This window comes from Triturus cristatus, chromosome 6 (assembly GCF_964204655.1).
Source record: "Triturus cristatus chromosome 6, aTriCri1.1, whole genome shotgun sequence".
Classification (NCBI taxonomy): domain Eukaryota; kingdom Metazoa; phylum Chordata; class Amphibia; order Caudata; family Salamandridae; genus Triturus; species Triturus cristatus.
This window is the reverse complement of record NC_140589.1, coordinates 800,512,388-801,665,820: the sequence shown is the minus strand read 5'-3', so window position 1 is coordinate 801,665,820 and position 1,153,433 is coordinate 800,512,388. Positions and strand designations below refer to the sequence as shown.

At 44.2% G+C, this 1,153,433-nt stretch overlaps 1 protein-coding gene across 5 annotated transcripts; it reads left to right on the top strand.

Annotated features, from left to right (window-relative positions):
• The first annotated feature begins 211,534 nt into the window (after positions 1 to 211,534).
• Positions 211,535 to 763,793, top strand: HS3ST5 (heparan sulfate-glucosamine 3-sulfotransferase 5). Of its 5 annotated transcripts, none has more exons than XM_085611386.1 (6): positions 211,535 to 211,851; positions 268,004 to 268,117; positions 416,311 to 416,472; positions 455,643 to 455,720; positions 729,900 to 730,038; positions 760,064 to 763,793. In XM_085611386.1, the coding sequence occupies exons 5-6, from the start codon at positions 729,932 to 729,934 to the stop codon at positions 760,992 to 760,994; spliced, it is 1,038 nt and encodes a 345-aa protein (XP_085467512.1). In that variant the 5' UTR covers positions 211,535 to 211,851; positions 268,004 to 268,117; positions 416,311 to 416,472; positions 455,643 to 455,720; positions 729,900 to 729,931; the 3' UTR covers positions 760,995 to 763,793. The 5 variants fall into 5 exon arrangements, with proteins under 5 accessions (XP_085467512.1, XP_085467510.1, XP_085467511.1 ...); XM_085611384.1 differs by having other exon boundaries at positions 268,000 to 268,117; XM_085611385.1 differs by having other exon boundaries at positions 268,000 to 268,117; positions 729,897 to 730,038.
• The last annotated feature ends 389,640 nt before the right edge of the window (positions 763,794 to 1,153,433 follow it).

Here is a 1,153,433-nt window from a genome sequence, read left to right as displayed (position 1 = left end):
TGGGTGTCCGACCTGCATGGTCATTGGCTCCATTGCATCTGTTCTCGGAGACTTGCAAGCCGGGGGGCTGGCTCGTAGATGAAGAACTGCGAGCCAACTGGCTGGCTCGTAGAGTGAGAGCCGCGGCTCATCAGTTCTCAGAGGGAGAGCTGCAGGCCAGCTCGCAGAGGAACAGCTGCGGGCCGACAGGTATAGAGCAAGATGCGGGCCATCGGCTTCCAAAGGGATAGCTGAGGAACAGTGATGTGGGGAGAGGGAGCGTGAAGGGGGAATCTCGCAGAGAGAGACCTGCTGTATATTTCCAGTTTTGGCTTCGCAGATACAACTGCGGGCCCAAGAAGTCGCACCAAAGAGCTGCGAGCCGACTGGTGGGGGACTTGTGGGCCCAAGAAGGTTGTTGGGGGTATGCTGGTGATGTGGGAAGGGGGTGCGTTACCTGCTGACGTGGGGAGAGGAAGCCTGAAAGGGGTATCTCGCACAGACAGAGCTCCGGTATGTTTTCAGAGTTGCCTCAGACAGATGCGAGCTGAAGGACTGAATCAAAAAATGGCTTTTCAATGCTCATATAGTGTGACTTATCAACAGTTCGCACCCAGGCTCGCAGAGAGACAGCTGCGGCCCGTGGGCTCAACTTGCAGAGGGAGAACTACGGGCCGTCCGCTCCCAAATGAACAGCAGTGTACTAGCTCGTAGAGGTAGAGGCACAGCAGCGTACTAGTTCGCAAAGGTAGAGAGCTGCGAGCCGACGAACTGGCTTCTAAAGGCACAGCTGCGAAGTGGTGCTGTGGGGAGAGGTAGCGTGAAACAGGAATCTCGCACAGACAGAGCTCCGGTATATTTTCAATATTGCCTCGCAGAGGTAGAACTACAGAGAGATATGAGCTGATGGACTGAATCACAAAATGGCTGCCAACCCTTCCTAGTCTCAACAGTTCGCAGCCAATGAGCCGCAAGCTCATGCTCGTAACGCCTCAACCAATCAGATTTCAGAATTCTCAAATAACGATATCTGTACAATATGATATTTCTCAAAAACTACTGAATGGATTTACCCCATTTAAACAAAAGCGTACTTTCTGGACCACGACCTTTCTCCCTGCCAAATGTGGCGCGTCCACTCGCAAAGAGGCACAGCAGCGTACTAGCTCACAGAGGTAGAGAGTTGCGAGCTGAAAGACTGCCTTCTAAAGGCATAGCTGCGTGCTGGTTATGTGGGCAGAGGGAGCGTGAAAGGGGTATCTCGCACAGACAGAGCTCTGGTATATTAAATTGCCCTCCGCACCTTTGTTTTATATTTTCACTCGATGCGAGGCACAAGATGGCTGCTAACACTTCCTGGTTTGAAGTGTTAGCAGCCAATCAGAGGACACTTCCTGGTTTGAAGAGTTAGCAGCTAATCAGAGGCAAGCTTGTGCTCGGGAGTTAGTCTCCGCCTAGAAATATATATATATTTTTCCTTTAATATCTCAAAAGCTACTGAATGGATTTGCATAATTTCAACAAAAGCGTGCTTTCTGGACCAAGACCTTTCTCCCTGCCAAATGTGGCATAATTTCGTTCAGCAGTTTGACCTGTAGCCTTGTCTAAAACTTCCTATGGACAATGCATTGAGAAAACACGTTTTGGGATCCCCCCTTTTTTCCCAGCCTCACTTGACCAATCACCCCCAAACTTTCAAAATAGGAGCTGAACAAAAACAAGAAACGTTTTGGAAAATTTCGTAAAGATTCGTCAAATGACGCCTAAGTTATAAGCACATGAATATATATATATATATATATATATATATATATATAGAGAGAGAAAGAGAGAGAGAGAGAGAGAGAGAGAGAGAGAGAGAGAGAGAGAGAGAAAGAGAGAAAGATAGCTAGATAGCCATATATATAGTTATACATATATATATATTTCTTTGTCCATATGTGTGTAAGTGCATATATATATTACCTACTGGAAGTCGCCAGTAGGTAGTTATTGTTAGGACCTATTTTCCATAGGAAATCCGCAACATTCTATTTGGAATAACGTTGGCGCCGATTGACGAATCTTCACGACATTTTCCAAACTTTTGGCCAACTCCGGTCCGCTCCTATCCAGAAACTTTCACGGTGATTCATCAAGCGGGGGCCGAGAAAAAAGGGGGGTCCCAAAACGCGTTTTCCCCATGCATTTTCCCATAGGACCTGTTGATGCAGCTACAGACCGAACTGCTGAACGGAATTACACCAAATTTGGCAAAGGGGTAGTCCTCAGTTCAGACTCATGCCTTTTGCTTAAATGGTGTAAATCCGTTCAGTAGTTCCTGAGAAAATTAGAGTTAAAAAGATAGATATATCTGGGCGGAGCCTAACCACACATCTCATCGTGAGATCTGAATGGCTGTCAGTACTTCATCCAAGAAGTGTTGGCAGCCATCTTGGGACCAATATACATGATAGCACCTCATTAAAAAGCATTGCAGTTAATAGAAGGTTTTAAGACTTTAGTTTCATTCTAAATCATTTGTTGATGGTACCATACTCATTTTAGGAATTGTGGTGTGTTCTAAGGTGATTTTACCATGTGAAAAAACCTTCTGCTGTGATATCATGAATCATGTTTGAGAGAAAACTATTTTCTCATGCTTTTCCCACAGAGGTTTGGAAGGTGATCTATAAGCTAAACTGAGAGCATATTTTCTGTAAATTCACATTATCTTTCTCAGTCATGTGAGAATGAAGTCTGACATTCTCAGTGAAACATGTACATCCAACAAGGGTAGAGACTGTCAGTTGATTCCTTTGTGTTCTACTACAGCTTCCCATTGTGTTCTAAAGAACAACTAGAGCGCTAACAGTCCTACTTATGACAAACGTATTGCACACCTGAAGCCATCTTGATTGGAATAAAGTGGGTAACTCTTAAAACATTTAGGGGCAGATTTATGTTCCCTGGCGCATCCCTGCAAATCAGCATGGATGCGCCAGGGAAGATGCGTCACGCAAGTTTACCCTTGCGCCACCGCAGATGCGCCGCATTCACAATGCGGTGCATCGTGGCGCAAGGACGAGCAGATACCTGACGCATCTTCCGGCGTAAGGTTGGCGCAGTGCTGAAGTTGCGTCGCAAGCACGACGCAACTCCAGCACTGTTCCAACCTACCCTATCCCTAACATGGTGCGTCAAGCCTTACGCCTGCTTGAAGCAGGCGCAGGGTTTTGACGCATCAGCGTTGGGAAAGTGACTCAGTGAAATCTTATAGATTTCACTGAGTCACTTTTCAGGGGCGTTCCTGCGACGGAATGCCCCCCCTGAGTAGAAACGCCCACATGAAACTTGACGCAGGTTTCATGTGGCGCAGGGCTTTACACCGTGACGCATCTCCATAGATGCGTCACGATGTAAATGGGGCGCAACATGGCGCAGGGTTTACGCCGCCGCTGCGTCACAAAAGTGACGCAACGGCGGCGTAAAAGTGGCGCAACTCCAACATAGATCTGCCCCTTAATTTAAAAAGGAACAAAATGAGGGGGTTCATTTTGCCATAGAAAGTATGATTAGTGCTGCAGAAAGAAAAATTAGGGCACATTTTGAGTGACTTCTCAAATCCTCCTCTATTTTATTAAAAAATTCTGACATGCAGACTGAAACATGCACTTTCAACACCAGCAGCAGACGTCCCTGGTGAGCAGTAGCTTTACTACAGTGATCTAATAAGCAACTAGAGTGCTAACATTCTGAATTTATGGCAAATGTGTGACACATCTGAATGCCTTCTTGAGGGAATCAAAGTAAAAAACTGAAAGTATTTCCTACTGAGGAGACTGTAGTAAATGAGGAAATTAGGAAACTTCATAACAAAAAAGTCTCCCAAAATGGCCACCAGAGACAAAAGAGCCCAAATGTGGCACAAATATCACCCAGATGTAGCCCAAGTATAGCCCAATGACAGAATGTCCCAGAGTGTTCTAACGAACAACTAGAGCACTAACAGTCTTACTTATGACAAAAGTATGGCACACCTGAAGCCATCTTGATAGGAATAAAGTGGTAACGCTTAAAACATTTAATTTACAAAGGAACAAAATGAGGGGGTTAATTTTGCCATAGAAATTATTTATAGTGCTGCAGAAAGAAAAATTAGGGCACATTTTGACTTCTCAAATCCTCTTCAATTTCATAAAAAAATTCTGACATGCAGACTGAAACATGCACTTTGAATATCAGCAGCAGACTTCCCTGGTGAGCAGTAGCTTTACTACAGTGATCTAATGAGCATCTAGAGTGCTAACATTCAGAATTTATGGCAAATGTGTGACACATCTGAATGCCTTCTTGATGGAACCAAAGTAAAAAACTGAAAGTATTTCCTACTGAGGAGACTGCAGTAAATGAGGAAATTAGGAAACTTCATAACAAAGAAATCTCCCAAAATGGCCACCAGAGACAAAAGAGCCCAAATGTAGCACAAATATCACCCAGATGTAGCCCAAGTATAGCTCAATGACAGAATGTCCCAGAGTGTTCTAACGAACAACTAGAGCGCTTACTGTCTTACTTATGACAATAGTATGGCACACCTGAAGCCATCTTGATTGGAATAAACTGGTAACACTTACAACATTTAATTTAAAAAGGAACACAATGAGGGAATTCATTTCGCCATAGAAATTATGATTAGTGCTGAAGAAAGAAAAATTAGGGCACATTTTGAGTGACTTCTCAAATCCTCTTCTATTTCATTAAAAAATTCTGATATGCAGACTGAAACATGCACTTTTAATACCAGCAGCAGACTTCCGTGGTGAGCAGTAGCTTTACTACAGTGATCTAATGAGCAACTAGAGTGCTAACATTCAGAATTTATGGCAAATGTGTGACATATCTGAATACCTTCTTGATGGAATCAAAGTAAAAAATTGAAAGCATTTCCTACTGAGGAGACTGCAGTAAATGAGAAAATTAGGAAACTTCATAACAAATAAATCTCCCAAGATGGCCACCAGAGACAAAAGAGCCCAAATGTAGCCAAATATCACCCAGATGTAGCCCAAGTATAGCCCAATGACAGAATGTCCCAGAGTGTTCTAACGAACAACTAGAGTGCTAACAGTCTTACTTATGACAAAAGTATGGCACACCTGAAGCCACCTTGATTGGAATGAAGTGGTAACACTTAAAACATTTAATTTACAAAGGAACAAAATGAGGGGGTTCATTTTGCCATAGAAATTATGATTAGTGCTGCAGAAAGAAAAATTAGGGCACATTTTGACTTCTCAAATCCTCTTCAATTTCATAAACAAATTCTGACATTCAGACTGAAACATGCACTTTGAATACCAGCAGCAGACTTCCCTGGTGAGCAGTAGCTTTACTACAGTGATCTAATGAGCAACTAGAGTGCTAACATTCAGAATTTATGGCAAATGTGTGAAACATCTGAATGCCTTCTTGATGGAACCAAAGTAAAAAACTGAAAGTATTTCCTACTGAGGAGACTGCAGTAAATGAGGAAATTAGGAAACTTCATAACAAAAAAGTCTCCCAAAATGGCCACCAGAGACAAAAGAGCCCAAATGTAGCACAAATATCACCCAGATGTAGCCCAAGTATAGCCCAATGACAGAATGTCCCAGAGTGTTCTAACGAACAACTAGAGCGCTTACTGTCTTACTTATGACAATAGTATGGCACACCTGAAGCCATCTTGATTGGAATAAACTGGTAACACTTAAAACATTTAATTTAAAAAGGAACACAATGAGGGGATTCATTTTGCCATAGAAATTATGATTAGTGCTGAAGAAAAAAAAATTAGGGCACATTTTAAGTGACTTCTCAAATCCTTTTCTATTTCATTAAAACATTCTGATATGCAGACTGAAACATGCACTTTTAATACCAGCAGCAGACTTCCGTGGTGAGCAGTAGCTTTACTACAGTGATCTAATGAGCAACTAGAGTGCTAACATTCAGAATTTATGGCAAATGTGTGACATATCTGAATACCTTCTTGATGGAATCAAAGTAAAAAACTGAAAGCATTTCCTACTGAGGAGACTGCAGTAAATGAGAAGATTAGGAAACTTCATAACAAATAAATCTCCCAAGATGGCCACCAGAGACAAAAGAGCCCAAATGTAGCCAAATATCACCCAGATGTAGCCCAAGTATAGCCCAATGACAGAATGTCCCAGAGTGTTCTAACGAACAACTAGAGTGCTAACAGTCTTACTTATGACAAAAGTATGGCACACCTGAAGCCACCTTGATTGGAATGAAGTGGTAACACTTAAAACATTTAATTTACAAAGGAACAAAATGAGGGGGTTCATTTTGCCATAGAAATTATGATTAGTGCTGCAGAAAGAAAAATTAGGGCACATTTTGACTTCTCAAATCCTCTTCAATTTCATAAACAAATTCTGACATTCAGACTGAAACATGCACTTTGAATACCAGCAGCAGACTTCCCTGGTGAGCAGTAGCTTTACTACAGTGATCTAATGAGCAACTAGAGTGCTAACATTCAGAATTTATGGCAAATGTGTGAAACATCTGAATGCCTTCTTGATGGAACCAAAGTAAAAAACTGAAAGTATTTCCTACTGAGGAGACTGCAGTAAATGAGGAAATTAGGAAACTTCATAACAAAAAAGTCTCCCAAAATGGCCACCAGAGACAAAAGAGCCCAAATGTAGCACAAATATCACCCAGATGTAGCCCAAGTATAGCCCAATGACAGAATGTCCCAGAGTGTTCTAACGAACAACTAGAGCGCTTACTGTCTTACTTATGACAATAGTATGGCACACCTGAAGCCATCTTGATTGGAATAAACTGGTAACACTTAAAACATTTAATTTAAAAAGGAACACAATGAGGGGATTCATTTTGCCATAGAAATTATGATTAGTGCTGAAGAAAAAAAAATTAGGGCACATTTTAAGTGACTTCTCAAATCCTTTTCTATTTCATTAAAACATTCTGATATGCAGACTGAAACATGCACTTTTAATACCAGCAGCAGACTTCCGTGGTGAGCAGTAGCTTTACTACAGTGATCTAATGAGCAACTAGAGTGCTAACATTCAGAATTTATGGCAAATGTGTGACATATCTGAATACCTTCTTGATGGAATCAAAGTAAAAAACTGAAAGCATTTCCTACTGAGGAGACTGCAGTAAATGAGAAGATTAGGAAACTTCATAACAAATAAATCTCCCAAGATGGCCACCAGAGACAAAAGAGCCTAAATGCAGCACAAATATCACCCAGATGTAGCCCACATGTAGCCCAATGACAGAAGTGTGCAAAACACTTATTTTTTGTTTGTTTGCAGTTTTATATAGTGCAGACTTGTCAGGTATTGGAGTGCTTTACATGAGCATTGGTTACATCACACAAGATCAAATTCATTTTGGTTGTAGACATGAGGAGATTAAGTGATTTGACCAGAATCACAGAATGTTGAGCTGAAGCAGAAACTCCAATCTGGTTCCCCAGTTGCAAAGTCTGCAGCTCTGGAAGTAACACCACATCCTCTCCCCTAGGTGCAACATTTAATCAAGTGGTCAACTGGATAAAAAAACATGAACATTACAAATAATTTAAAAGTTCTTTGTCGCTATTTGAAAAGTCAGAAAATATGTCATTTTAGTTTTTTAGAGCACTAACCATAATTTTGATGCAAATAAGACCCTCTCATATATGTAATTTCTAAAGGAAATCCTCTAGGTATTGCAGTTTTGATTACATCAAGATGACGTCAGGTGTTCCACACTTTTGTAATAAATATAGAGTGTTAGCAATCTAGTTGTTCATTGGGATACTGTTGAGAGACAGAGGCCAGGGGTACGGACTCTGAAAATTGAAGGCAGGTAGGAGAGTGCAGAGGCAACAATTTGACCACACTGGGCAGGCAGGAAGGGCAGTGGCAGCACAACAGACTATGGAGGGCAGTGGAAAAGGGGGCAGGGGCAACAAACCAACAATACAGGACTGCCAGGAGAGGCTGTGGCAATACAATAGACCATTGTGGGCAGAAGGAAGAGGCAGTGGTAGTACAACCATACATGCCAACAGACCCGTTTCAGCCAGGAAACGTCCAATGTTTTTAAGCTCAAATGGGCTTTATTTGATCTGTCTCCTGTCTACAATCTCCTCTTTTTCAATGTAACTCAAAGGGGAAAATCAATACCCCAGTTTGTTTTCAAAATCTCCCTCTTACCAAGTTCAAAATGTTCGCAAGTATGGTACATTGGATCATGGTAGGCAGGAGGAATTGGGGTAGGGACATGAACTCGGATAACAGAGGACAGGAGGGACATGGAGAGGTGCACCAAACTGACCCTACAGGGCAGGCATAAGGGTTTGCAGCAGCACAATACACCACACAGGGCATGCGGGACGGGAGTGCAGCACAACAATCCATAGAAAGCAATAGGGAGGGGACAGGACCATGCACATGGACAACAGAGAACAGAGGGGAGAGAGGCAATGGTAGCTAGCTGACCATAATGGACAGACAGGACAGAAAGCTGCAGCATAACAGACCATAAAGGGCAGGAGGGATGGATCAGGGGCATTACAATGGAACAGACAAGCCAGGAGGGAGGAAATAGGGGTCTGCACATGGAAACAGAGGGCTGGGGGCAAGGGGGCAGGACAGTAGCAGCAAGATGCCCCTGGAGGTCAGGTAGGATGGGCACTAGAAGCAAGACACACCATGGAGAGCAACAGTGAGACTATGATGGCATACACACAGACCATGGAGGGAAGGTGGGAGGGGGTCAGGGGCAGCTAGCTGACCCCACAGGTAGGGTGGGAGGGGCCATGTCAGCACAGAAGACCATGCATGGCAAGCGGGAGGGTTAGTGGCAGCACAATGGCTATGATGGGCAAGAAGGAGGGTGCAGGGGCATGCACAAAGGACCATGGAGGATAAAAGGGAGGGTCAGGACCTGGGCACAGATAAGAGAGTTCAGGGGAAGGGGCCTCACAACAGACCGCGCGGGGCAGGCAGGAGGAGCAGTTGCAGCACAACAGACCAGGGAGGGCAGAAGGGTGTGGCAGTAAAATGGACCATGGAGGACAGGAGGAAGGGGATAGGGGCATGGCATGTGGACAGGCAGGGTGGAGGTGACAGGGACAGGTTACAATCATCTGACAATGCTAGGCAGGTGGGAGGGGAGTGGCAGCTCAACAGAACACTCAGAGTAGATAGGAGTGGCAGGGCCATGGAACATGGTGGGCAAAAAGGATGGAGCAGGGGCATGCACAAAGACATCGGAGGGCAGGGGGAAGGAGAATAGGGCAGAAAGCTAAGCACAGAGGCTAAGCAGGAGGTCAATGATGGGCCATAGAATTGGGCAATGGAGGGCAGGAGTGGACTGGTACATCATGCTAAATGGTGGCAGTGACAGCACATCAGACCATGCATGGCAGGAGGGAGGAGGCTAGTCCATGGATTCAGACAACAGAGGATAGGGAGGAGGTGGATCGGGCAGCAAGCTAACTGTTCAGAGAAGATAGGTATTAGGAACTTTATTGTTTTTAAAATGTGTGTCTGTGAAAACTACTGAAAATATGAACAAGTATGCAGCATAATCTCACTTTTATTCAGGAAGAAGAGGACGTTTGTGACTGTGACTCCGGGCTCACTTGGCAGAAACACCCCCTGACCCTCCACCCCCCATCGCAAAATGTAATGCCCGTGAAAAGGGTAGGTGGACCTAGTGTTATATAGAACATAGTCCTGAGAGCACGATTGAAAATGAAAACTAGATATAGTATATGGTATAAACTGTGCACCAAAAAGTGTGATATAAGATGAACCGGGTGTGAAATATAATATGCAATACATTGTGCGCAATGACAGATTCATTGGAGAGCGCAAGATAGCACAGGCACTAGCGCGTGCTATGCGATATGCGCCTTGGAGTGTAATATGCACAGGGTAGTGTTGTGTAATCTAACTAGTCTCTAAAGTTGTAATATAAAATATGTGCTGGGGAGTGTAACGTTGCATATGCACTGTGACAAAGATATGGATCCCAGATTGTAATATGTATGGCATAGCGCTGTGCGTTATAACATAGGCATCGAGGAAGGCACGTTAGATGGGGCAATATAACCCGTGCGAAGGCAAGTGTGGCATGACATATTCACGGGGTGGTGTTACAGTGCACATGGGCTAGAGAGTGCCAAAGAATACGCACTAGCTGGTGGAATACAACACAGAGGTGTGTGGCACTCTGCGGGCACTGGTGGGTGTAACATAGCATTGGGCTCAGCCAGGAGCACGCTGAGACTCTCAAGTGAGGTTCATCTCCTTTCCAGAGAGTAAAATAAAAAGTATTAGACATCCGGCGGTGGATGTGTGTTTTATTAACCGTGAGGGGGGTTTCTTGCATAGTTTGGTCGAATTTTTGTCGAATCCCCTTTGAATGGCTTGGTGTGCGTGTGTATTAAATGTGCCCGTCAATAGCTACCCATGTTTGTATAAATAAACGACAAGGGTGTCTACTTGGAGAGTACCCACCGGTGGGGGCGCCGGGATTAGGGACGGTAGGGCGTCAGACACGTCAGAGCTTCACTAGCGGTGTAAATACATTCCACGTGGATTCATTGTATGCATAGTCGCCTTTTAATGAATATCACACAAATCGTCATGGTGATAGGTACATACGGTTTGTCCAGCATGTCCTAGGTGTTTCTATAAATATATATTTTTTAAAAATAATAAAAAACAAAGGCCGGCCCCGTGGGATGGGGTCACCGGGGCCATAAGTGGCCTGAGGAGGGGGGCAACGCAGCCCCCCTCCTAAAGAATTAAAAAAAACAAAAAGGCCATGACCCGGGGGTTGGGGTCCCCGGGGCCGATTAAGGCCTTGGGAGGGCCAAATTTATTTTTTTCAACAAAAACAATTAGGGTGCAGGCCCTGGGGGATGGGGTCCCCAGGGCCAATAAATTAGAAAAAGAAGGGGGGCCACACAGCCTTCCATCTTAAAAAAATAAAATAAATAAAAGACCGGCATCGTGGTGTTCTGAGGCCGTGCCCCTTTTTACATCTCTCTGCGACGCAGCTCTGTGGCGCTTACTGGAGGTACCTAGTGGTCTAGTTGGACCCTAGGGACCCTCAGTATTCAAGGGGACTTAATCTCCCAACTTAAAACGGCCACAGGGCGCGTTTACACAGTGGGGAAGGGAGGGGACGGGGCCTGCGGTGACGTGTGCAAACACGCCCTGTGGCGCGTTTTAAGAGGTAGTATTAATCCCCTGCCCTATTATATACTAGTGGCTAACAGAGGAGGTCATGCTAATCAGAGGGGGACCCCAACGCATAGTGGTCCCTAGTGTATGTAGGTGTTTTCACTGTATTCCACCAGTATCCGTCTGAAAAAGTTGAGGGTACAGGATGATTTTGCAACAAGGCTTCTTTCTGCTCTTCTGTTTGTTCTTTCTGCACGTTATCCTTCTTCCTGCACTTTTCTTCGTCTTTGAATATATATATCTATATATATCTATATCACTGAAAAAAACATAGGTTTCAGTCACGTTATAGTTAGAAATTAGCATTTAAAAGCCTTAGAAATTCACTGAAAAAACCATACGTTTTAGGGAAAGTTATAGTTAGTTGGACATTTCACTCGTACAAAACCATAGAAATTCCCCCGTTACAGTTAGTTCAGCTAACTATAACTCGCGCCCCCGCAATGCACAGCTGATGACATCACATATTACATCTCTCATGACATGGTCAGTGACATCACTGATGACATCACTGATGACATCTCAAATGACATCACTGATGACATCACTGATGACATCCTCCAGTGGCTGTGTGTTTCTGTAAAGTTTAAATATGTTTAATATATATAGGGAAAGGCGTATTGAAGAATGAGTGGGTGTATAAGTGTCTGAATGGATGATTAAGTAGGTGTGTGACTGACTCTATAAGTGAGTGATTAAACTTATCTTACTGAATGCATGGGTTAGTGAGTAAACTGTGTGAATGTCTGTATCCGTCTGTCTGTTGGTGTGTAAGCGGCTGCATGGGTTTGCGAATAGCTACATGAGTGTCTTTATGGGTTATTGATAGGTTGTCTGAGTATCTGTATGGGTGCCTGAGTGTTTGTGTAGGTGGGGTGTGTGTGACTCTGTACATAGATGTGTGAGTGGGTGATTTACTGGGTGCATGGTTTCAAGAGTGCATCTGTGATGGACTGTATGGGTGGGTGAGTGTGTGTATGGGTGTGTTACTGAGTGAATGTATATCTCAGTTGTATATTAACCCTGGGCGTAGTGGGCATAGTGGGGCTACGCAGAGCATCACGGAGTTGGGCCAAATCTACGCACACTCGCAAACTCCACGTAGTCCCACTACGCGCCGCCCGCCTCCCTCCTGCCCTCTTTTAAAATCACTTGCAACCTTAAAAGTAAAGTAAATGACTTACGTGAGCTGCGGCATCCCGAGGCTCCCTCGTCCTGCTTCCTCGCTAACTTCTTCCTCACAAATGCGCATGCGCAGGTGCCCGCGCATGTGCATTTGTGAGGAAAAAGTCATCGAGAAAGCAGGAAGAGGGAGCCCCGTGACGTCGCAGTTCAGTAAGTAATTTTCCTTACTTTTAACGTTGTAAGTCATTTTAAAATGAGGGCAGGTGGGAGGCGGGTGGCGGGCAACTTTGCTCCGCCATGGTGTGTGCGTAGCCTGCCTGCTACACCTACTTCAATGACCGCGAAGTAGGCAGCACTACGCACACTCCGCGGGCAGAGCGGAGCACAACGCCCATGTTTATTGTATATGTGTTAGGAACTACATATGTGAAAGGCTGTATATATGTGTTTTGGAGTACATAAATGGCTATAAGAGTGTGTGATTGTGAGAGTGGCTGTATGGATGAGTCTGTGCTTGTATCAGTGATTGTATAAGAGCGTAAGTATGTGCTAGTATTTGTATGAGTAAGTAAGCTGGTGTGTGTATAACTGTATAAGTGAGTAAATGGCAGTGTGATTAATTATTTGCATGACTGACTAGGTGTGTGAATACCTCTATTGATGAGTGGCAGTGTGTGAGTTTCTATATATGTGTATGAGTGGATATGATAGTCCTGTACTGAGTGACCATAGGTATATGTGACTGTACAGGTGAGTGAGTGAATGTGTGTGTAAACCTAAGAATCAGTGAGTGGGTATGTAGTTATTGGTGTTGGAGTGTCTATGATTTTGAGAATGGCAGTCTGTAATTTATAGTGGGTGTACCAAAGGTTATCTTAGGGTGTGAGGAGATGCATCAATTTATCACATGGATGATGTCATCAGTGATGTCATTTGAAATGTCATCAGTGATGTCATGAGTGATGTCACTGACCATGTCATGAGTGATGTAATATGTGACGTCATCAGCAGTGCATTGCGGGGGCGCGAGTTATACGTAGCTGAACTAACTTTAACGGGGGAATTTCTATGGTTTTGTACGAGTCAAATGTCCAACTAACTATAACTTTCCCTAAAACCTATGGTTTTTTCAGTGAATTTCTAAGGTTTTTTAAATGCTAATTTCTAACTATAACGTGCATGAAACCTATGGTTTTTTCAGTGACTTTCAAAGGTTTTTTAAATGCTAATTTCTAGCTATAACGTGCATGAAACTTAAGTTTTTTTCAGTGAATTTAAAATGTTTTTTAAATGTTAGTTCTTAACTATGCCTACAAAGGTAGGACATGTCAAGCAAGAAGAAGAAACACACAGAAAGAAGCAAAAGAAATGCAGAAGGAGGCAACAGAAGTCCATAAAGATGAAGAAAATTGCAGGAAGAAGCAAGACGTGCAGAAAGAACCAACAGAGGAGAAGAAAGTGGCCTTGTTGCAAAATTATCCTGTGCCCACAACTTTTTCAGACTGGTACTGGTGGTAACTGACTCTGACTAACCAGGCCTAGAGCCAGTGCTATGCTAAAAGACACTTAGAATACAGTGAAAACACCTACATACACTAGGGAACACTGTACATTGGGATACCCCTGTGATTAGCATGACCTTCTCTGTAAGGCGCTCGTACATAATAGGACAGGGGGATTAAAACTACCTCTTAAAATGCGTCATGAGGCGCGTTTGCACAGTGGTGAAGGGAGGGGGGAAGGGAGGGGGGCCTGAGGTGACATGTGTGCAAACAGGCCCTGTGGTGCATGTTAAGTTGGGAGATAAAGTACCCTTGAATCCTGAGGGTCCCTGGGGTCCAACTAGCTCACCAGGTACCTCCAGTAAGCGCCACAGAGCTGCGTTGCAGAGAGGTGTAAAAAGGAGCATGGCCTGGACCACCTCTCTACAACGCAGCGCATTAGCACTTACTGGAAGCACCTGGTGGGCTAGTTGGCCCCCAGGGGCCCTCAGGATTGAAGGGGAATTAATTCCCCAACTTAAAACGCACCACAGGGCGTGTTTGCACACGTCACCTCAGGCTCCGCCCCATCCCTTAACCACTGTGTAAACACAGCCTATTGCACATTTTAAGTTGGGTGATTAAGTCCCCTCGAATCCTGAGGGTCCCTGGGGTCCAACTAGCCCACCAGGTACCTCCAGTAAGTGCCACAGAGCTGCGTTGCAGAGAGGTATAAAAAGGGGCTTTGCCTGGACCACCTCTCTGCAACGCAGGTCTGTGGCGCTTACTGCAGGTACCTGGTGCTCTAGTTGGCCCCCAGGGGTTCCTCAGGATTGAAGGGGAATTAATTTCCCAACTGAAAACGTGCCACAAGGCGTGTTTGCACACATCGCCTCAGGCCACGCCCCCTCCCTTCACCACTGTGCAAACACGCCGTGTGGTGTGTTTTAAGTTGGGGAATTAATTCCTCTTCAATCCTGAGGGTCCCTGGGGGCCAACTAGCCAACCAGGTACCTCCAGTAAGTGCCACAGGGCTGTGTTGGAGAGGTGGTCCAGACCACGCCCCTTTTTACACCTCTGTGCAATGCAGTTCTGTGGCACTTACTGGAGGTACCTGGTGGGCTAGTTGGACCCCAGGGGCCCTCAGGATTCAAGGGGACTTAATCCCTCTACTTAAACAGCCAATTAGAATGCAGCTCATGATCGCCAGGGTGCGCGGATCCTCCGTGCCTCTAATTATTAAAACTTTTATTTTTTCTTTTCTCAGCAACTACTGAACGGATTAACATCATTTAAAAAAAAGGATGCTTTCTGAAGCAAGCACTACCTTTTTGCCAAATTTGGTGTACTTCCGTTCCGCAGTTCCAGCTGTAGCCGTGTCTAAAGTTTCCTATGGGAAATTAATTTTTTGACCTCTATTTTTTTAATTTCTCAGGAACTACTGAACGGATTTACACCATTTAAAATAAAGGTATCTTTCTGAACCAAGGGCTACCTTTTTGCCAAATTTGGTGTAATTTCGTTCAGCACTTCGGGCTGTAGTCGTGTCTAAAGTTTCCTACGGGAAATAACATGGAGAAAACTCGTTTTGGCACCACCCTTTTTTCTCAGGCCCTCACTTGGTGAATCACCCCGAATCTTTGGTCAACCGGTGTCAAAGTTATTGGGAAAACAAAAAATGAGTTTCCTATGGAAACTAGGTCCTAACTGGAACTACCTACTGCCGACCGCCAGTAGGTAATATCTGTATATATATATATATCCTTTACTCGTTGCTCTTTCTGGAACAGATGAACCCAAGGGAACTGGTGCACATGCCGTCAGAGCCTACAGACTGTCATCAGCATACCAAAAGTTCCAGTAGTGCCGCTCTCAGGGTGTATTACACTCAAACCAGAATCGTTGCAGAAAACTGTTTAATAAAAGATGTATATATAACTACTTAGGCAACTGTTGACTGTATGGGCAAACAAATAGAACAACAGAAACGAAGATCAAGCTCTATATCAGGAATAATTTAATAGTATCAAAAAGACAATGTGTACAAAAAATATGATCAATGTACATTAAATAATTGCGTAATCCAAAAACGTTTTTCATGATCTTAAATATTTTAAAAGAGCAATGTGTTTGTCCATCTGAAGAAAGATCGAACAAGCCTATGTATTCAGTCTCACTTCCACATTCCACATGAGGAGGTTCTCTTTTTACCGTCTAGACTATTGCGCTCTGCATCCGAATTGCTGGTCCAGGCCTCTCGTTTCATCCGCCAAAGGTTGGGCGGCTGTTCCTTTGTTCGGGAGGTGGCTCTTGGCTGGAAAGCCTTGCCTTTGGCTCTTCGGAGTATTCAAGATACTCGGATCTTTAAGAAAAAGTTGAAAACCTTCCTTTTCTAATTTTTAGAATCATGATCTATTTCAGGTTTCGCGCCGGGACACTCGTTGGAGTAGCTGTGCGCGCGCTACAAATTCATATAAGATAACATAACATTCATCCTTCTAGAATGGATACAATGGCTCAATTAATTTGTATGGAAAACAAATCAATGGATTGTGCATATACATCCACATTTTTAGTGAACAGCGGTATGTATCAGTCCTGTTTCTAATGAATTATATTTTAGTGGCCCAATTAAGATCACATTTATTTCATTATTTATCACTGTATCTTCAAGAGCTAAACATTCTAGTTCTTCATGTCTCGCAACAATCTGATGGAACGGCTTCAATTCAGCTCGACTGAGTGGTTGAGACATGTGGAAATACAACATGGCTGATAGATTTTGACCGATAGTGACCTATGTGCGTTTCGGCGCTGCAGCCTTCATCAGGAAACCATGATGAACAACATCTCCAAAATGATTATAGAAAAAGATATGGGTTAGTTTATCAATGCCCTATATATTAAGCTAAGGAAAGATAAATAAATTGGTCAATGTGTCACAAGAGGACAAAGGAAACCATGACTTGTGTGCTTGGAAAGACATCCTAAGAAGTGAACTTGTGAGTGGCACACAGAAAGATAGGCCAAACCGAGTGCAATGTCAAACTGGGTGCATGGTCTAATGCCGCCCAATGATTGCAAGTTGTAGTTTGCTCACATGCATAATCGCCTCAAGATAATTATAGACATTCCAATTGGCCTCACCAAAAAAGTGAAGAGAAGAGTGGAGGGAAACCCCATCAGAAACCAATAGTAGAAGCATCTCAAGTGTAAGAGATAAGCCTATTTTAAAGGAGAGAAGAGGAACATGTGCAAACATTAGGACCCGCTTCTTGGTGGAATTAGCATAATGAGGCAGCAGAAACAGCTATCAGTGGCTGCCTACAAATTCCCTACATGGAATGCAGCTAAGACAGGAGTTACCTTGTTTTATGCACAATTTAGTTAGGCAGGGTGGGCAGGAGATGCCAGTGCCATCTCCCTCAGAAAGTGTTCTGGAGTAAACAAAAATAAAAATGCAAATAAAAAATGTGAGAAGACAAAATGGAATGACACCTCCCCTGCTCTTGAAGAGCAGTGTTAGTGTAGCCTGAATGTATACTTACATGTGCTTAGTCAGTCAACAACCAAGGACTGAGAATATAAGTGGCCATTCCATCACAGGCAATGAGAACATACAAAAACGTACTGCCTTGAAGAATGGAATTAAACGGATCGAGTTACATTGGCACTTCATGGTTGAATACCTCAAAGTTGGAGTCATACCACAAGGACTCAGAGTTAGAAACTTATCTAGACTGTTTGTCCTGGAACACTGGTCCATGATTGCGAATCAGCGCTCACAGTATCTCATGATCCTCATAGTTGAAACAGCAAAATAATTGGTCCAAACCCTTTAAGAAAAAGTGCAGGAAATAGAAATTAAGATCTAAAGCAGCCAAGCACTTGATGAAGCAAAGAAAAAACACTAGAGGAGGTAGAAAAATATACACACAAATATATATATGCGCGCTCACTCCCTTCTCCTCTACGGTCTCGAGAAAGCACTCACAGGGGTCTTTGCCTTTTCCAAAGTTGCTTTAATTCATACAATCCACAGTCAACATGACTTGTTTCGGCTTCCGCCTTAGTCAAATGTTTAAAAGTTACGCGCCGAAATGCGGCAAACTTTTAAAATACACGTACAAGGTCACATGATGCATTACTCATTGGAAACCAAAGAAGGACCATCCTAATTCCAAAATCAGGCGCCATATTGGAGTGTATATCGGCAAGTCAAATCCCTGTAACTAAAGCAAAAGTTGTATACATTGCTAAGCTACCAAGACCACATAATATATTATCTCATCTAAATGTGTGCAAATCTCATTATTATTCCATATCAAGAATTCAAATTGAAATCCAATAACACACAATTTTATTGGGACAAAAACCAATTCATAAATTATGCCGTGTATCGGCGTAGGTTCCTGAACCAAAGTCCTTCGAATTATGCTGTGTATCGGCTTAAACTTACAATTGGTATTATTCCTAAAAAGCACTATGGACCAAAAACAATCAAAATCATAAAAGACCATAAAAAAGTACACAAATCTGACATCATAGTTACATTGTACAATCATTGAATTATTTGCTCCCAATCAAATTTAAGTTTAATCCCCTAGATGGATTGCTAATTCTTCCCCTACATTCATGCCTTTAGGGGTCTTAGTTCCCAAATCAATGATATACCTCGATTCGAGTCTACACAGCCTCTTAATCCTGTCACCTCCCCTCACACTCATAGGGATCTGGTCCAACCCATAATATCGTAACAGCTCCCTGTCACAATCATGTTTCTCAGAAAAGTGTCTGGCCACTGGGTAAGTGGCATCCCTTTTAATTATCGCTCTCATATGTTCTAAAATCCGTACTTTTACAGGATGGATAGTACTGCCGATATAACACAGTACACCACATAAGCGGTGTTGCACATGAGAAACTTTTTTATGAAGTTGGGCTTCTTAAGACCTGTCACCTGATATGTGAGTGTTCTCTTGCTTCCTACACAGGCCTTGCATTTACCGCAAAGATAAAAACCTCTAAGTTCCCTTAGAGTCCCCCCTGTGTTAGGTTTTGTATGTAGATGGCTTTGTACAAGACTGTCTCTTAATGATCTAGCATTTCTAAAGGTTAGCAAAGGGGCAGATGGAATATCTGAGCCTATGATGTTGTCTGTTTTCAAGATATGCCAGTTTTTCTTCATAATTTTTCTCAATTCATTGGCATCACTTGAAAACGTAGTTATCATCCTGAATTTACTCACTCCTGTCTCATCTTTATTCTTTTTCTCTTTGGCAAGAAGGGTTTCTCTGAACATATTCCTGACCTTGATAGGGTTATGTCCAGGTGATCCCTGTTATAGCCCCTAATTGAAAATCTAATGACACTGGCTTGAGCAGCTGCTTCAAAATCCACTTCCCTGGTGCTGTTTCATTTCAATCTCAAAAACTCCCCATAGGGGATGCTTCTGACCAACCTAGGAGGATGGTTACTTGCCGCATGCAATAATGAATTGCCGGCCGTTGGTTTACGATACAGTGACACATGTAGTTTGTTATTGATTACATTGACTTTAAGGTCCAAGAAATTCACTGTATCAGGACTAATTTCCCCACTGAAATCCAAACTCACTACATTCTTATTCAGACTATTGATGAATTATTTGGCCAACTCTAATGATCTATCCCAGATAATACATAGAACATCACTATAACAATACCAGGAGATGACTCTACCCATATCGATATCTCCCGGCGTCCTGGACACCTGCTCCTACCACCAGCCCACGAATAAGTTTGCGTAGCTGTGGGCGAAGCAGGTGCCCATCGCCGTGCCATATACATATATATATGTATATATATATATAGGTCGAGAAAGGCAGCCGAAACGCGTCCCTCCTGTGTTCCACCATGTAACTGATGCAAATCCTGAAATAAACGGGAGCAATACCCACAACAAGAGTGCAGGCTCCTTAATCAGAAGAAGGTTGGGGAGAATGTTTTTTATATATATATATATATATATATATATATATATATATATATATATATATATATATATTACCTACTGGCGGTCGCCAGTAGGTAGTTATAGTTAGGACCCCTTTTCCATAGGAAATCCGCAACATTCTATTTTGAATAACTTTGGCGCCGGTCGATGAATCCTCGCGAATTTCTCAAAATAGGTGGGGCGCTACGCTCCGCTCCTACCCTGAAAGTCTCGGGGGGATTCGTCAAGCGGGGGCTGAGATAAAAGGGGGGTCCCAAAACGCGTTTTTCCCATGCATTTTTCCATAGGACCTTTAGACAGAGCTACAGCCCGAACGGCTGAACAGAATTACTAGAAATTTGGCAGAGAGGTAGTCCCTATGTCAAGGAAGTGCCTTTTGTAGGTTTGGTGTAAATCTGTTCAGTAGATTCTGAGAAAATAGCCTTTAAATCAATATATATATCTGAGCCCGCTTACGGTACGCTTACCGTACGCTTACCGTACGCGTACGGTGGCGTGCGCGAGCGCGATTCTGATTGGCTCTTAGATCTTAGTAAACATTCGAATCGGCCGAAACCAGGAAGCGGCGTCCGCCATTTTGTCTCTCGCACTGAGTGTTATTTATCAAACATGATGCCCAAAAACATGTTAAGGGGCTGTTTTGACAACTCCCTCCCACATAGTCATGTTGAGGGAGTCCCCAAACATCCCCCAAGAGCAAAAACGGTTTTATTTTTTTTTCGGCAATTTCACCGAGTACGCTTACCGTACGCTTACCGTAAGCGTACGGTAAAAAATAGAAATAAAAAAAACACTATCCACACTTACCCCACCCCCTGTGCTTTTGTTGGCCGTAGGCCACCAAATGTACAGGGCTTATTACATCAGTAAAAAAACTGTATTTTGGCAACATGAAATTATAAAATCGAAATAAAAAAAACACTATCCACATTGACCCCACCCCCTGTGCTTTTGGTGGCCGAAGGCCACCAAATGTACAGGGCTTATTAAAGTTGATAAAAACCGTGCACGGAACGCACTGCGTTAAGTGGGCGCGCACGCCTCGAATGGCGTAAAGTAACTTAGCATTTAAAAAACCGTACAAATTCACTGAAAAAACCATAGGTTTCACACACGTTATAGTTAGGAATTAGCATTTAAAAAACCTTGCAAATTCACTGAAAAAACCATAGGTTTCACACATGTTATAGTTAGCGGAAATTTTACTGATAAAAAACCAATGAAATTGCCCCGTTATAGTTAGTGCTGGCAACTATAACTCACGCGACCGCAATCTTCTGCTGATGACATATGTGTCTTTATAAAAAAAAATATTTGTAATATATGGATAGCTAAAAATGTATGGAAGAAGACATGGGCAAATAAGTGTCTAAATACAGTATTAGCATCAGCAGAGGATTGCGGTCGCGTGAGTTATAGTTGCCAGCACTAACTATAACGGGGCAATTTCATTGGTTTTTTATCAGTAAAATTTCCGCTAACTATAACATGTGTGAAACCTATGGTTTTTTCAGTGAATATATATATATATATATATATGTATATATATTCACTGAAAAAACCATAGGTTTCACACACGTTATAGTTAGGAATTAGCATTTTAAAAACCTTGCAAATTCACTGAAAAAACCATAGGTTTCACACATGTTATAGTTAGCGGAAATTTTACTGATAAAAAACCAATGAAATTCCCCCGTTATAGTTAGTGCAGGAAACTATAACTCACGCGACCGTAATCCTCTGCTGATGCTAATACTGTATTTAGACACTTATTTGCCCATGTCTTCTTCCATAAATTTTTAGCTATACATATATTACAAATATTTAGTTTTCATAAAGACACATATGTCATCAGCAGAAGATTGCGGTCGCGTGAGTTATAGTTTCCTGCACTAACTATAACGGGGGAATTTCATTGGTTTTTTATCAGTAAAATTTCCGCTAACTATAACATGTGTGAAACCTATGGTTTTTTCAGTGAATTTGCAAGGTTTTTAAAATGCTAATTCCTAACTATAACGTGTGTGAAACCTATGGTTTTTTCAGTGAATTTGTACGGTTTTTTAAATGCTAAGTTACTTTACGCCATTCGTGGCGTGCGCGCCCACTTAACGCAGTTCGTTCCGTGCGCGCACCGTGCGCTTCGCGCACCGTGCGCGCACAGTGAGCACGCGGTGCGCTTTGCGCACCGCGCGCCCACTTTACGCAGTTAGTGCCATGAACGCACGGTGGGCACGCGGTGCGCTACGCGCACCGCGTGCCCACGTTACGCTAGATGGGCCATGTACGCACGATGCGCTTCGCGCACCGTGCGCACATGGAGGACATATTATGCGCTTCCTTGTGATAGGTAATCTGTTGAAATTTTTTTGGGAAATGCTGTGCTCTTATATGCCATGCACAAATGGTGGCCTTCGGCCACCATTTGCACACGGGGTGGAGAGAGTGGGTTTTTTTTTTTTTTATAATTATTTACCGTACGCGTACGGTAAGCGTACGGTAAGCGTAATCGGCGAAATTTTCGAAAAATAAAAAATTACCGTTTTTTGCCTTGGGGGATCTTTGAAGACTCAACTAACATGGTTATGTGCATGGGCGCTGTCTAAACAGCCCCTTTATATGTTTTTGGCATTTGTTTATCAGCTCCCCCCTCAGAGTGCGAGAGAGAAAATGGCGGCCGCCGCTTCCTGGTTTCGACCGATTCGAATGTTTACTAAGATCTAAGGGCCAATCAGAATCGCGCTCGCGCACGCCACCGTACGCGTACGGTAAGCGCACCGTAAGCTGGCTCAGATATATATATTGATTTAAAGGCTATTTTCTCAGAATCTACTGAACAGATTTACACCAAACCTGCAAAAGGCACTTCCTTGACGTGAGGACTACCTCTCTGCCAAATTTCAAGTAATTCTGTTCAGCCGTTCGGGCTGTAGCTGTGTCTAAAGGTCCTATGGAAAAATGCATGGGAAAAACGTGTTTGGGACCCCCCTTTTATCTCAGCCCCCGCTTGACGAATCCCCCCGAGACTTTCAGGGTAGGAGCGGAGCGTAGCGCCCCACCTATTTTGAGAAATTCGCGAGGATTCGTCGACCGGCGCCAAAGTTATTCAAAATAGAATGTTGCGGATTTCCTATGGAAACAGGGTCCTAACTATAACTACCTACTGGCGACCGCCAGTAGGTAATATATATATATATATATATATATATATATATACAACCACAATAACAGCGCTGACGCGCTGTGAACAGCCTTTCCCTTACTCACTTGTGATGGTGGTTCGCGGTGACGTGGCTATCCTCTACGTATAAAACACAACGCTGTATCATTCCTTTCTTGAAAAGACAGCAACCGCGGACAACTTTCTGCTTCCTAGACAATCTTTATTCGGAGCACAGACAACGACCAACTCGACGCGTTTCGGGATAGATTCCCTTTCTCACGAGTATAGTGTTTTTTTGCCAGGAAGCATTTAAATAATCATGTGACCATAACAAACAGTGAAAAGTAAAGACAGACTATGCGGTACTCTGTTAATGCACGAAGCTACTGTGTTCTATCAATAAAGATTTACACATTGGAAAAAATCCCTTAGTCTGCATACACATTCAATTGGTCAGACTTGCGAAAGAACTAGACATGAAGATCTTACGCGCACCTAATAATTGATGTTCTTCGCATTGCGTTTTTTTGCGCTTGAAACATTTTACCCACTACACATTACAATGTGACATATTCTGGGTGAAAAGACAACGTGTGCAGCAAACAGCTGAATGAAATTTACACTTCAACCTTACTAATGCAATAAGCATTGACCATGTTGCCCGTGTGGGCATTCTGTTAGAGTGCTAATCATTATCAGCATACAATGTACAACATAATCAAAGCCCCAGTGGGCCAAAAGATACTCTAGTTCTTCTGCATTTCTTCTCAGTCGACCAACACTTTCATCTGAAAGAGAAAAACAGACAAATCATGCACTGACCTATGGATACTACATCATAATAACAAATCCTGACAAAATACACAAAACCTTAAAAAAGTTGCACTAATTTTATCTAAAATATTGCAGTGGCTACTCACTCTCAATCTAACAAAATAATGCAGATAAGCCCTGAGACAACGGAGAAAAGTATATATACATGCACTTTACCCCAAATGTACTGTCAATTCTTCGTCACAGTTATGGCCTATGGGGGCTAAGGTTCTATATTGGATTATGAGTTTGGATTCAAGACGCCTAAGATCTTGAACCCTATTTCCACCTTGGACTTGCAGCATGTAGATACTTTCTTAATGAAAGATCTATCTCGTACCTGTTTCATACAGAAATGTTGGTAGAAATGATGACCTCTTGCTTGCAGCAAAATTTCTTTATTTTTGACGGCAAAATCTTTAAACAGTCCCTCGGTACTTCGATGGGGACTTGCTTTGCTCCTTGCTTTGCGGGTCTCTATCTAGGGTACTGGGAGGAGAAAGTGGTTAGGGAACTTGACATGTTTAAAAACAAGGTAGTGATGTGGGTTAGATATATCGATGATATCTTTTCTGTATGGAAGGGCAACGAAAGAAAAGCCATTGTTTTTGTTGAAAGCTTAAATGATAACAACTTTAATCTCCAGTTCACAAGCCAATGGTCACAAACCAGTATTGAGTTTTTGGATCTTTCACTTACTATCCAAAATGATGGCCTAAAAAGCTCTCTTTTCAGGAAAAATACAGCGGGCAATAGTCTTCTCCACGCACACGGTTGTCATCCGAAGCCTCTACTTAATAGCATCCCTTTAGGGGAATTGCTACGAGCCAAACGAAATTGTAGCACACAAGAGAGCTATGGTAGAGAAGAGAGAGTGATGACCAAGAGATTTTTGGAGAGAGGGTACTCCAAGTCAATCATAGGCAAAGCAAAAGCAGAAGTTGCCAGAAGACCCAGGGAATCATTGCTATTTGAAAAAGAGAAAGGAAAGGAGGAATGGGTTGATAAAATCAGGTTCATTACCACCTTTAACAATCAGGCTCTGGAAGTATGTAAAAGTATAAACAAATTTTGGCCAGTACTACACACTGATAAAGATCTTTCTAAAAATGTGGAAATTTTTCCACAAATCACATATAGAAAAGCAAAATCATTAAAAGACACATTGTGTAGAGCTGTTGAACCGACAAGTTTGAATACCTTAGGAGTAAAAGGATTCTACACTTGTAGAAAATGTAAGGCTTGCAAACACAGTAAGAATTGCAAAGAATGTACACTATCTCCAGAGAATAAGCCCTACAAAATTCTTAAACACACTTCATGCAACACAGATTTTGCAGTGTATGCTTTATTTTGTCCATGTAAGAAAGCTTACAATGGAAGTACCATACACAAAGCAAAGAACAGAATTTTGGAACACCTACGCGCCATTAAACATGGCGATAGACAGTACCCTGTAGCTCGCCACTTTTGCAACCATCATAGTCAGAACAGTGATCTGCTTAGCTTTTATGTTCTTGATACAGTAAAAAACAATGAAAGAGGTGGAAATAGGGTTCAAGATATTAGGCGTCTTGAGTCCAAACTCATAATCCAATATAGAACCTTAACCCCCATAGGCCATAACTGTGACGAAGAATTGACAGTACATTTGGGGTAAAGTGCATGTATATATACTCTTCTCCGTTGTCTCAGGGCTTATCTGCATTATTTTGTTAGATTGAGAGTGAGTAGCCACTGCAATATTTTAGATAAAATTAGTGCAACTTTTTAAAGGTTTTGTGTATTTTGTCAAGATTTGTTATTATGATGTGTTCTCCATAGGTCAGTGTATGATTTGTCTGTTTTTCTCCTTCAGATGAAAGTGTTGGTCGACTGAGAAGAAATGCAGAAGAACTAGAGTATCTTTTGGCCCACTGGGGCTTTGATTATGTTGTACATTGTATGCTGATAATGATTAGCACTCCAACAGAATGCCCACACGGGCAACATGGTCAATGCTTATTGCATTAGTAAGGTTGAAGTGTAAATTTCTTTCAGCTGTTTGCTGCACACGTTGTCTTTTCACCCAGAATATGTCACATTGGAATGTGTAGTGGGTAAAATGTTTCAAGCGCAAAAAAACGCAATGTGAAGAACATCAATTATTAGGTGCGCGTAAGATCTTCATGTCTAGTTCTTTCGCAAGTCTGACCAATTGAATGTGTATGCAGACTAAGGGATTTTTTCCAATGTGTAAATCTTTATTGATAGAACACAGCGGCTTCGTGCAGTAACGGAGTACCGCATAGTCTGTCTTTACTTTTCACTGTTTGTTATGGTCACATGATTATTTAAATGCTTCTTGGCAAGAAAACACTATACTCATGAGAAAGGGAATCTATCCCGAAACGCGTCGAGTTGGTCGTTGTCTGTGCTCCGAATAAAGATTGTCTAGGAAGCAGAAAGTTGTCCGCGGTTGCTGTCTTTTCAAGAAAGGAATGATACAGCGTTGTTTTTTATATATATATATATATATCAAAGCTCCAACTCCCTCCAGTTGCAAAGGAAATATATATATATATATATATATATATATATATATATATATATATATATATATATATATATATATATGTCAAACACCATCTTTTGCCCTGCATAGAGACGCCACACAAATGCAAAGTTCACCTTCTTTATTTTGTAGGCAGCAGGCAAGGCTCAGTCAAACAGTCTAGCGAATGCCATACGCGTTTCGTGCTCCATGCACTTGTTCACTGGCAAAGATTAAAAGTCCCAACAGCTGAGTGGACTGATATACTGTAGGCCCCGCCCAGATGGGACTTCCTTCAAGTTTGCATGATGGGACCTGTAGTCCTACTTAAGCCATGGTGGGCGCAGAGGGAATTTCAATCATCAAAATGTAAGTTCCAAATGGGTGCTCAGACGGAAAAACAGCTCCATTGCTTGCTGATATGCAACTCCCACAAAAGTCACGTTTTGCATTTCCAAGGAGCGCCCGTACATTCCAAGCGCTACAGGCCCGCTGGATCTGCGGTGGGGCATCTCTGCGGCGAGGCGCGCCGCTTTTACAAATCAAACACCATCTTTTGCCCTGCATAGAGACGCCACACAAATGCAAAGTTCACCTTCTTTATTTTGTAGGCAGCAGGCAAGGCTCAGTCAAACAGTCTAGCGAATGCCATACGCGTTTCGTGCTCCATGCACTTGTTCACTGGCAAAGATTAAAAGTCCCAACAGCTGAGTGGACTGATATACTGTAGGCCCCGCCCAGATGGGACTTCCTTCAAGTTTGCATGATGGGACCTGTAGTCCTACTTAAGCCATGGTGGGCGCAGAGGGAATTTCAATCATCAAAATGTAAGTTCCAAATGGGTGCTCAGACGGAAAAACAGCTCCATTGCTTGCTGATATGCAACTCCCACAAAAGTCACGTTTTGCATTTCCAAGGAGCGCCCGTACATTCCAAGCGCTACAGGCCCGCTGGATCTGCGGTGGGGCATCTCTGCGGCGAGGCGCGCCGCTTTTACAAATCAAACACCATCTTTTGCCCTGCATAGAGACGCCACACAAATGCAAAGTTCACCTTCTTTATTTTGTAGGCAGCAGGCAAGGCTCAGTCAAACAGTCTAGCGAATGCCATACGCGTTTCGTGCTCCATGCACTTGTTCACTGGCAAAGATTAAAAGTCCCAACAGCTGAGTGGACTGATATACTGTAGGCCCCGCCCAGATGGGACTTCCTTCAAGTTTGCATGATGGGACCTGTAGTCCTACTTAAGCCATGGTGGGCGCAGAGGGAATTTCAATCATCAAAATGTAAGTTCCAAATGGGTGCTCAGACGGAAAAACAGCTCCATTGCTTGCTGATATGCAACTCCCACAAAAGTCACGTTTTGCATTTCCAAGGAGCGCCCGTACATTCCAAGCGCTACAGGCCCGCTGGATCTGCGGTGGGGCATCTCTGCGGCGAGGCGCGCCGCTTTTACAAATCAAACACCATCTTTTGCCCTGCATAGAGACGCCACACAAATGCAAAGTTCACCTTCTTTATTTTGTAGGCAGCAGGCAAGGCTCAGTCAAACAGTCTAGCGAATGCCATACGCGTTTCGTGCTCCATGCACTTGTTCACTGGCAAAGATTAAAAGTCCCAACAGCTGAGTGGACTGATATACTGTAGGCCCCGCCCAGATGGGACTTCCTTCAAGTTTGCATGATGGGACCTGTAGTCCTACTTAAGCCATGGTGGGCGCAGAGGGAATTTCAATCATCAAAATGTAAGTTCCAAATGGGTGCTCAGACGGAAAAACAGCTCCATTGCTTGCTGATATGCAACTCCCACAAAAGTCACGTTTTGCATTTCCAAGGAGCGCCCGTACATTCCAAGCGCTACAGGCCCGCTGGATCTGCGGTGGGGCATCTCTGCGGCGAGGCGCGCCGCTTTTACAAATCAAACACCATCTTTTGCCCTGCATAGAGACGCCACACAAATGCAAAGTTCACCTTCTTTATTTTGTAGGCAGCAGGCAAGGCTCAGTCAAACAGTCTAGCGAATGCCATACGCGTTTCGTGCTCCATGCACTTGTTCACTGGCAAAGATTAAAAGTCCCAACAGCTGAGTGGACTGATATACTGTAGGCCCCGCCCAGATGGGACTTCCTTCAAGTTTGCATGATGGGACCTGTAGTCCTACTTAAGCCATGGTGGGCGCAGAGGGAATTTCAATCATCAAAATGTAAGTTCCAAATGGGTGCTCAGACGGAAAAACAGCTCCATTGCTTGCTGATATGCAACTCCCACAAAAGTCACGTTTTGCATTTCCAAGGAGCGCCCGTACATTCCAAGCGCTACAGGCCCGCTGGATCTGCGGTGGGGCATCTCTGCGGCGAGGCGCGCCGCTTTTACAAATCAAACACCATCTTTTGCCCTGCATAGAGACGCCACACAAATGCAAAGTTCACCTTCTTTATTTTGTAGGCAGCAGGCAAGGCTCAGTCAAACAGTCTAGCGAATGCCATACGCGTTTCGTGCTCCATGCACTTGTTCACTGGCAAAGATTAAAAGTCCCAACAGCTGAGTGGACTGATATACTGTAGGCCCCGCCCAGATGGGACTTCCTTCAAGTTTGCATGATGGGACCTGTAGTCCTACTTAAGCCATGGTGGGCGCAGAGGGAATTTCAATCATCAAAATGTAAGTTCCAAATGGGTGCTCAGACGGAAAAACAGCTCCATTGCTTGCTGATATGCAACTCCCACAAAAGTCACGTTTTGCATTTCCAAGGAGCGCCCGTACATTCCAAGCGCTACAGGCCCGCTGGATCTGCGGTGGGGCATCTCTGCGGCGAGGCGCGCCGCTTTTACAAATCAAACACCATCTTTTGCCCTGCATAGAGACGCCACACAAATGCAAAGTTCACCTTCTTTATTTTGTAGGCAGCAGGCAAGGCTCAGTCAAACAGTCTAGCGAATGCCATACGCGTTTCGTGCTCCATGCACTTGTTCACTGGCAAAGATTAAAAGTCCCAACAGCTGAGTGGACTGATATACTGTAGGCCCCGCCCAGATGGGACTTCCTTCAAGTTTGCATGATGGGACCTGTAGTCCTACTTAAGCCATGGTGGGCGCAGAGGGAATTTCAATCATCAAAATGTAAGTTCCAAATGGGTGCTCAGACGGAAAAACATGATGTATATATAACATGATTCTCAATATGATATATTGTTGTTTACAAAATAATTTTTTCATGTTTGATATTATTTTTCAACAGCTTAGGGGTGTGGCTATGGGGGCATGCTTCACCCCTAGCTATGCATGTCTTCATGTTGGCTGGTGGGAGGAGCATGTCCTGAGAGTTACACACAATGTAGATTTGGTCTTCCACATTGTATAGTGGTGGAGATATATTGACGATGTTTTCGTAATATGGAGAGGAACAGCAGCACAGGCGTAACAATTTGTAAGAAATATTAATACCAATAACCTAAAATTGGAGTTCACTGCGTATATTTATGCAAACACCACTCATTTTCTAGATGTGAATGTGTATATAGACCAAGGTAAGATTGAAACCTGTTTATTTAGAAAACCTACTGCTGGGAATTTAGTGGTGCACATGCATAGTTTTCATCCAAAACACACCATTACTAGTATCCCCTATGGCCTGTAGTACAGAGAAGGTCCTTATTCAACATCAGCTAGAAGCCAAACATAGATTTATGGAAAGGGGGTACAAGCAAAATAGATTGCATATTGCTATGAAGAAAGCAAACAGCAAAGACAGGAATACATTACTGAACCCCGGCAGGGAGGTGGAGGGTGTGGAGTCAACATCCTGCATTAATGAATCAGAGAGGAAGAAATCCCCAATAAGATTAATCACTACATACAGCAAACCGGTTACCAACATTAGGGCTATTATTAATCAGAAATGGCCAATTGTACTCATTGATGCCACCCTTATACAAGTGCTGCCAGGGAGGCCTAATTTCACATTTCTCAAAGCTTTTTCTATGCGTAGCGAATTGGTCAAAACTAGCCCCAAAATAGAGAATAAAACAAGCTGGCTGTCACCGAAACTTTTTTTTAAATGTAGCACATGTTGTGCATGCAAATGTGGCATTAACACCACCTCCTACTGTACAGCATTTTCTTCTGCAAGCATTGAGCTTAAAGGGCACCATACATGTCGAACAGTCCACGCTATATATGTGCCGCAATGCAATTGTGGTCTAAGCTAAGTAGGCAGCAACAAGCTGCAAGTTTATGCAAGCATCCTGTAGCTTTTTCCTGCAATAGTAAATTCTGATACTTCATATTCTGTAGCCAGGCATTTAAAATCTGCACCTAGCAATGATTTGAGCTGTATTATATACGTTGTAATTGATGCAGTACAGGTAAAGAAAAGAGGAGGCAACCAGGAAAAAATACTCCGCCAATTAGAATCAAAATATATTATGGAATTGGACATCAACTCCCCATTAGGTGTGAACATTGGCGAGGATTTGCAAAATTATTTATGACAATGCTGCATTCAATATCCAACCTCCCAATGGTTCTCTTTCTGTATTTCAATTTCCAGTCTTTATCTCTCTAACTTTGTGGCTTATGTCTTATTCATTAATATAGTTTTAGTCAATAGATTGCTGTAGGTCCTCCAATTCTATGGCCGACACTCTTTTGTAATGGTATTTTCCTTAGCTGCCATGTTCATTTAGGATTAGATTTTAAATTGGTAGACCTCACATGAGTGGAGCCTCAGCATCACACCATGCAAAGCACTTTAACCATAGTATTTTTTATAAGTTGCACTTTAAGCACGTAAGCACTTTAGCATGGAATAAAATTACTGTACTGTATGAGGGATCATGTTTCATATGCATTCTGTAATATGATGTTGGTTGATGGCATTACAACATTAGTATTTTAATGTTGGTACTTTGGAGTAATAATAAATATTGGAACATCTAATTTGTAATATCATCTCATATCATATCCTGATTCAAGCATTTTAAACTATAATCAAGTGCTAAATAAACTTTCATATCAGGGATTAATATACAATGTTACTTAGGTTTATATTGTATCAATGTTTACTTATTTGTGATGATTTGCCATATTCCTCAACAACATAGATATATTTGTACATACTATTTATCTTTCCTGTCCTTAACCCCTTCCCCGCTCATGACGGAGCCACTCCGTCATGAGCCACGGTTGCGCTGTGCTCATGACGGAGTGGTTCCGTCATGCTGCGGCCGTTGGCGGCCGCTCCGCCCACGCGGCGCTAATTCCCCGCCTGTGCGGGCGATTAGCGCAGTGGGCGGAGTCGTGACGGAACCACTCCGTCATGAGCACAGCTCAACCGTGGCTCATGACGGAGTGGCTCCGTCATGAGCACAGCGCCACCGCGCTGCCCCCAAACCCCCCCCCCAGCGCTGCGGCGGAATTCCTGCCGCAGCCAAGGGGTTAAACAACATGAGTCTGCTATCATTGAATGGCACTTGTTTATACTTATATGTGTTACAGTCTGTTTTCCATGACTACTAGTGTTGTCACTTGTCACATGGTTTGATTTTCACTATTTAAAAACATGTAAAACATAGCGTAGTCATGTGATCAAGGGCACAGGACGTGGCTGAAACGCGTCATGGGCAGCACAAGAGAAATTAACTTGTAAAATTCATTCAGCTCAGCAAATCTGGAGCCCGTACCTGTTTTGTGCACGATGGGCACTTGGATTTATATATCTTGATATATCTATATATATTCACTGAAAAAACCATAGGTTTCAGGCACGTTATAGTTAGAAATGAGCATTTAGAAAACATTAGAAATTCACTGAAAAAAACGAAGGTTTCAGGGACGCTATAGTTAGTTAGACATTCTTCTCATACAAAACCATAGAAATTCCCCCGTTATAGTTCGTTCAGCTAAGTATAACTCGCGCACCCGCAATGCACTGCTGATGACGTCACATATTACATCATTCATGACATGGTCAGTGACATCACTGATGACATCACTAATGATATCATCCAGTGACAGTGTTTTTCTTTAAAGTGTAAATATGTATTGTATATATGCCAAGACGTATTGAAGAATGAGTCGGTGTATAAGTGTCTTGATGGAGGATTTAGTAGGTGCGTGACCGACTGTTTAAGTGAGTGATTACATGTGTCTGACTGAATGCATGGGTTAGTGACTAAACTGTGTGAATGTCTGTATTGGTCTGTCTGTTGTTGTATAAGCTGCTGCATGGGTTGCTCAGTAGCTACATGAGTGTCTAAATGGGTTATGGATTGGTTGCCTGAGTATTTGTATGGGTGCCTGAGTGTGTGTGTGGGTGGGTGGAAGGTGTGTGAGTCTGTGCATAGATGTTTGAGTTGTTGATTCACTGTGTGAATGGGTTCAAGAGTGCATGTGGAAACAGCTGTATGGGTGTGTTGGTGAGTGAATTGATGTCTCAATGGTACATGTCCAAGTAACTACATATGTAAATGGCAGAGTATGTGAGAGTTGAAGTATATAAATGACTATACATGAGAGTCAGTGATTGTGAGAGTGGTTGTATGGATGAGTATGTACTTGTATGAGTGATTGTATAAGAGAGTAAGTATGCATTTGTTTCTGTTTGAATAAGTGATGTGGTGTGTATAACTGTATAGGTCAGTAAATGGAAGTGTGATTGATTCTTTGCATGACTGACTACATGTGTGAGGAACTCTGGATGAGTGGTGGTGTGTTAGTGCATGCATAGGTGTATGAGTGCTTATGATCATGTTGTATTGATGAGTGACTGCATGTATGTGTCATTGTATGGGTGAATGAGTGGATGTGTGTGTAGACCTAGGAATCAGTGAGTACGTATGTAGTAACTGGTATTGGTGTGTCAATGGTTTCGAAAATGGTAGTCTGTATTTTAAAGTGAGTGTATCAAAGGTTACATAAGAGTGTGAAGAGGTGCATCAGATTTTCACGTGGAAGATGTCATCAGTGATGTCATCAGTGATGTAATTTGAGATGTCATCAGTGATGTCATCAGTGATGTCACTGACCATGTCATGAATGATGTAATATGAGACGTCATCAGCAGTGCATTGCGGGTGCGCGAGTTATAGTTAGCTGAACTAACTATAACCCAGGATTTTCTATGTTTTTGTGTGAGAACAATGTCCAACTAACAATAACGTCCCTGAAACCTATGGTTTTTTCAGTGAATTTCTAAGGTTTTTTTAAATGCTAATTTCTAACTATAACGTGCCTGAAACCTATGGTTTTTTCAGTGAATTTCAAAGGTTTTTTAAATGCTAATTTCTAACTATAACGTGCCTGAAAGCTATGTTTTTTTCAGTGAATTTCAAGCTTTTTTAAATGCTAATTTCTATTTATAATGTTCATTAAACTTATGTTTTTTTTTCTGTGATTTTAAATTATGATCCCATTCTCAACCTGGTGAAAACTGCAGATATTGCCAGTTTTCCAGCGATAGCCTTCGTAAAAAAAACCCGCTACAAATGAGAGTGACAACTAACGCTAATGATATGCAGAGTAGGCGTTCCCATGCAAAAATAACACGAAAACACCACTTCCTGATATTTTCAACGACCAGCTAAATCTGCGATGCTTACAATTCAGATTAAGTCACGATCCCAGATGACACAGTCCGGTAGGCAACAGACATTGCTCCCAGTGTGGCTTGCATGGACCACGCATCATCGCAGGCTGCGCACCCGCTGACTGCTTCAGGTGCCACTAACTTAGTGCACTACAATTCATCGCCAAGTAGCCTTATTAAGGCAGAATTAATTAGACGAAAGACATTGCTACCAGTGCAGCCCACCCGGACCACGCATCATGCAGGCTGCGCACACACTGAGTGCTTCAGGTACCACTAACTCAGTGCACTACAAGTCACTGCCACGTAGTCTTACTGAGGCAGAATTCATTAGACAAAAGACACTGCTACCAGTGCGGCTCGCCCGGACCATGCATCATCGCAGGCTGCACACACGATGAGTGCTTCAGGTGCCACTAACTCAGTACACTACAAGTCACCGCCATGTGGCCTTACTGAGGCAGAATTCATTAGACAAAAGGCATTCCTACAAGTGCAGCCTACCCAGACCACACATCATCGCAGGGTGCGCACACGCTGGTTGCTTCAGATGCCACTAACTCAGTGCTCCACAGGTCATCGCCACGTAGCCTTATTAAGACAGAATTCATTAATCAAAAGACATTGCGACCAGTGTGGCCCGCCCGGACCACCCATCATCGCAGGCTGCACACACGCTGAGTGCTTCAGGTGCCACTAACTCAGCGCACCACAAGTCACCGCCACATAGCCTTATTAAGGCAGAATTCATTAGACAAAGACATTGCTACCAGTGCGGCCCACCCGGACCACTCATCATCGCAGGTACTGGTTGCTTCAGGTGCCACTAACTGTGCACCTCAGCTCAACGCCACATGGCTGTGGGCCCTTGCTGACGGCTGCCTCCGCCCTACACTGTGGTCATAAGGGCTCACAATTAAAATTGAGTCTTGATTCATTAACCCCTTCGCTGCAAGGCCTTTTCCCCCACTGTGCTAAGCTGGCTATTTGGGGTAGTTCGCGCATCGGCCCCTGTACCTTTTTGACCACATAAGGTATCCACACCCGGACATTAGCCAAAATACAGCTACATTTTGTTTTTGGGGGAAAATGTGAAAAAAAAGGCTACAGACGAAACCGTCTGTTTTTTCCCCTGCAAATGGTATCAAAAAAGAGGTTGTGGGTGCTGAAATCACCAGCTTCCAAGCTTTCAGGGACAAGCAGACTTTTGTCAGAAAACCAAAATGTTTTCCACAGTTTTGCCATTTTTCTGGGACATTGCCTATTTTTGCTATTGTTTGTGCTTTCAACCTCCTTCCAGTTAATGGTAGAAATGGGTATGAAAGCAATAATGGATCCTGGAAAACTATACATTTTGGAAAAGTAGACAAAATTCTGAAATCAGCAAGGGGTCATATGTGTAGATCCTTCAAAATTTCTTTATAGAAACTAACAGATAAATATAGGAAAAATTGAAAATTAGTTGAAAAAAACAGCCTTTTATGTCAACGTTTTCACCTGTAACTTCTTCTATGACAGCTCTTTGAAAGCAATATACCGGTACATCCGCTCGGCCTTACTAGTTATGGGGATATATAGGACTTGTTGTTTCACTTAGAACACGACGAACCCAGAGCCAAAAACTGAACAGCGACTTGCAATGGATTTTTACTATGTACCGGGTATATAGCAATTATTCTGGAAAAATGTATACAAGGAAAAATCGGTATGAAAGACACCTATGTATTTCTGAAATGGGAACAAAATATAGAGTTTGAAACAGTAGATATTTGCACATTTACGAAATTGGGAATACTCATACTAGCATGAAAAGTATCGATCATTTTTCAAAATTACTTCTTTTTTACACAATGTCTTTCATTTGGAAGGCAGAAATGCATCGAAAGTCAATAGGTACTAACAGTTGCTTTACAGATCTGAATTACCCTAAATCTCCCGATAAAATTGGTACCTCACTTGTGTGGGTAGGCATAGTGCCCACGACAGGAAACGACTCACAAAGCAACGTGAACACACCACATTTTAACAATGAAAAATTTCCCTTTTTTTGCAAAGTGCCTAGCTGTAGTTTTTTAACCTTAGCTCTGCCGGCATCTAGGGAAACCTAGCAAACCTATACATTTTTTAAAACTAGACACCCATGGGAATCCAGGATGGGGTGACTTGACTGCCTCTCACCAGGTTTTGAGGAAAATGTGTTTTTTGGGCTTGCAAGGGATTCTGGGTAACAGAACCTTGAGAGCCAGTCAAGTCACCCCATCATGGATTCCCCTGGGTGTCTACTTTTCAAAAATGTATAGGTTTGCTAGGTTTCCCTAGGTGCCGGGAGAGCTAGGGTTCAAAGTCTACAGCTAAGCACTTTGCAAAAAAAGGGTCAGTTTTCACTCTGAAAATATAGTGTGTCCATGTTGCGTTTTGGGCCTTTTCCTGTAGCGGCCACTAGGCCTACCCACGCAAGTGAGGTACTATTTGACTCAGAAGACTTTGGAGAACACGGGGTGGGTGGAATTTTGTGGATCCACGCAGATTCTAGAACTTTCCACCACAGAAATGTGAGGAAAATGTGTTTTTTTGACAAATGTTTAGGTTTGCATGGGATTCTGGGTAACAGAACCTCGTGAGAGCCAGTCAAGTCACCCCATCATGGATTAACCTTGGTGTCTAGTTTTCAGATATGTACAGGTTTGCTAGGTTTCCCTATGTGCCGGCCGCGCTAGGGCCCAAAATCCACAGGTAGGCATATTGCTAAAAACAAATCCATGCCTAGTTGGCTTTCTGCTGCCCTGGGGGGGCTATCAGGGGTTGGGGTTGCCCCGATATGCCCCCAAGGGGGGCAGAAACACTGTGGCTATATTTTTGGGGGGTGGGGGCATGGGTATGCCCATTCTGGGCAGACCCCACCCCCACGCATTAAAAAATGCCAGCATAATCGTTGACGTCTGGTGGCCTTTTTGCCCTCCCGGGGGGGCAGATTGGGGGCTACCACCCCCATCTTTCCCTGGGGGTGCAGAAAGGCTGTAATTGTTGCGGGTTTTCTAGTGGGCTTTCTGCCCCCCAGGGGGGTAGAAAGTCCACTAAACGCCCGGGAGATTTTCGGGCAAATTTTAATTAGGGTGGGGGCTGCCCAAAATGAGCATCCCAATGCCCCTGCCCTAATTAAAATTTTACCAAAAAATCCCTGGTGCCTACTGGGATTTTTGCCTCCCCCGGGGGCAGATTGGGAGCTAATACCCCCATCTGCCCCCAGGGGGGCAGGAAGGCTTTAATTATAGCGGAGGAGGGGGTGGGGGCATGGGCATGCCCATTTTGTGCAGCCCCACCCTAATTCAAATTTGCCCAAAAAAAATCCCTGGTGACTAGTGGGCTTTTGGCCCCCGGGGGTGCAGATTGGGGGTAAAGGCCCTTGCCCAAGGGGCTGCTCCCCCTCCCTGGTATCTAGTGGGTGTATCCCTGCTTTTTGCCCCCCGGGGGTGCATATTAGGGGGCTAATGCACCCATCTGCCCCCCAGGGGGAGCAGAAAGCCTACTATACGCCAGGGATTTTTTGGGGCAAATTTTAATTAGGGTGGGGGCGGCCCAAAACGGGCATCCCAATGCCCCCACCCTAATTAAAATTTGCCCCAAAAAATCCCTGGTGTTTAATGGGCTTTTTGCCCCCCCAGGGGGCAGATTGGGGGCTACTGCCCTATCTGCACCCCAGGGGGGCAGGAAGGCTGTAATTATTTATGGGGAGGGGGTGGGGTCATGGGCATGCCTGTTTTGGGCAGCCCCCACCACAAATTATAATTTTTAAAAACAATCCCTGGTATCTAGTGGGCTTTCAGCCCCCCGGGGGGGCAGAAAGACTGTTATTTTTACGGCCGGGGTGGGGGCATCGGCATGCCTGTTTTGGGCAGCCCCACCCTAATTTATTTTGGCAATAAAAAATCCCTGTTCTATAGTGGGCTTTTTGCCCACTGGGGGGGCAGAAAGGCTGTACATTTTGCGGGGTGGGGGCATGGACATGCCCCCACCCTAATAATCTATGCACCACAAAAGAAATCCCTGGCATCTAGTGAGCTTTTTGCCCCACGGGGGCAGATTGGGGGCTACTGCCCCCATCTGCCCCCCAGGGGGGGCAAAAAGACTAATTTATGCCAAATTTATTTGTGGGGAGCAAAGGCCCTTGCTCAAGGGGCCACTCCCCCTCCCCCTCCATGGTGTCTAGTGGGTGTATCCCTGCTTGGGGATCGCCCTCACTAGGATTGGAAAGAGGAGATTCTCCCCTTTCCAATGATACCTCTCCCATCTTTCTACATGCCCAGGGGGCTGAGATAGCCCCCTGAGCACATAGAAAGTGAAACTGCTCATTTCAGTTTCATTTTTTGTGCAATGACGACAGCGCGACATGCGCGCTGATCATCATTGCACAGAAACCAGGAAGTGGGCCTCGGGAGCTGGGGAAGCTCTTCTCCAGCTCCCAAGGCTTTGCGGGAGAGAAGGAAATCCCTCTGCTGTCTGCAGCAGAGGGATTTCGTGCCCCTGTCCTCATGACGGAATGGTTCCGTCATGAGCACAGGGGCACCGATGCTCATGACAGAACCATTCCGTCATGAGCATCGAAGGGGTTAAGTGCAGAGTCCAGTAGGCAACTAAGTACAACATCCCTAAAACCTATATAATATCCTTTTAGTCTCCTTGCTTGAAGAACTTGTTTTATATCAGTTATAGCTTTAGTACAATGACCAAATTCATCTTACAAGTCCAAAGGGACACTGAATGGCAGTCTACACTGCAGACAGCAGGGCTCACAATTTGAATTCAGAATTGATTTATTAATTGCAGAGTGAACTGTACTCTATGTCCTCAGATTTTGTCAAGAGGAAGTGACAAAAAGCATTCCTCGATGTCTGTGCTGACTACTGCCTTCGATCTACACTGCGGTTAGTGGGGGTGACGGTTCAGATAGAGTCGTGATTGCAGATGACGCAGTCCAGTAGACAACAGACATTGCTACCACTGCAGCCCGCCTGCACCACGCATTATCGCTAGCTGCGCACACGCTGAGTGCTTCAGGTGCCACTAACTCTGTGCAGCTCAAGTCAATGCCACGTGGCTGTGGACCTTTCCTGACCTCCGCCTCCGGCCTACACTGCGGTCGTCATGGCTCACAGATCAAGATTAGTACCGATGTAAATTGTGTAAGAGAGTATAATCGGTTAAGAAGACCAAATGCTCCCAATCTGTGCAGCTAAAGTCAACGCCACGTGGCTGTGGGCCTTTGCTGACCGCTGCCTCCAGTCTACACTGTGGTCAGCAGGGCTCACAATTCAAATTCAGTCATGATTCATTAATTTCAGAGTCCAGTAGGCAACTAACTATACCGTCCCTGAAACCTACATATTGCGACAATGTAGTCCATACATATTTCATCTTTTGTTCCATACGCCCACACTGCGGTCAGCAGAGCTCACAATTTGCATTGAGACATGGTTTATTAATTGCAGACAGAATTGTACTCTATGTACTCGGATTTTGTCAAGAGGAAGTGACAAAAAGCATTCTTCGATGTCTGTGCTGACTACTGCCTTCGATCTACATTGCGGACAGCAGGGCTCACAATTCAGATCGAGTTGCGATTGCAGATGACGCAGTCCAGTAGGCAACAGACATTGCTACCAGTGCGGCCCTCCTGGACCACGCAGCATCGCTAGCTGTGCACACACGGAATGCTTCTGATGCCCCTACCACAGTACACCACAACTCATGGACCCTTTATGATAGAATCTTTTGTGTATTATTTCAGATCTGCTGCCCCTACCTCAGTGCACCACAGGTCATGAACCCTTTACGATAGAATATTTTGTGTATTATTTCACATCTGGTGCCCCTACCTTACTGCAGCACAAGTCATGGACCCTTTATGATTGAATCTCTGTGTGTGATCCGATGATTACAGTTGTACTTGTTGCCAGCACCAACCATTCCCTGAGGGCTGGCTTACACTCACCCCACACACACCCAGCACAGACTTCACTGGACATGTGACCGTGGTAATAAAAAGGGGCCGAGCGCACGTGGCCGTACCCAGTTCCACTATCTATCTAACTGTGTCCATGTGTTCCTTATGTATGCATGATGCTCTCCCTGTCCCTATCACATAAAATTGTGCTGTGGACAGCGCTCGCAACCATGTTACCTCGGACAGTGGGGAAAACTTCGGTTATGTAACTTTGTCTTGGTCATTGTATAAGTACATAGGTAGAGACTGGATCATTAGAGTACTGCAAGGAGTGTGCATAGTGAATTTATAAGTGCTTCGGAATTGGTGGAGTGATTGGATAAGTACATATGTTGGGGAAGCCTAACCCCCGAGCACGAGCTGGGCTCTAATTGGCTGCCCTCCATGTGCCAAAAACTGAAATTTGGACTTTGCATGGCCCTGTATTGCTACAGCTGCAACACGCCATTGAATGTGAAATAAACATTCATATCCACACAGATGTGTCATGTGCACGATCTTTCTTGTGTGGAAGCATGGATGAATGTAGGGTCAGTGATTCTTCATACCTTCCATGTTAGCCATGTTGTGGGACTTGGGTCACAGGGTGACACAACGGCACTTGTGGCCCGGGTGGCGGCAGCACTACAAAAGGGACATCTGCTTCAACGGTTTGCTATCACAGGGTGGAAGCCATGCTCCCACCCTGGCATATCAAACGGCAAAGTCCCAGGGGTGCACACCCCGGGACATTGCGGGAGCCAGCCCTGGGGGGGTGGCGGTCCCCAGGGCCATCAAGCGCTCCAGGAGGGGGATCGCATGGCCCCCCCATCTATTTTCAAAGCCCCGGGAGGAGGTGGTCCCCGGGGCTTCGGGGGGCCCGCGAGGCCCACCATACTTATTTAATTAAAGTTATCCCCAGGACTTGGGGTGGTCTCAGAGGCCCCCAAACAATTACAAAACAAGCCCCAGGGATGTGGCGATCCCCGGGGCTGCGGGAGGGCCGTGTGCCCACCCGCACCTAATTTACATGGGAGGTGGTGGTCCCCGGGGCTGCGGAGGCCCCGCAGTCCCCCGCAATATAATTATAGGATTTCCCCCAGAACCTGGCCCACCCAGGGGCTCATTTAAATGAAGTGGGTGAGCCCCTGCTTCATTTATTTTTTTATTTATTTTCGTCCGGATTCGCACACCCATCCCACATTCTGATGTTTTTTTTAAATAAAACAATTAATAATTTTTAGGCCTGGGGTCCTTATGGGACCCCCGTGAGCAGGACTAGGGGGTCAGGGGGGTTTCTACCCTGCCCCCTTTTCTTCTCTTTTAATCTTTTTTTGACTGTTTTCTTGTAACTCGGTTCTACCGAGTCACAAGATGGCTGCCATCACTTCCTGGTTTGCAGTGTTGGCAGCCAATCACAGTGAAGGTCGTGGTCATAGCACCCAATCACAGTGAAGAGCGCGGTCAAGAAGGTGCGCGATCCCACCGCTGCCCCAGATATTGAAACTTCTATTTTTTTAATTTCTCAGCAACTACTGAACGGATTTACACCATTTTTAAAAAAAGATGCTTCCTGAATCAAGCACTACCTTTTTGTCAAATTTGATGTAATTCCGTTCAGCAGTTCGGGCTGTAGCCTTGCTCAAAGTTTCAGATGGGAAAATGATTTATTGACTCATATTTTTTTAATTTCTCAGCAACTATACATGACACATATAATAGTACAAGTATTGGACACCAGCCACCCGTGGGGCATCAGCCTGTATCATATGTAAGTTAATAAAAAGGGAAAATAAAATTTGCCCTAGCACACATGCCGTAAGCCCCGCCCTACTTTAAATTTAAGTGAGCATTCCTCCCGAGGACCAAAGTGGACTTGACTGGTTAGGTTCTCATACAGACGGGAGAGAAACCCAATGATCGCCCTAGGTGCTCCCATAGAAATCAAAGTTGGCCAGAGTAAATTATGGTCGACCAGATCAAATGCACTAATTGAATCGCCCTCACCACTGCTCCACGCATCCACCAAACAACCACCGGCGGCAGATCATTCTCCCATCTCACCGCTAAGACATGGAACACCCTTCCCATCCACCTGCGACAGACCCAGGACTTGCTGACCTTCAGTAGACTCTTCAAGACCTGGTTGTTTGAGCAGTAGCAGCACCCCCTCTATCCCCTCAGCGCCTTGATTCTCTCATGGGTGAGTAGTGCGCTCTACAAATGAATGATTGACTGATTGATTGATTGATTGCTCAATAGTCCCACGTTGTTTCCTAAACCTAAACTGCACTGGGGTTAAGAACAAATGCTCTGGCGCTCGTTTCTCCAGCCTTAATAACAAAACCCTACTCATTACTTTCAGGGCGTCGTCTAAGAGTGAAATAGGGCAATAGTTTTTTCCGCCTGTTTTGTCCCTTTATTTAAATATGGGTACGATGATTGATTCTCCCCATGTCTGGGAGATCGTATCTGTTATGGCTGAATTAAACACCCTGGTTAAATAGGTCCCCATGATTCAGGGGGAGATTTAAAAAAATCAACTGGGACACCATCTGGACGCTTGCCTGAATAGCCTGAAGAGTTTCTTCATCAGTGATATTAAGAGGGAAACGCCTTCCCTCACTCAACTCCCAATGAAACCCTTTCATCGTCTCCCCACTATTACTAAAATTCCAGAGAAATGTGTCTTCCATGTATCTGAGGGAACAAAAGAAAAAACTCTGGGATATTATCATTCTTTAAATTAGGAGTGTTTACTGTATACAGAGATGGCCACGCTTTCCCATGCTTCAGCCTGGAGTATCTTTTTCCGGGCAGCTATAGCTAATTTATACTCGCTCCGAAGGGATTTAATAGTTTGTATATCTCACAGGGATTTAAACATGGCAAACTCTAATAACTGTAGTGCTTTAGTGCAAGTACCATCAAACCATCAACATTTTGTTGTTACCTGATGTACCTGAATACTTAGTTGAAAGTGATTTGATGGAAATTGTGATAAAACGGAAATTTTGGGTCACTGTATTTGGGGAAATTTCATCCTGGAGACAGTTGGTTATTTCCCTACGGTTAGACACTACTATTTTCTTCATGGTCATATGTGGCTCAACACTCGTCCACTTAATTCTTACACCATTTATCCTAGAGGGGTCAATATTATTTACTAGATCAAATTAATCCCACCCTTTGCCCCAGAAGAAAAACAATAGTGTAAGTAAGTTCTGGTCACCTAATATAAAGGGAGTGACATTAAGGTTTCCACACATACATTTGGTAGAGGCAGACACTAATACATGATCTATGATAGAAAACAAATTTCTCCCAATAAATGTTGGGACTAGGTCCACATTAGGACCACGGCCCCCTGCAAGTAATTGAGATCATATTTACGAATCATCCAATTTAATGCTTCCCCATACTTGTTATGGCAAAAATTGTCATTCCCCTCTCCATCCTGATAAATATGGCTGCATACCTGGTTAGTAGATACTACACATGCCTGTATATTAAAATCTCCTGCCCACAATAATACAAAACTTGCATTAATTAAAGCTTGAAAGGTTTCAAGGCCACGGTCAAGAGCTGTTGCTATACTACTATGTGTTGAATCAAAAATATTGTTATAGAAGTTTTAAACTATCAGGTCTTTCCCTCCTTTTTTACTTAGCCACAACAATTGTGCATGGGGGCCCACTGATGCAACCTTTTTAACATTAGTAGAGATTTTATTAGAAATTAGTATCTGTTAACACTCTTTGGCTCGCCCAGCTTGCGACCCGATGGCTGCTAAAAAATGTGAGGAGTATCCTTCTACATTGTACAGGAGTTATGCACCACGTTTCTTGTAGATATATGATGTCATAGCCAGATATGGTACTAACCCAATCAGTATTCTCGGCCTTATTTAAAAACCCATTCACATTGCAGGTTGCAAACTCAAACTCTTCCTTGAAGAGCTGACATACAGGGGAAATGTTTGATGCATTTTTAGGTATGTTGCAAGAACTAAAATGATCTTTATCAGTTGCTTCAAAGATCTTAGCTACAACCGGTCCACAAATAGCGGGTGCCCGCATAATATATGTATGATCTTTTGGAGGTAGCTGGCTTGTTTGATTAGTTATATAATCCCTTGTAAAATCCCTTCTCTGAGAACTCCTAGGGTCTCCAGAATATCTTTGATCAGGGCTGAGTCATTCTTTATCATCTAATGTACTCAGTGTCTCATATCTATTAGGCACGGCAAATTCTGAACCATATGACGAGTGCGAGCTTGGAGTAACCCCCTGCCTGATCTAAACTCTGCAAGTGATGGTAAAAAAACACAAATGGAAGTATGCCCATGTCTTGTGTATCCATAGTTAGTACCCCCATCTTTATATGGATACCTCTAACAACTCTAGGGTTTCTAAAGTTAATAACTACGCAATCACTACAAAGATGTTTTTTCAAAGGCCCAATCCATCCAACTCTCCTTGTATACAGAATTCTATGTGCTCTACTAGGGGAGAATAAATGTTTAGAGCTAGACCAGTGCGCCGCCTTGTCCTTCAGATATTCTGTAGTTTCCCTAGCCCCTGGCTTTAGCGGGGGACATTAACTAATACTGCCACAAATGGGCAGCTAGCAGGTGGCAAATTAATTGTAACTAAATCTTAAGGCATATTGGGATTAAGAGGGTATATGTTTGAGCCCCTTTGGTGTAGAGTCACAACATGTGTCATGGCAACAGGCCCCCAATTAGATTCCCTATTAATCTCTTGTACATTTTCACCCAACATCGCATCTTGGCTGGGACGAGTCATAGCCTCTGTATGAAGGGCCATGCCGCCTATAGCACTATTCAGTCTAGTGTCTAATTATGGGGGCCTATTATCCAATAGCATTTTGCTTACATTAGTAACCTTTTTCAATTCCTCCTCCACACTACCCAGTCTTTCTTTAAAAGGCTTAATAAGCTGTTAATACACAGGTGTTAGCTTATTCCTAAATGGAGGCCATATTGGTTTGTTCATAGAGTTGTTTTAATTTTCAACTCCCTCCAGCAGAGCAACAACATCCGGGGACCTTAGGTCAACAGGAGTTTCATGCTGTATCTTTCTTTTCCGTTTGGCCGCTGGTTGACGAGCTGCATTGGAAGCTTTAGGTCTACATATAATGGCCGGACCTGGGGGAGTAGAAGTTAATGCCTGCTCTGGTACAGTTGGTGCTTGGCAAATAGTTTCACTTGTGCATCCTGCACTCTGGTCATCTTGTTCACTACCTAGACCAAGCTTCCTCTTAGTAGATGTTACACATTCAGTACCCCCATTTTGGCCAGTCGCAATAATGGGACATGCGCCGCTCAGCTGGATACATTTTTTAGATAAAGCTCCAACAGCACGCTTCAAGAAGGAGTCTATGGTGGTTCGCTTAGGGGTGGTAGTTTGCTCAATAGATGGCTTTATACCCCCCACCTTTCGTGTGCCCATACTGCTGGTTATAAGTTTAGATAATAAGGTGACAGAAGATGGAGGTAAAGCAAACTTACATCGCTCCAATCCTCGGAGTTACATGGCTGACATCCTTTACCGACAGTACTGATCCACTAAGCTCGACGATAATTTAAAACCATGAAAATGGGCCCAGCCAGGCCTCTAACGGCCATAGATGGGCGAGAGCCCTAAGCAGGTTTTATGTGCCTCTTAGGGCTAAACGGCCGTGACTGCTTTTGAAGCGAAATAAATTCAGAATTTATCTAGTGTGTGTTGCATACATACTCAACACTGGTATTGAATACCAGTGTTGAGTATGTATGCAACACACACTAGATAAATTCTGAATTTATTTCGCTTCAAAAGCAGTCACGGACCTATACTCTTTCATTCCCGCATTATACCCAGGTCTGGTGATGATTTTTGGGTTACCCCATTATTTGTAACGCTCCTGGAGCTAAACAGCAGCAGTGGCGGCATAAGTCGTGGAAGCCACTGTGCAGGCTGGGGCATGTAGTTCCGGGCCCCTGGCAGTGTCCAAATAAAAAACAGGCTCCTGCACTGGGGGAACCCTGAGCAGGTTTTATGCACCTCCTGGCGTGAAACAGCAGCGGTGGGGGTGGTGGCATAAGGTCTGTAAACCGCTATAAAGGCTGGGGCATGTAGTTCCGGGACCTTGGCAGCCTCCAAACAGCAAACGGGCTCCTGCACTGCGGGAGCCATGAGCTGGTTTTATGCGCATCCTGGCGCGTAACAGCAGCGGTGATGCTGTTGGCGTAAGGCCTGAAAGTCGCTATGCAGTCTGGGACATGTAGTTCCAGGACCCTGGCAGCATCCAAACAACAAATGGGCTCCCTTGTCAGAGTGAACCACTAAAGTCTCTAAATAAACTTGAGCTCACCTCCTGGTAGCTGTGACACAGAGCAAACAGACTTAACCTAGACGCATCGTATAAAGGATTTATGCACTACCAAAACTGTAATATAGTCAAAACACAACACAAGAAAAACCCATGCCACTTTAAAAAAACCGGAGTAAATTTTAGTAAATATAATAACACCAAAACAACAAAAATCCTACAAATATGAATGTTGAAAGTTTTAAATAAATATAACACCGAAAAACGTTAAGCACCAACCGCGGTCAAATAGTCATGATAGACCAGGACCTCGGCTCGGCTACTTAAACAGGTTCAACCCAGTCTGATGTTTTACCTTCAGACATAGTTAAAAATGTGCACAAGGGCAAGGCAGTGGATTATGGCCGAGGAGGGCTTCTCGAGGTTGGGTAGCCATTGGAAAAAGTCCCAGTGAAGTTGCTGACTTTTGGCGGGAAAGCTCAGAGCGGGAGAATTTCAAATATTGTGCCCAAGGAAGGTCCTCGGCTGGCCACATCATTTTAGCACATTCGCCCAGTGAAGATTTCTACATTCACACTTTATTCCTCTTTAGTAGCTTTTTGTGTCCCTGTAGCTTGAACAGGAGGGCAGCCATATGACCCTTGGAGGTCATTTCTTTCTTTGTCTTGGGAACAAGAAAGTGAGCAAGTCTAGTCCTTCAGTGCTCTTCCCAGGTTTCAGACAGCAGGTTCAGTCCTTTTCTGATCTTCCTTTGGTTGAGTAATGTTCAGATGATGGTTCATTCAGATGCTGCATTCATGTCTTGCATCGGCTTGTGGGTGTGGATGACTCATGGACCCTCTATGAACAATAGTTTGAAAGTTCCCAAGGGTAATCCTACCAAATTTGGTAGCTTTCCCTATTTGCCCTACAGCAAGCAATTCACCAGTGCTTCTCTCTGCCTAAAATACTTCTCCCCTTGTGCAGAGTCTGTGTGGAGGGAAATGAGCATTCACTGTAATCACTTCAAGTCAGTTCTGGGGGAATCTCCATCCTCATTATTGATGATAATTGGAGCCGCGCTGAACATAAAAGGAGCCTGTGCAGCTGTCACCTGACATCTGCCTGGTGAGGTCCTTTTGAAGTAAATTAAGTTTCTTTACACTGCTCAAATGATCTTTTAGAGGAAGTAGAATACCTCCCCACACCCAAGCCCTTGCCCCTGTGTTGGGAGGAGTGCTTCACACCTCATTCAAGGTTAAGCACTCAGAGGGCTTCAGCTGTAGACTAATTTAAATTAGCCTCCAGTGGCTTTAGGCAGGAACAGAGTAACTTTCTAAAAGTACCTTTTGTTTAATATTGATCAAATATCCTACTCCACCAGTCAATTAGACATTTCATAAATACATTCCAAGAATGAAATATCTGTCTGTTTCCTAGCTGGAGATATTAATATTACATTTAATATTGCACCTCAGTGTTTTCCTATGGGACAACCTGCATTGCTACAGTAAAAATAGCTTTTGGGGCCTAATCACTGTAAGGACATGCATAACATCAAATTTCTACATGTGCTACTTTTACGTACATACTATACAACCTGCCTTATGGGCAGGAAGATCTCCTTGGGGTTGTCCTAATATTTTAAGAGTAGGTTTAAACCTGTAAAAGGGGTTTATTTTGGGAGGTCGAATTGCAGGTTAAATGATGGTTTCGTCAGGCTACAGTGGTGGGCCTGAAACCATGTTTTACAGTGTCACTGTAGTGGATGGCACAAAGGATGCTACATTCTACTAGTGAGATATAACTTTCAAGCCCTGATACATTGCGTACCATATAATAGGAACATATAGGTAAGTTAAATATGCCAATGATTGGTATACCAATTTCATCATGTTGAAAGGATGAGAAAAGGCACGTTATCACTGGTTAGCAGGGTGGGAATGCACTGAGTTCTATAGCCAGCAAAAAGAGTTAAGGCACAATTCTGGGGGGAGAGGGCACTAAGCAAATAATGGTCATTTCCTACAAGCATATATGTATATATGTTCCTGCATTGTGTTCAAAAAGGCGGTGTGACACTCTTAGTGAGGTGCCAGTAAACAGCGGTACCAAGACTATCAATGTTACAAGACCAATGTGTTTTTCGCAGAACAACATATGACACACACTTGTTGTGTGATAAAGTGATTTGTTGGTGAAAATCACACAGCAAAAAAATCTACATTTTGCTCTGGGATTTTCACCAACAAATCAATTTATCACCTAACAAGTGTGGGTCATGAGTTTTTCTGCAAACAACACATTGGCCTCATGGTATGTATATATCTTACATATAGATATAAAGATTGTCAGACAGACAGACAGACACAAACAGACACAAGAAAACCTCCACTGACCCTAAGCAATGTCAACACTCCTCAGATCAGTTTCTAATTGTATACTGAACAAAGGAGTGTTGATGTTACCTCTACGTGTGGGAGGACACACACACACATCATGGGTTACCTACATATATAGGATGAGGTCCTGTCATTGGCTGTGATGAAATGTGTATTAAATATGCTATCCTTCCAGAATCGAGGACTGGGGTAGGTCATTGAACCAACGATGCACTCGGCACAGAGTTTTCAATGAGTGAATTATGTCCTTTATAACCAATGGGCCTTTTCCAACAATTTGGAGGTTCAATGTTTTATTGAACATACATGAAATAGCGTGGGTGTTTGCTCCGTTTAGTTGGATTACCAAATCATCCATAGAGGTGATGATACTTAAAGACATCACACGCACCCCCCCTTTTTTTTTTTAGATTAAGTATTCAATTGTGTAGGTCCTGAAGAAATGCCACTTGATCATTCCATGACATATTTGGTTACGAAACATGTTGACGAATAATAAGAATAAATCTGAATCCAACTGATCTTGCTACATTTCATATACCATAGCATCTGTTTTTCTTCTGGGGGACTCGGATCATTGTGTCCATAAGTTTCTCACACTGGTTTTAATTTGACATATACCTGCATTCCTATTAAAAATGATATTTTCACCAGTCTTTTGTCAATTTTAACCCACTTTTTTTCAATCTTCTCACTCACTGGAACTCACTCACTTTCCCAGTCCTCCTTTGGTGATTACTAAAAGATCTCTGGCAAAGTGTTCTCTTGTCGGGCCCGCTGGGCATTGCCAGGCAAGCTCAATGAGGAGCAGGCTCAATGAAGAAGCATGCCTCAACCACTCCTGTGCACTTTCCCCGTTCTGCATGCAGGCTGCATTACAGCCTGCGAGGAGAACAAGCCCAGGCCACTATTCCCCGGTTGAACGTGGAACCAGGACGCTCAAAACCAATCACAACCCTGCAATGCAGCACTGTGATTGGTCAGGTGGGCCTGGGTGCTTACCAAACACAATGCTGCATTGCAGCGCTGTGATTGGTCAGCGTAGCCTGGCTGTTCTTCCTGGCTTTCTGTCCCACAAGGAAAACAGGAGCAAGGAGCAGAGACGCGGGACCCGGCGGCAGTGGCAAGGTAAGTGTGTAATATATTTTTTTCTTTTACATTGTTCAACCTCGTGGTCCCCCGCCTGTCCTCACCCACCCCCATGCGCACCACCCACGAGTCATGCGGGCCGCCACTGTCATAATCATGATGAGAAATGCCTGACATTGCATGAGGTTACACCTGCATGATAAAAAATGTAATTGCGCTTATGTAGCACCAGAGTTAAGGTAGGTGGGATTGAAAAAAATCCTCTGATTTAGTGAGAAATTTTATATTTTGGTAGTTGGTGGGTGGAATTTCTCATAACCGCAATTTCATTATCATACAGTAAATCTCACCGATGGATTGTTCTCCTTATTTAACACTTCGTCCAATAATCAGAAGATTTTCAATTACCACATAACTGTAAATCAGGCTTTCAGAAAATGGGAAAATGCTACAGACGTATTCAAATTTTCTCAGGAACAAATCCTGCTGTAAATAAAGCCAGACACAGGGCAATCTGAACGGCATGTGGCAAGGTCCATTTTTCTGAATTAGTGTGCATTAAAATTTAGTAAACATGCTCCTCCACCCCTTCATTAACAACAGGGGCCTCGTTGGGAAAGGCAGATATTATCTTGAAAGAGTAGAGCAAAATTCAGCAGCGAACGGCAGATGCTAGACAATTAGGATCTGAAGAAAGGAAAAAAGTAGAGTAAAGCAGACAAGAATATTTAAAAAAACGAAAGATGAAGTAAGAAATTATGTTTACGCTGTATAATTATCATGCCTTTATAATGCCCTCCCATTTGGGGCCTATTGCTAGATTAAAAACAGAATGTAACAGTGTAGATTAGTGCAGAGATAATGATTCTTTGTACCATTTGCAAGAAGCAGCACATAGTAAAACAGAAGACACTGAACAGTGACATCTTGTACTTTTCCAACTCACAGCTTGTTCTCAAGTTAATGCAATTTCTTATTCCCAGTATTAAAGATGGAATTCTCAATTTGCATTGCCAGTGTGTGTCTTCTCTTCTAATTTTGGCTTAAATTAGGAAAAGTATTAGGTAGCGGTCAACCTTTTTAAATATATAACTGCGTGTAAAGAAATATTAAGTATGGTGTATGTAAGTGGGCATTTTATGCACGTCGGTCACATTTTATCACATTTTTCTTTCCGATTATTGGAATATAACCTCTACATGTTCGATCATGCTACAGCAATTAGAATGTTTGCCCATCTCTTCAAATTAATGCAGTTCATGAACTTTTACTACCAATGGACAGTGCAGTAACTGACTGTCCTCCTTCGGGTTCAAAGATATTTTCTCAAGCAATACAGGATAAAAAGTAAGCAATATTTTGAATTATGACATGGTGGGATACTTAATCCAACAGAGGCCAAGCACTATTGGCAAGCATTTGTTGAATGAAATAGGCCCTTGAGTATCAGGCCATTATTGTGAGGCCCGGGAGTAACAAAGAAAAAACAAGGACATTGTGACTTCAATGTATCCTTGTAATAAGACTGCATCTTCTTACAGAAGGCCTCTGTATTGCTGTTGCTGTAAACACTGAACAAACTACTTTCCTAACTCCCCTTTTGGGGTGTATTTTACTGCCTGGGACAAGGCTTCCCCTATACTCTACCCTTCTCAATTTTAGGATTAAGTTATTTGTTTCTCTGTTTTCTCATTTGCTTTTGGTCGTTTGCCTCTGTTCCTTCGTTTTTCCCTCTACCAGGTTTGGAGGTTTCTGTGTACCTTTGTGTATTTTTTTGGGTTACTTCTTCCGAACTGCCAACATGTTAAATCTGTATCTAGTCTAAAGAATTCAATTATGAATGTCGATTACATGACAAGGGTGTTCTGCATATTTCCAGTGGAATTAAATGGTTTCTATAGCCTGATGCATATGGCTGGGTTTTAAATCTGTCTGTAATTTTTGCTTGGCAAAATAGTTTTGCACTGCAACTGTATAAATCCTTCAAAGTGCACAACAAACATTCTCAAGGAGTTACAAAAACTCATACCTCATTAAAAAGTGGGAGGTAGGTTTTGCAACTCCCAGTAAATGGCTGTGAATGCAGTGAAAGATACCTGCGAGAGACAACAGACCTCTCTTAAAGTGACAGTGGCTGCTTTTAAAAAAGTGATCTTTCTTTGGATGGCGGTGGGGGAGCATGGAATGGTTCACTAGGCATCTATCTACCTGCTCCTTTCAATACCTTCATGCACATTTGAAAAGACTAGAGCCTCCCCCATTAAGAGTTTTCAACTCTGTTAGATTTGGGGTCTCTAGTTGGCATATGTAGGTACTTGTGCCAAATAGAGACCCTTGCCTCTAGTCAGGGTAAGGGGGTACACTCCCAAAAGAACCCCTGCTCACCCCCTTGGTAGCTTGGCACAAGCAGACAGGCTTATCTCAGAGGCAGTGTGTAAAGCATTTGTGAATATGTACAGTAATCAAGTGACTACACTACAGATGGACACCACACAAGTTTTATATAAAAAATAAGTATTCTTTATATAGATATAACACGACCATAAACGACAAAAATCCACAATACTGTTACTTTAAAATGGTAGAATTTGCTTAGTTCACTTTAGATCTTAAATGCAACACTTTGAGTCAATGTACCTTAAGATGCGACACGCATGACAACGAAAGTGTTGCAGGGAAGGTGATGCGGTAGGTCCTTACACGCAAAGGCGGTGATGCGTTGAAGATCTGGTGCAAAGAAACAAAGATGGCGTCTTCTTGTTGATGCGACACGCTTCTCCGATATTGCGAGATGTCTTGGCGCGTCAGCTGCAGCGGCAACACCCTTGTCCAGTGATGCAACAACAGTGTCTTTGGCGGCGACACACTTCTCCAACGATGCAAGACGCTTCCGCTCGATGCGACAGTTGCAGCGGCGACACCCTTGTCAGTGATGCGACGACAGCGGCTGTGATGGCAGCACCCTTCCCCATGGATACGAGGTGCTTCTTGTGATGCGGTGCAATGCTACAGCTCCAGCAGCGACACCCTTGTTCAGTGATGCGACTGCAGCGGCTGCGACCGCGACACACTTCTTCTTCTTGAGTCGCGCTTCCAGCGCCTTGCGACATGTAGTCCCTCAGAAGGCCCAAATACAGCTACAGGCACTTCCAAAGAACTCTTGAAGAGCTGGTGGTTGAAGTCTGTTGTCCCTGAGACTTCAGCAGGAGGCAAGCTCTTTTCCAAGCCCTTGGAGATCCTTCACAAGTTGAATGAAAATGCACACAATGTCTTTTCGCCTTTCTTTGGCAGTCAGGTAACCACTGCAGGCCAATCCCCCAGGTTCAGGGATAGTCTCTTCTCAGTCTCTCTGGTTCCACTCCTCAGCAAAGCTTTCTTCTTGTTCCCAAAGTGATCTAAAGTTCTGGGGTCTGGGTCCCCTTTTTATACACAGTTTCTCTTTATTCTCTGAAGGCAGAGAGGCCTTTGCCTAGTCCAAACCAGTTCTGGTCAGTCCTGGAGCACTTTGTTGACACAACTCCTTCTTTCCTTTCACAGTGCATGGCAGAGACATCAGACGCACCACAGGAGGTGGAGCCAGCATTGTGGAGGGAAAGCACAGCCCTGTTCAGGTCCCAGGTGCAACTCCTCCCACCCATCTACATGGAGATCTCTCTATTCAGCCCTGTGCTGACTCACCCTGTCTCTGGGAATTCCCCAGCCCCCTGGAATTCCCCAGCCCCTGTCAATTATATTCCAGACAATGAATACACAACCTAGCAGAGGCAGGTTTGGATAGTTAGGCAAAAAAGTACCTACTGTCTGAAAGTGGTATTTTCAAATACAGAATGTTAAAACCAACTTCACTAAAAGATGTGTTTTATCATTCTGAGTTCAGGCATACTAAACTCGAATTTCTACCATGTTCCCTGAGTCACTTGGGATTATAAAATGTAATAATCAAACTGCCCATTCTGGCCTATGGAGAACAGGTAGCCTTGCAATAGTGAAAAACGAAAATGGCTGAAATTCACTATTAGGACATGCCACACACACCAGGGCATGTCCTACCTTATACTAACAATGCACCCTGCCCATGGGCCTACCATAGGGGTGTCTGATATGAAGAAAAGGGAAGGTTTAGGGACTGGTATGTGGGTGCACTTGCCCAGTCAGCATGACAGTACCAGACTGCATGCAGGCTCTGCACTGGCAGGCCTTAGACACACTTTTTAAGGCTGTGGGTGGCACAACCAGTGCTGCAAGCTCACCAGCAGTGTTTGGATTACAAGCACTGGGCACCACTGGTGCACTGTACTAGGGTCTGACAGGTAAACCAAACCAACCAATCATGGAATAACTAATTAATACATCAATTTACAATAGGGAGAGCATATGCACTTTAGCACTGATCAGCAGTTGTAAAGTGCCCAGAGTCATAAAACAGCCAACAACAGGTCAGAAGAAATACAGGAGGAAGACAAAAAGTTTAGGGATGACCCTGCAAAAAGGGCCAAGTCCAACACACTTCGATTGCAGTAAAAGAGCATTGATCATTCCAATATGACTTGAATGTGGAGAGGGATGTCCCGCCACCATCTGATTCCCAATTTGTCGCAAGTGTTAAACACTGAGTAGGAAAGAAATTTCCGATTCGCACTTTGGTGACTTCCTTTTGCTGTTACAAAACCTGTAATTTTGTGAATTCCTTCCAAAAGATGTCATATATCAGGCCCGAGACTTTAACACTGAATTAATCCTGAATTAAGAGATTGTCTTAGTGAAAAAAACTTGCCGTTGAAAATTTGTGCGCCCCGTTTGAAATAACAATGGATGTTTTCATATTCCTACTTGCTTATTGGTGTACCCCCAATAGAATATTAATAATGTGATGATAGTGTTGATTTACTACAATTATGACAATTTGTATTTTTCTCAATGATGGGTTCATTAGTCTGTGTTTGCTCACGTATGAATTGGGGCAATTTTGGTTCCACTTTTGTAGTTCATCAAATATATAAGCAGCTGCGGCAATTTTCCCTTTCCTTAGTCAGTTCATCAGTGGCAGCCAGCAGCGTTGTGATTGGTCTGAGCACTGTGGTTTGACACTCAGCCAGGGAATGGGGGCCTTGACATGTTCTCCACGCAGGCTGTAATGCAGCTTGTGTGGAGAACATGCAAAGTGTGCATGAGTGTTTGGCCGACCCGAGAGGGCTGGCCAAGCCTTCATGCGCACTTGGAGTAGGCAAACCAAGCCTCCACTTCCCTGCTCTGAGAGCAGAGCATACCAGCCTGCCGGCTGCAAAACAGCAGGATCAAATAAAATGATAATAACTGAATGTTATTATCATTTTATTTTTCCTTTAGTTACACTATTTTAAAAGCAGTGGGGTGACGCTCCTCCGCCTTAGCGGAGGAGCCGCCACTGCAGTTCATTGATCGGGCTCCTTCACTAGGAACATGTATAAGGCAAGGACTGTTATCTTAACATTTTCTGTTTTAGTACCAAATTTTATTTTGTTTCTTTCATGCATGGTAAGGGCTACACTTTCTAACTTTTAATTGGTTTGCCTACACCCTCTTAGGCTCAACCATCATAGTAAAATGAAACAAATTTTGAGTATAATAAACACAGAATTCAAGAACCACGTTGATGATAGTAATATATTTAGGCTTAAAGTCTCTTACAGTCGCCCTTGTTTTTTTAAATATAGAATGTTTATGTTAAGTGTGAGGAAACACTCCCTTCTACTTTTTGTTACATTTGTTGAATGTAAAAATAATTTCTTTTTGTATTTATCCATCATTATATCTTGGTGATCACACTTGGTTATTCAATGGTTCCCTTCTTGGCAACATTCACACTCTTGGCTGCTATCCTTTCAAACAAAAAAATGGATTGAGTGAAGAACGACTTGTCCTCTACAGATGTTTTTAAGATGGAGAAGGTGAGAGAAAGTTTACACATCCATATATTTAATACACCCATTATTTACATTCAGATTGCCCCACTGTCTGGTTGCTAAGATGATTATTCGCTTTGCTGTTAACACGTGTGCCTGAGCCTTCTTGTAGAGTAGCACGGAAACAGTGTCAGCTTTCCTGTATTTTCTGAATTAATTATTTTCCTTCTGAAACTCTTCCATTCTCTTTATTCGGTTATTGAGTTCGGGAGGTCTGAGATGAGCTGGTATCTCTTTCTACGTTTATGTAAATTTTGATTAGTGCTCAGATTGCTTGTTTTCATCTTTATTTTACTGACACTAGACTACAATGTTCCACCTGAGAATTTTTGTGCTTTTCCACTGCCCTTGGCTTTCTCATTTCTCATCTGTTTAGGGAACACCTCTTGCTCTCTGTTTGGTTATGTTGGTATGTTGGCTTAATTAATCTAGAATGCAAGTGCTTTTGGCTGAAAATCATGGTTATTGAAGATGTAATGCATGAGGTGGATCCACTTCATTCTCCACCACACTCCTGCTCTTAAGGCCATAGTCCCTCTCTTCCTCTGGAAGATACAGTCACTCTCCTGTTTGTATAGGTGTATCCTGAAGCTTTTACCGGACCCTCATAATCCTCTGGAAATGAGGGGCCAGTTGATTCCAGGCATTCTGCTTCAAGTCGAATTGAGCCTCCCTCTGCTCAGTGTCATAGGCAAATTGGGTCACCTTCCAGGCTTTCCAGATTCTGGTTGGTCCTGTGCAACTACCTTCAGGATCCTATTCCTGAAGACTTTGGTACACTTGGATGATAAAGTTCTCAATGTGATTTGAACATTCCTATAATGCCAGCATTTTCTCTTGCAATAAAATAAGGGCATTTTATCTTTACTGCAGAAGAAATCTAAGAATATCCTGAAGGTAATAAGGCAAGTATAATATCCTTCCAGGCCCCACCAATGGGCTGTTTGAGTTATTAAAGAAGTTTCTCTCTGTACAGTAAGTATCTGTCACTGCACCTCTTTGGACTCCTGCATCTTACTTGCACTTACTGTGCCTTCAGATCTGGCACAAGTATTTTTTTCTGCATGCATTGACATGACACAGCAATAGCACGTCACCCACACTATGGCCTGTTCCCTAGAAACGGTTGTTGGAATTCTCAATCTAACAGATAACTTCACAAATGACATAATGTCACTAGTGATATTACCTTAGTAATAACATTCTGACGTACGTATGGATATACTATGATGTCTTTGTGTATGTGTTCAAATTTAAAGATGCACTCTGCTGTACTCCTCTGTGTTGTAAATATTATGAGGGCATGAGAATTGCATTTGCTGCAAGAGGTTTGGTTTGCGTAGCTGGTATATGAGTTATGACTTGGGAAGCTGAATATACCTCAGGAATTTCAGGGCTTTTTCACTTTTATTCAGTAACCATTGTAACCACAAATTGAGAGGCACACCTGGAAATATTTCCTTAAGACCAAGAGAAATCTTATTTTTGCATTCCTTTGAGAAATGGAGAACAGATAGGTGTTTCTCACTCTTCACTATAACAAGTTAAGCTCACCCAGATTGAGTGTTTTATGGTTCAGACAAACCCTACAGAGACGTTCTCACCTGCAGGGGTTAGTTGCAGTTGTGTGGACCCTTACCCCGAGCCCTGAAATCAGTATACACACACAGTAGATGTTGTTTATAATGATTTGTTATCTGTTATGAATAATAGGCATTTGTCTATCACAGTGATTACATTTTTTATTGTATTATTATTGTAGTCTCATCAGCTATAATATAAAAGAAGATAGATAGTAGAAAAACCCAAAACATTTTATAACAGACATCATTATGATGTATAATAAGTAGTTTAGCCTCTAGCTAACATTTATATCTATATTATCAAACTGCTCATTATGGTATTGGCTGAATGATTAGTACCTTCCCTCTCTACCTCATGCTAAGCCATGTATTATCCCCACATACCTCTAAGAAGCTCTCAGGCCTGTAGTCGGATATCGGCTATGTGGCATTCTACCACATCCCAAATTCCCCTCCCAAATTCTTAGATCGCTTTATATCTTTCTTCCCAATGGTGGTCTGTAGACAGGGTACAAAGGTTATTGTGCAGTTTCTTGTATCTGTATTACTGCATGTACAATGTCTCATTAGAGACATATGCGAAATACAAGCAAATCTATAAAAGAGTAAATCCTTCCACTTTATTTTGTGCCCACTGAATGGTCTCTCAATATTGCTTACTACATGTAACTTTCTGAACAGCAGAATGAAAGTTTCCTCTGTTTTGCCTTTCTGTTATTTTTGTTAGCACAACTAATTTCAGCCTACTTACTCTGTGGAGACTTTGCACTTTTTGCTAGCTATTTTCACCATTCACAATATTAGTTCTTTTGGCCCTAGACCTTTCATAAACATGCTCTGAAAAATTAGTGCAGTCATGTTTGTGAAATAATTAGGCCCAATGTCCAACATGCACAGGTCATCATGAAAAGCCCTGCGCCCTTTGTCAGTATTACCAGTTGTAATGACGCTATAAAGGATGTCATGTGGCATGTCATCAGTGATGGCATTAATGATCCCTTTTAACATGTCATGAGTTATGTAATATGTGAGGTCATAAGCACTGCATGGCAGGCCCGAAAGTTATTATTAGCCCAGTAAGCTATAATTTGGTAATTTTGGTTTTTAAATGTTAGGTTTTTTTTTCATTAAAAGGATTTTATAAAATACATTGTCAATGAATTTCAGTTTTTTTATGCAAGCAAAAATTATGATTTCGCTTTAAGCTTTGTTTTTTTAAATTTTATTCAGCCAACTCTCCTCCTGTGCACACTCTTTGGCAATGCACAGTGGAGTAGATGGGCCACAGGTCATGGCCACACTGAGGACCCAACCACTCACTCCACAGGTAGCCAACTCCTCAATGTGTACTGATTTTGGCTCGGTGAAGAGGGGAGTTGGCCATCGAGCCTAGCCTCTGGTCTCCGTCATTCAGCCTACTTGTACCCTATGAGGTTCTGAAATTTGTCGTTTCTCGATCGCACCCAGACTCCATCTTGTGTTTTCCGCCATCTTAGGTTTCCCTCACTCAGGCAGCTGGTAAACGAGATGTTTTTGTCATTTCTGCCCTTGCGTGCCAGGTAACCTTTCGTCCCGTGTTTATTAACTAGTGTCAGGGTCTGGCCGAATACACTAATTCATGTCTGAGCTGGATAACCCCCGCCCGAACTATCTGTTAGCTCACACCATTCTTTCCTCTCGCTTATCTTATCTACTGCCCTCCACTACACATCTCATGCATTCTCTGGCTTCACGACTGTCCTTCTAGAACATACAACCATGTTTTCTCTCCTTGTAAACTGTATCATGTGGATTCTCTTTGCAATTTGCTTAAAGGGGCCAGCAACAAACATCACCTGGAACCCGAGTCAGTTTTCAGCTTAAACCATTGTTGGTGACATTTGTCGATGTCTCAAATTCTATATGTATTTGGTTATCCATTGTATCCATTGTATTTCACTGTATAAAAGCTTGTGCGCCACGGAGGTCAAGCAGCAGTCTCTTGTGAACCCATCCCTGTGTGACTTCACGGACAACTGTCCTAGCTGCAGCTAATAAAACTCGATCTTTTACGCCAGACGGAGTGTCCAGTGTCTCTGTATTGCAAGGCAGGAGAACTAGAGGATTTCAGACGTACTCTGCACCGCTTGGCCCTTAATGGTCAGGTTCCTCACCTATGGAAACCTCCAATCTGCCAACCTCATCCTCGCTGAAACCCCATGCATCCACAGAGCCAAAGCAGGGGAAGATCCTTCTCCTACATCGCGGGCAAAACCTGAAACGAGCTCCTGATCGACATCCGCCACGCCCCCTCCCTGAACACCTTCAGGAAGGCTCTCAAGGCCTGGCTGTTTGGCTGAATGGAACTTCTGACACCCCCCCCGTGCCTGGGACCCTTAGGGGTGAGTAGCGTGCTTACAATTCCCTGATTGATTTATTGAGCCTTGTGCAGCCACATGCAGTTTGGCCAAGGGCTGGCCTCTGGTCAGTGCCTGCACCCAAGACCCTGAGGACACCCATCTTCCCGTAGATGCCCAAGCCATATTTTGCTTTTTATTTTTTTATGCACTGGGGTACACCTCGGTACCAACCACTCAGGCTTTCTCCCAATAGTGCTGAGGTACCATGTTAGCTTCCATGATAAGTGGTACCCTGGGGTTAGAACTAGAGCTGCAGCCCCTACAGGAGTACCGCAGTACCTCACAGGAGGGCTGCGCTGAGTCAAACAGGAATAGCATGATATCACTGGAATAACAGCAAAATCCTGGTGGGAAATTAGTGCTTGTCAGGTCTCAGGGTTCCCCCACAAGTGCCAAGAGTGAGTCTCTATCCTGTCTCTTATGCTTTCTTTTTTAAAATGCTTCTGGACATGGAGACCGAGTCTCTCAATCCTGTAATGATGGCCACAACATTTGCATCTTGGTTTTGGCCAGCCTATCAGGTCACTTGCTACTGCAGGACCCCATGGTACCAAAATGGTTGATAGGAGCAAATGATGTGTAAGTGAATCAGAGTGCTCTATTTTAAAACTTTTCTGTGTAGATGAAATCCAACTTTTTAACCCATTCAAACCTATCTCAAGCACCTCTTCAAGCACAAATTTCTCTGAAATAGCTGAATTGATTTACACCAAAGCACAAAAAGCATGCTTTCTGCGAAAAAAAATCATAACATTTTGCGAAATTTGCAGTAATTCCATTATGCTGTTTTTTTCTATATTAGGGAGCAAATTTTCTTAAGGGAATTACTATGGGAAATTAAAGTTTTTGGACCCACCTTTTTCTAGAACTCCATATGATGGATCTGTGAGAAATTCTCTATGAATGAGCTGAGGTGGATAGACTTTACATTTTTGGGAAGTTTTGTGCAGATTCGTCAAACCATGCCAAAGTTATTATTAAAACAAAAAGTGTTTTTCTCATGGTTATTCTAACATATATATATATATATTTATATATTTTTTCACTGATAAAACCACAGGTTTTAAGGATGTTATAGTTAGTTGGACATTTCACTCGTATAAAACCAGAGAAATTCGGCCGTTATAGTTAGTTCAGATAACTATAACTCGCAGCCCCGCAACGCACTGCTGATGACGTCACATATTACATCATTCATGACATGGTCAGTGACATCACTGATGACATCACTGATGACATCTCAAATGACATCACTAATTCCACTCTTGGGGCTTTGGAATGTTGGGGACTTGAGGAAGCCTTTAACCACTTAATTTACAGGGCCACCAGCTGCTACACGGCCCCTCCTTTGCGTGGCAAAACTCAGCACTCATGAGAGTAACATCGGATCCAGCTGCCATTCTGATTCCATCTGATGTATGCTGGGGACTGTAGTTGTCCATTAGACTTCAGCGGTCCCAGGCAGCTGGGTCAGCTGATCTCCCACCAATGGGAGTGCCCTAGTATCTTCAAAGGAGGGAAGAAGTGACACCTGAGGTTGTACCAGCATCTGAAGACTAATCTGTGAATAAAAGGCTCCTGCATTGTACCCCAGTGTGTTCTAGGATTACTTTGGTGAAGGTGATCGTGTGGTAATATATATATATATATATATATATATATATATATATATATATATATATATATATATATATATTACCTACTGGCGGTCGCCAGTAGGTAGTTATAGTTAGGACCCTGTTTCCATAGGAAATCCGCAACATTCTATTTTGAATAACTTTGGCGCCGGTTGACGAATCCTCGCGAAATTTTCAAAATAGGCGGGGCGCTGCGCTCCGCTCCTACCCTGAAAGTCTCGGGGGGATTCGTCAAGCGGGGGCTGAGATAAAAGGGGGGTCCCAAAATGCATTTTTCCCATGCATTTTTCCATAGGACCTTTAGACACAGCTACAGCCCGAACGGCTGAACAGAGTTCCTTGAAATTTGGCAGAGAGGTAGTCTACAGGTCAAGGAAGTGCCTTTTGTAGGTTTGGTGTAAATCTGTTCAGTAGATTCTGAGAAAATAACCTTTAAATCAATATATATATCTGAGCCAGCTTACGGTGCGCTTACGGTGCGCTTACCGTACGCGTACGGTGACGTGCGCGAGCGCGATTCTGATTGGCTGTTAGATCTTAGTAAACATTCGAATCGGTCGAAACCAGGAAGCGGCGGCCGCCATTTTCTCTCTCGCACTCTGAGTGGGGATTAAAAAACAAAGGACCAAAACATGTAAAGGGGCTGTTTAGACAGCTCCTAAGCACCTAGCCATGTTGGGGGAGTCCCCAAAGATCCCCCAAGGCCAAAAACGGAATTTTAATTTTTTCGATAATTTCGCCGATTACGCTTACCGTACGCGTACGGTAAAAAAAAATTTTTTAAAAAAATTATTCATACTCTCCCCACCCCATGTGCAAATGGTGCCCGAAGGGCACCATTTGTGCATGGCATATCACATATGTGAAAAATTAAAATATTACCTTTCACAACGAAGCGCATCATATGTCCTCCATGTGCGCACGGTGCGCGAAGCGCATCGTGCGTACATGGCCCATCTAGCGTAACGTGGACACGCGGTGCGCGTAGCGCACCGCGTGCCCACCGTGCGTGCACGGCACTAACTGCGTAAAGTGGGCACGCGATGCACGAAGTGTACCGCGTGCTCACTGTGCGCGCACGGAACGAACTGCGTTAAGTGGGCGCACACGCCACGAATGGGCGCGCACGCCGCAAAGCGCATCGTGTGTACATGGCCCATCTAGCGTAACGTGGGCACGGGGTGCGCGTAGCGCACTGCGTGCCCACCGTGCGTGCACGGCACTAACTGCGTAAAGTGGGCACGCGGTTCGCGAAGCGCACCGCGTGCTCACTGTGCGCGCACGGTGCGCTTCACACGGAACGAACTGCGTTAAGTGGGCGCGCACGCCACGAATGGCATAAAGTAACTTAGCATTTAAAAAACCATACAAATTCACTGAAAAAACCATAGGTTTCACACACGTTATAGTTAGGAATTAGCATTTAAAAAACCTTGCAAATTCACTGAAAAAAACATAGGTTTCACACATGTTATAGTTAGCGGAAATTTTACTGATAAAAAACCAATGAAATTCCCCCGTTATAGTTAGTGCAGGCAACTATAACTCACGCGACCGCAATCTTCTGCTGATGACATATGTGTCTTTATGAAAAAAAAATATTTGTAATATATGTATAGCTAAAAATTTATGGAAGAAGACATGGGCAAATAAGTGTCTAAATACAGTATTAGCATCAGCAGAGGATTGCGGTCGCGTGAGTTATAGTTGCCTGCACTAACTATAACGGGGGAATTTCATTGGTTTTTTATCAGTAAAATTTCCGCTAACTATAACATGTGTGAAACCCATGTTTTTTTCAGTGAATTTGCAAGGTTTTTTAAATGCTAATTCCTAACTATAACGTGTGTGAAACCTATGGTTTTTTCAGTGAAAATATATATATATATCTATATCTATATATATATATATATATATATATATATATATATATATATATATAAACCAGAGACCAATTAATTTGTATCAGCATACAAGTATGCTGATTGAAATGTGCAGACTATGTCTAAACAATAACCACTTTTTATTTGGTGGTGACACTTACAGGCAGCTACAAGGGACTGCGATGGGCACCTGCTTCGCCCCCAGCTATGCTAATTTGCAAATGGGCTGGTGGGAGGAGCAGGTGCTCAAAGTAGACTACAGTAGAGATTGGGAAACCCATGTAATTAAATGGATCAGATTTATCGACGATCTATTTATTATATGGGATGGCTCTATTGAATCAGCACATGAGTTCATTAATAATATTAATGAGAACAATCTCAATCTAAAATTTACAGAACACATAAGCAGCATGAGTGTCACATATTTAGATCTAGAGGTGTATATCTCACAAGGGAAAATACAAACACTCACTTATCGCAAGCCAACTGCAGGTAACACAATACTGCACGCGGAGAGCTTTCACCCTCCTAATCTAAAAATGAGTATTCCTTATGCAGAAAATTTGAGGATGAAACGCAACTGCAATGATAAAGATACTCTAGGTGATGCCCAAAGCGCTTTGAATAAGAGATTCTTGCAACAAGGATATACCCCCAAAGTACTGAATCAGGCAAAAGAAAAAGTAGACAACATACAAAGAGAAACACTGTTAAAACCAGATGAAGTGAAGGTTAGTGAAAAGAAAAAATGAACACAAGATCAGATCAGAATGATTACAGGGTACAATGCCTACCAGGCAAAAGTGAGAGGTAGCCTGTGTAGGCATTGGCACCTAGTAAAGCAGGATCAGGTGTTACATGGCCTTGTGTCAAGAAGACCGATGATAACTTTTAACAAAGCAAAATCAATGAGAGAGGATTTATTTAAAATAAATCCGGAAGTGGAGAAAGGGGGAAGGAGCTGGTTACAGACCACCCCTGGCTTCCATAAATGTTATAAATGTAAGGCCTGTAAACATGGTAAGACTGAAAAACAGGTAACATCATCCCTAATTAACAGTCCATGGAAGATAAGAACCTCACTAAATTGTAAAAGTGATTATGTTGTTTATATTTTGCAATGTTCGTGTCCAAAAATGTATGTTGGTAGCACTATCCACATGGTTCACATTTGCATACTCCAACATTTAAGAGCAATCAAGAATAATGATAAGAACTATGTGGTAGCTCGCCACATCAATGAAGAACACAAGGGAAACATTAATGATCTTGTTTATTTTGCGATCGATCAAATCCCTAAAAACTTGAGAGGTGGTAACAGAGAAAGAAAATTGCGCAAATTAGAGTCAAAGTACATACTCTTATTCAATACCAAAATTCCAAATGGTTTGAATATAGAAGAGGATTTACATGTACACTTAACATAATTGATCATTTCAATTCCCATTTTAATTTTAATTTTATTTCTTAGCTGAACATTGATTTTAAAATTCAGAGGAAGGAAGAAGGTCAAACAATAGGTATGCATTAGTAAAGTAATATGAGTATGTGGCAAATGATTAATAAAAGTGCTGTATTAAGTCATTAGACAACAATATTTTATACTGTGAGAGTCAATCAAGGGAATGCTTTAATATGCCTATTTTTACAATTTATAAAGGTATGAGAATAACATAGTTTGCACTAGCACTTTATATACTTATATTCATATATTTTAGTGAGTTGTAATTTAGGCATAAAAATACAATGGAGGTATTTAAATATTTAGCACAATTTTTCCGCTTGAGGGTATGAAATATAGACATTTTTATTATTTTAAAAACTTCTTATTGTTTATGAAATAATTTGCACTTCAAATTGCTATTTTGCACAGAAAATCAGAGGTACTGTAAAATTTATAGCAATTTTGCATGTAATATCAGACGTACTGTAATGCACAGGCACTTTAATATTTTTTACTAAATTGAAACCTTTTTGATTTATTGGCAGAACCATGGACTGGATATGACTTAACATTGGGGCACTAGCCCGATACTCTTTTTCAAATGGACACTGAGACCAACATCAATGTTGATTGGATGTGATGATGTATAGTATACCATGCGTGATATTTTAACTTTTTAGCTATCTTGAGATTTTATCATGAAATAGCGAATGCTGTGGAAATTGAATTTCAATTCAATGGTGAAAACTTATTTTCAGACAAAAATAATTTATTTAAAAAAATTATGGTATACATTTTGTATCAAGTTTTAGCATATGTAATATGGATTTTTACAATACTACATGTGTGGGTCTGGTAGTGATGTTTAACTACTGGTTTAATGAGTTGGTCACAGTAATTCAATTGATGGTGTTTGCATTTGCATAGTCTGTTTACCATATCTGTTTACCATATCTATCTAACAAACTATCATGTGAGTTGGTCCCAGTAATTCAATTGATGGTGTTTGCATTTGCAAAGTCTGTTTACCTTATCTATCTAACAAACTATCATGTGACCTCGACTATCTGTTTAAAAATGGTGTTTTTGAGAGACTTCCCATTGAGAACAAGGCAGGTGTGCCGAAACGCGTCAAGCGAATCAAATAAACTGAAAGCTGGATGGTGAAGCTTACCCAAGTGTCGGAGTCTAATTCTATAGCAGAAGTTGGAAGTGGTTGAATATATATATATATATCTATATATATCTATATATATAAAATTCACTGAAAAAAAAATAGGTTTCACACATGTTATAGTTAGCTGGGCATTTCCCTCGTAAAAAAACAATGAAATTCCCCCATTATAGTTAGTGCAGGCAACTATAACTCACGCGACCGCAATCCTCTGCTGATGACGTCAGATATTACATCACTGTATTTAGACACTTATTTACCCATGTCTTCTTCCATTCATCTTTAGCTATACATACCTTACATATTTTTTTTTTCAGAAAGACACATATGTCATCATTGATGTAATATCTGACGTCATCAGCAGAGGATTGCGGTCGCGTGAGTTATGGTTGCCTGCACTAACTATAACGGGGGAATTTCATTGGTTTTTTACGAGGGAAATGCCCAGCTAACTATAACATGTGTGAAACCTATGTTTTTTTCAGTGAATTTGCAAGGTTTTTTAAATGCTAATTCCTAACTATAACGTGTGTGAAACCTATGGTTTTTTCAGTGAATTTTTATGTTTTTTTTAAATGCTAAGTTATGTATTTATTAATATATTTTTTTAAACAAAATTTTTGCACGGCGCGCGCACGGTCCGCTTCACGCACCGTGCGCGTGCGGTGGGCTCGCGGTGCGCTTCGCGCACCGCACGCCCACTATACGCAGTTCGTGCCGTGCGCGCTCGGAGCGCTTCGCGCCCCAAGGGCCAAATACATTTTTTTTATATATATCGCGGAGTGCGCGCACGCTGCGCGAACTTCGCAGAATTTTTTCCGTTTGGCTGGTGCACGCAGGGTGCGCGCACTCGGCGATTTTTCGAAAAAAAAATAAAAACAATTTGGGCACTTGGGGGTCCTTCTGGGACCCCCTGACCATGGCTAGGGGGTCAGGAACTGTCCACCCTGCCCCCTTTTCACGTTCTCCACATTTGTTTTTCACCCCCTCAGAGTGCGAGAGACAAAATGGCGGCCGACACTTCCTGGTTTCGACCAATTCGAATGTTTACTAAGATCTAACAACCAATCAGAATTGCGCTCGCGCACGGCAAGGTGCGCGCACCCAGCGCGCACGGTGCACGCGTACAGATATATATATTGATTTAAATGCTATTTTCTCTGGAAATACTGAACGGATTTACACCAAACCTGCAAAAGGCACTTCATGGACCTTATGGCTACCTCTCTGCCAAATTTCACGTAATTCTGTTCAGCCGTTCGGGCTGTAGCTGCAACTAAAGTCCCTATGGAAAAATCCATGGGGAAAACGTGTTTTGGGACCCCCCCTTTTTCTCGGTCCCCGCTTGACGAATCACCCCAAGACTTTCAGGGTAGGAGCGGAGCGGAGCGTCCCATTAGTTTTGAAAATTTCGCGAGCATTCGTCAATCGGCGCCAAAGTTATTCAAAATAGAATTTTGAGATTTCCTATGGAAACTCGGTCCTAACTATAACTATCTACTGGCGACCGCCAGTAGATATATATATATATATATATATATATATATATATATATATATATATATATATATATATATATATATATATATATATATATTCACTGATAAAACCACAGGTTTCAAGGACATTATAGTTAGTTGGACATTTCACTCGTATAAAACCAGAGAAATTCGGCCGTTATAGTTAGTTCAGATAACTATGACTCACACCCCCGCAATGCACTGCTGATGACGTCACATATTACATCATTCATGACATGGTCAGTGACATCACTGATGACATCACCGATGACATCTCAAATGACATCACTGATTACATCATCCAGTGACTGTGTGTTTCTGTAAAGTGGAAGTATGTTTTATATATATATATATATATATATATATATATATATATATATATATCAAACATCACCAAGTTGCCTGCTGTGGAAGACGCCGCACCACAAGTAAGTATTTGCCAAAATCTGTTTATTGATGGAAGCAGCAGCGTGAATCACAACTTAGTCCACCAAATTCAAAAGTCCATTCCTGACGCGTTTCGTGTATCACTTCCTCAGGGGCATAGGGCTTGAAGGCAACAGCAAGGCATTTTTGGCGGCATCTTTTTGAATTCCAAACACCCCGCCTCAGTGGGCGTGGCCCTCGAAGTGGCCTGCTGGTACTTGTAGTGCCCACCTTCTTCCTCTAGTGAGTTGCTTGCTGTTGACAATCAGAATCAATGACATCACAGTGGATCGTGGCACCAGATTGTAGTTCACTGCCAACGCTTGTATTCCCCTCAAAAACGGCACCCGTGCCATTAGCAAATCCGCCGGTTGACGGGTTCGCAGGAATGCTGTAAACAGCATTGGGTCGTCTTCCGCGGCTCAGGCTAGCCGCTAAACATCAAACATCACCAAGTTGCCTGCTGTGGAAGACGCCGCACCACAAGTAAGTATTTGCCAAAATCTGTTTATTGATGGAAGCAGCAGCGTGAATCACAACTTAGTCCACCAAATTCAAAAGTCCATTCCCGACGCGTTTCGTGTATCACTTCCTCAGGGGCATAGGGCTTGAAGGCAACAGCAAGGCATTTTTGGCGGCATCTTTTTGAATTCCAAACACCCCGCCTCAGTGGGCGTGGCCCTCGAAGTGGCCTGCTGGTACTTGTAGTGCCCACCTTCTTCCTCTAGTGAGTTGCTTGCTGTTGACAATCAGAATCAATGACATCACAGTGGATCGTGGCACCAGATTGTAGTTCACTGCCAACGCTTGTATTCCCCTCAAAAACGGCACCCGTGCCATTAGCAAATCTGCCGGTTGACGGGTTCGCAGGAATGCTGTAAACAGCATCGGGTCGTCTTCCGCGGCTCAAGCTAGCCGCTAAACATCAAACATCACCAAGTTGCCTGCTGTGGAAGACGCCGCACCACAAGTAAGTATTTGCCAAAATCTGTTTATTGATGGAAGCAGCAGCGTGAATCACAACTTAGTCCACCAAATTCAAAAGTCCATTCCCGACGCGTTTCGTGTATCACTCCCTCAGGGGCATAGGGCTTGAAGGCAACAGCAAGGCATTTTTGGCGGCATCTTTTTGAATTCCAAACACCCCGCCTCAGTGGGCGTGGCCCTCGAAGTGGCCTGCTGGTACTTGTAGTGCCCACCTTCTTCCTCTAGTGAGTTGCTTGCTGTTGACAATCAGAATCAATGACATCACAGTGGATCGTGGCACCAGATTGTAGTTCACTGCCAACGCTTGTATTCCCCTCAAAAACGGCACCCGTGCCATTAGCAAATCCGCCGGTTGACGGGTTCGCAGAAATGCTGTAAACAGCATCGGGTCGTCTTCCGTGGCTCAGGCTAGCCGCTAAACATCAAACATCACCAAGTTACCTGCTGTGGAAGACGCCGCACCACAAGTAAGTATTTGCCAAAATCTGTTTATTGATGGAAGCAGCAGCGTGAATCACAACTTAGTCCACCAAATTCAAAAGTCCATTCCCGACGCGTTTCGTGTATCACTTCCTCAGGGGCATAGGGCTTGAAGGCAACAGCAAGGCATTTTTGGCGGCATCTTTTTGAATTCCAAACACCCCGCCTCAGTGGGCGTGGCCCTCGAAGTGGCCTGCTGGTACTTGTAGTGCCCACCTTCTTCCTCTAGTGAGTTGCTTGCTGTTGACAATCAGAATCAATGACATCACAGTGGATCGTGGCACCAGATTGTAGTTCACTGCCAACGCTTGTATTCCCCTCAAAAACGGCACCCGTGCCATTAGCAAATCCGCCGGTTGACGGGTTCTCAGGAATGCTGTAAACAGCATCGGGTCGTCTTCCGCGGCTCAGGCTAGCCGCTAAACATCAAACATCACCAAGTTGCCTGCTGTGGAAGACGCCGCACCACAACTAAGTATTTGCCAAAATCTGTTTATTGATGGAAGCAGCAGCGTGAATCACAACTTAGTCCACCAAATTCAAAAGTCCATTCCCGACGCGTTTCGTGTATCACTTCCTCAGGGGCATAGGGCTTGAAGGCAACAGCAAGGCATTTTTGGCGGCATCTTTTTGAATTCCAAACACCCCGCCTCAGTGGGTGTGGCCCTCGAAGTGGCCTGCTGGTACTTGTAGTGCCCACCTTCTTCCTCTAGTGAGTTGCTTGCTGTTGACAATCAGAATCAATGACATCACAGTGGATCGTGGCACCAGATTGTAGTTCACTGCCAACGCTTGTATTCCCCTCAAAAACGGCACCCGTGCCATTAGCAAATCCGCCGGTTGACGGGTTCGCAGGAATGCTGTAAACAGCATCGGGTCGTCTTCCGTGGCTTAGGCTAGCCGCTAAACATCAAACATCACCAAGTTGCCTGCTGTGGAAGACGCCGCACCACAAGTAAGTATTTGCCAAAATCTGTTTATTGATGGAAGCAGCAGCGTGAATCACAACTCAGTCCACCAAATTCAAAAGTCCATTCCCGACGCGTTTCGTGTATCACTTCCTCAGGGGCATAGGGCTTGAAGGCAACAGCAAGGCATTTTTGGTGGCATCTTTTTGAATTCCAAACACCCCGCCTCAGTGGGCGTGGCCCTCGAAGTGGCCTGCTGGTACTTGTAGTGCCCACCTTCTTCCTCTAGTGAGTTGCTTGCTGTTGACAATCAGAATCAATGACATCACAGTGGATCGTGGCACCAGATTGTAGTTCACTGCCAACGCTTGTATTCCCCTCAAAAACGGCTCCCGTGCCATTAGCAAATCCGCCGGTTGACGGGTTCGCAGGAATGCTGTAAACAGCATCGGGTCGTCTTCCGCGGCTCAGGCTAGCCGCTAAACATCAAACATCACCAAGTTGCCTGCTGTGGAAGACGCCGCACCACAAGTAAGTATTTGCCAAAATCTGTTTATTGATGGAAGCAGCAACGTGAATCACAACTTAGTCCACCAAATTCAAAAGTACATTCCCGACGCGTTTCGTGTATCACTTCCTCAGGGGCATAGGGCTTGAAGGCAACAGCAAGGCACTTCGAGGGCCACGCCCACTGAGGCGGGGTGTTTGGAATTCAAAAAGATGCCGCCAAAAATGCCTTGCTGTTGCCTTCAAGCCCTATGCCCCTGAGGAAGTGATACACGAAACGCGTCGGGAATGGACTTTTGAATTTGGTGGACTAAGTTGTGATTCACGTTGCTGCTTCCATCAATAAACAGATTTTGGCAAATACTTACTTGTGGTGCGGCGTCTTCCACAGCAGGCAACTTGGTGATGTTTGATGTTTAGCGGCTAGCCTGAGCCGCGGAAGACGACCCGATGCTGTTTACAGCATTCCTGCGAACCCGTCAACCGGCGGATTTGCTAATGGCACGGGAGCCGTTTTTGAGGGGAATACAAGCGTTGGCAGTGAACTACAATCTGGTGCCACGATCCACTGTGATGTCATTGATTCTGATTGTCAACAGCAAGCAACTCACTAGAGGAAGAAGGTGGGCACTACAAGTACCAGCAGGCCACTTCGAGGGCCACGCCCACTGAGGCGGGGTGTTTGGAGTTCAAAAAGATGCCGCCAAAAATGCCTTGCTGTTGCCTTCAAGCCCTATGCCCCTGAGGAAGTGATACACGAAACGCGTCGGGAATGGACTTTTGAATTTGGTGGACTGAGTTGTGATTCACGCTGCTGCTTCCATCAATAAACAGATTTTGGCAAATACTTACTTGTGGTGCGGCGTCTTCCACAGCAGGCAACTTGGTGATGTTTGATGTTTAGCGGCTAGCCTAAGCCACGGAAGACGACCCGATGCTGTTTACAGCATTCCTGCGAACCCGTCAACCGGCGGATTTGCTAATGGCACGGGTGCCGTTTTTGAGGGGAATACAAGCGTTGGCAGTGAACTACAATCTGGTGCCACGATCCACTGTGATGTCATTGATTCTGATTGTCAACAGCAAGCAACTCACTAGAGGAAGAAGGTGGGCACTACAAGTACCAGCAGGCCACTTCGAGGGCCACGCCCACTGAGGCGGGGTGTTTTGAATTCAAAAAGATGCCGCCAAAAATGCCTTGCTGTTGCCTTCAAGCCCTATGCCCCTGAGGAAGTGATACACGAAACGCGTCGGGAATGGACTTTTGAATTTGGTGGACTAAGTTGTGATTCACGCTGCTGCTTCCATCAATAAACAGATTTTGGCAAATACTTACTTGTGGTGCGGCGTCTTCCACAGCAGGCAACTTGGTGATGTTTGATATATATATATATATATATATATATTTAGATGCTCTGTTCGTACTGCGTACTCCTTCAGGCAAACAAACGGATACGGACCACAAATCGGTGCAATAGAATTTATTCGGTGTAAGAGGTCGCCATGACGCGTTTCAGCCCTTTCCACGGGCCTTGATCACATGACACAATGTGTGAATTTGCATTGGTTTATATAGCATACACTTGCAGACGTAGTCATTGGAGCATGTAAGCCTACAACAGCAAATGACATAGAAGAAAGACTGGTAAAAGAACTACAAAATCGTCGATTAAAAGATAATTACATAACAAAATTGCTGTAAAACATACATGGAATGCCTAAATATAACAAGATAAATCTATGACTAGTCTAGGCACGTAGTGTAAAATAACTGCACATTATATGTCAAATAACCGAGTTCTTAATAAGTTCAAGTCCTTCAAGAGTGACATGTATACTGCAAGTTTTCATGTTTAAAAACCACACAAGATAAAGTGCAAAATTAGTGCAAAAGTGAATGATAAAATTCAAGAGAGCTAGTTGCTTATCTTTTTTTCTTATTTTTTCATTTTTTATATTTTATGACAAGTATTCGACACATTTTTGATGCCAAAATATTATGGGGGCATAATCAATTCAAGTTAAATACCATGAAACAGAGTGTGTGGACATAACAAATATTATAACTTATACTGCAATAGTATTAGAGATATGTACTCAAAACAATTTGAGCCGGGAGTTTGTTAATCAATTGCTAGGAGCCCCTGCAATTCCCTTTCTCTATGTTTGTCAACACACATAGATTGTAAGATGTCAAATGGTGACTAGGCTAATAATTCACATCATCGGTGATTTGACAACATGGTTTCACTAGTCATTCCCGGAGGGATATTTTCAAGATAGCCACATGTGGGGAATGCAAAATAGAAGGGAGTGACAATATCATAATTATGTTTATAAGCAAGTCAGAAGCTTATACAAATAGATGAAATGACAGCATATAAATATTAAATATTAAATAAGCTAAGAATTCAATCTAAAATAGATAAAATATGTATATATGCTTATAAAAATAAATTATGCGTCTTATAAATATGTATAAAAGGCATATTGTGTTATTACCATCTATCTTATTATAACAATTTAATAAATACGATAAAATCTCCCGATTTCTAAAATCCCACATAAAAGGGCTAAAAGGTGTATGAACATTTGTTGTCTTTAGGACATAAGGTATAGGAGTCATATTTAGAGGCATGTGTACAAGTCCTCAGTGATATTAAGGCCGAAAGGTTGTTTGGTGTTAAGCTCAAGGATGTACCTCGTTTCCATGGAGCGTAGTTTTTGTTCCCTGTTACCACCCCTCCTACTAGCCGGAACAGAGTCAATGACAAAGTATTTAAGTTCTTTACTCCTAGAATCATGTTTGGCTTTAAAATGCCGGGCCACTGGGTATGAGTTGTCTTGATTGTTTATCGCCCTTAGATGTTGTAAAACCCTCTTGTGTACTAGGAGTTTTGTGCTTCCTACATATTGTAGATTGCACGGGCATGACAAAACATAAACCGCATATTCAGTTTTACATGTAAGAAGTTATATATATATATTTATATATAGTGAAAAAACCATAGGTTTCACACACGTTATAGTTAGCTGGACATTTCACTCGTAAAAAAACAATGAAATTCCCCCGTTATAGTTAGTTAAGCTAACTATAACTCGCGCACCCGCAATCCACTGCTGATGACGTCACATATTATATCACTCATGACATGGTCAGTGACATCACTCATGACATCACTGATGACATCTCAAATGACATCACTGATGACATCATCCTTGTGACAGAGTGGCAGATCTCATCTCACCCTAATATAACCTTTGAAACACACATTCAAAAATAGAGACTAACATTTTCAAAAAAATGGACATACCAATACCAGTTACAACAACCTCTTGAGTAATTCTAAGATCCACATACACATCCACTGATTCACCAACAGTCCTGTACAGTCACTCATACATGTACTCACTCATCATATGTACTCATACACCTATACATCCTGCTACACAATGCCACTCATCCACAGAGTTACTGACACACATACTCACTCGTGAAAATAAAGAATCAAAAATAGATTTATTTGCATATACAGTTATACACACACCACCACACTTACTTCTACGGGAACTTACACATACTTAGTCTTTTAAACAATCACTTATAGAAACACATACTTATTCATACAGGAACTCTTTCAATCTCTCACTCTCACATATACTCACTTATATACACCAATAGTCACATATACTAGTTTAAAACATATGTAGTTACTCATAAAGACACTATTGAGACAGTCATTCACTCACTAACACACCCCTACACACACTCATCCACCCATACAGTCCTACACACATGCTGTCTTCAACACATGCAAACAGTGAGTCACTCATTCATGCACCTATGCACTATGTAATACCCCCCACCGAACCATGCAGACACTCAGACTGATACTCAAAAAACCACCTAATATCCTATATAAACACCCATGTAGCTACTCACCAACCCATGCAGCCACTTATACACAAAGTGAGAGACTGATAAAGATATTTACATATTTAAACATTACTCAGTAAGCCATGTATTCACTAAGATACACTTAATCACTCAGTTATACAATCAATTTTTCAAAAACAAATCATCCATTTAGACACTTATATACCCATTTATTCTTCCATCGTCCGTGAGATATACATATATAAAACATATTTAATTTTCAGAAAAATACACATTCACTGGATGATGTCATCAGTGATGTCATTTGAGATGTCATCAGTGATGTCATGAGTGATGTCACTGACCATGTCATGAGTGATGTAATATGTGACGTCATCAGCAGTGGATTGCGGGTGCGTGAGTATAGTTAGCTTAACTAACTATAACGGGGGAATTTCATTGGTTTTTTACGAGTGAAATGTCCAGCTAACTATAACGTGTGTGAAACCTATGGTTTTTTCACTGCATTTGCAAGGTTTTTTAAATGCTAATTCCTAACTATAACGTGTGTGAAACCCATGGTTTTTTCACTGAATTTGCAAGGTTTTTTAAATGCTAATTCCTAACTATAACGTGTGTGAAACCCATGGTTTTTTCACTGAATTTGCAAGGTTTTTTAAATGCTAATTCCTAACTATAACGTGTGTGAAACCCTAATTTTCCTCGTTCATACTCACGGTGGCCAGTGCCTGTGTGTCTTGTTACAATTACTGATGATGGCCATTTGTAAATGAGATCGTTGTACAGGCGCACATGGGGTATTTTGGGAACTATATGGGTTTCTGGCAGCCCATGTGTATTTCTCCCAGACTAAGAGATGCAAGTGCTTCCTGTGTCTCATCAAATTGTCTCATGTAGGGGGTGGTTGGTGCGGGCAAGGCCTACATGTCGACACCTGAGATCTCATTGCTCTGTCTGGCCAGTGTGTGATGTTTGTCTGGACATACACTCAAGGTGCAGTGTCCCATTCATGTTGGGCATGTCTTTCAGTATTACCTTTGCAGGATGGTCCCTGCTCATCCCTAGTTACGGCAACGCTGTGTGGTGCAGATGCAGTACTGGATTGTCCCCTGAGCCTGGCTCCTCTGTCCAAATCCATATCATGTCATTTGCAAATGTGTCATGCTCTCCATAGTTTCTCAGTGGCATGGTGGGTGAACCAACTGTGTGTTGCAGGGCCTATATATGTACCTTGTATTGTAGATCTTACTCATCTTTCTTTTCAGGCTATGCACTGTAACCTATGTAGATTTGACTCATGTGACATATGTATACAGGTGTCTGATTAATTCCTGTTTATTCACCTTGCCCACAGCATCGTCGGGGGACACGGATGGAGACGCCGGCACGGACCGTGCGGAGGGACCGGGCACCAGTGCCAGCAGTGACACCTTAGCTGGCACATCGAGTGGAACTGAGGCCGAGGGGAGTGAGCCGGAGGACCTGTCCACTGCCACCACAGATTATGAAGCTGACGGGTCCGAGGCTGAGCACTCCGAGGGGGCGGAGGCTGCTCCAACAGCTGACAGCAGCACAACATCTCTCCCCGCCCCCTCCATTGCCATCGCCGGCCTCCCACTAGCCCGTGTCCCTTCCTGGCGTGCTAGGTCACCACGTGTCTCCTTCCTGCCAGGCACCGCACCCCCTGCCCCTGTCTCCACTGCTGCCGCCAATGCCGAGTCTGTGGACATCCGGCGGCAGTTGCAGGTTGGTCAGGCTGCGATGCTTAATGTCCTCCATGGCCACAGCCAAGTGCTCACCAACATGGAGGCATACTTGGAGGGCATTTCAGCATCGCAGTCTGACCAACGCAACTTGCTGCGGTCTATTGACTCGACACTGACTGCAGCAGTGGGTCTCCTGCAGCACTTCGTCCCACCCCCTACCTATGCCCCATCCACACTTCCCACTCCCATGCCTGTCCCACATACACCCAGACGTCAGCATGCACACACCCCACCAGACACAGGCACCACACCAGCAGGGAAGGACAAGCGCACACCTCCTGGCACGCACACACAGGGTGAAGTAGGCACACCCACTGGTTCGGGGGGCAAACGTAAGACACGCAGCCAGAGTGGGAGTCCGCATTCTGCAAAATCCACTCCCTCCAAATCCACTCCCCTCAGCTCTCCTGGCCACAAATCCAGCAAGGACTCCTTCATGGCCGCTCTGTCCCTGAGCCCCACAGTGACACCACCCCGCAAGCGGTCAAAGGAGTCCCCGGTCAGGGTGGTTGAGTCCCCCCCCCGTCCACACCCTCCCCGAGTAGCGCTGCGACCCATCCCTGTGCCCCGCCCCCCTCCTTGGGGCCTGTGGTTCCTTCGGGTGCAGGGGAGACGCTGAGCGACCTGGCAGTAGTGTGCAGCGCCGTGCTCTGCCCCACCCCCTGTGTTGGAGTCGTCCGTCCCTGCACCCACAACACCTCCCCTTGCCCCTCCTGTCCCTGCGGTGCCTGGTCCTTCCCCCCAACATGATGCCCCCCCCCCTGTGGAAGACAAAGGAGTATGACTGTGCAGGCAAGCTAGGGGACACACGTACCACTGTATCCCCCATCCGGATTGGAGTCATGGACTGCCCTATGGGCCTTGTATATATTGACATTTATGATGCTGATAACTTACATCCTGCTGAATAAAGCAATTTGTTTTTTCCTTTGAACACTACTGTTCATCTGGTATTGCTGTTGGTGGACCTGCTCCATGATTTTGGGTGGTGATGATGTGTTGGGTGTGTGGAAAATGTAGTCTTGTGCTGGTCATAGGGTGGACCCTGGTATCTGTGTGCCATCAAAAGCTGTTGGCTAAATTACTTTGTTCATGTGGACAGTTACTGCATGGTGACATCGTCCCAAGGTGTGTTCCTTCCTCTGTGTAACCTGACATCTTCCCTGCAGGGTGTTTCCACTATGTGGTGCTGAGCTGTGTCTACATCAGCTGGGGGTGTGACGGACACCTTCAACTTTGCACATGCATGCTGAGCGATGTCTCCACCTGCATCATTCGTGGCATCCTTGGTGGTCACTGTACTTGTGTATGTAGACTGTTGACATGAATTCATGTGGACATGTTATCTTTTAGGCGCTATGCATGTGTGTACTCCCAGCCTCGCACACATGTGGGACATGCACTGCAGGGTCTTTGTGCACCTGACTGACATTTGTGGGCATTGTATCTGTGGGTACTCCATCATTTGCGTTCCATGGGCACTGCTGGGAGGACTCTGCACCTACCCCTCCTACGTCTGGGCACTGCTGGGTGGACTCTACACCCACCCCTCCTGCGTCTGGACTCTACACCCACCCCTCCTGCGTCTGGGCACTGCTGGGAGGACTCTACACCCACCCCTCCTGCGTCTGGGCACTGCTGGGAGGACTCTACACCCACCCCTCCTGTGTCTGGGCACTGCTGGGAGGACTCTACACCCACCCCTCCTGCGTCTGGGCATGTACGCTCCATACATACACTGTTGGGGTGGGGGTACACTCCATCCATACGCGGGTGTGGATACGGTCCATTCATGCACGGGTGTGGGTACGGTCCATACATACACTGTTGGGGTGGGGGTACGCTCCATACATACGCGGGTGGGGGTACGGTCCATTCATGCACGGGTGTGGGTACGGTCCATACATACACTGTTGGGGTGGGGGTACGCTCCATACATACGCGGGTGAGGGTACTGGCTGTACATACACTGTTGGGGTGGGGGTACGCTCCATACATACGTGGGTGAGGGTACGGGCCGTACATACACTGTTGGGGTGGGGGTACGCTCCATCCATACGCGGGTGTGGGTACGGTCCATTCATGCACGGGTGTGGGTACGGTCTGTACATACACTGTTGGGGTGGGGGTACGCTCCATACATGCGCGGGTGAGGGTACGGTCCGTACATACACTGTTGGGGTGGGGGTACGCTCCATACATACGCGGGTGAAGGTATGGTCCATTCATACACGGGTGGGGGTACGGTCCGTACATACACGGGTGGGGGTATGCTCCATCCATACGCGGGTGTGGGTATGGTCCGTACATACACTGTTGGGGTGGGGGTACGCTCCATACATACGCGGGTGAGGGTACGGTCCGTACATACACTGTTGGGGTGGGGGTACGCTCCATACATATGCGGGTGAGGGTACGGGCTGTACATACACTGTTTGGGTGGGGGTACGCTCCATACATACGCGGGTGAGGGTACGGGCCATACATACACTGTTGGGGTGGGGGTACGCTCCATCCATACGCGGGTGTGGGTACGGTCCATTCATGCACGGGTGTGGGTACGGTCCGTACATACACTGTTGGGGTGGGGGTACGCTCCATACATACGCGGGTGTGGGTACGGTCCGTACATACACTGTTGGGGTGGGGGTACGCTCCATACATACGCGGGTGAGGGTACGGTCCGTACATACACTGTTGGGGTGGGGGTACGCTCCATACATACGCGGGTGAGGGTACGGTCCGTACATACACTGGTGGGGAGGGGGTACGCTCCATACATACGCGGGTGAAGGTACGGTCCATTCATACACGGGTGGGGGTACGGTCCGTACATACATGGGTGGGGGTACGCTCCATCCATACGCGGGTGTGGGTACGGTCCGTGCATACACTGTTGGGGTGGGGGTCGCTCCATACATACGCGGGTGAGGGTACGGTCTGTACATACACTGTTGGGGTGGGGGTACGCTCCATACATACGCGGGTGGGGGTACGGTCCATAGGTACCCGTGCCCACGCTGTGGAGTGCTTGTGCAGCCCGTACCCAGGCCTTTGGCACATGGGTACGGGCCGTACCGCCATTGTTGGGGTGACGTGGGTGTGGGCGTGGTACGACTCGTACCCACGCTCTTAAGGCGTGGGTACGGTACGTACCGGTATTGTTGTGTTGCCGGTTCGCGTCGTCGCTCACTTCCGTTGTGGCGGACGCTGGCGTTGCTGGACACACCCCCACCCCCTCAAAGTGACCAGGGCCTGGAGGTCAGGTATGTCCAGGGCATGTGTGCTGTGTGACTTGGGTGGGGGTTTTGTGTCCTGCCCCTGCCCCCCCCTTTGCCCCTGGGTGTTGTTCTGACCTTCTGCGGCGTCTGCGTCGGTACCTGTAGAGGAGGTCGACTGCTATGAGGGCCGGGATGACACGTAGGTTTGGGTCCATGTCTGTCCGTCGCGTACAGGTGCTCCTTGTGCGCGTCGTCCTGATTTCCCGGCAGTTTTTGGCTGCCGGAAAATATTCTCCGCGCGGGATGACGTCGGTGCGAATCGTACTTCCTGGTTCGTGGAACGCAGGCTGCATGCGTCCCGACGTCACGTCGGCGCTTTTCCGGATGTCATTTGTATGTTTATTTTCCTCGGTTGGTGTTTTGTACGATTCGTACGGAAATAGTGTTTCCGTGCGAATCGTACTTGCATGTTTGTAAAGTTTTGCAACCGGGTACGAGTCGGACGGAGAATACGCTCCGACCGACGGTTCGTACCCGGTTTCTCCAGGATCCTGATCGGCACCATAATATCTAGATGATTAGAGAAATACATACGTAATGTCTGGGTGATTGCATAAGTTGAGGGATAATATCTAAGGGATTAAAAGAACATATAGGAACGCCTCGGTGATTCTATAAGTGCTTTGGTACTACCTAAGTGATTGGAGGAGTGTATAGATTCTGACAGGGTGATTGGAAGAGTGCAATGATAGTGCCTGGCTGATTCAATCAGTGTATAGCTAAAGCATTAGTGATTGCATGAATGCAGGGGTAATGTCTGGTGGATTACAAAAGTACATAGGAAGTGCCTGGGTGATTGGAGTAGCACTATGGCAGTGTCTGAGTGATAGATCCTGACATATGGAGAGACTTACACCTGAGACATGTTATAGACTTTTTTTTATATTTGCCTTGGCCCAACACTCTCAGCATTATTAAAATGGTAAACCAGCAGGACAAAAGTGATGTTTAAGGCATGTAAGGAAATGGACTGCAACAAAGGTGCAGAAAGAAGCAAGAACAGTGCAGTAAGAAACAACAGAGATACAGAAGAAGGAAAGAGATGTGCACAAAGAGGGATGAACAGTGCAAAAAGAACCAATACATGTGCAGGAAAGCAAAAAAGGGTGCAGCAAGAGGCACGAGGGGTGCAGAAAGAGTGAAGATGGGTGTGAAAGACACATGAGGGGTGAAGAAAGAAGCAACAGAGGTATACAAAGAAGAAAGAGGAGTGCAGAAAGAAGCAACAGGGGCGCAGAAAGAGGCAAGAGGGGTGCAAAAACACAGAAGAGGGGTACAGAAAGAGGCATGCAGAGTGCAGAAAGAAGCAAGAGATGTACAGCAAAAAAACAAAAGAAGTGCAGAAAGAATTAACAGAGGTGTGGAAAGAGGCAACAGGAATGCTAAAAGAGGAAACAGGGGTCCACGGAGGCCTAAAAGGGGTGCAGAAAGAAGCCACAGGTGCAGAAAGACACAAAAGTAGTGCAGAAAGAAGGAACAGAGATACAGAGTCCATGGGGACTTTCTTACTAATTGAAAGAGTGCATGGATAATGTCTCGGCGATTGCATAAGTGAAGAGCTAATGTCTAGGAGATTGGTGGAGTGTATAAGTAAAGTGTGGGTGATTGCATGAGTGCAGGAGTAATGTCTGGGTGGTTGTATGAGTGTAGTGGTAGTACCTGGATCATTGGAGGAGTGCATGGATAGTGCATGGGTGATTGTATAAGTGCATAGATACTGGTTTGGTGATTAAAGGAATACAGACCTAGTGCCTGGGTGATTTGAAGAATGCAAGTGTAGTGCCAGAGTCATTACATAAGTGTATATGTACTAGCTGGATGATTTCAGAAGTGTTTTTATAATGCTGCATCAATAATGCCTAGGTGATTCCATGACTACAGGGATAATGCCTGGGTAATTGCATGAGTGGAGGGGTAGTACCTGGGTGATTATGTAAGTGCAGGAGTAGTGGACACATGATTGAAAGAGTGCATGGGTAATACCTTGGTGATTGCATGAGTGCAGCAGTAATGTCGAGTGGTTACAGCAGTGCATATGTAGTGCCTGCATCATTGGATGCCTGCATGAGTACTACTTGGGCGTTTTTATAAGTGCATGAGTGTTTGGCCTAGCGAAATACAAAGCAGCAGAGTATTACATGACACAACAACAAGTCTCTCCATGTTGCCAGAAGCATGCATACATATGTCTCTACGTTTTTGAATCATCATCATATCTAAAAGAAATATGTAAACAATATTTCTGGAATAAAGTGAAACCTAGAAACTGAGACATGTAATGCATCTGGGTGATTGCACGACTACAGAGGTAATATCTGGGGATTTACACGACTACATAGGAAGTGACTGGGTGATTTTATAAGTGCATGGATATTTCTTGAGTGATTGCAGTACTACTGAGGTAGTGTCTGAGTGAATAAAAGAGTGCAAAGGTAGTGCCTGGATGATTTCTTAACAGCATGACTACTTGCTGAGTGAATACATAAGTACAAGCGTAGTCCCCGTGCCAATGAAGTAGTGCATCGGTAGTGGCTGGGTGATTATATAAGTGCATCAGTAGTGGCTACATGATTGAAAGAGTGCATGGGTAATACCTTGTTGATTGCATGAGTGCATAGGTAGTACCTGGGTGATTGCATGAGTGTAGCAGCTGTGCATACGTAGTGCCTGCATCATTAGAAGACTGCATGGGTAGTACTTGGGTGTTTTTATAAGTGCATGAGTGTTCGGCCTAGTGAAATATAAAGCAGCATACTATTACATGATACAACTACCAGTCTCTCCATATTGTCAGAAGCATGCATACATATATCTCTACGTTTTCAAATCATCATCATATCTAAAAGAAATATCTATACAATATTTCTGGAATAAAGTGAAACCTAGAAACTAAGACATGTAATGCATCTGGGTGATTGCATGACTGCAGGGGTAATATCTGCCGGTTTACATGACTACATAGAAAGTGACGTGGTAATTTTAAAAGTGCATGGATATTTCTTGAGTGATTGCAGGACTACTGAGGTAGTGCCTGAGTGAATAAAAGAGTGCAAAGGTAATGCCTGGGTTATTTCTTAACAGCCTAGGTACAGCCTGCATGATTGCATGACTACAGGGGCAGTACATAACTAGTGCCTGGGTGATTACATGACTGCAGGGGTAATATCTGGGCGATTACTGGAATGCACAAGAAGTGAGTGAGTGATTTTATAAGTTCATGAGTAGTGCCTGGATGATTACAGAAGTACTAAAGTACTACATGAGTGATTACAGGAGTGCAAAGTTAGTGCCTGGGTGAATTTATAAGTGCATGACTATTGGCTGAGTGATTACATAAGTACAAAAGTAGTGCTTGCGTGATTGAAAGAGTGGAAACATAGTGCCTGGGTGATTGAAGCACTGTATACCTAATGCATTGGTGATTGCATGAGTAACGTCTGGGGGATTAAAGGAGTACATAGGTAACGCCTGGGTGATTGCATGACTACAGGGGTAATATCTGGGGATTTACATGACTACAGAGGAAGTGACTAGATGATTTTATACATGCATGGATACATCCTGAGTGATTGCAGTCTTACTGAGGTAGTGCCTGAGTGAGTAAAGGAGTACAAAGGTAGTGCCTGGGTGATTTCTTAACAGCATAGTAGGAACCCTTCAGATATGTTTAGTAAACGTCTCACCATATTACTAAAAGCATACATGAATATGTCTGTACCATAACACTATCCAAATCTTAAAAATTCACAGAACAATCTTTCAATTTCAAGCAAACATCAAATATTATGCTGCATATTTCAACTGTACCTCTCTAGAAACTTTAAAAAAGAAGCCTAATCTATAACACCGTATGTCAACATCTGTTAAACCACAAATTTAAAGCAAGAGCTAAAATTATGCGGTATACTACAAATGTACATATCCACACACTAAAACAAACTACCGTAATCACTAATCCATCTTCCAATATTCACATATTACTATACAGAATCTAATTCAAACAACATTTAACTTCAATAAAACAAACTACAATACACATCTGTACATTTAATAATATATTTCAAACATCACAGTTTTAAAATTATTTTTAAAATTTTAAATAAACCAAATACATTATACACCTCACAAGTGTATAACTCACCTTTCAAATAGATTTGTAGAATTTAAAATATCACAAACTTATAAATGATTTTCTTATGCACACAATCAAGGAAATGCACCACTCTCAGTAAGGTAAAACCAGTAATGGCAAAGTTTCCCTCTCTTTCTCCACACAAATACATGTAAGTGACAAATCACATACTTTCCTACATTATTTCAAATTATAAAACACATTGTTATTGGTTATACATATATTAACCCTTACCAGTTGCGACCTCATCCTGCACCAAGCGATGGAGCCGCAAATCCACACTGGAGTTCAAAAATAGATTACAAATAAAAATACCATTATTTTCTAAGAACACACCATTTCTAAACATACTACTGACTTGGGAAATGTTACTTTAATAAGATTTCACTTATATATAAATTACAATTTCACATTTTAATTCCACAGTTAAGTTTCAACCCTTCCCCCATTCTGCTTGGTGTCAGTTTCCATAGTAACAGTTCATGGAACATTCAACTGAACTCACAGGTCACAAGTTCACCATATTTTCAATTTCACCACTCAATGTTACAAATGCAAACAGCAGGTGTGGTTAACATTTCCAAAATATGAGCTTATCCTATCTACTGTACTTTTCAAACATTTCTTACTTAACAATAAGAAACATGCTTTTTAAAGAAAGTAAAATGCACCCTATTTTTGAATGTACAATGTTCTTAAACAGCCAATCAATTCTCTACTTTCTAAAATAACGCATATTGTCCACCATTTTAAATAACTCTCATTCTACCAACTGATTACCTCAGCTACAAACATATTTTCAATGCTTCCAGACATCCTTTCAAGATGCTTACAGTGTGGATTGTTGAACACAGCTATGTTTTCTGGTGCAAAAGGTATGCTGAACGCAGAGCTATTGACAAAGACCTAGGTTTGCAAAATGTGTTTATTAAACTGATTGCACAGAGAGGATTAAAGTGGCACCAATTGATGCCTTAGGTTAAAACCTTTTTGCATCTCAAACTCCCTAACCTCATGATTGTGCACTGTGGTGGCAATGACCTAGGCACATTGACTGGGGTAGGTTTGGAAATGTTAATGAAGGACACCTTTGCACAATTGATGTTACTTTTACCTCAAACTGTCTTTGTATACTCTAACACATGCCAAAGACTAAAATGGAAGTGGTCAAATCAATTATGTCCACAGATTGAAAAATCTAGAAAGAATGTCACTAAAGTTGTTACTGCTTACCTCAGAGACCATAGGATGGGCTCCATATACAACACCAATCTATGTTTTTGAAATGGATCACTGCTACAGGAGTGATGTAGTACACTTCACAGATCAAGGAAATAGAGTCTTTCTCAACAACCTTAAGCTCTGCATCGGCACTTCCATGTAGCTACAACAAACTCACAATAAAAACAAGGGCTCTTTTTAGAGCCACCCTATAACGTAATATTTTATTTTTGGGGGATTCACCAACCGGTCGCGATTACGTGGGGTGGCCCCGCTGAGGGCCGCATTAGGGTCGGGACTCCAAACTCAAAAAAAAACAACACCGATCCACTGCCATTATTTAGTATTCGCCCCGGGGACCTCATTGCCCAGGGCCTGCCACCACTTATATTTTTGAAAAAACAAGGAGTGGGACCGCGTGGCCCACCTCCTCAGGCCAAGAATGGCCCTGGGGACCCCATCCCCCAGGACATGGCCAGCCTGCATTTTTTTTTATACGGGGGCGGCGTGGCCCCCCTTACAGGTCATTCCAGGCCCTGGGTCCTATCCCTGCGGCCTGGCCTCTTTGTAGGTTAACAAGTCCCCCCTGAATTTCAACTACTGTGGGAAGTTTTTTAACTCCCTTAACAGGCCCATGCTGACTTATCTTGATAGCAGGTATTTTTTGTATAAATGAAACAAAATTGCTATATAATAAATATTGCCCAAAGTAACATAATTCATGATAATGGGTAAAAAAAAAGTATGTATTTTTTTTCACCACAGGGATTTTAAAAACAGACAATTGAGAAGTACAGGACAAGAGGCTGATTAATACTTGCATCTATACATATTGTTTAAGGATTTTATGCACAAATTAAAAATTGGCTCACCAAACAGGTATTCCCCTATTTAACAAGCCAATATGGAGAAGTAACTGTGTCCATCTCCAATTAGGTTAATTATTTTTATACCTTACATGCAGGTATTAGGCAACTTTGTGGCCAATTTATGTCTGCCAATAAATGGTGCCTCATCGAGTTCTCTGACCGGTGAGTTAGTAACTATCATTATGTAGCGGAAAATAAGAATAATAGTCATTGCAGCGAGGACGAGTGAGATGAACGGATGTTGTTTCATTGGATATGGTGACAGTATGAATGTTGAATTGGTAACCCTTTGTTTGGGGGTCAGTAGTACCCCCACAACCACTTACACAACCACTCACACATCCATACAACCATTCACACACCCATACAACCACTTTTAAACCCACTCACAGACCTATACAACCACAAGCACACACAATCACACACCAATACAACCACACACACACACACACACCCATACAACCACTCACAAATCCATTCACACACTCATACCACCACTTTCACAACCACTCACACATGCACATCTGCTCAGAATCCCACTCACTCACTGTAGGATGATGGCTCTCTATATAGTGCACTAAAATGAAGTACACTGTGCAGAGTCCAGTGAATCCACAAGAGGTGTGGAGGTCAAAGCTGATAATTCTAATCCACTTTTTGTGGTAGTGTGGGTGAGCAGTTAGGCTTATCAGAGGATAGTGCTAAGCATTTGTTGTCACACACAAAGGCAATAAATGAGACATACACTCAAGAATAAATCCAAGACCAATTAGGAAAAATAAAATTATATCTTTATATATATTTTTAGAAACCAAGAACTTTGGTCGACAGTGAATAAATGCGTTGTATGCCTATTTTTAACCAAATGCAGTTCAAGTCACAAATGCTTACAGGTTATTAAGCAACAGCTGTCAATACCATCAGGCAGAGACCGTCGCGATTGAAGGGAAAAAAAGCATAGGGTTAGATAATGGAATACTGCCAACATATTTATCATTACGGCCGTTGTTAGCAAAACTGCGCCGCAGAGTTTGGGGGACAATGGTCGCCCAGAGTTCAGTGGAAGTTCTACTCCAGGGAAGTCAGAGATTTGGGAAGTCCCAAGGCTCGGTCACAGCAGGCAGTTCTGGGTTACCTGGAACAGAGGTGACAGAGGTCTTGGGATACAGAATTTGTTCATCACCGGAGGCATTCAGCTACAGGTGCAGTGAGGGCAGTCTGCCGTGGTGGTCATGTCCAAGTTGATTCTTTCACGGAGTTGAAGCCAAAAGAGAGCGGGTACAGGTTCACAGGAGCAGGGCTGTTTCCAGCATCAGTTGCAGTTACTGTGAGAATCCAGCAGGCTGTTGGATGTGTTGAAGGGGTCCGTTACCACCCTGGTGACCAACAAACGTCAGCTGCTGCAACTTTTGGTTGATGAGGTGAATCACATCGACAAGGTCCTTGCCGGTCTTCACCTTTACCGGTGGCGTGCTGGGAACTAGTACTATTAGTCCAAAGGTAGGTCCCACGCAATTGGTGAAGGCTGGCAGGACTCTGGGGGGCATATTATCAAGGTAATGCGATAAACATCGCAAATCGCACTTATCGCGTTTACCATTATCGCCGTCTATTGCTGATTCACATTGCCATGTTAGTGGCGTATTAGCAACGCATTGCTGAATGGCGATGTGAAAACCAGCGATAGACGGAGATAACCGGCAATAGCGCATGAAATCAAGCGATGATTTCACAGCGCTAAGGGAATGCTTGATAATATGGGAGTGTGGACTTAACCTGTAAATCCACCTCCCATATTACAGATAGCTTAGTCAGGATTTTACCAGGTGTTAGATTACGGCAAAAACCGCAGTTAGCGCAGCTTTTTTCATCGCTTCACGGATCTGCTCCATGCTTGTAAATATCGCGAAGCCTTGTTAGCGATTATTTACATGGTGTAATGGTCAGGAATGCCTTCTTTGCATCTCATTAGTGATGTATATCGCTAAGATTCGTGGCGTTACAAAAATGGCAACTAACATGCTCTAATGCATGTTAGCGCCGCGTTGTTGATAGGGAGATAATATTATCGCCGCTTTTTTGGCTTTTAAGGCCAAAACATCGGTGAGATGGCCCTCGATAATATGCCCCAGGGTTTTTTGGAGGCTGCAGAAGTTTCAGGTTGGGACTGCGGGCCACAGTTGTTGAGTCCTTTTGCTGTTGGCAGGATTTGGTACCGGTTTCTTCTGCAGCAGGGCTTAGTTCCTGGATCAGCAGTAACTCTTCTTCCTTGGTCTTCTTTAGGTCCATAGAATCTGAAGTCAAGGTCTTGGGGGCCACCTAAATACTGAATTTAGGGGCTTTACAAAATGAGACATCAACTCAAAATGGTGAAAATTCAGGAGTGGGGTTCACCTTGCCTCTCTCACCCTAGGGGTGTTACAGACTGAGGGGGGCTCTCCTCCTTATCTAAATAATTCCCCTCCTTTCCTTGTGCCAAAAGTGCAACAGGTATGGGATCTTGGCCTCCCCTACTATCTGGGGGTTCCTGGGTTAGATTTCTAAAGTGGCGTTGCCTTTGAAGCTTCCTGCCTGAGAAGGCCATCTTGCCCTGGAGGAGGTGTGACACACCCCCGCCAGAGCAGGTATTGTTTCTACCCTCTGAGAACGCTGGCTCTCACCGCATGAGGTAAAAACCAGACAGAGACACCGCTAGTGTTTGATTAGGTATTCAGGGGACCCTCTTAAATGCTCTCCTGTGTGAATTTATAAATAAATCGAACACTGGCATTAGTGAGGATTTATTAAGACATGATATTTAGTACCAAACACCTAAGAAATCAGTAAAGCCATCATGGAGCTAGGAAACTCTGGTTGATGAGTATCCAGCCCATGTACTTTGTATTGCTTCCCTGTTTACTTACAACAGCACAAAATAGGCTGGGCATTGTAGGGGATTATCTGCTCATGCAGATAAGCCCACTTATAGGATATAGTGCACCCTGCCTTAGGGCTGAAGGCCTGCTGTAGGCGTTGCTTACCTATACCTTTCACAGTGCATGGGAAGCATGGCACACAGGGCTGTGTGCCATGCCGACTCTTTCCTACACCAAGACATGCAACCTACAGTGGCAAAGTGCATAGTCTTGGTGAGGGGGCCCTGGGGTGGCACAATCAGTGTTGTAGCACCAGAGGATCCTCTTCAGTACTCATGCCCTAGGTAACAGGGGTAACATATTCTAGGAAATTATAATGGTGACTGAAGTTATGCCAATTGTGATACAGTTTTGTGGAAAGAGATCTGGCACTGGGAACTTGGTTAGCAGGGACCCAGGACACTTTCAGTTCAAAATCACATCACTCATCAGCCAAAAAGTATGGGCTAACCATGCAAAAGAGAGGCACTTTCCTACACTCACCCATACAGACACTCATACACCCACTCGTACACCCATACAGGTACTCAGCCATTCACTCACACACTGATATGGATAGTGACAATGCTTTTTAGATCACATATGTTAGAAATAGTATCACTCATTAGTAGTACAACTAGTATACTAATTTAACTTTTTTAATAGCTTAGTATATATGTTTAACAATTATAAGGTGTTAGAAAACACTTACACTCACTGGATGATGTAATCAGTCATCCATACAAGCAGTTTCATACACCCTCACTAATCCACACAGACATTCAGACACCCATACAGGTACTGTGACAACCAATCAATTACACCTATAGCCACAAATGTACCCACTCACACACTCATTCAGCCACTTAGACACCAACTGACAGACTGATACAAACATTCACATAGCGAATCACTCACCCATACATTCACTGAGACATCTACTCACTCACTTATACAGTCAAACACGCGCCCACTGAATTATCCATGCAGGCACTCATACACCCACTGATTCACCAATACACTTTGCTATATACATTTACCATGCAGAAACTTTTTTAAAACACTCACAGTCGCTGGATGAAGTCATCAGAGATGTCATTTGAGATATCATCAGTGATGTTACTGACCATGTCATGAGTGATGCAATATGTGAGGTGAAAAGTAGTGCATTGCGGGGGCGCAAGTTATAGTTAGCTCAGCTAACTATAACTGCTTAATTTCACTGGTTCTGTATGAGTGAAACCTGAGCCTAACTATAAAGTCCCTGTAACCTTTGTTTTTTTCAGTGAATTTCTAAGGATTTTTTCCCATTTCCTAACTATAACAGCCCTACAACCTTTGTTTTTTCAATGAACTTTTAAGGTTTTTTTCAAAGCTAATTCCTAACTATAACATCCCTGCAACTTTTGTTTAGTTTTTTGCAGTGAATTTCAATGTTTTGTAAGTGGAATATTGGCAATTGCAGAGTGGTGGAGAAAGGCAGCTGGCTCTTTGACCAACTCTCAGGAATCCCACTTATTAGGACTTACAGAAAGTACATTGAGAGCTTCTTGGCCCCCAAGGTCCGTCAGCATCCAAGAGGACTTAATCCCCAACTAGTGGTGCGCCACAAGACCTGTTTGTAGAGTGGTGGAGAAAGGGGGCATGGCATCCTTAGACCTTTTAGCAATCTTAATGAGTGTGACTTATTGGAGGTAACAGGAGGGGTTGTTGCCCCCCAAGGACCCTTAGCAGCCAAGGGAACTTCATCCCCCAACTAATAGGAAATGGCGTCTGGACTTCTCTCCAATAGGAAAAACCCAATACCGAACGCTACTTAAAGAGTACAAAGAAGAAATCAAAGCCACTCAAGCGGCATATTTTTCTAACAAAATCATGTCAGCCAAATCAAAACCTAGGGAGATTTTCCTAATAGTAAAAAATCTTTCCAAGCTACCACCCAGCCCACCTGTAACCACATCCACAGAGCATTGCAAAAATGTGGCAGCCTTTTTCCACCAAAAAAATTGACAAAATCTATGCCTCCTTTCCCCCCCTGGCCACCTCCGCTCCAGCCTCGACTAACACAGTCTTGGCACACCCTACCTTACAGACTCCCACTACACTAGCTCACTCCCCCCCCCTAGATCTGGCATCTCTGGAAACTGTAGCCCGGAAAGTTACATCTGGCTCCCCCAACAACCCAGCCCCACCAGACATTATAATGTCGGCATCTCAGGTCACCCTACCCATCATAACGGACCTCCTGAATGCCTCTATCTCTTCCGGCACGGTCCCTCCTGGATGGAAACGGGCCATGGTTAAAGCACTGCTGAAGAAACCCAGTTTGGACACATTAGACTTCATCAACTATCGGCCAATCTCCCTGCTTCCCTGGCTGAGCAAGGTGTTGGAGAAATACATCAACAGCCTTCTGGTCACCTTCCTAGAAACCAACCAACTGCTAGACCCCACCCAGACAGGCTTCCGACCCAAGCACGGAACCGAGACCGCCCTCCTCAAGGTCACCGAGGAATCCAGAAAAATCTTGGACCAAGGAGGATCAGTGGCAGTGATCCTCCTTGACCTCAGCGCGGCCTTTGACACGGTCAGCCATGACATCCTGCTGAACCGTCTGTCTAATGTTGGCGACAAGCACCAGGCTTGGCTATGGTTCAAGTCCTTCCTGAAAGACAGATCCTTTCAGGTATTCGACGGTGAATCAGTATCTACCAGCAGACCTTTAAGGTGCGGGGTCCCACAAGGCTCCTCTTTAAGCCCGGCGCTATTTAACATTTATATGAGGCCACTGGCTGAGGTTGTTCGTCCGTATGGAGTTAAGATCATCTCCTATGCGGACGACACCCAGCTGGTGGTCTCACTGGCACATGAGGCCAACATTCCCATGAGCGGGGGACTCTGTATATGCCTTGAGGAAGTAAAGAGCTGGATGTCTTCCTCATCACTCAAGCTAAACGGGGACAAGACGGAGCTGATGCTTCTAGGTCCCGCGAATCCTAGCTCCTTCAATTCCCTGTGGCCATCCTGTCTGGGCACCCCCCCAATACCCTATGACAACATCAGGAGTCTTGGGGTGTGGCTCGATAAATCCTTGTAATTCGACACACAAGCTACCAAACTTTCCGCCACCTGTTTTGGCCTTCTTAAAATGATCAAAAAAATTCTTCATCTTTTACCCATGGAGGCAAAACAAGTGGCCATCCAGGGTCTGATCCAGTCCCGCCTGGACTTCAATAACGTCCTATACCTCGCTGCACCAGACTACACACTGCGGAGACTTCAAACAGTGCAGAACTGTGCAGCTCGGACACTGCTCCAGCTCCCACGCCGACAATCCGTCAGAGCTAGTCTGACCAGTCTACACTGGCTGCCAGTCCGCCAAAGAATCCACTTCAAAGCCTTATGTATTGCCCACCTGGCCTTCTTGGACAAAGGCCCAATCATCACCCGCGACCTAATCTCTCACTACCATCCAATCAGAAACCTACGGTCAAACCAGACTTTTCTGGCCACCGCACCCAGAATAAAAAGAGCCAGAGCAGGACCTTCACCCATAACGCTTCCAAGCTATGGAACGCCCTTCCTCTTCATCTGAGAGCCAATTCTAATCTTACCTCATTCCGGAAACAGCTCAAGACTCTTCTTTTCAACTCCCCACAATAATTCTGGTAACTATCCCCGCCTCTGCCTATACATCTGTCGGTCCCTCAGCGCTTGGACGCCCCCGGGCATCAATCGCGCTTAATAAATCTACATACAAATACAAATACAAATAGTGCACTGGCAGGCGTGTTGCAGAGTGGTAGCAAAAGGTGGTGTGGCCACAAAGACCTCTCCGCAATCTTGCAGTTTAGGTCTTACTGAAGGTAACAGGGGGGTAGTTGGCCCACAAGGAAGTCCTTGGGGGCCAACAACTCCTCCTGTTACCTATAGTAAGTCACACACAGTGTGATTGCTTAGAAATCTTCAGAAGCCATGCCCGCTTTCTCCACCACTCTGTAAATGCACCTCCTGGCACAATGATGGTTGTATGAAAAAGTCCCCTTGGCTCCAGAGAGTCCTTGGGGGCCAACAAGCCCTCCTATTTCCTCCAGTAAGACTTATACAGAGAGATTGCTGTGAGGTCTTCAGAGGCCATGCTTCATTTCTCCAACACTCTGCAAACGAGTCTACTGGCAAAATGATTGTTGGAGGAAAAAGTCCCCTTGGCTCCAGAGGGCCCTTGGGGGCCAACAAGCCCTCCTGTTACACCAAATAAGGCCCACACAACAGGATTGCTGAGAGGTCTTCAGAGACCATACCCCCTTGCTCCAACACTCGGAGAGCAGTTTAGGTGCTGTGGTTGCTTCTGAAGCCTGATTGAGAGAGGTCCAGGATGTGGTTTGTTTTGATTAACTTGGAGAGCTGGGCAGTGATGGCCTTCTCGATGACTTTTGCTGGGAAGGGAAGCAGAGAGATCGGTCTGTAGTTCTTGAGGTCCGTCGGGTGGTCAGAGGGCTTCATCAGCAGGGGGTTGATCTCTGCATGCTTCCAGTCTTCAGGGAAGGTCACTGACTCGATGGAGCAGTTGATGGTGCGGCAGAGTTCAGGGGTGATGTTGTCCCAACTCTGTTGAAGATGTGGTGAGGGCAAGAATGCGGGGGGGCTCTGGAGTGGATGCTCTTCATGATCTTGAAGGTGTCGTCAGAGGTGAGGGTGGTCCAGTTGGGCAGGATCTGCTGGTGTTTGGTGCCTTTGGGTGCAGTGGTTGCAGGTGGGGTGGGTGGCTCTAGGGTTCGGAAGCTGTCATTGATCTTCTTGATCTTGGCATGGAAGAAGGTGGTGAGATTGTTGCAGAGGTCTTGAGAGTCAGGCATGTTTGTTGTCTCCATGCTGGGTTTGGCAAATTCTTTGATCACAATAAAGAGTTCTTTTCTGTTGTGTGCGTTGGCCTTGATATGTTCCTGTATGGCTGTTTCCTTTTTGTTCTGATGAGGTGGTAGTTTGCGGTGACAGCAGTTTTGAAGGCGGCATGGTCTACCAAGATCTTGCTGCTCCTCCGTCTTTTCTCGAGCCATTTTCAGATGTGCCTGGACTCTTGGAGGGTGGGGCAGAACCAGCTGGCTCATCTATATATCTGATAGTCTATGAAAGTGGCAGACCAGGACATAGGCACAATTTCAGGCTGATCCGATAGAGACACACACAGTGGATTGGTCCTGCTAAAAGCCAGAAATAAATAAATATATACTTCTGGCTGGCTTTCTCCAGGACCAATACACTTGGTATATCTCCGGACCCGGGCTCTATCGGCTCAGCCTGAAATTTGTGCCTATATCCTGGTCTGCCACTTTCTTAGACTATCATTAGTACTTATCGCTTATTGTCACACTTTTTACTTAAAAATGTAAAAATTAATGTATCTGGTTCCCCTTATTGGATTTTTATTGTTTTTGTGTCATTTAGGTTATTTCATGTTACACTTTTTTTTACAAATTAAGTTTGGAACTTTTATTGCTTGGTGTTTTTACTTTACTACTGTTTTTGCAGTGCCTAAAGACTTCATACATTGCCCTAAGTTAAGCCTGTCTGTTCTGTGGCATAGCTACCATGGAGTCTCCTTAACAGATAACAGTAATATCCATATGTAGCGTAAATGCTGGCCTGAGCCCTCAGTAAAATAAAAATCCTTCATAAAAAGGTAAATTATCAAAATGTTAAAACATGTTTTTCAGTACATAAACCCCCTCTGATGCCCATAGTTAATAGAATGAGTCTGACGTAGCACACAGCTGCAGCCCCCGCAGAGATATGTGTGAAAGAGAAAACGATTTTAAAGCATTGAGTCCATCCAGGATCCACAGGAGAGCTAGGGGGAAGGTTGGCAAAAAATTACCAAAGGAATTAAAAAAGCTTTACCATATCTCACCAGGCCCAGGCTTTATGAAGATAATCTTGATACAAAATCTATAATTTGAGAAATAATATTTGAAAAGTTTGAAATATATCTATAAAAGGATGAATATTTTCAGGAGTCTGTCCAGGTGGCTGAATAGAGTCATAAGAAAGGAAAGGGAAGACCGACAAAAATAAAGTTAAATTAAATTAAAACAATGATTCAATTCTACATTAAAAAGCAGACCACAAGCACGATAAGATAACATTTTAATAAAAAGAAAAAACAAAGGTGTCTGTCGGATATAGAAGGGCATTGATATACATGCCACAATGCTCCCCGTAGAAGTCTATGAAAAGTGACAGAAAAAGGTTGATAATCATCAATTCCACACAGACACTGATTCAAAAACTTTGAGTGAGTATATAGCTTGGGGAGGAGTGTGAGAGCAGAAAGAATAACATGAAAATGACTATCCAACAAATACTGACTTCACAAAATGTTGGACCAGCACGTGGCTTGCCAAGGATGAACGGGGCATGGAGGACAAAGAGAAAATGGCTGATTAATCTATACATACACACCAATTTCACAAAATGTTGGACTAACAAATTGTAAGGAAGAATGAAGCATGGAAGGTAAAGAAAAAATGGCTGGCTTCCATGCATACATCCATCTACCACCAAAAACAATCTGAACAGTGTTGCAGGGCTAAGAGTGCACAAATATGTACCAAAAATGAGACTCCACTCATACACAGGCTCATACACTTGCAGCAAAGCTGAAGTTAAAATCAAAAAGATTAATATCTATGAGGTCTACATGGGCCCAATAAAGTCTTTAAGCAGCACAGTACATTGTCTGGCAAAACGTGGATTAGAAGAATTGAAAACACTAACAGCCTTATCCGACTACTCTAGACAAAGATGATTAAAAGCTTTATACATTCGCTCTAAAGCACCTAAACACACTATGGGGACAAGTCCTCATAACGCTCCGATCCAAACAAGGATAGTGTTTTTCTGGGCCTGTCAGGGTTTACAGCCTGCAGCCGGGCTGGAGAAACCTAAGTGCGCATGTGTGTTTTGGTCGGCCTGAGACTGCCGGCCAAACACACATGAGCACTTAGGGAGTGAAGAGCAAGTAGCACTCCTCCTCCTTCTCCCATGCCTCAGCCCTGCCCCTCCCCACAGTGATGGCTAAAAGTCGGCAAATGCAAAATAAAATGATGCAAGAACATAATTTTATTCTATATTTGCTGGCTCTGAGCTAGGCAGTGAGATGACGCTCCTCCACCATTGCGGCGGAGCCTCTGCTGGGTAATGGGCAAGGGATAGTAAGGCTGAGAACAAAGTTATCTGATTGACTGACTGCCTGTTGATCCCATCAGCCACTGACAACCATATTGATGCAAACAATATCCCAAATTTAGCAAGAATTCTAGGTCATCCACAGGCCTTAAAATGTTTCTACCAAAGCACCAGTGAGAATGTGAAATATCCATTAAACTAACTGGGAAAACATGTATTGGGTACAGCACACTAGGCAGACTAAGGTCCAACCAGTAAAAAAGCAGAATACCAGTTCAGACCAAAATAAAACAAGGGAGGGATGTATAAATCCCTAGGCCTTCACAACAACAATATGCCCATTGCCCTTAACCCCATCAGCGTGGCGCGGATTTCCGCGCCACGCTGAAGATTCCGTGCGCGGGCGGGGCCATGACGGAACGGTTCCGTCATAAGCACAGCCCAACCGACGTGCATGACGGAACCGTTCCGTCAAGCGCGTTGAAGGGGTTAAACTCATGTTCCACATTCTCACAAGGCCCTGCACCGCATACCCTACTCCAGACACCACTTCTCCGGTAAAAAAAAACACAATCAAAATAAAATAAATGCAAAAAAGGGAAACAAATAGGTAATGCATGCCCTTCATCGAACATCAGCCCTTTAAAAGGAGCATTTTGCAAAGAAGTGAACTATTTTCCCCAAAATTGCTAAAAATGCAAGGGTGGTTAGTACACCAGACAAAGGAGGAGTGATACTTTGCCTCCAGTGTCCAAAGCCAAAATCAAAATGATAAAAGAGTAAAACATGAACATGGGTGAGTCAGGGCAAGGAAAGGAAATCACTATTGTGTGTACATAAATCTCACTTTCTATTGGATTTCTTCTATCAAATAAAATTGATTTTGCAATAAAGGTAAAAAAAAAATATACTTGAAATGAATGCCCCTCAATAATCAAAAAATCAAAGGCAAGCATCAAAAAACAGCATATACATCCAAAAGCTCGCACTCAGACGGCTGTCTAGTGGTCCTACTGTTTTCCTGCAATACCTTTTTACTGGAATAAACACTTGTTTGCACACCATGGCATGATGGCGTAACATTCAGTATTTAATTTCTCAAGCGTAAAGAGAAAGATTCAGTGGCGGTGCGTCGATTAGAACGCTAGGGCGTTGCCCCACTAATATATTGAGCCCCATTCACAAGCATTGCACGCTGTCACTAACTTACTTTGGAAATTAATCACGGTCCACCAGACCACGCACGAGGCCGTTAGTAGCCAGCAGCTCTGAAGGGGGTGGGCAGCAGGTTCAGTGAAGTCGTCATCATGATGACTGACATCATGATGATAGCAAGGGTGGTCTAAGGTCGGTGGAGCTCACAGCAAGAGTGCGCATGTTCGGTTTTGGACTGATAAGTTTTCCGACCAGCCCGAACATGCACACTAGGCTGCACATTAGGAGAGTGAGGGTTGTTTCATGCCATGGCTGAGATGCACGCGGTTGCCAGGCCTCTTCGCAATCATGAGCATTGTTTTGCACATGAGGAGCCGCGAGTGGGAGGCACTAACACGGTGTATGACCAATCACTGTCATGGCTTATTGTGAAGCCAATTAAACAACAAAAGAGTGACAAGGGATAAGGGAGCAAAAAAGGCACGGGCAAAAACCAAAAAGATTTGTTAAAAGAACCCTCACTCACCAACCTAGTTGGTGACATGCTTCATCATCGGGTTCCCGCCAGAGAGGCCGAATGCCTCTCTGGTGTGCTGCGACGCCTGTGTTACAGCGGAGCTGGTTTCTGATTGTGAAAGGGAGTGAGATTAAAAGGTAAATGATTTTAACCAATAACAAATTTAATCTTGGCAAATCAAAGACCAATAAAAACGTGAGTTGGGCAAGATCTGGCTTGTTAGGTTAACCAGAGCTTGGCCAATTTATAAGGTCGACATGTTTCTGCTTATTGCGCCCAGTTGGCTAAGCTTTCATCAGGACCACAAGGGTCTCCACGGCGGTATGCACACGCTAAGGCGCACCCTAACCTGTGGAGATCAAATGGTAAAACTCACGGTTTTACCGAGAAGCCTCCTATTTATCCGGGGCTAAGAATGTCTGAAAAAGAAAATAAGACAGACAAACCACATATAAAGACACAAAGAGACAAAACATTGTTGATTGCATTTCATCTTTTTAACGTGCTTGTGTGAACAAAACTTTTTTGTAAACCGTGCTGTGGAGCGAGAGTGGGTGTCCGAATAGCGATAATAGCTAACAACACCTAGATACGAGTGATTATTCGTCGTTATGAACGGACTTATGGAAATGTAGGCTATTTTCACAAGACCGTAAACACTAATTGTGCCTGCATTTGATTACATCAAGTGGTGTCAGAGCTACTGACAAAGTGCAATCGTAGTGGCTATTTAGCTGTAGTGTATTCCGAGGATATAGCGAGCCCGTGAAGTGGTAGGCATGCTAAAAACAAGCGTCTGAGGTGTTTGCCGGGCGCCGTTGCTCCAGAGCATGTCTAACATTTAAAATTAGTTATAAAAACAGCTGCATGGAAAAGCCAATTGGCCCTCTTTCTTATGTTCTTGGTGTTACTAGCATCATGGGTCCGGGAGGGGGGTAGTGAGCTATAGTATCTGGCGAAATAAAAAGACAAATCAAAATTGTTTTGATCTGTTTAAGGAAGATAAGTTGAAAGGAACCTAGTGCCGTGTCAAAAAGTGGTTCGTCAACTTACTTCCATGCTCGCACACTCCCGCGATCAACCTCGATCTGTCCTCCTCGGCCCGGATATTAGTGAGTGAATGGGGAACACGGAAGTAAATACTCCGTGGTTCCCGTCACGTGATTGTTTTTACGTGCGTATGCGTGTGATGCAGTCCGAAGGGGCGTATGATTACGAAGTTTGAGTTCGTGTTCCTATTGGTTCTCCCCTCGTGATGGGGTGGTTTTGAACTGGCGTGTTTTATTCAACAGGTTGATAATGCCAAATACAACCTCTGTCAATAAATTAAATTACAACGTCTAATCTCAATTAGTAGACTCTTTTCCCTGATGTTTGTCAGTTTGTAAGGGTTGGCATATACCAAATCGTAAAACTGCCTATGGGGAGTCTTGATCGAAGACAGTTTATGTCAACATGATAATTGGGATTGTCGAGAAAATTGGGGAATCAAAGGCTGTGTACGGGCAAGGAACTGCACGGAGGCTACTAAGGTGTTGATGCAAATCAGTTTTTCAATATGGATCCCCAAGGGATATTGTCATTCAGACCTTTGAGATGAGTAGATAAACGATAAACCCAACGTTGTTCCTTCTCAAATAGCAATTGTTGGGTATTTGCTCCAGGCCTCAGTTTTTCAATGATCGTCCATTTCATGTCATTTGTTGTGTGATTTAACAGCAAAAAGTGTTCCGCCAGTTTTGTACTCAGCTTGCGACATCGGATGGTGCTGCGATGTTCGCAGATGCGCTGTTTTATTTTCCTACTCGTCATGCCGACGTATCTCAGTCCGCATGGGCAAGTGATCAAGTAAACCACATCGGTGGAATTGCAATTGGTGTGCATCCTCTGCATCCATTGTTTTCCTTGTTCAAGTATTAAATATTTAGAGGGGGATGTCAAATGGCAGACACTGCATGAGCCACAAGGATAGTGGCCAACAATGGGAGGAAGACCCCACGTACTGACGATGGACTGTTCTTGATTTTTATCCTGAACTTTCGGACGGGTATGCACCAGGGAGTCCTTAATGCTCCTTGCTCTTTTATAAGAGAACAAGGGTTTCTCCCAATCATGTTTATTGCTTGTCAGGATATTCCAATGTTTCCTTATGGACTTGCTTACTGCGTTGGAGGCTGCGTTGCAAGTGAGAGGTATGGTGTCCTGATCCTCTTTCTCATAAACTTCCAAAAGAGCTTCTTTGTTTTGGTTACGAGCTCTTTTGTTGCTCTTTGAGAGTATTTTGTCAGGGTAACCGCGATCTTTCAATTTAACAGTAAGTTCATTGGCTTGTTTTTTGTATGTTGAAACATCACTACAATTCCGACGGAGCCGAAGGTATTGACCAAATGGCAGGTTTTCCCTCAGTGGGCGAGGGTGGTAACTAGTGAAATGTAGTAGATTGTTTTTTGCCGTCGGTTTGTGGTGAGTTTTGGTTTGAAGAGTGTCGCCTACCCTGGTGATTACCACATCCAAAAAAATCATCTCATCTTTGTTATGAGTATGTGTGAACTTGAGGTGAGGATTGCATTCATTCACCCAGTTGTAGAAATCGAGGAGGGATTCCTCAGAGCCCTGCCAGATGATCAAGACGTCGTCAATATATCTTTTCCAAAAGAAAATATTGGACGAAAAAGGGTTTTGTGGCGCTAGGATGAATTTACATTCAAAATCGAATACGTACAGCCCAGCTACCGAAGGCGCAAAAGTGCTGCCCATCGATGTGCCTGTTGACTGTAAGAACAGATTGCCCTTGTATTCAAAGAAATTTCTTTTTACGATTTGGTATATGCCAACCCTTACAAACTGACAAACATCAGGGAAAAGAGTCTACTAATTGAGATTAGACGTTGTAATTTAATTTATTGACAGAGGTTGTATTTGGCATTATCAACCTGTTGAATAAAACACGCCAGTTCAAAACCTCCCCATCACGAGGGGAGAACCAATAGGAACACGAACTCAAACTTCGTAATCATACGCCCCTTCGGACTGCATCACACGCATACGCACGTAAAAACAATCACGTGACGGGAACCACGGAGTATTTACTTCCGTGTTCCCCATTCACTCACTAATATCCGGGCCGAGGAGGACAGATCGAGGTTGATCGCGGGAGTGTGCGAGCATGGAAGTAAGTTGACGAACCACTTTTTGACACGGCACTAGGTTCCTTTCAACTTATCTTCCTTAAACAGATCAAAACAGTTATGATTTGTCTTTTTATTTCGCCAGATACTATAGCTCACTACCCCCCTCCCGGACCCATGATGCTAGTAACACCAAGAACATAAGTAAGAGGGCCAATTGGCTTTTCCATGCAGCTGTTTTTATAACTAATTTTAAATGTTAGACATGCTCTGGAGCAACGGCGCCTGGCAAACACCTCAGATGCTTGTTTTTAGCATGCCTACCACTTCACGAGCTCGCTATATCCTCGGCATACACTACGGCTAAATAGCCACTACGATTGCACTTTGTCAGTAGCTCTGACACCACTTGATGTAATCAAATGCAGGCACAATTAGTGTTTACGGTCTTGTGAAAATAGCCTACATTTCCATAAGTCCGTTCATAACGACGAATAATCACTCGTATCTAGGTGTTGTTAGCTATTATCGCTATTCGGACACCCACTCTCGCTCCACAGCACGGTTTACAAAAAAGTTTTGTTCACACAAGCACGTTAAAAAGATTAAATGCAATCAACAATGTTTTGTCTCTTTGTGTCTTTATATGTGGTTTGTCTGTCTTATTTTCTTTTTCAGACATTCTTAGCCCCGGATAAATAGGAGGCTTCTCGGTAAAACCGTGAGTTTTACCATTTGATCTCCACAGGTTAGGGTGCGCCTTAGCGTGTGCATACCGCCGTGGAGACCCTTGTGGTCCTGATGAAAGCTTAGCCAACTGGGCGCAATAAGCAGAAACATGTCGACCTTATAAATTGGCCAAGCTCTGGTTAACCTAACAAGCCAGATCTTGCCCAACTCACGTTTTTATTGGTCTTTGATTTGCCAAGATTAAATTTGTTATTGGTTAAAATCATTTACCTTTTAATCTCACTCCCTTTCACAATCAGAAACCAGCTCCGCTGTAACACAGGCGTCGCAGCACACCAGAGAGGCATTCGGCCTCTCTGGCGGGAACCCGATGATGAAGCATGTCACCAACTAGGTTGGTGAGTGAGGGTTCTTTTAACAAATCTTTTTGGTTTTTGCCCGTGCCTTTTTTGCTCCCTTATCCCTTGTCACTCTTTTGTTGTTTAATTGATTGAATCAGGGGGAACAAGAGTGATAGTCCCTCACCCTCTTTGTGTTCTTGTGATATTTTGCAGCGCACAGCTGCGAGGGTTAACTCCCTTTCTTTTGCCTTACTTTAGCAACTCCACACACAGCAGCATAGATAACCTTGGTCTCTCTTACTCGAATGAAGAGGTGGATGCCCTATTGGCAGACCCCTCACTCTTTTCTGACCCCTCGATCGCTCAAACAATTTCACAAACCACAGAGTGGGATAAATTGAGCGAACAGAAAAGAGGGCGGATACGTACCATTCTCCATGGCACGATCCTCACCGAATACCTAAGAAACAATATAGCACCCAAAGGTCTGCTGGTTACCAATGCCCCTCGCATTTTTCTGGATGATGCACAATTTAGAAAGGAATGGGCACAGATCGCCTGGCACTGTACCAGGGATTGGTTGGTGCTTATAATAAAAACAGCATTATGGCCCTCGGAGGCTATTATGGTAGAGATCCAGTTAACGGAAACTCACTTCAGGACCACCTTAACTGGCTACAAAAAACGACTCGACGAACTGAATAAAGAAATTAATGAGTATAAGGATTCCCTCACGCAATCTAAAGCCCAGAAATTCCAAAAGGATCTGTCAAGATGGTCATATACAAGGGCGTATCCGTACACCAGCCCAGACTACACCCCGCCTTCAAGGAATGACTACAATACTGACAGTTCATTTGATGGTTCCACAGCAAGCGATTCCAGTGGCGATAGCTACAAAGCACGCCAACGGGGAAGAGGAAGGAACAGACGACAATATAACAACCAGACCTGGCATCCTTTCCAATAATCACCTTTCCAACCCCCACCATTCCACCCTATGATGGGTTGGAACCCTGGCTTTTTACCACATCCCCAGTACCAACAGAACCAATATCGCCCCCCTTTTTTAGAGAGGGGCAGAAGAGGCCGCGGACGGAGAAGAGGACCCACCCAAGTCCAATGGCAACAGGACGAAACAGTGGGGGACAACACGCGGAGCAAGGCACCACGAGCAGGCCCCAGCAATCAAAGAGTTTGATCACGAACCTTTCCTCAGTGATACTTACATCTGATGAGACCTCGGTCTTGGAAAAGGGGTTAGGTTTTGTACCTACGGCCCGTTTCGATCGCTTCAAACTCAAATGTGAACTTTCAAATTTCTTCAGGAAACTGAAGCTTAAGAGTTTCTTTGAAAAGCAGCCTCTGGATAACACCCAGCCGCTATTGAGTGACACAGGGTTTAAGGTAAAATCTACTTTCACCCCGCCTCCTTATGCCATTCCACCTGAGATCACAGCGTTTGAACAGGCAGTATCCAACGATATTGAGGCCTTTATGGAACCAAATTGTTTCAAGAACATGAAGGCTGGCGAGTTTCAAGCTTTACATTCTTTGCAAGCCAACACGAACATCGTGATAAAATCGGCAGACAAAGGTGGCGGAGTAGTAATACAAGACACCACTGCCTATGACATGGAATGCAGACGCCTCCTCAATGACCCTATCAGCTACACTCCCTTAGTTGCGGATCCCACCCATGAACTCCGGAGCACAATTCACCAACTGGTCGAAAACGCAGAACTCCAGGGTTTTATCACTAAACAAGAAGCAACTTACCTCACAACCAGTGAGGGTATCATCCCTTACTTCTATACCCTCCCGAAAACTCACAAGAACAGAATACCTCCTCCTGGACGTCCCATAGTTTCTGGGATTGGCTCACTGTTGGAAGCCCTGTCACGTTACTGTGATTTCTTCCTGAAACCACTCATCCAAGCTACTAGTACCTACCTCAAGGATACGAAAAGTCTATTGGCCCTCCTCCAGGAGATCACTCTCCCAGATGGAGTCGGTTTTCTAGTGACCATGGACATTGAAAGCCTTTATACCTGTATTCCCCAGGATGACACCATCAATGTAATCAGGAGCACTCTTGAGTCTAGCCCTTGGAACTATACAACTCCGCGTGAATTTGTGATTGCATGTGCCACACTTGCATTAAAAAGAAATTTCTTTGAATACAAGGGCAATCTGTTCTTACAGTCAACAGGCACATCGATGGGCAGCACTTTTGCGCCTTCGGTAGCTGGGCTGTACGTATTCGATTTTGAATGTAAATTCATCCTAGCGCCACAAAACCCTTTTTCGTCCAATATTTTCTTTTGGAAAAGATATATTGACGACGTCTTGATCATCTGGCAGGGCTCTGAGGAATCCCTCCTCGATTTCTACAACTGGGTGAATGAATGCAATCCTCACCTCAAGTTCACACATACTCATAACAAAGATGAGATGATTTTTTTGGATGTGGTAATCACCAGGGTAGGCGACACTCTTCAAACCAAAACTCACCACAAACCGACGGCAAAAAACAATCTACTACATTTCACTAGTTACCACCCTCGCCCACTGAGGGAAAACCTGCCATTTGGTCAATACCTTCGGCTCCGTCGGAATTGTAGTGATGTTTCAACATACAAAAAACAAGCCAATGAACTTACTGTTAAATTGAAAGATCGCGGTTACCCTGACAAAATACTCTCAAAGAGCAACAAACGAGCTCGTAACCAAAACAAAGAAGCTCTTTTGGAAGTTTATGAGAAAGAGGATCAGGACACCATACCTCTCACTTGCGTCACAACTTACAACGCAGCCTCCAACGCAGTAAGCAAGTCCATAAGGAAACATTGGAATATCCTGACAAGCAATAAACATGATTGGGAGAAACCCTTGTTCTCTTATAAAAGAGCAAGGAGCATTAAGGACTCCCTGGTGCATACCCGTCCGAAAGTTCAGGATAAAAATCAAGAACAGTCCATCGTCAGTACGTGGGGTCTTCCTCCCATTGTTGGCCACTATCCTTGTGGCTCATGCAGTGTCTGCCATTTGACATCCCCCTCTAAATATTTAATACTTGAACAAGGAAAACAATGGATGCAGAGGATGCACACCAATTGCAATTCCACCGATGTGGTTTACTTGATCACTTGCCCATGCGGACTGAGATACGTCGGCATGACGAGTAGGAAAATAAAACAGCGCATCTGCGAACATCGCAGCACCATCCGATGTCGCAAGCTGAGTACAAAACTGGCGGAACACTTTTTGCTGTTAAATCACACAACAAATGACATGAAATGGACGATCATTGAAAAACTGAGGCCTGGAGCAAATACCCAACAATTGCTATTTGAGAAGGAACAACGTTGGGTTTATCGTTTATCTACTCATCTCAAAGGTCTGAATGACAATATCCCTTGGGGTTCCATATTGAAAAACTGATTTGCTGACCCAACCTAACCAGTTTGGCATCAACACCTTAGTACCCTCCGTGCAGTTCCTTGCCCGTACACAGCCTTTGATTCCCCAATTTTCTCGACAATCCCAATTATCATGTTGACATAAACTGTCTTCGATCAAGACTCCCCATAGGCAGTTTTACGATTTGGTATATGCCAACCCTTACAAACTGACAAACATCAGGGAAAAGAGTCTACTAATTGAGATTAGACGTTGTAATTTAATTTATTGACAGAGGTTGTATTTGGCATTATCAACCTGTTGAATAAAACACGCCAGTTCAAAACCTCCCCATCACGAGGGGAGAACCAATAGGAACACGAACTCAAACTTCGTAATCATACGCCCCTTCGGACTGCATCACACGCATACGCACGTAAAAACAATCACGTGACGGGAACCACGGAGTATTTACTTCCGTGTTCCCCATTCACTCACTAATATCCGGGCCGAGGAGGACAGATCGAGGTTGATCGCGGGAGTGTGCGAGCATGGAAGTAAGTTGACGAACCACTTTTTGACACGGCACTAGGTTCCTTTCAACTTATCTTCCTTAAACAGATCAAAACAGTTATGATTTGTCTTTTTATTTCACCAGATACTATAGCTCACTACCCCCCTCCCGGACCCATGATGCTAGTAACACCAAGAACATAAGAAAGAGGGCCAATTGGCTTTTCCATGCAGCTGTTTTTATAACTAATTTTAAATGTTAGACATGCTCTGGAGCAACGGCGCCCGGCAAACACCTCAGACGCTTGTTTTTAGCATGCCTACCACTTCACGGGCTCGCTATATCCTCGGCATACACTACAGCTAAATAGCCACTACGATTGCACTTTGTCAGTAGCTCTGACACCACTTGATGTAATCAAATGCAGGCACAATTAGTGTTTACGGTCTTGTGAAAATAGCCTACATTTCCATAAGTCCGTTCATAACGACGAATAATCACTCGTATCTAGGTGTTGTTAGCTATTATCGCTATTCGGACACCCACTCTCGCTCCACAGCACGGTTTACAAAAAAGTTTTGTTCACACAAGCACGTTAAAAAGATGAAATGCAATCAACAATGTTTTGTCTCTTTGTGTCTTTATATGTGGTTTGTCTGTCTTATTTTCTTTTTCAGACATTCTTAGCCCCGGATAAATAGGAGGCTTCTCGGTAAAACCGTGAGTTTTACCATTTGATCTCCACAGGTTAGGGTGCGCCTTAGCGTGTGCATACCGCCGTGGAGACCCTTGTGGTCCTGATGAAAGCTTAGCCAACTGGGCGCAATAAGCAGAAACATGTCGACCTTATAAATTGGCCAAGCTCTGGTTAACCTAACAAGCCAGATCTTGCCCAACTCACGTTTTTATTGGTCTTTGATTTGCCAAGATTAAATTTGTTATTGGTTAAAATCATTTACCTTTTAATCTCACTCCCTTTCACAATCAGAAACCAGCTCCGCTGGAACACAGGCGTCGCAGCACACCAGAGAGGCATTCGGCCTCTCTGGCGGGAACCCGATGATGAAGCATGTCACCAACTAGGTTGGTGAGTGAGGGTTCTTTTAACAAATCTTTTTGGTTTTTGCCCGTGCCTTTTTTGCTCCCTTATCCCTTGTCACTCTTTTGTTGTTTAATTGATTGAATCAGGGGGAACAAGAGTGATAGTCCCTCACCCTCTTTGTGTTCTTGTGTTATTGTGAAGCCATGCAGTGATTAGTCATTTCAACGTTGCTGGGCGGTTCAGTAAGCCTGCTGCTGCCTGTCAGTCCCCCCCCTCAAGTGAGAGCGAGCGTGACGTCGGAGCCTCGAGGACAGAGTCAGACCACACCTCGTGTTCAGTGCTACTGCTCGGGTGTATTTGTCCCTCCTGACCGCCGCGGGCCTCAGCCTTGATTGATTTCAATCAATTCGATCACGATGATCTGATCAAATCGATGACTCGACTTCGAACAGTAGTGCAGACTAGAGTCAGACTCGGAAAAGAGGATTCAGACAGTGAGTACTGACAGTCTGACTACTGGCTGCGCAATGCGCACATTGTTGTATAAATACATGTATATCATCGCTATGCAGAGTGGTATATTATAAGTTGCTACCCTATGTCCATTTCCATCACTGGCATCAATACTCCATTAGAAGCACAAAAAGCATCCATTTTGTTTAGTCGGGGCATAGTGATGTAGCTGCAACAGGAGGCCTGGTTATCTGCGTTCGAGCCTGTGCACTTTTGATGCAAGCCGCCACTGACTATTCTATCGTTTCTGTTGGTCCACCATAGTCACAATAGCATTTTCTGCCTGTTATGAGCTGGGTGGTTTGATTTTCATTATCTTTTCCCTGTTTCGTCTCTACCTCTGGGTTGTTGACTGGTATCTTTAAAGTAAGCCCTTCAGATTGAGTAAAAAATGTTTTAAGTTTTCCCTCCAGATACACTTTTGTACCAAACTTCTGAAAAGACGGGTGTTTCATGAATGAACGTTTTTCAACGAACTCTGCTAGTCAGAGAGTGCCCTGGTGCTAGAAATACTGAAACAGAAATAAAGCTAAATAGCCATTTTTTCAGGTCCTTATGGAAATTTGCTTCAGTGGGACCATGACTGAGCTCACACTTCATTCCAGACCCTAGAAGCTAAGGGGCATATTATCAAGACAGGCGATAAAATTATCGCCGCTTTAGCGGCAGACAACTGCCGCTAAAACGGCTATAATGGGCTTGATAATATGCTCTATGGAATTCCAATTGAAACCCATGTTAGATGTCCTTCACATCTATCAAGCCCATTATCGCCATTTTAGCGGCAGTTTTCTGCCACTAAAGCGGAGATAATTTTATCGCCTGGCTTGATAATACGCCCCCAGGTAGGTAAAAACATGTTCCCCCCCCCCCAATCCATGCACATGAATATCTCGTTACATTCAACAATTTGGGACATGCCGGTCTTAGAAGTATGCAGCTATGGCTCTGAGCTTTCCTGTATTGTGGGAGAGGGTCCTTACATGGGAGCCCATGGTACATCCTCACAGCACTTCTCTTCCATTGCAGCTACTTGCGGGAATTTTCGCACAGGTGGAAATTGGACTGTGGTGATTCTGCTTTCACAGTAATTTTAATTCCATCGTCATGTTCTATGTTTTTTCCGTGCTGCTTAGAGTCGTACCCGAATCGGGAGTAAGTTCCCGATTTTTAAGCAAAGAAAAATGCTTTTTTTGGCAGTCTGTCGCCACACATTGTCAGTTAAGAAAATATGGGGCATATCAGCAACACCCGGCGATAATTATCGCTCAGCGCTCTTAGAGTGAGGATAATTATCGCAGGGTAACATGGATTTTTATCGCTGAGATAGCGTGCTATTAGCAACGCTTATCTCCTCAGCGATAAAAATCCTCACGCTAACTGCCTAACGTGAGATTATTGCTGGAAACCCAGCAATACTCTCATGCAATGTGGCGTTAGCTTGATGATAGGGACTCACAAACTTAGCCATGATATCCACCTACCATAGGATATCATGGCTAAGTCAGTCCTGAAGCAGGTGTAAGGAAAGTAGCGATAACAGGGGTTATCGCTACTTATCCTGATGCTATGCTTCATAGCGTGGGGCTTGTTGATAGGAGAAATGTCGCTTAGCGACATTTCTCCTGTCATGTTAGGTCAGGAACGCCCACTTTGCATCTCATTAGAGATGCAAAGCTGGGTGTTAGGAATCCCCACGCTAAAGCAAGGTTTCACACGTTAGCGTGGCCTTGCTAATTAGGCGATAAAATTATCGCCCGCTTGTAAATATGCCCCTATATTCTCCTGAATTTTGGGGGGCAAAACCCCCCACTTTCCTGTTCTAAACTGTTGGCATGTATGCTTACACTATAGTTGGTACTTTGAAAGGACTACTTCCAGGTGAAGGCTTCAGGAGTCGATTGCATTTGAAACTTCCAAAACATTAGTCTCTCACGAAGCAGACTATCTCCCCACTGCACTAATCTTAAATGTGCAGGTCTCTCTAATGATGTAATTGCTACACTTTCCCAATTGCTTTATTAACATTCTTGCTTTCTGCAATGTCCTTGAAAATGCACCATTTGACCCCCAGAACCCCCTTTATACGTTCGGGCTCGCTCGCTGTCCTAGCTCATCACAGTGCGCTACCCGCAACTTTTACGCCACACCACTTTCAAATGTCACCAGCCGCCACTGGAAAGATTATGTCGAAGTTAAAATTATATTCTTGTTTCAAGTTATTGCAGTTAATGAAGGTCCAAGCTTACACCATACATAGGTTTGAATCCGTAGTTGTTCCTTTCAGTGTTCTTGAAATAAAACACTGTACCTGTGGGGGTTCAGTACTACAATCTACACCAAATCATTCACCCCATTGTGAGGCAATGACAGAAGTTGTTGGCCTGACTCTATTCCAGACTTCTACTATACACCGACTGTGAATAAGCAAAAGGATGAGATAAAGAGGGAATAAGCTTCTTTCACATACCACTTCATGGTAAGCCCCATACAAGCTTCAAAAGACTGACTATAAATAGAGTCAAGAATGCAACGTTGCTGATAAGATCCGCACCCTGCAGTGGAAGTAAAAGTAAAAGTATCAGATCAGATCAGTCAATAAAACAGCAAACTGAGGATTGAAAATGAAAAAGGTAATGAATACATGACATTGAACAGGTGTGGACGGCACAAGTAACAGCGGTGAGGCAGGGTGGCCAGGTGGGTGGGGGAGTGGACAGACGACAGGATAGAGAAAGATAATTTTTAAAAAACACCTTGCGCTCGGTGATGTGCCGGGCGCAAGCTGGGTGTTTTTTATTTTTAGTTAACGTTCGCTATATCATCTTCTGTCCACTCCCCCACGCCGCCCCGTCCTACCCACCGCTGTTACCTGTGCCGCCAGGTGCCTGAAATTAAAACTGTCTTGTATGGGAATTGTATAAATGTGACTCTAACCACTAGTATCTGTAGTAGACTTATGTACTTACTACCGTTCTTAGGTGAATTTAGAGTTTATCTGTTTGTATCTTTGCCTTGAGTTAATTTGCAACTTTTATATATGTAACTCTAACCACTAGTATCTGTAGTGGACTTTTGTACTTATTAACATTCTTAGTGAATTTAGAGTTTTACTGTTTGTATCTTTTATGTAACTCATGTACTCTGAAGTTCTTATCTAATGTAACTGGTCCTTTTGTAAAGAGCTCTGACATCTTCGGGTAAAGTTTGCGCTATATAAAATTGCATTAAATAAAATATGGGATCTTGAAATAGAACAGTGAAGGAATTTTAAAAATAACCTGGGAACATTTGCTTTCTCTCAGACCATCCACATCCAATCGATAGCAGTGTCACAGTGGGAAGCGCAAAGCTGTGGTACAGTAGAAAATGTCATAACGAGGTCAAAAATAAGTGTAGTGACATTTTGACATCAAGTGCCACAAAGTGCTGTCTCCTACAACAAGCAACGAACTACTCATCAATAAATTTACCATTAATCCACAATTCACCCAGATGAGTGTGATTTCCTTGAGGAAATTTGAGAGCAGTATATCAGCTATAGACAAACTGAGTATTAAAATGGATAATTTGCAGTTGGTTTAGACCTACACAGTGAAAAAACAGCAGCAAATGTGCATGCTGAAGAAGACTGCCTAATGAAACATGGGTCGTAAAGCTAATCCAATAGCAACTATTAATCACTACGATTCACAATGAGATATCAGCTTGAGTATACTTTTAAATTGTTTTGGTATTCACCAACATTTACTGTAGTTTTCCTGGAAAGCTGCAGTGTGTGTGCATTTCCAGGTGCACTTCTGGGAATGTCAAGTGGCATATACAAAGGGCTCCTATTGCCCCCGTGCAGACGTCTTCATAGGCAAAATTCCCCACAATGAATAGAGCCTGTTGTGCAAAAGCAAATATTTCTCTCCGTGGATACAATCTGCAAACCAGAAACTCTGGGGGTGATCTGTAACACTTCCCTTTGTTGAAGGGAAGTTATTTAAGGCTTCGGCTGGAGTATATCTATGACCATTTTGAGGGTGGATAGAAGTTGAATCGAAGTTTGAGAATGTTCACATACACATACGTATTTGTGGTAAATCTCAAATTTCCAAGTATAGTCAAGTCTTGGTTAGACCACTTAACTCCACTTCAGTGGGAATAACTACTGAAGATATCTCAGCATTTGTCACTGAGCTCATGAACAATACAACAAATAATGATAATCCAGTATTTAGAACACAGATCATACATTTACATAGATCCACCCAGTCTTCTATTGAGATGGTGGTGTTTGATTAAAAAAATACACCAAGAGAATTAAGAACAGCAAATCACATATACAGAACAAATTGAGTTCAAGGGCGTTGAAATCCCCTTAGTTATTGCCTGACACTGATGCAACAAGAGCTGAGAAAGCACAAAAAACAGCATAAGTATTGACTCAAAATCTCAGAGAGAAGAGGAAAGATAACACTTAGGGGCCGATTCCGATCTCGTTGGGAAAGCCTTCTGTTCGAGTTGGATCCAGAGGGTTTTCCGACCGAGCCGTGCCCCTGGAGTGCGACTGAGTGAGTACGATGCAGCCGTATGCTGACGGACTCGGGTCGCTCAGACTCCCATTGAAGTCAAATGGAGCCGGTCGTACGACGCGTACACAGGCTGCCATTGACTGAATGGTTACGTTGCAAACTAGGGCGCCCCCTGTAGTGTGTACGAGTTTGTGTCATCCGCACGTACATTCATGTGTAGGGGGGACCCTTGGGTCTCCCCTGTGACCGATTCGTAAGGCTACGGGTGAAGGGGGGTCCGGCACGGACCCCTGAAGTCTGCTTCCCGGTGCGTTTATGTGTCGGAGGCTACAACTCGATCCGGCTGTCCAAATCGTGCATCATACTAGCTTGGTCGGAAATCGCCTCCATTGCATGGCACGGTTTGCTTACGGACGAGATGTACGGAGCAGTTGGGACCCGGAAACGAGTCGGCCAGCGATTTTGCGTTTTTCCCATCGTACTTGCTCGCTCGTACAGCTGTACGAGTCGGTCAGTAAACACGCTTACGGCTTGTACTTTTTCCGGGCGGATCGTGTTCGGAGCCCTTCCGAGCGAGATCGGAATAGGCCCCTAAATGCTGTACTTCTTACAGAACCTCATCTTATCTTAAATGTTCCACCAGTTGACTGGCTCTCATTTGCTAGCTGCATTAAATTCAAGGTTCTAATTTTTGTCTATATAGCAGAAGGGCCCTTTGTACCTAAGAATAAGGCTCAAGGCCTACTGTCAGGGAAGATCCTTGAGATCTAATGCTTTGAAACTCTTACCAACCCCTAGGGTTCGCAAAGCTAGAAGAGGGGGAAGACCCTTTGTGTTTTTAATGCAAAACTCTGTAATTCTGGTCCGATTTCACTCCGTTTCGCCCCCTCTGAATCAGCTTTTCAGAAAAGTCATCTTTTTAATGCTTAGTTCTCAGTAGCGTAAAGAAACTTGAGCCACCCCCTCTTGCAAAGTACATTGAGGGGGCCCCCGCTCTCCGGCCCCAGTAAGCAGCTCTCAGGCCAGGGACCTGACACCCATTCACAGTGCCCAAGGGGGGGCCCTTAGGTTCGCCGCCCCACTCCCCGGCATCATGAGGGCTGCAGGACCTATTGGTACGCCACTGTTAGGTCTGTGTCCTGTGATTGGATGCCTGTCAATGCCTTCGGTATCTCGCTGCTAGTGCGGGAGCTCTTCTTCGGAATCTGCTGCGCCCTTTATCAATCCTATTGTATTGCACTTCTTAGAACAATCGGCTACATAAAAATCAAGTTAGGAAAATCCACGATTTATGGCAGGCAACTCCTAAAATGCTGTATCTAAAGCATTATACAGAAGCGTGGACAGTAAGGCCAAATAAGTGAAAGAAAACATAGTATGAATTTTTTTTTTTTAAATAAGGTTAGTAGTTGGGGTGATGAGGTCATTCTCAGACAAGCAGTACGGAATTCATGTTATTTTATGCTTCTGGAATGTAATGTGATGAAAGAGCCTTGAGAAATCCCAGGCGTGCAAGCATCATAGGGCAAAACAAGTCTTGCCTGTAACTTGAGTCTGAGTGTTGCACTGATGGCAACTGATAAATATATTACCAGCAAAGCATGTAACCTGTGACATGGATCCCGGCCTTGGACAACACCTGTAAGAATATAAGATCTTTCCAGTACCCCCTATCTGCTACTCTCAAGGTGCTCATAATGACGAAAAGGAAATATACATTCAGTTACTTATATCTGAATTTTGTCTGTTTACACTCAGTTATTTGTTCAGCGTGTGTTATAAACGATTTGAAGAGGGTGAGACCAATTGCAGAGAGTGTAGACACACCACATTATGTAGTTCATCGTATACATAAGGCATTAAGGGAAGTAGTAGGGAGTAAGGGACCTACCTTACTACACAATATATAATGTCTGGAGTGGCAGCCTAATATCACCGTACATGGAGAGACCCCAGGCAATGTCTTAGAAATACTTAGTTACAGGAACAAGCACAAACCAGATGCTCGGTAGAAGTTATTCTGCAAGATTTTGTAATCAAATATGGAATGAAGTCTGAGATTGTGTTGAGAGCTCTGAAAGGTAGCAGGAACAGCAACCTCAGTGAGCTTTCTGGATTCCTCCTCAGACTATTGGCCTTTTTATGACTAGCGGTGCGGGAGTGGGCCGCCATGCCAGCGACCCACTCCCACACCACCAAAGCCATAATTAGAAAATTCTGACTGGAACCCAGGTCAGGTGGTCCTGCGGTGGCTGGCACATGGCGGTGCCTGTTTAAAGGCTCATAGGAGAGCCATAACAGGCACCGGAATGGGAACTCCTTTGCAGGTTTCTGCAGGGCATGGACTGCCCCTGCAGTAACTGGGAGTGCATGCAGATAGTGGGCACATGAGGTGCCCCCTGCATGCATCCCCTGGCGCTGAGACAACATGTGGCCCTATAGAGTCCCCTTTGTCTCCTCTCTGCCACACTTTCCGTGGCATGCTCACCGCCATGCAAACGGTGGCAAAGAGGAAACACGTAATATGCTTGGTGGGGCCGCAGTGGCCCACCAAGCATATTGTGGCCTCAAGACCGCCGCAACACTGCCAGGGATCTATGATCCCTGGCAGTTGTTGTGGTGCCGATGCGGTCCGACCACCCAAGTTTTAATAGGGCAGTCGGCTGCCAGTGCGGCTGCACCCACACTACCACCGCGGCTACGGCGGTCCGATGGACCGCTGCAGTCATAATAAGGCCCTATGTTTTGTGGGTTGAGAAACTTTCATATTAAACTCTTAAAACTGACCAAGTGTCTCTAAGACTAGTTTGGAGAATGATACCAGGTGCCGCTGTCAATCGATTTATCTATGTTTTTTAATTACCAGTCTTTTCCATATGAACATTGTGATTTAAGAACAAAAAAATCTGCAAGAAATGCCCAGTTGCAGATGACACATTTTTAGTCTGTAATGTGCCTTATTATGAACAGAAACAATGACTTTAATGGAAATTATTAAAAAGAGCAGAAGTTTAGCTGCTGAAGAGAAATATAAGTTTTTATTTTTATTTTAGTGCTAGTATTTCAGAATTCTAAGGTCGTTTGTTTGGACACTCCAGAACTACAGCGTTGCTGAAAAACTGAAATTACAGTCTGTCTCTATGGAATAATTTGTCTCTGCTTTCAATTTGTCACAAAACCTATAATTTGAAAAAAGAAATATGCTACGCTACAGAATACAGATTAAAGTGAATCAACAGCACATCATCTGGGTAGAGCGATATGCACATTTTTGTACCCCTAAAGCCACTGCAATAGGCTTAGGAAACTGACTGAAAGACATCAGATCAGTTGAGAGGTCAAGTTAGAGGCAAGTGGCTAGTTAAATCCCTCCAAAGCAGTGTAAGTGTATCTTAGTGAAAATTATGGATTCCACATTAAAATGGCAGTAAAGAACAAACAATGTGTGACACTCTCAAATTAGGTTTGCCCAGTCAAAATTAAAGTCTTTGATTTTGTCATCCAAGGTTTTTTTGGAGAGAGGAGTTGGCCTAACAGCGAGGGCAGTCGACCTTGAATCTAGGGAACTGGGTTTGATTCACGGCAATGAAGCTGAGGGCAAATCACTTGGGGGCATATTATCAAGACAGGCGATAAACTTATCGCCGCTTTAGCGGCAGAAAACTGCCGCTAAAACGGCGATAATGGGCTTGATAATATGCTCTATGGAATTCCAATTGAAGCCCATGTTAGATGTCCATTCCCAGATTTACCATAAGCGGTAGACCTGGGAATGCGCCAAAACTGTTATGCCTCCCCAAGTGAGGCGTAAGGAGGAGAAATATATTTATTTCTCCTCGTGTTTTCCTCTTTCTATGTGTGCTGCATTCTGCAGCACACATAGAAAGAGGAAAATGGCTCAGGGTATTGTTTTTGTGCAGGAAGGTGCTCCTTCCTGCACAAAAACAATCCTACTAACAACGCAGGCACCCTTCCATCATGGTGCAAGAGTGCCTGCATTGGCACTAGGCAGCACATTGTGTGCCAGCGCTGGGCAAAGGCAGGAATTCACCATACAAAGTTAAGTAAGGCGCATTCCTGCCTTTTCCCTATCACATATGCAGAAAGGTGAATTGCTACACTACGTGCTATAATGATAAATATCCCTCTAAATAAATATCCTTTTCCTCAGTACAATGATCTCCAGACAATAATGCTGTCCATGACTCTCCCAATTTAAAGTCTAACTTAAAAACTCATTATAGAATTAGAATTGCCCAGTGACAAAGCATGGCATGTCCATTTGAAGATTATCCAGGCATGTGACTATTTGGTTGTGGTGCTCTTTTTAGTGAAGAAGCCTGACCAATCCAAAGGAATATGTTTTCTAGGTCGAGGTAGCTTAAATCTGAAGCAAGACTCTGCTGCATGAATTGGATGGCAGTACATCCAAACTACATAGCCATAGCATCCGTGACAACATTTAAAAGAATCACATGGGATAAATGAAATGTGAAACTGACTTAAAACGCTGGTAAATATTTTAAATGAATCACCTCCCGGCCTCCCTCTCTACTCCTCAACTGTCTCCTCCTACTTATGAACTCTACTCTTCCCCTCTGCTCAACACCAGTAAAAATATCACTGTAACACAATCCACTCCTTACTACCACCATCTTCCCCCACCTTATCCCCTTGCACCCCAATACCTGCACTCCCTCCCTTAACCATCGAGCCACCCAACACTCCGTGCTCAGCCCTCCTCTCCCTGTAAAATTAACTTGATTCTCTCATCCCTTCCATTTCCCAGCATGAAGCGTCCATCTCACTTTTAAGTGCCAAGATATCCCCCTTCCCTAACAACCTCCTGAGTAGTTCCTTGCTTCGGCGCCCCAATGAAGCCAACTACAGTCTGTCCTCTGCAGACATCGTCAACTTACTGGCTAGCTCCAAGACTACCAACATCACTCCCCCTCCACTTTCCTCTCCTAATAATTCTACTCAATTCACTATTCAGACAATCTCTTCTGTCAGAACTAACCAGCCTTCTTCTTCTTCCCTGGCACCCTCATACAAGAATCTTATCCCTATCTCCCTTAACAGCCCAAACACCCCCATCACCAAAACAGTTGTGTCAGAGCTGCACTGTTTGCTCCACAACTGCAGATCTGCAATCAAACACAAACTGGAAATTTCTGACACTATCACCCACTACAATCTTGACATGCTCTTCCTCACTGAGACCTGGTTTAACGACTCCTCTCATACTTTGTTTGATCTTCTGATACCTACCAACTACTCTATCCTCAGAAATGACAGAACAGACAAAATTGGGGGAGGTGTCGCTATCATCTTCAGAAACTTCCTTCAAATTAAAGCCTTTCCTACCACCTTCTTCTGTACACCTTTCTCTCAGCCAATAATCTTTTCCAACACTGCTAGGAAATTACACACTCTGAGGGCTCAATTCTGGACCTTGTTATATCTAAAGCAGACCTGCTTACTATTGCTCCCCCATCCATGTAGACTGGTCAGACCACTTCCTCGTTTCCTTCCGTTTTCACCTATCACACGTTATAACTCTTGGCCAACCTAAAAGGGCTTCTACCTGATTCTGCAACACTAAAAACATTGATCTTGACACTCTGTGTGATTCTGCTATGCGTTCACTTCCTAGACTGGACCCTAACATGGATGTCAACGATCTCACCTTCCATTGCCTCTCAGTTCTAGCAGTCGAAATCAATAATGTCGCTCCACTCCAAAGCAAAAGGAAAATACCCACCCCCTCAGCACCTTGGTTCAATAAAGCTCTCTATGATGAAAGGAAGAACCTTAGAATCTTGGAGAAACATTGGAGACAATCTCCATCCACCTCCAATGTCTTTCATTTACGTTCAGCAAGATCCATATACTACAAGCACATCTTCCATGAAAAAGCATCACATTTCAGATCCCTCCTCGACTCAGCCAAAAACAGACCCCAAAAACTTTTTGACCTCATCAAGAACCCAAACTGCTCTCCCCAAACCATCAAGCCTGAGGATTCTTCAAAGAAAGCACCAGAATTCGCTATATTCTTTGATGAAAAGGTCAAATCACTGGTGGATCAGGTCACCCACCCCACCCCGATTGAGGAGCAAAATCCTTAGTCACTTGGCAGAACTTTGCCGCCATCTCGGAAGATGACCTCCTCAAATGCATCCTCATAACCAAACCCTCCAACCATTCTTCTGACCCCATCCCTAGTGTCATCGCCATTGCTTTCTACACCCATACTCTCTCTTACTGGACCAGGCTAGTTAATCTCTTCCTCAGTCAAGGCTCCCTCCCTGCTGCCCTGAAAACAGGTCAGGTTACCCCTCTTCTAAAAAAAACCTCAGCAGATGCGAACGACCTCAATAACTTTCGCCCCATCACCAACCTCCCTTTTCTTACAAAAATCACAGAAAAATGTGTTGCGAAACAACTTTCCCTACATATTATGGACAATAATCTCCTTGACCTGTTCCAGTCTGGCTTCATTCAAAATTGCAGCACTGAAACAGATCTGCTGCAAGTGATTGATGATGCGCTGCATATACTTGATTCAGGGGAATCGTGCCTTCTGATTCTTCTTAACCTCTCTGCAGCCTTTGACACTGTTAATCACAACACCCTCCTAAACACTCTTCAACAGAGAATGGGCTTGGAAGGCACAGTGCTTGAATGGTTTGCCTCATTCCTCTCGGACAGATCCCAAATGATCAAGATAGCGAACAGTCTTTCGTCTCCATTGGCGGTAGGTCAAGGCGTTCCTCAAGGTTCTATCCTTGCACCCACTTGGTTTAATCTATATCTGGAACCATTAGGGAACATCCTAAGTAAATCTGGGATCCACTACCATCCCTATGCGGATGACACTCAAATCTACCTCAAGGTGTCTTCTGCACACGATCTCTCACTACTCAACTCTGCTCTCATCTCTATTCACAACTGGATGTTAGTTCACCAACTCATTCTCAATCCCTCCAAAACTGAATTCCTCCTCCTAGCTACCTCTTTCTCCCCTCCTCCCCTCCTCCTGTTCAATCCTGGATGGATCAGATGGATTTCCCTGTTGCCCGTCCCAGCTAAAATCTTGGAGAAACACCTGAACCTCCATCTTAGGACCCATCTGGAGGTTCATCAGTTGCTCGATGGCTCGCAACATGGGTTCAGAAGTGAGCACAGTACTGAGACGGCGTTAACCGTTGTTTTTAACAACACTCGACAACAGGTTGACGCAGGCCACACCACCTTACTGATCCTTCTGGACCTAATGGCAGCCTTCGATACCATCTCTCCCCTTAGATTGGCTGAGAGGCTCCGGGAAATAGGGGTTGAGGTCTCTGCCCTTAACTTGCTTACATCTTTCCTTACGGAACGGGCTCAAAGAGTTCAGATGGGTCAATTCCTTTCCGCTCCTAAACGGCTGTTCTGCGGAGTTCCCCAGGGATCCTCATTGAGTCCTACTCTTTTTAACCTTTATGTAGCACCGCTTGCCGGGGTTGTAAGATCTTTTGGCCTAGAAGTGTTATCCTATGCTGATGACACTCAAATCGTGATTACCATCACTGAGAGTGTTGAAGCATCAGCAGCAAATTTTAAAAGCTGCATGCAGGCGGTAGCTTCATGGATGGTAGAGAACTATCTAACTACTCAATGGGGATAAAACTGAGATTTTAATTTTCTGAGACAATCAGGAGATTTGGTCCAGGGCCTGGTGGCCAGATACGCTTGGATCCTGCCCTCGCCCTGGCCTCAGTGCCAAAAATCTAGGTATCATAGTTGATACCTCCCTCTCCTTGTGCCCCCAAATAAATAGAACAGTCTCCACTTGCTTCGGAATGATAAGAACCCTCAGAAAGATATGTCAATTTCTCTCCCTCTCCGCGCGGAAACAGGCAGTGGTGGCCCTTGTGTTGTCCAGATTGGACTACTGTAATGCCCTTTATGTAGGGATAAATAAGGGTCTCCTACACCGACTCCAAATTGTGCAGAATGCTGCTGCAAGGCTGGTGATGGGCCTTCCTAAATTCCACTCTGTTGTGGCAACCATCAGGAGCCTTCATTGGCTTCCTCTGGGTCGGAGAATTGTGTTTAAAGCCCTGTGTTTGGTGCACAAGACGTTTTATAACATGGGATGAGAAGGAATTAAAAAACTGTTTCGGAGATATGTCCCTGGCAAGCAGTTAAGATCTTCCAGCAAGAATTTGGTGACTGTGCCTAGATTCAGGAAATCTAGATGGGGGGAAGGTCTTTCTCGCTGGCTGCGGCCACTTTGTTGAACTCCCTTTCTCCCTCAATTTCGATTCTGGAAACGCTTTTCTCATTCAGGAAGGCCTTGAAGACCTGGCTCTTTACCAATACACATCTGCAAGCCTTCTATCTATGGACACCCCTGATCATGATCTCTATCCGCAGCGCCTTGATGCCCATGGGCTAAGTTCGTGCTTTATAAGGCTTATATTCATTCATTCATTCATTCATTCATTAATCAGCTGAATTTACTCAACAATAAACCTATCATTGTCGACAGCGCTAAACCCCTAGGTGTCATACTTGACAAAAGACTCAACCTAATCTCCCACATCAACTCCATTGCTAAGAACGCACGTTACCAGCTGCGCCTTCTGTGGGGGATTCGTCAGTTCTTCCCTGCGAAAGACCTAAAAACCTCAGTCCAGTCGCAGGTTCTCTCTAGACTGGATTATTGCAATTCTCTTTTGACTGGCCTACCCAAATCCTACCTCTCCCCTCTCAAATCCATCCTCCATTCAGCAGCTCGCTTTATTTCAGGATCCAAACGAAGTGACCACATCACACCTCTCCTGTCTTCTCTTCGATGGCTTCCCATCGAGGCAAGATCTATTTACAAAACTGCCTGCATCACCCACAAAGCCTTCCACACTTCCCTCCCTCGTTACCTGGCGAATAAACTGAAAATGTCTGGAGGCTTGAGACCTTCTCGAAATGTGGAAAAGTTACTGCTTGAGGCCCCCTCCTTCAAAAGAGAAAGATCAATGACTCAATCGTTCTCAGGTAACGCGGTGAGAATCTGGGACTCGCTTCCTCCATTGCTCCATGCCACCACCTCTACCCGGATCTTCAAAGCTGACCTCAAATCTCTTCTCTTCCAAAGACACTTTCAGAACTAATACCTTCATTCTCAGACCCCACTAGGAAGTTCGTTCATCATTCTAAATTTGTAATATTTTTTCTTGTACATTCCTCACCCTTGCTTGCTGTGTTTGATATTGTGTTCTTGTCTTCTATGACTTTACCCTACCTCTTCTAGTCTCCTGTTTATTTTTGTAATTTTCTACTTTGTAACATTTCTCTCATGTAACGTAACTGGTTCTATTGTACAGCGCTCTCACACCTTCGGGTAAAGTCTGCGCTATAATAATAATAATCCACATTTGTAAAGCGCGAACAATCACCCGTACGGGTCTCTAGGCGCTGGGGTGCCGTCGGGAAGATTAAGCAAGTTATTGCCCAGAGTCACATGGTGCTGGGCTAATCTGCCGCTGGCGCCGGGGATCGAACCCTGATCCCCAAGTCAGTCGCCCTGGCCGCGGCGCCACACCTCTTCCCTAAATATAAAAATGCATTAACTAAATAAATAAAATGGTTAATTGTGCTCTTTTTTGAAGGCCTTGTCGTGAAGGCTTATACTTTGATTGTATCACGTTTTAGGCTGTTTTCATTTTTGTATTAATTTTATTTTGTCCTTTAGTTTGTCAGCTGCAACTTCGGGTATGGGGTATTTTTGTGATCCAGATGGAAAACTAGGACCCCTTGCACAATCAGCTGGCAGCAGGTGAAACCAAAGTAGGAGAAATTGTTCTGTTCAATGCATGTGATGGAAGCTTGCAGTGATAGTTGTGGTTAGACACCTAGGGCCTCATTTACAATATTTAGACGCACGGCAGCGCAGCAAGCATTCCTGCTGTGCTGCCGTGCGTCAAAAGAAAAGGGCAGGAATGCGCCATATCTTTTTCTGCTGTATCTAAAGAATACAGCACATTCCTGTCCTTTTCCCCTGTGCTGGCGCACAATGGGCTGCCATGCTCCAACCGAGGCACCTGTGTGCCATGGTGCAAGGGTGTCTGCATTTTAGGGGTGATTGATTTTGTGAAGGGGCCCCTTCGTGCACAAAAAAATCACGAGAGGAGTTTTACCCTTTCCATGTGTGCTATAGAATGCAGCACACATAGAAAAAGGAAAAATGAAAAGAAATAAAGGTATTTCTCCTCGTTGCGCCTCCCTTACGCCTCTGCTGGGGAGGCGTATCTGATGAATTCCCAGGTTGACAAAACCTTGTAAATCTGGGACTGAATCAGATTCCAAGGATATTGCATGGGAACTCCCACAGCAGCACCAATGGAATGCCCTGTTCACGCAGAGTAATGCGTGAAAGGGGGCCATATTTGCAAGGTCATGAAAAGTCATACAAGGTCGCTTTTCGTGGCCTTGTAAATATGGTCAGGCACACTGCGCCGCCGGTGCATCATAAAAAGTGACACCTGACGGCGCATTGGGCTTGTATATAAGCCCCTTAGTGCCTCCTCCGGGCATATATGACTGAAAATAGACATTGGATGCAATAATTTGGCATATTTGCCCAAAAAATGACGATATAAGGAGTCTGCAATCAATTATGCAAATGAAATTGAAATATTTAAAGGGCACTAATTATCCAGCTGTTTCATCGTAGTCAACGAGGAGCCCCAAAGTCTATCCCAATACTTGCTGGGAAATGGTCATTTCTACGATTGTGTCTATTTCAGTGACATTACTATAAAGGAATATTAAAAGAAATATGTTTCTCCTTACTTTTTGATACGAAGATAAGCAGCATTCAAATAATGTTTCATTTGTGAACAACATGCACGCGGTTAATTTTCACATTTCACCATGTGTAATCAACATTTTATTATTTAGCATCCATTCTGTTAGCTTTCACTCCCGAATCCATCTGCTCAGGGTAATTTAATTTGCCACCCCTGACATTCAAGCAAGAGCCATCTACATTCTCTGTAATTGTATATGATGTGTGGATGAAAAATGCTAGTTTGTCATCCTTCATTATGTCAGTTACATAGTGATAAATGAACCCAGATTGAATATTCTCTCTGTTTGCTGTGGACCTTGCACATCAGCAGCATGGCCTGTGCTTTGAGACTGAACTCTTTGGGGAGCTGATGTGTACTGTCTCTGCTGGAGGACTGAAAAGCACTGTGGAGTCTGAACAAAGAATGTCAGTGATCCGAATCGTTTCAGTGTCAGCTTTGTTTATCCATCTTCCAAACTTTAATGTCATTTTGACATGAGTCAGCATAATAACGAGCATCTGGTATAAGAAACATTCAGATAAGTTAGCAAATCCTTTTTATTATCTAATAGTGAAACTAAAAGTGTTTATTAGCGCAGACGAACACCTTAGTACCCGCAAAGTAGCTAAGGATTTTTTTTTTAATCGAAGAAGCAATATAGTGGGGAAAAAACTTGCACCGACGCCTTCTTTTAAGTGAGAATTATCTCTGAATGTAATTTTAAAAATGAGAACAAAATAGAAATACATACCCATCAACATACTAAGAGCGTCATTTATTTACTTTGGAGGACCGTCCGACAAGCTTTTCGGGTGGCAGAGGGCAGGGTTGGATTGGGATTCAAAATCGGCCCGGGCACACTAAAAAGTGGCCCACATTGGCTTATTGCCTTTCCTCAAAACAACACACCTGAAAACAAGTGAGGTCACTTCTGCTCAGGCCCCCTGCCCCGCTAGGTATGCATACATTAATGGGCCGGCCCTGCGAGGGAAAGGAAGTGACACCTCTGCCTGTTGCTAAACGTGAGGTAATGAGCGCCCATCTGCTTCCAGAAAGGCCCCTCAGACACCCACTGGGCCACTGGCTGTAACTGAACAACAGCGACACCGCCCAAATCTGCCCCCAGACTGCCCCAAAAAGCAGCCCACAGCTGGAACTCGGCGCCGGCCCCTCGGGCATTGCCCGAGTGCCCGCGTTACCAATCCGACGTTGGCAAAGGGCGTTCCTCCTCCTCCGCCGAACCAGCCGCAGCCCAACCCCTAAAGTTAGGGTCCGCCACCAAATGTGTGGAATTTCTTTTTCCAAAAGAGCTTCTGCTCACATGGCAGAAGCACTTTCGGTAAACCTTCTCAGAGCTGCCCAGACCCCTTGTTATGGTGAGATGGCAAATGGAAGAAAGGCTTCAAAACAGGGGATTTGTTTTTAGAAAAACAAAAAATTATTCACAGTAAGATTTCTCCCAACGCTTCAGGGAAGTAGTTTTTCCTGGCTAAGGATCAAAAGTCTTACATAGGGGCCTGAGTAAAAAAATAACAGTGTCATAGGACATGGAGCACATTGGCAGATCTTCAACCACTAAAGACTTGGGGGCATACTTACAAGACAATGGTGCAGCGCAATGTTTGCTGCGCCGAGCTGCGTCATTGTCTAAGTACTGGAATGCGCCGTATTTACTAGAACACTGCGTATTCCTGTACTCCTCCATTTGCCAGCTCACAAACAGCATGATTGTTGTTGTGCAGGAAGAGACACCTTCCAATACTAAAACAATCATTAATGGCATTTCACTCCTTCTGTGTGTGCTGCAGAATGCAGCACACAATGAAAGAGCAACAAACGAGGCAAAATAAAAGTATTTCCCCTCCTTGCGCCAGCCTTATGCCCGCCCCTCGGAAAGCGTATGTTTTTGGCGCTGCCTCAGATGTACAATTCCTTGTAAACCTGAGGCAGTGTCAAAAAGCCATGTGTGTTGCTGGGAACGCCCACAGCAACACACATGGCACGTCCCTTTAACCTCTTCGACGCCGATGACGGAACGGTTCCGTCATGCACGTCGGTTGGGCTGTGCTTATGACGGAACCGTTCCGTCATGGCCCCGCCCGCGCTCAGAACTTTCAGCACCGCGCGGGAATCCGCGCAGCGCTGAAGAGGTTAATGCAGAGAACTGCGTTAAGCCACACAAAGTGGCTTAGTGCTGCCTTGTAAAAATTGAGGAGGACATAGCGCCACCAGAGCATCACAAAAAGTGACACTCCGGTGACGCCGGGGACTTGTAAATTAGGCCCTGGGTGGTTCTGTGGTGACTGGCTCAACCTGAGGTGGTTTTTGACGATAGAAGTCTCTGAGACTCGACTCTGCAGTCAGAAACTCAGCCATTCACCCAACTCTCAAGATGTGGAGAACACACAAGGATGGTGGACTAGACATCTGCTGATTGTTGTAAAATGTTTCATTACTATCATTTTTAAAGGACCCCCTTCGTTTCCCAGCAGGGGGAAGTCAGATGTTTCTGACAGTCAGCAACATTTAAGTGAATGACAGGGACAATTGCTTGGAAATGGAAACTGAGGAGGAACTGACTTATTTTAATGTGGGAAGAGGAAATAAACAATCATTTTACAGGATGGGCAATTTATTTCAGGAATGGTAAGGGTTGAATATGTCCTTGTGCTAACCTCAAAAGTTAGATTTTTTGTATCCTGTTTTAGGAAATCTACAGAGGCTTGATCCGTGAAACACCTGGGGCTGCATTAAAGAAAGTTCCCTGGGGGCACTTTGGTATTACAAAGGGGCCGCCGACACTTGTGCAGCCCCTCCTGCAATTCCGATAGTGCTGGCGCACATATAGTGCCAGCACTGTTTTCAGGGGGTGTTATCTCATTTGCTTGGGGGCGTGCCCCATCCAAATGAGGGAATACCTTCGCCTCTGCCCATGCGCCGTATTACAGACGCAGCCCAGGGGATAATAAGCTGTCAGTTTGCCCCTGAGAGCAGCCCTCTGAAGGGAGGAAAGGGGGTCTTATAGACCCTCCAGTTATCCCCTTGCAGGCGGGTACAGTCACTGACTGCACCCGCCTGCAATGGTATCTCTAGTGTAAAGCAGCCATTCAGTTTTTCACCTGAATTCACCTGGGGGCAGCGCTTTCATCGTAATAGGGCGCATTTTCATTGTTTGCGCCCCGGGCACCTTTTTAAAAGTATGCCCAGTGCAAACAATGAAAATGCCCTTATTGTGTAATGAGGCGCCTGATGTCATACACTTCTATAAACATGCATTATGCTTTAAAACTTGTAAAAGCGACAAAGACGTCATACCAGTGAAGCCTACCGGTTTGTTCACAGTTAGATCTGAATAAATGTGCATTGTTCAGTTGTACTACGTGTGTGTGGTGACAGTCTAATTGACTCTTGTGCTTCTCTTTAAAAAGTACATGTAGAGAATACACCCTTCCTTTTTCATGCACTTATCTCTGCTTATCTACTGGGCCTTGTCAGTACATGTTGACACAGAGATGCCCAAAGGATATTAGTATCTCCATGCATAAAACTAATCTATCTGACAGCATTTCAGCTTAAAACACTCAGTGACATGTAAATTGTAATTGAATTAATACCATTTAAGTTCATGAAAAATGCTGATCTTGTGCTGCATTTGGAAGCATTTGGAGGTAATATGACTTTTCTAGCTCTAGAATCATTGGGTATCAGTGTGCTTAACCTTGTCAGTCCATATTGCCTGATTGGGCCAATTTAAAAAAAAACTATAGATATGGGTATGTAAGTTATATTTAAGATTTTTCGGTGGCAGTACTGATTAACAGAAAGAATCTTCTTATATGTAATTGTCGATGAAACCAACAGATATGAAATGATTATTTTTTGGTGTGAGATAGCTCTTTCTCCAATTATAGTTTACATTATGTATACATTTGAAAAAAAAGATGTCTCCTATAATCCACATTGTTATTTATATATTTAGCTTCTACTGTGACATGTGTAAATGAATTGATATTTCTGTGAAGACCAGTGGAATTTATTACCATAGGCGATCTAGGATGTGCGATTAGCTATTATCACTGAAATTGTAAACTATGTCTAGGCTGTGACCAGGAAGGAAGCAAAGCATGGGTACCCATGCCTAAAAAATGCCTCCACCACACAGGACCCCAATATCTCAACGACAGAATCTCCTTCTGCCTACCAAAGAGGAACCTCCAATCCGCCGACCTCGCCCTAGCCGAACCCCCACACATCGGCAGAGCAAGAACGGGTTGCATAACCTTCTCCTACATCGCGGCCAAGACCTGGAACGAGCTCCCGATTGACATCAGATGCGCCCCTACCCTGCACATCTTCAAGAAGACCCTCAAGATCTGGTTCTTCGACTGACCAGAGTTGCTACCCCCCAGCGCCTTTAGACCCTCACGGGTGAGTAGCGAGCTTAAAGAATCCCTGATTAATTGATTGATTGGTTAATTGGGTACCATTCCTTCAGTTCTGATGTATGGCAAAGTTCACTTGTGAAGAGGGGGAAGTAAAAAAGAAAGTCTTGATTATCTAACGAGCAGTCTTCATCCATCGTGGAATTCAGAGGAAGTCCTTTGTGTGATTTTTATATGCGTGAACCTAGCAAAGATTGTGGCGGGATAACTTTGCACTAGAAGTTGGTGTAGATTATTTTAAGCACAGATGAAAAAGAGTGCACTAAACATTAATAATAATTTGCATTTTCTCTTACCTAAATGCTAGCTTGAACCCACTGAATTTGAAGCGCTTCTGGTTCTTGAAGAAAGTTCTGGTTTCTAAACCAATAAGGAGAGAATGTTTCATATTTGCTCTCTGTGTCCTCCTAAACAGAACTTGAATATAGTTGCTGAAAAAGGCAAGCTGCAAAGTCCTGAGTTAACACTTGGAAAATCTGCCTGCTGTTTTGTTAGTTTTCTTATAGAGAGCACCAAGTAAAAGGAAGTAACGATCTGGCAGCGGTGGAAACACGCGACGACTCAGGAGTTGACAGTGCATTGAGCACCCTACACATTGAGCTCTGCATGTATACTAGAGGGGTGAGAAACATTTTCCTGGAGAACACTGCCTGATTTGAGGAAATGCAAGGGCAGTGAATACCTTCTTTGAATTTTGACAAATGGTAAATTGTACTTCTGGACCTTAAAAATGACCATTGAACTGATAGAATCCCTGATAACTGTGTTGCAAGCGTGTGTCCCCTACAGATAGATGCAATATAACTGATCTAGACTTTGTGATCAACTCCAACTTGCTGAAAGATCAAATTTACGATACTCAGACAAGAGGTGATGGGTGGGTCTGTGATCACTGCACGGGCATTTGCAACTAAGTGGCTGTGCTAAGACCTTGCTCTTCACACGAGGACTATGAATAAAAACTCTCTGAACCTGTTGTTTTATGAGACATACTTGGATAATTTGTCAATGATGTGCTTGTCCCTTTCTGGTCCTTTTGGGAAAGATGTGTTATCTTCCCTCTGTCAGGGGGCTATTTTTAAATTGTATATGTGGTCAAAAGTGGTTAACTTGACACACACACACGCTGCCCTCTGCTATGCAAGTAATGATTCGCACTTTATGTTTTAGGGCACAATCACTTTTCAAAGTTGAACACATTTAAAGAAAGTATTCAAGTCAGTAGAAACAGCAAGTAAAACAAAACCATTTTCAATTAAATGCGTGTTTTATTTTCTGAAAATAATAAAAAAAATATCTATTTGTCCAAACTTGACAAGTCCCTGGGTTACATGGTTAAAAGAACACTAAATGAAATCCTGCCATAAACACGCACTTCTACAGTCACAGAAATAATAACGACCCTTCGTGAATCTTAAGGTCATGGTGTTTAAATACCTCCTAAACGCCGTACAGATTAGTACCAGTCTTGTTTACAAAAGCCCCAGTATAAAAAAAAAACATTCAGTTTCTAATGCTTTCTGGACAGCTGCTTCTTGTTAGTTTAATTACAGTGCACAATTCAGAATACTGCCCACACACTTTATTTTTAAGCAGTTATTCGTGGTTGTGACTTTGTTGCTTGGAGGAGTGGTACACTCTGAAACACAAGAAATAAATGGATGACGTGCTTTTTGTCTGTTGACTGTAATGAAAGCATGTGAGTTCCTGAATGTTATTTTGAAACAGAACTATGGCGGTCTGTCTTTTATCTGCACAGAACTACACAAATAAATGAAACGATGGCATCGATCTCTGCCTGGATCAGAACAGCTATCCCATTTGCATGAGTATTCTGCAAAGGAACCTTAATAAATAAGAGTTTATTTGTTCAAAACTGCTGGGCCGATTTAGAACACAAAAAATCAAAGTGTGTGTGGCCCTATGTGTGGAGGTAAAGGAACTTTAAGCAACTGTCTCTCATTCAAAATGCCTTAGGGGCATATTATCAAGCCAGGCGATAAAATTATCGCCGCTTTAGCGGCAGAAAACTGCCGCTAAAACGGCGATAATGGGCTTGATAATATGCTCTATGGAATTCCAATTGAAGCCCATGTTAGATGTGAAGGACATCTAACATGGGCTTCAATTGGAATTCCATAGAGCATATTATCAAGCCCATTATCGCCGTTTAAGCGGCAGTTTTCTGCCGCTAAAGCGGTGATAATTTTATCGCCTGGCTTGATAATATGCCCCTTAGATCGCCCTAATTTTGGCTCTTCAGTCTTCCCTGAGAGAAACTGATGGGTGAGCCATGGTATGGAATGGTAAGGCTTGGATAAGTGAGGTTCCCTGCGTGGAATGCTGAGTGGGGAGAATTCCTGGGTGGGCAGTTGCAGGGCGAGTGAGGTGACAGGACGAATAATGCTGTTGCATTTACTATTGGAGAGTGTGTCTCCTTTTTAGTGAGTCAAGCTGCTGTTACCTTCTGTTGTGATTTGCATTGTTGTGTGTCCCTGCGTGGACACCGTAATATGTTCACCATCTGTTGTCCCTCCCGGGTTTCTGTACCAGCTGCGACGTCATCAGCTGACAACCGTCTGATGACAGTTGACAGCTGATCACGAACAGCCTAGACGCATTGTTTGCTCCAGACCTTCCTGGGGTCCGTGTTGGCATTAATGGAATAAAGTACACTTATTCTTCAACCTGCGTTCCTGAGTACTTTACAAAAGTGGTGACGAGGGCCAACACGGGAACCCACGAGTGTTCACAAGAGAATTAAAAAAAATAAAAAAATTTAATTTAAAAATCTCCTTGATAAACGACTTAAAAGGAAATTGGACTAATCTAATATGAGAAACCTGACGTAAAAGATAAAGCGTAAACAAAAAACGACGACAAGAAGTTAAGGTCAGTGTTACCTCTCATGGAAAGTGTGATAAGCGTCTGTGGCTGAATTTTAAATGAAAGGAAAAATAAAAGAAATGTTAGAGATTTAACCAATATTTTGAGTGCAACAGTAATTTCACATGTGATGTTAAGAAAACGATGCGGATCTATGAAAGAACAAAAAATAGAGCACGTTTTTGAGCAACTTGAAAACTTGAGGTAAAGGACAGAATTTCCTCAAAATATTTGTGATGTTGTACAAGGAAATTTTGAAAATAGAACTGAATTTCAACGTTTTGATGTACGTTCAATATTCAAGAATAAACGTTAATATAATTTAACCCGGTTGTAATCTTCAAGCAAAACAACGGAAAAAAACTAACTGTCAACGGAAAAAAAAACGATCAGCTGACAAGCGCTTCATCGTGCACACGCAGCTTACGTGTACAACGTGATAAGGAAACGATGTAAGCGGCCATCTTAGTAAAAGAGGTTAGCACTCTAGTCTACGTGCTAAGAACATCGGGCCATTTTGTGAAGCAAAGTAAATAAGGAAAAAACGCTTCAACTAAAGTACTTGAAAGCAGTACGATCGTCGAACAAGAACCCTCGTATCTCAAATAGTAAACGGATTGAAGTCTCCAAAGTAGCAAAGGTAAATAATTTGTATACAACAAAATTTTGTAGTCGAGCACACGATGGATTTTTAGGAATAAAAAATATTGTGACCTGTTGATTTCAAATAAAATTCAACAACACTAAAAGCCTAGCGGCAGCATCCTATAGGGTTCAATAAGCATGTGGGACACCAAAGGACAGCCAAACACAATATTTAAATTTCAAAGATAAAATCCTTTGCTGCATGTAAACCGCAACTTTATAGCAAGTAATACACTAATATATTCTTACCTTTTCCTCCTTCACATTGAACTATTTACATTTTTGACCTTTTTTTTCTCATCCTCATTTACATACAATATAAGATGGCAACAGGGTGCATTTGGAACTTGTCTGCCCCAGAAACTTTCTTACGGGGTGGAGGAGAACCAACCCTTAAATGGGAAGAATGGAGGGAGTATTTTTTGAACTATATCTCAACTTTAGAAGAGGATGAAGAAGTGAAACCAGAAAAAAAATACAAAATGTTGATGCACTGCTTAGGCGCTGGAGGAGTAAAAGTGTATAATTCAATAAATAAAAAAATAAGAGCAGAAAATGAAGGAGACATATTTTTGAACGCAATTGATGATCTAAACACCTATTATAAACCTACAGTTTGCGTGGGAGTGGATCGCTACAAATGTTTTCATCGCAAACAAGAAAAAGAAGAATCTATTGATGACTACGTATCTGCTTTAAAAAATCTTGCTGGTCAGCCGGGTCTGGGGGGTATGGATCATGGACGGAACAGAATAGTAGTCATGCATAGATCTGCTGCCTTGACTGGATGGACAGTGCGGGGGAGTGGGGTGGGGGGTGGTGTTATGTTTTTTTAAGGGAGGGGACTGCTTTGGTTCTGCATGTCTCTTTTGTAGTCTGTATACGATACTCCATGAGAAAAATGTCAAAACTGGTATGTTGTCTTTTGATATGGTTGAAGTCTCTGGGTCACAGAGCTTCGCTGGATGTGTCTTTGACGAATAAAATTTGTTTACAAAAAAAAAAATCTTGCTATAAATTGTAGATTCGGGGCACTCCATGACGAATTTATACGAGACCAAATTGTAATGCAGGGTTCCAATGAGAATATCCAGGACAACTTATGGGCAAAAGGGGAGTACCCCCTACAGAACATAATTGACATAGCACGCAAAGCAGAACTTACAGGGCGCTGCGCAAAAGCAGTACTAACAGAAAAGAAAGAAAAGAAAGAAAGTGAAAATATAAGTAAAGTGTGCAACCAAAAAGACAATGCTACACAAAATTGGAAACGAAAAGGAATCAAACCTCAGAACAAAAAATTTGAAACGAAAAACTGGGGACGTTGCTACAGATTTGGAAGTGCTTCACATCTAGCCAATGATTTAAGGTGTCCAGCACGCGAAGTAAAATGTACAAATTGCAGTGTCAAAGGACATTTTTACGAGGCATGCAATAAAAGAAAGTCAAGACAAGTAAAAATTGTAGATGAGATTGAGGAGTACAATCCTGACATGTCAGATGAAGAAAACATTAATATGTTCGTACTAAACATAGAAGAAGAACAAAATACAAAAACGTCAGAAGAGAATGTCACGAAAACCCAAAAAACAATTTGTAATATGACAATTGGTGTTGTAAAAATAAGCATTGTGGCAGACTCCGGTTCGCCCTACACCATAGTGAATGAAAGAGTTTGGTCAGATAAGTTCAAAGACAGAATAGGTGAAAACTTAGAAAAACCAGACATAATTATCAAATCTTTCACAGGCGAACCGATAGATGTATGTGGTTACAGAGACCTAAAGTTTGCATTCAAAGGCAGAGAGTCAACACGAAAATTGTACGTGTCTAAGGTTGGTCCGTCTGTTTTGGGGTGGATGGACCAAGGGAACCTGGGGATAATTTTAGATCCAAGAAAAATCGATCCCGTATTGAGTGTAACAGAACACAGTGATCAGGCGAAGTACTTACATGAGAAATTTCCAAAAGTCTTTAGTGGAAGTGTAGGTGCTTTGAAAGGTTATCAACACAAAATAAAAATAAAACCTATAACAACCCCAGTGGTACATAAGGTAAGGAATTTACCCTTCGCAGTGAGAAAAGAAGTCAAGGACCAACTAGACAAACTCCTTGAAGAAGGCATAATTGAGAGAGTAGATGCTTCAGAGTGGGTTGCACCTTTGGTCGTTGCCAAACGGTCCAATGGCAAATTGAGACTCTGTGTGGACCTCCGCGATCTAAACAAGAATATAATTGTAGAGCAATATCCACTCCCAAAAATAAATAAAATGTTGGCCACTACAAAAGGAATTAAGTGGTTTTGATTTGAAGTCGGCCTATCACCAAGTGCCACTTCATCGGGATAGCAAGAAACGAACAACTTTTATTACACAATTTGGATGTTTCAGATTTACACGAGTCCCTTTCGGTCTCGCATCAGCGGCAGCAATGTTCCAGAGACTCATGCATAATATTTTCGAAGGAGTGCCTGACATCCTAATCTTTCAGGATGACATCCTGGTCATGGGGAGAACAAAGGAGGAGCATGACTTGAGAGTAAAACAGGTGCTTGAAGTTCTGGAAGAAAAGGGATTGACAGCTGAATATCAAAAATGTAAGTTTGCATGTAGTTCTGTTAATTATCTGGGTCACCCAATTACGGGTGATGGCATAAGCCCAAAAAAGGAGCTATTGCAAGCAATAAAGAATTCACCTGTCCCCACCAACAAGGATGAGCTGCGGTCGTTCTTGGTAATGGTGGAGTACTATTCGAAGTTCATCAAAAACTTTTCACACAAAACACATGAGTTAAGACAGCTCCTAAAATTGAGAAATAAATTCGAGTGGACAGTAGAATGTGATGAAAAATTTAAAAGTATCAAAAGAGATTTGTGCACAGCTCTTCCTCTACAAGGGTTTGACCCAAGCTTAAATAACTTCCTCACCACAGACGCAAGTAACAAGGAGTTGGGTGCAGTACTCACCCAAAAGGACTCAAAGGGTGTGGAGTACACAGTAGCCTTTGCATCACGCTCGCTCACTCCCACAGAGGAAAACTTTTCCGTTATAGAGCGTGAAGCTCTTGCTTGTGTTTGGGCCTTGGAGCACTTCAGGCACTTTGTATGGGGAAGGAAAGTAACCCTATGCACAGACCACAAACCATTGACAAAAGTATTTACAACTAAAGGTCTGTACACAGCATCCCCTAGATTGGCCAGACTATCCGTACGTCTATTCGATTATATGTACAGTATCGAATACGTACCGGGAGTAAAAAATGTTGTAGCTGATTTCCTAAGCAGGATGCCAGTAGGCAAAGCGAACGACAAAGAGAGTTCTGAAATGGAGGCGAGTGCTGTTGCAAGTGTTTTAGAACAAACCTGCGGCATTACCAAGGATGAGTGGCTCAAAGAACAGGAAATTGACGGCAATATAAATTTTGTCATTCAAATGTTAAAGGAAGGTTGGGTCAACAAAAACAAACTAACTGATAAATTGAAAGCCTATTGGGAAGTAAGGAATGAATTATCATATGAGGATGGTTTCCTTTTAAGAAGCGGTAAATATGTCCCACCAAGCAAAACAAGAGACAAAATACTAAGCCTTTGTCATGAAGGGCACTTAGGCATAGCAAAGACTAAAGAAAGAGTAAAAAACATGTACTGGTGGCCTGGGATCAATTTAGAAATCAAGAGAACTGTAAGGGAATGTACTTATGCAATTTGTGCATGAACTCTGACAAGGCACAGGTGACGTTTAGACCGCCTCTACAGCCCATTTCCAGCCGTGGTATGCCATGGGAAAGAGTTGGGATAGACATTATGGGTCCAATATCAGATGGTACAGAGAAGTGGTATGTGTTAGTAATGATTGATCACCTAACCAAGTGGCCTGAGGTGAAGTTCACCAATGACCCATTGGCAGTTAACATCGTTAAGTTTATGGATGAAATCTTCACTCGCGAGGGACTGCCTAAACAGATCGTGAGTGATAACGGCACTCAATTCACGTCCGAAATATTCAAAAATTATATAAGGAAAAATAGTATAGTTCACAAAACCACGTCAGTTTATCATCCTGCTGGTAATGGAGCAGTTGAAAGGTTCAACAGGGTCATAAAGGGGATTATTCAGATTGCCAACAGCAACAATCTAAATTGGAAACAAGAGACTCTAAAGACTGTTTGGGCGCACAGAATAACCCCATGCGAGTCTACTGGATACAGCCCTTTTGTAATGATGCGAGGGAGAACTCCATTATCAAAGGACAATGTAGGTTGGATCAGAGCTGCAAAAAGAATTGACTGGTCGACTCAGCAGGTTATGAAAAAACTCCGGCAGTCCCAGTCAACGGCTAAAAAGAACTATGACAGAAAACATGGAAGTAAACCTGTAGTCCTCATGGAAGGTGACATCGTCAAAGTAAAGAGAAGTGGCCACATTGCTAAGGGTCAGGAGAAGTTTACACCTCCTATGACTGTACGTGAGGTTTATTGCAATTCTGCACTCCTTAGTGATGGAAGGGTATGGCATTTCTCCAATCTTTCACCATTCAGGCACTCTAGTTTTGACACCTCAACTGACACATCCCAGAAGGTAACCAGTGCCAACAAACTAACACGTCCTTTTGTTTCCGATTATGATTCCGAATGTGAGTTACCCACGGAAAACAATCTTGGGAACAACCAAGAGTCAGACATTTTCTCCGAGCACATTGACAAACCATCTATGCCCACTACCAAGGAAAGGGTCAGACAGATGTTGCCCACACCTCCCGTACCAGACAATGTTGAACCAGTAGCAATTAGTAGGTCTGGTAGACTTTTAGGCCCACCTGCTAGGCTTAGAGACTACATTTGTGAGTAAACGTTTTTTTTCCTTTCTTTGTTTTCCCTTTCCTCTTTCTCCCCCTTTTTCTTCCTTCCTTTAGCTCATAGGGGGAAGATGTGTTGTGATTTGCATTGTTATTTGTCCCTGCGTGGACACCGTAATATGTTCACCACCTGTTGTCCCTCCCGAGTTTCTGTACCAGCTGTGACGTCATCAGCTGACAACTGTCCGATGACAGTTGACAGCTGATCACGAACAGCCTAGACGCATTGTTTGCTCCAGACCTTCCTGGAGTCCGTGTTGGCATTAATGGAATAAAGTACACATATTCTTCAACCTGCGTTCCTGAGTACTTTACACCTTCAACACATCTTCCTTGGAGAAATTGCGTGGTGTTGTGCCTTTGGTGCAGTTCTTACATGGTACTGTGAACGGACAGAAAACTGCCATCTGTATCATTCATGCTGCTGAATGCACTGATGAATGTCTGAGGTCCTTTGGAGGTAGGTCAGTGAACTAGACTTTCAGGGGCATTTGATCTGTGAAAACGAATCTCGTTTGTGTTCTGATGAAGACTCCACAACAAGCCCTATTGCCGGTCAAAATAAGTGTGTCGCACACTCAGGCCCTCACTATGATGTCGTGCGGACTGCCACCGACAGGCGTCAGTGGCGGTCTGCCCAACATCCAGGGCAACGGTCAAACAATCAGATTGAGATACCGGAGGTCAGAGTGCAGGGGGTGGGGCAAAGACAGCCGCCTCCAACAGGCTCAAGGAGCCCGTCAGAGCGGCGGTCAGACAGTAATCCCTACAGTGAAGGTGGTGCCTGGGCAGGCACTCCCATAGGGATTACAATATCCATTTCCCACAGCGTTTTCATGGCTGTCCTACTGCCATGGAAAGGCTGTTAGAAAGAGACTTTGGGGGCCCCTAGCAGAGCCCCTGTCCCCCATAGGCCTCCACAATGTGGCCAGGAGGGCACATGTGGTGCCCCCCCAAACATCCATACACTTTATGTGCCAGTAACCACTTGTCCAGCCATCCCAATCCAGCTACGATGGCGGTCATACGCGCGCCCGATAAGCCATCGTAATTAGGCCCTCAGTGTTGGCAGCCATTTTAGGTATTTGGAATGGAATTCTTCCCGCAGAAACAGAACATACCCGACTCACCTACGAAATACACACATCGAGTGTGCAACATGGCTTACATTTTAGGAGGTTGTGAAACTTCCTATTACTCGTAAGTGGATTTGAGTCTACACTCATCGGTTAGCCTGCATCAGTTGTCGGTGACGAACACACCTGAGCACATTTACATTAACTTATGGTTTGGCCTGCACCAGCTACAGATTGCAGTCACACATATGAATTCAAGCTTGATTTTGTCAGCAGTGTAAATAACTTAAACCCACTTTTGAATATTAATTAAATTGCATTGCAGTTTTGGGAGTGAGTTCTACAAAAACATTCTGTTTGACAAAAGGGTGGTGGCAGTAACTCACCCACATACAGTCACCTTTTGGAGAGAATTTTGGCACCGCCACCTTTTCTTCAAGTCCCTGGTACACCTCCATTAAATTGGCAACAGTGGATAGAGACTTTTAAAGCTTATGTGGAGGCAGTTAATGGTGATACCTTTACTTCAAAAAAGAAAAAAGCACTTTTGAAATATAATTTAGATTCTGAAGGGAGAAGCATTTTGAAAACCTTGTCCGTATAAATTGTAAGCGTTCATTGTGATGGAGGGGAATATGGGGATTCCGTATCTGCAATGGATGAGTATGAAGCCATAATCAAAACATTGGATAAGAGACCTAAAACAAATCCTAGCGTTGGAGCAGCACACATTTTTACAATGCGCTCAGTCTGCTGCTGAATCAATTGATGATTTTGTTGCCGATCTAAAGAACACTCGAAGCAACGTGCAACTACAGGGAATTTAGAGATGAAATTATTCAGGATTAACTTGTTGCGAGATGAATAAAAAGAAGCTACAAGAAAATCTTTTATCTATCGAGGACCCAGAGTTGGAAATGGCTTTGGCATTAGCAAGAAGTGTTGAGAATTCACAATTGTGCATGAGAGAGATGAATGACAGTGTCAGATCTAGTGAGAATAAACACATTTCAAACCAATAGGCCAAGCAACTGACTAAAGTTGTGAGTTCTAGAGTTCCACTAAATTCTGATATGGTTGCTGTCAAGAGTAGTGAGGAAAATAATGATATACTGTGTTTCCAGTGTGGGAGTAAATCGCATCTAGAAAATGCTAAATTTTGCAAGAATGTGAGTCACGCTTGTATCAAGTGTGGAAAAGAGGCCATTTTGCACATTTTGCACAAGTGTTTAAAACCATTCCAGGACTTAAAATGTGCACTTCACAGGTGATTAAGGACCTTATGACTAGTTTGGTGGTCTTCTACTGGGAGTGCCACTGTGCCACTGTGGCGGTCCAAGGAAAACCGTCAAGCCCATTCTAAAACCACCCGCCGGATTATGACTTTAATCCTGTGCAAGTGGTACAGCAGTGGTCTCACGGCGGCGGGTATGTTAGGCTCATAGTAGAGACTAAAGAGCATATCGCCACCATGAGAGTCCCTGCAGCATGTTCCTGCATGGTGCAGCATGCACCATGTTGTGTATGCTAAACCATGCAGGAATGAAGGTGCAATTCCAGGTGGGCACAACATGCAGCTCCCCTACATGCACCCCCATGCCCAGATTCACCCCGGGGGCCTTGTTAGGGCCCCCTTATCTACATGTGACTCATAATATGCTCAGCTGTACCCGTATCGTCACCACCAGCATATTCTGCCCCTCTTGAGACTGCTGCCGCAGCTGGATTCTGGATCCCAGCGGATGGGGCAGACTTGTGGTGGTCCCACCACCACACTCCTAATACGGCGGTCAGGCTGCCAGGGTAGTGGTAGTTGAACTGCCACTGTGAGTATGGTGGTCCCAGGACTGCTGCACTCATAAAAAGGCCCTAAGTCTATAGAAGAGGATGTATTTTCAGATGAGGATAACAACAATTTTGTGCTGATGTTATCTACTTCTGGACATGGATGGCATGGTGTAGTAGAGTTTTCTTCCATGGCTGGTTTGCGCAAAAGGGAACCTCCATTTTGTGAAATAGCAGTAGATAACAAGTTGATCACATCTATGGGTTGCCTTTCACGTTAATCAATGAGGAATAGTTTCAGAAACTGGAAGTTATTCAGTTGCACAAATCTATTATCAAAATCTTTGCATATGGAGATAAATAAATAGGGTTGGGGAGGGGAATTTTATGCCAAGCTGGAACTTGAGGGCAAGTCCACTGTTGTACGAATTTATATTGTGAAAGAGGGTTTGATTTGATGGAATGGGAAGAACAAGATGAATTCGAGATTGTCCTAGACCCTAATCATCTGGATATGGTGTTGTCACGTCAGAAATTATGCGGCTTCAGCTATGCACAACAAGAAACATCTTAAACCAAGTGCAGTCAGATTTGCCCTATGAGTGCTGTGGAGTGGGTTAATGAATTTCCCAAAGTGCTCAAGGAGGGGTTAGGAAAGTTGAAAAGTTTCCCACGCCATATAGTCTTGAAGGACAATGCAAGCAGTAGCTCACAAGGTGTGTAAAGTGCCATTGAGTTTACAGAGTGAATTGAAAATGGACCGGAACAATTGTGTGATATGGGTGTCATTGAACCCATTGAAGGGTCAGAGTGGCTTGCTCCTATAGTGTCAAAATATTGATTTGAGAGGTTTGAATGCAGATATATTGATTGATCGCCAACCTTTGTCCAATAATAGTTAGATACTAGCAAATTTATGAGGGTCCCTGCAGCATGTTCCTGCATGGTGCAGCATGCACCATGTTGTGTATGCTAAACCATGCAGGAATGAAGGTGCAATTCCAGGTGGGCACAACATGCAGCTCCCCTACACGCACCCCCATGCCCAGATTCACCCCGGGGGCCTTGTTAGGGCCCCCTTATCTACATGTGACTCATAATATGCTCAGCAGTACCCGTATCGTCACCACCAGCATATTCTGCCCCTCTTGAGACTGCTGCCGCAGCTGGATTCTGGATCCCAGCGGATGGGGCAGACTTGTGGTGGTCCCACCACCACACTCCTAATACGGCGGCCAGGCTGCCAGGGTAGTGGCAGTTGGACTGCCACCGTGAGTATGGTGGTCCCAGGACTACTGCACTCATAAAAAGGCCCTAAGTCTATAGAAGAGGATGTATTTTCAGATGAGGATAACAACAATTTTGTGCTGATGTTATCTACTTCTGGACATGGATGGCATGGTGTAGTAGAGTTTTCTTCCATGGCTGGTTTGCGCAAAAGGGAACCTCCATTTTGTGAAATAGCAGTAGATAACAAGTTGATCACATCAATGGGTTGCCTTTCACGTTAATCAATGAGTAAGAGTTTCAGAAACTGGAAGTTATTCAGTTGCACAAATCTATTATCAAAATCTTTGCATATGGAGAAAAATAAAAAGGATTGGGGAGGGGAATTTTATGCCAAGCTGGAACTTGAGGGCAAGTCCACTGTTGTACGAATTTATATTGTGAAAGAGGGTTTGATTTGATGGAATGGGAAGAACAAGATGAATTCGAGATTGTCCTAGACCCTAATCATCTGGATATGGTGTTGTCACGTCAGAAATTATGCGGCTTCAGCTATGCACAACAAGAAACATCTTAAACCAAGTGCAGTCAGATTTGCCCGATGAGTGCTGTGGAGTGGGTTAATTAATTTCCCAAAGTGCTCAAGGAGGGGTTAGGAAAGTTGAAAAGTTTCCCACGCCATATAGTCTTGAAGGACAATGCACAAGCAGTAGCTCACAAGGTGTGTAAAGTGCCATTGAGTTTACAGAGTGAATTGAAAATGGACCGGAACAATTGTGTGATATGGGTGTCATTGAACCCATTGAAGGGTCAGAGTGGCTTGCTCCTATAGTGTCAAAATATTGATTTGAGAGGTTTGAATGCAGATATATTGATTGATCACCAACCTTTGTCCAATAATAGTTAGATACTAGCAAATTTATGAGGGGTTGTATTTTTCACTTATTTGGATATGTCTGCAGATTATCATCAAGCCGAGTTATGTGTTGATTCCAGACATCTCACATCATTTGTGACACCAGAAGTGGCATATCACAATATGCACATGCCTTTTGGGTTAGCATCAGTGGCAGTAGTGTTGAAAGATTAATGAACAATATGTTTAAGAACACTGAGGAGCTTACTTATTTTCGGGATTATATTTTAGTATTTGGCAAAAGCAAGACTGAACATGATTGCAGGTTGAAAAAGGTTTTGAAAATCATCGAGTCAAGTGGTATGACTTTTCCATGATGGTGTAGATTATTTGGGTCACCATGTATCTGGCAGTGGTAAAGTAAAAATTCTAGAAGCTATTCAGAATGCCCAAAGACCGTGTAACAAAGATCAGCCTCTCTCCTTTTTAGGTTTAGTTGAGTACCATGCCAAATTCACAAGTAATTTCATTGCTTAAACTGCATTTTTGCACAAACTTTTGAAGAGGGATTTGAAGTATGTTTGGGACGACGTGAGTGATGTGAATTTTAAGTTAATCAAAGACGAGATTGTGTACGCACGACCACTCAACTCTTTTGATACCAATGATACATGCATTACTTTTACCGGTTATCAGCAATATTGGATTATGTGCTGTACTAACTTTGCGGAATACTGAGGATATATATTCCACTATCAAAAAAGAAGTGTTATGTTTGTGGTGGAGTGTCCAATACTTCAAGAATTTCATGTGGAGCAATGAGTTCATTTTGAGGATGGACCACAAACCACTTTTGGAGCTGTTCAGTACAAGCGGTGAAGGAAGAACTTTCTTCCACATTGCCAAGTGGCAATAAAGAGTGCAAGAGTTTGATACAAGCTAAAGTACATGGCGGGGGCCAAGAATTTTGTGACTGACTGTTTTTCCAGATTACCTGTGTAGGGATTGTAGGGGTACAGTGTGAGAAATAATTTACTTACAATTAATTAATTATTATTTTGTAATTATTATTAATTATTTAATTGGTTATTAATTGTGTAAATTGTGTAATTAATTAAAACATTTATTTGTATTTTGGGTGTGGGTTGTTGGGTCTGTAGGGGTAAAGGGGGTGAAGGTATTTATTTAAACTAATCAATAATGAAAGTTAAGCAATACTAATCATTTGATTGATAATTAATTATGTACATTGTGCACTTAAGATATTTTTTTAAGTTATATATCATATGTGGGTTGTTAGGTTTGTAAGGGCAAAGGATGGAAAGGTAATTAAGTATAGCTAATGTATTATTAGTTCATTATTATTAATTGTTTCATTGATAATTAATTATGCAAACTGTGTACTTTTGCATTAATTAAGATATATTTCAGGTGCGTGTTATTGGGTTGTTAGGGGCACAGGGTAGGAAGTTAATAAAGAACTAATGTATTGAGAATTAATTATTAATTTTTCATGATTTATTTAATTGATAATTATGTAAATTGTGAAATTATCATATTTGTTAAGTTATATTTTATGGGTGTGTTGTTTAGTCTGTAGAGGTATGGGATGGGACGTTATTAAAGTAATAATACATTTGAAAATATATATTAACATATTGAAAATGGTGTTATTTTATTTATTTTGTTATATGTTAATTGTGTTAGGATTTTTATTTTCAATTACATTTTATTTGTTGGTTCTCATGATTGTTAGAATATAGTGTTGCATTTTAATTACATTAGCACCATTTGTTTTAATTTAAATGTTATTAAACATTGTAATAAATATGACATTTATTTATTTTTTCTTAACATGTAGACACATAATTTATAAATTCTAATATTTAGATTTTTTATAATGTAATAGAGTTGTTAAAATATGGTATTTGTTTGAAGTGAACTACTCTATCTCTACTGTTGCACCAACGGGAGTGGAAATAGCAATTTCTATCCCTCCTGAGTCCAGCACTTTCCCTAGTGTTTCACAGACTGGAGTGGGAATAGTAAATGTTACCCCTCCTGAGTCCAACGATTTCCCTTCAGTTTCACGGACTCAAGTAGGAATAGTACATTTTACCCCTTGGTAATCCAACGATTTCCCTACTGTCGCACCGACTGGAGTGGGAAAATTAATTTTTACCTCTCCTGAGTCCAACGCTTTTCCTACTGTTCTACAGACTGGAGTGAGAACAGTCAATTTTACCCCTCCTCAGTCCAATGCTTACCCTACTTTTGAACAGACTGGAGTGGGAATAGTAAATTGTACCCCTTCGCAATCCATCACTTTCCTTAACCTTGCACCAAATGAAGTGGGAATAGTAATTTCCACCCTTCCTGAGTTCAATGCTTTCCTACTGTTGCATCAACTCGAGTGGGAGTAGTACATGTTTCCTCTCCTGAGTCCAACACTTTCCCTACTGTTGCATAAACTGGAGTGGGAATAGTACATTTTACCCCTCATCAATCCAACGCTTTCCCTACTGTTGCAGAGACTGGAGTGGGAATAGTAAATTGTACTCTTCTTCAATCCAATGCTTTCCCTACTGTTGCAACGACTGGAGAGGGAAAAGTAATTTTTACTCCTCTTGAGTCCAACGCTTTTCCTACTGTTCTACAGACTGGAGTGGGAATAGTTTATTTATTGTTTATAGAGGTTTTTTTAAATTAATATTGGTTATATATATCATTATGATGTGTTTGTGTATTTAATGGTACATCAATATATGTAATTTTTTTAATATTGCTAGTAAAATGTAGTTTTCTATATTATTTACTTTTTATGGATAAGTAAATTGGAAATATTTTAAATTTCTTTGCATTTTATTTGTGGTCCTTTTTATTTTTTTATGTGTAGGTATATATATATATATATATATATATATATATATATATATATATATATATATATATATATATATATATATATATATATTCACTGAAAAAAACATAGGTTTCAGGGGCGTTGTAGTTAGCTGGACTTTTCACTTGTACAAAACCATTGAAATTCCCCTGTTATAGTTAGTTCAGCTAACTATAACTCGCGCGCCCGCAATACACTGATGATGACGTCACATATTACATCACTCATGACATGGTCAGTGACATCACTCATGACATCACTGATGACATCACTCATGACATCACTCATGACATCATCCAGTGAATGTTTGTTTTTCTGAAAATTAAATATGTTTTATATATGTATATCTCAAGGTCGATGGAAGAATAAATGGGTATATAAGTGTCTAAATGGATGATTTGTTTTTGAAAAATTGATTGTGTAACTGACTGATTAAGTGTATCATAGTGAATACATGGCTTAGTCAGTAATGTTTAAATATGTAAATATCTGTATCAGTCTCTCACTTTGTGTATAAGTGGCTGCATGGGTTGGTGAGTAGCTACATGGGTGTCTATATAGGTTATTAGTTGTTTTTTTGAGTATCAGTCTGAGTGTCTGCATGGTTCGGTGGGGGGTATTACGTAGTGCATAGGTGCATGAATGAGTGACTCACTGTTTGTATGTGTTGAAGACAGCATGTGTGCAGGACTGTATGGGTGGATGAGTGTGTGTATGGGTGTGTTAGTGAGTGAATGACTGTCTCAATAGTGTCTTTATGAGTAACTACATATGTTTTAAACTAGTATATGTGACTATTGGTGTATATTAGTGAGTATATGTGAGAGTGAGAGATTGAAAGAGTTCCTGTATGAATAAGTATTTGTTTCTATAAGTGATTGTTTAAAAGACTAAGTATGTGTAAGTTTCCGTAGAAGTAAGTGTGGTGGTGTGTGTATAACTGTATATGCAAGTAAATGTATGTTTGATTCTTTCTTAGCATGAGTGACTATGTGTGTGAGTAACTCTATGGATGAGTGGCATTGTGTAACAGGATGTATAGGTGTATGAGTACATATGATGAGTGAGTACATGTATGAGTGACTGTATAGGACTGTTGGTGAATTAGTGGATATGTATGTGGATCTTAGAATTACTGAAGAGGTTGTTGTAACTGGTATTGGTATGTCCATTGTTTTGAAAATGTGTGTATCAAAGGTTATATTAGGGTGAGAGGAGGCCTGCCACTCTATCACAAGGATGATGTCATCAGTGATGTCATCAGTGATGTCATTTGAGATATCATCAGTGATGTCATGAGTGATGTCACTGACCATGTCATGAGTGATGTAATATGTGACGTCATCAGCAGTGCATTGCGGGCGCGCGAGTTATAGTTAGCTGAACTAACTATAACGGGGGAATTTCAATGGTTATGTACAGGTGAAAAGTCCAGCTAACTATAACGCCCCTGAAACCTATGGTTTTTTCAGTGAATTTCTGAGGTTTTTTAAATGCTAATTCCTAACTATAACGTGCCTGAAACCAATGTTTTTTCTGTGAATTTCAAAGGTTTTTTAAATGCTAATTTCTAACTATGCCTACAGAGATAGGTCATGTGAAGAAAGAAGAAAAAATGCACAGAAAGAAAAAAAGAAGTGCAGAAAGAAGCAACAGAAGTCCTCAAAGACGAAGAAAAGTGCAGGAAGAAAGATAACGTGCAGAAAGAACAAAAAGAAGAGCAGAAAGAAGCCTTGCTGCAAAATCATCCTGTACCCTCAACTTTTTCAGACGGATACTGGTGGTAACTGAGTCTGACTAACCAGTCCTAGAGCCAGTGCTATGTTAAAAGACACTTAGAATACAGTGAAAACACCTACATACACTAGGGAACATTATGCGTTGGGGTCCCCCTGTGATTAGCATGACCTCCTCTGTAAACCCCTAGGATATAATAGGGCAGGGGGATTAAAACTAACTCTTAAAACAGGCCACAGGGCGTTTTTGCACACGTTAACTCAGGCCCCGTCCCCTCCCTTCACCACTGTGTAAACACGCCCTGTGTCCGTTTTTAGTTGGGAGATTAAGTTCATTTGAATCCTGAGGGTCCCTAGGGTCCAACTAGCCCACTAGGTACCTCCAGTAAGTGCCACAGAGCTGCGTTGCAGAGAGATGTAAAAAGTGGCACGGCCTGGACCACCTCTCTGCAATGCAGCTCAGTAGCGCTTACTGGAAGCACTTGGTGGGCTAGTTAGCCCCCAGGAGCCCTCAGGATTGAAGGGAAATTATATCCCCAATTTAAAACGTGCCATAGTGCGTGTTTGCACACGTCACCTCAGGCCCCGTCCCCTCCCTTCACCACTGTGTAAACGCGCCCTGTGGCTGTTCTAAGTTGAGAGATTAAGTCCCCTTGAATCCTAAGGGTCCCTAGGGTCAAACTAGACCACTAGGTACCTCCAGTAAGCGCCACAGAGCTGCGTTGTAGAGAGGTGTAAAAAGGGGCTTGGCCTCAGAACACCTGTCTGCAGCGCAGCTCCCTGGCGCATACTGGAGATGCCTGTTGGGCTAGTTGGCCCTCAGGGACCCTCAGTATTGAAGAGGAATTAATTCCCCAACTTACAACTCGCCAGGGGGCGCGTTTGCAGAGTGCTGCAAGGAGGGCGCTTGGCCTCCGGCACGATGCCAGTCTTTTATATATTTTATTTTTTTAAGAAGAGGGGCTGTGTGGTTCCCCTTCTTATTCTAATTTATTGGCCCTGATGACCCCATCCTCCAGGGCCTGTCTCCTAATTATATTTCTTTGAGAAAAAAAATTTGGAAGGGCGCGGCGTGGCCCCCCTCCCAAGGCCTTAATCGGCCCCAGGGACCCCAATCCCCAGGGCCGGCCACTGTTTTTTATCATTTTTAAAAAATATATATTTATAGACACACCTAGGACATGCTGGACAAACCGTACGTACCTATCACCATGACGATTTGCGTGATATTCATTAAAAGGCGACTATGCATACAATGAATCCACGTGGAATGTATCTACACCACTAGTGAAGCTCTGACATGTCTGATGCCCTACCGTGCCTAATCCCGGTAGACACCCTTGTCGTTTATTTATACAAACATGGGTAGCTATTGACGGGCACATTTAATACACACGCACACCAAGCCATTCAAAGGGGATTCAACAAAAATTCGACCAAAACTATGCAAGAAACCCCCCTCACGGTTCATAAAACACACATCCACTGGCGGATGTGTAATACTTTTTATTTTACTCTCTGGAAAGGGGACGAACATCACTTGAGAGTCACAGCGCGCTCCTGGCAGAGCCCAATGCTGTGTTACACCCACCATTGCCTGCCGAGTGCCACACACCTCTGTGTTGTATTCCACTAGCTAGTGCATATGCTATGACACTCTCTAGCCCATATGCACTGTAACACCACCCCGTGAATATGTCATGCCACACTTGTCTTCGCACGGGTTATATTGCCCCATCTAATGTGCCTTCCTCGTTGCCTATGTTATAACGCACAGTGCTATGCCATACATATTACAATCTGGGATCCATATCTTTGTCACAGTGCATATGCAGCATTACACTCCCCAGCACATATTTTATATTACAACTTTAGAGACTAGTTAGGTTACACAACACTGCCCTGTGCATATTACACGCCAAGGCGCATATCGCATAGCACACGCTAGTACCTGTGCTGTCTTGCGCTCTCCAATGAATCTGTCATTGCGCACAATGTATTGCATATTATATTTCACACTCGGTTCATCTTATATCACACTTTTTGGTGCATAGTTTATACCATACACTATATCTAGTTTTCATTTTCAATCGTGCTCTCAGGACTATGTTCTATATAACACTGTGTTCACCTACCCTTTTCACGGGCAATACATTTTGCGATAGGGGGTGGAGGGTCAGGGTGTGTTTCTGCCAAGTGAGCCCGGAGTCACAGTCACAAACGTCCCCTTCTTCCTGAATAAAAGTGAGATTATGCTGCATACTTGTTCATATTTTAAGTAGTTCGCAGACACACATTTTAAAAACAATAAAGTTCCTAATACCCACCTTCTATGAACAGTTTGCTGCCCCATCCACCTCCTCCCTATCCTCTGTTGTCTGAATCCATGGACTAGCCTCCTCCCTCCTGCCATGCATGGTCTGATGTGCTGCCATTGCCCTCCATTTAGCATGATGTACCAGTCCACTCCTCCTGCCCTCCATTGCCCAATTATATGGGCAATCATTGACCTCCTGCTTAGCCTCTGTGCTTAGCTTGCTGCCCCTATTCTCCTTCCCATTGCCCTCCGATGTCTTTGTGCATGCCCCTGCTCCATCCTTTTTGACCACCATATTCCATGGACCTGCCACTCCTATCTACTCTGAGTGTTCTGTTGAGCTGCCACTCCCCTCCCACCTGCCTAGCATTGTCAGATGACTGTAACCTGTCCCTGCCACCTCCACCCTGCCTGTCCACATGCCATTCCCCTATCCCCTTCCTCCTGTCCTTCATGGTCCATTTTACTGCCACACCCTTCTGCCCTCCCTGGTCTGTTGTGCTGCAACTGCTCCTCCTGCCTGCCCCGCGCGGTCTGTTGTGAGGCCCCTTCCCCTGAACTCTCTTGTCTGTGCCCAGGTCCTGACCCTCCCTTCTATCCTCCATGGTCCTTTGTGCATGCCCCTGCACCCTCCTTCTTGCCCATCATAGCCATTGTGCTGCCACTAACCCTCCCGCTTGCCATGCATGGTCTTCACTGCTGCCATGGCCCCTCCCACCTTCCCTGTGTGGTCAGCTAGCTGCTCCTGACCCCCTCCCACCTTCCCTCCATGGTCTGTGTGTATGCCATCAGTCTCACTGTTGCTCCCCATGGTGTGTCTTGTTTCTAGTGCCCATCCTGCCTGACCTACATGGTCATCTTGCTGCTCCTGCCCTGCCCCCTTGCCCCCAGCCCTCTGTTTCCATGTGCAGACCCCTATTCCCTCATTCCTGGCTTGTCGGTTCCATTGTAATGCCCCTGATCCGTCACTCCTGCCCTTTATGGTCTGTTATGCTGCAGCTTTCTCTCCTGTCTGTCCATTATGGTCAGCTAGCTACCATTGCCTCTTTCCCCTCTGTTGTCTGTTGTCCATGTGCATGGTCCTGTCCCCTCCCTATTGCTTTCTATGGATTGTTGTGCTGCACTCCCGTCCCGCATGCCCTGTGTGGTGTATTGTGCTGCTGCAATGCCTGATGCCTGCCCTGTAGGGTCAGTTTGGTGCACCTCTCAATGTCCCTCCTGTCCTCTGTTATCCGAGTCCATGTCCCTACCCCAATTCCTCCTGCCTACCATGATCCAATGTACCATACTTGCGAACATTTTGAACTTGGTAAGAGGGAGATTTTGAAATAAAACTGGGGTATTGATTTTCCCCTTTGAGTTACATTGAAAAAGAGAAGATTGTAGACAGGAACCAGATCAAGTAAAGCCCATTTGAGCTTAAAAACATTTGACGTTTCCTGGCTGAAACGGGTCTGTTGGCATGTATGGTTGTATGACCACTGCCTCTTCCTTCTGCCCACAATGGTCTATTACATCACCACAGCCTCTCTTGCCAGTCCTGTATTGTTGGTTTGTAGCCCCTGCCCCCCTTTCCACTGCCCTCCATAGTCTGTTGTGCTGCCACTGCCCTTCCTGCCTGCCTAGTGTGGTCAAATTGTTGCCTCTGCACTCTCCTACCTGCCTTCAATTTTCAGAGTCCGTGCCCCTGGCCTCTGCCTCTCAACAGTTTCCCAATGAACAACTAGATTGCTAACATTCTATATTTATTACAAAAGTGTGGAACGCCTGACGTCATCTTGATGTAATCAAAACTCTAATGCCTAGAGCATTTCCTTTAGAAATTACATATATGAGATGGTCTTATTTGCATCAAAATAATGGTTAGTGATCTAAAAAACTAAAATGAGGACATATTTTCTGAGTTTTCAAATAGCGACAAAGAACTTTTAAATTATTTGCAATCTCAGTTTTTTTATCCAGTTGACCACTTGAGTAAATGTTGCATCCAAGGGGAGAGGGTGTGGTGTTACTTCCAGAGCTGCAGACTTTGCAACTGGGGAACCAGGTTGGAGTTTCTGCTTCAGCACAACATTCTGTGATTCTGGTCAAATCACTTAATCTCCCCATGTCTACAACCAAAATGAATTTGATCTTGTGTGATGTAACCAATGCTCATGTAAAGCACTCCAATACTTGACAAGTCTGCACTATATAAAACTACAAATACACAAAAAATAGGTGTTTTGCACACTTCTGTCATTGGGCTACATTTGGGTGATATTTGGGCTACATTTGGGCTCTGTTGTCTCTGGTGGCCATCTTGGGAGATTTATTTGTTATGAAGTTTCCTAATTTCCTCATTTACTGCAGTCTCCTCAGTAGGAAATGCTTTCAGTTTTTTACTTTGATTCCATCAAGAAGGTATTCAGATATGTCACACATTTGCCATAAATTCTGAATGTTAGCACTCTAGTTGCTCATTAGATCACTGTAGTAAAGCTACTGCTCACCACGGAAGTCTGCTGCTAGTATTAGAAGTGCATGTTTCAGTCTGCATATCAGAATTTTTTAATGAAATAGAAGAGGATTTGAGAAGTCACTCAAAATATGCCCTAATTTTTCTTTCTTCAGCACTAATCATAATTTCTATGGCAAAATGAACCCCCTCATTGTGTTCCTTTTTAAATTAAATGTTTTAAGTGTTACCAGTTTATTCCAATCAAGATGGCTTCGGGTATGCCATACTTTTGTCATAAGTAAGACAGTAAGCGCTCTAGTTGATCTTAAGAACACTCTGGGACGTTCTGTCATTGGGCTACATGTGGGCTACATCTGGGTGATATTTGGGCTACATTTGGGCTACATTTGGGCTCTTTTGTCTCTGGTGGCCATCTTGGGAGATTTATTTGTTATGAAGTTTCCTAATTTCCTCATTTACTGCAGTCTCCTCAGTAGGAAATACTTTCAGTTTTTTACTTTGATTCCATCAAGAAGGCATTCAGATGTGTCACACATTTTCCATAAATTCTGAATGTTAGCACTCTAGTTGCTCATAAGATCACTGTAGTAAAGCTACTGCTCTCCACGGAAGTCTGCTGCTAGTATTAGAAGTGCATGTTTCAGTCTGCATATCAGAATTTTTTAATGAAATAGAAGAGGATTTGAGAAGTCACTCAAAATATGCCCTAATTTTTCTTTCTTCAGCACTAATCATAATTTCTATGGCAAAATGAACCCCCTCATTGTGTTCCTTTTAAAATTAAATGTTTTAAGTGTTACCAGTTTATTCCAATCAAGATGGCTTCGGGTATGCCATACTTTTGTCATAAGTAAGACAGTAAGCGCTCTAGTTGATCTTAAGAACACTCTGGGACGTTCTGTCATTGGGCTACATTTGGGCTACATCTGGGTGATATTTGGGCTACATTTGGGCTACATTTGGGCTCTTTTGTCTCTGGTGGCCATCTTGGGAGATTTATTTGTTATGAAGTTTCCTAATTTCCTCATTTACTGCAGTCTCCTCAGTAGGAAATACTTTCAGTTTTTTACTTTGATTCCATCAAGAAGGCATTCAGATGTGTCACACATTTTCCATAAATTCTGAATGTTAGCACTCTAGTTGCTCATAAGATCACTGTAGTAAAGCTACTGCTCACCAGGCAAATCTGCTGCTGGTATTGAAAGTGCATGTTTCAGTCTGCATGTCAGAATATTTTTATGAAATAAAAGAGGATTTCAGAAGTCAAAATGTGTTTTTCTTTCTGCAGCACTAATCATAATTTATATGGCAAAATGAACCCCCTCAATTTGTTCCTTTGTAAATTAAATGTTTTAAGTGTTACCACTTTATTCCAATCAAGATGGCTTCAGGTGTGCCATACTTTTGTCATAAGTAAGACTGTTAGCGCTCTAGTTGTTCTTTAGAACACTCTGGGAAGCTGCAGTAGAACACAAAGGAATCAACTGACAGTCTCTGCCCTTGTTGGATGTACATGTTTTACTGAGAATGTCAGACTTCATTCTCACATGACTGAGAAAGATAATGTGAATTTACAGAAAATATGCTCTCAGTTTAGCTTATAGATTACCTTCCAAACCTCTGTGGGAAAAGCATGAGAAAATAGTTTTCTCTAAAACATGGTTCATGATATCACAGCAGAAGGCTTTTTCACATGGTAAAATCACCTTAGAACACACCACAATTCCTTAAATGAGTATGGTACCATCAACAAATGATTTATAATGTAACTAAAGTCTTAAAACCTTCTATTAACTGCAATGCTTTTTAATGAGGTGCTATCATGTATATTGGTCCCAAGATGGCTGCCAACACTTCTTGGATGAAGTGCTGACAGCCAATCAGATCTCAGGATGAGATGTGTGGTTAGGCTCCGCCCAGATATATCTATCTTTTTAACTCTAATTTTCTCAGGAACTACTGAACGGATTTACACCATTTAAGCAAAAGGCATGAGTCTGAACTGAGGACTACCCCTTTGCCAAATTTGGTGTAATTCCGTTCAGCAGTTCGGTCTGTAGCTGCATCAACAGGTCCTATGGGAAAATGCATGGGGAAAATGTGTTTTGGGACCCCCCTTTTTTCTCAGCCCCCGCTTGACAAATCCCCCCGAGACTTTCAGGGTAGGAGCGGAGCGGAGCGCCCCACCTATTTTGAAAATTTCACGAGGATTCGTCAACCGGCGCCAAAGTTATTCCAAATAGAATGTTGCGGATTTCCTATGGAAACAGGGTCCTAACTATAACTATCTACTGGCGACCGCCAGTAGATAATATATATATATATATATATATATATATATATATATATATATATATATTCACTGAAGAAAACATAGGTTTCAGGCACGTTATAGTTAGGAATTAGCATTTAAAAATAGTGTCTTAATGAGTATCTACTTATGTTTTAAACTAGTAGATGTGACTATTGGTGTATATAAGTGAGTATATGTGACAGTGAGAAATTGGAAGAGTTCCTGTATGAATAAGTATGTGTTTCGATAAGTGATTGTTTAAAAAGACTAAGGTGCCAATTACAATCCGGTAAAAAAAATTCCTGTACGACTCGTATCCGGTCTTTTTACCGTACGAATCGTACAAGTGCCGTACAAACTGGCAATCACGATTCGCATGGTAAAAAGTCCATACGAACCACCTTGGGAATTATTCCCCACACGTCCTCGGGTCGGAAAATGTGTCCGACACGTCCTCGGACGATTTACCGTACAAACGTGAAAAGCGAAGTCCGACCGGGGAATCACGATCCGTCCCGGGCGTCCGAATGTACAACCGTATGGTTAAAAGACCGTCCGCACCGAACTCCAATAGCAACCATGGAGACGTCCAAACAGGTGCCCGGTACGCGCCGTACCCCCCCCAGCCCCCTGCATGTACGCGCCGTACCCCCCCAGCCCCCGCATGTACGTGCCGTACCCCCCCGTGTATGTACACCCGAGTACGTGTCGAACCCCCCCGTGTATGTACACCCGAGTACGTGTCGAACCCCCCCGTGTATGTACACCCGAGTACGTGTCGAACTGTACGTGTCGAACCCCCCCGTGTATGTACACCCGAGTACGTGTCGAACCCCCGTGTATGTACACCCGTGTACGTTCGAGTCGTACCCCCCCGTGTATGTACACCTGAGTACGTGTCGAACCCCCCCGTGTATGTACACCCGAGTACGTGTCGAACCCCCCCGTGTATGTACACCTGAGTACGTGTCGGACACCCCGTGTATGTACACCCGAGTACGTGTCGAACCCCCCCGTGTATGTACACCCGAGTACGTGTCGAACCCCCGTGTATGTACACCCGAGTACGTGTCGAACCCCCCCGTGTATGTACACCCGTGTACGTTCTAGTCGTACCCCCACCCGTGTATGAACGGTGCGATGCGCTGGGGGTACACACCGTACATGCACGGGTGGGGGTACGACTCGAACGTACACGGGTGTACATACACGGGGGGTTTCGACACGTACTCGGGTGTACATACACGGGGGGTTCGACACGTACAGTTCGACACGTACTCGGGTGTACATACACGGGGGGTTCGACACGTACTCGGGTGTACATACACGGGGGGGTTCGACATGTACTCGGGTGTACATACACGGGGGTACGGCGCGTACATGTGGGGGCTGGGGGGGGTACGGCACGTACATGCGGGGGCTGGGGGGGTACGGCGCGTACATGCAGGGGCTGGGGGGGTACGGCGCTTACCGGGCCACCTACTCTGGTCGTTTCGCGCCGTACTTCGCTTTTCCGGCACTTTTTGGGTGCCGTAAAAATATTGCCGTCCGGACTGCTGTCGGTTCGAATCGTAATTCCTGGGTCATGAAACGCGGCCTGAGAGCGTCCCGACGTCACGTCGGCGCATTCCCCGGATCCCATTTGTATGTATCTTTTCGTCGGTCGGTGTTTTGTACGACACGTACGGAAATGGTGTTTCCGTGCGAATCGTACTTGCATGTTTGTAAAGTTTTACAACCGGGTACGAGTCGGACATAAAAAAGCCTCCGTCCGACGGTTCATACCCGCTTTTTGCCGGATCGTAATCGGCACCTAAGTATGTGTAAGTTTCTGGAGAAGTAAGTGTGGTGGTGTGTGTATAACTGTATAACTGTATATGCAAGTAAATGGATGTTTGATTCTTTAATAGCATGAGTGACTATGTGTGTGAGTAACTCTATGGATGAGTGGCGTTGTGTAACAGCATGTATAGGTATATGAGTACATATGATGAGTGAGTACATGTATGAGTGACTGTATAGGATTGTTGGTGAATGAGTGGATGTGTAAGTGGATCTTAGAATTACTGAATAGGTTGTTGTAACTAGTATTGGTATGTCCATTGTTTTGAAACTTTTAGTTTCTAGTTTTTGACTGTGTGTATCAAAGGTTATAATAGGGGGAGAGGAGGTCTGCCACTCTATCACAAGGATGATGTCATCAGTGATGTCATCAGTGATGTAATTTGAGATGTCATCAGTAATGTCATGAGTGATGTCACTGACCATGTCATGAGTGATGTAATATGTGACGTCATCAGCAGTGCATTGCGAGCGCGCAAGTTATAGTTAGCTGAACTAACTATAACGGGGAAATTTCAATGGTTTTGTACGAGTGAAAAGTCCAGCTAACTATAACGGCCCTGAAACCTATGGTTTTTTCAGTGAATTTCAAAGGTTTTTTATATGCTAATTTCTAACTATGCCTACAGAGATAGGACATGTGAAGAAAGAAGAAAAAACGCAGAGAAAGAAAAAAAAGAAATGCAGAAAGAAGCAACAGAAGTCCTCAAAGACGAAGAAAAGTGCAGGAAGAAGGATAACGTGCAGAAAGAACAAACAAAAGAGCAGAAAGAAGCCTTGTTGCAAAATCATCCTGTCCCCCCAACTTTTTCAGACGGATACTGGTGGTAACTGAGTCTGACTAGTCAGTCCTAGAGCCAGTGATATGTTAAAAGACACTCAGAATACAGTGAAAACACCTACATACACTAGGGAACACTATGCGTTGGGGTCCCCACTGTGTAAACACGCCCTGTGGCCGTTTTGAGTTGGGAGATTAAGTCCCCTTGAATCCTGAGGGTCCCTAGGGTCCAACGAGACCACTAGGTACATCCAGTAAGCGCCACAGAGCTGCGTTGCAGAGAGATGTAAAAAGGGGCGCGGCCTAGACCACCTCTCTGCAACGCAGCGCAGTGGCGCTTACTGGAAGCACCTGGTGGGCTAGTTGGCCCCCAGGGTCCCTCAGGATTGAAGGGGAATTATTTTCCTAACTTAAAATGCGCCACAGGGCGTGTTTGCACAAGTTAACTCAGGCCCCGCCCCCTCCCTTCACCGCTGTGTAAACACACCCTGTGGCCGTTTTCAGTTGGTAGATTATGGTCATTTGAATCCTGAGGGTCCCTAGGGTCGAACTAGCCCACTAGGTACCTCCACTAAGCGCCACAGAGCTGCGTTGCAGAGAGGTGTAAAAAGTGGCACGGCCTGAACCACCTCTCTGCAACGCAGCTCAGTGGCGCTTACTGGAAGCACCTGGTGGGCTAGTTAGCCCCCAGGGGCGCTCAGGATTGAAGGGGAATTATTTCCCCAACTTAAAACGCGCCATAGGGCGTGTTTGCACATGTCACCTCAAGCCCCGTCCCCTCCCTTCCCCACTGTGTAAACACGCCCTGTAGCCATTTTAAGTTGGGTGATTAAGTCCCCTTGAATCCTGAGGGTCCCTAGGGGCAAAATAGCCCTCTAGGTACGTCCAGTAAGCGCCATTGCAGAGAGGTGTAAAAAGGGGCACGGCTTGTACCACCTCTCTGCAACGCAGAGCAGTGGCGCTTACTGGAAGCACCTGGTGGGCTAGTTGGCCCTCAGGGTCTCTCAGGATTGAAAGGGAATTATTTCCCCAACTTAAAACGTGCCACAGGGCGTGTTTGCACACGTCACCTCAGGCCCCGTCCCCTCCCTTCACCACTGTGTAAATGTGCCCTGTGGCCATTCTAAGTTGAGAGATTAAGTCCCCTTGAATCCTAAGGGTCCCTAGGGTCAAACTAGCCCACTAGGTAACTCCAGTAAGTGCCACAGAGCTGCGTTGCATAGAGGTGTAAAAAGGGGTGTGGCCTCAGAACCCCTGTCTGCAACGCAGCTCCCTGGTGCATACTGGAGATACCTGTTGGGCTAGTAGGCCCTCATGGACCCTCAGTATTGAAGGGGAATTAATTCCCCAACTTACAACTGGCCAGGGGTGCATTTACAGAGTGCTGCAAGGAGGGGGCATGGCCTTCTGCACGATGCCGGTCTTTTATTTATTTTATTTTTTTAAGAAGGAGGGCTGTGTGGCCCCCCTTCTTTTTCTAATTTATTAGCCCTGGGGACCCCATCCCCCAGGGCCTGCACCCTAATTTTTTTTGTTGAAAAAAAATAAATTTGGAAGGGGGCCGCGTGGCCCCCCTCCCAAGGCCTTAATCGGCCCCGGGGACCCCAACCCCCGGGTCATGGCCTTTCTTTTTTTTTATTATTTAGGATGGGGGCTGCGTTGCCCCCCCTCCTCAGGCCACTTATGGCCCCGGGGACCCCATCCCCCGGGCCGGCCTTTGTTTTTTATTATTTTTAAAAAATATATATTTATAGAAACACCTAGGACATGCTGGACGAACCATATGTACCTATCACCATGGCGATTTGCGTGATATTCATTAAAAGGCGACTATGCATACAATGAATCCACGTGGAATGTATTTACACCGCTAGTGAAGCTCTGACGTGTCTGACGCCCTACCGTGCCTAATCCCGGCGCCCCCACCGGTGGGTACTCTCCAAGTAGACACCCTTGTCGTTTATTTATACAAACATGGGTAGCTATTGACGGGCATATTTAATACACACGCACACCAAGCCATTCAAAGGGGATTCGACAAATATTCGACCAAACTATGCAAGAAACCCCCTCACGGTTAATAAAACACACATCCACCGCCGGATGTGTAATACTTTAAATTTTACTCTCTGGAAAGGAGACAAACCTCACTTGAGAGTCACAGCGTGCTCCTGGCTGAGCCCAATGCTGTGTTACACCCACCAGTGCCCACCAAGTGCCACACACCTCTGTGTTGTATTCCACCAGCAAGTGTGCATGCTATGACACTCTCTAGCCCATGTGCACTGTAACAACACCCTGTGAATATGTCATGCCACACTTGCCTTGCACGGGTTATATTGCCCCATCTAACGTGCCTTCCTCGATACCTATGTTATAACCACAGCGCTATGCCATGCATATTACAATCTGGGATCCATATCTTTGTCAGAGTGCATATGCAACGTTACACTCCCCAGCACATATTTTATATTACAACTTTAGAGACTAGTTAGGTTACACAACACTGCCCTGTGCATATTACACTCCAAGGCGCATATCGCATAGCACGCGCTAGTGCCTGTGCTATCTCGTGCTCTCCAATGAATCTGTCATTGCGCACAATGTATTGCATATTATATTTCACGCCCCGGTTCATCTTATATCACACTTTTTGGTGCATAGTTTATACCATATACTATATCTAGTTTTCATTTTCAATCGTGCTCTCAGGACTATGTTCTATATAACACTGCATCCACCTACCCTTTTCACGGGCATTACATTTTGCGATGGGGGTGGAGGGTCAGGGGGTGTTTCTGCCAAGTGAGCCCGGAGTCACAGTCACAAACATCCTCTTCTTCCTGAATAAAAGTGAACTTATGCTGCATACTTGTTCATATTTTAAGTAGTTCGCACAGACACACATTTTAAAAACAATAAAGTTCCTAATACCCACCTTCTTTGAACAGTTAGCTTGCTGCCCCATCCACCTCCTCCCTATCCTCTGCTGTCTGAATCCATGGACTAGCCTCCTCCCTCCTGCCATGCATGGTCTGATGTGCTGCCACTGCCCTCCATTTAGCATGATGTACCAGTCCACTCCTCCTGCCCTCCATTGCCCAATTCTATGGCCCAACATTGACCTCCTGCTTAGCCTCTGTGCTTAGCTTGCTGCCCCTATTCTCCTTCCCCCTGCCCTCCGATGTCTTTGTGCATGCCCCTGCTCCATCCTTTTTGCCCACCATGTTCCATGGACCTGCCACTCCTATCTACCCTGAGTGTTCTGTTGAGCTGCCACTCCCCTCCCACCTGCCTAGCATTGTCAGATGACTGTAACATGTCCCTGCAACCTCCACCCTGCCTGTCCACATGCCATGCCCCTATCCCCTTCCTCCTGTTCTCCATGGTCCATTTTACTGCCACACCCTCCTGCCCTCCCTGGTCTGTTGTGCTGCAACTGCTCCTCCTGCCTGCCCCGCGCGGTCTGTTGTGAGCCCCCTTCCCCTGAACTCTCTTGTCTGTGCCCAGATCCTGACCCTCCCTTCTATCCTCCATGGTCCTTTGTGCATGCCCCTGCACCCTCCTTCTTGCCCATCATAGCCATTGTGCTGCCACTAACCCTCCTGCTTGCCATGCATGGTCTTCTGTACTGCCATGGCCCCTCCCACCTTCCCTGTGTGGTCAGCTAGCTGCCCATGACCCCCACGCACCTTCCCTCCATGGTCTGTGTGTATGCCATCATAGTCTCACTGTTGCTCTCCATGGTGTGTCTTGTTTCTAGTGCCCATCCTGCCTGACCTCCATGGTCATCTTGCTGCTGCTGCCCTGCCCCCTTGCCCCCAGCCCTTTGTTTCCATGTGCAGACCCCTATTCCCTCCCTCCTGGCTTGTCTGTTCCATTGTAATGCCCCTGATCTGTCCCTCTTGCCCTTTATGGTCTGTTATGCTGCAGCTTTATCTCCTGTCTGTCCATTATGGTCAGCTTACTACCATTGCCTCTTTCCCCTCTGTTCTCTGTTGTCCATGTGCATGGTCCTGTCCCCTCCCTATTGCTTTCTATAGATTGTTGTGCTGCACTCCCGTCCCGCATGCCCTGTGTGGTGTATTGTGCTGCTGCAAACCCTGATGCGTGCCCTGTAGGGTCAGTTTGGTGCACCTCTCCATGTCCCTGCTGTCCTCTGTTATCCGAGTCCATGTCCCTACCCCAAATCCTCCTGCCTACCATGATCCAATGTACCATACTTGCGATATTTTGAACTTGGTAAAAGGGAGATTTTGAAAAAAAACTGGGGTATTGATTTTCCCCTTTGAGTTACATTGAAAAAAAGGAGATTGTAGACAGGAGACAGATCAAATAAAGCCCATTTGAGCCTAAAAACATTGGACGTTTCCTGGCTGAAACGGGTCTGTTGGCATGTATGGTTCTACTACCACTGCCTCTTCCTTCTGCCCATAATGGTCTATTATATTGCCACAGCCTCTCTTGCCAGTCCTGTATTGTTGGTTTGTTGCCCCTGCCCCCCTTTCCACTGCCCTCCATAGTCTGTTGTGCTGCCACTGCCCTTCCTGCCTGCCCAGTGTGGTCAAATTGTTGCCTCTGCACTCTCCTACCTGCCTTCAATTTTCAGAGTCCGTGCCCCTGGCCTCTGCCTCTCAACAGTATCCCAATGAACAACTAGATTGCTAACATTCTTTATTTATTACAAAAGTGTGGAACACCTGACGTCATCTTGATGTAATCAAAACTGTAATACCTAGAGCATTTCCTTTAGAAATTACATATATGAGAGGGTCTTATTTGCATCAAAATTATGGTTAGTGCTCTAAAAAACTAAAATGAGGACATATTTTCTGAGTTTTCAAATAGCGACAAAGAACTTTTAAATTATGTGTAATCTTTATGTTTTTTTTATTCAGTTGACCACTTGATTAAATGTTGCACTTAGGGGAGAGGATGTGGTGTTATTTCCAGAGCTGCAGACTTTGCAACTGGGGAAGCAGGTTGGAGTTTCTGCTTCAGCTCAACATTCTGTGATTCTGGTCAAATCACTTAATCTTATGTGATGTAACCAATGCTCATGTAAAGCACTCCAATACCTGACAAGTCTGCACTATATAAAACTGCAAATACACAAAAAATAGGTGTTTTGCACACTTCTGTCATTGGGCTACATGTGGGCTACATCTGGGTAATATTTGTGCTGCATTTGGGCTCTTTTGTCTCTGGTGGCCATCTTGGGAGATTTATTTGTTATGAAGTTTCCTAATTTCCTCATTTACTGCAGTCTCCTCAGTAGGAAATACTTTCAGTTTTTTAATTTGGTTCCATCAAGAAGGCATTCAGATGTGTCACACATTTGCCATAAATTCTGAATGTTATCACTCTAGTTGCTCATTAGATCACTGTAGTAAAGCTACTGCTCACCAGGGAAGTCTGCTGCTGGTATTCAAAGTGCATGTTTCAGTCTGCATATCAGAATATTTTAAAGAAATAGAAGAGGATTTGAGAAGTCACTCAAAAGGTGCCCTAATTTTTCTTTCTTCAGCACTAATCATAATTTATATGGCCAAATGAACCCCCTCATTGTGTTCCTTTTTAAATTAAATGTTTTAAGTGTTACCAGTTTATTCCAATCAAGATGGCTTCAGGTGTGCCATACTTTTGTCATAAAAAGACAGTAAGCGCTCTAGTTGTTCTTAAGAACACTCTGGGACATTCTGTCATTGGGCTATACTTGGGCTACATCTGGGTGATATTTGGGCTACATTTGGGCTCTTTTGTCTCTGGTGACCATCTTGGGAGATTTATTTGTTATGAAGTTTCCTAATTTCCTCATTTACTACAGTCTCCTCAGTAGGAAATACTTTCAGTTTTTTACTTTGGTTCCATCAAGAAGGCATTCAGATGTGTCACACATTTGCCATAAATTCTGAATGTTAGCACTCTAGTTGCTCATTAGATCACTGTAGTAAAGCTACTGCTCACCAGGGAAGTCTGCTGTTGGTATTCAAAGTGCATGTTTCAGTCTGCATGTCAGGATTTTTTAATGAAATAGAAGAGGATTTGAGAAGTCACTCAAAATGTGCCCTAATTTTTCTTTCTGCAGCACTAATCATACTTTCTATGGCAAAATGATCCCCCTCATTTTGTTCCTTTTTAAATTAAATGTTTTAAGAGTTACCACTTTATTCCAATCAAGATGGCTTCAGGTATGCAATACGTTTGTCATAAGTAGGACTGTTAGCGCTCTAGTTGTTCTTTAGAACACTCTGGGAAGCTGCAGTAGAACACAGAGGAATCAACTGACAGTCTCTGCCATTGTTGGATGTACATGTTTTACTGAGAATGTCAGACTTCATTCTCACATGACTGAGAAAGATAATGTGAATTTACAGAAAATATGCTCTCAGTTTAGCTTATAGATCACCTTCCAAACCTCTGTGGGAAAAGCATGAGAAAATAGTTTTCTCTCAAACATGATTCATGATATCACTGCAGAAGGCTTTTTCACATGGTAAAATCACCTTAGAACACACCACAATTCCTAAATTGTGTATGGTACCATCAACAAATGATTTATAATGTAACTAAAGTCTTAAAACCTTCTATTAACTGCAATGGTTTTTAATGAGGTGCTATCATGTATAATGGTCCCAAGATGGCTGCCAATACTTCTTGGATGAAGTACTGACAGTCAATCAGATCTCACGATGAGATGTGTGGTTAGGCTCCGCCCAGATATATCTATCTTTTAAACTCTAATTTTCTCAGGAACTACTGAACGGATTTACACCATTTAAGCAAAAGGCACGAGTCTGAACTGAGGACTACCTCTTTGCCAAATTTGGTGTAATTTCGCTCAGCAGTTCAGGTTGTAGCTGCGCCAACAGGACCTATGGGAAAATGCATGGGGAAAATGTGTTTTGGGACCCCCCTTTTTTCTCGGCCCCCGCTTGACAAATCACCGTGAAATTTTCAGGAGAGGAGCGGACCGGAGCTGGGCAAAAGTTTGGAAAATTTCGCGAAGATTCGTCAATCGGCACCAACGTTATTCGAAATAGAATGTTGTGGATTCCCTATGGAAAATAGGTCCTAACTATAACTACCTACTGGCGACTGCCAGTAGGCGGTAGCCAGTAGATAGTTATAGTTAGGACCTATTTTCCATAGGAAATCCGCAACATTCTATTCCCAATGAGTCTGGCGCCGGTTGACGAATCCTCGCGAAATTTTCCAATAACGTTGGCGCTGATTGATGAATGTTTGCAAAATTTTCCAAACTTTTGCCCAGCTCCGCTCCGCTCCTACCCTGAAAGTTTTGTGGTGATTCGTCAAGCAGGAGCCGAGTAAAAAGGGGGGTCCCAAAACGCGTTTTACCCATGCAATTTCCCATAGGATCTGTTGTCGCAGCTACAGCGCGAACCGCTGAACGGAATGACACCAAATTTGACAAAGAGGTAGTCCTCAGTTCAGACTCATGCCTTTTGCATAAATGGTGTGAATCTGTTCAGTAGTTCCTGAGAAAATTAGAGTTAAAAGTACATAAATATCTATGGCCGCGGAGAATCCGCGGACCGTACACGCACCGTACGCGCACCCTCCCCGAACCGAGCGCGCACCCTCCCGATCGCGTGCTGAATGCTAATTGGCTGTCGAGTGTCTCTCTACATTCGAAACCAGGAACTGTTGGCGGCCATTTTCTGCCTCCGTAGAAGTGAGGCTGAAGAAGCAAGGGGGAAAAGTGTGTAAAACATGTAAAGGGGGCAGAGTGGAAATACTCTGACCCTCTAGAGGTGCTTAGGGGGTCCCAGAAGGACCCCCTGGGGCCCCCCTTTTTAAAAAAAAAAACTGCGAAATGAGCGCACGGTGCGCGCATCCTATCGTGTTGGATGCACGGATTCTCTCGCGGTGGGTTCGCGGATCCATGGGAAAAAAAATGAAATTGTTGGGAGATAAAGATTAAGCTTAAGTGTTTTGTTCTTGAGTGGCTCTAAAAAGAGCCGTTGTGCTCATTGAGAGTTTTTGGTACTTATAAGTAAGTACCTATGCAGAGTCTAAAGTTGTTGAGGAAGACTCTGTTTCCTTCATCAGTAAAGTGTACTCCTATACATGTCTTGCATATGAAAGCGCAGATTGTTATTGTAAATGGACCCCATTCTGTAGTCTCATCGAAAAGCAGAAACAGATTTATTCACATGTTTTCTAGCTTTCTCAATCTGTGGACAAAAATGTTCGGACCAGTTCCATTTCTGCCTTTGGCATATGTTAGAATACACAAAGGCAGTTTTAGGGAAAAGTGAAATCAGTTCTGCAAAGGTGTCCTTCATAAGCATTTCCAGAACTACCCCGGTCAAAGTGCCTAGGCCATTGCCACCACAGTGCACTATTATGAGTTCAGGGTGTTGGATTTGCATGAAGGATTTAACCAATGGCATCAATTGGTGCCACTTTAACCCTCTCTGTCCAATCCATTTAATGTCTACATTTGGCAAACCTAGGTCTTTGTGAATGCCTTTGTTTTCTGCATACCTTTGGCTCCAGAAAATGTAGCTGTGTCCCACAATCCACACTGTAGACATCTTGTAAGGAGGTCTGGATGCACCTAGATGGTCTCTGTAAATGAAATGGCAGTTTGGAAAGTAAGATGTTTCTAAAATGGTGGCTAAGATGCAATTTTGAAAAAAGACAAGAAATCATTGGTTCTTTGACAACCTTCTATACTGAAAGGTAGGGTGCATATTTCTGTTTTTTAAACGCATGATTCTTATTGGTTAACACAAACTGATTGTAAGGAACATTATATATGATAAGCTGATATGTTGAGAAGTCAAGCACACTTGCTGTTTTGATTAGCAACATTGTGTGTGCTGAACTTGTGCTGAACTTGTGACCTGTGTGCTCAGTACAGTGTTCCATGACCTGTTTCTATGGTAACGGGCAGAAGGCAGATTGGGGGAAGGGTTGAAGTTTATGTCATTTGGAAAGGGTTGAAATGTTTAACCAATAGAAATGTGTGTTTGCTTTTGAATTTATGTGGGAAGGAATGTGATTTGCTGTTTACATGTATATGTGTGGAAAATGAGAGGGAAACTTCGCCATTCTTTGGTTCTGCTGACAGGTGCAGAGTGCAGAGATTCTGTATAAGAAAATCTGGTGTGTGGCTGATATCTGGTGCTTGGCTGATATACTTCTTAATCTACAAAACATCTTGAAAGGTGAGTTATTTAATTGTGAGGGGATGTATGTAGACTATTTATATTTTAATCAGACTAATGTATTTCTTCTGCTAAAGTGTAGGGAGTACTTTTTTTCTCTACAATCCTATTGACAGTGTGTGTGCATGTAGAAACCATTCTGTGATAAGGATTTGTTTTTTTCATGTGTTTGTAGACAGATAACTATGCAGTTTTTATATTTTGGTAGAATTAGAAACCAGTCATTGTTTATGAATTTGTGAAATGAGTTATGTTTCTGCAGTAAAATGTAGTACTCCTTGTAGATGAAGAAATGTGTTTTGGTATAGTGCCAGGGATAGTGTTGTTTGTCTAGAATCACACAGAGAGCCTGTGTGCATTTGGGAACCACTGTGAGAGAAGCATTTAGTAACATCTTGTATTTGCTGACAGATAACTCAAGTGTTAGTAGCATTAGAAGCCAGTCTTTGCTTATGCGTTGATTAAATGAGTCAGGCTTTGACACAAAAGCGCACTTTTGAAATATGCACATTGTGTGCAGTTCCCTTACCACTTCCATAGTAGTAAATAAGTTTTGGTAAACTCCTAGGGATAGTGGTTGTTGTCTAGAATCACACTGTGAGTCTGTGTGCATTTGGGAACCAATGTGAGAGAAGCATTTGGTAGCATCGTGTATTTGCTGACAGATAACTATTTTAAAATCTGTCATGTTGTCAAGTTTTAGTAGCATTAGAAGCCAGTCATTGCTTATGCGTTGATTAAATGAGTCAGGCATTGACACTAAAGTGCAGTCATGAAATATGTAGATTGTGTGCAGTTCCCTTACCACTTCCACTGTAGTGAATGAGTTTTGGTAAACTCCTAGGGATAGAGGTGCTTGTCTAGAATCACACTGTGAGTCTGTGTGCATTTGGGAACCACTGTGAGAGAAGCGTTTGGTAACATTGTGCATTTGCTGACAGATAACTGTTTTAAAACCTGTCATGTTGTCAAGTTTTAGTAGCATTAGAAGCCAGTCTTTGCTTATGCGTTGATTAAATGAGTCAGGCATTGACACTAAAGTGCAGTCCTGAAATATGTAGATTGTGTGCAGTTCCCTTCCCACTTCCACTGTAGTGAATGAGTTTTGGTAAACTCCTAGGGATAGTGGTGCTTGTCTAGAATCACACTGTGAGTCTGTGTGCATTTGGGAACCACTGTGAGAGAAGCGTTTGGTAACATTGTGTATTTGCTGACAGATAACTGTTTTAAAACATGTCATGTTGTCAAGTTTTAGAAGCATTAGAAGAGAGTTATGGCTTATGCTTTAATTAAATGAGTTAGGTATTGACAGTAAAGTGTAGTTGTGAAATATGTAGATTGTGTGCAGTTCCCTTACCACTTCCACTGAAGTGAATGAGTTTTGGTTAACTCCTAGGGATAGTGGTGTTTGTGTAGAATCACACTGTGATTCTGTGTGCATTTGGGAACCACTGTGAGAGAAGCATTTGGTAACATTGTGTATTTGTTGACAGATAACTATTTTAAAACCTGTCATGTTGTCAAGTTTTAGTAGCATTAGAAGCCAGTCATTGCTCATGCGTTGATTAAATGAGTCAGGCATTGACACTAAACTGCAGTCGTGAAATATGTAGATTGTGTGCAGTTCCCTTACCACTTCCACTGTAGTGAATGAGTTTTGGTAAACTCCTAGGGATAGTGGTGCTTGTCTAGAATCACACTGTGAGTCTGTGTGCATTTGGGAACCACTGTGAGAGAAGCGTTTGGTAACATCGTGTATTTGCTGACAGATAACTGTTTTAAAACATGTCATGTTGTCAAGTTTTAGTAGCATTAGAAGCCAGTCATTGCTTATGCGTTGATTAAATTAGTCAGGAATTGACACTAAAGTGCAGTCGTGAAAAATGTAGATTGTGTGCAGTTCCCTTACCACTTCCACTGTAGTGAATGAGTTTTGGTAAACTCCTAGGGATAGTGGTGCTTGTCTAGAATCACACTGTGAGTCTGTGTGCATTTTGGAACCACTGTGACAGAAGCGTTTGGTAACATTGTGTATTTGCTGACAGATAACTGTTTTAAAACATGTCATGTTGTCAAGTTTTAGAAGCATTAGAAGACAGTTATGGCTTATGCTTTCATTAAAAGAGTTAGGTATTGACAGTAAAGTGTAGTCGTGAAATATGTAGATTGTGTGCAGTTCCCTTACCACTTCCACTGAAGTGAATGAGTTTTGGTTAACTCCTAGGGATAGTGGTGTTTGTGTAGAATCACACTGTGAGTCTGTGTGCATTTGGGAACCACTGTGAGAGAAGCATTTGGTAACATTGTGTATTTGTTGACAGATAACTATTTTAAAACCTGTCATGTTGTCAAGTTTTAGTAGCATTAGAAGCCAGTCATTGCTCATGCGTTGATTAAATGAGTCAGGCATTGACACTAAAGTGCAGTCGTGAAATATGTAGATTGTGTGCAGTTCCCTTACCACTTCCACTGTAGTGAATGAGTTTTGGTAAACTCCTAGGGATAGTGGTGCTTGTCTAGAATCACACTGTGAGTCTGTGTGCATTTGGGAACCACTGTGAGAGAAGCGTTTGGTAACATCGTGTATTTGCTGACAGATAACTGTTTTAAAACATGTCATGTTGTCAAGTTTTAGTAGCATTAGAAGCCAGTCATTGCTTATGTGTTGATTAAATTAGTCAGGCATTGACACTAAAGTGCAGTCGTGAAAAATGTAGATTGTGTGCAGTTCCCTTACCACTTCCACTGTAGTGAATGAGTTTTGGTAAACTCCTAGGGATAGTGGTACTTGTCTAGAATCGCACTGTGAGTCTGTGTGCATTTGGGAACCACTGTGAGAGAAGCGTTTGGTAAGATCGTGTATTTGCTGACAGATAACTGTTTTAAAACCTGTCATGTTGTGAAGTTTTAGTAGCATTAGTATCCAGTCTTTGCTTATGCGTTGATTAAATGAGTCATGCTTTGACACTGATGTGCTGTACTCAAATATGTAGATTGTGTTCAGTTCCATTAACTCTTCTAGACTAGTGAATGAGTTTTGGTAAACTCCTAGGATAGTGTTGATTGTCTAAAATCACACTGAGTCTGTGTGCATTTGGGTAAGGATTGTGAGAGAAGCATTTGGTAACATCGTTTATTTGCTGACAGATAACTGTTTTAAAACCGGTCATGTTGTCAAGTTTTAGCAGCATTAGAAGCCAGTCTTTGCTTATGCTTTGATTAAATGAGTCAGGCTTTGACAGTGCAGTCCTGAAATATGAAGATTGTGTGCAGTTCCCTTACCACTTCCACAGTAGTGAATTATTTTTGGTAAACTCCTAGGTATAGTGGTTGTTGTCTAGAATCACACTGTGAGTCTGTGTGCATTTGGGAACCACTGTGAGAGAAGCATTTGGTAACATTGTATATTTATTAGCAGATAACTCTTTTAAAACCTGTCATGTTGTCAAGTTTTAGTAGCATTAGAAGCTAGTCTTTGCTTATACATTGATAAAATGAGTCAGGGTTTGACACTAAGGTGCAGTACCATATACTATTCTGTTCACTGTGGCAGAACTGAAAATTTAAAAATTTTACCTAAGCACTGTCCTAGACGTAGTCTGGTTATTTAGTCAGTTTCTATTTACCAAATAGATTGCTTCAAATGTCTATGCAGTATGCATGTAGTGTTCTAACATACTATACAGTTTTACACCTTCAATTCCCTAGTCAGTATCCATACAATTCCAGGAAACACCCTGTCACTCCATTTGCAGTCCTCTAGTGACCCATTCAACACCATGTACTAATCCATTCACTGTGCCAAAACCCAAACACTTATAAATTCACCAAGACACTCTCTTTCCAGTACTCTAATGATTCAGTCACTGCCTAAGTATTCATGCACTGAGCCAGGCTTTAGCACATGGACTTCTTCAAACCCCTATCCACTACGCATGCAGTCCTGTAACCACCTACACACTTGTGTTTCACACCTTCAATTCCCCAGTCAGTATCCATACACTTCCAGCAAACACCATGTCACTCCCCTTGCACTCCACTAGTGACCTTATTAAGCATCATGTACCAATCCATTCACTGTGCCAAACCCTAATAAATTCACCCAGGCACTCTCCTTGCAGTACTCTAATCATTCAGTCAGTACCCAAGTACTCATCCAGTGACCCAGGCCTTAGCACATGGACTGCTTCAAACCCCTATCCACTATGCATGCAGTCTTCTAACCACCTAGACACTTGTCTTTCACACTTTCAATTTCCTAGTCAGTATCCATACAGTCCAGCAAACATCTTGCCACTGCCTTTGCACTCCTCTAGTGACCCATTCAGTACCAAGTACTAATCCATTCCCTGTGCGAAAAGCCTAGCACTTATAAATTCACCTAGGCACTCTCCTTGCTGTACTCTAATCATTCAGTCAGTACCCAAGTAGTCATGCAGTGAGCCAGGCCTTAGCACATGGACTGCTTTAAATGCCTATGCAGTATGGATGCAGTCCTCTAATCACCTTCACAGTTGTGTTTCACACCTTCAATTCCCTAGTCAGTATTCATACTCTTCTAGCAAACACCCTGTCACTCACCCAGTGTGTCTCCTTATAGAACTGTAATCATTTAGTCAGTTAGCATGTAGAGTTTTAGTAAGGTAGGCTTTAGGGCATGAACTGCTTCAAAGTAGTATGCACAATGCATGTAGTGTTTTAACCATCGTCACACTTGTGGTTCAGGGACATAGTTTCTTAGTCAGTATTTATATAAAATGTGTTTGCACAGTAATGGAAAAGTATAATTTTGAAAGTTATTAATATACATTTATTTGTGATTCTTTTTTACAGATACAGAACAAGAGTATTTCTCATCTGTTTGCACTCTTCTCGTGCAAGATTGTTTGGATGAAGGGTCCTTAGGTGTTTCATCATACTTGCTGTGCCGCATGAGTATTTTTTGTTAGGATCCCCTCGTAACAGAACTCTTTTGAAATTCTTGTGCATGAGAAAGGTGGTATTGGTCTTTGTTTGCCACACTGTTTATGTAGTTTTGAAATCTGACCATAATCAGATATCATATGACCTGCAAAAAAAGAGATTAGAGGGGTTCATAATATTTCACCTTTTTAGCTGTTGAAGGACCGCAATCATTTCAATCATTCTTCTTTGAACATCTTTGCAGACAAAACTCTGTGCTTACCTTCTATCATTCGCAAGGAAATTTAAAAACGGAAATATGTCACTTTTTGTAACATAGTTATTGTGCAAGATACTCTTTTATATTTACAAAGAGAGGAAAAGGCACTCTGTGCACTTTTTATACTCCATGTAAATATAACCTCCTCATGCACACCACTTTGTGTTGAAAGGGTGTTCTATAAGTGTTGTTGTACATGATTACACTTAAATACTCATAGAACAAGACACATGTCTAGATTTTTCAGAAATTATAAATCTCGATATGTGTGTGAATGCTGCACCATTCTAAAATTGGTGTAGGAAAGCACAACAAGGATAATTGTTTTAATTTCTCCACATTTTTATATCTTCAATTCATGCTGAAAGGTTCAGCATACATTGAAGAAGAAAAATGCATTTTCTCATTGTTTTGTGCAGGAAGGTGTGTCTTCCTGCAGAAAAACAAACAGCACATGACACAGATATTCTTGCACTATGGTGCAAGGGTGCCTGTGTCACCACATGGCTGCAGTTTAAGCAGCCGTGCAGAGAGAAGCATAGATTTGCAACATATTTATGTACATATGTTGCATCCCTGTGCTTCGGAAGTACTACAGCACACTGCAGTTAAAGAGGTTACTGTGTGATGCTGCAGTACTTCCTCATAGTTCTGCACTTAAACATTCACCATACGCTACTAATGCATTCATTCAGTCAATTACATACTACACATACATTCATCTAAACTAACACTAACAAAGAAATGTAGCTCTTTTTTTAAACCAGGAAAGTTAGTTCTTCCAAGAACTTTTTTCTTTCTTCTTTCTTCTTTTATAAATTTTTGGGGGTTTTCTGAACAATTTTAAATTTTTTGGGTTTTTTCTGCAAAAAACAAAAAACAAAAAACAAAACAGGAGAAACCAAACAATGAACTTCAGAGAACAATAAAAAAATGTTTTTAAAAATAGTAAATGTGACTTTCTTGCAAGCGGCAGATCAGATCGATCAACTTCTCACCATAGCACAAAGTCTTATTGCACTTAGTGCAGAGCACTTTTTAAAATTGAAATTGAGGACGGATGTCCAAGGTTTGGGCTGATGGATGCACTCTTGATGTGCTCGGCTGCGATGAGGTGGATGGCGCAGGAGCAGGAGTGTTTCTCATCTGTCGGCACTCATCTCGTGCAAGATTGTTCGGATGAAGGGTCCTCATGTGCTTCATCATACTTGCCGTGCCGCAAGAGTATTTCTTGTTAGGATCCCCTCTCGATAGGACTCTTTTGCAAATCTTGCACGTGACCAAGGTGGCATTGGTCTTATTCTGCCCCTCGGGAAAAGTAAAAAATTTCCACACCACTGAAGAACAACGTTTTTTGGGTGGTGCCTCCGGCAAAAATTCATCCTCAGAAGTATGAGGTGATGCAGGTGATGCCTGCTGCCCTGAAGCCCTTTTTGGTTGAAAAAAGTTAGAGCTAAGTGTAAACTAGTCTAAAAAATCTTCTTCTCTCCAAAGAGATGGTGCTCTAAAGAAGGTCAAAGAAGAATGATGGAAATGGGTGGGGTCTTTCAATAGTTAGAAGAGGAAGTGTAATGAACCAATCAAATCTCTTTTTTTGCAGGTCACATGGGATCCGCGCACCCGGCGTGTACGCAGCACGCACCCAGCGCGCATCCGCGAAATTGAATTAAAAAGAAATATAGGATTAGATGTAAAAATATATTACTTTTAAGACTAAATGTTAAATATTTTGCGGGATCCGCGCACCCACCGCGTCATAGACGCAGATGACGCATCGCGGTAGCGCGTAAACGTCGCGTTACATACATCGAACGTGTCGTGTATAGGCTTGGAGTCGCGTACCTGTCGCATTGCGATCGCGCACTAAACACGTACCCAACTCGTACCATGCGCGGATACTATCTCGAGAACGGTGCGCATAGGGTGCGCGGATCCAAAAACAATAAAAAAATATATAAAATACAGCTTTGAACATATAGTTAAAAAAATATTTTGAAAAATATAAAAAAATATGTTTGTAAAACCCATTAAGTTCAAATAACATTTTTTAATTTTTAAAAGAATTAATTGAAAAAAATAAGTTTAAAAAATGGTGATAAAAAAAGTATTTTATAAAAAAGATAATTAATGAAATTGACACACTGAATTTGAAAAATATAGAAATCCAATCAAAATCATTAAACATGATATCTTCAGAGATAAGTTATAGATAGGAATTGGCATTTAAAAAGCCTTTGAAATTCACTGAAAAAGCCATAGGTTTCAGGCACGTTATAGTTAGGAATTAGCATTTAAAAAACCTTAGAAATTCACTGAAAAAACCATAGGTTTCAGGGGCGTTATAGTTAGCTGGACATTTCCCTCATATAAAACCCTAGAAATTCCCCTGTTATAGTTAGTTCAGCTAACTATAACTCGCGCCCCCGCAATACACTGCTGATGACGTCACATATTACATCACTCATGACGTGGTCAGTGACATCACTGATGACATCACTGATGACATCTCAAATGACATCACTGATGACATCACTGATGACATCATCCATGTGACAAATTAGTGCACCTTCTCACACCCTAATTTAACCTTTGATACACCGACTCAAAATTTCAGACGGCCATTTTGACAACCATAGATACTCCAATACCAATAACTACACACCCACTCATTGACCTTTAGGTCTACATACATGTCCACTCACTCACCTGTACAGTCACTCATACATACAGTCACTCTGTGCATTTATATACCTATATGGACACTCACACACCGCCAATCATCCATTGAGGTACTGACACATCTAGTCAGTCATGCAAATAATTAATCACAGTCCAATTTACTCACCTATACAGTTAAACACACTCAAGTTCACTTACTCATAAAAATACTAACAAATTATGTGTCTTCCTGCAGAAAAACAAACAGCATATGACACAGATATCCTTGCACTATGGCACATACAGCCACTCCCAAAATCACACACTCTCACATATAGATAGTTATATATCCTTACACACATATACACTGCGTTTCACATATGTAGTTACTGACACATGTACAACTGAGATATACATTCAATCACTAACACACCCTTACATACAGTCACCCAACCATACAGTCCATCACAGATGCACTCTTAAAACCATGCACCCACTGAATCACCCACTCACACATCTAGTCACAGAGTCACACACACCCTACCCACACAAACACTCAGGCACACATACAGATACTCAGACAACCAATCAATAACCCATATACACACTCATATAGCTATTCACAAAACCATGCAGCCACTTATACACCAACACACAGACACATACAGGCATTCACACAGTTTAGTCACTAGTCAGCAGTAAGACACATTTAATGACTCACTTATAGAGTCAGTTACGCACCTAGAAAATCATCCATTCACACACTTGTACACCCACTTATTCTTCAACAGGCCTTTCCCTATATATATTAAACATATTAAAACTATTCAGAAACACATACTTAATGGATGATGTCATCAGTGATGTCATCAGTGATGTCATCAGTGATGTCATCAGTGATGTCACTGGCCATGTCGTGAGTGATGTAAAATGTGACATCATCAGCAGTGCATTGCGAGGGCGCGAGTTATAGTTAGCTGAACTAACTATAACAGGGGAATTTCTAGGGTTTTGTACGAGGGAAATGTCCAGCTAACTATAACGCCCCTGAAACCTATGGTTTTTTCTGTGAATTTCTAAGGTTTTTTAAATGCTAATTCCTAACTATAACATGCCTGAAACCTATGGTTTTTTCAGTGAATATATATCTATGGATATATATAGTTGTTATATTGGTAAATGTAAAAACCATTATAAAAATCAATTCATGTTTTTTAAAATAGTATAATATTATATATGTGTATATAAACATCCACACTTTTTTTATATATATGTTTGTATGTTTCATTAATTTTGTAAATATTTATATATATTTATGAATATTATTTAAACATATTTAATTTCCATCAAAATTAATGTTATCTGTTAAAATATTTAAGTTTTACTTATTTAAACTACATCTATAGATAAAAAGTATGTTTTTGTATATATTTTTCAATATTAGTGTGAAACGATATTTTCTTATATTTGTTTTACTTACCATTATAAGTATATTAAAACAATATTTTTGTGATCGATATTCTAGATATGTTGGTGTCACGATATTTATGGTTTCAATATTGTGTCAGTGATCCAATTTACAAATGGTGTGTGCAGTGAGCTCAATTGGTGGTGCCATGAATGAGGCTTTGTCGGAACAAGAGTGGTTGAGGCAGTATCTGACGACAAGATAATTCAGGAGGTAGTAAAGGTTATTACCCGTGATTGGTCTGATAATAAAATTTCCCCTGAATCATTAATTCCTTACAAGAGACTGTCTGATGGGTTGTCGGTTACAGAAGGTTGTCTCCATAGGTGTGGGCAAATGGGGGTTCCAGTAGGCATTCGCAAAAAGGTTTTGTATTTAGCTCATGAGGGCTATTTTGGTGTGCGTGACAAGAAGCGTAGAGTAAGAGAAGATTTTTGGTGGCCAGGAGTAGATGTGGCTGTAGCACAAAACGTTTGCCATTGGTGTGTATGTATCCTCAGTGATAAGTTACAGGTGACATGTCCTTCCCCAGCCGCTCAGATTGTAGGCAATAATTCACCCTGGTGCAAGGTGTGTTCGACGTATCTGGACCTTTTGGAGATTTAGGTGGCACACCATAGTTTACCCTTGTTCTCATTGAATATTTGTCAAAGTAGCAAGAGGTGAAATGTATGGAGCCTGTAAATTCCAGTGTCATCATAAAAAATTTTTAAGGACATTTTTGAAAGAGAAGGTTTTCCAGAAGAAATAGTGACAGATAACAGCACTCAATTTGTGTCAAAAGAAATAAAAGGATAAGGTATACTACAACTTCATTATACTATTTCCGCACCAGTGGTTTGGTGGAAAGGGTGAACCAGGTCATTAAGGATCTACTGCAATTAGCATTGATAAATGGTCTAAATTGTAGGTCAGTAGTCGATGATATGTTGTGAGCTATGAGGACAACCCCTCACGTTGAGTGTCTCCTTTTACTCTGTTCAGAGGAATGGTTACTGGGTCTAAATGGAACAAGAAATGGATGCGCAGGAAGTCTATTGAACCTGTGAAGTTGGCTAAAGTGATGGATGTGAGAACTTCAATTCAAAAGAAATATAGTACTGTTGGGGAACATCACCAAACTTTGATGGTTCAGGCTGGTGATTGGCTAAGGATCAAGAAACCAGGTTACATCTGTAAGGGGTTTCAGCACCTGCTCGGGCGAAGGAGGTAAAGGATCATGTAGTTTATTGGAGAATGGGAAGGTGCCAACAAATGGAAAAAATGCTTTGTGTTAATTGTACCAGAATCAAATTCTGAGTATGTACTTGTGAAAAAGGGTGTGTGTGCCACCAATGTGGAGGTCACTGACCCAGGAAAAGAAAATGGTCATGACGGATTTTCATCTAGGATGAAAATAATCCCTGACCAGTTTAAGATTATGCCATATATTAGTAGTGGCAGACAGACAGACAAGCAGATGGCAGACGGGTTGACGAGCGGAGATCCAGAGCCTCGGAGACCTGAAAACCGCAGAGTGCTGTGCGATCCATCAACCGACCGACCAACTAGATTAGTTGCGGGACAGGGGCAGGGTGTCGGAGCAACGGAGCAACGGAGTGGAGCAGGAACAGGAACAACGGTGAGGATATCGGCGGTGGCAGTGGCAGAGGCAGCATGCTGGTTGCAGGCTAGCCCCCGAACTCGGGCTCGGGCGGGCCGTTTTTCAAACTTTACGGCCCCAAGCACCTTGGGGAGCCGGCTACTTTCTTAGCTCCCCCAGCCCTCCAGCCTCCCAGCCTCCTCTGCCTCTTCCTCCTCACCTTCCCCCCCCCCTCCGATCTCTCCTCTCCTGGATCCTAGCAATCACCAGCAATCACCCAACTTATCATAGCGGCCACGGGTAACTCAACCGCATTTTCCGGACACGCAACAACTTATCAGGAGGGCAAGCTCGGCTGCCTTTTAGCAGGCGGCCACACCAAGTGAGAGCCCCTGGCTACCTGCAGAGTCGGTCTGTTAGATCAGGTCTGACCAGAGTCTGCAGTAGCCTCGCTAGCCCTGCTTGCCAAAATAATTCTGACCAAAACTCCATACGAGCAACCGCACTTGAAGCTGTTTCAACAACTCTTAATAACTGTCAATTATCTAAGCTACCTAAAAGTCTAAGGTACCTGAAAGCCCTCAGCCTTCAGCCTTTAGCCTACAGCCTTACAGCTTATAGTTTTCGCAATGGTTCTTACAAAACCGACAAGAATTAAGAATCACCACCTAGAATCGTCCCACCACCCTGAGTCACTTTAGCTTACAGTTGCACCTAGGTTTGCCACGCGCCGACGTACCCTCCGAGCTCCAGCCTAGCCTAGCTCAGGAGCACCAACTTTTTCGGACGACAAGGGGCCAACAAGGGGCCAAACAAGGGAAATTTGAGTGCACTTAGCCTCCAACAATCCCAGTTACTTCAGTATCTGAGTTGCGTCAACTAACCTGCACCAAATAAGGCCTCAGACAACATTCTCTGTACCTGTATCACACTACAGAGGCCATTAGTTTCCTATTGTTCTGCATCTAGGCAGGCCCCGTGGGCTCATTAGTGAGAACCAGTGAGAGCTCCCGGAACATATGGTGCGGAGTATTATCTAATCAATTAAATAAAAAAATTAAAAAACGTCCTAAGAAATTGGCTGTTGGCGGCACTCCCTCCCCCCCCCCCACAGTAAGAGTTTCTCAAGCTTTTCAAACATGAGATCGGGGCGGGAGAGGAAAACACCAACAAAGTCCTTAAAAAAATCGCAAATGCAAAAATGATCTCCAATAGTTCAGAAGCATCGATCGACCGGGGCTCAACAGCCCCATAAACTTACCGATAAATCAACCCTCAATAAGGGACTACTTTAGGAACCTAGTGCCACTGGCTGCCCCGAAGAAAAACTCTAGTCCAAGGGCGCTGATCCAGGCATTTCCGTTAACAAAAGCAGTAGCAACTCCGAACAAAATTTGAATCCAGGCTTCGATCCATGCGGCAGTCAATGAAGGTGAAACCTGCCCGCAGCCATTTTCCACAGCAACCATGGAACCAAACAACTTGGACACTTCAGCAATCCCAGAAAGCAGTCGATCATCTCAAGTCCCAGGACAGTCTCCTCCGAATCAACAGTTAGTTCAAACTGAGCATGCTCCAGCCCAAGATCCTACCCTCAAAGATGCTAGTTTCTCAACAGTCCAGCCTGCACAGTTCCCAAGCCAGTCTTTTCCATCACCACCAAAACTCTCCAGAGTATCCTACAAGCAAAAAATAAATGCCAGTGTAATGACTCCCCAAATTGTGTCTCATTACCACCCTCAACTTAAAAATCCAGAACCAAAAAGCCAATCAGAAAAGGCCAATTCAGGCGTTAACATGGGTAATCAAGAGGGGCCAGGTAACAATTGTCTCCTTACTCCCCTAGATCTCTCGTTTTTTTCCAACGATCAACCAAAACCAGAAGCCCACGAAACCTCACCAGCTGTAGATCAAAATGATCTCTGGATTCAGTTACTACAGACCCTTCAAACCTCGTCAGCCGCTTTAACCTACCACTCTGACAAAGTGGACATGCAGGTGCACCTCTTGAGCACGCTAGCGGTGTATACCGCCGGTATAGATCAGAAACTAGAAGCACTAAATCTGCTCATCACAAAAGCTCAATCCCAAGCCAAACTGGTTCAATCGGTATGCTGCTGCTCCCCCATCACTGATTCATTTTCAACCCTTCCACAATTTCTTTCCTCTGTGATAACAGAAATCAAGAACTTACCCTTGGCAGGATCATCAGTCTCACTAACTCCGTCTTGTAACACAGTCGAGGGCCCAACTGCCACAGAAGACCAGTCCCCACCAATCCCCCTGAATTTCACGGAGTTAGAAGACAGCAAAGTAACCCCCATTACTTCAGCTGAAGAACATAACAAACACAAGTTGTCCAAAAGGGAAAAGAAAAGATTAAGGAAGAGTCGAAACAAACACACAATTGAAATTAAAACACAAAACTCCAGAGGCCCAGTCGATATCACCTTAGACCCAGCACGAGATCAGCAGCTCACTTCAGGCGCAAACCTGTACCAGAATTCTGCATCACAAGCCCAGGCCCCCCACAAAGATCCTAGGCAACAAAATACCTATCAAGAGAGAGGGTCTCAAGGATGTGTGTCACTTTCAGAGCATCCAATGCAAGCAGAACTCGATCCCTGGACATCACCAACACCTCCCCCTGCACCAGTTATATCGCTATTGGGAATCGAAAATCCCTTGACGCAGTTGTTAGACACCATCCCCAATAGCCCATCATTAGAGGAGTATAACCCTCACGCCCTGCAACACATAGTTACCCAGCCCGTCCATCAAAACCTCTTAAAACGTTCTAGTAGCCATCCGCAAGCATCTTCGAGCAGAAGATTTCCTGCTCAGTCACCAACCATCAACCAACGCGAGCCGTTTTCATCATGTGCTGCCACACGCACAACCACACAGGTCTCCATCGAAAACTCAACGAAAATAAAGCCCCCAACGGATGACAAATCTCTTAAGCAGCCAAATACAAACGCAGGCACCACACTTCTGCTACCTCCGGAGTACATCTCAAGAGGCCCCCACGATATCTTAAATCGCGGAAACATATTAAGACTCTTTAAATCCATCCCGGACTTGAGCATCATGCAGTCTAACGACATAATAGCCATCCAATTCATTCCATGGCCAGGCACCTATGCGGGCGAAACAACCCAACTAATATTGGCTACCCCAGCAATTCCAGAATTGGTTCAGTCAAAAGCAGACCAATTTAAAATTTGGGGCATAATAATATCGTCATTTAGTGCCCCATGTTACCCATCAATTTTGGAGACCAATCAGGACCAGATACCCAGTGCAAGTCCGGCCCCCTTTTCAGTATTAAAAACAGCTAGAAGTCATTCACCGAAAGCAATACAGAAGTACAAACCATGTCAGCAAAACTCAGCAACAGTAGATTGGCCTTGGCTCCCAGGGGCCCTAGCTAGAAGCAAGAACGATTGAAATATTTCCGATCTAGGCGTATCAATATGCTCGAGGAACATCAACGGCCTAGGACAAAAAATTCAATCAGCCGCTACTAGTGGCTTCCTAAAGGAGCACCACATCATTCTACTGCAAGAAACCTGGGCAGTTGACAATACACCCATAGAAGGCTACCTCGTATTTGCATCGTTTGCAACAAGAAAGTCTAAGTTCGGTATGCCAAGCGACGGCTTAGCTATTTACGTGTCAACCAAACTATCTCAGCATACTAAACAGCTGAAATTTAAGGAAGACTGGCTCAGTAGAATACTAATGGGAAGCGGACAGACCGAAAGCCAGCTACTTCTTCTCAACGTTTAAATATTCTCGCGGACCTCAGAGAAAAAGTCAAAATTGGATAGCCTGACCAATAACGTATGTAATTTGCTTAGCGAGTACGGCAGCATACCAAGTATAATCACAGGCAATTTCAACACAAACCTGTACAGTAGTCCCATCGAGGATCCTGAGCCTACTCTGCAAATGGTTCCCTCACACCTAGTCTCACAGTCAATTCCCACTGACAATAGACCATCTAAATTGGGGGAGTGCGCAGTTACCCAGCTCAGCAGCATTGGTGACACCGTCCTGAATGGTCGTTTCCCTATGGATAAACCGCCAGCCTGGACACGATCTGATGGCCGAACTTTCTCATTCCTGGATTTTTCTCTAGGGAGCATAGAAATTTTCCCATTGAATGAGAACTACTACATTGCACCACAAGGCGATAGCGACCATCGACCTCAAATAATAACAATACTCGCGAAAACACCGCGCCACCAGGAGTTAGCCTACACCCACAGAGGCACAAACACAGAGAATTTAGAATTATTTAAATGGTCAGTCGACATGGCCCCATCTTTTGATGGAAAAAAGCAGAGCACTGTTAAATCAACAACTAGACATTGACTCCACAGCTAGTAGTAGCTGGGCAAATTTTACCAACCAATTGTTATATGCAGTGCCCGCAAAGAGGAAAACTCGGCAGCAGGTATTTCAATCACACATTTCACCAGCAACAAAAAAGCTAAAGCTTCACAGAAATCAAGCCCTTCGGCAATCAAGGAAGAGCCCAGACAACAAAACAAAATTTCTCAATTATAAGCAAGCTCAAGCAGCCTTTAAGTCCGCCGTACGCAGGGAAAAACGAGAAGCCTCTGATCAATTTTGGCTGAAGCTCTTCCATGAAAGCAGGAAATCAAATTCAAAGCAATTCTGGTCCATGGTGAACAAGAGCCAGTGAGGCGGAAATGCCTATGGAAATGCAAACATCAGTGCCGACGAATGGATCTACTTCTTATACCCTCACTTTAAGATCATCCATTGCAAAAATAACTGCCTCACTTCACCAAGCATAAATAACTCAATGATACTTTCACCGGAGTCCGCAAATCAAACACGACCGCGGCCAAGCCCTTTACCCATTAGCACACCCGAAGAGCCCGTTCACACAAGTAGGAACAACATTAACTTACTCACTGAAGAGCCAACAGTGACACCTGAAGGAATAAAGTACAGGATCCTACGCTCTATAAAGAAAGCCAGGGCTGATGGCGTGCCAGGTCCAAACGGTCTCCCCCAGGCAATGTTCAAAACGGAAGCCGAATTCTGGTCGGAGCATTTGACCCCCCTGTTTTTGGAATGCCGATCAAACAACGAAGTCCCTGACTCCTGGAGAGGTGCAATCATCCACCCCATTTACAAAAGTGGGAAGAGAAACAACCCTAGTAACTATCGAATAATAGCCATCCTTGACGTGGAGTCTAAATACTACGCCAGTATGCAATTGGAAGATCTCCTGAGCTGGGCAAACAAAACAAAGTGCCTCCCATTCAATCAAACAGGTTTTGTGGCCAAATCCAGAACAACAACCAACCTACTTACATTATCTGTTCTAATAGAGAAAGCTACTGTCCAACAAACTCAACTGCACTGTTGCTTTGTGGACTTCAAAGCAGCCTTCGACCACGTGCCCTGGGACCTACTATGGCAAAAACTAAAAGGCTGGGGAGTTCCTCAATCCTTGCTACTGGCAATAGTTCAACTCCTCTCTAAAACGTGGATAAGAATCAAGCTGGGCGAAGGCTCCAATGTTTCCAGGAAGATTGAGACCAGCAGTGGAGTAAAACAAGGTTGCGTGCTGGCTCCACTCCTTTTTAACCTGTTTCACCAATCCTTGACAGCGTCAAATGTCATCCCCCGAACTTAGATGGAGTACGAATCAGCAACCTCCTATACGCCGACGACTTGGTGCTGCTCAGCCACACGAAGGTGGGCTTACAGAGGCTACTTGATGAACTGCTCCCCTACACTGAAAAACAACCTCTTAGAGCAAAAACAAAAACAATCACCTTTGGGAAACCCAAGAAGTCACGCGGAGGGTGGCACTTCAACAACGTAAAAATTTACTCAACACCTCACTATAAGTATCTGGGAATATTTTTAGACTCTGACAAGAAATTCAGCAAAAGTCATGCCACCTACAAATATCGGCTCCACCTTGAGCACAGCTTACAATTACCTGGTATTAAGGAGTTTTGGGGAACAAACCCCCCCAGTCTGCATTAAAGCTAGTTATCAAGAAGAGTGCCAGGTTGTGGTCCTTTCACTCAGACAGGGCAGTACTGTCAAAAAGGAAAAACGCATGGGCAGTAATCACTAACTTTAACCCAGGAGTAGAATCCCGTCATCTATCAAGCACCATGGCACTTTACCTGAAACGAAAGTTCAATGGCGCTGAGGTTGGGTGAATGGCCTTTCTTGAAAAATCTTCCAGAATGGCGCCGGAAAGATAGCCACATTCAATGCAGGCTGTGTGGTTACCACACCGAGGGGTTGCAACACATAGTCTGCTTATGCCCAACAATGCTCACTTTTAGACGCTCACTATTGCGAGAAGAATGGATAAGACTTGGAATTCGATCTTGTCGCCAAGCTATAATAGCAGCTTTCAACCTGGATAACACAAAGCTGAATATCGGGCTAACAAAATTTGTAACTGAAGTATTAAGCCAGTTGGAAGGTATCAGGGCCGCCAACCATGTCCTATTAGAGCTGAGGGAAACTCCATCATTGGACACACCAACGCCTTGTCAGTTGTCAACAAATTGTTGATTCGAACCTGGTCCACAAGACTTTTAACAGCAGCTAAGAAGCCAAGTAGAGTTTTAACTAAAATGTTATTCCAACAATTTTTAAGAAATGTATCCATTTTATGAACACGATGCATGCTTTTATATTGTAAGGTTTTAATTTACCAACAATAAAGTTTTACTTCTTACTTCCCTAGTACTGGCTTCTCCACCTGTGTTTTCCTAGCATGTATGATATATATTGGTTGCATTTTCGGTTATTTTCAGTTTGGCTGTCTATTCTATGTGATGCCATTTTTTCAGTGATGTTTCTATTGCTTTGCGCCCACTATCATTTGAGTAAGCTAATGCCCTGCATAGTAGGGGATCATTCTTTATTACTCTGGGAATTTTAATTATTATTAGTGTTTAGTTACTAGTTTGGGAAGTATATTTCTAAGCAACCTGGTTTATCCTTTTCATCATTGATGTGAAGTAGGGGTGTGATGGGTGTGGGATGGTATGGAATGGTAAGGATTGGATACGGAAAGTTCCCTGCATGGAATGCTGAGTGGGGAGAATCCTTGGGTGGGCAGTTGCTGACTGGTGAATGAGGTGACAGGATGACTAAAGCTGCTGTACTTTCCTTTAGGAGAGTGTGTCTCCTTTTCAGAAACCTCACTCCAGTGTGTTTGAACTCTGCAGGTATGCTTGAATTTGAACAATAATGTGAGCGCAATCTAGAAGTTGGCATTTTCTCAATATCTATTACAGTGACCTCTAATTACCCCTCTCTGGCATATAGATCTAATCTGTTTTATTCTCTGTGCTTATTGATAGAGTACACAAAGGAGGAAAGCAACCCAGCATGGCATTCACCATCCAGGTCAAAAGCCAACAGCTCAAAGCCCCAGCTCCCTCTCCTCCTCTTTTGCCCGTCTAGTTATACGCAACTCCCCTCCCCACATTAATCTAGGGAGTTGTGTGGCCTGTATAGTAGCATTGCTCCATATTAAGACCTTTCACACTTTCTCCTCATCCACATTGTCTAACATTTAAGACCAAGGTGTAACATTTATATCATGGTACCAGTAGACAACTCCATTTGGTGGTTTGGAAATGAGCAGTGCAAACCAAGAGCTGTTTTGCTACTTTGGCAACAATGAAATACTAAAAAAATAATCCTTCCAGCTCGAATTAGCTCCTGCACCCAATAAGCTTTCAAATAAACAGCCATGATAATCAGTTAATGGCTTGACCAGTAAACTTTCAATGTTCTAGCTATGGACGAACAGTTGCCTTCAATTTTACACACAACCTCTGCAGTGACATATTTGTCTTTGTGTGAGTACCCAGGCAAAAAACATTCTGATTACAAGATAACATTTCATGGGAATGGTGGTAATGGGTTTAGAAATATTCTCTTTCTGTTCCTCCCACTTATTTGTGTTCATCTAGTTATCTCTCAAATTGTGCTCCCTGTCACAGAAGAACTAAGCAGCATAGTATGATGGCAGTCGGACGAGCGCCTGACCACCATCACTGTGGGCAGGGACTGCCTTACAAGACGTTGGTGGTCCCACCGCCCAATTACAATATGCCTGCTGTGCTGGTGGGTGAAAAAGTGTTCAATAACTTGTGCTGCGGCCCTGAAAAAGTGCTACAGCACAAGCCGCAGTGTTATTTAGCACATTGTGCACATCCATGCACCGTGTGCCAGTAACAATGTGATGCCTGGCCTATGGTGCATGAATGTGCATGGGGGCACTACATATGCCCTCAGGGTCACCTTCCAGTGTCCCTTTCTGACTACCTTTTGAACAGACAGTAGGAAAGGGAGATTGGGATACCAACAGATGTGCCTGAGCAGGCACCGCCTCACAATTCTGACCGCTGTCGTGTCTGGATCAGTAGATCCTGTCGCAGACGGCAGTCTGTTCCCCAACAGTCAAGGGTCTGACCACCAGCATCGATATGCAGCAGTCGGCCCGAAGGGCTGTCTGTCGGTGGGACCGCCAACGACGGCCTGTCAGTGGCGGACTCACCTGCATTGTAAGGATGCCCTAAGTGTGTCATAGTAACTAGGATACTCATTAAGTCAATATTCATATAGATAAAATGTTCATGGGTAAGATATAATTATAAAAAACATATAACTTTATACCACACTTCCTTCATGTCAAAGGTCTGTAAAGAACAAGTGTTACTATTACCAAATTTAACAGTACTCGATTTGCTCAACTTAGAATGATGGAAGGCTGAATTGGCTTGGCTAGGATTCTAGCTCTTGACCTTAAGATCACAATAAATGTCAGTATTGATCCATTTTCCTAGCTATCATTTGAGGGATAAAAAGAGATAGGAAGAGTAAGTGGCATCAGAAAGAATGCGATAACTTCAAATTTCTCAAGTATTTTTTCTCAGCAAACCAGCTGCCTGTACGTGTTATCCTATTTAAAGACTTTGAGGGTTTGTGATAAGGAAAACAGTATCCAATTCATGTAACCTTCTCACATGTGAAAAAGGTAAAGTGTAAATTTAGAAAATTAAATCTACGTCGAGCCTGGGCAGTGCATGCGCTGCTCTGCCAGGCATGCTGTATTCGAGTATTCTTCGCTCATATTTGTCTTTGGCTTGTGTCATTGTCCTTCGTGAAAGCTGGCTTCTGATTTGTTAATAGGCTTGTTAGTCCCATCATAGTATCACCTTGTCTTCATTTGTAACCTACAATATCACAAAAAAGAGACTAGGGAAAAGAAAGCCTTCTCTGAATCCCCTATTGCCAGCTTTCTTTTGGTCAGAGAACAACGCTGGGTGGATAGGCTAAAAAGTAGCATTGTGGGTTTGAATGACTCTATTCCTTGGTTCCATATCTATGGGCTGAGCACTCAATGAATTAAAACAGAGGAAATCAGTATGTATTTGTATGCATTTGATATTCAGATACTCTCTGTAGATTGCACAGCATCATAGTTGTATCATCTGCTCCAGTATTAAAAGAAAGAATGATCAATAATGGCATTGTGAGGCTAAGAGATTTCAGCACTTTAAAAATTGATGGGAAAGAGATTTGATTGTCGATCTGGTAAACAGCCCCCCAGTAATCCTTATGGGGCTCTGTTTATATGCTTTGAGTGAGGGATACAAGAACAGATTTGGGGTCCTGCTGATGAGTCTTACATAGGGAGTGAAGAATAAAAACTGCAAGTGAGGTTAAGTTTACCAGCATTTGTAGGGATATGATATCGGTTGAATTCCGAGGAGGTAACAACCTGACCTATGATTGCCAAATAAGTGAGTTTCAAAAAAGAACATTATTGACCAGAATATAAGAATTGCATAAATTAGAACTGGCCTTGATTTCTACACATTTGTCTGATGACATTAGGGACGCTATGTGCGCCTCTAAGATGTCTGCCGTTTTCTTTTTCCCATCGAGTGCACTTTTTTGTCCTTTTTCTCTGTTGCTGGATGAGGCGAGTGAGCCCGCAACGTGAGACTTTGGACGCGTCCAATGGTGTGGAGTGGTTCGTAATTCTCTCTCACCAAGCAGCACCTGCTCCCCTTTTAAATAGAAGGTGGTGACGTGCGGTCATCATTGGCGGTGGACCGGCGTGAGGAGTTGTAGTGGTGTGAGTCTTTGGAGTAGTAAGTAAACAACGAGTGTGTTGCATGCCACTCGGACTTTGTAGATTGGGATTACGATCAGAGATTGGGCAGTTAAATTTGGGTGCCACACGGCGATTTGTACGAGCGCTATGAATTTGTGGTAAAGACTTGGGATTATTATTGGCGAGTCATAATAATTCTGCCTTAACATATGGAAAACAGTCGGATTAATGTTTTCGCAATTAGTTTGATGGAATATAAACTGGGTACAATGGAGTCATGTTTCTCCGCCTCTCCCGTATCTCTTTGATTTTTACAGTGTGACAACAAGACCACGGTCCCACAATGGTCCCGGGTTTGGAGAATTGCTGATAAACCCTTGTAAGTTTCTGGATACATGTGGTTTGGACCTTCTATTATTTAGCACTGGTCTTAAAGAGGAGAAGTGTGTGTCTTTTTAAATTAAACCTCGATTTTTGGTACACTTGAGTGAATAATGATTGTAAGAGCGTCCTTATGTTGCCTCACTGTCGTATGGTAAGCCTTTGGTGTGTGTTCCAGGTGGTGGTGACACAGATATAAGATGGTGGTGTGCCTCTCTGCTTCGTTGGGAGACATGATATGTCAACTGGTATGGTATTTAAGAGGAAGTGATAAGAATGTACTTTTATGGAGTTTGAAAGAAGGGAGTAGAACAATAAACATATGTTCTACTGTTTTTCACAGAAATGTGTTCTCTCTTGGAAATTTCCCAGAGTACACGATTGCAGCGGCATTGGCCGCCTTGATGATACAAGGTAAAAACTCCAAATAGGTGTATAGACCAGAGAACACGGGACCAACACCCTGACGAATGCCAGAACGACCCAGATGGGCTTGTAAAATTGGCTGAAACATGTTGGTATACGCAGCAGGGATAATGGGGTCTTTACCTCCCCTGATTTTTCCGACCTTTGATTTTTAATCCTACCAAGGGGTTACATGAATAAAGAATGATGATAGTTCCCTCTTAGGTAGTTTTAACTGTTTGTGTCTGCACTCTTTGGTCCCTTCTTTAGGGAATACTTTTCCCTGTAATTGTTTAATCTTTTCTTTTTCTTTTTGTTGGTTATGTCACTCTTTCTATACCCTCACCACTAAACTTCATATATTTCCAAAAATTTGCGCTCCGTCCAGTGTGTTGGTCTGCACCTGGGCGTCAGATGCGGCCCTATGATGAAGCATGACACTGCAAAGTGTGTGAGGGCAGTATTAAAACAAGGGTTACCTTTTCCCTTACACTCTTTCCTCTTATAATTGTTTTGTAGTTTGGATAGTGAAGGATAATTGTATCTTTTTCACTTTCTTTTGTCCTGTACAAGGAGTCATAATGGGTGTAGCTCTTCTCTGTTGAGTGATTTTTCATTTGTAACCTCCCATGAGGACTGCCCCTTTTACTTCTGCTGTTACACGGTTTGTCTTATTTGGTCTGTAAGCACTAGTTTCTTTAATGAGTTTCTCCTACTGCCAGCACGACATGCTGTCCTGCAACTTTCAGCGCGCCATGCACGCTTTCACTTTCCTAGCAGCCCAGGACAATGGCAGCCGCTTCTTTGAAGTGAAATAGGTCTCGCATTTACAAGAGTTTGACCTATTGACATTGTAAATTAACAATGATTTTTATTTATGTGTTAATTATAAAAACAGAAAAGTAAAAGGCATTGTCATTTACAATTCCATTAGCCTAAACTCTCGCATATGCAAGACCTATTGCATTGCAAATGCTTGTTTATGTATTAATCAAGCCAATCTTCCCTCTCTACTCTCCCTTTTTCAACTGTCCCTTCCTACACAAGACCTTTCAAGCTTAGCTTACAAAGCTTTACAATGTAAGCCTGAACACCAAGTACACAGAGCACAACATTTCACAATTAATAAAATGCACAACATTTAAAATATTAGCTCAAGTGTAGCCTCGCTTTATTCAAAACAAATGTTTAAATCTGTTAGACCTGGCATCATTGCTGTGGGTTTCCCCTGTATTTTTGCCTTTGCCTCCTGTTATTTGCTGTGTGGTGGACTTCGTTTTTGCTGGTCTAGATGCTTTGAGCACTTTGCCACTGCTGTTCAGTGCCAAAGTGCAAGCGCTGCCTGTAAATTGTTGTTAAGGATTGGTGATTTCATGATTGGCATATTTTATTTATTGGTCAGTCCCTACTACAGTGCACTGTGTGTGCACAGGGCCTGTAAAACAAATGCTGCTAGGGGGCCTGCAGCATTGATTGTGCCACCCACTTAAGCAGCCTGTAAATGTAACTTAGTCCTGCCACTGCAGTGTCTGTGCGCAGTTTAGTACTGCCATGTCGACTTGGCAAGTGCACCCACTTGCCAGGCCCTAACCTTCGGTTTTCTTACATGTGAGTCACTCCTAAGGTAGGCCCAAGGTACCCCTGTGGGCAGGGTGCTGTGTCTGTGAAAGGTAGGACATGTTGTGATATGTGTAATATGTCCTGATAGTGAAATAATGCCAATATCGTTTTTCACTATTGAAAGGCTATCTGTCCTGTAGGATAGAATGGGAGTTTGTTTATAACATCTTATAAATATAACTTGCCACTGGGACAAGATAGGAAGATAAAGTTTAGTATGCCTGAACTCAGAATATAAAGATGCATCTTTTAGTGAGGATGTTTTTGTTTGAAAATACAACTTTTTAGAAAGTAGCTATTTTCTTGCCTAACCACCCAGTGTGCCTCTGATAGGTTGTTTATTGACTGTCTGGCTTTGGCGTGACTGGGGCTGGGGATGTGCATTCTGTTCAGACAGCCACTTGGGGGGTTAGGTGTGTCCTGCCTTTCCAGAGTGAGTCAGGGCTGGGTTGAATGGACCTGGGCTGCATTCAGAATAGGGGGAGGAGATTTCTTTCACACCTGAATAGGCCTGGTCTGCCTTAGAAAATGCTGTCTCCACCTCCTGCCAGGAAACTGCATCAGAGAGAACAGAACTTCTTTTGCCTGGGAAAAGGGTGTCTCTGCCACTAGAGAAGGATTTTGTGTTATAAAAAGTGGGGCCCAGACCCCATACTTTTAGATCACTTCTGGGAATTAAGAGGAACCTTCGCCAAGTAGAAGAGCTGGAGAAACTGAGGAGGGAGACTGCTCCTTTGCTGTTTGCTGTGTGGGATTGGCCTGCAGTGGCTGTTTCTGCCAAGGAAAGGACAAAGGCTTTGCTGTGTGCTGTGTCCCCTGCTTGAGAAAGATCTTCACGGGCTTGAAATAGAGCTTGTCTCCTGTTCTAAATTCTCAGGGACGCAAAAACTTCACCGTCAGCTCAACTGAACTTCCTTGCTGGGAGTTCTGACCCTCTACGGGGTGCCTGCTGCTGTTTTGGACCTCTGGAGTCTGTTTGCCACTGGGAGCTGGGTAAGTAACGCAACTTCGAGAAGCGCAACGCATCCGGACTTGTTTCCGACACATTGCTAAATCAACTGACGCTTTGCCTGCCCGCGGCTCGAGAAATCACCACATGCCGCATCGAGTGCACCGATCTATGGAGGCTGAGATCACCGCACCGATTTCGACGCAGGCCCTGCTGTGCGGCTGCAAGAACCAACCCATTGTGGGACGGCGGCAGAAGAAACCAACGCAAGAGCTGTTGCCGCCGCTGCATCGAGAACTGATGCATCACCGATCCTCAGGCATGACATCTGGGCACCACGTCGGCAAGAACACCGTGGTCGCAGTAAGAAACTGACGCATCACCTCCCCTTCAGTAAGGAACCGACGCATCACCTTTCCTGGGCAAAAGAAACTGACGCATCACCTTCCCTGTGACAGTTTTTGTTTGTATGCGGACGCATTCAAAGTACTTTGTGTGAAACGTGTTACATCTGCAATTTGCTTTGAACAGAACTATTTTTACCTTTTGAAAGTCAAATTTTTATTTCTGTATGGTGGATTTTTGTTGTTTTGGTCCCGTTTGGTTTAGATTACTAATTTTCTAAACTGGTGTGGTGTCCATTTGTAGAGTTTTCACTGTATTACTGTATGCATGCACAAATGCTTTACACACTGCCTCTGAAATAAGCCTGTCTGCTCCTGCCAAGCCACTAAGGGGGGGAGCAGGGGTTATTTTACAAGTCTATCCCCCTCACCCAGACTATGAAGAAGGGGCCCTATTTTGACAACGGTCCAAACCATTGCCAACTAGAGACGCCCCATTTCTAACAAAGTCCCACGTCATACAAAATAAGGCTTTCAAAGCCACTTAGCTGTTAGTTTAGAAATTAAGTTATTCAAAAGGAGCAGCCTTATGTCATGAAATAGAAAACCAATAAATGTAACATGAAGTAAAGCACCAAAAACCTCGCTGCAAATACAAAACCTTTTCATGTGAGGCAATTTATTATAAATACTTATCTAATCCAGACTAGAAAACATCCTCCCTCCACACCCTAGTAAATGGTTTGCAGATGCCAAATTAAGGGTGCATATGAGGTACCATTGAAAATCCTCATGATTTCCTATTTTCAAAAAGTGGGGTATCGGTCTGGTTCTGGATAGTTGTATATCAATCTGAATGCTATCCTCATTTCATAAATCATTTAGTAGTATATTTTTAACTATAAGTCTAAAAGCATCTAATAAGAACAACTAAACAGGGCTTTTAATTGGTCCATAACCTTCTTGAATTACAATGTTATCGTTTCCTCAGCAGCTTTCTCCTCCAGACACACTTTCCCAGCCAGAGTATAAATGTGTTTCAAATAGTTTTTCCCTATTTAAAGTACAAAGCTCTTGTAAAAATAAAAATATAGAAATACAATGCAATGTTCCCCATTAATAGCAATGATGGGTGTGGCTGGGAGTAAATACAACACTATGTGCCATATTTTCCTCTCTGTGCACGACGGGACAGAATAACATTGTCTCAATATTGAGAGACAAAATGTTATACGGGTTTCCTGACTGCTTGCCACTGGGCATTTGATTGAGTTTTTCATTTTATTTGGGCATTTGATTGAGTTTTTCATTTTATTTTTGTTTTATATTTGTGTTGCCTGCTGTTCGTTGTCTGTTAACAAGCTTAGATCCGTGGAGCAGCTCGCTTTTTTGTGTAGTGTTTCTTGCAGTGGAGGCAGTGGGGGCAGCAGCATCTTAGCACATAGTGTGTGAAGGCATTTTTAAGGCATATTGGGCACGTTGGGCATTGTCAGGACAACTAGACAACTAGAAAGGAGTGGGCATCGGTTTGCAGAGTTGCAGAGGAAAGTAGTGGAAAAGCTGGCATCTGGGGCACCCGTGGCATCTGTGATCAGATTTTCTTTCTTTTTTAAGATGCCATCTAGGTGTTTGCGCTCTGGCTGTTTAAGCTCTACTTCCGGTCGATCTGCTAGTTACATTAGTTCTCCCAAACATTTAAAAACTCAAAAAACTATTCGGCGAAAGAAGCCTCAGTCTAATTTGTCTCTCCTGAAGGCTCACCCTTCAGCGGTGTCCCTGATCTCACAGTGGGGGAGCAGGGCAGGAAATAAGGAACTCGAGATGACTTCACGAACAAATTAAGAAGACGATGTAAGTTTAGTTATGGCTTTGTCCCAGGGCACCGCTTTACACCACACCAGTTGATTTGTCCTCAGTCCAGTTCTGGCTGTTCCTTTAAGCCAGTCCAACAAATCATGTTGTCCAGCGGAAGTAGGGGAAGAAATGGACATTGAGGCTGTTCCTGAGATGAATACTGTTGGTATTAAATTGAATTCTGAATCCGGTCCCAAGAGTCCCGGCAAAGATGTTGCCTTTGTGTCTGAAATGTTGCCATCTAAGGAGCCTTTTCAAGTACCTTATGGTGGACTCTGTTGATTCATGTAACGGTGACCCTGGTATTTTGGAGGACTACTCCCTGCTTGAAATTGCCGCTCCTATGAAGAAGAATTGGATTGGGGGAGCTAACTTAAAATCATCTATTGCTTTGAAGTTGGTCTTGAGCCCTCCTGTGGATTGTTTACCTAGCCATCCATCATTACTGGCTTTGTATAGTAGTAGTACACCATCTTTGAGGGTTTTTGTAATGGGATCTATTAAAAATGTCCAATTGTCCAAATAGGGACCCTTGCTTCTAGTCAGGGTAAGGGGGCTACACTTCTAAAATAAACTCTGCTCACCCACTTGGTAGCTTGGCACGAGCAGATAGGCTTATTTCAGAAGCAGTGTGTAAAGCATTTGTGAACAAATACAGTAATACAGTGAAAACACTACAAATGGACACCACATCAGGTTAGAAAAATAAGTCATCTTTATCTAAACCAAAACAAGACCAAACAACAAAAATCCACAATACAGTACTACAAATGTGATTCTTAAAAGGTAGAAATAGTTCAGTTCAAAGTAAATTACAGATGCAACACTTTTCACACAAAGTACCTTGGATGCGTCAAGCCCACAGACAAAAAGGGTAGCAGAGAAGGTAATGCGTTGGTTACTTACACTCAGGGAAGGTGATGCGTCTGTTCCTTGCTCCGGGGGAGGTGATGCGTCGGTTTCCTACTGCTGCACAGGGGAGGTGATGCATCGGTTCCTCACCGGAGAAGAAGTGATGCGTCGGTTTCTTACTGAGTGGGGAGGTGATGTGTTGGTTTCTTACTGCGTCCCCCACTGATGCGACAGACCTGGCACCTCAATGAAATGCGACGATCCGGGACAATGAGTAGGTTATTGTAGCCGCACAGCAGGGCTTGAGTCAGAATCTTTGCTGTGATCTCGGACTTCGGAGACTGGTGCACTCAATGCTACGTGCGCGAATTCTGGAGCCGCGGGCAGGCGCTGCGTCGGTTTCTTCGCCGATGCATCGGAAACACGTACGGATGAGTCCCACTTCTCGTCGTTGTGTTGCTTTTTCTGCTCCCACAGCCAGAACAGCCTCCAGAGGCCCAGAACAGCTGCAGTCACCTTTTGGCAGGTCAGAACACCCAGCAAGAAAGTTCAGGGGAGCTGGGGGTGAAGTCTTTGTGTCCCTGAGACTTCAGAACAGGAGTCAAGCTCATTTACAAGCCCTTGGAGATCTTCCTCAAGTAGGGGACACAGCATACAGCAAAGTCCTTTTCCCTTTTCTTGGCAGATAGAAGCCACTGCAGGCCAACCCCAGACAGTAAACAGCACCGGGGCAGTATTTCTCTTCAGCTTCTCCAGGTCTTCTCCTTGGCAAAGGTTCCTCTTGATTCCCAGAAGTGATCTAAAAGTCTGTGGACTGGGCCCCTCTTTTTATACAGTAAATATCTTTGTGCTCTAGTGCAGAGAAGCTCTTTGCCCAGCCAAAACCAGTTCTGTCCTCTCTGGTGCATTTCCTGGCAGGAGGTGGAGACAGCATTGTCAAAGGCAGACCAGGCCCATTCAGGTGTGAAATAAATATCCTCCTCCTACTCTGAATGCAGCCCAGGTCTATTCCGCCCAGCCCGACTCACCCTGGAAGGGCAGGACACACCAACCCCCCCCCCCCAACCCCCCCCCCAAGTGGCTGTCTGAACAGAATGCCCATTCTCAGCCCCGGTCACTCCAAAGCCAGACAGTCAGTACACAACCTAGCAGAGGCACACTGGATGGTTACACAAGAAAATATCTACTTTCTAAAAGTGGTATTTTCAAACCCAGAATGTAAAAATCACCCTCACTAAAAGATGCATCTTAACATCCTATATTGTTCCCCGGGATAGTTACGCTCATAGCATGTTAAAAGAAACTCCCCATTCTATCCTATTGGAAAAGATAGCCTTACAATAGCTGAAAATCGAAATTTGCAGTATTTCATTAACAGGACATGCCACACACATCAGGGCATGTCCTACCTTTCACATACACTGCACCTTGCCCACAGGGGTACCTTGGGCCTACCTTAGGGGTGACTCACATAACAGAAAAGGGAATGTTAGGGCCTGCAAGTGGGTACACTTGCCAAGTCAACATGGCAGTACCAAACTGCGCACAGATACTGCAGTGGCAGATCTGAGTTACATTTACAGGCTGCTTACCCAGCCGGACCCGGGTCTGGGGGCGCAGTGGACAAATGCATCCACTGTAGGGGCCTGTGTTCGACCTCATGGTCACAGGTTCTAATCCCGGCGGGTCCACTCAGCCTTTCATCCATCTGAGGTCGATAAAATGAGTACCATTGAGTTGTGTAACAATATACATCTGTTATTCAGCGCCTTGAGACTTTCGGGAGATATGTGCGCTATACAAAAGTACATGTTATGTTATGTGGGTGGCACAATCAGTGCTGCAGGCCCACTAGCAGCATTTGATATATAGGCCCTGGGCACACACAGTTCACTGTACTAGGGACTGACTGGTAAATCAAATAAGCCAATTCTGGAAACACCAATACATGAAAACAATTTAGAAAGGGAACATTTACACTTTGGCACTGAACAGCAGTGACAAAATACCCAAAACCTCTAGACCAGCAAAACGAAGTCCAACACACAGCAAAAACACAGGAGGCAAAGGCAAAAATACAGGGAAAACCCACGCCAATGATGCCAGGTCTAAGAGGCTCGCTCAACTCTTTGAAATGTGATTTATCTGTGTACACAGGGGCCCAAGTACTTGTGCAGGGATTTAATCTGGAAGGACAGGGGGTAGGTGGGGGAAGGGCCTACTCCAATATTTTATTATGTGTGGAGAAGATCCTATACTCAAATTTGGCTTTGTTGGCTAGATCACTTGCTACTTCTGATAGTGTGCTGGATATGTTGTCTCCAATTCTAATGGGGGTGCAACACATTCCTTGGCTTATGCCAAAGGAAAGAAAAAAGGGGCATTGAAATTAAATCTCAGTCCTCCCAGACTGATATAGTGGAAAGAAATGGGGTGGCAGAAATTGGAATTCAGGCAGGTGATCATGGGGGATTTGAGGCCACTCTGTTTAGACAATCTAATATTAATTCTGAAACCACTGAGGAGATTGACAACATGCCCTTCTCTTCTATTTCAAACCATTTATCTGAAGAAAGATGTTATGTAGCCCAAATGTAACTGTAATTGAGAATCCTCTTCTTCACTTTCCAATATATAAAAAAGTGGCTCCCCTTACCCATAGGGTTATAGTCTTGCATGATGTCCCTTCTAGTACTTAATCACCAAGGGCTCACCAAAGATGGTGATTCTCCTATCAAGGGGGCCCCCTGGGTTGCAATAGGAGTAAAAAGCCGGAAGGGGAAAAAGAAAAGAAATCAGGCCATTATAAAATGTATGTCTAAAAAACTCAGGTTCTTTAATGTTTCAGAAGAGTCCGCTCCCATTATTCAGCTTCAAAAAGTAGAAGGCCCTAAGAACACCGTCCTCCATTTAGGTCCCCAGCTCAAGTTCCCAAATGTAACTAGTACACCCTCCTTTCCTAATATACTAGAAGTACCAATCCTAGATTGCCATCGGCTGGAAAAGGGGCTCATGGATATGGGGTATTAATTGGTGTGGCACGAACGTGGAAATAGCGAAGGATGATGCTGGGGATGGGAATGTCGAACTGGTGAGAACCGATGAAGAAGGCCGTAAAGTCCCCCAAGAGGCTGATTCAGTCTTTAAAATATTTTCCTCATCGCTCCTTTGTGGGGAATCTTCTTTATATCTTGCTCCCAAATTCATGACAATCCTGTGGAGGATCCTCATTTTCTTCCTTCAGCACATTCACTTAATTGAGGGGCTGGGCCAAGGCATAATAACAATCCTGTCGAAGGAACGGGTTTTGGCCATCTCTCTAATACCTTGAATTTTGTTTCCTTGTTTGATCATGAACTGGGCCCATTGAATCGAAGTTTTATCTTGCACCTCTTATTGGAAATCGAGTCCCTATGCCTGGTGTCAAGAAGAGATATTGATTGGGTGCATTTGGATCCCCTTGCTCCACTTCCGAGTTCTTGGGTTACATTCACCTCTAGGATTGTTGCAATGCTAATCCTGGCCAAAGTGGACCATATCCAGAAAAAAAATATTGATGTTTTTCCATCTGAAGTGACCATATAGTCCCTAAGCCTGATAGCCTTAGATTGGGCAGCCAGGAGTCCACTTAAGAATCATGCAGTAGCAGGGTGTTGCAAATCTGAAGCATATCACAATTTCAATTGGTAGAGATACAGGGTGGAGGGTGATAAACATTGTGGGCTATGAGGACCAGTGGGCCAGGGAATCTGGGAAGGGAGATGAGTTATTCCCATGGAGTTGGGTAGCTGGTGCATTGAATGTTTAAAGACAAATATAAAATTTCTAATGTTGCTGAGGTAGCCCCTTGGGTAAAATCCTTGCCTGGAATATGACAGGCTTGGGACACTCTAATTCCAAGCTAAACTTTTTTATGTGTTTCCGTCCATTTATTATTTACTTACAGGAGACCTGGCCATGTTCTGATTTTAAATATGAGAATTATTTTGTATTTTCTTGTGTAGCAAAACCCACGGTAAATTGTCGTGCCAGTGGAGGTTTAGCCATCCTACTTAGCAGTAGTAAAAATTTGAATCTTAAAGTGTGTGTCCATCCCTTAAAACATTGCATGTGCTTAAAGTTAGCAGTTTGTGATGTATTAGGAGGACCTTATGCATTCTTTCTTTTAGTAAATTAACTGTCAGTGTGGAAAAGTGCACTCCGGTAAAGTTGTGGCTCAAGACAAAGTGTAAAAGGAGATAGTACTCGCATTGGGCCCAGCTGGGCACCCAATATGAGAGGGAGGGGTGAGGGGGGCTGACAGTCCTTATAGTGTGTGAGGTACAATGTCCAATTCTCAAATCATTGTGGATTACCATCCGAGGGGGAGAGAAATCATCTTGTGTTTGCCAATGTAACCTGCTGCCATAGTCAGCCAGGATCCAAAATATCAATGTTTATTGAGTAATTGTTTCCGTCAATTGCAGTCTAATGACCTTTCTCCTCCGAGATCATTAAAATGTCAGGATCCTTCCGTAAATATCATTATTTAATGGAAGGAGTATCATTAGACTGCCTTCCTCTCATTTTGGGTGCCTGGCTAAGCCCCATGTGAGAACTATCTCCTGACAGTTAATCAGTCTAGCGCCAGGTTTCCCACATTGTTAGGTCCCGATGTGACCCCCTATTTGCCTGTGGGGTCAAAACGCTGTCGACACATATTATAAACAATCCACTCTCCAGCCCCTAGCATTCTGTTAGAAGGGTGATAATACTCTGTTGTTTAAATGAACTTGTGGTCGGTTTTGTACAAACGGAAACCTACTGTATGTCACAAAGTGTCACTCTTGAAATATAGGTTCTAGTTCACTTGGGTCACCAAGCACATTTTTTGTTATACCTTGCTACACAAAATGCATAATAAGTAAAACCCTTGCAATTCTTGTTGTGTATGATTTTGATTCTCCCTCTGACAAACTGTTCCCATTAGCATATGCCATTGAGCTTTGTGATTATCAAATATTATGAATATGGTCCACAGGAACCACTGTTCCTTATTCATTGATGTTAGATCATCATAAGATAGAATCCTTTGATGCTTATTCCAAGTGTCGACAGCTTCAAAGTGATATCTCAGATATTTAAAAGCATAGATCAAGTTGTATGCAACAATCTCATTGTCTGAAATATTATCTGACATCAACTTTATTTTCCCAAATATTGTTCCATTCGGTGTAAATGTTCTATTCTTACCTCAAATTGGAAGATATTTTAATAAATGATAACTAAGAAACAATATTTATATCAGACGACATTCTGTTAACAATTTTCCAGCACCACACCAGGAGTTCCTTTAATCATACCCCATTATACAGCCATTTAACATTTCTAAGTTGTCTACTGTACCCAAGAATCCAAAAGCTGGTCTTCCTGGTGTTGAGCATGAGTTTTTTGTTCACTACATATCTGTGCAGTAAGTTCATTTATTCTTGGAGCCAAGCTGGGTCAAGTCCATCAGGGCTGCACCATCAGCTTAGGTAAGGGAGTTGATTGCAGAATTAATACTTTTTGTAGGTACTGTCCCTTCTTAGGAGACTCAGGAATAACACTTAAAAATGCACTAACTACAGATGAGACATGTCATGTTCCTCTTGAAGGCCTTTTTCTGTATTTAAAACACAAGACGGTGGAACATGATACAACCTAACAGAGAGTCTGCATTTGTATTTATCTGTATAGAATGCACAACAAATTTCCAAAAAACAGTATACTTTCACAGTACCCATCAGGGGTGAGGCATCAAGGGGGAAAGGAGCAAGAGGGCATGAAAAGAGATAGAAAATGGAGAAAGAAAAGAAGAAAAAGAAAATAGGAGGGTGAAATAGAGGGTGAGATGGCTTAGAAGAGAGATCATTTGTAGAACATTCTTAAACAATAATGCTAGAAATTCTAAGTTAGACAACTGTTTCTGCAGGGGAAGGGGGAGAGGAGAAGAAATATAATTTGAGCCATTCTGGTCACCTTCAAAAATACTTTCTTGTGATATTCTTGGAACTTCTTGGCTTTTCTTTAAAGTAGATACATATATTCGGTTCTTCTGTTGCCAGCCGTTTGCCACTGAGTCTTTTGATGTTTGCTATTAATTTGGTTGAAGGCTATTTTAAGTGTTTAAAGGAGCTGAGGTTTGTTTGAATGTTTGTCTGTACAAAAACTGTGAAAGGTAAGTGGGTGCTATGTGATGAGTGACCTTCCAGAAGATGCAATGGATATTAAGCATGACGTGTTACTCAATGGGCAGCCAGTTAAGTCTGATAGCTTTTTTTCTGAAGAGACTGTAGCTTGGACATAAACTCTTTTGGACATGAATTTTTTGGGGTGTTTATTAAAGGGCCGGGAAGGTAGAGTGAAAGCAATCAAAGAGGGTTAAGAGAGAGAGGAGAGCGGTGGAAAGAGTGAAAATTACTGTATGGAAAGAAAAAGAAAGATATTGCATGGAGATGAAAGGAGCATAGCTGGTTTGAGCGTTTTTATCAAGGCTACTTTTAATTCCCCAGTCTAGCCCTGACAATCCTACACAAGTGTAACTCTCCTGCACTGTAGAATTAGAAACACATGCTAATTCACTTATTCTAACATGTATTACCCTCAGGTACTATCTTTATTAAGAGGGGAAAAATATCACTTGTCTTCTTGATAAATATGATTGACACCAACAGACAAAAAATGTTGTTAACAATTGCCCACTGATTTATTTCTAATGACTCATTTGTGTGGTAATATAGAGAACAGCCCCAATTGCTTCTCTTATTCTTTGTTTAATTACTCTCTATTCCACTTCACTCTGTTCTTGTCTCCATTGCACACACCTTCTCAGAGCTCACTTTTAATATTCCAGGACTCAGGGTGGACTCATCGCCAGTTGGGATTTTGTTCATTATATCTATGGATTGTAGTAGAAAATAGACACTTGAGAAAGCTTGTAGACGTCTAACATGTCCAATGCAAAATAGCGAGAGATATGTCCTTCCCCGGGAAGGGCTTAATTTAGAGCACTCCTGTGCGAACAAATGGTTTCGCTAGAATAATTTCATGTAGCAAAAGTTTTAATTTCCAAAATGAATATTCATTATTCCGATTCTTCTTTGATGTTACTTCATGTGTACATGGTGTACAGCAATTCTGGGTAATAACCCGAAATGCATCGGGGATATACTTCAAAAATCTGTGATGTAACAAAGCACGTATACATTCTTTAAGAGATTATTCTGTTCCAAGAAATGCATACAGAATTGCTGTACACCATGTACATATGAAGTAACATCAAAGAAGAATCGGAATACTAAATATTCATTTTGGAAATAAAAATCTTTGCTACATGAAATTATTCTAGCTAAACCATTTGTTCGCACAGGAGTGCTCTAGATTAAGCCCTTCCCGGGGAAGGACATATCTCTCACAAGTTTGTCTCCCATCACCTCTATGACCAGGAGGTGATTATCCTGAGCACCCTAACCCCGATTACCATTTGGATTGAAATTACACATTGAACTACGTACGGAGTGCGACGGTTTTTCTTCTTTCTTCTTTCTTCTTTTTTCCAATGCAAAAAAGCATCAGATACCCAGCCATCGACACGAACCCGGGCCACTGGCACAGTATACAATAGATAGATCCATTTTAGAAAAAACGGTGGGAGACCCATTCGCAGCAAGATAGTGAACATATAGTCCCACTGGAGTGAATCGAATGCCTTGGCGGTGTCCAAAAGCACTGCCTGAAAATCATGCTCGAGATAATGTACTGTAGACAAAACAGTGCGAAGATTGTGCGACATGGAATGAGAAGGCACGAACCTCGACTGGTCCGGGAGCACGAGATTAGGAACCAATGGCTGGAGTCTGGTGGCTATCATTTTAGCCAGAATTTTGGCATCAATGTTTATGATAGAGAGCGGTCGATAGGAGTCACAAGCGTTTGCCGCCTTGTCTGGCTTCAGAAGAATCACCAAGAGGGCCTCCTTAAGAGAGGGAGGCAAAGTACCCGAGTCATACGCCTCCGCAAAGACCTCAAGCAGCCACGGCGCAAGCTCATCAACATACGCCTTATAAAACTCACTGGAGAGTCCGTATAATCCCGCCGCTTTGCAGGTGGGGAGGGACATAATGGCTAATTTCACATCCTCTACGTCAAAGGTCTGTTATATATTCACGCTGAGCCACTGACAACCAGCCCAGAGCCACGTCCTCTAAGTAATCATTAATGTCAGCGGCGGGCAGGGTGGTATGCTTACTATACAGGTTTGAATAAAAATCCAGCATAATCCGACTTATTCCCGAGGTGTCATAATGTGTCACTCCCTCCCCGTCCAGCAATTCGGTAATGTGGGCCTGACTGCGCGGCGCTGCTAACTTCTGAGCCAGCGAGCGACCAGTATGTCCTCCCTCCCCATAATACCGAGCAGTGCTTCGACGAGATCTATGCAACATTTCCTGGTCCACCGTTTCGTTATGCTCCGTAACGAGCTCACGGATCTTAGAAAGGAGTTCAGGGGCAGGATCCTGGACATATGCACGCTCCAGCGCAACTATCTCCCCAGCTAACTTACCAATTCTACATCGCAAGTCTTTCAATACTCCAACCTGCGCCCAAATACACACTCCCCGTAACTTTCATTGGGTAACAGCTAGAGAATTAGAGTTTGGGCTCGCTGAGCTCGAAATTTAATATCACATCTTTTAGTGAAGGTGATTTTTAATTTGTGTGTTTGAAAATGAAACTTTTAGAAATTGGGCCTTTTTTTGTTTAACCATCATGTGCCTCTGACATCCTGTGGAATCGCCTGGTTTTAGATTGACTGGGACTTGTTTATGCATTCACTCCAGACACTCACACAAAGGGAGCTGAGGTGTGCCCTGTATATGCTGGTGGGAGGAGGAATAGTCACTAGCATTTAACTAGGCTGAGGCTTTCTTGCACAATGCTGTCTCCACACCCTGTAGAATTGGCTGGACCAGGGAGGACAAAACTGGTTTTGCTGAGCAAGAGAGACTTTCTCAATGAAGACTTCATAGGACAAGCATTGGCATAGCCAATAGGTCTCTCATTTGAGACCTTATAAGTGTTTAGCCATGCAACAGTTGATGACGTTGCAGGAAGGATATTGTGCTGCATAACTAAATACTTATAAGGCCCCAAAGGCGAGACCTATTGGCTACGCACAATCACATAATTCCAGTGGCCCTGGGAATAGAAGCTTTCAACCCCCTAGCATGCTTGCAGCTTGCAGTTCAGTGTGGTATACACAGAGAATTGTCGCTGACTTCTCTGTATCATTTCATCCTGGCATGGCATGAGGCCACAGTAAGGATGATTTGCTGGGGCTTAAACGGGGTTTCAGCATAAGCTGAAAGCTGTAGGAACAGGCACCAAACCAGTTCATTCTCTGTCCAAATTGTGCGAATGTGAGAGTATGCGTCTGAAAGGTTACCTGGTTTGCAAGGAGTGAGAGTGTGGGAGCAAATGTGTGAGCGTGTTGGGGCGGTGGGAGGGATAACTGTGCAGGTGTATATCAGTGATATATGCGAACATGGGCTAGATATGGAATGTGTAGGTCTGTGCCTGTTTGAGGATATGTGAAAAAAGAGGGTGCAGATCTCCTTGTATGAGGGTGTGTAAGAGGGAGAGAGTAACTGGAAAGGTGTGAATGGGTGTACATGTGTGAAGGTTGAGGGGATGTGTGCTTGGCCTGTGGTCATAGTTAAGACGAAGGGTGTGATCAGAGTGTGTGAGTGTGTTGAGGGGGCAAGTGTGCATTTGTGTGGGTAGAGAGTGAAGTACGCTGTTGTGTGTTTGTTAGTGTAGATGGGTGCAAAGATTCCACGCACTTACATAGTGGCAATCCAGAACCCTCACACCACAGTGGGTGAGAGGGGATAAGGCTTTCAGTTGCACGCGTGAGCCAACAGAGATCAAGTGGGCATATGTGAGGAAATGAGAATCGGTATCAATGTGTGTTTCTTTGCTTCGGAGGGTTGGATATGTGGCGATTTAAATCAGTGGAGGCATGTGTGTGGGTGTGTGCAAGAGAGCGGTGTAGGGGAAAAGGGTTATAGCTTTAGATTTTAGATCATGTAGGCGGACATCTCTGTGCGCGCGCTGGCTGGTGCGTGAGGGGTTTGGAGGACCAGCGCGCGCCTCGCCAGCTCCGGAAGGATTCATCACGCGGGTGACATTTTTGTGTTAAACAGATGAGAGGAGATTCTGCTTTATTGTTCCAGATTCCATAAAAAGAGTACGGTAAAGGCCAACATATGTTACACTCATTATTTTTGTCCCCATCTCCCATGGCAGCGATTTAAGTGAATTTAACCATGAACGTGATAGTGAAAAATATAGGGACGAGATAAAAAAAAAATCATCTCTGCAGCAAACTACCCCCTGCAGCACTCCGAGGGGTCCTTCTAAAGTGGTCAGAGTGGGGCCCTCAAACACTCAACTGTGCGTGAGCCAAAGATCACAGCAGCGCCTCGGGATTTGAGCAACTGGAAAATAATCCCTGACAAAGTCCAGAGGTCCATCTGTTTTTTAAACAGTGAAAGTGCACCTTCATTGATTGGAGAGTGGCTGTGTGGCAGCTAAGAGAGTACAACAAGCATTGTCACTAGTCTGTCATTTATGTCGTTCGTTTTCTGAGTGTAACTGAAACAATCCCTCATCGCGATCACGATCACTGTAAAAGCGAAAGTGATCGCGATGACGCACGCTAGGGATTCGCGCGTAGCAGTGGGGGGAGGGGTATGGTGCTGAAGACTGGCACAGGAAAGGCAGATGGCTGGGCGAGAAGGGAGGGGGGAATGCGGGAAGCAGCTGTGCGCGTGCACGCCATCGTGCACAGTAGCTTGTCACCAGCACAAAAATGTGGGTAGCACTTTCTAAACCCATCTACTAAATGTCTCGCCAGACCAGTACATGCGCTGGGTCAGGCGAGACCTAAAAAAGGGGGTATAAGTATTAGACCTAAAACCCATAACTTTAGAACACATCTGGATCAAGAGGGACCTCTGCCATGGAGAAGAGCTGAAGAGCTGTGAGGAGGAGTACTTTCCCTTTGTTGTGTGTTACTTTGCTGGGTTGGCCTACAATTGCTGCGTTGCCTTAAAGAGGACAAAGACAAGACTTTGCTGTGAAACTTAGTTGAGATGACTCTACAAGGACTTGATGTAGAGCTTGAGTCCTGTTAAGAAGTCTCAGGGTCACAAAAAGTTCAACTACAGCAACCTTGACCTTCGCTGCTTGGAGTACTGACCTGCCTTGTGGTGCCAAATCTAGTTTCTGGGACCTTTAAAGTTGTTGTGCTTACTTTCATGGTAAAAATCCATGCATCGCTCTTCCAGGGCTGTTTTTCCTGCCGCAAAGTGTGGTGCGGCCAAAAAACTCATACATCGCCGAGGTGCGTTCAAGAAGATCAATGCAGCGCCTGTGTGCGTCCCGAGAAATTGCACCGAGTTTCCGAAGTTCAAATCTCCTCTTCCGACTCCAACGCAAGTCTGCTCTGCACCTGGAAGAATCGATTCATTGCCTATCTGCGGCCGCAGGAATCAAAACAGTGCCTAGATTGCCACTGCATCGACCTGCAGCACCTGTATTTTCCCACGCATCACCCACTCCGCTCCAAGTTCGACTCCCACAGACCTGAGCTGTCCGGAAAATGACACATCACTTCCCCTTACAGTGTGGATTAGACACAGCACTCTTGGTTGCAGCAGAACTGACGCATGGCCTCCCCGCGGACTCATGAATTGACGCATCACTGTGTTTTACCTGGACTCGCTCTTCTGAGGCTGCTTTGTTTGGTGAATTATGACGCATCCTAAGGTACTTAGTGAAAAACACCAGCATCCATAGTTATCTATGGATAGAATTGCTAAAACGTTTTAAAAGTGATATATTGATAAGTGTATGTTGGAATTTTGTTGTTTTGGTCTTGTTTGGTTTGGGTAAAGATACTTTATTTTTCTGAACTGGTGTGGTGTCCTTTTGTTGTGTTTTCACTGTGTTACTGTGTGCTTGGGTACAACTGGTTTACACATTGCCTCTTAGATAAGCCTTTCTGCCCATGCCATGCTACCGAGGGGTGAGCAGGGGTTATCTAGGTGTGTAAATTCCTTATCCTGACTAGAAAAAAGATTTCACACTTGGATAGGATTCAAGCCACTTTCAACTAGCACCCCTAGGGCTAACATCCTTTCTTTCAGATTCTGACCTCAACGTGGTGGGTAAATGAAATGTGCACTGGCAGGAAGAGAACATTGAGCAACAGTGGCTCAGAAAAACCTACTTTAATAAAAGGCGAAGATCAAACTAAGAGATCCCCGCAAGTCCATGACCATGAACCCAAGGTAACATGCAAGACCAGAAATAGAACTATCCTTTCTTAAATCTTAGGTAACACAAACAGTACAATTATCATCCGAATATTTTGACCAGTGTAAGTAACTAAAATATTACAGCCATTTAAATGTTCTGTACTACTAATTTTCATAGGCAGGCTTGTCAAGTGCTCCTATTGCTAACCAGAAATCAAAATGTCTGACTGGGATCCATAAATCCCAAGGTATTGGTCCTATTAGCCATGTAACTCTAGGAGCACCTACGACATCCTTTAAAAACTGAGAAAAATATTTATATCCCTCAATAGTCCAAATGAGATTAACATTGGTTTAATATATTTCAGACTGTGGCATATTTTGCAAAACCATTCAAAAACAGTTAAGATTTGATGTAGGGAATTATTACCTGAGGGTTTCCAACTGGCTTTTGAACGCTGAGGAGCACCAGTGCTTATTTCTAGTAGGGTAATTTTGGTCTATTATTTCCTGTGAGTGGCAATTGGCAGGACTGATACATTTAACAGGATCTATCGAGACCCGCAACCCATGCAACACTTACCCCAAATGAAGGCTATTTTTTCCCATATTCTCTTGAATGGCGAGGGCTTGAGACTACCAATGTTGTTGTCCATTCTTTACTGAACTGCAATGTTACTCTGTTAAATAAATTGCTTTTATTTTATGTAACAACCCTGGCAGGACAGCACTTCCCACATTCATATACCATACATTACATCAGAAATGTTAAGTATGTTTACTTGGAATGTTAAGTGGCGATGTAGGCCCTGTGGCCCTGGAGACATTTTTAGGCACTGGGATGTAAAGAAAAACATCTTATGCCAAAATCCTGCCACCTCTCTTTGTTCTAGACAGTGTGGAGGCTACAATTGAGGTTACAGTTGGGTTACTGTGGTCTGAAATCAGCTGAAGTGCCTGAAGCCTTCCTTGAGCTACTGCTATGTGCTTGCCTGGTGAGATGGGAAAGGCACCTTCAAAGATGGAGTCCTAATTTTTTTTAAGTGGCTGAAAACCAGCATCGGATTCGGAAGGCATGCAGTCAGGAAATGGGAGTTTCACTGCTTCCTAAGGGTGACCTCTGACCCGTTTTTAGGTCTCGGCTGCGAAGGCTGCGCTTGCGCAGTCTCGCTCCGAGATTTAATGACTTGGAGAAGAGGGGCTTGAACCCGCCCCTCTTCTCCCCTGTTCTCCATTGGCTGGCCTCTTGAATGCTGGCCAGCCATTGGAGAAGAGGTCAGTCATTCAGATTAGGCCCCGTCCTTTTCGGATCGGGGGGCGTGTTTTTTGCGAGAAGTCTCAGGGAGGAGACAACAGCAAAACACGCCCCCGAATCCGAAAACGAAGCTCCCTTTCTCCGAGGCATTTCTGCTCTGCCTCGGAGAAAGGCGGTGGTGTCTTCCGGTGCCCTCGGCTTGTTCGATCTGCTACTTTTATAGATTTTGTTATAAAAAAAAGTGATTTGTTACTATTCGTCCTGCATTCATGCAATAGCAGTTTACTTCTCTTCAAACAATTGAGAACGCTTGTTGTAATTTTGCTGCCATTTTCGCTTCCTCCGGGTTGGTTACACGCCCCCTCCTGGACCGCTCTGCCCCTCCTCTCAGCCCTCCCCTTCTGCTTGTGTTTGCCTCTCGAGCGCCTCTCTCCCTTTTCGTGATCCCCTCTGACCCTCCCCTATCCTGCTGTACGCCGCCCTTGTTCTATCGCTCTCCTCTTCACGCTGTTTGCAGCGCCATGCTGTCTCCCTTCCATAGGCATTCTCCTTTCCCTTTCTGTCCGCCTGTAACCCTCTCTTTTTCTATCCCCTTGTCACAGCAGCTCCCATCTTCTCACTTGCGCTATTGTATGTCCTAATTTCTAAGGCCCCCTTTTTTCTCTCCTACTTTATTTCCCATGTTTCACTTTGCTGCCATTTTCGCTTCCTCCGGGTTGGTTACACGCCCCCTCCTGGACCGCTCTGCCCCTCCTCTAAGCCCTCCCCTTCTGCTTGTGTTTGCCTCTCGAGCGCCTCTCTCCCCTTTCGTGATCCCCTCTGACCCTCCCCTATCCTGCTGTACGCCGCCCTTGCTTCTATCGCTCTCCTCTTCACGCTGTTTGCAGCGCCACGCTGTCTCCCTTCCATAGGCATTCTCCTTTCCCTTTCTGTCCGCCTGTAACCCTCTCTTTTTCTATCCCCTTGTCACAGCAGCTCCCATCTTCTCACTCGCGCTATTGTATGTCCTAATTTCTAAGGCCCCCTTTTTTCTATCCTACTTTATTTCCCATGTTTCACCTTCTATTCCACTCTCCCGGGCCTGTCCTCCTTCGGTCTTATTCTCATTACCCCAAGCTCTGCGTAAGTCTCACTTCCCTCCTTTACTTTCGCCCAGAGAGGACTTCTCTCCTTTATATTGCATTTTTACACCACCAAAGTAAGAAGTGAATATAGAACTTCGAAAAACTACTGCTGAGGCTCGTTACACGAGGATGTATTGAGACCAGCCCTGCCCCTTCTGAGTGAGTGTAGATTGGTGTTTGTTGGATTTTCTCTGCGGTTGGGTGTTAGTGAGCAGAGTCTCTGAACTAGTGTGTGATGTATATAGGTTTTAGGTCTAAGGAGTAGCCAGAAAATTAAAATTCTCCTCCACAGCTCTGAGGTCACCAAGCACGTGAGGTTGAACCTCCCTGGAACAGCTCCCCTTTCTCCTCCATCCAAACATCTGTCAGGTTCAGACTGGGACAAAAAATAGGCCAGGGAACCAAAAGAAAAGCCTCCCCCCCCCCCATTAGGGAACCAAAAGAAAAGTGCCCCCCCCCCATTACCGACCCAGAGAGCTAACAAAAATGGTAATTTCACTGAAATCAACAACAACAAGCATTTACAATGCAACGGTCTCGGCATTGTTAAAGTTACAGCTATTGGCATTGCTCTTGACATTTTTGTTTATGTTTTTGTTTTTAAAACATGTAAAGAAACGGCATTGTTATTTACAATGTCAATAGCTTAATCAGTGTGTGTGTAGGTGGCTCTGTGTGTGGGTGTAAATGCAATAGGTCTCGCATTTGAGAGTGATTAAGCTATTGACATTGTAAATAACAATGCTGTTTCTTTAAATGTTTTAAAAACAAAAACATAAACAAAAATAATGTCATGAGCAATGCCAATAGCTCTAACTTTACCAATGCCGAGACCATTGCATTGTAAATGCTTGTTTTTAGGGCCTCTACTTCATTCCTCCCCTGCCAGGCTATAGCACTGAGGGGGAGTGAGTTTGAGAACAGGCTCTGCAGGGGGCAGGAGCTGCTCTGACTGTTGGGCCACCTTCACTACACTTGGGCCAGGCTGAGGTGCATTCTCACCTCAGACCCCCTCTGGCCACCTGGCACAGAAACAGGGACTTTTCCATGACCCCTCCCCTGCCAGGCCATGATATTCAGGCCATGGTGGGCAGGGGAGGGTAAGAGTTGCCCGATCCTCTGGGTGCCCATGTGATTTTGTGACTATTTGGGCCACCTTCACCTCAGCCACCCTGGAGCAGTAGCACCTGTGTGTTTTTCTTGACCTCTCCCCTGCCAGGCCATCCCCCTGAGACAATGGTGGGCTGGGGAGGCGCTGAGTAGAGAAGCATCCTCGGACTCGCTAGGGGCCAGGTGTTATCACCTTGGCCCCAATGTCATCAGGCCCTGGAGGAGGGGGTGTGTGCATTAGCAAATGCCTTGCTTTGAGGCCATCTTGCCCAGGAAACGAAATAAAGCGAATATGGTGTTAAGGCCAAAGCTGCCTGACTTTGAAACTGTAGAACTCCATTTGGGTCCCAGCCTCGGCTGAACATCCTGTGATGCAAGGCAAATCATTTAATCACTCAATGCCTCTGGTAAAAATTAATTTGATCTTGTGTAGTGTAACTCATACTCTTGTAAATTGCCCCAATGCCATTGAGCTGAGTTCTCCCTATACAAAACTGCAAAAAATGTAAAAAGGCCATTAGTTCATGTTTTAAGGTTTTGCAATGGACCTCACAATAATTAAAGAGGACTCTTTACATTAAAACATTCACATTCTTTTTTAACATGACTTATCTGCCTTTGTTTAGTTTAACTATCAGCCACGAATCAATAAGGCAGCTTTAAAACATATTTAAAGTGCTTTCACCTTAGGTTTGCTGTTCAAAATGCATACTGATCAGAGGAAAAAATACCGGCTTTGGGTAAATTAGAAACTAGCCAGGTGGCAACCCTAGCCAGATCAGGTGTTGTAGCCCTTGAAAGAAGTGAAGTGAGAGGGGCCCCTTAGACCAAAGGTGCAGGGCTCCATGTCAGACTATAAAGTCATAAAATATCCTCTTTGGAAACAAAAATCACAACAATGACTCATTCATAAAGTTCCAGTTCAAAAACAGTCTTAGACTATTTACAACTCATATATAAAACCCCCAAAAACAAGTATAGTGCAAAAGAGATTACTTACTATACCACTATTTTAACAAGTGGTTTACCTGCTTACCTTCAGAAGACACCTCAAGACCTGGCTATTCAAGCAGTAGCAGCCTCCCCCCCCCCCCCCGCACCTTGAGACCCTCACGGGTAAGTAGTGTGCTTTACAAATGTTCTGATTGATTGCTTGATTGATTGATTGATTGGGGATTTTTGTTTCCAAGGGGACTATTTTATGACTTTGTAGTTGAGGCCCTTAAGCCATTTTATTCCATCTCATCCACCCAGAAAACAAGCATTGGCATAGCCAATAGGTCTTGCCTTTGGGACCTTATAAGTGTTTAGCCATGCAACAGTTGCATAACTAAATACTTATAAGGTCCCAAAAGCGAGACCTATTGGCTATGCCTCGCGGCCCTGCGGCCACGAAAGTGATCGCGATCGCGAACAAACATCAAAGCGGCCGCGAAAGTGAAAGGAATCGCGGTCAAGAGCGGCGCGCGTGCCCGCGCACATGCACTGTAGCTCTAGGCTGGTCCGGTAGCACTTTTTGGAGCCCTCTCAAAAAGTCTCACCAGCCCAGCGCATGCGCTGGGTCAGGCGAGACCTAAAAATGAAGTGCTTCGAGCTATCACCAATGTCTCAAAATATCTCAAAATGATTCCTGATACTAGTCAAAGGGCACGATCCTGGAATGTGAGCCGCTTTTTGGGAGTGTCCGGATTTAATTGTGATCGCAATCCGATCTTGAGTGAAACACTTAGACAGGTCCCCTCAAACATCCACAGCAGAATAATGAGCAGTGAGTAAAGGGACGAGTGAAACACAGCTGCACAAAACATGAACAGATAACATATTTTATCCAGGTAGAAAAGTTTTGGTAACTGTGCGGGCCCGGTGCGCGGTTGCACTTTCCCAGTTACCGCGCATGCGCTCTCGAGTTCTCTCTGTCACAGAAGAAGGCCCTTGTCAAATGCGCCTCTCTCCGGTCCATTTGAGGAGCTGAACCTCGATTTATCACGCTAATTGCGAGGCCAGGCTGACCAGCAGCTGAGCACCCTCCTCCCCCCTGCCGTGTTGCCTTTCAAGTTCTGCCTTGTTACTTGTTGGAAGCATTAACAACAGATAAGAGTGCCATGTGCGCTGCTCCTTAATTCTTTCAGAGATGACGAGGGAACAAGTCACTGTGAAATCCCCCAGCTACGGCCAATCCCCCAGCTGCAGCCAATTTCATTTGCAGGGGAAATAAATCACTGCGAACCAGGAAAATAAGCGTGATAATGTGCTGTTTCTGCAGGCCTGCTGGAAACATTTTAATCTGCCCATAAATAAATAATACTGACCCACTTAGCTCCCTAATAGGTCAGTTCATTGGAGAGGAAGGTGACCAGGAGAGGGGGAAGCCGGCTGCGACGTCAGCTGCTGCAGCCTCGTCCCCCAGACTTGCCATTCTTCGGCAATCGAAGAGGGTGCATCCCAGAGGATAGACTGAGGAAAATGAACATAAAAAACCGACAGAGTAAATGTCCTCTTGTTATATGGCGCTTAATAACAGAGCTCGTCTGCTTTTAAGCAGTCGCATCGTTGTTAGGTAACCGGGGCACCCAGACATAAAGTAACTTAGATTAAGATCACACGGTTTGAGTAAATGAAGGGCTCGCGGGGATTCGGTTTCTGCCTGTGGAGATAAAACTGCGTTAAAAAGTCGTCCGAATCGACTGCGCTCCCCGGCGCCGGTGTCTGGAGCAGAGCCTGGCACGGACCAGCGTCGTCGCCCGCTCCCGCGAGGTGACCTCAGAGCCCCTCAATGCCCCTCTTCACCATCAGCTGGCAGTCTCCTCGCGTGCAGCTGCAGTGATGTCAAAGTGGTGTGATTGGCCGCCAGGCATTGTCAACTGTGCGTCCTTGGGCGCGAGAGGGAGCTTCGGGTGTTGATGTTGTTGCTCTCACATACACTTCACATACCACGCTGTGACGGTGCTGCGCGAGGTGTTTTAACCGGTAATTGGAATTAAAATCTGACCTATATGCATCTAGTTATGCATTAAGTTTACGGACAACATCCTGGCTGGTCGAGCAGTTCTGTGACTGTGACTGTAGAGCTGATATAGTCCTTTTAGGGTACACGATGCATTATATCCACTACCACTAGCAGTGGGACGTAGCTCCAATCTGTCATGGCGAAGGGGCCAGGGGGAGGGGAGGGTGGTATTCCTACTGCTTAATGTGTAAAAAAACATTTGAAGAGTCCATAGGCCCAACATTTTTTTGAGAACCCGGCCAAAGTCCCTAAGTTGATACTGAGAGCCCAGGGTTACCGAATACCAACACTGCTTAGTTTTGATTTCACCTCATGCCTTTATCTTCCAACACCCTTCACATCTTGTCATTCTGTCTCACTGTCAATGATTCTTTTCATCTCTGCTGTCTCTCTTTGTCACTGTTTTTCTATCTTTCCCTTCCTTCTTCTTGTTTCCTTCTCTGCCTTTTTTTCGCTCTTACTCTGGGTGAATATGTGATGATGCATAATAAGGTTGGTTGCCTAAAATGAATGTCGGTGCCGCTTGCCTTCAAGAACTGACACAAACTATCCACCAAACTGATTTCATTTCCTACATTTGGCGACGTGGATGGGGTGTGTGTGGTGGTGGTGGTGGGGGGGGGGGGGTCGCACTGTTGCTCTGGTCTTGATCGGATATAACCCACTGTACATTCAAAAATGTCCCACCCAGCACACTCCAGGGGCCTATATTTGTGCCTATGAGGAACGTAAATAGAAAAGGGGTTGGTGTCAACACTGCCCGCCCAGGGAGATTTGCTGATTCTGGCAGAAGGTGCATTTGTGCTTCTGTGCTATTTTTTTTATTCGGCACCCACAGCACCCCTAAAAAACACCTGGCATAGCCCGGAGAAGTGATTACCTATACATTTTGTAATTGGCAGAAACATGCTCTAATCCCGTCGTCCTACTGGAATGAACTTTCTGATCTAGAACATATCACATCCCTTTACAATACCCCACTGGTCTTATTTGCCAAAATGAAAGAAGGGTGGATGCGATAGAGTTCTTGTTTGTTAGTCATGCGATAAAATGCATTTATTCAACGCCTCGTCGGGTGTAGTAAGCGCTATATAAATAAATGCCATTTCAATTCACACGCTCGCTGTTCCTAAATCTCACAGGGATAGAGGCATCTGCCCTCTGGTCCTTCGGATAAAGGACTTATCTCTGTGAACCCTGCGACGTGCCAGCACTGAAGAGACTGTCTTTGGGGGAGGGGGTGATGGTGCTAGACAAGGTGTGGGCGCTAGCGGTGCCAAGCAAGAAGAGGCGCAATAATGTGTCTGCGGGTGAGCTGAGAATTAATGCTGCGCAAAAAGTGCGCGCTGCGCATTGAGGCGCGCAACACTTCCCTCAAGGCGTCGCCAGGTGCGGCCAGGCCGGTGCCCAGGGAGGCGTCGGCTCCTCCTCGCAGAGCCAGTCTGCACAGGGGCACAGGAGGGGTGAGCGCGGAGCCGGGAGCTGCCGCCTGTTCTGTGACGCGAGGGAGGGCGGGGGCGCTGCACCTGGCCTCGGCTCCCTCCCTCCGGTCTGGCTCTGCTGCTGGCGAAGCGCATGGAAGGAAAGCGACTCCGCGCCACTGTCACCCCTCGCCGAGCCCAGCGCCAAGGTCCGGAGCCCCAGCCGTGTCCTCTGAATCACCCCAGCTTCTGAGGCAGCGCTGCCAGCCCTCTGTGTCGCCGGTGGTCTGGGATGCCCGCTGCTGCTGCCGGTAGGTGCGCTGCGCTCCTGCAATGGATTGTCGGCTGGTTCACAGGTCGTGCCTGGGAGGAAAGGGGCTGTGGTAGGGATTGCAGCGGGCACTAGAATGCTACTGGGTGGGTCTGACGTTGGTCCTTGCGTGGCACTCACTCCAGGCGGAGAGATGCTGGCACTGCGGCCAAAGACAGTCTGTGGGTGCACAGAGTGTCCGCTGGGACCGGGGTGGGGAGGTTGTGGACATATTGGGACACCACTGGCAGCCTTTTATATGTGCCCCTTGTGCCAAGAGAGTGGCCGGGCAGCCCTTGGTCCATCAAGGGCGTCCTCTCTGGCACCGAGCATCCCAGCATCCCTCGTGCCACATCTGCCCGCTTAGCCAGCGTCCGGATGACATACGCTCTCCTACCGACACACGAGTTAAAGAGGGGTTCTGGATTTGTATCGGTTCTATTATCCCAGCCGCCCTATCTAGCATCCACTTCCTGCGTCAGTGCGAACATCGCACTTTCGATCTGGCACCGCACCCGGGCTCTCGCGGGCATTTATGCAAACATCCTCTGCACATTCAAGCCCAGGACTGAAAAGTGCAACTACACCATAGACCCTGGGCACTCTGAATCCTAGCAGGGCGATCTTATGGGGCAAGTTGTGGACTTCGCTGTACTGCCCAGTTTTCTTAATGCACCCATTCAGCTGAGTGCCCACCTATCCCCAGTGACTTTGAGCCGAACTCCTACGTCTACTGATGCCGTGATGTCATAACAACCACTGCTTCGTCACATATTTTGGGAGTATATCCTACCAGGGTGCCGGGGGCGTAGGTCTGGTGGTGGGGCTGTTAGTCCTTCCGAGGAGTGGTTTGAGGGGTGGGAGGGACGCCCCCTTGGCCCCGCCTTCGGAAATATCCAGGGGTGAGAAGGGAGACGCACCCTGAAGCTCGCAGGGTGCCGGGGAAGCTCTGGTGTTTGGTTCCTAGTTCATCTCAGCTGTGGTGTGAGGGTGTGAGAGGGCAGGGGCGTAGCTTCCCTTGGTGCAGCAGGTGCAGTGACACCGGGGCCGACTGAACCCTGGTTATTGCTGGGTTTCACAGTTCAAACAGGGGAGACCCCACGCAGTCGTCCTCAGATACACTCAGGGGCGAGGAGGGTTCTGCATTCAGGGCGGAGGTGTGAGGGGATAGGAGGACCAACCCCGCCACCCCCACACGCCTACCACCATCGCTCAGGGGCGAGCAGGGCTCTGTCTGCATCTCGTGCTGAGGTGTGAGGGAGAGAGAGGCGGCCCCTAGTGCCACCCCCAGAGACTCCCAGAAGCGAGCAGACGTGGACTGCACCTACCGGAGGCAGGACGCAAGTTTAGCTCCAGTGCTACGGCGTCTCCTGGGCCGGGAGTGGGCAGATCTCCGGCTCTAGGATTCGTCCACTTCCATTGCCGATGACGGCAGGGAGATGCTGCCCATTAATAATTGAAAGGGGCTGTTTTTTCGGTTGTGCTGCTCAGCTCGCTCATCTTCCAAGTGCCAGGGCTTCTTGAAGCACCAAACTCGTTGTTGTGACGTTTGTTAAACTGCCCTTCTTCGGTGCCGGTAGGCAGGAGTGTTTGGAGGTCCGTCTTGGCTTGTGTCGTGCTCTGACTGGAGATTTGGCCGGTGAGTCGCACAGACACGCTGAGGCGATTGTTATTTGCAGCATAACCGTGCAGAATGTCCGGGTACAGTGTGGTGTTAGCAAAATACTCCTTCGGCGATGGACATTGAGTAGCATGAAAGAAACGCCAGCGCTGCATGCTTATCAAACACTGTCTCGTTTTAAGGTTCGGCGTAATATGTGAGAGATGTTATTCAGTCACAGATGGAAGCAACTGAGTGTGGTGGTGTTTTGCGGAGCTTTCTTTTAGCCCGCTTGTTGTGAGGGTGACCCCTGATAGGAGAGTTGTTTGTGAAGCTTCGTTCAAAGTTACACTTGCTGAAAAGAACGCGTCGCGCCTCTGACTTTCCACACAGCATGCAGCTGAGTTTGTCGTTACTGAGCACATGGATGGATGTCTGTTTAAGGAGGGCGGGCTGCTTAATGTATACTAGTGGATGGATTGATTGTTTTACCGGATGGACGGAGGGGTGGATGACGGGGTTGCTGGAAGGATGAATGGATGGGGTTGCTGGATGGATGGATGGATGGACGGATGGGGTAACTGGATGGGTGGTGAATGGATAGATGGGTGGACGGACAGAATATAGATGGATGGATGGGTGGGTGAATGGACTGGGGGGTGGGTGATAGGATGGATAGATGGATTTACTGGATCAGGTTGAAGGACGGATGCGTGGTTGGATGAATGGTTGGATGGATAAACAGAGGAGTGACCATGTTGGTGTGTGAGTTGGTAAGAAGGTAGACTGCCTGGGCGGACAGATATGACCAGTGAGTGAAGGATACCCACACCGTTTACTCTCACACTGATAGAACGTTGCCCCCTCACACCTCTGATCACCAAATGGATATATATTTTAATATACAATGTGCAGAGTTTCATTTGCATCAGTTTCACTGACGTCTTCGGTCTCTTTTGGTTGGACATGTTTAGTTTCCTTCCACAGAGTGGGAGAACTGGTTTGGTGCACCGTGTATGTATTAACATTGGCATGTAGCAGCAGGGTAGATATTGTCTGTAAGGGAGATTCCAGGGTAGCACTGAGCTTCGCGCAGCCCTTTACATCACAGTGGGACACAAGACATGCACATTTGCCTGTCCTCACAAGGCGGGACCAATGTAGAGTGGCTCGCACGCATGGCTTTTCTCGTTAGTTTGTACATTTCTAGTGTGTACCAGTCGAGTTCAGAATCTATTGCCATCACCCTTAGATTCATTTGTGAATCCAAACACAGCTTCAGTGTTTTCTCAAGTCACAGCAGATACAGGCCTCGAGCACTGGGGCGCTGACTCTGAGATCAGAGGCACAGGTTCTGAACAGGGCTGCTTTGAATGTAGCTGCGCAGGCCTTGCCCTGTGGTCTGGGCTCAAAGTTTCACACATTGGACAGTGGTGGCCTGGGCTAAAAGTTTCACACCTTGGACAGGCGTGGTCTGGGCCCAAAGTGCCACACCTTGGACAGTGGTGGTCTGGGTTGAAAGTTTCACACCTTGGACAGTGGTGGTCTGGGTTGAAAGTTTCACGGTTTGGACTGTGGTGGCATGGGCTCAAAGTTTCATGTCTTGAACAGTGGTGGCTTGGGCTCAAAGTTTCACACCATGGACAGTGCTGGTCTGGGCTCAATGTTTCACACCTTGGACAGTGGTGGTCTGGGCTCAAAGTTTCACGCTCTGAGCTGTGGTGGCAGGAGCTCAAAATTTCACACATTGGACAGTGGTGGCCTGGGCTCAAAGTTTCACGTCTTGAAAAGTGGTGGACTGGGCTCAAAGTTTCACACCTTGGACAGTGGTGGTCTGGGCTCAAAGTTTCACACTTTGTACTGTGGTGTCATGGGCTCAAATTTTCACGCCTTGAACAGTGGTGGCCTGATTCAAAGTTTTCTGACTTAAACAGTGGTGGTCTGGGCTCAAAGTTGCACACCTGGAACAGTGGTGGCCTAGGCTCAAAGTTTCAAGCCTTGGACAGTGGTGGCCTTGGCTCAAAGTTTCACACCTTGAACAGTGGTGGCCTGGGCTCAAAGTTTCACACCTTGAACAGTGGTGGTCTGGGCTCAAAGTTTCACGTCTTGAACAGTGGTGGTATGAGCTCAAAGTTTCACACCTTGAACAGTGGTGGTCTGAGCTCAAAGTTTCACACCTTGAACAGTGGTGGTCTGGGCTCAAAGTTTTACACCTTGAACAGTGGTGGCCTGGGCTCAAAGTTTCACACCTTGAACAGTGGTGGTCTGGGCTCAAAGTTTCACACCTTGAACAGTGGTGGTCTGGGCTCAAAGTTTCATGCCTTGAACAGTGGTGGCCTGATTCAAAGTTTTCTGACTTAAACAGTGGTGGTCTGGGCTCAAAGTTGCACACCTGGAACAGTGGTGGCCTAGGCTCAAAGTTTCAAGCCTTGGACAGTGGTGGCCTAGGCTCAAAGTCTCATACCTTGAACAATGGTGGCCTAGGTTCAAAATTTCATGCCTTGAACAGTAGTGGTCTAGGCTCAAAGTTTCATGCTTTGAACAGTGGTGGCCTAGGCTCAAAGTTTCACGCATTGAACAGTGGTGGCCTAGGCTCAAAGTTTCAAACTTGAACAGTGGTGGTCTGAGCTCAAAGTTTCACGCCTTGAACAGTGGTGGCCTAGGCTCAAAGTTTCACACCTTGAACAGTGGTGGTCTGGGCTCAAAGTTTCATGCCTTAAACAGTGGTTGCCTGGGCTCACAGCTTCACGCCTTAACAGTGGTGGTCTGGGCTTAAAGTTTCACGCCTTGGACAGTGGTGGTCTGGGCTCAAAGTTTCATGCCTTGAACAGTGGTGGCCTGGGCTCAAAGTTTCACACCTTGAACAGTGGTGGTCTGGGCTCAAAGTTTCATGCCTTAAACAGTGGTTGCCTGGGCTCACAGCTTCACGCCTTAACAGTGGTGGTCTGGGCTTAAAGTTTCACGCCATGGACAGTGGTGGTCTGGGCTCAAAGTTTCATGCCTTGAACAGTGGTGGCCTGGGCTCAAAGTTTCATGCCTTAAACAGTGGTGGTCTGGGCTTAAAGTGTCACACCGTAGACAGTGGTTGTCTGGGCTCAACTTTTCATGCCTTGGGCAGTGGTGGCCTGGGTTCACAGTTTCATGCCTTAAACAGTGGTGGTCTTGGCTGAAAGTTGCATGCCTTGAACAGTGGTGCTTCCTAGCCGTGGTTCTCTGCGCACAGTGACAGGTTCTACACATTGGTGCTCTGATCCTAGTGCTGTAGGTCCTGAAAAGTGGTGCTCAGAGCACAGCAGGGTCCTGCATGGTGGTGCATTTGATGAGAGGTGTAGGTCCTGGACAGTAGTGCTGTGAGCCAAGTAGTGCAAGGTCTGTGCTGTGGCTACTTAGATCAGTCAGTGGTGCAGGTACGAAACAGTGGTGCTCTGAGTTCAGCGGCCCAGGTCCTGTGCAGTGGTGCAATGAGCTCAGTGGTGCAGGGCTTAAATAGTGATGCACCGAAGTCATTGGTAAAGCTCCCAAACAGTGGTGCCCTGAGCTCAGCAGTCCAAGACCTGTGCTGTGGTGCTCTGAGCTCAGTGGCACAGATCCTGTGCAGTGGGTTTCTGAGCTTAGAAGCGCATATCTTAAATAGTGGTGCACTGAGCTCAGTGGCACAGAGTCTGTGCAGTGGTGTTCTGAGCTCAGTAGTGCAGGTCTAATATAGTGGTGCACTGAGCTCAGAGAGGGAGGTTCTAAACAGTGGTGCTTAAAACTCAGAGGCGCAGTGGTTGTGACATGGTAGACTGAGCTCAGTGGTGCAGCTCATAAAAAGTGGTGCCCTGAGCTCAGCGGCCGAGGACCTATGCAGTTGTGCTCTGAGCTCAGTGACACATATTTAGTGCAGTGGTTGTGACATAGTGCACTGAGCTCAGTGGCGGAGCTCCTGTGCCACGGTGCACTGAACTCGGTGGTGCACATCCCGTGCCGTGGTGCACTGACCGTAGTAAGGTAAGTCCTGAGCAGTGGGGCTCTGAGCACCTGCACTTTGGAGGGTTATGCTCAGTGCTGCAGGTCGTGTACAGTGGTGCCCCTAGCTCAGTGTTGCAGGTTCTGCGCTATGGTGTACGGACCGTGTCCTGGACTGTAGTGCTTTAAGCTCAGAGGCGTTGGTCCCGTACAGTGATGCTTCAAGCTTAGGACTGTGGGTACGAATTAGTAACGTTCTGAACTCACTGGTGCGAGACCTGTACCTTGGTACTCTGTGCACAATGGGCCTTGAGGGGCGGTGCATTTCGCTCCAAAGTGCAGGTGGTCAACAGTTGCGCCCTGAGCTCAGGGGTGGCGGTGTCGTGCCTCGGTGCACTGAGCTCGGTTTTGGGAATCCCGAAGTGTGCACCTGTGTGTTCAATGGTGCGCGTCGTGAACAGTGGTGCTCTGAGCACAGTGGCACAGCCTCGCAGGCCCTGAAAGGCGTTGCTTCAAGCTCAGTCGTGCATGCTGCAAAGACGGGTGCACTGAGATCCTTGCGTCACTAGTGCGTGCTGGCTGCCGTCCTCTCAATAATCTGTATCTTCAGTCACCTGTCGTCTGACTGATTCCGGGTGTGACCAGAGCGTGGTTTCCATTGGACCCACAAGTGCAGTGGCAGCTGCGCTCAGAGATGCCCACTGAACCCCAAACATAGCTGTATTTCACAGTTCAAACAGCGGCCGGGGGGGGGGGGGGGGTTCGGGGAGGCATTTCCTTCCTTGAACTAGGGACCACGACACTCTGGCTACGCCACTGTGGGTGGCATCCTTTCAAAACGGAAGAGACGCGTCTACCCTCGGTGGCAAGAACGGCCCTGTTTGTGTGAGATTAATGGGGAGGGTGTTTATTTCAACGGATGCTGTGGAGGGAGGCACGTGCACTCAGCCCCTCTAGTCCTAAACCCTCCACTTTGTGGTAATGAGCGTTGGAGGGGGCCGAGGTGCTCCATCACTGTCCAGCCCGAGGTCTCATTAGAGGTCCGGGTGTATGGGTCTCTCGCTCTCTAATTTACCGGGGTGGGGGTGGATGGGGTTATCTGCACACACGTGTGCTGAAATCTGCTGCTTATCTCACAGAAAGGGCTGGTAATTGTCTGCGTGAGTACAGCTCACAAGACGTGCCAAGCTGAAAGAAGCCCTCGTGTTCTCGACTGGGCAGGTACTGTAAAAAGATGACACGAATTTGCACAAATAGCCGTCTAGCTTGGCCTCCTCAAAACATGTTAGTGTGTGACACGCACTCCTGCATGCTTACACTTTGGCAGTGTAGTAGTGTCAGGGGACAGCAATTGGGTCACAGGTAATCTTCAGAAAATTTGTCCTTCCTGGCACCCATCCTCTGGAACCACCTTCTGCGGCAAGAAAATGCAAATTATGTGTCATAATGCAGCACATTTTGTGGCAGTATTACTTGTGTCATTTTTAGGTCGAGCCTGTAACAGCACATGCACTGCATATGCTCTTGCTTACAAAAGGTACTGTTACAGTAACGGCTGGTAGCCCGCCCATTGCTTACCATTTGTTGGCTTCATTGTCACTCTTCTTTGCTGACTCCCAGTTGGCCAGCTCATGTCAATTGCCACTTGCTTTTCTTTCTGTTGAGCAGGGGCCAAGCGCAGATTGATTCAACTTAGTTAGTGCAGTCTGCTGCTTGCACTGTATTGGAGGTACTATTTCTTCTTCCCTCCTCCCACTCCCACTCCCCCTTGTGCCTAGTGCTTATTTCCCTTACCTCCCACCCACCCCTTCTCCATGTTGCTGCCTCATCTGGTGCTTCCTCCCTCCTCCCCGCACCTCCCTCATTTTGCTTTCCCCATACAAGCCCCCTTGTGCTGTCAATTTATACTGCTCCCTCCCCCTCACCTACACCACCATCATGTTGCTTTGCCCCTCCCGTTGTTGCTGCTCCACCCCGACACCTCGTATTGCATCATAGCACTTTTTTCGTGACTTTAAGCACTGTTGCACAGCAGCTCGCGTTGCTGTGCAACATGTCTAAAAAACATTGACAAAGCCAACAGATCTCAGATATGCGAGACCTATTGACTTTGCGAATGCTTGTTTCCTTAATTAACACTGTCTGAGAATAGGTTTCAGCGCATTAGCACCAGATTAACACCCAAATATAGCAATAAGAAAAAGAAAGATGACCAGTCAACCTTTGCGAAGGGCCTTCAACTTTATGGCGACACATGTTGCAGCACTTTTAGTAACTTTTGATCCGCTTGAGCTAGAAACTTTTTTTTTCTGCCAAAATCTGCAGATCATGTAGCAGATGATGGGCAATAAGGTAAATGTGGCAAATTCATAATGATGTGGAATAAGCAGTGGCCTTAAAAATGCATTATTCTGCCCATGAGCACCATACCAGGGCCGGACTGCCCGTAGCGGGCACCTGGCATTTCCCATGTGGGCCGGAGGGGTGGGGGCCGGTCTTGAGCCTGTGGGGGCCGGTTTTGTTACAGGGAGCCGGTTTTGCAGCAGTGCTGCATTATTGACCCACTGTAACAAAATCAGGAGTGGTGCGTTTTGCTAGCACCTCCCTCCGGTCCCTGCTCCCAGGGCCGGTCGCACAGCAATTGCCAGGGCTGGTTGCTGTTCACAGCCCACCCTGGCACCTACAGGAGTGTCCTTAAAACACTTCCTTCAACTCCAGCCTTCCCTGCACCTTGGCATCCACAGTCACCCACACAGACCCTGTAAGATCCTGGCCACATTGAAAATGTTTGGAGATGGGGCTTTGCCCGGTCATTTGAATAGAATAATTTTTCTCCTTCTCTCCCTCACATACATTTGTAGCTTGTCCACATTTATAATGGGGAGTAAACAACGTGATACGTTTAACGTTCCTCAAGCTCTCCCCAAACCAAGTAATTGCCCCATACAAATAAACACAATTTCTTACAGGTTTGCTGCATCTTGCCTTCCTGTTAGGAAGGGAAACTTAATGTGCATTATATTGAATGGTTTGTAGGCCTAGATGAACAATTATACTAAATATGATCATGTGTCTATCAAACAACACAAACTGAATTGCTTTTGGCACAGTTGTGCTAGTTATTACAGAGAGGTCCCCATTCTATCACCCCCAGTAGAATGAAAGATTGAGTTAGCCCTTCTTGCAATCATACATACAAATCATTCTATGCTGGCTTCTGCGGTCAGTGCACAACCCACCAAGCTTTTTCACTAGGTTCAGACCTTCAGATTGCTCCTGGATCTGGTCAACAAATCCATGAACTCACTGAGCTCTTGCAATGGAGATTAAAAGTGTGATCTCCATATTGCACAGTGGGAGCGGCAGTAGACTTGTTGACCTCCTGAGACATCTGACTTGAATTGGAAGTTGAGACTGCTAGATACACCAAGATCTGTGCCGCGTGAGCACCAACATGCAAAGCTGTCTTAACAGTTGACACACTTGACAAGCAGATCTAGCTGTTAACATAGCTCACTGGGTTAACATGAATACTGTGAACGTTTATTGGAAACTAGATTTAGTTATGGACAGTTCGGATATTAAACCATCTAAGGTTCAGAAAATGATTTAAATCAGTTTAATAATGTTTTGTTTTAAACAAAGTTGGTAACCCTGTCGCAAGCCATCCTTAGCTCCAGCCTGTGGGGAGGAGTGGTGAAGGAGATTGACACATTTTTGTTATGTGAGGGCGGGGAACCCAGCACAGCCGGTCACTCAATTGACCCTCATTATCATCTTTGGTAGGTTGTTGTAGTGTGCAATTCTAACCTAAAATGGGTAAATTCCCAAGATTAAGAGGAATAGAATGAGCTCTCTAACTCACTTGACACCGGCTTAGATAAGGTAGAAGAAATACACAACACCCTCTTCTCCACAATTAAAGATTATTTTCTCAAACCTGTAAAAAATAGCGGAGCTAGAATCTTCAAACCCGTCAAGTGGTATAACAAACAATGTAGAGAAGCACGTCTAGCCTTGGGTAATGCTATTAAAGGTGGTCAACCCCTAGTAATTCAATCAGCTAGAAGGGATTATAAAATTAGCATATCAAAGGCTAAGAAAGCATGGGACGAACACCATTGGTCTGAGTTACTGGTAGCCAGTAACAAACGGGACTCCCGGTTGTTCTGGCACATTGTCAGGTGGGGAAAATCTGGTTTTCCAGAAACCCCATACAATAATGTGCCTGAGGAAGAATGGGTGACATTCTTTAGAGCACAGTATGCCAACCCAAATAGTCTTAGCTTGGGGCCAGAAACTAGAGTAGAACAATTCCAGGAAACTTTTTTCAGTGTCTCTGAAATTATGATGGCCCTTGGTTCAGTGGCAAGTGGGCGTGCCCCTGGTCTTGATGGAGTGCCAGCGGATTTATTTATTAATGATAAAGAACGCTGGAGTAAGTACATCCACCTACTCTTGAATGCCATTGCTCTGGGCGCATCGGTACCTACTTCCTGGCAAGGTGCAGTAATCATTCCTATTTTTAAAAAAGGCGACAGGTCCAAGCCAGGTAACTATAGGCCAATAAGCCTTATAGACACTATACAAAAAGTTGTGGGACGAGTTATCGTCAATAGGCTCCTGGATTGGGCGGAGGAGTTTAATGCTCTTTCACCCTTTCAGGCAGGTTTCCGTCGCTCCACCAGTACAGTCGACCAGGTTTTCCGATTCACACTGTTACAGTGGAAAACCGTATTGTTGGGCGAGGGAAGTCTGTACGCGGCTTTTGTTGATCTAAGGGCCGCTTTCGACCTTGTCCCTCGTTCTACGTTATGGTCGGTACTTAAGAAACAGGGACTCCCAAATGAATTATTATCCCTCATAATGAGACTTCACGAATCCAATTATGCTAGAATCCAATGGGGGGGGATGGGTTCGGTAACTGCGGACTTTCCAGTTGAAAGGGGAGTTCGTCAGGGTTGTTTGATGGCTCCTGTGCTTTTTACATTATATATTAATGACGTTGTGGGCCGTATGCTCTCAGCCCAAGTGGACGCCCCTTCTTTAGTAGGGACTAAAATCCCTATTTTAATGTTTGCAGATGACACGCTCATCCTATCGAAAACTCCTAGCGGTCTACAGCATGCCTTGTCTATTTTTGATCAATTCTGTGGGGAGTATGGCTTGGAGGTTAACACTGCCAAAACTAAGCTTATGATTTTTAACCCCCATCGAAGTTTTAAATCTAAAATTACTTTGAACAATCGTCCGCTAGAGGTAGTGAAAACTTTTACATACCTAGGTATACATATATCTAAAGAGAAAACCTGGCGGCACCATATTGATCTTGCAACACTTAGGCATAGGCAATTGTCTGGTGCTATCTGCGCAGAGCTCAGAAAATCCTTAACTAAACCTGTTAAACCCGCCCTGCAGATTTATGAAGCAAAGGCTATAGGCTCTGCGCTATACGGCGCCGAGCTTTGGGGTTTTGAAAAGGTGGCTGCACTTCAATCCTCGGAGAATAAATTTCTCAGGGCTATAACCGGTGTTCCTAAAAGCACCCCACTATTGCCCCTAAAATATGATTTGGGTAGAAGAGCAGTCACAGATTTAGTTAAGTTACGTCCGATTATTTATTGGCATAGGTTGTGGACTACCCCTGCACTTAAACATTATGCCGAGGGTTTTTTAGACATTATGAGTTCTGATGTATACCACAAAATTGGATGGCTGAAATCATTAAAGACATCCCTTATCGAGCTTGGTATGTGCCCACTTTGGGAAGATCCTACGAGAGCAATCTTCCCTTCCAAAAGTATCTGAAAGAGTGCTTACTGGGAGATGGTTGCCTCCCGACATTGGAGAAACTCTAGTGCTGGTTCAATGTCTGGTGAATTTTTGGAGGCAAAAATGTATCCCTGTTTAGAATCGTACTGGGACACTATTACCAGGCCTGGAGATAGGAAGCTCCTCTTCCAACTTCGAGCAGGTGCACTCCCCCTTAAATTTCTGACTGCTAAGTGGAATGGTGGATCTTGTGACACCTGCCCTGTTTGTGGTATTACTAAAGAAACCATCGGTCATTTTTTATTCTCTTGTAAATCCTATGCGGTACCAAGGCGCATTTGGTTGTCCCCAATGTGCAAAAATTTTGGGACAGATAGCAGTACTGTGGCCCTGCGTATTATATGCACCAGCACTACGACATGGGTCTCAGTAGCCACCGCAAAGTACTTAGGTTGGGCGTGGTCAATTAGAAGGAGATTGCTAGGTACTTAACTACTCTCCTAACTATTGCAGAGACTGCTAGCTATTTGACTATTCTCTGTTATGTTTTATCTTCGTGTTTTTATTAGCCATTTTATAACTATCTTAACTTATGCTTTTTAATCATCTTTCTCTTATTAATACAAGTAGAACAGTACATGCATATAGGATTAATAATATTAGTTAAAAATTCTCTTTTTCTTGAAGTGTGCTTTGCATTTGATGCCAATGATTGAAGTTTAATCTTGTTTTAAAATGTATGTATTTGTATTTGTTTTATTGTATTTTATTTTTGCTTTTATGAATGAAATTCGAATAAAGCATACTCTGACTGACTGAATAAGAGAGTTTCTGTTTTCCTCCCATAAATCCTCCTCTTACCACCCCTAATCCCTTGCTGCTAATGGGAAGGAAGTGAACATGGGTTAGGTGAGTTGAGAGGTATTGGCCGCTTTTGATGAAAAGTACTAGTCAAAGATTTTCTGTAGGTGTGGCTAGCCTGTTGCACACATTTTTAGGTCTCAACTGCAGATGGATTTAGCTTTACATTGCATATGCTCACAATGGCTTTGTAACAGCCCACTGCTTATGACTGGATGGCTTTGTTGGCTATCTCACTTCCGTGCTCCTGTTTCTATGACTTGATTCCCTGTTCCTGTCTTAGGCCAGAAGGAGCGTTTCAATACCACAGTGTTTTGACTGGATGATGTATCTTTTCACTACCAATGTCTGCCCTTAGATTGCAGGTCTTCCCTAATCTCTGTCTCTCTCTGTCTCTCTCGCTCTCTCTCTCACTCATTCTCTCTCTCACCTTTTCTCCCTTTCAACCTCTTCCTGATCCTTTTTTCCCCTCACCAAATCTATTTTTAACCTACTCCCTTGCCACCCACCCAACTTCCCCATAAACTATTAGTGGGGGCACACATAACTAACAGCAGCATTCATCTTAAATGGTCCTTGTTAGAAATAGGGTCTCTAGTTGGCAGTGGTTTGCACCCTGTCTAAGTAGGGACAAGATGGGATCAGTTTGGTTGGCCAGTGAATCAGTGATTAAAATGACAGTTCCCAATTTATTAGAATTATGTATGGTTGGAATATTTTGATGAATAGGACGTCTATGGAGCGCTTCACGCAGAAGTGTATATGACTTGTCAGCAAGTACTTATAGGCTTTTCTCCTTTGCAACACTGAGTCCCGAGGATGATCTCGCAGACCTGATGTGCCATATGAGACCGAAAGTCGACAATCTGTCCTCTCTTACAACATCAATGACACTGCATGGTGCTTTCAGACCTTGATTTATAGTTGAAAAGTGATGATTTATATCTCATGGACTTAGGTGTCTTGGATTTATATGGTTAGGAGGATTCTTGTTCTTCCTTTGATCCTAAACCTCATGAATGTGAATATAGGGCTCATAAGGTGGCATCAGTGTTGCTTTGTGGATGTACTGCTGTATACAAAATGTTATTTGTATTAAAATTATGTATAACGGATATTATTGTTCCGTTAATTCAATCCATATAAATACATTCATGTTCACATCATAACTTCATTGGTTTAGTACATGAGCATTTTGTTGATGTAACTGGATCATTTTCTTGACCATCATAAGATTAAGCTTAGTAGAAATAATTCCTCCAGTAACATATTCTTTTTGTAGAACACTTTCTAAAAGTGGCATTTTCAAACACGCAATTTAAAAACCAACTATCACAAAAATATGTCTTTTTAAATTGTGAGTTCACAGACCCCAAACTCCAAATCTCTACCTGCTCCCAATGGGAAATTACACTCAAAAGATATTTAAAGGCAACCCCATGTTGCCCTATGAGAGAGATAGTCATTGCAATAGTAAAAAACTAAATTAGCAGATATTTCAAGGCAACCCCATGTTACCCTATGAGAGAGATAGTCATTGCAATAGTAAAAAACTAAATTAGCAGTATTTCACTATTAGGACATGTAGACCGTATCAGTACATGTCCTACCTTTTGAATGCACTGCACTCTGCCCATGGGGCTGCTTTGGGTGACCCTTAGGGGTGACTTACATGTAGTAAAAGGGAAAGTTTGGGCGTGGCATGTGGGTGCACTTGCCATGTTACAACTGCACTCACAGACACTGCAGGGGCATGCCTGAGACATGTTTGCAGGCTGCTCATGTGGGTGGCATCAATCAGTGCTGCAGGCCCACTAGTAGTATTTGATTTACAGGCCCTGGGCACACCTGGTGCATTTTACTAAGGACATACTAGTAAATCAAGCATCCAGAAAAGGCCATCAAACGTGATATTCTGACCCTCAAAGCTACGTACTGGAGTCTAGTAGGGGGGGGCTATATATTAATAACCAAAGAAGTGGACAGTTAACATCTAACTTTTTAAATGTTAAATCAAGTTTCCAGTTTGAACCCTTCCTTGATTTGATTTCACCCCCTCTTGCCAAGAGTCTGTATATTAGATTTAGATATGGCAACCTGCTACTGAAATTTCCAGGGAAAGAGGCGACTGGCCTGGTTTTAGATCTCTGTCCCGCTTGCCGTGAAGCTCACAAATCTGATGAACACATTTTGTTTTTTTTTGCGAAGTGTAGGCAGTCGCGCAGGAAACGGATTAGACCACTATGTCTCAATCTGGGAGCTAGGCAGCACCAGATTGCATTCAGGATCTTAAAATATGATACATCAGGGCCAATAGTTTTTGCTCTTAGTCGTTTTCTATTTTCCTTCTGGCTGATTCGCAGACATTTTTTACTATAGTAATGAAGTCATTTTCAATTCATTTTTCCTATGTTGTACATGTATTTTAAAAATTAAGTTGGCATACATGGTCCAGTATTCTAAATTATTGGAAGACTATACAGCACTCTCCGTTTTAGTTTGACTACGTAGAATGAATTTTTAATATGTTGTTTTATCCTGTTTTGGGATGTCATTTGTACTTGTGATTCAAACGGTTTAATACCATTTTAATTGTACATATATTTGTGTTTTATCCTTTGTATACTTTGATGGTGTTTTGTACAAATGACCAAATAAAGTAATATGATAGCAAATCAAACATGCTAATCCTGGATAATCCAATCACCTATACAATTTACACGGGAGCAGTTGCACTTTAGCACTGGTCAGCAGTGGTAAAAGTGCCCAAAGTCCTAAAACCAGCAAAAACAAAAAGCAGCACACAGTCAAAAACAGGAGATCAGAACAAAAAGACGGGGGCAATCATGCCAAAGATGTAAGGTCTAATAGTCCTCATCAAAAACCCAAATTTGATTGTGATTTCCTTAAATATTACAAAATTAATTTACAAAATGGCCACAACAAATGTTTTCGGTTTCATGGTGGCCATCTTTGAATAATTTTTTTATATGTGAACAAAACTTTACTTAAAGATGACTACCACAGAAACTTGCACATTCTCAGCAGATATCTCTGATTGGGATCTTTTTTAAATATTACAAAATGCAATTATAGAAGGCTCCATCATATGCACGCACATTCACTGTGACCATACTTAAATTAATTTCTGTTATATGTGTATGAGAGCCCATTCAAAGATCGCTGCCATGGCTGCGCATGCATAGATAGCAGCCATCTTTGATTGTGATTATCTTAAATATAACAAAATACATTTACAGATAGCCATCATTGATGCATACATCTGAGTTGGCTATCTTTTAATGGGGTGTATAATTTTTAACAAAAATCAAAGATGAGATTTAGTTTGCCTCCCTTTTAAGATGGATACTACACTTCAATTGGAAAACATTGCACTATTTTGTCACGTTTTAAATTTTTGACTTCTCCAGCAGAACACACCATTCGCACACCCCTAATTATAGTGCCACTTCACATAAGACCAAGTCTACCACCACCAATGTGTTAAGCTTCCACAAAGTGCAGTGTTTCTATACATAGATGGTGTCCACTGGGCTCTGCCACAAGAATTCAGAGGTATTGTTAGTGCCTAATTTGCGCCGGTGTTTGCTGATGCTCACTGGCACTAATTTTTAAAAGTCCACCACAAGGCTTGTCTATTTTACAGCACAGCATATCAGCAATTGAGTGTGACACTTCACGAAGCATTAAAAAATAATAATATTAGTTCGGTAGGCCATTCACACCGCTTTCGGTGACATCCAGTAGTCCAAATTGTCGCTTTTGTTAGAGTATGATGGGTAGTAGGTGTTGTTGGTAATTATATTTGGCAGCGCTGGCTGGAACAGTGAATGGTGCATGTGGCACACTAGGGCCCTGGCACCTCTTATTATTATTATTTTTACAAATTAAGCACTGCTTTGTGTGATCAATGTGAATTGTGGGGAGTGATGATTATCTAGAACTACGTGGAATGTATTGTCATAACATGAAAGTTTGCAATGTTATCTGAGTTCTCTCCATCCCCTCCCCCGATTGGAATGCAGCATATTCAGCTTTTTTATAGTTCTGTCATTAAGCCTGTGAAACATTGATCATTTAGGCCCTTCAAATTGAACAAACAGGCAACTAATCAGACAGGGGAAACAGAAAATTCAGAATAACACCTTTGGTGGTAGCTCTGTCAGGCAGGACGGGCTTCGAATTTCTGCTCCCTTGTCTCAAGTAATGAATATGGCTACCAGAAGAACATACCACTCTATATCAGCTCTAGGCAAAACCATAGCTTCTACTAAAATTACACTAGACCACCATTAAAACCTATTGTTCATGAAAGGCGACAGTCAGTACCCGAGAGATGCCTAGTTAACTACCAAGTGAGAACTAGTAGCTACATCTGGATAAGAATTTCTCAAACCATTGGTCACCAACAGGACCCACACCAAGCACTGCACTCAACTCTAAATTGTCTACTCGATATGAGAAAATTGTAATGTTGGGAGCTCCACTCAAGAAAATTGAATAGCTCAAGGCTAATAATGGCTGATATAAGCCTTTTGCTCCAACATTCCAATGTTTGTCATCCTGTTTCTCCCTTTTTAATTTAGACATTTCTACCTTCAGTTGGTTGAATGTTCTAATATCCTTATATCCTTTCTACCTCATGCTATCATTTGCTATAGGCCCTCACCAGTGGCTTAAACTTATAATTCCAGTTTAGGTCCATTAACAACTGGTATAGCCCTCGGCAGCGGGCTAAAAGGCTATATTACAGTCCAATAGAAATCCTGAGCATACTCCCATTAACATGCATAGTGCATCATGCCTTCATTGTAAAGAGTTCCGACTCCCCATGGCCTGGTTCACACAAAATAGAACCATAAATAAATAAAATGAAGAAGTCCCCTGCCCTCAGTCTAGACGTTTGAAATAAGCTATTGCAAATACAGTCTATTGCTGTCATCGCAGAACAGTGTATTTCATTGGATTTATGGTCTAACAAATGGCTGCATGATGGTTAATTCATGTTCGGTTTCTTTCATCTCCACTTTTTTTTGTCTAAATTACTCAACATTAATATCAGATCAACTTTTATGTCATATTTTATTGGCCTATTGTAGGCAATTTCCCCTACTGGATTACATAAAAGGTGACGCTTTCCGCTCAATCACCAGGAGCTGCTGAAAGATAAAATGAACTGCATTTCTCGCATTCGTCAAATTTCAGAGTTTATGGAATTTTGAGATGAATGGACAATGGAGTCTTTTTAAAATATCTTTCTCTCTACTATTGGTATTTCCTTACCTTAAAAAAACAAAAGAATTTCATTTCAATTTGAATGTATTTCTAAGTTGGGCAGTAAATAGGTAATGAATAAACCCTTTAAACAAATCTTTTTGGAGGGACATCTGAGATAGTGATACATTTTAAGTATTATAATTATTATTCATATAGCCACGAAAATCTATTCTAAACCAGAAAACTGTCTACAGAAAAGAGATGTGTATACCACTTTATTCAGAATTATCATCGTAGTAGGCAAATGTTATGTTTTTTAGCCATGTGGGTCTTTATCTGACTGTTTCTATACACTCCTAAGTTATGTTAGGTTAGTCCAATTTGTAAGCGCAACTGCTGCCTCAGCAAAGAGGCGTCCCGGCGCTTACTACAGACAGACTAAAAACTAGAGCTTAGGCCACAGGGAAGAGATGAGTTTTTATTGCCTTCCTAAACGTCAGGTAATTATCCAGGCTGAGGATGTGCAGGGGTAGAGAGTTCCAAAGCTTGGCCGCTAGACAGCGGAAAGAGCGTCCCCCAGCACGTAGGCGTTTTACCCACGGGACAAGAGCAAGGCATGACCCCATGGAGTGCAGATGGCGCGTAGGTGTATATGGTACCAGTACATTGGTTAGGATATACGGGGAGGAAAGTTTCAGGATTTTAAAGGCCAGGCAAAGAGCTTTAAATTCTATGCGCTTGGCCACAGGCAGCCAGTGTAGACGCCGGATTGCACCTGAGATGGGGCGTCTTCTTGGAAGTCCCAAAAGAGCTCTGGCTGCCGCATTTTGGACCCTTTGTAGGCGCATAACCTCAGCTTTATTCGCCCCCAAGAAAAGCGAGTTAGCATAGTCAAGCCTAGACAGTATGGCCGCATGGACAATCAGTTGTCTAGTGGACAGGTCAAATTAGCCCAGAAGGGGTTTCAGGCTCGAAGTAGACCAAAGCAAGTGCCTGCTAATTTCATGGTATGGTTCTGAAAACTGAGGGTTGAATCCATCCATACACCTAGGTTTTTCACCGCCGCCTTGGGGGAAGGAGCGCTCCCAAGGGTGTTGGGCCACCAGCTCTCACTAAGTTTAGCAGGTATGACAACAGTGGCAGAATGGAATACTGTGGTTTGCTAAAGATCACACCATTTGATCAAGTGAGGTAGCTGGCCTTACAACTAAGGTTTCTGTTTTCACAAATAGGACCAAAAGGGCAGATTGTCAAATGAATGTGCAGTCAAAAATCCCAAATCCTAATTCATGGAGTCAGGACTTGTGGGTATCGCTGATTAAAGATTCCACTTACAAAGTGTAAATCTCCACAGTAGGTTAACTTTCTGCAGCCAGATGTTTATGGTTAGAAGTAGTAACACAGAGTTTCAAAGGACAGCAGTTGGAGTGAGGTTTTTGGGAGAGTAATGAACATCCACAAAGTCATACCCTGGTGGATATTCACCAACCTTGCAAAGGAACATGCATACAAACAATTACACATACGCTTAATGCCAGAAAGGCTGGTGTGAATGTACAATTGACTGTGAGAGTTATATTTACCCAGTGAAAAAACAGAAAAGTTATTTGTGCAGATGCCCAAGCCTACAATACATACTTCTGGGGATTGCTCACTCTGTTGATAATTCACAAATCCACAGGAGTAAGTATGTGAATCTAAGATTTGTGAAGATTCCATGAATGCTCCTCGGGACGTCTGAGAACCACACCTAAGAGCAAATCTAATTAAACAATAAATCTTCGGGGTCAATGGCGATGTCATTCGGAAAGGCTCTGAATTGGATTCGGGTCTGCCGAATCCGATTCCGAACCCGTCTTTCCGACCAATTCGGAAAGCCTTCCGAACAACCGATTACGATGTTCGGAAAGCATTCGGACTTTCCGACTCGGTTCCTACTCGGTTCCAGATGGCATTCGGAGGAACCGAGTCGTTTGGAGCCGACTCGTACAGGCCAACAGACCGAGTTTCCGACTGAGCGATTATGAAGTTAGATCTGGACAGCCTTTCTGAATCGGTTGTTCTGACACGGAACAGCTGTCGGAATCTGATTTCAGGGGCCCGTAGCAGGCCCCCCTTCACCAAGAGCCTTCCAGATGGGGCCTGTGAGGGTACCCAAGGGACCCCTCTTTGCAACCATATACAGTGCAGCAGGCACCAAGTGGTGCCCACCACAGGGTGCACGATTTTCCACGCCCACCCCTAACTTCAATGGGCACATTTGTATTCGGTAGGAACACAGGCTCCCATGGAAGTCAATGGGAGTCCGACCAAATGGTATCCGGAACCATCGTAATCGGTCGAACTCCCCGAATCTTATTCAGTCGGTAACCATTCAGTCGGAATGCTTTCCAAACTACATCGTAATCAACCCCTTAGTCTAAGATGAATTGATTTACAAACTTTTGAGATAAGATTCATAGCCAATAGATAGTATCTCCTTAAAAAAGTTGTTCTCTTTCAGATGTCTTTGCTTTATATAGTTGTGTTCATGAAGATTAGTTGCCCTTGCACTTTTCAAGGTAGGATGTTCCACTGAGAATCTTCATACAATAGGGGGCACCTGAACTCTAAAATATCTTGAAACATCCCTTTCTCAGTTTGTGCCGCAACAGTGTTAGAAGCAGATTAGCCCAACTCCATATACCAAAATGCTATCTTAATGCACCAGTTTGATTCTGACGCGGAAAAGGTGCTCTTTTTTCATGTGGCCATTTATTAGAACATTATCCGTATTATCTTAGAGAAACCCTCAGAAAGTCTATTTTTCTGGGTGAGTGATATGCCTCACCACTTTTGAAGCACCCAAACTAGCTTGTGCTCATTACAAAATAGAAGAATATATCAGGCTTGCATGAATGATTTTCATATTGGGCTGTGACAAGTGAACCGAACAAAAAATAAAATTCAGGCATATGTTTTAGGATTACCAACAATTATGCAAATGACCCGCACTGCAGCCTATTGGATGGGAATGCTTCTCGTGCATATTCTTTGCTGAGAGCCAAAAACCTGTTCGGATTTTAATTTCTGGTGAGCCGACGCTCTCAGATCTATTTGTGACACATTAATGTAGTAGCTTATTCTGCTTTCATGTGCTGCAGGAGTTAGGTGAGAACGTTTAGGTCGATCTTCCAGAAAAAAATATAATTTTTCTGGATAGCACCATTTAGCATTGAATTAGGCAACTTTCGGGACTCTCTCCCCTTACATTGGATAATTCTGTGTGTTCTTTTGATTGGGTCTTTAATTCTGGAAGGTGTAAAGGAGGAAATGCACAACCAAGTCTAGCATACATTGTACACTGATGATCCAAGAATTATTTGAGCACGAGTTGGGCAGATTACGCTAAATTTGTTCCACTCTCTATACTAGGAGTATGGCCAGAAGATCCACCTCTGAAATACACTCGATTTTTTCTAAAATATGAGCCTATTGGTGGCAAGGAGACATGTAGACAGAAAATGAGGTAGCAAAGACACTCCAGCATTATTGGAAAGGAAAAAAATATGGATTGGTGTATGTTTGCCGGACACAGTATATATGAGAGTAGAGGCTGCTCTAGTAAATACAAAAAGATTTGGGAAAGTTGGTAAAAATACTGGAACAGTAATTGAAAATGTGAATTGCTGATTCCTCCGCTCTCCCAAGCTCACCTAACTGTTTTCTGACTGCTCCTGTTCCAATCTCCCCGTGCCTTCTCGTATAATCCCCATTATTTATTGTCGAAGATTCGATTGGACAGTGACCGATGACTAAGCAAAGTATGCTCCTGAGCGAAAAAGATATATATTCTTAACAAAACCTTTTACCTTTAGCGGCATCTTTTTCTAGTAAATAATAGAAACCAATAAGTTTTTTGATAAAATAAGGATTATTTCCAAAGTTATATTTCCTGAGTGACCCTGACTGGCATTTCCTTCAGTGATCATGAATGGATCAATGCAACACAGTGGTGCCTGCAGCCAAATAATAGGTCAGGCCATGTGTCAGTATTTTGCTGTCCCTTCCATCAGGCATAGATAGATTGTAGGGATTGTAGGGATATGTAGGGGATGGATTTCAAATCAAAGTTCGACTAAACCAGGAGTCAGCCTCTTATTCTTGAAGTCGAACCAGATACCTCCAAGGTCCCATTTCTTATTCTTTTGCAAGTTTCACTGAGCTACAGGATGTCCGTCAGGTGATGGGTGTGAGCATCAGCTCCAAAACCAAACTCTATTTAAGTGGTCTAGGTAGGGAATGTTTCAAAAACGAAAACTTATAAAATAACCTCAAGAATAAGAAAAAGAGGTTATAAAACACAAAAAATGTTGTGTCCAACGACATTTAAGTAGTTTGCTTGGAATAAACAAAGGATGAAGGCTGGATTGATTTAACAAACATTAACAACAAAGTCACTGATTAACATCATTAACAATTCACTTAGGCAAGCTTGTGCCATTAAAAAGCTTTTGGAGAACAACATTCCATCCAGCTGCCCTTTCTTGAGTACAAAGAAATAAAGTCTAATTGAGGAATGGAATGAATGTGTGCAATGGTATACTGCCTTAATATCGACTCCAGACTATTGTGGGACCAATCAATCAATCAAGGATTTATAAATGGTGGCAAATCACCCATGATGGTCTGAAAGCGGTGGAGTTGCTACCTGCAAGGCGGTGATCTGCTCGTTCAAACAGCCAGGTCTTGAGACTGTCCTGAGGTGCAGGGGTGCAGGGGCAGGTCATTCCAAGTTTTGGCAGCTAGGTGTGAGATGGAGTGTATTCTGCTGTTGCTTCGGTGGGCCCCAGGGTGGCTGATCGTGGGTGTCTGATCGGTAGATGTAAGGTTATGCATTTGTCGATGGATGCTTGTCCTTCATTGTGCAGGGCTTTGTATGCGTTGGTCAGCATCTTGAACCGGCATCTCTTCTGGATCGGGAGCCGGTGTAGCTTCTTGAGGTGGGGTGTAATGTGCGTACATCTTGGGAGGTCGAGGATGAGTCTTGTCTCTGAGTTTTGTATTGTTTGTATTCTCTTCAGGAGGCGTGCAGTGATCCCTACATAGAGTGTGTTCCCGTAGTCCAACCTTCTGGTTACGAGGGCCTGCAAGACGGTCCTTCTGGTGGTGACTTTGAGCCACCTGAAGATGTTACAGAGCATGAGTAGAGTGTGGAGGCAGGCGGATCAGACTGCACTTACCTGATTTTTCATAGATAGCTTTCTGTCCAGGATGATACCAAGGTTGTGGACTTGGTCAATGTCTGGAGGGTGGGCCGAGTTCAGCAGGCCAATATGTGCCCTTCCATGGGGAGGTGCTGTTCCTGAAGATGAGGACTTCATTCTTGGCAGTGTTGAGCTTGAGACAGTTGTCCTTTATTCAGTCAGCGACGCTCATCATACATCGTTGGAAGTTGGATCTGGTGGTGGAGGGGTCTTCTGACAATGAGAGGATGAGCTGTGTGTCGTCAGCGTAGGAGATGATGTTGGGTCTGTGCGATCTGATGGTGTTGGTCATGTGGGTCATGCATGTGTTGAAAAGGGTGGGGCTGAGGGATGATCCTTGGGGGATGCTGCTGATGATCTTCTTTGGTTTTGAGGTGAATGGTGGAAAACAGATTGTCTGGATTCTTCCGGTGAGGTATGAGGCGATCCATTTGAGGGCATCTCCCTGGATTCCGCTGGATTCCACAGCAGAATCCAGGGAGATGAATTGTTGATCAAGATGTCATGAGAGACAGTACTGAAGGCAGCTGAGAGGTTAAGGAGGATGAGGGCTGCTGTTTTGCTGTAGTCCAGAAGGGCCCTGATGTCATCGGTGGCTGCAATCAGGGCTGTGTCTGTGCTTTGGTTGGCTCGGAATCCGGATTGAGAAGGGTGTAGGAGGTTGTTGTGTTCCAGATGACTAATGAGGTGCTGGTTGATTGAAATCTCTAGAACCTTTGTCAAGAATATCATGGACAAAATATCAAGGACCAAAATATTGTGACGGTAGATATATCGCAAGTTAGGTTTAATTTAATTAGCTCCACATATATGTTCCTTAACGTTGAATATATCTTTATGGTTGGTAGATGTGGAGTTAAGAATATTAAATCTATACTTACCAATATGTACCTACCCACTTAATTTCTGGTACTTAGTATTTTGGCCATGATATTTAGGTAGCACAATGTTTCTATAGGCAATAACTTGACATACAAGCATGTGCAAGTCACAGTGCAAGCCAACCCACCACAGTCCAAAGATGTCCCACTAAAAAACAAAGTTTGGTCTTTGAATTTTTGGGACAAGATGCTTGCATAGACAGTGTCTGGGCTACAACGCAGGTTACTGGAGGTTCTTGAATATATTTCCCACCGGTCCCCAGTGGAGAGCCTCTGGGATTTGTTCTGGCTCCCAAGAGACACTTTAATTTCCGCATCAGTAACACAATGAACAGTCCTATCTATATCTTCTGCAAAAGACACAATTATATGCTTCATGAATCCTTTCAAAGGTGTGAAATTACTAGTCTTTTCCAGTACTTTGGAAACATTATTGGTGGGCATCCAGAGGGGCACCTGCACCACTCAAACCCATATAGCATAAATCACTACACCTGATTTCAGGCACACACCAGCTTAAGCACAAGAAAAATAATTTTGAGGGTGGGAAAGGAGAGAGAACACTCTTTGAATTAGCAGTTTGGGGATTGTGGTTTATCAAGGGAAATCATATTTTCACTTTGCAAATTGAAAGAATGGTTTATACCTCTGTGTGATATTGCTGCATGCATTAATGTATTAGCGTACGTTTGCACGGCTGAACATTTTTACACTGATAAGTAGTCCAGGTAATATTCAACATTCTAAACTCTACAGGAGTAGTTGAAAAATTAAATGAACATTTCTACAAATTTTGAATTTTATTCAAAACATAGGCATAAAGTCTGACTGAGCACATTTCATTTTTTTGTCAGAATTGGGTCTATTTTAAACATGTAACTAATGCTCATTAGAAACAACAGTTCCTGCAGATTTCTGCATAATCCGCACCACTATTGTTTGTTTGTACCTTTGAACAATTTAGAACATCTTTCCCGTAGGACCATATTTTGCTGTGAGCTCAAAAGATAATTAGTCTGAACAGCTATGTCTGGTTTTCTAGAGGCAAGCAGCAGGAACGCTGTTCATGGATGAGCCTAATTCATCATTGAGCCTGGGTCCTGAAATTCCCCACCTGTAGTGACAAACTACCGGTCCCAGCGTCCTCAGAAAGTGCTACAATGCCTTCCTTCCATGGCGGCCATGATTTATGTGTGGATGTGTCCTTCTGCAAGGATAAACACATTTCCAATAATTGCAGAGGAAAGGAGACTTCTCTGCTCGCCTCTCCTTTCACCGCCATGCAGCCTGGAGCCATGTATTGCTTTTATTGAATCATATAAATATTGTGCTTTAGTGTACATAGGAAAATGTTAGTGTGGCAGGGTACAGAGTGGCCTGATGTAAGGGCCCTCTCTTCTGTTTATAAAGTTATTTTACTTATCTGCTTACCAAAAACCCATTGACCATTAATACAATTATTACTGTGCCTCGCATAAAAATTGGCGCAAAGTGAAGACAAAGCATGATGCAAGCTGTATACATTGATAAATGTATATTTGCATTAGCACATCCTTTCTTGTGAAAGGCATTGGCGATAGAGAACTGTAAAAGTTACTCTGCTTTTCCATCATTCAGGGTAATAATTCTAACTCGTGTCTAACATTTGGACTTTTTAGTGCAACATTTACAGGGTGGTGATAAAAGTAGTACAAAAAAACTAAAATTGCACTTAATTCCTTGAGTTTACAAACATTGTAAATACCCATCTTAGACCCTCATTACAAGTGGTCCAGAACATGTTGAACCCTGTGTAAACACCTGTTTGTGCGGAGATCTCAAATATAAGTTGCAATGTTCATAACAGTGGGTAATTACCAGATCCGATAAAGATCGCATCCCTTGCTAAATTTCAACAGGTCAAACCCGCCAAAACGTACAAAGGGAAAAAATACCAGCTAAGTAAAAGCACATTCAGATTTTGATGCAATAAGAATCAAAATCAGCATGTTATGCCCCATTCTGAGGGCAAAACATGCATTAGGCAAAATTATCGCACCCGATAAATTCTAAAAATATTGCTGTATGATTTCATAGGGTGCAATAATTATTGCACCAAACACTGGGCTGCTTAGCATGCAAAGATTTTTACAATCACTCCATAGCATGCGCTGTGTCAAGGTTTTCATCATGTTAGGGGGTGGGATGTCTCATGCCCGTATGCAGAGTGCCAAAGGCAGGCAGAATTATGCCAGGGTTAAGCACCAGCATTCAGGGGATGCCCATGATACACCAAGAACGACAATCCTTATGCTAGGCCTCTACGTTCCAAGGCGCATGTTCCAAAATGGAAAAGGAGATCTACATTAATATTTGGAGGACAGGCTCGAGTTATTAAAACATTCTCAACGAAATTTTTAAAATTATTTTTTTCCTTCACTTTATTTCATACCTGAAGAGTGGAAAGCTTTTATTACTTGCACATCGTACCCTCTGCAAAGTCTACGATTTGTGACAAGTGAATACAACAGTTTCATATTAACCATGATCTGTACACTTAGTAACCTATGCAGCACAATGTGTCCTGAAGCCTAAAGCAGAAAGGAGTTTGGTGGGGTAAGTCAGATTGTGACCAAAAAGGTGTAACTTGCACAGGTGTGTGTGTGGTATATGCTTATGCAAGATGTACTTTCACATGTGAGAAGCATGCAGACGTAACTTCCACCATTGAGAGTGAGTGATATATTTCCCCAGGATGTACTTCCTCACGAATGAATTCTGCAAACACAGTTTTTGCCTACTTTGAGCATTGGTGTAACACCAAGGACGAGTCAGTGGAACGGTCAGGGAAATGACATGAAATTGTGGAGCACTGTGGTGTGCACATACTCAGACATGTGGAAATGACTTTCTCATACTTTGCAGCACATGTGCATTACCCCTAATAGATCCAGCAGTAAGTGTTGCTGAAACTCAGTGAAAGTGCACAAAGAACCACCGATTTCAGTGAGAGGTGAAGAAAGGAGAGAGTTGTTAAGAACAAAAAGTTTAGGCTGAAAATAAAAATATAATATTTTTTTGCAAATGTCCTTACACCAAATGTGTGCTGTACCTAGTGTGAAAGTTATGCCCTTGTTGTGTTAGAAAAGGTTTAGAAGGTTTAGGTAAGCTTTTTCCTGAATATCTTTTTACCTGCACCTTCTGTGGGTGACACTCACAAACTAAGCAGGCATGTGTTACAAGTTTTGTAAGTATGGTCAGCATATCTAATTTACTCCCAGCAAGGGCCTAAATAAGGAATCATTTTAACTCTAAATCGAGACAAATACAACCTGTGTTTTGGTGCCTTTATCCATAATAAATAAGGCTCCATACCACTACTAGTTGAAAGTGGTATATAGGATTGAACCGTTGCCATATCAAGTGCACACATGTGGGATGCACACACTTTCTAGGCATGCTTGCCAAGTTACAATGTGTTAAAGGGAAATTCGATGTGAGAGCATGTTTCCCAACGCTATTGGTGATGGTACACGTGTCCTTCCCGGCCCACATCAGTGAAACAACACATCTGTAGAAAAAAGTTGGGTAAATACTCATTGACTGTGCCAAATGCTTATGACAGCATTACCAATGCAAAGTATTCTGATAACAGGCATGTCTGGGCTAATGGAATGCAAAGTAGCACATCTAAAAGCTTAGCAACTTCATAAATATATATTTTTAAGTGCAAAAATGATGCAATCTGTTTAAAAGAGGGAACAAAAATAGCTTTGTCGGACAGTGGGAACATTCTGCCTTGTGAATGAAGGATGAGGAGTTTGGTGGAGTAGATAATTGTCATCTTAAAATCTTGACTCAAAAGTCAGGTGGTTATCTACAATATGAGGCAAAACCAAAGGGGATGATGGACGGAGTGTTGAACATTGCAAGCACTCACCCCCAGTCAACTGATCTGGGTTTAATCCATCATCATTCTTTAGCTCACTCTGCCACCCCAGTTCAGATATGGCCATATGCAAATCAGTCTGACCCTGTGCCTCATGGGAACAGTCCAGCCCGAACTGCCACGCCATGTCTTCCCTGGACCGGAAACAAGCTTCCTAGGACCGGTTTCTGACTAATCAGTCGTCATCAGCCAGGCTAGCTTGAATCCAGTGGCAAAGTGAGCAGGGGACCCACGTCTGGGCATACCCTGCCAACTTAGGGCGAACAAAGCAAAACCAAAGGGGATGATGGACGGAGTGTTGAACATTGTAAGCACTCACCCCTAGTCAACTGATCTGGGTTTAATCTGTCATCATTCTTTAGCTCACTCCGCCACCCCAGTTCAGACATGGCCATATGCAAATCAGTCTGACCCTGCGCCTCATGGAAACAGTCCAGCCCGAACTGACAAGCCATGTCTTCCCTGGACCGGAAACAAGCATCCTGGGCCCGATTTCTGGCTAATCAGCCGTCATCAGCCAGACTAGCTTGAATCCCGTGGCAAAGTGAGCAAGGGACCCACGTCTGGGCATACCCTGCCAACTTAGGGCGAACAAAGCAAAACGGAGATGATGGACGGAGTGTTGAACATTGCAAGCGCTCACCCCAGTCAACTGATCTGGGTTTAATCCATCATCATTCTTTAGCTCACTCCGCCACCCCAGTTCAGACATGGCCATATGCAAATCAGTCTGACCCTGCGCCTCATGGAAACAGTCCAGCCCGAACTGACAAGCCATGTATTCCCTGGACCGGAAACAAGCATCCTGGGACCGGTTTCTGGCTAATGAGCCGTCATCAGCCAGGCTAGCTTGAATCCAGTGGCAAAGTGAGCAAGGGAGCCACGTCTGGGCATACCATGCCAACTTAGGGCGAACAAAGCAAAACCAAAGGGGATGATGGAAGGAGTGTTGAACATTGCAAGCGCTCACCCCCAGTCAACTGATCTGGGTTTAATCCATCATCATTCTTTAGCTCACTCCGCCACCCCAGTTCAGACATGGCCATATGCAAATCAGTCTGACCCTGCGCCTCATGGAAACAGTCCAGCCCGAACTGACAAGCCATGTATTCCCTGGACCGTAAACAAGCTTCCTAGGACTGGTTTCTGGCATTTCAGCCGTCTTCAGCCAGGCTTGCTTGAATCCAGTGGCAAAGTGAGCAAGGGACTCATGTCTGAGCATACCCTGCCAACTTATGGCGAACAAAGCGGTACAAAAGGGGGTGGTGATGGACGGAGCATCAGAACCAATCAAACACTCACACCCAGTCAACAGATCTGGGTTTGATCCATCACCGTTCTTTAGCCCACTCTGCCACCCCAGTTCAGACATGGCCATATGCAAATCAGTCTGACCCTGTGCCTCATGGGAACGGTCCAGCCCGAACTGACAAGCCATATATTCCCTGGATCGGAAACAAGCAACCTGGGACCGGTTTCTGGCTAATGAGCCGTCATCAGCCTGGCTAGCTTGAATCCAGTGGCAAAGTGAGCAAGGGAGCCACGTCTGGGCATACCATGCCAACTTAGGGCGAACAAAGCAAAACCAAAGGGGATGATGGAAGGAGTGTTGAACATTGCAAGCACTCACCCCCAGTCAACTGATCTGGGTTTAATCCATCATCATTCTTTAGCTCACTCCGCCACCCCAGTTCAGACATGGCCATATGCAAATCAGTCTGACCCTGTGCCTCATGGGAACAGTCCAGCCTGAACTGACAAGCCATGTATTCCCTGGACCGTAAACAAGCTTCCTAGGACTGGTTTCTGGCATTTCAGCCGTCTTCAGCCAGGCTTGCTTGAATCCAGTGGCAAAGTGAGCAAGGGACTCATGTCTGAGCATACCCTGCCAACTTATGGCGAACAAAGCGGTACAAAAGGGGGTGGTGATGGACGGAGCATCAGAACCAATCAAACACTCACACCCAGTCAACAGATCTGGGTTTGATCCATCACCGTTCTTTAGCCCACTCTGCCACCCCAGTTCAGACATGGCCATATGCAAATCAGTCTGACCCTGTGCCTCATGGGAACGGTCCAGCCCGAACTGACAAGCCATATATTCCCTGGATCGGAAACAAGCAACCTGGGACCGGTTTCTGGCTAATGAGCCGTCATCAGCCTGGCTAGCTTGAATCCAGTGGCAAAGTGAGCAAGGGAGCCACGTCTGGGCATACCATGCCAACTTAGGGCGAACAAAGCAAAACCAAAGGGGATGATGGAAGGAGTGTTGAACATTGCAAGCACTCACCCCCAGTGAACTGATCTGGGTTTAATCCATCATCATTCTTTAGCTCACTCCGCCACCCCAGTTCAGACATGGCCATATGCAAATCAGTCTGACCCTGTGCCTCATGGGAACAGTCCAGCCTGAACTGCCAAGCCATGTCTTCCCTGGACCGGAAACAATCAGTGGATTTAAATCTGTGGTGAGATTAAAAGTTGTATTTAAAACATATCAATTGTACCATATTCGTGCTTCCCCTGGGATATATTACTGTGAGACAATTGACAATATTGTGTGTGTTTGTGTGAGTGTGTGCATGTGTCTGTGACTCTGTGTGTATGTGTATCTGTGTGCATGTGTATGTATGCATGGATATGTGTGTGTGGTTGCATGCATGTGTGTCTGTGGGTTAAACAGGTATTTCTCACCAGATGTGGTGGCATGCTGTTTAGTGAACAGTCCAAAGACTGTGTTAAAGTCTCAGGATGGGGTTACAAGTAGACTCACATTGCGAGGATTTGGCAATGGCGAAGGAGCCTTTGATTACATCAAGAGGTGGTATTCTTCATCATACGGGTTACTCCTCGCCCAGCAACTATTGTCACAATGCGTTCCTCTCCTATCTCTTATTGTGGGGGGAGGGGATATGTCTGTTGTAGAACAGTCTCTGTAGTTAAAAGTGTATCAAATGAGAGACAGAAGCAATGTTATTATTCTCTACCTCAGTTATACATAATAACAAGCATTGGCATAGCCAATAGGTCTAGCTTTTGGGGCCTTATAAGTATTTAGTTATGCAGCACAATATTCTTGGTGCAACAACATCAACTGTTGCATGGCTAAACACTTATAAGGTCCCAAAGATGAGGCCTATTGGCTATGCCAATGCTTGTTTTAATTAGTCTAACATTTTATTTCTATGTGCCTTTTTCCATCACACCTTCATAAACATTCATCTACAAAGGAGTGCTACAGTGTCTAAACTTACCAACAGAGGCACTGCTATTCACCATCAGTGCAGCACCACATCAGCATCACTTCAGCAAAACAACAACTGAGCATCGCTGCTCACTCCACCACACCTAAGCACCAATACAGCACCGCCACATCAGTATCACTAAGCATGATAGCTTAAAAACATTGCCAAAGCCAATAGCTCTGGCTAAACACTTATAAGGTCACAAAGGCAAGACTATTAGCTATGCCAATGCTTGTTTATTTGTTACCTGCCCGGTTCGGGTTTCATTTTAAGGTTCAGCAATTTATTAAAAAGATCTTCAAAGGTGTTGAGTTTGTTATTTGCTGTTTGTGGCATTGGGTGATGTTTTCTCCCATTCTGCTCGATGTCGTCCCTGGGCACTCTGTGCCACCATGGGGCAATTCTATTACATACAGTATGCGTTTAGGCGGTCATGTACTGTGGCATGTTTTGAGGCCTGTGCTACAGATTTGGAATTGCTTTTACCTGCTCCTCTTCGTGGATTATTCCTGTATTAGCTACAAGGCACAATGGTTAGGTGCTAGGCTGATGATTCCTGACTTACACTTTGTTGGTTATGGAATATGCCCTCCGTGTCCACATAGGTGCACTCCTCTCTGGGTAAGTATAACTCAGGTGAACAGGAATATATAATCAGCATTGGTAAAACCAATCAGTCTGGTTATTTTTAAAGGACAAAGTGCTTGTCCATAGATTGGTGAGTTTGTGTGTCTATTGTGTGTTTGCGTGATTGGGTGAATATGAGAATAAGTCAGTGGTTGGGGCATGAGTGAGTGAGTGGATGGATGAATGAGTAAGTGACATGGCTATGTAACTGCATGCATGAATGTTTGAGTAATGAGAGCCAATATGGATGGGAGACTAGATGAAAGGGTGAGTGCATGACTGGACGCAAAGAAGTAACAGCGATCTTAGAGGCTGAAGCTTCGTAAAGCAGCACTTTTAATCAAGCAAATATTCACTTTGAAACTTTTTTTTCGGGATTCAACTGCAAGACAAAGCGTGGAGAGTGCTCTGGATTGGTAATGGATGGTTCTGTCTAGGAATTCGGAGAAAGGGATGCGAACGTGTACAAACAGATCAATGAAAAATGTATTTTAGAAAATGTAAGGGACGTAACTGTGTTTATTCTAGTAACTCTGTCAATCTCCAGGGACTCTCCCTTCCTCTCCACCGCCGGCACCCTGTCAAGTTTGTCCTTCTTCACTGTTTCTGACGACATTCACTGTTTCTGACGACAGCATAGGCTACAGTAATCCATTTTCTGACTGTGACATTGCATGCAGTCATTGAAGCCTAAATAGACATGGCGTGAACTACCTATGACCCTTACGAGGAGGCCTTTATGTAGCGCGCCGACAGAAAACCTTGAACTCATCCACATAATATTAGAAAGTGCTGACAAATTATGCGAAGTTGTTACACTCATTTTCTATGCAATATTTTTTAGTTGATGAACGAAGATTAAAAGTTTATAGACTTCTTATTTTACATTACCCAACTGAATATTATTGCAAACCAGGCAGACATTCGCCTCTCAAAAAATATTTCACAATAAATGCCTAATAGGTTATTTTCTCACATTCAACGTTGATTTATGCGCCATGGCCCATAAATCTTTTCCGACATCCGTGGGCCTACTTGCTTTGGAAATACATGGAATATGCCAACAGAAAGTTATGATTCTTTATGAAGTGGAAAGGTTTCCTGGATATTGTTATTTCGAACTGAGCCAGGGTTTTGATTGAAATACAGTCCCAGGGGCTCTGAAGATAAAACTCTAATGCTCACTGTCTTCCAAGGTTATGCATCAGTGCCAGCGCTGTGTGCTAAGTAGCATTTTGATTGCTGGCTTTGACTGACTACAGTATGATTGTTCGGAATGCCTTGTAAGAATTTATTTTTATTAATCGTTGTCCAAGTTATCGTCTTTGTACCTTATTGTGTTTGTCTGCTTGGAAATGCCTTCCACCGAGTTAACATATTGAAACAAGCAAAAGTGACGCTGCCGCCCGTGAAAGCGAAACTGATCGCGATCATGTAAAAGAGATGGGGGGGTTAGAAATAGGGAGGCAGAAGCAAAATCGAGTCGGAAGAGGGTGGGGGTGGAGAAAGAAGAGAAAGCCGGGGAGGTGGAGAGCGAGGGCTCTCTGTAAACATACTGAATAAACCACACGTGTGTGTGGCCACAAAAGTGAAAGTAATTAGGCCAGTGATGCGGAGGAAGAGATAAGAAAGGCAGATGGCGGCGTGCACGCGAACGTGCACGCAAGCTTTATGCCAGGAAAAGCTTGTGGGGTAGCACTTTGAAAAGCCCCTTACTAAAAGTCGAGCAGCAGCGCATGCACTGCTCTAGGCTCGACCTAAAAAGTAGATGTAGATGAGGTAGTTGGTCCACTGGGAAACCTCCCTCATCATTGGCTTAGCAGCATTCAAGTCGGTAAACAGTCTTTCTTCAGGAAAAGCAAGATCCTCCCACCTGGCTGGCCTTTTGTACCTTCAGGGTGCCAAGAGTTACAGGATTCACCAGGTCATCGGGAAATTATCCTATAAGAATCAATCAGAAAGCGTTATTTGGTAAGCAGCCCAGCTGTGCTTCACACTTTTTACCTGACATCGCAAATTATTAAAAAAGGGAGGAGATACTCCACTGCTAGCTCCCAAGCAATACGTGAACCAAGAGCCTTTCAACCTACCTTATGCAAATACACACTAATGAGGTGTACAAGAACCTTTTTTTGTGTGTAGCTACTAACAATAGTTCACCTAGGCTAACTTCTCCACCCTCTTAAGAAACTGGGGAAAGTAGACTTTGGAGCTCTCTGGAGTACCAACAACTTGTCACCAGGAATCAAACCTCACTTAGAAGTCTATTCTTAGCATTGTTTGTTTCACCTGGTGTGTTCAATGATGTCTTAGATGACCGCCATTAAGCCTGTATTCTGGGGACCTGGTAGAACCCTGTGAGACGTCTGCTTGATGGGAAAGTGCAATAATCTATTGTGTATTTGTATGTTTGGCATTTGCGTCAGCCTGCAGCGTGATCTGTCATTGCATACAACGGCATCGTCTCATGGTAGAGAGCATGTCTATCATGTGGATTGACCTACGTGTGACCTCTGTGATGTAGATCAAGAGCTTGTTAACCCCATCTTCTATTCTGCCGTACCTGAACAAAATCATCTGAAATGAGGTTTAGTGTTTGTCATAGAAAAAATACTTAGTAGTCTTGATGTCCCCAATGGGCAACTGTTATAAACTTGTCCTAATGATATCCTTATTCGCCTGTCATCGTGTTGTTCTCATTGTTTGCACAAACATCCTTTAGAAAAAAAAATGTGTGCTTATTATGTGCCATTTCGGATCATAGCTTGAAAAATGACCTCTGAATATTTCAGCTATTTTGCTTAGTCAATAATCAAATGGCAGTTTCTTGGCATGTTCTTTTTAAAGTTGGCATGGATACTCTAGTGAGATAAAGCATTCCATTTCACCTCGTCATTCCAACCATGGGTATCTATTGATAGATTAAAAATCCATGCCTGGTCTTTATAAAGCAGTCAATGTTTCAAATGTTAGACCTAGAATTACCAGAGCTTTGTGTTGGCACTAACACAACATAAAGCTATGAAGAACAATGCATGCTATTTACTTTCCAGTACAAAACGAGTTTTGTACTAAATAAGTGCAATTTTCACAATGCAAAAAACCTTTACTCCAGCCACGTCTACAAAAATTCAAACAATAGTCTGCCTTCATATGATCCATGTTAAAAAGTGGTAATTTATGGTTTGCGAGAAACTGCGGCAACCAGAAAAGCACCTGAGAAGGCCAATAAAGCTGTGTAACCCAAGGAACGGCTGGCTCCCAGTGACAGTGTTAGAGGAGGGGGACCAACACATATGTATCAAGTGACTGTGGGAGTGGCCTCACAGAGACAACTCAGCTACAACAAAGATAGGTGATGGTCATCAAAGAGCCCAGAGCCCACTGCGGAGATAGACAGTGGCACTGGGCTGATGCTCCTATGTGATGATACCTTGAAGGTGATCAAGGCTAGTGCAGAGAAAGTGTCGTTGGTGGGTACCACCCTGGAGACCAGTGTCACTCCTGCTGTGAGACTGGGCCTGAGCAACTCCAGACTAAAATGCTAGAAACAAGGCCACCTAAGCAGAGAGAGGAACAACCAGATAGCTGCAAAAAATACCGACTAGCCAAGACCAACTGTAAAGCAGTATCTGAAAGTATAGAGAGTGAAAATGCAAGAAAGAATACACATTTGCTGGAAATATTGTGGGAGGAATAAATTGGCCTGAAAAGCTAAATAACTTTAAGAAGCGACACAGAGCTTTGTCTAATCCAAGCCATCAAGTGGTGGGCACCACCATGTTCCAAGGGACCCATTGAACGAATGTAGAAAACGAAAAGCAAGCTACAAAATGGAAGTATATTACTCCTCAAAGGCATCATAATTGAAGATGATGGCAATATGGGTGCAGCCGGTGAGCCTTTTGCCCAGACAGACCTCAGTACAGATGAGGCAGCCTTTATGTGGTCTTAAAGAACTTAGGGCCAGGTGTATCAAAGGGTTTTACCCATTCTGTGTCCATGGGAAAATGCTTTAGTACATACGGCCCTTAGACAACTGCTTTCGGAGGCTGAGGCCTCGAGGTGGATAAGAGCAGGTATGTAGTACAGCGTTGACATATATGCATAAGGCTCGTTCCACACATTTGCCGAGGCAGCAGCACAATTTACATGTGCGAGGCAGTCGGGGACATTTTACTGTTTGCCAGACTGGTAACTGGAGCAAGGTAGACATGGGGAGGGTTCCCAGGTAGACCTTCAGAGTCATCCACATTAATGGCAATGAAGGCACTGACATCAGAGGGCTAAAAGACAGAGAGACAAAGAGGGGGAGAAAGGGATGGAGAGGGGAGAAAGAGAGAATGGATGGATGAAAAAAGAGAGATAGTGAAGAGACAAAGGGAGAGGGCTGCTTTGAGCATTTATTTCCAGGGTTGTTTTTGGTTCTCCAGTCCGGCCCTGGATATGGTGGAGAGTACATTCTTGTCCAAGTGCACCACGTGGAAACGTTCCTCAGTACCAAGATAATGGTGTACAGTACTATGCACCTGGAAGGAGATCTCTTGATCAGGAAGTCAGCCATTGCATGCACCACATATACTTTTTTTCGTTTCGTTTTCGTTTTAAGTTTTCAGATTAAGACTCCTTCTCTGAGCAACAAACACAAGCAGACATATTGGAGGCGTTTCTATGTAACTTATGCACCTCTGGTCAAAGGAGAATAAAAAAGTGTGTACACCTACCTGACTGCTCCTCTGAAATTATTTGTATTTCTGGAGTGAACATTCATAATTCTGTGAGGCAGCCGAGAAAAAAAATATGTGTGTTTTTTTCATTATGCAATCAAACATTGACTGCCTTACAAAGCATTTTTCTGAATAGCTTTCGTAATGACTGATTCAAACAGAAAATTGTTGAAAGGAACATGCAGTTATATGAGATTTAACAGCTACAAATGTTTAGCTGAAAGGGAATGAAAATATGTTTAGGAAAGAAAAACACCGAATAATAATCTTTACTCATGTCACTGTGGAGGATCAGCAAACTTTATGTTCATTGTGGCAAGCGTTCGCTTATGTCAAGCCTGTTCCAGAAGTGACAAATTAAAAGTGTCAAAACTCGTTCCCAGTGAGAGAACAAGAGCCATTATGCAGAAGCCCTGGTGTTGTGAATCTCACAAAAGGATCTATGCAAATTATACGAAGAGGGATGGTTATCGATTAACATAGTTTAGTCTGTGGTGTGTGCAAAACTCCCGGAAGTAGTTACTGTCATCAAGAAACCATTCCAGTAGGTGTATTTCACTTCCAGGGTAAAGGGAGACTGCGAACTGTAAGGGTCACTGGGTAGCAAGAAAATTCCCCTTTTTCGATTTTATATTATTTCTATTGTGCAAAAAAAAAAAAAAGTAAAAATCGTATGTAGGGTCCAAATGTGATAAGGCTAAATGTAAAAATTATTCAAGATGCGCGGGTCACCATGATACACAATAATAAGAAAATGTCTGCATTTGGCCTCAGATAGCAACTTATACACTGAGCAAGCAGGCCAGCAGTTGGAGTTTACACCATCTCCATCTAAATGAGAGTAAGTCGAGAGATTACAAACATATTTTCAAAATCATTCTCACCCATGATAGCTATCATTGCAATTGACCCAAAAAAATAATGTGGCCTGAAATGCACAAATAATTGAAGCACGGAACCACACATCGACACACAACCAGTGCTGCACAGAGGCCATTGTGTGCCTCCGCTGTAACAATATCAAAGTGTAAATGAAATTAACCCTTCTTGGTTGTCCGGTCATTCTTCAGTCATGCTGTTTCCCTTGCCTCATGATGGAAGTGACAAACCACCTTTCCTAGCGGTCCATTACATCACTCGGTGCTCTCACTCGTGTTGCATGAACATCAATCAGCTCAATACCTAACTTTACGATGAATATGTGTGAAAAAATAATTTTGCAGAATTTTTCCTGCACTGCATGGATCAAATTGTCGTAGGATTCAATTTTATGGTGAATGGTTGTTATATGAACTCCTATTTTTTGTTGTTGCACAAGATGAGCTAGAATATTAGTCCTCAATGTTTTCTACCTACTTCTTGGAAAATGGGCACTGGGTTCATGCGGGATGGTCTTGTCATTTATTATCAATACACACTAGAATTGACTGCTTATCATGAACAGGGACGAGCACAGTGGGTAAAAAACCTCTAGGGCCATATTTCACAAAATGTAACACTGTGCAATGCAGCAAGTCACCTTGCTGTGCTGCGTTATATGGAAGCAAAATCAAAGGGGCGGAGTGTTTGAACATTGCAAACGCTCACCCCCAGTCAACTGATCTGGGTTTAATACATCATCATTCTTTAGCTCACTCCGCCACCCCAGTTCAGACATGGCCATATGCAAATCAGTCTGACCCTGTGCCTCATGGGAACAGTCCAGCCTGAACTGCCAAGCCATGTCTTCCCTGCACCGGAAACAAGCATCCTGGGACCGGTTTTGATTAGCCAGAAACCGGTCCCAGGATGCTTGTTTCCGGTCCAGGGAATACATGTCTTGGCAGTTCGGGCTGTACTGTTCCCATGAGGCACAGGGTCAGACTGATTTGCATATGGCGATGTCTGAACTGGGGTGGCGGAGTGAGCTAAAGAATGATGATGGATTAAACCCAGATCAGTTGACTGGGGGTGAGTGCTTGCAATGTTCAACACTCCGTCCATCATCCCCTTTGGTTTTGCGTTATATGTAAGGGCAGGAATGTGCCGTATTTATCACAATATGGTGCATCTCTGCCATTTCCCATCACTCGCACCCAATGTGTTGACTAGCGCCACCCGAGGCACTCCTGCACCATGGTGCAAGGGTGCCTACGTTGTAAGGAGAATTGTTTTTGTGCAGGAAGGGACACTTTCCTGCACAAAAACAATCTCCTGAGGCATTTTCCTCTTTCTGTGTGCTGCAAAATGTAGCATACATAGAAAGAGGAAGTAATGAGGATACATAAACATATTTCTCCTTGTTAACCTCCCCTGGGAAGGTATCGCATTTTGACGCATTCCCAGTTCTACCACTAATAGCGCATTTGTGAATGGTTCAATATCATTGGGTTTTGCGTGGTAACACCCACGACCACCCATGGAACGCCTCTCTGAGGCAGAGTAATGTAACACAGCGATTTGCGCTGCATTGCTCTGGATTTATCAAGCTGCTCAGGGCCACGCAAGGTGGCCTTGCGAGGCTTGAAAAAATTGCATTTTAAGGGTGTCGTCACTTTTGCACCATGCACCATGGTGCAAAAGCGACACAGCCCTTGATAAATATAGCCCTCGCTGTTTATGTATGAAGACCCACACCCACCCAGTAGGTGGCATGCTTCATCCTCAGACCTTCCTGACGCTGATCGGATGGAGTAAAATGCAAGCTACTAACTACCACTGTCTATGCAAGTTTCTTGTTCTAAAAATTCTAAGACTATCTTATTGGGGAGCTTAGGGGAACTGATCATGGATACTCTGCTATGCCACTCATTTGATAGATAAAGGAATAGGAGGTGGTACTGACTTCCCTTTAATCCACCTAACCCTTTTGTGTATGATGGCCTGTCATTTATTAGCTCAATTTTGGTAGATTATTTTAAGGGACTGTGAACTAATCTCAATATATCACTCCTCAGAGAGATTTATTTCTGAAGTTGAAGGTCTATCTAGTCAAGGCAGTAACTCGATCAGGAATTCTACAAAGGTGGAAATCGAAGGTAATACCATTTGTTGTCAGAAAGTGTATAAAACATACATAGGTTGAAGTTTTGGGAAAGAGTACATGCAACAAGGGGTGAATTCATTAACACATTCAATAGGCAATGGCAGGACTTTATGCAATATAAATAGGTGGGTGTGAAAATGATGGTTTGTATGTAAGAAACTTTACTTTTGATGGTGATATTTAAATATTATATGTATTCTTTCAACTCTTAGTGCAGTAGAACAATGGATGCTTTAACTTCTACCTATCAATAAATAAATAAATAAATACCTAATAAATGCCTACCCTTTGCTCCTTTTAATCTCGTATGATTCTTACAACTTGTATGACGCTAGCTGACACTACATGTCCCTATTTCATGACGGTATGAGTGTGCGTAGCGCCACAAAGCAATGAAGAATCTGTGGTGCAGTGAATTTGAAGGTTGATGATTGAGAATCTGTCCCAGGCTCTCATGATGAGTGGCCCTATTCCTGGGAATTTCCCTTCGGTACACCTTTGTATTACCATTACCAGAGATCCCAGTCTTTCCAGAGGTTGGTTTATAACAGGGATTATACATTTTTAGGGAATGGCATTCCAATTCCATTCCAATACCATTCCATTCCAATTTTCTCATGTTTTCCTCCAGTATTCCACCCCTAGATTTGCTTACAGAAGGTACAGTCTGGAGAAGGAATGCAACTCACCAGCAGTGTTCCAGCTAAACTCACAATACTGAGGGCCCGGTGGCTCTGGTTAAAGTGTCCATCAAAATTAGCAGGTCACTTGTAAAGAGGGCACCAGTGGCTGTCACCCATGCCCTAACTAATAGAGAAACTGCAAAAAAAAATTGCCTCTCAGTTCTGTGGTCAACAATTCATCGCTGGTAAAGTCTGACAACATTGTTACTCCTGTATGTCTGGTCTTGGTGGCCACTGAGTATGCAGTCACTTGTTGGTCACTATCTGTACAGATGGTGTCAATTGTAATGTCATTAATGGGTTTTTTGTCTTTACTGTTGTATCCATGTGTGCTGTGTATTGAAATACTATAGATTTGCTGCTATGTTGGAAGGACATGTTAGCGGAGCCTTCTTGGTGTTTTGTCAGTGTGGGGAGTGGTAGCTATTTTTTAGCTCCCCACATCAGGTTTAGTGCTGCAATTTTACTGCTCTGGTGGATGTCTGAGCTTCTCATCTTGCTTCCTGGGCCAATCCACTGCTCTGGTAGATTCAAAATCAGCGTAAAATGAGCCTCCATTTCTGTAAAAGCAAAGATGCAGGTATACTACTTGAGCTGATGATGGACTGCACATATTGAGTGTGCTGAGCGTGTCTCCCAGGTGCAAAGTAAATGAAACTAGGATCTGAAAAGTCAAAGCTTGGTGGTAGGGCAAAGTGGTAATATTGTTGGAATTGTGATCAGATGTGAATTCCTCCTATTTTGCAGATCCAAGCTACATTTTCAAACAAGCAATGAGTTTTCCTCAGCCTAGAGTCAAAGAGGATTTTACCTGTGTACGTGTTGCATCACAGCTCTGAACTGTGCTTATCTTGAGGGGATGATATGTTGATGGACAGTGCACTGGCTGTTTTGTTGACATGCAATTTTGTTGAAGTTAGCTGCATGTTATTGTCAGTTTGAGTAAATAAATAGCCAGTTTTGTTGGTACTTGTTTTTTCCCCCGCATGATGTCTATCTGGATGCATGTTTGGGGTGATGAATGAATAATCAACCACTGTAGAATGTGACACTGCAGTGTCATCCTAAGGATTTTGGGGCCCCGGAGCAATTATATTTTGGGGGCCTCTTTATGGAAAGAATGTGAATTTTATTACCCAATTGAAACTCACATGAGTCCAAACAATACTAAATTATGTTAATGCTGGACTTGGCTCTTTCTGCTGGGTCATCCCCAAACTTTTTGCCTTCACTCTTCTATTTTCTGAACTCGTTTTTGTTGACTTTTAGGGCTCTGCACACCTTACCATTGGTAACTAATGCTAAAAGTGCCTGTGCTCGCCTTGAAACAAGGTAAAATTGGCTCACATTCAATTGCCACATTTAATTTACTTGTGAGTCGCTAGTAGCTGCATGTACCCCAGGCCCATAAATTAAATGCTACTAATGAGCCCGCCGCAGTCAGCGTGCCACTAACTAGAGTATCCTTTTAAACATAACATGTCTCAGGCCTTTAATTGCAGCCTGTATGTGCAGTTTTATACTGCCATTTCGACCTGGCAAGATAAACCTCATGCCAGGCCCAAACCACCGTTTTAAATACATATAACTTACACTTAGGTAGGCCCTAAACAGCCCATAAGGCTGTGAATGAAAAAAGGGTGCAGTGTATTTAAAAAGTTGAACATGTACTTTTAAGTTTTGCATGTCCTGGTAGTGAAAAACACTTACACTCGTTTTTCACTAGTATGAGACCTACCTCTCCAATAGGGTAACATTGGGTAGCATTATTACATTTAATAAGTGCTAACTTTTCATTGGGAACAGGTAAACCTTTTACGTTTGGTGTCTGAGAAATTGTAATTAAAAATCCTCCTTAATGGTAAAATCGAATTTTAAGTTACAATGTTTGAAAATACCACTTTTAGAAAGTTTACATTTTCCTGCCATAACAATTTGGTGCCTGCACCCTATTTCTGGGTTGCATGACTGGGTGCAGTTGGCAGTTGGACTTTGATTTTTCATCCCAGACAGCTACACAATAGAGGAATTAGGTTTGCCTTCATGGGCCATCAACTGGCAGGATGGGGGACTGAGCTGGGTACAGCCCTACTTGCATCTGAATATGCTGTGCCCTGCCTTCATATAACGGACTTGTCACTCCTGCATTGGTCACCCACAGTTCCAACACACTTCTGGACCACTCAGGAACACTCTGGAACACTCAGAAAGACTGATGTGCTGCTCTGCAAGAAGGGCTGCTACTCTGTTGCCCTGATGCCTTACGCCAAGCTACCTGAATGAAGGACTGGGCCTGCCTCTTGAAGACAGGACCACCAGGCTGACTCCAAGAGCTAGTTGACTGGACTCCTGATCAGAGCCCCAGGAACAGAAAAGGCTCCAACCACCTTGAACCCAGAAGCTAGACTCTGTCTGGTGTGAGTCCTGCCCCCAAGTGGTACCACCACAGTCCTGTGCACTTTGAAATGAGCCTGAAGGTGTTCTGCCAGCCAGCTGAGGTCCTGTGAAGAAGAACTCACACAGTGGATGTATTTTCTCACAGCTGCATTTGACTCGCCACAGCACTACGCATCCCTCAGTGCTGGACCTCACATCACAGCTTCCAGTCTCTCTGGAACGGCAGCTGCATGATGTATGCTTGATGCAGCACTTCACAAAGCACGCCTGTTATATCCTGGTAAGACACAACAAAGCCCTTCATTGACAGTCTCCTCAACAAAAACGCAGGACTCCGCACTGTAGCCCTGCTGCTTCTTTGGAACCAACCGGTGTTCAGCACATCTTCGACGCAGGACTTCACATCACAAGCCCCTCATCGAATGCATCCTCAATGATAATGCAGGACTCCACAGTGGACTTAATTTGGTCCTTGTATCTGGCCCACGCTCCATCGCAGTCGGCCTGTACTTGTGACTTTGTCCCTGTCAGGCGCAACCGGATACTAACAGTTGGCGCTTTTTCCTTCTAAACACTGTTTGCACCTAAAACTTTGTAATTGCATATCTACAGTTCTCCTGATTAGATTTTTGTTGTTTTGGTCTCAAATAATGTACTAAATTGTACTCTATTGTTCTAAATTGCTGTGGGATTTTTTTCTTGGGTTGTGTTTTCACTTTAATACTGTTATGAAGTGCTGCAAAATACCTCACACATTGCCTCTAAGTTAAGCTTGACTGCTTTTGTGCCTAGTTACCAGAGGGTTAAATACAGGTTAATTTGGGGCTTGATTGTGTTTCACCCTGACAGAGATTGTGGTTGCTGCTTGAGTAGGGTTTCACCCCCCTTAACCAGTAACCCAATTTCCAATTACATTTTTGCACGGTCACACAAAAACAGTTGAAATATGTCTTGGCGGGTTGCCAAAAATCCTAAAATGACACCTGCTATTAGAGACAGGGTTAAGGGTGAAAGGCAATGAATTAGAGAAGTTTAGATAGAGAAATGGAATAGACAGAGATCAAATAGTTCAGTTTGAAAGGGAGTCCCTGAGAGATTCGGATCCTGAGCAATTGTCCAGTTTACAATGCCTTAAAATATCCCTGTGCTAATGGACTGCTCTGGGTGTTTATATATTTTCACTTGTGACTGGTGAGTGAAGGTCCCTGTGTATAACTGTGGCATCAAACAGGAGTTTGAAGATTATGTTGGTATTTTCGTCTCATCTTTTATGATGTCTTTTTTTCCGAATAGTAGAACCACTAGGATTATGGGATTTTTATGCTGCAACATTTTTTTCAGAAATCTGATTTGCCTCATTTGTCACATAGTCCATCATATGCTTTATAGCCTGTAGATTTCAACAAAAAAATGTTTCTTCCTCAAACAGATAAAAAAGTGGCTATACTTGTTGCAGAAAAGTGGAAGCCATTCACAAAGGTTGGCCCCTTTCTGCTGCTTATTGCTGTATTTGGGTGTTAAGTTGGAATCAATGAGGAGAAACCTTTGCCCAGACAGTGTTAACATTTGTAAAACTGACAAAATAATAAAGCAATACTATTAAAAAATGTGACGTATCCTGCTGTACAATTTGCTATTTCTTAACGCGTAATTTACTTACCCCTGCCATAAATTTTGTGGTCCTCCACTGGGCAAATATATACTACACCTCATAACTACATTCAAAGTTGTGTGCACCCCTCTGAAGTTTGTGTGTGTGTGTGTGTGTGAGGGTGTATGTGTGTGTGTTTTTTTTTTAAACATGGAGTACATTTTTTCTGACCAGACACCATGTAGTTGCAATGTTGGCATTACTATGGGACTTTACTCTTGGTGAGAAGTACATACATTTTGTTTGGAAAAGGTGGTTGATAAGTACGCACACACGTTTTGCAAACTAAATCAGATTTTGCTAATTAACATAAATATTAATAGGTCAATTCACAAAATAAGGATTAGGAGAAGGGCACAATCCGACCTATCTCATTAATATGCTTGAGGGAGGTTGAAAATTGGTACTTATTCGATTGAAGGCCATCACAGGGATGGTGGCCTGCTAGATTGTGCAGGCCACTATGTCTGTTAGTGCCTTTATTTAAATGTAGCCAGTTTTCCTACTAGGAAACTGGACTACTTAAAAAACATTTGTTTATGAGGTAGCAGGTGTCCCCTGTATCACTGCCTACTAAGAAACGAGGGGGCATATCAGCAAGGAATTTATCATCGGTTTTTTGGCTTTAAAAGCTAGAAATGCGGAGATAAAACCATCGCCCTATCAGCAAGAGGGTGCTAACATGCATATTCACATGTTAGCACCCATTTTCCCTACGCCGACCTTTGCATCTCTAATGAGATGCAAAGTGGGCGTTCCTCCCCAGAATAACGGGAGAAATGTTGCTAAGTGACATTTCTCCTATTATCAAGCCTCACCCTAACCCGCAGAGCGATAAGAAAAGTAGCGCTAACCTCGGTTAGCGCTACTTTCCTTACGCCTGCTTTTAAACTGACTTAGCCGTGATATCCTATGGTAGGTGGATATCATGGCTAAGTATGTGTAGCCCTATCAGCAACGTAGCGCCAAACATTGTGCGATTATCGCTGGAATCCCAGCAATAATTGCATATTTGGCAGCTAACTCGGTTGTTTTTATCGCTCTGGAGATAAGCGTCGCTGATAGCGCGCTATCTCCGCAATAAAAAGAAGCGATAGCCGGCGATAATTATCCTAGCACTAAGTGCGCTTAGCGATAATTATCACCGGTTGTTGCTGATATGCCCGAGTGTTCTTCTAAAATTCACAAAGGAGAAGTGGTTAAAAGAGGGATCCCTTTCCCTTTCTAAATATGTTACCACCTCTTAATGGTTTATATGGAAATGTAGAAGTGTAGGTACTCACTATTTAGAGTACCTGTTTGCTCCTGAGAGTTGCCAGTACTCTCACATTAAATGTATTGCAGCAGTGCACAGAAGTGCAGGTACTCTCTCTTTCAAATTAAAGAAGTGCGGATACTCAGTACCAGAGAGAACCTGCCCATTTAAAGCCCAGTCACCTCCTTTGAGGAGTCAGTAACTTTCCAATAGTTTGCAGCAGGAATTGAAGATGAAAACTATTGATACATTGTTCAATCATAACTTGGAGGGACACCCTAAACATGCACCTTCCAAATTGCAATTTGGTCATCGTTTCTAAACCCATTTTGTGCTTTAGTAATTCTTTACCAAATCACAACATGTGTTTAGTATTTACCAGAAAGGCATTTTGAAGCCACAACACTGTGATTTTGTGAATTGAACGTTTGTGATCTCAAAATGGCTTAGTACATCTGGCCCATTGTTACTTTGTAGACTTGTGTTTATTGTGTTTTTGAAGTAGCATTTCAAAACCAGTTAGATGTGAGATCTGTGAGTGTGCTGTTCAGTAAAGTATTCAGAGATTGGTTTATTTGCCAATGACTTAAACTTTAATATTTTTTTGCAGCTTTGCGTGTTTTTCTACAACTTTAGAAGACGTTATAAAAGCTCACCTGTGTACAAAAGTTCTTGCGAAAATATTTTTGGTGAAGTATTTTCTGGTAAAAACACTTATGTGAGAAAATTCTCCCTCTGAAAGTGGTGTTTTGCTGAGATTTGTCCCACAAAACCTAAATTGTAATTTTTTTCAGATGTGTTTTAACTTCACAACCTTTACAAATCTTAAGGAATTCAAACACGACTTATGAAGTTTGCAAATGACTGTAATCATGAAAGGCACGTGGACCAGGAATGTTCAGTATAACTTTCAAATTGAAAGTACACAGTCTACATTACTTTATATGTACTTAGGTACAGTAGCAGTCCGTATCCTGCCAAAGTGGCGGGTCAGGCCAGAAGAGGGAGCTGGGGGCAGGGGGGAATGGAAACAGAGTACAAAATAATAAAAAAAAAAAAAATTACTAACCTGATCGCCGCTGCCGTCCACTGCATCGCCTCCTAGAATGCACTGCGGCCAATCATGACGCTGCATAAAAGCAGCGTCAGGATTGGCCTGAGCGCTGAGACTTTGCGCTCCCAGGCGGACTCTGAGCCTGTGCCTGCTTTCTCCAGCCCTAGCAACGCAGCTGGGGCTGCAGAAAGCTCCACTGCACACGAGGGCTTGGTCGCCCTGAAACGACTAGCCAATCCTCATGTGCAGAGAAAGGGACAAAGGATTGCACTACCACTGCCCCACCTCAGTGTCATCCCCTGGACCCACCCCCAAGATTCGTCAGAGTCCTGGGGGCGGGTCCAGGGGAGTAATATAAAAAAGTTGATAAAATGGATTTAAAACCAGTTTTATTTTTCGGGTGCTGGCAGTGGGGCGGCGCTCCTCCGTCCTAATAGAGGGGCCGCCGCTGCTTATGCGACTAAAATAGCACATGTTGCTGCCAAGAGGCTTCCACCAAGAAGTTAAACTATCCCAGACTCTAGTGTAGGATGAAAATGTTAAACACATATCTATGATTCGGACAAATCTCGTACAGAAGGCATCACATTTCATTTGCAACCACACAAACTCCAGCCCTGGGAGCCAATTGGGCCAGATGGCAGTTACGGGCATTAATCGCCATTGCACTGTATTAATGCAACACTTAAAATAAGTTCACCCACTTTAAACCATGTGGAAGCAGTGCTGTGGCACAGTGCAAGGCTTTGCAGCTGGAGCTGCTTAAATACCCTTCAATCCCTTTGAAGAGGGGACGATTATGGTTCTGCCGTACCTATGGCAGGGGTATGTGAAGATGTGGACTTTTTTCTCGTACTCCTAATGTACTTCTGACAAGATTGAAAAAGGTGGCAAAGTAAAGTGCCATTGGTCTTTGACATGAGAATCTCGATTTTGCAAAGCTTTTATTACATCTTTAAAATGTCCATTCACCCTTTTTAGGTCTCGCCTGACCCAGCGCATGCGCTGGTCTGGCGAGACTTATTGAGAGGGCTCCAAAAAGTGCTACCAGGCCAGCCTAGAGCTACAGTGCATGTGCGCGGGCCCGCGTGCCACGCTTTACCGCGATTACTTTCACTTTCGCGGCTGCAGGGCCGCTTTGATGTTTGATCGTGATCGCGATCACTTTCACTTTCGCGGCCGCACGCCCGCTTTGCATAGCCAATAGGTCTCGCTTTTCGGACGTTATAAGTATTTAGTTATGCAACTGTTGCATGGCTAAACACTTATAAGGTCCCAAAGGCGAGACCTATTGGCTATGCCAATGCTTGTTATGTGACTGTAATTTGGTGCAACTTTCCCTTGCATCGGTTATATCACCTGCAAAGAAAATCCGCTTAAATCATACCTACAAAATGCTGATCTTCAACTTTCTATCTACAAATGTTGATAATTAATGCTGAGATGGAATGAAAAGTACAGCATTTGGGAAATGTTTTAATGAAAGTGTAATTCACTGAGGAGAAAACCTGTGCCTGTGCTATGGAATGGATACATTTTTTTGCAGTCTTAAATAGCGCCATGTCGACGTTAGGGCATTAGAGCGCCTTACATGAGCACCAGGTTAAATTACACAAGGTTAGAGTCATTGGGGCAGATTTACAAGCCCCATGCGCCACTTTTGTGTCACTTTTCCGACGTTAAAATTGACACAAAAGTAGCGCAAGGGGCTTGTAAATCTGCCCCATTATGTCTTAAGCAAGGGGAGATTAAGTGATTTGCCAAGAATCACAGGATGGTGAGCCGAAAGACGCCAGGACTCTGGCTGAACTTGGCTCCCCGGATCCAGAAGCGACAGCACTAGCCGTTAGGCCACATCTCCTCCTCTTATACATTGTTAAATGTCGATAATCAAACCGTTTATTGCGCATTTTCAAAGTATAGTTGGCCTACTTATTCTCTTGCAAATGGGTTGAGCGGTTACGGTGCATAGTTGTCCAAAATGAAAGCATGACACTTTCTCAGGCTGACATCCGAGTTAAAGCATCTCACGCTAAAATGGTACACTTGACCTGTTATCTGATTGGGAGTGGATGAGATCTAATCTGTGATATGAGATTGACTGATTGCCTTGTCCTAAATACATCATTTTGAACTCGAGGAGACCAATCAACCATTTTTCTTTTAAAGAGAAAAATGGTTTGGTTAAAGTAAAGCCTCAACATCTTTGGATACATAGGTTTACTCTTTTGGTGAACTACATTTACAATCAAATTTAATACATGGTACCTCGCATTAATCAGCATTTGTTTGGCATTTAATCAATCATAATGATAGTAATTTATTAGATAGCCATTTAATTACCGAAGGATATGTTACATGACTTTCGTTAGGGCTAAATGAGTCCAGATACTTGTTTTATATTTTTCAGTTAACTTATTATAATTATACAGCATATTCTATACCCCAGATGACATGGCAGAGTGCTTTACATATAGAAAACAAAAGGTAAAATGTACGAATAAGATATCAAAGTAATGAACCACCAATAGGTCATACAGCATAAGGTATATCAAACAATAGGAGACTGATAAAAATGTAAAGATACTACATATACAGTTAGGCATAAAAGCAAGATACGTGTTTTATAGGAAATTTACACAATAATGCTACAGGTATCAATGTCAACACGTGGAGTAGAACTGGGTGAAATGTAAATTATGCTAGTGAAATTCATAAATTTACCAATTTTTCATTAATCAGAATTCACAAATATCGTGAAATTTAGCTTTACGTGACCACATTTTTTCAGCCGTGGGCGCCTGAGTTACATGAGATACTGGCAAACTATATTTTGTGCTAAAAGCATAATTCCAATACATTGCCATTACAATTCATGAACATTCACAAACATGTACACATTTTTGCCCCCCCCCCCCATCCCCTGGGTCATACAAGGAATAATCAATCAATAGACAGCTTGTTCTTCTGGTGATTCAGAGAGATTTTGATGGACTCCGCCCTTCTTCAATGGAAACCCACCAAATACTTCACACCATTTATAGCTACCTATGGCTTTTGGTACTCTTCAAATATGCTGCTTCAGGAACAGAATACTTCAATTGCTGAGAATATTGATTTGCACAGAACCATTGTTTTATCCCTTTGTCCAATACACTTCACCTCTTAGGATGCATGTTAATGTTGGTGCACCTTTCCCTACAACCTTTTCACAATTATGGGCGATTAATGGTATCACAACTCACCAGTCATCTGCCTTTCTTGTATCTGGACATCAATGATTACCATCACCATATTTTGTATCCACCGTGGTGTTGTTCTGTTGATATTAATACAAGGCTTTTCATTACAAAATGTATTGGTCATTCATTATTAAATATTACTTTTTTGTTTTCCTCATTTCTCATTATTTTTGGTTGTCAGTGCTTCCTCAACAATAACCCATTTAATTTTCTCCATGAAAACTGAACATAATATGAATATTTGCAGCACATCATCAGTCTCCATATTCTAATTCTAGTCAGCATCATATTCCTTCGTATGTTGCGCCACAGCATCGTTAATCTGTAGTGCCCTTGAAGCACACAGTCGCTTTCTAGCACTCTTCCGGGTCCTCTGTGCCCTCGTTGGAAGTCCTTTGCCACTACTTTCTGAGTAGATATTAACAGGATTCAGTAATTGCCCGGGTACTCAACTTGCAGCAATCCTTACCTTCATGCTCTCTAATTGCTTTGTGCTGGTGATGACCTGTTGAATCATGGAACGTTGAAAGGTTGGCAACAATATTCCAGTAGAAAAACATGTTTATTATTAAATACTCAAATGTGCAGTGAAATTACCATGAACTGTTATTTTTAATTTATCCATGTGCATTGCCAAACTGCGGTTCCTTAATGCCATCTTTCTCTGTCTTATTGTTCACCATTTTGCACCACCCACAAAAGCTTTTCGAGTACTTTGTGTTCACCCTGCCCCTTGAGCACTTATGTTTTGATCTAATTGCATGCTGCTTACAATTGTCTGATAAACTTGAACAAAAACAAGGATTCATTTCTGTTGTTCTTTGGCCATATCACTGTCTATTGATTTATTGCACATGACAAAAAAAATGTAAGGACTATATTGCGAGCACGCTCATGGTGGCAGTCTGACCTCCGCCACACTGAGGGTCCACCCACAGTATACTGAGTGTGGTGGTCTAACCATAAAAAGACTGCTGGCTCTGCCGGGATCAAGCATCCTGCTGGCCAGGAGTTCTAAAACCAGCCTGAATATTCTGAAGTTGCTGCTGCCATATCCCCCGAGCATATTATGAGTTGCCTTTTCACCGCACTTCTCATGGCTATGAGCCCGCAATGGAAAGGGTGGTGGAGAGGCAACGAAAGGGGTCCTAACAGGACCCCCTGCCTGAATGGCCCTTGTGGCACATGTAGGGTAAGGGCACATGTTGTACCCCCTGAAATTGCACCCCCGTTCCTGCACGGTGTGGCATGCATGTCACACCATGCAGGAATGGTCTGCAGGCACTGTCATGGTGGCTGGCTGTATGTAAGGTTCTCCTATGAGCCTAACAACCCACAGCCGTCAGACCGCCACAGCACTGCACACCCACCATGGATTACACTCTTAATCCGGCAGGTGCACTATGGGCTTGGCGGTCCCCCTGAAGGCATGGCGGTGAGAGGGCGACAGGAGGACCGCCACACTTGTAATAAGTCCCTTATTATTGTACTAACACACAAGTAGAGAGGCACACAAATAGAGACAATAAAACATAATAATCTGAAAAGTCCATAGGGCAACGAAATCACGATGACAGAGACAAAATATTTATTTGCGTGGTCGAGTTTCTTTTTACTTCTTCAATTGGTATTATACATGTAGGTTACACAAAACAGCCAAGGCCTTTCACCCATTCGGGCTTCTTCAGGGCGTAGTCCAATCAAGTGATTGTACACAAGACGCTAACCCAGGGTAAGGATATAGATGAAGTCAAAGTCTCATCCAAGGCTCAAGAAGCAAATGATATTGATTCACGAAATGTAGTAATGGCTATAATCGCCCACAATCGTGGCGCATGAATGTCACGCCGTGATCATCAGGAGCCATGTTCGGCAGTCCAAATACAAACCTTATTGTTGTATAATTGCTGAGATTATGTTTGTGAATGATACCTTTAGGACACCGTTGCAGATATACAATTTCATATTCCAGCACTCTTCAGCTCGTATTAATTAATTAAGCCTCATAATAATAACTTGCTTTCTATATAACATGTGCTACTGCATGTTTGAAGTTTGTCATTCTGATGCTGTAAATAACAATAACACTAACAAATAATCAGCTGTTTGTTAATCAGATTCAGTAAGGGGATTCATGATGATCAAGAGATCATAATCTACAAAGATTGATTCAAAATGTTTAGTTTAAATTTCTTAAAAAGAACCTCCATGTGTTGCCCCCATTATAGTATGTTAGTGTAATTTGGAATATGCAATCACCTTCATAGTTCCAGTTGTTTACAATGGGAAGGGATATGACTCCACTAGTAAATATATTGTATATCTAGAACCTCTTGCTATCCAGCATGTCAGTGTTGGAAATACCAATATTTGTATAAAATATATAAAGAAGCTCAAAGGCCGGGAATATGATCATTGTCCTTATCCTTAGGTCATCTTTGACACATTTCGCTCAACAAGACTCTAAATTACACAGGCACCGTACATTTTTAAGTTCATACTTTTGAGTAAGTTTACTACTTTTCCATATTCACAAACTGCACTTTTGTGGTAACTTACACTTTTCTAGTAACTTATACTTTTGTGCTAAGTCTAGCACTACACATGACCAACGTGACCACCCACTGGTACTGCAACACCCTCCCATAGAAAGTAATGGAAGTAGGGACTTACTACAAAAGTGTTAGTTACTATAAAAATGTATGTTTCGACAAAAATGCAGTTTGTGAATACTAAAAAAATATCAATTTAATCAAAAGTGTAGGTTACATAAAAAAGCAGTCAATGAATAGCACTTGTTAGTAATTTTTGTAGCAGTACTATTGTAGTACTACATGGTGCAGTTTGTGAATCAGGCCCATACGGAGGCCATTTTTCTAGAATTTTTTCAATACAATTTCAAAGAGTAAAGTCATAGTTTCTTTTTAAGTCTTTACCCTTTGCTCCAGTAGCACCTGCAAAATAAAGGTTCCTTAAATGAAAAAGAAAGAAAGATATCATAAGCATATGCTCAAATGTTTCCAAATGAGCAGAGGGGCAACTATATTTCTTATCTAGAGGCTAAATGCAAACCTTGACCAGCACACTAAAGGAATGCAAGGAATGCTTTTCAGGTTCTTGAAGTGTAAGCAATATTATCCTATTCTTTTTGCACTTTTATATTGTACAGCAAAGCTCAAAGTAATGGCATCAAAGTGAAGTCTACCTCCTATCCAACTTAAGCAACTTTAACCACAGCCCTCCTTTCGATCTGTGTAAGGGAAGAAAGAACATCTCCCTTCAAATGGTTAATTTGTGTAGACTCTATGTTCTACTGAATGGAAACAATCAGGGATATTCACAAAGGTAACGTACACTTCTGAGTAACTTAGACATGTAATTTACTCATATACTTTTGAGTAACTTTATTACTATTGGCTACTAAAAAAAAACAAGTGTAAAGTTACTCAAAAGTGTAGATTTACACGTCTGCACCCCCTGGAAAAGTGGCTGAAGCCAAATTTATGACGGTAAGTTATGCTGCTAAAAAATGCACACAGGGACTTGAAATAAAACCCCATATGAAACATGATAAACTACATTAAATAGTTTAAAATATCAATGAATAGAATTTAATGTTATAAAATATAAAATAATATATATTTATTATTAAACATTTTAACAACCTTTTTTGAATTTGTAAATTAATGCAACATTTTTTAAAATTATTATTAGCAATTTATAAAGTGTATTGTTCACCTGACAGGTATCATGGAACTATCAAACCACCAAAAATGCATAGGAAACCTTTCTTAATATTGCAGCAGAAGGCACAGTGGCTTACATCCTCTGCTTAGGGAAGAGCCACGTTTTTAGGTTCTTCCTAAAACTCATCAGATTTCCGAGTTTGGCAGACTGTTCCATAACTGATCTGCTTTGACTTGGATAGATCTCCCACCCATCCTTGTTTTCCTAAAGCTTGGCATACAAACAAGGTTCGCTGATTAATATCATAAGGGCCTTAGAGATCCATAATGGCTGAATTTCCTTTGTAGTAAACTCGGTCCTGATCCATTTGTAGTTTTTTAGGCAATATACAAGGCTTCGAAAATATTTCATTCTTTGACTGGTAGCCAGTGAAGTTCCTTCAAGGTATTGAAGCAGAACCAGATCTGGATTTGTTCAGTGTCAGTTTCATTAAAATATATTTGAACTAGTTAATTCTATACATCACTTTTAATATTTATTATCGCATAAAGAAAAAAATATTTTTACTTTATGAGGGAAGGCATTTTTTATATGAAACTTCATAAAATAACTTTCATTTAATGTAATATATTAAATTAGTTAATGTTAAATAATAATGTAAATATTAGCGTTATATATGTATTTTAAGTATAGAACAAAAAAATGGTACAGCACTATTAACTTGAATTTGGAATTAAATCTTAGTTAGTTTACACATATGATATTAAATATTTTCTTCTGGAGTTTAAAGTAAAAAATAATATGTTGTATCCATTATTAATTTTTAAAGGTCATGTATATAATTAATTAAATGTAATGTAATCATAGTTTAATAAAAGTAATGTTACATTAATTGAAAGTTTGTTAAAATATGTTAGAATTGAATTATGAATATGTTTAAATTTTACATATTTTAGCATGAAATTACATGTATTTATATTTGTAACTATTTTAACTAATTTAATTATTTCAACATTATTTCCTATGAGGTTTTATTTAAAGTCGCTACCTCCCTTATTTCCTATGGAAGGGTGTTGCCTTACTAGTGGTTGGCCATGTGTGGTGCTAATTTACTACTGTTTTGGGTTTCTTTTTGGCTGTAGTAACTTTAGAAACTAAGGGCCCATTAGGACGTAGGGCGGATCGCCACCACCCGCATTGGCGGTGGCGATCCGCCCTACATCTTTCCCCACTCGCCACCCATTTCCCCCCACCATATTAGTATGGCGTCGGTTTTCCGCCAGTCACACAGGTGACCGGGTGAAAAAGGGGCCTGCTATGGTGGCGGTGTCTGTTAGACACCGCCAACCATATTAGGACGGCAGCGCCGCCACGGAAAGGCATGCGGTCCTTGCCATTGGGGGCCTGTAGCGGGCCCCCAGGAATTCTGGGGGGTGGGTGGTGCACATGGGGGGTACCCCCCTGCATTTGCATTCACAACATGGCAGGCACCGCGCGGTGCCTGCCACGTTGTGCATGCAAATGCACAACATGCATTTTTGCATTGCGGCAGGTGTTGCTGGAAGCACCGCCCGCCGCAATGTTAAAAATGCTGGATGTGCCCACCAGTGTGGCGGCCGCATCCTAATCTCCCCCACGGGACCGCCGCACCTATGGCAGGCGGTCCCGTTTTACGTCGGGATGGTGGGCAGACTTCATCCTAATGATGCCCATAGTTTGTGCACAGGAAGGGGCTTTTGTGTTGTGTGAATGTCCTCCCCTAAGCCCCTCCATAGTCTTCCCTTACTCCTCCTTAGCCCCTCCCCAGTTGTAATTAAGCTCCATCTTCAACCATCCCCCTGGTTCCTCCCACATTTACTACTAGGTGGTCGATTGCGATGTCGGACAGACCTGAGTCCATCCGACATTGACCTGAAACTGGGACTGAATAACGGCGGTCCCAAACCAGCAAGTAGGATGCGACCGAACACTGTTCGGTTGCACTCCTATTCTTTACAATGGAAGCATGCATTCCAACCGGAATGCATGCTCTCATTGTAAAGAGCTGAGGTGCAGTTCATCCTTGCACTCGGGTGCAGGTATCAACAGGGGGGTACCATAGAAACCCCCTCGGCCACTATCCGGAGGCCTTGCACCCATGGGGGCCCTGCTGGGGGTCCCCAAAGTCGACTTCCCACAGCCTTTCTATGTCAGAAAGGCGGACACAGAAAGGCTGTCATAATCTGCCATTTTAATCCCTCAGGCGGAAAGAGCTGCCATTGGGATTACAGGAAGCTTTCCGAATGGCAGACCGGCTCTCCGAACTTGTCGTAAGCCATTCGGAAATCCTGTTTGGATTTCCGACCGACTCCATCAAAATGGGTCGGTTGGCAATGAATCCAAACAGGAGATTACAATGCTGTAGGAATGGCTGCGACCAAGGGTCTGAGCCATTTCCTACAGCATCGTAATCCGCCCCTAAGTAAGAAACGTATGTGTGATAATTCCCCCATAGAAAAGGTAGGAGAGGTGAAGATCGAAATTTACACTTCTAGGTTTCTGAATAGTATTTTGTAGTACTTTAGTAATACTGCTCTAGTACTACTAAGCATACTACAAATGCAGTTTTTGAATAGGCTGTAATAAATCCATAATATGCCAATGTTCAAATCCTTGAAAGCATGGAAGCCTTTGTTAAAGATCAATATTGAAGAAAGTCAGTAAAAAAAATCCTTAGGGGCCAAATAAGTGAAGAAATATTAAGATTATGTTATATTATGTGACTGACCCGACATACCCTGTAGGACAATGGTTTTGGGTCTACTTGTAAAGAGGGACAAGCCCAGAGTTTTCCTGAGACTGGAATGTTTTAACATCTGATAATTTAATATTAAGATTTTTAAAAAGCAAAGGGCAATCAAATGTCAATAATGTGGCAACCTCATCTAATTTTGTTTTCATGTATATCATGGTTGCCGTTATTGTGCTTGTGCTGTTTTATTAACCAAAGCAACAAGAAACATTTCATTTCGTATACAATTGGGACTGTAATGTTGGGTGATGCAGTTTAAGATACAGTAAAACCTTTTTTGTGTATTTCAAGACAGAAGCAGCTGGTGGATTCTGAACATAGTGTTGCATAAATACTCACTTTGAATTGAGCAAGTAAGGAGGTAAGCCCAAGGAGAAAAGACAGACAACTAAGGAGAGGACAGTAAAATGTAAGTTTGTGTTCTTATTTTACTGAATATTGAATAATAGCAAGTCATGCAAAAGGAGTAATACTTTCAGCCTGAAATGGATGTTATAACATGGATTAGAGGTTTAACTTTGTTAAGGTTCTGTTCTCTTGCAATATTTGATTTAAAAACAATAGCGTGGTAGAAATGAAAGCGTTTCCACAATTAAATATGCTGGAAAGAAAATCACTAGCTTGATTTTAAATGACATTATTGTTCTTTGTGCTCAATTGATTGTACAATAGTAAAACAGTACAAAGGGAACTACATAATGATATACACACAAAAAGCAACTGGAATCGTTATCCTGCTTGAGTTTGACCCTTCTATTGAAACTACCGGGTATCCAAAGATTTTGGATTAGACGCCTTACTCACTCGATTGTGAAATGCTTCATCATCAGCGCCTATCCACACCCTGGTAGGATGGTACCACCAGCGCAGACTCAGCCAAAAAATTTGATGGATGTTCTTATGTAAATCAAGACTGAATAAGCAGGGATCCAGGTGAAACGTATATTATAAAAACATTCCTACAGGTATACCCTACGCTTCTATTCTTTATTCATGGATTACCTGTGATATGGTTAAAAAGGATAATTGGGGGTTTTGTGGTTGAAAATAATTGTTCAAATAAACCCATTTATGTCTGTGCCAACATGTTTCGGCCCTCACACAGAGCCGGTCCGGGTCTGGGGCATTCGTCAGGGCTAATTTCTACGTCCCTGCTTACTTATGCATGCACCTCATGCAAAAGGTTCTGGTCCTAGGAATTTCCTATGAGACAAAAGAAAAAAACGTGGTGGGAAAGAGAGAAAAAAATATTTTTTTAAGGTCAGTTGCAGGAGAAAATTCCTCAAGAGGCTTCACATGTAATATTAACTGCCTATTCCTATTTTTTCAGGCTAAGATTTTTAAAGAAAAAAAATCCCATAAATAGTGGTGGTATATACATATTTTTCTTTTTTTAGCATTGTGAGAGGGTGGGGATGGGGAAGTCAGAAATACAAAGAGAAACAACTGCGTACACTACAATCAATGTGGAATTTGCCTGAGGTAACAGGCCATTATCCATGCGGACAATGTAATGTTAGCCCATTCACAAAAGCAGCAATAGAATTGGACCTGGGTTTACACACTCCATGGATCCTACATACACATACAAATTGCAATAGTGCAAATGTGGTATACATGATCATATACAAATGTGGCCTAAAATATTTTGGCATGACGACAAGGAAGGTGAAATTACGCATAAATGAACACAGAACCACAAAACCCCCAATTATCTTTTTAACTATATCACAGGTAACACATGAATAAAGAATAGAAGAGGAGGGTACACCTGTAAGTATTTTTAATAACATACATTTCACCTGGATCCCTGGTAATCCAGCCTTGATGTATTTAAGAACTCCCGTTACATTTTTGGGTTGTGTCCGCCCTGGTGGTACCATCCTACCAGGGTGTGGATAGGTGCTGATGATGACACATGTCACGATCAAGTGAGTGGGGCGGCTAATCCGAAATCTTTGGATACCCGGGAGTTTCAATAGAAGGGTCAAACTCACGTAATATAACTATTCCAGTTGCTTTTTGTGTGTATATATTGAGTTTGGGAGAGTGCAACTGGTCTTAGGATCTCTCCTACCATGTGGGAACTACATAATGATCACATATAAGGAGACCTGTAATTGTCTACTTCACAAAATCCTCATACTGTGTTGTTAGTAAGTTACTGTCTGTCCTACAAATACATGTTAATACAATGATTGAATTAATTTTACTGGTTATAGATTGCATGTCCTTCATGGTGGCTTTGTGGCATTTGTTGATTGATGCAATAGAAGTTGATGAGAAGCATCTAGTCTCAATGTTTTGCTGAGTGATTTCTAGTTTGAGACTGAGTGCATTCAAGCACTACCTTAATGAAGTTTTCTTTGGAAATCTATTCTTCCAATCAGCATTATTCTCAAATACATTTTTTGTGTCTGAGTTCAAATTAGGTGCAAAGATGTTTCATTCTTTTCTAGAGAAAATACCACATCTTGATTTACACAATAGGGGTTGGCAGAAGTTGACCGCTACAAATGTAATTCATAAATATGGAAACTGCATATGTATTTTTGAATTTTTAGAGTCACAAACATATGGTTGAGGTAGGTTGGCAGAAGTTATGAGGGAAAGGAGTTGTCTGCAAAAGTAGAGGAACACTCACAAACAAATGTTTTTCTGAATATTCACATATACATATATTCCGTGCAGATTGTTTTACACCATGGAAAAACTGACAAATGTATTCCTGTTTTCAGGGTGGGAATGGATTGAAAACCACCATACATAGGCAAGAAATGTTGGGAAGAGGGGTTTACCTTGGGAAAAAAAATTATCTCCAGAGAAACAAAAATATGAAATGTGCAAATTGTGGCAGATGTCAGCAGATTGAAGATCCATGTATGCAGGTATGTGTGCGAGCGTGTGTGTGTGTATGTGTGTGTATGTTATAGTTGTGTATTAGTAGCCAAGCTGCAAAAAGGCAGCAGATTGCTCACTGAGACAGGGGCAAAAAAAGTCAACAAATTATTTAAGTGCTACCTGAAAATCCATCTGGTACAGATTCCATATGCATACATGGAATGATTTTATGCCTATGTGTACTCCTGGAAATCTATAACTGTTAAAGATTTCTATGACTATTTCTGTTTTTTTTTGTCAATCTTTCAAAAGACTTAAGGTGGTTCCAAACATTGAAGTAAATCTAAAGGAACACTTTTCTGTCTTTGGGTGAAAAATAAGTATTATCTACTTGGGTTACACAGTCTGCATTTATCCCGAAGTTAAATGTCTGAAAATCTTTGCGCATTTTGTGATCAATGAATTGAACCAAGGTCTGGAAACAAGTGTGACTTCCAACCACTACCCCAACCAAAGTAGCATGTCCACAGAGAGTAGTAATTTCTTGCTGTCCCTCCAAAGTCAACATTTTTAATTGTACAAATTATTAGAACATGAGGTATTAGTATGGATATTGACAATGACCATTCTACTATTTCCATCCAGTGGTTAGGGAAATCAAATGAGCTAATATAATGTACGACAAAACAGAGCAGCTCTTTCCCTGCTACCTTGCATTTGATCAGAAGTATATTCTGTCAAACTGGATCTATGTTTCAATGCAATGGCAACTTGTATCATCCCTTGGAAGTTTCATGTTCCTATCCTTATTTCTATAATGTAAATACAGCTTTAAAGGTTATTCCAAAGACAAATCATCTAATTAGGAAATCATTTGAGGTTTTTATTACAAATCAAAATGTATATTCAAACAAACATGACTAAGAAACCAATGTCTACATCTTGATACATATTGATACATTAAGTAATGCAGTAAATACTTGATATAATCAATATGTACCCTATGCCACTTAACATTGTCCTACTTTCTCTTTTTGCTGTATGAATGATACGATCTGCTTGGATAATGTTCATGCTATAGAAAAACACAAAATAAGAATGTTCTAAGAGCAAAAAAGGGTACTAGTTACTACAATAAACATGCAGTGTGGAATATAGTATAGTTTGAAATGGTATTTATCCCTGCAGGAAGGTATAAGAGGGTGAAGTAATCAACATACACAATTCAAAACAGCTCAAGAGATAATACATTTAGTTTCCACACAGAGGAAATTTTTTAAACTTTGTGTTTTGACTAACAACCAATGCTGGTAGAAAAACAAGATAGTAGACATACGCAAATCAAGATAAACTAGGGTGAGGCATCCCACAGGGTTAAAGGTTTAAAATGTAAGTTGTTCCTGGTACCCATTAAGATTTATGGAGACCATTTAAAGCTGGACAGGGGGCCTGCCAGCCCTTCATGTCAGTGGAGGCTGTGGCCTCTCCTAGTGGAGGACTTCCTGCCATATTGTGACATCTCTCCCTGCATGTTTAGCCCGTTATAAAATCAGGAAATACAAGTCCCAAGATGCAAAGAAGAAAACCTTAACTTGATGAACTACCCACACATGGATCTTGAAATCATGACAGATTTTTAGGCATTGATAGATGCACTAACTCTTTTGCACATGTGTGTGTACTGTAAATATAGTCTATGCATTACCTTTCCTGGACAGTTAGTAGCTTACTTTGTGCCTGGACCTGTATTCATTGTTATGTTGCATGTATATTAACCATGTGTTTGTTTGCTTTTGCAAGCTGAATTCTTCATACAGTTAACATAGTGTCTAACCATAAACTAATCATGCAAACTAAGTAAGCATATCCCAAACAACTCTTCCTTTTTATGCGTCATGATCTCTGAATATTTATTGCATTTGTCATGAAAGATTTACAACACAGAGAGATTAAGGTATTTAAGGTACATCTAGTGGGTGCACTTGAGTAATGATAAAAACAACAAACAGCGGGATAATTTACACAGCCAGGTGGTATTTACTCAGAATATGTATATCATTGGCTAAATGTGATGATGAGCCTATGAATCGCTCTCCTAGCTAATTCACTTCTAACTGCTATTGAACACCATAGTACACACCTAGCCATAATCATATTCCATCTCTATGTAAAGAAATTTTGCAAAAAACAGGATCCATATTAATTATTAAAAATATGCCCACAGACATCACACAGTTGTTATACTGCAAACTGACAACATACAATGGGATGTTGAAAAGGAAGAAAGTTAAATTGCATATAGTGGTAAAAGGTAAGTAGGAGCTCATGGGAGGAATGGGCATGCATGGTCCATAAAGGGCTTTCGTAAATGTGAAATTCTGGACAATACTAAAACAACTTTCCACTCACGTAAAAAAGAGCACAATTGTTTTAATGCTCATATAATTCTGAATGGAGCCAATTACTATTGCCCTAGATAAAAACGTTATCACGTGGGTTTAAATGAGAAAATGGATTGTGAAGCCATTGCTGTACATATATAACACACTTTTGTGCTTATAAATCATTTTACAAAGAAATCCTAATCCAAACATTTTGTATCTCTGTCCGTTTAGAAGTTGGGAAACCATTGAGTTTTTGTCAGCATGATTTCTGCTGGTTCCACCATGGGAAGCCCTTATCCTGGAGGCCCATTGTCCACTCGATCAGCATCTCACAGTAATTATTTAGAGCATGCAACCATCACTGTTTTTTGTACTCCCCATATACCGAAACCATGGCACTCCTGAGAAAAATAAATTAGAGAATTCCACTGATGCCATAAGGAGAAATTTGTCTTTAGCTTTGCAGCAACAAGCCGGCACTTTGGTGGCCCACTCAGCACTCAGTAGCAAAGAAAGTACTTCTGCCTCCCCAGCAGATTTACTTTGATTACCAAGATCCCTGCCAGGCAGGTGGGGATATCAAATTATGGCGGGAGTCCACTGACAGCGGAATGGAGGCCAAGAAGGCCTGCCACGCCACACCATGGTCTTACCAACCCCTAAGTTCCTAAACATATTATTTGCTAAATTTAGTTACCTGTTTCAACAATCCAATAGCATAGAACACACTGAGTGCCTTTATCAGTGTTTGAATATATACTGCAGTTTATCCTTTCTTGCGTATCGTATCGTAGTAAGATTAGCAGCAGAGTTAATAATTAGAGGTGTGGAAAAAAAGAAATGGGCACCTTAGCGAGTGTCCAAAGAATTTGCAGTATCATCAGTGTAACTCCGTGCCGTCATTCATAACAACAAAAAAGTAAGGAAAGGCCATAAAAGTGGTGATGTATGATTGGCTTATTTTATATAGTCACCCAAAACATTTCTCCCAGTCATCCAAAATCACAAAAAGCATGGACACAGCCTGAAAATGCACAAATTGTGTGCCCACTAATTCTAAATCAAATTAGTAACTGCTGAAAATGTAGTGAATAAACAAAATGTGCCCCATGCAGGCAACTGACCCTTGCACAAAGCCTGTTTTTAGGGCTAGGAGATGTGGTAAGCATAGATTATAACACCTGTTGCATTTCTCCATCCTCTAGGAATGCCTATCCTACCTGAGGTGAGATGCAGGCAAGAATTTCCACCTATTGGAATTGTAAATTCTGTGAACCATTGCTCATGATATACATGAACGGTGAAGTAAAAATGTACATTCTTTTCCTAAACTTTGTGCTCGACATGTAAATCTAAGCACTGTTATATAGTGGCCATTATCTCGTTAATCGCGGCGTAAAATCCGCCACGGTGCGGATATTTCCGTGCGCGGGCGGGGCCGCGTCGGCCAACGGATGTGCGCAGCACTATGGAGGTAGTGCCCGCGACGTTCGTTGGCCGACGCACGTTAAAGATCCAAAGATGTCAATACTGCTACCCTGGTGGTGTGGTTTCGGGGCAAAATCCTGCTGACCAGGGCAGGCCCCTCTCACCATTGTCACATCATCATGAGAGCAAATCCATAAACGTAAGAGCTTGTCTGCCCTAGCTGTTTCGTTATGTAGGGAAGGACAAAATTCAAGCACACATTATGGCTGACAGCCAATCCTTCCCACTGGCTACAGGTCTCATTTGTAAATCGTGACCACACATTTACAACTATCATTTTGCCCATTACAAATATGAAGCCCCATTTTTTAATGAAATCAAGTCTGTCAAGGCAGCAAGGAAATTTCTGAAAAGGTTGTGGGGCTTTCTGTGTGTAGGGGCAACCAAGAGGTATTTTACTCTACCAGGTATTTCCCAATTGACAATGATTGATTTATTCCCATATCTCCTTTTTAAGATGTAATGACTTTACCAAATATCCCTACTTTGTGCTCCCATGTGTTCAATATACAGAACCCTTTATGCAAACGGCGCCAGACCTTGAATTTGACAAGCAGCTACATTTTGATAGTTTTACCCTCTGTAATGGTCAGAGTGAGTGTAGCCCACTCTGCTGTGAGATTCCTTACCTGAGGCTGTTATGTAATAAGGACTCTTCTGGAACATTTTCAAGACCTGGTTATTTCTTCATGAGCAAATTGCCAAAAATGTTTCAGTGTAGGTTTGCAGTTGTTTTCCATCATGTAACAATACCACTATGGGACAAATGCTTCACTCTACAAATAAAATGTCTTACCAATGTGAGACAGAATAGTAATCAGGAAATGTGCTGTATAAATCAATACTATACATATATAATTCAAAAGTAAAAATGCATACACAGGAAGATAACAGTAGTATTAGAACTTGGGCAAAGTTGAAGACCCAATTTTCAACACTGTCACATGAAACAGGGAACAGTACAGTCTACCTGTCCCAGGCTAAGCCTAGGAAGTTGTTAAGGTAACACATAGGCATTGACTACAAGTGTTCCAAGTAATTTAAACACCAGGTACCACACATATCAGCATTTTGAGTTAAATGGATATACCCGCTGGATCCTTAAAATCCACGTTACCCAGATTCATTTAGTCAGGTCAAACTTGCTGATATTTAGAAGTAGAAAAGGCCCATTAAAAGCCAGGAGATATAGAATGGTGTGGTCATTTTTGAAGACACAACTCAGAAAAGTCTATAGTTACTGTAATGTTTTCTGAATTAGAATGATGCGAACCCTGTGGTTCCTAATGGACTCCGTAGAACAGTGACATAAGTGTGTGGGTGTGGATAATGGAATTCATGATGTAGAATATCCCGTTAACGGTTACACCCTGAGGAATGAAGACGTTCTATACCAAGCTCTGTGTGTGGCATGATCATATACAAGTACCTGGGCTGGGGTAGGACGCTACAGCTGGGGATAAGATAGGTATTATGTAAATCCTGCGACCTGAAGAACCGAGAGTGCTCTCCCGGAGAGTTTGTCGTGGTCCAGCAAACTGCATGTGCATGCCACATGTGCCTTGGTCAAAGAGAAAATCGATGGCTGGCATACGTGGAGTCAAAGCAACACTCCAGCCAGTGCAAGGCCTGTGAAGAAAGTAAAGGTCTTACAAAAAGTTTGTAGTCAGATAGAAATTTGCTTGATAAAGTCGAGACAAGAGGTACTGCGCCACAACATTACCCAGATCCATCATTCAGACAGTATGACAGCGCTAAAGGCAGCGACAATCAGGTACAGAGAAGCACTAGAGGCTGTGCTAGCTGAGTGCAAGGAAGTGATAAAAGCAAAGACAATTCTAACATCAAGAAATGCTGAAGGCAGTGACAACCAGGTATGGAAAGTGCAGCGAGCAGCAACAGCCAGGTGCAAGAAAACGCTATGAGCAGAAGCCGGTAAATGCAAAGAAACGCTAAAGGCACTAGAAACCTGATATAATGTAGAGGTGAGACGGGTGAAGAACCCATGCCATAAACAAAGCAGCTACTCGCAGCTAAAGAAGAAAACAGCCATACAACCATAGAGTAGGCACGATGACCCAAATGTCTGCATGAGGCTAGTGCGGGACAAGTGTGCAGGTACAAGCGGACAGCAGATGTTGCCAAGCAAGTACCACTCCTGGTAGCAGAAGGCACCACAGAATATGATGCTGCTGCATTCCTAAAACCACTGCCTCCCTTTGGTATAGCCAAAAAGCAAAATATTGTTGATAGATGGACTGCCCGGAGCAAAACATTTGATGATTTCATTGATGTGCTGGAAGAAGCAACAGACAAAAAGATCATTAAATGCCTTAAGAATTTAGCAGGCGACGGAGTGATATAAGTGATAAAGAAAATGCCACACGGTGATGAAGTGACTTACCGTTGAATCAAATAAGCGTTAAACTTCAAGTTCAATCCAGTGCCGAATGTTAGCTATGAAAGATACATTTTTAGGCAGGAAAGGCAGAGAGCTGGGGAAACGATGGATGAGTTTGTAGAAAGACTTGATTTGCTCATAAAGCATTGCAAGTTCAATGAGTTTATCGATGAACAGGCTATGGGTCTTAAAGTAATATATAGTTGCCTCTCCAATTCCTTCAGACGACAAATGCTGTAAGTGACACTCAGCTTGGAGAAAGTACTCCTGGCCCCCAGAGCGAAGGAGAGAGCTGATAGGCATGCAGCTTACATAGAGGCCTGAGAAGCCCAAAATGAATAAGCGCTGAGTGTGAAAGGTGAGATGCAATGCAAGGCAGAGGGCCATAAAGTCAGGTCTCCAAAGAACAAGAAGTTGTGTTTCTGATGTGAATTTTCCTTTCAACATGAGGGTAGATGTCCTGCCATTGGACAGATATGCAAAGGCTGCGGGAATAAGAACCATTTTGTAATGGTCTGCAAAGTGAGGGAAAGATCAATGGCGTCACATCGAGAAAACAAAATGGAGGCAAGATCAAGTGCATCATGTTGAGAAAACAAAATTAGTGTCAGAAAGTTCTAGACACGACGTTCTATGCACATCCACAAGGCCAAGCAGCAACATCAGTTGAGGCAAGTAGAAACTGAATGCTGCCGATTGTCGTCAAATTCTTTGTCTAAACGTTCATCACCATCATTGTCGAGTGACAGTGAGGAAGATGGGTGTGTGATGTTAGTGTTGACTGCCGGATAAAGTGCAAATGTAGGGTTAGCTTCTTGCAAGGAAGAATGCAGGTCAACGCTAGGCCGACAAGATAAAGTGCGAAATTCATTTGGACACTGTCCCAAGATGACACTGAAAGTGAATGGGTGTTCCATACCTTTTATCATACACAGTGGCGCGTCAATAAACATTATGTCGATGGAGAAGCACAAACAATGAACTCTCTCCAGTGCCCTGCTTAACTCCATTAAAAACCAAAGTATATACGTGGGCTGCTTCGACACCACTGTAAAGTCAAGATTCATTCAAAGTCTCTGTGATGCATAAAAATACAAAAGTACAGGGCCAATTAAAGTCTTGCCAGGCACTTTATTGAGGTCATGTTTACTCAGTTTTAGTACTGCCACTGTTATGAGGCTGATTTCTGTAAACTACAATGGCACTGCCTATCATGAGATAGTGAATCAGTTTCTGTCTTTGTTTAATGAATTAGGAAGACTTAAGACCATGAAAGTGCAACTTCACATAAATGAGGACATTCGTCCTGTTGCTCAATGACATCATTGAAATGCATTCAATTTACAAGAATGATGAAAGAGATACTCAGCTTCAAGCAAGCACTCTTGGCTGCCAGAGCGAATGAGAGAGCTGACAGACAGGCAACTAACATAGAGGTCAGGGCAGTCTAAAATGAATAAGCGCTGAGTGTAAAAAGTATGTTCAAACGCACTGCGTAGGGCCATAATTTTACGTCTCCAAAGAACAATAAGTTGTGTTTCTGATGTGAATTTTCCTTTCCACATGTGTAGATGTCCTACCATTGGACAGGTATCCAAAGGCTGCATGTATGAGAGCCATTTTGTAACAGTCTGCAAAGTGTGTCACATCAAAAAAACTAAATGGAGGCAAGTTCAAGTGTGTTACGTTGAGAAAACAAAAAAATAATATGAGAAAGTTCCAGATGCAACATTCTGTGCATGTCCACAAGGCAACATCAGTTGAGGAAAGTAGAAACTGAATGATGTCGATTGTCGTCAAATTCTTTGGGTAAACGTTCATCACTGTCATTGTCGAGTAACAGTGAGGAAGATGGGTATGCGATTTCAGTGTTGACTGCCGGATGAAGTGCAAATGTAGGGCTAGCTTCTTGCAAGGAAGAATGCTGGTCAAAGCTTGGCCGACATGTGAAAGTGCAAAATTCATTTGAACACAGCCCAAGATCACACTGAAAGTGAATGGGTGCTTTATACATTCTATCATAGACAGTGGTGTGTTGATAAACATTATGTCGGTGGAAAGGTATGATGAACTGCTTCGACCGCACTGTAAAGTCAAGGTTCATTTAAAGCCACTGTGAAGCATAAAAATACAAAAGTTCAAGCGCCAATTCATGTCTTGCCAGGCATTTCATCAAGCGCATGTTTAATCAGTTTCAGTACTGCTGCTGACATGGGGCTGATTTCTGTAAACTACAATGGCAATGCCTATCAAGAGATAGTGAATCGGTTTCTGTCTTTGTTTCATGGATTAGGAAGACTTAAGACCATGAACGTGCAACTTCACATAAATGAGGACTTGCATCCTGTTGGTCAACGAAATCATTGAATTGCATTCCATTTACAAGAGGCTGTTGAGAAAGAACTTGATATCTTATTAAAGCATGACATCATTGAGCGATCCACTGGTCCGACGTCATGGGCATATCCCATAGTGGTAGTGGCGAAAAAAGGATAGCGTAAGATTTGGGCGCATCTGCGTAGAGATGGACCAAGCCAACAAGACAACTGAAAGAGAACGACATCCAAGTTCGCACATTGCCGACATGATTACACAGCTGAATGGAGCTAAAGTCTTTTCCTGCCTTGATTTCAACAAAGAGTATCACCAGCTCAAACTGAAAGAGATTTGCAGGTACATTACTACCTTTTCAACCCATGTTGGTTTGCTTCGATATAGAAGGCTAAGTTTTGGAGTGCCATCAGCTGTCAAACTTTTTCAGGATGTTATTTGTCGTATAATATAGCCTGTCACAAATGCTTTCAAGTACAGTGATGACATACTAGTTTTTGGGGCCACCCAAAATGAACATGATCAACACAAGTCTGTCCTACACTTGCTGTTGCAGGTCTCACTTTAAATGTGGCAAAGTGTGAGCTTCATCAAACCAAACTAAAGTTTTTGGCCATGTCTTTTCGGACTCTATACCCAAATAAAGTACTAGTCATGTCATCCATGTGTCCCCCACAAGATGTAACTATGCTGAGCTCCTTCCTTGGTGTGGCCAGTTACTGTTCAAGGTATATACGTGACTTTGCCACTGTACATGCCCCATTGAGAGGCTTAACTAAACGAAATGTCCCATTTTAATGGTCAAGTGAATGTGAGCAAAGCTTCAAGAAAATCAAGCATGTAATTGAGAACACACCTGATATGGGATGCTTTGATTCGAAATTGGACGGAGGTTATGGTTGATGCAAGCCCAGTGGGTTTGGATGCGATCCTTGCCCAGCACAATGGACATCCCAATTCCCCAAGACATTCTGGCTTATTCTACCCGAAGTATGTCTATCACAGAATGTGGTTATTCACAACCAGAAAAAGAAAGCTTCGCTGTGGTGTGGGCTTGTGAACATTTTCGTGTGTTCCTGTATGGAAAACATTTCACAGTTGTCACTGACCACCGAGCATCGCTCACCCTTTTTGCCAAACCTAAAGTCAAGATGCCCCCTCATATTGAGAGGAGGGGGTTGCGATTGCAGGGATCAGTTGTGCATCGTCCAGGAAAAAATCAAAACATTGCTACCTAATTCTCATGTGTGCCAATACAGTATTTTGACACTACTTCTAAAGCATCTGATGCCTATGTTAACTTCATTGTGAAGTTCAGTACACCTGCTGCCATACCGTCAGAACAAATCATTGCTCTTAAATATTTATTTATTGAGTTTTCATGAAGGACATATGATGTGTGATAAACAACAATCAGTAAACCAATTCAGTAATCTTGTGCAACATCACAACAGCATTTGAATCCGGCATCTATTGTCAGATTATTTCATACTCCCCACGTCTGTGAAAGCAGTGTATAGGTATACAAAAAGGGCAAAGCATAATAGGACCAATGTGTAACAGTACAGCAGTCAACAAATGATAATGGACCATGTAAAACATTCTGGGCATGCATCTTAAATACTGCACTGCATGGCTGTAGGTAGGTCCCGTTATGGCTCCATCCAGGCTGCACTATGCTCTGCATAGAACGATTCAGGCTATGTAAACTGTTGTGGTAGCAAATAGGGGTAATCTCACAGTGACCTAATTGAAGGAGGTTTTATCCACGGAGTAAGATATCGGTGAAAGTAGGGAAGATTGCAACGGCTCCCAGATGTCCCTAAATCATGAGCTAGAGGGTAGTAATTCAGCATAGGTGGTCAGCTGATCTTTACAGTAGGTCAAGTCTTGCAGCCACTCCTTAAATTGTGGCACACGTCCCCTTCCCCATTTAAGCACAACCCTATGTTTGGCCAGTAGAAGGCTGAGCTCCACATATTTTTTAAAACCAACTCCCACCCCGTGTGTTCTAATATTGCCATTAACAGAGTGAGGGTAGTTTTTTGGCCAATCATGAGAGAGAGTGTCTCAGCGATATCCTTCCACTAGACCTGTATCAGGTCACATGCCCAGGCCAGGTGGAGGAAGTCTGCCTCTGCTATGCCGCACCGGGCGCACTCTGGCATCTCCCTATCATCAGGAGGGAGATGACATCTGTACAGCTTGACAGGCATATAATATATCGATGTAAAAATGTGTAATGGATAAGCGAGCACCCTTTCTGCAGACGACAAAAAAGCTATTGCTTATCAGTAAGAGGCGTCCCCAATTCTAGGTCTAATCCGGCATGAGTGCGATCAGCCAAACATGGCATCTCCAGCTGAGCCAAATGATACAAAATGGCGACCAAGTGTTTCGGGCCTGCGGATCTGAGCAAGGTGTGTAGAGGGCAAATGTGGAAGCTTCCCAAGGAAAGTTGGAGGCAGCAGCTTTTACAGTATGTCATAATCTGATATATAGAAATATATCCAAAGGCATTGGCACTTCCCTAGCAAACAGTGTTTTGCAGGTAGTAAATAAGCAATATAAGGTCTTGGTGGCATCGAGAAATTCCACAAATGTGGCAAGATCCAGATCAATGTCCTGTAGGAACTCAAAAAGGGTGCGCAAATTGTGTGATATAGTGCATCCTGGTATGAAACCTGACTGGTCCAGTCTAACTAGAAATATCATTAAGAGGCCGCTACGGTGATTTGCTAGAATCTTTGTGAGAATTGTAGCCTCACAATTGATAAGGGACAGGGGCGGTAGGATTCGCAATTGTTCACAGGTTTTTAGGTTTGAGAAGGCTGATTATCATGGTTCCCCTCAAGGAGGGTGGGGGTAGACCGGAGTTCTTTGCCTCTCGATAGACAGCCTGCAGAATCAGTAATAAGGTACCAATATAAGTCTTAAAAACGGTTTTCACCCATTACTATGGAGGCTTTACTCCGCATACCATTACTTCGCAAGCGTTACAACGCATGCGATCTAACAACGCATAGCCTTTACTACGCAAGTTGTTACATCGCATGCGTTGTTAGAACGCATGCATTCCAATGGCTAAACAAACAAGGTACTCACTCGGGTTCTTCAGCGGGATGCGACTTCAGGCAGAACTCCTCCCAGGAAGCGACGCTGCCGGAAGGAAGGTGCGCGATGACAACTGCCACATTATGGAGGCGTTGGAGCGAACAGCGTTCCAGCAGCATTCCATCTCCATTTCCATGCCAGCCTACTAATTGCACATTAAAATGGTGACCTATCCTCCCTGAACTACCCGCCTTGCCAGTTAAAGGAGAAGCGGCGGATCAGCGGTAGGGAAAGCGGACAACTTCGTCATGGAGTGAGGGGGCAAGGGGCACCAAGAAGTCCAGCATAGGGTTCAGCTGCTACGAAGAGGACGTCAGGAGAGGTAAGCCAGGGGAAGTTGTCCTAGGGGGGAGGGTCATGCAGGGGGTAGTTTTTTTTTAGGTTTTAGGGTAGTGTACTTGTACTTGTGTTTGTGTAGTGTATAGTAGTGTATTTGGGTCAAGGGTAGTTTTGGGGGTCGTGAAGGGTAGTGTTTGGCAGTAGGGACAGGACTGAGGGTAGGGACAGGGTCGTGCTGGGGGTAGTGTGTTAGGGTTTAGGGTAGTATTGTGGTGTTAATGTAGTGTAGGGTAGTGCTTTAGGGTTTAGGGTAGTGTCGGGGGTTCGGGCAGAGTAGTGTTTGGGAGTAGGGACAGGACTGGGGGTAGGGACAGGGTCGTGCTGGGGGTAGTGTGTTAGGGTTTAGGGTAGTGTTGTAGTGTTAGTGTAGTGTGGGGTAGTGTTTTAGGGTCTCGGGTAGTGTTGGGGGTCGTGAAGGGTAGTGTTTGGGAGTAGGGACAGGACTGGGGTAGGGACAGGGTCGTGCTGGGGGTAGTGTGTTAGGGTTAAGGGTAGTGTTGTGGTGTTAGTGTAGTGTAGGGTAGTGTTTTAAGGTTTAGGGTAGTGTTGGGGAGTCGTGCAGGGTAGTATTTCAGTGTAGGGACCGGACTGGGGGTAGGGGCAGGGTCGTGCTGGGGGTAGTGTCTTGAGGTTCAGGGTAGTGTAGGGTAGTGTTTTAGGGTTTCGGGTAGTGTCGGGGTGTCGTGCAGGGTAGTGTTTGGATGTAGGGACAGGACTAGGGGTTGGGGGAGGGTTGTGCATGGGGTAGTGTTTTAGGGTTTAGAGTAGTGTTGTGGTATTGTGTAGTGTAGGGTAGTGTTTTAGTGTTTAGGGTTGTGTTGGGGTGTCGTGCAGGGTAGAGTTTGAGTGTAGGGAGCGAGCTGGGGGAGGGGGATGGTCGTGCAGGGGGTAGAGATTTAGGGTTTAGGGTAGTGAAGCGGTGTTTGAGTAGTGTAGGGTGGTGTAGTGTTTAGGTGTTTGGGTAGTGTTTTAGAGTTTGTTATGTATAGGGTAGTGTTTTTGTATTTAGTGTTTAGTGTAGTGTTGGGGTAAATGTTTGTTTTTATTACTAGGCAAGTTTTTAGTTTGCACTTGCAATGTAAAGGTATGCAAACTAAAAACGTGCGTAGTAATGGTATTTGTTAAGTAAAAACTTTGTAGTAAAGTGCTGCGAAGTAATGGTATGCGAAATAATGAGTCATATTCTTTAAAAACATCTGTGGGTAGGCCATCAGGGCTGGTGGCTTTGCCAGATTGTACCTGCATTATAGCCTCCAGTATTTCATCTTCCTCTCTATCCGCTGACAGATATTTCCTCTGCACGTCGCTTAACCAACCCAATATCATCCTGTCAGCATTTTGCGTCCTTCAAGATATATCCTGGTTGCTAAAGAAAGTGGAGAAAACATTCAATATTTCTGGTGTGTCCCAAACCAATGATCCATCACTATCTCTGATCTCAAGAACATCATTTGTAAAATAGGTGTTGGGTGCATGTGTCCTGGATGCTCTCCCTCGCCATGCGGCCTCGCATATTTGCTATGGCACAGGCATATGCATTTGGCTATCTCCCGAAAATCTGGCAGAGCAACGTGATTTTCATAGACACCTCAGGAGCTCCTAGTTGACTCCCCAAAGATGTAATGTCTCTCTCTCTCTCTCTAGCCCTCGCAGATGATCCCTGATAGAATGTGAGACCCCACCACTCTTGGCCAGGCATATACCCCGAACAGTAACTTTAAAAGCCTTTGGGATAGAATCCTTGTTCCTGTCAAAGAAGTCAACAATCTCCTGTCTCACTTCCTCTTGGAAAGCGGTATCCAAAAGGCAACATGAGAGAAAGCCTCCATGAGACGTATGTAGAAGAGACCACATGGCGGCACAGTTCAAGTAGGATCCGGGAATGGTCTGAGTAAGTGATTGCTAAATGTGTTACACCATGTATCCACGTGCCTAGGCCTCTAGATATGAGCCAATAGTCCAGCCTTGACCAGCTGTTATGTACCCCAGAGTAGAAAGTGCCCTATCTTGCCAGCGAATGGAGAGACTGCCATGTGTCCAGCAACTCATGTTCCTCCATTATGGCACTGATGTGTTGGGCTGCACAGCCATGAGAAATGGATGGGGTGGGAGATCTATCCATAGCCACATTAAGCACGATATTAAAATCGCCTCCCCAAATAACATGAGTGGTGCCGATGTCCACGACCTGCCCCCAAAGTCTATCGAAGTAGGCAGGGTCAGCAGTGTTTGGTCCATAACAATTAACAATGGTGATAGACACAGATGCCAACCTGCCCCATATCAAGGTATAGCGCCCTTAGGGATCGTTCTGAGATCCCTGCAGAATGTATGGTGTGCCTTTGTGGATTAGAGTCGCAGTGCATATGAGGAATATGTAGTGAATTGCCTATAAGAGGCCCAATAGGTAGCAAAGGTGATGTGCACGGAGTCCACTAAGTGAGTCTCCTGCAGGAGGGCAATATAGATGTTATGCCTAGCCAGATAAGCCAGGATGCGTCTACGCTTTTGTGGGTTACCCACTCCTCTAACGTTCTGGAAGAAAAGAGGAGGGAGGCCTCTGCCATCGGTCCCCAAGCACACAGTCCCTGAGTAGTGGTCATCAGCGAGGGCATTTCAATAATGAATCAGGCGTGAGTCTGAGCTTGAGAGACCCCAGCTCCAGCAGCAGAGCAGAGTGCCCCCAAGGTGTTTGGCTTCTTCAGCGTTGCACGCACTCTTCCGCTGTCGCACCGCCACAGGCCACAATGCCCCTGTGTGTCAACATGCACTACCTTGCATCGTAGTCGGGAGGGCTGAGTTCTTCGCCACACCCGGCTATAGGCACCGCCGGGGATCTCTGAATGTAGGGGTCGTATGTGGCCCTCAAATATTGGTATGTGCAGTGCCCCTGCTCAGCATCTTATCAAACGTATGGTGCCAGACCACTGGTCCAAATGGTTGTGTCCAGCGAGCAGCACTTAACTCGACCGCCTTTTCTTCACCAGGGTAGGACACTACTGACGCTTGCAGGCATGTATCGGGGGTTGTCACGTAGAGTGGACAAGAGGAAGAAGTTGTGCCTTATAATTAAGGGGCTGCCTGGAGCCTCAGATTTCAAAACCCATCAGAGGTTATGAACGGGTCTTGCAGGAGCGGGACCCGAGTTATGCAGGCCGAGACCCAATGAATGCACCCCTTGGCTGGAGCCTCGCAGGGATTAGCCCGCAGAGTGCCACCCCTTCAAAGCAAGGTGAACTGGAGTGAGCGACGGTCAGACTTCTGGTTGCGCTCCCCTCCGCTACTCACTGGGGCCCTTCATCCGCCACCTCAGGCCTTATGCATCACGGCGGCCGCCATTACAGCTGTGCGACTTTTAGGCAGACCAAAAGGCAACAGCCTCTCCATGGTGGATAAGTACAGTAATCACACCCAGAATCAGCGTCAGTCTTCTCTCAGCAGTATCTAGTTATCTGGAAGTCTTTTACGGAGTGATGTGGTCATTTGGGGCAGGATTATATCGGATCTATGCCCTGGAGTGCAGGAGCGTCACATTGGTGCGGCCATCTTGCTTGCCGGCTCTCAAGCGCACCCCAGAACAAATCTTTGCTGCCACGAGTACTGACAGGGATTTGCTAATACTCAAACGCATTACACACCAAACGTAGCAAACACATACTCAACTTCTTTATGATGACCTTGAATACCAGTAATTCAAAAATGTGCAAGAAAAATTCTCAGTTACTCCAATAGGCATCATCTTACAAAGGTCGAGAATTGTCATACCAGAGAGTCTGAGACAACAAGTTATTGAACTGTCCCATGAGGGACACCGTGGGGTTGTTGCTACGAAACAAGCTTTACGGGACCGAGTGTGGTTCCCCTGTCTTGATGAAAGAGTTGAAAAAGAGTTAAAGGCATGTCATTTGTGCAACTGTTTGTCATCTAAGACAACCCCACATCTGTTAAACATGTCTGATCTCCCAAAGCATGAGGAGGGAGAAGATTGCAATTGATTTCCTTGGGCACGTTAAAAATGGATATCATCAACGAGTAATTGTTGATGAATATTCCCATTTTCCTCTGGTGGAAGATCTGTCGTCAACTACTCATGACAGAGTCATTAAGAGTCTCAAAAGTATTTTTGTAACTCGGGGTGTTCCGTCGATTTTGAAATCTGGCAAAGACCCGCTTTTCAATAGTCGGGAATTTAAAGACTTTCTCATTCATTTAAATATCAAGCGTCAGAAAAGCACACCTCTCTGGCCACAGGCAAATGGTGTGGTCGAGAGATTTATGAGCACCCTCAAGAAGACTGTTCAGCGAGCTGTGCTGGAAAAGCTTGAACTCAAATCAGTTCTTCAGTCTATGCTTCGTGCATGCAGGTCAACACCCTATTCCACCTCGGGTGAGAGCCCTGCCACCTTAATATTTGGGAGAGCCGTAGAAACCAAAGTGCCACAATGGACCACTGAGAGATCTATTAACCTTGAGAAACTTCAAACCATTGATTCGTCTCACAAACACAAGTCTGATGCTACTTTTTGATGCTGACCCACTGACGATTGTAACCAATAAAGGTCACTTGGTGACTGCTCACCATCCTGGAAAGTCCATTATGCAAGATTCTTTGCATTTCAAGCCCCTGCTTTAATCTTCGTCAACTCAGGATGTCAGGAGTGAGACTTGTCCACCTGAGAATCTAGAGAGTGCAACGACTGTACCGATGTCTCTGTCACCAATGCTAATCATGGACATTTCTCTGTTATCTCTGCGGCCTCACATGACTTAATCTGGGTGACTGATTTGAGCACCAAAACAACCTATTGAAGAGCTGTAATGTATATATGTATTATTGGTACTTTTTTTATTTAACAAAGGGGGAGATGTAGAATCTTCTGAGTTAGAGATGACGGGACACTTTTGGTTCCTGACAGACTCCTTAGAACAGTGCCATGAGTGCGTGGGTAATGGAACTAATGATGTAGAATGCTCAGTTAACGGTTTCACGATGAGCAATAAAGATGTGCAATACTAAGCTCCTTGTGAGGCGTGATCATTTACAAATACCCGTAATCATGATCTAGTCCATACCTAAATAAAGAATGACGAACATGCCATGAATGAATGATGGGCGAATGGTTAGATAGTACGGGCAGGCGCTGTGTGTGTTTTATCAGTTCCTCTATATAAGAATCAAAGCAAGTACTGCCCCCACCCAGGGTTGGATTGGGATTAAAAATCGGCCCGGGCACGCTACTACAAAGAGGGAGGGGTTAAAAAAATGCATGGATTAGTTTACACTGGTGAAACACACCTGAAAACAAGTGAGGCCACTTTTTCTAAAGCCCCCTGCCCCCGCTCAATATGCGTATAATAATGGGCCGACCCAGCGAGAGAAAGCGAGTGACACCTCTGCCCATTGATAAAAGGGAGGTAATGGACGCCCATCTACCTCCAGAAAGGTCACTCAGGCACCCACTGGGCCTGTGGCAGCATCGAACAACACATAAACCGCCCAAATTGGCCCCCAGGCTGCTCAAAAAAGCAGCCCACTGCTTGAACTGGACACCGGCCCTTCGGGCACTGCCCGAGTGCCTGCGTTACCAATTCGACACTGCCCCCACCTGACTGTCATCAACATACAAGCCTCATGGTGAGCTGAAATGTCCATCTGACCTTTCCAACGAAACAGTCCAACTAGAACTCTTTCCGGAGGCTAATAGCATATTGTGGCGCCTTGTCGCGAGCAGGTGGTGGATTTTGCTGCTTTTTTCATGATGCCCTTTGGATCATGGCCGCTATAAGAGCGGCCATTTTATTGTGAGTGCTGCTGACATGGTTGATTGAGCCACTTACGCGATCAGATGACATTCTGGCGCAATCCAAGCAAATAACTGTCAACAGGCAATCAAATCGCTGAAATAAAAAAAATAATAATGCCTGCTGACTTCCGAAATGGGATTAACGGATAGCACATTGGGCTGTTGTCAGGCGTTCACAGTAACGATGGGCCAATTTGTTCTGCGTTGTAATAAATCCAGCAACTGTTGATTGAAAAAGTCTCACGTGCGCGTGCCTACCTCCATTTATCCTAATAGCCGCGCAGCACTAGATTGTATCATGAATTGAAAAGCCGTTGTGTTTTTGAAAGCCTTGGCAGCCTGCGGTGACCTTCAGGAGAGAAATGAAATGTTCTGCTGGCCGGGGAAACAATTGAAGTGAAACCAGTGAGGCGCGGTGAATTCAGAGATAGACTTTCCAAATTAAAAGCTGTTAGCAATGGCTCAGTACGAGGGAAGTGTGCTGAGCACCCTCGAGCCTCCTCATTTGAAATGAAACATATGCGGCAGAGACGGTGTAGCGGGCCAGGGGAAAAGTGCAGATGTATTTCAGAACATGAAAACGTCAAATCTCGAAAGTTTATACACATACTCAAGGAGCCGGATTAAACACTGTGCGGAAAAAGTCTTCACACAGCTTGTAATTAATTGGAACTAAGACCTACTTTGAAAGACTTTTGCTGGGGGTTTGGGGCAGTCAGGGGTTACTGGGCAATGACTGTGACAATTGGGGACATTTACCACTGAAGTCGTTGAATGACCAAATACTTTTTAGCCCTTGTCTCTCTGTAGGTACAGGAGCCGGGGTCGGGCTGGCCTTTAGGGCAATCCAGTGGGTAACGAAACTTGAGTGGGGCCCCCCTGCAAAGTACATAGAGCCCCCCCCAAACTCAATCAGGAGCTCTCAAACTGGGGTACTGAGCTAACGGGGCCCCATAGAGCTTGAGGGGGGCTCTCCCGCACTGTGGGAGCTGCAGGGGGCCTTTATTACACCACCGGGGCAATCAGACAGTGTCGGAAGGGCTGAGCTGACAGGTCAGTGTGTGGGCCGTTTTTTGGCTCTTTGTGGGCCTGTTTTATTGTCTGCTGGGCCAACTTTTACTGTTTATTTCCCTGATATTAAAACAAGCATTGCCTGCAGCAAGCTCAAATCCATTCAGTCTTCCATACTTTGTAAAACCCTTATACGCACATCTTGAACAAGTCCAATACTGCCCCAATTTTTAAATACGGCCACTTTTTTAGCTATCTAATTCACTGATGGGGTCACCTTTATTTTGGAACCTGGCCCTATTTTCTTACCCAGTGGAACCCTGAGAGGGTCGAGCAGTTCAGGATCCCCTGACAACTCAAGATTAACACGGAATAGCTCAACGTTCGGGTCATAAAACGAAACACGAATAAATATTCATGTTATAATCAATAATATTAACATTGAGAAGAACTGGTAGCACATGGGAGAAGCTTACACAACATCTCAATAAATAAAAACCACCACTGTTTAAAGAATGCTTGTAGAGATTAATTGGTAATGGTACATTAAACCCAGTACCCAGGAATCTAAATTAGGCAAAGGGTATTAGAACAGATCAACATCATTCAAAATTAAGGTCTACAAAACAACATCAAGGTACAGCCTCTTTTGAAAACAAACAACGCAGTTTCAAAAGGCCAACAGAAATATAAATAACAAGATCTAAAAATTTGGGGGCAGATTTACAACTTCTGGCGCATCTCTGCTAATCAGCAGGGATGCGCCAGAAGAGTTGCGACGCATCTGCCCACCCGTGCGCCACCACTGATGCACCGCATTTACAATGCGGCGCACCGTGGCGCACGGATAAGCAGATGCGTGTCACATCCCCCGGCGGAAAGGCGGCGCATTGCCGGAGTCGCGTCGTAAGTGCGACGCAGCTCCAGCAAGGCTCGGTGTGCCCCTATTCCTAACATGCTGCGTCATTCCTTACGCCTTCTTCAAGCAGGCGCAGGGTTTTGACGCAGCATGGCCGTAAAAGTGACTGAGTGAAATCTTGTAGATTTCACTCAGCCACTTTTCGGAGGCGTTCCGGCGCTGGAACGCCCCCCCCCAATGCCAGAACGCCCACATGTGGCGCAGGGCTTTACAACGTGACGCATCTCCCTAGATGCGTCACGTTGTAATTACGGCGCAACATGGCGCATGATTTACGCCACCGCTGCGTCACAGAAGTGACGCAACGGCGGCGTAAATGTGTCGCAAGGAGCTTGTAAATCTGCCGCATAGTTTTAAAATAGATCTGTAGCAAATACCTTATCAGATGCTTTTTAAATTGTAATAAAAAGTGCAAAGAAGTAATGGAGAAGTTTTCACTCTAACACTGCAAACCAGAAAGTGTTGTAGTGCTGAAGAATGTTTAAATTTTTACTTGTTAAACTTTCCAAAAAGAAGCAATCGCTACTCTGAGAATTTCCATATGCTCCTTAAAATGTGATTTTGGAAACTAGATATTACTGTGTTGCAAGCTGCACTTCCTCATAAGCCATGCAGTCAACTTTATATTGCAGCTGGGCCACTGTAAACAGTGGAGTCAAACGAAAATTGGTGATATGGCATAATGTCTCACTCCTAATACTTTATGAGCTGATGCAGGTACCAAGGTCTTTACAGTCACTAAGTATGAAAGTGAGATCCCATGCACCACTTTTTTTCCCATAGTGAAAAATGTGTGACCCTGCTCCATTATTTTATAGTAGTCATGATGTGCTAGGGAATTTATTAACGAAAGTAGGTGCATTACTGGCAAAGATTAAATAACAGTAGACAAATACCTAAACAGCTTGGAGGACCTTAACAGTTCTAAAAATCTTCCTATGGACTTCAACTTCTATTATCTTAAGGTGCAAGGGGTTCCAAAAATGGAATCCTTTGTCTGACTGGGCTCTGTCATCAACCAAATAATATAACTGCTGGCTCGTTTCTACACTTTATTAACATCTATGATTCATCATCAAAGTTATTCTGTTAAAAGATTATCATGTAGCTATGTTTGAAGTTTCACTGTATTGAAAATTCACTATATTACAATTTTAGGACCATTCCATAATATTGTGTCTAAATCCAATAGAATTCATATATTTGCATAGTTAGTTTCATAACACTGAAGTCTTAATAGCCCTCTTTAAGCCTGGCAGCATTAGGCGAAGAGCTAACGAAGAGGAAGCTCACCAGTGCAGAGTTGTGGGGCTTAGAAAAATTCTGATATCCAGCTACTAAAGGACCAGGATCAACCATTAGAGCTGATCCGGCGAAGGCGTGACTTTCCTGTGCTGAAGTAACAAGTTTGTCCCACTTGGAGCTTTTCCACAGCAGCAAATCTGATTGATCGAGTCCTCGGGAAGAAGGGATCTGAATTTATGGAGCGGTCTTTGAAAACATCCTGGCACCTTGTACCACCAGAGAAATCTAATCTTCATTTCAGAGACTGAGGGGTCAATTAGGATGTAGGGTGGATCGCCACTGCCCGCATGGCGGTGGTGATCCGCCCTACATCCTTCCCCGCCGCCACCCATTTCCCCCGCCATATTAATATGACGGGGGGGGGGACCCCGGCAGACAGAAAGACCGTCCGCCGGTTTTCCGCCGGTCAACTAGTCGACCGGGGGGAAAAGGTGCTCAATATGGTGGAGGTGTCTGCATGACGCCGCCATCCATATTTGGATGCAGACGGGGACGTGCCGTTCCGTGGCGGCATCGAAAGGCATGCAGGGTTTTCTGTTGGGGACCCGTTGCGGTTCCCCAGGGTAGGGGGTGTGGGGGGTGCACATGGGGAGTACCATTTCATGCGACTTTACTGTACCTACATTATCATGCAACTTGGAGTGAGGTCCTAGATAGTTTAGAGCTGTGGTGTGTGCAAGTTGGTGCCGAACGTAATTTCTAAGTTTTACTGTTGGTCTAAGATAAGATATGAATGTAACTTGGCAAGGATGAGATGCCGTGTCAAGCGCTTAGAAGATACGTTGTTTTGAGCTCAGTTGTATGTATGCTGCCTATGTATAATGTGAACTGTTGATGTATGACTAGAACTTGACTTGGGTGGTTGTTGAGTTGTCAAAGGCTTAGTTAACTATTTGACTTAGAGCTCAATGTGTACTATTGATGTAGGATCACATGTAGATAAAGGAGACTTTCATCGACTGGGGTCAAGATAGATTGGTGTCATATTAGTATGTATTGTATATCTATTAGGAATTGAGATATCCTGTTTAAAAAAAGAATTATCAACAACTTTAAAAATAATTAAGTAGAACAATTCTAACCCTCTCGTGATGGCAAATGATGAATGTTTTTGGGTGTCCTCTGGTGCTCTTTTTCCTCAACTACAGTTGTTTTTTCCTCAGCTACAGTGTCACATTGAACTCTCCTTTTAATACATGTCTGTGATATTTCTGGTTATGCAATGCCATTATGGGCTGCAAACAGAGTAGGTGATTAACCCAGGCGTCCCAGATGGGGTTGCTGAGGGTTCTTGAAGACCAAAGTGAGGAGTGAGTGAAGCTTGAGGTGAGAAAACATTTGAACAACACATAGGCGGAAGGAGGTGATGGGCCAGAAGATTTTTGAAGCTATACCTGAAATCGGTATAGTATGGTCAACTATTATTGGGTTCGGGTGACAGTTGTGGGTCAGGCACATGCATACCTGTTGGGAAGTGGGATGTGCAGCCAGAAACAGCAGGGGTTGGGAGAAGGAGGTGTTAAGCTAAGATGAAACATTTGGAAGCATTAGGAGGGAAGAAAAGCCGACCACTGAAGAGGGGACCAGAAGGAGCAGATTGCAGAGGGTGAAAATGCTGCAATGGTCAGTCCTGATAAGGGTCATGGGACATATAAGGGTGGGGAAAGACTCAAGAAGTGACAAGCCCAGAGAGCACAGAGCAACATTGGAAAGTGAGTTGAAGGGTAGGACAAAGGGACCATAAGACTTGAGCACTGTAGGGTAGGGGGAAGCTCAACAATAGAAGAGGTCACCAGGTCATGCAGAAAGCCAAGCAGAGGATGCACAAGGAGAAACAATGGGCAGGAGGCCCAGTAAGGCATGTGGAAAGGTAAAAGGGTGAAGAAGGCAGGAGGAGGGGGAAATGGCACATTTGTCCTGAAATTGTGGACAGTATTTATTTCTCACTTTACCTTCATTTGCTGGATGATGGAGCCTTGAACTTAGCTTACTGTCATCTACATGCTTAAGTAACTAATGACCATCATTCTATTTTCCACAGAATTTAATAAGATCAATCACTCAAGACCTTTCTCACCTCCAGTGGACCATCTTGAATAGGGCTCAGAGGGGTCACCCTCCCAAACTGTATACCCTCACTTTCCCTGAAGATCCAAAGCTTAGAAGCATACAACTATCAGAGATAGGAACAGCAGTGATGGAGAACATAATGTTCATGCCGTACCTTGATAATAATAATTTTTTCTTTATTCAGATGACAACACGTCCATAAAATACAATAAAACAATCATACAATATAAAAGAGGATACAAGGTTATATAATTACACGGCTGATTAAAACAAGACAGGATACTCAAGCCCCACAAGTCTATGGCTATTCATCCCGTCACCCCAATAGTAACCTCATAGGAGATCAATAAATTATTGATAACCTAGATCTGTGAGCTTCCCGCAAAAAACTAATTACAGCAAAGAGGGTACAGGGCTTTGGTAACAACTGTAGGTGCAAAAGTGCCACTTTTGCCTGCCTAAACTTCAAACTCTTTAGTAAAGGCTGGAGAAATCATTTTTTTGGCACTGAGAATAATTTACACAATAAAACAAAATGCAGCGTATCTTGTGGAGATCTAAGATCGCAGCCATAAGGGCCTCTTAGTGATGAGGAAAGAAATCTGGCTGGAGAAGCTAAAAGGTGGTGAAATTGATTACATCTGAAGCGCGTAATTAAAATTCTAAAATGGGCGCCAGAGAGTGCAAAAAGGTATGGTTCCATACCCGGCACTGGCTTTAACATTAAATAAGCCCTCACTGTAGGTTTACTGAGCTCTTTGTTTTCGCGCTGGGAAGTGACAAATTTATGCTGTAACTCTTTTGTAATGTTGAGATCCCCGGGACATAAAGTGTCATGTTACCTTCAACAGACTGGATGGATATCTTGCTGCTGGAGGGACCCCAGAAGATATCCATACCTCCTCATTCTAATGTGTGCCCTTCTCCCACCTATTCTGAGTCCAGCAATAAATGTTCAATGCCAGTGATCCTACTAGCAAACTGTATCCTTCCAACGAAGTTGAAAGGACAGACATTGGAATAAAAGTGGTAGGCTGTGGCCCTAGGAAGACTAAGCATGGCGACCGTTCATCCAAATCAGTGATGTATAACTATGGACTGTCAACTTACAAAAGTCAGACCCTTTCCATCGTTCCTGCAGGTAAAGGTTTATCCCAGGGCTAAACCACTCTCCAAGTGACTGTTTACCCCAGGGCAAAACCCCTCTTGTCTGTTGCCTCCTCAGGCAGAACTGGATGAGCACGCCTCTTACAATAGGAGTCGCGGAGATGACAACTCGAGTGGACAGCACTAAAAATTATCCCTTGCTCCGCTCTCCCAACTTGTACCATAGATCCCCTCGATGCTCCAGTCTGTCCCAACTGTTTGCAATATCTAAGTTTTATTATTTGGAAACCCAAGTGACATTCTGATTATAAGTGACTTTGCCAAAAAAGCACACATATGCCATGTTTGAAATCTTTATTTCATTTGCATACGGCACAAACTTGGCCCAAAGGCATTAGAGCACTTTACATGAGCACCAAATTACATTACCTGAGGTCAGATTGATTTTTTTTAATGTTTCTTAGGCACAGGGAGATAAGGTACTTGCCCAAAATCACAGGATGTTGAGTTGACGCAGGCACTCGAAGTTGGGGGCACAAGGGGTGAACTTGCTGCACCGTGTTGCGTGAAAGGGAGAGAGGAGAAATGTTCCATATTTACAAAGATATCTCACCTTGCACTGGTGCACTATGTGCTGTCCAAGATCAAAGCAGGTGCCCTTGCACCATAGTGGGATACCATCCTGCACAAAAGCAATCCTAAGAGGCATATTCCTCTTTCTATGTCTGCAGCAGAATGCAGCACATGGAGGACCCAATTCACAAAGGTAAACTTCCACTTTTGTGTAAGTTTACTAGTTTTCAGTATTCCCAATCGTAAACTTAGACCTAAAGTCTAACTATACTACTTTTCAATACTCACATACATCAATCAATCAAACAATCAATCAGTGTTTGTAGAGCGCACTAATCACCCCAAGGGGAATCCAGGTGCAGCGTCGGGTGGGGCTACTCGAACAGTCAAGAGTAGAGGCCACTCCTGAATTTAACAAGGGAGGTAGAGGTTCAGAGGTGGATGTGGAGGTCTTAGATCAAAAGTCTAACTTGACCAGAAGTGCCTTACCCTTGTGAAAACCAAAATTGAGTAAAATTAGACTTTTTATCTAAGTTTACCTTTGTGAGTACGGAAAAAGCAGTAACGTTAGCATTTTAGGCTAAGTTTACCTTTGTAAATACCACAAAAGTAGTAAACTATAGAGTGTAAGTCTGTCTAGAAAGTGGAACTAACTACGGGAAATAAGGTATTTCTCCTTGTTAGATCTTTGTCGGGTAGGCGCACAGTTTTGGCACAAATCCATGTTTACAAATCTTTGTTAATTTCGGTTTGTGTCAAAATACATGGGTGGATGCTTGGGAACGCCTGTACTCCACCAGTGTATGTGCTGCACTGCATTACTTTGTACTTAGTAAAGCTCACAAAGCCACTGAGAGTGGTTTTGTGTGGCGTAGTAAATGCCAAAAAGGATTCTGCATCACCCTGATGCAAAATCATACTACATCTGGGCCTTGGTTCACCAGTTCCAATGGCAGCTCTGGCTGTAAGCCCACATATTAATTATCAGCAGTGTTGTTGGCATGGGAGGCAGTGAAAGAATATAATGATTAAAAATGTACATATAAATAAGACATTAAGTAGATACCTACGTTATAAACAGCAGAGGATTCCCGGTATTTGTCTGCACCAAAAGGTTAAGTAATCACTTCTGGTATTTGTCAAACTGATTTTAGTACACTGTGGATGTTGAAATCCCATTATGGGCTGTTTATTAGGCAGGTCGTTTTATAATCAGAAGTTTAATTATTCTTCTCTTCCATTAATAAAATGTGTCTCTGAGTCAGAGGAGTGCTTCCTAAATGGATGTACTTGGCAGTCATATGTGGTTCTTATACCCTTTTTAAATTTCCTTCCATAAGGGTGCCATAATAGGCCATTTCACTGCAGCTAAGTTTTTCACTAGGAGGCTGCTGAAACCCTAGTGGTTATAGACAAGCTTATGCCAGCCAAATAAAGCACTGGTTTACGGAAATAATTTAGGGGTCCATGAATTATTATCATAATATTACTATATATATTTAAAATGCAATCTGAAATTTCCCTTGCTCTCTCTCTGACTGAGAATTGGTGAAGTCCCACCTAAGGTATGGCATGAGTTATCAGGGGAATCTGGGTGAACATATTCAGTTTAAAAATGGCACTGTAGCTCCTGACACACAGCAGTTTAGTAAAAACATCATGCCTGAGAAAGTGATATATTAAGTGGTTCAAAGAAACACCGATTCACATATTGGGATAAGAAATCCTTGCCACTTGGAAATTAAGACACAATCAAGGGCCCTTGGGCTGAGAGAAACAAAAATACTCACTGGGAAGACAGACTCTGCTGTAGGCACTGTAACAGAAATATAATAATTCACTAATTCTGACAAGGAAACATGAAAATGGACATGAATGCCACTGCATGGAGTCACAGAGAGTCACTCAGAAAGATAAACACTGACTGGCACACTAAGACACAGGAACACTAACTCGCAGACCTGGAGAGGTAGACGCTGGTACACACACATTACCTGAGAAACAAGACCCAATGATCAAACTCGTACAGGTTTAATTAGTGATGGAGGACATTTTTATGTCTGGTATTAGTCAAGACTGTTTGATTTGAATACAAAATATATATACTTGTACTTTCTGACATACAGGAGCTTTCAATCAATTATCTTCATCCAATAGTCTGTTGTGGCATCATTCACATTATTTTTCCACCCACCATAATTTACAGCATGGGATATTCCATTAACCCTCCTCAGCAAATGGTTAGATTCTGTGTGAGATGCGGCATTCGGCCCAAGCAAAAGGTCATCACTCATCAAAAAAAGTGTTGCATTTCGTGCAAGAGACTTGTGAGACAATGTGCAGATTAGTAACAGCTCCCCACACACTGTTACCAGGCCTTCCCCATCTCTTCCAGTGGATCACATCCTACCAGTGACGGAACGCAAAATGATGGTGGTGCCCCTACAGAATGTAAGGAGAAGCCCCTGAGTCTCCGATACCTTACAGATATTTATGTGCCTTGGGCCGAATGGGCACCCTTGAAGGGCTGGGGGGGGGGCTGAATGGTTAGGGTCCCCCTGTGCCGCAGGAGTCTGTGTTATACCCCTGCATCCCGTGAGTGCAGTACAACCGGTACCCAACCTTGAAAAGCTTTGAAACTCTTCAAAGATGGTCTCTTTTGCATGTCCATGCACTGGCTGACATTTTTGAATGGGCATTAAACCCAATGACAAATGGAATGCACTCATACGTGTATCCATCTTTTAATGTTTTCAATTTCATATTTAACATGATCGTCCATGCATGCACATATGTGTTTGCAAATGTAAGTGTCCATCTGTCAATGTTTCTGTTTGTGTATGGAGGCATGTGTATGAACGGTCAGACATTTTTAAACGTTTAGGGGCTCATTTATGAGCTTGTGACGTAGTGGAGCACAAGTCACCTTGCTGCGCTGCATGACAGGGAAAGGGAAGGAATGTTTTGTTTTTAAGGCAATATGGCGCATACCTGTCCTTTCCCTTGTACTGGTGCCCTTTTGGCCACCTAGCTCTGACTCAGGCCCCCTTACACCATAATGCAAGGGTGTCAACAAAGCATGCAGGATTTTGTTTTGTGTAGGAAGGGGCGCCCTCCTACACAAAAACAATCTTGTATACATAGAACCAGGAAGAAACAAGAAGAAATAGAGATATTTCTCCTTGTTACGCCTCCCCTGGGAAGTTGTAGGATTTTGCCACATCCCCAGGTTTATAAGTTCTTGTAAATCTGGGCATGCATCAAAATCCTTGGGAGTTGCGTGGGAACACCTATACAACGCCCATGGAACGCCTTCCCAGGGCTGAGTAATGCAACGCAGTAATTTGCACTGCGTTACTACAGATTTTTGAAGCCACTCAAAACCACACACAGTGCTTCAAAAGCCTTCTTACAGGTTTACTTCACGCATGTACCACGTTGCGTGTTGCAAATGTGATGCAACCCTCTCATAAATAGTCCCTAACATGAAAACAGGGGTTGCACCAGACCTATTGGCTGCACTTGGTTTGGTAGAAGCCCCTAGTCCGCCCTGACCTAGCCACAACCAGGAAATGGCAATCTGCAGACAGAGTCGTCTGACAATGTAGATATCACTAAATGCACCAGGATACCCTTGCGGGTGACAGTGTGCTTTACAAATAAATACACATAACATAACAGATTCCACATATATGGCAAAATCATTGCTGCCCAAAATACACGCATCATGCTGTCATGAAGGAAATACACACCTGCAAAAGCTGTGGAATTAACGTGTTTGCATTAAGTTCATTTTCTCCCTATGCCTTTGCAACCTGTCATGTGTTAATGAATCATTAGGTAAATTACATTAATTCTCTATCTTCACAAGACAGAGCGGAGAAATGTACATCATCTAGGAAGCTTCCTTTAGCACTCTTATGCGATGGGAGGTAAATATTCCAGACGTTTATCAGACCCAAGTATCGATTAAGACCAACCGGCTCTAGTATGCTGCTCCTCATAGGCGTGAATCTCTTGAGGACTGTATCTGATGGCCCCCATGACATGCGGTAAACATGCTGACGTTAAAATGCTCACTTTGGTCTCCATGATGATGAGGGCCAGGGCCGTTTCTACCATTAGGCAAGATTAGGCAGCCGCCTAGGGCGGCAAAAGGGGGCAAACATTTTTAATTAGAAATCAAACAGCGAAAAAATTGAGCAAATTAGGAGAAAAGGGGAGGGGCGGCAAAACACCCAGAAACGGCCCTGCTGAGGGCACGTTTTAATTGCTGCATTAATTCCTTGACATTCTTACACATTTTGCATTAACACTCCCTGCATTCCTTGAAAATCCCCCTTTGCCGAGGTCTTCGTGGTTTCATTTTGTAAAGCTATTCTGCTTTAGTCATTGTATCTCTTCTAGTCTTTCATAGGTCAAAGGCCATATAAATAATCACACACGTGCGTGTACACGTGTACACGCAAACTCTCTCACGCGCGCGCGCACATTTAGGTTTTGTGACCTTATCAAAGTGTCTTAAAATCACTATTTTACCTGGGAATTGCTTTAGGGGAGAATTCCGAAAGCTTCTGTAAAATAAAATAACATCTTATCCATTGGTAATAGTATTAGCCTAATGCGCTTTAAAAAGTCTCACCACGTATGCTAAAAGTGTTTAAAGAAAATCTTGATTTGTGAGCCGCGTTTCCTTACAGTGCTAATATTTTGTTTCAGTTCGGCCCCAATAACCATTTATGTGACTTTTTTGCCCTTGAACAGAAAATGAGCATCCAGTAAAGACAATATAATTGCTTTATTAGAAAATTAACCGACTTTTATTATTTTTTTATTTTTTTAAAAAAAATAGGATTCTGTCTATAATGTAATCGAAAAATCCTGGCAATGAAATGAACTTGTTTCTGAAAAATAGTGATCACCAGCTCTTTTGGAAGCTATAAATTCTATTTAGGATAGCTGAAGAGGAGTGTCAGCATCTAAAGGGGCAATGGCCATGGCCACTGGAGTTATGCGGAAAGGGAGGAGCAAATTAGCACAGGGTTGGCTAAATTATGCAGCAAGAAAAGGCATACTAGGCACCCGAAAGTGTGTAATTTCATGATGGTATTACTTAATATTTTTTTCACATTTCAATTTGGTCTGGGCAAACGTTTCACCTCATTAGTGCCAGTTAAACATTCAAATACAGTAATATGCACCTAAAAGATGACCAGTGGAATAAGGCCTTTCACTGTGCGGCAGCACTTGTTGCCACAGTTTTAGTAACTTTTGATCTTTGAGCTAGAAACAACATTTTTTTTGTTAAAATCTGCAGATTATACAGCAGATGAAGGATTATGTGGCAAATGTGGCAAATCTATACTTATGTGCAAAATGCCACAGAATTGCATAATTTGAGTGGCCCTGAGAATCATGCCGATTTTTTAAAGTCACAATGGTATTTTGTGTTTTGCAAAGTACCTAGAGTATGATAATTATAACTGTATTACTTACTTCCTACCAGAAAGTGTGGGATAAAGGATCCCTTATACGAAGATTTATAAGCAAATGATTTCCTGTGTTCTGAATTGGAACAGGTACAGCGCCTATAGAGAACTTTACACTAAAATGTCAAAGGTGTCTTTTAATTGGCATGAACATGTTCAGCCCAAATCATGCTTTAAAATATACACCAATAAATGCTGAGTACTGACATCAAGTAATTGTTAATACATCTGACATGTAGGTGGAGAACTCTGCAACCTGGGCGGACAGCTCCCTAAGGAAAAGTGTAGGGAAAAGGGTTAAAAGGCTATTCATCTTTGAAAAAGTATCACGATATTTTAATATAAATTATAAATATAATATATATATATATATATATATATGGATAAATCTAGAATTAATCAAATGCAATGCTAAAATACATTAACTTAAATGTGTATTAAATAATTATTTCCTTTAAATATATGTATTTCATGTTTAAGAAATATTCCTTAAAAAATAATTTTCAATAAAATGCAACATACAGTGTTTTTATTTGTATTTAATATGTGTTAAATTGCAATAAAAATACGTACAACATCCATATGAAATATTTTTAGTTGTTATAACGTTTTTGTACTTAATTTCATTTATATGTTAATTCTAATATTAAAATAAGTGTATTATTAACTTTTATAATACTATAATAAATAAATATATTGCAACATTAAACAATATTTATTTATTTGCTTATTTTTAATTTTAGAAGTGTAGTTTTGGAATAGTAGTGGGCTTACTCTTTTGTGGGTGGGCATTTGCCTACTCTTCCCTCATCCCTTCCTTACCCTTCCGTAATCCCCTTTCATTTAGATGTAGGTATCTCTAATTTTCCGGCCACTCTCCTTGTGCCTTCCACATGAATTATTAAAACAGAAAGTGTCAAAGGTGGAGCTTCAAGGTTGTAGATTAGTTATTAGGATGTTGCAGTACGACAGTAGTACTACTGTAGTACTGCTTCACATACTGTGGAATGCAGCATGTGAATAGGTGCCATCTATTATCAGGGGTGTGTGAATTATAAACTTTGCCTGCATGACCGGCCGAAATTGGAACACTTCATGAAGATGGGTGAAATATTCTGAATTCACAGAGGTATGGTTTCACATTACCAAGTCCTGCTCCCTGCACACTTAAGTCCTGTGTGATATCTGGCCACAGGGAATTGTTGTCCCTGCTGCCCCTCACGCTGCTAGTCCTGAGTGAGCACAATAGGTACCATATCAGCATCTGAGTACTTTCCATTCTTTGCTGCTGGTTCATAGCAGCAGAAAGAAAATTCCAGCTGTTGGCTGGGCAACTTTTTGGGACTTTTCTCACACTTTGCGAAGCTGTTGGTCATATTCCAAGTTTTGAAGCACCAATCCTCGCAATGTTGCACATCACAGCTCAAAACCAGAGCTCGTTTAGGGATAACACTCCTCTGTTAAACTGAACGTCCACAGTCCGTCCACTCATATGGTAGTAGTTTAAGGAGCTTTAATTAAATGTAGAGTGGATCTGGTACTTGACAACGGAAGTGGTTTCCATGTTTTTTTCAAATACTTTTTCAGGTACAAACCAGTAGCGGCTCCTGGAGGAAGTGCTGAGGCTAGGTGGAGGAGGGGAGGGACAGGGGGTACAGTAAACTCCGGCAAACGGCCGATCGGAGTTAGGTAAATAAATAAAGAAATAAAACTATTTAAATTGCGTGTGCTACAACGCCAAATGCGTTTGTGTGTGTATGTGTGTGAAAGTGAGTGAGTAAGCATAAGTGAGTTAGAGTGCGAATGAGTGGAGAGTGCGAATGCGTGAGTTAAGTACAGAGTGTGTGCAAGAGTCTGAGTAAAAACGAATGAGTGCAGGCGGGTGCTAATGAGTGAGCAAGACTGAGTGTAAGTGAATGAGGATGACTGTGAGTAGGTGCATGTAAGTGAAAAGGAGTGAGAATCTATTGTTATGCTTGCAAGTATGCTGTTGGACCCTGCATGCTTCTTGGCAAAATGCTGGCACTGGCATACAGAAGGCAATACTTCCGTATGGGATACCCGCTGCAAAATGCTAGAGTTGGCACACTATAGATGGAAATGTGACATGGGGCACCCATGGAAAAATGCCAATGCTGGCATAATAGAGAAAATTCTTGGCTTTGGTAGCGCCCGTAGTAAATTTCTGGCGCTGGCACATTGAAGGGAGTTCCTGGCATATGGGAGGAAAACCTTGGAATACATCCGGGTGCCATCCATGATAACACGTGGTCCTCGACATAAGTAATGCAACTTTAAGTTCCACCATAGTACATGCACAGCACTATTAGCAACATTCAGGGACTGGTTTGTTGTATGTATTGTTTGGGCAAAAGGGGGACCCATGGCAAAATGCTGGCACTAGCAATGGAGGTAATTCCTGTGACATATGGGGCATCCATTAGACATTTTAAAAACATAATAGGGTCATCTCATGGGGACTGTCAGGTTTCATTAACTTGGCACACCATGCAAGGACTTTAATATTTAATGATTGTATTTTCAGAGCCTCAGAGCCATGGATATTAGCAGATTTATGTGAAAATTGTACATAAGAATGCTCTAGAGACCATTTTTTCAAGATTTTCTCAAGGGAGAGCATCCCCACCCTACAAACTCCCCTACCAGATGTAAGATTAGATTTACCCATGCTTGCTTACTACAATTCAGGTAGCAGTTCCCTTAACATATCATGCCCACACCTTCATATAGATGATAGACAACATAGACGTGTTTGTGTTATTTTGTTGTATTGATCATGCAATTATTCTGGAAATTCAGCAATGTTAATTATTGTGATGTCATGAGGATGAAGATCATGTAACCTCACTTTCTGGGAAGATTCAGGGTCAAAAGTCATATGATGTACCTTCCTCTGACATCACTAAGGTCAGAGGGTATATTTTGTCACTTCCGCAACCCCAGGCATTTTAGTGCATTGATGTCCATGATGGGATCTTTCGATAATGAGTTGAGATCACAATAATCATTGGGGTATTTATATATTCCTTTAATTATACATAGAAAACAATCCAGTTAAATGTGAATATTTTCTGCATGCAATTTTGATAAATCCTGGTAATATGCACAGGTAATCTCCATCAATCTGACAGGTTAAAATGTTTAAAAAATATTTGATCTGTATTGAATAGAAGACATTCTAGAAAACTAAGTGTACGTCCTCTGCTTCTGTATGTGTGCACTTGGACCAGATGTGCTGTGTGCAGACTTGTGCCAGGCACCACAAGCAACAGAGTTCAATACACAGACATCCAACGATGGGTGATGAAATGACCACATGTCTGTACAGGATGTTCCGCGATGCTCGAAAAAGACCTGAGGGCACTTCAAATGTGGGTAACATGGTAATTTGCATAGCCCATCATAGTAACATGCAAGTACCACCTCAGGCACCAGCATGAAATATGCTCCTGAGCAGATACTTCTAGTGCAATCTATGCTACAAGGTCTGTCTGTGAACATAGTCAACTGTGGCCTACTTTTTGAACTGGGGCAAGCAACCCCCCAAGAATGGGCACCTGTGATTACATCAACCTGCTGGAGGGTCTCCCAAAGAATTCTGGATCCTTCCATACCATCCTTCAAAGGACCTAAATGGGGGCTCACTAAATATTTCCAAAGTCCAGGGATCTTCACAGTCAGCGCTAACATCCACCCCCGGAGTCTCTTCAATAGTAATACCATGTCCCCTTATAAAAGAGGAATTGTCCATATTTCAACACACCCACACCGTAAGAGTGGGAGTGCATTCAGTTCTGCAGAAGATGGCATAATTCTGATGTATTTCTTGCAGCGCGAACAATATACAACTATAAAGGCTAAATACCGACACCAGTTATTGCAAATAATATTCACAAAATTAAAGCAGTATTTATTCTCTTTAGGACAAAGCACAATAATCCAAACATTATGCTACATAAATATTCATCCGATTTTATGGTTGTGCAACTAGGTCTTTTAAAGTGATTGCACCACTATAAGCTTTGTAAAGGTCTAGGCTGACCGACTACCAAACAGTGTCACGTGTTGGCTGGGCCATTTCAAGAATCACCAGCTGCATAACTTTGAAAAGCGGATGATGAATATGTATTTACATCACTGTTTAAATTATTGTTCTTTATTCTACGGTGGAGACATGTAGGTCTAAACCCAGGAGAAACTTTACACTTGGAAATGGTGACCAGAAAGAAAATGTAAAGTTACTACTAGGTGCAGAAGTAGATTTAGGGTCATTTGTACAAAGCATGGGCTGTTTGCGGCCATTAAAATGCATTTTGCCATGTACACAAGGTAAAATGCGACTCAGTGTTAGGAAGGTTTCTTCCTAATTCCTAATAGCACTAGTATGGATGAATGTTTTGCGACCGGTAATGCGGTCGCAAAACATTAACAGTTACCACCAACTTCAAGTTGGTGGTAACCCATTCGCAAATGGGAAGGGGTCCCAGAGGTACCCCCTTCCCCTTTGTGAATGTGTTCGTCAAATGTTTTAAAGAAACTTACCACTGCCTACTCTTAACAAATGAAAAGGCAGCTTTTCATTTTTATTTTTGAAATGCATCCTGGTCTTCTTTAAGCAAAATGGGCTGCATTACAAAAAAAAATATTGTTCTATTTAAAAAGCAATCATAGACATTGTGGTCTGCTGTTTACAGCAGGCCAACATCCCTGTGATTGTAGACATTCACAATGGATCTCAAATTGCAAGAAGCCTCATGTTTATTGATGACGCAGGTCCATTTGCGAATCACTAACAGTGTCAAACACACTGTTGTACATTACAGTTTGCGACTTGCTAATAGCGAATCACTAAAATTCGCTATTAGGAAATCGCAAACACAAAATTTCGTACATCTGGGCCTTAGATATGAGTTAATGTACACATGTACATTTACTTTTGTGACTAAGCCCCTTTGTGCCGGATCAAAACAACATGATATCAGCAAATATGAAATAAAGCAGCAAAGCTTGGACTAAGCGTCTGATTGACACAGAAGAGGCTTCAAGTAGAAGACTGACAATGCAAATGGCAGGTGTACAAAAAAGGAGGGATGCCTTACTGAGTTTGAGCTTTCCCAACGTAGTCAACGGATAATACACAAAATGAAACCATAGAAAAACACAAGCATTAGAAATGCATTAGGTCTCGCATTTGCTTGTTAGAGCTATTGTTGTTGTAATTGGCAATAGTTATTACCTATTAAATACACTTCTAATAACGTTTGTTTGAATTTCTACAGACGTACAAAGAAAAGAAAAATAAAGTTACGATGTTTCCTAAATGGGAGTAAAGCATTTTGTGACCTGAGAAAAAAAGTTTGAAGGAGGGCTAGCATGCAGAATGAATACCATTCACACCTGTTTTATTTGGGGGTTTTTGTGTTTGAAATGCATTATTGAATACTTAGTTAATACAGAAAGATATCAGCAAGTACAGATAATAAAATCAAAATACGAAATTAAAACAAGGGTGAGGCTAACATCATGTATAGAGAAGCAAAAGCATTTTGTAAAGTTTTACAAATGAGAGGGGAGGGAGAGAGAGAGGGGATAAATAAAGGGAAGAAAGGGGATATTAACATTACTATATATATATATGAATTAAAAATAAGGCATACTAGCAAGCAAATGCAAGAGAATCAAAACATTGTATTTAGCATTAGAGTAGATATAATGTAAGAAGCATAAAAAGAGAGAGGAAAGGAGGACTGAGCAAATATCATTCAAGGAGGTTTAAAATTTTCGGAGGTGGTATGAGAATTTTTCTTCAGGGCCATGCGATCAAGGTATATGGTAAGGGGTAACCAGAAGAGATCTCTGTTAAGGGTGGGAGTGCAGGAAAAGGCAAATTAAACATCATGGTGCCGATTACGATCCTGGAAAAACCGGGTACGAACCGTCGGTCGGAGCGTTTTCTCCGTCCGACTCGTACCCGGTTGTAAAACTTTACAAACATGGAAGTACGATTCGCACGGAAACACCATTTCCGTACGAATCGTAAAAAACACCGTCCGACGAAAAAATACATACGAATGTGATCCGGGAATGCCCCGATGTGACGTCGGGACGCTGTCAGGCAGCGTTTCACGACCCAGGAAGTACGATTCGAACCGACAGCAGTCAGGACGGCAATATTTTTACGGCACCCAAAAAGTGCCGGAAAAGCGAAGTACGCCGCAAAACGACCAGAATAGGGGGCCCAGTACGCGCCGTATCCCCCCCCCCAGCCCCCGTGAGTACGCGCCGTACCCCCCCAGCCCCCGTGAGTACGCGCCGAACCCCCGTGTATGTACCCCCCTGTACGTGTCGAACCCCCCGTGTATGTACACCCCTGTACGTTCGAGTCGTACCCCCACCTGTGTATGTACACCCCTGTACGTGTCGAACCCCCGTGTATTTACACCCCTGTACGTTCGAGTCGTACCCCCACCCGTGTATGTACACCCCACACGGGGGGTTCGACACGTACAGGGGGGTACATACACGGGGGTTCGGCGCGTACTCACGGGGGCTGGGGGTGGTACAGCGCGTACTCACGGGGGCTGGGGGGGTATGGCGCGTACTCACGGGGGGCTGGGGGGGGTACGGCGCGTATGTGGGCACATGTCTCCATGGTTGCAATGGGAGTTCGGTGCGGACGGTGTTTTTTCCATACGGTTGTGGCATCGGACGCACGGGATGGATCGTACTTGCGCGGTCGGACTTCACTTTTCACGTTTGTACGGTAAATCGTCCGGGGAGGTGTCGGACACATTTTCCGACCCGAGGACGTGTGGGGAATAATTCCCAATGCGACTCGTATGGAGTTTTTCCCATGCGAATCGTACTTGGCAGTTTGTACGGCACTTGTACGATTCGTACGGTAAAAAGACCGGATACGAGTCGTACGGGGAATTTTTTTACAGGATCGTAATCGGCACCCAAGTCTATGAAAATGGCAGAGGGGGTTCCACCAACAATGTATAGAGAGATTAGTGAGGGTTTTCCAATTGAAAGATATATGTTGGAATGCGAGAACAAGCATGAGATCAAATAAACCATGACAGTGTTTGGGCAAGTCTAAAGAATCAGAGAGGCTACCTGTGAAGAGAAGAGGTATAGAGTAGGGAATAGAAATTGTAAAAAGACGAGAGATATAGGACCAAACGTCATCCCAGAATTTAGCAACAGGAGGGCATAGAAAAAGAAGATGAAGAAGATCAGAATCAGGAAGACCACAAGTCCAACAATTAAAATCAGGAGAAATAGAGAAACGAAATAAAGAAGATGGAGAAAAGAAGAGTCTATGATATAGAAAGAACAAAGATTGGGTAAGAGATGCGGAGCGGGAAATTTTTAGAGATCTGGACCACACTTTATCCCAAAGAGCAACAGACCACTCACATCCCAAATCCAACTCCCAAGCAAGTTCTATTTTATTCTTCGTGCGATCTGGATTGGGAGAAAGGAAACATTTATAAATAAGAGAAGCCTTAGGAAAAGTAGAAAGAATTTTAAGGAGGGGAGATTGAGAAATAGGAGAAGTTGAAGTAGGGAGAGAGTAGTAAACATCGAGAATAATTGCCATAAGAATGGTGAATTTGTGGGAAAAGGAGCGGGGACAGCAAAATAAGAGTTGCAATTGAGGAAATGAGCAGGGTGAGAGACCATCAAAAAGCTGATTGACCCATAGGAGACCTTTCAATCTCCAAGAGTTCCAACAAATGGGTCTGTTGTTTTGGAGAATAAGCGAATTGTACCAAATGGGAGTTTCTAAAAAGGATTCGCGGGTAATAGGGTTAGAGTGGAGCAAAGGTTTCAAGAGAGAAGAGGTGTGTCTAAATAAGGGAGGGGAAGTATAAGAATTCTTGGTGGAGAAACGCATAACTTCGTTAAAGGAAAAGGGTAACAACAGTGTTTGTTCTATAGAGAACCAAAGGGGAGTAAAAGGAGAGGATTCTGAGGAAAGCCATCTAGAAGCCTGACGTAGCGAGAAAGATTTGTGATATAGACGAAAGTCTGGGAAATTGACTCCACCATTCGATTTTGGCTTGCGAAGAGAGGTTAAAGCAATTCTAGATTTTTTATTTTTCCAAAGAAATCTGGAAAGACAGGAGTCTAGACGTTTAAAATGAATATTGGGGATATGGACAGGAAGCATGGAAAAGGTGTAAATTAGAACGGGAGCTATCATCATCTTAATAGAGTCCAGCCGTCCCCACCAGGAAAGAAAGAGAGGATTCCAAGAGGAAAGTGACTTGTCAATACGGGAAAGAACAGCAGACATATTTAGCTGAATGTAAGAGGCAATGGAGTTAGAGAACCATATGCCCAGATATTTAATTTTTGAACCATTCCAGGCAAACCCGGTGGAGGAAAAGAGATGAGGGAGGCAGAATTTTGTAAGAGGGAGAATCTCAATCTTATCGGAATTAATTTTATACTCAGAAACCTGTGAGAAAGAATCAAATTCAAGTAATAAGGCAAGAATAGATGTTTCTGGAGCAGAAATAAATAAAAGAATATCATCTGCATACGCAGAAAGTTTCAACTGACTATCCCAATAAGGAAAACCAGAGATGGAAACATTGTTACGAATAGCGGTCAAGAAGGGTTCAAGAGCTAAAACAAAGAGAAGTGGGGATAGAGGACATACTTGAACACCACGCTGAAGAGAAAAATAAGAAGAAACATGACCGTTAACTAGGACCGAAGCTTTAGGAGAAGAATATAGCAGGGAAATGAGAGATATGAATTTGGGGCCAAAGCCATGCCAACATAATGAAGTAAACAGAAAAGACCAATCCACTCTGTCGAATGCCTTCTCCGCATCAACAGAGATAGCAGCTAGAGGAATGGAAAGGGATGAGGCTTTATTTAAAACATTGAGGAAAAGACGAGAGTTATCAGAAGTGAGTCTACCTTTCACAAAACCACTTTGCTCCTTACCAATAAGATGGGGCATAAGAGGATCCAGGCGTAGAGAAAGCAATTTAGCGAATAATTTATAATCCACATTGACTAAAGATGTAGGTCTATAATTTTTACAAAATTGGGGATCACGGCCTTCCTTGGGAATGAGACATATGGTAGCTTTTTGGAAAGTCCCAGCTGTCTTACCGGATAGGTAGAATGATTGAAAGAGGACTAAGAGTCTAGGAAGTAAGAGATCAGAAAAGTGCATATAAAATTCAACAGAAAAACCATCGGGCCCAGGTGATTTCCCTTTAGTGAGAGTGTTCAAGGTTTTAGAAAGTTCAGCAAGAGAAAGGTCATGTTCAAGATCAAGAAAATTAAGATGAGAGATAGAGGGGATAGGAAGTTTCTCAAAGTATGATTGAATAAGAGAAGGGGTGGGAGGAGATTCTGGAGTATAGAGAGACTGATAAAAAAGTTTAAATTGATCGAGAATATCTTGATCTTTGTGTAAAAGAGAATTATCGGAAGAGTAGATAGTATCTATAAAAGTACGCTCTTTACGCGACTTCAAATAATTAGCCAAGAGCTTGCCTGACTTATTACGACCACCATAATAACGAGCACTACTACGAAGGAGTATTGAATAAGCATTATCAGTAGTGGATTTATTAAATTCAAGTTTAGCTCGTATGAGATCAGGTGAGATGGAGTTAGTGGAAGAGGTGTAAAATTCATGTTCTAGAGATTTCATATGAGTTAATAAGGATTTCCGTTTGTGAAGAAAGTGTTTCTTTTTCTTAGAAACAAAATCAACACCGGTTTTATTTGTTAAAGACGAACGAAGGGTGTGCTAATGGGTGGGGTAGTGTAAATAGATAACATGTGTAGGGTTTGGTGACGTTGTGGGCAAAGCAGTGCTAGCAGGAGCCCACAACGTGTAGGTAATAACCCCTGTATGAAACATAAACATTACATAATTTTCAACATTTAATATGAACATGCCCCTAAGTGCTGACTAGGAGAAAATAATGCTTTAGACCAGTGATTTATGAGGCTGGCTAGCAAAAGTATGTTTGGCACTTGACTATCTTTTATCTTTACATTCAGAGAGAATTGCGTTGGCTGTGGTCTATTCTTAATGCCATTTTCAAATGATTTAAGAAATTTAATTTCAACGAATTCTGGTCAATGCTTTAGGGACAATACATTACTTATGACAATATAGTGTCGAATGAAGTTGGATATATATGATGTAACTGTGAGCACTTACAGTATAAAACGAAGTTGGATATATACGTCGAGGAAACTCTCTTGGGAGATGTATCGTCAGACGTTATAATGCAGCACTAGCACAGTGCTATTTTTTTATACCTTTTTTTTTCCATGTAACAAGCCTAAAAGTTATGGGAAAGGTGTTATGATGGCGGGGTTGGAGGGAAAAATTACAAGAGTGCCTGAATTACAGCGCGACCAGCATAGGGCCACTATTTAAGGTAAATAAATCTGAGTTCGGTGCATGCTCCACAGAACAGGAAATGACCCCAAAGCACGTGCTGGCTAATTAGGAGACTACAAAGAAGTGTGCCACTTAAGCCAAACATTGGTAAGCAACGAGCGAGCTGCAACTCAAGCGCCTTATTGTAAGCAATAGTGCTAACACATGCTGCTCACGCAGGTTCAACCCTTACAAACAAATCGAAGACAGTGCCAAGCCCTAAGGCTGAGTTGGCAAACATTTAAATAAATGTCTTCGTCTCTATGGTATACCCGCCCCTTTCCCTTCCAAGCATGGGCGAGAAGCATCTCTATAAACCCTTTGCTCAACTCTAAACCATGTCTGGCAATATCTTGACTCTGTCGAACATTGTCCCCTTATCTGTAACGGTATTACACGCACGAAAGTAAAGAGTACCATGGTCAAAGCGTGCGAGCAAGAATGTTTTCTTACTTGTGGAAAGAGATGGGCTTCTCCTTATCGTACCTGTTCCTGCAACTGTATGCTGAGCAGGACTGCACCATCTTCACGCCGAGCAATAAGGCTGCTGTGGCTTTTTACGAGAGGACAAACAACATCAATATGTACATTTTTGTTTAAACGAATAACTAGTTTTTTGTTACCATTTGAAGCGTCTTTATTTTATTGAGTTAAGGGAAATAGACGCCCTTCTCCAGTCACCAAAATGGCCGAAGCAGCTTCATTAGAGAATATCACGTGATTGAAAGAGATCCTTGCGTCATAGGCTGAAGCTGTTCAGACCATGTCTGTGCTGCGATTGGTGTGATGCTTGCTTGTCCCTCCCCTTGATCAATCACGAAGTAGGGCAGAATTGTACACAAACTGCTATTACAATATCGGTATCGGACCTTACAGAACACCACTGTATGTATAAATGGGCCGATATTTTTGTTTGAAAAAGATTGCAACCCTAAGACCTGTCCACTTTTTTCTAGAAAATTGTCATATTCTCACTGGATTCGAACCCCCTTCGGTACACAGGAGATTCCGGGCGGTGATGTAAATCATAAAATAGTCGTGTGAGCACAGAATACTTTACCAACACAAAACTGGGTGGAATTTTTAAAAAAACAAGCGTCGGGCGAAGCCTCCTTTCAACAATTCGTGAAGCAGCCCTGGCGCAGGAACCAATTACAAGTAGTTCAGCATTTATCATTTTTAAAAAACATGGCACATGTAGCATCTGAGAATCGACACAAGGAGGAGGCTCAAGGTATAAGGCTGCCGACTTTGGAGCTGGAGAACAGGGTTCAAGCCTGGGGTGGGCTGTATCACGTAATCACATACAAACAAGTAGTCCCTAAATGAAACTGGAACTGGAAAGTGGAACTACACTGTAGTTGGTCGGTGCTGCTTCCTGCAAAACGGAGGCAAAATGGAAGTGATGTATCGGACCACCAGCCAATCAATCAGTGAGATAAGAAGAGCAATGCCAGATGTAACCAATGCCAAGTGAGAAAACAAATAGAAACGAAATAGGTGGAGTTTCACTACTAATTACTTGATGCCTCGTAGAGGCAGCGCATGCACACTGCCTATGCGAGACCTAATGAGGAGATTGTATTCTTGACAATCATTCATTGAGCATGTAATGTAACTAATGAGTACTGATATGGCGACTTAATAATGGATGAGGTCAGTGATGGTTATGAATTAGAAGACAACGTCTACAGCCTCTCTGTTCTCTTTTGCCCACTGTATAAGAGAAAAAACAATGGTGAAGTTATTGATGCAAGATGTTATAAGAGCAATATGTACTAATTTTCTATTATTTCATTAAGGAAGCTTAACTGTATGCAAAACTGCCATGTAATGTTTAAGCTCCAGGTTTCTTCTTCTGCTTATGTAATGGAAAATTTGGAGAGCACATGTAATATACTATAAAAACACTACAATCACCCAGCTCTGATGAGGGTAATTAAGCATTGCACTACATAATTAAATACATAAATAACAAGCACATAAATTGCACTATATGCTAATCTATATTATTAACTATAAATAAACACTGGAAATAATAACAAAATAATACAATAATTTGTACTGCATTTCCATACTGAAACTCACAAAAGATAAAAGATACCTATTTCCCCCTCAGTTTTCTGAGCCCCTGAAACAACAAGTTTATTTTTTGTTTCTGAATAATATAAATTTTGTTTATTTCATGCAACTTTTACCCAGACACATACTGTCATGGCGGTACTTGTGGGTGCAACAAATGGGTACAGTTGCAAAGAGAAAAAAGAATATCATTTGTTATGTTATAAAGTAATTAGGGCCAGTAGGGGCTAATCAAAATCACCTCAAGTGCAAAGTCTTGAGCATTTTTGGAATTTTAGTAGTCATTTTAAGCTCTTAAACCTTTATTTAGAATGAAAGGACCTTGCTAAGGCCAATAAAATTGGACATTCTCTCCCAGAGCAAACTAGCCCTATAGGCTTGAACACCTTCACCCTCACTCCCATTTCTTAAGAGATGTTTGTAGTGTACAAATGTATCACAAATGCAGTTGCACGAACTGATAGATGTATTCCATTACTAAATTGCATGTTATATTTGATTTTCTATAGCACCACTCCACAGGTTCGTATTGGAGTGCTTTACAGGAAACATTAATTGTTTAAATCTGATAAGCTTCCAGGACAACATTGGGAACCATAATAGTTAATCATAAGTGTAATGCTAAAAACCAATAATGGAATAAATAATGATAACAATAACAACAACGATAATAACAATAACAATAATTACTAACACTACTACTATTTCTACTACTTATAATAATAAAATCTACTTCTAATAATAAAAATAATTAAAGAATCAGACATAGAAACTATAATAGTGAATCCTGCATTCTCCCATTTAAAAGTGCGCCTGTCTGGACATGGGCACTTGACACTGTAATATCAGTGTAGCCTGTCACAATTTTTTTTGTGAAAGTTAAACCCAAAAGTATTAGCATTTTTATGTATTTCACACACTATTTGTTCAAAGGGAACTGTTTTCCAGTATTCTACGAGTAAACATTATACTCTATTCCCTATTCAAGTAAAAGCACACGTTATTCTCTGTTGTAATTTGTAATCTTGCCCATAAGGTTGTTTTAGTGCATGAACAGTGGCTTAGTTTTCAATGCAGCGAATGTAATTAGATCACCACTTTGATGCATTGGGCCTTTCTTCTTATTGACTCATCAAAATTGCAGCATCATTTTTATATTATAGGGCCTTTAAAGAAAATGGCAACATATTTCACAAGAAACTGTAGTAAAGCTGACAGCGCCCTGTCAAGAATGATACCCTAGCTATGACAGACTGCTGCATGTAAACATGCGGTAGGCTAGAGCGCAATGGAAATCAATAGAAGCTTACATATCAATAATATTTAGAACTTATACATGGTTTCAAGAATTGCAGCAAGGTAGCTGATTAAATGAGACGATTATTTTTCCTCACAGCACTAAATAAATTGGTATACAGTCTAGGTCTAACATGAAGAGAGTCCAAGCAAAGGGCTGCAAGTCTATAAAGAGAACTTATGACAAAGTCATATTACATTTCAGCCACGCCTCTGTTCTGTTACATACGTGTCTAAATGAAAGGTGAAACTCAAAGACCTACGCTCAAAATTGTGTCACACAAATCAATGGTTTGTATAAAATAAACACTATTTGTGATGCAACAAAATAAATAACATCTATTGTCAACTTGTTAAGGGCCTCAGTTTATAAAAAGATATGCAGATTCTAAATTCTTCCTTGAAATTATTGAGACATACTACATTTGCCTTAACACTTCAGGTTCCTCCCTTTGGTGCATCAGGCTTTTGAGTACAAACAACTCCTGTACCATCAAGAATATATCCTGGTTTTATATTGGTAGAAGATTCTAGAGGCTTACAGCGACCAGCCTTGAACAATGGAAAATCTTACATTTAGAAGCATGTTGGTTCTGTGACACGGGCATTGTAGTTTCAAACCTACTAATATTAGGAGTTATATTAATCCCCTAAAACACAGCCAGAAGTAAATCTATGTTGAGGAAGGAATCCCACTGTAACCTTTTTCTTTCAAATCAAAATTGCAAGAATGCAGTAATAGCAGATAAGAGAGAAGAGGTGTCAAAGGCAAGCTCTGCTAAGGAGATGTGCTACTGCTTTGTGCAAATCCTGCCTCATTAGAAAACCACTTATGTGTCAACATGAACCTCCATATTTTTACCCAGAGGAATAAGTGAAAGGTCCCATAAGGTCCCATAGGACCTTTCATTTCAACTGCACATTTCATTTTTTTTGTGAATCCTATTTTTACTAAGTCATATTGACTAGCTTGAAAAATTACACCACTGCCCATAAAAAGCATGCATTATTTAAACATAACTACTAAAGATATATTTAGGCTGTTGCTCTAAACAGCCACACATTTCACAAGACAGCTTCTACACTACAAATAGTTGTTTAGGAAGAGAGGTTGTTTCTATAGTTTTGAAGTTTGTTGTAGTTGTTCATTCATTTGCTTACGTGTTATTTTGTTGTATTAATACGCACATTTGGTTCCTGCCATTCAACAATTTCTAATAACAGTGACACAATAAGGGTAAATTATTTAGCAATGACAATATCCAATTCCAGTGATTCTCTCAAGGATTTAAATGGAATGAATCAAAAAATGATCAAATGACCCACAGAAAGATGACCCATTTACTACTGAAGTGCAAGAAAGAGTAAAAGACATTCATCTGAGCAGTCATAAACATACAACTCATAAATCTAGGCAGATTGTAATATTTAAGACTGACTGTACAATTAATCGAGCCACCTTAAAGTAAAAATATAGAGGGTTGCCCATATAAAATTCAGAGAATCCTGAGAATATTGGGCAAAGATGGACTTGACTTTGAGGATGTTGTGATTTAGTACAAAATAGTCAAAGACAGCAGAGCATGCCAGTGGCGTAGATATATCATTTATTCCTTTACATAATGATCTGTTTATTTGTGTATTCATTAAACGTTTGCGCAACTTGTCATATTTTTGCCTGTGACAAATATGTAGTAGGAGATGTTGGTGGGATTGACTAGACAGCTTACTTTTGGCAAGAGTGGAGAGTGCGCATGTGTTCTGGAGACTTCAGGTAGTCTTTTTTGAGAGTGGGTTTTTGTTTTTCTAGGAATCCATGATGCAGCACATCTGAATTGTGGATGTTTGTTTTGGGGGGAGGTGTTTGGAGAAGAGGGGAGCAGACAGCATTGGCTTGGGCAAGAAAAGAGGGGGACAAACCGCAAACTGACTTGAACACCAACAATTGTCATTTGTCAGTGGACTTGTAATCAATGCAGAGTAGCAAGTTATCTTGCATTAACAAGAAGACACAGTGGATTGTGGGAGATTGAATAACATGCAAGTTATGAAGTTGAGTATTGTACATCAATAATTTAGGTTGGAGATCACTAGATTATTTTCCTAATGTTTATGCTTGAATAGGGAAGAGGAGAAGGCCGTGTTTATGTTGAGCAGGTTCAGTCAAGCTGCATTGCCAGGCTTAGTGATTTAAGTGGACAGGTATATTTCACAATACAAAAGTCTGTTAGCTTGCGGGCAGATGTGGTGCAAGCTTCAGCATCAGTTGAGAGTGAGATGTAAAATGCTGTGGGCTAAAACAAGTGTTGGTAAAACATAAGCGAATAGCATGGTACAATTATAGCTCTTTACAAATATATGCTTTAATTTGCGTATTGTTTCTCAAAGCACAGAGGGAGCTGTCCCTTTATGTGCTCTATCTCAGTGACAATGATTTCTTGGGGTACTCTGAGTATCTTACAGATGGATCTATACATAACCAAATCATTCCATGAATGATTCTGGAAAATCAATTGGTTGTAATGTTTTTTTCCGAAATCAGATCCTTCAATCTCCCACAGAGCACATAATAGATAGATGTACAGTATTTAAATTTAACTAATGCACTAATGAACGACTTGAATCGGTTCAGTGAAATCTCCTACTGTCACACAGATTACTGGAGTTCTAATTGTGGCTTGATAAAGCCAAATAAATGCGATACTGCATAAAAAACTACCTTCGCATCTTATGCACTGTGTTGGACTTCACACCGTGCTGAAGTCATATTCATGCACTAGAGGATTCGTTGATGAGGAGTAATAACACCTTCTCCTGTAGCGCTCTGTGGCTGATTCCAAGCTGGGTTTTATGGAAAGGAAATGAATGCACCAGTAAGTTGCATCAAAACGTGCATTGACCTGTATCTACATACTTTGGATGCAGTTCATAGCTAACTAACATTTTATATACTTCCCTTATCTGATAAAGCTGCTAAAGCAGTTGAACAGTAGCCTTACATTTCTCTCTCTCTCTCTCTCTCTCTCTCTCTCTCTCTCTATTACACTCTCACTCTTTGACCTCAGTGCCAGTCTTCAGAGGGTGTAACTACTTGAACCTCCGCTTCGAGCCTTTGGAGCCTATTTACAAGCTTTTTGCGCTGCCGGTGCATCGCTTTTAATATGTGAAAAAGTGAGTTAACAGCGGCGCAAGGTGCTTGTAAATAAGCCTTTTAGACCTGGTGGCTTTTGGAGTGTTTCCCTTGTCTTTTTGCTTTCTGGCCTCCTGGTTTTGATGGTACTTTGGACTTTGTTTTGCTGGTTTAGTACCTCTGCACACTTTCACTTCTGTTCAGTGATATAGAGGAAGTGCTCATTCTGTAAATTGTGTTTATGGATTGGTGTGTCCCTTTTTGGCTTTTTTGATTTACTACTAAGTCCCTAGTATAGTGCACTGTGTGTGCTCAGGGCCTGGAAATCAAATGCTACTAGTGGGCCGGCAGCATTGATTGTGCCACCCACACAAGCAGCCTTTCAAGGGTATCTCAGAACTGCCACTGCAGTGTTTACGTGCAGTTCTTACTGCCATGTCGACCTGGCGAGTGTCCCCACTTGACAGGCCCCAACCTTCCCTTTTCTTACATGTAAGGCACCCCTCCGGTAGGCCAAAGGTACCCCCCTGGGCAGGGTGCAGTGGATGTGAAAGGTAGGGCATGTCCTGGTGGTTGAGAAATGTCCTGATAGTGAAATACTGCCAATTTCGCTTTTCACTATTGCAAGGCTATCTGTCCCATAGGCTAAAATGGGAGTTGTTTTGTAACATCTCACAAGGGGGGTTAATGTGTGCCCTGCCTTTCCTGGCTGACTCATAACAGGGCTGAATAGGCCTGGTCTGCATTTAGAGTGGTGGGAGGAGTTTTCACTAGCACCTGAATAGGCGGTGTCTCCTCTGCACAATACTGTCTCCACCTCTTGTAGTGAAGCTGTGCCAGAGAGGGTAGAACTGGTTTGGACTGGGCCCATAGACCCTTGCCACAAAGGAAAAATGTGGTATAAACATTGGGGCCCTGATCCCAGAACTTTAGAACTGTTTTGTATCAAGGAACCTGCCAAGGAGAAGAGCTGGAGAAGCTCTGAGGAGGAACTACCTCTTTGTTGTGTGCTTTACTGTGTTGGCCTGCAGTGGCTGCTTCTATCTGGGCATAGAGAGGACTGAACTGAACTTTCTTCAGCTTCTTTGCTTGAGCTAGCCCCTTGTTCAATGAGTCTCAAGAACAACAAAGTCTTTAAGTTCATCTGCAACCAGCACTGGGAACTGTGTGTTTTGTGCTGTGACAGAAGACAAAGCAACCCGATGCCGTCAACGATACCCCTGATGGCTCCTTGTCCGGAAGGTACTGCAGAGGGAACCACCACACTTCACATCGCAACCCCGGTTTCACCAGGGACGCCCAATGATGCCACCGAGCTACTGCTTGCACTGTGACCTGTGGGCACTGCACTTTACATCTCCTCGCTTCACACCGCTGCTCTGGTATCCCTGATGACGCCACTCCACACTGACATCGACACTGCTGCTTACAACATGGTTTGAGGGCACCACTCGTAAGTTACATGACACATCACCCTGCCTCCCACCGCAGCCTTGGCCTACCGATGCCGGAGCCATTGACTCCAGTTCATCAGCCGACGACAGCGCTTTAGCAACGATGACACCGATGCCTGCCCGTGACCTCCTAGCATCACAATGAGAACCGCACCACTTTGGACTGCAGCCCTGGTCTCACCGATGCTGCTGGATGACCGTCACCAAGCTGTTGCCAGCACAGTGACCTGAGGGCACCACACGGCCACCGCTGCACTTTGCATCGCAGCCCCAATGCCCGCAGACTCCAGCATTCTGGACTTCAACTGCACGGAGTTCGATCTGTAACGCATGTGACTTCAAGGGCTCGACGACTCCTGCACCGACCTCCGGAACTGACGCCTGCTGACGCCAGCTCTTCAAGGCTCATCGCGAGGCCACTGATGCCCTGCATGTCTAAAGGTACTGTTTGCGGGTCCTCCTGACACCGTAGCTGGCCTGCAACACCGCAGTCAGCCAGACCTGTTTGGATTTGTTGTTCACGACACCTTGATAGCCCCCTGTGGAGCAATCGACTTCAAGGAACATTTGTAGTATGTTTATTGTATTACTACTGGTTAAGTGGAAATGCTTTACACACTACCATGGAGATACGCCTGACTGCTTATGCCAAGCTCCCAAGGGGGTGAGCAGAGGTTATTTTAGAAGTGTATCCCCCTTACCCTGACTAGAATGAAGCATCCCTACTTGGACAGGGTAACAACCTGCCAACTAGAGACCCCCATTTCTAATAAAACCCCTTGGTTTTATGGACAGTGAAGTGGTAATTAGGGCCAGAAAACAACTCTTTACAAATGTAAACTCTATGTTGATAAAGCGCTCTTAGAAATATGGTTATTCTACCATCTTTGTAAAATTTGGTAACTATATGGTCTCTATACTTTGTTTTAATGCTTTGTAAAACTACAGTTTTAATGCATGCTGTTCATGGCTCAGCTGCCTCCTTTCAAATGTTTCAACTCTATCAAATTGGAAAATTCAAGAAAACTAAATAAAATAACCCAAGTGAGGCATTGGATACAAAAATACCAAGAGTTATAGATGACAAAATGATGGCTTGAAATGTCAGACACCTTTGGGTCAGTTGTGTAATGAACCCTAAAACATATATTTTTTTTAATTATGGTCCGCAAACATTCAACGATCTTCTGAGAAAAATCTAGGGAACCCATGAATATTCTGGTCTCCTGAAGGCAGTACATGATTTCATGAGATTTTATTTTAGCCCCGGGGCAGGGGAGTGCAGACCCCAGCAAGGCAGAAGGCATTTCCAGACCTCAATGTATCATGAAAATAGTTGTATTTAGATGTTAGCCAAGAGAAACGAAAAACAAAATAGTAATACCCTTTCAGAATGCATATGGGTGAGTGGAATCCTGTGCTAGCGCCTTCTCCCTTCCAAAGGTTTGGGTTGAAAACTATGTGATAATTAAACCAAAGAAGGACACTGTTCCTAAGGTAGGGTGCTAAAAAAAAAACCAACCATATAGTAAGACAACAGGCATATCATACCTGTTGGGGTAATTTCTTACCTATGGGGTTCTAATCTATTTTATCTGGGCATAATCCCTGCCCGACTTTTTGATTTAGTAACCCCAGTTTGATTTTTACTTATCTTGCACGCACTTCTTTCACCCTCTTTTAGGGACCCATACCCCACAAACCCACACGCACCATCTGGCATTCCCCCAAAAAAGAACTCCGCTAAAGTGACCCTTGGGGGGACCCATCGGGCATTGCAACGCCGGGCCCGATGAGGAGCAAATGCCCGATGATGAAGCATGACATCCTTTGGGGTGTGTGAGGGCAACAGGAGTAAAGACCCGTTCTTTCTCCTGTTTGTGGGGGTCCCTACTTATACCTAGGTCCTTTTCCCTTTTTTCTTACTTTATGGTTGTTTTTTTTTTAGCACCCTACCTTAGGAACAGTGTCCTTCTTTGGTTTAATTATCACGTGAGAGGAGCATGGACACTGGACCATAACTCGCTCCTCAGTCCCCCCCCTCCTTTCGTTGATTAAGTTGAAAACTATGTGAACATCTCTCTTCCTATCAAGACATTTCCTTCCATACAAGTTAGTCTTGGATCAGCTGACTGCAGAGCAAGCCTCTAAGGTTTTAATAATTCCTCCTGCACAGGTTAGTTCTCAGCATGTTAACCCTCACCCTTCTCAGATCCATAACTTGACTATCAATTGCAATGGAATATTTTTCTACTTCCTTCTTAAGAAGTGCATAAATCCACATCATTATATTTTTTTATTATTTCAGTTTTATTTTGCACTGCTTTGTCCGTTAGGGTATCAGTGGTCTGTAATGGGATCTAGTGAGTTGTAAGTAACCTCAATAGTGGAGAGAGGAGTTGGCCTAACAGCTAGGGCGGTCAACCTCGAATCTGGGGAACTGGATTCGAGTCGCGGCAATGTCCCTGAACATCCTGTGATTCTGGGCAAACCACCTAATCTCCCCGTGCCTAACAAAAATGAATGTGACCTCATGTAATGCAACTGGTGCTATGTAAAGCGCTCTGATACCCGATTCGGGTCAAGTTAGCGCTATATAAAGCTCTGTAAAATAAAAATAAATGATGAAACAGAGAAGGTGTCAGCAGTGGACTGAGAGGGCGAAAGGTAGGGCGGGGTAAATGGAGTGGGTGAAAGAGTATGTAAAATGCGAGAGAGAGGGTGTGAAGCCCTACAGATATTTATGATAACAATAATCAGTGACACAAAACCCCACAGAGGTAGACATCAACAGAAAGAGAACCGTACTTGAAATCTATCTGCGTTCTGCATCTATAACATTACCCTGAATGTTTCATTCTCATATATTGTTGCACAGTGGTTTGCACAGAAGCTGAGCTAAGCAGCTATGAGGGAGAGAAATCACATTTTGAGATCACTTCTGCCCTTTCTCCTATTATGATGTTTTAGGAGCCAATCGGCCCAGTTTGAGCTATGCGCTGCAGCAAATTGTATAAATGATGTGGAGAACCACAATGCGACTTTCTTCACTTAATATTGTCCTAATGATGCCATGAATAGCTCGGAATCCCTTTTTTAACCTAATCAAATGCTAATTATTCAGAGGTTGCCACAGGAGCACTGTGGTGGACAATTCATCTTCTGAAGCTTGCTCGGCGGTATGCAGGAGGCGTTGTACTCTGGGCGGCTAGCGCGTTGGAAATGAGGACCCTGTTGTGTTTGGTGTATGTTCTAACAGAGGCTTGTGCATGTTAATATGCATCTGAAACTATGCCTGCAATAAAATTCCAATCATACAGAGGACCAGTTAAATGTACTGTATTTCATTTATTTTATAACATTTGTAAAGCGCTGCTGTTACCCGAGGGTGTCCTGGTGCTGATAGGAAATATGCACATGGGTGTCTTCGTGGGCCTGGAAATTGTTGTGTGGCAAGTGACATGTTGACCCATTTTTTAGCAATGTACACAGGCAAATAGGACACGTTACAATGCAAACTTTTGCTACGCATGACTTTACAACGCAGTTTTTACATCGCAACATCCATTACATCGCATGATTTTACAACGCATGCCTTCACAACGCGGTTTTTACATCGCAACATCCATTACAACGCATGATTTTACAATGCATGCCATCACAATGCGTTTTTCTCAACTACACTTACAACGCATTCCATTACAACGCATACCATTAAAATGCATACCATTACAACGCATAATACTTTTAGGGCAACAGTAGTGTAAGTGTTGGATAGTGTAGGGGTAACAATTACTATTCCCACTCCAGTGAGTGTAACAGTAGGGTAAGTGTTGGATAGTGTAGGGGTGAAAGTTACTATTTCCACTACAGTGAGTGCAACAGTAGGGTAAGTGTTGGATAGTGTAGGGGTAAAAATTACTATTCCCACTAGTGAGTGCAACAGTAGGGTAAGTGTTGGATAGTGTAGGGGTAAAAATTTATATTTCCCATTACTTACCTTAAAATGTGTTGCAATGGCATGCGTTGTAGTGGCATGCGCTGTAATGGCATGCATTGTAGTGACATGCGTTGTAATGGCTGGTTTGTAATGGCATGCGATGTAAAGAATGTTGTGCTGTAATGACTGCTTTGTATAGGTAGTGTGTTGTAGTGACTGCGTTGTAATGGTTTTTTCCCTCCACGGGCATTGGCACACTCACTACTGGAGGGTTTGTGACAGGTTTGTGACATTCATGGACTCAAACAGTTATTACTGTACATCATCTCCAGACATTATCCCCCTACAAAGACTATAAAATAGCTTTGTGCTTGGAAGACATCACATTTCTAACTCAGGGCTCACTATTGCGGACTAACCCACTATTTATATGGTCTTGAGAGAGTAGTTGTCTGTCTGGCATATTTAGAAAACTCGATATTCCTAGTGGAGACCTCTGCCTTCAATAGGGTTTCTGCATGGGGGATCCTATGACCGCACTGTACATTTGCTGAGAGGCTGCCATGCTTCATACGACTGCTCTGTAAACATTTTTGTTTTTCAAAAACAAGCTGCTAAAGCAGAATTTGTTTTTGATAAACCAATAACTAGTGGCCTTGACACCGTGGATTTTTTTTTTCTGGGAGTGGGGAAGCCATTTTTGTTAATTGTTTATTAGCTCATTAGCACTGCCAGGCTTTTTCTGGCGGCCCAGAACAGGGGTAAATACAACATGTTAGAACGTCTCTCCTGAATAGGGTGAATGGTCTGGGGTACTTAGATCGATGGCTTAATAGCTTCACTAGCAGAGCCAATGGGGCTCCACCACCAGAAACATGATGGTGCGCCAAGCTCTAAATAGAGCTGGCAGACTATCTGTTTGAGAGGCAGGGGTTCTGCCATGTTTGTGGCAAAGCACTACGTGCATCAAATGCAAAATAACCTCCTTAGAGTGATGGATGTAAAATACATATTTCTTTTTCCTGACAAACTTAAAATGATCACTGAGAGAAAACCTAATTTCTTCACTGAAGTAAAAGATGCACAGAACTGGGCAGGCCATTGGGCAGCTACTAATGGTATTGCAGAGTGCTATTGACATCTAACATCTACCCTCCCAAACTAGGCCATCGAAGACTCCCCGTCATGCAGTATTCAGATGATTTAACATTACTGGACCAAACCAGAATTGACATGAAGAGGGCCTTGGAAACATTGCATCTGTATAACACTAAGAACATCTTAGAGGCCAACGCCACAAAAACAAAGGTCCTGGTTTTTGGCCACAAACCAAAAAAGCAACTACTGGAAAGGCAACTAGGCCCCCTAAAGGAAGCCAAAGCCAACAAATATAAATAACTACCTGGCATACAATTCTCATTCCGCGCCCTATGCACCTCCTGCACTTTCTCTCTGATGGGACTGCCCACATGACTTGGCATCACTCAGACGTATGCGCTCCTCTTGCACTTTAGGATCCTTCACATTTCTGCACATTCCCTTGGGTGTGGCCTCCCACATGATTTGGCACGACACAGATTTATGCACTCATTTTGCACTTGGCCCTCGCTTCTTTGTATATGCACGCCCATGTACTTTAAGCCTCATGCATGCCTGGCTATAGTCTAAAAATGCCTAGTTCCACAATCTAACACTGGAGTAACCTACCGCAACTAGTCCATGCACATCTACACATTTTACAGCTTTATGCATGCCTGGCTACTACTTAAAATGCCTGGCCTACAATGCAATACCTGGAGCTATCTATTGTACTCTCAGTACCTTGCCCTGGGCTTCATATGTTGCACCTATATATTGTCTTAAATTGATTTTATAATCTTGATCTTTATTTTGTGTCGCACACACATAAACTGTCAATCTTGTTTGGGCTGTAAAAAATCAGGCTCCTAAATCTTGTCTTAAACAGATTTTATAAGCAACTTTTGCACAGGTTTTAACCACCTGGTTACACTTGAACTTTCCTTTTATGTTGTAATATAGATAGTTCCTTGTAAATGATTTTAAGTAATCATACAATAAAGACCTTACTTACTTACGGAGTGCAAGCCGACTTGTCAAACACAGTGCAAAAAAAAAGGAATGAAATGTGCCTTTATAGAAGAACAAAAGCACTGCTAAGCAAAAATCACAGAAGTAACCTTCAGTGTTGGCTAGGGTCACCATATGGTGATCAGAAAGTGCACCAAAGGTGATGACAACTTCTGCAACAGTTACATCACAGACATCAGAAGTTGACCATCATGACCCACTGTTGATACCCCGATAACAGCAGACAGCATTGTCTGAAATAACAGTTCTGGGAAACCCGAGGAAGGACACCATGGTAGGTCATTCAAGACCTTAGATCAAATTCTGGAAGATGAGATTGTCCTGCTTCTTGAAATAATCCTGTTGGGGTGAGGTGACTTTGCTGTCTAGGTCGTCATCTTTTTGGGTACAGGATTCAACTGTGGTATCCTACACCCTGGCATGAGTTTTAAACTATAAGTTATTGTTTAACTCATGATGGTAAATGAGAAGCAGGGAAGAGAAAAGAGCATACCCCACCATACATCATTCACTCATCTCTTCAGCTGACAAGTTTGTTAATCATAATTGGTTTATTGTTAATGCTTGAACAGGACTAGATCTGTGTCCGAGCCTGGGGTGAGTAGAAGGGGGTGTTACAAGGGTAGCTATCAAAACAAAGAACATATCAATTTGAACAAGAACTCTATACACAAACCTCATCTAGTGGGGCTTATATAACTTTCTGGAAACACCCATCAAAACCTTATTGTATTCGAGGAATATAATAGGCTTATACACAGATTCCCCTCACACCCAAAAGGATAACATAGTGGAATACTCACACAACCCAGGAGAATGGTCTAACATGTTATGATTCTACTATGGAACATTAGATGAATACAAAATACATAGTTATTTTAAAACGTCAATGAGTTGGCATAGGTCTGCTTCAGGTAACACATTTACTTAATGAAGAAGGGACGAGGGTCAGGAAGTGATGGATGGGTTAACTGATACATCAATCTCCTAATGCTTTAGAGGGTACTGATCTGAATTAGGTCAGGGATACAGTATGGGATTAAAAGGAGACATATTGACCCCGAAGACAGCTATGTATTGATGTAAGTGAGTTTGGATGGGTAACCAACTTCATAGGATACTACATCACAATGCATTAGCAGTCTACAAGCCAATTACCTGTCCTATCACTCGTTGGCTTGTCTTTGACCCTGCGCAGTCTTCTGCTGTCTTTAGGCTGTGTTTGTACTATAGAAATACCACCCACATAAATACAAAAAAGTGTGCATCCATGTTCCCTAAAGCCTTACAGACTGAATTCCTGGACTTTTTTAACAATCAACTCACAAATCTAGTGTGCTCCCTGATGATTGGGGTGGTGACATTAAATGTGTGCCAGATACATAATTAGATTGGTCATTTTCTCCTCACCTTAAACCGATAGCAGAGATACTCCTAGATCTGGAACTACAGCATCACAGATAGCTGAAGTTCCCGGCATCCAGTAGGTATGGGGTATTCCTTTTATATCTCTAGTACATGAACTCCACTCCTATTTATATGTATTCCTTTCCTCATACATGAGAGTGCAAGTTTAAAAGGCTAAATAATTAAGCAAGACAATCTCAAACCACAACCTGTAATTATATGGATGTCATGGTATTGGTGCGCAACATCTATCCTATCCTGAAGGATGCAGCCAATGTCCCTCACGGATGAAGCATTTAGAGGCGAAAAACTACACTATGGAGGGTTGCCCTATCTCTCTTCAATCGCGTCTTTACACACGGCTAGTTGCGTGGCTATTATACCTCAAGTGAATGTGCGAGCTACACTCAGGTGAATTAGTGTGATCGCCACATCTCTTGGATATTTGTTGTTGTGTTCTCACCCACAGGGTCCCATCTGTGGCCTTCTTCATCATTGGACCCACACACACATCACCAAGTGAAAGTGGGTGAGCTCTACGCATTTGTAAGCGGAGCACTTAGACTACAACCGAGGGATTATGAGGGAATTAAAATTGCCTCCCAGATCCTAAATTGCTTTTACTCAGCAGGGCCTTAGGCAAGGCTAAAAACAGTGAGATGTCAAAGGGTTTTGATGGCTCATGACTTCAGAAGGTCGACATGCTTCAGCCATTTACTATCCAGTGGGTTATTCGACTTCTTCAGAACCAAAGATAACATGTTACACCCCTGCCTGGCTTGGTTTCTAATTTCAACCTATCTACATGCATTCATACAAAGTTCAGTAAAGCATACTCGCAACTATACGGACCATAATTAGGACTCTTTCCTTGATAGGGTCTTGGATGGCTTATATATAAGGCTCCCAGTTTTTACTGATTTTTACAGATAAATATAGACAGAAAACAATGTGTTTACTGTCTGTATCTATTTCTAAAAGCAGTAAAAGATAGAAAATTGTGCTCTCCATGCGGTCCTTCATGAATTCTCGGCCAACAGTTGAGCAGATAGACATCATGGAGAGTAAAAAAAAGAATTAGATTTCCTTAAATTTTCTTAAATACATGCACATGTTAATAAATATTTGTATATAATGCTACTATTTACTTGTGGGAGTAGTGTTTTGTTATATTTGGCTGCTTAATTAGCTAAAACATGACAGGAATCAAAGCAAGACTGCACGTTTATCAGTTAAATAAATGCGGAAATATACAATTTTACAGCTCCATTTATTCTCGAAACACAAAATAAATATGCAAAAATACCAATAAGAAGGCCAAAAAATAAATATCGATAAATACAGATGGAAATGTTCAAAAAATAAATACCATAAAACCGGGAGCCCTACTTATATATCAATTAGGCATCACAAGGTTCACGGGATTAGTCAGACAATCCTGAAGGGACATTGTCCATAGGACAACCTACTCGGTTTCCTCGCAACCCTGCATTTAGAGGGGAACTAAACGAAGTCATTACTAACATCCTCAACAATGCTGTGTCCACAGGGGACAATTTTATAGAGTGGATGGTGTTTAAGGTAGAGGTAAAGGGAATGGGACTAAAATTGAGTTACAGCATTAAATTGATGTTTCAGTGGGAGATCACCACCTTGGGAGGAATCATAGAGTAAACTCCTAGAGGAGAGAGGTGAAACAACAGCTGGGGACTTGACAGTGCTGACTCAAACTCCTACACTATAAGCAGAGAAAGTAATCTATGCACTGGCGTAATGAAACTTGAGGGAGCCCCCTGCAAGACATGTGGAGGGGCCCCCTCCGGACACAATCGGGAGAGCTCCGACCAGAGTTCTTTATTGAGGGGGCCCCTCAGAGCTTGGGGCCCCCCCGCACCGTGGGGGCTACAGGGGCCTGTGGTACGCCCTTGAATCTATGTCAGACTGTTCAATTATGCAGAGATTAAAGCAAATCAACACAGTGAAAAGTACAGGATTGTCTGCCTTCTGGACTGGTTTATAAAAGAGAAGACCTGTCATTCCCCTGTAGCACCTCTAATTGACACAAAGGAGGTCCTGGTGTACTCCCAGGCAAATATTAATGATACATTTTCTCAATATTCATTTTTTCTAGTCCTGTCTCTCCATGAAAGGATTTTGGCAGTCCATTGTGGATTAATCAATCAATCAATCAATCATTTGTAGAGCGCACTAATCACCCGTGAGGGTCTCAAGGTGCTGAGTGGGATGGGGGGGCTGCAGCTACTGCTCGAACAGCCAGGTCTTGAGAAGTTTCCTGAAGGTCAGCAGGTCCTGGGTCTGTCGCAGCTGTGTGGGGAGGGTGTTCCATGTCTTGGCGGCGAGGTAGGTGAAGGATCTGCCACCGGTGGAGGTCCTGTGGATGCGTGGGACGGTGGCGAGGTCGGCGGAGTGAAGCTGGCGGTTCGGGGTGTAGAAGGTGAGACATTTGTTGAGGTATGCTGGACCGTCGTTGTGGAGTGCTTTGTGAGCGTGGGTGAGGAGCTTGAAGGTGATCCTCTTGTTGACTGGGAGCCAGTGCAGTTCTATCAGGTGGGCAGTGATGTGGGTGTGGCAGGGTATGTCGAGGATGAGGCGTGTGAAGGCGTTCTGTATGAGTTGGAGTCTTTTCTGGAGTTTGGCCGTGGTTCCTGCATAGAGGGCGTTGCCGTAGTCCAGTCTGCTGCTGACGAGGGCCTGGGTGACCGTCCTTCTAGTTCCAGTGGGGATCCATCTGTAGATCTTGCGAAGCATGCGGAGGGTGTTGAAGCAGGAGGATGAGACGGCATTGACTTGCTTGGTCATTGAGAGCGATGAGTCCAGGATGAACCCCAGGTTGCGTGCGTGGTCAGTGGGTGTGGGTGCGGCTCCCAGGGTGGCTGGCCACCAACAGTCGTCCCAGGTGATGGGGTGGAGCTGAGGATTAGGACCTCTGTCTTGTCTGAGTTAAGTTTCAGGCGGCTGTTCTGCATCCAGTTGGCGTTGGACTTCATTCCTTCGTGGAGGTTGGTTTTGGCAGTGGCAGGGTTTTTGGTGAGTGAGAGGATCAGCTGAGTGTCGTCGGCATAGGAGACGATGTTGAGATTGTGCGAGCGGTCCCATGTAAACATTGAAAAGGGTAGGGCTGAGGGATGATCCCTGGGGCACGCCGCAGATGATCTTGGTGGATTCAGAATGGAATGGGGGGATGCGGACCACAGTTAACAGGTTGATCAGCCATTTGCAAATGAAAAATTGCCTCTTCAGTCTTGTTGCAAAGACCTAGGGCTCCCTTACTGGCAAAGTGAAGTACTGAAATGCAGCGAACGTTCCGTAACCGCCCCCAAGCCTACACATTGCTAAATGAGGTAGTAAAGTGTGCTTAGACTGAGAGTGAGGTTGTCCATTGTATTCGGAGATTCAGAGATAGACACTGTAATGGACCAGACCAGCGAAGGAGAAACACATGCATGATTTGAACCCAGACCCTATAAGTAAATAAATAAGCTCACACCCCTACCTGGCTGCCTTGTGTCATTTTCCCCCGGCTTGGACGCCACAGACACTGAGTAGGACTTGATTCTCATTAAATTAATGGGGAAAGATGTTGAGAGACCTCTATGTACAGCACCTTGAGCCGACACCATGGACCCCTCGCACCTACATCAGGCTTATGCTCGAGATTGAATAGAGATTCGCTCCACTGAGCTACCGCACACTGTAATGCAATTGAGGCTTAACAATGCATACATTCCCTCCCCGATACAGTTTGCCGGCTAAGACTGAGTTCGTCTAAGAATAGAATCTGGGTCTGGCTGATATAATTGCCATTGGTGTAAAAAAGTTCTACTTACATTAACCTGTAGTACCTTAGAAGTGACTTTAATTTTGTACACAAGAAATATGATACTGTTTATAAGTTCACAGATCTGTGGTACTTGTGACATCAAAATAATTTTTCATAAAATTGTTGCGTATACTGACATCAGTGGGAGAAACATAGCTCCAGGAGAGACGGATCCATGGCAGATTTACAAAGTAACCATTGAATATATAAATTAGTTTATTTAAAATAATGGTATATAATTTGAAATCATTTGGATATCCCACCTGGGTCTGCGTTGAACAACAACTGCTTCTGTTCGGGCTGTACGTAAAAGATTAGTTAACCTGTCACTGCCACATTGTCTTCTCGTTCAGAACTAGGAGTGGTTTGAGATTAATTAAATGGTGGCAGCCACTTCTCTCTGCTCTTTGTGCTTATGACCCGTACTGGAAACTCATTTACTCCTCCCTTGACATGGGTAAATATCCAACCATTTTCAAGATAGTAACAGGCTGAGAAAAAACTGGTGAATAGCCACAAAGTTTTGTGGGTGCTCCCAAACTTTTTATGCATGTCTTCCCTCGGAACGCTTCTGTGGGCAGAATTACTCACATGAAAAGGATACTTATAAAACCACGTTTTGTGAATCTCAAATTTGGGTTTACAGTTTTTAAAGTGGCAAGTTTCATACATACTTTGAATTACGTGTACAAATAGATTTTAAGCTCCTATTTGCTCATGTAATGTGAATTAAATTTACAAATAGACGTGTAAATAGATTACCAAGGATTGGTTTCTTTATATGCTTTGTGGTAAAAGATTGCAACTTCTACCCTGACCTTTTTTCTTGGGCAGCGCACACTCTAAGGGGCAGATTTGCAACACTTTTGCGCTGCCGTGGTTTACTTTTGTGATGCAAAGGCAACGTAAAGAATGCGGCAAATTTACAATGTGAGACATCTAGGGAGATGTGTCACGTTGCAAAGCCCTGCGTGACATTATACCTGCGTCAGGTATAATGTATGCAGGGAAGGCGTTCCCACACAGGAAAGCCTCGTAAAAGTGACGCAGTGAAATCTACAAGATTTCACTGCGTGACTTTTAGGACGCCACTGCATCAAAACCTTACGCCTGATTGAAGTAGGCGTAAGGAGTGACGCAGTGCATTGGGAATTGGCCGCAACAAGCATTGCTGGAATTGCCTCGTACTTGCGACACGACTCCAGCAATGCGTGACTTTTCCGCCAACAGATCCGTCAGAATTTTTGACGCATCGGTCAATCCTTGCGCCAGAGTGCACCGTATTGTAAATACAACGCATCTATGGCGGCGGTAGGGTTTTTCACGCAGACGCAGGGAAACTAACGCATCTATACAGATGCGTCAGTTTCTTGTAAATTTGCCCCTAAAGATTCTGTGTGAAGCTGGTGATTGAAAATGGAGTTTGATTTACGTAGAATTGGCACGGGGCAGTCAAGAGTATTCCCACTACTAACAGCTCTTCTGAAGGAACAGATGGAACACCTCTGGCAACCTTGGATTAGAGCCAGCCACAACTTGAGGACCACTGGAGACATAGTTAAACACCCTCAATTGCATCGCAAGTGACCTTTAGCCTGGTGCATCAAGAAAGCACTTGATCTTCTCAGCACTGTATGCCTCTGTTCATCTGCAGAGTTGAGAAGCATGTAGCTGTAATCGAATGCCTTACATCAGATCGTACAGCCGCATCCTTCCTCAGGCGTGGCGCGCAAAGTCCACCCTGAGGTCTGGTGTGACTCCTCATTAAATTTGTTTTCCTTTTCTTTTTTTTTTAGGGTCTCATCTGCTTTCCACACTGATTTGGCAATAGCAAATGCCACCATTAAATCGGTCTGCAAAGAAAGACTTTGCACAATGCTAGGTAAATATATAGATTTTGTAGATGTTATGTGCTAGAACATTTAATTATTTTACAAAGTGCATTTTTAAGTTCTTCCCTTGCCTCTGTAAAATAAAATAACGCACTCAATACCCTTTTGGGGCTAGCCCAAAGGTGATTACTAAATTACTGGATGTCACGTTTACCAAAGGATTCTTATATTGTTTTAATGTAAGTCATATCACAGATCATGACCTTCAGAATTAGAATATATTCCCAGATGGCGCCACTGCAGAATGTTTGGCAGATGGATGGGTTTTTCACTGACATGACTGTTGTTTCGGGAGTATTCCCTTGGTAGTTCCATGGACTGTCATGAGTAATGACACTGTCAATGTTGACAAAGCTGTACATTTGTGGGTATTTCTAAAACATTTCCTATCCGTATTGCCACACATATTAAATTAAGCGTAAGTTGTGTAATGAGCGTGAGAAAGTGCTTCAGTGAACCTTATTTTTGTAGGTTGTTAGGAAGAGATATTTATTACGATTGATGTTGAAGAAGGAGATTTATAAAGCGCACGCATACTCCAAGGAGTGTCCAGGTGCTAAATGTAGGCTGCTTGTGGAAGTGCTGAGCGTCAGATCATGCTTGTTGGAAGAGCCATGTTTTTAATTTCTTCTTAAAGATGGACATCTCTGGTGTGGCACGAGGTTCCAAGGGAAGCTTATTCCAGGCCACCGGCCCAAGATAAGAAAAGGATCTGCCTCCATTCCTGGCCCGCCAGATTTTGGGAATTCTGCCCAAATAGCCATGGGCAGACCATACATTTCTGGGCGGGGCATAACCATCAAGTACACTGCTCCTTTGTCACGTATGGCTTTATGAACCAGGACCAGGGTTTTAAAAAGATTCCTCTTGTTAATCGGAAAACAAAGAAAAGCCATTTTAATTACTAAATTATTTACCATACTCTGTTGAGGGCCAGGGACGGGAGCACCCTTAGGCCAGAACGTCTTCCAAAAGTCTGGTGAAATAGGGTCAAAAAACACAATCCCTGTTTTGTCGGGATTACATTTTAGTTGGTTAGTGGTCAGTCACTTAAATACATTGAGGTTGAAGGTTTTAATAGCTTCACCATCGAGTTCTTCATCTTTTTCACATGTGGGCAGGGTGTTCCATGTCTTGGAGGTGAGGTAGGAGAAGGACATTCCCCCGGTTTTGGTCTTGCGGATTCATGGGATGCAGCCAGGGAAAGCTGGGCGAAGTGAAGGTGTCTGTTGGGTACGTGGAATGTGAGACGGGGATTCGGGTAGGCGGGTCTTGCGTTGTGAAAGGCCTTGTATGTGTGGGTGAGGAGTTTGAAGGTTATTCTTCTGTTGACTGGTAGCCAGCGGAGGTGTTATGTGATGTGGCTACGACGGGGGATGTTGAGTACTAGACTTTCTGAGTGATGCGGGTGTAGAGTGCTTTGCCGTAGTCTTAATGAAGAAGATAAATATTCTATAATATGCTTGAAAATAGCTGCAGTAGCTGAAGTCTTGCAAAGTTGTCCTAGTACTACGTGTTTAGTACCTCTAACCTTACACCAGTAAAATAACCTTAAATGGCATGACCTGCTCCAGGATGGATTATGATGATGCCCTTGTGCTGTGTGTTCCATGTGGTTCTAATTGACATTTTGACTGCCCCGCATTGAAAGCAACAGCCCACTTCATTACTGAGAGAAACCAATCAGACTACACGACTCTAGTATTAAAAGCCATTCATTGGCTCCTAGTTAGGGAAAGAGTGCAGTTCTGCCTGATCCATAAGGAACTTACATTTCTGCTTCCACTTTATTGACCACAAAACTATAAAAACTATGTAGGTACACACTTGGCCAAAATCACCAGTCACCTAACAAAAGATGCAACAATCAAGCGTGATGCACATGTAATAGAGGGAGTGGTCAGCTTTCTCATATCCACGTAGGAAATCTAGTGGATTATTATAGAAAGTGTGCCTGAATTTTCAGCAGGTTCTTCGTGGTCTGGCTGATTAGAAGTTCTTTTGAAGTCCATGAAGGTTTCCTGCTTTCTTTTGGATCTAGCCTCCTAACCCTTAAATGCTGCTGATCTAATATCTGCATTGATTCACGAGGTGTCCTTGAGTGTTTCCCCCTCAGGAAGGACTTGATTTTTCATTTCTCCCTTCACTCACACAGTCTGTCTTCACTGTCTTTCAAAATGTATGGTTATATAGTTGAGGTGTCATGTAGTGGTTGTCACAAAGGGGTGTGTCTACTGTGTTATGGTTTCACATTGAATGTCTTGAACAGCATAACTAGTACATATATGTGCTAGTATTGAGCATTTGTGATACGAAATCTATAGCTAATTTATGTCCTTTAGTATGACAAGCATGTTTCCTTTGAATATAGACTCCTTGGTGTCCCTTTACACCTTATTCTTCAGTAGTCTTCCTAATATTGCTATTTTTTCTTTAGGTTGACCCACCTATGGAATGGGACCCTCAACTGGTTGTTCCAAAGCACAAAAGCACCTATATTAATTAATGTCGGAAATACTTAAAAAATGATGAATCCATACTACAAAAGAACATCACATATAATTTCTTAGAAGCATGTCCTTAATTACAAATTTGCTGCCAATACCAAAGAATTGATAATATTGCATTATAGCCCACTGCCGAGGGCTATACCGATTGGTAAAGGCCCCAGTGGCGTAACAAAGGCCCCCGCAGGCCCCACAGTGCGGGGGGAGCCCCGAGTTCCAGGGGGCCCCCTCAGCACTGTATCCTGGCCTAAGTGATCCTGAGTGAGTCCAGAGGGGGGCCCCTCGATTTACTTTGCAAGGGGGTGGGGGGCCTCAAGTTTCGTTATGCCTCTGAAAGGCCCTGAACCCGAGTTATATACCTGAGCTGCAGGCGAGGGCCTGTATAACAAAGGAGAGGGCCTTTAACAACCAGTACAGCCCATGGCAGAAGGGCTATAAGGCTATTTGAACATTTCACCCACTAAGGGTAGAATGTTCTACATTAAAAAGCGAGAAACAGAAAGATAAACTTTGGAATGTTATACCAGCCATTATACGCCTGGGGTTACTCCATTGTCTTCAGAGAAGCTCTTAACATTCCAAAGTTCTAATAGCTTGACCTCTGGCAGACTTTTCTTTGAAGAACTGGTATTTTGTCCCATAAACCCTGCAGCCTTTCAAAGGATAAGCTCACTATCTGACTGTATTTGGCTGCTTTTGACACCACAGTAAGAGCCAGACCAGTAGGCTACAATAGGGCGGCAGATGGCTACTCAAAGAGATACCCACTAATGACACATTTATGCGAAGTTGAGTATGTAGAAAATCAATGGAAATTGCCCTGTAAGCCTGGACTCCTAGGGGACTCACATTGTCTGCGCTGCCCCAGGAGACGGCTGAGGAGGGAAAACAGAACAAGATCACGATTACTGCACAGCGAGAAAAACACACAAAGTGCATTTAACCTTTGCTTGTTGTTACTGGGAGCGCGGCTTTATTGCCTACTTCTGTAATCTGGATACTTCACCAGTACACTGTATAAATCTGATATATATTTTTTAGTTTTGCAACGGCTTACATTGTGCTTGATAGAGTAGCTCTGGGCCTGACATGATTTTTTGTCACTCTAGTGTTTTTCCAGTGCGCTGTGTGCTCCCGTGGTCAGCTTGCAAGTGACATCTGTCGCAGTTGCAGCCATCCTTCTGGGTACCATCTGCGACCCTTTGATAGTTTTTGATTTGCATGCCCTGGTGATTTTTGCTTGTCACTTATGTGTCCTGCCACTGACCGAGCAGGCGTAGTGAGGTTTTCGTAAGTGCATTTGAGGTTTGCTACGCAGCTTCTTCTCTCTAATTGCACAATCAGCTTTTACAATTTGTGTACTTTGATTTATTGGTCTGATTTAAAAAAAAAAAAAAATGCATTGGTAGCAGTTATTATAATAAACGATTTTACTGCCATAAGTGCTACTGACCTTTCCCACTGTGTCTGTGGGATGCTAATCACTTTATTACAGTCAGGTCTTTTAAACACTGCAGGAAAGCAGGGTGGTGGGTGCCTTAACAGCAGTCATTTTATTTAAAGATGTGTTTACTTACACCAAGTCAGCCTAGTATTTGCTTTCTTTACAGGGGTGGGTACTTTACACCTCGGGCTCTATTATATTATTTAAATGGGGTGCAGTCAGTAGTGCAGAATCATGGATTTGTCCCTCTTTTTACATTTTCCACCGACAACCTTAATAAAAATTTGGGGGCATATTATCAAGAAACTGCGTTAAAATTATCGCCGCTTTAGCGGCAGAAAACTGCCGCTAAAGCGGCGATAATGGGCTTGATAATATGCCCTTGAGAATTCCAATAGAAGCCCATGTTCTGGTGTCAACATGGGCTTCTATTGGAATTCTCCAGGGCATATTAAAGCTAAACTTGGAATGACAGACGTTTCCTAACACAAGTGCTGACAACTTTTACCTGATACAAATCAGAAGTGTAACACTGTCCCCTTCAGCCCCTATGGCGCCGGGTGGCCCCAACTCATCAGGGGCCCCGTTCCACCCAAGGCCAATAAATATCTGTGAGATATGGGTGACTCTGGGTCCCTCTTCACATTCTGCATTGAGACCCATCAATTTACATTATGTCACTGAAACAAGACGTCCATGAAAAACCTGCAGGGTGCAGTAATTATCACGCACCCTGGAATCCTTGTTCAGGAGCAAACCAAGGTTTGCACCGAAACCATGACTCCTATGGGATTCAGTAAAACAATCTTCTAAGATACCAATGGCGCACTGCTCGCAAAGTAAAAGTCTCCCTGTTTTGCAAAACCCCTGTTTTTCTCCCAGGTGGTCTAGATTCTATAACCTGCACTACTTTTGTACTTCTTGTCAAGGTTTCTCCTTCACAAATACCTACTTTTTCTTGATGATTTTGCAACCGAATATTAGTCACAAATTGAAAATGAGGGGTGATAATCACTAAAAATGGAGAACAAATAAAATGATCAAGAACGCAGCATGAAAATTAGGGTCAAACCCACAAAATCGAATTTTCCAACAATGTCACAAATGTGTAAACTTTTCATAATTGTCATTACTTGAACTTGCACCAGAATACTTTTAGTGTAGGTGAGGCAAAGCAGCACTAAAGTGTTTCGCTTAGTCTAATATTTACATGATGCACGTGTGAAGGTGGCATCTATTGCAGGAATAGGGTCAGAGGGATAAATGGCCAAACAGTAAAACTTGGAAGTTGATGAAATTCCTATACCTAGGACTGGCATTGAGGCCTCTACCGCCTTACCAGCACCAAGCACAGGGCTGGATTAGGGGGCAAAGCGCATTCCAGGCAAAAATGCTCAAACCAGCCCTGCTCTATTTCTCTCCTCACTCCATCCCTCTCTTTTCATCCATCTTCTCTTTCTCTCTCCTTCTATCCTCTGACCTTTGCTTCTCTGTCTCCCCGCCCCCCCCCCCCACATTTTCTCTCTATTCAATCCAGGCACTTGCTGAGAGTAACCTTGGAAAGCTTGAGAAAGTGAAAGAGGCAGCAGCTTTCGGCTTTCACCAAGGTCCCGGCCCACCGGGGAAGTGCAAGATGGAATAAAGGGCCAGTCCTGCTCAAGAAACCCTATACTGCAGTGAGGGGTCTTGCAATTCTGCAAGACAGTTATTGGCAATAGGCACTTTTTCGAAGGTGCCACTGAAGGGCAATTGTTGACAGTCTATGTGAGAGAGAGGCCACAGAAATAATTTGAGCTGTGACTGAGATATGACACTGCTCAAACAGAAGACCTCACAAAGGTTAAGGTTTAAATAATGGTAAATTATCTCACCTTTCACAGCCTTGCCTGAGGAAAAAAAACTGATCCTCAGCAATAAACCAAAAATGTGAGGTGCTGTATGTAACAAACCAATCAAACAACAGCAGAGTTAAAGAAGAGCTCAAAGAATGTGATTAGTAGACTGGTTTTACAGTAAGAAGTCAAGCAGCATCAACCAAAAAACTGTATGCACACAGGGCTCCTTGAATTCTGGATACAGGAAGCGAGTGTTATTGGTAAATTCATGTTATTGAGTGGAAACATCTCTGAGAAGAACAAGGGGGAACAACTTGAGTTTCAGTTTTGGCCGATTGGGACAGTCCAGATTGCAGAGTGAAGCTGGTACTTTGTGGCAATTGTGATGTGTATTGGTTCCTGAATAGAAGAAATGGACCAGGCATTGGAAAACGATGAAGGAGCTGTCAGTGCTGTTGACCAGATAACTGACCTGGAGGTAAAATGCCATGACTGTGGTAAGACTGACCGGGTATGTTTCTGGCTTTGAGGCTTGGTGTAATAAAATGTCTTCAGGCAGGATATGGGGTGAGTGTGGGGGAAAGGGCCAGCATTTCATTTAGAATCAGAGAACAAATGTTTTGTTTCAAGTTCAAAGGGATCTTAAAAGTTGATGGATATCCCGATTTTTGATTTTTAAAAACAGGGCAATTGCTAGGGCTCTCTATTTATCTTGTTACTCTGCGAATTCAAACACACCACTTAGAATGCCGAAGTGGTAAACAGGTTTATGACTGGCTATCACATTGAGAACTAAAAGTTAAGGAGAACAGGAAACGCGCACTGTTGAATTGGGGTTATTTTAATTTTGTTAGTCTAAGTATATTTTGCATTGCTTCTTAATACACTTTTATTATCTCTCGTCATTTTTACACATTTACCCTTCTTTGCCCTTCCTGTGGACAATGTTTTGGAGAAATACATCTTAACACCTTGCTTGACCATATCTGCTATGTTTTCTTCTATTTGTGTTTTAGTTTTCTTCCTCCCGGGACCGGCAGAGTGAGGGGTAGGTCATCAGTCACAGCTACGAAGTTCTGCACGGCACTGCACTATTCAGTGTCAGCACCTGCCGGTACACGTTGCCATACAGTATTGAACCTATCTGGGTGATGTTCAAGGTCTACAGGTACCACTTTTTAGGGTGCTGTAAGGGTGGCCACTAATTTTATAATCCCAGGACCACGACCAAAAAGTGTGGATAGACCTTTTATTGGCCCTGAAGAATTGCCGTCCAATAAACTGGTGGTAAGAAACATGTTGGCCTGACTTCATAGCGTTATACCCTGTAACCTTAAGAATAGGGTGACGCTGACTATTATTTTAATCAGGATAGTGGCCTGTTTCATTAAAATAGTTCTGACTGGACCACTATTTCCTGTTTTAGCCTCACATTTTTTCACATCCACACTTACCAGGGCACTCACACGCACTGCACCCAACGGCTTGGAAAAAAGATCTCCGCTAAAAGGCCCCATCATGGGTGCCAATCGGGTATTGCAGCACCGACCCGACGAGGAGCATACCCAATGATGAAGCAAGACACCTAATTGTTGGGTGTGTGAGGGTCCCTTTCCGAAAGGAGGACTTCCTTCTCCTGATCTGACCGAGCATACTTAGCACTCAGTACACACATCTACTTGTATTAAATAGGAGAAATAGCACACCCTTCTGGTTTAGATTGTGTTTTGGGCCTGTATGCTGGACCTAGTTAAATATTAGCCCGAGTCCTTCTTTTTGTAGACATTAGTTTTCTAACAGCCTTCCAAAATCACTTTTCAGTTTATCAAATATAATTTTCTGAACTCCTACCAATGAAAATCCTTTCAGGTAATTCAACAGCAATATGTTGGCTCTTTCTTATTTTTACCTCATCTATTGAGAACAATTAAGTTTTCCTCTTATTATTTTGCTTTATGCCTTGTCTTTTTTTTAGCAATGTGTCCCTTTACCCAAATATATGACAACTATTGCCTCATTTTCTATTTTGTTCCAGAATCTTTATAAATTTGATTTTCATCGAGTCCAAGGCCACTACAATTGTATGGGCCACTTTTCTTGTATTAAACAACAATATACGCTACTCACTCTATTTCAGGTTAGCTCTCACTATTATGTCTATCACACTATCTCTATTACTGAGAACCAGATCTAAAACACCCATTTTGCATGCACTACAGTGCCAGCAATCAGAGAAGCCACAATATGTATCCACTATTATCTTTAATATCTATTGGATTCGGGCATTTTCAGTCTCTCAAAATAGCAACACACATTTGTTTTTCTCTTGTGAATGGATTGAACCAATTGAAAATCTATTTGCTGTCTTTAGTAAAGGTAGCCTCTACAGCATATCACTTCATGTGTTTATCCTGTGCCTGTTCTCCACAGCCTCAGAGAAAGCATCTGCAACCTTTTAGTCACTAGATTTCTGCATCTTTTATCCCTTGCTCAACAAACACAGCAGCTTCACCCTCTACAACACTCAAGGTACCCCTTAACAAAATATATTTCATATAGTGCACCCCGCTGTGGATTCTTGATGGCGCAAAATCTTTTCTAAATGTACATTGCATCATAACCCCGACAACATTCAGATCTAAGACGATTTTGCTTCATTAATGAGATATCAATCAAAATCCGAAGTACTGTAACATTAATTTTAAGATTGGTTGCCTCTTAAATGTTTGTGTCAATACTGATTCAGTAGCTGCAAGGTATGTGGAAATTGCTTGATATCTGCTAATGGTATGCATACATATTTCATAAATTTGAAAAAAGATGTGTATGGTGTGAAACTCCCAGAGCTCATTTAGTGAATGAGTAAATGGAAGCCAAGTAATATGGCATCCCCAGTTCAACCATAGAAGATGGCAAAAAGGTAGGTAAGTTACGCGTGGCATTTGCTGGACAAACCCATTGCATGTAGTGTGAATTCTCCTCTAAGAATATAACAGGTAAGTAATCAGGCATTAGCGGACGTGCCACGCCTCCAGCTGTGGATGCAAAGGCTATGCATAGTGTTACAAAGGATAAAAAATAGATTTAAATTACCCTGGCTCAAGATAAATCTTATGGTTTCAAATTGTTTCATTGGTATAAGACCTGTATCTTCTACCTGTCATTTTACTCAATTATCAATGAAGGAGCAAGTATGGCGGGAAAATGGATTGATTGTGCATACTTAAAAAACACATTATTATTTTTAACTGCACTTTAGAGTACTGCCACTCTTTTCATGGTTTTTCAGATTGCAGTCCTAGTTGGCTGAAGCATGTATTTGAGGCAACACTTATTTCCCACCCCGACTGCCATTTTGCAAGTCTGAATGGGTGAGGTACATTGTTATCTGGTGCAGGGCCGAGTTTACGAACATCATTGCTGGCTTACTCCCGGAATTCAGGACTACTACAAGAGTAAGTCACACCTATTCACAGCAACATCTTTATGAACCAGTCCTTGATATACAAATCTGGTGTGTGTGAAGATGTAATGTGTCCACTTGATTGTATGACTATTCTTGAGTCTCACAGAAGAGTATAGCTGTCAATAGTGTAGCGGGTGCAGTAGTACCCTAGCCAGGCTGCATGAGGGGCTCTTTAGAACCCAAGCATGTCTGTCTTTTCATAGAAAACTGTGAATGGGGAGCAGCTTTTCTTGCCTGAATTAGGGCCCTTGCTTTGAAATGAGTGCCTTTATCGCTTTCTATGTTGATAGGCTGCATTCCACACGCGTGTGGAGTTATTGTATGAATAATAGGCATGCAGGCAAGCTAAATCCCAGGAGAAGCAAGGCCTGTTTTCCATAGCTACTGATTGCCTGATAGAAATTATTCAATTTAGTCACAATGAGTAGGTTTTAAATCAAATTACATGTTGACCAAACAATGAAAGCAATATTTAATTAGGCACAAGCCACACTGCATTTAGCTGTCTGCAGCTTCATGCAATAATGCTTTTAGCTTTTAGGTAACATGCGGGGTCTTAGAATTTATTTCTACCCTTGGTCTATTGATCTGAGAAACACAAAATGAATAAATTATATTGTTTGGGATTTTGGTTCCATCAGTTTAAACATATAATATAATAAAACTATTGGATTAGGGTCAATGGCAAAATGGTTTAAGAAATCATACTTTATACTATTTGAGCACATTTTAAGAATTGGATTAATAACCTGAAACTTAACGGCTCAAGCATCCCAAAAGTACTCTTTCGAGAGGAGAATATTTTCAATTGGCCATTTGTTGGATTGACGCTGCTGCTTTGGTTCCTGTGCTCTGGGGCTGACTCAGTGGGCATATCTGGCAACATCCTGGTGGAGCATCTTTTGCCCCGCACCTCACCCTGGTGGGACCACAAGTCCCAGGGTGCACCGGCCTCATTCTCCCACCGCCGCTCACGAGGGGGAGGCGCCACCACCGCGCTCAAAGCGCTGCCTTGCTCCCCGCGGCGCGGGACGCTGCTGCTTTTGTTCCTGTGCTCTGGGGCTGACTCTGGGGGCATATCTGGCAACATCCTGGTGGGATCGTAGTCCCAGGAAGTACCTTCTGCCGCCGCACGCATCTTTTGCCCCGCACCTCACCCTGGTGGGACCACAAGTCACAGGGTGCACCGACCTCATTCTCCCACCGCCGCTCATGAGCAGGAGGCGCCACCACCGCGCTCAAAGTGCTGCCTCGCTCCCCGTGGTGCGAGATGCTGCTGCTTTGGTTCCTGTGTTCTGGGGCTGACTCTGGGGGCATATCTGGCAGCATCCTGGTGGGAACGTAGTCCCAGGAAGTACCTTCTGCCGCCGCAGGCATCTTTTGCCCCGCACCTCACCCTGGTGGGACCACAAGTCCCAGGGTGCACCGGCCTCATTCTCCCACCGCTGCTCACGGGGGGGAGGCGCCACCACCGTGTTCAAAGCGCTGCCTCGCTCCCCGCAGCGCGGGATGCTGCTGCTTTGGTTCCTGTGCTCTGGGGCTGACTCTGGGGGCATATCTGGCAGCATCCTGGTGGGATCGTAGTCCCAGGAAGTACCTTCTGCCGCCGCACGCATCTTTTGCCCCGCAGCTCACCCTGGTGGGACCACAAGTCCCAGGGTGCACCGGCCTCATTCTCCCGCCGCCGCTCACGATGGGGAGGCGCCACCACCGCGCTCAAAGCGCTGCCTTGCTCCCCGCGGCGCGGGACACTGCTGCTTTGGTTCCTGTGCTCTGGGGCTGACTCAGTGGGCATATCTGGCAACATCCTGGTGGGATCGTAGTCCCAGGAAGTACCTTCTGCCACCGCACACATCTTTTGCCCCGCACCTCACCCTGGTGGGACCACAAGTCCCAGGGTGCACCGGCCTCATTCTCCCACCGCCGCTCACGAGGGGGAGGCGCCACCACCGTGTTCAAAGCGCTGCCTCGCTCCCCGCAGCGCGGGATGCTGCTGCTTTGGTTCCTGTGCTCTGGGGCTGACTCTGGGGGCATATCTGGCAGCATCCTGGTGGGATCGTAGTCCCAGGAAGTACCTTCTGCCGCCGCACGCATCTTTTGCCCCGCAGCTCACCCTGGTGGGACCACAAGTCCCAGGGTGCACCGGCCTCATTCTCCCGCCGCCGCTCACGATGGGGAGGCGCCACCACCGCGCTCAAAGCGCTGCCTTGCTCCCCGCGGCGCGGGACACTGCTGCTTTGGTTCCTGTGCTCTGGGGCTGACTCAGTGGGCATATCTGGCAACATCCTGGTGGGATCGTAGTCCCAGGAAGTACCTTCTGCCACCGCACACATCTTTTGCCCCGCACCTCACCCTGGTGGGACCACAAGTCCCAGGGTGCACCGGCCTCATTCTCCCACCGCCGCTCACGAGGGGGAGGCGCCACCACCGCGCTCAAAGCGCTGCCTTGCTCCCCGCGGCGCGGGACGCTGCTGCTTTTGTTCCTGTGCTCTGGGGCTGACCCTGGGGGCATATCTGGCAGCATCCTGGTGGGATCGTAGTCCCAGGAAGTACCTTCTGCCGCCGCACGCATCTTTTGCCCCGCAGCTCACCCTGGTGGGACCACAAGTCCCAGGGTGCACCGGCCTCATTCTCCCGCCGCCGCTCACGATGGGGAGGCGCCACCACCGCGCTCAAAGTGCTGCCTTGCTCCCCGCGGCGCGGGACACTGCTGCTTTGGTTCCTGTGCTCTGGGGCTGACTCAGTGGGCATATCTGGCAACATCCTGGTGGGATCGTAGTCCCAGGAAGTACCTTCTGCCACCGCACACATCTTTTGCCCCGCACCTCACCCTGGTGGGACCACAAGTCCCAGGGTGCACCGGCCTCATTCTCCCGCCGCCGCTCACGATGGGGAGGCGCCACCACCGTGTTCAAAGCGCTGCCTCGATCCCCGCGGCACGGGACGCTGCTGCTTTGGTTCCTGTGCTCTGGGGCTGACTCTGTGGGCATATCTGGCAACATCCTGGTGGGATCGTAGTGCCAGGAAGTACCTTCTGCCACCGCACACATCTTTTGCCCCGCACCTCACCCTGGTGGGACCACAAGTCCCAGGGTGCACCGGCCTCATTCTCCCGCAGCCGCTCACGAGGGGGAGGCACCACCACTGTGCTCAAAGCGCTGCCTCGCTCCCCGCAGCGCGGGATGCTGCTGCTTTGGTTCCTGTGCTCTGGGGCTGACTCTGGGGTCATATCTGGCAGCATCCTGGTGGGATCGTAGTCCAAGAAAGTTCTTTCTGCCGCTGCACGCATCTTTTGCCCCACAGCTCACCCTGGTGGGACCACAAGTCCCAGGGTGCACCGGCCTCATTCTCCCGCCGCCGCTCACGATGGGGAGGTGCCACCACCGCGCTCAAAGTGCTGCCTCGCTCCCTGCGGTGTGGGACGCTGCTGCTTTTGTTCCTGTGCTCTGGGGCTGACTCTGGGGGAATATCTGGCAGCATCCTGGTGGGATCGTAGTCCTAGGAAGTACCTTCTGCCGCCGCACGCATCTTTTGCCCCACACCTCACCCTGGTGGCACCACAAGTACCAGGGTGCACCGGCCTCATTCTCGCACCGCCGCTCACAAAGGGGAGGCGCCACCACCGCGCTCAAAGCACTGCTTCGCTCCCCGCGTCGCGGGATGCGCGCGGGCTGGGCTCGGGCAAAGCCCGGGCCAAGGGTGGGCCCGTCCTGTGCCCGTCGGCGTCAGGAAGAGGCAGGGCAGGGCCACCTCCCTTGGCCTACGAATCCTCGCCTAGTGACTCTGGTAAGACTGTCTTGGGACTTCTTTGAATGAAGCCATTTTTACCCGGCGCATAGAACTCTTATTGTAGCTGTGTTGGCCCATCTCCGTATTTTTAGCAGGACTGGGTGGCGGACTAAGAGCGCATGCAACCTAGTGCCCCTTAGCACAAACCATTCGAACTGTTCCACTTCAGGACGTTTTTAACTGTGACACAACTCACATGCATAGTCTGACCCTTCTTTATTTTTATCCTGTGTCTCAATGTCTTTTACCTTGACATATAGAGTGTGTAGCTATACTCACGTGTTTTAATTGACAAACATTGGTTCTGTGCCTTAGGGTGCCTAACGCTTTGTGTTTCCTTTTTATTTTCCTTTTTAGTTTTTATCTAATCGAACATGGGTAGGTGCATATGTGTTGCAAAACAAGGTCTCCAGTTCCCTATCCCGCCCCCACTGACCCAAACCTCAATAGATAGGATGCTTCAGAGGGCTATTGGGGTGGTTTCAACTGAAATAGAATTGACAGAGAGGCGTCTGTCTCTAACACCAGACTTATTTAAACCAGGGCTGGAACCACTCAATCTCCAACTAAGCAGCCCTGGTTCCCCATTGAGACCAACTGAATCCCTGTCTAGAACAATAGAGTCATCTTCACCCTCACCGCAACAACTCCCAGTGAAGCCAACCACCCGCAAAGGTGGCACCATTACTTCTACCCTTAAGACTACTAAACGCAAGATCGGAAATACAACAGGAAATAAGAGAAGGAAAAACCCAGTCCCAACTAACAGTGCTGAGGGGATTGCTTGTAGCGCAAGCATGATTGAATCCCCCACCAACCCGTTGATAGCCTCTGACTGTCCTCCATGGGCAAGGAACTTGATAGTGGAGCTAGAGAACCAGATGAGAGCCATTGTTAAGGAAGAAATAGCTCTCTTACTCAAGCATCTAGATGTAGGGCAACAGACTGGATTGTGCGGCAAGGGCAACCCCCCTGGCACAAATACCATTGTCTTGGGAAGAGTTAAGATTGTAGCTCACAGACCGATAGTATACCCAATTCTTCCACTTCCAAAAAGGGATCTACGTTGGTTCCAATCTCTGCTGCACTACCAAGCAATGGAAGGGCAGAGGCCCCTATTGCCTTGCCGACTGCCAATCCCCCGACGCACCCTGAAACATCTGGCATTTACCCCCCACACGAGCCTAGGGCAATCTCCTGCCCCACTCCACCTGGAGAGGACTTACATAGAAGAGGGCCTACCCACACAGTGCAGAGGGGAGGCAGGGAAAGGTTATACCCACCGATGACACCGACCACAAATCTACCCCCAGACTCACTTCCCTATGTCATCATTCTAACAGGGATTCCTGAGATCAACCATGGGCAGAAAGAATCGTAGTTAGAGCTCAGGAACAAGTGTCTTTTGTGGTTAACCAGGCACAAGCAGTTCTCCTACGACAGGGCTGGGGAAATTCTAATGGTCCGAAGAGTGGGATGGGGGGGCAGCAATCCAAAAACAATTCAGGGAGATTGTATAGTTATTAATTTCAGCAATTCCCTAACCATACAAAATATTGCTGGCCAGTTTGTAAGTACGTATGTGCCGCTTACTAGGGTCTGCGCCCACACCTTGGACTTTTTCTACCCAGGCAATCGTATCATGCCCTGGACTCTACACTCTAGGACCCCAATCCATGATTCCAGCCTTTTAAAAACGTAGGCCAACCCCTTAGACCTCTTTTTAGCATTCCATTAGAAAATAGATACGAGCCCCTTGAGGAAGTGGATTGACTGGGGCTGGAAGGGGGCCTCAACCCCATTATTGGGACGGGGGGTCAAATGAAGGCAACGGGGCCGAATCTTAGTGGGCCATGGATACAGTACACCCTCAGTAGTGAAGACCTTGACCCAGGGGCACAGTTACCCTTACATCCTGGAGGAGACCTTTATCCTCATGAGTTAGGTCCCCCTTGCCCAATCATCCAGCTGCAACTCTTACGGATAGTGTAATTCCCTGCCCAGTTCTTATAATGGAGGAGCCCAAAGTTATCTTGTTGGCACACCCAGCCATCACTAGTAGTTGTACCTACATTAGACAGGATGCTTATGGCCGTATTACTTCCTCTGGCCATAAGCTAAAGATTTTATCCTGGAACGACGCTGGAATTAAAAACAAGCTCCACTGCCCTGATTGGGGAAAGTTTGTGGGCTCTCACGATGTCTGTATGTTCCAGGAGACCTGGGCAAGAGAGGATATAGAGAGAGGAGGGTTTGCAACCTTTAACGTGCAGGCCACCTCAGGGGGAAGGGGCAGACCCTCGGGAGGCCTATGCACTTGGGTCGCTACCCATCCGGATTGCACGGCAGTCCAGCTGAGTACCGTATCCAATGATTTGCAGTGTATCATACTCACTTTCCACCCCAATCTGAAACTCGCACTCATCAACATTTATTCCCGACCCGTAAACCTTACCCAGGAATCCCCGACCATAGAACTACTCAACTCTTTTATTGACACAGTCCCCCCGAATGCCAGACAGATTCTTGGGGGGGGCTTTAACTGCCAATTTGAGCCCCTGACTGCCCCTACAGATGCCCCCTCTAGTGAAGAGGATAGCCTCTGGTCAATCCCTGACCCGCAAGTTCCACCAGTAAAGGCCTGGACTCCTCTGGTGCTCCAGATCAATGCAGCAATCCTAACCCACTCCTTGAGGGCCTGTACTGGTGGTACCAAGTCTGATCAGCCTGGGAAGCTAACTTTTAACAGAATAGGACAATCCTCCCTGCTGGACTATATTTTAGTGGAGATAAGCATGTGGCGGTGGGTGGTCGACTTCACTGTCATACCAAGATTTAACAGCGACCATAATGCTCTGACACTGGATCTTGAGCCTCCAGAAATCTATAATCCTATGTCTACTGCCACCTCTGCTAGTACCAACCTAATACTCGCCAATAACAGAAGAAAAATCAGGTGGGGAAAGTTCAAGCAGTCTCCAGATAAGGAGGCCGAATTGTACTCAAAAATCATCTCGCCCTTAATGGAAATGGAGTTGGCTGCTGTAACACTTGCCACTCCACTCACCATCAGTAGACTAGAGGCACTCCATGAATAACTGACAACTAGCCTGACCAACATCTTCAACCCCATGATGCATCCCAAGCCCACTAAGGGTGTTAAGCAAACCTGGTATAACAACTCCTGCCATAAGGCAAAGGGCGCCCTCATAGTTACTATAAGGCTAAAGGATAGATCCTTAATCAAACAAAGCAGGGCTCAGTATAGAAACTGTACCAAGCTGGCCAAGAAGAACTGGGAGCTTGAAAGGTGGGAAGACATTAAGGCAGCTCTTCATAGCAGAGATGTGAAGAGGTTCTGGTCTTTAGTCAGCGCAGATGGTTGCACAGAGCACCCAGCGATAGAGCCAAACATCCCTGCAGCAGCATGGAAACGGCATTTCCAAGCCCTCTACACAACTGAGGAACCCACAGAGCCCAAAGGTGTATCGGTTCCAGCAATCCCAGGGAACCCTAGCAAAGAACCTTAGTGGATCACCTTAAAAGAAGTCAGAAATGCAATTAGGAAGCTAGCTCTAGGTAAGGCCCCCGGTTTAGATAAGATCCCCAGGGACCTTTTCAGGGAGGAGCCTAACATCTGGGGACCCTATCTCTGGGCAATATTTAATGCTATAATGCTAGGCATGAAGATCCCGGACACGTGGCTAGGGGCCGAAATCTTCCCAGTGTTCAAGAAAGGCTCACCACTCGGGCCCTCCAACTACAGGCCAATAAGCCTCATAGACGTCAGCCAGAAACTGTTCGCCAGTATCCTTCTTGAGCGACTCCATTTTTGGATGGAAGGCCATGAAGTCTTGAGTCCGTATCGGCTGGCTTTAGAAAGAATGCCTCCACCATCGATCAGATCTTCAGGCTCCAACTTTTATATTGGAAGACGGTGTCAATTGAGGGTGGCAGTCTCTATTTGATATTCATCGACCTTAAATCGGCTTTCGATCTGGTCCCCCGAGCTAAATTGTGGGAGGTTTTGGAGCAGCTGGGTATCCCGCCTTACTTGCTGTTATTGTTCATGCGTATACACTCAGGAAATTTTGCCCAAGTCAGGCATGGGAAATCTGGAGAACTCACCCCCTGTTTCCCAGTGAACAGAGGAGTGAGACGGGGTGTGTGCTGGCTCTCACTTTGTTTTGTCTTTTAATCAACCCCTTGGTGGCCCAATTAAACGAGGTGGCGGACAACGATGCCCCGAAGCTGGAGCAAGGCAGGGTGCCAGCAATGATGTTTGCGGATGACACCCTGCTCTTGTCTAAATCTCCCATGGGCATCCAAAGAATCCTAGATAGTTTTTCTCTATTCTGTAACAACTGAGGGCTAGAGATCAACACTGCGAAGACTAAATTTATGGTTTTTAATCCAGCCAAAACATCTCGCCCAAATCCTCCCTAAATAGTACTTCCTTAGAGCGGGTGACTGTCTTCGAATACCTTGGCGTTATGTTGTCCGAAACATTTGATTGGGGCCCACAACTAGCCAAGGCAGGCTTGAGGCTAGCGCAGCTGGCGGGGGAAATCACCAAATCCTATAGGAACTCCTCATACAAACCGCCAGGTCCTTTAGTTGAAATTTACAAAGTGCAAGTGAGAAGTGCTGCAATGTATGGGGCTGAACTATGGGGCCACCGCCCTTCTGGCGGTTTGGCCAAAACAGAAAAACAATTTATGAGAAAGCTCCTGGGCTTACCGCCTAGCACTCCCCTCATCCCTCTGCGTCTGGACCTAGGAGTCAGATCGATTGCAGAAGAGATAGGTCTAAGACCACTGACCTTCTGGCACAGACTGTGGGCAACTCCTGAACTAGCATTCTACCGAAATGAACTTAAGAGGGTCTTGGGTTTACCGGGGTGTGAAAACTGTCCTGGTTTAAGTACATCAAAGAAACCTGTGTCAGAATAGGGTTGCCCAACCTGTGGACCAACCCGGAGGTAGTGTCCCTAACAACATCACGACTACAACTTGTCAGAGCCTATAGGGCACATAAATTAGCCGATCTGCAAGTGAACACCAAACTCGGGCACCTAACAGCTGAATTTCTTAATGTAAAAACCGAGTACCTCTTTGAGTATTTTCTGGACGACATACAGCCTCCCATGGCTAGGAGGCTGTATGTCCAGTTCAGAACAAGGACCCTCCCGGTCAATGCTTTTGTGAACAAATGATCAAACGATCCCTCTGCAGGTTGTCCTGCCTGCAACTGCCCTGATGAGGCCGTTACCCACGTTCTTTTCTTTTGCCCAGGCTACAAATCTGCCAGACAGCATTGGCTTATTCCATTATGCAGAAACCTGGGATGCATACAGTGTCTGGAGGCATATAGAATGTTAAGATCTGATACGCACCCCCTCATAGTTTTTGCCGTGTCTTGCTTCCTTAATTCCATATGGCACAATTCATTTCAGCAATTGTAAAAAACTTTTTCCGCATTTTTGTTCTTTCTAGCCTTCAAATTTTAATAGTTTTTATCTGGTTTTAATTATTCTTGCTTTTAATTGGCATAAATACCTTGGACATATTAAAATGTCTTTTTGGGATGTATTGTAATATCTAAATAATGAACTGTCAAAATCTGTTTATCAATGTTATATTGTATATGAACATCTACTTTTTATGGCCTTTTATGACCGAAATACAGTTTGTTGAATGGCAAAATGGATTGACAATGCACTGGGTAGATTATATGCTTCCATAATACCCAGCCTAAAAGCGTAAACACAGGTGGTGGTCCAATTTCAAGCCAATCAAAGGGAAGTTCCAAAAGGTAAAAAGTCAAACCCTGCCAAGAACAAAAACTTCCAAAAGAAGCAAGAAACACGCACTTCCAGGAAATCTTTCATTTATCAAATTGTTTGGGGTTGGTCTATTGGGCAAGCATGGTAGCTTTGTAGGACACTTTTTCCATAAAGCATTAGAAGTGTTGAAAAAGATAATAGAAAATTGTGTGGAAATGTCAGTTTTATAGTCTTAGGAAATTTAATAACTATGGATTTAGGATTATTGGCGCTGAGGTCTCGAGCGGGCTGCGAGGAGATGGGTTACACCTGGAGTCAGATCAAAAGAAAAGCTCAGAACAGAGATGTCTGGAGAGTCCTGAGTGATGGCCTATACACCAGAAAGGGAAGTAGGCATAAGCAATTAAGGGGCATATTATCAAGCACAGTGTTAAAATTATCACTGCTTTAGCGGCAGAAAACTGCTGCTAAAGCGGCAATAATGGGCTTGATAATATGATGCGGAGAATTCCCGTAGAAGCCCATGTTGACACCAGATCATGGGCTTATATGGGATTTCTCAAGGGCATATTATCAAGCCCATTATCGCCGCTTTAGCAGCAGTTTTCTGTCGCTAAGTTGGCGATAATTTTAACTCCGTTTCTTGATAATATGCCCCATAGTAAGTTAGCATTATAAATTACTGCTGTTACCACATTTGAAGGCAGTGTGTTGCAGGTAGCCAGCATACAAGAAGCGGAAGCCTGAACTAATCACAAAGGAAGAATAATTAAATGTATACCAAGTCAACTAGAAAACCAAAGAAAACGGATGTAGAAAAGAAAAATAATTTGCTGCTCTTAATTATTAATTATACAATAACTGATACCACATTTCTGATCTAGAATGTTATATTGAAAATCATTCAATTAGAGGACTGGTTTGTCACAGTCGAAGCCATAGAGAATATTACAAAATCATTTCTGCAGAAAGTCATTTTAATTGCATTAAACATGTCAGGTAAATAACGATGATCCCATGATTTTGCAGTTTGAAATTCCATTAGACAATACTTTTTCTTGAACTTATGCCACATCTAAGGAGAACCTAAATTCTCAGCGTGGAACTGGTTGCCAATTTCTCTAGCCAACTGCTACCCCCATCTTTATCGAAACTATAGTACCTGCTACTACAAACAAAGAATCATCTATAGTTGTTAGGCTTTAAATATGGTGCAAAGTTGCAGTAAGGTATGTGTCCTTCAAACAATCTGAGAGATAATTCAGTGACCTTGACACTGCTCCTTGCGGCACATGACATATCCAGTGCAGACTGCTTCTTCACTGGCCCCTAACCAATGAAATAAACCTATGCACACATCAGTTTACTTCTATGAGAGGGAAAGTGACAGAAAACACATGGCTCACTAACACTGCTCTCAAACTCAGCTAGGCGGGAGCAGGAGTGTAATTAATTGGAAATTAAATATGTCTAGGCGGAGACGTTTCTTTGAGTGGCAGCATAGTAAAATGAACACGGTGTTCATTCCTAAAGGGCATAATTTGCATAGAATTTTTTTTTTTCATGTTATGTTTTTGTTCGTGTTGTATGTGAATATGTTCTGTGAAATTTGACAACGTGTATTTCAGTTGCAGTGCTGTGGAGCAGGTGCCCAACATGTTATTGTAAAAAGATGAATAATCACATTTCTGACAGCTGTTTCATTTCAACATTCCACAGTGATGTATGAGTTCTTAGCAAATTGAAAGCCTGCATAGTAGGATACTGAAAAGTGGAGTCACATTAAAGCATTTTAGTCATAAACGAGCTACCTTATATTTTGTGCCAGATACAAAAGTCAGTTGCATATGCTCACATGATTGTTACACATCGCAACTATGCATTTCAAAATCGCACATCACAGAAATATTCACTGAGCGCATTTGCACATGTGCATCAACAGATGACCAAGCACAAATGTATACCTCCACATGTCTACAGTTGTATAGGAAGGCCCAATTCCAATCAGGGAAAAGAGCCCCATTTAGCTGGTTGAGTAGCAAAATGCAACAGTAAAATTGATTCCGTGGGCCCCTCTGCCTCTAAGACACGGTGCCACTGCACCGCTGTACCATTGATAGCCATGCCCCTGGATGTCCGGAGATTCTTTTCCAAAGAATGTGAAATTAAGCTAAGTGGCAACCCCGCTGTGCAGGATCCCCAATGTACTGAGGGATGAAGTCCATTAATTTGCTTTAGCATCCCTTTGTGCCTATCCCTACCCAAAGAACTAATAAGTAAACAAGAAAACATTCAGTGGTCAGTTCTGGCCCATGGATACTTTGATGCTGGACTTATGCTCAGTGTGAACACAGTCTCAATAAATTTCGTCTAGGCTTTAAAATAATAGGAGAGGAGAGGATATGGTGTTACGGCCAAAGTTGCTGAAGCAAAAACCTATAGGATAATATTGATGTATTTTAAAAGGTCAGGCGAGGGTTGCACTGTCAGGCCAGACATAAAAACCCATCTCGGTTAATGACTGCCCTCCTCCCATCTGTGCTGCTGCCAGAGAAAAACAACATAAATTATCTGGTTATCTAAGATACTTTATTAGCATTACAATGTCATGTGTGAGACCCTGAAACTTCAATCTCAAACATCTGTAAAAATAAACAAAATGATCACAGGTGTTTATAGGGTAAGGATTTTTTTGTAGAAGCACACAACTTCTGCCCAATCAAAACATGTACTCCCTGGCTCCAAGCATCTGGGTGGACCCAAAGCCCTCTCCTGCAGATTCTCACATAATTGTCTGGCGACAGCTGCGCTGTCAAGCCAGACCGTAATGAATCTGATCTTGTATAATGTAACATGTAAAATGCTCCAAAGCCCTTGGGACGAGTTTGTGTATCAAAGATTGCAAAAATGATATATAAAAATAGATACATAATGATATTTCCACTTAGCATATGCAGACACATAAATGCTATTCCTGGTGATTTAGCCATCTTGAATAAGGAGCTGAGTCATAAATGTTCAAGTGAACAAATGGCAATTAAAACCCCATGTTCAAGCCATGCTCTCACATATTGAATTAAAGGCTCTCATGATAGCATGATAAATGGAATTGGCTGGTCCTAAGTGGACATGTGATCTTTATGAGTTGGGGCTATAAGTCAGTGCTTAATTATTTAAAAAAATATAAGCACAAGGGCCAAAAGATTTGCTTCGGAGCCCGCCCCAAGCATATGCTAGGTTTGCCAAACACCATAGCTGCTTATCTTGAATTTGCCCCTATATTCTTTCTTCCTCCACCCTACACTTCCGGTATTTTTAAGTCACTCTTGCAGGTGCCATTCATCTCCGCTCTCACTCCTTGTCATTAATTTATCTTTTTCTTTCTTCTTTTTTCTCCCTCTTCTGTTTTTTTCTCCATTTTGCTCTTGGAGAAAGACATCAGTTGAAAAATAAGCTTTGGACACCAAAAACAAGGACCGGTTCCCTCTACCTGTAATCACCAGAACAAAGTAAGCACTATTCTCAGCAGCGTCTTTGGGACAGTTTGATGAGAATGCTCAAGGACAAAACTGAGTTTATCCAATCCTACACAAACTTAAGAAATATAAATCTGAATGCATATAATTCACAATACATGTGTTCAGTAGCTTTATATCCCCAAGGGTATTCCATAGAAGGGTGGATGATCATAAGAACTGGATGCTCTGCATCCCTCAGTCATAATGTGTGTATAAGATAGAACAAATTTGCAGAAGACTGGATAATTGCTTAGCCCTTGACAGAAGAGCACTATGGGAGAAACTTAATGGCTTCATTTGCATAGATACATAATTATTTAGGAGGCTTTGTAATTGCCTTATTCAAAGAAGCAAATGCCCTCATGATGAAAGAACTGTGGTGATTAAGAGCAGATGAAGAGGTAATGGAGTGTGAGACGACGAGTTTGTCTGGCGCAGCAGTCTTCACAGTTTGTGCTCATAACGCAAAAAGTTTGCCACGAAGAAGGACTCTCTTAAAGTTGAACACAAGCTCATAGTTTTCTTTATATCGTGAGTTCTTCTGTTCAACTTTCAAATGAGAGGTTTCTACTTGAACCCCCCAAGAACATGTCCAGCGGTGTACACTGCAGAGCACAAAAGACTTCAGCAAGGACCATCAGAACCAGAAGAAAGGTGCTACCGACAGCTTCACAAATGACATGAAGATGAAGGCGGTGAATTGAAAATGCACCGGAGATGTATAATCTTTCATATTAAATCTCATGCTATTGGAAAAAGGGTTAATTCTAGATGTTGTTGGTGTGGTACCAGGCATTCTGTCCCTCAAATTGAGAGCAAGGTAACTATGTCCTGTCTCTTTCTCCTTTTCCTACCATTACACGCTTAGGTGCAGTAACACAGGACAAGTAAGGGCATCATTCTGGTCACTCATGCACAACAACAATGTTCTTCCCAAATAGGATGACAACAATTACGACACTCTGTCATCTGCATACAACCTGTCGTGTAGCATGCTAACCATCCCCTGATGTGTTTAAGTGCCTCATCAAGGGTAAGAAGGGCTATAGAGGTTAAATTACAATAGGATAGTATACATTGTCTGCTTGGGAGTATCGGTGTGAATGGTTTCTCACAGGGAAATACATTAAACATCACTTGCTAGTACCTAAATTCTGGAGTACAATCTCCTTAGAAGCACCTGCAGGCTTTAGTGAATGTGTGACTGATCTTTGCAATTGTGTATTTACTCCTGCACAAGTCCAAGCCGTTTTTCTTTGTGAATGTGTATTGCAGCGGCTACTGCATTGCTCAGAAATCTGGCCAACAACATGAATGAAATGAGTTTTGTCATGCGCAAACTTTGCCCAATGGGCAACATCGAGTCCCAAACAGAATTAATCATGTTCATGACTACTGAATATATTTGAGAATTAGCTTTTTAAAATGCTTTTAAATGAATTTGTTTATTGCATTTCACGTAAAATACTCCTTCATTTCACAGTAAAGTGACATAGCAGGTAATGTACAGAGTGAAAGCGAAAACAAACCTTTAAGCATGTACAATGAACGTAACCAACAGGGCGAGACAATCCCTGCGCCGTGTTAGATTCGATATTACATTATCAACAATACCAACTGTTACGGTGTCAAACTCAGGTCAGTACCTATAAATCCTGTGTGTACACACCTCCGGGGAGGACAAAGGGGCGTTTAAATCATGTAGAGCTTAAAAATATGTTAGTATACAGCACATTATGTATGGTTACTAAACTCTGCAGACACATAGTGGCATATCAGCAACAACCGGCGATAATTATCGCTAAGCGCACTTAGCGCGAGGATAATTATCACCGGCTACCTTGGATTTTTATCGCTGAGATAGCGTGCTATTAGCAACGCTTATCTCAAAAGCGATAAAAATCCTCACGCTAACTGCCTAACGTGAGATTATCGCTGGAAACCCAGCGATAATCTCACGCAATGTGGCGTTAGCTTGATGATAGGGACTCACAAACTTAGCAATGATATCCACCTTCCATAGGATATCATGGCTAAGTCAGTCCTGAAGCAGGCGTAAGGAAAGTAGCGATAACAGCGGTTATCGCTACTTTTCCTGACGCTATGCTTCATAGCGTGAGGCTTGATGATAGGAGAAATGTCGCTTAGCGACATTTCTCCTGTCATGTCAGGTCAGGAACGCCCACCTTGCATCTCATTAGAGATGCAAAGCTGGGCGTTAGGAATTCCTACGCTAACGCAAGTTTTCACACGTTAGCGTGAGCTTGCTAATTAGGCGATACAATTATCGCCGCTTTTCGGCTGAAAACGGCCACAAAAGCGGCGATAATTCTATCGCCTCGCCTTGCTGATATGCCCCATGGACACTTAGGGCTGATTGGCCTCATCCTCACCTCCCTCCGGCTCTCCCGTCTCCTTACCAATCAGATAACTCTGGTATAGCCCCCAGTAACCTTTAGGGCGACTCTGTGGTGGGAGGAGCTTGTTATATACATCTGTTTGTGTGATGCAATAAAGCATATCAGCATTCCACTTAGATAATAATGGTGTGGGACCCCTTAGCCCATCCCATGGCAACTCTGCGTTTGGCGAGCAGCATACCATTTGCTACAAGTTTCCTGCTACTGGCTGCTATCTCCCTACCATAACCCAGCAGTGCCAACAAGGGGTAGGCTCAAGCTGTTCCTCCACAATATCGCTCAGTGTCGAGAATACCTTCCCTCAGAAAGCTTTATTTGAGAAATAGCTTATATTGGCTGTGGAAGTGCTTCCAGATTGTGATATTTTTCAGACCTCCAGTTTCTCGCTATTAAAGGAAAACTTGGTTGGCTCATCAGTAAAACATCTAACATGAATCTTAATCTATGCCCTTTTACGAATGGCAACTCCGCTGACTGTTGTGCATGGTGGACCTTTCTGTTGGAGTTAGAGGAAGGGAGAGATCAAGAAAGTGGTGACACAGGAGGATGGCCATGCACACTTCTATCAATACCCACAAGGCTTTAAGGGTTTTCCAAGGAGTTTTCTATGCTGGAAGCACAACGCGACCTAAACTACTCCTGAAAACGCCAGGTATAAGTGTTTCCATCCAGGAGAAGAGATGAGAACAATGCCCCATTTTAATAGGGGTGTTTGGGAAAGGATTTCTCCCTATTACTTCCCTGTGAAGAGAAAAATAGGTTTACAGATAATTAATTACAAAACACACTATAATTTGGGCTTGGAAGCCAGTGATGCCTTAGTGACTAGGGGATGGGCTTTGAACCCTACCATTGGACCTTCCTTTATTTAACCCTCTGGACTCAGAGAATTCCCCCCTAAAAAGTAAAACAGTTAACATAGGATAACGTGGGCTTCAGAATTCTCAGATGGTATTGATCCATTACCTTGTAAACGAGCTCGAGGTGGCAGTGCCCACTAGCAGCCTGCATCATAACATGTTTTAGAATTTTTATCTAAACCCAGGTTATTTTTTTGTGCTCGTCTTGCAGCTGAATGATGCACACGTGTATTCTGTGTACTTTTCATTTAGTAACATTGCCTATGCATACTGATCGACCCGCGGCCCTAGCCATTGACTAATGCAAACAATACTGCTGCCCCATGGAGAATTTCACTTCGTAGAAGCCAGCCGCGGCCCGTGGAGGGTGTTCCGTGGGGCGGAAAGGCGGGGCGGGGGGTACTAAAAACCGGAATATGGATAATTGGAGGTAAGTAAACAATTAAATAAATAAAACAAATTTCGTAGCGCGCGCTGCATCGCAATTTGTGATGCAGGGCGCGCTACGAAATTTGTTTTATTTATTTAATTGTTTACTTACCTCCAATTATCCATATTCCGGTTTTTAGTACCCCCACGCTGCCCCTCCCCCGCCCCGCCTTTCCGCCCCACGGAACTCCCTCCATGGGCCGCGGCTGGTAGAAGCGTTAAAGGTAGGGGAAAGCGGAGCCTCCATTACAGTTCCCTCCTACATCCTAAAATGGCAGCTTCTTACTGCCATATTTTCATCTTCTCTGTGAACATGAGGGCACAAACGCAGCAAGGTACCAGAAATGCGAGAGAGAAGAATGGCTGCTCTTAATTACTCCCTGGAGTATGAGAGTACACAGTGGTGCCCTTTTTAAAAGTCTGGCAAGGCTGCTGCCACAGGCCAAGAATTAAAAGAAGCCTCTTGCGATGACAGCATCAAAATCCTAATTTGTTACAACCCAGGATACATTATCAAGGCCATCATGGCAGCTGTAACTTTGAATTGCGGTGGTTTCTGGCACTATGTCACAGGTTTGGAACTGCTTTCATCATAAATATATTATTAGCTATGAATTACAATCTGAACTCCATTGCATTACAGAAGGGATTTATGGAAGGCAAGCTTGCCTTGTGGGCAAATGCATTTGCATTGTGTCGAACTTCTCTGTTAGAAACTGACTGGATGGTTTATGAGAAATACACGCTTCAATAGGATACAAAATCTGAAGAAATGTGATTATTTACAGGCGATTGCAGGAATAATTTTCTTTTTTAAATGTATCATGTATTTACGTCTGTATGCTTTAGTTAATAGATAAAGCAACTATGCACACATATCTGTGGCAACAGTATTCAAACAAAGTTGTAGGGGTGGGCGGAACTCGCAAAGTTTTACTGCAAAGAATTCTGCAGAGTTACCTGATTTTTAGCGCCAGGAGCTTATCCTGTGCTCTAAAATCAGCACGAATTACACCAAAGGGCGTTGCTTTTTTCTGCTGCTTGAGTAGATTTTCTACTTGAGCGACAGGTTTCTCAACGTGAGCGACAGCTTTCTCAACATGAGGGGTAATGACCTGAAACGACTGCCCACATTGAGAATTCTCGCCGGGAGGCAGTCTAACGCTCGATTGTCTTACTTGCGCTCACCAACTTAACGTTGGTGAGCCACGCATGAGAAAAAAGTCCTTCATGCAGAGGTTGGCAGAGTTTTTCCGAAACTCAGGGCAAAGTGGGCAACACTCCACAAACTCTGCCAGAGGAGTAGAGTTTACCACCCACCTCCGCAAAGTTGGTGACATTACCTTGTTTTAAGACAAGAATTGAATTTCTGTTCTAAGAATTTAAACAGTAAAGGCTATTGTATCTTCACCAGAATAGCAAGATTTTTGATGGGCAAACTTATAGATCTGATCTAGGAAACCTTATTTCTTGAAATATAGAAAACAACTTTAAAAATAAGTATTTTATTTCTTGCTTGTATGGTAATGCGTGATCTACATTTACACCTTATTTATCAATGTTTCATGCAATTCAGGGCAGAAACCAAAGTTGCTGCGCTGCGTTACGTAAAATGGATAGAGCAGAAATGCGCCATAACTAGTAAGATATGGCACAGTTCTGTCCTCTCCTAGTGCTGGCTCAGAACGCATCATGCATTGAAATAGCAACATTTTTATCCTCAATATGCCATCCTCTGGGAGGCGTACCGATTTGGCACAATCCCAGGTTTACAAACCTTAGTAAATCTAGAATTACATCAAATCCATGGGTGGATTCAAAGGAATGCCCATGCACCACCTTTTCAATGCCTACCAACTTGAAATGTAGTACAAGTCACTGCGTTGCATTACATTTCTTTATAAAGTCATACAAGGCGGAGCAAATAGACCCTTAAATGGCTTTGTAGATCTTACTAAAGCCTATTTGTTGAAGGTGACGCAAGGACAAACCAGAGCCTTAGTAAATATGGGCCTGAGTTCAGACCAAATTTTATGGAAAATCCTTGTCAAAGTTTCACATTTTCAATGGCTCTTCATGTTACTCAGAGTTTATGGATGGAATGAGGAAAGAAATCGAATACTCCTTCATGGTACAGGGGTTTAAGAGTGGGCTGTTGTGGTTTTATGCTCTCTCATTAACATGTGTTCCAAGCACCTCTAGTCCAATAAGGATCACAGAGAACCCTCACCAACCTGAAATGGTTATTAGGGAGTTGTCAACTGATTGTTCTACAGCTTGGAAGGTGCCATGAGAGAAATAAAAAGGATGAAAGATAAGTACTGACAATACCTTTTGTAATTTTGTTCTAAGTAACAAACTAGAATTGTGCCACAGCCATCTGCTTTTCATCCTTGGTACCTTTAATGGGCATGTAATCAGGTACTGACCCACTGTTTCAATTTTATGGCCACCCTATCAGTGGTCTTAACCTTGCGCTTCCTGGTTTTGATATGGAATCAGTGGCATTATTTGTGCCATCAGAAGTACACCAGCGGGCATGTGGAAGAGACAATTTGCATAGACCTATTCTACTGTAAAAGAACTTCCATCAATGTTACAAATGAATCAATCGACTGCCAAGATTTTGTGGGATTTACACACTTGGAACAATTAACTTGGAGGAGAAAATGATCTCTCTCCAAACGGGAAACTTTTCCCTTAACTTTTCCTCACACTTCTGTGCTCAGTACATTTTTTAGTCCAGATACATAATTTACCTCACCCACAATTTATTATCCCTTTCAGCAAATACATATTTTCTTAATTTTACCCCTGAACCATTATGACATTTGTGACCAAATGTGTATGCGGACCTATAAATTGCAAAGCCAACTACAAAGCAAGTGAGTGCCCTCCAGTTGTAAAATTGCAATGAGATTGGAGAACCAGAGAAAGGGGGAAAAGGGGGAGCACAATGAGGTCAGGCCTGTACTTGATGTCTGTATGTAGAGCGGAAGTGTGTCATAGTTGCACATTTGTAATGTAAAAGTAATGCCTTTAGCCGTTTCCTGAAATGCAGGAGGGAGGGATCATAGCGCATTCACATGGGATGCATTTACATATCAGAGTGTTGTGGCAAAAGGTCTTGCTTTCTGTTTCTACAGCTTGTGAACTTTACTATGTTGATGCGGCTCCTGTGAAGTCCTCATGATGTCTTCTTTCTGGCATGAAGGTTGTCTTTAGTGATTTCCTTGTAGCAGATGCAGAAGGATATTCGGGGATGCGGCTTGTGAAGGGAGCCAATGTAGGTCTACGAGCATAGGAGTGAGACGGTCAAGCATATGGAGGCGTTTGATGTTATAAGTGCTTTTCAAGCGTGCCAGTTGTGTGTCCAGCACACCAGCAAGTATTGCATTGCCTCTATCAACATGGGGAGGTCTAATTCTTGTATTGCTATTCTGACATTATGTTCTGTGAAGAACAGGTTAACTTTTTGTAGTAGTGAAAGTTAAAGCCATGTGTTTTTTGTTACCTATGTGATGTTTGATTTGAGGATGAGGTTGTTGTTTGTATGGAAGGCAAAGGACTTGGAGCGCCAAGGAAGTTGTGGGATGAAGTCCTGCTGGTTCAGTTTGTCGAGCCATCTTTAGTTTCCTTTACTGTTATAGGTGATAAGGATGAATTTGCTACTAATTAAGTTTAATTGAAGGTAGCTTACAGATGTTCATGCATGGATGGTTGTGATGGAGGTCTTCACCTGAGTGATAGTGGGGATTCTTAGGAATAGTTGGGTGTTAATGGTGTATTGGTGGATGTTGATGTCTATTGTGGTCAATAAAGTCTTGAGGGGTTTTATTCAGATGTTTCTGATGGTTGGATAGAGGATGGGACCTTTAAGAATGCTGAAGGTTACCAGGATGGGCAGCTATTTGTATGATCTCCTTCTGGATCTACAGATATATTCTTCTTAAACTCAAAGACAATTGTCTCTTGTAGAGCATATTTTCATTTGAAAAATAGAAATCACTTAATCCCTTCTTCCATTCCTTCCATTATTGAGATGTCCATTTTTCCCTCACAATAAGAATTAATTAATCCGTCATTCCTTCCCTTGACTGCCTTTTTTCCCTTGCAGTATCTATCGTGAGACTGACAACTAAACACAATGCTCTAAATGAACATTTTTCATTTTTGGGAATATTGGTACAGCTTTCTTTATTTGTTTGTGCCACAATTTTCCTTTGCTGTCTTCCTTTTTTTTGGGGGGGGGAAGTTTTATATAGCGCAAACTAGACCCGATAAATCGGGTATCAGAGCACCTTACATAGCACCAGTTTCGTCACACTAGGACACATTGTTTTTTTCTTAGGCACGGGGAGATTAAGTGATTTGCCCAGAATTACAGGATGTTGAGTGTTGAAGCCAAGACTCGAACCCCGTTCCCCAGCTTCAACATCGATCGCTTTAGCCACAAAGCTACATCCTCTCCTTCTCTTTTGTACTGTTTGTTCATAATGAGGCAACAGGATAGGCTTCAAGGGTCAGCAGTTTTTTACCCAAGAAGTTTGATCTATGGGGTGGATATTTTCTCTGCTCTGCCAAATTGGTGGGCAGCCGTTATGATTGACCTTGGCTAAAATGGACTTGGAAACTTTGGTAAGAGATCAGTGTTACAACTTTTCTAAAAAGCGGAATGTCTCTTTGTTGTTTTTAGTTGTTAAGAATGGCCCTGAGTTCCTGGATCTTCTTGGGCACATTTGTCCTTCCAACTCAACTTCTGTTGCTAGACCCAAGTTGATAGTTTTACTCTTAGCTTCTTAACTATGTAATTTGGTGTTCAATTCCAAGGTAACTGAAGGGCATTTAGGGCAAAGTTATCCATTGTTGTGTTTTATATTGACTGAAATTTAAAATTAACCTACAACGTTTGTTACACCTGTAATATTTTGGAAATGTATCAAAAGTTTATCTGCAAGGTAAACTTTTTTAAAGTTGTTGTAGAAGAATTCAGAATGAAAATTATTTTTGCAAGGTGATTCTTCCACTAAAAGGTAAGTTTTGATCAGTTTTGGTTTACTTTTGTGGGATTGTTTAGCTCATTTTAAACCTTTGTAAAATTTGAAAATCTGTATTTGTAAACTGCACCTTCAGTCCTTATGGCATCTGGTTTCTGAATAACAGATATTAATTATTAATCAACTGATTTGTACTGGTTTTGTTGATCTTAGAGGAATGAAAGGCTGAATGAGTCCACAAGGATTTAAACCTATGGCCATTAGGTAAACACACAGATTCCTGGAGTAGATGCATTAGTCCTGTATGCAACTGGGCCCCGCGGAATAAGAATGTGACTTAATTGTGCTCTGAAATGAATGATCAAATCTACCCCAGTCTAGAGAAGCAACTTTGTGGTTAATGATTGATTAAAGGAGCGAAAATCAATTTGTGGAAGGATGCACATGTCTGATGGACTCTGATTTACTCGGGCAAGCCATGTCATATTACAGCACCGCAGCAGAAGTTCTTATAGAAAGAAATAATTTGTAAAATACGATATTAAAGAGGCATTTGCACTCGAATCACCGTTAACCCAGACTGTGCTACAAACTTAGTACAGCATTTATGGCATATCCGCTAAAATTTTAAAAGGTTCTCACAAATATGTTGACATTCTGGTGGCTCTTTCAACGTCACATGTATTTCAAGTGGGTTCACATTTTCTTGTGACGTGAGTGTTTTCAGCATTTGGGGATCATGCTCTCAGATAGTGTACAGAGAGTCAAACACAAGGAATATGTATTGGGATTCTACAATCTCTGGTTCTATCCAGTGCATACTTTCTAAAGACAAGTGCAAGGGCCCAAAGCTTTTGTTAGGAGTCAGCCACCTAGGTGTGGGACCAGCATATCATATACAGAATATTAGCAAACCTAAATAATGTGTCCTAAATATTGTCTATAAACATACTGCCATGTCAGACTTAACTGGCACAATATTTGTGTATTATAATATTTAAGATGCAATATTTATTTCAGGCACTTTTTCATTAGTATGGTCTGACATACAACTGGCTCATAGACTTGATTCCTCCTTGTGGTGCAAAATGCATGGAGTAGCATGGGATCCATGCATCAAAAGTGCTTTTGTGCCTTGTTAGAGGTATGAAGTGCTGTATAAAACAATTGCAAACCAAATGACCCTTTTTTCACCTTCCTGCAGTTCGTCTCCTTACCTCACTCTTGAAAGTTCTTTCTCCTCCCTTTATTACTGTTTTCCTACTTTCTCTACCTCCTTTGTTCCTTTTCTCTTTTGCTCTGGGTCAAAGTCTAATGATAGATAAGTTGTGTTTCCCAAAAATGACTGCTGGTGCCCTCTGCCTGCAACCACCGGCTCAAATTAACCGCTTCAACGCGGGGGTAATTCCCCCGCGGTGCGGGGGGGGGGGGCGGCAGCGGTGGCGCTGTGCTTGTGACGAGCCCAGCTCGTCATGAGGCACAGTGGAGCTGTGCTCATGACGAGCTGAGCTCGTCACAACCCCGCCCACTGATTGATTCTCCCGCATAGGCGGGGAATCAACCACGCGTGGGCGGTACGCGACGGTTATGACGAGCCCAACTCGTCATGAGCACAGCTCCACTGTGCCTCATGACGAGCTGGGCTCGTCATGAGCACCGAAGCAGTTAATTATTTACTGTGAAGCTAGGACAAGGGCTCTAAATAGTGGTGATATGGGACAGGGACTGGCCTGTAGGGCGATCAGGCAGTGCCTGATGGGCTGGTCAGACAGGTCAGTGTGTGGGACAGATTTCCAGTTGTGTGTGGGCCTGTTTTATGGTCCGCTTGATATTGTTTTTCTGTTGATTTCACAGATATTAAAACAAACATTGCCTGTAGCAAGCTCAAGTTCATACAGTTTTCCATAGTTTGCAAAACACTTATACAGAGTGTCTTTGCGAGCTCAAAACTGCCCCATTCTGCAAGTCACCTGTGCAATCTAATTCACTAATGGGGGCCACTTTTATCTTGGTGCCTATTTTCTGTCCTAATCCGACCCTGCGAGGGGACCTTTTAGGAGTGGTAGTGAACTGACACGAGCTTCACATATATTTCTAAAAATTACCGATTATTTTGAGTTTAAGTGATTTTACATAGAGCATGATTGGATTTTTTTCCCACCTATATGTGAATCTGCATTTTTTCCGAGGGCTAATATCTGGTTGTGCTGCAAGTGTAATTAAGATTCGACGGTGCTGCTGACATTCAATTGAGCAGGACTGCTGGGGCTGGGAATGAATAAGAAAACACGCGAAGTTCAGGGGCAGGATTAAAAGCCAATGGCCAAGAGCTATCAGTCCCACGTGCCCGAGAGATGACACAAATAGGAACCGGTCACGTTGGCGAGAGACAAGCCTCGCAGGGACGAGTGGAATAGCTGCGTTTATTCCACTTCCCTGCGCTTTCCTTTATTTTTAGCATCTGAGCTTCTCTCTGAATATATCATAGACTCGCAGTGTTTTTAGCAGCCTCTCCCGATTCTCTGGATAAGCTGTCAGGTTTTTATTTTCCAGCTTCGGAATAAACACCTTCCATGCATCAGAAAAGATGCTTAAAAGATGAAATTGCACATACCTTTTTCAGACCAAGTAAGCAGATCCCATTCGTCTTTTTTCGTTGTTGTTCTTGCGTTCAGCTGTTTAAGCTAGTCTGTTTTCCATGGGCATAGGTCACCAGCAGGCCTCGCGCCTTTCTGTGAGTCAAGCGTTGAAAGCCAAGGGGGAATGAAACATTTGTGTCAAGGGAGAATTGACATTCTGACACTGGAGCTGCTTCTTGCAAGCATTGATCCCTCTGACTATTAAAGAAGATGGCCACGTTTGTAATCTCTCTGTATTAGGTTGGCTAATTAACATAATTAGCAGTTAATGATGTTCAGTGTAAAGCACTGAGGCTTGCATGAGTGATGGGTCAGGACTCAGGAGCATGTCGTCGTGCTCACACTGGACTCTTCCATTTTCTTAGCAGTGTTTTGGTTCATCCTCAACTAGGCTTTTGTTTTCACCTGGTTGAAATTGTCCTCCATGTTTCTTGTTAAACAGCAAAAAGAAGACGGAATGCTGAACATATCAAACATTCACCCTCAGTCACAGATCTGTGTTAAATCCATCGTTTTATTGCTCGCCACGCCATTCTAGTTTGGACGCAGGCATATACAAATCAGTTTTGACCCTGCTCCCCTTGGGAATAGTTCAACCCAAACTGCCAGGCCAGGTCCTCCTTGAACCAGAAACAAGCATCCTGAGACTGGTTTGGGGGTTTCACCCCTCATCAGCCTGGCTAGCTTGAATCTGGTGGAATAGCGAGCACGGGACCCACGTCTTGGCGGCAAATGCAAAAAGAACAGATGACGGACGGAATGCTGAACAAATTACACATTTACCAATCACAGATCTGGGTTAGATCCATCATTTTTCTGCTTGCCATTCTAGATTGGGCCCAGCCATATGCAAATCAGTCTTGACCCTGGTCCTCAGGGGAACAGTCCAGCCCGAACTGCCAAGCCAGGTTCTCCCTGGACCAGAAACAAGCATCCTGGGACGGGTTTCGGGGTATCAGCCCTCAACAGCCAGGCTATGGATTTAGCCCAAATCTGTGACTGGGTGTGAATGTTTGAATTGTTCAGCATTCTGTCCATCATATCTTCTCTTTGGATTTGTCGCCCTAAGTGAAAGGGTATGCCTAGACATGGGTCCCGTGCTCGCTATGCCACCAGATTTAAGCAAGACTAGGAAGAGGTGTGGCGCTGCGGCAAGGGCGACTGACTCCGGAATATGGGGATCACGGTTTGATCCCTGGCGCCGGCGGCAGATTAGCCCAGCATCATGTGACTCTGGGCAATAGCTTGCTTAATCTTCCCGACGGCCCCCAGCGCCTAGAGACTCTTACGGGTGATTGGTCGCGCTTTATAAATGTGGATTATTATTATATTATTATTATGACTAAATCTGAACCTCCCTATTACAATCATTTCTATGCTGAAGATGTTCTAGCCCCCACTGAAGTGCACATCAAGGCAATGTTCAAAGCTAAGTAAACAAGCATTGGCAAAGCCACGACGCCTGACGTTGGTTGCGATCCATTTGGCTTCATCACTGCTTGTTTTGATATATCTTGATTTTACCAAAACATTATTGTTGGAGTAGCTGTCGGGTCCTTGTCAATCTTGAATCAAATCATTTACTGAAAGAAAAGTGTTTTTGGTCTCAAAAAGCACACATCAGCATTGTAATCCCTGGCCCTAAAGGGAACTAGTTAGCTTGACAATGTTCTCCGTATGCTGTCAATCACAGTGCAGCTAGCCTGTGGCTGAAGAGAGCAAACCTTTGTCCCATGCTGAATGCTGTCGTGGTGGACGGATGATCATTGTTAATGAGACAGCAACAGACGAAGAAGGCTGGTAGAAAGCACCTATGGATAAGTATTATATGCACATAGTTTTTTTTTTAAATAAAAAGGTATTGGCAAACACAAACATAAAAAAAAAAAACAGTTCCAGCTAGATGAAGACAAAGTGAAACAAGCATTGGCATAGCCAAAGTAATTGCGGTCAAGCGCGGAGCGCGCGCCCGCGCACATGCACTGTAGCTCTAGGCTGGCCTGGTAGTACTTTTTGGAGCCCTCTCAATAAGTCTTGCCAGACCAGCGCATGCGCTGGGTCAGGCGAGACCTAAAAAGAGTGTATATGCCATGGATCCCTTTCTGACCATTCAGAGGATAGAAAGGCTAATAACCTTGGAGCAATCCTTCAAAAAAACGATATGCTTTTCTCTTAGATCCGTGGGATAAACAAACATGCCAGTTCTGAGAAGCATGGCGAAAGTGTGGCAAAGGGAGGGTTTTTAGAGCCACAAACTTTTTGGGCTGAGATAATTGCAAGTTTTATAAAACATCCTATGAAAGACCTTAACTCTTCATGGAAGCCAGTGCAGTCCTAGGAGAACAGATCCTAAATGTAGTGTTGGGGTGGAAAGGTAATCCGTCAGACAGTGCCACAAGCAAGGATAGCAAAAGGAGCTCTGCTTTAGCTGGCATGTTCAAAACAAGCATTGGCAAAGGCATCACGTCTTATCATCGTAACCAATTGGCTTTGACAATGGTTTTTAGTCATGATGTACAGTATCCACAATCCCCGATGCTTTGCAACATGGCTAAAGAAAACAAACATAAAAAGGTGCTATGATGCGGCAGCCACGGCATTTTGTCATTTCATAGATGGGCATACCGCATGCCAACAATAAGGTGCAATAAAAAAATAAGGAAGGCAAAATCATTTTGTTAAGTGTGCATAGGGGAACAACACAGAGAGCATGGGTGGGAGAAGCATCACAAGGGATGTGATTCGGGGACTCAACATGAGGGCGCAGGTGGGGGAAACAGCACCGGTGGTGGGAAGCCACACATAGGGCACGGGTGAGGGGAATAGAAAGAACTTGGAGAGAAAAGTTAGCAACAAGGAGCAGGAGGAAGAGAAGTACACGGGCAAGGAAACAACTCCTGGGAGAAATGTATACCAGGGTGAGAGCAACATGGCAGGGATGGGCAAGAGGCATAAATGCAAAAAAGAGCAACACAGAGTGTGGCATGAGGAGAAAAAGTACAAGAGGGAGATAGCTGAGAACACAAACACTCTCTTGGAGCACTTACCTAAAAAAAAAAAGAAAAAAATAGTGCTATAAAAGCAAGTAATGGACTGACTCAGAGTATGTATGGTTTATGCTATGCATATTTAGGGAAAACGCTCACTTAGCTGAATTGATTCACACAAAGTAAATGCAGCAACTGGCTTGACCATTTATGGGAGACACATTCAGAGGCGTTGATTAAAGGAGTAATGCTGTCAGACAGACATCAGGCATGATTGTAGCATGGGACCACCCAATGGAATGTGTTGTATTTGCCTAACTATAGGCTTGACAGTCTTAAATAGGCCCAAGGGTTCAGGTAGGACTAATCCTACAAGCTTATTGACCACAGGAGATTTGAGGCATATTTTCTTTCACCTGACACTTCTCCCCAACTGAACACCAAAAAAACAATACTCGCATGTAAGAAATCAGTCAAATGTCTTACTTCATCTAGTACGAATGACTCTTCTGTCCCAACCCAAATGACGTTTCCAAGGCACTGGCCTTTGAATGAAATGTCTGGCCTCTCTGGAGCTTAATACTGTTCTGATATCATCAGCAGTCTCTCTTACAATTCGGGATTGTTTTAAAGGGTTTTAAAGGGTTAAACTACTGAATATTGACTCCCAGAATATCATGGTACAAGAATATCAAGGGACAAAATATTGAAATATTGAAAGTTAACTGCATAGAGCGAAACAGGCGAGGGTGGTGGGGGGGGAGTCGTCAGACGACGGAATAGGGAAAATAAAATAAAAAAATAAATAAAACCACTTACCGTGCACTCGCCGCATCGTCGGTGATGCAGCGAGCGTGAGGAAAGTGTTTTTCATTTAATTTTTATTTTATTTTCCCTATTCCGTCGTCTGTAGACTTCCCCCCGGCCTGTCCCGGCGCCTCTGCCCACCGCTCTTACCTGCACCGGTCTCGGACTGGACAGGTCAAAGACAATATCACCAAGGCATATCTAAAAAAGAGAAAATCCTGAAGATTTCTAGACCTCCGGACATCATGTTTTTGTTTTCATGTGTTGAAAGGGTGAAAGTGAATGTAGTGAAATTGTCCTGATAGTCATCAGTGTACACTGAGCTGTGCACCAAATCTGCCAAGATTGTTTCCCTCAGAAAGTGCTAAGACCACGTGACCCAAATTGCCTAGTGCATGAGTGCCTCATTAGCCATAAATGCGCCTGAACCCCCTCATTCACACACACACACATACACACGCGCACACACACACACGCACGCACGCACACACACCATTTTCCCTCTAAGATTCCATTTGACTAGCAGACAGATAGTATATTAATGCTATCAGCATTATTGCTAATATTATGTGTATTTATTATTGTGATCTTGAATCTATTGTTCTTTTACAATGCACAAGCTTTGTGCTGCATCCATATTGATGTGTTCTGGTTGCGTAATATATACAAAAAAAAGCACTGCAGAAAATGGATCATTTATTACTTGTATTACTCCTTTGTCACTCACAAAGTGCTAAAACCATTAGATGTTCCCTAGTCCGAACATCTCACGACAGTCTAATTAATTACTGCTGTCAAATTCGAGCCTGAATTGAGAAAACTAGACTGATCTATTGCGCCGGTCACACGCCTTTTTGAAATTGTTTGAAAAATGACGCCGTCTATTTTTAATTTTTAATTGAATTTAAAAGTCAAAGAAGAGAAGATTATCAGCCAGATTTAAAAATTGTCAATTTCTCCTTTGTGGAAAATGCTGATGTGTTGTGTCTACTTGGAGCTTCTCCAGTGCAAACACATACGGGCCTGTGTCTGGTGTGGTCTGTTACTACTGACTCAGACTAAAAAATAATACCAGATAATGACAGGTGAAAAAGAAGCCGACAAAATTCCAGCCTTGAAGCATGCCGTCATAGTTTTTGTGTGGCGCAATCCGCCAATAGCTTGGCCCCTCTTTACTTTTGAATGTGTCTGCTTCAGTGTTTGCTGGTAGATTTATTTATTTATTTCTAACGTTTTATATAGCGCGAACGTGATACTATGGGTATTTTTGAAGCTCCAACTATGCGTGTGGGTCTGGGGTTAGTGTATGCCCAAAAATTACCCATCATGGCGGTTAATGTGCCTGCCGTTGTTCGCCGTTGTTCATGGGGGTTCATGTGACTGAGCTTAATGTGCAGACAGGATCCACCACGGATAGGTCGGGTGTCCACGATTAGTGTTTGTGGATCCTCTATGGGTGGTTTGTGTGTGTATGAAGTTAATGCTTGCCGACATATGATCCTTCATGTTGGCTTATGTGTCTGCAGTTAGTCTTTGCATAGAGATGATTGAATGGTGGTGTATTTGTCTGTGATTATTGTTTGCCCACTCATGATCCATCATAGGGTGTATGTGTCTGCAGTCAGTGGTTGCTTGCAGAGGGGTATATGTTTCTGCAGTAGAGGTTTGCGCACATGAGATCCTCTTAGAGCGTGTTCAAGAGTAGACCTGACCCTGAGTAATGCTTTGTGCTGTTGTGTTGGATGTTGGATTCTCTTCCATTTTCCAAGGAGAAATATACAAAACAGTGATATAATCCCTGTTATTTTAGTCAGATTCCTATTTATTGACTAAGATCGCATCTTCCAATTTCTCAACAGATTCCATTTATTAATTCTCAGCACCCACACATTTATGAGAGGAAATAGCCACAAGATGGTCCAGGTCTACATGGAGAGGAAGTAATATGGTTTGCGAGATCTGCAATAAATGCCGCCATTCTTCAGACCTGCAAGGAATGGGTGTGTTGGCCCTAATGATGCAGTGCAGTGGAATGTTCTTTCACATTAAAAGGATAGCCAAAATTGGGATTCATTTAAGTATTTGACATAGAACTCAATATCTCTTAACAATTCTTCAAAAGTTTCAAGTTTTGCATTGAAAATGTCCTTGTGCCCTGCATGGGCACTTTGTACAGCACAGCATGCAGATCAGAAGCAAGCACATATAGTGCTGGTGGTGCTGTTCTTCTCCTGCACGCTCACTTGTTCCCGTGCTCTTTCTTGTCACATGCTTCTTTTTTCATTTTTATCTCTCTACTTTTATGTATATACCTTTCTTTGTCCCTCTCTGTCTTAAAGACTCTTTTTAATACTGTTTTTATCTTTGCCACTGCTTGCTAATGGGCACCTACTTGTGTAATGTTTCTATTGGTTGCTATATTTATAGCATCTCTTGAAATACCAGGTGAAAAAGTACACTGTGTGATAGATACATGAACGGCACAAGAAGAGCATACTCATAGCGTTCTAGACGCCCTTGGTTAGTCACTGTCCAAGTTTTAGTTTGGTTTAAGTTGCTGTGCCTGGATTGATAAGCATATATTTTCATACCTCTGTCAATCAATGTGGGGCAGTACATTCACATGCCTACCAGCAGATCTCAGCCACCTTCTAAGTGTGTACTTCTTTAGACACCATGCCTCTTTCCCAAATTGTCTCGATGAATAATGGTTGGTGACTTAATCTCGAACTGAGGTTGATTAGGAACCCGGTCAGTACTTCATTTGAGCCGGTGGTTGAGGGTGGCCCTCACTAGCACTTCTTTATGGGGGCTGGAACTTATTTTTCCTCATCAGACTTTGACTCAGAGCAAAAGTAGGAGAAATACATAGGATGGGAATAAGGGCAAAGGGAAAAACTGAAAACAATTGCAAAGGAAATAAGCAGGCATCAGGAAGAGAGAGATAAGGAGGCAGGGAGTGTCAGATGGGGGAAGAAAGAGGCATGAGATGGAATCAATACTCCATAGGCCTGGCATTCGGCAGTCCTGACATTCAATAATGCTGGATGTGGGCTTCTGAGCAAAGCGTTGGGCCCCGTCACTTATACTTTTACAAATTAGGCACGGAACCAATTTATAGTCCCCAGAAAACGTATTCGGCCTTCATTCCAAATTCAGAGTGTCTTACCTTGTTCGGAAGCAGATGCAATTTGTTAGTAGCCTTTTTGAAATACCTGTGTTTTTTACAATAATCTGCTCAGAACTACACTAACGCAAAAAGAACAGATGATGGAAGGAATGCTGAACAAATCAAACATTCACCCTCATCACAGATCTGGGTTAAACCCCTAGGGGCATATTATCAAGCCCAACATCGCTGCTTTAGCAGCCGTTTTCGGCCGAAAAGCGGAGATATAATTATCTCCATATCATCAATGCACCGCTAACATGCATTAGCGCATGTTAGCAGCAGTTTTAATAACGCCTCGCCTCACATCGCTAATTAGATGCAAAGTATGCGTTCCTTCACAAAACAACAGCAAATTAGTCGCAAAGACAACATCGCGCTATTAACAAGCCGGACCCGGACATGCGATGCGATAAAAATAGCCGTGCTAACCGCGGTTATCGCAGGAATCTAACGTCAGGTGAAATCCTGACTTAGCTATCTTTAGAATGGGAGGTGGAATGACAGATTAAGTCCACACTCCCATATTTACAAGCTTTTCATTAGCGCTGGGAAATCATCGCTTGATTTCACACGCTAATGATCATTGTCGCCATCTATCGCTGGTTTGAACATCGCCTGTTAGCAAAGCGTTGCTAATACGCTGCTAACACGGCGATGTAATTCAGCAATAGATGGCGATAGACAAAAACGCGCTAAGCGCGCTTTGCGCTCATTATCGCAATTACTTGATAATATGGCCCGAAGATTTCTGTGCACACCACGGAATTCAAGTTTAGACCCAGCCATATGCAAATCAGTCTTGATCCGCCTCCCCATGGGAGCCAGTTTGGCTGGGTCCAAACTGTTGTGACGTGGGAAGCAAAATAACAATTTATTAAACCCAGATCTGTGACTGGGGGTGAGTGTTTGAAAAGTTTCAACACTCCATCCATCCTTTAATTTTGTGATGTTGCTATGTAAGCCCTCAGTGGCTAAGGGTATTCCCAGACGTGGGACCTTGCTTGCTGCACTACTGGATTCAAGCTAGCCTGGCTGATGAGGGGTGATAACCCAAAACCTGTCCCAGGATGCTGGTTTCCAGTCCAGGGAGGACCTGGATTGGCAGTTTGGGTTGGACTGTTCCCTTGGGGAGTAGTTTCAAAACTGATATGCATATGGCTGGGTCCAAACTGTGGTGACCTAGCGAGCAAAATAATGATGGATTAAACCCAGATCCTTGTTTAAGGGTGGGTGTTTGAAAAGTTTCAACACTCCATCCATCCTTTAATTTTGTGATGTTGCTATGTAAGCCCTCAGTGGCTAAGGGTATTCCCAGACGTGGGACCTTGCTTGCTGCACTACTGGATTCAAGCTAGCCTGGCTGATGAGGGGTGATAACCCAAAACCTGTCCCAGGATGCTGGTTTCCAGTCCATGGAGGACCTGGATTGGCAGTTTGGGTTGGACTGTTCCCTTGGGGAGTAGTTTCAAAACTGATATGCATATGGCTGGGTCCAAACTGTGGTGACTTAGCGAGCAAAATAATGATGGATTAAACCCAGATCTTTGTTTCAACACTCCATCCATCATTTTTTTTTGTGATGCTGCAGAACAACACTAACCTCTGAATAAGCAGATGACTGAAAGTTCTGTTTATGGTAAAGCTGAAAGTTTGTTTTTTGATAATTCACTTGATCTGGAGTTCTTGGAAAAAGTGAAAGTGAAAGATGATCCAAAGTTGGCGTACTACTGGTAAACTGAGATCTAAATAGCAAACTACAAAATATCATAAAGATAAGTATAGATTTACTATTCTTAGCCCTCCATATGTGTAACTCAATGATAGCTCATTCTTCATGGTACGTAGATGTAGATTTACAAATAGTAAATCTATACTTACTTATACGCACCTATCTTTACAATATTTTGGTGGTTGATAATCTACTACAATATTTTTGTAGTACAATAGTTTTGTGCTCACTATTTTAACGTATAAACCCCAAGGTTATTGACCAAAGAGACTTCATCTACTCTGTGGAGGAGTCTTCTAAGTCTAATATGATTATCGCTGTCATAGAACAGTTGAATGCTGATTAGACCGAAGACAATGGAGCAGCAGCCGCTGCCAATGAACACTGCCATTGGCCTGCTGCTTTCAACATTGCAATGTCCTGTTCCACAGCCTCTACCACTCTTTTTCCCATGCCTCTCCAAGATATGTGCATTGAGCAGTGGAAGGAGAGAAGCAGAGGCTGGGCACCTAGACACAAAGGGGTCTTTCCCCATCCCTCCTCCCATAGCTCACAGTGTCACTAGAGCCTCGGAAGGAGGGAGGAGGGAATTTGCTCGGCTCCTGGATCTCCCTGGCTCTGCTGAATGAGGAAAAGGAGTGTGGCCGAGCCCCTAGAGAACCAGCAGCTGACTTTAGCATCCTTTCACAGATGTTGCTTTGGATCGTTAAGAGTCATGGCACTATGTGCAGCAATATTAGGTGAAAATTTACAGCAAGAGCTATGAAACAAAGGCTTTGTCGCCGTGGTGGGTTTCAACCCCCTCTGTCTCCGGGAACGAGTTTGTTTTCAATTAGGACAATCCATCCATATGCAGCAGAATGTTCTATTAACCTTATAGTCCATCGTAGCAGGCTATACTGGACATTGAAGTCCCGCTCCCTAGTTATGGGCCCTCGCCTTTGGCGCAGGCCTTTAATGCTGGAGCAAACCCTTCAGCGGCCATTATAGCAAACTATGATGAGGCTATGGTAGACATTCAACATTCAGGTGAAAGGATCTTAGAGGAAATTATGAAGGAATAGTGAAATAACAGGATTTTTTAGAAGAGATTTCTCTTCCTCCTTCAGGTTTCAGTCTAGCTGGGGCAATAAAATGAAGCAAGACTTTAACTCCCAGAATGCATTAGCTTGTCACTTGAAATCCCATGGCATGAAGTGAGGTGTCTACCATGCTCAGGGAGCTAAGCTATCAAAGCATTACAGTAGTCGAGCCTTGAATAAATGAATACACTGTCCAGTGCAGCTCTGTCCTTCATGGATTAAAAAAAAGAAGATTTAAAAAAAGCTGTATCTTATAGAATCAACTTTTGACTTTTATGCTCAACTGTGAAGCAACAGATATTCCTTCATCAACTGCTACCACAGATGTTTCCCCTTATGTTAAAGAACTTTTGGTTTCCCAGAAATACCAAGGTAACTCAGTTCAAAGTCTGGATCTGAACTCTCCCTTAAAGAGACACATAGGGTCACTGCTGATGCTAATGGCTAGCCGGTATATATTCGCCGTTTTGCTCTTTAATGGAACAAATCTGTTTTGGGGTGTAGATGCACAATGCGTTGGTTACATCTGTGCTCAATTGTAAGATAAGGTCCCTATATTTAAGTATTTATTAATTTTTAAATACAGACAGAAAACAGTCTATTTTCCTGTCTCCATTTATATTTAGATATGGAATATACAGAATACAGGTTTTTTTGGACGATTGTCACTACTAGCTATGCAGATGGCCAGGTAAGGGAGTTAAAAAAAAAAGATTTTCTAAGGAAGATTAAATAACTGCAGCAGTACTGCTGTTAAAGCTTCTCTATACTTTAGATGATACTGTAAATGGCTAAAGCTTATTGGACATTTAAACAATAGTAAGCATTTGTTGGTTAAATAAATATGAAAATGCACCATTGCTGTTTCATTTTTTACACTAAGCACAAAATAAACATGGATAAATACATATAAAATAAGCAAAAATAAATATCGATAAATACAGATAGAAATGTAAAAAATAAATACCATAAAAACAGTAACCCTATTTACAAGAGGCCTTGTGCTAGGAACTGACATATTTCACTTGCACAAGGTATCAAAGCATTGAAGCACTGTATTGTGAAATACATTTTACGGTCTGATTTACATACAGAGAAAGGCGTTTCCCATATTTAATGAACTAGGACATAAAATCAACATTATCTTGTCATGATCCAGAAGCTGACACAGAGAATAGACAGTGCAATATTTAGGGTAAAGTCTTTAAAATTTGAAATGGTTTAGCGCATCAGCTCAAGAACTTAACAAGCATTGGCATAGCCAATAGGTCTCGCTTTTGGGACCTTAGAAGTGTTTAGCCATGCAACAGTTGCATAACTAAACACTTATAAGGTCCCAAAAGCGATACCTATTGGCTATGCCAAGCGGCCGCGAAAGTGGTCGCGACGGTGATCAAACATCAAAGCGGCCGTGCGGCCGCTAAAGTGAAAGTAATCGCGGTAAAAGTGGCGCGCGCGCCCGCGCACATGCACTGTGGCTCTAGGCTGGCCTGGTAGCACTTTTTGGAGCCCTCTCAATAAGTCTCGCCAGACCAGCGCATGCGCTGGGTCAGGCGAGACCTAAAAAGGGTTGCCTCAGCAAATAAAAAGGGTAACAATGAAATCAATTATTCACTTGAAAGAGAAAGGTCCGACTGAGCAAAAGGCATCTTTACAAAGCACAAACAAAGGGGCATATTAGCAAGACAGGCAATAAAATTATCGCCGCTTTAGCAGCAGAAAACTGCCGCTAAAAGGGCGATAATGGGCTTGATAATATGCCGCAGAGAATTCAAATTGAAGCCCATGTTAGATGTGAAGGACATCTAACCTGAGCTTCAATTGGAATTCCATAGGGCATATTATCAAGCCCATTATCGCCGCTTTAGTGGCAGTTTTCTGCCGCCAAAGCGGCGATAATTTTATCGCCTGTCTTGATAATATGCCCCTAATTTGTTTAGCTTGGATAAAAATGTGTGAATATATGGTATTTCGGTGTGTATTCACAATAAATGTACCAGATGGTTAACACGATGGCGTTGTTAACAGGGAATGGGTTGCACCGAAAGAAAATCAGTATTCTGCACCCCGTTTATGCTCTGTGTACCATCGATGTTGTGATTCCGGATGTGCAATGTACACCAGTAAAGCTGGATCCATGCCAGATCTTCAAGATGTCAACATAAGCTACGTTTACATGCAGTGAACCTAAATCGAACTCATTTACAGAGTCAGTGATTTTTCCGAAAAGCTGGCATAGATTCGGAGCCCTCTGTCAACCTTCGTCTGAGTAGTGGACATGACCATAGTCCGTCCTATTTAAAACACTGGCGCAAAAGTGCTGCCTGTTTCCCCTTTAAAAGATGCCTGTATCAATGCTCATATACACGCGAGTGACTTGACTGCTAACAATTATGCCAGACTTGCGTAAATCTGTGAACAAATTATCTGAGTCACCAAATGATTCATAATCATTCTCCCAGCCTGTTTGTCTTTCTATTTATCTGTTTGGCTTTTTATTGGTCTTTTTGTATGTGCCTGCCTGTCGTTCAGTAGCAATATGCATATTAATGGCAGATCACACTGATGAGATGCAAATAGAGTGACATGCATCTGTGAATTGTGAAAGTCTTGGGTCGATGTGGGTCTCAGACAATTAAATATACGTTTATAGTTACGTTTTTCTTACACACTATCGCTTTTTCTAACTTGTTTTGCCCTGACGCTTGGTGGTTCCCGTGACAAACAGCATCCTAACTTGCTTCTACCGGCGCCTTTGTTGCCTGGTGATATTCCTCGACAAATGGCTGTACGTGAAAAATTTCTCAGCGAACGATTATTTTCATGTTACCTCGTGTTTTCTACTCATATCATTAGGCTCAATGTCTCTTCCCTGAAGAATGATGAGACTCCCACATAATGAAAGTCTTCTGTGACTCTAGAACAACTTTTTTGAGATGTTTATCCTTGTCTGTCAAAGTCACAATGTGACACTGACTTCAGAATTTATAATTTTCCAAATTGCTCCGCGGAGCACCTGACACTGAGAATGGCACTTGACTTACCTGCTCAGAAATGCCATGCACACAATTTCTGTCATGGTTTTTTTTATGGGGCTCAAGTGACTTAATACTTTTCTTCAGTTGTGCGGTGTGTTGTGTAGATCCGAATGACAAATGTACATTTTTTCACTCGTTGCACTACAGCTAAGATAGGTTGTGAGCTCTTGTTTTCTGCTGACCCTTTACCAACCTTAGGCGGTTATGGCTTGTTCATTCCTGTTACCTTCTCATGCTCTTAGTGCACTATAGACATCGCAGCAGGGAGCCCTGCTTGTTTTCCTCCTTTAGTCTTCACCTTGTGCTCCGTCCCTCTGTCTCCCTCAGACCTACTTCTTCTGGGACCAGGTGTAGGCCTATTGGGATGCATCTACTTAGGCCATGTGGTTTAGCTCCAGCACTAAGCTAATGGTCAATTGGGCACATTGATGGTATGGCCCTACTTAGGTCACGCGATTTAGCTCCGGACTTGGAGTGAAACAACAAGCTCTCAGTACATAGTAGAAGCACACAAAGCAGAGCAAACTGTCAACCATTTACCTCCTCCCTAGTCTATGACAGCTGCCACCACCACCCACAGGTGCAGAAGTATTCAGATGGTGTTTGGATCAACACACTCTTAAAGGACCGCTGATAGTCCCCAAGCCCAGTGGGTGTCACTGCGCCCTGCTTTTGCCCAAACTAGCCCCCGCGGAGGCAAACACTCTGCAGCACGCCCAAACTCCCTCAGCTCCCCAAGGGGTTGGACTAAGTAGCAAAGACGGGTCATGGGGCGAGATGAGGCGGGATGACTACAGGGGGTGAGGTCTGGAGTCAAACCTGGCGGCGGGACCTCCATGATTCCCTGACAGTGTTGCAGTGCAGAAAAGTGGATGGGGGGTCAGCAACCTTTGCAACTCCATCTGCGACCCATACAACCTCTTCGCCACCTCCTCTTGTACAGCGCCATACACGGTGATCGGCATTCACGCCTGCACTCTCCGATCCGCTATCTGACCTGGCCTCTGGGTAGGCACGAACGCGGCAATGGGGAGGCTGGTTCTTCACTTCTTGGTCTCTCAGCATGCACTCCAGGAGTAGTGTCTAAATGTGCTTCAATCTTAAAGACTGTTGTCACTGTAGTCTGCACATATCCCAGCAATTTGTCAACAAAAAACACCCAATGCTGATCATCTCTGACAACAGTCGTATGTAGCGAAATTCAGATGCCTCTTGAGACCAGATGAGGGTGGGTTGAAACCATACTTATCTATTTGCTGGAATTTTTTTGTTTGTAAATGTAGTAACTGTATAGCTTCTGAGATCCATAGAAATTCCATAAGTATGTCTTGCAAAAAATAGGGTGGACCAGTTCCAATAGAGTGGATCATGTTCAATGTTTATATTCTGCTGTGTTTTTAAATGACACAAAAGGGTCACTAGGTTTGAGAAAATAAGTCTTGAAGTGATGATGCTTATGACTAATGCCCTATTAAATATAATAGTAAAATTACACAAATCATTCGACAAAATTTACAAATGAACAGAAAGTAAGCAATCGGCATGGTCTAACCTTGGTCACTCACTGAATTTCAGACAGTAAAGAACAGAAATAGAGCTCTCCTCTCCCTTTGAGTTAAAAGGTACTAGACTAACCAACCTTGCAGCTGTATCTCTCATCCTGTAAACAGTCTCATCTAACATTCCGTTGTCCCCTTGACTGCATTCTGTGCCCATCTTTTGTTTCCAAAAATCACATAGGGCGATTGTAGTTCACTCATTTTAGAGCATCTACTCGGGCTAAGTCTTCCTATCAAAATTGTGTTCAAAACAGGATCCTTTCATGGCCTGCAATGGTGGACCATAAACTTCAAAATGAAGGCCTTCTGAAGAGTAAATGCGGTAATTCATGATGATGTCATCAGTGGTGTAGCTCACTGAGCAGAATGAGTTTCTGGGTACTGTAAAGCCCGCTGTCTGTAAGGCTCTATTAATTGTCATAGGAAAATGAAGTTCATATGAGACTGAGGTTCTGAAAACATATGCATCATAAGAGTCGATTTACTTTTGGAAAACAGTATATTTGAACATTGAGATAATAGGAAGGGAGCTCCAGAGCTAGGCTACTTTGGTAAAAAAAAAAAACATGCTTTCCAAACTATATGGAGGGGGGAATCTTTGTTAGTACGAAAGTCAATTTAGTCTGGTGAAATTTGATTTTATTTCCAAGGTGCCATATGCAGTGCTTAATTTGTAATAATAATAATAAAAACGTAACAAGTGCATGGGCCCAAGGATTTTTGAGGAGCCCCCAGCAGTCTCTGTCGAATGCCAGGGTTGCTGAATATCGAAAACTGCCTAAACTTGATTCTGCATCATGCTTCTTTCTTTCAGCACACTGCACTTCCTGTCTCTATTTCAGCTTGCAGGTTTTCTTTATCTCACTTCTCCAGGTTCTTTTTCAGCTCTTCTTTCTCTCTGTATCACTTTTTTCTCTATCTTTTGCTTTGCGGCCTTTTCTGCATTTCTCTCTCTTGCTCTGTGTCAAAGTTTGATGATAAATAAAATTATTCCTGATTTCCGAGAAAGGCAACCACCTGCACAAATAAAGCACTCCTCGGTGTATATAGTTAGAAAAGACCACGTTGCCTTTGTTTCCAATCCGTCTAGCAGCGGAGAACCCACGTTTACTCAGGCAAAAATAATTTTAAAGGTCAGTTTGGAGTAGCAGGCTGTTTTGATTGTTAATATGTTTTCGGCACAGGCAGGCATAAGATTTTGTTTTTACGAGGAGTCGTGGAACTGGTAAGAAAGATTGAAACCTTGTGATTTATTGCACCGTAGAGGTCCAAGACATAGTGTAAATTGTAAAGGGTGCATAATAACGGTTACTCTGACATCTTTTATTTCGATGACTAATACAGACCACTTAACCTTTGATCTTGTGGTTTATAGGTTACCACAGAACCACTCAATATAGTAATAACTGCATTATGCATAATTGGGAGTGCTCTAACCTATACATTATTATGAACCATAAATGTACTGAGCAGTGAGATTAAAACCATGAAATGTGGACTTTTTCTCTGACCCTCTTTAGTCTGCACACTTAATATGTGGTATAAATATAGAAAGGCAGCTTATACTACATATACAAAGCCAAAAACGCATGCTATAAATCCCCCGAGATAGTCAGGTATTAAAGTTGGAATGCTGCTGTGTCCTGAATAAAATGTTATATATTTTAAAGACATGAGTGATGCGTGAGTATTCAGGAATATAGCGAGCTAGATTCTGAAAATGTAATTTTGTTGGATTTATGTTTTTTATATTCTGTGTTGTAAAAAAAAAAACAGCTACTCCCCTCATTTTCATTATGATAAAATAGTGAGAAATATTGGTTAGCAGAACTACTCCCATTCACCGCTTCACTTTTAGTTATTGGGGGAAACACACACTCTGCTTCACTTTATGAGGCCTTCAAAAATAGTTGAGTCATCTGACAGGGTGCTTGTTTTTAATGGCTAAATAACTAGGATCAAAAGGCCTGAAATCATGTTCGCCGATTAGAGACATTATCATCTTCCTACCAACCTTGCGTCCACATCCAGTGACCAGTCAGTTTACAGTGAGAGGGAGAGGAGGAGCACAATGGTGGATTCCTCAGATCTCCCACTACAAGTGTACCACCAGCATGCTGCCATTTTAGAGTCAGGCAACAAGATTTGCTTTCAGATTCTGAAGAATGTTGGTGTTCCTTCTCATCTCAGCTCTAAGCTGGAGGAAGTTCTATCATCCAATGCAAGGACTTTGTGACTTCTGGAGTTCCACCAAGTACTCTGCATGCAAGGTGTGGGGAACATGGGTGCCAGCTATACGTTGAGAAACCTAGGAATTCTGCTACCTGTGACTCTCTTGGTAGACATCAGTCAATCTCTAGGATTTTCATTGGCCTCTGTGGCCTGCATTTCATGTACTGGAGGGACTCTTGAGGATTCTATAGTTCGCAGGAGGTGCACACTAAGAGGGGGGGCATTTTTAGGATTCTCACTGTCCTTGGTTATGGGGTTATACTGAGATTTCTGTCCTTGATTAGCACAAGCCAGGGAGCACGAGTACACGTAGGTTCCAGCAGGGAAGGACCTTTGACGAATGTGTGACTACAAAGCCTCCCTCCTGTTCTCCCCTGAGAATCACTAACCCCGAGGTCATATTTGATCCTCTCAGTAACTTTGTACTTGAGAGACTCACCATTACACACATAGAAATACCCCACCCAGTTTGGTTGTCTTCTTTTAGATGTTCCCCCGTCATTGCAGGAACACACAAATGAGACTGCGGGAAGGACATTTTGTTTGGTTAAAACTTGATTACACATATGCATTACCCTAGGGGACAGCCATGCCTATATCAGCCCCTAACTACGAATATATACTTTATTTAAGATTAACTTTATCCTATAAGTTGTGATGTAAAATAGAAACTTCATATATCGGAATGTTTCTTGACCTATATCATGCTTTACAGTATTTCTAAAGTGGGCAGGGCTGGTAAGATCCTGGTGTATACTGGGGTGTCATCAAGATCTGAGTGGTTTGTCCTACTTTAGGGGGTTGTTTCCAAAAACTAAAATGAATGCTGAGGGGGTTGAAATAAAAAGGGACCCATTCTACATTCAGGTTGTGTCTACAGTGCATTCTCCTCAACTGTGGGTGCTTAAACTTAAATGGTCCTTCATAATTTCCTCCTTTGTCTTCTTGTATCATCTATATGCTGACCATCATCCACCATTGTCAGTACTTCGGCACACTCTTAGCCTTTTCATCTCTGCAACTTTTTACCACCCTGAGTTTCTCCAAGTCTTAGTGAAGGCTAGAATTCTGCCTGTCCTTTGCTTGTGACTTTCACCCGCTAGAGGGAGAAAACTCTAAAGCCGTAGTACTTATTTCCAGAAGCAGAACTCCATCTCTTATACAACCACAAGCATTTGGGAGTCTGTTTATTTTTGGACTGACTCCAAAAAAAGGCCCTAAAGAAAAGAAGAACGTTGTCTGATTACCACACAAATTCCCCATAGACCTACATTATCTACCAATGATTTTCCACCTTATCAGTTGTCCACATAGTCTTTCATTGAACATGGTTAAAGCTTTTTTACCAGCTTCACTTTAGCAAGATTCTTTAAACTTTTTGTGGTATTTAACTAATGTGTACTTTTTATGTTGTTGGCTTGGACCTTAAGTTCTATAATTATTTACGTGTGTTAATGTTTAAGTTGTTGAATATTTGTCCCCTCCATCTGAGTGAGTGTTCAGCTCATCACAAGCTTACCTATGGGAGAGACCTATATACTTTAAGTCTATTTTCAGTTCGCATCTGTGGAGCCTTCTGATCTCACACAGTGGAAGATTGTCTTAAGCACATAGAAGCATTGATCCTCCTTTCCAGGGTGCTTTCTCAAAGATCTGTTCTGTGCAGTTGCTCTAGAGGTCCGATGTATTTCAGAGTGACAAGAAGGTATAGTACCCCCTGTTAGACTTGGCCTTTTCTGCAGGACATCTCCAAACTTTTTCCCTTCACAGCCCTGTTTTTTAAACTCATTTGGTTTGCTTTTGGGACTCTGCACACTTTACCAGTGCTAAAATGCTTTTGCTCTCTCCTTAAAACAAGGTAGAATTGGCTTACACTCAAGTGGCATATTTAATTTACTTGTAAGTCCCTAGTGAAGAGGGACTACCTGTGCACAAGACCTGGAAATTGAATGCTACTAGTGGACCTGCAGCACTGGTTGTGCCACTCGCTTAAGTAGCACTTTAAACATGCCTCAGGCCTACCATTGCAGCCTGTGTGTTCAGCTTTAAACTGCCATGTCGACCTGACAAAATTAATCATTTTGACACGCCCAAACCTTCCTTTTTAAAACATATCAGTCACCCCTAGGGTAGACTCTGGAGAGATCAGAGAACATGGTGCATCGTATTAAAAAAGTGGACATGTACTTTTAAGTTTTACATTTCCTGGTACTGAAAAACAATTACATTCTTTTTTCAACTACTGCAAGGCCTATATCTCCGATAGGATAACATTGTAGTTACCTTATTACATTTAATAAGCTGTAATTTCCAATTGGGACCAGGTTGACAGATCATCTTTGATGTCTCTGGAAATGGAATTTAAAATCCTAGCTTATGGTGAAGTTGGATCTTAAATTACAATTTTGAAAATGCCACTTTTAGAAAGTTGTCCTTTTGTTGCATTGGCCATTTGGTGCCTGCAGCCTGTCTCTGGGTCACATGACTGGGTGTAGTTGACAGCAGGGCTTTGTGTATTCCTCCTAGAAAGTCGCACACAATGGGGAGCTTTGGTGTGACTGGTTGGGAGGGAGGAGCTGGACCTAGCCCCTCCTTCACTTGAATAGTCTGTATCCTGTCTCCATACAAAGGCCTGCATAACCCCTATTGTTAGTCGGGAGCTAGGACCAGATGGGCAGGGCACATGTTCACTATGAAGGCATGCCTCTAGAATCATCTCCCCTCTTCAAAGACTCAACTGGGTATAAATACTGGACCTCAGAAACCAACTCTTCAGTACGCTTCTGGGTCTGTGGATACTCTGCCAGGAAAAATGACTGCTGAGCTGCTGAAAGAACTGCCACTCTGCTAGACTGCTGCTCTGAAGGACTTCTCCCATGCTGTGCTGACCTGCTGCCAGCTGCCCTCTTGCCTGGTGAGAAGGACTGGACCTGCATCTCTTGAACCCAGAAACCAGAGGTTAGTTGGCTGGCCTCCTGACCTGAAGCCTCAGGGACATATTAGACTTCCAACAACCTTGCATTTCCACCTGGACTCTGTCATCTGTGAGTCTACCCTGTCAAATGGTGCCATCCCATTCCTGGGCCCTTGGAAGTGTGCCTAAGGTTGTCTTCCAGTCTGTAGATCCAGCAGAACCAACGCATTTTCTGCTGCGTGCCGCAAACCCGAGCAGAACTGATGCATTGAAGCTGCAGCGTGGATTGGACTCGTTGCATACACCCGCAGAGCCACCACAGCCCGAAAACACCTTCTGAACTGCCAATGCACGACACATCCTCAGTGTACGCCATTACATCCCTCGTAGACGGCAGCCTCGATGCTGACGATGGACGCCCTGAGTGTGCACGGCATTCTAGATGCTTGATTTGGCATCGTAAACCTTGTTGATATGATTCTCAAAAGTGATGCATTCCCTCACATTGCAGCCTCACCGCTCCTCAGGAACCCGACGCATCACTTTGTCTGCGCAATTATCTGCAAACCAGGATTTAAAGTATTCTCTTCATTGGGCCAAACTGGGTCCCTGTAGCCAGCCAATGCTCCATCGTGGTCATCCTGAACTTGTGACTTGTCCCAGCCTGGTCAGACCAGGTAACCACAGTTGACTCGTTGTGCTTTTTGGCACTATTTTCACTAAAATCTTTAAAACTGCATATCTCCAGTTCTGCTGACTGGATATTTGGTGTTTTGCTCTTTTTTTATTTATTACATTTTACTGTATTGTTCTAACTTTGTGTGGGATCTTTTTTGTGTGTTTTTTAAAATGTATTACTGTATGACTTGTTGGACAAATACTTTACACATTGACTCTAAGTTAAGCCTGACTGCTCTGTGGCAAGCTACCAGAGGGTTGAGCACAGGTTATTTTGGGGTTGGCTTGTGCATCACCCTGACAAGGATTGTGGTTGCTTCTTGATCAGGGCTCATACCCCATTCAACCGCCAACCCAATTTCTCACACCCCCAGAACAAAGTTGGAGTCTGCTTTTGAATTTAGTTAATTTGCTCAACAGAAATAAGTAATTTTGTAGGTTAGCTTTACACTAGCATATTGCATTGAGGGACAGCAATGCACTTTGACTGCACCAGAAATCTAAAACCAAGAAAAATAAATACTTTGCCACAAATTGATGAAATCAAACTATTATGCCTTCCCCTGTTCAGTTGATCTGCTATATAAAAAGAAACTAGGAGCAGTAAGGCATTACAATTTGGTACATGGAAATAATTTTATGCAAGAGCACTAAATGTGTTCTTTATACATCAATTTGATATTTCATAGAGAGTAAATTGTATTTGCAATCTGGATGGAATGATGGGAGCTGGATAGTCAATAAGAATGTTCCCTTTGTGGGCTACAGCTATTGTTACAGGCCCATGAAGAAGCATTCTATATTGCATGTCCTCCTGTGCACTCCAAGACGCTCCCCCGTCACAACCCACAATCCCCACCACCCCATTTAAGGCAAGCTCTGAAACAAATTGGGAGGGCAGAAGAAAGAGTTGCATCTCTCTTAAAAGATATGGTAGAAAAAAATTACTACTATCTCCAACAGATCTCCAACAGTATTCTTCTCTGAAGCAGGTGTTTCATACTCAACTGTTCGAGATCCTCCCTTAGTTTTTGCTGTGAGGGAAGACCAGTCAGCCAAAGAAAATAGTGAAACTTAAACCAACTTAATTATTTATTTATTTGTTTCTATTTCTCTGTGGCAATCGGGGCATACCCTCCCTTCATCAAACTAAAGGAAGGAGTCTGGAAAGCTGTGTCTGAAATGGCCGCCTCAGAGACAGTGGCTGAAGGAGCGCTGTGGGAGAATGTAGTCTAGTTTGGTTGGGACAGTCTGCTAACAGCCTTATAGCACTTACCTGCAGGGTAATTAAATCTGTTAATTACCTTTCCTTGCTATCATACGCCTGCGGTTCATGTAGATAACGGCGGGAGGGTAATTATCAGCTGTTACTGCATGCACATGCAGGAAATAACGCTATGTATTTTTGTAAACACTTTTTGTTATTAACGCTGTCACTCCATTGATCGTGCAGTAACAAAGTTTAAACATTGAGGTGCTTAAGATTGCATTAGATAGGGAAGGACTTATCTTTCCATCAGAGCACACTTTCTCCTTTAATGATATTCTAAAACCGATGAAGAACGTTTCACATTAGGACTACACATATCTCCAGTTCTGCTGATTGGATTTTTCGTGTTTTGGTCTTGTTTTATTTATTACATTTTACTTTATTGTTCTAACTTGGTGTGGTGTTGCTCACTTTATTGCTGTTTGAAGTGTTGCACAAATACTTTACACTTTGTCTCTAAGTTAAGCCTGACTGTTCTGTGCCAAGCTATCAGAGAGTTGAGGTTATTTTGGGGTTGGCGTGTGCCTCACCCTGACAAATATTTTGGTTACTGCTTGACCAGGGCTCACACTCCAGTCAAACAACAATTGAATTTCTCACACCCCCAGAACAAAGTTGGGGTCTGCTTTTGAATGTAGTTAATATGCTCATCATTTTCCTAGATTAACAGCCCCGCTTCTGGTCTGTTGTGCCTGCGCCAGCCTGAGTGGTGCTTATAAAAACGACTCTCTCGTGGCTGAAGACAGAAGTGGGGCATCCAGATTCACTCACTATGCCAATTTAAAATAAAACCATTCTACAGCCTCCTGATTACATGTTTAATTGGGCAGCCTCTGTGCAGATGTCATGCGGCAGGGTTTATTTGCTGTGGATAACTTGTAATTCCACATTGAATGGTTCCATTAATGTTACTTCCACGACTCCAAGAGTAAATAGCCTGCCTACCATTGTCCTAGAAGAGTCTGTCAACGCCTGCATTTTCAACAAATGAATATTGGAGATTTTACAAGGAAACAGGATGAGCAATACTTCGAAAAACCCACTTATGAAATGCATATTTTATCATATTTCGGGCAAGACCGCACATCAAATTAAAATGTATCTTGAATGTTTGGCTTCTGTTCAGCCTTGGTGGTATACAAATGCAATTATGCTGCTCTTCTTCGGGTACTGTTGGAAATTGGGTTACTGGTTGAGGGGGGTGAAACCATACTCAAATGGCAACCACAATCTCTGGCAGGGTGAAACACAAGCAAACCCCAAAATAACCTTTGCTTAACCATCTGGTAGCTTCACTTAGAGACAATATGTAAAGTATTTATGCTTCACTTCAAACAGTAATAACTTGAGAACACAACACAAGAAAAATCCCACACAGATTTAGGCAGAGGAAAATTGAGTAAAATATTTAGTCCAAAATTACAAAAATCGATTCAGTAGAACCGTAGATATGCAATTTTAAATAATCCAGTTAAGTAAAGCATGGAGCTCAGGCTGGATACAGGGACATGGTTTGTCCAACTGAAAGAGTTATTTTCAAAAGTCCCATGCAAAGAGTTCCATTTGCGGTGGAGGGGGCCGCAAGGAGCAGGGAGAGCATTGTGAATGGTCATCAATGTATCGTGAAGAGTAGGCCAGACACCACAGACGGTCATCACTGTAGAGCGAAGATCTTGTCAAGCGTCGTGGACGGTTGTTGCGGGAACTTCGTGTTGCTCGTCACCGTGGCCTGCTGATGCTGTAGCGTGAATTGCAGATCTTGCATTGCTGTGAAATGAAAAGTCGGGTTCACTGGAGCTTTGCAATTGTGGGCAGTGCAGGGGGTAAGATATTGGCACATACAGTCCCACTGGTGCTCGCAAAGAGCTCCACTGATACCACACCAAGGGCCCAGGACCTGAGGGACACTTCTTGGGGCTCAGGAACTCACTCCACAGAGCCAGCAGTGCTCAGGCAGGTCCAGTTGCAGGTCTAGTTGCAGATCGAGGGAGCAAGTCAGCTGGTCAGCTGGACAGATGTAGGGAGGCTTCTGGAGTTTGTTATGTCCCTGTAGCTCAGAACAGGAGGTCAGTCAGATGACCCTTGTTGTCCCTTCAGCCTGAAATGAAGGGTGCAGGTCCAGTCTTCTTTCCTAGCAAGCAGGGCTGTAGGCAGCTGGGCAGCACAGTAACAGGGCAGCAGAGTGGCAGTCCTTCCTGCAGCAAAGCAGCACAGCAGTCCTTCTTCTGTAGGTCCTTCTTCTGTAGTATCCACAGGTCCAGGAGTGTACTGAAGAGTTGGGTCTGAGAGTCCATTATTTATACCTGGTGCTCACTTTAAAGTAGATAAGTTGCTAGCGAATTCCCTTTGAAGTCCTTGAAGCTTCCTGCCTACCCAGGCTTTGGCTACAAACTATCTGCATGAAAATGCAGTGGTAATAAGTCCTTTGTGCGAAGGCAGGGCACAGCCTATTCAGTTGCAAGTGGGGCTGTGCTCAGCTCAGACCCCCATTCTGCCAGTTGATGGCCCATCCAGGCACACCTTGTCCCTCTACTGTGTGGCTGTCAGGGAAGAATAAACAACGTCCAACTGCCAAACACACCCAGTCATGTGAACTAGGAACAGGCTGCTGGTTCCAAATAGTTTCTGAAAGTGGCATTTTCAAAATTGTAACTTAAAATCCGACTTTACCATTAAAGAGAATTTCTAATTACAATTTCCCAGGCATCCAACATGACATTCCTATCAACTCCCAATTTAAAGTTATCACTTAATAAATGCAATAAGATAAACCAATGTAATCCTATGGCAAAGGTAGGCCTTGCAGTAGTGAAAAACGAATCTAAGAATTTTCAGGCCCACTAGTGCTATTTAATTTACAGGCACTGTGTACATGTAGTACCACTTTACTATGAACTTATAAGAAATTAAATGTGTCAATTGAGTGTAAGCCAATTTCATAATTTGTAAAGGATAGAGCACAAGCACATTAGCACTTGTTAGCAGTGGTAAAGTCTGCAGAGTCCTGGGGCCAACACAACACTATATCAGCAAAAAATTGAGGAGTAAGGCAAAATGTTTGGGGAAGATCACCCTACGGCTGACAGGTCTAACAGGTACAGATATATTAATCCAGCCAATCAGATTAAAATACAAAACCAATATATTTTCACCTAAATTTGTTGTTGGCTGGAATTTTAAATCAGGAATACCAACTGGTCATAATATCGTGACCAAAATACCATAACCCAAAATATTGAGGAGGTAGGTACCCAGAGGGAGGTATAGATTTACTATTAATATCTCCACATCTACATACCACCTTGAAGATGTATTTATCTTCAAGGTACATAGATATTGAGGTTTTGGGTTTCGATATTCTGGTCATGATACTGTGACCACTCAATATTTCTGGTTCGATATTCAGAATCCACACCCTCTAAATCGGGCATGTGTTATAAAGAATACCTAATATTTTCTCCTTTGTCTACCACTTTGTGGTAGGAATACTATTCTGTATAAATATAGGTGATAAGGAAGTTTATTAATTTATTAGGACATACTGGGTCCTATGTAATAACCTTTTTTTATTTACCGTCTCAAAGCCCGCAATTCACAAAATCACAGGGTTTGTGACCACAAAAATGACATCCTCAATGGATAAAGGGCAAAAACAAAGGGCAAATTGTGAAACAGAAATGACTGTGCAACTCACAAAAAGCCCTAAGTGACTGATTGCAATTGGATAAGACAAGAGACATCAAAGGGCAGTCCTTCCTCCTCCTGAATCACAGCCAAAGCTGTCACACAGTGAAGTCATGTTCTTAGAATCTGGGGAGAAACAAAAGCCTAGGGAAACCCTACATGCTTTCCCGCATGTCATTCACTGAATGCCAGCTTTATTTCTGAAATCAGCTCGTGTACCTTTAAAGGACCGGGGAGGTTCTTTAAAATCGATGTCGGCATTCAGTGACTATGACCGTATGGATGGAGTGCTGCTGTTCCTCACAGAAACCTCAACCTTGTATTTCCGACAGTTTGCAAAGATCAGCAAAAGTTCTCATGCCTCATAAATGTTAATGAGACGGGTTTGTGTGACTCCCTGTTAATGGGCATTTTGCAATGCAGCTGATTAGTAGAGGTGCCCTTTTACTCCAGCCATTGATCAGAATTGGGGATGACTTGGTGCTACGTGGGAAGAACAAAGGCATAACACAGTTGCTTTTAGAAGCTCTATGACTGGTTGGGCAATGTACTTACCTTACTGCCAACAGCATTAAAGATATTACGTTGACCAGACCCATAACAAAGCGCTTCCAAGAACATTCCCCATCAGGAAGGTCTGTATGCCACTGCTCAGGGTCTTCCTGCTGATCTAGGATACAGGTGCCACACAAGCTCCCCTGCGGAGAAAGTAGCTCTGAAGAGCACTCTCATAGTCTAGCCATTGTGATTAACTTAATAGAATTACCATTATCGGAATTAGATTGTCTGTCCCACACAGTGCTGGACGGCACAGGAATTCCTCGTTCCGTGCATTTCTCAATGATTGGAACATTGAATTCTTGTTCTGAAGGGCATTTTACCTGCATTTCTCAGGGTTATTAAATCTGGGGCAAGCAGATGGAGAAACAGCGGACCAGCCCGCAGTTTTTCATCTGATTACCAAAAATTGATAAAAGGATTTTGCCCATCACGAGTGATTAGTACAAGTTTCACAGCATAAGAAGGGCTGTTCAGAGCAATATTTCCGCAAAAACACCTGCTTCACAACAGTGCTCAATTTGAGCCGGGTGTTTCCGGTGCTCAGCACTGGCACTTAATTGGCAAAAACGGCGCTTGTGACAGTCTGCCACAAGATGGCACTGTCTGGCTAATGTAGAGATGACCACAACAACAGTTAATTATTAATTCATTATACATTAAAAATGACTAATACCTGCCGCCCAAGCCATTCTTATAGCTTTGGTGGCCTGAAATAGTTCGAATTGTCACTCTTGTAGGGGTGTGATGGTTGGTAATTCAGCTGTTACTGACATTGACTGCATGGCAGGGGCAATGGGTGGTGCAAGCTGCAGTGGCCTCCTGACGAGAGCACTGGCACTTATTTGTTTACAAATTAAGCACTACTTCACGACCCCACCTTGATGCATTGGACCCACAATGCGCCATCTTGCATGATGTTATGTTCACTTCCTCGTTGGCAATTCTTTAATGCTAGTGATTCCTGCACAATGTTAGTAAACCTCCCGCGTTTGTGCGAAAGATTTTACTGTATTGTTATGAATGTTCAATAAAGAAAAAAGGCTTCAATAGAGCAAATTAAAAACACACGAAAAAATGCATGCACACATTTTAAGTAGGTATCGATCTGTTTTGGTATTATTTACAGGTGCCTTTGAGTCTGAACGCCGAGTTATAATGGAGTTGAGCTGCATTAGGAATCTAGCTAAAGACTGCATTAGTGTTCCCCGGGGAGAGAGGCTTTCGGCTTAGGACATTAATGACCCGCCTATGTCCGAGGACTGCGAGGCGACTGTTGCACCGGCTCACACGGAGCTTGACATTAAGACTAATTATTGTTCGGAGCGCTGCACACATGAGCGGCTTACCTAATGGGCGCTAGCTAAGGCGCAGACATTAAGGAGCTAGACGGCCGCCGACGGCACAAAGGGTCCCGTAATAGCTTCGTTGCTTTTGTTTTCATGTTTAATTATGAATTAGTGTATATATAGACTCCTAACCTGACTCAAAGAAATGTGGCAGTGGGCGATGGAGTCAATGTGACCCTTTCTGAAGGCTCCAGAAGAGGAAGAGAGGGAGACAGAGAGGAAAGACAGCTCGCGGCGAGGGCATTGATTTTGTATGCTCCATTTGCTGGCAGGCTGGCAAGCTGAGCTTCCGGCTCGAGGGCATCAATGCAGCATGACACCCGTGCTGGTGGCGGAAGAGAGAGAGAGAGCTGTACTGCTAACTTTCAGAGCTTTTCGTGGCTTTTTAGTTTTCATTCGTTCTACCGTTTCTTTAATGTCTGCGAGGTGGGGTAAGCGGGTTTCTGTATTAAGTTGATTAATACAGACTTATAATAATGACTTAAAGCACTTTGACATGTAGACGTGCTTTCAAAAGGGTTATTGAGCCAAATCCTTTTAATGAGATACATTACAGTGCTTAACTCGGTGCTTTAAAAGGGCAGGTGCTGTCCGGTTCTGCGTATCTGCACTTCTTTAATTTGAAATTCACTCACTTCTCAGCACTGCTCCAACACATTTAATGGAAAGTGCTTGCACTTCTCAGTATCAAACAGGTACTCTGGTTAGTACGTACCAGTACTTCCATCGTTCCATTTAAAGCACTGGATTATTTTAAAATTAAAATAAAAAGCGAAGGGGTCCAAAGTCTGTCCTAAGTGGCCAGCAAAGGAGTTGCCAAATTCCAGGCCTGAAGAATGAGGGTGCCTCATCTTGATTCCAGCTCATGTCTCTTCCTTTCCATTCCACTACATTTCCTATTTCGTTTCGCACTCTTGAAGGTTCCTTTCCAGTATTTCTTTTTTCTTTGTCACTTTTTTCGTACATTTCTCTTGCTATTTCTTACTCCCTTTTCACCTTTTTAGGTCTCGCCTGACCCAGCGCATGCGCTGGTCTGGCGAGACTTATTGTGAGGGCTCAAAAAAGTGCTACCACTGTAGCATAGAGCTACAGTGCATGTGCGCGGGCGCGCGCGCGTCACTTTCGCGGCTGCACGGCCGCTTTGATGTTTGATTGCGATTGCGATCACTTTCAATTTCGCGCTTTGATGTTCTCCGTGAGGCAATTTTTTTTTCTCCTGTTTATTACTTCTATGTAGTAATGGGGGCACCCCTGCGCCGCCATTACTACAGAGCAGTAATAATCAGAAACAAGCATTGGCATAGCCAATAGGTCTCGCTTTTGGGACCTTATAAATATTTAGTTATGCAACAGTTGCATGGCTAAACACTTATAAGGTTGTTGTTGCAGTTTTATATAGCACAAACTCGACCCGAAGGTATTGGAGCGCTTTACATTAGCACTAGGTATATTACACAAGGACACGCATTAATTTTATTTGTAGGCACGGAGAGATTAAGTGATTTGCCCAGAATCATAGGATGTTGAACCAACTCTGAGATATGAACCTTACGAACCTGGCTCCCCAACTCCAAAGTTGGCAGCTCTGGCTGTTTGTTACCCCACGTTTCAGTCAAAGCCTGATGATACAAAATAAGTACAAGGCCCCAAAAATGAGCGCCAAAGTCCCCAACCTGCAACCACTTGCACAAATTAATCACTAGGCAGCAGATCCCATTTTTGTGTAAATATATCAATATGACCTTGTCAGCACACAGCACTCTTGAATGGTTTAATCCACACACCTAAGGGAAATTTAACGGTGGTCTGTGTGGGAAGGGGGTTATAAGGTTTCGCCCAGGGAAACTTGTGAACATTTTTGTGGAGGTACATTATACTGAGAAGTACAACATGGGTCCAAAATTAATTCTTTGTTGTAGCACTAATTCAAAACTGCCTGGTAACATATTAGCAAATAGTACACATAATAATCTATCTGTTCAAATGGATTAACAGCGAGATAGCTGTTGTCTACGTAAATAAAACCTGCACGCTTTCTAATGATGCAAAGTTTGTGGTTTTCCATGTACAGATAGTTGGTGCCAATTGTGCTACAGCTGTTAGCTCCACCCGCTACATGGAGCGCACAATCTAGAATGTCTTCATATTTACAATGCAGAAGTACTGTGATTTTGGAGGCTCTATTATCAGCCCCTCGTTCTGTAAAGAAAATTGCCAGAAATAGAAAAGGGGACACATGTAATTGAATTTGGTATTCATCAGGAACTCACACTGAACTATAGTGGCATAACTCCTAGGGCCCCAATCAAAATGTATTTCTTATTAGGCGGAAGATTTGATGTGGAAAATCAGTGCTGAGCATGTGAATCATAAATTGTTAAATTTTCAAGACCTCTTTCAAATACAACAGAGTCTGATCATCAAAGATATTTACTTACCTGTATCAGGGGCATCCACTACATGGGGCTGACGCTCAATGGCCTGAATTTAAAGCATCTGGCGGGCGCAGCAATGTTGCCCTCAGGAAGGAATGGGAACCTACAGCCCTCCACCAATCAAAAGTGCCAAGCTAATAAAAGGTGGTCTTTTAATGTGAAGCACTGCGGCAGCACACAATCATTCTCCTTGTCTCCACTTGGGCATGGAAGGCAAACCAACAAACAATGTCCAGCATGCTTCTAGGGAAAGATGGTGCTGGTACTGCTGAACCAAGGCTAGTTTTAAGTTCTTCTAATATTGGTTGAAGTCAGAATTCTGAAACAAAATACTTAAGTGATTTGCATAACCTTGCACAATATAGTCATTTGCGGATTCTGGGATAAGTATCCTAGAAGCATGGCTGGGTTGCCTTAAAAGATTGATACTTGGCTGGCAGGTAGGAGGCATTGATCACCATTTATCTGCTAGAAGTGGCAACTATCTGAGTAAGTAGTGTTAGTATGAGGACCTAGAGAGAGGCCTGGCCTGCCTCCAGTTGAGTGAGTATCACGATCGTACGTTCTGGAGTGATGTATTGTTCATTGCCAAGCTAAAGAGGGAGTTTTGGTGTGACAGCAGTCAGTAAAAGATATGACATCTACACTATAACTGCACCTATTGGCACTTGAACGGTCCTTGCTTCCACTGCCACTAATAGATGCCCTCACCAACTCTACATTGACAGCAGTGGGGGCTGGTGGAGCTTGAAAGTGGTGGGGTGTAATAACAGTTAACAACACTTGGCAAGTCGGAAACATTGGGCGTTCTCCCCCAAGAAAGTCTTTAAAACGTGATGTGAAATGGTGCTTTTTCCAGTGTAATGCCTTCAATAAATTGACTGAAAACACACACACTTCTTAAGGATGCTTTTAAAGAAAACTCCCAAAATGTTTCATTGAATTTCTCGTCTGATAAGTAATCTGCCCTTCTCAATGGAGCCTGCACCGGCAAGAGGGTGTGGAATCTCCCCCTTTAGTATAAAATGGCAGAGAGACAGAGAAATCAATCTAATGACTGATTTGCACAATGTGAAACCTGAGATCAATCTGAGCTTCCCAACTTCAGCAAATTGTATGGTCCTAAAGAACTGCCTTAGTTCACTGTTTCTCCTTATTGTTTAACATCACATTTGAGAGTACCTTAAAAGATTTCAGTTCAAGATGAGCACTCTATTTAAACCTCTCATAGATATTTTAATCAACTATGATGTTGCACCATCTATAATAACAATGTAGGCCACATATGAGGTGCACATGACAACTGACTTTTCTCTCTGGTCACTACTGAGATCTTCGTCAGGGTAGTGGGGCTAGAAGTATGAGTGTTTATGTTTAGAAATAGCCATCTAATAGTTCAATTGCACAATTTGATACAAGAAAACTTGGGATCAATCCCAGCTTCCTAATTTGACCAAATCCTGTGATCCTGGGCAGTTTTCCTCTGTCACTGTGTCTCTTTGTCCTTTATCAAATCATGATGATAAAGTGCAAAGATGCACAGTTAAATAAGACAATAGACTAGGATAAAACTAGCAATGGAATTAAAGGGGAACCATCCAGATCCAGCAGCTATTACTGAGACGGATCGAGATCTGTCTGGTCCCAGAGAGATATGCTGAATTTGTCCCTGTGGGAAAATGGCCCTCGCTAAAGGGTCAACTTAAACTTTTTGCCTTCCGCCCCCTATTTCTTTACCTTCTTTTTGTTGACTTTAGGACTTCAAGCGCTTTACTTCTGCTAACTAGTGCTAAAGTGTATGTGCCTCTCCCCTAAACATGGTAACATTGTTGTTTACACAATTGACATATCTGCTTTACTTGTAAGTCCCTTGTAAAGTGGTATACTATACACCCAGGGCCTGTTACCTAATGCTACTAGTGGGCTTGCAGCACTGATTGTGCCACCCACACAAGTACCCTTTCAAACCTGTCTCAAAGCTGCCATTGCAGGGCCTGTGTGTGCAGTTTGCTGCCACTTTGACTTTGCATTTAAACTACCTGCCAAACCTTACACATTCCTCTTATTTCACATAAGCCACTCCTAAGGTAGGCCCTAGGCACCCCAGGGGGCAGGGGGCTCTGTTAGTAAAAGCTAGGACATGAACAGTTACGTTTCACCCACATTCATTTTTCACTACTGTGAGGGCTACTCCTCTCAAAGGTTAGCATTCACTTTAAAGCCATAATTCCTGATCAAAAAGGAGTAACTGCATGATGTCTCATATCTTTGGAATGGTCATGATAAATCCTCCTTGATGGTGAAGTTGGATTTAGCATTACTATTTTAGAAATACCACTTTTAGAACGTGGACATTTCTCTGCTATTACCGCTCTGTGTGCCTGCAGCCTGTCTCCAATACACGTCTGGGGTGGATGACAGCTATACTTTGTGCATTCCCTCTAGACAGCCACAAACACAGGAATGGTAGATGTAAAAGAGAACTCATCTGCATTCATCTGTATTCTGATAGCTATTCCTGGGCAGGAAGAGAGGGGGGAGCTAACACTCACACCTGAATAGGCAGTGTCCTATTTCACATACAAAGGGCTGACCCCCTACTGATAGTCTTGAGCCAGAGCTGGGAAGAAAGGGCCTGTGTGAACTTCAAAAACCCTTCTTTGAAGTCACCCCTACTTCAAAGGGACAACTGTGTATATGTACTGGGGCTCTTTCCCTACTAAGACAGGACACTACTGGACCTTTGAAGAACTCTGACAGGAGTAAAAACTGCTGTGCTATAAGGATTGCCACTCTGCTTGACTGCTGCTCTGAAAGAACCGCATTTCTGCTTTGCTGTGCTGCCTTGCTGTCTGCTGTTCACTGCCCTGCAGAGGACAAGGACTGGACCCATCTCACTTGAACCCAGAGTGACTCAAAGGGCATGCTGGCTTGCCACCTGTTCTAAAGTCTGAGGGCCATCGAAGACTTCCTTCAACCCTGCAACAGAACCTGGACTCTGTCATGTGTGAGCCCAGCCCTGCCAAGTAGTTCCAATACAGTCCTGGGTCCTTGAAAGGTGACTTCTGCTGTCCAGAACCATCAAAATTGATGCAGTGAAGACTTTGCGCCGATCGGAACCGACGCCCTTTGGCACCAATGCAAGACCTGATCGACGACATCGCTTCGACAGACTGTGCAGCTCACTGACAATGGACAGCGGGACTTGACAATGGCACAGTGCCTGCATCGTAAAGGGGTTCATCAAACAAAGCTTTTATCGCCTGCAAAGACTGGAGCCGACGCATCGACTCTTCGATGTCAGCGCTTGCTCCATCCAAGGTACTTTTTAAGCGGGACCTGCATGACTCCTGTAGCCAGCCCACGCTCCATCGCGGTCATCCTTAACTTTGGATTTACCCCAGTCCAGCGTGACCTCAAGTAAGCCTTAACCTCTATTTGCTTCTAAGCACTACTTTTTGATTTGTTTTTTTACAAATTCATAACTCTGGTTCTACTTATTGGATTTTTGTTGTTTTGGTTTTTTTTACTCATAAAAATATAATAGATTGTTCTAACCATGTGTGGAGTATTTTTGTGGTGTTTCACTGTGTTACTGTGTGTGTTGCCCAAATACTTTACACATTGCCTCTTTTATAAGCCTAACTGCTCTGTGCCAAGCTACCAGAGGTATAAAAGGTACAGGGTATCTTTTAGTGTGTATATGGCTTACTTTGCCTAGGTTTGGGGTTCCTGCTTGAACAGGGTGCATACCTCTGCCAACCTGTCAACCAGAAACCCAATTTCTAACAGTCCCGGTGTAATTTGCCAACACAACCCAGCAATGTCTGCACGTTGCTGCTTTCGGATTGATGCAGCTATGTGGAGGCCGTAAGGATGGTTTCCTGTTTAGATTCCAGCTGGGCTCAAAACAAAGGCCAAATTTAAAGGGCCAGTAATTCTTTTGTTTACGTACATGCCTGGCTTGGAAGCTAACTGGAGTCTAACACCTAGATGCCAATGCAGTGGAAGGAAGCAAAGGGACACAGCTTGTTATCACTTCTCGAGCACTTAGGAGAACCTATGATATCGAGGCAAGCTTTTGCTGTGTTCAATCCCTGCATATAAGAGATATGCTTGCATTGAAAAAATGTCAGATGTATCAGTCTGTTCTAAAATTATATGAATAACAATTTAATTAGCACTTACTATTTTTTTAATTCTTTTATAGCACTATTCATCTCAAAAAAGGGTGCCTACGCCCTTTATATCACACACACACCTATTATACATTGACAATAAATCACACAAATGTGTAAATCAATGTACAAGATGTTGCATAAGACAATGACGGTTTCAAGGTGTACGATTCACACATCGTCTCATGGTGTTCAAGTCACACACCGTGTTACCGGAAGGAATTATATGTTAAGCGTTCATAGCAGAGAGAAACACAGACTCAGTAATCAAAACATAAGGTAGTGCTTGGGGTTGTCTGTAAGAAAAAAATTGAATACTTTCCAAAAGAAAACCCCTTTTTGCAACTTTATAATAAAAACAGATTGAGAAAAACAATAAGGTTCTAAACCCATGCCTTGCAGTTTCCATGTATGTCCTTGATGCCGGTTCATAGCTCACTGTGCTACATTAGACCGACTGCAATTTATGAACTGCAAGTACTAGAAAAAAACTCAGATTTCGCAGGCATGAATATTAACAACCAGAGTTATCTTGCCATGATTGTTATTCCCTGAGGTTTACAGGGCACACAATACTCTCTGCAACAGGTGCTTTAAAATGATTCCTTTGCAACCAATTAAGTCAGAGCAGGTTTACAGTCATGTTTCTCCTTGTTGAACATTTCTTTGTGGCAGAGTTATAAAAAAATTAATGTAAAAATTAACTGTCAGACTGCTTTCCATGACCCCCCCCCCCCTTTTGTGACTCCATCCCCTTTTTTGTTGCCACACATTGACCCCTAATTTATGGGCACCCAGAGTAAAGTTTTTCCCATTCCAGTACTGGATCAAACAATTTGATCATAGAGGGAAACCAGGATTGATAGAGCGAGAAATACTTCAGTTCAAGATACTTCCAGCACTAACATGGCCCATTTCCTCCAACCATATTTGTGGAGTACCTTACTTGGCATATTCCGCATTATGGGGCATATTATCAAGAACGGCGTTAAAATTATCACCGCTTTAGCGGCAGGAAACTGCTGCTAAAGCGGCGATAATGGGCTTGATAATATGCCCTTGAGAATTCCCATAGAAGCCCATGTTCTGGTGTGAACCTGGGCTTCTATTGGAATTCTCTGCAGTATATTATCAAGCCCATTATCGCCGCTTTAGCAGCAGTTTCCTGCCGCTAAAACGGCGATAATTTTAACACCGTTCTTGATAATATGCCCCCATAAACCTTGCATGAATGCATGAAACAGGGACTTCTGTAATGCACGAAGAGCGAGTTGAGGGGAAAAGGGACAGGGTGTTCTCTTTTCTGTGAATTGTGTGTGTCTATACACAAGGGAAAAGGGTCAGGAAGTTGTAGACTTAAGAGTAGGGGACTATAACATTGAGGAAGTGTGTATGAATGAAAAAGCATATCAGGTTCCACATTACAAGCAATATGTATGCATATTCTTCTGATTTGTGTGTAGGTTTTTGTGTGTGAGATATGTGTCTGTGTATGAAAGGAGAACAGGTTGTCTCCATTAAGAATAGCCTACTTGCATTTGTAGAGCACTAGGCTTCTCTTTATTATGTATCTAGGGCATGCCCTTTAAGGAATAAGAGTCCTCACATTTTTCCACTGTAAACAGTGTGTGTGTTCTTGGGTTGAGAAACAACTTAAGATGGGGACACACTGTTTTTACATTTCCCAATAAAGAAACAGAACGTGTACAGAATGTCTCAGACTCTTGAAGACTGCTTGGACCACTTTACCACACACTTTATTTCTTACACGAAATTTTACAAACATAAACAGAATAACATTTTACCCTGTAAAATAAGCTAGAGAACCAAGAGGGGAGAGAATAAAAGATGGTGAGAAAGAGAAAAAGGATTGAAGAGAGATTGATAGAGAGAGGGAGAAAGATAAGGATAGACGGAAGAGAAAAAAAGAACGAAAAAAACAGACAGAGGTATAGCGAGTGATTTCTTTACTATTCTCGGTGCCCACATGGTGCATGAAGGTTACACTATGCATATGAGGTTGAACATTTCTAACATATGACATTTATAAAAGGGTCACTTTGTGAGATAAATAAAGATGAAATCATTAAGCAAATGTTTGCACTCTTAGAATGACTGAGAACAATTGTAGCTAAGTATAGCATGCGGTCTACAATAGAATCTGGTAAACAGTAAGATAGTGCTAGACATCCTTGCCCTCATACCAGGCCCCTACCTCCCAACACACACTCCTTGCTACACATTTAGAGCTTTCAATCTTCAAGCCAGTGACAGGGGCAAAAGAGCTGTTGAAAATAATAGACTTTATACCATGTTGATGGTTTGTATATCGCTTCATGCCAGTGCTTAATTTGTATAAAACAAAAATGCCAGGTCTCTCATTAGGAGGCCACTGCAGCTTGTAGTTCCCACTGCCCCTGCCAGCATTGCCAATGACAGTACCAATACAGCTTCTAACATCACACTCCTACAAGTGTGACAACCCAGACAATTCCAGGCCCCCAATGCTATAAGAATGGCTCGGGCAGCAGGTAATTGTACTTTTCAGTGTGTTTTGAATTAATAAACAACTGTTGTTTTGCTCATCTCTAAACTAGACAAACAGCGTGGCCATGTGGCAGACCATCATAAGTGCCGGTGTTGACAGTTAAGTGCTGGTGCTGAGCACCTGAAATCACCGGCTCAATAAAACGACTGCATTACGTCATCATAAGCATGCCTCAGAGCAAAAATGGCACTTTCTACCAGTAAAGTAAGCGCTATAACAAGGATGCCACATTGTTCTAGTTTTCCATTTTATAAGAAGTGTAAATGTGCATTAAAATGTAGTTATACCTGTCAATTACCTTCACTTTACACTTACAGTGCTGCAGCTACCCAGTCTCTCCTCCAGGAAGCTCCAACAAGTGGACTGTAGTGTTCACACCATCGCACACCGGGAAGGGGTTATTTATGGCTTGACTATCTCTGAAGAAGTGTAGAACCCAGGGCCAGGGCGACTGACTCCCGAACACGGGGCTCACGGTTTGATGCCCGGTGCCAGCAGCAGCTCAGCCCAGAACCATTTGATTCTGGGCAATAGCTTGCTTAATCTTACCGACGGACCCCAGCGGCTTGAGACCCTTAGGGGTGATTAGTTCATGCTTTACAAATACCGGGCTGTTGTTATAACATCCAAGCTTGCACATTTCCAACTTTATGAAAGGGACTGGAAGGATAACAGTTTAATGGCAGCCCTCTGGCCACTTCCTGCCATGGGTGGGGAGGGTGCAGGAAGTCCGGCTGCAGTTGACTGACATTCTAAAGGTCGCCTATAGTCTGGCAATCCATCAGGGATTTGTAGTGGGAGTGTGCACTCCACACAGTAGGAAGGCTGCAGGAGGTTGAGTGGGGCAGGCACCACCCTCTCTGCTACAGCACCATGGTAGACACTTCTAGGTAGCAGCAAAGCATGGCAATGACAGGTAGAGTATGAACCAACAATGTCTCAACAGGTATTATATCTAGACAGATTGACAAACTGTAAAATGTATTACCAAAGAATAGAAACAGTGAGAAAGCAATGATTTTTCGAAAATTCTGTCTGTATTAACAATTGTACTAGTTACAGCATCACTAATATATAGTTTAACAGTGTAATCCAAAAATGAGTGCACACAATGTGCTTGTGAAAACAGTGAACGGCGCAAGTGAGACACGTGACAGGTGAAAAAAACAGCATGAAAGGCTCAAACTTTCTTTTCTTAAAAAACTTGAAACAAAACATGGGCAATGAAGCCATAATTAATAAAGAACATGTTAAGAACCAAAGGACGCCATGATGCGCGCTGAGTATTCGACGACATTTCAACGTACTCAAATTAAGGTCAACATCAGATCAGGGTGACATTTTAATCAGACGGTGCTGTGATTAAAGAAACAGCACTGCAGTCATGAAGGAAACAATAAATTGTTTTTGTCAATCAACTTGATAATACGTCCCTGGGTGGGTAAAGGAGTGCACCTTATAGGTAATTTTGCATAGAGTGATTAATGAGGGCGTATGGTCAGTCCATCAATGGAAGGTTACGTTTTCTGTCAATGGTGGTCACTGATAACAGCTTTAATTACGTGATTTCGACAAAGGAGCTCTGCAATATGAAAGATGCTCCGTGGTGGGGCTCCCATAGTGAGGCGTGCAGGTTGTCACGTGTCTCACTTGCGCCGTTCACCGTTTTCACAAGCACATTGTGTGCACTCATTTTTGGATTACACTGTTAAGCCATGTATTAGGTCTGCTATAACTAGTACAATTGTTAATACAGACCGCAGTTTCAGAAAATCATTACTTTCTCACTGTTTCTGTTCTTTTGTAATTGATTTTACGGTTTGTCAATCTGTCGAGATATAATACCTGTTCAGACCAGTGGCGTAACACAGGTCCCCGCAGCCCCAAGCTCCAGGGGTCCCCCTCGGCACTGCACTCTGGCCGGAGAGCTCCTGATTGAGCCCGGAGGGGCCCCCTCACTTTTCGTTACGTCAGTGGTTGAGACCAGTGGCATAGCAAAAGACCCCGCAGCCCCGTAGTGCGGCCTGGCCCCCAAGCTCCAGGGGGCCCCCTTAGCAAAAGTGGTAGGTGGTGGGCTGGAGAGGGTGCCCCCCTCCAGGTACTTTGCAGGGGGCACCCTCATGTTTTATTACGCCACTGGTTGAGACATTGTTGTTTGTTACTGAATTTACCCAGGTCTCAACTGGGTTTACAGTTTTTTCTCCTGTAGCTCTTCAAGGTCTGGTAGAGTGGCTCACTACACATGAAGATGCGATTGCGCATGACCACCCCAGCTGAGCATATCATTCAGTAAGGTTGCCCAGAAATAATTTTTCACTGAATGTAAAGAATCGTATGCGCACCGTACCAATGTGTGGGGCTCACATGTTTACAGGCTACTATATCCCCACCCTTTCCCTACGCATGGCAGGGTGTGGGGAAGGGCTAGACTGGCATCTTACTTCCATTGGGCATTTCCCTGGTGGGCTCGAGAGACATGTTTACAGACTACTATAACCCTACCCTTTCCCTTCGCATGGGAGGGTGGGGCAGGGCTAGACTGGCCTCTTATTTCCATTGGGCATTTCCCTGGTGGGCTCAAGGGAGCAGAGAGGGAGAGGGAGAGGGAGAGAGAGAGAGAGAGAGAGAGATTGAGAGAGAGAGAGAGAGAGAGAGAGAGAGAGAGACTTGAATAACTTGATGCTGGCCAGCGAGAGACAAATTCTGGAACAGACAGACAGAATCTGGACAGAAACATAGATGCTGGGCCATGGAGACACCTATGTAACAGGGAAAAATGGATGCTACGGCTGGGCAATAAAGATGCGGGCACTGGGAAAAATAAATGCTGGACCACGGACATACGGACACTGTGACGGAGAGATATTGGCACACGGAGACAGAGACATGGACAGGATCACTGGGTTAAGACCACTGAGAATGGGGAAAGAAACAGCAGAACAGGAAGACACCAATACCAGGAAAAGAAAGTTCCAGGATAGAGACTTCGACACTTGAATATTCTCAATTCTACATTTACATTTACGCCCACGGATCCGTGCAAAAATTTGCACTGATCAATCAACAAAAAATATTCTTTTACTACTGGTTTGTCAGTGAAAAGCTTTTTGCAGCGCAAACAACTGACTGCTTAACATTCATTAAAACGACAAAGCAAAACCAAAACAGTGACCCTTGAGGTCTATCTAGAAAGGTGATTAGTAATATGCAGCGCATGCGAATATAACGTTTGACGTCAATTGGTATATATCATCTTGGTGATTCTTTTTAAATATATTTTTCTGCAACAAACCACTAGAATCTACGATGAACAAAACATAAGTTCATCAGTTGACACAATGGACATCACTGGTAAGAGGCCTCCCAAGAAAAGGAGAAATGCAACCCGTGTGATGTCTAACAAACACTGAAGCACAATAGCATCTACTTTCAAGTACACAGAATCAAGACAACAACCTAAATGTTGAGCTGCTGCTTAAAGCACTTTTTCTTCTGATGAGTCATTGCATTGATTGTTCTGCCGGATATGTCAAAGCCACTTTCTTCAACCGCCTCCATGTTGCCTTGTCCCTTAGACAATAAGTACAAGCCCCATTAAAAGCAATTCGGTTGTTGCTGTTTGTGAACTCTGAGTGGCTTTCGCGTCAATTACCTGTGTAATCAATACCCTTCATAAAACAGTAAATGCGTTAAGAGGCAGCTTTGGCATTTTGGACACATCTGATGAGCTGAGGAGAGAGTTTGACATGGCTTAAAAGCTGAAACTACTGCACTTAGATGTTACAGAAACATAGTGTTGTGTTATTTTACCCGGCTGCTCATCACCTTTTTCAAAATGGTTCAAAAATCAACAAAAATGAAAAACTGCAAAAAATGTCATGATGGTTTTTTATTTCATTCACGACAACACAATTGTTAAGACTTATGTGCCTTTATATGATCATATAAACGTCAAGGGGCATTTTTATGAGGATATGGCACAGCACAGCAAGTCACCTCGCTGCGTTGCGTCACAGGGAAAGGGCAGGAATGCACTGGAGCCATTTTGGCTGCCTAGCGCCAACGCAGGCACCCTTGCACCATGATGCAAGGGTGCCTGTGTTGCATGTAGAATTGATTTTGCGCAGGAAAGGGCACCTTCCTCCACAAACACAATCCTGAGAAGCATATTCCTCTATTTGTACAGTAGGATGCAGCACACATAGAAAGAGGAAGTAACAAGTAGAAATAAAGAATTTTCTCCTCACTACGACGCCTATGAGAAGGCATATCTTTTTGGCACATTCCTAGGTTTCAGAGCACATAGGAACCTACTTCGGTACCAATTCAAGCAGCACAGCCACGTTGCTGAATGACTCCCATCAATTATATATTTATATTCTCACTATTCTATTTCGCCATGTTTCACTCAATTCCTTTTAATCCAATGTTCAATTCATTTTATTCATTCAAATACGAAGATATTCACACAAGCACAGGAGGCGTGATACTTTCCAAGTGTCACGTCTTTATTCAAAACACCCAATGCATTTTGGGAAACATCCCTTCGTCAGGGGTATCTACAAAACAAGAATTTATACACAACATCATAAGCAATATCGAATTTACTGAACAGCTAACTTAATTCATTCAGCTTGAAGGATTTGCTATTTCTCAGCTGTTACATGCTCAGTATATTAACAACTACTCGATCACAATATCGGTCATTTAAAAAGATGGTTTATACAGTTCAAAACAACTAACCCTTATCGCAAGCGCCCGCATTGAAATAAACTGCCGCTACTCACAGGTAAACCTTCAGTGCGCGTAAAATGAATCTTGCACATTACTTCACACCATCCCTTCATTTTGAGCACAACTGAACACTAAGTGCACTTACCGTGATATATGGATTTCCATAGTAAAACAACCCAAACTTCCATCAAACCGGCTTAAAAGCTTAAACAACTGCACTTAGATGTTACTGCAAAAAACAAGAGTACATTCCCCCCACTAGTACAATATTTATAGGCTGTCTTTAAATGTAAACATATTGCTTGGTCTGTGGGCACATCTCAATTTATGGACTGACAGCCTATAAATATTGTACTAGTGGGGGGAATGTACTCTTGTTTTTTGTATTGATTATTCCCTGACCTCTTTCCCCTCCCACTTACTTATTCAGGGTCCCTCTTTGTTCTCTCGCTTAGATGTTACTGAAACATAGTGTTGTGTTATTTTACCCTGCTGCTCATCACCTTTTTCAAAGTGGTTCAAAAATCAACAAAAATAAAAAGCATGCCTGAAATTGCCATGATGTTTTTTTATTTCATTTACGACAACACAATTAGTAAGACTCATTTCGAATTGATTTTGTGCAGGAAAGGGCCCCTTCCTCCACAAACACAATCCTGAGAGGCATATTCCTCTATTTGCACAGCAGGATGTAGCACACATAGAAAGAGGAACTAACAAGTAGAAATAAAGAATTTTCTCCTCACTACGACGCCCCTGAGAAGGCGTATCTTTTTGGCACATTCCTAGTTTACCAGTTCTGGTAAATCAGGGATTGTGTCAAAAACCATGGGAGTTGTGTGGGAACATCGCTGCAACACTCGGAACGTCTTGTAGAGTAATGCTATGCAGCAATTTGCATTGTGTTATGTTACTCCAGATTTATGAAGCCACTCAGGGCCACGCAAGGTGACCTTAGTGGCTTCATAAATCAGATTTTTGAGTTGTGTTCCGCTTGCACTATGTTGCGTGGTATAAGCACAACGCAACAGGGCTCATAAATATGCCCCAATATATCTTACCAACGTGCCTATTTGAAGGGCCCGTATGCCAGTTTACAATGTCTTGTGCACGAAAAAGATGTGGTCCAGTAGGCACATTTCTGAATGCAGTGCTTTGGTCCCTATGTTCTAATCCTGGCTTTGAAACTTGACCAACTACTCTGCGTTCCCGTGTAAATTTCTTCTGCTGTCGCTGAAAAGACATATATGGATATGCATCACATCATGTAAATCATTGTGTAATTTAAACATCAACTGTGTAGTTTACTGATGCAGTTACACAGCCTCACCCATTCCTGTTAAAAAAACAAAGGGTTATACATGGAATGCTTGCAAAAGTCTTTGCCACTTGCAATGTCTCTGGGCTGCGTGCAAGTCAATCATTTTTTTGACCACTGTGTCATTCAAGATGGAGAATGGCCAGATGTAGGTCCCATGACCACTGTGTCCTCAAACTCAAGCTGCACATCACTGATGCGGCACAACTAGGCTGATACCAATGTGGCATAGTTTATGATCCTGTCTGGAGGATATCTGTCCGGCAGTGCCTACTGGACTCTTCCTATTGGAAAAGGACCGAGTCAGATTTGCTTATTGGTGGGTGCTGTCTAGAGTGGCAAAGTGGGCAAAACAAACACCAGTGCCTGAACTTAATTCAGCTTTCCGATATAAAGGGTTTTGTTTTGCTATCTGCGTTCCATCACTTTAGTTTCTGTAATCGCTCTTAACTTGACACTACACACTATTCTGTCATTCTACAAAAAACATTTTCTCTGCAACAGATTAGAGCTAGATTTTTGCTAAAGTAAAAGTCTAAAGGGCATATTATCAAGACAGGTGATACAATTATCCAATTATTGGAATTCCAATTGAAGCTCAGGTTAGATGTCCTTCACATCTAACATGGGCTTCAATTGGAATTCCATAGAGCATATTATCAAGCCCATTATCGCCGTTTTAGTGGCAGTTTTCTGCCGCTAAAGCGGCGATAATTTTATCGCCTGTCTTGATAATATGCCCCCAAAATCGTCTGGTAGCGCATAATAATACATACTTTATAGTTTGTTTTCCATGTTTTTATTTTTAAGCCAAGATAGCTAGCTCTCGTTTCTAGCGCTTGCACCATTGGCTCTACACAGTTATGTTGTTGAGCAGAACTCATCATTTGCCCCTTATTAAGTGTGCAGGGAAAATACACACTCACCATATTCCACTTGTTTTTGAACTTTGCACTCTGCTTATTTTGGTAGTATATAATGTTTTTGTATTCACGAGGAGGATAGATTAACGTTTACTTATGTTCTTATTCTTTCTTCTTTTCTGTTCTCTTATCTATTTTATTTTGGGAATTGGGCAATGAGAATGCACCCAATTCTGGCTTAGAAGAGGATGGATATGTAGAAGTTACATTTTTAACTCATTCATAAGACATGGAAATGTTGTCGCCTATCTAAAAATAAATATATCATAGGCCATCATTACAAGTGACAGGTCAAACCTACCAACATTTATCGAAAAAAGGGCTAGGAGAGAATTTAAAACAAACGCCATTTTGTGTGCTAAATACTGATTCTGAACCAATAAATCAAAATGTATACTTTAATGGCAAACTCTTCTTACAAATGGTGGACATTATAATTGGCAAACAAATATTTCAAACTTTTTGAAATACACCTGCCATCATAAGCACCGTTGTTTTACTTTTACACTATGAGAATTTGTGCAGGTACTCCATTTTAGTTTAACTGTAGGTCGAGGTGGATGATCAATGAAACATTAAAGGAATGATCAGGGCAAGACTGAAATGAGGGGTTCAAATCAGGATAATGTTACATTTTTAGCAACTTGGCCCTCTCCCTAATATCCCCTGAAACGTACAGGGTTTGTTTGATCAATGGTTTCTTCTTACTGTTGAAAATTCCTCTAAATATGAACCTGTTTTTGCATCCGGAAAATTGATAAAGGGTATGTCATTAATAGTGTATGTCAGTCTCTTTAACCCAGCAGTTAAACCCATGACTGTTCCCAAAGAAAATGGTAATCACAATATCCTGGCTGGTTGGATGCACATTTTAAAAGACTCTCTTCGTCCTTTAATAACCTATGGCTATCAGAGCTGATAACTAGTATAAAACATCTACTATCCATTCAGCCATGCTATCATCTGATTGCCCTATGTTAAAATCAATTCTTAGTAGATTGGACAGGCTTATTCAATAATTGAGAGGATTGTATGCGAGCGATGTGCTATGGCTTCTGTAGGAGTAGAATGCACAATGCTGATCTGGTATTACTGGTCAATTTCTGATCAATATGCTCTTCACTATTTTCATATTATATGTGCGCAAAATACCTGGGCTCAACTGCACCATCCATCTTTGTAGTGATGTATTCCTGGTTGCTGAACTTTTGTCTTTTGTTTTGCTGTACTTTATGAATCTTTGCAAATAATGTATTTCATCTATCTTGAATGAAACAATTTTTTGCTTCCTTGTATTCGAGGTACTGATGTTTTGATCCTCACAACTGAGTTCTTTTTATTAAAACATTCAGGGTAGTGTGAGATAAGTGCTACAATGTGCCTCGGAGATTTATGGTGTTAGCCTTATCTGTTTGTGGGGTTATTCTATGCAAGAAAGTCTTGAGTCACGTGGTTTGTGTGCAGTATGATTTTCTTTATAGATTGACAGGATGGGTTTGATTTTCCTTCTGAGAATATGATCACCATGGCCTTTGATACAGGAGATCGCATTTTCTCCAAATAGTATGTTAAAGTCTAGACCCCTCTGCTTCCTAGAAACTTATCGTAAACACATACTGTCACCAGGGGATCTTGCAAGAATAATGTTCCCCAGGCACGATGGGTTGAATTTTTTAGCCCCCAGTATGCTAGTAGAGCAACTAGTGAAGAGGTTCTACCACCACATTTTGAAAAATTTTATTCTGGCACAGTGTTTTTTAGCAAGGATGTGGAGATAGCACTTGATTGTGTAGCAAGGGGAAGAGCTCCAGGTATGGATGGAATTCCGGCCGATATATTTTTAAGTGATAAGCCTACCTGGTGTCAGTATATAGCCCTTCTTGCTAATGCAGTGGCTAATGGAGCTCCAGTGCCCCCATCTTGGAAAGGTGCTGAGATTATTCCTGTTTTTAAGAAAGGAGACAAATCACTCCCCAGTAATTATAGGCCCATAAGTCTTATTGACTCAATACAAAAGGTCGTGGGTCGTTTAGTGCTAGGAAAAGTACAGACCTGGGTAGAGGATGCTATCATTCTGTCCCCATTGCAAGCGGGATTTCGTTCCTGTACCAGCACCACAGATCAAATTTTTCGGTTTTTAACTATCTATTGGAGGAACGTGGTCTTGAATGAGGGATCACTGTACGCTGTTTTCGTTGATCTTAAATCAGCGTTTGATCTGGTCCCTCGGAGGAAACTATGGGGTGTGCTCGGTGACCTGGGAATGGCTCCAGAACTGATAACATTACTCGCTCGCCTACATGAGGACAATTTTGCAAAAGTTAGATGGGGGCGCAGGGGGAGGTTACCAACTCCTTCCCTGTTGGGCGGGGTGTCCGACAGGGGTGTGTGTTGGCTCCTACCCTGTTTTCTTTGTACATCAACGGGGTAGTTGAGTACCTTTCGGCAACCCCCACTGATGCTCCCCTGCTGGCTGGCAATCATGTTCCTGTCCTCATGTTCGCGGACGATACCTTGCTCATCTCCAGGACACCAAGCGGCCTCCAGAAGGCCATTAATGCATTTGGAGAATTCTGTTCATTAAGAGGGCTAGAGGTAAACACCTCAAAAACCAAGTTTATGACTTTTAATCAGCATAAATCTTTTAGAGGCAGTATTTTATTAAATAATGTGCCCCTAGAACAGGTGAGTGCGTTTACGTACCTTGGTATTTCCCTCCAGAAAGACCTGGGTTGGAATTACCACCTGGATCTTACAGCTCTAAAATTACATCAGCATATAGGGTGTTTGACCAAAAAATATAAATCCTCCCTTACAAAACCAGTCACTCCGGCTCTAGAAATTTACAACGCTAAAGCGGTGAGCTCGGCTCTTTACGGAGCTGAGCTCTGGGGATTTAACGATATAAAACAGCTAGCAGGATTAGAAAACTAATTTTTACGTAATCTTGCTAGTGTCCCACAAAGTACTCCTACGATCCCGCTTCATCTAGATCTAGGGAGGAAAAATATAGCGGACCTAGCAAAGTTACGGCCACTCCTCTATTGGAGGCGTCTCTGGGTCACTCCGGAACTTGCGCAATATGCCCTGGCGTTTAAGGATGTGATCTTACGGGATTGCTTTCACAGAGTAGGTTGGCTAAAAGAGATCAGGTCCCTACTTATTAAACTGGATCTAGAATCACTTTGGGACCATCCCGAGACGGCAGTCTTTCCATCAAAGGAGCAACTGAAACAGAAATACTGGGAAATGGTCTATGCATCTGTAGTTCACCTCAGCACTTCAACTAGCCTAACAGGTCGCTTTCTGGATCTTAAATCGTGGCCAGTGTGTGAGGCCTATTGGGATTTGATCGAGAGGCCCTTCGATCGAAAACTTTATTTCCAGTTCAGGATAGGTAGTTTACCCATCAAGACCTTTACCTGCAAATGGGCTTCTAGAACTGATGATAAATGCCACTACTGTATGACAATGGCTGAGACCATTCCCCATATTTTCTTTGTTTGTCCGCTATATGCAGCCCCACGGCGGAGATGGCTGAGGCCGACCTGTAGTCTATTGGGTGTCCGGAGATGTGCTGTTGCGCTGAGAATTCTAGGGTCTGACTGTAGTCCTAGTATAGCTATAGCAGTTGCTAAATTCCTGGGCTGGTCCTGGATTATACGCACTCGCACTTTAAATAAAAATATTGCTGCAATTTTATCCTAAGTCATACTTTTTAAATATGATCTGTTTCATCGTGCTGTCTCTTCTCTTTTAACTGTTCTTAAGGTTTTTAGATATATGACAGTATATGGAATTTAATTATCTTTTATCCAGTAATTGTAATGTATTATGTGGTATTTATTTATTAAGTTGTGTGATATGTGTTGTATTTGTGTGCTTTTATGACAAACTGTCGAAATAAAGCTTTTTGAATTGAATTGAATCTTCATCTGTACTGATGGTTTATGACATCTTGACAATCTGCTCCTTTGATACATCGAATCCACCTTGATCACTCTTTTGAATGCAAATGGAGATATGTGTGGTGCAATACTTTTATCATGCTCAAAAACCTTGGTCTAACCAAATGATGGATTCCAGTAGAGCAGATCATCTTCAATAAGGGGGGGTTATAATGTTTATAGTGCTTTTGACTTGGTCCAGGTCAGGTGTCTTTCATAACTTCATAAGTCCATTTCTCTGCACTGTGTTTACTGTGTACATCAAAACAATGTATGTGTTAAACTCACTGGGATGGGATATCCTTTCGATTAATTAATCTCCTGAGCATACTTCTTGCAGAGACAGTGTTCTGTCTTAGGGTTTGGAAGAAGTGTCAATCTGTATCTCTGCATTCCTGTGCTCAGTGGTGCCAAGCACTGATACGTGCTCACATCCCTCTTACCATTTAATATCTGGCAGATCTCTCTATATTTCTTAGAACTGAGTATATTTTTGCCTAGATTAAAGGAAGAATATCTATCCACTGGATGTCAACGTACGTGATCTGCCATGATCACGAAACTGTTTGGCTGTTTATGACAAATTAATATCATTCAGACGCTAAGAGAAGGCTGAGAGTATGATAAGATTGGCACATTGTGGAAATGGTTCATTTCCTCTTGAAATATTCCTGACCCACAAGTGCTTCAGTTTTCATTTTGAAATTCAGCCATTAAGAACAGGTTTGCAGCGTGTAAGGTGTTATGTTCTGTTGCAGCATTTAATCATTTCAGCACTTATTATGAAGGCCTTTTTGTTCATCTTGTGATCAACCAATTGAAAACTTCCCAGTAATCATAACTAATTCCACAATCCACAGTTTAAATAATGTTTAAAGCCCTGAATATCTATGTATAGAACCCCTTGCGGAGCAGTAACATTGCTATAAGTTATGTTACATGAAGGGATACTTCCTCTGTTTGAAAAAGTAGCATCTCTTTCAAGTAGTTGATCTGATTGGTTCTTTAAAAGATGTTCTATAATATGTATCCACCATGATTCATGCTATCCTCTTCTTAAGACACCTCTTAAGACACTTAGGCCTGTGTTTAGAGTTTAGCAGAAGGTTTAAATGATCACAATCATGTTGGATGGCTCAGACACCATTAACAAATGTATTGTAACCTATCAAACTTGTAATACAGCAGGTGGGATATCCATCATAATTTGACAGAGTATCCCGTTCACCAAACACTAAATGAGTCCCTTAGACTTTAGTCTCAATCATAAACTCTCTTTCCCACCCCTCCACCCAAATCCTAAAACAGAAGTGATAACTTCACTGGAGAAAATTCCAGTCAAACCAATGAAAAAAACAATCTGTCTTTGGACCTCTCATTCTGTTTCTCCTCTTAAAAAAGTCTTCAGACTTCAACAGGAGATTGGATCACCATCAACAACAGCAACAATTCGTCCTTGGAGTTTATGTCGCAAGATCTACAGTGTCCTACTATACACCTCCCCACTCTATTGGCTCCTGCCCTTTAAGCACAATGATGGGTCTTTGAGCTCAGCCAACTCTTTCTAGGAAGCTTGTGTGTGGCATCAGTTGTGGTTCCAGCCTATTGGTTGCAGTAGTGAGAAAGAGCCCAGATGTGTAGCAATGGTTGTCCTTTCTGGTCTTCTTGTAGGGTCTTTTTTTTAATTCATAGTCAACATATTGGCGCAGACTATTTCTGATAGTATAAAATGAGTGATACAACAGGTATATCACTTTGCAGTCTCTTTATCCTAATCCTGAGATGTGCACAAGCTTTCAGGGTCAATAATGAATAGTCAAAAACATGGCGTCCTTTCTGAACATAATGAGCCACAAATATCCGTCATAAAACATTAATGGTTAGTCAAGTCTAGTGCACTGTTGCAGTCACACCCTTCTTGAAATATACCTTCACCTTACACAAGATAAGATAGATTTTGAGATCTTAGGACTGGGCATCTTATTGGTGTCCACATTCTTCTTGTCGGCCCCATCAAAACAATATTGTTTTTCACTCTACTTCCAGTCTATGAGCAGCCAAGCTCTACATTCCCATGTCAAACTGATGACCTAATCTGTGAAGGATTGTTCTACATTCTGAACAAGTATGAATACATAATGTGGTTCCCCAATATTTGGGTTTTAATGTCTGTGATGAGCATAGAGGTTTTACAAAACAGCAAAAGCAATATGACAAACACACACATTATGCAAGATTCTCATAGATACATTCATATCACATTAATGAGTGTTAGGATACATGTAAGGATTGAATAAAAATGTGGACATCTATAAACAGTGTATTCGAGGAATCACAGTTTTGGATCTCTATGGCTCATCCCAAACCTCTTTGACTAATATGAACTCCCAAACAGCCTTTTCATACTTCCCCCTCATTTATAACCAATTCACCCAACTAACAGGCACACATTACCACTTATCCCAATAACGACTCAAAACTTTCCTTTTCTAATCCATTTCCAATATTCTATCAATACTCAAAACACCACTAAACGCATAGGAAATTGAGGGCACAAACTTAATAAACTTACCACAACTAATCACAAAGAAAAAAGAAAGCATATATTACTAAACTACTATTCAACTCTAACCTTGGGTTCTGGAGTACCGTGCTGCTTGCCACATTAACGCCTTGTCAGGAGTAGTAACCGCTACATAAATGCAATTTCACTAAACTAGTACCAAATACAGAACCAGTGCAAAGAAGTGTGTGGAAATGGTTAAAGTCCAAGATAACTCCGCAGTATGCCTTGAGAAATTGGCAAAATAATTCAAATCAATATGTAAAATCAAAAAGAGCTCTTTTCATAAAACAGATTTAAACGTCATCTATTATTCAATATGCGTGTTTATTCATTTTCTGTCGCCTTCATTATTGTAAAATATGTTGTCTTTTCTTCAGAAAGCGTGTAAAATAAGTAATCAATTTGCATTTTGACTTTTCTTCCAGTGTTTCCTTGATTTTTACTTAAGTCCCGGACTGAGAGCAGCCGATGACTGGAATCTTGCTCATGAGTGGCTGAATGGCCCTAGCATGTCTCGGCTGGGATTTTAAGGAGCAGAAGATCTGTCACTGCTGGGCCCTTGAGCCATCAGGTTCCATCCACATGAGGTCAGTCGTCTTTCTGCATTTTAATACGTGTAAGATTTCTCCTATGGATGCTCAACCATAGGTCTAATTCTCGCTCTTTTTAATAGAATTTTACATGTATGGATGAGAAGATAATCTTCCCAACTAAATTCAAAATATGTGGTTTGTCTTATACTTTAGGATTACAAATATGCACATCCTTATAGATATTAAGTTTATTCCAAGCTGCATTCTACTCTGGAAATATATGTTCATCATTAAAGTGGTAGGATCAGATCTTGTGCATTCAGAAAGTTCAGATTTGGGAGTTTAGCAATGCATGCTTATATTTTAGAGTCCTGGTCCAAGTCCTCCTTACTGTGTTTTATTAATTGTTCTATCTGCAGACTGTTTAGTGGCTTTTCTTTTAATGTAATTTGTATTTAGGAGGAAAGTTAACCTGGCTAGACAAGTGGCCCCCATACAAGCTAATGCTCATATTTCGGCTGTAACTAAAGGAGACAACGTTTACAAACTTTTCTAAAACCCCTTTATTTATTTTTTATTTTTACAGGTGCATTTTGATATCAGAATAGACTTGTAATAAGAAAATAAACGTACTACTTGACATAACTTATTAAGAGCCAGTAGTGATGTAACCATGCTCTCGGCTTCAGTCACAAAGAGCAAATGGCCATCTACTCAGGAAACAATGGAATAAGCGAAGCTGAACCGTACACATAAAATATGCACTGGAATCAGGGGGGACAAAAACAAGCTAACACTTCTCAGAGTCTGTCTGAAGAAAGATTTCAAACCAATGCTGGCAGCATCAGCAAGAAAAAGGGGGCGTGACGACGTGTACGCGTGCATGCATGATGATGCTATGGTGGTTCAGCGTTATGCAGTATGTACAGGCATGTGTCACTACAGATGTGTGTGCCTACAGCATGACACAGCAGTCCTTTTGTTATTCTTTTTCCTGTTCTAAGATGGTAGACACCACTTAGAGTAGCATCTAAAAAAAAAAATGCGGAAAAGTGTTTTTTTTTAAAAACAAGTAGCCTGGAAACAAACGACAACTGCAGGTCTCTCCAACACTTTTTTTAAAAAGCATATATATATTTTTTTAAATCATGATGGAAATGTGGGTCCCAATGGCGGAGCAGGTAGGGGGAGTGGGAGTGGGTGCAGGAGAAGATAATGGAAGGAATTGGGGGAGGTGAGTGGGCCCGGGAACAACAGAGAAGCCTTAAAAGGAAAATTGGAAAAGAAATAAATAAAAACAAAAAGCTGCAAGTTAGTGGGAGCAATGGACGCGCAGATGTGGGGGAGGAGGGAGTCTAATGTAGCATGCAGGAGGGGGATGTGTGGGTATGTGTGGGAAGGCATTGCACAGGAGAGAGAGCAAGAAAATACATGTACCCTTGTGGAGTGTTGAAAGAAAACATAGCTCATTGAATATTATCAGTGAAAGGATGTCAAAGGATACCAGTCCACCAGTCAAAAGAATGGTAAAGAAGCTATGCATTGGGGGAGGGATAAAACAAGAAGAAGAAGGAAGACCATCAAATAAACAGCAAGCAAATGACAAGAAAGCCACCCAGTGGTTAGCAAATGGCTGGCAAAAATCCCATTGTAAGTTTTGATGTAGTCCACAATAGGTCTTTAGACAACAGGCAGCTAAGAATTGTTGGTCGGCAAGACCTAACAAGCATTGGTATAGCCAATAGGTCTCACCTTTGGGACCTTATAAGTGTTTAGCCATGCAACAGTTGCATAACTAAATACTTATAAGGTCCCAAAAGCGAAAGTAATCGCGGTAAAGCGCGGCGCGCGCACCCGCGCACATGCACTGTAGCTCTAGGCTGGCCTGGTAGCACTTTTTGAAGCCCTCTCAATAAGTCTCGCTAGACCAGCGCATGCGCTGGGTCAGGCGAGACGTAAAAAGGAGGCCACTCACTGAAAATATGGCTAGGAGGCATTGCTTCTGTCCATAAATATATAAGCCCTTGAACACCAGGATAAAAAAAAGAGCAACTACCTGGAGATTAGTGTCCTGCAACGAGTCAAACTCTCTTTACAAATATAATTAGAGAGATTATTATAGTATTTTGCCACATTTATGTTAGTTATGTTTTTAATACTGGGATCCATTTTAGAAATTTAAAGTTAAATCAATTGTTTATTGTTGTCGCCTACAATTTTTACAATTATTTACATTTCACTGACAGACATTTTATGCAGATTGAGATAAAACATGAAGATATTCATATTCTAATGCATAACAAAATGAACATTGTCATGTGCTATAATATTTAAAATCCGATTGGCCGCACTCTGCTCGTCCTACCAGCATATTACCCCAAGGAACTATGGTCCATGTAGTGGCGACGGCGATTACGCCTGTGCCAAAAGTGTTCGCATTAGCCATCCCTGGACACGTGTTTCGAGGTAGTTGCCTCTCGTCAGCAGGGAGTAGGTGAGTGTGTGGGGTTGCCGCGTAAACTGCCAAAAAAGTATTATCAGGTAAAGTACCACTCATGGCGCGCAGGTGCTGGTCCGGGGCTCGTCAGCCCAATGGCTCAAGGGAGCCTTAATACACAAAATCCGATTGGCCGCACTCTGCTCGTCCTAACAGCATATTACCCCAAGGAACTATGGTCCATGTAGTGGCGACGGCGATTACGCCTGTGCCAAAAGTGTTCGAATAAAGTAAGTGTTGCATTAGCAATCCCTGGACACGTGTTTCGAGGTAGTTGCCTCTCGTCAGCAGGGAGTAGGTGAGTGTGTGGGGTTGCCACGTAGACTGCCAAAAAATTATTATCAGGTAAAGTACCACTCATGGCGCGCAGGTGCTGGTCCGGGGCTCGTCAGCTATAATATTTCCCTGCATCTAAGTTGACCATAAATATACAATACTGAAGTTACATAAATTAGACTTTATAGTGCTTAAGGAAAAATAATGTTTCTCTGCTTTGAGAGTCAAAGACAAAGGGCCCTCCTCTCCATGCTGTTTCTAAGGCAGCCAGCCATAATGACAATGTTTTACAATGCCTCTGCTTTTCTGTACAGAGTAACCTCTTCCCATGACCTCTTCTCTATCCTGTGTCAGGGTTATCTCCATGGTGGACTGCCAGTACTAAAGAAATCAGAACTTTGCTGTCTGCAATGCTTCTAAATATATATCCTCTTACTCAACCTGTCTCTTTGCATGCAGTTATGCACCTAAATTACTTAATTTCTGACATCATGGTCTAAAATTTGCAAATAGTCAAAGGTAAAGAAGTCCAATCAACAGCGTAAATATCAGAATCTGCCCTTTTTTCTGTATCCCTCTGAGGTGAGTAAAAAAACTGTCCCACCAGAAAAACACTGGCCTGACTGACTGCTCCTCTGCAAAACGGCACCCTGGTCCATGATATCTAAGCTAATATTACTGATGCTTAGAAGCCAATAATGATGCTAAAAATCCAAAGGCCAATTCTTATTGGTTGAGGGGTGGCCAGTCAATTTGGTACAAAAAGCAGGTTATCTCATCAATTTTGTTTGGCCACATTTTGACTAGTAATTTGGGTCTATGATTGGTCACTCTTCTAGGCTCCCACATCCTGATCCTTCTGCTCCTCCTCCACCTCATTTTACTCATAGTCCTCCCCTTCCTGCTCCTCCTTTTGGTGTTGCTTTTGGACCTTATCCTTCTTTTGGTCTTTGTCCTCTTCTGGGTCCTCCTTGTCATACTCCTTCTGGTCCTCCTAGTCCTCTTGGTCCTTCTCTATCTTGTTTTCCTTTGGGCCATGGTAATATTCCTCGTCCTTCTTGTCCTCAATGTCCAAGTTCTTCCGCTCCTATTTTTCTTAGTTTTCTTCTTCCTGATAATATTTGTGCTTTTCCTCTTGGCCATACTGATTTTGGTGCTCAAGGCCCTGACCCAATGGTCCTCGTCTTCTGGGTCCTAAGAAGTCATCTGGAATAGCAGGTTGTGCAGTGATTGGTGTTTTGACCAATTTTATGTTAGGCGGTGACGTACATTTCTAGCACATGGATGGCATGAGTCAGTTTGTGCAGCATAAGCATTTGCTTTGGAAGTGTCCAGAAAAATTAATCAGACATTGGCATACACAAAGATTGGGACACTTTTGCATTTGCAAAAGCTTTCTCGATAATTTATATCATCATGCATTTGATGTTACGTGGTATGGCCTTGCATAGAGCAACAGTGTCTACATACCTTATCCACATTAACAATCGAAGCAGATAATCTGATTAAGATGCAAAGGAATACGTTTAACTATCAGAAAACAGTGCTCTTGTTTTAGTAGAAAGAGTTCTCCAACACTGGTTGGTCCAATTTTACAGACTCTCATCCTCTTTTGTGATTGGTTGGTACTTTACCATCATTTATTAATGATGTGTTTTGATGACTGGTGTGTATTACCATAGGGAGTCTCCAAACAGAAGGGCTGACCGCTTATCGCTACAGCAGACTGCAAAATAGTTTTGGCTCAATTTCCTGGGGGTGTACTCGATCCAAATTAGTGGTACATTATTTTGGCATTATAATGTGTATAGAGGAAGGGAGACAACTGCTGAGTATTAGAACAGCCTCTTGGTGCTTTACTTCAGGTGATTTTACAAGCTGTAAGGTTTCCCTAAGACACATCTGGATCAAGAGGGTAATTGTAGATCTCTGTTGAAAAACTGGAAGGGACTACAAGCCCGCTTCAAGGGAATATCAAATGGTTTCCCACCAACAAGCACTCTAAATTGCACATAGTGGTCCACCGTTGCTCCAGACAGGAAAGAAACAGTATGTGCTGAAAATGAATCATTCCATTTTACCACTAAAAGGCCTTCCTTATGAGTTGCCCCAATAATTCCGATATGATTGGTAACTTCTGTTACTTCACATAGCAGAATTATAAATTTTGTGTCTAACGTTGCCCTCCTGTAATTTTTCTCAGGTGTATTTTGGCGGTCAAACCTGCCAAACATTATCAGGGGGAAATGCCTGGTAATGACTGGAACACATGGACGTAGTTGTGGTAAGGACCAAAATCTACATGTTATTCTCTAAAAATTTGCAAAAGGTGATATTTATCTTACCGAATAAATTCTGTCTCAGGCATAGCTGGATTTATTTGTGTAAGGGAAATATCGCAGGTAACACTGGGCCACTAGTGATGAGGGTCAAAGAGTGGGAATAGATAGCTTTCTGTGTGTTTGTTTGCTCAGATTTACTTTGGAGACTCAATTCACTTCCTAAAGATGGCACATTTTTACAGAAACAGAAAGATAGATCAAACATCACTCCACAAAATCTGTCACCAAAACATGGGCTTCTATGGGAATTCTCAAGGGCATATTAGCAAGCCCATTATCGCCGCTTTAGCGGCAGTTTTCTGCTAAAGCGGCGATAATTTTAACTCTGTTTCTTGATAATATGCCCCATAGTGATTTGCCCAGAATCACAGGATGTTGAGCCGACGTCGAAACTCCAACCCGGATCCCCTGCTCCCGAGTCAGACTCGATCATTCTACAAAAATGCTGTCGCCAATACCCGCTCACAGGTGTATATGCATGCGATGAGATGTACAGTGAAGGTTTCATGATGGTGCTGCTCCGGCCCATTTTAGTATCTCGCAATTATCTACTAGAACCCACTCTGGTCGGATGGAACTTTTTACTTGCCCAATAGCGTAGAGGGAATAAACACAATTATCAAAATTACTGTCCACAATTTGCCATAATCAAGGACGCGAAACTTAATCTCTTGGCTCTCTGGCTTTTATTATCAGCATAAAGATTTGAAGATACAGAGTCCTCAATACGAGGCACAACAAGTACATAGGCACTAAAACAAATGCTACTCTACGAAGAATCCGCATACGGCTAAAAATAACTAAAAGCACAATTTCTAAAAGCATGAGGTAGAAAACTACCAAGCCAATGTCGATATTAGGGATACTGGACCATACCATCTCTGTCCCTACTCTGTACTAGATGACATCCCTACTTAGCAATCCCCAAGACCCTCAATCGAGTAAAAGGTGTCAGAGTGAAACTTCCTAAGAAGTCTTCACTAGAGAGTTTGATCTAAGTTGCCCCCTCTATCTCTTCGCCTAGCCTTCCTCTGCTCTGGGCTGCTCTGATCTGCCTCCACCCTCGGGGCGCTGTCCCTAATACAGAACCCCAAATCTCAGAACACGCCCTTTGCGCCTCCTCTTCTGCGGGGTCGACTTTCAGTGATTTTCCACAGAGCGCTGTCCAGTTCCATCGTCCATCGCTTGGCCTTGAGTCCCAGACGCCATCCGCACTAGGAGTTACGATTGGCACATTCCAATGCACTCCCATGTCTGGCTTTTTCTACATAAGTCAATTTGTGAACAAAGAGCTTCTCTACTAACGAGCAACTGTCCTTGCACCTGGGGTGAGATCATGCAAGGCAGACATACTTCACATCTTTTAACTTGCAATTTACTACAGCCTAAAACCTCTACTGGAATAAATCCTTTTGGCCTATTGCCCTTGGCTAACATAAGAAAATACCAGGCCTTTCGCCTCAACGATATATGCGAATTCTGGCCACTACTTCGGTTACACAAGCAGGTTTAAATCACAGTATTGACATTTACGTCTTTCTTTCATGTGTGGTCAAACTAAACAGTCTACAGACACGAATTCTAATCTACATGTTTTAACATCACATTGTTCAAAGGACTAAGCTCTATGCATTGCTTCAATATATACATAAGATGCTTGTACATAGCTAACACTTCTATTGAAATCGACATAGGTTATACAATTCTTAATGCATTGCACACAAAATACCTGAGTACACATTTGATTATATGCGGGTGCCGACTAACAGTGAATATAACGCACCCCTACGATTTTCAACCTTCTAAGCGCTACATCAGTTCCCCCCTTTGATGACATCTGTCATCACACCACAACAATCCCCTTTTTCTGAACTGATTTAAACCGTACTAGTCATGGCTCCGCCATGTCGAATTCCCTCCATTCTTTTAAGACTCTCATATTGCTGCTCCTGGAGCTTCGCCATCCTTTTCTCGTTTGCCCTAAGAGCTCTCTCAACCTTGCCTCCTTGATACCACTTCCATGCTTTCACGCATCCCCACAAACAAATCACGCAAACTACAGCAATGATAATTGGCTTCAGCACTGATCCAAGAAATCCTCTTCCCAAATTCGCAAACCACGTTCCCACTCTTCCAAATCCTTTTCCAATCTTCTCCCATACATTCTCCTCCGTCAAGTCCATAATCTCCTTGTGAATAGTTGTGATGTTATCTATGTACTTCCCTATCTCCTTCGTGTTGTCTGGAATATATGTGCAGCATTCTTGAACCTTCAATAATTTGCAGACTCCGCCTTCTTTGGCTAATAACACGTCTAACGCAAGGCGATTCTGCATAACCATATTTCGTATCGACAACATCTCTCCAGCCACCAACAACAGCGACCTCGCCGTGTTCATAGACAACTCATCAACTACAGTCGCCAACCTCCTGATCTTCACGTCATTCAACACCGCAATCTACAACATCTCATTTTCATACTCACTCCTGGAACTGCTGCTTTCGGCCGCGCTGCTACTCGCCGTCGATGCTCATCCGCTGCCGTCTGCTGCTCGCCATCTGATGATTCAGCATCACTTATCGTCTCTTGGGCCTCGAGGATCACTTATCCTTATCTAATCTAATCGTCCCTCGCTATCGGAAGTAACCATCCGTTTCTGCTACCAACTGCTCCGGCCCATTTTAGTATCTCGCAATTATCTACTAGAACCCACTCTGGTCGGATGGAACTTTTTACTTGCCCAATAGCGTAGAGGGAATAAACACAATTATCAAAATTACTGTCCACAATTTGCCATAATCAAGGACACGAAACTTAATCTCTTGGCTCTCTGGCTTTTATTATCAGCATAAAGATTTGAAGATACAGAGTCCTCAATACGAGGCACAACAAGTACATAGGCACTAAAACAAATGCTACTCTACGAAGAATCCGCATACGGCTAAAAATAACTAAAAGCACAATTTCTAAAAGTATGAGGTAGAAAACTACCAAGCCAATGTCGATATTAGGGATACTGGACCATACCATCTCTGTCCCTACTCTGTACTAGATGACATCCCTACTTAGCAATCCCCAAGACCCTCAATCGAGTAAAAGGTGTCAGAGTGAAACTTCCTAAGAAGTCTTCACTAGAGAGTTTGATCTAAGTTGCCCCCTCTATCTCTTCGCCTAGCCTTCCTCTGCTCTGGGCTGCTCTGATCTGCCTCCACCCTCGGGGCGCTGTCCCTAATACAGAACCCCAAATCTCAGAACACGCCCTTTGCGCCTCCTCTTCTGCGGGGTCGACTTTCAGTGATTTTCCACACAGCGCTGTCCAGTTCCATCGTCCATCGCTTGGCCTTGAGTCCCAGACGCCATCCGCACTAGGAGTTACGATTGGCACATTCCAATGCACTCCCATGTCTGGCTTTTTCTACATAAGTCAATTTGTGAACAAAGAGCTTCTCTACTAACGAGCAACTGTCCTTGCACCTGGGGTGAGATCATGCAAGGCAGACATACTTCACATCTTTTAACTTGCAATTTACTACAGCCTAAAACTTCTACTGGAATAAATCCTTTTGGCCTATTGCCCTTGGCTAACATAAGAAAATACCAGGCCTTTCGCCTCAACGATATATGCGAATTCTGGCCACTACTTCGGTTACACAAGCAGGTTTAAATCACAGTATTGACATTTACGTCTTTCTTTCATGTGTGGTGAAACTAAACAGTCTACAGACACGAATTCTAATCTACATGTTTTAACATCACATTGTTCAAAGGACTAAGCTCTATGCATTGCTTCAATATATACATAAGATGCTTGTACATAGCTAACACTTCTATTGAAATCGACATAGGTTATACAATTCTTAATGCATTGCACACAAAATACCTGAGTACACATTTGATTATATGCGGGTGCCGACTAACAGTGAATATAACGCACCCCTACGATTTTCAACCTTCTAAGCGCTACATCAGTTCCCCCCTTTGATGACATCTGTCATCACACCACTACAATCCCCTTTTTCTGAACTGATTTAAACCGTACTAGTCATGGCTCCGCCATGTCGAATTCCCTCCATTCTTTTAAGACTCTCATATTGCTGCTCCTGGAGCTTCGCCATCCTTTTCTCGTTTGCCCTAAGAGCTCTCTCAACCTTGCCTCCTTGATACCACTTCCATGCTTTCACGCATCCCCACAAACAAATCACGCAAACTACAGCAATGATAATTGGCTTCAGCACTGATCCAAGAAATCCTCTTCCCAAATTCGCAAACCACGTTCCCACTCTTCCAAATCCTTTTCCAATCTTCTCCCATACATTCTCCTCCGTCAAGTCCATAATCTCCTTGTGAATAGTTGTGATGTTATCTATGTACTTCCCTATCTCCTTCGTGTTGTCTGGAATATATGTGCAGCATTCTTGAACCTTCAATAATTTGCAGACTCCGCCTTCTTTGGCTAATAACACGTCTAACGCAAGGCGATTCTGCATAACCATATTTCGTATCGACAACATCTCTCCAGCCACCAACAACAGCGACCTCGCCGTGTTCATAGACAACTCATCAACTACAGTCGCCAACCTCCTGATCTTCACGTCATTCAACACCGCAATCTACAACATCTCATTTTCATACTCACTCCTGGAACTGCTGCTTTCGGCCGCGCTGCTACTCGCCGTCGATGCTCATCCGCTGCTGTCTGCTGCTCGCCATCTGATGATTCAGCATCACTTATCGTCTCTTGGGCCTCGAGGATCACTTATCCTTATCTAATCTAATCGTCCCTCGCTATCGGAAGTAACCATCCGTTTCTGCTACCAACTGCTCCGGCCCATTTTAGTATCTCGCAATTATCTACTAGAACCCACTCTGGTCGGATGGAACTTTTTACTTGCCCAATAGCGTAGAGGGAATAAACACAATTATCAAAATTACTGTCCACAATTTGCCATAATCAAGGACGTGAAACTTAATCTCTTGGCTCTCTGGCTTTTATTATCAGCATAAAGATTTGAAGATACAGAGTCCTCAATACGAGGCACAACAAGTACATAGGCACTAAAACAAATGCTACTCTACGAAGAATCCGCATACGGCTAAAAATAACTAAAAGCACAATTTCTAAAAGCATGAGGTAGAAAACTACCAAGCCAATGTCGATATTAGGGATACTGGACCATACCATCTCTGTCCCTACTCTGTACTAGATGACATCCCTACTTAGCAATCCCCAAGACCCTCAATCGAGTAAAAGGTGTCAGAGTGAAACTTCCTAAGAAGTCTTCACTAGAGAGTTTGATCTAAGTTGCCCCCTCTATCTCTTCGCCTAGCCTTCCTCTGCTCTGGGCTGCTCTGATCTGCCTCCACCCTCGGGGCGCTGTCCCTAATACAGAACCCCAAATCTCAGAACACGCCCTTTGCGCCTCCTCTTCTGCGGGGTCGACTTTCAGTGATTTTCCACAGAGCGCTGTCCAGTTCCATCGTCCATCGCTTGGCCTTGAGTCCCAGACGCCATCCGCACTAGGAGTTACGATTGGCACATTCCAATGCACTCCCATGTCTGGCTTTTTCTACATAAGTCAATTTGTGAACAAAGAGCTTCTCTACTAACGAGCAACTGTCCTTGCACCTGGGGTGAGATCATGCAAGGCAGACATACTTCACATCTTTTAACTTGCAATTTACTACAGCCTAAAACCTCTACTGGAATAAATCCTTTTTGGCCTATTGCCCTTGGCTAACATAAGAAAATACCAGGCCTTTCGCCTCAACGATATATGCGAATTCTGGCCACTACTTCGGTTACACAAGCAGGTTTAAATCACAGTATTGACATTTACGTCTTTCTTTCATGTGTGGTCAAACTAAACAGTCTACAGACACGAATTCTAATCTACACGTTTTAACATCACATTGTTCAAAGGACTAAGCTCTATGCATTGCTTCAATATATACATAAGATGCTTGTACATAGCTAACACTTCTATTGAAATCGACATAGGTTATACAATTCTTAATGCATTGCACACAAAATACCTGAGTACACATTTGATTATATGCGGGTGCCGACTAACAGTGAATATAACGCACCCCTACGATTTTCAACCTTCTAAGCGCTACATCAGTGCTGATATGAGACCTTTTCAGCGGTATTATGAGTCCTTAATGGATTCAACTTTTAAATGTAAAAAATATACTTATTGTTGTCACTTGGCTGCATTGCCATCATGAAATAATTTCTTGAAGTTGGAAACAATTTTGCATCGTGCTCTGAATCGGTGCACACAACAGGCGGAACGGTAGCTGAATGGGTTGATGCAGTCAGTGGCCAGAAAGATGCATTTTCTGTGGGTGGGAGTTTTCAAATCTGCCCTTTTCCTCTGGTACATTTAAGCTGTCTATCCACTAAACTTTACTTGTGAAAAATTGTACTACACACAAAGCACGAACTTTGCATGCAATTCCTTATTTTCTAGAGGAAACCTGAGAAAGGGGGGTATTTACCACACCCTGTAAATACTGCACACACCGCATGTTTTGGTATTTACCAGTGCAGTAAAAACCTCCTACTTTTCTGGTCCAGATATAATCAGAGCCTTAAACTAGTGTGTACAGTAATTCAATGCTTACAAGCATTACCATCTTTGTAAATGCAATTTAAAACATTCAAGTGAATTGTAAATCGTCGCAATTATGGCTGTTGTCAGAAGCGAACGAAAATGGAATCAAGTTAAATTTGAAGCATGAAGGGAGCCCAGGGGAAAGATGCCACTGGAGACAAGGAAAGGAAAACAGCACAGTGCTCCACTCCTCTGGGGATGCTGACTGCTGCTCCTCTGCATAGGCTGACAGATAGTCAGTGTTTACTATTTTTAACACAGATGTTGAAGATGCAAAGTAAACGCATTTTCTCTTTTTGTGAGTTGTGTGTGATTGATTCGTCCTTCTTTTTAAAAGGTTGGTTGAAGAACAAAGCGATCTTACTATTTTCACAAACAGATCTCAGAACAAACCTAAATGCCTGAAAAGATAAATGAGAGACAGACAATCTTCAAAGGTCTGAAAATCTATTGTACTATTGCTGCGTCAAGTGAAACCTATGGGGATATATTCTTGTTTCATTCTTAGCATGACACATGTAGGTCTGGTTATCCTAAGTCCTGCCACGTTGCCTTTAATTCCCGAATTTTCACTCTAACCGACTAACGAGTCCTTTAATAATCAGACACAAACTGTGCTAAGCTTCCGAGAGTTAACTGCATGTGTGTCTGATATGAGATTATGAATTTGGCACAAATTTAGCTAGTTTCGGGTATATAAATGCATAAATTCCTCCCGGTGTAACTACACAGTGCCTAATTTGAGCAGGTGGTAGCGCTGCATTTTTTTTAACGCTTAAAGATAAGTTTTTGGGCAAAACCTCAAACAAATTTCTCTTCAGCTGGCCTTCATAGTGGTAAAGGCTGGAAGCAGACATTTGGGAGAGTGGGAGGCAATGTGTTTAACAGGTCTGGAGGGCAAGCCCTGCAACCAATCCCTCCTACACGCAGTCAAAGGCAAGGGACAGTGGCTAACATCTGCTACACATGCCTGAAGATGGTGTGCAGCAGGGGTTAGAGGTTAGGAAAAGAGTAGGTGATACAGCATCAAAAATACAGAAATCATTGTTAATGATAAGTCCGTTCTTAGGATATTAAAGTATTTTTTAAACACCTATAAGTAGCACTAAAAACAAAGTTCAAGTGAAGTCAAAACCATAAACTAAAATCCTGAAATTAGAGAGTTATGGTTAACACCCCCAAAGCAAAGATTACGACTCTTAATATTTACATAAAAAGTAACAGGGTTTAACAACAGAACATCGATAAATTATCCAAACCAATTATTCCACATCTATAAAGCTGTCATCAATAGTTTCAATTTTAAGGAGCTATGCAATGCTACCAGTAATGTCACTAATGTAAACTGTGATGTGTATATAACACCTCATGGTAAAGCCATTAGCATGGCATTTGGGGTGATAATTCAGCATCAATGTTTAATTTTGTTGGACAATTCTTGGTAGGTTTGCCTTTTGTCCTAAATTTTAATTGGGTGGTGGTGTTCAACTTCAGTTACTTTTTGATTTGTAGAGGAAAGTGATTTTATAGTTTATGCTGCAGGATTTTACTGCCTACCTGGCTCAATACTGAGAGTCAGCATTCCTTTGCTATTGAATATTTTTGGAAGCAGAGTGCATTTGTGAATTCACCTATTTATATTGCGAAATTGTTTTGTTTTAGATCTGTCTATTGCATTTCTTTAACTTCTGTTAAATTTGGAAGGGGAAACGGTCCATCTATAGAAATCTCACTGTCCACATCGGACGACTCAAACATACAGAGTTTACAAATACTACTCACACAGTATGTCTCCAGATTGTTAGATGCTACAGATCTATCTTGTCGACTAGGCTTTTATCTACCTCAACTGTTCAACTTACAATAAAAACATAATTTACCAGTCACTGTTCTAACGGTACATTATCATGTCTGTGTTTCTCAGGATCACAGGTTGAATGCTAAATGTTGTGGGGCGATGTTCTGACTATCCATCTCCAGCAGTGCTCAGTTCTGCATTGCTAACTAATGAGGAGGCACAAATGCACGTATCTGCAATCTAGTTTTTTCTGCCTCCTCTACTTTACTTACCTTTTAATTCAGTGTGTTCACTTTGGGTCCTTTGATAAACTTCCCTCTCCGAGCGTTTGATTGGTGGTGCTTTACTCGCCTTCCAGTGCATAGCCATACACCAATTGGACAGTTGAGTGCAAGTGCCAGGAATCTAGGACCCACCCACTCTGTAGTTGAAGTAGGCGTGTTCCTAGTAAGCATAATTCAGGGGTACTGCGTATCTCTTTCCCCAGCACAATGCCAAGGTAGTTCAATATCATTCTCCAGAATTCAGCTACTGCAGCACATTCCAGACCACATGCTTGAAGTCAGCTTCAGCTTGGTGCATCTTGTCCAGGTCTACATGGTGTTGCAAGACATTTGTGTGAGTCTTTTGGGTGCCAAGTATGTTTCATGGAGGTAGTTGGATTGTGTATATTTGAGTCTCGCATTGTGAGATGCCTTCTGTATACTTTCCAAAACTCTCCCCCACTGCCTATTGTTAATCCTTCTGTGGATGCATGTTTCACACTTGGCCCTGTGGGGGTGCATGTCACTTTAAACAAATGTGTTAGAGTTTTGTAAAACCATGATGTCAGTCTGCTCCCCTCACTCAGTTGCAAAGTCTCCTGTACAGCTGATTCCACAGAAACGGTACCTCATGCTTCCCAGACTATGCCCCTCAACTTCCCGTGGAGGAGAAAGTGTGTGGCGTGGAGTCGAATCTCTATTAGGGTGAGAAATGTTCCATCAGTTTAGCAATCCCCTATAGTAAGGCTGTCCAATTCTTCACATCACCCTTGGAACGCCCGGCGGGGTTTCGGGTAGTGTCACTATTAAATCTTTGAGTGGGATTGTGGGGTTAGATAGTGGTGTGTTCCTGGTTTCATATTTACACCTAGCTCAACATTTCATTGCAATGTTCCCAAACCATGGCAAGCCCCACCTCTCAGCTTGTGTCTAAAACGCAATAGAGTCAGGTTTCTTGCCTGTGTGCCACTTCGCATGGCAGCTAAGTCAGACAGGTTTTGACCCCTATCCATCTTGCTACCCATTGCCACTGGGAGGTCAAAAAGTAGGTTTGAAATTCTAGAAAACCCAATCCTCCACCCTCTATCGCCACCTTCAGAACAGCCAGACCCTCTCTGTGCCTTCCTGCTCTCCTCACGTAGTCCCTCAAAAATCCATTGAGGTCTTGAAACAAGTCTAGCCCAACTCATACCGGCAGATTGGCAAAATAATATAATAGCCACAGCAACATGATAATTTTTGTAAGCACCAAACGGCTCAACACCCTCAGTGGCAGTGTCCTCCAAAACTCCACACTGCCCCTTAGAGATCCCAACTCTGCTCCACAATTGCCCTCTCTGAAGGCATCATCAGTGTGAAATATTTTAACTCCAAAGTATTTGAAACTGAATTCACACCAGGCAATTTTGTTTTCTGCTAGTATTGTATGGTCTTTACTTCCCTGGGGGCTATCGGGTATGTGCTAGCTTCTCCCCAATTAGTGAGGAGACTGGATGCTTCCCCAAACTCCTCTTGAAAGGGTCAGCGTTTTCCCCAGATCTGAGTGCCCATCTTTAAAATATATCACCATGCCACCTGCAAAGAGGGACATAGAGTGCACCCTTTCTGCTAATTGTATTTTCAGTGCATGCTCCGTCTCGACTAGTGCAGTTAAGGGTTTCACTGCAAGCGTGAAGAGCAGCGGGATAGCGGGCAACAGTGCCTCATGCCACAGCAGACTGTGTAAGTCTCAAATATCAGCTTGCCCGTGCGCATTCTGACTGTGGGCTTAGCATGCTGCAAGATGCCCCATTTTGACCAGCTTGCTTCCATTTTTAATTTACGTAGAACTGCCTGCCGAAACCACCAACTCTATGTGTGAAACGTTTTTTCCAGGCCAATGGACAGGGCTGTCGCTATGTCCCTGCATTCCTCAGGGGTTTCCTCCAAGATTCTGAAAAGACATCTTATGTTATTTAACGTGTTTTGTCCCGGGAAGAACCCAAATTGATCTGGGTGTACTACCAAGGGCATCATGGGTAGAAGATGACTGGTCAATACCTTGCTCAGTATTTATAATCTGGCCAGTACATCAGATAGATCCCTGTGTGGTTTTGGGATGCACATCATTAAGGTCTCTCTCATGGTTGGTGGGAAAGCACCCACCTCCTATGCAGCTAAATACTCTAGTGAGGTGTGGTGCAAGAATACCGCCTAGACTTTACAAAGCTCAGCAGGCAGCCCATCCAGATTTAGTGTCCTACCTGTCACCAACCCTTTGATCGCCAACTTGACCTCTGTCTCCATAATAGGCTCACTGAGACGTCTTCCTGCTCTGCAGTCACTGGTGTAAACTAGCAGTGGGCTGAGTAACCCTCAATTTCTTTTTCGATTACCGACTGACCCTTCCTATACAGGATTTTGTAATAGTTATAAAACTCATTGCTAATGTCATTTTGGGAGGATTACATGTGTCCCTGCCCATCTTTGATTTGTGAGGTAAGATCTTCCCTAAAGTCCAAATTTATTTGCCACACTAGAAGTCGCCCTGCCTAATCACCCTCCTTGTGTTGCCATGCCAAGCATTCCTTGTAATTCAAACATCTGAGCCATTCTAATTGGTCGGAATGTTTCTTCCTTCCGGCACTCAATATGGTTTGCAGTCCAGATTTAAGGTCACCACTCTCTCTCTAATTGTCTCAGGGAGTTTTCTAACCAAGTCAATTCTCTTTATAAGGTTTTACATACTCCCGCTCCAATGCAATGGCTGCGTATCACCACCTTGAAGGCTTCACACTTCACCATAGGGGAGGAGTCTGTGTCTTGATTGTCCGCAATTCACCGATTACTCACCGCAGTCATTCTCGGACTGCACCATCCTGTAACATTGCGCCCTGCAGCCTCCATGTTACATGATGTAAAATTGTTAACTATTTTTACAGCTGTTCATCAACATTCTTAAAAATACTGTTTGATCTTAGATTCTGTAGAAAGTGGCTCTAGGAATCGTGGGCTTGCTCATGGTCTGTATCAACATTTGGATCAGTTTGCAATTATATATGTTTCAAAGTAACATTTATGGCAAGAGATATGGGTTACTACATGGTGCCATTCAGCCATCTTCACTCCCTGTTCACCTCTCATGTACATATCTTTTGTACTCTACCCTGCTTCCCCCCTTTTTATCACTTTTTTTCTTCGCCTTTCTCTCAAGTCCCTCTTATCCTGTGGCCCGCAATGCCACATGGAGTCTACTCTCAGCGACGGCCCGTATAGGGCGTGTTACCGGGGCGGTGACGTGGGGCAGAGGAGGGACAGGGTGGGGGGTTGCAAAATGCGGCATACGGCCGATTGCAGGTAAGTTACGAAAAAAATAAAGAAAACAAATTTTGTTGCGCGAGCTGCATCGCATTTGGCCATCTGAGTGCCCATCTTTAAAATATATCACCATGCCACCTGCATAGAGGGAGATAGAGTGCACCCTTTCTGCTAATTGTATTTTCAGTGCATGCTCCGTCTCGACTAGTGCAGTTAAGGGTTTCACTGCAAGCGTGAAGAGCAGCGGGATAACGGGCAACAGTGCCTCATGCCACAGCAGACTGTGTAAGTCTCAGATATCAGCTTGCCCGTGCGCATTCTGGCTGTGGGCTTAGCATGCAGCAAGATGCCCCATTTTGACCAGCTTTCTCCCATTTTTAATTTACGTAGAACTGCCTGCCGATACCACCAACTCTATGTGTAAAACGTTTTTTCCAGGTCAATGGACAGGGCTGTCGCTATAACCCTGCATTCCTCAGGGGTTTCCTCCAAGATTCGGAAAAGACATCTTATGTTATTTAACGTGTTTTGTCCCGGGAAGAACCCAATTTGATCTGGGTGTACTACCAAGGGCATCATGGGTAGAAGATGACTGGTCAATACCTTGCTCAGTATTTATAATCTAGGTTTAGCATTGAGAGGGGCCAGTACATGAGATAGATCCCTGTGTGGTTTCGGGATGCACATCATTAAGGTCTCTCTCATGGTTGATGGGAGAGCACCCACCTCCTATGCAGCTAAATACTCTAGTGAGGTGTGGTGCAGGAATACCGCCTAGACTTTACAAAGCTCAGCAGGCAGCCCATCCAGATTTAGTGTCCTACCTGTCACCAACCCTTTGATCGCCAACTTGACCTCTGTCTCCATAATAGGCTCACTGAGACGTCCTCCTGCTCTGCAGTCACTGGTGTAAACTAGCAGTGGGCTGAGTAACCCTCAATTTCTTTTTCGATTACCAACTGACCCTTCCTATACAGGGTTTTGTAATAGTTACAAAACTCGTTGCTAATGTCATTTTGGGAGGATTACATGTGTCCCTGCCCACCTTTGATTTGTGAGGTAAGATCTTCCCTAAAGTCCAAATTTATTTGCCACACTAGAAGTCGCCCTGCCTAATCGCCCTCCTTGTGTTGCCATGCCAAGCATTCCTTGTAATTCAAACATCTGAGCCATTCTAATTGGTCGGCATGTTTCTTCCTTCCGGCACTCAATATGGTTTGCAGTCCAGATATAAGGTCACCACTCTCTCTCTAATTGTCTCAGGGAGTTTTCTAACCAAGTCAATTCTCTTTATAAGGTTTTACATACTCCCGCTCCAATGCAATGGCTGCGTATCACCACCTTGAAGGCTTCACACTTCACCATAGGGGAGGAGTCTGTGTCTTGATTGTCCGCAATTCACCGATTACTCACCGCAGTCATTCTCGGACTGCACCATCCTGTAACATTGCGCCCTGCTGCCTCCATGTTACATGATGTAAAATTGTTAACTATTTTACAGCTGTTCATCAACATTCTTAAAAACACTGTTTGATCTTATATTCTGTAGAAAGTGGCTCTAGGAATCGTGGGCTTGCTCATGGTCTGTATCAACATTTGGATCAGTTTGCAATTATATATGTTTCAAAGTAACATTTATGGCAAGAGATATGGGTTACTACATGGTGCCATTCAGCCATCTTCTCTCCCTGTTCACCTCTCATGTACATATCTTTTGTACTCTACCCTGCTTCCCCCCTTTTTATCACTTTTTTTCTTCGCCTTTCTCTCAAGTCCCTCTTATCCTGTGGCCTGCAATGCCACATGGAGTCTACTCTCAGCGACGGCCCGTATAGGGCGTGTTACCGGGGCGGTGACGTGGGGCAGAGAAGGGACAGGGTGGGGGGTTGCAAAATGCGGCATACGGCCGATTGCAGGTAAGTTACGTAAAAAATAAAGAAAACAAATTTTGTTGCGCGAGCTGCATCGCATTTCGCGATGCTGCGCGCGCAACGAAATTCGTTATTTTTTTTCTTTTCGTAACTTACCTGCAATCGGCCGTATGCCGCATTTTGCAACCCCCCACCCTGCCCCTCCTCTGCCCCACGTCACCGCCCCGGTAACAGGCCCTATACAGGCCGTCGCTGTCTACTCTTACTGCTGTAGCTCAAAAGTTCTGCTCTATTGAGCATGCTCAGCATACCGGAAGTTGGCCTTTTGCTGATGACTCAGGTACAGTGTTAACCCACTCACCATTGCCAGCAACTAAGAATCCTTGGCCAAGGCCACACAGCGTGTGCACCACCCCACTCCTCCATGGTCTGGCATATCTACTGAAAAGCACCCATGCCGCTGCCACTTCAGCCCTTTTGCCATAATTGAGACAGTCAGCTACATACACAGCAGTTTATATACGGCATAGATTTCATAGTTAATATTATTTAGGCTCCTTGCAACTTCTTCATTCAAATTCAATCTATATTTGCCAAGGGTTGGAAATAACTTTAGTCCACAATTTGATAAGAGAAAGAAAGGGGGACCAATATTTTATGGAACAAAAAGAACTATAGCGAAATATTTAGTATGCAACGTTTACCCAAGGCCTTATCATCAACATAGGTTATAAAATGCTTCATAAAATTGGTTGCCAATGGACGGTATAGAGGTAGAATCACTGTATAAAAGAGAACAATTCAAAAGCCTAATGATATTACAGGAACTGACAGAACGTAACCTCTGCCCCAGAAAAAAATCACTTCAAATACAAATGATCTTTGAGCCTAATGACATCACTGAAATTAATATCATAGAAAAAGAATGATAGATTATGCAACAAGTGCAAAATTAAACATAAACACTTTAAAATCTTAGTAAAGCACATTCAAACAGCCCGAAACATAGAGCATCATCCCAGTACATACTGACGTTGTCCTCACATACACTTCCAAGACCACAGCCCCCAGGTGTATTTCCAAAACAATTATCCACTGTATGAATAATTCCCTACATAATGTTTCAAATAGTGATCCACCATGGTCACCATGATGCCCTAGATAATGCCAAGCTGACATATGGATGTACTGTTCAATTCGACTCTGACATGACAATAAATGTACCTGAAATACATACTGTAGTCTCATAAAGTCATGCAGGTAGGTCACAGTACAACTGAATGCAGGACGCCATTTCCTTCATCAACCTTCACCACATCGTTTAGCCTTCATTAACCACCACCTGCAACCCTCCCCTCCCTAAGGATAGCCATTGATTTCCCACCCAGTCTTTTTCTTATTTGCTGTGTGTGCATGTGTATACTATTACTGTTCCACGGGCAATATTCTGTTCCTACTCTACTTTCAGAATTGTAGGGATAGTATTCCTTAACTTAAATGTGAGTGGGCTGGGAAACAGACGGTGCCTGCTTACTCTGAAAAGCACCCGGCATGTTCCTTATGTTGCCCTTGGTCATGTCTCCTCCATTGCCACCTGTCTGTTCCATCAGCTCTCTTGTCACCCTCATGCTCTACCACCGTTGCCATGACAAACTACTACTGCTTGCCAGCCTCCCTCCTGCTTGCCTCCCCCATCGTCCCACAGGTCACCCAATTTTCCCTTTCAGAACCACTCCCCATAAACCCTGCCTCTTGCCATCTATGTCTTCTCTTCAGGCCTCAATTCTCTCCCTTACAATCCTCGTGTGTCCACCACAGCCTACACATCTCGCGTTACCCTGGAGTTTCCTGCATGCCCTCTACTTGACATGCGATAAAGCTCCTAATGTCCTCCATTTAGGAGGGCAGTATTGGAACGCCGTGTGAATATATTACAACCTACAGGTCCTCAAATGATCATCCGTGCTCTCTTCTTATCGCTCCTGACTCCCTGAAATGGCCTTCCTTGACGTATGCCCTGCCTCCTGCCTGCCTCTCCATGTCTCTACCCAGCAGCTGCCCTTGTGCACTTATCACCCTATGTGTCCTGGAATATCTGGTATGTATGTATATATCCTACCATCACATCCATTGTCTCACCTCCATGTCTTTGGACCAATCCACGATTACTTCCATGCCCTTTATTATCCGCCATCTTCACCCCCGTGCACCTACATCAGTCGATCCTCGCCATTTCACGGCCTCCTTGTCTCCCCATTAGCTCCCAAAACTCATCACCAGCCATCCTCATTCCCCAATTAAATAAACTGTAATGTTGTCATACGTGCATAGGGTATTATTCGGTGTCCTTGGGTAACGCTGGAATAGGCACTACTTCAGATGCATTGGATACTCGTTATATTTAAGAAAACTGCCCCACGTGCATCAAGGTGGCCGCAACAATGAGAGATGTCAAGGTTGACCAATTTCCTCTGTGCTTCAGGTGTGTACTTATAATAGATCCGGGTTGCCTCATGGCGGGTGGGCGTGGTGGTATTATATATTGAACATGAGGCCCTTAAGACGTGTGATAGATAAGAGAAATAATTAGTCTAGTAACCTGGGAAGCTGCAGGCTCTGTTGAGGCGAAGGCGCCATCTCTCATCAACTCCAGATTTTTTTCTGGTTCATTTTTTCTATTATTATTTTTTTCTATTACAATTCACTGATTTAATTCCATTCACCTAAAAATACGCTCCAGTTGAGCGGGGTTGGGGGCCAGTTTTGGACACTGAATTTGCTTACTGTCCAGAAGTGTCCATCACAGATGCTTTGATGCACATCAGCACGTTTCCTGGGAGTGGTGCAATCGGAGTTCGCAGAGCCCCGTGTCCGCCTCACAATGAACGTATTCTTCAAAGTGGAAGGGTACCACACCTCCGTGTCCTTTTTCTGATGAATATATGAGTGACAGTGCAGCAATTGCTTAGCGATTGCGCGTGACGCAACCTCGTTGATTTTCAATCTCAGAGTTTTCCCTCCACAATAAATCACGTGGAGTTATCACGCCTGCCGGGTGTAGTTAAGCCGCCGCCATACAAATGAGGCCTCGTCTTCGACACTGATATCTCACTGTGCCTGCGCCGTGTGACGCCTAACGTGATTTGCGAGTTAGCATCATCTCAGAGTCATTCCAATAGACGCTTCTGACAACAAACCGGGCAGTGTGAGTGCGCACATTGCTTACAACGTGTCTGTGCAGCAGAACTAATCGGGGGAGAACAGGTTAGCCAATATTTTGCGCACATGATTATGATAAGCTTTCGACATGAGTGACAACATTACAAATGAACGGACGTCAGTCAGGCAGGCTGCAACTGTTAACGCAGGACGAGCAGCACGGGCCGCTTTTCACCTTGAAGTCAAGATTGGACGTCGCCACACGTCTGACAGAATGATCTCGAACAAGCTGCTCCGTATGAGCAATATCTGTGGAGGACACGGGCCTGTTATGTACTTGTTCACGTGTTTCTCGTCTCTCCCTATCTCGGTCTCTTAGCATCTCGCGTGCGTTCAGTCCCCTGGTGCCCATTGTCATAAATTTCGCTTTTAAAATAATGCTCGCGCTCAGACCGTTTACCCGCTGAATTATTAAAAAATGTATAGACGTGGCTGATGAAAAAGGGCGCCGTCAAACGCGCAGCAGTTCATATTTCAAGGGAGCAAAGCGCGAGCAAAATGAATCCCTTATTGATCATGTGTAAACTGTTTATGAGCTGTGGATGGACCGCAGTTTATGAGCGCTCTCGCCACTAGGAATAAAAGAGGGCCAGTGCTTCTCAAGGCTCTGCTCTTGGCACATTTATACCAGCATCGCTTTTCCCCCGCCATGCTATTGATCAACATGTGTTTCACCATGGCATTTCAAGATGAAAGCAATACTCTATCTGAGCCAATAGGGGAAAAGATGGATGAAGGCATGGATTCTAATGGCATCTACCATACTTCTCTCAACTAGTGGAGACACCCCAGAAATGGTCTCCCACTCTCCTCGCGGCCATCTAGATACAGAGGAGGGAGAGCAAGGAAGTCATTTGGCTAGGGAATTAGTTATTTTTAAGTATGGCATAGAAGAGACAGCTTTAGCTGTCCTGCCAGGAGCAGACAGTCAAAAAAATTGTAAGTAAAAAATGCATACATATATGTACAAACATTGAGGGGCTTTGGGTACTCCTTTTTTATCCATTGGTCTGTTCAACTCTCATTCACATTTTCCTTCCACAGCATACATCATGGGGCTATGGGTCAAAAATGTCTTGCCGGAATCGGCCTAGATGAATCAACCACCGCACAACCACCATGGTCCCATCTCAGATATACCATCTGTTTCAACCGGTTGCTCGACCCCCAAATTCTCCACAGGCCTGTTTTGCCCTAGCTCACCGCTGCTACTGGAGGAGCCTATACCTTACCAGGAACACAATACCTTATGCTATGCTGCTACCACTGCAGGGGACCCCCAGAGGCAGGACGGGCACCTCCAGTGGGGTGCTCACACGCTGGCATGCAGCCGAATTGCACACATTGGGGGACCTATACGCTGACGGAACTCTGATACCCTTCAAGAATCTGGCGGAGGACTACGACTTACCGACGCGCCAATTCCTGTTTCACAATTCCATTACCAGATCGCTCTCAGCGGTCTGGGGAGATGCATCTCCTAATACAATACCTACATGTGATGGGCAGTGGATCACATATAGTACACTGGTTAGCGGAGGCACTACTAACCCACACGACAAAACCTATGGTGGCCCTGCATTTAAAGTGAGAAGAGGACAGAGGAAACCCATGGACAGATCGTGAGTGGGACATGATTCTATCCAACCCCACATGCATACCTAAGAAACTCCAAATTTTGCCTTATACAAACATATATCACGCATAGGGCGTACCATTCCCCGGACAAGCTGAGCAAATATTTTCATATGACCAACTCGGCATGCCCCCGCTGCCTACAGACAAATGCAGACCTCCTCTATATGCTGTGGTCATGCGCATATCTGACCACATATTGGCAGGCAATCATAGCAGCACTTGCGACATACACTGGAAGGACGCCACTACAGGTATGGAAGGCATGTATACTTGGCTTTTACCCCAGACCAAACAAACATAAGGTCACCCCTAGGTTTATTGACCTGAGCCTCATAGTGGCCAAAAGGTTCATTACAAAACGTTGGAAACACACCGACCCCCCCCCCCGCTCCTTCCAGCTGGAAACATTTGCTTATAGTGTGGGCCCAGGCAGAAATCACATCATTACACAGGGCGGAAATAGCCGGTCTGCGCAAATATCCCATTGCTCAATATTGGGATGCAATACTTGCGGAATTGTGGTACACAGATAGAGAGGCCAAGAACAACTCCTCACAGACGGCAGAAGAGCGAGACTCGGACGCTGAACTCCAGACACATCACACTCCGGACCCATGATAAACCAAGTATTGGTATGCGGAGGAGTGATACAGTAAGGGATATAGGACTCTAGGGGGGTAGAGGCCTGATCACTCATCCCATGGAGAATTGAGAAGAGGGGAAAGCAAAAATATTACAGTATAGATGAGACAATAGCCTGCGCTCCTTGCATATAATGACCCAGACGCGACGGATTGATGATGGCTTCTTTTCCTTTGTTTGATTGTTTGGTTAGTAATTGTATTGCATTTGCATCAAACTGTATTCCCAAACCAGACAGTGAGATACAGGAGATCACAAGGAATGCTGGATGGGCATTCAGATAAACGACATTATTGGGGCAGGGTAAGGCACATATGTTGCCACCCTAATGGACATATGTGTGCAACTCACATACAGTATGCATCCAACAGAATGTATGTAAATAATATTCATATGCATATTTATTTAATATGTAGAACTGCAACCGATTACAATTTAAGATGTATGGATAATATGCATGACAATGTCCACTGCACCAGCTATGGTTACCTGATCCCCATCTCTTATGTGTTCATTGGTACTTATATTTGAAAAATGTAAATGAAGATATTTTTTTTTAAAAACGGAGCAAAGGGTCAACCCATGTCACTCATTAGCTATCTTGCACTATGAGTGATGGCATTTTGACTGATCACTTGTTTACATCTGCCTCAAAAGTATTTGTATGTGGTATTTGCGTAGCGCAAAACTAGTAAAAAGCAAAGAAGCATTGGGGCCTAACTTGAAAGACTGAAAGTATTGAAATAACCATCTACTGGCTTCAGAGTAGCATTATAGCAGTCCACCCATTAAGGCCTTATTAGCTTGTCACAATAAATAAATCAGGTCTCCTGCCTTTGTCGCAATTTTTTCTAATAAGCAGGCCAGACCTATGTCATCATACATAATCTTTTCCAGTGAACGAGTCAAGCCATAGGCTTTATCATTGATGTTGGAATTGGCCCTTTCTGCAGGGTCACCCCCAAACATGTTGCCTTCCTCCTCCCCTTTTTGCTGAATACATTTTTGTTGGCTTTAGGACTCTGCGCACTTTACCACTGCTGACCAGTGCTAAAGAATGCTGTGAACTTTACCACTGCTGACCAGTGCTGAAGTACTTGCGTTCAGTGGCGTCACTAGGGTTGGTGTCACCCGGTGCTGGTAACTCATGGTGTCACCCCCTCACAACTTACCGCATGGACCTCCTCCGCCCCGAGTCCGCCAGTGGACACAGTTGGCAAATAACGGGACTATACAGAATCCTTAGTAACGTATGTAAATGTAGGTCCTATATTTACAAAAAGTGCCTGTTAACAACAGTGTGATAATGATTCATTAATCAGGTTGTACAGTGGGCTACCTGCTAGTCAACAGTTTATTGGAATTTATAATATCATAGGTACGGTACTTTTTACTGGTGTGGTGTTCCCACTATCCAGCAACACGATATATCAGTGGTCGAAGTGGGGGAAAAAAAGTAGGGCAACTGTGGGCGGAGAATCAGCGGGTGGGAATAACCCAAGGATTGGATCAGTGGTTAGAGCCAGAGGTGTGGCCAGAATGCGCAAACATCCCAATTTTTTGTATTTGTTTGGTTTCACTGCCCAGTTTTATCAACCAATGGATACACATGATTATTTAAGGTTACAATGAGTTATTGACAGTAAAATGTGTTCACAAAGTGGGATATGCTTCTAATCACAGAATGTCCCCAAATACGATAAAATGTGGAAGCACAAGCCATTTGTCTCTGAGCCATGGAGTTTCTGTGATCAGCACTTCTCCCTTTTCCAAAACAGCAGTCCAAACATGAATGGCTAAAAAACCTAGTTTGCAAATGTTTTCTAAATAATAATGCTCTGCCATATTTGCCTCATAATGCAAGATCTGCAGCATGATCAAACCATTTAAACTAATAAATTGTTTGTAGCTCAAACGTATCAAAAGTTAATAAAAAATGTGACTTGTGTTGCTGCGGAGTAGATGACAGTTAATAGCTCACTATTCTATGTTAGGATTTTAACTTATAAACTGCAAGTAACAAAAGGATCTCTCTGACAAAAGCAGTAGCCCACTGGCCTATTTACATTATGTGCACTTTGTGATCTGCATGGTACATGTTCTTTGCAGCAGGTACATTAACCCTCTGAGCTACCTTTCCATGAGTCAAATCTTCCATTAGACAAAATTCCGATCTCTCTCTAGGAAGAACATTAATCACCAGAGTCATCATGACATTTTTATTGTTACCGAAAATTACTGGAGGCCAGGAAGGAGGCAGCAAGCGCTTTTAAAACCATAATATACTTGCAAAAAGGATGCCTCCACGTAAAGTGAGCACCTGGTGCAGTCACACCGGTTGCACCGCCCTAGAGCTGGCCCTTCTCAAGGGTCCTGTGAACTCAGTGACAGGGTCACTGTTCTAGGGTGTACTGCTTCATAGGCCTGCCCGCAAGACTGGAGGTGAACTTCAGTATGAATAGTGGTGGACAAGCCTTGAAGGTTAACCTACACTTGTCATGCTAGGGTCCACCTGCTGGTGCTACCACACCGGGGCTTCTAATGTCTTGCGAAGCCTTCTAAGGTCTAGCATGAGATAGTGCTCTCTCAGGAGAGTGGTCTGGCGGACCGGTTATTAAGGCTGAACCTGGTTCCCCAGTTCCAAATTCAGCAGCTCTGGCCATAGTGCCACATCCTCTCCCCACTGAACACCATACTGCCCCACTGAGAAAAACTAAGACTGCCTTCAACTACAACCCAATTGTTGCCAGCTATAAACACCTGGATGCGGCTCAATTTAAATTACGCACTGGGCAAGAGCAATATGTGTCCTACAAAAAAAAGTGACAGCATCCTGGAAAAAGCAAACAATCATAGGGAATGCAAAATTTTGCAAACTATGTGAAATGCAAGCAGGAACAACATGGTTACCTTAACGCTTTTACACACACTGTTCAGAAATCAGTGAGTGCTTTTGCCTGAAAAGTTAAGGACATGACAACTGGGCCCTGAATGGACCCCTTTTAATAGTCATTGCTTATATCCTTACAAAACGTAAGCAGTATGGTAAAAAAAGACAACATCCCTAGACACAGAGCAGCAGTACAAATTTTGTTTTTCAATCCTCACATTGGAGTACCTCCAGGATTGGTGCACTAGTTCCAAGCCCAGGGAAAACAAAGCCAAGACAACAAAAATAGCGCTTCACTGGCAAACTCTGTAAAAGTGGCGCTAATGTGTTTGGGTGTGAATAAAATCAATCTGGACAGTTTGCTACAACTCTGTCTTACTTTATTTAGTTATTTATTTTCCATATTTTTAAACTTTTATTCCCGATGCTGCATTTTGGAATTAAATGTCAGAAAAATTTGACATTGATTTCCAGCAAAAGTGATTTTCTTTTTTGGATCCATTTCACAGGGAAGCAAATAAAAGAAAGGAGAGGAGACATTGCGCACTGCGCACAGGCACCTCCTCCTCCTAAAAGGTTAGGTTGCTCCGCGCACACCGGCCTTGTTGGTGTCACCCCATGTGAGGGTGTCACCCGGTGCGGTCCGCACCCCCGCATCCCCATAGTGACGCCGCTGCTTGCGTTCTCTCCCCTAAACATGGTTTGATTGGATTATCCACAATTGGCATATTTAATGTACCTATAAGTCCCTAGTAAAGTGCACTACATATGCCCAATGCCCATACATTTAAAGCTACTAGTGGACCTGCAGAGCCCAAGTGTGCAGTTTGCACTGCCATGTTGACTTGGCATTTAAAACCCCTTGCCAAGCCTCAAACTCTCCTTTTATTATATGTAAGTCACACTTAAGGTTGGTCCTAGGTAGTCTATAGGGCAGGGTGCTGTGTACTTAAAAGGTAGGATATGCATTTGAGTTTTACATGTCCTGGTAGTGAAAAACTCCCACATTCGTTTTTCACTGCTGTGAGGCATACCCTTCCCATAGGTTAACATTGGGGATTCCTTGTTACATCTAATACGCTGTAATTTTCAGTTGGAGGGAGGTAGAGCTGTCATGTTTAGTACCTATGGAATTGTAATGGTAAATACTCTTTACTGGTAAAGTCTAATTTAACATTACAATTTCCAAAATGCCACTTTTAAAAAGATGGAAATGTTCTGCTCTTAGCCCTGTGTGCCTGCAGCCTGTCTCCATTACATGTCTGGGGTGGGGGACAGCTGGGCTTTGTGTATTCCCTCTAGACTGCCCCCACACAATGGCAGCTTAGGTGTGACTTAATGGGCCTAAATGGGCCATTAGCTGGATTGATGGTGAGGCAGAGCTGAGCGCTGCCTCACTTACACCAGAATAGGCTGTGTCCTGTCCCCACAAAAAGGACTGCTCAACCCTCTGTAGTGAATCTGAAGCTACGGCAGGAAAGGAGGATCTCTGTGCACTTTAAAGCCCCTCTTTGAAGTCTTCTCCACTTCGAAGGCACAACTGTGTATAAGTACTGGGTCTCTGACCCTACCAACTTAGACACTACAGGACTTGTGAAGAAACTACAACAGCATACTGGCTTGCCTCCTGTTCTAAGACTGCGGGATATCAAAGTCTTACCTCCTGCTCCTGTGCCTGGTCCATTGAAAGTGGATCCAGGTGCTTGCTCAAGTGGAACCTACGAATCCTCTGCTGCGTGAGGCAGAATTGACACATCGCAGCTGTTGCAGGAATAGAACCAGCGCATCACACTTGGAACCAGCACATCACCATCGGAACTGATGCATCTGAACCACCGCATCACATCTGCTGCAGGAGAGATGATCGATGCATCCCATCGGTTGTGTGGAGGAACCTGACAAAGCAGCTTCAGAACCAATGCATCTCGGAACTGGCACTTTGTCTTTGGAACCAACTCATCATCATTGTTACTGGGATAAAAACGACGCATCACCTCGACTGCGGGATTGACACCGATGCATCGCTTGGCTGCAGCCCGCATATCGCTGTTACAACCAGGATAAGAGTACTTTTGTTCAACTGGCATTGCGTGGATGTTGTATCTGGCCCGGGCTCCATCGTGGTGAGCCTGGACTCTTGACTTTGTCCCGGTCCGGCGTGACCAGATAACCCCCATAGGCGAATATCGTTTCTAAGTACTATTTTTACTTTTACTCTTTAAAAATGTATATCTCAACTTCTGCTTATTGGATTTTTGTAATATTGGTCTTGTTTTATTTATAATCTATTATTCTAAATCTGTGTGAAATCTTTTTGTGGTGTTTTCACTGTATTACTGTTTGAAGTGTTGCACATATACTTTACACATTCCCTCTTAACTTAAGCCTGCCTGCTCTGTGCCAAGCTACCAGGTGGTGAGCACAGGTTAATTTATGGTATGTGTTTGACTTACCCTGACCAGGTTTGTGGTTCCTGCTTGAATAGGGTGCATACCTCTGCAAACCAGAAACCCAGTTTCTAACAATTGGCTTATGTTATCAGCATAACCAACTCAAGCCTAGTGTACTGAGCATAAACCTTCCCTTTGTCAGCCGCCAGGCACACTGCCTTAATGTTTCAACTGTTTACACAATTACACTTGGCAAAATAATATGCAGCACCACCTAAGAGGTCCTATACAGGATTATCACAGTGCAAATCTTTCCCTCCCCAGGTGCGTCAGCGGTGCAACCAACACCAAATCTTTTGCCTAGAATGGTAATATATGTGTTTCAATGTAACAAAATACCCGTCTAGAGCCTTTAATAACCCATCCTTAAAGGCTATTGGCTTTAACTTAGCCTTTTCATAGTAAAGCATCCAGGCAGCTGCCTTTTTAAAATATTTCCTAAGAAATATATAGGATATACGGCATCTGACATAACCAATCCCAGTGAAGCCCACAGGCCGAAAGCCTTTATTGTTGCCTTTTCACCATAATGTGATATTGAGCATATGTTTTTTAAAGAAGTATTCATCAGGCATACAGTCGTAATATTACAAATATGTACAACATTATACTTGGCAAAACAATATACAGGAAGTCCACAGAGGGCCTAAGAAGAATTATCACAAAGCAAATCTTCAACACACAGGTAATGTCAGAGGAGAACACCAACACCAAATTCCTTTTCTAATATGGTAATCACTGAGATTCCAGGTAATAAAATACCTATCTAGTAGCTCTAACATAGAGTAATAATATTTCACCAAAACTGCTTAATGGCTTTATATATGCTTTCCACAATAAATAGGAGAGACTTACTGCCTTTGTCATAACTTTTCATAATAATCAGATCAGGACTGTGGTATCTCAGACTGAAAGCCTTTAACAATGGGTTTTTACCAAAACCAACTTAGGCCTAATGAATTGAGCATAAACTGTCCCGCAAGGCAACGATCAGGCATACAGTCATAATTTTACAAATATGTATAGTTACAAAAATAATGTTCATGATTATCACAGTATACATTTTGAAATTCGAAATGTATAGAGTGCAGAGAATGCCGCAGAGCATCTTCAATCCCAAGGTTTGTCAGTAAAGGGTAACCAACCCCATAAACACTTGCCCAATACAATAATCAGTGAGATACCCTACAATACAGGCTTTAAAATAATGTAATACAAATTTATCCATAAAAGCCTACTGCCTTTAGCATATGTTTTTCACAATAAAAAAGTCAGGCAACTGACTTTGACTCAACACTTCATAGTAAAAAGTTCACCCTTGATCATTGGCTTATCACCATAACCATCCAGGTCTCCTGTCTTGTGCATAAGCTTTCGCACAAGACAGAAAGTGAAATGCAAGAACCAGATCAAGTCCAGCGCCATCATGACAGAATTCACTCACTGTATGAACACCAAATGTCTAAAGCTGAACACCGACAAGACCGAAATCATGGGCATCAGCAAGAGCACTTTACTGTTGGACTCCACCTGGTTGCCAACAGACCTAGAACTGGCACCCACCCCCACCACCCACACCAAGAAACTCAGGAACATCATTAACAGCAAATTCAACATGACCGCTCCAGGTCAACGCCATCACCGCCTCATGCTTCCATACCCTGAAGATAGTGAGGAGAATTTTCAAATGGCACCCAATGAGCACCCTTAAAACTGTCACGCACACCCTGATCACAAGTAAGTGGGGCTAAGGGAACACCCCCTGTGCCAGAAACAACAAAAACTCATCAGAAGGCTGCAGACCATTCAGAACTTGCCAGCTAGAATTATTCTCAACCTCCCACGTCGCACTCACATCACACCACACCTGAAGGAGCTCCACCGACTCCCCATAGACAAACAAGCACAATTCAAACTCCTTACCCACACTTTAAAGGCACTATACAACACTGACTGACCCAGCATAACTCAACAATTGCAACTTCTTTCGTAAACCTTTAAGACACCTCGACTCATTTACACTCCTACTTGCACACAAGCCGGGTCTGGTGGCTTAGTGGACAAATGCATCCACTGATGGGCCATAGATTCAAATCCTGATGGGTCCACTCACCCTTTTTTATACTTCTGAGGTAAATAGAGTAAGTACCATTGAGTTGGGTGACAATAAACATCTGTTAGCGCCAAGATACCCTTGGGTGAACATGCGCTTCACAAATACACATGTTAAGTTATTCCACGCATATGAAAAAGCAGACCTGATACTTTAGCCTTCTACTACCTTTCTTTTAAAGTGTGGAACGACCTGCCACTACACGTAAGAGGCTCCTACTCTCTTCTCTAATTCCGCAAGAAGGTGAAGACATAGATTTTCGAATAGTCCCATTAGGCTCTTGGCTTGCCTAGGCTCACACCTTCTCAGCGTCCGGATACCTTCCCAGGTGATAGAAGCCTACACAAATCTGCATAGCAGAACATAACTTAACATACCTTGAAAAAAAGCTTTCGTAACACGTATTATCAACGGTCGCAATGGTAGAGAATTCTTGAAATATAAACATTTCCAAAAGAATCAACTGGGCGTTTTTTTTCTAAATGCTGATGAGCATTAATACTTTTTCCAGAAGAACTTCTCAAAACAAGATACCACCGTTAAGAGGCATAAACATTATGAAATCTCAGGGTCATGCGATCAGAAACTTGCCAGAGGCTGATCACAGAAATATGTGACAAATTTCTTTCGACTGCTCATGTCATCTGCAAGGATGTTGCAGGGAACGAATTATCATGGATTCTCACCATCCCTAAAAGTCTCTTAACTACATTCATGAAATTCGAAGCTATACTTTAGTCAACCATTTGCTTAGCCACCCTTAGAGACCTTCTGTCAGTCCTAAGACTCACAAAGGCCTTATTTAGGTAGTTGTTCAGACAAACAATGCCCACAATCAGTCTTTCAATTTCCCCTCTACCCATCTTCTTCACGTTAGCACTCAGCCCACCATAAATTGCCCTCTGATACGACTGAGTGGCATAAAAGACATCTCATTTAAGTCTCAGAGCCTGAACCATCCCTCACATTGCGTCTACCAGTCCTGACAGACCCTCAAATGCCCGCACAGACCCTAATCCCCAACATACTTTACCAGAGCCCCTGAGCTCTTAGGAGCTTATTTACAAGCCCCTTGCGCCGCCAGAGCATCACTTTTTGTGACGCACATGCAACGCATTTTGCTGCCTCATATTTACAAGGACAGGAAAAGCCAACCTGCCTGGCTTTTCCTGTTCTTGTAAATACGGCCCCTTTTTACGCAGCACTTTGCGTGAAACGGGCGTTCCATGGGTGTTTCCACTCAACGCTCATGGAACCTGACACATTTCCAGATTTATGAGAAATCGTAAACCTGGAAATGCATCTGAATGCTATGCCTCCCCATGGAAGGCTAGGGAGGTGCAACGAGGAGAAATGTATTAATTGCTCCTAGTTTTTTTCCTGATTCTATGCGTGCTGCATTCTGCAGCACACATAAAATGAGGAAATCACCTCTGGTGATTGTTTATCTGCAGGTGTCCCTTCCCGCACATAAACAATCATTTAAAAAAAATATGTTTTGCAAGTTCTATGTGTGCTAATGCAGCACACGCAGAAGTTGATAAACGCAATTTCAGATTGTTTATGTGGAGGAAGGGACACCTTCCTGCATATAAACAATCATCCCTTTGACACAGGCATCCTTGCATCCTTGAAAGGGTGCCTGCGTCGGTGCATGGAAGCCAATTGTGCACCAGCGCAGGGGAAAGTACAAGGATGCGACATATTATTGTAAATATGTCACATCCCTGTGCTTTGAAAGTGCAGCATCGCGGCGGAGCCAAGGTGCCCGGCTGTTGCATTTTCTTGTAAATGAGGCCCTTAGTGCCTACAACCATCCTTGTAAATCACCTCACCAGACATTTGGACCATGTCTATTGGCCTTTAGATGTCCACAAAATACTTTTGCTAGCCCTCCTTTTGAAATCCCAAACTCTCAGTCCCTCTTCAGTGTCTCTGGAGCCCAGGGCACCCCCCCAGTAGAGATGGAGTTATAGCACCACATGTAATATGCAGATCTCATGTCCAAATCTAAACTCAGTTGGTTCTTGCAGTAGTTGCAGATATTTTTCTGTAACCTAAAGTTCACTGAGATTGTTTTGAACATTAAGGGCTAGATTTAGATTTTGGCGGACCGGTAACTCCGTTACAATGGTGATGGATATCCTGTCCGTCGAAATATAAATCCCATAGAATATAATGGGATTCCTAGTTCTGCGGACGGAATATCTGTCACCATTGTGATGAAGTAACCTGTTCGCCGAGTTCTAAATCAGGCCCAGCGACTAAAACTGCACTTCACCAGTGAAGCCCGTAAAGGCTGAAACACGTCTAAAGTTGCTTTTGTTCCTATTCAGAGAAAATCTTTAACCCTAAGCATGTGATTATATAAACCTCATTTAATGTTTCTCTAATGTTTTTGTTCCAGCTATTATTCTACTTAATGTTCATATATATAATTCGGTGCATTGTTATTTTTTCTTGATTTTGATTCCTGTAGGCCTTTAAACAAATAAAAAATATATAAATGCAAAAAGAAATGAGATGCGCTTTCCTATTTGCGGCGGGGCAAGAATGACATGTTGGTAATGTATTCATTGATCCCTGTTTATAATGGAACAAGCGAGTTAAAATGGTGGACTGGAATGTGCCAGAGTCATCAGCAGTAGTACACATTGATTCAAACATTTCCAGTCTCCTCCTATTTCATGTCTTGAGTGGTATGGCATAGGTATGTCCAATGAGTCAATCACAGTACCTTCTGTTTTGGAACTGCAGCAATAAGTGTGAATTGGGCTCTCTGATTGCCCACTGAGGCAGATATTTATTCATTGTAGACACAAAGTATGAACTCTTTCCAGGTATTTGATTGGCTACTTCCAGGTCTCTGACAGTGAGGGAATATGTCTCTGTTAGGTGTATCTTGGAACAACTATTTTTATTTTTATCATAGAATATCAATGACCATCTAAAGCAGGTTATGTTTGTGATGCAGAGCTCATGGTGGCATCTTTTGATTTATCTGACAATTGAATGCAGGCGGGTTAGCAGCACCAAAGGGCAACAAACAAAGTACACCTGACAAGGTCTTGCTCTGAGATTGATGCTTGGGCACAAATAAGATTGTGTTTGAGAGAGTCATCCTTTGCCTGTAGGAATGAAGTGAGATTACCTTTGTAATCTGTCACCATGATCAAATGCACTATTCTTTAGTCCATGCCAACGTTCACAGGCGCTTGACCCCTAAGATGTCCATGGAGACTGGAGATGTGTCACTTTCATGAGTGACGTCCATTCAAGCTCATTTTCAGAAGAAACCTGCCACCTGTAATGTTCTTGCCCGTGCAATTTATTAATGCGCTCATTTCTTTTCCATCTTTCGAGTGAGGATGGTACCAATACTTCCTGTAGTGTCCAAATGTTTTTTATGGTTTAGGGGAATGTTTGGAGGGACATTTCACCCCGATCTTACTGTGTAAGTCATCTTTTCTGGCTCTCTTCCTCTTCATCTCCCATTTCTTGATTCCTGTCCATCTCGTCTACACCTCTGACCCATGAAGCTTTCATGCAGCAGTTTAAAAAAATTATATTTTAATCTAACAGGAAAGAACTGCACTTCTTCTCATTGACTAGGAGATGCAGATTAAAGTGCCTTCTTTGAAGCAATTGGTAAGGTTTTTATATACTCAGTGAAAAAGAGATATTTAATAAAAAAACATTAATCCTGACCAATTCCTGTCTTTTGGAATTGTTTTTTGGAAACTTTAGAGGAGTTTGGCATATAGACTTTAAGCAGCAAAGATGTTCTCCTCCATAGAACAAGATAAAAATTCAGAGCTGAAGAGGCCTTTGGGGTCTAATACTTAGAAATGTTCACTTAAACCCAAAGTGTTTAAGTAGAACACAGAATGCCAGCAAAGGCAGTAAAATCGATTAGTCCATTGGAAGGTGAAGTTGGACTGTCGGTAGGCAAGATGAATGAGTAAAGGATCCACAGCTCCCTCAGTAACTCAGATGCCAGAAAGCCATCAGCTACATGCTGCCTTCTTCATTACTCCCCTCAGCCCTGCAAATGCTAACTTAGTCAAGTGTCAACAGTCTCGGGCTGGACAGCCCCATCTGCAGCTTTAGAAACCAGCAGCCTATGAGGGTGTTTGTTTCAAATACTTCTGCTGCAGCTGACCAGTGCTTGGCCACAACCTTTTATCAAAGAATGGTGGAAATAGTGCAACATACAATAGCTGTGCATTTACGTAGATAACTTTACAAGTCAGATGTGACAATCTGCACCAGAAGAAAGTGTTCTCTCAGATGAACGTTGTGTGCAGGAGTTGTTGTAATGTATTTAGTTCAAAATTTGATCAAAGCCAACGTTTGAGGTTCACTCTACTTCAGCCCATTTTATCAGCCATTTCCTTAGACACAATATAGATTCCAAGGCTTCTATTGTTGCAGGCTGTGGAAACGTTTGACTTAGGAATAATGTGGGAAAAAGCTAAAGCGTCGACTTAAATTTGAGCAAAAATTGTGTTTGAGAATCAGTCAGTGATAACGTTATTTCGGTCGAAAGACCATAAAAGTGCACAAACGTACATCAACAATTACAATGACACAATAAGACAATAAATAAGCATAAAAGGTTAAAAAGTATTAAAAAAGAATTGAACTTCAAGTTATCAATATAGGAATATTTAAGTTAAAAAAGTTTGTCTCCTACGCCACATACTGTACAAAAAGCGGGATACGGCAAAGACAATGTTAGGATGAGTATCATAGGTTAATGACCTGCAAGCCTGCTTCAAATGGCGAAATCCCAGATTCCTGCAAATAGGGATCAGCCAACATTTCCTGATTGCATGATAAGCCGGACAAAAAAATAATACATGTGCGACAGACTCTGTTTTATAATTACAAGCAGGACAACTTTCCTGGTTTTGAGTCTGCCACATAGACGAAAAGGACCTAACCGGTAGGGTACCAAATCTTAACTGAATGTACAATTTTCGAGCAAGTGGGGGTTCTATTTGATCCATGAATTCCTCTAGAATGGGATCCTGCTTAACCATGAGGAAATCTAAGGACAACCTACCCAAAGCTGAAGAGCTCGAGAAGGAAGAAAAGTTTTTTGTGGATATCAGGGAAGAAAGCTTTTTCCCAGATATCCCAGGGCAACTTGCCTCCGGATTTGCCCACAATTCCGGGAGTCCTAATTGGATGCAACCTTCATTAATATGTTTAAGCCAAGGGATCTTTTTATATTTGAGAGCAGGCCAAATCTCTGCAAATTCTGATCTATACGAGGTCAGTTCAGGCACTGACCATAGCCTCTTCCAATACAAAATTGGTCTCGCACTGATGATCTCCTCTATTGGGACTAACCCAAGATCAAGCCTAAGGGGGATCAGCGGAGTGCTAGAAGGAAGCCCTAAAAGTGATCTTAGAAGAGACTGCTCAGCCTTAAGGAGAGACATTGTCTGCTTGTGCCCCCAGAGTTCAGCCCCATAAATTGCGGCCACTCTTGCCTGACGACAGTAAATTTCAAGGGCAGGTGAGACAGGTTTAAAAGTTGATTTTTTAAATACTTTATTTAAACCCCCAGCCAATTGGGTGAGTTTGAGCGTTGACTTAGCAATCTGGGAGTTCCAGCTAAAGTTCTCCATTAAGGTAACGCCCAAATAAACAAAAGTTTTAACCCTTTCAAGTGGAGTATCAAATAAGGCTGGATTTGGACGCACCCGCTTAGGGGGGTTAAAAATCATGTACTTTGTTTTCCCCAGATTTATTTCAAGTCCCCTTAACTCACAAAACTCAGCAAAACCATTCAGTGTATTTTGTATGCCTGAGGACGTTTTGGACAATAACAGAGTATCGTTATTGTCCACTGGAATACATGGGTCAAAACCGACACCATGCTGTAACTGCTGACAGAGAGGAGTAAGGGAGTGTATTCGGGGCTCTTAGAGCAATTGTAGGCACATATTGCCGAGAGGGGGGCAGAAATCCCACTAGACACCAGGAATTCAGTTTTTTATAAAAAAATATATAGGTGGGGACTGCCCAGCATGGGCATGACCATGCCCCCACCCCAAATAAATGGGACAACAGTCTTTCTGCCTTACCTGGGGACAGATGGGGTAATTAGAACAGGGGGCAGAAAGCCAAATAGATGCCACTAAATGTTAAAACAACATATATAAATTATAGGGGTGGGGCTGCCATCCATCGGCATGGCTATGCCCCCAACACAAGTAAACAGGGCAACAGTCTTTGGGGGCAAATGGGGATATGTACCCTTCATCTGCCACCTCAGGGGTAGAAAACAACCCAGTAGACACGAGGGAATGTTTTAAAAAAAAAAAATAGGGTTGGTGGCTGCCCGGCATGGGCATGACCATGACCCCACCTCAAGTAAACGGGGCAACAATCCTAAAGTTTGGAAGACGACTGTTCACATTCTGTGCATGTAGAGGGAGAAGGCTTGCTGCTAAGATATTTCCTGTATAGTATTTTGAATCATTTTGACTTGTTTTTATTTTTGAAGAATATTTTGATGTCTTTCTTGAACTCACTGTGGAACGTATGTGCTTCTTGCTTTGTGAATCACAGTCATTTGTGATTTATGAATCGGGGGCACAAAAATATTGTGCTCCCAAAACATCTCAGCCTAAATATCGACTACCAAAATATTGTGAATGTAAGTATATGTAAATATATACATTCACTACTCTTAAGCCCGCATCTACATACCTTGGAGATACATTTATTTCCAAAGTAAATACATGTGGAGTAAAGTGTAGTGAAACTATTCACACTATTTTGGCAGCTATTATTTTGGCTATGATATTTTGGTAGCACAAAATTTGGGGAACTCAATATTTATGTGGAGCACCTGGAATTTTCCATCATCACTCGCATGTGTCTTATTTATCTGCTCCCTATCAGTATGCTTCATATTTGTTTAAATTCAATAGTTCAATATTGGGAAAGGAACCTCTACTATTTCCATTATATTTGCATTGTTTTGCCATTGCTCAGGTGCTATTTTTATTTTTTATTTTATGTTTGTGTTATATTAGTTTTGATTATGATACAAGCATATGCATATTTTATTTTATTTTACTTTTTTAGATTTTTCTTTAGGGTTTTTGTACTGTGTTACTAGCCACCTTGCCATCATTCGGGATCAATCGAAACGCTTTATGGATGTTTCAAGGGTGTGTCCAGTGCTACCTTCATTTTCCATAGAAGAAAAGTCAGTCAGAAAATATGCATGTTGCTCTGAAACTTACTCCAGAATCACTGATGTTTCAAGTTTCCTTTCCTTTTCCCAGGTTCAACTAGTGGGACGTGTCTCCAGTCGAGATGCCGTATCTCCCTACGCGCTGGAGTGGATTCCCTTCCTTACTTCGGTGAGCTCATTAATAATCAGTAGCATGTTCTGGAGGCGGGAGATAGGACCTGCTAAATGAATACCTCTTCAGTTGCGAGTTATCTCACTGAGGCTTGGTGCAGAGGCGCGCGGAAGGCCTGAGAGATTGTTGAAGTCTCGCGCAGCAGGATGTTACAGGCTTGTCTTAGGAAACTATCATTAGTATTAATCATATTTCCACAGCATGCAGCTAGCAGGGAAACATTTTTACGCCTTGTGTCAGGTTTTCCTAGAAGTGCTCTATGAGTCACAATGTACATGAAACAATACATGTATTACTCACTCGCTTCATGATGTATATTTATTGCACCCCAGCAGAAAAGCACATTACAATACAAAGTCATTCAATTTGTTTTTAAACTTTGCCTTGATGCTTTGTGCGTGTGTGGGGGGGGAGGGGAATACCCAGCATGCCCACATGGTATACATAAAAATCCAGGGGCAGATCTACAAGGAAGTGCCGCAGTGTGGCGCCGCAAGCCCTTTGGCTGCGCCACGCTGCGGCACTTCCGAAGCACAGGGATGCAACATATTTACAAGAATATGTTGCATCTCTGTGCTTCCCCCTGTGCTGGCGCACAAACTGCAGCCATGCGTTGGCGCAGGCACCCTTGCACCATGGTGCAAGGATGCCTGCTTCGTGGGGAGATTATTTTTGTGCAGGAAGGGGCACCTTCCTGCACAAAAACAATCACTACAGGCATTTTCCTCTTTTAATCCGTGCTGTAGAATGCAGCACGCATTGAAAGAGGAAAAAAACTAGGGTAAATGAAAACATTTCTCCTCCTTGCCCCTCGCTACACCACCTCTAGGGTGGCGTAGCATTCACACGCATCTCCAGAGTTATGATTTCTGGTAAATCTGGAGATGCTTCTTGTTCCATGGGTATTGCTGGGAACACCCACAGCAACACCCTTCAACGCAAAGTGCTGCATGTGAAGGGGCCGTATTTACAAGGAGAGGAAAAGTCATGCAGGGTGGCTTTACCTGTCCTTGTAAATATGGTGGAGCCCCCTGTGCCACCAGTACGTCACGAAAAGTGACATATTAGTGGCGCAGGTGGCTTGTAAATCTGCCCCCCAATATATAAAAGAATTGGATTCCTTGTCAAAGACAGAGCAAACACTGAACATATAGCACAGCCCTTGCTTTCGTGGAAAAATGGTGGACGTCCATGCTTAAGGCCAGGTTAAACAGAACATGAGCAACCCTAATTTCCATGTGAACATGTGTATCAAGAGACCTTGGAACAAGTATTCACATGGAACTCATTTAAAGAATGATTCATAGTGTCACAGACTTTTTCTGTGTGGACTTAATCTATGTAAGCATTTCAATTTAAGCATAAAAATGGGACTAAATAAGCCCCAAGTGAAAGAAACCAAAACCAACCCAGTAGGAAACACAATAGTGAATGATGTAAAAATGTACAATATATTGGTTATTTCATTCAAAATACAGCCACTTAGATTTAATATAATGGAAAATACAGAGATGTTTTCCAATGTGTCACCTATACAAAATTACAATCTGTCTTTATAGATGTATCTTTTATGATTTACAATTCTGTCAAATGTTTTAGATTGCACAATTGCATCTCTAAGTAAAAATAAAAACTTGATTCAGCTGAAACGAAGTATAACACAAGATACTGACTTATCTATCCTTTTGAAATCATTTTATATTGATTTAATCAAGACAGGACAATTGTTGTCATGAAAAAAGCTTAATTTGAAGTGCTTACTTATATTAAGTTCATGCTTAAGGCCAAGCACATCCCTAGGTAATGCTCCCTTAGCCCCCTCCATTAACACATTTCAGGCATTAGAAGAACCTTCCAAGTCATCATCGAAAGTCCACCCCATAATTTCAAAGGCAATGCGGCAATGCGTGTCAAACAGATGACTGAAGAAAGAGCGGCAACATTAACTTATAGATCTGTGTCCTATAGATCCATGACCTTTGGCTTCATTAATCCACAAATCTTTATCTCAGTTTTCTTCACTAATCTAGAAGTTCCCAGGGAAGGAGGTTAACGTTACTTCTCTGCTTTGTGTTTTGATTAATTGATTGGTTTGATAGATTTTTTCCGACTCTTTATTGGTTTGTCTATTCTAATTCTGCACCACGAGGAATTGTCTTTAGTCCTACCGGCAGGACACCTTTTAAGCTTTTGTGTGTCATAAAATCTATAACATAATATATTTATCCACCATATTGTCTGCCATATTGTGAGTCTTCCTTCCTTCCACAATCCCAAGAGAGACCACACCTTGGAAACCTGAGAAAGGACTTGAAGTGGGTTGCACCAGCCAACGATACATGGGTTTTACTCAATCATTGCTAGTACTGAGAGATGTAGCAGCAGTTGCCATGGGCTTCTGAGGAGCACAGAACAGCTGCAACAGATGTATCTGGTTTATGGTTTCCTGCTCAATTCCTTGTTTTCAAATTTTCTGGTCAATAGATGTTTCATTAGACAATGTGAGTATCATAACGTGTTTTATTCCTGAATGCCTCCTCGGAAGAGAAGAGAGGAATGTTTTGAAAATATAAAAATTGAGATGCAAACAGGGCTGAACTGAGGAACAGAAAGCAGCTATTACAAATATTCGCAAATCAGCCCCATTCCCTTCGTCTCCTCGTGCCGTCTCTCATTTTCCATCCCTCTCTCCATTATCTCTCACCTTCTCTCCTCACCCTATCTGATCGCTTTCTCTCAACATTACCACTCCTTCTCTTTCTTTGCCTCTAGTAACCTCCCAGTACCTGCTACAATTAAGCCGGTGGGGAGAAGCTGCGGAAAGTGACAGAGGTACCAGGCGCGGCTCAGACTTGTCAACACTGGCCTCAAAGTAGTTTAATACAAGGCCTTTCGACCATGGATGCAACCCAGAGTAATGGAAAGGTTTCACAGTGTGGAAGATATGTGAGATTCAAAGATGAGTAGAGCTGCAGTCGCCAAATAAACGAATAAATAAGTATGGGGGGTAAGATTTAAAGGAGTCCACTTATGGTGCTGCTAAATGCTGAGGTTGTCAAATACCAGGTTGTCTTACCTGAGTTCCTCTGCATGCTTCTTTCACCTGCCACCATACACTTCCTGTCTCTTTAACTCACTCTTGCAGGCTCATCTCATCCTTGGTTTCTCCATTTCTTAATGCTTTTTGTCTTCCACTTCCTATTTCTTTCTTCCTTTTCTATTTCTCTCTTGCTCTGGGTCCAATTCTGATAATGAAAAATAAGTCCCAGTGCCACAAAAAGGAGTGCCTGTGCCCACTACCTGCAAGGCCAGGTTAAACAAGAACATGAGCAACCCTAATTTCCATGTGAACATGTGCATCAAGAGACCTTGGAACAAGTATTCACATGGAACCTATTTAAAGAATGATTCATAGTGTCACAGACCCTCCATTAACACATTCCAGGCATTAGAAGAACCTTCCGAGTCATCATCGAAAGTTCACCCCATAATTTCAAAGGCAATGCAGCAATGCGTGTCAAACAGATGACTGAAGAAAGAGCGGCAACATTAACTTATAGATCTGTGTCCTATAGGTGGAAGATATGTGAGATTCAAAGATGAGTAGAGCTGCAGTCGCCAAATAAATGAATAAATAAGTATGGGGGGTAAGATTTAAAGGAGTCCACTTATGGTGCTGCTAAATGCTGAGGTTGTCAAATACCAGGTTGTCTTACCTGAGTTCCTCTGCATGCTTCTTTCACCTGCCACCATACACTTCCTGTCTCTTTAACTCACTCTTGCAGGTTCATCTCATCCTTGGTTTCTCCATTTCTTAATGCTTTTTGTCTTCTACTTCCTATTTTTTTCTTCCTTTTCTATTTGTCTCTTGCTCTGGGTCCAACTCTGATAATGAAAAATAAGTCCCAGTGCCCCAAAAAGGAGTGCCTGTGCCCACTACCTGCAAACACTTGCACAATTTAGGATCTGCAGATGAACTAATGGATAGGAAGAGTGTCCTCCTATTCCATGTGAAGCAAAGAAAAACAAAGGTGTAATAATATTCATTCATAGTGTGACAGGAAACTGTTTACAATACACGAGCCACTGCACATATACAAATCCTCAATTTCATGTGCTTACTATAGTCTAGATGTAATATTACTAGTCACCTATGTTTACAAAAGTACATCACTCCTTGGCAGTAATAACGTGTCGCTCTTTAGCACTGACCCCACAATGTCCATTGCTGAAACATCAGCAACTGCTCCCACATGCTGCATTAAATGCACCCTTCTGAATTTTTATATAAAAACTGCCTTATGTACCAGTCCACAGTCTTTTGACCATAAATTAACATTTATGTCCTCGGTTATTTAGCTCACTGCTGGAGATTAGAGCCAGAGAGTAAAAACAGTCAAGTTATTACGTGTAATGGACAGTGACGTCTCTCGAAGGGATTATTTAGGGGGCATGGATGAAACTTGTGGGGCCACTGACAAAGGGAAATTGTGAAAAGTGTGTGCTTGCATGTGTGTGTGTGTACGTGTATATATATATATATATATATTACCTACTGGCGGTCGCCAGTAGGTAGTTATAGTTAGGACCCCTTTTCCATAGGAAATCCGCAACATTCTATTTTGAATAACTTTGGCGCCGGTCGATGAATCCTCGCGAATTTCTCAAAATAGGTGGGGCGCTACGCACCGCTCCTACCCTGAAAGTCTCGGGGGGATTCGTCAAGCGGGGGCTGAGATAAAAGGGGGGTCCCAAAACACGTTTTTCCCATGCATTTTTCCATAGGACCTTTAGACAGAGCTACAGCCCGAACGGCTGAACAGAATTACTAGAAATTTGGCAGAGAGGTAGTCCCTAGGTCAAGGAAGTGCCTTTTGTAGGTTTGGTGTAAATCTGTTCAGTAGATTCTGAGAAAATAGCCTTTAAATCAATATATATATCTGAGCCCGCTTACGGTACGCTTACCGTACGCTTACCGTATGCGTACGGTGGCGTGCGCGAGCGCGATTCTGATTGGCTCTTAGATCTTAGTAAACATTCGAATCGGCCGAAACCAGGAAGCGGCGTCCGCCATTTTGTCTCTCGCACTGAGTGTTATTTATCAAACATGATGCCCAAAAACATGTTACGGGGCTGTTTTGACAACTCCCTCCCACATAGTCATGATGAGGGAGTCCCCAAACATCCCCCAAGAGCAAAAACGGTTTTATTTTTTTTTCGGCAATTTCGCCGATTACGCTTACCGTACGCTTACCGTACGCGTACGGTAAAAAATTATAAAAAAAAAAAAATCCACACTTTCTCCACCCCGTGTGCAAATGGTGGCCGATGGCCACCATTTGTGCATGGCTTATTTGAGCACAGCATTTCCCATAAAAATTTCAACAGATTACCTATCACAAGGAAGCGCATAATATGTCCTCCATGTGCGCACGGTGCGCGAAGCGCATCGTGCGTACATGGCCCATCTAGCGTAACGTGGGCACGGCACTAACTGCGTAAAGTGGGTGCGCGGTGCGCGAAGCGCACCGTGCGCGCACGGAACGAACTGCGTTAAGTGGGCGCGCACGCCACGAATGGCGTAAAGTAACTTAGCATTTAAAAAAACGTACAAATTCACTGAAAAAACCATAGGTTTCACACACGTTATAGTTAGGAATTAGCATTTAAAAAACCTTGCAAATTCACTGAAAAAACCATAGGTTTCACACATGTTATAGTTAGCGGAAATTTTACTGATAAAAAACCAATGAAATTGCCCCGTTATAGTTAGTGCTGGCAACTATAACTCACGCGACCGCAATCTTCTGCTGATGACATATGTGTCTTTATGAAAAAAAAATATTTGTAATATATGTATAGCTAAAAATGTATGGAAGAAGACATGGGCAAATAAGTGTCTAAATACAGTATTAGCATCAGCAGAGGATTGCGGTCGCGTGAGTTATAGTTGCCAGCACTAACTATAACGGGGCAATTTCATTGGTTTTTTATCAGTAAAATTTCCGCTAACTATAACATGTGTGAAACCTATGGTTTTTTCAGTGAATATATATATACATACACACACTCACATATACATACACATATATATGTGCCTGCTTAGAATGTTTAAATGTGGCTTTGCATATATGTGTGTGTGTACATCTACATATATATATAGATACACATGCACACACACACATATATAGATTTGTAGGCTCATGTATTGCCTCCAAGAATTGCTACTGTGCTGTGAAAGGTAGTTGGACATATTAATGCGTGTTGCAGGGTTTAATGTCTATCTTTCTCCCTGTGTTGCTTCTTCACAAAGCAATTCTTAAGAGCTGTGAAAAAGAGGCACAAGGGGGGGGGGGCAAGACTAATGCAGGTGGGGCAGGAGCCCCATCTGCCCCCGAGAAAGACACCAATTATAATAGACTTCCATTACTGCCCAAATGTACTGGCCTAAAATGTATACCACAAAATACCAGCTGGTTATTGAGTGCTTTATTTCCACATTTTCTGCAAAAATATCTGCACCGGAACAGATTTCATTGCAGTAGGAACAGTGGTACCAAAAAGGGGAGGAAATCGTTGCAGGGCATTTACAGTACCTTCTTCTCTACATAGCCAGAAAATTACACCTGCAAGTTTTAGGGCTTATTAAAGCAAAGAATAACCTGGGTGAATACTGTTAATCTCTGACTTCACAATTCCGCTTCAATCCAAAGTGGCTTTTGTGTCCATGAAGAGAAATATTCTCCTCTCACTTCATGCTATGGGTTGTTTGGTGTATCATTCCACCTTCCAGGAAGTGCTTCCATTGAAACACAAGTGGAACTATTTTACTTCTTAAATGTTCTCTCAGACTTCACACTGTTTGCTACATTCATTTCTTTGTCTCCTGTGTGCATTCAATATCAAAAGCAATATTGCTGCCGTTCTTTCTCCATCATTGACAAAGCCGTCAATTTTTATAGCTCTTAACACATTAAGATGCATTTTTTGTTCATTCCTTTGTATGCATTTATTAGTACATTAAAACCAGACCTGTTGGATTTGTCACTACTTGTTAAACTTCATTTGCTGCTCAATCCCTCCTCTATTATTTCCTTTTATCCAAAGAACTCTTCCCTTTCAGTCTCCTTGTTCTCACTCTTTCTACCTGTTTACACTCATTTTCCCATAAACCATCCTTCTTAGTCACATGTTTTGTTAGATCTATCTATCTATCTATCTATCTATCTATCTATCTATCTATCTATCTATCTATCTATCTATCTATCTATCTATCTATCTATCTATCTATCTATCTATCTATCTATCTATCTATCTATCTATCTATCTATCTATCTATCTATCTATCTATCTATCTATCTATCTATCTATCTATCTATCTATCTATCTTTCTATCTGTCTGTCTGTCTGTCTGTCTGTCTGTCTGTCTGCCTGCCTGCCTGTCTGTCTGTCCTCTCTACCTGTCTTTTTGTCCACCTGGCAATTTGCCTATCTGCTCTCTGACAGGTTCCTGTATGACTGTATGACTGTTTACGTTTCTGCAGTCCCAGCTGCCTGACTCTGTTTGTCTGTCTGCTTGTCAATTGTGTTACTGTCTTGCATAGCTGCCAAGTATCCCAGGTCCCTGTGAGATGGGCTGCTCCAGTCCAGGTTTTTTCCTTTCGTTTCTGGAACATATAGTCTTGATTATTCCATTATAAGCCAGAACTACAAGTCCCAGAATTCAAAGGGAAAAACAACAAGACTGGAGCAGCGCATGGACCTGGAAAGCTTGGCAGGGCTGGTCTTTGCTGACAGCTAGCACTCTCAGATTCTTTTCACATTCACATATTCAAAAGCAATCTCAGAAAGAGTCTCTTTCTCTCTCACACGCACACAGTCAAACACACTGACATAAGCATGCCCACACACAGAGACCTGAAAGAATTTTTCAACCTTGAACCTACTCAACTATCCTAGCATTGTAAATGCAAAGCAAATCTAGGTCACCTTGTTGCAAAAAGAAAGGAAAAATAAATGTGCAAGAGCAAATATGGAAGAGTCTCATAACAACACTCAAGAATGCTGTTATCTATTGAACTTTTTTTCCATCCAGACATTCTTCACTATCATTACTTTCCATAGTGATGTTGCTGAATTGAAACATTATCACTCTGGGCAGACCCCAAATCCTCTTTGAGAGTATCCTGGGAAATGGTGAGCAATATGGAGGATTTAGCCTTCCCGTACAAAAGAACAGACTACGGGAGACATTGGTGTATTATATGTGTGTGCGCATACAGAAACATCTGTGCCTATTTCAAAGAAAGGAGTCCCCACAGAAATAATGTTTTATTATCTTTTACATATATCTTTTTTGGTATGGGGCTTCAGGGTTTTAATATATTTTGAAAAAGAATGTGATGGTGTTGAATACCATATGTGGTAGAAGTATAAACAGGTTAATGTTTATGATGAGTAGTGTTGGGAACATATCTATACATATATTGTATAGATAGATAGATAGATAGATAGATAGATAGATAGATAGATAGATAGATAGATAGATAGATAGATAGATAGATAGATAGATAGATAGATAGATAGATAGATAGATAGATAGATAGATAGATAGATAGATAGATAGATAGATAGATAGATAGATAGATAGATAGATAGATAGATAGATAGATAGATAGATAGATAGATATCTGGTATTCCTGTATAAAAAAAACTGTCTTTAATTTCTTTATAATAGGCAATTTGTGATGCACCAAGCCACCTATTATAAAGAAACAACATCAGAACTCAACTAAGTTATTACAGTTGAGTTCTGATGTCACAATACCTGCCAGGAGAAACACTGTTCAGGTCGTGAAGCATAATTAAAGCAGCTGTTTAAGGATCAAAACTAAACTTGCTTTTCTTTCTTCTGCTCTGTTTTTCCAGCTGTATTGTGATAAGCAGAAAGGTGATATTTTTGGCAAACATATTTATTTTTTACACTCCTTAGCTATTTATAAAAAATGTAGAATTGTTCTGCATGTTTCTACACATTCCAGGCTCCTGGGCATTTTTTAAATGACTTGTAGTAAACTGATTTCAATATCATTTTGCAACCAACAGCTTTTTTGATGTGTTTAATTTTGCTCTAGAGATTCTATTTTTATTCTTTCTGTCTGCAAACATGCTCTCTCTGTCATATGAAAGAGCTATGCACCAAGAATTTAAGTGATCTGTGGGAAAGGTGATGGTGTCATGTGACCATGTATTATAAAAAATAAATTACCCCCTGCCTTCGGCCTCATTTCTTCATATGGTCGTGGAACCCATATAGCCTTGTAATGTGCGGCTGAGGTATTTATACCATATGTATTTAGTGGTACAGTTAATGTAATTGAAAAAAACAGGCATCATCACTTACCTGTGGTGCTGGGGAGGCCAGAAAGTCATTCCTTGGAGGGTCGTCCTATCCTTTCTCAAAACATACACTTCGAGGCCTTGGATACCATGATCATAATCGGGGAGAGGATGTAGCCTTACAGCTAGAGCGGTAAACCTCGAAGCTGGGGAACCAGGTTCGAGTCTCAGCAACGACGCTCAACATCCTGTGATTCTCGGCAAATCACTTAATCTCCCTGTGCCTAACAAAAATGAATGTGTCTGTAACGAAACTGGTGCTCATGTAAAGCGCTCTGATACCCGATTTGGGTCTAGTTCGCGCTATATAAAACTCTATAAAAAAAGAACAATATTAACATCAGAGCAGATATACGGTGCTGTGGATTGATAACAAAAGTTAAATCTTGATCAGATGTTACCGTCCGTACTACACTATACCACCCACATGAAATCAATGCCAAAAATGCTCCTTGTTTGAAATTTGTAACTTTAAGATACACATTGTGAGCCTGGTCATTGTACTTTGAATTCAAGCCTAGTTTAATTGCGGAAACTTAAAGGACAGAAAAAAGACTGAAATTCAAGCAAACATTAAGATTGCTTTAAGAACAATGTACCAGAGCTTATGCACCCCAAGTAAAATTCAACTTATTGTCACAGGAGCCTTCAATTTTGATATGCGCTCAGTACAATCGGTCACAAGTTGGTGAGCAGCCCAAAGTGTGGGCTTTTGAGTTTTATTCTAGACTTGGATTTGAGGAGCATTTGGTGCTTCATCCCTCCTCACTATACTTGAGTTATATGGTGATTGACTATTGATACTTTTTTCCTGATAATTGACCTTACCAATAATGAGATAGGATCAAAATATGTCTCTGGGTCTTTTTTATGCAAAATGTGTTGAGTACTAAAATCACTTAATCAAATATGTAATATAACAATGCAAATAGAGTAACTTGTGTAATATGGTTCAACTTTGCTATCTCGGGGTTTGGGTTACATTTATAAACTACTCAGGCTTCAGCCTCATGGTTTGTAAATGTCACCAGAACCCGATGGCAATATAGGCCCCTATCATACATTTATGTATTATATGTATATCTATATCGATACACACGCACACAAACACACACACTCACACACATACACAGGGCCACTAGAATTATGAGATTCTGCAGATGTTTTCACATAATTATGGATTTGCTGCATTTGCCACAAGCATGCAACATGAGGAGAAATGTTGCTGCAGCCATTTCAGGACAGGGGGACTTGTTCCTATATCCTGAAATTAAAAAATGGAATAAAGAGGCAGTGTAGGGGTCCCGTGAGCCCTGGAGCTGTAGGAGCAATTGCAGGAGACACATTTTTTAAAATTATTTTGGGGCTTTCAGCAATCCTGCGGGATGCTCCCCATCTCAAGTGAGAGCCCCACAGGAACGCAGGGCTACACTGGATTCTGTGAGAGTGCAGCAACATCGGAAATACATCTTTTTCAAAACGGGGTGTGAGTGTCTGTGGTGGATTGACTGCATACAGGCTTTTGGCTCTGTGGCTAACCCACGTAGAGAGTTATAGGCCAGCCCCTGCGGCCAATTCCACACCAAGGCCTTGTATGGTGGTGGGGGGGGTTGGCTGGCCGGGAGGTGTTGTGCACAGGATGTGACTGCACTCAGTGGGGCGCCGAAGGCCATGCACAGTAGGGGATACGCTGCCCTCAGCTATGAACCTGGGGACTGACATACTTACCTATTGTAATAAAATATTACTGTACAATAAAGAAAAAACAAAAAAATGCACTGAAAAATACAAACGTTTAAGAGACGTGATAGGCAAAAAGTAAGTTTAAATTCATCCTTTTAAACTAAAAAAAGTTAAATTCACTAGTAATAGTTATTTTAAGTAACCGTAATTTGCGCCCTCGCCATGCACTGCCTATGACTTCACATATTACATCACACATGACATAGTCTATCACAATATTGATAACATCAATAAGACATCTGAAATAACATAATTGACAACAATACTGTGCATGGCTGGAGCGTGAGGTATAGTTACTTGAAATGACTAGAACTGATGAATGTCAGTGTTTTTTTATTTAAAATGTTACATGCCTTTGGTTTTACATACACAATGAATATTTGCCATGTCTAACTAGATCTTTGAGAATCAGGCCCGATGTACTTATTCCGTAAAATCTATGGCAAGAGATCCCCCAACATCAGGTACATAACAGCTACTTTTTATAAGTATACTTTTTATCAGATGCTGCGTAGGGTGCATCCCACCCAAATTTGGAACAAATGTTGAATCCAGGCATCCAGAATACAGCCCCACTATCTTCACACTCTGTGCGCTTTGAATGGGGTTTGTTATCAATGCAGACTTCTGGTAACTGATACAAAATAAGCCTTTGGTGCAGCTCTCTTTCCAATTTCCTTAACTAAAAGGCAGTCAGTTACTCCTTTTGTCAGAGTTGGTCCTTTGTCTGTGGGAAGTGGGAGCAGGGCCGGACTGGGAACCGAAACTGGCCCAGGCAAACTGCTCGGCCAGCCCCCCTAGGGGGGCTGATGCGGTGCGGCCAAGCTGTTTGCAATGGCCAGTTTCGACCGATTTTGTTACCGAGGGCCGATATTGCAGGCTGCCGGTAACAAAAATGCTTCCCCAGGGGCCCAAAACCGGCCCCGACCCTGGCAGCCCACCGGGGAAACGCCCGGTGCCTGCTACGTCCAGTCCGGCCCTGAGTGGGAGACAGGAGAGAGGGTGAGAGGCACAATGTGTCCACAAGTTGGTGAAGAGCTAAACCTTTTATATGTAAAGGGTTTTAGCCTTATAAGCTTTCTCAAAAGTGTAAAGGATTTTGAAGGAATTGTGTGTGTGATGGTAGAACAAGGGAAATGGGGAGCAACAATTGTCATTGCAAGATATGTCCACCCTGTCTAATATAGGCAAGGAAAATAACATGCTTTTATATATCAACTATGGTGTGCCATAAACATGCAGGTGTTTGTGTTTATTTAATGATATTTTAACATAGCAAACAATACAAACTGAATTAGCTTGGCATGTAATATTGATTAGTGTTATTTACTACCCATCAAAATGATAGGCATACATATGTATGTAAAACAGCTTGGAACTTAGCACCTTTACAGCGCTGTCCTATAGCGACGGCGCTTTAAAGGTGCTGAGTTCGAAGTTGTATTACATACATATAAATATTTCACCTAGCATTGGCTTGGGAAAGGACATAAGTGGACATAAGCGGATATGCGGTTACTCTGCAATTTACATGGTCAAAGTTACCCTGGCAGAAAAGAGGGTTGTGAATATCAAACATAATGTTTGTAGACGACAAGTAAATGACGAAATACGCCAGATACAGGAAATTTAGAGCGTGACTTTTATAGAAACCCCATGCTTTCATATAAAAAGGGGTCCTGAAGAAGGTGGTTTTGAGTTATCAAGGCCACCTAAACATCCTTTGACCGTTTAATGAACCCCTGGCCAATACATATTGATGGAAGACCGGGGAGGGGTCTCCTCTCTGTGCTACTATGAGGACAATCGGGGGGGCGTATTGTTTGGAGTATGATTGGCTGAATGCTTGGTATGAATGTGAGATCAGTTGGGGTTTGTGAGTTTGCTTTATTCTTTCCTTTTTGTGCTTGATGAAATTGTTATGTTGAAAAATCTTACTATTTATGTCATCTTGGAAGATATAATCACATTTGAAAGTGCATTTTAATGAAGATTGTCTGTTATTGTTATGAATTGTTCAAGAATAATGTAAGGTAATAAATTAAATAAACATATTTTTGAAGTAGCAGCGGGTCAGCAACTATTGCAGATTGGTTTGTTACAAATAAAGGGCTAATGGGCTCTTGTGTGTATATTTTGATGCGTTGCCCCCTCCGTCCATCACCACCCCCTTTTGTACCCCCTTCCCTGAGCCTGAAAGAAATATTGGGGTACCATTCAATAAACAGTTTAGTGTTCAGGAATACCAGAACCCAGTAATACCAGTGCCAGCTGCCACAGAATGGTACGGGTAGGGCGGGGAAGGGAATTAGAAAAAAAAATTCACTTACCTGGCTGCCGGCCGCCGTCTCTCTTCTGTCCTCTTCTGTTCTTCTGTTGACACACGCAGGCTCCAAAACTCCCCTAAGCCAATCAGGACGCTGTTGTCACCAGCATGACAGCCACGTCGTGATTGGTCTGAGCGCCCTGGTTTGGCGTTCAGACAGTGAGTGGGAGCTGGTGCATGTTCTCCACCCAGCCGGGTGGAGAACATGCTACCTGTGCATGACTGTTTGGCTGGCCCAAGACGGCCGGCCAAACCATCATGCGCACTTAAGTATGACAACTGCTCTTTCCTCAACTGGCTGTGACGGTAGCCACGCCTTGCCCCGTAAAACTGTGTCAGTAAGGAAAAATAAAATGATAATACCAGTGTGTTTTTGCACTGCTCAAAGAGCAGTGGGGCAGCTGAGTAATAATTATACTGCTGATTTCACTACTAGCGTTTGTGGTATTAGTGCCCACTAATACTAGATTACTGATAATGGGGGCGCATGTGTGTCCTGATAATACCTTTTAACATTGATACTAAAGCGCTAGTCTGTGGGAAGAAGTAGCTTGTAAAACAAAAGTAAGCATATGGGCTCTACTTCTGTTTGAAAATGAAGAACTGAGAAGGTGTCTGCCAGTTTTAGGTCAGCTCGCAGGTCGGCTCGGCTACAACTCAACATTTTGCAGTCCGGTGTGGCCCAGAGAAGCATTTTAAAATCAATTAAAGTGAACCTGAGCCTGTCCCATCCATTGTGGGTCAGAGAAATGCAGGCTTGCAGAAAATAATCAAATTGAGTTGCAGCGACTGGTATTTGACGTTGAGCACTCACAGGAAGCATAAATTGACCCGGGGCAGGACACCGTAGTGTGCCGGAGGCCGCTGGCCTCACTTGCTGAGCAGTGAAAGAAAAGGCGCGAGGACTCAGGCTTCCTCTCACTAAAGGATATATTCAGCAATAGATGTTTGCAGTCCAACATTTTCGCGCCTGTATCATGCCTTGGAAAACAAAAAAAGCAAAACATGAAGTCTGTCATCTGTCCAATCAATCAAGGCCTGAAGACACAGCTGCTTTCAACTTCAGCAGACCAATTTGAGCACAGAAATGCAGAAACTGGCTGGCTGTCTGGATAATTTGATGTTCCTTTGATTTTTTCCCCATTGTTTGAGACAAAGGGTGGAAATTGCATTCAACTCAGAGAAGGGCACAGGTATTTAAAACTGCAGGAGGTAATTTCAGGCTATTTGCAGTCAAGGGGTTTCAACTGAGCAAAACGCTTATTCAATTTGAGGATGCAGATTATAATAATTTTCCTATCTCCCTCTCAGCAGGCTCCCCGCTGTCATTTTGCAGCCTTGTAACTTGCCATGGGATCTAGCTAGCCAACTTCACTTCCAGGTAGCGCAGGCGCGCGTCTCGCCCCCGCTGTTCTGCTCAATGCAGGCAGGAGGCGACGCTGCTTGGCACCAGCCGGCTGAAATGAGATGCATAGGAAAGGTTCTGTGAAGTCAAAGTCATGAAGCGTGACAAATGGTGAGCTGGCCTGGATATCTGAGAGGCTGTCACAGCCAAATCGTCCATTCACACAACAGCTCCTGACAAAGGAAGTGGGCTTCATTGGACCAGATGCGCACAGACAAATATGTATGTAATATTTGTCGGACAGAAAGCATAGCTGCTGTAAATATACTATTTCAACCAATCTCAAGTTATCTGATTGGCCATCAAGTGTCACACCGCTACCGAAGATTACATCAATTCCAGTGCTAGGTCAGCCCCTTTGAATGTAGCCATTTCACTTTGAAAAGTGCAATTTTCATCTGAATTTCAGAAATTGGGCTTGACCCTAGGTTGTATGGCAGATTAATAGCCACATGAACCTGGAGTCATAACTTGGCATCATTTAAATATCTTCAAAGGATGAATGTCTGGTTTATAAAATAATGTGTAAAGTGGCACCATACTCAGATCCTTAGTTTCAAGTCAATATAGCTAATAGGAGTGATCTTCAAGTGCTTAATTTGTGTTTGTGGTTAAAAATGTTGGGCACTGGCACTCATTTTTGGAGACCAGAAATTATTTTTCATCCTCACATTTAGGTGCAGAGCATGCAAGAGAAAAGCAGGAAAAGGAGAAAGGAAGAGAAAGACTGGAAAATAGTTACAAAGGGAGTGAACAAGGATTAAACAACCTGTAAGAGTGAGACAGAGAGACAGGCAGTGTAGGGAGGTGAGTGAAGTGGCCCGGATGTGGAAGGAAGACTCGGGAGCCTTCGGATTCAGCAAATCCGGAATTCAGTAGCATTTGTTGTGGGCTCCTGGGAACAACTTTGTGCTCTTGAACTTAGATATTGTTTTACCAAATTAAGCTCTGTGAGTATCCCTGGGTCAGTGTGCTTACCCAGAACATCTGCTTGTGTCTTGGTTCTGAGGAAGGTTCAAGGGTGTCACCTTCAGTTAAAAGATAGAAGCACTAGCTATGGTACTAGTTTTAATGGCTGGTTCTCCGGGCAAGTTATCAATCAGTTCATGTGATGTCACTTGCGCTGTTGCCGATCTTGTGGCTCAGTGGACTAATGCGTCCACTCTAGGGACCTGTGTTAGACCTCATGGTCACAGGCTCAAATCCTGTTGGGTCCACTCAGCCTTTAATCCATCTGAGATCGAATAAAGTAGTACCATTGAATTGGGGAACAATAAACATCTGTTATTCAGCACCAAGGTGCCTATAGGTGAATTTGCACTTTACAAATACACGTTATGTCATCATAGTCAATGGGTATGTAATATTACTACTGTTAATGCTCCTGTGGCCAGCGATTTGAGGATTATCAATGGCTATGTATTATATTGTTTCAATTTATGTGAAAGAGATGTAGAAATCAGGAATATGGAAGAATAAGAAGAGGAGCATGCACAACTTGGAAAAACACTGCCAGTTTCCTACTAAAATTCCTAGTATTTGTAACCCAGAAAGATATGAATTTCAAATTATAAAATGAGACTCGGAGAGCATGAGACAGCTCTTTGGGGGGGATAGTGGAATCCTACATGCGAAGGGTGATGTCAAGGTGGCTTTGTTCTGAGCCTAGTTGCAAAATAACACCTTCCGAAATAAATTTGAGTGATTTGCCAAGTTGTTTAGAGTCTACTTTGCTCCAATCAATCATATTCCCTTCCCATCAGTTGCAGTGTCAGGCAAGTATTAAAATCAATACACAGCTTAGGAGTTAGGGAACCATTAAGCAGAGGTGAATTCGATCAAATCGCAAACGTATTTATTACGCAAGCAGGAGCACTTTGGTGCACTTGGATCATTTACTTCTTCAGCTGATCTTTCACTTTCAATCTCAAAAATGCATTTCATTAAGTTTAAGAGTCCTCTTCTCCTGGGGCTTCTACAAATTTCAGTGGGTTTTAGGAAAGTGAAATGAAGCTAATACTGTGGTGCTTTCACTGAATTGCTCTGCTGACCTATTCCATTAGAAAAGTAATTGTAAATTACCCCAGTGTTCTTCCCTTTGAGATGATCAATAGAAAAGGTAGCATGGGATCTTAAGGGTAACGCTGTGCAGAAATATCACTGCACTAACACAATGTTGATCCTTGATCTGTAGATGATACTGAGGCAAAAGGCTGTTTTGTATGGAATGTGAGGAGTTTGTGTATTCTGGATTGTGCTTTAGGTGTGGGTTGTATGTCACAATATCAACTAAAATAATATTGACAGCAGTATCTAGTCCACAGTATCAACCATTACTATATCATCAAGGTCAGTGTATGTATAGGGAACCAGAGACATTATTTTTAACTCCACATCCACGTAACAAGATTCTTGTTAAGTGGATGTGGAGTTAAACATAGTAATTGGATTGAAAATGAATAGTGAGGGAATCGAAAAGGGAAGGGTCTAGGAAGTTTTCTTTTTGTTTTGTGGGAGTTCATAGCAGTAGAAGGTGGTTTGGGATGATTAATGGGGAGGTGGAGGGGAAGAGTCAGAGTGAAGGGTTTAGAAAGGCTTGTTTGGGAGATCTGAATAGTAAAAGAGGTATGAGATGATGCAAGGAGGGGTAGAGGAGGGAAGAATCTAGAAAGGGTTAATTTGAGGATCATAGTAGTGGTTTGAGTTTGGGATGAATGAGAGTGTGGAAATAGAGGATATATTGAGAGAGGTATATGGTGAGAAATAGGATAGTGCATTGGAGAGAGTAGTAGAATGAGGTTTGAGGTCCTTCTCACCTGTCCAGGGATGGGAGCCTGAGACTGGTCACTCAGCCCAGGATCTGTACAGTACTCAGAGGCAGAACAGGATTAGGGCTGCCCCCCATCTGGGCCTCTGTACCCTCTGGGAGTGGTATGCCCACATATCTGAGATTTCAGGGTGCCCTGGGTGGCTCCCCTCCTGGCTTTTTTATCACAGGTGGCAAATCATTTCCCAGAATACAGTCAGTGGGCATCTGGGGACAAACCATGAACCTTCTCTGGGTCACCCCCCGCCCAACTACAGAGCTCCCAGGGCTTTAGAGTGGAGAAAGACCTACCCCTGGGTTACCCTACACACCTGATCAGTATACTGTTCTGAGGAAACCAACATTTCCACTACCATGGCCTGGCTGGTCCGGTGTCCCTCAGAGCAGTGACAGGGACCCTATTCACCTTGACCCAGTGGAGGTGACGACTTCCACCATCAGGGATTATCAGTCACCCACTGAGTTCACTTCTCAACTAAGGGAGATTAGGATATGTTCTGTTTTCTGGCCCTGGGGACTACCTACCCATAAAGCCACAAAACTCCCTGAGCTGAGCCACAGTGAAGCTTTCCAGGTTTCCCAGCTCAAACTCCATCCTTGCAGGTGGGACCACAGGCACAAACAGTCAGGCAGCGTTGGAATGAATTTAGAAGCAGCACAAAGGTCAATCAGTGAGAGTTTAAAAACTGATCTCAAACATGGGATGGTAGTGTGCACCAAATCACTGTATGGCACCCCACAAACACAAGTCCTGATCCTCACCGCTGATCACCAATGTGAGAAACTGGGTTACTGGTTGCATAGGCTGTGAGGCTGTTCAAGCAACAACCACAGTCCCTGTCAGAGTAAGGCGCAAGCACACCCCAAATTAATATGTGCTCATCCTACTAGTAGTTTGGAACAGAGCAGTCAGGCTTAACTTAGAAGCAATGTGTAAAGTATTTGTGCAAACCTTCAAACAGTAAAACAAAGAACACCATAATACAAAATGTACAACACACCAAGTTAGAAAAATAGAGTAATAAGTAATAAATAAAGCAATACCAAAATGGCAAGGGACATATAAGTACATTAAATAGACTAATTAGGTATAAGCCAATTTAGCCATGTTTGGAGGAAACAGCACAAGCATGTTAGCGCTGGTTAGCAGTGGTAAAGCGCACAGAGTCCTAAGTCAAACAAAAATGAATTCAACAAAAAAGGAGGAGGAAGGCAAAAACGTTTGGGGGTGACCCAGCAGAGAGAGCCAGGTTCAACACCGATGTAGGTTACACATATCATTTTAAGATGTTAATGGTTGTGTGGGGATATGTTGTCTAGGGCATTGAAGACACTGTGGCTACCATTGACCAGCTTTTCCACATGAGATATGGGCCGGGATTGGTTTGTACAGACACTAGTAGTGTTTTTCTTTGGGGGAGCAATATCATATGAGGGACTTATGCATAAAAAAATAGACAGGCTACTGGAACCATGTAGCAATGGAGGACCAAATTTGCAGCAACATTGACTAAATTATCCGGTAGGAAAAGATAAATATGCTGTATGAATCTATTGCTTTATTATTTCACTACTTTGTCATTTTACTACAGATTAACCCCTTCCCTGCTCATGACGGAACCGTTCCGTCATGAGCCACGGTTGTCGTGTGCTCATGACGGAACGGTTCCGTCATGACAATCCTGCCGGCGGCCGCTCCGCCTGCGCGGCGCTGTTTCCCCGCCTGTGCGGGGCGACAACGCAAATGGGCGGAGTCATGACGGAACCGTTCCGTCATGAGCACAGCTCAACTGTGGCTCATGACGGAGCGGCTCCGTCATGAGCACAGGCCCGCCGCGCTGCCCCCCTGCCCCCCCCAGCGCTGCAGCGGAATGTCCGCAGCAGCGAAGGGGTTAATACTATCTAGGCAAACGTTTGACCTCAACAGTACCTGTTATCATTTCACCAGAGAAATCAGCAAATAAAAATTGACCAGTTGTCCTTTGTAAATTGCCTGCCACTGCACAGCTCCAAGTGTGATACTTTTTAAAATAACTTTTGATATGTTTGATAGAAACAAGTTTGTTTTTGTTGACATCTGCAAGCTATGCAGAAGATGGTGGTCTATGTGATAAGTGCATTAAATCCAGCATTATGTGAAAAACATTGCTGCTTCTGACCTGCATAATTCCAGGATCCATGGACATAGCCTGGAAGTCTAGGGCATTCCCTCCTCATCTAACTCTACCAGTTGGGTTAAGAACAACTGTTGATATTGTTTAAAATATAGAAAACTGTGAAGTGCCAGGACCTGATTACTACCAATCTTGTGCAGAAAAACTATTGGGTAAATCAAATATAAAAAGAAAAAAAACACATTATGTACCATATACCTAATACTTATTCGTGCAGTGGAATATTCACAAGCCAAAAGTATGGTGGAAAGGTGACACCATATTTCAGTTAGAGCTACACGTGATCACATCCTATTGTATCCCCTGAAGACCAACCTTCAGTTCAAGCTTCTTGAAAGGTATTTTAAAATACATTTTCAGCCAGCATATCGATTACTCCCATCACTTGTAGACATCACAGACCTACAGTGAATGAATAGATGAATGAAAATATTTGCATAGCTCACAGCTACCCCTAGGAGAATGGCTGGGAGGAAGACTGTAACTGTGTGGGAGATGGTGCATGCACAATGGCAGGCCAGGCGAGGAGCTCACCTGGAAAATATGCCTTTGGCCCCACCTACACTACCTTCCCCTGTGTATACATCTTTGCAGAGCACCAGCCAGTCCTCAATGCCTAAACCTTCTAAAAAAAAAAGACTCACCTATTAGAGATCTGGTGAGATTTTGTCAGTTTTTTCTGTCAAATAGTTTATTGATCACTCTACCCAGTGCTTATAAGTGGAGTGATTTTGTTTTAGCTAAGTAGAGATGGAAAACATGCATTGACTTTTCTGCTGGACTAACCCACTACAATATCATAGACCCAAACAGTTGCTAGCATTTACTGCACTTAGCTCCTGTGAAGAATTGTCTATGTCTCTTTCAAAACATCTCTAACTATGGCAGCATTTCAGACCCCTTCCTCGTTGTGTATGAGTTCATTTATTTGGAGCTGCAATGGCTTTCCTAAGAAGTAGTCCCTTACGCTTCTACTGAGTCCTGTATTTAAAATCAAACCATGGCCCATGAACCCAGAATCTCAGTTCCTCCAATCATGCACATTCCCTTCTGCATGTGTTTATCAGTGAAACATTTGAGGATCCTCATCTCCCTGTTGTCGCTCTTCTTCTCCCGTAGTTTCTGGTTCCCATATTCTACTCTGCCCTTTTCAAATCGGCTTTTGGCTCGGCTGCCATTTTTACTCCATGATGAGCTTACTATAAGATTCGAAAAGACTTTGATTTTAAAATGCCATTTTTAATCATCCCATTTTGATTAGGAGTTTTCATTGTAGATAACATTTGAAACAATGCATACTGTAAAGCTCTCAAACACAATTGCAGTGCAGTTTATGTACTATACATCTTCCAAAAGCAATAAACGTAAATATGTAAAGTGTTGACTATTTGGGCTGCCAATCACATGATAGCTGATCTCTGTATTCTGCAAACACTTAGGGCCATATTATCAAGAACGGCGATAACATTCTCGCTGCTTTAGAGGCAGGAAACTGTCGCTAAAGCGGCGATAAGGGGCTTGATAATATGCCCTTGAGAATTCCCATAGAAGCCCAGATTTGTGGTCCTTCACACCAGAACCTGGGCTTCTATGGGAATACTCAAGGGCATGTTATCAAGCCCCTTCTCGCTGCTGTGGCAGCAGTTTCCTGCCGCTAAAGCGGCGATAATGTTATCGCCGTTCTTGATAATATGGCCCTTAGCTCTTTGGAGCTTGCTGTGGTGCTCCTAATATATTTATTTATTTATTGAATTTATAAAGTGCTCTGTCACCGACTGGTATCCTGACACCAGCCACTAAAACGGTTAAAACGTGGACAGCTCAGAGGTGTAGAGACCACAGAGAGAGACAGAGAGAGAGAGAGAGAGAGAGAAAATGAAAAATGATCAAAATGAATGAGTCAGAGTCTTGGTTTCCTTTAATGTTGTAGTCAGATTCAACTCCAACTTTCGCTGCTGACACATTTAAAGCAAAGGTCAGGTATGGCCACTTTCTCCTGCTTCATCCGCGAAGAAGTTCTAAATGTTGGAATGTTGCATACCTATATGTTATGCTTTACTTTGTGTGGCAGGATTAACAGGTGACAATGTAGGTAGTGATGGTGGCAAGGGTCAATTTTTCTTGCATCTATCGAATGATACATAATATATTATGTTTTTGTTAACATTCAAACTGAGATTACCACCATACAGATCCATGTATGTCAAACAGTGTGAAAACTTTTTGTTTGGGGATGGAGAACCAAGGCCCAATAGACCTTATGCGCCATGTATAATGCTTTTAAGTATATTATGCCCTTGACTGGCAAAAAATAAAGAGATTTCATATGGGTAAGCTATGATTCTTTCTTTTTTTCGTTGTCAGTATGCAAGTTGTCATATTCAGCACATAATCCAGCCATTTCACTAACTAATTTGCATGCTGAGAAACTGTTATTAATGTCAATATATTTTTAACACACACATCTAACATACCTTCGAAGGGACATTTAGGAATGGGAGGGTGGGTGTGTCGAAAATTCATATGTAATGTAAAAATATTATCAAATGAGGAACTGCCATTTTGTTGCACTTTTATCGGATAGATTGGGCTCGTGACTATAGAGACAATAGGAACAATGCGCTGAATCAGGAAAAATGGAAGGGGCTGTCAAAGTAGCAGAAAATCTAGCAATAGCAACATAATATATAATGAATAATTTCTGATCCAGGTTGCTAGGGGACTTTTGGAAACCGGAATTTGCCTGTTTTTGCCAGAAGCCCTTTCGTGCAGTGTTTCTGGCGACCCCAACAAAATGGACAACACGTTTCGCCATTGATGTTTGACAGACTCGAGCACTGAATAAACTTCTAAATTGCTGTTACCAAAATGGAGAGGCCAGCAGTACGCAGCGTCAAGAGAATCTAAGTAGAGCACCGCATCATCTAATATTTATCATTATGACTGGAGGCATACAGCTGGGATGTGTTTTCTCAGGTTCATTAAATATTAGTGCAAGATGTCTAGGGAGGGAAGTACTTCCGATGATCAGGTGGGCAGATACTGCTTTGGTTGACTACACTTGATACCAAGAAGGCACTACAAATACCAGATCTCATACGCGGGGCTGAGGTTCCACCAAATCAATTGAATGAGAGATCCTAATTGGTGGGGGGGAAGTTTGAAGTGAAACCATCCGTAGTGACGTCTGTTCAGCCTAGGTGAATGGTGGTTTGCGAACCCCTCCTCCGGGTTCATCATGGCCATGAATTAGGGTGACCAGGCGTCCCGCATTTGCCTGGAAGGTGCCAGTTTTTCACCAGCTGTCCCGGCAGATTTTAGGAAATTTAGCTCATGTACTGGATTTTAGAGAGTGTCGACTAAAAATGACAGGAGGTTCTTTTTTATGTTTTACAAAGCAGGGATAATTAGCAGTTGTTTCAAGAGAGCAATTTAATTAACCGGCAAGCTACTGGGTTTACAAATTATATTTTATGTATGTACTAACTGCCTGTTCTGTAATTCTCTGCTGAGGAGCACTGTCATTCTGTGCGCTCTCTTGAAGTAAAATTGTAGTCCTTCTTCTATTTTTGTGAAATGTCCCAGTTTTTGGCTTTAAAATTCTCGCCACCCTACCATGAATGCAAGTTTTCAAACATTTCAGGCTCGCAAAGCGCAAATTAAAAATGACAGTCTGCATAGTAAATAGCCGAGATTGCACGCGCGTCGTGTACCTCGACGGTGTTTGAGGCATGTTGCGCTCGTCCTTGCAGGGAATGAGGGGGGCTGCGATGGGACTTCCGCAATCAGCGTAACAAGCAACTTGGCTGCATGCGTGATGAGATGAACTCCCCAGCCTGCAATATGTATTCATCTCCCTCCGTCAGTCCAGCAGAACATTACTTATTAATGAGCTCTTCATGCTTTATTAAGCCTAATGTCAAAACACCTCAGTGGGACTCTGAGCTTGTTCTCTGTTTGGATCAAACCTTTAGGAAAACAAATGACGAGACAGTAATGTTGTTGAGAGGCCCCGACAGAGCTCAGTTACACTATTATAACTGTGTACCCACAGATGGTGCGGCTGGATTGTGCCGGGTTGTCTCAAGGCTCAAATGGAATACAATTTGTTCTCTTTTTTTGTTGCAAATCTGTTGCCGCAAATAGATACTGGTATGTAGAAACCCACCAAGATTTTTTTACACTTGCTATTTAGTATGTGAATGGTAAGTATATGATTTCATTCGTAAATCCATACATGCATTGTATACATGTTGTTATAACGGGGCTAGCAGGCCCTCGCCACATAGAAAACACGGTATTCATCAATTATTGTGCAAGTTTGCTTTTATTGAATGACTATAAACACCCCTCCATCCCCCCCTTCAGCTTGGGTCCCTACATATAAGGTCGGTTACGTCATTGGCGATACCACACTCCCCTGCCCGTCCAGTAGAGAATGTTGCAGATTACCCACAGCCCAAACACACCACACATCTTCTGGGCTAATTCATAACAATACAGACCTGCTCGGGTGCCCATTTCAGGAGAGGAGTAGGTCTAACGGCAAGGGCAGTCGACCTCAAATCTGGGGAACTGGGTTTGAATCTCACCTACGATGAGCAATATCCTTTGATTCTGGGCAAATCACTTAATCTCCCCATGCCTAACAAAAATGAATGTGTCCTCATGTAACGCAATTGGTGCTCGTGTAAAGCACTCCGATACCTTTGGGTCAAGTTCGCGCTATATAAAACTCCTTTAAAAAAAAACATGTGTCATGTGCTTTTCGGCCCCCCAAAACTTAAAATGAAAGAGGCTAGTAACCAGGATGTTTAGGTAAAAATGAGAAAAGTCAGCACCTGTGTGTGGCACAGAGAAAGACAAAGGTGTCAAGGAGACGTATGTGTTAACCTCTTATTCTGACTCCTGCATCATTTGCAGTCAATACAACGGAAGAGCAGAAGAAACTTTACCGAAACAAGCATTGGCATAGCCGATAGGTCTCGCCTTTGGGACCTTATAAGTGTTTAGCCATGCAACAGTCAGTTGATGTTGTTGCACCAAGGATATTGTGCTGGGTAACTAAACACTTATAAGGTCCCAAAGGCAAGACCTATTGGCTATACCAATGTTTGTTTATTACTTCAACCATAACTGTCAATTGGCCACATAGCATGAGGGTAACTTTCAGCCAATTGTGTTTTTCAATAAACTGTACTAGCCATTCTAAGCATGGACAACCCAAAAAGTTAAAAAGTAAAACTGTAAGTTCCATCATGCCTAGTGCAGTTCGTTGAAAACACAGGATATCAGAATTAATCACTGTTAGAACTTCAGAAAGAAGTCTTAAAATTGAGTCAAATAACTAGGAAAGCTAAAGACCAAAGCACCGCACTACCAGCAAATTCCCTTTTGTATATTGAATCGTTGCCCACATCTCTGGGTTAGCTTTCCAACAGCCCAGCAATAGAAATTGTACAATATGACAGAGGAAACAGTAATGTATGTTCAATTTTTAGTAATGCTTTGGTTCAAAAAGGCCAATGTTTCAAGACTATCCCAGCTGAAGTCTTTTGAAAAGGTTATTTAGTCAATATTTGTTCACATTTAAAACAGCCAACGTGTTTCGCTCATACAAGAGCTTCATCAGGGCTGTACTATGCCAAATTGTAAAATATTTAAAACCTCTAATCATAAAATTAAAAACAACATCTATATTTACATTCCTACAATACCAAATACAATGTATTGGCACATGGACTTTTGGCAGTATAGAGTGATATTTAATCACATGCAATGCGCACACAGAGGGTACAATACCCAAGAGATATGTTTTGCTTTCATTTGTACAAAAATTCATCAGATACACCCAGTATAAAGAGAGAATACAAGTCAGTGGTAGAAATGGAATCGTTTTAGATCATAAAGGGTGAAAGGTTAAAGAAAGTGGGTCATGTACATGTGGACATTATGTTGCATAGGTGAGAGCTAATCTCACAAGTTTTCTCACACCCTAAATGGTATAGCTACAAAATAACGGAAAAGGCACCACATATTCTCGCATCAGTATGACAAGTCTGCAGTCATTTGTACTGTGTGTAAGAAGAAAAGAGGGGTATCCCTAATTATTAATCCTAAATCAGGGTAATTGAACTTGGGTGAAAAGAGCAAGGATTTAGGAAACAATAATTATGTCCTAATTACAGCAAAAATAGCAAGCATGACTCTTGAAAGCATGACTGATCATTGTAGCTGTTTATAACAAATCTTTAATAATTTTTAAATAAATAAAAAAAAAAAAAAAAAAAGTTCATTTTTTAGTCTTACATATATACATGAAAATAATCAAGGTTATTTCATTGCTATATACAAAATGGTGTTGAACCATAAATTACATGAATAATCTCCAAAAATAAGCAATGCAGAAAGGACACAGTGTAAACAACAATGTTTGCAATATTTTACACAGTTTGTCAGATGTGTCAATGATATGGCCTTAGGATATTTCCACAATCCTACGAGCGTTTCGGCATGTGCCTTCGTCAGGGGAAATTTGTTCACCAGTGCCTAAATGAGATACAAATAGCTATCAAGAACATGCTAAATCATTCAAAGGACAAGATCAAGAACACGGCTGTTTAAAGCCCATACAAAACATAACGTATGTGGCATTTTAGATAAAAACGTTTAAAATCCCTAGTCAACATTTCCAATCTTATAATTCTTAGGGTGAACTAAATGGTCTAACACCTTAAAATTATTCATGTAATTTATGGTTCAACACCATTTTGTATATAGCAATGAAATAACCTTGATTATTTTCATGTATATATGTAAGACTAAAAAATGAACTTTTTTTTTCTTCTTTATTTAAAAATTATTAAAGATTTGTTATATAAACAGCTACAATGATCAGTCATGCTTTCAAGAGTCATGCTTGCTATTTTTGCTGTAATTAGGACATACTTATTGTTTCCTAAATCCTTGCTCTTTGCAGTCATTTGTACTTCCAGTTTCTTGGATTGTTTTTCCAAGAAACTGGAAGTACAAATGACTGCAGACGTGTCATAATGCAACCTGCACACAACATAAGTTAAACATTAGTTGGATTACGGGTGCGGAATTGAAGATGTTTGCTCCTTTATTTTGAATGAGTAACTGATGCGAGAAAATGTGGTGCCTTTTCCACTGCTTAGTGTGCAGTTCACGCACTTGATCTGTCCCTCTCCTTCCCACTATCACAATATTGAGTGCTACGTCCCAAGAGAGGTTAAAAGCGCCACTCTGGTCATTCATACATCACCCTAAATTGCTTCCCACGTGGAACTCATTGCAATGGCAGCCACCTTCCAACGAAGCACCCCCTCGTGGTGCAGACCGCTACCTGTCCAGTACTGCACCGCAGCTCCTTTTCAGGGGCCCCGAAGCGCTACACAAATTCAACTACAAAAAAAACAAGATTGTCAGGAGAAATGTGTGCTTGAAAAATATATTTTTAATCTGCCAAATACCTCAAAGGGACTGTCTAGCAAACAGTTTCTAATTAGGAAGTTGCTTTTCAATTCCTTATGCAGCATGGCCAACTGGGAGGATTCCAGAATTAGAATGATGCCTTCCTGTGATGATGTCAGAAAGGCAAAAGGGCAAATGTGAAGCACTTGACAAGATCGGCCCTTTAAAGCGCGGGGTGGATTCTAGGATGTTTCGGGGTTAACGTGAACTTGTTGAGTTCACATTAGTCATAATTATAAAGCACAAACCTAGCTGGCAAGCACCAGAGAAACCAACATTAATGGGGGGGGGGGCTCTTGAGAGAAAATTAGAAACAAGCCTTTCAATTACTGATTTGTAATTTAAGCACATGGAAATTGCCACAATCAGGCAATTTTCATTGAAGTGCCAATGCAAGGATTCGAACCCAAGCCCCCACATGCCTTCCATCAGAGCCACGTGACCACATGTCCTTCCAACGATGTCGCCGGAGTTTTAGTAGGGTGGGCCCATTATCTTTCTTCATCTGACTTTCAGCCAGATCCTGCCGGTCTTACATTCTGAACAAATTCTTGTACTGCATTCTTCACAAACCCTCCAATAAATCTGAATTTCTGGCGCTCGCTGCAGATGATGTCACACTGATAATAATTAAAATGTTACCTGCGGGGTTAAGGTTGAATTGAGGAAACGCACGAACGTGCACAAACAGCTATTTAAAGACAACGAGCAAAACAAGCCCGGAAGTGGTGCGCGAGAGAGAGGGGGAGCAGGAGGTGAGCCCGGGAGTGGTGCGTGCGCGCACGTAGTCTGCTCTTTTTGGAAGCACATACTTGTGGAAAAGAGCTGAAAGGGAGTGGGTAAAGATTTCAAAAAAAGAAAGGTTTAACTATTTACTTAATCAGAGGCGCATAGTGAAGTCTGTTTGGTAAAAGGTATTCTGAAACACACCTTAAAAAGCAGCAAAGTGTTCATTTTATTAAAAATATATTTATGTAATTGAATAGATTGAAAACAAATCTTCAAACATAAGAGCATATGATATATACCCCATAATGGAGATATACTGTACTGTCGTTTTTGTTAAGTCAACACAACACCTAAATATATTCTAACCTTTAACCACACCCTGTGAGCTCTTACCAATTTGTTTTGTCTCTCAGTATCACATTATGACTATAAATGTGTCTGTTAAAGGGGTTTATTTTACTCAATGCTCTTTACGTGCATAGTTTTGCTTGTGTTTGGAGCTGGGCTTGTAATTGCTGCGAGATGTGGAAAGGAAGTAAGTTTTCTAAGTGACAGGAAGGAAGACATGCTTCAGAAGTGGATACCAGAAAGAATGTTGGGCCATATTATCAAGGAACAGCGATAACATTATCGCCGCTTTAGCGGCAGGAAACTGCCGCTAAAGCAGCGATAATGGACTTGATAATATGCCCTTGAGAATTCCCATAGAAGCCCAGGTTCACACCAGCCCATTATCGACGCTTTAGCGGCAGTTTCCTGCCGCTAAAGCGGCGAAAATTTTAACGCCGTTCTTGATATTATGCCCCGTTGTTCTTAAGCATACTTTGGAGTATCGGAAAGGTTGGGATTATCAAATCAAAACTGGCAGGACTGAGATGAGGGCAAATCAGTGACAGCAAGTCGCTTTCTGAAACATTTCAAAGTGTATTTATTGTCAGGAATTTAAAAGTAATGTTTTGCAAAATGGAGGGAACACAGAAAGCCCCAAAACAGTAGGTAAACTTGTCGGAACTCAGAATACCTATACAGGTACCTATCCAACACCAAAATTCCATTCAGTTCTCCAGTTCTTGAGAAGACAGTAGTGAATCCACAAATTCCAGGCTCACCTGGACACTAAAGATCCCATCTCTGGTAAACGATAAGGCTGTCCTTCAAGAAAAAGACAGGGCCAGCGATCATTAATGTATAGGATAATGATCTGTGGCATCATCATGATGATAGTTCAGCCTCATTCAACCCGCTTTATCAAAACATTGTTAAACACCCTGTGGGAGCTGTCAGAATCTAAGGGTCTCAATTACAATATTTTGACTTCAAGCTGTGCTGCCGTGCATCAAAATAAAAGGGCAGGAATGCCCGTATCTACAAGAAACAGAACATTCCTGTTCATCTCTACTGCGCCGGCGCACAAACAGCAGCCATGCACCAATGCAGAGACCCTTCATGTTGCAAGGGTGCCTGCACTGCAGGGATGATTGTTGTTCTGCAGAAAGGGACACCTTCCGCCATAAAAACAATAATTAATGTCATTTTCCTCTTTATATGCGTGATACTAAAAAACAAGGAGAAATAAAAGTATTTCTCCTCGTTGTGTCACTCCTACACCTCTTCTCTGGTGCAATAGGCTTGTAAACGAGGCCTTAAATATGCAGGTAAAACTATAATGTTTCAGCATTCTTAAATATCTGTTTTTATGGTCACAGTTCCTTGTTCATGGTTTTGAGCTGTCTAGTGAGTGGTTGATATTAAATATTATGTTCTAAGTGCACCAACTTTAACCGCTACCACTGCCCACAATGAACAGACCCCCCTATAGGGCTTGAATGAAGACCATAGCTCTGAAAAAACAGACAAAATTCATTTGACATTGTTACAAATCTCCATTACTCCCCTAGCAGCTGAACTTGGATGTGTCTTGGTAACTAATTTTGACAGACCATTGGCTTTGATGATCCTCAATGACTCTAGCTAATATGGAAGTTTGATTTCGGGTTTGTGTATGCAAATAATACAGTTATTTATTCCTTACTCATGTTGCTCAAAAAGGATTTTATTCCTTTCATACATTTTGTAACAAGTTGAAATATTTTCACAGCCATACTGCTCTCCAACAGAACCTTCATCAGACGTGAGCAAATATTTATTCATTTTACAACCTTTTCATATTTGTATGTTTATACACTTATTTAAAGAACCATCTTAGGTTATGGTTGGGTTGGGTTGGCATTGATTTAGACCTTAAACGTCAACAATAAGAATTCTGAATGTGGGGCAAATTCTGAAAAGAAAACTTGAGAATGAGTTTTAGAAAGACCGTTAATCTTATAACTGTGATAACAAAGAGACATTTTAAAAAACAAACTATATGCTTGTTATTATAACCTAGAGAGGCAACGTCAGTCCTTACCTCTTCCAATCTCATTAAAAAACATGTATTTGCCACGTATTACAAATTATTTTGTAGCTTTGTGCTGAAAATGGGCCTTACCACTAAAACAACCCAATTACATATTTATTTTTGCATTACTTGAAACTGTGATTTAATATAAAAGTTGATGAAATCATGAAACAATCTGTGAAAGTAGCTGACCAAGTTACATTGAAAGTGATACTGTCTTCTTTAGGATATTTGCATTACAAAGTTTGTCTTAAGTGCAGAGGCGTAGCTAGAGCTTGTGGCGCCCGGGGCTATCCCTCAGATTGCCGCCCCTGGGGGGGGGGGGGTTGCTGGGGAAAAAGGACGGCAAGCACTTGAAAGAGGACCGAGAGACACGTAGTATCGCACTAATAGTTACCTCAATCATGCAAGTTACATGCACATACATGACACGGTCCAAGACTACACAGTTGAATACACCGGTGACTGGCAGTACAAAAGAGAACACACAGACTGCATGATCTATCTGGGGACTCAGAAAAACCGCATGTGGCATCCATCAGAGAGCTGCGTGAACAATTACCTGGTAATCCCCTCAGCACAATGCAAACATGCACATACATGACACTGTTCAGGGATCCATCATCTACAGCTGACATTAAATGACCATTCATCATGGTCCCCCCATTAAAGCAGTGCACTTTGTGATCTCTATGGTTCATGTTCTTTGCAGCAGGCACATTTACCCTCTGTGCTACCTTTCCAGGAGTCAACCCTTCCACTCGACAAAACTCGGATCTCTCTCTAGGAAGAACATTAATCACCGAAGTTCTCATGACATTTTTATTGTTTCTGAAAATTGCTGGAGGCCAGGAAGGAGGCAGCAAGATATTTTAAAACCATAATATACTTGCAAACACTACGCACCCACCCGAAATAGGTACCCAGTGCGGTCACACCTTTCGCACCGCCCTAACCTGCTCAAGGTTCACGTGACCTCAGTGACAGAGTCACAGTGACTGGATCACTGTTGCTCTAGGGTGTGCTGCTTCGTAGGCCTGCCCGCAAGACTGGAGATGAACTTCAGTATGGATTGTGGTGGACAGGCCTTCAAGGTTAACTCACAGTTGACACCACTAGGGTACACCTGCTTGTGCTAAGACATCAAACCTTCTAAGGTCTAGTGGGGCCTTGTAAGGTCTAGCATGGGAATATGCTCCCTCAGTAGAGTGGTCTGGTGGACTGGTCATGAAGGCTGAACCCAGTTCCCCAGTTCCAAATTCGCCAGCTCTGGCCATAGTGCCACATCCTCTCCCCCACTGAACACCATACTGCCCAACAGAGAGAAACTCTCACTGCCTTCAGCTACAACCTAATTGTGCCCACTATAAACACTTGGATGTGGCTCAATTCAAATTATGCACTTGATAAGAGTAATATGCTGCCTAAAAAAAAAACTAAAAGCAAACACTCATAGGGAATGCAAGATAAAGTAAAGCATGTGAAATGTAAGCAGAAACAACATGGTTACCTTAACGATCTCTCACTCACTATTCAGAAATCAGCGAGTGGTTTTACCTGAAAAGTTAAGGACATGACTACAGGGCCCTAAGGGAACCGTTTCAATGTACATTGCTTATATCCTTAATAAACGTAAGCAGTATGGTTTTAAAGACCACATCCATAAACAGAGCCATGGTACGCATTTGGTTTTCCAATCCACCCATCAACCAGGTATTGCAGTACCTCCAGGAATGGTGCACTTCCCCACCTGGGGACAACAATGCTGTTCAAAGAAAGACGAGAAAACAAAAGTCGCGCTTAACTGCAAAGTCTGTAAAGTGAGGCTGATGTGTTTGGATGTGAATAAAACCAATCTGGCCACTTTGCAACCACTCTGTCTTGCTTTATTTAGTTATGTATTTATTTTTCATATTTAAAACCTTCTATTTGTCTCCATCCCGCTGCACTTTGGAATAGAAAAATGTCTGACAAAGGACATTTCCCGCAAGAGTTTTTTTCTTTTTTGGATCCATTTCACAGGGAAGCAACTAAATGAAAGAAGGAAAGAGGTTGTGAACCGTTTCTTCAAGTCACGGTTTTCAGTAAGTGAGGAGCAAGACAGAAAGAGAGGGAATAATAGGAAGAGAGGGGGGGGACAGCTGCCAGCACAAAAAAGAAGAGGACATTGCCCGAGTCCTATTCCTTCTCTGCCCGTCCCCGAACATCCACGAAAGCAGGCCGAACCTTATCTGAATGCCTTTGTCCGCCCCCAAAATAGTGCCGCCCGGGGCGGACCGCCCCCACCGCCCCGCCCCTAGCTACGCCACTGCTTAAGTGAACAGTACGAGTGCACCTAGATTTCACAATCCGTGATATCAACAACTAACAAAAGAGAGATGACTTAGACATCATTAGGATCACATTTTTAATTGTGTTACCATATTTGACTAAAACAGCAGGAAACTTGAATATATTTTTTTCATATCTCGGATGAAATTCTGCCAATTTAAGGTTACATTTTCCGATAAGCCATTCTCAAGTTAAAATTTAGTAAAACATTTTTGCTATTTTTGCACATGCACAGATCGATCTTCTGCCAGACCACTGAGCATGTGTGCTATATGAAGGTGGTACTTGGGTGTCTGTGTCATGAAGTACTGCCTAGAACTTTAACAGTTGAACTACGAACCTTTGAAGTTTAAGATTGAACAATACCCCTCATTCAAAGTTAACTTATTTGATCTCTTTATTGCCATGGCATTTAAAGTCATTCTTACTTGTTGGAAAGATAATTCAAAACTTTGTATATTAACTTGGTGGAACTTTATCTGCGATGAACATAGAATCTCTACTGTCTCTTCTTCTTCTATTACTCAAAAAATTAAATTTGACTTATTATGGTTACCCCTCACTAACTTTTTATCTACACACTCATCCTTACCTTAACACTTTTATATACTTCTTTTTTCTCACATTTCCTTTTCCCTCTTCCTCCCCCTCCCTCTACCTTCTCTCTTTTCTTTCTTTCTCCTTTTTTTCTCTCTTCTCACAAAAAACAAATACTATCTATATATATGATTGTTTATTAATATATTACCTAATTGTTCCATTTAGCTTTTTGCATAAGGTAATATATCCTTTTTACATTTCTCTTTACATGTCTTGTTTTACTTCCTTATGTTATTGTACCTGCGGTACTGTTCTCGTTATTCAATAAAAATAAAAAAAATTAAATTAAAAAAAAGACTGAACAATAACTGATGAATAACCTCTTTCATTTGTAAAATGTATCAGTTTAATCTATCTATTAGTACTTCCCAAATACTTTCCTTTTTAATGCCATGCTGTCTGCTACGATATTTCACAAAATAAAAATAGCTTAGTTGTGAATTCATATAGAATTTAAAAAGATCCCTTCTCACCCATCAGAAACTGAGTGAATCTCTCCTGGATAGTGGAAGGGATCATTCAGATTTTTTGATCTTTATTATTCCTTCAAGGGTTAATAATATTTGAAGAAGTCAAAACTGTTGCTTGTACAGTTTTGATCTTCAGCACTAATTATTCCCCACCATACATTTTTGCTTTCAAATGCTAATCCCCACACACTTCATACGCTTTACATTACTAGCTGGTTTGTTTTTAATTGGGAAAGATTTTTGTCACTACTATTTAATACCCCCTCCTACACCAGTTATCTATTTTTTTACTTTTCTGTTCTGGAGGAAATCTCCAGCTTAGATTTCACAATATGTTAAGAGAATGATACTCTTTTCAATGGGAGCGTAATGAATTTCCAATATGGTAAATCATTTAGTGAATTAAAATTAAATTAACAGATCTGTGGGAAGACCATGGATAGCTTTTGTTTTTTTTTTAGATTTTGGCTTCTAAAAGCTTAAACCACTAGCTAAAAGCAGCTGAAATCTCAGGGTGAAACTCTGGGGTCGAACTGAGAAATTTCCAGGGAACTCATACCATGAATTGCAGATTCCTCCATTAAGTCCTTTATCCTAAGGGTACTCTTAGGATCTCAACTATAAACACTAATAACTTTGTCCCCCTGCAGTCATTGCCCGTCCTAGAACTAGTAACTTTGGGGAGGAGAGTTACCATGATAATTAGCTCCCATAAAAAAGCACTATCTGTTTTAATTCAACAGCAAATAAAAACGGACATTGTACAATTTTAATAAAGATTCCGCCACTTTTGACACACTTTCTGTGCTTTTGTTTACCTGTCAAAGGCCCCATTTGGGAGCAACTATGTGCCAAGCTCTTACTTTGGGAGCTTTGCCGAGTAATACAAGATTACAACATCCTTACAGTTCAATAAGAGAGTGGACTTATTTCCACATGCTATCTTCTTGTTTTTTCTTTCCTTATCTCTTCTGTTACCTGACACATAATTAACTTTATACAACTTTTTATAGGGCCCTGGCCAGTGTCAGTGAGCCCCTTTGCTAATTCATCAAGTCAATTGCTGCTTCTTCTTGTCTAATTCACTGTTGTCTATGGGTTAGCCTCTGTTGCTTTTTAATTCCAGAATTTCTAGTTACCTGTCCGCTCCTCTGTATGTTTGGCATCCCAGTAGCACCACCCCTTAGCTGCTGTTTTGTACTTGGTTGCCATGCCAATACTTTTATTGCTTAACAGTTGAGTTCGCACTAGAGGCGAAATCAGATTTTACTGTGACAAAAAGCAGTTTGTGCAAAGATGGCAAAGACATTGTCTTAGATAATATTAGACTGGAATATTCGATCTGTATTGCTTAAGCGCTATGCATGTTTTAATATTGCGGTTGCACATTTGATTAATGTATCTGTTTCCTTCTAATATGACCAGCAGTTATGTTCAACTACACAAAAAGGTGAGCATGTCTAAATAGGCCTTGACACCTTTAGGTTTCTTCCCACATTATGTATATTTTTTGTTCAGTGTTATAAGCTGCTTGACAGCCCCTTCAGACCGCTCTGACAGACAAGGTGATACATTTGGCCTATATACTTGTACTTACCATGAGTGGCATAACTTGGTTGCTGGAGATCAAATATAGTTTGACTATATCCTCCCGTTAGTCTGCTGGGTGTATCTGGCAGGATGGATGTGTCTTTTGAACTAGAGGTCCCAATACCACTTAAGTTTGAGGTGTTACCACTGGATGGTCATAGGCTGAGTGGTTGCTTGTACAAAGTAGTTGTCAGAAACTCTCTGAATGAGAGATAGATCATTTGGTATCTTGGGTGAGGGTCATGAGCCTTCCATGCAGGGTTAGATTTGTCACTGTGTATGGCCATTTGTATTTGGACTAATCAGTGGTGAAAGAGGGGCTGGGGCTGGAACAGTGGTTATGTTATGTTATCTTTAATTTATACAGCGTGCGGCTACTCGAAAGTGTCCCGGCGCTAAGTAATGAGCCACCCCGCAACCACTTGCTCGCTTAACCAGGGTTATTTTTGTATGATTCACGAAATCTATAATTTAAACTTGAATGATAGCGGAAGTCAGTCAAGTTATCTTATAACTAGTGTTATATGTTAATTTAGGATTCAGCATAGCCTGGTTTCATGGCTAGGAATGTCACTGGGGTTTTGCAGTTGCCTTCAGAGCAATCTCATGAATTGTCCAGCATATTAGCGGATTAGATGAGGTCTTTGTACTAAGCATGTTCAATGTTATGGTTGCTCCCTCGGCCGCCTATATTTCAGGGTTTTTCAAGTTTATGTGGCTATCACCTAAGATAAAAGATCAACAAACAATAATGTGTTCATCGTTCTCATAACCCCATGTATCTCAGTCTTGAAATTCTTTATACACAAGTATTTCTTTTGACAATAAGTTGGGTACTGATGGTGTCTTGGTTATTTAAATTCTCAGATACTTCTGTCAGCTGGACATGAGTTGTGATGTCTTCTTATGCATTTGGAATTGTACATAATATTCTTTAAAGGCATAAGGAAAAAGAAGCATATAAATATTGAATGTATGGCTAGCAGGGTCTGTGGGGATTCTGAGTGGCATTCTTTCGGAAAAAAATGGCCAAATCAATCCTTGCATGCTCACTGCATTTTGAATAGAAAGAATGAACACAGACCAGGTAGGATTTATAATTCCTAGCCATACACATGTTGCACACAATCTTATTATCCACAGAAGGCTGCTGAGAGGTCTAAGAAGTTCAGAATTTAGGGCAGCCATCATCAACAGCAGACGGCCAATTCTCTCTGATGTGATTCTAGAGGAGTTTGCAGAGTTTAGCTCAGTTATGACAAAACTCAACCAACCGCAGTGTGGCAGAGTTTTTTCTCAGATGTAGCTCTCCAACGTTAAGTTGGAGAGTGAGAATTGGCATCCCCTAGCATGATTTTCAGGCACTAGGATGACACCCACTGAGATTTTCTCAACATGGGCGGTCATGGGCAGTCATGACAGTTTGCGATGACAAAACTGCTGCACGAGTCGAAAATCTATTCAACCTGCAGCAAAGAAGCAGCACCCTCTGGCTTGCCATTTGTTGCCATTCTCACTGATTTACCAGCACAAACAAGCTCCTGGTGCTAAAAAGCAGCACAACATGCCGATTCCACCTGCTTGCGGAACGCCGCAGATTCTCACGAAGTTTGCATGTAACTCCGCGGAATTCCGCTGAGTGAAACTGCACGAGTAACTCCCACACCTAGTCTAAATTCCAACTGATGGCTGTGGAGAAGGTTGTGGTGTTTGCTGTAGTCCTGTAATTGCCTTATGACTCACCATTCCAGGCTCTTGCTCTTAAATTAATATGTGGATATTGGGTACCTTTAAGTAAGGGGAGAAAAAATAGCGTGTCTGAGTGAGTTACACATAGTGCTTTTGCTAAAAGGATCTATAACAAAATGTTGTCCAGTGGATGCTAAGACAAATATAAAACATTTGATTTTTTTTAGTATTCTCAATTTTATTGTTGCCTTGTCCTTAAGGACTTGATATTTTTCTGTGTTCAGGTCTCAAACATTTAAGTAGTCAAGATATATTTTTACCTTCAAAGGTTCTCTTACAGTGATTGAAACTGGTGATTTATTTCAGTCAGACAGTGTAGTTTGTATGCAGACAGGATGTTGCACCACATGTCTAGGTAAAAATAGTTTTAGTAGAGGCAGAACGTATCATCAATGAAAGCAGCAGGTGCCTCTTTAGCATGGCATGGCTTTTAAACTGTGCAATATGTATGATGCATCTCTTGCTTTTTCAATCGCAAATCTACATTTTCACAGTGCACACTCTTATTCATGTATATATCTAAAAAATGTGTAATGAACATATGCAGCAAACACAATTTACTAATCTGAATATCAAAAAAATATTCTCTGATTAAAATGTACACACTATTGTTTGTGCATGGCCAGTGCCACTGCACAATTCAGGGGCCCTTCTGCTGTAAATATGTAGGCCTTGCAGTGAATATAACACCAGTGTTGCATTCTGCAGATTTGTAAATATAAAAAAAATAAGTGCAGGGACCCATCATATTTATAGGAGCATGTCACTGGTGCTCCCAAATGGTAGGGTTGATGAACACAAAGGCCGCAGGCCTTTTTTTCCACATCCTCTATATCTGACTCTAGCATCCATTCTTTTTAGGTCAGCCCTGGCAGCGCAGCTATCTTCAAGATGTGTCTTTACCAATCCTTTAAAATATACTTGGAGTGGGATTTCGGTCCATTCAGAGTAGCGCTTTCTCACCTGATGCAACTGGCTATTTTGTGTATCCTTCCACGTCCCGGGAAGCAGGGCCGGACTGGGAACACAAACTGGCTCTGGCAATTCAGGTGGACCGGCCCCGGGTGGGGTGGGGAGGGCGCTAGTGAGAAGCACTGTTGCCGGCTCCTCACTTTAGCACTGCTGCTGGCCACTTTAGCACTGCTGCCGGCCGCTCGCTTTAGCACTGCTGCCGGCCGCTTTAGCACTGCTGCCGGCCGCTCGCTTTAGCACTGCTGCTGGCCACTTTAGCACTGCTGGTGGCCACTTTAGACCCAAGGGGAACAGAGCCCAAACGTGGAATCAAGGGAGAGGTAAGACAAGGAAACAGGCACATTTTCAGCAGGAAACACATGGGGAAATTCAGACTCGACGACAGCATTACAGATGGTAGTCCATAAACCTGATAACCCCATAGTTAATCTGTCGGATCATATCCTCACACCCAATGAGCAGGGAATCCTTGAGAAAGGACTGTCCTTTGTCCCAACCATTATGCTGAACAATTTCAATTTAAAAATTGAATTACATCACTTTTTTCGAAAAATTCGGTTGAAATATTATTTTCAAAACATACCCTACAATGCCGTTTTCTCTGGTAGTGGGCTCAGACCACCATCCAGGTTCAACCCCCCGGTACACCTCATGTCACATAAAATCTTGGCATATGAACAGGTGGTAATGAGAGACATTGATCACATACTGTCCAATCGACAGTATGTGAAATACAATGTAAGTAAACAAGAACGTGCAGCTCTGGAATCCCTTAAAGTGAACACCAATATCGTGATTAAACCTGCGGATAAGGGGGGCGCAATTGTTTTACAAAATGTAGAGGACTATAGCAAAGAGATTATGTCCCAATTGACTGTGGCAGGCAACTATATGAGACTGTGTAAAGATCCCACACAAGATATAAGTAAGAGCATTAGTAGTGTGACCAGAAGGGCTTTAGAAGATGGTTTTCTGAGTAAGTTGGAATATGAATACCTCAACAATAAACATCCCAGACTTCCCACTATCTATACTCTCCCTAAAATACATAATCGGATGCTAAATCCTCCAGGGAGACCGATAGTTTCAGGATGTGGTTCAATTCTGGAACCATTATGTAAGTACATTGATGTATTTCTGAAACCTATCGCTGAGAATACCTCCACTTATCTCAGGGATACCATGCAAACTATACAACTCATGGATGAATACCCTTATGACCCTAAAATGCATCTACTAGCCACTATGGACATAACTTCCCTCTATACTAATATCCCCCAACAGGCTGCCCTCAAATGTATGGAGATGGCGCTCAACACTAGACCGGCACCACATTCAGTTCCGACTGAATTTATTATTACATTATTTTAAATAGCTATGACTCAAAACTACTTTACCTTTCTGGGCCAATTTTTTGTTCAAACTAAAGGCGTGGCTATGGGGGCAAGCTTTGCCCCAAATCTGGCTATTATTTACATGAGTGAATTTGAACATCACTTTGTTCTTGGTGATTTGAATCCATATAGTGGATGCATAGAGCTATGGCGTCGATATATCGATGATGTTGTAATTAACTGGCGAGGCTGTGAAGAAGATCTCAAAAAATTTCATCTTTGGTTGAATACATGCTCACCAGACATACAGTTTACCATTGATTATAGTAGAGAAGCCATTAACTTCCTTGATATCACAATAAAATCAGACTTGGGCAAATTATACACTAGTCTCTACAGGAAGAGTAGCGAAAGGAATACTTTACTGCGTTACTCCAGTCACCATCCCCGTAACCTCAGGGATAATCTACCCTTTGGACAGTTCCTGCGGATTCGCAGGAATTGTTCAAAAAAGGAAGATTTCTTTAATGAATCAGCAGGACTGTTAGCCAGACTAATTGATCGTGGCTATCCCATCAGGCTTCTGAAAAAAGCACGTAAACGGGCTTGGCACAATCACAGGGAATTCCTCCTGACCCCCAAAACAAGGGAAAAGAGCAATGCGGAACGTTTGGTATGTGTGACCACATTTAACACGAAGAGTAACATTATCAAAAAGGCCATTAATCAACACTGGCATCTGGTGGCTGACGAGCTAGGAAATATCCCTACTCCACTACACGCTTTCAAAAAAGGTAAGAACATTAGGGATTATTTGGTCAAATCTTTACTACCCACCCCCCCGACATCGGGCCAGACGACTTTATGGGGAATCCCGGTCAGGGGACACCACAAATGTGGTTCATGTAAAGCATGCCCACTGACTAAGAATATCAATGAATTCACCCATAACAATCAGACCTACACATTGAAGGAACACAGTAATTGCAACACATCTGGAGTAATTTATGTAATTGTCTGTCCGTGTGACTTTATGTATGTGGGTCAGACAATCCAGAAGGTGAAGTGCCGTATTCTACAGCATTGTAGTCGCATTCGTTGTAGGACATCGGGTGCCCCTCTGGTGGAACATTTCACGAGTTTCGAGCATAGTGCGGACAGTCTGAGGTGGTGGGTACTTGAGAAAGTTAAGCCCAACCCCAGAGGGGGTGAGTTTACTGATATACTTAACAAACGCGAATGCAGATGGATTTATTCCCTAGACACTGTTACGCAAGGTTTGAACGAGCTTGAGGAAATTAGCAAACAGGTTTCCATTATGAATAATGGGTAATACGCCCTAATCTCTATCATTTTCATCTCCTAATAAAACTCATGGTATATACTATACGTGACGCACCCTTATTGTAGGGTTCTGAGTATGACAAAACTGTGGATCTAGATATGGAGATGGTTATTATCAGATCTGACCATCACCTCCTCAGACGTTACGTATATCTGAATGTGTCCAAATACGCAAATACATGATGTCATTACCGTGTATATATCACGGATGATTTGGTTGTTTTCAAATATATGTTGTTTGTAAATATATGTAAATAATTTCCAATATATGTTGTTTGTAAATATATGTAATTTTGTATGTTTTATTTGTCAATTGCTGGTAAAATTTGCACTTCTGAAATTGTATGATGAGCATATTTATATGCAACATTGCCATGCGTATGTTAATGTAGCTCTATAATTGTATATACACCTGTTTGGGCATAGCGTTTAAAACCATCCTTATTTACACACATTGCCATCATAAGCCCACACCGTGCCGCTTTTGTAAAGTTATTATATATTTTTTAGGCCTTTGGGAATCTTCACCGTAGGATTTTTGCAGTCCTTCAACTCTTTCATTCCCGTGCACCGTCATCAGTACGCTGACGGTTGCCCCGGTAATTGAATTCTTCGCGCCTCAAGCGCATTCACTGCGGCTACTCGGCGAGACGGGTTGTGATTGATTAGCTCGGACCAAAGGTAATTTCCGTTATAATTCCTTGGGTTACACACTGCCTATGCACTCGGCTTTTAAACAAATCCAATATTCTAATATTTCGCCCTTATTCAACAGCCCAGTCTGCAATATTCACAAGACACAAGCAGTTTCCCTCACGATCTCAGGTAACCGGGGGCCTCCTCCCCTGCTTTAGCGTTTCTCATTTTTGTGGCGTAGCTGGCTCATTAAGTCACACTCCGTATATCTTTCACAGATAGTAAGCCTTCAACTCCAAGACGGTTGGCTGGTGCGTCCTCGCACCCGTGCCTATTCAATTTCTACACTGCTGCTAACTCGGGAAGACGTGTTTACCACTGATTCGTTCAGTCACCAGGTAATTCTCGTCACTCTAGTGACTCGCACTGACGCTTTCCCGGTCACTTTAAAATTCAACACTAATACCTCCTTTCCTTGATTATTTGACAGCCTTGAATCTTCCATCTACTAGATGTGATAATGGGCCCTTGAAGATTCTCAGGTAAACATGGGTCCCTCAGTTTTTTAGCATTATTCAATATCTCGACACAGCAGTCGTTTTTTCTAATTATAATTTACATAATCTTTCAGATACCCAGCTTCATACCTTAAAGAACAATTGGTATACGTCCCCAATTGAATTGGATCCTGGATTAATACCAGGTAAACCGCCTCATTGGTTATTCCCCTTGTCTTCTAATGATTTATAGGACTACATCCTTACTTCAATTTCTTAATTAATTTTATAGGCTTTCGAATTAATCCGAGTCACTCAGGTTGCCCCTCCGGTCCTGATGAAGACCCGCACGGCGAAGGGTTAAAATTCCGTAAGGCCCTCAAGACGGGTCGAAACGTCGACGCCCCTCCCTCAATCGCCTGGGACACATAACTTTCTTCCGTGCCAGACCATTAATTGGTTGTCATCTAATTACATAAATGTATCTTTGTAATTTGTAAATGTGGCCAGGTTATTTTTCATTTATAATTTGACGGTGATTTATAACTGATCTATTTTGTGAATTCAAATAAGTTTTCTATTACTATGTTTCATTTCTCTCTGTCTCACTCATTCACCCTCTAGCACCTCTTGCTTGATGCACGTTCCCTCGGGAGCAACCTTGTGTGTTTTTTATTATTAAAAACATTGAAATCTAAAATCGTTCGAAAAGTAATAAATGTGTAGTAACTTACGTACTGGATGTTGACCCTCCCTTTTTTCCTCTCCCCCTTCTTTCTAATTTTATATTTAATATTGTGAGCCACTTCAATAATCTAGCTCGTGACTAAATAAATGATTTAACTTAGTGAGCAATTTTCTTGCATGTTTCAATCATTGGTTCAGGACTATTGTTTTTTGTACTAAGTTTGCGCCCAGGTCCTTGACCACTGGGATACCCCATTTTTGTAATGGCCACTTTAGCACTGCTGCCAGCCGCTCGCTTTAGCACTGCTGCCGGCCGCTTTAGCACTGCTGTCGCTTTTGTTTCAGGGGGCCGACATTACAGCACTGCTGAAAAACTGCCCCCAGTAACAAAACCGGCCCCTACCACTCCAAAAACATTACCCCTCAGTTCCGGCCAACAGGGAAAATGCCCGGTGCCCACTACCTCCAGTCCTGCCCTGCCAGGAAGTGCTTCCATTGGAATGCTTGAGTGACTATTTGCAGCTGAAAAGTAGAATTATCTCACTGTTTGTCACATTCAATTCAATGGATCCTTTATGAATTCTATAAGAAAGCGTTCCTTTTTCATAACTTTTTCCCAGCACTGCCAAAGCTAAAAGCGCAGACTTTAATGTGGTGAACAACATTTGTGCATGCGATGCTTGTAAGCAGCATTTGAATGCCCATGTTTACATGCAATGGGGCATCAAAGCCAGGCCTTTTGGCATTGTCAGTCGCTTGTTCCCTTTGCTATTATTTTCCATCTTTATCTTCGCTTTCCCGCCTTTATCTCTGTTGCTCTGGAACAAAGTCTGATAATAAAAAAACATATTGCCCAGTTATCTAGAATGAGTGTTTGATCCCACCACCTGCAGAAAGGAAAATGTCCTTTAACCACAACATCCAGGTCACAAGGATCGAGCAAAAAGTGAGATGAAAGTTGAGATGAATAAGAAATAAACACCATTAAAAACTCATAGAAGCATCAGCAACATGAACAACAGAGGGCATATTGTTTTTTTTTTACTGCACAAAACTCAATGTCGCCTTTGTTTTGTGCACTGATACAAGATGCAGCTCTAGATTTATAAGTGCCGCAGTGTAAGCTCTTAATGGCCCACGGCAATAGCTGACTGTGAAGAACTCAGGCGTGCAGCACCCCTCTGCATCCCAACAGCATATGGCTGCACTAATTTAGCACACTTCTGAGGATCCTGCTCGGAATCTCAATAAGAAACAGGAACGGCATTTGGAAGAGGGATTGGGCCTCGTGCGTGCCGCAATAGAGCAGCACGTTTCTGCTGTAACTCGCGAGAGTTCCTGGGGACCTGGAAGACAGCGCGTGCCGTCTCGGTGGAGTGCGAGAGAGCGGCGCGAGCCCTGTATCCTTGCCAACCTCCCAGGAGGACCTCAACAAGATGGAAGCCGATCGAGCAATCTCTTCCTATCTATTGGCTTTTAATAGCTCCCTTTGAGAGCAGGAGCGCTCTATGCTATATCTGGCTCTCTTTTGAGCCTGTGCGACTACAGATGCTTAAAAAAATCCATTTTGGCGGTATGTTATTTCGTCTTACGAGGTACTCGTTATTTGCAACGATTTGCACGTTTCCTGACTTATCTTAACTTCCCTATATGTCTAAAAGGGAAATATTTTCCATACATTAACAAAGAGACACAAGAGCTGTGTTTGCTTTCCTTAGAACAAGTTAAAAAGGGATTTGCTGAAAACATCCAAGGACATCTTTAATGGGTTTCATGTGGATTCCTTGACAGGGAGGTGACGCTAATGCGCAACATGCAAATCCTTCATGGCTGTCAGCAGGGTGAGAGAGACAGTGGGCACTGAACATCAACTGAGAGGTTACTGTATTACACATTACACTAATGGGGTCAGTTTCTAATAACAAACGCAGTTGCCAAAACAGCATATAACGCCGGAAGGAAGAATTGTGGAAATGTTAAGGATTTCAGAGGCAAGTTCAGTTTGAAGCTGGCAGATTGGATTTATGACAATCACACCCAGAACTTCCAGACCCTGCTGACTTTGTGGATGCAATTGCTTTATTCTCTTCCCACAGAGTCTCTAGTGGTAGGGGCAGGTCATTTCAGTGTGCTCAACAAACCTGTCTTAAGCCCTTTCCTAGTTCTGCTCAGTTAGGATGCTCGCCATGTGTGAGGCTTTCACTTAAAGCAAATTAACTAAGGCCTTCATCTTTGAACAGTCAATTATATCATAATAATGTGGAATTACAAGGTCCCCTCTGCTGTTCTGAATACTTTTCCTCACGGTTCAGCTGGGTGCTTCATTTTTTCCCTACATAGTTGGCATAAGGGAATGAATTTGGTACTCTGAGGTAGATTGTAGCAAAGGATGTTTGTCAGAGCTTGAAATGGATGGCATACTTCAAAGAGCAAACACAAGAAGATGATGGACGGAGCGCTGAAACTTTTCAGACACTCACCCCCAGTCACTATTAGATGTTGTTTGATTCCATCATCATTCTTTAGCTCAATTCGCCTCCCCAGTTCAGACCCAGCCCTATGCAAATCAGTCTTGACCCTGTTCCTGGGACCGATTTCAGGATAGCACCTCTCATCAGCCAGGTCAGCTTGAAACCAGTGGCGCAGTAAGCACGGGACTCATGTCTGGGCATTTCCTTCCCACTTAGGGTGTCAGAGTTCCGTCCATCATCTCCTTGTGTTTGTTTTGTTCATCCTAAGTTGGCAGGGTATGCCCAGACGTGGGTCCCGTGCTCACTTTGCCACTGGATTCAAGCTAACCTGGCTGATGAGGCTTGTTACCCCGAAACCAGTCCCAGGATGCTTGTTTCCAGGCCACCCGGCATGGCAGTTCGGGCTGGAGTCAAGACTGATTTGCATATGGCTGGGTCTGAACTGGGATGACGAAGTGAGCTAAAGAACGATGTTGGATTGAACCTAGGTCTAATAGTGACTGGGGGTGAGTGTCTGAAGCGTCAGAATTCTGTCCATCATCTCCTTGTGTTTGCTGTTATTCACCCTATGTTGGCAGGGTTTGCCCAGTTTTGGGTCCCTTGCTCACTTTGGCAATGATTCAAGCTAGCCTGGCTGATGGGAGGTGTTACCCCAAAACTGGTCCCATGATGCTTGTTTCCGGTCCATGGAAGATCTGGCTTGGCAGTTAGGGCTGGACTGTTCCCATGAGGAACAGGGTCAAGACTGAGTTGCATATGGCTGGGTCTGAACTGGGATGACAAAGTGAGCTAAAGAACGATGTTGGATTCAACTTAGGTCTAATAGTGATTGGGGGTGAGTGTCTGAAAAGTTTCAGCGCTCTGTCCATCACCTCCTTGTGTTTGCTTTGTTCACTCTAAGTTGGCAGTGTATGCTTTACCACTGGATTTAAGCTAGCCTGGCTGGTGAGGGAGGGGTGTTACCCTGAAACCGGTCCCAGGATGCTTGTTTCCGGTCCAGGGAAAACCTGGCTTAGCAGTTTGGGCTAGACTGTTCCCAATGAGGAACAGGGGCAAGAGCTAAGGAACAGGGGCAAGACTGATTTGCATGTGGTTGTGTATGAACTGGCACTGCGAAGTAAGCTAAAGAACGATGTTGGATTCAGCCCAGAACTAATAGTGACTGGGGTGAGTGTCTAAAAAGTTTCAGTGCTCCGTCCATCATCTCTTTGTGTTTGCATACTTCAAAGAGCACCTTTTGCAGAAAATCAGCAATTTTTGTATCCATTTCAAGACACCGTCTGGCCAGCAAAATGAAAACCTTTATTTTTATGGCCAGCAACCTATGCCAGTCAGCTGATTTTAGTAGTGTTGGTTAAGCAACACTGTTAGATCTTTAGCATATTATGTCACCCTGTACATCGACCCAGCATGTGTTGTTTGGGTACAACAGGTTTGTAGTGGTTCAGGGTGGTGTGATAGAGCTGTCAGAGCTGCTGACTAGAGAGCACAGGGGAACAGGGTTCCAGGCTTGACGTTGGCTCAACATCCTGTGATTATGGGCAAATCACGTAATCTCCCTGTGCCCATTGCCAGCACTTGGATACCCTTATGGGTGATAATCTGCGCAATATATATCTACAAATTCAAAGTCAACCCCTCCCTGATATACCATTCTAATTCTATCGCTATGGTTTTGTTTTTCATTCCATATGGTAAAAGTCAGATGTGGAGGACCACCAGGGCCTGTTATTACCACCTGTTCAGCATTTAAGTGGGCCCCTTGACAGTCAAGAGTACTACAAATGGATTTGGTTTTCATGCATAATAGATGAATGTAAAAAAATCCTCATGCTTCATGAATCATCGATTTCTGTGCGTGTCAAGCAGACATTAAGTGCATGGAAGGAAACCAGTTTACGCAAGCTGAAAGTTAAGAAAACCAAGACACTTGCTTTGGGAGTTAGTTGAGACCATGATGCCTGGCCATATTTCATGGGCCCTTATTTTTCTGTAGTCTCTTTAGTTAGATACTTGGGTTCGTTGTTGAATATTGAGCCATACTGCATTCCAACGTTAGTTCAGATACACCCAAGGTACTCTCTCATTCAACCATTTGATCTTTTCATCATTGGACTCATGTACCAGAATTTAGCCGGGCAGGTAACAGTACATCCTGAACTGACTACAAGGCACACAGACTTCCACTACCAGGCTGATATGAAGCACATATGTGAGAGAAAACATAGAAAGAGTTCTTTTACACCTACATTGTCTCTTTTTTGATGCTCAATGTTAAGGTATTTTGCATTAGTCACAAGCTATTCTGTTCTACAGAGTCTTATTTCTTACATTAGCAACAACAATGGCCCCTTCTAAGTCAACCGCAGGCAAATTCATGGTGGCACTGCAGTCACATATTCAATATCTGAATGATGAGGGCTTTTAGTTCTTGTGGTGTGGCTCTGAAACTCTGCATCACTGTTTGTGTAAACACTGGAAAATCTCACTATCTTGCACCAACACCTAAGTTTTACACTCCTACTAGTGGCCTAGAGTGATATAGCGCCAATAAGCCTCTTTCAACATATGTACATTGCAAAAGACAGAATGACATAAACCCTTTTCACACGTAGAATAAAACTCTTAAATTAAGCTCACATTTTATAGCCCTCAAAAGACAATAGGGTGCTCAGTAAGGCAGTGTTGAAGAAGTTTTTCCAGTCTAGTTTTTATGCCATAGCCCTATTGGGCTCACATTAACCCAACTTTAGACTGAGGTTAAAATTCACCTCTAGCAACTGTTGTGTAGGATGGGTTGAGCATATATTGTTTTAAGATAAATGTGCGGTAACATTGTGGCGTGCTTTGAGCGTGTGGATGTGCATGCAGTGTGTATGTGTCCATGTGAATTTGTGTGTTTCCACATATAGCACCAAAACAATAAAAATTTCCTCTACCATTTCAGAACACTGACATATTGTATGCACAAATTGATGCATTGAAATCGAAGTTATTGATATTAGTGTGACACAGACTTGAGTGGCAGTGGTTAGTGTCGGAGTAAGTCTGTTAGGTAGGGGACAATTCACCAAATTCAAGGCTTCACTTAGAACAAATTGATATAGGGAAGCACCACAATACTTTTTGCTGTGCTGCCCTACGCTAATTTGAAAGGGCAGGAATGCACCATATTTATGACAAACAGTGCTTTTTTGTCCTTTCAGCCAGCATTGGCACACAAGTTGGTGCCTAGCACCAACACAGGCACCCTTGTGCCATGGTGCAAGGGTGTCTGCGCTACTGGCAGGATTGTTTTTGTGCAGTAAGGGGTACCTTCCTTCACAAAATCAATCCCAAGAGGCATTTTCCTCATTCTATGTGTGTTGCTGAATGCAGCACACATGGAAAGATGAAAAAACACAAGCAGGCTATAACGCCCATTAAAGGCCCACTTCAGTGTTAAAAGCCCAAGCCGAAGACGTGGGCCTATAATAAGGGAGCAGGACTTTAATATCAGTATAGCCCTGCTAAGGAGGGCTATAAGGCTATTAGAACATTCCGCCACTAGGGGGCAGAGCGTTCTAACAAATAAAACAAAGGCCCCACGGAGCACAAGGGGATTGAAATCTCCTCTGGCTCCGTGAGGCTTTTATTCACAGAAACAGCTTTGAACAACAACATTTGAATGTTGGAGCTCTGGTCTTCTACCAGCCATTAGAAGCCTGGAGCACTATATTGTCTTCAGTGAAACTCTCAACATTCCAACGTTCTAATGGCTATTAAGCAATGAGCAATGGTAGAGCTGGGCAGAGCTGTATGGGGTTCTAATTATGTTGATGAAACACGAATCTCACATTGACCCTGGAAATATTCCAACTTCCAAGATTTGAAGTGAACCTGTTAATATTTTCCCATGTTTCATGTGTCCCTGTGAAATATTGATTTTTATATCACTGCATTTTGAGCAATAAAATCACCACAAATCATTTTAAATAATTGAACAAATGGGTCAGTCCATATAATGTAAAAGTTTCTGTCGCTCCATGGGAATCACCCACCTCCTTCTTCTCTATCCATCGCATGATATTTTTCCTCCTTCAGCAGCGCCTAATTGTATCAGCTGGTGTGTTATCCCGCTCTGTGAATGAATAGTGACTGCCTTTCGTATTGCTCCATCTAATGATTCTCTTTATTCGATTAATCCGTGTTTCTCATTATTCTGTCATTTTAAGAAGTGTTGATTTGCAAGTTGATATGGTTTCGACTAATGAGCCATTTTTCTGATTTGCGAGTCACATGGGTAATGTCTTAACAGTTTTAAATCGAGAGCCTTGGTCCTTGTTACCGTGAGTGTATAAGTAGGCAATTACCTGCACAGAGGTTGTGCTGATTATCTTGAGATTTTTTTGTCTGACAATCATGTGATGTAATCGTGGAGGAAACCTAAAAATCTGATTTCAGAAATGAAAAATGGTTACCTCTGTCTGATATGAACTAATGCGCCATTCTATTGAAGTCGACAGCTGGAAATATTTCTGCTGGAAACTAAACTTTCCCAATGCCATAATTAAACTGGAACACTGAAGTAGATGGATTACACTGAGGCTACATGTCTGGCTCAATTTAAGGATTTTGAGAGGACACCACAGGCTGCACATGAATAGAACGTCATTTCCTGAGAGACTATACTCACCTGTAACAAACTAACAACATTTGGCTCTTATTTACTGACAGTTTCTTGTTCACTTGCATGAGGCAATGCAATTTATTGCTGTAATGCGGTCCTTTAAAATGGTTAGTAAACTGAGGCTCTGTTTCGCATCGAGTAGCGTCACACTATTGTAAATAAGGACCTTTATCTATTTTCTGCATGACCATACTTTGGCTTTATAAAAATATTTCTCTTTCGCGTTGTGTATTTTCGAATCATGGCCCAGACAGGTAAGAGCGGTGGTCCGGGTGTGGGGGGGGGGGTCGACATTTCGACGATGAGGGGAAATTAAATAATAATTAATTTTCCCTCGTAGTCATCTGCCAAAATCCCCCTTCCCCCAACCCGGCCCCACCCACCCCACTGCACAGGCCGCAGATGGTATTTTGCAATGAATTTATAGGTGGCACAAGAAAATGTTTTTTTTAAATGGCGTATTTCCTGGGTAAATGAAATCAGTAGAAATGCATGCTTTGTTTACCAGACTTGCTTCAAGCATGAAAGAAGACACCAAGCTGAGAGAATGAAATGGTTGCACTATCCGTTAGTAGGAATATTTATCTTAATACTAACTTTGGGCGTGCCTAGTCCATCTATAAGTGTTGTACAGTGCAAAGTTAAACTGCTCAGGTTCTGGAAATGTGAGTCGTGTGACTTCTGTGAGACTCATTTTTACCACGTTAAATTCAACACATTTAAACTTGAGTAGTAAATGGATTCAGCCCATAGTGAATGCTAAACATTGTCAACAGTTCTTAAACAGCTTACATATGACAATTTAAATTAAATAAATTGTAGCGGTTTATCTGTTGGTGTTGAATAGTTGATCTATACATCAATTGATCAAAGAGTGAAGTACTGAGAGGAAGGAATGGTCAAACAGTGGAAATCCATAACAGACCAAAAATGGTGAAATGTTACGTCGGCCTAGTCTTAATGCTATTGAGGGAATATGATTGAGGCCTGTTATAGAGGATAATGGTGGGGACGCGGGAGGAGTTATATTCTCAGTTCAGGCTGGGATGAAACCAATTTCTCACTAAAGGGGTGATTAGGATGGTGGGCGGACTTAAGTCTGCCGGCCACCCTAGTGGTAACGCGACCGCCCGCCAGTCATGCGGCGGTCCCGCCACCCCAATCATGATGTGACCGCCACCGCGGTGGTCGCATCAGGCATTTCAACATTGCGGAGGATTGTGCTGACTGCAGCACCCTCTGCAATGGTGAAATGCCATGTTGTGCATTGCCATGCACAACGTGGCAGGCACTGCGTGGTGCCTGCCACCTTGTGCATGGCAATGTAGGGGGATACCATAGGTACCCCCAAGTGCAGCCCCCCATACCCCGCAACGGGCCCACACAGTAAATCCCTGCCACCATGGAAAGGCCTTGAAATGGATGATATGGATATGGATGATATGGATGGCGGTGCCTGCTAGGCACTGCCACCATATTGTGGCCCAAGTCCGCCCGGCAGGCAATCGGAACGATTGCTGACAGGCGGAAAAGCAGCGAACGCACTTTGCGTCCGCTGCGATCGTCCCCGCCATCATAATATGGCGGGGGTAAATCGGGTTGCGATGGCGGGCGGATCGCCACCGCCGGGCCAGCAGTCAAAGTAATGACATCGGTATGTCATAGACAAAAGGAGTGTTTAACTAGGTCCTGCATGCACCTATTTACTACCTGTTATTGTTCTCTGAGCAGTCTCCTTTTAAATTGAGGACAACAGATGACGTCAGGTAGGGTTAGGGGCAAAGATGTTGAGACCCCCCCAAAAAAGCAATCAAGTAGCAATATTGGAAGCAATATGATGCTCACTTCTGTAACTCATTCCTAATTTTAGAAAGGTATGGCAGTACCACTGTTGTTCTTGTCAGCCCAGAACAAAAGTATGGATGATGTCTGGTCGGGGTCAGGGACAAGAATATGTTCCACGATAGAAGGAGAAGCATGATTATAGCTGCTTCCTCTTTCATGCAGGAACATGCGTCATCTAATTGTTCACTTCTACCCATGTTGTCTTTCGGTCAAGTGCTTAACTTGTGAAGATGGTTACAGGAGGTCGGCAACCCCAACCATTTTTAGGGATCATGACTTATTTTTATCATCAGACTTTGACCAAGAGCGAGAGATAGAAATGCAGAAAAGGGAGAAAGTAGAAGGAAGAGAAAGGAGGAAAACTGTGACAAAAGTAGCAAGAATGAGATAAAGTGGTCAGAATTATATGGTGGTGGAAAAAAGAGGCATTTTGTGGAAGCAAGGTGTTGTAACCTAATGCATCCTCCCCAGTGTCCCGTGTCCCTGTTGCTCAGCCAGTGTGTGAGGGCATCAGCAATGTTGAGAGTGTTATGAGTTGAAGGAGAGGTTTTTTTTAAAAAAAGTATTATTTATTTATGAATAGTTGACAGCAAGTAGAAAATCAACATTATTCCAAAGTGCAAAGGTCAGGCAGAGTAGACACAGTTATACAGCAGGCATTAACTGTACAGAGCAAGATGGTGAGTTACATCAATCATAGCCATGAAACATGCGCTATAGCTCAAGAGTTGAAATTTGTACTGTTAAACAATGTGAGTTGTAAGCGGTAGGGATCGAAGACGGGTTCACTGCAGAGTTCATGTCTGGGGAGGAGCACAATGTGGGACTCCCGTGGTTCCCTTGACAGACTAGGGGTGTTCCCTGATGGTGGGAGTGGTTGAGTTTCTGCAGAGGAGGAATGAAGTGAGGGGACCCCAGATGTCACGGGGCCTGGAGTATGGTGGCATCAGGTCCCAGAACTCAGATAGTTGCTCATGACAGTACATCAGGTTGGTGAGCCAATGTTGAATCATTGGAGCTTTTGACCTGTCCCAATGGATCGCCACTCTGCACTTGGCCATAAGGAGCATGATAGCGACCAATCTGCGGGATTAATGCGGCATGTCTCAGACTTAGCCCAGCAGCCCAGTGATCGAGAAAGGAGAAACTTGTGTGCCAGTATCGTCTCCTAGTTGCGGAAAATCTCAGTCCAAAAGGTGGAAACTCTGGGGCAATAACAGGCTAGGTGTGTGAAATCGGCATGGGGTGCCTGACAGCATTGACAGTGGGAATCGGGAATTAGTTCTATGAGTGATAAGTGTAGAGGTGAGCGGTAGAAGTGATGCAGAAATTTAAAGTGTATGAGGCGGAGCCGGTAATTGGGGGATAGTCATTCAAGCAGGCTGCAGCAAAAAGCCCACTGAGCATCAGTCAGGGGGGTGTCAAGATCAGAGTTCCAGGCTGCCCAAGCCCTCTGTGTCGATCTTGGAGCAGACTGTTGTGTGTGAGTGTACAAGCGGGTATTCAGTTTACGTTGGGAGGCTGCAGTGTAAATGTGTTCTAGCGATGTAAGTGTCTGTGGGAAAGCTGGGAAAGTTTGGTGGATCGTGCAGCATGTGGCCCGCAACTGAAAATACAATAGGGTGTCAAGCAGCGCAGGGGCAGGCTTGACTGTGGCAGTAGGGTGTTGTGGGATATGGTTTTCAGGGTACAGATCTGCAAAAGTATGAATACCTAATCTACTTGCGCACCCTATCGCACCTTTGTCTTGCAGTGGCGGTAGCTGGGGTGATTAGCTGTTGGGACTGACGAGGCATATAACAGTGGGATATTAGCCCATTTTTGGAGTCTGATCCATGCCCAACAAACACATTGTGTGGTGTCGATTTCGATTTCGAGCCCAGGTGGTTTGTAAGGGAGGAATAATATTGTTGTGAGTGGCCATGGAGATGCCCTGTCAAGTTCAATAGCCATGTGAGGTTGAAAGGAAGTAGGGTGGATCCAATAGTAGAGAAAGTGGGCTTGGGTGCATGTGCATATTAGTGGCATATCATGGGCTCCCATCCCCCCCTGCGATTTTGGCAGCATGAGTAATTCATAAGTGACTCTGGGCTGACGACCGGCCCACATTATATAGATCAGGTTGGACCGTAGACGTTTAAAGAAGCAAGCAGTGAGGGGCATTGGAATATTCACAAATAAATAAAGGAATTTGGGCAGCACTAACATTTTAGCTGGGATGATGCGGCCCGCCATGGACAAAGGTAATGTGGCCCATACCGGGATCTGGTCCTCCAGCCAATCAACGGCTCGTCCGTAGTTGACCCGTCACAGTACCTCGGGATCCCTACTATTCCAAATCCCCAAATATTTAGTTGGGCCAGTGGCCCACATCAGTGATTCCGAGGAGAAGGGTAAGGAGTGTCAGTTGATGGAATGAGCTGAGCAGCAAGGGTGCTGCTCCTGGTGCGGCCTACCCGTAACCTGAACTAAGCTCGATAAACCTACTCCTCTTGTAACAAAAAGGAAATGCTTCCCGCCTTATGCAGCCTTGGTATTCAACAACTCCAGCCACTCAGCTCCACCTATGGTGGACGCCTAAGAAAAACTTTGGACCCATGCACTTATATTTCTTTTAACAAATCACGCACATTCTGGCTGTTTGCTGGCACAAATACCAAACAGCTATTCCTCAAGTCCAGAACACCTTTGACTTGCATATTCCAACATGGAGGCCGCCACTGATGCACTGTGTTAAGACATGCGTTGTGTATGTCATTAGACTCTGTTTCCAAGACAATATAGAAACACCCTATACAGATTTGATGATTTGACAGTTTGTAAATGAAGCCTGACTTAAAAGGTCAGCATCGATATGAGGGTAGACCTTTCCACATGCGAGCAGTAGGGCTGTGAGGGAAAGGTACAAAACGGCAAAAAACACTTCCACCTCACTAACTCAAAGAAAATCCTCAAATGCACCCTTAATCGAGTTCAATTATTTACACAAACAAGAGAAAAATATTTTCTCATTGCTTCTTCCGTTTCATTGATTCACGTTACTGCCTAATGGCTTACAGAACGCTTTCCGGACCCTAATTCCCAGAAATGCGCCGGCCGTTCCATTTTTACTGAGCGGGGCCAATGTTTTATGTTACAAAGAGAGGCAGACAGCAGATGGTAATATTAGTCAGCCTGTTCTGAACAGGCTGAGGGTTACATTGATTATTTTTGTAAACACTCATTAGATGCAGCATGGCAGACTGTTCATTCGCAGCGCCGCCGAACCCTAAGTCAATCAAGCATTTCTGCGAAAAATGCGTGTTCGTGAAATACATTTTTTTTGCTAATGGCTGTTAATATTTTTAGAACCATTTAAACCTAATTTTGTTCTTTATTGGGATATATTGCATGTCAGGATCTGTTTTTTTCCATCAGACTTTGGTTTTATAAGTCTTTCCACGTTGTTTTATTAAAATATATCCTAAGAGATACATCACCCATGTACTTGTCTCCACTCAGTGGAAATTGCAGTATTCCATAAAAGGGCATTTTCCCTTCAGATGTCAACTGGTCAGTTTGGTGGGTCATCTGGATATAAAATCATATAAAAGTCTGTTAGTCTTGCATCCCCGACTCAAAAATACAGTTTAAATTTGGGGATTGTGGAATAACCTACAATAGTGTGGAAAAGTGAACACTATCTGGCACATGCATCAATATTGGCTGTTGCAATTCCTTAATTGCGATTTTTAAGGAATCGCAATTAAGGAATCGCAAAAACCTATGCATGTAGAAATCGCTTGAAAAATAGCGATTTCTAAACATTCCTTAATTGCGACTCACAAATTGCGAGTCGCAATTAAGGAATACCTCCCCATTCATTCCTATGGGCCAAGAGGCCCATAGGAATCAATGGGAAGACATTGTCAATTTGCGATTCTCAATTAGAGAATCGCAAATTGAGAATACAATTTCAAGGGTGCAAGGGTGTCAAGACGACACCCCGTTGCACCCCTGAAATCGATCTGTGCACAAATGTTGCGCACACACATGTCCAAAGGACATGTGTGTGTGTAACCTACGACTTTGAAAAATGCACTTTAGTGCAATTTTCAAAGTTTTCGCTATTTACCATGTGGTATGATTCCACGGTAAATAGCGGGCCCAAATAGCGAAATCGCTATTTTAAAGGCATCTTGCATTGCAGTTAAGGAATCGCAATTTGCGATTCCTTAAATGCAATCGCAATTTAAGAAATCACTAAAATTTGCGATTTCTTAAATTGCGAGTGGCAAGTTGTTTCATGTATCGCAAAAGCTATTTTTGCGATCGCAAACGGCCGATTTTTGCGAATCGCTCCGTTTGCGATCGCAAAAAGCTTTGATGCATGTGCCTGCTAGTTCCTTCTAGTGGAATCTCTAATTATTTCATCATTATTCTTTACTAAATGAAAATCAATTCAAGAATCACAGAAGAAAATTAACTATTAGTTCGAGGTACTGGTCATAAAGGGGGATGCTGAGGTTGGGCCCATATATACGTACTATGGGACAGATTTACAAGCCCCTTGCGCCACTTTTGCTTCACTTTTAACTTGAGAAAAGTGACACAAAAGTGGCGCAAGGGGCTTGTACATCTGCCCCAATGTGTTAAGACAATTCTGAACACTAAATTTAGACGGAGGTGCCTGAACATGGGTTTTGTCAGGGAAGGGGCCAAGATGTGGCCAATAGGAAACTGAAGTAGAAACCTTAAACACATACATTTGTTGGATTTTGTAGCCATTACCATGTGTTGCTTCTACCCCATTAAAGCACAGAAAGCTGTGCCATAAAGTGAAAGTGTTGAGAAATGGTGTTTAAAGTTGCCCAAGTGAACCCACCTCATAGGGAAAAAAGATTATGGGACTGATTCACAAATGTAAGTTACACTTTTGAGAATGTTTACACTTTCTACAAAGTTTACTACTTTCTGTATTTACAAACTCTGAGTATAAACTTATTCCAAAAGTGTAAATTAATAAGGAAAAAAAGATTATGGGACTGATTCACAAATGTAAGTTACACTTTTGAGAATGTTTACACTTTCTACTAAGTTTACTACTTTCTGTATTTACAAACTCTTAGTATAAACTTATTCCAAAAGTGTAAATTGGATGTCTCCAACCCGAGGAGAATGCAAATGGTTTACTTTGTGTGCTGGATGATATCCTTCCCTAAACTCCTTCATGGCCCTTTGAAAACCCCTCCTACTCCTCTGTAATTCCATCCCCTTTAGAAGTACGTCTGCCCTTTTTCCCACCCACCAACCCCTCCCACATTTACTACTAAAATGTATACCTACATGTGCAGAGACTCTGTAGTCGGGGCAGAGAGCTCTGCACATATAGGTATAGGCAGTGCAGAGTCGTAAGACTCCTCACATAGTTTGTGAATTGCAATTTATATTACGTTTTGTAGTACTACAAAACATACTGCAAAGTACATTTTGTGAATCAGACCCAAAATGTTTAGCGTGCTCATACACATTTCTAGTGCAGAAAACAGAAAGTTGATCGGTGGAATGCTTGAATTAATCTCTGGGTTGCATTCCAGTCCATTGTTTTTTTTTTTTGCTCACTATACCACTGTAGATAAAATCTACTCGTATACAAATCAGGTTCAGTCTTTCTCCAAAAAGAAAAAACTTCCTTGCCAGGAACCTTCAAAATGGTAAAACTTGCAACCCACACCGGATTCAGCCTATGTGGGCCTCATGAGTGATTCCTATGGATCAGTGAGCAGGAGATCTACATTTGGGCATACCCATCACACTTAGTAGATTGCGCTGAGGAAAACAAAAAGGCTATGGTAGAATGGTTAAATTTCAGCCACTTGTAATTAGTCTGTGCCACAATCAAGTCCATTGTTTTTTGTTTACTGTGTCACTTCATACAAGAACTTTCTTTATGCAAATTAGGTTTAGTCCTTCTTCATCAGGAACAGTCTAATGCGAACTACTCGGCCAGATCTCCATTGAATGGGAAAATAAGCAACTCGAGATCAGTTTCAGCCTGTTTGGATCCTATCAGTGAAGTGCAGTTTGATTGCCAAAACTCAGTGAGGTTGGGACATGTCTGATCAAACCCGCGACAGTGTCATACTGAGGAAAATAAAATGTTGATGGGATTAATGACTTAATTAAAGTCAGCTACTGGTAATCACTGTGGGCTGCATTTCAGTCCATCTTGTGTGTCAACAGGACTCTCCAGGCAAGACGTATTCCTCTACAAATCCTATTCCAATAGGAAATGTCTAACCGGAACTTCCATGCCAGGGAGCCTCTGAATAGGAAACACACACACCTAAATGCACGTGTCTGGAGCACTTTTTTCACTTTCGTTGTCGGTCCTTCTTCGGAGTGGATGCAAAGTCGGAAGAGTATGCTCAAAAACATAGAATTTGCATGGATTTTCATGCATATTTCTTGAGACTTGTGATGCCTTACAAAGTTTAAAACCTATGCAATTCACAGGAAACATGCGGTTCACTGTGTATGAATCAGCCACAGTAGGCTTTATATTTACCCCTCACTCCAAGCAAGGAGCATCACTCTGTGGGGTTTAAGGGGCTACTCGCAGATTGCAAATTTTGCGACAATCACAGTACAGAAAAGGTTTACAGTGTTCCGCACTTAGGAACACATGATTCTTTTACAGCTTTACAAGAATGTGATGCATTCACATGCATTTATAGTCACACACAAACACACACACCTCCACACACGCATGCCACACACGCTTGATCAAAAGAGGTTGTGGAATGATCTTAAAGAGTTAGTGAGGAGGGTATGATACCAATACTGAAAACCATTTATGAGTGATATATTTAAATGTTGTGAGTGGTAGTACATTTGATAGGAATGTGTTGTACTGGGATAAGGTAGAGGTCCCTTTTGGAAAATTGGAGCAGCAGTCACGGCATTTCGAACATAACTTTGCAACATTTTAAGGAGAGGGATTCTACTCCTTCTGAACTCAAATTATGAATGTACGGTTGCAATGGAAGGAGCAACAGAGTGCTTCATGAGTAACAAAACGACACACCAGCAGAGACCTAAGTAAACATAATCATCTAACTGGTGCTAGATTGGTGGCCTTTTGTGCAGATTCTGATTAGGTGACTTTCTGAACGGCGAAAAAGATGGGGTTCAATCATTTTCAGGCCAAACAATAAGATTATCAAATTGAGGTTGAGAACCAGAGTACCAATAAGCTGTGTGGCAACAGGATTTGTTAAGGAGGTGATGCACAAAGTTTAGATAGTGATCAGTAACATTATTAGCCTGGGTTGTCAATGGAATCACTTACCATCGACTAGTGAATCTGTGCACTGATTCTTGGAAGCATCTGTTACTTTCCTGTTCCTCGAGACTTGGTCAAATGCAAGGGTTAGATGATAAGGGCTATATTTATGAAAATTCAATGCAGCGCAGCAAGTCACTTTGCTGCGCTGCGTTATAGGAAACAGGCAGGAATGTGCCGTATTGATCACAATACAGCGCATTACTGCCTTTTTCCAGCGCTGGTGCACAATGTGCTGCCTAGCAGCAATGCAAGCACCCTTGCACCATGATGCTAGGTTGTCTACGTTGCCAGCAGGATATTTTGTGCAGGAAGGGACAACTTCCTGCACAAAAACAATCCCCTGAGGCATAGTCCTCTTTTTATGTGTGGATATTTCTCCTTGCTGCGCCTCTCCTGAGAATGCGTAGCATTTTGGCGCATTCCTAAGTCGACCAGTAAAAGTAAATCTGCAAATGCATCAAAATCCATAGATGTTGTGTATGAACACCCATTCAGCGCCCATGGAATGCCTACCTGGGGCAGAGTAACGCAGTGGTTTGCACTGCATTGCATTACTCTGGATTTATCAAGCTACTCAGAGCCACGCAAGAGGGCCTTGCATGGCTTGGTAAATTGCATTTCAAGGGTTGCGTCACTTTTGCACCACACAATGTAGTGCAAAAGCGACTCATCCCTTGATGAATATGGCCCTCAGTGACTTTTGTGTCCTTGGTATATCCAGATTGAACCCCAAGCATACTTTAACAAAGGCCTGTTACATCACACAGAATATATACTGTACACACAGTATGGATTACTTTTTCTACTATCAATTTCTTTTCCTGATCTACACTGATATGGCTTTATGCTCTAGCGCTTGTGATTGCTCTACAGTGTACCTTACTGGCTGTCTTCCCTCAGCCTTTCAATCCTTAATATACCTTTCTAACCTTTAACTCTTATGTTAGAAACCTGTGTTAAAGTCGTATGTCTATGAAAGTGCTACCACGCGGATGTTCGTTAAACCTGATTATAAAATATTAACCTTTGCTATAAAAGAAATTGCAAGCTTCGTTTTCAGGGAAGCAGATGAGAAGGAGGTGAAACCCTTGTGGATGTTGCTTTGATTATCCTGCTGGCTTTTTGTCTGTGCACTTCCCAGTGTGAAAAGGTTAAACAAGAGAGGTGCAAGGTTTGTTTCACATGCAGTAGGGGATGTAAGTGCTCCAAGGCACAGTTCATAGCAGTAATCTTAGACAGCAAAGGCTAAACTGCAAAGAAACGACATGAATTTTGCTCGAATTGAGCTCATGAAACATAAAAGCAGCAGCCTGCCAGCAGCCTGCCAGGGTCTTTTCTTCTCTTGAGTAGCAATTTAGAAGCAAATATGCAAAATGGCTACATTTAGTTATCAAGCTTCCTGGTTATTGGCCAATTTGGAACATGTCCCGTTACGAAACATCTAATGTAATGTAATATGGAATTTATGAAGCACACCAATCAGAAGATGCGCATGCGGCGTATGGTTTCCAGCCTAACCTAATGGACGCAGGTTAATATTTTGCATTTTTAGCTCAGTTGGGTTAATGCTTTCTTGTTAAGCAGTCTATTCCTGGCTAAAGGCTCAATCTCGGTAAAGAAAATAGTCTCGCGTGCTGATAAGAAGAAGCAAGGTTTTAGATGAAACACTTATGCCTCGAATAAAATTTAACATCGAAATTTGGAAATTTATTATGTGCGACAATTATCTCCCATTGCAAGTTTTACCCTTGAAATGGGGCAGAACATGCGGAATTTGGTGTTTCCTTTCCATGACAAAATAGTAAGTCCTAGTGTTTTCACAGCTTTTTATTCCCTTTAAATTCCAACAGGTTTGACCTGCTGAAATTGAACAGGGGTACATTTCTTTATCACATCCAGTATTTACTGGTCATCCGGTCACTCATAATCAGCGCCACTTGAATTATGCAACAGGAGAGGGCCAAATTATGCGGCAGTATTGAATAAATTATGCAGCAAGAAATGCCAAATTATGCAGAATAATGCGGCACATTTTATTATACCATTACTTAATGGGGTTGTCATTTTTACACTTGTTAACAGTGTCAGGGTATCGGTTGCATCTCATGAGTACCCGTTTAACACTCGTGTAGCGCAATAAACAACAGAAAGGTGACTAGTCAAACTTTGCAAAGGGCCTTCCACAGCGCAGCAACACGTGTCACAGCATTTTTAGTAACGTTTAACCATTTGAGCCAAAAACATTTTTTTTGTTAGAATCTGCAGATAATGCAGCAAATGGTGGATTATGGGACAAATGCGGCAAAACTATAACTTTGCAAAAAACGCCACTACTGCACAATCACTTATTTCCAGTAGCCCTGCTCATAATAAAGCCTCCTTATTTTTTTTCACTTTTTTGGGAGATTCATTGCCTGCAGTCTCTGTGGTGCTCGATACTCAGTTGTGCCTTATTGCTCTCTCCAATCTTCTTCTCCTTCCATGCCCCAAGCTAAACTTTCTCTCCCTTTTACTCTACTTCATTATTTCGAATTCTTTTTTTATGAATAGTAGCATTATCTATTTTGTCGGGGGAGTTCAGTGTTAGTACCTTATATTATTGGCTGGTACTCTTTTTAGAATGTTCTAGAACCTTTATTCTTGAAAGTTTACGCATCATCTTAGAGGAAAACACATTTGAATTTAATGGACAACTATACAAACAAATTAAAGGAGTAAGCATTGGGGCCTCTTGAGCCCCGACAGTAGCGAATATTTACATGGCTAAATTCAAACACACATTTATCCACAAAGAGGTGGCACCATTTTTCGTGTCAGTGACATATTGGGCTCGGAACATTGATAACATTTTCTTCATATGGGTTGGCAGGGCGGATGAGTTAGAGGACTTCCTCAGTTAGATAAACCTCTCATATTGCAATATGAAATTCACAGCCCATATCAGCCAAAATCAGGTGGAGTGTCTGGATTTACTAATCAGGCACAACAACAATCAACTTGAAGTTGATCTTCATGTCAAACCAACTGCGAGAAACACTCTGCTACATTTCAGTAGTTTCCATCCGCCATTGCAAATACGAAGTATCCCATTCAGACAGTTTCCTCGGCTCTGGAGAAACTGTACCAATCTTCGGGATTATGATATTAGAGCTACAGCCATAAAGCATACATTTGTCACTCGAGGCTACCCTAGTAGATTAGTCCATGAAGCCTATAAGAGAGCTTGATACTATGATGGGACTATCTTCTACAGGATCAACACCATTCTACTGAATCTAAGCTAGTGTGTGTCACACGGCATTCGGTTCTCAGTGATAAAATAAGTCAGATTATATGTGCAAATTGGCACATTCTGAATGCTGACAGGGAACAAAATCAACATTTTCCAAGGCCGATGTTTGCACATTGGCAGAATAAAAATCTTAAACACCATATAGTTAGGTCACGCCTTGAGGGGAAAAGCATCTTTATACAGAAGACAATGGACGGGAGTCGCTCCGTAGTAGGGAATCATGAATGCACTCTGTGTAATGCTTATGACTCCGACATTGAGACTGCGACTCTTGATTTCAACAAGTTTACAGTGAATCTTAAAACATTCAGCAACTGTAAAACAAAAACATCATCTACTTCCTCCTACGCCACTGTGAGTTAGGCTATGTGGGCTAAACTTCCCGTCCCTTTGCCGCGTGCCTAAATGAACTATAGCTATTCGGACGAAAAAACTGATGGCTCCGTTGGTCAAACATTATCTTGAATACAGCCACATGTCAGAAGAAATCAGATGGCTCATTCTGGAAATGAAAAAGGCAAAACAGGGTTGCGATTGCCATGAGATCCTCAAAGGGAGAAAAGTATTTCACTTTAGACAATCATGTGAATGGCCTTAACAATAAAATTCCTTGGGAACAGGCAATTCGTTTCAATGCCATTTGAACCATCTACTGTTATGCCCTCCTCTTGTTTTGACCGAGCAATCTCTTTCAATCCAGCTGTGTTAGGACTGACCACTCTAAAGAGAGAGTAGCTTATACATTTTTTCATACTTGGGTTCCTGTTCCATCTAGTTCCCCTGTCCAGGCATGTTATTATGATCTGCACATCCTTTCCATATCTAAATTTCCTTTCAATATGCCGAGCTAGAATTTCCCTCCTACATGGCATCTCCATCTTGGAGTCACCTCTTGTAATTACTTCCCTTTAATCTTTTAATATATAGGGAAATTGTGTCATCTACCTTTTCCCCTAATTATACATCATGGATATACATGTCTACTTGTATGAGCATCACAGGGTTAGCCTCGCCTTCAATAAGGCGGCCCGTGTAGCCGTTGGTTTCTTTCCTTTTCACATAGGCTGCCGCTGCGTTCAAGCATCCTGCACCCTTTAAATACGAGGCCAGCCCGCAATACCGTTTTATGGTAGACGTGGAGCTGCAGTATGCATCGAGAATACGCGAAGGATAGTCGGACCAGGGTTGCGGTGCAAGGTGCAGCGGTTCCTTCAGGACATGGAGCCCGCAGCAGTGTTGGTGACGGTGTCGGCTGCTTTCCCCCTCTGTGGTAACTGAAACCCATGGTTCCAGAGGCAGTACCCAGAGGTAAGTGAAGTATTTGTTGTCCCTGAGCATTTCATGAACAGGAGGATAAGCTCTATTTCAAGCCCTTGGAGATACTCAGCAACAAGTGAAGAAAGTTCAGTCCAGTCTTTTCACTGCTCAAGGCAGAATCAGCAACTGCAGGCCAACCAAGCAAAGCAACAACGCAGCAAAGAGGCAAACCTCCTCCTGGCAGTCCTACCAGCTCTTTTTCTTGGCAGGTTCCTTGATCCAAGCGAGTTCTCTGAAGTCTTAAATCTCCTTAAGACTTCCAACAGGAGGCAAGCTCTACTTCAAGCCCTTGGAGAAAATTCTAACAGCAGGATGATGAAAGTACAATCCAGGCCTTTCCCTACCCAGGACAGAAGCAGCAGGCCAACACAACAGAGCATACAGCAAAGTGGCAGTTCCTCCTGACAGATTTTCCAGCTCGTATTCCTGGCAGGTTCCTTAGTTCAGCAGTAATCTGAAGTTCTGGGGTCTGGGCCCCAATATTTATGCTCAGTTTCTTTGTTCTTTTGATGAGCGAGTGTTTGTGCTCAGCCCAAGTCAGTTTTGTCCTCTCTGGTCCAGCTTCCCAGCAGGAGGTGGAGACAGCATTGTCCAAGGCAGACCAGGCCAATTCAGGTGCAAGGGAAATCTCCTCCAACCACTCTAAATGCAGACCAGGCCTAGTCAGGTGCTAGTGAAACTCCTCCCACTGCTCTGAATGCAGGCCAGGTCTATTTATCCCAGCCCTGACTCATCCAGGAAAGGCAGGACACACCTCAACCCCCCCTAGTTGCTGTCTACAATGAATACACATCCACAGCCCCTGTTAATCCAAAGCCAGACAGTCAATCAACAACCCAGCTGAGGCGCAGAGGATGGCTAAGCAAGAAAATACCCACTTTCTAAAAGTGGTATTTTCAAACACACAACTTAAAAATCATCATTACTAAAAGATGCATTTTTACATTCCGAGTTCAGGCATAGTAAACCCCATTTCTCTATCTTCTCCCAATGGGAAGCCATACTTGTAAGATGTTGCAAAGTATCTCCCATTTTATCCTATGGGACAGATAGCTTTTCCATAGTGAAAACTGAAATACACTGTATTTCACTATCAGGACATGTCACACAGACCAATACATGTCTTACCTTTCACATACACTGCACCCTGCCCGCAGGGGTACCTTGGGCCTACATGTAAGAAAATGGAAGGTTAGGGCCTGGCAAGTGAGTGCACTTGCCAAGTCAACATGGCAGTAGAAAATACATGCAGACCCTGCAGTGGCAGGTCTGAGAACTCTTTGAAAGGCTGCTTGTGTGGGTGGTACAATTAGTGCTGCAGTCCCACTAGCAGCATTTGATTTACAGGCCCTGGGCACACACTGTGCACTGTACTAGGGACTTAATAGTAAATCGAATAAGCCATTAAATGAAACACCAGTCCTAATACTAACAAAAACCTGTTAAAAAACAGGTGGCCAAAAAACAAAAATTCTGGGGGTGAACCCGCTGAAAAAGCCAAGTCTAGCATCCAGGAAGGAGACTATCACTTGGTGGATTATGCTTGGACGCTGCTGGCTTGCAGCTAAGTGCCAACTGTCGTACTCTCCAAGGGCTGATTGGCTGGCCTCCAGTCCACGAGATATCAGGGACACAAAGGATCTCCCCGTTTCCATGAGATCATAAGGTCAGCGCAGGGTGTGGCGGAAACAGGTAGAAGTGATGGTTGGTTGGGACAAGGACCATCCTGATTTACATCTACATCACACTGTGCAGAGGAGTGTGCTCGTAAAGATCAACAGCCCCCCTTAGGTGCCGGGACATGAGGAGTTCAAGGAGTGCTGGGGAAGCTTGCCGAATCCGAGGCACTCATGATAGCAACGGGGGACCTGTACTAGCTTGCACTCCAGACTGTGTTCTGTCCAAGGGGTGCTAAGGGACCTGAGCTGGGAGCTGATTTTGTCTTCGAGCACCCAGATCGGGAGGACGCCATCCGAGGCTGCTGGCTCCCTCTCCCTGGACCCACGCCACAAGGTACTTTGCTGTGGAGAATATCGTGACGGGGCCTGAGGGGTTTCGTTGTGCCTTGTGGGTACCTACAGCTGGCTGCTGCGAGATACGGCAGCTCACACCCTCGCTTAAGGGAAAACCTTTCTCCAGACTTGGAAGCACACCAGCTTCCAGGGTCACAAGCTTTTGTCTACAGGGGGATAGCTATCTCACCCTTGTGCAGGTGACGTTAGGCGCCTGGAGGTCCAATCCGAACGGACAAAACAAAATAACTGTTTCTTTCCACTTTAAGTGGTTCCAACAATCTAATCAAGGTGGCACCTGCAGGGGCAACGTGTATATTTGGCTGGTGTAGTTGAGTAACTGAGGGGCTAGGTCATGAGGCACAGTCAAAGACCTGTGATTGCTTGACCATTGCAACTGTTGAGGGTAATGCAATATTGGGGAATGTCGTGTTGGATGAATACCTCTGAATAGGGAATGCATTTTCATGCCAGTCTGCTGCTAATGGGAAAGTTCGATAATTGCATATAACCGTAAAGTGTACATACAATGTGTATCTCATTTTGATTTCAATGTGTGGGTAATACAAAGACTTGTGTTTTATACATCTGGTGTGGGGTCTTTTTGTATGGTGTGGAGTCTTATCTTGGGCCCTGAGGATGAGCCTGACTGCTCAGTGCCAAGCTACACAAGAGTGAGCACAGGTTATTGGACACATGTATTGTACTCATCCTAGCTAGGATGGTGGATTCTGACTGGCTTCAACGCATCCCAGCCAGTCGGAAACCGCTAGGTCTAACATATGACATATAAAATGTTCATTATTGATTTTGTTATGTGTGTCATTTACAATATCTCCCAAGACCTCAAATCAAGGGAGCACTGTGCCCATGTAATAACCATGTAATAGAATAGAGGTTCAGCTCACCTATGATAGACATCAACCCTAGGCTATATTTCTTGTCAGCTTGTGTCGCCGATGAAACCAGTTTAACATCTTTAATTCACAGCATGTGCATAGTCTCACGTTAACGCTGACAGCTGAAGTATCCAAACTCTATCTGCAAGTTGCTCATCTTCTCCAGGCTTTTAGACCTGTTTATCCCATAATAAAATCAGAACGAAAAATCCCAGAATGCAAAGCAAACACCTAGACTGGATGAGTTACACACACGTAGACCTTCAAAAATTGAGAGCTCTGGTTCATATTTAAAATTATTAAAACTGCTGTGAGCAGGTCATACAAGAGCAGAAACTTAATGGCGAGTATATAAGCGCACGTTGGATAAAATAGTTGAATATGGCAAAGTTTGTAATTTGGCCTGTGTCTGCGGCCACAGAAAAGGTACTAATAAGTGAAACTGCAGTGAATATGTCCCAAATGTGACATCTCGCCCACAATAAATAAAATGAAAGTTGTCCATGGCACCACTGCCTGCTCTTAAAAAGTTTTTTCGCTGCCAATCACAAAGTGGAAGGGGTCCCCTGAAATTGGTGATAAATGTGATTCTTTTGCAACTGCATTTGCAAATCAATCTTATATCCCCCTGCGACTTGCTATTAGGACGGAATGCCCAACGCACGCCCCTTCCTAATAGCGACTCTCAAAACCTATTTTACGAGTCGGTAACAGTTTGTATGTTACAACCCTTTTTAACAATTGCAAATGGGCTGATTTCCCATTTGCGACCGCTAAAAACAGTTGTACATCTGGCCCATAATGCCCTTGGGCCACATTTGCGCTATATACAACTATAACAAAGTAAAGTAAATTAAGATACAGTGTTACTAAATACTTAGTTACACAGTCAGTGGTTTATCCCAAAAATGTGGCATGGGTCCGGCCCACCAGGAGCTAAGGCATATTCTGGTGTTTTATACGCTGACGGCCATCACATTTTGAACACGAGAAGTCCCTTTTTCCACAAGGCTTAGGGGCAGATTTATCAAAATGTCAAGCAACGCAATGCAGCAAGAGAACTTGCTGCGCTGTGTGACAGGGATAGAGCAGGAGTGCTCCATATCTACTAAGACATGACGGATTCCTACTGTCTCCCTATGCTGGTGCACTGAGTGCTGCCTATCATAGCTCAGGCATCCTTGTGCCATGTGTTAAGGGTGCCTGCATTCCAGGTAGGTTTGTCTTTCTGTCGGAAGGAACACCTTCCTGCACAAAAACAATCCTTAGAGGCATTTTCGTATTTTTTTGGTGTGCTGAGGAGTGCAGCACTAGTAGAAAGAGAAAATAACAAGGCAAAATTAACATGTTTACCCTCATTGCACCTCTGTTTGGTAGGCATACCATTTTGATGCAATCCCAGGTTTCCTATCCTTAGTAAATCTGGGATTACGTCAAAGTCAGTGGGTGGATGCATGCAAACGCCCATGCTCCACCCATGGAACGCCTTCCCAACATGGAGTAACGCAAGGCAGTGATTTGCGATTCATTGCATTACTCTAGATTTACTAAGCCATGCAGAGCCATATAAAGTGGCTTTGATTGGCTTAGTAAATCTCACTTATGCCCCTGCATTGCCTTGCTTCGCCCTGCGTGATGCAAGGGCGAGGCAAGGGCAACACAAGGGGTTAGTAAATCTGGTCCTTAGTGTGCAAAGTGAATATGTGGAGCAAAAACGCACGAGTTATTTTCCACAGGAAAGAGATCATTATTTCTAGCAAACATTCTTTTCACGAAAAGGGGAGCTGACAGTCTGTAAATGCCAAGTGTTCCACTGGTTCAGATTCCATGAGATACTTGGGGAGTTTTGTGTGGCAGAATCACCGCAAACGCAAAGGAGAGTGAAGTACTACATGGGTGGAACTCACTGAGCATGCCCATGGCAAGGCACCCTATGTTCTCCCCATCCACCACCAGAAAAAAGCCCTAAACCTATAAACCTCACATCACCAGATTGGTACTGCATGTATATGGCATCTGTGCCTGGCTGACAAAGTGTCTTCATTCCCGGCTACAGAGACCATGCCACCACTGGATCTGGTGAGAACTTCAAGAATCGGCTGCCATAATATATCTGAACCATATTTTACTTATATCTAAGTCTTGTGAAAAGCCACTGCAACACTGTGCACTCTTTTGAAGGCCACTATTTCTTACTACACAGTATTCTGAGTTTGTATTATATTTGTTAAAACCTCAGATAAGCATTATTTCTGTTTCTGCATGTAGAACAAGATGTTCAGCATGAATGTTTTGAAATAAAAGAAATGCTGCAGGACAGCCAATTATGCTAGTAGCTATTAAAGATTTATTGTAGTTATGAGAACATGTTGTTATAGTACATCAAAAATATCTTCTTCACCACGTGAAATTGTTCATGGGGATACAAAATCTCTGGAATGCAGTTGCAACTCGGGAAGTAGTTGAGTGGATGCATGAGTCGCTCACCGTCCTTTTAAGAATGTCTTTCGGGGTTCTTCATTTCCCAACGAGTATGGGTGAAAATATCATATGTTGCTGCACCCATCGTTTTGTTTCGCCTCTCTTCCTCTGTCTTTTTTTCCTAGCAATCTGTAGACCTATTTACAAACCTCATCTCACATGAATGCATCGCCTCCTCTTCTATGTTGCACGGACTTTTTTTTTTATTTTCACCTAGTCATGATCTCTATACTCAACTTTGAACACAAAGCCATATTATAATGTTAATAAATGTGGCCCTGGTAAACAGTGGCAGCTGGTATCTATAAGAGGGAAAATGCGTGCATGCAAAAATATTTAAAAATAATACTTACCTGAACCGACTTCCTCCACTCCAGACCTCTTCCGATGAATTGTATGCTGCTGTGTGGGCACCAATCCTGGTGCCACTCTCAGGCTGTGCAAGCAGCACCCTGATTGGAGAGAGCAGCTACACTCGGCTCTCCCCACCGCCCTGGGGGCCTGCACCTACTCTAACCCCCATCTATCTTAAAACAGCTGGGTTAGAGGTTTCAAATTGTGCATGTCTGGCTGGCCATGGCAAGACAGCCAGCCAGCCAAAAAGACATGCGCACTTTGAAAAGTGCAAAAACAGCCCATCCTCCTCCGTGCTGCTGTCATTCATCTGCGGCCCGCCCCTGATGATCGTTTCAGGATGAGACGATCAAAAATAAAATGGTAATGTATTGCCATTTTATTTTTCATCTTTAGGGGTAATTTAAGTGGGGCGACACATCTCCGCTCCAATGGAGGAGCCGCCCGTGCCAGTAAACTCCATAAAAGGAAAATGTATTGCTCATTTTATGAAATTCTTTGTAGACTCACATTGACGCAACATCCCGGAGGCCTTGACGCATTATGGGTCAATGCTCCAGTCAGCACATTGTCTCTAATCTTGCACAGTGGAAGCTGTCCAAGAAGCACAGCTTTTAATCTGTAAATCACAGCTGGGGCATCCCATGGAGCAGACAGCAATCCAGGGCTACAGCATGCTTAACCAGATGCCAGTCATTGAGGGCAGGATTCACAAAGGTAAACTTACACTCCCTTTTAAGTTTACACATTTTTGGGTATTCACAAACTACAAATTAAGTTTGACTAATAGTAATTTCATGACTGCGGGGACTCTGAACATAAAAGATAGGCCTGTTCTATATTTTAATTTGCAGAGCCACCTGAGCTTTGAAATTACAATTATTACAACTAAACTCGCGGTTTGTGAATACCAAACATATTGTAAACGTGCACAAAAGTGTAAGTTTACCTTTGTGAATCAGGCCCACCGTGCCTATTTTAGTTTTTGTTTCCAGCCCCTGTCTCGCGATTTGAAAGAAACTTGGGGGCATATTATCAAGAACGGCGTTAAAATTATCGCCGCTTTATTGGCAGGAAACTGCTGCTAAAGCGGCGATAATGGACTTGATAATATGCCCTAGAGAATTCCAATAGAAGCCCAGGTTCACACCAGAACATGGCTTCTATTGGAATTCTCAAGGGCATATTATCAAGCCCATTATCGCCGTTTTAGCGGCAGTTTCCTGCCGCTAAAGCGTGTTAGAGAGTGCCATCTTTCTTGCATGGTATGCCCCCACTTTTTGCTGAATTGCTGAATGTACTTTGACTGAGTGTGCCCTGGACTCCTGCCAATCAGGTGCCCAGGGCCTATGTTCCTTCCCTAAAACCCCAATTGGCAAACCCTGGCCACATGTCAGCCCCTGGTAAATGGTACCCTAGGTACCCAGGGCCATGTGGCCAGGGAAAGCCTCTAAGGGCTGCAGCACTTATTGTGCCACCCTTAGAGGCCCTGTACCCTAACACAAACACACTGCCCTTGCAGCCTGAGTGTCTGGGTACAAGACAAAACAGAGAGTGGACATGGCACACATCCCTGTGTGCCATGCCCACAACCTACACTGCCCTGGTATACATCAGCCACCCCTCTAGCTGGGTGCCCTATGCCAGTTGTGTGGGCACAGGAGCATGAGCCTTGTGCCCCTACAGTACCCAGGTCCATTCCTGGGCACTGTAAGTGCAGTGCTGCCATTTAAGAGTATATGGTGCTGGGAGCTCGTCAAACACGAACTCCACAGCACCATGATGGCAACACTGAAGACTGAGAAGTTTGGTATCAAACTTCTCAGCAAATTAACCCGCACTGATGCCAGTATGGGATTTAATGTACAATGCACTACAGAGGACATCTTAGAGATGCCCCCTGAAACCTAACCTACAATCCACGTCTTGTCTGAGAGGCTGCCTAGGCTGCCACACAGCAGACATGTTGCTGGACCCCTGGGTGGAGAGCCCCCGCTCTCCTGGGCCTGCAACAATACACATCCTGGGCGAGGTGCTAGGTCTCCTACCCCATGATGGGCAGGGGGAGCTTCAAAGGTATGCCGCCTTTGTGAGCTTCTCCAGGCCACTTGCTGTACTCAGCAACTGGCCCCCACCGGTTCTGACCCCCACTCTGGCGGGAAGACTGGCCGGAAACTCCAAGTAAGGAGAGAGGATGTGCCAGCCCTGCCAACCCCACACCTCAGGTGGGGGAGGCGAGATGAAGCACATCTCTGGTCGCTCGCCATCTTGAAGATGGGAGCCCTACCCAATCAGGACTAGGCCACTGCCCCCCTCCCACAGGAGAGTGGCAGGATAGGAGGTGTACCCTCCGCAGGACAGGGACCCAGTGGTTTTTTTATTTAGGGGCACTCTGAACCTTCCTTCCTTAGATTCCAGATTCCGAAACAGCAAAGAAGATCAAGAAGAAAGAAGACCTGCCGTGCAGCTGCTAAGAAGAGGAAGACACCAACTGCTTTGGCTCCAGCCCTACCGGCCTGTCGACCCTCGAACCTGCTCCTGTTAAATCCCGGCACCTCCTGTGGCCAGCAACCTCACAAACCCCGGAGGACCTGGCTACCTTGGGACTCTGAGCATCTGGGACTCCCACGAGCAGTGGCTTTGCTCAAAGCAAGTACCTAACCCCTGGCATTAGCCAGGAACCGTGAACCCTGCACCCGCCAAGCCTGGCCTGTGCTGGAGTGGACAAAGACCCCGAGGACGTTTCCCCGGTGACTGTGACCCTGAATCCGGCACCCAAGGACCCACCTCGATGCTCCTGACGACGCCTGCAGCCTCAGAACCAGGGACCCCCCCAACCGCGATCACCTGAGGGTAAGATTTCCCGACAACAAAAGGCACCCCTGCACCCGGCACCCTGCGGCCCCCTGTGCCCGACTCCTGGGTACCTACCTATCCTCCAACTACCCAACTTACCTCTCGAAGTGGTGGGCACACCTGAAGAATCTTCGTCCCCGAGCTTGCAGCCTTTGTTCGTCCTTGAGCATTCCCATTGCAATCCATTGAGTGCCCGATGGCTCAAAAGCACCCTGCACCCAGCCGCCTGAGCGGCCCTGGCAGTGCAACTTCTACTCCTACCTACTTCCCCATTTGCCCTGAGCAAGTGACCAGGATCCCAGCTCCCACAGCCGCGTAGCCTGCTAGTCAGCAGCCACCAACCAATGCCCCCCTGCCTCCCATAGGATAACATTGGGCCTAACTCACTCTGCTCCCGGCTGCCCCTGTGCCGTTGAGGGTGTAACAACTGTACTTACCTGACCCTGGGAGACCTCTGAGTCTGTGCCCAGAACCTCAACTCTGCCAGTCGAGTACTTACCCAAAAGCCGATAACTCACTTTTCTTCCATAGGGTAACATTGACTGGCTTCTTCTGAAATTTCTTCTAAGCGTGGTGTTTCTAAACTTTAAAATATTCACCTAAAATCAACCGAGTACCGAAAATGGAAATACTCACCTGCTATTAGGAGAGATCCCAGTGCTGGATTTTGGTGCCCAGCACTGACCCTGAAAAGTACTCCCAACCGTACTTACCACTAACTCAATTTTCTCCCATAGGAAACCATTGACTGTTTTTCTGTGAAATCTATTCTGTGTCGATTTTTGCAAACTACAAATATTCTTCAAAAATCGTACCAACTGTGAAAACGTAATTACTTACCTGTTTTAGATAGATGTCCCAGTACTGAGCCTAGGAGCCCAGCAATGGATTACAAAAGTAATGAGAACATACTTTACCCATAACTCAAATTTTCTTCCATAGGAAACCATTCACTGTTTTTCTATGAAATTTGTTCTGTGTCGATTTTGCAAACGTTTAAATATTCCTTAAAAATCGCCTGTATAACTTAAACCCAGTTTCTCAACTGCTTACAGGTGGTACACTAGTGCTGGATCCAGGATTCAACACTGACCTAGAAAAAGTAACCCTAACCCCACTTACCTGCTAAGTGAATTTCCTTCCATAGGATAACATTGGTAATTTGATCATAAAAAGTTTTTAAGTGTCAACTTTTAAAATAGCAAAATATTGCTTAAAAATCACAACAGTAACTAAAAAGTATTTACTCACTTGTTTCCAAGAACTGTCCCAGGGCTGAATCTAGGATCCAGTCCTGGAGTTAGAAAAGTAATCCTGAAAGTAATCAATTGCATATAACTTAAAATTCCCATTGAGCTCAATGTATTATTGTGTTGAAATTGTGTTGCCTATTGCAACAAACTGTATCTATTGCATTTCAAGTCAATTGTCCTATGCAAAGTATTTAACTAAAGCATCTCATTCTGAGAAATATATTTTGATACCTCTTGTTGGTTCTAAAATAAAACAACCATATATTTTTATATACAAACCATTGGCCTAGAGTTCAGTTCTTGGGTGTGTGAGACCATTTGCTGACTGAGTGTGTACAACAAATGCTTTACACTGTCCTCTGATACTGCCTTACTGCTCGACCAAGCTACCACTTTAGAGAGTAAGGTTATATCTAACTTTAGCCTCTGCCAAACCTCTGGGGACTGTGGACCCCTATGCACACTGTACCTATTTGGGAACAGTATATATAGAGCCACTTTCCTACAAAGCGGCGATAATTTTAACGCCGTGCTTGATAATATGCCCCTAAGCATTCTTCTAATGCAGGATGGTCTGCTGTCCCTCATAAGCCTTCGTTCCTGTATTCCTTCCATTCACTGCCATTTGCGACACAAGTAATCTTGGCTCATGCACAGCGATCAGGCAGGACATTTCGCAACTCCGTGTGAATAATGATTTTATTTTGGAACTGATTTGTAAGTAGGTTGGTGCTGTGCAAAAAAACAATGACTGCTTTGCAACATGACCTCTGTACATCAGGACCTTACTCTACGCCCCCTGAATCCATCCTCCTCCCCACCACAGAGATCTATTTATTTTTATTTAAATCTATTATTTACATTTATTTATTATAGAGAGCAATTCTCCGAACAGGACTACCCTCAAGATTATCAGAACAAAAAACATTTAAGAACCTTCCTGAATAAGTGGTTGATTTCTTTTAGCCCCAGTGTGAGTGAGCGAATTCCAGATTTAGGGCCCCAAATAGTAAAAGGCAAGCCCACCTGCCTTCGTGTTTTTTTTATTTTGGGTACTTATTAGAGTATCTAAGAGGGGGGCATATTTGTTGGGACAACCTTGATAAACTGAGTAATTAGCATTATAGAAGGTTTTTTTGCAAAATATATGCTGCTTTAAACTGTAACTTTTGTTTCACTGGAAACCAGTAAGTTTTCTCCTGACCTCAAATATTTATTAAAACCCACGCAGCCCAGTAAGCACGATGACTGACACATTTTGAATGTGTTGCCTTCCTTTCAATGCTTTACCTAGTAGACCTAAGAACAACCTATTGCAATGTTAAAGCCATGAGAGAACACACACAGTGGCTACCAGTGAGAATTCCCTGAGTGAGCATAAGATATGGAAACAGCAAGAGGAAAATTAATTGCCCTGCTCATTTAGGAATCGAAAGTAATTTAACCAAACCCAAGGGATTTGTAAATTTCTCACCAAACTGGGCGGCTGCCCAAGTGAGGTTGGCCTGACTGAATCTTGCCAGCAACCTGGATTAGCCCATTAACAATTAGCTCAGATTTGTTTGCAATGAGTTTCAGGAAGTTCTGTTTCATTCCAACCGGAAATCAATTAAGCAGCCACCTAGATTCCGAAGGCAGTCAAGTGTCATTTTTTCTACCCTGCCTATGAGATGAGGCTAATTCGTGTACATCATTGCTCAACAGCTATGCAGCTTGATAAGCTAAAGTAAGCATGTGACGTAGATGTTAAAAAACAGTGGAAACAGACGGGAGCCCTGCGGGATGACAAATTTAGTCAGCAAGACCTTGGACCAGAAAGGACATAATACCACAACTTGCAAGCAGTTGAACAGGAGGGAGATAAACCAGTTTACAACTGGACCACAGAACTCAAACTGCTGCAACTGCGGGATCAAGATGGAGGGTCCCACCGTATCAGACAAGGAAGGATAGGCTTGCAGAATCCCTGTTGTCTACGATGCTCATGAACCAAATGAATCAAAGCTGGCTCTGTTCCTTGCTTCAGTCGGAAGTACATTGGCACTTGATTAAATACTTTTATCCCTTCCAGGTAGGAGAACAAATGCTCCCCCGCTAGTTTTTCTATCAATCTCCCAAGTGCTGATAACAGAGTTATAGGGAAGTAGTTTTCAACAATGCCATATTCAGTTTCTGCTTTTTCTGTGATGGAGTAATGAACTCTGCTTTCCATTTCTTTGAGACAAAACCAGTGGAGTGGGACAGCTATAATAGATGTGCAAAGAAAACATGCCAGTGCCTTGACAAGGATCTTTTACAGGCTCTTAACTTCATTTGTACAGAGAGACTAAATCAGGGATGAAAGGTTTCCAAAAAAATGTAATTGTTACATTACTTGTAAATTAAAAATACTTTAATAAATAATTTAGAATTACATATTAAATATGTTATATTGTTATATATTTTTCAACATGAATGTATATGTGTTTATATCTTAACTATTTTAAGTATTTTAATTTATTTTTAACAGTATTTCCTACGGGGATTTACTTTATAACCCTATCTCCATTATTTTCTATGAAAGGGCGTTGCAGTACCACTGGTTGGCAATGTGTAGTGCAGCACTTGCTACAAAACTGTAAGTTACTACAAAAATGGAGGTTACTACAAAAGTGTAGTTTTTGAATACCCAAATGTAGAAAATGTACTTTAAAGTGTAAGTTACCTTTGTGAATCGGGCCCTGTGAGATCAAAATGCACCTGGAAAAAAACAAGAATAGGGAAGGAAGCGATTGACTGAAGACCACTCAAAGCCTTCTCTTAGGATGTGTTATGTATTGGAAACAATAGGTCCAACAGACAGGTTAAGCAAAATATGCAAAACCCAATTATATTTATTAAATGGAAATTGCAGTCAAGAAAAGAAAAATCACCCATGTTTACATATATTTAGATTCAAGGGTCTGATGAGTCACAGTGGAGCTGTGCTCATGACGAGCTGAGCTCGCCATAACTGCCGCGGTCCGCCCACGTGCGATTAATTCCCTGCCTGTGCAGGAGAATTAATCAGTGGGCGGGGTCGTGACGAGCTCAGCTCGTCATGAGCACAGCTCCACTGTGAGTCATGACGATCTGAGCTCGTCACGAGCACAGCCCCCCCCTCTGCTCTGTGGGGGAATTACTCCCGCAGGGAAGGGGTTAAAACATGGAATCAAAACGAGGGGAAGGAATAGCATGGGTTTTTATCATGAGGTCCAGCATACGTACCCAAGAGACTATATGTAAACAATGAGTATGCAGTTCCTAACAGAAAAAGGATGACTGGTAATAACTATGGTGTAGACACCAGTATAATGCAGGAGAGTGATCTCCTTATTGGAAAAAGACCCTCACACACCTGACAAGCAGGTGTCTTGCTTCATCATCGGGTCTGCTCCTACTCGGGCCGGCGCTGCAATGCCCGATCAAGCGCCCGTGATGGGGCCTACTTAACGGAGATCTTCATTCCGAAGCCGGCAGGTGAAGTGCGAGTAAGGGTCCTGGTGTAGGTGAATGTGAAGTGTGAAGTGAAGTTAAAATAGGAAAAATAGTCCAATCAAAATGATTTTAATGAAGTTGGCTATTCCCCTAATTAAAATTAAAGAGTCGCGTATACTCACTCTATGTTGTGTATTTATACGCTAAAAATTGAATGAGGTCGACATGTTTCTTGCCCTATTATCTAATTGATGGCAACTCCTCAGGACCTAGTCGAAAACTACCTACACATTTTTTGGTGGTGGACACCCAGCACTTGAAGTGAAAAGTGACCACCCTTACAGCACCCTAAAAAATGTGGGGGTACCTCTGGTGTCAATAAAGATAATCAAGTATTAACCCTTATTGCTTATTATCCGGGCCATAACAGTACCGGTCGCCGTCGACACTGAGTTCTAGTGTTGGTTCCCTTAGCAGGTCCACAAAGTTAGTCCTACCCAGACGGAACGGCCGGTCCAAACGTTTGATGATTGTTTTCAGTAATATGGACAACTGGCCACTTGGCACTGAAGTCAAAGCACCGACATATTTTTCACAGCTGCAGAACCTCTGCCATATGCTAAAGACCTCCCATCACCTCTGGCCTTTTTCCAGTCTGACTCATCAATTTAATTCTGAAAGACTGCTTTGCACAGTGCCAAGTGGCTGAGACACTTACACCTGGGGGCAGTGATGCATTCATTTACCTCTGTATCAGCGTCTGTCGCTGGTTGCTTTGATCTAGGATACTCCAGGTCTGTATTCTCACATGTGAAGAAGAAGGATGAAACATTTCAATGTTCCTTTGATGAGCTGTGCACCTGCTGAGAATGTTAGGAAGGCACATTTTTGGAAGCATGTCTCCTGGTTAATAAATGTTGTTATCACTGTACACCAGGGCAGAAGAAACTCAAAGGTCCTGATTACAAGTCAAACAGAGCACATTTACTGCATCGTTTTTATGCATTACTTTCACTCCATTCTGTTACAAGTCTTCCATGTGCGATTTAATGCATGTAATTTTACAGTGCTGTAAACCTGCTTGAGAATAAACCGCTTGCAGAAAAATGCGATTTAACTGTGTTGTAAAATCCCATGCAGAAAAATGCGATTTAACTGCGTTGTTAAATCCCATGCAGAAAAGGAAAACAGCTTTTACAAGTTACAAGTTGTGTGGAAACTTTTGGGTCATAGGGAATTAGCACCTAAATTCACCACCTGCCCACAGCAGATGGTAAACATAAATCATAGATGTAATCAGATTATAAAAAAGGAAAGATTGTCTAAACTTATGTTTTTGTAATTTGACATACAAAATATTTTTTTAATTGTATTATGAACACAATTATTTGCAACTTTAAAAAAAGCAATACTAAATTAGCTATTTCTTTGAGATATATGCATATGTGTATAATTATGGGCCTAGTCTGAAGCAAACATTGCAAATGGAATATTTATTTATAAATGTTTCAAAACTAATAATTTGGAGAAAAATATTTTTATGTGAATCAACCAAAACAGTATATTCAAAAATGTGTTTTAATAGAGACAAACATTTTCTAAAAATGTCTTTGCCCTATGACAAATATTACATACAGTATATAAAATAATAACAATTAAATAAAAAATCGTTCACAAATACATCGAAGAAGGTCTTATCATGATATACACCTTATCAAGTATAACAAGTGACATATAACTCCTAAATATATATGTTACACACTACCAGACTAAAAAATATTGTAATTTCCTCTTAGTAGCGACACTTATGATGCAGGAGTAGTATTGTGTCCTTGTATAGTCCCCATCTGAGCAGACCTTCTTCACAGCCTGATAGAGCACAACTGTTCAGAACACGTTGAATAGGTGGATAATGAGGAAGAATGGCAGCTTGAGCTTGTGGTGAGTAGACAGATTTGCCTATGTGGCAATTGTCTCAGTACCCCCATCTGAAGGGCACAAGTATGTGCATCTAATGAATGAGGCATGGTGACATGGCCTTCTGCTACAATGCTTGTGGATTGTCTAACTGCATGTTTCATGTTGCAGATGGCACATTGATTAGTCCTTTGTTCAGCAAGATCCACTAATGTTTGTCATTGAGCAGACCTCATGTCACATCGCAACTGCACCCTATGCCGTGACATTGATGTTTTTTGTTGTTGCTGCAGTCTGAAGACTTAACCCATTTTGTCACGCATGGTTTCCATTCTGTTGCTTATTGACATGATGGCATTTGTTGATTCCCATGGGTTTAGCTATAAAACAGACTGCGTTCCCTCCATTATGGAACTTGTCTGCAATATTTGGGCCAAAGTGTGTACAAATGAAGTTGTGGCCCCCGATCCTGCAACTGTTGAAGACACCGTTTATTCTTCTTCACCAGATGGGCCCCTTCATCTTTTTTTTCCGATAGGGTCATTTGGGAAAGTCATCCTTTTTGCTCTGATCCCCCCGTTTGTTGATTGATACTGCTGCTAGAAAACAAATTGTGCCCCTGCTCTGCTAACCAGACCCAGGGCCAGCGCTCTGTGTAAAAGGTATATGGTGATTATGTGTAATTACAATTGGTACAAAACCTACTTGTAAGCCCCTAGTATATGGTAGGGCATTTAGGTTTAGAGGCTTTTAAAATTAAATTATACGTACATTTGATTTTTAAATTAAAGGTACTTGCAAAGTCTTAAAATTACTTTTTACATATAGGTCTCCCCTAGGTGCCTCAGGGGTAGGGTGCCTTGTAACTATAAGTAGGAACATTTTAAGAGATGTTTTATATGCCCTGGTGAGGGAGAAACTGCCAATTTTGTTTGACCCCATTGTAGCGCAATAGCTCCTTAGGTAACATGAAAATACTTTAATAAAGTATAACTTCTGATTGGAATGAGCTAAAAATATGATTCAAAGACTTAAAAGAATAGCTATGATAAATCCAACAACTTGCCATGGTTAGATTTGTTATAACGTACATAAAAGATGTTATAGAACTTGCTTTTCTGATGTGCCAAAATTCAGCCTTCTAGCAGCCTCTCCTGACTGGCCAGACTTTGACAGGCTGAGCCAAACTGCTCCGATGAGGTGTGAAGTGGCCTGCATAGAGGCAAAGGACATCTGGTGGGATGAGAGCTGTAGCTTCAGAGCAAAAGGTAGGGTGGGGGTGGAGTAGCTAAACTGGTCCTTAAAGAGGAAATGACAGTTAGGACAGGACACATGCTCATCCCTACTTCCTGCACCCCAAGCCAGACAGGAGCCACAGTAAATTGAATTAGCAGAGGGGCTGTAAGGTGAATTTTAGGGAAGGTTAGCCACACCATTGGGTTGACTTTGCCAGATCTTAACCTCCAGGAGAGAATGTTTCCATTTTGGATGTTATAGAATAGTGCTTTATGGGACTAAAATACACTTTAGGTGAAGTTGTCATACCCGAGGGTGGCATACTGTACACCATTGATCATTGATGGGAGAGGTACCTGGCAACTCAGATCCCTGCCTGAAAATACAAGAAGAATGATGACTGCCCTGCTGGAACCCCTGGCCTGCACCAAGAGGACTGCACTCTGAATGACTGCACTTGCTGCACACTTTGGGTTTCAGCAAAAGAAGGACTTTGCCTGAGCAGTGGACTCCCTGCCAGCAACAGGTTGAAAGAGCTCCACCTGCATCATCTCCACCAAGAAGAGCCCAGCTGGACAGGGTTCAGTGGACTTTTAAGGAGTTGACCAAATGCATTGTGGTTCTTGTAGTCCCAACTTCCCAAGGAGCAACTCAGAGATTCTGGTACCTTGTATTGGTGTTGTGGATCCTCAAAGACCCAAAAGAAATGTCTGGAGAAGAAGGACTGTCCTGCTGGACCCTGGGATTGCTCAAGAGGGGTCTGCACTCACAAGGACTGCACCCGCTGCACTCACAAGGCTTCAGAAGAGAAGTACTTTGCATGTTTTATAGGATAAGGCGTGGACTCCCTGACCAGCAGCAGGCAGAAAAGTGCTAGGAGAGCTACCTGCAACATCAACAACTAGGACAACTCTAGCTGACAAGCTTCACCTGGATTTTACTTGGATTGATCATATGCACAGTGGGAGTTGTAGTCCCAGACCCCAAGAGGCAAACCATGGCTTCTGAAACCTTGGCTGGTGCTGTAGACCACTTTCCTGTTTCAAGAAAAACGTCTGGAAGTAAGGGTAAAAGTGGTACATCATCGGTGGCCTGAACTCTTGACTTTGTCCTGGTCCAACGCGTCCTTTTTTTTTTTTAATCTTTTGAGTGCTTTTTGCTTCTAAGCCCTAGTTTCACCTTTAATCTTTAAAAAATCATATCTCTGCTTCCAGACATTGGATGTTTGTTGTTTTCATGTAATTTTAACCATAAAAATATTCCTTTTTATATATTGGTGTTGGATTTTTATTATTTGTTGTGTCTTACTCATTTAATGTATTGGTGTTTTTAAATGCTTTCTACACTTGTCTCCTAAGTTAGGCCTGCCTGCTCGCAGCCAGCTACCAAGGATTGAGCAAGAAAATAATGTATTGAGCCCTTGACTGGAACTTATATTGTGATTGTGACCTTATGACTAGTGATAGGAACTACCTACACCAACTAATAAACCACCTGCCATATTTGATTTCCTCTTGCCCCTCTGCCAGGGTCACATCTGCAACACTTAAGGGAAAGGGTGCCGACAACAGTGGTTGGGTATTGGATTCTGGGGCTATTGTACTGCTCTATGATTGAGTTTTTTCAGTGCTCACTATTACTTATGCAAACTGACCGGATACAATTGTTCTTGTGGTTATTGAAGGTACAGTGACTGGAGTTACAGATTCAGTTGTGGTGGGCTGCTGAACTGGCAATGCTTGTGCTGTTATAGAAATACTGCCATTTGCTGTTTTGAAGATTTTGTTGTGGGTCTTTTTGCAGAGAATGGTGGTGGGGTATGACTTGTAGAGTTGACATATTATTTAATTTTATTCTGAAACAATCTTTAATAAATAAAACATGTATTTATACAATACAACATGATTACTCCTGTCCATATTTTTGTTGTAGGGATACTAGCTGTTCTGAGTCTATGATTCTTGGTTTATTTATCAAAATTTATACAGCACTATTATATGATTGCCCTCTGGGAGATGAAAAAACACTCTTGAATTAGCAATAAAAAGTTCTATACTGTGCATCATGCATATCAACAGAGGAAAAATAAATTTGCTATGCATTCTACTTTACAATATAAAGAATAATGATATGTTTGGTTCAGTGTGGCGTTGGAGATGGAGTAGGGAAGGGGAGTTGCATGTGTTCAGAGCAGTAGTTACACTGTACAAGGATAGCACTAAATGCTTCCTCAAGACTGCAGCTGATGTTTGGTGTAGGGCAGGATGAAATGCTGCCAAAAGCCCCTGCTCCAGATCAGCTGTTACGGGTTTTTGAATCCAAGGATTTGATGTACTTTGAGGGGCAAATCAGTCATACTTCTTAAACATTTGTAACAGGAATGAGTTATGTCAGACCAAATTAGCTCTCTGGTTGAAAAGTTCAAAAACATAATTTTACCCTTACACTTCAAAACACACTATTCTATTTATTTGTTAATAATATCCATTGTAAAAATATGCAAAAAGTATGCAAATGATAATCATTACAGTTAAGCAGGCTATGTAGGTCTAAATATTTTCTTCATGTTTATACATATATAATAGTGTGTTGTTTGTCACTAACCTGGTTCCCCTACACCTCCAGCCTTTGCTCTTCCTTGCAATATGTAAGATATTGCACACCTCTTCATCCTAGGGGGCTAATTTTAGTGCAGGAGCAAGACTACCACCAGTCTCCAGGCTCTCCCTTCTGTGTTTAGAAAGCAGGTCCTGAGCTAAGCGCCTGAGGTCTTGAAAACGTTTTTTAGACTAATTCACAGTCCAGGGATGTGCAGAGATAGCATTCGGTTCATCTGTGATTTATTGCCACAATTTTGAGCGACTTGTGATCATTCACCACCTCCTCTACAAGCACTTGTAGCTCATCTTCACTGAATTTTACTTTCTGATTCACCTATGAGCCATTCTTGGTAATGGATTTAGAAAAATAGATGGATAAACTTTTGTGGATCAGACTGGATTTAAACTCCACAAAATGGCTGCCAGGTGATTAAAGGTTGGATAATAGCTATCGGGAACAAAGAGATGCTAATAATCCTCAAACAAAACACCCTTCACAGCATTAGCAATGAGATGGGAAGTAGGAAATGATATACTTCCCATTTTTATATGTCATTTATGCCGATATGGTATTTCCGCACACGCACAGTTTTTGTGTGATTTTATCAGCCTGTAAAATTGCATGAGGTAAAATCACACCTGGTAAAATCAGAGGCACTGAAATAGTTTCTGTGGGACCCAGAAAATAGTCATAATCAGGCAATTCTTTTAGGCAATGGATGATTTTATCAGCTACTAATAGCAAAATATGGGGTGAATTACTAACTGAGCATTTACCCTGCTCTTAACCCCCTCGCTGCGGCTGGAAGGCCGCCGCAGAGCTGGGGGGTGCGGGGGGGCTGCGCGGTGGCGTTGTGCTCATGATGGAGCCACTCCGTCATGAGCCACGGTTGAGCTGTGCTCATGACGGAGCGGTTCCGTCATGACTCCGCCCAGTTGCGTTGTCCCCCCGCACAGGCGGGGAAACAGCGCCGCGTGGGCGGAGCGGCCGCCAACGGTCGTGGCATGACGGAACCGCTCCGTCATGAGCACACGGCAACCGTGGCTCATGACGGAGCGGTTCCGTCATGAGCGGGGAAGGGGTTAAAGACCATGCTCTATCTCATTTATGAGATAGTATGTCTCATTGATAACATATTATGATTCCATAACTCGCATACGTCACAGGGTACCACAATTATATTAAGACCAATATATATATATATTTTTTTAACTCTTTGTTTTCTATATTTGTTCCACAAAATTTCAAATGTTTCCTCACTTTTAGGGTCTGATAAACATTTTCAGGGAAAAGGCAAGAAATGCTGTGAAACTGTAAATCAGCTTCAGGTTGGTGTGCCAATTTCCGCCCACTGCTCTTTTTATCTATGAATATCGATTATACACATACACACACACCTATTTTCTGAAATTGAATACAGGAAATTTAGGGTCTGATTAGGAGTCTGACGTACTTGTTACTCCATCGCAAAAGTAACTGGTATCCTATCTGCATTTTTATAAGTACCTAAGTACCTAGTCCAGTGACATGGGTAATACGGCAAAAGTTATATCTGTCAGGTTTCTGGTGGAGTAACCCGTCAAACTCTAACTCATGCTCACAGTCGTCTTATTGGGGTTAATAAACAGTTGCAAGTTCCCCTACAATGACAAATTACTCCAGAAACAAAGAAAACAGAGGAACCAATAGGACTTTGTCACCCACCCATCAGACCATCGTTCTAAGGAGAATACAAAGCACACTAGAAATAAATGGAGTAAATGTAAAACAAAAAAGAGCCAATTAGCTTTGGAAGAACAATGCAGGCGGAACAAAGAACGTTTAACATTTAGTTGCAGATATACACCTTATACATCTTCTGGTGCTGTGGGTTACATTCAAGGCATCTGAAGTATGTGACTGCTGCTCAAATAATCATTCCATATTTTTATATGAAACAGGATCCTGGGACACTGCCCACACAATCCTTTACATTAAAATTGCACTAGGGATGTAATTACATCAATGATGGTGTGAGTGGCTATTAGATTGAGACAGAAAATGCTTTGTTTTCATAACGCTTATGAGCCCTATCGAAATGAGGTCATGTCCTATTGTGTGCCACCATCAAAAATCTATGCAAATGCTACAAACGTGAGAACGTGTGGGTGTCTACCAACTTTTATGGATATCCAGTCCTAAAATGCCTAAAATGTGTACATTTAAATTCATGTTAGAGAATCACAAATGTGAATGTGCTCCTGTAAAGGTCTCTATTTGCACACCTAATTCAGACTTAGCTGGACATATAAGTTTGGGAATCAAACTCTCTGGGATTGGAAGCACTCAACTCACACCTGGGTTTCCTTCCACATGATCCTAATAAAATCACTTATCTTTTCTGTATCTTACAGTTTCGGCTGATAGAGAACGGCGCGGGGCGGATCGTGGGAGGTGGGGTATAATTTTTTGTTTAAAAGAAACAAAACTTCCCTGCGGTTGCGTTGCAGCCACCGCCTTTTCTCTGTCACAGGAAACACCCGGGCTCCCCTAAGCCAATCTCAATGCTGCAATGCAGTGTTGTGATTGGTTTCCCTAAGCCAATCACAACGCTGCAATGAAGCGTTGTGATTGGTCTGAACACCATGGTTCGGCCCTCAGATGGGGACAGGGAGCCTGTGCATGTTCCTCACCAGGCTGTGCATTATAGCCTGATGAGGAAGATGCAAAGTGTGCATATTTGTTTGGCCAGCCCAAGAGGCCGGCCCAACAGTCATGCGCACTGTGGGAGTGAAAATCACTCCTCCTCCTGGCCGTTGTTCTGGACAGCCACGCCCCTTGGAACAGAAAAATAAAATGATAATAACGTTAAATTATTATCATTTTATTTTTCCTCTTCACTGCTCTCAAAGCAGTGTGGCGACGAGAGCTGCCACTGGTATCTTATCTTCCTTGACTGCCACCTCGCCAGTATATTTTATTTTCTTGACTATGTCATGTCATATTTAGACCAGTGACATTGTCCAGACAGACGAAATACCAATGCACAGCTCCTATCTCCAACTGGAGCTTCAGAACAATGACAAGCTCCCATAAGAACTGTGTGCGTGGGGGGTGGGGGTGAAAGAGACACAAAACAAGCAGCTAAAACATTTCCTAACAGAGAGAAATCCCTGATAGAATATTTTTAAGCATGCTTAGAAAGTAGAATATATTTTTTAAAAATTACAATTTTGTCATTTGAATAATTGTTGCTGAATGAAGGAAGATAAAACATTTGCAACTGTTACAGAAATATTTTCTTGTTCTATTTACAATTCAACTCTTTCAATGGCATAGCTCTTTTTGGCTTTTAGGGTCAAGCTATAATTCTGACTTCACTGGGCAACCTCATCCTATGAATATCCTGGCCGGCAGCTTGTCTTAAGTAAAGGGCAATTATGGCCTCACTTCCAAATCTCTTGCTGCTTCCGGCGTAGAGTTGTAGTTTCCACCTAGGAGTGGACTAAACTCAAGGAGGAGTCGGGCATGTGGATCATCACAACCAGCAGTTTCTTTCCTTCGCTACCACAAACATCTACTTAGTAGTATCCTTTTTACTTTTGACATTTATATTTATTGTTTAGTGTTTGAGCTACATATTCATACTCTCCATTGAATCTTTGTCCTAGATTATAATGAGAGCTTGCTTCACATGGCCTCTGGTTACTCATGTGGGTGAGGAAGATGAGGTTTGTGTAAACAAATGCAACTTCAAGAACAACAAGCATTGGCATAGCCAATAGGTCTCGCCTTTGGAACCTTATAAGTATTTAGCCATGCAACAGTTGCATAACTAAATACTTATAAGGTCCAAAAAGCGAGATCTAATGGCTATGTCAAGCAGCCGTGTGGCCGCGAAAGTGATCTTAATCGCGGGCAAGCGCGGCGCGTTCGCCCGCGCACATGCACTGTAGCTCTAGGCTGGCCTGGTAGCACTTTTTGGAGCCCTCTCAAAAAGTCTCGCCAGACCGGCGCATGCGCTGGTTCAGGCGAGACCTAAAAAGGAAGAGCACCTCAATGACACAAGTCCACTAGAATGGGCACCTCCTTTTGTGACTAACTAAACCCACCCTGTCAGGTTTCCCTCCTGGACAGTGTTTTCTACATCTCTGCAAGCAACACAGTCAAAGATATGACAACTCGGCTAAGTAAAACCTACACAAATTGTATTAGGTACACACTAGGTCCTAAAAGAAATCCCTGTGACTCATTTTTGAAATATTTTATTTAGTTTTAGTTCTTGAGCCTCTCTAAAATACATACAAAAGTCAATGAGGAAATTGTAGTTTTGAAGCATTCTCAATAAAACTATTTTAGTAATTACTTTTCCCTTGATCCTAATAAATGAGATCTGCCTCGGGATTTGATGGATGTCCTAAATTTTAGGGAGCACCGTACTTTTATATTTATGATATAATATATAGAATATCTTTCTAACCACTACGTGAACTTCTGTTCTTCCACGCATGGTTATGTTAACTGCTTTTTCAAATAGATGACTTTAGGACTTTGGCAGTGAGTCATTTTATTGAAATATGGTGTCAAGATTGATGATAGCTAGATCAATTAGAACAAACTTATAATGAATCCTATAATGAAAAGCTAAATATATCTCACAACATTGGCAGGCTGAGAATGATAACTACCTCCGATGTCTTGATTGCGGATTTGCTACTCGTCTAGCCTCATGGGCAATCTACACAAACAAAATTTGTCTGCCAAGTAAATTGATTTTGTTCAGTCATGCTTTGAAGAAAAAGAACAAAAACTGAATCATGTTGCGTTTTTTCGCTCAACGGATATTAATAATGGCCCATCTTCTTTCCAAGGTTGACTCTTAATGACAGCTATCATTTGGCCCACATGCCTCCGTGATTGTAAGTCAATGATATAGTCTTCCTTCAAAAACACTCAAGTTGCCTTGAAAATGAATATGCAGCACATACTTAACGTCAGTCATTCAGCGTAAAAGCAAAGGGGACATTTTTGTGCTAAGCAAAATAAAAGTTCTCGTGAATAAAAGGCCCATTTGGGTGGCCTTACGCTCAGTGTAGTGCCTTTCTGGATGCCTAAAAGGCTTCGAAGTAGCTGTGCACTATAGAAATATTTTCATTAATTCCTTCATTTGTGTTCTCTTAGGCTTTGGCGTAAAATAAATCCTGATATTTTGTTGAGAAGGTTGTGGCAGTAGTATGTGTGCTAAATTATAATATTTGGGGGCATATTAGCAAAGGGGGAGATAAAATTATCGCCACTTTAGCGTCCGTTTTCGTCCGAAAAGCAGCAATAGTTTTATCGCAATATTAGCAAGGACACGCTAGCACGTGTTTCCGTGATTTAGCACCCGCTTTGCATCGCATCGTTAATGAGATGCAAAGTAGGCGTGCCTCAATAGACTACATGGGAAAATATCGCGAAGGCAGCTTCGTGATATTTACAATAATGCCACGGCCGGCGTAGCGATAAACAAAATCGCACTAATCGGCCATTAACGCTGGATTTTAATGCCTGCTAAAATCCAGTGTTAGGCATACTTTGCATGGGAGATGGAATGTGGAGTTACGACCACAGGGTCGTATCAGCAAGTTCATCGCTGTTTTGCAGGGAATATCGCTGGTTTTCCAGCGATGTTGGGACATTTCCCTGCTATCGCTGGAATTTTCATCGCCAATGCGCTAAGCGTTGTAAATACAGCGCTAGCTTGGCGATTAATTCCAGCGATAGCCAGCGATAGGGAAACTCGCGCTAGGCACGGCTAGCGATAATTATCGTTGCCGCTTGTTAATATGCCCCTTGGAGCTAAATCTCCAGCAAAGTGAGAGTCAAAACTAGAGAGGAAGAGAGAGATAAAGAGAGACGCTGCAGAGAAGAGGGTACGGAGAATGGAATAAGAAAGTGAAAGAGGAGATGGGGAGAAAGTGTGTGAGATGGACTAAGCGAGAGAGAGTGTGAGGGTGAGAGAGACAATGTTGATGGAGACAGTGAGGGAGAAGTATACTGAACAGTGTGTATTGTCTTGTTCAAGCATCAATACAGTGTGGATTTTGCGCATCAATATTTACCTGGAGCAAAGTACTTCCTGTGTTTGACACTTCTGTACTTAAGCTTCCAGACAAATTAACAGTGCTCCTGCTTGGAGAGAGGCTGCGTGTGGTAATGAATGCTCTGACAACCTCTCGAGCTAAGCAGGCTAATTGTTTGTAGAAGGGATAATGATGAGCATTTTAATGTATTTGGAAAATTACCGCAGCCGCGGTTTCCATTTATCAGCAGGAGACGGTGGAGAGATCACTTGAACGTTCTGTTCACAGGGCACTGTTTTGGCATGCTAGATAATCTGGCATTCTTCAGAGGCAATTTTATGGAACAAATATTTAGCTTTGAACGACTTTATTTCCAATTCCCTGTCAACATGTAATTTATGGGGCTGTGTTCAGGCTCTTCACAATCTGACTTCGCGTTCTTCTTGTCAAGCTCTGCGGGGTGGATCACATAATAAGAGTTTTTGTGGATATGTCTGTTGGATACCACTCCTCAGAAGTATGCAAGAGGATGAGTGTCTGCGTTCTTGCTTCAAAAGCCAATAAAATATACAAAGCCCTGGAGCGGGATTTCTGTGGAGAGTGGCCATTTTGTGAGGCTTGCGTGTCACTGTTGAGCGCAGCATAGCGATTTTACCACACGTATTACTGACAGGATTTTCAATATGGCAGCCATATTGTTCCATGAGCTCCACTGCTGAACTTCATACTGAGAACATTTTAGACCCCGCCATGCCATTTGAACCTGGCAGAATGAGGAATTTGATGTAAACATATTTATGTTTTAGACAATTTTTGTATGTATTGGTGAGTGCTGAGCATCTCCTCAAACAATATAGCTTTCTAAAACCATAATAAAAAAAGCTCATTCAACGCAGACCTATTGGCTATTCGAATGCTTGTTAGTTCTGCAATTAAGAGTATATGTGAAAATATAAATATAAATTGGACATGGCTACAACAAGTGTGGAAATATGTTTCAATAATGCATGTCAAGTGTTGTATTTCCTATCTTGTACACAGTTTGTATAATAAAGAATGATTACTATATTCACCCAAAACCCTACAAACTCATGTACAGAGACTATTTAAGGCATGGGCAAAGTGGGCATTTGTCCTGGACCTCCAACTTTTAAGGGACTCCTTGGGAAAGTGAACTTTTGTCTACCTCTCTCCCTCTCTGCCCACATCAGCCTCCAAACCAGTGTCATCTTAAGGCAATTTGGGGTCCTGGGCAAGACATATTTCAACTGTTTATTGTGATCCTTTTAAAGTTTAATATATAATTCAGTATTGTTGGACATTATGTAGGCTTGAATTAGCAGGAAATTAGTAATGAAATTCAGATTTATTCCATACGAGAGCCCCCCAAATTATTCCTTGCCCGGTGCCCCTAAATTTTGCCTTGCTCCGGGCCACCGAGATCCTTAAGATGTTGCCCATGTATTAATGCTTTTGCAAACGTGAATTTTGCTGAGTAAATATAATCGAATGGAACATTAACCCCTTCGCTGCGGCGGGAATTCCGCTGCAGCGCTGGGGGGGGTTTGGGGGCAGCGCAGTGGCGCTGTGCTCATGACGGAGCCACTCCGTCATGAGCCACGGTTGAGCTGTGCTCATGACGGAGTGGTTCCGTCATGACTCCGCCCACTGCACTAATCGCCCGCACTGGTTGGGAATCAGCGCAGCGTGGGAGGAGCGGCGGCCAACGGCCGCAGCATGACGGAACCACTCCGTCATGAGCACACGGCACCCGTGGCTCATGACGGAGTGGCTCCGTCATGAGCGCTGAAGGGGTTAAGTGCCAGTGTGGGACTGGGTGCCATTTTGTAGACTTATAAGGTTTACATCCACATGCCTTGAAAGTAATCCCTGTGTGATGCCTTCGAACATTTTGATGCCATTTCAGGTGTGGCATAAGAAAGATGATACTAATGATATTGCCCAAGAGTATTTCTGACATTAAAAACACAGCTGTGCACGTAGACTATTTTAAGTCACGATTTGTTCCTGTGTCTTAAAGAAATGGGAGAATGACAAAAAGTAATCACGCAAACAGCAAAATGCTGGCGCATGATTAGTGAATTACAAAAGTGTCTTTAAAGTCTGCTCTGCTACAAAAATGTGAAAAATCATAAACAGATTTCAGAATCAGCATTAACAGATTTATTTTGGATCATGTTTTTTGTTGGTACTCATGACGTGCAAAGTGATTGAACCAACAACACAAAACCATAAAAAGTTGGAATTTCAAAATACAGCATGTATCATCTCCGATCCTGGATGACAACACTCCAGAAAAGAACCAGACGTGCAATTGATGCCATAGATGCTGTATCAATGATATTCATTCTTACCAAGGGATGGTTCTAATAAACTGAAGGTTGGACATTAGGCTCAGGCTGTGTGATACAGATCTTCTGTCTCAAAAACTCTATCTTGTTCATTGCAACCTACAATATCTCGCCTTCTGTCTCCACCCTTGAGACTCCATCTGAGTAGCAATTGTTTGGATGCTGGTAAACAGCCCCAGTCAAATATGGAAATTTGAAGTTGTACTGGAAAGCATGTTATTCATCTTGTAAACATTATTTCGATTGTGCTCGGGTGAAGGCTGTACTGGAGAAAGGGGTGAAACACTGCTTAAATTTCCTCTCAGCCTTCTTTCCTGGTGTGGGCACAAACCGATAAGAGAGAAAAAAACAGGGGAGTATACTCAGGTCAGAGGGCTTGAAGATAGCCTAGTTTCTGTGGTACAAACACATAGTACAATAGGAAAACTGAACAACAGACAATGAGGACGCTGAAGCTATGTGCCTCAGTAGGGAGACAATCAAATGAGCAAAGATAATCATTGCAAATATGTCACAGCATTTTTGTGGCATATCAAAAACTATTTTTCTTCTGCCCAACTATTCTAAATCCTAATTCTGATACTATCTCTGCTTTACCCAGAGTCATGTCTGATCCATTTGTTTTTTGCCTTGCATCTTGTTTTGTTTTTGCTATATGTAGAGAAGGAGCATGGAAAGTAGGGGTAGAAGTACCAGCGCATAGAGTTATACAAGATTACAGGCATGGGTATGGGTACTAAGGCAAAGATAAAGGGCCACGACTATAGATAGATGCTTAGGGTCCTGTCAGAGGTAGATAGGTATTATTACTAGGACATTGATTGGGTACAGGCTCTTTAGTATAGATAGACATGGATGTAAACGGGTATTGTGAGGAGTATGAATACTATGGGATAGGTAGAGAAAAAGGTAAAAACATACATGCAATACTAGATGGCCTAAGGTATAGGTAGGGGTAAAGACACTGGGTAAAAAAATCCTCTTTGAAGGGAGATAGGCTGAGGAAGGGATTTGATGTAGAGAAAAGGGCGGAGAGAGGGGAGACAAAAGAGGAGAGGAATGCGGGTGTAACACCACCAAAAATAAGACAGAGTGGGTAGATAAGAAAGAGAAAGAGGGGATCGATGATATATCCTACTTAAAAAGGAAGCAACTAATCTATGCAAACTTGAATAAAAAGATTGCATGGGATTTTTTCTACATGATTGACACTGACCAGCATGGATTTTAAATCTTAGGAATATCATTGATTTGGAAAAAATGAAGCAAACAGGTCTCTGGAGAATGATTCTCAGGAACATGTCTCAACGCTTACATTTTTAGAATCACATGCAGTCACCTTATAGCACTTTGCTTTTGGAAGGAATGCAGAGAGGAAGGGTAAATTCATGGGAATTCAGCAGTCACCATGTTTCTTTCAACATGGAGTGATTCTGCATCATGGATGAAAGTGTGAAGTACAGGGTATTAAACTGGTGGCCAAATGAGTTGACATTAAGGTGAATTATGTCCTTTTTCAATCTTTTGTGACAATGCCTTGCTCGTAAATTATCCTCCTCTGGCTATGTTTTGGTTGAAGGATGACATTTGGATTGCATCATATAACCAGTTAATTGTGTAGCAATTAGGAATGTACATTGCTTTTCTAAAATGAGATTGGAGACCAAGAATGGCTACTCTGCCTCTTCACTATGGGCCTTTTGGTTTTGGCCCCTTCCAGTATTTTGCAAGCAAGATGGAATTCATGTCAGTACACTTCTCTTGTACCACCTTCTACCGCTTTACGACAAGTCATTCTATGCAGTGTACCTTCAGGCCACACTAATCTGTACACAAGGTAGAAGTTTCAGCCAATCCAATTGGCCAAATTGTAACCAATAAGAATTCGCCCCAAATTCAGGCTATTCTGATTGATCAAAGGGTGGACCCTCGCACGAATTAAAATTCCCTTCAGCATTCTGTATCTGTCTTATGACTATGTATGAGTGTGGAGCATTTGTCAAGGGACACTTGATGTGGGGTAGCAATACAATACCAGCTGATGGGGTTCCTTGTGCAGTGTGATGAGGCTTGCCGCCAGCTTTTATAGAGCATTAGTCATCCGGGGGAGGCAGAATTTCATTGAGTGCAGGGAAGAACTGGTCAAATGTGTCTACCATAGTTGAGATATTCTTCCCGCTGAGTCTTAAGATGCATGAAACCTTAGCAAGTCTGTTTCAGTTTACTGATGTGATGGTAGAATTTCGGAGAGATTAGATTGACGTGCCACAATGTTCGGTCAACTGAATCCATTTTTTGTTTGTTAAATGCATTGCAGTGCTACCATGAGAGGTTTTTGTAAACATTTGGGCTAGGGTTCTACACCATGACTCCGAAACAGCATTACTCTTCCTATTGGTTCTCCATGGGTCTTTGGGGAGCCCTAACTTCAGAAGATATGTTCAGGAAGTGACAAATAGGGGTGTATGGTTTTCTGATTCGATTTGGAAGCAGTGGTCCCTGGACCTAGTTGGTTCTAGAAATACCCCTCAAGTATTATTCAAAGATTTTCTACAGAACTAATGATTCCTTGCCAACCCCACCAAGAGTGCCAAGATAGCTGCTGACCACCAAATAAATTACAAGTAGTCTCAGCAAACCTCATGGGGCCCTGTGTTCCTAAAAAATGGTGTTGCAGATATACACAAGAGAAATAGGCAAGCTATGTGACCAGCATAATGGAGTGGATGTCTGCTATTTCACGTTTAGAATAGGCTTCATTGATGTATGATTTGGTCTATGAATCCTAGTTTTTGGACAGAAAATATGAAAGTTAAACTTTGGTCAAGGGGTGCTGGAAAAGTAAATTGTGCACGTAACGGAAACCTAACTCTTGTATGACCATTCCAGAATAGCTAGTCAATTTAGGAATTTACTGAACACCAAACACAGCTGGAATTCTACTTCTTTCCCTCTTTTGATGTCAATGTGTTTTTCCACGTGTGATTACTTAAGTCATGGTGTTTTGCTTCTATCTTGTTTTGGTTTAGCGGACTATTGTAGAACGGCGTGTTTGTGTTTTGCACTTCAAGGCCTGATCTGCAAAGGTATGTCCTGTACCTTACAGTTGAAAATTTAATATAGAAAACACACGTTAGGATTTTATGAAAGACATACAATTATGGTAGGTTAGATAAAATATATTAGGCAATAATGTGTGATGATGAAATTACGTGTTTTTATAATGAATCTATTATAAGTGTTGTTTCTTTTATGGGACGATTTTCCCAAATAAACAATATTTGATGGCACTAATTTGTTTCACAGTGCACGGCTTCCAACTCACGTTTCCTTCCAGCAGGATGCCAGGGCTAAGATCCCAGCAATCAGGGGTACTGTAGTCTCCGAGAAGGTAGCCCCTCCCATCACCTTTAGAGAGAGCTCTATTATTAAAATCTACAGCTCGACGGTGCGCCGCTCCTGGACTGCCTGCAATAAAAAAAATATATAAATTCTGTTAAGAAAGAGGTCACAGATCCATTAAAACGCTGGCAGAATGAGGCTATATCGCACGGATTGCTGAATACAAGACATGGGGCACGTGACAGCGTTCCAAATAATATTGGAGTAAAAAGCGTGCATTTATTTTCTTTCTCGACAAAATGAAAAAAAAAAAGAGCGGCCACTATATGAAATTCAGTTGTCGACGAGGTTGTGATCAAGTTTTAACCTTGTGAATGTTGATGGGCGGTAGAGTTGGGCCCCGAGTTCAATCAGTCATTAGACATATGCCTCAGTGGCCACTAGAATGACAACTCTGTCACGCCAGCCTGTGGATGGCGGCAGTTGCCATGGCTTTGCTGAAGTTCACCTAATTGGATTTTTTCGAAACCTGTAAAATTATTAGCAGCCATTACTCTGAGCTACAGAGAACCTGGGAGATTTATTTGGAAATAAAAAGAATGCCCAACAGCATTTCTTTTTAGTCTGCCATATGTTTTGCGAGGGGTACGTGCTGGGATTGTTGAGAAGTGTTGCCGTCAATAAGCAGGGCCTCGGAGACCTCCTTGGCAGAGGAGCTGGACACAATGCCACCAGAAACTTCCAGAATGGGAGGCCTGCATGCTTCCTTTGTCTTGACAAGTGTACACGTGTGCAGCTATTAGGAAGGGTTGGTATGGAAAATATTCTGCACTTTTGTGCATCCTCCAATAACTTAGGGCAGTGCTGGCAACGGATTCCCCTATGTGGCACTGAAAAAAAGCATTTTTGGATTATAGGGTTTTTATAGAAATCACATAATTCATAATAACAATAACATTTTACGAATATTGCACTTATTACCGCAGTGTTTACTATTACAGAGTGCTCTAAAGAATGTGATGCTTACTACGGTTTATGTCTGTATTTACCACTTAGAGACCAAGGGTCCCCATTTTTAGGTCTCGCCTGACCCAGTGCATGCGCTGGTCTGGCGAGACTTATTGAGAGGGCTCCAAAAAATGCTACCAGGCCAGGCTAGAGCTACAGTGCATGTGCGCGGGCGCGCGCGCCGCGCTTTACAGCGATTACTTTCACTTTCGCGGCCGCTTTGATGTTTGATCGTGATCGCAATCGCAATCACTTTCGCGGCCACACGGCCGCTTGGCATAGCCAATAGGTCTCGCTTTTGGGACCTTATAAGTATTTAGTTATGCAACTGTTGCATTGCTAAACACTTATAAGGTCTCAAAGGCGAGACCTATTGGCTATGCCAAGGCTTGTTATTAATTGCACGCATTAGGGTCCATGACACATTTGCTTTGCTACTGGATTTTTTTGTCATGATTTCCAAGTTGTGTGATCTAAGCCACCGGTAGATTTCAGCTGCAAAAAAATTCACAGATTTATTTTAGAATGTTTCTCCTATGTCAGTAGCACAGCACAGCAATAGGCAGATACAAGTGGACCTCACAGTTGGAGCCAGTGGTTTCCAGTCACGACTCCTCCGCTAAGGCGGAGGAGCGTCGCCCCACTGCTATTGCAGCAGTGGGAAAAGGTAAAAGAAAATGATAATAACAAGTCGTTATTTTCATTTTCTTTTTCTTTCGGGAGTCGGGCGGAGTAGGCTCCCTGACGCAGAGCAGGGGAGGATCGGTTTGCACTCCTCTAAGTGCACATGACAGATTGGACGGGCTTCTACGGCCGGCCAAATCATCGTGCGCACTTGGCATGTTTTCCATTGGGCTGTGTTGTACAGCCAAGTGGAGAACATGCCCAGGCTCCCAGGCAGTGCCTGAGCTTCCAAACAAAATGCTCAGGCCAATCATGACGCCTGAGTGCTTCCGGTTCTTCCAGCAGAGGAGGAGAGGCGTGCGGCAGAGACAGTCATTTTTGTTTCTTTGTTTACTCTGGGGATTAAACACAAATAAAAAATAAAAAACTTACCTTGGTGTTTGAAACTGTGCAATCTGTTTTGAAGAAATTTACAAAATTTCTGATATATGAAACAAAATGTGGATTGCTACGATCACAAAATACAAGGATATAACATGGATACAAAAATCACAAAAGATACTGGGTGGACCTAGTCGTTTTCTATGCAAACCATTCCCTTACAGCTGAAAATTGAAATCACATAATGAGGAATTGTAATCTACACGTTTCATTAATTTTGCTGCTATGATTAAATTGTGAAGAGACTAACTCAACAAGCGAGAAAGAGAGAGAGGGTGTGTGCTTGTGTGTGTGTGTGTGAGAGTGCACACGCTGGCTGCGCAGTAGAGGGAGGGGTAAGGCAACCTTACTCAATCCCAGCTGCAGAACCCTTGACTTAGCTATCACTCTATAGATTAGATAATACTATTGTCCTTTGTACTGAGGAAAAGCAGCCATGCAAGTTATCTGAAAAATGGTTTAGTGGAAAAGCTATTGGTGTGCTGAAAAGGTGGCCAGTTGTTTACCTCACAGCCTCATGTAGTTCCTATCCCTGCCATAAGGAGGCGAGAGAGAAGGAAGATTGAAGGAACACTACAACAGGCTCATGCATCTTCACTGTGGATGTGTCTCAATAAGAACTGTAATGTCACACAAAGTGAAGAATCTGAGGGAAACAAAGCCTAGAAGGGTGAGAAAAAGGTGGACAGCAAAGTCGTTCCTCTGACAGATTTTTGTATTTGAATATCTAGTGCAGATGTACAGATCAAGCATTCCATACTGGTATTCCACATATCGGTGCTGAAGAATAAGGCAAAATGTGGTTATGAACATGCTAAGTCTATACAGATGCAGAACTAAGTGTTCACTTCTATGGCTGGATTGTGTTCTATGTATTTATATGGCACATATTTATGTATGTAATGATATACGTTGTTGAACAGTCTTGTGATTTTACATATTTGTATATGTAGTGTTTTATACTATATATGACTTTTAATATATCAGTCACATTGTGAGTCTATAACATTAGTCTCATCATTTTGTTGTCTGTATGGTATTCGTTGTTGACTGCATACCACCGATTGGTTTTCCTAGCGGTCAGGATAATTGCAAAGAGTTCTGAAGCAATTCTACCTTTCTCGACAGAACTAACCATTAGCATATACTGTTCTAGTTCCTAAGGTTCTGTGAGACACTGGGTTACCCCATTAATCTTTAATGGTATTTAGAAATATGGCAACCATAGCTGACTGCACTTAGTAAAGGCTGTAACATTTGCCTCTGTGCTCCTAGTGATGTGCAGATCACATCAGTCCTGCACTCAAGGTTTTTTGATGCTACCCAAATTCTCCTAAAGTAAAACAACCCTGTTTTTATTCAAAGTATACACAAATCCATATCTTTCAATGTTGTGAGCAATTGACTGTTACCCAGAAAAAACGTTGCAAATAATGTAGACTGAGAAAACACCTATACAAAATCCCCGCACTTTGAAATGCATGTTTTATATAATAATGTCATTGCAAGTTTTATCAGCACACGTGACAAGGACTTGCATCTACATGGAGTCGGAGGATTTTACAGAAATATAGTCCGGAATAGGCTAATAGAGATCTAGGTGGGTCACAAACCACAATTCAGAGCTCCCACCAAAATGATACCCGGGCAGTTACACCAAACACTTAACCACAACTTTTCCACAGTTTCCCCTGCTCGCTTTCCTAAAGGAGGGTCAGCAGGCACAAACTGTCAGAGGTGATGAGGTGAAACAAAAGAGATGGAAAATCCAGACTAGCTGAACTTCAGAATATTGGGCTGGGAAGACCTAAACCTAATCTTCAGTAAAATAACTGCATAGTAAACAAAGGTGTTTGGTTTGAGTAAATGTACACTAGCGCCAGGATGCCCGTGGGGTGATGGTGCGCTCTATAAGTATGCTTAACATTTAACATTTAATAATGTACATCCAGGGATGTAGAGAGTAAAATTGGTAGCTAAGGACGCAGGAACAGGTAGACTAGCAAAAACAAAAATAGCTATTGACACCATTCTCAAAGTTATTTGCAAACTCAAGTGACACTTGTTTATGCAAACAGCATCATTTATGAGTTTAAGTTCAACTTTATTATTTGCAAAATCGAATTACCGACTCGTAAATTTACACTAATATGGCATCATTTTAAGTGTAATTCATTATTGTCATTTGAACGATTCTAGATAATTTGGTGTTCAGGAAACCTACAAAAACAGGAGAACACCATAAGCTTGCAGGTTTGTGGGTATTCATAAACCTTTTACAGTTAGTTTCATACCTTGAAATCAGTAGCAGGTTTATTCTTCTCAAGGTGAAAATGTGGAGGGACCATCCCCAAAATTAGTGTTGGTTTATAGGGTGGATTTCAGTACACCGGAGCGTACCTCTCCAGGGAGAGACAACAAGCATGTTCCTCCAATACCAAAGAGAAAGCAGTGCCTCCACACCCCTTCCTGACAGAGACATGGAGAATGTGCGCAAAGCTGGGTATTTTATGAGCAAATGAGGTTCAGTGATCAGTGCTGTGGAAGTTGGCAGAGATCACTGCTAGCATGAGCTGGAGCCATTTAGTTTGTGGCAGCCATTTTAGTTAGCCATGTGCTCGCCATGTGCTTTCTCCCTCTTCACTATTGCCTGCCCTTGTATTCTGCTTGTGTCATCTGTTACAGTTAACTCCTTCAGCACTGAGTCAGAGCCTTGCACATGCTCAGAAAGACCTGTAGCTGAATGCACCTGTCCTAGTATGGAACTGTCAGGCTGTTTCAACTGATGTCAGCCACTTCATCACCCCTCCCACTTTGTTGACTGAGTATTTTCTGTTACTCCATATATGTGAATAGCTATTCTTGTGCATATTTGTACCGCCTCCTTTTGAGCTCTCATACTTACTCAGCTACAAAGTGGGTATAAAAGGCCCATGGTTTCTGTGCTCCTAGTACTACCTCATACATTGCCTGAGGGTTCTGTATAGATGTAGTTCCACTCATGAGGTTTTAATAAACTATTGTTTTGATATTACAGCTTCTGTGCCAATCTCCATTTGTTGGTCCAAGGACTAGTGCGCAAAGAAGGGCGAACACTTGCACCGGTAGGCCTTGGTAAGGCCCACCTCTACAGTGCTGTTTGTAAGCCTCTGTCTTAACTAATAATGTGCTATATAACTACGCCAAAGAATCTAGGACATTGATATTGCCATAATAATAATAATAATAATGATGATGGTGTTGATGACGATGATGATATTATGATGATGATTATTATAACCAATCAATCAATCAATCAGTGACACTTATAAAGCGCGCTACATACCCGTAGGGTCTCAAGGCACTGGGGGGGGGGGTGCCGCTACTGCTCGAATAGCCAGGTCTTCAGCTTCTTCCTGAAGGAGAGGTGGTCTTGGGTCAGGCGCAGGTCGGTCGGGAGGGAGTTCCAGGTCTTGGCGGCCAGGTAGGAGAAGGACCTTCCTCCTGTAGTCGCTCTTCGGATGCGGGGGACGGCGGCGAGGGCGTGGTTGGCTGATCGGAGGTGGCGTGTGGGAGCGTAGAAGTTGACTCGGCTGTTGAGGTAGCTCGGGCCTTGGTCGTGTAGGGCTTTGTGTGCGTGGGTGAGGAGGCGGAAGGTGATTCTCTTGTTGACGGGGAGCCAGTGAAGGTCTCTCAGATGTCCGGAGATGTGGCTGGATCGTGGGATGTCGAGGATGAGTCTGGCTGAGGCGTTCTGGATCCGCTGGAGTCTCTTCTGGAGCTTGGCGGTGGTACCGGCGTAGAGGGCGTTACCGTAGTCCAGTCGGCTGGTGACGAGGGCCTGGGTGACGGTCTTCCTGGTCTCTGTGGGGATCCACCAGAAGATCTTCCGTAGTATGCGTAGGATGTTGAAGCACGCCGAGGAGACGTTGTTGACCTGCCTGGTCATGGAGAGGGAGGAGTCCAGGATGAAGCCCAGGTTACGTGCATGGTCTGTCGGTTTGGGTGCGGTGCCCAGGGCGGGAGGCCACCAGGAGTCGTCCCAGGCGGAGGGTGAAGAGCCCAGGATGAGGACCTCCGTCTTGTCCGAGTTCAGTTTCAGGCGGCTGGTCGTCATCCACTCGGCTACCTCTTTCATCCCTTCGTGCAGGTTGGCTCTGGCGGCGGCGGGGTCGTTGGTCAGGGAGAGGATCAGCTGGGTGTCGTCGGCGTAGGAGATTATGCTGAGGTTGTGTTTGCGTACGATGGCCGCGAGGGGGCTCATGTAGACGTTGAAGAGGGTGGGGCTCAGAGATGATCCTTGGGGGACGCCGCAGATGACTTCGGAGGCCTCTGACTTGTACATCTACAGAAAAAAGGCAAGGGGATATGGTGAGGCTGAAACAGCCACACCTCAACAGGCAGTCCATTAACACCCATAGCATCAATAATTCTTGCAAATCTCACTAAGAATGGAAAACAACAGTTTTGTCAGGCAGATTTACATAGTCTTCCCAAATGTCTCCTGCTCTCCTCACGCTCCCTCCTTGTGTATGACCGGGCATGTGTTTTTGATGGTTTGACAGCTACAAGCTGCTTTCCGTGAGAGATATGAAGACTCAGCTAGGGCATCAATGCTTTGCATCTTTTCCCTGTGCTCTTTTTACCAAAAACTGTGCATACCGGTGTATTGCTTATTGCCTCAAATCAACCCAGAATTGAGAAGCACAGAAATCTTCGCTATTTCGGGAAAAATGCTAATGATGGCACTATGGTGACAGGTACTTCCTAAGATGACAGCACATGTCTGTGCAAGCCCTTTTCAATGCTGCCCATTAATTATGTCAACCCCCTTTGAAATAAGACTATGCAGTGCATATTACCTAGATAATATTCTACTAGATATTAATGTGATACTTTGTGGGCAGGCATTTTTTAGTTAGAACTAATTACATTTTTAATCTTAGCAATATATGAGATTCCAAAATTGGTACCACATAAGTGGCTTCATTACTTCATTTGTTTTTATCCATTTGTGTCTTGATCCTTAGATGTTTAACTGTGAAATCATATTATGGGCTCTACAGATCTGTGACATGTCTTGTGGGATGAGTTGAGTGAAGCAGCAATGATAATGCATTGAGTATGGCCTAACCAAGTGTGTTGTGCTGGAACAACTTTCAGAGTGGGGGTGCTACCATCAATGTTACATCACCATATGGAATGTTAACAATCTAAGCATTGGACAAAGAACAAATATAGAACACGAGCCATGCTCATTCAGCAGAAGCCCAGCAGAGAAATAGTGTGCCTGGAGTGGTCCTTTCGGGAGCACATTATCCCAAATATATGACTAAACCATGGTGTTGGAGGGTACTACAATTTAAAGAAAGCACCATTTTCAACTTAAAGGGCCAAACCTTTGCATAAAACATTCAGTTTTACTGCAAAACCTATATGGTGCACAAATGAAAATGCGTGGAAATCCGTTTCCCGCAAATATTTATAATTTCTTCATTACCCAAGTAAAGTGTCTAGGGTTGTTTTGATCTTCTTAAAAGCTTTGATTCCATCGCACTTCAGAATTATAAAGATAATGTGTTAGAAAACATGACATGGTACAGCCTTCCCTTTCACACTTCCTGCTCCAGGAAATAAAAAGTAAACTATAATCTCCTTGATAAAAGAATAAGCAGCTATTTGTCAGAAGATGTTGCCTCTGTAATACACAGCCAATATAAAAAAGATACATCCAAATTGGACAGGACTTTTTATTGCTCATTCTCCTTCTGAACTCTTTCACGATCATTTTGGGGGGTGATGCAGCACCTTCTACTCCCCTACTTCCAGGGCCCCTGGGCCTAGTAGCTTTATCTGAAGAAGTAGCCTAACAGCAGGAGCTGGCAACTTTGGAACTGGGGAATTAGTTTCAAGTCCTGCCCTTGGCTCAACATCCTGTGACTCGGTACAAATCACCCTTGCCTCCCCATGCTGAAAAAAAACCTGTGCAATATTTGATTGTCATATAAAGCAATCTAATGCCCTTGGGCAGTGCTTAGTTAATTTGAGTCAGTGGCTTCAGGTGCTCAGCCCTGGCACTTAATTGTCAACAGCGGCTCTATAATCGGTTGCCACATCGTGGAACTGTTTGTTTAATTTAGAGACAAGCACAACAACAGTTGTTTATTATTTTAACATACATGAAAATGACTAATACTGGCCGCCCAAACCATGTTTATGGCTTATAGTCTGAATTGTCACACTTGTAGGAGGACGATGGTTAGTAGTTGTGTTGGTACTGTAATTGGCAGCACTGGCAGGGGCAACAGATGTTGCCCGCGGTAGTTGCCTCCCGACGAGGGTCCTTGCACTTATTTTACGGTTCTAATATTATTTTATTCCTCCATTTTCTGTGACTGACTTCTTCATTTGATTGGTTTGACCAAGGTGGAGAGTTTTTTATAGACCTATGGAGTGTGTGGAAGGTACCCCTCAGGTCTTTTTGCAATGCTTATGATACAGTCATCCCCTTTGAAAAGGGGGCTGCAATGCCATACAAAGAGTCCAATTGTGGACATTGTCAGTGACACATTTATGAAACACACAATTAGGCAAAGACAGAGCTTTCATGGAGCAGATGGAGAACATGTATTTACAATAATGAATGGAAATAATACTAAATACCACAAGAATATACAGAAGCAGAAATAGAGAGAGAGAGAGAGAGTGTGTGTGTGTATTTGTAAGAAAGAAGAAAGAGAGACATAGCCTTAAATAAAATCTATGTGGTTTTCTTTTGAGATAATGATACACAGGGGTATATCTTAAAACCACTTAAATGAGTTATGGGGGTGCATGCAGCCGTCTCTAAAGGTTACATATGTAGCATGGGTTGTACAGAGTGACAAGGAAAATGCAACAATATGAGAGTGGATTCACAAAGGTAAATTAATTAACCTTTTCTTTGCCAGGAATCAACAAAGGGATTCCTGCCAGACATGTATGCATGTTCAAGCAAGGATTTCTCTGCTACAAGTTCTTGTAAAACCCATTCAAAGGGTCCAATGGCAGAGTTAGAGTAGCAGGGCGGGCATGCGGGCACTAGAGGACAGGTCTGTGACCCGGCAGTGGGTCATTTTATTCCTCTTAGCATTGTCCTGTCAGCCAACCTGCAGGACCCCATCACATTACACAAAACAGGGCTGCTACAGGCTGATGAATACAAGTCCTGTGGGCTTAGTGTTCTAAGTCCCAACTCTCAACTTGTCTCTCCATGCTGAGTGGGAGTCAGCCCTGTTTCCACAGTTCAGTGTTACTGGAACAATGAGGGTGCTACCATCAACAGTACGTCAGTGAATTCATGGTGATGGTGAAAAGTTCAAGTATTAGACAAAGAACTGTAGCAAATGAGCCTCGAAGTGGGGAAAATGTGTGTCAAGTGGTGCATTTTAGAACACAATGTCCAACATATAGTGCTAGCCATGTTGTGCTAGGGTGCTGCCATTTACAGAGAGCCTATTTTCCATTAAAATGGTCTCTTGAAATGTCCACTAAATTAGCATCAGCCGTGCAGCTTGTCTGTGAAACCTATATACGCACAAATGTGGAAATAAGATTTCTATGCATATTTACCATCTGCATATCGCACAAGCAAAATGTCTTGACTTGGTTTGACCCTATTTCAGTCTTTAATTCCATCACATTTCAAAATTGCAAAAAGCTATGTGCCTAATTGTACTCTCTTTACTGCTGATATATTTTGATATAAGTATTAATTCGTTTACAAGCATTTAAATATTATTGTGTGATAGAAAATTCTTACCTCATCCAACCTTTTCTTTCGCACTTTCTGCACCTCACCAAGATTGACACTTGGTTCACATTACAAAAGTTCAAATGCTAAATTCAGTAGCAGAAAACTAAACACCAATCTTCATTTTAAGTAAACAGCAGTTTGACAAAATACAGTCCCTGACACTGACAGCAATATACTGTGACAAACAAAAAAGCTCTGACCAGTTCTGGTTAAAATTAGTCTATGCAAGCAAAAACCGTAATCCAAAGTTATTCTGGTCTCTTGTGAACAAGAGGAAACAAGGCCCTAGAGGGCAAAGCAGTGCTAATATAGGTGAAGACGAATGGGTATCATTTTTAACAGATCACTTCAAAGTGGTTAAAAATGAAGAGGGACGATCTGCTAAATCCATATCACCTGCCTTCTCGTCCATCTCCAACTATTTGCAGCTCTCCTTGGGCACAACACGCACCAGAAGGCAAGAGCACCCAACTGACACGGCTGCCCAGACACAAGTCACAAACATTACTGAAACCTCGCATCAGCACGATGAGCCTTTGTCTCAGACATCAAAGGCACCTGAAGCATTGAGAACCAAAATAGCACGAATTATAAGCAACGGCCGGTCGGTTGGGACCCCTGGGCCAAACAGTTTTCCTCAGGCTTTGTACAAAGTAGACATCAAGCTGTCATCTTAAAACCTGGCACCCCTATTATCCTACTGCTGGTTCAGTCAGCATATACCAGAGTCCTGGTATGGAGCCATCATCAACCCAATTTTTAAAGGGGGTAGGAGAGCTGACCCCAAAAGCTACAGGATGATAGCCCTCCTGGATGTTGAACCCAAATACTATGCCAGCCTGTTGCTCGAAGAGCTGTCGTCCTGGGCCTGCAATAATCTTCTCTTACCCTTCAATCAGACTGGCTTTGTGGCAAAATCAGGAACCACAACAAATCTGCTTGTGTTAACAACAACGACATTAACTCCACCACCCTGATCGACAACTTAGCCAACCTCGGACTCAGACAACTCGTCGCAATACCCACCCACGCCGCTGGCCACACGCTTGACCCCATCTTCTCCGCAAGCCCCCACGTCTCCTTCAACCACACCACCGAACTCCACTGGACCGACCATCGCTGCATCCACTTCACCTTCAAGAAGTCCACCACGCACCACCGCACCCAACAGATGCCTCGCCGCTACTGGAGCAAAGTCACTGAAGAACAACTAACCACCACCCTCACCCAGAGCCCACCAGCCGATGACTCCGACCCTGACACCGCCGCACACAACCTCAGACAGTGGATCGACGACTGCGCCAACACCCTCGCCCCGTTCAAGAAACCCTCCAACAATCAAGAAGGCCAGCTGGTTCACTGAAGACCTCCAGGCCTCCAAGCAAACCTGCCAAAAACTGGAGAAGAACTGGCTCCGTGAACGAACACCGGACAGCTATGCATCCCACAAGACCGCCACCCACAGACACTATCACCTCATCAGATCCGCCAAAAGGGCCTCCTTCAAAGACCACCTAGACAACAATGCACACATCAGCAAAGAGCTCTTCAACAACGTGAAGGAACTCTCTAACCCCAGCTCCAACACCAATGACATCCCACCTTCGCAAGACCTGTGCGACTCTCTGGCCACCTTCTTCCACCGCAAGATCGCAGACATCCACGACAGCTTCAGCGCCACAACCACCCCAACAACCACTGAGACCTCGGCCCCCACGACCACCATCCGCACCAACCGCCTGCTCTCCATCAACGACGACGACGCCATCAAGATCATGAACACCATCCATTCTGGATCGCCGTCAGACCCATGCCCACACCACATCTTCAACAAAGCCAGCACAGCCATCGCACCCCATTTCCGGAAAGTCATCAACATCTCTTTCGAGACAGCAACCTTCCTGGAGAGCTGGAAGCACGCTGAGATCAACACCTTACTCAAGAAACCCAAGGCAGACCCCAAGGACCTCAAGAACTTCCGGCCCATCTCCCTGCTCAGGTTCCCGGCCAAGGTCATCGAGAAGACAGTCAACAAACAACTGACCCACTACCTTGAGGAGAACAGCATCCTGGACCCTTCCCAGTCCGGGTTCCGCAGCAACCACAGCACCGAAACTGCCCTCATCGCCGCCACTGATGACATCAGGACCCTGCTAGACAACGGTGAAACAGCAGCCCTCATCCTCCTGGACCTGTCAGCCGCCTTCGACACGGTCTCCTACCGCACACTACGAACACGCCTCCACGACGCCGGGATCCAAGAGAAGGCCTGGACTGGACCACATCCTTCCTCTGTGGCAGAACACAGAGTGTCCGCCTCCCCCCCTTCTGCTCCGAAGCCACCGAGATCATCTGCGGCGTACCCCAGGGCTCATCCTTCAGCCCAACGCTGTTTAACATCTACATGGCACCCCTCGCCCACGTCGCCCAACTGCACGACCTCAACATCATCCCCTATGCCGATGACACCTAGCTGATCCTCTCCCTCACCAAAGACCCCCACACCGCCTAAACCAACCTCCACGAAGGAATGAAGGCCGTCGCCGAATGGATGATGAACAGCTGACTCAAGCTGAACTCAGACAAGACGGAGGTCCTCATCCTCGGATCCACCCCCTCGGAACAACTCCTGGTGGCCAACCGCACTGGGAACAGCTCCAGCACCCACCGACCACATACGCAACCTAGGGGTCATCCTCGACTCCACACTCTGCATGACTAAGCAGGTCAACGCCGTGTCTTCCTCCTGCTTCAACACCCTCCGCATGCTCCGCAGGATCTACAAGTGGACCCCCACCGAAATGAGAAGAACAGTCACCCAGGCCGTCGTCAGCAGCAGGTTGGACTACGGAAATGCCCTCTACGCAGGAGCCTCGGCCAAACTCCTGAGACGGCTGCAACGAATCCAGAGCGCCTCTGCACGCCTGATCCTCGACATCCCTCGCCGCAGCCACATCACACCCCATCCTGAGAGACCTGCACTGGCTCCCCATCAACAAGAGGATAACCTTCAAGCTCCTCACCCACGCACACAAGGCACTCCACAACACCGGGCCAGCGTACCTCAGCAGACGACTCAGCTTCTACACCCCCGTCTCGCCCTCGCCACACTCCCCCGCATCCGAAGAACGACCTCTGGTGGCAGATCTTTCTCCCACCTCGCCTCCAAGACCTGGAACACCCTCCCCATGCACCTACGGCAGACCCAAGACCTGCTGACCTTCAGAAGACTCCTCAAGACCTGGCTTTTTGAGCAGTAGCAGCATTCCCCAACCCCACCCCCAGCACCTTGAGACCCTCGCGGGTAAGTAGTGCACTTTACAAATGATATGATTGATTGATTGACTGACTGACTGATTGATTGATTGATTGATTGATTGATTGATTGATTGATTGATTGATTGATTAGCTGTACTGATGGAGAAAGCATCAGTCTCAAGAATGCCACTCCAATGTTGCTTTGTCGACTTCAAGGCAGGTTTCGATCATGTGCCCAGGGGTCTTCTATGGCTTTAGCTGCAGAAATGGGGAATGCCTTCTGCTCTCTGAAAGGCCATACTCCAGCTTCACTCCAATACCTGGATCTGCATGAAATTGGGGGATGGATCTACCATCTCATGGAAAATACAAACATCCTGTGGTGTAAAACAAGGATGCGTGCTGGTTCCCCTTCTTTTTAACCTTTTTATCTCCGATTTATCACAGCTATTTGATGACGTTAATTTCCATTCTCCAAAACTTGGTGCCACCTGCGTAAGCAATCTCCTATACGCAGATAATCTCGTTTTGCTTAGCCATACAAGGGTCGGATGGCAGAGGCTTCTCGATCAGCTGCTCCGCTACACAATTAGCAATGAGCTGGAATTAAACCTATCATAGACAAATACAATTACCTTTGGGAAAAGGAAGCCGCTAAGTAGTGGGTGGCAATTTAACTGCAAAAGCATCGAAAGCACAGCCTTCTACAAATATCTGGGGGTTTACATGGACTCAAGGAACACTTTCTCCAAACAGAAAGAAGTGGCCGGGCCAAGGCTCTGTCAGTCGAGGCAGCACTAACGAAGCTCGCAAGGTAGCTATCCGGCCCAAGTCTATCCCATTTCTTAACAGTTATGAACGTCAAATCTTCCAATAACTTATCGTATGGCCAGGAGATCATGCTGGGGAAAGACTCCCATATGGTGAACAAGACAATAACAAGAATTTTCAAGCGAGTATGGTGTCTACCGAAATCTTCATCCCCAGCTCAGTTAAGACTTGAGTTCGGCCTTCCAGACTATCAAGGGGTTGGGGGCCGGCGCTTTCATCAAGCTGTGTAACAAACTGCGCTCCTCAAGTGCTGTGGCAAGAAATATCATCCATGGCTGAAGACGGCTGAAATGCCAGAAACCGGTCCTAGGAAGCTTGTTTCCGGTCCAGGGAAGGCCAGGGAAGGCATTGCTTGGCAGTTCGGGCTGGACTGTGCCCATGAGGCACAGGGTCAGACTGATTTGCATATGGCCATGTCTGAACTGGGGTGGCAGAGTGGGCTAAAGAACGGTGATGGATCAAACCCAGATTTGTGGACTGGGTGTGAGTGTTTGATTGGTTCTGATGCTCCGTCCATCACCACCCCCTTTTGTAAGAAATATCATCCAGCCAAGTGGGATGAAAACATTGCCGCTATCTAGAAAACTCATTGCCAAAGCTCGATGCAATGAAATCTGGGGAACTAACCCACCCCAGCCGGCCCTTAAAACATACATCAAAAAAAGACTCTGGTCCTGGTCTTTTCACTCCGACAGGGAACAACTTGCAAAACCAAAACATGCCTGGAAGGTTTTATTGTGGTTTAAGCCAGGCATTGCGGTGTCACATCTATCATGCTCCTACGCAGTAGCATGGAGAAAAAGATTTTGGCACTCAGGATGGGTGAATGGCCATTCTTGCACCATCTACCAGATTGGTGCGGCTCAAATGACAATACAGTGTGCAGGGGGTGTGGGTGCACCTCGGAGTCGATTGAGCAAGTCGCATGTGTTTGTCCCGCCTTACTTAACGATCGAAGGATGCCGCCACAGGGCGAATAGAATAAACTCAATGTTTGCTCCTGCCGCCAGCCCATCATAGCGGCCATGAATTCAGAGAACCTGACGCTTATTATCTGGTTCACCAAGTTCGCTATAAGAGCGGTAAAAACGTTACCGCAGTGGGAGTGCCAGTAATCATATCTCAGTTTTTTACTGCACCAGGTCATTTCTTTCTCATAAATGACAGTCAGTCGTCGTTCTTTTTCTGACCCAACCTGTTAGCTGCACCTGTGTGGTTTACTGGCTGCTCACTTCATTGCAATGCCCTGAGTTTCACGGAGACACTAGAGACCATATCCTTTTTTATGCACATATCACCAACCGTCTAGGTAAAGCCTTAAAGTGAGTGGATTTGGACAGTTGGACGTCCTGGGACTTATGCCATGTCTGTTTTTTTTACTGTGTTTTAATGGAATTGCCCCCTTTTTAGTAATGAAGCTTCTGCGCCCCTTGGCACACTTTTTTTTATAGATAAGGCATGTTGTTTGAAAAATCATGAAAACTTAATTCCGGGATCTTTGGCCTTGTGCAATATTGTAACGTCAAATATTTTAACTTTTGTATCATCGATTTCTTTTATTTTTTATATACACTTTCTTTTTTTTAAGTGTTTTTCTATTGTAAAGATTTTAATTAATCAAACAAAAAGTTTCTTCCAGTGCCTGACACTTGACCTCCGCTTTGAACTAACAGTGGTACCAAAAGTGGAATTGTCTTTTTCCGCATGAAATTACAGTATTGTGTGTCTTTCGAAAACTGATGCATCATCCCATTTATTGGGTTAGCGAAATGGTCACAAACATGATACTATTTCTTCTTCTTGAGACAACAATCTTGTGATCTCAAGAGGTAAAATAGAATCATACCTTCTGGTTACCCATTCTGTTAATTTACTAAATGTTTCACTCCCTAAAACATATTTACCCCATTGCTGCTACAGAAACAGAAGAAGAGGACATGGATAACAACCAGCCTTTTCTATTTATCAATCTGCTAGCCAGTCCTGCCTTTTTATTTAACAGCACGCTGGATGCTGAGAGTTTTACACCTATAACTATAAGAATGTAAACAATACTCTTTATCCTAGAATGCAATGTGTTGTTGACCAAAAATACAGAACTGGATACAAATGTCACACAAGAAATGTGCCCACTTGGAATCCGTAGGAGAAGAGGGTGATACTGTTGGTCAAAACTGAGGTTCATCTGCAAACTCTGGTTTAGGTCCTAGTACTGGAAGAGCAAGGAGTATAGCATTTACATTATTTGTAGGCCATATGTGCAGTGCAGGCTTGCTGGCTTATGGTCTGACAGCACTGGCATGCATAGGTAGAGCTGTGTATTATCCTCACTACTGAAATAGGAGAAAGAACTGTATGTTAGGATTGAGGTGCACTTGAAATGTGCTGTGAGAGTTCTAGTACTAAGACAAGAGGTGCTGCAGGAGTCTGAAGGCAGATGTAGGCTATTTCCATTATTTCAATAGCAGGGTTGCTAGAGGCCTTAATTGAAGTACCATATCAGAGCAGTGTGGAGGGCTGTGGCACAGCTGTTTGTGAACCCCTGCTCGGTGTTGGTTCAACAGTAGAACCATAGGCCGAACATGAACAAATTGCACTGATAAAGTTATTCATAGGTCCCAGCACTAGACAAATGTTAGAACTGGCATCTGTGTCATGGTTTCCCCTGTCTTTTTGCCTCTACGTCCTGTATTTTTTACTGTTATGCTGGACATTGTGTTTGCTGGTTTATATACTCTGGGCACTTTACCATTGTTCACCAGTGCTAAAGTGCTAGTGCTCCCGATGCAATTTGTAATTCTGATTGGTTCTCCATCATTGGCATATTTGATTTAGTGGTAAGTCCCTAGTAGAGTGTACTATGTGTGCCCAGGGCCTGTAAATCAAATGCTACTGGTGGGCCTGCAGCACTGGTTGTGCCACCCACCTAGGTAGCCTTGTAAACTTGTCTCAGGCCTGCCATTATAGTGTCTTTGAGTGCAGTTTTCAATTGCCATGTCGACCTAGCAAACTCACCCACTTGCCAGGCCCTAACCTTCCCTTTAACTACATATAAGGCACCACTAAGGTAGGCCCAATATATCCACATGAGCTGGGTGCAGTGTATGTGAAAGGTAGGACATGTTCTGATGTGTTTAACATGTCTTGATAGTGAAAGACTACCAATTTCATTTTTTCACTATGGCAAGGACTGGCTCTCCCATAGGCTATCATTAAAACTGTCTTGTAACATTTTGCAAGTGTAGCTTTCAATTGGGGACAGCTAGAGATTTGGAGTTTGGGCTCTCTGAGCTCAGAATTTAAAAACACATCTTTTAGAAAAGTGGTTTTTAAATTGTATGTTTGAAGATGCCACTTTTAGCAAGTGGACATTTTCTTGTTCAGCCATCTTGTGCCTCTGCCTGTATGTGGAATCAACGTCTGGTTTAGACTGACAGGGGCCTGTTTGTGCATTCACTCTAGACAGTCACGCAAAGGGAGTTGTGTTGTGCCCTGCATATCCTGATGGCCCATCACCAGGCTAATGGGCCTTCCTGAGCCAGAGTGGTGGGAGGAGCTGTCGTCTGCACCTGAATAGGGCTGTGCCTGGCCTCTCATAATGCCTTCTCCACCCCCTTGAGTGTGTCTGGAATGAAGAACAGGCAGAACAATAACTTGTGTACTACAAAGAAAATCCTTTGAAGTATCCCTACTTCTGAGGCCAAAATGGGTATACATATTGGACCTAAAACCCCAGACTTTTAGAACACATCTGGTTCAAGAGGTACTTCTGCCAAAGGGAAGAGTTGAGGAGCTGTGAGGAGGAGTACTGCCCCTCTGCTGTGTGTTGCTTTGCTGGTTTGGCCTGTAGTTGCTGCTTCTGAGTTGTAGAGGAAAAGGACTGGACTTTGCTTTGTATCCAACTTGTGAATTTTATCCAAGGGCTTGTGTGTGCTTGCCTCCTGTTGGAAGTCTGAGGGCCATCAAAGACCTCATCTGCAGCCTCCCTGAACTCCACTGCTGGGAGTTATGACCTGCTTTTTGGTGCCAAATCCAGTTCTGGGCCCTTGGAGGCTGCAAGGACCAGCTTGAAACCATCAAAAATTAATGCATTGCCCTTCCAGCGGCTGTCTTTCCAATGCAGCACCGCCATGCTGGAGAAATTTCCATGCACCGCTGCCGTTTGGACGAAGAAATCGACTCAGCGCCTTTCTGTGGCTGAACAGACCGCTGCCCAAGTCCAGCGCAACGTGTCGACACACAGTCCGAGACCGCCACACTGACTCTGACGCAGGATCTGCTTTGCGGCTGAAAGATTCAACGCATCATGGGACAGCAACTGGAAACATCAATGCAACGCCTGTTTGCCACCGCTGCATTGACCTCCAGCGCATCCGGGCTTCCACGCATCTCACCTGTACGCCCAGTTTTCTGACACATCAGCCGCAACCAGAACTGTCTTGGAATTGATGCATTACTTCCCCCTACAGTCCGGATTCGATGCAACACTTTACATCACATCACCTCCCAGCAGACTCAGGAACCGACGCATCGCGGTGTTTTCTGACACTTCCCTCTTCTGCGGCTGTTTTGCCTTTTGGATTTTGACACATTTGAGGTACTTTGTGTAAAATCACCGCTTCCATAGAGTTCTATGACCAGAATTGCTTGAAACCTTTTAAAAGTCATATTTTGAGTTCTGTATTTTGGATTTTTGTCATTTTGATCTTGTTTGGTGTGATGTGCATTTGTAGCATTTTCACTGTGTTACTGTGTGTGTTATGTACAAATACTTTACACATTGCCTCTGAAATAAGTCAGAGTACTCGTGCCAAGCTACCAAGGGGGTGAGCAGGGGCTATCTTGGGTGGGTAGCTCCCTTATCCTGACTAGAGGGAAGGGTCCATACTTGGACAGGGTGCAAGCCACTGCTAACCAGAGATCGCCATTTCTAACAACAAACATGTAGTGAAATCAACAGACGATGACACCCCAAATGTGGGGGGTAGGACAGAGATCAATTATTTTTTTAACATCAATATGTATTGTGCCTGCACTGGAAAATACTAAAACACAGTATACAGTGCCCAGGTGTGGGGAAGTCACAAACTTGAGTCACTGCAATATAACAGAATAATATATGAAAGTAAAAAACGTTGGAGACAGAAAAAACAGCCGAAACATCAATCTATGGATATATTTGTTTTACACAAAGCATGAAGAGCATGCAGACAGCTTACATTAAGGAGGGTAATGACTACACTGTATAAATATTCTATAACATGAGTCACGGCTTTCTGCCTTGGGCTGCAACATGCAATTCCATTAAAAATTAAGTAGCATAAGGTGGGTGCAGGGAGCACAGGTTTCAAATGGGAAAGGTGCATTAGACATAGGTCTGCAATGGAGAGAGTTCATGAAACACACATCAGCTCTGGTGCTTGTTCCATAAACAAAGGTATCCCATATAGGAGGGGCCAGAAAACACAACCTACTCCATGAGTACAGAGTGAAGCATGCAAGTTGTCTAAATTCCAGGCAAAACAAGTGTCAATTATGTCTGGCGTGTGCACTGGTCTACTCTACAGGGGGTGCAGGAGGCACAACCCTGCCCTATGGAGGATGCCCTGGCGAGAAAGGGTATGCTATTTTCCTGTGTGTTCAAATGGCAGTCCCCACTGCTTGCCCTCTTCCTCTTTCCATTATTGTGTAGGTGAACATTTCCTAGAAATAATGGGCCCTACAAGGTTTTTAAGACACTTAATTTATGATAAATGGCTCCAAAAGTAGCTTTTAAACTAACAAAGCAAAGTTTGGCTAGAGGTTGTGATCTGTGAATTTGGGATACTTTGAACCTGGTCCTAATTTTGTCCCAATCTGACCTTAAACCCTGGCAACCCTCAATTGACATCCATAGCTGATCGTCTTCTGATCCCCTTCCAGGGTCCTTTCCATTGGCAGCTGGTGCTTTTAAAAAGTGGTGGGACAGGAAGTTAAATACGTACTTGGATCAAACATGGGAGTGTTGAGATGCAAAGCTCTTTTCTGCCCTACATGAACATTTGAGAAAATGAAGGGGGCTATATTTTTTTTTTAAGAAAGGTGAACATTTACTGACAAAGGCACCCACCCACCTCAGGCATCAGCAGCTCCAAATACTGTTGGCCCCACCCACTCAAGCAGAGCCCTGCAGTGTGTTGAGGAGAAGGGTGTTGTTGCACGTATGCCAATCAGAGGACCAAAATGGCTGCAGGAGTGCGTAAGGCTGGAGCTATTGGCTACTCCCTGGAAAGTGCCAATTGGGGGTAAAGCAGACATGTTCAAGCCTCTGTATTTACAGCCCATTCTGAGCCCAAGAGACCAATAGTCAGAACAGCGACTGCTGCTACGATCAGTATATCTTCAAATGCGGCCACCCTTAAACATGTCTTGAGCCTAGAACGGGCTGTAAAGACAGAAGACAGAACAAAGCCTTTTTTGGCACATTTACAAGTATGTAGATGTGGAAGTGCATCCTGCAGGTAGTGTATAGTGCAGAGACGTGAGAAATTAGAGTATGCATGTCATGAAATGACATCTGAAAACAGCTACTCACCAGGGCCTAGAAGCACACACTCTGGGTAATGGAGACGACACGAAAAAGAATCAGCCCTCGTCAACCCCTAGTGGGAAAATATTGCGCGACTCTACAGTGAACAGAAGCGTGAACAATCACTGTAAGGCTTGAAAATAAAGTCATAAAGTGATTGGCCATGTTCTGTAGTAATCCCACCCCTCCACTTCCTTCTGAGCACTAGTCAGCTGAGCTAGACCAGCCTGAACGCATTGCTTTAAAAACAACCAATCCGTGCCTTCCTTTCATGCCGTTTTTATAAGTAAACTTAATGAGAGCAAAGCAAGGATTGGTATGAGCAGGTGAACCCAGCGCCCCAAAGAAGACTGGGACAGCTGTGCTGTGTTTCCATCTGGCTCCTTAGCAGCACGGGTTCAAGAAGCCTAAAGTACGCATGTCTGGTTGGCCACAGTAACAGACCTGTCCAACCCAACATGCACACCAGGCTTTAGCGACTGACTGCCAATCAGCAAGTTTGGCCACGCCCTGCACAGACACATTAAAATGCAATGCCACTGCAGTAAATAACCATGGCACTTTCGGTTAGTGGCAATGCTTGTGGGGCTTGCAACAGGGGTGGCGGGTCAATGCCCCCACACCCCAATGAAAAAAAAACGCTGCTGGCCCTTTCCGATCACTATTGCACCTTTAAAATCCAATACCACGGGGATCGGAATTTAAAAGGTGTGATAATTATCAGCTATTACTACATCTGCATTGCCAGCATTGAGGTCCTAGAAAGACATAACCCATACAGGGCACTGCGACTGGTGCGGTCGCACTGGGCTCCGACAGGTGGAGGCGGCGCTAACCTCAGGAAGGACACTGTTTAGCAATAACTTATGAGTGAGAGATGACGGGTGCTTTTGCTTCGTACTAGTGAGAGAATCCAAGGAGCCAATCATGGGATGTGGGGGTGCCAAAAATGATTATCGCACCGGGCGCCATGGTCTCTAAAGCCGGCCCTGAACCCATAGGTTAACAATCCCAACAGCATCCCTGTCCACAGTGGTCATGAGTTGGATTGCTTACTCATGGACTGATTACAAGTACAGGGCTAAATTCCGATCCCTGGGCAAACTCTGGTTTGCACAGGTGTCGCAAATTACCAGTTGTGGGAAAATTATTACACCCTCGAGTTTTCACCTAATAAATTCCTACACGTCAAAGCTGCCGAAATTTATCCGGGAAAAAGGGACTTAAAAAGACAAAACCTGCACAATTCGGTGTGTTAAGAAAAGATTCCTCATTATCCCTCATTTTAAAGGGTGCAACATGTAATAGGCGCCTCTCCCTCTTCCTACTCGGAAGTGCAGCAGAAACTGTTGCAGTGCCTGTGGCAAAATAGATTTTTAATTTTATATGCTACATAAACATAATTTCCAGAGCACATAAAAGGCAGACTCCAACATCAATTAATTCTCAAATTAGAATTAAAGAGAAATACTGGCGGGCTGCTCATAAAGCCTGCGTACCTTTCCCGCTCTTCACCTCGCGCATACAGTGAGACAGGCAGGGCTAGCCTCCTTGGAGGCGCGTCAGCACAAAGGAATATTACCTTCCAGGGGTAATTTACGTTGTTAGACCTTTGGGGTGATTTTACGGCAGCCTGCGCGACCAGCGTCCCCTTACTTGGAGCCTTGGGCCTACCTCGGGCCTAGGCGAAGGCCGCTTGATACCTGCCCGCTTTATGGCCGACCTTGAGTGGGAGTTCACTTCGGTAATTTATGGCAAACACCGTCTGAGAAGAGCCATTTGCAAGATTCACTGTCAGTCAGGCCTAAACGATTGCTCCCGACTCCAAAGACAATCCCCGCTTGTGACAGGCCAATCCCATAAAAAATATAGCCTCGCCGCCCAGGTGTCCTTTCCAATTATATGGAGTAGAAATTAATACTTTTAAAAGCTGCTAGTTTTTGAAAGGTTATTACAATTTATTCCAGCGGTTCCGTTTGCACACTATGATGAATTGGTTTATTACGCCGTTATTTTCCGTGTCAGCTTTTTAGAAGATTGAACCATAATGTTGAAACATTAGACTGAATGGCAAACATATTATTTTACAGGAGAGCTATATATTTCCCTGGGAAAAGTGTGCTCAGTTTTTAATAACAAGTAATTTTATGTTTGCGTTCCCTAATGCTGTTGCCAGGGGTTATTTATCTCAGTATGTGTTTTACTAGATTCCTGCTTTAAAATGTTAATGTTGTTTTGCTGTTCGGAGAGTGGTTCAGAGTCCACGCTAAGGAATGTGCTGGCAAAAAGGGAAGTAATATACATTGTGGCTGATCTTTTCTGAAGGCAGGGGGGCTGCGGTGTCTTCCTGAGCATAAATTAAGTAAGTAGGGCAGCTCCAGTGAGAATAAAGGTCTTAGCTTCCTCTTGTTCTAAACTTAGGAGCCGGAAAAACACATCCTTCCCTGTGCAGTGGAATGTTGCCCTCTAACATGTTTAAATGCATGATGTACTTTCTTATTAGAATGAAAAAAAACACATGAGCTGTAATTTAACATTAATTAGCATTTTAATGGGAACAGTTGCCTTTTCCAATTTAACGGTCATACGGCTAATCTTACCTTGAACATACATTTTTTTTAAAAATACAACAGCCATTGGCAATACCAATAGGTCTGGTCTATATTTAAACTGCCTCTTCAGTCCCCAGTGAATTTAGACTCTCAAGAAGTCATTATACATGCACAGTGCCAGTCTTATTGCACTTGTGCATCCTTTCAGCCATCCACGGACTCATTCATGTATTCACTCACTTAATCATGCACAATGAAGCACACAGAAAATCAACAAGCATATGCAAGATAAATGAAAGAATAAAAGTAGGAAAAAAGAAAGCATGCCACTGTCTGAATAAAAACAATTAATTAAACATAGCAGCGGGTCCCCATCTGGAAGTGGTATTCGACATAGTATTTTGTTGTTTTAAAGTTCCAACATGGCTGCAACATTTAGAAGTAACGGAATGGTCAATGTGAAGCAGGACAACCATAATACACTGTGCGCAATGCCAATTCACGATGGCTGCTCAGTAAACATCACAGTGGACTACTGTCTTGGAATATTATTGTGAATAGTGTTTCATTGTTGTACAGATCGAAACAGGTCAACATAATGCTTTCAAACATCGCGGCCATCTTGTAAGGGTAAAGCATTTTCTGCGGAAAATCCATTCCAAGAAGGCTGGCAAGTTTAGAACTAATGGTCACATGGCCTTTAGTTCTGAAGCGGCAAGTGATCAGTTTGGTATCATAGCAGAAAGTTCTTTTAAAAAACAAAGAAAAAGGAGAAGGAAATACATTAAATGTGACCTATAAAAGGAGAAGTGGAAAACTAAAGGACTGGTCCACCACCCCTGGCATTCAACCACACTCATTTTCAAGGGGAAGTTCACAAGGAAACAAAAATCAGGAATCAGGAAAAAAGCCATCACTCACAGGGCAATAGCGGGCTGACCAATTCTGCCTCTGCCCATGACAGCATACAGCATGGGGGCTCTCTATGCTGTCATGGGCACAAAGCAAATTTGAATAACACTCAGACAACTGAAAGAAGAGGACTAACACTAAGCTCCTCTATTTATGTTTATGAATGTATGTGCATGTATTCATTTTTATGACTTTTTTTTATTACAGTGCCTGTCAGACAATTAACTTTGTCAGGCTGTCCTCTAAAGACCTGGTAAGGCTTATCCAAGTGCAAATCACATACCCCCGGATTTGAGAAAAGGCGTAACCAACGCTAAATCCTTTGATTACTAATTTCATTTTTGAGATCCATGAAACAAAATATACATCAATAGGCCTTAACAAAGGGTAATAACAACCCACTGTTAAAGGCTATTGGTGTTAATATATTCTTTTTACAATAAATAAGTATGGTCTACTGCCTTTGCTGCAACTTTTCATAATAAAAAGATCAAACCTATGACGTTTCACATTGCCTTTCCCAATGCACCAATCAGGTCTACTGCCTGTAAAATTGGCTTGTACTTATTAGTAACTTAGACCTTCTATATTCAGCACATGCTTTCCCACAAAGCACACATCAGGCATAATGCACAAAATTATAAATATGTACAAAATTACAGTTTGGAAAACAATATACTGCTCATCTCTTAAGGGAGGCAAATAAGGAGTCTTGCAGTGCAATGTATTTCCCCTAGGGTTTGTCAGGAGGCAACCAACAACAAAAACCTTGTCTACTATGGTAATTTGTAAGATTCGTTATAGCAAACTGTCTATAGGCTTCACCACAGTTTGAAAACAAGACACCTTAGAGGCCGATTGGCTTTACCATATGTTTTTCACATGAATTTGCCGGGCTGATTATTTTTGTTTTAACGCAATATGGCATCTGGCATAATGTTTCCCAATCAAGCACTCAAGCGTATTGTCTTTATCATTCATTAGCTTATCACTGCGTCTGTATGTATAAAAATACAAAAGGGTAGAGAATTATAGTTGCCAAAACATTATACAACCTCTCATAAGACGTAGTTATAAGAATTTTTAAAGTGTAAAGTTTCTACCCCCAGGGTTTGTCATATAAGGTGACCAAAAAGAAAACCATGACCGACTACCGTAAACTCAGATATTCCAAGTAAAATAATACCTGTCACATTGTAATCAGAATCCACCTTTAAATGCCTATTGGCTTTAACATATGTTTTTCACAATAAATAAGTGACAAAGTGACACCTACTGTTTTTTTTGTAACTTAAAAACAGAAAACAGATCCGCCCTAGGGCATCTCACATAACATTTCCCACTAAATCGATCGTGCCTTATCATAGGCTTATCACCATAATCAATAGATACCTTCTGAATTGATTGTAAGCTTTCTCTCAAGGCAACCATCAGGTATACAGACACAAAATTGTAAATATTTAAAAGTACAGTTGGCAAAACAATATTTTACCCCTTTCAAGAAGAAGTATCAAGGAATACCACAGTGAAAACCTTCTATCCTCCAGGGTTTATCAGAGAAGGGTAACAAAACCCATTGCCTAATGTGGTAATCTTTGACAATCCATGTGGCTCGACTGCAGGATGTATCGCCGTGTAATAACAATCCACCCTTAAATGACTATTGGCTTTGCCATATGCTTTTTAGGTTAGATACATCAGACATTTTTGTCATAACTTCTCTTAATAAACTGAGTAGACCTAAGGCATTCAACATATCTTGTCCTAAAGAACCAATCAGGCCTCTAGTCTTTATTACTGGCTTCCCACCATAATCAACTCATGCCTACTGTATTGCGCTTAAGCAGTCCCATAAGACAACCATCAACCATAGCATCATAAATATGTACAAAATTAGAGTTCACAAAACAATATACAAATGCAATCCCTTCTAAGAGAGATTAACAATAGATAACAAAATGCAATTCTTTTACCCCCCAGGATTTGACTGGAGGGATAACAACTAGGCATGGGCGGAGATCTCCGCTCCGCCCACGGTGTGTGCGGAGATTTGCCTACTCCGCGTTCCACGGAGAACGCAGAGTAGGCAAATCCCCGCACACTCCGCAGCGGAGTGGAGTTGGCCCGCAGCCCGCCTCCACCCCCATTAAGATATAAGTTACCAGTAATTAAAAAAAACTATGAAACACTTACTTCTTTACCGCGGCGTCCCCAGGCTGCCCTCCTCCTCTTCCTCATCATACAGGTACTGCTCGAGAAAACTGCGAATGCATGCACTCCCGCACAAGCACATTTCTTGCGAGAAATGCGCATGCGCTGGCGCGTGCGAATGCACAGTTTTCTCAAGCAGTACTCGTATGGCGAGGAAGAGGAGGAGGGCAGCTTGGGGACGCCGTGGTAAAGAGGTAAGTGGTTTTTAGTTTTTTTTAATTACTGGCAACTTATATCTTAATGGGGGGTGGAGGCAGGCGGCGTAGAGGAGCTCCACGGAGTTTGTTTCCAACTCGGTGGCCCTCCGCGTAGCCCCGCTATGCACAGTACGCCCAGGGTTAATAACAACCACCAAAATCCTAGCCCACTGTGCTAAACTGTGAAACTCCATGTAACAAAATACCTCCCTACAGACATTAACACAGTACAATAACAACCCATAATAAACAGATCAGGCCTTCCACTTTGATCATTGGCTTGTCACCATAATCTACTCAGTCCTGCTGTATTGATTTAGTGTAATTTCTTTCTCTTAAGAAGAGGGGTTCAAAGCCACGTTTCACAAGAGCATGGGATTCAAACCTCAAAATTAAATACAGAAACATTGCTCCTTTTAAATACTGTCCTTGTAAAAAAGATACAGCTGCACAGCTGTTGCTAGAGTGACTCTTGGACAGCCGTTAGTTCACCAGTGAAAGAAAGTTGAATGAATTGTATTCATATGAGCTACAGTTTACAGTTTTGGAACATGCTACTGTTTAATGTAAACATGCATTAGGAAACCCTAAGACAAATTGCTGTCAACTAATATTAAATAGAAGCATGGCAAACTGTTTTCTCATGTTGCTCTAGAGAGAACCAATGGAGAATATATTTGTTTGTCTTTTATATCTATAGTTCCTGAGTACTGCCACAAAATCCTTCTTCTGTCTGTAAGAGATATAATCAGAGAATGATCCAGATAGTGGCATGGGGGAGAGAGTAATTATAGACCAGTGTTTATCTACTGTAGGAATATTTTGTTTATTTCTATAATTCAGATTTAGAAATAACTATACACTTGTCCATGTTTGGGATTAAGGGGTTTTACTCAACTGTCTGCCTTTACACCTAGGTTTGTATTAATAGTCCTCATATATTGGGGTAAAGTGACCAAGAACACAAGCCTTTCTTCAGTAGATGAAGTTCGGTACATTCACAGGTTTCCTTCGTGTGAGTTGCTTAGGGATATTGTGTACTGGGCTTGCTTGAACACTTTGAATGTTTATAGCTGAAGTTGTCCAACCATGGCCACCAATTTTAACACGTAGGTCTGCTATATGTTTTCAATACATGTACACTACCTCAAATCCAGGAGGTCTGGTTCAGCTACATGAGGACAGCTTCACGCCCTTCCATGCTCCTCTTTATGTTGTAACTGTCTAATTGGTTCCCTAATGCAGAACACAACAATCTTCTGGTGAGCACAGGACAGACATCACCAGAAAGAAGGGAGATAGGTGAGATGGTTGGCAGCAAAAGACAGGACTGAGCAAGATATTGGAAGGATGCTGTTGGCAAATGGGAAACAGCCTTTACAACACTGTCATTACCACGCAATACCTTTACCACGCAACAATTACCACGCATGCCTTTACCACACAAATGTTCACCACGCATATACCTTTACCATGCATGCCTTTACACTCTAAAGTGTTTTGCAGGTAAGTGTGTATATAATAGTGTAAGGGGTTTTTTAGGGTTTAGGGACGGTGAGGGTATATGTGTGGCTAGGGTACTTTTAGGGTTCAAGGTGGGTGAGGATATTTGGCTGGCAAGGGTAATTTTAGGGTTTAGGCTGGGTATTTGAGTGGCAAGGGTATTTTTAGGGTGTTGGGTGGGTAAAGGTATTTAGGTGGCAAGGGTAGTTTTAGGCTTTTGTGTGGGTAAAGGAATTTGGGTGGCAATGGTATTTTTAGGGTTGAGCGTGGGTAAAGGTGTTTAGGTGGCATTGGTATTTTTGGGGTTTAGGGTGGGTAGGGGTATTTGGATGGTAAGGGTGTTTTGGGGGTTTATGGTGGGTAAGGGTATCTCGGTGGTAAGGGTATTTTTAGGATTTACGGTGGGTAAGGGTATTTGGGTGGCAAGAATGTTTTTAGGATTTAGTGTGTGCATGGGTACTGGATGGCAAGGGTATTTTTAATAATTTTGGGTGATTAAAGGTATTTGAGTGGCACAGGTATTTTTACGGTTGGGGGTTAGTAGGGGTATTGGATGGCAAGGGTATTTTTAGGGTTTAAGGTTGGTAAAGATATTTGGATGGGAAAGGTATTTTTAGTGTTTAGGGCGGGTAGGGATATTGGGTGGTAAGGGTATTTTTGGGGGTTAGGGTGGGTAAAGGTATCTGAGTGGCAAGGGTATTTTTAGGGCTTAGGGTGGGTAAAGGTATTAGAGTGGCAAGGGTATTTTTAGGGTTTAGAGTTTGTAAGGGTATTTGGGTGGCAACTGTGTTTTTAGCATTTAGGGTGGGTATATATATATATAGGCTTAATACTTACCTGCCAAATACTTACATTTCATTGTAAAGGCATGCGTGGTAAAGGCATATGCATGGAAAAAATAAATTTGCTTGGTAAATGCACAAGTGGCAAAGACATATGGGTGGTAATGAAAGAGTTGCGTGGCCGTCATACATCCATGGCAAATGAGAGGGAGTCATTGCACCAGTGAAATTCCTCACCTTTGGAGATTGTGAATCCCTCCTTCACATATAATCAGTTCAAGGGTTCCTTTTAACAATATGCCTTTACATTAGTAATTTATTTAAACTGCTACAATTACTTAGGCAAACTCATACATTTTGCTGTGACTGTTATGCAGGTGTTGTAGAACTGAAAATAATAATGTTTAATTATCCTTGAAAGTGAATACAATAGAACGTTTACATGTACTCTTCCATGCTTTCTGGAACATTGTTTGTTGCAAACTATCCTGACGCAGCCATGTAGGTAGGTATGGAAGTTGGAAATTTCTTTTGATATAGGTATAACACCACAGGTCACAAAATCTGCCCAATAAAAAGGACAGCGAGGAGGATGTATGTATTTATGCATGTAGGTGATGTATAAAGCGCGGCTGTTACTCCGAGGAGTGTCCTGGCGCTATAGTGAAGGAGTTGTCTGCAAGTAGGAAAAGAGAAGAGCCTAAGCTGAGGAAAAGAGCCAAGTCTTAAGTTTTTTGCAGAAGATCTGTATTTCCTTTATGGACCTGAGTGTCAATGGCAGCTTATTCCAGAGAGAGAGGCCTAGAAATGAGAAGGATCTGCCTCCCGCCCTCGCCCTCTTAATCTGAGGGACTATGGCCAGACAAAGATTTCCGTAGCGAAGGTTCCTCTGGGAGTGTAGGGCTTGATTTTATCTTGAAGATACCTAGAACCTGTACCATAAAGTGCTTTCTGGGTTAAAAGCAATATTTTAAAAGTGACCCTCTTCCTAACTGGTAGCCAGTGTGGTCTATGAAGGAGGCCGGTGACATGTGAGTGGCGTGGGAGCCCAAAGACGGTACATGCTGCTGCGTTCTGAACTAACTGTAGCCTGTCTATCAGGTATTTTGGCAGCCCTGCGTACAGGCTATTTCCATAGTCCAGTCTTGAGTTAATCAAGGCCTGGGTCACCTGTTGTCTAGCCTGAAAAGAGAGGAGAGAAAAAATATTCCTGAGGACACGAAGGAGGGCAAAGCCCATACCCACCCCAGAGTTGATTTGAGTGTGAAATGATAGTTACTCATCGAATTTAAAGCCGAGGTTTTTTATCGCATGACTTGCTAATAGATGTTTCGGGGCATCCATCGGCCAGAAAGATTCCCAAGATGTCTTGGCCTCCGGGTCAAAGAAAAGGAGCTCGGTCTTACCCTCGTTACATTTGAGTTGGTTATTTGATAACCAACAAAATGTTGCATTCAGACACCCGTGGATTTTCTCACCCAGGAAGGCCTCATCCTTCCCCCAGGAGAAAAGGAGTTGGCTGTTATTAGCATATGGCACTATTTTTGCACCCCAGAATTCCACCAAGGGGGCCAAGGGAGAAAGGTAGATATTAAATAGCGTCGGGCTCAGAGCTGAGCCCTGTGGCACTCCAAACTTAAGCTTGCGGGAGGTGGCGGAAAAGGGGCTGCACCAGACCTCTTGACCTCTGTCTTCCAAAAAAGAGACAAGCCACTGCCACGCCGATCCTGTGATCCCCATTGGCTGTATATGAGCTGGGAGGATGGAGTGAGATATAGTGTTGAACGCTGCTGATAGGTCGAGTAACACCAGCAGCGCTCTGTCACCTCTGTCAGCACAAAAGCAGATGGAATTTAGTACTTCCAGTAACACTGACTCAGTACTGTGGTCAGGTCGGAAGCCAGATTGTCTTGAATGCAACAGATTATTGCTTTCTAAATGTGTGGAGATCTGATGATTAACATGTTTTTCAAGTACTTTTGCTAGGGCTGGGAGAAAGGAGATGGGTCGATAGTTTATTGGATCAATTGGATCTGCCTGTGGTTTTTCAGTAGTGGTAAAATTATAGCTTGTTTCCAAACCATGGGTATCTTAGCTGACATCAGGGACATATTAAGCAACTGATGCACTAGTCAGGTGATAGTATTCTAAATCACAATTCATATAGTCTAATGCACAACAAAATATCCTTGACCAAATTCTCGTACATCATTGTCGGTGCTTCATAGAATTCTGCTCTTTGCTCTTCCACCCATCGAGAAGGCAATAATTTAGTTTAGTGGACTACATTGTCAATTAATAGAATGTGACTTCTGTGTGCTTTGGCTACGTTTTACGTTACTTACTAATGTAAGTTAGTTTGCACCGAAGGCCAGGGATCTGTAGCAATTTCATCAAACTGATACAGGAAGTTAGAAGTAACATACCTCCTTTTGACCAAACTCTCTGTAAGCCACGAATCTGCAGAATTTTTATAAACATTGACTGATAATATCCTTAAATAGCAAGCTGCTAAATCCAGAAAAACTTGCAGTCAGGAGTCCAATACCAATAGGTTTTTAAGTTGCTTAGATGTCAGGGGTTTAATTGCAGTTTTTCAGGCCTTACAAACTACTGCAATACGTTTAATGGTGCTGCTGTCTCTTGTTACTCCACAGTAAGTAACATTCCTCAAGATAAGTTGATATGCACACAATCCCACACTTATTGATCAAGTGACAAAGCCACAATAAGAACCTAAATCTACATTGAAAATTTTCTTTGACCTGCAGTTCCTTATAGTTTTGCACAGACTGAAGTGGGTCCAATGTTTCCTATATTTCAGGGATGTTTTATTGCTTGTCCACAAATATCGGTTTTCAGGATATCCTCTGACTATATGTAAATTTATCCTGTGGGATGTTCTGAAAATCCTGAAAATCTGGTAGGAATCAAACCCATGTCTTACAGTAATGATTTGGGCAAATATGATTACACAACGTACATTAGAAATGATGTATGTGTGCAGGAAGGTGGTCAAAGGAAAGGGACTTATACTGCACTCATGTTGGCCTTTCTTTTGAACACCCGGACCACCATTTTAATTTTTGGTAAATTTGATTAAAATGTTCTATTTAATCCAAATGTGTATTCCACTTGACATTTTGTTTGCGACTCTGGGCCTGATTTAGAGTTTGGTGGACCGGATACACTGTCACAAACGGATTTCCCGCCTGCTGTATTGAAAGTGCCAAGGATATAAGGCACCTGCAATTGAGCAGACGGGATATCCGTCACATTTGTGACAGAGTATTCCATCCGCCAAACCTTAAATCAGGCCCCCGTTTGCTTGATTGTCTGTCAGACTATCACAAAAATATCATGCTACCCAAATATCGTGGCCTGAATATCAAATACTAAAATATTCTATAGTTAAGTATAAATGTACTGTTCTTAACTCCACATCTATGTACCTTGAAAATACATATATCACCATATTACAAATAAATAGAGTTATGTATAGTGGGCCTCATTTACAAGAGGCCTGTGCCACTGGAGCGTCACTTTTAAAGATGCTCTGGTGGCGCAGGCCTCTCAATCATATCCATGAGGCCACGGAAAACCACTCTGCATGGCTTTTCATGGCCTCGAATATATGGTGTGAGGCAACGCAGTGAAATCACTGTGATAGGGAGGAGTGTCATGGGCTTTACTTTGGGTGTTACCACGTAACACCCATGGAATCTGACACATTCCCAGATTTACGACATGCTGAAAACCTGGGAATGCGTCATAATCCTATGCCTCCCCAGGGGTAGCGTAACAGGTGCTTTTGTGAAGAAAGGTGCCCCTTCATGCACAAAAATAACCGTATTTCAATGCAGACACCATGGTGCAAGGGTGCCTGCGTTGGTGCTAGGCAGCCATTTGTGCGCCAGCGCAGTGGAAGAGGACTGGAATGCATTTCCGCCCCATTCTTTAGACGCATGGCAGCGCAGCAAATTGACGTGAAGCGCTGCCCTGCATTTAATTGGAGTAAATAAGCCCCAGTAAATCTAAATTTATATATGGTGTCCTTCACAATATTTTTGTAGACAATATTTTTGCTAAGATATTTACAATTCCATATTCAGGGAATATTCACTTTTCCTCCTCATTCAAATAAGTGAGTCCCATCCAATATTGAATGTTTACATTGAAAGAACAAAGGGCCTCAGCTAGTGTTGGAGAAAACTGAAAACGTCTCTCATTTCTGAAGGAAACTCTAAATACGGTGTGTAATACAGACTAAATTACTCCACTGTAGGGATTTTTATTTATTAATTTTATTTTATGGAGTTTTATATAGCGCAAACTTGACCCAAAGGTATCGGGTATCAGAGCGCTTTACATAGCACCAGTTGCGTTACACAAGGACACATTCATTTTTGTTAGGCACAGGGAGATTAAGTGATTTGCCCAGAATCACAGGATGTTCAGCGTCATTGCCGAGACTCGAACCGGGTTCCCCAGATTCGAGGTCGACCGCCCTAGCTTTTAGGCCAACTCCTCTCCCCAGGGAAGTTATTGTAAAATGGATTCAACCGTTGGATGGCAGTTTATCTTTAAAAATGGAGAATCTTCTGTTACATCCAAACGCTAGAAGAGGTCCTTAAGTAATCAGAGTTTTGTGGCAAGATCATTATTTCATTTATTCACTTAATAATGGCTGCCCAATGCTGCATCCTGCATTAAACAAATGGCAACACTGCTGAAAGAGTTACAGTAAGGTCTATTAAGTGCTTATTTAAAGAGCTGGAAATGGTAAACAACAATAAATAATTCAAGCAGCACCTCTAATCTTGTTTTCTTCCCCTTAATTGATTTTACAGCATTGTTTTGACATTTGACCTTGAATTAAAAAAAATTACACAGTGGAAGATGCTCGCTGTGCACTAATACGGTTGCCAGTCAGCTGCCTGTGTTTGCTCACAATGTGTCATGGCGCAAGGGTGACAGGAATCAGTAGTCGCGACTGGCAGTGGCAGCATGGCACACGTAAGGCATAATTCAGGTTAAGGCATTCTGTTTGCAGGTGCATTTCTGCATACACAGTGGCAGGTTGGCAGTGATTGCTAATGCATTTTGGGTAAATTGAGTGTGTGGAGTGCAGTATTTCTCTCTCAGTGACTTCTGTTTTGATAACGGCCTCTGATGTGGGCCTGACTACTTTCTTGCCAGCTCACTTGACTGCATGATCACTTTCTGAGCTACATGTGCTTGACCGTGGGTCAGGGCTACAAACCGACATGCCCATGGGTACAGAGTATGCAGTGCTTAATTTGAGCCAGTGGTTGAAGGTGGGGCCCACCGGCGTTCATTTCTGGGTGCTGGGACTTATTTTTAATTCATCAGACTTTGACCCAGAACAAGAGAGAAAAACAGAGGTCAAAAATGAAGAGGATGAGAAGGATAAAAAAACTGAGAACGCAGTGATGAAAAAGAACCTACATGAGATAAAGGAGTAGGGAGTGTCGGGTTTTGTATGAAAGAGACATGAGGTGAAATCAAGACTCTACACCATTGTTATTAAGCAACCCGGACATTAAGCAGTGGCAGCCATAGTTTCTGAGAAAATCTTTGGGCACAAGCACTTATTATTCTACAAATTAAGGACTAACAGTATGTGTGTGGTGTAAAGAACCTAATGTTACTTGCGCCTGGCTTAAATTTCACGATCTTACCGCTAGATCACACCGCCTGTCATCCAAAGATGTGGTTTCTGCTTATCAGAGTATGTAAGGGTATCTGTGAATTTAGCTAGTTTGCACTAAGAGCCAACATGTTTATTCAATTTCCACCCGCCTCATTGTAATCCAAAAGGTGGTAATCGCTGTGGTGCAGTCAGTAGTAAGTATAGCAAAGGAATCTTTGCATGTGCACATAATCCTCATGGCTTACCAATGCACGTAGTTCCACACTCTCTAACATAATGGTTGTGTCATTGTATGGTGTGATATATATGTTGTTAATGGAATTGCACAAACAGATCCATATTAACAAAAGCAAACTTTAATCAACACACAGTGGAATCTGAGATCGGTGGCAGTGATTCACTGCAGTGTACAAGGAACAGTAGTGGCTCTCAATGATCATGTAAGTAAGAGAGATCATCAACTCACCAGATGGAGACCCATTAAATATAACAGCTCATGCTACTTTGCTGCATGTTAGAATATCGAGCACAACAATATTGTGTGATGAAAATATTGTAGCCAGAAAATTACCTACTAAAATATTGTGATGGTAAGTATATATAGGTAAGTACAAATTGACTATTCTTAACAATTTTAAAGTCCACATCTGTAGACTTTGAAAATATATATGCACACACACAGACCACATATAAACACACATATGTGTTACCCAGAAATCGGTCCCAGGATGCTTGTTTCCGGTTCAGGGAAGACCTAGCTTGGCAGTTCTGGCTGGACTGTTCCCATGAGGCACAGGGTCAAGACTGATTTGCATATAGCTGGGTCTGAACTGAGGTGGCAAAGTGAGCTAAAGAATGATTATGGATTCAACCCAGATCTGTGACTGGGGGTGAGTGTCTGAAAAGTTTCAGCGCCCCGTCCATCATGTCTTTGTGTTTGCTATACACATAGAAATATATTTGCTATACTTAACATATATGTACGTTGAGACACACAATCTCTGCATATATATTTATATATATATATATATATATATATATATATTCACCATATGTTTTCCATGATTTGGGGTCGCGCTCACAACAGATAAGTATCCACTTTATTTATCAAAAGGCCTGCAGCTTCCCATTCCTGCGTAGCGTCCCTGGCCTTACGCGTTTCGAATCTTCGTGATTCTCATCAGAGGCCCGTGCAGCATCCTTTTTCTTAAAGCCACTTTGTCCCACTTGAGTTTTTATAATATCTACTTGGCCTCAAGTGTGCCTAATCAAGAGTCATTTGTTTAGAGCTCTGGGAAATGTAGTCCGTTTCATTCATATTTTTTCTACCCTCCAGTGGGTGTGATGCTGCGCGTCAATCTGGGACCAATTAATCGCCCTCCATTGGGCTTTAGAATCGGACTCTGCTTGCCTGTAAAAAATAAACGCGTAAGGCCAGGGACGCTACGCAGGAATGGGAAGCTGCAGGCCTTTTGATTAAATAAAGTGGATACTTATCTGTTGTGAGCGCGACCCCAAATCATGGAAAACATATGGTGAATATATATATATATATATATATATATATATATATATATATATATATGTGGCAGTTCCTCGCTTTCATCTGTTGCTCCTTCAAACATATGAGAGTTTACCCAGGTATTGTGAATAGAATATTGTCTTGATTTATTTCCGCACAAACAGCCTCGCCATTACGTGTTTCGGCAGTTGCCTGCCTTGATCACATGACAGCGTAGGGAAATCAGATCGCCATTTTTAAAGTGACAGTGCTTAACAAGTAGTTAATGAAAATGAAAAAATACATGCTTAAATGCTTCAATGGGTGTATAAAAAACTGGTGATACCATTTTTGGCTTAAATGCTCAATCTCACATTCCTGTATATGTACCTATGAATATCTTCTAAATACATATTATGAATTCTTACAGCTTGGTTTGGAATTCATTTCATTTGCTAACAATTGGTTAGCACCAATACTGCTTTAAACCTTCACCTAAGTTTTACCCATTTCACATTTTCATTATCTGACTTTATAAAATAATGTGATTGTGCTTGTAAATATAAATACCCTAAAGAAGTGCTAAATTATTTAAACCGTGCTGGTGCTAAAACCTATAAACCAAATTGTTCTTCCTAATTTGTTCATATCCTCTGTAGACTAGGGCAGCTTGTATTAACATAATGTCATTTAGCATACTATTTAGCATGCCCAGGCAAAAGGATTTTTTGTGCAAATCATGGCATGTGCAAACAAAGCAAGTATATATGGGGAACATGACTAACCTCTTAGTCTTCATTTTAAATGCAATTGATTCCCACCGTTGTAAACATAGAAATAAATATATGTAGATAAATAAATACATAAATGCATATAAATATCAATAAATACAACTCAATTGCTACAACCATCAAATATGCTTAGTCCCTGCTGTATAAAATTTCTTAGTTTGTAGTCTATGTTTGGAAATGATCGTTTAGATTTGAAATATAATAGTATAAATACCATCTTAAAGACAAATATTAAATACAATGAATTCATTCGGTAAAACCTTGAGATAGAGTTCATATTTCACTGGACTTTGATGGAGTGGAGAATATATATTTGCAGAGGTATCATAAATAAGTGTAAAGGTCCTCACTCGTGTTGAGACCCCCCAGATATTTAGTATCTAATTCCAACATGTATTGGGTTTCCAGTCGTCTCAATTTAGCTTCCCAGTTTCCCCCTCTTTTCTCTAAGGGAATAGCATCTAACAGATGGCGTCTGTGTGAGAGGTCGCTGCAGAGCCTGCTCCTGAGACCTGGGACCTTGTAAGATGCCTAACATAGTACTACGCTGGTTGTCAACCTCAAATTTTAGTCTTTAATCTTCTATCGTCGACTCTAACTTCAACCGCCGGACCCTAAGACTCTTCAGATGGTGATTACGCTCAGTGTTTGCCAGGGGGACTGTGGCGCGGCAAGAAAAGTGAAAAGTGAAAAGTGAAATGTAAGCGGACACCATTGCTTTTGCGGCACTCTTCTATCGTGTTTGATTGCGGCAGTAACTGTTGCAACATGAGCTTTGGGCAATAGACTTTCTGCTCTGGGAAAAGAAGTTGAGGCCTGCCACGTAAGGGGAAAAAAAAAAAAAGACGTGGCTTGTGCGGTAAAAATTTTCTAACTTTCTAACTTTCTTACTATCGGCTATAACTTACCGGCTACCCCCGGATCCCTGGACTTACTGTCTCGGTGCCGTAGCGCTAGCAGAGTTTGCTTGCTACGCATGGCTACGCATGGCTCCATAACGGAAAAGCGAGGAGCGAGGAGCGAAGATGCGATGCGAAGCCGGGATGTGATGTAAGCTGGGGGGGAGAAATAGTTAGAAAAGAAAATCAAATGATATAAGGGATCTCTACCTGCTCTTCCGCTCAGCGTTGATTTGCTCTCCCTTCCATTTTGATCTGTAGTGAAGCTTCTTCTTCGTGATTTGTGTTAATTGCTTTTGCCTCTCTGCCTCTCTGCCTCTCTGCCTCTCTGCCTCTCCGCCAACTCCCGTGCTCCGCTCCGCTTACCGCTTGCTGCTGCTGCTGCTGACTGACATCATCTGTCATCTGCAGACACGACTGCGGGGGATATGTAGGCGGGAGATCGCGTCGTTGTCAAGGAGGCGACGCCTTTAACCCAGAATGCCCGGGGGGGCCAAGAATAGCAGAGGAAAAAAAAAAAAAGGGGAGAAAAATTGGAAATTGAAAAAAAAAAAAATTCGGACAAATAATAATGGAACAGAAAATGGGAAAAAACAAGGGAAAGTAAGGAAAATTCAAAAAAAAGAGAGAGCCAAAAATAAATATATACAATATAACAGCAATAATATACCTGGAGTGAAAGGAGCAAAAGGAGTTGAACCACGTATGGGCTCTCTGGTGGTTGGCCAAAACTCTCAGTTGATCTATTCAGACCTACGATTGGGGAAAAACACAGGCCTAGACATTAAGATTCTCTGGGGGAAAAGAGCGTATGCTGGATTCCCAAGTTTACTTAAATCAACTACAAGATTTAAAGGCGGAGGACCGGGGGCCAGAGGTAACGCAGTACTGTTAGTAAATATAACGGAAATTACCATACAAACTTTGAACACAATCATGGAGAAAGATATGGAAAAAGATAAAGAGAAAAACAATGATAGAACCAGTGACTTTGTTCCGCAAGACGAAACTCAAACTCAAAAACAGAATCAGACTGGGATAAAGAATGATACAACAACCGATACAAAAGCTAAAGCAAAGGCCCAGGCCCAGGTTCAAGGAGGTGGGGCTGATCAAGAAAAACTGGAAATACAAGAAAATTATGAAAGAGAAGAGAACTTAGAGGACCGGGACAGAGGAAATACCAAAGAGATCCTTAATTTACAAGGATCTCAGAAGATAAAAGAAATACAAAGACGACCCGAAACCAGGGGCTACAAAGCAATGGAAAATAACGACAAAAATAATGACGATGGCAAAATAAGAGATATCAAGTCTGATGGAAGAGATAGAAACATCGAGAATGGACAGATTGAACAGAAACGGAATAAGGAAGCTGAGAAATTAAAAAAGAAAGCCAAGGAAAAACAGAGAGTAAAAGAAATAGAAAAGGAAAAGGAATTGGCAAGTAGGGAGAATCTTGACCTATTGGAGAAAAAGGCCAAAAGACTACAGACGATCAAAAATTTAAAAGCTGTGGCTAATATAACTGGGCATTCAACAGGCTCCCAACCCAGAATTTCAAATATATTCAGCCCCGCAATTAAAGAAAGACAGCAGAACGGCCCATATAATGAAACTGCATCAATCACAATGGATCAACAAGGATTACAAAAAAGGACCATAACTGCTGTAGATGAGGTTTTAGTCCCGGTAGAACATCTAGAACAAGAAAATATGTTGAAAGTGAAAGGCAGCACTTCAGTAGAACTATCGAATATAAACCGAGCTACGAAGGGGTACGCTTCAGCAGAAGTTTCCGATGGCTCTGAATCGGAGATCTATGAGACAGGAATATCAATCTCCAGTGAATTCAGCAAATCCAGTGAAGAGACTGATCTTGGCGAGAATCCCAGACAGGAGGAACTAGACAAAAAAGTACTTTTACCGACAGAAATTGGAACTAAAAATGCTCTACTATATGATTATATATCAACAAAAAAAATGGGGAGAAAAAGAAGCAAACATAAAAGGCACCCAAATATAATTCAGGATGAAACGACAGATCCTAGGAGCAATCCAGAAAACACAACAGTGAGAACCAAACTCTCACGCAAAAGTCCTCATCGTAAAACAAACGCAGAATCTGAAAGAAATAAGAATATTTTTGACAACCCGGATGACGATGAGCAGCTGAAGCATAGAGAACCTACACTGAGTGAAGTCTTCGAATCAATTAAAATTTTTCATCAAGATGTAAAGAAAGATAGCCAAAGAAACCATGTCGCTATTCAAAAATTGGAAGGAGCTATCAATAAAGTTGGAAATACATGTCAGGAAATCTCTGCTAGAATGTGTTCGGTAGAAGTTCGTGCAGAAAACCTGGAATCAGACGTTGGCAGATTACAACTCCAAGCAAAGGAGCACGAGGGTATAATCAAAGACCTAATGACAAAGGTTGAAGACCAAGAAAATAGAACAAGAAGGAATAATCTTCGATTTCTTGGGATTCCCGAGGGCTCGGAAGGGAGTGATCCAAGAAACTTCATGATCAATTTACTAAAATCTTCTTTCCCGGAACTCAACTCCTGGGAAATGGATAAAGAAGTATGCCGAGCACATCGCTTTCCACTAACATTACCAAAACGGTCAGAGAAATCTCTAAAATATCCGAGAGCTTTCCTAGTCAACTTTGGAAACTTTTTGGTACGTGACACTATATATGACTTGGCTAGGCCAACGGCTCAAAGAGAATATAGGGGCTTTAAGTTTTTTGTAAGACCAGATTTTGCACACGCAACAGTTGAAAGACGATGGCGAATGCGACAGCTGTTTGCCCCTTTCGAAAAGCTTGGAGCAACGGTCTACCTGCAAAATCCGGCACGATTAAAAATAACATATAAAGGCACAACGAGGAGCTTCACAAGTGAGATTCAGGCGGAGGTCTATCTTAAGGAGGTTGAAGCAAGAATGAAACAAAACAATGGTAACTGAACAGAAGAAGACATTTAGTGCCGACAAACTATTAACTACTATTATTTGATATAAGGTTGACACTCAGTATGATCATATAGTATCAGGCTAGGTAGCAGGTCCAGGCGTGTGGAACACACGGCCATCAACAGCTGGGTGAGTCTAAACCCAGGATGCCTCAAAGGGTGGCAGGAGGGGGGTTGTAAGAGGGGGGGAAGGGAGGGGGGGAAGGGGGCTGGGTGGTGGATCTGGGGGGAGAAAATAAAAAACCGAAGAGAGTTCGTACTGTTAAAGGGATTTCGAATGAAGGAGGAAATTTGAAACAAAGGATGGGTTCTTATTATGAATTCAGGTATCCGGACAGGTTGATGTTATGGAAGTATTTAAAAATTGGCTATGCCGAAGCTAAGGATTGGATCTCTTAACATAGGAGGATTAAATGATTGGAAAAAGAGGGGGAAGCTTGAACAATATTTAAATATGATAAACTTAGATTTAATATGTCTACAAGAGACCCACTTACCTTGGAGCAAAAAACACTGGTTGAATTTTAAAGGCTATGAATTGTTGTCATGTACATCCCAGACTTCTATGATAAGAGATGTGGCCATAATTGGCAAAGTGGGGTTAGGGGGGGGGCCAAAAGGTGTAAGGCGGACTCACTAGGAAGATGGGCAATATGCGAAATGAATTTAGGTTTCACTATTTGTACAGTAGATGGATCCAACACAGACGAGCCACAAGTTTTTAGCCACATTGAAAATGAATTAATTGATTGGCATGCCAACATAGTACTATGTGGAGACTTTAACATCTCTGCGAATTTTACGGATGGTAGTGCATACATAGGCAGGAAGCCAAGGGTGTTTAGAGCAATCATGTCAATGATGCAGTCACATGGCTTATACGATGTCTGGGGAAATTTACTGACTGGAGATCCAGGGTTTACTTATTATTCACATCCTTTTAATAAATATTCGAAATTGGATTATTTTATGATCTCGACTACCTTACTTAAGAGTGTTCAAATAAACAAGCTTCCCAAAATCATGTCAGATCACAACCCCCTAGTCTTAAATATGGTCATCAATAGATCATACAAGGTTCCTAGACCTTGGACATTTGATAAAAAATTATTAGCGGATGTCGACTACATCACTCATATGAAAATATGGTCCCAGTCCTTTTTTGACGCTAATAGGTATAGTGCATCAAGGGGAGTGGTGTGGGATAGCTTCAATGCAGGAATAAGAGGAGAGACCATAAGCTATACCACCAACGTATGGAAAGGGAAGCATTGATGGGAAAATTGAGTGAGGCAGAGACACAACATAGACAAGATTTAATTACAGGTGATCAATCTGTTGAGAGCCTACATAAAGTAAACTCCTTAAAAGCTGAGATCCAGAAACAATTAGCAAGAAAGGCGGCAGCATACTACCAGGCACAGAGATCATGCCTTTATGAAACTGGTGAGCAAGCAGGTAGAGCTCTTGCCTTGCGAATCAGGCAGGTTGCAAGTAAAAACATTGTGACACAAATTGAATATCAGGGCCAAATATACGACAAGCCTGGTGAAATTTTGGAGGGGTTTAGGAAATTTTACCAAGAACTATATCAGGAGGAAGCGGTTGGAGGGCACCCAAATATAAGATGGTTAGACATGGGTAGTAAGCTAAAATTAGGCCAGATCGAATTACTGGAACAAGATATTACATTGACGGAGGTATTGGAAGCTCGGGAATAGCATCTAACACATAATACCGTAGATACTTAAGATTGCCTTCATGGCGCTCTCTAAAGTGTCTCGCCACAGGGTGGCTTGGGTCGTTGATGGTAATAGCCCTTGTATGTTGTAGGATCATTTTGTGTACTGCCAATTTGGTACTGCAAATATATTTTAAGTCACAGCTACACTCTAGAACGTAGACCGCATGCTCAGTTTTGCTGGTCAAATGTTGAGTAATAGAGCGAGGACTATTTTTGAAAGCTGTGTAATATACTGATTTATTGACCCCAAATTGGCAGCCTTACAGCTAGTACATTTAAAAAAAAACTTTCTGGCTGTATGCCATGAACCTGTCTCTTGATCCTCAGGATTGTTTCGCACCAGGACATTGCCCATAGAGACAGTTTTTCTATGGGTAATGGCTGGTTTACTACGTAGGGCCTGCCCAATTATAGGGTCATCTAGTATAATGGGCCAACTGCGTCTTATTATCCCCCTGATCTGTATCTCCTGTCTTGAGAATGAGATAATGAGGCGTGTAGGTTCATTTTGTGTCTCCAAAGCATTTCTAGATGTTTTTTCCAGCTCGTTCCTATATATTAATAAATCATCCCTAGGCTTCTGTCCAGATTTTGCCATAGCTTTATCAATAATTTTACTCCTGTATCCACTTTCCAGAGAACAAACTTTGCTCTCCCTTTGTTTATTTTCACACTCTGTCTCACTGCTGCAAATCCTCTGTATGTACAGTGCTAAATATATATATATATATATATATAAATATGTATATATATATATATATATAACGCGTCAGCCCGTGATCAAGGAGCAAGGGCTCCGAAACGCGTAGGGCAAGGCCGAGATATTGCCAGTGCAGCTGCTAGTTCTGCTTCAATAAAGGATTGCTGATGGCTGATCCGACCTTTTGTTGTGTGCGTCCTCGCTAGTGTGGCAACTTTTGGACGAATTTGTACCGGCCTGCCAGGGTCAAGAGGGCAGCACGGCCACGAGAGTGAAAGTGGACCGCTGGTTTTGGATATACCGGAACCGCTGTAGCGGGATGAAAGGCAGCGTGTATTAGAACTGGCAAGTACACTGGGGACACTATTCAAGTGTTTGGAGGTATATGCTGTTTAGCGGAACCCACCATGGGTTTTATTTTTACAGACAGAACTACAAGTCCCAAGTAACCTTGAAACAACATAGCCCACCAGAGGGCGATATAAAGGGTAAGTGTGGACTCTTTCCTGTTTGTATCTGCTAACAGCGCGTCAGCCCGTGATCAAGGAGCAAGGGCTCCGAAACGCGTAGGGCAAGGCCGAGATATTGCCAGTGCAGCTGCTAGTTCTGCTTCAATAAAGGATTGCTGATGGCTGATCCGACCTTTTGTTGTGTGCGTCCTCGCTAGTGTGGCAACTTTTGGACGAATATATATATATATATATATATATATATATATATATATTCACTTAAAAACCATAGGTTTCACACGCGTTATAGTTAGGAATTAGCATTTAAAAAACTTGCAAATTCACTTAAAAAACTATAGGTTTCACACATGTTATAGTTAGCTGGACATTTCCCTCATAAAAAACCATTGAAATTCCCCCGTTATAGTTAGTGCAGGCAACTATAACTCACGCGACCGCAATCCTCTGCTGATGACGTCAGATATTACATCACTGATTACATATGTGTCTTTCTGAAAAATAAATATTTGTAATATATGTATAGCTAAAGATTAATGGAAGAAGACATGGGTAAATAGGTGTCTAAATACAGTGATGTAATATCTGACGTCATCAGCAGAGGATTGCGGTCGCGTGAGTTATAGTTGCCTGCACTAACTATAACGGGGGAATTTCAATGGTTTTTTACGAGGGAAATGTCCAGCTAACTATAACATGTATGAAACCTATGTTTTTTTAAGTGAATTTGCAAGGTTTTTTAAATGCTAATTCCTAACTATAACGTGTGTGAATCCTATGGTTTTTTAAGTGAATTTGTACGTTTTTTTAAATGCTAAGTTATGTATTTATTAATATATTTTTTTTTCAGGTTTTTCACCGCGCGCGCACCGTGCACGCACGATGCGCTTCGCGCACCGTGCACGCTCTGTGGGCACTTGGTGCGCTTCGCGCACCAAGCGCCCACGATGCGTTGTGCGTGCCGTGCGCGCACGGTGTGCGCACTCCGCGATTTTTCGGAAAAAAAAATTGTTTTTTTTACCCTTGGGGTTCCTTTAGTGACCCCCTGACAAAGGCTAGGGGGTCAGTAACTGTCCATCCTGCCCCCTTTTCACGTTCTCCACCTTTGTTTTTCACTGCCTCAGACTGCGAGAGACAAAATGGCGGCCGACACTTCCTGATTTCGACCGATTCGAATGTTTACTGACATCTAACAACCAATCAGAATTGCGCTCGTGCACATCAACGTGCGCACACCGTGCGCGCACGGTGCGCGCCTATAGATATGTATGTACTTTTAACTGCAATTTTCTCAGGAACTAATGAACAGATTGACTCCAGATATGCAAAAGGCACATCCCTGACCTGAGGACTACCTCTTTGCCAAATTTAAAGTAATTCTGTTCAGCCGTTTGGGCTGTACCTTGGACTAAAGGTCCCTATGGAATATTGCATGGGAAAAATGCGTTTTGGGACCCCCCTTTTTTCTCAGCCCCCGCTTGACGAATCCCCCCGAGACTTTCAGAGTAGGAGCGGAGCAGAGCACCCCACCTATTTTGAAAAATTCACGAGGATTCGTCAATCGGCGCCAAAGTTATTCCAAATAGAATGTTGCGGATTTCCTATGGAAACACGGTCCTAACTATAACTATCTACTGGCGACCGCCAGTAGATAATATATATATATATATATATTCACTTAAAAAACCATAGGTTTCACACATGTTATAGTTAGCTGGACATTTCCCTCGTAAAAAACCATTGAAATTCCCCCGTTATAGTTAGCGCAGGCAACTATAACTCACGCGACCGCAATCCTCTGCTGATGACGTCAGATATTACATCACTGTATTTAGACACCTATTTACCCATGTCTTCTTCCATTAATCTTTAGCTATACATATATTACAAATATTTATTTTTCAGAAAGACACATATGTAATCAGTGATGTAATATCTGACGTCATCAGCAGAGGATTGCGGTCGCGTGAGTTATAGTTGCCTGCGCTAACTATAACGGGGGAATTTCAATGATTTTTTACGAGGGAAATGTCCAGCTAACTATAACAGGTGTGAAACCTATGGTTTTTTAAGTGAATTTGCAAGTTTTTTAAATGCTAATTCCTAACTATAACGTGTGTGAAACCTATGGTTTTTTACGTGAATTTGTACGTTTTTTTAAATGCAAAGTTATGTATTTATTAATATGTTTTTTTTCATGTTTTTCACTGTGCGCGCCCTGTACGCGCACGGTGCGCTTAGCGCACCATGCACGCGCTGTGGGCGCTTGGTGCGCTTCGCGCACCAAGCGCCCACGATGCGTTGTGCGTGCCGTGCGCGTACGGTGCGCGCACTCCGCGATTTTTTGAAAAAAAAAATTATTTTTTTTATCCTTGGGGGACCTTCAGTGACCCCCTGACAAAGGCTAGGGGGTCAGGAACTGTCCATCCTGCCCCCTTTTCACGTTTTCCACCTTTTTTTTCACTGCCTCAGACTGCGAGAGACAAAATGGCGGCCGACACTTCCTGATTTCGACCGATTCGAATGTTTACTGGCATCTAACAACCAATCAGAATTGCGCTCGCGCACGGCACCGTGCGCGTACGGTATGCTTACCGTACGCGCACGGTGCGCGCTTATAGATATATATGTACTTTTAACTGCAATTTTCTCAGGAACTACTGAACAGATTTACACCAGACCTGCAAAAGGCACATCCCTGACCTGAGGACTACCTCTCTGCCAAATTTCAAGTAATTCTGTTCAGCCGTTTAAGCTGTACCTTGGACTTAAGGTCCCTATGGAAAATTGCATGGGAAAAATGCGTTTTGGGACCCCCTTTTTTCTCAGCCCCCGCTTGACGAATCCCCCCGAGACTTTCAGGGTAAGAGCGGAGCGGAGCGCCCCACCTATTTTGAAAATTTCGCGAGGATTCATCAATCGGCGCAAAAGTTATTCCAAATAGAATGTTGCGGATTTCCTATGGAAACACGGTCCTAACTATAACTATCTACTGGCGACCGCCAGTAGATAATATATATATATATATATATATATATATATATATATATATATATATATATATATATATATATATATATGCAGTGCTATTTTTTTGTTTGGTTTGATCTTTTTATTAGCAGTTTTTAAGTATTACACGGGTGTCCAACAACTTTGTACAGTAATGTCGGCATGCTCTACTTGGAAAGCAACTACAGTGCTATACAAATAGAATTGGGGGATCAACAAGAGGTAAGCAAGAGGTAGACTTAGGTTCTTGATAATAGCACATTGACCTTTATACAGCACAGCATGCTGCACTTTTGCCATTTCTGAGCTCTGTCAATAACAGATATTAGTGAAACAGGTAGTATGCAGTTCCTGGAAGGAGCTGAGCGATGGATCTGGCTGGGGGGAGGGTTTAAAGGGGGGTGAGGAAGCTCCAGGTGTGGAATGAGAGACGGGAGTGGGATAGCTCCTATAAGGAGCAAGGGTCCTCACACACCCTGAGAGGTGTCATGCTTCATCATATGGCAACTCCCGCACTCGCCCCTTTTTTGGCTTCACGGCGGCAAACAGAGAAGACCTCCGGCAAAGTTCCCCCCTGCGGGGCCCGATGGGCATTGCAACTCCGGCCCAACGAAGAGCTGCCCTATGATGAAGCATGCCACCTCTTGGGGTGTGTGAGGGCTCTTGCTTCTTATAGGAGCTATCCCACACCCTCTCTCATTCCACACCTGGAGCCTCCTTGCCCCCTACAACTGCCCCCAGCCCGATCCATCATTCCGCCCCTCCCAGGAGCTGCATACTACTTGTTTCACCACTATTCTTAGAGGCATGTATGCTGGACCTCCCACCCCCCGTCGCTCCATTTGTGAATAATAACAGATATTAATATCACCCAATTTATAGTGCTCAATTTACAGACCTCTGTAGGGTGAAAATATTCCAGTGACAAACGCTCAGTTTAAGCCATTTTTGATTGCATGGCATGTGAAAAATATTTCAGGTTGTCTGCTGATTTAGCCTCACTAGATAAGGCACCATATTGTGAGTTTGTTTGAGTTATAAAGGGGGTCTATGGAATCCATCAATAGATTTTGGTTTTTGGTCTTAAAAAGAGTGCAAATTGGTTGGGCCCATGGCTTTGGATATGATTCTTAAGAAGAGGTTGATAATGAAGTACACTACGGTGTTCATATCTATTTTGACAGAGACACTGCATATAATCTGTTGATGACAATAGATGGAGATTGTATTGTTTTTCTTAATTTCTGCCTTTAAAATGCAGCCTAGCCTGCTAAATACATGTAAGAAGGATATAATAAAAAGTAGCTGGCTATGTTAAATTACCAATTGTAAAGTGATCTTACAAAAAATATAGTTGTATTTTAGATGTACATAGTATGAAAATAAAAGAATAAAATAATGAAAAAAACAAGTACAAATATTTTATGAATTATTTTTATATCATGTATGCCAGTTTGTGGTGTATGCAACAAAATTTAACCATCGGCTCACTTGGCCATCTTGCTAGTTTAAATGGCTCACATATAAACTCCATATATCAAAATGTAGTTGTGATAGCTCATTATTTACAGAAGAGAAAGTGCCAGAAACCTTCTCTACACCTGACCTCTGCTCAGTTCTAGCTTATAGTAGCATTAAATCAGCAGGATTGTGAACCCTGGTTGTTTGCTTCCCTTAGCCCACCTTGTACTACCAGAATATTGAGTTTTAAAAATGTAAAAACGTATAGTAACTCATGCCACCTGCCATTTTCAAATCACCATTTACCAACGGTACATCAAAGAAAAAAGAAATTAAGAAGGTAACATGGCAGGAGGAGCTAGTAATGGCATGTGTTGTGTACGTTGATAGGAGAAAAGGGTATGCAGTTCCTTTTTTATAGAGGTCCAGCATACATGCCCTGTCAAGTAATAGGAGAAAAAGGTATGCAGTTCCTTGGGGTGGAGAGTGAGAGAGAGAAAACAGATGGGTGCCCGTCGGGTATTGCAGCGCCGACCCAGGAGGAGGAGCAGGTCCATATGATGAAGCATGACACCTAGCTTGCTGGGTGTGTGAGGACCCTAGTTCCGACAAGTGGAATCCCCTTCCTCTATTGTTTTGTCTCCTCTGTTTTCTCTCTCTCTCACTCTCCACCCGAGGAGCTGCATACCCTTTTCTCCTATTACTTGACAGGGCATGTATGCTGGACCTCTATAAAAAAGCCCCATAGTCCCTTGTTGTTGATAGGGTTGTGTACGTTGATAACCATAACTGACAAATTTCTGTATTTTTTTGTGATTGAGTGAGACCCATACCCTGTTTGTAACTGTGTTTTTTCAGTGAATTTATCTATCTATCTATCTATCTATCTATCTATCTATCTATCTATCTATCTATCTATCTATCTATCTATCTATCTATCTATCTATCAATCGCTCTCTCTCTCTCTCTCTCTCTCTCTCTCTCTATCTATCTATCTCTCTATCTATCTATCGCTACGGATACAAATATAGATATAAAAATAGCTACAGTTTCTAGATTATAGATAATATCTTGACTACAACACTTTTGAAGCAAAATAATTTGTACTCAATATTATCAAGACCACAGGACCATGATACTTTATTCTTTGAGGAACAAGCGAATACCATCTGAACACCATATTTTTTTAAATGACTAACTGCTCAACATCAAATGAATGCCATATTTTACTGTTAAATGTAGAGGTTAATTTGGATGGTATATTAAGTCCTCAAAAAATGGTTATGGGAAGCATTGGTACACAGACGCGAGACACATGCCATCCGTCACTGTTAAAAGCGCGACAGCGCTGAGTACTGCTGCCTCAGGAGTCTCACATATTAGTTCCTCTCACCCATTTGATTATAAAAAATGACATTACCTGATTCCAGCTGAGGCTACTGTTGTCTTGTTAGTCCTTCTGAAGCAACATTAACTGATGCAGCAATCTATAGACAACAAAATAAGGACCTGTAAGGGTCGTTATTGTCTGGGGTACATTCCCCATCAATCACTGCTGTCACTGACAGGGGTGTGATACTACATGTATCTTCAATATAAGAGACCATCAAGATGGACAAACATAAGACTCACGAGAGATGGTTGGTAAAGATGTCTATGCTGTTTGCTTCCTCGATTGACTGTTTCAGGCAAACTGTTTCTACAACAGATTAGTGCGGCCATATTTGATATGTGATTTCATTGATGGAGAGCTTAATTCAGAATTATTGTCCTGCAGTGGATATAAAAAGTTGCCCATACATCTGTGTGCATAACGTGATGTGTAGGGCAAGTGTTAGTAAATATTATGTTTAAATGTGTGACGGGGAATCAACAATATGGATGTATGTTAAATGACCATAAAATTCTGTTTAAAAAAAGTGTTACTAAGCATTATGAAATGTGAGTGGACTGATTCATGGAGGTTCAGAGCACTCAGTCATAGCATGGCCTCTGAACAACCCAGCACTAAATGTCATAATACAGTGACACTTTGTGTCACTGAAATACATACAGCATGAATGACATTATATTAAAGCAATGTTAGTTACTAACAAATGGAAAGGTAGCAACACTAAAATTACTGGTCCTTTATTTTGTTACATTTTCTTTCGGGCGGATTAGAATAATGACTGTAGAAAGCATGAACACAGCCACATGTTGTTGACCAGGAAATTGTAAGATGCAGTGAAAAAACAAACCTGCAATATCAGTTTCTACAAAAAGAATTATGGTCACCCTGCAGAGCCCCACTGGTTCAATTTTTATCAGCACTGTCTTGTCTCCATTGCATATTCTGATAATATGCATTGGGAGAGTCAATAGGTCTAGTGTTGGCTACCAGCCTTTTAGTTTTGCCAATGCTTATTTTGGTTGTTAGAGATTTATGCAAAACATTGTTAGGAAAGCACCTAGGCCCTCATTAACCTAAAAAAAGGAATTGACAAAAAACATAAAAATATTTTCGGGTCTCAAAAAACACACAACGGAGCAACTTTGTATGTGATGTGTCACTCGATAAAGGGCAGAATGCTATTACTCACAGTAGCCAATGTAGCCATAGTGGGTGGAAGCAAAACATCAATGGTACAACCAATAAAGCCCAGTGAATTAAGAGGGTTGGCTGAAACCCCATATAAATAAGTATATGTAAGACATACAATACCGGTAATCCACACTTCAGAGATGGCGCACAGGCACACCAGCCTCTGTCATTGCAACTGTTAGCATTGCAAGTGCCTGAAGTGCACCGAGTGATGGGATTCAAATGTTTGACTTCAAATATGAAGTGCTGAGATATGACTGAATCAGGAAACCAGCAGTGACCACCTTCGGCTCTCCTCGGACAAGTCCATGGTCGTGGTCTACACCTACCCCTGTAAGAAAACTAAAAGTAACATTTAAGTTGTCTCAGAGGCATTAATTATATGAAATGATCAAACATAATTGTAAGGCTCGGAATTCTGCACAAAAGATCCTTACATAAAACTTAATGTCCCTCATTTAATAGAATTTACTGTCTGGGGAGTGGTAATTAGTCCAACCCGGGCAGTAAAGTTGAGCAGAATGAGTGCTGTTAGAGCTCCAGTGTAGGAAGCAGAGCAGTGCACTCCCCTTCCAGAAGAGGGGGACAGCCAGACCCATGCAACATACTCAGTGTCATGGATTACTGCCTGCTCCACCTCAGGCCACAAAGGATAGAGCCATCAGATAGTGCTTCCTGTGCAGCCTATGTAAATCTGTGAGGCAATATGCCACTGCTAGGGTGCTAGAGGAACTAATTTGCATTACTCATGCCTGCATGTAAATAAGGTCTGCCAGCAGAGGGGATCTTTCTGTGAACTCTGCTGGTGGACACATAACATCATAATTCCACATTTTCCCTCTCTTGCCAACTATCTTTAATGTATTTCAAGCTCATGTGAAGAACCTTCAAACCAAGGGAATTGGTTTTGAGCTAACTACAAAAACTATTGTTATTGTAACCGAATTTCTCAAACCAAATTCATGCAAACAGGCACAGAAGATTTACATCCAGTACTCAGTGCAGAGCTATGGAATTTGCTAAGCCCAGACCAGAAAAACGAATTAAATTTACAATCCTTTAAAATAAATATGAAAACATGCCTTTTCAGGGAGGCATTTCCAGATATCCAGATGACTCAATAAATACTGAAATTGAAAAACCATTTATAAAATATCATCCCATTGGATGTAGATTTTGTATTATTAACTACAATGTGCTGCAAATTTTGTACACAATAGTAGGAGAAAAAAAAATGTTGACAGACGATATTTAGTCCATGGAATTTTGGTACTGTATCATATCTCATATACTAAACTAAGACTGTTCCAAATTTTTGTAGCATTATATGGGTTGCTACAGGGTTGTCAACATTAGCTAGAGTCATAACAATGTCCCTTAATCAGACAACATACACATATTTGTCACTCTGCATCACTAGCAACATCTCCAAGATAATCAGGAAAGGACAGTCACTTTTTGGTACTAACAGAGATGTCTCTTGCCAGACTTTTGCTACCGGAGCAGATATGTTATAATGGCAGATGAAAGTAATGTTTGTTTAGTTCTACTCCAAATAACTAGTCCAAAAGAAGCAAACTAGCTGCTGGTAACAATGATTGTGGTGCATTTTGCGTATGTACCAGCGGATTCATAAATGGAGAGTTCTTAGTCTCTAATTAGGGACTCTTTCCCATTAGGAGTTTGGTAGACAATTTACGCCGCCACAACTGTGGCGCAGTACCCTGTCTGCCACACTGATGGATCACTGTCTCCAGTGGAGCAGGGCTGACTGCCATGTTTCTGCTAGGGGTATCCCCAATTGGTGTGCCAGGGGAAATATTACACGAATGGCCCAGCAGACTTTGTGCTGGTTGGCATAAGTACCTCTGACCGTCTGCCATATTAAGGGCGGATGTTCTGATGTACTCTTTTTCCATTTAAGACTGCCAGAAAAGCACCTGCCAGTCCCAAACAGAAAAAAACCTCAAAATGGCCCCCAGAACTTTGGAGAAAACTTCCAAACTTCCAGAGTGTGAGGTGCATTATTGTTGATTTTCAAAAGCAAACGCCCACTTTGAGAGTTTGTTTTTTGATGAACAAAAAAGCCAGCACGGCGGCCTCATGAAACATGTCGGCAGCTCGGCAAATTTTCACTGTCTTTAGGGAGTTTGCCATGGCAGCGGCTCCTCTGAAGGCACAGAGATATCCAAGAGGCAGGCGGAGATCTCTGAATGCCTGGCGGGGTGTATGTTTCCACGGGGGGCAGAGTAAATGTCTCCATTGCCCTGGCAGAGCACAGTCTGCCAAATTAGAAATACCCCCCTATGTCTACTGAAGCATTGGATGAAAAGGATAATAGGTCTGGCTCATGCACTAATTTCCAGATGTCCTCAGTTAAAGCTTAAAATAGGCCCAGTTCCCACAGTTCTCACAGTTCCACAGCTGATGAACCAAACTTATTTAAATTTGTTTTTGCAGGTAATTGTCACAAAGTTACTGGGGTTATTTTAATTGAATTCAACAAATCTGTTTTAAAAAGGATACATGGGAATCTGCTTAGAAAATACTTGATGGCCTAGGTAGAATAGACCTTGTTCATCTATTCTTACCAACATATAATGACTAGGCCCAGGAAAAAATTAAACTACGCTGGTGTACTTCACATAATTTTGGAATTTTTAATGACCATGTCACACAAAACTCCTAAAATTATTATCTCATCCTGCATCGCATGATTACACTGCCGTTCACTCACAGGGGTATGGGAACAACATAAACAAGCAGAACACGAGCAGTTATTGTTCAGAGCAATCGTATTTTTTTTTTTGCATGAAATGCGTCCTTGCATTAAAATGTAATGCTAAGTGACGGATTTGCATTTCGTATATTTACGCATAATTTCACCTACTTTTTCTAAAATTTCTCACATCTAAATGAAAGCAAATTATGCGAATTTCGCAAATAACTAAAAGCATGAGAAGTATTTTTAAAGCTCTGTTAGCCACATGAAGTCGTCTTGAGTTCTGTCCAAATTTACCTTATCACATACTGGACCAAGAGGCAGTGGGAGTGTTATAATCCAGATAATATGTTGCACAGTGAAGGAGTGTAAGGAGTGTAAAGCTATAGAATGTAAGCATAGTTTTTACATCTCTACTTACTTTCAATTCCTACCTCTGCCATCATGACAACTGAGAACAGGGATAGCAAAGGCAGTATCAGTTGTACGAAAAGACATTACATCCACGAGAATGTGTGATGTATCAATACCTGTGGAAAAACTGACCCTGAGCGCCATACCGGTCTTATGTTGTGAGCATAGCTAAGGGGACAGACTATGCTCTTTCAAACGTAGGCAAATGGAAGGAGTCTATGTATACAGCAACAGCCAATTTGTAATTCTACCAGAATATCATGACAAAATATTGTCTGACAGAACCATTGTGTCCCAAATACCTTTATCAACACTATTGCCCCAATGGCTTTAATAATAGTCTTTATCAAACCTATTGCTCTAAAGGTGTTAATAATAGTCTTTATCAAAACTATTGCCCCAATGGCGTTAGAAATAGCCTTTATCAAAACTATTGCCCCAATGACATTAATACTAGTTTATCAAAAAAATTGGCCCAATGGCGTTAGTAATAGTATTTTTATCAAAACTATTACCCCAATGACATTAATATTAGTCTTTATCAAAACTATTGCCCCAATGACGTTAGTAATAGTCTTTATCAAAACTATTGTCCCAATGGCATTAATAATAGTCTTTATCAAAACTATTGCCCCAATGACGTTAGTAATAGTCTTTATCAAACTATTGTCCAAATGGCATTAATAATAGTCTTTATCAAAACTATTGCCCCAGTGGCGTTAGTAATAGTCTTTATCAAAATTATTGCCTCAATGGCATTAATAATAGTATTTATCAAAACTATTGGCCCGATGGCTTTAGTAATAGTCTTTATCAAAACTATTGCCCCAATGGCATTAATCATAGTATTTATCAAAACTATTGCCCCAATGTTAGTAATAGTCTTTATGAAAACTATTGCCGCCAATGACGTTAATAATAGTATTTATAAAAACTTTTGCCCCAATGGCGTTAATAATAGTATTTATCAAAACTATTGCCCCACTGATGTTAATATTAGTCTTTATCAAAACTATTGCCCCAGTGCCATTAATATTAGAAAAAACGATACCCAATAGGGTGATATTTTTTAGAACAATATTTATAACACAATATTTCAGTCAGATAATAGTTTTGCTAACTATATTTTGCCATACAACCATCAATGCTCTGCACTGCTCCTTGTGGGTGCACCTGTGCCCAAAGAAATGCATCCATCTTGTCACCATTCAGTTTGAGTCAGTGACAGCTCCTCCTCCTGGACCCGTCCTAAGCCAAAATGACAACTTTTCATTGTTTTCATTTACAAACCCATCAAGAAGCAAAGCCCTGCATCGACCTCTCTTGCTCTCCATTATCATAGGATCATGAGCAGAAGTGCATATAATGGCCTTCTGCATGCAACTCTCCTACCTGGATTTAATTTCACTGACAATTGAGCACTCTATTATTTTAATATAAAACAGCTGAACAGCCAGCCTTGGCCAGTAGTTTCCCGCAGTGACAGTGGATTAATGGGCTGCTGAGGAGCATCAAATAGTCAGACCTGGGTTAGGATTCTCATCTCCCCGTCACACCGCTGTGTCGCATCCACATTCACCAGCCGCTCATAACCTTCACTGTCCGCCCGATGCATCATTCCCGTCTGTGCTAGAGAGCCAATTGCATCTGCCCTGCCTTTGATTTCCCAGCTGCAGAGGCATTTATCAAACTTCTATTTAGACATAATCCATGATTAGACAATTCCACAGACACGTTAGAGCATGAAGAGGTGGACGGGACCTCGTGGATCATCCAATGCGAGGGTAAATCATATTTCGACATACAATGTATGAGTCTTGATTACTCCCACGATTGAATTATTGTTTTCTTGGTGCATCAAGGAATACCTGGGAGAGTAGTCTCCCGCGCCACACAGAGTAGACGCCAAGCAGACATGCATGTCATGGACATTGTGGATTGGCTTTACAGTGACTATGTTAGGATTGCATCATAAAAGTTGTGCTAGAACACAAGTACGGCAAGATCAAGGCATACATTATATAGACAAAATGGTATATTGGTGGAGATTTACAGATGTTGCGTGCATTGGCGCTACTCAGTACAGTAACATGGATGAAAAATGTAGTGTTGCAGAACACCTATTTGGCATCAGGTACACAGGACTTGAATGTCTATGTTTCTGAGATGCAGAGAATAAGTGTTCCTAGTTTATCTTTTCTTATCCCTGTACAGTGAGCCTCCAAAGTGTTGAAATGTTTCTGGTTGCTTCCTCCTATACTTCTATCCCTTACACAGACTACTACTTCGATTTTTTAAGGATAGTGCATGAACATCAGTGAGGGCATTTTTCTTTATTAATAATTTGCTTGGAAATCTAAATTTAGGAAAAAAGGGCAAAGTACTGCTGTTACCCAATTGTACACTATAAACAATTCTAAAACATGATGAAAAGAAATCTTTGAGACTCAGGCACCAATTCTAAGTCTGGACCTGACAAGCGTCCATCCTTCTCCTCTTCTGAAAGCAAACAAAGATACTTCTCTTCATACAGCATCTTACCGCACACTTAAAACGTGTCTTGTTGTCAAATCCTCCTGAATCCTATTTTAATGAGCCCCTTTTTCCTTCTGGGGCCACATATTTTGTAACTAGGCCACCTACATTTCTAATTACCCTTTCTAAAAGGTGCAAAATTTGCAAAGTATGTGTTATATAAAGCTCATGAAATTCATATTTCATATTCGCAACATTCAAAGCTATTTTTGTTTGTTAGAATCTGGTTTGGGGTAATAATGTCTCACTGAAAGACAATTTGGACTCGAAACAGTTTCTTGCTGGTATTTCACAATACCTTTTTAAGCGAGGTTTGCACTACATGAAAATTTTGAGCAAGACCTTAGCAAACTATGGGCCCCATTTATGGCCCTTTGGCATTGGGCAGAGAAGCAGGACTCCTTGCTGCACTGCCCTAGACCAAAGTGAAAGGGCAGGAATGCACTGTATTTAAGAAATACAGTGCATTCCTGTCCTTTCTACCTGCTCTGGTGCCGTTTTGGCAGCCTAGAGCCAACGTAAACACCCTTGCACCATGCAGCACCCTTGCACCATTGGGTGCAACCACTGCAGGCAGGATTGTTTTTGTGCAGGAAGGGGCAACTTCCTGCACAAAAACAATCCTATGGGGTGTTTTCCTCTTTCTGTGTGTGCGCCTCTTGAGGTGAGGCATATCAAGGAGAAATGTGTTTATTTCTCCTCATTTTTGCTCTTTCTATCCGTGCTGCATTCTGCATTTCTATGTGTGCCTGTGTGGATAACATGCACCTGCTCCCATTCCCTGTCTGAGCACCAAACCAGGCTGTTCAGACCAATCACAATGCTGCTGTCATGCTAGTGACAGCCGAGTCGTGATTGGCCAGAGGAGCCTGGGTGCTGCCGGGAGCCAGGAAAACAAGGAGGAGAGACGGCAAGTGGCAACCGGCAACCAGCAGGTAAGTCTTTTTTTCCCTAATCCCCCTGCACCCCCACCACCGTTCGCACTGTGCAATCCAGCCAGGTGGGGAACATGCTAAGTGCACATGACGGGTTGGCCAGCCTAAGGTTGCCGGCCAAACTGTCATACCAACCACTCCTCTGCCATCTTAAGCAAGCCCAGCCCCGCCACACCCTAACCTGGCTCCGTACAAACAAAAATGATAATAACATTCTATTATTATCATTTTATTTTTCCTTTGCACTGCTTAGAGAGCAGTGGGATGACGCTCCTCCGCCTTAGCGGAGGAGCCGCCGCTGGCTCCACCACCCAGTACACGAGCTACAAAGCTGCAAGCTCACACCCACCTGACTACCTATCTAAATAGCTCTCATAAATGAAACAACACATTATACTAACCAAATAATCCAGAAAGTGACCAAAATAATAGGAAGTTGAAAACTAACTTTCTTCTCTGTCTTATTCCTCCAGAATGATCCCTCCCACCTGAGAATGATATCCTCTGTTTTTTTAACTTTTAGGAAAACTGCTTTTCTGAATCCATTTCCACAAACTCAAAACCCCCCATTCCCATTTCAATAAAAAAAGACTTGGATGTAACTATGCCCTACCAAGAACAAAAGACGAAACTTAGTGCATTTCAAACAACCTGATAATTTATGTTTATTAAGAATGTGAGAATGCAACCTGCTTTTGGAACCATAGTTCATCGCTCATGTAACTTCCTACAAATTGACAACCACTCTGTAAAGTAGCCATCTGCCCCCCAGTGTTAGGTCTGCACTATAAAAATAAACCTAAAATTAAATTTTAAAAAATCAAGGGGCATATTATCAAGACAGGCGATAAAATTATCACCGCTTTAGCGGCAGAAAACTACCGCTAAAGCGGCGATAATGGACTTGATAATATGCTCTATGGCAGTGTTTCCCAAACTGGGGTCCGAGGACCCCCAGGGGTCCGTGGCACATTCCCAGGGGGTCCTCAGCCAGCAATTTTAAAAGCACTGCAAAGTTCTTTGTGAAATTAGCAGTTTATGAGCAACTATAAAAGTGTCAAGAAAATGCCAGTGATTAATGTACCTGCTGGAGAGAGATGAGAGTTTTGTCCAGTGGCAGCTGTGACTTATCTAATGTGACACAGAGTTAATATGCCTACTGCAAAGAACGTGTACAATGCATTTTAAAAAACAGTATTTTATGTGCATAGGTCACAGAGATTCTTTCGTCACTGTGCAATTCATAAGGGAAAATCGTAATCTAGCAGTGTCCTATGAACTGTCATCAAAGAGCTGCTTGCAAACTGCATGGTAAAATTTAGCAACATATGTTTATTCCCAGTCTATCATTATCCTGATGCTGCTATGTTCCCACTTCCTGTACATGAACAATTTTGTAATGCTGTTTTGTCACTCTATGTGTGCTGCCTAATGCAGCACACATGGAAGTTACAAAACATCATTTTTATTAAAGATTGTTTATGTGCAGGAAGGGTCACCTTCCTGAACATAAACAATCAAAGGTGTTTTTCTGTTTCCGTTGGAAAAAGTTAAAACGAGGAGAAATAAGGCATTTCTCCTCATTTCGCAAAGTTAAGACCAGGTTTTTCATAGTCTTAATTTGGGTGCTGTCTGCTATTTAAGCTGACCTTGTAAATAGAGGGCAGCGTCAAAATCAATGGGTGTTGGAGTGAAATGCCCACTGTAACTCCCACTGCCCACCTTTTTCACGCTAAGCATTGCGTGATAGGGGGCCTTATTTACAAGGCAGCTTAAGCCCCAATAAGTGGCTTAACGCTGCCTTGTAAATAAGGCAAAGCCCCTATTGCCACAGGAACATCGCTAAAAGTGACGTTCCCATGGCAATAGGGACTTGTAAATATGCCCCTGAAATCCTTAGTAATTCGAGTATTTGTTTTGTGTGCACACTTTTTTTTTTTTTTAAATTACTGTTTTAATGTTTGAAATTTAAATCCTACAAATTGCTTGGGGGTCCCCGGCTTTCAGTGGTGACTCAATGGGGGTCCTCAGAAGTCAAAAGTTTGGGAACCACTGCTCTATGGAATTCCAATTTAAGCTCAGGTTAGATGTCCTTCACATCTAACATGGGCTTCAATTGGAATTCCATAGAGCATATTATCAAGCCCATTATCGTAGTTTTCGCGGCAGTTTTCTGCCACTAAAGCGGCGATAATTTTATCGTCTGTCTTGATAATATGCCCCCAAATATTTTAATGTATGGAAATTGAAGCACTACTTCTTATCATAAGGGCTGAAATTGTTTATTTCAGTGGTTCCCAAACTTTTGACTTCTGAGGACCCCCATTGAGTCACCACTGAAAGCCGGGGACCCCCAAGCAATTTGTAGGATTTAAATTTCAAACATTAAAACAGTAATTTAAAAAAAAAAAAAAGTGTGCACACAAAACAAATACTCGAATTACTAAGGATTTCAGGGGCATATTTACAAGTCCCTATTGCCATGGGAACGTCACTTTTAGCGATGTTCCTGTGGCAATAGGGGCTTTGCCTTATTTACAAGGCAGCGTTAAGCCACTTATTGGGGCTTAAGCTGCCTTGTAAATAAGGCCCCCTATCACGCAATGCTTAGCGTGAAAAAGGTGGGCAGTGGGAGTTACAGTGGGCATTTCACTCCAACACCCATTGATTTTGACGCTGCCCTCTATTTACAAGGTCAGCTTAAATAGCAGACAGCACCCAAATTAAGACTATGAAAAACCTGGTCTTAACTTTGCGAAATGAGGAGAAATGCCTTATTTCTCCTCGTTTTAACTTTTTCCAACGGAAACAGAAAAACACCTTTGATTGTTTATGTTCAGGAAGGTGACCCTTCCTGCACATAAACAATCTTTAATAAAAATGATGTTTTGTAACTTCCATGTGTGCTGCATTAGGCAGCACACATAGAGTGACAAAACAGCATTACAAAATTGTTCATGTACAGGAAGTGGGAACATAGCAGCATCAGGATAATGATAGACTGGGAATAAACATATGTTGCTAAATTTTACCATGCAGTTTGCAAGCAGCTCTTTGATGACAGTTCATAGGACACTGCTAGATTACGATTTTCCCTTATGAATTGCACAGTGACGAAAGAATCTCTGTGACCTATGCACATAAAATACTGTTTTTTAAAATGCATTGTACACGTTCTTTGCAGTAGGCATATTAACTCTGTGTCACATTAGATAAGTCACAGCTGCCACTGGACAAAACTCTCATCTCTCTCCAGCAGGTACATTAATCACTGGCATTTTCTTGACACTTTTATAGTTGCTCATAAACTGCTAATTTCACAAAGAACTTTGCAGTGCTTTTAAAATTGCTGGCTGAGGACCCCCTGGGAATGTGCCACGGACCCCTGGGGGTCCTCGGACCCCAGTTTGGGAAACACTGGTTTATTTCTTTTAAGTTGGACATTTTCTTATTAACTCCTAGAAAGGTTGCATGAATTAAGCCATTTTGAATTTCGAGATCTGCTGCTTATGCTCACTTCATGCTCACAGCTGTCAGTCACAATGGGAACGCCATATTGGTTCAAAATAGTCCACCCACTATTAATGGGCAGACCTTTTGCGTTTTAAATATTAGATCTCAGATGCATATAAATGTGTTGAACTCCATGTGCAGCCGATGCTGTCACTGTTGTTATTTTCGCATGTCTGGCTTCACACTCATTGAAACGAGCTGCCATAAGCACATTGTTAACCTGCACGAGAAGAAAAACTATAATTACGCCAGTCGTTCCCAATGTGTTGACACCTGTTGCTGAGTTTTACATCTGTGTCCTGAAGATTATAGGGATCAGGACACTGTAATTACGATGATGATGAAAGACGCCCTGCAGCCCAGTTGGCTGATTAAAGCGCGTTGCATCGGTTGGCACAATACCGCAGGAGCCCTTCTGCCGCACTTGCACCCTGCCGTGACGCTCCCCGCGCGCGCTGCCTAGCGCCATCTGATGCCACGCGCTCCCTGCTAACTCATTTCTGCTTTACAAGTCACAATTCAAAAGATGAGCCCGCGTGAGCCCACCGTCCTGGAGCGGCCATGTTGTGTACTACTTTAGGGTAGCAGTTGCACACATTGGGGCAGATTTATGAGCCCCTTGCGCCACTTTTGCGTCACTTTTCCCATGTTAAAAGTGACGCAAAAATGGCGCAAGGGGCTCATAAATCTGCCCCTTTGTATGTACTGTATTGTAGTGCGATTTAAATGTAGTGCTTTCCATATATGTCACAGGGCTTGTAATACTCAATGTACAGCGGTACTCTTAAATTCTGGGGTAAAACTAGGCCAGGGTAAATTTTCGTGAGACCAGCGTAATCTTTCATAATTTCTGGCATTTCACGTTATGTTTGTTATGAGAAATGTCTCAAATCACGCCAGCATGCCCCATCACGTATCCGAGCTTCTGTTCAGGTAGAAATCTTATCCCAGCAGCATATGAACAACATAAACCAACAGAACATAAGTGGGTGTTGTTCGAATCAATCACACACAATTTTACTCCATTTTTTTAAGCAAAATTCGTGCTTGCGTCCGAAATTGAAAGTGATAAATAAATTATAGTAAAAAACAAATAGCACCAAACACTGGATCTGCATTTAGTGTCATTTAAAAAAAAAAAAGTTCAGGAATTTTGCTCTATTTCCTCAAAGGAAATTACACAAATTTCACGCTCCATTGGGAATAATGTGTGCCCCTGCACCTCTCTAGAGGGCACTAATCAGTCCAGTACCTCAGAGTATCTTTGAGGCAACAAACCCTGGTGAAATTTCAGGTGTGCCTTACCTAATTTTGAGGGGATTTACTTTGTTGTAAGTCACACTGCTGTTTTTAGTTGTATACAGTTAGCACCTGCTTCTAAGGCTAGTTCTGCTCTGTCCTGTAACTGCCTCACTGCACTGCCTTGGCTAAAGCTTCTTAAAAAGTGCTATGGCAGGAACAGTAGAGTGGTAAGAGTTATAAAAAATAAGAGAGGGTGGAAAAGATGCATCCATGTGTAGCATCACCTCTTTCCAAAACAATAACATGGATAAAAAAATAAAAGAAGAATACATGTGTAGATTTCATATTAACAATGGATATAAAAAGTATAGCACACACTCCTTGGAATGCAGTCTTCCTACTGGTTGTTAATTTATTGCTTGTTGTCAAGACACTAAAGGCCTATGCACAATTTAATTTGTAGAATGCTCAAGATACAATATTGGTGGACAAATTTGTAATAGCAAAACTGAGGGGCATATTATCAAGGAGATGCAATATACTTTATCGCTGGATTACTTCGCCGTGTTAGCGACGTATTATCAACGTTTTGCTAACAGGCGATGTAATTCCAGCGATAGAGGCCGATTATCAGGAATAGCGTGTGAAATCCAGCGATGATTTCACAGCGCTGAGGAGAAGCTTGCTGATAGGGGGGTGTGGACCTAACCTGGCAATCCACCTCCCATTATCAGTATGCCTAAGGCAATTTATAAGCAGGCGTTACATTCCTGCGATAACAGCGGTTAACGCAGTTATTTTTATCTCTTCGCGGGTCTGCTGCATGGCTTGTAAATATCGCAAAGCCGTGTTAGCGAGGATTCCCATGTTGTTGTGCTCAGGAACGCCTGCTTTGCATGTCATTAGCGATATTGATCACTGACATGCAAAGTCGCAAGGAAACACGCGCTAACACCTGTTAGCGTGTCCTTGTGAATAGGGTGATAAAAAAATCACCGCTTTTTCGGTGCTATGTGCCGAAAAAGCGGCAATGTGTTCCTTGATAATATGCCCCAGAGAGTAAAGTTTAAAGGCAGAAAGTGTGCCACATTCTATTATGCGGAGCACAGTGCTGAGACTTATGGGTCACAAAGAACCTTAAAATGGGAAGATCCCCCTCTCAAAACAACTTGCCCTCTTTGTTTTCTGCCTTCTTAAATAATCCCCCATCTCTACTTTGTACATTCTAATCTTCCTGGACAATTACGATGGACAAGTCAACCCCTGTCAGTAGCCCCACCCCAAGCAACCCTACCCAGGAGCAAAATTACATTTTCCTCCAGGCCGCTCTTAAAAGTTACACCCATAAGAAGGAAATACTGAAAGCACCAGTGGTCCCAGAGCTTCCTGAATACTTTCAACAGACATCCCTCCTTTGACTTCTAAGTCCCTTCTAGGTAGTGATGGAGAACATTCATACCTCAGACACCATTTACGTAAAAATGGATAATGCCACAACTTCGAAAAGGGGAGCTGATAACTGGAAAACAAATGTGTTAGGCAGTGAGTATGATGAGAACCAGCTCTGACATATTCTTGCTTTCTCATTTTATGGGCTCCGTAGAACAAGATTAACTAAGCAGTGTTTTACTTTTTTTTTTTTTTAAATGTACAATAAAAGGGGGCCGGACACTAGAAGATGTGAAACAAATTCTGTGACATTTTGATATAAATTGCAACCCATTGTACGGGTATTTACTAAACATTCAGACAAAAACCTGAAGCGGCATAACAGTAATAAACAATAACTGACAGCAGAAAGTCAATCAGCCATGTTGGCACCGCACGGTACCACCAACGGAAACCATCTAACACTGTCACTAAAACTAATACCTAAAGTCATTCTGAAACAACAGGCATTGAAGAGCATTTCCTATGGCTTGCAAAAAGCATGACAGGGGCAATAATTGAATGCCCAGACCTCTACACCCAGGTACAGCCCTGAATTTGGGGGTCTGGTCACTGCTACTGCCTTTAGTCAAACTATTCTGTTGACAAGGAAGAGCGTTGTTTCCTGTGATCTTTCCCAAGCACCTTCCGCAGACTAGTGAAACTCTTGTACATAGGAGAATGCAGTAATTCATTCTTATATTCAGAAAGCATTTAAGATAAGATTTTGCTGAATGTGTAATTTATTGTGGTACTGATAGGTGTGTCTTGCAAGTTAACTTAAACAGGTCTCTGCCTGCCCGCATCATGTTGTCTGTTATTCTCATTATTAGTAGTAGTATCACTATTATAAAATATCTCATATTCTATATATCTCTAAATATAACTATATTAATTATATTGTTATAATCATTTTCTTCCTTTCCTCCTTCTTCTTCTTCTTCTTCTTCTTCTTCTTCTTCTTCTTCTTCTTCTTATTATTATTATTATTATTATTATTATTATTATTATTATTAATGTAACAAAGGTGAACAAATCTCTACTGCCTTATGGTTCTTCTGACTTCATTGTGCTCTTTATATCAGAGTAATGTGTTTGCTGTTGAGGGCGAGCATTTATAGAAATTCTGTGTGTTACACTTGCCTCCTTGTCTCTACTAAACCAAAATATTCAGTGCACGATGGTTGAAATTCTGCAATTGCTCACAAACCCACAACCTGCTAGTGTTGAAAGCTATAGTGTCAATGTATGAGTTCTGACTATGTTGCCTAGACCTGCATTCATCCTTCCCCACCAGCCCCAGTGCAGCATAATCTTCTGCTCCTTTTAATTATGACCACCTGATTATTGGCATACTGAAATCCTTAGAACTTGAGCACTTTCAGGTACACCATACAAAATGTGGGGTGTAGTTAGAGATCATTTTGGAGGGGGTTGTATCTCTCATAAAATATAGCCTATGGGTCCCTTGTATTCCTACCAAGAGCTGTTGGGGTACTGGGTCACCAACGTTATGTGGCGTCCCCAGAAGCGGTCCGTGGAGGGAGTGATGGTGGGGCAGTGAGGCGGGGCGGGGGAGGGGCAGGGTGGGGAAATGTAAACACCGGAATATGGATGAACGGATGTAAGTACACATTTAAATAAGTAAAACGAATTTCGTTGCGCGCGCTGCATCGCATCCCCTCCCCTGCCCCGCCTCACTGCCCCACCGTCACTCCCTCCACGGACCGCTACTGGGCGCCCCTCTCTGGTGCATCAGCCCCCCCTTCAAATTAAAAATATTGTCCTGGCTCACATTTCATGGCTGTTCATTCATATTGCACCCCTAGTGGTGAATGGCTTACCTGCCTAATCTTAATATATGTTTTTGCAATATATAAATACATTTAGCAGCAGTAGAGAATTTCTGTGGGATAACAGCCTCAACTGAGCCTGCTTGTGATGGTCCTGGCCCCTTGATATACAGCAGTGCCCAGACAGCACTGACCATGACTGATTGTCCACTTTCCAATAAAGGAGGCAGAGGAAAGCATGGGGAAAGACACACTGCAAGGCTGTGTTTGCATTTCCTGCTTCTCGTGGTGAATATATGTAATATTTCACCAACCATATTATACTAAATTTCCCAAAGGTGCAACAGGCTTGTATTCTGGCTTTCTGTGCCCGCGAGGCACTTTGGCATTACTCGAGATGCTGCAGACCCTTACAGGGACCCTAATATCTCTAAATCATATCACATAATACTATATGTACACCAGCAAAATCTCCCCATGCAAATTACCCCCATGCAAACAGGGTAACACTTTGCTGCATGCAGAGACAAAGAAGCCCTGGGATTGCGCGTTGACACAGTGAGGTGGTTTACAATGAGTGCCCCCCCCCCCCGGCGGAAAAACAGGCCCCCCATGAACCCCTCAGACATCCTCAACTGCACTCACTTCACCTGCCTGCTGGGGGATCTGTGCCCCACTTTGAAGTGCGAGACGGTGCCCACCTGCATAGTGAAAAGTGGAAGTGTGGCTCAATGATTAGAGCGGCAGACCCTGATGCAGAGGTCTAGCCCGGGACCAGGGTTCAATTCCCCGCCTCGGCGGGTCTTGGGCTCAAAAATTCCACGGACCTGATAATTCTCGCCTTGGTGCCTATTCCAATCATGGAGTCCCACTCTGCAACTCTGGGCAATAGCTTGCTTAATCTCCACAACGGCCCCCACAACGCTAAGGATGCCTGGCCTCCACCTTGGGGGTGCCCAGGAGTGGACGCCTCACAGGGAAAGCCAGGATGGGTTCCACAGCGGTATTCGTACAAGCGCCTTGAGACCCTTGCGGGTGAGTAGTGCGCTATACAAGTATCAAATTTACATTTACAATTTACATTTAACGATGGCTTAATACAGCTGGCCTGTCTTTCACTAAGGTGCTGCCCCAAGGGCAGGTACAAGTTTGCAAATGCCCTTGGGGTAGTGCATTCATTGTGATAGAGAGCACTGACCTGGTGCGTACCCCGTTCATCCAGTTGAAGGCACACCAAGGGCTGAGCATGGCACCGAGTTCTCTCAGTTATATAGGTGCTGCTCTTATTTTATGTGCGTTTATATTTATATGGCGCTTACCACCATTTGTCTGTTCCCAATCAGTTTCGGAATCCGAGTGCCATGGAGCAGTGAATGGGAAGGTGCAATGCCATTAATTATGCACTGCAGCCCATGCGTTAACCTCAAGCAATGTAATACTTATTACAGTGCATCACGTGTTATCGCATGGGATGAAGTGCCCTTAAAAGGGACTTCTTTTGTGGTGGCAGACCAAAAGTGGGCACTTTTCACTCGAATTTGTGTGAAATGGGTCACACCAAGAAAAAAACATATCAACCAGAATATTCCAACAAAATGAAGCAAGACTCACACGAAGAGATCAGTGAGAAAAGCTGCCAGTTAGGTCTGAAACTCCCTAAAGAGGATTGTGGAGAAAGGGTGGTGTCAGGCCTCAGTGTTCTTTGAGATGAGCAGGCCAGGAAGCTGTGGTTGTAAACAATGGTTATTTCGTCTACAGAAACAGAAGATTGTAACTATGTCTTTGCCTGACAGAAGAAGCATTTCAATTACATTGTCTCTAATGTTAACAAGAAGGATAATAATATGATAATTACAGCTTGGCATCCTCGCCCCTCACAGCTGTGTGACACCTGGTGCCAGTTACTATTCCAGATGGCACCTTCATGGTGCTTCCAGCAGACACCCAGCAGCCTCACAGGCTATGCATTCAAGGTGGGAGCGTCGCGGCGCCTTCGCTGTGGCCTGCCACAGTCTGCATAAGGGTTAGCGCCTTGACCCTCAGCGTGGCGGAGCACAACATGGCGCCCACAGCCGTCAGCTGGTGTGTTATTGAGAATGGATGTACGCATTTCTTTACAAGAAAGAACAGTTTCTGAAATAATGCCGGTCTGCTGCGGCTGCCATTAGCTGGCACCAAACGGACAAGGGGTCGCTGATTGCTTTGGGAAAAGGCCTCTTGTCCTGCTGGGGTGAATATTGCCCTCTGCACCGGACAGCTGCCCCCTCAAGGAGCGGCATAACTGGCATGAAGCTTGATCAGGGAGCGCATTGGATGCTCAAGCAGGGCAGTTTGCAAACCGCCCATGCCCTCTGCGTGTTGGGGGGGTCCCCAAACCTTCGAGGGGGAGGGGGGATTCAGCTCCAAACAAAGTAATATTTTTGAGATATGGGAGGCTCGTGCCCCTCACCACATTCTGCATGGGCACAAGATCATTTTGCTTTATGCCAGCTGCCCCATGCACCAGAATTAACAATGAAAAATGTCTGCTATATTTTATTGGTTTTGCATAGTCCTCGGACTGTGATTTTACTACTCCTCTTCAACCACATTCCATTAGACAATGCTCCCCGCAGGGATATCACGAGGAGAGGGCAACAGGGGCCCTTTGCCCCAAGTCCCGCGCTTAATGGGGCCTCGCGCTCATGTTACAACATGTATTTAAATAACAAAAAGAAGGCCTGACATTTTTCCTCGTGATTCAGTTAAGTTTGCTACACCACTAGGTGGCGCCAAATACAGTGTTTTTTCTTTCCTCAGGGTACTTATTTCTGCAATTACAAACAAACTGCAAAGGGGATAGGAAAGCAATAAGTAGGGGTGGGTGAAGAATTCCACCTCGCCAGCGGAGTGTTGCTCAACCCACACTGAGCACAGAGCGCAGAGTTCTGAAAAACTCTGCAAAGTGACATGGAGTGGAGTTCTTTCTCTGGAGCGGTGTTGGCGAGTGCTTGCAAGAAAAAATTGCATGCTAGACTTCCTGCCGTTGAGATTTCACAGTGTGGGGGGCTGCGGCAGGTCACAACCTCTTGCGTTGAGAAACTGCGGCTCGCATTGTGGAAGATGATGCTCGAGTAGAATGTCTACCCGAGCGGCAGAAAGATGCAGCGCCCTCTGGCACGATGCAAAGTGCCATTCACTGGGTTTTTACAGCACGGGACCTACTCCTGGTGCTAGAAATCAGTGCGAGCAGCACATCTTAGCCCATTCTGGCAGAACTCCGCGGAACACGGCTGAGTTATTACAGCACTTCACGGAGTTCCGCGGAGTAGAACTCCACAAACTTAGCAATAAGATCCCCTCAAAATGTCTGCTCCCTAGATGATGTTCCGGGCTCTCTGTACCACAGTGTTTCTAGATTGTGTCGCATTGAATCTCAAAAATCTCACTCTTGCCTAATCGGCAAGCTAGAGAGTATATCTCTTTAAGTTTGATATGCATGATGCTTCCACCATTGTACTATAATTGCATTTATATAGTGCTTACTACCCCAGAACCTAAGGTTAGTGGTTAATCAAGGTGCTATTGACTTATTGTTTGTTATTTGGATTAGCATTATGCTCTCAAGGAAAGCATTTCATGCATCTACTGCAGTTTCTTTACGGTAGGTTAAACTAATAGATGTCAGATATGATCCTTAGTGGGGGCTATGGGAGTTCTTTCAAATAGTGGGATGAATGTTTTGGCTAAAGGGGATTAGGTATTGTTAGGTAGCAAAGATATGGGTTAGAATAAGGTGAGATAGTGATCTATGAAAAGAGATGTGGGCAATTTGCAGAAATGCCACAAACAGTTAAGGCAGAGAGAGGAGGCATGCAGTGGATCAAGAGTAAGGTTGGAGAGGATCATTCGAAAGACAGAAGAGATAACAATCAACACTTTTAGGTCACTGTTCATTTTTCATGCAGGGCTTTAGGAATATAGGGAGATGAGGCTTTTTGAGATAACATGCAATCTGAGGATGTAAAAGTGTACAAAGAAATTATATTAGCATGTGAGACAATATTAAAAAATACTTTTGAGAGACACTAGAATCAGGTAAACGGTCAATTTGCTTCTATGGTTAATTGAACTCTGTTATAGCCCTTCGTCAAGTTGGACTGAGCTTCTGCTAAGTGGACAAAGCAGCCGGACCTCTTGTGACGAACCCTGGCTTTATGATGATGCACAGCAGGGTGTCTGTGATGATGATCTGGAGAGGAATATCTTCCTGTTAACCATTCATCTGAATTCCAGATGGTTTTCAGTGGCTCTTATTTTTGCTGTGAAAGCATTCCAGAATTTTGCAGCTTTTATTGGGAAACTAATGCCAACTGCTGATTTTCTCTTGTAGGGAGGAATGATTAGATATGGCGCTAGCCTAGAATAAATAAAGCACTTAAGAGCAGCAGTAAACTATGTCCCTTTAGCCCAGCTGTAAGTTATGTCATGGTAACATATTATGGAGAGCTGAAGTGCCACTGAACGATGAGGCAGAAGGTGCTTAATTATTGCAGTTTTCCGCTGGCCCCTAAACAACTCACATTTTATGGAGAATGTCAAATCCTGCCTTTTTGCCATGAGTAACTCAGTGGTTATTGGTGTCCAGTTAATATTGCATAGATGCATAGATAGATAGACTGCTAGACTGCAGTACACTTTATTTTTGAACAGACATTCATTGTTCCTTAAAAAAATATTTCTTTGTAGGTAAACATATGTAGGCAACATTGCCCATGAATCAGGACATGGACCACACTTAGGAGGACGTGCATGTCACCTTCAAGTCAAGCAAAAACCCAACACATCACACCACATCCTCCAACTTTAGTCTCATAATCTAGAAGCTGCAGCTGCAAGGCTCACCTTCTCTGGAAGATTCTCAGGCATTGGATTTCACAGCCATCCATGTGGGCCACTGCGGGTGAGGGGCACAAACCTGGGTGCTCCCGTCCTTTGCAGTTTGTGGGCGAGTCACCAGCACCACAAGGTGACCAAGTCATTGTAAATATGTTGTATTCTACACCTACTTTATGAGGCTTTGGGTCAATGGTAGGTCGCCATTAGTTTTTTTTGGTCAGGAACCTTCAGCCAGTGGCTTGAATATTGTCAATATCCTCTTGGGTCATCTTGGCTCAATCTACAAAAGTATCTTGTACTCACTATTTTTCTAATATCTGTTTGAGCGTGTCCTTCCACCTGCAGTAAAGGGCATGTGGGACTATTTCATAATGGAAAGTCATCAAGCAGCACACTGGTTTTGAGACGGAACACAGAAAAAATGGGCTGAATAATGGATGCACCAGAAACAAGCATTGGCAAGGCTAATAGGTCTTCCATACGAGAGCTATTGGCTTGGGGGGCGGGGGCAATGTGTTGTAGCCATGCTGTGCAGCAGCATAAAAAAGGGCAAAAACGTGATTTTTTTTAAAGTGCTATATAGCAGCTAGCACTAATATATATATATATATATATATATATATATATATATATATATATATATATATATATATATATATATATATATACATATATTTTTTTTAAAATAAAGGACATTTGCACTGGCTGCATCATAACACTTTTTCTTGTAGCTGTGTGCTCCTGAGGCAACACAGAGGGAAGGAGGGATGAAGGGAGGTTAGAATAGAAAGAAGAATGCAGGTGGGGGAACACAGGAGAGAGGGTTCGGGAAAGACACGCACAATGGAGTGTGGGTGGGAGGGGATGGGGCAGGTAGATGGACAATGGAGGGTGGGCAGGAGGGGCTGGGGCAAGCAGACAGATATCGGAGGACAGGTGGGAGGGGTCGGGGCAAGCAGATGGACTATGGATGGTGGATGGGATGGGCTTGTTGCAAGCAGACACACAACAAAGGGAGGGGTTGGGGCAAGAAAATGGAGGGTGGGCAGGAGAGGCTGGGGCAAGCAGACAGACAATGGAGGTTGGTCAGAAGGGAGCAAGTAGAAGGACAACAGATTGTGGTCTGGAGCAGCTGGGGCCACTTACATGGAAATGTTAGAAATGGGGGTCTCTCTTTGGCAGAGGTATGCACCTTTGTCCAAGTAGAGACCCTTCCTTCTAGCCAGGGTAAGGGGATTAAACAATTTAGATAACCTCAGTTCACCCCATTGGTAGCTTGGCATGAGTAGAAAGGCTTATCCCAAAGGCAATGTGTAAAGTATTCGTACTCAAACACAAAGTAACACAATGAAAACACCACAAATGGACACCACACCAGTTTAGAAAAATAAAGTATCTTTATCTATACCAAACAAAACCAAAATTACAAAAATCCAACATACACAATTCAAAATATGACTTTAAATGTTTTTAAGTAACTTGTTTCCTAGAAAACTATGGATGCGTGATTTTACACCAAAGTACCTGCAAACGCATCAAAGTTCACATGGCCAACCATTCGCAGAGAAGGGAAGCATTGGAAAACACAGCAATGTGTCAGTTCCTGAGTCCTTGGGGAGGCGATGCGACAGATCTGCTGCAAGCAGGAGAAGAGATGCGTCGACTCCGGACTGTAGGGGGAATTGAGGCGTCAAAAATCCAAGACAATTCTGGTCTGCGAGTGATGCATAGAAAAACTTGGGGCACAGGCACGATGTTTGACACACCGGGAATGATGAGTCATTTTGTGAGGCTTCGCGCTGTCTGGCATCGGTGCTGGGGGCTGTGTGGCGAGGCTTTGTATTGCCCGGCAGGACATGGTGAGGCTTCGCATCACCCTGTGTCATTTCCAAGACACTGGCAGGTGTTGAGAGGGACTCAGCGAGGCTTTGCGCCATCCGGTGTCGGTTCCGAGAGGCTTTGCACAGTTTTGTGATGCTTTGCGCAGGTTCTTGTAGAGATTAGCTGCAAAGCCCACCTCTGAGGCCCTGTAACTGGAAGGAGGCACTTCAGGCAAGGGTAGGACCCAAAGATGGAAGAATCCAGCAGCACCAGCAGAGTTGCAGGAAGTCTTTCGTGTCCCTGAGACTTCTTAACAGGAGGCAAGCACACAAAAGCCCTTAGAAGAACTTCACAAGCAGGATACACAACAACGTCCAGTACTTTGTTCTCTCTTTGGCAGAAGCAGCAACTGCAGGCTGTTAGATTTGGCATCTTTTGGCATGTTTCCCCTGAGTGTTTGCTTTCTGACCTCCCAGGTTTGACTCTATTTTTGCTGGTGTAATCATTCTGCGCACTTTCCTCACTGCTGTCCAGTGATAAAGTGCAAGTGCTCCTGTTGTAAAATGTGTTATGGATTGGTGTTTCCATGATTGGCCTATTTGATTTATGGGCAGTCCCTAGTAAAGTGCACTGCGAGTGCCAGGGCCTATAAATCAAATGCTGTTGGTGGGCTGCAGCACTGGATTGCGCCACCCACACAAACAGCCCGTAAAGTGTAACTCTGGCCTGCCATTGCAGAGCCTGTGTGCAACCTGGGGCGGCCATGTCGACTTGGCAAGTGCACACATTTGCCAGTCCCCAAAACTTCCCTTTTCTACAGGTTAGTCACCCCTAAGGTAGGCCCAAGGTACCCCTGTGGGCAGGGTGCATTGTATGTGAAAGGTAGTACATGCCCTGGTGTGTGTGGCATGTCCTGACAGTGAATTATAGCCTACTTCGTTTTTAACTATTGCAAGGCTACCTGTTCCCCATAGGCCAGAATGGGCAGTTTGATTATAACATCCTATAATCCTAACTGACCCAGGGAACATGGTAGAAAGTTGAGTTTAGTATGCCTGAACTCAGAATGATAAAATACATCTTTTAGTGAAGTTGATTTTAACCTTCTGTGTTTAAAAATACCACTTTTATAAAGTAGGCATTTTCTTGCCTAACCATCCATCCTGCCTCTGCTAGGTTGTGTATTATCTGTCTGGTTTGTGAGTGACAGGGGCTGGGGGAGACTCCAGGAGACAGGGTGAGTCAGCACAGGGCTGAATAGACCTATCTGCATGTAGAGTGGTGGGTGGAGTAGCACCTGGGCCTGAATAGAGCTGTGCCTGCCTTCCACAATGTTGGCTCTGCCTCCTGTGGTGCATCTGATGACCCAGGCCCACATTGACAAAGGAAGAAGGTGCACACTGGCAGATTGCACCCTGAACTGGTTTGAACTAGGTACAGGACCCTCTGCCTGCAGAGGACAAAGGATTTGCTAGTCTAAATATAGGGGCCCAGACCCCAAGATTTCAGAACTCTTTTGGATCAAGAAGACTGCCAAGAAGAAGAGCTGGAGAAACAGTGAGGAGGAACTACCACTTTGATGTGTGCTTTGCTGTGTTGACCTGCAGTGGCTGCTTCTGTCTTGGGCAGTGAAAGGACTGGACTGAACTTTCTGCAATCTACTTTTGTGAGTCTGTGTCCTGAAGGCACCGCAGAGGGCACCGCCGCAACGCCGCACCGTGACCCTGGTCTCACTGATGCCACCTGCTGATGCCGCCACCGAGCCGCTGCTCGCACCGCAACCTGTGGGCACTGCACTCCGTACCGCCTCACTTCACGACGACGCCTTGGTATCCCCGACGCCGCTGCTCCACGCCGGAATCGACGCCACTGCTTGCACCGTGGTTCGAGGGCACCGCTCATAAAGTTACACGATGCACCGCCCTCATCCCACACCGCAGCCTTGGCCTACCGACGCCGGTGCCATCGACTCCAGTTCTTGCACTGTGACCTGCCAGCACCGTGACAAGCACCACCTTCATCTCACACCGTGACCCTGGTCTCACCGACGACACCATCTGATGCCACCACTGAGACGCTGCTCGCACCGCGACCTGAGGGCACCGCACGCCACACAGCTGCACTTCGCACCGCAGCACCCAACACCTGCCGACGCCAGCGCTCCTGACTTCAACAAAGAGGAGTTCGATCTCCAACGCATGTGACTTCGAGGGCCCGGACGACTTCTGCACCGACCTCCGGAACCGACGCCTACTGACACCGTGCGTTCAGAAGCTCAACGAGAGGTCATTGACACCCTGCATTTCTGAAAGGTACTGTTTGCGGATCTTCCCGACACCGTAGCTGGCCCGTGATGCAGCGGTCAGCCAGAACTGTTTGGATTTGTTTGCTCACAACGCCGTGATAGCCTTGGATGGAGCTATCGACATCAAGGAACTGTTTTACAAGTTTATTTTGATAACTGAAGATTTTTAAGTAATGTATTGTGGATTTTTATCGTTTTTGGTCTTGTCTTAAGTATATAAAAATATCTTAAGTATATAAAAATATTGGATATTTTCCTAAACTGGTGTGGTGTCCGTTTGTAGTGCTTACACTGTATTACTGTTGGAAATGTGCAAATGCTTTACACACTGCCTCTAAGATAAACCTGACTGCTCGTGCCAAGCTACCAAGGGGGTGAGCAGGCATTATTTTAGGAGTGTAACTCCCTTACCCTGTCTAGGAAGAAGGGTCCCTATTTGTACAAAGGTACAAGCCCTTGCCAACTAGAGACCCCCATTTCTAACACAGGCCAACCCAGGAAAACACATACAACAAAGGGGCTGTAATCCCTATTACAGCTCTACAGCTCTTCTCCTTGGCAGAGGTTCCTCTTGATTCCAGAAGTAATCTAATTCTCTGGGATTTAAGGTCCAATAGTTATACCCCACTTTCTCTTTGTTCTCTTTGTGGCAAATGCCTCTGAGCCCAGTCCAAACAAGTCCTGTCCTCTTTGGTGCAGCATGACCACAGGGGGTGGATTTATCATTGTGCAAAGGAGGCACAGCTTATTCAGGTGCAGGTGAAACTCCTCCCACCACTCTAAATGCAGCCAAGGTTCATTCAGCTCAGCTATGAGTCACCAAGGAAAGGCAGGACACACCTCAACCCCCCCCCCCTTGTGACTGTCTACAGTGAATGCACATCCCCAGCTCCTGTCACTCAAAAACCAGACAGTCAATACACAAACAGCAGAGGCACACAGAATGGTTAAACAAGAAAATGTCTAGTTTCTAAAAGTGCCATTATCAAACACACAATTTAAAAACCATCTACCTACAAAGATGCGTTATTAAATTCTCAGTTGAGAGAGCCTAAACTCCCTTTCTCTATCTTTTCCCAATGGAAAGTTATATGTTACAAAGCAACTCCCATGTTAACCTATGGGACAAATAGCCTTTCAGTAGTGAAAAACGAAATTGGCAGTATTTCACCATCAGGACATGTAAAACACACCAGTACATGTCCTACCTTTTACATACTCTGCACCCTGCCCATGGCGGTACCTTGGGCCTACCCGAGGGGTGGCTTGCATGCAAGAAAAGAGAAGGATGGGGCCTGGCAAGTGGGTGCACTGGCCAGGTCGACATGGTAGTTTAAAACTGCACACACAGAAACTGCAGTGGCAGGTATGAGATACATTTACAGGGTTACTCATGTGGTTGGCACAATCAGTGCTACAGCCCCCCTAGTAGTATTTGATTTACAGGCACTGGGCACCCACAGTGCACTGAACTAGGGACTTACAAGTAAATCAAATATGTCAATCATGGATAACTAATCATAATAACAATTTACACAGAGACCATTTGCACTTTAGCGCTGATCAGCAGTGGTAAACTGTCCAGAGTCCTAAAGCCAACAAAAACAGTTCAGGACAAACAGGAGGAAGGAGCAAAAATAACTTGGGAATAACCCTGCAAATAGGCCATTTTCAACAAATGGATAACAGACGGTGGCTGGAAGGGGCAAGGGGCAAGTACACAGACAGCGAAGAGAGGCAGAAGAGGTGTGGCAATCACACAGATAATGGAGAGTGGACAGGAGGGGTGGTGTGAAGCAGATGGACAATGGAGGTACAGGCGTGAAATGGAGCGAGGAAAAGTACAGGGTGGAGTTATCTGTATAACACATGCAATCTTGTTGAGTGCTTAAACTAAAAGAAAAAAGTAGAGTCTGAAACCGTGAGCAGTGGAAGGACACAGTAATGAGGTTATGCTCCAGAGGCGGTACAAACACATGAAGTGGAAGGAAACCTACACAAGTTGAGAAATAAAAAGCAAGCAAATGAGAGTGGCAATGAAGTCCATCAATGGTTAGCAATGGGCAGTCAATAAGCCCCCTGTAAGTTAATAACAAGCATTGGCATAGCCAATAGGTCTCGCTTTTGGGACCTTCTAAGTATTTAGTTATGCAGCACAATATCCTTGGTGACCTCATATCAACTGTTGCGTGGCTATCAATCAATCAATCAATCATCGCATTTATATAGCGCGCTACTCACCCAGAGGGTCTCAAGGCGCTGTGGGAGGGGGGTCCGCTACTGCTCGAACAGCCATGTCTTGAGTTGCTTCCTAAAGGCGAGGTGGTCCTGGGTCAGGCGGAGGTGGGTGGGGTGGGAGTTCCATGTCTTGGCGGCGAGGTAGGAGAAGGACCGTCCCCCTGTGGTGGCTCTTCGGATGCGGGGGACGGCGGCGAGGGCGTGGCTGGTCGATCGAAGCTGGCGTTTGGGAGCGTAGAAGTTGAGGCGGCTGTTGAGGTATCCTGGGCCTTGGTTGTGTAGGGCTTTGTGTGCATGGGTGAGGAGACGGAAGGTGATTCTCTTGTTGACCGGGAGCCAGTGCAGGTCTCTCAGGTGTCCGGAGATGTGGCTGCGACGGGAGATGTCCAGGATGAGTCGTGCTGAGGCGTTCTGGATCCGCTGGAGTCTCTTCTGGAGTTTGGCGGTGGTTCCGGTGAAGAGGGAGTTGCCGTAGTCCAGACGGCTGGTGACGAGGGCCTGGGTGACCGTCTTCCTGGTCTCGGTGGGGATCCACCGGAAGATCTTACGTAGCATGCGCAGGATGTTGAAGCACGACGAGGAGACGGCGTTGACTTGTCTGGTCATGGAGAGGGAGGAGTCTGTTGGTTTGGGTGCGCTGCCTAGGGCGGGGGGCCACCAGGAGTCGTCCCAAGCGACGGGTGAGGATCCCAGGATGAGGACTTCCGTCTTGTCCGAGTTCAGTTTCAGGCGGCTGTTCTTCATCCATTCGGCTACCTCTTTCATCCCTTCGTGAAGGTTGGCTCTGGCGGTGGCGGGGTCGTTGGTGAGGGAGAGGATCAGCTGGGTGTCGTCGGCGTATGAGATGATGTTGAGGTTGTGCTGGCGTGCGATGTCTGCGAGGGGGCTCATGTAGACGTTGAAGAGGGTTGGACTGAGCGAGGAGCCTTGAGGGACGCCGCAGATGACTTCAGGGGCTTCAGATCTGAACGGAGGGAGACGGACTCTCTGTGTCCTTCCGGCGAGGAAGGAGATTATCCACTCCAGTGCCTTCTCCTGGACTCCGACGTTGCTGAGGCGTTGTACTAGGGTACGGTGGCAGACAGTGTCGAAGGCCGCGGAGAGGTCGAGGAGGATGAGGGCCGCTGTTTCTCCGTTGTTGAGCAGCGCTCAGATGTCATCGGTGGCTGCGATCAGGGCGGTCTCGGTGCTGTGGTTGGCCCGGAAGCCAGACTGCGAGGGGTCGAGGGATCCGTTCGTCTCGAGGAAGGCGGCCAGCTGCTTGTTGACGGTCTTCTCGATGACTTTTGTGCAGGAAACGGGAGCAGCGAGATGGGGCGGTAGTTCTTGAGGTCGGTCGGGTCGGCCGATGGCTTCTTGAGTAGGGCGCTGAGTTCGGCGTGCTTCCAGCTCTCCGGGAAGGTGGCGGTGTCGAAGGAGGTGTTGATGATGTCCCGCAGGTGGGGTGCGATGACAGCATCGGCTTTGCTGAAGACATGGTGAGGGCAGGGGTCGGTCGGAGATCCGGAGTGGATGGAGTTCATCGTGCGGACGGTGTCTTCGGTGCTGATCGGAGTCCAGGCACGGAGGGTGGTGGTGGGGGGCGGTGGTTTGGTCGTGGCGTTCGTCGGTTGAGTGCTGAAGCTGTTGTGTATGTCCGCGATCTTGTTGTGGAAGTAGGAGGCGAGGGAGTTGCAGAGGTCTTGCGAAGGGGTGATGTCGTTGTTTCCGGCGTTGGGGTTGGAGAGCTCTTTAACGATGTTGAAGAGTTCCTTGCTGTTGTGTGCGTTGTTGTCCAGTCGTTCCTTGAATGCAGTTTTCTTGGTGGCGTGGATCAGTTGGTGGTGTTTTCGGGTGGCGAGCTTGAGGGCAGTCATGTTGTCCGGTGTTGGGTCTCTGCGCCAGGTTCTCTCGAGGGCTCGGCAGTTCTTCTTGGAGCTCTTGAGTTTGTTGGTGAACCATGGGGCTTTCTTGCTGCCGGGTCTGCTAGGCGGGGTCCTCAGGGGGGCGAGCTCGTCTGCGCAGTCGCTGATCCACTTCGTGAGGTTGGTGGCCGCCTGGCTAGGGTTCGTTGTGCTGGTGGGAGGGTTCATGTTCAGGGAGGTCGTGAGCTGGTCGGCTGTGATCTTGTTCCAGCTCCTGCGTGCAACCTGTTGCTGGTGGGTCGTGGTCCTTCCGAAGCTGAAGTGGACGCAGCTGTGGTCCATCCAGTGGAGTCCGGTGGCGTGGCTGAAGGCGATGTCCTTGCTGGATGAGAAGACGGGGTCGAGTGTGTGTCCGGCGTAGTGGGTGGGGGTGGTCACCAGCTGCTTGAGTCCCAGGTTGGCGAGGTTGTCCAGCAGGGTGGTGGTGTTGCGGTCGTTGTTGTTCTCCAGGTGGAAGTTGAGGTCCCCTAGGAGGATGTAGTCAGCGGAGCAGAGGGCGTGCGGGCTGGTGAAGTCGGCGATGTCTTCGCTGAATTGTGTGCGTTGTCCCGGGGGTCTGTAGATGAGGGTGCCTCTGAGGGTGGTCTTGGGGTTGATGTGGACCTGAAAGTGCAGGTGCTCGGCGGTTGCGAGGGTGTCATCGGTGTTGGTCGTGATGCGGATGGTGTTCTTGTGGACGATGGCGATGCCTCCTCCGGTGTGGTTGATGCGGTCCTTTCGGATGATCTTGTAGCCGTCTGGGATGGCGATGGCGATGTCGGGCGCTGAAGAGGCGTTCATCCAGGTTTCCGTGAGGAAGGCGACGTCTGGTGAAGTAGTGTCGAGCAGGTTCCAGAGCTCGACGGCGTGTCTGTGGACGGAGCGGGTGTTGAGCAGGATGCACTTTAGGTGGCTGCTGCTGTTGCTCGTCGAGGTCTTGAACACTGCTGGAGTGGTGCAGGTCCGTATGCAGGTGAACTTGCAGGCGTTGCAGCAGAAGGGTCCGTGGGTGCGTCTCGGGGTGGCTCGGTAGCACCCCGGGATTCTTCCGGCGTTGAGTGCGTAGAGTTCGGTGGCGTTGTAGGTCCGGCGGGTGGGCTGGGGTCTGCGGGGGCCAGGGGTCCTGGCACTGGGCGCGGTCCAGGCGCGGATGGGCGCAGACGGGCTTACCTTTGGTGCACCTTCGGCGCTCAGTCGGTGCTCCCGCTGCACGCGTCCGCTGCGCGGTCGCTGAGGGGGCGACATAAGAAGGGATCCGGAAGTGCGGGTCAGCTGGGAGGCGGGGTCGCGTCCACCAATCGTCTGGCGAGGGGGTGGGGCCGCAGGCAGGAAGCGGCGGGAAACGTGATCAGGCTGAGCGGGCGGCCCTGCGGCGGCTGGGGCGCTGCTATCGGCGGCGGTGAAGATCACACTCAGCAAGGAGCTCTGGAGCAGGAGCGTAGAGGAGCGAGGGGGCAACCAGGCCAGAGGCGCAGTGGCTAAACACTTATAAGGTCCCAAAGGCGAGAGCTATTGGCTATGCCAATGCTTGGTGTGGTTGTGTGTGTGGTTGTGTGTGGTTGTGTGTGTGTGTGTGTGGTTGTGTGTGTGTGTGTGGTTGTGTGTGTGTGGTTATGTGTGTGTGGTTGTGTATGTGTGTGGTTGTGTGTGTGTGGTTGTGTGTGTGTTTGTGTGTGTGGTTGTGTGTGTGTGTGTGAGTGTGGTTGTGGGTGTGGTTGTGGGTGTGGTTTTGGGTGTGGGTGGGTGGTTGTGTGTGGTTGTGTGTGTGGTTGGGGGTGTGGTTGGGGGTGTGTGTGTGGTTGTGGCAGTGCTTGTGGGGGTGGTTGTGTGGTTGTACATGTGTGTGTGTGGTTGTGTGTGTGTGGGTGTGGTTGTGTGTGTGTTTGTGTGTATGCATGTGGTTGTGTGTGTGTGGTTGTGTGTGTGTGGTTGTGTGTGGTTGTGTGTGTGTTTATGTGTGTGGTTCTGGTTGTGTGTGTGTGGTTCTGGTTGTGTGTGTGTGTGGTTGTCTGTGTGGTTGTGGTTGTGTGTGTGGTTGTGTGTGTGACAGTAATACTAAAAGCATCTAAAAATAAAGGAACACAAACATCGAGTTTGTGGAAAGAGAAAGCACATTGTAAGTCAAAACGGGCGCAGCAAAGCATTAACACAACATGTTCTTTGATGTTTGATGTTCTTTGAACAAGAACATCAAAGGAGCGCCGCGAAAGTGATCGCGGGCGAAAGTGAAAGTGATCGCGGGCGCTTAATGAGCATGACGAGGTTTGCCAGCCTCTGCTCCTAAGCGCGCGCCGCGCACATGCACTGCAACTCTAGGCTGGCCATGGTAGCATTTTTTTGAGCCCTCACAAAAAGTCTCGCTAGACCAGAACATGCGCTGGGTCAGGCGTGACCTAAAAATGCTCACAAGAGACAAAGCATGTGCTTTCTTCGTCAAGACTTAAAAAGGGCTGCATTCTTTTCTGTAGCATCAGTTTATCTGATGCTTTTATCTCTGCATAGGTACAATAGTTTATACAGCATGCACATGTCCACTCTGCATGCCATACAATGCCAAACCTACAATCTTTGCCAATGCTTGTTCTGTAACAGAGTTTATTTCAATCACGAAACAGGAACCGGGAACATGCGTTTTTTCTCACTGCATAGATAGGTAAGGCTGATATGCTGAAGGTTTAAGAAAAATGCTCCCTTTGGATACACTCAATGTTCAACAATACACATTCATACCATCATAGTATACTACACATGTTTCACTCACTAATGGTTTAAGCACTTATTAATCACCACTTAATGTGATCACAATTATTTTATTATTGACAATTTAAACAAAAATTTAAAAATAATTTTATCAAGCGACTTTATACATTCAGGCATTTGATCATGTTAAAAAGACAGTTCTAAAACCAAAAAAGGAGAAACATAAACAAGACAGTTCACTATGTCTTCAAAAAATGCTAATTTGGGTGAACATACAGACAGCCTAAAACACAGATAAAACTTCCATGTCAGAACATTGTGGCTGACTCATCCAAATTTAACGTTAATGGCGTTGACGCGTTTCGGTGGTAGGTTTTCAATAGAACCACCTTGTTCAGGACAATGAGTTATACTTTTCTCCTTATGTTAAGTCAAATACACCTATTCCTTATATGTGCTAACCTTTTAAAACACACAACCAGAACGACTCGTAGGGTATCAATAGGTTGCCGAAAAGCTGCCGACTCATCCGGTTCAATTTTGCACTAAAGTGAGGGTCTCAATATGTTCCCTTCATTTTTCGCTTTTTGAGATACTTAGCGAAAAATGTGGGTCCCGACTGGGTTTTCACGGAGGACCTTGATTGTCCATTTATTCGTATTCCCGTAGTTTTTCTGGCCCGATTATTCGTGGCTCAAATAGTTGTATTCTACCCGCGTCTGTCGGTTTATCGTACCCCAAAGTTCTTGCAGACTGCTGAAAGGCCTTTAGTTCATTTTGGCTATCTGATTGCCTTTCAACATGCACCCTCTGACAAATAACACCAGGGATAGACATAGTTGCTGAAAATATGATGCTTTTTCCCTTCCCAAAATCATGAATCAATGTAGTTTTATTATTCAACTTGATTTAGATTTTATTTTGAGACTACAGAGCTCAAAAACAGCTCCTCTCTGTGTTCCAGAAATAGAAAAACAGAAACAAATATTTTGATTTTAACAGGTTTACGTAGGGCATTGACGGTTGGTGGACATAGTCAAGTGGAGCAATGTAGCGCTGCTCATAGCAGTTGGGGGCAGAGATGATTCTGTAGAATTTATTGACTTGAAGCATGATGCATATAGTGTATGCATCTCTTATGCATTGGGAAGAGGTGCCGAAGTGATGGACAACACAGATAATTGATGAGGGCTCATAGCAACACCACCAAACAAGCAGAGTTAATGGATGTGGCAATGAAGTCCAGATGTTGATGCTTTATGTAGGGGGCAGGGATGGCATACATCATAGGAAAGGTTTGAAAACAAGAAAACAAAAGTAAAGCTCACATCTTGTCTCCTGAGATGGTTGTAAATGGAAAGCTAATCTTGCTCACACTTTCGAAAAGAAATGTGTCACTGAAAAGGTCAGGACAGGGTCAAGTCATACACTTGCTCATTGTTGTGCTGATGCAATGTTGCAACGCATCGACAACATGACCCTTGAGACACTGTGCAGAGAGGCAGTGGGACAGCGTCCTGCAATCAGGCCTTCGGAAATGTATTCCTACACTGATAAATGTGGCTGTCACATTGAAAAATGGAGCTCTTTGGGGTGTGCATGTGTACCTGACCTAAGACCTGAGGGTCAAAATTCATAGTGAGCCATTTGGAATCACTTTCTGCTCCTGGAGGTTCTGCAAAGAGGAGACATCACTGCACCGGAAATTCGTATGTGTTCTTGAAATTGATGACATCACCTGTACAAAACTATTCAACTGTGTCTGTGCAGAATTTTGATTAAGCCAGAATAATCAGAGTAACTTTGGTAATTTCGAGTTACTCTTTGATGCGGAATTGATAGTAACTACATCCTTTCCAGCTCATGTAATTAAGAGTAATTTGGGGGGGAAAAAAATCATACTGCAAAAGCAAATTTCACGAGCGTCGTTCGTATTCTGCTGCATTTATCGCTGTTTTTCAGTTCAAAGTGTATCCTCGTGTCAATTTTGGTTCTGAGGGGGCACTTTTGCACTAAGAAATAGTGCTAAACGCAGAATTACTCTTCTCGCATAATTCAAGCATCATCCTGCTGAATCTTTAGGTAATTCCTCATGATTACGCTACACAGAATTACGTGAGTTATGCCCACCCAATGATACTATATATATATATATATATATATATATATTCACTGAAAAAACCATAGGTTTCACACATGTTATAGTTAGCGGAAATTTTACTGATAAAAAACCAATGAAATTCCCCCGTTATAGTTAGTGCAGGCAACTATAACTCACGCGACCGCAATCCTCTGCTGATGCTAATACTGTATTTAGACACTTATTTGCCCATGTCTTCTTCCATACATTTTTAGCTATACATATATTACAAATATTTTTTTTTCATAAAGACACATATGTCATCAGCAGAAGATTGCGGTCGCGTGAGTTATAGTTGCCTGCACTAACTATAACGGGGGAATTTCATTGGTTTTTTATCAGTAAAATTTCCGCTAACTATAACATGTGTGAAACCTATGGTTTTTTCAGTGAATTTGCAAGGTTTTTTAAATGCTAATTCCTAACTATAACGTGTGTGAAACCTATGGTTTTTTCAGTGAATTTGTACGGTTTTTTAAATGCTAAGTTACTTTACGCCATTTGTGGCGTGCGCGCCCACTTAACGCAGTTCGTTCCGGGGGAATTTCATTGGTTTTTTATCAGTAAAATTTCCGCTAACTATAACATGTGTGAAACCTATGGTTTTTTCAGTGAATTTGCAAGGTTTTTTAAATGCTAATTCCTAACTATAACGTGTGTGAAACCTATGGTTTTTTCAGTGAATTTGTACGGTTTTTTAAATGCTAAGTTACTTTACGCCATTTGTGGCGTGCGCGCCCACTTAACGCAGTTCGTTCCGTGCGCGCACGGTGCGCTTCGCGCACCGTGCGCGCACAGTGAGCACGCGGTGCGCTTCGCGCACCGCGCGCCCACTTTACGCAGTTAGTGCCGTGCACGCACGGTGGGCACGCAGTGCGATGACAAAGCAAGAAAGCACGTCAACAAATCTGTTTCTGCTTTCCTCCGTGACTATGGTATGGGTTCCATTTACCACAACAACTTGCGTTATGACATGCAAGACATTTATAGAGGAGATGGTGTGCACTTCAATGATGAAGGGAACAGAGTCTTCCTCTTGAACCTTAGACTCTGCATCGGTACTTACTTGTAGGTACCACTAAAAAATCATTTCATAAACACAACGGCTCTTTTTAGAGCCCCCTAATATCTAAACACTTAAATCTGATTTTCATTTTTTTTTTTTTTTTCCTACCGTACGCTTACCGTAAGCTTACCGTACGCGTACGCCGTGATTTTTTTTAAAATCAATAAATGTTTTCTTTGTACTTTTCTGTCCTTCTTTGACCCCCTTACAAATGTTAGGGGGTCTGTAACTCTCCTCATTGCCCCCTTTCCTTGTTTTCACTCTTTTTTTTCAGAGTGAAATACACAAAATGGCGGCCGCCGCTTCCTGGTTTCGGCCGATTCGAATGTTTACTAAGATGTAAGAGCCAATCAGAATCGCGCTCGCGCACGCCACCGTACGCTTACCGTAAGCGTACGGTAAGCGTACCGTAAGCGGGCTCAGATATATATATTGATTTAAAGGCTATTTTCTCAGAATCTACTGAACAGATTTACACCAAACCTACAAAAGGCACTTCCTTGACCTAGGGACTACCTCTCTGCCAAATTTTGAGTAATTCTGTTCAGCCGTTCGGGCTGTAGCTCGTTCTAAAGGTCCTATGGAAAAATGCATGGGAAAAACGCGTTTTGGGACCCCCCTTTTATCTCAGCCCCCGCTTGACGGATCCCCCCGAGACTTTCAGGGTAGGAGCGGAGCGTAGCGCCCCACCTATTTTGAGAAATTCGCGAGGATTCGTCGACCGGCGCCAAAGTTATTCAAAATAGAATGTTGAGGTTTTCCTATGGAAACGTGGTCCTAACTATAACTACCTACTGGCGACCGCCAGTAGGTAATATATATATATAAATATATATACCGGTATAAAGAAGCGAAAACGCACTCTCAAAGGTCAGTCTTTTAATTACAAATCGCTACGCGTTTCGACACAACTCGTGTCTTGGTCACACGATTTTTGCTCGGTTCTCAAGCGTACATATAGGTATATGTAGACATAGAAGAGGTGTTAACTTATTGCTCATTTGAGCTGCAATGCGGCCGCCATTTCTAAACAGGTTCAAACCTCATGAATGCAAATGAATATGTCCAAGTTTCCTTGCTTAAGACTGTACATCAGCTTAATAGCATGTTTACAAGAGGTTATTCACAAGAAATTGAGTAAATACAATTTCATATTGATAAGGATTACAGAAGCCATGTGGACTCTACTATATATGCATCAAGCGGACTAGTGCCGCATTCGTTATTATTAACGTGTTGGCATGCATATATGTTATTCTCAGACTACGAACTCAATTTTTTGGATTTGTTAGCGGACTAGTGCCTCATATGTAAAATACACCCGTGGAAACAGAATGCATTGCTCGAATACCAAATGGCAAATAAAAGCTAAGAGCAGTTAGCACATCCAAATTACAACCACATGGTAATTAGCGAAAACCAAAGTCACAAGAGTGTACGCGACATAACAAAGGAAAAAGATGAATATACTAAAATTATATGAAAACTGTGCAGTTCTTATCTCAAGGAGAGTGTGGTGGGGTGTCATCCTCATGAAGAAAAGGGTAGGGAACCTGTGCCGTGTCGTGAAGAAGTGAATGGTCCCTTCCTTTCCTCCTGGATGGTGAGGGAAACATAGGTTAAAATTACAAATGGCTCTGAATTACTGAACAATCACATAAATGTACTAGCATATTACACAATCTGGCATACATTTGGAAGGTATTCAATACTGATAAATACAGATAAAAATCACTTGACATGATTGAAGGTTCAGTCATCATGTAAATGTGTTGCCAATTCTTCGTCCAAATTGTGCCCCCCTGGAAACTTGGTTTCTAGCTCCATTATCCATTTAGATTCTCTCTTCCTCAGGGCTAGCTCTCTATTACCTCCTCTTTTGGAAACATGCACCTGTTCTATGGCGAAGTACTTCAAAAGAGAGTTATTGGACTGGTGTACATCCTGGAAATGTCGTGCAATGGGATAGTTCTGGTCTTTGTTGGTTATGGCTCTAAGGTGTTCCTGTATCCGCTTTTTAACCATGCAAGTTGTACTCCCAACATATCAGAGTCTGCACGGACATTCCAGAATATATACTACATAGTTTGTACTACATGTAAGGAACTGCGGGATAGTTTTATTCTGTCTTGATCCCGTAATCCTGAATTCCTTCACCATGTGGCTAAATTTGCAGGCTTTGCAATGGCCACATGGATAGAAACCTTTAAGATTAAAGCGGTTCCTATTGGGTATTTCTGTGATGTCCCCTCTGACCAAAATGTCTTTCAAATTCCTCCCTCTTCTGTATGTTATCAGGGGTCTATCACTGATGGTCCCACCAATGATAGGATCTGATTTCAAGATCTTCCAATTGTCAGCCAACACTTTCTGGACCTGTTTGGATTCGTGATTGAATGTAGTTATCACCCTCGTTGGTATTACATCTTGGTCCTCCCTGGTGGAGTACTCTAAGGCTTGTACTCTGCTGATTTTACTGATCTTATTTACGGCCTTGTTCAATACCCATTCCGGGTACCCTCTCTCTCTGAATCTGCCTAGTACGATACCTAGTTCCTTCTGGAAATCTTCCTCCGTGCTGCAATTTCTCCGTGCCCTTAATACCTCCCCAAAGGGGATGCTCCATTTAAGTGGCTCTGGATGAGCACTGTGGGCATGGAGCAGGCTATTCCCGGAAGTTTCCTTCCGGTGTAAGCTTGAAACCATTTTGCCTTCCTGTATTGTAATGACGGTGTCTAGGAATTCAATTTTATTATTACTTATGTTGGCAGTGAGATGTATGTTATACCTGTTGTTGTTAAGTTTACTAATGAATTTCCTAGCTTCCTCTTCATTGCCCTTCCAAATGACGAAGAGATCGTCAATGTACCTCAACCACACCAAGACTTTTTCAAAGTCTGAGTCCATGTCACTATTAGTGTGGAGCTCCTCCTCCCACTTACCCAGGAAGAGGTTCGCAAAACTAGGTGCGAAGCACGTTCCCATGGCCGTACCGCGGACCTGTTTGTATAGTTCACCATTGAATAGGAAGATGTTATTGTTCAGACACAGACTCATCATGTCAACTAACATGTTGGTGTGATCAAGATAGCAGATGTTTCTTGCCTCGAGAAAGTAAAGACATGCTTCAATGCCCTGGGTGTGATCAATGATGGTATATAATGAGCTCATATCCAGGGCAATGAGTAGATATTCTTCTGCCCATATGATATCTGAGATTTTGTTCAGAAAGTCTTTGGTGTCCCTGACGTGTGAGGGTCACTGGGTGACATACTCTCTAAGAAAAAAGTCAACGTATTTAGATACGTTCTCGTTGACATTACCCAGTGACGATACCATAGGTCTCCCTGGTGGTACCTGTGGGTCTTTATGTATCTTGGGGAGTAAGTACAAAATGGGTAGTTTGGGGAAATCTTTTTTTAGAAAACAGTATTCCTGCCATGTAATGAGTCCTTCTTTTTGCCAGTTAGCTAGTTTTTCCCATGTGACGTTTATGCTGCCATTATATGCATCAGTGGTACATTTACAATAAAAGTTCACATCAGATAGTTGTTTTAGTGCTTCATCAATGTACATACGTTTGTCCCACAAGACAATGTTACCTCCCTTGTCGGAGGGTCTAATTACCATACTACTGTCTTGTGCTAGAGATAGGATAAAGGTTCTTTGTTGATTAGAAAGATTGGAGTCTTAATTCTGGCGTGTACACATTCTGTGTTTATGTTTTATCATTTCCTTCGTCACCACTTCATGAAAGGTGTCTATTGAATCATGTGGCAAAATTGGAAAGAAAATAGATCTAGGCTTGAACGTAGTGCAAGCTGCCCTGTGTATATTGACACCCTCTAGATCTCCTGAATTCTGAGTCCCTCCAGTGCCCACTACAGGCTCTGCTAGATCATACATTGCTTCCAGGACATCCGCATCACCAACATTGAGATTCGGTTGAGACCAGATATCGGATTGTTGATCATCACTTTCAGGTGGTCTGGCGTTTCTTAAGCTATGCCATTTTTTTAATTTAAGTTTCCTTATAAACTTAAAAATATCCACTCTAGTGTTTGCATAATTATACAACTCAGTGGGACAGTAAGTCAGACCCAGGCATAGCGTGGTTTTTTCCATGGGTGTGAGAAATCTTGAGGATAAATTAATGATTGTTCTATTTACCATTTCCTCATCCATGATTAGTACATTTTCCTTTGGCCTCCTCTTTTGGTTCCCATGAGTGCCTTGCTTATTTCTCCTTTGTCGGAGCCTGAGTCTCCTCTGCTTGGACCGCCCCTGCCTCTTCCTCTTCCTCTTCCTTGTCCCCGGCCGCGACCCCGTCCTCTCCTCGGAGTGGTCAGTTGGGTATCTTCCAAAAAATTGAGTTCGTAGTCTGAGAACAACATATATGCATGCCAACACGTTAATAATAACGAATGCGGCACTAGTCCGCTTGATGCATATATAGTAGAGTCCACATGGCTTCTGTAATCCTTATCAATATGACATTGTATTTACTCAATTTCTTGTGAATAACCTCTTGTAAACATGCTATTAAGCTGATGTACAGTCTTAAGCAAGGAAACTTGGACATATTCATTTGCATTCATGAGGTTTGAACCTGTTTAGAAATGGCGGCCGCATTGCAGCTCAAATGAGCAATAAGTTAACACCTCTTCTATGTCTACATATACCTATATGTACGCTTGAGAACCGAGCAAAAATCGTGTGACCAAGACACGAGTTGTGTCGAAACGCGTAGCGATTTGTAATTAAAAGACTGACCTTTGAGAGTGCGTTTTCGCTTCTTTATACCGGTATTTGGATTATCCGGCAGTGGGTTCGCCGGACAGCGCACCACCTGACGAGGGCTTGGATCCCGGAAGGACCCGACTGTTATTGATTTGATATATATATATATATATATATATATATATATATATAAAAATATATATATATATTACCTACTGGCGGTCGCCAGTAGGTAGTCTAGTTATAATTAAGATCATGATTCCATACGAAAAGCATTTTTTGACTTGCCTATAACTGTGGCGTCATATAATGAATCTTCACAATATTCACAATCTTCACAAAAGTTTCCAAAAGCAGTGTCAAGTTAGGTCTTGTTGTGCATGGAAGGTTTCGGGGCGATCAGTCAAGAGGGGGGTCAAGAAAAAGGGGGGTTAAAGAAAGTGCGTTTTTGCATGTTAATTTCCATAGACTCTTTAGACTTGTCGTCAGCCCGAACCGCTGAATTAAATTACACCAAATTTGGCAGAAAGCTAACTTTTCTTCAGCAGATTGTGCATTTTGTTATTTGGTGTAACTCCATTCAATAGTTTGTGAGAAATTAAGGGAAATCCACATTTCTATATTTACGATCGCGTGAAGCATACACAAATGATGACAAGCTTGTGCAGAGATCTGCAGAGCTCTGATGGGATCCTAACACTTTAACCAGGAAGTGTTGGCAGCCATCTTGGGACTCGACTTCAGCCAAGTCCCAAAAACAACTACAAAAAAGAAAAAGGGGCAGGGTAGGAATACCCTGATCCTCTAACTCTGGTACTGGGGTTCCATAAGGACCTCACTAGGGCAAAAAAGCATTTTTTTAAAAACAGTTTTGCTGCTAATCATGAAAATTAACGCCAATATTGGAAAGAAAACAAGTGCAGTCTCCCGCGCTTGTTTTCAAAGAAAACTCTCGGGTGGGTCAAGTCCCGGGACCCTGCTGAGGTTTAAAAAACAATTGAGGGGGACGCACAGAGCTCCATTCCTAGGGCTTATTTATGCCCCAGGGACCACCACCTCCCCGGGCTTTTGTTTATATTAATGCAGGGGGGTGCATGGACCCCCCAGGCCTCAGTGACCACCACTTCCCCGGGGCTACAATTGTAAATATACATGGGGGGCTGTGCACTCCCCCCAGGCCCCGGGAACCACCATCTCCATGGAGCCAATTATATTTCTAAAAAAGAAGGAGGGCCGCGCGGCCCCCTACTGGGCCATATAAAGCCCCAGGGACCAACTCCTCCCCAGGGCCAGCTCGTGCACGGCCCCCACCGCTGGAACCCTATATGGCCCTGGGAACTCCTACCTTCGGGGCTGGCTCCTGCTATGTCCCTGGGTTCCAATACCCAGGTCCTCGCTGTTTGCTTTTGCTTCTCCCACCAATCAAAAGCAAACACTCCTCTTCCAGCAAGTGGGAGCTGCCAAAGTACTCCCACTAGCCTTTCCAGCAGCTCCCTGCGAGCAAGAGCAATGCCAGCTACTGCAGGAAGTGGGTTGCTGGGTCCAACTGCGGGGCCTTGAGGCTCCCCCCGTGGTCCCCATCCTGCACACTGGGTGCCTTGGGTGAGACCAGGGCACCCAGGGACACATGGGTGGACCCTTAGGGATGGGGTACCCGGGGCCAAAATCGGCCTGGGAAGGGGGGCTGCCCAGCTCCCCTTCCCTATTACAATTCAGCTGGGCCAAGAGGTTGAGGTCCCCGGGCCGAAAGGGGCCCTGGGAGGCAGACTGTGTGAGCCATCTTCCCCCATTCATTCAAGGCCAAGCCACAGGGAATGGGTTCCCTGGGGCCGTCCGGACCCTGATGCTCATTTCACAAAAATTAAACCTCAACAGTAAGCACTTACACATATAACAATAGCAGGTGCTCTCGTTGAAGCTCCACTTCTGTAAAGGACAAATGATCCTAACTCCTGGGCTTGGAAAAGGTAAAGCAAGTGCGTTTTCTCTGCAATTCCATTTTGAAAAATGATCTGGAATGCTTTTTGGAGGTAACTGCATTTTTGATCTATTGGAGTGCAATCTGTATGTGACTGTGACAAGTGGGTTCTTTATTGTCCTCTCCTGGTTAGAGCAGAGTCCATGGTTCTCCCTTTAAATGACTATGAGTATGTAAATGCACAAATCACTTGGAAGCTTTGCCCATTTGGCCCTGCCCACCTTAGTAGTATGCAAAGGTCTTCCTCAATTGTGCCAGGATGATGGACAGCTTCACAAGCGGCACCCCAAGCGCGTATCCCACCGATTTTGGCGATGAGGTTGTGATACCGAGAAATATGAGGACATCTCCACCAAAGAAGCACTTCATATAGTTAAGAGGAAGGACCCTCTTAACTATAAGACAAGGGCATTGCTTGAGCACTTAGAAGGCACATGGACAGTGAAAGTATTACATGGAACTAAAGCATGATGTGTGAGGTTTCTTCCGCTCTTTCTAAAACTGAAATCGCCATGACAGAGCCCAAAATAATTTTGCCAAACTATGGAACAGAGACAGAGTCAGCAGGTGGTGTATATATAGCATGATTGAGAGCTGCTGAGAGACCTGAGTACTATCCTGTAGCACATTTTTCAGGGAAGATGATAGTTCCTCTACTCAAGTGTCTCCAAAACCATTCCAGGAAACCCACATCCATGCCAGATTTTAGGGATAGCCACAAAAAAATTAATTTGCATAGAATGACTCGAGATGAAACACTGGCACGGATCTCGTCCTCCTAGACCTACATTAGTGAACCTGGCCAAATGGAGGTTCACTGAAAGACTGAGAGTGTTTGCAAGGGCTATTCGATCAATAAACTCAAGCTCCAATTAGACTGCCCAAAATAAGAAAATTCCCAACAGTACTGCTCAGGATTTGTGCCCAGGTACCTCCAACAATCACCAAAGAACAGATAATGATTCATTCAATTTTCTTTCTTTGAATCTCAATTTCCATAGAGCACTGACATAAAGTTAATGTCTTATATTAATTTAAAGAAATGTGTCAATTTCAGCGTGTCTTTTCTGATCTTATGCAAATATCAGAGTGCCCTGATGTACTTAACTCCTTGAGCGAGAATCAATTGCCTACAAGATAAGTATGTCTAAGAAGCACAGCACACAGGGAGCTGCCGATCCCGAGTAACATTTCTCATATCAGTGATACCGATGTGTCACTTTTATCTGATCCTTCGTGTGCAGAGTGGAGGAATGACAAATTGATTGCTGTGTAGGTGAAAGTCACAGTGTAATAAAATTGTCTGAATAATTCTAGGTGAAAAGCTTATCATAGATAGGGAATGTTTAGTAATACCTCAATTTTCATGCAGTACATTGAGCCTTCTGATAAGGTGTCTCTTGATCTGTTAAAAATCCTGAAATGACCAAAATCGCACACAATGGGCCTGATCCACAAAGGTTTTTTCAGCTATAAATGTACATTTGCACTGGAACTGCTTCCATTTACTCCTACAAGGAATTCACAAGTTGATTCCTGTCAGGCATTAATTAATTTTCTACTGTGGATTTCTTAGCTACGAGTGCAAAAATGTCTGCAGTCGTAATTTCCACCCAAGGGATGGGAAGTGGGCTTTCCAAGGCGTGGTTTACCTTGGATGTTTAAGCATGTCCAAAAACAGGTATGTGTGTGGGCATTCCCAAGCTCCAATCTCATCTCTTCTCACCATGGAAATGATTGGTTATTTACTCCAGCCAAGGTCTGAAGTAACTCCCCTTCCAGGATGGGAGGAGAAACTGATCATGCTCAGCTTTCATTGAGGTATAGAGAAAGAGCTTGATGCACAGGGTATTTTATTGATAGGAAAAACTCCCCTGCCCCCCCCCCCCCGAGCAGAATTCTGTGTGGGGGGGAAAAAGATAAAAGAAGTCCACTGGACACATCAAATTACATTTCCAATAGTATGGCTGGGAACCTGCGCCTGGCTTAGGCTTGAAGGAGTTTTACTGTCAATGTTGGTGGATTACAAGTAATACATCTGCACCAGTAATTAGGGGTACTTCTACCTGTGCAAATGTGCTCTTTTTTGTGAGTAAGGCCCAATATATTTTGATGTATATGATTACCAACCTAGGAGGACTAGGCTCATGGGTCAGCTCAGAAAGCTCAAGAGGTCGTGACCTAGAAGGTGACCAAACAACCGCATTGTGAACTTATGCTGACCCGCGCTTGAAAACCTTGATATGGTGCCATGGGTGATGTCATATAAAATACCGTCAATTATACCATTCGTAATGTCATTGTTGGTGTCATCTGTTGAATTTAAGGGGCAGGGGTTACAGCATTATTACAATTATCTTTATTGGTGTATAACATGAATTTTGAGGTTTTGCTCTGGAGCCTTATTTTACCTACATCTAAAAATATGCAGCTTTTATGATTATTATTGTAAATTAGAAAACATTATTATATTTTGTATTTTTTTATGCTTAATAAATTTCCATCAGAAACGCTGAGAGTAAACCCACCATAATCTGAAACTTCATTTAATGTACATTATGTATCATTTTAATATAGTTTCTTGTCAGTAATGAACTCATGTTGCATTAGGGTACGTTTCTGTTGTGTTCATACCATCTAATGCTTATATGTGTGTTCTCTGTTCCAAAACAGTAGCCCACGTAGGCTTTGTGTGAGTTTAATCACTGTTGCCAACTGTGGATGGTGAACTTTTTTTATGTGGAGGGGGTGGGGATTTAATAATTTATCGTTGTCTGGGTTAACCGTGTTTGAACGGAAGTGACGTGTTTAATACTTTGACTTTGATTAGTCTTTAGTATGCAAATAAAGGCGTTGTAGTAAACAAATGTCTGATTTGCTCATCGTGTTGAGCGATGGTTAATATCGCCAATGTTTCTGAAGAAGGTTCATGTTACGGGATGATTGCGTCGAACAGTTAGCACCCAATAACTATTAATCAGTTCCTTTCTTTTTTAAATAAATTGATCATTGCTATTTACACTTGTACCCCACAACAGTTCTGAACTATGTTTACCCCAGGGAGGGTGGCACGTATGGTTGCACATTAGAGAAATTATTAGATTATTATAATTAATGACTCACACCGAAGAAGCCTGGGCTTCTCTAGAAACAAGATCAGGGTCTTGTTTCGTGGCTCCTCGGGTATTGACTAGCCGATAGGCAGTGGCATAATGAAACTTACAGGAGGCCCCCTGCAAAGTGAATGGAGGGGGCCCCCCATGCTCCGGACCCAGTCAGGAACTCTCAGGCCCGCCTTAGCACAGTGATGGAAGGGTTCCCCTTGGAGATCACCCCTCCGCACCGTGGGGGCTTTAGGGATAATTGTTATGCCAATGCCTATAGGCAATAAAGTAGAGCCTGATGGGCTGGTCTGACGGGTCAATGTATGGCCTGTTTTTTTGGGCTGTTTTTGGGTCTGGTTGATGGTCTATTCGGCCGGATTTACTGATGATTGTCCTAATATTAAAACAAACATTGCCTGCAACAAGCACAAACGCATGCAGACTCCCATTTGCAAAACACTAATACAGCCTGTCTTTACAAGTTCAAAACGTCCCCAATTTGCAAACATGGGCCACTTTTTAGCTATCTAATTCACTGATGTAGGCCTCTTTTATTTTGGTGCATGGGCCTGTTCCTGTTCCAGTCTGACCCTGGGTTCCCCTATTCAGCAGCTAGTAAGCAGGTGCTGAGCTGTTGATAAAATTCCTAAGATCAGGTTAATTGTGGTGACTGGCTGCATGAACCGAGGCTCATATATCAGCAGAGCCCACCTAACCTTCCCTGCACCGAATGACAAAGTGCTGCAAATAGCACCGAGGTCAGGTCACAGAGACATTAAGACACGTGTCCTTCAACTCAGGACTCTGTCCGACATGTCTCACTCCATCACCTGCAATCTTAAATCAGAGGCGCGGATAAATACATAAACTCCAACAAAGCCGCCTTGCTTCTGGTCCACCGCACTCATTTTTCAGTAAGACAACCTAAGTGTGGAATAGCTTTGGATAGCATAATCTCAGACAACAATCTGAAAGTCTCTCAAGGAAAACGATGGTAATTAATTTTTACGAATGATACAAAGGGACACAAAATCTGAAATGCTTTCTGTTTTTTTTTAGTGTGCAGGTTTTTGCTTGGCTCATAAACAATGACTGCGTGTGCTGTAAAGCCATGCTCCCCAGCCAACACATGAGTATATGTACCATTATCCCTAGTGCAAGAAAGGAAAATGGACCCCCTGCCTACTGTTTGGATAGTACATTATAGCCAGGGCCACTGGAATGATGAGATTGTGCGGTCGCTGCAATTTTCGCATAATTATAGATTTGTTGCATTTGCCACATAATCAATCATCTACTGCATATTCTGCAGATTTTAACAAAAAAATTTTTTGTTTCTAGCGAAAAAACAGTTCGAAAATTACAAAAAAATTTGTGACACATGTTGCCGCGTAGAGGAAGCAAATCTGCAAGCTGTGACTGGTCACTTATCTGTAGCTTATCGCTATATTTGGGTGTTAAACTGGGACTAAAGAGGTACAACCAATGCCCAGACAGTGTTAACAAGTCTAAAAACATTATAAAAGAATGAAGTAATACTATCACAAAATGTGCTGCATAATTTGCCTTTTCTTGCTGCATAATTTACTAGACTCTGCTGTGTCTAGCCCCTTTCCTTGTTGCATATTTACTGTGAAAGTGGCTTACACTTCAATCATCTCATTCATTTGGTGAGAACTCGTCAGTTTTGTCAAGTGCACGCGCCATTGCTGCGGCCGGTGTGCGTTGCAAATTCATCCGATTTTTAATATGTTTTTCATGATTACTGTCACTCTTCAAACATAGAGCACAGACACACAAGAAAGACACAATGACTGGTTGTAAGAGTAGTGGATGTGTCTTTTTGCAGCAGCTTCTTAACCAGTGCGGATTTAACCCTGTGGAGGCCCCTAGGCAGTCGTAATTTCGGGGCCCCCCTTGCAAATTATCTCTTAATACACAATGCACCTGATTTTATTTTACAAAGTGGGGTTTTAAGAGCCAACCCGTTATGTGAATCTGGTGTCCCTGGTTTATGTACTTTAAGTTGTATTTTGATCCATTGTCGAGGGGTTCCTAAAAGGAGAGGGGCCCATAGACCGGTGCCTACTTTCCCTAATTGGTAATCCGGAACTGTGCTTAACCCAGTGGCAGTGGTGGTACGGACAAGGAATCTCTGTGTTTAACTTCCCTCCCTCTTCCAGTCTGTGAATGGCACACTCTTGGAAATACCTCTTTAATTCTGCACCCTGCTTTATTATCTCCTTACCCTCCCAAGAGCTATACTCAGTAATAGCAGTACTGGAGTAGCAAGGATGATATTGCCACTGCTGCACATACAAATGATGGCCCTCTCTTGCATCTGTGAAAGGCAGCCATAACTGTGGTGCATTGGGGCCTTAACTACTCTGAGCCCCTTGTGCACCTGCACCTGCTGTACTAATGACGGCTGTCCCTGCCTGGGATGGTTCATCTTCAATAAACCTTGAGCCTTTTGTGCAAACAGGTTATGTTGTGTTGTATTGTTTATGCAAGGCTATTCACATTTGTATAGTGCGAACTAGCAATGGTATGGCACCATTGTCAGTCTCTAGCTTGGCACCAGTTTGTGCGGGTCCGGGAAGGCCATCAATTGGATGATGGAGCCATTGCTTGATATTGAAATATTGGTGTTTCATTGTGTTGGTTAGTAGAGTAGATTTTGTACAGTTTGCGATTCAAAATGGTGTGTATGAATTAGTTGGACAGTAAGGTGACTTTGGCATAGGAAGGTCAGTACGGTGTTTTTCATGCATGGATCGGTGAGTCCATGTACTGCGGGAGGGGTTTCAATGTCCTTTGCTCTGCCAAAATATAGTGTTTTTTACACAATATCACAAGCCAGATATGTTTCTTAGAATGCATGAGCAAGGTATCAACCACAGGCGATGACAGATGGCAAACAGGCATCTACATGACAGAATATTGTCAACATAAACATCATATGACCTGAATAGAGTTTTATTAATATCACTTACAGAAATGTCTTCCTATTGGGTGAATACTTTCTACTATTAACTCAAATGGAGCGATATTTTGTTTGTGATATGTAAGACACAATATTTGCATCAGATGATAACCCGACAAGGAAGTCTGATATTACATCTTTATGTTCAATAGGAACTATGAGAAGAATAGTGCCCGCTCCATAAGATTGTAGGTAGCAATAGTGATTCGAGTGCACACACAGCGACCCAGGGGTGTGATGGGCTCCCTGCTGCTCCAATATGTCTGTCTCTTACTGTCCAAACAGGGTGCAGCGGGCTTGTTTACCTTGTTTGAATTATGGCCGATGGTTCCCTTACAATGGCTCAGACTTGATACCATATGTTAGGGTGGGTAGACGTTCAGCCTTCAGCCACAGAACCAAGATGGCGTCTCTTGCACATATGCGCATGCTCTACGCCCATATCTGTTCTTCCTCAAGGTAGGCCTCCAAGAATCATCATGATGGCATGCTTCACCAACGTCACATTTATATATCTATGGCTTGCACTGCTAAGAGAGAGCCCTGACTGTATGTAAGCCACGCCCTCACAGAAATGGCAAATCAAAAATCCATTTCTCTCCTGAAACATAAACACGACGCGCAGGAAATGAAACTCTTCAGCCCCAAAACCCATCGGTATGGATTGTAGCAGAACTAATCCCTTCCGTCAAAGACGTTAGGCGCAATTTACACCCAAAGCCAGCCAACTGGACAGACCGATTATTGTGTAATTGTGTGACATGATTCTGAATGTTGCGCACTTAGCCATCTCTGCGCGATCCTGAAAATCAATGTCTGGCAAGTGAAGGCATAAAAAATGCAGCAATAGAGAAGAGCAGATTTATACAAGGACTTCACACTAACCTTTGGCCTGAAGTTTCAACCTCTTACTTGTTGTCCCTGCCTTTTATCTGCTTCTCCTTCAAGGCCACGATTCAATAATGTGCTAACCTCGGGGTGCACCCAACAAGTTCTGATACCCCATGTGAGGTATTTACTCATGCGGTCAATATTTTGTATTCTCACTTTTGTCCCTGGGATTGAGGCAAACATGTGGATGCTCTGTTTACCACACTAATGTCTGCATGATTTACCTCCTTTCTTGGCATTTTCCCCCAATACATTTTGACAGGTTTGATCTGCCAAAGTTTGTCAAGAGAAAATGGCAAGGGTGTTGTGTTAAATTCAAGAACTCGAATTCAGATCTCTGTACAAACTCTTGTTTGCACAGAGATTTAAACTTAAATGTAACCTCATGATGAGGGCCTAAGACTTAACCCTTCAGAGGGTGTACTCCTGAATGCTGTGCTCTCATCATTTTATGGCCAGATATCAAAGGTTCCTTCAAGATTAGGAAGATGTACCAGGCAGTGATTCAGTAATGGAAATTAGAGAGTGTACCCATTTCAAATGGTATCTACCGGGAGCTTAACAATCTGTTTGTAGGGGTGGGTGATAAATTTCGCCAGCAGTGTTTGCGGAGTTTTGCCCACTCCGTGTAACGCTTGTAACGGCAAGTGCTGGCAAAACTCCTCCAACAATGTTAAGTTGGCGAGCGCGAGTGAGAATAGGCATCCCAGTGCGATTTTTGAGTGCTACGACGGCTCCAGGCGAGATTTTCTCAATGCGAGCAATCACAGGCACTGTCGACCGTTTGCGGTGAGAAAGCTGCCACTCAAGAAGAACATCCACTCAAGCGGCACCAAAGAATCAGCGCCCTCTGGAGTGCAGGATGGTACCGTTTGCACTGATTTTGCAGTGCAGAACAAGCTCTTGGTGCAAAAAATCAGCATTATGTGCCAATTCCACAGTGGAAACTCGCAGGGTTTTTATGAAACTTCACAGTTTCTGCCCAACCATAACTGCGAGACAACTTCTGTAAGCACATACTAACATCAACACATTCCCTAAGTAGTCACGTAACTGTTATTGTATAGTGACAATTGCTGATGGCACACCCCGGAATATTGCAAAGGAGTGAACTCTGTAGGACCATGAGTACTTAATCTAGCAGAGTTCCAAAAGACCCTCCACTCCCTTCCACACCATGTGTATTCTCAATCCCGGAAAACCAATTCCATCTAAGGATAGACAAGGCAATAGCACATCCATATGTACTACAGAGGTCACTTCCAACTGAGCAGAGCACTGAAGTTCAGACGAGGATATCTGCATGGATTGAGTCAGTGGTGGAACAGAAAATATGCATTGATGTATCAGATATCAGGGCTGGAATTCTGCAGGAACTGGGATGCACTAAAAGGAGACAAGACAGATCAAGCAGCACAGTTCTAGACTACATATTCATAGTAATACTTCCAAACTCGCACATCAAGCAATGTATTACCCTGAGGTATACAGAAAAAGACAACAGGGCTTAGCGGGCATCAGGTGTTTCCCCGGGAGGCTGGAAGGGTGGGGCCGGTTTTGCAGCGACGGGGTCGGTTTTGCAGCGGTGCTGCAATATCGGTTCCCAATAACAAAAGCAGCAGTGCTTCACACTTGCACCGACCCCTCCCTGGCCCTCCCCCAGAGTCTTGCTTCTGCAGCTATGCACTAACTTGGAGAAAATGTATTACAGTATATTAAATAAAAATAAGAGGTTTTTATTTTTATATAGTGCAAAATCCTGATATCACATTTATGAAGGTGCTGTCTTATGTGATGTAGACGAAAAAGAAGGTTTTGTGAAATAATATATTTTCCGAAGATCACTCAACTTGTTCCTCCAGCAAAGCACCAATCAATCCAGGATTTATTTACATTGTACAATTCAGCCACTAGATGGGTATCTCTATCTCTCTTCTGTTTTGAATAAAGGTTAAGATGTTGCCTTTAATTCTTGATGCATGAGGTTAGAGGGTGGGTGGCAGGCATGAACCGCATGATTTTTTTTTAAACTCTGCTCATTTTGGGCTCGAGGGGGCAAGAGGGCCTCAAGCTGAGTCGGATCCAGTCATCGGGCTCAAGCCCATCTTGAGCTTTAACAGCGCCCCCACCTCTAGTTTTCTTCAGGCTCTGGATGAAAGCTTCAGGGCTTGGTGACTTGACTAAATTGTCTGCTCAATCAGACTTTCTATTTGAAGACAGCACTGCACTTACACAGGGGACAAGGGTTTCACCCGTGGCAGGTGCCGACAGACTGTGATTTGAGGAGATGGGGTGGTCCCAACTTTCTCCTGGTTACTGATAGCCAGCTGATCGCCATTCCATGCATGGAACTGCTTGGATGCAGCAGTAATTAGAATCTCCTGACTCGGTACCCATCATTGGGTATAATTTCTATATACCTGCAATGAAGGAACAATTCCCGAGATGTTACTGGTGGTAATGTATGGCACTCAAAAAATAAGTGCCAGTAGACTCCAAAGGAAACCACCGGCTCAAATTAAGCTCTGGCTACAAACTCTATGCCTTATATAAACAAAACACTGTTTATGGATGGGATCTTTTCCAAAGTAGGATTCTTGTCTTTCAAAAAACTGTTGTACAAGCTCATAAGCAGAGTTTTGGTATAAACAGAGAAGGGAGATGCACAGTCTTTCCTGAAATAAATTTAAATTGGCATCTTGCGAATTGCTTCCACAGGATCTAGTGTGATGTGAGTTTTGGACCGTGCATTACATATATCTAGATTAAGCATCAATGGAAATGTTACTGGTTAGAAAGAAATCTGAACTGAAACCAATAAACGCTATTTGATACAAAGAAAAGTCACCTGGAATCGTTTACACATCAATTCAGCATATATCCAATAAACTACATAGTGGAACCATTTGTAACTGGTCAACTGGAAACTCCACCAGCAGTTCCGTTTCTTTCCGTGCTCCTGTATCTGTGGATTACTCTGAATGTTTGCGGTCTCAGTCTTGAAGAGTAACCAAAAAACATAAACACCTGAAAATGCACTGTAAGTGGATTGAAAAGTTTGGATTGAAAAATATTCCACTGGCGTTCTCCGTATGAACCAAAACCTCAAGGAAGCGGTCCTTGAAAACAGGTAATATTTTAAAGTAAGGAAAATGGTAATTGCACCGAAAATAGAGTGGGACCAAGCTTGTGTTTTTATTTATTTATTTTTGTCAGCTGGTTGTTATTGGTTTAATTAGCAAACGCATGCCCATGTTCGAGTAAAAAAATGCTGCCCTTATCAAATACCGTTACTATATCAGGTGTAGCTATTCATTTTCTTGGCACGACAGATATGGCTCCCCTTAGAAATCGCACTGCAAAGCAGGCATTTTTATCCTGCAGTCAACAGCAAAACACCGCGCGCGCGTTCCGGGCCTGTAAAAAGCATGCGTGTGCAGAATGAATGCGCCATTGAAACCCGAGACGGCCTGTCACGTTATTAGGAGGCGATTACTCTTGTCTCCCTGTGTGTGACTTGTCAGCGTGCTTACTAACACATGACAGCTTTTGAGCGAAGATGACCAGACCGTTCGTAGCACCCCCTGCAATTTGCAAGCCCCATTAGGGCTTCAAACAGATGCGATGCTACGGGGGCCGAGGGGGAAAGGGAAAATGGTCGGAGAGCAGCAGCAGCCAGAGCGAGCCTTGGGAGCGGCGATAAGAACCCGGAGAAAATTGAAATCTCCTCCCCGACATGTTGATGGTGTAAGCCACGCGCCCGAGCTGCCATTATGAGACGCTTTCGACGAGAAATGTGCCCTGGTGACTGACCCCTGGAACTGCCAGGCATCAAAGACGCTGACGGCTTTTTTATAAGTTGTAATCTTTTGTCCAAAAATTGGCACTGCTGTTAAATCAAGCCAGCTCATTAATGCTGCACAGTGGGGACCTCTGACATACATGATAATTAAAATATAAATTTTAACCTGGGTAAAGTTTTGATAGTCTTGGCAACATCCAGTGCGGGTGCCCACTAAACTCGCGCACAGAGAACTGTAAATCAACCAAGCCAATCAAATATACGCTCAGGGCAGGCCCTTCCTTCTGCTTCCACAGTGGACTAGAGCCGAAGCTACACAGCTTCTGTGGGTTGTAGTGGCGTAGGAAGGACCAGTGGCGGCTGGCACAGGTAAGCGCAGTGGGGCGGGGCTGGGGGCGGCGGGGGGAAGTCGACAGATGACGGAATAGGTATTATTTATTTAATTATAGCTATCCCGTTGTCTGTCCACTTACCCCCTCCCCTCCCACCCCACCCCATTTCTACCTCATCACACCGCGCTTACCGGTGCCGGCCGCCGCTGGGAAGGATACCACAGACCCTGGTGCAGGCAAGTAAAATGCCCACAATGATTGCTGTTGGAGTAGAAAAGTACAGTCATTATCCAGATTCAGTGGGTCCCTCATTGTTCAGCGCCCGGTGTCACTGCACTTGCTGCACCAACAAACACTTTAATACGCACACAATCCGAATTATGTTCCCAAAGCTCACACCCAATCTGACCAGAGCTGTCGCTGTGGGCGATTGATTGTTTCAGCTGTCTACTTTGTCATTCACTCGATTAACTTATGCTGTTCTAATGTCCTCTTATTGTAACTACCCTGACTGCCCAACGATTGTCTTTGTCTGTATATATGAAGGAACTTAAATCAAATGATCTTGCATTATATGTAAAGCGCTCTGATACCTTCGGGAGTAGCTAGATCTATATAAAACCTATAGATAAAAGGTACCTACGCCCCTGGTGTGTTGATCAAAGTGCATTCCATCTCCTCAAACAGCTAACAGATGGATGATGTGCACACTGCCTTTGTGAAACATAGAGTATGTGTATTTGTTTGCTGCTTTTTTTTTTTTATAAATCTTTTTATTAAACATACTCAACATAAAGGTACAGTTCCACTTAAATCAATAACAGGGAAAATCAAGCTATGTACATATACAGTAGGATAATGTTTGGAATTCACGGGGAGGGGGGATCATCACATTCGGGATTACAGGGGGGAGTACATATATTACCACGATGTTCGTTCCAGGAAGCACAAATCTTAGACCATTTTCGGGGACAAACCCAAGCTGTGTATACTGTCTTTTCCCTCAACATACACCAATCAAGGTCTTTCTCCCAATCCACGACCCTAGGAGCATGTGCCGCCCCCCAAAGTTGAGCAATATCTCTCTTGGCGATCATGAAGCTGAGCGTGACCCAATATATGGCGTGTGAATTAAGGTCAGTGGGTTCCCAAACGTTGAGGAGGCATCTAGGGGCCTCTGGCTTAATCTCGAATTCCAATGTTTGACTCATAATGTCGTGAATTTTGCACCAATATTCCTGAATTGAATCGCAGTGCCATATTATGTGGATGAATGTGCCCATTTGGGTGCACCCCCCGCCTCCAAAATCCATCCGCTGGGCCACCTATATGTATCAGTTGGTGGCCCGTGATATAAACTCTATGCAGTATTTTTAGTTGCACAAGGCGGAGACGTGCTGGGATAGCAACAGTTTTGGGGGAGGAGACTGCGATCTGCCAGTTTTCGTCGTCTAATTCGATCCCATCTTCAACCCACTTTTCTCGTAGGGACAGCAAAGGATCGTCCATGTTGTTAATAAGTTTTCTGTAAGTCAGGGAGATAGCTTTCTCAGGTAGATGGCCATCTAATAGTCTGTCCTCTAATGGAGAATAGTCAGGTGGGGAGGAGTTGCGGGGCAATGCTGTTTGCAGTGCGTGGCGTATTTGTAGGTAACGAAAACGCTCTGACTCTGCCATAGTGATTTGACGTTGGAGGGAATCAAAGGACTTCACGCCATTTTTATCCCAAAGGTCTCTGATGTGGGAAATGCCAATTAGATCCCATTTATCAAAGCCCTTGGAGTTGCCCAGATCTCCTAGCCTCTGGGAGTCCCACAGAGGTGTGGAGAGAGTCAGTCTATTGCTCCAGCCTAGCGATGCAGTCGCCGAGTGCCAGATCTTGACTGTGTGTTTGGTAGGACCGGTGAGGGGGTATCTGTTCGGCTTAGAGTATAGGGCTCGGGTAAAGAATCCATTTGAGAGGAGCCATCTGTCCATGTTGAACCCCGGATCATCGGGCCGGCCATAGGTGCTATGATTTATTGCAGTAAGATGTGCTGTCCAATAGTATTTCTTAATGTCGGGCAAACCGATGCCCCCATCGAACCAGCTGAGCGTGAGTTTTTGTAGAGCAATACGTGGTCTCCCATCCCAGTGAACGTCCCACTGGAGCCCTTCTATTTCTTTGAAATACGAGTTTGGCACAGGGTCGGCCGAGTTTTGAAGGACATAGAGGAATCGGGGCAGGAACATCATTTTAAAAAGGGCCGCCTTGCCAAGCAAAGAGAGAGGAAGTGATTTCCAGTTTGTAATATCATGTTTGAGTCTTTGTATTGGGGGAACAAGGTTTCGGGTAAATCGGAGTGTGCTGTCCAGCGAAATGAAGATACCCAGATATTTAAAGCCTTCTGATACTATTGGTATGGGGCAGTTTCGGGGTATCGGAGGGGGGTTTCCACACAGGACATACAGGAGAGATTTCTGCCAGTTAATGCAGAACCCGGAGTATCTTCCAAAAATGGCCAGGATATCAAATACAGCAATAATGGCGGATGCAAGATATAATAGTATGTCGACAGCATACAAGGATATACGATCCTCCCAGTCAGCCGACCATCTTAGACCACGGACCATTACGTCTTTTCGGATCCAGGCCGCCAGGGGCTTGAGGGCCAAAGCAAATAGTAAAGGTGAGAGGGGGCATCCCTGACGGGTCCCTCGGCTAAGTAGAAAGGTCTCTGATTTTCTGTTGTTCACGACTACCTGAGCCATCGGGAAGCTGTATAGTAAACACACCCATTGGCTGAAGCCCGGCCCAAATCCCAACTTAGTGAGTACGGCGAAGAGATAAGGCCACTCGATTGTGTCGAAGGCCATAGTGGCATCTAGAGAGACTTCGACAGCATCTTCGCGCATAGTCGACGCCCTGCCCAAGACCCCATGGATTCTACGCAGATTCAGAGCAGTGTTTCTCCTGGGCATAAACCCCGATTGATCTGGGTGTACCAGATCGCCTATTACCTTAATCAGTCTGTTAGCAAGTACTTTGGCTAAGATTTTGGGCTCTGCATTCAGCAATGAAATAGGGCGATAGGAGGCGCAGTCAGTTTTGGGTTTTCCTTCCTTATGAATCGTGACAATGGTTGCAATTCTTTGATCAAGGGGCAGCGACCCCTGCTCTAGACTATTCTCGAACATAGATTTCAGGTATGGGGCTAGTTTATCCGGGTGGAGCTTGTAAAGCTCGATCAGGATACCATTTGGGCCAAGAGCCTTGCTGAAGTGAAGTGCTCGGATTGCGGTTGCAATCTCGTCAGCGGTAAGGGCACTGTCTATAAAGGCTCGGTCGCTGTCCGATAGTACCGGGAGGGAGATATCACGTAGGAGTTCAAAAGAGTTTGCTTCGGTGTATGGTGCAACGGAGCTGTAGACTTTGCGGAAGTGTGCTGCGAAGTGGTCAACTATGTCCTGGGGATCCGTTATGGTGGATCCTTCAGAGCTTCTCAGTTCAGGAACTAGCCTACTGGCATGTTCCTTTTTGTCCAACTAGGTGATTAATTTCCCCGCCCTGTCCCCCCAGTCATAAAGTCGGCCCAGTCTGTCCTGTCCCAATATTTTGGCACGGTCGGTGACCAGGGCTCGATATTCCTCTTGGCGGAGTCGCAGGGCATGGAGAGCCTCAGGTGAGGGATCAGAGTTAAAGTCATTCTCGAGGTGATACATTTCTTGCTCTACGTCAGAGATATCCTTTAGTTTGTCTTTTTTGGATCCCGCTATTAAGGAGAGAGCCTCACCCCGGACTACTGTTTTGAAGGCTTCCCACAATGTTTGCAGCGAGTCAACCGTGCGGTTGTTCTCCAGAAAATAGTTATCAATGGATTTGACCCGGTCTTTTCATATTTTGGGGTTTTTTAGATACCAAGGATTGATTGGGGCAACACGTCCCACCTGGGAATTGTCAAGAGCAATGTGAACCCAAAGGGGGAAGTGGTCGGAGATGCCTCTAGCTAGGTGCCGTATCTCGTGGATGTCCGTCACTTGTGGGGCAGGGACAACTATATAATCAAGACAAGAGAGTCTATTGTGGGCGCCTGAGTGGAAAGTGTGTTGGACCTTGTCAGGGTGGTATGTTCTCCATCCGTCCACTAATCCCATCGCCTCCCTCCAAGAAACTTGAGAAAGAGTGTGCAGTGTGAGGGATCGTGCGTGGGAGATGTCTGTCCAGTGTACCCGATATCACGGAGTTGAAGTCACCGCCAAGCACGAGGTGCCCTTCCGGCAGTGCTAACAGCACCGTGCTGAGGTCAGAAAAGGTTGTGGCCTGTAACCCTGGAGGTGCATAAATGGACATGAAGGTAATGGTTTGCCCCTCCCAGGTGCCCGTAATACCAACATATCTGCCACGGTCATCCACATAGGTGGACAACATAGGTGATAGAGGGAATGACTTCTTTTGCATGATGCCCACCCCTCTGGAGTTAGTCGCAAAACCTGCGTGCGCAATCATTGAGTAGCCATATCTATGCATAGCTTTACAAGTGTGACCAATGAGGTGAGTTTCCTGAAGTAATACAATGTCCGGTGACAACCTCTTGACCTGTTGCAACTTTTGTTGGAGTTTCTAGAGGAATGTTTTTGCACTCTAGTGCACATGTGCAGGACGAATCAGGAGTACATATAACATTAGTACAGCAGGTGCCACAACATCACGGTCCGTGGGTTTCAGGGGCCCACTCATCCCAATATTTGGCTGTCCATTACAACCCAACCGTAGGGTACAGAGTCCATTTTCCTTGCTTGTGCTAGGACCCATGGCACCCTCGCTTCGCAGCTGGAAAGTACAGGTTAAAGCAAACATGGCACCTGCACAGAAGACTGTGTTTGTCCACCTGCAAAGGATTCTTTAGTACACAGGACTTTAAAACAGCAACTTTAATCAGAAGACAATTTGATGTCCGGCAAATAGAAGAACACTCCAACCATACACTTGCAATTGTGAAGCAAGCTCAACACACCGAACACCACCAATAAATCCAACCAATATAAATTTCAGAGCTAGTGAAAAGTATCAATCTCTTGCTTCCCATTTATCGTCTCCTCTTACGCTCCACTTGAGCAGCAAAGTTAGTTGGGGCAGTCAGTTTTATGTCTGTTACATAGTACTAATACAATGGTACATCCTTCTGGTATCTTAAAGAAATTCTTTTGTTAGTTGATCAGTAGGTCTGCATGATTGAAGCCGAGCCTCACAATTCAACATAGGTAAAGCTCCTGGGTCACAACACGTCCGAGACACTAACAGGTTGGAGAAGAAGTGCAAAAAAAAATCCAAGGCAACTTGCTCTTTTAGTGCACTTAGTATCTAGAACGCCATCCTGTATCCATCAGAAGTACCCCGAACCCACGCAAATTTATGAAAAACTGAAGACACCCCTCTTTAAAGAACACTACATCAACATGCTGTAACAATCCACTTCGACTCTCTGATTGCAGCTACATCTTCAACAACTTCTTATCTATATCTTTGCTTATGACCCTGTGCAGGGTCCGCTCTGCTACCATCCACTAGGTTTGCACTATACCAATACCTCCTACGTCCACACACATACACATAAAAGTGGGTGATGAGAATGAAATTTGAGTAGTGCGAGGGGACGTGGACAGCATGCCCTTGACCCTGTTTTCAGGCCAGGTCGCTCCCCCAACGCGGTAGCACACCCTGCTCCTGCCGTGCCCCTGAGCCCTGCTGCCTGCCGGTTCGATCCCTGCTGGCCCAGTGGTGGGTCTCCTTCAGTGGTACCTGTTCTTTCTCTGTGCCTCTTCTCCCTAATTTCTGTCTTTCTTTTTGCTGTCTTGATTTCTATCTTTCTTTGCTTTCCCCACTGTTTTTATTTCCCAATTTGTATTGCCTTGTCTGTGCCGTTTTTTTTACCCACTGTTGTATCCCATTATTCTGTATTGCCTTGTCTGTGCCGCTCATTCCCCTCGCCCCCATCCCGCGTCTGCCCCATGTCTGTTTCCTGCCACTGCCTCCCCTGCGGCCCTGCCCCCGAGCCCCGATTCGCTCCCGCTCCCCCCTCCCAGCTGCTCCTCCCTCCCTCGACCCCTCATAATGCAGGCCGCTGCGCGCTGAGGGAGCGGCCCTTGACCCTGTTTTCAGGCCAGGCCTAAGGCAAGCCCGTCTGCGCCCGTCCGTGCCTGGACCGCACCCAGCACAATAACCCCTGGCCCCCGCAGGAGCCATACAACCAGGCTGAGCTACGACACCGTCACCGTCCACGCACTCAACACCGGCCGATCATCCACCTGCTACCGAGCCACCCCGAAGCGCACCCACGGACCCTTCTCCTGCCGAACGTGTAACTTCACCTGCCTCCGCACCGCCAACCCGCCCCCCCAGACCATGCAACAACAACCACCTCAAGTGCATCCTTCTCAACACCCGCTCCGTCCACAAACACGCCATCGAACTCTGGGACCTCCTCGACACAACTGCACCGGATGTTGCCTTCCTCACGGACACCTGGATGAACGCCTCCTCAGCCCCCAACATCGCCATAGCCATCCCGGACGGCTACAAGATCACCCGGAAGGACCGCATCAACCAAACCGGAGGAGGAATCGCCATAATCCACAGGAACTCAATCAGCGTCACGACCAACACCGAGGACGCACCTCCCCTCCGCCGAACATCTACACTTCCAGATCCACACCGACCCCAAGACCACCCTCAGAGGAACCCTCATCTACAGACCCCCGGGACCACGCACACAATTCAGCGAAGCCATCGCCGATTTCATCAGTGCGCATGCCCTCACCTCCGCAGACTACATTCTCCTGGGCGACCTGAACTTCCACCTCGAGACCAAAAACAACAAGAACATCACCTCCCTACTTGAAAACCTCGCCAACCTCGGACTCAAGCAACTGGTGACCACCCCCCCACCTCGCCGGTCACACGCTGGACCCCATATTCTCCGCCAGCAACAACGTCTCCTTCAGCCACACCACCGGCCTACACTGGACAGACCACAGCTGCGTCCACTTCACCTTCCAGAAGACCACATCCCACCACCGCCCACAACAGATCCCCCGCAGATGCTGGAGCAAAGTCACCACAGACCAGCTGACCACATCACTAAGCCAGAACCCACCAAATGACGCAACTGACACCAACGTCGCCGCACGCAACCTCACACAGTAGATTAGTGACTGCGCCGACGCCCTCGCACCACTAAAAAACCCCTCCGGCAAGCCCAGCAACAAGAAAGCCACCTGGTTCACTGACGACCTCAAGAACACAAAGAAATCATGCCGAACCCTCGAGAAGACCTGGCGCCAGCACCAAACAACAGAGAACCTCACAGCTCTCAAGAACGCCACCCGCAAACACCACTAACTGATCCGCACCACCAAAAGGACCGGTTTCAAAGAACGCCTAGACAACAACGCGCACAACAGCAAGGAGCTCTTCAGCATCGTGAAAGAACTCTCCAACCCCAGCGCCAACTCCAACGACATCCCACCCTCGCAAGACCTCTGCGACTCCCTCGTCACCTACTTCCACCGCAAGATCGCTGACATACACAATAGCTTTAACACCCAGACCCCACTACCAGCCACCGAGCCAACGCCCCCCACCGACACCCTCAGCACCTGGACCCCCGTCAGCATCGAGGACACCACCCACGTCATGAACACCATCCACTCCGGCTCACCATCAGACCCCTGCCCTCACCACATATTCAACAAAGCAGACGCCGTCATCGCACCCCACCTCCGGAACGTCATGAACAACTCCTTCTTGTCCGCCACCTTCCCAGAGAGCTGGAAGCATGCTGAGATTTAACGCCCTACTGAAGAAACCCACAGCGGACCCAAAGGATCTCAAGAACTTCCGGCCCATCTCCCTTCTTCCCTTCCCAGTGAAGGTCATCGAGAAGACCGTCAACAAACAGCTGACCACCTTCCTCGAGGCAAATGGCTCCCTCGACCCTTCCCAGTCAGGCTTCCGAGCCAACCACAGCACCGAGACCGCCCTCATTGCAGCCACCGACGACATCAGGACCATGCTCGACAATGAGGAAACCGCCGCCCTCATCCTTCTAGACCTCTCTGCCGCCTTCGTTACCGTCTGCCACCGAACTCTAAGATCCCGCCTCCACAGCGCAGGGATCCAAGGAAAGGCCCTGGAATGGATCACCTCATTTCTCTCCGACAGAACCCAGAGAGTTCGCCTCCCTCCGTTCCAGTCCACGGCAACCAAAATCATCTGCGGCGTACCCCAAGGCTCCTCACTCAGCCCGACCCTCTTCAATGTCTACATGAGCCCCCTCGCTGCCGTCGTACACAAACACAACCTCAACATCATCACCTACGCCGACGACACCCAGCGGATCCTCTCCCTCACCAAAGACCCAGCCACCGCGAGAATCAACCTCCAGGAAGGAATGAAAGACGTCGCGGAATGGATGAAATACAGCTGCCTAAAGCGAAACTCAGACAAAACGGAGGTCCTCATCCTGGGAACATCACAATCTGCCAGGAACGACTCCTGGTGGCCCACCGCGCTGGGCTCCCCACCGACACTCACGGACCACGCACGCAACCTAGGATTCATCTTGGACTCCTTGCTCACCATGTCCAAACAAGTCAATGCCATCTCGTCCTCATGCTGCACCACCCTGCGCATGCTTCGAAAGATCTTCAGGTGGATCCCTACCGAAACGAGAAGGATGGTCACCCAGGCCCTCGTCACCAGCCGGTTGGACTACAGAAACGCCCTATATGCAGGAACCACAAGAAAACTTCAGAACAGACTCCAGCGCATACAGAACGCATCCGCACGCCTCATCCTGGACATCCCCCGACACAGCCACATAACCGCCCACCTGAGAGACCTGCACTGGCTCCCCGTCAACAAAAGAATCATGTTCAGGCTCCTCACCCACGCACACAAAGCACTCCACAACGCCGGACCCGAATACCTCAACAGACGCCTCACATTCTTCACTCCAACCCGCCAGCTCCGCTCCGCCACCCTCGCCCTCGCCGCCATCCCACGGATCCGCAGAACCACTACCGGAGGAAGATCATTCTCCTACCTGGCTGCCAAGACATGGAACTCCCTCCCCGCCCACCTACGTCTGACCCAGGACCACATCACCTTCAGGAGACACCTCAAGACCTGGCTGTTCGAGCAGTAGCAGCACTGCCCCCCCTCCCCCCAGCACCTTGAGACCCTCACGGGTAAGTAGCGCGCTCTATAAATTTCTTGATTGATTGGTTGATTAGAAATGCTAACTAATTTGACTGCTTTCTTTGCTACGTACAAATACTACATATTTGTATATCGCACATTGTGTGCAGGTTTTCAATAAACCAGACCATGTAGGCCTGTTGGGCATGCCAGTCTCAAAAGGTAGGCTATGCTGTAATCTTGATGGCCAGTTAAAAAAATCTCTAATGTTTTAAGCAGTTTTAAAGGCTGATTGTCTGTGAAAAATAAAGAGAAACACAAAGAACTCATCAAACACACTGTGAAGAAACTTTGAAATAATAGAGTCTCACAGTCAAAGTAGGGTGCATCAAAATAAGATGTTTTGAATTACTTTTAAACATCGTTTATGTTCAATCATGCTGTCCTATTATTTGACAATTCCCCAGGTCTCTTGCATTCAACTACTAACACCATTTAAGACAATTATTAGCATAAAAAAGTGCACGCTTACGCTATGGACCAACCACAATTGTGCATTAAATATGTGACAATGCTGCATTATAGCATCCTGCTGCTGCTTCGTCGATGAGCCAGGTCTTGAGTCTCTTTCTGAAGTATGCCAGTGGGAGTTATGAGACTCGGAAACTGAAATAAATGATAGACGCTCTCAATGAGAGTCATACGTTACAAAAGTATAATTATGGTCACTACAATGGCAAGTTCCCTTTTTCACAAATTCATTTAATCCCTTCACCTTAATTGCCATGAGGCCAGTATGCCTCCTAAATGCACTATTGAGTACATCATTTGTTAACAATATGGATAAATGCACACAAGTAAAGTTATTTTATGCACTAATTGGGTCTGGTGTTAGCCATGACCTTTTGATTTTAGTAAAATTACATATATATATAATTTACTAAAGAGGGCTTCCACACAGCTCTCTCCATCTACTGGTTTGCTGTTGTGTCATTCAGGTTTTCTTTTCTACCCATTCAGGTTTTCTTTTCTACCAACTACAGAACGTTGCATTGGGTCAGCCCCCTTCACCCATTGGCTAACGTCACTGTGAGTGATAGGATTCTGCTCTTTCACAAGGAGCACATCTGCATGTAAAGTAGTTCCCTCCAGTGCCTTAGGCTTCTATGGCAATGTGGGGTTTTTGAGACAAAAACAAAGTTTTGCTTTTTTTCCCCATTTTAAAAAAAAATATTGGTGAAGGCCGGGCCGTTCCCACAACAATAATGTTTTATAAAAACAATGGCAAAACAAGCATTTATAAATCCAAAAGATAGCATCCAACATGAGACTGATTGGCTTTACCAACGCCTGTTGGAACTATACGGATGAAATCTGAGAGCACAATGTTGGGGCTGTGCACTGACATCCTCATGAATATGCATATATTGGTTCACGCCAGACTTACATATTGGTTGCTGCTTTGGCTCAGCATAAGGGTGGTAGAAGAGGTCATATCACTGAGATTGCCTCAAGATCATACAATTTTTAATTGGTGTCATTTGAAATTTACATCCCACACTTAATAAAATAATAGCTTTAGCTCTGACTGATCATTTCAAAGCATCCTTTTTTCCCACTTGTTCATCATTAAAGAAATGCCATTTCTGAATAAGTTGGTTCCATCAATCAATAATAATTTATTTCAATTATAAAATATAATCTTAAAAGTGCAAGAGACAAATTTAAAAGCATCCGTTTACATTCATCATTAAATTGTAATGAAACACAGGAATTTGATTTACTTATACACAATAAAAATAGTAAGCAAGATATAGATGAAGGTTCAGTAAAAGCATTTAAAAAAATCTAATCAACTTAAAAAGTCCTAAAAAGTTATAGAATTGTGCCAATAAAGTGCATGTTTCAAAAAAGCGCCCACCAAATAAGTCACTTGGGGGTTCAGGACCATCCGTAGGAAGTAGAAGGCTGGTTTGTACTAACGAAAGCCCAAATTTGTAAGTATTGGTAAAAATAAGGATTTTTTAGGTATCTCATAGAATTTACATAAAAACATAATGTTTGCTAGGAAGTGGGGCGAGAATTCACCACAGGGACAAAGCATGGGGATTTTAGGGTCAAACTGTCCCAGGGGAAAGCTCAAGTGACATCTAATGGTGCCTAAATGAAACTTCATCAATAAAAGTCTCTCCCTTATATTGTTGACATATAACAAATACAACTCTACCCCCAACTGTTGATTGTAGACCCACCCCTTCTCTTATACTAGGTCTCATGATCTTGTCTTCCTTATTTGATACTGCCTTTGATAAAAACAGGTCTTTTGGTTTTGGGATTCACCTTTAAAATAGATTCCCGGTAGGAGAACAGGTCAGGTCTGCCAATGGCTTCCAAGGTTTTTTGTAAGTAATTCAGCCACAGGATTCTTAAACCAGAGTCACAAAACAGACAATCATCAATAATCCCGTGCTTGAGGGAGGCCTCAGGCTTACTCCAGATAGATGTCCAGATAGCCCCACCAGATCGGAGATATAGGACAAACCTAGTTCATCCTGTATGAAGTACCATGAACTGCCAGTGGCAAGGCAAGTAACTGCCTACAAAAAAGCAGTTTTTCTCCCTCTGCAGGTTAATACGATCCCTGTACCCCAAAATTCTTGAACCAAAGGTGAGAACAGGTAGGCATTTTAATTTGTAAATTTCCAGTAGGGAGGCAACGGGTTTGCTACCTACTCTCGTAGATACAGTAATAAGTTGGTTGTTGTAAGTGACTGCAAAATTGCAACAAGACAAACGACATACACCAGAGTGGTCTTTGTAAGGGAACCTCAGAATAATAGTCAATATCTTAACAAGCTGCAGACCTGGACCGGCAATAATTGGGAATTCATCCATACATAAGACATAATTCGAAAGGTACCATGGTGTAGTTTCATAACAGTGAAGACAGCACTGCAGAGTAAAGCACCTTAAAGGTAGAAAGGGGGCATTTGATAATTCATGCCATTTATACAGGTGATTTACACATACCCAAGTCAGCATGATTCCACTGTGCTCTTTCATGATGAATGCATATGCACATTGCTGCTCACTGTGCCACAGGGCCTATGCGCAATATCTGAACTGCACCCATTACAGGATATATTTTATGGACTTTGTTAGACCCTCAGAGAGTTACAGGCATAACGTTGACAGCTAGAGAAGGAGAGTTAGAAGCCCAAGCCTGGGCTGCTATACTGTAGTCTGGAGCAGCCAACACTACCCCAAATAGCCAGCGACATATCTGCTTATTTCATGGCGGCGGAATCAGATCTGCAGATACAAGGAGTTACGCGACAGTGAGTTTTCTGCTCCACTGTAACCAGGTTAAAAAACATATGTAAGTGCAGTTGAAACAGTTCAGGCTGCAGAAAGCAGGAGTTGTGTGCTTGCAAGGTGTAAGGTGCATGAACATTCCATCCAGCACTGTACTTCAGAAGTTGGAAATTCTATACATGCCCTCAGAGCAGCTCAACAGAGGTGATGCTGTGGCACACCAATGTTAAGGAACACACCCGTGATAAGTTGCAACTGGAGAACAGGGGAGATAACTGAGAATGTGTGAAATTTGCAGTTTCCTTTTGTATGATAATGTGAAATTTTGAAAAAATGACACAAAATTCAGAGATATTATACGAAATCTAGATCTGGCATTCAACTCTATATTCTAGTGTAAAATGCGTCCCGATGCCCATTTTGAGTTCATTTTGTGCTAAAATAAGTGCAAAAATCACAAGTGCTGCAGAACAACTGATGTTCGTTTGATGTTCATTTAAGTTGTGTTCCAGTGCTCAGCAATCAGATTTTTACCCTAATGAACTTGAAAGTACACAACATGGCAAAATGGCCTAAATTCAGGAACTGCGCATAATGAGATTAACTCAACATTCCCTAAATTATGCAAGAATATGCCAGTGTGACAACAATTTCACCTGTGCCCACTGGTAACTAAACACGCTAACATAAGAAAGATCCAGCCTCAACCAGTTGGAATGGGACAGTGTGTATAGGCACATCAATGAAAGATGACCTCTTGGGTGTAGCCTTGACATGGAAAGTGTGGCCAATAAGTTAGCACAGGTTTGTGCTCTGCATGTCCCAACCACAATCTTCTCAATACCATACCAGTGTTTAATTCATAAAAGAATGAGTGCCAGTGCCCGAAGCTCTGCTCTGAAAGTCGCAGCTGGGGCAATTAAACAGTGTGGCAAATACCAAGGGGCATATTATCAAGCACGGCATTAAAATTATCATCGCTTTAACAGCAGAAAACTGCCGCTAAAGCGGCGATAATGGGCTTGACAATATGCCGCAGAGAATTCCCATAGAAGCCCATGTTGACACCAGAACATGGGCTTCTATGGGAATTCTCAAGGGCATATTATCAAGCCCATTATCGCCTCTTTAGCGGCAGTTTTCTGCCGCTAAAGCGGCGATAATTTTAACGCCGTCCTTGATAATATGCCCCCAAGTCTCTGTAGTCCGGATCCACCTCAGGCCTCTTTAATCGACCGCCAGACACTCCCTGCCCCTTTATCTCACTCTTGCAGGTTCCTGCTTTTACACATTGTCCGAGTCTTCTGTCTTTCTCTTCCTCTATCTTTCCGCTTTATGTGTTTATGCTTTTATTGCACTCAGTACATTTCTTATGTGGTAAAATAAGTTCTGGTACCCAAAAATAAATGCTGGTGACCACTACTGGCTCAAATTTAGCACTGTACCAAATCAGCAGGCACTATAAGCCTGGTAAGAGTTTCTATAAATAGATAAAGATGGCAGATATGGACGGGCGGGATGTAATCTAGGCAGAAGTAGATTACATCGCAGCTTTGTCATTATACTCCCATTAGGTTTACTCCCCTCGGGCTGCTGCAGGCCTGGTGGAAGACTACAGACTGTGATTAATCAATAATGCTGTGAGGCTTCGACATTCATCTACACCTACTTCTCACTTATGAACTCACTTCGGGGCATATTATCAAGACAGGCGATAAAATTATCGCCGCTTTAGCGGCAGAAAACTGCCGCTAAAACGGCGAAAATGGGCTTGATAATAGGTTCTATGGAATTCCAATTGAAGCCCATGTTAGTAGGACATCTAACATGGGCTTCAATTGGAATTACATAGAGCAGATTATCAAGCCCATTATCACCGTTGTAGCGGCAGTTTTCTGCCGCTAAAGCGGCGATAATTTTATCGCCCATCTTGACAATATGCCCCCTCAGTATTTATATTTTGAATTCTTCCTAAAGTATGGTTTAAATGATTTTCTTTTTCAAGTCTGCCTCTACTCTTTTCTTAAAATTCCACCAAAATGGAGCCCTAAATCTCAGCGTGTCAGTTTTCAGGTTTGCAATTTAGGATATGGACTAAAATTTGGATTACTTTGTTGATCACAGTGTTTCATGAGACACCAAAGGACCATCTATTTCCGAAACAAGAAAGAATCGCACCGGTTAAATCATTAACAAATCCAGGGCAGTGCCTAGAAGTGATTTGGTTCATAGAGACCCTACAAAAATATACACCTCCTATTGTTTCCTCTTTTTTTATATACACATTTTTGTTATTGTTTTTAAGAGTACAATGCATATTATTGTTTCTACATTGCAGCACATACATCTTTTGTTTTCCTGTTAGAAATATCCACATAGTGTCTCCTAGCTGCGTTTTTTAACCAGATACCAGTACACATTCCTTTTGGGGCCTTTGTGTGGCTTTTCTGAAGAGTGCCATGCACTAAGAATGACAAATGAACTCGCTCTCTCATGCTTCCCTTTCAAGAGCATCTTTACACCGACTTTGTATTCTGCAGATCAAAAAGCCCAAGGTCAAGAGAACGCGGATTGTTACACAGAACTGAGTGAAAGAGCCTGAGCCTGAAAGAAAACCGGCATAATTTTAACCAATCAATACAACTTTTGCTAAGCCGTAAACAACAGCCGCGCCTGCAAAAGAGAACGCTTGCAACCTACTTTGCAAATCCCTGCCGTCTGTGAGGTGCGTTAATTTTATCCTCACGAGGTAATTCGCTCTTTACTGCGCAGCAAGAATTTGAGCTTATTCAGATGCAGGAGCAATTCCTTTGTGCTTAATAAAGTGTGACTGAGCACATGGTGGCCTGGCTCTAATCGATGCACTTTTCATGGCATTATGCGCAGTTTTATGCAAGCATGAAAGAGTGTACATACAAAAGACACAGCCGCAGCACGCGGCCGGAAGGGAGCGAGCCCTAATCCTGCTGGTCGTCCGTGTTATTATCGCGCGGGCTCCCCTGGGAGTCGGGAAGGAGCGGAACAACATTACGTGCGATCTGTTGACCTTTAGCGCGTGCAGTTTATTGTCCACTAACAAATCCGAAATTCCTTCAGCGCCCGGACGATTTGCACAGGAGCATCGAGACTTCTAAGCAGCATAAAGACAGGTGCTGGAATTGGAAAACAATAACTGAGGGAACCCTAAAATAGGGAGAATGGGGAGGTGGGGTTAAAGGGGCGGGGTCATGTAAAGCGGAGTCAGAACGTATGCATTCAGGGTAGGCAACCTAGGGTCATATTTATCAAAAAGGCACGCAGCTCAGCAAGCCGCTTTGTTGCTCTGCGTGATAGGAAAAGGGCCGGAATGCGCCATATTTAACATTACACAGCGCATTACTGTCATTTCCCAGTGCTGGTGCACAATGGGCTGCCATTCGCAAACGCAGGCACCCGTGCACCATGGTGCAAGGGTGCCTGTGTTGTAAGCTGGATTCTTTTTGTGCAGGAAAGAGCACCTTTGACAGGGGAGAAGGAGGAGTTGGCCTAACGGCTAGGGCAGTCCACCTCGAATCTGGGGAACCAGGTTCGAGTCTCGGCAATGACGCTGAACATCCTGTGATTCTGGGTAAATCACTTAATCTCCCTGTGCCTAACAAAAATATGAATGTGTGTCCTCATGTAATGTAACTGGTGCAATGTAAAGCGCTCCGATACTGGATCATGTTCGCGCTATAAAAAACTCCATAAAAAAAATAAAAAAAGCAATCCCCGGAGGCATTTTCCTCTTCCTATGTGTGCTGCAAAATGCAGCACATAAAGGAAGTAATGAGGAGAAATAAAGATATTTCTCTTTGTTACTCCTCCCTGGGGGATGCATAGCATGTTGACGCATTCCCAGGTCTACCAGTATTGATAAATCAGGGAATGCACCAATATTCATGGGTGGTGCACGGGAACACCCATGGAACACCTCCCTGGGGTAGTGTAACGCAACGCAGCTATTTGCACTGAATTGCGTTACTCAAGATTTATAAAGCCAAACATGCAGTGGCGTATCAAAACTTGAGGGCTCCCCACCTTGCAAAATACACCGAGAGAGCCCTCCTACCCAGCCCACGACCTACCACTTTTGCTAAGGGGGCCCCCTGGATATCGGCCCTCTGCACCGCTGAGGTTGCGGGGGCTTATGTTACGCCACTTCACACAGGGCCACACAAGGTGGCCTTGCGTGGTTTGATAAATCTAACTTAAGAATTGTGTCACTCTTACGCCCTGTTGCGGGGCTCAAGGGCAAAACAACCTTTTGATAAATACGCCTCCTAATGTCTAATATCTGTAAGTACATAGTATTATATTTTGTACTTTACAATGCTTGTTATTTGTATCTCTCTGCACTATTACTTTTCCTCAATGTGCATTTTACAATGTGTGATCTAATTGCATCTGGAACCCTGTGACTGCTGCCAGCTAGAGGTGTTCAGTTATGATGGTCCCTCTTGCTGGTCACTCGTGCTATGGTTGCTGTGCTGCATTAAGGAAATAAATACTTTTATAACCACCTGGATTTTTCATTTCAACAAGTGGGGACAAGCTCAGGAGAGGGTCACCCTGTCAATAATTCAAAGCAGCACAGGAGATTCTTCATGCCAACACATATGCATTATTATTATTATAAACTCTGCTCCAAAGTAAATTGACAATTAGAAAGGCAATATTAAAGTTGCACTGGCATATTTCTTTTGTCTTGTATAGAAAACAGTTTACAAACCCCATCACTTTGCTTAACATAAATATTCATACCGGACATACATAAACGTGAATTCAGTTACAAATTACAAAAAAAAACACTACTCTAAAACATAAGCTTATCCCTCTGCAGATTAATTGATAAACTGCCTAATTGTACCTCTAATCTACTGCTCCATCTGGCGATGAGATGTGAAATGCCCACCTGACCCAAGCCCAGATACAACCTATTGAAAAGGAATGAATTGCCAGGGAACTATGTAGATCTGAGGAGCCCAGTGCAGATTGAACGGTAAGTAATTATCTGTCAATATTAGCACCTTTAGTTAACAATTCATCACACCACCAGGAAGAGGAGGGAAGAGAGCCTCATCAACCCTCCCTGCAGGCAGCGGATCACCAAGATCCAAACACTGTGTGTGAGAGGTTGCTGTGTTTGCTGAGGACAGCCTGTGTCTTTGTATTGGTACAGTGGCGGGGGGGAGGGCATGGGAAATCTGCTGGCACCAGCCAAGAACCCCATTCCTGAGCAATAATAACTGCTGGAATGGGAGCCCTAGAGACTATATATTCACACCTAGCTGTGTACAATAACCTACACATAACACAACCCTCACCATTATGGTATAGATGTATCAATCTCTGATCTTCATTAGGAATAACAACTTCCCCTACACCATCTCTAAGAACAAACATTTTTCCCTCTGCACCTACACCTTACCACCAAATTTCACATGGAACACCACCTGCAATTAATCAACAAACTCAACAACAGATAAATAATTCTTTGTTGTTTTCCATCATTTTCTCAAAGCGGGTGATCAGGAAGAAAGTACGGTGCAAATTTCCAGAGGTACTTGTTCTGACAATTCCGGCTTTGGCATTACTGCCTATGCCACCAACTTGGGCCATATTTGCGCTCATGGGAAGCGCATCTTTAAAACTTTGCGCCTGCCCTCCCCATACAGGATAGTAGGAGCAATGGAGAACCTAGTCAATGAGGATTTGCTTGTGTACATTTATGACTTATCAGTCTATTGCATATTTAGGACCTGGGCTGTGCTTTCTTATGTGTACCTAAATGTTAAACCACACATGCTGTGAAAACTACAAGGGCCAGCAAAAGAAACACACACATTTCAGTTTTCAATCACAGAATCGAAGAACCACTCTGGAGAAGATTAAGGGCCAGATTTATATTTCAGATGACGGGTTACTCCGTCACAACAAAAACGGATATCCCGTCCACTAAAATATAAATCCCATAGGAAATAATGGCATTTATATTTCGGCAGAGGGGATATCCGCCACCGTTGTGGCAGAGTAACCCATCCGCCGAGATCTAAATTGTAACCTCAGTTATTTCCTGATGGCGGGTATTCTTTTATCTTCCCAGTACTGCAGGTTAAGTATTTTTGTGCCCAATGACAGTAGGGAAGTAACGTAAAATCCTCAACTTTTTTAAGAAAATGCTAAATACTGATGTGATTCATGATTGGAATTTCTTCCACCACAGTCCTACCAAAGTGTAATAAATTCCATCAGTCAATCGCCCTATGGTTTTAGCATTATCCACAAATATGTATCAGTCCCTAAAGCCTTTGAGTGGTTATAAATACATCATCGCACCATGGCTGCACGATCATACATTTTGTCTTTTGCTTTTGGAAAAGCCATGAATCTTTCTGCTGCAAACACCAATTTGGTGATTGTGGCATAAGCTTTGATCTGCCTTGGCTGTAAAAGAACATTCTTATTGGGAATATTATTTGAGTCACTTTTTAACTTATCTAACCTATTTAATTGGTTACTTTCTTTGAGCTGAGAATTGTTTTTGTTCATTAATATAATTTTTAATAATACACACTGTATCAGATGGATAATGGCTGTAAACCTTGATGATCACTCCATGGAGCTGCTGTTACTCTATGCCATAATGAGCTCTTTTCCAGTTTTTAGAGTCATATGGAAATCCATATATTCCTGTCATCAGTCTCTTTCAGTGCCACAAAACTCTCTCCACTGTGTTTTTTTTTAGATAGAAAGAGGATTGGAAACTAGTTCAAGAGCTGCTGCAACACTTACCCAGTGCCTGATATTATGGCCAGAGCTGCCGACTTTGGAACTAGAGAAGCAGGGGGCTTATTTATGAGAGTTTTGAGCCACCTGAGCACCACTTTGTTTGACTCTTTGGCAGTGAAAGCCTCTCAATCATATTGAAGAGGCGACACAAAGCCACTATGCGTGGCTTTGCATGGCCTCTTAGACATGGAGTAAGACAAAGTAGAGCAAGTCAATACCTTGCTTACTCTGCGTCAAGGAGGTGTTCCATGCGCGTTGCGGTGGGTTTTCCCACGCAACACTCATGGATTTTGACACTGTCCCAGATTTACTTAATCTTGTAAACCTGCAGCAGTGCCAAACTCTTGCGCCTCCCCAGAGCAGGCATAACAAGGAGAATTTTTTTTTCCTCCTCGTTTTTTTACTCTTTCCATATGTGCTGCATTCTGTAGCAGACATGGATAAAGGAAAACGCCTTTCGGGATTGTTTTGTGCAGAGAGGTGCCACTTCCTGCATAAAAACAATCCTGCCTGCAATAGAGGCACGTTGCACCTTGGTGCAAAGGTGCCTATGTTGGTGCTAAGCAGCAAATTGTGCGCCAGCGCAGGGGGAAAGGACAGGAATGCACCATATCTCATTAAATACAGTGCATTCCTGCCCTTTCACATTGGCGTAGGGCAGAGCAGGAAGGCATGCGGCACTGGCCTATGCCAATTCCTCATAAATGATGACCCAGGTTTGAGTCCCAACTTCAGCTCAACATCTTGTGGTTCTGGGCAAATCACTTATTCTCCCCATGGGCAAAAAAGATAAATACATTTGACCTTATGTAATGCAACTGGTTTTAATGTAAAGCATTCCAATGTCCATTGGCCAAGTTCACGCTACATAAAGCTGCTTCAAAAAAGTTTAAAGGCACACAATATGGCACAGTTTGGTCTGGGTCTCCTGCCTCACCTGTCTAGGGGGACGGTATTGATGCACAGAGCGTAAGGCTTCTTGCCTGGCAGCAGACCTGTGATGGGCTAGCCATGCAGCCATTTAGTCCATGTCAGCTACTGTGGACAGAGGAGACGGTGGCCGTATGTTCCTTCAATACTAGGGACAAGGTTCCCTCCTCACTGCCTCAGATCCATGCTGACAGACTTACTCTGTATAGAGCACATAGTGAAAGGACACGAGGAGGCAGGCATAGCACCAGTGTACACTTCGGCTTCTACCAGACCAGAAGTAATGCTGTTCAGATGTACTTCGGTTTGCCTGCAGAACAGGTTCTGTCTGATGCCTGTTTAGGTCGAGCCTATAGCAGCGCGCATGCGCTGCTTATAGGAAAACGACCTCTTGCAGCTGACCAGGACTTTTCACACACTCGTGCGTGTGTGTTTTTTTTTGTTGATTATTTCAATTGGGCTCTGCGTGCTGTCTTTTAAAAAAGACAGCACGCAATTAGGAAAAGGCGGGTGCATGTCCCGCCTTTGCTCTGCCCACGGCCTAAGGCTTGTGGTTACCTGCACGGGCGACATATGTTTTCAATTATCGTGCCCAGACGTGGGCGCGATAATTGAAAACAGATAGCCTGCTGCTCGCAAGCGCCCGCGCACACCACTCGCAGGTTGTTTCTCTACCAATGACGATTAACTGAATCATTAGCAGGCAATTTACTTCTCTGCCTTCCTGTCCGCTTGATTGCAAGACTATAGATTTGTATTGTGCCAGACCGAGTACATCCCCCAAAAAATCGCTTTTGGATGCTGGCAGATGACAGACTTCCTCAGAAGTACCCTCGCAATATGCAATCGAAGAAGCAGATGTGCTGCTTTGTGTTAAGGAACAAGGGTTTAGGTTTCGTACAACTTATCCTGTAAACTCTCTTCAGCTGTCTGCAAAACAATAGATATGGTTTCCTTGCGTCTACTATCTTAACAAAGGTAACAATAATAAGTCTAAAATAGTGATTTATTTCCCAGCATCAATCATTGTAAATATTTTAAAAAAACAAGTTGTTACTAGTACTTCATTAAACAGTACGCAATTTACACATCTCAGAATGATAGAGGTAGGGTTGGGCTTAGCGCAGTTTAAACTAGTGACATACAGATTTCGGCATATATCGGAGGTGACGCTTCAACTCACTGAGCCATCCTGTCAGCTGGGCCTGCCAAGATGACACACTTTGCTTAGGACTGTTTAGTAAATCAGTGATCTTTCTGCATTACTGTTTGTAAACTAACATGGTATTTTAATGCTAAGTTCAGCTGCCACCGAGATCAAATAGTTACTGCAATGGGTATTTTAAAACCACAAACACGAGATTCGGTGCATCACCCATGCTGACAGAAGACAAGGGGGGCACGCAAATGACACGGATAAATAATGAAATTGGAGGTTAACTGCAGAATTAAACCCTCACCATAACACGTTTCATTGATTTTACAAGCAATGTTTGAGAGCTGCAGAAGTGCTGACTTTAGTGCATCCCGCGTTTACAATCAGAAATAACACTTCACTACTGACAATATAACCCAAAGTGCCATATTAACCAAACTCAATATTCGTCTCCTTTCCTAAAGCAAATAATGATGTTAGCAGCCCTGACATGCAAACCTAACCCACCGGAGGTGGGGCCGAGTTTACAGAATGGATAGCATGAAAGTAGAACTGGGTGCAAAGGTTTCGCCAAACAAAAAATGTCCTATAAAGGGGCACTCCTGCGCTCCTCTGCTATTTTCTACTAGGGCCTTTTTGTGTTTTATGATTTTGTCGACGGAGAGTCGTCCCCTGCTGGTCTATAAATCTCCTCAGGCCCCTTTTGTGTATCTGCCCTTCGCCCAACAAATTACTGTGTAAACTGTGTTTCTACCTTTACAAGTCGGATGTCATGCGGCATGTGGGCCGTTTCTACCAACTACTCCACAAAGACCGATGGGGGGGGGGGGGAGCGCTGGGGCAGTGTGGCCGGGGGGAGGGCATCTAGGACCCATTTCCAACACGCGTTTCTAGTTGTAAAGGGGGTGAGAGGGGGCAATTGGGATTTTCTTTTTTAATGCATATTGTTGCCCTCAGGGAATCACTTTAGGCGGTTAAATGCTACTTAAGTACCGAGGCGCCCTTAGGCGCCCTTTACCCAACAACTGAAAACCTGGTTCACTCAATTTGCTAAAACCTTCTCCCAGAGCAGAATGCTCACTCAGTCACCCTCAAAACTAGACGCACTGACTGCAAATCTGGTACCCATGGGTCACTATTCACCAGAAGTCCAAACATGAAATCTTGGCGCTTTCCCCGATGGAATTTGCCCAATAGCTCCGCCTAAATACTTATAAGGTCTCAAAGGCGAGACCTATTGGCTATGCCAATGCTTGTTTTTCCTGGTTGCAGCCTGTGATGGTAGCCATTTGCAAGGAGGGGAGATTGTTTATCTCTGTTGCATCACAATGCTGCCTTTTATCTTTGTGTCTTCTTTGCTAAATCCAAAAACACCGGAAAAGACATCAGCCGTTGATCACCTGTCTGCATTCATTCAGATATCTTTAATAGGATTTAAGATTGGCCATTTTATTTCTTGAAATCTGGAAGCTGGAATGTAGCTTGGTACAGGAAGGCTGCAAACAGTTTCTCTTCTCACTACTTGTATATAGTTAAATTTTCATGAAAGGTAGCAAATTTGACCGTGCTAGACCAGGGTTCTCCAAAGTCAGTCCAGGAGGTCCGGATTAATGCCAGATTTTTTAAATAACTACATTTATCTAAATGGGGTTAAGCTAAAAATTTGGCATGGAGCCGGTCCTCAAGGACTGACTTTGGAGAGCCCTGCGCTAGACTGTACTCTTGCAACAAGGCAAGAACCACCATTCTTCCTGCCAGCAAACACTAATCATGCTCATGTGGGCGAGTGTTCTTAATATGTCATGCTCATTCACTTCTTGGTCTCATTCTTGAGTCTGCTGTCAGCTGTGCTAATTATTTATTCATGTGTTTACTTAGTTAGATGGTTTGCACAGCAATGAAATGTTATCTGAGAGCATTCTTCCTGACAAGGAAGCATGGGTACTGAACAAGATTTGAAGGCAGAGTCCAAATGGGTGCAAGAAAGATCGTCTTTCCACCAAACTTCAAGCACTGCCCTGTTTCAGTACTTCATTATTTCGTCATTTTTAAACTTAGTAACACTGTATGGGCATTGGTTGCACCTCATTAGTACCAGTTTAACACCCAAATATAGAAATAAGCAAAAGAAAGGTGACCAGTGCAGCTTTGCAAAGGACCTTCCATTGCGCGGCAACATGTGTTATCACATTTTTAGTAACTTTTGAACCATTTTATCTAGAAACAAAATCTTTTTTGGGTTAAAATCAACAGATTATGCTTCAGGTGTGGCAAATATATAGTTATGCGAAAGTTGCAGGAGCCGCACAATCGCATAATTCCAGTGGCCCTGAGTTCTGGTGCCTTGTGTTATAGAGGTCTATACTGCAGGGGCATGAGCTGGCTTTTTTACTTCCGAAGCCACCTGCTCACACTTAGAAACTCAAGCCAGCCATTTGAAAGTGCTGTTCCAGTTTTTGCCCTTTCTAGTGATGCATGGGATTGTAATGCACTGCCATGCTAAAACACACAGAATCATCAGTAAATTTAATGTGGTGGAAGAAGACGGACACTTGACTCAAAACCTTGGTTAGAAGGTTGCAGTTCTGTAGACATAAGGACCTATATGGCTTTGAGGCTTTGAAAGCAAAGGCATAAAAAGTTATTTACATTATTAATTTTTTCTATGGAAAAATAAACTTCTTCCTCCAGCACTGTCATCCCCCATCACCACCCCGACTCTTAAAGGTGGTTATGGTCTGGCTTGAGAGCACAGCTGTCACCAATTATGTGAGAATTACCAAGAGAGGGGTTTTAGTCCGTCCACAAGTTGAGAGCCAGGAGTATGTTTTGATTGGAAAGAAGTTGTGAGCATCCACAAAAGTGCTTGCACCCCACACATCTACGATAACTTTTTTTTATTTATCCATTTTCCTGAACTTGAAGTTTCAAGGGCACACACATGAAATTGTAATGTTATTTAAGTGTCTTGGATAACTAGACAGCCTATTGTGTTTTCCTGGCACCAGCACAGATAGGACAAGGGCAGTCTTTAACATAAATGGATGTTTAGGTCTGGCTTGACTGTGCAACTGTCATATGACCTTTTAATCAATATTATTATACAGTTGTTTGCTTCCACACAAATGCATATCCATTCCCAAGCTATCTACTTGTAATGATTCACATTACCCTCTTGCTTGAACATGAAATACCTTGAAAACACAAGAGGGAAGAGATGTTTAGCAAAACAGTAACAGGTTGTTTAACTAAACAATGTGGCCGAGAGCACAGTCAAAGGCATAGGATCTGAGGACTGTCTGAATTTGCAATCGGTCTAACACAGACTTGTATACAGTTCATTGAATGTAGTAAAATGTTTCCGGCAATCATTTTTTGGTAAGGAATGTGTACCTCTGTCTTTGGAGCCATAAAATAAGGAATTGGATTAGGAATTCAGGTGGGCCTTTTACCTTGAGTGGACACAATGCGGCCAATGGGTAACTTGTACAGATGTCCAGCATGGGAGCGTGTGATCACTGCGTGCACCGTGAGTGCTGTGTTTTGATTGGCTAAGTGTTCCTAACTTCATGTGGCATCTGACTTTAAGGTGTTTTGGGAATGCACACATCCCTCCAGCCATGTGTGCTTTATTGGGGCCAATCTCTCAGGACCATTGTGGTGTCGCTGCGCCTATCTGGGGTATTGGTCTGAGATTCACTGTTTACGTGTTTGTATGCTGGCTACGTGCTACCCCACCTGTGATCTGTTAATCTCTAACCTCAGGCCTGGGTCTCAGGGCTTGCCTAACCACGTTTTTCTGAGTCAGGGTTGATGTGGAGTTCACAACGGGTGAATTCATTGATAAAGATGTAATTTCGTCTTTATACATGAATGTATCATTATTCATTTTGACATCGACTTTCTCAATATTAACATTCCCTCTTCTAGTTGAGACTCCTGCTCAGGGGCACCTCCCTGAGCAGGAGTCTCTTTGTAAACAGGTCTCTTTGTAAACTGTGCAGCAGTGCTTGGAGGGCAAGAGTCAACATCCTATTATCCAGGTCATTCCCTAGGATCACCTATGAGCAGGGTTGCCTTGCTGAGAGTACAGGCTGAACTAGATTTAGAAACAAAGCCCATAGCCTGAGGATCACAAATAATGGACCCTTGTTACATCGTTTTCATTAATTCCTGATTATGGGCTTGGTTTCTATAGTCACTTCAGCTTGTTCTATTAGCAGGGCAGCTCAGCCCATACAACAAGCTCAACCGACAATATAAAAAAAGCCCAAAATCACAAAACAATGTAGCTCGGTTAGCAGCAATAGAAAAAAACGGAATTGAGCAACTTGCTTTATTTCTCTGCTGCAGTTTGCTATGTCTCCAGAGAGGAAGGTCTGCAGGCCGCAAGGAAAGGTCTGCCCACCGCATTCGGCCCACGGGCCATACTTTGAGTACCACTGCTCTAATTAGTTAATTAGAAGAATAACAATACTACAAGTTCCAGAAAGCAGTAGACTGTCACATAGAAGTCAATGGCTACAGACTGTGTCCATAATTACCTGATCACCCCATATAGCAACCAAAGCTTAGGAATGGCCTCAAAATGGGAATAAAATAAAACAAACCTACTTAATTACTGTATTTGGTAAAAGTAAAACATACTTTTCAAATGATTTCCTATGTATCACTTTCTTTGACTAGTAATTACCTTGCGAGGGGATCCTGCACTCATTATCGTAAGTTGCAGTGGGAGTGTTGCAAGATACCCCGCTGTTTGTTGCAAACAGGCAACAGGGTGATAAGATCGGTTATCATCCCTGACATGACACCTATCCACTCCGACACTTTAAACAGCTAAAATCATTATCTAGTCATTAACAGATGGAGTGTGACCCACAAGCCAACAGGAAGTAATAAGAAAAGAAGAGACTGAGGTTCTCCAATTGTGAGTGGGCCTGGGACTTACCGGAGGGAGCCAGACCCATCCCCCCACAGAACTGGGCCTGAGCTGGGCCTGAGCAGCTTATGAAGCATAGGCAAAGCAGATCAAGTGTACTTGATGCCCAAAGATTGGGCGCAGCGCAGCACGTGATGCTGTCATACAAGCCATAGATGAGAACTGACCCAATGTGGCGGGTCAAGTCCTATCTTTTTGTATCACTTTGCTTCTCACAGTGGGAACCCTCTTGAAACAATCAAAATAGTTTCTTTCCCTGGCATTGCCATTTAATTGTGTGCATTCGATCTCCGCACAGCATCCATACCTAGGTTCAACTTTTGAAAAGTTTGGCCTTTCTGACTAACTGTTTTCCTTCCACGTAGTTTCAAATAGTAGGAATGCCGAAAAGTTAATAAAAAAAGTATTATTGCATAACTTACAATTCGCTCTGTATACGTTTATGGCTGTGGGACAATCAGCTTAAGATGTGGCAAGGCCAATAGGAGCAGGAGAGTGAGAACGGAGCGTGCTTGATCACACAATTCTGAATTTTTACTACTTACATTTTGGCTGGAATGCAACCACCAGCCTACACTTCAGGCTCCAGCACAGAGTGCAAACAAGCAAAAATAATCAGCCAGAGAACATCAAAAACAGGGATCAAGAAAACACTACAAAACAGTAGTTTTGCCAATTTAACATTTAAAATGGTATTGAATGCAATAATTTATTTGGTATCTGAAGTTTGAAGGTTTGCATTCTTCCAACTCTGCTCCCCTCCCTCCCCCCCCCCCCCCCCCCCGCTTGCCTTAGTCTATATATTTGATACCAACAGAATCTATGGCTGGATTACATAAACACATGTGTGCTGGCAGACACTTTTTATGTCAGTGGTATTGGCTGGATCCTGTTAACAGTTTGTCTCAGTGGAAGTTGAATTTGTTGGTGGTAAAAAGTCCTGAAATGTATTAATTTTCTGCTTTGTGATTCAGTGGTGAAAACTTGAAGTTAGATACAGCAGTTTGACCCAATGAGACAGTCCCTCGACGACTGCAGAAAAATACTAATACTCACTGCACCAGTGACAATCTCGTTTAATGACTTCTGCAGACAGCCATGGTGATGGTGGAATGGAGAAGCACCAATGGGATTTTAAATAGGTCATGTTTTCTGTGTTTCAAAAAACACCATTTTATTTTGCTCTTTAAATACATTACATTTGTTGAAATGCTGCTAATGGTTGTGTTAGGTTCACATATTTACTGAGTTGTATAGATTGTAGTGGCGGCTGGCACAGATCGGGGGGGTCGAGCAGGGAGGAGGGAGGGGATTGAAAAAAGTATATCTTACACTGACCTCTTCATGGCGGCAGTCTGTCCTCCGTCGTGACATCCATCCTCAGCTTCTTTTCCTGACGAGTCCCGAAGCAGGAAGCATACAGGCTTCCCTAAACCAATCAAGATACTGCTGTCACCAGCATGACAGCAGCATCGCTATTGGTCTGAGTGTTGCTTTCAGTGCTCAGACAGGAGCTGGGAGCTTGTGCATGTTCTCCACCTACGCTGTGCAGGACAGCCAGGTGGAGAACATGCTGAGTGCACATGACTGTTTGGCCGGCCCAAGATGGCTGGCCAAACCATCATGTGCACTTAAGAGAGTGCCCACCACTCCTCCCCCTGCTGGCTGTGGTGACAGCCAAGCCTCGCCAGCCTGCTCCAAAACTGGCTTCCGCAAGGAGAAATAAAACGATAATAACTTTGAGTTATCATTATTTAATTTTTTATTTTTTGAACTGCTGAAAAGCCTTAGCTGTGGAGCCGCCGCTGATAGAATCTTGAGCAAATGCAAGCACAATCACTGCAAATCCAATAGGGTCTGAGGTCTTGGTGTCTGAGTGTGCTAATAATGTCTAGGACTCTAGGTTATAATCAGGGTCAATCAGCTTCCAGGCAATGACTCTGGTTATTGACAATTTAGCATAGAAAAATGCTAAACTAGAGGATGTTGCAATGGCCTTAAATCATGTACGATGCTACTCTAGTTCATTAAGCCACTAGAATTATGACATTTTCCAGTTACAGCGTTTTCCTCATAATTATTGATTTACTGCAGTTGCCAAATAATCCATCATCTGTTGTATAATCCACGGGTCTGATTTACAAACCCATTGCGTCGCCGGTGCATCACTTCTATTGATGCACTGCCAGCGCAATGGACTTCCCCACATTTACAAGGTCTTGTAAAGTCACCCTGCGTGACTTTTCATGGCCTTGTAAATATGTTTCCCTTTCACGAAACATCCATGGAACCTGACGCATTCCCAGATTTACAATGTTTAATAACTTGAGAATGCGTTTGAATCCTATGATTCCCGAGGGGAGGCATAGGGAGGCGCAATGAGGAGAAATACTTATATTTCTCGTAGTTTTTTCCACTTTCTATGCATGCTGAAAGAGGAAAATGCCTTTAATGATTGTTTTTGTGCCGGAACAATCATTGTCTCCGCACAGGTACCCGTGTAAAATGATGGAAGGGGGTCTGCGCTGGTGCATGGCTGCTGTTTGTGCACTGGCACAGGGGAGAAGAACAGGAATGCACCATATCTTGTACATATGGGGCATTTCTGCCCTTTTATTTTTAGGCACAGCAGTGCAGCAGAAAGGCTTGCTGCACTGCCGTGCATCAAAATTTTGTAAACGAGTCTCCACATATTTTAGCAAAAGATTTGTTTATAGCTGAAACAGCTCAAAGATTACTAAATACACAGCAACATGTGCAGCTGCACAGTAAAAGGCCCTTCGCAAAGGTTAACTGGTCATCTTTCTGTTGCGGATTGCTGCATATGGGGGTCAGGCTAGTACTAAGAAGGTGATAGTGTTAACATGTAAAAAACAACAAAATAATGATCTAATACTATCAGAAAATTAGCTGCATTATGCTGCACAATTTGCCTTTTCTTGTCGTACAATTGACTAAAACCTGGTGCATAATTTGGTCCTCCCTGCCACATAATTCCAGTGGCCTTGGCTATATTAGCTTCAATCCAGATAGCAGGCCCTATAACTGTGTGATGGACTCCAGCAGGCACGTAGCTTGGTTAGTAAGTTTTGGGGGGGGGGGGGGGGGGGGGGGTGAGCTTCAGATTTTCCAACAATCAGACTGGCATATAATGTTTCAATACATTATACGACAAGCAAGGTGCATGAGAGGGGCCTAAGGGGAAGTGGAAAGAGAGGAATGCCGATTGGTAGGAGCACTAAGAGAGAAAACCCAATATTGTGTAAAAAAAAACAATATTTTGAGGACTTTCAAAACAGAAGGGTAGAGAGTGTGTGTACATTTTTCTCGGTGTGAATATAAACATCCCTGGTGAAATCCGACTGACATCTCACAATAGCCGACTGAAAGCACCTGTAGCCAGCTATTTATCCGACATTTCTTTTATTATGGGGGTGTTACACCCCAAACACCCACCCTCCCCCTGGAGCTACGAGGGACCCCAGAGGGAATAAAGAGTACCACTGACTGATGACCTCTGTGCTCATGGCATGCTGTCTCCATCTAAGCAGTAGTAATTGTCTATGACATGATGACTAGCTTTAGAGCGGTGACCATGCTAATAGTCAATGCTCCAGGAAACTAATGCATGAATTCACAGGAAACGATCATTAACCTAAGGAAAAACATATTCAGAACATATGAATGTATTAAAGCAAGCCTGCATCAAAATGCTGGGTGACATTCACAAAGTTAGTTTTCTAAGGAGGAGAAGTGTGTTTCAGGTTTTGCAGTTCTACACAGATGGATTCTTCCATGCTTGCATTCTGTCCAATTGTAAGGCTTTATTTAGTATTTAATTGCAACTGTCTTATAACAGTTTTTTTTTTTTACAAACAATTAAGTTTTGTCACTCTCATCGTTCGCTCCCTTGCTTCACGATAAGATGCCCATTTCATTGAACGGTCTATACAATATGTTAGTAACAACGCATTAAATTGTTAATTTCGATAATAGACACGGTTTGGATTGACATTTTTCTGTGACTAGTCTCTCTTTCCTATGTAACCTCCCTGTGGTCCCAATCCTCATGAAGTTGTGAGTTACCCACCCCAGTCTGCTCAGGATTTTGAAACTAAGATCCATGTTTTTGGTTCAACTTTCTGAAACTTTTGACACCCAGTAAATCCATTTATCTAAGGAAACAGACACCTCCTTCCCAGATATTGCAGAATGTGGCAACTCAGAGGGACAAGCCACACAGACTCTGCAAAGTGTAGAGTGATGAACTTCCATAAACAAAAAAATGGAGCCTATAACGGTACTATTTAAAAAAAAAAAGATTTTTCAATTGGAAAACATAACGGAAGCATACCAAGAAACATATCTCCTATTCTAGGACACCTACCCAGTTATTCAGGGAGTAAGGCAATCCCTAATCCCTCCTCCTACCTCCCCACTTGAATAACCCCACCCTTCCCCAGGATCACCACACCAGTGATCTCTGCCATCAACAGGAAAAAAGCAAGAAAGGAAAATAAAGCATGGCGTCCATATGATCTTGAATTAATTCACAAGCACCCCACCCCCTTCTTAGTAGTATCCACGACTGGTTTAAGTTCACTTCCAGTGTTCTACGGCACAATAAGGCCGATATAGGTTGTACGACAGTACAACGCAGGCAATTACTTTGCATGCCTTTGACACGCGCTTATTTTTGACCGCGAATATGCATTTAAAACGCATGCCAATACCACGCATTTTTTTATATTTAAAAACAATGTATTTGTGGGGGGAGACCCCCCCACTCCTCCAACTTACCTCTAATGTATAGTATTGGCATAGGTTGTAAATGCATATTTGCAGTAAAAATATGCGTGCTAAAAAATGCGTGATAAAGGCACAACAAGGTAAAAACTCATTGGAAAGGCTTTTTCCCCTTGTATATAGAGTTGGAGGTAGTCTCTCGAGCGTTTCCAAATGGTCTCAATCCTGTATCGCATGTCTCGTAAATCGTAGGTTAGTCTGTCCATGGCCATCAATGAACAAAGTCTTCTGAATCAGTTTGCAATATCTGCCGCATGCAGCTTTTTCCAGTTGTATGACCAATAACGTGGAAAATGCCTGTCCCGGTATGCTGTGTCAGGCCTTCCCACTGTGAGGGTCTCATACTTAGGATTGTCACTAGAGGATCATTGGATATAGGGAACCCCACCACTTCTTTCATGTGGCTAAGGACTTCTTTCCAGTAAACAATACTATTTTATGAGGGTTGAGCAGCAGGACTATGCTCCCAATTGAGTTATAACAATGGCACTTATGTCAATGATCAGTCTTCGGTGTAGTGCCACCTGTCATTGCCAATGAGTCCCCTCACAGCCCTTGGTCAATCCCCTTTTCATAGAAATCAAGAGTCCTGGAGCGGCCATCTTTCTAGGAAGCTCTTCATGACTCACTCCTGACCTTTGACTCTGTTATGGCTTGTTACACACTGGTAATGTCCTGCCAACATTCCACTAACGTCATACAGTGTTGGAGTGTTGTGCAGTGGCACTCCAGTGAAGGTGGTTAGTGATCCTATCAGGGTTGAAACATTATGTGGAAATGCTGTGAAAGTTCAAGGTGGTCGGTGGAGAAAAAGTAGTGAAGGTGGATTAGAGATGAGTCCTCCAGTACTTCGCTGTGCCTAAAACTTCGGCTTCACAAGTTTTGCCCAGATCCTTGCCGCAGCAGAGTACATTGTCCTTCTCCATACAGGTTCCTTGCAGATCATCTCATATCAAACGTCTACCACTGAAATTGAGATAAATTAAACTTGACTACTTTAGCCAATTATAAATTGTTAGCCTTCCAAACTGTTTTGTAAGTTGGAATGTTATCTTTCCAAATTGTTTAGTAATTTTGTTTTGTAATTTTTAGATTCTGATTTTGTATATTACTTTTATATTTGTAGTGTGAGTTGATTTTTAATTATTATTTATACCAATTAATTGTGTTATGTTTTGTTGTTTTAAATGTATTAGATAAAGGAGATAATGTTATTGCTTGTTACACAATGGTAATGTCCTGCCATCATTCCATTGATGTGATTGTGTGTTGGAATGTTGTGCAGTGCCATTCCAGTGAACGTGGTTGTGAGAGTGATACCTGGGCAGTCTAGCGGGGATTCTCCAACATCACTTTGACAAATAAACTCTGTTGATCTACTTACCTGGTTTTCCTAATATCACTACAAACTCTTCTTTGTTTTTATTTTGTCCTATTTCTATGGTTTTATTGTGACTATGAATGTGAATAACTTTTATGATTTCATGTATTTTCTAAGTGTATGCTATTGTGATTTTCTATTGAAACTGGCAATTATTGCATGTAAATCAACATGACAAACTGATTGGCAGTGTAAATAGCCCTATTATAAATAGGCATGTGTGTTTGCTGCAACTGCAGCTTCACCTTAATAGAGGACTAAGGGCCAGATGTACAACCTGCAAAATAGCTCCTCGCAAATTGCGACTCATTTGCGACTCGCAATTTGCGTGGCGCTATTTGGCATCTACAACAGTGTGTTTAGCACTGTTTACAATTCCCAATGGGGTCCAAATTGCGAGGCTCATAAATATTAATAAGCCTCTCGCATTTTGCAAGCCCATTGGGAATGACAGGCCCTCCCAGGGATGGTGGCCTGCTGGGCTCAGCAGACCACCATGTCTGGGACTGCTTTTAAATAAAGCAGTTTTGAAAAGTTTTCGTTTCATTTTTTAAGGGCAGGTATTAGTCCCTGGGACCACTGCCTGACCTTAAAAAATATTTTTAGAGACAGTCACAAAGTGGAAGGGGACCCCTTCCAAATTGCGACTGCATTACCACCCTCTTGAAGAGGGTGGAATTTGCAAGTGTTTTGCGACCGCAATTGTGGTCACAAAACATTCATACATTGTTTTACAGGCGTAATTAGGAACGGAACACCCCTTCCTAATAGCGAGTCGCAATTCCTAAATAGCGAGTCGCAAATAAAGTGCGACTCGCTATTTAGGAATTGTACATGGCCCTGGGCTATTTTGCAAGCGCAAACGGGTCGCAAACCCATTTGCGCATGCAATTTAGGGTTGTACATCTGGCCCTAAATAACATTTTTGTATTAGTTTCTAGCAAGGCAGAATGCCTTTGTAGAAAGTATTAATTAACATTAATGCTTGAACACAATTTGAAAAGTCACAAAATTAGATATTTTAGTATAATTATGTTTTACAACAAATATAAATGCTTTCCTTACCCACGGATTGCATTGAAACCTAGAATTGGGCCTTGGATCAAAAATGGAGCTTCCTAGACCATTGATGACATGACATGACTGAAAGCAAGATAGTCAATCATTTTGCTTGAAATGTATTACATTGCTGGTGAAGACACTTTTTTAAACTTCTGGATAGCTGTACTTGACTGGATTTAGCAACAGCAGAGACAGAGTAACAACAGTGCCACACATGCTCTAAAAGTATTATCGGTCATAAAATGGTTAATAAATAGAGTTATTATTAATCACCTTGTTTCATCCCCCTTGAGAGTGGCTTAGGGTTGTAAGTCATATGTGCAGAAATATAATTGATTATTGGCCAATTTAGCAATAAAAATGCTAAACTTTGCGCATTTGGCGTTTCAACGCGTGCAATTAAATTCGTTTTATTTCTTTCTTTACATTATTCCGGTCGGCCGTGAGCCAGAGTTTGCTACCCCCCCCCCACCATACCCCTCCCCCGCCCTGCCGCCCCAAGGCACTCCCTGCACGGGCCGCTACTGATAAATATTCAAATAACATTCTATTTACTACGTGTGGCACTGGGTGGTTCCTGATAGGGCAGTGACACGGTGACATGTGTTTCTGTGAGTGTATGAATGACAGCAAGTGTGTAACATGTATTACTATAAGAAGATTGTGTGAATGACTGGATGAATGAATGTATGGATGTTATGTGTTGGTTAACACTACGTGTGTGAAGTATATATGTCGCCTTGCGTGACGCAAGGGCAGTGCAAGGGATTTGAAAATCTAGCCCTGGGTGACTTGAACCATGAAAGGCACAGGCATGAGTGAAAAGACAACCAGGAGAAACGAAATTGGGAGGCAGCAAATAACATCCCACCAAAAGAACTACAGACTACAGGAAACTCCACACCCATACACCAGGGCATAGCCCAGAAATCCCCAAAACACTGAAGCCATATCGAGGACAAATGCCCTATACAGGTGCGTAGTCACATAACATAACAGGTAACATGACACAAGGATTCTCTTTTCTTGCAGAATAGATCTTCAGATATTGAGATAAAGTCATTTTCGGAGTAATATCGTGACTTTGAGACCCCTCCAGGTGATATGTACGCTCAATAAAACTCTATGACTATGACTTTGACTGTGTCAGCTACGTTTTAAAGCATAAAAGAGAACATTTTCCCTACATATTTAAAACCGGAAGCAAAAAAACACAATGCAGGCAGCAGCTACAGAGGCAACATCCAAACGAGGGCATAAGGATGACGGCACATATCAAGTGGGCCTCCAGGCAGTTCATGGCCAGGCAGCAGACAGGGGAAAGGTTTATTCACAACACTAAGCATGCACTTGAGTGGAACTGGAATGCTTTCCTATTTGTACAGCTTATGAGAAGAGCATTTTAGGTGGAACATTTGCAAGAAAACACTTCTATGTCCAATTAGTTTGCCTGTTTCCGACAGCCACATCTTCATGTACTGTACCTCATCTACCACTCTGCATGTGTTCATAAACTATACAAAACGTGACTATCCTTAAAAACAACAACTAAAAATGTTGTTACAACTATTAACTGGGCAATAGTACACTTACAAAATATCCTTTAATATAACTGTTTTTGGGGCGAAAAAGGCTCCTTACACAATCATACTGTCATACAAAAAGCACACAAAATACAGGTTGAAGTGCAATACACAAAAGCATTTATCTACGAACAGAAACAAGACCTAGTGAGTTGTTTTTATCAGTTTTGAGATTTGTTTTGTTATGTTGTTGTCATTACAGAATGCGAGGCAGCCATTAGTAAAGCCCTGTGGTCAGGGTTTCTATCACAAACTGGAGGTAGGTCATCCGGGCATGTAGTGTTCTGGGTATGTCTTCTTGTCTAACTCTGGTTGGGTGTGGGTGCAATGTTGAATGAGATGTGTATTGGTGGATTTGGTGTCCAAAGAGACTGCTGGAGGGAATTTACCAGCTACTTAGACATCTCTTAGGCATGTACAATTTCCTTGGCCTGGTGTTTAGAGATAATTTAGGCCTGGTGTTAGTGGCTGCTTGGTTGAATGTGTTTTTTTGTATATTGTTGGCAAGTGCCGTTGCGATCAACATTATTCCATACATGCATAAGGATACAGTGTTGGGTGTATGTGGGATGTTGTGTTTAACAGGTTCTGCTGTGGGTGTGTCTGTGTGGAGTTTCATAGTTGCAATTTGGAGCAAGTCAGGAGGTGTTGTATTGGATATTGGATAACCCTGCCTGAACTAAATGTGTTTGTACTGAATGCTGCTCGCCTGTGTCGAAACGCTGGCAGGTCACTGGGAATCAAATAATTAAGAAAGACCAATAAACGGAAGGCGCAGAAGAGAGACATACCAATCAGATCCCACAGCCATTGGATTGAAATGTTATCTAAATGCCATGTTCTCCTGTTGTAACTTTAGTGTAATCACCCATTGCCCATTCTAGCGGAAAAGTGTGAAACGTTCAGCTGGAGCTCAGGGCAAGTGTGGCGAAGCTTCCCATAAGTGACTGGCACCGTGCCATCGTTGGACGCCTTGCCGCCAGTCTTGAGACGAGATCTTTATTCTTCCTATTGACTTCTTGCCCCGAAGAACATAGAGTTGGCTTCTGCAAACACTTTCCTTGAGTGCAAAGTCAATTGACTGTAAATAGGGATGAGGAAAAGGCTGCGTGATTGATGTGTGTAAGCTTTGGAGATCCGCGCGCGCTGCAGACAGGATAAAGGAAGCCAAGCGGACACCCAACTTCCTCTCAAAGACGCGCTCTGCCCTCAGGTGGGGAGAACCTGCAGGCCACCGGAAGAACCAAGCCAAGCAAACCAAATGTTCCTTACTTTACAAAGAACAAACTAGTTGAGCAGTGTTAAAAGCCGGCTATTGATCTGGGCGCGCAGGGGAAGCCATGCGCCAATATAAATGAAAATGTGTCAAGAGTCGATATTGATTATTTTCCTAGCACAAGGCCATCGCCTGGGAAATACTGCATGGCCACGCTGCTGTGCTTGTCAGGGAGTGAAATCAGGCCGTTTCCACAAGACTACACATGTCCAGACATCAGTCCTTCCTTCTTTTCTCTGGGGTAGCTTGCGCAACCTACGGATGTCGGCATCTCCCCCATGAGGAAGCCGTGGGTTAAAAACTAAGGAACTGGAGATGGGGACGAGGTTTAAAGCGGTCGTCCCTCAATGGCATGGCAGACCCAGCAACTCTACCGGAAGTGAAACAAAGATGGCTGCCATTGGCATACTGTGCTCTTCGCTGGTCTGTCAAAACAAGTCACTGCTGCTTACAATAAACAGCTATTCAGAACTTCTGTGGTCGTCTTTTCGTCTGCCAGCAAAGTGTTGCATGCGTCAAAGCCTACAATCTGCTCAGCTGCAAAACAACCAAAATAAATGCCGGAAATCAACAGCAAATGTAAAATAATTGAATTTCACATTTTAACCATGGAGAATAATCCTCTTAGTACTGAGAAAGACTGTCCCACATTGTGAGAATGTGACAGGAGCTTTAAAGTGATTTTCTGTGAGGTGATGCGTCAATTTGAAGATGTCCGAATCTGAAAGTTTCACTTCCTTGAAAGGGCGTTAGGCTACGGGTTGCAACTTTAAATATGCAAATGAACTTAAAAGGAGTTGAATTTCAAGCTAAATGATTTTACTCTTCCCGTTTAGGAAGGAGTGGCATAGAAATACAAAAAATACATTCCCTATTAAAGTCTGTAGTAGGTAGGTCTGTTCTTTCCCTTTGTCATAGAGGACAAAAGCATTCAGCCGCCATCAATATTAATACGGGCGCGCGCTGTTGCCTAATTGAAAATGCCTGAGAGGGGAAGCCCGCGCGCGGATCCAATGAGACCTTTTCATGGAGGATAACAAATGAAAGTCAGACTCCAAGAAAAGCAAGGGAACTGAAGCTTTGTTTCGAAATGAGGCTCATATTGAAAAGCACAGCGTGATCGCTGATGTCAAATGAGTCTTAAACAGCAGATCTGAAGTCGTTCAAGGATTTATTTAGTTAGAGACAGGCCTTTGTGGGAAATGCTCCAGTTGTCTGAAAGCATCTGAGATGTTCATGTTATGTACCAATAAATTGATCACTTTGAAGGTATGTGTGATGTGCTGTTCTTTTAGATGTGAACATGGGGGCAGATTTACAAGCCTATTGCGTCACTTTTGCACCATCGTTGCGTCACTTTTGTGACGCAGCGGCAGCGTTAAAGTTGCGGCCCATTTACAACGTGACGCATCTAGGAAGATGCGTCACGTTGTGAAGCCCACCACCACATTAAACCTGCGTCAGGTTTAATGTATGCAGGGTGGGCGTTCCGTCGCAGGAAGCCCCGTAAAAGTGACGCAGTGAAATCTACAAGATTTCACTGAGTCACTTTTACGTCCATGCTCCGTCAAAACCCTGCGTCTGCTTGAATCAGACGTAAGAATTAACGCAGCATGGTAGGCATAGGGCGGCCCTGAGCATTGCTGGAGTTGCGTCGTGCTTGCGACACGACTCCAGCAATGCGTGACTTTTCCATCAACAGATGTGTCAGAATTTCTGACGCATCTGTCAATCCTTGCGCCATGGTACGCCGTATTGTAAATATGGCGCATCCATGGTGACGCAAGGATTTGGAATGTTGGTGCAGGGAAAGTGACGCATCTCTACAGATGCGTCACTTTCTTGTAACTCTGCCCCTAGGTATTCAGGAACTCGTATTTAGCGTTCTGGCTCGTCACTTTTGGGTTTGAGGTACACTTTAGCATCCTTGCTGCCCATGGTCTCAGGTTTTCAAGAAAGCACCTCTAGGAACACGTAGGCCCTGATTCCTGAAATATAAATAACAATACCCCGGAGAATGTTATCTATCGAGTGTGATAAATACCGCCTATTTCGGGTTTATAACATGTGGCTTGTGGTGCTTGACTCACCAAAATCTGCATGGTTGCAGTAAATACCATACACTATGCCCCCCAACTTGGAATTCTGCCCCCTGCGCAAACAAGGGTTTGCGCAGAAGTCAGAAAACACCGACCCACTCACACTCCATTCCATAGACGGCAAGATTCTAAGAACCCTCTTTACTTTCTGTAGTTTTCGTTCCATTCGCTTTCCATAACCACTCAGCTGTAAATATAAGGCTGTTGAAAGTCTGATTTTGGGACAAGAGGTCAAACTTGTGATGTCATTGGGGTCATCAGGGGTGATGATGCCACTTCTGATTTCACTAGCATTTTGGAGAATCCAGCATTTATTCGCACATTTAATTAGAATTCATGATGGAATTCGGATAGCAGAGTGCCACTCAGTTCTGAAGAAGCTCTTAATTGGCCATCTTGTGTTTTTTGGAATGACGTTCCGAGCATGGCTTAAAGAGCACAAGTAATACAAGGTTATATCCCTGCATCCGGAAATATCAGGGTGACTTTTACCAATATTTGGACCTTAGAATGGCTTTCGAGATGTTGTTAATTTCCTTTTACCAGATGCATGAGCTCATTAGAGAAGTCTTTTGAACAATGCCCCGTTGGAGAGCTCTAAAGTGGTGTGCACATGTCTGTACCAAAAGGACTTAGATGTTGTCTAGCACTGCAACTCACACCTACGAGAATGCGTCACACAGCAATATGTTTCAAGGCTGGCGTTGTATAGCAGCTGTCGGTTGGTGTCCCACCTGCCACAGAACATCTAGGTAGTGTGGGGGGTTCATTAGAACAAGAGAAATGTTGGGCGTAAAAATCTATTAATCGCCAGAAATGTTGTTTCTGCAGAACAAGGCAGGTCAATGAGCGTGCAGATGTTTTAAGGGTTCCTTTTCAGGACAGACACTGGGAAGGACTTGCAATTTTTTTTAGATCTTGGCATTTCTAGCAGGATCAGGATATTCTTCTTTGATGATGGACTTAGCGGCATCTGGGGAGCTTCCTCTCTTTGTAGGGTGGGAGTCACTGATGGAGGAATTTGTGGATGTTGCAGAAGAACTGGAAGTACATGCTCATCTGTGTAGATACATTTACTTGGTGTAGCAAATCCATAACATTTGCCCTTGTGACTCAGCTGATTGCGGTTTTGGAGGAACATTTCAGCTGGCAAGACTGGTTCTGGGCACGCCTGTCTGGAGGGCATTTCCCCAGAATAGTCTCAACAGAACCAGCGACCATGTACGTCACTGAGTTTGCTGTGCTAAGAGAAACCTGCCTTTAGACAACAACTCTTGCTGTTGAACTGGTTCTCACACGTTTTACTGTATCCCTCAATGATCATCACCTGAGCTATGGGCATAGCTGGCCAGCTTCTGCTGCTCACATGATTATTACATAATCTCAACCTCTGACCTTTAATTCCTGAGGGAGAGAAAGTCAAGGTACAGCAAACTGTAAATTTTAAAAGATTTAGAGCAGTACCTCAACGCCAGTCACCTGAATTTAGGACAAATTGTCTCCAATTACCTTTGCTACACCTGACCCCCCAGCCCTGTTTAAAATGTATGACAGCCACATCATTCATTGCCCATCTTTGTGAAACTAAAGTACAAAATAGAAAAAGGTAAAAAGTCACAAAAGAACACCTTACTGGCATAATACACCACAGCACAACGCATCACGACTGGAGCTGAATGGCAAGCAAGACCATGTCTGTGAATGTTTCTTACACCTTGAAGACTGGAGCTTAAAAGCAACAGCAACCACGCGTGAGAGCAACACTAGAGGTGGTTTTGGCAAAGACTAAAGATGATGATGATCAAGTAGCTCAGGTTGATATGGAAGTGATGAGATGCAGCAAGGACACTGATAGAAGTGATGACACTCCGTGGCCTAGACCCTGTGGCACACCAGCTGCTGTATTCTGAGACTGTCCCAGGAAGAATTTAGGGGCATATTATCAAGAAACGGAGTTAAAATTATCGCCGCTTTAGCGGCAGAAAACTGCCGCTAAAGCGGCGATAATGGGCTTGATAATATGCCGCAGAGAATTCCCATAGAAGCCCATGCTCTGGTGTCAACATGGGCTTCTGTGGGAATTCTCAAGGGCATATTATCAAGCCAATTATCGCTGCTTTAGCAGCAGTTTTCTGCCGCTAAAGCGGCGATAATTTTAACGCAGTGCTTGATAAAATGCCCCATCATACTCTGGGATATATTCGCACATGCATTTTGGTGTATGTACAGTAATACTCCTGTAGTTTTCTTTTACATACTCATACATGACTTTGTGAATAGCCCCAAAATGTCTAAAATGGGAATATTCAAGCAATATTCGTGCACAAATAAAAAGGACTGTCACCTCTTTGTACTTTAACTAACAGGGTGCTGCAACTTTCAGTTCTGTGTTGATTCACAAGGGTATTTAGGAATACATAACAGAATACCCCAGAAGCATTTACCTTCCTTGAACTAGGGCTCATAAAACCCCTGCAACGTCTCTGATGGCAGGTGTCCCTACAGGGGCACCCACTTAAGTGTGGTCCAAAAACAATCTTACAGGAAAATTCTTAGTACACTTTTCAATGGAGATTCACACAGAGAAAGTTGATAATATTGTTGTGCAGCAACAGTTTGAAGAAGGAGCGATAGAAGATTGCTGCAGGTGACGCCGCTCTCGAACAGGAACACTGATGGGCTGAATGTTGGTTCACATGGATTCTAAACCCCACCAAAGTGTGAACATTCTGTGCAGCCCGCTTCACGTTCAGACCTGCAGGTGGAACAAAGTTTGCAGGTCAGACAGTATCTCGTGCGCCAGTCCTGTACAATCCTCAAATGCTGAAGCACCAGAGGTTTCCCTGTTATTAAGGGATTTCCCTGACAGCTCCTGATCCAAGGTGTAGCAAGTCACAAGTCCATGCTTTTTGTCTGGATACTCACAGCTGTGCTGGATATCCTTCTTCTCCTAACACAAAAACTGAAGTCAACCAGAAGTCTGCGCCATCCTCATCTGGTACTAGCTATATCCTAGATCTTTGGCACTGCACAATTAGTAGAAATGATAGGGGTGGCAGTGCCCAGGGTAGAGCCAGCCCAGAGCTGAATGCCAAAGTGGGATGTGGGTTCAGAAAGCACGTGCAGCTAACTCAGGGCCTGTGTGAGGGCAGTCCCTTCTGCAAAAGGGATGGGTATGGGGAACGTTTGAACCCAGTGGATTCAGGGTGAGGCGAAATGTGGTGACATTGATGATGTCATCGGTGATTTCCTCTGTGAGGCCATCAACAGTATTTAGGATGTGTGTCTTATCATAACTGGCAAATTTCAGTGGTCTTGAAGTAAAGATTAACCTGCACAATTTAAATAAGAAATGTTTGTGCCTCAGAAAAGCTTCTTACATTAAATGGACCGTTAGAAGATATGTAAATGGATAACACATTTAAAATGAGAGACATTTTTACCATGAATTCTGGAGTATATGAGGAGCTACATTTTCAACAAGGGGCTTAGCTATTAGTTTCAATTGAAACGGCTCTTTAGAAGAGGGTGCTTTGTTGTTTCTTTACAATTCTACAGCTTTTGGTTAATGTGTTATGGCATGTTTGTCATTTCACAGAGCTGACATGCCGGCAGCCTGAACAGAGAAGTAGGCGATTTCCACGAGGCGCCTGGGCTGTCAGATACTATATGATAATGTCGTTTCGGAGGAAGCCGGGATCCGATTAAATTGCACAAGTTATAAAAACTGTCTCTGTAAATGATCACAATGTTGTTTCATGTTGGATGTTTTGAAGGTTTTTTTTAGGGAATGGGGACTTTGCATAGTGCAAGAGCCTCAGATGAAGGGCTTGTTGTGAATGCTGACATGCATTGAACTGACAATCCTTTGTTATCCTCAATATAAAATAATTGTTGTTCCACTAGGTAAATAACTACCTGCAATAAGTCTCTGACTTTGAATTACAGGGGAGAACCCCTGCATCGAACCAAATAGATCTATTAACTGGGTTGGATAATGTAGAATAATGATTTTAAATGCAATGAGAAATGGTGGCCTTGACTGCTATCAAAAAATTCGGTTTATAATAATGTGCATGTAGTTTGAGAGCAAGCATTTATTTTTACTGATCCGCCACATTGCCATATTTTGAGCCCATGCGTACTCTAATTCGAGATGCCCACTGCTACCGATATTGTGCGCCCGATTGGCCAAAAAATGGCCGTTTTAAGACCTGGGGAAAGTAGGCACTTGCCCAGGGTTAAGTGATTTGTTTCCCCATATCACTTCTAATTATCTGTTTCAACGTCTTCTGTCTGCCTATTGCTACCTCAGACTCAGTCTCTTTCTAGCCAGTGGCATCGAAAGGATTTTGGGGCCCTAGCCAAGACTCATTTGGGCTTTTTTTCCTGGGACCTGTGTCGGATAATGTAGTAATGAATGCATTATTTTTGGTATTTTGCAGGCTTGAATTAGCAGAAAATAGGTAATAAAATTCAAAATTGTTCTGAAAAGGGACCCCAAAATAAGTCTTGCCCAAGTCCCAAGAAATCTTTGTCTCAGGACATACGCAAACTCATAGAGTTAATGTCTGCTAGAAAGAGCATAGCACGCAAACGAGTCAAGGTTGAAACACTGCATCCATTCTTTCTCCCCCCAATGAGCCATTGATGGCACACTGCATGCTCCAATGAGGACGGATTTGGCCTGTACAGATCTCCCTCATTTATTCTGGGCTTTTAGAAGTTATTATGATGTGCAAGCAGAGACAAGGACAGCATGACTCCTTTGCTGAAAGCATCTCTGAAGGAGTACCCAATGGATGGGATTTTACATTGAGATGGATCCAGTACTGGGGAGACTCATCTGGTGGTGAGAACGTTGACAAGATTGGTTAAGCAATCAAGGAAGCAGAGCTGATACTCTCCGTATCGTACAGCAGTCACACCTTTCCTTTTATTTTTCCCATACCATTGATATAATAACACTAATCGGCTTGACAGGAACTTTTCTTGATAAATGCCCATAAATGAGGGAGGCTTTAGAGAAGGCCGAAACATGCAGACAACACCTTAGTGGTATATAACGCAATGTCTATTGGGCTGGGATTTTAATCTTGAAACAGAGAGGCAACAATTAAATGTCAACTTTTTGTGTACCATACCTGACACATTTTTAATTAAGGTCCCAATTTCCATAGCCTCAATGAATTGAACTGATAGAAGTACCAGCACTCTTCCACATACTATACTTATTACCTATACTTTCATGTGTGCCAAAAAAAACAAACACAGCTTGGGCATTCCTCACAAACGAAGCCCCCATGGGCCATCAGTACGGTCATGGTTTGGGAGCATTGGCGTTGCAAGACCTTTGCGATCCCTGCAGTTGCCGCTCCGCGGCAGCCACATTTAAAAGCGGGGGGGAGGGGGAGTGGTGCTGGCGATTTGTCTGTTTGCTGCGTCAGCCGCAGGTAAGAGCGGGGGGCGCAGCACCCTATGCCACTGTTTGGAAGATCCCCGTAATGTAGCATGCCGATGGTGGGCAGAGAGGGTTTCCATCTGTTTTAAGAGAATACTTTCCTTGAGTTGCCACAAGCAACCTTTGATGAAAATACTTTTGGTTCTCTCTAATCTCAAAGAGGATGTCTTATTACTTGATTTATCCTAGCGGTCTGGTATTTGTAGTTAAGGCTGTCTTAACTACGGCGGATTCTTCACAGTTCACAACACAGGACATTTAAACATGTACTATTCAATTTTTTTAATCAAGGGCATCACTTAGCGCATCACACAGGAGACATGCTATGACTTTATTGAATACGTCTACTCTGCAGCTAAGTCAGTATATAAATACATGGAAGACGCATTACCAAACCCATCAGTCTACAGCAATACATCTGTAGCACCAGAGGCTAGCAGCAATATACCTGTAGCACCAGAGGATAGCAACAATATACCTGTAGCAACAGAGGATAGAAGCAATATACCTGTAGCACGAGAGGATAGCAGCAATATACCTGTAGCACCATAGGATAGAAGCAATATACCTGTAGCACGAGAGGATAGCAGCAATATACCTGTAGCACCAGAGGATAGCAGCAATATGCCTGTAGCACCAGAGGATAGCAGCAATATACCTGTAGCACCAGAGGATAGCCGCAATATACCTGTAGCACCAGAGGATAGCAGCAATATACCTGTAGCACCAGAGGACAGACGCAATAAACCTGTAGCACCAGAGGATAGCAGCAATATACCTGTAGCACCAGAGGATAGTAGTAATATGCCTGTAGCACCAGAGGATAGCAGCCCCAGAGGATAGCAGCAATATACCTGTAGCACCAGAGGATAGCACTAATATACCTGCAGCCCCTGATAGAAGCAATATACCTGTAGAACCAGAGGATAGCAACACCAGAGGATGGCAGCAATATACCTGTAGCACCAGAGGATAGAAGCAATATACCTGTAGCATGAGAGGATAGCAGCAATATACCTGTAGCACCAGAGGATAGCCACAATATACCTGTAGCACCAGAGGATAGCAGCAATATACCTGTAGCACCAGAGAATAGCAGCAATATACCTGTAGCACCAGAGGATAGCAGCAATATGCCTGTAGCACCAGAGAATGACAGCAATTTACCTGTAGAACCAGAGGATAGCAACACCAGAGGATGGCAGCAATATACCTGTAGCACCAGAGGATAGAAGCAATATACCTGTAGCATGAGAGGATAGCAGCAATATACCTGTAGCACCAGAGGATAGCCACAATATACCTGTAGCACCAGAGGATAGCAGCAATATACCTGTAGCACCAGAGAATAGCAGCAATATACCTGTAGCACCAGAGGATAGCAGCAATATGCCTGTAGCACCAGAGGATAGAAGCAATATACCTGTAGCACGAGAGGATAGCAGCAATATACCTGTAACACCAGAGGATAGCAACACCAGAGGATAGCAGCATTATGCCTGTAGCACCAGAGGATAGGAGACATATACCTGTAGCACCAGAGGATAGCAGCACCAGAGGATAGCAGCAATATACCTGTAGAACCATAGCAGACATATACCTGTAGCACCATAGGTTAGCAACACCAGAGGATAGCAGCAATATACCTGTAGCACCAGAGGATGACAGAAGTATACCTATAGCACCAGAGGATAGCAGCACCAGAGGATAGCAGCAATATGCCTGTAGCAACAGGGGATAGGAGACATACACCTGTAGCACCAGAGGATAGCAGCACCAGAGGTTAGCAGCAATATACCTGTAGCACCAGAGGATGGCAGCAATATACATGTAGCACCAGAGGATAGGAGACATTTACCTGTAGCACCAGAGGATAGCAGGCCCAGAGGATAGCAGCAATATACCTGTAGCACCATAGGACGGGAGACATTTACCTGGAGCCCTAGAGGATAGCAACAATATACCTGTAGCACCATAGGACGGGAGACATATACCTGTAGCACCAGAGGATGGCAGCAATATGCCTGTAGCACCAGAGGATAGCAACACCAGAGGATGGCAGCATTATGCCTGTAGCACCTGAGGATAGGAGACATACAACTGTAGCACCAGAGGATAGGAGCACCAGAGGATAGGAGACATACAACTGTAGCACCAGAGGATAGGAGCACCAGAGGATAGCAGCAATATACCTGTAGAACCAGAGGATGGCAGACATATACCTATAGCGCCAGAGGATAGCAGCACCAGAAGATAGAACAATATATCTGTAGTACCAGAGGATAGCAGCAATATACCTGTAGCACCATAGGATGGGAGACATATACCTGGAGCCCCAGAGGATAGCAACAATATACCTGTAGCACCATAGGACGGGAGACATATACCTGGAGCACCAGAGGATGGCAGCAATATGCCTGTAGCACCAGAGGATAGCAACACCAGAGAATGGCAGCATTATGCCTGTAGCACCAGAGGATAGGAGACATACAACTGTAGCACCAGAGGATAGGAGCACCAGAGGATAGGAGACATACAACTGTAGCACCAGAGGATAGGAGCACCAGAGGATAGCAGCAATATACCTGTAGCACCATAGGACGGGAGAAATATACCTGTAGCAACAGAGGATAGAAGCAATATACCTGTAGCACCATAGGATGGGAGACATATACCTGTAGCACCAGAGGATAGGAGCACCAGAGGATAGCAGCAATATACCTGTAGCACCATAGGATGGGAGACGTATACCTGGAGCCCCAGAGGATAGCAACAATATACCTGTAGCACCATAGGACGGGAGACATATACCTGGAGCACCAGAGGATGGCAGCAATATGCCTGTAGCACCAGAGGATAGCAACACCAGAGAATGGCAGCATTATGCCTGTAGCACCAGAGGATAGGAGACATACAACTGTAGCACCAGAGGATAGGAGCACCAGAGGATAGCAGCAATATACCTGTAGCACCATAGGACGGGAGAAATATACCTGTAGCACCAGAGGATAGCAACAATATACCTGTAGCACCATAGGATGGGAGACATATACCTGTAGCACCAGAGGATAGCAGCAATATACCTGTAGCACCATAGGACGGGAGACATATACCTGTAGCACCATAGGATGGGAGACATATACCTGTAGCACAATAGGACGGGAGACATACACCTGTAGCACCATAGGACGGGAGACATAGACCTGTAGCACCAGAGGATAGCAGCAATATACCTGTAGCACCATAGGACGGAAGACATATACCTGTAGCACCATAGGACGGGAGACATATACCTTTAGCACCAGAGGATAGCGGTCCTGAGTGCCCTCTCCTGTCTGCACTATACTCAATGCATCACTAATGTGAAGCAGCTGCCTCTCTTCTTGTGAATCCGTACTTTACAGAGGTTGCAATTCAAAACACTGGAAAATATATTTCATGTAACACATTTAATTTATTGTGTTTCAGATGTTCCTTCATCTAATGACAAATTCAAGATATTTCTTACGTGGTGTAGTACTATCAGATATAAGCATTAAGATATATTCTCATAATTAGATACATATGATCCGAGGGAAAAAGAGAGCGAGAGAGCAGGGCAGAGGCGAGGGAGATATAACTATATACATTTTAAGAAGGGTTTGTCATGATTTTATGACTGTTAACACAAATAAACATTCGGAAAATCTAATATATATGCCCTGCTCTTAAAGATCTCTATATTAAGGCCATAGTGGTAAGAAACCCTACATGTAAAACAATGCAAAAAAAGCGATTGCACCTAGACCGTGCACAAATGTGAACTTGCAGTATTATTAGAGACCCTGCAATTAACTCAAACTCTCCACAACTGGAGCAGCTGCTTCTGTTGAGATTAGAACGACAAATCTAAGATTAGCACCTGCGTGCTCAGAGGGTTAATGAGACATGAGGCATTAACCCTCCAAGAAGGCATTAATTGGTCACCGGGGCGCTCCGCGTTCTATGGTTAAACCCTCCCCGGGGTATTAGCGCCTGGAAGGCGGGGATGAGAGAGCCGGTGAAGGCAAGTAAGTTCACCTTACAGAAGGTAATGACGTTTCCCTTGGAGAAAACGCACACTCTTGGAAATTTCTACAGAACAACATGGATTTAGGATTGGTGACCAATGAGTATATTCAGTACAAACAACGTCGTAGCTTCCGACCAATCCTTGATGACGGTGCTTGAAATTCACATTTCGTCAAGGTCACCGCGTGCGTAACTTCCGGCAGGTTATTAGGCGCTCTCTCCATTATTTAGGTTTTAATCTACTTCTCAAAAACCTTTGAGTTTAACAAGGGCTCTCATTCAAAAAATGTTATGATGAGATTTCGTTGCTGCCTGACAAGGGGGCGGGGCCTGTGATCTAAGATCAAACTGTTGCTCTTCATTATATAGAAATTCAACCAGTGAACCATGTTGTGTTGCAGGATCACAGTGGAATAGGGAAACACCTCCGAGCGAAGAATGAGTATGGCTGAAAAAAGTGAATGAGTGTGTCCACACCACTCTCATTCACAAAGCACGTTGTACAGCACCACGATTTTTCACTGTGTGCTGTTCCTTCAGTTGCAAACAACAGTTTACAGAGAAGACGAGCTACCTTCTGGGAAACCACAGCTGTCTTTACCATATATTAACCCCGAGCGAAAGTCACAGAACTTTCTTTGCACAAAATGTCCACAAATTACTCAATATTTCGCATTATTCTGTGTAACATGCATTCAAACTGGACACAAAGATACATTTTGTGCTAAACCGTAAAATTCCATGTGATGCCATGTGTGAGAGGATATTTTTCAGGGCGTGGCACTCCAGAACACAGCCTCCTACTTCCTGCCTATTTCCTTGCTCATCACACTCCAGTTTGATCCTTAGTTTATCAGCCTGTCCTCTTGTTTTTACTTAATTTTCTGATTTGTTTCCATGCTCCTGTGCTTATATATTTGTTACCTCCAGCCAAGCAGTCATGGCAGAGGTAGACAGGCAGCGTGTCCTACTCATGAGAGCACCACGTGGGGGTGGGTGATACGCCACAATATTTTCAGCAAGGAGGAAGTGGTGGCACTATTCTTACACTCCACTAGTGCAGACTGTTACCAAGGCCCCCGAAATCTTTTTGTTGTTAACCATAGGGTGCTAATAAATGCTATGTCTGTAGGAAAGTTTCTGGATCAGGTGTGTGCAATGTAGTCAATGATCAATCAATAAATCAGGGTTGGTAAAGTGCAACTACTCACCCGTGAGGGTCTCAAGGCGCTGGGGGGCAGGGTGTGCGGCTCCGCTGAGTGCTGGGGTCATCCGAAGAGCCAGGTCTTGAGGTCCTTCCTGAACTGGGGAAGTGTGGAAGATGATGATGGCCGAGTCTATGCAATATTTCCATGACTCCCATGGGCTATTTCAATGTGATTCATTTACAATCGCTGTGTGGAAATTACTTTTACATTATATGTTGAACATTTGACATGGATCCTTCCTTCCTGGACCTACAATGGGTTTCACTGTTGTAGATTGTGAAGTAAAGTTTTCTCTTTGTGCATTTTGGATATTCAACCCATTGTTGGATGGATGATAAACCTTTACCATTTAATGTATCCATTGTTGCTATAGTTTACAGTATTTCTCTTCGAAGTATAAAACTGCTAACCCTAAACACTTATTTCTGGTAGTTAGCACGTTCCTAAGAACTCAGTTCTTGCAAATAAGGAAACTGGAGGTCTAGCAAAAAATCCCTCCATCTGGGGCACTCCAACCTCTTTTTCCCACATCCTTCTTTCTGCTGTCACTCATAGAGCTTGGAAGCTATGGAATGGCGGTGCCAGCACTACATAAGAAACGTGCATGACATGAGAGGACAAAACATCCAAGAGGCTTGAATGGTGAAACTAAATGAGCCCCCATGAAGACTTCTCCTTATAATATTCTCCTGTAACGCAGCCATGCCAGTTTCATATCTGATACACATTTTGGGCTCAATGTCATTCGCACATTTAACTTTAACTTTGTTTTACAAATGGCTTGCTTTACAAGAGTAAATTCAGGTTTTGCAATCTCAAAACAGTCTCATTCACACTCCTGAAGTGATGTACTCAACTTAAAAGTTTTCTTAAGGATTATGCTGAGTACTAGCAGAGATTTATTCCTCTCAAGGACAAGAACAATTAATTCCCAGAGAGGCACTAAAGAGGGAAACCCCACATAATTGGTGAGACTCAACAGGAAGGAGTTTGCTCATGGGCCAAATAATTTTCTCGGTGAAGAAAAAAAGTTACAGGAGTTTGAAAATGTAAATGCGCTTTTACAATGTGTTTACACATGTGTGAATGTACACTATGTACATTTACACATGCCAAAAATACTTTCATTTGTGAGAAGCCTGGAATTCACAAAAAGGACTACAGGACCACTCATCGGACACAGCTACTGTCACAGTTTCCCACAAGGATTATTGAAATTCTCTAGTAATCCCTAAAATGTCACATATTTACTATTAATTTAGCTGGAAACCTAGGAGATTAACTGTCCAACTCATTTTGAGAATCCGGATATGTTGGATAGAAAAGTCCCTCGCATGGTGAGTGATGTGTACCCCTGCCCTGAGTGGTACCTGCATCCCTAGTTCTCATTTTTGTTGTGGTGGGCGAACACTGATGTGTTCACAATGACATAGGCCTGTTGCACGGATTGCGTTTTCTTTGGACCAGGATGGTCTCCCAAAGCACTACCCTCATAATGGTGAAAGGCTACTGCCTTTGCCAGGAGTTAAGTAGCTCGAGCGCAGTGGTGGCAGTAGTGATTAGTAGAAGTAAACATGCCTTTTCACCTGTGTAACAGGAGTGAGAACTACCATCTCACTCATGTAAAGTTCCACAGGGATGGAAGGCACTGGGGGAATTTGTTCTGCACATCGCACTTCGGGCACTTGAACACTTTTGACTTTTAGAAGAGTCGAAGTGGGTCTCCTGAGATTCAGACTACTAGTGGGGCATAAACTGAATGTCACCTCTTGTGAGTAGAGAATAACTTCTACCGTTAGCCAGAGAGAAGTGGGACTCGGGGATCAGCCTATCAAGCACTACAGCCCTGACCTTGGGGGCTGTGTGCATTGTGTATGCAGTATTTTACTTTGTGTTCAAATATAAATACTTTAATAAAATCAAGTATTTGACAGGACAGTCATTTATTTTTGCTTTTGAATGTATTTTGAGTTGCAAGTCTGTGTTCACCCCGCTGTATCTACCATGCCCAAGAAGTATTGGACTACTCAACCAACACTACAACTGAAAGTCAAGTGATGAATGGGCATTTGCTGCAGTTGCTTAAGACCAATAGTAATACCAAGGGGGATGATGGACGGAGCGCTTGAGCAAATCAAACACTCACCCCCAGTCAACTGATCTGGGTTTAATCCATCATCATTCTTTAGCTCACTCCACCACCCCAGTTCAGACATGGCCATATGCAAATCAGTCTGACCCTGTGCCTCATGGGAACAGTCCAGCCTGAACTGCCAAGCCATGTCTTCCCTGGACCGGAAACAAGCATCCTAGGACCGGTTTCGGGTTCATAACCCTCATCAGCCAGGCTATCTTGAATCCAGTGGCAAAGTGAGCAAGGGACGCACGTCTGGGCATACCCTGCCAACTGACCAATAGTAAGCTGGGTCCCAGACATCTGAAGTAAAAAGGCTTCACCCCCACAGTTTTGAGGTAGTATCCACTGCTTTCCCATCGACCTCTAAAAGGGGTTCTGAAAGAACCCCACATTCTCAAGAATTTCATAATGCATTTACTAGTTAAGGGAAGCGGGAACAGCACACTGCAGTGTAGGTTTCTCTCATGCCTGCTGAACAAGATCACTCATTCGGTTTGGGAATATGTAAGCTGCAAATTAAATTAAGGATGGCATCTGTTCACCTCACTTGACCTAAAGCTTAGACAGTGGAGGTTTAATATCCATTTTCAAATCTAAACTGGATTGGGGAAATGGATTGCTGAAGATAATCCAATGAGTACGAAAGTTTTCTGTCTCTGAATTGATAGTGTAAGCATTCAGAAGCTACCAGAATATGCTTAAACAGTACAACAAGAGTATCTCCCTGAAACATATTTGGTGGCAGTACTGCCCATTGCTTTTTGCCAACTGTGACTTGCTTATTCCTTGATTTGAAAAAAAAAGTGCTAAATGAGAACTTGCTTGTGTTGGAGAGCTGAGTTTGTTAATGGTCCGCACATGGTATCTAACACAGTTTATGCTAAAAAGTAAGACCAAGGGCTAAATTATGCAAATTCTACATGGGCACAGATGGGTTTTTGTCTTTGATTTTTGCCATTTGGGGCACAAATGGGGCTGCAGATGTTTGTGCAGCCTCATCTCTAATACATATTATAAAAGGACATATTTTGCTCCTATGTTATGTAGAGGGGTCATCTTCTCATTCGCATGGGGGTATGGTCCCATGCAAATGCCTTTGTTCTAGGTCCACATCGTGTTTCTTAAGTAGGCAGAAGGATGGAGAGGCTCCTGGGAGACATGTTACATTGTGCACTACCTAGTAAGGGCTGCGCATCTACAATGCCCGATGGGGCCTTTTGAGAACGGTCCCAGGGTTGCCACAGGCGCTGCCTCCACAGGTGGTTGAAGTCTAACATGGCATCCGCCTGTTGGTGGTTCCCTGCCTGTTCACAAAATTCAGGTTGTTACACTTACATTGAAAAACTAAACAGCAGCTTCAAACAGCCACTTTGTCTTTCACTGCTGTGCACTCCCTGGCATATGCATAAACTATCCACTTCCACACCTGTCCATGGAAGAGTACATTTTTGTGCTGTCAGGCATACACTAGCCGCCTGAGCCTGATGCACATTAATGATGCTGCTCCCAGTGCAGCCCAGAAGCAAGCACAATTTTACTTTAATGCAGCACCAGTAGAGTGACTGAGTGAGTGGATGGATGCAAGCGCAGGCAGAAAACAAGCAAACACATTAAATAAAGCTTGCAGCCATTGCCCAGGCTACGCATTGCTATCTTGCTGATTTTAAACATTTGTGATCCATATTTGAGTATAGTAAAGTCTGATAGGGAAATTGCTTCTGAATGATTAAGAAATGCAGCTCTTTAACCTTTGCTGGTATATGAAGGGTGATGTTCTAGCTCTGCAAGAGGGCAGCCACGCGGTGAAAGCAGATATTAAAAAATTGTGAAAAATGAAAAAAGTCCTAGTAGAAATCACAAAACTATACTGGAATAACAGTCAGGCCTTAACCTAACTCTTTGGGGCCGATTCCGATCCTGGTCGGAAGGGCACCGAACGCGATCCGGCTGGAAAAACTACGCGCCGTATGTGTGTTTTCCGCCCGACTCGTACAGTTGCATGAGCGAGCAAGTACGATGCGAGCTACATGAAATTCACCGACCGACTCGTTTCCGGGTCTGAACCGCTCCGTACGTCTCGGTCATAAGCTAACCGTGGCGTGCAATGGATGCGATTCACGACCGAGCCAGTACGATGCACGTGTCAGACAGCCTGTGCGAGCCGGAGTGTCCGGCTCGCAAATCGTCCAGGTGGTTGCCTTTGGGGGTCCGCGTCGGACCCCCTGTCACCCGCAGCCCTACGACTCGGACACAGGGGGAGACCCATGGGTCTCCCCAACACAGGCATGTATGGTGCGGATGGCACCAACGCGTACTCACTGTAGGGGGCGAACATGTCCGCGACGTACCCATTCAGTCAATGGAAGCCCATGTACGCGTCGTACGACCGGCTCCCATTGACTTCTATGGGAGTCCGACCTAACCGAGTCCGACAGCATACGGCCGCATCGTACTCGCTCGGGCGGACTGCAGGACTCCGGCTCGGTCGGAAAACACTCCGGATCCGACTCGGTCGGAGTGCTTTTCGACCCGGATCGGAATCGGACCCTTTATGGCAGCTGGGAGGGAAGTGGCAATCTCTAGCTCTATGTGGTGCCTACTATTTATGTAGTGCAAGCAAAATGACCTATATTGAAAAAAATAATGTTATGAGCTAAGAACCTGTTTATGAAAAATCATTCTTCATAAAACAATACCAGGCTCTACGTGTACTGGTATCTTCATATGTCAGTTTAATATCATAACTTAATGGAAGGACATTCCTTCAGGATCAGGGTCAACAAACAACAAGGATGGAATGCTTGACTTAATCTCAGCCACTGTATATCACTCAAGGTTGCATTCCAATCCATCCTTCAGCATCTCGGCAGCACCATGAGGGAAGAGAAATGGAATTTTATACGAAGATACAGTATCTGTGTCCTGCTTAGCCACTCTTCAGACCAAAGAAGCGGTAAAAACACTAGAGGCTTAAAAACTCCAGGGATGAGCTGAAGTCATTTCCTACAAATATGAAAGCATAGTATTAAAATTGTCTTCTAAAGGCTCAAGATATGTGTAATAGCTCTGCTAGGAAACACTGACCAATCAGTGTTAATTATAAAAGTGAATCAAAAGGTAAATATACCTTGACAACATTCTTCGAAGAAATAGACTGCATGCCACCTCACCTTTTCAATGAGAAGACAAGACAAAGTGTACTATACGTGGAATACAGGTTATGAAATGCAACAGTCAGAGGCAAGCATGATTCCTCACAAATGTAAGCAGTATAATCAGTGGATAATTTGTAAAAAAAATAAAAAATTCCAGGGCTCTGTCAGGAGGCAGCTTCGACAAGCCCATTTCTCCTTTTAATGCTGCCTAACACAGATCCAACAAACACTACAAGTGGGGAGAGCATGTAGCGTAATGGCGAGAGCTGCCGACTTCAGAGCGGGGGAGCCAGGTGCGAGTCTCGGCATCGGCTCAACAGCCTGTGATTCTGGGCGAATCATTTGATCTCCCTGTGCCTACCAAAAATGAATGTGTCCTTAACTGGTGATCAAGTGCTGGTGTTGATGATTAAGTGCCGGTGCTGAGCACCGGAAATCACAGGCTCAAATTAGGCACTGGAAGAGCTATGATGCTGAGATTTAAAAAAAGAAGCCTTTAAAACACAAAAACAAATCAATTTGGTGGCATTCAATGATAAGACAGCATTGTATCCCAGTATAATCCTTGTGAAACAGAATCTAAATAAGATGGCTGCCGTCTGTTCGCACCTCTTTGATTTAGACAGATGTTGTGGGGTATTCCTCGCCCACATCTGTAAACAAGTAAGTGGCTGTGGTACAAATATATCTTCTTTATTCTCAAGCTCTGACCATAAAGGAAACAGGTGCGCCTGGCTCCACTGCTACACTACATAATACCTACCAGGCTCTACAATCCACCAGATCCAAACCACAACAGTCCAGGGGTAGCAACACACAGCAGCTGTTGAAAAGGCAGTATTCACGAAAAGGCCAAAGGTAATGTCAGATAAGGACAGAGAACATTTTACAGTGCAAAGTACATTGTATATCTATATATTTATGAGGCTGGCAACGCAGTTGCAAGTGACTGGACACCGACGCTGTCACAATGTACCAATAAAGATTGTCATCTTGAAGAATGAACAAAGAAGTAATTATGCATGACCCAAGTTGGCGACATCATTAATCACCCCTCTTTTTGTTCTCCTACCACGTTTTTCTCGTATATTAATCCTCTTTGATTTTCGTTTTATCATCCCTAAATTTTAAATTCAGTGGTTGAAGTGACGTACTTTTTGTTTGTAGAACACTGCTAATTCTGACAATCCACTGCTAATATTTTAGTATAGTTTTCAAACACAAGCTGTCTTTCGTATGCATGTTTAATTAATAATCAGTGTATTGAAATTGCTAAACTGCACTGAGCTACACAGTATAATCCATAATCAAAACAGGATATTTATCTTTGCACATTCTGTTAATTAAGTAAAAGGTTATGTGCACTACAGGTGATTAATATGGATTATCTATGGCTTGTGTAGCTCAGCTCAGAGCACAATAAGCAAACTAAAATAGTAGGCAGATGAGAAAGAAACTTCTCATTATTTTACTAGATTACAATTAATCAAAGATTTGTGTGGGGGAGGGAGGATCACTGTGCATCTTCTTAGGCATCTAGTATGTTCCGGTTTCCCTCACTGCACCTCCTAGCATGTAGCTAGGAGGTACAATGAAACAACTGAATAATCTTCTGCCTATCTGAGGCGACTATCCATGCCAATTTGTTTTCATTGCTGGTGTTTTTACTATGTCTCTTTGTATTATCTTTTCATGCTGTACATTCTATATTTTGCTACTTGTATATTTGATGCTATTTGTTTGGTTGTACAGTGCTCTAAAAAACAACATTTTTGTCCTGTTCGCTCTTTATAAAACTTAATAAATAAAATAAATAAATAGCAGGTAAAAGTAGTCTTGTTTCCCGACTCTCTAAAATAGAAGTTCAATTTTGACACATTGACAACAAAGCAACAGTTCGACTTCCTATGGTTCACTAATTATTTGCAATATGTATATGATGGTATTTTCTTTCTGTCCCTATTTCACTCTTCCTCTCTCTCTCGATAACTCTGTAGTTATTGATTGGTGTTATTCCTTAGAAAAAGCTAATTTCAGTTTGCTGATAATGTTACCACCATTGACGATTATGCAGAAAACGTTCCAAAAGTAAATGTACTGCACTTCTGTTTCATGCTGAAAAATTTAGCACTGATTAATAAGAGAAATGAAAGTTCTTGGCTTGTCATGAACAGTCCTGCCTCGGTGCAGAGATCTGCACCCGTTTTAATGAGTTTGAGGTGTCTAAAGGTCATGTATATAACATAATTTTTCCGAGTTGATGCGTGAAATGCAGATATCACAAGTCGAAAACAGTGGGCAAGATTGTCTCTCTCTGTTTCCAACTTGTGCTGTCTGAAATTCATATATTTACTCTGGGAAATTCAGATTTTTATGTAAAAATGTTAAACACTGCAAATGCCCCCCAAACGGCACTCAGATTTGTGCAGTGCCAAGGCACTTGTTAATGATATGGCCAATGGTGGGAAACAACCTTTACAATGCAGTCATTACATCGCACTACCTTTACAACGCTGTCATTACAATGCAACATCCTTTACATCGCATGCCATTACAACGCAGTCATTACATCGCATGTCACTCATGTCATTACAACGTATGTCACTACAACACATGCCATTACAACACAATATAAGGTAAGTAATGGGGAATAGTCATTTTTACCCCTCCCCTATCGAACACTTACCCTACTGTTGCACTCAGTGGATTGGGAATAATTACTTTTACCAATACACTATCCAACACTTACCCTACTGTTGCACTCACTGGAGTGGGAATAGTAATTTTTACCCCTACACTATCCAACACTTTCCCTACTGTTGCCCTAAAAGTAATATGTGTTGTAATGATATGAGTTGTAAAGGAATGCACTGTAAATGTAGTTTCTAAAAATGCGTTGTGGTGGCATGCGATGTAAAATCATGCGTTGTAATGGATGTTGCGATGTTAAAACTGCGTTGTAAAGGCATGCATTGTAAATGTTTGCCTTGTATCCTCATACATCCCCAATGGTGGGGGAAGGAAGGTAGTTTTATTGGGGTGTAGATTAAATCCACATGCTCATTTTTTGGAATAAGGAGGCACAAAAACGGATGTGCACCATGCACCAAATTCTTATTAAAAACATTAACCCTACATCTACAAATACCCTCAAATGTGCAGGTTATGGATGCAGGCACCTACGAGAGACACTTAAGGCTCATCTACAATCCAAACAAGCTTATATTTTGGGGGTGTTAGAGTAGAGGCTAAGATGATAATAGCAATTTTTCAATTTCATGTTTTTAATTTTTAGGTCTGACCACTATGTTATATAGTGAATCTTTCGTGCCATAATGCCAGTGAAAATGAATGTGGCCAACTGTACATGTTTCTTAGAACAATTGTACTACTGGTCATAAATTAATGCATTTATTGCCACAGTGCAAACATTAAATTAAATGTAAATAGTGCAACAGAGGCTAAATAACTGGAGAGATTATTGCTTACTTCCTTGAAGGTTTCAATGTACAATTATTTTATAATTTGTATGTGTCAAGGTAATGCAATCTCGAGTTGTAGCCTTTATTATCTCAAATTGAAGTAAATGGACTAGCGTGCCTGATAGCACTGGTCAATAACAGAAAATCCCATGTCTAGAAATATAGTGTCCTACCACCATGGAGCAATGGGGTATCCCTAATGGCGTTTTTTGGAATTCAGTACCATAGAGAGGTTTGGTGGCTCCATATTTCAATGCTGATCAATAGTTGCAAGGAGTGGGATATGCCCTTGTGTCTCAAGGAAGGTCCACGATGGCTTCTTGGTACCGGAAAGTACATCAAAAGCCCCTCTCCATTGTAACTTTCACTCCGATTCCAGTGGCAAGGGTACCACAGCCATATAATGTGCCACAGTCACATATTTCAACAGTGTGACCACTAGCACTGGACCACCTTAATTGGAACATCACTAATTTTCACATTCAATGCTCTAAAAGCAATAGGGCTGTTTTAGTCTAAGTTCTGTTGCGATATTGGTCAACACGTATCTTATATTATTCACTTTGTTTCAGGATGTATATCCCCCTTGAAGTTTTTTATAAAGCAGAGTCCTGAATAATGGGGCCTATGGCTTAAAAACACTGAAGTTTGATGGGATTACAATTTTAATCAAGGGACATCTCACTTTGATCTAATATGCCCCTACTTCATCAATACTACTCGAATCCAGCATCACTTACCACATCCCAGTACTATTTAGAAAAGGAACCAGCTCCTCCCTTCTGTAAAAGAAGTGATTTCAGAATTTAAGCTAGTGTTTGTGAACCACAACATTATTTCCCAATATGGGGAGCTATTCGCAAACGGAAATTTGGTCAACAACATATATTTACGTACAAATTTAGCTTTTTACACCCGCCAGGAATTCACAGAGGGATTTGTGGCAGGAGTCAACCAATTTACAAAGGTGGAGATCTCTGCCAAGAAGAGGGAGATCTGAGCACTTATAAATTCCATGTGAGGCATTGGAAGATATCGTTCCAATGTGTGGGTTGTCTAGGAAGTTTGAAACCACCCACAAACATGGGTGTTTGTCGGACTTCCCAAACTTTGATTCTTCCCCTATCTATCCTGAAATGCCCAGCACAATTCCGGGATAACTCTCCTTCCAGGATGGGAAGGGAAATTAGTCACCCCCTTATTTTGTGTTGTTGTAGGGGATAGGGTATCTCGAAACTGAAAAATATTTATCCCACGTAGGAAAAAATGAGTACTTTTGGAAATTGGATCCTCTTTCACCTGTTCAGACTCCTATTTCCCCATGCAGACTTATCTGCTATGTAGGATTTCGCACAGTTGCAATACCTTATCGCAGGTAAAGAACCCTGAATTTCCCAGGAGTACCCCAAAAACCCTGTCCCTGCCACAGCTAACTTTTCGAGTGCCCTCCTAGGAATGTTGCTGAATAGCAAAAAGTACGAAAAGTAGATTCAGGTAGCAGCAGAGATCTCCACCCACTTTATTTTCACGGACAGGTCCACTACCTTGTTGATTAGGTAAGTCATGTCTGTTAGGAACAATTGGGGAACACTGTAGCAGCAGCACGGTGGTGTGCTGGGAGGTTGTGATAGAAGCATTCTATAGGTGTTATTTCTTCCTGCAGAAGGTAGACATACACCCTCCATCATAGTGAATATCAATTGATCAATTTCGGTCCCTGAACTCTGCAAGAGATGGTACCACCTCATCTGTAAGGTATTATCAGGATGTACAGTGTGCTGACACAGAATCTGTCAAACAATCAATCAGGTTTCTTATAAAGCGTGACTGCACACATGTAAGGGTCTCAAGGTGCTGGGGAGGAGGAAGGGCGGGTTGGATCTGTGATTCAGTCGATGAGTCAGGTCTTGAGGTTCTCTTGAATCTTTCTCCAGCCGTGGTCTTGCAGATCCGTGGGATGGTGGCCAGGGCCAGTTGGGCAGAGCAGAGATGTCTAATGGGAGTGTAGAAGAGACGGTAGTTGAGGTATGCAGGTCCTGCGTTGTGGAGAGCTTTGTAGACATATGTGAGGGGCTTAAATGTAATTCTTTTGTTGATTGTCACGTGAGAAGAGAGAACTTATTAGCAACAGCTCATGGAATTCTCAATCAATGAAAAAGAAGAGAATATTTCAGATATGCGAGTGGAGACAACAGTCAATCCTATTAGGAGAAAAAAAAACAGATTTGTACCCCAGAAAGACTTTTGCTGGCAGTGAATGAAATGTAGTATTTACTGTTTATACAATGAAATTAACAAAGTATTTTTTTTACTGGTTTAAACTGACTAATTGTGTATTTTTATTGCTAATTAAGGAATGATACATTTCCGAATGGAAGAGCTAAATCTGTTCAGTTGCTTTTTGGATGTTGAAATGCCTCAAGCATTAAGAGTGGTCATGCAATTATAACTGTCTATGTCAACATTTCTGAGCAAAAGGCAGCCTATGTTTTAAAATGTGCTCTATTCATAATATTGCAGGTTTTGCTTTTATGTTAACAATGCTGCTTTGCCTCAGTTCTCTTTCATTTTTTATATGTATGGAGTAGCCATTTCCTTCCGGTTCTGTGACCCACTCAACGCGACACTAGGGAGCCAGGAACTCGTATTGTGACAGAGAAGCTTTCATGCCTGACTGGGGCATCAATTTGAAGATGTTTAGGGCCATATGCATGAACATATTTTCCCATAGACACAGAATCGGCAAAGCCCTTTGATGCATCTGGACCTTAATGTCCGTATACATAATACCTATCATAGATGTGTTAAACTCAAGCTGTGTGGTTTATCTGCCACAAAACTCTAACCAGCTCACTACTTATTTAGCAGTGATTAACTGCTGTGGAAAATATCTATATGTTTCCCTTTCTTTGTCTTAATGTGCTCCTTTTCGTGCATTTCATTTGTGTAAATTATTTATCAGCCACTTAAAGCTCAGGCCGTCCCTTGACTCAGCTCAGTCTGATAATGCCTCTGTGCATTGCAGCATTTATGTAGAATTGCATAGAATTATTTCCGTGCTTAATGATCTGTGCCGGGAGCTCTCTTGCTGTTCTACCAGACGTTTTGTTTTTTGTCAGTGACGTCATTTAGCAAAGTATATTGGAGTAGTTGAAATGACGTCACACATCATTTGACACCAATAGCATCACAATAATAAAACCATGCTATTTTTGATTTCAATGACCTACATATATTTGCAGGTTTTGAAATAGTCTTCTTTGATAATTCGCGATTGCAGAATGTTATCAACCAGTGATGGAAAGCAAGCACAAACAAACAGCTATTGAAACCACACAAGCTAGTGATATGGCCAGTGCTTAATTTCAGCCGGTGGTTTCTGGTGCTCGGCACCGGAACTTAATTGTCAATACCGGTGCTTGTGACAATCTGCCACAAGATGGCACTGTGTGGCTAATTTAAAGAAGACCACAACAACAGTTAATTATTAATTCAATATACATTAAAAATTATTATTATCTGCCACCCAAGCCATTCTTATAGCTTTGGGGCCCAGGAATAGTCTGAATTGGCACTCTTGTAGGAGTGTTAGGGTTAGTAGCTGTGCTTTTACTATCATTGGCAGCATGGCAGGGGCAATGTGTGGTGCAAGCTGAAGTGGCTTCCTAACAAGAGCCGTGGCACTTATTTTTTTTAATTTTACAAATTAAGCACTGGGTATGACCACTTTTAAAGACCAGTAGCCAGATTGGCTATAGCACAGCAATTGCAAGCAACAAGATAAGTGTAATGTTTGCTTCAGCTAACTACTTCCAAATTCCCCTCTCGCCCCCTCACGACATATCAGAAGCTTGTGTAGGGCATAGGTCCTAAACTTTATGTGGGCCCCCTCTGCTTTTCATAAAAGCAGCTCCTTCTATGAATAAATAATACATTCTGGGGAAAGACATTAACTTGGCCAGGCAGCTCCAGGATTTGACATTAACATTCCCTGAATGAACAGGTCAAGCCTCCTTTTTTATTATACAAATATATTTTGCATTAGAAGACAGGTACTTGAAAGCGCAGGGACCAGTGAAAAGCCATGAGCCTGTCCTAGGCGTGGGCTTTGTAATTCTGCTGCCACGTCCGGTGCTTTCTGAAGCCAATACAAGCGCTTTTTATATTCATCATAAAATGTAGAGCACAAAACCCTGCTGAGATGCAGCCCTGTGACATAAACACTAAACTCCTATTCAAAAGGCCATAAAAGTAAGAATTATGCAGCATACATGATGTGTATAGCAACTTGTAACTCACGTCCAGTTTTACACAATGTTGTAAAGGGACAGTGCGATCTGCATAGCATAACCTACTGCCATCTAGAGCAGCCGTTCTCAACTGTTTGGCTTCTGTGGACCCTCACTGAATCAGTACTAAAATTCAGGAACCCCCCCCCAGTCTCCCTAAGCAATTTCTATGACTTCAGCCTCATAAAAATGCACAACAATATAGAAACAAGTATACACCAACAAATACTCAAATATTGAATTGTTTTGTTTAATTCACAATAAAATACAGAAATAGCGTTCACATTTTTAATTTTGCTTCTTTATTTGTAAAATATTTTAGTAATGTTAATGTATCATTTTAATAATATTTCATTTTGTAAAGCAGTCGTGGAACCCCAGAATAGGCCTCGTGGACACCCAGGGGTTCTCGGACCACAGGTTAAGAACCACTGATCAGGAACATCAGTCCAAACAGATTAAGGTACAGCAAGCATGCACCCGTGACCAAGCCCAGGCATACCCTTCTCTCAAATGTACCAAAGTTGAAGGCCATAAAGTGAAAGCCTGAAAGTATACCATTCCAACGGAACTGCCTCCATCTACAACCATAGGCGACAAGACAGAGAATTCCTGTACTGATCAAAAGGCGCCACTGGAGCAATAGATTTGGGTTCCCTATTCTAGACCCTGGTTCACTGGCTAACCTTTTAAGGCTACTCACCATTTTGGCAACAAAATCTAACAAAAGGCTTTGGGGCACATGCATCAAGGGATTTTGCAATGGCAAACTGCGATTCGCAAAAATCGGCGTTTGCGATCACAAAATGGCCTTTAGCGATGCATGAAACTATTTGGGGTGCGCAATTTCGGTAATCGCAATTTTTTGCGATTTCCCAAATTGCGATTGCATTTAAGGAATCGCAATTTGCGATTCCTTAAATGCAATGCAAGAAGCACTTTAAAATAGCGATTTTGCTATTTAGGGCTGCAAATTACCGAACAATTAAACTGGTCGTAATTTGCAAAAACTTTTAAAAATGCACTAAAGTGCATTTTTCAAAGTTTCATGTTGCACACACACATGCCCTTGGGGCATGTGTGTGCGCAACATGGGTGCACATCACAATTTCAGGGGTGCAACAGGGTGTCCTTATGACACCCTTGCACCCTTGAAATTGCATGCACAGTTTCCCATTCATTCCTACGGGCCTGAAGCCCTTTGTTAATTGCGACTCGCAATTTGCGACTCGCAATTAAGGAATGTTTAGGAATCGCTATTTTTATAGCGATTCCTACATGCATAGGCTTTTGCGAGTCCTTAATTGCGATTCCTTAATAATTGCAATTAAGGACTCGCAAAAGCATGTCTTGATGCATGTGCCCCCAAGAGCCCATTGTTCCGTTACAGCCCCATCTACCTTCCTATCGAATATCCAACAATAAGATCCCTGACAGCGATCAGCACAACAGATTATGCACTTTCACTGATTGTAATGAATAACTGGTCAAAAAATGTTTGACCTCCTGAAACTAGTGATGGGCCATTACATATGGAGACTGCAGACCTCTTTAAGGTAAAACTCCCAACCTGTCTTGTTCATGGATTTGATAGGTTGATTATAATACCGCCACATGGTTTATCTGGCCTAGGAACCGTATGTTTATCAATTGCAAATTAAGGACTGGTGTGTTCAAAGAGTGCAGGAGACACGGAGCTCAAAAAACAAAGTGAAGGCACATCTTGAAAAAATCATACAAAAAACACAATAAGGGTGTGACATTCCTAAAAGCTAAGGCGGCAGTCATGGTATTCCCCGTGGGCGCTCCTTTTATTTTACAGAGTTTTATATAGTGCAAACTTGACCCGAAGGTATAGGGTATCAGAGCACTTTACATAGCCCCAGTTACATTACATGAGGACACATTCATTTTTTTTTTTGTTAGGCACGTGAGAGTAAGTGATTTTCCCAGAATCACAGGATGTTCAGCGTCTTTGCCGAGACTCAAAACCAGGTCTCCAGATTCGAGGTCGACGCCCTAGCCGTTAGTCCAACTCCTCTCCCCAAATCTTCTGGCTTCAACATACACCTCATAGCACACGCTAATACTTAGCCACAATTTTACTGTTAAGGCAGCACATAAAAAATGTCTTTCTGTGCTACCCTGGGCCTGATTACAAGTGGCCTGTTAAATGGTGTGAACTATCTCAGACCTGATAAAGATCGCACCCTTTGTTACCAGAATATGGATTTGCTTCCCCGAAAACTCAAAATATGTGACAATTATCGCATCTCATAAGTTGCAAACATTTCTGTCCGATTTTTATCGCATCTGGCATGGCCTCCTGGTGATCAGTCCCCATGGCTTCTGAGAGATAAAAGCGACAGATAAGTAAGAAGTCAGTAAGTATTCAGTTGGGTACTCTAATGACCATTTGCTCACAAAGTAAACATAATTATGACGTGTTCTCATAAACCCTCAGGATGTGAAACTGGATATGCATGTCTACTGCACTGTCCAAAGAGATCTGTATTCACTGGGAACAAATCCTTTCATGGTACCTGATTAAAAAAATCAGGAAATAATACCTGGCTGTCGCGTTTTGATTAGTAGTACCTCTAGATACTGGCGGGACAGATGGTGCGGCCGCTCATTTTCCAGGTGCGCAATCCAACTGTGGAACAAATTACCGGTGGCCCTGCGACTCCAGCCGAATCTCTCTTCCTTCAGGAAGGCCCTGAAATTTCGGCTGTTTAACCCTGAGTAGCTATCAGTCCATCATTTCGCCTCACTTACACACACCAGCGCCAAGACGCCTCGGCATTCGAGCGCTTAACAAGCATTTTTATACTTATACTTTTATACTTAGTAGTGGTTAAGGCAGGCTTTCCACTTAAGGATGCCTGTCTACATTGCAGGACTTATCAAGAAACTCTCACCCAGTTTAAAAAGATTTGGACAGCTCAGCGCTGCAGGAAAATTTGCAGCGCTGCACTGCATCAACAGTAACATTCTATACAGTGCCATTTAGAGAGTTGTACTCTGTGTTTTTTTAACGTGAAGCTAAGTGTTGCTCCACAGCACAAAGGAAGAGAGCAGAGTCTTACGTGACATTTGTGTGTGAAGTACACACTCCTGCACAAATTTCAATGCAGTGACAACAGCCCAAGAGTAAACTACTTAAAACATGTAATTCGCACTGGGAATAACCATGAGACCGAGGAGCTTGTCTTCTTGGATGCCCTGATGAAGCCCAGATACGGGCAAAACGCATTGGCTGTAGTCCTTATTTTCCAAAGACTATGAAATAAACAATCGAATATATAAAGACATTCTTTTGTCTCATCTATTCATGCTTGACAATTGGCAAACCATTTCTTGAGGTGGGCAACTTTGTATGTAAATACTTCCTCTAATACTATTAGCTACATGTGATTGTGTGACAAACTGGTCCCCTAGCCACCATTGTTTGTTTGATCTCCTTCCACCTGTGCATGACCAGCGTTGCTGACTGGATGCAAAACAACTGGCTAAAGCTCAACACAGACAAGACTGAAGTACTGATCTTCGGTCACAACAACTCTCGTGGAATGACTCCTGGTTGCCTGCTTTGCTGGGACCTTTTCCCACGAACCGCGCCCAGATCCTCGGCATCATACTGGACTGCAAACTCACCATGAAGAACCAGATCAACGCAATCTCCTCCGCCTGCTTCCTCACGCTGCGCATGATCTGAAAGAACTTCAAATGGCTACCCGTCTCCACTAGATGCACCATCACTCAAGCTCTCGTTACCAGCCGCTTGGACTATGGCAACACACTTTAACAGAAAATACCACAAACCTCCGGAAGAGACTGCAGAATATCCATAACTCAGCAGCCAGACTCATCCTCGACCTCCCCAGACAGCCACACATCACCCCTCAGCTGAAGAAACTCCACTGGCTCTCCATCCACGAAAGTTGGCAATTCAAGATTCTGAATCACGCCTACAAAGGCCTGTACAACCAAGGACCAGCATACATCAACCACCACTTGAGCTTCCACCATCCCTCCAGACTCCTATGATCCACCCCCCTCGCACTTGCTCACACCCACCCTCCATCGGCTGCAGCAACAGTAGAGGACACTCTTTCTCAAAACTTGGCGCAAAGTCCCGAAAAACAGCCTCCCTCCCCATCTCTGGACTTCACGCTCTCTTCAGGAGTTTAAAAGGGGTCTCAAGACCTGGTCTATTCAATAGAGGCCACCCGAGCAGCTTGGATTGCAGTGCCTAGATACCCTAGCGGGTGATTAGCTGTGCTTTTTAAATCCTGTTTAATTGTTTGATTGATTGGCGCTATGATTTCACGCAAAGCCAGATCATGCTATTTTAATGTATCTGGCCTTGCATGAAATTCGAGTGGTGTTCAGATACCGTCCATTACACTTCTTTGCCATCATTACCACAGGCTTGGTAATACGCGATAGAAGGTTACTTGTCACTCACTCAAGCCAACATTTTAGTGCAAGATTTTATTTTGCATAGAAAACTAGATAGACAATGCTGTTCGCACTCTTTTGCATCGTGCGAGCACTCACACAAACACTTAGTAAATCAGGGCCTGTATGCTTTGGAAAATCATTGCAAACCATTCCTTTGAGCTTAGCATGCACAACTGAAAGTTCACACATTTGGATTCTTATATCCAATGCGCCAATAGATTTGGCTCTCTTTGATGTACTCCGTCACCTCAGATACAAACAAGTAGCAAACCTTGAACCATGATTAAAAGCAAGCATTTAAGTAGGAAAGAGATGTCAACAGAAATTACAATTCTTTCAATAAAATGAAAAAGTCTGTTCGAATAAATAAATGATCTTGAATCTCTAGCAGTCAGTGCATTTTCAGAAAATAACAATAGGGTAATGAAGGAGGCCATACAGATAAAATAGTTACAGCAGTGGCGGCTCCTCCGCTATGGCAGAGGTGCGTCGCCCCCCCCGGCAGTCTCAAAACTTGAAAAATAAAACGATAATAAAACAGGCTTATTATCATTTGATTTTGCAGGTTCTAAGGGTGGGGCGAATCTCGAGGGCTGGGCCAGCACGAGGGCAGTGACAAGAGGGAGTGGTGGGCACTGCCATCAGTGTGCATTTCAGCCATACCGACATGCTCACTGAGCTGTCTCCAACCCAGCTGCGCTGCCGGGTTGGCGAGAGCAATCACAGACCCCAGTCTCTCTGGGAGCGCAAATTCATGGAGCTCAGGCCAATCCTGATGCTGCTTTCAAGCACGAGAGCAGTGTCAGGATTGGCCGCAGAGGAGTCTGGGAGCCAGTGCTGCAGTGAGAACACGGAGCATAAGAGTGGCGTGCGGCAAGTGAGTTATTTTTTCCCTTTTAAAAAAAACATATTGTCTTCATTGTCCGTTTCCTCTCCCTCCCCCCACCTCGCCTTCATCCGTCATTATGAAATTTCTAAGTGACTAAAACCATCAGGCCCACTCCTTATCATTATGTTTCTTCTACAGTGCTACACCCACACAGACATGCAAGAGCTAGGACAGAAGACAGGATAGGATAAATCAGAAGAGAAGGGTCTTCAATGACTTCCTGAAAGCAATCAAATTACTTGTCTCGCACAATGAATTTGACGATAAAGCTAGTGATAACTAGTATACGGGTGCTACTCTAACCATGCAACAACTTAATAGGATGCTGATCTCCATCTGTTATTACTATGGTACTGTGGAGGCGTCAAAGAGGGAGGCAGCTTACCTGATGTGCTGGCAGGGAGGCTTGATTCAGGAACATGATGCACATGGAAGGCAAGTCCCTGTCTCTCCTGGTACACACTGCTCCAATTCCTTAGCACAGCATCACTCAGGGAAGTTGATGTTCATATCCTGTGTAGGGGGTGGATGCTTCCTCTTTGTTGGTTGAGGGCCTTCATGGTGGCACATAGGGACAATACAGGAGTTGGCTTATTGCCAAAAAGCCCTGATCAACATATTTCCAGAGGGTGGGCCCTCTCCACAAGCATTCCACTCCATTTCAAATATTCAATATCATCTTAATCACCACTTTTACTGAATCTGCTTGCTCCAATCCATCATAGCTGCCAGCCTTGTTTCTATGTTTCTTGAATCGTCATGTTTTTCAGACTATAAAAAGCTACTAGAGACATCTTTCTACTGTGTTTTTAGTTCTCCCTGGAGACAATAAATGCGTTTTTGCTTCTGAGACATTTTCTTAGCTTACAAGAGGCTTAGACCCTGTCCATTGCTTACCATTGGTAGGCTTCATCACCATTTTCATTTCCTTGCTTGTCTTTAGTCAGCATGTGCCAACTTAACTTACTCTTTATGCGTTTGTTCCTCTCGTGGAGCTTGGCACAAGAACTGCTTCCTTGCTCCACTGTGTGATCTTACACTGCTCAAGCCTTCAGAGGTAGCTTCTTTTTCTTTAAGTTCCTTGCCCTGTCCCTGTTTCTTGCCCCGTTGTCATTGCTTGCCCTACTCTCCTCCCGCATTGTTGCCCCACTCCTCCCACCCTCTCCCATGTTGTGCTGCTTCATCCCACCCGCCCACTCCCTCCCACATTGTGTGCTCCTCCCATCCCTCCCATCCGCTACCATGTTCTGATGCATCTCCCGTACCTCCAGCTGTCTGTGGTCTTGTGTGTCCCCTTTCACCCTCCTTCCGCTGTCCCTCATGTTGCTTGCCCCTCCTGCCCACCTCCTGCTGTCCGTCATCTTGCCGAGCCTCCCCCCACTGTCCAGTGTGTTATTAGCCCCCTCCCAACCTCCTCCCACAGTCCCTCATGTTGCTTGCCCCCTTTCACTCTCCTCCCACTGCTCGTGTTGGCCCACCCTCACTTGCCATAACAAAAAAGAGTTATAATGCTGCCATCTTTTTTATTTTTTATTTTACTTAACTCGCAACACCCTGCCGGATTTTTGCTTGCCCCCTCTAGCCCTGCCACCTTGTCTCGCTTTGCCTGCCCTCCTGTTCTGCCACATAAAAAACATTGATAAAGCCAATTACCTCTAATATGCTTAAAACTATTTAGCTTTGTCAATATTTTTAACCATTTTTTACAGCAGCAAGGTTGCTGTGCCGCAAGGTTGAAAGTAAAAACAGAAAAGCACTATGACATGGCCAGTATTGACAGCGCCATAGCTCTCCTTTTTATTTCCATCCATGCTGCACAGCAGGCACACTGCTGTACAACATGGCTAAAAAAAGATTACCAAATCCAAATGATCTCGCATAGGCGAGACCTGTTGGTTTCGCCAATGCCTGTTTCTTCCTGTAGATGAGTCACTTCTCTCCAGGCACTTGTTCTTTTCACATCAGAAATCCATGTAAGTACATTGTGGCTATTGGAAGATGTTGCCCTTTGCAAGAACAAGCCAGGCAAAGCACTGACAGACAATTATGTATTTAACTCTTATCAGTTATCAATTGCCGCTGGCGTCCTGGCTGGTCACAATGTTCCTCCTAAGCTATATTTTTACAGCAAACGGTGATGTAAACTCTCTAGGAGGTGGACAGAGCTGAAATGGTATGTATTCAGTGGTTTTGTAGTTCTAATATATTCAAGGAGTCTTAATGCTGGATTAGTGCAGTGTGCACTTTATTTCAATTCTGCGTGGTTCCAAGGTCGGAACCACCGTGTGTACAGAAGACAACCAACACGTCTTTCGCCCCCTAGTGCCTGGGGCTTTCTCAAGGCTGACAGTGTAGACCAAACGTAAGGTAAGTAGTGGTTGTATCAAAATATATACAACATTAGATAACCGTGAAACATTAGCTACATATAAAGCCAATTGAAAATGAGAAAAAGAGTGAAAAAGAGTTATAGAACAGCAGAGAAGGAAACGGACGGGCATAAGTCGAAGGCAAACCCAAATTACAGTATAAATAATATTGTGTGATATAGATATAATTAAACAACCACAAGATTATATAAACAGAGAGCTGATAAATGAAAATATTTTTGGCATTGTGAAACATGATTAAGTTCAAGTCCAAACATATAAAATTTTGCACCAAAGAAATGTACGGATGCATTATATGATTGCATTATGATACATAGTTTTTTAACAGGTTATAAACAGTGGAGTGGTTTAGGGTCAAGATAATGATCATTGGGTAGACAATGGTCAAAGAAGGGGCATATTTGTAATTTGTCTATGATAGGATTGAGGTAATACATACAAGTCCAAAAAAGATTTTGCGATTGATATGGCGTAAATTCTGGGTCGGAAGGTCACCGAACGTGATCCGATTGGAAAAACTATGCACCGTACGCGTGTTTTCCGTCAGACTCGTACATCTGTACGAGCGAGCAAGTGCGATGCGAGCTACATGAAATTCACCGACCGACTCGTTTCCGGGTCCGAACCGCTCCGTACATCTCGGTCGGAAGCTAACCGTGGCGTGCAATGGATGCGATTAACAACCTAGCCACGTATGCACGTGTCGGACAGCCTGTGCGAGCCGGAGTGTCCGGCTCGCAAATCGTCAGGGTGGTTTTCTTTGGGGGTCCGCGTCGGACCCCCTGTCACCCGCAGCACTACGACTCGGACATAGGGGGAGACCCATGGGTCTCCCCAACACAGGCATGTATGGTGCAGATGGCACCAACGCGTACTCACTGTAGGGGGCACACTTGTCCGCGACGTACCCATTCAGTCAATGGGAGCCCATGTGCGCGTCGTACGACCGGCTCCCATTGACTTCTATGGGAGTCCGACCGAACCGAGTCCGACAGCATACAGCCGCATCGTACTCACTCGGTCGGACTGCAGGACTCCGGCTCGGTCGGAAAACACTCCGGATCTGGCTCGGTCGGAGTGCTTTCTGACCCGGATCGGAATCGGCCCCTGAGTCTGTGCAGTCCCATAGATGAATGGTGGAAATGGCAACAGATACCCTAATGGGGGGGAGGGAAGGGAGGGGGTTAAGTGCTCGAATAGCAGCCTGGTGGGTGAGCGCTGGAACACCCTAAGTAGAGCAACAACGTACATATAGCAGCACTATGACCAGAGATGCTGAAATCAGAGTGCGTAAGAATAAAGCGGCTTGATCAGGAATTGGTATTCATGTCCCAGAAGGATGGAGAGAGTACATGAAAGCTTACATTTCTATATTCTATGTATGATCTTTAGACACCTCACATACAAAGTATCAATGTCAAAGCCAGTAGGTCTGGTATTGACCTCGAGCCTTTCAGATTTTTTGGAATTCTTATTTTGTCGTCTCATGGTTTTCGCAAACCTTCCTTGATGGATAAGATGCCGGGCACACATCAATGTGATACAAATATTGGCTACAGGCAAAAATCTCAAATAAGCCCACACTACCATAGTAGCCCCTGGTATTGAAGCGAACTACTTTGCGTGTGGATGTGCACTTTGTGAAAGAGCAGCATGCTGTAATTCACAATGATGTCAGCCAGTGGCTGAAGTGAGCTGACACATTGCCTCATGATGCATGCTGAAGTTGGTGGAATAAAAATGTGAATGACACAGCAACAGACTAATAGATGAAGTCTGACTAAAACTCATATAACTAACTATGTTATACACTTAATTTTAGTAAAATCAAAAGGTGATAGCTAACTCCAGACCTAAAAAAGCCAATCTGTCTGGCGTTGGCTGCCTGCCTCTTGCCCTTGCTAATGCCTTTTTTAATGTTTTTAAAAATCTTTATCTATTTAGAGACAGATACCGATGGTTGTATAGCTAGATAGAGAGGGTTGCTAGATGGATGGATGGATGGATGGATGGATGGATGGATGGATGGATGGATGGATGGATGGATGGATGGATGGATGGATGGATGGATGGATGGATGGATGGATGGATGGATGGATGGATGGATGGATGGATGGATGGATGGATAGATAGATAGATAGATAGATAGATAGATAGATAGATAGATAATGACTCAGCTTCAATTGTTAAATGTATACATAACCATGACATACAAGAGCACTGAAACCAAACTAAAAAGCCATACAAGCAGCATATGCAGAGTAAATTGGTTTACAAGTACAACTGTAGTCCTCAAAATCAATACCAGCATGACATACAGGAGTGTAGTTATAAATACCCTTCATTGTTTGCATACTGAAAAGAGGATAACTTTATAAAGAACAGTTTCAAATGGATACACTTTGGTATGCTGTGAAATAGGAGCGTCAGATAAACATAGTCCACTCCAAATTGAATTTACAACAGCATTATTAGGAGTCAGGAGCAGATAAAGTCAGAATGTGCCTTGTGCCTCATCAAAAACGAGCATGGAAGAGTTGGTAAAAAGCGTCCCGCTATCACATCAGGCTCTCGACACAAAGACAAAACCATAGTAATAATAAAGTAGAAACGAAAATCCTGGCACTGAAGGAAACTTCATTATGAGTGGATGTCCTCCTTGTAAAAGAGCAAAATGCAGTCACTCAAAGTGAAGTTATCCAGTGGCTAAAGCAGGCTGACCCACTGCCCCATGTTGTATACTGTAGTTAGTGGATGTTAAATGTAAATGACCCTTTAACAGACCAATGAATGAAGAGAGCTGGCAGAAGGCCCCTTTAAATAAAGGTCTTGGCTAATGCCAGCCCTAAAAAACAGATGCGCGGCTCTGTGCTGAGCCAGCGCTGATCTACGTGATACATTCCCTGGTGAGAAAAAATCTGCATCTGTGCCTTTTCTCAAATAAAAACAACTACCCTGCAAAGTCTATAAATAGCATCAGTGTTCCTCCTTGTCTTGTTGCATTTCTATCCAGGTCACAGCAGCTACTGACAACTGAAACATTAATTAGTTGCATGCAGGATTGTGAAGGACAGGATAGAGCAGGGGCGATAGACTCGCTATGAGCCAAAAAACCTCAAATCCTGCATTTAATCATAATTTAAGAAGATTTGGAAATTTGAGAGCACCCACATTTGGAAGGGCACGGAGACTGGGACCTAGATGACACGGTGGACTAGGCTATTGCCTCATTGAACCTTGAATGTCTACTATTACCTACGAAGAAACAATGAGAGCATAAAAGTGTACGCTTATCGCACCCTTCTATGTATGCTTACTTTACTTTACGAATCGGCTCTAAAATAAAGTGTGAATATTCAGGTAATATATGTATACAATTAGTACAAATAGAATTGATTTTGCCCGCTTTGCACTTTTACTAACAGGGAAGAGGGTGTTTTGGGGCCAGTAGACAGAGGCATGCAAGCATGCATCAAATAACACTCCTTGGGCCGTATTACACAAAGTGCCCCCTGGGGTGCACCAGGCGTTTGCACCCGCTTTGCGTACCCCTGGGGACTTTGGTATTACAGAAGGGGCCACAGACAGTTGTGGGGCCCCTTCTGTAATATGGATAACACTGGCGCACATGCAGCGCCAGCGCTTCATCAAGAGAGCGTTCCCTCATTTGCATGGGGGCGTGGCCCCATGCAAATGAGGGAATCCCTTTGCCTCTGCACCAGCGCCGTATTACAGACACAGGCACAGAGGCATAGAAGCTCTCAGGACGCTCACTGATAGTGTGCCACCTTTAGGTGGTGCACGGTCAGTAAGCCCCCTGAGAGCAGCCCTCTGGAGGGGGGAAAGGGGGTCCCATGGATACCCCAGCCATCCCCTTGAATGCGGGTGCAGTTCCTGACTGCACCCACCTGCAAGGGGATCTCTAATCCCCCTTCAAAGTGCAGGCGGGTTACCATCTGCACTTTGAAAACACAGAGCGGCTTCAAAGCAGACGTTCCATTTTTCACATGAAAGGAGTTTGCGGCTGCCCTGAGGGCAGCGCAGTCATCATAATACGGTACATTTTCCTTCATTGTGCTGGGTGCGCCTTTTAAACGTTGCATGCCTCTGTAGTGCTACTTCCAGTACTTATAAATACTTCTGTGTGAATCAGACCCTTTAAGTGTACACCAAAGTACTACAGGTTATCCAAGATGAGGTACGCAAAATGCGTTTTATATGTCTGCATGTGCTCACGTGTGTCTGTGCCACTGTCAATTGTGTGTGTTTGTGTATGTGAGATTGTATGTGTATGAGAGAGGATTGTGGCCCGGGGGCTGCTCACGCTGAAGACATTCGATTCCATACCCCTGGATGGGTCTGCATTGAGGCAATAGGACTATAAAGGAATTTTGTCCCTCCCTCCCATCATCAGCGTCATCTTCACGTTTGGCATCGCGTAACACGCGCACCTTTTCATTTGTCTCCTGTTCTTGAACCGTTATCTAATATTATGTTCATGTTTATGCTCTAAATACGATTTTAAAATATGCAGCGTGTGTGCAATCCTTCGACCAGCCAAGTGTTGCCGAGTCTGGCAGTCCTTTAATTAAAATGTTTTAATTAAAAAAAAAGTTGACAGCTTTTTTTTAGCAACTGAATAAACTTTACCTGCAAGACTCGATTCTCTCATAGCAGCCCTCACCTTCCAAACATGCCACAGATTCAGTCTTTCTTGTCTCGGGCACTCATCCATCTGTCTCACAGTCTCTTCGCTTTGCCGCTCTCACCCTCTTGCACCCTCCTCTACCTTCTTCCTGTTTTTCTTCTCTCCTCTTCGTTTTTCCTCCCTCCCTGCTTGTTCCTCCTCCACACTCTCGCTTTCCCGCTCTCCCTGTCTCGCCCTATGTCACTACATCCCTTAGTCCTGATGCTGCGCTCTCTCTCTCTCTCTCTCTCTCTCGGCACTCTTTGTTTTACCTCCCTCCCTGCTTGTTCCTCCTCCACACTCTCGCTTTCCCGCTCTCCCTGTCTCGCCCTATGTCACTACATCCCTTAGTCCTGATGCTGCGCTCTCTCTCTCTCTCTCTCTCTCTCGGCACTCTTTGTTTTACCTCCCTCCCTGCTTGTTCCTCCTCCACACTCTCGCTTTCCCGCTCTCCCTGTCTCGCCCTATGTCACTACATCCCTTAGTCCTGATGCTGCGCGCTCTCTCTCTCTCTCTCTCTCTCTCTCTCGGCACTCTCGGTTTGGTAGGGATGCATGCCTTGATTTCACGCATTTCAAAGCAAAGCTTAGCAGAGAGAGGTGAAGGAATTCAAGCTTTTGGGACAGGGACACGGATCTTCAAACGACGGCTAGTGTGAAGGAAGGTCAGTAGAGAGGGGGTAGATGAAAGGGAAGGCAGAGAGAGGGGAAAGGGTGAAGAGAGGAGTTACCAACAGGGAAAGTAGGGAGCTCCGAATTTGTGAATATTAGCCAGATAGGGTGGCATATTTAACCCTGATGGAAGATAGCTAAGTTGGTTAAGGCAGTTGTTACAGCGACGTGTATGTGTAACCTGCGGATAACCTGTTTGAAGCCAGATAGGTACGTAATGCCAATAAAATGTTCAAAAACTAATATAATAATGTATAGCTGAGACTCAGGAAAATAGCTAGGTGTTTATGCTCAACCATTAATAAAAACATGCTTCAAAAAATCTTCTCTATTTTGAGCCAATTAAAAGAACATTTTCCATATTACGTACATAAACTACATTGAACCATGAACTATATTGGTGTTACATGAAGCTGCACTGATAGCTTCTGCTGGTTCCATAGGGCTCGATTCTGAATATATGTAATTTATGTAAAGAAAAGGTTCCATCTGTGGCTGTAACTATCCGATCTCTACTCATTAGAACTATATAATGCACAGAGCACATTCATGTCTGTAGGTTTCATAGTGTATACTCTGTAGTGCTTATTAAGCACCCAAACCTGTCACTATCTGGACTCCACAGCAGCATTAGAGTCTGACTCCTACTCAGCTATAAAAATCTGCCAGCACGGTAGGTTTTCCTCGGGTGTAGTATAAAGGTGAGGGCGGAAGCATGGATATTTCCAAGACAGGGTGAGGGTTGGCCTTTCGGAAGATGATAAATACCTAAAAATGTCTAACTTTGTAGATATTCATAAACCTTTCCTAATTATTCTCACCCCCACTCCTCCCCGAATTTATGAGCTTAACTTTAGTTCCAAAAAGGTTTGAGCAATTCTGAAAAATGACTGTGAAAATCATGTAACCACTCCCTTATTTTCGGTGGGTCTTGGGAAACCTATGATTTTATTATGTATCTAAATTAGGTATTTGACTTTTAAGGACTCCGACTCATGACCTTAGTATGGCTTACACAACATGAATATTGGAGGCCATCTTAATCGTGCCCAGGCTGACTTTGGAAACATGTCAGGCCCTTGTTAATCTGACTGATGATGTTCATATACAATGACCTGCTAAAGAGACACCATGTTGTTTCAAAAAAATGCCTCCAGTGCAGGCATACTTCCTTTTAAACAAGGGCCGTCTCAAATTATTTTGGGCCATGGATGAGGTAAAAAATGTTACACCCCACCCCAACAGATGGCTCAATAGGCAACCACCTAGGGTGCATATGCTCTGAAAAGGCCCCGATTTAGGCCAGGTTTACAAAGATTTCATGCAAAGTGGTACAGGAATTGAAGTTGCTGTGCTTCGTTGTGTGAAAGGGAGAAAATCTGATTCGCATTGCATTGTAAATCCCACCAGTAGACTGTGCGTCTGGCCTTCTTTTTAAAGGTAATGCAAACCTGACGAAACGTCTGTGTAGATCTTGGCCTTGATATTCAACAAAAAATGGTGTGTGCATGTGTGTTTTTAGAATTCATAAATTGTGGTAGCTTATCTGAGTTCTCCACAAATGAGAGCCAAGGTTTGAAATCTATTTGGATGAGATCGACCTGCCATTTACTCGATCGTTGTATATAAAATTCAGACTGGGTACACTGCCACTTGCATCTTTTACCAGTAAATGGAGGTTTCACCCAGAGAGTACTTCAGCTTGTCCAGCTCACGGACCGGACCAGGAAACAGAAGCCAACCTGCTCTTTTTCTGCCCAGCATTCATTAGACAACGGAGATGCTGGATTGGAACCCTGTGTAGATACCTGGGATGCGCCTCCACAAAAAAAGCCTTGCATATCTGTAGGTCAGACACTGGGTCTTGTGAGGTCCTCTCTATAGCTAAATTCCTAAAAGCAATCTTGCCCATCCATGTCCAGATACTCACGCAAATGTCAGATGCTAAACATTGAATATAGGAATTAATTACAGCCATGATAGCTGTTAATGTACATTTTTGTCCAGCTGACCAGTAAATATAATCTGCTAAGAAATGTTGTACCTTACAAAAAAATAGTGTCTTAATGCTGCTTTTGCTTTTAAAGTTGTGTTTTACTCCTTAAATTGATTTTGCACATAGATTTTATTTAATTGAAACATTTAAAATTGTGGATGTCTTATCTGAAACTTTGGCTTGTATTAACTTGACTAATATTACAATATGTCTTCAATCTTGTGTTACTTTTATGGTCTCCGACCAAAATTAAGTATTTAAATCTAAATCAAATTCAGAAATATGATGCCTGAAGCAAGAGATGGCGCTGTATTGTCTCCATTACACGCAGACGTCAGTATGTATATGGCAACGTGTTGATGTGTAATTTTCTGCTCTGGTCCCAGCAGAATGAAGAAGTCCTGAAGATTGATGGAGGGCCATGCTATTCAAACAGCAGGCGTTGCTGAGACAGAAGCTCTTTGTGCTAGGCAGCCTGGCTGTTGGAAGTCTCCTTTATCTAGTTGCCAGAGTTGGGAGCTTGGATAGGTAAGTCCAGTATACATTACACGTTTACAAAACCTTGTGTGTGCATGTCTGTGTGAATATCCTTATGGATACATGATCATGTACTCCAATTTGCTTGATCACCTGGAAATACCTTTTGAGCCATCTGCTCATACCTGAGAAAACAGCTCAGCGGTGTAAGCTCTTATTCGTGGTATCCACGCACAATGCCTGTATTCCATAGGCTTCAAGACTGCCTGGGGGACTCAGTCACTCAGAATTGTGGATACCATTCAATTGGCAACTAGAAGCTCTTTGTTAAAAAAAATACAGCTGCTTCAGGTCTTCATTCAGCAACCTGTCTGCATTCCTTGGGTCCCACCAATGGTGCCAGACAGCCATATCACCAAAATGATCTGTGACTGTTTTGCAATAATGTACACTAAGAGCAGTCTATAAATTTGAGATGTAATCAAAAAAGGCAGGGCATAGCACACTAAAACATGCTATAACTCTGAGCTGTAATCAAGAGACGTAAGTCGTAGAAGACTTAAAGTTTGCTGTAAGGCTGAGCTGTAATCAATATGCATAGGTCGAAGCAGCCGCGGTCGGTAGTAGGAGTAGCTGCAGGGCGGTGACGTGGGGAGGGGCAGGGTGGGGGATAGTAAACTATGGATTACGGAGGTTTACAGGTAAGTTAACATATACATTAATAAAAACGAATTTCGTTGCGTGCACTGCATCGCATTTGGGGAAGCAGTGCACGCAACAAAATTCGTTTTATTAATTTATATGTTAATTTACCTGTAAACCTCCGTAATCCATAGTTTACTACCCCCCACCCTGCCCCGCCCCCTCCCCACATCACCGCCCTGCAGCTACTCCTACTACCGACCGCGGCTGGGTCGAAGAGCACCAAAACCATGCTATAATGCTGAGATGCAATCAAAAGACATAGGTCATAGAACACCAAAAGCATGCCATAACGCTGAGATGTAATCAAGGGACATAAGTAGCCATAGAACACTAAAAGCATCATGCAACAATGCGACATAATCAAGAGACATAGGCCATATACCCATAATCAAATTCCAGGCCTGAAGCATTCATTTTCAATACCCTAGATTTGACTCTTTGGAAACTACTTTAGGAGAGGACCAGACTTGTTTTCATCAGTGTGCAATTACCAATACGCCCTTACCATATAAAACACTAAGTCAACAGACCACAAACTACATTTTGGAACATATAAAACAAAAATTTAACATCTCAAATTGTATCGTTAGGCAAGACCTGGACATGACATAGACAACACATTCTACATAACAAATGAATATGCTCGAGTTCAGTGCTTTTAAAAAGAGTGAACGCATTCAATAACGGAAAAAAGAAATAAGCAAATAAATAAGTGAAACAAAGCAATAAAGCCCAAACCGGTTGAAACATATATAACTGAATTTTACACAACCTTGTTACTCTTTTTTTTGAAGCACTGAACTAGAGCTTATTCATTTGTCATGTAGAATCTGTTGTCTATGTCATGTCCAGGTCTTGTCCAATGATACAATTTGTGATGTTACATTTTTGTATTATATGTGCCAAAATTCAGTTTGTGGTCTGTTGACATAGTGTTTTATATGTTGTTCTTGTGAAAACCGATGTAAATAAAAATGTGTGTTTTTTGGTCATATCAAGTGTCATGTGTGATCTAATGAACTCATGATAAACTAAAATCAGTACTGGCATGTGTGTTGTTGTGTGCGAGATTAAGTAAGGCAGTCGGTTTTCCACCAGGATGGCGGAGGACATGGCGTCTGTCATACTGGTGGCCTGGCAGACCACAACCACATTCTAAATAACCCATAAAGCCCAGCAGCAAAAAGCTGGAACCCCCTACCCTTGTCCCTCCATGAAGAACCATCAGAGAGTCTTTTCCGAAAAAAATTAAAAACGTGGCTCTTTCCACTATAGAGAGTGCTGTTCCTGGTCTTTAGATGAACTGATTCCCGGAGTTGCAGTGAATATAAAAAGTGCGGGGACACACCACTGGGTGTAACCAGGCACTCTATACATTTAGTAAGAAATAAATAAATACCTCCTATTCTCAATTTTTTACTTGCAAATGAGGCATAACATGCAAAAATCGTTTTTTAAAACACTGAAGTAGGCATATTTTGCCTTCTTTTTAACTTATTGACAGTTGAATTCAAGTACAGTCTGCCAAATTGGCACCTTGATACATTTCACATTAACCTCGAGCCTCTCTGTCCGACCTCCGACCTTCCCGTATCTCTTCATTCATTGTTCGCATCAATCATATCGTCTCTTGGATCTGCCACTTCGTTCCCACCTCAGCCGAAATTCTCACATATCTGGCCTCTATTGGTTTTTCATCCATTCCAGATCTTTTTCCCATTTCTGGGGACAACCTCTACCCTCATCAACCACCCATTCTGCCATCATGCACCAACCCATGTCTCGTTGCCATTCCCCTAGATCTGGGGCCTATCTGACTCCCCAAGCCTTTGCAATATTCCTTTAGCACTGGAGGTTTTTTTTTTTAGCTTTTACCTGCCGTAATATATAAAGGGAAAACTGCGAGGGTGTGATAATTATTTTACAACACATAATTCCAATCCATGTGCAAACAAATGATAGCACGGGGATCGGAATTCAGACCTGCATTGGGTATGAAGGTCTAAGGCCCTGATTTTCAGTTAGTTAGAGGCTAGGCGCTATTTATCACATTAATAAAATCAATCTTACCGGTGTTCAGAATTTATTGGGTGCATAAATAGCACCTATTGTTGGTTTTGGGGGAATAACATGGATTTTGGTGTTTCATTTAATGAAGGATCAGGTAATTAATGAATCACCTAATTATCAGGGTTGGTAAATAAACAGGCAACTTGTTCCACACCCTGCGCATCCAGTTTGCTCAGGGGTCAGAAAACTCTGACCAACTTAGAATCAGGGCTTAAGTCTTTTAAATCTTCTGTTTGCTGTTCTTTTTACTAGCCTGCTCGCTACTCATTGATCTAGCACAAACAACTATTGAATGTGATAGCACTTTACAAAGTGATAAATAAAATCTAATTAAATAGTTTAAAAAATTAAGCCTATTTCCTCACCTGCTTCAGAACTTTTCTCAAATCTATTTTTACTATTAGCCTCTTCTCTTTGGTTTGCATTTAAAACTTGTCTCGGTCAATTATTTTCTCTGTTCTTGTATGTTAATATTCCATATGCATTTCTCTGCATACTTTCAGTGATAAAGGGATAACCCAGTATAGCATAAAATCATGACATTCCAGTAACTCTTTGTTCATGCGCATTCGTACACTGGTCTCTGATCTCAGCAAAACAGGATCTGACGTATTTATGCTTCCTGTTCCCTCAATTTACGAGTGGGCAATGAATGTGCTACAGCGGCAGTTAATGTTATGTATGAGCCTGCGGAGGAGCCCATCAAGTGCTGATTTCCGATTTCGCTTGAAAAATAGCTGCGAGGCCTAGGAATCTTTAACCATTTTAATTAACTGAGACTTTCTCCGTTTGAAGGTAAGAAACCGAGGCTTGCTAGCGCCCTCGGAGCCGGGATCGACTTTCAAGGGGAATTACAGAAGAGCGTTCGAGCGGTAGTTCACGAGTACACCGGGATAACCATCAGTAGTCTCCTGAAATAGAGCTGCTGTCAGCCAGCCTCTCTCTGGGGAAGTAGGTGAGCTCGCGGTGATTTAAATAAACTTTACAAAAAACTATACTCAGTCAGTCATAAGCTTTTATTCGATATGCAAGATATCTTGTAAGCACATAAAAAATACAATAGACACATAAAAATCACAGTTACAAGAAGCCAGTATGAAATCCATAAGAATATAAAAAAGGGCATAAATTTCCCATAATAAATTATCTAAAAAAAGAATTAAACAGCTACTGACAATCTCTTGCAGCGAATAAGCCAGGACCACTTTAAAAATTTCGCAATTCCACACACAAAAAGGGGGGAAGTGTCCGTAGTTAAAATACGCAGGGCTTCAAGGTGACTACGTGTGCCCATATTGCGACAGAGGGGTTTCAACCAGACACCCCTGGGCCTTGCATAGTCCGGGGAAACAAATAAGACGTGTACAATAGTCTCAGCCTTGCTAGGGCAACACGCACAGTTGGAAGAAATGCGGGGCACAGGTGACCAACTCGATACCAATGCACCTAGGGGGAGGCATCCAACTCTAAATTTGAAATAAAGGGCTCGGTCATAAGGGAGAGTTATCAAGTCCAGGTAGGGTTCAAAAGCCACAGTGTCTTTAATTTGCAAAAAGGCGACAGTCGACTTGCAGTGATTAGAGGTTGTATTTAACCGCTCCGCACACCAGTTCCAATAATGCGCCTTGACAACTTCTTTTGTAGGGGCTGAACGTGATGACCAGCAGCCTCCTAGACCGACATTCTCCAAAAGCTTTTTGGTATCTCTAAGCCACTTTATTTTAGCCCAGCCCCCCAAACTCATAATTTCTCCCAAGGCATCAGCATAAGATTTCAATTCTTCACCCCTCCAGATTCTTGTCCATAACAAAAGCGGGCGAAGCTGGGCCTGGTCTTTAAAAACTATACTGCCCGAGACAAGGGTTTTCCATTGAGATCTTTTAGATTATTTTTTTGGGCAATGAATGACAGCTCTTTATTTTTTTCAACTGTACCCAAGAATCCGAATCTGAATTAGGGATATGAGACATTTGTTCCACCACATTTGGATTACCAGATGATTCTGAGGACATTTTTGCAAAACGTTTAGATGTTGGTTAAGGTGGGATTGTGGTTGCAGGTGTTGGACAGACCACTCATTTTTGGCGACTGGGGTTCTATTTTGTATCAGCAAACCTTGACATTGAGGAAGAGAGGGTAAGGCAGATAAAGGAGAAAGGATGAAGAGAATGGAAAGCGCCCCCGGCATATAGCAGAGGGGTGCCATTAGACGCTCCACGGGCAGGAGCCAAGGTGGATTGTTCTTCATCGGGGTTGCCACAAAGGAGGGTCGCCTCTGACGTCATTGCTTTGCACCGCCCGGGGTTGCAGCATATAAGGCATCGCAATGCGAAGGATCAGCCTCTTTTCCCTTCACTGCGCGCCAGGATCCATCCTACCGCATTCGCACAACCACCCACCCACCCCTCAAGGAAGGCGGAATTTGGTGGAATTTCTTGCAGCAGAAATGGGCGCTACCCCAAATGTGGCCCGATTTACTGGACTTTCCCCTTGGAGGGGTGTTGATTTGTGTGGGCACTGGGCAGGCAGGAGGGTGGACTGACCTGCTGGTGGTCCTGGACCTTTCTGCCCTACCCCAGAATGCCTGGATTTGAACATTTTTGGGGGATTTGCCTGGAGTCAGGTACCCCGGAGGGCTGAAGCGATATGCGGTGCCCTGGTGGATGTGTTGGTAAAAGGAACTGCGGGCATTGCCTATCTCTCAGAGTAATGGGGAGAAGTAGCTAATAAGGTATGCCCTTGGCTGAGGGCATGGTCAATGGATAAGGTAAAAGGGGCCTGCTGGCACTTTGAATTCTGAAATGTTCCGCTGTAATGGGAGGTGGACATAACTGTTGTATTGCTTGCACAATCTCTGGGCTATTTTTCTGCCTAATGTCCTGCATTCTCATAACAATTATGTATGATTTGGCTGATCTTACGTCTTGTATTCTCATAAGAATTTCTGCTTAACTATGCTTATCATTTATGAATTCCCAATGAGTCTGTGTGAATAAAAGGCTACGCCCTTGGTCAAACCACACTAATTGCAGTTGTCTTTTCTCCTTGGGAGTTGTTTCAGTGGGGGACTGCGAGTTGTACACTGTGAGCGCACTAAGACAAGGAAACATTTACAGAGGGAAAAAGTAGGGATAAAAAAGAATCTTCAAGGGTGAGATGAGGAGAGAGGAAGTGTGGGGTGGTGGAAGAGGTTTGAGGTGGCATCAACGGCCTAGGAAGCCTTGGTAATGGTATTCAGCATGCTGCCATTCAGCAACGCCGGGGATGAGAGCCTAAGAAATATTATGGGTCCTTTTTTTTTTTTTCTACAAATTAAGCACCATGTAATACATGGCTCATACATAACAAAGGAAGGACCAATCAATATCCTCTAATTTTGTCGCTCATGTAGCTGTTTTAGCAGTTTAAGTATTATTATTTCATGCTGCTTCCACAGCAGAAATGGGTAAATATTATATATGTTTCACTATTTACTCCACCTCTCTTGTGCCCCAAAAGAGAGTACCAAAATTATAGTGATCTCCATCCCTCAAAAGATTAATATAGTAGACTTTTATAATAGGTATTTAATGTAGTAGAAACCTAACTCGAGGGAGGAGCGACATACATGGCAGAGAACATTTGTATTCCAGCAGAAGCATCTCAAACGTGGTGTTACACATAGAACAACACTGTGTCTGTTTGTGGGGTCCAGTCGAAATCATTTTACAGAAGCCAAGATGTGCTAGGCAGCATAAGGGGCTGAGTCAGCCCTATCCGTGGTGGCACCCATTTAAAAAAAATATATATATTTTTATTGATTTTCAAATAACAGTTGGCAATTAAGACAGCACTGCAAATTAGCATTGTATGATCCAGCCGTCCCTACTGCCCCTTACCCCAGCTCCGGCTTCACAGCTAGGTAAAGGTTACATTAATGACTATCACATAATTACAGCCGTCCCCAGCTCAGTAATGCAGTGATTTTCGACCAAACTATGGATTCAGTTTCAATTAGCAGTCATGTCCCAACACTGAAACAACAAGTGAATGATATCATAGAAATTCTCAAGCCACTTATCCCCATACCCTCCCACCCCTCCTCTACCACCGGTGTGCCTTAACTACTTGCAGTGTAGATAGACAGGAGCATCTGATTCTCCCGAGACAGGTAATTCAACAGCAGTAGTGCAGTACAGGCCAACATACTTTTATTGGAGCCCAATAATCGTTCCACAGAGTGAACCCAATGTTATTCTGCCAGTCCTGTGGAGCTAGGCGAACCCACTGGACCTTCCAGGCCCGAACCCTCCTCCGAGGCCATCTCAGGCGCCTGTAGTGCTGCAACTAAGGCCTCCCACGCCCTCGCTGTTTCCAGCTCCTATTTGTTATTAGTTCGCATGGCCTGTTGTAGCCTGAGTGTACCTTCGCTCAATGCCCATTTGAGTAATTCCGCCCTCCATCTCCCCATGCTGGACCCTCTTGCTGATTTCCAGTGCGCAGTGATCTCTCTCTTAGCTAATAATAGGCCCAAGTCTATAAACTTGCTCGTCACCTTCGTTTTAGAGGTATGCGGGAACCAGTGCAGTAAACAAGTGCCCTGTTCAGGTTCCTTGTTACGATCAGTTATTCCACATAGCAAATCAATCCTTCCCAACACGTTCCCAAACATGAACACTCCCACATCATATGCTGGAAGTTTGCCCCCTCTAAACTACATCTCGGGCACTGGGCAGTGTCCGTTTTAAAATATTGGTTAATCTTAGCAGGTGTTAAGTACGCTCTATGCAGGATATAAAATTGCACCAATTGAAATCTGGCGTTCCTCGTACTTTTCCAAGCCCTCCTAACCAGCTGGGCCCATGTCTTCTCCAGGATCTCCCTGCCTAGGTCCGCCTCCCATTTCCCCTGCAGCTCGCGCATTGGTCTAGCCCCTCGGTCAACATGCGCCTATAAAGGCACGTAATGGCCTTGAAGGTTCCTACAGCCATTACCACATACTGGCATGCCATTGGTGTCTGTGGTTCCGACAATCCCGCCTTCCAGTAACGTTGCATTGCCGAGACTAGTGCTGAATGCAGCAAGTAATCCCCCCACAGGAGACCATATCTATCCTGCCGAGCCTGAAATGGCAATAGGACTCCATCTTCATAGAGATCTCCCAGCACCTGGACTCCCAACACCTCCCATTCAGCCAATGTTGTCCAGTCCCCACCATGTGGGAGGGCGGTACACATACCCAGCGGAATCTCCGGGGCATACGGGCGAGCGAACCCAGCTCTGCGCTGGCTCCGGTTCCAGCACAATCTCAGTGTCTGCTCTTCACTAGTAAGCAGCTCAAGGCGCAGCCTCTGCTGAAGTACTATAAAGGACAAGATATACCGTGGGACCCACCGTCCCTCAGGTCCATCCGGGCCCCGGAACTCCCGAGCCACCGTTTGAGTGAGCCACTGCAGCTGTGCCGCTAAATAGTACCACTCAAAGTCCGGCACTGCCATACCCCCGTCGGCTCTCGGACGCATCATTGTAGTCATCGCAACCCACCGTCTGCTAGACCCCCATAGAAACCCCCCAGCCATGGATCGGAGCTGCTTGAATATGGAGCCCGGCACCCAGACTGGCAGCGTCCGTAAATACAATAATCGGGGGAGCACCACCATCTTCAGGAGTGCCGCCCGGCCCGCCACCGAGAGCGGCAATGTACTCCAAAACGCAAGGCTGCTCCTAAGTCCTCGTATGGCCCGACCCACATTACCCTCCAGCAAATCCTCATGGTTATGATATAAGTTAGTGCCAAGGTAAGGCAAACATCGGGGCTCCCTGCGAATACCCGCCGCCTGGGAAGGGCTCACCCCTGACGGAACCACCGTAAACAAGCAAGTCTTCGCCCAGTTCACACCCAGGCCCGAGAGCCTGCCAAACGCATGGAGCAACCGCCTCGCACCCTCCAAGGCTGTATCCGTGTTTGCCAGAAAGATTAACAAATCGTCAGCATATAAGGAGATAAACTGTGTATCCCCACGGAGATCTAACCCGAGGTAATGCCTCCCCAGTCTCGCACGGGCAGCCAAAGGCTCAATGGCTAAGGCAAACAACAACGGAGAGAGCGGGCATCCCTGTCGTGTTCCCCTCCCTATCAGGCAAGATGGGGAGATCGTCACACCTGTCAGTACTCGAGCCGTCGCCGATCTATAAAGGATCTCCGTCCACCCCACAAAGGATTTTCCAAGACCGAGCGCGCGAAGGACCCGGAACACGTATTGCCACTCCAGGCTGTCAAATGCCTTTTCAATGTCTACAGAGAGAACCGCTGCAGTGGGGGTCTTGCTATGATCTTCCCCCAGAATGCGGAGGATGCGTCTCACATTAGTCACCCACCGTAGTGCGTTTCGGGATAAAGCCCGCCTGATCGCGATGGACCAACTGCGCCATATAGGGAAGGAGCCGAGTCGCGAGAATCCTACTTAATATCTTATAATCAGATGTTAACATTGATAATGGGCGGTAGGCCGACCTAGTCAAGGGGTCTTTTCCCGGTTTCAACAGCGGGATAATGATAGCCTCTTGAGTGGAGACAGATCCGCGTTGACACCCATGTCCATCAGGATATAAACAGACCTTTGTAACAGACTGTAAAGCTGCTGAACAACCTTAGTGGTGAAATTGGCAAGGACATTCAAAGTGCTCACATGGAGTTAAATATTTTTGTTCACATTTTTTTATTTAGGAGTTTTATAAAACGTAGACTTGCAGATATGTCAGAGTGCTACTGATGATCAAAGTCTTGAAATCTTGACTAGATGGTAGGAGTTAGAGTTAAAGAGGGGGGGGGGGCTGGTCCCATATTCTTAAGTTGCAGGGCCCCCAATTGTGAGAAGGTCAGGTTATGATGAGCTGGAAAAGCTTGATTTTTATGTCTTTCCTGAACAGCAGATAGTTTGTTTCTGCTCTTGGGATTAGATTCAGTGTGTTCGTTGACATTATGGCCTACAAGTGTCCTTTGTGACATCAGGCTCAGAGTCAAACATTCAGTGAAGACATCTGTGAATTAGTGTGACTAGGGACTGGGTATCTTCTAATGAGGTCAAATGAAGCATTGACTACAGCAGAGTGGTCACAACCTATTCCCTGCTTGTGCCATATTGATAAAGTGATACAACGTGGACCTCTTTGTTTTGCCGAAAGTTGATTGCCATTCCCCTTTTAATGGTGGCCTCTTTTTAAGAGAGTAGAAGTTCAACTGTGGCTGATTGATCCTTCTTCACTTGTTAAACCCATTATTCTTAGACATGTGATCATAGCCGGTTCCAGGATTAGTGAATGTTCCTGATAACCGACCACTTGCACCAGCAGTGTCAAATATCCTGCTGGAGTGATATGTTCATCAACCAGTTGTCCCATATCCACTTATAGATGTGTTTCACTCTTTCTTCATCAGCATCCCTGGAAAGTGTTTCTTTGTTGTCAACTCTGCTTGAACCACTGAATACGAAGCCTCCAGATCCTTCCCTAGATCTCTGGTTAAGAGATGTTGTCTGGGTTGTGAGAAGCACGCTGCACTTAGCCCAAGGTCGCCTACTCGAAGTGCTGCTTAAAGTAGTGGATGAATGGGACACGTTTGCAATGTGCTTAGTCATCTACCAGAAACAGCCAAATCCATACCAGAGTATTAGAAAGCATATGGTCAGCACTGTATAATTTTCATTAATTAAATCCCTAAAGAACTTGAGAGTCAAAGTGAAGTTCTTGTCAGCCTAAAACAATTAAAGAAACTGATGACCAACAAGTAGTTATGCCCTAACAACACCCAAACAGAGGTTCTCCACCTCAGCCCCGAAAAAACCCATATCCTATCTACTATCTTGCCCCACACATCAGCCCTTCCCACCCTTTAAAATCCCTACAAAATCTATACGTTTTATTTAACCATAAATGTTCCTTTTCTACTTAGGTCCTCTCTATTTTCAAAAGAGTATTCTTCCAGCTGTGTCGTCTGTGAATCCCATGCCCCAATTGACTATTGCAATGGAGTCTTCATGGATCTGCTGCGAAAACTTAGGCCGCACTACTAAGTATGGAAAACAATGCTACCCCTCTGAGCCTCAGTTTGAAGAACACAGATAATTACACCCCAGGTCTAAAATCACATCACTGACTCCCTGTTGGACAAAGGATTTAATGGAAAAACCCATTGCCTGTTCTTTAAAGACCTGTGCATCTCAGCACTAGGCAACCTTCCCTAGTACGAAAGTGGATTATTATTGGAGTGGGCAGTCGCCTACCACCAGGAATAATAACACTAGCTTGTCAGGGTGCCTCTCAAAGTTAATAAATTAACCTCAGCTCAGTCCCCAAACAGCTATGGCACAGAGCAGACATGCAATGTGTAAACTATTTATGCAGTACACAAACAGTAATAAAGTCAAAGCATCAAACAATAAAAATCCCGTATACAATTAGAAAAATAGAGTACATTGTAATAAAAAAGAATGACACCAAAGGGCACAAATTTAACAAGGGGAGCCAGAGAAATGAATTTTTAGAGATTTAAATAAAAAATGCACTAAAAAACATGATGCACAAAGATAGACTAAGAAAGGCTGACTGCGTTGGAGCAGGGCTTGGATACAACATTCAAGTTCATTTCATGCACAGATTTTACCTTCTGACCTAGGGCCTGATTTATATTTCAGAAGACAACCCGTTTCTCCTCCGGGGCAATGGAGTAAATTACTGCCTGCCGAATTTAGCTGGTGGTCATAAAGCATTGGCAGGGACAGCAATCATGGCAGCTCATATTAATGCTTTTCACAATGTTGTTCCCATTTATTTTAAAAAAGCAGGATTATTTTTAAAACAAAAAAGATAATGCCACCCTCACCATAGTAGTTACATCCAATGGTGAGGGGGCATTTTTTAGTTTTTTACTGTCCCTGTCAATTAGTTATGCCCTAACAACACCCAAACAGAGGTTCTCCACCTCAGCACCTTAACCAATAGCCAGTGGGTATGGGTGACTCCAGGACACTCCCTAACCAACGGGGAAAAGATTCCCAGAGGCAACCCTCCCCACTTTTGCACCATATCCCATTTGCCTTATTGCAAACTATGCCGCATTCCACCATTCCAAGGGAAATCTCTACCCTTGGAGGGGACGGTCAGTAAAAATGTCTATATGTCCGTCTAATGTAATTGGGTGGATGGATGATATATAGCCAATTCTCTGACTGCCCTTATTCTGTCGGACCATCAGAGCCGTTTGGCCATGATGGACATAGAGGAATCACCGCCGTGGATAAACCTAAGGTCCGCCCACATCTAAATCGAGCCGGCTGACCACTGTATTGACGTGGAGGGAACTCCGTCGCTGTTGCGATGGAATTTCCTCTCCGCTAACAGATAAACCTTACCCTTATTCTTTGATATGGATTTCAACATCCTCCATGGGGGAAAGCCTGAAGATGTATCCAATGAAGTTGCATCAAAATCGGAGACCTTTGCCATGAGGTCCCGCTCCTGGCTCCAGAGGGCTAGGAAGTCCCAAAAGAATTTCTAAGTCCCCATTTTTCAGGCTTTCTGGAGCAGCAACTCTGAGCCTTCCAGGAGAGCATTTATGGGCCAGGACCCACTTTAGCAGAGGCCAGTAACAAGGTCCAATCCAGGTCCAGTTAGTACTGCTCATCTGGGCACTTCAGGTCAGCCAACTCACTCTTGAAGTCCACTTCTTTGTCTTGGATACAACTGGAGCAGTTATAGTCCTTCTGGGTTACTCTCAGGTCACATGCAGTGGGCCCATTCCTCATCTGATCTTCTGCTGGTCCAGAAAGGGTTCTGAGGTTTTCCTGAAGCTAGTGGGTAGGGGCGACTCCGGGACACTCCCTAACCAAATGGGGAAAATATTCCCAGAGGCAACCCTCACCATTTTTGCAGCACATCTGATTTGTGTACTGCTTACTATCCCACAATGCACCATTCTACTGGAAATCCAAGATGCCTTCTACCTTAGAGGGGGCATGTGTGTCATTCAGTAGTGTGTTTAGGGAAATTAATTGTCCCCTCCCTTGTGTCTACTCAAAACTAGTTCTGGTCGGTGCTTTCCTCCCACTGGGTTCATAGCCAGCCCAACCAGTGTGGGCCTTGGGGACAAAGGTTTTCCCTTCTTCAGGTCTCCCCTCACAGTAAACTGTGAATGGACGGGTTTCACCTCGGCCCTTTTCAAGTTAATGAAATACCTAGGCCTACCCGAACTGTCCTACCTGAACTGATAGGGGTTAGATGTCCCACATCCAATCCATCCTGTCACCAGGCCTAAGCCATTGTTCTGTGACAGTTTTCACACCCCATCAAGGTCAAGTACTGGCTGGGCAGCTGCTGGAAGGGCAATGCAAATTAGCCTGCAAGCACTTCAGATTACCAGGAAATAGGTAACCTTCCAAAACGTACTTTTTCTTAAATATTTATTAACCATCTAACTTCACCAATCAGTTGAAATTTTAATAAATAAGCCAAATTGAGTGAATGAATATTTTAGCCATTTCCTGTCAAAAGGTACTAATGAAAGTTTAGAATCTGTAGATTTACACTTTCTAAGATCCAGCTACAACCCTGCCAGTGGAAATTGCTTTTGAGGTCTAGTTACTGGAGGAACATGCCAAATTTAATTTGAGACATGTTCTACTTTGAAATATTAGGCACCCTACCTTATGGGAGGCTAGTTGTTTCCGGCCTGTCAAAATGGGTTATTTTGATTTTAATAGCAAGGTTTTAGGCTGCAGCAGTCATGCTATACATGATAGGTCTGAAGCCATATATTACAGGCCAACCCTGTGATTGGCACAATAGGTGCTTTATTCCACTTGTGGATTTAAACTTCCAGGCCCAGGGTGCCTTTTGTACAACATATAGTCAGGGCCACTGGAATAATGTGATTATACAGCTACTGCATTTTCCACATACTTATGGATTTGCCTCATTTGCCACATAATCCATCATCTGCTGCTTAGTCTGCAGATTTTAACACATTTGTTTTAGTTTAATTGAATCAAAAGTGACTAAAACACATTGTTGGTCAGTGGAAGAACCTTTGTAATGATTGGCCCCTATCTGTTGCCTGTTGCTGTATTTGGTTCTAATGAAGTAAAACCTTTCCCCGGACAGTGTTAACCTGTGGAAAAAGTAAGGAAGTAATGCAATCACAAAACGTGCTGCATTACACCACATAATTAGCCTTTTCTGGACGTACAATTTACTGAACCTTGACACATAACTCAGTCCTGAACTGGCACCGTGAATGAACACCGGACAGCCACGCAGCCCACAAGAATGCCACCCGCAGACACCATCACCTCATCAGATCCGCCAAAAGGGCCTCCTTCAAAGACCGCCTAGACAACAACGCACACAACAGCAAAGAGCTCTTCAACATCGTGAAGGAACTCTCCAACCCCAGCTCCAACACCAACGACATCCCACCTTCGCAAGACCTGTGCGACTCGCTTGCCACCTTCTTTCATCGCATAATCGCAGACATCCACGACAGCTTCAATGCCACGACCGCCCTGACAACCACTGAGACCTCTGCCCCCACGACCACCATCCGCACCGACCGCCTGCTCTCCTGGACCAACATAAATGAATACGACACCATCAAAATCATGAACACCATCCACTCCGGATCTCCGTCAGACCCATGCCCACACAACATCTTCAACAAAGCCAGCCCCGCCATCGCACCCTATCTCCGGAAAGCCACCAACATCTCCTTTGAGACAGCAACCTTCCCGGAGAGCTGGAAGCATGCCGAGATCAACGCCTTACTCAAGAATCCCAAGGCGGACCCCAAGGACCTTAAGAACTTCCGGCCCATCTCCCTGCTCTCGTTCCCGGCGAAGGTCATCGAGAAGACCGTCAACAAACAACTGACCCGCTACCTCGAGGAGAACAGCATCCTGAACCCGTCCCAGTCCTGGTTCCGCAGCAACCACAGCACCGAAACTGCCCTCATCGCCGCCACCAATGACATCAGGGCCCTGCTAGACAACAGAGAAACCACAGCCCTCATCCTCCTGGACCTGTCAACCGCCTTCGACACGGTCTGCTACCGCACACTACGCACACACCTCCATGACGCCGGGATCCAAGAGAAGGCCCTGGACTGGACCACCGCCTTCCTCTCCGGCAGAACACAGAGCATCCGCCTCCCCCCCTTCCACTCCGTAGCCACCAAGATCATCTGCAGTGTACCCCAGGGCTCATCCCTCAGCCCAACGCTGTTTAACAGCTACATGGCACCGATCGCCCACGTCGCCCAACTGCACAACCTCAACATCATCTCTTACGCCGCTGACACCCAGCTGATCCTCTCCCTCACCAAGGACCCCCACACCGCCAAAACCAACATCCACGAAGGAATGAAAGCCGTTGCGGAGTGGATGAAGAACAGCCGACTGAAGCTGAGCTCGGAGAAGACAGAGGTCCTTATCCTTTGATCCACCCCCTCGGCCTGGGACGACTCCTGGTGGCCGACCGCACTGTGAACAGCTCCAACATCTACCGACCACGCACGCAACCTAGGGGTCATCCTCGACTCCACCCTCTCCATGACAAAGCAGGTCAGCGCCGTCTCTTCCTCCTGCTTCAACACCCCCGCATGCTCCGCAAGATCTACAAGTGGATCCCCACCTAAACGAGAAGAACGGTTACCCAGGTCCTCGTCAGCAGCAGGTTGGACTACGGAAACGCCCTCTACGCAGGAGCCTCGGCCAAACTCCTGAAACAACGTCAACGCATTCAGAACGCCTCGGCTCGCCTGATCCTCGACATCCCTCGCCGCAGCCAAATCACACCCCACCTGAGAGACCTGCACTGGCTCCCCGTCAACAAGAGGATAACCTTCAAGCTCCTCACCCACGCACACAAGGCACTCCACAACACCGGACCAGCGTACCTCAACAGGCGACTCAGCTTCTACAACCCCACCAGCCAGCTTCGCTCCGCCGACCTCACCCTCGCCACAGTCCCCCACATCCAAAGAGCGACCTCCGGCGGCAGATCGTTCTCCCACCACGCTGCCAAGATCTGGAACACCCTCCCCATCCACCTACGGCAGACCCAAGACCTGCTGACCTTCAGAAGACTCCTCAAGACCTGGCTATTTGAGCAGTAGCAGCATTCCCCCCACCCCAACGCCTTGAGACCCTCATGGGTAAGTAGTGCACTTTACAAATGCTATGATTGATTGATTGATCCTCACCTGATGCATAATTCTAGTGGCTTGCTTATAGGCAAGTTAAATATGTCAATCAGGAATAAGGAAATTTAGCCATGTTTAAAGAGGTAGCACCAGCACGTTATTCCTGAAACAGTGCAGAAAGTTCTAATGCCAGCAAAAATAAAAGAATCTGAAGTGACAATACAGAAAATGGGGATTTGCTACACCTACCAAGACTAGTAATCCATACCATCCGACTAGAAGTAGAAGGGGGGTCTCTCAACACCGTTTTTTCAATCTCTAAGGCAAACAGGAAATAGTTTTCGGGCAGTTTCTTGCGCCAACATGGCGCCTCCCCTCAATAACACTCTCCTCTGGATCTCTGCCATGAAACCAACATTTTATCATTCCATAGACACCTGAAGGCCATTGTCTTCTGTCGAGCATCTTCATCTTAGTCGAGCATCTTCATCCTAATAAAGGTTTCCAATCTGCTACTCCCTTCTCCTACACTCTATTGACAGCACTTTATGAGCTTCTCTGGTCGCATGAACTCTTGAAAACCCACAGTTAGTAAATCAATAAATAACTGAATAAACAAATTAATAAAAACTCCTTGTCTTGTAGAAAATGCTGGATACCCATAACCCTTCTTGGCACTAACAAATCATCCCAGTAGGTGAGTGAACTGAGAGTGGTAACTCTGTGATGATGATGCAAGAACTAGATTTGCCTTCAAAGGTAATATGTTGAGAGAGTTTTCCTAAATTTGACTCTGGTTGGAAATGAACTTTAAGTGGAGAGGTTCTGAGTTCCACAGTGTTAGATCCAGCAAAGAAGGATCCACCTGTCTATAGTTTTTTAGTTTTAGGAGTACGAAGCATGAAAGATGAGGTGGAGCGAAGCTACATGATTAATTTGTGTTAGAATGAATTAGGTTCTAAAAATATTGGAGCTGTGCCAAGAAAGGCCAGATGAAAAGAATATGATATTTTTTACTCTCTGTGCTGGTCCACAAGCAATCAGCGAAGTGCTTTCAGAAATGGTGTCTGGCATACACGTCTACAGCTTTATGAGAAATCAGTTCTTGTACAAACACTCTTATGCTGAGTTTTAAATGATAGGCCAGGTATTTGATGAGGTTCCAAAGTGGAAATAAGTCATGAAAACTAGATATCCTGACATATGCTACTAGGGGTCTCACCAACAGCTCTCTATCAAAGAATGCTTCCGGGATATCCAGAAGCTGTTTTGTCAGGTCTCCAACAATACATCTGTCTTAGAAGATTAAATAACACCATTTGTTTAGGGCCACCATACACTCACTAATCTTTGATTTGAATTTGATCTAGCTCCACTTGTAAATCCTTAATGATGGACATGATGATTGACTTGGAGTTCCTTTCTGCAAAAAAAAAAGATTTGATAGTAATTCAGCACATCATTTAATTCAGAGTAGGGTTGCAGCTTGGGATCAATGACGTCCTGGATTTATTTAGCCAGAAGAGGGATGCATTATTTTTGTCTAAAAGAGAAGATGTTTTGCAGGGCTCAACTGCAACTCTTTTCCCTAAACTCTAATGAAAAACAATGGACTAAGCATGGTTATTAATCAGAATCATCGTTGCTTTTACCACCCATAATGCCACTGCTCCCCAAAGACAAATATCTGGCAGACATTAAGCAGCTAGGTGAAAATCAGGGTTTGGTGCGGAATCGTGTGAATATTTGTTTGGCGCTCTCTCATAATCCCATTATCAGTAGCACAATGAATGCTGGTCTTTCCAATATAAATCGCTAAAGTAATCCTGGTCGCATGCACATCATAAATTGCCTTAAAATGTCTCACAGTTGCAGGGCTTGGATTGTGGCATGAGTTTGGAACGGCCTGTATATGTGGTGAGGGAATGTCCCCAGAAGCGCTACCAAATAAGGGCAAATTGGAGTCAGTATAGAGGTATTTTCATTGACCCCTCTAGGGAATCTCGACAATGGCTGGATGACGAAATCACGGATTATGGCATGTAGTTCACCCCGGGTGAGCTTGAGGGAGGGGTAGAACTCCTTGTTTAGGAAGGAGGCTAGGGTGCTTTGTTTTGTGAATTCAAGCGTTATAAATTTGTGGCTGGAACGCTATTTGTAATAGCGTTTCTATATTAAAAAAAATTCACCGTCGTCCACCAAACTCAGCGTACTTGGATTATGTCATATGTGAAGAAATACATTTTCATAAAGAGCCAAATAATTTGGGATCGAACACTCCTTTTTTATTTGCAATCCCTTTCAAAGGAATAAGTCTAAACAAGTTTTGTGGCGGAAGAGAAAAAGCAGTGTGCAATGGTAGACTTAGAAAGCATTGAGTGGATAGTGAGTGGACATTCATAATTGAGTTAAAGAGCATCCTTGATCAACAGAAACAAATGCATGTTCTCAATTTAAACAAGAGTGGTCTCCTTTAAAAAAGATTGTTTTCTGACCTTCAGGTCATACTCTAATCTTGGGTCAGATTATTCTGAAAATCTTCAAAACCTATATGAACGCGAAAGAGCGATGACTTCTATGGTCCTGTCTTTAACCTTAGACTGCATTTAGTTTAGAGAAAAGATTTTCCATCAGGGCGTCACACAATTCTCATAAAGGCATGAAAGCCATTTCTTGATCTTGAACACCAAACAAGTACTTCCTTGTAACACACTTGGAAGTGTCTGCCATCTTGCCAATGCAATGCTTTTGAGATGGGATGCAGCAATAATTGTGTGGTGGAGATTTTCAAACTCTTTTAATAAAATCGCAGCTTCTTGGAATTTTTTTCCTCATGTGCTCAGTTTAAATCTGTTCATATTGGGCCAGATGTACGACCCTTTTTTGCGGCAGCAAACTGGAGATCCTCCCATTTGCGACTGCAAAAAAGGGTACTGGCATGTACAAATGCTATTTTGTGAGTCACTGACTCGCAAAATAGCATTTGCGACTCCCTCTATTAGGAAGGGGCGTCCCTTCCTAATAGCAAGTCACCATGCCATGTACAAGTGTTTTGCAACCGCATTTACGGCCGCAAAACACTCACAGTTTACCACCTACTTAAAGTAGGTGGTAAACCACTTGCAAACGGGAATCGAACCCCTTCCCCTTTGTAAGTATGTAAGAAAATATTTTTAAGAGCAGGCAGTGGTCCCAGGGACCACTGCCTGCCCTTAAAAAATGAAACTGAAAAGTTTAATTATTCTTTTTTAAATGCATCCCATTTTCCTAAATGGAAAACGGGATGCATAAAAAAAAAGACTGCTTTATTTAAAAGCAGTCCCAGACATGGTGGTCTGCTGACTCCAGCAGGCCACCATCCCTGGGAGTGCTAGCCATTCCTAATGGGGTCGCAAATTGCGACAGCCTCATTTATATTCATGAGGCATGAAATTTGCGACCCCATTACAAAACGCGATCTAGATTACGGGAATCACGTCTCGACTTAGTGGAGACAAGCAGAAGGTCCTCTGGAAGAATAGTAATCATTCAAAAGACCTACAAATAATGGCGGACAGAGAATCTAAACTACATCAACAAAAAAGGAAGGGCGACCCAATACCCTCAGACTGTCCGCTCAAAATGAAACATGACATTAATAGCACCCTGGATATGATTCTTAAAATATTGGCAGATGTCCACGACTTAGCGAAATCCACAAAACAAACTACAGACGCTATTCAACTTGATATAGCAGCCATCAGGGCGGACTTAAACACAGTTAACAACTTATTATCACTGGCCAAACAGAATTAGTGATGTAGAAGATACCTCCAACAAATCAAGTCAGGAGATGAGGACCCTGACAAAACTAACCTCAACACTACAAAAACAAACAGAGGAGCTTGAAGATCTCAATCGGCGGGGTAATATCCAAATTCTTGGGGTCCCGGAAGGATCTGAGGACTCTGCAGGCTTGTGTTTAGCCTTTCTGGAGGATTGGATTCCTAAACTTTCCAACTTAAAGTTTGACCATCAGTTTGAGCTGGATCGTGCCCACAGAATACCCGATTTTAAGTTGATGCCTAGACAAGCAGCCCGTCCCATCATTTGCAAACCACTGAGATTTCAACACACTAAAGCTATCCTCAACCATGCTCGGAACAATCACCTACTCATCTGGAACGAGCATAAGATTATTTTTACACCGGACTACTCCAAGCCTACTGTTGACACCAGGAAAGGATTTCTTGCCTTACGCGACAAGCTCAGGAGCAAAAAAGGCCCAACCACTCAGGACATGGAAGCTACTCAATCTTCCTCCAACAAAAGGAAATCTTCTCCAGACCTGAGCACGGGATGAAGTAGAAAATAGATCCATCATCGATAAGCTAAGTGTCTTAAACCATTATCTACCTCCGGATAACACACAGCTTGTGATGCAGGCATCACTAATAGTGAAGTTATCACAGATTTCATGTTCTTGTACTGGTATTGCCTATAGACTCTACATAGCAGATATATGTCTATATATACGGTAAATTTGATCGTGCTCTGGGAACTACAACTCTTTTTAGTGCCTTGTCATAATCAAACTCACGTGTTTACTTTGGGAGTTATACAATGTATATTATTTCAATCAGTTTATTCTCCGAGAGACGGAATAACGATCCTGCCGTCGCACCTCCTACATTCGAGGTTTTCAGGGATGGCAGGGGAGGGAGGGGGTGGTAGGGTGGAGAGGGAGGGATCCCAGAATTTACATAATGTCCCCTGTAATGACTGGATACGTACCATGGGGTTCCTCAGTCTTTACTTTCTCTGTTTTCTAACTTCTTTTTCCTTTGTCACCCCTTTTCTTTCTCTCATCTATGTTTGGCACTCTCGCCGGCATAAACAAATAGTGTGTTCTGGCATACAATAGTATCCGAAATTGGTGTTTAGCACTGTTACAATGTACCTAGAAGTTGCAATTGAATTGTTCCTTACTGTCGAGATTTTGCTGATCATTATTGTCACATTTTTCATCCTATGACAAGCTGGTCCCTCTATGTGCTTATACTTGAAGTACCTACTACATAACTCCTTATCTGATGGCCCATAATAACCCAATTAGCCTGGGAACAGACCTTAATATAGTTTCCCTAAATGTCAAAGGCCTTAATCACCAAATTAAACGCCGGAAAATTCTGGATTATCTGGCCAAAACTAAAGGGGATGTCATCTTATTACAAGAGACAAAGCTGTCTTTGGACGATGCCAAACTAATTAGTGGTAACTGGATCTCACAATTGGCCTGCTCCCCTGCTGACAAAAAAAAACGAGGAGTGATAACACTGATATAAAAAAAATCTAATATCTTGTTGGAATCTCACTCACGATAAGGAGGGCAGACTTCTGGTTACACATCTGAAAAAGCGGGAGGATTTAATTCATGTAGTAAATATATATGGCCCCAACTCTGATGGTCCGAATTTCTGGTCTGAGGTATCTAACACTCTGGAAGGTTTCCCCCCAAGATGATCTCACTATAGTAGCAGGGGACTTTAACATCCCATTAGACCCCATAACAGATAAGCAATCTACCTGGCATTACCACCCTACGAACTCACATGCTGTACTACAAACTATTTGCTCCAAATTTAACCTTAAGGACACTTGGTGTCTACAACATCCAGACACTAGAGACTACACCTTCTACTCCACTCCTCACAACTCCTATTCCAGGATAGACTATATTCCCATCTCTGGCTCCCACACACGATTAATTGAACACTCAGACATAGCCCCTAGGTTGGTGTCCGACCACTCGTGTATTAGCCTAAAACTGGCACGGGGTCACAATGATCCCGTAACTAAGAGATGGCGCTTTAATGATGTTCTTTCGGACCCGGGAGATAAAAAAAAGATCGAGGAAATGATCTTAGACTATCTTGAACACAATGATAACCCTGAGACCACCACTAACACACTCTGGGATGCACTGAAAGCTACCATTAGGGGTACAATTATTGAAATTAAGACAAGAATAAACAAAAGTACTAATCTGAGACTAACTCAGCTCGAACAGGAGATCAAAAACTTAGAAATGTCTCACTCTACATCTCCATATGACAATAAGATCCTCACACTATTAACACAAAAGAAATATGAATACAATAAAATCTTGAGTGAGAGGGCTGGGTTATGGATTAATAAATATAAAACCCTTAACCTATGTGAAGCAAATAAGGCAGGAAAGCTACTCGCTTCTTATCTCAAACACAAATGGAACAAGAACATCATCTCGTCTATTAAAGACTCTAACAACCAAACCCATACCAAACATAAAGACATCCTTAAGACCTTTAAAGCATTCTATCAGGATCTCTACAAAAACGACCAGACCCTCAACATGGAAGAATGTACCAAATATCTCAATAGACTCAACTTACCACAACTAACTAGTGAAGACACATCTAGATTAGGGCAGGAAATTAATTTTGCGTAAATTGAAAAGGCAGTTAAAACATTAAAAGATAATAAAGCCTCTGGACCAGATGGCTTCACAGCCTCGTTTTACAAAACTTTCCTAGAGCAACTAAAACCAACCATGAAACAAGTTTTTAACCACCTTGCATCTAAAGGGTTCACGTCAAACTCAATGTCGGAGGCTAACATAATAGTCATCCCAAAGGAGGGGAAAGATCACCTCTCACCGAAAAACTACAGACCTATATCCCTCATCAATGTGGACTGCAAAATCTATGCGAAGATCTTGGCTGTTAGACTCAATTCCGCCCTCCCCAAACTAATAAGTAACTCTCAGGTTGGTTTCCTACGAACACGTATGTCTAACGATAACACCCGTCTGTTGTGCCATGTATTAGAAAATGCCGCTATTAAACCGGAGCCATCCGTAGCTATCACACTAGACGCGGAGAAGGCCTTTGATAGGGTCTCTTGGGCCTTTTTTGGAACGATGTATGAATTCCTTCAATTTAGGGGAGGAATACATTCGTATGGTTATGGCTCTTTACGGGAATCCATCAACCCGTATTGTCATTAATTAACTCTCTGAACCTTTCCCTCGCCAACAGGGGACTAGACAGGGTTGCCCACTATCACCATCCCTATTCTTATTGGCACTAGAACCCCTTATCCAAGACATCAAACTAAACACAAACATTAAGGGAGTGGATATTAAGGGCATCCAAATAATGGTAGCCACGTACGCAGATGACATATTAATAATAACCGAACAACCGGAAACATCAATTGCAGCTTTGATAGATACAATCACTGAATACTCTGCCTACTCAGGTTATAAAGTTAATAGAGAGAAATCAGAACTCAAACCATTAAATGTCTACTGCACGAGGGACATCTTGGGAGAAGTTCTGCATCTAGAATTCACCTGGACCCAGTGTCTGACTGTCCTGCAACGCCTGACTCTAGTTGACCGGCGTGCCCGACCCTCGCCCTCTCCAGACACTGGACGTCCCTTTCACTGTTCCTTTTTGCCTCATTAATCTCAATATAGGGCACACCCGCCCTATTGCTTCATCCTCCATTTTGACTGGAGAAGCTGACATTTCTCTCAACAACCACAACCAAGGGTGCCCCTGAGACCATAAATAAGAATATATTCACTTAGAGTCTAGACACAATATGTTGCCTACACTTAAGTATCACTACGGAACGATAGTGCATCAAGAATTTTGTTTTACAACTGTGAGTCTGGAAACATTGTTAAAACATAATTGATACATAAATAGTGAAATATACACAAATTCTTAACATCTTTTGGTCCTAAAGTTGGAAAAAGCGGATATATATCATACATCGGGAAAATTATACATCATTGTTTCCTCGATTAAATTTAGCGGTCCAAAAAGGGAGAGGTCAGAGATAGCATTGGAATGGATTGTGAACAGTTATACCACAATTAATTCAGTACACTTTGACATTTCATAAAGTCTCCAAAACTTATATCCTGTTGCTGCTCTTGACCTCGTGCGTGAAGAAAGGGGAAGATTATGTGAAGTTGAGAAGGTAAGGTTAAACCGAAAAGTGAACCGACGCCTTTCGACCTTCGAGTGTGGGGACCACAACGATTTCTATGAAGGTCTTCCTCAGGGTTGTACTGCTTTGTGTAGGACACTGAAAAGATTGAATAGAAGATCGCTTTTTGAAGGAAGAATTTGTGTATATTTCACTATTTATGTATCAATTATGATTTAACAATGTTTCTTGTGGTATTTTAATTTTTGTAACAATGAAAATGGTATTTCTTTCAAAAGAAATAAAAAAGTGGCAATGGTCATAAGTAATTGAATTAACAATATTAAATATAATTTTTGGGATAAAATCTCATTGGTGGTGGCAATTAGCTTCTGTATATCCAGACTCACAGTTGTAAAAAAAAAATCTTGATGCATTATCGTTCCGTAGTGGAACTTAAGTGTAGGCAACATATTGTGTCTAGACTCTAAGTGAATATATTCGTATTTATGGTCTCAGGGGCACCCTTGGTTGTGCTTGTTGTATTTTGAATTCCAGCCCCTGTTGTTCCTCAACTGAATTAGTCCCCCCCTTTTTTCCTGACATTTCTCTCAAGGCGTCTCACACCCCTTCCGGGTTCTCACCTCCTCCATTTCCACGTCGCACATTGACGTTCGTAGAGCTCCTTCAAGGCACCACCTGCTTCCTTGCCTCACCCAATGTCCCTAATGTGACGAAACACGTGTCGGGTGGCTGTTTCTTGGTTGTTGCTTCCATAAATACTTTGGAACAAAAACTCTGGTGTCGACCCCTAGAATACGAGACATTTCCACCATTGTGATATCCTCATAACGTGTGCCCAGGACTTTGTTCTCAAATTCCAAGAGTGAACCCAAACATGCTGTTTGGCTTGATTCATTCTGCAAATTTGCATTCAAATCAGTAATTTGCTGAAAGGTGCCTTGTTTCTTAATGTGGAAAAGAAAATGCAATTCAAATTGATTTGCCTGTTTAACCGTGCTCTGCACAGCCATGGCCAAATCTACTTGAGATCTTGAAGGAGTAAACATATTCGCTCAAGGCTGTTAGAACAGAGTCAAGAGGTAAACTTGTAAAGTTAATGCTTCGCTCGAGAGGTTAATAAGGAGCAGAGGTGCAACTAGAGACACATTTCGGGGGGGGGGGGGGGGTACGAATTTTTTTGGGGGGGTTGAATCTTTAAGCAATAGGCAGAGTGGAGCTGATTTGGGGGGGCTGAATCTTTAAGCAGAGTGGAGCTGCAGGGGCTCTTAGAAGGGGTGAAACAACAGCAAGGCCTCATTAACATGCAAATGGCCTTTTAATGACCTGTGAAGTGCTCGGGTGCGGCTGTGTGTGTGCCCGTGAAGCTATCTCATCCCGGGCTGCCACACACAGCGGGGGGGGGGGGGCTGAAGCCCTTTGAACCCAATGGGCGTTGCGCGCCTGATAAGGAGTGTCCTGTACAGTCCAACAGGTGCTGTGGTGGAACACATTACAAGCTTTGTTTTAGAGCAGAACACGCCGTCCACAACTTTGAGAAAGTCTTATCAATGTGTTTTGCACCGTTTTTTTTATTAATCCCTGACATCTGTCACACTCAAAGGTACAGTGGGCCCTTAATTGACTGGTAATCTGCAGCATGCGCTCTGAAACAGTATTAGCAGCAGTAAGCACTCTACAAAACAAATAAGCAAACAAACCAACTCTTCTGAAGGGTCTTTTAATATGATTTGATTTTCCAATATCTACCATATATATTCTCCATTTAGGCAGGATATTTGTCATAGGTATTCTAGTTTCGTGTACAATACTACATAGAATGGGCTTTTGGTCAGCTAATGATTTGAGGGCCTTTTTGTCTATCTCAGTTTCCTGTTCTCTGTTGAATCGTGCCCCTTCCTTATGTTGTGTTTGTTCCACCACTAATATTTGCTTTCGATTGGATGAGGTTTATCCTTCCACTTTTTCTTTTTTTATTTCACATTTCATTGATATTCAGCACTGAATAAAGGTCTGTGCCCAGCTCCTCCTTCTGCTCAGGGTACACCTAAAATGTGTTTGCGTTCTCTCCCGCCCTCTCTAATCTTTCACCACCCCATCTCTCCCCTCCCTCTGACACGGACAGAAAAGAGACTTCCGCAACACGAGATGTGCCAAATGGCAACCTTGAGATGCCCTGGAGGTCAGCCCTTAACACTTCCCACCATATTTTCTCAGACGTCTCTCCCTCCTACAACTGTCTCACTCCACCTCACTTCCGTTGGGCATCGTCCACTTTGCGATGCGAAGCTGCAGCCATCTTGAAAGTACAGAAAACTCTGACCCTTCCTTATTAAGAGTGGCCCATTCGCTCCCGATCCCTGTGCAAACTACTATTTGCATAAGAATCGGAATTATGAGTGTTGTGGTAGTTACCACATGCCGCACAATATTCTCCAAGTAAATTTAATTTCGGCAGGTGAAACCTGTCGATTTTTACCGAGGAAAAATATCCAGTAAATACCGGTACATGTGGATGGAATCTGCATGTTATGCCCCATTTTAAATGGCACAACTTTATTATATTCTATAATGTTATCATCTCAGATCTTGTTTTCGTTCTGGTCCGAGAAAACAGAAATCTTTGAGGATAGAAGGGACTAATAATAACTTTATTAGGTGTAGTTTAACATTGTCTGCACTATATAAGCGCCAGGTTGCCACTAAGATAATTAAATGGATTAAAAAATGTTGCTTATACTGATGCTATTCTGAATAAAGTCTTGTTTGGTAAAGGGAGAGGAGATTTCATTATGCTATAAGATGTAGGTTGCTATCTTTCCATTTACACTTAAAAACACATAGCAGATATAATGAGTTGCTTTACCTATCATCTAAGTGCATTTTTCAGTCGATTTACGCATTGGAAACACTTACGAATGAAGCGTTATGCCCAAATTCACATTTATTGTATATGGAATCAAATACATGTCACATTCCTGCCATCTTGTGGTGAGAAAAGTAGCTGCATGCAAGTCATTTGTTTTACGGGGAAGTTTACATTCAGGATTAGAGGTGCGTATTTTATTAGTATGCAGAGTTGTCCATTTTACTGTCGAGTGTCGTTTACATATTCAAAGCACTTAACATGGGCAGATGCATTTGATTTCTAATTCTTCCTGTACTGAAATTAATATAGTCTTTGTAACCTGGGTAGTGAGGGAAACCTAAAAATAAAAACTGCCCCCATTCTCGGTTGGGTAATATACATTGTGTCTAACATTGGTAAATAGGGCAATTCTGAACTTTCTGTGATACAAGCAGTTTGTGTGATCTGTCAGGGTTGGGGGAGGGGGGGCTGTAATCAATTGTGTTTGATGCAGGCACATGCAGCAGTGAAATTTGTTATGTCCCTGGGCTCTGTCAAAAAGAAAAAAAACGTTTGTTCTTCTACGTACATACTTACAAAATGCTATTGGTCCGTCGATAGTGCCTTAATAAAATCATTGACGGTTTATTCAATCTTGCCCCCCCCCCCTTCATCTCTGAGCTCTCCTGGTCCCACATTTCTACCCATGTTGCCCCCCCCCCCCCCCCCCCTTTGAATTTATTGGACATTCGAAAAATGTAATCGATAGACCACTTGCAGCACTTTGCAGCAGGCACATTATCCCTCCGAGATTTTTTATGATCGTTCAGACTAGCGCGCAGCAGATTACTTGGGCTCGAATTCTGGCTCTCCATGCTCTTGAAGTTTCCACTAGCGATTTAGCCCAATGGGATAATCTTAAACACAGTCTTTTGGAAACTCTTCCTAAACTCCCAACAAAGTGTGATGAGGTGTTTCACATTGACACCTCTACAATGCAACTTTCCCGTGGTTCTGGCTCTTACTTAAGTTTAATGTTTAATGGTTACCGGTGCTTTATATGAGCTGGTGGTTGCTGGTGAGTCGTAATGGCCCTCATTTTTGGGGACCGGCTCTTATTTTTCCCCATCACACTTTGGCCTAGAGCAAGAGAGAAAAAACACACATAGGGAGAGTGAAAGACTGACTAACCATGCTAAATGGAGAAATAAAGAAAGCTACAAGAGTGATATAAGTGGTCAGGGAGTGTCTGGTAGTGGATCAAAGAGGTATGAGGTGAAATCAGTCTGTACAGCTTTGGTATTCAGCACCCCTTACATCCGATAGCGCCTCCAGTGGACTTATGAGCAAAGCTTTGGGTCCCAGCACTTATTCTTTTACAAATGAACCACTGATGGTGATGTTTTAAAGTGCCTGTGCATTCTCGTCCTGATGAAGACACAATCACAAATCTTGCATTAGGGTTTGAAACGTTGATGCTCCTTCTTTCAACAAACTATATATACTGATAAGTAAAAGTGTACCTATGTGTAAGGAAACAGACTTTTGTGCAGCACCCCCCCCCCCCCGCCTTTTTGCCCCATTTGGACTATTAGCTGCTGGTTTTTCAACTCTGAGAGTGTACTGGTGCCGGTTTTAATTGGCAAGTACTGACTTACTTATAAGCCACTAGTATATGGTATCCAGGTACCCAGGGTATATAAGACAGAGTGTTCACCCAGGGCTGCAGCACTGGTTGTGCCACCCTGCATGTGACAGAGACAAAATGGACCCCGACCTGCTACTGCAAACTGACAGGACAGTGTGTGACACTGCCAGTTCAATTTTGCCATTACGCCTAATGGCAAGTTCACTACTTCCTTTAAGGATATATGTAAGTCTCCTCTAAGGAAGGGCTATGAAGCCCTATGGGAGGGAGCTATATACACTTAAGTGAGACATATCATTTTTAGTATGTATTAGCAGCAACATTTCTAAATTGTCGTTTTGCTGTGGAAAGGTTAGGAGCCCCATTCACTAACACTGGGTTAAACAGTTGGCACCCCAACCAGTCTAACTCCTGAATGGGACCACCTATCAGGGTCAAGGTATCAAATTAATTGGGCATTAATTCTGACCTGATGACCAGGCCAGATTTAAAATCACTATTACAATTAAGCAACTGTTAGAAAGTTGCCACTCTGCATTTCAGCTAGTCCAGTAGCCTCACAAAGGCACTGACACATAGATGGGTTTCTGACCACCTGGTGAGAAGTGTCAACGACTCCCAGGCTTGGGAATTAAGGCAACTGGCAGAGAGCAAGATGTCTCCTCCTCTCCCAGGATGGCCCCTCGGGGTTTTAGCCAAAAAGACAGGCTTCAAAGATGAATCCACCTTTTAAATGCCACTTGTGACAACAGCCCTGAACAGGATGCCTTTTGTTCCTGCAGACAATTAGGAGACAGACCTAAGGGAGGGAAACCTGTGTCCAAAATGGTTTTCCCGTTGGCATTGAGCCCACTAGTAGCCATACCTCTAGGGTGGGCTACCCTGCTCCCCCCGACCAAAGAGTGGTGCCATCTTTAAGGGGCCAAGAATGGGGCACTCTGGGATAGCCAGATGCCACATATCACAGGAACTTTGTCACTAGAAAGGAGGGGACCCAGTAGCCCATTGGCTACTGACCAGTAGCGGCTCGCCGAGGGTGTGCTGCGGTGCGGTTGGGCGGGGGACGGGGCAGGAAGGGGGGTAGTAAACTATGGCATATGGAGGTACGGAGGTAAGTAAATAAATAAATATATAAAACAATTTACATTGCGCGAGCTGCATCGCCGAGTTGGCGAGAGGCAAACATACTATTTGAAAGTGGACTGAGTAACCATGTCAGGATATAATCAACTCCTGAGTCCCCGTGGCTCAAGAACACAACAGCTTCCTTTGTTAGAAAGTTGCCTATTGCCTCCACGCACTTGAAGGTCCTGTTTGTGTATCTCCCATAGGCACTCTGGCTCATACCTGGCTGCCTGGCAGGAGTCATCCATTATGCACAAATCACACACTACACCCAACAACTTGCTCTGAAGTAAGGGAACATTTTAATTGAAGAATATTTTCTAGCACAGGTTTCTTCTGGAATGCGCCATTCAGTCGTTTTTTCTTGAAAACGATGACATTGCACAAGATCTCTGCCCAAGCTCCTCTTAGACTATAAGGTCCTGGAAGTGTGGAGTTGAGGATGAATGTGAGTATGACTTGTCTATGCTTCTTTGTTCAAGATGATTTAGGATTCCTGTTGAAACCTATTTTTTGTCTATTGCAGACTGCAACCTATTTGCCCAATTGATGGTCGATATGGACCCCATGGTCAGGATGAAATCCCTCTTCGAGCACTGCAGTTCAAGCGTGGCCTGCTGCACGAATTCCGTAAGGGCAATGCAACGATGGAGCAAATCCAACTTCACAACTTAGTCCAGCAAATTCCCAATGCAATCATTATTGGGGTTCGGAAAGGTGGCACCCGAGCGCTCCTTGAGATGCTAAATTTACATCCGGCGGTGGTGAAAGCGTCACAGGAGATTCACTACTTCGACAATGATGAGAACTATGCCAAGGGCACAGACTGGTACAGGAAGAAAATGCCCTTTTCATACCCCCACCAAATCACAATTGAGAAAAGCCCAGCATATTTTATAACGGAGGAGGTACCAGAAAGGATTTATAAAATGAACTCATCCATCAAGTTACTGATCATCGTCAGGGAGCCCACCACACGAGCCATCTCGGACTATACTCAGGTGCTGGAGGGGAAAGAGCGGAAGAACAAAACCTACTACAAATTCGAGAAACTGGCCATGGACTCAAATACCTGTGAAGTAAACACCAAGTACAAGGCTGTAAGGACCAGCATCTACACCAAACATCTGGAAAGGTGGTTAAAGTTCTTCCCAATCGAGCAGTTCCACATAGTCGATGGCGATCGCCTCATCACCGAACCATTGCCGGAACTGCAGCTGGTGGAACGCTTCCTCAACCTTCCACCCAGGATCAGTCAATACAATCTGTACTTCAATGCCACGAGGGGTTTTTACTGCTTGCGGTTCAACATTGTCTTCAACAAGTGCCTGGCGGGTAGCAAGGGACGCACACACCCAGAGGTGGATCCTTCTGTTGTTACCAAATTGCGCAAGTTTTTTCATCCCTTCAATCAAAAGTTTTACCAGATCACGGGGAGGACATTTAACTGGCCATGAGCGCCATCTTTTACAACACTGTGTGTTGCACCTTGAGACACCCAGCAATGTCTGCTTGAGTATAAATATGCACTTTTCATGGACACCACTATCAAAGTATTTTTTGTTCATGCATAGTTGTAAATAGTATGTGACCAAATATTAGGTAAGAACAGTTTTGTACACATAACTGATTTTAAAGAAATATTTACTCAAACATAGTGACCCAGCTCTATATTATTGTTTTAAGCTATACACACCAAGAATGGAAAACAATTCAGCTAGTGTTCAAAGAGCAGGTGAGCAGGTATCACACTTAGAGCCTGCTTTGTGGCATGGAGGTAGCCCATACTTGCAGGAGCTGGCACCCAGGGCACAGACATACTAAGGTTGTAACCATTTGGAGGTGCATCTGGTTCACATCAATACCATTCTGCAAAAAGGGAACTGAAGAGGGTTAAAAGAGTGATACAAGTTATGGGACTGCAAATCTTCAACTTCTCTCTATTGTGTGCCACCTCACATTAGCCCCTTACACTTTTTTTAAAAGTCAGTTTTGCTTTCCATTGCTATTTATGTTTCCATTGCACTCATTTCCCAGTCATAACTTTTTCAATATAAATTCTTATCTTACTTAAGCTATCTGCATTTTAGTGAACTACTTCTAGCTCCTAGCAAAGCGGCATTCAAATCTATTGAGGGGGTAACCTCAACAATATATGGAGTGCCACCTCCAATTTGTTTTAATCTGATGGGCTGCTAAAACAAATTTATAGTTTGCCCCATCTTCCTTCCTGTACACCTCATATGGATCTACATTTCGCTTTGCCTCTCTCTGTAATAATAAGTATCTTTTACCTTCTAAAAGCAGACGTCCAGGCTCTAGATGCATCTGGGTAGGATATATATATGTACAGCTCATGAAGAGTGAAGCACATGTGTCTGGGGATAAGAAAATAAAATATTGGAAGAAATTAATAGTCACCAACCTAAGAAAATGAAATGCTGGAATGAACTAAAAGATATGTAGCTTTGCTTCTCAGGAAGATATGCAACTTTGCATAGATTGACCACACTGACCAGCCAGGACTGTGAGGGCTTCAGAGTTGTGTTTCACCTGAAAAATACAGCTGAAGGCTACTGGTGAATGCCAATCAAAACACAAAAAGGGACAGAGGAGGTTTAGAGACCTGCAGGGGTTGACTCCTCTAATTAAAAAACAACAACACAAAGGTCTGTACCGTGTGGAAGAGAGCTAAAGGAGTGTCCCTTTTAAAGGATGGTTTCCCTCACCCACCCGAAGGTGGCATGCTTCACCATAGGGTAACCTCCTCGCATTATGAACCTAGTCATAATGCGGGCTACAACTCCCTCTCTGAGTGGAGGGAGCTCAGGGATGTTTTGTTGATAAAGAGAGGTATACTAAAACGTAGGTGAGCGGGGTGTGATGAGGGGGGTGACACACAAAGGTATAATGTGAGGTAAAACTAACTCCAGGCTGTGCAATAGACTGTATCGGGTCGCCCCTTCTCCACGATTAAAAACCAAGCTGGGACGGGAGGGAATTAAACCTGTCACAGAGTGAGGAAATAGGTGCTGGTGAGTGATATATATATAGCAATTGTCTCGCACTGCCAGATATAGCAATTGTCTCGCACTGCCAGAACGCAAGAAGAGTCGCACTCAGGATTTCGATTTTCTGGAGCCGTTAACTCAGGTAATAACTTGCACGGCCTCTTTATTCTTATATGTCATCTGTAGGGTCTAGGGCTAAGGTTGTTTGAGCAATGGAATATCTAAAATGTATTCATACATTCAAAAATATTTATTCTGCTTACACTGGGCATTATTCAGGATCACAGAGTACCTGTGAGAACCTCTTCATTTCCTTTTGTGTGGGAAGGAAAACCGGTGTAAAATCACTCACAGCACATGTTTGAAATAAATATACATAAAATCTATGATGGCCAACATCAAGTGTTGTGCGGACTGGATATCAGAACATCATGTTCAAAAATGTAATCTGATAAATTGTCCTAAATATTGTTTACAAAAATATTGTTCTAATTATGTAGACGATTTACTATTTTTAACTCCAGTGGGGTAATGTTTATCACAAATTGATATATAGGACCCAATATTTATGTCAGATTTTATTCTCACTATCATATTCTGGCTCCACAACACAGAACTCCATCGAGGGAGAAAGTAGTGAGGGACTGTAGTTTTTGTAGCCCAGAAATGCATAACCGTGAAAGAAAGGTGTGTCTGGTAATAATATAAAGGAAAGTCTATAGAATGTAGGGAAATGGTGAGAATTGGTTTGGTTCACTTATCTTCAGGCAGGTGACGGAGTTTGATGCAGCTCCTAGACCATGCTCCAAGTGAGGTTTCTTACTCCAAGTAGAGGAAGAAATGCTTAGCAAGTTGATTGTGGCCCTGTAGGGCCAGGATGATCCTTTAGGTAAGACAGTAACAATGTCATACACTGTATTAATTTTCAGATTAGCCAATTTTTAAATAGAGTCCTCCAAATTATATAAACCCAGTACACTGAGTGGTTTGGAGGAACATATTGTCTTGCATCCATCCATAATGGGCCTGAGCAGGATTACCACCACATTCCACAATGCCTTCTGTAACACACTTAGCTTTACCCAGCAGTCAGGATCACACGTAATGCAATAGTTCAATCTATTGTGATGAAGGCCAGGCCAAAGCTTAGCACCGAGAGCTAGAAGTAATGAAGAAGAACGCTGAAAATATGTGGGGAGAAACTACGGGCCCGATTCACAGAACTAACTTAAGACAAAATCCTAAACTTACTACCATTTTGGTATTCACAGAAGGCACTTACTCATTTTAGTATTCACAGAAGGCACTTACTCATTTCGGTATTCACAGAAGTTAGGAGTCCAAACTTTAGGACTCCTAAATGCCTTCTGTGAATACCGAAAGTCTTAAAGTTAGGATTTTTCTCAGTTCAGGAGTCCTAAAGTTAGGAGTCCTAACTTTACTACTCCTAAACTGAGAAAAATCCGAACTTTAAGACTTTCGGTATTCACAGAAGGCATTTAGGAGTCCTGAAGTTAGGAGTCCTAACTTTACTACTCCTAAACTGAGAAAAATCCTAATTTTAAGACTTTCGGTATTCACAGAAGGCATTTAGGAGTCCTAAAGTTAGGAGTCCTAACTTTACTACTCCTAAACTGAGAAAAATCCTAACTTTAAGACTTTCGGTATTCACGGAAGGCATTTAGGAGTCCTAAAGTTAGGAGTCCTAACTTCTGTGAATACCAAAATGAGTAAGTGCCTTCTGTGATTACTAAAATGAGTAAGTGCCTTCTGTGAATACCAAAATGGTAGTAAGTTTAGGATTTTGTCTTAAGTTAGTTCTGTGAATCGAGCCCTACGTCAAGTGGTCATATCATTCTAGAAATCCCTACATATTATGGCTGCAAATTCCTTCTGAGTTGCTCGTTACTTATGAGCGTGGTCTCATTCTAATGCCTACTTGAACAGCATTCACATGTTTTCCATGTCTTCACAGCACCAATCAGATTATCCTAACCTTTGCTGTTTGCTCAGTCTCTCGGTCAACTGCTTTGTTTGGTGAACATAACAGTTTTTGGATCCTGACAGCAAAAGTTTGAAAGTTTTATTCAGATGGTGTCAACACCTTACTGAGGGTGGTGCAGTTCTGATGATTGTCAGTTGGCATTGATGAAAAGGGGATATTTTTGATCACAGTGGAATCAAAAAACTAGTGTGCATCGTGCTGGCTAGTGCCAAGACTATAACAGCTTGCGTCTTCCACAAGTCAAGAAAAAGGAAAATGCCTGAAGTCTCCTTGCCACAGTCTAATCTGAATTCATAGCTTGAGAGTGGACACACCTTAAAAGTATCTGGCCCTGGAATAGCGAGATAGGAATCTTGATGGCACCAAATATCATAGGCACAATATCAAAGGACAAAATATCGAAAGGTAGGCGAGTATGGATTTTCTATCCCTAACTCAATATATATGTACCTTGATGATATATATACCTTCAAGGCTGGTAGATATGGAATTAGGAATAGTAAATGTATACTTCCTGTATATGCACTTTACGTTCAATATTTTGTCCCTCGACATTCTGTCCATGATATTAGTGTATCTCAATATTTCTAGCATCGATAGTCCATAGTATAATCCTTGAAATAGGCTCTCGTGTTTTTGATTTGTTATCCGTGGGAGAGGGTGTGGCCTTTAAGAGTGAAACCACAATGCATTGGGTTTCGCTGATTGTGATGTTTTATCAGTGAGAGAAGCTCTGGTAGGGGGTCAGATAATAGATCAAGCATTGCAACTGGTATCCTATACAAATGCTCATGGTATTTACATTTCTGTCATGCCCTAATCGCTGATGATTACATGCCATGGAGACATCCTGACCCAAATTCAAGCAACACCAGGGACATTTATGATCCCCTTTTTGTTGTTCAGTGAAGGTTGATTACATATTTCAAATCTCCCCTATAGTGAAGCGCTGTGATGCAGGATTCCTACAGCCTTTTACAAGAATTCCCATACTTTATGAGGAAACAATAACTGGGCCATGCACACCCCTGCAAACAATCTGGTCCCAATGCTTGTCAAACGAAAAATAACCTAACATAACTTGCCAGTGGGAACATTCTCAAATAGATTGCTTTTGACACATGGCTCACAGGGTAGAAAAGTCAGGACCAGACCAATAACATTTCTCCTTTTCTGCATCTTTCCTGGCTACTTGAACAATGCACTACATTTAAGGGGCATAATTGCCAAGCATTTCCTTAGAGACGTCATTCTATGACTGACATTGTGTCAGTCCAACCCAAAAAACATTCAGCCACTTAACCCAAAATTATTTAGGACTAGATTTGTTGAACAGGCAGGCGCTCACGTGGTGTCTGCAAAATTTACCAATGCGCCTATAAGATTTAATAATCGTAAGTATATTGATACAATGCTTTGTAGCACTTTGCACCATGCAAGCACCAATGCAATACAGTTGCTCAGCAGCCTAAAATCTGTCTGCAGACTCCTTGGATCACCTCTTGCTTTGTCAGCATGAGCCTTGAGTTACCAGAAGCCAGTTAGGAGTGTGACTATCAGTGACTCCAACCTTGCATGCAGGGTACTGGTAGAGAGCCCTGTGCTGGCATGAATCATGTGACCCATAAGTGCCATGCAAATCCCATCTACATTTAGGAGCCTATTTATGAGGCCATTTGCTTCGCTTTTGCACCACACAAAGTGGTGTAAGGGCGACGCAAACCGTAAGACAGATTTTTGAAGCCAAGCAAAACCACTTTGCGTGGTTTCAAAAATCTGGAGTAACGCAATGCGTTAATCTGCTCTGGGAAGGCATTGAATGGTTGTTTTCACGCAGCTCTCGTGGTTTTTGACACATTCACAGATTTACAAGAACTTGTAAACCTGGGAATCCGCCAAAATCTTACCCCTTCCCAGGGTAGGTATAATGAGGAGAAATATCTCTTTCTCCTTGTTTCTTCCTCTTTCTATGTGTGCTGCACACACATAGAAAGAGGAATATGCCTCCCAGGATAGTTTTTGTGCAGGTAGGTGCCCCCCCTGCACAAAAGGCACTAGTCAGCCAAAAGGGCGCCAGCACAGGGGAAAGGAGAGGAATGCTCCGTATTGCCTTAAATATGGTGCATTACTGCCCTTTTCTTGTCATGCAGTGTAGCGCAGCAGGCTGACCATAAATAGGCCCCTTATTCTTTCCTATGCCACCTCTATACACCTACCGCCCTAATCGTATGGGCGAAGGAATGAAGGATACCCACTCTTTGCCGGATGCATCCACTATCTACTTTCACAGCAGTCACTCCGCCACCCTTTGCTCACGATACCCAGCTCCTAATGCTCATTTCTGGTACCTGGTCTCTGGAAGTGGCACGGCTACAGATGCCAACAGCGAACAGTCCTGTCTTTCTGCATTGAGGGCCCAGCACACAGACTTTAGAAGCTCTATGGTTAAAACTGTGGTCTACAAAGAATATAAAAATCACATTGTGCGAACCAAACAATGAAAATAAATAAAATTTCCAACGTTCACAAAGATTCACAACAACAAATACAACACTCTTTCAACCACACACACCTCCACAGTGTAGCTTGCTGCACCTCTGATACTGTGTTTCGGTGCCACCTAATTAGTTATGAGGCGATATATAATTGTCTTAATACAATATAATGCAATATTAGGGCATAGTGGGGCTATCCCTCCACATGGCTGAGAATGCACGCATTAGCAACAGAAAATTATGCTGACGCACACGAGTGCAGTGGTGCGCGCACACGCTCATGCGCCTACGCACACATCTACCTATGTGCCCATGCTGATTCAGCACCACTTTTTAAACCAGAGAACTCCCCCAAAAGGGAGAATGCTTATTTCAATACTGACCTGATTTGAAGCCATGAGTAAGGGTAGTGCGATGCTTTATTTACCTTGTATAAGAATGCCATTGTTCCAAAGTTTCTGTGGTGAGTTTGCACTATTGTTTTGTTGTATAGATCATACTGACATTTGTAGCATGTCTACCATGTTGTTAACACAAGTCCAATAATTTCTGTTTTTGAGCAAAAAAAAGTTAACAAAAATCTTTATGTGTATATACTGTATATTTTAATGTACATACTGGTTTCACACTAACTAATTCTATTTTGTAAAACTGAATATGGTTATTTAATTTATTGTGACAAATTAAATTTATTGTGGTATTTAAAAATGGAATGAATTAAAATCACTTGAGTAGAAATACTTTCACCTTTTTTAGGTGCAGTTCGGTTTGCTTCAGCTGCTCTAAGAGCATTGTGTGCGTGGGTACAAAGGCCTGAAGGACTTTGGCATTTCAAGAAAAAACACTTTAATAAACGAAGAGCCAGGTGCACGATACTGGCTAATGCATAGTGCAAGGGTGCATTGTTCTACTACATAGCTCAAGAGATGCATGATGTTGTGATTTTGATAAAAGCCCCTCGCTCAGAGGTCTTTTAATCACAGGTGTTCACTTTCAAGGGGATTTGTGGGGTACAACAGCCTTCATTGTGCCTCAATCATCTCTAGATGTGTTAATTATCTCTCCCCTCTTTGGGGCATATTAACAAGGGCCAGCGATAATTATCGCTGGCCCCACATAGCGGTAGAAATATTATCGCCAGCTATCGCTGAAATTTATCGCCATGATAACGCTATATTAACAATACATAGTGCTATGGCGATAATATTTCGGCGATAGCGGTGTTTACCATGGAACATCGCTGGTTTTCCAGCGATGTTCCATGGAAAACAGCGATAACATTGCTGATACAACCCTGTGGTCGTATCAGTATAATCCACATACCATTATTAGTATGCCTTAGTCTGGAATTTAACAGACGTTAAATTCCATGGTTAAGGCCGAGGTAGCGCGATTTTTTTTAGCGCTGCACCTCCTTGTTAATATCGCGAAGCTGCCTTCGCGATATTTTCATGTGTTGTTTTCACAGCCACGCCTTCTTTGCATCTCATTAGCGATGCGAGGCTGTTATAAAATGGGCTCTACATCAAAGAAACCCGCGCTAGCGTGTCCTTGATGATATTGCGATATAATTATCGCCGCTTATCGCCCAAAAACGGAAGCTAAAGCGGCAATAATTATATCGCCAGCCCTTGCTAATATGCCCCTTTGTTTTTTGGGCCTGATTACGAATCCACTGGTTTCACCACACCCACAAAATACCAAGGCCCAGATTTAGAACGATTTTGTATCAGGGTTGCAACACTTTTGTGTGTGGCTTTGTAAGAAAAAATAACAACACAGCGCACAGTTACACAGAGAATAACTAGGAGAAATAACGATATTTATCCTCATTACGACAGGTTCAGCCAGGCGCACCATTCTGCCTTAAACCCATTTCTACATCTCTTTGTAAATATGGGTTTGCGTTAAAATCCATTGGTGGATGCAAGGAAACGTCCATGCAACACCCATAGAATGCTTACCTACCTGATGCAAAAGTAACACAAGGCAGCGCAATGGTGCAGATCTTAATTCAGATCAGACCAACACGGTAGATCTCTTATGGTGCAGCAAAGCATGGCATACACAGCATCTAGTATTGTTGTCCTCAAATTCTTAGTGCTTTAGGGCCACATGGGCTTGTAAATCAAACACACAATAGGTGATGGAAGATATGTTTTCAATTTGTCTAACCACTGGTAATTGCTCTGGGTAGCATTCCAACCCATCATTTCTTTGCCCACCATGCCACCTCAGTTTTGTCCCAGCAGTATGCATATCAGTCTTGACCTTGCTCAAATAGGAACAGTCCAGCACGATCTGCCAGGTCAGGTCCTCCAAATTGAAACACAAGCAACCCAAGACCGTTTTTGTCTTTTTTGGGGCTTTTCAGTCAGTTATAGCCTGGTTCCAATAGCACAGTGAGCACAATACCCATGTCTGCACATACCCTTGGCACTCCGGGCAGTACATGAAACACACAGACGTTGATGAGAGAAATGCCTCCAATTTGTCTAACCACTTGCAATTGCTCTGAGTAGCATTCCAACCCATCATTCCTTTGCCAACTATGGTGCCTTAGCTTTCTCTTAGCTATATGCAAATCAGACTTAACCCTCCTCCAAAAGGAACATTGCAGCCTGAACTGCCAGGTCAGGTTGTCCCTGTAATGAAACGTAAGCAACCAAAGACCGGTTTTGCCCTTATTAGGGCTCATCAGTCAGCTAGAGATAGGTTCCAGGGGCATATTTAGTACAGTGCCCACATCTGGGCATTTCCATGTCGCTTAGGGCCGTACATCAAACACACAACAGTTGATGGACAAAATGCTTCCAATGTTTCTAACCACTAGTAATTTCTCCGGGTAGCATTCCAACTCAACATTCCTTTGCCCACCATGCCACCTCTGTTTTGTTCCATCAAATCAGTCTTTACTCTCCTTCAGTAGGAATTTCCAGCCTGAACATGCCAGGGCAGGTCCTCCATGAACTGAAACACAAGCAAGCCAAGACCCAGATCAGTTGGGTGTTGCATGGTTCCAGTGACACAGTAAGCACTGGGCCTACATCTGGGCATACCTCTCTCTCTTAGAGCAGTACATCAAACACACAAAAGGTGATGGAAGAAATGCCTGTGATTTGTCTAACCACTGGTAATTGCTCTGGGTAGCATTCCAACCCAACATTCCTTTGCCCACCATGCCACCTCCATTTTGTTCCAGCCACATCTAATCAGTCTTTACTCTCCTTCGGTAGGAACACGCCAGCCCACACTGCCAGGCCAGGTCCTCCCTGAACCAGAACACAAGCAACCCAGGACCGGTTTCACCCTTATTATGGCTCATCAGTTGGGTATAGCTTGGTTCCAGCAGCACAGTGAGCACAGGGACCTAAATCTGGGCATACCCATATCAATTGGGTGGTACATCAAACAAACAAAAGGTGTGCAAGCAGGCTGATCTTTGTCCACTCCACTGTGCCATCACTTCTAGGCCTGAGGCCCAAAGCAGGATGTCTGACTCTGTAAAAAAAAAAGCATCAAGCCTCCACATCTCACACCTGTTGCTTGGTACCTGTTCCCTACACAGCAACGGTTAACCTGGCCCAATTGTTAGCTGGAAAAAAGTGCTTCTTTTCTATTTTTGGTGGTAAAACAGCCATAAATGGGGTACAGTGGCCTTTCACGCTCCTGGCCCCAGAGCCACTGCACCTGCTGCACAAGGATAATAATTGCTCTTCAGTAAAAAGCAAGCCCCCAAATTGTACCACCTTCCTTAGTGCCCACGCCTATGGGCCATCTCTTTAATTATATCATTGGATCTCGCTCCTTTTCTCTTTCTCCAGGATCATTAATTTACGGTCTCAGAACTGTGCATCTGAAAGTGACCCTACTGGCCTCCTCCCTGTCACCCCCTCAACTCACCTGAAAGGACATCTGCATGTAAACAGAGATCAAAGTTGTTGAGATCTATGGGATCCAAACGTGCCCATACCTTTTTTTATAACTAAATGTATTAATGTTCAGTGTGAGCTACAAACCAACAAAGCAAGACCACAGTCCATCCAGTCAGGACATCAGCAGAGGAGCACATACAAAAATTAATCAATACTGTGTCTAGTCTGCCCCAGACCTTCATGTGCACGCAATGGCAACCCTGAGCTTCACATATCAGTTGATTCAGCTGGGCGCACCAGTTAACCCCCTTCCACTATTCTGTCACTAGGGGGGAGGGACCTCCAATTTTGACCAATGTCTCACTCGGCCACCAACTTCGTAACCCCCACAAAAGTGTGCTCTGACATTCCCCGCACACACACATCTTCCAGTATCCCCAACAGCGCCACTTTAGGAGTAAGGACAAATGAGTACCATTTCCGGGTGGGACCAAGCAACATGATAGAAATCTGCAACTGGCAACAAGCATCTGAGACAGTGTTCCTGGGCTGACCTGCTTGCTCGACGAAGCCGCTGGGGGGTTATATGTGATACGCAAATAGTTGAGTTGAACCAATCTGAGGCATGCAGAAATCACCAGTTCACTTGGGGCCAGCCTAGCCTCATGCCAGTCCGCATCATCGAGTTCTCCCACCCAGGTCTCCCATTACTGCCTCAGTCCAATGAAACGGTCTGGGGCATTAATGATGAGAGAACGGTAAATCGGAGAGATAACCCCTTTCTGCATTTTCCTCATCATCAACTTTGCCTCTAGGAGACTAAACTCTGGTATCTGCATTTCTGCAGGGATGTTGACTGTCAGGGAGTGACACAGCTGCAGATATTTGTGAAACTGGGCTTGGGGAGCTCATATTGCTCCCACAATCCCAAAATGTATTCACATGAGTGCCCGCCCAGACGTCCCCCAGGTAGGCAATGTCGATCCTATTCCATCGTACAAATCCCTCTAGACCCGACATATAATGCAGGCACGACCCCTGCCAAGGGGTGGGGTCAGCTCGGTAAGGTGACGGTCCCAACCCAGAAATTGGAGCGACGCCCTCCAGCATGATAACACGACCCAGGTGACTAGAAAGGGCAGCTCTGCCAGATAACTTGGATCTTCCCAACCCCCATTATACCAGTTGCTAATCACAACCAGTTGCAAACCAAGATAGCAACAATACAAATCCGCTATACCCATTCCACCATCGAATGGGGATTGCCGGCAATTAATAAAGGCCACATGTGAGCAGCTTCCCACCCAGAGGACCATATGGATCATGACAGCAAGGGTCCAGAATCATCGCCTGGTGTGTGGATAGTTCAAAAACAAATACAAGAATCAGGGCAGGATCATCATCTTCAAAAGTGCCACCCTCCCTAGGACGTGCAGCGGCAGGTGACTCCACTTCTGAAGGTCTCATTTCATCCCATTGACTAGTGGGGTCAGATTGGGATCAATCGCTAAGGCAAACTAGGAGGGAGAAAGAGGACAACCCTGGCAGATACATCTCTGGATAGGAAAGGGAAGGGACAGAATGCCCTTAACTTGAACCCGAGCAGCAGAAGAACATAAAGAGGGCAACAAGTGTGCAAAAACGAGACCAAAACCCAGCTCTTTCGAGCACAGTGCTTAGGAAGGACCAGTCAACCGCATCAAAGGCCTTCTCAAAATCCACTAGAAATAATGTAGCAGGAGAACAGAGTTTATGGGTCTGCTAGAGTGCTACATGTACCCTCTGGGTACAGTGCCGGATACCACAGGCCAGCATGAAGCCATATTGGTCCAGATGGGGCAGCACACAGTGCAGTCAGGTAGCTAGAGTTTTGGCAAAAAGCTTAATTTCCGAATTAATAAATGAGATAGGGTGGTAAAACGAGCAACTATCCAGCAGCTTGCCTGATGTTGGAATTACCACAATGGTGGCCGCATCCAACCCCTGGGGAAATGTCCCTTGGTCGGCTGCCTCCTTGTACATTGCTAACAGGTGTGGAAGCAGAAGACTGGGGAATCTCCAAAAGTATTCAATCAGAATTCCATCCAGGCATGGAGTCTTCCTCTGTGACAAATCCGAGAGTGCCTCTCCAATCTCCTCCATTGTAAGCTGCTGATCAAGGTCGTCCGCCAGTGATGCAGGGTTCGAGGGCAACAGAATATCATAACACCGGATGTCTTAGTTCACACAGGGGCCGCTGCCTATCTGCGTATAGGGAACTATAGTAATCAGCAAAGGCCTGCGCAACCTCAAGGACCTGCTCCTGTAAGTGCCCACCCGCGTCTCTAACCGATGGTCCCAACCTGGAGACCACCTGCTTGGTGGGCAACTAATAGAGAAGCTTCACCGACTTATCCCCATGCTCGTAGACTCTTTGCGTGGAAGCTCTCCAACATTGTCTAGCCTACTCTAATGATATTTGATGCAGTGGAGTACGTGCCAATGCGAGCCACCGTTCCGGGTCAGCAGAGGGCTGCCGTTGTACCCGCCGCTCTAGGGAGTGAGCCTGTGCTCCAGGGTCATCCTCCGTGCCAATTTGAGGTTTTTTTTGCCCCTCACATAACCTTTAATTAACCCTTTCAGGCAGTGGCTGCCGGTAAGTTTTGGTGGGGGGGCGTACGGGACACACATACACATAACAGTCACACACATAACACTCACAGTCATGCATGCACATGCACGCACACACACACAAACACATCCATTCACAACACTTTTTACCAAACTTTCATTCATACACGCATGCATGCACCAAACATTTATTTAAAAGAAAATACACACTTATCTGCAGCCAGCTTTGCCTCGAAGGTTCCAGGAGGCTTGTGACTGCTGCCTTCCCACATCAACCAATGAGGGAAGGCAGCAGTCCCTACATCATCACAGAGTGGGATGGGGTCAGTGAGCCTCTGACCCACCCCACTCTGTGATGAAGTGTCACTGATTGACACTCGAACCTGGGCGCTTCAGGGCTTAAAACAGAAGCACCCAGGTGCGAGGCAATCAGAGGGCCTCACCGACATTTGCTGAGCTGAGGACGTCACCCCCACAGGAGGTGTGACCTCCTCAGCCCAGCAAAGTTCATCTCAGGCAGTCAGGAACCTCCTTATTTAGCCCATGTCTGGTTCCTGGCTCCCTGACCTGACAATGAACAGCGTCTGTCAGGCTGACCTTAGTTCAGCCTGACAGACACTGTTTGTGAGGGGCAAAAGGTGGAGGGGTGCGGCCCCTCAGCCCCAATAGACCGGCTACGGCTGCTCTCAGGGCAGGCTTGCTGGTTGCCCATAATGTGCCTGCCAAGTCCACTGTGCCCCCATTCACCTTAAAGTAGGAGCTAATCCCCCCTGCTATAAACTTGGGGCAATCTTGATCCGTAAGGTATCATGCATGGATACGCCATATGGGTCGCAACACCGCTGCAGGATGTCTGCCGCAAGGAGCCAGACCAGGTCAATGCTAGAGAATTTTAAGTGCTGCTGATGTGTGAGTGTAAGTGGGTTGACAGGGTTCCAGGTTAACCATGGATCAGAGAGCCCCATTGAATCTGCCGTAAGGTGTCGAAAGGGGACCGCATGCCCTGGCCAAGGCAGTCTGGAGGCATCCATCTCGGAGTCTGGAACCCCATTAAAGTTGCCCCCTCCACAGTGACTCCATGTGGGAGGGTCAGGACAAGAGCCCCAACAGATTGCAGTTTGCTCTGAAGTAGGTGTTGCAGAACTTACACCAGCAGGAGTTCATAATGCACCCCCTCCAGCTAGGCCTCTTTCTCCACATACCAACCCTAGGGTCCACATGAGACACTATCACAACCAACGGGAACCGGTTATGCAACAATATGGTCAACCCCATGATCCCCAGCTAAAGCCCGCATGATAGATGCGATCTTAACCAAGATGACCCAGGAATGGACAATGGGCACCCAGCAGGTGCTTTTTCCTGAAACATGGAAACCTCGGTCTGGAACCGCCAAACATAGCGGAGGACATCAGATCTCTTAATGTGGTCCAGGAGGCCATTAACATTCCAGGACATTATCTTAACCACCACCATCTACAGGAGGAGACACTCAGCACAAGCCCAAGTGCCATATTCTCAATGTACTAGGTGAGATCCCAAAAAAGCGCAGAGCAGCAGCATCACCGGTGTGGCCAACATGGGACTGGAATTGGCTGGACGGGCTTATGGACTGCATGGTCAAACAACCAAAATCAACATAACATCCCACTCCCCATTCGGCCTCACACCATACTTCTACCCCGGAAGCATCTGTTGCCCTAACCCTACTCATAATGCTAGAAAAGCAAAGCCAGAGGCCAACCTCCACAATGACCCCACGATCATTTCAGTAGGATACTAGTCAAAGGTAGTGTTCCGTGTGTTGATCCACAGGGGAACATCACTACAAACATGAAATCAACCAGAGCACAGTGAACAGGAACCCAGAGCCTCCACATGCCTCTACAGAATACAGGGTCCAGGACGAGCACAGCAGGCCACACAGGGCCTCATGGGGGGGGGGGGGCGCCAAGGTCCTCACATTGAGACTGGAGCAAATCTGGTGTGGCTGTCAACAAGGTGGTATGGGCAACCCATTCATCATTCTCTTCCTTCCATTCTGAGCCAGATTAGCCCCATTGCCCGCAAAGGCACGAATGTGTCCTCCAAAAAATGGGCTTGCTAATTCATGGGTGGCCTGTTGGGAAGATGATGGACACTCCCCCTCTTTCAGAGGCTTAAGAGCCACAGGTGTATCAGGTCGCCAGAGTTCCCTCCTTTCTGCTGCCCACTCCAAAGCCTGATCGGGGGTGTCAAAAAAGTGAGTGTCAGAGCTAAAGATCACCTTCAGCCATGCTGGGAAGAGGAGCATGTAACATAAATTGAGGAATCGGAGCTTCAGATTAACACCCGCAAAGGAGAACCAGCACTGATGCACTGTACGGATATATAGTCAGGAAACACAATACTCTGTTGGTTCTGAAAGCGAAGGCCCTGGTGCGTTCGGGCCTCCCAAAGGATAACATCTCTGTCACGGTGGTTGAGAATGCATGCTATCAGCAGCTGGGCTAGTTCCCCAGGAGCGGTTGATGGGCCAGGAACCTATGAGCCTTCTCCACCACAAACCATGGCCACAACTTGTCGGGGGCACACAGGATCGCAGCCACCCCTCCAGAAGCTGCTCCATGCCAGCGGTCTCGGCATCCTCCGGTAATCCAACAAACCGGAGGTTGTTCCTTTGGGACTGGTTCTTCACATCCTTGGCCTGCTCTTCAAGCACTGATGTTGCATAGTGGAGCTTTGAGACCTGCAGTTTATGGGTGGCCACTTCCTCTTCCACAGAGGACACCCAGATATCAGTAATAGTTACTCTACTAGCAAGGTTACGCAGGTCTTGGCGCAACAGGGAGCCATCCACCCTGATTTCACCCACTTTAGTTTCAACCACCTCCCTCGAGTCTTGTATCAGCAGAAGGATGGTAGCAAGATCAGAGTGAGTGGGAGGTAGGTTGGACGTCTGCGGTCTGCCCACAGCCCAGAGGCACTGGAGGTGGGCTTGGTGTATTGATCTACCTTCGTCTGCAACAGTGAGGGTGGGGGCAGCCTGTCATGACCCATCCTCAGCAGGACACCTCCCGATGAAACAGAAGGGGGACACCTACTCTTACCTCGTGGCCTGCTTACCCCGATGTGCAGCACGAGCATCTGCACAGATGTGTCAGGGACCTAGGCACCACTTTAACAGTTGGAAATATGAGGGTTGGGTTAAGGCAAGACAGTCTCAGTCCACTGGCAGCTCCATGGGCGAAACCACCCCCAGAGAGCAAGCTCCTTTGAAACTTCAGAGAATGGCCCTGGAAGGAAGGCAGAACGGGTCCCAGGGCCTCACCACAGTAATTGTCCCTCAGCAACTGTGCCTCCTCTGCACAGGCCTCACTGATCAGCACCATATCTCTGGCAGTCGTGCCAAAGTCTGCCCCCTCTAGTCAGCAGGAGACACCTGCATGGGCACGGCGACAGCCACCTGTGTCTCACCCACCTGTGTCTCACCAGCAGGGAGCACCTCCTGCCTGCACCTTGCAGCCACCATTTCTTACTTCCTCTGCACTGGACCAGTGCCTCTGCTGGTCTCCGGGCTCATAGACTAGCCCCACATCATCGCAGCCACCATGATTTAGGAGTAGCCCACCATCAAGGGTGGGCAGCACAGCGGTTGAGGATGCCCTGACCCCAAGCGGGCCGAGGCATATCTTGCTAGCTGGGGCAGTGTAGTCTGCGTCATCCTTGACCCCCGACACAGGTAGGGGGGAGAAAATAAAAAACACCCGTTCTCATGCCAGGATACTGCAGGAGTACAGTGGGGCCTAAGAGCAGCCTCAACTCGAGGCCGTCATCTTCATCACCATAGTGACCACCTTTTAATTTTACAAAAACAGTTTTTATACTTTAAAAAACAACCATATCAGAATGGATAATATGGACCTCGATGTGCCTTTAGCTGAAACTTAACTTGGTGTTCTGTTTCCTGTGCTGTGAAGCCGAGAGAGGGACAGAGAGCTAAAGAAACATGTCTTCACACCAGAGTACCTACTACCTGAAAGAAATGTAAATGTATGCAATTGTTTAATCACCAAATCCAAAAGCTCCTTGGAAGCCTGTCTAGACTTTATTTGTTGGAGTCACTCAAAGGTTCATGGTGACAAAGATTTATTCTTTTTGAGAGGCAATTTAAGGGGGTTATAATCTGTGTTCTGCAATGCATCATTTTAAATGAAAACATACAAATATTTGCACTAGGTACAATCTGATTACATATTGCTAAAATGTATACTTAGAAAGCAATTATTTTATCCCAAACACTGACTCATTTTGCAACAGTCTATCTTATACTGTGCATAATACACTATTAAAATGAGGACTTACATCCTCACAGTGCTTTCTATCATAGACTAAGATCTCATAGCACTATAATTACGCAAGTCACTATTCCCCACTGAACCAACCTTGATTCAATTCTGTGACAAACATCTGCAGTGATTGCTAGTGCCAGACAGGCCGGTTATTCTGCTAGGCATTTCTCCAGTGGGCTGGGGCCCTTGCCGGCTGATTTTTACAGCCCATGGCTGCCCTAGTGCCTTTGTCAATTTCCCCAGCTCCTGATGTTAATTCCAGCAAGCTTGTAAGGCTTAATAGAGAGAGGGGGGGAGGGGAAAACTACAAGCAGTGCCTGTTTATAAATAAAACCAAAAAATGCCACGCTTGCTAGTTCATAATCCAGAAGCGAAATCTGCTGACAAGCTAACATTCTCTTCCTTCTCCACAAAAAGCATTTATTTTAATTTAGTACTTTAGTCCAAAAAGATCTAAGTGAGTAGCACTTGCTCTGCTTTTTAAGAGAATTGCATTTAGTTCTAGTTTCTGCTCAGCATAATTAACATGTACTTATCATAACTATAAAATAAGTTAGAACTCAACCTCCCTGGTAAGTTCCTTGTACAAAGAATACTGGTGTGCAACAATTTAGCAGTGCTATCTTTGTCACAAAATTTCAGATAAAAACAAAACTATAAATCACCTCAGCACAGAAAAGTAAACATTGCGGTGTATATATATAATATATATATGTATATATATGTGTATGTGTATATGTATATGGATATGTAGGAAACAGTAGATCGCTTTAGGAACTGCATGATACAAGTGAATCATTGGATGCAATGTAACTGCTTAAAGCTAAACGGTGAAAAAACTGAGATCATGCTGCTAGGCACTATGGCCGATCTCTGGTCCCCCAACTGGTGGCCTGACACTCTGGGCAACTGCCCTTCCCCAGTAGGGAAAGTCAAAAATCTCGGATTTATTTTCGACGATAAACTGACTTTTAATGCCCAAACGAATAAGGTGTCATCTTCCATTTGGCATTCTTTGAAAATTATCAGAAGAATATGTCCATTTATTCCTTTTGACTCACGGAAAACTGTGGTTACAGCGCTTGCCTTGTCTAGATTGGACTATGGTAATGCCTTATACACAGGAATCCAAACTCAATACCTTACCAAACTGCAACGCCTCCAGAACGCGGCAGCAAGATTGGTGTTGGACATCCCCAGATCTGAATCTGCCTCTAATAAGCTAAAGGACTTACACTGGCTACCCGTGGACAAAAGGATACAATTTAAATCCTTGTGTTTGGCATATAAGGCACTTCATGGCTCAGGATCACACTTCCTGAGAACTCAATTCAAATGGTATGTCCCGGGTAGAAGTCTCAGATCCACTAACACTAAACTCGTCCAAGTACCCAAATTTAGGCAGAACAGATGGGGAGGAAGAAGTTTCCTGCTGAAGACAACCAAGCTATGGAACCTCCTACCCATCAACATAAAAAACATCCCGACACTTTTGGCCTTTAGAAAGGCAGTCAAGACATGGCTATATCCTTGCTAATCAGTTCTGCAGAATCTTCTGTGTATCCAACATTAGCGCCAAGACGCCTCCGGGCATTCGTGCGCTTTACAAATGTAAAAGTCAAATCAATCAAATCAAATCAAATCATGTATATATATATATTCACTGAAAAAACCATAGGTTTCACACACGTTATAGTTAGGAATTAACATTTAAAAAACCTTGCAAATTCACTTAAAAAACCATAGGTTTCACACATGTTATAGTTAGCTGGACATTTCACTCATAAAAAACCAATGAAATTCCCCCGTTATAGTTACTGCAGGCAACTATAACTCACGCGACCGTAATCCTCTGCTGATGCTAATACTGTATTTATACACTTATTTACCCATGTCTTCTTCCATTAATCTTTAGCTATACATATATTACAAATATTTATTTTTCAGAAAGACACATATGTCATCAGTGATGTAATATCTGACGTCATCAGCAGAGGATTGCGGTCGCGTGAGTTATAGTTGCCTGCAGTAACTATAACGGGGGAATTTCATTGGTTTTTTATGAGTGAAATGTCCAGCTAACTATAACATGTGTGAAACCTATGGTTTTTTAAGTGAATTTGCAAGGTTTTTTAAATGTTAATTCCTAACTATAACGTGTGTGAAACCTATGGTTTTTTCAGTGAATTTGTACGGTTTTTTAAATGCTAATTTATTTATGTATTATTTTTTTTATATATTTATTTTACAATAAACTACGTATTAAAAATTATTATTGTTTTTTTTTTTGGTTTTCACCCTGCGAATTATTATTTTTTTTTTTGTAAATTTTTTTTTTATTTTTTTTGTGTTTTTCAGGGTGCGCGCACTGTGCGCGCACCCCCGCGATTTTTAAAAAAAAAAAAAAAATTTTTTTTTGCCTTCGGGGTCCTTCAGGGACCCCCTGACAAAGGCTAGGGGGTCAGGAACTCTCTACCCTGCCCCCTTTTCACGTTCGCCACCTTCCTTTTTCACTCTCGCACTGAAAACAAACAAAATGGCGGCCGACACTTCCTGATTTCGACCGATTCGAACGATGACTAACATGTAACCACCAATCAGAATTACGCTCGCGCACGTTAGGGTGCTCGCACGGTGCGCGCACCCTGCGCGCATATAGATATATATATGCTTTTAAATGCTATTTTCTCCGGAAATACTGAACAGATTTACACCAGACCTGCAAAAGGCACTTCCTTGACCTTATGGCTACCTCTCTGCCAAATTTCAAGTAATTCTGTTAAGCCGTTCGGGCTGTAGCTGTGTCTAAAAGTCCTATGGAAAAATGCATGGGAAAAACGCGTTTTGGGACCCCCCTTTTATCTCAGCCCCCGCTTGACGAATCCCCCCGAGACTTTCATGGTAGGAGCGGAGCGTAGCGCCCCACCTATTTTGAAAAATTCGCGAGGATTCGTCGACCGGCGCCAAAGTTATTCAAAATAGAATGTTGCGGATTTCCTATGGAAACGTGGTCCTAACTATAACTACCTACTGGCGACCGCCAGTAGGTAATATATGTGTATATATCTATATATATATATATATATATATATATATATATACAGTAGTTTAATATACATCTTGAAGAATCAGAAACATTTACGAGACATTTGCACTCACTGGATGTCATCAGTGATGTTATATGAGTTGTCATCAGTGATGTCACTGACATGTCATGAGTGATGTAATATGTGAAGTAATAAGTAACCCTGGGTGGAGTACGCGTAGTGGCACTCCGCGAAGTTAAAAAAAATCTCTGTGGAACTCAGCTCCACTCCACTTTGCTCCACCCTCCCAATAATTAAAAAATAGAAAAAAAAACATACCTGCTCAGGCGTCTCCTGGCTGCCCTTCTCCTCACCGTGGTCTCTCCTCCTCACCGTCCTCGTCGGTCGCAAAGCCCCATGTTGTACGACTTGAGTGAACTGCGCATGTGCAGTCCATGCAAAACGTACAGCGTAGGGGTTTGCGACCTGCGAGGTTGAGGACAGTGAGGAGGAGAGACCTCAGCGAGGAGGAGGGCAGCTCGGAGATGGCAGAACAGGTAAGTGGTTTTTTTCCTATTGTTTTGGGCGTGGGCAGGGGCTAACTCCGCTCCACCACGGAGTCTGAGTTTTTCCTGAACTCCACGTTCTCAATGGAGCACAGAGTTGGCAAAACTCCGCAAACCCCAGTGGTCGAACGAAGTTCGCCACCCGGGCCTGGTCATAAGTAGTGCATTGCAGGGGTGTAAGTTTTAGTTAGCTCAGGTAACAATAACTGCTGAATTTCTATGGTTTTGTGTGTGTGAAATCTGAGTCTAACAATAACATCCCTGTAACCATTGTTTTTTTCAGTGAATTTCTAAGGTTTTATTAATTCTACTTCCTAACTGTAACCTGTAACCTTTGAGAGTGGGTGTGTGAGTGGCTGTATAGCTCAAGGAGTGGGTGTGTGAGTGGCTGTATGAGTCTGTGAGCAGGTGTGTGAGTGGTTTTGTGTGTGCCTGAGTGGCTTAATTGGTATGTGAATGGCTGTATCAGTATGTGGGTGGCTGTATTGGTGTGTAGCTGGGTGTGTGAATGCCTGCATTGATGTATGGCTGGGTGTGTGAGTGGCTGTATCAGTGTGTGAGTGGGTGTATGAGTAGCTTTATGGGTGTATGAGTCTATGTCAGGTGTTTGCATCTGTAAATGGGTATGTGGGTGACTATGGGATTTTGAGTGGGTGTGTGAGTGGCTGTGTGGGTGTGTCAGTGCCTGTGTGAGTGACTCAATGAGTAAGAGAATTTATGTATGAGTCCCTATATGGGTTTGTTTGTGAATGTGTGGGTGTGTTAGTATCTGTGTGAGTGTTTGTATGGGTGTGCAAGTGGGTATGTAAATGACTGAATGTGTATGTCACAAGTGACAGTGTATATAGACATGTGAGTGAGTATGTGAGAAGCTGTATGGGACTGCAAGTGAATGAATGACTGTAAATTTCTACGTTTGTTTGATGAAATTTCCCAACTATAACATCTGTGTAACCTTTGGTTGTTTAGTAAATGTAAATGTTTGCCTTAATATAAAATGTATGACAATTTGAGCCATACGTTCAATTCAGTAATATACATTCTTTAAAGTTTATAAATACATTTTATTAACACATTACTACACAATGTAAACCAAACAATTAACAAAGAACATAACATAACTTATTTAACTATTTACAAATACAGAAACACACCCAAACCTGAACTTCTGATTAGCTACACTAGGACCCCATCAAGTGCTTACAGTCCTGCTCTCTGTTTACTTTACATCTCCAAATTTGATAAATATGATGGTATTCCAACGTGGAACCAGTGAGTACTAGTATCGTTGTCAGGGTGAGCTCCAGGTTATATTTCGAAATTTAGGAACACCAACTTATTTCCTAACCCTCAGATGTGCCGAATATACATTGGATGACTTACATTACTTTTTGAGAGAAGCAAACTCTAAGATTAAAGGCATCAGAGTCAAGACACCAGGAGAACTCCAAGATGGAGGTGTGTATTTGCCAAGTTTGTTAAGGGTAATATCTGCGATAAGCAATTCTCAGGAGAGACTGGTAAAAAGTATTTTTATGGGACAGGTGTCACGTGAAACCATCTTAAAACCATTTACAAAAGGACATACAATCACTTGATGCGGAAGAGGGCAGGTGGAGGACAACCACACTCATTATCTGTAGTAATCTTGGAGAAATCTTCAAATGTTCAACAAAGAACAGTACCAGCTTACTGCAACAAATTATCTGAGTTGGTGACTTTCGTATACATTTTAAACAAAACAATGAACAAATAAGCATAACATAACTTATTTAACTATTTACAAATACACTTTTGTGCACACATACTTCAGATAGATGGAGGCATGTCTTTAGACTAGCAAGGACAACCTGAATCTGCATTTCATGAGCAGGAAGAGATGCCACCTACAAACGAGCATTGGCATAGCCAATAGGTCTCGCCTTTGGGACCCTTATAAGTATTTAGTTATGCAGCACAATTTCCTTGGTGCAACAACATTAACTGTTGCATGGCTAAACACTTATAAGGTCCCAAAGGCGAGACCTATTGACTATGCCAATGCTTGTTATGTCATGCTTTTTTTTTACCTCTTACCTGCATTTTTCTGCAGCTTGCATATACCAGGGAACTCGACCGGAAGCTATTGCAGCGCTTTACATAAACACAGATGATATTACACAATGTCAGATTCAATTTTTCATGCAAGGGGAGATTAAGTAGTTTTCCCAGAATCGCAGTATGTTGAGCCAACGCTGAAACTCCAACCTGGTTACCCAGCTCCAAAGTCGGAAGCTTTGGCCAGTAAGCCACAATCTGGTTAGAGCGAGGGGGGCAGGCAGAAGACCCGTTAAAGTTCAGCTCGTCATGGGCTCGAGGTTCCAACATGAGCTCGAGTTGATCCGGAGCCAGACTTGAACTTTCAGTGGATCGCCCACCTTTAATCTGCCGCATGTGAATAAAGCGCCAGTAATGCAGGCCCACGTAGCTGTGCGAATAACCATCTTAATTCGGTGCACGTTGTGTTCCATACTTTTGTATCGTGCTCAATATAAACAAAGGAAATTGCCACATTTGTAGATGCAGAAAACGCAAACCAAATGCTATTGTAGAAACATAGTAGGAGGTTACATAGATAGGTCAATATGGACCAACAGCTCACTGTATCCGGCAACGTCACAGGCTCTAGTCATTCTGCAGCTCTGTGCTCAAAATTAAACTGCAAATCCATCTGTAAATGGATTTATCTATCTCATGCATACGCTTCATGTCTGTATTTTTACCAAGTTATATATTCAATTGCGGATGCTATGTGCATGTTCAGCGCTCACTCTCCCCAGCATATAGGTAATTTTGAGAGGCATTTCTAAAAGCTGGTCAAGTTACAACGCTCTTGAAGCAAAACCCTTTTGCAGAGGTGTTACAAAGCTGCCATGTTTCCCAGTTCCATGAAGAACTCGAGAGCCTAGTCTTGGTGTTTCCTTAGCATTCTAGGGATGGTGGTCCTAGTTTTGTCCTGGGTTAAGTGAGACTACAAAGCGCATAATTCTAAGAAAAACGGCACTCTTGCTATATCTTCTGTACTAGAAAGTAGCAGAACCCTCCTAAATGTAAGTTTTCAAGATGTCACAATGGTTTTGACCTTTCTTTTACACAGCATTCTATTGAGGTACTATTTAATTTCAGACGAAGTGAATCAGAAATACAAAACCCAGAATGCATTGCATTGGGTTGTGAACATCTGCCACCGAATACCCGTGCACAATATTTTACTAATCTTGCTTACATACAGGACATGTGCAGGTGTGATACATGCGCCACCGTTCTCACTGCACTACCTCATTAAGCAATGCTCGGTGTGCAGTAGCTTTGCTCACCAAGGACGCCATACGCGGCACAGCGGCATATACAGAACTGCATATAGTGCACACCGAAGAGTGCGGCTTTTCTGACACGTACACACGGGCCAGAACGTGTGTGCCCAACCTGTGATGCACATAACCAATCCTTGCACCACACATGTCGTACACCTTGGCTTTAACAATACCTGGAAGTTCACAAGTAAACCTATACCATCTACACCGGAGAGCTGCCGATTGTTTTCTTTGCAATATAAGAGTCCTAGTCATGATCACAACAGGACTGCGAATACCAGAATGCAAAGTAAAAACACAGAGCTGGTAACTTCTCCAACTGAGTACGGGGGTCGTAGGTACGACGATTTAAAATATAACGGCCTTGCTGACCAATGTTTTTGATAATGCTGCTCTGCCTATAGGAAGGAAGCTGAACTTTAAACTACAGTGCACTTTCAATGCCCACGTGCTTTGCGAAACCACGTACCTGCCTTCACATTCAAGGCCCCAATAAAAGTCACACTTTAAAACACACAGCTCGGCTTCCTCATCGGGGCCCCCTTCACTCTGATTAAACCTCAATTAGGCTGTTGAGTCCCTAACTTTAAGAAATGCTGGTGCTTAATTTGCACAGGAACTTGCAGGTGATGGAACCGGCACTGACTTTTGGGAACCTCTGACATGAGCTTATTTTTCTTCATAATTTGGCGGCAAGCAAAAGAGAAAAAAGGGACTAAAAAAAAATACAGAAATAGAGAGGAACGTGCAAAAGTGGGAAATAGAGAAGACGTAGGGAAGTGGAAACAAGTATCTAATGTAATAAAAAGTTCTTGCTGTATTTTGATGCATCATATTGCGATTCTCGTTGATTAATAAATAGGAAAACTGAAGAAGAAATCCGTGCACAGGTGTGCCCCTGGGGGACCCTGAAACAGTTCCACGTTTACAATGAAACAGACAAGCTTAAAACAATGGTATGGAATGAGTCTATTGCTAGTGGCGGACACTGACTCGATCATATCCACCTATCAGTTCTGTCTAGAAGTATATAACTGCATGTGCACCTGTAGGGGTGCCTAGATAATCTATGGTCATGGCTGTCCTGTGTGGTTTAGTCTGGATGTACATCTATGTGTGCTGTTCTGCCTGCATGTGTGCTTCTAAGGTTATTCCAGAGCCCCCTCCGCCCCTTACAGCTCCTCCCCACTTCGTCGCGTACTGTGGCTTCTGCTTTTAAAGGTAAACACTTATACTGGGGTTAAAAGTCAAACGAGTTTAATTGGTCATCGAGCATGCTGGGAAATACTCTCAACCTCGCACGCAAATAAATGAATTAATGCAGATGCCCGCGTGGCCCACTTGGTCTCAACAGAGGAGACAGCAGCATAGTGTTATTGCGAAGTAAACTGGCGACCGCCAAGAAAGCCAACCGTGCACACACAGGGCAGCTTCCAGCAGCAGCGTGCGGATTCAAGTGGAGACCTAAGCCGACTGAGAGGGGGAGGGGCATACATGCCAGCGGGGGTATGGAAGGGGTAATGAGAACTATGGAGAACGGAAAAGAATGGGCCACAAACTGCCCATGCACACCCAGTGAGTGCATCTAAGGAGACAAGCGAACCAGTAATCCAAAGGCGTCAGTTCGGTTGGACCAGCTCCGCGGATCCCTGGCAAATCTTTAACAGCCAGAAGTCGCGACGCACAATGTCAACACAGGCTTTCTCTGGTCATTCATTAGCAGGGGGCGGTGTCAGACACAGCCCGCACCTCGTGCACCGTACTTGCTTCACCCTGCAGACCGCGGGCTCTTTGCTTGCACAAGAGGCTCTGTACAAGGCAGGGGGAGGGGGTTGTGGGTCCAAACGGGAACACAAGTTAAAGAGGTCTTGGAAGCATGCTCAGCGGTGACAGCTGGGAGTCAACGCAGCAAAAGAAACACTCTGAGGTCAGACAACTGCAGGAGCAGTGGAAGACAAGGCAACTGTAGGCTTTGACGTAGGCGAGGGATGTTCGGGTTGTTAGCGGTATGTAGAACTGAGGCAATGCGTGGTGGCCTGATAGAAGGCAACCCAGGACACAAACTACTGTAACCTACAAATCACGTTGCAGCCCATCTGAATATTTGTATCAAGCTCTGAAGGACACATTTCTCCCGCATGACCAAAGCAGCCCAGAGACCACCGGAAGGTAGCTCATAGGTTTACACCCAAAACTATATGGAGGGTTCTGCAATTACATATAGACTGATATCATATAAAGAAGGTAACCATGCTGTGGACTATGAAACAAAACTTAAGATCCGCCCTCACCAACGGTAGCAATTGTATGGACAGGATTCTGGCAGGAACATATGAGGTCAACGAGAGGCAAAACTAGCGCACGAGCCTCGTGCAAGTAGGGGGGGAGTGCGGCCGAGAGCAGGCAGCGTTTACCTTGTGGGCGCCACTCGCTCCCGCAAGAGAATCGCCAAACGTGCACGCGTTGCCATTTAAAGCAATGCAACGCGTGCACGTTTTTGCCTGCAAAACCGGATCGATTTCAAAAGGTCTTTTTGCCTATGCAGCCCATGCGCACTGCGTAGGCGAGACCTAAAGAGGAGGGTAATGTTTGGAAACATTTCACTATTCCTTCAGGAGAGAAAAAGGTTAGTGCCAAGTTTGTCCAGTGCAATGTCTGCAGCAAGCAATTGTTGAGGCAGAGTGAGAAGAAGTATTCCCATGAGACACGTTCCATGTGGAAGAACATCAAAACTACCCATCAATGCATGTACCACTGCATAATGCGGGAGGAGGCAGGTGTAGCAGAAGAACAATCATTATCTGCAGTACCCTTAGGGGAATCATTGTCACTGGCTGTCATAACTGCGCCAGCTGTCCGCAATACTTTATCTGAGATAGTAGCTCACTGTAGCAAATGCCAAATGCCCTTGGCTCTAAAGATGTTGTCTGTGGCTGCATACCTGGATACAGTGATGAATCATCGCTGTTAATCATTTTTTTGCTCCCCGTTGAACCTTGATGTTTTTCACAAAATGGTCAGGTACTTCTTCCCAGTTGCTTTCTTTTACCCATTTAAATAACTTGTTTATTTTCTTTGTTAAAAAAAATGAAAAATATATAAAATTGTTAGTGCTATAGGGCCACTACTAGCATTTAATATACAGGCCCTGGGCACACGTAGTGCACTCGACTAGAGACCTACAGATTAATTAAATATCCTAATTGTGGTTAAGTCAATCAAACCATGTTTAGGGGAGAAACACACATACTTTACCACTATCTAGCAGTGGTAAACTGGTCACATTCCTAAGGCGAACCGGGTGTCTCAGTATGCAACTATATGGGTGTTTAAATGAGCACGCAAGTGACTGTATGAAATGGTAACTAACTGTGTTAGTGGGTTCTTGGGTGTGTAATTATGTGTGCAAGTGGTTCTATTAATATTGGATACATAGTGCTCTGTGAGTGTGTGAGTGGATGTGTAAGTTATTCTGTCCTGTTTCACTGGCTTTGTGAGTGGCTGACTGGTTTTGTAAATAGGTATGCGAGTTGCTGTATGGGTGAGTGACTGGGTGTATAACTGGGTGTGTAAGTGCATGTGCAACTGACTCTTTGAGTGTTGGGTACATGAATAACTGTATAGGTGTTACTGTATGTAACAGTGGCTGTGTGGTTTTCTAAATAGGTTTGTTTGTGGCCATATAGGTAGGTGACTGGCTGTATAACTGGGTGTATGGCTCTGTAAGTGCGTGTGTAAGTGACTAAAACCTAAACGTATATGTCTTACCTTTTAACTACACAGCACCTTGCCCATTGGGCTCCTAGGGTCTACCTTAGTGGTGACTTATGTGTAAAAAAAGGATAGTTTAAACATTGGCAAGGGGTATTAAGTGTCAAGTTGAAGTGGCAGTAAACTGCACACACAGGCTCAGCAGTGGTAGGCCTCAGACAGGTTTAGAGGGCTACTTGTATGAATCACTCACTTAGTGTGGCAGGCTCACTACTAGCATTTAATTTACAGGCTCTGGGCATAGGTAGTGCACTCTATTAGGGACTTACAGATTAATTAAATATACCAATTGTGGATAAGTCAATTAAACCATGTTTAGGTGAGAAGCATACACACGTTTAGACTATCTAGCAGTGGTAAACTGCTCAGATTCCTAAGGCGAACTGGGTGTCTCACTATGAGCCTGGGTGTGTTAGTCACTGTATCAGTGTCTAAAATGGATATGTAAGTGACTGTATAGATTAGTAACACACTGTTAGTTGGTGCTTGGGTGGGGCACTGTGTGTGGAAATGGCTAGGTTAGTGGTTGATACATAAGTGCTGTGTTGGTGTGTAATTGAATGTGTAAGTGCCTCTGTCGCTGTTTCACTGGGTGTGTGTGAGTGGCTGGCTGGTTTTGTAAATATGTATGTGAGTTGCTGTATGGGTGGGTGACTGGGTGTATAACTGGGTGTGTAAGTGCATGTGTAACTGACTCTTTGAGTGCTGGGTACATGAATAACTGTATAGGTATGAGTGGGTGTGACGGTGCCTGTATGGATGTGTGAATGACTATATTAGAGGATGTATAAATGAATAAATGGGTGTGTTAATGATTTTATGGGTGTGTGACTGAGTATGTCAGTCACTCTCTGGCTATATCAGTGGTGGGTACATAAGTGTTTTTGAGAGAGTATAAGTGGGGATGTAAGTGCCTGCCTGTGTGAGTGGGTGCAAATTACATACTATTAAATTACATACTATAGTAAAGCACCCATATCTAATTTTCAATACATTCATTCCTACTGGCTTAATATAACAACTTTATTTTCAGTATAATAATTCCTCTTCTTCCTTTGCTGCGCTCTATATTTTTAGCTAATTTTCTCATCTAAGTTCCAGTCTTTTTTGCCTTCTACTGTAGTGTCTAGAAGAAACACATTTTCTTTCAGCTTGTATAGACTCACATTTCTTTTCATTAACATACTTATAAAATCTCTTTGCTGTTGTCCAACTTTTATTATAATGTCTGTTAACATCTGTTCTGCACTGAAAATCTCAAGTTAGAACTATGGCAATCCTCCTCCACTTTCAGTAGAAAAGTACATAACATGGCTACCCTGTCCAATATGCTCTTACTCATACTCCTATACTTAGAATATCACAGACTTCCATTCATCTTTTATTTTAATTATACTACTCCTAAATGGTCATTATTGTTTTACCCTTTCCATGTTTCCTGGAAAGAACCCCTCCGCAGATCCACCGTGGCACTCAGTGTGGCCCTCCATGTAACTTCTCAATGTGAACTCGCGTATCTGCATGGAAGACCTTAAAAACATTCAACAGTCTACTGTTAGTGCTTTTGAATTATATTTCATTTTGTGAAATATTGCCAGTTACAAGGCATACACAATCTACTGAGCAATTTGTGTTAACTAGTCTGCTTTTCTGTTTTACACAGAAGTTTCTTATGTCCTCTTCCCCACTGTCTTTTGGCTCTGTTTCCATAGTAACCATGGGGCATATCATCAAGGGCAATATCGCCGTTTTAGCGACACTTTTTGCAGCTAAAGCGGCGATATTTTTATCGCTCTATCAGCAAGCTGTCGCTAGCAGCTGTTAGCGATAGTTTACTGGCAATAGCGCCCCTTGTCAGCACGCCTCCCATCGCATCGCTAATGAGATGCAAAGGAGGCGTGCCTGACAAGAGTCCCTTAGGAACATATTGCTAACCCAGCTTCGCCATATTGACAAGGAGGGTTAGCGATATTTAAAATCACGTTAAGTATGCCTTAACGCAGGAATTTAACGTCTGTTAAATTCCTGACTAAGGCATACCTAAAATGGGGGGTGGATTGTGTGGCTAAGACCACAGGCCCTATCACCAAGGATATCGCCGTTTTCCACCATGGAAAACGGCGATATCCACACTATCTCTGGAATTGTTATCGCCTCGGCGATGCGCGTTGTTGATATCGCGGTAACCGGGTGATAAATTCCAGAGATAGCCGGCGATAAATATGCAAGCGCTAAGCACGCTCTGCGATATTTATCGCCGGACCTTGATAATATGCCCCCATGTTTCCAGTGGTCTCTGCCTACCAGTAACTGAAAAGTTCACAAGACTTTCTGTAAACAGCATACTACCTTCACATCAACTGTAGCAGGTGTGGTTGACTGTTACAAATTCCAAGCATATCCCAAACAACACAACATTTCTTTTTACTTTTCTAAAGCCAATCACAGAGGTACTTACTTTTTGTTGTTGCAGTCACTACCTAATTTTATTTCCCTGAGCATCTCCACCATCCAATCAAATATGTTTTTCATTATTTTACTTGCTGTCCTTCATTTTAGCTGCCTTTATTCTTTAAAACTGCCTCATTCTGCTACAGCCTTTTCCTGTGTACTACTCCTGCTTTCCTCCAAAATTATCATAGTCTAGATTGTGGACCATGGTTTTGTCTTTTGGGCCAGAGAGAGTGCTAGAAAGAGTGGTATTGACAGGGTCCTAGGTTTACCTAATGTAGACATTACATGGGTTGGACAGAGGGTTAAAGTGGCATAAATTGCTGACTCTGGCTGAAAGCATTGTGGATTGCCAACATCCAGGCCTCATGGTTGTGCACTGTGGTGGAAATAACCTAGGCACAATTACTGTGGGAGGACTTGCAATCCTAAAGAAGGATACCTTTGGTAAATTAAAGTCACTTTTCCCACACACTGCCTTGGTGTTCTCCAACATTTGACAAAGACAGAAGTGGCAGCGGTCAACCCAATTTTATACACAGATAGAGAAATACAGAAAACATGTCAATAAAACAATTTCTGCATTCCTCTGAGAAACATGGGCACACCAACTTGCGCTTTGATACGGACAAAATATATCGAAAAGACGGAATCCATTTAACAGATGGAGGCAACAGGGTGTTCCGCAACAACTTAAAAGACTGCATACTGTTCTATGTGTAATTTTCATTCACTCATCATAAACACAACGGTTCTTGAGGGTGTGTGAGTGGGATTGTAGTGACTGTATAGGTATATGAGTGGGTGTGTGAGTGCTGTATGGTTCTGTGTGTAGGTGTGTGGATGGTTGTGTGGGTGTGTGAGTGGTTGGGTGGCTGTATGGGTCAATGAGTGGGTGTCTGAGTAGCTGTATAGATGGTTAGGTGGGTGTGTGGGTGACTGTATGGGTCTTTAATAGGTTGTGTGAGTGGCTCTATGGGTCTGTGAGTGGGTATGAGTGGCTGTATGGATGGTTGAGTTGGTGTGTGAGTGGCTGTGTGGGTTTGTGAGTGGATGTGAGAGCATCTGTGTGGGTCAGTGAGTGGGTGTGAGACTGCCTGTGTGGGTCTGTGATTGGGTGTTTGAGTGCCCTCATGGGTCTGTGAGGGGGTTTATGAGTGGCTGTGTGGTCTGTGAGTAGGTGTGTGAGGGCCTATGTGGGTATGTGAATGGATCTATGAGTGCCTGCATGGGTCTGTGAGTGGGTGTGTCAATTCCTGCACAGGTCTGTGAGTGGGCGTGTGACTGCCTGTGCAGGTCTGTAAATGGGTGTGAGTATCTGTGTGGATGTCTGAGTGGCTCGGAGAGTGTTTTTCTTAAAGTACATCATGATTGCGAATGTGTTGTGGGTTTACAGAGGGGGCCGTGCTGAGCATCATGGTGGATGCACTGATTCCTGAAGTGGGGGAAAAGTTTTAACTCAATTTCGTACCCAACATTGGTCCTTCTGGCACTCCTCCAACACACCCATTGGGTCAGGGTGCCTCAACAATGACCCCTTTAATCATTATGCACTCAAATTGTGTGGTCCCAGGATAGTGGTGCCCCAATACATTAAATGGCAGCTGCTCCAGTCAGGTTGTGGCCAGCCAATCATGCCATTATTGTTGGGGTATGGATTCACAAAATGCAGTGAATGAACCGCAGAGGATATCTATATTTCTTTTTCCTTCAACAACTCCAAAACTACTGAACAGATTTACATGAAATCACTAAGATTCTAGACCAAATTTGATGAAAAGCCGTTCATCGGTCGGGGCTGTTGTTGTGTTCAAAATCCATATGGAAAATTGCATGGGGAAAATTCGTTTTGGGATCCCCTTTTTTCTCGGCTTCAGCGTGACGGATCACCCCAGAAATTTGAACACAACTGCTGAATTTAGGTTTGTACTAGTTTTAATAATTTTGTGAACATTCGTCAAACGGCGCCAAAGTTATTGGCAAAACAAAAAACATGCCGGGTCTGCGCAGGAAGTTTATTCATTCAGGATTCAGGTTTCATTTTTTCCCCATCATCAATTCAGCTTATACCTTGAAGAAAAGATTGAATCTATGGAGTGCCCACTTTGTTCTCCTCCCTCCCCTCCCTGTTTTTTTATTGGTCATTTGTCTAAAACCATCAATGTCTGCCCTGAAGAATGTGGGTGATCAGCTGATCACCTTCATAGAAATGCGTGTCGGGACCAGTGCTAGAGCCATTGGGACACATACCAAGGATCATAAATTATATAAGGTTTATCTTAGAAACGAAAAAGAAAAGAAAATATATACTACATGTAATAATATGTTGTAACAGATGAGTTAGGGATGTACTTTTGGGGAAGAAATTGACATAGATAAAGTTCATTTTTGATAGTCTGTCTCTATGATTATTTTCAGGCAGACCGAAAAGGATGTTCTATGGTAATGGCTCTATACATTAAGGGCCTTATTTACAAGCCCCTTGCGCCACCCGTACGTCACTTTTCCCATGTTAAAAATGACGCAAAAGTGGCGCAAGGGGCTTGTAAATAAGCCCCTAAGGGGCATATTATCAAGACAGGTGATAAAATTATCGCCGCATTAGCGGCAGAAAACTGTTGCTAAAACGGTGATAATGGGCTTGATAATATGCTCTATGGAATTCCAATTGAAGCTCAGGTTAGATGTCCTTCACATCTAACATGGGCTTCAATTGGAATTCCATAGAGCATATTATCAAGCCCATTATCGCCGTTTTAGCTGCAGTTTTCGGCCGCTAAAGCGCCGATAATTTTATCGCCTGTCTTGATAATATGCCCCGTAATGTTTTATAGTATGAATGATTGAGTGCACTGAATTGGTATGAGTCTCATGTGTGAAATTTAAGTGGCTGCGTGACATTTATTCTGAACGGTGGGTGGTCTGGAAGTTCTCAAAACAACCACCCTTATGCATCAAGCCAGAATCCAGTCGGTAAAATACCGAATCCTTATTAGCTCCCGGTATTAAGTAAGGAATACCCAATCCCAATGCATCAACCCAAAAGCAGAAATCGGTATTTAAGGAATCCTTAAATAGCGATTCTTTAAATAGGGATTCCTTAAATACCGATTCCTTAAATAGCGATTGCATTTAAGGAATCCCAAAGTGAGATTCCTTAAATGCAATGCATCAAAGTTAAAAAATTAGCGATTTCGCTAATAAGGGGAGCAAATTACCATGAAGATGAACTGCATGGTAATTTGCTAAAACTTTGAAAAATGCACTTTTGTGCATTTTTCAAAGTTTCATGTTGCGCACACACATGCCCTTAGAGCATGTGTGTGTGCAACATATGTGCACATATCATTTTCAGGGGTGCAACAGGGTGTCCTTTTGACACCCTGGCACCCTTGAAAGTGCTCCAGCTATTAGCGATTCGGTAATACCGAATCGCTAATACAGAATGGCTTTACATTCATTCCTATGGGCCTCCAAGCCCATAGGAATGAATGGGTAGGTATTCCTTATTACCGATTCGGTATTACCGATTCGGTAATAAGGAATGTTAAGGAATCGCTATTTGAATAGCGATTCCTACATGCATAGCCTTTTGCTATTCCTTATTAGCGATTCCTTATTTTTCGCTAATAAGGAATCGCAAATGCTAATGTTGATGCATATGCCCCAACATGATTTATGTAATGAATGTTTATTTGAAAATACAAATAAAACATATTTAGATGTTTCCAATGTTTTGAATTGTTTTGTGTGGCCTATATAAACTATCAACTCTATATATTAGAGCTAGCCTTGGAGGCAGGGTTTCTGTTTTCTTTTGGTTTTTAATTTATTTCGTTGTCCCGCAACAATATTTATCTCTTGTGGCGAACCCTTTTAATCATATTTGGGATAAGTGCAAACTGCCCCAAATATGAAGAAATGAGTAGAAAAGCCTCAGCAGCCAAGGGGTTAGTCAGCTTTACCAGTAAAGTGATTTCTGTGTCCTCATTTAAACGCAGCACTCAGGGAAAATGAGACCTTTCCGTCTAGGCCACGGGTACTCGTAGTACGGCCCGCGAGCCGCCTGCGGCCCGGCAAGCCTTCCTTGCCGGCCCGCGGACCCAGATATCGTAAAAAAATAAAAAGGAGTGTTCCTAAACACTGCCGGTTACACCAGCGCGACTGACTCTGCTCTGTGGGGGCCGGGCGGTTCCAGGGATAGTCAGAGTGGAGCTGCGGGGCCTAAGAGGTGAAATACAACAATTAACATGCAAATGGTCTTTTAAAGACCTGTGAAGTGCTCGGGTGTGGCTGTTGGTGTGCCCGGGAAGCTGTCTCAGCCGGCTGACACACATGCAGGGTGAGATGACAGAGGATGACAGAGGGAGGTAGAGGGAGGGAGGGAAAAGGAGGGAGGTAGAGGGAGACGGAGGGAGAGGGAGACAGAGGGAGGGAGACAGAGGGAGAGGGAGAGGGAGATGGAGATAGAGAGAGGGAGATAGAGAGAGGGAGACCGAGGGAGAGGGAGACAGGGAGACCAAGGGAGAGAGACAGAGAGTGACAGACAAAGGGAGGGTGACAGAGGGAGACAGAGGGAGAGGGAGGGAGACAGAGGGAGAGGGAGGGTTACAGACAGAGGGAGACGGAGGGAGGGAGACAGAGGGAGTGAGAAAGAGGGAGACAGAGGGAGTGAGGGAGAGGGAGACAGAGGGAGTGAGAGAGGGTGACAGAGGGACGGAAAGAGAGGGAGACATAGAGAGGGAGGGAGACAGAGAGGGAGAAAGAGAGGGAGACAGAGAGGGAGTCAGGGGGACAGAGACAGACAGAGGGAGGGCGACAGAGGGAGGGAGACAGAGGGAGGAGGGTGACAGAGGGAGGGAGACAGATAGAGGGAGACAGACAGACGGAAGGAGAGAGAGGGAGACAGAGAGGGAGAGGGAGGGAGAGAGAGAGAGAGAGAGAGAGAGAGAGAGAGAGGGAGGGAGAGAGAAAGATATGTGTGTATGCCGGGTCTGGAGGCTCAGTGGACGAAGGCGTCCGCTGCAGGGGCCTGTGTTCAACCTCATGGTCACAGTTTTATTGTGGCTCTAGCCCCGCCCCCCTCCCCCACTGACCCTGCCCCCACCAGTGCGGCCCTCTGCCACAAACCACACTGTAAATTTGGCCCCCGAGAGAAAGTTTGTGAGTACCCATGGTCTAGGCTGACTTTGCTTGGAATGCTTTGTCTGCTCAGGTTTTCCCTAATCTGTCCAGTTTCAAAAGCCTGCTCAAGGCATCCCCTTTGCAGTGTACCCAGCAAGTAGATCTGCAGCGGTTACCAATGCTCTGTTTAAGTGTCCTAAGTCAGCTAGTCAGTAATTCAGCTGGTAATACTCTTTACAATTGTAAAATTCCACTTATGCTAATTCTGTGAATTAGAAATGCCTTTATTAACACAACAGGTTTAAGCAAAAGCATTCATTCCCTCTGTCCTGTTATCTGCCCAAAAGGGCTCAATTAAAAACGTGTGTACTGTGCATGGCTATAACATGTGTTAAGAGATATACATTTGCCCAAACAACAAATTGGTGCCACACATACCACAGTTTGGTACTACAGAATGGGGTCTTGGGTACTTTACTATGCTAGTAAATTTGAAAGTGGAGATCCGCTGGTGGCACCTTCACTACTGAGAATTTCCTCATTGGCATAAGGGCACAATCTCCAGGAAAATCAGGAAATCTTCAGATGCCCCTGTGAATGTCTCATTGCTCGACATTTAACAGGGTATCATACCTCTAGAACTTGATTAAAATATAGACCACCTAGTGTCTTCTTATTAAGAAAGTAAATAGCTATGTTTTCGGGAGCTTTTTGAACTGGCATTAAACCGATGCTTAGTTAACCCACGTTGAAAGTCATCCAAGGATTTCTAACACCAACTAACAAAAGGGGTATAGCACATAAAGAGAACACGATCTCACATGCCTGACTTTGCCTCATCTTTTCACATGCACTCAGGACACCACAGCAATCCATGAAGATGGGATGATCTGTAAACCCATAAGTGGCATTCTGGGCTAGTCCTTGTGTCAGCTGCTAGCTTCAAGTATGAACAAAAGTAGCTGCTCAATCAATTAATCAGTACTTCAATAGTGCAGCTTATCGCCCATGAGGGTTTCCAGACGCTGAGTTGCTGGACTTAGTCGAAAAGTCATGTCTTGAGTCTCTTCCTGAATTCCATCAGCGAAGATGATGTTCAGAGGGGGAGGGCGTTCCAGAACTTGGCAGCAAGGTAGGAGAAGGAGCAGCCTCCACTCTGGCTATGACGTCTGTGCAAGGGTGAGGGTAGCGGAGCGAAGGCATATGGATGGTTGTTGGAAGTTCAGATGGTGGTTCATGTATGCAAGTCTTTGGTTGTGGATGGCTGTAATGCGATCAATAGTGCCCTGCAGCAAAGACATTAGGGCGGGTGACCTGGTGCACCCATACACCAATCTTCTGAGCCTCTGAGGCTCTCTGCAGCAGGTAAGTTCAGCACATTGTGAGAAGGTCTAGCTTGGTCATGCCAAGTGCAGTGCAATAGTATTATAGTCTCACCTTTACAAAAAAAGGAATAGTGAGGGTACATGTGTGCTCCACTCTGGGGTAATGGAGTGAATCAATATGTTTTGTTTAGATTCTAGTCAGATGATGGAGTCATCCTAAATTAGACAGTTGCTGAGCTGACAAGGGCATCCCTGCTTTTGTGGAAATGAACCAGGCTTCAGGTACAAGAGAGCGGGCTGGACCAGTACAGCTAAAGGGATGTAGATTTCAGGATTTCCTCGTAGAGGTCAAGCACCCATCTTGCATGGGTGACCAACATCTGAGTTGTGCAAGCAGTATTTGTCCTCTGAGAAATATAAGGGAAGATAGACAACAGGACAAGCCATGTGGGTCATGCAAGGTCTTACAAGACTTGACAGCCAACTTAAAATTAGGCAAAGTATGTTATAATTGGCTAACACAAGGTCTTGTAGAAGCAGATGCCATCTTATTCTAGCCCTAGAGCAATTAAATGCAATATAGCAATGCTTTTAGAATCTGACAAAGCATGCATCAATTGTCTCATGGAAGGTTTTGTGAGACCAGAGGCCATGTTAGTCTGAATGACAGACTGGAAACCAAAATCATCACTTGCAAAAATATTCAAACCAGTCCCGAATTGGAGGGGCCTGTGAAAAGACGAGGGTATCGAGGTTTTCATGGTTGAGTAAGACCAGCCCATTTTGCTTTGAAAGCAGTCCACAGTACTTCAGTCCACTGGGAAAATGTGCCACGCTGGCCAATGCTGCCTTATCAATTTGATAATGCTTTAATAAACTATGTCAACAAGTAAACAATGTCAGAGATTGGTTTCTTAACACTAAGGGGGAGATTTACTAAGCTTTTGCACCGTGTTTACGTCACAAAAGTGATGCAAAACGACGCAAAATCTTTTTGGGTAAATTTACTTTCCAGCGCTTAACGTAAAAGTAATGCGAAACAGCGCATTACTTTTACGCATACAAAGTGGGAAAAGCTTTCCCTTGTGTCTAGCATAGTTTTTTGTACAGGAAAACAAAACCTATGCTGGACTCATGCACACACCCTAACGCTGCCACGCTAAGGTGTGTGCATGGCGCACGGCAGCTGTAATCAGCGCCAGCGCAAGGGAAAGGGGAGGATATAGCCATATCTTTGAAGATATGGCGCTCTCCTGCTCCCTCCCTGTTGCGCAACGCAGTGCAGCCTCGCGGGGACCTGCGCTGCGTTGCATGACTTTTTCGTAAATCTCCCCCTAAATTCTTTGCGCAATCTTCAGAAATGATATATGCATTAAGCACTAACACAGGAAAGGTGCTTTTTGGGTTTAGGAAAGTTCCCCTTCCATGGCTCTGGAGAGCGCGCATCCCTGCCTCAGGTTCACCCTAACAAGATGTAGTGTTTTCACTCCTACCTCAGCACACGCGATCATGTGTATGTACTGAGGCCTTCTTTGTGGCATGAATGAGTTTCAGAGCGGGCCTCTGAGGTCAAAACAGGGTTGGAGTAGGACAGAAAGTAGCCTTGAGCACCAAAATAAAAGTGACACCCATTAGTAAATTATATGTTTGCAAATTGGGGTAGTTTTGAACTTGACTTTGAATAAGTATTTTGCATGGATATGAGCTTCGTAGAGGCAATGTTGCAATGTTTGTTTTATTATGAGGGAAATTAACAGTAAAACATGCCCAGCAGACCATAACACAGGCCTAAAAACAGACAAAAACACAGCCCACACTGATCTACCAGCCCAGCCCAGCGGGCACTCCCTGATTGCCCTATAGGCCAGTAGGGCCCTGGGTCAAAGGCACACCATGTGCTCTCGGCCTTAAAGGAGTGTGATTACTGTCACCTTGTAGCACTGGGGGGGAAGACTGTCAGGGTTGACAGCAGTACTGGCCTTTTAACCTGTCAACTTTGAAGGAGGGGGCCTAACTGCATCTCCCAGCTTTTTCAATTGGTTTGTCAGTTTCGTGAAATTGGGTTCTTTGCCCGTCCATGTGGGACATGGATGGCATGTGTGTAAACTTGTCTATGTATGTGGGTGGCAATTGTGCATGAAGTAGGAGTGTTGCATGTGGCTATAGCTATAGCATTCCATTTTGTGTGTAACAAAACCCAGTGGCACCTACAATGGAGGTATAGAGAGAGTTCACATAGCCGATGAGAATTGAAGAGTTCTTTCAGACATTACAAGGATCTTTGTAATGAGCCAGACTAGAGTTTTCTTAGGAACGAAGACAGTAGGCCCCTGTGAAGTCAGGGAGTTCCTCAGTGCCCCTTCCTGGCCCTTTGCAGTCTGAAAGGGTTCGCCCTCAAGTTAGCAAGGCGCCGAGTGGTATATTTTTGTATCCTTGTTTTGATTTTCTTCTGAAAGGAAACTTGCAGCTTCACCCACCTCCCTGTTCAAACTGTGGACAAAGGCCTTGGCTAGACAAGTCAATGTGGAAATCACAAAAATGCAGAACTGTCCAGAACTGCTCACAAAAGTGAACCGCTGGAATACACAAATTATGTCTGCAACTAGGGTATAAAGATATGACAGAAACATCTAGGTAGTGTGCCAAGTAAGTAGAAGCCCTGGGGTGCTATACCAGCTGAGACTAGGTGAATGCTTAGACAGCTAAGGTTGGGGTAATGTCCACCAACTCCCCTTGCCAAATTAGGGTCCAGTAACTCGGAGAATTCTCCAACTCTTTCAGGAGCAGATGCCTAGATCTAGCTTGAAGGACAGGGCTGACCATCTCCTTCGGAGAGGTGCTAGAGGTGCACTTGCACAAGGAAGACACTGCTGTGAAGGCGAGGGGGTGTGAAGGAGCCTGGCTAGGTTACTCAATGCCACAGGTAGAGAATGGGAGGGACATGCACCAATGTGGCATGGGTAAGGCTTGGAGTTTCTAACATGTTCCAGGCGACTGTATTGCCACCTGAATCACAAGGTGTGAGGATCTTGACAGAGAGAGTTCTGAAGGAAGATATGTTGTACCACGGAGCATCCAGGCGTTGGAGAAGGCGGACCACCATTGCAGTTAGAGCCCACAAGAAAGTCTTACGAACACTGTGAAAAAAACTACACCTGAATGAAAGCATCACTGCTGCAGCCCAAAGTGGGCACCTAGCTTGTTTCAGTTGTGGGTTGCGACTGGGCCTGAGGAAGAAACTCAAGCTGGAGGGCTGCCAAGACTGCAAGCACCACAACCTCAATGAAGCCACCTCTAAACCAGTGATGGCAATGCTGTTAGTGACCTGATCAACATGCGCTGGTGCTCCAGGTGTAAAAGTTCAGACATGACGACCTGGTCATCGTGGAGCCAACATCATCTCCTCTTAGTAGGCCATGCCACATGCAAACAGCTGAAGCAGCATTCCCCACTTACAATTAAACTGGCAGGCCCGACCTGCCTCTAACTATCCACATGGACTTTGCTAGAGAAGTGCATTGACAATGAACCGAGAAAGAAGGTGGGATAACCAAAGGAAACTATTGGGATTAATGAGTGACTGTAAAGTTAATGTGAGCTACAGGAGGTACCCATTGTGCTATAGAGATTCACTCCCATCATGGCAATAGCCCAATGTACTTTTACCATGATAGACCCCAATAGTACTCGTAATAATTGTCCTCTGTGAATTATGCCAGTGGTTTGTTAGTTATGTGAATAGCAATAAAGTACTTTTCTTTTTATTAACAGAAGTACAGGCCAAAGAGTGACTTCTTGACTTTTGTTTGATACTTGTTGATTGCTGAGCTTCTAAATCCACAATACATCCCTGAGTATATCTTGAAATGCTGGCCTATATTACCTTAGAGTTAAGTGATAAAGTTGTATATTTGGTTATCAGGTTTGGGTCCAATAGCAAGTTAAGCTCCTTTTCATCAGTGCTTTATTTTTATTTTTTATTTAAAATAGTTTTATATAGCGCGAACAAGACCCTTTCGGGTGACAGAGCACTTTACAGTAATAACAAAAGCATGTTATGCAACAAACGATATGCTATGTACAGATATTAGGCATAAGTCATGCGGCAAAAATTGCATTAGCAAATAGTAAAGTCATAATAATACGAACAACAGGAAAAAGAAAAAAAAGCACACATAGTCATTCAGAATGCTGACATGATCAGAATTCGGTAGGTATCGGAGCAGTGTGCGGATGGTTGGGCAACGGACAAATCACACAGATCTCGGGGAAAGAGGAATGGGCATGATAGGTTGAGCCTCGCACAGGAAGGTAAGAATTGCACTTGAAGAGAAGGGGTATGGCCTCAATGTTTGAAAAAACTGTTGGCTAGTAGACATTGTACTTCTTTTTTAAAAGGGGGGTGGAGGGATTGCAACTGGATTCAGGCGGAAGAGAGTGACAAATATTAGGGGCCATTCCAGAAAAGGATCCGTTGTAAGTTTTCTTTTTGTTGAATTTTTGAGGTTAAGTAGTAAGAAACTCGTGCTTCTGGAAATTCTGTTTCCATTGGATAAGGTTAGTTTCTGGTGCAGGTAGGAAGGTGTGTTGTGATGCAATGCTTTATGGGTCATACAGGAAATTTTTAGATGGATCCTAGTCTCCTAGGGTAACCATTTCAGAGAGCGAAGGTCATGGGAGATATGATCTCTTTTTCGTGAACCAGATTCAAGGTAGCTTTCAAAGGAGTGATTTTACTTTTTGGAAGGCCCACAAGGGTAGCACTACCACAGTCTAGTTTGGATATCATAAGTGCTTGAACCACTGTTTTAAGATCTGCCATGGGGAGGAAAGGTTTTAGTTTCCTTAATGCTTGTAGTTGATGATTAGCTACTCTGATGGTGGCACTAATGTGCTTATGCATGGAGAGGGTATTGACTAAGGTTATTCTTGGGGATTTAGCTGAAGATGTGAGGGGTACAACTTAAAGCAGTAAGTGGGAGCCAGTCTTTGATATTAGTAGTGAAACTAGGTGAAGAGATCAGTAGGAATTCTGTTTTGAGGGCACTGAGTTTGAATTTGTTACGAGTCAGCCAATGGTGCGTTTTTATCAAGGTGTTAAGGGTGTTGATATCATCAGGTGAGGTAATTTTCAAGTTGAGTTGAGTATCATCTGCATACATGAATGGAGATGTCAGAGATTTTGAGGATTTTGGTTAGGTGCTCTATGTACAGGTTGTCAGTGTAGGGGAGAGAGTGGGACCTTGGGGGACGCCTAATATGTAACTGGTGCCTGATCGGAAAGAGTGTGATTAAGTAGGACCTGCTCCGAAAGAAGGAGGAGATCCATTTTAATACAATACTGGAGAGACCAATTCTGTGTTCTAATAGGTTCCAAAGGGTTTAATGATTCACAGTTTTGAAGGCTCCAGAAATATCAAGTTGAATTAGTAAGCAAGTTTCATTTTGGTTGAGGGATCATAGGGCATCATCAACAATGGGGACCAGGGCAATTTTAGTGCTATGGTCAGGTCTGAAACCAGATTGACATTGGTCAAGGAGATGCAATTGCTCTATGTGATTGAAAAGTTGTAGGTGTACGCCAAACGCTGGTATGTTGGAGATGGGGTGGTAATTGTTGAGGTCACACTGGTCGGCGCTGGTTTTTTTAGGATAGGAGTAACCTGGCCCCTTTTTAGGCAGTCTGGTATGGAGCCTTGTACACATAAAGCATTGATAATCTTAGTCCATAAGGGGAGAAGGAAGGGACTGGACTCATTGGGGAGTTTGGAGGGAAGGGGATCATTGAAGTGATTTGAGAGTTTCAGAGAGGTTAGAAGTTTTGAGAGTGAAACTCCTGACTGCCCTAGGACTCTAGAAAACATGTCCCACAATACTAGTTCTTTATTAACAAGCAAAACAGCTTTTTCCTGCAGAAAAGAAGGGTGTTGTTGCATTGTAAACAAACGCATTGTGCTGACGTACGTAATGTATAAAATATAATATCTTGTTGTTCACCTTTATTTCTGTCCCAACTGTTATCGTCCATTGGAAAGTAAACGTTCTGGCCATAGCTGCTAACGGTCATTCTTGGTTACCTGTAAATGGGAGATGACTCAATCAAAGATATTTATTCAGATATTGGATAATCCATAAAAGATATATGATACATTTCATATATAAAATTGTCATAAAATCATTATAAAACAACACTAGTTAAGCAAATCAAGTTATATATAAAGTATATAAAATAGCGTGCAATTCTACTCAACTGTACATATAAAAAAACAGTGTAACCAACAAGTTAAAACTTAAAAAAATGTACACAGGTCCACATCTCATATAATCAAATAGTGGCTTAATTTCATACCCTAAATCAACTTAATCAATCTATGATTCTCCAATGGCTGGTAGGTACTTAATAAAACATTTATTTAAAAATATACATCTGGCCAGATGAAGAGAGAATCATGATAAAACTTACTTTTCATATCTTATCACATCCAAAGTTGTTTAAGATTTCCTTCTTGCCATTACACGCCCAATGTAGGTTGAAACAATATAACAGCTTATTGCATTTTCCAAATTACATAAAAACTTAAACACATCTTGATAGAAGAAGAATTTTTGGGATAAACGTAAAGGGCATAACAAGATTTTCCTAATATCTTTATATAACTCACAAAATAACATTAGATGGATAGTTGATTGTAATGCCCGGTCATCACAAGGGCATGTAGGTATGTTTTTTGTCCATAAGTATTTCTTGGGGTATGCTAAAAGCTGTTGCAAAATACCCAACCACATTTGTGTGAGAAGATGGGAGATGGAATAAAATAATGTTAGATACAGGTCGCGCTTCTATGGTTTGTTAGATGCTACTTAGGAGCTTTCTGGCGACGAGGAGCGGAATAGCTTTGCCCTATATTAATTCCATTCAACCAGGAGGAGCATTGCCTCTTTGATGCCTGCGGCAGTGCGGTTGCCGATTCCTGAAAGAAGGAGTTCTTTCTAGTCATCTACGTGGTGTGCTCTGCCCCTCATTGCATGTTCGGCCTTGTCTTGTGCCATCGCTTTCATTTTGCCGCTCCTGGGAGTAGTTAAAGATAATATCTTCATTGCACCCTCACAATGAGGAAAAGACCATTCCTTGCAGTATTTCAAGCCTCTCTTTGGCCATGGCGCCATTTTGAACTCCATTAGAAGTAATACTACAGTGTGTTCCATTGTATCGCGGCCATTTCAAAAGCATTTTTTCAGTCAAGTCTATATCTCCACTTGAGTGAAACACGTTTTCCTAGCTAAGTACAAAAAAAGCAGTCACCAGTAGATACTTATAGTGAGGACCAAAGTTTCCATAGGAAGAGTGTTTAGCCAATATCTTTGACGCCGCTTGATGAACCTTTACGAACTTTTCCAAACTTTAGTCTGTTCAGCTGCTGTGTTGAAAGTTTTGAGGTGATCCATCAAGCGTGGGACTGAGAAAAAGGGGGGTCCCTAAACACATTTTCCCCATGCAATGGCTAGTTTAACACTTGCTCTTACCTGGTGTTAAGTCAGATGACGACCTGCACCATGAAAGGGAGCCCAGCCCAGAGCCACACCTGCAGAACGACAGATGCCATGGAGCCACTGATCATGCAGCTCGGAGCCCCAAGAGGGCCACAACACCCACCGCAACCACCCCCAGGACCCCCCTCCCCCGAGATCACCCCCGGGCACCCCCCCAGACAGAGAGATATCACATCAACTGTATGAAATCCTGAGCAGAACAATTTCGCCTGATGTCGCACAGTCACAACAATCAACAATCATGTGTGGTCAGAAAAAGGAGAATATGTCATTCATCTCTGAATTTCAAAACAAAACAATTTATTCAAATTAAACTAAATACAACAATGTAGAAGAGTCATGGTGTGTCTTTTCTGGACAATCTGTAAGTCACAGCCTGCAAGACAAAATTTAAAGATAAGAAGGGGTGTCATGCGCTCATCCGAGGACAGAGAAAGTGAGAAAGAGCGAGAGCATGAAAGGGAGAGAGAGAGAGAGAATGAAAGGAAGAGAGGGAGAGAGAGAGAGAGAGAGAAAAAGAGAAAGAGAGAGAAAGAGCGAGAAAGAGAGAAATAGAGAGAGAAAGAGTGAGAAAGTGAGCGAGAAAGAGAGAGAGAAAGAGCGAGACAGCGAAAGGGTGAGAGGGAGAGAGTATGCCGACACTGAGGATCCAGGCCTCACTGCTCACCGCTCACCTGCTGCCACCGGTGTGTCTCCAACACTGCAGTCCACCAGGTCCCTTATCTGAAACAGATTCTCGAATCATGAATGGCAGTCTACATCATTACATACACCATCAGCGCCTGCCCGCACCTGCGCACACAGTCTGCTGCACACCAGCCCCTCCCGCCGCCCAAGCGGTAATTGGCCGCCCCTGCGCAACCAGGCCTCACTGCTCACCTTCCACCACCGGCGTGTCTCCAAGAGGGCCCACCACGTGCAAGCTCCAAGCCCGGGTCCCGCGACCTTGGAAGCCTCCACATCATTCAGCCCTGCACCGCGAGCCACAAAGTCACACACCTGATTCTGGGTCTAGATTACACAATGGCAGAGATCATATCAGTGCACACGGCGTCATCGCAGGCTGAACACCCACACAGCACTTAAGGTGCTACCTCAGTGCACTGAAAGTCACCGTCCCGTGGCGGTAGGCCCGTGCCGTCCGCTGTGTATCTGGTGTCACCAAGTCTGTGCAATGCAAGTCATGGACCCTTTATGATTGAGTCTCGTGATATGCCAGGCAGACGCAGCCATGTCACCTCCGGCAGTGGGGAAGAACTGGTATACGTAGCAACGTCGTCCCCCCTTTATAGGTAAGCTGAGTGGGCTGGGTCAGCGTACGCCAGGCCAGCGTAGGGGTGTGAATAATTATCCTTGGGCTCTGGGCATGGTTCATTTCTGGGCTGGACAGGAAACCAACTGATGCGTGTGTCTCTGTCGCCGTGTCGGCGCCACACGGCCCGCAATCGACAATGTTGCAATTTGGCATGCACCCTGAGGGCGGCCGCTCACGAAGGGATTGTACAAGTAGCGCAAGACCGCTCGGGCTCTTGGATCATACATGCCAACTGTTGTGTGTGTTTCGCCAGTGGTGCACCATAAGCCTAAGGCCTAGCCTCATTTGCAGCGCAAAAGCCACATCACATTTCCAGAATGCAAGTAGTTGTCAGACTAACATTAGGGATGAAAGCACTTTTGTCTCAATACATAATGCGGTAGGACATCTGCACCTCCGACCTTGGTCTTGCATGCTGCCGGCACCCCCTGAGAGAGATACCATTTCAGATGATGACGACTCCCACACTACACACAGCGCAAATGAAAGAGCAATGAATGCACACCACACACACAGAAGTCCTGGCTCAAGGTACTCTTGCATGGAATGCCCTTGATCCTTACGTCCAAACATTGCACACACATACGACTCATTGCTCCAAGCTGTGGCATATCAACCACATAACTGCCACAGGCCTGAGGAGTGCCGGTTATACGAGAGCCACCGACGCCCTGTCCGATCATCACGGGCACATGCACAACGGCTGTCACGTGGAACTGTACCGTGACCGAATGCTGTCTGTTAGTGTCTGATGCATTGGTCTGCATGTTGTGGCCCTTGTCTTGCCCGTACTGACACGCACATGCAAATTAAGTATATGCAACTTCACTAGTGTTCAATTGTGATGAGTGTTGATTAGAATGACAAATCGTGTGCCTCACTGAGCATTGTCCATACACAGTGAGGGACTGACTGACGCATTTCACTGAGGGGTGAGTCCCTATTGCCAGCTCCACCTCTGTGATCCAGACATTGTGGCTGGGATAGTTGCTGATAGACCTGTGCTCCTACAGGTCTTCTGCAATGTGAGTATGGTGTTCAACTTCTTGCCATGTGTATCAATGTGATCCATCACTACAGGCTGTGTCCACCCAGTTGAGTGTGAGTAGGTATGGGAAGAGATGTTCTGTTGTCAAATGTGATGGGGGACTCTACTTTAGGCTGCCAATGACTTAGACATTACATCCACAGTCCTATCCCTAACATTGCGTGGGGAAAAGTTGTGAAAGTACGCGAGTGTTGTTTCTGTACATTGAGGCTACAGATAGTGCACACATTCCCATTCATCTCACTGCCTATGTGTGTCATGGTCACACATGTGCATTGCTTTCATTTCCCAGGGTGTACCTTTTTATACAATCAATGTCCTTACATTCATCCATACTTTCAAACTTGATCGATTATGGACATGACACATCTGTGTCAATTTGAATGTTTTATTCACATTCGTTGGGGTTGTCAGAGCTGGAGCAGTACATGGCCATGCAAACATCACATTACATTGTAGACCAGGGTAGGGCCAGCCAGAGTCATTTAGGGATTGACAAGTACATCGGAAGAGGTAGAGTACAGTCCACAGTGTGATTGCTGTGTCATTGTTGAGCAAACAGAATATGGCAGGCCATGTCGAGGTCCAAGGTGAGTGTCGTGGAGTGTTTCAGGGGACAGTGGGAGGTGTTGTTACAGGGCATGATGCAGAGGGCAGCGCCAAGATGAAACAGGGCATATGGCGGAGAGGATCGCTACTGTCTCCTTCTTACTACACAGGTGGAATCACCCGCATCCTCGTCCTCTCTGTCATCTGTATGACATGTGGGTGCTGATGTTTGGTCTGCAGCACTGTGTGCCACTGACACATCAGGGGCCGTAGATGTGTATGTAGAAGTACCAGCAGCATTCATCTGCGCCTGCCTCAGGGGCTGCAATGCCATGATGAGGATCTGCAAGGCATGGAAGATACCAACAACTTTTCGCTGGTGTGCATCCGTGGCAGCCATTCTTTCCGCATGCATATGCTCTATGTTCTCCATTATCCTCATCATCTGTGCCAACTCTCTGCTGACATTGCTGAGGCCACTCTGATTAGACAGTTGTTCTCCTCTCAGAGTCATGACTCCAGTGGTGTTGGGCATGGATTGTTGGACATCATGGAACGAACTGTGTGTGTCCATTAGTGAGTGTAAGTGGTCCCTGATGTCACTCAGACACCCACGTATGTCATCCAGTTTGGCTGCCAAGTTGTCGAACCCCACCCACACATGTTCAGCCACCTCCTTCTGGCAGTCTAACACCTGGCCTTGGAATGCCATGTGTTCTTGGGTGAGGTGCTGGGAGCCAGCCGTGGTGGTGGGTGCTTCCTGCTGTGTGGTCTGTGCAGGGGGTGGGGTCACCTCAATGCAGCTGGCCTGCTCTGCTCCTGGGGGTGGGGTGCGGAGGCTGTCCACGAGCCGTTGAAGGGTGTTGGGGCAAATGTCCAGGGGGTCTTCTTCATCATCACTGAAGAGATGTCTGGTCTGCTCTGCAGGAGGTGTTGATTGTCCCTCTGCAATGTAAAGGGCAGATACTGGTTGACAGTGTGTTACACGTATGGACAGTGGACATTTGAACTACATCAGGGATGTGAGGTTTTACGCATACACTCTCATCTCACAGTTTCCTGCTATGTCAGATGTGATTGACCAGTTTCTACGCACAGGCAGAACTAGTTGTGTCTCTGTTCTGCAGTGAAAGTGTTGCACTTTGTACCACATTGTTGTCACTGTTGATGTGCTGTTGTTGCTATGTGTGTGTGCTGCATTGTGGGTGAGTCGCCCCTGCAGCTGTGATTTTATTGCCCCTTATCCCTTTGAGGCGGTGTGCCTTTGACTTCGTGCTTCTACAGTGCTGAGATGTTGCAGACTTGGCTGATTTTGGCTCTTGGGCATGGTTTATCCGCAGATGTGTTGTTGCCGTCAGGGGTTGTGTGTGCACATGGATGTGTCAGGGTGTGACCTGCTCCTTTCTGGATGTGTTCCACACCTCAGTGTCGTAGCGTGCAGCATGTCATGATATGTGGACTGCAGCCATGCTATTCGTCATGCAGTGTCACTTGCATTGTCAGTGTTTGCTAGGGGGGACACCTTTATGCCCATAGTGGACGGGGGCCTACTTGCTGTTTGTATGTGTGCTGCAGTGTGCCAAGGGGATCAGGGACATGGTCCAGAGTCATTGTGGGTGTGCAGTGTGCTCTACTTAATTGTGCATGTGTGCCATTGTGCCCATCTCCCCCCGTCCCCCAGTCCCTGTTCAGTATTCACCCTGGTGCTGTTGTGTCAGATCATGTCGAGCAGTGTCCGGACCCCCAACTCCTGCCACCGTCTCCCCACTGATGACTGTGGACATCATTTCCTTCATCTCATTCAGCTTCTGGTGTTCCGCTGGACTGCCACCTCCAGTCTGCATAGCTGCCTGATGGTTGTCAGCGAGTTTCTTCTTGGTTTTGCGCTTCGCATCATTCCAGCAACTCTTGACCTCTCCAGCTGTCCTCCTCCTCACTCCGACTGCATTCACCTTGTCCAGGATGGCATGCCATATTGCATATTTATTTGCCAATGGCACGTTGGGGGTGGCAAACAGTTGTTGGTGGTGTTCTATCACCTCCGTGATGATGATCCTGTTTTCCTGCGGACTGAACCTCATCTTCCTCGTCTTCTTCTTCTTGCCCTTCTGTGATCCCGATGTCCCAGGCAGGTCCTCCTGGGGGTTTGTGGGGTTCTGGTCGTCCTCTGTACTTGCTCCGGCTTCCTCCATGGTGCTACGCAGTTTGAATTATTTTGTTTGTGCTTTTTGGTGTTTTTATGGTGCATTTTCCCACATGACGCGTGGGAATTGCAGGCCTGTCAATGGTTGTCGCTGATTTTTGTAACGCGATTGGCCACATCGCAACTTTTTTCACGTTCGTGTTTCACGTTTTTTCGGCATCTCATTAGTTTTAACGCGGTCATTTGGAGCGTTAACGTGAGACTATCGCATGGTGCCGCGTTATTTTCCCGCGATAGACTGCGATGTGCAAAGTTGCGTTAAGCAAATTTTGCGATAGTTAACACACTTTCGTGAGAATATCCCTAATAGTTTTTTTCGATTTTGCCACAAATTCTTGGGTGTATCTGCGTATTTGTGGTAAAATTGAAAAACAAAACAAACAGTGGTCTCCCAAGCTTGTTTTGCAATGAGCCCCCAGGATGGGGCATGTCCCGGGTGCATTATTTTTTTTTTAAAAGGAGGTGGCACATGAGCCGCCCCCTCAGGATCTTTGAGTCCCGGGGACCACCACCTCCCCAAGGCTTTATCTTTAGAAATGGACGTGGGCTGTGTGACCCCAGGGTTCATTGAAGCCCCGGTGACCATCACCTCCTGGGGCTTTATTTTTATAGAAAGAGAGGGGCCGCATGGACCCCCCTCCTGGGCTTTGTAAAGGCCCCAGTGACAACACCTCCCCGGGTCCAAATTACTTAAAAAACTGCAAGGGTGGCTGTGTGGCCCCCCTCCTGGGCCATATATGTCACCAGGGTCAACAACCTCCCCGGGGCCCCTCAGCTATATCCCGAGGCTCCCACCCCTGGGACATAGCTGTTTGTCCTGACTTGGCAGGAGCTGTCAAGTCAGAGCAAGCACGAACTCCGCTCTCAGCAAGCGAGAGCTGTGAAACCTCTCCGGCTTGCTGAGAGTGGAGTTTTTGTCTGTTTCCCTACCCACTTGAAAGCTTATCTGCAAGTGGTTCAGAAAGGGGGCGGGGCCTCCGACGAGGTAGAAACAATAGGGGTTATTGGCCCCCAAGGATCCTTAGTAGCCAAGGGGACTTCATCCTCCAACCAGCAATGCGCCAGGAGGTGCGTTTGCAGAGTGATTGAGAAAGGGGGTGAGGCCTCCAATGAGGTCTCAGCAATCCTGCTGTGGGGGGCTTACTGGTGGCAACAATTGGGGTTCTTGGCCCCCAAGGACTCTCAGCAGCCAAGAAGACATTATCCTCCAACCAGTCGTGTGCCAGGATGTGTGTTTCCAGAGTGATTGACAAAGGGGGCGGGCCTCCAATGAGGTCTTAGCAGTCCGGCCTGTGGGGGACTTACTGGTTGCAACAAAAGGGGTTCTTGGTCTCCTAGGGTCCTCAGCAGCCAAGGAGACTTTATCCCCCAACCAGCAGTGTGGTAGGAGGTGCATTTGCAGAGTTTCTGACAAAGGGGGCAGGGCCTCCGACGAGGTCTCAAGAATCCCGCTTTGGGGGACCTATTAGTGGCAACAGTAGGAGTTCTTGGCCCCTAAATAATCTCAGCATCCAAGGTGACTTAATTAGGGTTGGCGGAGCAATACTCCATCCACTCACAAAACTCTTTTTTTTTTTTTTTAAACATATTTTATTAGGGTTATTTCACATCCATTACACTGTATGACTTGTCTCCATAACAATCTGTATTGGTATTTCGTTGTATATGTGCATATATTTGTTCATAGAAGCACTGGTACATCGTTACTGAATTCGTTATCATCCAACAACATAATAACTTCTATGGTTTACATTTTCACATGTGAGAAAAAGAGAAAAACATTTCGCACAGTTTATCTCATTAGACATCCTTACTGTATCTTGTATTCACTATTGTGTGCCGTGTGAACTTCCCCTTATTTTATACAACCTAACAAAACTAAATAAACCATTAACTACGGAAATAACTCAGCCCCCCTCCCACCCTGCCGGTCATGTCATTAATTCACTCATTGGCAGCTAACGCCACTTTCTGTACATTACTCTGTGAGTTCTCAACTCTAGCTATATACTGTATCTGAACTATATGAACATTGCGTCCTGAATGTACTGGCAGCTGTACTATTATCGTCTCCATATTTACAGTGCAACATTACATTTGTCAAATTGCATGTATATCTATCACTTTAAGTTCTTCCATCAACACATTCCAATCCAATGAAATAGTTTTTTTCCTCAATCCATGTCTTTCTTCCCTCTGGATGTCTACACCCTCCACAGTACCCCAGCGGATTGCATCATCATACCAATCCTGCACCACGAGTGCTTTCCTCGCCTTCCAGCATATTGTTATCGTTCTTTTTGCTATTATTAGCATTAGATTAAGGAAGCGAATGGCGGGGTGCCCGTTTTGGTGGTAAGGCCTAGTCCCAACAAACAGGATTCTAAAGTGCTAATTAGCCTCCTAGGCGCTATAGTTGCTAATACTTTGTGTATTGTGGATCAGTAATTTAAAATTATTGGGCAGACCCATAACATGTGCAACAGATCAGCATTTGGCTCTTGGCATCGGGGGAACTCATCAGTTGAATCCGCAAACATCACATGTAATCTGTGGGGGGATAAATAAGCCCGGTGTAATATCATCAGTTGTATGAACTTAAATTTGGGGTTTCGTGCCACCTTCTTAGGGTATTCAAGAGCACCCTTCCATTCCTTATCTTTAAGGTCCCACCCTATTGCTGCATTCCACCTTTCTCTGAGAGGTTGTAGTGATGTCGCAGTGTGTGTTTTGATCCCATGTGCCCGCCACTTAGTTAGATGACTGTCGTTGCCCATTAGGTACAACATATTCACTAATTCGTGCTTTGGGGGTTCTTGTCCATCCGGCGCCCATCCCTTACGTATAAACCGCAGGATCTGTGTATGTGTCAAAAAAAGGGTATTGGGTATGCCTTGTTCTCGCACTAGTGTATTATGATCTGCCAGTGTCCCATCCACAAAAAGCATGCCTACTGTATCCACTCCTGCCTCCAGCCAGGCTGAGATACGTCGTTGGGATACGACCTCCACAGGCAATGGGATACCCAATAAAGGAATATTCGGGGCGTATGGCTTTTGTTGTTTAGTGTATAGTAGTGCCTTTCTCCAGTAATGTAAAGCTACTTTAAGTAGTGGGGGTGGATTTGGTGGTATCTTTACGGTTGGTATCAGTAACTTATGTAGCTTCCACCCTTCCCACTCCCTTTGTGCCATTCCTACTTCATGGAGATTCCTGCCTGCTAGCCAGTATGCCATCCATTGAAGCTGGCTGGCGTAACAGTATGTTTTAAAGTCCGGCACCCCCCTATTTCGGTAGGATACGAAACACATATTCCTAGTTTAACGAATCAAACGCCTACCTCATGTCCAGCGAGATGCAGCCTTGCATGCCTTCATGCAGAGATACTGTCGTCATAATTTGATACAGTCTACGGATATTTAGTGCTGTGCTTCTGCCAGGCACGAATCCATTTTGGGCTGCATGTATCAAGTGTGGTATGAGTTGCTGTATTCTGGTGGCCAATAATTTACTCAAAATCTTGTAATCTGTATTTAACAGAGATAGAGGTCTATACCCTGTCATATCTGTACCCCTTATGCCCGGTTTAAGTAAAGACACCACCATTGCCTGGAGTGTAGTGTTGGGTAGTGTGCCAGACTCCAATGATTACTGATATAGTTGTTTCAGGTGCGGGACTAAGATTGTTGTATATGTAATGTAAAATTCTGAAGGCAGCCCATCCGATCCTGGTGTTTTATTCCTAGGGAGTGCTCTAATTGCCGCTCTAATCTCTGCCTCTGATATGGGCTTAGCTAGTTCTTCCTTATGTTCTTATAATACCTGCGGAAGCTGTAGATCCCCCACTCACGAAACTCTACACTGCGCAGGTCTAGCAGAAAGAGGAAAAACTAAAGGTCAGCAATGGGCTGAAAGAGGCAAAATAAAGGTCACAAGTGAGCAAAAAAAAGGCAAAAAACTAGCAAAACCCACTCAGGCACTCATTCGACCCTCCAGGAAATTGCAGCATAAATGTGCAAATTTTGAGGCAGAAACATTGAACTTTTTCGGCACAAAAATGGAAATGTTTTCGGCATTATTGCGGCACTTTATTTTACTCGTAATCATTATTTCTCAGCCTTAAATCAATGGAACCTGTTTTAGCAGAGTATTCTACTTTGAAATAGGCATGCTTAAAGTTTTTGCAGCTTTACGGAAGCACAGCTCAAATCCTATCCTCGTGGGAGGGAGCCATGTTTCTCCCTGGGATGTTCTTACGCCCGTGTATGCACCTCTGCTGGGGCACCGCTGCCTCCCAGATCCATGAGGGATAACACCTCTTCCTCGATAATCCTAGGGTGTAGAATTACAGTGGGTGGAGAACTTCGTGGTAGTGGAGTACATTTTCCACAGTCACATAGGCATAAGGTACAATTTTATACAAATGTTACTTAGTGATGGTGTGATCAGAAATCACAACTCTGCTCCAGTCATCACAAAGAAATGCATAATGATATGCCTGAAAGGAAACTCTCACGTATCAAAATATATTTTTATTTTCAGTAAAGTAGCTGAGAAATGACTCCTTAATGGGAGTCTTGCCGCCCCATGCGTGAACTAGGTAAACAGACTATAAAGCAGACTCTGGCAAAGTGGCACTGGTTTAAATTTTGCCCTGACTAATGAAGAGCCAAACTAGTCTCATCCACCAACCATTCTAGCTCTGACAAAGACTGCTGAAGGCAGGATAAATTCACAATACTCCAAAGAGGTTACGTTTATTTGCATCAAACTCATCTCTTTGTAGTGGTGTCCAAGAATTGGTAGGTGTTTTCAAGCCTTCGATAAAATTTTAGCAGTGGAACTGACATGTAGTGAACTATGTGCAGAGGAGAACACAATGACATACCTGAAAAATGTGCAAATCAACTTATCAGTAGATTCTGCTCACTCACTACTTACTCCTTAGTGCTTTGGTTGAGAGGCAGACTTTGAGTTTAAGTTCATACAACCTATCATCTCTTCCAATGGAGAACAAAATATTGAGTAATGTTTAAGCTTAGCCCCCCCTTCCTGACCTCTTCGTACTGGAGTGTGTGACATTGTTCAGTATCCCGTCCATCATTTGTCCTTCTTGCAGGCAGAAAGTGTGCCAGGCTTAGAAATAATGTGTGCAATGCAGAATGTAGTGTGGCAGGCTTAAATTGCGCCCGCCAGACATAACATGTAGCAGGCAGAAGGTGTGTGATGCTTAAAGTGCACCAGACAGAATGTGTGACAGGTAGGAAGTGTGCCAAGCTTAAAGAGAAATAATACGTGCCATGCAGAATGTAGTGTGGCAGACTTAAAGTGCGCCCGCCAGACATAGACTAAAGTGCGTCAGACATAAAGTGTGCCAGGCTAAAGTGCACCAGATATAAGGTGTGCCTCCTGGAAGAGGGTGAGACCCTGGAAGTGGGCAGAGGTGTGGCACCCAGTTTGTAGCGGTGCAAGAGATGACAGATGAAAAATAAAATCTGGAGGAAATTAGGGCATATAATGAAGGTGAAAGGGAAGGGGGCAGTGTGCGCATGCGGTGGGGGCAGCTGAAGGCGGCTGTATGGATGTCTCATACCATGTCTTTTTACTCTGAGTTCTGGTAGCTGTGGTCCTGGTTTTAAAAAGAACACAGCCACACCCGCTTCTCACCTGTCCCTGAGGCATCCCTCTGTCTGAACTCATTGAGGCCTCACACTCCTTGTCTTCCTCACCTCTGTCCTCCCTGAGGCCTTTCCAGCTCTCTCTGTCCTACTTGAGGCCCTCTCCCTATCCTCCCTGTCACCTTCTCCCCTCCTGTACCCTCAGGCCCAACTCTCTCTGTCCTCCCTGAGGGAAACCAAACAATGGCGAGGAGAGTGACACTGAGATTAGAATGAGGCAGCAGTACAGGTCATTCTCACACTGGAATCCCTGTTCATTTGACATGCCTGGCATCGTGCATGCGTTTGTGTGAACTGACAAAACACTAGACAATGCAACCCGGACACCACAGTTGCCTTGGACACAAACAAATCTTATTATATTAACTGTAATTTTCATTTAAGCAATTCGCATTAATGCCTTCTACTGAGAAGCAATTACAGAATAATGGGTTGTGCAGAGCTGACTGTCCCAGCATTATATCCAAATGCCTTTCAAATCCCAGAGCGTAGTTTATGCTTGAGAGTCATGCCTCATTAGCACCTTGACTAAGCCTGGGTGGAGTTCGCAGAGTTCCGCTACGCAAAGTACAAAAAAAACTCTGCCACACTACACGGAGCTCCGCTAGCGGCGGAGTTTCTTTAGTTAAATGCAGTTCACAGTGATTTTCAGTGCCAGGTGCTTGTCCGCACTGTGCAATCATCGCAAACGGCATCATGCACACCACAAGTGGGCGCTGCTTCCTTTCTGCCGCTCGAGTAGATTTTTACTTGAGCGGTAGCTTTCTCAATGCGAGCAGTCATGACCATACGCGACCACTCGCAATGAGAAATCTGACCGCCCACATTGAGAAATCTCGCCGGAAGGTTGATTTTCCACGCTTGCGCTAGCCAACTTGATGTTGATGATCGCGAACGAGGAAAAGTTTTGCCGGGAGGTGGATTTTCCTCGCTTGCGCTCGCCAACTTGACGCTGATGAACGCGAGCGAGGGAAAAAATTCCGCTCCACAATGCAGAGCAGAATTTTTCGGGACTCCGCTAGCTCCGCGAGCTCAGCGTAACGCGGAGTGCAGATAATTCTAGAAACTCCGCGAGCGGAGCGGAGTTCACTGCCCAGACTTAACCATGACACCTATCTATGGAGCAGCAGGTGGAGAGCCCCTTGACTACATTTCCTATGTGCGAGTAATTCCTTTCAGTGTTCACTAGACAGGCTCCCATGGGGAGGGCCCGATTCAACTTCTTTATTTTTCCCTACACACAAGAGCAACCGGCGCACCAGTCCTTGTTACCAAGTAGCTTCATTGCCGCCTCTGAACTTTCCTCACTCAGGTTCGTGTTCGAGCAGCTGAAACACAAGCTGTCCTCTGAGGCGGTGGCTTCACACTCACGGCCTAGGGGCAGGTATCCCTCACCCACCACACATCAATTAGGTTTACATGAGCCCAGGCGTGAAGATGCTGCTGGCTCCCATAACCGACAGGCACCTCTTTGCAAATTTTTGTCTTATTTCGAAAGAAGCTGTGGCATGAAAAAAGTGTCCCTTTCAACCTCTCAAAATTTTCAGACCGCATTCTCCAAATTTCGCAAGCAGTTTTGTAAAAAGTGGAGCCTTTTTACAAAACTGCTGATTTTGTGATTTTTTTTGCAAATCGCAAAATCATCGAGGGTCTGACTCATGCACCCACTCACAGAACAACTCAGACACTCACACAACCACTGACATACCCATTCAGACACTCATGCTCTCACTCGCACACACACTGAGACACTCATGCACTCACTCACACACTCACTCTCAAAAGTTGTAGTTAGGTAATAACATTATAACAGTTTCGAAATTCACTGGAAAAAACAAAGGTTACAGGGCCATTATAGTTAGGAAACAGAATTAAAAATAGCTTAGAAATTCACTGAGAAAACCAAAGGTTACAGGGATGTTATAGTTAAGAAATATAATTTAAAAACACCTTGCAAATTCACTGAAAACAAAAAAGGTTACAGGGACGTTATAATTAGGCTCAGATTTCACTTGTGCACAACCATAAAAATTCATCAGTTATGGTTACCTGAGCTAACTATAACTTAACCCTTTCGATGCGCATGACGGAGTGGTTCCGTCATGCGCGTCGGTCGCGCGGTGCGCATGATGGAACCGCTCCGTCACGGGTCCGCCCGCGCACGGAACCTTCAGCACGGCGCGGTAATCCGCGCGGCGCTGAAGGGGTTAAGCCCCCGCAATGCATTGTTTATGACCTCACATATTACATCACTCATGACATGGTCAGTGACATCACTGATGACATCTCAAATTGCAGCACTGATGACATCACTGATAACATCATCCAGTGATTGTGAGTGTTTTCTAAAAGTGTCTGAGTGTTAAACATATATACTAAGGTATTCCAAAAATTACATTAGTTTACTTGTGTACTACTAATAAGTGATTCTATTTTAAAACATAGATTATGTGAGTGTCTTTTTAACTGAGTATCTCTGTATGTGAGTGGGTGTGTGAGTAGCTGTATGGGTGAATACGCAGCTGTGTGAGTGTTTGTATAGGTGAGTGAGTGGGTGTGTAAGTGGTGTATGGATGAGTGGGTGGGTATGTGAGAGACTGTATAGATACGTGAGTGGTTGTGTGAGTTTTTATATGGGTGACTGAGTGGCGGTATGGGTGAGTGGGTGGGTGTGTAAGTGGCTGCAGATGGTGAATGAGGGGGTGCATGAGTGGCTGTATGGGTGAGTGTGAGGGTACATGAGTGGTTGTATGGGTGCCTGAATGGGGGTGTAAGTGTATGTTTAGGTGAGTGAGTGGGTATGTGAGTGGCTGTATGAGTGAGTGAGTGAGCATGTGAGTGCCTGTATGGTTGAGTGATTGAGTGTGACAGAGGCTCTGTGAGAGATATTGTGGTTTTCTCAGTGAAAAAGAAGTGCATGGAAACAACTGAAGGTTGCATCAATAATAGCAAGTGAAAAAATATTACAATACTTTAGGTGATGCAAATTCTGAAAAAGAAATATACCTAAAGATGTAGGGACTGATTTACAGTTTAGCGGACAAGATTCTTTGCCACAAACAGAACAGAATCCCTGCCCGCCAAATCCTCCATTTGCACACCTGATTTAGAAATGGGTGGACTTTGAGCAATCTGTTGAGAGTGCCCCTGTTTGCTCCATCCATAGACTACTCCCTGGCCTGACGGAGAAAGGGCAGTTGAAAAACGTACATTACACTGCACTACCTATTAGGTTAGATAGTGCAATGTCTTTTTTTCTGTCCATCACTGCTGGAAAAACCTGGTGGTGAGGGACAGAAAAAAAACAATGAGGCCAACATGTAGGGAGAAACATCATAAGGTGTTGGGGTTGTTAGTGTTTCTGTGTTTTAGAAACAAGCTCCCACTTTAGGAGCATGGTTCTGAAAAACAAAAAAAATTATATAGTTTTGGGGAACGGCCGGTAAAACAGATGGTATCCATCCACCAAACCTTTTGCACATTGAAAGGAAATGCAGAGATGACCAAGGGGCTGGCGATCATATCGAAATTTGATGGAGGGTAGTCCATCGTGATGGCGTAGATGGGGTGACCTGGTCAGGTTCCTCACCAGAAGAGAGAGGCTGCTGTGAGGTTCCCCAAGGATCTGCACCATGATGGAAGACCAGCGTCAGGACTGCTGTACTTCACCCCTCACCCTACACCCACCGAAGGAAGTACCAAAAACATACCCAGCTTGGAGGAGCTACCAAGAACCTCTGGTCGCTATGGATACACACTATTGTGCCCTGGGCCCCTTCCTGTGACATCTCTCTGAATCAAAGTGCACCCTTTGAAGTGTACTGGGGGAGCCTGACTTTCCCTTCTACAGTGTGTCACATCCAGCTTAAAGGAAAGCAGCTGTACACAAATCTGTCTCGGGATTCCTGTACCTCCTCTCCTCATGTTTCACGAGGCAGTCCTGGGTCTCCCAAAATGGAACTCAGTCTTCAACGTATTGTACCATTCACAGGCACACATGCACCTAGCTTATGCATACAGCACAGCACTACATCATTCATGAGTTGTACCACTCACTGGAACACATACATCCAGCTCAGGCACATAACATACACACACTGCACAGTACTGCATTATCTCTGCAGTGTACCATTCAAAAGCTCATATACACCCAGCACATAATGTGCATGCACTACACTACATCCTTCATGTATTGTACGACTCATAGGCACACATACACAGAGCAAATTCACATAACATACACACATTGTGTAGTCCTGCATTATCCCTCTAGTGTACATTTCACATGCACACATACATCCAGCACATGTAAATCACACATGCGCTGCGTTGCACTACAGACCAAACCTATGTAGGCCAAAGGTGTGTTAAGCACACAGCAGTGGAACTTTAAATGAGCGAGCCTGTGGGCCTCATTTCAGTAACACTGGTAAAGGGGACCTACATGATATGCTGCCACCACCATGAACGTGCTGCTTATCTCCTGGCACACAAAAAATAAACAACAGGAGAAAAACCCATAACCTCAGTTGAGACCTGGGTGAGTACAATATCATGCAACAATGTCTAAATGGAAGTCAATAAGCAAGGTGCAATTTATTATAATAAGTTAATTACATATACACATACTTGCATTTTTATAAATTCAAGAGTTTATATTTATCAATAAAAGAATTTTGACTGTATTTTTGTGCAAAGAAATCTGATGGCAGCATCAATAACGTTTCTTAGGTTGTGTTTAAAGTGCAGGGTGAACATATTGTGCTTGTGAAAAAAGGGTGTTTATAACAGCGCAAGTGAAACACTTGAAGAACAGAAGGAAAGAGAACAGCTTATAGATTGGAAGTTATCTGATGCAGGATTTATGTATGAGCATTGAATTCATGATATAATCAATAAAATCATAACATATGTAGCAATTCCAATCAAGCTGTTGGAAGTCGACGGGGTTTCAACCTTCATAACTTCAGGTCTTCTTCAAGACAATAGAACATAATACGAAAGTTTGCTTCCTGAAAGAAATCCAAGGCCCTGTGGTGTAGCTATATGAGGCGTACACGTCCAAAAGCTAGGCTAGTGGCACTGGTCACCAGTGAAGAGGGATTAAATACACCGTGGGTCTTTTGAGATAGCGACCGGATCCGGGCAATTCCTAGATCCAGGAGCCATTCGGGAAAATGTAGAACATTCAGTTGTGCTGAGTCATGGTTTTATTCAGGTATTGGAATCCATCACTCAAGGAGAATGAATCGTGATCTCGACCGAGGCCGAATTGGTGTCTGCATGTCCTGAACAAATTGGGCACCCCTCCAAGCCCAACAAGACCACAATCCGTGCGACAAGCCTATGTCATGATTATTCGTGTTTGCCTATGACAACAAAATCTGCATGAGGGATCCGGGCATCAGTACAGTTGGGGCAGTCTATTAACATGCAGAGGACTTTACCATCCCAACAGACATCCCCCCCCAGATCCGAACACCCTGAACCAACTCCTAATCTGTATAGGTTGGGTGGTCAGATCGGAGAAAAAAAAGCAGCGGGAAAGTCCATTAGTATTCCCATGGCTACCTCTCACTCTGTGCTCCACTATAAAGTCTAACTCTTGCAAAGATATAGCCCATCTCAACAACTTGGAATTTTCTTCCATCGTAACCATTGAACCATCAGTGGCTTATGATTAGTTTGAGCCACACACCAAGTGCCAAACAAGTAAAGACAGAACTTATGCAAGGCCTACACTATGACAAAACACTCCTTCTCAATAGCCGCTCAGTTCTGTTCTCTGGGTAGTAACCTCCTACCTATAAAGGGTACCAGACATTCTCTACCTTTGTAATCCAGTTCAGCTAACACACGTACAACTCCTTTGTCAGAGGCATCCTTCTGTACAATGAAAAGCTGACTGTAGTCAGCTGCTTTTATCACAGGTGCAGCACATAGTGCCTTCTTCAGTTCCTCAAATGCTTTCTGACACTCCTCAGTTCATACCACGTTCATGGGCTGCTTCTTGGAGGTCAAGGCAGTCAATGGGACAAATTTACTCCCATAGTTTGCCACACAGTTCTTTTAATACCTGGTGAGTCTGAAAAGGTCCTCACTTCAGTCTGGGTAGTAGCCATGTTCTAATCCATCACAGGCTGCATCTTGGCATCCAAGGGTTGAATCTTCCCGTTCCCCACCTCATGCCCAAGGGAGACTACAGAGGACTGACCCACCTGACACTTGGTAAACTTGATGGTTAGTTTCACCTCCTGTGTTTTTGTCAACACCGCAATGTTATCCAAGTAGGCCACACACAACTCTTTCAGCCCTGCAAGAACATGCTTCACTGGGCACTGAAAAATGGCAGGAACATTATTCAACACAAAGGACATTCCCTTGAACTGATATATGCCCTGTAGAAGACATGCAGTCTTCTCCTTTGTATTTGGTGCCAAAGCATTCTGCTAATATCCACTGGTCAGATCCAAGGCGCTCAAGTACTTTGCAGCACTTAACCGATCCACAAACTCATCTGCTCTTAGTACTGGATGGGCATTGGTTTTGGTCACCTCATTGGGGCCTCAGTAGTCCTCACAGAACTGTAAGTTCTGTGAGGAGACCCTTGCTTTGTTCGTAGAACCACAGGACAACACCATGGAATACAAGGTCTCTTAATGACTCCAAGGTCCAATATTTTTGCAACTTCCAGCTTAAAGCATCCCTGAACTGGTTCAGACATTCTGTACATCCTGCAGACTGTCTCCTGTGTCTATGTTGTGAACCCAGATAGATATTAACCTTGGAGTCAGCGTGAAGAGGTTGGCAACCCATCCCAACATCCCAACTTGATTCCCTCTGCTGCTCAGGCTTTAAATCAAGGGCAAGCTGAAACCCTTCCACAGGTTCATCCTTCATGTCACTATGCAGCAAGTCAGGATGAGACTCACTGTCTTCCTCAACTTCCTCCGCTTTAGCCATGACATTCATTGGGTAATCCCTTTAGAGGTAAGGCTTCTGCCTGTTCATATGGAATACCCGCTTGGGTTCCCTTGTGTCACCTGTGTCCACCAAGCAGTTAACCTCAGAAATCTTCTTAACTATCTTGTATTTCCCATAACATTTGTTCTCCAAAGCCCTGGGACAAATAGGCAATAGCACCAACACCGTTACCTTCCTAAACCAGTCAGCATAGCTTTCTGGTCGTACCATCCCTCATCAGGGTTTGACTGGCCTGAAGACTTTCTTTTGCCTGACACATGTATTGTGCCATCATCCTCCTGAGGCCAATCACATAGTCCATCACATCTTTTTGTGGAGACTCTGAGGTTTCTTCCAACCCTTCTCTGACTAAGATGAGTGGATCTTGTGCTGTATGTCCATACAGAAGCTCAAAGGGACTGAACCCGACCCCCTTCTGCAGAATCTAAACACATGGCAGAATATCCCACTTCCTTCTGGGATTCTCTGGCAGAGTTCCTGTTGTGCTTTTCAGTACCTTAGTAAATCGCTCCACCAAACCATTGGTTTGTGGGTGGTACACTGTGGAGAAGTTGTTTGTCATACCAGCCTACTCCCATATCTCTTTCGTGTAAAAGGAGATAAGGTTGGTTCCCTTGTCAGAAATTACCATCTTTGGAAATACAACCCTGGATAAGATCCCCAGGATAGTTTTCACTACCACTCATGCAGCCCTGCTCCTCAAAGGTACAGTTTCTGGGTACCTGGTAGCATGATCTACCACAACCAAGGTATACTTATTGCCTGACTGTGAGTTGGGGGCCACATGAATCATTTATGTCTAGTCCCACCCTCTCAAATAAAACATCTACAACTGGTAGAGGTACTAACAGTACCTTAGTCCTACCTCCTGTCATACCACTCATCTTGCTATCGGAACAGGTTTTACAGAACCTAACCATAACTCTACACATCCCAGGCCGGTAGAACACAGGGTCCAGCGTTTCCTGGGTCTTTTTTACACGTCCAACTAAAGGCACTTCATGGGCCAGTTACAACAGGAAGTTCCCATGCACTAATGGAACCACTAGTCACTTGCTAGTTCCAGGCTCAGGATTTACTGGCTCACTATAAAGTTGGTCTTTCTCCCGGTCAACATAGTGTTTCCCAACCACTCCTTTACGGACCTGTTACTGGGCTTCCTCCTAAAGTCCCCCAAGTGTAGGACACTCCTATTGTGCCTTGCAGAATTCTTCCTGGGTAGGCCCTCCAGCAGCTACTTAAACCTGCCACTCTGAAAGAAACCCGGATTCCAGCTACTGGTCCTCTTCAGGAGCCTCATTATCCCGTCCTTCTGCAGCAGAAGTGATAACCTACACAGCCACTGCCTTCCCAGGCTGCCCTTTCCTGCAAACTACCTTGTCCTGGTCCCTGCAAATCAGGACTGATCCAAGTCCCACTCTGAGACTGATGTGCAGCCTGTGCTCTCGTCAACATAGCTGACGTCCAAGACATAAAGGCTTCTGGTCCTGACACCAAGCCAGGGGCAAACAAATCACTGCCCAAGAGACATCTGGCACCTTGTATTTTCCTTACCTCGACATCAGTCATGGTCACCTTGCCATTGAGCCCCATCTCAATCCTGGCAAGTGGATGCTCCATGTCCTCTCCAGTGGCTACCAAGCTGGTATGTTTGGTCCAAGGGAGTATCTCCTCACGCTTAAGGTACTTCCTCTCAATCACAGTGTGGAAGGCTCCACTATTTCTCAGGGCATGCACTTTCCTCCCATTGATTCTAATTCCTGCACAAACCCCATCATGTTTGGATGTCTGTACTTCAGAGCATCTGTTACCCTCTCCCAGATGTCCCTTATGACTAGGTTGAGCACAACTGGGTCCTCTTGGGTCTCTTCACCCACATGTAACATGCTTGCTATCACTGGTGCTGCTCGGTCAGGGTCTTTCGTCTAACAATCTCTCTTAAAATGTCCCACCTTGTGGCTCTTTAAGCAAGTCACCTCCTTGGACTTGGAAAAATCTGTACTTCCTTCTTTTGATGCTCCTTCCCGGATACCCCCTTACCATTCCCATGTTCCTGGGCCCTCCTTGATTCTCATGAGAATTACCTTGCCCCTTACTCAATGGTTTGGAACCAGTCTGTGGAGAGTTCCTCTCCCCCTTTGGCTTAGAGCCTTCTGCTCTAGCCCTTTGTGAACCCTGTTAGCTAACCACTTTTTAGCCTACACTGCAAGTTTCTCTGGATCCCTTTCCATCAAATCAGACAGGTATTGCCTAAATGGGGTAGTGCACTCCTCCTTGAGTCACTCTGTCACCATCAACTGGTTATGGGACTGAAAGTCTTTGGACTCCATCCTCTTTATCCACTCATTCAAATTCCCCAATACACCATAAATGCAAATCGGACACAGAACGCTATTTGCTCTTTGAAGTCTCAGAATCTCTGAAGGTACTAAGCAGGCTTCAGCTGAAACCGCCTAATCAGAGCTTCCTTCATTCGCTCATAGACCATCTGGTCTGCCACATACATTCTCCCAATGACTGCTGTCCCTTTCAATGGCATGCACTCCATCAAGACAACAACCATAAACACCTCATTTAAGTCCTGTGCCTTATAAGCGACCTAATGCTCAGAAACCTTTCCAAAATGTCATGACCTTCCACACACATATGCACAAGATCTTTTGGACCCTTGGGCATACACTGGTCTAAACTGAATGTAGAGTCACTTATTCCAGATCAAGTTGTCATTGCTGTCATCCAGAGTTTCTCTCTTTCAAGAACTATCCTTTCCCTTTCCAGTTCTCTTTCCTTTTCCCTCTGTTTCTCCTCCAGGGCCCATTCCTCCTGTCTCTCTCACCTCCTCTCTTTCCAGGTGGGCTAGTCTTAGCTTCTTCCTCTCGAACTTGCTGGCTTATTCTTCTTCATCGCCTGTAGCTTTCTGATGTGCTAACTGCAAACTCAGGGTTTCTGCTACACTCAACTCCCCCCAGGGAATTACTCCTAGAATTGGCACAAGAGCAGAGGAAAGTTCTCTAGTGTCGAGCACTATTAGGACATCAAAGTAGGGCCTATTCTATCAAAAGTACAAGACCTAGGTGCCATAAAGGAAACATCAGACTCGTGAGAGATTAGCCAAATTACATGACTTTACATCATCGATTTCAAAGCGTCCACAGCACAACACAAATTTGTTTCAAAGTTACCTGGCCAAATCTATTTGCTTTGTCAAACATTAATTTTCCATTAAATGGCAGCTTGATTTAAAGTGCGGTACTGTAAGAAGGCACCTTATCAGAAAAAAATCAGATCATTTACTCAAAGTACCACAAGATGGCAGCATTGCAGAACAGATGGCAATTTTTCACTTGTTTGTTTTTCTAGTACAGGGTGGTTTATTTAAATCATACAATAGGTTGTTCAAAATTATTCATCAATATTTAAAAATAAGAACATTCCAAAAATGGATGAGTTTCTTGTGATGACTCCAGAAACAACTACCCCAGATCCCCGAAATGTCCTCTAGTTTTATTTGCTGAAGAAGGTTTAAAAACAAAAAATAGCACACTGTTCACATCACATACTTAGGTAGAAAAGTCGCCAGAAATGTTTGCAACTGCATGCATGTGTGAGTAAACTGATAAAAGATATACATATAGACATGAACTGTCTTCAAATAATAACACTGGTAGTTGCACGACGGCAGCAGTTCAGATTTGGAACGCAATATTATCAAGGAAAGCAGAAAAACGTTGTCCCCTTGAGAGGGCATTGGCAATAAGTGTGGCCTAGTATATGCGCTATTCATTAGCAAAAGTATGTTTTATGCAAAAAGATTAACAAAAATGTAAAAAAATAAACGAAAACTATGGACTTTCTTAACTGCCCTGGCTCATGATCTTTGTCGCTGAAGTCTACTCCTTTTCAGGGTGCTGCACACCTGTGATCAGGTGATTGCAGTCACTCCTAGTGCCTGACAGCCAATGGCCAGTGGCTGCTCCTTCATTGGGGCGTGGGGGCGTCGCCCCACTGCTTTCTCGTAGTGCGAGAAGGCAGAAACATAAAATAGTAAAACTACCATTTTATGTTTCTGCTTCTTACGTTTCTGCTTCTAGCGCTATGGTGCTAAGGTGTGTGCCAGGCACATGGCAGCTGAAATCAGCGCCGGCGCCTGGGAGAGGGGAAGAGAGAGCCATATCTCTGTGAATATGGCACTCTCCTGCTCTCTCCCTGTCGCTCAAATTAATGCACCCTCTTTGAGTGCTGTGTAGTGTGACATCTTTCAGAATCTAAGCCAGCGTCTCCTTTAAGTCAATTATGGGAACGCTAGTTCTCAGTGCCACTTGATGCTTTTAAAGACTTTCATTAACATGTAACAGTTCTCTAAGGGGAAAGCATACACAGCTACCAACATCCTAGAACAACCCAGTACCAAAGTCTATAAATGGCTTCAACCCAGGGGTCTCAAACATGGATTTATTGCCACTGAGAGTGGCAATAGCATTATTAAAACCATGACAGGTGCAGGATACTTCACAGTGCTCTATTTACCCCAATGCATCAATCTGGATCTAAACTACAAACATGGGATGTCTACTTTTTTTCCTTTTTTAATGCTGGATTTCTTCATTTAATAGAATTTGATCAAGAACAGGGCAGAATGTGATGCTGAAAGATCGCAGCATTAAGAACAAAGAAGAACCGAAGTGCTTTCTTCTCTAACCTCTAAGAGAGCATAAAGGTGGCCCCAGTTGCATATCAAAACAGAAGCGCCCACCACTTGTAAAATAATCACCATTGCAAGTCACATCTTCTGCTACAAACCACACAAGCAGCTTCCCTAGAAACACCCTCTGTGTTGCATTTTTGGAACTTCCTGGATACATGTCAAGTGAACAGATATAAGAAACTCAAGCAGGAGCAGCAAATATCAACTATTATAGCAGAGATGTTACTGTAATGCTTGGATGACCAAATAACCCAGTAGATTAGGGCTGATTATTCTATTGGCATAGAACAAATGAACTGTGGGTAGAACTTGGCAAGCTGGTGATAAAACTTCTGATATGTACTGTAGAGAGAATATCCTTTGAGCAGGTTTTTAGTGCACCTGGTATGATTATAACTGTTAGAAAGACCAGTCTATCTTCTCAAAACATGGGAGGACTCACAATAATTAATTGCCTAAGCATTTAGGGGCCTAGTTACAAGGCCATTCAAGTCACTCGTGGTGCAAGAGTGATGCAAAACTTAGGACAGATTTTTGAAGCCTCACAAAGCCACTTTGCGGGGTTCTGAGTGGCTCCTAAAATCTGGAGTAACGTGACAGCACAGATCACTGTGTTGCATTTCTCTGCCCTGGGAGGCATTCCATGGGTGTTGCGTGGGTGTTACCATGCAACTGCCATGGAATTTGACACATCCCCAGATTTACAACAACTTGTAAACCTGGGAATGCACCAAAAGCTTGCACCTCCCCAGGGGAGCATAACGAGGAGAAATATCTCTGTTTTTCCTTGTTTCTTCCTCTTTCTATGTGTGCTACATTTTGCAGCACACATAGAAAGAGGAAAATGTCTCCCAAGATTGTTTTTTGTGCAGCAGGATGTCCCTTTCTGAACAAAACAATCTTGCATGGAGCGCGCGGCGGCAGCAAGACAAGATGGCTGAGCCTTAGAGCCGTTCCGCGACACCAAGAAATGGCCAGAGCAGAAGTGCTTTCTTCCTGACAATGGTGCAGCGGCTCAACTATGGATTCCCACATCGGAAGCAGTGTGGAGTGCTGAGGCAAGTTTTTTAGACCCTTAAACGGTCTATTTGAACACTTTTTTCCCTTTTTCCTCTGACTCTTTGCCACTCCCAATTTCCTCACACGTCAGTGTGGCGGAAATGCCCCTTTGGTCAGTGTTCTTTGGCCAATTGGGCTACTTTTACCACTGCTAATGATATTTTGCACCAAAAATGTTTAATTTAACAACAGATAATTCTTCTCTTCATTAAATGCCTTTACCTTCTCCTCATATCTAATAAAGGCTACTTATGCAGGCATCTACGGTGAACAACCTTTTCAACGCAACTATTACAACGCACTACACTTACAACGAAATTTTTACAACGCAACATCAACTACAACGCATTCCATTACATCGCATGACACTACAACGCATGTTTAAAAACTACCTTTACAACGCATTCCATTACATCGCATACTACCTTTACAACGCATACCATTACAACGCAATCCAACACTTACCCTACTGTTGCACCCCCTGGAGTTAGAATAGTAATTTTTACCCCTATACTATCCAATACTTACCTAAAATGCAATTTAATATTATGCGTTGTAATGGTATGCGTTGTAAAGGTAGTATGCGATGTAATGGAATGCGTTGTAAAGGTAGTTTTTAAAAATGCGTTGTAGTGTCATGCTATGTAATGGAATGCGTTGTAGTGGATGTTGCGTTGTAAGTGCATGCGTTGTAAAAGTGTGCGTTGTAACGACATACATCCGGCATCTACGGTCATGGTCCTCACCTGAATTATTAGCGCTCTTTCCAGTCATATAGCAGTGTTGTGGATTCATGTGCCTTGAGAGAGTTATTTATTCAGTCTTGTGGAAATACATTGATTCGAACATGGATTCCACGCACCCAAACAAGCCCTAAGGGGCTGCTGGCTCTAATACTAGTGGTTGCAAAGACTCGGTCCGCAATACCACCAAACAAGTCAAAAAAGATTCATCCTCCCTAACTAAATCATCTCTTCCTCTGACTTTAGAGAACATAATGGATGGATTGTGTAACATTCGACCTTTTATGATGGACACCATTGTGACACTTCAGAGAATTGAGGAGAAATGGTCTGGTTTGGACTCAAGGCTTTCGGATTTAGAACAAAAAATTTGTGACACACAAGATGTTGTTGCTAAAGTGGACATTCTTTCCAGAGAGCTTGCTCAACTGAAGAAAACTACGTAAGATTTGGAAGATTGAAATAGGCGTAACAACCTACAAGTTTATGGAATTCAGGAAGGCTCCGAAGCTTCTGATATGATCTTTTTTGTGAAGATTCATGTTCCCCAAATATTTGGTTTGCCGAAAATACAGATTTCAACGTTCAAAGGGCTCACAGGATAGGCCCCCATTCCACGGGGAATCATTGCATATTTGCTATTATACTCTGATCTCATGACGATTCTTAACGCTGCTAAGCAACATAAACAGATGCTTTAGTCTGGACAAAAAAATCTTCTTCAGTCAAGATGTCTCTAAGCCTACTGCCAGTCGCCGAAAAGAGTTTCTAGACCTCAGACCAATGCTGCGATCCATGAATACCCGTTATGGCGTTATTCATCCCTGCTTTTTCAAAGAAACCTACAAGGACAGAAATTTCACTTTTGAGGATCCTGCGGAGCTTAGGAAATGTATCCACGTTCACAAAGGAGAAGCTATAGAACTGAGCAAAACTTAATAGCTTTCTCACATGTTCTCTCTTTTGTTCCTCAGGTTTCCCTTTCGTATCTTGTTCGATGCTGATGTCCTTATTCGTGTTGTCCATCTGTTTTGTTGTCTATGCTTCAATCCGTTGTGTTGTCTCCCTCAATGTTCAGTAAGTTCCCTTCCATTGTGTTGCTTATGTTTACGTTTCATGATTAAAGTGTTCTGATTTTTAGTTGTCATTAAATGTGTTCTTTCTTGGTGTCCCTTTGTGGGGCGGCCCCTGTCCTTCACCCCCCCACATCAATGTCCTTTTGGTTTGTGACTATTATGGCTAAAGTCTTTTGGCTTTTTTTCATCTTCTCTCCGGTAATGTTTCGAGGAAGACTGTGTTCTCCTTTTGCTCCTCCTGCCTATTCCCTATTTCCTTTCCCTGTTCTCCACTTTTTTCCTTTCCTCTATAAATCCCAGTTTATTGCAGCTTCTCTTTTTTATTTATATATCTGTTCTGTGATTCTTTACTACTTCACACCTGATATGTTTAATTGGGTACATCAGGCTGTTTGTTTTATTTCCCCTTCCTATGTCGATATTCTTATTTCCTCTTATTCTCTGGCCTATATCTGTTTCTTTCTTTTTTGGAATATATTCCTTTCAGGACTTGTATCACTTTATGACATTCTGGCTTTTGCAACTCAACTATTTTATTTATTTTAAGTTTCATGTATTTTTTTTGCATAACTTTGAATATGTTTTTTCATTAAATGGATTACGTATTATTTCATAGAATGTTAAGGGTATCCTTAATCCAGTTAAAAAATAATGTGTATTATCTCATCTTGCTAAATTGAAATGCCACGTAGAGTTATTGCAAGAAACGCATCTTAAGGCAAATTATGGGTTGGAAATGTTTTTTGTTCCGCAGCAGTTAATAATACCAATGGTGTAGCAATCCTGTTTCACAAGTGACTGAATGTTCTTTTGCAAAACAAGGTCAAAGACAATAATGGTAGATGGCTTTTATTGAATGCTAAGGTGAACAATACTCAATTCTCTATCTGTAATGTATATGGCCCTAATGGTATTGATTTAGTATTTTGGTATGATTTCTCTATTCTTCTATCTTCTCATGCCTCAGAAAGCTTGATTTTGTGAGGTGATTTCAATCAACTTATGGATCCTTTTTTAAACCTGAAATCCCAATCCAAATTCCAATCCAAATTCATCCCCAATAGAACGCAAAAGACTTTTCACAAAGCTATTACATCTAGAGCGCTGTTGGATGCATGGAGAATTTCTCACCCTAATGTCTTAAAATTTCCCTTCTTCTCCCCTAATCACAGGACTCATTCGTGAATAGATTATACATTTTGTACCCAATCATCTCTTCAATTCATGACGAATGCGGAGATTGGCTCCATTTTCATCTCTGATCACGCTCCTGTCATTTTAGACATGGACTACCCCACATCCGCACCCATCTCACGCTGTTGGCGTTTTAATAATTCCCTTTTTTTAGGCACTCAATTTGTTGAACATTTTTTACTGTTTATACAGGAATTTTCCTCTGATTCACAGTTTAATTTTATTTGGGATGCTTTCAAAGCTACCGCCAGAGGATTCATAATAGATTTTGTTTCCCAGAAAAAAAGCTGTTCTGATACCTTATTCAATCTCCTTAAAGTTAAAATGCACTATATAATAAACAATCCTGGGATAATGCTTGCAGCAATCTTCTTAAGTTTAATGCTAAAATGTATGGCAGCCGTAATAAAGCTGGCAAATCCCTAGCTAACTACCTTAAAATTAAAAAACAGAAATCCAAGGTCGTTGCCATCACAGATAGCGCTGGAAACAGACATATCACAGATTCTAAGATCCATGAGTGTTTCACTGAGTATTACACTTCTCTCAGTAGAGAAAGCAAGAATTACCCTTGGAAATCCTATATTGGACACATTCATTCACAGAGTCACTTCAATTAGCTCGTTATAGTATGTGGATATAACACATACAATGGAATGGAGTGTAACCCACCCCACAGACTTGTAAACCACCAATTACGAGATGTAACATCCAAGAGTTTTTTCATTTTTAAAAAAGGATACTTTGTATCAAAACAACAATATTTACTTCTTGTAATCAAAACATTAAAAGGTTATAAAATTAATGTATAACATGCAGTATACAACATAAAAACCATATGTGCAGTTTAAAAGAACCTCCTAATAATATATACAGAAGCAGACGGAGAAAATCCTAACAGGGATCCTTTTTGCACAGTTCAAAAAAGCTGATGCATTAACTGATCCAACAATTCACATCAAGTTTATATCCTGATAAATGTGAAATTCAATTAATTCCAGTGATTCCTCGTGGTCGGATTCAGGAGTGCTCAGCGTCGATGCATTTCAGTAGAAATAACTACTAAAAACCCACACAGCATGGCTCTTTAATGTTTGAGTAATCAATTATTCTAGGTAAATGCAGCTTGGAGGCTCAATAGCAGTGGTATTACATTGGCCTTTAGTTAATGGTACGTATATCAACTTGGGCTTTTTACTCTGAGACCCCAAACACCACATTTACCTTTACTTTCAAATTTCGCCGTTTTCTTTTCAAATCTATAGATCTTCTCTTTTGCAGGGAACCCCTGTGGCAGCCCTGTTCTGTGGGTCAGCCGTGCTCCCAAGACGGACAATGCCAGATCGCAGTAGCACCATTTTTATGGGGAATCAATTTCATTTATAAATATTTTTACATTTTGTGTGTCCTCCCTATTTTGCATTTAAGGTTTGGTAAGTAATACGGGAATCTGTGGGCTGCTAAAGACTGTTTCCTATTTACTTAAATGCTACCCTCCTTCCATGATGTACAGTGCCCTTGGAAATGGATGAATGATGTTTCTGTTTCTCTTTCATCCTTTCCCTAATTTCCCTTTCCATCCATTGATTGACTCATTAACACTCTCGCCCGCAAACTGTGGTGCTGTGACCTATTTCCAGCATGAAAATATCTCCAACTTGGCAGGGGATGTTGTGAAAGCTATACTAAACCTCCTGGAGAAAAGTGGGCAAAGTGCAAAGCCACCCACACCTCACACCCTACCCTGCTCATGGGCCATCCAGAGGATGAAAATAGTGTCAAATGTAGGCTAAAGCCATATAGAAATATTTGCATTTAAACAAAATATATAGTAGTGAAATAAGGTAAATCACTGTAGAAAAGGACACATTTAAAAACTGATTTATGGTTCTGGCTCAAGCAAGTATTAAACACTGTAATGGCCAGTTATAATTACCAATGTTTACAAAATACACTCATTATGTAGCTCTTTCCTTAGTTTCTGTCCCATTGGAAAATTGATGTGACCTGCATGAGTTATAGCGTCTGTTGTGTACATAGGTAGCTGTAATTGGTGAGTTTGAGTGGTTATGTTTGCTTAAGTTAAAGACATAAGTCAGTTTTTAACTGCGCTTTTTTCAGTGAAGTTAATTGTTTGTTTTTTTTAAAAGGGTTTTTATGATGTACTCAGTTTTCAACCACCACCCAGGCCCTGCATCCAAACTAACGTGGGCAGAAAGCCTTACAGCACACTACTAATGGCCATGTGCAGTGAGGGATAGCCGCAGGGTCGGCACTGTGGCCACGAGCTCCACCCATCCCCTTAGGGGTGGTCAATCCCAAATATACAGGGCTGAAGGATGTTCACATCAGGGGTTGGTTACAGGCGATTAATCCCTGTTGTGGATGTCAGTAGGCCGTTCACAGCAGTGGTTGGCTGCAGGGCCTGGCATGCATCCAAGTGATAGGTCAAACCCACCATGGGCTGTCAACCCCCTCTATGGATGTCTTTGGTCTTGCACAAGCAATGCCAGCCGAAAGTCCTAGCCACAGGCCAGACCATATTCTCAGCTGACCATAGAAGGCCAACCCCAGCTGTGTGCAGCAGTGGCCATCTGTAGGGCCCTGGCATCAGCCAGACCTTGCGCCCAGCCTGGCAACCTCCTCAGGCTATACAAAGGGAAAATACGAGATGATATTTTAAGGCGGAAACCATTTTTTCATCCTTTGGAAGCATACTTTTTCGCAATATCTGCTATGCGTCTTGGCGCATGAAACCTCCCATTTCAATGATCAGGCTTGTTTAAGTTATGTTGCATATTCTGCTAAGTCTTCTCTTATGGAACATCCTTGGTTATGGCCAAATTTTAAAAAGTGGACATTTGTCTGACTATGTTCTATTACTTCTATTTCTTCAGGAGACTTGTCTTTGAGACTCCTCTGGCTTAGAAGGTGTTGCTATCATAATTAAAGAAGCCAGTAGCAACAAAGGGGGCAGCCATCCTGAAGCTCGTTAATGTTAGCATCAACTAAACGTATCAAGAGCTTCAAAATGATTCTTTCCAAGTGTCCCTGAATCTTACACTGTACTTTTTTTCTGAGTATGAAGATACCGACCAGTTAAATAATTTACATAAATATGTATATTTATACTGCAGATTCATTAACAGCTGATAATTCTTTTGAAATCTATCAAATTTGCTTCTCTTGAGATTTCGTAAGATTATTAGTATCAACAGCACCACTCTCTTCCCAGTTTCAAGCACATCATAACTGACACGGTCATAGGTTCACCAGTTGTCTCAGTGCACCTTGTAAAATCCAATGCACATTTTACAGCAGCTGAAAATGAGGTAAAGAAGTCATTAATTACAGGTCCTGCAAGTTATTCTCCAATTTTGGCCCTGGGGGTTCGCAATGGCCAGTAACCAGACCTCAGACAAAATCAGTAATTTTGGCCAGTGGTGTAGCAAGGGGAGATGGGGGGGGGGGGTCAGTCCATCCTGGGTGGCACAAGTTTTGGGGTGGTGGTCTCCCCCCTTTACCTGCGGCCGTTGCGGGAATCGCCCGCACCCCCATCCCTCCCCCCTGTTCTTACCTGCGGCTGTTGCAGGAATCGCTGGCACCCTCCCTTACCTGCAGTCGTCGCAGCAATCTCCAGCGCCTTACACCCACCTCCCCTGCCAGGCACATGGGCTAGCTAAGCCACTGATTTCGGCCATGATAACTCTTACGCATTCAAATGTTCATTTTGTGGCAAAAGAGCTGGATCATGTGGTCTGTGGTGATACTGAAACATGTCAACAGCCTGGGGCCGACCAAAGCAGTCATGCGCACTCTGCCTTTTCTCTATGCAGGCTGCATAGAGAAAAGGTCCTCCCACTAGGCACCCGGCTGGACGCTTTGCGCCTGAACCTCACCAATCACAACGCTGCCATTGCAGCGTTGTGATTGGCGGAGGGGAGGCTGCCTGTGGGTGGCAGCTTCTTGAAGAGAGCTGAGGCAGCCAGAATACGGGGACCCGGGGGAAGGTAAGTTTTATTTTATTTTTTAATTAAACCCTTCCCGCCTCCTCCCACCACGCACAACCCCTCCACGTGATTCCCCCCTCCCACCCGTCATGCCGCCCGCGACTGGTGATGTACTAGACTTCAAAAAGTTTGGGAAGGGGGTTCGGTTGGAAATCTGATGGTGCTAGAAATGGCAGTCTAACATTGGAGGTATGCACTATCCCAGAGGACCTGTTTGCTACTGAGAAGGGTTCATACTCATTAGCAGTGCCAGCGCTGCATCCTGTTGAGAAGTGCTGTGCTCGCTTTCAAATGTAAGCAGCACGGACAGTTGCTTATGTTTCTAGTCTGTGTCTTTGGGCAGTGTTTTACATGAGCTGAGTGTCGTGACCTCTGCCTAGAGGGCTGGGATAGGGTTTGTGCTTGTTACTGGCGGCTCTTCACCTGCGCAGTGATGCATACAAGCGCCCTGAAAACAGGTTTTAGCCGCATGAAGCCCTATACAAATAACATTTGGTTTTATTCACTTAGGCACATGTAGCACTAAACCACGCCACACATTCCCACGCTGACCAAGATGTAGAAAATTGTCAGATTCCTAGTTCCTCAGGAGCAGTACCCTCAAGTAGCTCACCTTCGGGCAGCTTTGACTCTGCGTAAAATACACCAGAGGCCAGACGAGGGGAAGGGAATTAAGGAGGGTACTGCGGGAAGGGAGATCTGGAACGAAAATATTACAACAGCTGAGTTTTGGTTCTCTTCCTTCTTGAGAAATATATGCATAGAAATAAAACAATCTTTACCTGTAACAAAAGACACCACGGAATTCAAGGTACCATACAGTCACTAAGCCACTTATTGCACTGGTAAGCGCTTTAACAGTTTTCCTTTATAGCACTTTCCCAAGTGTTAGTTTTAGTAACTCTGGTTCATGAATAAAAATAACAGATAACTTCTTAACTCACTAGAACTAAGGTTGTTGCTAAATCCAAACTATCAAGTGTTTGAAGTTCACTGCTTTCTTCAAAAGTCTGAAATAAACACTTGTCCTTGAACTTTCCTCCTTTGGTGCTTAAATGGGTCTTTTTCATAAGAATGTTTGTTATGCTTAATTCTCGGACTGTTTGTTAAAACTGAATTCTCTTTGTAGCAACAAAAGTGCCTTTATAGGAAGAGCGCTAGTTCGTTTTGTTCTTTAAGGCGTCTCAAATGTTGTCTCAAGAATGTCATTAGTTGAATTCTCACGTGCGCAATGTTATCTCAAAAAATGTCACACAGAATGTCACACGTTGTATTCGTCACATGCGCATTACATAATGAATCACATACACGATCCTAACTGTTTCACAGAGAGAACTGCAAAGGAAAAGAACCGCCAACTCCTACCTGAATGCCCAAGTCCTAGAGAGATCTTTCAGGACTGGAATACTTGCTGGGAACGGATAACAGGTCCGCTGCGATACGCCAAGAAACCGGAACAAGAATTCTTCTGACCGTCGGAGATTCTCATGCCGCAAGCTGAAGCCAAAGGGATAATCTATGGGGAGCGGATGGGCGCGGCCGCCTTTTATAGAGACTGTGTGATGTACGGCAACCTCCGTGTCACAAATAGCTGCTCAACGCGAACACAATAAAATAATTTCAATCAATCACAGTACTTATAAAGCGCGCTACACACCCGTGAGGGTCTCAAGGCGCTGAAGGGTGGGGTGGGGTCCGCTGCTACTGCTCAAAGAGCCAGGTCTTGAGGAGCCTCCTGAAGGTGAGCAGGTCCTGGGTCTGTCGCAGGTGGGTGGGGAGGGAGTTCCAGGTCTTGGCCGTGATGTAGGAGAAGGATCTGCCTCCGGCGGTGGTGCGTTGGATTCGGGGGACGGCGGCGAGGGCGAGGCTTGTGGAGCGTGGGGGTGTAGAAGTTGAGTCTGCTGTTCAAGTATGTTGGTCCGGAGTTATGAAGTGCTTTGTGTGCGTGGGTGAGGAGTTTGAAGGTGATCCTCTTGTTGACGGGGAGCCAGTGCAGGTTTCTTAGGTGGGGGGTGATGTGGCTGTGACGTGGGAGGTTGAGGATCAGGCGGGCTGAGGCGTTCTGGATGCGTTGTAGTCGCTGTAGGTGTTTGGTTGGGATTCCAGCGTAGAGTGCGTTGCCGTAGTCTAGCCGGCTGCTGACGAGAGCTTGGGTCACCGTTCTTCTGGTTTCGATCGGGATCCACTTGTAGATCCTGCGGAGCATGCGGAGGGTGCTGAAACAGGAGGAGGAGACGGCGTTGACCTGTTTGGACATGGAGAGGGAGGAGTCGAGGATGAATCCCAGGTTGCGTGCGTGGTCTGTGGGTGTCGGTGCTGCTCCTAGCTTAGTTGGCCACCAGGAGTCGTCCCAGGCGGAAGGGGTAGGGCCGAGGATGAGGACTTCCGTCTTGTCTGAGTTCAGCTTCAGGCGGCAATTCCTCATCCATTCGGCGACGGCCTTCATACCCTCGTGTAGGTTGGTCTTGGCGGTGTGCGGGTCCTTGGTGAGGGAGACGATGAGCTGGGTATCGTCAGCGTAGGAGATGATGTTCAGGTCGTGTTGGTGGGCCACTTGTGCGAGGGGGGCCATGTAGATGTTGAATAGAGTCGGGCTGAGGGATGAGCCCTGGTGAATGCCGCAGATGAGGTCGGTTGCTTCGGCTCTGTAGGGTGGGAGGCGGACTCTCTGGGTTCTGCCGGTGAGGAAGGAGAAGGTCCAGTCCAGTGCTTTGTCCCGAATTCCGGCTTCTTGGAGGCGTGTTCTTAGTGTGCGGTGGCAGACCGTGTCGAAGGCGGCTGATAGGTCCAGGAGGATGAGGGCAGAGGTTTTGCCGTTGTCTAGTTGGCGTCGGATGTCGTCTGTAGCGGCGATGAGGGCTGTCTCGGTGCTGTGGTTCTGTCTGAATCCGGATTGCGACAGATCTAGAAGATTGTTGTCTTCGAGGTGGCGGGTCAGCTGTATGTTGACGATCTTCTCGATGACTTTCGCTGGGAAGGGGAGCAGGGAGATGGGCCTGTAGTTCTTGAGGTCTTTGGGGTCAGCTTTGGGCTTCTTGAGGAGGGCGTTGATTTCAGCGTGTTTCCAGCTTTCCGGGAATGTTGCTGTGTCGAAGGAGATGTTGATGACCTTCTGTAGTTGGGGTGCGATGGTGGTGTCTGCTTTGTTGAACATGTGGTGAGGGCAGGGGTCTGCTGGCGATCCTGAGTGGATGGAGTTCATAGTCTTGCGTGTGTCAGTGTCGCTAACGTGGGCCCAGGAGGTTAGTAGGTTGGTGTTGTTTGGGATGGGGTCTTCCATGGCCTGGCCGGGCGGCACGTTGAAGCTGTCGTGGATGTCGATAATTTTGCGGTGAAAGAAGGTGGCCAGGGAGTCGCACAGTTCTTGTGAGGGCGGGATGTCGTTGGTGTTGGCGCTGGGGTTGGCGAGCTCTTTCACAATGGTAAAGAGTTCTTTGCAGTCGTGTGCATTGTTGTCGAGGCAGGTTCTGAAGGAGGACCTTTTGGCTGTTCTACTGAGTTGGTGATGTCTGCAAGTGGCGTCTTTGAGGGCAGTGTGGTTGTCAGATGTGCGTTCGTGGAGCCATGCTTTTTCCAGCTTCCGGCATGCACGTTTGGAGTCCCGGAGTTCCTCGGTGTACCTGGCGGCTTTCTTGACGGGGTGGTTGATGGGAGGTTTCTTAAGCGGGGCAAGAGTGTTGGCACAGTCTTCGATCCATTGTCTGAGGTTCCGGGCGGCGGCGTCTAGGTCGGTGGGGTTGCTTGGTGGGTTCAGGGTGAGGACTGAGGTTAGCTGATTGTCAGGCCTCCAGAGGACGAAGAGGCGGTAATGGGGGCAACGCTGGGGTCTTTCTGCCGCCCAAGACTGAACAGACGGGCAAAGAACAATCTATGGACTGAATTAAACAGAAAAAGGAATTCCAAGATGGCGGCCGCGCTGGAAGCATAGCGGCAGTCTAGTCTTTCTCCCACAGGTGTCCAGAGGTTTTGTGAGGCGCGCGCTCCAAGAGGAATGCGCACTTCACTGAGGTAATTCAGAGAATCGCAGCTAGAAATTTTAGAGCTCCCGAGTAAAAGAGTTTTAGAGCAGAATTAGAGTTGGTTAGTCAGCGTCAGTGCTAACAGAATAGTTTTCCTAGTCAGGAACGTTACATAACTCCGTGAGAAATAATAGAAGGGAATTCCGAAAATTCCACAGAGACGGAAAAGACGACGAATTCACTCCTACCTTCGTGAAGACTTCCAATTACTTCTCCGTAATCCCGAGCAGAAATTCGGAGGTCTTTTGGCGCCATCCTGTGACAGAAAAGAGAAGACCGAAGCTAAGTACAATTGAGAGACATGAGAGATTGAATGAAAAAAGAATATGATAGTAAAAGATCGCATAGAAGACTTACCTGAATAGCCATAGTAATTCCTAATTCAACCTGAGGAAAATAGACAGACGTGTTATGAAATAGTGTTGAAAAAGACAATACGAAGATATATACTCACCACAGTTTCAAGTAGTAGATAACAAGAAATAAGGGAAAAGCAAGGTATACACAAGCTTAGAGCTTAGAATAGTATTAGCGTTTAGAGAAACACACTACAAGAAGAATTCACAGAAGAAGAAGACTAGCTAGAAATACTCCACTCTAGAAGTAAGTCAACCAATAGTAAATTTCCAGGTAAACAAATTTAAAAGGAAGAGAGGTTATGAGAAAAAACTAATAGAAAGATGTTTTGTAGAGAAAGGAGTTGGAAGAGTATCCAGACCTACAGAAAGTAATATAAATGCACAACACAAGAAGACAGACATACAGAAGAGGGGCACAGAGCTTGAAACCCAGGGTAGGTGTTAACACATAGAGAGAGGTTTAGGAGTAGAAAGGAATTTGATAGTTATCGTGTTGTGTTCTTGTTTTAAGGTTCTCATTTACAAGAGCAGCCAGCAGCGCTAAGAAGAAGCTGAGGAGAATAGTAGAGAACCGGGGTTTCAGGACCAGTCTCTTCTTGGTTTATTATTTTATCCACTCCCCCCTTCCCCCTGTAGGGTAGTGGGGAGTCCAGGTGAATATTACTGGAATTCTGGCTGCCTTGTAGAGGGAGTTGGGAACTAGCATCTCTGTTCCTGTGCAAGCACTTCTGGAGAACGTCACCTTGACCCTGACAGAGTGAAGTGCCCAAGTGGTATACTTGCACCCGGACAGAGATGGCAGAAGGAATAAACTTACAGACTCTGGGAGTAGTGTTAGAGACCATACAAAAGGAGTTAGTGGCAGTAAGAGAGGAAAACCAAAACCTGAGGCAGGAGGTGATGAACTCAAGAAAAGAGACAGCTGAGTTAGTTCAACGAGTAAAGCAACCATTCGGCTCAGGGAGGGACGCGTTAGACCCATCTACTGAAGACCCAAATAGAATAACTACACAAGTAATCCATTCATTGTCCCCAGTTATTCCGTTGGCTCCTCCGGAGCATTTTAGTGGGGACCCACAAAAGGCACAGCTATTCATCACGCAGTGCTCTTTGCACTTCATGTGTCGCCCTTCCATTTTCCCAGATGCGCAGTCTTGGGTGGCCTTTGTTTTATCGTACTTGAGCGGTGAGGCAGCGTCCTGGTCAATGCCTCTGGTTTCCCGGGATGATCCTCTGTTACAAAACTATGAAAACTTCAAGCGAGAATTTCTTCGAATTTTCGACAGACGGAGAATATCTCAAGCAGTAGATAATGAATTATTGGACCTAAGACAGGGAAACCGAGATCTTGTAGAATATCTGGCCCAATTCAATAAATTAGTCGTAGAAACGGACTGGCCAGAAAGCAAAAGAGCTGCAGTTTTTTATAGAGGTTTAAGAGACGAACTTAAAGATGTGTTGGCACAAATACCAAATAGCCCCACAGAAGTCTCAGAATTAGTGGACCTGGTCTTAGAAATAGACTTTCGTCAAGGAGAGAGAAGAGGAGAAAAAAGGAAAGACTTCAGGCCAATAGTTCCAAGATTTGATCGGGTTCGGCCAGAAGGGAATAAGGCTGTGGAAGGACAAATGAGTTCGGAACCCATGCAAATTGGAACGATAAGAGGTCCTCTAACCAAAGAAGAGAAAGAGAAAAGAAAGGCAGAAAATCTATGTATGTATTGTGGCTCCAGCGGGCATTTTGTTAGGGGTTGTCCAAGAAAACCGAAGACCCCCTTTAAGCCGAAGGAAAACTCGCAGCACCACCTGTAGAGGGAGTTGGACCGGTGGATGCTAATCAGAAATCAACTCCAAAAGAACATCAAGTGGCTAACACTCTACAGTCGTCTGCCCCACGTCTAATTTTATCCATGGTACTTAAGTTCCGGCAAGAAACGTTGACAGAAGTTTCAGTAATGATAGATTCCGGAGCCACCGGAAACTTTTGTGATCTAAAATTTGCTGCTAAGGTGGGGTTACGAGCTATCTTGAAACCCAAAAGTGAACCGGTCCGGGCAGTAGACGGAACGAATCTCTCATCGGGACCAATAGTAAGTCAGACTGAACAGGTACAATTGATCTACTGTGATGGACATGAAGAAGTCATTCAATTCAATCTAATTGACGCACCTCAGTTTCAACTCATCCTGGGCCTTCCATGGCTCACGGAACATAATCCAACGATAAATTGGAGCACAAGAACCATAGTGATGGATTCAGAATATTGTCGAAAAAATTGTTTTGAAACGAAAGAGGGAACCAGAGAGTGCAATCCAGCTCAGGCCTTGTGCACAGCGGAGATGTCTGTCTGTGTGATAGATTCCCAGGAGATTCCGTCGGAATATGAAGATTTTGCCGATGTTTTTAACAAAACAGAAGCAGAACAATTGCCACCCCACCGGGTTTACGATTGTAAGATAGATTTGGAGCCAGGTTCTAATCTCCCCTGCAGCCGGGTATACGCCTTGACAGAAAAAGAACATCACCCCTTGAAGGAATACTTGGATAAATATCTGGCGAATGGATTCATTCGTCCATCCCAGTCACCTGTATCTTCGCCTCTTTTCTTCGTGCCAAAGAAGAAGGAGGGAGATCTCAGAACCTGTATTGACTATCGTGCAATCAATAAGATCACCAAAAAGAACCGATACCCACTGCCACTTATTTCTGTTTTATTGGATCAGTTGAAAGGAGCGCAGATCTATACGAAATTAGATCTCAGAGGAGCCTACCATCTTGTGAGAATACGCGAGGGAGATGAATGGAAGACAGCCTTCAGGACTCGATTTGGGCTGTTCGAATATCAAGTTATGCCATACGGTCTGTGCAACGCCCCGGCTGCCTTCCAGCATTTCATCAATGATGTTCTCAGTGAGTATATTGATCAATGCGCAATAGTGTATATTGACGATATTTTAATCTATTCGTCAAACACGAGCCAGCACCAAGAATAAGTAAGAGGAGTGCTACAGAAGCTTAGAGAAAACAAACTATTTGTTAAATTGGAGAAATGTGCATTCGGTGTCTCCCAAGTGGAATTTTTGGGTTTTGTTCTATCACCGGCTGGAATGAAAATGGATGAGCAGAAGGTGAAGGCGGTGGTTGATTGGAAATCCCCGGAGTGTGTCAAGGAAGTCCAGAGTTTCATCGGGTTCGCGAACTTCTATCGAAGATTTATAAGCGAATTTTCACGAAAGATATTACCCCTGACGCGCCTACTTAGAAAAGGAGTGCGTTTTGAATGGACGGAAGAATCAGAAAGGGCCTTTCAACTCCTAAAAAAAGACTTCACTACCGCACCAATACTCCTGCACGCCGACCCTACTGAACCCTTCTACGTGGAAACGGACGCCTCAGATCTGGCAGTTGGAGGGGTATTATCCCAACGGCATAAGGTAACAGGTCAATTACATCCAGTCGCCTACAGATCTCGAAAGCTAACATCAGCAGAGGTAAATTACACCATAACTGAAAAGGAGTTACTGGCAATCAAGGATGCATTTAAAGAGTGGCGACACTATCTCATGGGGGCTCAGCATCAAGTGACAGTCTTCACCGACCTCAGGAATTTGAAATTTTTGAAGTCTGCTCGGACACTAACACCAAGACAACTCCGTTGGTCATTGTATTTCGCGGACTACGATTTCGTGATTACCTATAGGCCAGGAGCCCAGAATGGGAAGGCTGACGCTCTATCCAGATTAGGGACAAATGATCAGAAGAATCAAATCAAAGATCAAACTATAATTCCGAGTGAAAAGATTATTGGAGCTACAATATCTTCTGATTTAAAGGAGCAGATCACCAAACAAATGAGCCCAGAGGAAATACAGGATTGGGTTGTGAAAGATAAAGAAAGGAAAATTCAGCATCAGTTGCCTTATTATAAGGAAGCCTTGTACTTGCCAACCCCAGAGTTACGGAATCAGGTGATGGCTGAATGTCACGACAATCTTTTGGCAGGGCACAAAGGAGAAACAAAGACAGAAGAGTTAATCAAGAGACATTATTGGTGGCCTCATATGACCAGAGACATTGAGGAGTACGTTAGAGCTTGTGAGATCTGCGCACAGGGAAAATCGGAACGGCAGGCCCCCAAGGGATTGTTACAACCTCTACCCACTCCACCATATCCATGGCATACCGTTACACTAGATTTAATAGTGGATTTACCTTCAAGTTTGGGTTACAATTAAGGGTGGGCGTAGTGGGCGTAGTGGGGCTACGTGAAGCAGCACGTAGTGTGCCCAAATCTACGCACACTACGCGCTTCGCGTAGCCCCACTACGTGCCACCCACCTCCCGCCCGCCCTCCTTTTAAATAATATCAGCAATGTAAAATAAAGTAAAGTAAAGAGACTTACCTTAAGCGCGGCGTCTCCGGGGCTCCCTCTTCTTCGTTTCTAATTTCTTCTTACAAATGCACATGCGCGGACGCCCGCGCATGCGCATTTGCCAGAAGAAATTAGAAACGAGAAAGAGGGAGCCCCGAAGACGCCGCGCTTAAGGTAAGTCGCTTTACTTTAATTTATTTTTCATTGCTGATATTATTTAAAAGGAGGGCAGGCGGGAGGTGGGTGGCGGGTGGCAGGCAGCTACGCTTCGCCCTCGGCGTGTGCGTAGCGCTGCCCTGCTTCGCCTACTTCGGAAAGTGCGAAGCAGGCAGCGCTACGTACACTACGTGGGTGAAGCGTAGTGCTACGCCCGGGGTTAGTTACAATACTATTCTAGTGTTCGTAGATGCATTTTCTAAGATGGCGAACTTTATGGCCTTGAAGGGAATTCCTACAGCCAAACAGTTAGCCCACCACTTTTGTACACAAATTGTAAAGATACATGGGGTCCCCAAGGTCATTATTTCAGACCGGGGAACACAATTTGTATCTCATTTTTGGAAGGCTTTTGTGGGTGGATTGGGAATTGAAGCCAAGTATTAGACTAGTTATCATCCAGAGACAGACGGGCAAACTGAGAGAGCGAATCAGGAGTTAGAGCAGTATTTGAGGTTGTTCCTTCTGAAGCAAGAAGGAGAGTGGTCAGAGTTATTATGGGCGGCAGAATTTGCACATAATAATGCCAAAAATGTCTCGACAGAATATTCCCCATTTTATTTAAATTATGGAAGACACCCAAATGCAACTATTAGACAAACTGATATTTCTGTTCCAGCAGTAAAAGATTTGGTGTCCCATCTAGAACAGGTCCATCAAACTGCCAAACAAAACTTAGAACAAGCAAAACAGAAATACAAACAATATGCAGATAAAAAGAGACGTGAGGGTCCTTCCCTTGAAAAGGGAGATAGAGTCTGGTTAAGCACAAAAAACCTTAGACTAAAAGGAAACAGGAAATTCCAGCCCAGATTCATAGGACCATATCTGATAGAAGAGAAAACCTCACCAGTTAACTATCAGTTAAAATTACCTCCTAAGTTGAAAATTCATCCCGTTTTTCACGTTTCTTTGTTAAAAAAGGCATCAGCAGGCTTACGCAGAGAATCGACACCAAAACCTATTCAGTTAGAATCAGGGGTAGAGTACGAAGTGAAAGAAATTCTGGATTCCAAGGTAATAAAAGGAAAACTATATTACTTGGTAGACTGGAAAGGCTATGGGCCTGAGGAGCGGTCTTGGGAATTAAAATCAGATGTTCATGCTCCTAGATTGGTGACATCGTTTCATCAAAGATTCCCTACCAAACCAGGAATGAGAGGACCTCCTTTGTTGGGGGGTACTGTCAGGCCTCCAGAGGACGAAGAGGCGGTAATGGGGGCAACGCTGGGGTCTTTCTGCCGCCCAAGACTGAACAGACGGGCAAAGAACAATCTATGGACTGAATTAAACAGAAAAAGGAATTCCAAGATGGCGGCCGCGCTGGAAGCATAGCGGCAGTCTAGTCTTTCTCCCACAGGTGTCCAGAGGTTTTGTGAGGCGCGCGCTCCAAGAGGAATGCGCACTTCACTGAGGTAATTCAGAGAATCGCAGCTAGAAATTTTAGAGCTCCCGAGTAAAAGAGTTTTAGAGCAGAATTAGAGTTGGTTAGTCAGCGTCAGTGCTAACAGAATAGTTTTCCTAGTCAGGAACGTTACATAACTCCGTGAGAAATAATAGAAGGGAATTCCGAAAATTCCACAGAGACGGAAAAGACGACGAATTCACTCCTACCTTCGTGAAGACTTCCAATTACTTCTCCGTAATCCCGAGCAGAAATTCGGAGGTCTTTTGGCGCCATCCTGTGACAGAAAAGAGAAGACCGAAGTTAAGTACAATTGAGAGGCATGAGAGATTGAATGAAAAAAGAATATGATAGTAAAAGATCGCATAGAAGACTTACCTGAATAGCCATAGTAATTCCTAATTCAACCTGAGGAAAATAGACAGACGTGTTATGCAATAGTGTTGAAAAAGACAATACGAAGATATATACTCACCACAGTTTCAAGTAGTAGATAACAAGAAATAAGGGAAAAGCAAGGTATACACAAGCTTAGAGCTTAGAATAGTATTAGCGTTTAGAGAAACACACTACAAGAAGAATTCACAGAAGAAGAAGACTAGCTAGAAATACTCCACTCTAGAAGTAAGTCAACCAATAGTAAATTTCCAGGTAAACGAATTTAAAAGGAAGAGAGGTTATGAGAAAAAACTAATAGAAATATGTTTTGTAGAGAAAGGAGTTGGAAGAGTATCCAGACCTACAGAAAGGAATATAAAAGCACAACACAAGAAGACAGACATACAGAAGAGGGGCACGGAGCTTGAAACCCAGGGTAGGTGTTAACACATAGAGAGAGGTTTAGGAGTAGAAGGGAATTTGATAGTTATCGTGTTGTGTTCTTGTTTTAAGGTTCTCATTTACAAGAGCAGCCAGCAGTGCTAAGAAGAAGCTGAGGAGAATAGTAGAGAACCGGGTTTCAGGACCAGTCTCCTCATGGTTTAATATTTTATCCACTCCCCCCTTCCCCCTGTAGGGTACTTGCGGAGTCCAGGTGAATATTACTGGAATTCTGGCTGCCTTGTAGAGGGAGTTGGGAACTAGCATCTCTGTTCCTGTGCAAGCACTTCTGGAGAACGTCACCTTGACCCTGACACTGATCCTTGGTGACTTTGCCCCAGCAGCGACGGGACAGCTGTTGGGTGCGGTGGTGCGTGGTTGCCTTCTTGAATGTGAAGTGGATGCAGCAGTGGTCGGTCCAGTGGAGTTCGGTGTTGTGGTTGAAGGCGATGTGGGTGCTTGTGGAGAAGATGGGGTCGAGCGTGTGGCCGGCGGCGTGGGTGGGTACGGTGACGAGTTGTCAAAATCCGAGGTTGGCGAGGTTGTCGGTCATGGTGGCGGTGTTGGTGTCGTTGTTGTTCTCGAGATGGTAGTTTAGGTCCCCGAGGAGGATGTAGTCCGTGGAGGGGAGTGCGTGGGTGCTGGCGAGGTTGGCGATGGCGTCATTGAACGGGGCCCTGGGTCCTGGAGGTCTGCAAACGAGTGTTTCTCTGAGGGTGGTGTTGGGGTTGGTGTGGATCAGGAAGTGGAGGTGTTCGGCGGAGTTGAGAGGGGCGTCTGCGAAGGTGTGGACCAGCAGTGTGGATTTGTGGACGATGGCTATTCCCCCTCCGATTCCGTGGGCGCGGTCTTTGCGGGATATCTTGTATCCATCTGGGATGGCTATGGCGATGTCCGGTGCCAAGGAGTCGTTCCACCTGGTCTCGGTCAGGAAGGCTATGTCTGGAGCCGTGGTGTCGAGGAGGTCCCATAGCTCGATGGCGTGTTTGCGTGCGGAGCGTGTGTTCAGGAGTATGCAGCGGAGGTGGTTGGGTCCGGTCTTTGGATGTTTGGTGGTTCTGTAGCAGGAGAAGTTGCAGGTGTGGCAGGAGAAGGGTCCATGGGTCTGTTTCGGGGTGGCCTGGAAGCAGCAGCGGTCTCGGCCGGTGTTGTGGCCGAGGAGGGTGTTGGCGTCGTATTGCAGTCTGGCGTTGCGGGGGGCGCGGGGTGCAGGGGTCCTGGCTCTGGGCGCGGTCAAGGCGCAGACGGGCTTCCCTTTGGCGTGCCTGCGGCGTGCCCGCTGCGCGCGTCCGCTGCGCTTCCACGCGGCGTCCTCCATAAAAGGACAAGTGGGAGGGAGGAGCAGCTGGGAGGCGGGAGCGGGGAGGCCAATGGGTGAGTACCGAGGTCGAGGTGGGCGGGGCCGCAGGGGGGCAGCGGCGGGGAGCGGGAAACAGAAGAGAAAGTGGGCGGGGCCGCAGGGGGCAGCGGCGGGGAAGCGGGAAACAGAAGAGAAAGTGGGCGGGGCTGCAGGGGGCAGCGGCAGGGAAGCGGGGGTCAGGGGAGGCGAGGAGCGAGAAAGCTGGAGCGCAAGGGGCGCAACAGGGACTAAACAATCACAAGTTTAGCAAAAGGAACAACAGAGAAATGACTATTAATCCGGCGATCACAGTGCAGGCAGCACAGGGGGCACACCAGGGGCGTGACCACTATGGCGGCGGCAGCGGGAGGAGAGGAGGGGAGACACGCACGCAGGAGGAGCCGTGCGGCGTGGGGAGTGATCCGATCTGCGAGCACGTCAGAGTCACACCCACTTGCGCGCGGCGCCCTCCATAAAAGGACAGGTGGGAGGGAGGAGCAGCTGGGAGGCGGGAGCGGGGAGGCCAATGGGTGAGTACCGAGGTCGAGGTGGGCGGGGCCGCAGGGGGCAGCGGCGGGGAGCGGGAAACAGAAGAGAAAGTGGGCGGGGCCGCAGGGGGCAGCGGCGGGGAAGCAGGAAACAGAAGAGAAAGTGGGCGGGGCCGCAGGGGGCAGCAGCGAGGGAGCGGCGGTCAGGGGAGGCGAGGAGCGAGAAAGCTGGAGCGCAAGGGGCGCAACAGGGACTAAATAATCACAAGTTTAGCAAAAGGAACAACAGAGAAATTACTATTAATCCGGCGATCACAGCGCAGGCAGCACATGGGGCACACCAGGGGCGTGACCACTACGGCGGCGGCAGCGGGAGGTGAGGAGGGAAGACACGCACGCAGGAGGAGCCGTGCGGCGTGGGGAGTGATCCGATCTGCGAGCACGTCAGAGTCACCTCTGTGAATTTTGCTACTATTGACGCCCCTGGACGGCGGGTGTGGGAAGTGACTGCACCACCTTCTGATTTATCTGTACATACGGACTGGATGTGCATGACCTTGGTCTGCCATTTGTTCTTTCTTTAATACAATAAAAAGAATACCTGCTACAAAATAAAAGGAAATACACTCATTCCTTGTTCACTGTAATCTCATGCAATACACGTATTCCTTGTTAACTGCCATTTTGTGTACATTGCCAACCATAGGCAACAATAAACAACTTACTCGTGCCCCCGCTTTCACCCTCGCTCTTTATCTTGTAACTCTCCTCTCAGCTGCCCTAATTGCACCTTTACGCTGAACACACATATCAATTCAGGAGCGCGAATGGCCCAAGCCTCGCATGAGAACCACGATTACATACAGCTAGCACTCATAAACTCCCGCTCACTCCCCAAACACAAATACGAGACAGCGGACTTTATACAAGACCAAAAACTAGACATCTTATTCATCACTGAAACCTGGGGAGGCCCGTCTTCCGGCCCAGACTTTTGCACTGCCACGCCCGAAGGGTATTGCATATTCAGACAAGACAGAACTACAAGGAAAGGAGGAGGACTAGCAATCATGTACCGAGATAAATACTTATTAAGGACAGAGACAATTCCGACAACTACCTGCGAAGCTATCACGTTTTCCATAACACTTCATCACTCACAATCCTTTAAAGGAACTCTTCTTTATCGAGGGCCTCAATCCAACTTTCTGTCTGCCTTAAATACTTTTCTAGAACCTCTAGCTGGAGAACCAGACTTCACTCTCCTGTGTGGTTTCAATTTTCACCTAGAAACCCTAGACGACAACGCCACCTCAGCCCTCATCACTGAACTGGAGGCAGTTAACCTACGCCAATTAGTGGTCGGCCCTACCCACTCAGCCGGTCATACGCTTGATGGGCTCTTCACCAGCAATACCCAAATATCACATAAAGAACCCATACCTCTCACATGGTCTGACCACCGTGCAGTCATGTTCACTATCCAGGCAAAATCAACAAGACATCATCACAACACACCAGCCCCCCCAACACAATTCAAAGCCTGGGGCCATCTGAACCAGCTTCTGCTAAAAACACACCTAGATTCAACCAACTACAATCCCACTACAGACCCTTCACTTGCCTCAGCAAACTACTCTGAATGGCTTAACAACGCCTTCAACCTCCTAGTACCACTGAAAAATGTCTCTAAAAATAGATCCACTCCATCGGCCCCCTGGTTCTCCGAGATCCTCAGGCTTGAAAAACAATGATGTAGGAACCTAGCGAGACATTGGCGCAAAGATTATAACACCTTGGACAAAGTGCATTACAAGGAAGCATTGTCCAAATATAAAAACCTCATTATTCAGAAAAAAAGCTAATTCTACTTCAATCAGATTGAATCAGTGCAAAACTCCACTAAACAACTTTTCCAAGTGGTCACTAAATTATCGGGATCTGCGATAAACCCCCCTATCGCCCCCACCCAACAACTTTGCAACCATTTGGCACTATCCTCCCAAGAAAAAGTGAACAACATATATGTCAACTTTTCCACTCAATCTAAATCTGAAAATTCATCAGTCACTCCTGATACCGAAGAAAACACCCCGTCTTTTTCAACATTTAGCCAAGTGTCATTAACCCAGATCAAGGATCTCATATTAACCATCAAATCTGGCTCCCCCACCGATCCATGCCCTCCATCTGTCCTAAAACGTATCCCTGACACTCTGGCTCCAAACCTGACCGACATCTGCAATGCCATGTTCAACACTGGCCATTACCCCACCACATTGAAAAACTCCATTATCAAGCCACTACTAAAAAAGCAGCATCTCGAACCATTGGACACAAAAAATTACAGGCCCATCACAAGTCTGCCTTTCCCTGCCAAAGTATTTGAGAAACTAATAAACACACAACTGGCCCAAAACATCGAAGTTAACAACCTCCTGAACGAAACTCAAATCGGTTTCAGGAAAGGCCATGGCATGGAAACAGCCCTCATTAAAGCAGCAGATGAAATTAGATCCATCCTAGATCAAGGTGGCACAGCAGTGCTTGTATTGCTGGATCTGTCAGCAGCCTTTGACACGGTCGATCATTCCACTCTGATCGACCGTGCCTCGAATATTGGCATCAAACAGAAGGCCAAAATACTACTGACTTCATTCCTCTCAAATCGTACACAACTAGTCAAATTTGGCAACTACAAATCGGCCCCATTTACCCTCCCGTGTGGTGTGCCACAAGGCTTATCCTTGAGTCCGACACTCTTTAATTTCTATGTGTTGGACCTGGCCAAGGTCATCAAAACCCAGGGGGATGGGTATTACCTCCTACGCCGATGATACACATTTGGTGCTAGCAATTCATTATGATGGAGAAACAATTGCCGCAAAATTCCAATCTGGCATGATCGCCATCAGCACCTGGATGGCCACAAACTGCCTAAAACTAAATTCCGATAAAACCGAGTTATTGATATTTGGCAAGCTCCACCCTATCTGGTCACCCTATCTGGTCGTCCATCTGGTGGCCCACAGACCTAGGCCTACCACCCCCCCGGCTTCAAAAGTCAGAGACCTAGGAGTTCTATTTGACGATAAACTTACTTTCACCTCACACGCTAACGCTATCATCTCCTCATCCTTTTACACTCTAAAGATGATTAAAAAACTATTACCTTTCCTTCCACCTAACGCTGGTAAAACCCTCATTAACACGCTAGTTATGTTGAAAATCGACTATTGCAATGGCCTCCTAATTAATGCTCAGAAAAAGGTCACCAATAGACTACAGACGGTACAGAACGCAGGCGCTAGACTGATAACAGGTACCCCTAAGTATCAGCCAATCTCATCAGTAGTACGAAACCTTCACTGGCTTCCTGTCATAAGCCGTATTAAGTTCAAGGCCCTCTGCCTTGCCTTCAAGGCCATTCACAAAAGCGGACCGGACTTTCTGAAGAAAGCTCTGTGTGGGTACATCCCTAATAGAACCCTCCGGTCCTCAATTGCCAACCTCCTGCACATCCCCCGCACAAGGAAAGTCGCCTGGGGTGACAGACGATTTACAGTCGCCACCGCTAACCTTTGGAACTCCCTTCCCCAGCATATCAAATCATGCCCAACCTTAATCGCCTTTAGGAAACTAATCAAGACTTGGCTTTTTAACCAATAGGCCCCTTATCTCTGGCTCCGTCCTCTACCAGTTCGCAGCGCCGAGACGCCCCAGGGTATTTGCACGACCTATAATTTGCTTAAATAAATAAATATATAAAGCTGTGGCAAAAACAAGAGGACCAAAATGAAAATAAAACCAAGGCATGTCAATGCAGCTCGAGAAGGCTGATGCAAGTTTTGTAGTATACATCCAACACTGTCAGGGATCGTGACAGTCCTCCCCACCAAAAACAGAGATACCCATTTAGGCAGGTGCATGAGGATGCTTTTTGTGAATTTGACAAAGTCAGCATAGGGCATGAATGGTATCTCGAGGTTCCCATGAATCTTCCTCAGGGCCATAACCTTTCCATTAGATCAAATGCCATACTTGTACTTACTGTCTTTGGTTTGCTGAACTTCATACTCCAGTTGATCCCCCACCAGTAGCGGAGGAGGCTTAGTTCTCGATACATCACTTGCTGGCTTGAGTAATGAAATATGAAATACTGGGTGCATTTTCATAGACCGTAGGAGTTGTAATTTAAAGGATACTGGATACATATATTTAAGTATCATAAAAGTCCCAATAAAGCGTGGGTAGAAAATGTTCCTTTGCTTAAACCACAGGTTCTTTGTGGACAACCACACTTTATCATCTGGTTAATAATTAGGACCCGTTTGTCTTTTTTTTATCTGCAAACTTTTTATACGCTATCTTGGCATTAGTTACATTTCGTTGTAGAGATTACATTATAGTTTTCATGTGTTGCAACTTGGAAGCAACATGTGGGGTTTGTGTGTCAAATGAACCCATCATCGGAAGTGATCGAGGGTTCCTGCCATGCGTAACAAAAAATGGTGACATTTTAGTGGAAGTATGCAGTAAGTTGTTGTAAGCAAACTCAGCTTCCCACAACAAGTCCACCCAAGACGAATGTGTTTGAGCCAGATAACAACGTAGGTATTGTTTCAGCACTTGATTGACACGTCCAGTTTGTCCATCTGATTCTGGATGGAAGCTGGTAGACAAATTGCTTTTAATTTGTAAGGCTGTACACCAAGTTTTCCTCAGTTTAGAGGTGAATTGCGATCCTCTATCAGTAGTTATTGATCGTGGTAAACCATGTAACCGTACCACATGAAATAAGAGCATGTTGTTGGTAATCCATCACAAGCTACAAAATGTGCCATTTTAGATAGGCGATCCGCAATGACTAGTATGACAGTCTTGCCTTTATCTTTTGGTAAGTTCGTAATAAAATCTAAGGAAATGTCTTCCCACACATGTATAGGCGTGGGTAACGGAAGTAAATGGCCTCTTTTTTGCGAGTGATCTGATTTCGCTCTTACACAGGTATCACAAGTCTTTACATACATGATGACATCTTTTTTCCAGCTGGGCTACCAGAAATTTCGACTCATTAAGTCTAGTGTTTTCGTACAACCTAGATAGCCTGCTAGGGGATGAGTATGACACCATAAGAGTACTTGTTTTTGTAATTTCTTTTGTTGAACATATAGTAAACATCCTTGGAATGGAAGTCCATCGATCATTTTTCTTTTCTTATCTAGATCCTTCCAATATAATATTTTGTGTATAGGCATCATTTTTCGAATTTCAGTCAAAAATTGTCCAGACATTGTCACCCCAATGATGTGGTCTTTAGGAATCATAGGTCTTGCTTCTTGTTGGTCACTGGAATTTTGTGATTCCTCAAAATGAGAACGTGTACCTGCCTTTTTATTTGCACTACCTGGTCTGAAAGTGATGTGAAAATTAAATTCCGCAAAAAAAAAAGGGTCCATCGTAATTGTCGAGGAGTTAGAGCTTTAGCACATCGTAAGAATTGTAAGTTACGATGGGGCATATCATCAAAGAACCAATATAAAATTATCGCCGCTTTTGCGTCCGTTTTCAGACGAAAAGCGGCGATAATTTTATCGCCTAATCAGCAAGGTAACTCTATCGCGTGAATCCTTGCATCATCGCCTGTTTACTGAACGCCCAGCTTTGCATCTCTAATGAGATGCAAAGTGGGCGTTCCTGCCCTGACATAACTGGAGAAATGTCGCTAAGCGAAAATTTCTCCAATTATCAATGGGCACGCTAACCTGCAGAGCGACAAGCAAAATAGCGATAAACCTCTGTTATCACTACTTTCCTTACTCCCGCTTCAAGACTGACTTAGCCATGATATCCTATATAAGGTGGATATCATGGCTAAGTATGCCTTGCCCTATCATCAAGCTATCGCCAAACTTTGTGAGATTATCGCTGGATTTCCAGCGATAATCTCACATTTGGCAGTTAGCGCTTGGAATTTTATCGCTTTTGAGATAAGCGTTGCTAATAGCACGCTATCTCAGCGATAAAATTCCACGTTACCTGGCGATAATTATCCTAGCGCTAAGTGCGCTTAACGATAATTATCGCCGGTCCTTGATGATATGCCCCGATGATCTGTGTAAACAGTGATGGGATGGTAAGAGCCAAGCAGATAATGACGCCATTCTTTGAACGCTAAGCATAGAGCCATTAACTCCTTTTCTGCTATGGTGCAATTCTTTTCTGCTGGTAAATATTTCTTTGATAGAAAGGCTACTGGATGGAGTTGATTTGTTACTTCATCTAGTTGCAAAAGTATTGCTCCTACAGGGGTGGTAACACAGGCCTTTTTTAAATCTTGGAATGAATTTTCCGAGTCAGAGGACCATTGGAATTTTCGTCCTTTTTGTAACAATCTTGTCAAAGATGTGGCTCTAGCAGAAAACTCATGAATAAATCGCCTGCAAAAATTGGCGAAGCCCGCAGAATACAGGGACGCACTAGGCCAAGCAGTCACAGACTACATACAGCATAACGCGGGTACTGCGCCTTCACCAGCGATTCTCTGGGAAGCCATGAAGCCCATGCTCCGGGGTGTCGATATTAGTTTTCGAATGCACGCCAAGGCGGCCCGGCGGTCAGATATAGTGGAACTAGAGGTCAGACAGACGCAGCTCCTCCGGACTTCGGATCCCAACACTCAGCGGAATCTGCTACATGTCCAACGCCAGCTAGGCCAGCTGCTGACTGATAATGCTAAGGAGGCGTGGCTCGCCACCCAGCACCGGATATATCAATGGGGCGATAAGTCCAGCCAGATGCTACACCGGCTGTGCCAGTCCCGGGATGCCCAAACACAGGTCCCGTTCCTCCGCGCGGGCGACGGTCGAATCCACACCTCCCCAGAGGCAGTAGCGCAGGCATTCGCTGCCTTCTACCGGGATTTATATGCGAAGCGGGAGCCCCTCGACGAGGCACTCATAGATGAGTTCCTTTCCGATATTCCCCCCGCGCGTTTGACGGATGCCCAGAGGGATGCACTTGATGAGCCCATCACGCTGGACGAGCTCCGCACCGCGATGACAAACATGCGCCCGGGCCGGGCCCCCGGCCCCAACGGCTTTCCGGGAGACTTCTTTAGGCCCCATGTGGCGGCACTGGGCCCGCACCTTCTTGCGGCTCTGGAAGACGCAGTTGACCACAACATAATTCCCCTCGACTGGCGACACGCCGAGATCGTAGTTTTTCTGAAACCTGGCAGGCCTCCGGAAGACCCAGGCTCATACCGGCCTATCTCGTTATTAAACGTTGAGCCGAAACTGCTAGGGAAGGTCCTGGCAGATCGGCTGTAGACCTGCATATCCACCTTGGTCCACCCCGATCAATCCGGGTTCATGCCTCATAGGTCGACCAGACACAATATACGCAGGCTTCATAATGTTATCGCCGAGGCCAGGCAACTGGAACGGCCCTAAGCCCTGATCCAAGCTGACATAGATAAAGCCTTCGACTCCCTCAGCTGGACCTACTTGTTCAAGCTGCTTGGGGCGGTGAACCTGGGGCCCGCTTCCTGGCGTATACGAGATTGCTATATACGGACATCTCGGCGTCGGTCCGGGTGGCAGGCGCCTGCTCCCCTTCTTTCCCGATAAAACGGGGAACGCGGCAGGGATGCCCGCTGTCCCCCTTGCTGTGCACGTTGGCGATCGAGCCGCTGGCGGCATGGACCCGCTCAGATCCGGTCATTCGGGGTATGGACTGGCCCTCGGGCCACTCCGACCGCATCGCGTTATATGCAGACGATGTGATCTTCTTTGTAACTGACTCTTGGGCCTCCGGGCCCAGGGTGCTCCAGATACTGCGGGTGTTCAGCGAGACTTCGGGCCTATTGGCCAACCCAGCTAAGTCTTCTCTATTCCCATGTATGGAGACCAGAGAAACCAGGCTTGGGCCCCCCAGTTGGTACTGGCCCCAGATCACATCAAATACCTGGGAGTGGAGGTCACACGTACAACGGATCTCGCTTGGACCCTAAACATTGCACCCCTGCTGACTCAGGTCCGCAATGAAACTACGGTGTGGTCACACCTTCCACTTTCCCTATACGGCCGATCCGCCATCTTCAAGATGGTGACACTGCCGCGTCTCTTGTACCGTCTTCAACATTACCCATTCCAGGTGCCCCAGGCGGGGTTCCGTCAGATTAATGCACTATTGAATGGATTCTTATGGCAAGGCGGGCCGGTGAGGGTCGCCCTGGCGACGTGTGTGCAATCCACTTACTGCGGGGGAATAGCAGTGGCGGACGTTCAGGCGTATTACAGGGCCGCGCATCTCCTAGTTATCAACGAATGGTGGTACGCCTCCCCCACGGATCCGGCCTATGCGTTGGACCGGGCCGCGTTGGCAGGGACACACCTGTTACATCTCCTCTACAGCGGCTCATCGTTAGGGCAGTTGCCCCCGGCGTGTGCCACGGTGGTCCGGATCTGGCGGCAATCTGTCAACTCCATCGGATGGCGAGGCAGGCTTACACGGGCCACCCCACTGTGGCAGTGTACCCTGATCAAGGAGACGGCACAATTGGAGGGTTTTTGCTATTGGGACACAATTGGGATTTCCACGCTGGGGGACGTAATGAGGGGGGTGTTGCTCAAATCCTTCCAGATGTTGCAGGCTGAGTTTGAGCTGCATAAATCCCAGTTTCACAGATACCTACAATTGAGACATGCTCTTACACCTAGCATCCAACATCTGGACACTCTGCCAGAGTTCCATCCGCTAGAAGGCAAACTCTTGATGGGGGACCTCGGGGATCACAAAATCCGTAAAATTTATCAGACATTAACAACATACACGAAAACCACCCTAGATAACACCAAGGAGGCGTGGCAGAAAAATATCCCCACACTCACGGAGGACGACTGGGCTGAGGCTATTGCAAGTCCGTGAAATGCTGCGGTGGCCACCAAATACCGTTTTATACAATTCAAGTACCTACACAGGGCATATTACACCCGGCACCGCCTCTGGCGCATGAACTTAATTGAGTCCCCCACATGTCTCAGATGCGGCAACGGCACCTTCATACACACGGTGTGGGACTCTGGTCGGTTGCGTCCATTCTGGGCTGAGGTCCTGTCGTGCTTGGGGGGGGTGCTGGGCTGGGAGCTACCCCTCGATCCCCGGTTAACACTATTACACAGTACTGAGGAGATAGGGGGCAATATCTATAAGCGGCACCTCCTGTTTCTGGGTTTGACGCTGGCCAAGCGAGATATTGCCCAGCACTGGAAGTCATCTACCCCGCCCCCAGTTCAGGCCTGGAGGAAGGCATTGGATCGCTGCATGTCCGCAGAAGAGGCAGTATTGTTGGCAAGGGGCTGTCCGCACAAGCATAGTAAAGTATGGAAGAGATGGGCACGATATCGGGGCATCGTATTATCCATACGTACGGGTGCAGAGACATTGGACCCGATAGAAAGACTGATCAGAGCCCCGGCAGTCACTCATCCGAGGCCCCAAGAACTTTGAGCTGCAGGAGGGTAACCAGAATATGGAACAGAAACTGATGGGAAATGTTAAATGTACATGCTGGGCAGTGGGTTGGTGTGATGTGCGGGGGGGGGGAGGGGTCGTGGGTCTGATGTTCCGCAGACCAGGGGGGGGACGAACAGGGATACCAATTCTCACTCTTCCGATATCCGTTTTGGTACCATGTATGGGGACGAGTTCCCCAGTGTCCTTAAAATGCCAATAAAGTCTGTTGTAAAAAATAAAGAAAATTGGCGAAGCCTAAGAATCGTTGAATATCTTTCACCGATTGTGGTTGTGGCCAATTTTGTATAGCTTGTATCTTACGGTCTGCCGTGGTTATTCCCTCAGGTGAAAGAATGAACCCCAAAAATTCAGCACGAGTCACATGAAACTCGCACTTTCGCAGTTTACAATAAAGACCATGCTTTGTCAAGGTAGTTAAAATGGTTTTTACATGTTGTTCGTGGTCTGTTTGCGAATTGGATTATATTAGTATATTGTCTAAATAGACGATTACGAACTGGTCCAGATATTCTCTCAAAACATCAATTAAAAAGAATTGAAACGCCGCAGGAGCCCAAACGGCATCACAAAGTCTTCAAATAGACCGTATCGGGTTTCCAAAAGCGGTCTTCCATTTATCGCCTGATCGAACACAAACCAAATGGTATGCTCCTCGTAGGTCTAACTTTGTATATAATTATCGCTGTCCGAACTTGGTCGAGGTGTACTGGAATAAGAGGTAACAGATACTGATTTTTTTATAGTGATGGTATTAAATGCCCTATAATCGATACACATGAGAAGTTTGCCATTACTCTTCGGCACAAAGAAGAGGAGAGAGGCAGCTGGGGATTTAGAAGGTCTAATAAACCCATTTTTTAGATATTTATCCAGATAGGAACGTAGATGTTGGCTTTTTACCTCAGTGAGGGCATATATTCTGCTACATGGTATTTTAACTCCGGGTTGCAACTCAAGCTCACAATCGCAGTCACGATGTGGTGGTAATATTACCGCACTAGATTCACTGAATACATCGTGAAAAGATGCATATTGTGGGGGTAATTCAGTATCTTGCTTGGCAGCTGTGGCTATATAGTGAACTCCAGTTAAAGACTGTGACTCAGTATCTACTGCAGTGTTCTGGGACTTTAACTGAGTAAGACATTCCTGGTGACACCAAGTGGAATTGAAGGTAAGGCTTCTTTTGGCCCAATCTATGGTGGGGTTGTGTTCGGTGAGCCACGGCATTTCCAGAATGACTCCAAACTGGGTGCATCAATTATGTCAAAGTGTATTTCCTCTGAATGCTTACCTTCAGCTGTGTAACAAACCATAGTGATGGTAATGGTGGCTTGTGTGTTAGGGCCGGATGTGCAAACCGTACCATTGACTGCATATACTGACTCTATTTTGTTTTTCTTGACAATGGGAATTCGAAGCTTAGAACAATAGGTGGTGTCAATAAAGTTTCCAGTGGGACCAGAATCGACCATAACCACCACTTTCTGGTTAATAACTCCTGACTTCAAAAAGAGTACATTTAAGATTAAATGTGGAACCGAGATCTGAAACGTATTGGCTAAACTTTGATCAGAGGAATCAAGTGAGGTACTCGAGGAATTCCCCTGTTTGTTCCTCGAGTTGTTTCCTGTTTTAGAGGGTGTTTTTCCATACTCTTTTGTACTTTCGGTCGAATTGGACATTCCCGAACAAAATTCCCTTTTTTACAAAAATATAGGCACATGCCCATCTTACGACGTGTATCTTTTTCTTCCTGAGTCAGAGGTTTGCGAACCTCTCCAATTTCCATGGGTTCACTATGGTCGGTATTAGATTGATTGGTTCTCTCTCTAAAACGTATTGATTGTCTAAATTCGAGTTTCTTTTTGTTGCCTTTTCTTTCAGACAAATGGTGATCTAATCAAAGTGTTAAACCTATTAAGTCAGCACAATCGCGGCGTTGTGGATCTATTGAAGCTAGAAAATCTCTTAAATCGTCCTTCAGGCCTTGGTAAAAGAGAGCTGTTTTTTTTTCTTCCAGCCAAGTGGTTTCTGAGATCAATCTATTGAATTGTGTCAGATAGTGTATGAGATCTTTATTGTCTTGTTTAAGTTCTAAGGGGCAGATTTACAAGCCCCTTCCGCCACTTTTGCGTCACTTTTCCCATGTTAAAAATGACGCAAAAGTGGCGCAAGGGGCTTGTAAATCTGCCCCTAAGAGTTCCTGGTCAGCTGAACCAGTGATTGTGCGCCTGTCGAATACTTTTTCGAATTCTGCTTTGAAAGTTTGCCAATTGTACAATATTAGATCATCTGCATTGACTAATGGTACTGCCCACATAGCTGCGTCACCACTTAAACATGAAATTAGGTAAGCGATACGGGACTGTGCATTAGGGAATGACGTTGGTTTTACCAGAAAATGCAGTTGGATCTGGGTCAAGAAGGTTTGGAACTTCGTAGGGTAACCTGAAAAAAGTTACGGGGATCCTAGAGATACTGTGGAAGGCACTGTTACAGAGACTGTAGGCATTGCGGGTCCTGTGGAAACCCTCCACTGGAAACGGAGGAGACTGGACTGGCAGGGAGTTGCGTTCTGAATGTGAGCCACTTTACTAGCCAAGGTAGCCGTCTCTAAACATGTTGCAGTCAAGCCTTTCTACATATTTCCTAGCATCTTACATTAATCATCTAATGTCGCCATCTTGGCGGTACTGCTCGGGAGGAACAATGTATGTGGGAGGATTATTCTGTCAGGTTCCTAGTTCTTCAGGAGCAGTACCCTCAAGTAGCCCACCTTCGGGCAGCTTTGACTCTGCGTAAAATACACCAGAGGATCAAAGTGGCCAGACAAGGGGAAGGGAATTAGGGAGGGTACTGCGGGAAGGGAGATCTGGAACGAAGATATTACAACAGTTGAGTTCTGGTTCTCTTCCTTCTTCAGAAATATAAATATATGCATAGAAATAAAACAATCTTTACCTGTAACAAAAGACACCACAGAATTCAAGGAACCATACAATCATTAAGTCACTTATTGCACTGGTAAGCGCTTTAACAGTTTTCCTTTATAGCACTTTCCCAAGTGTTCGTTTTAGTAACTCTGGTTCATGAATAAAAATAACAGATAAGTTCTTAACTCACTAGAACTAAGGTTGTTGCTAAATCCAAATTATCAAGTGTTTGAAGTTCACTTTTTTCTTCAAAAGTCTGAAATAAACACTGGTCCTTGAACTTTACTCCTTTGGTGCTTAAATGGGTCTTTTTCATAAGAATCTTTGTTATGATTAATTCTCTAACTGTTTGTTATACCTGAATTCTCTTTTTAGGAACAGAAGTGCCTTTATAGTAAGAGCGCCAGTTCGTTCTGTTCTTTCTTTAAGGCGTCTCAAATGTTGTCTCAAGAATATCACACGTTGGATTCTCATGTGCTCAATGTTATCTCAAAAATGTCACACAGAATATCACATGTTGTATTCTTCATGTGCGCATTACATAATGAATCACATACACGATCCTTACAAGTGGCCAAAACATTTTGAGGATTAATTCCCTACGTATTGCATAGGTACTACTCTATTCTGCTTTGTAACCACAGCAACTGTAAAACCTTGTACACGTTGGTCGACTTTAAACACAGCGCCAGCAGAGGCATGTATGCTCGCTGCCCATGGCAATCTTATTGCCTATATCTACTTGGTGACTCTGAAAGGAGAAGAAGAAAAGACTTTCACACAGTTAAAAAAAAAATCCCTTTTAGATAGCCCCAGCCTTTTCCATCCCACTAAAAGACACCTCTGCACATATTTCAATCTGACTGATTGCAGCCAGCAGTTAAGGGTGCTTCCTGTGGCAGGTTTAGAGCATTTTCTTCCTAAATCGATGCTGCATGCAGTGCAAGACACTGGACGAGCACACACTTTAGAGGGCTGAAGTTGGTGCATGGTACACATTACAGTAACTGGTGAACATATTAATGCAATAATACATGGGGCACTTTTTAAAGTGTTTAATATTTCAAGACTATACCTTCCCATTGCTTTTTAAACTTTGCTTTCTCACTAAATTCATTTGCTTCAAAATGCAACATTTGCCAATCTTTTTCCAACTTTTTTTTGGCAGGAGAACCCAGCTGTACCCCACCTTTGTCCATGAAACCTACCCGCATCGCTCACTACTTAAAACTCTTGCCCAACTGTTATGCCTCACCATTTTCACATGCCACCAGCCGCCACTGTCCAGCCTTTTCCCAGCACTGGCGCACAATATGCTGCCTAGAGTCAAAGCAAGCACCCTTGCATCATGGTGCAAGGGTGTCTGGGTTGCAAGCAGGTTGTATTTGTGTAGGAAGGGGCACCTTCCTGCACAAAAACAATCCTCTGAGGCATTTTCCTCATTCTATGTGTGCTGCCGAATGAAGCACACATAGAAAGATGAAGTAACAAGTAAAGATAATACTCCTTGTTCCTCCCTCTGGGAGGGCATAGCATTTTGGTGGGAACACCCATGCAACGCCCATGGAATGCCACCCGGAAAGAGAATACTCTAGATTTATCAAGCAACTCAGGTCCACCCAAAGTGACCTTGCATGGCTTGATAAACCGCAGTGTAGGGTTGAGTCATGCATGCATCCCATTGCGTTGTGCAAAAGCATCGCAACCCATAAATAAATATCAACATCAGTATTTCACAATAGTGATAAAAGAGAAAAAGGAAAATTAATTGGTCTTATCACCCATTGTAGCTGTCAAACCCAGCTACCTAATCCAAACCTTAGATCCTTCTTCCTAATTTCAGTTTGATTTGATTTGTTTTTTCATACTGAATTGCGCTCTGGAGTGTTGTTTTGAGCTAAAAGAATGTCAATCATATGTGTTCCCAGGGATTAGGATTTTATAACTTCCATTTTGGTTCACTGCAGCTTTACACAATAAATTTGGGGCATATTTATGACCTGGTTTGTATCGTGTTTGCACCACGCGACGTGTTACATGCACAACGCAAACCTTAAGTGAGGTTTATGAGGCCACAAGGCCACTTTGAGCGGCCCTGAGTGGCTCCGGAAATATGGAGCAAAGCAACACAGCACTTACTCTACCCTGGAGAGGCATTAAATGGGCATTGCATGGGTATTCCCATGCAACTTCCATGGATTTTGACGCATTCCCAGATTTACCAGAATTGATAAACCTGGGAATGCCCCAAAAAAAAGATATGCCTTTCCAGGGAAGGTGTAACAAGGAGAAATATCTTTTTTATCCTAGTTACTTTGGGGCATATTTACGAGTCTTTTGCATCACTCTTGCACCATGCAACGAGGTACATGAGCTACACAAATGAAAAGTGAGAATTATGAAGCCACTCAAGGCCACCTTGTGTGGCCCTGTGTAGCTTCATAAATCTCGAGTAATGTAACACAGCGCAAATTGCTGCATTGCATTACTCTGGGCCAGGGAGGAGTTTTCATGGGTGCTGTGTGGGTGTTCCTAGGCAACATTCATGGATTTTGACATATCCCCAGATTTACAAGACCTAGGGATGTTCCAAAAACCTATGCCTCTCCGGGTGAGGTGTAATGAGGAGAGATATGTTCATTTCTCCTTGTTTTTTACAGCAAACATATAAAGAGGAAAAAGCCTCTCAGGGTCAGGAGGGTGCCCCTTCCTACACAAAAAGAATCCTGTCTACAACACAGACACCCTTGCTCCATAGTGCAAGGGTGCCTGCATTGGCGCTAGACTGCCAAAATGGCACCAGCACAGGGGGAAAGGACAGGAAAGTGCCATATGGATAAACACGGCTCATTCATGCTCTTTCCATGTGAAGCAGGGCAGCGCAGCAAGATGACTTGCTGCGCTGCCCTGCGCCACAAAACTTAGAAATATGCCCCTTCCTCTTTCTATGTGTGCTGTATTCTGCAGCACACATTGAAAAAGGGATATGCCTCCAGGAATTCTTTTTATGCAGAAGGGTGCCCCTCAACAATCCTGCATGCAACAGAGGCACCCGTGCACCATGATGCAAGGGTACCTGCATTGACGCTAGGCTGCCAAGAGGGCAGCCTAACAAGGGAAAAGGCAGGAACGCTCCATACTGACTTAAATATGGCGCATTCATGCTCTTTACCTGTTACACAGTGCAAGTTGACTTGTTGCGCTGCTTGACAATATCTTAAATATACACCTTAGATTTTTACGTGAATATTTTAGTGGCAGGCCACGTGCAGCCCGCATATATTTTTACATGTTCAAAGTGTTGGTTGGGGCAAAAATGTATGTAACCAGCAGAGAAGAACGACAGTGAAGTGAGACTATACAGTGAAAAGTTGAATAAGTAAAATGTTTATGCAAGCTACAGTATGGAAGTGAAAATTAACTAAAACACCACAAGGTGGTAGCATTGCACAACAAATGGTTATGTTTTTCACATTGTATGTATTACTGAAAAGTATATGTTTATATTTATTTCAAGGGTATTAGGGTATGTGGAAAATGCCATTTCAAACTTTTTCACATTTCTCCAGAGTGAAACTTACATATCTGCCTTGAACCTACACATTCAACAATTCGCCGTTAGCCAGGGAAATACTGTCCTTCCATTGCAGAGAATTACGACATTCCAGCAGCATTAAACCACATGATTCTGAAAAATGGAACCTAAATGTAGTTATGTTGGTTTGTATTAGTAGTTGAGATGTTACGTGTTGCACAATGAAAAAATTGTGTATTTGTCAAAATTGCCTCAATCGTTCAACTACTGATCAACATATTTGTAATGTATGTATGTTTCGTTCACTGCAGCAATATCACATTGGTGAAATACTTAAAGGCATATTCACAAGGAGTTAACTCCGATTTATCTCCACCTTAACGCAGCAAAAGCGGAGATAGATTTAACATCCCATTCACCAGCTGGTGCAAACTGCAGACAACACCAGTATTCCTGCGATAACTGCCCCCAAATTTAAGGACACCACCAACTAACACTAATGAGATGCAGAGTAGGCGTTCCCGTGAAAAACACACGAGAAAACCACAACACCACATTCACAACGAACTGCCAGATCTGCGAAGTGAAGCAAAAACAGGGGCTAAACCGCGGTAGCACTTAGGGGCATATTATCAACGGCCAGCGTGCTTAGCGATAATAATATTATCGCAGGCTATCTCTGGAATGTATCGCACTGGTAGCGTGTTATTAACAACGCGTTTCTCCAGGGCGATAAAAATTCCAGAGATAGCAAGGTAATCGCCCTTTTGCAGGGAACATCACTGGTTTTCCAGCGATGTTCCCTGCAAAACGGCGATAACCTTGCTGATACGACCCACAGGGTCGTATCAGCATAATCCACCCCCTATGTTAGGGATGGCTAAGTCAGGATTTTAGCAGACGTTAGATTTTGACGAAAACGTCTGCTAAAATCATGTGGGCTGCTTTGTAAATATCGCGATCAGCGATATTTGCAAGGTAGTCCATCCGGGGTACACCCAGTAATGCCCACTTTGCATCTCATTGGAGATGCAAAGGGAGGCGTTGGGAAAAAGGGTGCTAACAGGCGATTATGCATGTTAGCACCCTTTTGTACATAGGGCGCTGGTTTTATCTCCGCTTTTTTGGCTTTGTAAGCCAAAAAAGCAGAGATAATGCCCTTGTAAATATGCCCCCAGGGATTTTACACCTGCCTTTTGCTGGTGCAAAGCAGGACGACTACCCACAGCATGGAAGGGAGCCCAGCTAAGAGCCACACCTGAAGTCCCACAGATGCCATGGAGGCAAGGATCATGCAGCTCCGATACCCAGGAGGATCACAACACCCACCGCCACAACCCCCAGCCCCCCCGCTATATTTTTTTAATTACCTGCCAACCCCTCAGCGTTCAACCGTGAATGCATTTCCATCTATCACTTGTAGGTGCTGGCTGGCAGGGTCTTTCAATAGAGCGGGGGTACAGAGGCCGGGGAAAGGGCCTCTGTTGACACAGCAGTCTTTCAGGCTGCATGACAAAAGTTAAAAGAACCAGACAATGTCTCCTGCATTTGTTATTCACTTGACTTTCTGACCCTCACATCCTAATATTTGTAGGGCCATGTTCGCAATGCGATATCACCTGGGTTGAGAAAGGTGAGTTATCTGGCGGTGATGTGCCGATCCACAGCTATCTCCTGCTAACACATTGCGATGTTGTTGTCACCTGTTTTCTCTGCCGTTCACTGTATTTATCGCCATGTAGTGCGGGCTTGTGAATTCCACGGTGTCACGGCGAAAGAAATCGGGGTTAGGCAGTGTTAACTTTTTGCTGATAATTTACTCTGGCGATAGTTATCGCACAATCTTGTGAATTTGGCCCTTATTCATTACGCTACAGGTTCACAAATCTTGGGGGCTGCTACCCTTTGATTGACACTTCCCGCACACCCAGAACACCAACCATGTGCTCCTCTGCAAAAGAGCAACAGAGCTCTTAAAGTGAAACGTAACATTTCAGACTTGTGTTTCAAACATAATACTTTTATCATAATTTGTTGCAAATTAATGAATCCATGGAATGTTCACCTGTCACTAACTTTGACTAGCTGACCTTGAAAGACCTCATCCCCACCCTGCCAGTCCAAACAGCCCCAGGCAAATGTTCTGTGATGCATTTTAGAGCTTAATACAGATTCCCAAAGAGCAATTCACTCTGCCCTTGGACCATTTCTGCTGTCCATCAGTTTGGGGGCATATTTATGAGTCCCTTTGTGGCGCATTTGTGAAGCCATGCACAGGCATTTTGCTTGGTCCTGGGTGGCTTTGTAAATCTCCAGAAATGTAACACAGTGCAAATCACTGCATTGCATTACTCTGCACCAGGGAGGCATTTCAATGGATTTTGATGCATTCTCAGATTTACAAGATAGGATAAACCTGGGAATGTGCCAAATACATATGCTTCTCCAGGTGAGGCGTAACAAGGAGAAATATGTTTATTTTTCCTTGTCTTTTCCTCTTTCCATGTGTGCTTCATTCAACCTCTCAGAATTGTTTTTGTGCAGGAAGGTGCCCATTTCTGCACGAAAACAATACTGCTTGCAATGCAAGCAATCTTACACCATGGTGCAAAGGTGCATGTGTTGTCTCTATGCAGCCCATTGTGTGCCAGCACATGGGAAAGGACAGGAATAGGCTCTATTTCTTTAAATATGGCGCATTCCGGCCTTTTTCCAGTGACGCAGCGCAGCAAGGTGACTTGCTGCACTGCGCTGTGCCATTTTTTCATAAATATGGCCTTTTGAGATGGGAGAGACCTCCATTCTCTCTGCTGTGGACCTATGGGTATTTGATACACACCTGATTGCCCCTCAGATGTCCTACCATAGTCCTCCCAGCCCATGAGACTCTATGCATGCAGGGCCAACTTTAGAGCAGATTGTGCCCGGCGTAACAATCTTTTTAGGTGCCCCTCCCCCCAATGACCTCCTTCTCCATGGATTCTCTCACTACCACCCTCCAACAGTGCCGATCATCTCTCTATAGGCCCTCTGTCACATGCATTTCATTTGTTTTATAGTGCTACTCATGCCAATGTAGGATGTCAGAGCACCTTACATCACACACATGTAATACAGAGACAATGAATCATATTTGTGTGAATCATTGTATACAAAATCTTACATAACACAACAATGATTACAAGGTGTAGGAATCACGTCATCCATACCAGTAGCCAGCATACTTTCAGGAGCATATTTACAATATCCCTGCGGCACTTTTACGCCGCTTGAGAGTCACTTTTGTAATGCTCCGGAGGCGCAGTATGCCAGCCCATATTTACAAGGCCACATAAGTCACCCTGCGGGGATTGATAGATCTATAACTAAGCCCCCTTTCGAATTGTTCCACGAGGAAGTTAACTATGTCAACAATAGGTGCTTCCACGGAATCCAGGTTCCTCTCCAGGCACCAACGAACCCATAATTTCCAGATGTTATTATACCGGTAGTGAGTACCGGGGGCCCAGGATTCTCCGAGGAGAGTAGAAGCTGTTGACGAAAGTCCTGTGAGAAGGTTGGATCGCCTGACACTCTCCAGGCAAGAAGGTTCAGGTTCCCTGAATGGACCAGGGGATGAATTCGACCGTCTACGTCTGTAAGAAGGTCCTCGAGGGGAGGAATTAGGAAGGGAAGGTCGTAAGCAAGCTCCAGAGTTGTGGGAAACCAGGCCTGGGAGGGCCAGAAGGGAGTAATTAGGATGATGGAACAACGTTCCTGTCTGATTTTCTGGAGTACTCTCTGAATCATGGAAAAAGGTGGGAAGGCATAACCGTTGGTCCCGATCCAGGGTTGAAGAAAGGCATTTACTGCTAGAGCACCTGGGTCTGGCATCCAGCTGTAGTAGTTCTTTAGTTGGGAAGTTAGTCTGCTTGCAAAGAGATCTAAATCCAGGGGGCCCCAGGTGATGTTGAGGGAGTTGAAAACAGAGGGATTGAGTTTCCAATCGGTGTGGTCCATGAGAAACCTTGAGTTCCAATCCGCCGAGGTGTTTGTCTTCCCTGGGAGGTATTCGGCTCTTAGAGATATCTTGTGTTCTAGACAAAACATCCAAAGTTTCTTGGCTAGGTTTGAAAGATCTACAGATTTCGTTCCGCCTAGGCGATTTATATATGCAACTGCGGACATATTGTCCATCTTTAGAATGACAGATCTCCCTTGAAGCGAATGTTTGAAGCTCATTAAGGCATACAGTCCCGCAGTCAATTCTAGGAAGTTTATATGATGGGAAGATTCTTCTAGAGACCAGACTCCACCCGTGTTCTGATCTAAGAAACAGGCACCCCAGCCAAGGAGACTCACATCGGATTCTAAGACAAATTCGAGAGTTGAGCCAAATATTGCTTTCCCATTCCAAGCATCCAGGTTTTCCAACCACCAGTTTAACTCTAAAATCGCCTCTTGATCTAGGGAGACGCGATCCCCGCACCAGAGGCCTGAACGAAGGGCTTTCAACTTTATTCTCTGAAGAGCACGATAGTTTAATGGACCCGGAAAGATCGCTTGGATAGAAGAGGAGAGGAGACCGAGTAACCTGGCTAAATCTCTTAGGGATAAGAACTGTTGATTCAGAACATGTCTTATCTCTTTCTTGATTTTTGATATTTTCTTCAGAGGAAGAAGGAGGAGACATTTCGTGGTGTCCACCGTGAAACCCAGGAACTCTAAGGATCTTGAGGGGGAGAGTATAGACTTTTCTTTGTTTATAATGAAACCCAGGTTTTCTAGTAGGTCTATTACAGTCTTCAGATCCTGAATGATTTGGGACTGGTCCTGTGAAAGAATAAGAATATCGTCGAGGTAAATGATCATCCGAATACCCTTTTCCCTTAGTGAAGAGGCGACTGACCTCATCACCTTGGTAAAGCACCATGGTGCTGAAGATAGGCCGAAGGGGAGAGCTTGGAATTGAAAGAGATGGTTTTTCCACAGGAATTGTAGGGTTGATGACACTCGGCCATAGGGATGGTAAAGTAAGCATCTTTTAGATCTAATTTGACTAGCCAATCTCCCTCTAGCAGTAGATCTCATGAAAATTGCGATTCTCCTATTACCATGACTAGAGAATCTGGATTTCATTAAAGACACGGAGGCTAACATTATGCATATTTCTTTTAATGCAGAACTCCAAGCCGCATACATCATAAAGCAAAAGTTCCAGAACGTTAACAACAATAAAAGTCATGAGACCATAGCAATCTGCCTCTTTTAAATGCGGCTCCAAGCAGATAAGTCCTTTATATTTTCTCGCTACTCTTATTCAGTTTGATAGCATTTAAAACTGTTTTTTGTTTCTGCCATAACGCTTAATACTAAATTCTGTTTATAATACTGCCTTTTCTTACTTTTTTAATGTGATTATCTCTAAATGCTCTCGTTACCTTGATATTCTTCGCTACCTCTCTCTGGCCATAACCCCCCTACCTATCTATACTCTTCCTTCAACCGATCTCCAATTTACGGAGATCGGCTTTATCAGCTCTATCGCCTTTACTGGCTTTATCTGTCTTCCGACTCCTTTCTCACCCTGTTTGCGAAATATAACCGCGTTTATTTAATTTCATTCCAGGGGGAGAGCCTCACCCCAACGATGGCTCTCCCCCTCGTCTCCTTACCCGCTATTGTGCGTCTTCGGCTCCCGCAATCCTCCGTAAGCGCCCACCTTTGAGCGCAGATTCCTTTACTCGCCTAAGGCCGCTCCGAGGTCTGAGGAATGCACCTTGGCAACGCACGCGTTGCGCAGCCACTCCGCTAAGGTGCATTCCTCCCTTATTTTCTCCGTCCTGCAGTTGAGCCCCCGATCTGGGAAATCATTCAACTGACGTTTCGTCCTTCTCCACTCGTCTTTGGGCCTCAGTTTACACGAAGACTATCTATCGTACTGCTTAACCCTTGCCTCCCTGCATTTATTCATTGCTGGAGATCCTTTACCAACATTAATTAGCCAAATTTATTTAAAATAATAAGAATAAATTAAATTTATATCATCAAATAATTTAATATAAAATAGTAATAATATATAAAAAAAAAAAAAAAAATATATAAAAAAAAAAAAAAAAGGGGGTTTTTTTACAATATCAATACTCCTGGTCATCTTCATAATGTCTGATGTCGAATCTGACGAAGGTAACTCCATACCTGTCATGGACAACGACAAAATTAAAAGCATGATCCATCAAGAAATGAGATCCTGTATGTTTCAAACCCTTTCTAAAGCCATATCCTCGAAAAGATCTCATGAATATAATACTACTGAGATGGACCTAACCTTACCTAATCAAGATCTCAGTGAATCAAGGGGGAAAAGACTTAAGAAATATAACAATATCGATCATGCAACCCCCAAGAGCACTATGGAAGGTCTCAGCACCTCAACCTTTACAGGAGGTCACCGCACCTCAAAATCTTAAAGGTGTCCTCAGCGGCACAAATTATCAAGGTGTCCCTCGCGGCACAAACTATCGAAGTGCTCATGAAAATGATCTCCACTTTGGAGATGAGGAGTTTCAGGATACTGACAACGATTCATCTGACCCCCCAGACGAATATATCCTGGACCTCGACGAAGATGACCAAGAATTTAATTCACAACCCTTTGAGGAGGAGACACCCTCTACTTCTAACGACAACATTATTGACCCTCTTGGTGAAGAGATGTTTTCTCCCCTCAACCTAAAACACCCTAGGAGTTCCGAATGGTTTCCCCAAGAACACGTTAGTAAGTTCATTCAAAAATGGCTGAGATTCCCTTTAGAAAGAAATACCCGTAATTTATTGAGAGCTGAATGCTCAAGACCTGCAATAAACGACAAAACCTGCCAAACTCCAAACTTGGACCCTGAACTTATCAAATATCTCTTTAAACTCGGAAGGGACCCGAGGAAAGGTATGGAAAGATCCCTAAAGGGATGCCAAGACAAAGTGCTTGATATCCTTGGCCCACTAGCCAGGATTATCGATATATCAGAAGTCAGCCACATTAATGGGACACCCCTTAATACTGAGTTAATTAGAGGCTTAAGCCAGAGAGCCTTGATTTTATTGGGTAACGCCAATGCCAGCCTTAACTCAGAAAGAAGGAGAGTAGTCCTTAATAAGATCTCCCCTAAACTAAGCGACCTAGCTGATAAAGAACCCTCTCTCAATCCTAAAGGGCTTCTTTTTGGTGAAGACCTTATTAAAACTCTTGGCAAGTACGTGTCTACTTTCACAGCCTTAGATAAGGCCCAACAAAACATGAAAAGGGTTTTTAACTCCAACAACCTTTTTGGAAGGGCCGGAAGAAGGGGCCTCCCTTCCGGCCGGTTCAACAGAAGGCCCTACCCTAGATCCAGAGGAGGATATGGCGGAAGAGGTTACCAACCCTCCAACATGCCTCAGTTCTTTCCACAAAGAGGAAGAGGATTTCGATCCAGAAGCTTCAGATCACGCTGCCCCTCCAACGACAGCACCCCTCAAAGTAAGTATAATTTTACACTCTTCCCCTTCCGCTCCCCTCCCTACCAAAGTGGGAGGGAGACTCAGATTCTTCCTTCAGAATTGGAAATTAATAACCCAGGACCCATGGGTCTTAAATACCGTGAAGGGATTTATGATCGACTTTACTCAAATTCCTTGTCAAACTTCTTTCCCGAGAGATATCCCCCTCACCATAGATCAGGAAAAAATAATAGAAGAGGAGATCTCCTCAATGCTTCAGAAAGGCGCCATCAGAGAGGTACCCTTAGAAATGTTAAGATTCATAAGCACACTCTTTCTTGTGAAGAAAAAAGACAAGGGATGGAGACCTGTCATAAACTTAAGGGATCTCAACAAATACCTTGTCTACAGGCATTTCAAGATGGAGGTTATTCACCTTCTCAGAGATCTACTGCTAGAGGGAGATTGGCTAGTCAAATTAGATCTAAAAGATGCTTACTTTACCATCCCTATGGCCGAGTGTCATCAACCCTTCCTACAATTCCTGTGGAAAAACCATCTCTTTCAATTCCAAGCTCTCCCCTTCGGCCTATCTTCAGCACCATGGTGCTTTACCAAGGTGATGAGGTCGGTCGCCTCTTCACTAAGGGAAAAGGGTATTCGGATGATCATTTACCTCGACGATATTCTTATTCTTTCACAGGATCAGTCCCAAATCGTTCAGGATCTGAAGACTGTAATAGACCTACTAGAAAACCTGGGTTTCATTATAAACAAAGAAAAGTCTATACTCTCCCCCTCAAGATCCTTAGAGTTCCTGGGTTTCACGGTGGACACCACGAAATGTCTCCTCCTTCTTCCTCTGAAGAAAATATCAAAAATCAAGAAAGAGATAAGACATGTTCTGAATCAACAGTTATTATCCCTAAGAGATTTAGCCAGGTTACTCGGTCTCCTCTCCTCTTCTATCCAAGCGATCTTTCCGGGTCCATTAAACTATCGTGCTCTTCAGAGAATAAAGTTGAAAGCCCTTCGTTCAGGCCTCTGGTACGGGGATCGCGTCTCCCTAGATCAAGAGGCGATCTTAGAGTTAAACTGGTGGTTGGAAAACCTGGATGCTTGGAATGGGAAAGCAATTTTTGGCTCAACTCCCGAATTTGTCTTAGAATCCGATGCGAGTCTCCATGGCTGGGGTGCCTGTTTCTTAGATCAGAACACGGGTGGAGTCTGGTCTCTAGAAGAATCTTCCCATCATATAAACTTCCTAGAATTGACTGCGGGACTGTATGCCTTAATGAGCTTCAAACATTCGCTTCAAGGGAGATCTGTCATTCTAAAGATGGACAATATGTCCGCAGTTGCATATATAAATCGCCTAGGCGGAACGAAATCTGTAGATCTTTCAAACCTAGCCAAGAAACTTTGGATGTTTTGTCTAGAACACAAGATATCTCTAAGAGCCGAATACCTCCCAGGAAAGACGAACACCTCGGCGGATTGGAACTCAAGGTTTCTCATGGACCACACCGATTGGAAACTCAATCCCTCTGTTTTCAACTCCCTCAACATCACCTGGGGCCCCCTGGATTTAGATCTCTTTGCAAGCAGACTAACTTCCCAACTAAAGAACTACTACAGCTGGATGCCAGACCCGGGTGCTCTAGCAGTAAATGCCTTTCTTCAACCCTGGATCGGGACCAACGGTTATGCCTTCCCACCTTTTTCCATGATTCAGAGAGTACTCCAGAAAATCAGACAAGAACGTTGTTCCATCGTCCTAATTACTCCCTTCTGGCCCTCCCAGGCCTGGTTTCCCACAACTCTGGAGCTTGCTTACGACCTTCCCTTCCTAATTCCTCCCCTCGAGGACCTTCTTACAGACGTAGACGGTCGAATTCATCCCCTGGTCCATTCAGGGAACCTGAACCTTCTTGCCTGGAGAGTGTCAGGCGATCCAACCTTCTCACAGGACTTTCGTCAACAGCTTCTACTCTCCTCGGAGAATCCTGGGCCCCCGGTACTCACTACCGGTATAATAACATCTGGAAATTATGGGTTCGTTGGTGCCTGGAGAGGAACCTGGATTCCGTGGAAGCACCTATTGTTGACATAGTTAACTTCCTCGTGGAACAATTCGAAAGGGGGCTTAGTTATAGATCTATCAATTGTTATAGATCTGCTATCTCCGCTGGACACGCTCTTGTTAATGGTAAAACCATTGGTTAAAATAATATCATTTGTAGAGTTCTCAAAAGTATTAGACTTAGGAGACCTCCTAAACCCAGATATCAATCTCTATGGGATGTGAATTTGATTCTCAATCTCTTCTCCAACTGGCCTGATAATACACTCCTGGATAATAAGAATCTTTCTATTAAACTTGCAACCCTTCTTTGTCTAGTTTCTTGCCGTAGAGTCTCGGATGTTAAAGCCCTTGAAATCTCCAACAGATCCTACAACATGTTTGGTGTCAATTTTGATATATTTAGAAGAACCAAGACTATGTCTGACTCTATTTTTTATCCGCGTTTTGACTCATGCCCAAAACTTTGTGTTGTAGATTGTTTGAAAGTGTATGACCGCAGAATGAACCCTCTTCGCCCTCCTGACGTAAATCAGCTCCTTATCTCCTTCATTAAACCTCACAAAGCTATCTCCTCTGCTTCTATCGCTAGATGGGTTAAAATCGCTATGAGCTTAGCAGGTATAAATTTAGATTTATTCAAACCTCATTCCATCCGAGGTGCCATGGCCAGTAAGTCCTTCTGGTCCGGAGGTAAGTTGGACGATATCCTCAAAGCTGCTGATTGGTCCAATGCTAGTACCTTTGCTCACCATTATTGCAAACCAGTTTCTCATATGTCTGATGTAGTCTTACAAGGCTACCAACATGCATAATGGTAGCCTCCGGTCTTGTAATGAAATTGCGATTCTCCTATTACCATGACTAGAGAATCTGGATTTCATTAAAGACACGGAGGCTAACATTATCCCCCCCTCCGCTTCCCTTTGATTCTTTATCTTTAAAATGTATCTTAAGTTCTTGCTTTTATGTTATTTACATACATACATTTGTAATATTTTGCAGTCAATGTATTGTGATTTGTTTTGATGACTGTGCTTTGTTTTATCTATGCCTAACCAAAATTGTTTTTTCTTCCTCACTTCATCCTTTTTTATTCCAGATTTACTTGCATCTCTCTCTCTTTTTACAGATAATCTTTCTTAATCTTCAAGTTTTTCGACGCACGGATGTTCGTCTCTACTGTTCCATTACTCTCACTGATGATTCTTGAAGTTATCTACTCCTTTCCTGGAACTTATCCTGCTCTACACTTAATTTAAAAGAGGCAGATTGCTATGGTCTCATGACTTTTATTGTTGTTAACGTTCTGGAACTTTTGCTTTATGATGTATGCGGCTTGGAGTTCTGCATTAAAAGAAATATGCATAATGTTAGCCTCCGTGTCTTTAATGAAATCCAGATTCTCTAGTCATGGTAATAGGAGAATCGCAATTTTCATGACCTCGTAAATATGGCCTCCTTTTCATGCATTACTTTGCATGAAAGGGGCGTTCCATGGGTGTTGCTGTTTGTGTTCCCAAACTGCACCCGTGGAATCTGATGCATTCCCAGATGTACAAGGTTTCATAAAACTGAGAACGCGTCAGTGTGAGGAAATGGGTTTTTGCTGCAGTACCCCCCCACACACATTTTGCCTGCTTTTTCATGCAACTTTGATTGAGCTAACCAGGTTACCAGTACCCGCGTTCTTTCCCCGAAACTGTTCCACAGTTGGCACAACCTAAGTAACCCATATAAGTCCCTAGTAAATGGTACCTCTGGTACATAGGGCATTGGGACTTAAGGGGGTCCACTAGGGCTGCAGCACAAAGTGTGGCACCCTACGGATCCCTCCCCAAGACATGCAAACTGCCATTGCAGGCGGCGTGTCTTGGTGCAGAGGAAAATAAAGAGTCAACACGGCACACATTCCTGTGTGACATGCCTACAGATACTGCATGAGGTATAGGTAAGCCACCCCTACCGCAGGCCTTATGGCCGTAAGGCAGGGCGCACTATATCCCATGTGTGGACGTATCTGCAGGAGTAGATATGATCCTCTAATATCCAATTCTATTCTTGGATATTGTAAGTGCACAGGGAAGCCATTGTAAACTGGTCATTACTAGTTTCCTAGCTCCATGATAGCTTCACTGTACCCTAAGATTTTTAGATACCAAACACCTCGTCTTAATAAATCCTCAATGAGGCCAGTGTATCATTTATTGATAAACGCACACATTGGACACCTTTGAGGGTCCCCATAACACATAACAAGCACTGATGTGGTCTCTGACTAGTCTTAGCCAAGCTGCCACCACCAGACATGTTTCTGACCTCATGGAGTGGGAGCCAGTGCTCTCAGAGGCCAGGAACAAAACCTGCCCACCAGGATGGCCTTTCAAGTTTGAAATGTGACCCAGGCATCTCCAGATAGTGGAGGATGCCAACCCGCCTTTCCTGCTCCACATTTGGTGGAAGGGCAGTCAGGAAAATTAGGTAAATTAGGAGGTGCATCTTTATTCAGCCAGCACCACTCCAAGGCGGGGCAGTGGATGTGGAGCTCACTTTTCATTTCCCTCCATCTTGGTTTGAGAAGGAATTGCCCAATTAAGATCAGTGTACTGCCCTTTCCCACAGGAAGTTGTCACTTACAGAGTGTAGACACCCTAAAGGCAGGTAGCCCATTGGATACTACCTGTCAACCCCTTAAGCCCACCTAAATGTAGTATTTTGGTGGCATCCCTAAGCCTTGCAAATTAGATTTAATGAACACAAAGAAGATAAGGACAAAGAAGAGCTGCTGACCCGAGGACTGAAGCCCTGCTACAGAAAATTGGCTCCAAACCCTGCTTGCTGCCCTAGGGACTTGGCAATCGTGATGTTCTGTCTCATCTTGCAACTATGAGCCCTCCAAGAACCCTGGTGCACCGCCAGCCTTTGACAATTCACCAAAGAACTCCCTTGGATTAGAGGTTCTACTCAGCTGCAGCCCGGGGGCACCAAACCTGCAGAATATGATTTCTGGACTTGCTGAACCCTGGCAACTCAGGCACAGCATCCAAACCAAAAGTGGTACACCAGCCCCAGAGGATCAAGTCTGTCTCCCGTCCAAGTGTGGAGGCACCAGGATCTACTGGAGCCGTGCCGCAACATTACCAGGGGGACCAGACCCTTTGCAGCACTCCCCAAGACGAAGAGTCTAATCTGGACTTCAACTGCCCAGGGAGGAAGGACCCATTGAGGGACATCAAGACCGCTGTGGCCCACTTCGAGAGTGGCCCAGCTATCCTGAAATCATCCCTCCAAGCTGCCTGACCATGAGGACATCTTGATGCGCGCCACCCGGCTGACCTATCTGTTTTGCACGCAGCCCACCCGGCCTGGCTACCGACGAAACAGCTGTGCTCCCGTGGTCCTGATGCCCATGCGACCTGCTATCTTGAGGTAGACCCCCCAGGACTTGTGCAGTGTGTTTTCAGGTGGCCCCCCTCTTCGTAGCACACCAGCTACCAATGACTTTAGCACACTACTTCCGGACGAATCTGGGACGCTCCCGAGAATCCGCTGGTGGAACACTGGGCCTGGCCTTGCTACTTACTTAAATCCCAAAAGTGAACCTCAAAAGCCAACTTTATGATTTTAGGTGCATTTTTCTATTTTCTCCCTTTGACTTCAATGGTGCGTAATTGCTCACAAAAGTGATTTCTTTTGCGAACTTGAAAAATTCATATCTCAAAAAGTACTTACAGTAGAACAAAGTTCTTGGTCTGAAAAATGTCAAAGTGTTATTTTTATAAATTAGTCTTGAATTTAGTCTTGAGTGTTTATTTCCTCTGTGAGTAAAACAAATGCTTAGCACTTCCCTCTGAGCCTAACTGCTCACTGATACTACCACAAATAGAGCGTTAGTATTATCTACTTTTGCCTCTGCATACCAGTCTGGGTCTTCCTGGACTCACTATACAGTGTACTTCGTTTTAGTGCACTATATGGAGAGCCAGCGTCCTACAGTCAGATTCTTAGACCTCCCTAAGGGAGGTGTTAAAGTGACACAACGAGGAGAAATACCTTTATTTATCCTCGTTTTTTCCACTTACTTTGTGTGCTGCATTCTGCAACACACATAGAAGGAGGAAAATGCCATTAATGATTGTTTTTGTGCAAGAAGGAGTCCCTCCCTGCACAAAAACAATGATCCCTGCAATGTAGGCACACTTGCACCATGGTGCAAGAGTGCCTGGGTTGGCTCTAGGCAGCCAATTGTGCATCAGCACAGAGGAAAGCACAGGGATGCTTCGTATTGCTGTAAATCCCTGCACCGACCAACCCCTCCAACCCCGACGATGGTGCGCGCACCCTCAGACGATGGATGAACGACTGCGCCAACACCTTAGACCCGCTGAAAAAACAAACCCTCAAAGACACCAGCAAGAGAGCCAACTGGTTCACCCCGGAACTCCTAGCGTCAAAGCGCACCTGCCGGAAGTTGGAGAACATATGGCACAGCGAGAAGTCGCCGGGCAGCCGCGCAGCCCACAAAGACGCCATCCCCAACCACCACCACCTCATCAGGACCGCAAAGAGGACCTCCTTCAAAGACCGCCTCGACAACAATGCACACAACAGCTAGGAGCTCTTCAACGTCGTGAAGGAACTCTCCAACCCCAGCTCCAACGCCAACGACATCCCGCCGTCGCAAGCCATGTGCGACTCCCTCGCCACCTTCTTCCACCGCAAGATCGCCAACATCCACGATAGCTTCAACCCACCCAGACGACCCTAACAGGCCCCAACACGCCGGAACCACCACACCCCACTGACTACGACCCCCTGACAACCTGGGCCAACGTGAGCATCGAAGACACAATCAAGACCATGGGCACAATCCACTCCGGCTCGCCGTCTGACCCTTTTCCACACCACATCTTCAACAAAGCCGGCAGCTCCATCGCACCCCACCTATGCAACATCATCAACCTCTCCTTCGAGACCGCGACCTTCCCTGAGAGCTGGAAACACACCGAGATCAATGCCCTACTGAAGAAACCCAAGGCGGACCAGAGCGAACTGAAAAACTTCTGGCCCATCTCCCTGCTTCCGTTCACAGCTAAGGTCATCGAGAAGATAGTCAACATCCAGCTCACCCGCTACCTCGAACACAACAGCATCCTGGACCCCTCCCAGTCAGGATTCCGCAGCCACCACAGCACCAAGACCACCCTCATCGACGCCACAGATGACATCAGGATCCTACTGGACAACGGCAAGACGGCGGCCCTCATCCTCCTGGACCTCTCCGCCGCCTTCGACACCGTCTGCCACCGCACACTACGCACACGATTCCACGACGCAGGGAGCTAGACAAGGCCCTGGACTGGACCTCCTCCTTCCTCTCTGGCAGAACCCAGAGAGTCCGCCTCCCCCCGTTCCGATCCGAAGCCTCCGTGATCATCTGTGGCGTCCCGCAGGGATCCTCCCTCAGCCCGACGCTGTTCAACGTCTACATGGCGCCTCTCGCAGGCATCGCCCAACATAGACCAAGCTGTTTCATTGTCTTTTTTCAGTTGGTTCAGCGTCTCATCTACGATGCTACCAAACAGCTGTTCCCCATTGAACGATGAGTTTAGTATATTATTCTGCACCTCTTGTTTGAAATCTGATATTCTAAGCCATGCAGGTCTTCTTTCGGTAATGCTGATCATCATCTGTCTGCTAGATGTGTCTGCAGCATCTAGGGCTGATTTAAACATGTGTTTGCCATGTTCTTTCCCTCTTCCACTAAGTGGTTTGCCCTTCTTTGGAACTGTTCAGGCAGTTTATTTAGTAGTTCTCCTACCTCTTCTCATTGCTGATATGTGTGCCTGTTTATCAATGCATTTGAGTTTGCAATGCGCTACTGAATTGTGCACTCCTTTCGACCTTTCTGCCCATAAGGTCCATTATCTTGCTCTCCTTGTCTGGCGGTGGTCCAACATTTGTTAGTACAGTGGCCTTTTTCCTGGCTGTAGATGTAATGATTGAGTCAGCTGGCACTGAACCCTTGATGTACCATGGGTCCTTTAAGAAATGCTTGTATTTTTTCTCACCTCTTATTGTAACTGGTTTGCAAGTGGCAGGCTATTTAAATGCCTCCTTCCCTTGATCCAATACACTTGGTGGAATGGGTAGAAACTGGCTCCTTGATTGTGTAGGCAGTAAAGTCTCTAGTAGAAAACATGATTGTGGCTTTTCTTCCTTTAGTTACACTCCATATGTGTCTGCTGCCCTTTTTATGACTTGGTTGTACATCCAAATGTCATCTGGTGGTGAGGGCCTCGAAGGATATGTGTCTACCGCTTCTTCTGGTGACTCGGCATTGAGATCCTGCCATTGTAGGTCTCGAGCCTCCGAGATCGCTGAACCCACATAAGTTAGTGCCTCATCGTCTCCTTCATCAAAGAAGAATTCCTCTTCTTCGTCGAGCAGTTCGGGGGGTTTCGGCGTCTGCAATTCCTCGACTGGTTTCTCCACTTCAGTTGATGGTTTCGGCAGTATCTTGAATTGCTTCAAGCTGTCGTCCAATTCTTTTTTCGTTGCAAAATATTCGCCATTTCAGCCTCTAGCCTTTTTTTCTTTTTCTCGATCTCCGACACGTCTTTCGGCGTCGAGACACTCAACCTTTCTCTCCATGCAGAACGACGTCGACAATGTCGTCGAAAACCGTTTCAACCTCTGTCGTTTCGACATCGAGGTGTCTTTTTCGTGACCGTCTTCCGACGTCTTTGATTTTTCTAGAGTTTTCACGGTCACAAAGTCCTTGTCGAAGGATCCATAGGATTGTTTCTCTTTGGATGCGGCTGGGGTCGTCGACTGTTTCGATGCCGAGGCTCCTTTCGATGTCTTTGAGAAATGTTTTCGTGTCTCCTCTTGTCTTTTCGAGGTAGACGGCTTTCTTACCTCCTTCGACGTCTTCTTCTTGACCTCTATGACTGGGACGTCTGTGTCCTCGTCTACTTCAGGGCCTTCGGCGACGTGGTCCTCCTCTTCGCTGGACAGACCCAGATCTCGAAAAAGACGGTGCTGGTCCTTGACCCTGCATGTTGCAGTTGGCCCTTCTGTCTCTCTCTTACCCTCAAGGTCTTTGGAGTGAAGGCCGAGCACGCGTCGCAATCTTCACTTCGGTGATCCAGTGGCAGGCAAAGGTTGCAGACCGGATGCTGATCTTTTTGAGCGTATTTATGATGACAATTCTTACAGAATTTTAAAGGTGTCTTGTCCATTACCCCACACAGGGAGCCCCCTGCATGCACATTCTCGGTGTCGTTGAAGTTCTGAACTTTTTGGCACACTCCAGCTACTCGGATAATAGTCCGGTACGTCGAAATTCGTGTAAGTTTCACCTATTTTCGTCGATTCTTCTCTCGAAATTTCTGGAGCTCCTTCCGTATCGATCCAGACCCAATGGCAGAAAAAAAGGATCTGAAGATGGCGACCAAAGGTGGAAGCTTCTGGAGGAAGGACATCGACGTCACAGGAGGACACCAAATGGTGGTATGTCGACGCCCACCACCAACAAAAAACAAGCATTGAAAATGCAACACGTCTCGCCCTCGTTTAAGTTAAAGCAATTCTGTTTTTAATTTGCACTGGGCACGTGTTAACTTGCAGCTTAATTGCCCATACTGTGTGTGCTTAGGGCTTTTTCTAGCGCTTTAATTATATAGCGTGTATGTCACAGTCTAGAGGGGGCCGTTCAGCTGTCCAATAGGCTTCATTAAAATAACCTCACAATCTTAATTACTGCTCTCTGATGCTAAAGCACAGAGAAGTAAGCGATTTATGCAGATGGCGCTATTAAAATGTTCGAAGAATCTGCACAGAGGCACCTCGTGCACGTGCAGGGCATAGACACTTAATTCTGTGTGAAACCCTCTTCCTTTTGCAGCTGTCTCCCCATGTGCCGGTGCACAGCGAGGTGCACCTTAAAGAGCGCCCTAGCTACAGAGGATCACGTCCCCGCGATGGGAGAGGCCGGGATCCTGAACGCTACCGAAGAGCCCCGAAGACGATCACACTGGACCCCCGTGGCTAGCGGGCGTTTCACGCTCAAACACGCCTGCTGTTTAGGTCTTTTTGGGAAGGGAGCTGCCAAGACAGCATGGGGCACGGATATATGAGCTGGATGGATGCCCACATGAATGAAACCTTATGTGTGGGTGAGATGAGCCGCCATGCCACAGGAGCACGTGCGAGGCACTGGGCACGTGTAAACTGCAGCTTAATGCCCGTACTGTGTGTGCTTAGGGCTTTTTCTAGCGCTTTAATTATATAGCGTGTATGTCACTGTCTAGAAGGGGCCATTCAGCTGTCCAATAGGCTTCATTAAAATAACCTCACAATCTAGTAATCACTGCTCTCCGATGCTAAAGCACAGAGAAGTAAGTGATTTATGCAGATGGCGCTATTAAAATGTTCTAAGAATCTGCACAGAGGCACCTCGTGCACATGCAGGGCATAGACACTTATATTTAAGAAAAAGTCACAGAAGCTGCGACGCTCGACAAAAGCCCTGAACAAGTTGCAGAGAAAACAAGCGTGGCCCGTCACTATTAAAATGTTCGAAGAATCTGCAGAGGCACCTCGTGCAGGGCACAGACACTTAAATAAATACAAAAAAGTCACAGAAGCTGCGACGCTCGACAAAGTCCTGAACAGGTTGCAGAGAAAAAAAGCGCGGCCCGTCAATATTTAAATGTTCGAAGAATCTGCACAGAGGCACCTCGTGCACGTGCAGGGCATAGACACTTAAATAAATAAAAAAAAGTCACAGAAGCTGCGACGCTCGACAAAAGCCCTGAACAAGCTGCAGAGAAAACAAGCGCGACCCCTCATGGGACGGACAGAAGATGTGCACGCGGGGACTGCCTTTACTGGCGGCGGAAAAAAAACTCCCCAGTGTATCACGCCGCCAGTAAATCATCCAATCCCCGCGTGCACATCTTCTGTCTCGTTTGTCTCCCCGCATGCACGCTGGAATCGTTTCTATTCCAAAAGGCCTCTGCATGGCAGAGCAGCGCATGCGTTGCTTTCACCAGACAGAGAGCTAAAAAAGAAGAAATACAAAAATTCTGGACCCAACCAATAGATGGCGGGATAATGCACAGCATGTAAATCCAGAAAAGATTCACACTGCAAAACAATCTTTCTGGTGGATACTCCATCTTAACGAAGATTGCTCACCTTGTGAACAATCCTCAGGTGACAGTTCTCCTGTGAGCCATAAGTTGGTTTCGTGAAGCTCCATGCAGAGGTCGTCGATCTGCTCCGGGAGTGTTGAGCACAGCTGAATTTAAGTTCCAACCATGTACGTGGATGTGAGTTGCTTCCTAGGCTGCTTGCACCCTCAGTCGCATAGCCAATCGGTAAATTGGTACGACCAATGTGGATGTGAGTTGCTTCCTAGGCTGCCTGCACCCTCAGTCGCATAGCCAATCGGTAAATTGGTACGACCAATGTGCAGATCTCTAGATTGGGACCTTTGAAGATAGACGAGTTCACTTCACAGAAAAGGGGCGGGAGGGTCAGTGATAAATCTGCAGTTAGGTAGAGTATCTACCAGAAAGATTGAACAAATTAATTACAAAGATAAGTAATTTGTTCTTCTGATGCTAATGTAATGCTCTGTTAGGGTCCCACCGATGGGAACTCCTTAGAGGGATGAGGCAGAGCAAAGAATGTCGGAAGGGTGATAGCATGGCTCACACGAAAATGAGGCTAAGCTTCTCTGAGTGACAGTAGCGATAAGCTACCTTGTTTCGATGGAATAATGATTACATATATGCGGTCTTCTTCTCTTTGCGAACAAAGGCATAAGCTGTTGTTGCTCATCAAGGAAAAAAAAGTTAACCCAAAATTCTTTTGAAGACGTATCCCTTTTTGCACAGGCTGCAAAAATCTGCAGGCAGAAGCTTGCCTAGATGCTGTAGGAGACAGCACACAAGAGCTGGTCAAGCATCATTGGGAGACACTGCACATGAACCCACCTAGCATCTTGAGCACCAGTGGACAAACAATTACCTAGGTTCTCTGAAAGACTGAAATAACTAGAATACATATTGGTGAGAGTCGACAATGAACACAAACTAAGTTACAAAAAGGGCTACAATTGTCCATTGAATCCACTGTAAACAAACAGGTTAGAAACAGTGGGGCATATTATCAAGGGCTGTATCGACGCTTTAGCGGCCCTTTTCGCTGCTAAAGCGGCGATATTTTTATCGCCATATTAGCAAGCTGTCGCTAACAGCTGTTAGCGACAGTTTACTGGCAATAGCGCCCGTTTTTTTGCCGCTTTGCATGTCAGCGATATTTATCGCCAATGACATGCAAAGTAGGCGTTCCTCACTAAGAGTAAAGGGAAGCAGTCGCAAACACAACTTCCCCCTAATATCAATGCCCGCGAAGCGATAAAAAAAGTCTCGCTAACCGAGATTATTGCTGGATTTTAACGCCTGATAAAAACTTGACTGAGCCATCTTGTCAAAGGGAGGTGGATTATTAGGCTAAGTACACACTTGCCTATTAGCAAGCTTTTCATTAGCACAGTTATATTAGCGCTGGTATTCTCACGCTATTTCTGGTTTTGGCCGCTATCACTGGATTTTTCATCGCCTTGGAGATAAGTCTTGCTAATAACGCGCTATCTCGGTGATGAAATCCAGTGATAGACTGCGCTAAAAAAATTCCGCTAACATGGGTTAGTGATAATTATCGCCTCTTCTTGCTAATATGCCCCAGTCTGCGGCAGGTAACGAGGCACATACCTCCCTCTGTATTGTAGCAGTATGCAGTGTAGTGTCCTGAACCGAAGCCTTTCCCATGATGCATCACCACAGCTGAGAGGTCATAAACAAATGTCTCTTTGTCAGGCGAAGCAGGGGTTTCGCCACAGCAATAAGGTTCCATGTTCAACATCTGATCAAAGAAGACATGGACCCCAATTTTCTCTCTGTGATTACGTCCTGACTACCTAAAACAATAAACATAGTTCACAAGGGCTAGGATTAATAGGATTTCAAAACTAGGTGACTGAGGAGGGAGCAACCAAAATGGAGCACCCCCCAACTGTGTCATGAGTGACTGAAACACACCATCAGAAACGTATACCCAATCAACCATAGTGCCCGATAACTGCAAAAACAAAAAATCAAAGGTATTATGACTTGACTCATAATGGATATGAATTATGTTGCTGTAAAAACCTATCTCTGCTAGAAAAGGTGGGTCTTACATGATACATACAGAAAGAGAACTGAGAATACCTTAAATGTTAGAAAATAATTTAAAAACTTTGTCTTGGTTTCATAAACACTTTTTGGGTCTGCATTCTACTTTTGGTCTATAATGGAACTAGGCCAAAAACAGACTTCTGGTGGAACCAGAGGAAAACCGTTGTATGCCAGCTTTGAACGGTTGCGAACTTCACACTGATATACTCCTGGCTCCTCCTCCACCTCATCCCCCCCTCCCAAGCAATTATAGCCTACGGTCTGCAACTCCCCATGATGCTCCCCGAAATCTCTTAAGGTGCAGCCGGAGGACCTGAGGCAGTCTGTAGATCAGTAACTGCTTCCTAGCTTCACTAAGAAGCAGCGTTTTGGGGGAGGATTTCCGCCGTTTGCCTGGAAAGAGTTGAAAAACACGCTTCAATACAGTGCAAAACATTTTTTTTATTCTGACACCAAGTTTCATCCATCACAATGGCTTCAGTCTCTTCACATACATATCCTTCTCTCTTGTTCTCAATCAATTATATGTTCCTATGTCACCTCTTCACAGCAGAACTGTGAAACCATTTACAGAGTATATGAAAAGAACAGTAAAGATTACCCAGTGGCAACGAACAGTAGGGACATAGGGCAAATATTTGTAAAATGATAGTAAGGAACCTTAAATGGTGGATCTCATCGTAATGTGGTATTTTATCACATACAAAATATAGGTTAATGTGGGTAAGGAGATTCTAGCAGTCTTCAAAAATGTAATGGTCTGATGTATGGTCCCATTTCTTCATGCAACATCAGGAACTGGATAGAGCACATAAACAAGATAATGTAAACAAGTATGAAAAATACCCATATGACGGAAGCATGAAGCCGATCGTTCAATGGTACACATGACACTTTTTTTTTCAAAACTGAGAGGGATGATTCAAATTTCACAAGGAACCAGCACATAAAGATGCTGGAGATAACATATGTATATCCTGAAAGAGATAAAACCAGGGCAGTCCCTCAAGTGTATAAAAGGTTTGAATCGGTCATCTGTACCCCTGAGCAGAAATATTGGTGACATAGATTCAGTGTCGACCAGAAGTGGGAATTGAACTTCAAGTGGCTAGGTACAGAATAACACGACGTCCTTCAATGGAGGCTATAGTGACCAAGAGAACCCCACTTTTCTTTATTTGAGTTAAACGCTTCGAGTCATATTTATAAACATCTGACACGGAAACAAAACCACAAATAAGAAAATACCCAACTAAATAGAATACTCCACTACAATCGCACCAAAAGTGCACAAAATAAGGTAACCATATCAAGCCATGCATGGACACTCACCACACTCACTGTTGCACTGATCACAAGCGTAGATTCTCCCTTCAAGAACCTCGATTTCAGTAAATTTGGCCAACATTTCTGTCAGTGTGCATTCTGTGGATGTGATAGGCAAAATCCCCTTCTCGATGTTATGATAGCGCTCTGGAAACTCCAAGGAAAGGTCCCAAAAAGGCTCCACTGTATCAGACTTATAACTAGGCCTGGGCTAAATTTCCGTTCCGCTCGCGGAAATTGCGATAATTTGACATTTTCGTGTTCCGCGGAGAGCGCGAAAATGTCAAAATTTCCGCATTCCGCAGCTTAGCGATAATTTGTTTCTTGCTCGCGCTGTTAAATAATACATTCTTGCGCGCGCGCGATCGCCTTACCTGAATCCCCGCGTTCGCCGACAAGTTTTCCCGATCCGGTCGCGTTCTCCACGAGATGTTGGATTGTTGGTAGCCATTTGCGCTGTCTCGCGACAGTTCGCGCCCGCAGTAATGTCATTGGTCGCGTGATCACGTCTTTCTTCTCGCGATCATGCACCGCGAGAAGAGTGAAAACAAGATGGCCGCGCCCGCGAGCAACCGCATGGGTAAGTTGGCGAGCCGCGACCACGCAGAAAATACCGCGAACGGGCGGGAAAAAAACTTCCGCATCTTCGCGATATTTCCACATGTTTGCGGAGATTTTTAACTTTTTCGCGATAATTTGCGAAAGTCACTTTCGCAAATTCCGCCCACCCCTACTTATAACTACACGTTAGGCAAGTCACCTGAATAGGAAGAAAAACTGTGAGACGTGACCCAGCAGAAACACATAGCTCTTAGGATGGACACCCATTAGTAAAAGCAGTTACCACAGAAGACAAAAACACATTCAGATATCAGTGGAGACCTCTCAAAGAAGAGAGCTATCTAACACAAAAAGTAGAGACATTAGATAAAAAGAGGGAGAAGTGCTGTTCAATGCAATGACATTAGTTTGTTAATGCTGGAGAATTCTCCTGATAAGATTGTCACTGAGATTCATACAGCTGGATGTCCGGGGTGGAAACTAATCTAGAACTACTGTTTGGATGGAGGCGCGTTATCCAATGGAATAAAAACTTGGTGCGGGGTTTATAAATGAAGTACAGGTTACTTATCTGTATTTTTATTTAAAATCAGGGGCATTTTCTTTGAATTTATAAACAATGAAATACCTCCAGCCTTGTGCAAAGAAAAGAGGGCTGCGAGGGGCTAAGATCCTGATGCATAAAGAAACCGTTTTGCGATTTCCTAGTTTCGAATCTTTGCGATTCGCAATTGGGAAATCGCAAAACGGAATGCATAAGAGTGTGTGGAACACTTTTAGTGATTCCTAGGGGGGTCGCAAATGACCTACCTCATGAATATTAATGAGGTAGGTCACAGTTCGCAACCCCCTAGGAATAGCAAAAATCACAGGGATGGTGGCCTACTGGTCTCTGCAGACCACCATGCCTGTGGTTGCTTTTAAATAAAGCATTTTTTTATTTTTATTTTAAATGTGGGCCCTTTTCCTTAAAGGAAAACAGGATGCATTTCAAAAATAAAAATAAAAAGTTCTCTTTTTTTAAGAGAAGTCCGTGCGACCACTGTTGGCTTTAAAAAAAAGATTTTACAAACATTCACAAAGGGGAAGGGGACCTGGGGGACCCCTGCCCATTTGCGAATGGGTTACCACCTACTTGAAGTAGGTGTTAAAATGCTAATGTTTTGCGACCGCATTCACAGTCACAAAACATTCATACATACCGTTAGGATTCGCTCTTTGGAACGGACGCCCTAAACATGCCCCTTCCAAATAGCAAATCGCAAACCCATTTTGCAATTCGGTAATAGGTTACCGAATCGCAAAATTATGTTTGCTGCATCGGAAAAACATTTTTTGCGATCGCAAACGGGCAGATTCTGCCATTCGGCCCGTTTACGAGGAAAAAATGCTTGATGCATCTGACAAAAAAAACATGTATACTTCTAAATTTAGACCGAAGACTATGAGACATATTTGGCAGAGAAACAAAGCCATTTAAAATAAACACGGCTCAGCAGACCACCATGTCCGTGACTGCTTTTTCAATAAAGCAGTTTTTTAAAAAAAATTTTAAATGAAGCCCGTTTTCCAAAAGGAAAACGGGATGCATTTAAAAATAAATAATTTAAACTTATCAGTTTCATTTTTTGAGGGCAGGCAGTGGTCATTGGGACCACTGCCTGTTCTTAAAAAATATTTTCGCACCCATTCATAAAGGGGAATAGGTCCCCTGGGGACCCCTTCCCGTTTGCAAATGGTTTACCACCATTTTGAAAAGGATGGTAAACTGTGAGTGTTTTGCGACTACAAATGCAGTCGCAAAACAATGGTACATGTCATTTACACTCGCTATTAGGAAGGGACGCCCTTGGCACGCCCCTTCCTCACAGCGAGTCGGTAACCATATTTTGCGAGTCGCTAATAGGTTAGTGGCTCGCAAAATAGGGTTAATACCTTATGCAGACCTTTTTTGCAGTCGCAAATGGGCAGAATTCCCCTTTTCGACCGCAAAAAGCAGTCGTACACTGTTCATAGGACTCAAAAACTTCCACAGTGCCCAGTAGGGTTTATTAGGAAGTTCACATTTATACGACAATCTGATCAACAATCTAGTTTCCACACCTTCCTCTGTTTTCCTAGTTTTAAAGGTTTGAAGCTGGATGGTTTATAAAATGAAAGAATATATCCCCCACTGGAGATAAGAATTCAGCAAAATAAAAATGTCTTCTTTACTGAAGGATCCTCTTTGGTGTTCATCATACACAGCAATACAGAAAGGCAATGCCATTCTAAAAGACTGAATTGTGGAAAGCCAGGAGGCTAAGTGTTATAAAGATACTATTTAAGCAATCACTTGAAAAGAGAGGCCTGACCTACTAGTTTGTCAGGCTGGCATTAATGCAGTAAGGTTGTAGACCAACATTCCCTGTGGTCGCATTGCATGTTTCATGCAGTGGGGGTGTTTCTCATGAGTTTAACACTGGCTACCTTGTCCCTGATTAGGTAAGCAGAGAGTGTATCAAAGAGCCCATTAGATATATGCTATACTCTCTATCTCACAGGGGAAATTTCAGGAAGTGAACCAAGTACAAATATGTGTACCGTTTGTTTTCTCTAGCTACCTTATGGTTCTTTTTGTAACCAAGGTATAAAGTGACCCTTATATAGCTCTACCCTTTCAACATGTCCTAAACCTCTTTGTTGGATCTTCGAGCATAATCAGCAGGACTATAGGGAGATCACTTTTATACAATATATATGTAAATATTAGTGGCATCAAATATTCGTATCGCACGTACTATAAGACAGGGATGTAATTTGTCCACCATGATCTTTGAGGTTGCTAAGGAGCCCTTGGCAAACACCATACCACAAATCATTGTAGTAAAGGGAATTAATGAGACAAGCAGATAACAAATCATTATTTTATTTTCCTTATGATGTTAATTACTATTTGAACATTTAGTGCATTTCCCGGAAACCTACTTTGACAGATCTGGTCTCTATAACTATGTAGAGAAAAATAAAATCTGTTACTTCACGCCGAGTCTGTCTAGCTAAGGTGGAATGTAAAAAATACATTGATATTATATACTTCGACAGGTATTAGTCAAAGATCACAAAATCACAGATAATAACGGATCTCTTTACAACAATCTTTGTAAAGTTACCCAGTTCTAACATCCGCAGCCCTAGCCGCAACAGGTGTGATATTAGGAGATTTGTCATAAGAAGAAGCACTCCCTGAGCTGTGAATACGTAGTGCTTTCACCTGAAGCACAGTGTAACGAACTCAGCGCCACCACAGCATCACTCAGCACCACCACAGCCTCACTCAGCACCACCACAGCCTCACTCAGCTCCACCACAGCCTCACTCAGGGTCACTACAGCCTCACTCAGGGTCACCACAGCCTCACTCAGGGCCACCACAGCCTCACTCAGGGCCACCACAGCCTCACTCAGGGCCACCACAGCATCACTCAGGGCCACCACAGCATCACTCAGCGCCACCACAGCATCACTCAGCGCTACCACAGCATCACTCAGCGCCACCACAGCATCACTCGGCGCCACCACAGAATCACTCAGCACCACCACAGCATCATTCAGCGCAATAACAATATCACTCAGCACCACCACAGCATCACTCAGCACCACCACAGCATCACTCAGCACCACCACAGCATCACTCAGCACCACCACAGCATCACTCAGCACCACAGCATCACTCAGCACCACAGCATCACTCAGCACCACAGCATCACTCAGCACCACCACAGCATCACTCAGCACCACCACAGCATCATTCAGCATCACCACAGCATCACTCAGCACCACCCCAGCATCACTCAGCACCACATCAGTATCACTCAGCATCGCCTTTGTACTAGTACACCACCACATCATGACTCAGCAACACCTGAGTATCATTCAGCATCACCTCAGCATCGTCTCCGCACCAGTCACCACCACCACTACCTCAGCCTGCTCTCGGAATCTGGCATCAGTTGATTCTCCCCTAGCGTCTGGCGGCTGCTAATGTTATAATACAGGTACTAGTTCCCAACCTTCACCCTCTGATTGTTTATGCCCCCTCAAAAAAAAAAGAATTAACAAACAACCATTGGAATAGGCAGAAACAAGTTGCCAGCATTGCAAGAACAAAAGAAAACTGAGGACATTTTTTATTGTAAATACTTTTTTTAATGTGGTCGTTCAGTTGTACATAATGCATTCTTGGTCATATATAAGGTAACACAAATGCTTGACACTTTTTTATTAAAACTTTTCAGCAAGCTGCACAGCAGCCACACTTCTCTACAGCGCAGCTTAAAGACATTGGCAAAGTCAATAGCTCTGGCTAAACACTTATAAGGCCCCAAAGGCGAGACCTATTGGCTATGCCAATGCTTGTTTTCTTTGCCTACTCTACCGAAACCCACCCACAACCCCTTCCCCACACGCATACATGTTGGGTGCTGAGATGGAGACCAGTGTACATTGTTGTTGGTGGTACATCGCTTTTGAGGAGGACATTCCATGCTTGGCGCTTTGCTTTAGGCGGGCATCATTTCTTCTGCAGCAGCATCAAGAGCTGCTGTACATCAAGGGCTACTCCTAGGCTCATGGGGCTTCTGATGGACATAGATGAGGTTTATGTTTGCCTACACTGAGATCTGACAGAGAGAGGGACGCCATACAAGCAGCTGCCCACGAGCACACAAGAAAGCAGCAATGCATACATGACTAGCTCATGGATGTGAATCACTTCATCTCATCCATTGCACAGCCGCGCAATGTAGGCAGCGCACTCATACATATGGCGATTGGAAAGTGCCCTTTAATTGGATTTCAAAGTTCCAATCAAAGACCTAGGTATTAATAAGCTAGCTCAGTGGGTTGAGCTACCTTCAGGCCACCAGCTTCCTCCCTAGCACGTCCCACTCAGCCTCTTGTCCTTCTGATGTCAACATGGCAGCCACATTTCCCAGATCAATGCGTGACTAGTGACACCAGGCCAGTTTTTAGGTCTCACGTGGCGTTGCAGCACCTGCTGCTTGGCTCGCGAGATTTATTGTGAACAAGGAGTTTTAGAAAAGGCCTTTAAGCCCCGCCACTCATTTCCATTGGCTGGTGTCACCGTTTATGCTAAACGGTGGCCTGCCATTGGAAGAGAGGGTTTTTGGTGGATACCCTTTCGCATGTGAGCCGGACTGGCTCGCCTGCTTTACTGTTGCTGAAAAGCACTTTCTTATCTTTATGGGGCCATGTGTTTATAATTTAGAAACACATGGCCCCATAAAGACAAGAGATCCCCATGCTCCGGCTGCAGCGCGGTCCTCTTTCACTATCGGGACCGCGCTTGTTGTTGAGAAGCATCGAGTTGGTCAGTAGTAACTAAGAGAAAGAATAGCGCTTCAAAACAGTTAGCCTTTGATAGGAAGCGCTATAAACAGCAAGTCATTATTAGTGTTTTATCTCGCCTTGGCCTTCAGTCGGTTGTATGGTCCCCGAAACTACCCATCCCATGCAAATGCCGAACTTTAAATTGGTGTCAATGTTACAGAGCAGCAGCTAGTTTTAAATGGCCAGCGCATCGCTACTGCTCAGCGAGCTGAACGCTCGCCACTAACGTGATTTGCAGGCGCACAATGCCATGTAACTCATCCCACAAAATTCTGAGCGATTTCAGTTTTCAAAACTAGAATCACTGTGCTATTTAATTTCCAAATACATTTGCACTTTTTTTGTTGCTAAAGCTGCAAAAATAAATATAAAAGTGGTTTTCATTTTCAGCTGGTAAAATTTAAATGAAAATGCCATATTAAAGGAATCGCTCTTTAATTAGACTTCCGAAGGAGAAGTTGAGCAGGCTGCAGACTTGTGCTTGAGGGGGATTTCGGCCATTGCGCAGGAAATTAAGTGCCCACGCTTTGGTCCGTGTGCCCCTGACGCGGAATCCAGCAAGGAATGGACAATGACTTCAGACTGTCCGGGTGGATCCGCTCGTTCTCACGCGTACTTTAAAGAGCTGCACATTTAACATTTCAGACGCGGGTGGGTCTGGGTGAGACCCCAGAAACTGCTCCCAAACCATCCCTTCAAATTCCCCAGTGCTGTTTTTGTTTAGTCCAAAGCGCTTGTATGGTCTGGCAGCTCACCAAGCGCTATTCTGACACCTGGTCTCACGTCCACATTTTTGGTGAAAGCGCAAAAGATGGCACTAGGATACATTTCATTTCTTTGAGGAGTGATGGAAAGTGTTCTTCCCCAGCTACTTTGTTCTGTAGGCCAATTGTAACTAACCCAGCTAGGGGCCTGTGCTTTCGCCTTGTTTGCTAGGGACGGAGCTTCGAATGCACAGCATACACAGGGCACTTACGTAGGATTTTTACATTCTGCTCCGGCCAGCGAATGTTGCAAATACAAATAACGAGTATACATATTACATACTTCGTTTATGCTGTACGAATTAAAGTTTTGTCAGAATAAGCAGAACGGGACGTGTAATCTTGAAAATCTGCTTTAAAGGTGCACGTTTGAGTAACCGAGACGAAAGACTATGCTGTATTTGCTTTTTAATTACAATTGTCATTGAGTACGGTTGTGATGCAGAATACAGTGTCCGCATATTTCACGGTATCAAGAGACCTATGTATTAGGCCAATTGTTTTATAATTTAGGCAGGTGCTCTTTTCTTAGTGTGCATTTGACTTACTCTTCCCTGCGTTACCTGCCTTCATTGACTTCAGGGGTCCCCTTTCTTAATGACTCGGTCTTGTGCTCCAAGCTCCTAGGGTTAAGGTCAGGGCAAAGGGGGTCCCAGGTCAGCACTAGGTCCACAACACGAGCGGTGCCGGGGCGGCCGAGTTCAGATTGCTTAGGAGGGGTCGGGAGCCCAATGCAATCCTATGGAGATTGCCTGTTTTGGATTTCAGCTGCAGGCTCGATCCAAGAAGTCTTCCAGGAGGAACCAACAGCTGGCAGGTAAGTTTGAGGGCTCGGAGACGTAGGTGCACCTCAGGTCCTCTTCTTCAGGGTGCAGGGTGGCCGGATGCAGAGGTGCCTTTTGAGGTTGGATTTCACCTTACCGGGCCACTCAAGGTTTGGGGGGCTCCGTACAGAGGCTGCAGGCAATGTCAGGGAGTCCTGGAGGGGTCAACCCACGGAGGTCTTGGACTCTGGAGCGCTGAGGGACCTCGCTGGGACTGGTGTGCCACTTGGACTCGGGCCGTAGGCGACGGGTGGAGTGGTGGCTCCAGGCATCGGGTTTCTTTGTCTTCAGCAGGCTCAGTCTTTTTTTGGAGATTCTTTTGAACAGAGTTGCTGTTCACAGGATATCCTTTGTTGACAGTAGTAAGTCCTCCCAGGGGTTCTGGAGCTCGCTGGCTGCAACACAAGACAACTTCTGGCGCAGGACCTCTGGAAACTGCAGATGGGCTGATAGAGCTGGGGACCAGTCAGTTCTCCTCTGCAGTCTCCTCTGCTGTGCATCTTCTTTCGTTGTTCTTCTTCGTAGGTTGTGGGAATCTCCCTTCTGGGTCCAGGGCAGCCCCCAAATCACAGTATTTAGGGAGCGTTTTAGGGGTCTCAGATTAGTAACCAAAAATCTACTGACCTCAGGGTGACTGCACCCTTGGTGTGCTCACCCCACGTGGGGGAGTGAGCACAACCCCTAACCCTGATTGGACAGTGTCTGCCATCTGCAAGATGGCAGGCACTGAAGAGTGGGCTTCACCTCACCTCCCCCACCTGAGGGGTGGGGATGAAAGAGGTGGGCACACCTTGTAGGCTGTCCTATTTTTGCCCGCCTGTCTTTCTGCTGAAAAAGAGGTGAGGCAGGAAAGGGGGCCTACTGGGGTGGCTTTGCAAAGGCGGTAAGGCCTTTGAAGCTCCCCTGCCACAGATGGCTCTTCCTGATCTGGGGGAGGTGTGAAGGCTCCCACCCCAGGGGTCCAGAAACTTGTCTCGCGGTAGCAGGCTGGTGTCTACCAGTCAGGGAACCTACCAGAGGCTGGTTGTTTTTCAGGTGGCATCTCTAAGATGGCGTCTGAGTGTAATCTAGAATAAATCCCACACTGGCATCAGTGTACCTTTCTGCACAAAAACAACCCTGAGAGGCTTTTTTTCTCTTTCTATCTGTGCTGCACATATAGAAAGAAAGAAAAAACAGGGAGCAATAAAGATATTTTTCCTTGTTGTGCCTCCCTTAGGGAGGCGTAAGATTTTGATGCATTCCCAGGTTTACAAGTCCTTGTAAATATGGGAATGCGTAAAAAACCATGGAAGTTGAGTGGGAATACCCACTGCAATGCCTTCCTTGTACAGAGTAAGGCAAAGCAGCGATTTGCGCTGTGTTGCATTACTCCATATTTATGAAACCATTCAATGCCATGCAAAGTTTGCTTTGCGTGGCTTCATAAATATGGCTTGGAGATTTGTGTCATGCATTTACCACGTTCCGTGGTGCAAGCATGACGCAGAGCCCTCATAAATATGCCTATTAGTTTGGTGTGCGTGCAAATCATGCATTGCTGATCCCTGGTGAGTTGCACTACTACTGCTGGAACAAGGCCAATGGAGGCACCAATGGGTGAGGCGGACTGGCCTCAAGGGTCCTGTAACCTCAATGAAAACGCCTCTGTTGATCTAGGGTTTGCTGCTTTGTAGGCTTGTCTGCAAGACTAGAGGTGAACTTCAGTATGGATTGTGGTGGACAAGACTTAAAGGTTAACCCACACTGGCCACTGGTAGGGTACACCTGCTGGTGCTAAGAGACTAGGGCTTCTATGGTCTAGTGGGGCCTTCTAAGGTCCAGTAGCAAAATGTGCTCCCTCAGGATAGTGGTCTTGTGGACTGGTCATGAAGCCTGCTGCTGGTTTCCCAATTCCAAATTTGGTAGCTTTGGCCACAGTGCCTCATCCTCTCCCCACTGAACACATTTCTGCACCACTGAGAGAAACATGCACTGCCTTCCGCTACAACCCAATTGTACCCTGTTATAACAGCCTGGATGTGACTCAATTCAAATTATGCACTACCTGGAAAAAATAAGACCATTCTGGAAAAAGCAAACTCTCATAGGCAATGCAAGATTATGTAAAGCTGCAAAATATAAACAGGAACAACATGGTTACCTTAACGCTTTAACACTCACTGTTCAGAAATCAATGAGTGTACAGGAGAAGCCATGTATTCATGTCCTCAACGTTTGAGGCAAAAAACACTGGTGTGCCATTGTTGCACTCGTGGACAACAAGGAATGGGTTAAGCAAGGCTCAGAAGATAAAGACACTCTTCAGGAACATCTGATCTGACTCACGGAATCCCACAAGGGCTTCTCCACATTCATGTCAGGCAGCTAGCTGCTCAAACATCGACATTAAGTATTCAAGTGTCCTGTAAAGGATACTTTTTGAACTGTCCAGCTTGGCTAACTCTACTACCCACAAAAAACTTGAGAGAGCTCTTGAGAATTAAAAGGCAAAAATTATATTTTCATTTGGGAAATGAAGGATACATCCATCTTTATTTTTTTGGGTGACACTATAGTATGTTAGTGATGCTGAAAAGCGTCGCTTAAAAAAAAAATCACAAACCTAAGAGGTCCCAAAGGCAAGACCCATTGGCTTCACTAATGCTTGTTTAGATATCTCATTTGCTAAATGGGGCACTTTTAATTTGGTGCCAGACAGGGCTGAACTGGGAACCCAAACCAGTCCTAGCAATGAGGTCCCAAAGACGAGACCTATTGGCTTTGCCACTGCTTGTTTAGATATCTCATTTGCTAAATGGGGTACTTTGAATTTGGTACCAGATAAGGCTGAACTGGGAACCCAAAGCAGCCCCGGCACTTTGTCCATCCCCTTTACATGTGTTGCGAGCGAACGCAGTAAGCGAGCCTGACCCCTACGAAGGGGGCATGAGAAGAGGGTGTTCTCTTCCCAAGAAAATTTAGAACAAATTACATAAATTGTGCATTCTACAACATATGTTATTATATATTCAATTATATTGGCATGTAGAGCACAGCAAATGATGACCTTACAGTGCACCAGGATACGACAATCTTGTTGGGGCTCTTCAATGTTTCCCTCACTATCACCCTCCAACACTGCCCCTCATCTCTCGATAGCCTCTCTCACATGTATTTCATTTGGTTTATAGCGCCTCTCATACCAGTGTAGCATTGCGCGACAGGGAGGGAGCAGGAGTGCGCCATATTTTCAGATATATGTCTCACTCCTCCCCTTTCCCTTGCGCCGGTGCTCATTACAGCTGCAGTGCGACACACACACACCTTAGCGCCTTAGCACTACGGTGTGTGTGAGTCCAGCATAGGTTTTGTACAGGAAGGGTACCCTTCCTGTACAAAATACGATGCCCAGGCACAGCCAACGTTTTTCCCACTTTGTATGCACGCTGCACAGTGCACCACACATACAATGTCGGAAAAGGAAGGAGAAATGAACGCATTTCTCCTTCTGTACGCCTACTTGACAAAGGTGCAGTTTTCTCACGCTAAACCCAATCTACTTCATTTAGTAAATTGGGTTTAGTGTGAGAAACCCTGGGTGAGTGCTTGGGTACACCCATGCTCCATCCTTGATACGCCCCCATGGCGCTAAGTAATGCGAAGCAGCGCAATGCGCTGTTTCGCATTACTTTTCCATTATTTCCAGCGCTAAACAAGTTTAGCACTACTAAGTAAATTGAGAAAAAAAGATTTAGTGCTAATTTGCGTCACTTTTGGGACGCATACATGGTGCAAAATCTTAGTAAATCTCCCCCTTAGTGTGCTGGACAGCCTTGCTGGTTTTGTTACTGGGGGAGTTTTTCAGCCCACAGTAATAAAACCAGCCTCCCACTCCTCCAGACCGATGCCCATTACGCCAGTCCTGCCTTGGTGCCTGGGTCTATTTGTTTTCACAGTCCGACCCTGAATGGGGTCCACAAGGGGCTCCGGTGCTCGGGTGTCACAGAACTGAACATCTCTGGCTGCTTTTATGTTATATCCTTAAAAAAGATAAACAGTATTTTTTTAAATATCGCATCTCTCCCTGAACACACAGAGCAGCAGTACACAATTTATAAAATAAAATGAGGAAATAAGGAAGATATTAAACGTTTTCTACAGCTTTTTTGTTGTTGTTAAAAAGCGCCAAGGTTTGGGCATAGTTTGCCAAAGTCCACGCTAGATGGAGTCTGTGGTGTAGCGGTCTAGTCTGCGACGCACACTGCGTGTGACGTCAGCGGACATGTTCTATGCTTCGGCATTAGCGCGCCGATTTCAACCGTTACGGAGCTCCGCTCCGGCGCTCCCGATAGTGTCCACTGAATAAAGGTAGTTACATCCACTAGCTTATGCCTCCTGTCTGCTTGACCCTGTGAGTGAGCAACGATCCTACAATGGCGACGAGGTGGTTGTGAGGGAACCCCACCGGCACCCAGCACCCAGGAGGCAACAAGCATTGGCAGGCTACACGGAAAGCACCATAGAAGGCAAATACACGCAAAGCACTGTTGGGAGGCACGGCAGAGCAGCGGAGAGCGCGAGGAGCAGGGAGGCCAACGCCTTGTGGGCACTTCAGGCGGGAGTAACCCCAGTGAGTGGGCGTGCACCTGCTGACCGCGCCAAGTGCGGCAACGCAGCGCTGTTCGTACCCCGAAGGGGAGAGGAGACCCCGCAAGCTGGCAGATACTAGCGCAGACCGGTCGGACAGTGGAGGCTCAGGCCCGGACGACGCAAAGGAGAGCGGAAGCGCTCAGACGCCCACAGGACCTAAAAATTCGGGCCCAAGTCGGCATCGCCACAAGTCAGGCGGGAAAATAAGCGCGCAAACGTTCTCCCTGACAAACCCTGTGCCCTTCCTGGCCAGAGCTGTAGAACCCGAGATGCCATGGGATGATTGGAAAAGGTATTTTCTAAACTATCTATCGGCGTTGGAGGAGGAAGGAGAGACAGCATTCACGAGCTCGAGGAAGAAGAAGATCCTACTCCATCATTTGGGCCCAGCGGGACAGAGGGTATACGAAGACCTGGTAAAGGAAGTGAGACCAGCGGCAGACGATGACGTGTTCCGACACGCCATTGAGGACCTGGATGCCCATTACCGACCAGCAGTATGCACAGCGATCGACAGGTACAATTTCTACCACAGGGCGCAAAACAAAGGGGAGACAGTCGACGAGTATGTGGCAGCTCTTCAAAAATTAGCGTTGACATGCAAATTTGGGACCTTGCAAGAAGACCTGATCCGAGACCAGTTCATTATGCACACCGTAAACACGTCCATCCAGGATAAACTATGGGCCAACGGCGACGCGCCTTTGAAAACGGTCGTAGCCATGGTAAAGAAAGCTGAGTTGACCAGGAGGTGCGCGGAAGCAGCCAAACGAGAACGCCAGCCGGAGCTGGCGGTTTGCAAAGTGGAGGATCGGAGAGTCATGGACAGCAAGGCGTCGACGGGACAACAAGGCACGAGGAACTATAGGCGGGTTAATGCACGGGCGGCAAGATCACAAGGACAGAGACAAGGGAGCACGAGTGCGTGCTACAGATGCGGGAGCAACAATCACGCAGCCAACGATAAGGGCTGTCCGGCTTTCGGCGCGAAGTGCGCATACTGTGGGCTGCTCGGGCACTACGAAAGAGTCTGCCGAAGGAAATCCTCAAGGCCACAAGTGAAATATGTGGCACAAGATACAGACAGAGGGGTAGAAGAGGAGAACCCCGAGGAAGACGACTAAATTTTAATAGTAGAAGAACAGATACTGGGCATAGAGAGCTCGGTGGAGAAGAAGCCGAAGTGCGACATGTGTATAGGAGGAGTACGAGTCTCCATAGTGGCGGACTCGGGTTCGCCCTACACGATCATAAGGAGGAAGATATGGGAAGAAGACTTCGCCCCATGCACAAAGTATCGCCTGAGACCGACGGACATCCACCCGGTAACATTCACCGGGGAGCCCATACCCATGGTAGGGTATTGCCCTCTCACCTTCGACTTCAGGGGCAGAACGTGCGAGGGAAAGCTATACGTGGCGGAGAAAGGACCGTCAGTACTGGGGTGGAAGGACCAAGGGGAGTTAGGTATAAAACTGAACCCAGGTGGTCGCACGCAAGTGCTCATGACCGAAGACCGTCCGGACCAGAAAACGCAACGGTGGAAGGAAGAATTCCCGTAAGTCTTCAAGGAAGCAATAGGTCGCCTAACGAAGTTCACGCACAGGATATGCCTGAAGGAAGGAGCACGCCCAGTATCACACAGGGTACGCAACATTCCTTTCCGGACCAGGGCAGCCGTACAAGAGGAACTGCAGAGATTGGAGGACAATGGGGTGATAGAGGCGATTGACAACGCTGAGTGGCTGGCGCCTCTGGTGGTAGCACAGATGCCGAATGGGAAGGTGAGGCTATGTGTGGATCTAAGGGAGCTCAATAAGAACATCGTTGTGGACAAATTCCTGCTCCCTGGGATCAATGAGATGCTGGCCAAGACCCAAGGAGCAAAATGGTTCTCTACCGTAGATTTGACGTCGGCGTACCACCAGATTGCCCTGCACCCATCTTGCAACCACTTGACGTCCTTCATCACACCATTCGGCTGCTACAAGTTTTTAAGGATGCCTTTTGGCCTCGCCTCGGCAGCAGCTGTATTCCAGAAGCTAATGTACCGCCTGTTTCATAAGAAAACTGGAATCCAATACTACCAAGACGACATTTTGGTCATGGGGAAGACACAGGCCGATCACGACAGGAAGCTTGCAGAAGTGCTCACGGTATTGGAGCAGAATGGGCTCACGGCCCAATGGGACAAGTGCAAGTTCGGGATGGACAAGGTTACGTACCTAGGACACGAGATCAGCCAAGACGGCATCAAACCCAAAGCATCCAACGTAGCGGCCATCAAAGACGCGCCCATGCCCTCGAACAAAGACGACATCCGGACATTCTTAGGCATGGCTGAATTTTACAGCAAATTTGTGCCGCACTTTGCATCAAAGACCCACCACATGAGGTCACTGCTTAAGGACAAGACCCCGTTCAGATGGACGGGGGAACAACAACAGGTGTTCGAGGAAGTAAAGAGGCATATCAGCGAGGCGGTACCCATTCAAGGCTTTGACCCCACAGCGCTCACGATGTTGACTACGGATGCCAGCGATCGGGGCCTCGGAGCGGTACTTGCACAGAGGACTGTCGAGGGCGAATTCAATACGATCAGCTTCGCATCCCGCACGTTGACGCCCAACGAGAGCAAATGCAGCGTCATTGAGAAGGAAATGCTCGCAGTAGTGTGGGCAATGGAGAGGTTTCGGCAATTCCTGTGGGGAGGAAGGTTTGTGCTGCGCACAGACCACAAACCGCTTGTGAAGGTCCTCACTTCCAGTGGGCATGAACACGCCACTCCCAGAATCGCTAAGATGACGCTGAGACTCCTAGACTATGTATATGATGTGGAGTACCTGCCAGGGCACAAAAACAAAGTGGCAGACTTCCTGAGCAGGGCAGCGTCCAAGGAAGTCGCGTACGCCCTGGACGAAGGCGGATGGGAGGAGTATGCCGTGGCGTTCACCGGGGATCATGAGAGGGCCATAAGCGGACAGGAATGGGAGGCGGAGTATGAAAGGGACGAGAAGACTAGATCGGTCAAAGCATACGTCACGAAAGGATGGCCAGAAAAGAGACTCCTGGAAGAAGAATTGAAGCAATACTGGGAAGTCAGGGAAGAGCTGTCCATAGGGGATCAACCCTGGTTCTTGTTGCGAGGGAGCAAAGTCGTCCCCCCTCACGCGCTGAGGCCACGCATCGTCGCTATCGCGCACGAAGGTCATCTGGGGATAGTGAAGACGAAGGGGAGAACGAAGGAGGACTACTGGTGGCCAGGAATAGACATTGCGGTGGAACGACACGTGAGGGCCTGTGAACAATGCAGCAATGCGGACAAGACCCAAAGAGTGCTGCATCCGCCCCTGGGCAGCTTCGAGTGCCCCGAGAACCCATGGGAAGAGATCTCGATTGACGTACTAGGGCCCATACAAGACTCTCAAGGAAGTCAGAAATACCTCACGGTGGTCATTGACCGATACTCCAAATGGCTGGAAATCCATGTGAATGACAACGCAGAGACAGAAACGATATTAGAATTTCTCACGGAAGTGTTCATCAGGGAAGGAATCCCCAAGGCGATCCTAAGCGACAACAGCCCGCAGTTCACCTCCGCCAAGTGGGAAGCATTCATGGACAGAAACGGCATTGGCCTCAGACACACACCGATTTACCACCCCGCGGGAAACGGAGCGGTGGAGCGATTTAACAGAGTGATAATGGGGTCGGTGCAGGCTGCGATCAGCCAAGGAGCAAATTGGGAGAAGGAGTTGAAGCGATTGTTGTGGGCCTACCGTATAACACCTGCCTCCACAGGTTACAGCCCCTTCCGTGTGCTCAGAGGGAGAGAACCTGTCACGAAGGACAATGTGGCGTGGAAAAGGCTAACAGTACAAAGCCATTGGTCCCTCGCAGTAGTACGCAGGAACCTGGAGAGGGCGCAGGCAACGTATACAGAATACTATGACAAAAGACACAACACTAAGGACGTCGCTCTAGAGAAGGGTGAGTGGGTGAGTCAAATTGCCCACGCAAGGGAAAAAAGGAGACAGCAAGGTCACGTCTCCATTGCAGGTGGTGGAACCCTGCAGCCCTGCTCAGCGACGGAAAAGTATGGTCCCAAGACCGAATGGCGAGATGCACTCAGGCCGGGAAGAAGGATTCCGGAGAGGAGCTTGGCGTCAAAGGGGCCGCCAGTGCCCAGGAGGACTCAGACGCAGCGAGGAGGAGACCTAGTGAAGGGAAACGCAGCCCCTGGTCGTACACAAGAAGACAAAGGAGAGGAGATAGCCCAGAACCTGAGCCACACAGTCCGGAGGGACAGGAGGCGACAGGTGGGAGTGGTTCAGGACTCGGAGGGAGTGGAGAGATGTCCTACCAGGAGAGGGTTGAATGCACCCCGAGCCCAGGGGGGCGCAGTGCGAGGACTCGATGTGGGAGAAGAGTAATGGTGCCAAGGAGGTTCGAGGAGTTCAGTATGGACTACAAGTAAGACTGTTCCTGAAGGGGGATGCTGTATTGTATGGGCACAGAGGGTTGCAGCAGCTCTAGTGTTCAAGAAGGGGGAGATGTGGTGTAGCGGTCTAGTCTGCGACGCACACTGCGTGTGACGTCAGCGGACATCCGGTAGTGGCCATGTTCTATGCTTCGGCATTAGCGCGCCGATTTCAACCGTTACGGAGCTCCGCTCCGGCGCTCCCGATAGTGTGCACTGAATAAAGGAAGTTACATCCACTAGCTTATGCCTCCTGCCTGCTTGACCCTGTGAGTGAGCAACGATCCTACAGAGTCTTCTTCCTTTTCTTGTGGCATCGTCAGTCTGGGCGAGTCCGAAAATAAAAGGCAGAGGAGGTCAAGGGCGGGGCGCCAAGGCATCCTGATGAGACAAATTGTATTTTGGACTTTGTTAAATTTAAAAAGTAGGGGCACGCCGTGTCCTTCCGTTCCCGCCCACTTCGACCACTGCAACTGCTCGCATATAAGCGTTAAGAGGTAAAAAAACAAATTGAAACCCCATGAGCAGAATGCTCACAATGGTGGTTATCAGAGGTACAAGGACATACTAATGCGGTGAATAGTGTCCCCAACGTCCGTGCTGCGGCTAGTAGCAACATCAGCTTATTTTCTGTTCGATGGAGAAAAGAACACCCGCTCTTACAATTCAAAACACAAGCTCTGAAACACACACAGAGAAAATCGTTTCCATGGGAAGTGCCTAGGAGCTCCATGTTTCATAATGTCTAGTGAAGTGTTAGGCGCTTAGGGTTGGCATCTGCAGTACAAAGAGCTGTGATGCGTTTTCCCGTCCCCCAAATAACACGAGGAATTTCCCAGGAGCAATACGCCAGCTGGGAGAGGGGTGTTACTGACAGCTGCCCGTGTAATATGGCCAAAATGTGGCCTTTGAAGTACTTATATGGGCTTGGATGATTTCCAACTTTTGACCCATACTATGTTCCCGAGGACTTGATCTCCCATCTTGTCATTCATATAGTTCTCACATTAAACGACAGTAGGCTCAAACACAGCGCCACCTGCTGGAATTTTCAAAACGAATCCTACCAACACTAACATATATGCAACACGTTTCTTGCGCACCATTTACAATAATTTAGTTCCGTTTTTCTTTGGAAATTCCCCAGATTTTGTTGTGCATTCACAATTCTCCTGTTTGCTTTATAGATACATGCATGGGGAGACAGAAAACCCACGTGCCGACTAATGTTTTTTTTTTTTTTTTAGAATTAGGGGCGTACATTTTGTTTTAAAACATGCCAGGTCTGGCCAACCGGTAATTACGCCACTGCAGGTTTATACCGCAACAGTCTCAAACCCTAGTTTGAGAAGGAATGAGATTTCAGGAAGTGTCTTCCTAAATGGATCACGGTTTCTTCAGTTCCCTGGTCGGACGTTCTCTTTGTTCAGAACGGCTATAAGCAAATTATTTCTGTGCAGTGTAAATTAAGTTGTTCTAATGAAAACCTGTTTACGTATCAAAATAAGCAGGCCTGGTTTCTATTCCACCCTTCATCACAATCTAAAGTAAGTGCCGTAATAATTCTTGTCTAAATAAAGGCGCACCTGCAGGGGAGAGTGTTATATATCAGATGGCTTACATCGTATAAGCACAAAGATGAGGGTAGAGGCTAATTGAATCCGCACCCAGCAAATATCAGTGGTTCTTGTAATAAGTGAATAGTGGTGCACGAAACCAGAGAGTACTCCCCTCTTTACTCCCAAAAATATAGGATAAAATCCTACATCAACATATATAAACACAGGTGGTTCAGCACTAAACACTATACACTTCTCATATAATCAGAGCATGTGACACAAATTGTAGAGTTTTTCTTCTTTATTTATCTTGATCGCAGATATCTTGTAATTCATGTATTCACATAACCGTAGCCAACGCGTTTCGTCTCACACGAGACTTCTTCAGGGCTCATGTATATATAGAGTAATCTCCTTATGTGATGGCGAATTCCTATGATATCGCCGTTACTATGAAGTGATCACGCTGGCTAAGAGTTGACTAGAAAATAACATGTGACCTTGAGAAGTATTCATTGCAGAACTCCATATCATAGGAATTCGCCATCACATAAGGAGATTACTCTATATATACATGAGCCCTGAAGAAGTCTCGTGTGAGACGAAACGCGTTGGCTACGGTTATGTGAATACATGAATTACAAGATATCTGCGATCAAGATAAATAAAGAAGAAAAACTCTACAATTTGTGTCACATGCTCTGATTATATGAGAAGTGTATAGTGTTTAGTGCTGAACCACCTGTGTTTATAGATGGCTTACATCGGCCCGAGCTCCAAGCAGGGCCGGACTGGCCGTAGCGGGCACCGGGTACCGGGCAATCCCCCGGTGCGCCGCACGGGTGGGGGCCGGTTTTGGGCCCCTGGGGGCCGTTTTTGTTACAGGGCCGTTTTTGCAGCATAGCTGCAAAATCGGTCCTGTAACAAAATCGGCCGAAACCAGCCCTGGCAAAGAGCTCGGCTGCCCCCCCCCCCCCCAAGCCCCGGAAGTGGGGGGCGGGGCGCGGTCGAGCACTTTGCCAGGGCCGGTTTTGGTTCCCAGTCCGGCCCTGGCTCCAAGGTGCAGCATCCAATTACTTTGGCTGTGTTTTCGGTATTGAACATGTGTTATGCTTTAAATCCTTGCTGCCTAAGGTCAGGACAGAGAACAGAAGCCCTACATTGGATCACAGTGGTGGGTTACCTGCCTGGCAAGAGTAAGGTTGTACACTTTTGGGAGGTCTTGATCAACCCTACTCAGACTCTCTTCCCTGTGGCGACATCAGGCTCAGTGGACATTGAGCATGTAATTATAACTATATAGCGCTTACTACCCCTGACGAGGCGTCGAAGTGCCTTTCGGCAAGTACCACGATACTTCGGAACCCTAAAAAAATTAGAGGTGGGTTAGTATAGCAAAATATGTTAATTTGATCGGTGAACATGTGAGTCTGTTAGTTGTATTGAATAGGATAATGGAGGGATAGAAGAGGGGATCTGTACAGATGGGTGACATTTAACAATCAAATGCGTGACACTTCGAGTGACACTTTCTCGCAAGCAAAATCAAAACAACGAAGTCCACGGAAACAGGTACATATGGCAAATAACACCCATTTGAGCAACAAGAAACCCCCAAAAAAATATCTTGAAACTTCAGCAAAGCCCCTGAACTTTGCAGCAGACATATTAACCCTCTGAACTAATTTATGGCAAGTTAAAACTTCCACTAGACAAAACTCGATTTTATCCAGCAGGGCCACTAATCAGTTAACTGTGACATTTTTATTTTTGTTTGAAAACTTTTCCACCACAAGTAACTTCAGCAGGCCAGGTGCTTTTAAACCCATCTTATCTCTGAGCACGGCACCCCACCCCAGCTCAGCACTAGGTACATGTGAACCACAAGTAAAACAAGTATTTCCAATGCAATAGGTCTCACATTTGCGAGAGTTTGAGCTATTGGCATTAAATGACAATGCCTTTTATTTATGTGTTTTGAAAACTTGCAAACGGTGCGTAAATACGCACTTTGTACTTTTAGAAGCTAGGCTGGCAGTAAAAGAGGCGCAGTTACTGCCAGGCTTGCTTCTCGTAAGCAAGGACTATAAGCACCGCTTGCAGGTTTTCAAAACACATAAATAAAAAGCATTGTCATTTACAATGCCAATAGCTCAAACTCTCGCAAATGCGAGACCTATTGCATTGCAAATGCTTTTTTTCTTAGTATTCTGGGATTTGTAGTCTTTTTTTATTAACCCAGTATAAAGCCGTAAACACAAACACTGGACTGGGCTAAGTAGCCACCCAGGGACCTGGGAAACTTGGCAGCTATGTAATGATGCGTGCAGCCTGAGTGAGAAATATTCTTTTGGGCAAACATTACATCTGAAAAAGCGGTGCTTTGTGGTAGAAGTAGTCTTACTCGTCAGTTGGTGCTTGCTTCACTTCAAACAAGGCAGGTGCTTTTACAACACATTGCTGTACTGTCAATAGGAGTTAATTTCTAGAACAATACGGTTGCATTGAGGGACACAGACCCCTCGCCCCCCATCCGACGGGTCTTTGTCTCTCCAACAACAGTGAATTGACTTTCCTGTAACACAGAGAAATACTCTATTAGCGGCATCAAAGGCAGCCTGGCAGCCATGTCTCTTGGGGTGGCCAGTGTTTTGTTTTTGTGAGTGAAAGGCTGCGAGTGAAAGGCACCGCGGGGAAGGGGCGGGGCACTTCTTAGAAAACCATTGGCACTGACCATTCAGACAGGATGCTAGAAGTCAGTGGCGTCACTAGGGTTGGTGTCACCCGGTGCGGGTAACTCATGGTGTCACCCCCTCACGACTTACCGCATGGACCTCCTCCGCTCCGAGTCCGCTAGCCTACAAGCCCTAGATTAGATTATATCTACTTGCAAACAGTCACCAGTATACAACGGATCAATTCTGTGTGTATACAGAGCATGTGGAGAGTTATTTGAAAGTAAGAGCGATGTCTGGATGTAAGTGCAAACCCTCAAATTCCAACAGGCCAGGTTTTAACACAAGTACTTACTTCCAGGCCCGATTATCCACTTTTCGACCATCCCGCTCCTGTGTACCTTATCTCACAGCTGACCTTCGGGCCCCAGCCCCATATCAGCCCCATCCAGCTCTACTTTCATTATTCCCGTAAAAAACATTAGCAAAATCACCTTCAAACTTAAAACATTAAATATAGCAGTAAATATAATTAGCACACACTTTAAAATATGTTCCACAGTTGCCCTAATGACCTGATTGCTTATTAAATAAAAACAGAAAGGCAATGACAGGGCCGGTTTTATCGCTAGTATGTAATTCCGTATACAGAGGGAATGTCACATGAGCCAATGAGGATTACAAGATGTAGGAATCACATGGCATCCATACTGGTGGGCAGTAAATTTAAAGAGGGTTTGGGCTGGGGAAGCACAAACTCAGGATTTAAAGCATACCGTAGTGGTTGGGGCTTGGCTTTACTAATAAAAATGTATATCGGCCCAAACTCTTTTTAGCAACATTAAAATAATGAAAGACTGGGGAATTTCTAACTTTATAGTAACACAAAAAAAGTGAAGTTCTAACTATACCATTCATGTTTGTCTGCAGGTCTTTGATGACAGTTCATAGCCACTGTCCTATGTTAGGATTGTAACTTTTGAACTGTAATTAACACAAGAATCTCTGTGATAAAGGCAGTAACCCACTGAGCTATCCAAATAAAATACAGTTTATCTGCATTTCAAAACTACCAACAGGCAAAGGGCTGCTCTCCAGCAGGATCATTAATCACCAGTTCTCTGGACATGTTTTATTGTTGCCTTGCATCCATGGCCATGATAATGATGTGCCTTGCTGGGCCTGTGCAGATTTTTAAAATAAAAACAAACAGTAATGAGGTCCCTAATTATCCCCTTCCATTCATCTTTAAGACTTTCATGTATACATCCATCTATCCATCGTTTCATACTTTCATGAATCCTTTCACCATTCCATCCATCCACCCTTTCATTATTAGTTTTCCATCCATCCATCCTTTCGCTCACACTTCCAAACATTCATACATCCTATTACCCATCCATTAGTCAATCCATTCTTCTTCATCCATCCACCAATTCACCCTCCTTTTATCAGTCCAGCAGTCCATCCTTCCACACCTCCATCCAGGCGGCCATCCATCCAGACTTCTATCGTTCCAGCCACTTTCTTTCTCACACTCATGCAAATATTGTTTTGTCCTTACATCCATCAGCCCATTTGCCCATGCATTCATCCTTTTATCCTTTTTACCCTTCCTTCTTGTCACAGTTCCTTCCTTATTTTCATATGCCCTTCATTTCCCTCTTCCTCCCAGCCATCTCCCTCTCCCTCCATCTTGCTTTCTTTCCCTTTCATTTCCTCTTCATTTCTTTGTTGTAATTCGTTTTCCTTGCTTGACCTCTGTTATCGGTGTCCCGTGTGTTTTTAGTGCTTTTGTCTACAGAGCCGCAGACAGGTAAGGCTCATAAATAACTGTGTGTCAACACTACCCCCGCTTAAGCTGCAAAACTAGGGCTTTCACAACACCAACGCTCAGAAGTGATCGTATACCCTTTCCCAATTTAGAAGAATGGAAAGCTGGGTACCAAGGGATGTTGCCGCAGCAAAGATCATAGGGTGTGACGTTTCGAGAAATGCTATTTTTCAATGCGCAAAAGCTCTTCTTTTACAGGTCAGACAAGTCCTCTGACTTTTAACAGGGCTTGGGTGACCTTCCTGAATCGCAAACAGGAAGGTGTGAGAGTCGCAAAGGTATCTAGCTATGGTTTGAGACTGGAGTTGTGACTGCAAACCATTGATCAGTTACCAGTACCAGAGGTTGGGTGGTAGCTGCTTTACAAAGCAGAAATGTTACTCTTGGGACAGTTTCCTCTTTTGGATCTTGTCTAGTGGCCTCTGTGGAATACGCAGTGACCGAGGAGACAACTGCAGGCTCTCTTCCCCCACCCCCCGGGTGGGGAAGTATTCGTTCGTGGACGAGGCTCGGTAATCTCCCGGCTCCACAGCCACACATCTCTCAGCTGGGTCATTGGCATCCCGGAACTGCCTGCATGCCGCATTATGGGTCGTTGGCGTCCCTGCAGTGCCCACTTGCAGCATTGTGGGTTGTTGGCATCCCTGCACTGTCTGCATGCAGCATTGTGGGTGGTTGGCGTGCCTGCTGTACCTGCATGCAGCATTGTAGGTCGTTGGCGTCCCTGCTGTGCCTGCATGCAGCATTGTGGGTCGTTGGCATCCCTGCGGTGCCTGCTTGCAGCATTGTCAGTCGTTGGCGTTCCTGCAGTGCCGTTTCTTGGGAGCAGTGTGGTGCACTGTATGCTAGGTGAGAGTTCACGTGGGTTTGTCGGGATGCTGTGGTTCCCTCGACTGTGTCGCACAGGACCCTTGGTGGGAGGGTGGTCTGCATTTGTCGGGTGTCATATGTTGGGCTGTTTGTGCCTGGGATCTCCTCCTGTTCACTGTGAGTGCTCCTCATCACATGGAGGCCTGTCCTATTGGCTTTGCCAATGCTGTGGGGATTGGGGGCAATGCGCTTGGGGATTGGATCCGACTGGTGACTCTGTGGCCAAGTGTACTTTCACATGTAGAGAAGTGCCTCGTGCATTCCGAATCCGATAAAGGCATTTTATTTTTTTTGCAGTTTTATATAGCGCGAACTCGGCCCTAAGGCGTCAGGCGGTACCCCACCCTCCTTCCTTTGACTTCTATTCCAGGACCTGTGAAAATGAAAATTAGTAACGGGCTGGGCCCGGCACTCGTCGGTTCCATCAAAATGGCGCCCTAACTTGGCATCCGGTGCGGCGGCACCGGTCGCACCGCCCTAAAGCCGGCACTGACTAGGCAATAGGCCACTCACCTGCTGATTTGGTGGCAGACAGGGGGGGAGGGGCTACCTCGGTCGGCGGCCCGCGGCCGTTAGCCTTAAACCAGACTCCGCTCCTCCTTGCTTGGAATAAAATTAAATTATAGTGGCGCTGTGGCGACCTGAGACCTCCTCACCTCCTCGTCCCTCGTGATGCCAAGTCACGCACACTTGGGGCCCAATGCGCATGCGGGATTCGGATTCCTCCCATATTAAACAACATCGCCTACTGCACCCCTCTAGTGACGACGTGACATCACTGCTGAGGCGCGCAGACGCGGCAGAGGAGGAGACAGTGCGTGCTGCGCACAGCAGACTGAAAAGATGGATGGATGGAAGGGTGAGTGAAAGGGTGGATGGATGGGTGAAAGGATGGATAGAAGAATTAATGAAGAAATTAGGGATGTATAAGTGAAAGGATGGATGACGAGTGAAAGGATATGTTTGATGGATAGATTTGAAGATGGCTGGATAGGCTTGTATATGGATGGGCAGGCGGATGTATGGAATGGTGACAGACAGACTGTATTGGATCAAAGGCTGAATAGATGACAGAAATCAGATGACAAAATGGTGGATATCAGTGGGTGGATTGCAGGATGAATGGATAGATATTTGGATCCTTTCAAATCTAGGCTTTGACATATCCATTTACTTCATGGTAGAGAATCCTTCTTGGATCTCCGAGGTTTCAGTGAACCTCTATTGGGGCCTATATGTGTAGCGCTTTGCTGATTGGACTTATACGCATTTAAGAAATCGACACCTCTGCGATTTTTTTTTAAAGGTTAGAGCGTCTCAATACTTTAACGTTTTCACGCTCCTTACATCAGCTTTTTAAATACTAACACTCTGCATCCATTGTGACACAGGTTCCCTTTTAGAACCCCCTCCTGACTTTGGATATGCTTGATCCTTCAGTTGTCTGTCGTGGAGTTGTGAAGGGCCCGTCCATTTCGGTGCCGATGGAGACTCCCAGGTATAATTTAGGTTCCAGACGTCCGGCCTGGCAGAATCTGAGTAGGGATCAGAGCGCAGGCGGTTGTGCCCAAAGGTCAATCCACCCCACAGTAAACCCAGCCGGCCCGACACAGTGACCGCCGCTAAGAAGTTAAAGGTCCCAAGAAGTGCTGTACAATTTCTAAAGAATCACTGCAACACCCCCTCGAAAGGTGATCCACGTCAGCGTGCAGCCCGTTTGCATTTCACTTGTTTTCATTTTCTAATCCAGAAGACTAATTCCTTTTGCCAAATGTTGCGTTTCTGTATTTTTTTAAAGCAACATATGACCACACCGACCGGACCGGCCCTTTGGTGTCACCCCCCGTGAGGGTGTCACCCGGTGCGGTCTGCACCCCCCGCACCCCCTAGTGACGCCACTGCTAGAAGTGTCCAGACCAAGGGAGTTCTGCCCTGAGATCTGATAGCCATACTGCACAGGGTGTACCAGGGAGGGGTCGCATAACCATTAACCCTGTCTCCTCTCTGTGCCAGAGCACGCTGACGAGGTGCTAACAGGCAGGGGCGTGGCCTACGTTTGAGAGAGAGGGGGTGCAGAGGACAGCAGGGGGCGCTGAGGGGCTTAGTGGTGAGGAGAGAATTAATCAGTGTTGCCAGATTGGCAATTCCAGGCCCTTTGTGCAATTACTGAAGGGGAGCCCTATGAAAGCCCTATGAGAGCCCGAGCGGCTGCCTTCTCGCAATGGCGAGCGCTTGTTAATGCTCAGTGTGAAGGGCCTGTTCGCCAGACACCGGCTTCTCACATGGTCAGTGACTGGCTACCGCCCTCCCCCTAGGTCCACACCACCCCCGGACACAGCACCCAGACGTGGTATCTTTGGAAGGCGGGAGGTCGAGAGACCCCCCGGCCGTATTTATTAAGTACAAAAACAATAAATTTTAAATTTGCATGATAAACAATTATACAAAAATTCAGCAGGACATTAGATACATTATTGTCAACAGGCGTGAGTGACTATCCTTAACAAAGACTCTAATACAGATTGTTTCCTAACCGAGTCTAACATCCTCCTCTGCATTTTTGTATACTAACATTTCTGGGCCATATGGCAAGGTCGCTAACCGGTGTCAGGTCCTACTAGCTGCGCCTCCCCTACAGGTGTGCGCATGCGCAGCCGGGCCCGGTAATTACCCGGTCCACGCCGTGAACTCCATTTACCCACTGAAGGAGGGCCCTTACTCTGCGCCATCCGGTGACGTCATGAGTATGAGCGCGCGGGGTGGCTACCAGCCTAAGGAAAGCGTGACTCCCCAACCCGCGCTCCTTTGAAGCACCAGTTACCTTGCCCCTGAAGTTCTAGGAGGAGCCAATGGCCCCTCCCCCTGGGCGGGCACCTCCGTAGGATGATGCCCGCCCCCTCAGACCTTCAAATAGTTGCTCACCGGTCATGACCTTACCGCATGCCCCCATACCTAATAAATACGACGACCTATGGGAAAAAATTCTAAAGGACAACTACACTGACTAAAATCACACGTCATGTATAACACCATAAAGCTACAAGGGAAAGAAAAGGCCTAAACACGACTGCATCAGTTACACATAATACCGTATCATTCACTACCTTGGGAGAACAAGGCCTACAAGAAAGCATAAACAAGAACATAACTGCACAATACCATATTGATCACTACAATGGGAGAAAAAGTCCTAAAAGAAAACCTCATCAGAAACTAACATCTCATAACAGTTTCACGCGCCCAATGCCCGCTAGTTGGACTAGCAACGCATCAACCACGTACTCCAGGGATGGTGGGTGGGGAAAAATTTGCCGCCCTGCGCGCCAGGGCACGTCCGATGTGGGGGAGCGTCCAGGGAACAAGGGGGTCACCTGGGCGCTCCCCGCCGCTTTATCCCCCCAGAGGCCCGCCCCCCCCCCCCTCCCCTCCGACCCGGATGTCGATTAACGTCATCCGGGTCACGTAGGCAGCCAATCGGTGGTAGGGCGCGCCCCCAGTGAACACGCCCCACCACCGAGAAGTCCGGGGGAGGTCGCCGCACTGCCATGCAGGCGGAGGGGCCAAGGGCCCCCCCTTTCCACATGGTCAGTGACTGGCTACCGCCCTCCCCCTAGGTCCACACCACCCCCGGACACAGCACCCAGACGTGGTATCTTTGGAAGGCGGGAGGTCGAGAGACCCCCCGGCCGTATTTATTAAGTACAAAAACAATAAATTTTAAATTTGCATGATAAACAATTATACAAAAATTCAGCAGGACATTAGATACATTATTGTCAACAGGTGTGAGTGACTATCCTTAACAAAGACTCTAATACAGATTGTTTCCTAACCGAGTCTAACATCCTCCTCGGCATTTTTGTACACTAACATTTCTGGGCCATATGGCAAGGTCGCTAACCGGTGTCAGGTCCTACTAGCTGCGCCTCCCCTACAGGTGTGCGCATGCGCAGCCGGGCCCGGTAATTACCCGGTCCACGCCGTGAACTCCATTTACCCACTGAAGAAGGGCCCTTACTCTGCGCCATCCGGTGACGTCATGAGTATGCGCGCGCGGGGTGGCTACCAGCCTAAGGAAAGCGTGACTCCCCAACCCGCGCTCCTTTGAAGCACCAGTTACCTTGCCCCTGAAGTTCTAGGAGGAGCCAATGGCCCCTCCCCCTGGGCGGGCACCTCCGTAGGATGATGCCCGCCCCCTCAGACCTTCAAATAGTTGCTCACCGGTCATGACCTTACCGCCACAGGCCAGTATTGTTAACCGACGATCTGGCCTCCCCCCCAATCCTACAACTCAGAAAGGTCATGCCCCTGCCTCAATTCCCTGACCACACCTATGAAATTTCTCAACACTATGTCATCACCCACCCTAGTCGAGTGAACCACGACTTCTATAAAGCACAATCCGCCCTGACACCCCCTGTGACCAGACTATGCTGCAGCCCTGTTACCCCTGTGCTAACCGGCCAACCTCAAAGATTACCTCCTCCCGCAAGACCCTTCTGCCTAGTGGTAACAAGCCATTCCTCTACTAACTATAGGAACTATTGCGGCGAAGGACTGTATCTCCTCAGAATATCAGTCCTAAAGAAAACCCCGAAACTGACTGAGGCCAAGGACCTATACTTGAAAAAACCACCCTGTTCTCAGCTCTGTCTGTCTAGTCTGCCGGTGTAAAAACGCTAGCCAGCCTCCTCCCTACTGGAATCGCTGCACTCCATGCCGAAGTGTACCTGGGCATAGTCATGGCGCATTCCCAACCCCATGCGAAGTATTCCCCCCGTTCTACCCAGTGGGTAGGGTACGCAACCCCCCACCCAGTGTGGGGCAACACAAAAAATCCCAGAGCTGACTGAATCTGACAAAAGCGACATACCGTCAAGGAGCCTCAAAATGGTCTTGATTGACGCATCGTGATGTACCACGTTGGAACCCAAACCCCTAGTATTATTAGCACCCTGCTCTAAACCTACACAGTTGACCAGCCACTCACATAACCCGGTACTCATTCCCAATGTAATTGTACAATTTGTGATACAACCCAGAATAGTGCCCCCAGGGTCCCAGATAATTCCCATGAGCATCCCCCAGGGCCTCATGTACTGCTGAAACTGAACCAATATGCTCTAAGCTATGTTCTGTGTTGGCTGCTGCCCCTACTCCGGAGCCTCCCAACCCACCCAGTGACTAATGTAATTACAAGGTGCGTTGAGGAATAATTCCACACCCGGGCACTCCCATTAGCAGGACAATAATGCTACGGTGCTGGATTCATCATAGGGAGTGAACCTCCCATTTAGGACCCCCTAAACCGTGAACTATCTGCATCCAAGCCCAAGGTTCTGGGATAGGCCCCGTGCCTGCCTATCCCCCTACACGGAGCATCCAGACTCTACTCCATGTCCGCATCGATAGGCGCCCGCGTGCATGCGCCGTAATGGCAGTTAACCGTTCCATGACACAGGAGTTGTGTCACCTCTGCCCCTGATACTCGTGTTTTTTACCATTGGTAAAGGTATATACTTACAAAGCGGCGCCCTGCCGTCAGAACTCGTGTGGCAAAATTAAATGGTGACAACCATACCCTCTCACTAGAATGCATCAGCAGATCTGCAGGTATAAACCTGCCAGGCAGACGTACTGCCGACTTACCACTAATGGTAACCACAAACGCATGACAGCTATACAGTCCGTTATGAAGCACCATCCAGGCTGGCACCACTTGACCACTGGGTTGATCACCCATCCAACTTGACGGCGCCGCTTGCCCCTCACATTCCGGATCCACCGGTCCCCTTGATTGTCCACTTTTGCAGTCATAGCGGCACGTAGCGCTTCCAGGCACCAGGCGTTGATCCAGGTAAACAAACGAAAATCAAAGACAAATGATTAGTGCCTTACACCGAGAGGTGCCCAACAACGATGTTTGACTGCCTTGATATTCCGCGAGACTGTACTCTCCCCCCTTTTTTCCCCTACTCCCCACAGGCTTTAAACGTGCCACAAATACGTGACCCACACTTACATTACACTGTGGGAGTGGCTGGGCAATGGTGCATAAATACAACATGACACACCCCAGGCATATAATGACGCCGTGTAACGTACGGGAGAGCGACGGTATCCTGTGCTGCCATACGACGTACAATAAGAAGTACACAAGCCCCATAAATGCAGAAATCCCGTGTGATACCATACCTCATTGTGCACAAATGTGCTCCCTGGATACTAGTGTACAGACACTGAGCAGACATCGGACCCCAGTCCCTACATGTATAATTGGACCGGCGCAAAGACGCCGTGTGACTGAACGCCCTCCTGCAGCTACTTCCCCTGCACATAGCGCCTAGGGCTTCCTTACCCCACCTTCCCACGCCCCCCCCCACTGCACATATGGATACCCTTGCCGATGTGACGACAAGGCCTATACCTGTTCAGATTCACCTAAATGACCCTGACCCCCAGCCAGTGCCTAATGGGCCCCACCCCATAATCATTTTAAAGACAAGACATTATGTAACACGCTGAGTCTCGCTTGCCAACTAAAAATTGTAACGCACTGTGCAACCCAGTAACCTACCATAAAGGCACTACATATGTAACGGAGCGAAAGGCCGCTCCAACCGGGCAAATTACCAACTGTTTGAACAGATCCTACAATGACAGGTCTGACACCCGTGTTGACTACAAGGTGGGCCACCCCGGCGGGTGGCAATGCTGGTGGTACAGGCCCCACCATGTGTACTTGCCCGGTACCCGCCATATTGACCCGCCTTGCAGGAACAAACACCGACTCCCATCCTACATTTCCTATTCCTGCCAACTTTATTTTTCCTCATCTATAGCTAATCCCCTTAACGCTGTTCATTACAATGTTACCTAATGAATTTGCCTGCTGGCCAAGACATTGCTTCCCGCTATCTAATGAGTCTCCAAACTGCCTGGGTTAGCCCCCCAAAAGCAAATGCTGACTGATTACTGACCAGCCTATGTCACCCATATGTGTTCCCCAGTGATCCGAAGCCTGATGATGTTGTAAACTAACAAACGGCGGTCGGCATCAGCCGCCTACGTCAACTGTGTACACTCCAAAAACGTCCCCCATGGATCATTTTAAGTAAAATCTCATTGCCAAAAAGAACCTTGATAACAGACAATAAAATTCAAGCGACACTTAGCATAACGCCAGGTGCCCCACCTCTGGGACACTAGATTCATACTTCCAATAGGGAGAGTCTTGCCTAGCACTGGTCACAGCCCCTCTGAGGATTTGTTAGTCTGCCCGCACTTCCTCATACCACTAACAGATTGTGTCCCGCAAAAGGACATAACACGTGTGTGCGTAACCCCGTGACGCTTTCTGCAAGTATCACCCATTTTTTGGTTTTCACAGTCGCACCGGGGCACAAACTTGCATTTTATGTGAAACGAATGTATTGCCTCTTCTCGCAAGAAAAACACCGCTTCCTAAAAACATGCATTGTTCAATACACAAGTACCAATGGTCAACCCATGCAGACGCTCAGGGACCCACTCACCGGGACCCCGCAACATTTGTGACGCCCACCTGCCTGCAATATGTGGCCCCCTTCGGCTTCCCCCTTCCGGAAAGCTGTCCAGGGCGCTTCCCCTCTTTTCCTTTAAAAAATCGTCTACATCTGCCAAGACACAAAATTGGACCACAACCACTGCACCGGGGTGAGGGTCATAAAATGAGCAAAGAAGGGGTCTGTACGTGGCCCCACGTGAATGTAAACCGATGCATGCACAGTACAATACCTTCACGCGTTGGCCCCGCCAAAAACACTCACCGCTTAATTTGAAGACCGTGACTCGCATGGTTATATAGTGGGCGCAATGCCCCAAATGGGCGCGCAAGGCACAACGCTACAAATATACCAACTAAGGAACAATACATGGGCAAGCACAACGAGAAAACCAAGGCATGACATGTGCAAGTCCCCTAGAATGACATGTACCAAATGCAATCAGCGGCAACCGCCCATCCCCGTTCTGTACTCTGGTAGAGAGGTTAAAAAGTCTTCCGCTCTAGTTGTAGGCTGCGCTAAATGCATGGTACTGTTGGCGGGGCACAGAAAGTGATGCCCCTGCAAGGCTGGGGTGGGGGGGGGGGGGGCTGTTGCGTTACACAGATTTGGCCGAGAATATTTCACTCGCCAGTCAAGTACTTCTTACCCGCGAGCGGGCAGGCCTGGAGTGTTTGTTTTTCATGGCTCTCTCGAATATGTTGAATGAGGAGTTATTACAGTTAAATGACCCTGTGAGAAACCCCAAGAAATGCGACTGCCCGCAGCACTAATAATGAGAACTGACAGGGAAATCCTGCTGTGTTTATTTACGACCCTCCGCCTTTGTTAGCTCTTGTGAGAAATTCCTTCCTAACCATAACAATATTGCGGCGGTTGGCAGCGGCCGGAGGCTCCGCCGGCCGGCACCGGCTCGGCACGGAGCACGTTGCCACGCGGGTTTCACCTCCATACGATTTCACTTTAAGGCTCGCTAGAATTATGCATAGATTGGCCCGTGGCGCCCAAGGCCGCGTTGGTGAGCATGCCGTGACAAACACACAATTTTAACTTTTCGTTTCCCTTTTTTAAACTCTCAAGTTAGTTTAGGTCACCAGAGGCGTGCTTGACTTCGGGACAATAAACCCGACCGAAACAGGTCATTTACCAACTAACCGGATATATCTATAGCTATATACGGAAATTATCAGAGGTGGCTCATAGCAGACTGTTTGAACTCTTTGTGTTTTGGCATTGCTACAGTATTTTGACCTACACAGTAACTCTCTGCCTATCGCAGAATTTGGAAAAAGGGTTTTTATTTTTGATTTGCCCCACACCGGCCGAGGCCTCTGAGCCAACTCCGCAACAAGGGGAGGGGGGAGGTTGGAGAACCCACGCCAGCAACTGTTTACCCGAGCCCCGCGCACAAGGCTCAGAGCACCAACATGGCCAGTAATATATGCCCCCAGAAATCGGAGCGCTGCACCAGAGCCCCGCGTTAACCTGCGCAAATCGACTCACCGGATGGAATGCGCCCCCTAGGCTCAAACACTAGGTTTCCCGCACCGAAATCGGCATGCCAAGCTGACGTGCCACATCCACGAGTGCAGCCCGGCCCCACAGCACAGCGCCGGAGTCCGCCAGGCGCTCGTCGCGCTACAGTCAAAACCAAACTCGCTGCCCCCGACACGGCCAGCGGCGAGAGACTCAAACGACCGGCCAATGCGAACGAGCGGACAAGAGGAGCCAATTTACGAACGCTATTGGAGGAATTCTGTCATGCACCTGCCACTGACCGCTATTTACTTGTAACAGAAGACAAGTGGTGGTAGTTTTGGGACTGCAGCGTTTATTTGAACTGTTTTCGCAGCAGCAACTGCCCTACATGTTCGTCTGTATCCAGAGCTCTTGCATCAGCTGCCGCCTTTCGTGCCCCCCTAATGCCAGATCACACACACAGCGAACGATCGAAGGAGGGGCGTGCCACCGCCTCCCATTACCTGTTAATTCCTAGCATGCTGCCGCCGCATCAGACGATCGGTTCCCCCCTCGTGCAGGCGCCGAATTGCGAGATCGGACTCCCGGACCATACGATGCCTCCTGGCGAGTCTTCGTGCTCCCTAAGCCGCTGCCTGCCGTCCAACGTGAACGCGATTCCCCGCCTGCTTCCGAAACTCGGACACGAACAGCACCTGCAGAACGAAAAACAAGAAAAATTTGCCGCCCTGCGCGCCAGGGCACGTCCGATGTGGGGGAGCGTCCAGGGAACAAGGGGGTCACCTGGGCGCTCCCCGCCGCTTTATCCCCCCAGAGGCCCGCCCCCCCCCCCTCCCCTCCGACCCGGATGTCGATTAACGTCATCCGGGTCACGTAGGCAGCCAATCGGTGGTAGGGCGCGCCCCCAGTGAACACGCCCCACCACCGAGAAGTCCGGGGGAGGTCGCCGCACTGCCATGCAGGCGGAGGGGCCAAGGGCCCCCCCTTTCCATTCCCCTGCGCCCCGTCATCTCAGCTGCACTATGGACAGGCCATGAAGCTAAAAGACGCAGGGGTTTGGGATACCTCACTGGCTGCTGCCAGGATCATATAGCGCGCGAGCGTGATGACGGAAACCGATGTAGATATACATTTCAGAAGGGGGTGCAGGAGGAGCAAAACGAAGTTCAGAAAGAGCACTTTATTTCTTGTTTGTACTACAGGCTTACAGGGGAGTAAGGGTTGGAAGGACGGGCTCATCTGTGACGTTCATCAGTGTTTTCCCATTGGGTCATTGTGCAGGCCAGCAAGTACCATAGCTCACAATGAGACGCTGGAAAGGTGAGACTGTTTCACTGCATCGTGACACTGGATAATAGTAGCTGGTCGCTATTTAAGAGCAGACAAAGCTGCAGTGCTGCTCCCAATGCAGAGAAGCACTTTGACTGGCACGCAGCCTTCTAATCCGTGCTTAATTTCAGCCGGTGGGTAGGCCGGCACTTATTTTCCTCACAGATACTGAACGCAAGAGAATCAGGGTTGGTATTCGGCGCGCCAATGTTTAATTGAATTGGCTGCGGGCATCTGAGCAGAACTTTGGACACCTCACAAATTAAGCACTACTTCTAACCATTGTCTGTGTCTCTGCACTCTATAAAGATGGCGCCAAGAGTTTTTGATAACTTCTCCCTGTTTGTCCATGCAAACGATATGGAACACACACACCACAGCAGCCTCACCCTACAGTGCTCCAGCCACGGCGCCAGCTCTTATGTGCGCCTTGATTCGGGGGTGAAGCGCAGCTGCCAAGGGCTTTCATGTAGAGTGTGACGCCTTCCGTCCGTGCGGACGTTTCACCCAACAGCTGCTTGCATTCTGGGACTTGGGAGTTTGTATTTTAATATTGCAATCAGATGCCCAAAAATGTCAGCCATACAAAGTGTTGTTGAGTGAAAGACCAGAAGTGTCTGAAGTTAAAAGCTCGAGTCGAGGTAGAGAGAAGCTCTGTTTCCGGTTCTTCCTCCTGGTCCTTGGTTCCAGGCCTGCCCTCCTCGTGACCTCAGTATGGTGTAAGTAAGGGCACCGAGTGGAGAACCATGAGCCCGCTGGCATGTTTCCGTGGTCTGTGGCAGCCGCGCAGCACAGTGTGATCTTCGACCAACGGCCTGCACCGCTCACAGCTGGGAACAGCTGCTAATGCCGGGCAGATGGTGTGATATGGAGATTTGTTTCTTCTCTCGTGGTTCTTTTCTTCAGCCCTGGCAGGACTGGTTGTTTTTTTTACTTGTCATTTCCCACTGGCCCTTCCCTGTACGTTGGAACCGTCCCAGGCCCATTGATCTGCTTTTCATCAGTGTCCATACTTAGTAAACAAGTCTTATGGCGCACGGCCCTGGTACCCTTCGGCGGCCTTCAGGTGGGCAGCAAAGGGCAGGACGGAGAGGGAGAAATGGAGGGGAAGAAACAAGGGGAGTGTAGTATTGTGCTTAATGGGTAAGTCTCTACTAGTGTTAGAACTATGTTAACAATCTAGAATTGTAGAACAGTATGATGTAGTTAGAATTCTCTGTGGGTCATTACTGCTGGGACTCGGTTCGTGTTGGATGTCCTTTCATGCAGTGGTTGGAATAAAGAACCTAATCTAAAACTACAATACCTGATCTGAGTCATCTGTGAGATACAACATTTAATTGGCGACCATCGATGGTCCTGCCCCTGCCAACTACTTGCTACAAAATCTTCCACACAGAAGATTCTTCGTTCCGTTTTTCGTTCAAGATGTGTGAGAAAATGAAATCTACACACAAGTAACAGAAAAGGAACCCTTCTACAAAGAAACAGAAGAGGAATTTGGCTGATACTCCGCTCTTCGTGAGTTTCACAATTTATTTGATCTCTCTTCAGCAACTGTAATCGCGACGCTGGTTACTTTTAAATTGCGGCCAACTGACATTCCATGCGCAGCCTTTCCATGTGCGAGGACATCCACATGCTGCTTTCTAAGACCGAGGACGTGTTCTGATCCTCCTGCGGTCCTCCGATTGTTTTTTTTATTTTTATTACTCTACGGTACGTCACTACGCTCGATTACGAGGTCACGTTGCGGGACCTCAGCGGCCATCAACACCGAGTACTACATTGTTAATTTTACCATTCTGAATGTGATTTTACACCATTTTTTAATTGCTTTATGAAGAAAATTCAGTGTTCGGTACGAGCAGTTCACACATTATCCAGATATTACAGCAAGATTTTAATTTACTCATATTCTTTTGCTCTGCTTTCATTATTGTACAACTCTCAGATACCTATGGAAGGTAATTCTAATACAAAGTGTGCTACAACTTCTACAGCAACCAACTCTACACAAAGTGTCAGTATTAATCTTAATAATCCAGAAGATTTCTTAACTAGCCCAGGAGAACCTAATGTTAAATGGCAAGAGTGGAATGAATATTTTGTTAACTATATTGCCACCCTTGAAGACAATGGAAGTGTCATGTCTCCTGAAAGAAAAAAAAGAATTTTAATGCATTGTTTGGGACCTGAAGGTCTTATGGTTTACAATCAAATGAGGAAAATAGAAAGAAGTGGTGATTTAGAAGTTTTCAAATGTGCTATTGCAGATCTTGGTGATCATTATTCACCAGTAGTATGCGTGGCGGTATCTAGACGCACATTTTATAAACAAAAACAAGACTCAAATGATTCAATTGAAGATTATGTATCTGCATTGAAGAATTTAGCTATTAAATGCAAATTCGGTACTTCACATGAGGAAATGATCAGGGATCAAGTGGTTATGTGCACTAAAAACAAAAATATCCAAGACAACCTATGGATTGAAGGCGAAGCCAGCCTCAAAGATATCATTACTTTAGTTAAACAGGCGGGAACTTTCTGAGAGCTGTGCTAAAGCAGTAACGCTTTCCAATGAAGCTGTATCTGTAAACAAGATCAGTGACAATAGAAACGAAAAATCTTCCACTTACAAACAGCAAAAGCCATATCAAAATACCAACATGAGATCATATCAAAACACTAACTTTAGGAAGGAAGAGAATATTACTCAATCTGTTTTTGTATGTTATAGATGTGGCAGCGCATCTCATACTGCAAGATTTGACAGATGTCCTGCTAAATCAGCTAAATGCTTTGAATGTGGAATTATAGGTAATTTATAGGTAATTCAACAAACCTTTATGCATGATATCTTTTGGTGGTATAATTTTGCAGGTTGCAGCTGATTCAGGATCTCCTTTCACCATCATTTCTCGATCTATTTGGAATGAAAAATGTGCTAACACTGTTGGTTCTTATTTCCAGCCTACTGATGTGAATCCTGAAAGTTTTACTGGACAGAAAATTGATATGCTAGGCTTTAGGTCTCTTATTTTTTAATTTAAAGGTAGAAGAGCATTGTGCAAATTGTATGTAGCTACTGATGGACCTTCTGTTCTAGGGTGGAAAGATCAACGTTCACTCAATATTATCTTAGATCCTAACAATCCTGAACAAGTTTTAGTAATGTGTGATGCTGAAAATACAAAAAAGTGGGTTATGGAAGAATTTCCTAAAGTTTTGGCTGGTGGCATTGGGAAACTTGATGGTTTTTCACACAAAATTTTAATCAAACCCAATGCTATTTCTAAAATTCACAAAGTACGTCATAATCCTTTAATTGTACAAGATGAAGTTAAAATGGAACTCAAAAAATTACAGGATGCTGGTATAATTGAACCAGTAGAAGCTTTTGACTGGATTTCTCCCATTGTGATAGCAAGACGTGCCAATGGGAAAATTCACATGTGTATTGACTTAAGATACTTAAATGATAATCATTATTGATCAATTCCCTCTTCCTAGAATTGATTAAATGCTTTCATTATCCAAAGGTGCTAAATGGTTTTCAACCATTGATCTTTCCAGTGTATATCACCAGATCTCTTTGCATCCCATGAGTCAACATTTTACAGCTTTTTGTACCCCTTTTGGTTGTCTTCAGTTTCGCTGCATGCCATTTGGGTTGGCATCCGCAGCCGCGGTATTCCAAAGACTCATGTACGAATTGTTTGGTGATATGCAAGGAGTAGTCTTTTTCCAGGATGACATCCTGATCATGGGAGCCAATAAGAAAGTCCATGATGAGCGTTTAAGAAAAGTAATGAGTACATTATAAGACGGGCTTAACAGCAGAACTTCCTAAATGCAAATTTGCATTGAAAAAAGTTACTTACTTAGGTCATGAAGTCAGTGCTTTGGACCTAAATCCAGTTCGGTAAGTGCTATTATTGATTCTCCTGCAACAAAATCCAAAGAAGATCTCAGATCTTTCTTGGGACTTGCGAAATTTTACTCTAAGTTTGTAGACAAGTTTTCAGAAAAGACACATGTCATGAGATCTTTACTTAAAAATAAGGTACAATTTGCGTGGTGTGCTTCTTGTCAACAATCCTTTGAAGAGATAAAGAAAGCTATTGCTCATGCACCTAATCTTCAGGGTTTTGATCCTTTTGTAAATACTATTGTTACTGCTGATGCTAGTAGCAAAGGCTTAGGAGGTGTTTTGACGCAACTGGATGGCAATCAGAATGAAGTTATTATCGCCTTTGCATCAGGTTCTCTACCTCCCACTGAAGAACGACATTCTGTAATAGAACGTGAGACTTTGGCTTGTGTATGGGCCCTATAACATTACAGGACATTTTTATGGGGCAGGAACTTTGTTTTCTGTTGTGACCATAAACCCCTTACTAAGCTGCTTACCACGGAAGGTTTAACTAATGCCACTGCCAGAATCGCTAGACTCTCTAAGAGATTACATGATTTCATGTATGATATACAATATGTACCTGGTGTCAAAAACTTTACTGCTTATTTTTTTAAGCCGTATGTCTTCCATTAACTGAAGTGGATAACAATTCCTGGAATGATTTTTCTGTTGCCTCTATTTCAGTCGATAATACACGGAGTAGTTTTGGCTTGAAGCTGAGAATTCTGATCAAATTCTACTGGTACTCAAGCTACTGATAGTGAAAGGTTGGAATGGTTTGGACAAAAAATGTGTCAATGATGAGCTTAGAGGTTTCTGGGAGGTGCGCAATGAACTCAGCTTAAGTGATTCATTAGTCTTACGAGGTGATAAGATAATTCCGCTGAAGGGTTTAAGAAACAGAATATTTGATTTATGTCATGAAGGTCATTCCGGTATTACACGCACCAAATTCCGCCTAAAAGAGCTGTATTGGTGGCCTAGAATTGACATTGATGTTGAGAGATGTGTGAGATCATGCATCAAATGTGAAATATCTGATAAACCTCTTAAAACGTTCAATCCACCTTTGGCTTCTCCTCATTGCCCAAAATGTCCCTGGGAAGTAGTAGCCATTGACTTCATGGGACCAGTCCTATGGCAAGATGGTTCTCAGAAGTACATTTTAGTTCTTGTAGACACATTTTCTAGGTGGTTAGTAGTATGAGTAGTGGATGTTATAAATATTAAAACTGTCATTTCATTCTTAGATGATATTTTCTTGAGAGAAGGGTTTCCTAAATTCATATTATCTGATAATGGTGTACAATTTAAATCTTTTGAAATGAAGATTTACTTCCGGCATTCAACAAAAGTTCACAGCTTTATATCATCCCAGCGGAAATGGTATTGTCGAAAGGGCCAACCGTAGTATTAAGGGGGTTCTTCAGCTTGCCAATAAATGTAATTTACATTGGGTTGAAGAAGATACTTTGGGCATACAGAAGCACCATCCATAGTACCATTGGCAAAAGTCCCTTCTCTTTAATGAGAGGTAGGATTCCTCATTCTAAAATTAATCCTGGTTGGTTGGATAGGAATGGAATGATTCAGTGTGATATACCGACTGTGAGAGAATGTATCAAGGAATCCCAACTGAAAAACAAAATTTATTATGACCAAAAGCATGGCACCAAACAAGTAAATTTGTGTGAAGGTCAATGGGTCCGTGTAAAGTATGCTAAAAAAGTTCCCAAAGGAGAAAGTAAATTTAGTGACCCTAAACTTGTTGTACAGGTCATGAATAACACTGCTTTGTTACAGAATTGTGAAGTTTGGCATGTTAGCTGCCTGGCACCAGTTACATCTAATAGTAAAACGGAAAATGTGGGTATTAAAAAAACCTTTGGTGGTTGGATACTTTAGACACTACTCAGAATAGTGAAAACTCAAATATTACTGATGTTGTTCCTGAAATTGTTGACATGCATGATATTGTTTCCAATGACGGGCAGGATATTGCTTCCAATTTTGAACCTGTGTCAGATGAAAATTTACAATGTCCTCCAAACTCTGTTGTATCCTTAGTGATAAAAGTGTTATCAAAACTTCGAGTGGGAGAGCTATCATAAAACCAAAATATCTTGAAATGTTTGATTGCAGTTAATGTTTTTCTTTTGTGGTTTTTTTCCGTTTTTATTTTTAAGGGGGGGCTGTGTAGTATTGTGTTTAATTGGTAAGTCTCTACTAGTGTTAGAACTATGTTAACAATCTAGAATTGCAGAACAGTATGATGTAGTTAGAATTCTCTGTGGGTCATTACTGCTGGGACTCGGTTCGTGTTGGATGTCCTTTCATGCGGGGCGTGGAATAAAGAACCTAATCTAAATCTACAATACTGGATCTGAGTCATCTGTGAGATATTACAGGGAGAAAAGGAGCAAGGGAGAGTCGACGGCAAGACGGGAGAGAGAAAAATGGGGGTGAACCGGGTTGAAAGACAAAAAAAACTAAAAAAGAATGGTACGAAGTAGCAAAGAGAGGGAAAAAGAAACGGCAACGCCGCAGGAAATGTGCAAGCTGCTTATGAAAGAGAGGAAGATTAAAAAAACAGGGAGGGCGGGTGGATGGATGGCTAAATGAAAGAAGGTATGAGACGTTGGCCATTGAAAGCGCCTAGATGAGGCGTTGGCCGTTGTGGGCGCCTGAACGCAGCAGTTTTTAAGGGGTCCGCAGGTTCAGAGCTCAGGATCTCCTGGACATCTCGGCCAAGACAAGAAGCAAGGAAGCATGGGGGGTCGAGGTAGGAGGGGGTGGGGGGCTTGCATGAAATCCATGGCAGAGGCGAGGCTGTTTCTTTGTGTGTGGGCGCTGCAGTGTTCGAGGGGCTGGGTCCGGTAACAGAATCTCCAGTTCACAGTCCAGTTTCCCCACATGGCCAAACTGCGTGACCCTGGGCAAATCAAGCCACCCCCTATGTCTTAGTTCCCTTAGCTAACAGACATTTTATTTTGTTTTTTATTACTTTTTCCATTAAGCAAACAAAATGACATTACAATACATCCCCATCCAACATAAAAATACATTCAACATATTGCAAACAATCATAAATACTCAAACATAAATGTCTCTACAATTCCAACCAAAAAGACATAACTCCAAATTAAATACTGAAAGAAATAAACATCCACACATCCTCCCTGATCGCTGGTTACAAAGTTGTGCTGGAATAATAGAGCGCCTTCCATCTATACCTTCATGACACCCTTCCTGGTCTCCCATCACCACCCCCCGTAATATCTAATTTGCATCACCCTTTTCGGCATCAGCCACCCTATTTAGAAGAAACAGATATAATGGCTCCCAAATGTCTTTCGGTCTCGAAATTGTTGGTAACTCCTCCGCATACGTTCCACTTTCGGGGTACATTTCCCCCCCACGTAATTGACGCTCTCCGCGTAGCCATAAGTAGGGCCAATCTTACAAATCTCCCACTCACTCCTCTGATGTGTGGCACACAGCACAGAAGGCAGACAAGTGGAGTGCACTGGTGCTCTACGGCTACCATATTCTTTATGTCTCACACCACCGACTCCCAGAACTCAATCACCCTTCTACAACCCCAAGCTAGATGCAGAAAATCTGTGTCCCCCTGTCCACATCGCGCACAACAGTCAGATTCACGCAGTCCAAAGCTATGCAACCGTGCAGGAGTGTAATACACCTGATGTATATATTTAAAATGTATGATGCGTAAATTCCCATTCATGTTAAGTGTACCTGTTAACTCACATACATACTTCCAATCTTTCTCTGAAATCGGCTCAGATAGAGAGGCGTTCCATCTCTCCCAACTTTTGTCCGGTTTGCTTATACACGTTTCCTTGATCATCCTATATAGCCTAGAGATCAGTTTCCTATTAGTGGGATTGGTAAGTGCAACCTGTAGGGACAATAGTTTGGGAGGTTCCAGAGGGTAAGTAGTGTAATGCACCCTAATCGCATGTCGCAGTCTGTGCATCGCAAATCCGAACAGCAACGATGGATTACTAATATATTGAAGGGCGTCCGGTGTAATAAACGACCCTTCTGGGTATATATCCTGCATCCGTTGAAAGCCTGCCTCATTAAGCAATCGCATCGATGGCGCTTCGTGAGTCACTGATAACGCAGCGTGGTGCTCTATGTACATGGCTGGTTCATATAGCAACAATTTGTGCACCAGGCGCACTATCGCTTGCCAGGCGGCAATGGTTGCGTCCACTGCATTTATTTCCGTTCTCGGAGTTCCACGTGCCTGGTGTGTGATCATGCTGTGCAAGGGCTCCGGGTATACATCCCCCTCCTCCACCGCAACATGTGAAGTAAACGCATGTGGCCTCATCCAATAGTACACGTATTGAGCTTGCGCGCTCATATAGTAGGCATAAAAATCCGGCGCTCCGAACCCTCCCTTGTCATAATCACTGGTGAGAATTGACCATTTTACTCGAGCAGTTTTGCCTCCCCAGACCAGCCGCAGCAGGATCCCTCGGAGGGTATTAAAAAACCCTTTCGTTAGCACCATCGGGATGTTGATAAACAAGAACAGAAACCGCGGTAAAACCACCATCTTAATTAGTGCAATACGATCTTCCAGAGAGAGCGGCAAAGAGACCCACACATCTACCTGCTGCTCCAGCCTGGTGTATGCTCTCCCATAGTTTTCTCGTATCACTGTGCTCGGATCTCTGGATCCAGACTCCGAGATATTTTACCGGGTCCGCAGACCACACCAGCGGGATATCCATATCCGGTTGTTCAGTGGACTCCATCAGAGGAATAACAATGGATTTATCCCAATTAACTAAGAGGCCCGACAAGCGGCCAAATCTAACATACTCCCGTAGCAGCTGTGCCAGATACCGGGAGGGTTCACGAACGAAAAGCACCATATCATCCGCGTATAGCGAGATGGCGACTGGACGATAGTTAAAATTTAGTGCTGTTTCCTTATGTCTCTGCCTAATGACACACGCCAGTGGTTCCAGTATAATTGCAAATAGCAATGGGGATAGCGGACATCCCAGGCGAGTGTCCTTCTCTATATCAAAGGGTTCGGACGTCAACCCGCCAACGGGCACCCTGGCTGATGGATCCGCATACAGCACCTTTATCCACTGTATAAATAGGGGAGGGAATCCCATACGCTGTAAAATAAATAAATAACTAACATGTAATTCCACTCAACCGAATCAAACGCTTTCGCCGCGTCCAGCAGTACTGCCGCAGCCGACATGCTTGGCTCAAGTATATGTAACATGGAAAATATAGTCCGAAGATTGTGGGATGTGGATCTATCAGGTATGAAACCCGACTGATGAGGCAGCACCAGGCACGGCATCAGGAGTTTCAACTTGACCGCTAAGATCTTGGCCAGTATTTTGGCATCTATGTTAATCAGTGTCAGAGGGCAGTAAGAGTCACATCTGTCCGGGGGCTTATCTTTTTTGAGAAGAGTTATTATCAATGCCTGCCGCAATGATGGTGGCAGTTTCCCGGACTCATGTGCCTCAGCATACACCTCTAATAAATATGGAGCAAGCAAGTCTGCATAAGTTTTATAGAATTCCACCGTAAGGCCATCAGACCCGGGTGCTTTTCCATTGGGAAGTGCTAGTATAGCTGCCATAATGTCCTGCCCATCTATAGGCAGACATAAATACTCCCTATGAGCATCTGACAGCCAGGCGCACGCCACATCCTCTAGGTATTCCTCAAACTAAGCCGCCGTCGCACTGCCTTTGTATGTGTATAAATCGGCATAAAATTCTCAGAATTGTTCTGTAATGGCAAGTGGATGGTAATGTTCCCCCCATGTGGGTCGGTGATCTTATCTATGTGAGGTTGCTCCATGCGATCTTTAATCTTGTTTGCCAATGTGCGCCCCGGCCTCCATCCCTCTCCATATCGTCACGCCGTATGTCTGCGTGATAGATATTTTATTTCAGTTTCAGCCAATGCGTCATATTCTTTAATCAACTCATTTATACGGGCCAAGGTGTCAGCTGACGGAGCCATTGTGTAACTACGCTCCAATTCACAAAGTGCAGCCTCAACTCTGTGGAGCTGCATTCTAATATCTTTCAAAATACCTGCTGCGGTACCAATGCACACCCCCCTGATTGCTGCCTTAAAATGCTCCCATAGCGTTGAGGCCTTTTCTACTGAGCCCTTATTGATTGCAAAAAATTGTTCAATAGCTTCCCGCACTGTGGTCTCGTATACCGGATCAAGCAGTGCTTCGGAGCGCAGCCACCACGTAAAAAAGCGATGCAAAGCAGTCGGGATTTCTAATTCTAACTGCACGGGATTATGATCCAACAATGTGCGTGGTAAATTCGCCACCTCCCACACCCAATCTATGGCATCACCTCACAACAGCCAGTAATCCAGTTGTGACCAACTGTTATGCGATGGCGCCGCATGTGTCCCTTCTTTCGCCATCGGGTTTCTCACTCTCCACACATCACTCAACCCGAATTCTTCCATGGCACATTTAACACATTGGGCTACCTTGGGAGTGCGGTGGGACAGTGGGTTAGACTTATCCAGGCCAGGGTTTAAATAGGTGTTCAAGTCCCCTCCCCACAAAACATCAGCCCCTGGACAACCCCTCAATTCAGTATACATCCGCTAAAAAGACTCTAGGTCATCTGTAATGGGTCCATACATGTTAATGATAGTCACCAACGAACCTCCCAGTTTCCCTTGCACATCGCCCCTCTTCATCAACATATGTACGAACGGGCGTAAATGCTACTCCCCGTTTAACCAATATCATCGTGCCTCTAACATATGATGAAAACGAAGCCGCCAGCTTAAAACCCACCTATCTCCCTGCAATGCCTCGTTCTGTATTCTTAGTCAAATGTGTTTCCTGCAGCAAAGCTATATGTATGGTATGACGATTCAAATAGGCTAGTACCTGCCGTACTTTTTTAGGAGAGTTGAGGCCTCTCACATTCCAGGTCAACAGTCGAAGTCTCTCACCCATAGCAGCCCTGAGCAATACCGGACCACTTTGTCATTAACTCATACGGCTGTGGAAGGACAATGTCAGCACCGCATTTGGTAATCTCAGCATCTTGCTCAGCTCTCACTCCAACCGACTTTAGTGCAACAATCACGAAAATAAAATACAACACATACCCCACTCTTCCCACCCCCCGGCCCCCACCCACTCCAAGCTCCCAATTAGGTTGAGACCAAAACCAACCTCCCACCCACACATCAGCCCCATCTTACATACAGCTCAACATTGGGGAACACCCGCTAGGGGGGGAGGAACGGCAACGAACACTCACTCCATGGTGAGATTGCCAGATTATAAATGTGTGGCACACCTGTGCGCATTCAACCAAGAATATGGTCAGCATCTAATATGCTGACTAGGTACAATTTAACATAACCACATGAGAACAAATAACCCATATTTAGGGAAGCTTCCCTTGTCTACTACAGGTATAACATGTGAGATCAGACTAGCAATCGTCCGCGTCTCTGCTAAAAATCCGCCCGTACTCAACAAAGTAAAGACTATGTCACCAATATTAGTCCATTTCCTCTAAGTTGGATGAAGCTGCTGGGCTCTGTCCCACCCTGCCGGGCCTGGATTTACAAATGTGTTTTGAAAATTTAAGGGCTGACTTTGAGTCTGTAAAAAGTGCGCTTGTCCCTCGTGTGTTATTTTCAGTTTGGCCGGGTACAGCATTGCGTAGGGCACTGAGGCGGTTTGCAGTAATTTCTTCACTGGCACAAACTTCCTCCTCGCTGCCTGCACCACTGGGGTGTAATCGGGGAAAAAGGATAAAGTGTCCCCCCTATAGGTAACGGGGGCCCTGGTCTCCCTCAGGATGGCGTCCCTGTCGGCATAGTTCAACAGGCGTGCTATTATCGGGCGAGGTGGCTCACCCGGTCGAGGCCTAGGACCCAAGGAGTAATGCGCCCTCTCAAGTATCATTACTGTGGACAGCACCGAGCCAAACAGTTCACGCAGTAACCAATCAATAAATGTCTCCATTTTGGAAATGGCGGTGGATTCAGGTAGGCCAATAATGCGAAGTTTGTTGCGCCTAGAGCGCGTTTCTAAGTCCTCATTCTTTGCCTTTATAATCTGCAGCACCGTCTCAATTTGTAAAATTTGAGACCGGGATTCCGCCTGCGAGTCCTGCGTGTTTGATAATCTATTTTCCAGGACGTCTAGTCTGTGCTCGTGTTTATCCACCTTCTTCTTCACAATATCCAGTCTAGTCGCCAGTGCATCTATTTTACTATCAATTGACTTCATGCCAGCTCGTAGCTCCAATAGGATAGTTCTGGTGTCATCCTCTGCATCTTCTGCTGTCCCCGAAGCGCCCTGTGACCCGGACTGATCCCCCATAGCTTCGCTGGCACTTGTGTTGCGTTTATTTTCGAACTGAAGCTTTGACTGTTTGGTGTCAGACTTTCCCATAATGGTAGCGATATTAGCAGAGTGCTGTGCGGTATCCAGCCTCGTGACTTCAAATGTGCACAGGCCCACTGTTCCTGTGCGCTGTAAGCGCGGGCCAGCTCCACACCCACTCAGCAACTTTGCAGTACCCCCCTGCAATCTGCCAACTCCGGGGCCCCCCCAAGGGCGCACGCCGCCGTGATCCAGAGGGGTCGGCGTGTTCAAGGACACATATATGTTGTCAGCAATCCATACCGCTCTGCTCACGACCAGGCAGGTCCCCAGGAGCACCACCACTCAAGGTGAGGCAATGCTGTTACCCAGTCACACCCAGCCGTGCCGTTTAGCAGTCTGGTGATCCCTGCTACAGTGTTACGCTGCTGACCCGTATAGATAGGGGCACCTCTGGTTCGCAATGTATTCGCCACTGGCTGATGGTCCGTCGCTCGGGAGGCTTACAGGTCACACCGGGATCCCCTGGCGCTCATAGGGCGTCGACACGGTCTTCCCCTCAGCAGCCCAGGAGCTCCAGCAGCGCCCCGCGCATGCCAACCTGCGTACGCAGGCCAGATTCTGCACTAAGGTACTCCAACCAGAGCCCCCACGCCGCAGAGTGTCAGACCCGTACAGCCACCCTCTATCAGCAGTGGGAGCATCGCACCTCTGCACCCCGGAGAGGCAGGCCGTCCCAGCCCCGCCAGACACCGCCATTCATTTAAACAGGGGCATCCAATCGAGGCCGCACCGCCCGACCAACACTCGCCCAGCCCACGCCCCACTTACTGCTACGCATCCTGATCACCGGTCACACCAGGCTCCGTTCTGGATGGGTCCGTCTGCCACTCTCCGCCGAGTTCCTACCGCTGCGCTGCAGCAGCCACGGGTTCCCGGGGTTCCCCCTGTTCCGGCCGCAACTTCTGTCGCGCTGGGTGCTGCTTAATTACAGCGAGTGGCCGCAGTCGATAGTACCCTCTCCGACGCAGTTAAGCGGTCCTCCCTTCAGGAATCAGTACAACGAGGATTTTCACTCCGCCATCGTTTCCTCGCAGCAACGCTCCTCAGCAGCCGGGCCACGCGCCATTTTCTTTTCGGCCGGATCAGAGCTTGTTCGTCAATTCAGGCGGTTCCGGAGCAGCTACAGGCACGAAAACGTCCCCGATTCTGCTTGAAGGTATTAGTCACCTTCCCATGTGGTTTTTAATCAGCGCAAGTGTCTGTGATGCGTGGTATTAACCAGATAGTGAATCTGGCTTGCGGAGCTCCCTCAAGAGGCAGCCATACCACCTCGCGCCGAAACCACGCCCCCCCCTTCCCTTAGCTAACAGACATAAAAGGTGCCTAGACGTGCGCCCAGCCAAGAATTAGGCGCTGTACTTAAAATGGACACCGCCGCTCTCATGTTTCGTGTTCCAGGGAAAGTCAGCTGCAAGCAGCGGTTTGTTAAAAGCACAAAACTAACAGGCCATAAAAAGCGGAGTGTTAGCAGGGAGAGACGCCCCGAACACAGCAAGTGGGAAGTAGGGGTGAGTGTGTATGTGACTGGGTGGAAGGGGGAAGGTATTGAACTAATGAGCCGGCTGATCATATGCGTTAATGCACAATAAATGGCGTCCATGGCCTCTCTCGCAGGCTCAAGTTTGTAATGTGCTTCGAAGACAGGAGCCTTGGCTGCAACCTGGCACTTTTTAGTTTATCGTTGGACAGAAGTGCGTGTTCATGCCCACAAAATAAACAGATAACAATATCATTATCAAAGCCACTGGTACCCGTGAGTTCTACCAATTAATATAAACGTGTTGTCAGAGTGCTGTTAGTAGCACGTCTTACTGCTGCCTTACTTCGTGGCGCTATTAGTTTACTACCAAGGTGTGAAAAGACGAATCAGCCCGAGGATCAACCTTGTAACCCGCAGGCTGCACCCTAGACCAGTAACACACACAAAAACCCAATGAGCCACCATAATATTTGTATTTTTTCGGAAACAGGCCACCGGGTCCGCGCTGCTAAGCTGCTTCTTGGGCTTGGTGACAGCTATTCTTACACAGCGCGATGGTACGAATTTCATCCACAAGAATCCATACAGGAAGGAAGAAAGAGGGAAAGCGGTGGGGAGGGGGGTGGACGGAGGCGCAACGTTTTTACTCTCCACCAATATCAGATTGCCTTCCCCATGGAAAATCATTTCCCGCTGCCAGAAGTGGGGGGGGGGGGGGGGGGCGCTGAAGCGAGGTGACCTCAGTGTGCAGGGTAGTGCCTGCAGACTCTTATCTGTAGGGGGGGCATCTGTTTCTAATTAGCTATGGCCATGCTAATTAGAAACAGATGGCCCCCCCTAAAGATAAGAATGTGCTTCATGACAACCGTGAAGCAGACGAGCCAGTCCGGATGGGCCATGGCCAAAAAGCATCATTTTCAATGGGAATCCAGCATTAGCATAAACGTTGACGCGACCCAATGAAAATGATGGGCGGGGCGTCAAGTCCCCTTCTGAAATCTCCTTGCTCACAAGAGGTCTTGCAGAGCGCGCTACGCAAGACCTAAAAACAGTTCTGGTGAAACCACAATTTCCAAGTAAAACCTGAAGATAAGTCAGACCCAGAGGCTTCTGGAGACACTCAGTAACAATGCAGGAAGTTGGAGGAGCTACCCTAAAGTGTAACTTCGACTTTCAACTAAAATACCTTAATTAGAGTTGAGAATAACAAGCAACAAGTAGATTCTTCATAGTCACAATGATGGAAGTTCACAACCGACAAGCCAAAAATATTAAATTCACAACGAGTGAAGCATAAGTAAGCAGCTGGTTTTGAAAAATGACAAAAAATATGTATAACATAAGTATATAAAACTAGGTTATGGCTGAAGGTTCTCATGGTCAAATATGATTTCGGACTATTGACTGTGCAAGAAAAATACAACTTATGAGTGTGTAAAATATTATTTGTAATTATTTCCTAGCAATTGATCTGTTGTTCTTTGTGATCACGACTGTAGGTATGAAGAATGAGTTGAAACTGGTCTTGAGAAGTCCCTTACACTATTTCTAGTACCCAAATGCCCTTCTTCTACAGTCTTGTGAAGTGGGGATCACTAATTCACCATCTAAACTGAAGCCATATATTGTCAGAACCATGATGGAAGACCTACACAGTTTCGGAGGCGCAGGTCCAGGTGCTGCTTCATCGGTAGTAAAGCCAGAACAACAATCATATCTGACGAACCACTATGCTGTGCATCATAAAACTTCCTCTCACAATAGTGCTCCCTATACATGCATCAAATGTTATTCATCTAAACTCCTGGAATATAGAAGGGCCTCGGTTATGGGAAAGTGAACACATTTTGTACCCTGACGTTTGGTGGACATCTCTCCCCGAGAAACCGGTAAGAAGGCCCGTGCCACTCCCTAGAATTTCATCTGCCACCCAGATCCATTAGCTATATAACCTAGCTATATAACTTAGGGTGCACCCTCAGTCCAGAAAAATGTTGCCCTCTGCTCATGACCCATGCAAAAATAAATGGCGCACAGAAAGTTGATTCACAGCATTAGAGTCTCTGCGGTGCAGTTATGGTGCGAGGATATGGAAGACAGAATGACAAGACCACTACATGTGGGTAAAACACAGGGTCAGCAAGAAAGTGGAACGAAAGAGCAGGATGGCCCAGTTGTCCACATATGAAAAGATCTTTCTCCCTCCATACATCACTGAAGTTTCTGACGTATATGTTTCATCCCTGCTTTGGTCAATTAAATGTAAGCTTATATTGTTTACTTAGCTCTAATAGTCTTTCTTAGATTTACTGTTTAGAAGGAAAAGATTCTCTTCCATGCTTGTATTTTTTTGTCTTTTAACGCTTACTATATATATTTGTCAATCTGGGTGGAGTAACTTTAGCAACTCTGTTTGCTCCCCTCGTCCCTTCACAAGGTGAGCATGAGATTTCCCTACCATTGTAGCACCTTCTTAGCAAATTCCTGACAGTAGTTTTGTTTTATCGCTGTACTGTTCAGGGGACATGTTTCTTACATTTCTTGCTTTTCTGTTCTCTAGTGTAGCTCTCCTGTGGTTACAGATCCCTAGGTAAGAGACAGAGACTAGCTCACTAAGATACAAAAGCAAGAGTCTCTGGGTGCTTTTATTAGACAGCAGAAATCAAGTATGAGTTGCAAATTGCTCCCTATGAAAATGTAGCTATGTCAGGGGAAAGCAGGGCATCAGCTTGTTACTAAAAGTACTACAGAGTGAGAGAAAGATAACAGTAAAGGACAAAGTGGGACCACAAGTTTTAGAAATGCCCGCACTTGGAAATGTAAAAAAATAAATACTCATGTAGTGATAGAGGAAATATTGGTCTCTATAAATATAGTGGGCGGAAGGAATGAGTTTGTGGTAACCTTTAGACTACATGATAAACAGCAGTACCATTGTATCAATTTGTATATAAGCAATCAGGAGTTTGTATCTGTGGGTGTTATGATAGTGAGTTTATATAGCACCAACTGCTACCCAGAAGGTGTCCTGGCGATAAAAGGAGCCAAAAAAGACAATAAATCAACGTTAGTGGCTGACAGAAGCCAATCAAAAAGGAGTTTTTAAAAGATTTTCTGAAAGCACTGCCTTCCTACACATAAAACTAGTCCTACTTTAGATGCTATTTATAGCAACATCAATTTAATAACAAATACTCCCCATTTCCAGTAAGGTGGTCAGATCACACAGCTAGCTCTTAATTTTGCATTGAATAGCTACAGAAACAATAATGCTAATGCTTATTTATTAGAACAGCAAAAGGAACAATTGATGGACAGAATACAGAACAATATCTTGCATTCACCCCAGTACAGAGATCTGGGCCTCAAACCATCGTTTTTTTGCTCCCCATGCCATTCGAGTTTGAAGTCAACCATATGCAAATCAGTCTTGACCCTGTGCCCAATGGGAACAGTCCACCCCGAACTACCAGGCCAGGTCCTTCCTGGACTGGAAGCAAGTATCCTTTTTTTTGTAAACAGGTTTTATTCAATTATCAGATCAAGTAGGAGCAATACAGTGGGATTATAGAGCTTCCATTATGCTGTTATTAACATTTATCGACATTCATATTTGTGGGTTGCTCATTTCTATTTGCAAATTCTCATCTCATGCGGCCTTCTCACATGAGGGTAACAGTGTTCAATGGTCCAATCACAGTCCTCAGAAGTGCCGTGCTCTATATCCCTGTGCCGATAGATCGACATCTCAACTGTCCATTCTAGTACTCATTCATAGCAATGTCAACAATACAATAAAATAACGAAACTCTTCCCCCCCCCCCTCCATTCAGCTTCTGTCCACCCCCCTCCCTCAGGCATGTCGCTCAGACATCTATGTCTCTGTGGAAAATAGGATCTATTCATGTAAGGCATCAGGTTCAATAAGTTAAGTAGTATGATATCCGTAAAGGGGGAGCCGCTTTATAATACAGGTTTTTAATCCCCCAAGCTACCTGCCCAGATGGGGCAACATTTCAATCCCCACACACAGTGCTCCTTATTCAAGGGGTGATTCATTATCAGTTGGGTGCTTGAGCAATTCTACCAGCGCCTCCCATGCTCTCGCAATGTCTAGCATTTTTTCGTTACCTGTTTTCCAGGCCATTTGCAATCGAAAAATCCCTTCACAGTCAGCCCACTTTGTGAGTTCTCGCAACCACTTTGACATGCTAGGCGCACTGGCCGCCTTCCAGTGACTGGAAATTCCTCATTTAGCTAGGACCAACCCCAAGTCTATGAATTTGCTGGTAACTTTATTACCAGCAGTATGAGGGAACCAGTGTAGTAGGCAATACCCCGGGGTCAGTGCACAGTCTTTCTGTTATGTCTCCTAGTTTAGCCGATACTGCTCTCCAAAACCCCTCCAGTAAAGGACAATCCCAGAACATATGCAGAAATTCTGCATTTTCTAATTTGCATCGCAGACAGGCTGTTCGTGCTCCAAAGTACTGTACTCATTAATCTTGTGCGGAGTGAGATATGCTCTATGGAGGACATAAAATTGGATGAGCTGGAATCGTGCATTTCTGGAGCACTTCCACGCTCTTTCCACCATTGCTTCCCACGGCTTCCCCTCTATGGGTATCCCAAGATCGGTTTCCCATTTAGTACGCAGCCTCTCCAAGGAACGCCTGATCTCCTGGGTGAGCCGCCTATATAGGCAAGTGACCGCCTTAACCGTCCCGGCTGCTATTACCACATACTGACATGGTAAAGAAGTCGGCGGTTCCACTATCCCCTTCTTCCAATGCTTACGAATGGCTGCCGTCAGTGCGGCATGCAAGAGAAAGTCCTGCCTAGGAAGTTCATATCTCTCTGATAGATCATTAAAAGGTAGGAGGGTATTATGCTCATATAGGTCTCCAACAGTGGAGATCCCCGCTTCTTCCCAGGCCCGTAGCCCCTGCCAGTCTCCCCCATGTGGTAGTGCCTCACAGACCAGCAGCGGAATGTCAGGTGCGTATGGGGGGCCCTGTTTGGCCCTTTTAATAGCTTGGTTCCAACAGTGGCGAATCGCCCACAGGTCTCTCGGAACCTCACTTTCACTCAAAGGGAGCCTCAGGAGCCCACGAGAGAGCTGTCGTAAGTCCGGATCCGTGCCCCCCTGTTCCTCTCCATTGCGGAGCCTCCCCGCCACCCATTTCGTGAGCCACTGCAGTTGAGCTACATGGTAATAGGCCTCGAAGTCAGGTATGGCGAAGCCCCCTTCTCGCCTAGATCGCATCATGGTGGCGAGCGCTACCCTGCGTCTCCCAGAGCCCCATAAAAATCCCGTTAGCATAGTGTTAAGTTGAGTAAAGAATTTCCGCGGGATCCATAGTGGTAGGGAACCAAAGTAATAGAGCATGCGCGGTAATGTGACCATCTTTAGGGGCGCCACCCGTCCCGCCACTGATAGCGGGAGAGTCCCCCAAAATTTAAAATTGCTCCTGGTGGTTCATAACGCTCGTCTGATATTACCTTCCAGTAAGTCAATAGCTGAATGATAAATTCGTACTCCCAGGTAAGTCAGGTATCTACTTTCCCATACCACATCTAACGTGTCCGGTGGGTCATTCCTGCCATTCAAGACAGGGAAGAGGCACGTCTTATTCCAGTTGACCTTGAGGCCCGCCACTCTTCCCAGTCGAGCTAACAGTCCCCTAGCGCCCTGCAGTTCGTCTGCAGAGTTGGCGAGGAACATTAGTAGATCATCTGCATATAAGGCAATAAATTGGGATTGGCCCATCCCGTCCAGCCCCCTGATAATACCGCCCGACCTCGCATGGACAGCTAGAGGTTCCATCGCCAGTGCGAACAAGAGGGTAGACAGCGGACATCCTTGTCTCGTTCCCCTGCCCACAGCACAGGCCTCCGAGATCACACCCCCCCCGTGCGCACCCTGGCAGTGGAGCTCTTATACAGTATTGCTGTTCAGGCCACAAAACCCTCGCCCAGCCCAAAAGCTCTCAGGACGGTAAAAAGCTATGGCCATTCTAGACTATCGAAGGCTTTCTCGATATCAATCGACAAGATGCACGCCTCATGTCTGTCACTAACAGGGGCATCCAACAGCCGGAGCAGTCGGCGTATATTCATGGCCGTGTTCGTGATGGAATAAAACCCGCCTGGTCTATATCCACAAGCGTCTGCATGTGAATCATCAGTCGACTAGCTAAAATGCGGCTTAGTATCTTGTAATCTAGGTTGAGCATAGCGAGGGGGCTGGAAGCAAGTATCCTTGTACCGGTTTCAGGGTTTCACCCCTCATCAGCCAGGATAGCTTGACTCCATTGGCATGGAGAGCACGGGACCCACTTCTGGGCATAACCGTCACACTCAGGGTGACAAATGCAAAAAGAACAATTGATGGCCAGAATGCAAATCATTGTTTTTTTTGCTCCCCATGCCATTCCAGTTTGAACCCCGCCATATGCAAATCAGTCTTGACCCTGTGCCCAATGAAAACAGTCCAGCCAGAACTGCCAGGTCAGGTCCTCACTGGACTAAAAACAAGCATCCTAGGACCAGTGTCTGGGTCTCACCCCTCATCAGCCAGGATAGCTTGATGCCAGTGGCATGGAGAGCACGGGACACACGTCTGGGCATAACCATCCCACTCAGGGTGACAAATGAAAAAAGAACAATTGACCGACAGAATGCAGAACAATGTCTTACATTCACCCCAGTACAGAGATCTGGGTCTAAATTGTTTTTTTGCTCCCCATGTCGTTCCAGTTTGAACCTGGCCATATACAAATCAGTCTTGACCCTGTTCCCAATGGGGACAGTCCAGCCTGAACAATGGATTTAGGTCCAGTCTCTGTGCTGGAGTGAATGTATGACATTGTTCTGCATTTTGTCCATCAATTGTTCTTTTTGCATTTGTCACCCAGAGTGGGACGGGTATGCTCAGACGTGGGTCCCGTGCTCTCTTCCAAAGGTCATGTAAATCAAGTGACAGTCACTTGCTATTATATTATTAGGATGTTACAGAAAATCTTTCCTTTTATATCCATCCGGAGTGGAAAACAGCCATTCAAGCACTTATAACCTCCCATCTGGATTATTTTAATTTATTGGGGAATTACCCAGACCTTATGCTGGAGACTGTAGGTTGCTCAGAATGTGGTGCAAGATTGATTATAGGGTTACCTAAATAACATTCCATGTCAGAGGTACTGCAAGGTTTTCATTAACTGCCAGCCCGCAAACAATCTATGTTTACAGTCACTCTGCCTAGTACATAATGCTTTATATTAAAATGGTTCAACATCGATCGAATTCAAGTTTGGTTGGTATGACCCGTGAGATCTCTTACGAAAGCTGAGAGTAAGAAAATGATTGTACCAAGAATAAAACTTTGGTGGTGATGAGGTAGATCTTTTAACTTGATATCAGCCAAGCTCTGGAATTCACTTCCAAGGAACATCAAGGTTGTGGACAATCATACACATTTCAAGAAGCCAAATAAAACGTGGCTATTCCTATAGAGAGGATATTGGTCTTACAGGCTTTTTCCTGTTTAAGCTAGGTAGCCTCATGATGACTCTGAGTGGATGAGCGCTTAAGAAACGGTTTTCTTTTCCATTCATTTCCACAGCGTACCTTTTTACGAATAGGTTGCATCAAATTGTTATGCAATTCTGAGCGAACAGAGAGAGTTGGTAGGTACTTATGAAACTTCTCCTGCAGATAGGTAGAGCCCAGGTGTGTATTGCATGGTGGGCCAGGTAAAGACTCATGAAATATATCCTTCTCTCTACTGTAAGCCAAAGGAGAGCACGTCTATAAGCGGTAAGATGTCTCCTCCTTCCAAGCCGTCCATTGTATGGACAGGGGAGTCTTGAAGCAGCTGTATCTTGGCAACCAATTTTTTAGGAACACTGAACTAAATGTTAGTACAATATTCAATTCTATAAACAATAAGAGCTTGAGAACCCAGCTTTCTGCACTCCTGTGGCAAGAGGGCCTTTCCTTCAGTATTTTGAGCTGGAGGAAACATGTAGAAACATTCTTTTTCATCTGAGTAGACAAAAAACAATTGTACTTGTGGGAAAAAACTAAAAATTTTAACCATGTTTGTGGGAGGTAGAGGTAGCGGAAGATCGGATGGTCACCAGCTGGCAGGCCAGATCGTTTTGATTTGTCAACGGAGAAGTAAAGATGTCTCATCTGTGTTTAGTTTTAAGGCATTGCAGTTAATCCACTGGCTACAGCTGGCAGACATAGTCTAACAGAGATCTAATTAAGTTCCCTGGGTCCATTCAAACAAATGGTGAGCCAAGCAACATCAGCATACTTATGAAGAACTGATTTGATTATTAATTTTATATAGTGCTCAAATGCCCGGAGGCGTCTTGGCGCTGCTGCTGTTATGGATAGAAAGCGGTGGAGAAAAAAAAAAGAGCTACTCTAGTGACTGAAGAGCCAGGTCTCAAGAGATTTCCTAAAGGACAAAAGGTCTAGACAGTTCTTTAGATTCATGGGGAAAGAGTTCCACAATTTGGCCATCCCCAAAAAGACCTCCCATGATGCTTGTTTGGCCCTGGGCAGCACTAGACTCTGGGATTCTGAAGATCTGAGCTTCCGGGTTGGGGTGTACCAGATAAATTTGTCCTGAAGATAGCCTGGGCCGATGCTATGCAGTGGCTTAAAAGCTATACAGAGCCTTAATTCTATTCTCTTAGCCACTGAGGGCCAATGTAGCATTATCAAGGCCTGGGACACAGACTCATATTTTGGTATTCCCAATAGGAACCGGGCTGATGCATTCTGTAGCATCTGAAGTTTAAGGACAAGTCTTTTCTGGATGCCCATAATTAGGGCATTGCCATAGTCCAATTTGGCTAGCGCAAAAGTGGTAACCACTGGTTTTTGGAGGTCTAAGGAAATGAAGTGACACATTTTCCTAATAATTCTAAAGGTAAAAAATACTGATGATGTTTGATTGTTGGTTACAAAAGTGTCAAAAACTTCCTTTACTTTTGTCTGAAAGAAGTTAGCTAGAGTATTGCAACACTCTTGGCTGCAGCTATAATTGCTAGGCACAGGCATCTTTGCAAGGCTTTTCACAGAGCTAAAAAGATTTTTTGCAGAGATCAATCAGGATTTGTAGATCGCTGCTGCATCACCCATGAGGTTCTCGTAGCGCTGGGAGAGCATGCTGCCTGTCCTCTTATTAGTTGAACATCCAGGTCTTGAGGTCCTCCCTGAACTGCTGGAGCAATGGTAAGGCTCTGAAGTGAAAGGGGAGGTTGTTCCAAGTCTTAGCTTCCAGGAGGGAGAAGGAGCAGCCTTCACTGTTCGTCTGGGCGGATGAGACGGGTGGCTGCTAGGGATAGGGATCAGAGTGTACTTTCCGGGTAGGTCGGTGGAAGTTTATTAGATTGCTGAGGTACACCGATCCTTCGTTGTGTAGTGCCTTGTAATGGTGGGTGAGCAGCTTGAGCTGAGATCTCTTGGCGACTGGTAGCCAGAGTTTTCGGAGGTGTGGGGTGATGGGAGCCTGTCTGGGGAGGACGCGGATGAGTCTTGCTACTGTGTTCTGGATAGGAAGGAGATGGCACTGGCCTTCTTTTTCATGAATAGCTGGCTGTCAAGAAAGATGCTGAGGTTGCGGGCATGTTTGTTGGGTTTGGGGTTCGGGCACAGCTCAGGTGGCCACCATGCATTGTTCCAAAGAGTGTCCTTTCCTTTCCCCTAAGAGGAGTACTACTGTCTTGTTGGTGTTGAGTTTGAGACAGTAGTTCATCCATGCGGCCACGTCTATCATGCATCTCTGGAACTTGTCCTTGGTGATTGCTGAGTCGTTAGTCAGGGAAAGGATGAGTTTGGTGTCATTGGTGTAGGAGAGGATGTTGAGTCTGTGGCACTTGACAATGTTTGCCAGCAGTATCATGTATATGTTGATGAGGGAGGGAACGAGTGATGAACCTTGAGGTACACTGCAGGTGAACTTCTTAGGGAGCGAGGAGTATGGCGGGTGGATGACCTTCTGTGTTTTTCCTGTGAGGCAGGATGCGATCCACTTGAGGGCTGCTCCTTGGATTCTGATCTGGTGGAGTCTGTTTAACAGTGTGTGGTGGGATATGGTGTTGAAGGCTGCTGAGAGGTTGAGGAGGATGAGGGCTGCTGTTTCTCTGTGGTCTATTAGCCTTCTGATGTCATCCGTGGCTGCGACTAGGGCGGTCTCTGACCTGTGCTGTGGTCCAGCTGATTAGGAGGGGTCCAACAGGTTGTGGTTCTCCAGATGTCCAATGAGCTGGCAGTTGATGGCCTTGGCTGGGAAAGGGAGATAGTTCTTAGGTTCACCTCAGTCCATGGCTGGCTTCTTCAGCAGCAGCTTCACTTCGGTATGTCTCCATTTCTGGGAGAAGTCGGCCATGGTGATTGTACATTCAACCTCTGCTATAAAGCCATCAGCAAAGAACTACCCAAGGTCCTCAACTCTTCAATGTGGGCAGGGTGCTGCTAGGGCTCCAGAGTGGCTAGATTTCATGATAGGCAACATTTTCTTTTTTGGAGAGGCTGTTCCAAGAGGTGAGATGGTGTGGGTATATGTCGGTCGGTGTGATGCGGGTGATACTGTCCTCGGCAAGGGGTTGAGGTGCGAAGTCTTGGTAGATGGTGTTGATTTTATGAAAAAATTCTGCAGGGTGCAGTGTATGTGAAAGGTAGGACATATACTGATGTGCGTGACATGTTCTGATAGTGAAATGCAGTGTATTTCATTTTTCACTATTGAAAAGCTATCTGTCCCATAGGATAGAATAGAAGTTTATTTATAACATACTGTAAGTATGACTTCCCATTAGGCCTGAGCTCAGAATATAAAAATGCATCTTTTAGTAAAGATGATTTTTATATTGTGTGTTTCAAAAAACCACTTTTAGAAAGTGGATATTTTCTTGCTTAGCCATTCTGTGTGCCTCTGCTGGTTTGTGCTTCAACTGTCTGGCTTTGGAGTCACAGAGGCTGGAGATACACATTCATTCAGACAGCCACTGAGGGGTTAATGTGTGCCTCACCTTTCCTGAATGAGCCAGGGCAGGGCTGAATAGACATGGGCTGCATTTAGAGTAGTGGGAGGAGATTTCACTGCACCTGAATAGGCCTGGTCTGCCTTACACAATGCTGTCTCCACCTCCTGCCAGGAAGCTGGACCAGAGAGGACAGAACTGGTTTGGACTGAGCACAGACACTCTCTGCCACAAGAGAACAAAGAGAAATGTGGTATAAATATTGAGGCCAGACCCCAGAACTTCTGGACTCAAGAGCAACCTCTGCCAAGGAGATAAGCTGGGAAAGCTGAAGGAGTACTGCCCTGGCTGTTTCTGCCAAGGAGAGGACCAACTTTGCTGTGTGCAGTGTATCTGGCTTTAAGGTCTCCACGGGCTTGGTGTAGAGCTTGCCTCCTGTTTGGAAGTCTCAGGGATACAAAGACTTCATTTCCTATGTCCTCCAGCATCTGGAACTGCTGTTCTAACTGCCACAGATGGAAATTGGAACACCGGCAAGCAACGTTGCGACCTGCAACGAAGCCGTGGGCACCGCTCGTGAAGAGCACGACGCACCACCAGGTCTTGCACCGCAGCCCCGATGCCTGCAGATGCCGCACTGTATCGACTCAGACACCTTCACCAAGGCCGCTGCCTGCATCGGGCCCGAGGGCACCGCTTGTGACGCTCACGACGCACTGCCCCGACTAGCACTGCAGCCCCGACCTCATCGATGCCGGTGCTTCATCATCACGGGCCGATACTGTACGTGGGTGACTTCCTGAATCCTTCGACACCGCACCGTCGTAAGGAACAGACGCCTCGCTGCCACCGCGACATCACCTTCCTGGCAACAGTAAGGAAGAGACGCCTCGCAACCCCCCCGCCCCCAATAGTAAGGAGCAGATGCCTTACCTGCCCTGCATCGCAGTAAGGAACAGAGGCCTCACCTCCCCTGGGGTTGTAAGGAACAGATGTATCATCTTTTTTTAGGAGATCTTGGCATAAGTAGTGTGGATTTTTGTCACTTTGGTCTTGTCTGGTTTAGATAAAGATTACTTATTTTTCTAAACTGGTGTGGTGTCCATTTGTAGTGTTTTCACTGCATTACTGTATGGGTGCACAAATGCTTTACACACTGAGATAAGCCTGTCTGCTCGTGCCAAGCTACCAAGGGGGTGAGAAGGAGTTGTCTAAGGGCGTAACTCCCTTATCCTCACTAAGAAGGGTCCCTACTTGGACAAAGGTACAAACCATTGCCAACTAAAGATCCCCATTTCTAACAGGGCTGTTGCTACACATAAGAAAATAAAAGCCAATGAATCCATATAAATACAAAATCTTGACTGCTCCCTGAGGGTGCAGAGTTCCTGAAGCTGCTGTGCTCTACTCCTGCCTAGAACTACTTTTCTGCTCCCCGAAATGCACCATCGATCACACTTTCCTCCGCACTCTTGTCATTTTCTCTCATGCTTCAGGTAGCTGTCTTCACATCCCTTGCCCCCGCGTATATCCCCCTCATGTTATCAGAACTTATTCTACCTACTCATTGCTTCATCTCCTGAAAGGGATACTATCAGAAAGCACATTTGTTGTTTATGTGTCCTGCGTACAGCCCTCATTGAAGAAAATAGTTATTGCCTTTATGTATGAGGTATGAGGATACACTTGGATGCCCTAAGGATCCTAGGGACTGATTCCACAAGGTTGGTGGTTTTTGCTGTTGCAAGGTATCTACAGGCTGTATGGCTTTGGAGGTTTAGTGTATTCATGCCTCTGTTGATATGACCCGATGGGTTGAGTATAAAGGCGAGTGTTGGACTTGGCCCTTTTTGCAGGGTTATCCCCAAACTTTTTGCTTCTTCCTCCTATTTTTTCCAAACCGGTTGTTGGTTTTAGGACTCTGGGCACTTTACCACATCAGTGCTAAAGTGCATATGCTCTCTGTGTAAATTGTTATTATGATTGGTTCTCCCTGATTGGTATATTTGATTTACTGGTCAGTCCCTAGTAAAGTGCACGGAGTGTGCCGAGGCTGGTAACTCAGATACTACTTTTGGGCCTGCAGTACTGATTGTGCCACCCACATGAGTAGTTCTGAAACAGTAACTCAGACCTGCCATTGCAGTGTCTGTGCGCAGTTAACTGCCATGCCGACTTGGCAAGTGCACCCACTTGCCAGGCCCTAACCTTCCCTTTTTTTACATGTCAGTCACCCCTAAGGTAGGCCCAATGTATCCCTGTGGGCAGGGGGCAGTGTATGTGAAAGGTAGGACATGTACTCTGTGTGTGTGTGTGTGTGTGTGTGAGAGACACGTCCCGATAGTGAAATACAGCCAATTTTGTTTTTCACTATTGGAAGGCTATCTTGCCCCATAGGACAGAATGGGGAATGCTTTGTAACGTTTTACAAGCATATCTTCCCATAGAAAAAAGATAGAAAAATAAAGTTTAGGCTCTCTGAACTCGGAATTTAATAACACATCTTTTTATTAAAGATGGTTTTTAAATTGTGTGTTTAAAAATGCCACTTTTAGAAAGTAGGCATTTTCTTGTTTAACCATTCTGTGTGCCTCTGCCTGTTTGTGTATTGACTGTCTGGTTTTGGAGTGACAGGGGCAGAGGCGGTGCATTCGCTCAGACAGCCACTTTCCTCAATGAGTCGGGGCTGGGCTGAATAGACCTGGGCTACATTCAGAGTAGGGGGAGGAGTTATCACTAACACCTGAATAAGCCCGGTCTGCATTTAGAGTGGTGGGAGATTTCCCTTGCACCTGAATAGGGCCTCTCTGCCGTACACAATGCAGTCACCACCTCCTGCCGGGCAGCTGCACCAGAGAGGCCGAAACTGGTTTGGACTGGGCTCAGAGACCCTTGCACAAAGTGAACAAACACATTTTGGGGTATAAGTATTAGACCTAAAACATTTGAACTTTAGACTACTTCTGGAATCAAGAGGAACCTTTGCCACGGAGAAGAGCTGAAGAAACTGAGGAGAAGTACTGCACTTGCTGTGTGTCTGGGGTTGGCCTGCAGATGCCGTTTCTGCCAAGGAAAGGAGAAGGACTTTGCTGTGTGCTGTGTCCCCTGCTTGAGGAAAGTCTCCAAGGGCTTGAGTAGAGCTTGCTTCCTGTTTTGAAGTCTCAGGAACACAAAGACTTCACCCCCAGCTCCCCTGAACTTCCTTACTGGGAGTTGTGACCTGCCAAGAGGGGCCTGTGACTGTCTGGGGCCTCTGCAGGTTGTTTCTGCTGCTGGGAGCTGGAAAGCAACGCAACAAGAAAATCGACGCATCGATCTTCTTGCGACAGTTTTTCGACGCAACTCCATGGTGAGCGAAAAATCTCCCTGCACCACTGCTGAAACCGACAGCACCTATTGCCGCTGCAAGAATCGACGCATCGAGGGATCGTGGCTGAAGAAATCGATGAGTATTTCCAGAGATATGCAACAACAACAAAATACACCTATTAACAGTTTATGTGATGTCCCTGGTTTTTCTATCACTTATGGAAATTAACATGGAGAACAAAATACATGAGACAATGTAATAAATCAATGAGCTGTTGGAGGCAGCACTGTAGTGAGGCACTCCTTAAACTAACTGAAGAAAACCAATGGCGCTACACAAACTTGTTATTGTGTGTTACTTGTTTACCTATGGAGGTATGATTGAATATATTGGTACTTGTTAACTTGAGTCCCATGCTACCGTCTGCTTTATTATCTGAAAGGAATCATGAAGGCTTCTGAAGAGGTCCCCAATGTTATCCATGAAATCCTGTTAGGAATTTTCCTAATCAGATGTACACACGGGATACACACAGACAAGGAAACATCACTAATCCTCATTGACTACATCAATCTATCAGGCACGCAGAACACTTTTCCAGAACATGGGTGCTGTTACCCATTACACTGCGGGCGCCGATCCAATCTATAATGTCTTAAACAAAGAGCACTACTTCAGGAATCTAATTCAAAATTCCATAGAGAGAATGCACTGTACAGCTGCTGTAAAACAAGTTCATTATTTCTTAGTGAGCATGTTATTTATATACGGTCATGATTAGAGTAGCTTTTAAATAGATTAGTTGTTTTGCATTTTTTATTTTTTATTTCCATAGTCTCATAACCCTCTTCCCACTGCCCCATAGCTCAGCCCATTCACAAAAGTCACCAGCTCTCAAATTCTCATGGGCCTTTCATATCTAGACTCTTGTTGGTCCTGCATCCTTTGATTCTCATTGGTCCTTCGTCCTTCCACTGTCAAGGATCCTTAATTCCCCCCTCGCACACATCTTTCATTCCTCCAGTCTGACATGCCCTTCATTTCTGCACACCATATTACATTCACACCTGTCCCACATCCAATGCATCCCTCAATCCCATACTTTCAATCATCCCAATTTCTTGTACATCACAAATTTATGTTCACGTGTCCCCATCTACCCCTTTCGTCATCCTACATTATAACTTGATCTCACATATCAGTCATCCCCATATTCAGTTTTATCTATAGTGCGTATTCTTCACTATACTCACCCATTCCTTATACCCTTTTGTTGCAGTTTGATCCCACTCTACAACACTATTCCTCCATTTTCTCCACAACATAGTCTTATGCCCTTTTCAGGCATTCCTCATCAGGTTAAATATCCCGGATGCCAATCTCATGTATTCCTACACTGGAACGCATCCATATCCATTCTCATATTTCCCTCAATTCATTTTTCACATTCTTCACTCCCTGTTGCATGACAAGATACTTACATCCCTGGGGTGGGGTCTGCTCCCATCCTGAGGGAATACGCTGGCCCTCCAACTGCCTCCTCCAGTATGTGGGAACATTGTGTTGCGGGGTGCAGAGCTTTCAGAGGAGAGAAAGAGACAAGCATGAACACAAGGAAACGGTCATTTCTGAGGGTTCTGCTAGCAAGGTAGGGCTAGTCAAATGACCACAAGGACTTCAGAGAATTCAGCTACCAAAATACTGTATCCCCTGCACTTCAACCAAGTAGGAGCTTCCATATACCTCAACTTAGTGGGATGTCCGCTACACATCCATCGACAAGTTTATGTCCTGCTCTTCTACTAAGGAGGCTCAGCATCAGTATCTTCACTGACAGTCCCACCAGAAAAATGACCCATTACTACCGCAGAGGATACACAGACAATACCTAGTCTTGGAGATTCTGCTAACATCACCATCCAGGATACTTCACAGCCGCAAAAGATTTTATCATCATTCATAAATCATAATAACATCACTGAAGGCTCTTATCTGAAAGCATGACCATCAGCCTTCATGAAAGGGGCCTCCCAAACTAACTGCAAGGCTAAAAGAGAAAATGTGCTAAATGATCATTTATAAAAATGTACCAAACCTTAGGAAATGTTACATTAGAGCATAATAGGAATATGGTGGAGAAATCTGAACATCCCCCTTGATCTTTCACCCTATCTTATTAAAAAAGGGGGCTACAAATATGCATTTCACACACAATATCCAACCCCACATACAGAAAGTGGGCAACTCAACCAAATAACTCAGAAATTAGATAATGATCTCACAAAACACTTCCACTGAAAAAACAAAAATCCTCATGTTGAAGTTTACTGAGCCCACTCCTATTTCAGAAATAGGTCTGTTTGAACACACTTGATGAATTCTCTGCTATAAAAAGGACAAAATATGAAAGAATCTTAAAAGCCCTAATTACCCAAATGATTAAGAAGCCTTTTGTAGACCCAGAATTAAAAAGCCTTCTATAGGCCCAGAATCGACTGCTAACTGCTGTTATATAACCAGTTTCCTTGCCTAGCTAACTTGATCAGGATCTGTTACCCAACCCTCTACGTATCTTCTGTAGAATAATCAGGGATGTAGAATTTTATAAAATATCTACTTGTCCAAGGGACGAGAAGGTTCAGAAGTCTACCTGTTGGTTAAAAAAAACTCAGCTTGTCCCATTCAATACCATGCACTGAGCTGGAAAATTAAGACTGGGTTCTGACTAAATCAAACCAGTGATGATAGTATTTTGCCTATACAGGGGTTCATATTAAGTAGGGTTTTCGATTATAGCAAGTCTTTGATTAGGACTCCTTTCTTATTATACCAGACTATGAACATACCAGCCCTATATTTGTGCAGGGATGTGGAATTCCTATAGCCCGACACCCAGGACATATTGTTTGGTGTCAGGGGCAACAAGTTTATGTGTATTTTGTCCTTGGGACAAGTAGGAGCAACCCCCTACAGCACAAACCCTTTGGCTGCTAGTTTGCAGTACCACATTATGGATCAGGGAAGGTAACTGTCTGCAATTAAGGTAATATTTGTGTCTATGTGTTAATGCTGTTCAAGCTTGTATTTATGGTTCATTAATTGAAAGCCTTTATTATTAGGGCGAGTGCTCTAAGTAAATGTTGTAAGCTCTGACTGCACTACTGACAGTGGTTTCAGTATAAAAAAGTGTACGCACGTTTTCAAAGTTTAGCAATATGAGGCTATGTATAATGCATCCCGAATGCTTTCTGATTAGATGTAAATATTTGCAGAAGCTTGAAAGCAAGATTGATGATTCTTTGCTTTCAAAATAAAATGTTCATATAAAATTGAAAGCAGGGGAAAAAAACATTTAGCAAAACTACTGTAAGATTTCAGGTACCATTTCTTTGCAGCATCATTTAGTAAAATGTGTTGATGCACGCTAGTATTTCCCAAAAATATTCATAATGAAAAATCAGTGTAACCACTTTCAATAAGATTATGGGAATGTGTGACTTGTTTTGTTATGGTTTTTGTAAAACCTCATTGGTGTGAGAGCTGCCTGGCCCACACCATTATAACAAACATTGGCAAAAGCAAAAATTGTTTTTGGTCTCAAAAAGCACACACTGCCACAGTAGTTACTGGCAACGAACAAAACTTTGTGTGCCGATATGCTCCTTGTGAAAGAGCAGAATGTGGTCACTCACAGTGAAGCCAGACTATACATAGAGAGAGAGAGAATTTTAATAAACACAAAGGTCATGGTTAACGCAAGCCCAAATTAGGGGCCCAATTATTAAAGAAAGTCTAAAAAGTGCACCCATGATATACATCGTTGCATTAAGTTCAGCTATACAGCTTTCGTGAATTCACAAGAATTAACAGAAGTGGGGCAAGAAATGGTACTCCTAGAAAATATTTTTGAACTCCATTTTTGCATGAGCAAATTTGCATGTGTAGATTTGCTCATGCGAAAATCTGAATGTTTGCAAGTTCACTTTCCCGCCAACCACTTTTTTCCCAAACTCTGGAAAAAGGTTTACGTGTGCCATTGTCAGGAGTAAATTTCCAACATTTCTCAGTATGGGAAAAGATTAGAGAAGAGTTGTTGAAAACCCTTAAAACATGCAAGTTAGTAGGTCTAATGAGACTCAAACGAGCATGCCAACCCTGGAACTACTGCTTACCACTACCTTCAGCCCCAGTATGTAGATCTGCGGAAACGTGGCAATAATAGAGGATTGCTAGGAGTCAAACACTTCTATGGTTTGAGCCCTGGTATAATCAGAGAGGCTCTATCAGAGCACTTATATGAGATTGCTGTCATAATTAGTCGCCCCATGGACAAGTAGATATTTTTATTAAATTCTTCGAATATTCACAGGTTTTGTATATGTATATATCTATCACAGCTCCATTGTTCCACCTTATGGCAATATTCGCACTCTTACGGACGGGTGCTGCAAGTATGGTGGTGGATCCATACAAAATATCAACGCTCCTGTTCCATAAAGAAATACGCCGCACTCATGGGACCCCTTTAGAGATGCTTTAATAACAAGGATGCGTTTCGGCGTAAGTTACCTGTTTAAAAAGCTATCATGACAGGTGGTGCCGATTTGAAAACAAGCAGAAGAAGACAGAACGTCGAAACGCGTCCTTGTTATTAAAACATCTCTAAAGGGGTCCCGTGAGTGCGGCGTGTTTCTTTATGGAACAGGAGCGTTGATATAGATATATATATATATATATATATACACACACACAGAAGCTGGTTATGAATGGTAGCTCTAAGTTAGCTTTCGATTATGGCAGGCCGCCAATTATGCTAGTACTTTCATAAGAACAGAATTCTGATTACAGTCAAGAGTACATTAAGTTGTTTTTTTTTATTATCTTGTGAGTTGCTTTGGCAAGCTTACTTCGCCAGGGGTGTGGAATTTTATAAAATACCTACGTCGCCAAGGGACAGAATGCTTCAGAAATATTTCTGTCCTCTAAAAAACAAAAAAGGGGAGGAGTAGGTAGGGTGTCATTATTCCCAGCCTTATAACTAGGTTATTCACCTACAGTCCCTGTAAATAATATCGCCTCCCAGGCCCAAGCGGTGTCCTTACTTCCTAAATCTCTCTTTGCCTCCCAAGGTAGCACCATGCTCTCATATTCAGGGCATTTCTGTCTCACCTGCAAGGACCGAATCTTGGTCCTTCTGGCACTTTCCATCTCAGAGCCACTCGTCATTTAGCGATTACCAAAGTCAAATCTATAAATCTACTAAACACCCTCGTCCCTTTGTGTTTAGAGTGCAGTTCGAGTATGCAAGTTTCTGGTGTTGTTGGTATGTGTGTCAGTTTATTTGATGTAGCGTGTTACCTGTTTCCAGTACTCGAGGGTCTGAGATACTGCCAGACCATGCCAAAGCGAACTGCCCCTTTCTTCCCACACCTAAAGCACTGCCCTCAGCATCCGGACAGAGTATGTTTAACCTGCTAGAAGTGAAGCCCATTCCGAGTATATTGTAGAGGAACAGCATCATGTAATCTACATAAAAGGATATGTAATGACCTGTGTTAGCCGGTATGATACCTCTATACTGCTCCGCTCCATCTGAGCTGTACACCAGAAGTGCGGTCTCAATAGCCCACTCCCTTTCTCCATTTTATTGCGGTCTCAAATCACCAGTCCCATGCAGACCCTCACCATGGGTTCAGTGTACAACTACTCGGTCTACTCTATGAATTCCCTTCCTAATCCAATATGTCCCATTATTTGTTGGAATAATTCCATTGTAACACGTTGAATGCTTTTTCGACATAGACCGACTAGGCGTGACTCTGCAGAATGAGACAATTTCAGTCACTCTCCTTATGTTCATTGCAGTGTTTCTCCCCAGAATAAACGTACATTGATCAATGTATATTAGGTTTTGCATTAAGGCCAACAATCTGGTGGCAATGACAGTGTCAGTATTTTATATTCAACATTATGCAACTAAAGCAGTCTATCATACGTATAACGTATCTGGATATCTGTCTTGTTTATGTAGGGAAACTACCTGCAGTGGTTATGGGTGGAAGGAGAGGAGGTTGTTCCATGCTGTTATACAGTTCCACCAATACAGAGCTAGCAGAGAGATCTAAGGAGGCGGAGAATTCAATGGGTAGGCCAATGGAGCAGAACATGCTTAATCTGCGCATATTTTGTACTAAAACCCCAAACTTCTTATTCAGTAATGTCTGCTTCTTCAGGCAGTATTAAAGACTGCCTCCTGTAGGTTTTGTGAGACATCCAATCCCTCGATTGGCCCATCTTCTATAGTATGTCTGAAATACCTCATGAATGTTGCCTTGCGACTGAACTAAGATACCCTGCACTGTACGAATTCCTACTATTAAGGTGCCTCTTTTGTGCGGGTCCACTAGCCAGGCTACTAAACTCCCTGCTTGATCACGTTCAGCATGCTCTTTAGCCTTATAAGATTTAAGATGAAACCTTGAGCAACTTATACATTGTCTTGCTTTAGTGGCAGACAACTCTCTTTCATAGGGCCATACTGTGGTACTGTAAACTGGCAGCCTATGGGTAAGAGCTGCAGGGCGCTGGGCATACTTGTCCAGTAGAAAAAAAACACGAAACCTAGTAATTCTTGACCACAAACATGTTCTGGGCTTCCGGCAACAGTCAATACTTACGGCCCAGTACCTATGTTGACTAGTAAGGATAAATGAGATAGCTCACAGTGTGACTGTCTCTATTTGAACACAGTGAGCAATTCTGGGCAAATCACTTCATGCTACCTCAGTTCCCGTGGTTACCATAATTGTGAGCACATAATTATTTTCAATGACTGCACAATTACATTTTACAAATAGATGAACTCTTCAGGGTCAAAGTCAAAATCTTATGGGTGAGATTATCAAAGCTATTTAAGAGTGTAGGTTTGACATAGATATGGAAATTTAGATTTTCACTCATTTAACCCCTTCGCTGCGGCGCGAATTCCGCCGCAGCGCTGGGGGGGTTTCGGGGGTTTGCGGCGCCGCCATGCTCATGATGGAACCACGCCGTCATGAGTCACGGGCGAGCTGTGCTCATGACGGCGTGGTTCCGTCATGACTCCACCCACTGCGCTAATCGCCCGCACAGGCTGGGAATTAGCGCCGCGTGGGAGGAGCGGCCGCCAACGGCCGCAGCATGACGGAACCACTCCATCATGAGCACACGGCGCCCGTGGCTCATGACGGAGTGGTTCCGTCATGAGCGGGGAACGGGTTAAAGAATGACTTACTCTAAAAATAGGGCCCTTAATTATTTTTACATGTTGTCCACAAAGAGTTTCATACCGCTTCTCCGTTATTTCTTTTTTAATATTGGCATAATTCTAACAGTTTATTAAATGATGCCATAGAGAAATAGCATTTGAAACTGTCCTTAGAAAAGCAAGGGCCTTTGTTCCCCCAATTCCAAATGGGTGCATTGTCTTTCTGCTCCACGGGGGGCAGAAAGTACTCTAGACACAAGGGATTTTTTTTAAAAAATACATCAGGAGTAGGGGCTGCCCAGAATGGGCATTCCAATGCCCCCACCCCAAAAATAAATTGTCATAGTCTTTCTGACCCACCCACTCCAGGCAGATGGAGGCATTAGCCCCTTATCTGCCCCCCTCGAGGTGCAGAAACCCCTCTAGGCATCAGGAAATTTGTTTTATTGTACATAGGGGTGAGGCCTGCCCAGAACGGGCATATCAATGCTCCCTCCCTCTAAAAAAAAATAGCCACAGTCTTTCTGCCTCCCCTTGGGGGCATATCAGGGCAATAGCCCTCATCTGCTTCCCGCCCCACCAGGGCGGCAGAAAGCCCACTAAGCAATGACCTTTTTTTTGCAAAGTGCCTAGCTGTGAATTTTGGACCCTAGTATCATGTAGTTCCTACAAATAGGATCTATATAGGATCAGCGCATTTAGACAACATAAACTAAGGGATTGGTGTCCAGACTGATTCCAGACACCCCCAAAGCTTGTTAGCCTTTAGACCAGCTAAGCTCACAGTGCCACTATCAGGCCCCTAGCCTTACCAAGGAGCAAATAGTTTCTGGCAACTATCTAACATGACAACCCTTGCTCCTTCAGGGATCGTGGAAAAAGTACAGTACTACTTTTCGCGTGGTCACTCGTGCTCACTTCTTCTCAGAGAGATATACAGAATAAACGATGGGGACGTTTTCAATAAGCATTTATTGAACCAGCATCATCTAGTATAAAATATGTGTGCTGCGACAACCATTAGACAGAAACATATATATATGATTGCAAGCACCCACAGAATAAATAAAAGGTAGAAGTTTACCATGGTACTAAAACAGTGAATATATGCAGGCATATAGATACATGGTAGTAATCAAGCGTACTCCTAAGATGCAAACCCTAGCTAAGTGTACTAAAGTATACCTAGCATGTATGCAGGTGTGAAGCCAAGAATCCTCCTAGTAAAGAGCCGATCCCATTACCTGATGTGAAAGAACGAAGGACCCTGTCTTGGTCTCGAATCGGACACCCTGCAAGGGATGTCAGACTAGTGCTTGCTGGAGTTTCTGCGTGCAGGGACTTCAGCTTCTTGTTTGAGCATGGAAGCTTCTCCTATAGTTTGCCCAGCGGAGATGTGTTACTTTTATACCCGAAAGGTACCCTCAGGGGTTTTACCTAGATGTGCCATGGTACTGTGGGCCTGTCTTACAAGGATGACTATAGTAGAGTTATTATACAGAAGATGGTAATCCTGCTGTGATATTAAGAATTCTCATGCATAAAAAATGAGGCTAGTTTTCCAAGAAAACCACACAACATTTATTCAGCACCTAACTAGGTAAAAGGTCAGCGCCAGAGCAGTTATGTAGAGCAAGGTAAGACAAATGTAGGTAAAAGGTCGTGCAGGCACCTAGGCCTATACTGGAGTACTTTGGGGCTCATAACACTAGCTCAGCAGGCACCTTGGGAAACCTAGCAAACCTATAAATTCTTTAAAACTAGACACCCAAGGGAATCCAGGATGGGGTGACTTGTGTGGCTCTCACCAGGTTCTGTTACCCAGAATCCCTTGCAAACCTCAAACTTAATAAAACAAAAACACATTTTCCTCAAATTTCTGTAATGGAAAGTTCTGAAATCTGCATGGATCCACAAACATCCGCCCAACTAGAATTTCCTAAAGTCTCCTGATAAAAATATTACCTCACTTGTGTGGGTAGGCCTAGTACCCGCGACAGGAAACAGCCCAAAATGTACTGTGACTTCAAAATTATTAATTACAAAAAGACCTTGTTGTGCAAGGGAGTTACCTGCGTTTTTGATCTCAGGCTCAGCAGCTATCTAGGGAAACTTACCAAACCGAGATATTTCTGAAAACTAGACACAGGGGGAGTCCAGGCAGGTGTGGCTTCTGTGGATCCCCCAATGTTTGCCTACCCAGAATCCCCTGAAAAACTCAAATTTAGCTGAAAAAAAGAATTTCACATTTGCTAGGGTTCCCTATGTCAAGGTTGAGCTAGGGTCCAAAATTCACAGTCAGGCATATTACAAAAAAAAAGAGTCCGTTTTCACTGGAAAAATGTGATGTGTCCATGTTGAGTGTTGGGCCGTTTCCTGTCGCAGGCACAAGCCTACCCACACAAGTGAAGTACCATTTTTATCAGGAGAATTAGGGGAACACAGAATAGTAGAACAAGTGCTATTACCAATTGACTTTGTATTGTATTCTGCCTTCCAAATGTAAGAATCTGTAACAAAGAAGTCATTTTGAAAAATGTTCTCTAATTCACATACTTGTATGGGTACCCACAATTTCAGAGATGTGCAAATAACCACTGCTTCTACACTCTATATTATGTTCCTATTTTGGAAATATATAGGTTTCCTTGGTATCTATTTTTCACTCTTCATATTTTACCAAATGAATTGCTATATACCCAGTACACAGAGCAAAATTCTAAAATATATGCAGCTGTATGCTTTATGTACGAACTGAGAACAGAATTTATGTTCAAATACAAGTAATTCAAGAAATACGACTTTTGAAAACAGAGTTCTTATTTAAACAAGTCTTTCATGATAACCAACAGAAGCTGAAAATAAAGATTGTGGATGAAGATCGGACATTATTTCCATTCTTATACTTGGGTTTGAAAACTTCTATCAATTGTTATAGAGACATATATTTTAGAATTTTGCTCAGGGAATGAACATTTGTTTGAACTTTTACAATTGCTTGCAATCGTAAGCTAACAGCATTGGGTGGTGGCTGTTTTCCCCTTGATGCATATAAATGTGATAAATTGACTTTGGATTTTTCTAACTACTAAATCTTGCGCAGTTGAGACCTCACTACCCGTCAGTAAGTATTCACAATGAAAAATCATTGCAAGGCGCAGCTTAGTTATTGGCTCTGGGTACCTCGGGTTCTTGGTGAACCTACAAGTCCAATATATCCCTTAAATCAGAAGGGCCCGACGGACTTAATGGTATATTGCTTTTTTTTTTTAAGTCTGCTTGTTCCTGAAAGCTGGGAAGATGGTGATTTTAGCAACACAAACCCTTTTTAGCACCTTTTGCAGGGAAACAACTCAGACACTTTCTTCTGCAGCACTACTTATTCATTTTTTCCTAAAAAAATACAAAAACAATTTGCTGTATTTTGGGCAATTTCTTGGTCCCCTCCAGGGGAATCCACAAACCCTGGGTACCTTTAGAATCCTTAAGATGTTGGAAGAAAAGGACGCATGGATACATTATGTGGACAGAAAGTTACAGGGGCCTAAGCGCGAACTACCCAGAATAGCCAAAATAATGCTTAGCACGGAGAGGAAGGATGGGTGTAAAGGGAGGTCTAGCAGCGAAGGGGTTAATGAACCATAAATACACATTTTAACAGCATTAACACATGGCCACAAATATTACCTTAACTGCAGACAATACACTTCCCTGATCCATAATGTGGTACTGTATACTGGCAGCTAAAGGTTTTGTGCTGCAGACATTAAAACTTGTTGCCCTTGACCTCAAACAATATGTCCTGTGCATTGGGCTATAGGAATTCCACTTCCCTGAATAATGCGTGAGTAACGATGTCCCAAACAGTTGCACAAGTAACTGGCTCGGTCTTAAATCCCTTAAGACTTCTTAGTGACTAATCCATTCGTCCATTTAACTGGCATTCTACCATGAGCCCATCACCCAGCACCTTCTGAAAATGTCAGCAACTTCGTTACTATTTCTTAATGAAAATATCAATAATTTCACAGACTAACAAAGTCAATAAAAACACACTATGCACATAAGAACAATTTGATGGAAGAACAAACTATTACTTTGCAGCCAAAATGTGCCATGCATATGTCAGTCTGAACTGGAGCAAGACAAGTTCACAAGACAACAAAGCTTTCTTCCTCTATGATGTAAAGATGATCAAAGATAGCTCCAGACTGCTAGATGAGCAACCTGACCATACATTTGAAAAAATGATCAGGAGTTTTCCAAAGATCAAATGAGACCTGTTTCACTTGATTTTGAACCTAGCCAGGAGGAAAACAGCCTCCAAATGGATTTTTGTGGCAGTAAGACCCACCGATATAGCACAAAAGACCCTCTGTTACTAATAGGGTGGTGAGTTTGCCAAATACAGGGAATAGTGACTGAAATGGAGTCCACTCCATAACACTGACTGGAGCATCTAGGATGATGTAGCAACACCTACCAGACTGCTATGGAGATGTTGCGATGCAGAGACATGAGGATTAGCATTGCACCAAAGGCAGAAAACGGAGGGGAAAACAGCCAATCAGAGGCAATATGGGTGGTGATGCACTGAAACAACTTTGTGGGCAAAAGACATGATTTCCCCAAAGTGCCCCAGAGGAAGAAATGTAGAGGTCCACTGCACAAGAGTGAGCCCGTGGGTGCCTGTGGAGTGCAAGCAGATGGCAGGAGCAAATGGATAATGAATTGGCCCTAGGTAAGTGGTGACTGGCATCTCAAGAAGACCGAGAATCAGATTGGACCAGCCCAACTGGTGCCAGTGAAACCTACCACCAAGCCAAGAGGGAGACGCTTTGACACATCAACAGGACGAACAATTGAGGGAGAAAGAAAAGAAGTGGAGGGAAGACAAGTACATCAGCAGCATTGTGCCTGGACCAACATGGACCTTCCATTGCCACAAAAGACAGTGGCTCAGATATACCACATCTGTAATGGCAGGCCAGTAGTCTATTGAAGGAGAAAGGCCTCAGGCGAGCAGTATGCCAGCAGACAGAAGCAATCAAGCCGCAAACCCAAAGCCATGAATGACTGTGTGAAAATCCGGGACCCAGCCAAGGACAGTGAAAGGCAGATATCATGTGTAGGCGAGTACACTGGGGGACTGGCAGTATGCTGTCCACTGATAACGTTGTAGAGTGAGCTGTAAGCCTAGGCCAAGAGTGGTGGTGGTGGTGGGGGGCGGTGGGAGGGGGCAGGGAGAGACTACAGAATCGGAAATGGGAGACCGGAAACTATGCAGGGGAATTTTAACGTGCCATCAGGGCGAAGGACCAGACGCTTGAGCCATACCAGTTGCTGCACACATAGCACAGGTAAATCTACAGGAAATGAGTCCAACACAGCAGTGCCCTATCAATGGGTGAGCTCTGGACGGCCTGGGGCATGACACCTCAGATCTATGAAGAGGGATTGTGGGACTGGAAACCCCTATATTACCAAACTCTGTTTGCTTCTAAAAGATGAGGGAATGGACAGAGTACACCAAGAAACTAGACTAAAATAATTACCGGAGACCAAGGAGAGGCCAATTAAGGAATAACAGATACCTGCTGGAAGCCATATTGACTAAGAAGAGCAGGTCCAGGGCTTTTTAATGACAAACGGTACCAAAGATCAAAAGACAACAGAAGAAATGACAAGCAAATCTTCATCATTAAAGAAGCTGTGGGCAGTAAACTCAAAGTGACAGAAAGATGCAGCCAAATAGTGCAGAAGCACCTTGCTTGAAGAGGCTAAAGGAGCACTGGCTTTTGAGGGAGATAAAATTGGAACTGCTGCGAACTGTGGTTGCATTCTGATAAGGGTTTAATAAGGTGAAGTAGCGCGGCTGATGGAGTTGGACCATGACCTCAGAGCAGCATCTGAATTACGGAGCTAATTATTTCACTTAAATAAAGTGAAACAAGTATCACTGACATTTGGAGCAATATTCAGTTACAAAGTATTGTGAAACTAATTCTTACAATAGTATGAGGTGTTTTGACAGTCCACTTCAATTGTAAAAATTGGGTGAATGGATTTTTGGAAATATACACATACCCTGCAACATGTCAACTTTAGAACGTGTTAACTTTTTGTGCATCATATTGCACAGTTCAGTGTAGTCTAGTATAGAAGTAAGTGAAGGGGGTTGGGAGATACGGAGACCTGAGAGGATTGTGGCAGCCTTTTCTGCAACCCCTGATTAAATTTGTTTTTATCTCTCCTGATGACGGATGATATCCAGAAACACGTGTCTAGAGATTTACAGCACTAACCTGCACCAACTTAGATTAAACACTCCAATAAATATTCAAGTAAGCATTCACCATGAACTGCATTTACCATAATGCTAAGGGGTAAACTGTGATGGGAGGTAAAGCGGTGTGCTCCCACCCCCCTTCATTTAGTATAGAAGTATGGACATTATCACGGAGTTTCTAGAATCACGGGCGTCACATAGTAAATTTGGAAAGATATGACATATTTGTGTGTGAAACTACAGAAAAGGCAATCTCCTTTTTGGTTCACCTAACTCTTACATGCCTTCATATTTGAATAGGACAGCTAATGTTTGGCTGATAATGATCTAAATCTGACGAGCGGACGACCGCCAACATTGCCGGAACGGACCGACCAACAGGTACTCGGTGGTCGCACCCGCCAAATCCGGAGGATCCAACCTCCATGGAGGCTGTTGGAAACACGCCTATATATATTGAGGCTTGTGCTGCGGCCGGAAAAGGGCCAAAGCACAAGCTCCAATGCAAAGAGGCACGTTTTCAAACATCCCTGCCGCCCCGTGGCAGGCACCATGCCATACAATGCAGGGATGTTTGGGGAGCACACCAGGAGCCCTCCAGGGCCCATAGAAGAGTACCACGGGGGACAGGGGCCTTGCTAGGGGCCCCAAAAAAGCCTTTTCACGTTGGAAGAACAGATTATCAAGCAGATGTTTCCACTGAGAAACATTCTTGCAAAACAAAAAAAATAAGAATTCACAAGAAAAGGAGCAGTGTTCTCCCGAGGTGAAAACACTGGTGTTAGTGCTTTTATACAGAAAGCTAGCGCTAAACCGCTTATGATTCCACTGCTTGGGAATCACCTACATTGAACAAAAACAATGCACAAACAGGAACTCTGTATTAACTCAAGGAGTTTACAGAAAGCTCAATACATCAAATGTTCATCCTCGCTAAACAAATAGTTTCTTTCTTTTCAATCCACCATGAAGTGGGAGCCATATTGTAGTATCCAAAATAATTTTTTATTACTGTTCTTCAGACATTACAATCCAGCCCAGGCAGTGTATTTCGTTCTGAGGAGGACTTCATCAGGGTTGATAAGTTCTTATGTTGTCTTTCAGGATTTGCTGCAAACCAGAATGCCAATGTAATCGTAGAAACAGTCACTGCCAAGTGTGTTCTGTAAAGTAGAACAGTCATGTCACGACACGGATGTTCCTCTGTATCCATGCCGTGGCAGTTATACCTTGATGAGTTTATATAGTGTTCTTGTTTGTTTTTGAAAAAAGCATAAGGCTTCGGGTTATGGTGGGTAACTGTATGAATCAAACCTCTATACGTTTGGTCTTAAATTACTCCATGGCCCAGGAACAAACACTAGCTATGAATTCCATGATGGAGGAATTTCATTATGGATGAAAATACAACAGTATTCTGGCTGCCCTCGGATTGGAAAGCAATTCCACTATCCATATTTGTATCAAGAGACAGTCACTAACATAAAATTACAAATTACTTCAGATCAAATGCATTTACCATATACGTTTTAATTTTATCAAGACATACTTTTTTGCCTCTCAACCTATTAGAACAACACTCCTGCTTTCCAAAGATGCTTGATTGCATTGTTTTGGTGTTTTTTTTCTAATTAAAATTTGAGTAAATACCTCCATTTATCTATGAGAAGCAAACGTCTTTCCACCACCACTGGATGAAACTTGACCTAAACATTCTACTTCTAGTTTAAGAAGCACACAGCTGTTCTTCCTCAGAAGTCATTCAATTTTCTAACACTTTCATTAATGCAAGTTCTAACACTTTAAAGGGCTTAGAACTGCCCTTTGCTTGGTCCAGGTATTTATTTGACTTTTATGATACCATTATTTGTATAGCTCCTACCACTATACAGTGCAAACTACAGGACAAACAGCCCCTTTTTATGTTTTTTTCTGAAAATTAAGTTTGTTGGAGTCTCAGTTCCGAAGGTAGGAAAGTCCAGGCTTTAGAAAAAAAATATTTATTAGCATCTACATCACGAGGAGGCTGACACTGAACATAGGGGCAAAAGTACAAAATAAATAGCCTCTTCAGAGCTTTGTGCAGCTAAATCAGATGGTATAGCAAGGGTGGTCACTTATTTATGCACCATGGGTGGTGGTGAACAATATTCCCAAATGTTGGCATTCGGGCTATAAAAAAAGTCAAGTCACGTTTTGTTTGGCTTTCTGTTTTAATACCACAATTTTTAAAAACAAAAAATCATAACAAACAAGAAATGGTTTATTATCTTATTTTTAAATGATTCAACAAATTACCTACTCTCCAGAAACAAAGAATGTTAATGTAAAATTTCATACTAGAGGCTTTAAAGCTCCCAAGGCATTACTAAAATGTGTTTGAATGCATAAAAACTAAAGCTTTCCGTACTTCAAAGACAAATGCTTGCTGTGATCCCTACCCAATTGAATATAAAACCATACAGTTCCAGTCCACTATTTTACTGTCCTTTTTCAACAGTTTGCTATTGGTAAATTGGTCCTTATAATAAATATTTGCCTACAAATATTTTGAACTACTCTTCTGCCTCTTAAAAGCACCAGAAAAAGATACCACTTTGCAGACGTTACAACAGTGCCTTGGAAGCAGGCCTGAACAGTCAGATAATTCCTGATTATTTAACCAATACAATTCTCAAGTTTGCAAGTGCTGGCCAGCATGTGTAAGTCAGTCACATGGACTCAGCCCAAGCATAAGTCTTATTCCACTCGCAGCGCAGGAGTGTGGAATTTAATAAAAATATCTACTTGTCCATGGGACATGTTTCTTAATGAATCTACTTGTCCTGGAACAAAATCCACTTGTCCCTTTGGTGCCATGTAGTGAGATGACAAATTATGGGAGGAATCTCATTCTATAAAAGCTCTGATAATAGCCTATGATTACAGTAGTAGGGTCTGAATACTACCATATCCCTTATCTTGCCACCATTCCGCAGATCTACATACTGGGGCTGGAGGTAGCTGTAAGCAATAATTCCCACAGTTGAAATGCCCTTTTAAAGTCTGTGCAAACCTACTAACTTGCATGTTTTATAGGTTTTCATCAACTCGTTTCTAATATTTTCCCATACAGACAAAGGTTTGAAATTTACTTCTGACAAGGGCAGAAGTAAAACTTCTTCCAGGGTTGGGGAAAAAAACGATTGGTGGGAGTGTGAACTTGTTACCGCTCAACCACATGCATATTTGCTCGTGCAGAAATGAAGTTCACAAGTATTTTCTAGGAGTGCCATTTCCTGACCTACTTATATAAATTCTTGTGAATTCATGAAAACTGTGCATCTGCACTTATGCAATGACATATGCCATGTGTGCACTTTTGTGACTTTCTTTAAGCATTGGGCCCCTATTTAGGTCTGGCATTAACCAAGACCTTTTCTTTTTATTAAAATTCTATGCTTTTCCCCATATACTTACCGGCTGGCTTCACTGTGAGTGACAGCATTCTGCCCTTTCTCAAGGAGCATATTGGCACACAAAGTAGTTTTTCTCAGTGCCAGAAACTGATAGACTACTGTGGCGCTGTGGGTTTTTGGAGACCAAAAATATTTTTGCTTTTGCCAATATTTGTTGTAATGATGAGGGCCTGGCAGCTCCCACAACAATAAAGTTTACCAAAAAACATGTCAAAACAAGACATATATTGACAAAACCAAAAAACTGACCACCAATGTCATGCCTACTGGCTTTGCCAATGTTTTTTTTTCCATGTTTCATATAATTTTGTTGAAACTGGTTACACTGATTTTCCACGACTAATATTTGTGGGAGATACTAGCATGCATAAACACATTTTATGAAATGATGCTTCAAAGAAAAGTTTTTAACAAAATGTTTTTTCCTAGTTGCATTTTTTTAATGAACATTTTATGTTGAAAGCAAAGAATCATCAATCTTGCTTTTAAATAGATTTGCATTGAGTCAGAGAGCATACTGGAAGTATTACTAGTAGCCTCAAATTGTTCAACTTTGCAAACGTGTATACACATTTTTATACTGGAACCATCGTCAGTACTGCAGTCTGAACTTAAATTTCCTTAGAGGCTTCACCCTAAGAATAAAGGCTTTGTATTAATGAACCATACGTACAGTAATCTGGCGGCCAAAGGGTCTGTGCTGCAAGGGGTTGGACCTGCTTGTTCCAAGGACAAAATAAACATGAAAACTTGTTGTCCTTGATACCAAACTATATGTCCTGGCCGTCGGGGGCTCACAGTCTACATGCCTCAAACACACTCGTTTCAGCAAAGCATATGCCAAGAACTTCTCTTCAAGGCAGTTAATCCATCGGCAACTCTGCCCGTTGATGTTGATCTATTCGGCCAACATTTTTTATGTCAACTTTTATACGTTACAGACCATCCAACAGTTATCATTTGTGCACAAATGCCAAGAAGATCCACAATTGCACCTGTGTAAATGGTGTGAAAGAACAATGATAATTTTAAATTAAGAAACTACCAGCATATTTCTTTACTTAATATGCTGCGCATCCACTCAAAATTTCACTCTCTCATAAGTGACAGTAGGTGTCCTATAACCACTTTCTGCAGCCTTGAAGCTCTCTAGAACAGGTTTAATTTTTTTCTTCTTTAACATGGGAACTTCAGAGATTTATAGGTTGACAAACCTTCTATTTTCTGTTTCCTCTCCTGGCTTTTCGCCCAAGCTCTTTTCATAACGTGTAATGCTTCGTCTGCAGTAGAAAACGGAGATAAAATTAGAGATTTAGTTACTGTCTACAATTTTGATAATGTCGGACTCGCAGAACTCTGGTTTAGTGATAATTTACCCTTTATCCTTAATTATAACAACCCTGCATGTTGGTCTTGCTCTTTCAGGTAAAAGCAGCCTGAAATGTATTAAAGAGGTTAGTAAAGTGATAAAAAGACGGAGTCTTCATCAGGTAAGATCAACTCTTTATTACCGGTCTCCTCTCTCCACCAACTGTGCAGCAACTGACACACATGAACATTCTAAGGTAGCCTCCCAGAGAGAGCAGGAAGATACCAACATAAGATATAGGGGGGAGACAGGAGAGGAATGTACCAATATAAATTCTGAAGTACGGAGAGTGGTTTACTCTAAACAAACCAACTATTAACTACACATTGTAACACATCTTCCTTCCCCCTAAACAATGGGAAGAAGGCAAACAAAGCAAAAGAACAATCATTTGTGCATGTCATAGTCTTGTTGCCAAGTGGGTGTCTTTCAGATTCTCCGAGTCACCGCCAAATCGTGTGGACCCTGAGTGTGGGGCCCGATGATGGATCTGTGATTCGATGTTTCACCATGTATGGGTTGATATGTGGCCAATCTGTCCATGCTCCACGTTTGGCCATTACTCACTGTGGCTGTGTTTCTTCTGACCGCTGTGATTTGCATAGGTTTGGAAAACTTAGAGTCTGAAATTGCTTACTCTGGGGTTCTTGACACATACCCAATCTCCTACTATCCATTGGGGAACTTTGGTTCCATGTTTGAGATTGTAGTGAGACTTCTACTTGGTTTGGTGTGCATTTATTCTGTCTCTAGATGTCTGAATGTTGTGCATAACGCTGGTTCCACCTCCCAGCCAGTTGGGGAAGAATTTTGTGCAGGGTTTCCTTCCTTTTAAGGCACAAAATGGGGAGACGCCCGTAACTTGGTTAAGGGTGGTGTGGTAAGCCCATAACATCTCTTGTACAGCCTGCTCCACTGGAATTCCGTTGGCACTAGCTAACTGTATACACCCTTTGATCACACGGTTCATTCTTTCTACCAGGCCGTTGGCCCTTGAACAATAAAGGGGCGATTTTAAGCGATTTATACCCAATTTATTTAGGAACTCTGTCATGATGTATGAAGTAAATTGAACCCCGTTGTTGGTGATTATGGTGGAAGGTATGCTTTCCATGACGAAGGCGTCTTTGAGAAATTGGATGACAGATTCTGTGGTAATTTGGTTGACCATCTCCATTACTGTCCAGTGGGGTTGATAGTCTATTAAACCAAAGCAAATTGTTTGAACACTCCTTTAAGATTTAAGGGGCCAATTATGTCAAGGGCAATCTTCTCCCAAGGTTTGTCAGGTACAGCAACAGGACAGAAGGTAGCCTTTCGATTGACTTTGGATTTATCGCTAATGGCACAAGTTACACAGTTTTTTACCTTGTCTTCTACCATCAAGTCTATGTTGGGAAACCAGTAACGTTTGCGTAGTCTGTTTTTAGTTAGGCTTCTGCCAAGGTGGCTGTTGGAAATACTCCACTCCCACACCGGAAAGGGTGGTGGTAACGGGGTCTCTCCAGACATACACAGTGGTAGCTTGGCTCGAGTGGTCAGGAATCAGGCACCGTGCTAAGCATACGTCATACCCATACAATATCCATGCGTCCATCCGTTCCAAAAACGACTCTACACCGTAAAAATTATGAAAATATCTCTGTTTATCTTCTTTTTCTCTTAGTTGCTGATTAAATAAATAATAACACAATCACCATATACAAGGCTTTTTCTGTGGAAGGGTACGTCAAATAAATACTGTCTTAATGATTCAATAAATAGGGGAGATCATAAATAATTAAGGCATAAATATAAGTGCATTACATACAGGCAATTAAATATTATGAGGCAATAAATACTGCAAGCCAATAAATATTGTGCGACAATAAATACTGTGGAACAATAAATACAGTGAAGCCATAAATAGGTTAAATACAATAAATACAGTGCTCTCAATAAATAATTAAAAGCTGACAGTGACACTCATAGAATCAGATCACATTTAGATTTTTATGGGCTGATTTGGCCCAGTCACAGCTTGTGGTTAGATGGATGGCTTGAGGGTGTCTACTCCCTGGCTTGGACAAGGCTGAGGCCTAAACTGAGGTAGATCAAGGGGGGAATTCTAGAGACCGGGCTCTCTCACTCTACACAACCCCTCTGAATTAGTCTCAGCTCACCCCTGGCACAGTCAAGCTGGTTCCAGCACCTCTCTAACCCCTAGAGTAGTCTCTCAGGATTCCACAGGGCCTTAGGCGCCCTCTATTCCACTTGCTGCCCTTTTTCTGAAGCTCCGACGCCGCTGGAGTCGTGTCGACGCCGTGAGGCGGTTCCGGTTCGATGTCGGCGGCCTCGGCACAATGTCAGTTCTTGACGACGCCGGTAGGCGGTTCCGGATCGATGTCGGCGGCCTCGGCTCGATCTCGACCTCCGATTCGATGACGTCGGGCAATCTTGGCTCGATGTCGACTTCGGGCGGCTCCGGTCCGATGGCGACCTCAGGTTCGATGACGTCGGCCGGCCTTGACTCGATGTCGACTTCCGGCGGCTCCGGAGTGCGATCCCCACTCCCGACCTCCGGTGCTCCTCTCCTCAGGTTCCGGCGACTCCGGAGTGCGACCTCACTCCCGACCTCCGGTGCTCCTCTCCTCAGGTTCCGGCGACTCCGGAGTGCGACCTCACTCCCGACCTCCGGTGCTCCTCTCCTCAGGTTCCGGCGACTCCGGAGTGCGACCTCCACTCCCGACCTCCGGCACGCTTCACCTCGGTCTCCGGCGACTCCGGAGGGTGGACTTCACTCCCCCGTCGACGCCGCTCACTCGACCTCGGGTGACTTCCTCCTCGACCTCTGGTACTCTCTACGACCTCCGTCGGCGCCCTCTCTCGACCTCTGGCGGCTCCGGGTACGACGTCTACTTTTCCAGTCAGCGCCGCTTCTCCACCTCGGGCTCCGGGTCTCAGGCTTCTCGACGTCGGACTCCAGGGAAACCAGTATCCAGGTCAGGATCTTGCTGTTCTTGGATTCTAAGGCCTGTTCCTGCTGTCCAGGTCCTTAAGATGGTTTTTTTCTTGCTTCTTCCCACACAGGGCTTCAGGCTGGGCTCAGTCAGTAGGGACTAGTATCAAGGGTGGGTTTATGGACCCCACTCCAGGCACAAGTTTCCACCCCTGCTGCCTCACTCCTTCCTCCTTCAGGTTTCTGCTGCTCACTCTTCACCAGTCAGGTGCCAACTGCCAGCTCTAACTGTCAACTCTCTGTCTTAGCTTCCCAACATTCTAAACCACCTCCAACTGTCACAGGGTTCTGGAATGTTCTGGAAGGTGCTGGTAGGTTCCAGTGGGTTCTGATGATGTCACAGGTGGCCACCATTTTGTGCTCCAGGCCCTCAGACAGAAGTTCCAGGGGTAGATAAAATGGCTCCCTGAATCTGCATCAATACTAAAAAGTCTGGTGGTTCCCAAAAAGGAAAAATACTAACAGGGCTTGAGGCAAAAGTGGGACAAAATAAATAATGATGAGGAGGGACCACCCAAAGGGCTGACAGGTCTAACACGCGTCCCCCCCAGCTGAAAGTGGGGAGAGCTACCCAACCCCTTGGGAGTTCTCATCACTAAGGCGGAAATACCTTGAGAGACTGTCTGCATTGGCGTGGTCCACTCCAGGCCGATGTTCCACCTGAAAGTCCATTCCCTGTAGGGAAATAGACCACCTCAACAACTTGGGATTCTCCCCCTTCATCTGCATCAGCCAACGAAGGGGTCTGTGGTCGGTCTGAACCAGGAAGTGCGAGCCAAACAGGTATGGCTGCAACTTCTTCAGAGCCCATACCACTGCAAAGGCTTTACGCTCTATTGCACTCCACTTCTGTTCCCTGGGAAGTAGTCTCCGGGATAGGAAGACCACGGGTTGATCCAGACCCTCTTCATTGAGTTGCGATAACACTGCCCCAATGCCATGTTCTGATGCATCTGTCTGGACAATGAACTCCTTGGAAAAGTCTGGGGCCCTTAAGACCGGGGCCTCGCACATGGCTTGCTTCAGCTTCACAAAGGCCTGCTGACAAGCCTCCGTCCAGACTACCCGTCGAGGTTGTTTCTTGGACGTAAGCTCCGTGAGGGGGGCTACGATGGTACCGTACCCCTTCACGAAGCGGCGGTAGTATCCCGTGAGGCCCAGAAAAGCTCGGACCTCAGTCTGTGTCTTGGGGGGTTCCCAGGCCATGATGGCCTCGATCTTCGCCTGGAGGGGTTGCACCGCTCCCGTACCCACCAAGTGTCCAAGGTACACTACCGACCCCTGCCCGATCTGGCACTTGCTGGCCTTGATCGTCAATCCAGCTTGTCTCAGGGCCTGGAGAACAGCTTGCAGGTGACGCAAGTGATCCTCCCAGCTGTTACTGAAGACGGCTATGTCATCCAGATAAGCAGCAGAGAAACTCTCCATTCCGGTGAGGATCTGGTTTACCAGGCGCTGAAACGTGGCAGGTGCGTTCTTGAGCCCAAAGGGCATCACACAGAACTGGTAGTGGCCATGGGGCGTGGAGAAGGCTGACCTTTCCCTTGCTCCATCAGTCAAAGAGATCTGCCAGTACCCAGAGGTAAGGTCAAAGGTACTTAGATATTGGGCAGCTCCCAGCCGGTCAATTAATTCATCCGCCCTAGGGATCGGATGAGCATCAGTTTTGGTTACTGAATTCAGTCCCCGGTAGTCCACACAGAACCTCAGTTCCGGTTGGGCACCCGGTGGTGCAGCTTTTGGTACTAGTACCACCGGACTGGACCAGGGGCTGCTAGAAGGTTCGATCACTCCTAGCTCCAGCATCTTAGTGACTTCACTGTTAATGCTGGCCTTCAACTTGTCTGACATCCGGTAGATCTTGGACTTCACAGGTGGGCTGTCTCCTGTGTCCACGTCATGGACGCACAGGTGAGTCCTACCCGGAACAAGGGAGAACAACGAAGAGTACTGCCCCAGGACCTGGCGGCAGTCCTCCTGCTGTTCAGGAGTTAGAGATGGGGAGAGAATCACTCCCTCCACCGACCCATCCTTCTCTTGAGACGCAAACAAATCGGGGAGAGGCTCGCTTTCCGCGTCCTCTGCTCCGTCAGTCACCATCATCAAGATGACTTCGGGCCTCTCGTGGTGGGGTTTGAGGCGGTTGGCGTGCAGCCCCCGTAGGGGCTGACGAGGGGTCTTCAGGTCCACCAAGTAGGTAGCCTTGCCCTTCTTCTCCAACACCTCAAAGGGTCCTGACCAGCGATCCTGGAGGGCACTAAGCTCTCCTGGTTCGATCACCCACACCTTCTGGCCAGGCTCCAACTCCACCGGGTGAGCATTGTGGTCATACCACGCCTTCATCACTGCTTGGCTGGCTTCCAAGTTGTCAGAAGCTTGCTTCCACAACTTAGCCATTTGGCTCCGGAAGGCCAGCATGTAGCTCACCACGTCCTGGGGAAGCTTTCTGGGAGTTCTTTCCCATCCGTCTCTCACCAGGTTGAGAGGTCCACGTACAGGGTGCCCATACAGAAGCTCAAAGGGGCTGAAGCCCACTCCCTTCTGTGGCACTTCCCTGTAAGAAAAGAGTAAACAGGGTAGGAGGACGTCCCATTTCCTCCGCAGGCTTTCAGGCAGACTTCTGATCATGCCTTTCAAGGTTTTGTTAAACCTCTCCACCAGACCATTGGTCTGGGGGTGGTAAGGAGTTGTGAACCGGTAGGTCACTCCACACTCCTTCCACATCGCCCGCATGTACGCTGACATGAAGTTGGTCCCCCTGTCGGACACAACTTCCTTGGGAAAACCCACTCGGGTAAAGATTCCCATCAGGGCCCTAGCCACAACAGGTGCTGTTATGGTCCTCGGAGGTATTGCCTCTGGGTACCGTGTGGCATGATCCACCAGAACCAGGATAAACCTGTGACCAGCTGTAGTAGGTGGATCTAACGGACCCACAATGTCGATGCCCACCCTTTCAAAGGGGGTGCTAACGACAGGAAGTGGTTCCAGGGGAGCTTTCAGCTTCACCCCTGTTTTCCCACTGGCTTGGCAAGACACACATGTCCGGCAGTAGGTATCGGACGACACTTTCATTTGAGGCCAATAAAAGTGTGGGACAAGACGGGCGAAGGTCTTGTCTTGCCCCAGGTGTCCTGCCAATGGGATCTCGTGAGCCAACTCCAGTAGGAAGGCTCGATAACGTTGAGGGACTACCAAGGCTCGTGACGATCCATGTAGGGGTGCCTTGGGTTCACTGTAGAGGAGGCCGTCCTCCCAGTAAACACTGTAGTTCCCTTCAACATTCCCTGCTGCCTGGGCTTGGGCCTGACGCCTTAGCCCCTCAAGGGTAGGGCACTCCCTCTGGCCCTGTCAGAATTCCTCCCTGGACGGGCCTCCCTCCACGTGCCACTCGGCCGGGATGGGTAGGTCCTCCAGTTTGGTAACGTCCCCCACCGCAGACTCCTGGTCCACCACCTCCGGTGGCCTATCCGTCCTACGGGGTGTGGACGCCGAGGCAGGCTCCTCCTGTCCTCGGTTCTTCCCTTGACTGGCAGCTGGCTGGGCCTTTGTTCCAGGCTCCAGCCGAAACGAACTCCCTCTCCGGGTAGTCGCGGACCCTGTGCTCACACAGGCCCAGTCAGGTGTACCCAGCATCTCAGTATGAGTCCGGTATTCCACCTCCTTCCAAGCATTGTGCTCCATGTCATTCCCCAGTAGACAATCGACTGGCACGGCAGGGCTTACGGCAACTCGAAGTGAACCTGCAACCCCCCCCATTCAAAGGGAACCTCGGCCACTGGATAGTGACCTGTTCTGCCATCAGCCATCGCGGCTGGGTGGAGTACATCGGGAATTACCTGCTCTGGAGACACCAGTTGACTACGTACCATAGTCATACTGGCTCCTGTGTCTCTCAGAGCCTCCCCTCTTTGGCCGTTGATGGTGACCCACTGCCCATACTTTACGGTATTTGCGGGCACCTGGATCTTAGGAACCATCTCCCGTTCTCCCAGGGACACTAAAGTGACACCCGCCCACTCCCTTCCCTTAGTTAAGGGCATCTCCTCCCCGAGCACTGCACTAGCTACTCCGGGGGTCTTTCCTCCAATGGGAGGGGGTGGTCGTTTCAGGCACTTCGGATCTCCCTTATAGTGTCCAACGCCACCGCACTCGTAGCAATGGACAACCCTTGGCTGCTGACTCTGGCCAGGATTAGGGTTTCTGGGTGGGTTAGCCCTAGGGGTGAATCCTGTTCCCTTTCCTTGGAAATTATTTTGGGGGCCTTTGGAGAACTCCTTTTTCTTTTCCCCTCCCTCTTTCTTCTGAGGGGCGCCCTGTCCGGCCTTTTGAGTATCCCCTCCAGTCCCCCTTGTGGACACCCGGGTACTAGCCCAAATGTCCGCCTCCTCAGCAAGCTTCCGGGGACTGGTCAGCTTGCTATCCACCAGGTGTTGACGCAGTTCAGGGAAACTTTTCTCGAGCAGGTGTTCCTTCAGTACTAGATCAAACAACCCCTCGTAGTTCCTCACTTCACTGCCCTGAATCCAACCCTCTAGTGCCTTCTTTGCATAGTCCAGGAAGTCCACCCAATTCTGTGTGCCCAGTTTGTGACTACCCCTGAACTTCTGTCTGTACTTTTCGGGTGTTAGTCCAAACTTTCTTATGAGCGCCAGTTTCATGGTGGGGTAGTGGGTCTGCTCATCCTCCTCGAGGGCCAATAATGCATCCCTACCAGCTGGAGGCATGTACTTGTACAATCCCCCTCCCCAGTACTTCTCTGGAACCCCATGGGCCCTTAACGAGACCTCATAGGCCGCTAGCCACTTGGCGATATCGTCACCAACCCCATAGCTAGCTACTATGTCCTTTGGCAGGTAGGGTTTGGGTTCCCTGGTGTACTCTCGTTCTTCGCTGCCACCGTTAGGTACAGGGTGTGCCCCGATTCTCAGGATCTGAAGATCTATCTCTTTCAGCCTTATCTCATGAGCCATCCTCTGTTCCTCCTTCTCTTTCTCCAGCCTTGCTAAGTCCCATGTGAGCTGTCTTTTCTCCCTCCGGTCTGTTAACTCCACTTCAGACAAGCCACCGCTAGAGGCACTGCTGCCCTTCCTGGAAAGTGTCCTGGGCCCCGCTAACAGGTTCCCCACCTCAGGTTGGTACAAACCAGCTCCCTCACTGTCGGGCTCTCTATCCCTGTCCTCCTCCTCAGCCTTGCTTTCTCGGCGTGCCTCCCCCCAAGCCCTTAAGCTGGTTTGGAGTGCTCCCTTCTTTGCTCCTGGGGGACAATACACCCCCTCCCGCTGACAAAACTCCCTGAGTTGGGCCACAGTGTACGTTTCTAAATTCTCCAGTACAAACTCCATCTTGCCCACTCAGGTCAGAGGACAGTTATTTGCAGTCACTATGCAGGGGGGTACCTTATATAATACCTCCTCCCACCACCAGAGTAAATTTGGAAAAACAAAAACTCACAATTAGGAAGGCCGCTTTGAGAAAACTCCCGGTGTAGGCCTATGGACTACCCACAGTTATTGTTGAGTATACGTAGGCACAGCTCAATCCCACCACTGAACACCAATTATGTTGGAAATACTCCACTCCCACACCGGAAAGGGTGGTGGTAACGGGGTCTCTCCAGACATACACAGTGGTAGCTTGGCTCGAGTGGTCAGGAATCAGGCACCGTGCTAAGCATACGTCATACCCATACAATATCCATGCGTCCATCCGTTCCAAAAACGACTCTACACCGTAAAAATTATGAAAATATCTCTGTTTATCTTCTTTTTCTCTTAGTTGCTGATTAAATAAATAATAACACAATCACCATATACAAGGCTTTTTCTGTGGAAGGGTACGTCAAATAAATACTGTCTTAATGATTCAATAAATAGGGGAGATCATAAATAATTAAGGCATAAATATAAGTGCATTACATACAGGCAATTAAATATTATGAGGCAATAAATACTGCAAGCCAATAAATATTGTGCGACAATAAATACTGTGGAACAATAAATACAGTGAAGCCATAAATAGGTTAAATACAATAAATACAGTGCTCTCAATAAATAATTAAAAGCTGACAGTGACACTCATAGAATCAGATCACATTTAGATTTCTATGGGCTGATTTGGCCCAGTCACAGCTTGTGGTTAGATGGATGGCTTGAGGGTGTCTACTCCCTGGCTTGGACAAGGCTGAGGCCTAAACTGAGGTAGATCAAGGGGGGAATTCTAGAGACCGGGCTCTCTCACTCTACACAACCCCTCTGAATTAGTCTCAGCTCACCCCTGGCACAGTCAAGCTGGTTCCAGCACCTCTCTAACCCCTAGAGTAGTCTCTCAGGATTCCACAGGGCCTTAGGCACCCTCTATTCCACTTACTGCCCTTTTTCTGAAGCTCCGACGCCGCTGGAGTCGTGTCAACGCCGTGAGGCGGTTCCGGTTCGATGTCGGCGGCCTCGGCACAATGTCAGTTCTTGACGACGCCGGTAGGCGGTTCCGGATCGATGTCGGCGGCCTCGGCTCGATCTCGACCTCCGATTCGATGACGTCGGGCAATCTTGGCTCGATGTCGACTTCGGGCGGCTCCGGTCCGATGGCGACCTCAGGTTCGATGACGTCGGCCGGCCTTGACTCGATGTCGACTTCCGGCGGCTCCGGAGTGCGATCCCCACTCCCGACCTCCGGTGCTCCTCTCCTCAGGTTCCGGCGACTCCGGAGTGCGACCTCACTCCCGACCTCCGGTGCTCCTCTCCTCAGGTTCCGGCGACTCCGGAGTGCGACCTCACTCCCGACCTCCGGTGCTCCTCTCCTCAGGTTCCGGCGACTCCGGAGTGCGACCTCCACTCCCGACCTCCGGCACGCTTCACCTCGGTCTCCGGCGACTCCGGAGGGTGGACTTCACTCCCCCGTCGACGCCGCTCACTCGACCTCGGGTGACTTCCTCCTCGACCTCTGGTACTCTCTACGACCTCCGTCGGCGCCCTCTCTCGACCTCTGGCGGCTCCGGGTACGACGTCTGCTTTTCCAGTCAGCGCCGCTTCTCCACCTCGGGCTCCGGGTCTCAGGCTTCTCGACGTCGGACTCCAGGGAAACCAGTATCCAGGTCAGGATCTTGCTGTTCTTGGATTCTAAGGCCTGTTCCTGCTGTCCAGGTCCTTAAGATGGTTTTTTTCTTGCTTCTTCCCACACAGGGCTTCAGGCTGGGCTCAGTCAGTAGGGACTAGTATCAAGGGTGGGTTTATGGACCCCACTCCAGGCACAAGTTTCCACCCCTGCTGCCTCACTCCTTCATCCTTCAGGTTTCTGCTGCTCACTCTTCACCAGTCAGGTGCCAACTGCCAGCTCTAACTGTCAACTCTCTGTCTTAGCTTCCCAACATTCTAAACCACCTCCAACTGTCACAGGGTTCTGGAATGTTCTGGAAGGTGCTGGTAGGTTCCAGTGGGTTCTGATGATGTCACAGGTGGCCACCATTTTGTGCTCCAGGCCCTCAGACAGAAGTTCCAGGGGTAGATAAAATGGCTCCCTGAATCTGCATCAATACTAAAAAGTCTGGTGGTTCCCAAAAAGGAAAAATACTAACAGGGCTTGAGGCAAAAGTGGGACAAAATAAATAATGATGAGGAGGGACCACCCAAAGGGCTGACAGGTCTAACAGTGGCCCTCATCTACCAGATCGATTTTGTATCTAAGAGATGCGGGTGGTATTATCTTGTCATTTCTCAATAGGAAGCCCTGATCAATGTTGAGCTCATGTCGGATTTCCCATAATTTCTTGATATCTTCACTTAACGATTTCGAGGAAGTAGGCCAACCATGTACAGTGTATGTTAAAAGTTGGGTCATGGTGGTGTCTTTGTTCATGCATTCTGACCATTCTTGGTTAGTGATGGTGGCGTGATTCAGTTGAAGGATGGGGTATTCAGAGGTCTCAAATTGCTCCATTTTATCTAAGGGGCTTCTTGAAAGAAAGTCTGCTGCAGAATTCCGATCACCAGGAACATATTTAACTCCAAAGCAGAAACCCTCTAACCCACGGATCCACTTAGCTATGCGGGGAGTGTTGCAAGAAGTACCTTTGGGATTGAACATGAAGATTAGGGGTTTGTGGTCAGTGCGTATGTAGAAATGAATGCCCCATAGGAAAATTTTAAAATGTTTTACAGCCCAGAAATATGCTAGAGCTTCCCTTTCTACTACAGAGTAGTTTGCTTCAGCTTTAGTGAGGGGGCGTGAGGCATCCCATCCTCGTCGCCAGTGATAAAAAGACGGAGTCTTCATCAGGTAAGATCAACTCTTTATTACCGGTCTCCTCTCTCCACCAACTGTGCAGCAACTGACACACCTGAACATTCTAAGGTAACCTCCTAGAGACAGCAGGAAGATACCAACGTAAGATATAGGGGGGGACAGGAGAGGAATGTACGAATATAAATTCTGAAGTACGGAGAGTGGTTTACTCTAAACGAACTATTAACTACACATTGTAACATAAAGCACTTCAAACTCCCAGAGTCCAAGTTAGAGACCTTTCTAGCGTTCAGTGGTCTCTCAGATTGGTTTATAGACCTCCATTAGAGAGGCACTTGACGTTCTATCTACAGCTCCCTCCCAACTTTGCTCAGATGTTGTCCAAACCATTGTTTTGAGAGTATTTAACATTCATTTAGACATCACGAATGCGGTATTATCCACCACATTTACTGATCTGTATTCTTTATTTAATCTATATGGTATTATACCATTATAATGCATCTGTTGTATAGAGGGACACCAACATCACACACTTACAAATCATTTTCTGCTACAACGTATTACATTTACAACACATTTAAGAGTTAGCATGGGTAGTGGTACATAGGGCTCGCGAGGGTTTTTAGGATTCAGGGATGAGTGGTGTTTAGTGGTAGAAAGGAGTGTTTAAGGAGGGGGGTGTACTGGGTAAGTACGTTTTTTAGGGTTCAGGGAAGGGTTGTGTTAAGAGGTAGTCATGTTTTTTAGGGTTAAGGGATGGGTAGATTAGAGGGGTAGAAATAATTTTTGTGTGTTCAGAGAACGGTGTGTATAGGTGTAGTAAGACGTTTCTACGGTTCAGGGGAACACTAGTGTATAGGGGTAGTAAAATGTTTTAGGGCTCAGGAGTTATTAGTGGATAGGGATAGTAAGGAGTTTCTAGGGCGCAGAGTTGTATGGTGTATATGGTTAGTAAGGAGTTTTTAAGATTCAGGAACCTGTGGTGTATAGATGTAGCAAACAAAAAGTTTTCAAAGTTCAGGGAAGAGTCGCATATAGCAGTAGCAAGGAGTTTTTAGGGATCAGGATTAGGGTAGAGCATAAGGATAGTGAGGGGTTTTAAAGCTCAGGGATAGGTGGCTGTGGCATCTAATATTAAGAGGGATGCCGGCGGCCAAATGTGGTTAAGGTTACTTTATTACACATGAGAAGATCTCAACCAACGGTCTTCACTGGCTCCAAGCTCTCAGTCTTCCTTTATCGCCACAATTCTAAATGACCTCATAACATTCTAACGTTTTATAACACATACAGAGTGAAGGAGGTGTCCTTATTTACAAGTCAACACTACAATATGTATAGTTACTACACACCTCCTTTCAATAACAAAACAGAATTGAAATAGTTAAAGATATAACAAATAAATAATATACAAAGAAATTCAAGAATCAAATTTAACATTTCCATGTATAACAAGTATGGAAAAAAAACTATCCACAGGGCAACCCAGAGACAACTGACTCTCCTTACACTTAGCAATTGAGCCTTTTGTTATAAACATTCTAGGGCACCTAAGAGTTCCATAAGAACAAGTCAGCTGACATGCAGGAGCATGTCAGGCAAGTAATACAAACCTAAAACAAGAACGTATGAAATAAACAGTTCACTTAGAAGTACAACAACTTATAAGAGCTAAGAACAAAGTATAACCAAGATAAAACAAAATCACGCAGAGCACCAGGAGCTGTGCATATGTGGAAGCTTCTGCATAAGGGAGGCACAACCTTGGAGGGAACATCAAATGCATCATGTTTAATGCAGTTATCAGAACGGATGAGGGCAATCCTACCCAAATACCATATGCGCCCATCATTAAGTTTCAAAGCATTACGAAATAGATTCACTACCTTAAAAGGCGAGGAGAATTTCACACCAACAGACTTCTGAGGATAACGTACTTTCACCCTATCTCCCACACATACCTTCATGTGAGAGACAGCATGCCTAGTGTCAAAGTTGGCTTTTCTCTTGGCTGACTTGAGTTCCTGATTAGCCTTCCATTCAGCATCCAGGATATCTTCATTCACAACACCATTCTCCCTCATCCAAGATTGAAACATTTGAGTGTTAGGAGTACGGCCCCTAAACAACTCGAAAGGGATTTTTCCTGTGGTTGAGTGGGGAGTCAAGCGATAAACCATCACTCTTTCCATTATGCAAGACCTCCAGTCTCTACCCTGATCTTTAGCTAGTTGAATTGACTCTTTTAGCAACCGGTTGAACCTCTCTACCATTCCATAACACTCGGGATGATAGAGAGAACAACGCTTGTGCTTGATCCTTTTTTGTTTTAAAAATTCTTCCATTTCCTTCGACACAAGTTGAACTCCGTCATCAGTCAACATGGATTCTGGGAGGCCCTCTCTACAAAACATTTCTTCCAAGAACTTAGTAACGTCCCTAGTTCCTATGTTCTGTGTCACTTTAACTTCAGGCCACCTTGAGTACCTGTCGACAAACACATAGATGTAAAACTGGCCCGTCTTATTAGTGATTGGCCCCAAAAGATCTAAGGCCACATGCTGCCAACATCTTGTGGACGCCTCACGAATAACCAAAGGTTGAACTCTAGTCTTGTAAGTCTTATCACAAGCAATGCACTCTGCGCAGTCTCTTATCACCCGCTTCACAAGGATATCAATCCCTGGCCACCAGAAGTGCAAACTCTCTCTCTCTTTGGTTTTAGAGAGACCTTGGTGTCCCTGATGGGCTAAATTTATGATTTTCATTCTAACTTGTGTGGGAGGGATGAGTCTGGTGCCCCTCCAAAGTAACCCCCCCCCCTTACAGAGAGTTCATTACGAACGTTCCAGAACTTCCGGGCACATTCACTCAGAGTCCTCATCCTAGGCCAACCTTCAGCAACCAATTTGCTAACTTCTTTCATGACTGCATCATCCTTCATGACGTCCTTCCATTCTACTTCAGAAATCACACCTTCCACAATCTCGCACACCTTGTAGTCGTCGTCTTCCCAAGGATCTTCTGGTTTGGCTAGGGGACCCTCACTCTGTTTTGTGACTAAGCGAGAGAGACAGTACGCAACTTTGTTCTCTGCACCGGGTATGTAGCTTACAGTGAATTCATAATCCTGTAGAGCAATCACCCATCTACATATTCTGGAGGAGACGGCGTCAAGACTTTTCTTGCAGAATATGTCTTTTAAAGGTTTGTGATCAGAAAGAACAAACTAACTACCCCAGAGGAATTTTTTCAATTTCTTGATGGCCTAGAAGGTACACAGTGCCTCCATCTCGATCACGGAGTATTGTACCTCAGGACCAACAAGTGTTCGTGAAAGAAACAGGCTAGTTACTTCTTTACCATTTTTTACTTGTTTAAGGACAGCGCCCAACCCCTTTGAACTGACATCGGTAACTAGAATCAAACTTTAAAAAGTGTCAAAGCTCTGAAGAGAGGGAGCATGGCTTAAAGCCTTTTTGACATCTTCAAATTCCAATTGGCACTGGGAAGACCAAGAAAACTTCACAGCCTTCTTTAGGAGGGACCTTAATGTGAAGGTGCGACCCGCAAACTGAGGATCCAATTTATTATAGTACTCAGCCATCCCTAAAAATGTGAGAAGGTCATCTCTGGATTGTGGGACAGGAAGCTTCTCAATGGTCTTCACCAGGCGATCTCTAGGTCTAACTCCTCCCTCAGTCAGACTGTGGCCCAGGTAATCGATCTCCGAGAGATTAAATTTGCATTTATTGTCGCTCAAGGTTAAACCCCTCGCACTGAACCTCTCAAGGACAATCTTAAGCCTCTCATCATGTTCCTGTTGAGACGAGCCATGAAAGTCAGCTGACATGCAGCAGCATGTCAGGCAAATACCACAATGTTCTTTTCAGAAGGCATCAATGGCCACCACATGTGCATTGCCTCCATTATATTTCCAGAACTGGAAGAAGATCTCTGCAGAGCCATAGGCTTGGCTTATGCCTGTGGGATCTAACGCTTGGACTTGGATCCTCAAATTCTTAAATGCTTATCTAGTTTGTAGTATCTTATATCCAGAATTCACTGCAGGAAACATAGTTTATATAAAAAGAAGGTTTAATTAATCCAGCACAGTACAAGGAACCTCACTGGAAAAAATCTCCAGAGATAATGCCTCAGAATTAGAATTCCTACACCATAGCAACAGAGGAACAAGAGCAGTAGGAATACGAATAATTCTAACACGGATGTATTAAAGGAACAATATACAGGAAGTAAATGAAAGAATACAACACATCTCTTTCCTTAACAAAAGAAAAACGCATCAAACATAGTCTTTCATTCTTACGGGAGGTTTCACACTTCTCCCGCTTGCTTTAACCCTGGAAGAGATGGAGTCCAAACCAACAGGTCTGTCAGCTGAAATCTGTATAATCTCTTGAGAACAATTACCACCGGGTTCCTTCAGTTTCTTCAGCAAGGTTTCTACAGTTCACATCATTGAATGCACTGTGACATTTAACAACTCGCCTCACATTTCACACCCTACTGTCCTGGGTAACCACACTATTCAAATGACCTTTCACCACTCTAATGGCAGGACCATACTTAGAAATTCCTTTTGTGTTGTAACTAGGTTTGCATATTTTCACCCAATCTCCCCCAACAAAAGTGGGAACTTTGACTTTCCATTTAGTATCATAAAAATCTTTCCTTTTCTCTTGTTTCTGTTGAACTCTGAAAGAAACATTTTGCACATCATCATCAGTCGCAACGTCAAACATTCTCTTCTTTATCCACCACTGACAGAGTTTGGATGCAGGCTCTCTTCCTCTCAACATTTGAAAAGGACTGAGTCCTGTAACAGAATGGGGGGTAACATGATACATCCAGAGTATCTCCTTCAGCACAACTTTCCATTCTTTACCAGATTTCCTGGCCGACTCCACACCACCTTTAAGGACACGGTTGAACCTTTCAACCTGGCCATTGCCTTGCAGTTCATAAAGAGCAGTGGTACAATGTTTAACACCACACAACTTCAAAAATTCTTCCATCTCACGTGACTTCAACAGTACACCATTATCTGTCATCAGGACTTCAAGACTCCCTTCACAAGCAAAAATCTCTCTGAAGCACTATGATAGTGTGCGAAGTGGCAAGAGCAATAAACAGATGTCGAATGCCATTTTGTGTCATAGGTACTTGGGCCAAGTGTTGTAATGTAATAAGTCCAGTAGCCGAGTAATAAGGATAAAGGTTTAATGATAATTGTTCTTACATGGTATAGAAGTCGATCTGTTTTCAGGCACACCAGGAGCAGCCTCCTTGCTGCTCAGCCCATACTCCAACTGACACTCCACATCCAGGCATCCACACATTCCATTACATCACATTACCATGCATACCAACATTCCACAACACATACACACTGGCTGAGGAGCAAAGGCAGAGAAGCAGGAAAGATGCATCATACCATATACCAGATACAACACATCTTCCCCCTTATATAACATACATGAAATAGATAAATCAAGCAGGAAGCATAGCAATAGCATAAAGTAACTTGCAATGTGAAAATGCTGCAATCACATAACGCAAACTTGCATAAGATGGAACACAAAGCATTTCATGAGAAGACATGCATATAAATACATAAGATAAGATTCAAATGAAACACTACAATATGAAAGATGAGGACATTGCATTAATTAACAGAGTGACACACATTTCCCCTTTATACACAGCAGCTGAAAAACACAACAAAAAAATGCAAGATGCCACCAATGATCTATATTGAAGGTAAATCTTGCATGCTAAAGGGCTAAAAATGGAACAAAGATAGAGCAAAGAAATACATCTAAATAAGGAAGAAAATATGAGGGAAGAAATATTTCCCTCCACACGCATAGCAATACTAAGACAAACCAGACACATACAAAACCGTACGTTCAGAGTGACCACCAAAACACACCAGCTGGCCAGACTAGCATGGAGAAAAAAAACAGAGAACACCAATCAATGAAAAGTAAGAGCAACAACCAGAAAGACAAGAAGATACTCCCAACCTAAAACACCGAGCAGGACTCTCCTACTCACACACGCAAAGGACATGTAACCTGAAAAGAAGGAAAAGGTAGGCAAAACCCACACATAGTCCTTGAAGAAGGGTAACTGGGGAAAAACAAAAAAAGGGTGAAAGAATTGCCCTAGTATATAAACTAAATGTAAAAATAGAACTAACAAGACAATACGTAAGTGCGGAATCCACGCACAGAAACCATGAGCAAAGGTAGAAACGCACACTGTCATATGACGAAAAAGAAAGTAGTAGAAATTATCAAGTTCTCTTGTAGAGAAAATGTACGCACCAGCCTAAATAGAATCAAACACACATGCCAGAAAGTGTGAATGACTATTCCACGTGCAAGAGCCTTGCGCACAGGTAAAAGTAGACACTGACAGAAAAACCTTTAACGTAGCAACATCACAGCAATAAATCCCACGCCCAGGAAACTTGCAAACTAAATACAGTAAACTAAGGTATCATGAAGGAAAAATAAAGGTGGCAAGTCCACGCACAAGAAAATGTGTGCACAGGTGGAAGATCACACTGCAACAAGCAATCTCAATACAAACCGCTATCAGTAATAATTCCTGCGTATGGGAACATACATACAAAGTACTGTAAAGTAAATAAAAATGAAGGAAAACATAGAAAAATGAGTCCACGCACAAGGATTTGTACACAGGTAGAAATACACACGGTCACCAAAAAACGTACATACTGCAACAATTATGAAATTACTTATATTGAATAGAAAGAAAAGACATTGCAGCAGTAACTGCACCATAATTAATAACAAGCAAAAACCCATAAAAGGATAAAATCCATTGAGAATGGTGAAAAGTCTAGACAAATCCATGGCACTAAAAGCAATTGCCAATCAATAACGAGTAACATCAAAATAAACTCCTTAATGGTACACAGTACTTTACCAAGGTGTGCCTATCACCGAGAAATGCAGCGAACGAGCGATGATAGGCAGGCGCAAAGAATAAAAACTGATGTTAACCCATGTCCGCATGCTATATGGCAGATCATCCAAACAACATGTCCAAAGAAGCAAGAGCAGATTCACGGTCCATGGCCTCCATGACATCAAGCGGGTGAATGTTTCACTGATCTCAGATGGCTGCATACATAAACGTAGACCAAAACAGAGAGTCACACAGGTTCAGAAATACGTTCCTGCTTGATGAGCATCGCTCCCATGCATGCTCCGACTTGAGTAAAACGTCAGGGAAAAGTGTAGTGAGGAGGTCCACGCACTAAGGTAGTATTTAAAGATGCTTTATTCAAGTAGATAATGAGTTGTATGGTTCAGAACAGCAAGTAGTTAAGTTGTCAAGGAGAGTCTCACCAGGAGCAGGCTGTCTGCTGCTCAGCCCATGCTCAACTGTCAGTTCACCTCTCTGTGTCCCAACATTCCAAGGCACCTCATGACTCCAACATTCTATTGAGCACAGAGCACAGGCACTGGCTCAGCAGGTGGTGGAAAATGCATTGCAATACATATGTAGGATACTACATATCCCTTTTCCTTCCAACAGAAGAACAAATGCAATATATGATAAAAAATAACGAGTGTGAACAAGGGATAGATAGCAAGGAAGGAGCAACGGAGAGACAGAGAGAATGACAAGGAAAGAAGCAAACAAAGCAGAGGGAGGAGATAGATGGGAAAAGACAAGGAGGAGAAGGTAAAGTGTAAGTAAACAAATGGAAAACCCAACCTCCACAACAATGTAATAGAAAGAAGGAGACAGTGAGACGCAAGAGTGGAAATACGAAATAGAGAGAGAGACAGACGTACCAAAGACAACCCCTACGCACACCCACTTGCCAGGCAGGCAGGCAAGGAAAGAAGGACAAGGCACGACGTGAACAGAAGATATACCCAAGCACGAGGAGAAGGGAAGGAAGAGATTCCTCCATTACAAGGAAGAACGAGAAGAACACTGCAGAAAAGGAGAGACTGAAAACCAAAGAAGAATAACTACAAAGAATGTGTATGGTCCAGATTCCAAAGATGAAAAGGAAGTGACATCAGGAGGAAATCTGAACAAGTGAGAAACAGAGAAGAAGAAGCAAAGTAAATACAAACAGTATCACTTATCCTCCCCTATATCAAATAGGCAAACCAATTAAGATCTGATTATTAGCGTTGTGTAATAAAATCGTCAATGTAACAAACAATTACATAGCGAGAAAATAACAGCCAATGGGAAAGAAACCCATGGCCGCCTTCTACTCCTAGGCAGGAGGGTGAGGAGCACTGTGAATGGGACAAAAGCCCATGACATAGCAGGCCGTGTAAAGTCAACCCCCATGTAGAGGAAAACAGAACTGCCCTGTAGAGATGGGACTATAACCCATAAGACGCTCTGTGTGAGGGTGACTGTGTAAATGTAAATGGGACTGTGACCTATGAAACGGTGCCCTGAGAAAGGGTAAAAACTGTAAGAAGCCTGTGAAGACAAGTGAATGCGCCAGTGGGGGTGGAACCCATTGCCCTCCCTGTGTAGGGAAACGGTAAAGTGTAAAACGTGCACATATAAAGTGATCAAAGAACCCAAAGGTGGTGTGTACCAAATGTCAGGTGTGTAAGATAAAGTTCCACCAAATTTCACTAAGGGTAAAAAAAAAAAGCTATGTAGCTTTGAATTACATATCAAGATAAGTAAAGCAGAGTATACTTTTGTGGAGAAGCGTCAATAGTTGTATTCATAACAGGTTGAAACCCCTACAAGAACTACAACTGTGATGTGACATACCGTTGACACAAAAATGAATCAGTGTAATACAGACAAAAGTGGTGTGTACACAAGCTAAATGAATCATGGTCCGAAAGGTGTAATCATGTTACAAGGGTAATGTACTATGAGAACAAATACCCCCACATAATACATGGAGTAAATACAGGGAGCAACAACAGTTCTCATTGGCAGAAAATAGCGGTTGAAGACTCTTGAAGATGAATCACAAGATCTGCTGATAACTTTTCTTGCCACTACAAATGTTTTTGGAGTTGTACCAAAGCCTGTAGGACTACACATTTCAAGTCGAACTGGTTGAATGGTGGACATGAGGACAGAATGAAAGAGAACTGATCAACAATCGAACAAAGCGAAAATGACACCACAAATAAAACTTAGACATGGCGTAGGTTAATGTACGTGGCGCACAAGGTGGTTGTGAGAAATATACAAAACTCACGTGACATTTACATGCATCATCGAAGTTTTTCTCAACAGGGAATTCAAGGATACTAAGCGCCCTGACGTTCTTCTGGCTAGTCCACTGTAGTTCGGCACTAACTTTGCTGTGCACAGGATGAAAATTAGACGGAGACATGGCGACACGTAAAATGCGCAGTGCCGGGAGGCTCCCGGCATGCACATGTGTGAAAACGTACTAGAGCAGCTAAGAAAACTGCCTAGCAACTGGGCAATGATGTGAGGGCATCGCACGATCTGGAATGAAGGTAGGAACACGCGCGTAAGTGTGGAAAAATCATTGACATTCCAACTGGCAGAACAACGGATTCAATGTCCAAGCAGAATGCTGGATGTTGAATTCTGAGGAGAATCCAAGTAGCGCGAAAACTTACCAGGGTGGCAATGGGACCCGGGGGGACCGCGGCGCGAGCCGGGTGTTCCCCTGGGAAGGTTCGCGCGATGGTACAGACCACGCAGCGAATCACGTGTTAGGTAGGGGGCGGGGCTTAGGTTTTTCACCGTTGGGAAGGCGTTTAGGCGGGAAACGATCGCTGAGGCAGGGAGACGGTCGTTTTTTGTGACGTTTTTTGCCTCATTATTTATTTAATTGGTTTTTAACTAAAGTAGCTGGTCATGGCTGACGACCCAGCTGTTCAGAATGCGCTCCGTGTTCTGTATGAGACAGGCCGGGTGGACTTACTGGCCCCTGGTGTTCCTGACTTAATGTCTTCAGCTGTGAGGCGCCCGAAGAGATTGGCGGCGAAAGGTGTGAGCGACGCAGTGGCAGCTTGTCTTCCTGCCAAAGGACGTGTGCAGGAGATGGCCACCAGAGGTGAACTCGCCCCTTTTTCAGCTAAGGATCCACGCGGCAGGCCTGCTCGTTTGAGCTCCCATTCCCGGCTCCTGACAGCGCGCTGCGCCTCTGCACCAGCAGTCACGGTGAGGGAGTCTGGGGAGGTCTCTGTGACTCGGGTGGGACGAGCCCGTCGTCGAGTCAGCGCCAGGGGAGGCGCGGTTTCTAGAAGCCTGCCTGCATCATCACGTAGAGGTACAGGTGGGAAGGGGAGGGGAATGTCTAGTGAGGGTGCTGACATTATGTTTATTGAGTCCCCTTCTCCTGCAAAACGGGCGTCTTTGAAGGGCGCAGAGTATTTTTTTAACAGACCCGGTTACTTTTCTGGGCATAATATTGACATTGCTCCTCCTGTTTTGTCATTGGGACGCTCTGCAGCTTTGGTGGACTATCCTAGCGATAGTGGTGGGGAGGAGGAGGTTTGTCTAGACAGGTCATCTTTTTCTATCCCTTCTGAGGCTTGTGGGGGACGCCTAGAGAAGGGAAATTATTGCGGTAAGCGTTTTTTCAGTTTCTGGGGTGTCCCCTTTACCTAGGGGCCCCCCTGGGTCCAAAGGTGTGTATGCTCTCACATCAGCAGTTGGCTTGGAGCAAGTTACTCCTTCTTGTCTCCCTTTGGGTGAAGATGTGTCAGAGAATGTGGCTACGGTGATACAGAGGTCATCGGAAGATGCTGGGCCTTTACAGGAAGATACTGTTATTAATTCTTCAGACATTGTCTCCATTTTCCCGGCTTCTCGCCCCCCTCCTTGTCACCCGCAGGTGGATTTTGATTCTCCTTTTGGTCCTCAACGTGGTCAATGGATTTGGGTTGAGCATGCTGTTCCTGACTCTTCGGAGGCGGATGCTTATAATCATGTCTCTGGTCATGGTAAGTTATCGCATTCTGGCACGAGCGGCGAGGAGGCGGTAGGTTATTCAGTCCAGCAGACAGCTCAAGTTTTTCCTCGAAAAGCAATTCAGAAACAGGTTTCGCCTTTTGGTAACGTGCCATTTTCGTCAAGCGGATCAGGTGCGGATCTTAATATAGCGGCCGGGCTCTCTATTCGGAGGCCTGTGACCAATTGGGAGTTTTACGATGGTGGGGTGGGAGATGGCGAAATGCCAAGTACAAGCAAGGATGTTTGTGAAGCTCCAGAGGTGCAGGGTATTCAAGGTCTGGGTTATTTTGATGGTACTGAAGATGTTTTTTCAGAAAAGGATCGTGGGGGTAATGATTGTTGTTCCGAACATGTTCCTTTCGTGCCTTCAACGGGTGCGGGGGCAACCAATTCTGCTAGTGTCTTACAGAAGTCAAGTGCGGATTTCACGGCGGACCAAGAGCGGCATCGCGATTATCAGCGTCGTGATGATCCTCGGGAATTTCAGAAGCGTGCTGCACAACTAACGTCAGGTAAGCCTCATTGGTGGGCTGCTTGGTCTCAACCTTGGGTAGGCAAAATTTTGCCGGGCTCAGTGGGGGTGGACGAGTTAAATACATCTAAGGTGTTGGGGGTTGGTTTTGGTGGGGATACAAGGGACAAGGCTTTTCGAACATCTATTTCAGGTAATGCGGATAGATCCAGCAAAAGGTCTTCGTTGGGTAGTGGGGTTGCTGAGGTTGGTCCTGCTGGTTCAAGTCAGGTGAAGGCTACTGCTGGGACTCGGCAGAAGCTTCCTTATATGGGTCTTGCCATGCCATTAGGCATACATCTGTCAGTTAACACCAAGAATAAGATTTGGCTTCATGAATTTGTCGATATTTTTAAACTCCTTCATAGGGATATTCAAGCCAGAGAGGGGTCCAAGGAGGAGGAGTGGGAACTTTCTAGGCGGCCCAGGGTCCCAAAGTCTATAGAAAATTGGACTGCAGCTTTTTTGATATATGCTAGCGTGTATTGTGAGAGGTATCCGGACAGGGCTATTTCATTGTTTAAATACATGGACACCATTCGTAAGGCACATTTGCAGTTTGGGGGCTATGCATGGCTTAATTATGATGAAGAATTTAGAGCGAGGATCAGTATGTTTAAAGATAAACCGTGGGGTGAAGTAGATCAAGAGCTTTGGCTGCAGTGGATGTCCTCTGCTCAGCCGGTTGCGTCAACGCACACTGCAAGTGGTCTGCCGATTATATATCGGCCCTTTCTGCCTCGCCCCGCTCCAGTCGGGGCGGGGGTTACAGGAAGGGGTCAATTGCCGATGCCAGGGGCCTGCTGGAATTTTAACCGGGGCTCATGCACTAGGCAATTCTGTAGGTTCAAACACGAGTGCTCCCAATGTGGCGGTAGACATGCCATCACCCAATGCTTCGCTAAACAGCCTCAAGGGGGTTCAGGGAGTTTTCCAAGGGGTGGAGGGGGATTCCCTCAACTTATGTCAAAGGGCTCATACCCCAATTAATCTGATGCGTTTGCTGCCTTGGTTGGAAGCTTATCCTGATTATGAAGCTGCGTCCAAACTGTTTTGGGGTTTTAAAGAAGGTTTTCGCATTGGCTACCAAGGGCCTCGTGATCACCGTTGGGCTGACAATCTAAAATCTGCTAAGGAACTGCCTCAAGTGGTGCAACGGAAATTGGAGGCTGAAATTCAAGCTGGTCGTGTAGCTGGGCCTTTTATTCAATGCCCCTTGGAGAATTTGATAATATCTCCGTTGGGGGTAGTCCCTAAAAAACGGGTTGGTGAGTTCAGAATGATTTTACACCTGTCATGGCCGGAAGGCCAATCTATTAACGATTTCATTTCCCCTGAGGATTCCAATGTCTCTTATGCATCCGTGGATGACGCTTTGAGATTGGTACGGGAGGTAGGGGTTGGTGCAGAATTAGCAAAATGTGATATTCAATCGGCTTTCCGTTTACTTCCTATCCATCCATCGGATTTTGAATTGCTAGGTATGTTTTTTAATGGAGCTTTTTACGTTGACAAAGTACTTCCTATGGGGTGCTCAGTGTCTTGTGCCTTGTTTGAAACGTTTAGCACGTTCCTACAATGGTGTTTTTCGGTGAGGAGTGGCCACACACATGTCTGTCATTACTTGGACGATTTTATGTTCATTGGCGATGCACAACTAAAACAATGTCTTAAAGGTCTCGAATTCTTTCAGGACTTGGCTGAGGAGTTTGGTGTTCCGCTGGCTCCTGAAAAAACGGAAGGTCCTTGCACTAAGCTCGTATTTTTGGGCATAGAGATAGACACAGTAGCTATGATGGCTAGTTTGCCAACTGCAAAGGTAGAAGAGATCAGGTCTTTTCTTTTGGAGGTGCTGGGTAAGGATAAGATTGAGCTTCGGCAAGTCCAACGGCTGTTGGGCTATTTGAATTTTGCTTGTCGAGTTGTTAGGGCAGGCAGGACTTTTTGCAGAAGGTTGGGTTTTGCGATGTCCGGAGCCTACCTTCCTCACCACAGAATTCGTCTTACCAAAGCCATCAAGGAAGATCTTCGGGTGTGGTTAACCTTTTTGTCAGATTTCAATGGAGTTTCTTTATATTTTCTTGGTGACAATACTATTTGGCAGATACAGATTTTTTCGGATGCCTCTGGAGCACACGGTTTTGGTCTTTTTTGGGAGGGTCGTTGGTGTGCGGAGGCATGGCCACGCCATTGGTTATCACAAGGGCGCAGTATTGCTTTCCTTGAGTTGTTTCCATTAATTGTGGCCCTGATGGTTTGGGGTGTGGAATTCAGTAACAGATGTGTAATGTTCCACATTGATAACATGGCTGTGGTTCAGCTCATAAATAATCAGAAGCCCAAAGATCTAAGGGTGTTGAGGCTTTTGCGTTTTTTCATGTTGCTCAGCTTAAAATGCAATATTGTTTTTCGTGCAAAGCACATTCCAGGTGTCAATAATTCAATTGCAGACGCCTTGTCTCGTTCTAATTGGCAGAAATTCCGCAACTTGGCGCCTGGTGCAGACACCTACAAAACTCCAATCCCGCAAGACATCTGGGTGCTGGGGGAATGAGAATCATCGATTTGGTCGAGAAATCGATAGCCCCTGCTACTAGACGCACTTATCTGCAGGCTTGGTCTGAATTTTTAACTTTTATGAGATCACACTGTTTTGAAGGTCCTTTATTGGATTCCAAGTTTTGTATGTTACAGTTTGTTTTATCTTTAGTCAATAAAGATTTATCACACACAACCATTTCTGGCAAATTGGCTGGGATTTCTTTTTATGGTCAGCTATGGTGGGGTCAAGATTTAGTTGGGGATGTTTTGTTGCGGCGGATGCTCAAAGGTTTGAGCAGGGAGCGGACACAGTCCGGGCCTTTACGAGAACCTATTACTTTTGGATTGTTACAGCAGTTACTAGTTCAATTGCCTTTTTGTTGTTATGACCATTGGGAAGTGTCGCGCTTTCGTCTATGTATGATTTGGTTGTTTTTTGGTGCCTTTCGGGTTTCAGAATTATTGGGGCTGCGAGGACAAATGGGGATTCGGTCCAGTGAAATTGATTTTCAACGTGGGGTGTCAATCAAGTTATTTTTGAAAAAGTCTAAAACTGACCAGTTGGGTAAAGGTGTTTGGGTTAAGTTGAGTGGGAGTGGGGTTCAAGGATGTTGTCCGATTGGGGAATGGGATTCATTTGTAGGTTCCCCTGAGTTCATACATGGGCCCATATTTTTGCATCAAGATGGGTCAAAAATTACTGATGCTCATTTATTGGCTGTTTTACGCAAATCCTTGAAGAAGATTGGGAGGGACCCCTTACTTTTTGGGACTCACTCATTTAGGATCGGGGCAGCTACGGAAGCGGCTAAATTGGGCTGGGACTGGGAGGACATTAAGAGGATTGGTAGGTGGAAGTCTGCATGTTGTTCTCGTTATGTCAGACTATGATGGCTTATCCGTTTGCTTTGATACAGGCTAATTTTTACTTTTCTACCTAGGTCGTGCCATCAATTCTTTTTCCTCAAAAATGCGTACTTGGATCATAGGTCATTCCTTCGTCAAGTGGTCTGCTGTTTTTGCAGAACGTCAGATCTACGGCAGGTCGCTCGGACTTCCTAGCAAAGGCCACGAAGTTCTATGGAAGGGTAACGGTGGGATGAGGTGGAGCAAGTTGTTTTCTACGCTATCTGAATTATCAACTGATAGAGGTTTTCCAGACTTGTTAATCATACATTTAGGTGAGAATGATCTTGTACCTTTATCTGGGTTATCGCTCTTGAAACAAATGCAATTGGATCTAGCAGTCATCAAGAACAATTGGGTGGGTACGTCTCTGGTGTGGACCGAATTTATTTATAGACAACAGTGGAGGGGGGCCCGCAATCATTCAGCCATGGAAAAAGCTCGCAAAAAATTAAACCGTGCGATGAAGATTTTTTGCAATGCAATGGGTATTCAGGTTTTGTCTCATGATAACATTACCAGTGTCGAGTATCATCTTTTTCAGGAGGATGGGGTTCATTTATCCCAGTTAGGTCAAGCCTACTATATGATGGAATTACGGGACTTGCTGGCGGGTTTTTGGAATGAGAATCTTTGGTGTGATCATCTTTTAAAGTAGAGTATGTTGGTTTTTTTTTTGAGCATATTTGTTTTTGGGGGTGGGCCAGGAAAACTCTTTGGGTTTTCCTGGGTGGCGGTTTTTTGAGGGTTTGGATAGTCTGGAGCGGGCTTATCCTTCCCTCTGGGGCGGGGGGAGGGTGGAGGAAAAGCTGGACAGGTAAACCAAAATGGTCAAAAAGGAAATGATGCCATTGGGGCAGTACATGGGGTAATTTATGGTAAATTTTGGTTAGGGTATTTTTGGAATTGTTTGTGGCAAAAATGTTTGGGAAGCAATTTGATAATATTTACATTGTATCAATAAGTGGTTCTTAGTTACCTGTCCTAATAAAGTGACCTTTTTTGCTAAGTCAAAATTTGGTGTGGTCTGTCTTATTGCGCGATGGGACCCGGGGGGACCGCGGCGCGAGCCGGGTGTTCCCCTGGGAAGGTTCGCGCGATGGTACAGACCACGCAGCGAATCACGTGTTAGGTAGGGGGCGGGGCTTAGGTTTTTCACCGTTGGGAAGGCGTTTAGGCGGGAAACGATCGCTGAGGCAGGGAGACGGTCGTTTTTTGTGACCCTCCCTCCCACCCTCTTTTTTCTGTATAAAAAAAAAAAGTAATAAAAAAAAATATATATATATAAAAAAAATAAAAAAAAAAAATAAAAAAATAATAAATAAATAAATAAATAAATAAATAAAAAAATATATATATATATAATATATATTGATGAATTTTTTGATCTTAAGTCACGTTTAGGACAGGTGACATTTTGTTTCTGTTCATGTGTTTTTCTTTCATGCGGTTTTTTGAGGGTTTGGATAGTCTGGAGCGGGCTTATCCTTCCCTCTGGGGCGGGGGGAGGGTGGAGGAAAAGCTAGACAGGTAAACCAAAATGGTCAAAAAGGAAATGATGCCATTGGGGCAGTACATGGGGTAATTTATGGTAAATTTTGGTTGGGGTATTTTTGGAATTGTTTGTGGCAAAAATGTTTGGGAAGCAATTTGATAATATTTACATTGTATCAATAAGTGGTTCTTAGTTACCTGTCCTAATAAAGTGACCTTTTTTGCTAAGTCAAAATTTGGTGTGGTCTGTCTTATTGCGCGATATGAGGGATAGTGTCAAGAAGCGCAATGGAGGCATGTATGCAAACAGCAAAAAATTACCTGGAACGCCAGGCAAATAGTCAGAAATAGTTTATCTTGGCAGGGAGGAGAAGTCCAGGTCAGCGCGATGACATGTAGGCATTCCTCTTCTGACGACGACATAAAATGTGTCCAAAATTTCAATTTCCTTCAACGTTATCCCTCACAAGTGTACAGCAGAATTGCATCTCACGAGCACAGGAACACTGAAGATGAAGGGCGATTCCAGCACGATGGATGAGGCAAAGGTAGAAGCCTTTACACATTAGATGATGCCACCTCAGAAATACGTCGTGAACCAAAACAGCAGCCAACACTAGTGTAACCCCAAATGAAAGTCAGCAGAATGTGCAAAGGATCATACAATGCAGGGAGCGCATTCCAACAGTGTCAGCCACAGAGTTATAAGTCAGACACTGAAAACTCCCATACTGCATAATGTAGAATGGAGTCAGACCTTCCACGACCACATCCTCTTACCACAGTTCTGAAATAGTGGTGGAATAGACAGGAGACTGAAAGTTGTAGAAGGAGTACTACCAACTGTAGTGGTAAATTCAATGTCCAAATAATGTAGTGTAGATGAGCAAAGCACGCCTGGGCTAGGGCTGTCCGGTGGTGAGGACACTGGTGGGGCTGAACGGCGTAGTGCTTCATCTTACTTGTGTAGTTGTCTTCTTTTCTTTTTGATGCTTGTTTCTCACTTGTAGTCGTCATTCATGTTGATTGTAGAACATGCTTGTTTCATGTTGGCACCTTTTCGTTTCGAGTGGATACCTTCTTGTGTACTTTTTTCCGCTGTCAAAAGTAGTCCATAGTTCTGTAGTCTTCAGATCCTCTTTTCTTTGGCAGGTCTCTGAAGTGCAGATGTAATGCGTTGGTTCTTCGCCAGCTTGTCGCCAAATAAATTTAGTGAGGAGGTCCACGCACGAAGGTAGTATTTAAGGATGCTTTATTCAAGTAGATAACGAGTTGTATAGTTCAGAACAACAAGTAGTTAAGTTGTCAAGGAGAGCCCCACCAGGAGCAGCCATTCTGCTGCTCAGCCCATGCTCAACTGTCACTTCACCTCTCTGTGTCCCAACATTCCAAGGCACCTCATGGCTCCAACATTCTATTGAGCACAGAGCACAGGCCCTGGATGAGCGGGTGGTGGAAAATGCATTACAATACATATGCAGGATACTAAAAAAAGGTGAAGAGGCACTCGGCCGAATACGCCCCAGACCGCAATGGAAACGGAGAAAACAAAGATGGCAGCACGTAGGAGAAGTACATCCGGGATGGCTCCGGGCACGTACATGCTGCAAGAAGTGCTGCACAGCAAGGAACAACGAAGAGAACATACAGCAGCACCCTCGCGCGACTGGACGTGCGCTCCATAACTGAATTCCTTGCGGACCATTCAAAAGGCGCACAATAGTAACAAAAAACGTGCTGTAGAAACAATGCGCCGTTCAAAAATACCATATATCCTGAATATGCAGACTCCAAATAGGATTCAGGCATCCATATTGAACAGCCCTTCCGTGAAAAGTGCCTCTGTCCGATGATGTCTCACAAATCTTGAGATTTCAAAGAAAACGTACTTGTCCATAAGAGTGCACCACTTCACAGACTGCAAATGTCCCCAACGGCAGAATGAGTAAAGCAAAACCAGCCGGTTCTCATCCACATTTGAAGATGATAGTACACAATGTTGATTGACGTATGAGCTGCCTCCTGACCTGGGGTAGACGTTACCAGAAGCTTGAAAGTATTAAATCAGGCAGAAAGACATACACCTTGTCTCATGGGCTGTGCAAATGCAGTTGGACACTGGTGGGGCAGCAGGGTGTAAAATCCTTAGGCAGACTTATCAAAAGTTCACCAATAGTTTCTTCAGTTACTTTTCCTTTATCCTTGCTTGAAGTAAAACCTCACTTGCAGTTTCAGTGGATGAATCCCAAATCGTCGCCAAATTATGTTGTAATGTAATAAGTCCAGTAGCCAAGTTGTAGAATAAGGATGAAGGTTTAATGATAATAGTTCTTAGATGGTATAGAAACAGATCTGTATTCAGCCCCACCAGGAGCAGCCTCCTTGCTGCTCAGCCCATACTCCTCAACTGACACTCCACATCCAGGCATCCTCACATTCCATTACATTACCATGCACACCAACATTCCACAGTGGCTGAGCAGCAAAGGCAGAGAAGCAGGAAAGATGCACAATACCATAAACCAGATACAACACCAAGGTACTGGTTTCAAAGGGGCAGGAAAAGACTTCAACATCTTATCAGTGATAACGCTCCCAGAACATTCTCTCACAGTTCTGTCGATCATCTTGTCCATACTGGGCCACCAGAAACTGGAACGCACTAACCTTTTCATAGAGGACATTCCAGGATGTCCCTCATGAGCAATTTTAAGAATCTCCTCTTGCATGGCCAGAGGAGGTACACATTTCCCATCTTTGAAAATTAAATCACCTTCCACTTCCAACTCACTGCAATCATGCAGGAAGGACTTCACTTCAGCAGGAACCTCTTTACTCTTTGGCCATCTTTTAAGGATAACATTTTTCAGTAAATTCCATTTGTCATCCCCAGACATACTCTTTCTCCACTCTTCTTCGGAAATGGCAGCAAATTCTGATGAAACATAATCACCGACAGAGGTGATCATCTTGATATCCTCACTCCTTTCAAACTCCTCCACACATGGACACGGCAGGCAGGAAAGACAGTCAGCTGTGACATTGTACTTACCTGGAACATACTCCACACTGAAGTTATACTCTTTTAACCTAGACATGAGCCTTCTTATACGGGCCATAGCATTCCATCCTCCACCAGGCGACAGAATAGACACAAGAGGTTTGTGATCTGTTCTAAGAACAAACCTGCTTCCCCATAGGAAATTGCAAAAATGCTCACTACCCCAAACGCCACCCAAGAGCTCTCTCTCAATAACAGAATATCTTCTTTCTGTTTCACTGAGGGTGAGGGAGACGAAGGCAACACACCACTCCTCCTTGCCACACTTCTGAGATAGCACACCACCCAGACCACACAGACTAGCATCCACTGTAACAAGACATGACTTGTTCATGCAAAATGGTTTTAATGTGGGCGCTTTTAAAATTTCATCTTTGATTTGCTGGAACACATCTTGTTGTCTTTGCTTCCAAAGAAACTCCACCTTGTTTCTGGTAAGCTCTCGGAGTGGTTCAATTTTTGTGGCAAAATCCCTGATGAGCTTGCTATAATATTTGCAAAGCCCAGCAAAGGATAAAAATGTCTCTCTGTTGTCTGGGGATGGAGCTTTCACGATGGCCTCTAGTAAAGACTTTTTAGGGACTATACCGTCCCCAGAGAGAGTATGACCTAGATACTCAGCAGATTTGCAAAACATCTTGCACTTGTTCTCTTTGAGGGTCAAACCATTCAACTCCAAGTGTTTGCACACTTCCATCCCAAGTCCCATATGCTCTTCATTGTTCAGGGAAAAAACAAAATATCATCTTGGAAGCATTTGGCAAAAGAATCTAGATCTTGGAAGATGTGATACACTGCTCTCTGAAAAATGGAAGCCGCAGAGACCAAAACAAATGGCATCCTCTTATATTGAAACAAACCTTGTTTCCTGTTTGGAGCCAACAGTTAAGGCTATTTGGTGGTAAGCAGATCACAAATCAAAAGTGGAAAACACCTTGGCTCCTTTAAGCATGCAAACAACCTTGTTAATGTTAGGTAAAGGGTGGCAATCCACCACCAAATTTGCATTCAAAGCCCTCAGGTCCACACAGACACCGCAAACTTTTATCAGCCTTCCTCGCCAAAACGATGGGAGAAACCCACTCAGATGACTCCACTTCTTCAATTATATCATCATCAATAAGACTTTGTGATAATGTTTTGAGATCTTCCCTCAAACACACAGGTACACCTCTAAGCTTCTGCTTGACTGGAACAGTTGCCCTTTTCACCAGTATCATGTGGCTGAAATTAATGAGCTTCCCTAGTTTCCCAGAAAACACTTTGGGAAAAGACTTTACAACGACATTTGCTGCACAACTCTTGTCTTCAACAGCACAACTTTCACCTTCCCCTTCTGACACAAGGAACACGTGATCACAACTCCTAGGGTTGAGAACAATTCCCAGGCTCCATTGGTCCCTCTAACCCAGCACATTCACACCCATGATGGCAACATACAAATTAATGTGAGGAATGTGTAACTTGAATTCTATATCAACTTCCTCATACCCCTCTATGTCAGTCCTAGAACCATCAAAAGCCTTAGCTTCTTCTTCTTCTATAATCTTTATTTCGACTACAAGCCTTAGCAACAATGTCCGATTTTTTCAAATCATTGAGACTTAAAAACCCTATGAAGCGTTTAAGAAAGAAATCTCTGGTATTAATGGTCAAAGAAGAACCCGAATCAGCAGTAAGTTCTATATCCAAACCTAGGATTCATACCCAGCACTTTGGTGGTCTAAGACAAACATGGTTGTGTCTAACATCTGTAACAGACAGCAACATCCCAGCACTATATCCAGGCACACAGTCATCTACATCATCTTGTTTAATACAGGAAACTTTACCTCTACCAAAATTCCCAACAGGGGCACTTTTGGGATCTCTAAAAACAGCAAAATGCCCACGACGCCCACATTTCATACATTCTTTACCCAAGGCAGAACATCTAGGGAAAGATGCCCCATGACTAGCACTCCCACATCTAAAACTATGAAATTCCTTGTCAAATTTCTTAAACACTCTTTGTCCGCTACGTAAAGACTCAAACTTTACAGCAGACACATCCTTCACCGCACACATCCTCATCCACTCCTTTGTTGTCCTTATGCAAAGGTTTCATCCATTTCTCAGATTGTTCCATAACTTTGGCAGTATTGATGACATCACCCAAGTTGGGATCACCCATAATCCATAGTCGTTCTTGAATCTTTTTACTTTTGACATGGACAATAATCTGATCCCTGATCATCTCATCGGTGATAGGACCAAAGCTACAATTTACAGATGGGGCGCAAAGTGCTGTAAGAAAGTCATCGAATGTTTCACTATCCTCTTGGGCTCGCGTGTAGAACTTGAATGTGTTCAAAGCAACACTTGAAGAAGGTTTAAATCTGATCTCTATGTGAGCCATAGCATCCTCAAATACATTTTGTGTCTCCATTACTATCAGTTTGCGGAAGGGTCCTGAAAACAACTTGACCTTCTGAACCCAAGCAATGTAGGGAAATTTTCTTTTTCCCATCCTCGTCGCCAAAATTGTAGTATCTTGTATCCAGAATTCATCGCAGGAAACCTAATTTATATAAAAAGAAGGTTTAATGAATCCAGCACAGTACAAGCAACATCTCTGGACAAAATTTCCAGAGATAACGCCTCGGAATTAGAATTCCTACACCATAGGAACAAGAACACTAGGAATAGGAATAATTCTGACACGGATGAATTAAAGGAGCAGTACACAGAAAGTAAATGAAAGAATACAACAGTTCACTTGAATGTGCCCTTGGATCAGATAGCCCTGAAAAAAATGAGATTATCAGGCAAGTCCCCTTGCAGTTGGTTCTTTGAGGAACTTGCATTTTATGAAGCACCAATGGCATCAGGGCTATGAATCTGTATTAAAAATCGAAGGGTGAAAGCTAAATGACATCTCCAAAGGAGCAATTAAGGAAGCAAAGGCTGCTGTTTTACTCAAATCACATTTTCAATGCCCCCAATATAGCAGCAGCAATTTTTTGGATGTAAAGTAAGTGAAAGACCACCATCCCCAAGCAGTTCAACTCTTCTTGTCAGAGGTAAAATTTAGTCAACTTTGCCAATTATGCAGGGGATTTAATTTCTCCGGCACAAAATAGCAAATCTTCAGGTTCATCATCAGATTTACTCAGTCTGAAGATTCAGAAACATTTTCTACTCTTATTCTCTTCCTGAAGCCATTTTAAATGCTTCATTGTCAACAAAGCTTGTTGACAATACTTTGAAGCTTACCTATGTTACTTCATTACTTTAAAAATTGCTACTGGTGGACCCGATAACTTGTCTAATTATCGACCAATTTCTCAACTTCCTCAACATTAAAGATCAAAAATGTTTCTGCTTTCCTAAATGTTTGGCGGGCAGGATTCAACAAGTGTTGCTTGCCCCATTCAGTTGTCAGAAATTCATCTTGTGGTGTGCCTCAGGAATCTATAATATGTCCTCTTCTTTTCAATCCATATATGATCGCTCTGGCTCACTTGATTCAGCCTTTTGGTTTTGATTTCTTCTTTTATGCAGATGACTTTCAAATCATCTTGGAGATCACTTTTAATTTTAATGGCGTCACTGCTCAGGTCTTTACAGCTTTGAGAGCTGGAGGAGTTTTAACTCCCTTATGTTTAATATTGACAAGATATACATTCCTTTTCCTGTCAGATTTTCTTTGCCCTGGGACCTCCCTTTTTGGCCCCCATTCTCTAGGTTGCAAGCCTATTTGGGGAACTTGTGTGAAAAATGTAAGCATTAAATACTTAATCCACCTTGACTATGGCAGACTAAGCTATGGCTGTTGCCAGAGCTTGCCTTTTCCAGTTGCGCATGATAATACACGAGCAGCTCCTGTTTTTGAAATCTTTTATTTCAGCATGCTTGTATTAATGCAGCCAAGCCTCTCTTGACCTGCCAGACCTAATTTGCAAGCTTCAACTCACTCAGTACTATGCTGTTAGGCTTGCACTTGAATTGAAGTTAAGGGATTACATTTTGTTGACTCTAGCCTATTTGTACAGGTCACCTGCAAAAGAAAATATCACATTTAAATCACTGTGCCTTGTTCACAAAGCAATAAACATACCCAAGCCTTTTTTCCGCCGCAGCAACGCTTAAATAGGTACAACCCTAATATTTCAATCTTTTACAGAGCAACTGGTCCTTTGCAGCACCACAACACCCCTTAGGTTGAATGTTACACTTCAATCAAATCAAACCTAACCTAATCTTGAAATGTTGAGAATCCCTGTTGCATCACACGCTACTCAATAAACTGAATTTATACAGAAATCCCTAAAAGGAGCTGATAATTCAGATGAACCTATGGATTCAAACAAATATTGGCCAAAAAGCCAAAAGGTATAGAGTTCCTTTAGCAGTGAATATCAATCAATCAATGTGCAACTTGACACCCAAGGGGGTCTCCAGGGGCTGGGGTTCTGTGAGCCTCGGTGGGTGGCTGTGGTGGTTGAAGGGTCAGGTCTTTAACTTCTTCTTGAAGTCCTCCAGCGAGAGGGAAGTTCATAGGCGCAGAGGGAGGTTGTTCCAAGACTTGGCGGCAAGGTAGAAGAAGGAACGACCTCCGCAGCAGCTTTGGCGGATGCAGGGAATGTGGGTCAGGGCTAGGGTGGAAAAGCGGGGCTCCCTCGTCGGCTGGTAGAAGGTCAGGCGGTGCTGATGTAGGCGGGTACGGAATCGTGGAGGGCTATGTACGTGTGAGTGAGGAGTCTGAAGAGGATTTGTCTGCCTCAACAGTAAGAAGCAATGAGAGCTCAGGCGAATTTTTGTGTGACAAATGGACACTAAGGTGATTCAAGACAATCTGGGTCCTAACTCTAGCATACAATGTTCTACTTTAAGTGAAGTACATGCTGCAAGTAGGCCTAATAAGACTTCAAAAAGAAATTTATATAGTTTTAACTCTGCTAAACCATCAAATGCCACACAAACATAATTACATCAATACACACACACACAAATATATATATATATATATATATATATATATTCACTGAAAAAACCATAGGTTTCACACATGTTATAGTTAGCTGGACATTTTACTGATAAAAAACCAATGAAATTCCCCCGTTATAGTTACTGTAGGCAACTATAACTCACGCGACCGTAATCCTCTGCTGATGCTAATACTGTATTTAGACACTTATTTGCCCATGTCTTCTTCCATTAAATTTTAGCTATACATATATTACAAATATTTTTTTTTCATAAAGACACATATGTCATCAGCAGAGGATTACGGTCGCGTGAGTTATAGTTGCCTACAGTAATTTCATTGGTTTTTTATCAGTAAAATGTCCAGCTAACTATAACATGTGTGAAACCTATGGTTTTTTCAGTGAATTAGCAAGGTTTTTTAAATGCTAATTCCTAACTATAACGTGTGTGAAACCTATGGTTTTTTCAGTGAATATGTACGGTTTTTTAAATGCTTATTTATTTATGTATTATTTTTTATATATTTATTTTACAATAAACTACGTATTAAAAATTATTATTATTTTTTTTTTTGGTTTTCACCCTGCGAATTATTATTTTTTTTTTGTAAAAAAAAATTGTTTGAAGTCTGAGTCAGGTTGAATAATGGGATGTTTGTACCCTTGATTGGGAATTAGAGTGATTGGTATATATACACGATATGATATTGTATATTTGAATAAAAGGTGGTCTTTATAAATACCCAAGAGAATACTTTTTCTCATACAAATTAATTTAAGGACAGGATCCATCTGAATATTCAAGGAATGAGAAAAATAAAATCAAGTGTGTGACTGGCCTTGTGGGTCGGCCCCATCATGTGTTGCACTAAGCTAAATCCCTCTAAAGTGGTGAGGAAAGGAGCAGGTAGGATCAGCTATCTGTAGACCGAAGTCACCCAGTACTAAAAAAGTTAGAACCTATGATGGAAAGTTGACCCATCCAGTCTATAAGTAGGTTACGTGGCTTGGAAGAACAGTTTGGAAGTCTATAAACTAGTAGCCTCGAAAGCTTGGAGGGGTCCAGAGTAATTGTGAAAGAGACCCTCAATGACGCCCATTTCAAGGTTTAACAATCGAGCACTGGTAAGAGTCTCTGTACACCACTGCCACCCCCGCCTTGTTCATCCTCTCCGTTAACATGCTGGATCCTAATACCCGCCAGGATGGAGAGAGCGATATCTGGGGCAGAGGAATCCGAGAGCCAAATTTCCGTCAGGAAAAGATCAGCACATTTATTTTCTGTAAGTAGTTCACTAATTTCAAAAGAGTGTTTAGGTAAGGACCGGCAGTTGATTAGAAAGGTTGAAAGCGTGGTTCCCTTTTAATCCTTACTGGGACTAATGCTCGCAACCAGAGGAGTCTTATTATAAGACTCATGTGACACATTTAAGCAATGCGAGTTGTAGGATACATCTAAAGAATTGAAGAGAAAAAAAAAGCCAAAAGACGGTCAGATAGTCCTGGGCTCAGCATTCAACAGAATGCTTATGTTACATTTGTAGCTCCAACGGGATGAAGTTAACTGAATTTGAATTGCCATCAAGTCAGTTTAAAAGTAGGTTAACAATCGGTGGCTAAAACGACAGACTGGCAGCACGGCTGGCACTGGGCACGTTCCGGCCGCAAATGTGCTTGCCTTTTGTGCACCAACAGCGCTTTTGCTGTGTGTCGGCTGCATCTCCAGCTTTTATCTATAATGAGGGAGTCTGGTCCCGAGCACTAGTGTGCGTGATAGCAAAAATGGGGCCTCTGTGGTGGAATCAAACATTATTGTAGTGCCCCAAAACTGCACAAGCCCTCCCCAAATTGCACATGCCCAAGAATAAATGTGAGTTAAAAGTGATTTTTAGCTGCTCCCTAAACATGTACCCTCCATAAATTCAGACATTAAAAAGCAGAATTCTTTTGAGACTGAGACTTTCACAGAACAAGAGCGCGGCTGAGACAACAAATGTCTATCACGAAAGGCATTAGATCCTATGGCCCAAGAGTTTCGAGGAGGACTCCACTGTGAGCCCCTGGGTGCATGATCTTCAGTCGTGACAAAAATTATATAACAGCCAGAATTGTAATATAGTCTCCTATTGCAGTCTGGGGGGGGGGGGGGGGGGGAATAGTAACAAATCGTTGTCTTTTTGAATAGTTTAATAATTATCTGTTGATTGACATTGTTTATGTAGAGTTTATGTACGTTCAAGAAGACAACTGCAGAAAGTACAGATGTGAACTATCTGCAACTAACCTACACCAAGTCTATCATAGATTTTAAGCAAATATTTCTTCGAAAGGGGATTAATAATGGAATGCTTCCACTGCAAGGTACCCATCTGTGATACACATTACAGAATCCACTAAATTCCGAGCCCCTTATGTAGAGGTGAGCGTAATAGCTCAAAAGACTACTTGTATTACTAAAAAAAAACACTTTTCATCAATGGAAGTAATTCCGCTATACTTCATTTATTTTTCTGAATTCACAGAACTGAAATATATTTAAACTGTCTCAGTTTTCAACACCAGCCTCCTAAAAGACAGACTGATGCTGATGATGGAAGATGTTTCCATGTGAAATCAGTTTCAGACATAGAATCGCCATATTTGAGATATTACCATTGATATCAACTCATGGGCAATCAGCTAGTGGTTTTTAGGTCGAGCCTGGGCAGCTCATGCGCTGCTGCGAGGCATGCAATACAGGAGTATGGCTTTGAAGCACGCCCCCACTCTCCGCCCATATTATTAATTAGCTTCTGTCATTGTCCTTCGTAAACGCTGGCTTCGGATTTGTTAGCAGGCTTGTTAGTCCCTCCTTGGTACCGCATTGTCTGCATTTGTTACCTCCCATAACGACTGGACCTTTTATTGGTCTGGTTATACGGTCTGCTTTATCTTGGCGGTGAGCACTATTTTGTTTAATGATTTGCCTATATTCCAGCCACTAGGTCGCAGCACGCTGCCCCTATTTACTTATTAATGGCGTTCTGCTTAAACTATTGAGGCCACATTTCTGAATTTATTTAACTTACTAATGGCGGTTGTGTTAGACCTGGTATCATTGGCGCGGGTTGCCCCTGTATTTTTGCCTTTGCCTCCTGTGCTTTTGCTGTGTGTTGGACTTTGTTTTTGCTTGTCTGGATGCTGTGGGCACTTTGCCACTGCTGCTCAGTGCCAAAGTGCAAGTGCTCCCTGTAAATTGTTGTTATGGATTGTTGATTCTATGATTGGCATATCGGATTTACTAGTCAGTCCTTAGTACAGTGCACTGTGTGTGCCCAGGGCCTGTAAATCAAATGCTGCTAGTGGGCCTGCAGCACCGATTGTACCCCCCACATAAGCTGCCTGTAAATGTAACTCAGACCTCCTCAGTTTGGTACTGCAATATCGGCATGGCAAGTGCACCTACTTGCCAGACCCTAACCTTCCCTTTTCTTACAAGCAAGTCACCCCTAAGGTAGGCCCAAGGTACCCCTGTGGGCATGGTGCAGTGTATGTGAAAGGTAGAACATGGCCTGATGTGTGTGGCATGTCCTGATAGTGAAATACTGCCAATTTTGTTTTTCACTATTGTAAGGCTATCTGTCCCATAGGATAGAATTGAGAGTTTGCTCATAACATCTTATGAGCCTTACTGCCCATGGGAACATAATAGGAAAATAAAGTTTGATATGCCTGAACTCAGCATGTTAAGATGCATCTTTTAGTGGAGGTTATTTTTACATTCTGGGTTTGAAAATACCACTTGTAGAAAGTAGGTTATTTTCTTGCCTAACCACCCAGTGTGCCTCTGCTAGGTTGTGTATTGACTGTCTGGCTTTGGAGTGACAGAGGCTGGGGATGTGCATTCTGTTCAGACAGCCACTTGGGGGGTTGAGGTGTGTCCTGCCTTTCCAGGGTGAGACAGGGCTGGGCTGAATAGACCTGGGATGCATTCAGAGAAGGGGGAAGGAGATTTATTTCACACCTGAATGGGCCTGGTCTGCTAAGGACAATGCGGTCTCCACCTCCTGCCAGGAAGCTGCACCAGAGAGGACAGACTGGTTTTGGCTGGGCAAAGAGCTTCTCTGTCACAGAGAACAAAGGATTATGTATTATAAAAAGAGAGGCCAGACCCCAGACTTTTAGATCACTTCTGGGAATCAAGAGGAACCTTTGCAAGGAGAAGAGCTGAAGAAACTGAGGAGGAATACTGCCCCTGTGCTGTTTGCTGTTTGGGATTGGCCTGCAGTGGCTACATTCTGCCAAGGAAAGGGAAAAGGACTTTTCTGTGTTTTGTGTCCCCTGCTAGAGGAAGATCTGCAAGGGCTTGAAGAAGAGCTTGTCTCCTGTTGTGAAGTCACAGGGACACAAAGACTTCACCCCCAGCTCCCCTGAACTTCCTTGCTGGGAGTTCTGACCTGCCTGTAACTGTTCTGGGCCTCTGGAGGTTGTTCTGGCTGTGGGAGCTAGAATGCAACGACAAGAAGCGTGACGTATCCGTACCGGTTTCCAACGCATCGCCGAAGAAACCGATGCAGCGCCTGCCCGGGGCTCAAGAAATCGTCGCACTGGGTGCACCGATCTCTGAAGTTGGAGATCACCGCACAGATTCCGACACTAGCCCTGCTGTGCGGCTGCTTGACCCCACGCATCATCCTACATCTCATCAAGGCGCCTGGTCTGTCGCATCGTTGGGGAACGCAGTAAGAAACTGACGCATTACCTCCCCACGCAGTATGAAACCGATGCATCACCTCCTTTCCAGTAAGGAACCAATACATCACCTCCCTTGCGCAGCAGTAAGGAACCGACGCATAACTTTCCCTGCAACCCTTTTTGTTTGCGTGTGCGACGCATCCAATGTACTTTGTGTGAAAAGTTTTGCATCTGCAATTTGCTTTGAACAAAACTATATCTACCAGTTGAAAGTCATTTTTATGACTGTATTGTGGGTTTTTGTCATTTTGGTCTTGTTTGGTTTAGATAAAGATTACTTATTTTTCTGAACTGGTGTTGTGTCCATTTGTTGTGTTTTCACTGTATAACTGTATGTGATCACAAATGCTTTACACACTGCTTCTGAGATAAGCCTGTCTGCTCGTGCCAAGCTACCAAGGGGGTGAGCAGGGGTTAATTTTAGAAGTGTATCCCCCTTACCCTGACTAGGAAGAAGGTACCTACCTCTGCCAACTTGAGATCCCCCATTTCTAACAGATCCGCTTTACGTATAGCGGCCACGCTAACATTTATTTATGTTTTTGTTTACTTGCACCCATGTGGCGCTTTCACATCCAAGGAGGCCACTCCCCTTTCTTTACACAAGCCGTGTCTAAAGAAGGGTGTGCGGCCACTATTGAAGTGAAAGCGCGGCATGGGCGTTTTTTACAAAAAAAAATATATATATATGTTTGTCAACTTGACAAACAAATGCTTTTTTTTTTGTCAAAGCGCTGCATGCCGCGGTTTCACTTTAATGTTGGCCATTCCCCTTTCTTTACATGCAGCTTGTCTAACGAAAGGGGTGTGGTGGTCTCCATGGATGTGAAAGCGCCGCATGGGCACTAGTAAACAAAAATAAATTGCAATGCATAGACAGGAAGGACATACAGTAATTAATGAACAGAAATGTAATGACAGGAGTCAATCTCCAAGCAGACAATTTAGACAACTCAATGGAAGATTTGTTGAAGAAGTACACTCACAATACTGCAAAATGGTATTAACCATATACTAGAGTATGTATTAGTTTTAGGTGGTTTGTATTACTCAGCACTATAAAACGTTTGGGTTGTAGCTGGAACTGAAAGTTATCAACTTCCGTAGGTAAGCAATACTGTACTTGAAAAAGACTAATTGCAATAGAGATTGATAATTGGGAAAGTGGAGTTAGTGAACACTCAAAAAAGACTATGTTTAAATACTAAGATGACAAGCAAGACAAACTGGTCCAAAAGGTCACAACCTCAAAAATCTTCAGATTTAAAGCAGACAGACGCATTAAAGGACGTTGCAGTAGTACTCTTCAACAAATCAGCAGACAAAATACTGAGATTATTACTTTAAAGTCACCACGAATTGCTGTAAACAGCATAAAATGCACAGTAAGGCAAAGGTTTAAAGATGAGCTTGACAACACTTGGTACAATGTGAAACATAAAAGCTTGAAGAAATGTAGAATAAAGCCTATAAGAGTAGTGTTTAAGAACTTCTTCAATCTGAATAGCAATAGAAAGTACAGTAATACAAATGCGGTAATGAAAATCAAATATTGAAGAAAAAAAGAAAAGCTTTAAAACCAAGTAGCACCTCACCCAAACCCGCCCCGCGCCCACCCCGACGGAACTGGAGCAAGGTCACAGAGGAACACCTCAACACTACCCTACATCAAAACCCCCCTCATCACCACGAACGACACCAACACCGCAGCCAGGGAATTTCACCACTGGATCTCCTGCTGCGCCAACAAGCTCGCACCCCTGCGACCCCCATCCAAACAACACCCTCTAAAAGCCGCCTGGTTCACCACAGAACTTCAAGAAGCCAGATGCTCCTGCAGACGCCTAGAAAAAAAACTGGCGAAACCTGAAAAACACGGAATCACAGAACAACCACAAGAGCGCCCTGAAGGAATACCACCAACTCATAAAAGACACCAAACGGACCTTCATAAGAGACAAAGTCCAGACCAACGTAACTAACCCCAAGGAACTGTTCAACGTTATACAGCAGTTGGCCAAACTCACCTGCGAAGCCACGGACGTCACACACTCCCAGGAACTCTACGACAAACTCAGCTCCTACTTCCATCTGAAGATCAAGGTTCTCTACAACAACTTCAATGAACCAACGACGAACACCACCCCCCTACAGACCGCCGCTGATAAGCCTACCATCACATCCTGGGATCCCTCTACCATCAAACTCATCACCGCGACCATGAAGAAAACCCAATCAGGAGCCCCAACGAACCCCTGCTCACCGCACATATTCCACAGGGCCGCCACCGTCATCGCACCCAAACTAGGAAGAACCATCAACACCTCCCTCAGATCAGGCATCTGCCCAAATGACTGGAAACGGGCAGAGGTAAAACCCCTCCTCAAGAAACCAACGGCCGACCCTACGGACCTGACAAACTACCGGCCCATCCCTCTCCTCCCCTTTGCGGCCAAAGTCACCGAGAGAATCGTAAACACCCAGCTGACCACCTTCATAGAAGAGAACTCCATCCTGGACGCTTTCCAATCTAGATTCCGCAGCACCGAAACCGCCCTCCTCGCCGCCACCGACGACATCCGCATGCTACTAGATCAAGGACACACCGCGGCACTCATCCTTCTAGACCTCTCTGCAGCTTTCGACACCATCTCACATCGCACGCTCGCAGCCAGACTACACGACGCAGGAATACAAGGAGCCGCCCTCGACTGGATCCAATCCTTCCTCTCCGACAGAACCCAGAGGATCCAACTCCCTCCCTTCCTCTCCAAACCCACGGAAATCAGCTGCAGAGTACCCCAGGGATCATCACTCAGCCCCACGCTCTTCAATGTGTACATGGCCCCCCTCGTCAGACAACATGGGCTAAACATCGTCTCCTACGCCGACGACACTCATCTCATCCTCTCGCTCACGAAGAATCCCGAAGACACCAGATTCTGCTTCCCCGACTGCAGAAAGACCGTCACCCACGCACTCATCACCAGCAGACTGGACTACGGCAACGCCCTCTACGCCGAAATCAACAAAACTCTTCTACACAAACTCCAAACCATCCAGATTGCCGCAGCCAGCCTCGTCCTCGGGACACCGCGCCACAAGCACATGACCCAACACCTACGATGCCTCCACTGGCTCCCTGTCGAAAAGAGGGTCACCTTCAAACTCCTCACCCATGCATACAAATCCCTCAACAACATCCTGGAGAATCGGCACCCTCCTGATCGCGTGAGTTTTTGTGTAAGGTAAACTGGAGTTTTGTGGTGTAATGCTTTGTGCGTGATGCATGCCATCCTGAATTGAATTCTTGCTTCGAAGGGCAGCCAGTTAAGGGCTTTCAAGTGAGGGGTGATATGGTCGAATTTTTTGGATCCAGATATAAGTGTTGTGGCTGCATTCAGACAGGCTGTCAGTGGGGCTGTTGAGATCTTGGGGAGCCCGGCCAGAGTTGTGCAACCATACTCAATCCTTGATATGACCAGTGCATGAACTGCTATTTTGAGATCTGTTTTATTTAGGAATGGTTTTAGTTGTCGCAGGTAACTTAAATGGAAACAGGCGTTTTTTGCCATTGTGTTAATATGTGCTAACATGTTCAGTTTTTGTCCAGAGTAATTCCCAGAGATTTAGTAGAGTCAACAATCTTCGGAGTACACTTTAGAGCAGTGATAATGTTGGTCCATTCTACTAAATTTGATTTGCTTTTTTGGGGTGTAATCAATAGGAATTCGGTTTTCTGAGGGTTTAGCGTCAGGTGGTTCGCCGTTAACCATTGGAGGGTTCTCGTTAGTGCCTGGTTCATGGTCTTTATCTCTTCTGTTGATGTGACCTTGATGTCCAGCTGAGTGTCATCTGCGTACATGTGGAAAGAAATGTCCGTGAGTGGTTCTACGTATAGGATAAATAGCGCCGGAGATAGTGTTGACCCTTGCGGAACTCCGATGTTGTTTCTGGTTGGGCCTGAGAGGGTTTGGTTGACTATGAATTTTTGCGATCTATTCTCGAGAAAGGAGCTAAACCAATTTAGGACTGTTCCTTCTAGTCCCATTCTGTTTTTCAACCGATCTACTATTTTGGCATGGTTTACCGTGTCGAAAGCCGACGGCAGGTCCAACAGGATTAGGAGACATGTTTTGTTATGGTCGAGTGCCAATAAAGCGTCATCTACTATGTGCAGTATTGCTGTTTCTGTACTATGGTTTGGTCTGAAACCAGATTGGAAATCATTTAAAAGCTTGAATTCCGAAATATGAAGACTCAGTTGTTGTTGGACACATTTTTCCAGTACTTTGGCTAGCATGGGAATATTTGTTACTGGTCTGAAGTTGTTAGGATCAGAGGGGTTCTCTGTCGGGTTTTTTAAGAGAGGAATGACTTGACCAGTTTTTAGGCAGGCCGGTATTTGGCCTTGTGACAATGAGGCATTTATGACCTTTGTCCATGATGGAATTAGCAGGTGGTTTATCGAAGACCAGCACTTTGCTGGTAGGGGATCGTTGTAGTGATTGTTAGGTTTAGTGGTCGACATGATCTTCGCAATGTCTAGTTCGCTGACCGGCTTAAATCCTGACCATCGAGCATTGTTTTTTGGTTTTTCTAATTCTTGTTGATCCTGATGTTCCTCTGAATAGTCCTCATCTCTTTCAATGTCTTCGGCTGCTTTTTTGAGCTCCCCCTCCAGTGAGTTGGCTTTGTCTGTAAAGAAAACGGAGAAATCTTCACTATTTAAGGTTGTTTTTGTAATGGTTGGTGCCGATTTGGCAGATTTATTTGATTGTTCTTTTAGTAGATCGAATTGTTTCCTTGGTCTGTTTCCTGCATTATCCAGTTCTTTCCTGAAAAAGTCTTTCTTAGATTTTAGAATGCTTTTATTATAGGCTTTCCTGGATTGTCTCAGTTGGGTTAAATGGGGCGATGAAGGGTGTTGTCGCCATTTATGTTCTGAGAGTCTCAGTGACCTTCTTTCTTCATTAAGGGCACCATTGAACTACGGGTTTTTGTCTTTGTCAGGGGTTCTTTTTAGTTTTAGTGGGGCTATGTCCTCGATAATGCTTGACATTGTCTTGTTATAGTGCAGTGTGAGGTCATTGACGTCAACCATGCTCTTAGGAGGCTGCAAATCTATTTCACAGCGCGCTGCTACGTTTTCCAAGTTAATTCCTCTAGTGTCCCGGGTCCATTTTTTGGGCTTAATAGATTGTGCGGTCGATTTGGTTTTTCTGAAGGGAATTTCAAATGAAATTATGTGGTGGTCAGACCAATCACAGGGGGTGATTACAATTTTCTCGATCGCTTTCTCTTTTGCGAATATCCAATCTAAGGTGGAGCCTTTGGAGTGGGTAGGGAGATGACATCCTTGAACTAACTATTGCTCTTCCAGGAAGGCTTTAAACAGTGTGATCTGACTGTCAGAGTGATCCTCCCAGTGAATATTGAAGTCTCCTAAGAAAATATCGTTAGATTGCAGATTAGAGTTGGTGGTTATGATTTCTATCATCTTGTCTATGAATATGGTCTTTGTACCAGGTGGGTGGTAGAGTGCGTGGAGTTTACAGTTTTGGGTATCTGACGATCTAAGTGACATGCCCAGATATTCACAAGACTCTAAGGGGTCAGAATGTATTTTTGTGATGGTAATGTCTGATCTGTGTATACAGGCAATGCCTCCTCCCATTCTGTGTCTTCTGTCCTGTCTCATAATCCAGTAGTTCGGGGGGACTAATGGGTCTAAGCATGGTGAGGACGAGTCAGAAAGCCATGTTTCTGTTAAAATGGTTACGCCAATTTCAAGGTTTAGTATGAGGTTGGCTATGTCAGCAGCGTGTTCATTCGCTGAACGACAGTTGAGTAGTATGCACCGAATGTGTTTTTGAGAACTGATCATTGGCGAAACAATCTTTCCAGGCAGTAATGGCACATTATTTAAGTTGCTAGCATTTAGCCTTCTATTGTTAGACTTAGAAGTTCTACCAGCATTCGTTGGGATAGTTTGGATATAGTTCTAACCTATCTTAGTATGAGAAGTGGGAGTAGGGTCATATGTAGACAGAATGGATAATATCTCACTGTCTGTCAAATAGTTGAGTTGCGTACGGGGGCGGTAAATTCTGTTTGATGCCGCCATTGGGGTGGAACGGCACTTAACTTGTGTTTCATACGAGGAATTCTGAAGAACCTCCATTTTTGTGAGCCATTGTTCTGATAGGTACAACAGGTTCTTCATATCTCTAATAGCGAAAAGCATGGCTTTGTAAGTCTTGCTAGATTGCAAACTGACATTTTTAAATTCCCTATTTATTTGATGGGTTCTAATCTTTTCTGAGTCTAATCTAAGTTGGGTAATGGTGGGCGGTTGTGTGGGTACCCCTATTTGGAGGTTAGCTTTGTATATCTCTGCCGGGTCTATGCATGTTATTTTGTGACTAGAGACAGATGCGCAGATCCCTGTGTCGGTCACGTGCGGGTCTCTCCAGTGATCTTGTTCAACTTGTGTAGTTTCCAACTTGCTGGCTGTTCCCAGTAGCAGGTTGGAATCAATGGAGGTAACTAGTGATAGCTGTGTGCTGAGGCACCCATCTTCTGAATTACTGGTTTCGTGATTCAATTGTTGGGGCTCATCATTGGTGGAAGTGCATTCTAATGCCAAATCATGATCCGACTGTAGGAGTTCTATCTCCCTGGCAGCACCAGTTTCGCCATCATTCGAACAACAGACTTCCTGATTTAACATTTGGGGCTCGTCCTTGGAGTTTATGCTAATTAGTGTATTAGCGCTACCTTTTGCACTAGCATGCGAATTACTGGCCTCCTGATTGAATGGTTGTGGCTCATCATTGGTTTATGAAATCTAGCGTCATTACTTGATTAGACTGCTGGGAATCAGTCTCACTGTCGGCTTCAATCACAGCCTGGTGGTTCCCATGTGAGACGATAGGTTGAGAATTCCTATTAGATTGGTTTCTTCTTGAGGTGGGTCTACTGAGGACATGGTTTTTAGTATTGAGAAATATTTATCAAAACGTTCCAGATCTTTGTTGGCAGCTTGAATGAGAAACGTACCGTTTTTATAACACGTTATGTTTAATGATGCTCTCAGCTTTCGGGAAGGTGTAATGAGCAATTTAGTTCTATAGGGAATGTTTTTCGCTTCCTGTATTTTCAGCGAGTTATTTAATGTATTTCTCCATTTAGCCATTTTAGTAGTAAAGAAGATAAAGTCATTAATAATCGCGCCTTTTTTTAAGTTGAAAGATGGATCTAGTATCAGCGTTTCAGGATTAGTTCTGAGAAGGTTATGTTTAAAAGTTTTGGAGGCGTGTTTAGATAGATTGGGAGGATAAATTATTGAGTATGAGTTCCTTCCTTCCGGTTTTAGATGATGCACCGACATGATTGTGGTTAAAAGATTTCGTACCTTATAATTGCTGAATTTCTCCTGTGGGTAATGCCACTGTACCTACTTTCTATGGCAGCAATCAGAGTCAAAGTGTCTGGCTGGAGTATAGCTTAAGAGACGTGCCAGCAGGCTCACGTTCTTAAGCTTACCGTGGTCTACAGTCTAAAACATAGTGCAATGGCACACCGTTTGACTGCTTCCTCAAGTGGAATTAACATGAGGCGAAATCTGTACTGTTTAGTGTACAACAGCGCAGCCTATGACTAAAGTTGGTATCTGTGGGAATAGACTTGCTGCTGCTGACATTATTGCCAACCTTACAAGAAGACACATAGGTCAGAGTGCAGGTAGATTTTTATGGCTGCTTAACAAGTAAAATCTATAAAATAATGGACTCAACCAAGACTTCACTCTTGCCCTTCTCTTACTGTTTTAATCTGCTAATTGCCGAAATGCCTGAATTTCTATCGCACTCTGATATTTCAATCCATGTTAGTCAATAGGAAAGAGCTGATCCTTTCTGATGGTTTCGCCACGTTTCATGAAACCCCCATTGTACTGACGTTTTCAGCTTCATTGGTTGTCTATAATAAGTACGTTAAGCTGAATACATCAAAAACCGATGGCATTTTATTGTGTAGAGAAAGAATAAAGTTTAATTAGTTTAAATTATATCAAAGGCTGACTATACAGATTTCATATATCAACTAGTCAATTGTTATTAGCTAACAGAAATTTAGAAAGATGCTTCCTTGTGCTGAAAAAAATTAAAATCTAGCCTAAGAGACGATAACCAAAGTCAACTACCGCGAACATGTAAATATGCTGGAAACATTTAAAGTTAGCAAGATGCTAGCCAACCTTTTTTTTTTTAACCCCTCTATTGTATGTTATCATGGGCCTTTCATCTAATATGGGAATTCAGCTTATGAAATTGTGATTCAGTCTCTTTAAAATGATAGCCTTCAATGGTTACCGTCTGTGTAATCTAGAAAAGCATGACATTATTGATGTTCTCATTTTGCATTCCGAACTGATGGCTTCATCTAAAAGGTTGTTGTTTACAATTTTTCAGCAATATAGTTTGAGAGCATATGTGATGCAGCACATTTGTGTTTAGGCAGGAGAAGCCATAAAGATTTGCAAAAACATGTATGGGTTTTTGGTGTGGTTAATAAAGAGATAATGCAGTTTGAATCATTAATGCTAAGTGGGTTGATTAACCATGTGTTAAATACTGATAAACTGCTCTTAATAAACACAATGTGTTCATAATAATGTTTAACATTAAACGGTGTCATGTGTGTACAGTTGATAGTCTGTGATTTTAACATTGGGAATATAAAATTTCCCTACATATTTATTTGTAATCAACACTAGATTAGAAGAATGTTTTGGCTTCTTGGCTGGGTATTGCATGTGAATACTGATTTGCCAGCTAATATTCTACTTTTTTTTTAATAAGAATTTTGCAACAGTTCGATCAAGTCACAAACTAATGCTACAGAGACCATCATTTCATTCACTGAGAATAAATGTACTTTGACAAGAAACCAGCATGACTGGCTTCTGCACACAAGCAGGAGAAGGGGGTGGGTAAAGTTAGAGAACTGTTTATGCTTGTTAGGTTCCCCTTTGTTCTCAAAAACTGAAGGAACACTTAGATAAGAAGTAGATAAGAAAGAATGATAACAGCAGATGTGGAACCTGCACCTATCCTCACACCATGAGAATGTATTCATGCTTTCCTAAGATTCTTATTTGTGACTGCACAAAGCTTAACTTACTAAACTAACTGTCTGCATGCACGCCTGACTCCGCTATTTCAATGTAGGTCAATTTAGTTCAAACAGTATATAAAGATTGTACCAGTTGTGTCTAGCAGAGCACACTTGGAAACTGACAGCTTCTTATCTCTCAAGCTGGAGCTTAAAATAAAGATGCCTCCATGGCTCTGCTTGTTTGCTCTCTCTCATTATAGACAAGTGTATATGATTTGTGCATTCACAGAAATACAACATCCCCACATTATACTACAGTCTCTCCCATTACTTGTGCAGCTACAGATAAGAACTCCAGGAATGGAAAAAAATCAGGGTTGGAAAACACCAAAAGATGTAAAATTAAAATAAAAAGAATAAATACAAAAAAAAAGAAAATTCATGCAGGTGCTTAAATAGGGTATTAAGAAACTAAGTGAACAAGCATTTGCAATGCACTAGGTCTCGCATTTGCAAGCGTTTAAGCTATTTCCATTGTAAATGACAATGCCTTTTATTTATCTGTTTTGATAATTCACACATAAATAAAAGGCATTGTCATTTACAATGACAATAGCACAAACTCTTGTAAATGCAAGACCAATTTAACTTCAAAGAAGAGGCCACTATTGTCCCGGGTTGCTTGGAAAGTGAAAGCACACATGGTGTGCTGAATGTTCCAGGAAAGCATGTTGGGCCTGCAGTAGGAGAAACTCATTAACCCCTTGGCTGCGGCAGGAATTCCGCTGCAGCGCTGGGGGGGGGTTTGGGGGCAGCGCGGTGGCGCTGTGCTCATGACGGAGCCACTCCGTCATGAGCCACGGTTGAGCTGTGCTCATGACGGAGTGGTTCCGTCATGACTCCGCCCACTGCGCTAATCGCCCGCACAGGTGGGGAATCAGCGCAGCGTGGGAGGAGCGGCGGACAACGGCCGCAGCATGACGGAACCACTCCGTCATGAGCACACGGCACCCGTGGCTCATGACGGAGTGGCTCCGTCATGAGCGCTGAAGGGGTTAAAGAAAATAGTGCTTACAGACTAAATAAGACATACCATATTACAGAAGTACACACACACACACACACACACACACTGTTGACTTTCATTTAATCTCATACTCCATAGCTGGTGTGGGACAGAGGTAATTAATTACCTGCGTGCCCCTTTTCCCAGTACAAGCACTCCAAAAAGGTACAAGACCCAAGATAGCGACAAGTTCCACAGCTTCCCACCGGATCACCACTACCATCTTGGCCCGACCACCTCTAACTGAACAACTAAGACAGAATGCAAAAAACCCTTAAGGGGGTGGGGGTATTCTAGATGCATTTATGATGGTCAACATTCAGAGGCATGCTATATAGATATGCCCGGGTGTGTCCTGCAGCCCGAAAGCTTCCTTCTCCTCCTTCAGTCCTTATCTCCTATAAGGATGATGGCTTGCAATCCATATCTGCTGGTCCTTGGTGGATTACTGGAGGAGGGGAACACAACACTTCTTGGCCACGGGTGAGAGCCTTTGAGAGTTAGGCACAACAGCCTAGTTAGGAGGGAGGTTTACATCTGGACATTCCCAACTATTCCATGGTCACTCTGGTAGACACTGAAGTAGAGACACCAAAGGAGAATATGAATTTCATGCAGAAGGAGGCCATCTTCTTCTCTGGAGAAACTTTGAAAACGAGACTGTTGCTCCACTACAAACATCGACAACATGATACCCATGACTCATTGAGAGACCTGGAGGCCATGTAAAGTGTGGGAAACCTATAGTTTCACACATTAGGAAGACAACATTGATAGAGATTCGAACTGAATACATTATGTTATCAGACTTAAAATTGATGCAAGCCTTAATTTTAAAATACAATCCCTTTATAAATTCCTGGCACCAGAGCACAGGAGTTGGAGAGGAGACTAAGGTTACCAACAGTCTCCAGGAGAAGTGTATGGTAGCTTTTAAAGACGAGTATTGCTGACAGGCACACTAATACGGAAATAGGAAAGGGTCTAACGTGAGACACTGTATCAGATCCTTAAACGAAAGGTACCATGGCATGGCAGCGTCCATGTCCCCAGCTGTATGGAAAGCCATGGAAATGGTGTTGCGTGTTCTTCAGCGTTGAATGCTGTGCTAAGTTCTCACTGCACAAAAGGCAAGTCCCACCCTTACTGGTAGGTTTGGGCCATGGACAATGCAAATATTACTGCTGCCCCAGACAACTGTGAAAGGACAACAATCTTCTTGGTAAATGCATGGCAGCAACATCTGTGGATTACAGTACCCCTTTTAGTGCTTCTGTGAAGTTTACTTCCTTCTGCCAATTATTGCCTTATCTTGCAACTGTCCCTGCTGTGAGGGCCTTCTCACATATTTTGAGAAGGACTCTGGTGATTCTCTGGCTGATGTGGAGGACAGACAGTAATGAACAATGAGATTGTCACTGCCAAGAGGAGCACAACGTTGTAATGCAATAACTTTTTTTCAAAGATGTTTTGATTTCATAGGCAAGCTGGTTATGGATTTTTAGTTATTGTAAATAGTTGGGTAAATATTTTTTGTTTATAGGGGGCTTGTCTGCAAGTGAATTATACAGGTGAATGTTTTAATAGTGTGTGATGCTGACGGCCATGTTCTCTTGCGTTCGAACCGTGAATCAAGGAGTTGAGTTCCCATTCTCTTAAGCCAATGATATATTCTGTTTAGGCTACACCATACTTCACAGACTGAATATGGACATACACTCCTACATTTCTTCTCGACACTGGGTCTGAGGTGGTGCTCACAGGCAAGTAGAATAATTAAATCTCCTTCCTGTCATGGCTGGCACTCCTTACATGAGGCTCTTGGAAGATCTGGTACACTGCAGGAATAAATGAGTGCAATCGATCAGACAAGCCCCAACTGCTAAAGAGATAATGGGTAAAGTAAATCCTAAAATCAATTAAAAAAAGAAGAAGATTGAGGATGGAACATAGGCACTTGTTCATCTCCCCTAATCTTGGAAACTAAATCCTGAACCGGAGAAGTTGGCATTTCAACAAAAGGGCCGTAGTATGGGCCTACTGGATGCCAAGCCTGAGACAAGTGAAACTTCTGAACCAGAAGTGAAAGTAATATTAGATTTAGCCTAGCCTCTACCAATGGTATACATAGTCTAACAACGAAAAACCACTCACGTCAGGACTGCTTCCTGGTCAGTCAAGGTGCCCTATCGTTGCAATGTAACACCGGCCCATCAGATGCCAGTCCCGAGGCAAGTAAAAGTTTTGACCTAGAAATGAAAAGTAATGCCACAAGAAATAAATCCAATCTGGACTCCATTGGAAGGAGAAGTTAGAATATGAAGGCTCATTCATGTCTTCTTTCCCAGATTTTAAGGCAACAGTGCAGGAAGTCAGGCAATCCTTTCTGGAAATGAAGAAGCTGCGGAAAATGGAATCAAAATATGCACTGATTTATGTGGCCAGTTTTGTATAGAATACAGAGATGTAGCTAATTTCTTTGTAACACTTGAATCTGCAACTGACCTTTTCGATACACATTTTATGACAGTCTGAGAAGTCCAATATCACTCCTGGAGGAGGGTGGGCGCTCACCACAGAGCTCTGCAATGAGCCATAATAAATACTCACCTTCTATATAGGTCTGTAATTGCGTATTAATGTTTACTAGAAGGATGGCATGATGTGGGTAGAATAAGCTATTCCGAGTCTTAATGCTATACAATATACTAAGGGGGATCGCGAGTGGATGGTGAACGTAGGTCATGTAATGACGGACTAATCCTTGAGAATTTATATTTTTACTTATGGGTGTGCGTTGAAGGATCGAGATGGGTGAGTTGTATCAATCACTCTGAACTGATAATAAAAAACAGTTAAACAACTGAAAACCCAATTACAACTTTTAGAGTGCTAATTAAGTCATAGGGGTTAAAGAATATGTTGCCTTTTGTTAATAAAATGTTCTACACCTATTACCTATCAACAGCTAAGCACCGCCAATCATATTAAAAACTTGAATAACTTTCATAACTTTATTCACCTCTGGGGCAAAACTGGCATTTTAATTAGTGGGGCAACGCTCGTTCGCTCAAATGGAGAGCCGCCCCATCTGTGGCCAAATTGCTTGACAGTATTCTAGCCACATATCTCTAACCACTGGCAACGAACCACCATGTGTGAGAAATTGGGGTAATCCACCGTGCTCCTTCGTTTCAACAGAGGGTCAGCTTCTTCTGTCTATTTAATGGTGAATAAAACAAAGTATGTATATTTGAGTGACCGACAATCCTACAACACATCTAAGAACTAAAGGCTAGATGTATCAAATGCTTTACCCATTTTGTGTCTATGGGAAAATGCTTTAGTACACAAGTGCCTAATTGACAACTGATGAAACCTTTGTGAATCCCTAACAGGGATAGAAACGTGTGTCTGATCCTGACCACGGAGAGGGCGGGAGTGACTCACTCCCAGAAATCTGCAAGAGTTGGTGGAACTTGTTAGGAGACTTCTTTATTTGCTGATCCCCTGGCTAGTTTCATAGCCTACTCATATCGGAGCTAGCCTCTGAAATGTCTCTTCATCCAGGGCTTCCCTTCCCCTCTGCCTCACTTCCTATTCATGCCCTTCCCACTTCCCCTCCCCTAGAAAGCCCAGTCGCCACTCTGCTAGACTGCTAATCCGCAGTCTAGCGGATTTCTGGTGACATTACAACATGGACTAATACATGCCTGTTACTTCAGACTTTATGTTGATAGTATTAAATGACTTGAGCCTAATGCCTTGCAGTAATTTTAGATGGTTCTCGCCACTTTCTCCATTTCTTCATCTCCTTTCCAATTTCACATAAACTCCTCCCAAGTTAGAATTAGTTGTGTAATATGTTATTCAGTATAGCAATTCATTATTGTGAGAAGTTGGCCTGGTATATGATGTTCACTAGTTAAAGTGACCACCTTGTACCATGCCAAGCAACCCTTATGGTGTGGTTGTAAGTCAACCTTTTTGGACTAGCTGCCCTAGTGGTAGCGGAGGCTAAGCAGTCTTTGAGGCTAAACTCGTTAAGGCGTGTTAAGCAGGCTGTTTTACCAAATGCAACCCCCCTTTATACCAATGAAAGGACACCACACAGATATATATTGAAAATATATATGTATTTATTTCTCAAAGTATCCCCTAGACTCTTTATGAGCACAGGAGCACAAAACGTTAAACAAGACAACGTTATAATATACAGAAGTTGCACGTTATATGGATGGGCCCTGGTGGCCACTCAAACCATATACTAAAATAGTGGTATAAGTACCACGAACAGGAAAGGGAAAAGGCCTAGGGCCTCTAGAATCGCTGGGCCTACAAGGAGCTAACTTTAGTTAGTGACCAGGAGGTCCACGGGTCGCGTGTGCAGTGAGGAAAGTTACACGCGGGCTCCCATAGGTTTTCAATGGGTGCGTAAAAGTTTAAAAGTTACTGCAGAAAGGGTCTTCTGGGTGGACTACGATCTTTAGATTCAAAACACAGACACTAGAGATGGTTCTCTACACTTGGGCACCGGAGTGCCAGCTTTACCTAACCCACAGGAAGCGGGTGCATAGGTCTCGAAGTGCGTCGGGTTTCTTCTATCGATTCAATGGAGCCTGATGACAAAGATGCTGCAGACGGTCGGTCCAGAAGAGCTGCGTTGGATCCAAGGGTGGATCGGAGTTGTAAAAGACCTGAAAGCAGAGGGGACAGTGTTCACAGTCACTAGCCAGTGACCGGCGTGGCACCAGGTGGGTACCAGGCGATGTCGGGTGCAAACAGGCAAAGAGGTGTAGCTTGTCTCCGCAGCCACGTGGTCCCTGAAGGTCGACGACATCCAGGAGTCGAGTCACGAGCTGTCCCACGCAGGCTCTCGCTGTTGGCGGTGTCGGCGACTCGAAAGAAGCAAACAAGCCTTGGCAAAGGCAGGAGTCGTGGAAAGAGAGGAAAGCTGATTGTTCTGACCAGCAAGGTCAGAGGGGCTGCTCTTTTGGAGAGCAGCTAGGGCCAGTCTGGAGCAACCAGACCAGCGTCGTTGATTTCAAGTTTTGTTGCCAAAATGGCCACTAGCCAACGGGCCAGGGACCGGGCAGGCGCGTCGAGATGCAAAGTGCAGAGGGGCCCCACGCAGATCGTGGAGATGCTGGAGGGCTCACCTTTGGTGCAGATGCTGCTCGGTGGTTGGGCTTCTCAGGACCCAAAGCACAACTTGGAGGGAGCCTCTGTTGTCGCGCTTGCAGCTTGTCGTCGGTCTTTCAGGATGGCTGGCTCCACGTGTCTCGGTGCCTCCACGGGTTCCTTCTTTTCAGGGACTGTGGATCGGGCGGTGAGAGGTCTGGAGGTCCAGGTCTTTTTTTTTTTTTTTTTTTTTTGAAAACCTTTATTGACAGTTCAATAGAGAACAAGTATGGGCCTACAACCCCCCGGGGCCGGCCGCTAAGCAATCAGAGCAAAAACAGGCAAGTATAAACACAGGCAGCACATCGGGGAGCAGAATCGTGATGCTAATACTGTGAACAGCGTAGGTAGGGCACCAGGAGAAAAAGGTTTTCGTTTTATAATGAAACAAGGCAGAAGGATCAGGTGCCAGACAATTTTCAAACAGCAATTACAGGTACGCAGAGTAATAGAAGTAAACGATTTACAGCAATCTATTAGGTCAATGGCGCAAACACAAGAACATCAGGATGAGGAAAAGTATCATAAGCAGTTGCGCCTGCAGTCCCCCGCCAGAACTCCCGGAGAGCACCCCGGAAATTGTGGTACACATGGAGCGGCAACGAGTCATAGCAAAGGAGGTGTATCACACTGATCCCAGAAAAAGAAAAAACAAAAAGAATCAGAGAAGAAAAAGGAGGCCATGGAAAAAGAGATAAAAGACGAAAGAATCCCCTCCCCCAACCCCCCACCCTGCACCTCTGCAGATGAGTACGGCCCCCCCCCCAGCAGTGTGCCTGTCGCCCTGGAACCAGACCCGAAATATAGGAGAAGAGGGAAAAAGAAGTAGGAAAAGAACCCCACCAGACGGGGGGGTGGAGAAAGTATTAATAAACTGGAGGAGGGCCTTCAAAACATACCCCCGGCTTCTCCCTCCCGCACGGTAAGTTTCCCCCAAAGTGAACAATAAACAGCACAAAAGCGGTCTTCTCAAAACAAGATGGGGAGCACTATGCACCTATTATGCTGTTAGCTATGCCAGGAGAGCACGCAACCCCTGAGCCCGCCCGTCCACTAGATGACCACCCCTGAAGGATCAGCCTTATCCCTGACCACTCTTTGGAATTCTGCCCATGCCTACCCCTCGACCCAGCACCATATCCAACGTTCCAAGGTAGAGAATTGTCCAAAAACGTCCGAGAAGCGACGCACACAGGTGGGGTGGAAGTCTCTGAGCATCAACACAGTCCGCAGCGTGGAGAAACAGGCTTCCCAGTGCTGCCCCAGGATATGCACTGCACTCAAGGTCCAGGAAGGCAGAAGCAGCCAAAGCAGACAATAGTTGCTGGAGTTGTCCCTGGGTCGCAGGAGGGCACGTACGGGACGAGGCCACCACACCCCACTCAGGTCCGACGCCTCCGGGACAGATCAGGCCCTCAGCTGGACGAACACACTGTAGCATACTGGCCTGAGTGTCCAGCCGTGCACTAACCTCAGGGGTGGCCGCCAAAGTGTCCCCCTGTGCGCAGTGTGGGTAGGCCCTATGTACGTGCGGACAGGCGGGCCGCCTTTGCCCCAACGCCGACGCCACACCGTCGAGCTTACTCCCCAAGACCCCGACACCATGAATCAAGGAGGAGTGAAGAGCACCAAGGGCCTCGAGGAGGTCGCCGTACCCCAGCACAGCTCTCTGCGATCGCGCCGCCACACTCCCAAAAGTCGCACTCTCACAATCCCGCTGCGACCCAGCGGACAGGATGGTAGGCTTCATCGCAACAAGATGGCCGCCAAGTATGCCCGACCCCCACCGGGGCCGGGACCCTGGGACAAGCGTCCCGATGGCCACGTCGCTGGTGACCGGGTTCCGGGGGCAGGCGAAAAGTTATCCGTTGCGTGGTCACGGGCAACAGTCGTCCCCACTACGGACCCGCTCCCGTAAAAAGCCGGGGGCGGCCCGCAAGGATCAGGGCAGGATACGGGCGGCAGCCGGGCAGCTCACCATCAAAGGCAGGGGCAGCCACCGGAGGATCTGAGAATTGCACCCACGGGCATGCACCCGGACCGCTACACTTGACAGTAGAAACGACCACGACGAAATGTAGGCCGAGTTTGGCACCGCTCCGGTGGACCGCCTCCGCCCAGTCACAACTGGCCGCTGTTGTTGAACTGCCACCCGGCCACGGCGTCCACCTGAGGTCCCGGCTCCAGGGCCGCACAGGCCGCAAAGTTCAAATGCTCGTTTCTCCGGCGATACCGCAGCCAGAAACCTCGGAGTCACACAGTCGGGTGCCACTCTCCTTCAGAAACACAACCGCGTAGCACAGGTTGAGGATCTCGTGCAGGATATCCGTGCGGGATGCGGAGGTTCACGGAGCCGGGAGTCTACGCTGCCGTCCCGGTCGCCATCTTGGCTCCTCCTTCAGAGGTCCAGGTCTTGTTGGGCTCTGGGCTCTGGCAGGAGGCGGCGGCAAAGCAGATGTTCAATAGCTGGTTGGTGCTTGCGTTAGCAAGATGGTCACTCCCTGACCATAGGGGAGATTTCCTTCAGTCCTCTGTGCAGCAGAGCGTCGAAGTTCCCGTCTTCTTCTTGTGGTTAAGTTGATTCCAGGATGTCTGAAGTCTTAGGACACAGCTCCTACCTTTAAGCGGATTCTAGGGGCCGGACTACCTGCTAGGTCCCTCCCTAAGGGTGGGACCAGGAAGGGGGGTGGTTACACCCCCAATCCTTTGTCCAGCTCGCCCCAGGTCCGGGGCTGGTGTGCCCCAGGACCGGTTTGAACTGGCATATGCACCGAGGCTCCTTGTAAGCCTCAGGCATGTCTGGTTTCTTTCAAGCCCTAACTGACCAATACACAAAATCCTGTCTGGGGTGGTGCTCGCACCTCCCCTGGCAGGAAACCCTTTGTCCACGTCTCCCAAGCTGGAAGGACTCCCAGCAGCAGGAGGGCAGACTTGTGTCTGTGGTGGCAGCATCCATTTTGTGGAGCTGAGGCTATGTCTGATTTTACCCGGGTTTCAGGTACTGTACATGTCGTGTCCCTCTAGAAGGGTGGAATGCTAACCCCGTCGCCAGAATTGGCGAGGGGTTAGTATTCCAATTCGTATGACACCTTACTCGACATGTTTTGATAAAGCCAAACCAAAGATAGCATTTAACCGCGAGGTTCATAATGCACTTAAGAGTATATGGTATGACGATATCTGGAAACGATAGAAGGAAGTTGTTCCGACCACTGCAGACAGGCTCAGCTCATGCCAGAGCACCATCTCACATGGAACCAAGCACTCTGCCTTCAGGATTGTCAAGGCCTGCCATAGGAGTGACTTATAGGTTAACATGTGTCCCATTTAAGGTTAGGTATAGGTATACTACACCTAAGTAAGAGGTGGTTACACCAACTTACCCCAGCTGAGTGATCAGCCAGTTGTGTCAAATTTGTTAGGCCAAGCCTGGGGTGGCATAATACATGCTTCAGCCCCTGGCAGGCCTTAGATACACCAATGCCCTGGGTACCTAGTGTACACTGGTACAGGGGCTCACAGGGTGATCCACTTCCAATTGGTTATGCACCTAGGGTGCATAGTGTCAATTTAGTTAGAGAGAACAGCAGGCTGGGGGTCTGATTAGCAGGTCCACAGCCTCAATATGTCAAAAACCAGTGAAGCAAAAAGCAAAAATTTGGGGTGACCATAGGATAGCAGACCCTACTCTCCTACACAACCCCCCCCCCCAAACGCAGGGACAATAAACTAGCCTTGACCAGTCTCGTCTTCATGTCCTAAGTGGAAGTACCTGGAGAGACCATCTGCATTCCCATGGTCTGTACCTGGCCGGTGCTCCACTGTAAAGTCCATCCCCTGTAGGGAAATGGACCACCTAAGCAGTTTGGGGTTTTCACCCTTCATCTGATTTAGCCACAAGAGGGGCTTATGGTCGGTCTGAATCTTGAAGTGAGTGCCAAACAAGTATGGCCTCAGCTTCACCAGGGCCCACACCACAGCAAAGGCCTCCCTCTCAATAGCTGACCAATTCTTCTCTCTGGGGGTCAACCTTCTGCTAATAAAAGCAATGGGTTGGTCTTGACCATCTACATTAAGTTGTGACAGCACAGCTCCCACACCCAACTCAGAAGCATCTGTTTGGACAATAAACTCTTTGGAGTAGTCAGGACTTTTCAGGATAGGTGCAGAGCACATGGCCTTCTTCAGGTCTCCAAATGCCTTTTGACAGCTTACTGTCCACTGAACCTTTTTGGGCATCTTCTTGGATGTCAGATCATTAAGAGGAGTCACAATGGACCCATAGTTCTTAACAAACTTCCTGTAGTACCCAGTCAAGCCCAAGAAAGCTCGAACTTGAGTCTGGGTGGTTGGAGGAGACCAGTCCTTGATGGATTGTATCTTACTCTCAGTGGTTGAACTTGGCCTCCACCTACAAGGTGGCCCAAATACACAACCTTACTCTGCCCTATCTGGCACTTAGTAGCCTTGATAGTGAGGCCTGCCTTTTGCAGAGCCTCAAGTACCTTCTTCAGGTGGACCAGGTGATCCTCCCAGGTGGAGCTAAAGACAGCAATGTCATCAAGATATGCTGCACAAAAGTCATCCAACCCAGTAAGGACGTGATTCACCAACCTTTGGAAGGTGGCAGGTGCATTCTTCAGACCAAAGGGCATCACCAAAAATTGATAATGCCCCCCTGGGTTTGAGAATGCTGTTTTGGCCTTAGACTCCTCAGCTAATCTGATTTGCCAATAGCCAGCTGTCAAGTCAAATGTGCTCAAAAACTTAGCAGAAGCTAGTTTGTCTATGAGCTCATCTGCCCTTGGAATAGGATGTGCATCTGTCCTAGTGACAGCATTGAGTCCTCTGTAATCCACACATAACCTCATCTCTCTCTTGCCATCTTTGGTGTGAGGTTTGGGGACAAGAACCACTGGGCTAGCCCAGGGGCTCTCTGAGGGGTCAATGACACCTAATTCCAGCATTTTGTGTACCTCAGCCTTTATACAGTCCCTGACGTGGTCAGGTTGTCTGTAAAGTTTGTTCTTTACAGGCAGACTGTCACCAGTGTCCACCACATGGGTACACCAGTCAGTTTGACTAGGTATCAGTGAGAACATATGTTGAAATGATTGTAGAACCTGTCTACATTCAATCTGCTGATAATCAGTGAGGTTGCTTCCAAGGGTCACTCCTTCAACTGAGCCATCTTCAGGGTTCTGAGACAACAGGTCTGGGAGAGGGTCACTTTCTTCCTCCTGTCCCTCATCTGTAGCCATGAGCAAGCCCATGTCTGCCCTGTCAACATATGCCTTTAACCTGTTAACATGGAGTACCCTGTGGGGACTCCTGGGAGTTCCTAGGTCCACCAAGTAGGTAACCTCTCCCTTCTTTTCCAGGATTGTATGGGGTCCAGACCATTTGTCTTGGAGTGCTGCTGGGGCCACTGGCTCCAACACCCATACCTTCTGTCCTTGCTGAAACTCAACCAAGACAGCCTTTTGGTCATGCCAAGCTTTCTGTAAGGCCTGGCTTGCCTCAAGGTTTTTGGATGCCTTCTCCATATACTCAGCCATACTGGAGCGGAGACCAAGTACATAGTCCACTATGTCTTGTTTAGGCTTTTTGAGAGGTAACTTCCATCCTTCCTTCACTAAACACAGTGGGCCTCTTACAGGGTGCCCAAACAACAATTCAAAGGGGCTGTAGCCAACTCCTTTTTGTGGGACCTCTCTGTAAGCAAACAGAAGGCAGGGTAGAAGGATGTCCCATCTTCGCCTGAGCTTTTCAGGTAATCCTTTGATCATACCCTTTAGAGTCTTGTTTAATCTCTCAACAAGCCCATTGCATTGTGGGTGATAAGGAGTGGTGAACTTGTAGTTGACACCACATTCCTTCCACATAGCTGTCAAGTATCCTGACAGGAAGTTGGTACCTCTGTCAGAAACCACCTCCTTAGGAAACCCCACTCTGGAGAATACTCCCAGCAGGGCCCTGGCCACAACAGGAGCTGTAGTGGTCCTAAGGGGAATTGCCTCTGGATACCTGGTGGCATGATCCACTACCACCAGTATAAATCTGTGCCCAGATGCAGTGGGAGGATCCATGGGACCCACTATATCTATTCCCACTCTTTCAAAGGGGACCCCCACCACAAGTAGTGGTATTAGGGGGGCCTTTGTTGTGCCACCTGATTTGCCACTGGCTTGGCAGGTCACACAGGAGCGACAAAACTCCTTGGTATCTTCATTCATGTGAGGCCAGTGAAAGTGAGGGACAAGCCTGTCCCAAGTCTTGTTCTGGCCTAAGTGTCCTGCTAGAGGAATATCATGGGCCAAGGTAAGAAGGAAGCCCCTAAATTGCAGAGGTATAACCAACCTCCTGGTTGCACCAGGTTTTGGGTCTCTAGCCTCTGAATAAAGGAGCCCATCATTCCAATACACCTTATGGGTACCTTGAGCATTCCTAGCAGCCTCAGCAGCAGCCAGCTGTCTGAGGGGTTCAAGAGATGGACAGGTTAACTGAGCCTGCCCCAAGTCAGCCCTGGAAGGTCCCCCTGTCCCCAGAAACTCAACCTGATCAGGTTCAAGCTCTTCAGGGACAGTTCCTTCAGGGTTCTCTAGATCATCTTCCTGGGAAGGCTGATCATCACTTGGGGGCAGGGGGGAAGGCACAGCCTTAACCCTCCTGTTCTTCTTCTTGGTAGGTGCTTGGTCCATTGTTCCAGGATCCAAGACCTGTGGTTCAGTAAGGCACTTTTTGGCCTGTGACCTGGTCACAGCAAGGACATGTGGTGATATACCTAACATCTCTGCATGTGTCCTGTACTCCACTTCTGACCATAGAGAACTCTCTAGGTCATTGCCCAACAAACATTCTACTGGGAGGTCTGCACTAACCACAACCCTTTTGAGGCCAGTTACCCCTCCCCATGAGAAGTTAACAACTGCCACACTATGTGAAGTAGTGGCATTGCTGGCATTGGTCACCAGGTAGTTCTCACCTGGTATGTACTGTCCAGGGTCCACAAAGTCTGGTGTCACCATAGTGACACTGGCACATGTGTCCCTGTAGGCCTGAGCCACTTTTTCATTTATTAAAGGAGTCTGTCTGTACTTGCCCAGGTTACTGGGGCTCACAGTCAGGGACAAATCCATGTCCCCATCACAGATCAAGACTGCCTGTGTCAGGGTTCTGTCTAAGTCAGAATCCCCTTCAGTTCCCATAGTGATTCCCACTACACCCTTTGTCTGGGGACCAACACTGCTAACAGTAGTACTGGGAGCAGGTGCCTGAGGGGCAACAGTGTTGGGGGCTCCACCCTTTTTACAATCACTAGTCCAGTGAGTTGTATTCTTGCAAGATTTGCACCAGGGTTTCTTTGGACCTTCTTTCTTCTTCCCTTTAGGTTGTTGGGACCCACCCTCGTTAGTACTAGTTTGGGGCCCTGTTGAAGACTTCTGGTCTTTGGATTTCTGATCTCCACCCTTTTGGTCTGTTTTCTTCTGATCACCCCCTTGGCCCTGGTTCTGGTTCTTTTGCCTAACCCTGGTTCTGACCCATTTGTCTGCCTTCTTTCCCAATTCTTGGGGAGAGGTCAGATCTGAGTCAACCAAGTGTTGATGCAGTTGCTGGTTCTGACAGTTATTTAAAATCTGTTCTCTCATCATCAAATTGTACAATCCTGTATAATCAGACACCTTACTTCCCAGCAACCAACCCTCCGAAGCCTTAGTGGCACATTCAATGTATTCAGACCAGTCCTGAGTCTGTGTCTTCTGGGTGTCTCTGAACATTAACCTGTACTGTTCAGTGGTTAAGCCTAACCCATCAACTAGGACACTCTTCAGGGCTCTGTAGTTTCTGACATCCTCCTCCCTAACAGTGAGGAGTCTATCTCTGCCTCTTCCTTCAAAGGAGAGCCATAAGATTGCTGCCCACTGGTCTTCAGGAACCTGCTGCACTTTGCAGGCTCTCTCAAGAGCAGTCATCCATTTGTGGATGTCATCCCCACTTTTGTAGGGGGACACAACCTTGGACAGGTTCCTATTGTCAAAGACCCTATCTTTGTCCTTAGGGACAATGCTGCCACCAGTGGGTATAGACCCACTCTCTCTAGGTTGCCTAGCCTTACTCAGTTTCTCTTCCATCAGAGCTACTTCTAGCTCCTGTCTCCTGATTCTCAGCTGAGCTTCCTGCATTCTGGCCTCATGTCCCCTCCTCTGATGGGTGGTCATCCTTCTTCTGGAGAGACCTTGAGAGCCTCTAGAGGCATGAGAAGCATTAGATTCACCTGAGTGATTCCTTTGCCTCCCAAGCCCCTGGTTAAGTCCACTGGGGAGATCCAATGGGATGATCCCAGTGTCAGTCCCCAATAGCCTTAGGTTAGCTGGGCCACGTATAACACTTGGAACTGGGCTAGTTCTCCCTTCATCCTCACTACCTTCTGTATCAGTACCCTTATCACTTTCATCCTCTGTAGTATGATTCTCATCTAAGGGGTGACTATTGGAAAGGGGTACCTCAGTAGCATCTTCAGAAGGGGGGCCTCCTGTTCCAGTCCCTAAGGGGCCTAACTGGGAGGCTTTCTTGAGAGCTTTCTGATTTTCATCAGCCTGTAAAAGCTCTCTGAGTTCAGCAGAAGTAGGGTTCTTGGGCTATTTAAGGCCCCTGATATTTGCCAACTGCCTGAGCTCATTTTGGTTTAGGGTAGCAAAGAGAGTTGGTGCCCTCTGGGGGACACTCTCGACAGAGATGGGTACCTTGGACCCCTCTGCCCCCTCCATTGCTCTTACGTGTGGGTGGATGTGTTGCAATCTACCCACACTTGGGTTTTCCTACTAAACCTATCTAGTAGTTGTAGTCAGGGTGTGCTACTCCCTTTGCTCTACAACAACTAAGTTCAGTAGAACTTAAGTATTTCTATCTTGTTTTATATGTACCTACAGGTACCTATGTGATCTTTCAATTGGTAACCAAGAGATTACAATGGTAAAACACAGCAAGCTCAAATCCAACCGCTGCTCACCAATGTGAGAAGTTGGCCTGGTATATGATGTTCACTAGTTAAAGTGACCACCTTGTACCATGCCAAGCAACCCTTATGGTGTGGTTGTAAGTCAACTTTTTCGGACTAGCTGCCCTAGTGGTAGCGTAGGCTAAGCAGTCTTTGAGGCTAAACTCGTTAAGGCGTGTTAAGCAGGCTGTTTTACCAAATGCAACCCCCTTTATACCAATGAAAGGACACCACACAGATATATATTGAAAATATATATGTATTTATTTCTCAAAGTATCCCGTAGACTCTTTATGAGCACAGGAGCACAAAATGTTAAACAAGACAACGTTATAATATACAGAAGTTGCACGTTATATGGATGGGCCCTGGTGGCCACTCAAACCATATACTAAAATAGTGGTATAAGTACCACGAACAGGAAAGGGAAAAGGCCTAGGGCCTCTAGAATCGCTGGGCCTACAAGGAGCTAACTTTAGTTAGTGACCAGGAGGTCCACGGGTCGCGTGTGCAGTGAGGAAAGTTACACGCGGGCTCCCATAGGTTTTCAATGGGTGCGTAAAAGTTTAAAAGTTACTGCAGAAAGGGTCTTCTGGGTGGACTACGATCTTTAGATTCAAAACACAGACACTAGAGATGGTTCTCTACACTTGGGCACCAGAGTGCCAGCTTTACCTCACCCACAGGAAGCGGGTGCATAGGTCTCGAAGTGCGTCGGGTTTCTTCTATCGATTCAATGGAGCCTGATGACAAAGATGCTGCAGGCGGTCGGTCCAGAAGAGCTGCGTTGGATCCAAGGGTGGATCGGAGTTGTAGAAGACCTGAAAGCAGAGGGGACAGTGTTCACAGTCACTAGCCAGTGACCGGCGTGGCACCAGGTGGGTACCAGGCGATGTCGGGTGCAAACAGGCAAAGAGGTGTAGCTTGTCTCCGCAGCCACGTGGTCCCTGAAGGTCGACGATGTCCAGGAGTCGAGTCACGAGCTGTCCCACGCAGGTTCTCGCTGTCGGCGGTGTCGGCGACTCGAAAGAAGCAAACAAGCCTTGGCAAAGGCAGGAGTCGTGGAAAGAGAGGAAAGCTGATTGTTCTGACCAGCAAGGTCAAAGGGGCTGCTCTTTTGGAGAGCAGCTAGGGCCAGTCTGGAGCAACCAGACCAGCATCGTTGATTTCAAGTTTTGTTGCCAAAATGGCCACTAGCCAACGGGCCAGGGACCGGGCAGGCGCGTCGAGATGCAAAGTGCAGAGGGGCCCCACGCAGATCGTGGAGATGCTGGAGGGCTCACCTTTGGTGCAGATGCTGCTCGGTGTTTGGGCTTCTCAGGACCCAAAGCACAACTTGGAGGGAGCCTCTGTTGTCGCACTTGCAGCTTGTCGTCGGTCTTTCAAGATGGCTGGCTCCACGTGTCTCGGTGCCTCCACGGGTTCCTTCTTTTCAGGGACTGTGGATCGGGCAGTGAGAGGTCTGGAGGTCCAGGTCTTGTCGGGCTCTGGGCTCGGGCTCCGGCAGGAGGTGGCGGCAAAGCAGATGTTCAATAGCTGGTTGGTGCTTGCGTTAGCAAGATGGTCACTCCCTGACCATAGGGGAGATTTCCTTCAGTCCTCTGTGCAGCAGAGCGTCGAAGTTCCCGTCTTCTTCTTGTGGTTAAGTTGATTCCAGGATGTCTGAAGTCTTAGGACACAGCTCCTACCTTTAAGCGGATTCTAGGGGCCGGACTACCTGCTAGGTCCCTCCCTAAGGGTGGGACCAGGAAGGGGGGTGGTTACACCCCCAATCCTTTGTCCAGCTCGCCCCAGGTCCAGGGCTGGTGTGCCCCAGGACCGGTTTGAACTGGCATATGCACCGAGGCTCCTTGTAAGCCTCAGGCATGTCTGGTTTCTTTCAAGCCCTACCTGACCAATACACAAAATCCTGTCTGGGGTGGTGCTCGCACCTCCCCTGGCAGGAAACCCTTTGTCCACGTCTCCCAAGCTGGAAGGACTCCCAGCAGCAGGAGGGCAGACTTGTGTCTGTGGTGGCAGCATCCATTTTGTGGAGCTGAGGCTATGTCTGATTTTACCCGGGTTTCAGGTACTGTACATGTCGTGTCCCTCTAGAAGGGTGGAATGCTAACCCCGTCGCCAGAATTGGCGAGGGGTTAGTATTCCAATTCGTATGACACCTTACTCGACATGTTTTGATAAAGCCAAACCAAAGATAGCATTTAACCGCGAGGTTCATAATGCACTTAAGAGTATATGGTATGACGATATCTGGAAACGGTAGAAGGAAGTTGTTCCGACCACTGCAGACAGGCTCAGCTCATGCCAGAGCACCATCTCACATGGAACCAAGCACTCTGCCTTCAGGATTGTCAAGGCCTGCCATAGGAGTGACTCATAGGTTAACATGTGTCCCATTTAAGGTTAGGTATAGGTATACTACACCTAAGTAAGAGGTGGTTACACCAACTTACCCCAGCTGAGTGATCAGCCAGTTGTGTCAAATTTGTTAGGCCAAGCCTGGGGTGGCATAATACATGCTTCAGCCCCTGGCAGGCCTTAGATACACCAATGCCCTGGGTACCTAGTGTACACTCGTACAGGGGCTCACAGGGTGATCCACTTCCAATTGGTTATGCACCTAGGGTGCATAGTGTCAATTTAGTTAGAGAGAACAGCAGGCTGGGGGTCTGATTAGCAGGCCCACAGCCTCAATATGTCAAAAACCAGTGAAGCAAAAAGCAAAAATTTGGGGTGACCATAGGATAGCAGACCCTACTCTCCTACAATTATTATATACAAGTAATACTCGATGAGTAGTTCATCGAAATGGTGACAAACTTCCTTTTTGCAGCTCTCTGCTTTAATTATTTAAACTGCACCTGTATGGCCATTTTACAGTGGTTATGATAAAGTTTACTCTAATTTACACGCTATCAATCAATCAATCAGGGTTGATAGAGCGCAACTACTCACCTGTGAGGGTCTAAAGGCACTGAGGGGGCAGCTCCATTGAGTGCTGGGGTCATCTGAAGAGTCAGGTCTTGAGGTCCTTCCTGAACTGGGGCAATGTGGAGCTTGGCAGAGGTAGAGGGGGAGGTAGTTCCAGGCCTTGGCTGCGAGGTAGGAAAAAGACTTTTCTCCCGTTCTGGTCTTGTAGATGCATGGGATGGTGGCGGGAGAGAGATCGGCTGATCTGAGGTGTCTTTTGGGTGTGTGGAAGGACAGACAGTTGTTCAGGTATATGGGTACGGTGAAGTGAAGGGTCTCAATTGCGTGGGTGAGGAGTCTGAAGGTTATTTTTCCTTCGACTGGGAGCCAGTGGAGATCGCTGAGGTATTGGGTGATGTGACTGCAACAGGGGATGTCGAGGATCAGTCTGGCTGCGGCGTTCTGGATTGTCTGGAGGTTGCGCAAGAGTTTCTCATTGATTCTGGAGTAGAGAGCGTTGCCGTAGTCCAGTCTGCTGCTGATGGAAGCGTGTGTGACAGTTTTTCTGGATTCGGATGGGATCCATCTGAACGTCTTTCGAAGCATGCGGAGGGTGTTGAAGCAGGTCAAGGATACAACATTGATCTGTCAGTTCATTGTGAGCGATGAGTCTAGTATGATGCCGAGGTTTCCAGCGCGGTCCGTCGGGGTGGGAGGATTTCCGAGGACGGGGGGCCACCAGGAGTCGTCCCATGCAGAGGGGGTGGAGCCAAGGATGAGGACTTCTGTTTTTTCAGAGTTGAGTTTCAGGCAGCTGTTCTTCATTCAGGTGGTGACAGCTTTCATCCCTTCTTGGAAGTGTGTTTGGTGATGTTGGGTTCGTTGGTGAGGGAGAGGATAAGCTGGGTGTCTTCAGCGTAGGAGATGATGTTGAGCCGTGGTTCCTGATGATGTCTGCGAAGGGGGCCATGTAGACGTTAAAGAGGGTGGGGCTGAGGGAGGAGCCCTGGGGCACTCCACAGTTGGTCTCTGTCGGTTCCGAGAGGTAGGGAGGGAGTCAGACCAGCAGAGTTCTGCCAGTGAGGAAGGAGCATATCCAGTCGAGGGCCTTGGCGTGGATGCCGGCGTCGTGGAGTCTGGTGGCTAGGGTGCGGTGGGAGACGGTGTCGAAGGCAGCCGAGAGGTCCAGGAGAATAAGGGCTGCCGTTTCACCCTGGTCGAAGAGGATGCGGATGTCGTCGGTGGCCACGAGTAGGGCAATTTCGGGCCTGTAATTGCAGCAGAATCTGGATTGGGAGATATCTAGGATGTTGTTAGCTTCGATGACGTCTGCTAGCTGGGTGCTGACGGCTTTTTTGATGACCTTTGCTGCTAATGGAAGCAGGAAGATGGGCATGAAGTTTTTGAGGTCTGTCGGGTCTGCTGAGGGTTTCTTCAAGAGGGGGTTGACTCTGGCGTGTTTCCAGGGGAGTGCGAAGGTGGCGGACTTGAAGGAGCAGTTGATCTTCAAACGTAGTTCAGATGTGATAGCCAAGGCGGCTCTGTTGAAGAAGTGGTGTGGGCAGGGGTCTGAGGGTGCTCCGGAGAGGATGCTTTTCATGGTCTTCGAGGTGTCTTCTGTCGTGACTAGAGTCCATTTGAGCAGGGTCTCTTGGGTGGCGTCACATGGAGGGGGAGCCGGAATGGTGAGGAGGTCTTTGTTTTTGAAGTTGTCATAGATCATCTTAATCTTAAGGTGGAAGAAGGTGCTCAGTCTGTTGCAGAGGTCTTGGGAGGGTGGGACATCTGTTGTTTCGCTGCAGGTTTTTCGAATTCCTTGCTGATGGAGAAGAGTTATTTGGTATTGTGAGCGTTGGTGAGGATTCTGTCTTGGAGGGATTTCTTCCTTGTGGATTTGATGAGATGGTGGTGTGCGGTGGTGTCTGCTTTGTAGGTGCCACGTGTTTCTGGGGTTTTGTTGTTACTCCATGTCCTGTCGAGTCCAGCTTGCTTTCTTGATGTGTCTTCCTGCGACTTTCTTGAGGGGACGAGTGTGTCAGTGCTGCGGTGTTTGCGTCTGACGTAGGCAGTGGTGGGGTGCTGATGAGGGAGGAAATAAGCTGGTCTTCAGTGACTTTGTTCCAGCTTCTGCAGGGCAGTCGGTGGGCATACTTGTGTACGGTGTTTTTTTTTAAGGAGAAATGGATGCAGTGGTGATCTGTCCAGAGGTGTTCCATGGTGTGGCTATACGAGAATCGGTTTCCTTTGCTGAAGACGGGGTCCAGTGTGACTTCTGCTGTGCGCATGGGGGCAGTGACTAGTTGCTTCAGTCCTATGCTGGCTAGGCTCTCTAGGAGTGAGGCAGTGTTTGATTCATCGTGGTTGTCCAGGTGGAAGTTTTGGTCTCCGAGTAGGACGTAGTCTGTGGAGGCAAGGGCATAGGGTGTGATGAGGTCGGTGATGGCGTCGGTAAAAGGAGCACTGGGGGCGGGCGGCCTGTAGATGAGGGTTCTGCAGAGAGTTGTTTTAGGGTTGATCTGGAAGTGGAGGTGCTCCATGAGGGTCGTACGGGACGGTGGTCTTCATGCTGAAGGTGCTTTTCTAAACGATGGCGATGCCTCCTCCTGGGTGAATGGGGTGGTCCTAGCAGAGGATCTTGTATCCGTCGGGAATGGCTGTTGGAATGTTGGGTGAAGAGTTAGCTTTGGTCCAGATTTCTGTGAGGAGGACAACATCGGTGTTGAGGAGGTCCCAGATTTCTATGACGTGCTTGTGTAGGACACATACGTCGAGGATGATGCAGTTGAGTGGGTTGTGAGCGGTGATGTCTGGTAGGCTGGGAGATGCTGCTGGGGTACGGAGGTGGGTTTAAGGTGCGACGGCAGGGTAGACAGGAGAGAAGGCCTCGGGTATTGTTCGGCGTCGAGAGCTGACAGTTGTTGCTGCCTCCGAGGTTGAGAGCCTGGAGGGTCCTGGAGTCGTAGCAGAGGCGGGTTAGAGGACCCGGGTCCCTGGCACTGGTTGCGGTCGGGTCACGGAGCAGACGGCACTGCATTTGACACGCCTTCTGTGCGCTATCTGTGCGGCTGCGCAGCGGCCCCCATTAAGTAGGGATGGGGGGTGGGTCCGCTGGGAGGCGGGAAGGACACACTGAAGGGGGAGAGACCATGGAGGCAGCAGCCACAGGGGGAAAAATGCAGCAAAAAGAAAGAAATAAAAACACGGTAGAAAAAGGGGAAGACAGAGAAGGAAGAAAAAAAGAGGGCACAGAGGAAAGAGGCAAGGGACAAAAAGAGGGCACGGAGAAAAGAGGCAAGAGAGGTAGAGGCAGAACAGAAGAAGAGCAGAGTGCTCTTCCACTGAACAACCAGGGATGAGGCGCAGGTAGGAGCCTGCGGGTGGAGGGCCTCGAACACCCTGCAACAGTGAGCTCAGGGGACAACACTCAGTGGTGGAGCTGCGCGGGGTAGAGCAGTCACACTGACCAGGTCAGTGGTCTTGCCACGCAGCAGCCGCCATTAAGTAGGGATCAGGGGAGGGCAGGTAAGTTCGGAGGTAGGAAGGACACACTGGAGGGGCCCTGGGGAAGCAGCGGCAGGGGGGGGATGAACGCCGTGAAAAGAAAGAAAAAAACACTGTAAAAAAGACAGAGAAGGCAAAGAAAAAAGAAAGCACAGAGGAAAGAGGCAAGAGAGAAAAACAGGGCATGGAGAAAAGAGGCAAGAGAGGCAGAGGCGGAACAGCAGAAGAGCACAATCCTCCATCCTTCCAAAGAAACAGAACTGACCCCCACGGAAATAAAGATCTGCCCATGACCATGCTTCAGTCAAGTGTGAAAGCTAAGATCAGCACTTGTGTCTCCTTGTCCCACAGTTGACAGTACAAATAGTGGACCATATCTCCATCCCTGATTTGCCCATAACAAATTAAAGCACATGGCTAGACAGCTAATCTTTGCAATTTAAAGTTTGCACTCATTTATAGTTAAATTCCTACAGTAAGTTGACAGACCCATAGTATCAACTCCTAGCTTGTGAATTTGCTCGGCCTGATGGACTCTTAGTCCAGGCTAATAGTAAAATAAACAAAAAACACACCTTCTACACAACCCAGAAAGAGCATATCGAAACCACAGAAACTGCCAGATAAATATTGTATTCCAGTTCAGGGAAAAAGTCCATCCGGCAGGAGTAAAGTCTGTTGCTAATTTGTTTGAGAGATTTCCCACTGATTCCAAAAATATACCTAAGGAAGAGATAAACATAGTAACAATGAGTGTCAACCAATTAACTTCCAAAACAGATTATGTTATTATATGCAAGTTTAATTATACAATATACATGAATGGAATTAGACTCTACTGTGCAAGTCTAGATATTCAAATACAATAAAATAGGCAGATTTGAGTCAATCACATTGTGTTCAACATACAAACAGATTTAGACCCTGGCGGACATCCGTTTGGGTGGCAAAGGACTTAAAGTTTGCCACCGTGATGAACAGTAGTCTGTCTTATTTAGAGATGACCACTGGCCCTGTGGTCATCTATGCACTCTGAAAAGAACTGCAATTATTACAATTCCATTCAAGGCACAAAAAGTTGGGTGGACGGCTGCTATCGGTTTTGACGGCGGAGCTCCAAACTTAAGATTTTTTTTTTCCTCCCAAAATGGAACTTTATCACTAACAAAAAAATTAATGACTCCACACCCTGAGAGTTTTCTTTCATGGTGTGTGTGCGGGGTCACTATTTTTTGCCTGTGCCCCATCGCCAGTTATTCCCTGGCGATGATGGACAAACAAAAGCCCCATCCGACCGTACATTCTAAACAGTGTGGGATTTGTGATGACTTTAGTCTGATGTACTATACTGTCCGGCCATCAGAGGTAGCTTTTAGTTGACGGAGCCCCCCTCCTCTCAGGGGCTGACCATCCTCTCAACCTTAAGCGGGGAGGGCAGACTGTCAGTTTGGCAGACAGGGAAGCTGTCGTGTTTGCCTTGGAGTACATTCTGCCAAACTCTAAATTACCCGCACAGTGCTTTGTGATATTGGCGTGCACTTTCATTATAGTCTATAAAGCACTGCAAAGAAGCAAAGTATTTCTTAAAACTTACAATTCCTTTATTATTCTACACTGGTTATCTGCAAAAACTTGCATTATAGTCCTGTACAATACTAGGGCCCAATGACCCATTGGTGATGCCATTCGAATTGCTTACATTCCTAAAGGTGAGGATAGCAAACTGTGGTAGTCCTCTGAGACATCTATGGCTGAGAGTATATTGGGGTATTGGGGACCACAAGTCCATGAAGCACATTTTTACTGCTGACAATTAACCGCGAGCTGCCATTTTAAACTTTTGATGGCTACAGATGAACTTATGCCAGGGTGGTTTGTTAATATGTCTTTTTTGTGTTTAGGCTACTTTAGAATACCAGTTCCACAATGTTACAGAAGCTGGAGTTTAATTTATTGGTTAGTAAGATGAGGACATTGCTCATCGGCTATGAATGGGAAGAATTAACCGTGAAAGCTCGCTGACTTGTTGTGGCTCTGTCCCTCCTTGGAGAACAAGTGCTTTTAGTCTGGTTAAACTATGCCATGAACACCATCTTGAAATGGGACAACTAGAGGTTGCTGCTGTAAACAGGAAGGCTTGTCAGACTCCCCAATGAGGTTCCAGCAGATTACAGAGCGCGACCTGTAACCTAATGAATTTGCCTCTATGTTTTCTGTCTGTTGTTGGTGCAGCAAATTGTCCTTACACCAAAAGACCCAATGTTTTGGATGCAGAAGTATCTGGGAGCCACCTTGTGTAACTATTTCAGGCCACGGTTCCTTTATGCATGTCCCAGGGAGCAAGCGGATTAAATTTGGCCATATGCTGTAAGATTTATTCATTTTTATGGCAAGCAAAATCTAGCTCGCTTATTTTGAATCATCTAAAATGCCTACAGTTCTCTTAGTGAGCAGTGAATGTTCGCGTCCCTGATGACAGCCTTACCTACAGAGTGGAGAGGTGTGCGAAGAACATTCTGCTCAGCACCCAGCATTACCTATATGCATAAAAGATACTGCTCATGGACATAAGTATTTGAAAATGGTTTGCACAGTGACATAAAGGCTTGTGGTGATTGAGGGTATGTAGTTACTCTTCATATGTCCAAACATGAGGACCTCTAAAGGGACCAAAAGTCCTCAAACCAGAAGTAGATCAGTTTGAACCTCTTCGGAATCTGTCTGCAAGCTGGTTTACCAGTCAGTGAGGAAGTTAAAATCCCCTGAGCCAGGGAACTGTCTAAATGATAAAGAGAATCTGCAGCTGGACCTTGCAAGTAAGAGGCCCCATCAGCACTTCTGTTTCCTGCACACACCACTGCGTTCCCTTCATCCAGGCAGCTCCTTCTCCGCCCTCTTCAGATCACATCAAGATACACTCTCTCACCCGTTCAACTGTAAGCATTGAACTGCTGAGAGAGGACTGCTTCGTTATCCCAAAAGAGCAACAACATTGACGATCATAAAGGAACACCAACATAATTAATCGTTAGCTTGAGCTTTCAAGTACCTTCTTGTAACTGGCCAGACAGGTAGGTTATAACTGGCCACTGCCATACAGACCGCTATTAAACATTCTGTGGCAAAGTGCGAGTGCTTTAGTCAAGCTACAGTCGAGAACTGCTTAAACAGTGGTACAAGCCATTTGTAGCGTAAGTGGTTGGTTTTTGTGCAAAACAGCAAAAAGTGAATGTGTTTCCCACACTCCAAACTTACAATCCCAGCAATCGGTCCCAAAACAGTTAGCAGCAAACTTGGCCAAATACACTCTGGTAGGTAGAGTTCCCAAGCGGAAGTTTAAATACAAAGTGTGGCGTGCAACAGTGGCAATTTCAGTTAGCTAAATACCTAATGTATGTTTTACTTGCAAATAGTCAACAGTCAAATGTGAGGAAGAAGGCAAGAAGTTTCCAGCACACAAAGGTGTCTTTTACCAAGCCCACTGTGGCGTGATCTACAAGAGCTGAACTGGACCAAAGATGATAGAGTCCAAGTTCATCCAGGCATCCCTTAACATAGATTAGCCAGGGATTGTATTGGAAATTTCCTAGGGTCGATGCTTCCAAAACCACTTTCAGATATGATGCCCCATGGTGGCTGCGATTTACTTAAATTCAAAAGGCGAAAGCGGGAATGAATTTTCAGTTATCTGCAATTGCGTGCAGTAACTGTCTCCCCAAAGTAGCTGAGACTACCGCTTTTTGTCTGTAACCTTGTAAGATAATGCTCAGGATGTGGTAACCAATTTTTTATCAAGTCCAAAGGATGGCGTTTGCTTGACGCTACAAGACATTGGTTGCCTTTTCAATATGGTCAGGCCAGTTCAGTTTGTTAATGAAGCGAATGCCCAAGTAGTCATAGCTCTTAATGGTTTCAAGCACCTGACCCGTTATCCTTGCGGATTTCCTTCAAGGCGGAGCCATTGAAATAGGCATTATTTTTGTTTTTTGTGTGTTAGTGCAAAGATATTTCTGCCTACAGATGCTCTCAAAGTTCTCCAAAGATTTATGCATTGCGTTTTGTGTATACATCAATAGCATCAATAGAACTGCATCATATGCAAAAAGAAGAATGAGTATTTGTTTTTACTGCAAAACCTCGGGGCATCCAAGGCTCTCTATGGATACAAATTCTTTGCATTTGTTTAAAAATAGAACAGCGGGGCAAGTAGACAGCCTTGCTGTACACCAGAGCAGATTGTAAAATGAGGGATGTATACCCCAGAGCTTCCGTAGCAAACAGAAGCGCTTGTTTCTGCATGCACAGTTGTTTTCCACCCCCATTTTTTCTAGTGATTGCCAAAATTCTGATCTGTTAACTAGATCAATCCCCAATTTTAAATCTATAAATGATAGATATAGACACAATTTGAGCACCCTTCTATATTTGGCACACACCATATATGGTTTGACAGCTTGATCGATAGTGCTGATGCTTGTACAGAATCTAGCCTATGTGTTAGAGTCGGGGATCTCTGGTTGGCGCAAGGTTGCCCTTGTGTCAAGCAGGAACCCTCTCCTCTATGTCAGGGCGCAGGATAACCCCTCGTGAATGACCCTTGCTCACCCTCTAGGTGCGTGGCGTGAGCAGCCAAGGCGATTCCTCAGGCGTTGTTGGTTAAGCACTTACAATCATACACACAGTAAATACATCAATCCCCCCAGAAACGGACACCAGACTTGGATATATATAAAAATACGATTCTTTATGTAAAAATAAGGTATATATATCTCAGCAGACTTATCACAAGACCAATAACGTTTTCGCTATGCCCCCAGGTTGTAAAGCGGGCAAATGTTCGTTGTTCGTAGCTTCAAATGGATACTTTGTAGTTCTCTTGCAAATGTTACTTGTGGTTCCAGTACTCACAGAGATCGACTCCTGCGAACGGGGAAATAAGGCGTTGCGGGCCCCGAGCCCGATGCTGCAACTTCTTTCGTGATGTGGAGAGTCAGCACAGGTCGGTGCGACTCTCGGCTTGGGAAGTGTTCCTGGGTCCTCAATCAGCAGGTGTGGGCACGTAGGCAGGCGCGGCCAGCGACCCTTTAGCACGGCGGTGCAGGAGGGTCTCCACAGCGGGGGCGGCGCGGCCTGAGATGTCCGGGGATAGCGAAGCGGGGTCGCAGGGCACGGTCAGTGCAGCTGGATGACCCGGCGTAGATCACAGTCGTCGGACGGCTTCCGGCGGGAGGGGTGATAGCGCGGTCAGCGCGCTCCAGTAGCAGGCGGTGACAGGGATGCAGGCGGCCTGGCCCGGGGACAGAGAGCGGCTCGGGACGGAGCGGGGCCCTCACGGGTTTGAGGCAGGCGAGCTTCTGAGTGTCACGGCCCTAGGAGGGGCGATGAGGGGCGCAGTCTCTTTCCAGCGGGATGCACACACGGCTCGAATTGGAGGATGAGCAAGAAGCACAGAGAACCCACTGGTCCTGGGGTTCAGTTCAGGGGGCAAGCTCAGATCAAGCCCTTGGAGAATGTTCAAGCACAAAGTAGCAAAGTCTTTTCAGTAAGTCTCTTCCTCTCCTTTCTCAGCAAGGCAAGCAGCAGGCCAGCTCCTCCAGCGTCTTCTTCTCCTTCTAGTCGGGCAGAGGTTCTTTGTGGTAAACAGGATTCTGATTTCTTAGGAGCCAGGCTCCTACTTTTATACCATGATTCTTTTGTTCTTTAGCGCCAGGGGGCCTAGGCCTGGCTCAGTCCAGTTCTGGAGCACTTTGTTATGGTGACTCTGCTCTTTCCTTTCAGCAGCAGGGCAGAGACATCAGCCGCGCCACAGGGGGCGGCGCCGGCTTTGTGGTGGCAGAGCACAGGTCTATTCAAGAGTCAAGGTGTACTCCTCCCACCCATCCTGGTGACATCTCCCGGCCCACCACCTGGCAGCCAACCTGTCTCTGGGGATCCCCCCACCCTGCTCCTTACTGTTGCTAGGCAGAACACACACACACACAGCAGAGGCGGACTGAGATGGTCAGGTCAGTAAATACTAACTTTCTAAAAGTAGTATTTACAAACCCAGGATATTAAAATAAACTTGACTACAAGAAGTATTTTATTATTCTGAGTTCAGGCATACTAAACTTGGCACTCTACCATGCTCTCTGAGTCCACTGGGGTCACAGCGTTGGCGTGATCCCAGCAGCCCATTATGGCCTATGGAGAGCAGGTAGCCTTCAATAGTGAAAAACGACAAGGGCTGTAATTCACTACTAAGACATGCCACACACATCAGGGCATGTCCTACCTTATGCCTACAATGCACCCTGCCCTTGGGCCTACCAGAGGGGTGGCTAATATGTAGGTAAGGGAAGGTTTAGGGACTGGCAAGTGGGGGCACTTGCGCAGTCAGCGCGACGGTCCCGGACCGCGCACAGGGTCTGCGGTGGCAGACCCTAGACTCACTTTACAAGGCCGCTTCCGTGGGTGGCGCAACCAGCGCTGCAAGCCCACCAGCAGCATTGGCATTCACAAGCCCTGGCACCCCTGGTGCACTTTACTGGGGACTGACAGTGAATCCATAAACCAATCATGGACATCAATTACAGGTACACTTTACTTAGGGAGCACTTGCACTGCGGCACGGATTAGCCGTGGCGCAGTGCCCTGAGCGGACAACACCAGCAAAACAATCGAGGCACACCATCAAAAAGTGGAAGGGAAACTCACGCCAAGGTGCCAGGTCTAACACGTGTCCCCTCCAGCTGAAATGTGGGGAGAACTACCCTTGCCCAGGGGGTTCCTCGTCACTAAGGCGGAAATACCTGGACAGACCGTCAGCGTTGGCGTGATCTGTACCAGGACGGTGTTCCACCGTAAAGTCCATACCCTGTAGGGAGATGGACCACCTCAACAGCTTCGGGTTCTCACCCCTCATTTGCATCAACCATCTGAGGGGCCTGTGGTCCGTCTGAACCCGGAAGTGAGACCCAAACAAGTAGGGTCTTAGCTTCTTCAGCGCCCAGACCACAGCAAATGCTTCTCGCTCAATTGCACTCCACCTACTTTCCCGTGGAAGTAACCTCCTACTGATGAAGGCTACGGGTTGGTCCCAGCCCTCCTCAGTCATCTGTGAGAGAACAGCCCCTACACCATGCTCTGAAGCGTCTGTCTGTACTAGGAATTCCTTGGAGAAGTCAGGGGCCAAGAGCACGGGCGCCGTGCACATGGCCGTCTTCAGGGTGTCGAAAGCTTTCTGACAGGTGTCAGTCCAAATCACGTTCCTGGGCTGCTTCTTGGAAGTCAGCTCTGTCAAGGGGGCAACGATCGTTCCATAGCCCTTGACAAACCTCCTGTAGTACCCAGTGAGCCCCAGGAAGGCCCTCACTGCGGTCTGCGTCTTGGGGGGTTCCCAAGCCAGGATGGTCTCGATTTTGGGTTGCAAGGGTGCCACCTTGCCACTCCCCACTTGGTGTCCCAAGTACACCACGGAACCCTGCCCGATCTGGCACTTGCTTGCCTTGATCGTGAGGCCTGCTCGGCGCAGAGCCATCAACACTTCCCAGAGGTGGCGCAGGTGTTCGGGCCAGGTGGCACTGAACACTGCGATGTCATCCAGGTAGGCGGCACTGAACGCATCCAGCCCAACCAGTACCTGGTTGACCAACCTCTGAAAGGTGGCAGGGGCATTCTTCATCCCAAGTGGCATGACTCGGAACTGGAAGTGCCCATCTGGAGTAGAGAATGCTGACCTCTCTTTGGCCCATCGGTCAAGGCGATCTGCCAGTACCCAGACGTTAAATCAAACGTGCTGAGGAACCGGGCAGCCCCCAGCCGATCAATGAGCTCATCAGCTCTGGGGATGGGGTGCGCGTCAGTCTTCGTTACTGAATTGAGTCCTCTGTAGTCCACACAGAACCGGAGTTCAGGTGTGGCTCCCGGCGCAGCAGCTTTGGGGACCAAGACCACGGGGCTGGACCAAGGACTGCTGGAGGACTCAACCACCCCTAGCGCAAGCATTTTGGAGACCTCCTCCTTAATGCAAGCTCTGACCCTGTCAGTTACCCTGTAAGCCTTGTGCTTTACAGGTAAGCTGTCTCCTGTGTCCACATCATGGACGCACCAATCTGTGACACCAGGAACCAGGGAGAATCGGTCGGAAAACTGTCCCAGCAAGTGGCGGCAATCTTCCTGTTGTTCAGGCGTCAGGGTGGGTGAGAGGTTAACTCCATCCACTGACCCATCTTTCTCAGAGTCTACTAAGAGGTCAGGAAGAGGCTCGGTCTCCTCTTCCATTCCATCATCAGTGGCCAGCAGCATGCCCACTTCGGTCCTCTCTAAGTGGGGCTTAAGGCGGTTAACATGTAGGACCCTCAAAGGGTTCCTGGGAGTCTGCATGTCCACCAAGTAGGTGATAGGACTTTTGCGCTCCACAACCTCAAATGGACCTGTCCACTTATCCTGAAGTGCACAAGGCTCCACCGGGGCCAAGACCCACACCTTTTGTCCAGGTTGAAGCTCTACCAGAGTGGCATTCCTGTCGTACCACCGCTTCATCTCCTCCTGGCTGGCTTCCAGATTTGCCTCAGCAAGTTGCCTGCAACGCCGAGTCTGGTTTCGGAAGGCCAGCATGTAACTATATACATTCTGGGGAGGTTTCCTGGGAGATTGCTCCCAGCCTTCCTTTACCAAACTCAGAGGTCCTCTTACCGGGTGACCATACAGAAGCTCAAAGGGGCTGAACCCTAGAGACTTCTGCGGCACCTCTCGGTAAGCGAAGAGCAGGCATGGCAAGAGGACGTCCCACTTACGCCTCATTGGACCGTCCAGGCCCATGATCATGCCTTTGAGGGTTCGGTTGAATCTCTCAACCAACCCATTTCCTTGGGGGTGGTAAGGAGTGGTGAACTTATAAGTTACCCCACACTCCTTCCACAGGATTTCATATATGTGGATATGAAATTGGTCCCCCTGTCGCTCACCACCTCTAGAGGGAATCCCACTCGGGAGAAAATTCCCATCAGTGCCCGTCCCACCACGGGGGCCGTCACTGTCCTCAGAGGGATGGCTTCAGGGTACCGGGTGGCATGGTCCACCAAGACCAGGATGAACCTGTTGCCCAGGGCTGTCTTGGGGTCCAGAGGCCCCACAATATCAATACCCACTCGTTGGAATGGCGTACCGACCACAGGGAAAGGTTGCAGAGGAGCCTTATGCTTCCCTCCGCTCTTACCACTTGCCTGGCAAGTCTGACAGGTTCTGCAGTAGGAATCTGAATTCTTATGCATTTGGGGCCAGTAAAAGTGGGTGACAAGCCTGTCATAGGTCTTGTCCATCCCCAAATGTCCTGCTAAAGGCACATCGTGAGCCAGCCCCAGTAGGAAGGTTCTGAACTTCTGGGGTACCACCAGCACACGGGCTGACCCAGGTTCAGCAGCCTTAGGCTCGGAATACAGGAGGTCACTCTCCCAGTACACGTAGTGTGTTTTGGCCTGAACACCATTGGCCTGGTCTGCAGCCTGCTGCCGCATACCCACGAGAGAAGGGCATTCTTTCTGCTCCCTGCAGAATTCCTCCCTGGAGGGACCTCCTTCTTGCTGCCAATGGGTCAGCTCAGGCAGATCTCCCAGTTCGGCAATCTGTTCCCCGGTAGGCTCCAGAGCATCCCCCTCAGGGTCTACTTCCTCCTGGGCCGTGGGAACTTCGGGGGCCGGTTTCCCGCGCCTCCTGCGCCTTCTCCCTAAGGCCGGTTCCTGGACCTCTCCCTCAGGCTTCAGGACCCTCTCAACACCCCTACTGGCTGCCATGGACCGGGTGGTCACGCACGCCCAGTCGGGTAGACCCACCATCCTCAGATGCGTGGTCTTCTCCACCTTTTCCCAAGGGGAACTCTCCAGGTCGTTCCCTAGCAGACAGTCTACAGGCATGTCAGTTCTCACAGCGACTTGTAGAGTACCAGAGACCTCCCTCCACTCAAAGGGAACTTGAGCCATTGGACAACGACTCTCTACGTTGTCAGCATTGACAACCCTACAGTAGGCATTGGGTACAATTTGCTCTTGAGACACCAGGTGTTGCCTCACCGAGGTCACGCTGGCTCCTGTATCTCTAAGAGCCTCAACCTTCTTTCCATTGATGGTCACCACTTGCCCATATTTCTTAGTGTTAGAGGGCAGGTAGGTTACAGGGACCATCTCACTGTCTCCTAGCGAGACTAGGGTCATCTGCCCGGGACCCCCACCCTCCTGGACTGCTACCTCCTCCCCAAAGTTAACACTAGCTACTTGCCGGGGTGGAGCACCAGTGGGTGCGGTCTTACCAAACAGGCGACACTTAGGATCAGAGGCAATGTGACCCGGGTCACCACACCTATAACAATTGAAGGGCCCCTTTGGAACAGGTCTACCTGTCGGGGCCCCGTTCTGCTGCGGGGGTGGGGGAGGCTGAGAACCCTTCTGCTGGTTCCCTTGGGAATTACTTTGGGGGCCTTTTTGGAACCCCTTCTGTTTACCCTTGTCCCCCCCACTCTTCTGCTGGGGACCCTGCCCACCTTTGGCGGAGTCTCCCACTTGACCCTTGTGGACCCTGGTGCTGAGCCAGCGGTCCGCCTCCTCAGCAAGCTTCCTCGGGTTGGACAGCTTGCTATCAATCAGGTGCTGGCGTAGCTCAGGAAAACATTGACTGGACAAGTGCTCCCATGCAATTAAATCAAGCAGCCCTTGATAATCATTCACTTTGCTACCCTTCACCCAACCATCCAGCGCTCTGCAGAAAAAGGTCACATACTCCACATACGTACTCTCAGGGATCTTCTTCGTCTCCCTGAACCGCTGTCTATATAGCTCCGGAGTTAACCCATACCTGTTCATTAAAGCTTCCTTCATATGGGGGTATGAGGCTTGGAGATCTAAGGGTAAATCTAACAGTGTGTCACGCCCTTCAGCAAGGAACCTTCCCCACAACCGCGCTCCCCAGTCTTTCTCAGGGACCCGGTGTGAGGACATGGCCACCTCATAGGCTCTAAACCACTGCCCTATGTCATCCTTTCTAAAATACTCCTTTACTACATCTTTGGGGATGTACACCTTGGACTCTACCTGCGCTGGTGGATTGCTGCCACCAGAAGGAGCGGTGTCCAAACTTTTCGCCTTCAGCTCCAACTCCTTCAATCTTATATCATGATCCATTTGGCGTTGTTGTGCCTCCAGGGCCAACTTCTGCTTTTCCATTTCCATTTGTCCGGCCAACTTTGCCATCTCCATTGCATGCGCCCTGTCGGCTGCCCTGTCTGCCAGCTCCTCTGGCGACCGGACTCTGCTGGGCTCCTCAAGGTTGTCGGGTGGAACGATGTCCCCCGCATTCCGTGGGTCTCGTGACTCCTTCCAGGCTCTCAGCGCCTTGAGGTACTGGTTCTTCTTCCTGAATCCAGCATGGGGAACTCTGAATTTTACACTGTAGCCTTTCAATTGCTCCGTTGTGTAACCTTCCAGTCTCTCCCAATCCACCTCATCTATTCCAGAAATCACGGAGAGCGCTCTTCCAGCAGAGAGTGAGCCAGGCATGGTTGCAGTAATGGCAGATGTCTCAACAAAGTTCAACAAATAAAAACCTGTGTCTGCGTTATTTGGTCTGCTCTCACTATCTGGTGATTAATAATTCACTGTATGCAAATTACAAGTGCCAATCCGAAATCCCAACCGCTGCCAACAATGTTAGAGTCGGGGATCTCTGGTTGGCGCAAGGTTGCCCTTGTGTCAAGCAGGAACCCTCTCCTCTATGTCAGGGCGCAGGATAACCCCTCGTGAATGACCCTTGCTCACCCTCTAGGTGCGTGGCGTGAGCAGCCAAGGCGATTCCTCAGGCGTTGTTGGTTAAGCACTTACAATCATACACACAGTAAATACATCAATCCCCCCAGAAACGGACACCAGACTTGGATATATATAAAAATACGATTCTTTATGTAAAAATAAGGTATATATATCTCAGCAGACTTATCACAAGACCAATAACGTTTTCGCTATGCCCCCAGGTTGTAAAGCGGGCAAATGTTCGTTGTTCGTAGCTTCAAATGGATACTTTGTAGTTCTCTTGCAAATGTTACTTGTAGTTCCAGTACTCACAGAGATCGACTCCTGCGAACGGGGAAATAAGGCGTTGCGTGCCCCGAGCCCGATGCTGGAACTTCTTTCGTGATGTGGAGAGTCAGCACAGGTCGGTGCGACTCTCGGCTTGGGAAGTGTTCCTGGGTCCTCAATCAGCAGGTGTGGGCACGTAGGCAGGCGCGGCCAGCGACCCTTTAGCACGGCGGTGCAGGAGGGTCTCCACAGCGGGGGCGGCGCGGCCTGAGATGTCCGGGGATAGCGAAGCGGGGTCGCAGGGCACGGTCAGTGCAGCTGGATGACCCGGCGTAGATCACAGTCGTCGGACGGCTTCCGGCGGGAGGGGTGATAGCGCGGTCAGCGCGCTCCAGTAGCAGGCGGTGACAGGGATGCAGGCGGCCTGGCCCGGGGACAGAGAGCGGCTCGGGACGGAGCGGGGCCCTCACGGGTTTGAGGCAGGCGAGCTTCTGAGTGTCACGGCCCTAGGAGGGGCGATGAGGGGCGCAGTCTCTTTCCAGCGGGATGCACACACGGCTCGAATTGGAGGATGAGCAAGAAGCACAGAGAACCCACTGGTCCTGGGGTTCAGTTCAGGGGGCAAGCTCAGATCAAGCCCTTGGAGAATGTTCAAGCACAAAGTAGCAAAGTCTTTTCAGTAAGTCTCTTCCTCTCCTTTCTCAGCAAGGCAAGCAGCAGGCCAGCTCCTCCAGCGTCTTCTTCTCCTTCTAGTCGGGCAGAGGTTCTTTGTGGTAAACAGGATTCTGATTTCTTAGGAGCCAGGCTCCTACTTTTATACCATGATTCTTTTGTTCTTTAGCGCCAGGGGGCCTAGGCCTGGCTCAGTCCAGTTCTGAAGCACTTTGTTATGGTGACTCTGCTCTTTCCTTTCAGCAGCAGGGCAGAGACATCAGCCGCCCCACAGGGGGCGGCGCCGGCTTTGTGGTGGCAGAGCACAGGTCTATTCAAGAGTCAAGGTGTACTCCTCCCACCCATCCTGGTGTCATCTCCCGACCCACCACCTGGCAGCCAACCTGTCTCTGGGGATCCCCCCACCCTGCTCCTTACTGTTGCTAGGCAGAACACACACACACACAGCAGAGGCGGACTGAGATGGTCAGGTCAGTAAATACTAACTTTCTAAAAGTAGTATTTACAAACCCAGGATATTAAAATAAACTTGACTACAAGAAGTATTTTATTATTCTGAGTTCAGGCATACTAAACTTGGCACTCTACCATGCTCTCTGAGTCCACTGGGGTCACAGCGTTGGCGTGATCCCAGCAGCCCATTATGGCCTATGGAGAGCAGGTAGCCTTCAATAGTGAAAAACGACAAGGGCTGTAATTCACTACTAAGACATGCCACACACATCAGGGCATGTCCTACCTTATGCCTACAATGCACCCTGCCCTTGGGCCTACCAGAGGGGTGGCTAATATGTAGGTAAGGGAAGGTTTAGGGACTGGCAAGTGGGGGCACTTGCGCAGTCAGCGCGACGGTCCCGGACCGCGCACAGGGTCTGCGGTGGCAGACCCTAGACTCACTTTACAAGGCCGCTTCCGTGGGTGGCGCAACCAGCGCTGCAAGCCCACCAGCAGCATTGGCATTCACAAGCCCTGGCACCCCTGGTGCACTTTACTGGGGACTGACAGTGAATCCAATAAACCAATCATGGACATCAATTACAGGTACACTTTACTTAGGGAGCACTTGCACTGCGGCACGGATTAGCCGTGGCGCAGTGCCCTGAGCGGACAACACCAGCAAAACAATCGAGGCACACCATCAAAAAGTGGAAGGGAAACTCACGCCAAGGTGCCAGGTCTAACACTATGCATCGATTAGAACATTATTATTCTCAATCCACCCTTGCAGCCTATTTGAAAGTACACAGCCAGAGATTTTTCAGGTGCTCTCTCATAATGAAATAGGCCTGTAATTACTGGGAAGCATCTTACTTCCTTTTTTGTGGAAGGGCACTATGATAGCACTTTGCTACGAAGAGGGGATGCATTTTTTCCCAATAGCTGCACTAAACATCTTAGATAGGACGATTGACCAGACCTTCAGGTCAGATCGAAACATGTCCACTGGGACACGATCGGGGCCAGGGGCTTTATTGGCCTTTTGCTCTATGACTGCTCTTTCTACCTCCGGGCGTAGCTCCTTAGTTCTCAATTTGGGCTATGGTTGGCAAGTTCTCCCAAATATGTCAAACCACCACTGCTATTATATACTGCCTTTTAGTGGCCCACCTAGGTGTGTGAGCAAATCTGATGACCATGACTATTTGGACCATCCCTGAACACTCTGGCAATTTTCCCTGAAAAGGATCTACTATTTTTCTCTTCTGCTGCCTCAATCAGGTCGAGCCACACTTGTTGCTGGTAGTTTGATTTCTTCTTCCTTAGTAGGGCTTTGCAGTTGCTCCTTTCGCTCTTAAACATTTAATCATTGATTAACGAATGATGCTGGTACCTATATGCGTTAGAGACCTTCGACTTGGCAAGTCTACACTCCTTATGGTACCACCCACAGTAATTCTTTAACAGACCATTCTACCTGGCCACTCTCGATGTAGACCATTTGCGTGTAAGCTCACTTGACAGAGTCCTATAATTTTCTAATATCACAACATGGTCTCCATTTTCCACATCTTGAATATTTAGAAGATATTCCTCTGTGGATGTCATCAGTATGTTCTTGTCGATTGAGTAGCTATCCGCAATCCATTTTACATCTCTACTACTGTTATCTGGGAAGATACTAGCAATACAACATGGAGGACGTTCAAACCCTGTCACTATTCCATGCTTGAAACACAGAGGGTCGTGATCACCCTTAGGCCGCTGAATTACTTGCATTTCATCACCAGTTCCCATTGGTTGTTTGGAAATAGGATACCACTTCTCTTATTGCTTTGGAACATAGGAACCCCAGGTGATTCGGCCATTTCGGAAGCTTAGCTTTAAAGTTTTGAGGAAGTTAGCAGACGATCTCACTTTACATTGCCTGCTGATAGGAATAGAGCAGGCAATATCAGGCAAAGGGATACCCCAGCTTGCTTCCTCTTTGCTCGTTGCCTCGTTCCATATACATTTGAGCGGGTGAATATCAAAATCTCCACACACTATCAGATAATGAATGCCGGCGGGTTTCACCTTGGCCTTTATTCCATGGATGACTTCCTGTAGTGTTGCTTATTGATCCTCAGGTTTACCACACTGTTTGGGCTTCAAATAGACATTGGCAACAACTATTATGGCTTGTGGTTTCTTGTGGGCCTTGGTACGTGCAACAAACATAATCGAGTCGTGAATAAAGAAACTTTTGATACCATGTAAGCTAGTTTTGTTGAGATCCAGGAGGAGAGACCCCCCCCCCCCCGCCCTTACCGGATCTATTTGCTTTAGTGGCAAAACCCATTTGGCACTGATTCAGCTAAAGTACCAATCGCAGCCCAAGTCTCCTGAAACCAGCAAATCTTCTTGGTACTAACAGATGCCACTCAGTCCTCATCCTCAAACTTTGGTTGTAGGTCGGCTATATTCCTGGACATAATGGTTATCCTGCTGGCTTTATGCTTCGCATCTCTCCAGGTCCAAAGGTACAATTGTGGACAGGAAACTTGGTGCCCTTTTAGCTAAAATGAGACAGCAGAGGTGTAATAAGTTTTGTAACCTGCTGTATTAGGGCTGTTCAGTACTGCTGGCAGCCAGTGCCAATTAATGCCACCACCTACTGCAGGTTTAAGGCTCCTCTTCTGATTGATAAGAACAGCTCTATTTCTCCCCTGGTAACTGTCATATTTTTTGCTTCCCTTAGGACACCGGGAGTCAATTTGTAAAGTGCCTCCAGTCTTCTGAGGAGGACTTGCGTATCCTGTTGCTCCGAGTTCTCCTGTCCCAACTCCATCTGGCATTCTCGCCGCAATGCTACGCTCCAATCTCTACTTTGGGGGATCATATCTAGGCCACTCACATGCAGATGGTCCTTGGTATCATTGATCAGATTCGGAGTAACTGGTGCATGAAGCTCCACGTCACTATATACCTGACTCTAGCCAGCCTGGGAGCTAGGGCTAGCATACTCACAGGGATTAACTAATTTAATATCCTGCAACACTAGCAATCTAAGAGCATGACTAGCCCAAAACACTTCTAGTAGGCACGCTTGATTTAATGGTAATGGACATACCGGATCAGGGAATAGATCAATAAAAGTAAATTTCGCTAGTGCTTGGGGAGTCAATATATTACAATTCTCAAATATCCCCAGCGGTTTAGTTTCCACTACCGTGCAGTTTGATTCAGGCAGAAAAACGCTTGCACATGGGTTTCATGGCGCAAAGCTCCTACCATTTGCACCACTTTGCTCTTCACCATCAATTCCAGTGTCGTTATCTTCGAGTACACTTAAGGGAGTCCCTACCTGGATGGCGGTGCCTCTGAAACATTTCCTGCATCCGGGGTACCCATTGTTCTCCTTATCTTTTTTGTGCGCTTCAGTGGCAATATAGTTTTTTTTAATTCCCTTAAATTTCTTCTTCTTTTTGCACTTTACTTTTGGACTTCGCACATGGCGCTGCAATGCGTGGGGGGGGCAGTTGGGGTACAGGATTTTTTCATAAAAACTGGATACAGTTGCATATTGTCTTTGTTGTGTTCCTCTTGCTCTCCTAAATAGCTCTCCTGTTTCTATTGTGGGGCCATTTTGCTTTGATGATTTTCCTTCTCTTCTGGCTGGTTTACTTCTATTATGGCTTCCTTTTTTCCCCATTTAGTGGCCTGCACTGTGCTACTTAGTAATGCCTGGTAATTTGCACCAGGGTGTGTGGCAATCTCATGGCGCTCTATTTCGTGCCTCGTAGATTCTACCTTTGTGTTCTTTTCCCTATTGGATGGTAATGGTCCCACTGCGGCCTCTACAATATGATTTTTTGCCACTACCCTGTTATCCCCATTTAGTGCCATAGGTTTCATTACATCTAACAGCCGTTACACACCATGTGTAGATGCTGGGTGGCTTCACTTTAAGGTTGCCAGCACTGGTGGACTTCTCCAGAGTTGCACCTCGCTTATACTCATTTGGTACCAACAAGTCAGGAGTTCGGGCTTCTAATGTTGACATTTCTAAGATGGTTTGAAGTGATACATTGTGTGGGTGCACTCCCATAAGCAAAGGGGGGAAGTGATAAGGAGTGGTGCTCCCTGTTCGACAATAGTTATTGGTCTCTGGTTCTCCCTGGTATTTATAGGATCTTTCTTGCTCTCGACCATTGTGCAACTACCTGTGGTTTTTCCAATCGCCTCCAGCTTGGGTGCTTCAGCCCCTGCCCCATTACTCGTGGTCACGAGACCGGGAGGGCAATTTACTAGGGCACATCACCAGCATCACACATTCCTATACACAGATTCTAAGGACACATACCACACGCTTTCCCTATTACAGCAACCTAACAAAAGGAACACACATGAGGAACACCTACCGTAAAAGAAGGGAAAAAATCTAAAGCTACCACAACCTAAACAACTTCTAAAACATATTGTAATCCATAAACTTGGCAGAAAGCTTCCTAGCTCTACTACTAGCCTAACTCTGCCATCTCTCAAACCTACTCCATTGGACACAGGAACAAAAAGAATCATCCTCCATAAGCAAACATGGCAAGACGTTGCCAGGAACAAGGGAAACAATACAAAATTACTCCTGCCCTCTATACACAGATATCTTACTCTTATTCCGCACATTACCCCCTTCAACCTAAATGGCTCATTATTATTGACTGAGACAGGACTAGATAGTTTAGATTGTGATTTATTATAACTCCTACGATGTCTGCTTCTTACATAATCATACACTCCAGGCAGATTCTCAGAAGGGTTCCCTCTCTTTCCATCTAAATAAACAATATTTCCCTTTTTACATTCTTCAACTCTATGTATTACCCAAAAAAATGATCTTCCTGTGTAGTTTCCTTGACATTACCCTTCAACCACCATGGTGCTAGACGAGACCTCGTTTCCATCCGCTCTACATTGCAAATGGTGAAACCTCATAATGGAATTTAGCTTAGCCATGTAAGCAATATAGATTGGAATGCTCTGTTCCCCTTTATTTCACCACTTGCCGCAAGTTGGACAGCATCCTTAACGACACAAGTGAAACGCTCAACTTGACCATCGGATTAAGGTGGTAAGAAGTAATCCTTTTATGCTCCACGCCACATCTGACAAGATAATTTGAAACCCTAATACAGTCAACCCGTGGCCTATTATCAGTAACCAAGTACTCAGTAACTCCCTCCTTACAAAAGGCATCTTATAAAAATGTATTACAGTACTCAAAGTCACACTTTCATCAACATTTACGTCTGGACATTTATCATAATAATTTACAACAATAGCCTAAACCTACCACCTTGTCAGAGCCTAGAAGGGTCCATTCAGATCAATCCCAAATTTCCACCAAGCCCCTTCAGAAAGATCCACAGGCAAGGACTGAACCACACAAAATGTTGCCAAAATATCATTTCCACCACATAATTTGCCTTGCCTCAGCCAATGATCCACTACTTTATCCACCATTTGCCACTGAACGTGTGAAGATTATTACCACGACCCTTGTCAGCATAACATAAGGAGGGGAGGGAATTAAATGTGGCAGTTAAAAGCCCGCTCTTTGGTGAAACATGCCATTGAACTAAGTGTCCTACTGGAATCAAATTAATGGGATATACTTTATTACTGAAACTTGGATTCCCCCCGACTCAGAGGTGGATCTAGGAGTAATTTGCTAATTCATCAACCAAGGGCTGAGAAGATAGGAGGGGGGAGTGGCTGTTATCTTTTTTTAAAAAGGGAGTGAAACACCATACAAATGGATAAAAACCAGGAGGTGGAACTAGTGAGTTTCACCCTGAAAACTAAACGTGGGACTCATTTAGCCCTTGATGGGCAGAGGACAGGCCCACCAGACCAGCAGAGATTATGGTTCTCCTCCCTGACCCCAGAGACGGACCCCCCTTCCCATATTTTGAGATTCTCTCATGCCTGGCAGGGATCTCTAAGTCTACAGAGGAGATACCACACAAGTGGCTACACTGTAGGCTGAGGGATATGTTGAGAGGCTGCCATGTTGTTTTGGGACAGCTCAGAACCTCCGTTTCTTTTATCAAACACAACCTTACACGTGTAAATTTGTTATTGAAGAACAATCAATCATCCTGATGTGCAGTGATGTCCTTCCTTGTGTGCTGGGTTACTAATTTATTTCCCTGCCCAAGCCTGCCTTACACTCCAGTGACGGACAGTCTGCAAGATCATGGGCTTGTGCCAACAGAGCTAGCTGAGGGCCTGACAGGGCTAACCCTGCAGTTGCCCCGCCTCTAATTGGGTGGGGGACAAAAGCAAGTTTGGTTGGGGAGGTAAACTGCCAATTTATGGTAGCTGACTCACTCTGCAAATCTATAAATGACCACCCCTACATCTGCTTCACAGTGTTAAGGGGAACAGAAGTGAGAACGGGCAATGGTGGACAGGAGAGAACGAGAGGGAATATAATGTTATGTTGGCTACTTGTATAGGGCACATCCCACCTTAAGCGTTTGAGGGGTCAGAAGAGGGAAGTATGCGACTTTAAAGGTGAGGGGTACCAGGAAAGTAAGAAAGATAAAATGATTGCCTGAGACAGAGGAGATGGTACAACTTCCCTTTAATGCATTGCTGTCTAGGATGCGGGAGATGGCACTACTGCTCAGACGAAGAGACACCACCACATTAATGCAGTGCTGAAGAAAGCACAGGGAAGGCTCTCTATGCCATGAAGATGAATGAACACTGTGTAATGCTTTGTCTTCTCTAATTAACGTGGTTCAGAGGTCATTGTCTATTCAGTTATATTATTTTATTCCTTTCAGGGGATGAGCTGAGTGATTATCAGGTTTGTAGAAAGCACAACATAAATGAAAAATTAAATAAGTAAATAATATAAGGACTGGGAGAACCCACACAATCATTTAATACAGAACCATAAAGAACACTAAAGATGTCTCAACACCAGTTCAATGGACTAATGTCCCCGTATATCTCACGCAACGTGCTTAATGCATGCATTTCAAGCCATGTAACGCACACACAACAGACTGAACCTTCTATAGACATTGATCTCAAGAGGGGATGCGGAATTGAAGGGGTGAAGGTGTACTAGAAAGCAGTAGGTCACAGGGAGTAGATTCACTGCTTGGAAATCAGGGATAAGAGGGATCCTGGTATGGCACTGAGTTAGAGATCAGAGACACAGTGGGTAGGAAACGCACTACGACCGGACAAAGAGATTCCAGGAAAACAGTTGAGTTCACTTTTCCCATTCTCTTGGTCAATGTTTGATGGAAGCTACAGATCTTACCCCTTCTCTACATCCCAATTGAGACTTTGATGTCCAGAGGCAGCGCTTGACGATTGAGTAGGAAGGAGCAATAGGGAGTAGGAAGGGCTTCAGAGAGAATAGAGACATCAGGTGTCAAGTCAGATGTATTTTCTAGGGTGCTGAAGGGCAGGCCCTGGCACTCTTACTAGCCCAGGGCTACTGATTGGCGTAAGCTTACAGAGTTTCAAGACTGACCCAAGACTGCCATAGCAGCTGCTCCGATAGGCGTTATTGGTCTTAATCTAAGAGGACTCGGGTAGTGTTTAGGAACATTCAGGACCCATGTAAGACTTGCGGCTTATTTCAAACCAGGATTTCAGGAGCACAGTTGGTGGTAATGGAAATCTGCTAAAATGCTGAGGACTAGAGCCAAAACAGCCCCAGCTGTGTAAGTGGAGGGCAGAAAAAAAGGGTTACTGAACCAAAGTCTTACAGCTGGAGCACAAGAGGTGCAAAATTTGTGTCTGCTTCAAAAGATATATTTTGCCAATCACTGCATATCCCAAGCCCCATCTTAAAGAGAACAAGCCCGGCCTACTTTTTCTCCACAGACGCCAAGTTCCAAAATATCTTTTAACTTCATCTCTGAGACCAAGATTCTCCTGAATCTGCATTTGATGGGAGTATGCCAATACCAACGTCCATAACAGGAGTATAATAGAGTGGGTGGGAAGAGGGGTGGAGGGATGGGTCTGCTGGCTATTCTGTGTGTGTGAAGTTAAGGAAGGTGGCTAAGCCCTCTGGGGTGGTGTTTGAGGGCCATGGGATGGGGTTTGGAACACCTCAGATGGCCATGACAACCTGGTAAAGAGTTTATTATCCAAGTGGCACTGGATGCCGCAGACTATCCATCAAATTCAGAGACATCAGAAACTTACGGAATAATGGTTTCTTGTATAGCGTTTGTTACATGAAAGAGCTACTTCAAAGCGCTGAGGAACACAAGATGGCAGGAAGAGGTATGAGAGAGAGAGTGCCATCAGGAAAGAGGGAAGACAAGAATCTGCTGTCATGTTGGCTCCTAGTGCAGCGTCTCTCAGCCCATACGTTTGCCTAAAATCAGTGCGTGAGACAGTTGGGGGAAGGAGACAAAGTGAGAAAGAAGGGTCAACACAGGAGAGTGGGAAGAAGGGTGAGCTGCTGAGTCAATAGAACAGCACTGTGTCATGTAGCTTGAAGAAAGAATTGGATGGAAGATATTGGCTTTAAAATATAGCCTCGCTGTTAAGTGTTTGCTTCATCTGAAGTCTTGTAAAAGGTCCAGTAAATGCAGGGCCAAATTAGACAGAAAAGCAAGCTATATTGTCTCCCATGCAATGAAGAAGAAATTTAAGACTGGGCTGGGCTGAATGACTAGAACTAATCGCACGGGTTCTGAGTGCTCCACTATGCAATTAGACATTTGTATTTCGAAAGGAAGCGTTGTTTTTACACATTTCCTCCAAATATTAATGCACATACCCTCTGTTGAGATAAGCATTCGATCACCCTACACTACACAAAGACAGAAATACCTGAATAGTTCAAGTTAGGGGTATATTTAATTAAAGGAATGTAAAAGATCACTGCAGTCTGATAATCTGTTAAAATTGCACTTTTCTTGCCACACGACATTTTTATTTTGTGGGCGTTCAATATTGCTGCCTTTAAATCAGATGCCTTTCCTTTTTAAATAAGACTGACTGCTGACTCTCTGAAACAGAAGTCACATTCAGTTCTCGATCACTGCGGTGGTCGTGTTGTAATGTTCATGTGTTGAGAAATCAAATGGAACGCCTTAAATTAGGTATAAACAATAAAGCATCTCCTACTGGTTTAAAACAGGCCTTCCAAAAGTATTTCTTCTCTAATTAACATGGTTCGGAGTTCATTGTTTATTCAGTTCTATCCTTTTATTCCTTTCAGGGGATGTAGAAGGCACCAAGTAAATACATAAATGAAAAACTAAAGAAGTAAAGAATATAATCCGAAGTGTTACCGAGATCTAGAAAAAAGGGGTTTCCGAGCATATGTGTTGAATCTGAAAGGTGACCTGTAACCCCCCCACCCCCCCTCCCCACCCCTTCAGAATTTTTACTAAATTGCCGTGGAGACTGAGGACAAAGTACAGTTACACACAGATGAGGTTGCCTTAACCCTCTTATGGATTTTGCATATCTCCATAGCATCAGCATAAACCCCTGATGACATCACACAATCTGCACTATGATGTCACGAGGCACGTGGAACATGAAAACAACGTACTGGAACGGGGATAACTCAGCTGTAGCAGAAGCAAGGAGAGGACATTATATAATCAGCAATCACCTCAGAGACTACACAACGAACTGTCCACGTTACTGGTTAAATTAATTAAACAGGCAGAAAGATTACTTGGAAAACACAATCGCTGCTGGGATTTTCCGTTCCACCCCCACTGCCTCGGGGCACATGGTCTTTCCCAAATGTGATGAGGAACACATTGTGACATATTCTGGCTATATATAAAGGTCAGTTACTAGGGAGCCGTCGCATTGAAGACCCTGACTTGGTCACGAGGCAACCTCTGCTGGAGCCAGAGACCAACGAGAAGAGGAAGTCCATGGCTGAATTACACGGGCTCCCTCAATGGAAGAGGAGAGGGATACGCTGCCTGCCACAAAGAGAGAATGTGAGTTAGCACACCTCTACCCCCTCTAAATCATTCTAGGCAAATACTCCCTCTACACCACTTCATGAGGCCTTCTAAACCCGAATTCTCCGAATACACTTATTTTTCTTCCAATCTTCTCAATCCCCGCTCTTCCCCAATCTGTCCATTCCCTAAACCTGCCTTATTACACATCTGTTTTCTGTGTTCCCATTTATCCCCCCTCCAGACACCCATACCTTACTCTCGTTACCTTCAATCACCTCAATCTGTCACACATGCTGCCCAAATCATATTGTCATCCCTCCCTTGAACCCAGTCTGTTTAATTCTACTACCCTACATTACGCTCATTATCCCTATTACTCGTACCCCATTTCTATCATCAACCCCATTCCTTCTGACTGTCACCCACTTCAATTTGTCTCCCATTTTACACACTCCATCCTCCATTATCTGCCAACCTTCCACACCTCGACTCCTTACTTCAAAGCACTTCACTTGTCCCAAACCTTAATTTACCCAATCCCCCCAGAGCCCCGTTTTCCAACAATTCGACCTCTCCATTATCATTACAAGTTTGGGTTACATCGGATATATATGTTTTAATGACTATGTTGTTTATGAAAGTGTTTTATGCTTTTATGGCTTATTGACGAATACAGATGGTTTTGACTGGCTGCATCGGATATTGGGCATAAGCACTGTTTGAGCCTAATCTCGAATTCGGAGTAGTGTGAAATTGCTGCACTTTCAGTTGTCAGGCATAACAGATTGTAATGGAGGGAAAGGGCAGATTTTGGGTGTGGCAAACCCGCATTTGCACATCATTTCCTATTCCGACCTCATTTACTCTGAATGCGGAGGTGAAACCGTGGGGGCGAAACACTGTTAACTGAGTTACCCTGGGGAGATTTTTACTACGCCGTAATTCTGTGGCATTTGTAATAACGTTATTGATTTAAAACACATTTTTTGATAAAACAGAGACTGTAAAACCCCAGTCACCCAAATGTTGGTCTTACATGAATGTGTTTACAAAAAAAATGGATTTAGTCTTTATGGAGCACTAGCGCAGAATTATGTCACGTCTGGAGCTCAAACAGTAAATTTACCACTAATATAGGTAGTGAGTTTGGCTGAATTTAGAAAATAAATACAAGTTTATATGTTTGTAGGGAGATATTTAAGTAGGGTCGAGATTTAGCCAATCCATATTATGGCGTTTATCTCTATGCAAATTATGTTTTTGGAGTTTTTGTTTCCATGCGGAAGCACCATTTGATAAGAAGGATGGAAAAGCTACTTGGGGAGGATGGAGGGTTGTCTGGTAAAATTGTGTGTGTTCCCTGGGGCCTCCACTGAAGAGGGTGACATTATTTTTCTTCTCCCAGTTTCGAGCCTCTCAATGCTTTGGCTTCTGGTAATGCAGTGAACACCAAGCTAGGTATTCAGGGCACGAGTCGAGGGTACACGCGGCTGGACGGCGTCCATCCACTATTTTCACTGGGTGAACGCCATCCACCCTGCCAAGAAGTCAGGCCCCACTGAATAATGTGCTGAACTAGTCCAGTCCACACTTTAAGCAGCGCCTGCACATTGTCTGCTTTCCATCTGCAACAAGGTGCAGGCGGGGACTGGCTTTCTTATTTTACACTCCTGCTGGCCCATAACAAAGGCCGGTTTTGAGGTGTCATCAGACCTCCTTTTGTTCGAGTCTCCTGGCTGGGAGCAGTCAGGAGCCTCACACCTGATGCAAATGAAGCGGAGGGGAAACAAAGACCCACGCCTTGTTAGCATTTAACACATACTTAAGAGAGGCAACTTTTCACTTTGTTCAGTCCCTGTTTATGGGATATGCATGCACTGTAAGAATGTTAGATGTGTTGGTCTTTCTCAGTAATTCCACAAAACGAATTGCATTTATATAGAGCTTTCTTCCCCTAAGGAGGCATTGAAATAACTTAAGTACCACAATTTTTTCTTGTATAGCCCTACTCATTCCAATGCAGATTGTCAGAGCTCTTTACATCAACATGTGCACTTTACATGTACAATAAATTATATGCTTGTAAATGAATGAACAAGATGTGTTACATAAAACAGGAGGATTGCAAGGTGTAGAAGTCACATATCATCTTCCATAGCTCACTGTGCTATTATCCTCGCAATGTGCTCAGTGCTTAGTTTGTAAAATATTAAGTGCCAGGGCTCTGACCAGGAGGGGCCACTGCAGCTTGCACCACCCCTCGCCCCTGTCATTGCTGCCAAAATGACTACTAACCACCTCTCTCGCATGTAAAAGCGGCAGATCAGATTATTCCAGGTCCCCAAAGCTAAAGGAATGGCTGGGGAGGCTAGTGTGGGCCTATTTTAAATTGCATTGTAATCCTAAACACCGTTGTTCTGCTCATCTCTAAATTAGATGAGCAGGGCCACCATGTGGTAGACTGTTTTAAGTATGGTACTGACACTTAGGTGCCGGTGTCCAGCACTGAAAACAAGTGCCGGTGCTGAGCACCGGAATGCACCGGCTCAAATTAAGCACTGAATGCGCTCAAACGTACACATGAAAGACCTGCTAAACATATATGTGAGGGCTTTAGATCTGATGTCACTTCCTGTAAATACGTATCTTGTGATGCCACTTTCTATGATGTCAATTCTGTGATGCCATGTGTGATGTCGCACGCCATGGTCACTTGCATACTGCCTAACTAGGTTAGTCCCCCCGCTTCTGTTTTTTAGGACTTGTGCCTTGTAGGTATGCCTCCTGTAACAGATTTGTAGTTGATGCAGCAGGTCTTGACAGAAAGGTAAGCTATATTCTCTCACATGCAATGAACAAGAAATGTAAGACTGGGCTGGGCTGAGTGACTAGAATTAATCACACGGGGTTTGAGTGCTCCACTAAGTAGACAAACACCCATGCAATTAGATATTACGAAAATATGCGACGTTTTAACATATTTACTTCAAATATTAGTTCATGCACCCTCTGTTGACATGCCCATTCGTACAAACGTCACTATAAAAATACATAAACACCTTAATTGTTCAAGTTATGGGTATATTTAACAAAAATTTAAAAGATCACTGCAGTCTGATAATCTGTTAAAAATGCACTTTTCTTGCCACACGACATTTTTACTTTGTGGGCATTCAATTTTGCTGCCTTTACTTTAGATGCCTTTCCTTTTTAAATAAGACAGACTGCTGACTCTGAAACGGAAGTCACATTCAGTTCTCGATCACTACTGTTGGTCGTATTGTAATGTACATGTGTTGAGAAATCAAATGGAACGCCTTAAATTAGGTATAAACAATAAACCATCTCCTGCTGGTTTAAAAAAGGCCTTCCAAAAGTATTTCTTCTCTTTCATGCAGCTGTCTAATGTTCCTCCTATCGTAGCTGTGCTGGCAGCTTCCTGCACCCTCCTCCTTGCCCTGACTCCTTCAGATGACGTGGGTCGATGCTGTGCATGCCCACCTTTTTAAAATTTGGCTGCATTCAATTCTGCATCATCACTGGGGCGCGCAGCTGTGGTGTGTCAGCAGTGGTGTGTCAGCAGTGAAGTGCACAGCAGTGGTGTGTCAGCAGTGAGGAACACAGCAGTGGTGCGTCAACAGTGGGGTGTCAGCAGTGGCGTGTCAGTAGTGAAGTGCACAGCAGTGGTGTGGCAGCAGTGGTGTAGCAGCAGTGATGTGCACAGCAGTGGTGTGTCAGCAGTGGCGTGTCAGCAGTGGCGTGTCAGAAGTGGCGTGTCAGCAGTGAAGTGCACAGCAGTGGTGTTTCAGCAGTGATGTGTCAGTAGTGAAGAGCACTGCAGTGGTGTGTCAGCAGTGGCATGTCAGTAGTGGTGTGTCAACAGTGAAGTGCACAGCAGTGGTGTGTCAGCAGTGAGGCACGCAGGAAGTCGTGTGTCAGCAGTGAGGCACACAGCAGTGGTGCGTCAACAGTGGGGTGTCAGCAGTGGCGTGTTAGCAGTGAAGTGCACAGCAGTGGTGTGGCAGCAGTGGTGTAGCAGCAGTGAAGTGCACAGCAGTGGTGTGTCAGCAGTGGCGGGTCAGCAGTGAAGGGCACTGCAGTGGTGTTTCAGCAGTGATGTGTCAGTAGTGAGGAGCACTGCAGTGGTGTGTCAGCAGTGGCATGTCAGTAGTGGTGTGTCAGCAGTGAAGTGCACAGCAGTGGTGTGTCAGCAGTGAGGCACACAGCAGTGGTGTGTCAGCAGTGGCGTGTCAGCAGTGGTGTGTCAGCAATGAAGTGCACAGCAGTGGTGTGTCAGCAGTGAAGTGCACAGCAGTGGTGTGTCAGAAATGTTGTCAGCAGTGGTCTGTCATCATTGGAGCGCACAGTAGTAGTGTGTCAGCAGTGGCACGTCAGTAGTATTGTGTTAACAGTGGTATGTCATCATTGTGGAGTACAGCAGTGGTGTGTCATTATTGAGGCACACAGCAATGGTTTGTCAGCAGTGGTGTATCAGCAGTGGACTGCCATCATTTGAGCGCACAAGCAGTAGTCTGTCTGCAGTGGTGTGTCAGCAGTGGGGTGTCATCATTGGGGGGCACATCAGTGGTCTGTCGACAGTGCTTTGTCAGCAGTGGTATGTCCTCATTGTAGAGCATAGCAAAGATGTGGCAGCAGTGGCATGTCAACAATGGAGTGTCGGCAGTGGTCAGTCATCATTGGGGCACACAGCAGTGTTTTGTCAGCAATGACTCTCCATCGTCATTAGGGTGCACAGCAATGGTGTATCAGCAGTGTTTTCAGCAGTGGTTCATCATCATTGGGGCACACAGCAGTGGTGTGTCAGCAGTGGTGTGTCAGCAGTGATGTGTCAGCAGTGTTGTGTCAGCAGCGGCGTGTCAACAGTGTTGTGTCAGCAGTATTGTGTCAGCAGCGGTGCGTCAGCAGTGCTGTGTCTGCAGTGATGTGTCAGCAGTGATGTGTCAACGATGTGTCAGCAGTGATGTGTCATTATTGGCGTGTCAGCAGCAGTGTGTCAGCAGTGGTGTGTCAGCAGTGAGGCACACACCAGTGGTGTGTCAGCAGTGGTGCATCAGCTGTGATGTGTCATTATTGGTGTGTCAGCAGCAGCATGTCATCAGTAATGTCAGCAGCAGCGTGTCAACAGTGTTGCGTCAGCAGTGTTGTGTCAGCAGTGGTGCGTCAGCAGTGATGTGTCAGCAGTGATGTCAGCAGTGATGTGTCAGCAGTGGTGTGTCACCAGTGGCGTGCCAGCAATGGTGTGTCAACAGTGAGGCGCACAGCAGTGGTGTGTCAGCAGTGAAGCACACACCAGTGGTGTGTCAGCAGTGGTGTGTCAGCAGTGAGGCGCACAGCAATAGCATGTTAGCATTGAGGCACACAGCAGTGGCGTGTCAGCAGTGAGGCGCACAGCAGTGGTGTGTCAGCAGAGGGGTGCAGATCAGTGGTTTATCATCATTTCGGGGTTCAGCAGTGGTCTGTCATCACCAGGGCGTAGAGCAGAGGTCTATCATCATTAGGGCGCACAGCTATGGCCTGTCATCATTGGGGCGCACAGCTGCGGTCTGTCATCGGGGCGCACAGCTGTGACCTGTCATCATTGGGGCACACAGCTGTGGTCCCTCATAATTGTGGGGCCCAGCAGTGGCGTGTCAGCAGTGGGGCGCACAGCAATTGTCTGTCATCATTGTGGGGCCCAGAAGTGGTGTGTCAACAGTGGCGTGTCAGGAGTGAGGCACACAACAGTGGAGTGTCAGCAGTGAGGTGCACAACAGTGGCATGTCAGCAGTGGGGTGCACAGAAGGGGTGTGTCAACAGTGGCGTGTCAGCACTGGGGTGCACAGAAGGGGTGTGTCAACAGTGGCGTGTCAGCAGTGGGATGCACAGCAGTGGTGTGTCAGCAGTGAGACACACAGCAGTGGTGTGTCAGCAGTAGCGTGACAGCAGTGGTGTGTCAGCAGTGAGGCGCACAGCAGTGGCATGTGAGAAGTGAGGCACACAGCAGTGGTGTGTCAGCAGTGGCATGTAAGCAGTGGTGTGTCAGTAGTGAAGTGCACAGCAGTGGTGTGTCAGCAGTGAGGTGCACAACAGTGGTGTGTCAGCAGTGAGGCACACAGCAGTAGTGTGTCAGCAGTGGCGTGTCAGCGGTGGTGTGTCAGCAGTGAGACACAGCAGTGGTGTGTAAGCAGTGGCGTGTCAGCAATTGTGTGTCAGCAGTGGTGCAGCAGCAGTGGTTTGTCAGCAGTGGTGTGTCAGCAGCGGCATCAGCAGTGATGTGTCAGCAGCGATGTGTCAGCAGCGATGTGTCAGCAGCGGTGTGTCAGCAGTGATGTGTCAGCAGTGGTGTGTCAGCGGCGGTGTGTCAGCGGCGGTGTGTCAGCAGTGGTGTATCAGCAGTGGTGTGACAGCAGTGGTGTCTGCAGTGGTGTCTGCAGTGGTGTATCAGCAGTGGTGTGTCAGCAGTGGTGTGTCAGCAACGGCGTGTCGGCAGTGGTGTGTCAGCAGCAGCATGTCAGCAGCGGCATGTCAGCAGTGGTGTGTCAGCAGTGATGTCTGCAGCGACGTGTTAGCAGTGGTGTATCAGCAGTGGTGTATCAGGAGTGGTGACAGCAGTGGTGTGTCAGCAGTGGTGTGTCAGCAATGGTGTCAGGAGCGGCATGTCAGCAGTGGTGTGTCAGCAGTGGTGTCAGCAGTGGTTTGTCAGCAGCAGCGTGTCAGCAGTGGTGTGTCAGCAGCGATGTGTCGGCAGCGGTGTCAGCAGTGATGTATCAGCAGTGGTGTGTCAGCAGTGGCATCAGCAGTGATGAGTCAGCAGCGATGTGTCAGCAGTGGTGTGTCAGCAGCGATGTGTCAGCAGTGATGTGTTAGAAGTGGTGTCAGCAGCAGCGTGTCAGCAGTGGTGTGTCAGCAGTGGTGTCAGCAGTGGCAGGTCAGCAGTGGCATGTCAGCAGCGGCGTGTCAGCAGTGGCATGTCAGCAGTGGCATGTCAGCAGTGGCGTGTCAGCAGTGGCGTGTCAGCAGTGGTGTATGCAGCGGCGTGTCAGCAGCGGCATGTCAGCAGCGGCATGTCAGCAGCCGCGTATCAGCAGTAGTGTATCACCAGTGGTGTGTCAGCAGCAGCGTCAGCAGTGATGTATCAGCAGCAGTGTGTCAGCAGTGGCGTGTCAGCAGCGGTGTCAGCAGCGGCGTGTCAGCAGTGGTGTCAACAACAGCGTGTCAGCAGCGGTGTGTCAGCAGCGGGGTGTCAGCAGCAGCTTGTCAGCACTGGTGTGTCAGCAGCGGTGTGTCAGCAGTGGCATGTCAGCAGGGGCGTGTCAGCAGCGGTGTGTCAGCAGTGGTGTGTCAGCAGTGGTGTCAGCAGTGGCATGTCAGCAGCGGCATGTCAGCAGCAATGTGTCAGCAGTGGTGTCAGCAGCAGCGTGTCAGCAGTGGGGCGCACAGAAGGGGTGTGTCAACAGTGGCGTGTCAGCACTGGTGTGCACAGAAGGGGTGTGTCAACAGTGGCATGTCAGCAGTGGGATGCACAGAAGTGGTGTGTCAGCAGTGAGTCACAAATCAGTGGTGTGTCAGCAGTAGCGTGTCAGCAGTGGTGTGTCAGCAGTGAGGCGCACAGCAGTGGCATGTGAGAAGTGAGGCACACAGCAGTGGTGTGTCAGCAGTGGCATGTAAGCAGTGGTGTGTCAGTAGTGAAGTGCACAGCAGTGGTGTGTCAGTAGTAAGGTGCACAACAGTGGTGTGTCAGCAGTGAGGCACACAGCAGTAGTGTGTCAGCAGTGGCGTGTCAGCAGTGGTGTGTCAGCAGTGAGACACACATCAGTGGTGTGTCAGCAGTGGCGTGTCAGCAATGGTGAGTCAGCAGTGGTGTGTCAGCAGTGGTGCAGCAGCAGTGGTTTGTCAGCAGTGGTGTGTCAGCAGCTGCATCAGCAGTGATGTGTCAGCAGTGGTGTGTCAGCAGTGGTGTGTCAGCAGTGGTGTGTCAGCGGCGGCGTGCCAGCAGTGGTGTGTCAGCGGCGGTGTGTCAGAAGTGGTGTATCAGCAGTGGTGTGACAGCAGTGGTGTCTGCAGTGGTGTCTGCAGTGGTGTGTCAGCAGTGGTGTGACAGCAACGGCGTGTCGGCAGTGGTGTGTCAGCAGTAGCATGTCAGCAGCGGCATGTCAGCAGTGGTGTGTCAGCAGTGATGTCTGCAGCGACGTGTTAGCAGTGGTGTGTCAGCAGTGGTGTGACAGCAACGGCGTGTCGGCAGTGGTGTGTCAGCAGCAGCATGTCAGCAGCGGCATGTCAGCAGTGGTGTGTTAGCAGTGATGTCTGTAGCGACGTGTTAGCAGCGACGTGTCAGCAGTGGTGTGTCAGCAGTGGTGTCAGCAGCGGTGTGTCAGCAGCGGCGTGTCAGCAGTGGTGTTTCAGCAGTGTCGTGTCGGCAGCGGTGTCAGCAGTGATGTCTCAGCAGTGGTGTGTCAGCAGTGGCATCAGCAGTGATGAGTCAACAGCGATGTGTCAGCAGTGGTGTGTCAGCAGCGGTGTGTCAGCAGCGATGTGTCAGCAGTGATGTGTCAGCAGTGGTGTCAGCAGCAGCGTGTCAGCAGTGATGTGTCAGCAGTGGTGTCAGCAGCGGCATGTCAGCAGCGGTGTGTCAGCAGTGGTGTGTCAGCAGTGGCGTGTCAGCAGTGGCATGTCAGCAGTGGCGTGTCAGCAGTGGCGTGTCAGCAGTGGTTTGTCAGCAGTGGTGTATGCAGCAGCGTGTCAGCAGCGGCATGTCAGCAGCGGCATGTCAGCAGCAGCATGTAGCAGCATGTCAGCAGTGGCGTGTCAGTAGTGACATGTCAGCAGTGGCGTGTCAGCAGTAGTGTATCACCAGTGGTGTGTCAGCAGCAGCGTCAGCAGCGATGTATCAGCAGCGGCGTGTCAGCAGTGGCGTGTCAGCAGCGGTGTGTTAGCAGTGGTGTCAGCAGCGGCGTGTCAGCAGTGATGTGTCAGCAGTGGTGTCAACAACAGCATGTCAGCAGTGGTGTGTCAGCAGCGGGGTGTCAGCAGCAGCTTGTCAGCAGTGGTGTGTCAGCCGCGGTGTATCAGCAGCGGTGTGTCAGCAGCGGTGTGTCAGCAGCGGTGTGTCAGCAGCGGCGTGTCAGCAGTGGCATGTCAGCAGCGGCGTGTCAGCAGTGGTGTGTCAGCAGTGGTGTCAGCAGTGGCATGTCAGCAGTGGCATGTCAGCAGTGGCATGTCAGCAGCGATGTGTCAGCAGTGGTGTGTCAGCAGTGGCATGTCAGCAGTGCTGTGTCAGCAGTGGTGTCAGCAGCAGCGTGTCAGCAGCAGCTTGTCAGCAGCGATGTGTCAGCATTGGTGTCTGCAGCGGCGAGTCTGCAGCGGAGTGTCAGCAGTGGGGTGTCAACAGTGGCATGTCAGAAGTGGTGTGTCAGCAGCAGTGTGTCAGCAGTGGTGTCAGCAGCAGAGTGTCAGCAGCGATGTGTCAGTATGGTTGTGTGAGCAGTGGTGTGTCAGCAGCAGTGTGTCAGCAGTGGTATCAGCAGTAGAGTGTCAGCAGCGATGTGTCAGCAGTGGTGTCAGCAGCGGCGTATCAGCAGCGGCGTGTCAGCAGTGGCTTGTCAGCAGTGGGGTGTCAGCAGTGGCTTGTCAGCAGTGGCTTGTCAGCAGTGGGGTGTCAGCAGTGGCATGTCAGCAGTGGCTTGTCAGCAGTGGCTTGTCAGCAGTGGCTTGTCAGCAGTGGTGTGTCAGCAGTGGTGTCTACAAAGGCGTGTCAGCAGTGATGTGTCAGCAGTGATGTGTCAGCAGTGGTGTGTCAGCAGTGGTGTGTCAGCAGTGGTGTGTCTGCAGTGTTGTGTCTGCAGTGTTGTGTCTGCAGTGGTGTCAGCAGCGGCGTGTCTGAAGTGGAGTGTCAGCAGCAGTGTGTCAGCAGTGGTGTCAGCAGCAGAGTGTCAGCAGCGATGTGTCAGTAGTGGTGTGTAAGCAGTGGTGTCAGCATCGTCGTGTCAGCATCGTCGTGTCAGCAGTGGCTTGTCAGTAGTGGCTTGTCAGCAGTGGGGTGTCAGCAGCGGCATGTCAGCAGTGGTGTCTACAGAGGCATGTCAGCAGTGGGATGTCAGCAGTGGTGTGTCAGCAGTTGTGTCAGCAGCGGTAGGTCAGCAATGGTGTGTCAGCGGTGGTGTGTCAGCAGTCGTGTCAGCAGCGGCGTGTCAGCAGCGGCGTGTCAGCACTGGTGTGTCAGCAGCGGTGTGTCAGCAGCGGTGTGTCAGCAGTAGCATGTCAGCAGTGGTATGTCAGCAGTGGTATGTCAGCAGTGGTGTGTCAGCAGTGGTGTCTGCAGTAGCGTGTCAGCAGCAGCGTGTCAGCAGCAACATGTCAGCAGTGGTGTGTCAGCAGCGGCATGTTAGCAGTGAGGTGTCAGCAGTGAGATGTCAGCTGTGAGGTGTCAGCAGCGGTTTGTCAGCAGTGGTGTGTCAGCAGTGGTGTGTCCGCAGCGGGGTTTCAGCAGCGGTGTGTCAGCAGCTGTGTGTCAGCAGTAGTGTGTCAGCAGTGGCATGTCAGCAGTGGTGTGTCAGCAGTGGTGTCAGCAGCATCGTGTCAGCAGTGGCGTCAGCAGTGGCGTCAGCAGTAGTGTCAGCAGCGGTGTGTCAGCAGTGATGTGTCAGCAGTGGTGTCAGCAGCAGCGTGTCAGCAGTGATGTGTCAGCAGTGGTGTCAGCAGCGGCATGTCAGCAGCGGCATGTCAGCAGCGGTGTGTCAGCAGTGGCATGTCAGCAGTGGCATGTCAGCAGTGGATTGTCAGCAGTGGATTGTCAGCAGTGGCGTGTCAGCAGTGGTTTGTCAGCAGTGGTGTATGCAGCAGCGTGTCAGCAGCGGCATGTCAGCAGCAGCATGTAGCAGCATGTCAGCAGTGGCGTGTCAGTAGTGACATGTCAGCAGCGGCGTGTCAGCAGTAGTGTATCACCAGTGGTGTGTCAGCAGCAGCGTCAGCAGCGATGTATCAGCAGCGGCGTGTCAGCAGTGGCGTGTCAGCAGCGGTGTGTTAGCAGTGGTGTCAGCAGCGGCGTGTCAGCAGTGATGTGTCAGCAGTGGTGTCAACAACAGCATGTCAGCAGTGGTGTGTCAGCAGCGGGGTGTCAGCAGTGGTGTGTCAGCCGCGGTGTATCAGCAGCGGTGTGTCAGCAGCGATGTGTCAGCAGCGGTGTGTCAGCAGTGGCGTGTCAGCAGTGGCATGTCAGCAGTGGCGTGTCAGCAGCGGCGTGTCAGCAGTGGTGTGTCAGCAGTGGCGTGTCAGCAGTGGCATGTCAGCAGCGATGTGTCAGCAGTGGTGTGTCAGCAGTGGTGTGTCAGCAGCGGCGTGTCAGCAGTGCTGTGTCAGCAGTGGTGTCAGCAGCAGCGTGTCAGCAGCAGCTTGTCAGCAGCGATGTGTCAGCAGTGGTGTCTGCAGCGGCGAGTCTGCAGCGGAGTGTCAGCAGTGGGGTGTCAACAGTGGCATGTCAGCAGTGGTGTGTCAGCAGCAGTGTGTCAGCAGTGGTGTCAGCAGCAGAGTGTCAGCAGCGATGTGTCAGTATTGTTGTGTAAGCAGTGGTGTGTCAGCAGCAGTGTGTCAGCAGTGGTATCAGCAGTAGAGTGTCAGCAGCGATGTGTCAGCAGTGGTGTCAGCAGCGGCGTATCAGCAGCGGCGTGTCAGCAGTGGCTTGTCAGCAGTGGGGTGTCAGCAGTGGCTTGTCAGCAGTGGCTTGTCAGCAGTGGGGTGTCAGCAGTGGCATGTCAGCAGTGGCTTGTCAGCAGTGGCTTGTCAGCAGTGGCTTGTCAGCAGTGGTGTGTCAGCAGTGGTGTCTACAAAGGCGTGTCAGCAGTGATGTGTCAGCAGTGATGTGTCAGCAGTGGTGTGGTGTGTCAGCAGTGGTGTGTCAGCAGTGGTGTGTCTGCAGTGGTGTGTCTGCAGTGGTGTCAGCAGCGGCGTGTCTGAAGTGGAGTGTCAACAACAGTGTGTCAGCAGTGGTGTCAGCAGCAGAGTGTCAGCAGCGATGTGTCAGGAGTGGTGTGTAAGCAGTGGTGTCAGCATCGTCGTGTCAGCATCGTCGTGTCAGCAGTGGCTTGTCAGTAGTGGCTTGTCAGCAGTGGGGTGTCAGCAGCGGCATGTCAGCAGTGGTGTCTACAGAGGTATCCGTAGATTTTGGTTTCTTTTACGTTACGACCTAGTACCTTTAAATCTACTTTTATCCAAATGGTACGGTTCTTCTCCTATGTGCAATTTATGTAAACTGAGTACCCAGGATTGTATGCATGTTTTATTGACCTGCCCTGCGCTCCGTATATTGCGTCTCAGATGGTTAAAACCTATTTGTATCCGTCTGGGCATTTCCACTTTGAACGGCTTTCTCCAAGCACTTTATTGGCCTCCTAATGAAATGTTCTGTTTCTATATTTTTAACTTTTTTAAAGGTTTTTTAGCTATTTATTAACATGCCTCTGGAGATGTTTGACATTGCTTCCTGCTGTAGATCTGTCATTGTATGTTATTTTTGTACTTAAATATGTTTCTCAAATGTCATAATCTTGATATGTACTTGTCTTCTGCTTTTATCATTGTAAACTTCTATGTGGCCCTCTTTTGAGAGCCAAAACATAATAAATAAATTGAATTGTCTACAGAGGCATGTCAGCAGTGGGATGTCAGCAGTGGTGTGTCAGCAGTTGTGTCAGCAGTGGTAGGTCAGCAATGGTGTGTCAGCGGTGGTGTGTCAGCAGTCGTGTCAGCAGCGGCGTGTCAGCAGCGGCGTGTCAGCACTGGTGTGTCAGCAGCGGTGTGTCAGCAGCGGTGTGTCAGCAGTAGCATGTCAGCAGTGGTATGTCAGCAGTGGTGTGTCAGCAGTGGTGTGTCAGCAGTGGTGTCTGCAGTAGCGTGTCAGCAGCAGCGTGTCAGCAGCAACATGTCAGCAGTGGTGTGTCAGCAGCGGCATGTTAGCAGTGGTGTGTCAGTAGTGGTGTGTCCGCAGCGGGGTTTCAGCAGCGGTGTGTCAGCAGCTGTGTGTCAGCAGTAGTGTGTCAGCAGTGGAGTGTCAGCAGTGGTGTGTCAGCAGTGGTGTCAGCAGCATCGTGTCAGCAGTGGCGTCAGCAGTGGCGTCAGCAGTAGTGTCAGCAGCGGTGTGTCAGCAGCGGCGTGTCAGCAGCGGCATGTAAACAGTGGCGTGTCAGCAGTGGCGTGTCAGCAGTGGTGTGTCAGCAGTGGTGTGTCTGCAGCAGCGTGTCAGCAGCGGTGTGTCAGCAGTGGCGTGTCAGCAGCGGCGTGTCAGCAGTGGCGTGTCAGCAGCGGCGTGTCAGCAGCAGCGTGTCAGCAGTGGTGTGTCAGCAGTGGTGTCTGCAGTGGTGTCTGCAGTGGTGTCTGCAGTGGTGTCTGCAGTGGTGTCAGCAGTGGTGTCAGCAGCGATGTGTCAGCAGTGGTGTGTCAGCAGTGGTGTCAGCAGCGGCATGTCAGCAGTGAGGTGTCCGCAGTGAGGTGTCAGCAGTGAGGTGTCAGCAGCGGCATGTCAGCAATGGTGTGTCAGCAGTGGTGTCTGCAGCAGGGTGTCAGCAGTGGTGTGTCAGCAGTGGTGTGTGACCAGTGGTGTCTGCAGCGGCGTGTCAGCAGCGGCATGTCCGCAGCGGTGTGTCAGCAGCAGTGTTTCAGCAGCGGTGTGTCAGCAGTGGTGTGTAAGCAGCAGTGTGTCAGCAGTGGTGTCAGCAGCAGCTTGTCAGCAGCGATGTGTCAGCAGTGGTGTATCAGCAGTGGTGTCTGCAGCGGCGAGTCTGCAGCGGAGTGTCAGCAGTGGGGTGTCAGCAGTGGCATGTCAGCAGTGGTGTGTCAGCAGCAGTGTGTCAGCAGTGGTGTCAGCTGCAGAGTGTCAGCAGCGATGTGTCAGTATTGTTGTGTAAGCAGTGGTGTGTCAGCAGCAGTGTGTCAGCAGTGGTGTCAGCAGTAGAGTGTCAGCAGCGATGTGTCAGTAGTGGCTTGTCAGCAGTGGCTTGTCAGCAGTGGGGTGTCAGCAGTGGCATGTCAGTAGTGGCTTGTCAGCAGTGGCTTGTCAGCAGTGGTGTGTCAGCAGTGTTGTCTACAGAGGCGTGTCAGCAGTGATGTGTCAGCAGTGGTGTGTCAGCAGTGGTGTGTCAGCAGTGGTGTGTCAGCAGTGGTGTGTCTGCAGTGGTGTGTCTGCAGTGGTGTGTCTGCAGTGGTGTGTCTGCAGTGGTGTGTCTGCAGTGGTGTGTCTGCAGTGGTGTCAGCAGCGGCGTGTCTGAAGTGGAGTGTCAGCAGCAGTTTGTCAGCAGTGGTGTCAGCAGCGATGTGACAGTAGTGGTGTGTAAGCAGTGGTGTCAGTATCGTCGTGTCAGCATCGTTGTGTCAGCAGTGGCTTGTCAGTAGTGGCTTGTCGGCAGTGTGGTGTCAGAAGCGGCATGTCAGCAGTGGTGTGTCAGCAGTGGTGTCTACAGAGGCATGTCAGCAGCGGGATTTCAGCAGTCGTGTGTCAGCAGTCATGTCAGCAGCGGTAGGTCAGCAATGGTGTGTCAGCAGCGGTGTGTCAGCAGTCATGTCAGCAGCGGCGTGTCAGCAATGGTGTGTCAGCAGCGGTGTGTCAGCAGCGGTGTGTCAGCAGCGGTGTGTCAGCAGCAGCGTGTCAGCAGCAGCGTGTCAGCAGCGGTATGTCAGCAGTGGTATGTCAGCAGTGGTATGTCAGCAGTGGTGTGTCAGCAGTGGTGTCTGTAGTAGCGTGTCAGCAGCAGCGTGCCAGCAGCAACGTGTCAGCAGTGGTGTGTCAGCAGCGGCATGTTAGCAGTGAGGTGTCAGCAGTGAGATGTCAGCTGTGAGGTGTCAGCAATGGTGTGTCAGCAGTGGCATGTCAGCAGTGGTGTGTCAGCAGTGGTGTCAGCAGTGGTGTCAGCAGCATCGTGTCAGCAGTGGCGTCAGCAGTGGCGTCAGCAGTAGTGTCAGCAGTGGTGTGTCAGCAGTGGCGTGTCAGCAGTGGCGTGTCAGCAGTGGAGTGTCAGCAGTGGTATGTCAGCAGTTGTGTGTCAGCAGTGGTGTGTCTGTAGTGGTGTGTCAGCAGCGGCATGTCAGCAGCAGCGTGTCAGCAGTGGCGTGTCAGCAGTGGTGTCTGCAGTGGTGTCTGCAGTGGTGTCTGCAGTGGTGTCAGCAGTGATGTGTCAGCAGTGATGTGTCAGCAGTGGTGTGTCAGCAGTGGTGTCAGCAGCGGCGTGTCAGCAGTGGTGTGTCAGCAGTGGTGTGTCAACAGCAGCGTGTTAGTAGTGGCGTGTCAGCAGTGAGGTGTCAGCAGTGAGGTGTCAGCAGCGGCATGTCAGCAGTGGTGTGTCAGCAGTGGTGTCTGCAGCAGGGTGTCAGCAGTGGTGTGTCAGCAGCGGCGTGTCCGCAGCGGTGTGTCAGCAGCAGTGTGTCAGCAGCGGTGTGTCAGCAGTGGTGTGTCAGCAGCGATGTGTCAGCAGCGGTGTGTCAGCAGCAGCGCGTCATCAGCAGCGTGTCTGCAGTGGTGTCAGCAGTGGTGTCAGCAGCAATGTGTCAGCAGCTGTGTGTGTGTCATCAGTGGTGTGTCAGCAGTGGTGTCAGTAGCGGCGTGTCAGCAGTGGTGTTTCAGCAGTGGTGTGTCAACAGCAGCGTGTTAGTAGTGGCGTGTCAGCAGTGAGGTGTCAGCAGTGAGGTGTCAGCAGCGGCGTGTCAGCAGTGGTGTGTCAGCAGTGATGTCTGCAGCAGGGTGTCGGCAGTGGCGTGTGACCAGTGGTGTCTGCAGCGGCGTGTCAGCAGCGACATGTCAGCAGAGGTTTGTCAGCAGTGGTGTGTCAGCAGTGGTGTGTCAGCAGTGGTGTGTCAGCAGCGGTGTGTCAGCAGCGGCGTGTCAGCAGCAATGTGTCAGCAGCGGTGTCAGCAGCGGCGTGTCAGCAGTGCTGTGTCAGCAGGGGTGTCAGCAGCAGCGTGTCAGCAGCAGTGTGTCAGCAGTGGTGTCAGCAGCAGCTTGTCAGCAGCAATGTGTCAGCAGTGGTGTATCAGCAGTGGTGTCTGCAGCGGTGTGTCTGCAGTGGCGTGTCAGCAGTGGTGTGTCAGCAGTGGTGTGTCAGCAGTGGGGTGTCAGCAGTGGCATGTCAGCAGTTGTGTGTCAGCAGCAGTGTGTCAGCAGTGGTGTCAGCATCAGAGTGTCAGCAGCGATGTGTCAGTAGTTTTCTGTAAGCAGTGGTGTGTTAGCAGCAGTGTGTCAGCAGTGGTGTCAGCAGTGGTGTCAGCAGCAGAGTGTCATCAGCAATGTGTAAGCAGTGGTGTGTAAGCAGTGGTGTCAGCAGCGGCGTGTCAGCAGTAGCTTGTCAGCAGTGGGGTGTCAGCAGTGGCATGTCAGCGGTGGCATGTCAACAGTGGCTTGTCAGCAGTGGCTTGTGAGCAGTGGCTTGTCAGCAGTGGCATGTCAGCAGTGGCTTGTCAGCAGTGCTGTGTCAGCACTGGTGTCTACAGAGGTGTGTCAGCACTGATATGTCAGCAGTGATGTGTCAGCAGTGATGTGTCTGCAGTGGTGTGTCTGCAGTGGTGTGTCTGCAGTGGTGTGTCTGCAGTGGTGTGTCTGCAGTGGTGTGTCAGCAGCAGTGTGTCAGCAGCGATGTGTCAGTAGTGGTGTGTAAGCAGTGGTGTCAGCAGCGGCGTGTCAGCAGCGGTGTGTCAGCAGTGTCGTGTCAGCAGTGGCTTGTCAGTAGTGGCTTGTCAGCAGTGGGGTGTCAGCAGCGGCATGTCAGCAGTGGTGTGTCAGCAGTGGTCTACAGAGGCATGTCAGCAGCGGGATGTCAGCAGTGATGTGTCAGCAGTGGTGTGTCAGCAGTCGTGTTAGCAGCAGTAGGTCAGCAATGGTGTGTCAGTGGCAGTGTGTCAGCAGTCGTGTCAGCAGCGTCGTGTCAGCAGCGGCGTGTCAGCAGCGGCGTGTCAGCAATGGTGTGTCAGCAGCGGTGTGTCAGCAGCGGCGTGTCAGCAGCGGCATGTCAGCAGCGGCGTGTCAGCAGTGGCATGTCAGCAGTAGTGGTATGTCAGCAGTGGTATGTCAGCAGTGGTGTGTCAGCAGTGGTGTGTCAGCAGTGGTGTCTGCAGCAGCGTTTCAGCAGTGGTGTGTCAGCGGTGATGTGTCAGCAGCGGCATGTTAGCAGCGGCGTGTCAGCAGTGGTGTGTCTGCAGCAGGGTGTCAGCAGTGGTGTGTCAGCAGCAGTGTGTCAGCAGTGGTGTCAGCAGCAGAGTGTCAGCAGTGATGTGTCAGTAGTGGTGTGTAAGCAGTGGTGTCAGCAGTGGCGTGACAGCAGCGGCGTGTCAGCAGCGGCTTGTCAGCAGTGGCTTGTCAGCAGTGGGGTGTCAGCAGCGGCATGTCAGCAGTGGTGTCAACAGTGGTGTCTACAAAGGCGTGTCAGCAGCGGCGTGTCAGCAGTGATGTGTCAGCAGTGGCGTGTCAGCAGTGGTGTGTCAGCAGCAGAGTGTCAGCAGTGGTGTGTCAGCAGTGGTGTGTCAGCAGTTGTGTCAACAGTGGTGTCAGCAGTGGTGTCAGCAGTGGTGTCAGCAGCGGCGTGTCAGCAGCGGCGTGTCAGCAGTGGTGTCAGCAGTGGTGTGTCAGCAGTGGCGTGTCAGCAGTGGCGTATCAGCAGCAGTGTGTCAGCACTGGCGTGTCAGCAGTGGTGTCTGCAGCGGCGAGTCAGCAGTGATGTCAGCAGTGGTGTCAGCAGTGGTGTCTGCAGTGGTGTCAGCAGTGGTGTCAGCAGCGATGTGTCAGCAGTGGTGTGTCAGCAGCGGCGTGTCAGCAGTGGTGTGTCAGCAGTGGTGTGTCAACAGCAGCGTGTTAGTAGTGGCGTGTCAGCAGTGAGGTGTCAGCAGTGAGGTGTCACCAGTGAGGTGTCAGCAGCGGCGTGTCAGCAGTGGTGTGTCAGCAGTGATGTCTCCAGCAGGGTGTCAGCAGTGGTGTGTCAGCAGTGGCGTGTGCCCAGTGGTGTCTGCAGCAGCGTGTCAGCAGCAGCATGTCCGCAGCGGTGTGTCAGCAGCAGCGTGTCATCAGCGGCGTGTCAGCAGCGGCGTGTCAGCAGCGGTGTGTCAGCAGCACTGTGTCAGCAGTGTTGTGGCAGCAGTAGTGTCAGCAGTGGCATGTCAGCAGCGATGTGTCAGCAGTGGTGTCTGCAGCGGCGTGTCAGCAGTGGTGTGTCAGCAGCGGCGTGTCAGCAGCGGGGTGTCAGCAGCGGCATGTCAGGAGTGGTGTCAGCAGAGGCGTGTCAGCAGCGATGTGTCAGCAGTGGTTTCTGCAGCGGCATGTCAGCAGCGGCGTGTCAGCAGTGGTGTGTAAGCAGTGGTGTGTCAGCAGCGATGTCAGCAGCGATGTGTCAGCAGTGGTGTGTCAGCAGCTGTGTGTCAGCAGTGGTGTGTCAGCAGCTGTGTGTCAGCAGTGGTGTGTCAGCAGCTGTGTGTCAGTAGTGGTGTCAGCAGAGGCGTGTCAGCAGGGACGTGTCAGCAGGGGTGTTTCAGCAGTGGTGTCAGCAGCGGGATGTCAGTTGCAATGTTTCAGCAGTAGTGTGTCAACAGCAGTGTGTCAGCAGCAGTGTCAGCAGTGGTGTGTCAGCATCAGTGTCAGCAGTGGCGTGTCAGCAGCGATATGTCAGCAGTGGTGTCTGCAGCGGCATGTCAGCAGCGGTGTGTCAGCAGCGGCATGTCAGCGGCAGCGGTGTCAGCAGAGGCATGTCAGCAGCGATGTGTCAGCAGTGGTGTCTGCAGCGGCATGTCAGCAGTGGCATGTCAGTAGTGGTGTGTCAGCAGTGGTGTGTCAGCAGCGATGTCAGCAGCGATGTGTCAGCATTGGTGTGTCAGCAGCGATATGTCAGCAGTGATGTGTCAGCAGCTGTGTGTCAGCAGCGGCGTGTCAGCAGTGGCGTGTCAGCAGGGACGTGTCAGCAGGGGTGTTTCAGCAGTGGTGTCAGCAGCGGCATGTCAGCAGCAATGTGTCAGCAGTGGTGAGTCAGCAGTGGTGTGTCAGCAGCAGCGTGTTAGCAGCAGAGTGTCAGCAGCGGTTTGTCAGCAGCGGCATGTGCACATTCACGCATTCTTTAGAGAAAGAAAACATCAACCGCACCTCAAGCGTATAGTAACAATGTAGCATAAAATGAAGAAAAAGCATCCCACATGAAGGATATAGCAACAAGTAGCATAGAATTAACAAAATGCATCCCACACATGAGGCCGCACCTTAATAGCATAACCGATATCACCAAAAAAAGCCATAAATAAACCACTCAGAAACGCATAATCCAGTAAAGCTTACCTTTTATTCCGAGCCCTCATCCACAAAAGCTTAATTTTTATGCCGAGTCCGCCGTCTGGATGCTAATGTTACGGACATCCCCTCAAAACGCTTCCAACGGCATGTGCAAATTTAAGCATTGTTTAGATTTTAAAAAAGCGCATAGTAACAAAGTAGGGTAAAAAAATAGTGTAGAATGCCTTCCACACGCAAACGCATGCAATAGTTTAAAAAAAAAGTGCAGCAAGTCAATATTAAATCCACCGTCTCAAGCCGCCAGTAAAAGATCCAATCCCGCTGGACGTGGCCTAAAAAGGACAGGGTGGCAACCAGGAGGGGCTAAAAACCCTCCGGCACAATCAACAAAGTCTGTTCTGAATAATGACGCATACCAATCAAATTTGCAGGCAGAGCTGAGACACGACTTCTGTAACCGTATTGATTCCAAGTAGCGTTCGCGTAGCGTGAGCATTCGCATGCGCTGCTAACGCCAGGCGAGACCTAAAAACATTCCTTCTGACTGTCATCCACTTCAATTTGTCTCCCATTTTACACACTCCATCCTCCATTATCTGCCAAACTTCCACACCTCAACTCCTTTCTATATAGCACTTCACTTGTCCCAAACCTTAATTTACCCAAACCTCCCCTGAAGCCCATTTTCCAACAATTCCACTTTCTCCATTATCATTACAAGTTTTGGTTACATCGGATATATATATTTTTTAATTATTATTTTGTTTATGGAAGTGTTTTATGCTTTTATGGATTATTGACGAATACAAATGGTTTTGACTGGCTGCATCGTACCTGTATTGGGCATAAGCACTGTTTGAGCCTAATCTCGAATTCGGAGTACTGTGAAACTGCTGCACTTTCGGTTGTCAGGCATAACAGATTGTAATGGTGGAAAATTGCAGATTTTGAGTGTGACAAACCCGCATTTGCATGTCATTCCTATTCTGACCTCATTTACTAAGAATGCGGAAGTGAAATCGCCGGGGTCAAAACACTGTTAATCGAGTTACCCTGGGGAGATTTTTACTACGCCGTAATTCAGTGGCAATTGTAACGCCATTGATTTCAATTTTGTTGTTGTTGCTAACACAGAGACTGTAAAACCCCAGTCACTCAAACTTTGGACTTACATGAACATGTCTACAAAAAAATTGGTCTTATCCTTTATCGAGCACCAGCGTGGAATTATGTCACGTCTGGAGCTCAAACAGTAAATTTACCCACTAATATAGGTAGTGAGTTTGTCTGAATTTAGGAATTAAATACAAGTTGAAATTTCTGTAGGAAGATATTTAAGTAGGGTCGAGATTAAGCCAATCCATATTATGGAGTTTATCTTGCTGCAATAATGTTTTTGGAGTTTTTGTGTCCATGCGGAACCATCATTTAAGAAGGATGGAAAAGCTACTTGGGGAGGATGGAGGGTTGTCTGGTAAAATTGTGGGTTTTCTTTATCCCTGGAGCCTCGACTGAAGAGGGTAACATTCTTTTTCTTCTCCCAGGTTTGAGCATCTCAATGCTTTGGCTTCTTGTATTGCAGTGACCACCAAAGATGGACTGTTTTCTACTAGGTATGATAATCAGCCTTCTGTAACTGATTTGTAGTTGATGCAGCAGGTCTTGAAGATGATGCAGGGCTACTACAAACAAGAATGGTTCCCAAGGATATCAACTGCAAACAGAGCAATATTTTTCTAATAGTGCAAAAGTAATTGAACCAATCATCATTGGGCCAATAAAAGTGGTTTATACTAATAGTAGCTGCACGCTATATTCATGCCATCTCCATCTTCTTTGTGATAAGTGGGTTGAAAGATAGGTTGCTGTTTTAATGTATAAGCAAATGCTCGTTTAAAACAAAAAGATATAAAAACATTTAGAAAATGGGAAATTATTCAATTTATAAATGTAACTAATTATTCCATTAGGATATAGTGGGTTTCTTGAATAATCACCATTAGGATATAGTGGGTTTCTTGAATAATCACTCTATCATTAATTTCATTTATATTCGAAATTTTCAGTCCTATTTACTACAAAGTGGCGGAGCGCGGCATTAGCCGCCTTGGCTTAACGCCACGCTCCACCACTTCAAAACGTCGGGCTGCACTGTATTTACAAGGATACAGTGCAACCCTGCGTCTCCCCCTGCACTGGCGCTAATTTTAGCTGCCTAGCGCCAACGCAGACACCCTTGCACCATAGTGCACCATAGTGCAAGGGTGCCTGCGTTGTAGGGAAAGATTGTTTATGTGCAAGAAGGTGTCCCTTCCTGACAATGAAGGTGTCCCTTCCTGCACAAAAACATGAAGAAATGGCATTTTGAAACTTCTATGTGTGCTGCTTAATGCAGCACACATAGATTGCAAAACATAATTTTTTTTAATTGCTTATGTGCAGGAAGGTTCACCTTACTGCACATAAACAATCAGTATTCTTTTGTTGTTTCTTTGTGTGCTGCACAATGCAGCACACACAGAAACAGCAACAACAAGGAGAAATGAAACATTTCTCTTGGTTGCGCATGCCCCTTCTTTACGATGCCCACCTCAAAAACCACTGGGTTTGACGCTGCCCTTGTGAATATATGGGGTACAAAAGGGGGTGGTGATGGATGGAGAATCAGAACCAATCAAACACTCACACCCAGTCAACAGATCTGGGTTTGATCCATCACCGTTCTTTAGCCCACTCTGCCACCCCAGTTCAGACATGGCCATATGCAAATCAGTCTGACCCTGTGCCTCATGGGAACAGTCCAGCCCGAACTGCCAAGCCATGCCTTCCCTGGACTGGAAACAAGCTTCCTAGTACCGGTTTCTGGCATTTCAGCCGTCTTCAGCCAGGCTTGCTTGAATCCAGTGGCAAAGTGAGCAAGGGACTCACGTCTGAGCATACCCTGCCAACTTATGGCGAACAAAGCGGTACAAAAGGGGGTGGTGATGGATGGAGAATCAGAACCAATCAAACACTCACACCCAGTCAACAGATCTGGGTTTGATCCATCACCGTTCTTTAGCCCACTCTGCCACCCCAGTTCAGACATGGCCATATGCAAATCAGTCTGACCCTGTGCCTCATGGGAACAGTCCAGCCCGAACTGCCAAGCCATGCCTTCCCTGGACTGGAAACAAGCTTCAAGCCATGTCTGAACTGGGGTGGCAGAGTGGGCTAAAGAACGGTGATGGATCAAACCCAGATCTGTTGACTGGGTGTGAGTGTTTGATTGGTTCTGATGCTCCGTCCATCACCACCCTCTTTTGTACCGCTTTGTTCGCCATAAGTTGGCAGGGTATGCTCAGACGTGAGTCCCTTGCTCACTTTGCCACTGGATTCAAGCAAGCCTGGCTGAAGAAGGCTGAAATGCCAGAAACCGGTCCTAGGAAGCTTGTTTCCGGTCCAGGGAAGGCATGGCTTGGCAGTTCGGGCTGGACTGTTCCCATGAGGCACAGGGTCAGACTGATTTGCATATGGCCATGTCTGAACTGGGGTGGCAGAGTGGGCTAAAGAACGGTGATGGATCAAACCCAGATCTGTTGACTGGGTGTGAGTGTTTGATTGGTTCTGATGCTCCGTCCATCACCACCCTCTTTTGTACCGCTTTGTTCGCCATAAGTTGGCAGGGTATGCTCAGACGTGAGTCCCTTGCTCACTTTGCCACTGGATTCAAGCAAGCCTGGCTGAAGAAGGCTGAAATGCCAGAAACCGGTCCTAGGAAGCTTGTTTCCGGTCCAGGGAAGGCATGGCTTGGCAGTTCGGGCTGGACTGTTCCCATGAGGCACAGGGTCAGACTGATTTGCATATGGCCATGTCTGAACTGGGGTGGCAGAGTGGGCTAAAGAACGGTGATGGATCAAACCCAGATCTGTTGACTGGGTGTGAGTGTTTGATTGGTTCTGATGCTCCGTCCATCACCACCCTCTTTTGTACCGCTTTGTTCGCCATAAGTTGGCAGGGTATGCTCAGACGTGAGTCCCTTGCTCACTTTGCCACTGGATTCAAGCAAGCCTGGCTGAAGAAGGCTGAAATGCCAGAAACCGGTCCTAGGAAGCTTGTTTCCGGTCCAGGGAAGGCATGGCTTGGCAGTTCGGGCTGGACTGTTCCCATGAGGCACAGGGTCAGACTGATTTGCATATGGCCATGTCTGAACTGGGGTGGCAGAGTGGGCTAAAGAACGGTGATGGATCAAACCCAGATCTGTTGACTGGGTGTGAGTGTTTGATTGGTTCTGATGCTCCGTCCATCACCACCCTCTTTTGTACCGCTTTGTTCGCCATAAGTTGGCAGGGTATGCTCAGACGTGAGTCCCTTGCTCACTTTGCCACTGGATTCAAGCAAGCCTGGCTGAAGAAGGCTGAAATGCCAGAAACCGGTCCTAGGAAGCTTGTTTCCGGTCCAGGGAAGGCATGGCTTGGCAGTTCGGGCTGGACTGTTCCCATGAGGCACAGGGTCAGACTGATTTGCATATGGCCATGTCTGAACTGGGGTGGCAGAGTGGGCTAAAGAACGGTGATGGATCAAACCCAGATCTGTTGACTGGGTGTGAGTGTTTGATTGGTTCTGATGCTCCGTCCATCACCACCCTCTTTTGTACCGCTTTGTTCGCCATAAGTTGGCAGGGTATGCTCAGACGTGAGTCCCTTGCTCACTTTGCCACTGGATTCAAGCAAGCCTGGCTGAAGAAGGCTGAAATGCCAGAAACCGGTCCTAGGAAGCTTGTTTCCGGTCCAGGGAAGGCATGGCTTGGCAGTTCGGGCTGGACTGTTCCCATGAGGCACAGGGTCAGACTGATTTGCATATGGCCATGTCTGAACTGGGGTGGCAGAGTGGGCTAAAGAACGGTGATGGATCAAACCCAGATCTGTTGACTGGGTGTGAGTGTTTGATTGGTTCTGATGCTCCGTCCATCACCACCCTCTTTTGTACCGCTTTGTTCGCCATAAGTTGGCAGGGTATGCTCAGACGTGAGTCCCTTGCTCACTTTGCCACTGGATTCAAGCAAGCCTGGCTGAAGAAGGCTGAAATGCCAGAAACCGGTCCTAGGAAGCTTGTTTCCGGTCCAGGGAAGGCATGGCTTGGCAGTTCGGGCTGGACTGTTCCCATGAGGCACAGGGTCAGACTGATTTGCATATGGCCATGTCTGAACTGGGGTGGCAGAGTGGGCTAAAGAACGGTGATGGATCAAACCCAGATCTGTTGACTGGGTGTGAGTGTTTGATTGGTTCTGATGCTCCGTCCATCACCACCCTCTTTTGTACCGCTTTGTTCGCCATAAGTTGGCAGGGTATGCTCAGACGTGAGTCCCTTGCTCACTTTGCCACTGGATTCAAGCAAGCCTGGCTGAAGAAGGCTGAAATGCCAGAAACCGGTCCTAGGAAGCTTGTTTCCGGTCCAGGGAAGGCATGGCTTGGCAGTTCGGGCTGGACTGTTCCCATGAGGCACAGGGTCAGACTGATTTGCATATGGCCATGTCTGAACTGGGGTGGCAGAGTGGGCTAAAGAACGGTGATGGATCAAACCCAGATCTGTTGACTGGGTGTGAGTGTTTGATTGGTTCTGATGCTCCGTCCATCACCACCCTCTTTTGTACCGCTTTGTTCGCCATAAGTTGGCAGGGTATGCTCAGACGTGAGTCCCTTGCTCACTTTGCCACTGGATTCAAGCAAGCCTGGCTGAAGAAGGCTGAAATGCCAGAAACCGGTCCTAGGAAGCTTGTTTCCGGTCCAGGGAAGGCATGGCTTGGCAGTTCGGGCTGGACTGTTCCCATGAGGCACAGGGTCAGACTGATTTGCATATGGCCATGTCTGAACTGGGGTGGCAGAGTGGGCTAAAGAACGGTGATGGATCAAACCCAGATCTGTTGACTGGGTGTGAGTGTTTGATTGGTTCTGATGCTCCGTCCATCACCACCCTCTTTTGTACCGCTTTGTTCGCCATAAGTTGGCAGGGTATGCTCAGACGTGAGTCCCTTGCTCACTTTGCCACTGGATTCAAGCAAGCCTGGCTGAAGAAGGCTGAAATGCCAGAAACCGGTCCTAGGAAGCTTGTTTCCGGTCCAGGGAAGGCATGGCTTGGCAGTTCGGGCTGGACTGTTCCCATGAGGCACAGGGTCAGACTGATTTGCATATGGCCATGTCTGAACTGGGGTGGCAGAGTGGGCTAAAGAACGGTGATGGATCAAACCCAGATCTGTTGACTGGGTGTGAGTGTTTGATTGGTTCTGATGCTCCGTCCATCACCACCCTCTTTTGTACCGCCTTGTGAATATATGGGGCAGCCTCAAAACCAATGGGTGTTGCAGTGCACCACAACACCCATTGTCCGCCCCTAACACACTAAATGTAGCGGGAAAGGGGTCCTTACTTCCAAGGCAGCATTAAGCCACGTTAAGTGGCTTAAAGCTGCCTTGTAAATAAGGCGAAGCTGATATAGCCACCTGAACATCACTGAAAGTGACGTACCTCTGGTAATAGGGGCTTGTAAGTATGCCCTATAGATTAAAGAGCGCATAAAGTTGGTGAAAAATGACAAAATACTTTGGGGGTTATTCAGTGTTTGGTGGATGTGGGACATCTGCAAATAATTGGTGGATTACTGTCAATACTAGTTAGAGTTTAATCCTGGATATTCTCACTTATTAGTGCACATAGAACATTCACCATTTTTGGTAGACCTCCCACATCCACCAAACTCTAAATCCCTTTTGCCATTTTTCTAATTTCGCATGGAAGCCAACTGAGCTAATCCTTTGCTTAAAATGATGGTGAACGTATGTCTGTCCATACATTTGTTTTTTATTTGACCTCATTTTATCCAATTTAAATCATATCCAATTCAAATAATCTGCAAAACCTTGAGGCTTCAAGAAAGGAGAAGTGACAAACTGAGCTAGAATTCGCAGGGAAGGGCAAAGTGGCGAAAGAATTATGAATAAAAGGGACCTCATCTGCATAATACTGCAAGACACAGCTCTTACCCGCCCTTTTCACATCTTCTCTAAAACTCACATAGCCCATCCAGCAGTCTCATAGAGAATACCTCAAAAATAAGATTTAAGCACACCATGAAACACAGACTAGACAATACAATATGTTCCTTAGAACTTCCATAGTAATCTTTTATGTGAAGAATCCAATCAACTGCTGACATTTATTTTTCTTTTTTCCCCTGCAGAAACGCTGAAGCTGTGCTCCTATCTTGTAAAACATGAATATATTAATCTCATGGACTAACTTATGGTTTACCCTTATCTTGACAAACTTCTGGACAAAGGTGTAAATGTCCATTTTATGTAACACCACATTTGCAGCATTTGATTCCTCTCTCGTGGGGTTTCATACTGAGGTCTGCGAAAAAAAGGACAGAGGTTTTCACATGTGTCTGTGAGTGTGCTACTAGCGACTTATCTACAACATCAAGAATGAAGCTGAAGTGTTGGAGAACAGTCGAGAGAATGAAGTCAGTGGATCCTAGAATCCCCACTAATATGGGGAGTGATGAGTTGAGATGAGGGGCCATGTGCAGTTTCTTGAAGAGCAGCTAGAATCTGGCGAGCGAGCATTGCAAGCAGAAATTATGTAAGCCGTTAGGCTCTAAACAAGAAGATCTCAAAAGCAGCAAAAGATGGAGGTACAGTCCATCAAAGCATAAAGTGCCTAGAAGAAAGAGCATAGTGCTGGTGCAACAGCCAAGAAAGAAGCCACTGATCCACCACGGAAAATCAGAACGTCTGAACAGTATAGAACAATCAAAGTACATATCTCCAGAGCTTGATTACCTGAAATCAACTTAGCCTGAAAAGACTAGGGTGCAAACTGGAACAGTATTCTCTACCCCAAAAAAACCCCAACCTATTCCAAATGTACTGCCTTAGAAGTTGAACCTTCTTACCCAAAATCTCTTCTATTAGATCATCCTTTGCTATTCTATGTGGTTTGGTTTAAGCCGTTACAATGTAAAATTCCACACGAACAACAGATTACACCCTCATAATGCTTGCCGCCACCGCACACCTATCATCGTTGCCTTTCAGACATTCATCCACTTCATGCCCCATATCTTTGCACTCATTTTAATTTTGGTTCGTTGTTTGAGTTACTTACACCCACAATTGTACTACTCTATGCCACTCTACTTTACGCCACTCCACTCAACACCACTCCAAACAATTGCATTCTACCTCACTCTACACCACTCCACTCCACACAACGCCATTCCGTGCCACTCTACTCTACACCCCACCACTCCACTCTAACCCACTCTACACCAATCTACCCCATTCCACTCTACGCCACTCCATTCTACACCACCCCACTCTACACCACTCCATTCCACTCTACTCTATGCCACTTCAATGTATGCCACTCTATGCAATTCTACTCTACTTCACCCTACTGTATGCCATTCTACTCTACAGCACTCCACTCTACTCTATGCTACTCTCCTGCACACCACTCCATTTAACTCTACACAAGTCTAAGCCACTCTACTCTACACCTCTCCGCTCAACGCTACTCCATTGTAGTCTACGCCACTCCACTCTACACCACTCCACTCCATTCATTCAACTCCACTCCAATATCTGCCACTATACTCTACCACTTCACTGTACGCCCACTCTACTCTATGCCACATCACTTCACTCCACTGCACTGTACTCTACGCCACTCTACTCCATGCCACTCTACACTACTCTAGGCTGCTCCAATCCATGCCACTGTCCTCTACGCCACTCTCCCCTATGCCACTCTATGCCATGCCACTAACTTTTAGCCATGCTGAACAGCTGCCACGCCGCTGATCAATATGGCTAAAAGACTGGCAAAGCCAATAGATCTGGCATATGCAAGAGCTATTGACTTTGTCCATGGTTGTTTGTGTCTGCTGCCGCCTCAGGGCTTTTCAGGTGCCTCCTGCTTGGGCAGCAGTGTCAGCCTACTTCAGCTACTGATTAGTTTTTGTGCCATTCATATTTTACTTCCACCTAGCACAGCATACAACACAGGGCAGTGGGATAGCCCATTTCAACAACTGATCAGTTAGCCAGCTATTCATGTTTTTGTATGCCCACAGTATTTAGGACAACACGAAGGTACACAAAACTGTGATGGATAAAATACTTGAATTAATCTCAGCCACTGGTAATTACTCAGGCAGCATCCCAATCAATTATTTTGCACACCATGCCATCGTAGTTTAGACCTAGCCATATGAAAATCTTTTCTGACCCTGCTCCAATGGAAACAGTCCAGCTTGAACTACCAGGCCAGGTCCTTCATGAGATGAAGTAGGTTTAGGGCCGTCAATGTGTTCTCGGATCTTCTGCATTTTTTCCACTGAAGAAGAGGTTGATGGCATTGCACTTTTCTGTGGAGTGAGATATAGGGAAATCTGGCAGGAGGGATACAGTTCTTGATTGTCTTGAAGAACGTTCTGCTTCTTTTGGTGGATCCATTGATGGTGATGGTATAGTACTGTTCTTAGGCTGATGTGATGACCTGTCTCCATGTTGCACTGAGGGCCTTCATTATCAAGAGCTCCTCAGGAGTTCTGTTATTCTTACCGGTCTCATATGGATTGTTTATTGTCAGCAATGTCTTTAGAATGCCAGGGCGCTAAAGGCTTTGGCTTGCACTTGCACTTTTTTAATTTGGGTGCGGATGTTTGTAGGAAGCTGGCTCTTTATAGACTGTACCAAAAAGAGGTATACTGTGCACAGAGTCCAGTAAGTCCCCAAAGGTATGGCAGAGGTTAAAGTAGATACCTCTCAATGTAGTGTTAACTGGGCTGAGCAGCTAGGCTTATCAGAGGGTAGTGTTAAGCATTTACTGTACACTCTCAGACAAAAAATGACGTCTCACACTCAAAGACTGAATCCAGACCAATTGGTTGTACAAAAAGTTGTTACTTTGTTGTTTTAGTTCTCAAACTAAGAATCATTTAGTGCAGGTAAATTTCACAGTGGTTTAAAAGTAGCAATACTTTACAAGAATGCAGAAATGTTTTGTAAATGCAGCTACATACTTTACAGTATTAAGAATGTTTTCTGTAGATGCCAATCAAGTACAGTTGTATGCTTTTGCAGTGATAAGGTTTGGCAGTTCAATGCAACAGATATAACTCAAATACAAATCTATGGAGGAAAACAATGCTAAACAGTTTGCAGGTAAGTACCTAAACTTACTTCCCCAAGCTTCAGGGGTTTAGGCCAACACAAGACAAGGTTCAAGACTAAGTAGGTACTGCACAATTCCAGCGGCACTGTGGCGGCAGAGGGCAGAGGTCACTGGGCCCAATGTTATCCAATGGAGCCGGGCGGTACCTCGAAGTGGCACGGTTTGAAGGTAGGTACCCATGGTCTAAGGGCAAATGCCCCGGGGTCGAAGTGAGCACAGGGTGGCCGCAAAACGGCACCTAAGCTACACCAACAGCGGCACAGGGGTGGCCTGGTGTAGGGTACAAGTCAGTGTCGGGCACCTTATGCTTTTCAACAGAGTTTGTCATTTTCGGAAAGAGGCTGCAGGCTTGGACCAGGAGGCTGGATGAAGGCGACCAAAGGTTGGGCAGGTAAGTTGGATAGCTGGGGGACACCACCAGCTGGGCTCCCTAAAGTCAGGGGGCCCAGGATGCAGGGGTGTCTCTTGCTGTTGGGGCTTCTCAACTGGTTCAAGTCGCAGTCGGGCAGCAGGCATCGAGGGGGAGATGCGGTCATGGATAGGTCAGCCACTGATGCAGACGAGGTCAGGATCGTCAGGGAGACTTCACAGGATAGGTGAGTCACTCGAATTCAGGCAGTGGGTGTCGGGTGCAGATTGTGCTGGGGACAAGGATCCGCCTGGATCTGGAGTCCTTGAAGTTTCTTTGTTGGACAATCAGTGTCCTCGGAACAGAAGAGTCTTTTTCGAAGGCAGGGCAGGTCTCCAGGGTTATTGGAGGCTGCTTAGCTGCAGGAATCGCTGGCTTCAGCTCGCTGGTTCTCTGAAGCAGAGGACAGGCTGGCAAGGATGGATCCAAAGCAGTTGTTGTCGTCATCTTCTCTGCAGCATGGCTCTTCGGTTCTTCTTCATCTTAGGTTTGTCGTATCTAAGGAGCAAGGTTCAGGGGAGCCCCTAAATACCTAGATTTAGGAGCATTACAGGGCGATGTAGGTTGGGACCAATGGGTCCCTTCTCTGGGGTGTCTACACACTGCTTATGCCACCCTCCAGTGGGGGGGAATATGCCTTGTCCTCATTGGGGGAGTGCCCTCATCTTCAAGATGGAGGGGACTGAGATGTGTGTTTCACTTCGCCTCCCCACCCCTCGCAATGGTGGGCATACCTCCCTTTCTCTTAGGTTTTCCCCCAATTCTCCTGCCCAAAGTGGGGGTCAGAACCGGTGGGAGCCAACTCCTGACAGCAGCAGAGGCTTTGGCTAGCCTACAAAAAAAGCAAGCCTTTGAGGCTTCCAGTTCGTGGAACCTGCCCACCCTGGGGGAGGAGGCATGACACCTCTGCACAGGATGTGCTTTGTTTCAGGACCTAGAGAGGTGGCAGATGGAGGGTAGCCATTCAGGAACCACTGCAAGGATTGTCGTTTTCCAGGGGGCATCTCCAAGATGCCCCCTGAGTGCATTTTATATTAAATCCAACACTGGCATCAGTTTAGGTTTAATGTGCTGTGAAGCTTCATACCAAACTTCTCAGTCTTCAGTAAAGCCACCATGGAGCTGTGGAGTTTGTGCTGACAAACTCCCAGCCCATGTACTCAAAATGGCTTCACTGCACTTACAATGTCTGTGAATGGCACAGACACTGTAGCTGATTTTTGTTTTTTTTTCACGGAGTTTAATGTAGCGCAAACTTGACCCGGTTTTGGTGTATCAGAGCGCTTTACATAGCACCAGTTGCGTTATATGAGGACACATTCATTTTTGTTAGGCCAACTCCTCTCCCCTATTGCTCATGCAGCTATACTCTCAGCTGTGGTATAGTGTACTGCCTTTAGGGCTGTAATGCCTGCTAGAGGGGTGATGTACCCATGCTGCAGGCAGTGTGGGTGGACATTGCACACAGGAATGTGGGCCATGTGAACTCTTTAGTTTGGTCTGCACCAAAACACACAGCCCACAGTGGCAGTGTGTGGGTGTTAAGGTGAGGGGTCTCCGAGGGTAGCATGCCCTCAGAGGCCCTCTCTGGTCACAAGGCACTTGGAACCAGGAGTACCGTTTACAAGGCACTTGCATGTGGCTCAGAGGTGTGCCAACTGTGGAGACAAAGGTACCGTTTTAGGAAAAAAACATGGGCTCTGTAAGCCGATTGGCAGGTACCCAGGGCACACTCAGTCAAGTTGGCATCATGTATCTGGCAAAAAGGTAAGGGGGTAACCATGCAAAAAGGGGCACATAAAGACTGAATTGAGACTATTAGGTTGTACAAAACGTTATTTTGTCATATTATTTCTAGAACCAAAAATCACTTAGCACAGGTAAGTTTCACAGTGGTTTAAAAGTAGCAATACTTTTCAAGACTGCAGTAATGTTTTGTAAATGCAGTTATGTACTTTATCGTATTAAGAATGTTTTCTGTAGATGTCAATCAAGTACAGTTGTATGCTTTTTCAGTGATAAGGTTTGACAGTTCAATGCAATAGATAGAACTACAATGCAAATCTATTGAGGAAAACAATGTTAAACAGTTTGCAGGTAGGTACCTAAACTTATTTACCCAGGCTTTGAGGTTTTAGGACAACACAAGGCACGATTTAAGACCAGGTAGGTACTGAACTAACAGCGGCACTGGAGCGGCTGAGTGCAGAGGTCACTGGGCCTAATGTTTTCCAATGCAGCCGGGGGTACCTCTAAGAGGCACGGTTTGAAGGTAGGTACCCACAATGTTAAACAGTTTGCAGGTAAGTATTCAACTTAATTCCGCAGGCTTTGGAGGTTTAGGACAACACAAGGCAAGGTTTAAACCAGGTAGGTACTGAACTAACAGCCGCCCTTGGGCAGCAGAGTGCAGAGGTCACTGGGCCTAATGTTATCCAATGGAGCCGGGGGGTACCTTGAAGAGGCACGGTTTGAAGGTAGATACCCACAATGTTAAACAGTTTGCAGGTAAGTACTCAACTTACTTCCCCAGGCTTTGGGAACTTAGAACAACACAGGGCAAGGTTCAAGATCAGGTAGGTACTGCACCACCAGCAGCACTAGGGTGGCCGGATGCAGAGGTCACTCGGCACAATGTTATCCAATAAAGCCTGAGGGTACTTCGAAGAGGCACGGTCTGCAGGTAGGTACCCACAGTCTTAGGGCAAATGCCCCAGGGATTAAAGTGAGCACAGGGTGGCCACAAAGCAGCACCAAAGCTACACCACCAGTGGCACAGGGGTGGATGGGTGTAGTGTTCAAATCAGTGTCGGGCAACCAATGCTTTCTAACGGAGGTCGTCGTTTTCGGAAAGAGGCTGCAGACTTGGACCAGGAGGCTGGATGAAGGTGACCTACGGTTAGCAGGTAAGTTGGATAGCGGGGGGACACCATCAACTGGGCTCCATAAAGTCAGGGGGCGGAAGATGCAGGGGTGCCTTTTGGTGTTGGGGTTACGCAACTGGTTCCAGTTGCAGTCGGGCTGCAGGCATAGAGTGGGAAAGGTGTTCCTGAATAGGTGAGCCACTGATACAGACGAGGTCAAGATTGCCAGGGAGACTTCACAGGATAGGTGAGCCACTCGAAATCGGGCTGAGGGCATCGGGTGCAGAGTGTGCTGGGGACGCGGATCCGCCTGGATCGGGAGTCCTTGAAGTTGGAGTTTCTTTGTTGGACAATTCATGCCCTCGGAAGACAAGTCTTTTTCGAAGGCAGGGCAGGTCTCCAGGGTTCTTCAAAGCTGCTTAGCTGCAGGACTCGCTGGTTTCAGCTTGCATGTTCTCTGAAGCAGAAGACAGGCTGGTAGGGATTGGGCCAAAGCAGTTGTTGTCGTCATCTTCACTGCAGCACGGCTCTTTGGTTCTTCTTCTTAGGTTTTTGTATCTAAGGATTAAGGTTCAGGGGTGCCCATAAATAACTACATTTAGGGGAGTTACAGGGGGTGCAGATTGGGACTAATGGGTCCCATACCTTGAGTCTCTTCGCCTTTCTTATGCCACTCTCCAGTGAGGGGGAGCATATGCCTCGTCCTCATTGGAGGAGTTTCCTCATCTTTCAAGATCGAGGGGACTGAGATGTGTGCTTCACTTCGCCTCTCCCCCCTGAGGGGTGGGGTCGGCAAAGGTGGGCACACCTCCCTTTTTCTGTAGGTTGTACCGCCGATTCTTCTGCCCCAAGAGGGGTCAGAACCGGCAGGAGCCAACTCCTGATAGCAGCAGAGGCTTGGGGCTAGTTAACAAAGGCAGCAAGCCTTTGAACTTTCCCCTTCGAAGAACCTGCCCATCCTGGGGGAGGAGGGCATGATATCTCTGCCCAGTATGTGCTTTTTTGCAGGACCCAGAGAGGTGGCAGATGGCGGGTAGCCATTGGAACCACTCCAAGAATAGTCCTTTTCCAGGGGGCATCTCTAAGATGCCCTCTTAGTGCATTTTACATTACATGCAACACTGGCATCAGTGTTGGTTTAATGTGCTGTGAAGTTTGGTACCAAACTTCTCAGTCTTCAGTAAATCCATCATGGAGCTGTGGAGTTTGTGCTGACAAACTCCCAGCCCATGTGCTCAAAATGGCTTCACTGCACTTACAATGTCGGTGAATGGCACGGACACTGTAGGGGCATATTGTTCATGCAGCTATGCCCTCCACTGTTGTACGGGTGACTTAGCCATGCCACAGGCAGTGTGGGTGGGCACTAAATACATAAATGTGGGCCATGTCGACTCTTTAGTTGGACCTGCACCAAAACACGCAGCCTGCAGTGGCAGTGTGTGGGTGTTAAGGTGACGGGTCTCTGAGTGTGGCATGCCCTCAGAGGGTCCTCTATGGTCACAAGGCCCTATGTACCAGGGGTACCATTTACAAGGGACTTGCATGTGGTCCAGAGGTGTGCCAGTTGTGCATTCAAAGGTACAGTTTTGGGTAAGAATATAGGCCCTGTAAGCCTGATTGGCAGGGACCCAGGGCACACTCAGTCAAGTTGGCATCATCTATCTGGCAAAAAGGTAAGGAGTAACCATGCAAAAAGGGGCACTCAAAGACTGAATTCAGACCATTAGGTTGTAGAAAACATTGTTACTTTGTTATTTTATTTCTAGAACTAAGAATCACTTAGTGCAGGTAAGTTTCACGGTGGTTTAAAAGTAGCAATACTTTTCAAGAATGAACTAATGGTTTGTAAATGCAGTTATATACTTTACAGTATTAAGAATGTTTTCTGTAGATGTCAATCAAGTACAGTTGTATGCTTTTGCAGTGATAAGGTTAAACAGTTCAGTGCAATAGATACAACTACAATGCAATCCTACAGAGGAAAACAATGTTAAACAGTTTGCAGGTAAGTACTCAACTTACTTCCCCAGGCTTTGGAGGGGTAGGACAACGCAGGGCAAAGTTCAAGACCAAGTAGGTGCTGCACCACCAGCGACACTAGGGCGGCCAGATGCAGAGGTCGCTGGGCACAATGTTATCCAATAGAGCCTGGGGGTACCTCGAAGAGCCACAGTTTGCAGGTAGGTACCCGCGGTCTTATAGCAAATGCCCTGGGGGTTAAAGTGAGGACAGGGAGGGGCCACAATGCAGCAGCAAAGCTACACCACCAGCGGGACAGGGCAGTTGGTTGCAGGGTGCAAATCAGCGTCTGACGCCCACTGTTTTACACTGGAGGTCGTCGGTTTCAGAAAGAAGCTGCAGCCTTGGACAATGAAGCTGCAGGAAGGTGATCAACGGCTGGGCAGGTTAGTTGGATTGCGGCGGAACACCTTGGCACCGCCAGCTGTGGTCTCCAAAGTCGGGGACAGAGGATGCAGGGGTATCTTTTTGGTGTTGGGGTTTTCTTAACTGGTTCTTGTCGCAGTCGGGGGGAACCTTCGAACAGAGGCTGCAGGTGTTCAGGGGAGTCCTGGATAGGTCAGCCACTGATACAGACGAGGTCAGGATCACGGCGCAGACTTCACAGGATAGGTGAGTCACTTGAACTCGGGCAGTGGGCGTCGGGTGCAGTGTGCTTGGGACGCAGATCCGCCTGGATCCGGAGTCCTTGAAGGTGGACTTTCTTTGTTGGAGAATCCATGTCCTCGGAAGACAAGAGTCTTTTTCGAACGCATGGCAGGTTCTCCATGGTTGTTGGAGACTGCTTTGCTGCAGGACTTGCTGGTTTCAGCTTGCAGGGTATCTGAAGCAGAAGACAGGCTGGTAGGGATGGGGCCAAAGCAGTTGTCGTCGTCATCTTCTCTGCAGCACGGCTCTTCGGTACTTCTTCTTCTTAGGTTGTCATATCTAAGGAGCAAGGTTCAGGGGTGCCCCTAAATACCTACATTTAGTGCTGTTACTGGGGGGTGCAGGATGGGACTAATGGGTCCCTTCCTTGGGGTGTCTACGACGCCCCCTCTTATGCTACCTCCAATCTTCAGACTGAGATGTGTGCGTCACTTCGCCTCCCACACCTGAGGGGTGGGATTGGCAAAGGTGGGCACACCTCCCTTTCTCCCTAGGTTTTCCCGCCAATTCTCCTGCATAAAGAGGGATGAGAACCGGAGGGAGCCAACTCCTGATAGCAGCAGAGGCTGGGGTTAGTTAACAAAGGCAACAAACCTTTGAACCTTCCTCTTCATAGAACCTGCCCATCCTGGGGGATGAGGGCATGACACCTCTGCCCAGGATGTGCTTTTTCGCAGGACCCAGAGAGATGGCAGATGGTGGGTAGCCATTCAGGAACCACTCCAGGGATGGTGGTTTTTCCAGGGCGAATCTCAAAGATGCTCTCTGAGTGCATTTTACATTAAATCCAACACTGGCATCAGTGTGGGTTTAATGTGCTGAGACATTTGGTGCCAAATTCAGACTATTAGGTTGTACAAAACATTGTTACTTTGTTATTTTATTTCTAAAACCAAAAATCACTTAGTGCAGGTAAGTTTCACAGTGGTTTAAAAGTAGCAATACTTTTAAAGAATGCAGTAATGTTTTGTAAATGCAGTTATATACTTTACAGTATTAAGAATGTTTTCTGTAGATGTCAATCAAGTACAGTTGTATGCTTTTGCAGTGATAAGGTTAGACAGTTCAGTGCAATAGACAGAACTACAATGCAATCCTACAGAGGAAAACAATGTTAAACAGTTTGCAGGTAAGTACTCAACATACTTCCCCAGGCTTTGGGGGTTTAGGACAACACAGGGCAAGGTTCAAGACCAGGTAGGTACTGCACCTCCAGAGGCACTAGGATGGCCGGATGCAGAGGTCGCTAGGCACAATGTTATCCAATACAGGGGGAACCTAGAAGAGGCACGGTTTGAAGGTAGGTAACCGCAGACTTAGGGCAAATGCCTGGGGGTTGAAGTGAGCACAGGGAGGGGCCACAATGCAGCACCAAAGCTACACCACCAGGGGCACAGGGCGGTCGGGTGCAAATTAGCGTCTGACGCTTAATGTTTTCCAATGGACGTGGTCGGTTTCGGAAAGAGGCTGCAGCCTTGGACCATGAAGCTGCCCGAAGATGATCAATGGCTGGACAGGTAGGCTGGATAGCTGGGGGACACCTGGGCACCATCAGCTGGGCTCTCCAAAGTCTGGACAAAGGATGCAGGGGTGCCTTTTGGTGTCAGGGTTTTCTCATCTGGTTCTTGTCGCAGTCGGGAGGACCCTTCTAACAGAGGCTGCAGGCATTGAGGGGGAGTCCTGGCAGGGTCAGCCACTGATGCAGACGAGGTCAGGATCGCTGGGGAGAATTCACAGGATAGGTGAGTCACTCGAACTCGGGCCATTGGCGTCAGGTGCAGCGTGGGCTGGGGACGCGGATCCGCCTAGATCCGGAGTCCTTGAAGTTGGAGTTTCTTTGTTGGACAATCAGTGTCCTCGGGATACAAGTCTTTTTCAAAGGCAGGGCTGGTCTCTGGGGTTCTTGGAGGCTGCTGGCTGCAGGACTCACCAGTTTCAGCTTGCAGGGCCCCTGAAGCAGGAAACAGGCTGTTAGAGCTGAGGCCAAAGTAGTTGTTGTAGGCCTCTTCTCTGCAGGACGGCTCTTCCGGCCTCCTTTTTCTCAGGTTGTCAGATCTAATTAACCAGGTTTATGGTTTCCCTTAAATACCTAGATTTAGGGGCGTTAGAGTGGGGTACAGGTTGGGACCAATGGTCCCTTCCCTGGAGTGTCTACAACCCCCTCTTATGCCACCCTTCAGTGGGAGAGGGCATATGCCTCATCCTGATTGGGGGGTCCCCTCATCTTCAAGATGGAGGGGTCTGAGATGGTGCTTCGCTTCACCTCCCCCACCTGAGGGGTGGGGTTGACAAAGATGGGCAACACTCCCTTTCTCTCTAGGTTTTCCTGCTGATTCTACAGCCCATAGTGAGAATCAGAACCAGTGGGAGCCAGTTGCTGATAGCAGCAGGGATAGCTAACAAAAGCGGCAGGCCTTAGAAGATTCCCCTTCGTGGACCCTGCCCATCCTGGGGGAGCAGGCATGACACCTCTGCCCAGGATATGCTTTGTTTCAGGACCCAGAGAGTGGATGCTCTCTACCGAGGGGCCAAAAACCTGTCTAGAGGTGGTAGATGGTGGGTAGCCATTCAGCAACCACACAATGGCTTGTTGTTTTACAGGGGGCATCTCTAAGATGCCCTCTGAATGCATTCTACATTAAATCCAACCCTGGCACAAGTGAGGGGTAACGTACCCATGCCAAGTGTGGGTGGACATGGCACACAGGGATGTATGCTATCTCGATTCTTCAGTTTTTTCTGCACCAAACATGCAGGTGGCAGTGCTAAGGTGAGGGGTCTCTGAGGGTGGCATAATACATTCTGCAGCCCTCAGAGGCTTTCTCAGGTCACAAGGCCCGTGGTACCAGAGGTACCTTTTACAAGGTACTTGCATGTGGCCCAGAGGTGTGCCAATTGTGGAGAAAAAGGTACAGTATTGAGAAAGAACACAGGCCCTGGGAGCCTGAGCGGCAGGGACCCAGGGCACACTCAGTCAAGTTGGCAACATGTATCTGGCAAAACGTTAGGGGGTAACCATCCAAAAAGGGGCACTTTCCTACAATGTTCACATAGTTTTCCAAGAAAATGTAGAGTGCAGGCAGACAGGCACCGTGCAGAGTACAGGCAAAGTGCTCACTTGGCAGACTCCTAATGTAGTTCAGGAACAGAGTCCCCCATGCACCGTAGGTGCTGGATATAAGGTCAACACTTATTTTTGTTTCCATTAACTACTTCCATCTTTTTCTGGATGAAGATTTCTTTGAGGATATTAAGCCCCAAACAAATGTACATGCCTCTCAGTTTCTGAGGAATCATTGAGGCACTCTGTTGCCTCAATCTGGGGCACACCTGGAGGCTCAAAACATCACTTGTGGAGTTAAAAGAAATTCTGAGCCTAACACTGAACATGGGAAACCTACACAACCCAACTGTACAGCCCTTCTACTCATGCGGTTTGAGCAAAACCCAGCTTCGCACTGGTCATGAGCACAGCTAGGTTTTGGATTTTGGAGCCTATGTTGCTTTTCAATGATAATTCTGTTGCATTGCCCCAGGATCACCCATACCGTGACAGACTGTTAAAAATACCGACTTTCGTGGAACATTTGTCTGCCAAGTTTCCAGAGATTTATATTCTTGGAAAGAATATAACAGTCAATGAGTCCTTGATCTTGTACAAAGGGCGATTTCTGTTTATGCAAAGCAAATCAAGTATTGTATTGTAATTGCATTTACATAGCGCTTACTACCCCTGACGAGGCGTCGAAGCGCTTTTTCGCCGAGTAGCACGCTACTCCGGGACCTATAGAGGATTAGTGTTGAATTAGTATAGTGAAACATGCAAGTACATTTTAAGTGATGGATAGGTTAGTCAGTTATTTGGATTCGGAAGGACAGCAGAAGGATAGAAGAGGAAAAAAAAGGTTTGTATTTATATAGTGCTTGTTACCCCTGATGGGGTGTTGAAGCACGCTACTCCGCAAACTCATAAACATTAGTGCTGAATTACTATGGTGAATATGAAAGTAATTTGAGTGGTGGATATTAGTCAGTTATTTGGAGTAAGAAGGATAGGGGAGGGATAAAAGGGAGAAAAGGTTTGCATTCATGTAGCACCCGTTACCCCTGATGGGTGTTGAAGCGCTTTTGTGGCGGGTAGGACGCTACTCCGTAACCCATAAAGGATTAGTTTTGAAAAGTAGTATAGTGAAGTATGAAGTAATTTGAGTGGTGGATATATATCATTGAGGTATTTGAATAGAGAAGGGTAGGTTGCGGGATAGAAGAGGGAAAGAGGTTTGTATTTACATAGCGCTTGCTACCCCTTGATGGGGTTTTGAAGCGCTTTATTGGCGAGTAGCACACTACTCTGGAATCCCTTAGGATTAATGTTGAATTAGTATTGCAAAACATCAAAGTAATTTGAGTGGTGGATAAGTTAGTCAGTTATTTGGATTGAGAAGGGTTGGAGAGGGGTGGAAAAAGGAAAAAGGTTTGCATTTATATAGCGCTGGTAACCCTGATGGGGTGTTGAAACGCTTTATTGGCGAGTAGCACGCTACCATGGAACCCATAAAGGATTAGTGGTGAATTAGTATAGTGGAATATGGAATTCAAGAAGTGAACATGTTAGTCTGTTATTTTGATTGAAAAGGAAAGTATGACCCCGTTACAGCATCAGGATGTACACGTTGTGGGAGAGCTCTACGGGTTATATGTACAGCCTAAGAGTATATACAGGAAAACACTCCACAATAATGCTGCAGGTTGCTCTTTCACTTTAGGAGTTAGTGAGTAGATTGTATGGCAGCTGGATCCCTCCTACCCCAGGCATACTAATCTTTATACCCCCCTGGGGTGGCATATAAGGGATGTTTAACCTCAATTTTCCCCAGAGAATCAGAATGCCCATTAGACCACCGGGAAATTGCTTCATTTACTGTTTTGACTTGAGCCTTCCTGCTGGACATGGGCCTGTGCTCCCTATATTCCCTGGGACAACAGTTTTTCTGCCCTTGGGGGGGTGTTTGCTCCCAATCTACTCCCCAGGGGATAAAAAGCCTACTAAATCAAAAGTGAATTGCAGAGTTAACTTTTTTGGGTGTGTGAGGCCCCTAGGACAAAATATGAAGAGTGGGCAGCCCACCCTATCATTGGTCTCAGCCCCTGTCCCTAAAGCCTTTAAAGCCCCAACAGTCTTTCTGCATTCCTGGTGCACTGAGCATCCCCATTCCCATGGCAAGCAAGAGGAAATTAAAATTGGTCTGGGGCAAACATCAGATATGGATGCGCAGATTGGGGGTAAATTCAAATGTCATTTTCTTGCTATACTACCATGCTGAATGGCTGACATATCTGAAAACTAGACAGCAGGGGAGTCCAGTGCAGGGTGTCAGCTTGGAGGTGATTCATAAATTTGTCAGTCAGCCCCTTCCCGTCAGGGGGAAGGAGTAATCTACTCTGCGTTCCTCTGGTGGAACAACTGGTCATCCGCCCTAATATAACTCACCCCCTAAGCATCAGACAGGGCCTAATCAAATTTATAAGGGGGAGGCTTGTCTCAACTTTTCCCACTTCAGTGTCTGGGTTCCCCTCCTCCAGTCTCAGGAATGTCATCAATACCTTTCCACTGGAGAAGCATACTCATAGGCATGTTGTGTATATGAATAGTCAAGGGCTTCTAAAATGGAAACCACAGACCTGTGTCACTCTATTTACTCATACACTGAACACCACCACACTAGCATACACACACATGCTTAAGTGCATAGAATCTTGGTGCTATGACCCAAGATCACAGTGACCAGCAGAACACTAATGCTGCCACCACTGTGCCACACGTGTGAAGCACCTGACAGGGACAGTAGTTCATCTGTCAACATGAAGATTTCGATTGGTGCGCGCCTTGAAGTCCAGGACCAGCATAAGTCCAGAACCTCTCGCAAGTCAATGGCAAGCCCAGTCTTCTGAATACACACTACATTAGTGACTCACCATGCAAACTTCCACTATTTACCTCAATCATCATGTAAAGTTGTCTAACTAAGCCTTTGCGTGACATCACTGACAGCTTTCACAACCATACGCCAAAACAATAACTCACTAACACTTGACCAACTGATTGACACTGTCACCACCCTATTTCATGCACCTGCTATTTATAATGAACCTCAACCCACAACAGCTCCTTTTTAAGATCTTGACAGCATTCTAGATCACCTTCACACTCTGGTCCCTCTGAACATTCTTGTGGTTTGAGTTTGTAACAGATACACAAACACCCACATACAGAATAAAATCTCCTCTCTACTTCATGCTGCCCAGATACTCATTAATATTCACACATGCTCTACTCACAACACAACAACCTCATACTGACCTCTGGACACAGAGGCTACATTTGTGTCCACATCCCTCTGATCATGCCTGCATGCACATACCAGCTACACAACCTCCATGATGATTCACTGATTGTCAACTCATCTATCTCTAGATATAAAATTCTATACTTTATCCCTGTACCACAGTGTACAACAATATCTCTACTTCACCCAGTCCCAACATCTTCTATGACCTCAGAAACACACTTCCCTCACTCTTAGATCCACACTTGCATCTCAGAACCTTTAACCCTCCAGCGCCACATGCAGAGCAATGGATATATTGATATTCCACCTAAAGCCAAACATATTTTTCACAAGACATGCCCAGGGCTAAGGAAATCCAAAGCTAACTTCAACCATGATTTCCCAATAACTTCCGTTAGTGACAAAGGTGGTTGACTTACAGTTTTTACCGCCGCTACTGGCACATGCACAGCACTCTTTCAATATTTATTTTATTTGTGTGAGAAAATCAGAATTATTGGCTCATGCTCCTGTAATCCATACAACGCTAAGGATGCCTTTACAGTTGCACCTTTTATCACCAAAGCAATCAATATACATAAAAGTATTGTTTTATGATGTCAAATATTTTGTCATGTACTTTTGCTACTGTTATTGATAAAAATAGCTATTTGTAAGAGCTCTTGTTTTTACTCTTGGTGTAATCATGTATTATTATTTTATTGTCAACTACGTTTATGGTTGTTTACATACCGAATAACGCTTTTGAATCGAATCACCTTTACAGTATTATTCAGTTTATTACGACTAGAAGTGGTACAATCAGAGTCTTCTTCAGACGTTTACTCTAATGCAAACATAAAACAGAAACTTCTTCGCTTCTGGGAATTGATCTCCATCAGTCAAACCATTCACTAATTTCCTTTTTATGTAATTCATGAAGGGTCCTTCTTTATCACTTCATCTCATTTTCCATTACTCTGGCTAGTCCCTCTCCCACCATCATGACCAACTGTTACTTTGCTTTTGTCCTGCATTTTATCTCCTTCTTGGATGCTCAGGAATCTCAGGTGGGAGTAAGTTACTAAATGTTGCAGACTTTTCATTTATTGTACCTCAAAATTATACTCCATGATCCACACTTGGATCTCTGGGAGCTACACCTCCATCAAATACTCAAAAGATATATGAAAGAGGTTTGTGGTCAGCTTAGCTTCAAATTGATTGACTGACTAGTAATATTCAAATACCTCCATCTCCACTGCAGAATACTGTATGTCACTACTCACGCCCTAACAGACAAATGCAACATTTCTTTTATTCTTCCATTATTGTACACATATATGTGGATGACACACAAATCTTCTCTTTACCCTCTTTCACTATAAAGGTAAATTCCTACATCTCTACCTTTAACTTATCTGTTTCCTAACTATCTGCTACTACGTCACCATTGACTTTCTTCTACTTAATGCTGTAAAATCGAAAATCTCCACCACCCTTCTCATCTCCTTCCCATCTCGGAGACCATCATTCCATCCTCCACAAGTAGAAACGAGGGAATGATTATTGAGGCTATTGATTCACAATTGAGGAATCATCTCTTCCACAGGATAGGGACAGAGCCTCAGCTCCCAAGCATTAGAAAGCTCCAGCATCACCTCCCTTTCCATCCCACTACAAATCTCCTTTGTACATCTGTCATAAGTAATCTAGATTACTGCAACAGCTTGTTCATGGAACTCAACAAGTATGCATTCTCTCCAATTGACAATGTTAGCAGCTTTTCAACCTAACATTCTTCTCCCTTTCACTTAAAAAAACATCTCCCCCTCCTGCCGTTAGGGTGTTTGAATCGCAGCCAATGGCAAAGACCAGCATGAAATCTTTATCCTAATCTTCAAATCAATTTATGGGCTGGACCTTCACCCGTCACACCTCAACTTGATCACTGCAATCTGCTAATGCACACCTGCTCCCAGTTCCCACTTGTGCTATTTTTCCCTACTTTGTACCCTGAAACCCCCCCCCTCCCAGACACCTCAATATCATTTCCAAACGAGCCACCATTAAAGGTAGCTTCAAAACACCTCACTGACCAGAAGTTTTACCACCATGGTGTAAAGGCCGCATCCAGCCATCTGTCTGCTCACCATCAGCCCGGGAAAATATAAAAGTGTGAATGTGTTTAAGTAAGTGTAATGTGCATGTCCTGTGAGTACATCATCCTGCACCGTGGCTTCCCTGACCACCGTTCTATGTAAATCAACACATCTGTTTATTGTCCTCCATACTGCAATTGATCTTTTATACGATTTGTTATTCAAATCCAATCCCAATAAATTGTGCCTAAACCAACGGCAATCAAGCCTTACTTATTAAGTTTAGTTTCACAATGATACAAAATTCCAGCCACACATACTTACATGTCCTTTGTGCACGTATAAAACCATTTTGGCTATCACACAGAGAGGCAAGTGTTTGAACTAATGTTTTAGCAAACATTTCATTGTCTTAATTCAAGAGAAAAATGGACAGTTTATTTCCTTTAAGAAACTTAACATCACTAAATTCATTAATAAAGGTGAAAAATTTAAACTTTTAAGTGCTCCCATAATGTCAAATGTTGTACTTAGAGACACAATCTGGGCATGCAGACCTTGCTCAGAACAGGATTCAGGAGATGGAATTCTATGAGGATAGCTACCCTGAGTGATGTTTGTAGACCGAGGATTCTAAAAGCATTTCACCTACTTAAAATTGAATATGAGATGGCAGATACTGAGGCTTTTCCTTACCTGCATCTGTGCTAGGCCCTAAAACATTTGTGGATCTTAAGAATGAGGCACAGGACACCTCGTCCATAAAGTATAAAGTGTTAAATTAATCTTTTCATACACAATGGCATCCAAGATCTACAAACCTCTGTTCAACAACCATGTAGTATGAAATTTCTCCAGGCTCGATGGCTGGCTGATCTAGACCATATTGAGAAAGCTGTTTAGGAATAAATGATGTAACCTAAAGAAGTGAGGAATCGCCAAGCTCCAGGCAGGTACAATATAAAAATTGACGTAGAGACTCTGATTACAAGCAATTGGTGCAACATTTATTCCTCCAGATAAAATCCAACTTCACTGAGTTGCAATTTGTTGTGTAACAAAAATACCACGAAACTATGAGTTTTTCCTCATAAATAGGGAGTAATATGCAGATTTTAGTCTTTACTACATCAAAATCAGCATGATCTGGTACTTACCAGGATTCACCCCCTTTCAAGTAATATCCGCAGGTTTGACCTGCTGAAATGTATCCAGAGGATGTGATTTTTATTTCACTACTTAATACTACTGCTACATATATGTGCAGGATTTGGAGTTACTGTACATTTTGAAATTTTAAGGCCAGCTCATAGTGAGAGCCTGTAGCTACTATACTCAAATACAGATGTTATGGTTTGGTAAAACTAATAACCATGCATGTTTGCGAGGATGCAGCCAACCACATACTTTTTGCCTTATTTGGAATGCCATAGTTATGTGTGTTTTGGAAGGAGGTTGTGGAATGCCTCATTAGCATCATTGAGCTCTCTGTGCCTTTACATACTGGCGTAATGTTGTTTGGGATGTCAGATGCCTAGAATCCTGCCTTTGAAATATGTCAAGCTTTTAAGGATGTAGGATTAGGCGCAGTGCATTGAGAAATTGCCAGACTGTGGAGGCGGAAGATAGACACCACAGTTTGCGAACTGGTGCACGGCAGCAGAATAGGATATCCATACTGGTTGAGGTCGTCTTTACATGTTTATTAAACTAGGAGACCTGAGGAGAATGTTCTTTGAAGAGAGACTAACTGGTCTGAATGAAGGTGGTCATCCAATAATAAATTATCTATGAACCACATTGAGAATCAGAAGTCAAGTCAAAAATTGGGGATACTGCTGTTGAACCTGGTAGGGTCTCCAACACTCTTGCCCAGCTGAAATCTATGGGAGCCATACCAGGAGATGGATGGCAAACACTCGGTCGCCATGATCATCACTCTGATACACCTGGATGAGATACCCCATGGGAGGTCTGATTTCATTGAATAATGGAGGATGAGCCTCTTTCTCCAGCATTCATCAGAGTCACTCTACTATGTGTGATTTGGAAGTTTGGGAAAGCTGCCATTCGTTACTGGTCTCTCTGGTGTCAAGCCGTCCTGTGTCTGTTTCTGATGTTGCGGAGGCTGTATCTAGGCCTAGCACCAACCGCGTCTTTGATTTTGTTAATTGCGAGTTAATGGCCCTTGAGGGTGAAGTGAAGGCAGAAAGGGTAACATCAGCTGGTGGGTATTTTTTCTCTCAGCAGGTAGGAGGTTACATCTTTAAATTCTCGTCGTTTATCTAGGGTGTAAAGGGAAACTTCTTGAAACAGCAACAAGGCATCTTCACAGAATATCTTGTTTTTTAGCTCTGCAATGCCTGGAGATTCCGATGTGGACAGTGCAAGGGATTTTACTGATTTCACCCTATTCCCTGCCACTGTGGGAGAAGACATGGGAGGGCTCCACTCTTTGCCGTTGTTAATTGTAATGTCCTCTATGCGCATGGCAGTGCTGAAAAAGGTTGAATGGTCTCGTCGAGGCCCTTGTAAAAGTGTCTTGTTGGGTGACACAAAGCTCTAAGCTGCCTCGGGCGTCTGTTATGGGAGAGGGCCCAAAAGACCGCAGGACTAGAAGCAGTTCTCTTGACTGGGAGTGAATGTTTGATTTGCTCTGCATTCCGTCCATTTGTGTGTCTTTTGCTTTCTTGCCCTAAGTGCGCCGGGTATGCCCAGACGTGGCTCCCTGGCTCACTGTGCCACTGGATTCAAGCTAGCCTGGCTGATGAAGGGTGATGCCCCAAAACCAGTAACAGGATACTTGTTTCCAGTCCAGGGAGGACCTGGCTTGGCAGTTCGGGTAGACTGTTCCATGAGCCACAGGGTCAATACTGATTTGCTTATGGCTGGGTCTAAACTGGGGTGGCATGGTGAGCACAAGAACGACGGATTTAACCCAGATCGCTTGACTGGGGGGTGAATGTTTGATTTGCTCTGCATTCTGTCCATCATCTGTGTGTCTTTTACTTTCTCAACCTAAGTGTGCCGGGTATGTCCAGACGTGGGTTCCGGGCTCACTGTGCCACTGGATTCAAGGTAGCCTGGCTGATGAAGGGTGATGCCTCAAAACCGGTCCCAAGATGCTTGTTTCCGGTCCAGAGAGGACCCGACTTAGCAGTTCTGGCTGGACTGTCCCCAAGAGGCACAGGGTCAAGACTAATTTGCACATGTCTGGGTCTAAACTGGGGGGGGACATGGTGAGCAAAAGAACGATGGATTTAACCCAGATCTCTTGACTGGGGGTGAATGTTTGATTTGCTCTGCATTCAGTCCATCATCTGTGTGTCTTTTACTTTCTCATCCTAAGTGTGCCGGGTATGCCCAAACGTGGGTTCCGGGCTCACTGTGGCACTGGATTCAAGGTAGCCTGGCTGATGAAGGGTGATGCCCTGAAACCGGTCCCAGGATGCTTGTTTGCAGTCCAGGGAAGACCCGGCTTAGCAGTTCGGGCTGGACTGTTCCCAAGAGGCACAGAGTCAAGACTGATTTGCACATGGTTGGGTCTAAATAGGAGGGCACTATTCTTGTGGGGACTTGGGTGCGATAACACACTCACGCTGTGGGGACTTGATTGCACTGTGCGGACTTGAACACAGGTCCCCACAAGGCAATGTCTTCTGAATGATAAACAAGCTTTGGCATAGCCAATAGGTCTTGCCTTTGGGATTTATGTGTTTAGCCAGAACTTTTGGCTATGTTGTAGAGCATTGTGGCTGCTGTGCATCATGCTGAAAACTTATAATAAAAAATGTTAAGCATTTTTGTTACCTTTATACAAACCAAGATGACATTATATACAACTGAACAACCTGATTAAAAAAAGATTTTAACATAAAAAATGTCTTCTAATTTGTGGGAATTGCTCTGCTGGCAACTTCTTCCTGCCTGTTTTCATGCTTGTTTGTTAGAATCTTCTTTGTTATGGGGGAGCGGGACATAAATAACGGGGGAGTGGAGACTGGAAAACAGTAATTTAATAAGAACACGAGCTGCGAACGAACACTAGGGGAGAATCAATAGATGCCAGAATCTGAGGGCAGACTGACGTGATGCTTAGGTGGTGCGCTGATGCAAAATGGTGGTGGTGAGTGAGGTTTGGTGCTCAGGTGGTGCCACTATATGGTGTGGATTGGAGATATGTTGTGGATTGTAGAGTTGTGGAGTTGAAATGTGTTGTTTGGTGTGTAATTATGTGGTGTGTATTGGAAATGTGTAGAGTTGAATTGTGTGGCCTGGAACTGTGGTGTTGAATGAAATTATGCTTAGCGAAATTGTGTCATGGTGCGGAGTGCATTTATGTTGATTGGTGGTATGTGGCATAGAGTGTAATTATGTGGTGTGTGATTATGTGGCACTGAGTGGTATTATGTGGAATGTATTTATATTGCATTGAGTAGAGTGTAAATATGTGGCGTGTAATTATGTGGCACTGAGTGGTATTATGTGGAGGGTAATTATGTTGCATTGAGTAGAGAGTAGTTATGTGGCTTGTAATTATGTGGTACTGAGTGGTATGTGGGGTGTATTTATGTTGCATTGAGTAGAGTGTAATTATGTGGCGTGCAACTATGTTACACTGAGTGGTATTATGTGGAGTGTATTTATGTTGCATTGAGTAGAGTGAAATTATGTGACCTGTAATTATGTGGCACAGTGTTATTATGTGGAGTGTATGTTGCATTGAATAGAGTGTAATTATGTGATGTAATTATGTGGTACTGAGTGGCATTATGTGGAGCGTATTTATGTTGCATTGAGTAGAGTGTAATTGTGACATTTGATCATGTCGTACTGAGTGGTATTATGTGGAGTGTATTTATGTTTCAATGAGTAGAGTAATTACATGGAGTGTAATTATGTGGTAGAGTGGTATTATGTGGAGTGTATTTATATTGCATTGAGTAGAGTGTAATTATGTGGCGTGTTATTACGTGGCACTGAGTGGTATTATGTGCAGTGTATTTATGTTGCATTGAGTAGAGTGTAAATAAGTGGCGTGTAATTATGTGGCACTGAGTGGTATTATGTTGAGTGCATTTACGTTGCAATGAGTAGAGTGTAAATATGTGGCGTATAATTATGTGGCACTGAGTGGTATTATGTGGAGTGTATTTATGTTGCATTGAGTAGAGTGTAATTATGTAGCATACAATTATGTGGTACTGAGTGGTATGTGGGGTGGATGTATGTTGCATTGAGTAGAGTGTAATTATGTGGCGTGTAACTATGTCACACTGAGTGGTATTATCTGGAGTGCATTTATGTTGCACTGAGTAGAGTGTAATTATGTGGCATGTAATTATGTTGCACAGTGTTATTATGTGGAGTGTATTTATGTTGCATTGAATAGTGTAATTATGTGACGTGTAATTATGTGGTACTGCATGGTATTATGTGGAGTGTATTCATATTGCACTGAATAGAGTGTAATTATGTGGCATGTTATTATGTGGCACTAAGTGGTATTATATGGAGTGTATTTATGTTGCAATGAGTAGAGTGTAATTATGTGGCGTGTGATTATGTGGCACTGAGTGGTATTACGTGGAGTGTATTTATGTTGCATTGAGTAGAGTGTAATCATGTGGCATGTAATTATGTGGCACTGAGTGGTATTATGTGGAGGGTAATTATGTTGCATTGAGTAGAGAGTAGTTATGTGGCTTGCAATTATGTGGTACTGAGTGGTATGTGGGGTGTATTTATGTTGCATTGAGTAGAGTGTAATTATGTGGCGTGCAACTATGTCACACTGAGTGGTATTATGTGGAGTGTATTTATGTTGCAGTGAGTAGAGTGAAATTATGTGACTTGTAACTATGTGGCACAGTGTTATTATGTGGAGTGTATGTTGCATCGAATAGAGTGTAATTATGTGACGTGTAATTATGTGGTACTGAGTGGCATTATGTGGAGTGTATTTATGTTGCATTGAGTAGAGTGTAAATATGTGGCGTTTAATTATGTGGCACTGAGTGGTATTATGTGGAGGGTAATTATGTTGCATTCAGTAGAGAGTAGTTATGTGGCTTGTAATTATGTGGTACTGAGGGATATGTGGGGTGTATTTATGTTGCATTGAATAGTGTAATTATGTGGCATGTAATTATATGGCACAGTGGTATTATGTGGAGTGTATTTGTGTTGCATTGAATAGAGTGTAATTATGTGGCACTGAGTGGTATTATGTGGAGTGCATTTATGTTGCATTGAGTAGAGTGTAATTATGTGGCGTGTAATTATGTGACACTGAGTGGTATTATGTGGAGGGTAAATATGTTGCATTGAGTAGAGAGTAGTTATGTGGCTTGCAATTATGTCACACTGAGTGGTATTATGTGGAGTGTATTTATGTTGCATTGAGTAGAGTATAATTATATGGCTTGTAATTATGTGGCACTGAGTGGTATTATGTGGAGTGTATTTATGTTGCATTGAGTAGAGTGTAATTATGTGGCGTGTAACTATGTCACACTGAGTGGTATTATGTGGAGTGTATTTATGTTGCATTGAGTAGAGTATAATTATATGGCTTGTAATTATGTGGCACTGAGTGGTATTATGTGGAGTGTATTTATGTTGCATTGAGTAGAGTGTAATTATGTGGCGTGTAACTATGTCACACTGAGTGGTATTATGTGGAGTGTATTTATGTTGCATTGAGTAGAGTGTAATTACGTGGCGTGTGATTATGTGGCACTGAGTGGTATTACGTGGAGTGTATTTATGTTGCATTGAGTAGAGTGTAATCATGTGGCGTGTAATTATGTGGCACTGAGTGGTATTATGTGGAGGGTAATTATGTTGCATTGAGTAGAGAGTAGTTATGTGGCTTGCAATTATGTGGTACTGAGTGGTATGTGGGGTGTATTTATGTTGCATTGAGTAGAGTGTAATTATGTGGCGTGCAACTATGTCACACTGAGTGGTATTATGTGGAGTGTATTTATGTTGCAGTGAGTAGAGTGAAATTATGTGACTTGTAACTATGTGGCACAGTGTTATTATGTGGAGTGTATGTTGCATCGAATAGAGTGTAATTATGTGACGTGTAATTATGTGGTACTGAGTGGCATTATGTGGAGTGTATTTATGTTGCATTGAGTAGAGTGTAAATATGTGGCGTTTAATTATGTGGCACTGAGTGGTATTATGTGGAGGGTAATTATGTTGCATTCAGTAGAGAGTAGTTATGTGGCTTGTAATTATGTGGTACTGAGGGATATGTGGGGTGTGTTTATGTTGCATTGAATAGAGGGTAATTATGTGGCATGTAATTATGTGGCACAGTGTTATTATGTGGAGTGTATGTTGCATTGAATAGAGTGTAATTATGTGGCGCGTAATTATATGGCACAGTGGTATTATGTGGAGTGTATTAGTGTTGCATTGAATAGAGTGTAATTATGTGGCACTGAGTGGTATTATGTGGAGTGCATTTATGTTGCATTGAGTAGAGTGTAATTATGTGGCGTGTAATTATGTGGCACTGAGTGGTATTATGTGGAGGGTAAATATGTTGCATTGAGTAGAGAGTAGTTATGTGGCTTGCAATTATGTCACACTGAGTGGTATTATGTGGAGTGTATTTATGTTGCATTGAATAGAGTGTAATTATGTGACGTGTAATTATGTGGTACTGAGTGGCATTATGTGGAGTGTATTTATGTTGCATTGAGTAGAGTGTAATTATGTGATGTGCAATTATGTGGCACTGAGTGGTATCATATGGAGTGTATTTATGCTGCATTGAATAGAGTGTAATTGTGACATGTGATCATGTTGTACTGAGTGGTATTATGTGGAGTGTATTTATGTTGCAATGAGTAGAGTAATTACATGGTGTGTAATTATGTGGTAGTGAGTGGTATTATGTGGAGTGTATGTTGCATTCAGTTGAGTGCAATTATGTGGCATGTAATTATGTGGCACTGAGTGGTATTATTTGGAGTGTATATTGCATTGAGTGCAGTGTAATTATGTAGCACATAATTATGTGGCACTGAGTGGTATTATGTGGAGTGTATATTGCATTGAGTGCAGTGTAATTATGTAGCACATAATTATGTGGCACTGAGTGGTATGTGGAGTGTATTTATGTTGCATTGAGTAGAGTGTAATTATGTGGCTTGTAACTATGTTGCACTGATGGTATTATTTGGAGTGTATGTTGCATTTAGTAGAGTTAATTATGTGGGGTGTAATTATGTGGCACTGAGTGGTATTATTTGGAGTGTATGTTGCATTGAGTGCAGTGTAATTATGTAGCATATAATTATGTTGCACTGAGTGGTATTATGCGGAGTGTATTTATGTTGCATTGAGTAGAGTGTATTTATGTGGCGTGTAACTGTCGCACTGAGTGGTATTTTGTGGAGTGTATTTATGTTGCATTGAGTAGAGTGTAATTATGTGGCGTGTAATTATATGGCACAGTGGTATTATGCGGAGTGTATTTATGTTGCATGGAGTAGAGTGTAATTATGTGACGTGTAATTATGTGGTACTAAGTGGTATTATGTTGAGTGTATTTATGTTGCATTGAGTAGAGTGTAAATATGTGGCATTTAATTATGTGGCACTGAGTGGTATTATGTGAAGGGTACTTATGTTGCATTCAGTAGAGAGTAGTTATGTGGCTTGTAATTATGTGGTACTGAGGGATATGTGGGGTGTATTTATGTTGCATTGAATAGAGTGTAATTATGTGGCGTGCAACTATGTCACACTGAGTGGTATTATGTGGAGTGTATCTATGTTGCATTGAGTAGAGTGTAATTATGTGGTGTGTAATTATGTGGCACTGAGTGGTATTATGTGTTGTGTATTTATGTTGCATTGAGTAGAGTGTAATTATGTGATGTGTAATTATGTGGCACTGAGTGGTATTATGTGGAGTGTATTTATGTTGCATTGAATAGAGTGTAATTGTGACATGTGATTATGTGGTACTGAGTGGTATTATGTGGAGTGTATTTATGTTGCAATGAGACGAGTAATTACCTGGTGCGTAATTATGTCGTAGTGAGTGGTATTATGTGGAGTGTATTTATACTGCATTGAGTATAGTGTAATTATGTGGCATGTTATTACTTGGCACTGAGTGGTATTATGTGGAGTGTATTTATGTTGCATTGAGTAGAGTGTAATTATGTGGCATGTAATTATGTGGCACTGAGTGGTATTATGTGGAGTGTATGTTGCATTCAGTATAGTGTAATTATGTGGCATGTAATTATGTGGCACTGAGTGGTATTATTTGGAGAGTATGTTGCATTGACTGCAGTTTAATTATGTAGCACATAATTATGTGGCACTGAGTGGTATTATGTGGAGTGTATTTATGTTGCATTGAGTACAGTGTAATTATGTGGCACTTAGTGGTATTATTTTGCGGGTATTTATGTTGCATTGAGTAGAGTGTAGTTATTTGGCTTGTAATTATGTGGTACTGAGTGGTATGTGGGGTATATTTATGTTGCATTGAGTAGAGTGTAATTATGTGACGTGTAGTTATGTGGTACTGAGTGGCATTATGTGGAGTGTATTTATGTTGCATTGAGTAAAGTGTAATTATGTGATGTGTAATTATGTGGCATTGAGTGGTATAATGTAGAGTGTATTTATGTTGCATTGAATAGTGTGTAATTATGACATGTGATTATGTGGCACTGAGGAGTATTATGTGGAGTGTATTTATGTTGCATTGAGTAGAGTGCAATTATGTGGCATGTAATTATGTGGCTCAGTGTTATTATGTGGAGTGTATGTTGCATTGAATAGAGTATAATTATGTGGCGTGCAGTTATGTGGCACTGAGTGGTATTATGTGTAGTGTATTTATGTTGCATTGAGTAGATTGTAATTAGGTGGCTTGTAATTATGTTGCACTGAGTGGTATTATTTGGAGTGTATGTTGCATTGACTGCAGTGTAATTATGTAGCACATAATTATGTGGCACTGAGTGGTATTATGTGGAGTGTATTTATGCTGCATTGAGTAGAGTGTAAATATGTGGCACTTAGAGGTATTATGTTGCGGGTATTTATGTAGCATTGAGTAGAGTGTAGTTATTTGGCTTGTAATTATGTGGTACTGAGTGGTATGTGGGGTGTATTTATGTTGCATTAAGAGGAGTGTAATTAAGTGGCGTGTAATTATGTGGCACTGAGTGGTATTATGTGGAGTGTATGTTGCATTGAGTGCAGTGTAATTATGTAGCACATAATTATGTGACACTGAGTGGTATTATGTGGAGTGTATTTGTGTTGCATTGAGTAGAGTGTAATTATGTAGTATGTAACTATGTCGCACTAAGTGGTAATTTGTGAAGGGTATTTATGTTGCATTGAGTAGAGTGTTATTATGTGGTGTGTAATTATGTGGCACAGTGTTATGTGGAGTGTACATATGTTGCATTGAATAGAGTGTGATTATGTGACGTGTAATTATGTGGTACTGAGGGGTTTTATGTTGAGTGTATTTATGTTGCATTGAGTAGAGTGTAATTATGTGGCTTGTAATTATGTGGCACTGAATGGTATTATGTGGAGTGTATGTTGCATTCAGTAGAGTGTAATTATGTGGCATGTAATTATGTTGCACTGAGTGGTATTATTTGGAGTGTATGTTGCATTGACTGCAGTGTAATTATGTAGCACATAATTATGTGGCACTGAGTGGTATTATGTGGAGTGTATTTATGCTGCATTGAGTAGAGTGTAATTATGTGGCACTTAGTGGTATTATGTTGCGGGTATTTATGTTGCATTGAGTAGAGTGTAGTTATTTGGCTTGCAATTATGTGGTACTGAGTGGTATGTGGGGTGTATTTATGTTGCATTGTGTGGAGTGTAATTAAGTGGCGTGTAATTATGTGACACTGAGTGGTATTATGTGGAGTGTATTTATGTTGCATTGAGTAGAGTGTAATTATGTGGCATGTAACTGTCGCACTGAGTGGTAATTTGTGGAGGGTATTTATGTTGCATTGAGTAGAGTGTTATTATGTGGTGTGTAATTATGTGGCACAGTGTTATGTGGAGCGTACTTATGTTGCATTGAATAGAGTGTGATTATGTGACGTGTAATTATGTGGTACTGAGGGGTATTATGTTGAGTGTATTTATGTTGCATTGAGTTGAGTGCAATTATGTGGCATGTAATTATGTGGCTCAGTGTTATTATGTGGAGTGTATGTTGCATTGAATAGAGTATAATCATGTGGCGTGCAGTTATGTGGCACTGAGTGGTATTATGTGTAGTGTATTTATGTTGCATTGAGTAGATTGTAATTAGGTGGCTTGTAATTATGTTGCACTGAGTGGTATTATTTGGAGTGTATGTTGCATTGACTGCAGTGTAATTATGTAGCACATAATTATGTGGCACTGAGTGGTATTATGTGGAGTGTATTTATGCTGCATTGAGTAGAGTGTAAATATGTGGCACTTAGGGGTATTATGTTGCGGGTATTTATGTAGCATTGAGTAGAGTGTAGTTATTTGGCTTGTAATTATGTGGTACTGAGTGGTATGTGGGGTGTATTTATGTTGCATTAAGAGGAGTGTAATTAAGTGGCGTGTAATTATGTGGCACTGAGTGGTATTATGTGGAGTGTATGTTGCATTGAGTGCAGTGTAATTATGTAGCACATAATTATGTGACACTGAGTGGTATTATGTGGAGTGTATTTGTGTTGCATTGAGTAGAGTGTAATTATGTAGTATGTAACTATGTCGCACTAAGTGGTAATTTGTGAAGGGTATTTATGTTGCATTGAGTAGAGTGTTATTATGTGGTGTGTAATTATGTGGCACAGTGTTATGTGGAGTGTACATATGTTGCATTGAATAGAGTGTGATTATGTGACGTGTAATTATGTGGTACTGAGGGGTTTTATGTTGAGTGTATTTATGTTGCATTGAGTAGAGTGTAATTATGTGGCTTGTAATTATGTGGCACTGAATGGTATTATGTGGAGTGTATGTTGCATTCAGTAGAGTGTAATTATGTGGCATGTAATTATGTTGCACTGAGTGGTATTATTTGGAGTGTATGTTGCATTGACTGCAGTGTAATTATGTAGCACATAATTATGTGGCACTGAGTGGTATTATGTGGAGTGTATTTATGCTGCATTGAGTAGAGTGTAATTATGTGGCACTTAGTGGTATTATGTTGCGGGTATTTATGTTGCATTGAGTAGAGTGTAGTTATTTGGCTTGCAATTATGTGGTACTGAGTGGTATGTGGGGTGTATTTATGTTGCATTGTGTGGAGTGTAATTAAGTGGCGTGTAATTATGTGACACTGAGTGGTATTATGTGGAGTGTATTTATGTTGCATTGAGTAGAGTGTAATTATGTGGCATGTAACTATGTCGCACTGAGTGGTAATTTGTGGAGGGTATTTATGTTGCATTGAGTAGAGTGTTATTATGTGGTGTGTAATTATGTGGCACAGTGTTATGTGGAGCGTACTTATGTTGCATTGAATAGAGTGTGATTATGTGACGTGTAATTATGTGGTACTGAGGGGTATTATGTTGAGTGTATTTATGTTGCATTGAGTTGAGTGCAATTATGTGGCATGTAATTATGTGGCTCAGTGTTATTATGTGGAGTGTATGTTGCATTGAATAGAGTATAATTATGTGGCGTGCAGTTATGTGGCACTGAGAAGTATTATGTGTAGTGTATTTATGTTGCATTGAGTAGATTGTAATTAGGTGGCTTGTAATTATGTTGCACTGAGTGGTATTATTTGGAGTGTATGTTGCATTGACTGCAGTGTAATTATGTAGCACATAATTATGTGGCACTGAGTGGTATTATGTGGAGTGTATTTATGCTGCATTGAGTAGAGTGTAAATATGTGGCACTTAGTGGTATTATGTTGCGGGTATTTATGTAGCATTGAGTAGAGTGTAGTTATTTGGCTTGTAATTATGTGGTACTGAGTGGTATGTGGGGTGTATTTATGTTGCATTAAGAGGAGTGTAATTAAGTGGCGTGTAATTATGTGGCACTGAGTGGTATTATGTGGAGTGTATGTTGCATTGAGTGCAGTGTAATTATGTAGCACATAATTATGTGACACTGAGTGGTATTATGTGGAGTGTATTTGTGTTGCATTGAGTAGAGTGTAATTATGTAGTATGTAACTATGTCGCACTAAGTGGTAATTTGTGAAGGGTATTTATGTTGCATTGAGTAGAGTGTTATTATGTGGTGTGTAATTATGTGGCACAGTGTTATGTGGAGTGTACATATGTTGCATTGAATAGAGTGTGATTATGTGACGTGTAATTATGTGGTACTGAGGGGTTTTATGTTGAGTGTATTTATGTTGCATTGAGTAGAGTGTAATTATGTGGCTTGTAATTATGTGGCACTGAATGGTATTATGTGGAGTGTATGTTGCATTCAGTAGAGTGTAATTATGTGGCATGTAATTATGTTGCACTGAGTGGTATTATTTGGAGTGTATGTTGCATTGACTGCAGTGTAATTATGTAGCACATAATTATGTGGCACTGAGTGGTATTATGTGGAGTGTATTTATGCTGCATTGAGTAGAGTGTAATTATGTGGCACTTAGTGGTATTATGTTGCGGGTATTTATGTTGCATTGAGTAGAGTGTAGTTATTTGGCTTGCAATTATGTGGTACTGAGTGGTATGTGGGGTGTATTTATGTTGCATTGTGTGGAGTGTAATTAAGTGGCGTGTAATTATGTGACACTGAGTGGTATTATGTGGAGTGTATTTATGTTGCATTGAGTAGAGTGTAATTATGTGGCATGTAACTATGTCGCACTGAGTGGTAATTTGTGGAGGGTATTTATGTTGCATTGAATAGAGTGTTATTATGTGGTGTGTAATTATGTTGCACAGTGTTATGTGGAGCGTACTTATGTTGCATTGAATAGAGTGTGATTATGTGACGTGTAATTATGTGGTACTGAGGGGTATTATGTTGAGTGTATTTATGTTGCATTGAGTTGAGTGTAAATATGTGGCATGTAATTATGTGTCACTGAGTGGTATTATATGGAATGTATTTATGTTGCATTGAGTAGAGTATAATTATATGGCTTGTAATTATGTGGCACTGAGTGGTATTATGTGGAGTGTATTTATGTTGCATTGAGTAGAGTGTAATTATGTGGCGTGTAACTATGTCACACTGAGTGGTATTATGTGGAGTGTATTTATGTTGCATTGAGTAGAGTGTAATTACGTGGTGTGTAATTATGTGGTACTGAGTGGTATTATGTGGTGTGTATTTATCTTGCATTGAGTAGAATGTAATTATGTGGCGTGTAATTATGTGGCACTAAGTGGTATTATGTGGAGTGTATTTTTGTTGCATTGAATATAGTGTAATTATGTGATGTGTAATTATGTGGTACTGAGTGGTATTATGTTGAGTGTATTTATGTTGCATTGAGTAGATTGTAAATATGTGGTGTGTACCACAGCTCAAGTGCTTTTACATGGAACCTGTAAAAATAATTTCCACATGGTCAAGTGGGTGTTTAAATAGGGCAAGTAATGACGGGAAAGTTCGGAATTAGCAGCAATCACAGGAGGAACGTTTATCTCTGTGATCTGTGGCACGCTCATGCATATTTCATTCCAATGCATCAAACTGTGCAGTAAATCGATAATTACCACAGTGCTGTGTGAAGGAGAAATACCCTAGGCCAGGCCCCTGGCAGCACATTGGGCGCTGCTGTGACACATACTTCATCGGATGCCTGCGGGCACTGGTGTGTGGCTTCCCGCTATCTCCCCATCTCCAGGAATAACAACGTGTTCTCTTGGCGCAGTCAATCCCGTGACCAAGAAATCGATGCCTCGGATTTTATCACTAATAGAGGGAAGCAGCAGACAGCTGCTACACTGGGTAAACATTGACAGATTCATAAATACACCACCTTCCCAGCAATTAGCTGCTTAAATTCATCGGATCCGGGTGCATAACAAGCTGCGAGGATATTATGAACAGCAGGAATTTAATTATTATCTGAAGTGACTTTGCATCTGCTTTGCATTCAGAGCAAGAGGCCCAGATGAACAACCTCCCCTGGGGGAAATTTTTTGTAGCACAGAACAGAACTGAAGAACAAGCATTTCAAAGAAAAGCAGGGCGGCGCGGTAAGATCAATTAGTAACCTGATAAGCGAAAGCATGTGACCCAGAAGGAATGCAGCGGCCAGCCTGCTCGCTCCCTAGAGCAAAACGCCATGGGAGTGAACATTTTAAGAAAAGGTGGGACATGCACCCGCTTTTGGCCAATTGCGTGCTTTCATTTTTTGAAAGCCACATGCAAAGGCAAATAGAATGTGACAACCACAAGCACGAGCTTACAGAAAGCTTTCAGCATGTCTGGAGTGATTTCAAGAGGCCATCTCCTAGAGCAGTGCATGTATGCTGCGCTATGCTCGACCTAAAAATGACTTCAGGAACATCTGTTCCAATTTTTAAACTTTTTAAAAATTGCCTTGTGGGGACCTGTGTTTTATTAAGTGGGTTTATATTTTTGCTCAGCTCTGCCCCTGTAGACAGGAGGCGGTACTGCAGTCTTAAACACAGCATTTAAACACACTTAGCTCACCAGATCCACACACTAGTAGCAGAAAGGACAGATATTTCACATTAAAAGCTGCCTATCCCAATGTTTTTTCAAATATTTAGAAATTCAAATTATCTGTTGCTCTATTTATTAATACAAAACCTTATTGACAGTTTGACATGAAGCTACTGAATTTAGACTTTTGGGGTCTAAAAATTGTTAGTGGTTTGATAATATTGCTAAAAGCAATTTGAGTCAGTTTTGAATCCCATAATACTTCACTATTGCCATTTGATCCATGTTTTCAAATAAAGAATGACGGTGGAATACAATGCAATACAATATAAACTGGTTTGATCATTTTTGGCAAGTAACCGAGAGGCATCAAAGGAAATTGTTCCAGTTTAATGCTTATGCCCGTAATGCAGTGCCTTATATTGCTTTGCCTTTGTTTAAATATTAATATGCACCATGGAATATGTTCATGAGGGACTAGCTTTGTTTTGTGGTAAGGGCAACATCTTCATAGGCTGTGAACTGAAGCAATGTTATTCCCACAGCATGGGGAAGTTTATTTTTAACAGAAAAGGCATATGCTTATAATAGTGAACTTCTTAGAAGATATATTTAAATATCACCATAATATGTACGTACATTTAAAACATTTGAACTCCTTAAACTGTTCCTAAAGCTTTCCAAATTAAAACAGTTTGTTGCCATTCCCTAGGCTGGGTAAAGAATCATCATAACAACCATTGGCAAGCCAATAGCTCTTGCCTGTGCAAGAGCTATTGGCTTTGCCAATGTGTTGCATCCATTTTGTTCACCAGCATCATGCATGAATGCTGTTCAACATTACCAAAAGTTAGTGGCATAAAGGAGAGTGTCGTGGAGTGCATTATATTGTGGAGTGCCATAAAGTGGAGTAGAGTGTGGTAGGGTGGAGTGGTACAGAGTGGCATGGGGTGGTGTTTCATATATATATATATATATATGCTTCACCGTCTGCGTCCCATTAATCTGATGAGGACGCACGGCACTGAAGACTCCGATATGTTTTCACTTCTTCTTTATTAATTTTGATTCAACACCATAGTGCAACCAAACAGACGGACGGTCTACGTATTTCAACACGTACTGGAAGTTATATATTTATCTATGTGTGTGTGTGTGTGTATATATATATATATATATATGTATATATGTATATATTTATATACATTTGAATATATGTATATATTACTTTTTTGTTTAATTGGAGGACCCTTACCACCCAGTAAACCCACCCCTAAACCCTAAAAAAAAACATTACTACCCTTACCCAACCCCTAACACACCCCTAAAACACCCTTACCACCCTATACCCTTAGCCACCCCAACCCATACATTTTATATATATATATATACACACACACACACACACACAAACATTTACCTTAATTATACTTACCTTGCATTGTAAAGGCATGCATGGCAAAGGCATACTTGTGGTAAAGGCAATGCATGGTAAGGAATTGCATGGTAATGGATGCGTGGTAATCGCATTGTGTGGTTCCGACCATATGGTAAAGACTGTTTTCCCAGTCAGGGCCCTTCTCTCCCCAGGTTGCAGCTCAAAGCAGTGTCACCTGGGTTTCTCCCTCATGTTTGCTCTTCAAGGAGTAACTCTGCTCCCCCTCTCAGGTACACCTGAAGTTTGTAGTGCTGATCCCATCACGGTCAATGGAAACACTGCTTAGAGCCTGTTCAGTCCAGCTTGGGAGCCCTGGATGGCTGATGTGCACCACTCACTGTGGCCATCCTGGATTTGCCAGCCACATGCATCTGAGCACTTTTCAGCCAGGCGGGCTTGTTGCACCTAAATTTTCATCAACTGAGCCTCTCCCTACTCTCAGGGCTCCCAGATCAGCAAATTTATGAAAATCTCCAGTTGAGTGGCTTTATTTACTAGGTTTGGTGAGGACCAGGAACACAAAGCTCTGTTCGTTTTCACGCTATCCACTGCCTGGATATTAGTTAATCACCCTTTTTTCCATGCTCTCAGATGCAGAGACAAGGCCGAAGATAGTGATAGAAATTCCAGTAACAAAACTCACTTAGGATAGTTATTCAGTATCATATGTATCCCCACTCTTCTGAATGGTGAGGTGAATGGGATTGGTGAGAAGGTACATTGACGCAGACAGAGTATCCACCAGATAGACTGCTACCAAAGGTAAGTAGCTTTTTTTCTGATGGATACTTCTAAGTAGATTTTTTTCTGATGGATACTTCTAACTGCAGATTCTGCACCTCTTGAATCATTACCCAAGTAGCATTGCCATAGTGGCGGATCTAAAGAGATGGTCAAATCGGGACGTTTGCAGCACAGATCTGGCAAAATGGCCATGCCCGCAGTCTTCAGTGGCAAAGCAATAATGCATGGGGATGGTAAGGACTGAAGACTACACTGCAGCCTAACAGATAATGCAAAAGAAACAGTATTTGCCAAGGCTAGTATGAGTCCTGATGCTCTAAGGTGGCTCCTTCTTGGCAAAGGCATACCAGATTTTGATGCACACCACAACCCATGAGAAACAGTCCGCTCCTAATCACATTGCTTTTCTTGGAACCAGCATAGCCCAGGAAAAGCTGATCATTAATCCGGTTCTGAAGCAAAAACAATGCAGCACAACCCATCCCAAAGTAAGACAATGAAGACACCAACAGTCAGATACACAAGGGGCAAGAAATAGCAGAAAAGTCCATAATGCCATGTAGATTTATTCCACCACACCAATAAAAGGCTAAACTGGCCAACTTTTACAAACATGCTATAATGGGTGGGTAGCTTTAGGTATTACACCACATATCCATATTCTGGCAACTTACAAACAGCAATCTGCTTGCAATGTTTAGGGGGTCACAGCTGAATTAAAAAAAAACACACACAAATGCAGACTACTTGGCCTCACAGAAGATTTATTACCTAGGAAGACACTGAAACAGGAGGCCTTACTTCTTCCTACTTGAACGTCATACAAGTTTGAAAAGCACAACCCTGATGAAGTCCCTAGTGGATGAAACGTGGTGGCTGGGCTCACTGGAAAATTTTATGTATTGAAAAATCAACAAAATTGAATTGGATACTGGACGCATTCTTGAGATTCCTGACAATTGAATGTCACTTCTTGTTCATCATTGTAATAGTTGTTAATATTAGATTGCCTGAATTTGGGCCGGAAACGAAACAATATAGTAGATGCTCCTTTTCTAATTGTTGTGATGTAAATTGCATAGTTTTGTCTTCTATGCAGTGGGGCCATGAAAAGTTGAGTGTGGGATCACTGATGATAATACGATACACTTGTGCAACGGTAGGGCCTAAATTGCTTTGGCTTATCTTTTGAGTGTGTACTAGTGTAGATCAATTTCTACGTTTTTGCAGGTGGTGGCTACCTGCAGTCATCCAGGAGCCAGGACTTACTTTAGTCATCAGACTTTGACCCAGAGCAAAAAAGAGAAAAACAGAAAAGGGAGAAATGAGAAGGAAAAATAATATCAAAACAGCGAGAAAAGGCAAAAGCAATGATGAAGAAGAGACTCCAAGAGTGAGATAAGGAGATCGGAAGTGTGGGGTGGAGAAAGAAAGATGCATGGTGTTGTGTCATCACTAGACAGCCAAGGTATTTGGCAAGCTTGTCATTTGGCAGTGCTTTAAGAAAGCTTTGTGTCCTAGCACATTTCTTAACAAATGAAGCACTAAGCTAGATATTCTAAGGCCTGGTATCACAGATTGAGCATAAACATTTACAAGATTGCGCACACTCGTTCACATTGTGTTAGCTTGTTCCTTTGAGCTTTTGCTTTCTGAACTCAAGTGCAACTACTGTTTGCCTTTTTCTTAGGCACTTCCTCAAAACTGAATTCACAGCATATAATTTACCAATAGGGTAATGTAGGATGGATAACTTCATAAACATTTTGAACTAAAATTTCACACACTAAAATGAATTCCTGGATAGTATCCTCACTCACTGGAGATAACAAAGGCATACTGAATGAATGCTCACCAAAAAGGTGTTTAATGCATTTCCTGAGACGTTAAGAAGGTTTCCTTCTGCATAGGTGTCTTACCTTTGAATGCGCCTGACCCGGCACCTGCGTTAAAGGCCACCGTAACAATGTAGACAGCAAGGGATAGGAAAATTAGAAAAATCTTCCCCGTATCGTGCTGAGCCATTATAAGATGCTAAAACCAAAAACATGCTGTAATTGTCATGCATTGACTGTACTTCTTTGCACTGAAATCTTAAACAACAGTATGATTAAAATATTTGAAAGTCTGTGAATTATAGTTACGCGACATTGACCTACAAAAAAGCATACTGTGAGGAACAAAGTATCATCCCAAAACGTAGGTCAGGATAACATTACATTAAAAAAATCTTTAGTTAGGTAGGTTATTTATTATTGTTTAGACATGTCTATAAAACAATGTACACACAGTGACAGTAAAACTCCCACACCCTACCCCCATTACCCACCACCTACGCATGCCTCCCCATGGCAAGCCACAGTAAAAGACACGTCATATGAATATATATAGGGCTCCCGGTATTATGGCATTTATATTTTTGTCATTTCCGTCTGTATTTATCCATATTTATTTTTTGCAAATTTTACCAGTATTTATCCACATTTATTTTAGGTTTTGTGAAAAAATTAAGCTGAAACGTGTATATTTCTGCATTTATTCAACCAATTAATGTGCACTTGTGCCTCAACGCCTGACATGTTTCAATGATATATACACACTCAGATGGTAAAATCTGAACTTGTAAGAAAATATATACATTTTAGTATCAAGGTTGTGCACATCTACTGCAGTTTAAGGCTCTTTACTAAAATCCCTATATTTTGTTAATTCCCTTGTTTGGCAATCCGCACAGCTATTGTCTGGCAGTCATGATTGACAGCATTTAGAATCACTCAAAAACAACCCATATTTACATTTTTATCCACATTTAAAACTAAATACAGACAGGAAAATAAATGGTTTTCTGTCTGTACTCATCTGTAAAAATCAGTAAAAATGCAAAACAGGAATCCTGAATTATATATTAACAAATTTGCTGTTTCAGTATTCCTCCTCATAATCGACACAGATCCTTTCAGCTTTAAGGAATAACGTTCTCTATCAATACTTCTAGCCCAGGCTACCTTTCAGATCTTTTGCTAGTGTACAAGCTACATCAAAAAACTCCATGTTCGTGGGAAGTGCCAGTGCTATGACGTATATTATATTTTAAAAACAATGGTTTTAAAATCTGACATCGTAAACTATAACAATGCAAACAATCTAACAAGAAATGCGCATTAAAATTTACAACAAAAACCACAGTTGCATCCACTTTAAAAAAACGAAAATTCAACGCCACCTGAAATTTTTATAGCATCAGGCACAACTGAGGGCTTGGCAAAGCAGCTATATAAGGATACATCCTACAATTATCCCAGGAATCCAACATGAAGACTTGCACTTATTAAACGAAACTTGATAGAAGAACAACTAAGTGTCCATTATTTATGTTTGTACTCACGGTTTACCCCATGTACTAAAGTCACTTCAATAACTGATAAGACGTGTGCTAAGGAATGTTATCTGTCCGCTGAGGGTTTCCTTGAAACGTAACACAAATCTGGTGCCCTGGATTCTCTTCTACAGCCACTCTCAACTCCCCCTTCCAAAGATGGGACACGTCCATTACTCTAAATGTTTTCATCTTCAGTAGTGCCCCGTTATTCAATAGTATTTCTCTGACTTGCGCAGCCCACTTTAGATCACTCCGTATTAGTTCTATAGCACACCAGATTCCCTTCCACTCGTATCGCCGGGCACATTGTGCCTTTGAGTAGGCCTAGCAATTTATCAGGTATTTACCCTCACACATCTCCCAGCTTGCCTCTGTACCTAGGGTCAGCAATTCAGCCCCATATAAGCATTGACTTGGAACCATAGCGTTATAGGCTGTAAGTACCGGGGTCAGAGAAGGTCCTCTGTATGTGGTTTTAAATTTGACTAGGCCACCATTAGTGGAAAGTGCACGAGCCTCCACCGTTTCTTTGTGCAGGGGCGAATGTTATTTGTTATGAAACATCATACCTACATATTTATAAGTAGTTACCACCGCCACCTTATCGTTGCCTAATACCTACTTATATAGTTTTATCTTTTTCCCCAAAGGTCATTATTTTTGTTTTCTCCATATTCCCCTTTAGTTTATTAGCCACAATACACATTAAACCTCCCTAACTTCCTCTGTAGGCCCACTTGTGTCCAATCTAAAATGGCCAAGTCATCCGAGTAAAGGATGTCTTAGCCCATAGGGATTCTAGAAGAGAGAGACCTATTTAAATCTAATTCTACTTGACCCCAATTCTGGTGATGAAGTTCCTGAATGATTGCAAGTAAGCTACAGGGAATGTTCAGGTGCCGAAGTTTCTCCCACAATATAGTGCGATCCACTAGGTCGAAAGGTGAACTAAAATCGATAAAACAGCAAAAAAGATTCTCTGTTGTTTCCATTGCCTTCTGCCCAAGAGCCCACAGACTGAAGCAATGGTCTATCATAGAATGACCTTGTGTGAAGCCTCCTTGCTCCATAGGGACTAAAATAATGGTCTCAATCCAATCTTTTAGTGTCTGTAAATCACCTTCGAATACAACTTAGCTCCGACATCAAGCACATTTATCAAACGGTAATTTTTGGGGTCATCAAACTCCTTTTTTGTGGATTGGCTTAATTTTTGCACCCTTCCAGCTCAGAGGGAATTTACCTGTCTGAGTTGCAAACACAAAAACTTTGGAGACAAGCATTGACATAGCCAATAGGTCTGGCCTTTGGGACCTTATAACACTTGATGTTGTTGCGCCAAGGATATTGTGCTGGGTAACTAAACACTTATAAGTTCCCAAAGGCGAAACCTATTGGCTATGCCAATGCTTGTTTTGTTATGCCACTGCTTTACTATGAGTGAAAGCATTTTGTTAATGCACGTGTACACATCTGCCTAAAAAGAAACCAGCTTCAGGGCCAGGGTTGTTAGGCCAATCTCTACTTTAATTTCATGTTTTAATTATTTATTTTTTCCGATGGGTATATTTTTGCAAGCAAACGCATGCTACCTTTGCCTAGAGGCAATTTTACTTGTTATTACCTTCACAAATGTAATGCTCAATGCACGGTTGTAAAAATACATAAAAATGCAAGCTTGCCAATGTCAGACCGATTGACTTTGCCAGTGCTTGTTTTAACCCGAATGTATGACCTAATTAGGGTCACTAGTATGTCGCCTGGACAGTAGCTGCTACTCTCAGCTTAGTGTTCGTGCTAAGACGTGTTCAGAGGAAAAGCTGATGAGTCTAGAATGGTAACTTGCAAAAGTGCTTCTGTACTCTTTCGCCAAGGCACGGGCGTCCATGAGCACTACGCTCCGCGGGACAGATTCAGCCTGTGGTGTGTGAGGTACCTTGAGAGTGCATCTGTATAAACATCTGAGAGCCACCGATGCTCTTATTACATTACTCTGATTCACTACACATTCCACCTCCGAGTTGGAGCATATAAGTTTACATGTGACACTTCTACTAAACACTCACACATTCGGATCACAGCTTCCTGTGAAAAGGAACATTTATGGATCATTTCTGCTTTACTAGTTTTATGAATAAGAAAACAAAAAGAGAAAAACAAAATAACATGAACATTTCAATTAAAAGTCCGCTATTTGGATTTGCCAAGTTATGCGTTCTTAGTACCACCATACAAAGCCCGGTCATAAAGATCTTAGTATAAGATACAGAAATCGTTTAGGTGTACAAGGTACGTGGTGCGGTTTTAGAGAAGCACATAAATATCCTTATACTTTAGTCTAAGGAACAAACTTTTAAATTCAGAAACCGCCTCAGATGCACAACACATTTATAAGGCTCTTCAGCTGACGCTGTGTGAATTGCTAACATAACATACGATTTGAAGCTAGAGTTAGAACATTGTTTGATTTTCTTGCAGAAAACTGATGCATGGGCACAGGAAGGCTCAGTGTGTTAAAGTGCCTGCTGCCGAGGTCAGTGTGTTCCTTTCAAGTCACAGGCTCCCGTACCATCAGGATCACACAACATCTCATCCTTCTGGGGTCCAGTGGCGTAACGAAATAGAGCGGGGGGCTTGCAAAGTAAAAGGGGGCCCCACACTCCTGACATAGGAGTTCTGAGCTCAGAGTCCCGCCGCCTGTGAACTGTGCCAGAGGGGGCCCCCTGGAGATTGCCCCTCCCCCGCACTGCGGGTGCTATTTTTACGCCACTGCTGGGGTCAATAAAATGAGCGGTATTGAATTGGCTCAGACGAAAATGCACAAGTTTGCCTATGGTTAAAAATAAAGGAATTACATTTAAAAAACAAGCAAAAGTGACGTGAAATTGATTGCGATCATGAACAAAGGGGGGCGGGAAGAAGGGGAAAATGAAACTGACGAGTGGGAGAAGGGAGGGGGTAGGTGAGGGGAGTCATGCGCTGGAAGGCTGGATGGCTTCATGAGCCTTGACAGAAACCCACATGGCGGCTGCACGTGTGCACGCTCGCGTGGACGCAAGCGCTTGGCCACCAAAAGCCTGTGGCAGCACTTTGAAAACCCCGATACAAAATGTCTCGCAGAGCAGCGCATGCGCTGGGTCAGCGAGACCTAAAAAACCAGGCCCACCACACAGGGTTTGCTTTTATAACAATGGCGGATAAATTGTCTGGACCTGCTGCCCTGGTTAGCTTTTTTTTTTAAGAACTTTTTTTTTTGGAACAGTCGCTTGGCACACCATTACCAGTTTCACAAGGGAATGTTCTGAGAAAAACACCAGTAGACCCTCCCTCGGGGTGAGCGACCTTCCTCTCTCAGGAACCCCTCTAGCCCTATAAATATTACTTACGAATCTGACCCAAATGTTCTCCGAGACCACACACCTTACAGGTTTGTTTGCCTAACTTCAGCCACTCTGGACTAACTTTCAAAACATATGCAAATCTTTGGCCTGGAAGGTGCGGATCATCAAGTCCCAAATTGCCTTCTGGTAAACACGTTTCTTTCTACTAATTAGCGCTGCATATTCCTTTTTTATGGCATCTAATCTTTTTTTAACCCTGTGGCCTCTCTGGGAGAAAGATTGCATTTCTGTTTGCCATTATATCACTGGACATAGAATATGTTTTATAATATACCCCATAACTACAGGTGCATTTTTAGCAGGAACTAAAGATCTTTTAACACCAGGACCAAGAGCCCGGCTTTAATAGACATATCTGGGGGAAGGAGGGTTAGTGAGTGGAAGGTGGAAGAGGTCCTAACTGAACTTACCTTTACCTAGTTTTCAAGAAATAGCTCACATTTCATTATGTAAGCATATCCTCGTTGAATTTGAATTAGTAAACCTCATCTAAAGGTAACAGGGGACTTCAGTTCACATTTTAATGCACTTTAAGAGGTGCTGTGGAAAGCCTGTTGTCAAAAGTTCAGGAATCATAGTAGTATTTAAATTCCTTTTTGTAAACTAATTGTGAACGTTTTTCTATTGCCTGAGGATGACTAGTGAGGTCTCAGACATATTATGCTCTGTATATAATAGTTCGTTAATCTTAGCTACTGTTTGAGGGTAGCCAGACAACAGGTCAGGACCGAGGCGGGCACTGAAGGTGTCAAAATATTAAATCCAGGTACGATAAGAGTACAGTGCAGCAATTCTGTACTAGCCTCGAAGAGTTACATACACATGTATGTTATGGGGGTGTGGAGTAGGATGATTGTCCCATCACAATGGAATGTATCCCATGATTGGGTCTAAAAAAGAGGTACAAAGCAGGGCAGCGCTATATTTAGAGATTTATGTTCAAAGCTGAGTGATGACTGCCTAGGAGTGCTTATCTAACTTTGCCTTAAATACTTAAATCTGGCAACAGAATTCAGTCATCCCTTTCAGTTGGTTGGAACCTGCCATCATCCACTTATTGAATGAGATCGTGGACAGAAGCCAAGAGAAGGTTGGGTAGAGCTGGCCTGGTTCTGCCTGCCTTGCCAGCTATGTGTGAACTGGCATGCTATCACCATGGCCTATTCAACTGTGGGTCTATTCCAGGCTCTTGTGTCCTCGTCAGTGTAACCTGGTGTGGACGATTCAAGAACATATTGATTTCTTGATAAAGGGTCAACAGTGGGGATTGGGAAAAGCTATTTATTGTTGAAGAAGCTTTGCGAGGCACTCCGCGATATCCGGAAATACGTTTCAATGTCTGGAAAGAGTGATTCCAATGAGGTTACTTTCAGTGGCGGCTGATAGGGAACGGGGGTGGGAGGAAGTGGGGGTTAGAACATTTTTTAAAAAGAAAGAAAATTTACCTGCGTTCGCATCACAGCCCCCGCCTCTCCTCCATTGCAGGAAGCACCCGGGCTCCCCTAAGCCAATCATAACGCTGCAATGCAGCATTGTGATTGGTTCCCCTACGCCAATCACAATGCAGCAATGCAACATTGCGATAGGTCTGAGCGCCGTAGTTTGAAGCTCAGATGGGGACACGGAGCCTGTGCATGTTCCTCACCAGGTTGTGCATTACAGCCGGGTGGAGAAGATGCAATGTGTGCATGAACTTTGGGTTGGCCCAAGAGGGCCGGCGAAACAGTTCATGCGCACTTAGGGAGTGAAAAACACTCCTCTCCCTGGCCCCTTCTATGGCCAGGCCCTCCCCGCACCTAGGAACAGAAAAATAAAATGACAATAACGTTCAGTTTATAATTTTATTTCTCCTCTGCACTGCTCTCAAAGCAGTGGGGCGACGCTCCTCCGCCTTAGCGGAGGAGCCACGACTGGTTACTTTTCCTGAATTAGGAAAAAATAACCCCATTAGAATCACCTTTACATCTTTTTTTTTAAATTCAGGAAAAATAACCTCGTTGGGATTACTTTTTTTTTCATTTTGTGACAATCTTATCAATGTTCAGATGAACTTTAATGAAATAAAAAAATTAAGAAACCTGATAGAAATACCTACAGCAACAATTAAAATATCTGAAGAACCATTCCACATAAATAAAGAGCATATCATACAACACGACAGCAGACTCGTCCCATACCATCTTGATCTTTTATCATTACAAAGTTTATCTGAATAATGAAGACACACTTTTAACATGAGCTCAGGCATCATTACAACATCCATCTCAAACTTTTACGTACTGTACACTCAACCACTAGAGTTGACAAAGCACTCCTCTTAAGGCACTGGACCAATAATCCTTATCGGGAAAGGCCATACAGCCCATAGGTGAGATATTCTGACACTGACTCTCCAAATGCACCCCAGATAAGACATATCTCAACCTAAAGCAAAACATACATAAAGTTATCTGTCTGTACTTGGGTTGTTGTATCACTCTTGTATATGTGCTTGCTTAGGAACAAAACTCCACTGAATGCTAAGGCAACTTCTGTGGATCTTAACTAAAATGTAGTCTGATAACAGAACCACATTAGTCCCTTTATCACTTCACTCCAAGCGTACAGAGCAGGCAAGGCTTATTCCACGTGGAACTAATTTGCTGTGTAAAATAATAATCTAAACCAAGTATCCGCTAAGAGCTTCAGACCTATTAATTGTAGAAATATCTTTATTTTGAGGTGAGTAAAGTAGGACAGTCAGAATTAAGCTACGTACAAAAACACAGAAGGTCGTAGCACCTTTTGTGACAAAGGTACAGCACTTCACTGTAATGCACCGCACACAAAATAACATTGGAGTCTACAGACCATGTCATCCTGTGGGCTGGAGATTGCAAATCCTTTGCAAACTCCATAAGCGTTCCAGTCTAGTTAAATGAACCCAGCAGCCAGATAAAATGTTAAGGTGTATATAAAGGTTTCTAAGATATTTCCGCAATTTTTACTCACTTCTCAGAGGCCTTGGGTTAAAGTGAGTACCAGCTTAAAGATTTGAACCCAGGTTACTGAAAACCCACTAAAAATAGCCATTATGCATAAAAGGAACAAATACTAATGTTAAAGCTTCAGAGTCTGGTTATCAGGTCACCTGTGATGGAGAGGTCGATGACTAGGGCAACAGGAAATTCATGGGGAACCAACACACTTCAGAGTCATTCCAAATGTTAATGTTCTAACAGGGAAGCTACTGAAGCTAGGATTGGAAGAGGCTCCCAAACTATGCTCTCTGGGCTACCAAACTTTAGAGGCCTATATCTTGTAAATTGCTTTTCTCCGTTTTTCTTCTTTTTAGCAGCTGGACACTAACAAAATGGCTGACAATTATCCAGAAACAGCATCACCATGTAGGAGTAAAGGCATAACCCACTGATCTGCTTTTATGAATGCATGGGATGTGTACAAGAGAGTCTGGCTCAGCAGAGGCATCTGGATAGTTGCTGGAAATGCATGCTGCTGGGCCTATGCTGTGTAGGTCTTTGTATATGTAGCTGAGAAGCTAGAATTCTGCATGCTTTGTATCAGTAGCCAATGTAATTCCCTTAGGTGGACGACCTGCGTTTCCGAGCTTCTGAGGACTATGGTGTCATGCCGACTGTTTGTGCTCTTCAGGTGAGGAAGGCGCAGATCCATTTCATAAAGTGATGTTAGACCGGCATGGGCAGTTGAGGACCAGACAGGCAGCTGTGTTCTGGATGATCTGAAGTCTTTTCGTGAGTTAATTGGTGATTCCCACGTAGAGGGTGTTTGCGTAGTTATGTCTGCTGGTGTTAAAGGCTTGGGTGATGGTTTCTTGGTGTTATTAGGTAGCCACTTAAATATGTTTTTAGCATCCTCAGGGTGTGGAACGAGGCGGTGGCAACAGTGTCAACTGGGGCAGACATGTCCAGCCTGCTGTAATAATGATTTAAAGGTTTCCTGTTCGTGTGCTGGGGGTAGGAGTGGGTCCGAGGTCTATAGGCCACCAGGCGAAGTACCACAGCGAGGCATCTATTTCCAAAGATCACCAATGTGGTCTTGTCTGTGTTTAATTTGAGGCAGTTGGACTTCATCCAAGAGCCCACTTCAGTGATGCATGAGTTTAAATTGCTACTGGTGCTGGGTGTTTTGTCCATGAGGAACAATATCAGGTGTGTGTCTTCAGAGTAGGTAAGTATGATGATGTTGTGTACCCGGATGGTGTCTGCCAGCGGCATCATGGTGATGTTGAAGAGCATCGGGCTCAGCGAAGAACCTTTCTGTACTTCACAAATTAGTTTCCAGCTTCTGAGAAATATGGTGTCATGTGGATTGTTTGTCCACATCTACCGGTGAGGAAGGAGCCGACCAATTTGAGGGCAGGTTCATGGATGCCAGCTTCGAGAAAAAGTCTAATCAAGATCGTGTGGGAGACTGTGTCGAAGGCTGCAGAGAGGTCGTGAAGGATGAGGGCTGCGTTTTTTACCTCTGTTGAGGATCATCTGGATGTCATGTGTTGCTGCGATGAGGGCTGTGTCTGTACAATGGTTAGGTTAGAAGCTTGATTGCATTTAGTACAAGGCCTGAACATATATTGTGAAAATGTTGTTGTTCATTATTCGTCCATGAGGCGACATGTCTATCACAAGAGATAAACAATTTCAACCTGGCTGAAGCCTCGACACGGAAGCATGGATACTGTTATTATAAATACACATGCATTTCCATGTTCAAATCAGAGGAGCACTCTACTGTCACTGCAAAGTCGCTGTTGTCAGAGTCTCAGCCTAGCTGATTCCTGTTAACACTCTGCGAGGAGGGATGTCCAAATTGTGACCAAGACAGGGACCTGCATACACTTATCTTCAGGTAATGGGGAGTTAGATCATCCAGTAGGGGATTTTTGGCAAAACACCCGCCCAAGTCAGCTAGGTTAGGGAGCACATAGTAGAACTACACTATACACAGAACTTGTATACCAGCATAAATACACTGTTTTAGCACAATGGTGGAATAATTTATCCGTTTCACTTTTCTCATACTGCTAATCTCTTTTATCTGCTTCTGTCTATTAATCATTGAAGCACATATATTTTATAAAAGATTCACAATGGTTTAATAAATATTGAAAAACCCCTTTGTGTATTTCTTGTGTATCTTACTGAGTATGCACGAGTGACTGAGTGAAAAGTTTCTAAATCTGTTACCATGATTCCTTGGGAAGTCAAGGTTGTCATGTTCTGAGGTTGCCCAAACCATGTGTTACCTTAATAGCTTTAGGGGGCACATATGCTGGCACTGTAAACTAGCAGGACTATAGGCCAACATATCCTGAGGGAGTGCATATAATCAGTCTGGCACCATACCAACGTTTATGTTGTCCAACAAACAAATAGTTCCTACTGAGAAAGTGGAAACCGTACGACACTACCTGGTGGACACAGGTGCCACAAGGGAACAAAAGAGGATGTTCCATGTGAACAGGCTGAAGTCTTACGTCCAGAGAGACTACATAGTAAATGTCATGGATATGGCAGAGGAAATTGAGGAAGACAGTGAGACTCTACCTGACTTGCTGCATAGTGACATGAAGGATGCTACTGTTCAGCTAGCCCCTGAGGTAACACCTGAACAGCAGAGAGAGTGTAGAGATGTGTTTGAAAGGGTTTTCGAACCTCTTCTCGCTGACTCCATGGTTGACAACTGTTTGTGTGCATACCACAGACAAAGGTGATAGTCTGCCAGTGAAGGGCAGAGTGTATAGAATGTATAACCGGGTTCAGGGATGCATTAAGGTAAAAGTTACCAAAATGCTGGATCTGGGAGTCATTGAGAGATTTCTTAGCCCTTGGTCTAGTCCTGTGGTTCTAGTACGAAAGCAAGGGTCAACGGACTTGCTGTTCTGCAAAAAATACCAAGCCCTCAATGAGGTAACCAAAACCGATGCCTATCCATTCTCCAGAGCGGATGAGCTTGTGGATTGGTTGGGCACTGCAAAGTATATGAGTATCTTGGATCTGACCAGTGGATAATGGCAGATCGCTTTGGCAACAAATGCTAAGGAGAAGACTGTATTATGTACGCCAGTGGGGCTATTTCACTTTAAGATGATGCCCTTTAGGTTGAAGAATGCTCCTGACACATTTCAGCACCTGATGAACCATGTTCTTGCAGGGTGGGAAGGGTGCTGTGTAGCCTAATCAGACGATATTGCGGTGTTTGCAAATTCAGGGAAAGACCACTTGAGGCACCTTGAACAACTGTTGTAAAGAATACAATAGAAGAAACTGACCATCAAGGCAACTAAGTGTCAGGTGGGACAATACTTTGTAGTCTACCTTGTGCATGAAGTGGGAAATAGGAAGATTCACCCTGTGGAAATATGGATTTTTCTGGTCAGTTATGTCCCCTATCTTGGACCCCAACGGTTCTATGTGCATGTCACAAGTACATGTATGTTTCCTCCAGTTCCAGTTATGAAGACGCAAATACATGTGCGTCCACCGTCAACATGTCCTCTGTCAGATCCGCCATGAATAGGCCGGATATTCCATTCCTAAATATGAAAGGCCACCGGCTTTATATGGCTCAGTTACTCCATTTTGCAGTCCAGGCAAGTAGGCCCTGATTCTGTCATCAAACTCTTCTTGCCTTCTGCCTCTGAAAGCTCGAGTCTGAGCCTGCATCTGTGACCATGAACTTTGTCTCATTCTCTGCGCGGCTCACGAAGCCTGACATCAGCCTATTCTCTGCCAAGAACTGTATTTCACCTTCGAATTATCTGCTTCCCCCTCAGCCGATGCATTCCTGCCTAGTAGTTTAAGTAAACATTCTTCCAGTTACCAAGCAAAAGGCCCGGCTTCTCTGTCCTCATGCAAGTAATTCATAGTCCTGTTACCATGGAATATTCCTATCCCCTCGCATTTAGTGTAGACACTTAGACGCTTGTACACGCACGCACAGTCAGTATAGAATAGATTCTGTCCGAGAGTCCTTCTTTCGTGGATAACATAGTTCTTTAAACATAGGATGTTAGATATGATTTGGGATTAGGTTGACTTGACCCCCCAGACTTCTTGTCTCCACATGTAGAGCTAAATGTCAAGTCCCCTTCACCCCCTAGTTACACGTCAATTACACGTCATGCTGCTGCGCGCGCATCTATGCCAAGTATTATCTTATAGATCCACCTATATATGACATCATAACCAATTACGTTCCTTTTTACTCCTTGTTCCACCCATTTTTTGGTTACGCAGATAAATCGTCATTTTCCTTATCAATTGTTACGCCTACTGCATTCGCTTCATTGTAATGTATGTACTATAAAAGTTACTTCTTGTCAATAAAGTATGTACTTCACTTCCTGAACCCCCGTGGTGATGGAACTTGGAGCAACCGATTATAATCGATCACTGGAATAAAGCCCATTCCGAACCTCTAATACCACGGATTCTGCCTCTCATTTTACTGAGCTGTTTTATTATGTTTCTGTATCAAATTAAGTCCAGGTAAAGGAATTTTATTTACCACATGAATGGCGCCCGAATAGGGACACTTTCTCATCTCACGCGCCGGCGGTGAGTTGCAGGCCCGGTCTCCTGCCACAGCTGGACGGACAATAACGCGTACCAGCAGGATTTCCTGTATCTCCCTCCGGTCAAGCGGGGGCGACTGAGGCTGCGATCAACACCCAGACGAGGCGGTGAGAAGTGCGAAGTATCCCGACCAGAGCCTAGCTGAGAGAGCAAGATCCGAGGTATACAGAGGCCCACCAGTTCGAAGTCGAGTCCAGTTTCCGACGAGTCGAGTCGAGTCCAGTCCGGTTCAAGTTCAAGTTACCGAGGCCTTCCGTTTCCGAAGCTACCCGGTGAGTACCATTACTGGGGAGGCATTTCTGACGTGCACATAGGTTGTGCCGGTCAAGACGGGTTTGGGTACACAAATCCGGTCTGCACTGTTTTAGCAGTGTATCTGTACTGTTTAGCAGTATATCCAGTATTCCGAAGTATCTAGTTATTGTCAAGAATTAAGCTTGGTGATTAGTTATGCAGACGATCATCATTGTTGTTTCAGTTAAAGGTTTAATGTTAAATGTTAAATGTTTTAAGTACGTTCTGCATATTGTGGTATGAATGACTGTTCTTTATCGTGTTTATTGTATTAAGTCTGTTCAAAATCAAGTATCAGGTCAGTTGGTCAAAATCAAGTATAAGGTCAGTTCTCAATATGCCGTTCTTTTCGAAACTAAGACAGATCACTACAAGAAAAGGGGTACTCGAAGAAGCCGTTCCTATTCCTCCTAGGGACACTCCAGGGTACTTAATGTATCACAAACATGGCTTAGACGCTATATTATTTCTTGATTTATGGGTAGACTACACCAAGGGATTACCAGAAAGTCAGAGGTGGCCCGCAGCGGGAACCTGGGATGCGGAGTGCATCATGAAAGTCGAGGAAGAGTTATGGAAAAGGAAGGTCAGACAGTCACAGAAAGACGCCGTTGAGTTATGGCGTAAAGAATCTCATAGACGCACAGAAAAAGCACGTAGACAGGAAGAAAAGAATAAAGAGAGTTCAAATAAAGTTCGAGAGAATCCATTAATTGAGGAAGGTATCCGAGTGAAATCAGAACAAGTAGATAGGCAAAGAAATGCCCTTATGAATGGTATGTATCCCCTTCTGGCCGAAGGATTACCTAAGGCTACTCCAGAGATACCGAAAGACTTGCCACCCCCATTGTTCCCAATAAAGGTACATCCTAAGGGGCATCCTAGAACCGCAGAAGATGTTTTTCTTTCCTCATATTTAGATGACGCAGCTCCCGAGTATGCTAATTCCGCCCCGCATAGACCGCATACCAGGGAGGTCCAACGCCAAGATCCAGTACCCGTATCCCTACAGCAACAAATCGAGTCACAAGTTCCGGCAAGCACATCTGTTTCTGCATCCGCTCCTACAGCTACTTCTATAGCTGTGTCCACACCTGTAGTTGCTGTGTCACGTTCGACGAATCCTTTCACACCCGACACCCCAGATGGGGCCACGGGAGGTGCTACCAATATTTTTTCTACGCCACCCAGAATGAATAAACTTACTTTTCAAGAGTCAGCACATTCACGTACACCCAAACTCATAAGTGCCCGTACGCTGAAGGAACTTCTTATAGATTGCAGATATGACCCTGTGCCCGGTAAAGAGGACGAAATGACCCTGGCATCATTGCGTATCAGACGAGCCGCAGTGTATTTAGGGAAGTTACCAGGAATGACTGCGCATCTAGATAAAATATATCATTTTGTCCAAACAGGGCGAGATCCAGAATGTATTAACCGAGCTATGGAATACCAGAAAGTAGAGATACAGGGGGAACTGTTACGTTTCCTCATAAATTGTGTGATCAGAAATCAAGACCGACCGGGGGTAAACCCGGAAGCAATGCAAATTCTTACCAGATGGAGCCAGAATATATCAGAAGGGAGACATGATAAGCAAAATTGTATAATAGCCATGTGCCGAAAGATCCGTAAAGAAATAGAACGCCTACACGAAGAAAGATTAGCGGTAGACGAGTTCGAACAAAGCGAGGAAGAAGGGTCAGGACTGCCCACAGGACAGTCAGACACCATAGCCTATGTAGGAAGAGGAAGATCTTGTAATAGTAATAGATGTCTTATTGACCCGATACGTCCGATATGTCCAGATAATAACAGGAATTTCCAAATACCTAAAATTAATATAAGGTCTAACGAGCATTCGTTCCAAACCGCCGACAAACTACTCCGAGAACGAAGGGGTTATCATTTTCTCGATTCTATGGATGAACAAGATTTAGCCAGGGCAGCTGTCCATTGGGTGGACAGTCCCGGAAAATATAGTGATGATACAGTAGTACGCACATTTTTGAATCTCACCCCAGATGAACAGAGGTTAGTTGGGATTTATATGATTCAACAACTCATTATACTATATCGGAGTCAGCGTTCGGACCCTGGTCCCTTACCTGACATATTGACTGAATTGCTTATGAATAAATGGAGAGGTGCAGGTACTAAATTAATTAAAGAAATTCTAGAATCAAGAAAGCAGTATATTCTTTTTGTATGCGCAGAGCATGTCTCATTGCCCGTCAAGGAAAGAACCACGTATCACATGGATAGACAGAATCCCTTACGAGAAGTGCACCCAATAAAAGGCGAGGACAACGAGTTTAAGCGCGTATTTGTATATACGCCCATATCAAAAATAGAATTGTTACAAATGAAGAAAGTGGTACCCAGTCATGACAAAGATCCAGCGGGTTTTCACCGAGAAATTAAAGACATGTTACTCATGGGAGAGTATACCTATCCCGACATTATGACAATATTAAAGGTATTGATGCCTGCTGGTATTTATGAGAAACTCAAGGAAAAAGAGTGGGAGGTAGGAGACCAAAAGATAGAATGGTCAGTGTTAGAAGCGGAAGAAAAGGCCCGAACTGCAGGAGCAGGACTTGGGGATAAAACTAAAGCACTACCAGGTTTATTAGTACAGGTACTGCCACGTTTATTAACTACGAAAAAGGAAGATTGGGGTACAATTTCAGCCTGTAAACAGAAGCAAGATGAAGACACTAGTGATTACTATGCCCGATTTGAAAAATGTTTTGGTATAAATAGTGGCATAAAAGCAAGTAGCGAATCATACCCACATCTGTTTGTAACAAAATTAGTAGAAAATGCTCTACCCCAAGTAAAGAATAGAGTATTAAAATTCGAGAGTACCTGGCAAGGTAACACTCCATCACAAATGTTACAAATGTTACAGTACCATCACAATAGAATTAGAGAGGAACAAGAACATGAACACAGACGCATGAAAGACACGAAAATGAAAATGCTAGTTTCCCAGACAGTTCCAGCTGAAGGACATAAAAAGGGTATGACACATTCCGATTCAGCAGGACCTGTAAAAGGGACATGCAATTATTGTAAAAAGCCAGGTCATTACGTACACGACAGTCCAGTTTTAAAACATAATATCGCCATAGGTAAAACACAAGAAAGATCACGGCCACTCAGACAAGATCAGAATGAACAAGGAGCTTTGCAGCATGCCCAGGCCATGCCAGCCGCACAACAGCCAATACAGTTTGTGCCAGCTGCACCAGCGCTGCCTGTTGCTGCCACACAGACAACAACACGACAAATGTATCAGACCGCGCAGTATGAATATCCTGAGTATCAGCGTTACGCATGAACTAGCCTAGAGAGGGAAGTTGACTTACCCCTTATTGAAATACCTGTAGATCAAGAAGGACCTTATGTACATAGTGAATTATTAGGCCAAGATAGAAAATTTTTACTCGATACAGGGGCAAGTCGAACAACTATAAAACGTAGTGAAGTTCCAGGGGCACCCCTCTCAGGCTCACAGAATATTTCCCTTGGTTTTTCAGGAAAACCTATTGTTAATGAAGTGTCACAACCTCTGCCACTTACGATAGGACCTCTGACCCGAACTACAGATTTATTGCTTACTAAATCATGTCCAGAAAACTTGCTAGGAATAAAAACATTGAAAGCTCTAGGAGCCATAATATGTTGTTCTCCGGAAGGAGTAAGGTTGTTTTTACGTGATTTTAAAGGTCACTATGTGTCTAGAGACATGGATCCCCGACTGCAGACTTTACCTACACATCTATGGGCACAAGGCCCTACTGATGTTGGTTGCATGAATATTACACCATATCGAGTCACATTAAAGGCAGGAGTGGTGCTACCACGAATGCGACAATACAAGTTACCACCAGATGCTGTGGTGGCTTTACTACAAATCATTGACGAGCTCATTGCCCAAGGAGTAGTTGTGGAAACAGACTCCAATGTATGTAATTCACCGATAATTCCGATTCTTAAGCGAACAGATCCAAAGGCCCCGCCAGTATATCGATTGGTTATTGATCTGCGCGAATTAAACAAGTGCATTGTGCCACAATTCCCTGTGGTCCCAGATATCTCGTCATTACTGACAGCCATTGATTCCGAAGCAACATTCTTTACTGTAATTGATCTCAAGAATGTTTTTTTCAGCGTCCCAATAGATCCGGAAAGCCAATATTTGTTCGGATTTAGTTTAAATGGACGTAGCTTTAAATTCTCACGCGCACCTCAAGGATTTACAGAAAGCCCCAGCATCTATAGCCAAGCACTGAAACGAGAACTAGATAGTATTCACATGCCAGTTAACACTGCTCTGCTCCAATACGTCGATAATCTGCTGATCACCGCAAGAAGCGAACCGGAATGTGAAAAAGCATCACTGACAGTTTTAAAATTTCTAGCCGAAAAGGGGCACAAGGTGTCCCCTTCTAAGCTGCAATTCTGTGTCCAGCGAGTTGTTTATCTTGGACACTCGCTGTCCAAGGAGGGAAGGCAGCTTACACCGGACCGCATTCAGTTAATAGCTAACATGCCAACACCCAAGACACAAAAGGAGGTGCGGGCTTTCATAGGTCTCACTTCATATTGCAGGCAGTGGATCCCTCAGTACGCATTTCTAGCAAAACCACTCATTCAGTTAACCGCACAGGAGGCAGCCACATCGACTGTTCTCCCTTGGACTCAGGAACATACACAAGCTTTTGAAAGCCTAAAGAAAGCTTTATGTCAAGCACCTGTTTTAGCAACGCCATGTTACAGAAAACAGTTTACACTTTTTGTTACAGAACGCGAAGGTACTGCCTTGTCAGTACTCACACAGGAACAAGCAGGAGCACACAAACCATGTGCTTATTTTTCTAGTACATTAGATCCCGTAGCTCAGGCTTTGCCTGCATGCCTGAAATCAGTAGCAGCGACAGCTTTAGCAATCAGACAAAGCGATGCCATAGTGTTAGGACATCCATTGACAGTTCAAGTGCCACACGCAGTAGAGGTTCTTGTAAATAGAACGCAAACACAACACTTGACTATAGCGCGACTTACAGGGTACGAACTTACATTGTTTCAGCCACATATAGAAATCAGACGCTGTAACACATTGAATCCTGCCACACTTTTGCCAGTAATCGGAACAGACCCACTAGCTCATGACTGTATTGAAGTTATTACTATAACGACAAAACCCAGACAAGACTTAACCGATGTCCCATTGTCAGATCCAGACCTGACATTGTATGTAGATGGTTCATGTATGAGAACAAGTACAGGAGAGTTAGTGGCTGCTTACGCAGTCACCACAGATACTGAAGTCATTGAAACTAATCGTATAAATACTTTGTCAGCTCAAGCCGCAGAGCTCATCGCTCTGACACAAGCCTGTATTCAAGCCACGAATAAAAAAGTCAACATATACACTGATTCACGTTATGCATTCGGAGTTGTACATGACTTCGGCGTGCTGTGGCGAGAGAGAGGTTATTTAACTTCCCACGGTGCCCACATTCAGCACGGACCCCTCATTCATGCCTTATTAGATGCAATACATCTACCCACGGCAATATCAATTATGAAATGTAAAGCTCATACGAAAGTTACTGATATCATTTCCCAAGGCAATGATCTAGCCGACAGAACAGCTAAACAGACTGCTCAAACTCAAACCCCCGACATGATAAAGACAATAGTCCCGACACTGACACAGTGTATGACAGTTAAAGATCCTACTCTTGACGTAATTGACATACAGACACATGCTACACCAGACGAAATAAAGAAATGGACTGAATTAGGTGGGATCCAAACGGACCAAGGATGGATGATGAAGGAAAAGTCTGTATGGTTCCTTCCTGATTCAATGGTCCAAGTTATAATTAACAGTATACATAGTCCAGCACATCTAGGAGAAAAAGCTATGCTAGACAGCATTCAACACATTTGGTTCAATAAACATTTACGAGCAGCAGCCAAACAAAAAGTCCGTACCTGTATGATCTGTTGCCAGTTCAACCCAGGAAAAAGCGTTCCCGTAGAACAGGGTGGATTTCATCCTCCTGATCACCCTTTTGAAGCCCTCCAGATGGATTATATCCAGATGGAACGATGTCGAGGATTCAAATATGTTCTCGTAGTTGTCTGCGCTCTGTCCCGTTGGACAGAGGCATACCCGGTTTCAGATTACACTGCCCCGACTACTGCCAAACAGTTGGTTCGAGAATTCTTCCCACGATACGGTTTACCACGTGTTGTCTACTCAGATAACGGCCAGCCGTTCTCATCCGAATTAATGAAACACGTTTCACTTCTGTTAGGATATCAGTGGAAATTCCACTGTGTCCGACACCCCGAGGCAGCAGGTCTCGTAGAAAGACATAATCAGATCCTGAAAATCAGATTGTCCAAAATATGCCGAGAAAAAGGTGTCGACTGGGTAGTAGCGTTACCAGTTGCACTCTTTTACATGAGAATGGTAGCACACTCTCGAACAGGGCTATCCCCGTATGAGGTGATCTTCGGCAGACCACCAAATATGTGGGGGACGCCTGTACCACGCAAAATAACTGATGTTGACTGTAATATGCTGACAGATTACTTGGCTTCCTTGATGTCTGCACTACAATCTTGTCGTTCACAGGTAGCTGCAGCCTTTCCCGACAACACTGAGGTGAAACCCCATGACGTAGTTCCGGGTGATCTCGTATTTGTGAGAAATTTCGACCGAAAGACTCAGCTGGAGCCCAGGTGGAAGACACCCAAGTTGGTTCTGCTGACCACAAGGACAGCCGTGAAGATCGAGGGCCGCAAGGGCTGGATTCATTCAAGTCATATCAAGAAATTTCATGGACTATCCTCGGATATAGACATTGTGCCCTGCACTCCCTCACAGACTGATTCAAAACTTCCTTTGGTTGAAAAGACTGAAACCGAACTCTATAAAGTAAAATTGAGGCCTAGAACGTCAGACAATTTGATTGTTTAAGTCCTCTCCAAGGTGAAGCGGTTGAATTTGTCTCTGACATGTATCCTCTAGACCTGAATCATGGACAGTCGCGAAAAATGTTGAAACGACAGGCGTATTGTAAATCACTGCGTAGCCATTGCATAGTGACATTATTAATCTTGTTTTTCTTGAGTCTTTTAATAATTACTGCAAGTATATTGTTGCACATATATTACCCTATTGCCAGAAACGTTTACAATGTTACCGCAGAACATTCTTTTAGTGACTTACCTCCGCATGAATTGTCTTATAGACTTGCGCTGCGCAATAACACTTTCATTAGTATGTTACATCATTCCCATCAGACTAGTAATGCCACCAATTGTTGGGTGTGTGGCCGACTCCCTCCCTATCAGAATTATGAAGGAGTCCTGCCATTCTTTCCACACCCATTTACACATAATGGCTCCTGTGGAGCATGGTTTAGTTTAATCAATTCCATAGACTCAGACACAGCAGTTTACCAAGATCATTGGGTATGGGGAAACCTGAACCTAGTTTTACTCAAGGTCTGCTACCCTGACAAGGAGGGTCGCCCCAAAAGAACAGGAACTGATCTAGAAAATGAAGTATATGGATTAGGTAATTTTACACCTAATCTCATGATTCTAAATGTCGTATCCGAAGTTGAACTAGTCTTACCCACCATGTCAGTATTCCCAGCGAAAGGTGAATTATGTGTAAGAAAAGTTGGTTCCATACATATGGGCCATAGTAAATGCACTACTACAGTAGAATTCAGTGATCAAGGCAAATCTTCATTTAGAGCTTATCGCCACTCCTACTTTATATGTGGTCAGACTGCATATATGCGTCTACCTCTAGATTGGGATGGTACCTGCTACATTGCATTCCTTTTGCCACCTGTTTTCCTAGCTCCTCCTGATTATTACAGAAATATTCATTTAGTACACAATAGAGAGCGGAGAGATCTCCCAATTGTCGATTACACTGAAACAGCATGGGAAAAATACACAGATTTCAATAAAGGCATCTTTCCCTATATAGGTACTGTTACTAATAGTAAACTGATACGTAGATTAACTAGAACCCTTGAAGCAGTAGTGAATGAAACTATTTCCGCCCTAGGCAATTTAACAGAAGAGCAGTCTGCTATGCGGATTGTTGTGCTTCAAAATCGTCTTGTCCTTGACGTCATCCTGGCTGATAGGGGCGGAGCTTGTAGGGTCATCGGATCAAGCTGCTGCGTATTCATACCAGAAAATTCGCCATCAGTATATAAAGCCATAACTCGCCTTCATAAGATTGTAAACCAGATACACCAGAACCCAGGCACTTGGACTTGGTCCAGTTGGTTTTGGAGTGTGATATCAGCCTGGGGATGGAGAGTTCTATCCTTCCTAGGTATTGGCCTTCTCATACTATTCAGTTGCTGTCTATGTCTACAATGTGGACCAGCGATCTGTGGTCTGTGTGCCACATCGTGTATTCCACCACCAAGATTTCATTCGTCACGGAAGAAGAAAGAAGAACAAATGATGCTATATGAACAGATCAATGGATTAATGAAGATTGATATCTCTTGACGGGCAAGTAGGGGACAAGGAGGGAATGTGGAAATATGGATTTTTCTGGTCAGTTATGTCCCCTATCTTGGACCCCAACGGTTCTATGTGCATGTCACAAGTACATGTATGTTTCCTCCAGTTCCAGTTATGAAGACGCAAATACATGTGCGTCCACCGTCAACATGTCCTCTGTCAGATCCGCCATGAATAGGCCGGATATTCCATTCCTAAATATGAAAGGCCACCGGCTTTATATGGCTCAGTTACTCCATTTTGCAGTCCAGGCAAGTAGGCCCTGATTCTGTCATCAAACTCTTCTTGCCTTCTGCCTCTGAAAGCTCGAGTCTGAGCCTGCATCTGTGACCATGAACTTTGTCTCATTCTCTGCGCGGCTCACGAAGCCTGACATCAGCCTATTCTCTGCCAAGAACTGTATTTCACCTTCGAATTATCTGCTTCCCCCTCAGCCGATGCATTCCTGCCTAGTAGTTTAAGTAAACATTCTTCCAGTTACCAAGCAAAAGGCCCGGCTTCTCTGTCCTCATGCAAGTAATTCATAGTCCTGTTACCATGGAATATTCCTATCCCCTCGCATTTAGTGTAGACACTTAGACGCTTGTACACGCACGCACAGTCAGTATAGAATAGATTCTGTCCGAGAGTCCTTCTTTCGTGGATAACATAGTTCTTTAAACATAGGATGTTAGATATGATTTGGGATTAGGTTGACTTGACCCCCCAGACTTCTTGTCTCCACATGTAGAGCTAAATGTCAAGTCCCCTTCACCCCCTAGTTACACGTCAATTACATGTCATGCTGCTGCGCGCGCATCTATGCCAAGTATTATCTTATAGATCCACCTATATATGACATCATAACCAATTACGTTCCTTTTTACTCCTTGTTCCACCCATTTTTTGGTTACGCAGATAAATCGTAATTTTCCTTATCAATTGTTACGCCTACTGCATTCGCTTCATTGTAATGTATGTACTATAAAAGTTACTTCTTGTCAATAAAGTATGTACTTCACTTCCTGAACCCCCGTGGTGATGGAACTTGGAGCAACCGATTATAATCGATCACTGGAATAAAGCCCATTCCGAACCTCTAATACCACGGATTCTGCCTCTCATTTTACTGAGCTGTTTTATTATGTTTCTGTATCAAATTAAGTCCAGGTAAAGGAATTTTATTTACCACAACCCACTGAATGCCAAGATTCAGCTGTGATGAAGTGGGAGGCACCTACTACCCAGACTGAAGTGAGGGCCTTTTTAGGACTCACCGGGAAGTATAGGACCATAGTGGGAAACTATGGGAGTATAGTTGCCCTACTGACTGTTTTGACCTTTAGGAAGCAGCCCACAAAAGTAATATAGACTGCAGGGTGTCAAAAGGCATTTGAGGAAATGAAGAAGGTGCTATGCACTGCACCAGACTACAGTCATCATTTCATTGTCGTGACAGATGCCTCTGACAGAGGAGTTGGAGCGGTGTTAGCTCAACTGCCTGACAAAGGTAGAGAGTGTACGGTAGCCTTTATCAGTAGGAGGCTACTACCCAGAGAGAGGAACTGGGCAGCTATTGAGAAGGAGTGCTTTGCCATATTGTGAGCCTTGCGTAAGTTCTACCCATATTTGTTTGTTACTAACTTTGTGGTGCAAATAGATCATAATCCACTTACATGGTTGATGGCTATGAAGGGAGAGAATCCCAAGTTATGAGATGGTATTTTTCTGTGCAAGGGTTAGACTTTGTAGTGGAGCACAGAGCCAGACTGAGACACAGGAATGCTGACAGACTTTCCCGACAGTTTTAACTGTCTGACCACCCAACTTATCTAGGTTAGTAGGTGGTTTGGGGTGTTCTGATCTGGGAGGGACATCTGTTGAGACGGAAAGGTCCTCTGCATGGTTGCAGATGTATAACCCTGACCTGAGTGTCCGATTGTTCTGTTGTCTGTATACATAATGCAGATTTTTTGTCATAGGCGAACACAGATCATGTGTGTGTACCATGACATATGCCTGTCTCACAAACTACAGTGTTGTTGAACCAAGAGGGGCACCTAAAGTGCTACCCTCATAGTAGTGAAAGGCTACTGCCTTCATCAAGAGTTAAGCAGAACGAGTGTTTTGGTGGCAGCATATCAGGCATTGATCAGCATTAGTGAGCAGGTCCTTTTTATCCTGTGCCACTAGCGGGAGGCCTACAGGTTCACTCACCTTGTTAGATGTTCCTCTACTGTGCGATTAGCTTACCCCTGGCTGACATCAGCTAGATGTGGAGTGCTGTGCAGCACAGGAGTAGTGACTGCGCTGGATGTATGTGCGCCTAGGAAGGGTACAGTACCGGGATAGAGCACTACTGTGCAGTATATGTGTCTTTTCTACATGTACTGGGTGTATGTATGCCTGCGAGGAATACAATACATGAGAGATGTAGTGCTGTGCTGTGTGTGCGTAATAAAAGCATGTGCTGGGTGTATGTGTGCTTGCAGACAGTACGATACTTGAAGGGTGAAGTGTTGTGCTGCACGCACACGGTGAGCGTGTGTGTTTGCTAATAGCACATCCTAGTGCAATACAGAAAAGCAACAGTACTGAACTGTGCACACAGACTGAATGTGTGTGCTTAATGTATGTGTGCCTCTAATGGTACTATGCATGCAAGTAACAGTACTAGAAAATAAGTGTGCTTTGAAAGTACACGGAGTGCAAGAGTGCTTGCAAAGTACATTACAAATAGGACCCTGGGTCCCATTTTGGGAAGAGAAGTAGAGATATCCCCCCAAGGAAGGAGCCTGGACACATCTCAGGAAGGGGATGGAGCTGATAAGAGAATTAGAAAGAGGAGGGCTAAGAGCCCGGAGTTAAAGTTTTGATGCACATATCACTGTGGCTGACATCCATGTGTGAACTCTGGTCATTTCCATTAAATCTATTGTGGGTCAATCAGCATTCCGAGTCTTGCCTGCTGTGACAGACATCCTTTCATGGGAAAAGAGCAATAAGAGATGCGGACACATCAAAAGAAGCCGAACCCCAACATAACATAGACTCAGACCCTAAATCACATTTTGGTGTCTGGAAATGGACTATAAGAAAGGGAGGTTGAGACCTCACAATTTGGCATCTGCCAAGCAGCTAGACAGATTCTGTGAGGAGGGGAAGCTCTGCAAGACTTCTGCCTGTGACTGGGGACAAAGGCCTGCTAGTCTCCCTGCTGGGTGAGGGGACATCATCCAGGAAAACCATGATCACCTGCCCTGGAGCCTGGAGCTCAGGCACGTGCTTTTGGGAAGAGGAAGCGAGGTACAGTATAGAGCCCGACCAAGAGGACACACTGAGTAAGGTGTGAGGAAAATGGCTGAGCACAAATCGGGTCATTGCCTGTGTGCAGAAACAGTCTGGTGACCCCGTATGCCAGAAGGGCCATTGTGATCTGAGCCGTGCAAGGAGTGCTGTGTGGGAAGCGCCAGGCCCGCACTGCCTCACTATGATGACCCCGCAAGCCAGAGGGGCCCACCGTTGAACTTATTTAATTGTTAGATGGATAAAAACAGTTCGGCAGCTGACTGGGTAGAACAAAGCTGTATTCGGCTGATGCAAATGTGTATCACTCTGGGTGTGAATCAGTTGGAATACTTGTTTCTGGGAGGGCTAGCTGCACAACTAATATCTCTCCGTATGTTGAAGGTGGGATCCTAGAGGGGGCAGTCCTATAGCAGGTATCTCCTCAGGAGATCCTCTGCCCAGGGCTGGATGCCTGAGATCCTGTGCCCGGGTTGGATGCCCAAAACGTTAGGCCTATTTCCATTAGTGCAATTAACAGAGAAATTGATTGGATTATCCTAAATATAACTCCCGGCCTAAACAAGATCCCGGGGACCTCTTTAAGGCAGATAAGGACATTTGGGCCACTTTTTTTGCTTTCTATGTTAGTGTTTTATTGTGTGGATCCCCTTTGCCTCCTTCATGGGCTGGGGCTGAGATAATACCAACTTTTAAAAAGGGATCAAGGTCGCTTCCCTCCAACTATAGGACTATCGGCTTGTTCGACAGTTCCCAGAACAATCTTTAGTCGGATTGTGTTGAGTAGACTGTATGGTTGGATGGAAGATGCGGGCCTATTGATTCCCTTGAAAGCAGGCTTCAGGAACAGTATTAGCACAATTGATCTGGTGTTTCACCTTCAATTAATGTTTTGGAAATATGTCACCCTGGGGTGAGGCCGTTTATATATAGTCTTTGTGGACCTTCAGACTGCTTTTGATCTTGTACCAAGGGAGTTCCTGTGGAAGTTTATGATGAATTTGGGCACTCCAAAATATCTCGTTATTATCAGGCTCCACTCCAATAATTTTACCCAGGTTAGAGGTGGTTCTCTGGGTGAACTGACAGTCCCTATTCTTGTCACTCGGGGTGTAAGGCAAGGGTGTGTGCTAGCCCTGACCCTATTTCTTTTATAGATCACTGACTTACTGGCCCAGCTGGTGCAGTGTGATAATGATGCCCGAGTTTTGCTAATGGGAGGGTTCTGGCTCTCCTGTTTGCACACAGTGGCGTAACGAAACTTGAGGGGGTCCCTCTGCAAAGTACATGTAGGGCCCCGCTCTGGGCTCATTTAGGAGCTTACAGGCCAGGGTACTCTGCTGAGGGGGGGCCCTGGAACTTGGCCTCCTTTCCTCTGTTGCACATGACACTCTTTTGAACTCGAAATCCCCATAGGGGGTCAAAAGCTTTTGGAATTTTCTACAAGCAGAGAGGCCTGGAGAATAATCTTACTAAAACTAAGTATACAGTCTTTAATCCCTGTCCGTCGGCACAATCACATCCGATTCTAAACAGCATCCGCTTGGAGAGAGTCCGCATATTTGATCATTTAGGGGTTACGCTTAAAGAGCAGTTTAACTGGTCCCCCCATATTCAGAAGCATAGACTCAAGTTAGAGCAATATTTAGAGGCGTGATGGGGTCTCTACGCGGTTCTACGTTTCGTTCAGTATCCCCAGCTCTCCAAATTTACAATTTGCAAGCCCTTTGGGTGTCACTATATGAAGGGGAGCTCTGGGGCCATGAGAACTTTAGGAATTAGGAGCTAGCAGAAAATAACTTCCTGCGCCTCCTCACTAATCTCTCCAACAGCAGTCCTCTTGTTCCCCTCCAGTTAGATTTGGGCCACAGATCTCTTAACAGTTAAGTGGGTCTTAGACCACTATTGTATTTGAGGAGGGTCTGGGCATCCCCAGAACTTGCGCCATACTACTTGGGCTTGGAGGAGTTACTGAAGTTACCTAGGGTTTCTAAAACCTTGTGGTTCAGGTTTATAAAATGCCGGTTGACTGAGATAGGATGTGGGAATCTCTGGTCTACTCCAGAGGCTGCCTGTGGGACTTCGAAATCAACACTCAAGAGGCTTCATCAGCTTCATCAGCACTTTAATGATCCTATGACTTCCAGGAATTGGAGAGTGGGGTCCGTGACTGCGGCTTTCCTCGAGTGCAAAGCTGATTACATCACAGAAGTTTACCTAGATGAGATCGCACCCCCTCTTGTTAAAGCACTGTACAAGAAATTCCGGTTTGGGGTCCTGACACTCTGTCCAGTTACGGCCAAGTGGTAGCGTACCTCTTCAGAGTCAGATGTGTTCTACCCCTTCCGTCCCAAGATGACAGAATCTATCGATCATGTTTTCATTTTCTGTCCACTCTATCACGGGTACAGGAAGAATTGGATCTAGCCGATTTGCCACAATATGGGGTTTAGGGATTACAGATCGGTGAATAGGATCCTGAGACGCGATACCAACCAACCTATTGTATTTGCTGTCTTCTGTTTCTTGCTGAACATGTGGATGATCAGGAAATAAATCTAGCCCCTGGAAGGATGCTGCCTTAAGATAGCTTTTGTTTTAGAGCGGGAAGAAATGTGTTGTGACTGGCATATATTGCAAGGGCCCCCCACTGTTTTAGATATATGATTGGATCAGGTCATTTATGCTGTCATTTCAATTAAGTTTATGTAAATCTTACTTATTTTTGCCGCTTTACGCATGCAATTGAACCATGCCCTTTGTGCACTAATTACTGATTTTATGTACTTTAATTATTTATCTTATTGTCTGTTTTTTATGCTTTTATTGTATTTTCGGATGTGCTGTTACTGCGGTTATGCCGAATAAAGATTTATTATGATGATGATGAACTTATTTGGGCCAGGAGTGTGAGACTTGTGTCTGCTGATATTAGCGACCCCCTATGCCAGGAAGGGCCAGATGTAATGAGGGCGATAGCATCAGAAGAGTCTGTGACCAGACTGAGTAACGCAGTAACCTCGTATGCCATTAGGGGCTGCCAGTACCACTGTGGCCAAGAGTTCGGGTCATTGCCCAGATGGAAGGATTACTGCTTTTTCCAGCAGGTCAATGTATACGGTAGGCTGCTCAGTTGTAAGTTTGATTTTCTGTGATATGCCTTTGACAACGCAGTAGTCGAAAATATAGCCCCCAAAAACTCGACAAAACCTCATTGGGTCTTTAAGCTGACTATTCAAGGTGCATGAAGTCTTCCCTTTCCTTCGTCTGTTAAAGTCAAAACGTGAATGCAAAGACACAACAGTGACCAAAATTTTAAGGTGTTATTTGTAGGTGATAGATCAAGTTTTGTACAGCCAACTGAGTTCCTCACGATGCATAGCAGGCTGATCCCAGGACATCAGAAGTAAAAGGCCCCAACAACCACAGTTGAGCCCAGTAGCCTGTGCGTGCCCCGTGGACCTCTGAGAGGGGTTCTGATAGACAGTCTTCACCGGAATTTCATGAGCCTTGCAGCTGTACAAACCCTGGCTTCTGGATGTAGGCAGGAGGAGGAGTGGATAAAGTCAGAGAACTGTTTATGCTTGTTAGCTTCCCCTTTTTTTCAACAACGGAAAGAACAGGTAGATAAGAAGTAGATAAGAAAGAACGATAGCAGCAC

What these genes read in the sequence shown, in the direction of transcription:
- HS3ST5 (XM_085611386.1), top strand. Translation starts at nt 729,932, where the DNA reads ATGCTATTCAAACAGCAGGCGTTGCTGAGACAGAAGCTCTTTGTGCTA. An exon ending in AGAGTTGGGAGCTTGGATAG is followed by an intron (nt 730,039 to 760,063) that starts GTAAGTCCAGTA and finishes TGTCTATTGCAG; the next exon opens with ACTGCAACCTATTTGCCCAA.